Raw genomic sequence first — 1,068,887 nt, 5'->3', positions numbered from 1 at the left:
AGGAATGTGCCAGTTTTGTCCTGACAAACTTTCTGCCTCTGAACCAAGCAAGAAAATAATCCTGTGTCCGGATTTCTGCTGTTGCTGGATTTCTCATTAGGTGCTTGGGTAAGCTGAACCAACAAAGGCTGACTCAAAGGAGGGGTATTTTCCTTTGTTTTCCCTCATTTTTTTCAGTGGAGAACCCTAAGCATGTTTTTATAATTTGTTACTAGATGTTTTTAGGGCAGTGGAAGAACAGTTCTGTTGCTTGTTGAAAGCTCCATTCAAGGAAGAACCTTGAAATAAACAGTGGGTTGGTGTTTTTTTTGGTGAGAATTTACTGCAGTATAGTTTAACTTCCTGTATTTTGTGTTTTTAAGCTCCATGCAGTGGAGCAGGGATGCTGGGCATGAAGTCAGAAATATGGAATCGTTTCTGTACAAAGATTGGTTCTAATAGACTAGGACTGTTTTCCCTGGCTAAAAATAGGTAAGTCGTGGGCAGATTTGATGGAGTGAATGTATTGGATGTATTCAAGAAATGTGTAGGTGAGGAACTTCAGGGCCTGCTCTAGTGGCTGAGATTGTAGGTGGTGTGTTGTGGGGTTTTTTGGGGTGTGGTTTTGTGGAGTTTTGTGGCGTGTGGCTTGTTGTTGTTGGGTTTTGTTGTTGTTGTTGTTATTTGTTCTTGTCTTTTCTCAGTTGGACTCGGTGATCTCAGAGGTCCTTTCCAACCATAACTGTTCTGTGATTCTGTGAATGACATGGAAAGTGCAAACAGGGACTGTCTGTTCAGTTTCCAATAGTAAATCTTGGAAAGGAGCATCAGATGAAGGAACCTGGTTCAGAACAAGCAGAAAGTGGGAAGGAGGGAAGTCTTCCCCAAAGCATGGGGGTAGCTCTATGGGCCTGCTTGCCAAAGGATATCGTAGGTGCAGAATTTCATGTGAACTTGAGGGGAGATGAAGAGATGTTTGGGAACGTCCTAAATAGATCTAAAGCATCCTAAACCAATAAACCACATCACTTTCAGAAAATCATCTGAGCTCAGCTCAGTTGGAGGTTGGCAGAACTCTTGAGGAAAGCATTGTGCTGAGGTTCAGTGAAAGGCACCTTTATAATCAGGCCAATCATTTTATGGAGCTTGGGATGGGAGTGTGACTCTTCAAATACATCTACAATATAACCTTTCCCAGTTAGAGAATGGCAATGGTAATGGCACCTTGACCACACATCAGCTCAATTTCCTGATACTTCACATTGTATTTCAAACTTGGCTGCTTTTTCCCCAGCAAGTTTCTTTTCTTTATGGTTTTCCTCCCTGTGATTGTTAGTGTCAGAGAAAATCTTACTTATCATCTTCTTTCCATCTTGGTTTCACTGACAACGAAGGAGGGTGAAGGAAGCTCACCTGACACCTGTGTTGCTGGAGGGTTGCACAAGGACATGGAAACCACTGGATTGACTCACACAGTTGTTCTTTTAGTTTCTGGTTGTAAATGCATAAAGTTTTGGAAGAAGGCATCAAATCCTGACAGTTGTTTTGGGTGTTCACTTTCTCTTTCTTGCCACATAGACATAAGGATCTAGGATTGAAATATGTAGTGATATGAGTTTTTCACGAGCTGAGCTTGCATTATCTACTCCAGTGGCTGCTGAGTTAATCGGGTCTTTATAAAATCCAGGTACCTCATTCTGGCATTGATAAAATGTAAGAGGGGTGAGGAAGCCCACCTCATTTGGCATATCCAGAGAGACTGAAACACTAGTTGTTATTATTTGGAGACTTGTTTCTGCGACGAGACCTCAGCATTTCCTCAAGTCTGTCCTGAACAACACAGGTTATCCCAAATCTGATGTAAATTGTTGCCAGAGCCACAGCTGCTGCTGATTATTTTGGAACTGCTTTTACAGGGAAAAGCAATTTTTGCTCAGTGTTCATCAGTTTTGAATTGTGCATTTATATGACCAAAGCTGGAAGTAAGTATCAGATTCACTTTTTGACACCTGCCACATTTCTAGTATTAAAGAAGCTTTTATTCCTGTCAATGAATCCAGCGACAAACCGGGACAGAGATGTCAGGTCCCCCTGACTGGAGACAAAAGGGTCTTTTGTGCACTCAGGGCTAGGAAGGTTGCTTGGGGGGAGCAGAAAAATAAACCATACAAAGAGATATGAGGTAATAGGTGCAAAATATATGCCATGTTTTGCCTTCTGTGTATTGGGACCATTACTCCTGAAGTACTCCAGGTGGTGCATATAGACTCAGTGTTTGTAGGCTCAGGCAGTGGGAAAGCAGTTGTGACCTAAGCATGGGGCCAGAAGCTGATCCATCCTGAGTCTTCCCATTTCATTCAGCTGGACCAAGCTTTGGGAGTCAGTACACAAGGATCACCAGCCCTGGGGGGCTGAAGGCAGTACAGGGGTTGCACAAGAAAAAGTCAGTCTTAAATCCCTGCCCTGGTTGATGCCTCGAATGCGCAGTCTGGGATACACCATTTAACCTCTCTGGCCAAATTCTGCACAGGAGCCCTGGGTTAAATTCAGAGTGACTCCACTGAAGCCACATGGCAAAGCCCAACTTGTTGCCAGTTAAACATCTGCACTGGTTTTTCCAGGGCTGCTCAGGGTGTTAAGAAGAGACATGTAGATGTGATGCTTAGGGACGTGGTTTAGTGGTGGACTTGGCAGTGCTGGTTAACGGTTGGACATGATGATTTTAAAGGTCTTTTCCAACCCAAATTATTCTGTGATACTATGATTCTAACTTGGCCCAGTGTATGGATGACTCCATGTTCTCTAAGAATGCTGCATTTCAGCCTGGTTTTGTTTGAGGGATGGAATGGTGACCTGGTGTACCTCAGGCAGGATCCCTCAGGACTTGCAGGCCTTGGGTGAATTGTGCCCCTAAAGAGTAGTCAAGGGTTGAGCCACAGCTCTGCTTACCTGGGCTCAGATCCCTGTATGGCCCCTGAGCACAGACCCATGAAAAGAAAATGAAATTCTGGGATAACAAGATCTGGGGACATCTTAACTCTGCTTGGTGTGGAAAACAGCAAGTTGTCTGGAGGAAATAAGACTCTCTTACTTGTGTTCAGAAAAGCGGGGGAATGTCTAGGTTTCTGTTTAATGAAAGCTTAATATGAACTACTTTTCTTTGTCTCCTCCCCAGGCATTGCATGCAAAGTAGCATTCATGGGCCCTTGAAGTGAATATACTGTACTACACATTCTAATAGATGACATTTCATGTGACCTGCTTGCAGAGAGTGCAGCTGGGACAGGGCACGTTTCTATGTCTGCCGCTGCCACATCTATGTTCTGAAATGAATGCATATATTCCAGCAGGGGCGAGGATCATGGCTGAAGCATTCATTCAGAAGCAGAAGTGAGATCTGTACCTGCTTTCAAGAGGAACTCATCTCCCTGGATACACTGAACTCGTGCTTCTTACTCAGGGACAGTTTCTCATCACGCAGTGATGTTGAAGGCAGGTCAGCTGGATCACGACAGATCAGGATTTCTGGCAATGCCAGAGGGGGAATCCTAAAGTGGGAAGAGCACTGTAAAGGATGCTATGGCAAACACAAGAAGCCTGGCTATCCAGTACAAAGGAAAACAGTTATAATTCATTATTTTAATCTGATCTACACTTCTGACTGAACATGGTTGAATGGAAGAGCTTTTTTTGGATTGTTCAGGTACCTACCTGCTACTTAGCAGAGCAAAAAAAGAGCTTTTACTTTCCTTCTGCAGAGCAGTATTTATTTTTTTTCTTTGGGTTCCTGGAGGAGAGGTGACAGAAATTGTCTGTTGAAGACATAGTGAGTCAGAGAACCACAGCTTAGTTTGGAGGCCTCATGTAGGCCAGAGCTAGTGATGGAAGCTTGCCTTAGACCAAACAAATCAAATTGTCCCCACCAAACCCCTAACCTATGAATTGCTTTTATCTGCCTATCTTCAGATAAGAAGACTGGACCACTGCAGGCTTCCACTGCTCTTCTTAGTATCCCCACTAGAAGTTTAAGCTACTTATCAATAGGCAAGATTGGTTTCCCACAGTGTAACTGGGCTTTATAGCAGCACCACTCTGCTGGGCTGCAGAAAGGTGAGCTGGCTAGATATTGACACTGTAAAATGTAATACTGCTCCTGAGACCAAGTCTAATTTTACAAGGATACGAGGGTGAGGAGGAGGTGGTCTTTAGCTGCTGTGTTACTTAGAGTCATAGAACGGTTTGGGTTGGAAGGGCCCTTAAAGATAATTCAGTTCCAACCTCCCTGCATGGGAAGGGACCCCTCCCACTAGATAAGATTACTCAAAGCCCCATGTTCAAGGCCATTCAGTCTGGCCTTGAACACTTCCAGGAATGGAACATCCACAGCCTCCCTGGGTAACCTGTGCCAGTGTCTCACCACCCTCATGGTGAAATTTCTTCCTTGTGTCTAACCTAAATCTCCCCTCTTCCAGTTTAAAGCCATTAACCCTTGTTCTATCACTACAAGCCCTTGTAAAAAGTCCCTCCCCAGCTTTCCTGCAGCCCCTCCAGGCACTGGAAGGCCACTATGAGGTGTCCCCAGAGCCTTCTCTTCTCCTGCCTGAACAACCCCAACTCTCTCAGCCTGTCTTCGTAGCAGAGGTGCTCTAGCCCTCGGATCATCTTTGCATCCCGTCTCTGGATTGCTTCACCAGCTCCATGTTCTTCCTGTGTTGGGGGCTCCAGCATTGGACACAGGCCCTGGCTGCACGCACCCTTAGTCAGGTCAGAGTTGTGTCCAACCCCGAATGTGTGCTACAGGTTGGCACAGCAGCACAGGGGTCTACCTGGTGCAGTGCTTTGGGCAGGTGCCTAAGGAGGACAGGTATTTAAACAAATAATGTCACTACAGAGCTGTCTCTGACAAAACAGTCACCCACTGTAGCCATAAAAGTATCCCACCACATCTTGCTAAACAGCAGCCCCTAGTTCTCAGCATCTTCCAGCTGTTCAGGAGACTGAACCTTAAGGGCAGACAATACAGGCAATTATTCCCTTCAGTGCCGAAAATGGGATGGTGGCTTTGCTTCCAACCTAGGCTTGCTATGTCGAGGAAAGCAATCCTTAAATATATTTCCAAAATCTGGGCCAGATTCTGATGAGCTCTATCTTATACTTGGGGAAACAGAAGCAAAAGGAAGTGAAATTCTAGACATGGGGATAGCTGTGAACTGAGCCCTTAACCTGGCCAACAGAGAAAGTGTGCTCCTCACTTGGCTAAGGCAAATGAAGAAATAGGACATTTTACTTTTAAGAATAATCACTAACATAGACTTCTTGAGTTCTCCCAGGAAGGAAACCTAAACTGGAAAGATTCCTCATATAAACATGTTCACATTTAATGCATTAGCTATTTTCAGATAAGGTTTTGTAAAATTCTTGGCTCATTATAGTCAGTGGCTTGTCTGGGCTTCAGTGAGGGAGGGCCAGGGACTTCCCTTCAAAGCCTCATGAAGTCCCAATGACCTTCTCATCTTACATACTTTCTCTCCCATGCTGCCCACATTTTAAACGTGTAGACACTTGCCTGTGCTATGATGGAGTTTGTTCAGCAAATCTGGCACAGGGATAAGGAGTTATGTGTGCTCTGACTATTGTTGGTCACACCCCTCTGGTCAAGCCTGGCTGACAACGATGGCTGGAAAATCAGGTCCATCTGTTCTCTTCAAAACTGCAATCAAACAGCTTTAGCAAGGAGAATACACCCAAGAAGTGCTACAGGCAGGTTTGCTTTCAGCTTGATGACAGTCTCATTAAAATTCATAAAAAGACTCCCACTTACTTCAGTAGGGAAATAGTTTTCTACTCTAGAGTTGTCTGCTTGAGTTAGGCAAAGGAAGCAAGGCCAGGCTTTATCTTCAAATTACTTTTGTAACTAACATATTACAGGGTTCATAATTGATGACTCAATTCTTACAGACCCTGAAAGGTCACAGGGTTGCTTACAACAACTGATAAAACACCCTTGACTGATGTTCTCACAGCACCCATGATAAATGCTGCTGAGAGACATATCATACTTACCCATCAGTCTTCATGAGCTATTTATAAGTGCCATATCATTATAAATCTCAGCTAGAAAAACAAAGAATTTCTGTGTCAGAAAGCTATGCACAAAGTTTGGAAACTCAAGTCACTTTTGATTCCTGCACCTTTGGTTGGCGGATTGAATGGGACTTCAGTAGTGGAATTTCTGGGACAATATGAGATACGAAGCCTTGTGGCTGAAGCATAATGGGTTGTTAAAAGGCCAACTTATTTTCTGGCTTAGCTTTGCAATTACCATTGTAAAATAAAAAAGGGGAACTGATTTAAAATAAAAGCAGAACAAGTGATGGACAAGCCTTGAGAATGGACACCAGGTTTTGCCACATACTGGCTGTTGTTTCCCGCCACCTCTGAATTTGCTCTTAAAAATGAGTGTGAGGCTATTGTGTGTGTCTTATAAAAGTAGCCATCATCTGTCACTCACTAGGGACACTAAGACTTTCTTACTTGAGCAGATATGGTGATTTCTTTCCCCCAGAGTGCAATAAACCTGGAGGTTATTTGTGAAGCACTTCAGCCGGTAGCTTGAATCTTGTCTGGCTGGGAGGACCCTAAATGGTGTCACCCTGTGAAGTGTCTGGTCCTCCCCGAGCACAGCAGTGGCTGCATACCAAATCCTGGTGTCAAAGGGAGAATGGGGACCCTGGTAGTCACTGAGGGGACACCAGCTCTGGCCCTGTGCCAAAGCGGGGAGCAGCGAGGCCTTGGGAAGTGGTGATAACCAGGGTGAGCCCTTCTCCTCCTGGAGCACACGAGATGGATTTGGTGGAGAGACACTTGTGCCAGGATGTAAATTCCTCTCTGGAGCGTCAGCTCAGCACTCCGGTCATTAATCCTTCCTGGGACAGGTTCAGGTTTTGCTCCTTGAGCCACTTTCCAAGGGCTGCTAGGAGAGCTGGCGGAAAGGTGTGGTGCTTAGGAACAGCTCTAGCAGTGTCCTGGCAGCTCTTAGCTTGCTTTGGGGAGGGACAGAGATGGATGCACACTACAGGGACTTCCACCTCTCCCCTGTCTCCCCAGCAGATTTTCACAGCCATGGCAGAGAAAATCCTCGTATGTACGGGAGAGAAACGTACTCCAAAGAGACACAGAACACAGCGACCACAGCTGGTTATTTTTATTTACTATCTCCAGTCAGCATGATTTTGGGACAGTAACGTTCAAAGAGACCTGTCCTTTGTCCCAGCCTTCTTCCTAAGAAGGCTCCACCCTTGTGAATTTGCCTGGAACGGTTTATAAACCAGAAAAGAGAGGCTGCCTTTGTGCACCAGAAATCTGCCAAGGCTGCACTGAGATTTGCTTAGTGACTCTCCACTCAGACTTCTCACACGTCTCACCAAGAGAGGAAACCGCGCCAGCTTTGCACGGTGGCTCTTTTAAAAAGCTGCCTTCCTGAGGGACTTGTTCATCTGAGATCTCTCGTTCGCCGTGCTTCGGAAAGAGAATCAATGCTGCCCTCCCGCGGCCTCGGGCTCTCCACGCCAGGAGGAAACCAGATGCCCACCAGCCTCTCCGCAGGGGTTTCCTGCTCGGCAGGGAGAAGGGACAGCCACCAGGCACCGGGATGTCCTGGCCTGTGGGTTGTTTTTTGTTTTTTTCCACACCTCCTCCCATTCTCACACCTGAATCACCTGCCTGAATGTCAAGGCCCAGTTAGTAAATGAAAGAATGATGACATGAAGTTGAACGAGTCGTTACTGCGCTTTGGAGGAACTCGCCTGCTTCCCTGGTGAGTTGTCAGTGCAGAGGCAGAAGCCTGAACACCCACTGGTGCCTGTGCAGCCTCTGGGCAATGACAACCGGGCTTCCCTAGATACCATTTTCTTACCTGCGTTGCCTATTCAGGACTTCACCGTGACTGGATGTAGAAGGTGGAGGCTCCTTCAGGAGGCCTTGCTGTCTCATTTGTCTCCCCCGTTTCGCACAAACATGCCCGTTCCTTGTACTAAAAATCCCCAGACCACTTCTGATGACCTGTGTCTGCTGGCCAGCCAGGGCCAGAGATGCCTGCACTGCTATTATGAGACTGCAGGGAGGCAGGGAGGGAGGATTTTTGGTGAAGGAATGTTGAGACAACAGCGGTCGTTGATGAAAACAAACGTACTATGCTGGGTGACAGCTGGCAGGCTGGGGAGGTGGTGATGTGTTAAACTGGGATAAATTCTGTACTAAGTTTAAGTCTGGAGTAACTGCCCTGAAGTAAATAAAGTATTTTGGACTGACTCCCTCGGAGAGCAGAAATTGGCCTTGCAATTATGTGAAGTGCAGCAGATGCAGAGTTTTGGGAGAAGTTCAATCAAGGCAGAGTGAAATCCAACAGCTCCAGTAAACCCTTTCTCCTCGTTCCCAGTAGAATTTCTGGAGCTGGCTTCTTACGCCACATTTCTCTATTTTAGGGGCGTTTATGGATTTGCTTTTATAAAAGAGCCCCAGACTCTGCTCTCATTTACACTGTTGGATGTCTGTTTTGGTGTCATTCAGCTCTACTTGAGCTTCCAGAAGCAAGACCAACAAAATCACAACCGGGCTTGTTTTAGCTCAGTGGCAGGTGAATCAAGAGGTGTGCTTCCTGCAACCCACACCTTGAACACCATGAAAAGAAAGACTCCAGGCTGCCTTCTGCCCTCATACACAAATCCTGCTAACATCAACAGGTCATGGCAATCCACATCTGAAGGTAATATTCAGCATCTCTTGCCTCTCCTCCTCCCCGGGGAAGGGGAGCCAAGACTCACAAGGAATTCTACAGGGAGCAAGACTGTTCTTGCAGAAGCAGGTTTTCTATTTTTTGACTGGATTTTACTGCTTATCAGCTGTGAAGTTCATAGAAGGAATAATGAAGCCCGAGCAAGTTATTATTTACACTGAGAAATGGCTGGGCATTTCCTGCTGCTGCCATACTTGTAGCAGGTTGAAATGCATGACATACAGTCAGGGTTCTAGTTAAGGCTGGCTTAGGGTCGCCACCTTGGAAATACAAATGGCACCTCAACCAGAGGGCTGCTGTGCGTGCTCTGCATGTGCTTTCTGGCTTTAAGAGGAGTGGACAAATCAACCTGGTGCTGGGGCCATGAAAGGAATCACTTGGCTCCCCTCAGCAAGCCAGGCCTCCTGCCTCCCCTTCCTCCAGGGCCCACATACTTGGGGGAAGTTCAGCGTGTGTTTCAGGGTGACGATGCTGCTTCTCTTCTTCCAAACCAACATCATTCAAAAAAACCCTTCTGCTGATATCAGCAACCCCAGTCTTGGGTTCTAAATGAACCCAAGTTTTGCTGAGAGGGGTGGTGCTGTGCTGGTTTGTGCTAGCTAGTGCCCTGTAGCTATCAAGTGATGGGAATTGTTCAATTCTCAGGGAAGGAAAATTGAGACGGATGTCTCCCCTGGTGCTGTTAATACTGTCTGACCTTTTTTCCTGTACTTTCTCCTGTTTATCATTTCTCATGTGAATGGTTCAGGGAAAAGGAGAGGAAGGAAGTATCTTTAATGGGCTCTTTCATGAAATGAGGTAGGTTAGGCAACTGGTGGTTTTTTTGCTGTAGAAGATTGTAAACTAACACTGCAGATTTCACTCTTTTGAAGAGCTTAGCCCTCCTTTAAACCATGAATTTGGCTTAGAAAGGACTAAAAGGTAAGAATAAGTTTATAACTTTTTTTTCTTTCCCCTGGCATAGTCCAAGTGCCTGGATCAGGCTTTTACTGCAGCCTCGAGAGTGTTAAAATCTCTCTTCCTATTCTTTAGAACAAAAGCAGCCACAGGATATGAGCAGTGAGGTGACAGAAAAACTGCCAGGTATTGTGAGACCTGAGTTAAGGCAGGAAGAGCTGGCAAAGCTGTCCTCTCATATGCAGGCCTCTGGCTTGCTAGCAGACACACACCTGGCTATGGCACATACTGGTGCAGAGCTGTCTCTAGGGAGGAAAGGGGTTCCCTTTCATGAGAGCTGCCTCTGGGTTCTACTGCTGTTACCTAGGTAGAGGGTTCTGCTCATTTAAGGTTAAGTTCTACCTTTCCACTTGCACTGAGTGGTATATTTTTTCAGGTGGTGTGGCCTGAAATCCATGTAGGTGCATGTGGCCTGATAGGTACGAGTCTCCATAGCTGGGAATGGTGAATAACCTTATTGGAAGGGACAGAAGATACCTTTGGTGCTTCTGACATGACATAGATTGGTTCCAAGACACCAAACAGTTGGGCTACCAAAATATTGGGAATCAAGGAGAGAAGGGCTCTTGGGTCCTGAGTTGTGGACAATGTCTTTGGCCTGCAGTGCTTGAGAGCAGGGCATGGCTCTTGCAGGGTAAGTAACTGGTGGTGGGACAGTGGTGTGCAAGTGACAGGACTGTAACAGAGGTGACTACAGGGGACTTCATGAGGAGGAGGATGGGCATTGGAGGGTCTGCAGTCACAGAGGGCAATGCTCTGTACTTACATCAGCCTTTTGTAACTGTTTTAATTTGGATCTTGTGCGGCTGAACATGTGAGGTGCTCATCAGTTCAGAGGTGGGAAGTGCCTCGCTGCCAGTTTTTGGCTCTGCTTGGTCCCTTGGCAGCCAGAAGCCACGTCCTTCCTCCCCTTATCCCCTCTCCCTCTTTTCTTCACACAGTCATAGAATGGTTGTGGTTGGAGGGCACCTCTGGAGGTCATCTGATCCAACCCCCTCTGCTCAAGCAAGGTCCAGGGCTGTGTCCAGTCAGGTTTTCCATATCTCCATGGACAGGGGGGACTCCAGAGCCTCTGCGGGCAGCCTGGTGGTGCCTCCTCCCCTGCTTCCTCAGCTGCTGTGCACTCCTTGCTCCAGTCAGTAGGTGTCAGCGATCCCCAGCCGATGCTCCCAGGGCCACCGGCATCTGCCGGGCATCCTGCCCTGCCAACAGCCTGGGGGAGTCCAGGGGAACCAGGGGGCAAGCGGGTGGAGGGTGGAGGGCAAGGACAGAGAGACAGCGTGCTTGGGGAACTTCTCCTTGGTGAGTCAGAGCAACCTCATCCTCACCGGCTGCGTGCGCTGCGGGAAGCTGAAGGTGGGAGGTTTGTGACAGGTTAAACCAGATTGAGCTCCTCATGTTTTTAGTGCTGTAGATGAGCAGGTGTTTTAGGTAAATTCACCCCATCCTGACTTTGCTGATACAGGGATGTCTTGGGCAGATGGCTTCATCTCGCAGGCTTTGGTTTGCTGGTTTGTAACATGATCATAACGATTTATTATGATCCAAGATTCCAATTATAATAATCACCTGCTGGTGTCCCAGGGCCTTGGCACAAGTTGCTTGTTTCACACCAGACTCAAACAATTAAAATCAAGGAATCACAGAATGTTAAGGGTTGGAAGGGATCTCTGGAGATCATCAAGTCCAACCCCCCTGCCAGAACTGGACCACCTAGGGCAGGTCACACAGAAATGCATCCAGATGGGTCTTGAAAGGCTCCAGAGAAGGAGACTCCACAACCTCTCTGGGCAGCCTGTTCCAGGGCTCCGTCACCCTTACAGCAAAGAAGTTCTTCCTCATGTTGAAGTGGAACTTCTTGTGCTCTAGCTTGCGTCCCTTACCCCTTGTCCTACCGCAGGACACGACTGAAAAGAGACTGGCCCCTCCTTCTTGACACCCACCCTTCAGGTATTTATATACATTAAGAAAATTCCCCTCTCAGTCTTCTCTAGACTAAAAAGCCCCAGGTCTCTCAGCCTTTTCTTTTAAGTCAGGTGTTTCACCCCTTAATCATCCTTGTGGACTCTCTCAAGTCAATGCCTGTCCCTCTTGAACTGGGGAGCCCAGAACTGGACACAACACTCCAGGTGGAGTGTCACTAGGGAGGAGCAGAACCTCCCTTGACCTGCTGGATGCAATGCACCCAGGATATCATTTGTCTTCTTGGCTACAAGGGCACATGGCTGCCCCATGGAAAACTTATTGTCCACCAGGACTCCAAGGTCCTTCTCCACAGAACTGCCTTCTAGTAGGTCAGCTCCTAACCTGTACTCGTGCATGTTGTTGTTCCTTCCCACGTGCAGGACTCCACCCTTATTCTTGTTGAACCTCGTTAGGTTTCTCCTTGCCCAGCTCTCCAGCCTGTCCAGATCTTGCTGAATGGCTGCACAGCCTTCCTGTGAATCAACAAATCCCCCAGCTTTGTGTAGTAGGGACAGAGATACCTGAGATGGGGACTTTTGCCCAGCATTGGTACTCCTACCCTCTTTGGGTTGACCTGCAGAAACAACTGTGCTGGCTCACAAAGGCAGCTGATAAGTATAGATAGGGAACAATGCTGCTTCTTACGGATGAGCTGTGAAGCCCATGGAGACTATTGTTGGATATCTAGACTAAGGAATTGAATGGGTGCAGCTATAATCAAAGTGCTTTGGGTAGCTGCCCTGCTCTGTGCTGGAGGTGGCTGCACACAGCAGGGTGATTGATGTCATTCCCTTGTGCAACACCCAGCTCCTGAGGTGGTGAGCTAATGAAATGGCAATGGCAGTGGCAGTGACAGATTGAGTTAGAGGGAGATGGGATTTTCTATCTGACCCTGCCAGGGCTCTCCATTTTGCCTATGGGGAATCACACACAGCTGTGGCCACTGGAAGGTGAGCTCTGGGGTGTAGGCTAAGAGGAGCAATGAGAAGTTCTCAGCCCCTGCCCTCCAAGAAGGAGACAGCTTTTTTAGGTGTCATGTTGTGCTCTGACACAACATTCAAGCTAGTTACCTGCAGAAGGGAACTGAATACAAGTCCTTCTTCTCAGTGATTTGCAGGGAGCCAAGGTCTTGCAGCCCTGGGAACAGAAGGTCTAAACAGTCCTTCAGCCTTCTGAGTTAGGCATCAGAGAAATGTCAGTCTCTCACAGATGCCATGGTGAGTGGTCCAGCTACAGCTTTTAATCCTTCTGTGCATGAGCTCCCTCTTAAGATACAGACAGGGATACTTTGCAGCCTTGCTGGCAGTATAAGTATCTCAGAGGCTGTGATATTTTCTGGTACCTTGTTACTGCGGTAGCAAAACTTCTGTGGGGAGAACATTACTCTTTGGTATTGAATTTCTGCAGTTTGCTTTATAAACAAGAAGGTGTATGTTTTGGAAACAGAGCGAGGGACTTACTCAGGCTGGCTGCAGGGCAAGGAATGGGCAAAGAGGCTGCTCCCAATCTGGCTTTCTGGTTCTGGAGTCATGTTGATGGATTCAGGGGAGGGAACCTGTCTGGCTTACAGACAATCTGCTGCTACAGCACTGAGCTCTGATGGCTCTGGAGCTGAGGTATCAGGAAGCCTGTAAAAAAGAATGCTAGGAATCTCTCATCTGCTTAAATAGCCTTCATAAAGTAATAAAAAAAAATTGCAGCATCTTCTGGAGATGTATCTTGACATTTCTGAGACCAGAACGGGTCACAGAAACTTTGGGGTCCTGCAGCAGTGCTCTTACAGGGAACAGGACTTTGGAGCTTTACTGTACCCTGTAGAAAGCATGGGATTAAACTAATTGACTTGTGGGCACCAAATGGTTGACTTATGGAGAGAAAGGACCTAATATAGGTCTTAACTCCTCAAGCTGATTTCCTGGCAACTCTAGTAATGAGGTTTTTCTTACAGAGAATAGTTACATTACTTGGTAGAAATGGAAATCAGAAGACCTGGCATGGTTAAAGGAGGAACCAGGGAAGGGATGATGTAACTGCAAGAATTTTTTATGGGCTATAGGAAGATGAGAATGTATCTTGGGAGGTGAAATGCAGACAGTTTTTTAGTGAGGAAAAAGGATTGTGCTTTGAAATAATGGGAAGGATTAAAATGGAGGATGTGTAGAAATATAAGGCTCTGAGACCAGGAGAGTACAGTTATGAAGATGTGTAGCCAAGTGAGGAGTAATGTAGAAATGAGAAAAGATTCCTGCATGTACAGCAGGTGATTCTTAATTTATTTATTTTTAATATTTTCCTGGGGTAACGTGGAAAAATCACAAAGGTTGTCCAAAATTCAATTGCCAGTTCCTACTATATTTCAGCTTTTAGCTGGGACAACACTTGGCTTGTTCTGCATCCGATACAGAAGCCTCCAAAATCTGCTTTGAAACAGGAGGATCCTTTTATCTTTGTCTTGGCAAATAGCCTCCCTACAGTTAACTGGAGGAGTACATGAGTAGTTGCTGGCAGTTCCTCAGCCTGGCCACTGAGGCTGAGTTAATGTCCTTCAGTTAAACTGCTCCAACAATATTAAATAAGAGTTTGGAGAGGTGTAAGTGCTCATTGTGTAGTACATATGGATGCACACATACAGTCATTGGTGAAAATTTTCCCCTGGAGTCGATGCTGTCCTTTTCTGCACCTCCAGGTCTTCCTTCCCCACTGGTGGAGCAGGATAAGAGGTCTTCCTCTGGCTTCTCCGTGGCCTGCCACCTGCCTAGAGGGTGAGGTGAAGGTGCAGGAAGATTTTGGAAGCTGTGTCTGTGCTCTGGATCCACCAGACACCAGTTGTATGGCAGGCTCAGCAGAGGGAGCCTTGGGTTCAGTCCTGGGGCTGAGGATGGAAGCAGAATGAATGCAGCTCAGAAAGCAAAGGCTGCTTTCCTTTTCCTCCCTCATCCAGGACCCTGGGTTTGCTGCTGAGCCTGGGAATGGCTGGGCAACACGGTTCCTTTATGTGTGTGTATGTCTGAATATTTGATGTCATGCATGCCGTTTATGAAGCACTTAGAGCCTGCCCCTGTGGCTCTGTGCTCCAAAACTCAGCTCTTCCACCACTTCTCTGGGGTAGCTGTCATTTTTCTGTCAAAAGGAAGTGATGGAGGAGGAGAGCTCCGTAGAGAGCTGGTCTGCATTGTCCAAACTTGTCTGCTGTTCAATCATAGTACTTTGAATCTGTTCAAACATCCTGCTGCCTGGCACTGGCTTCTCCACCGAAGAGCTGGTGTGTGCTGGCTGGGGAGGGAGGTGTTTTGCTTATATGGTAGCTCCTGAATTGCTTCCATGTGTGAAATATGAATTTATTCTTGCTGATCTTATAGGTAATTTTACTCTTTCTCCAGCTCTCCTGACACAGAAGGAAAATACTTGGAGTGTAATGTGAATTTTCTATGCCTGGCTGTTTCACTGTTAATTTTTTGAGTGAAAACTCAAGCTGTTAGTTAAATGAGTGTTTTTAGAAAAGGTCTGCTTTTCTCATAAAGTATTTTAGGTCAAAACCTAATATTTCCTAACTTTGGTCTGAAAGGCTTTCATTTTTGTGACAGTCATTGTGTGAAAACATTTGCTCCTCAAGTTAACAGTTGGGGTTTTTTTTTCAACAATTAGGGTTTTATTTTGGAAACTTCCTGTTTTCCAGAGAGTTTTGTGTTTGAGCAGCCCATGTGCCTAGTCCTGGTTCAACAAAAGCTGTTCATGTGCCAGGACAAGAGGCAGAGATGGAGAGCAACGGTGCCTTTGTGGCTGCTCATTGTTCAGGAGAGTAAGTGTTAGGCAAAGATGGCTTTAAAACAGAAACAGCAAAGAACCCTTTCTTTTAGGGGGTGACATATGCTGGAAGAAACCTTTCCTGCTTCTTCATCCCAAAATTTTAAGGTGTGAAATATTTTCAGGTAGGGTTTGAGGTGGATTTTTTCCATTTCTGTGTCCATGATTGAACCGAGATGAAACAATTATTAAAAAGTTGTGTCAGCAGTGGGCAGGAGGTGAAGCCCCAGCCGAAGGCACCAGATACGATGTTCCTGTGAGTTCCTTTTCTGTTTTCCTCACTTGTTACCTCTTTGTTCTCTTTGCAGTGAATGAGGAGCCTACCTCCACAGGTTCCCAAATTGACTTTTGAACCTTGCAACCTGAATTAAAACTGGCTTGCCTGTTTCAGCAGGTAAGAGCAAAGAAAATAAGCCCTATTAGAAAAATTATTGGCCTGCCTATGATTTTTAAACACAATTTGGCATGCAATTTGATTCTCTTTAAAACACACCAGCTGGTAAAAGACTAGCTCTGGCAGGAACTAGAGATGAATCTCAGCAAGTTAACATGTTTTTTAATGCATCCTGTTCCACTGTTTATGAAGACCTGCTGGAGAGCAAGCACTTATGCTCTCTAATGGTCTGCTGGAGCACATGGGGCACTTCCCAGTCTGTGTCATTGTCCCCTCTTGCAGAAGCACAGAGTAATAAATCCAAGGAATGGCTTGTGAGCCTATCTCAGGTATAAATATGACCTAATTGAACGGGGCAGAGTTTCCACCCTTGAGTAACAGCATTCATGGAAGTGTGGTTGCTTTGATGGGTAGATCTCCTTGCAGAGGCTTCACCCTTCATGAGAGCAAGTTGCAAGCATGACCAACTCAGGCGCTTGCTCTCCTACAAGGACAGTAACTAACTACTCTGAAATGCAGGTGGGAAGACGGACCTTGAAGCCTCTGCCTGGTTCCCTCTAGAGTAGTCCAGTTCTATTTTCCCCACAGGTACATTGGATCTTCTCACCTGACCATGGTGAGGTGGTCTAAACTTGCACTGCCTGAGCCTGTGAGCTAAATCCTCCACGGACAATCTTTCCTGGGCTGGCAGGTGGGTCATACCCCAGACAGAGATGACTTCATGCTGTTCCTTCTTGAATATGGAGAACTAGAATGGATTTCTCCCACCTAGCAGGTTGACATGCTGGTTGGCAGCACAGAGGCATCTGTTGAAGAGCTCGGTGCTGATGCATTGTAGTTTACTTCTTGTAGCAAATAACCACAGAGCTGTGTAGCTTTTAATTAAGGCAGACTAGCAAATCTATCAAGCAAAGAAGGCCCCTACAGGCAATGCCTCCAACAGGTGGTGCTGAGCATCTCTGACGGGGTCAGGGAGTGATGAGAGCCAGCACAGCAGCAGTGTAGTCCTCCTGCTTTGGGATGAAGAACACATCAAGTGATGTAAGCTTGAGTCCAGGGCTACAGTAGTACAGTCACTCACCTCCCAGACTGACAAATACAGCTTCCAAGTAAAGCCATAAATTATAGTCATGTAGATGAGTTGCTGCTGAAAACCCCTGAGCTGAAGGAGATCAAACCACTCTCTGGTTTATGGGAAGTGTGAAGATGTGACCAACATTGCCTGGAGAAAGACAGGAGCATTTAAAGGTGAATAGCAGCACATACCAGCCCAAATCTGCTTCTTTAGCCACACTGAACACGCAGGGTGAAGAGGATGAGCTAGAACCAGGGAAATCAATATTCTCAGCTGCCTGCAGCGAGAGCAGCCCTCCTGTGCATAAACCAGGGCTGGCAGGGCTCTTTTTCAGCTCCCCACCTCAGAACAGAGGGCCTCAGGCTCTTGCTTGAAGGATGTTCATGGTGTGCATCCCAGCTGGTGGTGGCCTGAGCACAGTGTGGGAGTATTGCATGGCATCAGCAAGGGAAAGGGGAGCAGCTGGGAGGTGGATGCCACCTCTGAGGAGTGCTGGTGGGAGGCTGTGAGCCGTTGAGGGTGTCTGGCCAAGAGCCTGGTGGCTGTGGTAAGTGTAGCTGTTGGTCGGCTGTTTATCATACGCTGTGCAACCAGCCGCCCATCAACAGCAATTACTGCTTGTTGTTCTTTTTTTTGCAGTTTCCAAACAATGTCAGTCGTGTTTGTTGTCATACTGCGAAAACCAGACAGTTACAGGATGAATAAAAGAGGCTTCGCAGAGATTTTGTGCTTTTCTTTTAAAGTTAACAGGTGTTCCTGGTCACCCAGCGAAACCACAGAGAAAATGTCTGCGTGCCACCGGAATGAGGCAACTCCAAACCAAGCCCTGGGAGGAAAATCCCATCCTTTGCTTTTGTTTTGTGGAAATGAATGGGCAAAAAAAAAAAAGCTTCAGTTCTGGGTTTTTATAATGATAGACCGGGAGCTTTCACCACCATCCCAGTTTTGGACCACATCTGATGGAGGCTCGTGGAGACAGGGGACTGTTATGAGAGCCGCGTGAATGATCTACAGCAAGGAACTGAATGGAAGTGTTTGGCCTTTTTTCTGTTTGCAAACTATCTGTGAGCCTGCCTGGCTGTTCTTGAATGTGTTTGTTGTTTGAAATAATACTGCCCATAATTTCTGTGAATAATCATGTGTTTGTAGCTTGCCTACGAGCATTTAGATAGTCAAAATGTCAGTTGTTTGGACAGAACAAACAAGGACAGATTTCTGTTCCATGGTTACAAGAGCTCAGCCCTGAGATTTCCACCAAGAGTACCCACAGTCAGCAGTGGCAAATGCCCTTTCTGTAAAAACATACAGAATATTCTTTTGGGGAAATGTGTCTTCAACTGCAACAGCCATGGAAAACAGGGAAAGGGGAGAAATGCAGGTAAATAACAGTTCTTTGTCAAGCATTAATAAGTATCTCCTATGATCCTTCTTATGGCTGGATGGATTATTTAAGTTGTTATGGTTTCCAGTCTAGAACCACTTAATCAGGAGTAAGTTTGCTTAGATGATTTCTACCTGACACAGTCCACTGGCCCTATAGTTCCCAAATGATGTCTGTGTGTTGTAGTCCAGACCTGGAACACCTCCAGGCTGCAGGGGGTGTATACTGAAGTACTCAGATCTCTGACTGCTGAAGGGCTGTTCAAAGGTGAAAAGAAGAGCTCACTTTTCAGTTTCCAAGTGGGGCTCTCCCTGGCATGAGGGATCACCCCAGCTGTTGGGGTGATGGTGTCCTCAGCAGAGCCTGCTGCCTCATCTCAGCCCTCAGCCACAGCTTTGGGCACCAGCACCACTGGCACGCCACTCGGCTCAGCTTGGCTCAAATGACCATGGTTCACTGCTGCTTCTTGCCAAGCTTTCAAGAAAAGCAAGTGTACCCTTCCCAGGAGGAACCTGGTGTGCCAGGAACATTTGCCATGTGCTCACAGTGCCAAGGCACAGACAAAGCAAAGATCTCACCCATGCGTCCCATAAGCCACCAGAGCTTGTGGGGACACACCTGGATCAGGTTGGCAGCCACACAGCAATGGGGTTTTGTAACATTCTTCATCTCCAAAAAACTAGTAGATACTTGGAGCCTAGAGTGCTCCAAGCTCTGCTCTGTTGCAGCCACTTGGCCAGTAGCATCCAAGCCAGGCCTTTGACAACCAACAAGCTCTGCTAGCAGCTCTGTGAGGGGTTTCAGTGGCAGTGGTGCCAGATGCTGCCCATCTGCCCAGGCAGAATTAAGGAGCTTACAGAGAAGGGAATGGGCTAGGGACAAGTCTTGTGGGTTTGTTTTCATCCATAACCCTTTGGTTACCTGGCATGGTTAGATGGTTTTGTGATAAGGACACCCTGAAGAATAAACCATATAAGCATATTAAGGAAGCAACAACCAATACTAGACACAGGCTCAGTGCCCCCACCCCAATTTGACATTTCATTTTTGTAATTAATATTTTGCAATATAATACCACATGGTATTTGGGAAACAAAACGGTGCATGCATCCATTTTGAAGCTCTGAAAAATTTTCTTCTTCAGTTTCTTTCATACAGGCTCGTTGCTCACCATTGCATTCCAGAAGAAATGTACAACAGAACGTGATTTTTTTCTGCAAATATTTCCCATCTCCTGAGCCCTCTGTTTCCAAACAGCTCTTCTCTGTTGTGTGGGGGTAAGGATTTTCAAAATACTACATCTCTCCTGGCACACCAGAGCAGTGTAGGCAGCCTGATCTCTGTATCAGTGTGATGAAGATGTGAGGCAGGTCAGTTCTCAGAACTGAGGCTGCCCTGTCTTACATGCCCCAGAGCAATGGATTTTGCAACATTTTAAAGTGATACTTTCAGTATCTTATAACGCTCAAATGTTACAAGATTTATTCAGTTTCACTTCAAATTTTCTTCTTTTTTTATTTTTTTTTTTCTTTTCCTTTCCCCAGGAAGGTTTTAGTGGAGGAGAGTTGTTCAAGGCAGAAAACACTTGCCCATGGAGTTTGTGACCAGTACAGAAATGAGAGCTGCACTGAAGAAGAGGTTCTGTGTGTGTGTGTAAAACAAAACCAGAAATAACTTTTTCTCATATTATTGACATTTTTCAGAAGGTGTTTTCATTTGTACAGTGAGCTAAAGCCAGAATTTAGGCATTGGCTATTGACATGTTTTGCTGAGAATTTGCCAGCCTCCAATTTATTTTTTCAATTCTCCAGTTAAGGGGGGAAAAAAAAAATAAGTAGAAGATTTAAAAGAATCTTTCCCATACAGCTCTTCCTTTCCCAGCTTGCTTTTTTTTTTTTTTTTGTAAAATAACCAGTTTTCTTCTTGCACTAATTGAAAGCAATTTTTTGTTTCAGAAGCCACATTGCAATGACACTGAAAAAGGAAGCTAGAACCAGGTGATTTAATGCTTCATCATGGCCGTTTGTACCCTTTTAATTTCATTTACCTTTTTTGAGCTACATTTGGTGGGAAGTGTTTTATATGCTAAAGCATCCCAGGCACTTCCCAAGGCTGTGCTTTATCACTGAGCTGTAGCTAGCCAGGGTGGTGTCCCCAGTCCACAGCCAGCTAAACGCTGATGGTGGAGGTTCATGTGTACAGTTACTGTATCATCTGGGCTGGCTGAGGAAAAAACATTTCACAGTCAGTTAGTCTGAATGACCCTCTGGCATTTTGAGGTCTACATGATGTAGGTGTGGGTGATGGTAACAGAGGGTTAAGGTTGATTTAGGCCTACATAAAAATAGCAGAAAAAGGGGGTAGTGACATTCTGATCGATGCTTAAACTTGGAGCAAATTCCCCAGACTTCTCTCCTTCCCCTTCTACAAAGAAAATTAACTTAGTTTCATTTAGTTACAAACCTCGTGTTCTGAATTTCTAATACTAAAAGGCTTGGGGCCATTTTTAACAGTGCATTGGTAAGGGATGCTGTGGTGGAATGTCTCTCCTGACCTTGTTGGAAAAAGCTGCAGAGGACCCTTGGACACAGCGATTCAAGTGGGTGGGGTGTGAAGATTTTTTCAAAAATAGTCTTGACTTGTGCCTTAGACAGACAGGTTACTGGTGTACAGCCCACCTGTTTTCATTTGCCTTGCCTCATCGTGCCACAAGCTGTGCTGGGCAGGCTTCCTAAGGCCCATGTGCTCACAGCATCTGGCCTGATTTGGGTCTTCGGGCTCTATCTCAGCCTAAAAAACATCCTCATTCAATCCCAAAAGGCAAGGCTTTGTCTAGAGAAATGGGATTGGTGTTTGTTATGACTGAACAGCCAAATAAAAGGAGCATGTTTCAACTTGTCCCCTCCCTCCTGAGGCCAGATGTAGGGTTAACTCAGCGTGATTGGACATGGTGACAAACTGGAGGGCCAAGAGGGCAGCCATGGTACAAGACATGCATACACAGCAAAGGAAGGGGTGTGATTTCGTCATGTGCCAGCCTGAGCAAAGAGGGCAGGGAGGGGATGGGTGTTGGGCTTTGGTGTGTGGTTGGGATGGGAGTCAGTGGTCATCCAAAGAATTGGTCTCTGTGTGGTTGCCTGGACTACAGGCTGTATTGGTCACCTTCATTCTTAGGGTTAACTATAAACTACCCAGGTTAGGCTATCTTTGCAGGCCTTTATGTATCTGCAGCCATATCTCCTATACCATCAGTTTTCAACTGCAGAAACAAAAATCAACTGCTGGAATGCTCTTCCTGAAGACCATCTGTGTCTTGTGTGTTGGCACTCACCATCCTAGAAATACCACTGAGCCTGGCAGGACTTGCCTAAAAACAGCAATGCTTCAGATGAAGGTTCACTGACCAAATAGTGTGTAGGAAATCTCAGCTTTGCTTTAATTTATTGTCTTGCATTGCTAGTAAAGCTAGATGCATAAATCACAATGATTAATATATCTGTTGTGTCCTCTTTTTTTTTTTTTTTTCTTTCCTGTTTGCAAACTGGCTGAGCAATTTTCCCAACTGCATTTGTTATTCAGAATTTTTCACTGAGTAATTTCTGGAGATAATTCTTGTGTTTTTATCTTGTCTGGGAAGTTATAGCTGTATTTGACATTGGAGCTGTTTTCATTAGAGACATAAATCTTCCTTTTGTTGTTTCAGAATCACATTTCCCATGCTACCATTTGCAACTGCAGATAGGAAACTTGCTTTCTTTGACTGCTCTTCAACATCCATTTATCACTGGCTGTTTCAGCTGCTGTTGAAATGCTAGTAAATGGTATAATCCTTACATTGGAGATGAAATACACAGAAGCATGAACATACTTGCACAGAAGTTAAAAGAGTGAATGAGCATCTGTGAAATTTCCTTTTCTGGATGGATTTGCTATTATTTGTGCATATAGTCCATATTTCTTCCAAGTACCAAGCTGATGTACAACAGAAAGGTGAGGCCACCCATGGGCTGTGTAGATTGATGCAAATTACCACCACCCTTTCTGTTTACTCACCAGGGACTAACACGTCAATCCCTGATCAAAATAGCCAGTGTAGGCACAGAGTAGACCTGAGAGACTTCTCCACTAACCAGAAAAGACAGAAAGAAAGAACTCATGATGGCAGTGATCCTTCAAATGGGGCAGATGTAATATAGTCATAGGAGCAATGCTGGCCCAGGTTCAGCAGGAGCAGCGAGGAACAAGGCTAGCTGGATACCTGGTCCCCAGCTGGATGTCAGATGCTCCTTTAGGGCTTCCCAGGAGACTGGGTCCCTGGAAAGAAGGGAAAGTGAATATCCACCTTTCTAGACCAGTGCTCTAACCAACTGGGGTGTAAAGGAGAAGGAAGAGGGGGGGAAATAAAATGTGAGCTACTACTTCATTCTGTACTCTGGCCACCACAGACCTCTGGAGGGAGGACAATCTTGAAAGTGTGCTCTGAGAATGGTTCCTAGGCTAAGGGCCTCAGAGAAGAAAAAAGGAAAAGGATTTTGTTCCTTGATGGTAACTTAGCTAAGACTAAAGCTGCTCAGACATCACTGGGCATGCAGAAATGGAGATTAGCTGTCTCGGAGATCAGGCTCCAGCTGAGAAAACGTTTGTCCAGGACACAGTTTTTGGAACTGGGTACCCAAATTCCCCTAATGTCTCACTGGTTACAGCCTCTGTGACCTTGTCTGATGTAAGCATAAGGCTCTGGGGCATGCTGCTCCAATGTGAGCTGAGCATTTTCTGTCAAGAATGGAGAGGCTGGGACAGAAAAACTGTTTACAGGAAAATGTCTTAGTGGAGGAATTTTACCATTGTTGCTAGGACAGCGTATTTTAGTGGGGTAATAAAGGGGAAAATTTTCAGACAAGCTTGAATTCACCTTGAATTAAGCAAAGGGTGGCAGTTGGTGGAATAAGAATATCTGAACTCAAAAGCAAGCCAATGCATGCATGCAAAAACATTTGGCAATTGTTTAGTGGAACAACGACAGCCTTAATAGAGCAGCATTAGGCAGAGGGCCAAGAGGCAAAAATATTTGTAAACAGGGTTTGCTAGTTTTTTCCACTGGCAAACATAGCAAAAGAAGGAGGAGGGAATTAGTGCTCTGGAGACACAGGCCTGGGAGCACAGGTCCCTCCTGCTTTCTGAACAGATTCTCTCTAATTCACAACCCAAATGTAAATAAGAAGTTTGTGTGTGCATGTGGGCAGAGCAGAGAGGTAGAAAGAAGACAATATAAGGGGGCATTCCTCAAGTTCAGGAGAGAAATTGAAGGATAAGGAGAAATGTAGAAGGAGCCTGCCTCCTCTCCAGAAGAATAGCAGGGCCTAATTGTGAAACCAATGCTGGCAGGAGATGCTGAATATTTCTGCCTGCAGACCTGTCCTTCTGGAGGCTCTCTCATGGTGTTGATGTTTGTGATCTGATGGGGTGGCTGTGTCTGCACCCCAGCTCTCCTACCTCTCTTTCACAGCTTCCTCCTGCTGCTGCTGTAGGAAGGACTTTTCATCTTAGAGGTATACTCTGAAGCCCGTTAAGGTGAGATGATTTAGGAGACCTGTAGCAGAACCAGTCAGCAGCTAGGCCTGGATTTACTATCTGCCTTTCACATGTTGCTCAGAATCATCTCTTCCACAACTCCTTTTCATTTAGAAAGAGAATCTGAGCAGAGAATCTGTCTATTCTGTGGCTGCTGCTGCCTATGGTGAACATGAGCAACAGGCTGCTGTCAGAAAAATATGTGGAAGTCATTAGGGGCTGTAACTTCTGTAAAAATCAACATACTCACCAGTCTTTGATTGCAAAATAGATCTCTTCTTCCAGTTGTTTTTTCTGGTCACAGACAGAAGTGCTTATCACAGGAGAGTCAAAGTATTGGCTGAAATTTTGGAAGAGCAGTCATTTGTTTCCTTTCTGATATTTGTGCATCAGATGGTAAGTTCTATTTTTGAGCCCACCTTTTGCTCCTTGCCATGGTAAGAATAAGCTTGACTAAGATACCAATTCACTCCAGAAAAGAGGAGGCCATAATGATTTTTTAAACACAATTTTAAACATTTTTAATTCAACAGCACACTGCTAATGTTTCATCTGGACCCTGAAACACAGTAACTCATCTCTCTCATCTGTACACATCTGGTTATCTAAGTAGGTGATAACTGTATCTTCACCGGACCTAAACTGAAGCCTTTCGAGGTTCCCTTCTGAGGCAGAACCTCTCTATTTCAGTTTGGCTTCAGCTTAGCCAAAACTCAAGCTCTGATTAATTTGTATCCAAATAGCAAAAAAAAAAAAAAAAAAGAGTCTTGCAACACACACTGTTCATGTGAAAGTATAAACTCTTACAAAACCAAAAGGTGATTAATGATAAACCTCCTGTTAATATTTACTTGACAAAAAGCAACAAAATGGTACCTCAAAGGTGACAAGAAGGAACTAATGGGTGTTCTACACAAATAATACTTTAGCAGTACTCTCTAAATCACAGTTTGCCTTCTTCCCCCCTCTGAAATAGTCCAAGCATGCACAAACTAAAAAAAACTGCTCAAGGAGGAGCTTGCACACCTAGCAGTGCTTTCAGAACAGACTGGAATGGGAGTAAACACAAAACGTGTCAAGCTAAAATTATCACATGATGGGTAATAATATCCTACTGGCATATTTAATTTTTCTGCAGAATGTTTTGCACCACAAATACCATGAGGGATAAGAAAAAAATGTGACTGTGTAAAAAAGCTTTGGGTGTCTATTCTGTTTAAAACCAAACAACGTGCTGTGTCCTCACTGATGTACAGAAGTGAGTGAGGAGTGGGCTCCTGGGACAGTTAGTCCTCTGAAAGATTTTTTTCACAGTCAGTTTGGTGAAGCATCATTTTTTATGTCTCCTTTTTAAGTTTCCTGCTACGTGCCTGACGACTTCACATTTTGCCCAGTTGGTTATGGGAGGCTGAGCTGGATTCCCCCTCCATGTCACTGATGCTCACTTAAGTGAGCACGCAGCATCTTTGCACCTTTCTGATTTTGGAAGGCACCTGGGAGCTGTGCAGGAGCCAAGCTGAAACACCTTTGGTCTCCACCAGACCTCTCCTGTTCCTGCTTTGGCACATATTAGTCCTGGGCCAGTGAGGAGGTGATGTAGGATCAGTAGCAAACCACCCAGTTTGGTCCGGGGGCTCTGCAGCCTGTGTTTGCCTACAGACTTGGGCTGTGGGAGCCTAGAGCTTGGTCCTGGGAGTTCAAGTTGTACTTATTTATTAATGCATTTAATAAATACTGCAAGAGCAAGAGGCCACGGGATGACCCTCATGCAAAAGTTTTGCTCTTTGCAGAGAGTGCAGGCAGGAGGTTGCTCCCAGGGAGATGGAGAAGCAGGCCCTCCATCTCACTGCTTTTGTGGCTTGTGACTGAATCCCACTAGAAACAACTTGTGATTTATTTCAGCTGCATAATAATATTACAAAGTAATAAAAATAAGGGCATATTTAATGATGTCCATCCATTAAGTGATACGCCCTGGCTGTCTACCAATGCCTCTACAGACCAACTGGCGCCTGTATCAAGACTCTTTCAGCACGGGGAGAGACATTAAATAGAGTCCTATGTACCAGCAGGTTATGCTACACAATTCATTTCCATTAGGCAAGTCATTTTTTCCTTCCTTGGCCAATGCAACTTTGTTATGCTAATAAATACATACGTATAGTGGGACCCAAATTAAACAAAGACTTGACATAGTAACTTTGCTGGACACATCCAGAATGGGACATCTGGGTCTCATCACAGGCAAAGGCCTCTTCTCTCACCCTCTCATCTTCACAACGTATCAGTGCTCTCAAGCACAGCTCTTTTCAAGCCTCTAGTATGTGTCTGTTATTTTCAGTATTAGTTGAAAAAAAATCAGGCAATCCCTGTTCAGAAGAGGAAAGGAGGAAGGTTTTTCTACTGCACAGGGACTGGAGGAAAAAATGAAGAGGGAAATTACAATTGTGGGATAGAAATCACTTATGAACATCCTTCTCAATCGATTCTGGAGTGTTGCAAAAACTGGACACAGATCACTTCCCTGAAAACTAAAATGTTGCTACCTCTTAGGCAGAGGCACAGCAGCCAGGCTTGCTTTCCTGCTGTGCAACACAATGAATGTGCTTGATACTATCCCAAACAGCAGGTTTCTGTGAAAAGTGCAAGAGCACGTGCTTGTTAAGATCTCCATTTTGTCTCTGCTGAGATGTTTGGGACAGGCTGGAAGCTGCTCTCCGGCAGCCAAAGCGAAGTGAGTGGTATGTAAAGGGTTCCGTTCATCTCTAACTCAGAGATGGTTTCCCACACACCAAGTTACCCACATCACTTTCTGTACTGCTTGTGTTTTCCTTGACGGTTTCCCATCTAAGGATCCAGCAATGCTGACCCTGGTTGAGTATTCCCAGGGGGAAGGTATACACACAGCATCCTCCCACATGAAGTTGCACTGCCAGGTGAAGCCCAACCTGTTCCAGAGGTGGAGGAAAAGGAGCCCAGGGGCAGTGGGAGCAGCTCTGTCCACTCGCTGCTCTCTCTGAATTACCCCCTTGTACATCATGGCTTTCTTTGGTTTCCTCCATTCTTAGATGAGACCTCAAACTATGCTGCTCTGTTTACTTACACTTTCAGGATGAAGAGCCAAGGGAGTTTGGCACCCATCAATCTTCCATCTATAAATCAGTGGTCAATGCTGAATGTATTATTATTATTTTTTTTTATCCACTTCTTATGAGATATTGTTTATTTGGTCACAGGAACAAAGCATAAATGATTACAGCAAGGTTTCTGCCAAACATTTTTAATGCACTCCAGACAGCACCCCTTCTCATGCCATGATCTGATCAGTAGAGGATCCCTGTTTTAAGAGGAGGGGAAAAAATTAACACTTCAAAGTGCTACTGTCTTCTGGATCTTCTGCTCCTCAGGGATGGTCATGAGGGACAAGTTTAGCAGCTTGGCTAGGCCAGGAAGAACAGCCTCATGGCAGGCAGCCTGGGCTGCCTCTCCTAACAAACCCAAAGTGTTTACTGAATCCGTGTGCTTAACTGAGACCTCATGCTCTCTTGCTTGATTTCTCATGACAGCCCACTATTAAATTCACCCCATGCAATAATACAATGAGAATTTAATAACATATTACATATTCTATAAAATACAATATAATTGGACATACTATGTTAATATAGAATTAACATGTCATTTCAGAGCAGCTTCCTTTGCAGTCATTCCCCAGCCAAAGCAGTCTTGGTAAAAGGATATAAAATGGTAATAATGAACACATGGTGAAGGAAAATGTGTAATAGACGATGTTTTATTTATAACTCTTATGTAATTAAGGAGAATGAGAATGACAATGAGGGGAAGGAGAAGGAGCAGAAGGAGAAGGAGCAGAAGGAGCAGGAGCAGGAAAAGGAGCAGGAGAAGGAGGAGGAGAAGGAGGAGAAGGAGGAGAAGGAGAAGGAGAAGGAGAAGGAGAAGGAGAAGGAGAAGGGGAAGAAGGAGCAGGAGCAGGAGGAGGAGAAGGAGGAGAAGGAGAAGGAGAAGGAGAAGGAGAAGGAGAAGGAGAAGGAGAAGGAGAAGGAGAAGGAGAAGGAGGAGAAGGAGAAGGAGGAGAAGGAGGAGGAAGAGAGCCCAGCACTTTTCCCTTCCCACTTTTCATTTTACTGAAACTGCAGGTATAGCCAGTTCTGTGATAAAAATACAAAGTCCCAAGAGCTGGGGGGTGTGACTCAAGGAGATTGGCTGGTAGGTGCAGGGCCTAACCTTTAATCTGCCTTGATTGCTCCTCCAGGATCTCTTTCAAAAGCTCTTTTTCTGCACTCTCATGTTCTGCCAATCATAATTTGTGCTTCTGAAAGCATGAAAGAACTGTTTCCTGTCTCCGGTGGAAAAAAAAAAAGGGGGGGAGGGGAAAAAACACCCAAGCATTGAAATTAAAACCCAAATTTTTCTTGTAAAGCCTACTACAGGAAAACAAAAGCTGTTTCCGTGACGGGCACAGTTCAGGCATCTCCTCGCAAGCGCTCGCAGCCGGGAGGTGTTAACAAGCCGCGTGCAGGGGGTTCCATTCTCTTCTCCATGGAAGTGTCAGCCCTGCTGGCTTTGCCGTGGGAGGCAGAGCAGTGATCCCTGAGCCCCTCAGAGAGCTGTGATGTCACGGGGGCCGCGCTCCCTCCAGCCTCCGGGCGGGCCGCCCGTCCCGTCCAGTTAATCATCGACATCAAAGAGTGGCCCGGGCGCTGCCGCGGGAGGGGGCAAGGCAAGACATAAACCACCACCACTACCACCCCCCAGCCCCGCCGAGCTGAAGCGGTGGAAATTCTGCCCTCTCACCCAGCCGCCGAAGCCCCGAGGAGGTGCTTAGGGCCGCCGGGAGCCAGGCTGTCGGACGGGCATGGGATGCCAGCTCCCTGTTCGGAGGGGCTGGTTTAGGCGCAGCAGCTCCCTCCCCCCGCCCCCCCCCCCCCCCCCCCCCCCCCAGCACCACTCGGCTAATCTCTGCTCCGTATCTGCAGACAAAACAGCCTCTTGGCATTGTGTTGCGGATGTCTGCAACTTCTGCCAGGACGTTGAACAGAGGCCAGGAACTTGGGTGGAGACAGGAGCCAGAAGGTCATCCGGGGTTGCTGGTCTTTGTTAGAGCTAAATAACGTTGTGAATGTATTAAGCTCCTTTCCACGCACTGATTTGATTTTATTTTTTCTTCAATGCCTTCAATAGTCTTTTTTTTCCCCCCCCTCCTTTTTTTTTTTTTTTCTTTTTCTCCACTGGGCCAGATCCATGTCCAATTATGCAATCTCTGCTCATTTGCACTTCGCATGAAACCCTGAGTTTGAGGGTTTTTTAGAGAAAAAAACAAAAATAAATGCTCCAACACAGTCCCTGCAAAGGTTTGCTCTGGGAGAACCTGGGTGCTTTGTCACTTCCTCTCTTTCAGACACTGATCAGACGCTCACCTTCATGAAACTATCAGACCACCTCATTATCGTTTCCTAAGAGGAGAAGTTTGACAAACAAAAGACATGTTTCAAAAGCCGGAAGGAGGCTGGAGCAAATTGTAGCCTCTGGAATTGCACGGTTGCTGCTGGATCCTCCAGCCCTGCTGAGCACCCGTCACGCTGCTGAGAACTGGCATGAGGAAGACCTGCATTTTATACAACTGATGTTATTAAAGGAGTGCTGTGGCTGCATGGATGCATCTGCTTATTCTGACCTGTAAGATGCTGAAGTTTACATGTGTGTGACTGAGTCATTCGTGCGGATCTCCTTCACAAAGCGGGCTGCAGGTGAAAGGGGTTGAATACCTCAGCAACGCAAATTATGGTTTCTTCCCAACGTAAAAGTACAACATAATAGTTATAGACTGTCCTGGAGACAGGGAATAGCTTGTGATGAGGAAAATAATGTTATCTTCTTTTTTGACAGCATGGGAAGTGCATGGCTGGGTGAACATGCAGAGTTCAGAGATTCATGGTAGGTGGTTCACTTCACTGGTGGGACTGATGTTCCTCTGGCTGTAGTTGAGTGGCTTCTTCCTTTTTTTATTCAGATATTTTTTTGTCCATTCTACTATCTATTAAATTCTACCCACCCCTGCTCCACTGTCTAGGGTACAACAGCCACGGAAGAAGAGTTGTTGAGGTCAACATCAGGCTTTTTGGTGCTGGAGGACAACCCTATTCTGCTCCAGATAGGTGAATTCAGATGTGAATGTCCACATGCTGGTTTTCCTTCAGCCCATGTTTTTTTACCCAGTACTTTCCCTGACAGTGTGCAGTAAGATAGGGAAATCCCAGCATGGCCCTGAAACTCCACAAATACACCCCACAGTCACCTCTGCTGAGCATGCCTCAATGTGTTTGGGACAGGATGCAAACAAATGCTGCTGGCCACCAGAAAATCCCATATTGCCTCAAGTGTTTCCCAGATCACGTGCTGTGATGGACACCCTCCTGGTCCTTGGCAGTTCCTGGGGAGCTTGTGATGCATCCTTTCCAAGGCCCCTGTCTCAGGAAGAGCTTCCTTGATATATAAAAGGCAACACAAGTATTATGTGTTATCTGTCTGCTGTTCCAGTTCATCACTGGAATAGGATTGCTTTGTATCAGGCAAAAAAAAGCCCTTGTATATAAGATGCAAATACATATGCACCCCTTTTTATTTATATATAGATGTATGGGCATATATACATAATAAATTCATCATGTGTATACAGTAACGTGTATAACTATTGTATTAATTATTAAATAAGAAACGAGTTGTGGTTGTGTTGTGTGTTGTTTTTTTTTTTCCTGGAGTCTTGCTAGATGAAAAGTGTCGTAACATGAATTATTTTATTAATGGCTATGTTTAGCCAGACCGTGGCACAGTTTTCCAGAAACATTATCTAAATCTAACATCTGAGAGAGTCTTAGAGTAAGATTTTGTGGTAACCACAAATAACAAAGACAGAAAGATCGTGGAAAGGTAAAAAGGCTGATCTTGATTTGCAGCAGGCAAGCTAAAAATTCCCTGCAGTCTCCATCCCACATCCCAACCTCTTTATGCTGCCTATGCTGCTTTGCTGTTTAGTAGGGCTTCTTTTTTTTTTTCTTTCTTTTTCTTTTTTTTTAAAAGGACAAGACAAATTGTCTAGCCACAAGAATTTAAACAATGCTTTTAATCTGAGTGAAGAAATGTGCTTGTACTGCTTGGCTGCCCTTAAGGTCTACTATTGCAGTATTTCAGCAAAAGGTGCACTGGTAGAAGGCAGACCTGTAGCTTAATGTAGCTGCACCATAAAGCTTATTTATCTCCACTATGCTTGATTTACAGTTCTCAATAACCCCCTTGCCATTTTTTTTTTGGCTGAGAAACCTTCAGAGGTGGTGTCTGCCATGGAGGCAGAGGGAGGTGCAGAGCTACCCCAGCTCTGCCCTGGCCTGAGCGGCACTGTCGCCATCATCCCGTGGCCAGAGAAGGTGGCTGATAATTGATGTAGGTGGGAAATTTCACTGGAGATTGTTACTCTGAATCCATGGGGAAACGCACTGAGTTGCCCATTTTTCTTGAACAGAAATAAACTTTTACTCCCCAAGGGGCTGGAGACATCTTGAAGCCCTTTTTTGCACAGCTCAAGTGCCTCACATGAGCCTCTGCACCCTTCATCTCCAGCTCCACCCTTCCTCCCTTAGCCCAACATATTGTTTCACAGGGTCCCAATATTGCTGGGGAGATTTTGTGTGCTCATGTCTGCATGGCCACAAGAGCCGTGTACGAGTGGGTTGTACAAAAGCTTGTTTAAAACCCTACAAAAGGACAGAGGTTCAGAGAGCATCTCTCAGGTCCCTTCAGGGGAGACAGCACCAAATTGATGCTGCTGCTGTTCAATGCACCCCTGTGCTGCTCCAGGACCCAGCCCAGTGCCCCAGCAGCAAAGGGGAGTCATCCTGGAGTTGAATTCCTGGAGTTTCCCACTTCCCTTGACACGTCAGATGTGCATCTTGTAGTTCTTGGCCATATGAAGAATTTGATATGTAGCTTGTAAGGTCTGAAAGTTTGGCCGTTCAGGGTACACCACTTTTTCTTAACACACATTTTGGAGGGTCTGTGCACTGTGTCAGTGAAAACAGCTCCGCACACAAATACAGATACACATCCACATCTTGGAAAGAATGGAGACAGATGGTCTCTATTACCCTGTGTAACCAAACACAGGATGCAGACGATCTGAAACGATTAGAATGGGACCTTTACTATCACAGAATTTTAGAGAGATTTAATTCATCACATACTTAATGTCATGGCTCCCGCTTCAAGGACCTACACCTGAGACAGGGATTTTAAAATATTCTTAATGAAGTTTTCCTGTTCAGCATAATGTTATGATTTTAAAGCCTAAAATGGCTTGACCCTTTAAAACCAGAAGCAAGTGCTGTGCATCACCCCCATCCTGTGAGTTTCCCTTTTCCAATGGGGTCATAAGGGTGTTTCTCCACTTTCTTCACGCCAAGGGCCACCTCAATTTTTAGGAAAACGCATCAGAACACCAGTTATATGATCCTGCCACAAGGGTTTCATCTACAACAGCAAAAAACGGATCTTTGGACATCTGTATTTCTTCCGTTTTGCCTCTTTGCTGCTGTGAGAACGCGCAGGGTTTTTTCATTGTTGAGAAGAGTTTTAATTGGGATGTGGTTTCAGGGACCACTAGAGGTCCCCAGCCAGTGCTGCTAAACACCTGCCCCAGCCACTCCTTCCCAGTAACCAGTTTACCTTGGCCCATCGGTGTTCCAGTGGGACAAACCACCGTCTTTGGCCTCTCACCGACGTAACTGCGCGGGAAGAAACGTCACGTTTGTCCCAGGCTGGGGAAAATATTTATTTAGCAGGTGTGTGCCTGTTGGTTTTACCCCCTGACCACTGAAGCTGCTCAGCTCTTTGGAATGCACCTTGCTTTGACGGAGGGGATTAACAGGCAGAGTGAAGATTTTTATCCTATGAACACAGCTGGTCACGTGAAGCTGCCACTTCTCGGTGCCTCCTGGTAGGAGAAAGGGATAAATCTGACAAAGTTAATCTGAAAGAGGGACCCAGAGAATCAGACCTTTAAATCCATATTTAGCCCCCCCAGGAGAAATTTTTTTTCAGAAGTGCTGCTCCTAAGTAATACCTCCAGTTCAGTAGAAGTCATTGTAATAAAAAAAATCTGTGTGTATGCATGCCATGCATTATAAATCACTTCATCTCCCATGGAAGCATGGCCATTTCTGGGTAAAAGCATGGCAGATGTTTACCACGTCAAGTGGCAGCAGCTCTCTCCAGCAGATTCAGTGGGACAGAAGAATGCCACGGAACTGCAAGAGGGATTTAGTTAGGCAAGATGCAATTACCAAAGTTGGACTATGTCCAGGACACTGGGGCAAACCCTCCTGCCTTTGCAAATTTGATTTCAACAACTTTAATTTTAAACACCTGATCGTCGTATTTCTTGCCAAGGGAAAGATTGCTGAAAGTAAGAGAGGCAGCATTTCCTAAGCAAAAAAAAACCCCAAAAACTCAGTAAAAAAGTTTCCTCCTATATGGTTTGTGACACCTCAGTAGAAAACCATGAAATATCCACTGCAGAGACACTTTCTGGGCTGTAGGTCAGCTCAGCTTATACTACCCTACAGCCTGACAAAATACTTTGTGTGTGAATGTGATGAATTGTGTAAAGTAGAACAACATAGGGGGATCCTAATAGGGAGGCCAGGTCTGAGCAGTGCAGAAAACAAAACAAGAGCCTGCCTAAAAGGAAGAAAATTCAACTTCTCTTACTAGTAAACTGTATTTATGCACCAGCATTTATTGATGATGTTGCAAATATCCACATCCAACAATCAAATGGTTTGACTTGACGTGGAATTCAACCGTGTCTATGGAATTGCAACAAAATAGGCAAAGCAAAATGAATACATGAAGGAGACCACCTTGTGTTAACACAGATCTTCCAAATCTCAGGAGGAAGGTTTTTGGCATTCGGTGCCCCTGAGATTCGTCAAGTGAACAGAGCAAATAGTTTTTTCACAGCTGTTTGCAAGCTTTGGTATAAGTAAGCCCCAATCCTGCTTTAGTGCAGGGGTATGGAGTAGGTGACTTGCCAGGTTCCCTTCCAGCCAAACTTTTCTGAGGTATCAAGGCCAACCCCCAAAGCCTATTAACAAGGATCCAAAAGATAATGGTAAAATAGCAAAGTATCTACTGTCACAAGTTGATAGCTTCTCCAGAAAATCAACACTGCCCTACAGAAGGGCCTACTGCCCTTCAGAATAGTTTGCAGAGGAGTTGCTTGAAGTAGACAAAAGCCAACAACCTTCTCCATTTGCTGCTGAAAGGAATGCAACAAAATAATCTATACCTGCGAGATTATTTCCATGTTTGTATGAAACATAAAACAAGTGCTCTGGGACTTGATTTGTCCCATTTTCAGCTCAGGTTGTGTTGCACATGGGACACATTTACCTCAGATGGAAAAAAACCTGAACTGCTCATTTCCTTAACGTATGCACTGGTCACACCATGGCATGGGCAGAAGCTCATGGGTTGTGGCTCTCCAGTAACGTATGGCCCTCGGTCATGCAGGCAGCTTGTAGTAAAGAAAGGGGGAAAAGGAGGGGTCAGGCAGATGTACCTACTTACCAGCATAATGAGGTTACAACATGAGGTTACACCAGTGCTGCTACCCTGTCATTCATGGCCAAAGCCTCTGCTTGCTTCTCGTTATGAGAAAGTGCCACTTTGGGGTTTGATGAGCAGCACACAGTCCCCTGCAACCCACCAAACCCACAGGCCTGCAAATAAGCCCTGAACAGCTTTGTTACCCGATTAAATTTGGTAGGTTCAACACACAGTTTATGTCCAGGGAACAAAGGAGACCAATGCTTCAGTGTACGGGAATGTTTTAGACCCAGTCACTATGAAAAAAAAAGGATGATTACAGCTTTGCTGTACATACTCACATATAACCTTGTGCATACTGTGTTAAACAAGAAAGTGCAATCCACAGGTTGAACAAAATAATGAAACATTCCAGGTTTCACTCTTTCCTCATCAGCACACTAATGAAACACAGATACACTTTATCCACCCTGGTGATTATGAAACTCAGCGCTAATCAGAAGGGTTTTTTTGTTATTTTTGGCTGACACACACAGACAAATATAGCAGAAACCATTTATCTTTTAAAACCTGTATATGTAGTAAGGAGGCAATGGCTCTACACAGTTAGCTGCTTGTCCATTTACTCTGTGTAGTAAAAGGACTAGTGGAAATCAACTCAGTCTCACTCCTCCTCTGGTGTAAATGAAGGTGGTTCCACTACAGATCAGTGGATAGTGTGCACCAGGGGAGGATTAGGCCCTCTGGTACAAGGATATTCATTTCCCATTCCAAACACTGGTATCAAAACATGATTTCCTTTTCCTCCACATTCTTCTGTTTTACCATGTGATCTTCATCTCCAATATTTTGCCATTTCAAAAAAAATTAACAAAAATGTAATCAGCAAGCAAAAAAACTCTTTTCTAGCCTAGCACTGAGCTCCCAGTCACAATCCCAGCAAATTAAGGTGCTATAAACATGAACAGGCCAAATGTTCAATCATGGTCTCCATCTTTCAGTCTGAAGATACTGAAAGTCCACTCTAAGGCCAGCATCACCACTGGTATCCAAAACCTCTGTTATTGATAATTTAAACAGTTGTTTGACTTATTCCTACAACATTCTAGTGTCTTAATTACAAAACATTTAAGGCAGATACTTCCTTTTAAGTGCACACTCAGATGTTTCAGAATTAATATGAAAACAATTAAAAATCCCTCCTTGTTTTTTGGGACAGCAATACATCTATGGTCATTACTTCCCCTAAGAAAGAGAAGGGTCCCTTTTCTCCTTGAAAGAACAAGACTCAGCAACTTCAGGATAACCCTGTGCATGGCAGACTTTTGGGCTTTTGTGCATGGCTCGTGCCATCCTGGTCAGAAAGCAATTCTGCAGGTAACCTTGCTACAAACCAAAACGGAGACCAGTGTCACTAGTCTGCTTTAAAACTACAAACACATGGAGAGACAGTTGTGCAACTTCTGTCAACTAGAGAAAAACACCACGCTTTAAAAAAAGAAAAATAGGTTAGGCTGTTCTAATCACAAGCAAAGTTTAAAAACAAAGCCAAACATAACAAAAAGCCCAGTCCCACACCTTTATGCTTCATCTCAACAGGCTGAAAAGCCATGTAACAGACTGGCCTGGCCCACAAACACACTGATGGCTCTCTGAGCAGCAGCTGCCAGGTTGGCCCTCATGCTGCTTCATTTGGGTAAAACTCCCTTTTGCATCAGATGGAGCAAAGTTTGGTCCTAACTAAATAAAAAATTCAGAAGGACTTGCTTACACCACTTCTCACATGTGCACCTGACACATACACGTGTGCACAGTAAGTTTTACCACCCAGGAGAAGTGTTAGTTTGTTTAGAGTTCAGGAAAAAGCAGTCCACTATCTCGTGTTGTTCTAAAAACCTGGAATTTACAGAGCAGTTTCCAAACAAGTTACTTAAACACTGCCTGCATCTTAAGGCCATATGCAGCTGTATAATTTAAAGTGCATATTTTATAGGTTTCTTTTTCTGGTTTACCCACTGATTCTTATGTGCTGTAAAACCTCAATTATCCCAACTAGTCAGGGGAATAAAAAAAGGAAATAAAAAGTAGGTGATGGAAACGGATATGTTAACAAATGCCACAAAAAAAGCAGCCCATGCAACACCAAGACTGTTGCACGTGTAACATTCCAGTGTTATTAATGCCCTTTCCCTTCTTATAGAATGACTAGTAGTATAAATAGAAATGGCAACTAAACTGCCTCACACATTCTGACAATGTTCTTACAAGCAGCAGGCCTTTTAGAACACTGTAGACAAATGCACAGCAAATTTTATCTTCATTTTCACCATGTAAACTTAGGAACTGAGATGGAATAGCACAACCCAAAATAAAGCCTGGCTTTGGCCCAGGAGGGAACAGGAATCACTTGAAAGAGACAAGAATATTTCTGCAAATTTCTACCCATGTTACATTTAAGTTTATCTCATTCTTTTGTGTGTGGCAGACATCCAGGGCTACGATGGCTTCCATTTATATCAAAATGGAAACTTTCCCAAATAATTTCAGCTTGCTCCATTTACATCCCAGCAATACATTTGGCACCCATATGCTGTTGCTTAAGCCCTGAATACGTGCAAGCACAAAATCCTGCACCTGAAAATAAACAAAAAAAGAAAAAAAAAATCACAGGAAGGGCTGGAGATTTTTTTTTTTTAGTGTCTCAGACCTGGAAAGCTGAGATGGTGAAAATCAGTAAGCCTCCCCTGCTAAAACCCAAGAGGATACATAAAGACATGACAAGATCAAAGACTCCAACTGTCCAGTGACTTTTCCAAGCACATTTTTATTACACAAACACAGTTGTTTTAACTGCTTAACATTCTCTCATGTAGAGTGATTTTTAATGCATGTTAAATTGCTAGCCTTAGCCAGTTTCTGTACTGTGCAAACTTGTCCACCAGTGGTTTTTAAGGCCAGTGATTTCTAATCAAAGTGGTTCCAGTTGGTTTGGCCTAACTCCATCCCAATGAAAGTATTTTCTGTTTTCACTGCTGCTGTCAGGAATATATCTCTGTGGGATGTCCCTAAGTGTCCGCAGCCTGCACTCCTGATTTTTGAAGGTTGAGGAAGCTTGGCAGATGTTTCCAACCTCTCTGGTGCAGAACAATACTCTCTCTCCTTGCTTTCAAGAAGCTGAATTTTTTGCAGTACCTTGCATATTCACTTTCACTTGCTTTTTTGTCGAGTAGTAATCTGGAGAACAAGACATAAACAGAATTAAGGCTATGACACTGGTAATGGCTGCATGTCAAGAAATCTCTCAAATCATGTTTTCATGTTGAAGAAGTCATCTAGACTTCTCTACAGCTCATGAATGAACAAAATTAATACCTTTAGCATGTTCCACACAAAGCTATGTAATACCAAGAAAAACAAAGGAAATGTACTGGCTTTTATCCAGTTGAGATCAAAAGACTTTGGACCCTCTTATGCAAGCTAAGCAATGGGACATTTCACTCCAACTTTTAGATCCATGGCTACAGTGCTTTTCAGACAGAAATATGTGGGGTTTTTTCCTCCTTATACCAAAAAATACTCTGCAAAATAATATCAGAAGAACTCGCCATATGGGGCACTTTATTTCTGCTTATTAAATGGAACTGCAGATTCGAAGAAGACTGCATAAAACCTTGCACTATCACTGAACTGTAACTAATTCTTTGCTCAGAGAGTAAGCATTGTGGCTTGTAGGGAGAACACCCATTACATTTTCATACGTACACGTGTTTGAATTGTTGTTTCAGCTGCAAATGTACATCAACCTGAACTACAGAATCATGATTAAAACACAGGAGTTTCCCTAGGAGTTCCTTCTCTGTGTCCCAGCCTTGCACAAAAAAAATACATCCTTTTTTTTTCAGGTAAACAAAGCAGAATTATCTGAAATGTAAGCTAGGTGCTTATTTATATCTAGGGTTCATGGGATTTCCCTGGTGTAATCTGTCTGTATTCATAGTAATGAAGTTGCTGTAGTTTCAGTAGAGGATGTGGGCTCTATGGTATTTAAACCTGAGCTTTCTATACAGACAAACAGGCAGCATAAAGTTTTGCCTTGATCTCAACGCATTATTGGTGGGATGACTGGAATCCTGTAGACTTTCACAGCCAAGTTTGGGGAAGGAGATTCCTGGAGCCAGGAGGATCCTTAAGGATATGTCTGCACACCACAGTGCAAAGGAGAGCAGCGGGACCTGAGCTAGACCTAAGTTACTCAACTTGTGGAGCAGGAAGACATGACCTCAAGGACAGTATGTTCTCCCTGGCAGGAGCATGCAGTGCTAGCCCAGTTGAAATGCAAATCCCACTATTACTATAACCTGCTGCATTCTCTCTAGTGCAGCAGCAGAATAAAGGAATGGCAGTAACAAAACCAAAAATACTACATTACCATATATAATCCTTACTACTTATTTCTCCCACGTAAAATACTTCCATATAGCTATCCTTCATTTTATTTTGAGAAAATAAATGTATTAGGAATCACGATTAATAGAGGAAATTCAGAAAAGACTTTAGTAGTCAGTACTCCTATTTCTGCCTGTGAGGAATTTTAGCAAAAGCTTAACTCACTCACTCACTCAGATAGAGGAGCCTAGTTTCAAGTCTGATAGAGGCAATTAAAAGCCAGAAGGATGCAGATTCCCCAGAGCCATTTTCAGATGGTCTAGAATCACTCTAACATGCTAAACAGATTCCCTGGAAATCTGCTGGTTTGCCTGAGGGACTCTAAACTAGAGTTCTTGCACTGGCCTAAGTGAAGTACTGAGGAGCATGCTGCCTGCAGCCTATCAGTAGGAAAGCCTGGCCACAGGGACTTAGGAGGGAAAAATGTCTCTTGTTTAAATATACCTGCCTAAATACCTGCTTTCCTTTCCTCCCCATTTGCTCAGCCATCCTGCAAGAATTATCTGCCTCAGAAGTAAGACCAGATAGTGAAAATACAGGATTTTTACCCATTTTTCTCTCCTTGATCTTTTCTCTCCTTTTCTCTCCTTTTCTCTCTCTTAGCACAGGAGGCAGAGATTTGTGACTGTCTCCCAGGAGAGCCAAGGTCTATGTGTGTTAGACTCAGGCAGGTCAAAAGGTGTGGAAGAGGAGTGAAGAGCTGGCAGGGTTCACCACCGTTGGTTAGTGTGGAAAAAAAATAGGGAAAAAAAAAAAAAGGGAAAAAGTGAAAAAGGCTTATAGCCTGTATCTGAGCTGATTTTTTAATGTAATGTTCTCCAAGTAAATAGAGCAGAATCACATTGAGGTAACAACAGAAAAGAGAGAATGGAGATGTGGTGCATGTACATAGGTTGAAAGAGAGAAAGAAAAATCTGCTTTCCTACTGGTTAGCTCTCTGAGTGTCTGAAGAGTCAAATGCAGCAGGAAAAACCTCTGCTCCTTCCACTCAAGTGCCAGTGTCCACAAAACCCCATGGCTGATTTTTTAATATATCAATATTTATTTAATGGGCCACAGCTCTCTTTGAATGTCTAAATTAAACACACATTGTTGGATCTTAATGTAAAGCATTACAGTGCTCTTGTTGACCAAAGCAGAACTCAGATAATGGGGTTCAAATCCAACCTCAGATCCTAATCCTGAACTAACCTTTCATTAGGGGATGGCAGAAGATGAGCAATGGGATGAAAGGGGGCGGGGGTCAGCCAGTATCAGCAGGTGTGATTTTTCCTGGCTCAGTTTTGCTTGAGTTACTTCAATTGTGCCCAGAGGGACAATATTCCTGCAGCTAGAGGGAAACTTCTAAAGCATCCTTCAGCTGGCAGTAAAAAGGATCTGTGTGTGTCTGTGTGTGTGTCTGTGTGTGTGTCTGAGAGGAGGACTGAAAGAGGGACTGATCTCCAAGCCTCACCAAAAGGAGAGACTGCCAACAGTTTTCCTGGCCCATCTTGCACACCCAGATTCCCTAGGGAGAAGGGTACTGGTTGTTAGAACTAAACTATTTTCTTCTTCTTGAAAACACATGTGGGAAAGCGTTAAACTGTGCAGAGTAGTATTTTGGTTCCCACATTCCCTGATGAAATGTTTCTTGCCTGAGGAAAACAAAACGGAAGAAAAATATCCCCTGGAAATATCTGCACAATTTACTCCCACACACCTAGTGAGAGATTTACAATTGAACAGCAGTTCCCTGAAACCATCACAACATTGTGCTCTGAATTACACTTCTGTACTCCTACCTGTAAATTATACTGTTAATTAGTTAATGGCTGCAAAGTGCTTTGGAGAAGAAAACAGCACTCATTAAATATCATTGTTCTGTACTTCAGCGTGCAGTGTTCCACTCCTCATTAATCACCAACCTCTTCCTGAACCTCTCATTAGCAATTAAGTTTCATACCCTCAAATAGCAAATTAGTCTATTGTCTGACTTAACTGAGATCAACATCACTGCTCAGAAAGTGTTTCCTGAAACCTTGGCTTCAGTTATCTTCTAGGTAATTTCAGGCTGGTGTCTCACATCAAATTCCTGAAAGAAAATCCTTGGTCTAGGTTTTGAAAACCTCAGTCTTGGATAAACCAAAACCCCAACACAGACAAGAGAAATCTCATATATGGGATTAGATTTTTCAAACAATCTCAAATCCCACTGAGAAGAGAAAACGAGGGGGCAGATGTTCAGAAGAGCTTAACATGTAGGATGTTGAGAACTTTCAAAAACCTACAGTTCTTCTATGGGTGTTGAAACCCACTCCAGGCAGCAACTCCTCGTGAGAGGCATTTTAGAACCTAGCCCCTTCTGGCACCTGGCCAAGTATAACATCAATTTACCCTTAAAATTCCTGGATGCCTTCACCAAGTATAATATCCAAGATGAAGTTAGCAGGAGACCTGGTTTCTTTCTCTGGATTCTGGTCCTCCTCCTAAGGCTTAGAGGGCTGATGGTGCTCCTGACTGCACTCAGGAAAGGCTGCACATGGCCAAATCTATAAGCAATCAAAAAACCAAACAATTCCTACCCCATGGGAAACCCTGTTTACCTGTTGGGCTCCTGCTTGAGAAATCACCTCACTACTTTTCTTAGACTGCCTTTTTTAAATGTCTAAGCCTCCAAACCACCCCAACTATTCTCCCGCAAGAAGGGATGACGATCTTACTGCTCTGTGACAAGTTTTAAACAGATCCCCAGGGCCAGGAGTGGGGCGCAGCACCTCTGGAAACACAAGGCTCATTCCCATCAGTTTATAGAGTGTGCCCTCCTCCTCTTGTAGATGCTTCTTCGAAGGGTTGCACTTCCTTAAAGCAAGACTGGTTTACAGGCCCACCAGAGAAATTCGAAGCAGCTGCTGGGACCAGCTTTGAACATCTGAGGCACACCAGGGTCTCACACACCTGTCAAAGCTGTCTGTCCTCTTTTCCTCCCTTCCAAGACTCTCTTGCCTGCTGGTTTCTTGGAAGTTTTGGGTTTCTCATTAAGTGTCCCCTGGGCGAAGTGGTGACTCTTGTCTGCCCTGCCCCGCGCCCAGTTCAGGTGTTGCAGTGATCTCCAATCATCTCTCACCACACAGCTGCGGTAGAAAACAGGCACCTCGCGGCCCTCCAGCTCTTCCCACTGCAGGAGCCCTTCCACTGGCACGTCCCGGAGGAAATCAAAGTTCCACTTCTGCTGGGCCCCCTCGATGCTGTTGCACAGCATGTGCTGGAAGTCCTGCTGCAGCTGCTCGTGGTCTACAGGGCCAAAGAGGTTCCTCTGAGCACGGGCTGTCTTGCCCGGCCTCCGCTCCACCTTTTCTCCCTGGTGCTGCTCTCCAACCAGCGTACACAGCAGCGACTCCCTGCCAAAGACAAAGAGACCATCAGCCACCCTTTAGATGCTCCGTTTAGTGGACACTACACACTCTTAAGAGGGGAGCGTGGTGGTAAAGCTAGGTACTTATCATTCTGCTATAGGAAATCTTGGCTTATTCTGGAAGAAATTTACCCTGGTCTCCAGTCCAGAGCGAGAATTCCCATCTGTAGGATGTGTCCACGGAAGGATGGAGGAGGGTGAAAAGCCCTCACATCTTCTGTGCATTCTAATTTCAGTGCACACTGAGTGAAGGCTGGCCCCAAGGCAACAGAGATGCATGAGGAAGGTGGACAGTCTCCCTTCAGGTAGCGCAGCGGGAGACAGAAAGCACAGAAATGGTACTTAGGGGAAATGTCCCTAAGTATCACCTTAAACATGGGAAAGGGCCTAAAAAGGAAGACAACCAGGACAACGAAGGCTGATGGTAACCAGTAAAGTACAGAAAACATGTTTAATTTTTCAACAGAGGTGGTATCTCTGTTCTGGCTACTCTTACCACCATTTATTTTGCAGTGTCAGCCAAGTTGGAAGCTAAAGAATCAGAGCAATCACCTGCTTCTTGCCTGACATTTGAATTCCCTTTCTTGAAGTACATCTCTGAGAAATGGTCCCAGTCCCAGAAAAAACACTCTCTTTCCTACAATGGCAAATCCTGGGCAAGCACCAGTCACTGGATTTCCCATTTGATAGGCTGGCATGGGGACAGAAGAGATGCAGTTTGTACCCTCCTCTGGCAGGTGAAGTGGAGACATGGCAAGACAGAGAATAGGTATCAGGCATTTTGCAGATTTCATAGGCCAGAAGAGCATAAATATGCTAAATACATTCACTCACTCATTCCAGAACCAGGTATTTAATTTCTAGAAGAGCCTGAAAATAGATTTTAAAGGTTGTTCAATTCTTTTTCTCTCAGGATCCACCAAACTCAGCCTCTTACAAGCTGTGATGCATAGCAGTGGGCAGGCTAAAAAGAAACCTCAGAGAAACATCAGCAAACAGCCACATTTTGGAGTTGTTCTGCTACTGAATTCTGAAGGGCATGCAGTGTTTGGGGACAGAGCTGAGAGTTCAGCTGGTGATTTGTCTACAGACCACGCAGACAATCAGAGCAGCACAGATCCTGCAGAGCTCAAGCTTCAGGCTTAAATCTCTTAACATCCCAAAAGGTGCTTCAGCTGCAGCAGACACAAACCTAGACACAACTGGTGTAATCACCCCCTCCCCCAGTATTCCCTTTGCAGGGTTGTATCTCATCCACCTGTGCATCCCCTCGCCATCACACCCCAAGTGCCTACTCTGATCGTGGCACTTGGTGGCTCCAGTGTCAAGAGCCTGCAGCAATGAGGCAATGCTAGCAATTAGATGATTCTGCTCATAGCCTGCCGCAGAAAACTCAAGACACTGAGGGAGGTGGCTGCCTCCTCCTAGATGGAAGCTGAGTGTCAGTTGTGCAGCTTGGTAACACACCTGAGCAGCAGAGCTCCAAAGAGGTGGACTAGCTCCAGCATCCATTTATGAATCTCATTCCCTGACCTTAGCTGCTCTGAACCAGCATCCTGCACATGCATGGCCCACAGCCACAGGAAATTATAGCAGACAGTGCCAGGTCTGGGTTCCCCTTCTGGTGCATGGACTGATTTCCAAACGTTGCGAGTGGTTCTCTGGAGGCTGATGTCTCCCAAGGAGCTCTAGCATGGGAAACAGAGCAGCTCTATTCGGTCTGGGACACCATCTGGGGCTGATAACTAGGTCTGATGGACAACAGTGCCTCCTGGGCCCCAGCCAGGTCCCACTGGTGGTCTCTAGCACACCACACAGCTACACCAGCTCGTTCAGGGTGAGCTTTCAGCACTGAGCAGCCAACAGGAGCACAGCTGGCAGGTGCCCACCAGCAGCTCCTCACTCCCCGCTGGCCGTAGGAAAGGTGCAAAAGCACTTTTCCTGGTGAAAAGCAGCCGAGGGAACGACGACCAGGATAATCCTCTAGGTGGCATCCAGAATCCCCAAACTTCAGACCAAACATTTCCCGGGGCTGCCGACAGCCTTGCCCTTAGCCGTCAGGATACTCGGTGGTGCCGGCTGTTCCGAGAGCCAATAACCATCAGACCTGGTACCCAAGCCCTCGGCAGTTTAAACCCAGTCCATTCAAAAGCAATCCAGGTCTTAGGAAAAGGCAAAAGGTCTAAGGAAAGGATACATGGCTGCCCCGTGCTGGAAATCTCCCTCATATCTATTAGGGAACTGTTTGGTATCAATGAAACCGGTTTAGGTGGAAAGAAGGGATGTATCAAACAACCGTACCCTTTCCTAACAGCACATTTCAACATCCCATAGGAACGAGGCTGAACAGACTCCGCCTCACTCTGTTAATAACTACAGCTATTCCAGTGCAGCCTGCAAATCCCATCCCTTGTCTTGTAAGACTCATTCCAGGTGTTTCAAAGGAAGATAAAAAGCCTGCAGAGGGGATAATTATAGAATAACCCTTCCCTATGGAAAGATTCCTCCTAATGCGTTTAGTTATGTCATGAATCACAAGCGCTTCCAACTCTTCTAAACTTACACCATGTGTATATACTGCCTGTTGTCATTCCCATTATTCATGGTCACATCCAGGGTGAAATCCTGGCCCTGCAGAAGTCAGTGCAAGTTCACTGCAGCAGAACCAGGAGGCGGCTCCTTGCTTTTTTCAGGACCCTTTCCAGACCTTGGCTCCAAAGCTGCACCGTCACTATTCCCACAGCTTAGTCTGAGCTGTGCGGGGGTATTAAAACACCCATAAATCAAGACTGAAATGTTGCTGACCTGCAAAAACGTTCTGGGTAGGGTCCCTTCTTTCTTAACCCACGATTTCTGCGCTACCTAAGGACAAGCTGTGAGCCCCATTTCTGCCAAGCTCAGACCTATCCATACACCCGTCTTCAAGGAGCCAAGATGTGGGACAAACTTCTGTCTTCTCTCCAGTTCCTCACTAGCTGGAAGGAGTGGAACCAAAAACTCCCTAGGCAGCTCAGAGCCTGCTCCTTGCATCGAGCACCAGAGGCACGTTACCTCACATTTCTGAGCTTACTCTATACGCACGAGTTAAAAAAAAAAACAAAACAGATGACAAGAAGCAAGGGAGTTAATGCAGGGGGTGTTTAACTTGCATTCTTTCAGTATCTTTCCTAAATAACGTTCATACTGAAAACTGCTAGGGACAAAACTTATTTTCCGACACACCGCTTGCCTGTGGCAGGTGCTCAGGTACCTTTAACTCTTTTATTTTTAAATTCTAGCCAACAAAGCAGTCTCCCCGTCGCTGCCGGCAGCAGAGCAAGCACCAGCCCTCACCCCTCTCTGCCCTGACACCCGTCCACCTCCTTCCCTGCCTCCCCGGCAGCACGGCCCAGGGCCACCATCTGTTTGTCCCCCCGCTCTGTGCGGAGGTGACACAGGGATGGGGCAGCAAGTGGGCAAGGACGGGAGTTATCCCGGCATAACCTCCAACGACAGACCCTACAAGGCGGCGTTCCTGGCCCTGCTGCCCCGGTGCCCACCGAAGGGGCACCCGGGGCTCGGGAGACGGGCGCTGGAACCGCTCTCGGCAGCGGCTCGCCCGTCGGGGCCGGGGAGGCTGCGCTGCTCCTCGGGGGATGGGCTCCGGGCTCGGCGCGTCCCGCCCCGCCTCTCGCCCACACCCCGGGGGCGTGCAACAGGGGGCTGGGCGTGCGACGGGGAGGCTGGGCGTGCAACGGGGGCTGGGCGTGCAACGGGGCGGCTGGGCGTGCAACAGGGGCTGGGCGTGCAACGGGGGGGACTGGGCGTGCAACGGGGGCTGGGCGTGCAACGGGGGCTGGGCGTGCGACGGGGAGGCTGGGCGTGCAACGGGGCGGCTGGGCGTGCAGCGGGGGAGCTGGGCGTGCAACGGGGAGGCTGGGCGTGCAACAGAGGCTGGGCGTGCAGCGGGGGAGCTGGGCGTGCAACGGGGGCTGGGCGTGCGACGGCGGGCTGGGCGTGCAGCGGGGGAGCTGGGCGTGCAACGGGGGCTGGGCGTGCAACGGGGGAGGCTGGGCGTGTAACAGGGGGGACTGGGCGTGCAACGGGGCGGCTGGGCGTGCAACGGGGGGACTGGGCGTGCAACAGGGGCTGGGCGTGCAACGGGGGAGCTGGGCGTGCAACGGGGAGGCTGGGCGTGCAGCGGGGGAGCTGGGCGTGCAACAGCGAGCGCGACCGGCCGCCTGTTCCCCGGGGCTGTCCCGCACCGCGCCCTCCCGGCCCCAGCGCTGGCGGCACCGGACGGAGCTCACTTACATGCGGGGTGTCCCGGGGCGGGAGGCGAAGCGCCGGGCACCGGCTCCGGCTCCGGCACCGGCACCGGCTCCGTGCGGCCCCGGCGGGGCGGGTCCCGGGCGCACGTGGCGCCGCGACGTGATGTGGCCGCGGTTCCCGGCGGCGCGGGAGGCGGGAGCGCGCCCGTCCCGCCGCCGCGGGCTCCGTCCCTCGGGGCTGCCCAGAGCGGAGGGGCCTGGGCTGCTGAGCGTGAGCCAGCCGGGAAGGCCGGCAGCAGCCTGGCCTCCATCGGGAATGGCGTGGCCAGCAGGAGCAGGGAGGTGATCCCGCCCCTGTGCTCAGCACGGGTGAGGCCGCACCTCGGGTCCCGTGTGCGGTTCTGGGCCCCTCTCTGCGGGAAGGGCGTGGAGAGGTTGGAGAGAGTCCAAGGAAGGGCAGGCAAGCTGGTGAAGGGGCTGGAGAACAGGTCTTCGTGAGGAGAGGCCAAGGGAGCTGGGGGTTGTTTAGTTTGGAGAAGAGGAAGCTGAGGGGAGACCTGACTGGTTGCTACACCTTAAGTGAGAGGAGGTTGTAGTGGGGCTGATGTTGGCCTCTTCTCCCCAGTGGGTGACAGTAGGACTAGAGGAAACAGCCTGAAGTTGTGCCAGGGGAGGTTTATGGCAGATGTTAGGAAGAGTTTCTTGGCTGGACAGGTAGCCAGGCACGGGAACAGGCTGCCTAGGGAGGTGGTGGTGTCACCAGCCCTGAGGTGTCCAGGGAACGGGTACGTGTGGCACTTCAGGGCATGCTCTAGTGGGCAGGGTGGGCTTGGTGTGGTGTGTTGGTGGTGGCTTCGTGGGGTGCGTGGTTGTGGGTTTTGTGTTCTTGTGGGTTTCTGTTTGGTTCTTCCTCCCCCGGTGGGTGGTTGGACTTGGTGATCTTGGAAGCCTGTTCCAGCTGTGGCAGTTGTATGATCCTGTCATTCCCCAGGAGACCTGGTCTGGGATGCCAGAGCTGGCCTGGGGTTGTTTTCCATGCAGAGCCTTGCAGGTTAAGAGCAGGGAGGCATTAACCACACAGTGTAGGGATGATGCCTTTAGAGGAGCCCACAGCTTTTTCCAGCCTCCGTATAACTCCCTCAAGCCCCTCATAGCATCCTTATGTGTCCCCACCTTCTGCCCCTCGTGGCGTTGCCTCACACCCCAACCCACCTTCGGCAAAACATTGTACCCCAAGATGGGGGACAACTCCACTGTGAGTGTGCAGTGGGAGACTGAACATCGGGGGTGGGTGAAGGGCTGAAGCCCCTCCTTAGCCCTCCCACCCATGGAATGGGGAGACCCTTCTTGTTCCATTTTCACTGCAGGTGCCCCTGTGCTAGTCCAGAATTTCAGTATTCAGGCTGCAAAAGGTGAGCTCTCTTTTTAAAAATTTAATGGGGATTTCAGATGTTAAGAAAACCTGCCTCTAGCTATGTTGTTACCTTTTGCAAAGTGTTTTGTTGTTTTTGTTGTTATTGTCCTTCATCTTTTAAGAAAGCCTTGTGTTTCTTGATGTTGTTCCTTTGTCAAATCACAAACTACGAAAGCGTGTGGCTACATTTGTTTTTATTGTAGTCTAGGTAATTTCCTATGGAAGTAGCAATGCCATTTATCTTAGGGCTCAGTTTGTTTCATAGCAAATTGAATTCTTTGGAAACAGAATGCTGATTCTTTTGACTGGATTTTTTTTTGGGAGTGAAGCTCAAATTAATAATACAGTTTCAGGCATGGCTGCATATAGTCATGTGCCTTATCTTAGGTACGTGGATATATTTGTGCCAAATGCTGTGAATCATCTTTTTAGCCGTTTCCAGTGATGATCTGAGGTTTCATAAGATTATAAAGGCAATTCATATTTAAGCATCACCTCATCCTCAGGTTCTGCTTTCAGTTAGCAATGTGCTTTTTATAGCGCATTACTCCCCAAAGGATTATTCTCTGACTTAAGTTTGCCATCCATTCTGAATTCCTGAGATCACTCAGGCTTTGATGTCTCTCACTCTCAACTTAATACACAGCTGCTGCCTTTCGGTTCACTGGCAGCAGGAGAGGACAACAGGATGGCACTGGCACAGGTTGCCCAGAGAGGTTGTGGGTGCCCCATCCCTGGAGGTGTTCAAGGCCAGGTTGGATGAGGCTTGTGCAGCCTGGTCTAGTGGGAGGTGTCCCTGCTGATAGCAGGGGGGTGGGAACCTGATGATCTTTAAGGTCCCTTCCAGCCTTATCCATTCTGTGGTTCTATGACAGCAGAAAGAAGACCTTATGAATATATTTCACTTCCAGTCATATGCATCCTCCATATCCATTGGTCCACTGGGATCAGCACTTTTGAGATGTGGTGCTGCCTTTGTAGTTGTAGATGGGAAAAATAAGTTCAGAGAGGCAGGAGCACCAACACAGTAGATCATTACTAAGATTTTTATATTTTTTTTTCTCAGTTGCAGTTGTGTAGAGTTTCGCACTTCCTATTTTGGTGCATGGCAATAAGAATGAAATAATAATAAAAAAATGCAGTGTTTGTATTCCTGGACATTGTGTGACAGCTCAAACAAAAAAAAAATGAAGAAAAAAACAAGGCTCTTAGTGGGTTTGGTGGTAATGGATTGTTAACTTAAGGCAAGTGTGATAAATGTGAAGAGGGACAGCCAATTTATTATTGTATCAGTTCTGGGCTCTGTGCAAAACTAAGGGCTTGTATTTTCTGTAACTTGTAGCCTTTATGAAGTGCCAGTGAACCAGAAGACAAATTGCTGCAAGACGCCAGTGCTGTCTAATAGTGTGTGCCTGGAAAAATGTTACTGAGTAGGTTCCTATTTTCAATTAACTGTATAACTGAAAAGATAAATGGAGGCAGAAGAATCACTGCTCCATTATCTATTCACCTGTTCACTGGAGATTAATTTTCAAATAGGCTTAGGAGTATTGACTCTAACATAAAACCCAGACATAAACACAGGAAAAATTAAGGGCTAGACAATCTTTCACACTCCATTTATCCTCTTACACTGCAGTTAAAATTCAGTCACAGAAACTAGACCCTGTAAGGTTTTGACAGCACAGGGAAACTCCAGGCTTTTTCCTCCACCTCAGAAAAGAGGGTTTTCTGTTTTAATACCTGAAATGTTCCTCACCTACTGAAATAAAGCTACTCTTGCCTTCTGAAGAGTGAGAGATATTCTGTGTGTTTTAGTTAGCATATACAAAATCTAGCAAGTATACCCTGTATTAGAGATGGAGCAGTTATATGGCCTTTTGCCTGTTGACACATCCCTGAGCAGGGAGAGCAAGAAAACATATTGGAAATGAAAGCTTATGTATAAAACATAGAGGAAAGTTACTGCTATAAGTATCAGGAATATTTACGCAGATGTAACGTAGATGTTAGTGCCTGGAAAGCCAATACTGTATGTGGAGGAAAGGAAAAATGGTTCTACGAACACCTCTGCAAAAGCATGGCAAGGAGCCTCTGTTTTGGGAGGGATGTGGGGAGAGCCCTCTCTGCAGGGAGGAAAAAGAGGATGGTTCCTGTGGGTGCTCTTTGTGGAGAGAAGTAGGGGTGCAGGTGGCTTCAGCCTGGGAGGGAGTGACTGGTCATGAGGGGGTGGAGGCTCCCAGATTGCAGTCTGTGGTGCCCAGAGCTGCAAAGATGAGACAACCCTATGCTTAGGCTAGATTCAGTATTGCGTGATGGAGGATGAGGAGGGCTGGGAGAGCAGGAGAAGGGTTGGGTTTCCTGTACAAAATTATGGTATCAGAAGGTTGCAGAAGGACTGGGATGCTCCATCTGCAAAAAGTTAGGGACCATGCCAGCACTGCTGACTTTCCAGGGCAGGTTTTCTGGGCACTGGTGGAATGTGATGAAACAGAACCTGGGTGAAGGATGTTAATCCAAATCGACATCTCCTTCCCTCCTGTGCTTCTCTGCTAGTGCTGCACTTGGTGCTCCCTGGTGCCCTCCCGTATGGTCTTGCAGGTTGGGACAGCCAGAAGAGAATGTTCTTCCACAAACAGGAAGGGCAGTCCGAGAGCACTGCCCATCACAAACCTGCCCTGCTCTACCCAGTGCTCTCTGGCAGGACAGCTGAGAAGCAGGCAAAAGAAATCAAAGCTGTGGTAGAATTTGCTGTTCCCTTCTGGCTGCGGACACAGGGTTTGTCTGTGTCTGTGAGTGTTTGAAGGGCATGCTTGGAGCTGCACTGTGCCACCCCTGGATCAAAGTTTGACACTCGCTCTTTGGGCAGCAAAATTCAGTCGTGCCTGCTTTTTGGTCATTTTTTTCTCAAGTGACAAGCAGCAAGAGGAGTTCTTGAGCTATATATTGTAACTCCATCTGCTTTCATTCACTCCCATGCAGAGATGTCAACGGTGTAAGCAGGAGATGGAAACACAGCGGTCCTGAGCCTTTGCTTTTCTTCTCTTTCCTTTTGTGGGCAGCAGGTGCTCTAACTGATCTAGATCTAGGCATTACCTGCTGGGTATCCTGCATAAAGGACTATGCAGCATCTTAGCCATTGTCAGACCAAAGAGCATGGGCATCAGGGATATATATGGTGCCCAAGGAGGCCTGGGCACTGGCATGACCCATTGCTCCTCAGAGCTGATGGAGAGAGAGCCACGCGCTGAAGAGTGACTAGGGGATAACTGCCAGATAGCATGAACATTTAGGCCTTGTTTCCTCAAGACAGCAGGATAAAATGGGAACAGGGAACTTACGTCAGCTGTAGTTTGCATTTTTGTTCCTCTCATGAAAATGGTCTTATTTTTTACCTGCACTTTCATTGTTGTAATTCACAATTTAAGCCATTATTTAGGAAGCTACTGTATGATGTTCCCAGTGAGTTCCGGAGAGTTGTTTCACAGGCCCAGGAAATACAGAGAAATTGGTTTTGTAAAGAAAGCTTTTGGGGTGTCTGCAAGTCTAATAAGTATGGAGATCCAAAGAGTCTTACTAAGCTGCAAAGGTCACTTCAGGCCAATAAGAACAAGTGTTAGAAGGACGGAGATTTTGCCAGGCAGGCTTTGTCCCATACTTGTGCTGCATTGAGAGGTGTTCCGCAGCTCCCATCCATTTCAAATCCAACATCCAAATTTGCCCAGAGAAGCTGTGGATTCCTCATCCCTGAAGGTGTTCATGGCCAAGTTGGATGGGACTTTGAGCAACCTGATCTGGTGAAAGATGTACCCTGCCCATGGCAGGGTGATTGGAACTAGATGAACTTCAGTGGTCCCTTCTGACCCTGACCATTGTGTGATTCTAAATTTCTCAGTGTCTTTTTTGCCCCTTTTTTCCACTCTTTCAAAACCTTCAGGATATGGCAAAACAAAAGAGTTTCAGTAATTTTTCTCTCAGATGGATACCAGTGCAACCAATGCTCTGTAAGTGTCAGAAATGATGAACCTGCTTCTTAAGGATTTGAGTCCTTTTCCCACTCTCTTGCCCAGCAAGCTGAGACACATGAGGCTAAAATTATGCATGCCTTGCCTGACCAGCTGGATGCCACCAGATTAGAGTACATGACTGAGCTCCGTTTGCCTTCTGCTCTGGCACTTGCATTTGGATGCTTTTCCTTTATTCAGCTGCCAGTTTTCACAAAACTTGTGAAAACATTGTTTTCTTTGATATTTCTTCCCTCCTACCAAATGCGCCAACAGATTCCATAGCTGTGAGGGGAGGTTTGACAGCAGGGTGGATGAGGATAAATCCCATTCACTTGGGAGAGCAGGCAAAAATGGCAGCTGATGAAGAATGTGACAAATTCAGTATGTTATGGCTGTTATTTGCTCCCCATGGCTCCTTTTTCCAATTCATCCTGTATATATGTACATATGGGCATGAAGCCATGAAAAATAGGATGGAAGTTAGAGCATAGAATCATACCATAGAATAGTTTGAGTTGGCACTGTGGATAGGAGCACGTGAAGTTGGTGCCCTCCATGCAACACAGTTCTTCAGCCCTACCTCAACAGGCTTTGCACCCTCAAACATCTGGACATACTCCTGTGACATGCTCCAGGATACGCAGCACTTCCCACTTTGAACTGAAAAATAAACGCGTCAGATCTTAGGAGTATCATACAGGGCTCAGTGGGCCAAAAGCTGTTCTCTGGGCATGTAGGCAGCATGTGCTGCTAAGCCTTGCAATCAGAGAGTCGTCCCTGATTGTATTTCATTTTATATTGTAGATTGAATCATAAACTCATAGAGTCATTTTCATTGGAAATCAAGTCCAACCGTTAACCAGCACTGCCAAGTCCACCACTAAACCATGTCCCTAATTACCACATCTACATGTCTTTTAAATACCTCCAGGGATGGTGACTCAACCACCTCCCTGGGCAGCCTGTTCCAGTGCCTGACAACCCTTCCTGTGAAGAATTTTTTCCTAGTATCCAAACTAAACCTCCCCTTGCACAACTTGAGAGCATTTCCTCTTGTCCTATCATTTGTTACTTGGTAGAAGAGACTGACCCCCACCTCATTGCAGCCTCCTTTGAGGTAGTTGTAGAGAGATGTAGTTGTTGCCTGTGTCTCTCCACCTCTGTTCTGTTAGCAGTGAAGATGGGCTGCACATAGTGTGAACTTCATTCAAAGCAAAATGAGGCTGTTCCAACTGTGGTCGTGGATTTCTAAGACCAAAGCGTGCTTGAGCAAACACTTACCTGTAATAGCAGAAAAAAGCCTATCTAACCGTTGATCAGAATATTTCTCTTGGCAACCTCAATGGCTATATAATTTTTCAGTTAAATAATAATTAAGATGCTGCATAAGGCAGTTTAGGCCAGCACTAATTCTCTTAAGTGAGTTTTTAAACCCTTGGCGATAAGAGCGCTTGGCACGGATGCTGCCGGTGCCCTTTGGGGAGAGGTTGACTCATCGTGAGGAAGATGTGCTGGGCTGCCAGTTGTCTCTGAAAAGGCATTTACTCAGGCAGGACTCCATGGTAGGCTGACATAAGAGAGCCTTGCGTGGGCTTTAAGTGAGAGGTGTGCTGTTCATCCATGTTAGCATGGTGCAGTGCAGATCTGAGATGGTGGACGCTCTTGCAGCAGAGCTTGTGCAGGGTGGCCAAGCACAGGAAATTTTTCATGCTGTCTGAAGACTACAGAGAACAACTTGAGTTTCTTAGTATAGTGCAGCTTCCTGAGGAGGAAACAAACCTGACATGGCATGGTGAACCTGGCCTAGTCCAGCCTCTCCTCTGACCTAAAACTCTGGGAAATGTTCTCATTTTAGTCATTATCCAGTAATGACATGTTTTCTTACTTACTACATATATAATGCCAAAAAGGCAAGGATCAGTATTTGTTACACTATAGAAAACATTTGTTGAAAACATTATGTCTCCCCCAGCATAGGATCTGGGTTCAAAATTGTTGTTCTGTTCAGTCCTCTGTCATTATGTCTGCAGTTAATGGCTGGTCATATTTTAGCAGAATAGACTTAGTATCTCCCACATATTGACTGTCTGCTAAAAGGACTGTTCACTATGTGGGATGGGGTGAAATGTGCCATGTGAACATAGAAGACAGTCTAAACCCAAGAAAGGCCGTAGTTCAGAGCCCATACTACACTCCATTGTTCACCATGACTTGGATTAGGCCTTTGAGTGATTTGGGAATGAAACTGAATTCCTCAAAGCAGGCATGGGTGACATGGGTCAGCATAAAAGGGACTGGACGGGGAGAAGTACACAATTAAGAGGTGGCCTGCTGTTTCATACAGGCTAGGAATTGTGAAAGACTGAAGAGATCCAACACAACAGACCACCCTTTCCAGTGTGGTGGTCTGCCTCGTGCCTCCAGCTGGGGACTACACGGGCCAGCTTGGATGGTCACCTGCATCACCTGAGGCCTGACAGTGAGGGAGGGAGCTTACAGTGCAGGGCTTTGTTTTGTTTTGTGATATTTTAGTTGTTTTTTCCTAGTGAAGGCACTCATTTGGTCAATTAGAAGAGCAAAAACTTCTGTAACATCCTTGCCATCACAGCAGCCCCAGGTCTGTCAAGTCTTTGAAGAAAGGCCTGGTACTCAGGGATATGTTTGGGCTCTTGTTGGGACCAGTACCAATGTCACTGGGAGAGCCTCTGCTCATTTTTGACCCTTTTCTAGCAGTTCTGAGCAGTTCTCACACATGGTGCCAGGGCAGGCCTGTTCTTGGTCACCAAGCTGCATCTGTGGCTATGCTGGCTGTAAGGAGATCAGAGGGGCCTGAAATCTGCACCTCAGCATAGTGCCTGATGACCAGCAGGTGAAAGAGCAAAGCTTTCCTCCTTGCCATGCAAGTAGGTGCTCCAAGGGGTGTTTTTATGCCTTCCCCTGGAGCATCTGACTCTGGTTGCTGTGTGAGACAGGACATGGGGTTGAAGTGTTGGTCTGCCCTGGTGTTGCAATGTTGATGTTGCTGTCTCCCTGGTGGGCTAGCATCCTGTGATATCCTTCCAGCTGGTAATGTGCCTAGGACAGTTTTAGCACCATCTGCCACTTGGGCTGCTTGCAGCCTCAGTGTAGCATTACCAAAACTAAAGCTGTTTGAATGAAACAAGTGTTTGGAAATGAGCTGTCTCTCTCCCACTCTCCTTCTTTCTCCCCCTCAGGGTGACAGAGCCTGCAAGAGCAGAGGGAGGAGAGGTGGTTGGCAAATGCTGACCAAGGCATTTTCCCTCCTTCTTCTCCTTGGGGAAACACAAATGAATGCTTAAGCCATACAGAAAAAAACACCCTAATGGCTTCATCTGCAAAAAGAGCTCTCAGGATCAGTTTCCCATTCCTTAGCCCATCACCTGACACATTGAAAGAGTGAAGAGAGTCAGGAGCCAAACATAACATTATTCAGATCAGGGACTTTTTGGGACTTCTTTAATTTTACTTCAGTTTCTCCATTTCAGTTACTTACCTCATTTCTCCTGAACACCAGGGGCAATAGCCCAGATAATGGCTGGTAAAATCCTTCACAGGGTGGATTTTCTAGTCTCCAGCCCAAATGTTTACTCCAAGTTCTGGCTAGTCCCCAGCTGAAGTCAGTTGGCTGGACATCTCCTCATACAGCTTTTGCTTTCATCAGGGACTGAAGTGAGCCTGTACTGTCAAGGGAGACAGCAGATTTTTTTATCCTGTTTTCACATCATGCTCTCTGAAACAGCTCAGCTGGGACAAGTTAAGTCTTGGGGGCATGTGTGTTGCTGCAGAAGTGTCAAGGAAGATTAAAAACAGGCACAGAAGTATGACTGCTAGGCTAATCCCCAGAAAATGCTAGGAGGGGAGTTTTTTTGTCTCAGTGCAAGGTAGAAGGAGGTTAGAAGTTGTGAGCAAAGACACAGTCTGCTGCCTTTTCATTCCTACAGTGTGTCTGGAGGTTATGAGCTGGGTATACGTGCTCTGTAGTAAGAGAGAGAAGCAGAAGCCAATTTTTCCTTGTAACAGAGAAAAAAGGCACAATGTTCAGCTAACTGTTCAGGCTTGGAAGAGTCACGGCAGTGGTGGTGTTACCAGTTTATTAGCATGGGTGGGTGAAGGAAATACCATAACTGATGCTTCTTTAAGGGTTGTCCCTGAGCTCCCCCTCTGGCTGAGCAGGAGAGATGAATGCAAAATGGCATCAGCATCATTTGGTTAAAAGATGATGGGCAGGGAACAAGAGGAGGTTAGACTTGCCTCCTAGCATTTCAAGTGTATTAAGACAGAGGCAAAATGGGGAGTATTTCACATTGTGAGTAACGAGAAGCCAAAGACTGGGATATAGGATATACAAAAGGAAAATTTAGTCTCAGTTGCAGGAAAGATCTTCTGTCAGCTGTTGTATTGTTGACTAGTTTCCTGGGGGAAATCACGAGGACAGGATTTTTTAAAACCAAACAGGGCAGAGAATGAGAAAATTCACATACAAAACCAGTACCAAACTGGCCCCTGCCTGAGCAACCAGGGTCCCTTCCTTTCTTTTCTGCTCTCTTCAGTTCATGCTTCCCAGTTAATCCCTCCCCATTAACCCCTGTTTATGTGAACAGCCACAGTGTCATGATGCTTGGCATGTCCTCTCCTACTTGTCCCACTTTTCCTCCAGATCTGTACTCTCCATTCTCCTTCCTACACTGGCTCTCTCATTCTCTCCCATCCTGCTGCCTGCCCCTAGAGACCAAGCTGCGTCTCCTCCTGATTCTGGTTCTATCATTCCTCCAAATGTTTGTGAGTTTCTTACTGTGGAGGATTGTGGTGTGCTTGTGTTTCCACTGGAGTGGGTCACTATCTAGGAGACATGGTTTTTCACCCCTACAGCTCCATGCACCTGGCTAAGACCAGGGAACACTGTTATCCACATTTTGCTTGTATGAGGAAGCTGAGAGGCAGCCAAGAGAAGAGGTTTACTTGAAGTGGCATGCTCAGGCCAGGAACAGGCTGACTCAGTTCTCTGGTATCCCATCCCAAATCCTTTCCACCGGCCTGCGGTTCCCGTACTCCTGTCTGACCTATCTGTCAGGAAAGTCTGTAATACGAGAGCACTCCCAACATGCTGGGCAGCACAGAGGAAAAAACATGATGCAGAGGGAGATTAGATTTAGGTGTGATGCTGGAAACTTCCCATTTCCCTCTGGATTAAGCATTTAAGCCATTGTTGCCATTTTTTTCAACAAATAAACACGGCAGATGTAGCATTATTTACCATGTAAGGAAGTCTCCATAAACATTCCCCAGATTTGAAGTAATCATGTTTTTCAACAGATTATTGAAAAAAAAAATTTTTTTGGCATGCAGGATCTTCTCTTAAGTCTAGGCAAGAGGCACACATTTATTTCCAGTAGCAGCACAGAGCATACTGACTGTAACTAGGTGAGAATGCTAAACAGACCCAGTTTCCCTGCTGGCGTCTGAAAACAGGGGAAAATTCCTCTGCAGACAAAAGACAGATGGTGCGGGCATTGCTGAAATCCTGGCTTCCCGGAGTCAGAAAGCTATGCAAATTCCAAGGTTCAGAGTGTAAAAGTTTGTTAATTAATTACTATCTTTATTGGGATGTTGTCGTGCTTTGCCTGTGGCACCGAGGTCTGGCAGGAAGCTTAGCCCTGCGGGCAGGCAGAGTCATTCTGTGACAGTCTTAATTTATCCTTTGCTGAATGAATAATGCACTGTTTCTCGTGCAGAGGAAGGGAAGCCAGGCTGTTGTTGTTACAGAGGTAGGGGATGCAGAAAAAAAGACAGGAGAAGGGAGCGGGGCTTTTGACAGCTATTGTCTCCTGATGCACTTGGCTAATTTGTGGGGAGGGCAAGGGAATGGCTGAGTGCCAAGTTGTTGTGGCTTTGGTGTTTTTAGTGTTGCGTGATGCACTGCCTGTGCTGAGTGAGCACTGCATCTCTGCCACCAGACCTCATAGTCAAGCTGTTCCAGCACTGACCATTTGGGTCAGGATGGCCATACTCACCACCTCTAAGCCCATGTGTCTTCATGGGCTTAGAGCCCTTCATATTCCTTCCCTGGCTGCCACTCCATTGCTGCACCCCACATTCTCCAGGGTGCCTTCCTTGGTGTGTGGTGGCAATCCCTGCCAAGAAATAGGTGCTGAGGAACAAGCAAGGGGACACTCACTTGTGCGTACCACTCTCTTGTGGGATCTGGCTTTTGCACATCAGTACTGCCCTGTCAGAGCATGGACTGAGCTGCCACGGTGGTCAACATAAGCAGGTTATTAAAAATGAAGCTGAGTCAGTTAAATTAAAGTCATTAAAAACGAGCACCCGTCAGGCTGAGGAAGGAAGCAACCTGGAGGAGGACTGGTTAAAGCAGAAGCACAATGGGAGAGTGGAAGTAGAGCTGGGAGATCTGGTTGTCCTGCTGGGAAACAGAGATGAGAGGTGTGCCTGGAACAGGGAAACAGAAATACGGAAGAGATAAAACGGGGCTCATCTGCTAGGGTTTGCAAGAAATATCTATCCAAGGAGCACAGCCCCCTCAAACCTGGAAGGGAGCCAGAGTTTCTGATATTCCCCTATGAGCAAGTCTCTGTGAAACCCAAGGGCAGCATGTCCCATCTGGCTGTAGTACAGGGACACCTGATGCTTAGCTGAGGTGACAGAGGTGTCCTTGGCATCAGTCTTGCTGATGAACCAGCATGGTTTTGCCCAGCCCTACCCTAGTTTCCTCTTTAGACTGTCAGTCACCTCTTAACTTTGTCAACCATGGTGTCCTTGTGCAATGACGTGCATTGGCTTCCATAGCTGGTTCTCATCTCACACTTCACAGCTCAGAGTGCATCTCGAAAAGTTCAGCACTGCAGGTTCTCTCTGGTTGCACAACCCTGTATAGCATCTGCTGTGACCCTGGTCATGTAGCATGCATGTGTGAACCTGCCAACGTGGATTGCTGGGACCAGTGATCATCAGTGCATCTGGTGAAGGGATGTGCTGGACAGTGGCTGAGACACTGCACCACAACAGAGGTGTTTGCTGCTACCTGCAGGTATGTTCCTGTCTTTGCACTGGATGTTGTCTACCTTGACTTCAAGAAGGCTTTTGACACTGCCTTCCATGAGATCCTCATCCTGTTGATGTATGGGCTGGATGAGCAGACAGTGAGATGGACTGAAAACTGGCTGAATCGCTAGGCCCATAGAATGGTGCTAAGTCACAAGAAGTCTAGTTAGAGGCCAGTAACTAGTGGAGTAACCCAGGAGTCAGTACTGGGCCAAATACTGCTCAGCATAGTTAATGATCAGGATGGTGGGGCACGCTGTACCCTCAGCAGGTTTGCAGATTACACCAAATGGGTATGAATAGCAGATAATGCCAGAGGGTTGTGCTGCCATCCAGAGAGACCTGGACAGGCTGGAGAATGAGCTGGCAGGAACCTCATGAAGTTCAAAAAGGGGAAGTGCAAAGTCCTGCACCTGGCAATGAACAGCCTCATGCACCATTATATGCTGGGGGCTGCACAGCTGAAAAGCAGCTTTGTAGAAAAGAACCTGGGGGTCCTGGTAGACAACAAGTTGAACATGAGCCAACAATGTGCCTTGGCAGCTAAGAACACCAATGGTATCCTGGCCTGCATTAGGTGGAGTACTACCAGTAGGTTGAAGGAGGTGATGCTTTCCCTTTATTCAGCCCTGGTAAGGCCACATCTGGAGTGCTGTGTATAGTTCTGGCCTCCCCAGTACCAGACATGGACATGATGGAGAGAGTCCAGCAAAGGATCAGTAAAATGGTAGAGGGACTGGAGCATTTCTCCTGTAAGGAAAGGCTGAGAGAGCTGGGACAGCTTAGCCTGAGAAGGCTCAGGGGGTATCTTAGCAATGTATATTAACAGCTGAAAGGAGGGCACAAAGAGGAGCCAGGCTCCATCATGGACCAGTGGCAGTGAGCACAACCTGCACACCAGAGGGTCCACCTGAACATAAGGAAACTGTTACACTCTGGGAGTGGCTGAGCCTTGGCACAGGTTGCCCACAAGGGTTGTGGAGTCTCCCTCCTTAGAGACATTAAAAAGCCATCTGGGCACGGTCTTGGGCAGCCACCTCTAGGTGGCCCTGCTTGAGCAGGGTAGTTGGACCAGGTGCCTTCCAGAACTCCCTTCCAGCCTCAGCCAGTCTGTGGTTCTGGGGGCTCCTTCCTCTTTGCACACCCCCTTTCTCCTTTCTGTATTTTAGTTGTCTCTCCACAGCATGATCTGTTATATCAGCTGGTCCTCTCCTCCCTCCTTCCCCACAGCTGGACATGGCAGACTGAAGTACTTGAGAGGCCCTGAGTATTGAGGGAGACTTTTGAGAAGTCTGTAGTTGAGTTGGTCAAGCACCAACCCTGGTGCAAGTGAACATTTCCAGTTGATTCTTTGTGTGGTCAGCAGTGTTTCTGTAAAGGCACATTTTACTTCTGTGTTGACTGATAAAACAGCATGCTATCTGTTCAAGGGCATATCTGGAAAAACATGAGTCAAACCAGCCAAGATTGACTAACAAGGGCTTCCCAAAAGGCTTCCAAGTGCACATTTTTAGTCCTAGGTATGACATAAATACTCCTTTGATCCTCCCAGAAATTGCATTATAATTTCTCCCTTATTTGATTTTAAACAAGTCTTTATTTCATTTCTCATTAGTTCAGTTTATTTGCTAGCCTTGATGTGTTATTTTGCAGTGTACCAAAGTACTGAAAATTTAGATGTGGCTCCTGAAATTTGTACAGATTACAGGATGGGGGTGGAGGTGGAAGAAGAAAATAGATTTTTTTTTTTTTTTTAACCACTTCTGCTTCTAATGCTGGAGGCTTCTTTCCAGTCAAAACAAGGCAATGTCAGGTTTACTTATCTTGGGGATCTTAAACATCTTATGCTTGTCTAACCTTCAGGCAAGAGACCTCACCCTCTTGGTGCTGTGCTGAATCAAGGCTTGAGCCTGCTGGCATTCTTGGAGCCTCATGACTGTTGCTCTTCTTGAGAGCCTTTACAGCCTCAAAACATTGGCTCATTTGCCACCTGCTCCCTCCCAACCTATAAAGGAGGACTGTGGGTTACTGCTATGCATCAGTTTTGTGCAATGTGACTGCAGCATCACATGTCATAGCTGGTTTTTGGTCCTTTCCCTTGGTGTTCTGAAAGCTTTTCATTCGTCATCGGGCTGGGGGGGGGGGAGGAGGGAAACAAGCCTGAACCCTCTCTATTCACATTCTCATGGTAAATTTTCCAGCCTGGATTTTTTTAAGATGCAGTCATGAACAACCAGGTCAGGAAACCATGGTTTATAAAAAAATGGGTCATTTGGGCTTCCAGGTTTGTGGCTCACTTCATTTCCTGGCAGACTGCATAGCACTCTGTCTTGGCACTGCAGTGTGAGCCACGGCTGCTCAGCACTTAAGAGAAATGTGGGTCACTTGCTGTTAGAGGATCAAGAAACAGATTTAGATTCCTGATCCCTAACCCTCTAACTTTGAAGAAGCTCACTTTATTTCTGGTGTGGGGCACCTGACACCCAAACAGTCCCTGCTATTTGTGGCAAAACCATCAGAATTGGATAAAAACCTGGAGTTCCCCTGAGGCTCCTTGGAAAATCCAGGGTTTCTAAACTGAATTCTTCTTATCTCTCTCAAAGGGATCCTCAGCTGGTCTTCTGTATAAAATTGTGGAAGATTAATCTCCATGCTATTCTGCATTTACTCTATCTTAAGAGTTTGGGCTCGATGTGGCACTGTTGGTCAAAAACTGCTCTTGTCTCTGTCTTTCTAGTTTTCCTCCCAGACCATCAGTGGCCATTTTGCTGGACAAGATGATGTGCCAAGGATACAGATACCCAGCCCTGGCCTAGGTCCTAAACTCTGTCCAGATCTCACTGGTGGGCTAATTCCAGACCTTTATAGGTGGGTGGTCATTTGCAATATTAAGCCTTGTGCATAAGGGGAGTTTGAGCTGGGGAAATCAGGGCTTAGGTAGTCCCTGACCCAGTACAATATGGCTGTCCAACTCACTTAGGCTCTTTTTGGTAGTCCTAGCCAGGAAGCTTGAAGCAGCTGGAGATCCTTAACCATATAAGGTCCTGTTTGCACTTGCTGTGATATTAGGCTATTCTGGTTATTGCTATTATTAGTGCTGTGGCCATCCCACAAGGTGATCAGCTCACGTCTGTAGCAGTTGGCTGGCACAGCCCTTGGAGGTGTCTTGGTTTCCCACAGGAAACTTCCAGACTTGGGACTTCTCGAGAGGTGCTGGGGAATCAACACTGCAGTTTGTGGGGGCACAGATCTGGGATCAAGCAAAGAAAGCAGATTCACAGCATCCTTCCTTCCTTAGTTGACTCTTATTTGGGTGTCACAACACAGAAGTTCAACCCTGTAGTCAGAACTAAGAGGGGGTTTGTTCTTGTTGTGATCCTAGTTTTTGAGCAAAGATATTCGGTGTCTCTGTTTCCCTGTCATTGATTGTGTGTTACTCTTCAGCTCCTCTTAAAACCCTCCTGTCTGGTTGGGATCTTCCCTGACTTGGTCTTCACAAACACCATGGTCAAAGCTGCTGAGGTTTCCAAATAAAGAGCCAAAGGAGGGAATTAATCCCTGAGAGGCAAAATTTGTCATCGGGTTTTGATTATCTTGAAACAGGTCATCCATGCTTCTGGTTAGCACCATTACAAATTTCCAGGTTTGCCACCACACAACCAGGCCTTTTCTCCCATGTATTCATTCTCCCTCATTTTCTCCTACTTTATGCCCTCCTCAGTCTCCAGGGTCTGGCTGGGTGGTGCCACACCATGGTGGCAGCGGGATGGAAGCTGGGCAGAAGTGGGTCAGGGGAGAGGAGGGTGATGAGACCAGGTGCTGCTTGCTCAGCTGGCCCAAGGGGTAGCAGTGGATTAGGGGAGCCAAGTCCTGTCTGTGGCATCTGTCTTCATGCCCGTGCGCCTGTTGCACTAGCCTGGCTGTGTTTGGGGTATGGAAGCCATAAAGCTGTATTCACACTGCGCTGTGCCCCTGGGACAGCTGGATCTGAGCTCAACTAAATCCCTGCAGACCACTGCTGGGGTTTCTGTGTCCTTCTCTTCTTTCATTGCCTGCTCCCTGGATGTTTGCAACTCACATAGGCTTGGTATAGCCATGGCTTTCCTTGTTTCAGGTTTTTATTTAGGGAAGGATTTTGTCAAGTGGCTCAACCCTTGCCTTTATCCCTTCTTGGGGTGGCACATGCTCTTTATGATAAGAGGGTGGTGGCCCCACCATGAAGGTATTTCCCTTCAGCCTCTGGTTTAGTCTCCTTTTAGCCTTTAGCTGTCTTCAGCCCCACCATGCCCTCTCATTGCACATATGATTGACTGGGGATGGTGTTTTAGGGATGATGCTGCTCATTGTCTCTTAATATGGGGCACATTTTGAGGAGAAAGCAGGAAAGAAAGCCTCCTTGCCCTGCTAAGTCGTGGCACCACAAAATACTCACCAGGAAAGTCCCCATTAAACGCTTGCATGGATTTATGTAGCTGGTACAGGAAATGAATGGCAGAGGAGCGTGTCTCAGCAGGAGACCTGCCTGGTTGGTGTAATGTAAGGACAGAATGCATAGAAAAGTCCCAGCCCTCACCAATTTCCCTTTAGAAATATGCCCGGGAGGAGGGAAAATCAACTATTGCCATGACACAGCTTTTTTTGCTGCAGGAGAATTCCTTTCTCTTCCTTTGAGGTGACTGCTTGACAGTCACAGTATAAGTGAGCATGCTCAGTCAGTATTTCCAAACCAAGTCACTTGTGTTAGGCTCTGAAATCCATCCCTCAACACCCATACGAAAAGTGATCTCCTTTCTGCCTACAGTTTGAGACCAGATAGGGCAGGGGTGAAATGATAGGTAATTCAATATCCCAATTCAATAAGTTGTGGTGTGGGGTTTTTTTTGTTCTTTATGTTGTTTGGTTTGGGGTTTTATGGTTTGGTTGGTTTGGGGTTTTTTTGTTTTGGTTTTTTTGGGCTTTTGTGTGTGTGTGTTGTGTTGGCGTTTTTTTTATATTTTAAGGTATTTCAAAGCTGTTTTTAGAAACTCAGATTTCTACATCCCTGCACATACGGCTTTGCCCAGCCCTGGCTCTCCCTTGATCTGCTGGTTGGCTGTGACTTTGGTGCCTGGAGTTCCTCCCAGTGGTGCCCTTCATGCACTCAGGGTATCGCCTGGGGTTGAGCCCTTTCCACTTCTGGTCACTGCCCAAGGACAGGCTCCTCTGCTTGGCCATGCAAAACCTCCCCCTTCCCTGGCCCAGGAGAGGTTGCCTAAGGCTGCTGCAAGTGCCAGAGTGCTTTGGAGGCACAGCCATGGCCCAGGCAGGCAGGGATCTGTGCTTGGACCCTGTCCACCCTATGCTAAACAGAGCAGGCAAGCCTGTGGCAGCACACAGCTAGCTGGAGAGCCAACCTGCATGCCCTGTGCCCTGTGCCAGCTCCAGATCCTTCTCATAGTTAACTGCTTCCTCATCAGCGATGCTGAACCACTTCTGGATGTCCTCATCTCCTGTCCTCCTACACAAGACAGGACTTGGTCCCAGGTTGTGCGTTAGAAACTTGGATATGAATATGCATTTGAGCAGAAATTACTTGCATCTCCAGAGGCCTGCATGAACCCTCAGTGTAAACCCAAGATTAGTCAAGATAAAAAGCAATTCACCTCTGAGAAATGAATGGGGGCTTTTGAAATCACATGGCTTTAGTAGTAAGGCTGCAGTAAATTTGCTGCTTGTTTAGGAATTGCTCCTGAAGAAACACGTCATTTCTCTGTAAGCCCATGAGGCTTCTCTAGGAAGTCAACTTCTGCAGCACAGCAGCAAAGCAGCAGCAGCTGGCTTTTCTCTCCCTTCTGCACAGCAAACAGCATACAGCAGCCTTCTTCCTCCCCCAGCTCCCACCGGGTGAGCACTAGGAATTGGTACAAAAGGCTCTGGGCTTGTTATTTGGCAAGGCCTTCCCTCTGCCTCTTTGGGATTTGGGGGATGGGAAGGAGGGGGGAAGCACTGCCAGGCTTTGCTGAGATCAGTCCCTGAGGACAGGCACCTGCCGCGCATCCCATGGGATTCAGCTCAGAGAGTCTGGAGCTCCATCACATCAAGGCCCAACCTTGCAAGGCTTTCCTACAGATATGTCAGTTGGAGTATGTGGGTTATCCACCTGGCTTTGAAGAGACCATTGCATCTTTAAATACAGATGTGGTGGTTCAGGCTTGACCCAACAACAGCGAACCAGCTGCTCACTCACCCCCACACACACACATACTGTGAGGAGAACAGAGGCCAGTGAGGAGCTCATGGGTCAGGACAAGGACAAGGAAGGTTTCACTCACCATTTACAGTTTGGGGCAAAACAGACAACTTGGGGAGAAAATAATAACAGAGGACACAGGCACACACAGAGCAGGGCTTGCATATGTTACCCCACCCCTCCCTTCTTCCCGGGCCCAAATCCCTTTGTTCCCGGTTTCTCTCCCTCCTTCCCCGCAGCGGCACAGGGGGACAGGGGATGGGGTTTAGAGTCAGGTCACAGGCTGGTGGTTCCTGCTGCTCCTTCCTCCTCAGAAAGAAGGATTCCTTACAGTCCTGCCCTGCTTCCCCATGGGGTCCCTCCCATGGCAGAGAGTCCTCCACCAACCTCTCCTTCATGAGTCCTTCTCCAGCCTGGGCTTCCCACAGAGTCAGGGGCTGCTTCGGGAACAGCCACCTCCCCTGGTCTTCCACAGCTGCAGCTCCACGTTTGCCCCTCCTGACACCTTCAGGCAACGCTCTCCACTGTTTCTCTCCTCCACGAGGCACAGGGGGACAGCCCGCCATCCTGCCATAGGCTGCAGGGGAATTCTCTGGTCGGGCACCTTCTTCCCCTTCTTCCTCACCAACCCTGGGGGTCAAAACTCTGGCACTGCTCTTGACCCTTCAGCTCAGCTCTTCTGCCTCTGTTCTCTCTGTTTTCGGGCCTTACATCAGTTCTTTCCTATGTTAAAAGCAGAGGCGCACCCATTGTCTCTAATGGCCCGGCCTAGGTCATCTGAGCTGGGGCAGCTTTTAGTAGCTTACAGAAACCACCCCTGGGGCCCCTTCCCTGCTACCAAAACCATTCTAGAACCAAACCAGCACAACTGCTAATGTCCTGGATTGCTTTGGGGCCCAAACAGTAAGCAGTGTCCTGCAAGAGAATATGCAGTAGTGACTCCTGCCGGAGGCTATGCAGTCGTGACTCCCACTGGAGCCAGGGGCATTTGAGAGCCTCTTCTTCAGCAGAAAGCCTAGAGGTTGCTTCCTCCCTGCTGGGATCACTTGAGAGAGCCTATCCAAAGACAGTTCTACTTCCCTGAAGCCTGTAGGCTCACACCATCCAGCCTGGCTGGAGCGGTGCAGTGGGGACTCATGGCCAGGGTCTACAAAGCAATGGGGAGTCCCTGCATATTCTTGCTCTTAGCACTAATTGCCATATCATCCATTAGGGATACATGATGATGAAAAGCCTTTACATGACTCAGTGGTAAAACATCTATGATTTGATACTTTGCAGAAAGAAGGAAAACCATTTCAAAGTCTGAAAAGAAAGCTAACTTCTCAGTACCAGCCATCTTCAGGCTAGAATTGTATTTAGTATCATACCAAGTGACACAACTACTGTAGCACATTGCTGGTTAGAAACAACTTTAAAGAATATAGGAGAGTGTGTTACACAGCCCAAGGTACATATGTTCAGCCAGAAGAAATCATCTTTCCTGTGTGGAAGTCCATTGAGTTGAACACTTTGCATCTGCTGACCTTCTGACCATGTAACTCGACTAGCAAAGAATTAATAACAATACATTAAAATACTTAAGCAGATATTCCAACTATACTTTAATTACTGTTAGAAATCTGTAGTGGCAAGTGATCTAGAACAAGACCCCTCTGCCTGAAACTGGTATTGCAACGATGATTGCCAGCAAGGTTTTTTGAGAGTTAGGCACTCTGCTGTAGTTCAGAGGGGTCTGTGCCTCCAGCTCCCTGGCTTTGCAGGCTTTAGATGTTTCATGTGTTATGTAGCAAAGCTAAAACATCGTTTGAATTCCAGGGGCTACACTTTAACAGCCAGCAGCAAGTACAATAATAGCAGTGGTGAATAATATCGTATATCTGCTAAGATAAGTGCATATTGTTCACTAGAGGCATGTTATACATGGATGTAGTATTTTATTGCTGTGAGGATTTTTGAAAAAGAAAATATACCATAACTCTTTCCCACTGAAGTTTAGAGGCTGTTTTCATGGACTTGGAAGAGAGCAGCTTTTGGCCACTGCTGATTGCTGCTAGAAGTCCCACCAAAGGGAAAGCAGCCCAGCCACCCATCATTGTTGGGAGTACTGATGGCTTCACGCTCCATGAGGCCACCACAGCTGAAGCAAGAGTGCTCCACATGCCACTCTGGAGTTACCCGATGGTTGTCAGCAGTTAATGGTGGTTTGGGCATCACCATTTACCTGGCCACCACTGAGTCCATAACTTTAAAAAGCACCAAAGAGCTTTGAAGTCACAGGAGCTGAATTTTTATGTTGCATGGCAGGATTTCCTCACATGTAAAAAGAGAGGAGGCTGCAATGGATAGATGCATGGGCTGCTTTTCTCTTCATTCCTGATTTTGAGAAAGTAAAATTTCTTCTGGGAATGAGACTGTCTCATTCAGTATATCGGGTTGTTTCATAGTGCCTGGTAATTTTTATGTGCTAAGGGCTGACCTATGCTTATCATTTAATGGTTTAGTTCTGTCTGAGCCCTGTTCTTTAATGGTCTGAGTTTGTCTTTTAAGCTCTGCTACATAAACAGTGAGCTTTGCCAGGAGCGACAAAAGATGTAAAGCTGCTGCAGTGGTCAATGAGGAGCCCGTGGAGGGTTATATTCTCTCAGATCTAAAGACAAGGGACCAAATGTGTTAGTGATCCTGAAGGGAGCGGTGTGTTCTTCATGCTGGCACAGAAGATAATGGCTGGGACATTTCTGTTGATGCAACAACAAGGACAAGGCTGGATTTTGTATGTGCTATGGAAAAAACTCTTGACAAGTGGAGGAAAGGCAAGGAAGAGGAATCTGTTGGCTCCCAGGTGATGAGTTTGCGTGACAGAGAGAGGGTTAAGATGGTCAGCTGCAATGGAGAGCAGACGGAGAGTGGTGAGTAAAGACAGGAGGATTTTGGAAGAAGGAAAACACATTTGGTCTTAGCTATGTTAAACCTGATTTGTCAAGAAAAAGTGTGCGAAGGACGGCAGAGAGATGGAGCTGACACTGAGAGATGGAGATGGGCTGGGGAGACCCTTCTATCAGTGGCCCTCCAGGAGGGGAGGAGCTGGGAGAGCAAGGGAGGTGACCTCAGAGGTCAGTGTTGGGCTGAGGACAGGGCTGTGCTCCTCCAGCTGTCCTCCTTCAGCCCCCTTCTTTCTACCCCTCTGTCCATCCCCTCCAGCCCAGGGCACGTTGCTCCAGGTGCCCCCTCAGAAGCATTTGCCTCAGTCTACACCACCTCTGTCTGCTGCCATCCCCACCACCCATGGGGCTGGAGGAATTTGCTCAGCAGGCAGTGATGCTTTTTAGGTGGCTCTGCCACCTCACACGGATTCAGATCCTGGAACTGGCCAGGCACCTAATTGCCAGAGGCTCAAATCCCTTTGGGGGTGCTGGGCCTCCCCTTTAAGGTGGGCTATGGGTAAAGGGGAACAGTGCAGAGCAGCTCGAGTGATTTGTTCAAAATCTCTCCCAATCTGAAATTGAATTAGCAGGAGATCTATGTTTTGTTTTGGTTCTTAAGTAGAAACAGCTGGAGTGAAGGGATGGAGTGGAATAAAAAGAAGCTGCTTAATCAGCCTTACTTTTGGGCATCTGCTTGGAGATCTCCCCACAGGGCTGGGTTCCTGCTTCCCATGCACATCTACTATCATGTTGTCCTGGAGTTTTTATTTTTCAGTTTGAAAATGTAGGTCAGCGATAGAGCGTAAGTCACACCACGCTGGAATATGTAGGTCAGGCAAACTGTACCAAGCAAAGAAAAAAAAAAAAAAAAGAAAGAAATTTTATAACAGCTTCAACAGCTTCCAGCAGGAGAAGGCCATGCTGGGAATTGGGCTTTTGAATGGGATATCCTCTCCCCATCCAAGTGCCCCGGCTGGGACGCCCAGCAGATTGCAGCCAAGAATAACAGGAGGATCAGAGGAGTGGAAAGGGGGAGAACAGGAGGGCAGGGGGTCTGACCAGCTCGTATGACCTTCCATTAGAGACTTAAAAAAAGGGCTGGTACGAGCTCATTTTTCGTGAGTTTTAATCCCTCCTTCTTACGGTGCTGAGCCAAGGGTTTTTCTGGAGGATCTGAGTCACAAGGCTTGCAGCTGGAAAGAGGGGATTGATAGCGCAGCTCAGCGGGCACAACCATGTCTGGAGAGCTGGGAGGGGAGCAGCAAAGCCACCGGTTTTCAACAACACCACGGTTGTCTTTGAAAGAACAGGGGAAGAGTAGGAGGAACACAGAAAAAAATATTAGGAAGGGGAAGAGAGTGGTTGTCCTCATGTCACTGTTTCTGCTGCTGCCCCCAGGAGCTTCTGGAGTAGAGGATTTTTATAAACAGGATTGTGCATGTGTGTGTACATGTAGGGGAAGTCTGTGACTTCACATTAGGCTTAGCCAGAGGCATGTTTGGGAGCAAGGAGATCTCTTACGAAGTTTGGTGTCCAAGCTCATGTTTATCTGTCTTTGGTTTTATTTGTAAATTGAGGGAAATAGGAGGGCTTTTTCAAACAAACAAACAAACAAACAAACTTGTTTTCCCCCTTATTCCCTTAAAAAAAAAAAAAAAAGTATTTCTGAAGGGTGGAGTAAAGAAAGAAATTTGGGGAAGAAGAAAGAGGACTTGCCAACCACTGAGGCAGGCAAGCTTCTCTCCTCATCTTCAGACCATGCACTAGTCTGAAGACCCAGAGAGTAGTCAGAAAAACCCAGAGAGGGTTTTTTGTTGGAGCTTGACTGGAGTTCTGTCCCTTGTGCTGCCAAGTCTGATATCTGAGCTGGAGAAAGAAAGGAGGAGCAGGAGGGATGCTTTTGCTTTGTCTCAGCCTCAGTGCATTCCCTCAGTGTGGGCTGAGCTTCCTTTAGGCAGGAAAGCATTAAAGCTGTTTGGTATAAAACACAAAGCTCTTTTCCAGTTCCAGTTGAGTTTTTGTACCTGTCAGTCAATACTTCATGAGCATGTTCCATAGCAGATGTGAATGAGGCACAAGAAGTGCCTATGTCCTGTTACATCCCTCTGCCTGCTCCTTCTGTCTGACAGTCTGGAGCCTTATTTTTTATTATCCTTTTCCTGGGATAGGTGGCAAGCAAAGGCTATTGGCATATTTAAATGTTGTGAACTCTAACAAGAGTCACGTGCATGTCTTCACTATGGGAATGGGAAGAACATCTCTCTGGGCGTTAATTAGAATAGGTCTCCTTCTGCAAACTGATGTGTACAACTGGTTCCTTTCTACTTAATATTTAATTAAGGGATATGATCACGTAAATCTCACACAGAGCTGGGAAAGGACAGTTAGACACTGGCACAGATCTTTCTAAAGTTCTGTCTCTGGTGAGCATTGCTTACAGTAAATGAATCCCTGACTGGTACAGCACTTGGCTTCCCTGCCCATGGTTGAATTACTATCATCCAAGCAGAGGAATATACCCATGTTAGACAAAAAAAGGAAAGCTCTGGCTACAGCTCCAATTTAGACATGTTCCAGCTGCTTCATTCTTCTCTTCTCTTGAATTCATATGGGGGAAGGAATATCATTGTCTGTGCCATTGTAGATGATTAAACAAGGTAAACCCCAGGCTGCAGCTTGCCTTTATTTCAGGGCAGGACCTGGGAATGCCCATCAGTGCTTTTTGCACCCTGCTATTCAGGCAAAGGCTGAATCCAGGCTCCAGCAGATCCAGGCTATCTGGACACCTGAAGGATCAGGGATGTGAAACAGGGAGTGTCTGTGCTGCCATGTAGACAGAGTCATAATGGCCGGGCTGCAGGTGACAGTCTCTTGGCTCTTCCCAGGAACGTGGCTCCTGCCCCTCCGCTCCTTATCATACCACACCAGCATTTCAACTGTGATGGATCTTCATCCCTGTCTATACCTTACTATCCCCTCTGAGCTTCCCCTGTAAAACTCCCAGCTATGCCCTGTTAGCCCCCTTGTCCCCTCTTTCCTGGGCTTTGCATTCTCTCTTCTCTTCTTCCTACTCTTTTTCCCAGCCATCCTAGTCCTGGGTGATTCATTCAGGTTGGTCCGTATCCCCAAGCTGCCACCTGTGCTGTTTTCCTTCCTTCTCCCAGTCCTAAGCCCCTGTGGAGCTCTATGTGACCCTGCAGCCCTCATGCAGGGTCCTGTTTTGAGCTCCCCTTCCCTCCCTCTGCTAGCCTCCCTCAGCCAGCCTCCCTCACCTCCATGACATCTCCCTTGCTGTTCCCTCTGGGGCTGCCCCCGTGACTTGTCAGCACAATTCATGTCCATTTGGCTGTTCCAGCCTCTTGGTTAGGTCAACACAGGGACACTACAGTTTGCTTGCCTGGCACAGTTTAGTGGGGAAAGGAACCAGGTAGCATTCAGATGAAGTGTGTTTTCCCAGGAGGGGAACAGCCAATGTGCTCCAGCTAATGTTGCTGGAGCTGTTATTTGGCCTTTCCCACTCTTTTGTTGACCTGTAGTTCCCAGTGCTAGGAAGGATAAAGTAGTATTTTTGCCAGTTCTGAAGCTTTTGAAAGGTTCAGTTGTATCCCTCTCAGGATCCTGAACCATCAGCCTGGTTTCTTTACTCCTGGTTGCTCCCGAACCAGGAGCAAAGGCAGCTGTGGCTCTGGAGCTTATTGATGGATGTTTTGGACTAGCTGTCCCAAATAGCCAGTCTCAATACCAATGTCAGAGCTTTAACTTCAAGGTGTATCCTGACATACCTAAGTCCCTTTAAAATGTGGACCCAAATCACTTCTGAAAGTAGGAAACAGACACCTCAATAACGGAGACGTATTTTTGAAGTGTTTACTTCAGGTCTCTGTTAGGAGTCTGTGGTTAAATGTATCTGCCTTAAGATATGCCAACCTGATTCTCCTCTCAAGTCTTTTTTGCAAATCAGGGGCAAAAGTGACCTGAGGGCAATGGACTGGTGATGGTCTAAAGCTGAGGTAAAACATCCAAGCCTGCGCTGATTTGCTTTGACCACTTGGCTCTGCATTAAAGAGTGTAAGAAGCAGAAATATCATAGACAAAAGAAACACAGATTCTTAAACTCTGACAAGGTAAAGGCAATATGGGGCAAAAAAAAAAAAAGGCAATCAGTATTATCTGAATATCCAAAAAATGCATTAAAATTGGTCACCAAGTAGTTTGATGGTGTGCGTATGCATTTGTATATTCATCTGCAAATACCCGTATCTTCCAACATAGAGCATGAAATTATGGTGTTGCATCCAGGCTGGACTGTCATGATACTGCAATCACTTTGTTGGCAGATCATCCTGAAGGGCCTGATCTTGAACTCTTAATTTTACCCAAGTGTCTTACGAATTTCAGCGGAACCAACATGCTCACTTATAAATTAACCACAAATATATGTAAGTGTTGGCAAGCTTGGAGCCTAGTCATTTACCATAAGAAATCAAATTGGTCAGGGAAATCACATTCAAACCAGAAGTAATAACAAGGAACAGCTTTTTTACATCTGCTTCATACAAAAGGTAGAAGAGTCCTACAATGCAAAGCTGTGGCGAATCAAGTTGACTTGATTTTCCTGTCTTTCACTAAATCAGACTTCTCAGGTATCTTCAAGAGCAGTGAGAAAATACTGTAAGATCACGTGGCAGGAGATGTCTGGTGCCTTCAGCTGGGTGATACAAGCCATGATGCATCTGAGAATCCTACCTTCTGGTAGGGCTCCTTCTAGCATTATCTGTAGTACCACCCCATACGTAGTGCTATCGTCATCTGCAGTTCATACATGGTGTAAGGATATGGAAAGCCCCCTTGTGCTACATTGCCTACATGCTTGGGCCATGTCCCTGGCTGTTTGGGAATGTGTACCAACCAGTGAATGTCATGTCTGGGATCCTGTGCACTGAACATAGTCTCATATCCTTCAAGTGTAGGAAATACTGATTTATACTGCTGGAAAAGTGAGAAGAATCAGTTCCCTCATCTAAGGGCTGAAAATTTTAAGCAAGCATGGTAATTGCATTCAGCCTGGAGACACAGCAATACAAACTTTCATATAGCATTCCAGTGCTTATAAAGCAAGTTTCCAGTTTATCAGTGCACATGGCTCTAACCTCTCTGGGTTTAAAACCAGTGTAATTTAGCAGAGTCATTTAGTTTAGGTCAGAGGTCTGTTATTTTGCACCAAGCAGTGAGGTTACTGTTAAAGTGGTACCTTTTTTTCCAGGCTCCAAAGAAATTCAGGTTTGGTCAGGGTCCTGAACAAAGCTTTGGGTTATTTTGACATAAACCAGTTTAATTGCAGTGGTCTAAGCAGCGATTCTTTCCTGGTTCCTCTCCTTCAGGCTGGAAAGCATTTGGAACTGCTCATGTCAACAGATAACCAGACAGACCTGGCAGCTTTGGCAGGGGGTTGAAGAGCAGCTGTGGACAAGCTGCCCTAATCTCTTTAACAAGCACGGCTGCAGCTACAAGAGAATGTGTGTACACAGGCTAAGGGGCTGCAGTTATTTAAGCATCCAAATACGTAGATGGTAACATTGCTATTATATCTAGTTGGCCTCTTCAGATTACTAAATATGTCAGAAGAGTGGTCTGAAATTACTCCTGACATCCGTAGGTGAGGTGCAAGTAATACTTATTTTGGCAGAGACACAGTTAGACTTCTCGGGAGGTGTTTGTGAGAGGGCAGGTGTCAAGTGAGGAGAAACTTCTCCTGTGGTTTGCAACGTGGTAGTTTGTAGCCTTCACCAAGAGGTCACGTGGAACCAAAAGCTCAGGTGATGCTACAGCCATGACCTCCTCTCACCAGGCCAAGGGAGAGTCAAGAGGGAGCCCACTTCTCTCTGGTTTTTGCCACTAAGTACAGATGAAAACTCAAAATAATACTTCTTCCTCAAAGCAGCAGCCCACAGCCTCCCTTGCTGCTGAGCCAAGCTCGCCGTTTCTGTTAAACCTCTGCTGTCAGACAGACCTTACATCTCAACTGTTTCTTAACTGATTCACACGTTAATTTTCCATTGTAGGGACATCCTCATGATTTTTACAGTTTTTTTGGGGGGCTGTCTATGCTCTTCCCCTCCTGGCTTCCCCAAGAGCCCTGTCAGCACGGGTAGCTCTGTCCTTGGGATAAGGGTTAAGGAAAGTGGCTTCAAGCCTCTGAGGGAAGACCTTTACAGAGCTTGGAGAGGCACACACATGCTGCTTAGGTTAATGTGAGTTCCAAGTCTGGCAAATCAGCAATGCCATGCCATGAGAAAGATATAAAAGTGTCCTGTTACAACACCTCACACTCCTCCTTCTCCTGCCTTCACTCCCCTGAGACTGCACAGCCCTTTGTTTTACAGCTAAAGGGAGCAGATAGCATGAGGGGTGTGACAGGAGTTGCCTCCTGGAATCCGTGAATGTTTGGATGTTAGAAACCAGCAGCCACCAGCCAGTGCTGCCATCCTTCTTTACATTTCTCTGCATTGACCTCAGTTGGATTCTTCTGGTTTGGTCAGTGCTGAGTATTTCCCCACCGGGAGCTCCTGGGGTTCTAAACCAGCAGCTGGAAAAGAGATGGAGAGTGTGTTAGCACAGGATGCAAAGCAAAGAATTACACCCTCAAAAGTGGTAACAGTGATGTAAGAAACAACACATATTTTGGGCTTCTCATCCTGCAATGAGCTCAAGATTGACCTTGTAAAGAATATATCTCTACAAACACTCTTTTTTTTTTGACTACAGCAAGACACGAGAACTCAAATTCACTTGTCATCAGCTCTCAGAAAAGGTCTCTCTTTCCTTCTTCCCTTCCTTCCTCCCTTCCATTTTCCCAGCTCTGCTGGAGTTGAGCTTCCCAACAAGATAGAGACCCAGCTGCCTGAGGTGGAGCAGGGCTGCAAAGTAGGTGAGAATGGCCTGAAGCAATCGGCATGACTTCAGTTTGCATTTCTAATCGGGGGGTGTAAAGCCTCCTTTCTTGTTACTGTGATGAGATCAGTGGGTATGCAAGGCGTTTGTTAACAGCCATCGTAAAAAAACTGTACATTTTTCCTTTATAAGGCAAGAATATTGAAAGCTCCTGGGTCTAATATTTCTCATTAGTATGAAAATTAGCTTTAAAAGTGCATTTCTTTTTTCTCTGCTGGCAGGTGGAGTAATAGGTTGAGAGCATGATTGGCAGGATGATGTCTGAATGCCATGCAAACCAAATTTTCATTGAAAGTGAGTTCAGGCTATTATGCATGACATTTTTCAGTACTGTCCTACAGGAAACAGGCTAACTCCATTTCAGGGAGAATGGGACAGTAAGATGATGAAAGGATGTTCCCAGCAAAGACGACAGTTGCCCAGGGAAGCTGGGCGTGGGGTGGAGAACCTAGCTGGGAAATGAGTCTTGAGACTAGACCTCAGCCATCCTCTTTTTGCCTAAAGGAGCTTGGAGGAAGACCTGGCCCTTCTGTGTTAGGTGTAAATTCAGTAACTGGGAGCTTGTTTGGGAGTTGAAGGGATTTCTTGGTACTGGTGAAGGGAGTGATTACATAGTGCTTAATATTTTCAAAACAATTGCCCATTGTCTTTGCTCTCACGATTTGTAACGTATATTGTGTTGTTTGCAGCTCATCACTCAAAATAGAGCGAGTCCCTGAGGGATGGAAGTAAAGGGGGAAGGAGAGAGCAAAACAATGTAAATAATCAAGTATCTTCTTATTCCCAGAATCTAGAAGGCTAATCCTGAGCTACTTGCCACAGGGTTCCCATGGAGTGATGGGAAGTTTTGCTTCAGCAAAGAAAACAGAGTTTGGATCTTTGCTTTCCTGTAAATAAATAAATATATGGGGGAACTTCCAGAATCAGCAGTAGCAGGCATTGTGGAGCTGAGCAATTTTGTCTGCTAGGAAGATAATATCTTCTAATTATAGCTCCAGTTTCAGCATAGAAGGGAAATCCCCACCATTACTCTTTAGTAGCTGCTGCTGCTGTGAAGTTTCAGGGTCTGAACCATGACCTGCTTGTTAATTTATGTTTACTACAAGCCCATCAAATGACAATATTTTCTGTTGGCTGGAAAAAAAAAAATCCTTCCTTGCTGACCCATCTCTTCTCTGTCTTGTTTTGAGACAAGTCTGCATTCAGAGGAGACTGAATCTAGCCATTTCCACAGGCACACCAGGTGGCCTCGGGAAGCTTAGGATCACAGATAGACTGATGATTTTGTTCATCTCCTCTTTCTGTGGCTCTTTGGGATCTGCCAGGTACTGCCTTTGGCACCTGTGCTGGAGGTGGCTGAGTCACTGTTGAAAAAGAGCCTTATTTTCAGATAGTTTGCAAATGGGGCCTCTTCAGCTGACTTCAGTGAGGTGCTGCTCATGTCTGGAAGGTTAATTCTCTTCTTTCTATTGCTGCTCCTGTTCGGTCTGTACCTCAGTGCTGGAGTTAGGGCACCCTAGGACTGGGATGTGGCCTTCACATGCAATATGCATGTATGGAGCATGGTATGTACAGTAAACAGTCAAAACAGATTCTGCTGCTGTGCTGTAATCACATGGGATTCCTTGTAAACCAGGACCTTAATAATAAGTCTGATGCAACCTAGGACATCCATTCAAAAAGCCATGTTACTCTTGTAAAGAAGTCTTGTTACAAAAGAACTAAGCATTTCACTGGTCTAGCTAAGAAAACCAATGTCCTTTTTTGTCACATGTATAAACCTTTACCAAGTGCTTTCAATGAAGTGAATTGATTCCTTCCCCCAGCCAAAAATTTCTGCATAGAGGGAATTTTGCATCTGAGAAAGATAATATGTGCCCCTAATTATTTAGGAGATTGTTCATGAATATGGCTGAATATGAGCCAGCAGTGTGCCCAGGTAGCCAAGAAGGCAAATGGCATTCTGGCTTGTATCAGGAATAGCATGGCCAGCAGGAGTATGGAAGTGATTGTCTCTCTGTACTCAGCACTGGTGAGGCCTCACCTCAAATACTGTGTTGAGTTTTGGGCCCCTCTCTATAAAAAGGACATTTTGGTCCTAGAGCAAGTCCAGAGGAGGGCAATGAAGCTGATGAAGGTTCTGGAGCACAGGTCTTCAAAGGAGTGGCTGACAGAACTGGTGTTACTTAGTCTGGAGAAAAGGAGGCTGAGGGGAGACCTTATTGCTCTCTACAACTACCTGAAAGGAGGTTGTAGTGAGGGGGATGTTGGTTTTATTCTCCCTAGTAACAAATGATAGAATAAGAGGAAATGGTCTCAAGTTCTGCCAGCGGAGGTTTAGGTTGGATATTAGAAAAAAGTTATTCGCCAAAAGGGTTAGCAAGCACTGGAACAGGCTGCCCGGGGCAGTGGTTGAGTCACCATCCCTGGAGGTATTTAAAAGATGTTTAGACATGATGCTTGAGGACATGGTTTAGTGGTGGAATTGGCAGTGTTGGGTTAATGGTTGGACCTGATGCTTTTGGAGGTCTTTTCCATCCAAAATGATTCTGTGATTCCATTAATTCAGTTTTGTTTCTTAAATCTTAGATTTTGGTCAAAACTCTTCCACCTTGCATCCATCTTGTCCTGGATGCAAGCATCTTTGTTTGCTCTGCAAATACAGCTATTGCTGTCCATTTTTTCCCAGAAATGCCCCCTTTTTCCAGCTGAAACACTTAACCAGGTGAAATCTGAGGACTTTGGACTAAAATCCCCAGATTCCTCTGAACTTGGTTGGAGCAGTTTGTGTCACATAGGCTTGTCATTTGTGCGGTGCCTATTCAGTAAGTTCAGCGTGTCGGAGATCTTCTGGGTGTGCTGCTCACAGTACATGCACATGCATATTTCAGCACAAATGACCAAAAGCTCCCTAAGGACTTGCCTTCATTGGAGCTGTTTCATTGCCAGCTCCTGCCTGAGCTTCAGCAGATCCAAAAATGAGGCAGAGTAGCATGGATATCTCACAAAATACAGTACACCTTGTTTTCAAACCCATCATCAATAGAAGCCTCCTCTGAAACTTCAGTGACTGACACACTGGACACCAAACAGGTTCAAATTTGTCCTAAGTCCAGAGAAACATTGCTTCAGGACATCTCTTGTTAGATCTATGCTAATGTGCACCAGAGGCTGCCAGATTCCTGCAGACAGAAAAAGAGCAAGTAAGCTGGTTTCTGTAGCCTATGACTTAGGGTATTTGCTGATGAGGGAAAGCCCTGGTCCCTGATCCTATGTATTACTTCTACTCTACCCCTGTGTACTTTCCAACACATTTTCAGTGGATAAAAATCAGCAATAATTTTGGGGCTGGGACTAAGAGTATAGGATTCACCAGTCACTACTCCAGAGCAGTATTTCAGTTCTCAGCTCTTTGATGGTTAAATGAATGTTTTGTGTTGACATCGCTGTTTCAAAGAGGAGAAGATGCACGTCCAGAAAAGCCTACAGAGGCTGGTCATTAGATCGTTTCTGAAGGCACAGTAGTTTTAACCCTGCCATGAAGACAACCTAGGCATCATATCTGGGAGGTGCTCCTACCGCTCGTGTTAGGGTCTACTGTCCTCCTCATTCAGAAAGGCAGTGGTGGCAGATGCTGCCCTGAGTGCTGATCCCGAGCTGGTGTTCAGGTGTCACGTCTCTGCTGAGCAGATGCAGCTGATCAGCTTCCCAGCCCCAGCTCTGGAGCTTGGCTGGACTTCAGGCAGACGCCTGGGGTTGCTCAGCTGCCTGTCAGGGCCTGGGATATCCATGTTGTGGCCAGAGCCAGAAACGTAGATCACTGAGGAGCTCAGCTAGTAGTGGGGTAGGCAAAAGGGGTGGGTGTTTCAGTGGCTTGAGATCCCAGTGCCTAAATTCTCTAAGCATTTTGGCCTACCCTGTCTTTTCTGGTATAAGGATTCTACCATAGCTTTCATCTATAGCGTAGGCTATACAGAATATTTCCTGTATGAATTATTGTATTTCAAAGTACTTGTCCTTCTAATTATTAATTCTAGGTGATCATGCTATTTGTATTTATCAAATGCATTGTCTGAACATACGTATTCATAGACATGTATAAGGATGCATACAGCCATGCATATCTATCTATCTATCTATCTATCTATCTATCTATCTATCTATCTATCTATCTATCTATCTATCTATCTGCCTTGCTGTAGTTCAAACATGCATGCACACCTACATATAGATGCATGTATACATATACAGTAATAACTGGGAGTTACCAATTTAGGTTGAATCTTTTATTACTCATAAGTTGCTGATCAGCTCAGACTGAATGCTGGGGATCTCCTCAGCTGGAAACTCAGCATTCTGACAACTGAAATGCCCTGAATGCAGCCAAATACAATTTCTCTGGAAAGTGTCCTGCATTTTTCACCCCAGAAATCAATAACTTGTGGTCTGCTCCCATGGAGCACGTAACCATATTAGGGTTTTGTACTTCAGTTGCATTTGTATCTCCATTGGATTTAAAGTTTGCATGACCATGTGTAATATCCAAGCAAACACAAAAGCTAATGGTATAAGCCCCACCTGGCCAGATTCAATATTCAATGCCTGTGTGAATAATGGCATTATTGTGTCAGGCAGAGTTTACAATGGAAACTCAGAGCAGCTACAGGTGGTTTGAAACCAAACAAAGAAAAGTCCGTTTACTCAGCGAGCTAACTAAAACATGGTTGCAATTCAGTATCAGCTGATGATCAGTTCTTTTAGATAAGCAGCCATCTGTCACCCACCATGTGCTTTCAGTAAGTAAGAGTCCTCTGTGGGGAGCCCGTGTGCCTTGGGATTCTCCTAGGATGTCTGCCCTGCTCTTCTCCTGAGGTATGGCTGGTAGGTAGGCTGTAGTCTTGTCCCAGCTTTCAGGCTTCCTAGAGATGGCACCACAACACGTGCCATGTGAGGGGTCAGGAGGATGGGGGCTCCCTGACTCGGTTGTGTCTGCAGCGGAAAATAAATTATTTGACTCGGTTGATGTAGAACTCCCTGCCCTCATCTCACTGGTGTATGAGAATATGCACTCATGCACAGCAAGAGCAAAGCATGCTTTATCAGGCATGTGTACAATGGACCTAAACATCAGAACTAGAGCTCCCTGTTCAAACCGTGACCTGGCCCTGACGTGCTGTTGCGACATCAAATGGATGTGACGGTTCAGCAGCTTCCACCAAGTCCATGCTTGCAGAGCTGTGCCAGCTGCTCACAGTGGTGGAGAACCTTTAGCTGGAGGCAGCAGTGCCTGTGGGAGTACCTTGGCTTGAAGCGAAGGTGACAGTAATAGGAGCAGCTGCTGATAGTGCTGCAGTGTCCCTGATGAGGAGCAGGGCTGTGCTGCGCAAGGTGCACGTCAGGACAGGGTGCTGCCCAGCTCTTCTGCGCCTTTCCCTCCAGCCCTGTCCCCTTGCTGCATGTCCCAGCTCCCTGCAGGTCTCTGTGCTCGTGCCAGGGGGCTTATCCCAGAGGCAGGCTGTGCTCCCCTTGCTCTCCCTCTGCCTGGTAATAGTCTTCTCTCCCTGTCTCCCCATACCAAGGTGCCAAAGCATGGCAGAGCTCTGGGGCCAAAGCGCTGGGGGTGGGGGTAGGGCATGTTGTGGGGCTGGCAAAGTGCCATTTTGTCCAAGAGGTGATTTGGGCCTCCCACTTGTGCATGAAGGTGCAGCTTCCACCAGTAAATAAAAGTCTCCCAGGGTCAGGTTCTGGCCTCACAGAGAGGAGACTAAGTGGGGAGCAGAGGCTTAAATGAGGGAGAGGAAAAGACTGCCTGCCCCTTTTGGAGCCCTCCCAGGCTCCATTTACATTTCCTCCAGAAGTCCTAATAGTATTCCTGTCCTTGGGGGTCACAGTTCTTTCTGAGTCTTCCTGTCCTGAAGAAGTTGAATGCTACAGACCACGTTCCACTGCTCAGCTTTACCTGGTAAGGCAATATTCATACCATGTTGAAAGATGTGTTACTAATTTGACCAGTTGAACAGCTCAGGATTGAGCAATATGCCTCTGTGGTGGCTGATACTGTGCTCAGGATTATTTGTGTATCATTTTCAGCTGACAGATGACAGTTGACCTTTTCAAGTGGCTGTTGTGGGGTGTTTTAGGAATAGAAGAGGAAGGTGTGGCCCAACTTCTGAGCTGGCTGCAAGTAGTCCCAGCCCCTGCAGCTCCTCAGACCTGCATCTGCTCTGGGATAGCCAGTGTGGAGCTGCGCACAGCTCTGCTGACACCCTGCAGCACTGCAGCTGAGGGAATCATCAGCAAAGGGTCATAAGGCAGACAGTGTGTTGGACCTGCTTAGTACTGGGAAATAAAGGTTCATTTTCTTGTGTAAGGACACAGCTCTAGCAAAACATTTTCCCTCGGCTGCCTATAGCTAGTAGCTGCTTCTGGCAGAAACAAGATCTCTCCTGTTGCCAAAGATTTTTTCTATGGCACTTGCCTTATTCCTCCCCTTTTGTGATCCAGTCAGTCCACTGAGTAACCTTTAGGAGTAGTAAACAAAAAACGCAAATCCAGAAGAACCTTTCAGTAAGGCACAAGTTCTCAGACAAGTAATTTCTGTTCAGGAAGATTGGCTTTACACTGGTGAGTGCCTCAGCCCACACACAGCGCTGTACTTTGCCCCTGTTACCACCTACTTGGTGTAGAACAGAAGCCTAAAACCTGAATGAGATGTGGGGAGATAACAGAGTCAGCACACAGTCCAGTATGAACTAGTCGATACAAAGAGACAGTATCTGCACTAGGAATTTCCACTAGTAGAGTCACTGAGATCCTTTTGCTTGTGTGGTTGGATCAGAGAAGCCTCTCTGCTTTCTACATGTGAAACTTGCCCTATGGCAGCTGCAATGGACAGAGGGGAAACAAATCTCTTGTGCAGGCAAGAGGAAGGAAAGTTTAGTCGCAAGAACATTAGATCTGGAGAGTCACTGGGTGACCTTGGACGAGTCACTCAGACATCTGAGTTTCTGTTCCCCGTGAGTTAATAGGTAAACAGCACTGCTCAGCCTCACAGGAGTGTTGTCAGGATAAATATGGCTGAGGTGGGGGTGGCACAACATGCTGTAGAAAGGCCTAAATTCTAGTCGCCACACAACCCCTGAGCGTGTCACGGTGCTTAGCTCCCCTACAGCAACTTTCTGTTGTAGATTCCAAATGATCTGCCAGACATCACTTCCTTTAACCTTCAAAATATTTCTGGAAGTTAGCTATTAGCCCCCTTGTGTAGTGAAGATAATAGCAGGGCAGTGACTTTCCAAAGAAAGCAGGGGTTTATTCCCTTTTCTTGGCCCTCAGTGCTGTCCCTTAAACATGAGAATTGCCTTTCTTAAGCTTCAAACTCCTTGGTGTTTTTTTCTTTGTGGTTAGTAGGGTTGTTTGTTTGTTTGTTTTTTCTTACACCTTTTGATGAGAGGGGAAATAGCCTGGGTAGAAGGGCTAGGCTCAAAGATGTTGTAAAAGATAGTAGAGCTTTTCACCTGTAGGACTTTACTGTACAATTATCTTCTACTTAACTCTAGATGTTGTCCCTAACCCCGAAGTTCCCACACATGAACTCCTCCACCAAGTGTGACAGAACCTTCAGCCCTGACAGGTGGGTTCAGAGAGGCTGAGCTGTTACTCTTAATTTGCATGTATCCTACAAATATAGAAGATGAAGGATTAATTACTAAAATCCTTATAGTTCTGTACTGTTTTCCTTCCGTTTTCTGCTGCATGTGCAGAAAAGCAGCACATTCCCCTCCTTAATGTCTTGTAAAAATAACAAAATGGCTTTGTGTGTTGTAGCATGAAGAATGACAGGCCAGACCCATAGAGTCTGATTGACCCATAGAGGAGAAAAAATTTGGAGACACAGAAGCCTTGAAAGGCTGTTAGAGGGAATGTGGTCCCAGGAGAGTCCGTGCACTGCCACAAAATCCGAGGACTGATGAGGACAGAAGACACCTAATGGAGATCATCTGGTCAAGCTGTTCTGCTGAGAGCAGAGTCAGCCAGAGCAGGTTGTTCAGAGAGCCATGTCTAGTTGAGTTTTGAATATCTCAAAGGCTAAAGACTTTTGACTTTTTAAAATTTCAACTTTCATGCTTAAGCAAAACTACATCAGATCACTTGAGCTACTTTTGCAGTATCTTAATTTACATTCAGAGGATGATAGTGGGCAAAATAGTTTTGATATCTGGCAGCTGTTAAGAGACTAGTAAGTGAATGTGTTTTGTCTTAACCTGATCTCCAGTGGATAACTGATTGGGTAGGTTAACAATCCATGGACTAGATGGGCAGGGAAAATAAATTATAACTTCATCCTAGACTCAAGCCCCTCAGAGAGAATGGCAGTGGGATGGCAAGGTGAGCTGCATTGCATTCTCCCAGGGTACCTACCTGGGAAACATAGAGCAGACCCTAATGATGCTCCTCACTGGCAGCTCTCTCCAGGACTGCAGTTACACAACATGTCACAAGTAGAAGAAAAACAAATGCTTTTTATATCTCCTCACCCATCTGGACTTCCTCCTTCTGGCCCAGTACTGCAAACAAAATTATCAGAAGCATCATGTTGGCAGTATTTTTAGTAAACAGCAAGAGACTCATGTGAAGTTGTTCCTTCTTCTTGTCCTTGTCCCCTATACATACAACAGATTGGAGAGTTTTCTGAGCAGAACCTTTTGAGTTTCCCCTATTTCTGCCTTCCAGACAAAACAGCTTGACTGTAACACTGCAGGCCTGGAGCTGACTGAACAGACAATTGGTCTCTAAGTTGAGAGAGTAATTTCCCCCTCCTGTGCTAAGTACTTCACCAGGACAGGATTCCTGGAGTTCCAGGGATTGCCTTGCAGTTGAGTAATTAATGGCTCAATACACAATGGCTGGCGAAGGAAGATGAGGGAATCCACAGGGGAATACAGGAAAAAATAGAAAGTGTGTTTATTAATAAAGAATGTTCCCAAAGGTTTCCAAATTATCCAAATATAGGCACACATATTCCTAAGGACGGTGTAAATGTGGGTGGCAAGATCCTCCTGCTACTGTTTGGGGAGAATAAGGAGGGAGCTGGAAAAGAAACTGGAAAACGGATTTTCATTCACGTCTCTGGCTTGTCTTAAACAAGGAGATAACTATCAACTTTTATCCTGCACATATCTCAAGAACACTGCTGCTGAAATCCATGTTCAAAGACTGGTTTGCACTTTGCCATCAGCTGAGATCTTACCCCCAGCCCTACTGAAGGGAAAAGCTGGCCGGGCTGGTTCCTGCCTGGGGTATAGAAGTACAGACTGTGCCAGTCCCTGTAACTTCTCTCTTCTTCTTTCCTAAAATCACTGTTTTTTTCTGGTTGTAGTTGCCACTTTAACAGGATCTTTGGTTTTATAATCACATCTACAAATCCAGCCATAAGGTTTCTGATGTGGAGAGTCTCTGCTACTCACCTCTGCCCACCTTTAGACAGGAAATGTTATCTTGATGGTCTTTGTTTTCCTTCTTACCTTTTCTTTCCCATTCCCCCCCAGTTCAGAGTGGCATCTAGTGCTTGGGACAACTGCTGCAGGGCTTTTCTCCTCCCTTTGACACAGTTTCCCAAAGCATTCTCCTAGAGAAGCTGGCTGCTCATGGCTTGGATGTGCACATGCTTTGCTGGATAAAAAACTGGTTGGACAGCCAGGTCCAAAGAATTGTGTTCAATGGAGTTAAATCCAGTTGGTGGCCAGTCAGGAGTGGTGTTCCCCAGGGCTCAGTGCTGGGGCTGCTCCTGTTTGACATCTTTATTGATGACTTGGATGAGGGGATCATGTGCACCTTCAGTTAGTTTGCAGATGACACTAAGTTGGGTGAGAGTGTTGATCTGCTTGAGGGCAGGGAGGCTCTGCAGAGGGATCTAGACAGGCTTGATTGATGGGCCAAGGCCAATTGCATAAGGCCAAATGTTGGGTCCTGCACTTTGGCCACAACAACCCCCAGCAGCACCACAGGCTTGGGGAGGAGTGGCTGGAGAGCTGCCCAGCAGGGAGGGACCTCGGGGTGCTGACTGACAGCCAGCTGAACATGAGCCAGCAGTGTGCCCAGGTGGCCAAGAGGGCCAACAGCATCCTGGCCTGCATCAGGAATAGTGTGACCAGCAGGAGCAGGGAGGTGATCCTGCCCCTGTACTCAGCCTTGGTGAAGCTGCACCTCAAGCATTGTGTGCAGGTTTGGGCACCACAGCATAGGAAGGACATGGAGGTGCTGGAGAGGGTGCAGAGAAGGGCAACGAGGCTGATGAGGGGTCTGGAGAAGAGGTCTTATGAGGAGAGGCTGAGGGAGCTGGGGCTGCTCAGCCTGGAGAAGAGGAGGCTGAGGGAAGACCTCGTTGCTCTCTACAACTACCTGAGAGGAGGTTGTAGTGAGGCAGGTGTTGGGCTCTTCTCCCCAGTGACTAGTGATAGGACAAGAGGAAATGGGGTCAAGTTGTACCAGGGGAGGTTCAGGTGGGATATTAGGAAAAGTTTCATCACAGAAAGAGCAGTGAAGCATTGGAACTGGCTGCCCAGGGATGTGGTAGAGGCACTGTCCCTGGAGGTGGAAAAAATATGGGTGGATGTGGTGCTGAGTGAGATGGTTTAGTGGTTGGGGGTTGTAGAGCAGATAGTCAGACTTGATGACCTCGAAGGTCTTTTCCAACCTTGATGATTCTATGATTGTCCTCTCTTCTGCCACAGGCATGTGACTTATATAAAGAAGTGGCATGTTTTGATCCAGAAATGTGTTGCCTGGACAGGGCACGGCCTTGGGCTGGAAGAATTTATCAAGAAAGGTGGAAGGACAACCTTTGCTTGCAGCTCATTTTCAATTCCTCTTCTACATCCAGCTCCCTTTGAGGTTGATGGAGAGCTTTCCCTTATTTTAATGTGAGTCAGGCTACTGCTTAAGTAGAATATGATTTCCTCTCCCTTTTGATCATAGTTAGCAAGGTACACCTTCCTGCATTTCGCCAGAGAGGTTTCCTGGCATGGAATCTGTTTTATTTTGTGGAGGTGGTAGGTATTCATAAATAATGAACTTAGTCTGGGCTATGTTCTTTATTCCTCCTGGATGTTGATTTTTCATGTTTCATGTTCTCTTGTTTAATTGTTTTGAATAAAGAAAAACAAAACTAAAGAAGTAATTACAGAGTATTTCTCCACATTTCACAGACTTCCTTTCTGAGTCATTGTTTGTGTGCCTTCCCTGGGAACTTGGTTCTGATCTCTTCTGCTTTCTTACTGACATGGTCTGGCATATTTTGAAATCTGCAAGATAATTCAACCAAGGTATGTTTCTAGCCCAGCCTTGCATCTGGTGTCAGAATAACTTGTAAAATACACTACTGCTGAATCTCTTGGGTAAATTCTGAAATTAATGTTCAGTTGTCTTTATCTGTAAATTACAGAAATCAGCATGGATTTTTCAAGAAGGCACTACTTTGCATTCTTTAGAGATACTCTTCATGTATGCTGACTGATTAATTTTCAAGAAATAAAGAAAAAGTCCTTGTTGTATGGGTAGGGAGTGTTGTTTAGAGAAACCTTTACGAAACCTTACATCTCTGAAAATTTCAAAAGTGCTGTGTGCTGTGGCTCTGCACCTCATTTGTTCTCCTCATGGCCATCCTCACAGAAAGAGTTCTTGAATGGCCATCCTCTTACCAACAAGTCTTGCAAAAAGGTCTTCAAAGAACAGTTAGGAGTTTATGAGACTGCCTCTTTTCATGCCACAAGTACTCCCCCTTGGCCCAAGAAAGAGTTAAAGACAGTGGGAAGATCTCCATCATCCTTCCCAAGCAGGGGATCTCCAGGTTTCTTGTGAGCAGGGTGAATAGTAAGAAACACAAGTATATTTGAAAACTTTCAGTCAGACCTTGCTGAGTGAGGTAGGTGCCCTGCTGGGAAGGGCCCACAGTTGGAAGACAGGCAGTAGGTGGAGATGAGATCCTTTTGGGAAGATGCCCCTGTGGGAAGCTGGCAAGAACAGCAACCAGAGGTTCCTGACTGCAACAGAGCCTGTAAGCTGATGAGCCACAGTGCTGTGGGAGGACAGATATACCAGAGGTGTCTTTTTACTTACAGAGTTGGGCCATTTGTTCTCCTCACAGCATATTCCCCTCAGTGCCTCATTTTTCCCTGTGTCTTTCCTGGGGCTGTTTCAATCATTGCAGCAGCAATTATCATCCATATTTTGCTCACTTGCAGTAAGTGCCACCATGTGTTGGGCACTGCTTTGCTTTGTGCTCTTCTCTGGGCAGGGTCTTCAGCAGCCAACCCAAGTGACCACTGAGCCTCTGGAGCCTTTACCTCTTCCTGAGGTCTTCTGACTCAACAGTACACTCTGGAAATCACCCTGTTTATGGTTAAATTCCTGGGCCACAGAGTGTTTATGGGTTTCTTAGATTAGTTTTCTGTCATTTGAACACGTTTAGCACCCTATGACATGAGTGCTTTCAAGGCTTATCAGCTTATCAGCACTTGGCTAGCAGTCAACCATAAGACTACTGCTCATGACTTGTGGCTCTTCACAAAATGATGAGCCTACATTCTTGCAAGTCACATCCTGCTACCTTTTTTTTCTATCTGATTTCTGATCCCATATGATCCCGTAGTAAAACCCATCTGAACTCCTGTAAGGAAAACAATCTAAGAATCTTTGTGAGCAGCTCAATTTTATCACCTTACTGTTAATCACCATCCTTCAGACTGACGATAAATGCATGGTGAAGCATAGATTCTGGTAATACAAATAGTAAAAAATTAGGTTAGCTTATTCCCCCCCCCCCCCCCTTTTTTTTTAAATACGTTTTATAGATTGGTAAAGAGAGGACTTTAGATGACACAGCCCGTGACATGCAGGCTTAAGGTGATTTATATTCTTGTCCCAAATTCCTTGGCATTAACCTACAAGGCTTTAGGAAACAAGAGTAATATTTGCTCCTAGTTAAGTCAATGAGAGTTTGCTTTCTGCAGCTGCAGTTTTTTAATCCTGCAGTTTAGCAATAGGCTGATTTTCCAAGCTTGCATTTTTTCCCCAAATCACTTAAATGACTTCATGAGTAGGGGTGGAGGGAGTGGTGGGGGGTGCTTTAATGTAATACAGATTTGTGTTCTGTTTGGCTTTTATCAGATTCACTTTGAAATGGTTCAGATGAAATATCTTACAATATCTGGGTTTTCTTTCATCAATCATGTTTTACATTCACATAAAAATGAATCTTGTACCAAGTAGTTCATGTTTATGTGCACTGTAAAATTAACTGAGTAGTCACTCTACACATAAATAAAGCATGTGCCTATGACACAAATTAAAACCAAATCCCAAATACTTCAGGTCCTGTCTTAGTATCTCTGTTTTGGCATGCCTAGCCATGAAAGTCTTCTTAAACATGTTAGATTTGCCCTCTGCCTGGTTATAGTTCTGGCTTCTCTAGAGAAGCTTTGATATCTAAATGGGTTGCAGGGGGCAGATGATGCTCAGGTCTCTTTGCTCCTCAGCCCCTCTGGACCAGATCCAGGGAGGCAAAGGTCAGACAGTGCCATGCCCTGCTTGTGTCTACCTCTTGATCCTCAGAGCTGTGCTCTGCACCTGCCTTCTGCACAGGTGACCAGAGGTATACCCCAGCTCTAACCCTCGGGAGCAGAGGAATAAAACCCAGCTCCATCTCCCAACTGGAGTCACTGGTTCTGGGGCTGGGTATGTGCTTAAAGAGCACAGAAGTAGGTGAGCGGTGCTGAGCAGGGGGTGCAGGTGCTGGGCGGGGGATTCAGGTGCTGACCCAGGAGCTGGGTGGTCTCTTGTGTGATCAGCCTGATTTTAATGGATTCACTATCTCACCCAAGGACACAGCAAGGACTGCAAATGGCAAGAAAAAGTACCAGTGCATAATAAGAAACATTTAAATAAAACATAGAACCATAGAATGGCTGGAGCTGGAAAGGACCTTAAAGATCATCCAGTTCCAACCCCCCTGCCCATGGGCAGGGACACCTCCCACTAGACCAGGATGCTCAGAGCCCCACCCAGCCTGACCTTGAACACTTTCAGGTGGGGGGCATCCACAGCCTCCCTGAGCAACCTGTGCCAGTGTCTCACCAAACTGGTAACCCACATAGGCAGAGTAATGGGACAAAGGCTGACAAGTTAGGTTTCTAAATCTTGCCGTTTGGTTCTTACAGGATGTGTCAGGAAGTGGCCGACAAGCCATCCATTGCGTTTACAACTATGAGAACAGGCTATAGTCAGAAGTGGTCAGTTTGGCTTGGCTGTGAGGAGCAGAGATATGTGTAAATGGCCAGGTAAGCAGGTGTCTGATCCCAAGGTTCTGTGTGTGGTTGCCTTCACAGTTATCCTGCCAGGACTGGGCATCTCACCTCCGCACCTCTGGCTCAACACCTAGATGAAAGCCAGTCCTTCAAGTTGCAACTATCACATGCACTGTGGGCACAGTGAGAGTGAGTCATGCAGGAGCACTGGGCTGAAAAGAGGGTATGTAAAAGCTGAGCAGCAGCAAGAAGAGGCTTAGGCTGAGTGGATACAGCAGCGTGGATACCTTCTTAGTGTCACTGTGGATAAACCTGGAGTGATACATATGGGAAAAAGTGGTCTTGCCCCACACAGAAAACAATGGGCTGAGTACCTGGAGGACCGCTGTTGTGGGCTGTGAGACAGGAAGCCGCCTCAGGGATCAGCAGAGGTCAAAGACCTCCTCTCATTTTAGTGAGCAAATCAGAAATCTTCACTCTGCCCCTGTACACATCTGTGGCGTGCCCACATCCTCGAGCAGTTCTTCTCTTCCCACCTCAGAAAAGACATGCAGAACTGGAAGATGTTCAGAGAAGGATAAAAAAGGTCATCCAAGGCACGGGACCGCTTCCTTATGAGCAACAATTAATTAAGCCAGCTCTTTTAAGCTTTCCTAATTTCTCGGCCTGGGAGAAGACTGATGGAACAGGTCTTTGACAGAAGCCTACAAACTCATTTGTGTCTTGGAGGGGGTGATTATTCACTACCTCTTCCAGCACAAAGGAAAGGAGCTGTCAGGGTGACAGTTTGGAATAACCAAGGTTGAGTGGAGCGGCTCTTCCCACCAGGCGTAGTGAAGCCCTGGGACTCCTCGACAGCAGATGTGGGTGTTAAGAGTTTACACAGGCTCAAGTGGTGATTGAACAAGTTTGCAGAAGGGAAATCCATCCTGGGTTATTAAACACAAGCACACCAGGAAATTCCTGAGTCTCAAACCATTAGATTTTGGGAGAAGACTCTTGGGAAATAGCGTTATATGCTTCCTCTGATCATACATTATTCACTGGACTGCTTTTAGCCAGTGTCAGAGACAGGAAATCGAACTAGATGGACCTTTCGACTTACTGGTACACTCTTAACCTCACTACAGTCATCATCAGCATGCCAGTATAGAAATGTTTGCTAGGAATAGGAATATTCATTGTTGAAAACTTCATCATCCTTTAAAAACCAAAGTACCCTGGGAAATTGGTGTAGATGGTCTCTGCAGTCTTCACCACCCTGCATAGGAGTTGCAGCAGAAAGTGAATGGTAGATTTGGCAGTGGGTTTTGATACAATTATTCCTTTGTATAATTGGATGTTTGTTTAACTAGCTCTTTTTAGTATACAAAGGGGCTTGGTGGTATGATTTCAGTACCGAACTTGCGTGTTCCCAGTGGAATTCCCTCTGATAAACAGCCTGATTTATCTGATGCACTCTATTTAAAACACAAGCAAACAAAAAGAGAATAAAATACGGCATGGAAGGTCATCTCTCAGGTGCAAGTGAATTATCTTCCCATAGAAAAGTTTTCTGCTATTAGACATATAGGCAAAACATTTGGTCAATTTGAGTTAAGTTCAGACCCAAATGAGTTCAGACTCATCCTTTCCAAGTGAGGACTTTTCACCTGCCCTGGCAAATCCCATGGGAAGGCATGGAAATTTGGTGGCCTTGTAGCTGCAGCCTTGTTTCCTCAGTGAATCTTCCTAGCTGCTCTTTAGCTAGATATCCCTAGCTCCTAAAAGGGGAGATGGAAATGATCTATTGAGTTAGGTGTTCCTGATGAGCAATGTCCAAGAAGATGGCTGCATCAGTTCCACACTGACACCAGTGATGGTCCCAATCTCTACCCATTGCCTCCATTTGTCTTTTACTCCTTCAAGCTTTCTGAAGTCAGTGTTAAGCATGTGCATCCTTCAAGCATATTGTTAGCTGCTATCAGTGGAAAGTTCAGCATAGGCACAAATTATTTTCCTTGACACAGAACTGAAGGCTTTTCTTCTGGGCTCAGGTATGGATCATAGCCCATTACACAGCTTTGTCACAAATCAGGAGCAGAAATTTGCTTTCCTTCCTTTACAGGAAATCTAACCTACTTGAAAGTGCTAATGCTTATAAACGGAGAAAGCCTGTGAGCTTGATCCAACACCATTAACTCCTGGCAAAACTTCTGTTTTGTAATGGGACTCAGAGGAGGAGTTACTCTAGTAGGAGATATGAAGCTAAATTAAAACAGAGCTGTTAATTTGGAGTGGGTGTAAATGGGTGCAACTCTTTTGAACTGGATGAAACTGCCCTCCCTCTCTCCAAGTCTGGATTTGCTGCCTTCTTCCTCCTTGCCCCTGTGGAAGAGCAGGTGCCCTGCTCAGCACAGAGCCTGGGTGTGTGTCCTCAGCTGTCAGTGCTCCCCTACCCTTTCTTTTTACCAAAACAAAAACAAGCCCAGAGGAATTTAAACCTGCTGGTTTTGTTCTGTTAATAAATACCAACTGCAAACCTGTTTTTCTTGCTCTCTTGGTGGGGAGGGACAGTATATGGATGAGGAACAAAAGATGTGGGGCTGCATCAAATTGATAGTTGCACTTCTGGAGGTGGAGAAGGGCTGTCAGAGGGTTAAATAGGCCTGGTTTTAAAAGCAGTGGAGAAAAGGAGCATGATGGCAAAAAAGATATTAAAAAAATAAAACCAAAACATAAAAATCTGGTTGCAAAGACAGACTTGGGCAAAAGCATTTCATGTGAAGAGTCATGCACACATATGGGATAAATTACTGAGAAAGGGCATGGAAACAAAACAACTTAAATGTATATTTAAAAGCAAAATAGCAAGGGGGAGAAGAAGAGACACAGGATGTTGCAAAAAAACATGATGAGAGAGACAGTGTAGGAGCCAGCAGGAAATGGTAGCAAAACAGCAGCCAGTGAGAGGGGCACTGGGGCTGATGGTGTTCTCTTGTTTACCAAGTGCCTTTGTGGGACCTTTCCTGCTTGATTTGACATGGGTGCACAAAGCAGTGTGCACCTGAGGACACAGGGAAGGAGGAGTGTGGGGGATATGAGGCTGGAAAACTGGAAGAGAGAAGCAAAACATCTGGTCCCTCATTTAGGGAATCCCTGCAGACTGCAGGGCAGGATGAAGAAGTAAGAGGGAGTGAGTACTCTTTGCAAAATATTCCTCTTGGCTGCCATCCAGGAACTCCAATGGGAACCTACGGTACTTCTGGCATGTGTGGTGCTAAAACAAACCTTATCTACCCCTCAAAAATTAGAGCTGTGCTGATTATCTGCACACGTTGGCAAGGGCAGCTGCACTCAGGTCTCTTCTAGTTCATATCTGGTTTTCTCCCCATGTTCCTCCATGTTCCCGGGGAGGTCTTCAGCATGGCTGCAGGAATGGCTCTGAACTTAGTTTGTCCATGTCTACACTTGCAGCTAATTCACATTCAGCCCGAGTTCAGCTGCTTCTGTTGCTGACACCTGTTGTCAGCAGTCGGCAATTTCTTTTTTTAGGACAAGCCTCCATTGCCCTGGAGCTCAGAAAAGGCCTTAAATTAGACTTAATTCTATTCAGATGTAGTTAGCAGTATTTAATTAGCACAGTCCTGAAGCAAAAGTCAGTCTATTCCTTGGATCACTGGAGTGCATTCTGGATACTTTCCATATTGCTGCAGGAGTCTGACCTTTATTTTTATATCTTTAGCCCAAGAAATGTGCTGGGGCTTTTCAAGCACTTTCAGAGTAGAGGCCACATCTTAACAGACAGATTCCTTTGCAGATGGCTTCCTGCTCCTTTGCAATTGCAAAACTTCACTGAGGCAATTAACGTGATTGCAGACATGGGAATGTGACATTAGGAAAGCATTTAATGTATTCTCAGCATCTGTTACAGGACTGCTGCAAATGGAAACCATGGGGAGATGCCAGTGCTGTGGGTAGGATTCAACATGCTTAACTTTGCCTGACTAGAAGTTTGCATCCAGTCTGAACTAGACATACAGGTGATCTCCATAGACAGTGAACAGACACAGGCCTATCCAGGGCGTGATTCACCTGTCCTGTTGGTGTCCAAGGGAAGAAGGATGACTAGTCCTCTTATGGGTGCTCCATTTTCTGGGGAAGTGAGTAGCTTAGACTAAGCCATCCCATATTAGGCAGCTAAAATTAGGTGACTTGAATCCTGTCCTCTGTGACCATAGCGAGTTCCACAGACCCCTGGAAACTGCCCCAGAAATGATGAGCCAACACTAACTGCAGGTCCGTGGACTGTTAGCTGACAAACTCTGAGATCTTTTGCTTGCTAGAAGAGTTCAGCTTATTCCCAGAAAGTGATGCAGGAGCTGGCAAGAAGATACTCCACAGGAATAAGAAGAAAGGGGGTATATCAGCAGTAGCAGAGACAAGCCCCAGCCTTCAGTTTAAAAGCCTTAGCTGTGTAAAGCAAGTAGAGAAGGATGCTTTAGGCACTGTTTGTTTAAGTTTTCTGCTTTTTCATCCCATTTCTTGCCTGTTTTTTTTCCTTGTTTCTATGGAGGATGCCTACACCACAGGGCTAGAACATCACCCTTCTTGAATCCATTTTCAAATGGAAGTTCAGACAAGATCACTGAACTGCTTATCTTAGAGTCTGTTGGTTCTCTGATGAAACATTTTCATTTTGCATGACAGAACTAAATATGAGAACAAAGAAATAGAGACGATTAATAACATTTGTATCCATTAAAAAAAACCACACACACAAAAACCAACCTAAATTTCAGGCCCTGAACATGAAACAACCTCAAAAGACAACAGAGAAGCCCCAGGCCAGGTGACCCAGAAGAATGTGTTAGGTGGGGTGCAAGTAGGATCTAAAAGGGGGGTGCTGTATGAGCTCTGTGCTGTGGGGGAGGATACAGTCATGATTTGAAAGGGCTGATTCCTCCTAATTTCTGGAAGGGAAGAGTTTGGGCACCTTTGTGGCTCTGGGTCTTGAGAGGGAACAAGCATCTATCTCCCCTGCAGCCCAAGGCCGGCTGCCAGAATGGCACAGGCTCACCCAACTGAGCTGGGCATCCCGAACAGGCTGGTACCCCAATGTAGGGCAATTTCACCTCCTTCAGCTCCTCTTCCAGCAGATGTTGTGGCTTGTGCAGGGCTTGGTGCTTGCTGCAGTGTCAGGGTTACCAGGAAAGCCTGCAGCAGCCACAGGTGGTGACTACAGCGTGTCCTGAGAGCGGCTGGTGTGAGGCCAGCGCTTTCCTTCTCAACCTTTCCTGTTCATTAACCTGTCAGATCCTTGCTCCAAGTGCTGGTTTCAGCAGACCTCCTCCTTACACATCTGCCCACAGTGCAGAGGGATCCAGCAACCCCACAGCTAGTGAAAACAGCTTATTTGCTTGGGGGGATCTTCCTCTTCCCTTGCATGGAAATACCAGCTAGAGTAGGGACCCACAAAGGCCAGCCAGGGACTGGGAATCCAATCCAAGTCAAATAAGGGTTGGACTTGATGATCTTAGAGGTCTTTTCCAACCTTAATGATTCTATGATCCCTTCTGTGGCTGGGCACTGGGGGCCAAGCAAGAATGCTACAGTGGCCAAAGGAGTCAGTGCCTTCCCCTGCTCCACCAGATATTAACCTGTGGGTCCTGCCAATGCAGTTGTTGGCAGGGCTGTGCTGTGAAACGGACTTTGGAGCTACAATGAGTATTAAAAAAACACCCTCTCTATCCCTCCTTTATTGATAATTTAACCTGGCACTTCAGTGACCTTGCTGTGACCACAGCTTGCCAAACAGCAGCATCCACTCCACTGATGGGGAAGGTGAAATCAGGGTGAAAATGTACAGCTGGAAATGGTGATGGTAGAGAAATCAGAACACACAGGCAGATCAGAAGTCGTTGGTTTGTTGGGTTTTTTTCTTTCTAAATAGCTTAGGCCAAGCTTTTAAGAAGTTAGCATGAAATTTGAACGAATGTCATTTGTTTCAAATGGGTAAACGTCCTGCTGTGTTTGAATGTAAAGTATCTTTGAGTACTCTAAGTGCTTTAAGTACTTTTGATCCTCTGAGTACCTGGTCTCTCCAGCAGTGGGAACTGGGCCCCTACAAACACTGATGTGGCCCTGCCACAGAAATCCTCCCATTCATCTTCCCGCTTCTCCAAACCCTCATTCCCTGTTGCTATCACATAAGCATGAGTGCAGCTGAGGCAGGTTGGGGAAATAGTCTGTTCCTGAGTTAGGACTTTCTTCCCTTTTTCAGGAGAGACCACGTCTTGGTGTCTGTTTCCCTATCCCTCAGCTACGAAGGCACAACTGTTTACAGGAGAGCTGCGACTCTTGTCTCTTATTTGGCCCCCACAGTATTTTCTTCTTTACTGACCAGTTGCAGAAGCCTCCTAAATCAGCTTTGTGACATTGTAATGGAGGGGATCATGCAGCAAATTGTGATGTTGAATCGTATCCTGCCGGAGACAAGGCCAGAGCTCAGCTGTGGGTCGACAGGCTCTCGGGGCTGGAGACCATCCGTTTGCAGCCCCCTTGAGGCTGGTGAGTGATGCATGCCCATCTTCAGACCACACCAAGCTGTCCACCTCTCCTCTGGGTTTTTGGGGCTTGCTGGCTTGCAACAACTTGCTTATGCAATATAGGCTGTATCTGCTTCCTGCTGCTGGGTTGTGGAAATCTGCAAATAATTGCAAAGTCTGACGGTTTAATTGGATTGTGGTGTATTTGCACAGATGGGTAAAGTCTGCCAGGCCAGTATTTTCCAGGGTCAGCAGTCTCTCAGCTTTAAGGTGCCCAACATGAGACACCTTCAAAGTGATGGGTTTTCTCAGATCTTTTGAAGAGAAACACACCCAAACTGAAGTAATCCAAACCGTTGGACACCCAGAAACCCCTCACCCCAGAGCCCTTGAGATGGGGGATCTTTCTTAGTAGCTTGATGGAAGCCAAACTAAATTCATAAAAATAATACAAGACATCTTAACACATCCTTTGTTCAGCAGAAGCATTCAGTATAAATGTGTACGTGTGCAGGCATTTATGAAGTATAATGAATAAATGAATATTTGTGTATAAAGAGAAGGAGGAAAAGAAAGGCATTTTATTTCATGGGAGACTCAGCTGTTGTTGTTGTTGTTGTTATTTTTTTTTTATAAGGTACAAAATGTTACTGTGGAACAGTGTCCCTGTGTGCTCTGGCTGTTTTCCAGGCCTAGAGCTAAGTACTTACTGGGGGAAAAAAAAGCATCCTACTTGACTTTCTGGAGTATAGGCTGTTACCACTTGTTAGAAGCTGAAAAGGAAAAGAGTCAAATTACTTATTAATTAAATACAAACTCTGTAAAATCGTTCAGAAATAACCAGCCTCCAGGGCCCGAGCTACAGATGCCCAATATTTGAATGTACAAAAGAAACAGAGTCTATTAGCATTATCATCAGCTTTTTCTACCAATAATTTGCAGGGAGACAAGAAAGCTGCAGCAGATACTGCTGTTCTCACTGCAAGATTCCACTAAATCACTCTGGAGAAAAGAAAAAAAGCAAGAAGAAATAAATGGCTATTGTAAAACACTGTTAGGAACACCCACAGAAGGGCTAGTACAAACCTAAAATAAATTCAATCAAATCAAAGCAGTTTTCACAAGCAGAAAATATCATGTGGCTACATGATCTTGCTGTAATTATTCTTGAGAAGGTGACCTTGGAAGTCTGCACAATTGTCATGAAGTTGCCCTGGTGCTAAAGTCACTTGAAAATGGAACTTCAGCAGCTTGGAATCAAAACTGCCTGACTTTGTAAAGTCTTCCCAAGTGATTCTCCAGATTCTCTGTTCAAAGCTGAAGTCAACCCCTCACTTGTGTGCCCAAAGTGGACCTCAGTTCCCAGTGTGGGAACTTCTCACTCTTTTGTTGTGTCAGTTGGGTTTTTGTCTTAAATCTCATGGTCCTGAAACCATGTTACTGCTTGAGAGTTTTCCAGGAGAACAAGTTCCTGGTAACTGTGGATAAGGAGGAAGTCTCAAAAAGCAGAAGACATTAAAAAGAACCCCAAGACTTAGTATTTTGGAAACCTCAGCACTATTAAAACCCTGAAGCAGCCTTGCACCCTCAGAGCTATGCATTCATCAAGTCCCAAACTCCACCTCTCCACCAGGCACCCTGAGAGGGCTTATTGCCACCCATCTTCTACAGCATGAGAGACAGGTTTTCAAAGGCACCTGAATGCCTTTGAGAAGTTGGCCCTGAGTTCTTAGCAGGCTTAACTTGGCCTGGTGGGTGGCTGACTAGCCTCTTTTGATTGCTGAGTGCTGAGAGTTGGGGTTTTTGTTTCTAAATCTGAGGCTGAGAAAAACAACCACAGCAGAGAGTGGAAGGACTGGAAGGAAGAGTTTAGCAAAGTCGAAGAGTTTCCTTGGAAGACTTGCAAGGAGCACATTAGAAAGGGCTCCCCATTGGCCTGAGAAGCTTTGGCTGCTCTCAGGTTCTTAAGGCTCTCTTGAAATGATGGGGTGCTGTGGGTTCATAGAGTGTTCAGACACCCACGAGGCCAGATGAAGGCCTAGGTTGATTTTTGGTAGTTATGGTTGTTTTGGAAGGGCAAAGGAGTTCTGGAAGGTTGCAGATGGCTTGCCAGTACTGGAGACCACTAGGAAAAGCAGAACTTATTTTAGGATGTTGTTAAAAATGTCCAAAGAGCAGGTATTGAGCAAGACCATAATTTCTGCTGCTTCTGTGATTTCCTACCAGTATGTTGGAGACTTGGGGTGAGCAGAAGAGTTACTCCTGGGCCTGGATCTCTTGTAGTATCAGCTGTGTTTTGTCTCTGTCATTCAAGTAAACTATTAAATATAAATTACCATATTTTCAATGCTAGCTCTGTCCTTTGCAAGCATTTTGAGTGGAAGTTTGTTCTCAAAAAGCTTTTCAGACTAGAGATAACAAGGTGACAAATCCTTTAAAGTGATGCTTTCAGGTACTTGTCTTTGAATAGATGTCCCAGTTTAGCTGCTGGCAGCCAGAACAAAGGGAGGAACCAGGCAGCTTGTTAGAGTCCAAAAACACAGCAGATTAGGCCTCTGCTCTGAGAAATGTTTAACTCCTTCCGAGGGAAACGCAGAACACATGCTGGTAAATACAAGGACTCTCTTTTTCCATAAGCAACTGCAAACATTGTCCCAGTGCATTTAGCAATAGGCTGGCTTCAGTGAAACAGTTTCTGCCTTTTGGCTTGCCAGTTTGCTCTACTATTTTAAGCATGGGTGATTGATTTAGATCAACCACGAAAGGGGTTAGGAGCACTGAGGGCAGCCTATGGGTAACTGGGCTTTGCCCTGGCAGGAGAACCACTGGTGTGGATGAAAGGTGGTGGAGTAAGGAGTGGTAGATTTGGCTGCTGGCAACTGGGCTGCAAATTCTTGGAGCGCTGAGAAAATGGAGGGATCCTTTTGAACCTGATACACAAGTTGCTTGTAAGAAGATCAACTTAGAGACAGTTCTGGGTTGGCTTTTCCCCTAAGTGGTATCCCCCAAAAGACCATGTTCTGTTCTGGTGTGGGATCACTGGGATGACAGGGCTCCTTTTTTCTTGAAGTGTCTGTCACCTGCCTCATAACAATTTTCTTGTTGCCAGAGACTTGTAGAATACACTGTCAGTTTTTCTGTGTAATAATCACTTTACTGTAGGTTAATGCCCTGGCTTTTGCATCCTGGAGCTGTACACTTCTCTTGCTGGGTTGATTAACATAAACAAGATGTGGTAGGCTTGAAAAGTAATTAGTACTGTTATATTTGTAATTACCCTGGCACCTAGAGACCTTGACTGAGATTGAAATCCCACTGTACCCAGTACTGTGCAAAGAGAGAGTTTCAAACAGCTTAAAGTCTAAACAGATTAGGAAAAGGGTGAGGGGAGAAGGGTAGGTGCCAAGTGTTGCAGCAACGTGTATAACATGACCCAGGAAAGCCAGAACCAGAACTCGGGTCTCAAACCCTAATAATAATTGGTTACTTAATACCATTGTTTTGCTGTGTGAGTTGGGTCATCTCCCTTAAAGGGTTTAGAAAGTACCCAGACCAGTTCCTCTGTTTATATAAGGAAGATGTTTGTAGACCTCTTGATCCTAAGGCAATTAATACAGCCCATAGGAAAAAAAAGAGAAAGATAAAGAGAAAGGAAAGGAAAAGGAAAAGGAAAAGGAAAAGGAAAAGGAAAAGGAAAAGGAAAACAAAAAGGGAAAAAGCTGGGCTGGATTATCATGTAAATGGCACCCAGAATACCCAGAATTGCTACAGATGCAGATGTTTCTGTGTCAAGTTATTTTTTTGGTGAGCAGCCTCTTTGTGGTCAATTCTAAGCATCACATTTGCATAGTTCTGTATTTCTGAAAAAGCCTATTGCATAAAATTGGGATCCTACCAAATGAAAACAAAACACAACACTAATGAAAAATAACAAGCTCTTCCAACAGTGCTCAGTAACTGAGTTAGAGGTTAGTGCTGCATTCTGAAAAAAAAAATAAATAAATGGCCAGGCACCATATGATTTCATGTGCTAAAAACTTTAAACATTTCAGAGGAACATAACACATGACATAGGGTGTTTTTATTTAATGAATGGCTTTAAGAAATGGGGCCAATGTCCCCTCTCACAGATGAACGCCTTGTGCCAAGAGCATTGCTGTACAATGTGTCATCACTTGGGAACCTAAAGAATTGTACTTGAGAAAACATTGCTACAAAATATCATCCCCTTCCCAGAAAGGTTCACTTCAGGCTTTGTAGAAAAACAGATCAACTCATTTCCACTGAATATAATTCCTCAGTTGAGAAACTTTCTTAAAGACGTAGGTAGTGGAGCAAGTGGCTGGAAAACTGTTTAATCTCTCAGTAACAATAATAGTTCATCACTATGATTAGTGCTTAGCTCTTGCATCACGCCTTCTATCCTCGGCAGACTTTACAAACACAAAGCAGTTAATCCTCACTATACCCTGGGGAAGGGGTACAGTGCTGCTGGGTGCTTTAGAGGGTCTGTGCAGAGGGACACTCCTGGACCTGGGGCTCCCTGAAGTGTTTGTGTCACCTGAACAGGGCTGGTCTTCACCCTGAGGTGCAGCTGCCACCGAGGGCCTTTCCTTTTACCAGACGGTGAACTAGTCATCTTTGTCCAATGTGTTTGAATATTCTGCATGGTTTGCATTGTGATTGGGAGAATGGGAAGGGAGGAGAGGAATCAGAGAATCACAGAATCATAGAGTGGTTTGGGTTGGAAGGGGCCTTAAAGATCATGTAGTTACAATACCTGCCCCCCTTCCCCCCACTGCATGGGCAGGGACACCTCCCACTAGACCAGGTTGCTCCAAGCCCCATCCAACCTGGCCTTGAACACTTCCAGGGATGGGGGAGCAACAGCTTCTCTGGGCAGCCTGTGCCAGTGTCTTGCCACTCTCATAGTGAAGAATTTCTAAAGTTGAACATCAATCTATCCTCTTTCAGTTTAAATCTGTTATCCCTTGTCCTATTGCTACATGGCCTTGTAAAAAGGAGAGGAGAGGAGAGGAGAAGAGAGGAGAGGAGAGGAGAGGAGAGGAGAGGAGAGGAGAGGAGAGGAGAGGAGAGGAGAGGAGAGGAGAGGAGAGGAGAGGAGAGGAGAGGAGAGGAGAGAGGGGCAAGGGGTATGTGATGTATTAAATGGGAGTTCTTACACTGATGGAATTATACTGGCTTGAACATACTTGTGTTCATGCATTGTGTTTTGTTTGGGGAAATTAGGCCGGTTTATAGCAGGTAATCATTTTACTGATTTAAGCCTCACCTCCATGAGAATACTGTTTGCTGGGATAGCTCAACATAAACGTGTGTGTGTTTATTTTTAGAGACTGAACATCCTCTTCCTTGTCCCCAGTATGAAAATGGAAGAGTTGATTACTCAGAAGGGTGCATCACTGCTGGATGTAGAAGCTTCACCTGCTTTGGGTGCAGTTTAAGGTCTCTCTGATTTTGTACTTCAGGGGGGAAAAAATAATAAAAAATAAAATAAATAAAATCAGAAGTGGTCTGAGCCGTACCAGGAGATTCTTCCCTGAGATAAAATCAGGGTTGTTTAGAGCAACTGCTCCTTTAGCAAGTCAGGGGAAGGGTGGTGATAAGCAGGGAGCTCCAGAGAGAGAAGAAAGAGTAACTTTGAGTGCTCATAGTTTAACCTGTGTCTTCTTCAGATGTAACTGTTTGCATAACCTGGCCTACAGCATGGTGAGATGTGAGCCCTTGCAGAGAAGGCACTTCTGACAGATAACCTGCTTTTTACAACAAATCCCATTAAGGACACCCCTGAGCTGTACCACCAGCCAGCACCCTCTCAAGGGCTCGAAATCCCCATAACTGGTCCCTGCACCTTGGTCCCATCCAAGGCTTCTGGAGGTGTGTGAGATGGGGCCCACACCCCTGGGCACAACCGTCCCCACCTGCAGCAAGGGAACCAGCCAGCAGAGTCCCCCGAAAGTGCAGGGCAGCAGGGATGAGAGCACGGACCCTGCCTGGGGAGGCAGCCCGAGGCAAGGGGGGATGCTGTGAGGCAGGAGGCCAGGTTCTGGCGCTGGCCTGATCTCTGTCCTTAGGCTCCCTCTAGAGTTGACATCAAATGAGCAAAAGGTCTCACACTCCGCTTGGCTGGATCCTCTCCCGGCGGTGCGGACAGCATTCCTGCCCGCAGCAAGGGAGCTGCAGGCAGGGTGGGCAGCGGGAGCTGCTGCCGGGCAGGGAAGCTGCCTGCTGATCTGCTGCTCCACCATCTCCTGCAACCCCTCTTGGCACTGCTCCCTTCCTGGGTGCTGCTGGATGATATCCCCAGGGCCTTCCTAAACTTCAAATGGCTCTCTCCTCCCTGACATTCTCTGCGGCTGAACCTCAGCAAGCCCTAATCCTGCCCAGAAGGGAAGGGCTCCTGGTAGGCACATGATGAATATCCCCAGTGCACTCAGGTGAATTCTCAGGGCCTGCGCCTTGAATCTCCTGGCAGCCTCACCCCACATCTCTTGAGGAGATCAGCGTTTTGCCGGAAAAACTGGGACTGTTGGGGAAACTGCATCAGGTCACTAGTGGCTGAGGTGGACAAGAAGCAAACTTCCTCAAGCCTCTGGCTTTCAAAACCCTGCCTCCTTCGTCCTCCACAAGATGCACCCTGTGGAGGGGCTCAGGTCTTAATCCTGCTCTTACCGCCTTGTTGCAAGGCGGTACAGAACATACCTGACAGCCCAGGTGCTTTCTGCGTGCAGTTCAGATGTGCTTTGCTGGTTCACTTGACAACTGGGGGAGGAGGATGGCCAAAAGGAGGTCGGGAAGCTTGCCTAAGAGGTCCCGGAGGACAGAAAAACAGCGGGCAGCTCTGCCAGTGGGAAAGCCCAAACAAGAGAGAGGGACAGGGGACTAGGACGAGAGGGAACAGGGTGTCCAGAGGCTGGTCGAGGAGGGCTGTTAGAGGACATCCCTCGCACAGACCTCCCTCTCAACACTCCTTCCTCTTTCTTGGTTCACTCCTCCAAGTTTTGGTTGGGGCTGGAGGGTTTTGTTCTTGTTTTCCTTTTTTTCCTCTAATCCTCTCTTCCCCTCTCTGCCTGGCCGCATCTTCAGCTTAAACAGCAACAGGGCGCGGTGAAGCTGGCTGTTGGGGGCGACAGCTTCAGGGCGGCTCTCAGAGCTCTCCCCCCCCTCCTCATTCCCTCACCGCTGCGCGCCCGCGCAAACCCGCGCAAACCCGCGCACCTCCTCCCCTCCGCCGCTGCTGTGCTCTTCTTTTGCAAGACGATGGCGCTCTGATCTTTCCAGAGCTTCACTTCCAGAGCTCGCTAGTATTTTTTTTTTTAATTATTTACTTAAATTTTTATTTTTTTTTGGGGGGTGGGGGAGTGGGGTTTGTTTTTTTGTTATTGTTGTTTCTCTTTTTTGTTGTTGTTGTTCCACGCTCCGCTGCTACTCCAGCCAGGCGCCCGCCTCGCTCCCGATTTGCTGCAGCCATCGGGGGTGCCTGACTGTAAACAAAACACTTTAGATCATGGCAAGGTCGCTGCAGACACAGCCTATTTTTTTTTTTCTTTTTTTTTTTTTTTTCTCCCTCCTTTGCAGCCGCGGCGATTTAAGGTGGATTTGCCGAAACCGAAGGGCACGGGGGAGGGGGCAGTGCCGAAAGGGCCGCGGGGGCCCAGCGCGACCCCCGAACGTGGGCACCGGCTGCTCCCGGGGGTCGCGCTCGGGCCCCGCGGCCGCGGATGCTCCGGGGATGCTCCAGCGGTGCCTGTGTGTGCGTGTGCGTGTTTCCTCCTGAATTTTAACCACTTCCCTGACCATTTGTCCCAGCGCGACCCCATCGTTTTCCCCCGCGCGGGTGAAGGACTGCGCTGCCCGCGGAAAGGCGCGGAGCTACCGCGGTTGTTGCGGGGGGACAGCCCCTGCCTCCTCCCAGCCCCTCGGAGAGCAAGGAGGGGGGGGTGATGGAGGAGAAGGGATAGAGGGAAAAGCCAAGATGCGGGACCACTCCTCTTTCGTTTTCTCGTTCGCTTCCATCAGTGGCTTGAACGATTCGCCGCGCCCCCCTCCCCACCCCCCACCCCGGCCTCTTTGGCTTTAATTATTCGGTTTCAATATACTTGTACAGCATCCAGGGGCTTAGTCCCAGGCCCTTGTGCTAGAGGAGGTATAAACAGAAAAACAAAAAAGAGAAAGTTCTTGTCCTGCAGTAACTTCTTCCTTTGTTTTTCTCCAAAGGGTGCAGATAAATCAGTGCTCTTTTGCACTGCACCCGTGTTCCTGGTTGTTTACCTGTGGGGCACGCAGTCTTTTCCAATATTTGGACCCCTGTTTTTTTTTTTTTTCTTCCTTCCCCCCCAACCACCCCTTTTTTTTTTTTTTCCCCCCCCCCCCCCCCCCCGCCCCGTGGTATGTGTTTCTACTTTGGTACAATGTCGTAATCCTCTCGACAAGGGGGTTGCGTTTCTTTTGTGGACTCGGGAGCCAAGCAGTGACTCCCAGGGAGCAGAGAATTGGGAACTCCTCATCTAAGGAGTCACCAGCAGGCAGGGCCCCATGAGCAGGGTGAACCCTGGGCATCTTTAGGGAGCCTCCTGATTTTGCAGATCACTTTCTTAGCCTACCACTCCCTTGTGTAGATGAACAAATCGAGCCAAGTGTCTCACACCTGACAGAGAAAGTGAAGTTTGAAGTGGCACTTCCTGGCTGGTGGCTACAGAAGACAGGAAAGCCTGGAGAAACCAAGATGAAATCCTGCAAATAAAGCAGATGAATAGGTCCTGCTTTGCCAGCTGATGCAGTTCTATCATGGACTTGCAACTTAAAAAAAAAGCCTCAGCTCCCGCAGACATGAGAATGTCAGCTTTAATTTTCTGTAAGTGAATCACTAGAACTTGTGGTTGCTGAGAGGAGTTGGAAAACAACTTCTGAGTGCTAGAAAAACCAGCAAACAAATAAAAATAACATGGCTAATATTTCATTTCAACCTTGTGGTTTTGAAACCAATTTCATTTGTTTTTTTGCTCTTTGTTTGTTGTGTGTTTTTTTTTTAACTTGGGTCTGACTACACTGAGATTACTGGGATGAGTGATGTGAGCAGAGGCTGGGGGCTACTACCTTGGGGCTGAGGAAGGCAAGCAGACTGCTGTGGCCTGGCCTTGAGTGCTGGTGATGCTGAGTAATGGTTTTGTCCCCTCTTCAGCATCTGCAGTTATCAGTTCACAAGAGCAACAGCAGCAAAGGTTTCAGTGATTGATTGAAACTGTAGACCCCAAACCAGAGGGAGTTTGTGTGTATGTAAGTACAGCACAGGGTAAATCTCTGTGTTTTCAAGGCCAAATCAGTTGACTCTTCTCTCAGCCAGTTAAACCCAGTTGTGTTGACCCCTGCCTTGCTGAGATAGCTTGTCACTGGTGTGGTTCCTCCCAGAAGCAAAATTTAGAGAGGGTTGATTTGCTTACAGAGGAGACCTGGCCAGATGGATTGGTGTGAAGAGTTTCCAGCCCTCCAAAGGTTCAGGTCTTGGATCTGGGCCCCTGGAAAAGTCAAATCCTTCAGCACCTGAGAGCACCTGCTGTGTTCTGCAAGGCACTGAGGAGACTGCCCTGCCTAGTGAGAGAAGGTGGCTGTGGAAGGGGCTGGAGACAAAGAGGGTAGAGAGGACACTGCGTTGCTCTTATCTCCACCACACCTGCTGTGGCTATCCGAGGAAGTAGCTCAGAAAATCCCTGGCCGTGACTCTTAGCTCATCTCATCTTCCGAGCACTTAAACAGGACAAAACCGAATGCTTTTTTTTCTTTCCCCTACTTGCTGAGAACTGAAATCCCTGCAGAGGGTTTTTTGGAGCCATCCCTTCACCTGCAAGAGATGATCCTCTTCCTCCCTCCCCTGAGAGCCACCAGCCTGGCTCTGCAGCCGGTGGGGTCGGGGTGCTGTGGGGTCAGGGCGCTGGTTTCCCCTGCGTGTCCCGTGATGGGTGGGTGGGGAAGGGGGGAAAGCAGGCAGTCCCCCCCCGGACCTCGGAGGGGATGAAGCCCCAGAGCCCACCCCGGGAACATCAGAGCGGTAGGAGCCTCCTGTCACAGGAACGTGTCAAAACGCAACCAGCCGCCACTATTACTCAGGCCTCTCGGGCAAGCAACGGGATGGGGGGTGGGGGTGGGGGTTTCGGGGCGGGGGGTGGTGGCACAAATCCTGCCGGGCCCGGGTTTGGCGGAGGGAGGCGGCGAGCGCGCTGACCTCCCACCCGTCTCGGCTCCGTCCCGCACGGCACGGCACGGCACGGCGGGGCTGCAATGCAACCCAACCCAACCCAACCCAGCCCAGCCCGACCCGACCCAGCCCAGCCCCGCCGCTCCGGGGCCAGCCCGGGCCGGGCCACCTTTAGAGCCGGCGGCGGCGGCGAGGTAGGGCCGGGCCGACGGGGCGGTGCCCGCCGCCGTAACCAATGGCTCGGCCGGGCTGTTTAAATAGACTCGTCCTGTCAATCATTTTCTTCTTCGTCAGCCTCCCTTCAATCGCCATATTGGGCAACCGAGAAAAGGGCTCGTCTCGCCTTGTTTTTTTCCGTCTCGCTTTTACTACGCGGCAGCGGTGCGGGCGGCGGGGGCGGCGGCGGGGCAGCGGCGGCGGGGCAGCAGCAGCAGCAGCAGCGCGGAGCGGCGCGGAGGAGCGCGGAGGACAGCGCCGCTTTCCCTGCGCACCGCTTCCTCCACCGCCCGGGGCTCCCCGGCGGCGGCGGCGGCGCTCGGGGCTCATCCCCGGGCCGGCGCTTATGCGAGGGAACCTCCTCGCCCCTTCTCGGAGGGTGAGCGGGGCCGGGGAGCGGGGCAGCGCGGAGAGGAGGCGCGGAGGAGAGCCGCGGAGCGCCGAGAAATAAAAAGGCGGCGAGGAGGAGGAGGAGGCGGCTGGTGTGTGTGTGTGGGGGGGAGAGCAGCGAGCAAAACAACCGCAGCCAGAAGAAAAGAGGGTGGGGGGAGATGTCAAACGTCCGTATTTCTAATGGGAGCCCTACCCTGGAGCGCATGGAAGCCCGACAGTCGGAGTACCCCAAGCCGTCAGCTTGCAGGAACCTCTTCGGGCCGGTGAATCACGAAGAATTAAACAGGGACTTGAAGAAGCACCGCCAGGAGATGGAGGAGGCATGCCAGAGGAAGTGGAATTTTGATTTCCAGAATCACAAGCCGCTGGAAGGCAGGTACGAGTGGCAAGCCGTGGAGAAGGGGAGCTCGCCCGACTTCTACTTCAGACCCCCCAGGCTACTGAAAACTGTCTGCAAGTCCGCCGGCCGCCAGAGCTTGGATGTAAACGGGAATTGCCAAACCGTGGTTTTTGTCGGTTCTCAGGGAATCACAGAGGACACTCACTGTGTAGATCAAAAGACTGATGTTTCTGAAAACCAGACGGACTGTGCAGAGCAGTGCACTGGGCAGAGGAAAAGACCTGCCACCGACGGTAACGTACCCTTACAGCGGCAGCGCTTTTCTCCGCCGGCCGTGCCGGTGCCAGCGACGGGGCTCCCGGCCCCTCCGCCCGTGCCACGCGTGGCCTGACCGCCGTGGGCTGCGCCCCGCTGGGCACCGGCTCGGTGTACCCCCTCCCCCGCCTCCTTTTGCCTAAAGGGGGCTGTTTTGTGGTCCCAGGGGGGGTCCCGCCTCGAACGGGAGCCGGTAGATGGTTTAGAAGGCGAAGCCTTCTATGCCCGATCGTCTCCCTTCCCCGTCTCCTCGCTGTCCCTCTGCGGGGACCCGGCCTCCCGCCTAGGTGGGAGGAGGTTCGTAAAGCTCGTGCGAAGTAAAAGAGGGATAGGGATTTTAGCCGAAATCACGAAACCTGGATTTCTTACCTAGAGAGAAGCCCATCTCCCCTCCCCCTGCTCGCTTTCATGTAGCCGATAGCTGACATGGGGATCCGGGAATACCCGCCCCCCACCCCCCGGCCCTATCTACCCCCATGGATGCCGAGCACACATCTGGCAGGAACATATTTTAATATCAGCTCCCCCCCCCCGTTTTTAATTTTCCCCTCCTAGATTCCTCTCCTCAAAATAAAAGAGCCAACACAACAGAAGAAGAGATTTCAGAAGACTCCCCCAGTGCCAGTTCAGTGGAGCAAACACCCAAGAAATCAAGCCCCAGAAGACATCAAACGTAAACCGTTTAGGTAGGTTCACTGTAGGGTCTGGCATTAGGATGCAAATAAGGGAGTGAAAGTGTGACCCGAGTGGGTATCCCGCTTCTCTGAGGTGGGGAGGGGAAGGGACTTTGGGACCCTGTGCACTCGCTGCGGGGTCTGAGGATGGATGGTTTTCCCCCAAGCGCTCGGGAATGGGTGTGTGGTGAGGGAAGGGGGTGAGGGTGGGAGGTGCAGAGCTTGAACAAAACAAGGCTAGAAGCGCTGCGCAGCGTCGTGGGGCTGTGCCCGGGTTGGGGCAGGGGCAGCCCCGGCCGCGCTGGGACCGACCCTGCCTGCCCTCCATCCTGCGGGACAGGGATGGGGAGCAGGGGGGGCTTGGCCCAGGCACCGTGCGGGTGGAGGGACGGAGTTTCACAGGCGTGATGCGTGATGTCGGATGACGAGGGATTTCGAGGTGGGGGGGAGGGCTTCCCGTCTGTAACCCCCCTCCCCCCGCGATGCTTTTTCACCTCTAAAGTCGGTGTGTATGTCGCACGTCGCGGCGACCTGCCACCCCGGGAGAGAGAAGTTCAAAAGTTGGGTCTAAAGGGGAATCCGGGCACTTTTCTTTAAAAACCGAGCTAGGCGAGGTTGTGTTTCCCTCTCTCTCTCTTTTTTTTTTTTTGGCGGGGGGGGGTTGTTTGTTTTTGTTGTTTTTTTTTTCTTCCCCCCCCCCACCCGGTTGTTTTGGTTCGGTTGTAGGCGCTGGCAAAGGGAAGAGAGAGGGTTAATGGGAGCTGGGTTGTGCGCTCCCCCCCCCCTTTTCCCTCCTCCTCCCCCCTCGTTGTTGTTGTTTTGTTTTAAGACTAGGGCTGGGGCGGAGGGAGTTCGGTAAATTGCGCCGGCGGTTTGGGGAGCCGAGGTTGGGTGCGCGAGGTTTACAAACACGACTGGCGATTGTGCAGGAGGTGGAGGGGGGGTAAAAATAATAATAATAATAAAAAAAAAGAGATGAAAGCTGTAAAGCAGAAGTTGCAACAAATGAGTCCCGCTGGGGTGAGCCCGTGGAGGAGCACGTCAGCATGCGTGGCTATGCAAATGCCGCTACTACCGACCGCTTGTTTGGGGGTGGGGAGGGGGAGCGGGGCGAGCCCCGGCCCGAAGGGGAAGAGGAGGAGGAGGAGGAGGAGGGATCCCGCTGCCCTCCCTGCCTCTCTCTCCCCGCCGAGGGGCACAAGGGGCCGCGGGCTGCCGGTGGGTGGGGGCCCCGTCCGGGCATGGCCCGCCCGCCCCGGGGACGCCGCGTCGGTTTGAACCGGTTGCGCAGCGGATCGCGTTTCTTCCCGACGTTTTCTAATCGCCTTCTCCCTCCCTTCTCCTCTCCTCTATCCCATTCCAGAGCGGAGGATTTGCGCGGCCTCGTTCATCGGGTGCGGCGGAGGGAAAGGGGGGGGTGGGGGGTGGGGGGGGGCGGGGAGCGATGAAGCGAGGAAGATGTAAAGTTGTTAAGTGGAAGCGAAAATCACATCTCGCCGGGCTCCGTGGGACCGGGAGATCCTGTACAAGCACTGAAAAAAAAAAAAAGGAAAAAAAAAAGAAAAAAAGAAAAATACCGCAACGGCAACAAAACAACAGCAAAAAAAAAAGCGCAAAACAATAACACTAAAATGTTAGGCACTCTTAAAAGACCTGCCTCTAAAAGCATTGGATGTAGCATTGTGCAATTAGGTATTTCCTTATTTGCTTCATTGTACTACCTGTGTATATAGTTTTTACCTTATGTAGCACATAAACCTTGTCGGGAGGGGGGAGGGAGTGGAAGAAGGTGACCGATCGGAACTTGCTTTCACGATGTAGCAAGCAAAGAAATGTATGAAGAGAAGCAGTGTAGGTTTTTTTATTACTTAAAGATGTATTGTCCCTTTAAGTGGGTATGCTGTATTTTCTCCCGCTTCCCCCCCCCCCCCCCCCCCTTTTTTTTTTCTTTTTAACGTACCATCGTGGTAACCCTGCTCAGAGCAGATTCTTACAGGCTGCTTGGGAAATTTCTTCCTCCTGCATTAAGCCGAAGAGGTGGGAGCCGTGATGATTCCATGACACAGTAGCAAAGGTTGTCGTCTGTCCCCCCCCGCCCTCCCAAATCCATATCAGAAATGTGGATGCCTGTAGAAGTCATGTAAAATCATCCCGTTGTTACAAAACCTGATTTCCTGGTTTGGGGTTGGTTGTTTCGCTTTGGTGTTTTTGTTTTGGTTCATTTTTTCTTTTTTCTTTTTTTTTTTAAACTAATCTGGAGGGCTTTTTGCTCTGGATCTCAAGTATTGTTTTCTGATCTGACCCACTTCCCAAAGTGTTTGTGTGTGAGGGGGAAAAGGGATACTACATCTTTAAACAGTATTTCTACATTGCCTGTGTATCTGTATGTAAAAATAAAAAGTTTGAAGTGTACCTGTGTACATAACTCTGTAAAGACACTGAGAAATTATACTAACTTATTTATGTTAAAAGATTTTGTGTTTTTTTTTTTTAATCTAGAAGACAATATTTTTTTCCCCATAAAGCCAAAGTGGCATGTTTTTGTGCATTTGTAAATGCTCTATTTGGTAGACTTTTTAGGGGGGGTTTTGTTGGTTTTTTTTCGTTTTGTTTTTCTTTTTCTGATAATTAATATGGCTGTGCTTCAAGGATTGCAGACTGAGCCAATTTAAATTTTTTTTTTTTTGTAATGTGTGGGAAAAAAAAATAATAAAAAATCCAGATTGATATTGTTTCACATCGAGCAATCAATAAAGAAAACTGCCATATATAAGAAATATGTTCTTCATTAGTGTGTGTTTCAACCTCCTTCAGCCTGGCGCAGGAAGAAATAAAAAAAAAAAAGAGTCCTTCGAGAAATAACAGCAAGTTTCCTTTGGGTTTCTCTTCCTCTTGTCTCCAGTGCAGGTGAAAGGAAGGAATGCAGCTCGCTCTCCTCCACCTTTAGTACCACAGTATTATTTCTCCGTGATAATTGAGAGTGATGTGTCCTCGGAATGCAAAAGAAAAAAAAAAAAGTGGAATTTGCTCTGTTACAGTATTTTTTGAGGTGTTTTTACTTGGTTGTGGTTTTTTTTTGGGGGGGGAAATGCACATCGCCGAGTATTTCTAGTCAAAACTTGAGGTCGTTTGGACTCGTTAAGGCTTCAACCTGAGCCCGAATTAGCGCCTTCCTGGGCCAGTTCTAGATCAGAGGGTTCCAACATCTCGGGCTCTCTTCCCCCCCGCCAAGGGAAAGGTGCCGCTAACGTGTCCCCCCTCCCCCCCGCCTTGTTGGACGGCTGCTCGCGGAGCCCCGGGGGATCTTCTCCCACCACCGCCTTCCTTGCTAGCAAAGATGGCGCCTCGCACACCCCTGTCCCAGCCGATGCTGGTGCAGGCAGCCGCCTCCCCTCCGCCCCCAGCCCCGACAGCCAGGTCCCGGCGGGGACCGCACCGCCCCGTCGCCTGATTCCCCCTCCCGGGGGGCAGCAGCCGGGCGGGGGGTGCGCGGGGTCCGCTCGCCGCCGGAGAGCGGGGAGAGCACCGCGAAATGGGGGGGGGGGGAAGGGTGCGGATCCCCAGGGGCGCGGAGAAGCGGGGAGGAGGGGATATGAGCGGTCCTGCCGCCCCCCTGCCCGGCCGGCAAGGTGCGGGCGTGTCCCCCCCCCCCGCGCCTCCCCAATTCCCCCGCGGAGGATGCAGAGAGAGGGAGGTGTTTTCATCCTTCGGGCTTGCGAGAAAGAAAGAAAGACGTAAATACAGGGGAAGGGGGGTGGTGGGGAGACGCACGATCTTGTGCAAGTCTCACCCCGCAGCTCGTCCGGCTTCTCCCACCCGCCTCCTTTCCCCGCTGCAACGCGATCCTGTTGTTTATCCCGACCGCGCCTGGGTTCGCCCTCCCTTTGTAACCTCTCCCAAAACACGGGGCTGCGCTGCCCGCGCGCTGGGGGAGAGCCGGGAAAAGGGGAGCCCTCCACCCCCCCACACCCCTCCACCTCGGCCCCCCGAGCGGTTCAGACAGCACCCCGAGGCAGAGGAGAGGGAAGGGGCAGGGCCAAGCGCTGGACTTTCCCTCCCCCGGCTGTGAAGGATCGCTGAGCACCCTGCCCTCCGCCCCGCTCCCGCCCTCGCGGTGACTCCAGGCCGCCCCACGGGGGGGGGGGGGGGGGCTGCGGGAGGTGCGCGCAGCTCGGGCTGGCAACCCTGGAACACCCGGACGAGGTTAAAAAATAACAACAAGAAATGGGTTGTGTTGTTATGTTCTGCTTGGTTGTTGGTTTGTGTGAGGTTTTTTTTTTTTAATGGGGGGGGGGGTTGTTGTCGTCGTTTTTCCCGCAGCAGCAGCAGGAACAAAGTGATGGCGATGGGAAAACACGCAGCGGCGCCTCCCGAGCCAGCCTATCCCCGCTGCCCGCGGGGCTGAGCGGAGCGGGAGGAAGGGGAAGCGCTCCCGGCCGCCCCTCGCCGCGGGGATCCCGTTCCCACCCGCCCCGCTCCCCGGGGCGAGCTGAGCTGGCAGCGGGGCGAGCTCTCCCAACCCCGCGCCTGCTGTTGCGGCGGTTCCCGGCACCGCCGGGGTTTAAGGTGGCGCGGGGGCGGGGCGGGCCGGGCCTCCCGCCTGCGCGGCGGGATGAATCTTTCAAATTCTACTTCCCCCCCGCCCCCCCCCGCCCACCAATTCCTCCTCCTCCTCCTCCTCCTCTTCCTGGTCGCAGCGTTTCCTCCTCGGGCGGCTGGAGGCAACCTTGCCCCGCCGCTTCCCGGCGGCTCCCGCAGCGCGGGGGGTGGGGGGTGGGGAGGGAAAGGCAGGAAGGCAATGGGGGGGAGGAGGAGGAGGAGGGGGGGGGAGCGGAGGGGGCGGGGTGCCCGCCCTCCAGCGCGCGCCCAACGGCCCGGGGGGGCCCCGCCCCGACTGATGCAATAAAGGCGCGGCCGCCCCCGCGGGAGCGCGCGCGGGGCTGCTCGCCGCCCCTCCCCCCATCCGTTCTTCCCCCCCCGTCCATCCTCATCTCCCCCCCCCCCCCGTCCATCCCCCCCCGTCCATCCCCCCCCTCCCCCCCTTCTCTCTCCTCACCCCACCGGGATTCCCCGTCCCGTCCCCGCCGGGCGCGCCCCCGCCGCTGGCAGGCGCGCTCACGCGCGGAGCCCCGGCGCACGCCCCGCCGGCCGCCCGGCACGCGCGGCGGGGAGCGGGTCCCTCGTCCCTCCCTCCCTCCCTCCCTCCCCCCCGCGGGGGACTCAGCCCCGGGGGGCACCTTCCCCTGCCCCCCGCGGGGACGGGGACGGGGACACGTCCTGCGTGGGCGGCCGGGACAAACCCGCCCGTGGGTTCCCTGTGCTGCCCCCGCTTTCCCAAGCTCCCCGCTTTCCCAGGCTCCCCGCTTTCCCAGGCTCCCCGTCCCTTGCTCGCTGGGCCCCGGGAGCCCCGCTTCCCCACCTCGCTGCCCGCCCGTCGGGGGGCGCGGGGAGGCGTCTGGGGGGCGCAATGGAGGGGTTTGCTCTCCCTGGCGCGAGAGGAGGAGGACAGGACAGACCTGTTCCTTAGCAGGAATATTTCTTGGATGCGGATCTGACCGTTTTGGTTTGGTTTTTTTTTTTTTGTATTGGTTTGGGTTTTTTGTGTATTTTTTTTCCCCCTAGAGACGTTTGGAAGAGAAAGTCCCAACCGTGTGTTCTTAAAAGAGTCAGTATTCACACCCACCGGTCTTCCGATGGGAGAACGAGCCTGCTCTTCCTCCTAGTGGGGAAATTAGCTGGAAAAACGAAGTTTTCCAACATCCATACCCATCTGTACATCTGAGAAGCTTCGGCTGAAAAAAAAAACAACAAAACCCCTGAAGAAACAGTGAATTGAATTTGCAAAAAAAGAAAACATTCCACTCCAGCAATGTCAACATGTTTTGTTTCAACGTCTTCATCTGGTATTTTGATATTTGGAACTTTTCATTTCAAGATGTCCCTTTTTTTTTTAATTTAAAAAGGAATCTACGATACTCTCGTTTGTTACCACTTTTTTTTTTTTCTCCAATACCCACCACAAGAAAATGTTCACACTATAATGGCTTCAACAAAATCTGTCACCCGTAGCAAAATCATCAGATCACATTGTGTGAATAGTTTTGCCCTGTCTCCAGATGAGATCTTGTCTGCTTTCATTTTCCTGGAAAAAAAAACGTTGGAGACATGATGTTCTTTTTTTAATATTGATTTTTTATTATTCCCCCCCCCCCTCCAACCACCACCTCCAATGTTTCATTTGCTTACTGAGCTGAAAAAAAAAAAAAAAGGGGGCATTTTTACACTGGGTGTGTAAGTGTCTGCATGTGTGGTTTGCCATGTTTCACCCAGGCTCAGCCAGCTCCTCCATCCAGGGAGCTTGTGTGCCTTTCCTCTCGCCCACATCAATCATGGCAAGACTCAAAAATTAGGCCAAAAAAAAAATAAAATAAGAGGGGAATATGTTTTTCTTCTTTGGTTTGTGTTTTTTTTCTTGTTTGTTTTTCCCTTTAAAAATACGTCCTAATTCAGTTGGTTTAAAAAAAACAGGTGAATGGACCTTTTTTCCCTGTAACATAAGGAGGATAAAATAAAAATGATAGGGTAATAGATAATGATGATCTAAACAGTGCCTAAAAGCAAACCAGCATAAGACTGTTTGTCTGCTACTGCCTGAAGAGAACAAACCAAACCAGCTACAGAAATCCCCCCCACAGGAGGGTACTGGTGGTGCAAAACAAGCGCTGGTAACTGGCAGGTGAAGGAGCTCAGAGCTTTGCTCCCCTGGAGTCTCCTGGCCTTCTCCTGGCTCCCTGGCCTTCTTTCTCCTGGTTCCCTGGCCTCCTGGCTCCCTGGCCTTCTCCTGGCTGTGGCAAGGTGCCTGGGCATCTCCTGGGGAGGTGAAAGCAAAAGGAAGAAGTCTCCCTCCAGCAACGTGGACAAAAAGTACTGTTGAGGTGAAAGCAAAGTTGGGAGCTGATCTGCTCCCCCGTCTTCAGTGACAGATGGGGACCTTTGTGGCTTGTTACACGCTCAACTTGCAGCCTCAGGCTGCTGCTGCTGCAGCAGGTGAGCTGTGTCCTGGCCTCGCAGGGTTCAGAGCCTTCTGCTCCTGTGTAGGAGAAGCAGTGTGAAAGCACCATAGGTTCAAAGGAATGAAGGCGTGGAGAGGATCAGGGTGAACTACAGGTTTTTTGGGGGCACCTTCAGCTTCTCTAGGCCTAGTCCACAGCCAAGGTGTGATCTAACTGAGCTTGCCTTCTTTCACAAGGAGCCAACATGTGTTCCTGGATGTCTGTCTCCAATTGAGACCTACTTGAGTTCAACAGATACAGCTGGTTTGCCTTTGTTTTCTTCGCCCTCTCCTCCCCCCCATTCCCGAAACCAGGGGTGCAGCTGTGCCTCCGTGGAGTGCAGTTGCCTGGTGTGTTGCCACCAGAGAGGGGACAGCTCTGCCTGTTCCCTGCTGCTCCCACGCCGAGTTGTCACTGAGAAGCAGGGCTTGGGGCAGCCCCTCTGGGCTCCCCCAGCTGCACCTGGCTGTGTGCTCTCACCATCTCAATACACCTTGCTAATCCCCCAGGCTCTCCACAGGCACAAGCAGCCTGGGTGCTGTTGGGGTGCTAGAGGATCCCGGGGGGTGTCAACTCCCAGGGCTCTGGAGGGAGAGGGGTGTCCTGCAGCATCTCGGCAGCTTGGCACCTGCCAGGCAGCTCCGGGTGGAAGCAGGGAGCAACACACCTTGTGGTTTAGCGTTCCCTAGCCGCAAGACAAGCCGTGCCAGTTCCAGGCTTTTATACCTGGCCGTCCTACTGTGCCTGCAGCTGTTTGGAGGAGCCAGCAGGCAGGAACATAAGTTTCGTTCCAATTTTATCCTTGGCCTCACATCTGAGGCTTCAAGCAAGGATTCCAGTCGTGGGCAGGCGCCCCATTTTGTGTGCTCCAGACGCTACTCCCACAAAGACCAAGCAGCCCTTTACGTGGAGGCCAGAAAAACAACCGTTGCCTGATAAAGCCTTTCTGTCATGACTGGCCCTACCCAGAGCGAAACCCGTGCAGAAAGGGCTCCCTGTCCTCCTGCTACCTGGGCAAGCTGGGCGAGCTGCACAGGCAGGCAGCTGTGCCCTGATAAACACAGTCACAGCTGTGGTCCTCACTTTCCTTGGGGAGGGAAGCTGGAGCTCTGGCACTGACCATGCCGTATATTTTTCCTGCCAGGTGGGAACCCTGGAGTCAAAGCTGTAAGCTTGGTAACCTGGTAGAGCACAACTTTATGTTATTTTGTTTGTTTGTTTGTTTGTTTATTTTGCTGGCCCAGAGTGATGAATTGTTCCCATCCAAGCTGCTGACTTCCTGCTGGGTTTATTTCATCCTGGCTGGGGAGCGGGGATCAGGAGGGAAGGCACATGCACCAACAGAGGAATATGGATAGATATAGATAGATATTTATTTATTTCTATGAGTGGATTAGTGGAAGAGAGACCTCTACTGGAGCTGCTGCCGTACCTCGGGCCCGCCACAGCCCACGTCTACTGCCAGGGGGCTTTCTTGCTTGCCTTCACTTCACCTACTTTGGAAATTTCCTCCCGGGTCACGGACATTAGCCAAGGAAAGCTAAGAAACAATCTTCCCTGTTTTTCTTACTTTTTAAAAAATCCAGCTTGTAGGGAGTCCCTCAGTCCCAACTGCTTGCAAATGAATTTGTGACAGTGCTCAGTGTAGTAAGTAAAGTAGCTTCTTTCCTTTAGGAGGGAATGAACCTTGGGCACTGAAGCATGGGAGAGAATTAGAGGCTTATTGGGACTGGAGGACAAGGCAGCAGGGTGTTTTCATCCACTCCATTGTTTTCAGTTGCCTTTTATTCTCTTTCTGTTTGTCTTACCAGCTGGTTGTGTCGTGGTCAATAAGGATAGCTTCACAAACCGTCTCTCCTGGGTAAGTGGTATTTTAGCATCTTGCCTGTGCTGTCAGGCAGTTGGGTAGATGCTGATTCCTACCTGGGGTTGATACTCGGTGGATGCTTATCTTCCTGGGTTGGGGAAAAGTTAACATACAGAATTTATTTTTTTTTTCTCAAGCAAAGCCATCCTTATCTGAGCATAAATAATGCAAAAGAGGGCTTGGTGTTTGCAGGCAGGTGGAGCCGGGGGAGCCACAGTTGTTCGTGGAGTGTAAAGGCCTTTACATCCAGTCTGGCTGAAAGCGATGGAGACAGTAGTTTCACAGCTGGGTCTGTACTGCTCAAACACTGGCTTAAGCATCCCCTGCCTTTCTCCAGCTCTCCAGCTGTTGCCATGGTCTGTGGTCTATGTGTGGTGTAGGATCATGGCAAAGGCGAGAGGGCACTGCAACCAGGCAACAGCTCAGAGGCCCGTGAGCTGATTCACCTGGAAGAAGGTTCAAGATCTAGCTGTCACCTGGTGGACAACCTTTCCCCCTGCATGTCTTTGGACAGCTTGGTGTAGTAGGCTCTGTGTAGTACTTTTCCCAGCAGATCTCTGTAGAAAAAGCTCTTCCTTTCTTTCAAAAACTCTGGAAGGAGCAGTTGCTCCCTGGCCACCTTTTGTGCTCTTCCCTTCTTGTCTGTTCCCCTTTCACCAGTCACTGAGTGATGAAAGCATCTGCTCTTCTGGAGACATCAACTACCTCCTCTCCCTTGGGGGTCAGAAGTTTCTTTTCTCTATGGAGTGTCCTGGGTACTGCATTCTTTGCTTGCCTGGGTCCTGCTGTCCTTGTGAGCTGCACCATCCTCCAAAGAAGAGTGAAACGTTCCCTGTGTGTTGCCCAGAATTCTTTTGGGCAGGAGCCTGGAACATGAGGCTCCTTGTTCTTAGCTGAACTGCCCAGATACTATGTACAGAAGGCCTTTTTTTGTTGTTGTTCAGTTCCTAGCAGGTGGAAGACTCCAAGCCCACCTAACAACACCGTGGCAGGTGAAATGCTCTGCTATGTTCATTTAAAGTCTAACCTAAAAGCATGCCCCTGCTTTCTAGAGTTTGCTGCACACCACTCCCTCCTGATGTCATTTTCTACCCTGTCTGCTCCGCACTTCTACTGCCTCATTTATTTGAAATAGCTCTCAGTGCCATCACAGCATGTTCTACCCGTCACCCTCACCTTAAAGTGTGACTCTGATCTAAAAACATCGATACTGATGGTATTTTACTTGGCTAATCTCTTCAGCACAAGTAAGAAAGAAGGTCTCTGGTTTCTTTTGTGGGCAGCAAGGGAGCAGTTTGCATGTCCCTCAGTCCTATCTAGTTGTTACTGAGGGTGTTGCAGAGGGCTTTGCTGGCTGAGTAGGTTGTATGTGTGGTTTAATGGGATTTAAGGAATCATTGCTACTTCTGACAGAAACCTGCCCCATGTTTCTCACTGGAATGGCTTGGAATAGGAGAGTTGCATAAAGCACAGGGCTTTTGTCTTTTGTCAACTCCTGTCTATAAAAATATATGAATTCCAGTCTGATAGATTACATTCAACCTTCCTGCTTTTCAGACAGAATCTCAAAATGGTTTGAGCTGGAAAGGACCTTTTAGGTAATCTAGTCCAACCCCCCTTTCCTGAGCAGGAAGATCATTGACTCAATCAGGTTGCTCCTAGCCCCATCCAACCTGACCTTGAATGTTTCCAGGGATGTGGCACCTACAACCTCTCTGGGCAACCTGTTCCTCTGTTTAACCACCCTCATAATAAACATTTTCAGGTCCAGGAGACCTTGTAATCTTGTCTGTCCAGGAGACCTTCCAAGCTTGTCTGTCCAGGAGACAGAGGGTTTTTCATGTGCCAGTCCAAGACCAAATGGCAGAAATACCTCCAAGGAGAAGAGACATTTCTTTCTGCTCTCTCTCTAAGGTATTCTTCCAGGTGCTGATTTCTAGCAAACACCCAGAAGCACCTGAAAAATGAAAAGCCAAAGTGAAAAAAGCCACTGAACACACATACCTTCCCTGGGCAAGAGGATAAGAGCAAGTGAGCAAACCACATGTGACAGATATTAGGCGTGTTGTTGAATGCAATTCTGGGAGCTGCTCAGATGCTGTGGTCAGGTGGGTGGTATTACAAACCTATCTGGGCTAGAAAAGAGAAACATTTTTCTAGTAAATGAAACCTATCTGGTAGAGGAAGCACTGAGGGATAATAAATATGCAGCAGAGAACAACTATTCAGGGAACCATTTTTTACCGTGAAGCTGCAGGGTCGAAGTGCTTTTTAAGTAAGGGCCCCATCACTTCAGAGTTAGGAAGGACAAGATGCTCTTGTGGCAGCTCTACTGAGTCAGGAAACAGGCACGTGAAAGACACAAATGCTCTACTTCAAAGGGTACAAACTGGGTACTACTACCACAGCCACCTGCTTTTAACTGAATAGCCTGGTACTTCTGAGAGGGCTTTTTCCCCAGTCCCTGATGTCCTGCATGGACTTCATGTGAAGCTCTGAATGAGTGTTGTCACTTTGGGTAAGAGTGCGTTGTGCTTGCCTTTCAGGGGGTCACTTCATCTGCTGAACAGTTCAGTGCAGTGCATCCCTGTTTCTGTAGATACTCTGCTTGTTTTAAAAGGAAAAAGGAAGGTGAACCAACATTTTTTAAGTGCAGAGAAAGTATGGAGGATAAAACTGGTACACTGGTGAGATGAAAACCTGTGATGTTCTGGAAATCTCTTGCCTGCTAGGTCTTTCCTGGTACAGTCTCTGTGCTGAGGGTGCTGTGATCCTCTCTGGAAAAGCTCTGTAAACCCAAAATAGTCTCTGTTCCCTCTGGCCCGTTGAGAGTCTGGTCAGGATACCTTGAACTGGGTCTGCAAACCTCTGTAGTGATGAGGCTTTTCATTAGGGCATTTATTTGCAGAACACGGGTCCGAAGTAACCAAAAGGGAATGCAGTTGCTGGTTTGGGTACACTGTAAGGGTTGGAAGGTACAGGGAGAGAGATAGTGGGACTATGTGAGTGCAAAGATTTATTTATTTTTTCTTTCTGCACAATGAACAAAACCAGGGCAGGAGAGTTACAAAAAAAAATCCTATGAAACATGAATATATTTTGTTTGTTTTGCATTGCTTTTGATGCCTGATAAATATACATATTTCCCATATATGACAAACCCTTTTCCAGTCAGGTAAGACAACACATGGGATAGTGGAATTTGTCCAGGCTGCCAGAGTGGCTCTTTGTCTGGAGACAGAGAATTTATTGTCACACTTGACCTTTCAGAAATAGATGATGGGTAACCCAGAGTGTCAGTCTCAAAAGACCAACAGAAACTGAGGACACCTGGATTATGCTGAAGATTCTGGATATAGCTTTCTGCTTTTTTTTTACACAAGCCACAAAGAATTACAGCATTTCTTGGGTCAGATGGTGGGCAAAAAAAGCAGCTTTCACTTTTTCATTAGTAGCCCACCAGAGTCTGAATGCCTGTAATTATACAGGGATGCTCAGAATTGACAGATGGCCATTGGTATTTTCTGTGGGATCTCAGTGGAGGTAGAACACACTCAATTTTTAATCTTTGCCGAGATGGATTAGAAAGGCCAAATGTGCTTTTCCAAAGAAAGTATAAAGGTTTTCCTTCTTTCAGAAAATTTACAAAAAACCTGCTCCCCCCACCCCCCTTTCCTTCAAATTTGGGTTGCTCATCTCTGCAATCCGGGCTAGGGCCCCTCCAAAGACTTGCAGGAGCTTTGGCCAAGGCTGGGGAGGCCACTGATTCTCCACTTCACTGCAATTTGTTGCCTCTTTGAAGAGCAGCTGTTGCCTTTGAAGTGAACTTTTCTGGGCAAATGAGTATCAACGGAGAGGGTGAGATTTTGGCTGCAGATGGGCAGCAGCAAATTCCCTTCACAGAGGGGACTCTGCTGGCAGAAGGCTTGCAAGATGGAGGTTCAGCTGCTCCACCAGCCACTTCTTGCTGAAAATACTCAACAAGTGGGGATGAAGCCAAGGCATAACAGAGCTGCTCTGTGTTAAACTCCTCCTGGCCTGAAGTCCTTGGGAGGGGTCAACCTTGCTGCCCTGCCTGGCACCAACCCCTCAGTCTTTGTGCCACCACTTTGAGCTGATCTGGTAAAGGCAGAGTTTCAAGTCCAGGCTGATCTGCCCCCAGCAGAGGATGGGGTTGCATGTTGCATAGGTTTTGTCCATGTTAGAGTGAGCTTGTTAGGCAGGGCTGAGCCATTCCAGAGAAGCATAGAGTCCTGCAAGTGATCAGATGTCTTTGTATTACCCTTCTGCCAATTTTGTTGCCAGTCTTTCTTTTATCATCCAGTAAGTCTTTTTATACTCTGCAATATGTCCTTATTTTCTCTACACTCTCCATTCAACCTGCAACTGACCTCTGAATCCAAAACCACTCTTGCTGGCAGTGGATTGTGCTAATATGCAGGGCTATTCCCTGTCACTGCTGAAGATCTAGAGTGCATTCCCTCTGCATCTGAGTGGCTTTCTCTGGCTGGGAGGGAGGTGGCACCACCACTGTAGATAAATCTACTAGAGACTGGGAGCCAGAGCCTGACTGTCATGTTAGGTGCCTAAATCCCAGCTGTCTGTCCTTAAAACTCTGGGTCATCTGTTGCCCACATCTGAAGGTGCTTTGAGTTAATCAGTACCTACTTCAAGTGTGATGGTGCTGAGGTATCAAGGTCTGCCCAGAAGCACTGAGCGTGGCTGACTCGCTCCCATTAAATCCTCTTGGAGGTCTGTATCCCTCTGTGTCCCTCCTGGGAGGTGCTGGACCAGGTAGGCACACTGCCTGCATCCAGCTGTGAGAGACTTGGAGGGTGCTGCTACTGCTGGCCTCCTCCTCACAGAGAACACACAGACTGGCTGCCTGCAAGCAATTGTCTTTCTATAGGACTAAATACTGAGGCAGGAGGGGTCTCAATCTTTATTGATCACCTGGATGTGGGGATTGAGTCCACCCTCAGCAAGTTCACAGATGACACCAAGCTTGGGGGAAATGTTGATCTGCCAGAGGGCAGGAAGAAGCTGCAGAGGGACCTGGACAGGCTGGGTCAATGGGCTGAGGCCAGTGGCATGAAATTCAACAAGACCAAGTGCAGGGTCCTGCACTTTGGCCACAATCACCCCAGGCAGAGCTACAGACTGGGGGAAGAGTGGCTGGAGAGCTGCCCAGCAGAGGGACCTAGGGGTGCTGGTTGACAACCAGTTGAACATGAGCCAGCAGTGTGCCCAGGTGGCCCAGAAGGTCAATGGCATCCTGGCTTGTATCAGGAATAGTGGGGCCAGAAGGAGTACTCACCTCAAGAACTGTGTGCAGTTCTGGGCCCCTCACTGCAAGAAGGACATTGAGGTGCTGGAGCAGGTCCAGAGGAGAGCAACAAGGCTGGTGAAGGGACTAGAGGGAAAGTCTTATAGGGACAGGCTGAGGGAGCTGGGGCTGTTTAGCCTGGAGAAGGGGAGACTCAGCAGGGAACATTATCACTCTCTTCAACTACATGAAGGCAGGTTGCAGTCAGGTGGGGGCTGAGCTCTTTTTCCAGGCGACTAGCAGCAAGACAAAAGGACGTGGCCTCAAGCTGCTCCAGGGGAGGTTTAGGTTGGATATTAGGAAGCACCTCCTCACTAAGAGAGTGGTCAGACATTGGAATGGACTGCCCAGGGAAGTGGTGGAGGCACCATCCCTGGATGTGCTCAAGGAGAGGCTGGATGTGGCACTTAGTGCCATGGTCTGGCTGATGTGGTGGTGTTGGTCATAGGCTGGACCTGATGATCTTAAAGGTCTTTTGCAGCCTTGGTGATTCTGTGATTCTGTGAAACCCGTAACCTTCCCATCAGTATTTCTCTTTTGCCTGGGTCAGGCAGCTTCATCCTCCCTGTATTTAGGCTTTGCATCAGCCACTGTGGGCATGTACTTCCCCTTAGGAATGACCGTGAGAACCCAGGTACCTGGTTCAGACATTGAAAATACTACTAGGGGGGCAAAGAATGAGAATTTGAAGACTCAGGCAGGGGAGGTGTCACTTTGTTATTTAGATTGATAGGATCACAAGTCCCTGAAAACATGCCTTTATAATGTCAGCTTTCAGGCTATGTGGGTATGGATGTTTGTGGCTGAATATCCTACACTTTGCTGTGTACAACAGCCCTTTGGGAAGTGCAGCCTAGAACTTGCTGGATGGCTGTACTCTTTTGGGGTTGGCGTTGTACAGGGCAATTGCTAAAGCAGATTTATTCATGGATGTCAGGCAGTTCACACTGCTCTGGTTTTATGCAGCATTTCACAAGCACTGGACTAAGAGAGAAACAAAGCAGTCTTCATCGTTGCTCAGATCTGTCTTGACTGAGCACACCATTGCTGCCATTGCTGAGTAAAGTATACGCATATTGTTTTCAGACAGCTGTAATCCCTCAGCAGACCTGAGGGTAATTTAATCTCTTGACATGACTGTGCAACTCCTGTTATTCCTAGGCACGTACATGAAGAGAAGAAAAGGTCCATTTCATCTGAAAACATATTAGCAAGTTTTCCTTCTTGCACAAATCTGAACCAGGTACCACAGGGAATAAATTAAAAGTCGTTAACATATGATTGCTGCTTGATGGCCAGAATGAAGCTGTTTCATACCCACTCCTTACCTGCAGATACTGCGAAACCCGTTGCTACTCTTGAAGATCTTATCAGCAAAGATTAATAAGTAATTGCAAATTGTGCAAAATGGTACAGAGATTCTTTGCTGATACCAGCTGTCTGCAACCTGCATCTGCAGTGAACTGCTGGGCACGTGGGTGAGCTGGTGGGGGTGAGGGAAGGGCCTGAAGACTCTCATGTTGATGATAAAGGTGGTGTGTTATTGCCCTCAGTGACAATGCCTGAGCATGATGTCCTGTCCCTGGTGTTAAAGCCCAGAGGACTGTTACTACCTGCTCTACTGCTCCTCTCCTCTTCCTTCTCCTCATTCTCCTTCACCCACCCTCCAGAATCACTTTGGACAATTGACAGTGGAGCCTGTCAGGCTCCAGGATGAAACTGGTGGCTGTGAAGGTGGACTGCATGCTGGAGCTCAGGCTATAAGTCTTCTCTTTGGCATAGCAGGGAGCTCCTGGCACTCACTGCAGTCCCTGTGGAAAGCTATTTCCCTCCACACCTCTACACGGGAGATGGGATTCCTAAAACCAAAGCAGTTTCCTGAAGGAGGTGAGGATTTTTACTTTCATTCTGAATATTCCTAGCAGCCTTATCCAACAGGCTTTGAGACACATGATGAGCACCAAGAAAGATGATGCTCAGGCCTCCACAGACCCTTCCAGGACTAGTTTGGGTGGGAGCATGAGGTTATGCGTGGCAGGCTTTGCTCATGACTGTCCTCTTTGAGAATGAATGAGGGAGAGCAGAGGCAAGGGACAAAGTGAAAAAAAAAAAAAAGGAAACCTTCCACTGTCGTGTTTCATGGGGTGGACTGTTGCAGCCAGCAGGAGACTGTTGATTGTTTGTCAAAAAGCCTTGCTAGCTGTGTTTGCTTTGGATACCACAAGTCACTGGGTCATGCTGGGGACTCTGAGTCACGCTCCTCCTCTCAGTGGAAAACACAGATTCATCAATGAGGTGCTGTGCTCCTTGCTGCAGAGCAAGGAGCTACCCCTTGGGAAAACAGGAAGGTGGCACAAGGCAGGAAGCGTGGAGGCCTTTTCCTCCAAAGAGTGTAGGAAGGTGTTTCTGAAGTGTGTTTTGCTCTTCAGGCATCCATCTTTGCTTCTGGGGAGAGCTTTGCTCAAGCCTCAAGCCTTGGAAAGATGGCACACTGGAGTTCATGACTTCTTGCATCCCTGTGTTGCTATGGATACAGTTTTTCAGCCTCTTGCCTAAGTTTTGCCTGCCTGTCACAGTGCCTTAAATGCATTTTTAGGATTTGGGGTTCTGAGTAGCTCAAAGCATTGAAGTTCCACCTTCTGTGGTCTCAACGGTGGTTTACAGCAGCCTGGTCACAACAACGTTACCCTCCACTGCCTCTTGCTTTGGCAGAGCAAAACCCTGTGGTGGTTTCCTTCAGCTTACGGAGGAGTGATGCCTTTGTCAGCAAGAGGTGTTGTAGCCCCCTTCCTGTGTCTGTCACAGAGGAGCCCTCAGTAGAAGAGAGGAAAATGCCCACAGCCCTGGGAGCCACTGGGGGGTTGGCACACAGGCCATCGTGGACCTAGAATGCCCAGACACTAGTTCTGATTTGGGGCCTGAGTGCACGGAGCACACAAACCATCTCTGTGTCTCTCTTCTCCTTGGACCACTCCAGCCATAACCCTATGTTTTCCTTCTGCTGGAAGCATAGATCTGTGATGCCTCCAGACACCAGCATGGGTAAAGACTGTCTCTGGGCTCACCTAGCAGGGGAGAAGGACCTCTGCCATGGTGGTAAGCATGGACATCAGGGGCAAGAAATTCTTTCCTGGCTGAGGGGACAAATAAGTCTTTTGAGCACCTTTGGGCTGCCACACATTAACACATGCTTTAGTGTTACCCAGTAAATGGCAGAATAATAGTAATGAGGTTACAGGCCACCTGAAATAAAGTTGTGGGCTCTACCTGTCCCCATGGGCTGCAGGCTTTCACCTCCTGTGAAAGAGCATGGGGCTAGTAAAGAGGCTGTGTGTGGTGAGAGAATAGGTGTATTTAAGGAAATGGGGTTTAAATGAGAATTTAATTACTCTTTTTTGGCCTCGTATCTGAGCAAGAATAACATGAAAACCTGAAATTAAGCACTTGTTGCATTCCAATATGGGGAAGAATGCCTCCAGTATTTGAAAATAATTCGAAGATAAATAGAATTAATACTTAACATATAAAAGAGGCAGCTAATGTTTTGACAGACAAGCCTCCTCCTCAGAGCCAAGAACATGCATTACCTAAAGGAGGAAAATCCTCATTTGTACTGAAGGTTGCCAAGAGTCATAATTAAAGAACAAAATTAGTCAAGGCGAGGATGGAATGAAGAATAAAAAGGTTGTTGCTTCTTAGATAACCGTGCAGGCACTGCAGGAGGAACACACACAGTTTCAATGATTTATTTTTTCCTGATCTGTCTCTGTGGCCATCTAAACATTCGCTGCAGGTTCTCTTACCTTGAAAATGAAAATAAAATATCTCACCGAGCAAGTTGTTCTGCCATAAGTGGAAATAAGCCTGCTTTCCCTCTGTTGTGTAGAGCCTCTGATGTCTAATTAGGGGTGAGGTGGGTTTTTTGCTGGTTTAATGAATCCATCACTGGGGACATCATTCAAGTTTCCTTTCTCTCCTTCGCCACCCGCTTGCCCGAAGTGCAAGGGTTCCTACTAACTATGAAAAAACTGCCCCTCTGTCATATTGGATGGAAATTTCCTAAGCAGTTGAAAAGCTCCTGGGAGGACAAAGGGGAAGGGCAGATAACCAGAGACATACGGACCCACCCACACGCTGGATGGTTGCGTAAGGTTGGTTTCCTGCAGAGGATTTGGACCCGCTCTTCGGAGATTTGTTATGCTGGCATTACTCATGCAGCACTCTGGCAGCAGATTCCCAGGTGTTCCCAAAAGGCAGGGAAGAGCAGATAACAGTGGTGCCATGGCCAGAGAAATGGTTAAATGGAAAGGAAAAACTGAGGGATTTTTCTGGTGGAGAAAAACAGCGTCTGGCTCGAACGCGTAAAACACGCAGCCTTCTCCACCTTACGTGCCTTTCATAGCAGCAAACGTGTAAATCTTTTCTTCCAGAGGGGAATCCAGAAGCTCACTTACTTTAATTCAAGTGAAGATAAAATAGCCAAATTTTTCTCTGCCTGGAACATCTGCAGAAATGCCACTGAGGGATTTTGGCTTGTCATTTTAGATAGAAAATTGCAGAAGTCCTCCCAGTTTTTTTTCTCCTTTGGGGCTGGACCAAGACTACATTCAGCAGTCATAAACTGTGGCAGATTAATAGAAAGATTTTCTTTATAAAATGTCCTCTACTCCAAGAGGCAGATTTATACTATATAATCCACCATTTCAAAGGCTACAGTCACCACTAAATGTGTCAGTCCACAGAGATGTCATAACACATCAATTACATAATCAATAGCACATGTTTTCTTCCTTTCTTTACCAATGAATGGATTATTAAAGTAGAGAACATGTCTGATATTGTACCAGCCATGCTGGATGGGCAAACCTGTCAGAAGGATTAAAGAAAAATCAGTTTTCAAATAATCAGCAGAATGTTAGTGTTTAAGATGCTCACATCAATTCTTTCTTGCACAGTGTCCAGCAAATGCACAGGAGCACCAGCTGGACTTCCAGAGCTGCTTCATGCCTTATTAATTCTTTAGAAAAATGAAGATATGTACTGCCAGAAGATATTAGAGGGTTTTTTTCCCCCACTTCATCTCAGATTTGTAACATGGTTTCCTGTCAATGTACTTCTCCTCAAACCATCTCATTATCCTTTACCTCCTCTCTTCTTGCAGATTCTGATTAGAGCTTTATTCTGATTTTGAATAGGGTTAGGGCCAGAAGATGAGACAGTGAGGGATTTGTATCAGTTGATGGGATATTTCCTGCTCTTACCATGATGTTTTTGTATAAATTAGGTACTTCATTGTCAAGGTATAAATGAGGCATTTCTTTGTCAAGGTAATGGGAGTTTGTGCCTGGCTCAGCTCTCACTAATTATTCTTCCTACCTATTTACTTGCTATCGTATACGTATTTACTTACTGAAGTGTGGGTATTTGGGGCTGTTCTAGCTCAAACTGGGACAGCTGTGAAACTCAGTGGTCACTTGTAAGGATAGTCTCACTAAATTACTAGGCATGCTTAGTTAAATCAGGGTTTATCAGTGCAGCTTGGCTTTATTTCTGTTTGTGTGCAATAAATACCTAGAGCAGCGTAAGCAATATTTCATGATGTTGATACCTGATCACATCACATGAAAACACATTATTTTAAGTGTATAGAAAAGAGAGTCAAGCACGAACTTGTTTTCTGGATGTCCTAACCATTGCAGGCTTGGCTTCGCCACCTTCACTTTCTGCTTAGGATTTCTTGGATATACAGTGAATGCTCTTCAATTAGAAAAAGTGAAGGAGAAACCAAACTCCCCAAAGCAAACAATTCCTTGGTTTGTATTATATGAAGAACTTTCCCTGGTCCGTCAGCAGGTTTCCCAGCAGATATTTCCCAAGGCAGTCAGAGAGGCATCAAGGGGCAGATTCCTCACACCTAGCCTCTTTCTGGAATGATCCCTTGGAGGAAACCTACTTTCTGGTAGGTTTTGCTGTCAGTGAAGGTGAGACTCCAGGAACCATTTCTCATTCCAGAGGGACGTGTAGCTCTTTTTGACTTAAGGAATACTCCCATTCCTTTTGTATTATTGTAGCCATAGTTGACCACCATTAGTGGGAGATATGCTGCACTATGCTTGACAAAAGCAGAAGCTAAACACAAGGGCAGGTATGAAGTTAAGTGTGCTGAGAGGCATTGCCTCTCCAGCAAAGGCTGATTGGCAGCAACTGAACTTTTGTGAGCTAGAAGGTTTTGGAGAGCCCACAGCTTGGGAAGGCAGTTGCCTCATAGTTTGTCCATCATTTCCCCTCATCCCTGGATTAAAACAAGACTTCTCCCTCCTTCCCATCATGGTCCAGGCTCATGGATGAGGCACACAGGTGGAGTTTTCAAACCCTAAATAGTGTCCCCTAAGCCTGTGAAGACTGAGCTTTCCGGGAAGCTTATGATGTGGCTGATTTGGACAAAATCACACAGAGGCATCAGGAGGCACACAAAATGCCACATTGCTTTGCCTGTGTGCGGAGCTGTCACAGGAGCCCCCCCAAAAAAAGCTCTTTTCATCTGTGCAGTCTGTAACAGGAGCAAAATGTGTTTTCCCCCTAGCCTTGTGCTGAGAAGCGACTGAACGGTTTTGCTGAAGCTTTCCCAAAAACCGCTTCGTCTGGGGTAGACAGCATGCATGGAAAAAATCCAGCCCAAACAGCTGAAATTTGGCAAAGTCGAACATAAACTGAAACACATTCTTCTCATGGAAAAGTGCTGGGTGACCTCTGCTAGGCAGAGTTCCCTGCTCCACCTAGCTGAGACACACAGGCAAAGTATGCGGCTTACCCGCCGTGCTCGGCAGCTTGGGTGGATGTCTCTGAACAGCAAATTTGATGTATAAAAATATACACCCTTCTCTCTATATATGCTGCATAGCTCCCTGCTACGCAGGATTCCTGGCCTCGGATCAGTTGCATCACTCCCCTGATGTCATCCTGGCATATACCACCTCCAGCATTCTTTCCCCAGGCGAATGGTATAGTCCAAGGCTGTTTTTTCTCTCTTTTTTCTCCTCTTTTATTTTTTTTCCCCCCTTCCTCCTGTTTGGTTGCTGCCACTGCAGAAAATCAAAGGCAGCCTCACACATTTGCCTCTGTTTTTCATTTTGTTTTGCTACAGAAGTTAAAAATGAAAAGCTTTGGAAGGACTTTCTGCAGCACAAGTGAGGAAGCAGCTGTCTACCATGAAAAAAAGCCCCTAAGTTTGTGTCCTCCTGAACTAGGAAATAGCTGCCGTCGCCACCACGATGGTTTCTCTAGACATGTCTCGTGGCCTGGGAGATGGCTTGCTCTGACACTGTGGCACACAAGGCTGGAGAATGACACTGGGGTGGGGATGGGAGACTAGGCAAAGTCATGTGGCTGTGACTCATTGGGAGTTATTTTTCAAAACCTTTACCGAGACCGTATGTCCAAGGATCGGCGCCAAGCCCGGCAAGAAATCTACCCTGTCGTGTCCTTTCCTTGAAAGAAGAGTGGAAGCAGCAAACACTGTGGGGATGTCAGTCAGCAAAACCTGCAGAACTGGTGGCTATGCCAAAGGGATGAGACCCTGTGCTCTTTGTGCAAAAGCCAAGAGAGCAAAACCACTGTGATCCACTTTCAGTGTTGGTGCATGGTTAAAAACTGTGTTCTTTTTCTAGCTCAATGGTACTCAGCAAAGGACCCACAGGTGACCCCACACAGCATGAACGCAGGCAGAAGGACCCCACAGGAAGTTCAGCACGACCTCCAGTCCTCAGGGACAGATCATTCTGGGAAATGGGCTTTGCCAACATTTCCTTCTCTTTGCACAAGCAGAAACACAACAACACAGGAAGGGTTGCTCTCGTTTCCCAATTTAAGCCCATTTGCTTCCCCATCTGGGTATCAGCTCTGACGGGCTCCCACACCTCTCTGCCAGCCCTTGTTGGGTTATGTGGGGCACTGCTGAGCAGGCACTGATACAGAGGATATGTAAGAAGGTTGATCAGAGCAGGAACTGGGTCTCTAAGTGTTAGCCCATGATAGTGTGATAGTGAGAGGCACATCAGTAGTGACAGACAGATGTGGCCTTTTAGTGATTCCCTTGATGTGAATTTGCAACAGGCATTGCTTTACTTCATGTGCTCATCCTCACAAAAGTCCTTTGAGGTCTTCACAGTGCAAGAGTATCATCAAACATAACTATTTGCCCCAGGCAGTTGGGAGCCAGTCACTTGTGACTCTGCCTGGTGGATACAGGGGCAGATGGTCTCCTTCCCTTACCATGGTTGGCAGCATGGCCTCCCCACAGCTACCTAGGTTGGTCCCAACAGGTCTTGCTAGGACAGCCTGGCCTCTTTCCTGCTCCTGGTCCAGTGCTGCTGCTGAATTGTGACTGTAGAAGACTGGGCAGAGAGGCTGGGGCAGGAATTACAAATATGTGTTTGGCACATACAGACTGATGTCATGGGTCTACAAGAGTGTGTGGGACTGTGAAACCCACATCAGGAGCTGTTCAGGCATTTAAAGTGTCTCTGTATATTGTGTCCTGTGTGTGACCTCCATCCTGTGATGCTTTGTAGCCCTGTATGGTGCTGGGAAAGGCAGGCACCTGCCACAGCAGTGTGGGACTTGCTCTGAGGGCCAGGGTTCTGTTGCCTATAGGTTATTTTTGAGGCTATGGAAGATATTTGTTGCTGGACAAGGATCTGAGAGCCAGTCTCACCTGTCCTAGGCTGGGGTTTTACCTATGGCCTATTCTTCCTTCTTTCCTACAAGTGAGGAGGCTCTGTGTGCAGTAATGGGAGAAATGGGATACAAGCACACTCTCAGGGACGTGATGTAGTGTAGTCTGATTTAGTAACTCTACCACTGCCACACCTAGAAGCATGAGAGGAAAAATAAGTAATAAAACGGTTGTTTTATCCCACTCTTCTGCTGCTTTGTTCACGGGACCTGGCTTTCCTTAGAAGATGCTCCCTGCAATCCAGGCTCAGTGGGTTCAGCAGGTGCGTTTCACCTTGAAGTCCCATGACCAATCTGGTGGGGAAAAAACACTTGCCATTTTCCACAGGAAATGAGGTGACAGTGACTGCCACAAAATTGTCACTGAGGGGCTTGGGATCGCTGTCCCTGGCCATGCTAAGGTAGCACACCGCAGTGAAGACCACTTGTGCCGTGGTGTAAATCAGCCATGTAACTGAAACGAGCCATTCTGGCTCACACCAGCTTGAAGTCCACCCCTGGAAGCAGCCATCCTGTAGGACACACTTTTATCATCCTTCCAGCCATCACTGGCACAAGCTCCTGAGACATGCCACGTGAGGACTGTGGGCACCTGCCAGCATGACTCTTGTTTTCAGCTTCCACTTCATTTCCCTCTTAGCAAGGAAATCTTTCTCTTGAAACGGAAGTTTCACAATGAATGTAGAACTGCAGAGATGAAGTTGGCAGGATAATCTTGTTTTGTGTACTACTGAAAACACAGCTAGCTGAGCACATTTCTGAGTATGTCCTTTGCCTCTTCAGCAGGGTAAGGGGGTGAAAGTGTTACATGTGGAAAAGCAACATAATGTAGTCACCTTATTTCCTCCCAGAAGGCCCCTCTTGAGAAGTCCTAGGAGAGTGCAGAAGTAACTACATCCCAGGGGAACCCAGGAGACTAAGTTTGGGAAACTGAATCCAGAAGCCTTTTCTGGAGAAAGAGGAGAAGGCAGGAAGAAAAGGCTTTTACATAGGAAGTAACAAATTAGCAGGACCAGAAGATTGTCCGGAGGGAGAGAGGAAGCTGTGGGGTGGCTGCTGCATTTACAAGCTACTCTGAGCAAGGTGCCAGACTTCCTGGGAAGCTGTTTGGAGTTAGCCAGTGGCCCCATTGCAGCCCTGCCTTCCAGCTTGGAGGCACCATGGTGCACCTAAGGATGATACCCTTTCCGGGTGGGCAGTTTACACTGCCACTTGCTGGCTGGCCCTGCCCAGTTTACTTTGCTGAATAACTGGGAAGAGAAGTAGTTTCCCCCTTTGCATCCCTTCCCCGTGCGCTTGCAGTGAGGGTGAAAGTAAGGTGCTGGAGTCCTGCCTTTCTTCTGGGGTCTGGGATCCCATGGACTCAGGCTGAGCCCTGGATGGAGAAGTAGCAGGGGACAAATGAGGAAGTGGTGGCTTGAGCAAAAACCTTGCACTGTAGAAATCTTTTTTTCCAGAAAACAGGGGGTGAGGGATGCAGGACACCAGCTGCCCCCCTTGCAGCAAGCAGCAGTGTATTTTCACTGTGATGCAAATATTTTCATGCAATTTGGGTCAGGTTCAGGTTCACCCCATTCTTGTGGCTAGAACTGAAACCAGGATGTCTTCACTTTTGCTCTCAATGCTCTCCTCTCTCGCTGCGATTCCGGAGCTTGTTTTGCAACAGGGCTTCTTTCATTATCTTTACAGAATTGCCATTCGGTGGGGCAGAGCACCCACCTTAGGCAGCTGGGTGGTTGCTGAGCTCCTCTCCCCATCTCTGGTGGCTTTTTTTTTTTGCTCCAAATGGCTTTTTTTTTTTTTTTTCCCCTCTAGAAAAGGCTGGTGGGATCTGCCCGGGAGCACACGGGTGTGCTATTACGCTACGAGGTTTTGAAAGCTGGTTTCAGACTGCTTCACACTCGGGTTAGGCTGACACTGTGGCACCTGCAAATGTAGAAACCAGCCCCAGGGTTAGAGCTTGTAATCGCTGGGACACTGCCCAGTGCACCAGCCTGGACAGCTTTGAAATTAGCAGCTTTACTTCTGGGAAACACAACGTAGGGATTGGAACGGGAAATTTACCGCCTTCTTGCGCAAGACTTGACTTCTCCTCACCCCCCGCCTGCAGCCAGCCTGTCAATGTTTAAGTCACCTTGCTCTTATCCTGTGTGGGGTCTTTGTTCCTCGCCTCCCCTGCTTATGTTGACCTAGCCCTGCTTCTCTGGCTGCACAGCTGGCATTAAACTCTGGGAGCACAGGGCAAAGGCAGGGCTTGGTCACTTCTGCCCCCAACTTGGAGGGACTGACTTTTGCTGCTGACTAACGTGGATTAGTGGGGCTCCCCTCCAGTTTCAGGCCCTGGGCAGTCACCTTAGTTGCTTTCTCCTAAATCTAATTCTGTTCCGCTTTGTCCAGATTATAATGCTCCTTGGAATTAATTTTCAATGCAGGGCAGGGTCAGGGGAGGCTTCAGGGACAGCTCAGATGCTGTTAGGGCTAGGGCTGTGCTGAAGGCACCTGAAGCCTGTTTTGTAGAATTGGCTGTTAAAGTCACAGTGGTTTCCTGAGCTGGCTGTTAAGAAAATCACTTTCAGCAAGCTCAGCTCCCTGCAGCTGCTGCCATCTCTCCTGGTACCCAAGCTCCTAGGCTGGTCTCTGTCTGTAATTCCTCCTACCACCCATGCTGGCTCAGACCTCAAAATCTCTGTCCTCATCAGTGGAGGGCCCAGCCCTTGCTAGTTCTGCATCCTGGCCCTATCACTCATTCTTCCCAGCCCTGATCCAGCTGGCAGCCCAGCCTCTCTGGGTTCAGAGCTCCCTGAGCTGTTTTGGTACCCTGAGAAGGGACTGAGCACAGTGAAAGGGGTGCAAATCTCCAAGTCTTGCATTTCAAAATCACCTCTTGCTTTGAAGGATCTGATCACACTTTATGCACTCTCCTGCTCCTGGAACACAGGTTTATCTCCTTGCACTTGAATGCAGTTGCTTCTGATGTGAAGCATGACAGCTGCTTTACACCACACAGGAGAACACACTTTGGCAAAGGAGACCTAAGATGGTCATTGGCTGAATCTGCAGGGGGAATTTAGGTAGAGGGAATGTTGTATTGGAGTCATGCCAGCACACTGGGAAAAAAACACTTGTCTTCTTGTGACATGTGCCATGAGATAATAATTGACAGCAAAGGAAAGCCTACACAGTAAAGCAGCCAGCATTAGGTAGATCACTATTCTGGATGTGCAGTGTCATGAGTAATGTTCTGCCCTCTCCATCTGTAGGGAATGGGGTTTTCATTCTTCGTACGTGACAATTATGTGGGCTGACCATTTCTGTTAGCAGGCACTCACAGAAAGAGGTAGTGGTCTGCTCTAATTCTGTAGGGTCTGTAGAGAAGCTGCTGGTAAATTCTCCTGAAGTAACTCTGGTTTCCTGAGCCTTGGTTTCATATATCATTTAGAGGAAAAAGCAAAACTGGAATATTGAATCTGAGCAGCCTTAAATGGTAGGGCTGGAGGAATAAGAGTTTCTTCATTATGACTGGTTCTCTTCCACTCTGCCCCAGAGCAGCAATAAGGGGCTGAGTTTGGGGTTTGAGGTGGCAGTACTCAAGATCCTGAGGTTCTCATGGATGTGGTGTGAGACAAGCTGGTCCCCTGGCCAACCTGAGGCTGAAGTGATGACAACATCTTTGTTTTTTTCTGTTTGTTTGTCTCATTTCTAGCCCTTAGGCAATCCCAAACCCAGGAGATGTGAGAATATTGCCTTGTTGACCATCTTTGGCCATTCACAGTCATTTTAAAGCTCCTTAGAGATGAAGATTATAAGAACACCAGAGGAAAAAAAAAAAACACAACCCACATTTTCATGTTGTGTTTTCCCAGTGGCCAGCCTGACACATGGTGAGATGTGTAACCTAACTCATATGGATGTGACTCATATCACAGTACAAATGTAAATGAATGTAGTTGATATTGATCCCAAATTTGCTATAATTTTAATCAGCTTCAGGATGAGCTTTGCCTGATAGCATTCCTTCTTGCAGCTGGACTCCTTCTTACTGCAAGAATGGGTGACTGACTTTTTTCTTCTGGAGGAGGAAGCACCGTGTTACTCAGAGGGCATGAGGACGCTACAGAAAGTGTTACTAGTTCTTGGAAACACCACTGGTCTTGTGTTTTTTTCTCCCCGACAAATTCAGGATAATTCAAGGGGATTTCCAAAGAGGAGAATTGTGGCTGTAGAGAATGGTGGCTGTTCCGAACAGATAAATCAATCTCCAAACACAGTGATCCTCAAATAATGCCATTTTCTCCCAGCTATTAGTGAGATAACTATTAACTCCAACAAGAAGGACAAGAGGAAGATTTTATAATGAAATGTTACAGAGAGGAAAACCTTATAGCTTCCTAGTACCTAAAGAAAAGTGTAATTCTGCTAGGGGGAGGTCAAAAGCATTCCTTAAACCAGGGGAAGAGCTTCCAGGTTTCGTTTTCTTTCTTTCTTTCTTTCTTTCTTTCTTTCTTTCTTTCTTTCTTTCTTTCTTTCTTTCTTTCTTTCTTTCTTTCTTTCTTTCTTTCTTTCTTTCTTTCTTTCTTTCTTTCTTTCTTTCTTTCTTTCTTTCTTTCTTTCTTTCTTTCTTTCTTTCTTTCTTTCTTTCTTTCTTTCTTTTCTTTCTTTCTTTCTTTCTTTCTTTCTTTCTTTCTTTCTTTCTTTCTTTCTTTCTTTCTTTCTTTCTTTCTTTCTTTCTTTCTTTCTTTCTTTCTTTCTTTCTTTCTTTCTTTCTCTCTCTCTCTCTCTCTCTCTTCTTTCTCTCTTCTTTCTCTCTCTCTTTCTTTCTCTCTTTCTTTCTCTCTTTCTTTCTCTCTTTTCTTCTCTTGAGACCTTCAAGTGTCACGTAATGATGGGGCATCAGGAGACCTCTCAGCTAGGGACTTGGGGTGCAGGTTCCCTGCTGCCTGTGGAGACGTGGCCCCATTGCTCTGTGCTGTCAGCTTTCAAATGGTTGATTTTGTGTTTGTCCCCTGTTGGGGCAATTGTGTCTGATACCTGAAACATCCCAGAGCAGCAAGACAGCAAGTGCAGTTCTTCCATCTTGGCCTCAAAAACGCTGAGCAATAGCAGCTCAGCCCTTCAGCATTTCTTGGAAGCTGCTTTCAGTTTCCAGGGCTGCTTGTTCCTGGTGATCTACTACATATCTCTGAGGCACACATCTCCTGTGCTGTATGTAAATCTGCAGCAATACATGCTAGATTCCTGTAAGCTCATAACCCCCCTTCCCCCCCCCCCCCCCCCCCCCCCCCCCATTCAATTAATAGAAACCCCAAGTTCCTTTTTTAGCTTCCTCTGCTGACCACAACTCACGTCAGGAGTGAAGTCCCGCCTGCCATCCTGCCTGCCAGTCTGTGTGCATCTGGTCTGCAGAACATGAATGCAGCAAACCACTTCACAGCCTTGTTGTTTTCTTTTGCCTTGTTTTTTTTTTCTTTCCTTCTATCCTCTCAGTGGAAACTGTTAAAGACTGAAAGTCTTTGCTAATAAACTTCATACGGCTGCTATTCCTGCAGATGAAATCCTAACACCACCACAGGGATTTCCAGGCAGGGATGCCCCCCTGCGAACTGTGCTGAAGAGGGCAACACATTTCCTGACCATGGGAAGCCATCACAAAGACATGTCACTGTGTCTTCAGCCACCAAACCTGTACATGAACTCGCCTGTAAGGCTGGTCTCTGCAATCAGTGAAGACTTGCAGTTTCTTCCCTCACCCCTGTGCTGCCACAGAAGCTGCCCTTCCCCCAACCTATGGTTTGGAGAAGTCAGATTCAGATGGCAATCCTGTCCTGAAGGTGAGGGTGATACAGTTCACCAGAGGCTCACATCTGGCCAGCTGTTGACTGGCCATTTGACCTCTAAGCTTCCAGTTGCCTGGTAATGAGATATTTTAATGAGAGTGAGGACACTACAGTCTGGTTTTGCTATAAGGTAAAGGCAAGGGGGGGGGAGAAGACGTGCATTCTTGCTTTCTCCCTCCTCCTAAACAGAGTTGAAAATGTTGTTTTTTATATATATATATAAACATTAGCTCACAGGTTGGAGAGTGGATCCATGCAGAATGGGTGTTTGGGAGGAGTGGCTGGCCATGATACAGAAGTAACATTTTCTGTTGGATCCAGCTATGCCAGGCTGAATAGTCCTTTTAGGGTGGCAGGAACCCCATTGTGAGCCTGGGTGTTTAATAAGCAAGAGAAAGGTTTATTTCCATGGAAGTCTCCATTTCTGGATTTCCTTCCCCTTTTCAGCACAAGCCATTATTTATGTGTAGGTTTCCAGAGGACAAGTCACTTCTGAACAAGTACCCTTTGGTGAAAATACAGCTTGAGTAGCAGCTGTAAAAACTTCATGTTATTCTGTCATGATACTCAAGCCATCAACACACAGACATAGATGTAAGATTTCCAAGCAACAGGACTTTCAGTTCTTGTTTGTGGTAATTTGTGCCAATTGCAATAAGGGTTGCTGGAGGTGGCTTTTTTTACTAGAAGAGCTGGGGCAGGGAGGTCTTTGTGGGAATGAGAGAAGCCAGGGCCTTGCTTCAGAGCTACCAGAGCTTTTGCAGGGCCATCCTGAACTTCACCATGGTTGGTGGCCTGCTTGTTGCTCCAGGTGTGAGACATGAATTGGCTGAGCCTCAAGTCAGGTCTGGATTTATACTGTCCTCTGCTTCTTGTGTCTTGTAGCTTACTTCATCCTGGTGCCCCAAAGCCTTGTTTCACCTGCCAGTGATGAGCATGTGAGCAAGAATGAGCAAAGGCCATTTGTAGTAACAACCTGATTTTGGCAAGTCAAGATGAACATGCTGCCTTGGTCTAGCATTTACCTGGGAAAGTAAGAGGTGCAGAAGTGTGATGTGGTGCTGTCTTTCCCTACGTTTTGCCTGCTTTTAGTGTTCTGGGACTAAGAACCCTCCCACTCACCCTCTGGAGACAGCAGCTCCCAAGGAGGCTGTGAGCGCTCTCTGCCAAGCCATAGAAAGCCCTTCAGATTTGTCTCCTGTCAGTCCACTCTAATTTAATGCAGGTGCTTTACATGTTTCATTTTGCCACAGGTGCCTTTTTGCAAGAATCATTACTCATGTGGAGCAAACTTGTAATTTTCTCATGGTGCCCCTTTTCAGAAGAGTGCAGCCCTCTGACAGCAACTGGTGAAGCATGTCATGGCATCACTGAGAGGAAGGGGAAGGAACAGTCTTTTCAACATATCCCTAGTGCTGATAAATTTGTGTTGTTAACAAATAAGTAAGTCTAGGAGGGAAAAAAAAAGAAGTACATTTTGCACCTTCTCCTTGGCACTGTTTCCTAATTATTTCAAAATCTAGTCCCTGAGTGTTTTGCTCTGGTTGTTAAAAGCCACATGTTCAGCAAGATACTCCTGCAAGGCTTAAGGCTTCTGCTCCTCAAACTCAGAAATGGGATGGACCAGCTGGGGTCTGAGAGCTTGATCTTGCAGCACTTGTTCACACAAAGGTTTTAGTCCTGCACTGGACAGTGTGCACTGCAAACTTCCATCCCATTCACCTGTGATTTGAACAGGGCCTTATTCAATGCTTGGCCATTCACTGGATTTGGGGGTGAAAGGGTAAAGGGAGAAGAGGACTAAGTGAAAAGGAGTGCTCATTGATTTTGGTGGGAGGCTTTCTTGCTTGTCTGAAGGCTGCTTGTGCCCCTAATGATCACCTCCCTACGTGTGAAATCCATTGCATGAGGCCAAGCTGGTCCTTCCATCCTTAGCACAAAGCCTCATGCACAACTTTGGAGCAGCAGCTACTTACTTATTTATGAGCCTTTTGGCCTGGTTCAATAAAATTTGTTATTAAAAGTTATAGCTGGCCCTGAGGTTGCCTGTTTAAATTTGCTGTCTGCAAGCTCTGTTTTTTCACCAGAGAGATGGACCACATTTTCTTCTCTTGGCAAACAGTCCCACTGCTCCTGCAGCCTGCTTCCACCCTGGATGCAGAAGTCTCTCTTTCATCCCCAGCTTTCTGAACCCATCACAGGTTCCTAGCCCAGCCTGCCTGTACCCATGCCCCTGACAGCACCAAACATTTTGATTCCCAGGGGCCAGTTTCTTGTTTTCCCAAGAGCAGAGGGCTGCTTAGGTCAAAATATCTGAGCTGAATGGAGAGACCTGCCACCTCTTTAGGGCCTGCTTTCCTATTGAAGACGAGGGCAGAGGTTTATTGCATCTTCTTTTCAGCCTTTTAGACCCAAGCTTTAGGCTGCTGACAAAGCACTTATTTGGCTTACTGCTAATCTGGCAGAGAGAGAGCCTTGTATCTCTTATTTACAGCTGCACTCCTAATTAGTTAGCAACAAAAATACCTAAGAAAATACAGCTTTTACTCAAGTGGGTTCTGGCTGAGGCGAAGCTAAAATTTAGTATGGTAAAAAAACCTCAAGACTCTGAACCATGCTGAAGGTAAATCCCACAGAATACAGAAAATTACCTCCACCCTGGGAAAGTCAGAAACGTTAAGGTGTTCTCCATGCAGAAATTTGTGAAGGTAACACATCAGAGCCAAGACTAGACAAATACACATAATGTGTTAATAATGAAGCCTCTGGATACTGAACAGGCTGGAGCTTGAATCTTTCCCACTGTGGCAAATCCTGCCTGAAATATATAGTCATGATGATGAAGTCAGAGGATGCCTTCTTTTTAAAATATAACTTGAAGAGGGAGATGGCCATATTTTCCCAAGGTCACAAAGAAATGCATGTTATATATCACTCTTGGTTTTACTGTTCTTCTGTCTGCTTTGCTGGGTGTTTGCTAGGAGGACATAGTGAATGCAGAAGGACCCAAGTGCTTGTGGGTGTTAACCTCACCCTTCTGTTTTGCTGGGAGATCCACAGTAAATTTGTGCTGGTAACACCCCAGATGTGTCCTACGGCTACATGTGTGCAATACTCATCGCACAGGACTGGGAGTCCTGGGAGGAGTATTCCTACCCATTTCTACTAAATCAGCTTTTTCCCATCCTGCTTGCTGTGACCTGGCTTTCAGGACACCTCAGATCTTGTTTTTGCCAACACCAAGTGCCCTCCTGAGTTTTATCCCGTAGCCTCCCTGGGATGGTGTCAGAAATTCAGTGCTGAGTCCTGCTTCTGCCTCAGGGGACTTTGGCCTCTTTTTGCCAGGTGAATGTGGTGACACCTGGGCTTTTGGGCATTCAAGCCTGGGTTTTCTCAGCTTCAGAAATCAAAGCACTTGTGTATCAGCTTCAGCTAGTCATTAGACTGAGAACGGGGTTCCAGTTGTCCCACTCCTAGATGAGTGCCCAACATACTAGGTTGCTGTTGGCACTAGCTTGCTTCTCCTACACTTTTTCCTCTCTTTCTCCACCCCTGTGAGTGGTGTGGAGGTGACGAAGGCTGTAACTCAGTGATGTGAATCCCATCAGGCAGGAAATATTGCTGCTAAGTTTTGAAGTTGTCATGGTTTAACCAGGACAGCAGTTTGCTGGAGTGTCCTGGCCTGCCTCGTGAGTCTGACCCTCTCCTCGCTGAGACCAGCTCACTAGCTTCAGAACAAAGACCTTATTTCTTCCTGAGACCCTGCAGAATGTTGTCTAGGAGTGTGTGGGATGTGATGATGTGTCATGGTCTTATTTTTCCTTAATAAAAAAATATTTGGTGGTGTTTTTTTTTTTTTTAATTCAAGCATTTCCCAAAGCATAAGCTAGACATCCTTTCAGTTTTTTTCCCCAGGTCTGTGATGTGCATTAGTGACTCGTGCTGACTGAGGAGCTCAAGGCCAGTGAGTGCTGTGTCAGATACTTGGGGTCAACATGAGTGCTGCATGTAGATGCTCCTCAATGAGACATACGTCCCCTTGTAGGTGGGTCAGAACAAAAATGGTCCTGAATATTCAGAAGAATTACTTTAAAATCTTCTGCTGGCTAAATGTCTCCTCTAGCTGTTAAAGGTAAGGACTCTCTTTTCATGAAAAGCAACTCTCTTCCCTCCAGGCACCCCCCGTATAGGTAAGCATGCAGAGAACTGGGATGGTTCGAGGTCTCCAGATGGGAGAGTCTTTAGCTTGGAAGCTCCTGGAGCCAGGGCAGTACTGCTGGACAGCAATCAGAGGTCACTTCCACCTGATGGCAAGCTTTGCAAGCCTGTGTGAAATAGCTTGGCTCTTCCCTGGGTTGTTTTCCACAGAATCAGGTTTCCACGCTGTGAAAGCTACGGTCAGTAGTGGCAGCATTTAGCACAGCTTGAATGCTGGCTGGGCCTGAGAGCCAAGCTTTGCTGGCCTGCCTAAGCCAGGGTTGGGCTGACACGTGGAGGCAGAGTGTCTTTAGCAATGGCCTTTCTGGTCCAGAAGACAGCAGTGAGGTGAGACCAAGAATCAGACCACGCACTTGTGTCTGCCGTGGTCTGATCCAGCCCACTCTGGCAGAGGAATAAACACCAGACTTGAGGGACTCCAGCATGACAGCTTCCTGGGTTTAAGTTTAGAGGCAAAAAAAAGAAAATAACTCTCTGAGAAGTCTGATGAAATTGGCTGTTTCAGAACCAGCAGAAATGCTGCTCCCCCTGCCCCTTTTCGAATTTTAAAAGTTCCTGTGATAAGGGCAGAGATTTCACCCCTGATCTGGAGAGGTGCTGTGAAGATATGACCAGTGCTTCATAAACAAAGCCAAGTTGTATGTAATGTCTTTTCCTCTGGATCAGGCTCAAGGGAGACAGTGTGCTATGAGGATGAGGAGGTCTATGAGGAGGAAAAACCCCCAACAACTGCAGATGAAAAATACATGGAGGAATGAGAAAGTGAACAGGAGATTAATTAAATTAACAGAAAGGAAGCAAAACAGAAAACCCAAAAGTATTTGGGAGTATTTTTTCCTCCTTCTTTACATTAGCTGTATAGGTGTATCTCACTTCCTTCTCCACAGCAGTGTGGTCTCCTCTGTGAGAGCTTCAGTGGCAGGCACCACATTTGGGATTAAAAGATGGCCATCAGTGGGAAGGCCTAGAAATATCTTTGGCAGACCATAAGCTTTCAAAAGGAACAGAGAAAAGATGGTCCCCAGACAGGGCAATCAGGCATGGCCAGGCCACCCAGGGAGGACATTCATCCCTGCTGCAGCCAGTCCGGGGCTGCCTCCAAAAAGATAGATGAAAGAGGTGCAGGTCTGATGTACACAACCTGCTGAGAGACTTCTTGTCCTAACAGGACTGCTCCTTGCAGGGCAGGGTTTTCCCCACCAGTGTGGAGAAGCAGCAGCAGCTGGGCAAAGGCATGTCTGCCTTTTGTTGGCCCTGGGCAGAGGTCAGTGCTGAAGGCCTCGTCCTGTGAGCTGGTGGTAGTGCAGCATTGTTTAGAAATGGGAGACTCTCAAAAAGGAGATGTTCAAAAACCCCACACCAAAACAGTGAAGACAACTAAAAACCTTAGTGGGAAAGGCTGCAGAAGAAGCAGAGGCTTCCCCTGGGGAAGGCTGCTTTGGACTTTGTAGCTTAGGAGGCATGTGAGTGTTGTTTCCTCTGCTGCAGCCCATCCACTGACTGCAGAAAATGCCCTCTCCTGCAGCACGATGTGTCTGCCCTCCTTGCTTCCCTTCCCAGCTCTTCCTGCCCTCCTGTGAGGTGAGTCTCTGCATGGTTTTGGCCACTCTCCTTTCTGCTCTCTAGCTGTGAACCTCTCCTTCTGATGATTGCTACTGCCATCACCTCTGCTTTCACTTTGCAGGAGGGCTTATAGCCAGCAGCTGGGCCATCTGCAAACCAACAGCCCTTTCTTCCCTCCTTCTGCCTTGGGATTCCTGGGGTGGTAGTGGTCCCTGTTGCTCCATGTGCAAGATGTGGCCCAGGGTGCCCAAGGGCATGAGAGACACTGAGCTAGGACATCACCTGTGCAGAGGGTTTGCGTGTGCCCACGGTGCTGGCATGTTCTCCAGCTGCCAAAGCCTTGCTATAATGCTGTTTTCCTGTCCCCTCCCAGGTCACCTCATGTCCTGAAGCTTTGAAATCTGAGTCCAAACTATTGGCTATTGAGCACTGTTGCTGCTACAGCTGCTACTGCCCCTCCTTCCCCCAAGTCTTTTATTTCTTCTTCCTGGCATGGACTTAGGTGGGCACACATAGTACCATATATTCAATGACTTAGAAGTTTTAATTTCCTGTGGGAAACATGTCTTATGGACTGAGGTAGGTGCTTTGCTATTTTTCCTCCCCTCCCATTCCTCCCCCATGAGGGCTTTTCTTAGCTTTAGAGTTTTTTTCCATGCCACTAACTGCCCCTTTTGAGATCCTGAGCCTCTTTGGATCTCATTTACTCTGGGATTTCACATAACTGGTTTCACTGATGTTAGTGCTGCTTCACATCTTGGACAAATGAGAGGAAAAATGAGAGCCTGTTTAATGTGTTCTCCTTGGCAAGTGTAAAACAGCCTGTCCATGTTGATATTTCCAATTGGGAAACATTCAGTACCAGCGCATCTTTGCACACAATCATGGATTTAATGGTCCAAGCTGGTATGGGAGACCTTGGATGCAGGGAGGGAGGTGAAATGGTCTGTCCAGTGAAAACCTCTACATTGGTATCTCCTGTTGAAAAACAAAATAGGCAATGGTTTCTGCCACCTGTGTCATGGATGACACAGGCAGGGATGCAAGCATGGCAGTGGTGTTCCTGCCATGGACAAGGTGGGGTGGCCATGCTGAATGTGAGAGGGGCAACAGAGCTCTGGGACTGCAGCATCCCAGCTTTGCACCAAGCAAAGTATCAAGGATCGACAGGAAGCTAGCTGTAAAAACAGCTCTTTGGTGTTTTGCAGTCTCTGCTTTCATTTCATCCCTGTGCTTGCTGTCTTTTAATTGGTTTGGACAAGTCTTGACCTTCCAGGAGGGTCATGGCTAGCAAGCTGCAACGTGTCACTGGGCTCCATTTACCAAAGGGGCAATGAATGGACACGTGGGCATGTGTGTGTGTGTATGTGCACTGCATGTTTGTGTAGCTCAGTGATTAGAAGAGAGGCGTATGTATATACACACATACACAGAGACACATCTATAAATATATATACATAGCTTCAGCTTTGAAATACATCTCTTCCCCACCCATTATTTTCCCTCTGGGATCCCAATTAATACTCCTATTTCATTTAACTCCAACCCGCAGATTCCCTTGGCCCTTAGGATGGAGGGTAGGACTTCATAAAATCGTCCTTCCCCAGGAGTCTCATGGTACCCTGGGCCTTTGAACATCACTTGTGAAGAGAATTTGTACCCATGACCATCTTCAATACGTGTCTGCTGCCCAGAGGGTCCTTTGCAGCTGTCAGACAGCTGACCATGCAGGTGCTTGTGGGTCTGGATCTGTTCCTCAGAGCCCTGACACTGGCCCCCCCTGGTGATACTGGTTGGTTCCCCCACCTCACCATATCACTTGGCATAGTGGTGAGAAACTAGGGCAGGTCTGTGCCAGAGGCTGCACTGCTGCGGGGGTGGCAGAGGGCTGGGGAAAGGGAAGCTCAGCCCAGCAAGCAGCTCTGATAACTTGCAAGGGGTGGGAGAGGCCGATGGTGCAGCTACTGAGGTGGTGAGAAGGGCCACGTGTGTTGAGCCCAAACTGATGTTGTCTGTCTTTTTATGCAGTCCCCATCCTGATATCACATGTGTTTAGCTGGTTGGGTGTTTGTTTGTTGTTTGTTTTTGTTTGTTTGTTTTTTTTAAGTTTGGAAATCTCTAGTCTAGCCTGAGTAAAAGGCTTAAATGCTGCATTTAAGTACAGAATTCTGACCATTCATGGAACTCAGTGCTTTGCATTGCGAAGAAATGAGAAGATTTTCCTGACAACTGAAGCTTTTCTTTTGCTTCCCAGTTCTTCCCTGCTGATTTATGAGCTGCCTCCAGCTTTGTGTACCTGCACAGCCCCACGTCACGTTGTGCAGATGCTCTCTGTGCTCAGCAGCCCATAAAACCCCCTGATTTTCAAATGAGCCGGGTGTCTGAGCAGGTTCCACTGGCTTCACCTTATTATCACGGGGTTCCTGCTCCAACCTACCAGTCAGACTCACCAACATCAAAGGCACTGTGTAGATTCACACCAGATAAAAGCCTGGCCCACCCCTTCTGGGATACACCCATTCCCTGCCCACGTAATGGCACTTTCCCACCTGGAAATAGGGGGTAGGGTGGGACCACTGCTCAGCATGGCACCTTCTGCCCCCATTCCCTCTTGCTCTGCTGCTGGCTGAGCTGCAGTTGTTCTGGGGGAAAGTGAGAGCTTCGCTCTCTGCCTCTCCTCTCCTGGGCACAGGGCTTGCCTGGATGCAGCCTCCTAATTTAGTTTCAGTGAATCGCTTTTAAAAGACTGGACTGGTTTCCTGTGAAATGAAATCTTGAAAAAAAACAACCCAACAAACCAGAAATAAAGAAAGAAGTGGCTCTGCACCTTTTCCAAAAAGGCCCTGCTGTCAGCAAAATGCAGCTGACAGGGTAGCAGGGCAGCATCTCTGTGTGGTGTAACAGACTGCTGGAAAGGTATGAGTTAGCACAGCTTAGCTTATATAAATAGCACTGCAAGTGCCAACAAAATACAGCCATAGGAGAGAGCCCAAAAGGTTTGAAGCGTTGCAGAACAAAGCTACTTTTATGATTTATACACTTGCCAGACAACCATCGAATTCTTTGCTGAAACTGGAGCTTCCCTGGTAGCACCACGAGGGCTGGCTGGCCTGCGAGGAATTCTTGGCATCGGAGCAGCTGTCCCAGAGTGGTGTAAAGGGCTTTGCCAGTGTGAGATGGAGCTATCAATAGGATGTCTATCAGGGCAGGCAACAAATGGGCCACTGGTCTTGGCTTCCTCCTCCTCACCAGCCCCAGCATGTGTGTTATACAGTGACACCCTAGACACACCCTAGACAACTGTCACAACATTTTTGTGCAAGGTATGGTGTCCCCTGTGCTTCATAATGAGCTCTTGGTTGTCTGCTGCCCAGTGTTGAGTGGCTGGAGCTAAGGGAGAAGCTGACAGGGCGAGCTGCCCCTGTGCAGGCAGGTTTTGGGCTGCTTGGGGGCACGGCATGCGCAGGGAACAGGCAGGAGCTGGCCCCATGGGGCGAGACACTGGTGGCCACTGTTGGTCCTTCTTGGTGGGGCAGAGACAGCTGGTGTGTGAGCAGTTGCAAGTTGGGAGGACATCCCTGTGGTGTGGCCCCTGAGAGCTGTCATCCAGGGAGATGGTCTGGGACTCAGGTGCTTATACGGTTTTGCTCATGTTGGGTCATGTCAAGCTCCCAGCTTTGCCATGCTTCTGTCCTCCTGCCTGCCCAGCGAGGAGCTCTTGACTGTTGTCTTTCTGAGGTGCTGTTTCCTCCCATGTAAAATGGGGATGACCAGACTGCATTACTTCATAGCCAAATGAAGCATCTTTGGAAAAGCAACAGGAGAAGTGAAGCCTCCTGAAATTTTGCCTGTTGAGTGAACTTTGGCCACCATGCCCACCTGAGTGTGTCTTAATGGCAGGGGCTTGTGTGTCAGTGTGTCCCTAGAGCCTTCAGCCCAAGGTCTCCTTGCTAGTGCTGGGCTTGTATGCCCTGAGACATTATTTATTTAGAGAACAGCTCTCACTGCTGCTGTTTTGCCAGAAAACATCCTCTGGTTTCCGCTGGCCTCTGAGCCTGCAGCATTAGAGATTATTTTCCACATTTGTTTGCACATTGCCCTCATTAATGCTTCCAGCAGAAGTTTGTGGGCACCAAAGTGAGGAGACAGGGCATGAAATCAATCGTGGGCAGGCACAAGGAAGTGGTATATGAAAGCCCTGCAGGAATGTTTTTGAGTATCACAGTAGAAAAGGTTTCAGAAGTTTTGCGAAGGCTGTAAAGGTCCACGGCCATGGAGGGGACGATCCCATCAGCTACTGCAGGTTGACTGCTCAGAGGAAGGTATTTCGCCTAAAGTAAAGAGGCTGTGTCTGCTTGAAAAGTTACACAGGGTGAGGTTCCAATTTCAGGCTCACAGTATCCAGGGATCTGCTGTACCCAACAAACTGTCTCTGGAGAGCACCAGACAAGGTTACAATGATGTATAAATAGCTAATTTTACTTCAGGCATGGGCTTTGGTAAGCCTGGCCAGTTCCTCCCTTTAGCTTTTCCATACAAAGCACATGCCATCTGGGATTTCTGTATCTGTTGGAATTACTTATTTTGCAGGACCAGGATGGTGCTGATGCTCTGTAGTGGATGAGGGAGTGGGGGAAACCTGATCAGAAGAGAGGCACACCAGGTTATTTTGGTATGGGGTGAAGAGAGGGACTGGTCCCATTGAAACAACAGATGTTGGTTCTTTTTGAGGATGAGGCAAAGAGGGAGGCTAGTTAACACATGGTGAAAGAACTTGCTTTGACCATGGGGAACCCTTGGTTTAGCCCTGCTCTCCCTGTTTATTCACCGGCAGCTGACTTGTCTTCTTCTTGGCTTTCTCTCTTCCCCCAGCTAATGTGAACTGGCTATCTCTTCCATTTAAACAGAATCCAGCAGCATTTTGATGCCAGGGAAAATACCAAAATGTTGCTTTGAAAGCCACAAAGGGTTCAATTATTTCCTGGAGACGATATGAAGCCTATTGAATTGCAGGAGATGGTTATCGGCTCTTACTTGTACAGAAACAGGGCTGGGAGTGAGCGGAATAGAAATCATTGTGCAGGCAGCCTTTTGCCCATGAAAGTCATCCAGCTCATTTCATAAAATGAGGTGAAGCACAGAGTGCAGGAAGAGAAAAGGAGGACTAAAAATCTTGGCACTTTGTTATCCTTATCTCTTTGCCTGCTCTGCCCTGAGCCTGGGCTCCGGGGACGGATGGCTGTGTGGAACGGGAGCACACTCTGGGAGGGGTAGGAATGTCTGCTGTAGTCCTCCTCTCCACTGCTCCTCCTGGAAACCAGCAGCCTCTCAGTAGGGCAAAATGTGTTTGTTGACTGCAGGGATGAGACAGAGCTAATTAGCTGTCTGAGTGTTTTATTAGGTGGAGGAGGAATGGCTGTTCTGGGAGAACATGAGAGGAGGGCACCAAGAAGTCATTTTTATGCCACTTTTTTTAGCCCACTTGCTTCTTTTCCATAAGAGCTGTCATTTTCTCATGATGGGAAACAGGAGATGTGTCTGGGATACCATCAGGGAACAAGTTTACAAAGCCTGGGTGTCGTGGTTTAACCCCAGCCAGCAACTAAGCACCACACAGCCTCTCACTCACTCAATCCCGGCCAAAACCAGCACACAGACTTGTGTGCCTGATAGTAAACAGGAGGTTTGTGGAAGCATGTGTGCATAATGCCTGTTGTACTGGACTGTCTCTGTGTGGGATTTCAAAACAGTTCAGAGACTTAATTGTGGTTAAAAAAAAAAATCTTTAGTGCATGATATGGAGGAGCTGGGCAAAAGTGTAGTCTCCTCTTGGAGACAGTCTCCTTAGCACATGCTGAGGAAGGAGAGATGCATTGATTTCACCTGCTAAAGAACCTACATTTTGGCTATTCGGTGGCAAAGTAGCTACCCTCCTAGAAGCTCAGGTTTTATATATAGCATTTGTACAGTCAGCCAAAAATAGCCTTTGTTAGGTAGCCCAGTAACAGAGTCTGGTACAAAGAGATCGTAGCTTCTACAAAGAAGCCCAGATAAGAAACAGCTGATTCCAGAAGCATTGCCTGAGATATAGCCCTTTATCCTGTTATGGCAGGCAGCAGCCTCTCCAAGTCTCTTTCAGCTTGCTGCTGTTTTGTATTTTAAACAGGCAGGATTTTCAGCCTGTTGCATGGGGAGACACCTTTTTTTTTTTTAAGGAAGGAGGAAGAAAACTCAGTTATGTCATACATGCGAGTTGGTACTTCTGCGTTGTAGCAGCTGTTGTGGTCACAGTAGGGTTAAGGAGAAAGAGGAAGGTTCCTTTGTGTGCCAATAGGTGGGGATTTGAGCTCATTTTTCAAATTAAGAGTAATTTAGGAGAGAATTATGAGAGAATACCCTCATAAAGAGTCCAATATGGTGGGAGAGCCCAAGAGCAAGAGATGCTGGCTCAGCTTGGCCTCAAGGAGTTGTTCTTGCAGAGGAATGCGGGCAGGGATGGAACACTAAGCACACCTCCACTCCCAGCGTGACTCTGAGGTCTGGAGAACCACCTGGAGCAGCCAGTGTCCCAGCCCAGAGGGGATGAAGCACTCGTGTGGTAAGGGTCAGCTGTCCACACTTACCCTCCGTCACTTTTAGCATGTCCCCAGTCCTGCAGAGAAGCCCTCAGATGGATTATTCCAAAATCGTGGCATCAGGTAATCCTGGTGATGTCAGCCCAAGGAGGAGCTTCCCCGTGGTGAATACTGTAAGATGGTATTTTTCTTGCCATGCTCCCAGCACACTGCTGATTTTGGCCACTAGACTGAATTGGCCACTAGTCCATTGAGGTGTCTGTGGTCACACTGAATCAGACTGGGTCCTGTCCCTAGGCCTGTGTCAGGCTGAGACCTTCCTGCCAGTCCAGAGTGGTCTGGAAAGACCCCTTCACATTATTTTGACCACCCACTGGAAAATGAGTCTTCACGAGCACCCTCAGGCTCTGGATGTAGCTTTAGGCAGAACTGTAGTCCTCCCAAAACATGTAGACTCTTCTGGCTCTGTTGATGCACACCTCTGTCTTGAAAGCTTACATGATAAGGCCTTTCATTGTAGACATTTGTTTAAAGCCAGTATTTTGAGTTGATCCATTCCTCTGTTTCAGGTTAGCTAGAGCTAGCCCTAAGCACAAGATTTCCTCCCCAGTCAGATCCAGTCCTGTGGATGTTTTTGTGACAGCCTCACCAGTGTCTAGAGCCACACTGGATAGTTAGTGGCAGTTTTAGACTTGGATGTAACTTAGAGCATTTCATTGTTCACCAAAGAAAGCTGGGCATGTCTTGATTATGGAAGTGTCCATTTTTCATTTATCTTCCTACTTCCAGACTTAATACAGCAAATGCTGAAAATGTATCAGCTGGTCTTCTCACTGCCTACCTCCCCACCCTCACTTCCTCCCACTATTTGCTTTGAGTTATTTGCTCAGGATTTGTTTTCCCTCTGACTTTACAAGTTTGCTTTGCACAGCAAAAAAAAAACCCCGACAAAACCTGCTATTTTGTTCTCTCTGGTATTTGGCAGGAAAACAAAAAGAACACAAAGAAGAAAAGGATAATCATTGTTTTTTCCCTGATGATTTAACACACAAGTGCTCTTTTAGTGCTACTGTTGCTGCTGTGTTAAAGCATCTTCTCTTCTTAGGCATGCCAAGAGCTGCTGTGGAGAGAAGAAAACAGGGTGTCTCTTAACTGTGCTTTCCTGGGACTGGCAGTGGGCTGTAGGCTTAGACCTGCCCAGCCACCTGGTACTTGCTAGCAAGGCTCCCTCACATGTTATTTTGATCCAGGTGATGGAATCAGACAGAGCAGCTTTTGTGCAGGGATTTGCAAAACTTCTCTCTTCTCTGTTCTACTCCAGTGGAAATAGAAACAGGTGTGCTGGAGCTACTGCACTCAGTGCATGTTTGTCTGTTCTGTGATTCATGTTCCCATGCATTATTTTATTTTATGACACTCCTTACTTCAGGTTGGAGGTAACCTTCCTCTTCTCAGGACGTGCAAAATGCTTGGTCAAAGATCCCCAGTGGCTTCTTCCAAATAACTGAGGAAGGACTAGTTTGACAGCAGGGTTGGTAGTTGGTTCAGGAGTGTTCCTGAGCACTTGGAGCTTCTAATTTGGGATGCAGACTTTTTGCTTTTGGCCGTGAGATGAGCCTCCTTCATGACATCTTTGTTTTCTTCTTCCACTACCAGCAGAGAACAAGAGGTGCACAGGGCATACTGTATGAGAAGGCAAGCCAGCAGGGCCAGTGAGGTGGACTCTCCTAAGGGACTCCTCTGAAGGCTAGAAGAAGCCTGGGGGTACAGGTTATTTTCTTTCCTTTCTTTCTGTAATGCTCTCCATCATTCCCTGTCTCCTCCTGCTTTCATGGGAGTCCCTCACCTTTCCCTTACTGCACAGTGGGTGGAAGAAGCTTGCTCACAGAATGAAAGAAGAAACAGGAAGAGGAAAATAAACAGCTGAGTCATTGCTGAAAAAAAAAAACAACAACCCAACCAACCAAAACAAAACAGCAAAAAAACCCTTCAGGAAAGGGAAGGACTGGAAGGGGCTGGCCATGAAACTTGAAGAGAAACCACAAGTGCAGTGGTGGACGTTTACAAAGGCATCTGCAGAGAGATGGCTACAGTGGCTCCCTCAGAGGACACGGTGGGTACCAGGCAGTCCTTGCCAGGGACAGGGGCAGCATGGTTCCAGCTGCTGAGGAACAGGTGGCAACTGCATGCTGTTCAGGCAGCCACCTAAACAAGGAGGACAAATGGCTGGTTCAGAAAAGGTGGCCCATTAAGTTCAAATGCATTATTAACCGGAAAACTGCTCAACACAGCTGGAGATCCTATGGGCATGGGTAAACAAAAATATGATGAGGAGAGAACTAATTAAAGCACTAATTAGTCCTTTTAGGAAGTCATCTCGGCCCATTAGTGATAACCCTTAATTGTAATCTATGGAAGAGACAAGCTATCTGTGTTGCTGCTGCTGCTCTGAGAATTAGCCTTCTATGTCTGTGTGTTGCTTTTTTATGTCTATACAAAAGTCATCAACTTAAGAAACTGCCCATATCCCAGTGGCAAGTGCAGGTTAATGAAAAATTAGAGACTTGGTCTTCTGGCTGCCCTGTGGGTAGTTCACTACAGAATTACATACTGGGTTAGAATTTATGCAGGTCCATTTTCTGAAAGGAAGGACTATCAGTTCTTCCCTCTCATTCCCACAAATAAAGCAGCAGTGCTGTAGCTCAAGCTGTCTGCAGGAGCTAAGCATTAACTATTAATAACCAAGTAATTATCATACCAATAACTACACTGAAAAACACAAGGTCATCTTTCCAGAAGGTTGTGCTTTGCAGAGGTGGAAAGAGGCTTCATGCAGTCCATTGCCCTGCCTGTACAGAGTATAGTTTCTAGGCTGAGGAATTCAGCAATTACTGAATCATAGTATCCTTAAAGTTGGAAAAGACCTCTAAGATCATCAGGTCCAACCATCAACCCAACGCCACCATGCCAACCAAACCATGTCCTGGAGTGCCACATCTACACGTTTTCTGAAGACCTCCAGGGATGGTGACTCCACCACCTCCCTGGGCAGCCTGTTCCAGTGCTTGACCACTCTTTCGGTAAAGAAATTTTTCCTACTATCCAATCAAATTTATCTAAATAAAAACAAGTTTGATGGCTACACTTCTAGGAGCACTTTAATCCAATTAATTCACTATGGAAGTAATGTTTTGTATGCACTGGCTCTGGACACTGACACCAGGACTGGTAAAATTAGTGCATCAAATAGTGCCAAGGAGTGTTTCTAGATAAGGAAATATAATTGTTCCTACTATTAAATGCATCCTGTGACCATGAACTGTGCCAGCTAGCAGTCTCCCCAGAACTGCTGGGCATGCTATGGGAGTTAAGATGAGCCAGGAATCATTCCCTGAATACAATTTGCATGCAAACTGAATGTTCACTTGATCTTCTGCGGCTCTGCCTTCACCAATGAAAGAAACTGTGGAATGAGTACGTTGAGAGAAAACACCCATGAGCTTGCAAACAAGAACACCAGCCTCCTCGGTTTCTATGTGGAGCTGTTTTCCCATTCAAGTTCATCTAGAAGAAACCTTCCCTTGTTTGTGTCTTGGACTGTAAGTGGCTCCTGAAAATAACAGTTTTTCAAAGTATAGTAGATCTGAATGAGTATGTGCAAAGGGTCACTTCTCCTTATGCTCAGAGACAATAAAACTTCTGCAACAAGCAGAAGCATTATCAGGACACCAAAAGTGCTCTTATATGTTGGTGAAAACTATCTCAGACCATCATGTTGCCCTTCTGTTTTTTCCCCTAATCTCAGATTCCTATGTTTTCTCTGAAACAGTAGGTTTTATACTCCAGAAACATACAGTTTTAGGTTCCTATCCAAGCTGCTGGGCAGAGTTTCATTAGTGCATGAACTAAACTGTGTGTGGAGCTTTGCATATACCTGTTCAGTTTGAGAAACTCCACGTCAGGCAAGCAGCACCTTGCTTTAAATAGTTACAGTGGCTGGAGTCCTTCTGTGAGGAAGTGAAAGGAATACTCTGTTAATCCAGTGATGGAGACTTATTGCCCTCTTTCTGTGACTGTGCAGTTGAACTTCCAGGTCCTTCTAATGTGTGAGCCCCAGCTAAACTGCAACACATGCTTCAGTAGCTAAGCTGGCCACTCCGAACATAAAGCCTAAAGATGTGCTTCAAAGTAGTCTTCTCATGCTGCTGGGTGTCTTGAGTTTTGTATGAGGTTCTGGGGAGTCTGTCAGGATGAGAATTTTAGCCTGTATCTCACATTTTTTGAAGACACCTTTGCAAAAGCAATGCTACAAAGATGCGTTTTTTTCACTACGAATTGGGGAAAAATATCGAATAATGAGACTTTCCTCATATCTGAATTTTTACTTCCTCCTGTTATCTCCTCTGTAACATACCCCTCCCCTGGAACAACCATTACTGAGTAGAGCAGTCCTGCTGGGGTTGTAATAATGGCCTTGCCTGGGAACCACAGCTCCTCTTTTTGCTTTGCTCTGCATCCACATGCAAGGGTGCTAGACTCCCTGTTATAAACTTCCAGTCAAAAACAGGTGGGATAAGTAATTTTTCAAGAAGCATCTGTCTGTCACTGATAACTAAGACTGAGTGCCTAATTTAGAGCAGATGCCCAGCTTTTAAATAGATGGCTCAGATTAGGCAAATCCCACCCACAGGGTAAGTTTCTGATGAGCTGAAGCTTGTGCAGGACTATGGAAATGTGTGTTAAATTTTCCATTGTTGAGATTTAAAAAAAAAAAAAAAAGCCAGGAAAATCAAATACCAAGTCACTGTATAAATTATAATAGCCTAAAACAACCTTGCAAACCACTGGCTCACTGAACAAAACATCATCTTACAGCTCTTGTGTGGTGGAGATTCCTCTATTTGCTTTTCTTTCAAGATGCAGCTGCAATAACAAGGCATATGTGATTTTAATGTGACACCATAATCTGTCAACCCTGAGAACTAGGAGCAGGCCCATGTAAGATAACTGGCTCAACCTCACAATGATAAACATGTCAAGATACAGAAATCAGTTCTTCCCTTACAAATGAGAGAAAGATGTCGTGTAATTGGAGATGTCATGCTAGGCTGGGATGAGCAACATTCCCACAATTAATCATACCAAATACATTATGTAGTAGTTGTTGCTTGAAGACAAAGGAAGAATAAATACTCATGTAAACATGCCAAATATGAACTCTCCACAGATGTTGATTGCTGTTCCATATTTAGCACGGAGCACGTTGGTACATGGCAGATATGCTTTATATCCAAGCAGGATGATAGCTTGGAAGAGGGTTTATGACTGTGTGGAGGCTGCAGGTAACGTGGCTGGTGTCTTTTGTAGGGTCCTTTGGAAACTGGATGTTAGAATCTCCCCCACTGACAGCAAAGGAACATTTGCTGTTTTCTTGAATTAGGACTGCACTGGGGCCCTGGTGAACAAGAGCTGTTTGGCTGACAATACAGTGGCTTAGAAACTGAAGGCGAGTTCAAAAGTTCCTAACAACACTTCCAAACAAGAACTTTGTGAATACAATGCAAAAGTGACCACGCATATTTGCTGGAATAAAAAACCAAATTAGCTTCAAGCTGGGTTTGTGATTCCTCTCTGACTTGTATGTTTACTTTTCATTAATATTGATTCCTTCTGACCTTTAAGTGCCTCTTCTTCATTGTGCATGCTCCACAGTGAATAGCTTACTGGCAATAATATTAATAGCAACAGAAAATGTTAACAATAGAGACTAGTTGCATGGAGAAATTTCACCTTGTGAATAAAGCTGGTTTTTTGTAGTGTTTTTTTTGTGTGTGTGTGCTTTTTTATTTTCCTTAAAAACCCTAATTTTGAGGACCAAAAATTATATACTGTGTGACCTTGTATGTAGTGAAGTTCACTGGGATTGCATGAATTTTGATATCATAACAAATGGCTGACAAGCAGAGACATACAATCCACCCCAAAAGGGGCTCAGACATGAGATCGATACGTAAGATTAGGAAGCCATAACCTCTAGGTGACCTGGATGGAAATGAGAGCAAGGCTAAATTCAGCAAGTAAAATGCTTGCTTAGGTCTAGCTGAAATGATTTACATTGATTTCATTTTTGCCTCTGACTTTTTTACTGCTTCTCTTTGATTTCCTTGTCAGCAGCAAAGTTTCCGTTCCCCTCACCAGGAGTGATTTGGAAGTGTGTGCTTGGAGAGTGCTTCTGAAGACATTCCTCCCTTGGCGTTTGCCAGGGTTTCCATAGCTGGGTTGGTTGCTTCCAGCCCTTGGCCTGGGTTTACTTCAGCTCTGTCCTCATGGGAGAGACAGCCAGGCAATGGCAAAAGTTGCTTCACCCTCTGCTTCTGAAGTACCTGTTCCAGGAAGGCCTACGTAGCCTTCAGGAGCTGACGTTCTCCCCTAGGTAAGATCCTGCACTAGACACACTGGATTACTTAGTTACATGTAATATATCCAGGCACTGATGTTCCTTGATTTCTGCTCCATGGGCTAGCCTGTTCAGTAAAATTCTCCTAGAAGGAAAAAAATGCCTCTTGCTCTATGTTTTCCACGGGGAGCTTTTGTAGAATAAGGAGTGTGGACAATTTACTCTGAAATAGCTGGGCCAGGAGTCCTTCTGCCCTTCTTCCCAGGGTTAAAATTGTTATTGTTTTTGTTTTAGTACTCTGGAAAAAATCCTTTTTCCATAAGAATTGCTGAACACGGAAAGCTTTTACAGTCCCCTCATAAAGCTGTATGGAATTTGCACGAGAAAAGAATCTGTGCATGTTTATTTGGAGCCCTTTATACCCCCTATTGCCTAGAGCTCACACATCTGACAGCAATGATGGGCTTTGAATATGGGAATAACAGTGCTGTCAAACTTTCCCCGTAACAACAGGACTTGTGGTCTGCTCTGTAAAGACAAATGCCACAGTGTAGCACCCATGGCATAGAAACGGGAATTTTAAAAACTGAGGGTTAAGGTTGGACTTGTGTTGAACACGGAAATCCATGTTAGGTGTGATTTTTGGGTAAAGTGTCAGGCTGGGAGACAAAGTGTGGTGGACACCTCAGTTCCTTGGGATCCTTGGCAGAATCCTCACCCTCAGCTGCAGTAGCAGCTACTGTGAGCTCTGAGAGCTTAAAATTCATATCGCCAAGGATGTGGATGGAGGGCTGAGATTTTCCAGAGCCTTTAAGAAGTGTTCTACTAGGCACTTGGATTCCTGTGTTATTAAGATGCTTTAGAAGCTTTTACCAGAGAGAGACTAACTTTAGGCACCCACTTTCGAGAATCTTAGCCAGAGGGAAAACAAACCACTGATAAAAGTTAGACAGAGTCTGTGTTTTGGAAATCTTCCCACTCTTATTTCCCCATCTGTGTATTATCTTGTATTGGTCACTGCTTTTTGTATGTGTATGTGTAGTTTGTTTGTTGGTTTTTTTACAGTGCACCTACCACAATCCTCAATTTAAATACAACCCAACCAACCAGGCAGTCATTAGCTTGTCGGGACCCTGTCCAGGGTGTGTGTTGTGTAAAGGGTGAGCAATTTAAGCAAGTCTCTTGATGCCCAGATGCACAACAGGCTGTCAGATGTCACCTTGCTCAGTTCTCATCCCATGGCAAGTTCACAGGTGCTCTTTGAATGCTGAAGGTGATGCAGTGAGTGCTCAGTAACAGAAACACTGATGCCAGTGAAGAGATCCGCTATTGCATAAAAACTTGACTTTGACCTCTCTTCATAACTAAGCTTCTTTTTTTTTTTCCCCTTCCTTTACATTCTTTCAAGAATTGTGAAGTCCCAGAGACTCGAGGGAAAATTCCTACAGCTCAGGTAATTTTACCAGCCGGTGCAGTCTGTAATAAACACTCTAGCAGGGCAATGATTGTTGGAATAGTAGGGGGCATTCTAGCCAGCAAGCCACATGAAGATGATAGACAGTTGCTGAAATCAAGAGAACTACAAAGCAAAGGAACAAAAGCATAAGTAAGTGAATCATTAGGCTGGGCTGGGAGACATGACATACCAAGTGCTGTGCCTTTCCTATAAATTTGGTGAGTTGATGATTTACCATAGCAGGGCTTTTCAGTGGAGAAAATGAAAACTTCAGGAGGGCTCTTCAGTTCCAAGAAAGCACCAAGAGAAACATACCCTTTGTGTCAGAACAGCTGACTTGGTATTAAAAGCATTGATACCAGTGAATGAGGCTGGAAGAGTCTTCAGACTCTCATTCCTGTTGGGGTTTAAAAGCACTAGTGCCAGATCCTGCAGTTCTTCCTCAAGCAAAGCTTTCATTGATGTGTTCTTAATCTGGAAAAAGTCAACATGGTTATTTATGGAGCTGTAGTGCCTAGGGGCTCTAATAAAAACTGTGCTAGACATTGTACCTATATTTAGAAGCAGCCAGTTCATGTCTCATAGAACTTGTGGGCTGCATAGACAAGACTGATAAAGCAGATATGGGGTAGGAATTGCTGTTATTCCTGTTTTACAGATGGGGAGTGAGGGTTAGAGATTGCAGGGGGATTTTCAAAGCTACATAGTGATGCTGGATATTTATTTCCCATGCATTTTAAAGGCAACTGGGTGTACAGATACCTTGGTTGTGTTGAAAGGCTCAGCCAAACACAGGCATCCCAGTTTCGGTGGGATGACAGAAGTCTGTGATGGATGTGTAATTAGTTTAGCTCTAGACATTGCAGGCCAGTCTGCTATGCCAAGAAGAACCACTTTTGGAGAGAGTTTGCCTAAAGTTAGGGCTGCAGACCTATGGACAATGGCTGCCATCAATGGATAGATATGAAAACAAATAGATAGAAAACAGAGTGAGAGGGAAATGGGAACTCTGAAACCTCCTTCGTCTTTGGTGCTGCCCCTTCTCACCTTCTGCAGAAGCCACCTGAAACCCACCAAGACTTGACTATGTCCCAACTGGATACCTAAATCCAGGCTGGTTAGCTGCAGAGAATGTTTTTAAGTGAAGTTTGGCAGCTGTGCCTGAAGCACCTAGGTCCATAGAAACCTAACCTGCCCCAGGAATTTCCAGGGCAATGACAACTGCCACGTTTCGGAAAGAGACCAACAAGGCAGAGTAAAGAGCTTGGAAAATTGGAATGGGTTCAGAAAAAAGCTCACCAAGTGGTCTGAAGCCTAGGAAATATGCCTTGCATTGAGAGTTGTCAGATGCTCCATGAGTTTTACTCAAGGGAAGACTGCAAAGTGGCTTGGTAGAAATGTCTGTAGAGCAATGACTTTTGAAAAGAAGCAAGGTGATATCTTTGTTAATTTGTCTGACCCCTCCCTGTAGTGTTCTGTGACTGGAAAGTGCCCCTGGACAACTTTGGGCTAGGAACAAAATCTTATTTCTTTTGAGAAAGCTCATTTTTGCCACTAGAACAACTGGGGGATCTGCAGTGGATTCTCCATTGCTGAGAGATTTGATAGCACACTTGAAACTTTTCTCAAAGCCAGAAGTGTTCAGTTTGATCCAGGAGTTACCTGGTGTGGAGCAAACAACAAGGCTGTGTAAGGGTGAGGCAGGATGGTCACTGCACTTTTTAAACTTACAAACAGGGAAGGTGCTGCCTAAAAAAAAATCCTGCAGTATTTATTTTACGGTTGCATATTTCTCGTCCTCATACAAGACTTCTTGGATTGGAGCTCTTGCAGAGTCTTGCAAATTTATTAGCCAGCCATTTCAGGCTAATGAAATAAGTCAACATAATGGATAAAACACATTCTTAAATATAATAAAATTAAGGATGCAGACTCTCTTCTAACTTTGGATGAGATCTGGAGGGGCCCCAAACAGGATTGTTTAATGTATTTGAGTCAAAAGCACTTAGTGTGTGGCCACCCCTCTTGTGCTATTTGTGTCCCAGCACATGTCAGCATCCCCTGTGCTGTGCTCTTTGCGAAAGGTGGCCTCATTCCTGGTCCTAAGCCTTCAAAAAAACCCAAACCAAAATGGTCCCATGACTTGTATGTGCTCTTTTCCCAATGGGTTGCAGCTCTTATAAAAAAGGTTGTGACTTAAGTCAGTACTGTGCTTGCCCTTACTCAACTTCCCACATTTGAAGCTCTAGGTCTTCAAAGGCTCAAACATTCCTAGTCCTAGTTTGAATAGAAGTTTTATATGCTAATATTATATTTTAAAGTATCAGGTAAATACAGCAGCAGAATAGTATCAACAAGAGAAGTCTGAGTTAGCAAAAAAAAAGAGGATCAGATGCATGGACAACAACGAAGTACACTGGCTTGTGAATACACAGCCACTGAGTTTCCATTTTACTCTGCATTTCACAGCTACAAACCTGCCCACTGTCTTTAGTGGACAAGTTCTCAATGCTATACAAAATGAAAAGACTGTAACTTGTCCTTTTAATGCCTTTTTCCCCTTCTCCTAATGCATTGTCTGGAAGAGAAAAGAAGGGCAGAGGTTTACTGCAGCGGGAGAGGGAGGGGGGAAAAAAGCCCAGCATCCTCCAAATACCCATGCAACACCCCATGAACATGGAGGGAGAAGCAGGGACACCCGTGCACTGTCAGCTGCTGGGTTCTCCTCTGCTTGCCTCTTCCCCACCTGTTCCCAGGCTCCTCTGCAAGTGTGAGTCCTAGGGGGGTGAGCTGGGGGTGGGGGGAATGGGAGGCACAGTGCAGCTGGCCAGGCTGACACATCAGGATGAAATGTCCAGGTGCAGGGAGTGGGAATAAAAAAAAAAAAGAAGGAAAGGAAAAAAAAAAAAGAAAGAAAAAAAAGAAAAGGAAAGGCTTGTGCATGCACACACACACAAATCAATAAAAAGTGTAATGCATCTTTCTTTAATTAAATCCCACCCTTGCATTCACTGGGCAGCCCCGGCCAGCAGCGACCTCTGCCCTGCTCTGTTTTGTTGACTGGCACAGCTGTTAGTAAATCACCTGCTGGTGCTGCTCTCTGGGGCTTGAAAGGTCATCTGTCAGTGGCTGCTGGGGAGAGATAAAGAAGAAAAACAGATCCAAAAACCTAAACAAAAAAAGAATAAAAAAGCACTTTATGCAAGCAAAGCCGTTTGAGCGCTCTGTGTCCAACCTTGCCACTATTTACCTTGCTGGCACCTGGGAGTAGGGGGCTTTTTATTCACACCCCCCCCTTTCATTCATCCAGCTCCTGCAGCTCTTTTGTATGCATTTTCCCAAGTTTCCAGCTACTTGTGTAATCCTTTTGTGTTCAGCTTTTCTCTCCTGCAGGGGAATCAGTAACCCCCCTTCAACAGCACTGCTGAGCTCCCCAGAGCTGCACACAACCCCTGCGGGAGGCCAGGTGATGCTTAGGTTGGAGGTGAGCAGGAGATCCCCTCCCCCAGTGTCACCATGTGGCCATGTGGCCAAGGGTGCAGGATGGCAGCGGTGGGAAGGGCACAGCGAGCGTTTCCTCTCTCTTCCTGGGCTTTGGCTGGTGGGAGCTGCAGTCAGAAGAGCCCTGGAGAATGCCACCATGTCCCCTGCTTTGCTGGGAGCTGCTTTTAGGCTGAGGAGCTCTCCCTGTTGGTGCCCACCTGAGTGATGCTGCAGCTGCACTGCAGCCATGCCTGTGCCATGTGCCCCATTGAATTGGAGCCTGACCCCGTGCATTGACTTCCCACCTTGACCTTCCTCCTGCTTCACCGTTGTGGACTTGACAGGGACGGGGACTCTTGGCTGAACCTGCTGGCCATCACCAGACCTGCTCTGCTGGTCTTGCTTGAGTCCTACGGAGGCAGGTCCTCATTGGCTGTGGCCTCTTGTTGGACTTGTTAGCACACTGAGCATCCACCTTCCCTCCTCATCCAGAGCAGCCAACCCTCACAGCCCCTCACTGCCTGCTCCTCGTTACTTCAGAAAAAGCCAGAACAAGATATGCAACCCCAGCCTGCTGTTTCATCTCCAGCAACCTGTGGCTCCAGGCCCTTCTCCAAACCAGCTGTGCAGATAAGGATTGTCTATTGAAGGCCAAACATCTGACTTCAACCAAATTGGAGGTGGGTTGGGTGGAGGGGGAGTACAGGGAGCAGCTCTGTCCCAGGACATGAAAGAGCATGATTGTCATAGGTGATTCCTTGTCACTAACCACTCCTTCAGCTATTGATGCTTGAAGGGATAAGCTGGTTTTATGCTTATTCAACGGTTCCACTGTCAACTTAATTTTTGGTTTCATGCAAAACGTTGTCAGTGAAAATGATGTTATTTTTATGAAATGGGTACATGGGTAAGGCCCAGATAATTTGAGAGCTATTTTTCCCACCTGGTAATTACTGACATAGTTTCAATAATTCACCATTTTAATCCAACACTGAACACACAGCAGCCTTCTTAGACTTTGATCCCAAGCCAGGCAGAATATACAGGTGCTGGTCCAATTTCCATTTATTTTTTTTTTGCTTTGAGTTCATGCATGTATTAAACTTGAAGGGATGTCCAGGTATCTGGGAATCCTCTCAAAACAATGCCTCTCAAAATTCATCACAGTCATTGGGCACCTCTGTATATTTTTCCAAGCTTTTTCTATAGAATAAAAACTACTATTTGCCATTGTAATATATGGGTTTTGCACACCCTTGGAATATTTTTACGAAGTCAGAGCTCTAGTAAGGTTAGTGAAATTTTGTCTTCTTATCAGCTTGTTTATTCAGACTCATGGTAAGAGAGATCAAACCCAATTCATCTGTAATTTCAGTCCATTGCATCCATTAGATTCACAGCTACATTGAATGTAGCCTGCTTTGACCACAGAGCTGTCAAGTACATAACCTCTCAGTGGGCTGCCTTGCTGCAGCAATGTTCATTCTTGTCCCTCGTGCTCTTCCTTGTGAATTCCATGGAGAGGAAAGACTAGGCTGTAGGCTGTAGCCCTTTGGACTAGATTTTGGTTGATGCTGAAGTTTCTTGCTATTGCTTTCCTAATGCAATATCTTTCCTCACCTAGAAGCCTGGCTTAACTGGACTGTTGTGTGGGGAATAACATGATGACAAAGAGGAGAGGAAATATCAGGACTGCAAAAGGGACGTATGTGGCTCTGAGGATGGAGACTGTGTTGGTCTCTTACTACACTCAGACTCTGACCAAAGTAGTAGCCTCTTGGGAGTTGGCTAACTGCTTGGGTGGAATCCAGGAGTGATGACACTCACGGTGTAGTCCAAATGAAAAATTTGGCACAGTATCCCTATGTCACAGTTGCTGTCCGTAGCTCTTCTTGGCCTTCTGACCTGCTGTCAAACAAAGGGAAACTTGTACTTACAATATCAACCATTAGAGGTAGAAAAAAAAAATCAGTAGCTGGCAGAATAATTTGTTTAGCTAGGAAGCAATGAGTTGTTTAGTGTTTCAGAAATGGAAAAATTCTCATTAAAAAACCCCCAGAAGAATGAGGACATGGCATCAGGCCATCGCTCTTCTGATGCAGGAGTAACACGTGGGTGCTTCCCCTTCCCTCACACCTCGGTGATAGAAAAGTCAGCCCCTCCACTGTGAACACTCAGCTACTTCAAGGGCCCTATTGCCCAAGCATGGGATGAATCTGTCTCTGCATGAGACATTATCAGAGTGACTGGTGTCGTTTGGATCACAAGTCAGAAGCTGCTTGCAAAGGCTTCCAAGTCACCAACCTTCAGGAGCGGAGCAGCCTCACTTGACAGTGCAGGATGATGACAAAGGGCAAGCTGGAGGCAGAGAGGAAGTGACACGTTGCCTTTGCCTGCTGTCACGTTGCTGGTGGTGTCAGAGATGAGTGAATTGTGAGCTGGGCTGACCTTTAGCAAATCACTGCTCACTTGACAATGCAGAGGTCAGGAGATGTGGCAAGAGCCCACTCCTGTCCCTTCTGCTGCTCAGCAGCTGCCAGCAGCTTGGCAGCCAGTGGTACTCATGGACATCCAGCCCTGTGCTCACCCTGGTGTAAGCATTTCCATCTCTCAAGGCATACTTAATCGATAATTTCTCTTGTCCTCTGGCAAAAAACCCCAGCCTCTTAGACCTTTTTTGTCAGGGTTGTCCACAACCCGTGAGTCAGCCAGAGGCTGCTTCATTTGAAACACCAAGGACATTTGAGACACAGGGAAGGGCTGGTGGAAGATGAAGTGGTTGGAGGTCGTCTTGGGCACAGTGACCATGAGATGACAGAATTTTCAATCTGTGGTGAAGTTAGGAGGGTTGTGAGCAAAACCTCTACCTTGGACTTCCAGAGGGCTGACTTTGGTCTCTTCAGGATGCTGGTTGGGAGAGTCCCTTGGGAAGCAGCCCTCAAAAACAAAGGAGCCCAGGAAGGCTGGGCTTACTTTAAGAATGAAATTATGAAGGTGCAGGGACAGGCTTCCCTGTGTGCTGAAAGAGGAGCTGGCATGGAAGAAATCTGGCCTGGCTGAGCAGGGAACTATCACAATAACTCAAAATTTAAAAAAAAAAAGAGTGTATCAACTTTGGAAAAAGGGGCAAGTGAATCAGGAAGTATTTAAGGATTGTAGGGGCATGTAGGAAGAGAATCAGAGATGCAAAAGCTCAGCTAGAACTAGCCACCTCTGTAAAGGATAATAAAAAATGCTTTTATAAAGACATTAATAACAAAAGGAAGGTCAGGGAAAATCTTCATTCCTTATTGGATGAGGGGGGGAACTTCGTAATGGAAGACAAGGAAAAAGCTGAGGTGCTTAACACCTTCTTTGCCTCAGTCTTTAACAAAAAGACAAGCTACCCTCAGGACAACTGGGCTCCTGAGTTGGTAGACAGGGATGAGGAGCAGAATCCCCCTCCTGTAATCCAGGAGGAAGTAGTTAGGGACCTGCTGTGCCACTTAGATCCCAGCAAGTCCATGTGTCTGGATGGGATTCATCCTAGGGTGCTGAGGGAGCTGGTGGAAGAACTGGCCAAGCTGCTCTCCATCATTTATCACCGGTCCTGGCTGGCTAGGGAGGTCCCAGATGACTGGAGGTTGGCCAATGTGATGTCCATCCACAAGAAGACCTGGAAGGAGGATCCAGGAAAATATAGGCCTGTCAGCCTGACCTTGGTGCCTGGCAAGGTTATGGAACAGACCATCCTGAATGCCACCAAGCAGCATGTAGAAGACAACCAGGGGATCAGGTCTAGCCAACATGGGTTTAGGAAAGGAAGGTCCTGCCTGACTAATCTCATCTCCTTCTATGCCTGGGTGACCCACCTAGTGGATGAGGGGAAGGCTGTGGATGTGGTCTGCCTCGTCTTCAGCAGAGCCTTTGACACACTCTCCCACAGCACCCTCCTGGAGAAGCCAGCAATCCATGGCTCAGACAGGTGCACCCTTTGTTGGGCTAAAAACTGGTTGGATGCCCAGGCCCAGAGAGTGATGGTGGATGGAGCTGCATCCAGCTGGTGTCCGGTGGCCAGCGGTGTCCCCAGGGATCAGTGCTGGGCCCAGACCTGTTCAACATCTTTACTGATGACCTGGATGAGGGGATTGAGTCCACCCTCAGTAAGTTCACAGATGACACCAAGCTGGGGGGGAGTGTCCATCTGCTGGAGGGCAGGAAGAAGCTGCTGGTATGAGGTCATTGGCTGGACTTGGTCTTTTCCAGCCTTGGTGATTCTGTGATTCTGTTATTCTGTGACTTCGCTTCTCCTAGTTTGATCCTTAGCTAAAGTAGGTGCAAAATGCCACTAGGCTATTTGTTTATGTTTAGGCTCTCCTATCAACACAAGTGGCAACCCAAGGCACATAGAGAAGAACAGCTGCATTTTAGTGATGCATAAGAACTGCTAAACAAGTATTCTTGAACTGTGAATTTTCTTCCCCCTTTATGGCTGAGGTAAGTATCAGGAAATATTTAGCAGGCATTGTTCTTGAAAATTGCAATTCTTTGGTTAAACAAGGAACAAGCTTTGCCAGTCTGATCGGACAGATGAGCTACAGCAGTTACACTAATCACAGAGTTCAACACTCCCCTCTGCCCTTACTGCTTGCCTCCAGTCGGTCCCTTCCACACAGCTCAGTCCATCCCAGGGGGAGATCGAATAACAGCACCAGGAGGAGTTAAAATTCTGTTCACAAACCCACATGTACCAAATCCAAACCCCGAGACAAACGAGTGCTCAGCCAGGAATCTCAGCAGAGACGCTGTACTTTTACGGAGTCATTTGGGAGCCACTGTAAACCATAATAAGGGCTAAACACAACATAATAAGCATTTTGGCAAAACAGCTCATTGCAGGGAAGATGCTCTTTATTGGTTTACTCTTTTGTGCCTGACAGGCACTGCTTAGTACATGCCAGGAGAGCACAGGACAGAGCACATGCACCCCCCCAGCACCAATAACATGAATATCATTCAGATATTTGGGGTTCTCTGGAGGTTAGGACAGCATGTGGTGTGCAGAGAGAAAAAGGAGGATGGCCACTAACAGGAGAGTCAAACATGTAGTTAGACTTTTTTCTCTCTTTTGGTATTTATTATTTCTGGCTACCTTTGGCTGTTCCTTGGCTAAGAAAAGAGGCTGCTTCAAGTAAGAGTTTGCTCTTCAGGCAGGCTGAGAGGAACTCAAAGCTTTTCCTACCGTGGAGGTAGAACATCACCACCTTGTTTAGTTTTGCTGGCTAGGCTCTGCTCAAGCTAGCACTGTGCCTGAGAGAGATCTCCACCTGGCCTCTTCACCATGCTTTTCCTGGGCCATTACAATGTTTTTAGCCTGTATTCCTTCCGAATACTAAATAATGCCATTTTGATGATTGAGATCTTTACCTTATGGCATTTTAGTCCCTAAAACGTACTTTTCTTTTTAGACACATTGTTCAGACTGTTCAGAAGAGTGCTGAATGAGCCTTGCCATTTAGGGCTCTACGAGATACAGCTCATCCTAAACATATTGATGAGTGCAGAACCTTCAGGGCTCAGGTTTGAAACATCGGTGTGAAGAGAAAACCACTTGAGGTACTGAGAAAAGAGGCAGCAAAAGAATCCTTCTTATTCTTCACGGTTAGTGAGCTGGCAGCTGAGTCATGGTCCTACAGAAGTGAGAGGGACTTCCAGCACAGGCTCCTCTGGTGATGCCACAGCAAGGCAGGTGGATAGAAAGCCTCCAGGGCCACTAAAAGGACCCACTTCTGAAATGGACAGTGGTGGCCAGAGAATCTTTTCTCACTTTTTACTCTCCAGAGATGGAGAGAGTGTTCCAGATGAGGCAGCAGGTTTCTGATCCGTGACCTCTATTGGCTGTTTTGGAGGAGCAGTTACCTTTTCTCAGAAATGAAAGCCCCCACCTGATGAAAGCTGAACTTTTTATCTCCCTCACTGCTGCAGCCTTATCATACCAGTACTTTAATCCCACACATGACTTCAGAAATATCATCATTAAAGATCTGGGTATACATTTTGAGATAAGATTGGTCCATGATAATATTACTGACTGTGTAATTATGGAAATGAGAAAATAATCCCCTCAGGCTTTGTTGTAATGACTTCTGAGCATCTTGCATCATCAGAGGCAGACAGCAGGCTTCAGGATGACAGGCATTATTAAAAGGAATGTGGAAAATCTTGTTTTGGTTGGTGTCGATGTCTCTAGTAAGGGAGGACACCATGTATCTTCACAGTGAAATTGGATCAGGTAGAAAAACGTGATCTTTTTGAAAATGAATAGCTAATCTTTACTTCATCTCCTGTACTCCTGTCTTTTGATGCATTGGTAAACTGCATTCCTGACAGCCACCCCTGCTGATACTGTGGCCTTGAGAGACCTTGGCTGGCTGGTCTACGCCTCTGTTCTGAACCAGAAGAGTGTGGGACCATTGCAGATCTGGCTGCACAATGCAGATAACTTCATTGGACTGTGTCATTTCATGCTGTTACTCACTATGATGTGAGAAGACTTGCTGTAGGAACAAGCTTGCTGAGTGTACACTTTGATCTGCAGCTGGGTGTATGATGTGTGTGCTGGGCTCTCATCATGAAGAAATGAATAGGATGAACATCAATGCACTAATGTTAGTAGAAACGGAGAGGAAACCACACAAATTGGCTTCTCTGGGAATACTTTCTGTAATTTTGCCTTATCTTAGAACCACTGCTGAGAGGGAACACTCAATATCACACCCATTTTTACAAAGGGTAATGAGGACCCTGGGAACTGCTGACCAGTCAGTTCCATCTTAGTGCCCAGTAAGATCATGGAACAGATCCTACTGGAAGTTATGCTGAAGCATGTGGAAACCAAGGCAGTGATTAGAGACAGCCATCGTGGCTTCACGAAGGGCAAATTGTGCTCTTCTACAATGGAGTGGCTGCATCAGTTGGGGAAAAGCAATGGATGTCACCAACCTGGACTTCTGTAAGGCCTTTAATAGGCTCCCCCATAATATACTTACCTCTAAATTGGAGATATATGGATGGAATATTAGATGGCTGGACGGTTGCATCCAAAGAGTTTCAGTTAACAGATCAATATTGAAAAGGAAAGTGATGAGTGATGTCCCTCAAGGGTCCATACTGCTACTACTACTATTTAACAGCTTCATTAAGGACATAGTGGGACCAAGTGCACCCTTAGCAAGTTTGTGACTGACACCAACCTGAGTGGTGCACTTGATACATTTGAGGGAAGGGATGCCATCCAGGGGGATCTTGACAGGCTTGAAGAGTGGGCTGAAGTGAACATCATGAAGTTCAACAAGGCCAAGTGCAAGGTCCTGCACCTGGGCTGAGGCAGTCTCCAAAATCAGTACAGACTGGGTGATGAACTGATGGAGAGTAGCACTGTGGTTAAGGACTTAGGCATACTACGAGGATGTCGTGAAGTTATTATGAAGGGAGAAAATTAGAAGGCCTTGGTAGAACTTCATCTGGCTTCTGCCATAGAAGACAATAAAAAATTGTCTATAAATACATTAGCAACAAAAGGAGGGCTAAGGAGAATCTCTATCCTTTATTGGATGCAGAGGGAAACACAGTGACAAAGGATGAGGAAAATGCTAAGGGACTTAATGCCACCTTTGCCCCAGTCTTAAGTAGTAAAATCTACAATTCCCTGAAAGGAGGTTATAGCAAGGTGGGTGTTGGTCTCTTCTCCCAAGTAACAAGTGATAGGACAAGAGGAAATGGCCTTAAGTTGTGCCAGAGGAAGTTTAGATTGGATGTTGGGAAAACTTTATTAACTGAAAGGGTTGTCAGGCACTAGAACAGGCTGCCCAGGGAAGTGGTTGAGTCACCATCTCTGGAGGTATTTAAAAGACATGTAGTTTAGCAGGGGAGTTGGAGTAGATCATCCCTAGAGGTCCCTTCTAACTCTGACAGTTCTGGGATTCTGTGATTAGGGACACGGTGCAGTGGTGGACTTGGCAGTGCTGGGTTGGATCCGATGAGCTTAAAGGTGTTTTCCAACAAAACGATTCTATGATTCTGTGATTCCACTGGTGGATGTCAAGTTGGACATGAGCTGGCAACGTGTGCTTGCAGCCCAGAAAGCCAATCGAATCCGAGGTGATTCTCCCCCTTTAAGCAATTTGTGTGAGACCCCACCTGGAGTACTGCATCCTGCTCCGGGGTCCCCAGCACAAGAAAGACACGGACTAGAGCGAATCCACAGGAGGGTCACAAAACCAGTCAGAGGGCTGGATCACCTCTCCTGTGAAGAAAGCCTGAGAGAGGTGGAGTGGTTCTGAAGAACAGAAGGCTCTGGGGAGACCTTATTGTGACCTTTCGATATATCAAAGAGGCTTGTAAGGAAGATGGGGGCTTTTTACCAGGGTCTGTACTGACAGGACAGGGGACTATGATTTTAAACTGAAAGAGGGGTGGTTTAGGTCATTTATCAGGAAGTTGTGGATGCCTCATCATTGGAAGTGTTTAAGGTCAGGTTGGACAGGGCTTTGAGCAATTCGATCCAGTGAAAATGTCTGTGTTCATGGCAGGGATGTTGGACTAGATGATCTTTAAAGGTCCTATCCAATCCAAACCATTTTATGGTTCTATGATACTCACAATTTTCAGAAAGATAATGCACAGGCAAAATTCTTCATGTAAATCCACCTTTTCTGTCTTCCTTTTAATGAAACCTGGGGAGATCAGTTTTGAATAAGACCTTTACTGATAATCTTCCAACCAAGATTTCACATAACTACTTAGATAATGGCACACATAGAAGTCACACTTCCCTCTGCAGCTACGCTGTGTATTTATTCCCTGGAGGACTCCAGCCTGTAAAGAGTAAGCTGAAGCAAGTCAGGCAGTTGGATCGAGAAAGTAAATGGTGGGAGAATATGATCTTCATGAATAATTTGATTTCTTTCCAATCAAATGCAAGAACTATGACAAGTTTTCTTAGAAGAACCCTTCCAGAAGAAACTTTTGGTGGTGTTTCATCCAACAAATCCATATTGCAGTTAGCAAAACCTGCCATGGTGCACTTGATGGTCTTCTGCTCCTTGATGGATTACATCATCTCATGACTTCACAGGACTTGTGGTTGCAAGTGGCACCCTCAGGGTTCTGGAGTTGCCTGCAGCTCACCCCTATGCTTCTTCCATGCTCTTTCAATGTCATTGTTGCTACATACACAATGACAGAGATCCAATGCTGTTGCTGCCAGCTTAGGGTATGGTAAGGCCTGACAAAAACACATTGTGTAGAAGTCATGTCTTCCCTTGGGGCATCATAGCTTTCTGCTGAATGTTTGCTGATAGCAACACATCTTGGTAGAGGGGCACTCAAAACAGTAATGACATGCAAATGTATTAATAAGCAGTCTGTTCACTGTGCAGAAGCATCTCTGCTCAGAAGATGGGTCAGGTAGCATTACAGGTGGTTGCAGCACTGCTAGTCCTGGACACTTTCACCCTTGGGCAATCAGAAAGATTTTGCTAGATGGCAACTCTTGTCTTAGCTGTGGGTGTGAAGATTTTTAAGGCTAAGCCACATCGCTTGTATTTTTTTTAACCATTAATCTCATAACACAGTGTGAAAATGGGTGTCTCCCACCAGCCTTCTTCCTTCCTCACTGCAATTTATTTGGGGCACACCCTTATCTCTCCATCCTGGCGATACTGATGGTCGCAGTCACGTGTTGATGGTGCTGTCTGAACATGTTATGCCACACTTCAGTGTTTGCAGGGGACAGCTGGAAAGCCACTGGCTGGCCAGCACTGCTGGATTTTCAAATACTGAAAAGTTCTGGCTCTAGCCTCACTGAAGACTTGATGGGGAAACTTTGGCTTGTGTTTAAAAACAAAAGAAGATGTGCACAAGGTCAGGCACACAGACTTGCACACCTTTTTTTTTTGTTTGTTTTCTGACGGGATCACTGTGGGCTTCTTTATCTTTTCCTCCCACCCACTCATCCCTTCTGACTTTCTCTGCAGGTGACACCACTTGTATTACGTTTAAATGAATTTTCCAGGGAAGGGCATTTGTGTGTTTTCCAGCCATTTCAGAGTAGTAGGTGTTACTGTATGTAAGGTGCCTTAACACTTCTATTGAGACTCATGAGTAAACAAAATACTGCTGCATTCCTCGGTCCACAGTAGAGTGACCACACATATCCTTCACACAAATACCTGCAGTGTACCAGCAGTTCCACCTTGTGCTGGCCATAGATGTCCCTGAGCCCTTCTGCTGAAAGCTGCACCACTTGCTTTCTGAACCTCTGTAGCAAAGGGATCTCCAGGGAGAACTTTTTTACCTGGGGCTGATAAAACGGTACCTTATCTGTGATGTCCAGTTGCCCACTTAGCTCTGAGTGGCCAGTCAATGAGGTTACATGAAGGATCACTGCAGAAGCTCATGACCCTGACTGAAAGCCAGGAGCAACTCCATGCTCTGACAATGATTATTTACCATTTTCCCGTGTTACATGCTGTATTTGGTCATGTTCAGTAACTCTGTAGTAATCAGACAAGATGGAACGGCGGCTTGTCAGCTGATTTAATTAAAACCACATTGCCTTTTTTTTTTTTCTTCTTCTTTTTTTTTTTTTTTTATTGCCTCTCACACATCATTAATATTCTGTCTAAGACGCGCCTGCAACCTAAAGATTGGAATCAGTCTCATTGTGCTCTTTCCAAGCTTGAATTCCCAGACACACAAACCTGGGAAAGAGTTTTAAAGGGACAGGTAATAGTTAGAAGCTAATTTGATTACATTGAAATGGACCAGTCATTGGCCCAAATAAATGCTTATTAAGGGACCAGTCTTTCAGGTTGCTTTTAAATGCAATGCAGGTTTTGCTTCCATGGATATGAGTGGGAATAGAATATATTTAGGATTTCCCAGGGATCAGGTCTTTGCTCTGCAGACTTCTGCTCATTCAAATGGCTGTTTATGCAAACACATTAAAAAGACTTGAGTAAATAGCACTGCACTCTTTTCAGCTTGGTTTATTATTTACATATTTAGTAACAGTGTCGTATCATCCCTCTTCTGGAGTGCCAGGTAAGATCCATTTCACAGCGACAACACACAAACCAGCATATGCACTTGGTGTACAACCAGATTACAAGGCAGAAAAAAACCCCACCACCCTAGCATTTAAAATGACACACAGCAGTTTATTTAAACAGTGATTAACTTTCATCAACAGTATGTGCATTTCTGTTTTCTTTAAGAGACGTTGCCATCCTCAACCCCAGCTGCAGCCCTCCTGCAGCACCCTGTTACTCACTGACTTGAACAGGTATTTCACAGCCAATTACCGTACAGGTTTCCTTTTGTTCAAATTAAAGCAACTGAAGTCAACAACAACTGCTGAATGAAGGTAAAAGCTTGAGAACATTTTGCATAACAGTCATCAGCAGTAGCTGATAGCTATTACAGTGTTCTTGTGCAGTAAGCCTACGCAGATACTATCTCTCTTGCCTGTCTGTTCCAACATGCATCTCATCTCATTTGCAACCCTTTGCTTTAATTAGCTGAAGTCTTTGCTTCAGTCTTTCATATGTCAACCAGCCTGTGTACACTTTCATATTTTTAATCAGTAGCCTGTTGTCTTTACTTTGTCATTCGCACCAGCATATAAATCTGCCCTTCTTATGATCCTCACTGCTTGGTAGAAGTCAAAACATGCTGTTTAATTTTCCTGTTCACTGATTTCCATTTGTTTCATGTTCAACTGCTGGCGCTCTTCCCCCTTTTGGGCATGCTGTGAGCATTAAACTTAGCAATTAAATGCCAAAAAACCCTCAGTCCTTTTCCCCTTCCGTGCCCAGGAATGGGTCATCCTAACCCTCGCTGGGATGTGTACCTCTCCAGGTCAGCTGAAATGGGGCTGGCTGCATGGGAGTGCCAGGGGCTGGCAGAGATTAGCTAGCTATGGATAATAAAGCAGGTGCAAAACTTATGTGTTCTTCTAGGGTCGTGACTGGTTTCTTGCTGCTGCTTCTCATTGTTTTTTATTCGGTCGACTACAACGGAGTATTTCATTTCACCCATGACACAGATGAATCCTGAAACACCAAGGCTTCAAAATAACTGGATGGAAAAGAATGAGACGGTGGCATGTGGCTGTCCTCTGGCTGTCCAATTTTCCGGATCACTGGGGGGGAATCTGAGGTTGCCTGTAGCTGTCTGTCAGGTGGGGTGGCAGGCCCTGACGTCTGTGCCTGTGCTGATCCCTGAAATGAGCCTGGAGTGTGTTCAGGATGTCATCTAGCTTTTGGTCCATCTGCATGACCTGTTAAGGAACCAGGAAGCAGACAAGCTGTCAAATGGTTGCACACGCTTCTGGTGAGGCATTCACTGGCCAAAAGCTCTGTGGGAACAAAGCCTGGCAGGGAGTGTTGGCATCTGAGAACCACCAGCTCCTCCGAGTTTTGTACAGCCTGTTGCTCCAGAAAGAGTGAATGACACTATGAAGTGATAGGGAAGGGTGTCCCTATCACAGTGGCAGCAGAAAGGCAGGATGCTGCTGGCTTGAGGACTTGACCACTTGAGTAAGCCATTTTGTCTCTCAGCCTTTTCCCAGGGCTGCCAGCTTCTCCAGGTGATGATGCATCCTGCAAATATCTGCCCTGAAACTCTCTTTGGCTCTTTGGTTTATCGTGAGTGTTTTTTCCCACTACCTCTCCCAATGCTTCACCACCCTCACTGGTAGGACATCATGCTTTCCATTACTGTCTTGGGAAATGAAACAGCTCCCCTCCCTTCACACTGTAAATAGATGCCTCTGTGATACATGTTACAGTCAGAGATCCCACCAGATACAGTGTTTATTCCCATGCATTGTCAGGAGGATAGGCTACTAAAAACCACATAATATTAAAAAGAAAAACAACCGCTCTGTAGGAAGCTTGACATGCTAATCCTTCCTCTCATTTCTTTGCTTTCCAGTTGAAATTTCTCATGCATAGTCCCAAGGTGGAGGAGTCTTTTCTAGTTGTTATTATTCTCAAGCAGGGAAATGCAAATGTTGTTTTTTTTTTAAAAAGGGAACACTGCTCTCATACTTCCTACGGCTTTTTGAAATCCTGGCCTTTATCTAGGAGCCCCAAGCAGGCATTACCCCATTGTGCTGGTAGGGGCTTCCCTTCCCTGCAAGTGGCACCCCACTCACCTTGGCACCAACCAGTGGGACAGGCTGGGGACTTCTCACTGCTCTACTTTGCTCTAAAGGCAACACTGTGCATCATGGAAATGACTGGGCTCACTTCTAATGAGCCTTGAATACAGTACAGCTTTGTGTAATGGATGAGCCCAAGAAAAATGAGCATTTTTTAAGAACGTCGGATGGTTCACTTTACAGTTATCTGCTGTGAAACTCTGAGCCTCTGAAAACTGTGATCTGTCCCAGTGGGTCTAATAAACTTTGATAGTAAACCCTTTAAAGTGATATCAGATCTAAACTGAGCTTTCATTAAAAAGGGAGGCAGAGAGAATAAGAGAGGGACAGAGAAGGATCTCAGCCTTGTTCTGTGCAAAGATAACTTTGGAAATAGCCATTGGCAGCATGGACTGAAAGTTTATCAGGCTGATTGCTTTAAAAAACAAGGCAAAGAAATCACCTTATCCACTTGCCCCTCCTCTGCCTTTTCTCACTCTAAGTGTCAGCACCCCCGGGGGCCCCACAAACCTCAAGGTACCAGGAACTTATTCAATTTATGTCATTTTAGCAACCATTACTCTCTCCTATTGTAGCCTGCTGGGGGAATGAGAAGTGGAGTCTCTCTTCTATCTCACGGAGGGAGAGATGTCCTAGGCTCTTAATTCTACTTTCATGACTACTATATTCTAGTAGTATCTTGGGATGGGCCACAGTCAAACAGCCACTCTAGTAGATGGGAAGGGAACCCAGTGGCAGAGGCTTTGTTTGGCAGAGGTGCAGCCACCTCCTGGCCAGCCTGACCAGAAGCATCTCTGCCTTCTCCTGGATCTAACGAGCTGCTAGGAGACAGTGGTTGATGTTGCTGTGGCAGGTGCCTCTCTCTGGTGTCATCAGCCACAGAAGCATCGTCAGTGCTCCCATCTCAGGCACAACAGCTACATATTCTGCTCAGCATTAACTTGGTTGGAAGTTCGGAAGTCACTAGTAGTTTAAGGGTTAAGCAGCATGGAATTAATTTTAAAACCACAGCCTTTATTTTCTCCTCCATTCTTGAAAAGCCTGTTTGGCTGATGCTGGTAATGACTCAACAGAATCTTTCTTAAGCAGAAATGTTGTGCAGAGCAGAAACTAAAGCAAAGCTAATATATTACAGTAGGAGGCAGGGAAATGGGATCAGACAGATGAAAGATCTGGGTCTTTCTTTTGTAGAGGCTTTGTTGATTTTGATCTGCACGCTTGATCTTAGATAAGCTATGCCTGCATATTCCATATCATTTAAACTTGCTGTATTTCTCTGTATTTTGCCAACTCAGTGAAAGAATGTGATGGGGAATAATCTTATGCACTTTTCTTTCCAGGAGAGAAGGAGGATGAAAAAAGGAAATATTCATTTTTAGAGAGGGAAAAAAGAAATTAATACATAAGGGGGTAGATTAACTACACTTTTGTCACACCTTCCACACAAGAGTCTGCAAATATTTCCTGAACCTTAACAAATGCAGCTGCTTAGCTCTCCTGTGTCAGACACACACACGGGAGGGTTTTCATGATAATTTTTGAGATTAGAAGCAGGACCCTGCAAAATTAAGTGACCCATAAGTAGATGTGGTCACTGGCAGACCTCTTCTAATCCTTAGATTTGTATTTCATACACAGGCTCGAACTGCCTATCTCTGGCTTCAGATGCTCCAAAACAGGTCTTACTTCAAGCATTTAACTAGGCTGGTAAAACTTGATTCAGAAAGACAAATCCTTAAGCACTTTGTCAAATTGTAGCCTAGCAAAACCAGGACAAATTTGGAGGCTGGTTAACTGTGATTAAGAAGGGACAGAACAAGAGTTGTGGATACTCCACGGCTTGACTGCAGTGAAGTTTTTTTCACAATAAAGTCCTGGTTTTTAGGTTTCTCTGGGAACCACCTAGCAGCCATTACTTCCCTTAAACCCAGCTTTGAGTAACACAACCAGGCAAGTGCCTGAGCAAAGGGTTAAATTTGTGCAAGATGTTTTTCAACTGAGTAAAGTGAGAAGCCATCCCTGGCTGGCCGCAGGGTTTCCAGAGAGATGTGATATGCCCCTCGCAGGCTTGGTGGAGACAGGTGAGCTTGGCAGCTGTCCATGGGCAAACGGCAACAAAACCTCTGTTCTCTCACATCACAAAAGCGCTCCGGAGACCATCTATAAAATTGTTAAAATGCTTTTATGTCCTTTCAACTGTCCTGCAGAAAGGAGACTTGCAAAAGCAGTTTAAAATATTACACTGTTGTTATTGCGGCTATGAGGTGAGCTGAAGGAGTGTTGAAATGCGTATTCATTTTGACATCCCCCTCTGAAAAGGGGCTGGACTCCATGGTGTCATGCAGGACTGCTAGACAAAGCAAATGTCTTGCAAGCAGCCCCAGCGAGTCACAGCAAGCCACCAAGGGGAACTGGGTCAGCTGGCCTGAGGGACACAGGGACACTTGTCCTTTATCTTGAGCACCAGGCTGGCTTTCAATACCTGTGTGCTATTTGAGGTGGCTTTTGAGTGTCTGTTGGTGAACTATGGTGTCTCAATCCTTGATCTAAATACCTCATTTTACTTTGGAGGGCCTGTGCTGCTGAAACGCCTTGTGGAAAAGGGGACCCTCAGAATGGCAGTAGCATGGAGGAGGAGGGCTGGATTGTGCTGAGGATTTGCCACATGCTGGACAGATTCCCAACTCCCCTGAAGGCTTTTTTCTGACATGTTTTGCACATGCACACTATTAAAAAAAAAAAAAAGAAGCATGTGTGGAAAACGCAGTTGGAATAGCCACATGGCCTCCCCCAAATCCTCTCACTTTAAGCCAGAAAAATCCCTCCCCCCAGGTTGTGCCTATCTTTTTAGTATGATTTCTGGAGGCTGGAAAAGCCCATATAAATTATGTGCACAACACACTGACTTGAACTATTTCCAGAGGAGTAGCAGAAGGGCAAGATGGTCTGCTGGAGCACTGAAGTAAATCTGTAAACCCACAAACACGCTCTTATGTTGCTAAGTAGGTGGAGCTTTGTATCAAAAGCTAAACCCCATAAATCAAATGAAGTTGCTGTCACCTCCTGAAGGCTCTGCTCTCTCCCTGCCTGTAGCAATCCTACAGGAACTGATGAGAATGGCTGAGCTGTACAGGCTTCAGCAGTTGTCTGCAATGTGTTCGGGCTGCTGGTGGTGGGGATGCAGCACAAAATGGAGGAGGGAGAGAAGGCAGCCCGAATTTGTGTCGCCAATCAAAATGTCATGGAGCAAAAATAAGTTCTGCTTTTGGTTAAGCTGGATCGACTTTGGCTTCCTTGCCTCACTCAAGTGGGGAAAACTATGAAGCTGTGCCCACAGGACAGCCCAAAGTGTTGCAGCAGGGGTGGAGGGCTGCAAGAGCCATTGCCTTGTTGAGCCCCAGCCGCTGCTATCGGAGCCACTCTACCTTGGGTTATTTGGTTCCGGATGCCCCACGACAGTCAGGCTTCCTCTCTGCAACAGGAGGCTCCCCATTCAGTCAGCCCTCACCCCACAACAGACTGCAAACCTAAGCATGGATGACCAAGAGCCACCAAAGCCCCAGAGGGCCACAGGACGTGAGCAATGACAGTCCCAGAGTGTCTGCACTCTGACTTGGCAAAGTCAAACACATCTGGGGCAAAGCTGCCATGGCCAGCTGCCCCAGTGCATGCAAACACAACACCCCAGCCCAGGGTTTCCAAACCACCAGAGTCCTCAGCTCAGCCCTCTGAACACCCCTTCTCTAGCAGTGGCCCACCTCTGGGCTGGCAGACGTAGCACCATGGCCACCCCAGACCCTGCCTTGTCCTCTGTCTCAGCCCTTGCTGAAGCTCCTGGCTCCCAAGGTAGCAGGATCCACTTGCTGCAGCTCAGACTTAGAAACACTTGATTTGAGGGCTCTAACACCGACTGCTTGGAAAAGAGTGGTCTGAGGGGTAGGACTGATTTTGTAGGAAGACAAGAGCATACGTGGACCTTTGTCTGCCATGAGCTGTTCTACCTGCATGTACTTATTTCTGAATATTCCCAGCTTGTCAGGAGTGATGGGCCAGCTAAGGTCTAGTTCAGAGGAGAAAACTGTATTAATTTAGTAAAACCAGAGATGATTTAGTTGAACTAGTGTAATCCATTTTATGGATGCTTCCATTCCTGACTCGTGTTAACATACTGATTTAGCTTAAGCTTGTTATCCAGAAATTTGTGCCATTTTCTCATGTTGACCAGGTCTGTCACACGATTTTTCATCTCGTACCAGATGGCAGACTGATTTGATTAGATCCTGTAAAGCCTATGTTTAGCTTTATATGCACATCTGGTCCTCTAGCTTCTCTCTGCCTACAGTTACACCCAATTATTCAAACATACTAATTGCCTATCCTACAGTTCGAAGGCTGAATTGTTTATTTTAGAAATCACTTCATTTTCTAGCATGTCTCTGAGTGGATTGATTGCTGTCCAGAGACTGCTGATTCAGGGAAGGGAAATCTTTTCTCTACAGCACTGCATGCAAAACTGCTTCCTTCTCATCTTGCTTATCCCGTTAGAGATATTTCACTGAGGTGAAATGCTGAAGCCACTGAAGCTTTTTTTTTTACCTCTTTCTTTTTATCATGGGCAGATAATGTGAATGTGGATGCAGCCTGCTGGTCTGTGAGGAAGCAAATTGCCATGCCAGCCATAAAGACCACAACTAGCTTGGGGAGATATCTCTTCTGCAAGGTGCAGCTCTAGTGCAGCCTCTGGGAGCCTGGTCCAACAAAATGCTTATGGATGCGTTAGCTTGAAACATGTGAATAGTCTTGCTGAGTTCACCAAATGTTTAAGTGCTTTGCTGGACTGGAGCCAGAACGGTCAACAACATGCAAACTATACCTTTAGGACAAGCTTTTGTAGCCTCCTAAAGTACTCATACACACATATGCACAGAGGTACTGCTACAACACCATTTTTTAAGTCTCTGAGGAGTGATAACTGGCATCTATCACAGCATCCTTCATGAAATGACTCTGGCATTCATATTAGCAGAGAACTAGCAGCTTGCCTCTCCTCTTAAAAGAACAACAACAACAACAACAACAAGAGGGCTTTGATGAATAGGCTCCCATTAACTGACTGGTTTGGGGATGAGTTGTAACAGATTTGGAACTGGCCTGATTCCTAAAACCATTCTGTATCCCAAAGCAAGGTTGCCAGGTGGCACGTACACAGGGAAACATCTCCCTGCGCTATGTCCAAGTCTTGTAGCCAAATGCCAGCACTCCCTGCCCCAACACTGAGCCATGCAGCTCCTCGCCTTGTTCTGCTGAGGATGCAAACAGCACAGAAAGACCAGCTTCAGTCAGTGGGAGTTTTGCCACTAACCTCCAAGGTCAGGAAAACAGGCAGGTGAAGAGAAGGGCCACAGAGCGCACTTCCGTGGCAGCCTGTTGTTCTGGCACACCCCACTCTCCATGCACACCAAAAATATCTATATAAACCACCAAACTGCCTTGTTTGACTTATTCCGTGTACCCCTTAGCAGAAATTGGTTGTTTATTTTCACTCCACAAAACTTATCTAGATAAGTCCACAATTTTCCAGGCCTCCCTTCCCTTGTCCCAAACATCCCCACCCATTCTTAGGTCAGGTGTTACAGCCTTTGGTGGCCTAGAATATAATATTCTTTATTTTAAGTACAGCTTCATTTGTTTTGGTTTCCATCTACCTTTCCTGTTTAAATGAAAACACAAAGGTCTACCCCTCTGTACTTTGTTCCTGGGGTATTTCCTGTCAGTACCCTTTTGGTTAGCATTATATTTTTATATTTCCTATGCCACAATGGCACTGATGAACCTCTGCAATAAGATCTGTGTCTGTGGTTGCTGCTTCTGGTGTAAGATGCTGTTTGCTTAATTAGCTAAGCAACTCTCAAGAGTTCAGCCCTGGGTTTCTAAAGCAGGCCTGGTCAGCACACAGATTTTGTTAGCAGTGTGGTTTGGGGAAAGTGTTTTTCTGTTTTTTTTAAATGAATCTTTGCTTCCTAGGTAAATGAGGCTTAGCTGATGATGTATCTGTGTATATGTTGCCACAACAGCTTTGGAGTAAACTGGCTAGAGCTTGACACATTTTCTAGAGAGACAGAGTCCTTACAGATAAAAATTTTGGACAGATTTCTGAAAGTCTTAACTTGTGCAGAAGACAGACATCCAAATTAGTGCCTCATTGAAGGAAGGGCAGAAGAGGAAGGTGAACTGTATTATTAGACCCCAGAGAATCCACACAGGATGCCCTGACCACAGGAAAAGCTTTATTCAGCTCTTGCCCCTTATTAGCCTCAGATAATCAACCACAAAACACAGAGCCACAGGAAGCCAGGCAGCATAATTTCTACTGCTCCCAGAAGTATTCGTTTCTAGCTGAAGAAATTCAAGTGTAGCCACTCAAGGAGTGGACACAAGGGTAACTTTCCACAGTTGCCCTTCTGCAGCAGCACTGCAGGGTGTGCTGAAACCACGGAGGGACACTGTCTCATTCAAGCTACGTGCACATGCACCTGTGCATCTGTTTGCAGCCAGTGCTTTGAAATGTTGGGGTTTTCCCCCCCCGATTTTCCCCCGGCAGGTAAATCAGAGTTTGCAAAACTCTTTCTCTTGATTTACATGCATAAATGTTTTTCTGTTGCTGTTGCAGGACACTTCATTCTTCACCCTCCTCCAGATCCTGCTCAGATCCTCCCTGTAATCTGGCCATCGCTCTTTGCGACATCGCTCCTCAGCCCCACCCGGGATGACGCACTGCCATTGCTCAGCTCATTATCCTGTGTGGCTACAAGTCCTGCTGCAAAACCAGCATGGAAAGGAAAAAAACCACACACACACACACACAAAAATAACAAAGCTAGTCCAGCCTCAAAGGTGGATACGCAGCTACTGTGAGTCACACCTTAATTTCACAATAAAGCAGCCTTGGTACTTAAGCTCTAAGATGCTGATTAATTTAATTTTTAAATCTCTAAACAATGCTGGACAGAGAGAAACAAGGAAAAGAAAATGCAGCACTGAGTATTTAAATGGTGCCAAAGGAGCAGTGAGAAAGTGACCTTAGCCTTTCCCTAGATGGATGTGACAAGCTCAGCACTTTCGATGGGTGTGATGAACTCGGTATTTGCGCCTCACCTAAAGTTTTGAAGAGATGGTATCAAGCTTTCTATGCTCTGATTGTTTTGCCTTTACTTCTGCTTTTTTGATCTCTATTAAATCCCCTGCATGAGAACAAAATCTAACCCCACCAGCCTCATGGCTAGATAGACTTTACCAGTTCCTGTAATGGGCAGGACACTTTGGGCTGTGCTGGTGCTGGCTTGCTTCTTTTAGCTTAGTTGTAAGGACTTCTTACAGATACCAAAACCAGCAGATAAATTCACTTACTCCAGGTTTACTGACCTGACATCTAGCTAAGCTAGCATCTAGTTAGGACAGCTGATGGACTGTATATGACAAGGTAGCATATATGCCTTATCACAAGTATTGATGTACAACTGCCTTCCATCGACACACACAAAGCTTTAATTTGTATTATCAGTCTATCTTTACTTATAGGTTGGCAAGAAAGGCAAATAGAGAGGGAGAGAGGGAGTGTTATTATTGGGAGGAGCACAGGCATTATGGTGATGACGCTCTAGATAGTAAGACATGTAGGTACTAGAAGAGTTCCAGGCAGTTCTTGTAGGACTAGACCAGGACTTCATAAAACCAAGCTCCGGTCTACCCCCTCCCCCCCCCCCCCCCCCCAGCACAGCCTTCTTGCATTGAGAACGAGTCACTTTCTGGATGAGCCTCATCAATATTTGTTAACCACATGAATCAAACAATCTGCCATTTCTTATCTTTCTGACATAAAATCACATGAAATTGGGTAGGTTTGAGACCTGGTCCAGGACAAGAGTATATAGACCTACAGAAGATACAAGTAATCTAAAATGTTGACTGAAATGTTGACTGTAGGAAAGAATTAAGCTGTAATGGAACAAAGGAAGATCAGTCCCTGTTAGAAGAGGACAGAAGGAGAGAAGATGTGGATGCTCCTTTGTGTTTCCTACTGCTGGCTCTGGTCGGATTGAAATGGACATGGCAGAGCAAGGCTGCAAGATGTGGCACAGTGGTCATGCCAGGAAAAAAATAAATTAATTGGGAAGCAAAGGATGCTTTTCTAAGAGATCAGTGGGTGTCACTGGGGGGCCACAGTCTGGGCTTCTGTTTTCAGCTCTGTGAAAGAATTGTCATACCATTTTAGCCAAACCCTGTAGCAAAACTAAGGGCTGGTCTGTGTGCAGGATCTGTGCTGTTGACAGGAAGTCAAGCCTACAACATGTCTTTCATTGTTCCAGGGGAACCTGTGCCTAGACATTCATTTTGATATGCCCTACTGCTGTGAAAGCGATGAAGTAAACTTGATAGGACTTGGAATGTGAAAACTGTACCTTTGTGCTACATGCTGATGAAAAGGGTGACTGAGAACTGCCCTTATTTCTTCTGTACCTTGCGTGGGACAAATCTCTAGGATCACCTTTATGTAACAAGTTCACCGAAGCTCTCACACCCTTTGAAGGATGCCACAAGGCTTGCTTAAAAAGCACACAATGCAATTTGAGGAAGAAGCTGCAGAGGCACAAGTGGTGTTGTGTATTTAAATAATGAGGATTACAAAACACCATTGTTTGCTCATTAAAACACAGAAACCCAAAGCAAGTAAAATATTATCAGACAGTGCTGATTGAGGGCGTAGCTGTTCTTGATTCCTACTGATTCAAACACGCTTTGCTGAACCCTTTAGTTTTAGCCTGTCTGGCTTATCTGTCATTTGAAGGATTTTCCTAGCTTGCCTGTGTGTACCAGCACTGCCACACACAGATTTTCAACTAATTCTTGAAAAATCACAATGTGTGGGTGGACTCAGGACTGTCTGGTCTGGTGACCTGACTTTGAGGGTGTCTGTCAGTCCAGTCACACCAAGCTACAGCATTCAATACTTGATCTGCAAAAATCACAGGCACAAACTGGGCGGGAAAAGCAACTACACAGCAAGATACGGTTTGTGACTTGAGCTGTGATTGCTCAGCACCTGGAAGGAGCTGAGAGATACATGGGGTGTGACAGCATAAAACTGTGCACAAACTGGCTATAACTACAGTAACTGTGGATGCAGAACAAAAGAAGAGATTGAAGGGAGAATGAATTTGACTGGATTTGTCTTTTTTTTTCCTTCCCAAGCTAGAGAATTAGTCACATAATACATTCTGTAGCTAAAGAGATGTCCGTGGGTATTTCAAACACTGACTGAGAACAGGAGGCTCAGTGAAGCAGATTTTCCAAATCCAGAATCTCAATGGTGAACATTTTCCCATTCTTTTGTGTTTGAAAAAGAGAAATTTGAAAAATCAGCATGACTACATCCCCAGGGGAGACTCAAATAAAGCATTAATTAAAGTAAAGAAAGGGAGGTGTCTTATTTGAACTCTGCTGAGCTAGATGGATTACCTATGAAAGCTGGCATTGACAGGACAGCAGTATGAAGAAGCCTGTGGCAGAAGTACTGGTGTCTTGTACAAACAACAGGAGACAGGGCAAGAGATGCAAAGCCATAATTGCCAGATAGACTTCTTCCTCATGAGGCATATGCTAAGTCAGCAGAAACCTGCTTCAGTTTTCTGTTTCTGCACTGCTAATTAGGGGAAAAAAGTGTCTGCTTTACCTACTGTCACCCTTGCAGCTCTTTAGCCTTACACTTCAGGGAACACCGCTGGGGAGAAGAGTACTCTAGATCTTGCTTGGAGAAACACTAATTTTTCTCTTGCATGTCTCCTTTTTCATATATCATTGCAGAGAAAAAGCACAGCAATAAAAAGGGACATGTATTAACACGAACATTGAGGTGTAGGAATATGAGAATGGCCTGGTGAGATTTCACTGTCCCAGCATTTAGTAAAATTATTTAAACTGGTGCCGTAGTTTAATTAAGATTTTGAGTTACCTGCTTTTTTGAGGTTCTAGAGGTAGAACAGGGAAGCCATGGAGGTCTTTACGCAACTTTCTGCCATGGGGGAAACCAGACCTTTTTCAGGTCAATAAGCTAAGATTCATTAGTAAAATAGGTACCTGTTGGGACTACTGAGAACCCCACAGATTTAATTGCTCAGCTTCACATCTACTTGCTTTCATACTACTTTTACTCATCATGAACTGTGTCTTTGATGTACTAACTCAATATAATCTATAATAAGGCTAAATTATGTATAAAAAAGCCTGGTTTACTTGCCATTCTGCAGTTTTTCTCATCCCTTCAGAGCAAGATGGTTTAAGTCCAACTAGTTATCAGTGAGGAGGAAAATAAGGCACCTGTCTTTTTGCTAAAAAAAAAAAGCTTTTTAGAAAGCTTTAACTATCATATTTTAATGCATATTAAAAATCCCAGCTGTGACTGGGTGCTTGTCCTTCTGCACCAGTGTAGTGTAAACCAAAAATGACCGTGACTATGAATATAAGATATTGAGGCTCTGGCTTTGGCCTCCTGATCCCTGTGCTTGGCTTCCTTCACTACATGCCCAGCCCTGAAACCAGGATGAAAGTGGTTGCTCAAGCCCTGCTACTGCTGAGACATTCCCCCTGCCCTCCCTCTGCTGTGCAGGCCCATGGTCCAGCCTTGGGTGCACTTAGAAGCAAGCCCAGGACATCTATGCAGCACAGCAAAAATTCCCTATGTAGGAGAACTGTCTCCAGCCTGGATCCCAGGGCCATGGATGCCTCCTCTTCCATGTTCAAATGACTCTTTTACTGCTTGCAGGTTACACAGGAACAGAGGGAAAAGCAAAAGCCTTATGTGAATGGGGATCATGAGCTGCCCCCCATCAAAAAAGCTGGGGCTCTTTGACCTGCTTTCCCTTACCTCTGGTACAGCCAGCTGAAATATCCACCATAAGGCTTGTTCAGTGCTGTGTTGCCGCTCTACCCCGCTCCAAAAGAGTATGGTAGTGAAGTCAAATGGTTCGGGTTGGAAAAGACCTGAAAGATCATCTAGATCCAAACCCCCTGCATGGGCAGGGACACCTCCCACTGGACCAGATTGCTCAAAGACCCAACCTGGCCTAGAACACTTCCTGGGATGAGGCATCCATAACAGAATCAGAGAATCACAGAATCACCAAGGCTGGAAAAGATCATCAGGTCCAGCCTATGACCACCATCACCACATTGGCTAGACCATGGCACTAAGTGCCACATCCAGCCTCTCCTTGAACACATCCAGGGATGGTGCCTCCACCACTGCCCTGGGCAGTCCATTCCAGTGTCTGATCACCCTCTCTGTGAGGAAGTGCTTCCTAATATCCAACCTAAACCTCCCCTGGAGCAGCTTCAGGCCATGCCCTCTTGTCTTGTTGCTAGTTGCCTGGAAAAGAGCCCAGCCCCCACCTGACTACAACCTCCCTTCAGGTAGTTGAAGAGAGTGATAAGGTCCTCGCTGAGTCTCCTCCAGGCTGAACAACCTCAAGTCCCTCAGCCTATCTCTATAAGACTTTCCCTCTAGTCCTTTCACCAGCCTCGTTGCTTCCCTGGGCAACCTGTTCCAGTGTCTCACCACCCTCACACTAAAGAATTTCTTCCTAATGTCTAACCTAAATCTCCCCTCTTCCAGTCTTAATCCATTACCCCTTGTCCTCTCACTACAAGCCCTTGTGAAGTCCCTCCCCAGCTTTCCTGTAGCACCTTCAGACACCAAAAGGCCACTATGAGGTCTCCCCAGAGCCTTCTCTTCTCCATACCAAACAACCTCAACTCTCTCAGCCTGTCCTCAACAGGAGAGGTGCTCCAGCCCTCTGATCATCTTTGCGGGCCTCCTCTGGACTCACTCCAGGAGCTGCACATCCTTCTTATGCTGGGGGCTCCAAAAGTGGACACAGAGATCCAGATGGGGTCTCCTAAGAGCCAAGCAGAGAGGGAGAATCACCTCCCTTGACCTGCCAGCTGCACTTCTTTTGACCTGCAAGTCAGGAGGTCTCTACCTAAGCATCATCACTATTTGACGATTACTGAGCTGAAGGTGGTTTTAAAGCTGGTAGTGGCACCCATCAGTGGATCTGCACAGGCAGCCAGGGAAGATTAAATCCTCTTGTTAGCCACAGGGCAGTGTGGTGTGGCAATTAGTATGTTAGGCAGAGCTGAGAGAGACTTTTGTAATGAAAACGAAAACCTGGCTGGCCCCCAAAATCTGCAAAGGTTCAAGAACTTTTCGGTAAACCTGGATTGAGCCTTGGCAGATTTATAATTTCAAGGAGGAACCATGAAAAACACCCTGATTCTCGCATGATTTTGAGCCCAAACCAGGCCACACTTGGCACTTTGAGAGTTTTGCTTTGGGTTTTTTGCATACAAATCCAAAACACAATGTAGACTCAGCAGGGAGGAACTGATGCAAACCAAAACTGCTGAGTTTTGCACAGCTCTAATTATAATCTCTTCACAGTCCCAGTTTTATTTATTATTGTTTGTACTGTGGTAGCAGCACAGGGCTCCAAGCAGCTTCAGGGCCACGCTGTGGTAGGTGTTGTAAAGGCAGAAGAAGGAGGCAGGCTCCCCGGCCTGAAGAGTTTTTAATCTAAATAAACAAAATAGATAAAGAATGAGAGAAAGACATAAAACATGTAAGCAAAGTGATTAGCGGGTGTTGGCAAGACCACTGCTTTTTTCTTTGTGTCTCTCTCACCCACACATAAAATTGTGTCTGTTTACCCCTGAAACCCTTTGGGGTCAGCGAGGCGCTTTCCAAAACGTGGAGGGAGACGGGATGTGAGAAATAAGCAGAGAAACAAAGTGGTGGGGGGTGGCAACAGGTTCAGCAGCCCCCAGGGTGGCACAGCAGCAGGGAGGGCAGCAGTGGGAGGCAGGCAGCAGGGACACTGGTGGTGGGGACACCGGTGGGGTGGGAAAAGGAGGAGACAGACAGCACTCCCAAGCTTGGGTTGGGTCAGAAAACCCATTGCGTGCACCACAGCCACCTGGGAAAAGACACCAGACTGCTCTCTGCTGCTGCAGTTCCCTCTAGGGTTGAGCAGGGCTGAAAAAATATTTCCCTATATGGCATAATTCTTCCTGGATGTAAACTGCTTTCAGATACTCAGGTGAAAGGTGCTAGAGGAATGCAAAGATTTATTTTTCATAACCCTCCTCACAGATTGTCTTCACTGCCAAGTCAAGGTCTGAAGCCAAAAATTTTGGAGATGCATATATCTCTCTCATATATATCCATATATGTGTGTGTGTATATATATATATATGGATATAAAAATGTTTTTATGAAAGAGGTCAAGGTATATTTTTTAGAACTGAAGCTTTAAGTTAGATTTCCTAACCCTATAAATAGGAGCTTAAATGAATGGCCAAATTTAAAATCAGGACAGTTATGTCTCAAAACTGGGTTCAGGAGTCTAGCTATAAGTTTTTACTTGAAAATGTTTAGCTGCAAACTAGCTGGAAATTTCATATCTTAAAAGAAGTTTGTAATGTCTAGTTTGTTTTTTTTCCTTCTTGGATTTAGGTGAAGGTTTGGGCCAGTTGTTTTATCCCAATTATTCACCATTCTGCAACTATTAATTAAAACAAACACCTCTCTGAAGCTATTTCTCACAACGGGGAAGATTTATATCTTGAAACTGAAGCATGTTTTCTCACTGCATCTATTTTTTACACTGCGTAAACATCCAAGTTTGTTATTGCAGCAACCACCAGTGCGAGCTCTCAGAGCTCCTTGCCAGGCTTGTGATATTTATTGTTTGTTAAGCCCCAGCTCCTGGAGTGAAGTGATGAGATGAGAACCTCGGCTTGCAGTTAAAAAATGATGTAACTTTGTGCTGGACCACAGGGCTAGTGAGCAAAAGGGGAAAAACACAAGCAGAATGTATAGTCAAGGGTTCAAACAGCAAAAAGGCAGGCAAAACCAAAAACCCCACATACAATATTATTTTTAAAGCCGAAGGACTCTTAAGCCAACCTCCCCCTTATAATTTGGAAGGGGAGGGGCTGACTCATGGCTTCTGACTGCCAAAGCAAGGCCATGGTGGGAGTTACTCATCGCCTTGGAGCTGCCTGGAGGTTGCTCACTGAGGGGCTGCTCACCCATCTGCTGAGCCACACGTGTTTGTTATCACCGGGGGTTGGGCTCCTGCCACTTTTTTTCCTTTTAAAACAACCTTCCTGAGGCACTGGATTATACAAGCATCCTGTGCGAGGAATCCTACGGCCCTGGCAAAGCGAGACAACAGGTCAATTTCTGGCCCTCCTAAATCTGACAGGATCCCTTTAGCTTTCAAAAAAAAAGAAGAAAACCAGAACTATTCAAAAGTCTCAGCTGCCAAATAGTCAGTAAATCTATAACAACGTAAAGTAAAGGTAAACATTATCTGATGAAATGCATTTTTTGAAAGAGCCCGCTTTTCTCAGCACTTAGATGGGCTTTACATCCAAGGGGAAGACTAATTCCTGAAGGCAGCTCCAGCCTAGGGAACAAACCTTTACGTATCACAGTATAAAATCCCTATTTTACATGAACCAGCAACTGAGGCATTGCATTTACCTTGGGAAAAGCTCGCTCAGCCTCCTGATTCATGAAGGCTGCACTTCTCTGCTCCCCACCTTGCCATGCCCACAAACCCTCCAGGGACAGGAGAAAAATACATCTGCAGGGAAGGAACCTAGCTATTACCAGGGTAAAGAAAGGACATTAATAATGGAAAACCAATGCGATGAGCGCAACAAAAACACAGGCAGGAGGAAAATGAGAATGTTTGTGCATGGAAAAATAGCTATAGGAGGCTGTGGTTTAAGACATGGGAAGGTCTGGTGTGCGTTGTTCACCAAGTCATGGATGGAAGCTGGGGACACAGAGGGGTCTGTGGCAAGCCCTGGGAGGACCCTGCACACTCCCATGTCTGCAGGCATGGGAGTGAGCATGGAGAACAACCTTCCTCTGCTTTCTCACCATCACATCCCCAAGGAAAGGTCCTACTGGCACTCAGGGTAATGCCGTGGGTGTTTTCTACCCCACTTCTTCTCCACATGGTGGGATCTGGGCTGAACATACTGGCATGGGTTCTGAATTAAGGGCCTGCTTACTGGGGGTTGGGTGCTTGGGAGGAAGGAAAGGTTGGGACAATCAAACTTTACACAAAACCTCATGACTGTAGTAGTCACAGGTGAATAGCGCTGCTTAAGGAAATCAGAGGAAAGAACAAATCACCCTTGACTTCCCCTTTTCTCCTGAATGGGTCCCTGCAGCAGACAGTGCACTTGCCAAATGCATGCAGTAGGCCTGCAAACCAGCACCATATTCAGCGGATTGCTGCTGGAAGTTCTGCCTTCTCACCACAGCTGCCACCTGTAGCTCATGGCAATAAGCCCTGTATGCCAAAGGCAGGGTGGATCCCCGAAGAGACAGTGGGGAGGAACACAGTCTTTTCAGATGGTTGAGCATGCTGTCTAGAGCCATCCTGCAGTTTCTGTGGTCTACACGTATTCATTTACATGGGTAATGTACATGGGTACAATTCACACCACTCTTCAAGGTGCAGTTAAAGCTGTAGTTCAAGGTGTAGCTTCAGGAATCAGGACAGTTATAGACCAGCACCAGATGTAGACTGTTACAGTTTAGAGGAAAGACAGATCTCCTCTTGCATGAATGAATAAATGCCAGGATACCCTGAAATCCTGCTGTTTACCAGAGAACTTTGCATTTTAGAGGTTTGTAGATCTCCACCGCTAGGGTTAGGCACCTAATAATGAACTGGTATTGTCCTTTCTGTTTTGCAAATGCTTTGTAAGCTGGTGGAGGACAAATGTTGGACACACTAGTGTCAGCAGCTGCCCCAGTATATGTCATTTTTTCTATTCCTGCTGTTAATTCACCCTGCCAGTAAGTCATAGCAAGCTGCGTCACAGGTCATCATGACTACAGAAGAGCAGGCTGCTTGCCAACACCAGACAGCTTACCCACCAACCACAGATGCTCTAGGCTAGTCAAATTCTCATGGGCAATGGCAGCCCATCCTGAAGTCATGTCTTCTTCGACTGGAGTGTCCTGGGCTTGAAGGGTTGAGGCATGCTTCCCACAATTCTGGAGACACAACTGATCAACCCAAGGGTGCAGGCTGATACAGTCCTGCTCTTTTGTGCCTGCTGTTCCGGACCAGAATGAGTCAGCACTGGGGTGTCTGCAACTAATAAAACCTATGTCAAGTGTCTTTGTGCTTCTATGTTTCAGCTTGAAGGGGCTGCTAGGCAAGGCCCACCGTTCGCTTCCGAAGGTGACAAGGTAGGGCTGAAGTGGCCTCCAGCCAAATCATCACATACCCAGCAGTCATGTCCAGAAAGATGTACGAAGGTGAACACCTTGAACAACTGGGTACCCACTGGAAAGAAGGACATGTCAAAGCAGAGCTTTCCGATTTATTATTCTGCAGTTGGGTCAAGGGAAAAATGCAGGCAATCCACAATGACATGGAAAACACCTCAGCACAAGGTCTGTGGGATGTGCCCTCACAGAAGAGCCCATCACCTAATGTCGTCCTGTTGTTGGCACAACCATACATTAAACTTAAGCACCACTTAAGCCTCGGGAGGCTTAAACACAAGAATGTCGTGCCCAGACAAATTAGTCTGTAAAACCAGTCAAAGTGACTTAGGCAGATTCGTAGATTAAAATGGAAATATCCTCACTCTCCTGATTACTTACGCTCTTTTACTTTGTCCTTCACTTTGGAAGAGAACTGTTGCGTGAGCAAACACAACAGTGTTTTCTGTTTTCTTGTGGAAAGCCCTGACACCAGTGATCCTCCACTTAAAAGCAAAGCTAAGCTATGTGTAAGTCATAGGGTCGATTTGTTTACCTTGCCTGTGGCAAGAGTCGGGTTCATCAGGTTAATTTCAGTAGTTGCTAAAAGGTCTTGAAATCTTTTCTGGTGTCATTTGCCTTTTTTTTCCAAAGCAAGGGGTAACCATGGACTGTTCAAAACATAATGAAGTAAACAGCATTTTTCTGCATCAAGCTCATCCTGCAAATTAATTCATTAGCATTTCTAGCCCTTTCAAGTGAAGGGAAGTCATACAGATGTGAGCAGTCATTTAAGGATTTTAAGGGTTATGGTTCACATCATCCAAGATTGATTCCAGGACAACTCTTTGACAGAAAAGGGAAAAATTAAGGGGGACGTGCTTGTGTGTTGGGAAAAAAATGGGGTATTTTTAATTAAAAACCATTATTTTACAGCTGCTACTTATTTACTTATTTACTTAAGTTCAAAGCCTCTGGGCACATCCACAGTCCACACTGATCTGTTGTGAATTGCTGCTTTGTTGCTGGTTCTAGCAAAGTTGATTTCATATTGCTGATTCATTTAATGGGTTCGGGCTAGTCTTGTTATCCTTTCAGATAACAGACCACTGAGTCTCCCAACAAGTCTGCAGTCTGCTACCATGAGCCGATTTACTTCAGATTTCTAAAATTGAGTAGTTCTAATTTGTGGGGTTTGTGTGTATGGGAAAAGTGCAAACTTCATGAAAATCAGAGCAGCAAAATACTGTTTTGGTCAACAACCAGCACATCTTAAATGCTGCTAGTAAGAAGCAGCCCTGTATATAGGAAAGAGTAAATCCTCAGATAACTCTTTAATAATTTGCCATTAACCATAGCTATTGATTCTGCTGCCTGGCCTTAGGTGAAATTGCTATGTAAAATAATACACAGTGGCAACTGCAACAAAGTACAGTGTTCTCTGGCAGACTCTGCAAGCCCCTTCAATGCAGGAAGCAATAGATTATAAACAAGTCTTATTTTAATCCCTGCAGGACATATTGTGAGAGTCCAAGAACAAGACCTGTTTTTCTCAAAGCCCTCCAGAGAAAAAAGTTCTTGAGATCCCAATACAATATCAAAGAGATCAGCCAGTAAAGAAAAACTATCTGTTCCTGGCAAGACATCAAAACATTTCCCACAAGTTTATAGTTGTCCAACCGATCATCAAAGAAAAGAGTTTTGGTTGGGCTGGGGACTTTTTAGTGCCAAGAGGTGATATTGATTCTGAGAGGCCTGGTATTTTCAAGTATGCCAGCCAAAGGACTGCTGGGGGAACATAAATGGTCCTCACTATGTGAAATGTGTTATCTCTGGGCTATTTTATGCATAAACTGGCCTTTCTGTCAGCAAAATGTTTAGTAGTGTGCGCAATGCAGGCAGCTATTGTGCACACAGAAGCTTCAATTTGCACATCCCACCATGCCCACAAAAAGTGAGCATAAATAGATTTCCTGTGAAAAAAACCCTTAATGCTTCATTCTTAAGAGTACACGAGTCCACCAGTTTCTCCTGTGCCCGCTACAAACACAATGGTTTATTTTCACACTTTTTTAGGCAGGGAAAGGTCTTCCTCTGAAGCAATTAGAGATTATGGGGCAGAGACAATTTGTGGCTTAGTTGTGAAGGGATGCAGTCTTCTAATCCCTCATTTGTAATGCTCTAAAGCAGAGGAGCTGACGGCACAGGACACGGTCATATACAAACGGAGAAAATAAAGCCCAGCTCCTTCTATCTGTGTGACTGAAGCTTCCACAACATTATCTGTGCCACTAGATGAATTTACTTTTCTAGCGGTCCTAGTAAAAGCTCTGAGTAGAAAAGGATGATTTACCAAACCTGCAGTGCTTTTGCTCATTTAGCTTCTGCCAAGCTGGGGAGGAAAATAATGGGGAAACCACATTTATGCCCATATCAGCAGAGCTAAGCAGAGCTGATGGCAGCAGCGGTTCTGGGAAGCGCAGCCATCAGGAAGCCAGCCTTCCTGCAACACCGATGCCTGGGCCTCTGGGTTCTCTCTCTCTCTCTCTTTCCTGCTCTCTGTTCCCACCTCCTGCCCTGCTGGATCTGCTGTCCCCAGCCCAACGACAAAGGGCTGATTGAGCAGCAGTGGCCGAGGGACAGCTGGAGAGGAGCAGCCGGGGACAAATGCAAAGACCCTGCTGGCTCACTGGGAGCCATCCCAAGTGCTGGGGCTGGGAGCTGGGGTTTCAAACTGAGTAGGGAGTCAAAAACGGAGGAAAAGAGTCAAAAGCAGGAAGGAGTCTTCTGTCTCTAAATTAAACCTTCACCGGGAAGGTCAGGTGCAGATGCTTCAGATCTCCTAGACAGTCATGAGGTCAAGCTGTGGCTGGGGAACAATCAGCCACTGCAAGGGCTGCGCAGGAGGGCTTGAGAGGGCTCCCTGCTGAAGGGTGCTCCTGCCTGAGAGAAACACGGTGTCTCTGGGAGGAAAAGCACAGGTATTTTGGCAAATTTTCCTTGATATCAGCTTAAGATTTAACTCAGATAATGGTCTTAAGGACACTTCCCTCTTCACACACAGCTTTGCCATCCAAGCTGAGACAATTTATGGACCATATTTGCCACAAGCTAGCAGTGTGACTGTTTCCTTGATATGACCAGTAAGGTCAATTGAAAGCTGATAACCCCTCAGCCAGAAAGGCTGCGGGTCCTTCTTGCTACCTCTCACACTCCCCCCACTTCCCTCTGACCCTCCCACAAGTCGTCAGGGGAGAACCTCAGTTCCCAGCAGTGCAAAACAAATGCTGTCTTGGCCATCCACAGAAGTTCATGGAACACCATGTGGAGACTTGCACGTGACTTTGCAGAGCTGCTTGAGTAGCCATAACACCTGAGTCAACTCTGCAGCAATTCACTGCTGCCACAGGGTGCCTGTTACCCCCCTGTCTGCTCCCCACAGACTTTAGTCCTGGTCCTTGTCCCTCCTGAGATGGAAGTGTTGATGATGGCTGTTTGGACTTCTGCACTGCTGTAGCTAGGCGTGAGCAAGCTCCAGGGCAGCTGTACAGGGCAAGCCCACAGGAAGGCTGCTCCCAGCAGGGCTGGCCTGGCCACCAAGAAGGATTTGTCCTCATGACTGCTTTGTACATGATGAGCTTCTGAGCCAACACCCAGCACCACCTGCCCTAAACACATCCCAGACAAAATACTTGGCAGTCCCAACGTTCAAAGCCTGTCACTTAAAAGGTCATGCTCCTTCAGAAACGATGTCCTCAGAGAGGCTGCAGTCCATCTCACTTCAGAAGCTAGGAGATTTCAGGAAAGCTCAGCTCTGGCAAGTCGCAACGCTTACTTGAAATGTTGCAAAAAAATGTGATGAGTTCTTATTTTTTGCAAAGCTCCTCTGACACAGCTGCCCTGTCATCCTCCTAAATGCAACTGTTTCTGTCATCTGTCACAAAGATCGCTGCCATTTTGCTGCAGAGGTAGGAAGCCCGGGCTGTTGAGATAGGAGCTGGAGTTTGGCAGGAGATCTGTGTGAGCAGGGAGCGAAAAAAACTCCCGAGGTGGAAACAGGCCAGCAGGAAAATTACAGCACACTGAGAAAGCGGCGGTGCAAAATTTATGGAAGCAAGAGGGCAAGCCCTTTTCCAGTGCTCTCCTGTCCAAGAGCGAGGTAGAGGTGGATGATTTGTTGAGAAGTTAGGCTGCCTGGTGTGAAAGCCACTCCACAGTGGTCACCGCTTTGAGGCACGGCAGAGAGTTTTTGTAAATGGCATGAAACAAATGCCAGCTTCCAGAGCAGGGCACGTTGTTTTGCAGACTGCTTTGCACGCTGACCCTCCAAACTGATTTTAACTGTATTTCATCCGTGGTGAGTCAAACCTGCGTTCCTTGTGACTGAATCCCCTGGGAAACCTACCCCATGGCAAAATTCAGCTGGTGATCTTCACAAAACCGTTGCCTTTGCAAGGGACTCGGTGAGATTTTATTTTGCTGCACCATTTTTTTTCACGAGTGCTAGTCTGAATCATACTGCTTACTTTGTTTTTAGTGATGTAAAAGGTATTCAGAATTTTCTACTTTCCCTTTAAAAACTAAGTGCAGTTAACACCCTAAATTTCCAGAGTTTGATTTTTTTTTAAAAGCCTTTTACTGAACATGTGTTTATTTTGACCAAAGACTGCTCTAAGGAATTAAAAAGTTAAGTTTCAAGTTTTTATTTGAAAGGAAAAAAAAGTTAATAGAAAATCCATAATAATAAGGGGTCCCTCCCCACTCTTCTGTCCCATTCATAAGTGACCTTTTTTTTAAAAAAAAAACAACTCAGCAACAACTGCAAATAAAAGCCTGAATCCCAAGCATCTGTGACTTAAACCAACAGAACGGTGAGACAGAGTGTGCAGTTCCAATAGATTGGTGCACTTCTTTAAACAGGCAAGAACTCTTGGCCATTTGCCCCACCTTACAAAGTAGGAGAGGGGTCTGTGGACACCTCAGGGTGACTGCTGGGGGTCTGCCCAACCACTCACCCACCTCGCTGGGTGCAGGATCAAGTTACTGACCCTGCCTTTCTGCTCATGCTTTTAACACTTGTGGCACTTACCTGGACCGTTCTCACTTGCCTGGCTTAACAGTGCAACTGGCTGCCATCTTCACACTTTCCGTTACTATTTAAAACAACGTTTTTATTTGTCAAAGAGAATTTTGAATGCAGCTTAATCCTCCCCACCCCTGACCTGCATTTTCTGTAACATGAATAGTTCAAGATTCAATTCATACTCCACCAGATGAATATAATCAAAGTCACTGACGGCTCAGATGCCGGGGGTGGGGGAACCCCCCAAAACAAAGGGAAAAAACCCCAAACAAGCCACAACACCCCCTTCAGCCCTTTCCTGGGACGGAACAGGGTGTTTCATACACCATTCAGTGGGTTTGGCTCCGGCACTGGCAGTGGTTTTGTGTGCAGGTATATGGATGGACCTGCTGCTGCTGCTCTGAAGTGTTCAGGGGAGCCCTAGTGATTTTGGGGGTCAGCACTCCTTTGGGAAGAACAGGTGGCTGCCTCTCCCCAGCTCAGACCAATGGGATGGCTCTTCTCTGGCGTTGCACATCAGTGCAGGCTGGGGTTTGTGTGTGTGTGTGTGTGTGTGTGTGTGTGTGTGTAGTACTACGGAAGTATTAAAAAAAAGAAAGGGGAAAAAAAAAAAAGGAAACATTTTCAGGGACGGCACAGAAAACAGCGCAAGAGTTGCTAGAGCAGTGTGCATACGCTTGAGAGGAATCCCTTTCAGTTCTTCTTTTCTTCAGCTTTATTTAAAAAGGGTTTGAAGGCTGGTTTAATTACGAAAACCAGCTCTCTAGACACCAAACAAAACGGCAGCCTAGCCTAAGTTGGCACCAGGACAGATGCATATTTTGCTCACTTCTCCATGCCAATCGGCTGTAGCTCATCCAGTATGTCAATCCAAGTTTGCTGTCTGAAATCCAAGTTTAGTGGCCTGAAAATATCCTGGTCCGGCTTTGTTTCATGTGGCAAACAGCTTGCTCAGTCTATTTCTTCAGCGTTCAAAACAAAAATCAAAAACCCCCAAAAAACTCGTTACTACATGTTATGATAACAGCCTCTCTTTGCATTTCACCCCACTGCAGGATTTCCTTTTTTTTTTTTTTCTCTCTGTATATGCTGCTGACCATGAAACGCTGGCAAAACTCATTGTTGTTTTTTTTTAAAGATAGGCCTGATTCTGCAGGGCACTGAGCTCCAGTGAATGGATTTGGAGTCAAGACTGAAAGGACCAAGTCCTGTCACAAAAAATGGGGGGGGGGGAGGTGTGTGGCGGTTAGTGCTTGCAGCTCTGCCAGCTACTCAGAGCTGCCTGGCCATCTCCTAGACTCAACTAAAATGGCTGGCAGCTACCTGTGGGAGCAGACTTTGCAAAGTCTGCTCTGCTTAGGGCTTTCTAGAGCCTGGAGGTTTCTTGGGGTCCAGTTCCTCTCCCCACTCCACCCCCTTTATAAATTTTTGCAGGACGCTGCACGAAAGGCAAGAATAGCAAAGCAGTATCAGGGAGGGTTTATAGTGATTTACCATTGATGCAAATTCCCCTCCCCTCCCTTTCCCCCCCCTCTGCCATTTTAGTACAAATAAAGGGGCCCAGGCTCCCTAGTCAGCCAGAGGGATTGGGATTGCCAAAAGAAAACAAATCCAATGCAGGGAGGCTGCCCACAAAGCAGGGCTTAGTCAGTGCTGAAGAGATGAGGAAAAAACAAACAGCCTCGCCAATGCCAGTGATGGAATATGGTTTCCTTGATAATTGAATTCAAGCAAGGACTCATCTCTCCTGGTTTCCTACTGGCTATTTCCTCCCAAAGGAAAATGAATGTCTCTGAAAACCTGAAATCGAGTCTCCACTCACCAGTTTTCTAAGCAGAAGCAACAGCTTTCCACAGGGTAAAACTAAACCCCATGGAGACCATTAACTAGGCACTCACTTAGTTTCCACCTTTCCTGATAGATTTGCAACTGACCCAGTGCTTACTGGAATATTTAAGGCACAAGTAGAGAAGAAAAAAAGATAAATAGATTGTGAAGGAATTAAATAAATGTACGGCTTGTGAAAAAGAGGTTAAAAATGTCAGGGAATCCAGATAAATCCCTAGGAAATCAAGAAATATCCCCAGCTGTCACTTTTCTTCTCCCACCCTCCTATTGAGAAGCTATATAACGTTCAAACAAGGCAAGAGCACGCTGCCTTTTAATTATCATACTTATGTGCTTTATAAGGGCACTCCACATAGTGGAAGTGCTGGGCAAATATTAACTTTGACTCATCTGAACCTTTGGTTTAAAACAAAGAAACCTGGGAGGTGTGGGGAAGCAAACATCGGGAGAAGAGGCTCAGTTCCAGCTATTTACCCATCCGTGAGCCCGACTGCAGAAAAAGATACTGTTGACTGTGGAGATGAATTTGCCCGTGCTAAGGACCCTTCAGAGTCCTAGCTGCTACACTGCTATGTGCTTTGTGCCTCGAATCCCCTCCCCCAAATATAAAGCAATCCCCTGCTTCGTATTTGCACTTGGAGACCTTAAGAACAGAAACTGAGTAACTGCAAGCAGCACCTGTCCATCTGGGTCTGCAGTATCTGCGTTTTCCTGACCACACCTTTCCTTTTCCAAACAGCAAGGCAGGGAAGCGCTGTGGGTACCGCAGCGACCTGGGGGCTCTGCTCAACTCTGTTAATCTGTTATCTCTGTTAAACTTGGCAGGTTTGGTTAAAAGGGAATCACTGGCAGAAGGAGAGCAGCTGTGCCCTGCCATGCCTGCGTGTGCTGGCCGGGATGGAGACGCAGCATCGCTCGGGAAAACGCTGTCCATCCCCTTGGCTGAACACGGAGCGTTTCCCAGAGTCAGATGAGTCGTCCTGCTGCTGCATGAGAGTGAGGAGAGGGGCTGGTGGGGAGCAGGAGGGGAGGGCAACCCAAGCAGCTCCAGGAGGCATCGTGCATGCACAGCCCAGGGGACCTGCCAGCCCCACCGGCCAGCGGAGCCCACGGCAGAGCGGGTAGGGTTAATGCCGACCACAGCACACGCTTCCCTTTTCCCCTCCCCCAGCAAGAAAGAAAAAAAAAAAAAAAAAAGAAGAAGTGTACTTCCTGCAAGGGAATGACTTTGCAGTGCTCTGAGCAGCTCTCTCAGTGGCCAGGGGATTTTCTTGGTATCTGGGCTGGGAGACTTCGAAAACGTGTTTTTCCACCGAAAAGCAATCTCAGTATCTCATGAGTTTCACAGGCAGTTTCAATTGCTCCAGTGAGGAAGATGCAGATTCATGAGGCTTCTGTATTATCTGATTAGAATAATGGCACTGAGGGTGCATTCTCAAGGGCACCTGCCTGTTTGCAGGCAGTTACAGGAACTGCACATCCCCACACAGATGCACACAGGCAGATTGAGAAAATGCCCCATTGCTGGATGAGTCCAGTGGAGCTTTTATCTCTTGGGATAGATGCTTTGTGATACGCTGCCTGCTGAAGCTCACAGGCACTTTATTCCTTCACTACTTTCCAGTAAAAAGAGCCGCAGCATCTGATAGCTGAGGAGGAAAGAGTAGGAGGAAGAGGAGAAGCCAAAGAAGAAAGAAAGGAGAAAAGCAGGATGGGTGTTATCTGCCAGTGCAATCTTAGCAGAGGGACTTTGTGTTCCTTCATTGGAAATTCTCAGCTCCCACCTTCAGGGCAGCAAGAGGCACGTCAAAGATTGAGCCAGCAGAGATTAACCCAGGGTGAGCAGAGTGGGTGTTGTGTCACTGCTTGGAATCTCCACTGGCCTGGTAAGGTGTGGGCAGTTTGGTCTTGGAGGGCCAGTCCTCTTCAGGAGGAGGGCAGCAATGGGAACATGTCTCCTGGAGAACAGTGGGACCCTTAGAGCTCAGAGAGATGGAGCCATCTCTGACACAGAAACCGTTTTAAACTAATTGGAAACAAAAGCAAAGATAACTTGCTGCCCTGGGTGCAGAAATACAGCTTTATTTCACAAGAGGCACAGACACCCAGAGGACAGAGAGGCTTGCCAAACTGAGGCTTTTTCTTTCTCAGCAATACCTGGCAATCTTTTTGTCCGGATGCTGTCCATCCACAAAAGCTGGCCTCCTTCTCTGCTCTCAGATTTCCCCCCAGGATTCAAATCTTAACACCTCTAAATGTAACTTGGCTTCCTTCCTAGAAGGAGTGGGGCTATGGGAAAGGGGTTGCACAGTGGCAATGCCTTGGTTCAGCACAGAGAACAAACCTGCAAACCTTTTCAAGCCCAAATGCCAGGGTGATGGGCATATTGCTGTTACAGGAGGGGGACTGTATGAAAATGGTGGGTAAGCTCAGTTGTCATCCATGGCAGAGGACAGAATGAAAACTCTGTATTGGGAGTGAATAACCAGTTTACTGTCACTGAAACAGCACTAGTCAGCTTGCCACCCAAAGGTGAATACATTTCCATTAAGGTGTCTGAAACCTAGAGGGGTTTTAGTTTTCTTTTGTTTTTTTTTTCTGCTTGCTTTGCAGGAGCATAACAGAAAAGGCCCTCCCAGTTTTGAAGTACTTCAGCTGTAGAGCTTTTAAGACTTTTTTCTGCAATCCTATCGACAAGAAAGGTCACTCTTATTTCGAAAGAAAGCTGAGATTCTTGCACAAATGCCTCCCTCCAGGAGCTCGTGCCCTAGTCCCCACCCCCAACCCGAGTCCACCAAGTACCTTGAGACTTGCAATTAAGTCTGTTGGCAATATTATTGTGATGGTTGGCAGTCCAGTGTCACTGGAGGAGCTTCCACTCCAAGAGCTGAAGGATTTGGGCTCCCTCTCTATTTCACATCTGCACTGATGCAGAGGGCATAGTGTTGTGTTGTTTTTTTTTTTAATAATAATGTCTTATTTGCACAGTAATCTCAGCTGTGGAATGGAAATGTCTTCCCTGGTCCAAGTTGTGAGTTGTTAAAAATCTGGCAGATCCCATGCTAGAGGTGGCTTAATTTCAGTGGTGGGAAAAGCGATTTTCATCTTGTTCTGGCACAGCTCTTGTAAACTGAACTTCTGTAACACTTCTCTTTGAGATCCATGGGAGTTTTGCCTTCTCTAGGCCTGCACTGCAGGGCCATCCATTTGTAAAACACTAGAAGAATGACTGAGAGGAATACTATCATGAGGTTTGTTTGTCAGAGAATTCTTTTTTTGGCCTTATGTTTGGCTTCCCTTGAGATAATCAGAGCTGACTTTTGCATCTCACATTTTAATCTTTTGCAAAACAAGCAGTGCTCAACAGGACACAACTCACTTGTACAGTTATGCCACTGATGTGCATTTTTTATGCATTTGCATGTGCAAATGGTTATTTTGTGATGACTTTCTCGTGTAACTGACAATATAATGACTTTGACTACTAATTAGGTGTGCCGCTGGGTGCAATTTAAAATCAGATCCTTTTGAAGGCTGAAGCTAACATTCATCATGCAAATGTCATAAACCAACTTCATCAGCTCTTTGGCCCCTCTGCTGCACCTGTGGGCACTTATTTCTGCTTGCTGCACTGTGGCCCTGCGTGGCTGTGTTGCTACGCAGGAAACTGGTAGAGGAAACTGATGCAAGCAAAAGAGAATTCAGAAAATAAAAATGGTTATTTCTCAGCAGGATCAGTTCCCTGACCTGGTTCATCACACAGTCTCACCAACAGCTGTGCTGGCAGTGCAGAAGATGAGGGAGGGGTGGGACAAGGTGGCCAAGGCTTCTTCTGTTGCTGCCTCGGAAAACTCAGCCCGAGTTGCTTTTTGGATGTTCCTGGATGTTCCTGATGGTCTGTTTGCAAGGCCTTTTCCAAGGCAAGATATCATAATGGATGGCTTATATATCGTAAGCATGTGTTAATACTCCTAGACGTGTCTGGGAGCTGCAGCTCTGGCAGTCCTCAGGATGATGCCCTGGTTTGGGCCCTCAACAGAGTCTGGCAGAACAAGGGAGATGAAGACCCTGTGGCAGCCCATTTCCTCTGGCTCTTGCTTGTACAAGTTAGACCACCAATGCCATTAAGGACACGTTGCCGTGTAGTGGTGGCACACAGTCATTACCAGTTGCCCTGTGAGATCTACTGCACAACCTTAGAAGATATTGTGGGAAAACCATTTAGTTTCATTGAGCTTTTGCACTCCATCTCATCCCTCTTATATAACTCCAGTGAGAGGCTGAGTTTTTTGCTGGTATAATAATAAAAAAAAACAAACCCAACAACAACAACAACAAAAAAACCCCTAAAGGAAATTAAACCACAAACAAGTATATTCATAAAACAAAGGGTCTGGCTGGTGCCCAAGAAAACAAGGAAATTTAAAGATAAAGCAAACTGTCCTTATTTCACCCCGTTGAGCCTGAGGATGGCTGGGGTTTCCAAAGAAGGCAAGCCAAGGCATGCCCTGCTCTGCTGGGGAGTGGCCAGCAAAGTGCCGAGCCCTCCCAGCAGACAAGCTGGACTTTCGCCCCGACTCCTTAATGGGAAAGTCATGCAGCAACGTTGAAACCCAGACATTGAAACCTAAAAGCCCTCCTGGCCATGCATGCGGCTGGGATAGATTAGGACTAAATGAAGCCCGGACTTGCTGACAGGACGTGGGTTAGGGGAAGACTGGAACGGGATGCATCTTCCTTCAACTCAAGTTATGGGTGCCCAGCTCCCTGGGACTTCTGCCCGGCCAAGGAGAAGGAGTGGTGACTAGCCAACCTACACCAGGGAATGCTGGCCACGGTCTGGGAAGGGTAGACTAGTTGTCTAAAAGCTGGGGCTTAAAATGGTGAGGCTTTGGAGAAGCTGAGGCTTCAGTTTTGATGCCTCATCAAGTCACAGGGTGGCAAATGGATACTGGCAATGCCCAGGCTTTCCTATCCTGTGGCACTGCCACAGCTCACCCCAGTGGATGGCCTGGGCCAGCTTCCCAAACTCAAGCGAGGGCTACAGGCAGGACAACCTACTGGAACTGGCTTGCAGCGCTCAGGGGGGAGGCAGGGCAGTGGGGAGAATGAGTCAGGAACAAAATCCCAAATAAAGCAACCCACTTTGCATGGTTGTTTGTTAAGCAAATACTCACTTTGATCAGTGTGTTTGCTGGCTCCATTCTGACACTCAGCAGCATGATATGTGCTTGCAGTCCATGTTAATGGCCCCTTTCAACCTTGTAAGGTCTTGGAGGAGCAACCTGGCCCTTTTAAATTTTTATTCTTTTGTGATACCGGTTTTACTACTATCACAGGTTTCCAGAGAAGCTAACTCTTACAATTTCAATTCATAAGTAACTGTTAATTTAGCAAAATCTATTTTATTTATTCTTGAATACTTTGAATATCAAAGGATTTCCTCTGTGCTCCTTCTGAGCCTACGTGGCCCTGGTGAATGCCTACGCCTTCATTCACAACGAAATTAAAAGGCATAGGTGGTGGCCTTGAATGTGAAGATGTGCCAGACCACTTGGGGAACATTATGCCATACTCCCATCTGCGGCAGCTGCAACCCTGGGAACACTTCTTGCAGGTGCATGTCCCAGTACAGAGTAAAATGCACACATCTGCTTTAGATGTTCACTTTGCTCACTGAAATCCCCTTAAACAAATCAGCCGCATGTTTTTTTTCCCCCCTTTTTTTTTTTTACTGTCACATACATTTAGGCTCTACTAATTCCCCTGTGCTCACTTGGATACCACCAATATTTTCTACCACGAAGTGAAAGGCAAGTAATAAAGCCACTGAATAACCAATCCTTTTAAACCTGCTATGTCTTCAAAACGGAAATTGTTTCCAAGCGATCAAGAACATTTTGCTGACTTCTCTTTTTTGATACAGTATGCTTTTTTCTACTCTAGGAATCAGAGATGGATTCAGGTTTAGGAGCAGACTTCTTTTATAACTGCATTTCTTAAAGACAATTGGGTGCAAAGGCTACCATCTCCTTGCAGCTCTATTGGCAGAGCCAGATGCCCTGAAATCCCAAGCTTTTTGGCAGTTTGCTGGGGAGCTGGGAATCTAGAGAGAGCATTCATTGTTTTGAAAAACCAAGCTCCCCCCTAAGTTGCCAGCCAAGAACTACTGGGGAACCTTGACTCCCAAGTGGGGTGGGAACATGGGGAGTTGAATTGGGCCTCCCACGTCCCAGCTGACAGCCTTAATTTCAGACCTGTTGATTATTGTCGGGTCTGGCTTTCTTTTTTGACATGCAACATTTCAAAAGGTCTCAGTTTCAAATCAACGTGAATGAGGGAAATTTGTGGAAGCTTGAAAAAAACTTGGCAGGATGGAAAACCTCTTTCTCACCCTTCTAAAGTCTTCTGTTTTCTCCTGGATGAGAATAGTGGTTTTCAAGCTTATCTAAATTTTTCCCAGTGGAGGTGGAGACTCCTGCACAGTGAAGTAATGAGAATAGCTTGCTTTTCTCAGTTATCCTTTGTTGAGCCTTCAGAAGTTGGACACAGACCTCCCTGCACTGGATACTGTTGAACAAGAGGGACAAATGCTAATATCCAGCATGGGTACTCGTATGTTCAATTCCTCTGAGAATGACTTTTACTATACTCTTAAAATGTCTAGATAAAGTTATTGCCAGATATTTAAAACTACACCTTTTCTTATTTTGGCCTTTATGAATAAATGGATCTACCACTACCAGTAGCACCATTTCAGGGCCTAATTTTTGAGATGCTGATGTCCAGAGTCCTACTGGTTCTTACCAGCTGCTAAATAAGAACGTATTTTCCAACCATTCCTCACCATACGATTCACTGAAAGGGTGTAGTGCTGCTCAATCCAATTGGCAACTGGGCCCTACAACGTATTTTTCAGTGGTCGGCTCACAGTGCAGGAAGCTGTTCGGGAGTTAGTTTGAACTGGATACACATACAGACAACACTGCTAAAAAGTGCTTCCTCTTGAAAGTTGCAACTTTCTGGAAGGAAGCCTCTTTCCAAGCCCAGTCTATGTATGGAAGCTGGCATGGTGTCCTCACTGCAGGTGACTCTGTCAGGAGCACACATGTCTGGCTGTACCACATCCATACAAGCAAACTTCAGCTCCTTTCTAGCTAACCAGTCTGCCAGCAACACATCTCATCTGCATTTCCCAAGAACAGAAGAACTAACAGGATGGGATCTTCACATTTGTTTTACCCTGGCATTAATACAACTGTCACAGAGGCACAACTCCAGTGTGTAAACACTCTGCTGCTCTGAGCCAGGGCTCGAACTTGCATCATTTGTGGCTCTGACTCACCATCATGCAGTGCCTGCCCCTACAACTGGGTGCTAGCTGTCTGCTTGGGGTAGGATTAGGCAACCACAGGTGGCACCACCTGCTGCCAAGCCCTCCCGCCCGGGTTCTCTTTGCTAATGACACCCAGACATTGAAGAGCCTGCTCAGTTGCTGAAGAGGAAGTGGCCAAGGGGACAATGGGCTCCTTGTAGCTACCCACCGGTATCACTTGATTCTACTATGGACTGGCATTTGGCATAGCCTGCTGGGCTGGCTGCAAATGGTGCCAGCAGTTGGCTGTGCCTCTCCAGAAAGGTGGCAGGAGCAGACACAGGTTTATCTTGATCTGTAACACAGAGTGTAGCTTTCCCTTTTCCACAAAATCCTGCCTTCAGCTGGTGATGTGAACTTCTGCTGGTTCTATCACAGCCACTACATGTCAGTGGGGTATGGCTGGTGCTTTCCTTTATTCCTGTGCTTTCCTTACTGTGCTTTCTGCTCATCTGGACCAAGTACCTAATTTAGTATGTCTCCTGCAGTAGAGTTTGGAATTTTCCTGGAGACAAGATGCTACAGGCTGAAAGTGCTGCCTTGCTACTTTTGCCTGCAGCCTAAGGATTTAAGACAGTGGAGCCATCTATTGAGAAAGCCACCAACAAGTGCCACTGTCACTATCATTGCTTACCCCGAGTCCCAGGAACTGGATGTGGAGTCCAGAGCTCCCAGGTGACATCTCCAGAACCTGCAGCTCTGATGTCATTAGCATCTTAGGTGATGATAGGTGGGAGCTGCTTATGGCATTTATAAAATAACAAAACACCCATGTGGAGGCTAATCTAAACCCTTGGTATTTCATTACAAAACTCACCTGTGTAGTCCACCTCTCCCCTGCAACCCCTGAAACATACAACAGATAGGAGACCCCTGACCAGATCCCCAGAACCCTACTCTTTACCTGCTGGCTGCAGCAGAATCTTGGCTTTCAAAGGACTGCTGAGCGAACATTTAATTTTTATTCTGAAGCAGCTTCTTTGTATTTTTAACAGGGGCTCCACTGTCTCATGCAATTGAAAGCTGTGTGCTTGCTTCCTGCTATGCCCCATAGGCACGTGCTGTATGGTTTGGCTTTAATACCAAATCAAGTAAGCAGTAACAAAAACCAAAATGGATGTGCCACCCTCTAGCTGATGCAAAAGAGGTCATAGGCACAGCTACTTGTCTTCTCAGGTCAGGCCAAACTATGAGCAATGTCAGAAAGCCAGTTGTCCATAGACAGACCACAAAGCAAAATCTGTTCTGCTATATGACTGATCTCATTTCTGTGCCATCCCGAAGTGCCAAGATTAAATCTGGCAAGCCAAGATTAAACTTTCTGCTGCTGGTGGCAAGGGCCCTTCGGCACCCACACGAGGAGGTTCATACACAAGGCATGGAGTACAAACACCAGAGAATCTGATCCAGCTCCAGAGAACTGAGAAGCCAGGCATCCCTCAGACTTCACTTGGAAGAGGTCCGACTGATAAATTTATCCATATTCACAACTCCAAACTTCAATTAAGAAAAAGTTCACGTAGCCATAAAATGAGAACACTTTTCTAGTGCATGTGTGTGCACACACACTAGTGGGAAGCACCATAGGTAAGACATTTCTTTCTAGTCCAAGGTGAGCAAGGGTTTGACATTTTTGGAGGGCAATGTATGTTTGTTTACAAATTCCAGAGGGTCCCTAAATGCTGAATATTCAGAACTCTATGTAATGCCAAAGTCCTTGTCAGAATGAGCAACCTGGCACCATTCTTCAGAGGCTATGCTTTAGGCATTTCCCTTGGGATCAATGTGATTTCAGGTAAGCCAACTGAGAACAAACATATTTAATCAAAACCCCACCTCATGCTTTTAAACGGTTACATGTTGTATGCAATAGTGATTGCAACTGCTGTGTCCTCTATGAGCTCACTTCTGAACACAAGAACATTTTGAGTTACTAGGACACTTATTTGTGTGAATCTAGAGACAGCTTCATCTCGTGGGGCTATTTTTCAGTTTTCTTCATTCCCTGAGAGCACATTCTGCAGCAAATGCTCAAAACCTAAAAACCTGATGACATTAAGATGCCCAGTTTTAGTTACTTCTCTGAATGTCATGCGGTGTAAAGACGAGACAGATTTTCTTGCCTCTGGCCTAGCTCCCTCTTGCTGATCTGAAGATATTGGCATTGCCAAAGCATCTTGGCTTGGCATTTGTTTTATCTCTTGTTTGCAAAGATACTGTTATGAATAGTACTTTCTTCTTTGTGGTATCAAATGGCTGGATATTAAAAGGGGAAAATGCTAGTGCAAGAGACATTTGTCTTTTCTGAAGAACAACAAACAGAACCAAAAGTTGATCCGCAGCCTCCAGCTGTCTAGTAGACTAGCTGTCCCGAGCTGCAGAACAGCCCTCCTTTCTGTAGGATGGCTACAAGTCTCAACATTCCCATGCACTCACACACTGACACATCAAGCAACCTTCTTTACTTCAGTGCTAATTTCTTCAGCTTACTCAAAAGTACCCAACACAGGTTACTGAAAATAGTCACCCTTGATTCAGCTATTCAGCTTCTTCTGCTGGTACGTATCAATTATCATACTTGTCTGTGCTTTAGGTTTTTTAAGAGTCCCACTAAATTAAAGTTGACAACTAAGGTCAATCAGGGAGGCAAGAGAATGAACAAAAGGTTTCTGCTATGACATAGTGGATTAAATTGAACAGAAACAATCAATGTCTTTTGAATGCTCCTATCCTTGCTCCGCCGTTAACATATTGATGTTCTTTCTTTAGTAAACAGAGATAAACCCAAAAACTTTGTTAAAACCCCTGCCATCCCTCTGCTATCTTGCAGTTCAAGCCACAAGAAGTCAGGAAAGGGAAACTGAAATCAATGCAGCTTAATATGGCTGTGTTGCACCCCTCTAATACAATTTATTTAAAAACCTGGAACTCTCCTGAAATCAAGGACCTTGCTGGGGCCAGCTCTTTGGTTAGAAATGGCTGCACAGGAGCTCCTGATTGTGCAAGTACCCTGTGGTTAAGGCACTCACTGAGAACGGATCAGTTTTCTCCTTTGCCTGAGGGATGGAAACTCTCATCTCTGGTGGTGACGGCACTCACAGCTGGGAAAGGAATTGTGTCCTGACTGACTCCAGCAAAGTGCATCTTTCATTGCTGGTGGTCATGTGGAATAGGCTGAGCAGAAAGGCCAGGAATGACCTTACATTCTCAGGATAGCCCAGCGAATGTGACACTTGGAGGGGAGAAATATCTGCCTGACCTCCTGGCTGAAGTCAGATCCCCTGTACCCAGAGGAATATCGTTATTGCTAAGGCAGGAGTCATGCCACCACTGTCACCCTCTGGGCTCTGAAGGAAAGCCACACTGACCACAGCACTTCATACAGAGCAGCGTTCAATGGCCTTGCTCAAAGATTGCCGAATGAATCAAGTCCCTTGTGTGAAATATGTAGAAAAACGCCACATCTGTGGTCATGATAGGGCTTAAATCTGAGGCAGGCATGGAGCAGCACAGTCCTGTCAAGGCAGAGGCACTGCTGGGCACACCCTGAAGCCCAGGTGGACATTTGTACAGTGCTGTGTACAAAGCTGCGGGTGCTGGATCTGGGTTTTGAGTGGGAGGTGCTAAAGTCTTATTTTGGGTGCCTGAAGTCTTATGGTTCTAGATGTACCTAAAAAAGCTCATTTAAATCCACAGACATACTTGCGTTAATGATAAGGTCAGGCTGCTACACTGACATGGGCTAGTACAGCCAGGGGGCTCTTTATCAAAGTAGGAGTGATTAGACCAATACAGGAGTTCAAACACAGCCTACACCACCTCCAGCAATGGCAGCAGCAGCCCCCTCTGATTTCTAGGATGTGCATCCAGTCTCCTACTTCCCATACTCCCATGTCCACTTAGCCAATGTTACCTTTCTTCTGCACAACCCCTGCAAACAAGAGTTATAAACACACACCCCTGTCTCTCCAGCTGCAAGCATCTCTGCTCACTCCAACCATGTTCTCACACACCTAAAACATGCATCCAGCATCTCCCAAACCTCTGCTCTGGTCCCACCTCTTGGACAAGGGTTCACTCTATCATTCTTGCAAAGAACAGCACTAGCACTGGCGGCAGCAAACCAGATAGAATGGCATAATCATTTTGGTTGGAAAAGACCTTTAAGATCATCAAGTCCAACCATTAACCCAGCATTGCCAAGTCCACCACTGAACCATGTCCCTAAGCACCACAGCTATTTGTCTTTTAAATACTTCCAGGGATGGTGACCTGACTGCTTCCCTAGGCAGCCTGAATAGGTGCTCCAATGCCAGAAAATATTGTGTTAGTGTTTTCCCTTAAAGCTTGCACACCAGCAGAGTTGGAAGCATTTGTTATCCTTACTCAGCCCTGAGAAGCAGTTTTTGTACTTGTTAGTGAGATGGCAGACCAGGGATGGGACTTGCAGGGCTAATGATGAAATAGTCCCCAAGATCAAATGGTACCAACTGTCCAAGAGTGCCCAGCAACACTTCCCCAGGTGTGCAAGGCAGCAAACGAAGAGCACTGCATTCAGCTGAAATTAAAGAGCTGATGTAGACATGCTGATGTATACAGCCACTAATGCTGGATAAATTCAGTGTAATGCCTTGTAAAAATCTGTTTGCCACTTCCAGATGTTCAAGCCTGTAGTTAGTTACTGAGCTTGGGGGACTTGGATGCCAGCAATTAACATCCTGGTCCTGTTAACAACCCGCTTGCTTTCACTCTGTTGAAGCACCACACTGTAAAGCAGACAACAATGAAAAGCATGTCCATTTTCAAATTGTTTAAATATATTAATCATACAAGCCAAAATGGATTTTAAGTAATAATTTTTTCACTTGTATATGGGGGCAGGGGTTAGCTGACAGAACTGTGCAATGTCACTGCCAAAAGTCCCAGCTCTTTTAATAACTGTGTATGAAATTAGGGGGAAAAAAAATATCTTTAGCTTAGTGACCAGACCAAAATATATTTTTACAGCTGCCAAGGTTCTCACTGAAGATATAAACCAGAATCTAAAAGGATCCTGTGTATGTGTGTGTTGCATTAAGATATCCTACTTACAACAGCACTAACATTAGTTTTGTTGGGGGCTGGATGGAGGAAGGGGGGAAGGCTTGGCAGCAGTTGTGCTCCGGCCAGGGCTGCGTTAATACTTCCAAACAAAATCATTTAGGGAGGCAAGTTTCAGGTCACAGGCTGTTGTTTCACTTAGCGTGTGTGTAATGGCTACGAAGGGGCTGGATTCCCTCCTGTGTCCCTCGGGGGTGGATGAGACTGGGGCTGGCCTGCCAGGAGATGCTTCTCCCATCAGCAAGCACAGGGACACACTGTGGTCTCTCAGACTCTGCTCACCCTTCCCACCTGGCTCCAGTTAGTGCAGGTCAGATGAAGGGGCAGGTGACCTCTGCTACAGCGATCCTCTCTCCATACTACAAAGTCTTGTAAGGGGTCTCTTCTACCATCACAATGTCACAGGACCAGTCTTTTGTTTGATTGAGAAACATGTGGGCAGTTTGGAGCTCAGGCACAGTGTAAATTCAGTCCCAGCACTTGGCTGGTGGGCTGGTGCAAGTTCAGTTTCAAGGGCTGCAGGGAAACTGTGTGAAACTGAAACTCAGCACAGAGAGAGCTCTGCTCATGCTATTGCTAACTGAAAGCCAGGTATTTAATGCAGCACCCAAACACATGATTTGGAAGTGACTCTGAGCTGGTGAGAGCTGCCAGGTCGCTAGTGCTGGGATCTGATACATCTTGTAAAGACTCAGCAACCCTGCTGCACCCAAAAGTGGGGATTCACAGTCAGCTTCTGCTGATCTAAAGCTGTCCTGCCTTAAGCCATGATGCAGCACCCTAAATGAGGTCATGTCCTCTCAGGTCAGGGTGCTTGCAGGGTGGGAGCCTTGGTGAGCAGGATGGCAAACCCAGTAACACAGTAAATGTCCCCATGTCTAGCCCAGTTGAGCCTGAGGAGCTGCTACCTGAGGAATGTTCCCTGCAATATTTACCAACTACCCTATTTTCTGTGTAGACTGGCGTTGACTGTCCTGTTCCCTGCAGTCCCCATTGCAAAACAGTGTCACTCTCAGACCACACGGGTGCTGTTCAGTCATTGAAGCCTCTATAGCATACACAGGAGAGTGACCTTCTGTCTGCCAAAACCCACACAGGCATGAGCACTGGAAAGACTTCAACGTGTTGAAGCTGTTTGTCCTTTAGTAGCTGGACTCCATGCATTAACCTATTGTTTACAGGTCTCTCATCAAGTGGGAATGATCTTCAGGCAGTAACATTTTTCCCAAATCCAACTTAATTGAAATATCTGACTTCCTATGATCTGTCCAAACAACTCTTAACCATAGATTGAATTTTCTTTTATTGAAGCATTTTCTTTCTTAGGGGCCATATTTCCTTTTCATTCTGCCATCCAAGCTCCAAGAATGATCAAAGTCTCAAATGGAATCCCAGCTGAAAGTGGTTACAAGAAACTGGAGATAATAAAGTAAGTATTGTAAGACCCCTAATACAAGCAGCTCTCATAAAAAATGAGCAATTGAGAAATATTTTTCCAAGTCCTCTTTTAAGTTCATTTAGCACATCTATTACACGAGCTCTGAAGACCTAATGCTCCAAAAGTACCATAATGCTGTTTCCACTTAACTTAAAAGTTTTCAGCAAATTTTGCAAATAAATAAATGGCTTCATGATATGCATTAAATTCAAACTGAGCAAGATGAAGACACCAGAGCAAAAAAAAAAAAGTGCACAATAAAAGAACAGTCACAGATTATAAATCACAGTTTATAAATTGCAGATTATAAATCACAATTTATAAACCACAGGTTATAAATAATATTTGTCCTTCAAAATCTCCCACACAGACTTCTGGATTTCTTCTGAATTTTCTGATGCTGATGGTCTAATCCATGTTCAAAATATCACTTGGCATTTGTAATGAACCCTTAAGGTCAATGTGAAAAGAAATATTAGTTTGTTCTATTATTTATGTCAGAAAATACTATGCAGCATTTGAAATATACCCTTTCAGATGAATGGAAATCAAATGTAGCCCTGTTCCTTTACATTTCTATTTCTCCTACTTAAAGGAAAAAAGTTTAAAGAAATTTAAGCAATGGCTCTGGAAGAACAACTAGTATTGTAACATTTTCCTGGAGAAAGGAATAATTTGGATTTTTTTCTACAGTTTGAATCTGAAGCACATTGAAAAAATGGTCAGGAGCCATATGTCTGAAATCATCAAGGAATATTAAGGCTAACATGCTGAATGTCTGCCTCTTGAGATGCTCTAGAGAATGCAGATTCTCTAAATGATGTCCAGCCTTTGAAAACCTGGACATGCTCCAACTTGGAGCTTGGAGAAATGAGCTTTAAGGAGTCTTTGGTAACTGTGTCTATTGTTCAACAGAACATCTTGAGCTGGGTAAAAGATGGATGTAATTTTTGAGGATCTAAACCCAAGGCAGAGGCTCTTGCCCTTATATGCGCTGCTTCAAAGGCTTCCTGTGAACCCTTGAAGATCAAGGAAAAGGGAAAGATCAAGGGAAAGGGAATGAACTATCTCAGCCTGACCTGCCCTTTGGCCAAGCTGTCTGGGGAGGTGGCATGTGGGGGCTTTTCAGCCATTTTGCTATCAAACCCAGCAAAGAAGCTGGAGGTCCATGGACCCAGGAGTTCTGTTGGATTTGCCTCTGCCTCTGTCAATCTCATCAGCTGCACGTTACAGGGACTGGAGGATTTGGGAGGTGAGGTGATGCTGCTGCTGGGGAGCTGCACTCTTTACTACCCACTAAAAAGTAAAAGGTGCTTGAAGGTTTTTCTGTTGTTCTTTTGTGTTTGTGGTTTTGTTTGTTTTTTTTTCTGTTAGTTTTTCTTACCATCTTTAACTACTTACAGAAAATATAGGGCAGGACTCATGACTAAGAAATAATTTGGATGGACTCAGTTCAGGAGTAGTTTCTGGAAGTCCTGAGCTCTATCAGTTTGCCAACTGTCAAAAGTAAGCAGCAAAAAAACAACCTGTGGACAAATGCAGTCCATGGCCCCCTTGACTGTATTCTGCATTCTTTAAAGGGTCTTTTTAACCCTGACAGCAGAGCCTCCCCACTGCTGGCAGTCCCAGCTGTGTTCCTGCTGCCAGGGGAAAAAGGAGGAAGACATAAAGCTACTGAATGGCATAAGGAAATTTCCAGTGCAATCTTCTGAAAGATGATTAGCTAGGAGACATTACACAGACTCTGTAAATACTTAAAATTCCTGTCAGGTTGGATTTTATGATGAGGGGGTCACCTTGAGACGTAACAACTTTATGAAGTCCTGAGGAATGTTTAGAAAGTTAACAGAAAGTTTAGAAAATGAGTAGGCCTTGGTGAAGACAAAAGTGGAAACAAAAAAGGCAGCTCTGCTCATGTCTCAGGATAGTCTTGCCTCTTAGAGTAAGCTGCTTCCAACTACATTAAATGTCTTTAGAGTATGCTGGTCCTTGTTTCTATTCTGTTTCACCATTGCCCTGAAAATGACATGACAAAACTCTACCAAGTTCTACCAAGTGTGCAACATCCAGCCACCTGAATTTGGACCAAGCCAAGAAATGTAACGGAAATTTTTACCATGTAAGAAAAAGGTTATTGTCACAACTTCAAAGCTACTCAACCAGTTTCCTGCATACTTAATTTGCTTTCTACATTTCACTAGAATACTCAAAATGTATTGCCAGGATGTCCAACCATTACAATCAACATGCAGCGTTTGTGTTGGCATCCAAGGCACAATTATGCATTTGCTTGTTTGCATTTGGAAGCACAAGCTATGCCAGTTTTCCTGATACTCAAAAATTAACAGAATGGTCACTTTTGATCCCATAAAATTTGTTTGAGAGAGTTACGAGCAACTAAAAAGCTGTGTTCATAGATGACAGAAAGAAAATGGCATTCAGTATTCGTTGCTGTGATTTGCAAACAGCCTTTATCTCAGATGTGGAAGGGTCTCCAGCATCCTTTCTGAACAGCACTGGCCCTCTAAACTAAACATACCTCTGGTCTAAAATCTTTTGTGCAACCATGGAAAATAATGGAAATGAAGGTGCATGGCCAAAAAGCCTATCCTACCCTGGGAAAGCATTTTGAGAAACCTCACTCTCTATGGGCAGCAGTTACAGAAGTCCTGTCATAAACCAAATGAAGTCTGGACTTACGGTAGCCCCAGATGTGCCAGGCCTCCTGAAAAGAAAATGAGAGACAAAGCAGGTTCTGTTTCCCTCAGGCAGGAAACAACCAGTGAATTATCCAGTACAGAACTGTGGTGCTTCTGGTACCCAAACCAGTTCACTTAAAGCCAGTGTGGGTCTCTCTGCTCTCTTCTGCAACTGATAGTCCCTTCAGGTCTTCCTTAAATGAATGAGAAAACAAGCCTGTAGGTTCTCAGTCCAGGTTTCCCTTCCACGAGGAGAAAGTTAAGCACCATTCAGGTCACGTAGGCTGTATTTATTTTGCATTGCTGTAGCTGCAGTGAGAAGCAGTTCCAGTGCAGAGCAGGGGCTGTTGGGGCGGGTGCTGTGCAAGGGGAGGGGAAAGGTGCTGGTGTCTGCCCCAGGGCCACGGGGCAGTGCTCAGCCCTGCAGCTCTGGTAGCTGGATTGAAGCTCTTCTGCTCCACCAAGGAAAGCCAGCTAGGTCTTGTTAGCATTTGGCCTTAGGAAGAAGGGGTTAATTGCCCTGTTTTTTGCCAGCTGGGGAGGCGCTGAGCCAACAGAAAATTGGGAGGGGAAGCAGGACAACCAGCTCTTTGGAGTGGGAGGGGAAAGAGGCTTCCAGGCTTTGCTGTTTTGTGTTTGTATTTCTGTTTTAAGTTCTGTTTTGAAATAAAACATATTATTACACCTCTGCAAACTACTGAGTTTTATAAGCCAGCCCCACAATACAGCCTACGATCTTGCAGAAACAAAGTTTATGGCCACATGTAGGGATACAAAGGCAAAAGAAGATAGGCTGTGGTCTCAGCAGCTACTTGTGCTGGCAGGAGTACCTATCTGCATAAAGGCAAAACCAGGAAAACATCCATTTGATATACTCTCCAAATGGCAGCTTGATTCAGTCAAGGCTCTTTTCAAGCTCAAGTTCCTTTGTTCCAGTTCGACTACTTCTTGTTTTTCAAATCGACTGTTTGCTGCAGGAATTTTGTTTTAATTTAGCAGGCAGCTGGAGCTTATTAAACACGATTTTCTCTGGTAGTATTTTATATCAGTACTTGATAATGGCACACCTGTAAACACCCTCTGTAACGAGCACCTTTAGGCACTGGTGGAACCTGCCTGCTGCCGTTGGCGTGGCGGGGATGCCGGGGAAAAACAGCACGGCAGCTTAAGCCCAAACTTTCTTCAATGCATTTTTCCCCTGTTTCCTAATCTCTCCTGACATAATGTTGAAAGTTATTACTTAGCTGCATAAAGAAAACCATCTGTCAATTATTTACCTGCTTACATGTGGGATCAGGTAGCCAGAAGCTGTTACTGCAAGCCAAGGCAAATTCCCAGCTTCCAAGAAAGCAGACATCCAGTTGCAGTCACCAGATTCAACCACCTATCTAGGAGAAGTCAATAAAAATCTGTTCTCTGTCAGAGAACAACCGAGTTTCCTCCAAATACCACTTCTGACATACAAGTCATGGCTGAGTAGCCTTTACACTTCTTCTGAGAGCTATTGGAAAATGAGATTTTTAGCAGCTGCAAGTAAGTTTTTAAGTGCACATTTTGCTGAATAGATGTATGGTGTTTGTTCATGATCACCTAGGAAGTGTATCCTTCTTGTGTTGTGTAACCAAGATGCTAACATCCGAGCTCCAGTTAAGCATCCTGCCCCAAATTAAAAAATTTACTGCTTCTCCACTTTTCCTGACATGAAGACTGGACTCCTTAGAAGCAGTTGGTGTCTGCTGAAGTCTCATCCTGTTGGAGTCACTATGGGTCCCTTCCAGCCCAAACCATTCTATGATTCTGGGAGTTTCAGTGGAAGCAGGCTCTGAATAGAAGGCTTTGGCTATGTGTGCCTTGACTAAAACACCCATTATTATTTTTTTTCCTTTCCATTCTGCACATAACAGGAAACTGTATCAAAGGTTTTCTGAGTCTTCTCAGAAAGACCGTCTGGGAAAAAAAAGTCACTCTTGAAGAAACTTGCTTTCCTCTCTCATAACCTGTAGGCAGATTTTTGCTAATGTTGCTTCATACTAGTTATTTTCTGCTCTGCTTGGTAGACTCACTTGAGGTTTGTGGATTTCTTATTGAGCTCCCTGGACCTTAAAAAGAGAAACCCAAGACTTCTTATTTTAGGGTTGTGTGCTTGAAATTTGCTGTAGCATAGTCTTCAGTGGGTAGTGCCCCCCTGGGTTCACAGAATTTGAAAAGGACTAAAAGCCAGTGTTTTAGACTGGCCTTGCTGGAAATTAAAAGATAAAACAGAGATTCTGCCATTTGTAAATCTGGCTCATGTTGTTAACATTTTTATTTTTTTGTTGTGATTTCTTTTTTTCCTCTGGTAATTGCTAAGGAAAGGGTAGCAGTTCTGAAACAAGAGTTGCCTAGATGGCTCTATACTGGCACCCTGGATGAAACAAAAATAAACACTCAGGGTAAATCTGGTCAGTTTGGTGGGTGTGCCTCACCTAAGACTTACCAGAAGAAATAAAGCCTAACTTCCAAGGAATTTATGCTATATACTAGAAGCAAAGTTACCAAACATGGGGAGGGTTAATACACTTGCTAATAGATCATTCCAGGCATATGTTACTAAATTCCCTGCAGAAGAACTGAAAGCTTAAGAAACACATTTTCTCTGTCTCCCCCACCCCCTCAAACTGGATGGATTAATAGAACTGTTTCCTTAAATTACTTACTCACAAATCATAGCAGTTATAACCTGAACTTCCAGAAATAATGTGCTAAAGATTTCATAGAAGATAAACTTGGATTACATGTGCTGTAAATAGCATTCATGTAGCAGTGTGTCAGCTACTGGAATAACTGTGCTGGCCTTAACTTTGCAGATGATCTTTCATTTGCAGATGCTCCATCTTTTCAAGAATAAAAAGAAGAGGAAAACAAAACACACTTAGTGTTGGTTACCGGGAGATCAGTCAGGTCAGTGCTGAGCATTTTTGGAAATCCCAGACAATGGAAGCCAAAATGCTTATTGTGCAGGCTGGATAGGAAAATATGCAACCTGTAGAGGCCAGAAGTAAAATGTCTAGCTTAAGGCAGTATTATCAGCAGCTGCTTTTCAGTCTGAAATAGAAAGTGCTTTTAAAGGAGGCCTGTTGGGAATACTCCTGCAACTAAGTGAGCCCCTAACAGCGTGCTGCTGATGACTGAGTAAATGGAGATGGAGGAGGAGAGTTCAATGGCTCCCAAAGGAGCTGACATATTTCTTTCCAGGATTTCTTGGACAGAAGTATATGTCTGAGCTGTTTGTGATGCCTTCATAACAAGGAGGGTGCATGTGAGAGCTAGCACGCGTGCAGGGCTCCAGTGTTTCGCTACGTGCGACGGGTCCAACGCGCTTGGCACAACTCAGGCTCAGTGGCTGCACCTGTGCTCACAACACAGGGCTAGGCCCTGGCACCTGATCATCCCTACTGTTCAATTGCCACCATGGTGCTGGCTCTGTTTGGGCCAACAGTTGCCCTCCCAGACAATATGTAGCTATAGAAACACATCTCTTTGTTGGAAGGTAAAATAGGATGGTTGGGAGCTGTGCTGAGCCCATTGGCCTAAGTGCAGGAGAAGGGGGCCTGTGCTGTTTTGTCTCATATTAAAAATATGACCATGTACAGACTACAAAGCTGAGCCAGGATGCCTTTTGCTGCTCTACAGGGGGCCTGTCTGAGATGTGCAGTGGAGGATGTCCTAGACAGTTGTACAAAATCTTCAGGTTTTCCTGGGACAGAAACAGAAAACTGGAATAATTTGCATAAACGATATTTCAGGATTTATAACTTCCTTTCAGCAGTTTTTTATGACACGTTTGCCAGAATCCTGTGTTGCTTTTGCATAGAAGATGCTGCACAGTCAAAGCAGCAATGCTACAACTTAAGCATACTTATAGCTCACAGTCCAAGGATGCTCAGACTCAACCATAGTGAGATCTAGATCCTCCTCTTTTTGGTTCTTCAACTACTTCTCCCATTAGGGACAAGCTTTATCAAAACCCACTTTGTTGTCAGTTTTTGGTTTCTTTTTTAGAATACTTAATTTTTACCTGCACTGGGAGAAGCTTGACAGGACAGAGGACTACTGTCAGGGGCACACATGCTGCAAATGCCATCGGAGGCAAGTCAGTCCTTTCAAAGACATTTCTAAAATATCATACCCACAGCTTGTGTGGCCATTTGTTAAAAACAAATGGCATTTGGAGAGTCTGGAAACCAGGAGCAGCCATTAGGTGGATCAAAAATATGTGTCATCTGTTTAGTGTTGTATCCTCTTACTCACTGTCTCTTCTCAGAAAGCCAGTCCCATGAGATTTGTGAGATCAGAGGGAAACAGGAGACCCATCTGCAACCTGCTGATTAGCCAGTCATCAACAGATTATCTCGTACAAAGGGATGAGGGTAATGGGCTGAGGCCATCTAAGTGCATATATGGTAGTGAAAGCATCAGTGCCACTGGGAAAGACCAGATGTGACTTCTGGGGAGGGCACCTTTAAGCAGACAGAAAAAGAAGGGTGGGATTGTTGGGTGAGTCACTCCAGAATACTTGGCATCGGTATCAAATCAATGGGTTCAGCCTGGCCTTGTGGTTTCCTTCCTTTCTGGGCACGGATCTCCACAAGCCAGAGGAGTTGGTGGGTGTATGGTATTTGCAACTGCTTTATTTTCTCTGGGCTAAAAATACTCTGCAAACTTTGGTTTTATTTTCCATTCCTAACAGCTGAGGCCTGGTCTGGAGGGAATGAATGTGTTATCCCACTGTGAAAACATCTAAACAGGTGGAAAGGACAAGGGAGGATAGAAGGGGAGGGTGGAAAGTCTGGTTTATAGACAAAAATCCTACTTCCTTTCTAAAACCAGAGTGAAGATCCTGTAGGTTATTTTAAAATAAAACTTGCATTTTCACTCTCATCTATTTGCTTATGTGAAAGAGGCTTATGTTGAGAGATACCAGGAAGAAAATACAGAGACACTGTCAGAGGAAAGAGAAAGTTGTGGGCACTGTGCTGCTTTACAGTAAGCCCCAAGCATTCTACCAATAAACTTCATTTTTTTACCTGTAACTTCTGTTATGCCAGCTGGAGTCTCCCATTCAGCTTTACTAAAGTATTTTCTTTGCTCTTCTTCTGAGAAAGCTCTTTATTAAAACTGTCCTAGTCCTGAGACAGCTCTGTTGAAGCATCTCAGTGCTGACTGGTGCTGCTGTTTCTGTAGCCACCCCTATGTCTCGGTACAGAAAATGCTATTAAATAAGCTGAATTGTGTGTTATGTCTTCAGTTTTTCAGTATGGAAGTACTTTCCTCTGAGAAGCATGATCCTGCCTGGTAAGACTCTCTTCATCCAAATCCTGTCTGGATTGCAAGTAAGTCTGCAAAGTCAAGGGCTAATGCACTAATCCATTCTGGTACTGTATGTCTTTATAGAAGTTTTTTTAGAAAATAAAAATAAGGGTCCAGAGATTTGTACTATATGGAATGTAATCAATAAAGTTATTCAAAAGTTTTACACAAAAGCACTCAGATCATTAGGGCAGAAACTTTAATCCACTGAGGTTTAGAAATGAGGAATTCCTTAAGTAGCACCTGAGATTTTTTTTTCTCTCTCTCTCCAAGTCCATAGGGCTTTGTGGATTGTAAATCCTGCCAAAACACTTTTTCAAATAAATATTGGGGAGGAAAAATAAAAAGAGGAGCAAATGGAAGCCAAGCTGAAATCTGTTTAACAGCCCCAAGATTTCTTCCCTTTCAGGGGTCACTGACTATTGCCCCAAAGATCTCACCTTGGTCATGGCATGAGCCCCTCAAGTTCCTGCAGGTATGTTGCAGTGCCTGGCATGAGAGTGGCATGGAATAGCACCCTTAGAGGTAGGTACCAGGCTGAGGTAGTTCAATATCTGTCACTGGTCTGCAGTTGTCTGGCAGAATGGTCTTGGCCAAGGAGTTTGGTCACAGAAAGGGCTTTCCTGTGGGACAATTCACCTGACACCAGACAGGAGTTGTCCTGGCGAACTGTGATTCCTCTTAAAACTTCTGAAGAATGTGTGAGATTTGCAAAGAAGCAGAGGGTTTGTGGGGCCCTTGCAAAAGACAGCACTGGAACCATACATTGTACTCGTGGGAACTTCTACCCCTGTTACAATTTCTGTCCCTTCTTTGCTTCAAAGCAGAGAGAAGACTGAGAGGTGGACTAGCATTTATTATGCAATAAATGAATGAAAATACACATCTAGTCAGTATACTGTATTTTTACAACCCAGATGGTGCACATATCACCTATGCATTTATTGCATGTGATATTTGCAGTGATGTTGGCATCAGACTGTGTGCTCACTGAAGTTGCCTGTTTTATACCTGCACAGTAGGTGTGGTGGAGCTGTGATGTACAGTCTCCCCCCTCCACCAGAAGAAATTCTGTAGCCTCTACAGTGGAAATTTATGTGTCCTGCTGGTGTAGAACAGAGGTTTTCAAATGGCTTGGTGAGGCTGGGTGCATGATCTACAGCTGTCTTGGATAGCCATATTAGCCAAGGACTTGCAGGCTCATTAGTTTTATGTGAGGCTAAGTTCATTTCAGGAGTGCCAAAGGCTCACTGGTCCATCATGGTTGGGAATGGCTGAGTTAGGCTTGCTTGGGTTGCCATATCTGTATGAGGGTTAGGGAGAGTGTGTGTGAGAGCTTCCTCAGAGATTTCTTCTGCTTCATACAAGCCACTGGAGCAAAAGCAAGCTGGCAAGTTAGAGTTTCTACCTTCAGCAGGTAAGTGGAGACTGTTAGGATAAATTCAGACTCCACAGCAGCACAGTTTCACTAATGACCATTAAAATGGATTCAGAGTAAGGTCAAAAAAAGTACAGGCAGAACAATTGTTTGGTTGTGTCACCACCAACAGAAATACTATGACTTCATCCTGATTACAAATACTCACACTTAAACTCTTAAAATACTGTGATGCGGTGACTGTTGTTCTAGGGAGCACCTGTGAGTGAGAAGTCAAGGAAATGCAGTATGGGCAAAGCCTGGTAGAACTAGTCAGTCAGGGACAAACCAGAAGCAAGTGGCTGAGAAAGCAGAATGGAGACAGACAGCTGGAGAAAGAAAACATGAGGAGCGAAAAATGATTTTGTTGCCTGGCTGCTGTTTGCAAGGTTAAAGAGAAATGCTGAAATCAAAGCGCCCATTAATTCCAACTACTCAAGCTAACTTAGTTTGCTAATGCTGCAAAACCACTGGTTCACTTTTATCTAAAATTGAAAAAGCGTAATTCAAAGCCTGTTCAAAGAGAATAATGAGATAGCCTGGAAGACCGTTGCCTAAAAACCAGTTACAATTATATGTTATCTGTGTGGACTCAGGTTTTTATTAGCTTGCGTTTGCCCTCCAGGGCATCAGACAAAGGCCATCTATTTGTTAGGCTTTGAAGGAGGGCTAAAATCAAGCTGTTTTGGACAGGGTTGAGGGCAGGACTCCCATATCTCTCTCTAGGATTTCCTAGAGAGATGTAAGCATGCGTGACTTATGCAGTGACTTTACCCTGGGCATGTACTGCACCAGTGATTTGCAAAGCCATGGCTAGACTTCTCTGGGGTTTGTAGCTGTCCCCATACAGGCTGTAGCAGTAGTTCTGACTGGGCTGTAAGACTTACAATCTTATCCCAGACAAGTGGCCAAACTTGGTTTTATTTTGGCTTTGTTTTATTTGGGTGTGTTTTTTTTGTTTTGTTTTTGTTTTTTTCGGCTGCTCAAGATTTCTGGACTGACAAACTGGAGTCAGACATGGGGGAAACAGGAGGGGGGCTACTCTACCTCCTGTTGGCTAAATACCACTTGCACTTGTGGGCTGGGGGCTGCCTAATAATCTTGCCTGAGTTGCATATATTGTTGCTGTCAAAGTACCTCACAGCTTGAGTAGAGGCACTGTGTCCATTAAATCCAAGTAAATTCATAATACATCAGACAGTTGAAAGTTGCTAATTCTTACTTTGCCCATCAGAAGCCCAGTCTCTCTCTGCAGCTGTGATTTAGTAACAGGGTACTGTTTTGCAGTCTCATATTACTAAGCCTTTGAGGACAAAGTTAATTCCTTACATAACTGAAATTAATGGATTGATTGATACTGATGATTTGAGGTTATTCAGTTAAACTGCTTTTGCACAGACAGAAAAATGTGTCCGTTATGTTTATTTGTACACTGTGGAGCATAAATGAGAGAGTTGATTGAACTGTTTTATGAAAAAAAGGGTAATAATATCTTGGCTGTCAGTACTCTTTTGTATCTTTACTTGTCTTTGATTCTTTACAGCCTTTACTGGCTTCACTGGACTTTGGATCAGACAGTTACTAATTAATCTTCAAATCTTTATGCAAATGACAACGGCAAGTTCACTGGGTGTGTGAATTCCTTAATCTTCTGGGAAAATTTTAAGTTTACATTGTGAAGCAAAGACCTAACGGTAAGTTCTGAGGCTACTTCTGTCACATCAATGAAATGATCATTTATTGACCACCTGATTATGTTGCCTTGCCAAACTGCTAATATGACAAAAAGGAGATTGTATGTGTCCTGCTAAGTAGCCATTGGCAGTGTCTTTTTATAAGGAAAAAGGATGTAAAATGTTGTCTAGCAGAGGATGATGGCTAAAGATTGAAGAAAAGGGGACTCAAGAGATGGAAAACTTCTATTTCAATGTCTAGTGCTAACATACCACATGTGAAAAAGAAGTTCAAGGTTCCCCTTATTTAAACTGTTTAGGACAAGTAGTGCTGCAGTGGTGGAGCAGAGGAGGAGATAGTGTCACCATCCTGTCACCACCCTGAGCTGAAATTTACAATGCTCTGGCTGATGTCATCAAGTAAATGTCTCTTCCATCTGATTTTTGCTTCTCTAAAAGTATTGAGCCATGGTCTGTAGAGTGAATGTAGAATTTTACTCATTATTATTACATTATTATATTTATTGTGCCCATCACTGCAAACCTGCCTGAAAAGACGTAGATCCTTGTAGAGCAACAGCCAGAACCTGGATCCCAAAATATCCCTCACAAGACCATGCGACGGTAAGTGCTGGGTCATCCTGAAGCACCCTAAAGCTATGACTGTTATTTTTCTCAGCTAAAAATCATTTTAAACCTCTGAGGAGGAACACAAATAACAGGGATGAAAGCCTGATCTTTGTCAGAGATCCAGGCACTGACTGTATTGTAGTTTCAGCACAGGCATGTGTCTGACATAAAATCATGGAGGCAAATTCAATGGGATTGTGCACAACTTGGATTTAACCCTTTTTCAGCCCAACCACTTTACACCTCAAGTGACCGTATATTTTGTAAAGGAGGAGTCTTAGTTTTTGTTTTCAAAAGAGCATTCAGATCAGCTGATTTTGAGCCAATTCTGAACACAGAGCTGCCAAATTTATCATTGACCAGAAGATTTGTACGGGGCCAAAGGAGATTGGTACAGAGAGATTAGAAGCAGATTATCAGCATGTTTTAGCTTCATCTGTTTCTAGAAGCAAATAATTAGCCTCAGACACAACCTCAGTTTTAAAATATAAAGTATTGGCATGAAAAGACTGATAAAAGTTATAGGAACTGTTATTTCTGCCATAGGAAATTAACTCCCAGAGGAATTAATTTCAATCAATGTGGTTTCTGTAGCACTGCTACGTTTTTGCCAGGAAAGTCCAATTTCAAGAAACTCATTTAGTTCCTTATTTGAAATCCTTGGTGTAACCTGCCTGAAAAAAAAAAGGGGAAAGAAGAGACAATTCTGATGTCAGAAACTGGCTCATTTTCCTTCTGAGTTACGAAACTGAGAAAATTGCTGGTAATGGCTTTTTTTTTTTTTCTTTTTTTAGGAGATAGAGTGGGTTGATTCACCCTGGTTTCTGAATTGCACGTGACCCAAAAACCTCAAGTGAAACACAGCTGAGTGCTGGGAAATGAGTGATGCGTAGCCAGGGCATATCTTGCCTATGGAGAGATTGTCACCCAGGGAAATCAGCATAATGTAACAGAGAAATGGCATTTCTTTGTGCTTATGTCATGTGTAGTCCTAAATGTGGGTCACTGATCACTCTGGAAATGAAGGAAATGTCCATGGTTTGTCAGCAATATCCAGGTTTCCTTATGATCTTGACAGCTTAAACAACCTTGTTGAAAGCATTACAGGATTCTTTGCAACCATGAGGGAAAAGTGGTCTGATTTTAAACTAGTATATTTACATGTTTTTCCAAAGAAATAAAGAAGCAAGTAGTTTCCTTATGCCCTGTGCCCACATGTTGCTTTGAAAACCTCAATTATATAAATTAAGGACTTCTCTGCAGAGTAGGGAGAAGTTCTTGTTCATATTTGAAAACTTACCAGCCTTTACTGGAAAAAATCAGGTTTTGCAAAAAATATTGTCCCAAAGTGATAAAGACAAATGAGAAATGAAGGAAAACAGGGCTAGACAGATACAGTTACAAGCCAAAATGTGTCACACATGCTGCTGGTAGTCTTATACTGAAGAATCAGAAAGCAGGCCTTTTCAGCTACATGAAGTGCTTTTTTTGCCAAACTTTAAAACTGCTGTTTCCAGCCTCCTCCTTTTCCAGGCAAACATCTTGCCTATGCTATGCCTCTAGCACAGCTTTCTTCTGCCTCCCCATTTGGGGTATCCTCACCTTGTGAAATCTCTATTGCCAGAGGAACACAAACCCAGGAGGCCAGATCAGAGGCTAAGATCGAGGTCTCCCAGTATGCCTGTGCCAGGAGATCATCTCTGCTCTTTCCTTTTGTGAGGAATAGCTGGAATCACCTTAAACTACAGACTTTGCTGCAGGGAAAGGGCAGGCAGGTGTGGGTGGAAACACGTTGCCACAGGACATCCATAACCAGGGATTTTAATTTCCCATCTGACATGGTAGCTCCTCTGGCAGCTGTGTCACACTTGGTGACTTGTAACTTATCTACTGCTTCTTTCCTAGGCTGTATTCATTCCAGAAGTTACAGGTTCAGTTGTTGCCAGGAAAAGCAGGACAAAGCTATACTGAAAAAGCGCATTCTTCTCAATAAAATGCAAGTTAGAACCCCAGCTTTCTTCAAGTCATTTGATAAAGAAGAACCTGCATTTTTTCACAAGGGTGTCTTGATTTCTCTACTTGGTGTCATCACGACTCTCCTTCAGGGAAGGTGATGGGTACATGCTTGGTGAGGTGAGGTAACGGTGATGTGTCAGCCCCACTGGAAGCTCCTAATGGAGGATGGCCATCGGCCTGGCTGGGCAGTGACTGCTTGCCTGCTCAAATGGTGAGAGCCAACCTCACTGCCTCACAGCATCCTAAAGCAAGCTGCCCAGATGCTCAGTGTGGTTTCCCTGAGGAGTGGAAATAAAACTGCACTTCTTAAGTTATGGTAAAAGTGTTTACAAATCCGTGCCCGTGGGGGGGGGGGAAAAAAAAAACACAACCCTGACACCAACGGGGCCTGGTGTATGCCAAATATATGAGCTGTTCTCAAAGTACGATGTGTCATGGGCCCATTATTCATCAATGCTTCATCACACTGAGTTTATGGTGGCATTAAAATGGGAGAAAAAAAAAAGACGTCATTTACATGAAACGCTGGAGACACTCCCTCCACCCTTTGATTCCTTCAGTAAGCTGGAAGGAGGTTTGTGTGCGCATGAGAAAGTGTGCTATACAATGCCGGCCTTTATTCTCTTCTTGAATTACTCATACTGTGCAGTATGTAGCAAAAGAAAAAAAAAAAACACACCCAAGAAAAAAAGGGAAAAAAAGAAAGAAAAAAAAACACATTTGGGGCTTATTTTGCTCTTAAGAAATAACAGTGAAACACTGAAGCAAAGCTACAACGTAAGCAAATGCCCATGTCACTTCTGGAGTGTGTTTTTCTAGGGTTTGGGCTTTTTTTGTTTGTTTTTTTTTTTAATGCAAGTATCTCTTTCTGTGCTTCACGCTGAAGTTGTTACTTTCTTCTGTACACAGGACAAGCCAAATTCCTTCCCCAGCCCCCTAAGTCCTGACCTCAACAAAGGAATGACTGTTGTCCCACTGCACAAGGTTCTGCAAGCTGTTAAGCAACTGAGGTGGAAAGCACCAACCAGCCAAAGGGAGCTGGTGCTGGGGAAGGAGCTGGAAATTTGGGCCTGTGTCAGTGTAAAGGACTGGGGCAAGGTGGAGAGCTTTGGATGAAGAAACAAACCTCATTGTGATGCAATCGTCTAGCAGAGGGCTTGCAAGTTCAATAGCTGACCTCCTTCCCCAGGGTTGTGGGGTTTTTTTTAAACTTTCTAGGTTTTTGCTTCTGACAAACATATTTTAAAATCCCAGCCACCATGCAGAGCAAGGAGGAACACAGGAGGCTGAGTTCAGTGGACTTCAAACAGGTCTATGGCACTGCTGCCTCACAGCCAGGACCACAAACATTCAAAGAGAGGCGTAAGAGACAGGGGAAAGATAGGGGAGATATAATGGGGGGGGTTGCCTGCACATTTACATCTCATGCTGACGTCCACCCTCAAGACTTCAGATAGGCGTGTTTTGACTCAGTCATCCAGCCATCACTTGGTTTTAGGATCATTTGATTACTCATTTTGGAGGCTGTTTAGTTTTTCAAAGTTAGTTTCCTAATATAGGCAAAACATATATACACACACACGCATATATATATTTCTGTAGGGTTTGTTGGGAGATTTTTTTTGCATTCTTTTTGCAATTTTGTGAAGAGGGGAGAGTCAACTTTTACTCCCTATGGTATTATCCATCTATGGTTTCTTCAAGCCCATGCTCCAGTCTGACACAACACAATAGACTGGACTGGCTCCAGAGGAGTTTGTTTAGTCCCATATAGACTTATTACCTTGTAAACAGGATGCACCTTTAAGTTATAATTTAAATATGATAAAGAGTTTTATTATCCCAGGACACAGTTATTACCAATTGAACAGGAAACACCTGCAAGTTATTGTTATAATTAGAGATGGCTGCAAAATGGGAAAATAATTTTGTGGAAAAAAAAATAAAATTATTGAAGTTATTTTCATTCTTAAAGGTTCAAATGTATCCACCTGGGCAGAGTTTTATGCATCCTTTTTATTGAAATAATGTTTTAATGTTCTTATTTGCGGAGAACTGTTACACTTTGCCACTGAGAACTAGCTTTTAGATACAGAAAGTGTACTAAAAGGAAATGTAGAGCCATGTAAATTTAAAATCTCATTGAAACAGTGCTCAGAGGTTTTGTTTAATGACAAATGTAACAACGTAGGTAACTGGTTGGTCAACAACTTTTGTTCCCTGAAAGGAGGCTATTTTCAATTGAAATAAGGAAAAGTCAAGTTTTTCTGATTATTATTTTACTGGCAAGTGTCGCAAGTTCTTCCTTCTGCCCAAGGCTTCTCAGCCCATGTGCTCGGGTGGTGGCAGCTCAGCTGTCAGGGGGATTACAGCCTCCTGCCCTCAGCACTGCCTCTGGCTGGGAACCACAGTCCTTGCTACACAGACTGTGTTGCTTCCATGAGCATGTTCCAAAGCGCTGGGGCAGAAGAAGAGGTCGACTGCTTAAACCTTACAGGCACAGATCCTCAGCCTCTGTCACTGCAGCCTGACTGTCACCTTAAGCACTCAGAGCTGGCTTCAACACTCAGTTCTTACTCCAAGCCTCATTCCTGCTCTCTGGAAGCTGCTCCGTGTCCTGTCAGTGGGTCTCATCCCTCATCTTCAACACTGCTCAGAGCGGGAAGACTTACGGGAGGCAAGGGCGAAGGGAGAGAACATGTATTTTTTGTAAGGGGCAGGGACAAAAGACCCCTGAGATGACTTGGAGTCAGGACTCTGACAGCAAGGAAAGCAGTCTCAGCAACGGGAGGCACAAACTTTACTGCTGCAGGTTTTGGGATCACCACAGCGCGTTGGGCAAAAGTTTGAGAAGTGTGTATGGTCAGTGCAGTCACTATCTGAGGGGCTTTCCCATCAAGGTTGATGTGGTTTTTTAAAAAAGCGTTTCATTTCAGAAAGCTCTGGAAAATAATTTGAAGGTTTTCACATCATGGTTTTGAAACTGTTACTATTTTACTTGATGTACAACTACTGATCTCATGAGAGCTGAAACAGACAATTTTCTTTTAAAATTGTGACGGGCACAGAGATTAATCTTTTTTCCAGATAAAAATGTCCACTGTGTATGCTGTGTGATAGGAGGGCATGATGTGTGTTGTCTCCATGCTCATTTTAAATGTTGCTGCCATGTTAATGTGCCAGAAGTTTGTCAGATCTATAACCACAAATATGCATACATTTTGAATGACCACCATTCGCCAAAACCTTACGGAAATGAAATAAAACATTTAATGGAACTAGCTTCCCAATTTTTGAAATATGGTTGCATTGAATTAAGGGAGCATTACTAAATTCATTCAATTGAAAGTGCATAACAGTGTTTTAATGAAAAGATCATCAATCAGCACAGATTATCATAGAGGCAAACAGTTCTGACTTCTTAGCAATCCGTTTTTTGGTGCTGCAAAGTTTTGAATTTAATAATACATTTTTTCAGCAGGAAAATAGGACATAGTTGGCAAGCAGTGTCCTGAAAAATCTTTTAAAATCATGGAATATGACTGTAAGGGATAGTTTTGAAAGTCTGTGAGTCTCAGTAGACTTCCATAGGCCTGAGTCACTTCAATATGGCACTGGGGCTAACAAGTCAGTACAGGCTTTACACTGCCTATTCAATCTTCCTAGACTAGATTAGGAGAAGCATATTTTATAATGTAAAATGCATTATACTAACTAACTTACAGCAGGATGCTGTTGGGACAAAACCACTCCTTTTTGTGACACTAACAAAAAGCCAAGCTGACTGGCAACTGGTAAACAAAAAAGAAATTGAGTTATTTACATCATTTACTTCTTGCCATATTTAACTTGTCATTTCCCTTTAAATTCAGATTTGCCTTCTGAGTGTGCAGAGGTGAAATGTCTTATGACCAGCTCTTGTTATATTATAATTATTGGCTTTTTAGTTTTGCTACAACCAAATGATGAATAAGAGAAGTGACTTGAACACATGCTGCTTCTCTTTTCTCTGGTACCATCAGCCTTTCCCATTGTGCATGCGTAAGTAGGAGAGGACATGACTGAGTAATCAAAAAGAGTCACTTTCTATCTTTAGTGAAATAACCCTCTGTTCAGCAATCCCCTTTGCCAAGTAGCAGGCAGCAATTGCAAGTAGGTAATTGAACTGCTAACACATGCCAAGGCTCAGATAAGAACCAATCTGGGTACACGCAGTGTATTAACAAATTCTCCAAGAACTGACTCTGCAGAATAAGATTCAGCATTTTCATCCAAGATAATATGCTCTAATTAACCAGTGCATGGTACTTTACACTAAATACAGGGCTTGAATAGAACTTCGGGAATGGGATAATGGAAGCTTATTAGGTTAATAAAGAATCATGTGTTCCAAGGCTGACTTAAAAACACGATTAGACTTCCTTTAAAATAGGCTAAAGTATTTCAGATTTAATCAGTCCCCTTGAGGTTACTGAAATTATGAAATAGGTTTGGCAATCAATAAGTGACATCATTTATGCTGTTCAGAAAATGAAAGAGCTTTAAAGAAACACCAGGAGCTTTGGTGGCTAACAGCCACCTTAAAACAACTTCAGAGACTAGATGGTTTTGTCCAGCATTTGGACAGAAAACATTTTATTACAAAAGGGAGAACAAGGTTTCTGTAACAGAAGTGATATGTTATGCCATCTGGCTTCATTGAGTTTATGTGTTGCTGTTCCCTGGGAAGATTTCTCCTCGAGGTCTTTGAAGTGAATTTTGAAGCCACCCAAAATGACTTCAGTGAGAAACCTTGCTCAAACTTAAGAGGTGCAGTGTATCTACTGGGATGAGGTTCACGGGTTCACACCAGTTAACTCTAGACATTCAGTTAGGGGACACTTTGCCCAGAGCAGGGGACTTCAGCTACCTGGATGATTTAATGGCATCTCACAAAACTCTTTCATACCATGGAGCGCCTTCTCATCAAACCTTGAAAACATTACATAGTTGTTTCAAATAGTTCCATAGGTCAGTTTTGGGTCCTCAGGTCTACAGCTGTAAATCTCATAAGCGGTCCATTATCAGTGAATCACTGCTACAGTGGTCTCCCTCCTGGCCTATCCTTAAGCCCACGTGGAATCTACCTGACATCACTGGAGCGCCTTCAGGTGGCAGCAGATGTTGGGATGCAGATGTCCAGACACAGCCAGCTGCTTTCAAAGCTCTGTGCTACATCTGCAGGGCTTCCTATACGGACACAAACTCCTTGAGAATTCACAGAATGTTGGGAATTTACTTTCTCTTGGTAACCTTCTCTCACCAACTTGAAAGAGTTTCCAGACTGGTTTGATATTTGATGACATTGTCTGACTCCCTCCTTGAGTCTTTCATAGTGACGGGATGACATAGTAGCACCCAACATTAACTGCCTTCCTGGTTGGTTGGTTGTTGTTTTTTTTTTCTTTTTTGAGGGAGAAATTTTTCTTCCACATACACCCTGAAATGCATTTGCTGTGCCAGCAGTCTGAGCCATTATTTCTGCCATGTATCAATTCAAATTTTTCTTAGCTGATTAAGTGGCAACTAATGAGCCAAACACCCCAGGGCCTGATCATTAGACAAAGCTCACCTGAAATCAAAGGGAGTTACAGCCTAGAGGGTGGGACTGTCTGTCATGAATATTGAAAAAACATCATCAAAAATGCATCACGCCATCATGTGTGTATAATCAGAGAAGCCAAATGTGTTTTAGCCTTTTTAGTGGAAATCATATTTAAAAAGAAAAATACTGGAAGGGTGGGAACAAATTTGAGCAAAGAGTCTGCAAGTAAAATTTGGCTCACGTGACTAGTTTTGTATATTTACAGGGGATTATTTCTAGGACTGGAGCTGGCAGAATTTAATCTTTCCTTTGCAGATCTTCTCAGATTAATTTTCAAGTGTCTCACATTTTAAAAAAATCAAATATTAATCCAGCTTTTTTCAGCTTTTCTCCACTTCTTTCTCATCTTCCTCCATTTTAGCTGAAATGAGGCTTTGCTCAATCCATAACTAGCACTTGAAAGACTGTAACTCTCAATATCCACAAACAAAATGTATTTAAACATCCCAGCCTGACATGGCCCAAACTGTTCTCCTCCTAACCCCCACAATTTTTTCAGTGAGTATCACAGTATTTGAATGCTAGCTTTCCTAAAAATTGTTAGAAAGTACATAGGACAAGTCCAGACTTGTCTGGACTCCCACATGCTTTGCATGGAACCCTGATTTCACTGCATATTATAAAATACAACTATTTATATAGTCAGCCCAGTTCCAAACCCCCCAGCTAAGAGATATGCAGAAAACACATGCAGAACTGACAGGCAGCACCTGAATACCAGGTGAACATTATCTGTGAATGTCTTCTTATCCCGTTATGTGACATAGGTCTGAACAAAGCTGTCGTTAGGTTGGGCTGTTAGGAAAGATGTTTCCTGAAACATACATGATTTCTGGAATTATGTTAATAATTTGCAATCCAGTAAGAGTTAAGTTTAATCACGCAGTGTGATCCTGCTGTAATTGGCTTTTCAGAATAATTAAGATAACAAAGCCTATAGTTGTCTTTTGTTTATCTCAAATCACATTAGAATACAATGAGATAAGCAAGCAAATCTTGCTTTCATGTTGTGGAAGTCTGTTTCCTGCTTCAGTGCATACGTGTGCTAGGAAACAGTAACTTAGGTATGTTTAGAAGGTCATCTGTCAGCCACTTTGTTCATATAACAAACAGTTGTATAATATTTGCCTAGAGGGGGGTGACTCCACCTGTCTTCTGCTGTTTTTCAAGGTACTAGAAAACATGGAGAAAATACCACTGAGAGAAGTCACTGAGCTTGTTTTCCTTTTTAGGCAAAAAAAGAAATAAATCAGGTTTCTGCAGCCAAGTCATGTGTATTAATAATGATGCAGTGAAAACGGATCATTTTGTTTCATTAATGTACTCAGTCATGTCAAGAACAAATGCTGCTTTACATGATTCTCTGTGTTGCCCTCTTAGGTCCCTGTGTTTTGCAGAGGACCCTCACAAGGGATTAAGTCCTTCATATGGAGTGAGGCCAGTCCTGCTCAGCCAGGTCTGGAGGGGGCAGGTGGCTACATCTTGGGCCTGAGCTCTTTCAGCTGATGCCAGCCCTGATCTGCTGCTACTCAGGTTCTACTAGCCGTTACGTTCAAGGCACCCAAAAGGCTTTGGAAGTCTGTTGTGGCAGCAAATGGTCAATGTGCCCCTCATTTGTCATGAAAGGACAAGAGGAAGAATCCACCTTATTCAGTGAGTTAAACAGATTTTTGGCCTGAATCCTGTCACGGCAGGGTGTGTGTAACGCAGCACAGGTCTCTCTGGTGGGGCACTGGTCCCTTTCCCTTTGAGAAGACCAGGGACATTGTAAAGACAGCAGAAGCCAGATGAGCTGATGAAAATGAGGTTGCTGCACTTGTTCATATGCTGTGTCACCAGCACGTGGCTGGATACTGTGCAGGATTCCTTACTTGGGTAACTTAACTCTTGCTCCATTTGTTGCTGTTCTTATAGCCAGCAAGCTCTGCAGGACTTGTGATACCCCCACCAGTGCCAGAAGAGGGACTGTAGAATGGGACAGAGCTGGAATTACCCTAGCCAGGAACGAAGGAAGGCCCTCAGGTGAACAGCAGTAGATGTGGAGAGGAGGGATGGCGAAGCAGTTTGAGATATCAAACCTGGAGGTGAGGCCAAATGACACACATCACCTCATGCAGAGACTCCATGTGTGCACACCAGCTGCACCTGCCTGAGGCTGCTACTGGAAAGGCTGGTGTCAGGGGCAAGGGGTAATGCCAGTTCCCTGCCCTCCCTGCCCCAGGATGCCCACAGCTCCTGCCCTGCCTGCACAAGGATGCTCAGAGCTCCTGCCATGTGCCCTGGGTCCCTCATGGTCAACCCAGAGGGTTGTCCTGATGTCAAGGACCATATGGACAATGCTCATGGCACATTCCCACTGTGCCTCCAAAGGATGGTGAGAGGTCTGGATGTGAACTATGGCAGTTTTAGCTCAGAGAGGCTGATCTTAGTAGGTGTAAGGAGAAACACACTCAAACTTACTCAAGACTTTTTGAGAGGCAAGATTTTACCCTTTTCCTGTCTGTAATTCTTCATCCTGCCTCTTTTCAGCTGTGGCCAAGTCAAACATCCCTATGATCTGCAAGGGCTGCATTCAGCAAAGACACACGCAGCAACTTCTTAAAGATGCAACAAGCCTTTTGCCCCCTCTCTGTTGTGTGGCTACACTTGGGGCCCCCTTTGTTTTTGAAAAGCTTCAGTTCTGCACATCTGGAGCTGTGCAGTGCCCCACCAGGAAAGGAGTAAGTTTACAGCAAGTGTAAGAATAAATATTTACCAGAATTAATCTGTAACAACAGAACAGGAAAACTATTTAAAAACAACAACAATAAAGAAAGCAGCCAAGAAGTAATGGAATGGTTAATCCCATTTGCTGGACTGATCTATTTTTACACTAGGAATAACAAACACATTTGCACTGAATCGTAGTTACTGTTTTCAAGTTTCAGTAGCACTGAGTGTCCCTATTCAAGAATCAGGCACTCAGTGACATTGCTTGGTTTTATCTCAAGAACTAAAGAATCATTTTTATAGCTTATGATGTCAATGTTCACAAAATAAGTAAGTGCTGAGGCTTCACTCCACTGAAGTGAATGTAAAGGCTCTCACTGACTTTGGTGGGAGTTTGATCAGGCTTGACAGCAACTGCTTATGCCCAATACAACATATTGCTGCTTAAAGTAAGAGGCCAGCTTTAGGTTTTTATGATCATGATTAAATTTTATTATTTTTTTTAATGGGGAAGAGATTACATATTCTTGTTTGTTTTAAAGAACTGCTTTTACCTTTAAGTGTTTTGATAACTTTTTAATAGGCTCTAAGCTGACACTCTAGAGGTTAAGGGAGAAGTGAACGCCACTAATGCCTCTTCCTAGGAAAAGACTCAGCATTAATGGGTGCCTGTGTTTGGCTTGTACCAAACAAGGCTCAGGAAGAATGGAGGAGCAGTTGTTCCCTGGTTAGAGCCATTTTTCTGAAACTTGTCTATGGAGAACAAGGGCTCAAGTAAAGTGGATGCCTCCCAGGAGAGAGGAGAAGGAGCCAGATGTTTGAGTCCAAATGAGAATCTCAGAAGGAGCCGCAGAGAAAGAAGTCTTAGGAAAGACGGAAGAGGAAAGGGGCATTGGCCTTTAGGGAAGATCATGCTAAAGCTGCAAGAATCTATTTGCAAGACACAGAGAACATAAGCCATGCAAATCTGAGATGACCTGAAATCTTGAGAAGACACTGGATATACACAAGGAACACTAGCCAACAAGAGCAGCAAAGTGTCACTAAGAAGTGTGTCTTCATTTACCCAGATCTGTACAGCCTTTATGTGGCTTTTAAGGAAGGACCAATGCATCACAGGCTTTTCACAAGTTTTAAAGATGATCCTTTTAAAGATGGAGCTTATGCCACAAGGAAAGAAGGAGGAGGTGAAATGCAGTACAGAAGACCAAATGGCCAGCTAGCAGGTCTTCTGTTTCCAGCAGTGAGCAGCAGCAGATGTTTATGGAAGAGTATAAAACTGAGGATGTGTAACATTATTCATTTCCTTGTTTGGCCTCCCATTTTGGGTAATCACTCTTTGGGGACTTCCTGAGCTGGATGTTCACTACAGTCATGTCCTATTGATATAGCTTGGTCCAGTGTCTCTTTGAACCTATTTGAGTATCACTCTCCTCACTGTTACATGGCAATCAGCTCTGTACATTTTCTATGTGATGCCCGATAAAACATAGGGCTTGCTTTCCCACCAACCTGCCAATGTTGTTGTTTATTCCCTGTCACTTCTGCTGTAAAACTTAGCGATTAGACACTGTCTCTCTCCATTTATGAATTTAGAGACTTCTCCCACATCTTCCCTCAATCATGTCTTTTCCAGATGGAGGGCTTCTAGTCTATGCTGCTTGTGTGGTAAGGTGTCCTTTGATGGGCCTTCTCTAGTTCTCCAGTCTCCTGAAACAGGTGGGGATCAGACCTCTACATTATAGTCATGCTTTCAGAAAAGGTTTTTTAGCTATTGACGAATCTGGGGATAGTAGCAGTGATACAATGGCTATCAAGGCAGAACCTATTTTACAGAGTTCTGACTAGTATATCTAGAAATGTGGAGGAAGCACTTGGCAGCTTCTGAGGTTGGAATTTATTTCTTTTTTTGGGGGGGAGGCAAAAAAATTGCTTGGAGATTCTAGACCTCTTTGATCAGATCCAAAATACTATAAAAGGGACCACTGTCCACAGAAGCCTAAAATACAAGGATTTGTCTCCCTGAAGATTCTGTGTAGGGCACAGTGAGGAGGAAAGCTGTGTCATTCTCAAATCCCTATCTATGATCCTGGAATATGCACAATGTTGCAGGTGGAGTTAAAGGTCTCTGCTCCTGTTCTTCATTCCTCTGTTTCTGTGCCCAAGGGTAGCTGCTGAAGAAAGAGCTGAAGCATAATCAAAATCTCTTGTGACTTCTCCTTTCTTTTGATTTACTTTCTCCATTTCATCTGGAGTTGTGAAGTCTAAGCAATTTCACTCAAAACACCAATAAGATAAGAAATATATAATCTTGATATACCTTATTTACAGTAAGTTCTTTCCTTTCTCTGTTAACTCAAATTATGTTCCCAAGGATGAACAGCTACAAGCAAGGCCCTTTGAGCCCAAAGCTATTTCTGGTTTCTTCAAGAGAGTAACTGTTACTGCGAGCTGGAGACAAAAATCACCGGAGGAAAATCATAGCATGTACATTTAAATATCTCAAATTAGATCTTTGGGTGGTTGTGGGAAGACCTGTATGACATACATTCTTAAAAAATAATCCACTGGTTGCTAAACACTCAAAGACTTTTTTACTCTTTGGCACATAGCTATTAAATTATGTAAAGAAGGCAGACAATTTGAGTAATGGGAAGACTGCTCCTTCCCCACCCTTTACAGCTGATCCAGAGACCCAGCCCTGTTCTCAATCAACTCCCCTAATCTAAACCATTGACCGGATGCAGTGTGGAAAAAATATCTTGAAATAAACAGGCTTCTATATTTATACACATTCTACTGTGCTCATGATAAAACCGATCAAGAAGATGTGCGTTTCTGGAAACCAAACCATTCTTCACAGAAATAAAGATTAAAACAAAACAAAAAAAAAGGCAATCCTGTGTTACATCAGTGATCGAAGGGCAGAGGAGGGATGTAATCTGAATTTTGCTGAAAACATAAGCTGTGCAAGAGCTCTGCAGGAGTAAAGTGAAGAAACCTGGCACTATCCATCCAACAGTGGCAGGAGAACACAGGCTACACAGCAAATAAGCAAAAGCTGGCACAGCCTTCTGAGGCAGGTATCCCTTTTCTCGTCACACTGACATATTAATCTGTCCCACCAGCCTTTCCCTCCCACCTCCTAATGCTAGCCACATCTCAATGAGTTTACCTGTCCTCAGGGGCTAGGATGGCATATAATACTTTCTCTGTTGTGCCCAGTTTTAATTAGAGTTTTTAATTGAGCACATGGCTGCTCTGATGAAGGACACAGCCATATTGTGAGCTGGTGAGTAGCAGAGCTGGTATTTGTGGCATTTCTTTCCATGTAAGTAAGCTACCTGCCTCATGTCCACACAGGGAGACTAGTTCACAGGTGCTTTTTTGCAACCATTTGGTTTACTTTTCCATAAAAAAACAGAGAGAGAAGAGCTTTGTTCATTGTTAAGCAGAATTTTGTCAGCATTATATATATATATATATATATATTTTTTTTTTTTTACTTACTGTTTATCTTTTCAGACCAATAGAAAACGCTGAGCAGAAGGCTCAGTACCTACTAACCCTTACCTGACACAGAAAGTTCTGGCAATATGCAAATCATCCAAGGCAAATTCTACACTCATGATGTTTATAATATCCAGATTAAGTCTACTAGACATACTGATGAGGTATAATAAAAGCACTATCATTTTAAGGGTATTGTTGGTATCTCGACAATGTGATAAATGAGATCCTATCTCATTTCATGCAGCAATGTAACCTTACTGACTTCAGCAACAGTTGCATGAAAAATATCGCAGGGCAGAAACTCAGCCAATGTTATTGGAAAAGAAGAATATCCCCCAAATTTAATTTATGCAACTGTGTGGCAATGCAGATTGCCTAGAAATGGAGAAAGCCAGAGAAACATAAAACAGTAGGACACTAAGTCCATGCGGAAGATTTATAAGGGGACTTTTTTCCTTAATGAAATGATGTACCATTAACTGAATGGCTTCTTGCTGTTTCATTAAGTCCTAACTGTAGACTGTTGTGTCTTGGTGATAGCCAGGAGAGATTTTGCTGAAGTCAACAGAATAACCTCTGTATATAAGTGCTCCCTTGGAGTGAAGCAAAGACAGTGCATTTATGTCCGAACAGGAGCAACGGTGCTACGACCTTTTACATATTACTACAATGGTTCTCTTACAGTTGCTAGCATTTTTTTTTGCATGCCAAATGGGGGAGGAGGGATATATGTTTTGTGATTTAATTTTTCAGTTTCTGATGTACTGCTTCTTACCTATAAAGCAAACTAGCATGTTTTCCATATCAAGAACAGAGACTAGTTTTGCCATCTGGGATTGCAGAAAGTGAAGCAGAGGAAAAAAAGATACTGTGTGTTAGAGCATGGGAAATATAAGAGGTGATACACACACAAGCACAGAAGCAAGTAAAGCAATATTCTATACACAGTATCATTTAGCACTGAGGATTTGTTAAAAGAGAGAAGACAAAAAATGCCAGCTCAAAACTAAACTCCTTTAGAGGTCAGCAGTTTCAGGACCAAGCTCTTGAGACTTCTCAAGAAGAAAAAGAAAACACCCCAAAACAAAGAAAATGCAGTGAAAATCAGATTTGGGCACATTTTAAATAACAGCACTGCCTTGAGATAAAAGGGTATTGGAGAAAAATTAGAAAGGTCATCACTCCTCGGTTTTATTTCCATGTGGTCCCAAACTTTTCAGTTTACTTCTACTAAACCTTAAATCACTCTTAGATCTAAGGAAAAGCACAAGTTAAAAGAGAATGGGAAAACATAAACAAGATGAATGTCACAGCCTGGTAAATAACAACAAGTAGTGGTCCTAAAAGGAATGGCTGCGGATTTCAAGGAGACATGGACTCAGGCAGGATGTGAGTAACTCCCATAGACTTCCCACTATCTTAAAGTGGGCTCCCAGTGACGTTACTGGTATCCTGTGGTGAGAGAATAGCACTAATATTTTTAGATTTGTGTACGCTAGCTATTTTCTGGAGTTGTTACAAAACTAGTGTATTTTTAGTGGTTTATTATATGAAGCTGAAGAGCCTTTGCGTTGTGTTGTGTCATTCGGAGTGTGCGAACTTCCTGGAGCTCATCTGTTCCTTTGATCCTACCAGCCACAATAGCAGCAGAGCTGACTCATCGACCACGACTATTTCTTCCTTAATAGGAGCTCCCAGATAGGCAGAAATGTGTCAAACAGGGGACAGTAATGGCCACACCGACGCCGAGTCGGGCACTGACATGACGTCTGCTGCAGATGGGCAGCATCGGAGCAGTATCTGGCAGAAAAGGACCTGAGGTTCCAATTGACCCATGGCTGAACATGAGCTAGCAGTGTGCCCAGGTGGCCAAGAGAGCCAATGGCATCCTGGCTTGTGTTAGAAATAGTGTGACCAGCAGAAGCAGAGAGGTGATTGTCCCCCTGTCCTCAGCACTGGTGAGGCCACACCTGGAGTGTTGCGTCCAGTTTTGGGCACCTCAATTCAAGAGAGATCTTGAGGTGCTGGAGCGAGGACAGAGGAGGGCAACGAAGCTGGTGAAGGGCCTAGAGAATAAATCTTATGAAGAACACTTGAAGGAGCTGGGAATGTTTAGTTTGAGGAAGAGGAGGCTGAGGGGAGACGTCATCAGTCTCTACAACTACCTGAAAGGTCACTGTAGAGAGGTTGGTGCTGGTCTCTTCTCACAGGTCATTAGTCACCGAACAAGAGGGAAGGGCTTCAAGCTGCAGCAGGGGAGGTTTAGACTGGACATTAGGGAAAAAATTTCACAGAAAGAGTGGTTAGACACTGGAATAGGCTGCCCAGGGAGGTGGCTGAGCCACCATCCCTGTATGTCTTTAAGGGTCATTTGGATATGGTGTTGGTGGATATGGTTTAGGGGAGAACTTTGTAGAGTAGGGATGATGGTTGGACTCAGTGATCCCAAGGGGCTTTTCCATCCTGAATGGTTCTATGATTCTATGACTATCAGAGATACTGCTGATATTTCATGTGCTTGCCTTCTGATATTCTGTAGCAAGACTACATCACTGTATTGTAACTGTATTTTGCATACTGTGCAACTATGGTAATGCCACATTATAATAATGGTATATTTCTAGCCAGGTACAGATATCTGTGCTTATGGTGGAGATGACAGTTTATTACACAGACTATAAGGCCTGATGCACATTTAGAACTCATAATTTAATGCATCTTGTGAGTTGATATAGAGAGCTAATTTCTAGCTATTTTTTTTTGCTGGTGTATATTTCCGTCATAAAGTTTCTTTGACTTTTCTGTTATGATTATCATCCAAAACAACAAGAATATTATGTTCTATTAAATCTATCTTTTTCTTACCGCCTTCCTTTTCATCAGTGAGCACTTAATTTGCATTCTCAGTAACACATGCTACCTGCTAGAAAACCCAAATAAAATTACACAATGCCTCTTAACAGACCTGCTGTTTCCCCACTCCTCACTGATCACACGATCCTTCATGACAGCTGTTTAAGAGACATGGTACTGACACTCTCCATAATGCCAGTCTCTTATGTGAACTTACTAGAAAAATAACACAATATTAATTTTAATTTTTAAAACACGGGAGTAACTAAATTCATGTTATTATTGCAACTAAATTCTAAATAATGTACAATGTTTTGAGAACAGTTAAGTAATTTAACTTTATGCATTTCACCAGAATTTGCAAAATACTTATACTTGAGTTAGAGAATCACACAATGTATATTAACATATTTTTCACCTAATTTTCTGTACTAGCTCTTCAGACCAATCCCCTCAACACAGTGTATCTCAAAGACTTCCACTAGTTTATAAAGCAACGTGACTATTGTCTGAGAGATATTTTCTCTTTTCCCCTGCCTCTCCAGAAGTCTGCGCAGCAATAATTTCTTCCTTCCTTGTTTTTGTTTTTCTGTGTTCATTTCTATTAGTGAAAGAAAAGCTCAACAAGAGCCTGAACTGGTGACACGTAAAGTCATGCAACACATTAAACTATAGCTCACAGACTGGAGGGCAGTGAGCTATCCTGGTTCAGAGTATGTTTAAGATAACATTTGGGTTGGCTTGCAACAGCCGTGCTGTGTAAGTTCACAAGCTATGAAAGGCTGGGCCTCATTAATACTTGGACAGGAGATCTGCAGACAGCGTTAAAATTTACTTCAGAAAGCTGCATTAGTGACTTGGTAGCTGGCACTTGGAATTGTTGCTGTCTCAGTGTTTAGCATGTTTGTAGAGATAAAATACTGCAAGAGAGAAACGGCTGTATTTTCAGCTACTTTGCACAGTATTTACTTCAGCATAAACCAGAAAAATCAAATCCAGGAGATGAGAGCAATTGTTTTAGCACTAAAAAAGCAGTGTTGCTAGTCCTTAGTATAGAGCAGGCTTAACTGGAGTGTTCTTGGCCAAGCCCCTACTTGGGTTTTTTCTGCCTGTGAGTGTGGTTTCACATGGGACTTGAGGCAAGCTAAGCCACATTGCTGCTGTGGCAAGAGTGGACTTGCTCTTCTCCTCCACTTCCAGGCACACACTCCTTACTCTGGCTGAAAGGTAACCCTACAAAACACAGACATCACACAGAAATGATGAGACAGATCAGTCAAGTGACACAACTGTGTGATTTGACAATTCCAGCACAAGGGATGTGGGGGAGACCCACAGCTGGCAGCCAAGCAGGGTTGTTCTACTGGCTACCATCAAACGGTCCCAGACAACTGCTGAAGCAGTACCCTGCAATCCCTCGGAGGTTTAGTTTTGAGAAGACATTATGCTCATCCTGTCCACAGGCTTTCTGTGCAGAATTATTTTCATGAGCTGTCACACCCCCTCAAAGGATGGCCACTGACAGAATGAGAGACGGGGCTCCATTTATCTTCTATGCAAAGGCCTTCCAGAAAATAAAAGACCTGAAGTTTTCAATTGCCTTTGTTTCCACAGTATCCAATTCCAGTGAGAGAAATGAGCTCTCTTAAAACCTTCTGCAGCCTCTCTAAAGGCACTGAATACATGAGGCCCTGGTCACTTTGTGAATATTTAGGTTGCCACCTCATTTTTTCAAAACATGTCAGGCTCCCCAGACACTGCATGATGCACAGGAACTGTCTGCCAAGAGGCTTTTTCCTCCTTTGGGTTGATTTCTAGGGAAGAGTCTGAAGTGCCCTAACCTAATACTTGTCATCACAGTATGACTGTGCCTACATGTATGAACATAGATGTACACACAAACATGTACACACAGACTCTTCTGGCAAAAAAGGAGGGACAGGTTGTGAATTACAGAAGCAATTCCATCACTATACAAAATTTAAAACCTATTGGCTTATTCAGAATATTTTGTCATTATTTTTGCTCTGCTTTGATAGACAGAAACTTCAATGAAAGGGAGGAAATAAAACCAGAGCTGCGCATCAGCCAGTGATGGGAATGCAAACATCTCTCTGTTCCTTCCAAATGTAATCTCCAGACCAGCCTTCCCTCATGCTGCTCTTTCAGGCAGCGATAGCTTGGAAAGCATTTCACAGCTCCAACTGTTTTTTCTATGCACAGGAGAGATTTTTGGTCTCAGCTGTGTAAATGTTTTAACTGAGATTCATGCTTGGCTATTCAGGTCATTGCTTTCTCTTCCGGCCCACACAGGCCAAAATGCATCTATATAAGCATGAAGTGTCCAAAACCAACACTGTATTTTTCACTTGAACACACCCATGGCACGTGGCTCACTCAGTGAACAGGCTACAATGCCAAGCAGTAGATTTGTACATTTGCCTGATATGAACTTAGCATGATTTATAAAAAACCAGATGCAATAGCCCTGTTGTGTGCCTTTGCAAATGTGACTTGGGAGAAACCCTTTTGAAAGAAGAAACCCAAGGAAACCAAACTCTCCCTTCTGTCTTAAGAAAGGACTAATGTAATGTAGGAAGTGTTCTCAAAATACATAGTTTGTATTCAGAATTGCAATGTATTTATTTCTGAATTCAAGTAAACCTCTGCTCCTTTACTGGAAGAGCAAAATAATTTTCCTTCTGCTGTCTTGACTTTATTGTATAAGGGTTTTAGGGACATACTGAAACTCAACAGCAGTTAGATGATTAAAATATCTGTAGTTACAGAAAGACCTAGGTAGCTCTAAAGATGGGTTCAAATAATGCATACATTTGCAGGGGCTGCATTCCCACATACTGTGCCTGCAACTCTTTGCAATGTCAAATGAAGATAAAAAACCCCAAGGCACACTCTCCTGTGGTGCTAACTCTCTTTTTGTGATACTACCCTAGAGGTTTCCTTCTGAAATTCAGACTTTCTGAACTCAGTGCCTAGGTATTCTGCTGGTCAACTCGTCTCCTGTGGGGTGAAAGAGGTTAGGTTCTCAGTACCCAATAACTGGTTTTAGTATTTCAGTAGCTAATTCACTGCTACAAATGCTTATCCTTATTGCCTGAGACTGCAGTTCTGATTGTTTGGAACTCAGAGAAGGGCTCCCAAACAAATGTTTGTGAGGCCATTGTTGGCAGCTAGTTCGGCTCATGGGTTTCCCACAGCACTGGGCTCACAGATGCCTGCTGACATACACAAGGAAGGTAGAACACTTTGCTACCATCTGAGAGCCCTTGAGAAATAAAACTCGACAGCTCTGGCCTTGGCATAGGCACATTTACCACTTAAAGTCTAAAAGAATATGTACGTAATAAAAATAACCTAGTTCTTCTGTAGTTGATCTTGCAAACAGGAAGAGGAAGGCTTCCATCTTTCCCTAAACTTGGGAAAACAACAAAAAAACTGAAGGGTCTAGAGGTGAGAGATTGATGCAGCTGTCTCCACTTGTGTGTCCTTGTCACCACTCTCACAAAGTCCCCCTTCTCTTTGCAGCTGCAATCTATGGAGGGAGGTGCTGCCCATGAGTCTTATACACGAGGACCATTGACATATCTTGCCTACAGCAAAGGAATTCTCTAACTGCTAGGCTACCTCACAAGCTTCACATTTTCTTTTTCCAGCTATGTAAATCTCTATCTGTGTTCTATCTTTGCACTTCTTTCCAACAGCACTTGTCTCCAAAGAATCAGTCAAATTTGGCAACACTTCTGGAACTACAAAACCACCATTTTTGGTAAACCAGTTTTGGTTTACTCTTCGTTCAGGGCGAAGTTGCTCAGGCCTCTAGATAAACCAAACTGCAAATGCCTTTGTGTGCCTAACTGTAAGTAAACAAACTTCCTACAGGAGGTAGAATAACATTTATTTATGCAGAAAAATGCTTAATCAACCTCCTTCTCAAGGACATGGTTTTCTTACTGTGCAGATTACCAACTGCATTTGTTACAAGTAGATATGCCTGCTTCAGAGGGTGCCAGATGGATAGAACAGACTGCAGAATATGGGTGAAGTTAGGAGAGCTGACCTCTTGTGTAGGATATACAATATAAAAAAAATTAAAACATAAAAAAAGAGAAGAACATTCTAAGTCTAGAGTAGCCTAGATGTACTTTATCAGTCATATAGTGCATGCAAGCAAAATATTGTTAATTCATGAGGGTCAAGATATACTTCAGGAGGAAGAAAGCAGAATCTAAGTCAGGTATAGAAACTAACACAGATCACTCAACATTGCAAGCCTGAAGCAAATCCTAAGACTACTGATAAAAAAGCCCATGAGAGTTGTCAGAGATCTTAGTGCAGGAGATAAATCTGCAAAAGAAAATGCAACAGCACATTGTCTGTTACGTATAAGAATATTCCAGGTCCATCTATACATTCATCCTGTATCTGACAGCACCCAGGAAGACAGTGAATGAGTTTGCTTTCCCTATGTTGGTTTCCCAGCAAACCATGGCTGAAGGTTTTAACCATGTTGTCAGAGCACTTGATAGACTTTGCATTGGTTAACTTGTTTACATTACTATTTTGAACCTGTTTATATATATCTTGCAACAGTGAGTTCAACATGTCAGTCACAAACATGGCATTTCCTTTGATGAAGTTGGTAACTGCTGTGTTCATTTGCTGTCCTGTATTTCTTGTGCAATTGGAAGGAGGTAACAGCCATGGCTCCTTCTTCTTCCATATGTTATATTCAATCTCATGGACCCTCTCCAGTTCCTCTTCTCCGGGTTGAAGAGTCCTAGGCCACTCAGTCTAAAACTGTACAGAAACCTTCCATGCTTTTCATCACTCCTGCTCCCCAAGTGCACTTCCTTTCTAGTTCTCTCACAGTCTTTCTAGAACTGCATGCAAGATCCACAGTGTGGGGTCACCAGGGATTTATATTGCAGTGCAATGCAATACATCTTCTCTTCACTTTTTGTTTCTCTCCTGTTAATTCCCAAATGCCTTTTTCTCTTCTGTCCTCAGATGGCTTTTTTAGAGAACCGTAGAAAAGGACCCCAAGGTCTCCTTTGTGAGTGCTATCTCCTTATGAAGGGACTTCCCACCACAAAAATTCTCAGGGTTTTTTCTCTCTTATTATGTGTTATTATTCACTTATTTACTCTGAACTCTGTCTACTATTTTATTACCCTGTCCACTGAAGCTCTTCATAGTCATTACAGTCAAATCATTTTGTAGCAATGAAGACTGCCACCCATAAAATGCTAAATAATCCCAAATCACTGACTTTTGTTGCCACTGTTCACAAGACAGAACAAGTCTCATTAATACTTTGATCTTCCATGTCTATCATGTTAAGGGTATATTCAACCAATCTATCCTTTATATAATGCAGAGAAGGAACAGAAAAACAGTCATACTGACAGAGGAACATGTCTGTACTATGGAAAGGATTTGCCTATCCCAGCTCAAGTCTGTGTGAAATGAAAGAAAAAATGTAAAAGGGGCAACGGTGCAAGTCAATTGTATCAGCAAGTGTTGGTGAACTCCAGAGATCTCTTTCCCTGCCTGCCATGGATGTTCAGAGGAGCTTGATGTCTCTACAGCCCCCAGAGCATTGCTCTGGTCCGTGCATACAGAACTGCTGTCCCAAACTGAAGTTACTGAGGATTCATCATCACCAATATAAGAATCCTCTTTAATTTGTAAGCCTAGTTGCTGGACTCTTCACATATATTATCCATTGTGACAGAAGATAAACTTTTAACTATGTAACTGGGGAAATCCTTCAGAGATCCCACTGGGAAAATATGTAAGAGAAGCTGTATATGGTGTTTGCCTCTGTTGGTTTTTTTTATGTAGTTAACATACATGGGATTAATTCTCAGTTGTTGAACCAGCCCCCCTTTCTTATCTTCCTGACAACTACTTGCAACATCTGTCAGTGCTTATTTAGGAGTGCACCAAGGCACAAAGAGCCCAATTACTCTGAGCTATGTTCTCCATTGTCAGGATGCTTTTGCCTTGGCTTTGAGAAAATATGCTCAATGGGAATAAGATAAAACCATATGACTTTTTTATGGTTTCAAAAATCTATGTTGGCAAAGGCTTGTCTCTAACAAATGCGGTTTCTTCATTAAATAACATCAGGGGAAAACCTCATCATAACTCTTTTAGACTAGACTACCCAAATAACATATGGCACCTTTCTCATTTCAACCCAGTATATTCCTTTGACAGACTTCAAAAAGTCCTCATAGTCACCGAGGGACAACACTGACAGACACAGAGCTCAGGAAAGTAAAATGAAATTTTTTCAGTTGTTTCAATGGGAACAGATCTTGTCAAAAGAAGGAAAAGAGTAAGACGATGGAATTTCAGGTGATGGGGATAGATGATCCTTCTGCTGCCCCAGAAAGCCTTAGGTATATGCTGACGGTTCTAGAAAGATGCATTTCCCTCAGAGTGTTTTTGGCCTTTTTTTTTTTTTTTTTTTTTTTTAATAAATACTTGTATGTTTAGGGACAGTTTTGATGCCTACTTACTGTTGAAAACACAAAGGAAGGGCAATTTGCTTCACTTCCAAATGGAAAGAAATCTCAATGCTCAAGTTTTTTGTTTTTTGTTTTTTTTTTTTTAAATTTTGAAAGCAGCTCATGTAAGTAGTGTGAAAATAGCCATTAAAAAGCATAAATACAAGCAAGCAATTAGTGTTGAGCTTCACAAGAGCTTGGTCCTGCACTCATTTATGTGGCAAGTGACAAGTTCTGGGATCGCCTACTGAAATGACTGCAACTGGCACAGGTTATGTGCATGAAGCACATCTTTATATGGAGATATCTGCATGACCTGGGTGTTAATGCACACGATTTCGCAGAAGATGAAATTTTTTCACCTATCTAAGGCTTGCTTAAAATCCCACTGAAGATGATGGAAAAGATCCAAGAGCCTGCAGAAGTCAAATCAAGCCCATCAGAAAACCCCACTACCCTCAGTTGTTCAGTGCAGCACAACGTATCTGTTCTTTTCGGACAAGCACGTGTCTGATTGTGCTCAGGTACGGTTATCTACAATGTGTAATCCAGTATAACAATTTCCACACTGGATCTAAGTAATGTTGGGTGCCTGAAGCAAAGCAGTGAGGTCACCTGCCTATGAATAGGCTGTTGAGAAGGTTGTGGTGCGGGGAGAAAGAAGAGAAGACCAAAGCACCCATTGCTACCGAGTCACTGCGGGGCCCGTACTCTGAGAGGTGAGAAGGAAGAAGCTGTCCATCCTGACTGCACCCAACTATGCCCCAAGTTTGCATTCACAAAGGCAGCTTGGATATTTCTGCCAGTACAAAGGAATCTGCAATACACATGTGCCTTTACATTGCTCTTTAAAGACCAAGATTTTCTCTTTTTCAGACCCACGCACCTGTACAGCTCTAGACAACTGTCCCTTCTTACAGACAAAACCCACTTAAGGCAAAACCACTGCAACTCACATCATGCTGAAAACTTATTTGAACAGAAGAAGCAAACATGCTAATAATTATGGTTGCTCAGTAGGTATAAAATAGTTCCTCATCCTCCCCTTCCTTTCAACACCCTGATGAATTACAAAGAAGCACAAACACCACAGTGTAGATTAGATGAAAATATTACTAGTTGAATTAAATATTTCAGATACTAAATTACTTCATCTGGCCATTTTGTTAATTGACTGTAAGGGAGACTTGCTCAGTACTTGGCTAGGGCAGATTTCTGCTCAGACTTGTAAACTGGGCTGAGAAAAACCTGTGTATACTTATATGTATATACACATAAATAAACCTACAATTGTATTATGAAATCAGTAATTAAAAGTTTCAGGCCTTTGTGACTGACCAGCATCATGGGCAATCTGGGGCACCAGAAATGTTCCCAGTATTACCTGAAATGCTACAAAGATGAAGTCACAACCACATTGCATCTACAAGATTTAGAACTTATATGAAAAGGCTTGTATTGCTGCTGGAGTCTTCCTGTGACACTTGGCATGAGAGCCCAGTACTGCTAGGAGCAGTAAAATAGTCTGTGAGAGACCATATCAAGGAGACTCTGAGAAAGGTAACAGTCTTCTCTGGAGAACACATTCGGGTCTATGAGAACAAGTGAGGCACACGGGGATTATCTGACCCACTCATGTAGGTCTGAACTTCCCTTTCCAGTGTCCCCAGAGATCCAACCTCTACAGCACTGCAAAGAATTTTGATGGGATGCCATATGTGGCAGACCAGTTCAGGAAGCTGCTGTGCACCTGAAACTAAAGAGGCAGTACTGCTTGTGCTTACTAGAATTCAGAGGGAAGGCTTATTTGCCAGCAACTAGAATACTCTGAAATATGCTGCTGATACAGTAACTATATAATAATCCTCCTAATAGCTTTTAAGGTCCCATAATATGTTTCCCAGTTATGTGAGATATGTGTCTATTTTTTTAAATTATTGACAGTTTAAATTATTTTACAAAATAGTCTCAAGTGTGGAAGTAAGTGACTACGGTTCTGTAGAAATACATGTGTAGAAAAATCATGCCACATTCTGAGAAAATAATGAAATGGTAATTTTACTAAATGACTGGCTGAAACAATTGTTTTACAAAATGACTTGAAATTTAGTCATTTTGCAAATGACTCATTTTGCAATGTGAATAGAGTATACTTATGTGTTTGCAAGTAAATTTAATGCCCAACTAAGTGAGGGACTAAGAAGCAATCACCACTCCCTGGATTTACTCCCCAGCACTCTGAACTTCTCAGACCCAGCTTTAGTAATCCAGCTGCCTCTTGACCTGAGCTGACCCTGCCAGGTTAACTGTAGGGTTGCTGGTAAGATGACTGTGTGGTGGATGTTCACTAAACAGAAGTCTGTAATGCTGTTTCACTTGTGCTCGAAGTAAATATAAGTACATATGTCTCAGGGCTGAGAGAGTGACATGGCTCCTTAGCTGCTTCTGCTAATCTGACCCAAATGAATCTGCAGTCTAAAAAATTAGCAGAACAACCAAATACCAAAAATTCTACAAGTCAACATGCAAACAATTACAAGACTCGGGTGTATGTGTGAGCCTGTGGGTGTACAAGTGCATGCCCACAGCAAATCCACACCCACATGGACCACCATTAATCACTCTGGGTTGTTTATTCCCGGCTCATGAGGTTGCATTCAAAGAACAAATATTTGGTTTTGGAGTGTATTAAATGACATTAAAAAAAAAAAAGAAAGAAAAATAAAGGAAAAAAAAAAAGTGTTTCTTGAGGGAGGAAACCCCTGACAGCCACACAATGGGTTTTCTCTTCTCTGGTGCTAAATAGGCTGAATATGACTGCCAAGCTGTAAACTCTATGGGACAGAGACCATCCCTCCTTACATACACACACAACATGCAGAATCCAGTTTATGACCAACTGCAGAGGCTTGGCTAAGGCCTTTTCCAGAAGTAGGGGTTTTTAGTTTCTAGGCCTCGCCACTTGCCCTGTCTTCAGTGGTGACACTGGCTTAGATCTCTTATGCCAGCTTGCTAAGTTCATCAGTTGATGACACAACATGTGGCGATGATCAGCTGAAAGCATTTATATCAGAATTTATATTCTTGCTAGCAGGCTAGTGAAAATGAACATACACATCTGCAAATGAATATACACACTGGCCTTCACTGAACAGCTCTTCTGTAGTGGCCCAAAGAAGCCAGAAGCTACTGAGTGGAGGAAAAAAGCGAAAAGTTCAGAGATACCCTAAGTCTGCCTTTGGAGGTAGGATATTAAATTCTGCATTCCCCTAATTCCTCATAAGTTCCCCTGCTCCACTGCAACATATCTCTTTCTTATCTGCAGCTAGGTGGAAAGTGCTCATCAAAGCAGCATAGTTGCATATGGGAACAGGCTGAGATTTACGGTAATGGAAGCAATGAAAAGTAGCCAGAGGTGGTAGCTGGAAGGAGACATCTGCCTGCCATTTTAGTTGGTTTTTGTTTTGTTATTACATAAGCACAAACACCAGGATAGTCCAGCTATTACCGATACAGTAAGACAGAATAATTGAAGGGAGTTGTTTAAGCACGGCTGAAGAGAAGATGCTTTCAAATTTCTGAACCTTCTGTAGTTTATGATCCATGATGCTATGGCTACATTTCTCAGTTGAAATGACTGGTGATTGTCTCTTCACATGATGTTCCAGCTACCCATTAGAAGGAGGACTCTTGTTATTTCCCTACTGCCAGATAGTCTCATCTCCCAGTTTTATATGAGAAATTTTCAAAGGAACAACTGAAAGAGTGACCCTGAATCTCCTCTGATTGACATCTTCTTCATATTGTGGAGTTCCTCAGCTGACTGCACTATCAAAGAGAAAAGAATCAAGTTTCTGGAGACTGCCTACAAACAATATATTTTACAGAAAGTAAGAGGATTAGATGAGAAAGATTAGATAAGAAACCTGGTGAAACTTTTGTTATCCAAACACAGGTATGACTTGGTGAGCTTTCTGAAGCAATCCTAGACTTAAATTGTGTGACACTGTACTAGACACACTGAACCAGAACATTAGTGCTATAAAGCACCTTCCAACTACTTATTTTTAGGGAGAGGACAGTCCAGGGTTAGAGGAGATTGCCTTCATGGAAATGCAGTGGATAACACACCTCAAGCATGAGTTAAACCAAACTTGATCAACCATGAAATCAACACCTTTTCAGTCTGACTCCTGTTTTAAAATTTTGTATTTCACATCCATACATATATAATGTACAAACACCCTTCTAGATTTCAGCATAACAATAGACAGCCCATAGGTGTATACGTGAACAGATGTGTGCATGTGTAACAGCTACCAAATACAGAGAACTTTTGTCTGCTGATGTCAGCACACTGACCTGGATATGAAACAATGATGACACAGCTGAAGCAGTAAAGGAGCATATTTGCTCAACAGCTAGAAAAATGAATATACAACATTGAACATACTGAAAACAGTATCAACCTTTGTTCCTTTCCAACTGCCATGACAATATTTGGAAACCACCTGCAAAACATAAAGACTGGCAACAAGAACTTGACAAGGACTGGCATAATTTCTCAGTTTTGCTACTTACTTTTTCCAAAAAAGGGACCTACTTACCTGTGCACCTGGAGGACACCATATACAGTAAAATAAAAAAAAAGAAACTACTCAGAAATATTTCTTTGCCTCCAAACCTAACAAGACTTCTTTGAGCATGTAAAAATTCAGTAATACTGACCAGCTGCTAGAGTAACCTAAATACAATACCTAGAATCTTTTCTCTAGCCTGTTATTTTATAATTTATCAAAACATTTACATGTTCCTTCACTTGGCTATTAAAAAAATATTATTAAATGGAAGAAAAACTCTTCAGAATGCTTTGAGATTTAATGTGTTTCACAGAACACCCAGTCAGAGCAGAATGAAGGTGCAAAAATCTTGCCAAGGGCTCAGTGAATGGATAAAGTGTTAGAGGTGATGTGTGCTTTCAGAAGACATTCAACAGTGTAATTTCAAAATTAGGACAGGACACGGCCTCCTTGACTATCTGAAGAGCAAGTGTTAAAGCCAATGGGCACACTGAAGTCATCCTCCAAGTCTCATCCAGGTAAGATGTTCAAGGGATTCAATGAATGGGAAAGGGCAGATGCTCATCTTGAGCTCCCTGCGCTCATCATATATTAAACCTGAAAGTTTCTGTTTAGTACACATGCTTCTCTTCTTTAAATGTAAGTACTAGCCTATGTCTACCACAGGAAGTGAATATATATTATGACTTGTACACATTTCAGGGTTCTTAAGCATCTTGTGTAGAAGCAAGGACACAAGGCCAAAACCAGGAGTCCATTCTCTGATACTGACAGTATTAGCTACAAGTTGGTGTAGCTACACCCAGTTTAACCCTTACACAGCAGAGAAATCAGCAACTCTAGAAAGGAATGTGCTCCAATCCATTTTCTGTACTTGAAAATTTGGAAGAGTGGTGAGGAAGGAGCAAAGCCAAAATCTAGACTTGAGTTTGGCAAGTGGTACAAATCCCAGCTTAAACCACTTGGGAGCTTTTGACACTCAAGTTCTGCTTCCAAATCTGCTGCTGGGCCTTGAGCACATCTTGAATCTGGGGTGCATAAAGAAAACATGACACCAAGAGAAAAAATTTTTAACTCCCCTTATATGCAGGGAGATTGTTTTTATAGTCAGCAATTCTTGATACCTGCCTTGCAGACAGGATTAACAGCTGTCCGTTTCTTGGAAACTCCTTTGGCTGACCATTGCACTTGCTGTTTTCTTTCTAGCCAGCAGGGAATGCTGGTGGATGAAAGTAACTCTCCCTTTCCCTATCATATGCAGAAACGCCTCTTCCTCAGGAAAGCACAGAAAACACTCCGTGCACAATCTGGAATTAATTTGTTTTCTGGAACAGCACTGTTCAGATAAAATGCCAAACTGGTTCTCAAGAGTGGAGTATTCCTACCTTAGTCTACCCTGCTTTACTAGGGTTTCTAGCAGCCTTAAAGTAGAATGTCCTATTTTACAGTACTTGCTACCAGTGTTTCAGCCAAGAAGGATCTTCATGCTGTAGCTGCAGAAAACCCAACTTGTCTCCAGGCAGGAAGATATACTGGTCTTTGAGTTGCCAGCCTCTATTCTTAAACATGTGAACAGTCCAAAGATCTCTCAGAGCTTGACATTATGTGACAAAAGAAAGGTATTTATGTTCCATGATTATTTTCCCTTGTCAGACCCAGGGAGGATAACATACAGATGTACTTTAAGACCATCAATATTCTCGAGAGAGAAGGCCCTTTTGGCAAGCATTTTTACTCTTCCAATAAACATATGGTTTTTCTAGGCTTTAATTTATAGCACAGAAAGTTAGTGTCTTCTCCATTCTGTAGTTGATGATACTGAATGTTGGAAGTTAACAGTATCATAAAAAAAACAAAAAAGGGTTTGTTTCCAAAACCTGTGCACATTCTTTACACTTTTTGAATCAGAGGATACTTGGGAATAGATTCTCAAAAAGTAACTAAGCTCCGAGATATATATCCATGGGGATGTTCTCTACTTTGCACTCAGAAACTGCAATTTCCAAGAAAAAATTTGGTCCATGCTTTACCACGCCCCTCAAGAGTACCAAACAGGAATGGAGAGAAGACATGAGGAAGACACAATGTTTGGGCTGCAGCTGCAAACCCGCTGGGAGTGAAAGGCAGCAGTGCAGCTGTGGCAGAGAAATGCAGAAGTTTTATCTGACTTGACTTCCCAGATCATAAATCTGCCGATCTTGAGAGGCATCCTCACTCTTTGATGACCATTCACAAGCCTCTGGAAAGCACTAGCAGGGGAATTGCTGCCAATATCTGCAACAGCAAAGGCTGGAGTTTGACAGCTTGGCAAGGAGTGCAGCATGGCTCAGCTATGGGTATCCTAAGTGCCCAGGGAGAAGAGAACCAAATGAGTGGTCAGAACGAAATCTTGTGCAAGATGCCATCAGAGGGCTGGAACACCTCTCCTGTGAGAAACGGTTGAGAGAGCTGGTGGGGTTGCCCACTCTGGGAGTCTCTGGGGAGACCTTATTGTGGCTTTCAGTATATAAAGGAGGCTTAGTAAGAAAGACACAAAAAGACTTTTTACCAAGGATTGGAACGACAGGACAATGGTTTTAAACTGAAAGAAGGTAGGTTTAGACTGGATACAAGGAAGGAACCTTTTTTTTTACGATAGCAGTTGAGACATTGGCCCAGGATGCCTCGGCAAGCTGTGGATGCCCCCTCCCTGGAAGTGTTCAAGGCCAGGTTGGATGGGGCTCTGAGCAACCTGGTCTAGTGGGAGGTGTCCCTGCCTGTGGCAGGGGGGTTGGACTAGGTGATCTTGAAAGGTCTTTTCCAACCCAAACCATTCTGTGATGCTGTGATACCAAAAGTTTTCCTTCATGACCAAATGGTGGTAACAATAATAACTCAACCAGTTTCACTATCAGCTAACCACCTTGCTGTTGGTTTCAGTGTTGGCTCTGCTTTTTCCTGAAACTCTTCCCAGCATCTGGGAAGGAAGCCAAACAGCACTGAAAGATCAGTTTATGACAAGGCAGTTATTTATCAGCTTTGTAACACAGGGCATCAGGATACACACCATCCTGATGTTGTTTCATTACCTGCACCATTTCCCCTCTGAGCCTACACACTGTCACTGACAGTCCTCTCTAGGACTTCTGGAGTGCCCTCCCTGCTACAGGCATGGGGGACTGACTTTCCTACATGCAGGCTGCCTTCATCTCTTTTTGCAGAGTGCCCACCAACAATGAACAACAAAGTGTTAGACAGGAAAGTTTCACAGGAGCTAAAGCTGGATTTGCTCCCACCACAGAGAAGCTCCAGAATCAAAACCAAAAAATATGGTGGGGTTTTTTTTCAGTGTTTGTTTTGTTTTCCTTCCTTCCTTTTTTTTTTTTTTTAAAAAAAAAACAAACCTCTCTCTCTGAATAGGCCACATTTGCATAGACAAATAATGACCCAGAAATGATATAATGATTTGTACTGCATATTGCTGTTTTTAAACACTAAGTTCCAATCCTGATGGAGGCAGCTAGGCAGAGATAAGGCTAAAGCACAGTTCCTGTGCAACTGCAGTCTTCATTTTTATAATAGGTTACTGTGGAAAGAAGTGTTATTTTTAGAGACCTAGTTTATCTGGGAATTTTCAGCTTGCAGCTGAAATATTACTTTCATGATCCATACACATGGATTTTTATGAATGGTTCTTAAGGGATACTTTTTGCTTCCAAGCCAGTGTTTGGTGACATTTAAAATTATAATAGCAGCATTATGAGGAATAACTTGGTCCAAAAACTGTTTAGAGCCATAAGCACACGTAGCAGATGTGTAGCATCTGCACTTAGCAGTAGCTCTTCCATTCACCAGGGTGTGCAGGCTCTGTATGAAATCTGGTCGACAAAGGTGCACTGGGGCATAACCACCACCTTAGTTAGGACTACTTGGGCTGCTCCCCCCCTGTTTTGAGTCCTTGCTGAGCAGACAGCATGCATTTTCCATGCCTGGGGAGAGAGCTCCTCTCAAAGACCACAGGCCTCCCTGGTGCAGCTAAAACTTTGCAGCAGCTTTGCACCCCGACACTCCCCTGCCCTCAAAAAAATGGACTTTATCCAACAGTTGAGCATTGCTGGCCTCCAATGTCTCTCAGTGAGAAAAACCTGAAAAGTTCAGTATTTTTTATGCCAGGTAATCAGCCTACAGTATGATCTGCCCACATGCATCAGGACCATGGCTGAGTGCCCCATGTGTAGCTTCCAGCAGTGAGACTCTCCTTGTATCTTTTTTCTCTTTCCTTCTTTTTCCTTTGTTTACTTTCCAGGAATTGTCTGAAGTGTTTCCAGTCCGACTTTACCCAGCTTCAGTTCTGATCTGACTTTCTTTCTTTCTTTTTTTTTTAAAAAAAAAAACCTGAAAACAAAAACTTTTTTCCATGGGCAGCCTCATTTGAACCTCCCAGCAGCTTAATGGCAAAGTCTGCTGACTTGCAGCATCCCAGGGGAGTTGATTCAGTCAGCATCTGTTTGTGGGATCTTCAAAAAGCTCCAGCTCAGAGCTGCAGCTAACTGCTTGTCACACTGCTCTGCTTTTAAATATATAACCAAACAAACTGAGTGTCAGCACAGGAGAGGAGGAGGGTGGTGAGCAAAGGACTGGATTCCTGAGGGAAGTGGTGCAAGAGAGGGGAGAAGGGTCTTGAAAAACATTCCTGGCAAAATCCATAGATAGATCACAGGGAGCTACCTGAAGTGGGGAGGACAATCTGCAAGGTACTGAGACTTTACGATTTTTATACAGAAACAGAAGAACTTCAATATTTTCTTCAGGGTTTACTTGAAATGGGTCATTTTGCTTTGGGGTGTTTATCCCTCTGAAGTCCTCCTTCCCTTGTTTTTAACAAAAAATGCCTTGTTTTTTTTTTTAAAGGTCATCTTGAAGTAAAAAAGTAAAAGAAAGTTTCATTTCAGGACTGACAAAACACCTCTCAGCTTTCCATAAGCAACACATTTCCATTTTTTAAAATGTTGAATTGCTTTTTCTTGATATTTTCAGAACCCTTCCCTCATCAGTTTTGCTGGGACAGATTCCTAAATTTAAGTGGATTCATGAACAGTTTTAATTTCTCCAAAACTCTGTGGTTGGATTTACTATCTGTCAAACACAGGAACTGTATGGTGCCAACAGACCTGCTGCAGAAGAGCAGTCTCATGGCTAAGCCATCACCCTAGGACTCAGTGGGGCCTGGGTACAGCTTCTGACTCTGCCAACTGACTTCATGTTGGCCTTTACCCAAGGCCAAATTGTTAAAGGTATTTTGGCAGATGTTGGGTTTTTTTTAAAAAGGTGCCAAAACAGGCTAGGCATCTAATACGCACACTGACATCATTTCCTGATAACTACAGTGAGGGAAAACCCTGGGATGATGTAGGATGATAAAACTTCCCTTACACTTTTTTTGCTGTGTTGCTTTATGCTGTATTCAGGGTGCAAACCCACCCAAACAGATCACCCAGGGGAGCTGAAGGACCCTGGGTCTGGCACCCAGGTCAATAAGAGGCTATTCTAACCAGTCCACGATCAGCTCATTACAATCAGTTGCTACACAGCAAACTGGCAACCCAACACACTAATTAGGATGAAAGCATAGAAAAAACATTCATCTGCGGAAGGTATTACTTAATTCGGAAATGTTTTGGGGAAATGAATCCAAAGCAGAGCTAAGGAAAGCCCAGAAACCACAGCAAGGTTTCTGTAAGTCTTCCTGGGTTGGGATCTGCTTGGAGAAGCACTGGCAATCTTCACTCCAGCCAAATTCTCATTCTCCCTGAGATGCTGTACTGCTAGGTCACCCTATGACACGAACAATTAATCCACTGAAGCAATTACTTATATCCAGATAGTTCTGGGATGGTCTTTTTATACGCTAAAAATTCAAGATCATGGTTGCTCTGAGGGAAGCCACTTTCACTGTCACTGTACAGGTGGGGAAGGTGAGGAAAGTGTCAGAACAGACTGTTGTTCAGGATCCCACTCAGGAGCAGTAACAGGGAACAGACTGTCACATGATATGAAAATTATTTTTGTCTCTTTCCTGACCTTGTATTTTGGGTCTTGGTGATATTCCACACCTTTGTAATCAGGCTGTGAGCTCCTCAGAGCAGGAACTGCTCTGATTGCTCCCACTGCAATCAGAGATACAACCACAGGCACAGACACATCCAAGCTGTCCTAAACGCCGCCCCATGCACCACTGCAACTGGAACAGCAGCAGCATGAAGTTCAGGGAGTGCTACCTGCAAAGGTGTGCTGGAGGAAGAGGCACTGTGTCTTGGACAAGTTTACAAATTTAGCTTAAAGTTAGCTCAGATGCTGCAATCACATCTCTAGGTTATACCTCAGACATAACTGCATGCACTTTACTGACTCCCTGTGATGTTTAAAGCATTATGCACATTACTATACACATACACTAGTTTTTATACAGATTACATGAATTCATTGTCCAAAGTGATAACCTGACTTCTGCATTGTTATTGAGCCTCCCTTGCAGTTCCTGGGAATTAAAAATTAAAGGATGATCACATCCTTTAAAGATTAAGATGGCTGAGATCTGAACAGCTGGACTTTTCAGAGCTGACAAAATGCATCCTCCCTTCAAGCAAAACTCCCTTGTTGAATCAGTTACACTCACTTATGAATTATTGTCATTGTTAAGACCTCTTTAATTTATTTATTTTTCTGCTCAGTGATAGTAACCAAGATGTTAAAAGTTCCCATCTTTGTAAAATAAATCAAATCGTTCTGAAAGCAAGAACTTGAATGTGAGTCTTCCATACCTCAGGGAGGTGCCACACCAGTTTCTCCCTCCCCAGGCAGAAGGCTAATGCCAGGGTAGGGAGTAACCCTGAGGTGCTTGTGCCATCTCTGCTGGCATGGATCTTGCTCTCTTGAGCAGAAATCCTTCCCTGGACTTGGCGAAATCTTCTCCATTAAAGTTGCTGCCAGCGGTAAATTACAACAAAAGATCATGTTTGTGGTAAGTCAGTGTTTTGTCGAGCAAAGTATCCTTTGCTGAAAAATTCTTTGCCCACTCCCACCTCACCACTGCCCAGCCCTACAGTAATCTGGCTCTGTGGAGGCAGGGATGGGAATGCAGCAAATTCACTCCTCTGCTCCGGCTGCAACCCCAGCCCGCGGGTTAGTGTATGGCTGCACGTAGCCACATCCTTCCCCAGCACTGAACAGGGGCATATTTCAGCAAAGAGGCTTCTGGAGCTGTAATTCCTTCCACAGTACCTGTGCCTTTGCTGACTTGCTTTCTCTTCACTGTGCTTTATGAGTGGCAGGGTAATGGCACTCACTGCCCATATGAAACACTAAGCTCCCATGTTGCCATATAAAAAAACCCTTAAGATAGGAATTTTTAACTGGAGTTTCCTATAAAACATTTAAGAAAGGCTCCTCAGAGGATGTAACCCATGCATACACAGTAGTGCTACAGTGCTTGAGAAGAGAGTGAGTTCATAAAATAAATGCCTTTTGTGAACAGTCCGTGTGAAACCATCGCTCATAAGAAACCCCCTTCGTTCAGATGCTTGTACAGACACTTCTTATCTTGGCTGACACTGCATCTGTTTGACCAGTTCTGTAAATAGGGAGATGAATTCAGTTTTCAGGCTATCAACTTTTCACAAGCAGCCAGCTCTCACTGAAAATCCTCACAAACTCTCCTCTCACAAATGAAACGTAACAAATGAAGCTTCTCTACTCCAACAGAGGAGTGGACGACGCTGCCTTACAAAGCGTAGTATTTTAAGTCCAGAAAGAACGGAAAGAAAAGGGTAACTAGAAACCAAGGAACCTGAATGCTAAGGAATCACCTGCACGTGAACAACAAAAACAAGCAAGCACTGGGCATTTTGGAAATGGGAGGTGCAAGCCTGAGGGTTGTTTGTGCATTAACTCGTCATAGTGGCTTTGCAAGCGTGTGCCTGCCTGTTTATTCCTGGATGCAGCAAGAACGGTGTGTTTTCCACAGCAGACTCTGTACTGCAAGAGAGAAATGCAACTCAAAGGGAAGTAGTATTCCGAGGAGACAAAACACCCATCAAAAAACTGTGGTAACTTTGGTGTCTTTATAAAACACGTTTTGATGGGGAAGGACATATATCACAACAAAGACATCCTAACTGGTAACATTTCTCCTAATTCCATTAACACTTTCATTCTTCCAGGAAGAAAGGCTGGCAAATTTAACTGGTTTTAATTAGAAAGATAAAGAAATAGGTGAATAGGGTTTGCAAATCGGTCAAGTTGTTTTGAGAATCTATTTTCCAGTATTTTTTTTTCTTACAACTTCTTCTCTTAAAAAAAGAAGAAAAAAAGAAAAAGAAAATCTGTTTAAAATATGGACCCTAGCTTAAATGAGGCTTGTGGTAAGTATTAGGGATGAAAGTGGAAACTCAGTAATAGCAATAATTTTTACATTGTTTTTCTCTGTCTCAAATTTACGTTCAGACTTCCTGAGCTCTTGCCAAATGCATGTCTTCAGTACATATTACCACAATATGCTCTTCTCAAATACAGGCCTGTTAAGCTGGCAGGGAAGACAGGCGGTCAGCCACGTCAGGATTTACCTTAGTGTGGTTTCTCAGACCGTGTGAGCTGAGAGCTGGATTTCAGGCTGAGAGAAAAGTGTTTTGCTGCTTGGGACCTATTTGCCCGAGGTGGGGGGGTGGGGGGGTGGGGAGGGAAGCCAGAAGAAATTTGGATTCATTGCGACGGTCATAAAGAGGGCCATAAAGTGATTTTTACTAGAGTTCAACTCTTGGTCAATGAGATTCATGTTTGCATATATATCACTGAGCCATGGGGGTCCTGCAGCAGGTGTTCTGTGGGGAAAGGCTCAGCACCACAATGGCACCTGTGCCCATAAAGCCATCATCTACCACCCGAGACAGGGGCAGGACAACCTCTCTTGTTCAGGCCCCACTGCCCGGTCAGCGGTTGGGCTCTTCCGAGGGGCGAGCTGGCGGGGGGAGGATCAATGGCAGAATTACTCTCTCCCCTTGGCAAGGCAACAACTGCCACGCTCCCCTCCTCGCCCCCAGCAGCCCCGGGGTGGAGACAATAGGCAGATTTGGCTGCAGCTGGCGGGCCAGCCGACATAAAACTGAACACCTGTGGACCAAAGAGGCACAGCTGCAGCGTGCCAGGGCTGAAGCACCTATTGTGCAAACCGTGCACGTGCCGCCTGCCAGCGCCTGTGGAATGACTCAAGTTCAAGGGTAGAGCCACTTTGGGGGGTGGGGGGGAGTGGAGGAAGAGAGGTTTGCCAGAACCTGGTTAGCTGCTTTGACTCAAATGCCCCCAAAAGTCTTTGCTGCAGCAGAAGACTGCAAGATATCTAGGTGAAGCCTAATTGGACGACACGCCTGAAGAATTAAAAGTCTGCTGAGAATGCACTTGGCTATAGTTTGTGGTGTTGTTGCATTCAGCTTTTGTGTTATCTCTGTGATTCACAGACAGTGACTCACAAGGACAGCTGATTCATGCAGTGGCCTATTCTATTACTGAGTTGATAGAGAAAATATGTAGGGAATCACCGAGTTGCATCTTTGTGGGTTAATTTCTGTCCTGTAGTCTGAGTAGGTAAAAGAACACACTTACTGTTAGCCATATAAGTAAGTGTAATGCAGACATTTAAGGTCAGATATTTCATGGGTCTGCATATACTAATAAACCACATAGATCTATTTAGACCATTTTCCCTACCCAAGGTTATAAAAGTTTTAGCAAGTTGAGAAGTGGCCTTTTCCAAATCTGACATACGACATTGTTATCATCGATAGGGGATAACTACTTTAGTGAAATTTATTGAAGCTGCTCTGAGTAAACACCACCATCCAGAAATCTCCTTAGAGATACCAGCTCTGGCAGAACATTGGAAAATGAGCTCTTCAACTAAGAAATGAGGATAGCAGCAACTGTATGCTGAAAATCTAATTCCAGCGTATTTGTACCCATAAAAATGACCTGTTTTCTAGATGCGTGGTCCAACCTGACTGGCTAACACCTTGGTCTCAGAGCTTCTTTTAATTCTAGGTGAAGGCCCCTTCAGAAACCCCTTCACCCATGTTACCAGGTATGCCAAAATATGCAGTACAATATATTTGCAGTTATGTCCCTGCTCATTGTGGGGGGGGTTGGAATAAATGACCTTTAAAGGTCCCTTCCAACCCAAACCAGTCTATGATTCTATGTCTCATTGCTTCTGTAGATGTGTTCGTTCAGTGTTCCCAGTTCTTTCAAAGTGTCCTAAGGAAAGACAACAGTCAAAACAGGTTGTCACCTCCACAACAGCCTTTGCTTTTTGTGAAATAAGCAGGGAACAGGCTGGAGGCCTGCCAGCATTCCCACGGGCCCTGTGATATCTTGTTGGGTACGTGAAAAGTTAGGGGATCTCAGGGCCCAGGAAAAAGCCAGAGACAAGACAGGGGATGGATGAATTATCTCTGTGACTATTCACGTCCCATGAATGTCTACTGGACAGTGTGAGACTGTCTGTTGTTATACTGTTACTTCAGACCCTTAGGTAAGTTGCATGGCCTAGCTGACTGCTCCAGGGCAAAAGCATGAGCACTGTTATCCCTTTTTCCTGGTGAGAAGTTGTCTGTGAGATTTGTAAATTTTTAACTTAGTTTGAAAATGAAAATAATTGCTGTGGGTTTGTTTCAATTATTTATTTTTCTTTTAATATTTTCAGGAGAAAATATCCATGAAGCTGTTTATCACGGTGAAAGTATTCAAAACAAAAGAAATTAAGAACTTGACTTTAACATCACAAGGTGCTTTGTAGTGTCTGTGTTTATTATGTTCTCCGTATGGCAGTGTGACTCAGCAGACTTCAGTTAGAATTTGAAGCTTCTGGGAAGCTGGCACTTCTGAAAGCCAAACTCCCTTGTTTGTCCTCCAAACCAGTCAACAACATAAGGAAAATCACTATTCAGCCAATGTACCCCTACACTGAGCTGAATAAAACTTCTAAAATGGACATCCTACACCACGTCATAGGATCTATATTGAAAGGCTGCTGAGTTTTTCATGTTTACTGGGAAATGGACAGAGGCCACCACACTCATTTCACAAAAGCTGCTACAAATCCCCCACTCAGTAAAAACTTCCAGTCATCCACGGCTGGATTTGAACTGCCAACCCATCTGTAAAAGGCTGCTGTATCCCTTCATCACTCAGCCCCTCTCTCCTCAGTTTTTTACGGTCAGCAGGTGTGTGTGTAGGAGAGACTGTGGTCTCTCATTTCATTTGTTTCTCCTGATTTATTATACAATATCAGTTAGGCAGGCTTCATAAAGCTGGAGGTCAGGGGGGACAACTCAGTCACCTACTCTGACACCCTGCGTGGCACAGCCCATTAAGTTTCACCTGGACACCAGTATATTAAGCTCAAAGATGAAAGTGAGCCTACAGTACTTTACGTACCCAGAGGACTGAACTATGTGCCACAGATGGAAAACAGGAAAGATGAAAAACCATTGCTACTTGAGACCTCTGCAGTCTCAAAGAAGAAGAGAGTCAAGAGAAGTCCATCAGACACCCGCAGACAGACCCAACCCTGGCCTGTAGAAAGAGGGGAAAGTACCCAAATCAAAAACAACAAAGCAAAAGACCCCAAAAGTGGCAGCCAGAAATTGCTGCCAACCTGATCTGGGGGAGAAGAATACTTTAAGTCCAGATATGGTGATCAGCTGACCCCTGCATATAAGAAGGAGGAACAGCAGTAGGAATATAAGAAATAAACCTCTCTGCCATGGCAAGATTGCTTTTCTCTTTCCTGCTCCCTTCAAGCTCCTGAGGAAGGCCAAAGGAAAAAAAAAAAAGAGCTAAAGGCTGCCTTGCACAACTAATGTTAGAATTGCTTTGTGTAAAGGTTTATAAGGGCACCCAGAGACACTGGGCATGTGATGATGAGAAGTGATGAGTGTAATGTCATTTCAAAATGAGAAGCTAAAGCGGCGGGGGGAAACCAATCCTTGGAACAAGCCATGACACTGGGGCAGCTCTCTTGAGTCCTGACTTTCCTGACAAGGACAAAAGTGACTAACAAGGATCATGCATGGAATTAAGTCACTGTCAGAGTGGCGGAAGAAAATAACAGGTTTTTTTTGTTGGAGTGACTCCCTCAGGGCATAAACATCCCTAGTTGTCTTGACAGGGCAACTGCAGAAAACTAAACACTTAGTTTCAGGAGTCTTTCAAATCAGCTTTAGAGTTTGAAACTTTGTGTCTTCCTCACAACAGAGCAACATAAAAAAAATAGCATTTCATTTCTCACTGAGGTTGTTTTAATATTACTGATACAGCCATTATGTTAATTTGCATTGTGTCTAAGCAAAGACAGGGACTCTCCCAGGACAGGCATGTACAAAAAGAGAAAAGCTTTTTACCAAAGTAAGAATGGGACAAGAGACAAGCATTGCAAGCAAATATAAAGATTAAACATTATTTGGTGGACTTTAGCATCTTGTTTCCTGTAACTGTGAACAAGTTTTGGGGAGAAAACATACAAATAATGTCTTCTTTGGAATTATTAGGTCAAATATTAGGGTTTTTTTATCCTAAATTCTCAGCCAACACCTTCCTGCCAATTTTATTCTTCCATTTTCGTATTTTAAAAGGCAAGGTGCCCCAGCAGCACTGTCTGTTGCTGCCAAACAGCATGGTGTGACTTCATTTGTGTAGAGCATTTTACTTATTTTAATGGGATTTTCTCAAGCAAGTAAAATTGCATGCACACTTAGGTATTTTTTTCCAGATTCAGATTAAGGCTTTATTTTTGCAGAGTGAGAGTCTGTCTCTCTTACCTTTGCATTTGCCTTGTGCTTTCTTCACTTTAACCATGTCATGCTATTGAATCTAAATCAAGGGGGACTTCAAGAAGTAAAATCACAGTACATGGATGGGGTGTACTGGGTGAGTATATTCAAAGGAATAAAAGGCATAATATTGGGTGGCTGGTTCATCCAGGCATCTGACCAGAGTCACGTGCTAGGGAGGCATGTCCCACAGATCAGCTTGTCCACAAGGCCTGAATGATGCAGTAAGCACTTTTTCATCTGATATATCCAAGTTTCCCATTCTGGTCATTTTCTGATTATCATGGATATAAGGAATAGAACTATCCCCTCTCATCGTCTAGCTAACATATTCCCCTTGCACTAAGTTCAGGGAAAATTAACTCCTGTGGACACCATCATCAACTAACTCTTATATACTGAACAAGGTAAAAAACAAACAAACAACCCTTATTATAAAAAAAAAAAGACAAAAGAAAAAAAAAGAAAAAAAGAAAGAAACAGGAACACCAGAAAATGCTGGCATAAACTGAGGTTTTTACAAAATTCTGGATATAAGCATAAATGCAAGTTCTGTTGTGTAATGATGTCGTCTGCACATACAATGTGACCCATACATCTCTTTTTGCACCAAACTCTTTCTCTATGTATTTTTCTGTGCACCACAGAGACTTTGGGCTCCCTCCACAAGCAACACAAGGGGAGGGAAAACACTTAAGAGAGTTATGGGGAGAGTCTGAAAGGGGAAACAAGAAAACGCTGAAGGTTGTTTTCAGAAACTTAAGAGAAGGATGCAACGTGCTGGAAAAAGTGTCTAGAAGGAAAAAGCGGAGAAGTGGAAAGGAAAGAGGAAATTCAGCAAAATATGTACAGGTCAGAGACTAACAAGCCAGATTTTCAGCAGGGATAAGCCTGTCAAGCTCTACTAAAGTGAGTGGAGCCGAAATGATTTCTAGTAATTGAGGATCGATCACATTTTGTTACAGTGAAGAAAAAAAAGAACAGGAAATTTACCTTATAGAGGAGCTGGGACTCAGGAATTACATGTGATTTAACTGGCTCCCAGAAGAAACCCCACAACTTAGCAAGAAGCCTGCTAAGGCCTGCTATTCAATATATGCTATCTAATGAGACTCACTGTATTTTTCAAAGCGTAGTGTTCACACACTCAGGGTGGATCCTAAGGATACCTAAATAGATCAAAACGTAAAGCCTAAGGTTCTGGATGCACCAAGCACAACAGGGAATATTAGAAGGCAGACTGGGATTTGTCCACTGCATCTACACATCCAACACAGGTCACTCAACTTTTCCTAAGCCTTCATGTTTGACTTCTACAGTCCTTGAATTTATGACAGCAGGCAGCGAAGGCAGCGACGTGCAGTAAATCACAGCCTCTTTTTAACAATTGCCACGCCTGGCTGTCAGAAAGGTTTAGGGAGCTGCTAGCCCAGCTTTGGAGGACAGGTCTACTTGATTTAACACAGAACAAATAATGAATCAGACAAAGCAAACCCCTGTATAAAGCCTCATATAAGGCTGTCCTTAAAAAGCTGTAACAGTCAAGGCTAAAGCCAGCCATGTCTTTTAGGGTGGTGGAGAGGACTCATGAGTCTCCCTTCTGCATGCAGTCTCTCTCCTTGCTGCACCATGGCAGCCCTCCATCCATCTGGAAACACTCTGAAGTTCTGAGGAAGCTTGAGAGGAGCAATGTGCAGTGCTGCTTCTCACAGCCAAGGGAGATGATCTTTAAGGTCTCTTCCAACTCAAACCATTCTATGATTCTATGAGATGTGCCAGGACCAAGTTCAAGACCTGAACAATGCCCTGCTTGGCTAGTTGTTTGGATAGAAAAAATTATTTACAGCTGAATTGCAGAGGAGGGGCCAAATTCCAAAGAGCATTGAAGTCTCTGGAAGCTTGGCTGAAAAATTAGTAGCACTGCTGCAGCAGCTGAGCTTTCCACATTTTGCAAACAGGAGCAAAACTTGATGGTCACATACACAGGTAGCATACACTGACCTGCACTTCACACTGTAGGCTGTTCACCAACCAGGAATTGTGTGATGCAGCTTTTCACCATGACTACAGTTATGGTTAGGTCCCCCTGCTGATCTAAGTGATGGGTGTTTAAAATTAAGAAAACACTGAGATGCTGGGAGCTGCAGTGTCTGACTGTAACATGTGGAAACGCTTCTCCATATTAAACATGAGAATGGTTGCAAGCAAGTCTTTTCCTGGAGCCTTTATACAAATACTCTGGCTCCTGGAGAAGAGCCAGAATTTCTCCCAGGCAAGCAGGAGTGCCTGGTACTGCCATGTACCAGATCTACATTTCAGTATCTCACCAACTCCTCCTTTGCAGTGCATTTAGACAGTAGAAGGATTGCTGAACTACTATTTTCAGGAAAAAGTCTGCACCAGCCTGGAGTGAGTGGAACCATCCAGCACTGGTTTTAGTACCTCTGAAGTAGACTGTGACACCCAGCTCTCCACACTGAGACTGTGGGCACTGGGACATGATGTGAAGCACTGGGAGGAATAGAAGGGGAAGATGCTGAAGACACTTCCCTAAAGCAAGGGGAGATATTAATGGTTTCCTGGGGAGAAAACAAGAGCTATTTCAATCACACACACACAAAAGAAGGGATTGTAGACAGGTGCAACACAGATTAAAAGCCTATTTATACTGTGCCCAATGAATATTTCTGAAGAACTCTTAGAAGCTTAGTTCACATTTTAAACTAGATTCTCTATTACCACAGAGAAGATGCCCCTTTCAGCAGTAACACACAGCACATTAAATGCTGCAAATTGAATCTGATTTCCCATGTTTTGGGATTAAAGAAGAGGTTTTGAATGTGCCAAAGGTAAAAAGAAAGTGACAACACATGCATGTCTCTGAGTGCATAGCCACTAAAAATAGATCTTGACTATCAACCTCATTCATTGCTCTAAAAGGGTGGGGGGGGGGGGCTGCACATGCAGCCATCACTTGCAAAAGGTGTGCCAAGCCCATCCAAAGGAAATGGCTTACGAAATAAAACTTTACAGCTAAAAAGCTAAAAATAAAACTTCAGTTCTCCTCAAGTGTCAGGCTTAATATTCTCTCTGCTATTCTTCTAATTCTGATGATTCTTCCTGTTCTTTGTGCAGCTCAGCCAATGTTTCCAGGCAATTCACAAAGTTATTCGGAAAGCTCAAGTGGGACATGAGGTACTATAACTGTAATTTTGATTCTCATTTACACTACAGCTTCATTTACACCCAATTTTAGAGTCTCTTCACATTCAAAGAGGTACGAAGGGGCTTTTTTCTAACAATATCAGAGGTTTTCTGTAAGTATCATAATACTATTGTTATTAATTAAATGATAGTATCTCCTATCAAGTTTTTAGGTTTTCCAAGAAGAACTCAATTCTTGGTAAAATTCCAAAGAAACCAAGAGAATAATAAAAGGAATTATTTTGGCCACTCCTATTATTTTTAATAAAAGAAAAACTGAAGAGTGATATAGTGCAAAATAGGTTGCTTAAAAGGGGTTCTTTCTGAGTGTATGTGCAGGAATGCTATCAACTTTGGCAGCCTTGCAAAAAAAAAGAGTTCTGAACAATAGTGCTTCAGTTTATAATTCACTATTTAATCATATTTCTCTCAGATAAAGGTAAGATTATGAAAATATTTTTCAGCATAAAAGCAAGATATTTCTCCAGAAACAGTGGTCTTTTTAAGGGCAGTCTTCTATTTAGTAGTGTAGTTACAAAGTTAATCCAAACACCTTCTTTTAACCCATGACACTCACACACCTGGTTTCAGTTGACCAGAATATCAGTTACTCTCTTTTTCTAACAATTGGGGAAAATGCAGGAAAATCATGTTTAATGTAATTATAGACATATATTCTTGTAAGTAAAATAATTTCATGCCGTGCAAAATATTTTTCTAATTGAACACTGCACTAGTGTTTTATTTGAAAACTTTACTATGGATTAAAAAAGAGAGATAACTGAAACTGAGTAAAGCTTCTTTTCCCTCCAATTCTCATAAGCATCCTTTTACTTCTCTGCCTTTTGCTCCATCCACCTTCTTTCCCCACCTCTGCCTTTTCGTAGCTGTTGCAAGTGTACATTCCCTTAACATGAGAATCTCTCTTAATTAAAGCTCATGAAGGCTTTTCAAACTATTATTTTCATAGGGACAGATCAGGTCCAAGAAGCATGCCTGTACATGTGGAGAATCTCATTTCAAGGCATAGTATGAGAGGTGCTGTGTATTTGAAGACAGTCATAGGCTGAATTGAGCTCACCCCATATAATCCACTAACATTTTCGTTGTAAGAGATGACATAATTTTAGCATGGGCTTTTGATTCTGGGAGCAGGGCTGATTCAGAGCATGCTGAAATCAGTGGGAGGCTCTCTAGCGACTGCAGTGAACCTATGACCAAGTCCTATAATCTGTAGAAAACGATTTCAAGGCATTCTTTGCACTTTAAAACTTCACAAACCCTCTAGTGCACAGCAAGGCTTTTAAGAAGCCTGCAGATACCCAGCAGCCATGTCAGCCTACCTGCCCACTGCATGTTCCAGAGCCCTGCAAATTGCCCTCAATCTTTGTATAAGAAATATCATAACAGTCATTGTATCATTTTGACAGCTGAATTCAGAGACCCCTTGAATCAATAAAGTATTGCCAATGTGCCAGAAGCTGAAAAGCCTTTGCTTCACTTTTTTTATTCCTACCAAATTGCCATTCACATTTCAGCAAAATTAAATATCCTTCTGTTTAGGTGCCAGCAACTGATGGGAGCAGTAAAAGAAGTTAACTGAAAGCTATTGGCTGCAATGCTCAAGCAAGATTAAAAAAAAAAAAGAAAGAAAAAAAGAAAAAGAAATTAAAAGTCATGGTTTCCTTAAAGTCCTGTAGCTGTGACACAGAGTTACTCAGGACTATAAAACATAAAAAGCTCATGTTCTATTCTTGGGATGTTCCATCACATTGACTCTTTTTACCACTTAAAACTATTTTTTTGTCTGTGTAGCACTCTGTCAAAATCCCAGTTTATGTCCAGTGGCTCCTGATACTGTCCAGTTCACCATTACTACTTTTCTCCCTCTCACAAGTAGTAGTGCAGGGGCAGGTATTGCCCACCCTTACCCACAGCGAGAAAGCTCTTCCCTCCCAAGTACTCCTGTTTGTAGAATAGCTGATGGAACCCTCTGGGAGAAAAGACAAGGCCAGCTCCAGAGCTGTGCACAACCTCTATGTAAGCCACAGCCAGATGAGGAGGGAGATGTGGGGCAGTTTGGGGTTGGAGCTGCAGATGGGGAGGTACATGTGGCTCCCAGCAGCACTGATCCTTCATTCTGGCTCATTGCACGTGGCATTTAGGATGAAGGTGCTGGAGAAAAGGCCTAGTGCTGTGAGGAAAAAATGTGAAGCACATGGGAAGCAGGAGGGTGAACCTAACTGGGGAGAAGGAAGAACAAAGCTCCTCTAGACCCCTCCCAGTTTACAATCAGCTGTCAGATCATTAAAGATCCTATAATCAGCGGCGTGTAGGCTGGCTGCTGCACCCTTGTGGAGCATCTCTGAAGCAGACAGTCCACAGCCAAGTCCAGGATCCAACCCCCAATTCCACAGCTCACTAGACTAAATAAGTAACTCATCAGATGTCCACCAACAAAAGTTTTTAAGACCAGGTCCAAATAAAGCAATTTTACCAGAAACAGTTTGAAACTACATGTGGGGAACAGGACCAAGGAAGACTGCGGAATGGAAAGGAAAAGCAGACAGGACCTAACCCTGTGTCCAAACCTATGAAGTTCTGTAGTATGGTAGCAGTCAAGCAGGGGCTGACTGCTCCCAGGCCTCTCGCTGCCTTTGCTTGCTGCTGGTGTGCCTCAGGGCTAAGAAAGATGCTCATGCTGATGGAATCGTCCCTGCCTTGTCTCTGCTCTGTGCTGCTGCCTCTAAATACAACCACTTTGTCACTACAAACTTAGAATTTAGTCCAGATACTATTTCTTTCTTTCTTTATTGCACTTCACTAATCACAAACTCAGCTAGATTTCATACCTCCTTCTTCTCCACATGGACAAGACTCTGCATTTGGGTTTTCACTGTGAGGTCCACCTTACAGAGCCAGACTGGTCCATAGAGGTCCTGCTACTCCTAGGCTGTCTTTGAAGCTAGTCAGCATAAAAGTTTTCCAAGAAGAGCTGCAAGCATTCCAAGAAATGCTGCAGAAGGCAGCTGTGCTCTGGGTTTTCTGTACCTTTCACTTCTTAGTTCTGTCTACAAGAAATTATGATTGGCCACATACAAACACAAATCCTTTCCTTGAATAGTGCTAAATTCTCAGCTCAACAGCTTCCTGCAGCCATGGATCCTGTCAGTGTAATTACACACCCTGTAAGAAAGTGTTTCCTTTTCTCAGTTTTGAATATGCTGCTTTTCAGTCTCATTGTCTCGGCTTTTTTCATATATTTTTAGACAGAATCCCACTTCAAGCAAATTACTTAAAATCCCCAAATCAGCTCTTAACTTGTAATGTATACACAGGCTGAAAAAAGATTTCCCTCTTTCTCCTCTGGGGTTTTCTTGGCATTTTAAGTGGTAAGATCAAAACGGAATTTTTGGTCGTTCTGGCAGTATCCTGTGTCTGCCGGGCTACTTGTGCTCCTATAATCTGGAGTATGTAAGAGGGTTGTTTGCTTTCTTTTTAAAATTCAGTATTGGCTAACTGAACAGAATAGAAACAGGTACCTGACATGGGATGGACTGATATAACTTCTAGCCACTTATCTGTAATATTCTGGTTTATACAAATACTGCAAATACTTAAGAGTCTCTTTGGCCTCCATCCAGTGAAGACTCCTAGTTAGATTGGTGGTGAAAAAAACAACACATGAATTTGCAAGTTTTGGCTCAGAAGCAGCCAGATAAATCAACTTTTCACATACTGAAAGCTTTGATGCTGTCAAGCCTCTAGTCACTCAGTATATGCAGCAAGAGCTGCACCAGCCCCACTTCTGCATGGCCAAGCAGCTGCCCAGTGTCATAGTTTGACTCAGGATCAGCAACTGAACCAGCAACAATAATGCTCTTGATCCCCTCCTCCCCCACCCAGGTAGGGAAAGAGAGAGATAACAAAGGAGAGAGACTTCCCTAATTGAAACCTAAACTAGACAGCTTTAATTAAATACTAATGATAACAGAAACGATATATTATATACACGTGTTCAGGAATGTGCAACACCCCTATCACCTCTCCCCACCCCCAGCAGCTCCCAGGGTATCTCCTGAGCTGGGAGCAGTTCCAAATGTCCCAGAGCTGCTGGAGGGAGCAGCAGAGCAGACAGGAGCTGAGGGGAGAGTGAGGAGGGTCAGGAATGCACAAGCTTGGGGATCAATGGTGATGGACAGATGGAGTCCTCCCTGGACACCAGACAGAAGAGAAGGGAAGAAGCAGGAAGGGGCTTGACTTCTGTGATCCCTGACCTTACACCAAGCTTATGTAGATATATGGAATGGAATACTTGGGTCAATTTTGCTGTCTGTCTAGTCTACTCCTCCCTACAGGAGGGTTGCAGATATGACACTTCTCCTGTAGCATGAGGCCACAGATTGAACAAGAAGAGCAAAGTGACCTTGGCATCTCAGCAGTAACATAAACACTCCATGGTTATCAGTCCACTAGCTGGAAAAGTTGCTGCTAGTTAAAAGAGGGCTTACTGAAGAAAAAAAAAAATCAGTAAGAAGAAAATTGGCTTAATCTTGGCTCAAACCAGGACACTCAGACATGGTATTCCTCACTGATGGCTCTTCCTGATGCCAGGCAGCACAGCTTTCGCCCTACGTGGGGCCTTGCATGGCCCCGTTTGTGCCAGCTGTTTGTCACTGGAGCTGAAAGGCAGCAGCCCCTGATTGCTTATCCCTTCTGTCTACTCCACCTTTTGCTGGATTAGAAAATTGAGGATGGATGGAGGTGACAAAGGACCTCTCTGTTGGCTCTGGGCCATCCTGATGGGGGTAGCTAAGCTGTCTTTCTGGGCTAGGTAAAGTGGCATTAAAAACCACCCACCGAACAGATGCATGGTTTCAGAAATGTCACCTTTATTCTCTCTTCTCCCTTCCTTTGTAGAACTGATAAAGTCAAACTAGAGGTTAGTAAACACTGTGACAGGCCCATAACTCAAAATGTATGGAGCTTGAGCTCCTTCTGACTGACATGTAGCGTTACTCACGAAAAATATTATGAATACTCCACTCACTGACAGCAAAATAAACATAGTGTGACTAGTTGAGCCAGTTGTGCTACCATTGTGTACCTTGCCATTATAATCTAAGACATCTCTGTCGCCAGAACTGAGGTTTGTTGCTGAAGCACTTTATAATCTGGCTGCTGCAGAAACACTGACTTCTGTCTGACTAGTATTCAGTCTGGTGGTATAAGATTTCTTTGGACTGGGCTGCTGCTAAGCAGTTTTTTGTTGGCATTGTTTTGTTATTAAAGAAGAATGAAATCTTCGAAAATTTAGTTTCTGGTATTCACTACAAATTATTAGGCAAAGCTGGTTCTGAATTCTGGGCAATGAGTGTGATACCTGAAATCTCTCAAAGATCACTGTAATTTGTATGTAATACAGGGACTTTGTCAAAATGAAATAGGTTCCAACAACAAGAGCTGCCAGAACACCTGCAGTTTCATGCAATCATCATAGATCTTACATCTCCAAGGAAGGACAGGGCAAAGAGATTTGACACTAAAACTTTCTCAGGTCTCCACTTGAACTTGTTACCATTTTTACTTATGATATAATCTGTTCAAACCATGTTGTAAAGTACAAAGGGCACATCTCCATGAGACTCCGATAGAAATAAGCCAACTTGTTGCATAATTCCATTAAAAAAAGATAATTAATATTTATCTAGCTGTGTTCCTATAGCTCCCAAGAGTCCAAGCCTATTTTCAAGCCTTCTGGGATACGCACTGAAATACGTCCAGTATTACACTAGCAGTTAAGATGGATAAGCTTGTTACTGTAAAGTAAGTTCAGGTGTGAACTTGCAGCAGTACAGTAACTGTTGTGCGCATGTGGCAGCTTGTTTAGCTGTCCATACCTCAAATTATTGAATATAAGTCTAATTAAATGCAAGACTTTTTAAAAAAAACCCTGGCATCATTCTTTATACAGAATCAGCAGCCACCGTGGATTTGGAAAAGAATCTAAACATCTTGTTTACAAACAAACAAGATTACGTCAATATAATTCCTTTCAAAGAAGTTTGTTTTAAATAATAAGTTACGGTCATTCAAGTACCCTGCTACTGAACTTCCCTTTTTGTTCCCAGCAAAGACTGACTAAGGCTAGATGGACTACTCTTTGGATTATGAGAGTCAAAAACATCCCTTTTTTCCAACATGGGTTTCTTAAGAGACTATACAGGAAAGGAGTTCAGGAAAGAGGAATTGACCATCTGTGACAATGAAAAAGGAAAGCTTTTTCTTATACATCAAGGAGCAAGGGTTGAAGGCGATGGACATGGTCTCCATGTCTGGTTCTAGTCCACAGAAGTACACGTGATAAAGGAGGGTATTACAGCTGAAACAACAGAGAGGCTAGATGGACAGAGCATAAGGATGAGAACACCAGCCAGCCAGATGATAGTGACAGGTGCAGCAAATGGTAAGTAGAAATTAAAGTTTGCACAGAAATGACTGGACATATACCAAAATGAAGAAACCAGAACATCTGGTGCAGGACATCAGATATATCATTGCAGGAATACCCCAAACCTTGTCTGACTGTGGTTGGAATAGGTGTCATGATCAAAACACAGCTGCTAGGAGTACTTGCTATTCCACAAAAACACAAGTAACAATAAACAACATAGGTAACTGTGTATATTAAGAGAACTAACATGGCTCAACAGGACCAAAACTGTGACTATCTGGTCATCATTATTTCAAGTGGAAATAGGAAAAAAAATGGGCTATCAGCTGGAGTCATATTTCAGTATGAATAAAGATCTATGTAAGGCTAATAGAGACAGAAACATTTCTGAGCACTGTACTCTGCTGAGATACTGCAAGTTTCCAGAAATATGTCAAAGAACAAATTCTACCAATAATGGTAGAGACCAGAGGTTCCTGGCAGGGGTACTTGACAGGTTTTTTTCACTGCTACTCTAGTGGAACCAGCAAAAGGAGACATTATCGCAGATTTGGTTTTGGTGGGTACTGGAGTAAATGACACTGTTCAGAGAAATAGCCTTAGCTTGAAAGGTGGATTGCATCACCTTAAAATTAGGAGAAGGAAAAACAAACTAAAACTATAAATAATTAAAGAAAAACTTCCATTATTTTCAGGAAACAGCTAGTGACCCAAAGTGGTCTGAGAATTTCTAGGATTTGAACGTGGAGGAAACCTAGACTATCTTTGAACTAAAGTACATAAAGTTATCAGGAAATTGTGTCAGAATGGTGTACGGAGAAGAACTTCACAGCTAACCCTATCTCAAAAAAAGGATAGCAAAAATAATAAGAGAACCTCCTAATATGGAGAGAAGGATCCATCATCAAAAGAGATCTGTCAAAGAAAATCTGCATCTTACAACTGGAGAATTTAAGGGCTATTGTGAAAACTTCCCAGTCAACTTCTTTCAGCAAATTCAGCTGCCCTAAAAAAAATGGCAGTCATATGAACAGAAAAGAGAAAAGGCAAAATAAGTATAGAAATCCTATGCTTAAAAATACAGTAGGAATATGATAAAACAGAACAAAAACTTTGCCAAGATTTTTCAGTAAGCACATGGCAGTGGCTGCAGTGCCAAAGGCAGAGGGGAAATGGAAACCAGATTTGGACAGTACAAAGAACATGGGAGAATTTTCTAAATTTCCAAGCTTGCTGTGTCTTTGCCTTTAAGTGTAGTGTATAGGTACAGGAATGGGCTAAAGTCCTCTCCTGGACTGAGAGACAAGAAGTCTGGTGATACTTTAATCTCCTTGTTTTACTTGGAGTGGGAAGGACCTTCAGGACTGAATAGCATATGACCTGATAGAAAACACTTTTCTTCAGAGGCAATGGCAGCACCATCCATTTGACATTAACTTTCAACAGTGTATCCTTTGAGTATGGATAAGAGAAGTCACACTGAACACAATTTATTAAAGGAGAGATCAGGGAGGAGAAGGAGGAGAAGCAGAGAAGAGCTAGATAAGCACACACAGAGAGGCATGCAAAGATGCTGATGCTTGCTCTATGGCATTTTTCAAGGTCCATGAACAGTTGCTCTGTGATGGACAAAGACCATCCCAAGATGGTTTCTCAGCTGAGAACTCCGCAGATGACCAAGAAACACAAACCTATGGGAAAAAAACTTATCTGGCCTAGCTGCAATATCTTTCTGACTGCTGATCTGTCCTGAAGGGCCTGTGTCAATTTAGGTTTCTCGCTGGTCGGGCCATGGAAATGGCATGCTGTGACAATCACAGCAGAAGTTGAAAGCCAGGCCCATAAGTACTAAAAGCTGCAGCCAACTTCAAGAACTATGCGAAGAGGTTGCGTCAGTGCTGGGGTCAAGAGAAAGATGCAGTTTTGTCACAAATGCACAATGGGGATTACCACAGCGGAGGTGGAAGCAAAAACATTCTTGTTCTCTAGTGAAAGGATTAGCTTTTGGACTGATCTCTTCAACTATTTTCATGAATGGTCTTGGCACAATGATAGGAATGCACAGGAACGCATTCATCAAACTTTTTGATGAGAATTTGGGACATTGCCAGTACAGCTAAGGATCAAACTGTCATAAATGAAGAACTGAACAAACTATTAAGAGTAAAAGAAGTGTAATAGGTCATGCACTTATGAACTAATGATAACATTTTCTGGAAAAAGCTGGGAAGTCTCCAGTTGGAAATAGCTCAGGAAAGCTTGAAAATGCTGGTCAATAGAGCATGACGAGGAGCCACAGTATAAGGCAGCTATGAAAAAGATTGCTGTAATCCCAGGATAACTATTTCCACTCAAAACAGGAAAGTGTTAGTATCACTGTAGAGGGCAGGCACAACTTTTTCTGGGAAACCTTGTACTATTCTATTCACCCATGTTTAGAAGAGAGGAATTCAAATTGGGACAAACAGACTTTTTAAAAATGCAGTTTGCACATCACAGTGAAGTGAGTCCCACTTGGCCTAACATCCTCTCTTGTGTTCATGCAACCATGTGGTGAACCACAACAAGACAGGAAAAAACTTTTGAGGCAGAGATTACTCTTATAAGATTTGAGGATGTAGGTTCTTGTAAAACATGCAATATTTAAAGACATGCTATTTAATTTCCTTTTTAGGAGTTTAAATACATAAACTGATTTTTAGCTCCCATTCTTTTAGTAAGAACTTCCAAGTGTTCAAAATGCTAAGAAAGAACAGTAACTGCCATTTTTTTCCCAAACATGCTCAGCAGTTAAAACCATTGGGCAAACTGTCAAAGAGCTGAAGTTTTACAAAGGAACTGGAAACAGTCGGGTTTCCAGAAGTGTCCTGTACCTCCCAGGTTTTCTCTTCAGATGCAGAAAAGAGCTGAGTAGAGACAATCTCTGACTCTCTGGCTTCTTCATATGGCTGTGCTAAGCATGCCTCTATGAAAATCTGCCCCTTGGTTACTACAGTAGCCCACATGGGAACTCCTACATGCTGATTTCTTATGGAACTCTGATGCTCTACTAGATTGCCTGTGTTAATTAAAGCATCAGTAGCCCTTAAAAGCAGCAGTCGCATGATTCACACACAGTAACACGTGCACAAACACTTCCATCTGCGGCAGTGACACTGAATATTGTAGCACTACAGAAGAAAACAGCTCAGTAAAATCCTGTCCACACAAGAATGGCAAGGATTTCTGCCTGGGATATTTACACCTGCATTAAGAAACAGTTAAAAAAGCTTCATGCCCAGATCCATATAAGGACTTAAGCATCACAAGTCCTTTGATTAGCAGTACAGGTGGGGACTGGGTGCTCATGCTCCTTACAGCATACGTAGAACATACCGGATTACAGCTCAGAGTGCTGATGAAGAATACCAATCCAGCCTCTTTGAGCATGGTTCCTATCCCCTGGGCACTCTTGACTGAATGAAGGTGCCAGGATTCCGTTCATAATTGCGCAAAATGCCAAGTCAGGGACAATTCTGGCAGACAAATCCTCCAGATTCCTCCAGAATTCTTCTCTTCTGGAGTATGAATACTCCAGACCTTCCTCCTCATGAAGAGCACCTCCAAAACTGAGCAGAAGTCATCTCTGTAATTTGCAAACACAAGTCAGGTTTAGGAGACTCCCTCTTTTGTGAGATGTGGTGGTGGTTGAGGAGCTGGGGAAGAATTAGCAGGTGTAAGATTGGTACCTCTTCGACCTGCTGCATTTGAGAAGAACTCTCCACTGCCTCACACCATGCAAGGACAGGGGGGCATGAAATGAAAATAATCATTTTGAAGCATGGAAAGAGCACTCCAGATGGCACACAGACTGTGGAACTCACTGCCACAAGTCACTCTTGATGCCAAAAGCTAACAGAGGTTCAAAAGGTGGTTGGACAAATACATGGAAGAGAGGTTGAGTATGAATTTGGATTTAATAGAAAGATGGCTGGGACAGGTTGCTGAAGGCTGGGAAAACACTGTGGGGAAAAGCACAATGCATTTGTCACACACTGACACTTACCTCCAGGTATCTGCTACTGGGCCCTGTTGGAGACAGGGCAGTGGCCTAGCTGTACCTCTGGTCTGATCTAAACAGTCATTTTAATGTTTCTTCGGGGTACAATTAAGCTAGCTTATCACAAAGAAAACAGTAAAAACTCTCCAAGCCATTCAGATAAATTCCTTTTCCTTCCAAGGAAAAATCAGGCTGCATGGATGAAGATGAACTTCAGACGACCAATGCTATCAACATGTTAATGGGAAACTTTTAATAATGATTTGTATGAGTAAAACTGTCACTTACAGTGTCTTAACACCTGCCAAAATTTTGACAGATTTCTCTCCCCTAGAAGTAGTTTCCTACAGGTAGGCTCCTCATTCCATATTTAAACATCTAGCTTTTATTCAGAGGCAGCAAGAACCCAACTATTCCTGTTTCGTCCAGTTTTCCCAGTAACTGGTCAGTTGCAATCAGTATTAATAAAGTCTGATCTGTATTAGTAAAGTCTGGACTATTCTTGCCCACTTAGTGATATCCCATAGTTAAAAGAATGGAATATGTTCCTAAAAATTGGAGAACCTAGAGATATAAATTCTGGACAATCCCTTCTGAGATGTACGATGAGCAAGGAGAAAAAAAAAATTCCCAATATTGGATATTAGCTATATTGCTGAAAAAACCTGGAGGTCTTTTTTACTCCTCAAAGCTGATAATGACTCAAGTTGTTTTCTTCTCAAGTTATGGAATAAAGCTTTTGCCTTAAAGCTGATTAGTTGTGTACAACCTGCTTTCTTTAGCCAGACTGCGTATGTGAATGTATTCATGGAAAATAAACCACTCCCACAAATGAAATATATGTTTATAGGGCTGATGTTATCTTATGCTTCATAAATAGTGCATCGTGTGAACAAGCGCTGACAGGATAAAACAAGTGTCCGTAAAATGCTTGGCCTGGGAAAGCTCTGCTTCTGAATTTAAAAGCTACCTATTGTCACAGCACTGGACACAGACTTTCTGTAGCACCACCAGCCACTCTTTCAAGAACACCATGAAGCATCTGTGTTAACGAGTGAACTTTTCAAGACAGAGCAAGTCTAGTGTAAGCACTTGAGAAAATGCTAAGCTCTTCGCAAATGGTGATAACAAGCAGGAGATGCTACCTGTTGGGTAACTTTTGAAAGACTGTCCACGGCTTAAGAGATAAGCAGAGATCATATAGAAAAGCAGACCAGTTTACGGGTTTTAAACACTGAGAATGGGAATCCTGTATGTGAACATCTGTGTGTGAACATCCAGAATATCTTTCTCTCCAGAGACATTTGTTCGTGCAATGATGGGAGTGTAAAGGATAAAGAAAACCAGTCTGGCTTGCTTGTAGATGCTCTGTTTGATTTTTTTCTTCCTTTGTTTGTGTTTTTCCTACTTTGAAACTGTAATTTTTAAATATCAGTCGACTCTGATATATGCATGTTGGGTCACAGTAAAGTTATCCCACATTCACTGACCCATGTCATATCTTTACCTTAAGCCACTTATTGTAGCACCTCAATGGAGACTTCTACCCAGCAACTGTGATCCAAGCTGGCAAAAGCTGAAGGCGCTGAACTACACTGTGATACACCAGCCTAAGTGCCTCCTGCTGACACAGCTGAAAGCAGGGTTTTTTTCTAACAGAGAGAACTTTGTTTCAGAGCCCTCTCCTAGTCACTCCTGCAGATATTAAGCACGGGAGTGTACGCCTGCGGCGTGCCTGAGACTCAGCTAGAGGACTACTGTATAAACAATGGTAACAGTGCTGCTATATGTTAGATACAACACCTGGTACTGCAACAGGCCTATTCCCATTTTGTACGTGTAGACCAAGCAGGCTGCTGTAATCTGAGAAGAAACATCTGGTTCACAAGCTTTTACTCGTTCTTTTCAAAGCTGAAAAAAATACCCGACCCTGAGCCCCTCCAAGACCCCACCCCTTCCAAATGCCCATGAAAATGTCCAATAATTGCCTGCCTTCTCAAAACTAGCAAAGTATCGCTTGGTTATGATTAAGCTAATTTCAGACCTGCTCCTCAGGAAATGCTACTATTGAATTCCAAGCAATTCTTCTGGTGAACCCACTTAGCATACAATAATAAAAAATACATTTCTTCCAGGTGCTTTCTTCGCAGAACCTGATATTCAAGTCTGTTTATTCTTTCCAAAGTCTTCCAAATCCCCTTCAGATTTTGTTATTCTGTAACCCTCTAGGTTGCCCTGTTTCGTTTTTTGTGCAAAGAGGTGGCTGGGGAGGGAAGCAGCTTTAATGAAAGGAGCATGGATCAGAGCATGAATCAAAATACAGCCTTTGTTTTCTTATTTTGACCCACATGCATTGTAAAACAGACTCTTCCATACCCACTATCCCACCAAAAACATATTTAGAGCCTCAAATATTCTGCATGTTAAAAATGGAATTTATTCTTCTGTTTATGTGCTTGTTTATTAACTAACATTTTGCAAGGTATGAAGGGGAATATGTCATTTTCTTCAAAGCTCTTGCAGTCTAAGCAGAAAGGCAAAGAGCAGAAACAAATACTGCAGCCTATAAAATGCTGGAAATTATGGCCACAGCTTCCAAAGTAATTAGACTTCTGTACATTTGATGTTTTAAAAAGTCTGTACTCAGCTTGGTCATTTCCAGGGGGTGGGAATGGGATGACTGGCAGGTGCTGAAAATCAGGTGCATATAGGAAGTCTTCAGCAGAATCACTAAAAACAAATGTACCTCAAATACTTGGTCACTTAAACATGCTTGATACTGGAATTTTTTATTTCTTTGTACATATTTTGAACTTCATTTGTCATGAACTTCTTATTTTCCTAGTAGGTGCTCAGAATACTTTTATTATATCAGCCAATATCTGTGGGCCTCTCAAAAAAACAAACAAATAAAGAAAAGCAGCTCTATCCAGAAGCATTTTCAATTACAAATCAGCTTCCTCACAACCCAAAAATCAATGCTAAAAAGGTGTACAGGCTTTTTTTTTTTTTTTTTCCCCACCTCTGATTTTGAAGAGGACTTCTGGTAAGAGTCTAATAAAAAGGGACTTGCTACAGAACACAAGAGCAAGCCAATGGAGAGATCAATAGAGGAGAATAACATCTTATCAATCATGAGACTAGGATTTTATATTTGGGTAACAGTACAGATCATAAAGCCTGAGCCACTGGGCTTCCTTCTTATCTGTTCTACTCTGCCTCTTACCTCATTTACCACTGAATCATTTCAGCACAACCTCTTTTTCCAGGTTACAGTTGTATCAGATTAGGACATCTGCTTCATATTCATGGTAGGTTTTTATTTATAATAATACACTTTCCTGAATTGAATTCAAGTCAACAAGGTAATTGTATCTGGAAAGACAATCCAGTGTGTCTTCCTTCTGGTTTTCATTCAAAGTATTTGCATTGTGGACAAAATCTGATGTATAAAACCCCCCTTCCTTCCATAGTTTTGCATGACTAACACAGGCAAGAGCTTTATCCTACAAAAGCAGCCCTAACACAAATCACTTTTCATGCTTTCAACCCTCAGAGCACTGTACAAACATGTCATATATATTCCTTTACAATAGAGATGTCACTTTCCTGTCCTCCATGACAACTGAAAACGGACCGGACATGAAACAACATAAAGGACCATTTCAGGACACAGGCAATTTTCAATCACATTTTTGCTTTGCTGGTTTTAAAAATCTTGTAAACTCTGAAACGAAATGCATATCTAAGGAGAAATCTATTTAAAGGAGAACTCTGAATTATCCCTATCTGTAAAAGGGCTTCACACTGCATATCCTGGTCTTCCAGAGGCCATCACAAGCCTGTAAACACATGCTGATCATGCTGGAGATCCCTGGGATTTCTGATGTTGGAACTATAGGAAAAGATGATACCCCAAAGAAAATCAATGAAACAGTTCTTCTTACAGATACCTTTCAGACCTTCACTCTGTGCAATACAACATTTCATTTAACCATTGAAAATAGGACTATTTTGCAGTTAAAGCAGGAACTACTCCATACTGTGAAAAACAAATTTATGATCATTATGCTTGTAAAGTGATTTGCTGCTTCACAGAACAGTTCTCTCCCTAATCCTTTACTAGGAAACATATTTTGGGGGCTAGGTAGAAAGATACGTGCACTAAGTAATCATCTTTCTACAGACAGGCCAGATATTATTCTTCAGAGTTTAAACTCTGGATTCCCAAATTAAATACAGTTGTTTGATTGTTGATATGGCTTGCTTTCCTGACAGGCTGACCAGGCAGCCTGATTTTTTTACAAGTTCAGGCCTCCTTCATTTAGCAACCTTGATGTAAAATTAGAAAGCTAACTTTAGATACCCGGGTTGGAAAATGTTGGTGGCCTGTAAATATGATTATATGTCAGACAGTACAATTAAAGTTCCAAGGAAATACTTGTTATGTTATACATACATTTATCTATCTATCTTGCAATACTTACACACCCATACATCCCTTACTACTTGCCCCAACACATGAAATTAGCACTGGGACCATGAAACACATCTGCCTTCACTTAACCCTGGCCCATACTTTCTGAATGAAGTTAGCTACCTAAGCATACTTCTTGCCTGTCTACTTGCCTTGAAATTGGAAAATAAATGATATGTGATACTATTTTGCCCATCCTTGGTTACCTCACCGAGAAGCTCCCCACCCATCTTGGCACTGTCAAGCACAGGCACAGGAAGCACAAAATTGTGACCACACAGGGTAAAGGTGGTGGCCCAACAAAGCCACAAGGACTCTAAATTTAAGCCTGCCATAAAAGCTTTGAAAATGATGACACACAAAGAAGGAGAAACTATGGGGAATGAAACACCTTAATTTTGAAAAACCACAATGATCCACCCAGCACTTTTAGAGCTTTGAGCTCTGAGGCATGAATTAACCACAGGCTGAATTTTTAACCTACCAAACACAGGCACTCATTCTTTGTAACTTCACAGCTGCTTAAAATGGGATAGATGTGCCTTACAAATATAAAGCAGACACTCAACATGTCTATGTGTGTTTAAAAAGAACACCCCACACTCACTGTCCAGTAGGCTGGGCATCTGCTTCAATATGTGCCTGAGATTCCCAAAGGTGAACTGGTGACCCTTCATTCTGGAATGCAAAATTCAGGATACCATACTGGTACCTGACTTAGAAGCCCAGAGCACCCTTGTTACGATAAAAATGCTCAGCACTACTTCATCTTGTGCTTGGTTCCCTCGAAAATAGGCATTTGAAACAAGCAGAGTGAAAACCTTGGCCTGGAGTTTGTGATTTCAAAACTCCTGTGGGTTGGTCATGTTCCACAGAAAGGTGCTGACATTGTGTTTAACTGTGCCTGTAATTAGATCCATTTATTGCAACATCCATTATTCATTTGTATTCATTAGTCAATTGCTGTTATTAATTAAGTGTTCTTAGGACTTCACTTTCACTTGAATAACACCGTTCACAGGACAAGCAAAGGGTATGAGGTGCCTTCTCAAACATGACACTGCCCAGAGCCAGCGGTGAGTGGAAAACTATTACATACATTAAGCTCAGCTCTTCCCTTGTTCTAGGGAAATGCTGACTAGTATTTCCTCTGAAAGCATGTTTTTGGGGAAAATTTTTGTGCTGCTGAATGTGAATAGCAAATTAAACTGAAAATAAAATCCTAGTCTCTGGAATCTGCTTCCCCTCAAGTCACTCACGATCTGATCACTGCTTTCCTTGGAGCAACACTGTGTTTTACTTTGGGGTTTGTTGGTTTTTTGTTGGGGTTTTTTTGGTTATATTTTTTTGTATGTGCTCAAAAGACAGGGTGAAATTATAGGAATACTGAGAGAGAGGAAATTCAAATGGAAACAAAACATGTGGCATGGCCAAGACACACTGTACAGCCATCTGCAGGTTACTGCACTTGCTCTTACAGCCAGGATTTGCCAAGGAGCTCAGGGTGTGTCTTCGCTGAAAAAAAAAAATGTTGACTGCCCAGAGCTGTACAAAGTATTTTAAAGTCTTAGCTCAGAATCATCTCAAAATTTGTTATAAACATAAACTCTGTGTCCCCGGCAACTCTGAATCCCAAATTTGAGGTGATTTTGGTAGCATCCCAGAATTGCAGACTTGGGCTAGGACTCAGAGGGGCCTTGAGCCCTCCAGCGAGGAGAGGCTCTGCCTTGGGGAGATGCCAAAGCACTGCTGCTGCACCCTCTCCCTCTGGGATGCTTTACCTACTGTTTGGTGCAGCTCAGCTGTGATGGGAGACCCCAGCCTGACCAGTGAGGAAGCCACATGTGGGTGAGTCAGAAGGGGAAAATGACTATAGCACCGGGCTTGCCTGGGGATGACAGCATGCACCAAGGAGGCAGGCAAAGACCATCACCAGTAAGGCAATGTGGCTGCACCTGCTGTGTCAGGCCATGGGGAGAGAAAGAAGTTCTGGTGCAGGAGCAAGGCATGGCTTTGGGCACCAAAGTGCCTGAAGCAGGAGCCAGGCATGTGAATCTGGCCTGGCTAGGCAGGAGAGAAACTCCTCTGCTTACTGAAAAGCACCTTAAAATGGATTTCTGATATTTTTAAAGGCCTTTTTTCATTTCATTAAAAGCAGACAGTTTTATTCTTCCTGTTAAGGTTTATTTTTAACACTAAATGCTTTATAGAGACACCGGATTCAAAACAGACTGAAAAACCTAAGCCTATGGAAAACAAAGCTCTAGTATTCATCACATGAAAAAAGTTTAAGGACTTTATTTCAGCTCTCTTTATCTGCTCACAACTTTTTCCTCAATAATTGCCTCCTTTTTACTGAAATAAACAGGGGAAGCTCTACTCCAAAAGTTTCAAAGAGGTTTTCCCATATGTACTTGCGTACACGCATGTGCAAACAAACATTTTAAAATAAAATGGCATCCAGAAACCACATTCATTATTGACACGTGATGTTACTTCACCTATCACTCTGACAACAGAAGTGGAACCGTAATCCATTGGAGTCTCATGACATCACCAACTTGCTTTAAAATTCACACTAGATTACCACTTTTCATAGAAATTAGATGTGGGGCATATAATTCAGTAGTCAAGAAGGTAGAAGAAATCTTGTGGTTGCAGTGAGCCCACTACACTTATGGGATCAGTCAAACTGTAAAGGAGAAACTGAGACCAATTCTGCCAGAGCCAGAGATACACTTCTGAAAAGATTGACAGGAACACATACAGGTCTCTCATCACAGGAATCTCATTGCCAAGGCACAGCCCTGAGATAATAAAATCTTGAGATAATAAAGGGAGAAGATGGCGGCTTACTTTGCTTACTTTCAAATTTGCGACACTGTTGCTTCTTTAAGGCATTTTAATTCCCTGTGATAGGAGCAGGTTTGCACTCCTTAGGGAACACTACTACAGAGACGCAACCCACCAGCAGCCTTCCGAGGGAGTGCAGTTTGTCCCTGCTCCCTGCTCTGCCTCAAAGCCTGACTTCACAGGAGGAAATAAGAAGGAGCTACAGGAGGGCAGATTGCCTGGCCTTAAAAGGAGATTTCCAGTATGGAAATGTTGCGCACAGCCTGACTTTGCTGGTTGCTAAATGAAGGGGAATACACAAATAGGCAGGCACTCTCACACAGATGTTCTTAAGGGAACCTTTACACACCCATCTTACTGCTTCTTTAGACACATTTCCATTCTTCACCTTTCAGTTACGGAAAAGTTTAATTTCTCTGACCTCAATAAAAAAATGATATTCCCAGACCAAAATGCTGAGCCCTCTCTGGTGAGAGGGTAGCTGAATCTTATACACCATCCTGGAGATAGACTGGCTTTCTTCTGTGCAGTTTCTAAAGGCGAGCTATACTATTAAGAGGCTTGTCTGCAGACATAAGGGCAATAATCTAACTGGAGCCAGTCGGTCCGTGACCTTAAGTGCACCATTTAAAAACCACACCTCAGGACTTGCCCTTATTCTTACTCCACCCTCTGCAGAACAAATCACACCATGCCAGTTTCGTAACTCTGGGAGGCTATTTACCCGCTTTGGCTGTGGCTCCGTCAGCAGCTTTCTGGAGAACTGAGTTAAACACTGTTGGGCAGCTTTAAGACAAAAACCTTTCTTCTAACTTGTCTTTTAGTATTACCTTGACTGCCTCTCTGCTTTACAGGTTTCCCTTTTCTAACCTGACAGCACATCTGAATGAGTTTGCACGGAGTTTATAATGAACAGCATTATGACTAACATATTTTCATGGGTCACAGAACAACTTATATCAGTCCAGCTAATTAGCTCTTTTCTTTAGTACTTTTTTTTACATGAACTATTATTCAGCTTTCTTATCAACTGGAATTGGTGATGTGCAGACACAGGCATACAACAAAGTAACACATTATGAAAACCACAAGCCACTGATCTTTCTTTGTTCACAAAGATGTTCGAAGTTAATTTCTCCTAGAAGATGCAGAGAGAGAAAACTACAAGAAGATGAAGATAAGGCAGACTGAAAGAAACAGAGCAAAGCTTTGCCCAACTTCTGGATCTGGCACCTCACCCTACAGACAGTCATCTGAATTCTACTTGAAGCCTATTTGCGTTTTTGGTTGACTCCAGTCCATTTACTGGCAGCTTTGAAAAGCCACAACCTGTCCGATGACACACCTTGTTGTGGCAAGTGAATCTCTATCAGCCCTTGAGGGCTGGGAGAATGCTGGAGTGGGGCTGTGCTATGTAACAGCCCTCCAGCTGTTGCCTGTGGGCTGTGAATCAGAGTGAAACCCGGTGGCAGGGTCATGAAGCTGGAAGGTCACCTACCACCCCCTTGCCCAAGGCAGGTCAGCAGCATCCCTGTTCTTCCTAGTAGACCTTTATCAAACCTATTCTTAAAGATCTCTACAACCCTTCGGCTAATCTAGTCTGGGTCTTCATTTTCTCTGTCATTATAAAGTGAATAGAATTTCAGCTGCATATTACTTGCTCCAGTTTATCTTATATACCATGCAAATAGAGAACAGAGCAGACTCTTCCTCCTGTCTTTTACTTACTTATGGCATCATGCTCCTCCTTCAGTCTTTCCCTTTTCAGACTAAATTACCAGAATGAGTCACATTTTTGTAGGCCATTTCTCTAAAACCTTTGAACAACCTACAGGAAAGCTGAGGAGGGGCTTTTACAAGGGCTTGTAGTGAGAGGACTAGGGCTAGTGGATTAAAACTGGAGGAGAGGAGATATAGGTTAGACATTAGAAGAAATTCTTTAGTGTGAGGGTGGTGAGGCACTGGAAGAGGTTGCCCAGGAAGTTGTGGAAGCCCCATCCCTGGAAGAGTTTAAGGCCAGATTGCATGGGACTCTGAGCAACCTGGTCTAGTGGGAGGTGTCCCTGCCAATGCAGGGGGACTGGAACTAGATGATCTTTAAGGTCTCTTCCAACCCAAACCATTCTATGATACCCTCCTCCACTTCCTCCAATACCCCGAACTACAGTTCCCAGGAAAACACTCAAACCCTGATCTGAAGGTTTACAAGTGCTAGAAGAAATATAGTGGAAGAATTATTTCCCATCTCTACTCCTGGTTACACATTCCAGGCTGGCATTTGCCTATGTTGAAAAACCACATTATTGCTGGCGTAGTGTTCAACCTGCATCCAGTATACCATTTGCAAGCTCTTTGCAGAATTGCTGTCTTGCTAATTCATTCCTATTTCTCATGCCTGCAGTTGATTATGGCTTAGTGTAGTTTCTGGCACTTGCTGCTGTTGAAATGCATCCTATTTTTCCAGCTCATTTCTATGTTTTGTTGTGATCAATTTGAATCCTAATCCCGTCATTGCTGTCCCTCCCCAATAGTCATTCGCAAATTTGAGAAGCGTGTTCTCCTCCTCTGTCTCCAAATGTTGCACGGTACAAGACCTCCTTGGAGTTCCCCAAATAGCTTTCTGCTGAACACAGTTTTCCACCTAGATTTCCAGCCACCCCTTTGTAGACATCTCCAGGCCACAGTTCCTTTACCCAACCTGTGGGAGAGAGTCAAAAGACTTGCTTCTTGGCTACTTGTCCTCCAGGCACACAGGGTCGCAGCTGGCACCAGGCCCTAGGAGTTAACACAAGGGACTGAAAACGGCTGCTGCTGCTGCCATCACTCCCTTTGGATGCTGCCCTTTTGAGGAGCTCAGCCAAACCAGAAAAGCAGAGCCCTTGTGTAGCAGCACACTGCAAAACAAGTCTCAGAAGGAACATATGAAAGCAAAGCAGTTTACGCTAGTTTTGGATTGCAAACGAGAAGCCAAAATTCAGCCCTCAGTGGACACTGGTGTGCACTTCCCACTGGCAGGAGAGGCTGGAAGTACGCAACTACTTCAGAGCTGAATTTGGATATGTTGCTTATGCACATGCTTTCCTTTTCTTGATCTCTATGATGCAGAGAACTGATACGATTCTGAAAAACTCCTTATCCAACACCTGGAGCAACCAAGCCCCAATTAGTGTGAAACAAGGATGTTTCTTGTGTTTGGCTTACATGTTTGTTCACCAATCGTGCTTATGATTTGGAATTTTGTTACAAAAATTAAAAAACACTCTTCTAAAATAACTGTCTGCATTTAAAATACTATTAACATGTTACCAGTTCCAGATCTTCTTCAATTTTTTTATTTTTTTTTTTTAACCTTTCAGTGCAGACAAAACTTCTACTGATTTTGAAAGATGATGCCAGGACTGATGCTGTTTCCAGATCTTGCAAATAAGACTTTATTATTTTGTTCTGCCCCTGGCTTGCCATTTATCTCAGTGGAATTTCCACCTGTTTCTTCCAGGTGCTGCCAACACATTCACAGGAGCTCTATTAACTTTTAAAGTCCCAGTTAACGTCATTCTGAAAAGCTGCTTGTTTTCATCTTGCTGCCATCAGTCGAAAAAAAGCAGCACTCCTCTTTTCAGCAGCTCATTAAATCTTATTAAAATACATGCCTGCAAAATAGGTAAATTAATTCCACAAATCTGATGTGACAATATCCAGCCTGTCAGCCATTCTTTTTTTCTTGTGGTGGTGGTGTTTTTTGTGGGCTTTTTTGTTTGTTTGTTTTGTTTTGTTTTCTTTTACTTTCTTTTAGTAGGGAGCTACCAGACTGGTAAGAATGGATACATAATTGCCACATACCCCTTTTCCCCTTCTTTCTTTACCCCCAGATTCATTTAATTTGAGACTACCAATTCATGCAAAAGAATCACCTGCATCAGGGTGACTCCACTGACATTTTCCTTTACAGTAGCTCAAATAGATGAAAATTAAAGGCCCCAGACTTACCCATCTTTAGACCAAGTATTTCTGTTAAACCTAATTAATACATGCTAAATGTTTATAGGTAATTTCACCTCCTTTTACTTTTCTTACACGTAGATAGGTACTGCATATGTGTCTGTCAGCAGAACACTCACAAAAGAGCAGCTTGTGTGCCTCTGGTTTGCAAAGAACAAATAAGAACCACTGATTTCCAAAGCAGCAGTTCTGATAAGAGTAGCTGATTAAGAGAAATACAGATGGAATAAAAGACTGCCATCTGCCTTCCTGTTTTAATTTTTGTGGTAAGTTCTGAGAGCCTGTATCTCTCATTTATGCATATACACACATATGAATCATAGCTGCGGGGCGAATGGGGAGTACATGAGCATTATTAATTAGATAAAACAAAACAAAACATGAAAAGAAAAATAATTCCTTGTGTTATATTTAAAGGGACCTTTATCTTTTGTTTGAACTTCAAACAGAGCTAATGCCAAGTAACCCAACCTTAATTTACCATGAAAGGCACGAATATCCAGTCCTTCACAGAAATGATCCACCATCAGCATTCCCTGCTGGATCTTCATAAAAGTCAGTGGAGATTTTTCATTGTTGCTTTTTTTTTTATTGGTGAATATGCTTTACAACCAATTATTCATCCTGTGTCCTCTGCCTCCAAAACCTTTCATCATCTCTGACCAGGGACTCAAGACGAGAAACCCAACTGCTGCAAATTAATTACTTTAGAACTGTCTTCATCTTCTGTGACTCCCTTGACCAATAGAGCACTTCACCATTTGCAACTTCTAAAACATTATTACTACCCAGTACTTGCTCTGTTAAAGTGCAGGTGTACCAGGAGAAGGGGGAGTGGGAGCAGGGTGAACCTGGGTTTAAGACCAGCATGAACACTGGTGCTGGCAAAAAAGCTCCAAGATCCTATGTCCTGGTCATGCTGCTGTCCAGCATCCTGCTTCTGCAGGGACCTCATCTAGCTCCTCCACCATCTCCTGTCTGGACTAAGGGCCTTTCTCTGGGAACAGATGTGATTTAAGGGAGCAGGGAATGGGCTCTTCACCATGTAGAAGATGCTATCCACAACTGAATCATGACAGGTCTGCTTGGTCTAACTTTATTCCCATCACTGCCTACGTGTTGGTTTGCGTAACTGGAGAGTTACCCACTAACTATCAACAAGAGGAAGCCATTTGTGAAACTCATTGTTTGCATGTGAAGAAACATGCAACAAAGAGGTACAGAAAGGAATTATGGAGAACATTCTCCATAATATTTCACAATTACGGAGACCGGATTATTATTTTTTAATGCCTTAAAATTTGGGACACTGAGATGTTTGGGGCAGATCCTAACGTTCAGATTGAATTTCATTTAAAAACTGGAGGAAATTACGTGTATTTCTTTAATTTTAAATCTAAGAAGGAATTTGACACCCGTTCTCCAATTAAAAGGAGTTAAGACCACATCTGAGGGCAACCCTTCGCAAGCTCCTTATGAAGTGGCAGCCAGCAAAGCAGTAAGTGAGGATGGGTACGAAATCTGGAGCTGGATGAAATACCAAGTACACCATGGATAACACTCAGAATAAGTGTTCATTCAGAATGAACATCTCTCCCACTACAGGAGCACAACAGTCCATTAGTGCTTTTCAGTTTTAACTCCCTAATGCAACAAAGATTGCAGACCAAACTGCATCATCTTTCCTTCAATGGCAAATTAAGCAGCTCGTGTTTCAAGCTGTTCTTTTTGCCACATCCACTGCACAAAGGTCTCTCCCAGGAGCTGCTGTGGGTGGGTGTAACCTAGTAAGCAAGATGAGCACAAGAGGCTCAGGCTTGTCGTGCTGTTGTATCTGGTTGCCAAGATGCGCGTAGCTTTTTAAAACTGTAAATAGAGACTGGCTGCTCAAACAGTAGCTGCAGAAGCCTGCTGACAATTTCATCTGGTGACAGGAGCCAGTTTCAAAGAAGATTAGTCACTGCTATTGAGAATATTCACTGAGAACTCGCTCTTTCTGCCTGCAGATCACAAAGGTTTACCAGCAGTCCCGCTAACCCTAAATAGACTGGGCTTATTTTAACCACCCAGCGCAGCAGTTTCCCTCTTCTTCTGGAGCCAATTTACTATCAGCTTCTTTTAGCTGCAACAAGTTGCAGAAAGGAATACGACTGTTTTAAGGCTGATTTTAGCCAAGAAAACTACACTAAGGAAGAGCTACATCATACATTAACTGGGATTTCCATTCAGTTCTAATTAGGCAGCATAAAAATGTCTCCAAACATATTTAACTTGTATGCAGTGGCATCATGTTCCAGGCTTAAAATTCTAATTTATGGGTTTGGGTAGGTGCCTGATACTTCTAATGTTTAATGAATCTGTCCTCACTTGGCAATTTGCCAGCGGTGATCATAGAGTTTGTGCATGCCCCTAGGTATTTATATCTGTAAAATTGATAGTGTGTGAAATGTCTTATATTTGACAAAACATGGCTGTTTTATTTTCTCCTGAAATGACATAATTACTCCTGCAGGATATGTGGTCAGCTGAAGATTTGCTATTTTTCATATTAAAGAGTTCTATATATTATTTCTGACAACCAATGTTTTATTTTTGTGGAAGATTCAGAGTCTGTTTAGTAAGTGGCTGTATTTTGTTTGAGGCTCACACTGCAAGCTCCCTGGGACAGGGGCAATCTTTGTGTCGTAACACAATTGAAACAATAACTTGAAAAAACTCTGTAAAAACAGGATTTTCCATTAGTTGCACAGAGGGCGATTTGCTAAAAATACACAGAGAAATTAAAGCAAAGTAGCAGAAAAGCTACTAAGAGTAAACACAACAAAAAAACTAAGTCCAAAAAGAAAGGAACAAGAGACAATGAAAAGTTCATGGATGTTAATAAAAAAAGAGAAAGAAAAAAGAGGGAAAATCCTTTTGTTATTCAAGCAGGTCCTTTAAAATATCTTTATTTTTTCCTTTCAGATACCACCAATGATATATGTAAGTAAAATTTCCACTCCCTTGCCAATACCTACTTAAAAACTGCACTTCTAAAAAAAGGCAGGAGAACAAAATCAGGAAGGCAGGCATATATTAAAATAAAACCCATCTAAAGTTATCTGGATATAGTTTGAGTGTTCAACACTGGTAAAACAGTAAGTCTTTTGAAGGCCTCCCAACTCAGCTACAGCAAAGAAAAATGATGGAGTTGTCAACACCTGTGTACTGCCCTGGCTTTTGTGAGATGGACCACCATAAAAATTCAAAGTACCTACACTTTCAGTATCTGCTCAGGTTCATCCAGCTGTAAAAGTAAACTTGCTTGTGTCCCTTCTGGCTCTGACAAATCTAGCAAATTCAAGAGTTACTCTCTGGGCATTAAGCAGTCTCCCTCATACCCTCTACGCAAGGAAAACAATAATTTAAAGGAGACACCTTTTCAAAATGGCATCTACCAGGCTATTATGACAGTTGCTAAGCTGTACACAGGGCTAGTTTGGGCTTGTCTGTGAATAATTAGCAGGTAAAAGGCCTGGTTTGTTCTGATGCTAACGTACAGCATTACAGCAAATACCCTTTTTTAGTGTCCACAGTGCCTGTTATTTTTGCTGTGCTAAATCTCTTGTGTAAAAGAGAGCAGAAAATAGTAGGTAGTGCTCCTCACTTGTTTTCTTCTTTAGAGTGTCAGGAAAGGTCTTATAAATCAAAGGTTTAGAGCTGCTTTTTGTAACATCTCTGTTCGCCTTCCTCTTTAAGGCACTACTTCCCAAGTGTGATGCAGCCCTAGATATTTTTAACAACTTCTTTCTCCTACATCTTCCTTCTTCTCCATAGCTCACGTTCTCCAGGGATCATCCATGCTTCTGGCTGAAGTATGCTCAAATTTGCTCAGAGCTTTTTTGGAGGTTGGTTTACAGGAGTGCTGCTGCCTGATGTGAAACTCCAGCTGCACGGGCTGAACAAACTAAGCTGATTGGCCTCACATGCCTAGGGGTAAGAGTTTCTTTAAAGAAACTAGGAAACAATCATCAGTTTAGATCAGTGCCAATAACACATTTTCCCATGGAGTAGTTTGGTTTGTTAAGACAGAGGCAATTTGTGTGGGTATGGTGGCTTCAGATGAACTCCTGAAAAATCCAGGCTTTTTTTTTTTTTTTAATCAACTTGTTTACCTGTTGGCTTGACACCCTACCAAGGGTGTCTGTCTACTGTTGCTCTCCTCTTGGCCTAATCTGTTGCATCATTCCCAGCCTCTCCTTGGAGGTTGCTATCAAATTTAAATTCACAAAAAGTTAGCATTTTTTACTTTTTCTATGACGTGCAGCTATTTTCCTCCCAAAACAGGGATTTTCTTTCCCCTGACTGAACCTGTCTGCACCACTCTACTTTTGACCTTGTTTGAAAGTCTCATCACATCAAACTCCAGGTGCTTGTGATCCCCTATCACAGCTTATCCTTGGAGATTTCCAGCTTCAATTTTATTACAAAGTGCTCTGTCCCCAGAATACCTCATAATTCACTTAAGCTTCAGTATTTAGCAAAGATGTAGATTCTTTCTGAACCTTTAGAGTTCAGAATAACTGAAATGAAGATCATGAACTTAACAACACTGTCCTAATATCTGTCCACAGCAGTCAATATCCTGAATTAATTTGGCCTCTTTACCCATGGAATTTTTCTTCTTACACAGGTTCAAGTATTTGAAGGTTCCAGTCACTAAACTTTCACTTAGACCAATACAAATGTGATTGGGATTATTTGGCTTGACAGCTACAACTTATTTATTTGGCCAAGTGTGCCAGCTTGATTACCTTGGCAGATCAGTGACTCGTTTTGGCACAGCAAATGGGCTGTAGAAGTTGTGTAACAGTTTAAACCTCTGAGACAGCCTGACAGTTTGAGCAGAGCTCAGAGACACTAACACAGAAGGGGAAAATTACTCATTTTTCTAGGCTGTTTCTTTTCGCTTATTAAATAACTGATTTAAAACTTCAAGGGTTTTTGTCAGTTCAAAATTTCACCTAAGCTAAACAATTATGTGCAAGAGGAACATAAGAGGAAGAATGTATATAAACAGACATATCTGGCATCAGAGCTTGAAAGAATCCTTCAGTATATTCACAAAAGCACATGCAGAGACAAAAAACATGTGCACTCATAGACATACGTGCATATGCACACGCACAGTTCCTCAGGCTCCCAAGTGTCACACACATTTGTTTGAGGTTTTAGGGGTCTCAGAAAATGCTAGAGAATCAAACAAGAATACAGCAAAGAGACCCGCATTTTTTGGATATGATTTTCCTAAAATGATTTATTCACTTTCTGAATCAACATGCTTTCCATCCCAAGGGCCCATTAGGACTGGGGGGAGAGAAGAGGAGAAGAAAAAAAAAATAGAGAGAAAGGTAGTGAAAACTCCAGCACTACTAATATAATTTGAAACTGCGTGACACTCAAACTGTGATGTTCTTACATATTTCTGTGCCATTTAGACCAAAACTGAAAAAGTAAATACACTGGAATAAGGATTATTTGATAAATTCTACTGTTAACAGTAGCTCCACGCTTGTGTCTTTCATAAACTTCTCTATCATAAAATAAGTAGTGTTCCTGGAATATTTCAGTTATTAAAGAAGTTGCACTGCTGAGCATAGCTTTTTTTTTGCCCTCCTCTTTTTTCCCTCCCTCTCCCTCTTTCTTTTTGAGTCTGACGATAGGATAAAACCTCAGTCATTAGCTTCGTTGCCGGCAACAAGCCTGATTCTTTAATGTAGCTGCTCTGCTCCTTAGCTTTGTTTTCATTATTATTTGCATTGTGCAGCAGATGACTAAGAGATAGTCAAAAGATCAAAGGTTTCCTTTGATGGTTTATATCATGGATCCCTGCTGTATTAAAAGGGATCTCAGGTCAGGACATTCTTGTTCACACGCAGATCTGAACAAGGGGCTGCACGGGGTGATCAAACTGGATGAAGGCTGAACACATCCATCAAAGGACTGACCATATTGGCCCAAACAGAAGAGGAGGTTCTACCTCCATAACCATGACATTAACTAGTGACAGATGTCTCCCCGTGGTTGCTGCTTTGATGTGTCAGGACTAAGAAGAACCAAAGAACGGGGAGAGGCTACACTTTTCATAGTACTCTAGAACTGTTTTATGGAGAAGAAAAAACAACAACAAAAAAAGTCATAATTTGTAACAAACAATTTCTAATATCAAAGAGTTTTTGTTCTTTACAGAAGAACACAGAGGGGCCCATCTTGCATAACCAAGATATAGCGAGGTCAGGTCTCTTACAAATACATTTTAATCTCACAGACATTTGGTAAACAATAATAAATTAGTCATCGCAGCACCTCTGTGAAGTAAAAGTACTGTTATGCACAGAAGGGAGATGGAGATAGTGAGACCAAAAGGGAGGCCTAGTCTACAGAGGGAGGGCTGGTGCAGCTTATCCACATCCGTATTTAAAACTCTTGGCAGAAGGCTAAAATTATTTTGTGTGCTTTTTGCTGTTTGTGAGAGAGGGTGATGATGCTTTATACCATTTAGGACATATCAGCCGAAGACTGCTTCTGCAGCAGGCCTGTCCAGACCCCTGCCCTAAGCATGACACTTGGTCCATGAGTGTCAGCACTCCTCTCTTTCCAGGTGTCTCACCAGTCACAGAGTGACCGCTGCTCTAAGATGCCAGATAGAGCAGCCTGCCCTCAGTCAGAAACCACTGCCCAGATGGATCTAGGTTGCAATTGGATGGACCACGGAAGACACTGTGGCCTGAAATGCATCGAGATGGTATAAGGCCAAGGAAATACTGTGTGTGTGGGGGGGAAAGCAAGCAAGCCTATCCCTGTGTTGGGTAGGGTCATTACCCTCCCATGAAGCCCAAAGCAATACTTCCTCCAGCACATGATGTCCATGCTGCTGGGTTTCCCATCACATCAGTGAATGTGCCACCTTCTCCTGCACTGAAGAGACGTTTCCTTGGAAGAGCTGCCCAAACAACCTATACCCGTTTCCTGAGTAAAACAGGCAAAAGCAACAACAAAACCCCACTTTTTATGCCAGGTAATCTTTGTTTATGTTAGGACTTTTGCCAGGTTAAATACTGTCAAAAATAATCTCATGCCTCTAAAGAATATTAATCTATCACTAAAAGCTTTAAGTGTGGACTTGTCCTAAATTTTACAGATCAACTCCATCTGCCATTACTTGCAAAGAGCAGCACAGCTACACCTCAAGGGGTAGGATTCAGCTCTGCAAATACCATCTGAAGGGAGGTTTCTAACCTGAATTAAGTGTTGAAGCCACCTCCCTCATGTTGGTTAAGGCTTCTCTCTCATAGCAGTGAGCTCATGGCACTTCCATAGCTCTCACAGCACTTCCAAAGAGCAGTTCATTTTGCCTACCTAACATCTGTGTTATATTGCTTTAGAGGAAGCCTTGTTGACAAATTCCTCTTGGACATTTAGACATCAAATATTAAGCAAAATGAACACATGCTGGCTATCTACTGCACAGCTAATGTCAGAGCTGGGATTTTAGAAAGCATCTTTTATATTCCTTCAACAGTTCTGACTCAGACTGTCCTAAATTTGTCTCCTTATTAGAAAATCATTGGGCTGATTTCCCATTTCAAGTAGCACGCATCTGACAGAATCTTCGAGATGGCTGTTCAATTGTGTTACATTCTGTGCTTTAAAAAAGAAACAATAACCCTCCCTGACCCTTGATGTAGTCAGTAGATGAAAAACTACAAGAATCTGAAAATCAAAGGGGAAGTTTAAATAGAAAGCCCATGGCTGAGTAGCTCAGTAGGAGTATGTAGAAGGCGGCATATGTTCTCAAGAATTTGAAGAAGCAACCTTCCCCATCTATCATCAGAGCCAGCTTCCTGTACTGGAGAATGAAGAGGGATATCAAGTGGCAGAAACCTCAGGGTCTGAGTGTGCTTATGAAATAATGGGAAAATTCTACTCTTTATCTATAGACTGGTTAAGGGAGCCTTGTATCAATACTACCTGAATTAGCCCCCTAGGTTGCTTGACTTCAATTCCAAAAAAACTTGACAGGCTTACAGCCCAGGTTGCAGCTGTTCTCCTCTCTCCTCTCTACTTAGAAATTACCTGATATCATAACACATTTTTTCTCTCTTCTCAGAACATCAGCTTCTCGGTTCCAGAACAGACAGTTATTTCTCTGTCAGTTTCAATCTCTGGCTGGTGGAAAAGGATTCTGTTTTATTACAGGTGGACTTGTGCGTAAAGTGCTTTGCTTTCCAAAAGGATTACTTTTTTTTTTAATGCCAGTTGGGAACCACTTTTTGAAACACCTATTCACACTGGTGACTGTTTAGGTAATATTTTTAGTGGTGGTAGTGTGGATACTTGTAGAGTGGAGAAAACCCCCACAATTTAGCCTTTTTTATAGAATCATAGGCGTTTGAAGCGATCTCAGGAGATCCTCAAGTCCAAGCCCCTTCTGCAGCAGGAACACCCGTCTTCAAGACATGTTGTTTATAAAGGACTGTTTGCTGGAGGTCCTCCATTCAGTTTCTCATTTAAAAGGGAAGCATTTGCTTGATGACTGAATCTACTAGAAATTTTTAGATTAGTATTTTCTATTTGCTGATGATGGCTTATGAAAAATAGTAAGGCTTGTAAGCAGCATTCTGGCACACAGTATTCTTGGGAGCTGCTTTTTTTTGTTGAATGCAGACACCAGAGTTACACTGCTGCTTGCAGAGAGAATGCCTGGTGAAAACATGAGGGCAAAAGCACATTTGTGTGTGCACAGGCTATATCCCAGCCTGTCAATGACTTGAAATAACATGCAAATAGGTGCCAGTACATCTATAATTCTGTTTAATGTCTTTACTCACTTTCAGTTTAACTTCTCATACAATTCTGCCTCTCAGCAATTGATAAACACCATTGGAATACTGGATTTTGTTTCCCACCAACATCACATCTTTACCTTTTGGAAAGGTTGGTGAAATACAACTAGTATAAGACAAACTTTACTGGCAAAGGCCTCTGTGTCTTGCTACACCAGGACAATGTAGTGTGGTTGCTTTATATCTGCTGCATAAAGTTTGTTTGAGTGACAGTCTGACAAATGGTCTTTTTAGCACTGAAACTTAAACAAGGAGTGGATTGAGTAAAATAACAACCTGGACTGACTCAAAATGACATATCAGGACCATTTTTCAGTGGTCAGTTTCCTGATGGTTGAATTAACTACAGTTTTATCTTGCTCTGTACTAGCTGTTTTACCTCACTTTCACCAAATTGCCTTCTTATCATCACAAACACTACTGAACTACTGTAAACTGCCAAAGTGGCAGAACTCTGCTCTCCAGCCCATGGGTGCAGCCACTGGATTTTTCTCTCTCGGTTGTCCGTTGTACTTGAAATCATCTCAAGAGAAACAAGCCAACAAAACCGTGTTTTATCTTGAATTGCACCATTACACACAGTAACAACTCTATTTTCCTATGTTTAGATACGAATTTCATGGACAACTCTATGCCAGAAAAATACATGACAGAAAAATAGCTTTCCTCAATCTTTTGGCAGGTTAAGCGGGGTTAGAAAAACAAATGCATTTACATGCAGGCCTCTCCACTGATTTTTTAGTTGCCACGATGACATCCAGGAGGCTGAAGGAAAGGCATTGAGACTTTGACAGGGACAGGCTGGAGGGCCTTGGAGCTTCTCCCTTTTGAGTCTAAGAAGTCTCACTAAGGAGAGGTGTGAGGGGGTGGGATAAAATATTCTGCAAGATAGGGATGAACCATATGTCTTAATTATATCCTATCTCCAAGGAATTATGAGACACCTAGTCAAGACCCACCAAAAGATTTCACTGGTCAGTAACATGTGAGGAAAAACAAACAAAGAGCAGAATGAAGAGGCCAAAGTCAGTCCCAAAGCTGGGACAGACAAAAGGTCTGATTTTTGAATGGCCTGAAATTGTTAGCCTTCTCTCCTTAACTTCTCTGGAGGAGAGAGCAGCATTCTTCTACTCAGAAGACAGAAAACCAGTGTCTAAAATTAATCTTCCCTTTAAAGTAACTAAGAGTCACTGTTGCACTAACACTGTGACTGGTTTTCTGATAATCACAGACCTACAAGAACTGAAACCATTGGACACTGCTGTTACTGGAACACAGAAAAAGATAGAAACGAGTCAAGACAGCCTGAAAAGTATGCTGTGATCTGATTCCACCGCATGCTGCTGAGCCCATCAAACCCTTTCTTGTGGAAAAACTCCAGATTTTCCCAAGGTGTCCCTTTCAAAGGCAAAACAAGAGCCATTACAAGAGGACAAAACTCTTTGTGTTGATTGGGAGCTGCCAGGTTTTGGGAAACAGTTGTTTATATCCCCATCTTCAATTCATTTCACTTGGCTTTAACTGGAACGCTTCTTCTCTTTTTCCATGTTGCAGGAAAACGTGTCCACAGAAAAGATCAGTTTTGCTTTGGTCAGTAACGTATTAGGACCTGGTAAGGATAACTAAGCACTTGTATGTGGATATGATTCACAAGCAGCTTACAAGAAGCTATCATTAAGTGTGTAATAATAGCACAGTACTGGCAAAATGAGACAACTACATCAGTCAAGGATACAGGATTTATGGACTAGTGCTTTATGTAACATCCTTGAACTATGCTTTCTAGGGTGGCTCTCCCAACAATCTCACATTTGCACTGGCAGCCCTGTCATATGGTGCCCACATTTTTGTGGGATCTGAAAATACAAAGTCACCATAAAAGCTCCAGTAGTGAATGGGACAGGATGTTCTACACCCACCATTTGATATTTATCAGTGATCACTGGGATGAGAGAGGAAGTGGTTATTGAGAAACAGGGCTGCCTGGGCTGCTGATCTCCACTTGGATTACAGCACTGCTGACAAGCAAAGTCTTTTTCAACAGGTTTGTGAGTCATCAGCAAACAAAAGCATTACAAAGAGATGTTGTAGTTCTGAGGGGCTTGTCACAGAGATAGCAGAGAGGAGGACTGTGGGTACTACACACAATGATTCTTCCTGTGCATTTTCTAGCAGTACCTGTTTTTGAGTAACAGAAATAAAAATCCAGCTGGTATGGATCAATAGTGTTAGCAAAGTTGTTGCCTTAGTAGACATTAATATACATTCTTAGTAAAAACTCTAAATATGTCTCTTTATACCAGTAAAAGTTGAAACTATGCCTGAAAATGAGTCAAGGAACCTATGTAAAAGCACTCGATTTATCTGCTCTGGTTTAAGTTGAAAAAGGGTAATATCATTTGTGTAGACTGTTCTTTCTAAATATGAGGCTTTCTGAGCTGCCCCTTACCAGCTTTAGAAACAGAGTGGAAAAAATAGCATCTCATTATACTGATTTTAAGATGCAGGCACTTTGCTGAGCTTCCTCACTTCCAAGAGTGGGGTCTTTGAATGCAACCTCCTCCTTTGCTCCCCCCACTCCCAGGGGCCTGGCTGCCCTTCTCCCAGGAGCTGCACTTACCCTTGCCCAGGGTCTTTGCCTGAGCTGTGCTCTGGCTTTACTGCAGGTATCCTCCCTCTCTCCTGCTGCTTCCTGACATCAGCTTGCTCCTCCTGCTCTCCCTTTCTAGTTTCAAGGGTGCAGCTAGTTAAAATATTGTTCAGCCAGAATCTAACTTCCAACAAGTTGCAAAGCAAACGAATCACATGCTCCATGAACCAGTATTTATATCTGCATTGCCATGTTAATTCAGTGACCTTATCCACACCTCCTGGTTTCTCTTGTAGACTGCTGGTTCCAAACCTTTGCTGTCACAATTTTTCCTCCTGTATAACTTACATACTTAAGCCACTGACTCCTCACCTGCCACACTGAGACATTTGTTTCAACCTTCTTTTGTTCCCTGGATTGCTGCTCCTCCTTGCCCCCCTACTTAAAGTGCACAACTTCCTTCCATGGAAGCCTCAACTCCTTTGGAGAAGAATGTACATCTCTTTTTTGAGGCCTGCCTTAGAGCCTAAAAGTCAGCATGGGTGACCACAATATTATTTTCTAAGGTAACTTAAATGAAAAATTAATTTTCACACTTGGAGTGTGAAAAAGAAAAAAAGCAAGGAAAAATGCCAGAAAAAAAGCATGACTCAGCTACCCAAGTGGCAACTGTGACAGAAAGCTGGGGACAGTATCTTCAGAAAATTCCTCTGGCATACTCAGTGGGTTAAACCATGTGTCACCTGGCTTCACCCCCATATTTAACAAAATAAAACTTGGATTGGATGCAGACAAATAAAAGTGCTTGGGCCTTATTGTAGGTAATTTCTGAATTTACAATGTGCTGCATGCCTTGCATAGAGATAAAAAAGTGACTAATGATAACTTAAGTGGGAAAGGTAGAACCAGTACTACTAACAGGACACTTTTTAGACTCCAGTAATGTGAAAGAAAGTTTTTTGTACTTCTCTTTTTATTTCCCCTTCTGGAAAGCTGCATGCCTGAAAGGTTTAGATAGGGATGAACACCAGTAATTTATACCAGTTAATCTGCTGGACTGGGAGAGCCTGTGGCGGAAGCCACGCCTCTGACTCTGTGCAAGGCAGTTGAAATTTGTGTCAGCCGTCTGGTCTAGAGTTGCATCAGGACCACAAAAAGCTGCCTGATTTCAAGTGTGTGGACTGAGGGCTCCCCACAGCAACACAGATGGGGCTGCAGGGATTGTGGGGAGTTGCTCCAGGCAGACCCGAAATAGAGACAGCATGTGAAAAACGATGCGGGTTACTGCAGAAAATAACATCTTAAGGGTTTAAATGATTTCTAGATTATTGCAGTGGCTAAGCAAGTATTTTGTGACTCAAGAAAGGCCAAGAAAGATGACCAAGTAACATCCAGTGCTGGGACACACCCATCTTAGGTTTGGGGTAAAATTCTTACCAGGATAAGGAGCCATCATAAAACAAGTACATCTCCCTCTAAGAGGCAGGCTCTCTAGAGCTTCTTCAAAAAAACACATGGATATAAAGTTAATTCCCTTAAAGCTTTTTGTTAAAGAAGAAGGATAGATCTTGTAGGATCTAAAAGGAAAGCTATGTTTTGGGCAGAAATTCCAATTATCAGTAAAGTGTATTATCTCAATTATGCATGTGTGGCAGTCTGCAATTTAACCACATCTTTGGCAGCCCCAGCTTACCAGTCACAGCCTACCCATCCCTTGGATATGATAGCTGGCTCACTGGGCAGGGACTTTTTACAAGGGCTTGTAGTGAGAGGAGAAGGGGACAATGGATTTTATCTAAAAGAGGGTAGATTTAGGTTAGATATTAGGAAGAAATTCTTCACTGTGAGGGTGGTGAGGCACTGGCACAGGTTGCCCAGGGAAGTTGTGGATGCCCCATCCCTGGAAGTGTTCAAGGCCAGGTTGGATGGGGCTCTGAGCAACTTGGTCTAGTGGGAGGTGCCCCTGCCCATGCAGGGGGGTTGGAATTAGATGATCTTTAAGGTTCCTTCCAACCCAAACCATTCTATGATTCATCTGTTGGACACGAAAAAAAGCCTATATGCACTAGAAGCCAAATATTGTCCATTTAACTGTTCCTTCATAGCTTTGGCATTTTGTGCGTAATTCTTTGGCCTATGTATATTATATTTAACTAGTTTTCATTGGGTTGGAAGTCACTTTGCTTTTCCTTCTACTTTCCACAGGCTGGTTGTTATTCAAGCATCTGCTTTAAGGTATCCACACTTTAGGTCCCCAGTGCAATGTCATGTCATGCTGCACCAATAGTGTTTGCTGGTTTCTGCATTATCTCAAGAACATCTTTTTTTTCATATACATCTTAAAATACTTGTCTCAAAACCTGGAAAACATTAGAAGTAAAAAGTTTCCATTCCATTTTGCATATGTAAATCCACAGGCTGTTGTAGTTTCAGAGGATAGTTTTTGAAGATGGTTCTTACCACTGTCCTCAGAATGACAGCTAATTATTTTCCCTCAAAAGTACAGTAGTCCCTGACTTAGCTACACTTTTAGGATGAGACACGGAAAAAATCTGTGGACATAAATTAAAAAGTGAAGCAGCAAGATTATTACTTCCTTCATCCATCTAGAACATCCTGAGAGGATGACAAAGGAATGGAAGTCCATTTATTTAAAGTACTGCCAACTTTCTGGATGCAAACTTATTTATGAATACAGAAAGAAAAAAAGACAGAAGGATGAGTGATCTAGTAATTACCTCAGTCTTCACAGATTTTTGTGCTGGTGCAACATGTCACCTGCTTGTGAGAATCCCTTCAGAAACAAAAATTATACCTGAAGGGAGATGGTAAACTTAGACTGTGGAGAAGGGAGATGCATAGCTTGCTATATTTTGAGCATATATAGTTCAGAAATCAATAAAGGAAAAACTGTGACTACTCATCCTTACTATAGATCATAAATCAAAGTCAAATCAAAATGAAGTCAAAAGTTTCTACCTGGAGCATTTTAAAGCACTGAGGGCATTTTCTAAGGGCATGTCTAAGTTTGTGGGCATCTACTTGGTGACTTTCTGATTCAATAAACTATGCACTATAAATAAGCCAGTTTAAAACTTAAAATGCCAGCCTAATGCCATGTGACCAACCTTAAAAGTCCATTTGTAATAACTTTGTAATTGACCAAACAGTTTTGTTTTTTCTTAAGTTAAGAAACTGATTTAAAAGTGATTATTGAGTTATAAGCATTCTAACTCAAGAGCCAACACATTTTTATTTTGTCTGACACGACACCAAAAGTCAAATAATTCTGACTAAATTAAAGCCATTGTAATTTTCAGTAACAGCACCTAGATGGGATCATGCAGTTTAGATTTAAAACATTTGAATTCACTTTCATACTTCTTGTTAATTTGCATTTTTCCTCCTCAGGGTTCATGTAGACAAACCCTCAATACAATTCTAAAGGTATTTATGCAGGATCTGTGATTTATATCAGTTTTCCCTTGGGGAGTGGGGGTGTGTGTGATGCAGTATCAGAGCACTTACTCTCAAGTTGGAGAAAGGAAGAGGAGGGAGATCTCTGTGTCTGGTTTTGGCACAGAAGAGGAGCTATGTTTTCTCTGTCCTGCCTTTTATTTGCAACTAGCATTTTTTTTTTTTTTTTCCTCTTTGCAGCTGAAGCCCCTAACAAAAGGGAAGGAATGAAATGAGACAAAAAAGCATCTGCTCTGCATGGAATTGGGCCAGTCCAGTCAAGTTTAAAGACTGAATAATTTGAGGGGTACGAGACTGGCAATTTACTAATGACTACAACTTATTAAAAAGGCATGAAAAGCTCCCTAATTACATATTTGGATACTAAGTAGCCATTCTCAGCTTCAGAGACAGCATGACTTTCTCTTCCAGTCTTGTCCCAGACCACACATTATAGAAAACAGGCATCATAAAGGGTCAGGAGTTTCGGATGCTGGGAAGTAAAATATTGTAAAAGTTAACCAATCTCTTACTTGAGGCTTTAGGCTACTCTCTGGTTTAACTCTTACTGAAGGCTAAAAAGTCTTGGTAATCTTTCAGTAAATCCATTTATAAATATGTAGTAAATTTCCCTGAAATTACCATATCTCCTGAATCTTTCAAAACCAACACAGTACATTAATACCAGCCTCCTTTGTCTACCCTACCAGGCTAAGATCACTGTATCATTAGTTTTAAACATCTATTACACTAAAAAACACAAACAAATCCTGAAAAGCTTAAGGACACAATGTCAGACATTCTAAATTTCGGAAGTGCCAAAGTTAATGTTGACCACAGCCTTAATTTTGCTTCCTTGTGGGTATTAATTATGAGAAAGTCTTTAATTACATGAGCATACACTCTTTTTTTTTTTTTTTTTCCTTTTTTCCCCCCACAGGAACCCTGCCTCATTTAGTGCAAAAGTTCCATGGGGCTCAGAGCAGGGAAATCTATTTACAATTGCTATTACACACATTACTCACTGCTTTATTTACTGCACATCACCCAAAGCCAATTCTAAATAGAAAATTATTCATTTCCTCATGACTTGGATTTTTCCCTAAATAATGCCTTGGCCTAGTATCAGACTAATCCACAACCATTCTAGAATTTATTTGCAAGAAGTACCTTTGAAAGATTATATTAGCACTATTACAGGTCCCAGTTTTCCAGAATTTACCCTTTTCCCCCTCCATCCATGAAATAAAGCCAATACTTTCTGGATGTGATGGATGCATTGTGCACAGCTGAATTGTACACAATTGCACCAAGTCCAGCATTACATGCACGTTTTGGGTTTGCAGTGTGTGAGCAAACCACCTGCCTAGAGCAGATACAAACCAGCCCTTTTCAGACATCTCCAACCCTAAGCAGAAGCACAGAGGCCCTCCCTGCAGCCCACTCATTTTCTCTGTTTTACGGGAAATGAAATGATGCACAGATAATAGCACTATTGTCAGAAAAGGGAGAGTTTGTTCAGCACACTGCTTACAAAATTTAAAATGCAAAAAATCCCCACCAAGCAAGCACACAATGGAAATCAACAGCTGTCTCTGCAGCAAGCATTTAAATACATATATGCAAAACCTAGGCACAATAGAGCTGATACTGTATTTTTATATCAGTAGCTCTAGAGTCATATATGTATCTATTTATTTCGCTAGAGCAACAGTCAGGTAGCAGAAACTCCTTATGAAAACTACTAATCCTATGTGCAAAACTCTCATAAATCTGGTTCTGCTCTTTGGATGGACATGTGCAGACAGGTAGTGCACTTACAAGGGACAAACAGGATTTCTGCAGCCATTCAGTTATATGAGTAGCACCCAAAGAACAGCCAGTATTTCAGCACAGCTGGGAACAGAATGCATGGAACACATCTCATGTAACCTCAGTCATGTGGAAGATAGGTGTCTAGCTGAAGTCATCTTTCCAGATCCCCTCCATGATCAGTGGGCAAGGGAGCTTCTCAGAAATGCTTCATCCCACCTGTTCCACCTTCAGTGCAGGCTACACTACAACCAGCCAAAATATATGAAACACCATCTGTACAAGTTGACTACAGCCAATGAAATTAGGATCTGAAAACTGTCAGACAGCTTTTTCAAAACTACAGATTAGTGAGTGCCTAAATTCCAAACAATCCAGAAGAGCTCATCTCTCCTAATAATGTGATTCATTTCACAAAGAAGACAGTGACCAAGGCTTTCTGCTGCGACATCATTTACCTTTAAAGTTTTCCGTGAAGGAGACACACTTAAATCCTGAGATGAAATAGCACATGCAATTTTAAGTATGGTGGCTGCACTACTACCTTACGTCATTTAAAAGGTCTCTGGCAAGCAGTGCTTTTACAGAGAAAATGAAAAAAGGACTTTCTGAGTAATCGAATCTTTCCTTGACACAGGGGTGGCCACATTATGTAAGAACAAAAATCCTGATACAATACTGAGAAAGGATTACTCTACACAGAAATAAAATCCATCAATGCCATAACTCTTTCCCTCAACACACACCTCTGTAAGGATTCCTATAGCCTCTTCCCCAGGGACAAGTTGGGAGCTGGAAGAGTAAGTGGGTAATTGGTAGGCAGGACACAGTCTGCAGCCATTTTCCATTTTCCCAGAAAATCTAGACCTTTTCAGTCAGAGAAGACACATGACACAGAGGTGGAGTGATGAGATGGGGCTGAGTTCCAGCTTAGCGCCTCTGAGTAGAGAGGAATCGAATGAAAAACCCAAAGTCCTATATATATGGCCAGGCACAATCTGAAGACCACACTCATTTTCAGGGGAATGTTTCAATAAACTTGAACCAAAGCCATACACTATTAAACCATCAGAAGCATAAACACCAAGTTCTGTTTCAGCTGATAGAAGGCCAATGAAGGAATAATAATACAACTCACAAGTGTTGCAGGGAGAAAGGGTAAAGATTATAAAGGTATTTTTATTCTTGGCTGACACTTCTATCAACCCAAGCCAAAAATCACAACAAAAAGAATAGCTGCTTTCCTCTATCCACATAAAAGGATTCTGTGCTGAGCAGCACTTAAGAAAAATGATCAGATTGTGATTATATAACCCTAGCATGAACTTGGTGACCAGTATAGTCATGTCAAATTAGGATGCATTATTCAAGCAGCAGGGAAGGATGAAAGTATTTACCATCAGATATAAAAACCCCTGCATTTCCCTTTCTTCTAACCTGTTCTGTTTTTTTCCTTTGCTGGCTATGTTGGTGGGCTGGCTCACTTACTGTACCAGCTCTCCTTCAAAAACAGAAATTATCAGTAACAGATGGTGATAGTAAGTAAAAAGGAAAGACACCCAGCCATTATTTCTCCCATCTGCCTTTACCAGAAGCTTCCATCTTTTCCCTGTCAGGAAGCTGGCTTATCTCTCGCTCCTCTCATCCCCAGACCTCTACCTATTCTTTCCTCTCTTCCTTCATACCAGGACTCCCATTCTGGTATGTGTTTTTGCCAAGAACTTTTCACCTGACCCCATTCTCACTTTCTTAATACTCTTTTAAAATCTTCTTTTAACTGAAATGCATAGTGTTGTGCCCATCAATGTCTAGATCCCACCTTGTAACCTTTTTTTGGTGATCAGATTTTAGAAAATGAAAAGGCAACAAAATGAAAGGAATAACCAACACTCAGCTGCATGGATGAAACATGAAGAATGAAGCTAAAGCAGTCATAATCAATGTAAGTTTCTAGATGCAGCTTAACTATGTCTACCAACTGTTATATTATTCAGGTTTATTTTGTGCACAACCATTCTTACTGCCTGAAAATTACTGATCATAGCATGAAAGCTGGCAATTTTAATTTTTTGACCACTTTACAGCTCTGAAAACCAACAATAGCAAAATGTAAGCCCTGAAGCCCTAGGAAACCAGACTGCAAAAAAGAGCTTTGGTGTTACTAAATGGACCACCACAGCACTTGTTTACATCCCATGAGACTTTATCTTGTACTGTTTTTACCCTCCACCTGAAGACCACAGTCAAGAGTTTGGAAAATTCAGTTAAATATTTCCAGCAATATTCAATTCCTCTATAAAGACAGTTTAAATAATCTTGTTCCTTTTTGCAATCAGTCATTAACAATGAAATACAGAAGACAGAATTATCTGCTTTGATACTATGGTATTACACGTGGTCATTCAAACATATACACGGAGGAAAATTTCCTTTTCACATACGTTTTTGTAGTAAGAGCTTGCCAGTAGAAATAAGCTTTCCAGGCCTTGGGTAAACATGCTGCGTAGATTAACGCAGTTGCTTAATTCTAGAATGGGAGGTAAAAGACTTTTCATGCACAGACCAGCTCCCTCTTGGGTGCCTTTAAAAGATTCACTGGTTTACCATTAGAGTATGCATGAAGTCTTATTAAAAAATTGCATCCCTTTCAAAGACAAATAAATATAAGGTGGCAAAGTGGGGTCGCTGTGCTAGCAGAGACTTGAAGACATAGTCCTGTTAAGAATATTGCAATGCCAGCTTAGCTTTTCATTACGATGTTATTTTTCCTTTAATTGCTTTTAGAAATAATGCAACCAGAGACTAGAACCACCAAAATGAAAGATTATTGCTGGGATGAAACAGCATTCACTCTTCCTCACCTCTGCACTAATTCATGCACTTAGGATACCTGTCCAGTATCTCCCTATGTACTCTCAAGGGAAAGAAATGCCTTTCTTCAGGAAATGATTTAGAGCATACAGCTTAGGTTCCTGCTCAAAATGACTCTTAGAACGGACGTTCCTTTCTCTCCCTGTTCTCTGGCAGATGTCTCAGTTCCTAACACATACACACTCTGCTGGCACAGCACACCTTTTTCAAGAGGTAGCGGGATGCGTGGGGCCACGCTATAAAGATTGTGGAGCACTCGGACAACTCGCATCATTTTGAAAGACAAGGGATGCTTACAGACAAACCCACCCTTTCTCAACTCTGAATATGAAACTATTTGAGAGGAAACCCACCTACCCCTGAATGACTCAGAGTCCTTCCCTTAATACTGCACACTGACATGTCATGTTTCAGTGTGTCCTTCTCTTTAACAACACCAGCAGAAACCGGCAGGCTGTTCCTCAGCCCAGAAACACTTCTCCTTCATACCTGTTTTTGTCTTGTTTCTGATTTATTCTGTAGAAGTTCTTTGTGCACTCAGCATCACATAGTACACTTGTGCAGCTGGTTACTTCAGAGTGAAATCACACCTTACCAGTGACAGAAACCAGGGCAGTGCAATCTCCAGAAGCAAGCCCGAGCATTTCTAGCAGGAGAGGCAGCCCCTTAGAGGCGAGGCTGAAAGAAAACCTTACCCACGATCTCACCCTTCTCCTCCCACCTTCCTTTTTCTTTTCTTTCTTTTTTTTTTTTTTCACTTGCAATGCTTTTCTTGGCACCTCCTGACATTCCACCAGACTGACAGCTGTGCAGCACCTCAACAATATATTACCTGACTACATTAAGTACTTTCCCATGTGGAATTTTGCACATCCCTTATTCTAGCAGTGACAGTAACAAATAGGGTATTAATTAACAACATGGTGATTAAAGACTTAGTATGCTGATGTTTGTAATAAATAATCCAAAGAGAGTGTCCTCGCATGGTGGATCTGTACATCAGGGTGCTTGCAAAATGGGCTCTGCTCTTTCTCAGCTCATTGCCATTCGCTGAGTACTAACGAGGTTAACAAGGCAGAGCTGAAGCATTTGAATCAACCCTCACTTTTTCAGGGGACTTAATGAATCATGAGCAGACCATTCATATCGTGTTTTGTGGCAATAAGGGGAAGTTGATGAAGCAGTTTACATACCCCACGGTGTATGAAAGTCACTGTGTATCAGAGGAAACACAATCAGTTACATGAGAAATGTTCTTATTTCCTTCTCAACATCCAATCTGATTATCTCATTATGTTTCACCACACTTTGTCTAACTTAGCAATTTGCTTCTAGACCAGTTCATTCTTTTTTTGCTCACTGTTAAAAAACAATGACAAATCAGATGGAAATTCCTTCTCCAACAGGCCTCCATTTCAAAGATAAAGTTGATTAAAATGTCATATATGTAACAAAAATATTGGCATTCAGTCAAAATCTGACAAATTAGTTATGGCTTGTCTAATCCACATTCGTCTATAACACATGATTTACCAAATATGCTCACCTAACAAATGGTATTGGATTTCTTATTAAAATTCCCTCTATTTGACACTCTTATAACATGCAAACATACATGGATTTCATTTTTTCATTTCCTTCCTGATAGAATATTTCAATCTGTTAATGTATACGCAAATCCTGCTAATCCTGAAAGCTGTTAGGGTTTTATTTTTCCTTCAAATTATATTTTCTCTACTTTTTTCCAGTTTTCTTCATGTTACACACATCTTTGTATGTGGATTTACAAGAGCAGACAAATAATAAAAATTACACATTGTCTCAAGGAAAATAGTGGAAATAGGCAAAAGACCAAGATTGTCAAAAGATATTTTTTAAATCAAAGTTGTTAACATCTGAGTGGTTCTTAAAATTCCCTGGAAACTGGCACTCCAGCAAAGGCATGGAAATGGCCAGGGGCTCTTAGAGAAGCATTTTAGAAACCTTTTTTGTAGTGCTTTTACCAGATAAAGACTGTAAGAATCCTGGAATTGTAACCATGCACCTGTTAGTGACTATTTTCAGATTTGTGTTCTATGTACAATGGAGATGTGAAACTTGATCTCTGGTGTCAATAGGATCAAATGGTGATGCTTAATCCTATGGAACAGACAGAGACCATTTGAACACTCCCTTCAACCTTCATGGCTCTTGCAAAGGTCTTGACCTTTATCTTGTTACAATAAAGTTTTCTGACCAAAGGCATCTTGTTTTTCTCTATGTATTATATTAAACTAGATAGGTCTTAGTTTCCCTGTCACGATATGAGAACCAAGAGTATGTGACAAGGAAAAAGCACCTCTTTTACCCTGAATTTCTGGTGTTCTTTAGTGCTATAAATTTCCAAAGGAAAAACACTATTTTTCAAGATACACCATGCCTGAAAACAGTTTTTTTAGTGTCAGAACAGACACTGTGTGCCTGATGCTGGGATCAACTATATCCCAGAAAACGCCTTCTTTTGTATAAAATAATAAAAGACACAATAATTGAAGTGGTTATTTGGAGAAGCCTGTTTATGGCACTAATCCACTTGGACTAATATAAGGAAGCAAGCTGTGAGAACCGGTGTGGCAGAGAGTATGTCTTGCTGTAGCCATTTCTGCTGACAGTACTCTGAGCATGCACGCACCAAACCCAAAACAATTGAACTGTGACTAAACAATGGGTTTGCTGAGGAAGTTGACTAAAGATTAAGATAACTCCTTCTCCAAGTGTCTCTTTGGCAGGCAGATGTTTAGGGAATGGAAAATTCCTAAATACAAAATCACCAGACAGGAAGCTATGGGTGAAGGAAGAAAGGAGGGGAGAAGCACAGGAGTGTTCTATGAGGGGGGCAAGAGAGGCCTGGGTTACGTGAGGTACCTGCCGAAGTTAAGCTTAGCCAGAACATATCTGTAGTTCATGGGCAATCATGGGCAGTCTTTATCCAAATAATGTTCTTAAACAGTGAGAAAAAGGAAGTAAGCATCCCCTATAGTTTATTTTTATGCCACAGGGAGAGAACAACAGTATTTCAGAGCCCTGGGCACAGCCTGTCTGCTCATTGTCAGCTATGGCTGTTCAGGTGCTTCTGAAGAAGAATTTTAGCCAGAGCAGCCACAAATCTACACTTCTGGAACAAGAGCTGTTTAAGCTCCTGGAGACACTTGGGAGTCCAAATCAGTCTGTGGATCTAAGACAAACTGTCCTTCACTGCAAGTGGCCATTTCCAGGAAGCAGTAACATGAAGGACACTCTGCCAAGGAAATGAGACTGAAAAGCCAAGCAAAGAACTAGTGCTAACAACCTAACATGCAAAGAACTAGTGCTAACAGCCTAACATGCTTCAGGCAAACTGATGGGCCAGGTCTGTCCTCAGTAGCACTGGGGCCAAAAAGTGAGGATTTGGAATTGGAAGCAGTGAGGACAAAGCATTTGAGGAGCTATGAGCAGTGACACACCAAGAGATGTATCTGTCAGGAGTAGTTCTCATTTCTTTGGTTTTGATGCAAATAGACCTGAGAATTTCTTGCCTGCGACAGGGGCAAGAAATGACTTTACAGTTAGCAGACATGTTGTGCATTTGAGAGACACCAACTACTGCCAGGTTGTAGCTGAGCTCCTACCTGCATCAATAAACTCTAAATTAAGAACGAAAATGAAAAACATAACCTGGCGTGTCTGTGCTTGACAGGTCAGTCACTTCCAGCTTCGTGCATGGAGGCTTGAGACTTGTCAGCATAGTAAGTGGCCAGGAAAGGAAGCCACGTCAGCTCTGCCTCAACATCACCTCATTTGCTCTTCGGCAAAAATAAATTGGCTCTCACTGGCCCCCTCTCTCTGGAGCCACATGTCCCCAGTGATCTTCTTTTTACATTTCTTCTCCTTTTTGATGACAAAGTATGTTTCTCAATGTTACTGCTCCATTTGGTGCTTTTTCCACGTGCTCTTTTTCTACCACCATCCGCTCCTCATTTTCCCAGTTGCCAATAGCCTTTGTTGCATTCTGCTCTTCCTGACTTAACCTGTCACTGCTACTGCCAGTTCTGCAGAACTTTTTCTCAAGAGGACATCCAAAATCCACACAGCATTCTTTTCAATGTCATGCTCTCTTTCCATTTGGGTCTTCTGACATCTAGTTCTCTTTTTTTCCTGGAGTGTTCTGTGTAGTCAATGCAAAATGACTGTCATGTTAAAAAATCATCTCATTGTAGAATCTGAGCCATTTCAGGATAAAAATGAAATAAGAAAACAGCTTGAGGTCCCAGGCATCATAGAAGGCCAAGAGCTTAAACAGAAGCCTCATTTTTGTGCTGTGTGCTCTTTTGTTCCTCCTTAAACTCCATGGGACAAACTCTGTGATGTGGATGAACATGCCATCTTATGATTGGCAGGTCAGAGCATCCTCTCCAAGAGTGCACCATGCCCACAGAAGCAGACAGCTGTCAAGTCACCTTTGAGAAGGAGTCCAACTAACATCTTAGATTTAGGCCAGTGTTTTCCAACTGCGGGTCATGACCCCACAGGGGCTGAGGTCAAGACAAGGTTCACTTGGGGTCACAAAGTGTTAGAAAAAGCTAAAGAAATATTTAAGCTAAGGATTTCTGTTCAGTTTTCTCCCAGTTGGTGTGGGGGAAGGGAAGGAGCAGAGCTGCATACAATCAGATGATCCAGGGACGCTGATTGTTTCAGAAACTCTGACTTGAAATATCAGAAATTCCACACTTGAGAGAAATAAAATGGTTCTGTGGCTCGTATGCACGGGGAAGGGCTTTGTCTTAGCACAATTTTTTAGAAGAAGAAAATATTTTTTTAACATGGTAGTTTGAAACTAGCCAGAAGTCTGGAAAGGTTTCAGTAACTTTAGAAGACAGACCAGCAAACAAATACAAGATACATCAGCCTGAGCATCCTAGTAATAGTACCTGGCTTTCATCAGAAGATTTTGAAAGGGTTCTCAACAGTGAAAGCATTTATACTTCCAGCAGAGTAAAAGGAGGTTTTCATTATCCACATTTTACAGACGAGAACCTGGCTAGGTGACTTGCTCTGTGTCATGCAAAAGTTCTGTGGCAAGAGTTGAAAGCTGAATCCAAAACTGAATCCTCAAGTAAGTTAATGCCCCCGCCGCAGGACTATTCTGTGCTCAGAGTCCTGACAAAAATGCATTTTCAATCATATGGATATCACCAGCACCTATGTAATTAGAATTGTGCAATTACAGGAGCATTGCAACAGACTTCAAGGTCATGGAAGGTGTGAGAGTGTTTAATGACTGAATTATTTTGATCTTACACAAATAATACAGATACAGCCATAGATAGTGATTTGCCAATATGATTTCATCCCTAAAGGGAGCACCTGTAAAATCTTGCCCATACTTGATTATTAAGATCAAATTTGGTGGCTGTTTTTTGTCCCTCAGGAGTGGGATGGCAGTCAAATAAGCAATGCCATTATAGACATGATTGTTGACCAACATTATTGGTTGCCAATGATAGTGACATTGCCAAAGGTCTTCCTTACATGGGTCACACTGCAGCCCCTTAGCTGGTTACTTCAGCTTCTGCTAACCTGAGATAGATCAAAATGAGGGAACTGACATGGTGTGGAACAACAGACCATGCTGGGGAGCAACCTTACCGCACTTGGAGTCAAGTGGAGTTTGTGAGCAGCTCCAGCATGGCCTTCCTTGTGTGCACAACCCTGAGCAAGATGTACAGCATGGACCTTGTCTATGAGAAGACAAAATCTCCTCAACAGCATTTCTGAACTTGAATGAACTGCAAAGGCAGCAAGACTTGTCCACACAGGATCAGCTCACCATGACCACAACTCCTTGGAGCAGGGACTAACCAGTGCCAGAATGAGCCTCCATTGATTATGTTTTTACGAGGTTCATCAACCCAGCTGCTGGCACAATTCTGTTTTCTTGTGTAGATAAGAACTTGGCCTCACCCATTACAGACTGATTTGTCATCTGGGAAAAGATCATTTATTGCTTTCACATCATTGCTTTAGCTATCCTCGGATAAACTGGCTAAGCAATTTAGCAGTTGATAGTTTTCTACTTGCAGTATTTTCTTGATGTCTGCATTCTATATACTTTCCAACTTACTGTAGACATTTCCTTATTTAGTTTAAAAGATTTTAAAAAGTGAAAACTTGTAGTCATTTTCTTTGTTCCATCTCCTAGTGATGAAATCAAACCTGTAAACATCTTTGTATGTAAGAATAAGCCTGTTACAAACTAATAGATTCTCCCACTGTTACCCTGTTGAATTTGGGAAGCTTATCTGTTTACAATCATCACCTCTGCTTCTGCAGGGAAAGGCTGGGAAGCCTGGGACTTTCAAAAAAATACTTATGCATGTGCTGAGTGGGGTGGAGTAGGAATGGATACATATTGGGAACATTTTGATTCCAGAGCTCTTACAAAACTGTTAATGGGATGATGAAAGCTTGATCTCATAGATTTGTTACACTCCACTGGTCTATTTTGCAAGGTTTCTTTGTGGATGGAAATTCTTAAGTCCCGTCAAAATACCTGTAAAATTTTCGCCTGCTAGAAGCAACTTTTCTTTGCCTAGACAAACACAGTGATAAAGGTGCTTAAAAATACCTGCCTAGAGACATTCTAGACTCCCTTGGTATCTAAGACCTCTTGGTCTTAGACTCAGGAATGACTCAGGTTATACTGAAGAACTCTGGAAAAGAGCTACCATACCTAGGGCATTTTAAATGGCACTACAAACCTTTGTTTCTGTGGTAACCAAATCCTACTTTTTTTTTTTTTGGTTGGTTGGGTTTGTTTGGTTTTGGCTTCTTTTTTGTTACGTTCTTCTTTTATTTTTTTAGTAACAGGATGAGAGATATTATGGCTCTTCATTTCATCATTGTAGGTACTTCTGTGTGTACAGTTAGAAATAACATTAGGGCATTGTGCAGCAGCAGCAGCTAGAAGAAAAATGATGGCAAGTAACACAGGCCTGCCTGGCAATAAAGAAACCCACCGGATCTCTTAACTGTTCATTTTCCAAGATGTGGATTTTTTAAAATCTGAAAGTAGGTTTAGAATGTGTATTATCAAGAGCTAGGTGTTTGAAAAAGACATATATATGTATTTTTTATTTATATTATTTGATGTATTTTATATATACATTACATATATTTAAATGTGGCAGCTCATCAGCAGAATCAGCCGAGTTGCACTCCTCTTCTATATGGGGTGGTATGGGCAAGCACAAGCTCAGAGTTTCTGTTAAATATCACACCTAGGTAGTCAAGGCAGGGAAAAGTACAATGCAGAATTTTAAAGATGGCAGGGACTAAAAGATGTAACAGTTTCAGCTCACGCCACACTCTCCGCTTTGATGATGTATGAGATCTCTGTTCTTATTCAGCTGCAGACCACTAGGCTTCAGAAGTTTGCAGCCAGAGCAAAAGCAGACTCCAGAGGTACAGATCATTACCTTCTGAGCTACAGAAGCAACCTGGAGACCACTCCTAATCCTGCATGATATACAACACAGTACCAACCATGTGGTTGTTGGAAGCTATGAACTAGATTGAATAGTGAGGGGAATTACTTCAGGTTTTCTTTAGTTTCTAAAATAGCATTTGGAAAGAGATCTTGGCTCAGCAGTTCTTTATTTTCCTTCATCTGGAAGGAATTAATACTCAAAAAGTAACAAACAAGGGAAAGATAAATAGAATGAGATCATCTTCAAGTACTGTGAGGGGCTAAACTGCTGTATTTCCTAGGCAGGGCTGAAAACAGTGACAAACCGAAACCAGTTTTCCTGGGAATTACAAGTTTTTGGATGGGCATGTGATGGGTATTCCTGATACCTAATTCCGAAGAGTTCAATGCCAGGTATGGTGATTTAAACTTGCTCAGTTTCCCCGTGTCAGCAGAATTCTCATAAACATAGGCATGCCCGATATGTTGACTGTGACTTCATATAAAACCACGATTATCTTTGTGCTCCAAGTCTGCAAACAAGAGTTATATAAATGGCACAATTTCATGCAATGTTTTATCTGAAGCAGCTGGCAGCTGGGCACTTACTCACACCAGCGCATCTATCAACAGCTCTAAGCCTTTTCAAATACAGGACTTGCATGACAGAAAATAAAATCATTTTAAAATTATCTGTCTTCTCAGTCTGTCCTGTGATTGGTATGAGCAAGTGCTGGTCCTATGTCTTGTACTGTAAAGCACAGTCATAGGCATCATCACAATAGCCCAGCTATCAAAAGGTAATGACCATGTCAGGTAGTACTTGTCAACAGTGTGTGTCTCTGTCTCAGCAACAAACGTGGCTGCAGTGAGACGTTTGATTGACACCTTGCCTCTGTGCATCCACAGAGCAGGCAGTGAAGAGATATAGGTAGCATTTGAGACCATTCTAATCTGCACCATCTAAGGAAATTACAACATCCAGTGCTCACCAAAGTCTCAGGAAAGTCTACCTCTGATTTAAGTAACTCTTGGTTTGGTTTGCAGTCACTCACCTGTTGAACCCTGCTACTGGAAATGGCAACAAGGGTACCAGGTGTGACAGTGATCTTTATACCATTCTGCAGATGTGGGTCCAGCAAGAACTATAGCAAGGCTGTGACTGCTTAATAATTCATTTCAGACAGGCTCCTCTAGCTCGTTGCATTTCCACAACTGAAACCACAGAATCATAGAATCATACAATGGTTTGGGTTGGAAAGGGCCTTAACGATCATCCAGTTCCAACCTCCCTACATGGGCAGGGACACCTCCCACGAGATCAGGTTGCTCAGAGCCCCATCTAACCTGTCCTTGAATCCTTCCAGGGATAAAATGTATTGATGCTTGCAGGTTTGTCCATTTGTCCTCAAATACTCCAAATGTGCACTATGCTTTCTCTTTCCCCCTTGTTTTTCCTCCTACTGTAAGACCCACAGTTACACTTAATTTCTTAGCAAATACAAACCCAAATTCTGCAGATTGCTGTAATGTTAAAACTGGCTCCATTGTGAACACAGGAATTTAATAATAAAACATTCTAAGCCAAGTGATAAAATGTTGTTTAATTGAGTAATCTAAAACTAAGCTGAAAACACAGAGAAGGGAGATTCCTCTCTCTCCTCCATAAAACTGCTCCACAGTTGTACCATCAAGGCAGATAAAAGGAACATATTTCACTCCCAATGTTTTTACTCCAGTAAGTTGTGGGGTTTTTTTCTCTTATGGAGAAAACACAAGTGAACCTTCAATACCAGCCAAATCCAGGCATGAGGCAGCACAAGAAACTCTGGTTCACACTGCTGTGTCAGCAAATCTGTTTAAATTTTTTTCCTGTGGAGCTTGCAGCAAGATTAGAAACTATTTTTCTGTGAAAAACAAAAGATAAAAATGCATGAAAAAGCAAATCCATTTTCCAGTAGTCAACCTCCCAACTGTCAAGTTTGTAGATGACAAAACCAGAAAACAGTTTTTCCACAGGATTTTGACAAACATCAACAACAATTAATACAAAAATAGATATTCTTGTGAAGAAAAGCCAATAAAACACAGAGGAGCTGGTTGCTCATTACAAATATTTCATAAGCTGTTCTTCAGACCTTTTTGTGTCTTGTTTTCATGCCTGTTAGAAACTTAAAAAGGAATGAGGAAGAAAGTGCTGTAAAGTTTCAAAGAATGAAAGCAAAAAGCCTTACTGACAGCTAAGGCTGTGTGATAATTGTGCAGGTACTGCATGGTCTGTCATGTTTTGTCCAAAACAGAACCAAAGCCTAACAAAAGAGGAAACTGGGGTGGCACTAGGGAAGCCCTAGAAGTAGCAGTCACACAGAATTTAAGAACTTCACTGATTTTTGCTGTTTTTTCTTGCATAGCTAGTGTAAATCACCTCCTCCAGGGAACAGCAAGTATCGCAGTATAATTTAGCCTCATGGCAGAGTAAAGCTCTTGCAGCCCAGCAAAGTGAAATTTGTATTCTGCCACAGTGGATTTTTAGTTTTTTCAGTCAACTGATCTTTTGTACCTTCGTTTTCCCATTGAAATATGAAGAGGCTAACTTTAGATCCAAGAAGTAACACCAGAAAAAGCCTATCTGTAAGACTTCTGACACTACCTAATTGTAGGTAAGAGATGCAGATGACACTTGCATAAATCAGTGGTAGGAACAGTGACTAGAAATGGGCCTTGGAGGGGCTTTCTTCCTCATGCAAAACTGCATTTGCAGAGCTCAGTCTTGGCTTGGCTACTTTTCTTTGGGGCTTCACATTGCTGGGGTATTGCATTCCTAGTCCTGGCTCTCTTCCATAGTAGAAATCGTTGATCATGCACAATTTGCAAAAGTACATCGTGGTTTAGTCTTCCTGTCTACTATGGATAGTGTCTGGCAAGCAAAAAGATCTGGAGGTCAGGATCTCTGGATTGTGTGAATACGTACACATGCACCGAATGGGAAGGGGCTTCAGAGAACATCAGCTCTTGGGAGCGACTTCTGGAAAGATTTCCAGGACTTGGAATCTGTCATGATTAAAACCAGTTGTTCTCTTTCTTATCTTCTGTCAAACTTGAGAAGTGTAATGACAGCTCTTAAAGATCGCACTCTCCAAGGATTGGGAATGCTCAGAGTGGCACGTGAGCCAAAGAGAGCGAGGGAGATAAAAAAAAAAAACAACGCAGGGGTGAAAGTTCCCTTCTGCGTATCACAGAAATGTGGGCATGCTTTGCTTTGCCACCCAACTAATGATAGAAAAATGTATCATCCTTGAACGCGCTTGGCTTCGGAGTGAAAAATCTCAAAGGCATCTATTGATATTAATATCACAAACATTGCTCTGTGCTCCAAAATGAACTTTTTTTGGCTCGTCCTGTGAAATGTCAGCTCAGAGAATGAGCGCTCTGTGGCGGGAGCCCTTGGTTGCTGAGTCTGGATGTGCATCACACATGCTCACGCGCACACACAAACAAATCTGTTTAGCGACGGCCCCCGAAACAGGGTCTTCGGGAAGGTTACCACTCCACCATATGTAGGACTTTGATTTATAGTTATATTTTTCACAGCATGACACACATTGTTGGTGAACTGAGGCTGTGATAAAATCATAGAGGTGTAAAGTTTCACTGGCTGGATGGTAAAGAGCCGAGGCAGAGAGAGTGTAATGCGAGTCGAGAGCTGCACTCCAAATGAATGAACTTGTATTGTGGATCTGGTTACAGCCGGCACACTGCCCTAATCCATCAACAGCAAGTTCACTTACAAACCAGCCTTTGTTTTTAATCCATGAGCCTTTTGGGATTCACTATAATCAAATGACCAATCAGAGGAATATATAAGAGGGGGGGGGGTGGAAAAAAGAAAAACTGCTTCAGTGAAGTTTATTCTCAGCCACAAACTCTCCCTCCAAACCCTCCAGTTAATGCAGAGAACAGCATAATGCACAGCGTTAAGCTTACAGGCATTAAAAACTCCACGAGTTTAGGGTGAAGGCATGGCAAACCAGATCTCATTACTTTCTGGGGGTGCTCCTCCAAAGCTTCAGAAGGCTTTGATTTCCAACCACGTGTGCCCGCAGCACGGACACAGATTAGTGATGGAAGACAGCCACGGGGATTGCAATTGCTACAGCTCACTCAGAGATTTGAACAAATTAAAAGAACATCCTGGATTTTGCAATTAAAATGTGTTGAGCTGAAATAAGACATATTCCTTGGCAAGGGTGTGGTATTAAGCCTTGGGGTGTGTCTGTGCAGACATAAACAGATACTTTTCTTTAAAAAAAAGCGTACGTATGTGTTTTATTCTTTTCAGTTTATCACAGAGTATAAACAAAGAGTAACCTTTAGGCTATTTGTCCCTGCAGATGAGTAGGCCAAGCAGCTGCCACTGCCCAACAGCCCATGTAAGGACATCCATAGAGATGGGGCTGGGAACAGACTGCAGTTCCCGTGCTAGAATGACAATACTATGTTCTCTATTCTTATGGCATAACTCTGGGCCACCCGAGCCAACCTATCTAGCTACTGTCCCCTTGCCCTTCTTCAAGATGAACCTGGAAGATCAGGACATGCAGTGCAGCTTACTCAGCGCCATATGGCTGAGCTCCTCAATGTCTCAGCGTGTGGTGGGGGGGCACGGGGGTGGCAGGGGGAAGGTGGCAAGACGCAGACACCATTCCATTAAAGGAGTGACAGATGGTGATGAAAGTGCCATAAAACTGTAAGCACTGACAGCTCAGGGCTGTGACTGAAGCAGCTGCTGAGGTATCACGTTGTAAACAGCCCCTTGCTGGGGCACCCCCCTTGCCGTGCCTATCGCAGGAACTGTCATCTCTCGCGAACACTTCCCTGTCCTGCCACAAACCCATCTCACCCGGGGCTCCCTCTGGCAGGGGATGCCACAGGGTGAAAGGCAGGTGAAGGACAGGGACTGAAGAGAGGCTTATGGCAAGACTGGAAGAAACACTTTTGCACACCAGGTCATCTGATGAGGATGAAAATGGGGAGACAGCCACAAAGTCCCTCACACCAGAAAACGGGCAGGACATTGGTGCCACCAAGCAGCCCTTAGACATTTCTTGGTACTTTTCCCCAGCCTATGCAGCCTGACTCCATGTGTGGTAAAGTCTCATGCAAGAGTGTGTCCTTCTTAGTGATGGACCAACTGAGCAGCATGAGTTCAGGCCTGCTGTCCAGCTACGATGAGCTCTCAGACTCCTTTGATGACTTTCATCAGACCTTGTGCAACCCCTCTTCATTCCCATCATGCTAAAGAGAGAAAGAAACATGGGGTTTTCTCTACACTGGAACTCTGGATGGCCAGGAACTTGAAAAGAAGCTCTCTGTTCTTAGGGAGTTCATCCTTTAAACCCTAAGAAAGCTGAGATACCACAGCCTTTTCTCAGGAAAAACAATAGTGGAGATCGATGCTCTAGTGAGCTCATCTAATTGTTTGTTGTTTGTAGTTTCTGTTTTGTTGTTTTGGGGTTTTTGTTTGTTTTTGTGTGGTTTTTTACTTCACATATACACACTTTGGCAGGGCAGCTTTAACAGCACATAATTTCTACTGAAATTCCTGAGTCCCACTCCACTCACCTACTTAGCTTTGGCAGAAATTATGAGCTTTGATGAATAGAGAGACATAGAAAGGGGTAGATTAGTTACTTCTTGCATTTGATCTTTAGATATGGTTGGTATGGTTGCCCTCAGAATAAGTAGGGAGACAGAGAAGTACTCTAAGAGCATTTTGGGCTACTCTTTTCAGAGCAACCTCAGAAACCATCTAGCATGAGGTGACTCCTGCTCCTGACAGAGCGCAACGGCACAGCCCCATCCTCCTGAGACCCTTTTCAGGGGGCATCTCTGAAGACTCTGTGAGGACACTGTCCCCCAAGCTTCAAGTGGGCAGCAGACCAAGCTGTCTGGTTTTGTCAAACCAAACACAGTATGTGGGATCCCCAGCATCTGGCAAAGAAGGGGAAGTATTCAGAGGATCAGGCGTTTCTTATATTGGCTTTTTTTCCTGGCATTATCTGAGCACTTAACAAAAAAGCAATGCACAGCCACATGGTTTGACTTATCACAGTCTCTACAAGCTCAGTGCAAGACAGCTGACCAGGGCTGCCGGCCTGGGAAACCTGCCCTCTTCTCTGACACACAGACCCCAGAAATCTTGCTGTGCTCCTTCTAAGCTAAACTCTGCTCTATGGGATTTCCCTGGGACCACTGCCATGAAGAAATGCAGCAGTGGGCTGCTGCAGTGCTGCTTGCTGGACCAAATGTAGATCCATGAGAGTACTGTAGGACTGTTTCATATCACTGTGAGCTTTCCACATGTGCATGTGTTGGGGGTGTTATTTTAAGGACTATGAGAGCATCCCAACCCTGATTAATTGTGTGTAACCTAAAGCACTTAGCTGCCTAATTTGCCTTGTTTTCAGAGAGAAGAAAGGAGAGATATTACTGTTAGACAGAGCTTGAACTTCCTGCAGCAGGTGCCCCTTGCTAGCCCAGCCTGAGCTCGTTGAGGACAAACACAAATAGATTGCCTGCTTTCCTCTACACATTGGGAAAGGAACAGGGGAGCTTCTTCACTGTGGAAATTTTGTACAATAACCAGTAGAGCCTGCTGGAAAAATTTAGCTCGACCACTTGTCATATGAAAAGCTCTGTTCTCACCCAAATAAAAACTTAAAAAAGTGCTGAGTTCAAAGGAAATATTAAGTTTGTGGTGGTGTTTTTTGGGGGTTTTTTATTTTTTATTTCAGGAAGTATTTATTTAACAGCCGGGTTTTGATTTTTCTTATTTTTTTATTCTTTCATGACATAGTAGGAATAATGTACTAATAACATGTAATTAAATAGTTCAACAAGTTTATTTTAAGGCTTTTTTCTTCTGATGTAAGCTTTAGTACATAATGTTGAGGGAAATGTCTCCTTTTCTTGACCCATTTGGTGTAATGAATAGGCTTCGAGACATAGATCAAAGTACAGCTTTGGAGTGGGAGGAACTGGTCCGATCATGTCTACCAATACATTTTAATGCAAAATTTTATTTTGACTCACTCTTTATTTCCTGCTCTGCTTCTTACCTGTGCTGGAACTCTTGAAAAGTCTTTACACCCTGGTGTGCCCTTCCTTTACTGACATTTACCTCATTTGGATTCTCTATAGATTAGCAGTATATTCCAGCTTCCAGAGGGAACTCTATACTGCAAGTCTGAAGTTAATTTCCATTGGTACCAGAAGCAGTTTAGCTGCAGCAAAGCCCTGTCCAAGGCACTGTCCTTTATAGCATCACCAGTGAGCCCACACAAATCTTTATGTGGCTGATCCTTAGAAAGCACCCGGTATTTGGGCTTGCTCATTTAGAGCCACTTGTGTTGTATGTTGGTCTGCCAAGAGACATACTCATGGTCTCTTCACCACTGAGACTCTTGCAATTTGCTTGAATGTGCCTCTCTTCTCTTCTATTTCCATTCCTCTCTTTGGACAAAGATTTACAAATATTTATTTTATTTTATTTTTCTATGGGTGTGAACTTCTGTATAAAGCATTTAAGCCCCCTGACTACATACTTAGTATTAACCACTAGCTTATGTGGCCACCTTATAAGTCATCTATGGAGCTGTAGAGCACAAGCTGAAAACCACTGTTCTGTGGTACTTCGATACTTATGTCAAGACTTAGTTATGAAAATTGTACCTATCTAGGAAAACAGATAATCAGGCTGCAATGCTACAAATATTCATGATTTTCAACATCTCACAGAATTGTCAGAGTTGGAAGGGACCTCTAGAGATCATCTAGTCCAACTCTTCCACTAAAGCAGGATCCCCTAGAGCACATTACTCAGGACTGCATATAGGCAGGTCTTGAATATCTCCAGAGAAGGGGACTTCGCAACATCTCTGGGAAGCCTGTCCCAGTGCTCTGTCACCCTCATAATAAAGAAGTTTTTTCTCATATTTAAATGGAACTTCCTATGTTCCAGCATGTGCCTGTTGCCCCTAGTCCTGTCACTGGGAACTACTGAAACCATGGTGTCAGCACAAGAATCTACTTTTCTCAAAATAAACATAAGAGAAAGCTCTTATGAGTGCTGAGGAATGTTTCCAGCATGAACACTGCACACTTCAACACCAGAAGACTGTAGAAAGCAGAATAATTCCTTCTCCTCTCTGCCCTCATCCAGCCTCCTCTAGGCATGTTCACTTTTAAATCTCATGTTTTTGGAACGGGTTAGACTTCACAACACTGGAGTAGCAAAAGGAGAAAAAAGTTTCAGTGTCACCATCACCATCAGGATATTGCAAATGGTCTGTCATCTACTGGAAAATGAGACTGAAGCTACATGGTGGCAATGAAAAGACACAGTCCTGTTGACAGTGCAGGCAGACATCAATTCTTCAAGTGCTTCCTGTCATGAATCCAGACATCTGGCAGAAAAACACTGAAGATTGATTTAGTATCTTAAAGGACACATGAATATGTTACTAGAGCCTTGGACTTCCAAATGGATTTCTAAATTCCCTTTAGAGATTAGGGTTGTTTTTTTCTGAACTAATTTCTCCTTTTATTGCATTTTTTTGTTATATCATATTGTACTGTATGCTTATGCATCATTGGAACGTGGATAAGGGAGATTAGGAAAATACACAAATATTTGCCTTACGGTTAAGTATCATCACTGAGCCTGACAGAAAGCAGGTAATTACACAAACCTGGGTTTCCTTGTGCACAGGAGCAGAGCCTCAGTTTGACAAAGAACTAATATTTTGCTAAGACAAGTAAGCTGAAAGCAGATAGTGTTATTTTACTACCTTATTATTGATAAAACACGGACTGCTAGAATGTTTTAACAGTGATCCATCCCAGCAATCCTTTACTGATACAGGCTCTGTGTGTAAGTTTAGGCCCTTAAATGGTTGAACTATTCTTAGACTAACATGGTGAATACCCAGGAATGTTCACGGGCAGAATATTCAGGACAGAAGATGGCCCTAACAGTGCTTAGCAAAGGGAGATGGGACTTATGGAAAATTTGCTTTGATGCTGTTGACTCCTAACTACTACCTTCTGATACTGTCCCAACATAAAAACTTAGCATTAAATGTGCATTCCAAATGAATGACAGGGAATGAAAAGCAAAAGGAATTTGAGCTTAAGCCTGTGGAACTAGATTCAAGCCCACGATCTGGCCAGGTTTAAAACCAGGCTGGATCTCTTCGCTGGGAATTCCCCAGCTCTGAGAAACTCTCTAGCCACTTCCTAAACAATATCCTTTACTCTTTAATTGCGTTATAGGAAATGCAACATACCTGGTCCCAGCGCTATTTGTGGCTGGCACAATTACCCTTGGATGCCACTAAGATGCTTTAGAACTACAGCCATATTATAAAGACATAGGACTTCAAGGATTCTCCTTTTAAATACACTCAGTGATCTCTACAAACCTTGCCTAACAGTTGTACTTGCCTCTTATCACAAAAGCAAGAGAGAACCTTAGCCATGTAAAATAAATGAAATATTTAAGGGGGGAAAAAAGACTTCTACAGCTATCCTAAAAAACAAATCCACTGTTACATTACAGTGTAAAGCAAACCCACATATAAATAATTAATACAAGTATGTATTAATATATATTGTTTAACAGCTGTGAGAAGTGACTACACTGCAGCTGCATATGAATGTATTTGTGAATGGATGGCAGGTATTTATGCACTGTTGTAGGGCTGTGTGACTACCAGACTGTATATTTCAATCAGAGTATTATTTGTTTCATGGTAAGAATGAGCCTTTCCTGAACTTGCTTTTAAATCATTGTAATTACCACTGCACTAAGTTAAACAATGGCTTTTGCAAACTAGAGATGAAGAATTACTCGGTCTTTATATTATGGAGATACTTGACCTATAATTTGCAGCCTTTCTGGGCTGGAACAGAGCAGCTATTAAAATAGCACCACATAAATATGTGATACTTTGAGGGTAGAATCTCAGGACTTCCCCCTCCAGGCAAAACCCAACTTACCAAGTAAAAACGTATCAACCATTTAAAGAGAGAGGGAAGGCAGGCTGAGTTTTTGTCTTGTGATCACAGTGTAAGAACCAGCAACTACCACTGATGGGAGGTGTTAACAAATACTCCCTATCGAAAGGGTTCTTTGCTTTACCTCTCTTTAGCCCCAGAGTATCCTATAAGGGTATTGATTTAGGAGTGACACAGAGGGAATAGTGCCACCTACTGAAGTAATTATTTTTAGCATTCTAGTTTCTTGACCTAGGCTCTTCTTGGCTAAGGTCTAAAGATACTGCACCATCAACATGGCATTCATCGCATTCAATAGCTCCTCTTCCTCCCTAATTTTTTTAGGAACAAAAAAACCCCAAAACCAACTCCCAGAGCTCCTGCAAAAAAGCAACAGACTACTAAACACTATCTTATCAAGAATCTATTTGAGAAATGAAATCTTGGCATATGGGTGTCTTTAAGCCTAAGGATACTTTGAAGCTAGATCAGAATTGTAGATCTGCTCTGATTCTATTCACATGAATGAAGAAATGCAAAATTATTTTAGTGGGCAGAAGCTGACTCTGTTCTTCCGACTAAGTTCCTTAGTGTTACAGGACTCTTTCTAAAGCATAACATTTTTTTTAGAAGTCCCCCCTAAAAACTCCAGGCTAGCAAATAGCACTTTCGCTTTTCAGCAGGTAGAAGAACTACACCAGTGTTCTGTCTTCAGATATCGATTAGTGCTGCTATGCGCTGCCAAACAGCTACGCAGACTCACTTCCCCAGCAGCTACTTATCAGCAAGGAGTGAAGTGGTCCCTACAGTTTCCCTTAACTACTGCACAGACTTCAGTAGTTCATGCCTGCAAAGCACAGTGAGAGACTTGTAAAGAGTGCTATAGGAACACAGTGACATCACAGTCATGCCGTGTGCTGTAAACTGAATTTGCCAGTAGAATTATTAACAGCCACAATCATAAATAACAACAATGAAATGTCACTGTTCAAAAGTAATTTCAAGCATCTTCCACAGAAGTTCTAACCAAGTCTGGATGCTGTTTCTTCTGACCCACCCGTAATTTTATCACTGCAAAGGCAATGTAGTGTGTCATAGCATTATAGATTTGGGCTTTTCTGAGTCAAGCTGCTTACTGTTATTGTTGGCTGCTGCTGAAATACTGGAGATCATGCAGGTGCTCTCTGCTGTTTGACCAGACTGTGCCAGAGAAAAATCTGGGATAAGCAAAGGATGAGGATATGTCTGCTTTGGTGAGTGAGAGCAAACAGTCACATGGCACAGCAAAAAACATCAAATAGGCTTCTTTTTTTGTCTGCTTCAAAATTAATGGAGGACTACTTATTTTATCAGGCTCCTACTTGTTAAAGAGAGAGGATGATCTATGAATAGGGATCTGTGATAGCTGGCTGGTTGGTTTTTATCTTATTTATACTTATCAGATGAATGACTCCAACTTACTCAAGCTGATCACACAAGCCAAAACTATTATTATGTATATAGTCATGTTTTTTGCAAGTTTAAAAGCTAGTACCCTTGTCTGATTTGTAACTAAGAGTCGTCTTCATTCTACAGATGGGCAAACTGAAGTGTTGACCAACTGACCAACTGTTGACTTCATCTAAAGATGAAGCAATTTGTCCAAGGCTACGTAGTAAGTTTGGGAAAGAGCCTTAAGTCAGGACACAGGTGCTCCTTAATCTGAGGAGAATGTGTGAATAACCAGTTGGAGCAGACAGGACAGCTCCTACTAAACACAAACTCACATGAGCGGTATCTCTTTCCGATATCAAGGAAGCAACTCAAAGCTAATTCTGTGCCTCTGTTTTTATAAAAATACTTGACAAATATAATGAGTAAATAAACAGCTGCCTCAGAGTTATTTACAGTGCTGTTAACTGATATTTAGGCTTCAAAATTGATCACCAGAGTCAACAAAGGGTTGAACTAACATATCCGTGGTTGAGTATTTGTATTTGAGATTAAGTACACATATACGACTGTGAATGCATGTGTTCAGCCAAACTATCCAGGCTAATTCTGAAGAGACATCAGACTGTGTGTGACAAGGCATTTAGGTAAAAAAGCAAACAAACAGTTTGTGTAACTAACTCATACTTGTCCTCATCTCCTTGAATCTAACCTAAACACTTACTTAGACTCTTGTTAATACTTTATATTGAGTTTTGACCCGATCATTTATTAATGAGTTGCTGTTAGCTTCTCCATTTTAATTTCTTTACCCTCTACTGATGGTATCTTGTCTAAAGTCTTGGTACCCTTTAAAGGAGTAGCTCAATAGCAAAGGTTCCCTCCCCACACCCCTGGGAAAAAAGAAGGAAATCGACAGTATACATTCCTGTTGGAGCTCCACTTGACCTCAGGAGAGTAGCATCAGGAAGAAACATTCAGTGAGGTCTTTTTCTATTTCAGGTTTAGGTTTTCATACTGCAAATAAATTTAACACCAAAAGTGCTTCAGGGGTTCAATCTGCTCCTCTGCAACAGTGCAGAGTGTAAGCGACCATGTATTCAGATGGGTGGATACTACAACTTTTCAGTAGGGACTTGAATAAACAGCAGAGCCAGAAATAACCCAGTGGTTAACCCAAATAAAGGCAAACAGTTTGGCTTTTGCATTTGCATTTACCTTTTTTTAAATGGCTTTTTCAAAACCTTCAGGGAGCTGTAACAACCTGAGCTCTGGTCTTTTCACAGTACATTTGCCATCCCAGACCAGACATACCAGGAGAAGGTCAATTCTTGCAGGATTCGGGTTTTACAAATCACTCCCCTTAAACTTTTAAAAAGGCTCTGAAAATAAACCAGACCAAATATGAAAGGATTTGTGCACCTCTTGGCATATGAAACTTTTACACTTAAAGAAGTATCTTGTTTGGGGAATAAAAGAGTGTATTACAAGGTTAGGTAACTTGGAGATACATTGCACTAAAAAATGTGGGATTTTTCCTTTTCATCTGCCCTCAGAGAGGTAGATGACTCAGGTCAAGTGTGGGTTAGCAGGGCAGATGGTCTGCTAGGCTAATCCAGGTTCTTGAGCTCCAATAACTTTGTGGTAAGGCAGACACAGTGTGAAGGGGAAATACCCACCTACCTTCTGCCTACCTCTGCCACCAGTGAGCAAACAGCCCTTGCAGACCTCTGGGCCTGCACCTCCTTCGTAGACACCTGACACCACTTGGGGTTCAGTTCGATGTTGTTAGAAACCAACTTCTATTTCCTTCTGGGACATATTTATGTAGTCTACTTGGAAATCTTTTGTCCTTCTGGTTTGGCTAGAGTCATGCTGTATTTAGCACCAAAACATACCTCCTAGTGCTTACTATGCCTTTGGACTCTGGCAGGAGCTGGTCAGGGGCAGAGGGTGGGTATGCTGTGCCACAGGCAGCAGCAGAGTGGGCAGGGCATCAGTCCTATTGACATTTCTTACCCTGTCAGCATCACCAACACTGTTAATACCACTGGTACTAACACACTGCCCTTGCTTGCTGCCTCACAACCAAGACCAAAAACTGAGCACTTCCTTTGTGGCCTTTATGGGGAGGAGAGCAGGTGGAGAAGCTCACAGTGCCTGAGCCAGTCCTATTTAAAAAAAAAGTCTAGTACCTTTTGTCAGCAGTAAATTTTCATGGGATGAAAAAAGCGATTAAAACAAAATCATTCTTCTGCTCCGTGTAAGAGATTTCAGGTGCGGTGGTTTGTGTCCCAAATAATAAGCTACTTGACTACAGGCTGATTTTTAACAATGCAAAGTTCTTACATTCAATAAACTCCAAGCTGCCTGCACTGTAGCTACACACCCTGTTTCACTCTGGCTCTATTTTAACAGGGTTTTAAAGCTATTTCACCTGAGTGCCTGCTGATTAGCATGCTGAGTTTTTTAAACCAATCCATTGAATTCACTTCCTTTCTGTGTCCCCTGTGCCCATTCACCTATAGAAATACATAGACAAACAAGGCCACAGGTGCAGAAAATTGGGCCTTTCCTGCTGTTTATTACAATGTTGACCTCAGGGAGTTGTTGGGGGAGGCGGTGGGGAGAAGGAAAGAAAAATAAGAAATACACACTTTGCAATAGGATTCTGCTAAAAAACTACCCTTCTTTTCTTGCAAAGTTTTTTTTAAAAAAGGCTCCTAGCTGCCAACAAACATAGACATCAAATTATTGGGAGGTGGAGTGGGGGCAGGGCTGTTTCTTTCAGATCTGTGAAGGATTTTGGATTAACTGTTGGTGCTAGAAAGCCTGCTCTTCCCTCACTCCCCCTCCCTCTCTGCAGTTGCCGTCTGGTTATTCTCGGGCACAAGAATTTGCTCTGTCCTGTGATCACCCAGCCTGCTGCCTGTTTTCAGTCACTCCTGCACAGGAAGAAATAGCACCTGCTTGCCATATCAGCAAGGTGCCTGGTGCTGCAACGGCAACCCTGGAGAGGTCTCCTCTCCAAAACATACGGTCCCAGTCCAAAACCAGACTGGCCCACTTTGTCTGCCCCAAGTGGGCAACCCCACTTGGTTCCCCTCCAGGAGCAGAGTGGAGATCCCCAGATGAAGTGGGCTTTTCCCACAGAAGAGTTCAAACCTTTCTTGATGTAAACTGGAACAACTACTGAGCGGGTCAAACGTTAATGAATATTTTGCTGGCTGGACAGGGATGGTCAGTGGCACCCTTTACTTTGCTCAAAGCTAAGGCAAAGTAGCACAGAGGAGCTGCAGCCAGAGATGGATGTGCAGGAGTGTGAGTGTGTGTAAGGGTTCGGCTTTCTTCTCTGTCCATTATGGTGTTTTGGGGCAATCACTATGGCCTAGAATTCTGCTGATCTCAGTGGATTACACAAATGCACCTAGTAAGGGCTAGACCCTGATTCAAAGAGCTTATGGTCAGTTTAAAAATCAGAGACCACGGATGAGAGAAAGGGTGTATTACTCCCAAAATTAATAATGTGGACTTGATGTGCAGAGAGAATAAGAAGCTTGTTAGAGGCAGACCAGAACTCGCTCTCATCTGGAAAGTGAACTCATTTCTACTCAGTACCCTTTCAGTGACTGCTTTTCCTTAAAGCAAAGCACTTCTCAGACTCACACAGATTTAGAATGAGATTGTCAAGGCTGTTTAGAGGCTTAGGCTCTTTGGAAACTAATGCCCATCTGGTCACACAGACCTGGAGGTAAAGGCTCCTACTTTGGTTAGTGAAGACAGGCACATGGTGTTCTGCTGGACATCTAAGGTACAAAGCTGACCAATAGTTAGTAACCTACTGCCTCAGAGTCTGGTCTGAATTTCATCCTCCTTGTCTTCATAAGGCACTTCAGACCATGCATGAAGGTTTACAATAGGGGCTCATTTTTCATATGCCTATTTAGGAACACCAATGGGAGTTCATTTATTTTGTAGGAAAGTTGGTGCCAAAAAACCCCATCTGAGAAACCTGGACTGCAAATCCTAATCCATAGCACTTTGAAGCAGATTGCAAAATCTGACCCAAAAGGGTAAAGAGCAGCTTGTGTAAAAATTGCACAAAGCTGGTCTTCCTCTCTCAGGGGGCATGAGTAGTCACAGGGCCTTTGGCCTGGTGCTTTAGTATCCTGCCTGCAGCCTGCACTACAGAAATGCTTGCCAGTGCCTTTGCCTTAAATAACTGCAACCAAAAAAGCTAGACAAAACCCTCAGTTAACTCAACCAAGGACAGCTGGCACAACAGATGATGGGTTTCAAGCAGTTTGAACGCCCTTGAGGTAATGTAGAGGCACCCACCTTAAAAGCCATGATGGGTGAACCAGAGAAGCAATCTCCTCTCCTGCAAGGTGCAATCTCCAATTACACTGCCCATGGAGATTGATGTCCATATTCTTTACCAAGGGTAAACCCACATCTGTGTTTCTGTTTAGCTTCACCTAAGGATATGGGTTGGTAGTGAAGCACAACCATAGTGTGGGCTTAGTGGTGTGCTGAAGACAGAAAGAAAAAGAGCTACTGGAGCCAGTAAGGTGCCACAGGACCTGTCACAAGGATGGATAAGGTCTGTAGGCACTCCGAATTAGGTGGGAAATGCTTGCCACCACATCGTGGGCATGTATTTCCAAGACACTGTGCAGCTACAGATAGATGCCTGCAAGATTATTTTCATTTCAATTTGTTTCCTTTTTCTGACTTATGCCTTAGAACACAGGTCCCAAAATTTTAAGACTAACGATGTCTCTGTGCCATAGGTGGTGTCAATCACTACTCTATGCTTTACCTAGCTTGGACATATTTGATTATTAAGAGATACGTTCAGAAATCAGTAAAATATATACAAGCTGCAAGAGTTCCTCTTCATCCCCTTGTGTTCACTTTGATGAGCTAACCAAAAACCACAGTTTGCTTTGTCTAAGTGATGAATTTAGATCATCTTAGTTAACAAACCTCAGGTCATGAAAAGTAAGAGCCTTTTCTGTAATACAGGCAGGACTTAATGCTAACTCCCAATATGAAATTCAGCTAGCCCTTTCACACTTAAACCCCACCTTCTGCAATTCTCTTTTTCATTTGTTCAGCTTTCTGAATTTGAATAATTACTGTAACTGAAAAAACATATTCAAAAAACACTTTAACAATAAACACCCTGGAACTTTCATTCTAGACTTCATCACTTCATAAAACCATACATCATAAAGCTGGCCATTCTGGGACAAGCATATGCTCCATGTAACCCAGTGTCCTGTCTGTTGCCATGATTAATACCAGAAAGTGTAGAAGAAGATAAAAATTATCTTTTCTTCTGCTGTACCCTCTCACTTTCCAGTCATCAGTGGTTCACAGATGCAAAATATTGTGTTGCAATAACAGACATGTAATGCTTCTAATAAATAAAAATTTGTTATTCTGATTTTATTGTGGTACCTCCTTTTCAAAATTTTGTTTAGTTTTTAGAAGCAAATGTATTTTTAGGCCCATTCCAGAGAATTAAGCTGGAAATATTCCATTCAAATTACAGTACACAGGAAGAAGAAAGACATTTACAGCTGGAAGAGAAACCTTAGGTAAAGACATGACCCAGTCTGTCAAGGTGGGGGGATCTGTGAATTTGCTCTCATACAACCCTGTGGAGACCATGTGGACATTAGGATTCTTTCCCTTCTTTTTTCTTTTTCTTTTTCCCCGTAAAGGTCTCTCTGTGTTGTTTCAGATTTTTTCCTTACTTCTCCTTCCTCTTGCTCCTTTTTATTAATTGTATTTTTTATTCCCACTCTCTTTTCTCAGCTACTTCTTAAGAAAATTGAAATACAAGCCCAAATGAAAACTTCAAACCTCCAGATACACATTCAGTTAGAAAACATGCAAGGATTCCTCTCATCCCAAGTCCTTTTTAAACCATTCTGTAAACAAACATGTCTTTTTAGACAGTTTGTTTCTCTACGAATCTGTGAAAAGTTAATACAATTTTGTGCCATTTTTGCTATGGAAACAGCCCTGTAAAAATACCATATGGTCCACTGAGGCCTGCCCTTGTAACCCCAATAAATGCAAATCACCCTAGAACTTATCATTGTGACTTCAAATATGTAGCTAATTTTGTAACCTCAAAAACCCTTCACAAAAAGAAAACAAACCAGGTCCTTTTTAAACCCCTGACTGGCTGCTTTTGACTTCATCTATTTGTTCAATATTTCAGCAACACTAAATAAATATTCCGGAAATACTCATCATTTCTGAGTCATCCCCTTGCTATCCTAGATCCCAGACTCTTCAAATTAGTGACTATCTTAAAAAGATTGATGTGATTCATTCTCTTTGTTTCTTTCATTTCACTATTGTCTTCACATTATCTCTTGAGAGTCTCCTATTATCAATGCTGCCTAATTCTGGCAAATCTTTCCTGATAATTCATTTCCCATTTCCCTTTCACAGACTGTGTTGGCCATTCTGTTTTATACCTTTTCTAACTCTGAAACATTAGTATTATTAATGGCACAAACCACTGTACATTATATCCAGCTTATGTCTAATGTCGAGGTAGATTTTTCTGTTATTTATATTCTGTGTATACAGACCTGGCAACAAAGTTTAAATTATAGATGTTGCAGAAGAGCATTACCTTCCCTCACCTCCTTTGTAATATATGGCAATTAATTTGCCCTTCATTGCTTATTTATACATGTTTATTTCAGACAAACAGAATCTTCCTTAATTCCTTGTGACTTATAGAACAAGCTCCAAGCAAAAAGTCTCTTCTCTGAATGCAATGAAAGTATTCTGGTTATTATCCATATAGTGGGAAATGTGATCAGACAAACTGTATCATGCTATTATTTATCAACAGTATTTCACCAGTGAGTCTCTTCAACTATCTTCATGTCAGGAGACATAGTTGAAAGCACCCTGATTTCCAGTATCACACAAAACTCTGGTTTTGAACTAACTGCTCTTTCAGAGATGCTCAAGAGTTTAGTTTTAAAAGTGAGGGGCAGATTTGGTGCCTCTCTTTCTGAGATATCTGATTTTTAGAAAGGGTTTTTTTTCTGTCAAGGATTTCCAACATAGAAATGTCAAAATAAAAAGTTGAAAAAATCAAACAGCTGCTTTTGAACAATTTCAGTTTTCATGGTTCTTCTGTCTTTTGAAGTGTGGGTCAATGGGAAAGAAACCCAATGCTGTACATGGCATTTTCAAGGACATTATTTTGTTTATTGATGTATCCTTTTCCTGGTTTTAGTTCTGCTCTTGGAGTGGATTAGTAACAGTGGAAGTCAACCAACAGTAGCATAACAACCCACACTTTTCTCCTCCCAAGGACCAAAGGACTCGTGCCTTTCTTTTAGGCTTGTCTTTTCCCTTGCACCTCCTCAACCACTGGATTTGTGTCAGTGAGACAAAATAACACACATGTAACAGCATTTGTACAAAAAAATGCTTGTGCTTCTTTTTTCTTAATTTCCAGGGCACACTATACTAGCATAATGAATGACAGAGCAACAACTTCATGCATTTGAGAATCTGTTCTGTCAGTGCTTCCAACTGCACCCAACTGAAAAATAGCAACAGTGCCACATGATTCAGCTAATCAATGCCAATTTTAAAAAAGGGTTATTTGGGATCATTCTATACAGTAAACAGTTTTAAAAGCTAACTGTAGGATAAATCAAAAGACTGGATATATATTTGTGTGTGTATATATATATATATATATATCTCACTGTTTACTCAGATAAACTACACAAGTTATAAAAGATCAGAGAAGCTCACTGCAATGCTACATGCCTGTCTCTGTACCTCTGTCATGATACTTGTGCAAAAAGCAGGCTGACACTAACATTCAGTGTGAAAAAAGGCTGTGCCAAAGACTGCCTAAGTACTGGGGGAAGGACTGGTGAGGGTTGCTTAATACTGCCTCTGTCTTTGTTTTTGGAGCTGTCCTGAGCAGAGCTCTTAAGGCATGATGCAGCCCAGACTCCCAACCTTAATGTGTTAGATACATTGTCCACTTTGGATTGTTCACTTAGTTCCAGCCTTGTATTTTTTCCTGTCTGAGTACAATTAAAATTGCAGGATATTTGCCAGACAGGCTGAGACTCTTTCACCACTCTAAGCCTCCCTTTGCAGTATTGTGAGGAAAGATCAATCAAATTTACTCTTAGTTTCACCTATAAACAATGTATTTTAGCTGCCTTTACAGGTCCATTTAAAGACAGCTTAATACACAGACACATGGAGTGAGCTACACTGGTATCTGTGTCAGCCTGCACTTTTATTCATGAAGGAACCATAAAGGAAAACAGAGGTAGAATTAATGAATGTACTAGTGAGCTGAATATGCCATATGATAACAAATGAAACTAACCTATAAAAAGAAGAAATTACTACTAAAGAACAGGAGAAGAAAAACCCCACACCTTCTACCCTTTTGTATTCCTTCACATCCAAGTCTTAATGTTTCTCAGATGGTCAGCGAGGAATACATGAGAACAACAAACATGCAGCCTTGTTGCAGACTAACTGTAGAAGTCTCTCATTATCAATATCTGATGTACACAGACAGAGAAAGAAAGAAAGAAAAATATATATATATTTGTGCAGAGGCCAGGATAACATTGTGTTTCCTAAGGATTTCAGTTCTGAAAGCATTTAAGAAGTTCATACTCCCAAATTCTGTACACTTACACTCGTGACTTTGTGCAAAAGAAAAAGATCATAAATATACTATATACATCTATTTGAATATAGTCCATTTTAAGAAAAAGAAGCAAAACCTGGACAATTTATATTTTACCAATAGCATCTCTAAGACTAAGTGGATAAAGCTTTTAAAATAAATTACAGGCTGTAACTTGCATGATTTTTTATCCCCATATAGCTATCTCCGGGTTTCCAGGACAAAAAATTGAAACATCACTTTTGCCCTACCAGGTTATTACTCCTTAGTAAAAAACATCCTGCAAAACCTTTTCATTTGGTCCTCAATTGCAACTGTGTTATTTAGTGTTGTCACTGTCCTTTTAACAAGGTACATTTCTTTGCTCACAACTTGGCCTGTACTGTTTTTATTAAATTAGAAGCACTTCTGGTTTCTCTGAAACTAAATCCTCTAGTACCATAAAGCTGTGTGCCTATTTATGACAAAAAAAACAGTAGGGGCCCTGTTATTTGAAAAAAAACCCCAAACCACAGTGTAACAATTTCTGAAAGCACTGTGAAGCATTTTATGAAAAGTCCGTCTAGAAAATACAAGAAATCTGCAATTCAGGGAAAAAAAGTTGTCTGGAGAAATCAGTTGCATCAAATCCTACTCTAACAGGTGCAAAGCATTAACTCAGTATCTTTTTATAGACTCCCATACTGGTGAGCAAGTCCAGAATATTTTTGTATCTTGCACTTTCAACACATTCTTTTTAGTTCTCTGCATACTCCTCCCTGGGTTTGTTTCCTGAAAACTACCTCAGCAAAACAGTCAAGAATTTAAGAGGAGTGGTTTTTCCCTTACATTCTTTTGAGACTGTAATTTTAGCACTTGTATGTATGAACTTACGTGAGCCAGAACTGCACCTGTACACAAGCAAGAAACTAAATCACATAGTTTAGTCTGACTGAGAAAGTACAATTCACTGACACTACTCGAACAGAAAACCCTTCAGAGTGAACGCACAGATTTTAATTTATCTGCCAAATAATACATGCATCTTAGGAAACAACAATTAAGAACTATTTTGTTTTATGGAAACCCAAGGAGTTTCTTTGTTTTTTAAAAAAACAGATCTTCATGTCTGTCTTTTATTTGTGAACAGAAAATCCCCCACAACACGGCTACAAGGCATGTCTAGAGAGGGAAGTTTAGTGCCTCTTCCCCAGCTTCCTCTTCCACTATACAGTCCTTGTCTCTAATTTCCTATAAGCTCCTCTCTTTTCTCTTGAAGGCTCCTCTGTCTCTGATATCACATGGACTAATTTATTACAGCAGAGTACCTTTGATGGATATCCTAGCAGATTATTTGTGGGAGTTACTGATTTGCAGGTCACAACCAAGAGTACTATGGCAGCAGAGAGTCATTTATCTATGACTAAAAGGAGGATTCGTTTCTGTGGAAGTTATCCCAACACAAACATTTGGTGGGGACACAACATTCTGATCCTGCAAAGCCTTCATGTGACAAGTGTCCCTCAAAACCTATGAGAACCCAACAGCTCGTAGGACCAGGCGTGCGTGTGGCTGCTGCCGGCTTGGGGCTGCTGCAAGTCAAAGTCCATCCAGAATCAGCAGTAAAGGAGCAGACAGCAAAACTAATGGGAATAAGATGGTCCATATGGAGAGAGGGGAGAAGAGCTCCACAGTAGGGCTTGCCTCTCATTCCCAAACCTGAAGCTTATAAATAACACCATATTTTTTGGCTTGTCAAAAAAAAAAAAAAAAAAAAAAGTTTTACAAACCAGGAGGGAGATTCAGGTAAAATGCCTTCCTTCCCTGCCAGCTGGAGGGAGACTATTATCCAGAGGTAAGATAAGGAAGAGATAATCTGCTGCTTACCTAAGATGTACTTTATTTTACAAAGAAAAACCACACGTGATGGTTTTCTTTTACAAAGAAAAACCCCTCTGCCTAACGATTCCATATACTGGAACTATTTGTTTGCCTTTTTTTTTTTTTTTTAACAACTCCTTTTTCTGCTCCTTGTGCTGTGCAGTAAATGCCACCACTAATGAGATAATATCAGTGTGTTTGAGAGCAGACTGACCCTGCTGTTTTCAAGCAGCTTCAACTTCTCGACAATCAGGAGCCTGCCTAATGTTTTGTGGCTGCCTCTGGTCATTGACATGGTACAAACTGCCTTATCTCCCTGTGGGAGGGAGGTCATTGCCAAACCCACTGCTGCTTGACTGGGGAAGAAGGCAGTCTACAGTGATTCAAACACATAGCCTGAGCCAAGCAGAGGGCTTATAACAAATAGCCTAAAATGGCTCCAGTCTGAATGTGTTTCAATTTATCTCTGTATGTCAACAGAAGACACGCATTGTCACGGCACTATGTATGATTCAAGAGGCTTGCTTAAGTATTTTACAGCAAAAATCCCATTGTTTAGGATTTCTGCAACTTGGGCACTTTCTCAAATATCCTCTTTTACTTTTTGCAAAGCCCTTTCAATGACCCTTTTTGTGTCCATGTTGAGCTCAGCTCACAAATCAATTGTTCTATTTTTATTTCCAATGTAGGATGATGCTGTGCGTTTTGCCCCCAATTCTTGCAGAGTTTCCTGAGAACTCCCTCACTGGGCCCAGGACTAGTAGACAGAGGAGGGAGGGGCAGGAGTTCAAGCATCATCAGCCCTCTCCCCTCTCACCATTACAACTCCTGGTAGAACATTTCTTTGTGAGATTCGACACCCACACCAAACTGGAGCCATGTCTGTGCAGCTGACCACCTGGGATGTCACGCAAACCAGCCTAGGTAAATTTGTGTCTCACGGATGCAGGGAGCACTAAACCTACTACACATGTAAACTAGAGCTGGCCTATGTTTCTCAGAGAGTCCAATTCATCCAGAGCTCCCCGGACTCTGCCTGCACTTGGCAAGGTCCATCTGTCTGTGACTTCCCAGCCCCATGACTCATAGTAAGGGAGCAGCATGACTCAAATGCCAAATTTCTTTCCAGGATCTACCATTATAATGACTTTCTAGAGCACCAAAGTCTCAGATGCACATTGCCCACCCCCTCATCTGGCTGTTTCTGGTGCTGCTCAGCTCCTCAGCTCTCTATGGCAACAGAGGGTCCCTCTGTGGGACTCCTCAGAGAGCGTGGGTACCTTCAGCATGATTAAGAACAGCACAACAAGACCCTGCTTCTTTTTGCATCTTGCCATGTGTTAGTGGAGTGACTTGCTGGATAACTGTGGCCCTGATGAACTACCGCTGCACAACAAAGCAATACACTGGAGTAAATCTGACCTCTGTGTAAGGGAGAAATAGACATTACAGACAAAAAAAGGAGACAAAAACTCACTGTAACAGTCAGCTTTTATGGTACCGGAACATGGACACTACTATATCACTTCAGGCTGAAGTCTGCTCCTGAAGGAGCATCCTGCTTCCATTTAACTCACCTGGTGGTATAAATTACTAGCCAGGGATATACACTGATCATATAAGAATTTTTAATCTTAGTGTATCTGAAAAGCCTGAACTACAAAACTGTACCCTAAACGATTTTTTCCCTCCCTCATTACATTTCAATTTGTCATCCCAGGAGCTGAATACCAGTGATGTTCACTGCTTCAGCAACTGGAAACCAGCTATGAATAGAAATATTTATTATGAAAAGAACAAAACAAACATACCAAAAAAAAAAAAAAAATAAGAAAAAAAAGGAGCAAAAGCAACTGGGATACCAAATTGCATGGAGTCTCTACTATAGGGTTATGCTCACTGCAAAGCACTCAAGGACTGAGAATTTTACCTGTGCCATGCCTTCAGCAGCTAAAGGAAGATAGAGATATGGCATTGGGGTATGGAGAAATCAACAGAGCTGCACATGGTACCCTTCTCTCTAGAGAGAAGTCATAATCCACCTTCATTTACCAAAATACATTACATTTTTCTTATTATACTAATTCAAAGGAATTATTACACATTTCAAAGGAAGAGAAATAAGCCCTTGCAAGGCCACAGGATGGGGTGTGGATTAGGGCACTGGTGTCAAGGATTAGCAGAGTGCAGGTCCAAATCACTGCTCCAGTGCTTGCTCCATTGCTTACCCCCTTGTTTGCCTGTGGCCCAGCCACTTGGGGTGGTAAGAAAATGGGGATCACAATAATCCCATTCCTCACCATTTCTTGTGAGAGTGCTAAGACATGAATTAAACGGTGTGGGTACGTGTTCACACCCCAGCCTTGGCTATCTCTGGTGGTGTTTCCTGGCACACCCATCCCTGGGACCAAGACTCTTTGTGGTGGGGCAGGACACCTGTGAGGTGGGACTCTGAAAGGAAGCCCAAAAGTTGTGTGTTTCCTGCTGGGGAGGAACTGCAAAACTGTTCTGAGTCAGCTGCTGGTGGAGAGTTGCCTTCCTTCTCCATTTGAGGCACCAATAGCTGCTGCTCTGCTAGTGCTCATGGTCTTGCAGCTCCAGCCCACCATGACAGAGAAGTACTTGCTGCTCTCCAGAAAGAGAGAGCTCCATCTTCTGTGATATTTCTGTCTTGCTCTCTGCCAAGCATAACTTTTTTCTTTTGTGAGTGGTGCTTTCGTCCTCCTTTTTCCACTACCATGGCTCTTGCTGATTTTCATAATTTAGGGCAAGACTCAACAAAATCTCTGACTACCTGTAGCAGTGGAGAAACTCAGGCACTGAAAAAAAAGACTAAACATTGGGCCAGGAGTCCTCTGTGCTAGAATTTACTGAACGTCCCTGATTCTATGGCAATAAAACAGCCATTAAACTGTCATGACAAAGAAAACAATATTGTCAATTCACACTTCTCAGGGACTCAGCTGAAAGCCACGTCTCAGCACAGACAGAAAATATAAGGTGGGGCACAGTGTCCCCAGGATGACTGTGTTCTTCCTTTGGGTAATGTTCAGATTTTCACTAGTGTGTCCTCTGTGGAGAGGTTGCTGAAGGATCACTGATTTTTAAAAAGCCAACCATATTTTTTAAAGGTTTTCTTTTTTCCTCCATCTTTGTATCAAAAGAGATTACTTCCCTACACAAACGTAGAATATGCCACAAAGAGTGACGAGGCACAACAATCTTTTTAGTAAGACTGTCAAAGAGTAGTCTTTACTGCTCTTCAAAGGTACTGTAGTACCAGCTGATGAGATTATTGTAACCTAAAGAAAATAACAGCCTGGTCAGAAATTTATCCTCTGTTTACAGAATTCAAGTAAACCACTCTCATAAATAGCTTTTAAATCACATTTATGTTAACAAAATGACAAGTTTATGTCAAATCTCAAGTCAGTGCTCCTCACAAATAAACAGGAGGAATTAAAAAAACCAAAATCATCAGGAGAATCAAAGCTGAATAAACATGATGGCACAATCCTAAAGAAATGTACTCTACAATACATTTTTCCTTGAAAGAGAGCAAGAAAGAGTGCAAACTATGCATTTAATGTGTGCTTAAGCAACTGTAACAGCATAGTAAAAGCTTGTATTTTTTCTGGCACAGCCCTCCCTTGTAATCCCATTGCATACTTTCAAATGTATTTTTAAATTGCTTAGCTTCTGTCAACAGATTCATTCAGGGCCGTGTTATTTAAAAGCTGAATGTAAAACTCACAGAGCTTGCAATGTTCATTCTGACTGACAAATCCGTAATGAAGGATCATTCAATCTCCCCTTTCCAAGCGAAAATAAGATCAGGAATGGCTGATACCGAAAAAGGAAGACAGTCCCTGTATTTAGCTCCAGCGTGCCAAGACGATGCCAAATAAACTTCAAGACTCATTTCCATCAAAAAGATACTGACCAGCTAAAAAACACATATGTTTACCTTGCCTGACTTTGCATGAGTAAACATTCCTGCATCTAGTGTAAGGAGCTGTATTTAGAAATGTGTCCTTCCCAGGAAACTAAGTAGGCTTCAGTGAAACCAAAACAGTCCTGGGCCTAACTCTGTCACCAGAGAGACAGATGGAGGCAACAGAAGCTCCACCCGCCTGGCTGAGCTCAGAGCCAGAGCCTGCACCCTCTCTTGCTCCCACCCTGGGGTAAATCCTCCCTTCTAGGCTGCATAGATAGGGAAGGGCTTCAAAAGCCATAGGAAGCCATACCAATTCTTTAAAAAAGGAACAGCATTATTGAAAAAAATGTTATACAAGCAGTGGTAAACCTCAGTGGTCTGGGTTTCAGACAACAGAAAATCCCTTCGACAAGTAGTAAACACACTAAAAATAGTACTTGGCCCTTTTTAAAGTCAGCTTTCTGAGTCCTGTTTTGCATGAAGTTTCATATGAAGGTGCCCAGCAATCTTTTACCAGAAATAAAAATGACTTAAGGTCTTATTCCACACCATATGCTGGTGTGGAGCCTAATGCGAATAGAGAAGATCGTAGGATTATCTATTGAGAACCACATGGCAAGAGCAAAATTTCAGCCTGTGATGAGTACCTGCCACTCACAGTGAGATTTTGATGCATCAAAGGTACCCAGGAACAGAAAAATATTGATTTTACTGGACTGAGTAATCAAGACAGAAAGGATTAGACTGCAATATTTTTATTTGTCTCAGCAATAACTTGTCCAGGACAGGCTGTGACCATATTCTTAATCATCTCCATCTGCTTAGAGACCACCATCCCCCAGGCATGCTTCCCCTTCAGATCTCAGCTATCCTGGGGAAGACATCACTCTCTGCTAATAAGAGAAGGAAAATCTACCTCTTTCTACACCAAGCATGAGGAATGAAACTGATCTCATCTCTTTTACACTTAAGCTAGACATCTAGACTCCCTCAGCAGTCAATGGAGAGAAACAAGAGAAAGACTCATCTCACCCATGAAATGTGCTTTAGGACGAATTACACCTCAAAAATTGGTATTTTTTTTTTTTTCTGCTCTAACAATACAGGGAGCTTGTTCAGACATAAACCAGAGTTAAGTTTACATTTGATAAAATTTATCCTGTGTTGGCCATTTCCCTGCATTGCTCCAAGAAAGGATGCCACCTGCAAAATCACTATAATCTGGACTTACTAGGTGCTCAGCTCATGTATGAAAACAACATCTGTCCTGTATTAATTGTGGAAAGCTAGCCCAGTACCTGCACTGGCTCTTCTGAGTGTGGATCTGAAACACACCTCACCTCGCTCCTTCAGCTTTGGTGGTGAAGGAAAAATGGTTCCTCTCTTGACGCAACTGATCACATGCTTGCAATAGCCCCCAAAATCTAGCTTCTTGTTAGTTATAATAGAGAACTTCTGCTGTCAGTGGCTTAAAGGAACATGACTTGTGTGCTTTTAAAGTACTCCTTTCTTTGCATCCTGCTGCTTTTAGTCCCAGATGATGCTCCCCAAAATAATGAATGACCTTTTCTTCTCACCAGGCTGGGCAATCTCCAGCTATCTTTGAGACTATATGAAGTGCAGGTAAACGTATGCTTTTGAAACTTTCTGCTACATTGGAACATATACTAGCAAGTACATTTAATAAAATTCTGTATGTTTCAAAGGTTTGGCATAAGTTTTTTTCTCAGTTTCCTTTCACTTCGAATTTGCTGCATTTTTAATTTATTTTTTAAAATAAATTCTGCCATTTTGACAATAATTTCCTTTCATTTTGACTTAGCAGGCATTCTACCACAACAAGGGATTCTGTCAGCCTCATCTTGCAATTTAGTTACTGAGTATCTCCAAAATATGCAGCACTTCATTGCTGCATCTCCAGTGCAGCTGTAGTTATACTTGGCTACCCCGTATTGAAACTGATGTGTTTTTAAGTTTTCAGTTCATTAAGGTTCACTTGAGCTCTTCTACTGAAACAAAAGCAACGTTTTCATGGTCATGAAAGTAGTTGCTGGGGGGAGAAAAAGCCTTTGAACATTTGGCACAGTAGTATGTTTTTTAATATTCTCCTTGTGCGTAAATTTAAAAGAAAAATATAGTGTTTATAGGAGCCTTCAGCTAAGAAAGTAAACAAAGCGTCTTTTAAGTACAGCTCCTCAGGCAACTATAAAGCAGATTACGAAACAAGGATGGGAACATACTCACGTTATGTGCTTACTGTGCAATGGGCAATCATACATTTTGAATAAACAGCAGAATTACCATAAACGCCAAGATCAGTGCCTTTATGGGATGCCTGGTGTGATGGTCTGTCACTCAAGAGTTTCCCCGAATGCTGAAACACTGGTTTCAACTATTGCATGCTGTGGCTGTAAAATACAAAACCTCAAGCAGCCATTTTACATGGATTTTCACCTCAAAACAGAAAATCTGACGTCATCTGTTCAGAAACAAATCATTACCCTTCTTAGCCAAGACTGATCAGTTCTATGTGATATTTGCCTGCCTAAAGTTCATTCTAACTTCCTCTACATTATGTATGAACAGACACAGACTTCTGTAATCCAAGATACTAAATGTAGCATGGAAAGATAAGAACTGAGGGGGAATAAAGCATAAAAATAATTGCAATGGATTTTAGATTCCTGGAAGAAAAACTTAGAATGAATACTAGATATGCTCTGTTGGAAGCTCTCCAGTATTTTACTAAATAGTACTTTACTGATACAAAAATCTCACAATAAATCTGCTGGAAATATACTTTTAAAATTAACTTTCATTATCTTGAAAAGAAGAAATGACACAGATAGTTGGGTATACAGCTCAGACGTCCCATCCTTCTATCTGGATGTCATAACCCGTGAGCCAGTCAAGAGTCCTCCTCATCTATTGGAGATTACTCTCTTTGTATCCCAATAGTCCTGCATCCCTCCCCACTGGCTCACTTACTAGGTATTAATCAGACTCAGATTTTCTCCCTAGACCAGAGTCCAGGGGTCTCCCACCTTCTCCCTGAGTATTCTAAGCCCTGAAGTTATCTGTCAAACATGAGTGTTGCCTCCCCCAGCTACACCTTGAGAGAAAATGGCCCTGGCTGTTGCTTTGTATTGAGCTCAAAATCATTGCTGTGTGGAAAGTATTCTCCAAGTACTCTGCTGGCACAGACTACAGGGGTTTGAGGGATGGGGAAGTCTCCTCCATGAATTCCAAGTGATTTTGGGCACCAGGGAGATGCCTAGAAGATCAGCCAGGCCAGGGCAGCACTGGTGTGAACCATATACAGCAGCAGAATTTGGGGCATTTGAATACATTTTCATAATCAAATCTATATGCTCTTGATGGTAAAATATTTTGTTTTCCCTTTGCAGAACTCATGGTCTGAATGAGTTGAACTCACTGTTAATCCTAGACCACTGTTGTTATTTTTCAGAAGGGGATGCTGAATGACTTGCCTATGGAAGAAAAGATGAGGGACAGCAGCAATGGAGGAAATCATTGTGTCCTGTAGCCAGCTTTCTGAATGACTAGTGGTGTATAGCTTTTGTAAGGTATTCTCCTTCATAAGGAAATTAAGTCCCACACTGAGATATCTGAATATATATCTTCTGGTAGAGCAACATATTAGCCCTAAAGTTGTTTCAACTTTCCTCCTCATCTAGCAGTTACTGAAGCACAAACATGTAATCATGGGAAATGCTATAATTAACCATAAATCTCTGCTTCAAATCAAAAGGGCACTGAGCTTTCATTTCAGACTGACAGACTGGAACAAGAGCACAACTATTACAGAATCTACCTTTGAATCAGTTTCTGTCAGTGTGCTGGCCCTGCTTTTTTTGGTCTAACCCACAAATTTGTACCTGTATGGTTAGCCAAAAGCTGTACATTATTTACCAACATCAGCATTAAAACTCAAGGATCTGGCAATGCTCCATCTTGGAACTAAAAAGCTTATATTGCATGTTTACTTTAAGAAACATCACAACTATGCCTAGAGAATACCGCTCCTTGTATAACTCCACATATAAAAAGTTGAGATGAACTATAGATTACTTAAAGCTTTTTACTTTTTTATAGATGAAACTGTTTTGGATTCATGAGAAATTAATGATTCTCAAACCCAAGGCTTGATTTTGCAAAGCATTTTGCACCTCTGTTGTCTCTGAGGTACCTACTTCAGGTTACTTTAAAGCCCTCCCTCACCAAAGTATAGGAACAAGTGAATATTTTGAAGAAAAGGAAACAAAACCAGTAGCTCTTACTTGCTTCATGTTTTAATGCAGGCAGATTGCGGGAGAAATGCTGACTGTAGCAGAGCTCTCATTGTGCTATAATTTAAGTGGGAAAGTCCTAAAATTTAGGCTGGAATTGGGCTGATTTTTAAGTGCCTAAAAACCTGGAGACTTAGTTTGCTTGCACTGCAGTTTGCTGGCATCATGGACAAGGTTGGTATCATCTGAGCTGGGTGCTACCAAAATCCAGTCTTCATTCCAAATCAGCTTCCTTCTTGTCCTGTCAAAGGGGCAGGTTTGATTTGTGTTGGGATGACTCTAAATATTCCTGAGGTTTAAATCATGGCTCGACTGTTCCTTATCTGACCTCAACGATTTCAACTGTTGGGAAAGTAATTATCAGTCATTATGGGAGGCACGTAGTGTGTGAACATTCTCAGTCTAATTCAGATTGCACTGTGTATAAACACAACATGGGGGTAAGATTTCCAGCCAGCCTTTTGTCACAGATCCTGCATGGTTCAAGTGTGGATACCGTGGCTTTGGAAGGTGAGCTGCAGCCAGCCCCAGAAAGCTCAACACATGACAATACATGATGAACGTTAGGCAGATAGCTACCATCAACTCCTGCTCAGGAAGTTGGGGTTTTGCTAGGGAGATGTATACACATTTGGAAGAGGAAAGTAAAGCACATATGTGAATGCTCATTGGAAGACTGCTGGGGTGGGGAAATTGAGAGGAGGTAGAGTACAGAATGGTGTGAAAATACAGAGGAAAGGAGCCCTAGGAAGAGATAGCTGGGGTTGGAAAGCAGGACTGCAAAAAGAGGTGGTGTATTCTTCCATTTAAGTGTGCTAAGAGAGACGATAGAGAAAAGGGTAAATATTTCCCAGAACATTTCTCCCAGAAATGCTGAGATTAGATACACATTGCTCCTGCATCAGGAAGAGAGCTGACTGCAATGAAAGGGAAGGGACAGTTAAAACATCTTTTGCTAGATTCTATCAAAATAATCCTCTGACCTTATCTAAAATACAGGAAGCTTACTGTCAAAAACTCAAAGCAAAACAAAAACAAATGCAGATTCAAGCTCGCCTGCTGATAGCACATGCAGTTCTTGAGCATCAGGCTCAGTGACACTGCCTGCAGTGAACTCATCTGGTGAGCATGCCAGTAATTCCCAGGGACCGTGACTTTCCAGGGGGTCACAGTTAAGGTTCTGTTGGTATACACTAGGACTCCTCATTTTACATTTTTTCAGAGGTTTGAGTTTTGCTGAGGAAGCCATTTTGGAAAGGCATGAGAAACCACTGGGCAATTTTAACTCTTGTGTTAACCACGATTTTTTTGGTCAGTAAATTAGCTTCCAGGGGATTTGCTTTAACTGTGTCAGTGTGTGTGTGCTGGAGAGGAGCTGCAAAGGGGAAACTTAATTTCTGAGGGAAAACTCTTGAGCTGAAGCACTGTGCAGAACACTAGAGACTGAACTGTGTGGCAAAGGTAGTACGCAGAAGAGTTCAGAGGGGTTGAGTGCAGCTGCAGGTTTCTGTACCTGCCCATCCATCCTTCCATTCCTTTTCTGGGGGTCCAGAAATCTATGGGTAGGAAGGTTCTCAACACTGTGTGGACTGCAGTTTTATACATAGAAATCTTAGATATTCATTCTGAACTCAAGATAGCTGTATATTTTCTGAACAGTATACTTACAAATGATATACCCTGCAGAACCCCACATGAGTATGTCATCTAACTGTATGGAGAAGCATAAAGAATCACTGGCCAAACACACTGACAACCTGGTTAATGTTGTTTTTTTTTTAAATGGTTCCAAGTCAGTTGTCTTTGTTATTAGGGCATTGTTCTCTAACACAAAGAGTCCAAGCCAGCAATATATTTTTAAACAGAAAGCATTGTACTTTTTTAAAAAAAATATCTTATTTGTTTGTTTCAGACAGTCTTCTGAATTACAAAAAAAACCTGAAGAGCTATTTTGATTATGCTGTTCTGGTTCTCCTTTAGGGAGTTCCTTTAGGTGCAGAGCTACTTACTAACTGGAGCTCCTTCACCCTCCACCATTTTCACAATCATTTTTCTGTTGTTCAGAGACAGCTTTCAGTTAAAAGAGTGCAAAGTTGGCCACCTTGCCTTCAACAGGCTTATCCTGAACTTAAGAGAAATTTTAGTCTCATGGCATCTGTCTTGTGGGTAATTTTTTTCAAAGGAAAAGAAGGTCTAGAATTTGGGCCAGATAAAAGATGTCTCACATAGAGGTGACGGCATGGTGATGGCAGTGGACAGTTATAAGGGATGGCCTGGCTATAGCAGAAATTTCTTTGTAAATTCATCATGTAGTGGTCAGGCTGATGGTCTAAGGCATGGAAAGGCATAAGGTATATGTCTGATCATCAGAGAATGCTAAATAATGTGTTCTAGCTACCTATAAGGTATCTAATCCTGCAAAACTCTTCCACTTGAAAGTCTGTGCCACTGACTTCCACAGTTGCACGTTTATTTGGGGGAATAAAGAATATCCTTAAACTACCTTTAACTTTCTTTCTTAGTTCATTTCATTGCACAACTCCTTCAAGATATAAAAGCATACAATTATTTAAATGAGGTATTACTTGTTTGATTGTTTGTAAGGTCATTTAATTATGCTTCCAAGCACAAGAGTCTGCTTCTTGAAAACACAAAGTTCAGTCATGCTGCTATGCCATAACCAAGCTAGAGATCTGAGTTACAGAAATGAACTCTTCATCTACAGAGGCACAGGAACTGAAACAGCACTCGTGTAAAATCATGCCACAAAATTTCTCACAACAGGACACATGCAAATAAAAATAAAGCAATATATACAGCAATATACATACTGAACAAACCAGAAAATGAACCAGAAGTGGAACTGGACTTACTACAGAAAGTATATACTCTATGTCTATATATATTTATAGCTACACATGCAGAATATATATTTAGCAAAATTGTGTTTTACCAGAAGAAAGTGCTGACAGTCATCTCTATTTGAGATGCCTGTTAAAAACCCAAAGAGAGAGAAAGAAAGCACTGTTCTGACCAAGCACTGCACGTAAGATTTCTAAACTGCTTTTGCCATGCTGTCCTTGAGGTTGAGAACCTGGGATTACAGTATTTATAGAATATTGGTTTACTATCATGAAAAATGCTACTTTTCTCTGGGTGAATCTGATATTTTTTACTTACATTTGCCACATGTACAGACAACCAGCAACAAAAAAAGAGAAAAAAAAAAATTAAAAAAAAAATAAAATAAGAGTTTGGGAACTCCACCTCCACCCAGTTCTCATCAAATCTTAACATATCATTCTTGTTTTTTCCTGTAGACTGTTAAGGAGAGACGAGTGTACTTTCTTTGCAGTTCCTGCCCATGACCCTGTACTACCTCACTCCTATTTCTTTTCCTCAGTAGGAAAAAATCCTAATACCTTTCAGCGCCGGTGCAGCTCTGCTGGCTGCAGCAGTCATGGAAACTGAAACCCAAGAAGGTGCAGAGTTGTGTCACACAACACTGCACACCGTGTGTGCTACTAGACTTGCACTGGGAGGGAAACATATAGGCATATTTTCCCCAAGATTTGCCTCTGCCAGAAAATGACATCATGCTAGGACACATGAAGAAATAAGGCACCAAACACTGCTTGGAGCCTTGTTACTGACAAGGTGGCTAGGATGCATCCCATTTGATGTCAGCTTTGTGAAAGCTGGATGTCTAATTTAAACCAGCCATTGGGGCTTTTTCTACAGTGAATAGAAAAGAGAGGTACCTGAAAGGAAGAGCACAAAGGAAGTGTTACCCACTTCTCGACAGGCTGAACAGCATTTCCAAGGAAACTCTCCTGCTCAATAAACCAGTTTAACTGAGACTTCTGAGAGTTTGCTGGGAAACATTTAACATCCGCTCACAGGAGCTCAGCTCCATCAGCTGTGGACAGGAGACTTCACAACCAGCCTTCTTGGCTCTGACCCCACACAGGTGAGAGGCAGGCCCCAGCCCCCATTTGGGCTCACACAGATGTAAACTGCTCTGTATTGCTTATTTCCCTGAAGCACATTTAAATATCTGGAAATGGTATTCAGCAGTTTTAAATATCTATAATTTTTCATAACATCTAGCATACACACAAGATACAACACATACTTATTCCAAAATCTAACTTTTTTTTTTTTCCCAGTGATATCACTGAAATCTAAGAAGTTAGCTCTATTCCTGCAAAAATGTTAAATAGTCAGTTCACAAATAGAACTGATTTCGCAGCACCCTTGGCAAACAGAAAAGTTATTTTTCAGGGGCTGTCATATTCACTAATCAGCTAAATCTCAAGCTTTCAACAAAGAGTAATAAAGTTCACAAACAAGAGCATAATTTTCCTTAAGCTCTGGTGTCTGCCTTTGGCAACAATTTTCCCCCTATGTAAAAGGGACACTTCTGAAAATCGGGGTCAAACAGATTTGTTATTATGATCAAAGCTGAAACTAGCAATTTTGATAGTTTCACTGAGCAGAATGCAGCTTCCTACTAGCAACTAGGGTTTTATAAGTGAAATCAGAATCTCACAAAATGTGCCTTTATGTAGTCCGTAAAGGAAAGAATCCAAACTAAAAAACTCCTGTATATTAACCACACAAAACCCCTTCTGCTGCCTGCTGCAAGCCCTGAAGACCATAGAAAAGGTACAATTCAACAGCTGGAAGGCATCCTGCCTCCCTGCAAGGATCTCCATCCTATATAGGCACAGTAAGGAAAGGGACTAAGGTGCTGTTTCAATAAAACCACTAGAAAACATGGACAATACTGTTGGAAAGTAATTCTGTTGTTTGCAGTCATTGTTTATGCTCCCTGTCTGCCCCCTCCTTGGAGAATGAAGAATGACAGTGCAGCAGAAGTGTTGGCTGAACCATGGCCTCTCCAGAAGCTGTGGTGTCATTTAAGAATGAGGAAAAAAGACATACATTTTTCAGAGGAAAACATTACTGGGTTGGCCAGGAATGAGCACAGAGGCTTCCCAGGTTGGACACTCAGTTTCTCCGAGATTTGTTCTTGGAGCCCAAGGATGCAAACTAGCCCACATCTTTGCACAGCAAAACCATCTTAAAGCTTCAGCATTGAAGCTATTCCAATGTTGATAGTTTGGAGACATTTCGGCCTCTCCTGTACACCTCCCCAGAGATGGAAGACCAAAAATTGCAGACATCAATCTAGTGAGTTTGCAATCAATATGAGTACACATTTTCCCAAAGTGATTCAGACAGCTGATATCGCCACAACCTTACTGACTACTTGACCTGAAGACCACATTTTTCTTAACCATCTGTATAAATCTGGTTGAAAATTAATTGTCTTTTTATTGCCTTTTAATTCAGACTGACAGAGCAGTGAAACATCCCATTTTCGCCTTTTGATGTAATCTTCTTCACTAAGGATCACGAAGAATGTTCTAGAGGAGCCACAGGCAGAGACTACAGCCTAAAACAACCAGGAACCTCAGAAAAAATGCCTCCATCAAGGAAAGGAATGAAACCACCACTCAGTGAATTAGGAGCAAAAAACCCTGCCATCCTACACACAAGAAACCAAAAAGACAAGATCATGGTATTCTGAGGCAAAAACCATTAATGGAGAGTAAGTTCATCTTTTAGCACAAGAATCATAACCAAGAAATCCAAGTCAGAAGAGCCATCCTCTCCTCCCAACCTCCTTAAAAGACAAACTGATATGCAAGTCAAATTCTGCAGGAGTGTACACCTGTCTTGTCATAAACTTGTAAATAAGGGCAGAGAATTTCCAGCTTTGCTCTTGGAAACCCCTTCATTTGTCATCTAAAGAGCACATGGGAGGCTTGTTTCTCCTCCCTCTAGTCTTCTGTGGGATTTGGTTGAGGCATGTACAAAATTTTCCAGGCTCTTTACACTAGAGCAGTTTGACAAAGTTCCAGCTGACTCTCTTAATTTAAAATGCTTCCCCTCCTGTATCTGTTTGGGCTTTGTGGAGGTTTTTCCCTGACTGTTCCCAGAGTTTCTGGGGAGTGCCTGATCATGGCTTGTCATCTGTCAGAGCCTGGTATGGCACCATCTGCCAAAAGGGTTATCAACCATCTTTAATGTTGCAGGCACTGTAATTTTTTTCTGGGGTTTTTTTCCAAAATCACTGGAGATTTTTATTGGAACATTAATTTTTTTCCTATACTGGATGACTGCAATAGAAATATACTGTTCCCACACGTGCTCAAGTGAAATCATCTGCTTCATACCTCCTCCTGAGCCTTCACAAAATGACACATCTTATGGGAAGCACATGCATTCAGTTGTATAAAAAGAGCTGAGAGTTAACACCTTTGCTGGGCTGTCAAAAAAACCCCTAACAACCCCCACTGCAAAAACTCAACCAAGAAACCATTGTCTATTGTCCAAAATGCACCACGTGCCCCTGCCAGACATGGTTAGTGGGTTGCATTTTTTTCAAAAGTGCCTCTTTTCTTTAGTGTTTGTCACAAAAGTTGAACATGGGTACAAAGATGCTAGAAAACCCTTTCCACCTTCTGGTATCTGTCTCCATATCATTATTACAAAATCCAAACTTTTAGCTGGAGAGCAAGACAAATAAGAATGATAAATCAAAATGAACCCCAAATCATAAAAGAAATGAACAAACAAACTACCACCATCACATCCAGAGGGAAAAGGGGAAGAATTACCACCATTGATACTGGAGGCAAGCTGCTCAAACACGATTTCAGCTGTATGCAGGTATGGAAGAGAAAAAAAAGAAGGCACGATATACTAAATGAGATGTTAAATAATACACACTAAACAAACATTGTAACCAGCTTCACACAGATACCTGCAGTCTGAGAAGAAGGGCCATTCAAACAAGCCAAAAGGTAGGGGGGAAAAAATATCAAAAGATCTGCTCTGTATTTTTTCCAGTTTATTTTTCCCTTTTTTCCTCTCTGCACTAACAGTTTTTAAGAGGCCAAAGATACTCCAAGTGAAATGTCACCATTCTTACAAGCTTAAATAAACGATTAGTGGTAGACTAAGTACTATGGAGAAATGTATTTGCCCTGGCAATAATATTTATAAATGACTTACGAAATATTATGACATTGTACTGGTAGCATTGCAGTTTTGCCTGTGAGGATTTAGTTCCAATCAGCAAGTGCACTTAGAGGAGGGGAAACATTTCTGTGCAGGGCCGGTGAAGTGTGCAGGCAACTCTTGGGAGAAGATGAAAAGGCTGTAAGTACAGCCTTTTCTTTGTCATTGGCAAGAAATAAATATAAAAGCAACAAATAAATACATCGTTCAACACAAAAAGCAGTGGAGTCGTTTCACAATCCCCTCAATTGAGTCTCTGCTGGTTGAAACAGAAAGGTCCAAATGCAGTGTGGCTGGAACAAGGAGCTGAGTTCCTCAGCTACAGGATGGTGAAGGCTGTGAGACAACCCAAAGGGAACACAGATAGAACATAGGGAGGCGTGGGCTGCTCTTTCAATTTTTTCCTTTTGTTTTTTTTTTGACCAGCATACCAAGGCAGGAACGACAACAGAAACCCACCAATTAGGTATCCCAAATAGAACTGCTATTTTAAGAACAACAAACTCCATTAATGATTTGGGAGTGGAGGGTTTAAAACACCCATGTAGACAAATGTGTAAAATTCAAATTATTTCAATGCTAATATATGCTACACTTGAGAATTTCTCCCACAGGATATAGAAGCCAAAATTTATTTTGCTGTAAACTGTAGAACTGTTTTAAAAGATGGGTGAACATTGCTGATGAGATATTTGTCCTCCACCACAGGACAGATAAAAACCCAGAAAATAAACGAATAAATGAATGAATGAATGAATGAATGAATGAATGAATGAATGACATTCTAAAACCGGGTATCACTTCCTTACCTCCTGATGGCACTTCCAAACATGGAGGAAAATAAGATGAAAGACTTCAGAATTAAGTTTCTTAAGTATTTGCAGTTCACGTTTTACTTGGTTGGTTTTTTCCCTCCATAATTCAACACACGCCAAAATTTTTTTTTTTCCCACAATATTAGGTAACTTATAGGGACAAATTAAAACTATACAGAGCCCGGAAAATAGCTTATATCTTCATCTTTATTCTCACTCAAGGAAAAGTTAGAAGTAGTAACTGTGCCACAAACACAAGTATCTCACTGGGATTTGAATACAGAAACCACCATTTGCAATATCAAGAGATGTCACATGGAACATATATTTCCAAGCATCAACTCACTGAAACTACAAATGCACTTATGAGGTCACTCAGTTTATGTTTCATTTGAATTACATATAATTTATTAGTTCACTTCCTGCACTGCACTATTCTGCATTACAGTATCTCCCCATAAAATCTGTATTATTTTGTATAAATCTTACTCTGCAATACTAGCCCAGCAACTATGGGGAATGCTTTTGTGTTCATTCAAAGCTTTCACTGCAGGTAACTCATGCAATTAAGCCATGCAGGCTGAGATTTACAGTTTTCAAAATAATAGTATCTTTCAAAGATACATCCAGTAAAATTCTAAAAATTCTTCATGAAAGCAGGGTGACTGGATATGGAGAAAAGAAACACAACTAAGCAATTAGATTTGCACTTGCACGATGAGTAAAAGCTTTCTTTTTAAAATGCCAAACTTGGTATGTGTACAGTCTTCAAGAATATATACCTAAAAGATTATACCTAAAGAAAGCTGGATCAGAAAGAAAATTCCTGGAAGGTGGCTGCTGATTCCTTTTCTTTCCACTTATTTAATGTTTGCTTTATTCCAACTCCATTGTGATAATGATGCAGAGGCGTTAAGACTGACACAAAGATATAAAAAGCCCCCAAACTCAGCCCCTTTGGTAATTTTATCACAGGCTGTCAAACTGGTGCAGCAGACTTGAGTGCAGCAGGCTTTAAACAACACGTTTTCAAGTTTCCTTTATGCTTAATTTTTGATCTGGATTTTTGGGTGTTTTTTTTTCATGCTCTTTGTGCACAGAACTTTAACATGCAAAAAGTAGAACGCCCTGCTGAGATGTGGTTAGGAGCAGGTCCCAACAGTGTGCAAATCACGGGGTGTGTCATGATTTTCATCTCGACAAGTAGATCAAGCCTTAGCTCCTTGAGGGAGTGGCCCTGGGCACGAACCTCTACAAACTTGGCCCGGGTTTCCTGTTTATAACCGAATAAGGTGTCTTCTGCCTAGTTTGCAAAACAAGCACAGAACTACCCGCTGCTGATCTTTACCATCTGCTTGCCAGTCACACTCTTCACACAGCACAGCTCTCCCCCTCTCCCGTGGCTCTTTGTCAGTCCCATGGGTGTGGAAGGAGATGGGTACGCTGGAATATTTTTTCTCTTCTGAAGTAACTGCCAGTGAATATGCAGAAAGCAAGTGAAGAGCACAGTGGCTAATACAGCAAGACAGACATTCAGACTCAAGGGACTGACTACAAAATTGAACTGGGATTCTTCTTATTTGATGGTGCCTTTAACCTTTAACCTCTTGTGCTAAGCCACTGTGAGCATTCGGGATTTTCTCTGGGTAAGGTCTAGACTCTGTCACGTAACCACAAATCAGACTACAGGACAACCCTCTGAGCTGGGCTTGGAGAAAAGCCCCCGTTGTAGAGGAGGTATGCAATGAACTGTTAAACTACTCTGTGCTGTGTACCTGCACCCCCAGAGCAGGGGCTGTGCAGAAGCACAGTCAGATGCCCACACCCAGCATCACGGGCTGGTCAGAGGAAGACACCAGCCACGTCCATTTGAACATCAGCATCATCCATATTTCAGAGCTGGTATGTTCTGGCTACCTGCAGGTGCCTCCAGGCAGGTGAGACCTGAATGCCAAGCTATGTGCTGGGGACAAAATGGGGAGCAGATAAGACATGGAGGGAAAGTGCTGCCCAGTATGGCCCCACTCATTAGCATACCCACCCCTGCAGTGCAGCACTATGGCCCTTCTACTGTTTTATGTCAAATGAGATGTCAGCGGCGAGTGTCATAGAGATCAGATTCACAGGTCCAATCTGGTACCTGGAGATGAGCAGAAGCCTCAACACAGTTGTGGGAATGAACAGGACACAGGCCAGTCTAGAGGGCAACATAAGGCAAGGTTTCAAGAGTCCAGCTCAAACCAAGGACTTGAGAAGTCTCTACCTATCCCAGACCAAGGGACAGTCAACAAAGAAACAAAGGTCTATTTGCTCTGGAAAACAACCAGCTTCTTTTTTTTTTTTTGCTAAATACATTTCAACAGATCAACACTAATCCCCTCATAACATGATCTTCAAGAAATAAAATCGTGTCCCTCAGTTTCCTTCCTTTCTTCTTACCTTTCCCTCCTCCCCCCATGAATCTTGACTAGCTGCCTAGCATTTTTCACCCCTCTGTGCTGGGGCTGTGTGCAGCTGGGAGGTGTAGGTATGCTGTTCCACTGAAGAAATGAAAAAGAATCATAAATGTAGGCCGATATATTAAAAGGTGCAATACAAGACATATTTTGTTCCTTGCTGAATCCAACTTGGTCCTCTCTGCCTGCTTATTCTAGTTAAATGCACATGTCAACATATAAAAAGTTATTTCAGACTGCAGCATTTCATTACCCGAGCCAAGCCAAATGAACACAGGAATAGCAACAGTACACACGCCAAGGAAAATTAACTTTTTTTCCTCCTACTGTGACATTTTTGGAGGCAGCCAATTATACATTAAAAAAAAATCATGAATGAGCAGTGTAATTTTGGGGCCATAACTTAAAGTGAAGTATTCCTTTAAATATTAAATTAATATAATCATGACATTTTAGCAGTTTTTCACGGTTCTGCATTCTTCTACGAGGACTCATTCGAAGTAAACCTATATGCTGTATAAAAAGACCACAATAATCTTTTCCCACTAGTAAAATTGCTACTCTTATGAGTGTTACATATATAGGAGTTTTTACATACATAAACAGAATGTGGTCACTTGTGGGATCTATAGATTACATTGGGGGCATATTAAAGGAGTAATGCGTGCGCCAAATTTGTTGGCATGTTTTACTGCGTCTAGATTTTTCTATCCTGTGCTATTTTGTACATTTCCTGCCCTGACATAAATGACCTCATTAACAAGAAATTCTAATAAGTATTCATAGTATTTTTTTTTTATTTCAAAATCTGCACTTGGCTGGCTACAGCTTACTTCTATTTGTGACCTCCCGCTGTATGCACAGCCTTGTAGGAGAAGCAAAGAAGAGACCAAAAAAAAATAAATAAAATTAACAAAATTCTGCTCACACAAGGGAGTTTTCTGTTGAATGACATAACCATTACTCCCGTCAGCCTGGGCTATGCTCAATCTGTCCAACCATTTAGCAAATTTAAGTAAATGCAGAAAAGATATTTTGGGGATTGAAAATTACCTTCCAAATACAAGCAGTTTATTTTTGCCTTCCAAGCCAAAGAAGGAAATCACACAGCAGCATATGGAGTACTCTGTTCCCCACATATTAAGGTTGTGTTAGCTTTATAGCAGTTCCTGTCACCATTCAGGATCTTACCTCCCAAGCAGATATGCTTTGCCACAGAATCAGAAGTCTATTTTTGCAATCCCAACCCAGGGTAAAACTTCACTGGGACTCTAGGATCTGGCCCACATGCAATGATCCCTATAGTAATAGTTACTCTGGGGCTGGGAATAAATATTGCTCTCAACATTGGAAACACTCTTTTGGTTTTGTTTTGGCTTGGTTTTTTATTTTATTTTTTTCCTCTGGATTGTGAGTTCAGGATGTGCTACAGAAGGAGAGCTGAGAGTATCTAGAAAAAGCTCCAGTCAATCAATAACAATACTCAGAATTCATAGAGTGCTGAAAGTGCTTTTTAGACTCTAAAAAATGGAGACTAACATGCATAAAATGTAAAAGATAGCCTGGGGAAAAAAAAAGAAAACGTAAAAATGCAAAATAAAAATGGCAGATATATATATATATAGATATAGATATAACCGAACAACTGCACAGCCAGTTAACACAACTACACCAAAAAATGTTGAACTATGTAGAGTCATGCAAGGCTGCAGGACCAGGCTCGAAAGATACCTGGTCTGAAGCATCATTTGGAGGGCAGGCTTCAAAATTCTCTAAGAAAAGCTAATTTGTTTGCAGTTTCTACAGCCTGCAATGGTGACTCCATGTTTCACCTCCAACTTTCTCTAGCAAACTACCAGCTCCCCAGCCTCACCTTCCTGCCCAGACCTCATCTTTGCACCACCTCCCCAGCCTCAGAGCTGCCTTCCCTCACACTGTACACAGGCTGTTACCCTGGGGCAGCTGCCCACGGTACCGATTTGATGAGGAGGGTGAATGGGCAGGGCAGAGCCCAGGGGGGCTCAGAAATGCAGATCCTCAGGGCATTAGTTTGGTCATGCCTACCTAGCCATTCATTTTTGAAGATGGATATCCTATCAATATGCTAATCATACTTATAAATTTGGATTTACGGTGGGCATACTCTTTGGATATTCTTCTCCTGCCCTTCTCAAAATGGTTTCTAAAGAGCTTGCCCAGATTAACTTCAGGTATGTGTGGTGGTGCTGGCCAAAGACTGCTGTGCTTCAGCTTCTGGATACTCATCAGGGACCATCCTTCTTTTACGGTACTGCACATTTTTGAAACAAGAGCAGAGAAAACAGCTATTTCTTATGTTTGATTGCAAATATTGAGGCAAACTGAACACTGCACAAAGCTGTTAATGATCTTTGCATGGCACCCACTCAACCCTGTTATAGATTACAGGTTTAGCCCTTCACAGGCAAGAAGACTTGCTGCTTGTGACTTTAGAAACTCTCCAGATACATACAATGACAAGTTGTGGAAAGCATGTAAAGGCTACAGCTGCTAAGCACCTTGAAAGTCACTAACAGAACTAACATTAACAGGCAGCTCATGGAAAGGCAGAGAAGGAAATGTAAAGACAGTTGATGTGTTCTGAGTTGCTGTGAAAGAACATGGGCTTCTGCTGCCTCCTAGGGTATGTCCACATGGCGATGCCTGCTGCTTGGGAACTGCCTCAACTCATGTGAAACTTCCTAACTGCAGTGCAACTGGCAATGTACTTAGGCAAGTGGAGAGGCCAGAGTGCTCCAGATTTGAGCATTTACTTGGTCTTTCAGCTGACTTTTCTGCCTCTGCTGGACAATGTGTAGCTATATATATATATCAGTGTCTGCTAGAGCTATTTTCAATCAGTACAACTAGACTGTCCTAAAAAACATGACATTTTAAATACACACTACATATTTTATGCTCATCGTATTTCTTTTTTTGAGTTTTGAGGTTTCAACATTCCTGCTTTTCATACATATCTCCACAAAGAGGGCTAGCAATAAGCAATTTAAGGAATTCTCACAGAAGTGCATGTCTGCAGATACTAAAGCCTTAACATACATGCAGAGTAGTAGGAGACTTGTGAACCTACTGCAGAGCTGATAGCCTATCATCTACACTCCTGAAACGGCTGGGAAGCTGTATGAGCCAGATACTGAATCCAGATGGAGATCTTATCTGACATTTAACCTGACCTGGCAGCAGAAAGCATGGTCCTGTATTAGCCCACATGGTAAATGACACTCTTTTGGCTGCCTTCCATACCTCTTAAACTTCCTTTACGTGTTATTGCTGTTTGCTTCAACTCTTGAGAAAAACCAGTCTGTTTTATGTCAGTTAGAGCCTCCTATTTTTGTTAGCATTTTTCAGAAGAGAAATGTAACACAATTTTCAGTACTCCTTTTTGTCAGGTTTTGAAAACACTGAGGCCCAAGACACTGCCATGTTCCCTATGTGCACTGCAGGCTCCAGGTCTCAGAAACAGAGACTTGCCAATTTAGTACTTCATGACGCCCCTTAAACATGAGTTAGGCCTTCCAGCACATATTTAGTGATAATTTCTTCACCTATATGCTACACAATATTACTAGAGAAGTGACCCACAGTAGAGATGGTGGGGTGCTGCAGTGACTGAGCTACACCTGGAGGTCCCCTCCAAGCTGAATTATCCTGTGATCTCGAGATACTTGATGGCATCACAGCCATAGAGCTGAGATCACTGGCTATGCCCTGGTGCAACAGCAGAGAGGCATTTAAAATTCAAAGAAAGATTAAAGGAGAGATGTCTAGGATCACTCAAGCCCCGGAAGAGCATTTGACTCAAAAAACCCCAGTATTTGACGCTGTGAGGAATACCTCTAGATGCTGAGTGATATACTTCTAGATAAGGTATTTATACATCTCTTCTGGATGATAGTATCTGAGTACTTTACAGTAACTGCTGCAGAAAAGTACTGTTTTACAGAGGAGACTATGTCTTGTTTGCATTTGTGCTGAGGTTCTCTGGCAGAGCACCCTGGGTTTCTGAAGCCAGCACATGAGCCAACACACCACGTGTCCTTTCTTTCAGTCTAATCACAGTCATAACCATACCACACAAAGCCATTTTGCCTGCAGAGAAACACTTGCTGATAATGAAAAAAGCACAGTTCTTCAATTACAAGATAATGAAAAAAAAAATCCCTAGATAAACTGCTTAGTGATTTAGCATGATGTAATTGTATTCTGGCATAAAAATGCACTAAATGATCAAGCTTGCAATAAAGAGCACTGTACCTGCCTGATCAGAAGAAACCTGAGGTCCTCTGCACCACCTCACCTCCTCAGACTCAGAATTCAATCCCCTTCTCCTGATCTCAAAGGCTTGCAGTGTGCAACAGACACACTGACTAACGTTTTTCACTAAAACACCTCAGAACACAACTTTGAAATAAAACCCAAAATTCTAAACAGGAAGAATATAAGTATCATTTATCAACATTATTTACTAGCAGGAAGAGTAATTATTATGTAGAAGTGCGTGTGCTTGACTGATTTGCTCACTATTTTGCTGCTAAATAAAACCTAAAGCTATGTGTTACCGTTACAGCCTGGCAATAAATATAGGGAGAAAGAGTTCCTCAGTTTCTTGTCATTTTATACCTCTCTCCCTTACATCATAAGCCTTTCTATAAAGTCCTTTATTCAAACTGACTGTTAAGATGGGTGAAAATGTTCTTCCCCAGATACAGCCAACATGTCACTAGAGTGCCTCAGTGTATCTTGGTGGGTTCATTTCTTGTTGTTGTTCTACAGAGCCTTGTTATCCTGTAACTTCACTTGTACAGCAGGGGTTTTTTTTCCTCCTGCTTACTATATATGATCCATTGCAAACAGCCAGAGACTAGTTACAGCAATTTATCCTTCCCTATAGCAGTATCAATACCTTAGCATCTGACACTGGCCATCAGCAGCAACAGCAGAGCTCCAGGACTAATCAGATGTTTGCTCTGACTCAGCACTGCAGTTCTTGCATGAAACATAAATTCAACTGCTAGTCTGGTAACCACTTGAATCACATAAATCCAGGTTTTTCCAGTGTACTTCCCCTGATGAAAAGGAATTAGGCGTCAATATCAGGTGGAATTCAAATAATATTAAAACTGCCCTTTAAATTACTGATTTGAAAAATGTCATAGGTGAAATAACCACTGTAATTCTGAAGTCAGGAGTACAAGAGGAAAATTATTCTTTTTTCTAGAGGAAAATTTCTCTGTATTGTCTGTAAACTCTTCATGGTGCTGAAATGTCTTCCACTCAGAAGCAGAATGAAATAATAACAATTTAAAACAAAATAATTAGGAAAAAAAAAATCAGTTCACCTGAAAAATGAGAGCATTTTGCCACAATTCTGATTTTCAAAAAGTCATTCTGAAGTGGAAAGTTAGAAATTCTTTCTTTTAGTATGTGATTTAAAATACAGTTCCACAGAATGTGGTATCTTTTCAAAAAATGTTCCATTGGAAACAAATTGGCATTTTCAGGTTAAGAAATATTCCAAAGGAAAACTCTCAACTTGTCTGCAGGGCAGCACTTGCAAGATACAGCCATAAGCAACTAAAAAATCTACAAAACCTATTTTTGAAAATAGTTTTTGAAATGAACTTTTTTCACATCAGCAACAATTGGAGGTCATAAAAACTGTTCAAATGAAACTTATTTCCATCTGCAAATAACAGCTTTAAAAAGCTGTTCATAAGAAAAAATTGGTTTAATCAATATATCTTCTTCTTCTTCTTCTTCTTCTTCTTCTTCTTCTTCTTCTAATTATTATTATTATTATTATTATTATTATTATTATTATTATTATTATTATTACTATTTGAACAGCACAGAAGAACTCAAAATACTCAATTTTCACATTTCTAAATGAATGCATTTATTTTGATTTGGGAACTGGGATGACATGTCATGTTCTGATTCATGTCATTCTTTGGAAGTTCAGCTCAAAGCTTTTTTGTGGGAGGATTCTTCTTTTATCAAATAACCCCTGAGATCTCCAAAATACTCTTAAGGCAAAAATATCCAGCAATAGCAAATAAATTGCTTCATTGCTTCAACATGACTAACAGAGGTTTGTTTCCTACACGTTTGTGGCCGGACTCTCTGGCACCTGAGAAGAGCCACGCTCACACTGCAGTCTTTTCTGCTGGGAGCAGTGGGATTAAGAGAGTGTCTGTCCTCTACCCAGGCACTTATTTTCTTTAAAACCTACAGGAAATCAGCACCTCTAAGGCTCATGACCCCTGTCTCAATTTTACTTAAAACCAGTTAGGTTTTGGTGGAGAACAGGAAGAGATAGACAGGCTCCCTCAACCATAGCCTTTGTGGTCAATGCCACTATTTCCAGGACCTTTTCCCTGCAGTGTAAACAGCCAGGGTGCATCAATATGGATTCAATTTCCAACATTTTAACAGCCTGTGAAGCTTCCCTTCCCTAAAGGCCCCATTATTTCCCAGCAGCCTGAAATCACTTCACCGTTTCTGTCTTCCTTGGTATTCACAGTTAATCTGGGTGCTTTCCTCAGGGAGCTTTCAAGTTGTACATCTTCTGCAAGTGACTCTCCTTGTTTCTTATTAAACATAAGGTAGCTGTAAGCCCATTTCAGGCTGCTATGCAGCATATGGCTGTGAGCTTCTGCCTCCCCCAGCCTCAACATGCTCCAAGGTGTCCTGGCCATTGTTTGCTGGATGGTTGTGGTTCCACTAGAACAGTTTCAGCCAAGCGAGCAGAAAAACAACTAGACTGCACCAGTCGCCTTATCACAGAAATCTTGAGATAGCTATAAATGAGATCAAACTATTTGAGCTGGATGCTAATCAAGAGTCAATGCAATCACTGGGGAGCAGACACTGCCATCTGCATGCTCATTTATTGGGCTTTGGAATTATTTAACGTTTGATTTATGGTGGTGAATTGCATCCTGGCAAACGTTCACTATGCGAACACTGCTCCGTCACCCATTAAAAATCAGGGCCTGATCCATGTAAAAGCCTCCTGATGAGTTCACTATGTCTTGGATCAGGCCTCTGGGTCTCAAGACTGGCAGATAATATTCCATTGCTGTCCAGTTTTCTTGCTCAAATTTAGAAGAAGCTCAAGTGTTTTCCATCAACATTTTTATGTTTACTTTTGGGAGAATCTTCACAGTGGGTCAAGTTACTGTGATATAAAAAGGATGACCCACACTGGCACATACATTTTCCAAAAAATCTCAGCCTGAGGCAGACATCTGCCTTGGAAAATTTCAGCCCAGATGGCTAAAGTTTGGCAAAGATGTAAGCAACTGAACACAGAGTTTTGTAATGGAAAATGGTGTAATCACCTTAATAATAGGAGAGTGCTACCAAATACCACATGCGATAAGGCTCAGAACAAGAACCACACTAGAAACATTTAGGCAGAATTCTCTCAGATGTGCTTCAGAATATACTATCTACCCCTTCTTTCCTTTTGCTTGAAAGGCGTATCTGAGTTCTCTCTTATTTTTGTCTGAACCTTGAGATATTCCCGTCACAACCAGGCAGCTCAAAACCAGCCTTTCCCTCTCAACCTTATTAAACAAGGTCTATCAGAGAAGCACAAAAGCACCCCAGATAGTCAAAAGAAGTCCAGGATGTGATAGTTCCTCTCTGCATTGAGAAGTCAGCAAAGTAGAAAAGCCATGCAGGTGTTAAATCAGAACTACTTGGTTTTCAGATGAAAACCATGTCTTGATGTTTCAGTGTAAAAGAACAAGCAGAAGTTCAGTTCCATGGTACCATAAACCCCCAGCAGAACACGAAGGTTCGCTTGGGCATAACAAATTAAAAACATTATTTCACTCAGGTTTTTTTGAGTCCCCCTTTCTTCTTCCACCTTGTCTCTGTCCATTCACTCCTTTTGAGCATGATGTGATGACATGAGCTGGAATCTTGCTTAAGGCCGTGCCAGAATTTTGCTGCATTTTACATCTTCCTAAATCCTGAGTAACTCCACTGGCACAAATGCAAGCACAATCTGGCTTTATGCAACAGGCACTTTTTAAATTCTTTTTTTCTTTTTTCTTTTATTTTTTAATTAGGCAATAGCTTAAAAGTAAAAATCTAGTGACTTCACAGATGCAGAATCAATGGATTTGTGCTGGACTGCTATGGAGTAAATGAGAGCAGGCTTTGACTGTTTACTGGCATCCCATTCTAAGTACAAATTCACAGCACCTCTCACAGTGCACTTGCTTTCTGTCTCCTTGAACTGAACATGCCATGCTCCAAGAACACATACAAGAAGCAATACATCTCCTGAAGAAGGTATACTAGCAACTGCAAGTCACATAAGCTGTGTTAATTATTTACTCACACACATTTGTTTTGAGAAAATATACTCAAAAAATCAGCAGTGTTCATATGTACTAGTAAAGCTTAGAGGGTCAGAGTGAAATGTAGTTTCTGTTTCCAAGAAGGAATGGCATTGTGTCTCAGACTGCTGCTCTTAAGAGGCTGTTTTAGTAGCTAGGAAAATCCACATAAAGCCCATTTGCAAAAAGTCTTCTGAAAAACTTCGTATTATGGAATGACTCAATCTTTAAGGAACTAGGGGCAAACAACCCACAAACACCTTAGTGCCAAAATATGTTTTCATTAACAAATGCATTTGTTTGGTTTATTTCAGACATATTCTTGACATCTCAAAAATGCAGCATGCTCATTTTGCAAATGACTCATTGTGCACCAATCTTCAGCTTTATCCCTTGTTTTCTTTAGAATGCAGTTCACTTATGCCCATCACTCCATCCACAAATTAGGGGTTTGTAATGGAAATTCTGACAAGACCTTCAGTGTGGTGGTGCTTGCAGGCACTGTCATGATAAATAATTAACTGTTTAATGACTCCTGATGTAATCACAGCAGGAGTCAGATTCACTAACATCCATCTCTCCGTTGCTATCAAGGAGGAATAAGACGGCAGGGAAATAACACTCTTTGAGCCCATCTTTTTAGCTCCCAATTTTAGAATGAGTGTATAAATTGGTAAAGAGAGAGTTTACCACCACAGTTCAACCTCTACATTTGTTTATGTTGGACAACACGTTTGTTCTGGCTTGCATTACTCAGATGGATAAAGCTCAGAAAGGTTCTGCTTTGCTGCCCTGTTTTCTCTTAGTGTTTCTGTATTTTTTAAATGCTACCAAATGGCTGCTTTTGGCTCCCAGCATTATCACATGTTGTCTGTAAGTATGGAAATAGTTATGGTAATATGGACGTAAATCATAACTGTAAATACCACATAAAGAAGACTGCCATATAATTATAAAAATACCTAATAGATTTCTTTTTCAAAGACAACACAGCTGTCCCTTCTAACCTTTCATTTGTAGATTCTTTTCTCTCCTGTTTTTATTTATAGGTTGCCGTGCAGTTTGACATAGCATACCACAATTTTTGTTTCTAATTTTGAAAAGAAAAAGAAAGAATACACATTTCATCATAAAGAAGCATTAGTTTACAATTTTGAAAACGCCAGTTCTAGAACATCATCTTGGAACCAATCTCTCTCTTAATGCGTTTCAAAAGAATCTGTCAATGGCTACATGCTGCAATTTAAAATTAAACCCTGCCATCAAACTCAAGAAAGGGTCAGCCAAATGGCACACATCATGTGTTGGGAAAGAAGCCCCATTCTCTCTCTAAACATCTCTGTTTCTATGAAAAGAACCACAGTAGGTTATTATGATGACCAAAACAAAATAAGCTTTTCATACCTACTCAGGGAAAAACAGGTTGAAAAGTGTTGTGGGTAAACTTATACTTTGCAACATGTTAACGCTACACAGCATTCATGTTTCCAAGAAGGATTTACATACTGTCTGGAAACTGTCACCCTGCATTCTATCCCTTTCCAGTCGGCCTTGCAATGCCTAAAGAAAAGTGATACAAGTGGATTTGAACTCTGCTTTATGTTGGACTTCTGTGGTGTTTCCTCCTAGGCAAACTTACTCTTGCAGCTTCCTCGTTACCTTAAACTTACATACGGAGCCTGGCTGGTCACAAAAGAGAGGCTGCAGATAGTGCTGCTCATGCCAAATGAATGGAAGGCTGCTATCTCTGAATCTTCAAAACATTTCTGCCTCAGACCTTATATCTATCACTAAGCAACCACTTCAGCAATCGGTGCCTACGCCCTTCTAAACACCAAATGCCACACTTAAACTCAAACAGCAGCAAAACTCTACAGCGAATGAAGTTCGCCCTAAATACCAGAAATACACACTTCTCTCTCCCTCCCTCTCTCTCTAAATTTACAAAAACAGTAAAAATGGCTTCGTGTAGAACAATGTACAGCTCTGAATGGGTGAATTACACCCTGATTCCCTTTCAGAGAAACAACTAAAACAAATTAACTGGAAAAAGCTGTTAAGAAAGATCAGCCTGGGCTAGAGATGCACTAATATCTTATCGATTCAAATTTTTAAGCAGATGAAACTTCAAATCCACACTGCATTTTTATCTACACCATCTGGCCTTTGTCCAAAAATGTGTCATTTTATCAGATGTGTCACTCGCTTGGAAGGTTGCCATGACTATACTGGGTGACTGAACGTTAAAATAATTTCTCCAGGGGGAAGAGGCTGATCCCAAGGGTTTTTTAGTTCTACAGGGGAGATCATTTTTCACCACCAGCTGGAGCCTGATGTCAGACATGCCCCTGCTCCATTTATTCTTCTCAGAGGTTGAAACCCAGCTTGTCCTTCCTGACTCCAATATTGTTTCACATTGGGGCACATGGCAGCTACTACACAGCGAACTATCAGGGCAGGACAGCCCATGAGACATGGGAAAATAATTTAGGGGAAGCAGTTTGACAGCAGGATGCATTTGTTTCTATTGTCCTATTAAAATAGAGATATCTGGGAAGCTTAACTTTGTTTTCACTATGTAAACATATGTACTTTAGCCTAATGTGCCAAAAAGATGCAAATGCAAAAACCAAACCAAACAAAAATCACCAAACCAAAACACTACATCATCTAAACCCCACACAAACCAACACAACAAGTATTTGCCCTTTTTGTGTACTAAGCTACTTTTGTGGCAGGAATAGGAATATAAGAATGAAGCCCTGTACACCTAAAATAATGCTAATTTACAAGGAAAGAACAAATGCCTTTGGTTCCATTAGACTGGCATTTTATTTCACATTTCTAGTTTGGTCTGAGAACAAAAAGGAATCTGCAATGACTGAATGTCTTCTACAGAGTCATCTTATGAAAATACCTTGACATATTTTTATTCCCTTCATTTTTTTTTTTCTCCAGAACAGTGAGTAGAGAGAAATCTCTAGTTCCCATATTATATGTGGTGAGTTAAAGCACTACAGTTTAATTCTTCACATAAAATAACAGCTAGGTCTTGCCCACACTAAATGGTTTGAGCTTGCAACACTGGATTGAGATCATGCTTAAATGATGTTAAAATGGCTATGCCATTGTTTTTTTAACTTGCATAACTGTTGTTCAGAGAACACGGTTGTGAATCCCTGCTACAGACTGCTTAACAAATCCTTAAAATAGACATTTAACATGAGAAGTATTAATATCAAGGCAGTATTGATTAAAATTATAACCTTTTCAAATCAGCTAGCTTGGTTTTCTATCAGATTTAAGGTGTAAATGCTGAGATCATCCACTGCAGCATTTACTGCATACACTGTCATCTCCTGTAACATTCCTCTTCTTACATCAAGTTACCTCTGTGGTGCTTATAAGCAGTAAAAAGCCAGTTGAGGCTTTGAAATAAAAAGTTATCAAATCTGCAACACATTGTGCTAACACTGGACCGATGCCAGACACATTAATAACTTTCTGACCTTTCTACTTCAGAAATACGGAGCAGACTGAAGACCATGAACAACCACTCCAAGAAGTATTTACAGTACTAGCAATATTTCTCACACAAAGTAATCTGTTTTCACAGATGTTGTTCTTGCTGAATTTTCCAACCTGTATTGTAGGTTTCTCTGTATTTGCATATTCAAGAAATCTGAACGAACTAGTGGTGTGAATTTACAAACTATACAGAGGCTAGAGAGCAATACATATGTCTTTTTATGTCACAGTATCACATATTTGCAATGCTGTCATAGCAGTGATCAGAAGATATTAGGCAATAGAGGGAGAAATTGGATAAAATTTCATTTTCTGCTTTTGGACAAGATTCACAAATCTTAACAAGGTTTCTTTTTTCTTTCCTTCTTGCCTCACTCCTCCAGAATAAAAAATGAAAAGAAGCATTGCATGACAAATTTATGTAGGACAAGGATACAAACAGGCAATGGATATGTTAAATTCAAATGAACTTTAGTTTCAGCTCTTAAAGCATACCACGCACCAAAGCAACTGCTGCTGCTGCTCACAGAAAACACGTGGTTCTAGGGACATCAGTTTTTAGGGGTAGTTGAAAGAGCTGACCAAAAAACTATTAGAGAAATAGATTCTTCGTTTTAAGCAAACTTGTGCTTTTGTTATCACTTGAGTGGGAAAAGCACTTGAGGATGTTTAGAATAAGTCTAAAACAATAGAGGTTCACTGTGCTTCAGCCCTTAGGCATACTTCTAAGTAACTCTAATAACAAAGATGAATATATTCTTGGAGAGAAGGGGGGGGAAGGGGTAGAATTGATTCAAGGATAACTGCAAAGGAGAAAAAGTTCAGTAAACTTTAAAGAACCTCAAGATTCTTAAATGAGATATCAACTGTTTCTATTTACAAAGGCTCCTGATACAGGCCTTTCTATTTAACTCACAAATTCTGGTATGACAAACACCTTATCAGTTCACAGTACTTATCTACAAGACGTGTGATTTGGCTTCAAGGTGAAAGTAGCCTCTTTGAAAACCCACAGGTGTATGGCAGGTAAACGGTTAATGCTGAACAATGTGCTCATGCTACTTCATCAACTCCCTTACAAAAATTAGGATATTATTCTTTATTATGGTGCCCTGTAATTCTAAAGTAAATCATGCCAAGATACTATCTTACATGTCTGTAGATCAGATATCATTACTTTGAAAAAAAAGCTTTCATGCACTTACCTTATCCTCTAGCCGGATCAGTCTGGCTCCTACAGTATAGTATCCTTTGTCTACCCCTTTTTCTAAATAAAGAATAAAAATGGGACATTCATTAGGTGGAGAATAAACTCTAACTAAGAATTGCATCTATGGTATTTAAAGCAAAAATGAAGCTGGTAACAGTAGGATAGTGTAAATAACTTGGATAGAAAAACAAAGAATTTGTTCATGATGTACAGAAGTGAAAGAGGGTAGCTGGAGAGAAGGGTGTTAATTTGTCTAGCTGACAAGATTAATTTAGTCTGAAGGGCTACCTGGACCTTGGTAGAGGTAATCTGTGGACATGAAGGACTACAGATAACTTGATTCCTTGTTTAGTTAGTACAGCTAACTGCACGTAGTTAGATGGAATATGCCTGCTCCCTAGGCATACCCTCCATTTTGACTATCATTGGCATGAGCAACATACACTTTCTATACATAAAGAAATCAGAATAGTTTTAAGATGAGGTCGTAGATGCAGGAGGCAGCACTGTACAGTGGTTCAAGGGTAGAGACCTAGCTCTTCTCTGGAAAGGAGTGACATTGGGAAAAGCCCTTGCCTCTCCATCCTCATTTTCCTTCCTAGCCTTCATGAGACATTATTTAAGCCCATTCATGAAACTGGGTTTGATTCGCACACTGCAAATGGTGAAATTCACAGCCAAGATTGAAAACTGTATAAAGTGGGGTCTATCGTTTGTATTGACATGGCCCACTGCACAGGAGTGCCACAGTTTGGGGGTCTTATTTCACAGGAAATGGAGCACAAAACCAGATATATTTTTAGCTAGGAGAAAATATTACAAGAAAAAAAAACAGCCCCCATAGATGCCTACGTCAGTGGAAGTTGGACATATTTTTCTCTACTAAATTATTTTTCCAATCTTGGGCTGGAGTAATTACTCCTTGTTTATTCCATAAATTATTCCACTTTTATGAGTGGTTGAACTTTGGGATTTACAGCTATTTAAGTCCATTTTGCTTAGCACATGAATACAATGTGAATGGTCTTTCTGGAAGGCAGGATGAGATGTGAATTGACAGTGCATCAGCATCGACTGTAACTGCCTGTAAGTGTGCTCACTCTGCAGGGAACTCCCATTCTTGCATTTCTCAGTGAATGTCACTTGCTTTACCATTAGCAGTGTAGATGTTTGCTAATGTGACATGTTTAGTGATACGTTTGCACCAAAGCTCATCTCAGTATAACTGGTAATGTGTATGGCACAACCTTAGAGGAAGACTTGGGTAAAGGAATGCTGGAAGAGGGATACTTCTTGTTTTCCTTCTCCCCTACAGATCACCTAGTCTATCAAAAAGGCTATAGACCCTTGACAGCTCAGTGCAGGCATTAGATAGGAGAAATGTTCCATCACAGAACCTGGAGGAGTAAATACCAATGGAGAGAAAATGCAAAGATTGTTCAAGGACGCTGCGTGAGGACCGAAAATAAATGACACAGCTTGGCTCATACATGTGTGCTATTTGTCATTCATTAGTTCACAAGCATGGAAACCTCTTAAAATATAAGTGGCTGAGGCTCAAGTTTATCTATGTATTCATCTCTGCCTAAAATGAAGTAATTGACTCTGCAGTCTACTCTCTAGTTACGAAATCTGTAGATACTTATAATCTTTCAAGGTATATACCAGAAAAAACATACCTTTAAGAATTTCTAAATTGGGATGTGATTTGAACAGCAGTGGGTAGGTAGTATTTTTGTTAAGTCTAAAACCACAAAGGCCTCCAAACCTGAATGCTGCAGTGAGCTTTTTTTTTTTTTTTTAAATAATGCTTTCTTTTCCACCTCTAATTACATCCTTCATGTAATCACCAAGACATCCCCAAACAAGCAAACCAAATTAATAATGTTTCCTATTTTAGTTATTCTTGAGTGTGGTGTGGAACAGAAAATGAGAAAACAGGAAGCAGATAAGCAGTTGAGAAGCTATTTTGTGGCATGTGGCACTCCTATCAGATGAAGTGAAAAGAATGATAGACATGCATGAACTGTGTCATGTCCACCCCTTTATTGGCATGCAGGCTGTATAAGTCACAAAAGGCTCTGGTCTTTCCCACTTCTTATTAGCCTCCATTTAAATCAGCACTCAGCCCTAATTTACAAGCATTCTCCTCTAATAAAGACCCTCTTTAAAAGTAAATGGGGTGTATATACAGTGTGCAAAGCATTGTGGTAAGAAGGGTGGGCAGAAGTTCAGATAACATTGCTCTAGTCCATTTGATTTCCATCTCATGTTTATGCTTTCTCTCTCAAGAGAGATGATTTTAATCTTCCTACATTATATTATTTGCTTTTACACAGTTGAAAAGACAGTATGGCCAACCATGAATCTGAAATGCCTTAATTTGTACATTCTTTGCATTGTAACCCAAAATAACTTTCTTTCAGTATTGGGTTTTGTCTGTTCTTTGTGTTGGTTTGCAATAAAACAGAGAGGCCCACTAAGCAACCCAGTAACTGTGTATATAGATGTGAAAGGCAGAGGCACAGAAGAAAGGTATATTCAAGGAGGCACAATTATTTCTTACTGGATGAAAATATGTATGGACAAATTTTAGCTCAGATGAAAAAAATTCTTGAAACAAGCTTGTATCACATGGTTGGGGTGATACAAATGCATCATTTTATACATGTAAGACTTGAAGCAGATAAAATGCTAGTATATAAGGCATTATACTTCGGGAGACTGAATAGTTCTTTGCTTATCTAGACCATTTCTCATCTTTAATAATAGGTAAATTTCTTCCTGAGTATGTATACTATGCTACTTTCAAACCAACATGATCCTGTATTTATTTCCTAGCATCTTCACAAAGGTGAGCCATCTCTTTTTATAGTGAAGAACAAGCAACACTTCTTGTAAAAAAACACTCAAACTTTTAGGTATTTCCCACACCAGTTAAAAAACCAAGAAAGGCCATCCCCAGCTCTTCCCCTAAATGAAAGCACATGATATAAATGACGTATTACTCATTATTCACGTCTGCTTACTTTTTTTAAAAAATAGCCATTACCATCTGAAATGAGTAAGAGGAAAAGAGCAAATCAAATGAGCGACAGCACCTTAATCTTAAATCTTTACCCAGTGTTCACCAGCTCATCAGAATATATCAGACTTTTCAGAAAACAGATTTTTTTTCTTTGTTAGAACACATACTTATGGAGAACATTAGGACAGCAGAAGAATTACAGCCAGATGGTCTGAAATTGATAAAAGCTGGAAATTATCTACTCTACTTCTACAGAGTAAGACTCCTTCCTTGATTTTTACTGTTATGGTGTAAATAGCTAGAAGTAAGCTAACTCAAAAATTTTAAAATTTATCTGAAAGTTATTAATTTATTTAAGCAGAAAATGAGGAATTTGAGCACTGTGACATCTGAGATACTCCAGATTGCTAAAAACATCTCAAAACCTCAGAAAATTACATCAAGTTTAGTACTGCGACTACAGAAAGCAGGACAGTGCAAGAGATGCCACTGTTTTCTTTTGTCTAACTCAATGTAAGTACAACTTTCTGGATCTGTATTTGTTTCAGTTTTGTAAAAGCTCTATGTAGGTAAAACTGTGATGAGCTTATGGCAAGATCTAGGCTCTTATGTCTATAAACCACTTCCGAAAAAGCACTTCTGCACTTCTGCAAATGTAAGTTGGGATTGCCCAATTAAGCCCAGGATCCATAAAATAACAAATAATGTTGCCTTAGGCTTCGTGACTTCTGTCTTGAGTCTCTTGTCAGCCAGAGCCTTCTTACAACTGACAGGCAGAAGAACTTAAAAGGAGGTCGGATGCAATCCTAGATCAGGCATCTCTGATTTCCCTTGGACAGCCTAAAGAAAATTTTTAAAGCAAACTACCAAAATACCTTAGTTTAGAAGGTTCTACTGCAACATAAAAACTTTGTGATAAAACTAACTATTCCATAAGGAAAGTTCAACAGTATACAGTGAAAGCAGAAATTTCTAGCTTTTTCAAGGTGCAAAAATCTAGCTGCAGTGAGTAACTTGCCAGGTTAAAGGCCTGGCAAGAGGCCTTTCAACAAATAAAACAGCCCTAAACAAGGGGTCGGTCTGCCTACTTAATTTATCCAGCTTCTGAGATGGCACCTTGCACTTGCTCAAGTTATATATATATATTATATATAATCTATGTATTCGAGAGAAGCCTAAACACTGAATCTGGTATTAACTACATCACACTTCGTCTTTCCTCCAGAAGGTGCTACTGGTAGGATTTAGACACACAATCATTATACTACTTATAAAACAATATCTCAAATTCAAAATGAAACACACGCTTCTTTATTATGTTGGTTTTGTTTGCTGATTGTTTGTTTTTTAATTAAGAATGGAATGCACCACTGTTCGGAGGACCTGGATAAACACTAAAGCAGCTGCAGGTTCCAAGCCCTCAAAGTAGGACGTGATATTTTCACTAGCTCTTTGCAATGAGGTAGATCAACCTCAGAAATGAAATTAACTTTTAGAGAAAAAAATTGTGAACACTTGACAGGTACATAAAATGTCCGAAGTGGTTTTATTTTTGACCACGTTCCTATAGCTTTTGTCTCCAGGAGAGGTGGAATAAATCAGTTCCTGTAGAAATATGGGTATCTCATTTCAAATATTAATTGACTTAAAAAGATGAAAATTAAACTGTGTATGTATTATGCTTTAAAAGATACTGTGATCCAATTTCTTCTTAACAGCTGGGAAGGAAATAGCATCAGAAAATTTAGGTGGTGTTTAACCAGGGAAAAGAAGCAAACAATGGAACTGTCAAAATTTTACAAGAAAGCCTGCTTCTCCAGGGATTCCCACCTGTGTTATGTAGACCCAAGAGGTTCAGATGAACTGAAGATAAACATCAGTCTTTTGAGTACTTTTCTGAACCCAAACACTGGATCTTTTGTTTTACCTTGGCATTATTCTTCACCTTTGCCCCCAAAAAGCTATAGTAAGTCTCAAAAACTGCATTCAAAATCAATTACCTCCATTGTGTGTAGTGAAAGTCAGCATTACACCCTTCTTATTTGTATCATTACATAAGTATCTGCTTTGTTAATTCAAGAAGTTTTATTAACATGTACTTTGCCTCTATATCAACACTTTCAGTTATTAAGAGGTTTGTTTACTGTTACAGGAATCTTTGTTTCATCTTACAAAATTCAGGGTATACTCATAAAAACAGGATTCAAGTCTGCAGAACATGTATCCATTATCTTAATATTTTTCAAACCACTCTTGATAGTAGGAGTTTAAAAAGGAAAGCTAGGAGATGCCAAGAGCAAAACAAGCAAAAATGGGAGGATTCTTCACAGCCTGTGTATGTGAAACTTCACTCAGAAAAACTCTTGTCACAAAATATCACAGGTGTTAAAAGTTTACAAGGGAAACCAGGCAAGCTTGTTAAGAACACAGCAGTTAGGAGTACTAAACACACACAAACTGTGTCCCCAAGTCTGTGATCTGCAAATGGATGAAAGCTTATAGGAAGGTTAGAGGCTTATGCATCCCTTTTATTATACATTTCCCAAAGCACCCTGCTTTTGGCTCCATGTGAGTCAGGACTGGTCTGACTCAGCATGGCTTTTATTCTGTTCTTGTATCCTTATCTTGTTTTAACACAGCTTTTAGTGCTTTTTATGTTTGAGAAACTAACTTGAAAAATAACAATAATTGCTTCCAGTGAATTCAAATTCCGGATCTTTTATGACATCATTCACTTTTGAAAGGTAATAATACTACAGGCACACTGCAATTACTTAATATAATATTACTGAAGTTGACAACAGGGTGTCAATAACAGTCTGATCCAAAATCCACTGAGGTTACTGGAAAGACTCTCACTCCATTCAATAGGCTTGGAATCAGACCTTACATTTCTTTGAACGGGAGTATAATAAAACAGGGGGAAAAAGGATCTAGAAAGGAAAACCCTTCTCATGTTTTTCTCCTTGGCGGTTAAATTTCTTTGCATTGTCATTTCTCTTTTGCTTGCCATCAATACAAAAATAACAGTCAGAAGGAAACACCCATATTTTTTACAAATGAGGTATTTAGCAATGCCTTTGAACTGGAAAAATATAGCATATTGAAAATACATTCTGAGGAAAACTCAGGAATAAGTCTATCTTCCAGAGGAGGAGGACAGTACAAGAGTTTGCTTCCACCCAAACCAGACCAATATTCTAACCATTCATCACTGTTCATCACTTGATTATTGGTGGGTTTGTATAATACCAGGATTAATCATAAACTAACCCTAGTTTTAGTTCTGCAGACCATTTATTTGGAACCACTTATCTTATTTTTGGATTTGTAGAGGGTTTAGATAAAATAACTACTTGATGGGATAACTTTTGTTTTTGGTCTTGAAAACCCAAAGCTAAGCTTCCCAGGTTTTGCACTCCTAAGAACAGTTTTATTTCTCCCAGTCAGTATTTATCCAGTCCATTTGAGGGCACTACTCAAAGTACTAATGTTGCAAGAAAAGACTAACAAATTGAGTGAGCTGCATGGACACAGATGCCACAGTCTTCTCCAGAGCACAGATTATGGCTTTCCCAAATGTCTCTGAAGTCCCACGACTCTCTCCACAGTAAGAATTCTGAAGAATTCTGAAGATGAGCCCACCCCAACTTACTGTACCTCTGGAAGTCAGTGTGTTTTTTCCACATATTAAATCTGAGCAAGAATTTCTGATAAAAAATTGTCGACTGTTCTAGTGTAGCTTTTTCATATTAGTTGCCCTAGACTGAATCATTCATAGACAAGACCTGATGGCTCTTCCTCAGTACTTTAGACTCTTTTCAGCACCTGAACACTTTGAAGACTTACTCAAATTCACAAACTCACTCAGGATCCTCCCAATAGTTGATACGACGCTTTTGACTCTAGACTTCATGAGACTAAACTTCCTGAACATACATATTCAGCTTCCCAAACTGCTCACAACACTATTTCACAATCAGCTTTTTTTCAGCCCACACTTCTAATTATTCCCCACCTCTGAAACAGGTTGTTTCATTAAAAGTGCCTCTAGCACTCGCTTTTTTCAGCACAAATTACAGTTCTAATTTGGTAATGTTACATTTGAAACTAAATGATACATTCTTGAAGGTAAGCAAAGGTCTTCCATAAATTTAGCTTGCACACTGTGGAATGAATTCCCATGCATTAACATTTATACATGTATTCAAGCTGATGGCTTAATTTCCTGGTCCAAAACGAGCTCAGATACAGGGAAAGAAGATTGTATTACTGAGTCCTCTGCAGTGATCAGGTGTTAAAAATGTGTTGTGAGAGGTATTCCAATAGTATAAACCATTTTAAGCACTGATAATATGACATTTTTTAAAGGCTCTGAAATAACTTTGGTACCCTCTGACACATCTGACTATGAGTGCTCAGAAGCACTTGGGAATATGGGACTTCGGTTCCTATGTCACTTTTGAGCTTCCAAGGACAGAGAATAAGACAGGGCCTCTAGAAATCTGAACTAAATCTCTTGTGACAAAAAAAAATTACTCTTCCTGTAGTTCTTCCCATACAAGCACTCAGGCTTCTGATCTCCATAATTCCCACCACAGGTTTTCCCAGAATCTCCCTGCTGTGGCTTGCCAGGAACTTCTCTCCAATTTTCAGCTTAAATGTATTTATGGCCAGTTCACAAGCATTTGTTCTTCTGCTTGCACTGTCCTTATTTCTTTTGGCTCACAGGTAAATACTCCCCTTGAAGAATTACTAGACAACCCTTTCCAGCCCTTTGTTTTGCTAGGTTAAAAAGAGCAAAGTTCTGTTTCCCACTACTGGAATGGCTTCTCCTTTTCACTATTCACCCTAGTATTTCTTGCCAATTTTTGGTGCAGTTAGTCTTTCCTAAATATGTGGAATTAGAATTTTGCACAATATACCACATATAAGGCCTTACCTGAGTCATATGTAAAGACAAGTACACGTCCCTGTATGTCATGAAAATCTTTCTCCTGATCCCAAGATCACACAGGTTTTTTTCAAGGGTATATCAAGCATTTTTTTACATTCAGTTGGCATTTGCTTACACTTACCAGGCCTTTCTTTTTCATAAAAAGTGCCAGACTGTTCACCCCTACTAACATGTAAGAGATTTTTAAAAATCAGTTTCCCTTTGCCTGATCTTGCACTTTTTATGATTGAATTTCATACCTCTTCTATCACCCTAGCATGGTATTTATCTTTCCATAGTCTTTCCAGGACTTATTAGCAGAATTACATATTAATGCATAACTGGCTAGATTATAATCCATATCTGCTGTAGTCAAAGGTATTTTCACAAAATTATGAAGCTAATAATTTTACATAAGATGCAGGCACTCTACCTGGGAGGAAAAGGCCTGGCTTTCCCAAAGAATGGTCCAATCTGAAAAGCAAACAGAGAATTATCAACAGTGCAACTACCATGCAGCTTAAACTCTGTTGCTAGAAAAAGCAAAGGAGCATAATTTACATGAGAATTTACAGTAGCCTTAAACCTAAAACAAAGCAAGTAAAAACATTAGACTAGCCTGATTTTCTGCACATACCATAAGCATTTTAGTTCTTTAGAGGTTTTTCCCCAAATGAAAGCATATTATTGTTATTTTCATGAGTACTAATATTTTAGTTCTTAAAACCTTCATGTTGCAAATGAAACATAATTCTTCTCTGTCATATGTAATCTAATAACAAAGACTGTACAAACAGAATGGCTTCTTAATAACATTTGCAACTATTCCTTGAATCTCAGGCAGGCGGATTTAATATCTATATATGTTGACACAGTAGATTCCATTCAATAGGAATTTGTAATTCTTTTTTATTTAAGGGCCAGAGGATTTCAGTCTGGTGTCCCAGTCTGCAGTGCTAATTTGTAAAAATAAAAGCACTTTGTGCTGAAACAGAAGAGACTAGTTCTGTGGAAGAATATTTCAGCTGCATTCCCAAAACTTGGAGAAAGTATGTGCAAGGAGGAATGTGAGAAGGGAAAAGTTCCAGATAAAGAGGAGAGCACAAGCAAACCAGATTTCTTTTAAATGTGGAGAACCACAGAAAAGGGACAGAAAGGTAAATCAGAATTGGAAAAGTTTTCCTTTTCTAAAAAGAGGACAGAGAAGCTCACTTCATGCTATAAGCTTCAGAGCATGCACCTCAATTTCTTTTAATTTCACTTAGGGGAGGAGAGGAGGATAAAGCACAATTGTAAACTTGGTCATAAAAAGGGTTAAAAATGACTCCGAGTTAAATCCTCTAGATATTGTGCTCCCTGTTGTGCTTGCAGTTTTGGACAATTACTGTTCATTAAGTACACATCTCTCCTAAAGCCAGCTGGCACCAGAGAAATCAAGTATTTCATGAGGTAGACAGGGCCCACCTTCTTTGAAGTTCTTTTATCCGAACCATCATACTGAGGTGTCCTTGTGAGTACTGCTCAATCACATCGCGCACGTCGTACGGTTTCCGAGCTTGCTGTGAAAGGAGTCACATGTGAGATTGAAAGGTAAGCAGAGTTTAAACTTGATTTTTATCTCAGACAGGCCTTCATTCTATTTTTTTAATCTTCTTTCCTTGCTTGCCATTTCGCAACACTTGTTGCAATGAATAAAAAATATATGAGCATTGTAGGAGTGCATATTTATTGTAGAGATGGAGCCAAGTGATTCGCACTTCTGTCAGCTAGAGTCATGTCTTCATGTCACTTCATACTGAGCGAAACATTAGACCCTCACAGTGTATTTAAAAAAACACAAAATCAAGATAAGTAATTTATCTACAACCACCATGTGCAGTATCTCTCAGCTCATTCCAAAAGCATATGTTAATCATAATGTCAGAGGACTGAACAACAGAGTTAGGCCCAATTCAAAACACTTGGACCCAGACTCAAATGCCTCTAAAGGCTAAAGATGTCTAGGGAGAGAAATATTATTTTTCAAGTAACTGGGAGGAGAGATGCTTTGCATAAGTCTGAAGACTGGTGCACAAAGGCTTTCTTTGCCCTTCTTTGTCTTTAATGATACCTACTAAGTCAGAAAAAAGGTGCAATTCAAATAAATAAAAAAGGACAGATAAAAAATGCAAGAGAACTAAACCACTGCCATCTACCCAGCTTTTATGCTCATTCCCGTAAGAATCCAGATGCTTCTGTCAAGCTCTAGATTCTTGCTGTAACTATAAGGCAGAATTTTGAAACATTTCTGGAGAATTTGCATACAGCGATCTGATCACAAAAAGTAATGGTAAAATTTTATTGAGTAAAATTAATGTGCGTTTGTGTGTCGGAATAAGTGCAAATTATGTCCTCTTCAAATCACCAGCATTTTCAGAGCCATACCCACTCCTATGGGAAATGTGGGGCAAGATGTCTCCTTTTTGGCCCCGACTCAAGAAAAGAAGAAAAAAAAAGAAAGGTAAACTGCAAATCTGGTAACTGGAAATTACTGAAAACAGCTCATTAGTCATCTTGTTGTCTGTTTCCACTCTGTCACAGCTTCAGCCAGAGCCATTATCATGCACCACTGCACACATGCATTGAACACCTACAGTATGTGCTGGAGTCATGCTTGGAAGGCAGCCACAGGATCCTAGAAATTTCAAATGAAAGCATGGAACTGGAATGGAAACAAATCCTGTGAAATGAATGAAGAAGCAAAAGCTCTCTGTGATAAACTGCCTTCCTTGCACTCAGCCATCACCACTTACCTGCAATATTGCTTTCAGAAGAGTTCATGGCTTTGGTAGAGTGTGTGTACATTTGTATGTAATTCTGAGAGGAGATATTTTGTGGGGGAGGGAGGTTAAAGTTTTCAGTTTAGCGCCTTTTTTTTTTTTGGGTCTTCCCCAGCTTCACTTTTTGCAGACGCTGACACATCACTATTTCTGGCCAGAAAAGCAGCCTATTGTCTTCACCCAGAGAAACAGTGCCAGTACCACCCTTTAGATTGACTAGCAGGGGGTGCTTTGAGAGCGTTTTGGCTAAATCCTCTGGCCTTTCCTTTGGACACTCTCTATTTAAACACAGGGCATGGTGCGAGCCTAGAAGTGCTGGGGATTTTTCCCCACCTCCCTCCCTCTCCCTCCATGGGCTACTATGTGCAAAATTAGTGCTGCTCATTCCTAATGAAATTGGTTTTTTCCCTCAAAAGAAGTCCTCTATCTGTTACTCCTTTTACAAAACAATCAGTTTTGAATTCTATAGTTGCAAAGTACTGTACTCTGAGGTCTGCCTGAGTCCTGTCTAAAGCATAGGATAAATATTCTTCCAGCTTTCATCAAGTTTCTCTTCTCTTTTCCTATAAAGCTTTAGATCTGAGCATCTTATGTCCTGCCAGAATTTGGCATAATCTTTTGTCATGTTTTTATTAGGAAATGCTAGTACAATACAACTTAAGGAGGGCAGTAACGGGCTTCCAGAGAGGTTTGGCAAATGCAGAATTGGATGAACTTAACTTTCATTCTGTCCATAATCCCAAATCCTAGCCATTTGGACTCACAATTCGACATCCAGCATGCTTAAAGCTCCTAATGCAAGACTCAAAATCTCTGGGCTTTGAACTTCCTATATCTAAAGAGCATGGGCAGTCCTATCAGCTGTATTTCACAGTCCCAAGAAAAAAAAAACAAACAACAACCAAACAGGAAATACTTCCTCCTTTTTCTTCCCTATCAGGAACACCAACTCACAGAATCCTCTCCACAGATTAAGCAAGTTCAGTTTTTAAGGTTTGGTATGACTGCTATTGGCTGACAGCTTGAGAACATTAGGTCTCTGGTGGTTAGAAATATCCTAACTTTTATCCTAACTCATCGATACACTGGCTTTATTTTCATTATTTATTTTCTTTTTTTTTTCTTTATTTTTCTCTTTCATTTTTTTTTCTTTTCTTATTTCCCCATAGTGTTTACCTTTCTAGTATAATATTGAAAATATAATCCTGCTCTCCTGTTGTTCACTGAGTCAAACAAACTGACTGCTGGCCTTTTTTCATAAGATAAGGCCACCTGAAGACAAATTCCTGCATGAGCTTGGGATATTCAGAGATTCAGCCCTAATTCAGAGTCTTCTGAGTGCTGTGAGTTTATCTCAGACTTCTATCCCTTGCAATTAAGTGCTCAGCTCTAATCAAACTTGCTTGAAATTTAGGTTCTTGCTTTAACTTTTTATAACCGCTTCAAAAGGATTATGAAAGATTATTAACTTGCAGTGGACTCTTTAGGACAAAAAAGCATGAACCTTTAGATGAAAATAACAGGAGCTTTGAGTACCAGGCCAACAGTTAATTACTAATTTCCACGGCCTCACCAGCACATGGGTGACAAGAAGGACGATATTGAAATAACATTCCAAAGCAGTTTTATCATAAAGGGCCTTAATAAACAGGCAAAATAAGGCAGTTTTTCCAAAGCAGCACATTTACTGTGAGCATATTTTAATCTGACAGAGAAATATAACTTAAGTCTTCATAAAGAAAGCAAACTTCCAGAGAGCAGCTGCTTGACAGTTTTATACAATGAGGCCTCTTTGCTATCCCATTCTGGAAAACAAATATGGAAATGTGGGCCACAAAGGTGAAAGCAACTTTATACAGTTTATTGCTCATCAGTAAGGTCTGCTGATCTGAAAGTCATGCATAGGACACAATTAGTTAAACATTCTCAAACCAGCCATTAGATGACCAGTATAGACAGTATTTTTAGCAAACACTCCAGCAAAGGCTTCTCTTCACTTCTAGTAAATGAATAAGTGCTTATAAATTGGTCAGTATAGTAAAGAAGACAAATAAACAAAAAAAATCCCAGCAAAAAAAGAGAAGCGAAAAACAACTCTACTGACTCCACAAATTCAGTATTCCCTATCACACTATACCCATTGAAAGTTAATAGTTTTGCTCACACTATGAAAAAATCCATGTAGGGTTAGTATGAGGCTGAGAGCCTAAACACTACCTTTGACTTATTGCAACCATATGCACAAACAGAAGTTCACTTCCAGAGCACTTTCAATGTAATATACTTAAGCCTACAAATTGCCCTTCTTGTTAATGGTGCTGCTTACCTGAAATTTTCTTCTGGCTACAAAATACTGCATTCTCCTGATGACTTTTACAGCTGTTCGATGTGTTTCAGTTAATCTGCCAAGAAAGACAAACACAGACATGCACCAGTTGAGGGACAAAAAAGCAGGAAAAGTATCTTAATGGAAGATGTTGATTCTAGCACCAAAATCCAAATAAATGTTTTATGCCTACAACACAAAATTATACCATAACATCCTATGTCTGCATATGTATTTTGTTCTGCCGCTTCAGCCACTTGCATATTGCACTTCTAAGTAGAAAGAACTGGAAAGTGAGACAATGAAAGCAGGTGTACAAAGATAACACGTGTGGAAAGGATTAGACAGGATTACTGTCAATACATACAAGTGGCACCAGTTTGAAGAATGTGAAATGTTTTTAGAACCATGACTGCATTCCTTTTTTTGCATTTATTGAGTGTTTGCCCATGAGCGTAATTGCACAAAGATTAAATCCTCTAAAAAGTACTTTGAATTCTCTAGGTAAGAAAGAAAAATTGGAGTATCACATCTCAAAAAAACCTAAACACAACATTTCTTGGCACACATATACGTGTGTGCAATGTGACTGTCTGTATTTGGTATTCAAACACAGCACTGAACACACTATAACTTAATAGTATCACTTCACCCAAGGGATACTGTAATTGCAGAACATTCATTATGCCACTTGGATGGCAATTAATTACCACACCCTCTTATTTACAGTGGATTTTGAAGGGGCAGAAAGGAAGCAGGAATGGGGTAATTACACGAACAAGTATTTTACTTAACGACTGACTCCATTCATTCAAAATGTGTGAACTACAGAAAACAGAAGTCTCCCTCTGAGGAAGCAGCATTGTTAGGAAGTCTGCATTTTATATGGACATCATCTTTGACATGCGGTGATAACCCTAGGAAAACCTGCTAGCAAGTTTCTCAGGTCTCCCAAAAACACAAACTGCCCCTCTTCCCAGTGTATCTGACTTGGGAAAAGGAAGTATTGCCTAGGCCACCTACTTGGTTGAGATAAAGTCTTTAAAAAGTGGAAAGATTACAGTGTATTACTTCAAAGTCAAATGTATACAAGCTAAACAAACAGGAACTTTGTTTAGGAATTGACATAATTTTTCATTTTTATAATTTTTCTTCTATAAAATTAGTGCTTCTGATTGGGTGAGATACCACAGCTGCAGGAACAGGGTTTTTAAAATAAGCTTTAAGTAGCTTTTCCTTCCTCTTTCTATTTCAGGTCCCAATTTAATATTAAATACATGCACAGCTATGTGTGAAACTCATGTGTCTATACTACCTAAATCCTCACACTTCATATATCTATGTATACTCAGGCACATATCTATATATATATATACACTCACACATGTAAACACACAGAAAACAACCCGGGGTGAGCAAATTCAAGAACTTCTTGTATATCATCAACAGCATTGCTGTATCAATCTTTGCATTTGTGTAAGCCCATGAAAGGGATTTCAAAAGCCTCAATGATGGCCTACCAGTAGTTTAGCCTACAGGACCTAAAGGTGATTATAAATTAAGGTGAAAGAAAAGCTCTCAATTTGACACTCTCAAGGCCCCAGCTGAGCTCCTGTGGCCAGTGACTTGAATGGAGGCAGCATTCTGCTTGTAAATAGCACATATTTGATAGAGAAATCTGTCTGTCAGCCTGTAGAAGTAATACACGTATTTTAAATAACCAGAAAAGAGCAACAATTTAAGGTTTAGGGTTTATCCTGTTTCCTTTGTGTACCAGCTAAGAAAAAAGCTTTAAAGTATCCCCTGTCTCTATATTATGTGAGACTTCATATATATACTTCAGAGGTTTGAGATGTTTCTAGAATAATCCGTAAGAAATGGTTCATGTATTGCTCAAACAGTATCAAATACATAAGCTTGAAGAAGTCAGAGGTGGAAACAAACCAAGGCAGTAATTTCCTCCTAATTCCCTCCCCCCGCTTCAGCAGAAATCAGGGCTACAGAACTTTCTCCAACATGTTACCAAGCTTAAGTGTCCAAAACTGGCTGGATCTTGGAACCTGGTGGTTCCTGGACAGGCATCATCTTTAAAGAGAAAAGTGAAACACAGTGAAAATATAATGCAACTGTAACTCAAAAGCACTTGATGCTGGACTGTTCCAACTGGGAAAATTCCCACCAATCTCACCCAAAGCAAATTTTGAAAAAGGAGAAAGTTACAATTTGATTTCATGATCACTAATCCTGAACTGAGGGATAGAAATACATGAAACCTGGCTTTAATGGAAAAAAGACAGAGTGAAAAGTATAAATCCTCAGACTGAGATGCGTGGATGTGTTATCTTAATTACCTCAAAAAACCTGTAAGGAGCATAGCAGCTCTAGATGACAGAAGGCAGTTCTTGGTGAGGGGTTATGGCAGTGTGGCTCACTGTGATCCTAAACAAATCATGGCATAGACAGGTGTGCTCTTCACTGGGTAAAAAAGTGGCTGGATGGCCGGGCCCAGAGAGTTGTGGTAAATGGAGTGCAATCTAGTTGGTGGCTGGTCACCAGTGGTGTCCCTCAGGGCTAAGTTGTGGGGCCAGTCTTGTTCAATAGCTTTATCTGCGATCTGGATGAGGGGATTGAGTGCACCTTCAATAAATTTGCAGATGACACCAAACTGGGTTAGAGTGTTGATCTGCTTGAGGGTAGGAAGGCTCTACAGAAGGACCCGGACAGGCTGGATCGATGGCCCAAGGCCAATTGTATGAGGTTCCACAAGCCCAAGTGCTGGGTTCTGCATTTTGGTCACAACAACCCCAACCTACATGCTTGGGGAGGAGTGGCTGGAGAGCTGTCCAGCAGAAAAGAACCTAGGGGTGCTGACTGACAGCCAGCTGAACATTAGCCAGCAGTGTGCCCAGGTGGCCAAGAAGGCCAATGGCGTCCTGGCCTGCATCAGGAATAGCATGGCCAGAAAGACTAAGGAAGTTGATCATGCCCCTGTGCTCAGCACTGGTGAGGCTGCACCTCGAGTACTGTGTGCAGTTCTGGGCCCCTCACTACAAGAAGGACATTGAGGTGCTGGAGAGTGTCCAGAAGGGAGCTACCAAGTTGCTGAGAAAGGTCTAGAGAACAAGTCATATGAGGAGTGGCTGAGGGAAATGGGGATGTTTAGTTTGGAGAAGAGGAGGCTGAGGGGAGACCTCATTGCCCTCTACAACTACCCAAAAGGAGGTTGTAGGGAGGTGGGTGTTGGCCTCTTCTCCCAAGTAAATAACAGGACCAGAGGAAATGGCTTGAAGTTGCAGCACAGGAGGTTTAGATTTGATATTACGAAGAATTTCTATACTGAAAGAGTGGTCAGACACTGGAACAGCCTGCCCAGGGAGGTGGTGGAGTCACCATCCCTGCAGGTATTCAAGAAACATGTAGATGTGGCACTTCAGGGCATGCTCTAGTGGCTGAGGTGTTGAGTGTGTTGTTGTGTGGCAGGTTTTTTGCGTTTTGTAGTTTGTGTATGTGTAATGGTTGGACTTGGTGATGTCAGAGGTCCTTTCCAACCTATGGAATCTACGATTCTGTAAACATTTTTGGAGATTTTAGCTGATTTTCATCATTTCCTAGTACTTATGTCCAAAATGGACAATTGCACCTCTTATTGGCCAGGTTACATTTATCTCTTATCTAGCCTGAAGCATTTATTTCACTAATCCTTACATTTTAGCCAAAAAACTTGCATCGCCAAAAGCCTTTCAGTCTCGAGGGTGTCCATCTGTTACATGCCAGAAACCTCACAACAGGAGAGAACAAAAAGCCAGCAGTGCTTTAGATCGCACTTTAGTAATGCTGAACAGAAACACAACAGTGCTACAGTGAATCTCCTACATGTCTTGGGATCTTTGACTCATGAAGCAACAACCCAGGGGGGTTGTGGTGGACATCATACTTGCATAGTCTTTCAACATGGCGTTCTCTACTGACAGAAGACTGAAATGGACAGATCTTCATAGGTACTATGGTTCCTAACTCCCATGGAGGTTAAAATTTAGCTACTTTTATAGCTCTACCTCCCAAATTAAGTCGGCAGGACCTGCATACTTGCTTGAAGTAGGAGTATGGATGGATGGGTGACCACACCTTTGCCCTTATCAAAGCAGCCAAGCTCTCCTGCCTCTGTGCAGCAGAGGGCAGTGGCGCACACATCCACACTAGATGATCTCCAGCACATTAAAAATGATTTAAACTGTTTAAAAGCTTTACCCATAAAAACAAGCATAAACTCTAGACCTTGTGAGAACAGAGCCCCTGCTGAGGTGGGGTGTTACTACTGGGTGGGTTGGTTGTTGTGTATGTTTTGCTCAAAAGAATATGAGAGTCTTATGAAGACAACAGTGTACTTCCCCCTGTTTTAATCTAAACAACAGGTAAGAAGGTTTTGTTACAACCTTCCACCAGAAGACTGCAAAGGAGAACACAATCATATTTGAACAGAAGTGATCAGGCTTTTGGAAAGTTATGAGCACACTAAAAAATTAATAATGGAAGCTTGCAACATCTGTAACTATAATGGATGCTATGAAATGTGTAATGAAGTAAGATATACTTGGATCAAAAAATGTTACTGACATCATCCTTAACTAAGTTTTCAAGTAGGACTGAAGCCTTGGTCCCATTTGCAAAACAGCATGTGTTCTTACCTGTTAACTGACTGCTCAGTGGGATGCTCACTTTTAAAAGCAGTCAAATCTATCCTTAATTACTACGAGTCTTTGGCTACACTTGAGTTTGACTTATGGTCTCCTGGGCTGTCTCATCACTGTGTTGGGACAGGGAAAATAAGGAGTGAGTGAAGGGCCTGAAACATGTATGTTAACAGGCAGTCCCCACCCTGATCCAATGCTGAGTTATCTCTCCAGCAACTGTTCTGGTGGATGAGGGGGAAAGGGGCCCCACTTTGCTGGCTGACTCAACCTTCCCCTCTGCAAGTTTGGAGTATGCCTATGTGGCTGCAGAGCCTGGAGGACAGGTCTGTGCCAAGGAGGCACTGCAGCCCCAGCTCTGGTCCTCAGCTTGTGGCTCAGGGAGCACTGTGAAAAGTCACTACTTTTAGCTTACAACACTTGGATGCCAAAGAAGCCAAACATTTTCAGTTGAAAATAATTGACCCAGAGGAGGAAAGAAAGATTATCCAATCCAAAGCAACTCCGGAAACTATCCATGAAGATTTTTTTTTTATTATTGTAATTTTTTTTTATACATGGCTCTGTTCATTAAAAGCTTGTGTTGGCCACCTCAGATCTACTCTTTTTCTTCTTCTTTTCTATGGAGTCTGATAACTTTCAGCTTAATGTGCTTTGGAACAGCCAGGGAATATTTTAAGTGAAAAACAGATATGGAAATGGACCCTAAATCCAGGCAAAGTTGCAGCTATTCCAGGCCATGCTGAGGCACAGCTCAAGTCTCAAAACAAGCCTGTTATCAGTATGATGCACTTTTCAATCCAGAAGAATTTTTTAATCATTAGACTTGACTTCAGTGTTGAGACAAGGGGTAAGATTTGATTCAGGCAGTGCTACAGGATGGCTGCAGACAGTGGAACATGCACTCCAGGCTGGTTTACCTGCCGTTTATTCAGGTGTTGTGAATTAGAAGAGTTATTCAGTGTAATGTAACTGCTTTGATCATGAACTGTGGAAAATAAAGGCCACTTCAGCAAGGTCAATTATAGCTCTCTGTCCCAATTTGCAAAACTGGTTTGAGGATCCAGGCTTCCAGTACTTGGATTACTGCTGAGCTACATTCATTTGTTGCATTTTGATTAAAACACAGTTAAAGTCACACTATTTTAATACTGACCATTGGATAATATTGCAGCTCCTCCTGCCCAGAGTAAACATACAGCATCATCTATTCTTAAGTTGTTCACTTGCCATTAGTTTCCAAGCCAGCACAAACAGTGACAAGGTCAGTGATGGTAACTGAAATGTAAAGGAGTTATTTGAGAAGCTGAGCCCTTCATATGCCTTTTTGTTTTCCCATCACATTTGACGAAGAGTATTTACTTTATGTCTCTGTTTCTGGAAAAGAACTTCGATGCTCAGTCATAACCTTAATTTTTCTCATGTACATTTATCTCAAATGACCTGATATTTCATTAGGTAAAATAAAAATAAAGCAAGCCTTATCAGTACTGAAAGCATTACTAGAATCCCTACAAAACACAAAATGCTGGCATCACAAGATATTTTTGGACTCCAGATGTATGTAGCACAGGCCTCTTTCAGAGGTGAGATTTTTCACTGAACTGCAGATTCCTACTGCTACTGAAGAGCAATATTTAGCAATATTTAATCTGTATTCAAATGTAGCTAAACTGTGTTATTATCCCATCATATGGATAGCATGCACCAGTAGTTGTTGGAGGTGAAGAAGGGTGGGAACACAGAAATCATAAAGGACATATAAGTAGAGAGTTCATCACAGACAGGCACAGCAGTTAGTCCATATGCAGTCAGATGCATTATGTGGACCTTCTATTGATGGGATAGATATGGTGGACAGATGATTCTCAACACAAGAACCATAAAGAAGCTTATATAATGTTTTAAATACTGAGGGAAGCTACAAAGTCCAAATGACAAAAATATCTTCCTACCAATAAATAAAAACAAAATTAAGTATTGCTTCCAGCTAAGCAAAGCCAGACAAAATGCCTCAAGCATTTTAAACTGCTCAAAAGAACGTTGCAGCTTGAATCTGACATGCAAACACCTGGAAATGTCAGGCAAAGATTCTGATTCCAGAGCTCACCACAAGCCAGGAGCTGTAGAGAAATACAGCATAAATATAACAGGCTTCTAGTCCTGTAACATTTCATCAAAGCCTTGTGAAGAACAGATACTTCTGGAGAATTTCCACCACTTACACGATGGAAATTTTAGAAGGTGCCATTTGTACTGAAACCTGAGACACCATTTCAGAAAATACTGGCACAACTTTATTTTCCCCTTTATTCCTAATCACAGTCACACCTTAAACCTACCTCATCTCTATTCTAACCATATCCTTATCTGAACTTTTTCTTTTCAAGCCCTTGTTTGGCTCAAAACTATAAATAAATTAGGATTGGCTTCTCTCAAACAAGAGCAGCCTGGAGGCCTATTTGGCTTCCCCAAGCTCTGCTGACAGCCTCAATTTATGAAGGAATGCTGCAGATTCTGCAAATCCCTCCTCAGCAGGTACAGGACCCAGGCAAAGTAGAAAAGACTACAGAAGTGACATATTTGTGGGGGGTTGCATTCTGGCATCTGGTTGTTTTGCTGAAGATTCTGTGGCATTTTTTTCTTCCCATCTATCCATCACCATATACATTGCTGCCTCTCTGAATTCATTCCAGAATGCAATTGCCTCTGCTTCTATGTGCCTCTCTAACCTGGCCTTCTCTGAAGTGAATGATAAAGAAAACAGATTTCCTACAGCAGCTCTCCTAGGGATTGGGGCAGGAAGACAGATAGTGCAGGGACAGAAGAACAGTTCTGAGAAGAAATACTGTTGGATGAGGAAGAACTAAGACATCATTTGTAGGGAGTAACTCACAAGACGATATCTTGGCAGAGGAAACACCACTGGGAGAAGAATCAGGGCAGGGTGTTTTCTTGATGTTGTCCATGAACAAAATTAAAAAAAGTAGAAAGCTCCTGAAAATAATCAGAGGTAGATGTAAACCTGCTCACTGACTGTGACTTGACAAGGAAGAAAACCTCTTGAACATCATTTTTCTCAACCCTAGAGTTGGAGTTTTCAGTCACATATTTTTTCTGTAATATTACAAAGTGGGTTTATTGAGAAAGTGGGAGAAAAGTTCTGTGTTAGTGCCTTGCTAGTTGAAATGCATAATTAAAATGGGTAATAAAGCTTACTACAAAATGGTTTTGTGTCTGGGAGCCCAACTGCCCTTGAACAATTCATCTGCTGAGCTGGCTCTGAGAACTTCAGTAACCACTGGGTATTTTGGTTACATCTTTCCTCTATATTTTGTTGGCAGCAAAATAAAAGTGCCTGGTTTCTTTTCTGCCATTCTATTTCTTCCATTCTTCTTGCAGTGTCAGAACAAACAAGATGATGTCATAAGGACATAAGGATGTATTTTCAGTATGGTTATACAAACACATAAATAGTTTCTTTTTTTTTTTTTTTGGTCATACAATAACTTCCTGTATTAGCACTGTACCATGACTACTTCTGGTTCCAGGATAGGTGAAATGTTCCTGTCTTCATGCCAATTCTCATTTGCTTAGAAAACAGACTCTAGCCACCACCACCTTCTTGGGAGGTGGACAAGAGCCAACAAACAATGACACATTTTACCCCACGTTACCACAGTTGCTGATCCCAGCCTATAAGGATATGTTTTCACTTCTCTCTCCTTAAGACTTGGTCTTCAACAATTCACCTTTTAAAAAATGACAAGAGAAGTGAATGCCAAGCCAGTAAGAGGCAGCAGAGGGACAGCCATCACCAAGCCCAAACAGCTTCCCAGCAGAGGAGATGCCTTTCTGGAATCCAAATAGCCTTCACAGAGGTGCTGGGAGAACTAGCAAGGTACATACAGCCTTATTCCATGGGCTCTGGTTTACTCACTTTAAAAAATGCCACAACCCAAATTAATGAACTTTAAGACTTCAGTTTCCTGTTTACTGTATGCAGCATTTATGGGAACAATGTGGTGTTGTTTAATATACACCAATGACTGAACACTGTATTTATGCCTCAATGATTTTCTGTCATGAGAATATAATGCCTGGCAAAGACTGATTCTCTGAAATACCAGTTTGTTTGGGGTCATTAATCTTAATTCCTATCTTGCCTGAATAGGAACTGGATAACAGTCGATTCATGGAATAGTTTTGAGAATTAAAACTTCAATGACTTTTGGGCTGCCCAATGCTTTACATTTCATTAAAAAAAATAAGTAATTAATTAATCTGGACCAAATATAGGGAGAGACCCTGTGGTATTGATAAAAATGCTACTGTGGTTTTAAAAATCTAGAAACACTGGCTTCTGGCAGGATCTTTCCTGAGTAGCTCTTGCGACTTAGTAGTTACAGCAGGGGCTATGGAAACACAACTCCAGGGTTCTTGAATGGATTGATTTAACAAGCCACTATCTCTCTGGGTGACCTTCTGCAAGTCCTTTTACCTGCCTATGCTGTAGTTTATATATTTGTATAAAATAAGTATAAAACTTGTCTAAGCCATGGAGGTGTCATGAGGCTTGCTTCACTAAGGATTTTAAGGCAATTAGTAGTCCCAAACGATGACTCAGCAGAAAAGAAAAAAAGAGTAGTGACAATATGTTTTTCCCTTAATGTTGTTAAGGAACAAGGAACACTGATCTGCAAGCTTGGAGTAAAACTGCCATGCTAATAAGCAAAGCCATTTTCCAAAGGATTTCCCCCTCTCCACGTTCACAAACTCTACTCCTTCTCTCCTGAGCACCTGAACAATCTGTTTGGGAATTAGCTCCCCATTCACCAGATACTCAGCAATGCAAGATATCCAGAGCATCTGAAGCCAAACAGGACCATTAGATCATGAATGTGACCTGCTCAACAGTGCAAGGGATTGCATTTCACACAGCTGCCCTTGCCCTGAGCCAAAAACCTTGTGTAGGACTAAAGTAACTTTCCAGAAAGGCATCTGGCCTTCATATAAAGACTTTTATATAATGTTTCAAAGTGCCTTATTTTTTATTTAAATTTGTCAGTATTCAGCTTCTAGGGTCCTCTCTCCTACTGGAGTAGCAGCAATTTTAGCTTTTTCCAGCCCTGTCTTTCTCTCAGGGACCTTCAGTGGTGCCAGATGTACTGTCTCTGGCCCGGCAGGGTGTAGGGAAGAGAGAGTAATGCTCTCTGGGGAACTGCAAGAAGAAACTGAAATCCTGAAACATTTTCCTGAAACATATCATTATTTTTCTGCCTGTGGTTTTAAGTCATGCTATCAGTAATTACAGAGATTAATCAGGGAAATGCTTAGGCTGGCAGGAACAGAGAATGAATGAGAAGGTCTGTGTCTGGAAGCCTTAGAAAGGGGGGAAAATAATCAGAAAAAGCTCTATGAGGATATCAGGTGCTTGTCGGACCTAGACTGTGGTCTAGGGAAACACAGAACTGGGCTGGAGTTTTACATCACCCTAGTAAGGACACAGAGGACACAGAATAAGTCCTAATGACTCACAGAGGTGGGGGAGCACAGAAAGGTAAAACATTGGGATTGCTATCAGATGCCAAAGGCAAGAAAGGTTCCCTGGCACGGGTTACCATCCTGAGGAGATCCCAGCAGACACAATGAAGACAACAGAGCCTTACTTGGCCCTGTGCACAACTGCAAGAAATCCTCAGCAGCTCATTGGATATTGTGTAGCTGTGACACAGGCATGGTGGTCAGACTGCTTGGGAACACACACCTTTGTATTTGGGAGTACATGATGACGACAGTGTGAGTCACTGACAATAGCGGTTTTAAAATAAAATGACCTTGCCCTCCCCTCATTTCTTATACTGAATTTGGGTACACAACACCAGCTTATGGCAGCAGAAAGTTTCTCCAAACCAAGCTCTAAAGAGCTGAATCACCTTAAATCTGCCTTCCAAGGGGTCTTGTCAAAAGCACAAACATTCTCACAATGGCCTTTCGAAGTCCCATCACTGAGTCATAGACCACTTTCGAGCTCCAACACTAGTTTCTGCAAACCCATGTGCCAAGAAAGAATATCACTGCACCGCTAGAGGAACTGGCATTTCAAAACCAGACAAAAATAATGGTTTTCCTTTTTTTAAATGTTTGAGTCCATAAAATATGTTTTGCAGACAACAGTGATCATACAAAACCTCGCAGAGGTCTGTGGGCACAGACACTATTTTTCCACCCTGTATTTCATGTAAGAACACACATAAATATCTCAGTAGCCTAATACTGAAAACAGGCAGTGCCTATCAGTAGTTTACTACAGAAATAAATATCTTGCTCAAAGTTACAAGCATCACTTGTGCAAAACTACCACTGAAACCAGGAGTTTTGCTGAACTACTTATTTCACAATATTTCACTGACTCGTTGAGAAACTACTTTCTGTTCAAACCTGATGCATTTTTTCTTTACCTTCAGGAAAAGATGCTATCACTTGCCTTTTTTTTTTTATTTTTTCTGGCAGACCTTTATCTCAAGCTGTGGATGAACCGAATGAAAGTGTTCATATACCAATTGCTTGTGACTTCCTACTAAAGAACAGGAAAAAAGTCTTTTTTCAGAGTGAGGAAATCTAAGTCTTCATGCACTAGAGAATTCTGATTTTCCTGTCTTTGTTTCCCTCCTAACTGACAGGAAAAATATTTTAAAAGTCATTATGAAAAAAAAAAATATATCTGAAAGCATTTGAGCCTGAAATAATAACCATAGAATCATAGAATGGTCTGGGTTGGAAGGGACCTAAAAAATCATCTAGTTCCAACTGCCTGCAAGGGTAGGGACACCTCCCACTAGAACAGGTTGCACAAAGCCCATCCAACCTGGCCTTGAGCACTGCCAGGGATGAGGCATCCACAACCTCCCTGGGCAACCTGTGCCAGTGTCTCATCACCCTCACAGTCAAGAATTTCTTCCTAACGTCTAACCTAGATCTCCCTTCTTCCAGTTTAAAACCATCCCCCCTCATCCTATCACTACACACCCAAGTAAAAAGCCCCTCCCCAGCTTTCCTGTAGGCCCCCTTCAGGTACTTGAAGGGCACCATAAGGTCTTCCTGGAGCTTTCTCTTCTCCAGCACCAACTCTCTCAGCCTGTCTTCATAGGAGAGGTGCTCCAGCCCTTCGATCATCTTCATGGCCCTTCTCTGGACTTGCTCCAAGAGCTCCAGGGCTCCAGAATTGGACACAGTTGCTGACTCATGTTGAGCTTTTAACTGACCAACACCCCAGGTCCCTCTCCTAAGGGCTGTTCTTAATCCATTCTCCACTCAACCTACATTTGTGCTTGGGATTGCCCCAACCCAGGTGCAGGACCCTGCACTTGGCCTTGTTGAACATCATGGGGTTGGCACAGGCCCACCTCTCCAGCCTGTCAAAGTCCCTCTGGATGGCCTCCCTTCCCTCCAGTGTGTCAACCACACCACACAGCTTGATGCCATCAGCACATCTGCTGAAGGTGGATTCATGTCCATATTACTGACAAAGATGTTAAACAGCACCAGTCCCAATACTGACCCCTGAGGAATGCCATCCACTATTCATTTTAATTTCAGTTTTATTTTGCCCCATTTATAATACACATTTGTTACCAGAAAGGAAATATTTTATCCGCTTACATATATCCGCTTTATCCGCTTATCCATTTATGCCCTTTCTCCTTCCAGTAACTGGGACTCTCCCCTGAAAACATACTCTACACTAGATCATCTGGTGCAGAATGAAGACCATATGCCTTAGAGAAGATGTAATTTGGTTTCCAGGATACTATTAAAGAATGGCACATCCAATCCTATGAAACAGCAGACCATGCTGGACAGATCCAGTTCAAATATTGATACAGACTTAATTTTGACAATTTTCCACTAACCACAGCGTTCTGAACTGTCTGCATAAAAATTTTGTTTTAACTCCTTCTATTATAAAATCAGATTAATAAAACTCCTTCTCCCTCTCAAAGTTTTCTGAAGAAAAAAACTCCATTTTAAAGACATTTTTTCCTCTTGAAAGTTCTGTGTACACTGCAAGTTATTAGCAAGTTAGGCTTTGATAGAAGCAAAATATATTAATGTAATATTGAGTACATATGAGGTGATCTAATTAACAACATAATACCTATTAGTGCTTCAAAGTCTCAAGCTTTTGGGTTTTCATTTTTTCTGTGTTTTGTTTGTTGTTGTTTTTTTTAATTGGGCCTTGAGGATGCCAGTACTGCAATCAAAAATTTCTAAATATTTATGCAGTCATTTAGGTGGCTAACCACCTGAACTGCTGTAATTAGAACACTTAAAACAAGCAATTAATTATGTCAGCAACGACCAAGTCTGTTTTTAAGATCTAGATACAGAAATATGTTCAAATAAAAACAAAAACAAACAAACAAAAAAACCCAAACAAAGGGATCTTAATTTCATTTGACACATTTCCACTGATTGTTTTCTGACAACAACCTGAGAACTCCTCTTGGAAGTTCTGTACAAGAATGAAATAAAAAACAAGAAGGATGTTATCAAGACTTCCAAAGTCTTGTTTTATCCAAGAAACAGACATATAGAAATTGCCTCAAACTACCTTCATCTTGTCCTTTACCAATTGGCTTTATTCTGGATCTGTAGGAATTTACTGCAGAGGTGAGGCAGCAGTTCAGGCATTCATGTAGTCAAGTCCAAAATTTCAGTGTTCAAAAATGTGAAATAGGTCATGACCATCTGTCCATTTGAAGCTGAAATAAGGATATGTTTCTTCTCTTCCAATAAACTACTGTTATACTGAAGTTTCCCAGTATCCTCCCATCCTTCAACAAGTCCTCACAATATTGAGCTGGTTTGATAATGAATTGCAGACTTAGTTTTCTAAAAGTTCATAAACCTGTAAACTTCAATGCCATTCCAAAACAGCCCAAGACAATTTATCTTTTTGCTTGGAAATTATGCAGAAAGAAATTATGCAAAATCAGAGGTTTGGCATGGATTGAAACAAAACCACTTCAAACGCTTCAATTTAGAGTGAACTTATTTTCACAATTTCAGTTTGCCCAAACCTGAAATTCAAAGCAAACCTCAGGGCAGAAGTGTAAACCAGAACAGATAGAAATCAACAAACATTTTCACAACACCCCATGAATCAAAGATACTTAACTTCACATGACAAGAAACAGAGACTGACAAATCAGGAATTAGACAGGAACATTTTTTTAACATAATCTACTTCATTTGCATTTAACAAAAAAACCCCAGTTAATCTCTCGTATTACCAGCCTTCTCCACCACAAAGACCCACTAATCTCAAGTTTTAGGCTCACCTCCTCATCTTAAAATTCGTATTAGCATCACTTGAATCTTCCTCAAATTTTCAAGTCTCATGTTGTAAGTACTATAGGGGAAAGAAAGACATTTTATACTACACAAAAACATGTTTACATTTGTTTTCAGTAAAATAATTACGTGTCTAACAACCTGGTGAACCAGTTGATTCTGAGTGAAAGCCTCTAATTTCCCTGAATTATATAGTGTCACAAGTGATAATCAAGTCAACCTGATACTATCACTTATCTGAAGTAAATTACCTTTCTTCAGCGGAACAGACCGAGACAAACAGTTCATAAATACCGAGATGGGTCTTTTCTTCTTTTTTTATGTGGCACTTTTTGGTCAAAGAGATGAAGAGCTTCAAGCACAGAGTCTTTGAAGCACCTCTTTCTCTGTTACAGAAAGAGTGCTTGTCTCACCAGCACATCGGGGGAAATGTTCAGTTGGATCCACACCACCATAAACCCCACTCCATTCCTGGCTGCCAAAGCTGGCCCTGTACACCTCAATCCCATACACTCCTCAGGCCTCTTAAATTTGTACACACTATGGAGAGAGCTAAGGTCAGAATGACACAGAATCACTCTGATTCAAAAAGGCCTTTAATATCATCAAGTCCAACCATATCCTAACTCTATTAACCATCACCCTAACTCTTAAGAAGTCCAGTGCTTAAACCATGCTCCTAAGCACCACATCTATACATCTCTTAAATACCTCCAAGAATAGCAATTCAGCCACCTCCCTAGGCAGCTTATTCCAGGGTTTAACTCCCCCTTCAGTGAAGAAATGTCTTCTACTATCTAATCTAAATCTCCTCTGGTGCAACTTGAGCCCTTGTCCTATTATTTGTTACTTTGGGAAAAGAGACCAACGTGCAAAGAGAATAAAGAACTAATTTTTAGGATTCTCAAAGATTGATGGAAAAGAAGAAAACAGCTCTTCAAAATTAGCATCCATACATGTTTGTACATTAGGATATGAATATGCTACATCTGTTATTACTCATTCTTGCTCTCATTCATGACAGAATGAGAAGCATTTTACTCCGGACATCTATTAGAACTGCATGACATACTTTCAATGCATCATGAATTTTAGAAAAGTAGCATGGGTGAGCACACAATTATTTTCAAATTCAGAATGTAAGGAAATGAGATATATCAGGGAAAATATTCACAGGACCATGAAAGATTATTTTATCTAAGAAACCAGCACATAAAAAAGTCATCCACCCAGGACTTGTTTAATGTCCTTCTGTAGATCTCTCCTTTTTTTCCTCTTTCTTCTGCTTCTTCCACATTTGCAGTGAAGAGAGCCTTGAGAACTAAGGCTCTGCCATTCTCCTATTACCTAGGCTTGCCCCACTTTGCAACAGAACAACTAAATATTCACCAAGCCAAGTAATGTAAGCAACTTTCCAGCCTTGTTGTTAAGGCATTCACAGTCCTTGTCTCTGTAGGTTTTTCCTTTAAAACTAGAAGAGCATGCATGGAATGCTGGGTCTTAAGACTCCAAACGCAGAATATTCTGTGATCTGGTGGCTTCTGGGAAACAATATGCTCAGATCCCTTAAAACTACGGAAAGAATTGAACCTAAGCCCCTGACAATGTGGATCCATAATGATACCAGATGACAGAAGGACAGCTGCCTTTCTAGGAGCTTCAGAATCCTTGTCCACTGCTATTTTTGCATGTCTACAAAAGAAGGGGTTTTTTTAAATAAAATAAATAATTTATTAAACAGGCTTTTGTTTGGTGAAAAATTGCAAAAAAATGTTCATTTTCCTTCAAATAGAACAAATTCTTTTTTCAAATACTTGGACTGGAAGCTGCAATGAAAAAACCAACAACTTTCAGCTGAGCTCCCTGGTTGACAGATGAAGTCAACAAGTACCACCCAAACCAGTTTAAACTAAGTGCATGCAAATTAACCATTAATCTAAATGATGTGATAAATCATGTGTGACACTCTTTAAATCACAACTGCAGCATCCTGTTGAATTCTGCATTCCTGGCTGACCAGAATGCAACTCCAGTCTATGTTATGTCAAGACCTAAGATGGTCTAAACAAATAAACTGCATCTAAACACTGAGCTTATGAACACAGTAAGGAGACGCTTTCTCCTGGCTTAGAGACTGCAAAAAAGTTAATGTCTCCCTGACTTGATAGAAGTTTTCAGAAATGGAAGTTTTCAAAAAGCTGCCACAAAGACGTTTTTTCTGAACAAATCAGCTCCCATCAACCTGTGGTTCTTTCTAAGGCATCCAGGAGACAAAGCAATCACAGACTATGGAGACTCTCAAAAACTCCGCATTACTGAGGTCCTGAAAATGCACAGAAAGTTTTCCAATATATGGTATCTCTGTGTATTGTTTTTGAAATATCTCAGGTCACATTGTGAAACTGCAGTTTTCTGGTTGTAGCAGCAATAGCATTAAACCCTGAAAGTGTTTCTGACTCCTATATACATCTTCTACACCTTCACATGTAGCTTTTACATGGAAATGCCTTGAGAAGGAGGAACTAGTTCATTTTCGAAATGACTGATGAGAAAAACCTGCAGAAGCTAAAATCTGATCAGAATTAACAATGGGTGTGATTGCACAAACTCACATCTAAGTAATTCCATACATGAGTTATTTCACTGAACTATATATAGGCTGCAGCCAGGTATCACACTACATTCAAAATTAAGGTTTGCAAAATGGTATCCTAATTATGCAATTAGAAGTGGTGTTGAGGGAATGTTCTTCAATTATTTATTCTCAGTATTTTTGCATGTCTGCAAAGTGAGACAAATATTGTCAACAATGTATGTTGTCAGCAACACATACTGCTCTGTCAGGCCTCAGCTGTTGAGCATAGAGCTGATCTTGTACCTGAATTAAGGTCTCTGAATCTCTCAACCAGTAATAGGCAGCTGGCATCATCCTACAGCATTCTTACAGCTCCACATTATCAGCTATAACTTGCTCAGCTATATTATATATATTAATTTTATTCAGAGGAAAACTGGATTTTTCAAAGACACACATGTATGTGTATAAATAAACATACTTAATACACTTCCATTAATTAAGTTGAACTGTTTGGTAACTTTTAGAAAATAATTAAGTATGCATTCAAGTATATGCTTAGTTCTAGGTTGTGAGCATAAATATGGAAAAATACAAACTTGATTTATAAGCTCAAAATAATCTCAACCATGATTTAGCTACAGTTTTAATAGCATGAAAATGACTAATTTAAGGTCAAGAGTAATTTAGTTTTGACTGACTTGGCAATCCTTTGTTCTCTGGGTCATGTAAGTGTTGAGTAAATTATAAACCTGTAATTCTATCCTGAGGTCAAGGGACTTCAGGATTGATTTGATATATTGGTCTCCTGGAAAGTTTTTCCAAGGCCAGTACCCCCTAAACTGTGTTTGTGAGTTGACGGCATTAAAAACTAATAGGGTCATATAATATTAGCAGAGGTCAAATTAACCCTTTCAAGAAAAGAGTATGCTCAAATGCAGAACTTTTAAATGAGGGTCAGAAAAATCAGATGTAAGAAGGCAAGTTTCTGTAATCCTGAAAAAACAAAATGTAAATAGGTGTAGATATCTGACATCACAAACAAAATCAGACTGTATCATGAACATTATTTGGGATAATACAAAGTTTGTGAAGCAAAACTCATTACCTTGATAACTTATATGGGGGGAAAAAATAAACAAACTAGCAAGTACTCTGACAGACCATAGAAGAAGCATAAATACATAACAAATTAAGCAACTGTTCAATTAATTCAGGCTCTTGTCTGTTTCCTAATATTTGCTATTGAGAACCTGAGATGAGAAGTAAAATTAAGTGTTTTCCATACAAGATTTAAGTGTCCATTATAGCAGCACTTAGTAATTTCGAACATTTCAGTGTTGCCAAATGAAAGTCATCACACTACTAAAAAAAAAAAAATTACACTCTAAAGCCCAGACAAACAGCCTGGACTATTCCTTCGTCACCAGGCAAACATTAAAGTTAATGGTCCTCAAAGTGTTTAGGTTTATTCCTTTTGCCCAGCGTCACAGTCCTGAACTCATTAGTAAGAGGTGTATTCAGATTAGCCTGGTCAGTTCTGGTTTAATGCAACTGAAGAGTAACACAATCTGAAACCTTGAAATTGTTAGTAATAACTAGTGATACCCTCAAATAGTCCTGTGAAAAATTAGAAATAGGTCCCCACCATCTCCAAGGCTATAGATTTCATGTGAATATGAATATTTCCTGTTATCTGCAGAGCATCAGGAGTTGTTTGTCCTGGCTAGTCCTTAGTTATCTACTTCCACTACTTTAAAATCACTAGCAATTTAGTTGTATACTTTTACATATACAGTAATTCCTGTAGAAAAATCCAACAGCTGGTAAGATTAATGATCACTAAACCCACACAGAAGTTAAAGAAAGATCAGAATTAAAACTGCAACAGCTCTTACTTCAGTGGGTGACAGCATTTGACCTGGTCACACAGTAGCAACCAATTTGCAAAAAAGAATTCATAGCTGCTTGGTAACTAACTCAACACAGGACCATACCTGAAGGCACTGAACATCACCAAATATGTTAAAGTAGCCTTTCTCTGGCAACTTCAAGGGACCGTCAAACAACTTTTCAATGAACATTCAAAGTACAAGACCAGACTCAGATGGGCATTTCACAATCGTCTTCTATCACGATCATGCCTCCTGAGAGGAGGCCATCTTACTCCACCTGTGGTCAGCAGATCTCACTGCCTGTTTGCACCTGGGATCTCACAGCTGCACAGTCAGGTCAGGCCATTGACTTCTCATAAAATTAGCCCTGAGGGGAGGGAACAAAAGAGCATTTTCTGTTGGGTAAGTTCCCTGAGCAAAATCACCGTTGCAGGGCAGGTGACAGCAGCCAATGGCGGGGGACAGAGAGGGGAAGGAGGAAGAGGTGGTTTGTAGTGGCTCAGATGAAGACTGAAGTTGTCAAGTTTGGTGACAAGGTCTTTTGTGTCCAAATGTGTCTTTCAAGACTGAGTAAAATTAAATGAAAAGAACCCTAGCACACAGCTAAGCCCTCCTAAGTGACTGACTGGCCCAAATCAGCATCACTTCATGAAGGCTGTCACTGTTTCACGGCCTTGAGGACACCTGACCAGCCTCGCCTGGGCCTCTCATTACTCCTGCCCCTGGGCTCAAGGTCCCCATTTCAGCCCAGGCACTGCCAGAGCTGTCCTGTAGGTGTATTTGTCTCTGGCCCTGTCTCCTGGACAGACCTCGGACTCACTTTGTAGCCTTGGACTCACCTTTTAGCCTTGTCCCCAATCCTGTCTCTGATCCAGTTTCCTTGCCTTTGACTGTCAGTGGACTCATCATTAAGCCCCAGTTCTGCCTTCTATTTTGGCAACAGCATCCTGGCCTGCATCAGGAATGGCATGGCCAGCAGGACCAGGGAGGTGATCCTGCCCCTGTGCTCAGCACTGGTGAGGCTGCACCTCGAGCACTGTGCAGGCTTGGGCACCACAGCATAGGAAGGACATTGAGGTGCAACTAGGCTGATTAAAGGTCTGGAGCTGGGGCTGCTCAGCCTGGAGAAGAGGAGGCTGAGAGGAGACCTCTTTGCTCTCTACAACTACCTGAGAGGAGGTTGTAGTGAGGTGGGTGCTAGCCTCTTCTTACTAACAATAGGACAAGAGGAAATGGGGTCAAGTTGCACCAGGGGAGTCTCAGATTGGATATCAGGAAAAATGTATTTACTAAAAGATTGGTGAGGCACTGGAACAGCCTGCCCAGGGACGTGCTGGAGGCACTATTCCTGGAGGTGTTCAAAAAACAGGCTGACATGGTATTTCAGGAGATGGTTTAGTGGTTAGGGGTTTTAGGGCATATCGTTGGGTTGGATGATCTCGAAGGTCTTTTCCAACCTTGATGATTCTACGATTTTATGACCCTGAGGGTCTACACTCTGTCAGTGAGGGTATCAGAGTCACCCATGTATCCCAACTTGCCCTCCCTTAGGGCACAGCCAGACCTTGGTGCTCTGCGACACACGACACTAGTACAACCTAATTGGGCTGCAAGATGGAACAACAGCAAATATGTTTGCTTGGCTTTGTTAACACATTGTTCTTACTCTTTTTGCATATAGTCATGGTCCTGCTCATTCACAGTCATCTACCAGTTACAGAGTTATGTTAAAACTCTACCAAAACTTCTTTTTTTCCTTTAAGAAAGGCAATTGCCTCTCCCCTTCTCAGGCTCATTAAGCCAATTCACTGAGCTGACCTGGCAGAAACAGTTCATAGGTTCTGTCAGATTGCTCTTGGGTTGATGTAGATATATCTGAATTGGCTCAGAACAACATCACACGATGTTTGGTAGAGGAGGGAGGAAAGGGGTGTGCAGCTGGAGCGGGACCTGCCCTCTCAGTAGTGGTGAGTTGTTATGTTGGCTTAGCCTCAGACTGACTTTATTACTTCAACTCGGTGACTCCGCATGTTAAAACAGGCACTTGACAGCTTGTGAAGAAACAGGTGAAGCTTTGCAGGTTTGAGAACCAAATGTTGTCTTGTTACTGCATCTGGCAGGGAAGGAGGGCAAATGAGCAGTGAAAACAGCCTGCACTGATTTGAGAATGAGGGTAGTTGAACTGGCCATCTGTAAGCTCAGTTATCTAAGTATTCTTTACATTACATATAAATTAATCTCCCTGTGCTGAACTCAGGGCTGCTGCCTACTTTCTAGTGGAAGGGTCAGAGGGACTTAGTTTAGGTTTTAACAACATTAGCAGGCAAAGGCTTGAATCAAGGACCCTGAGCTGGGTTTAACTTGCATTACAAACCTCCCCTCAAATACCAAGTAAACAGTAGCCTGTGACTGTACACTATGAAAACCAATAGGTTTGAATGGATTATGTGTGGGACAGAAGATTTAGTGAGTAAAGGCAAAGGCTATCCCCTGTAACACACAGAGTTCCTACAGCTGCAGTCACTGTGACATTATCTAATCTCCATCAAAAGCATGTCCTTAGCCCTATAGCTAGGTTTGTTTTATCAGTATTACAATATAAAACTTCTCTTTGCTAATATTTATCAGCTGCATTTTAAATGAAAGCTATTTTCTTGGAAATACTTTAAGAAACTTCTCTCTTCTCCCATTTCAGATACTATATACTGTATGGAGAGTATATGCTGTATTGTATATTTTCTGTAAAAACATTACATTTTTAACTTCCCTGGGACCATGTATATAAATATTTGTACATGAAATTATATGATAGGCTTTGAAATGTATGCCATACATTTCTGTTAATGTTCTAAAAATATTTGTTCAGGCAAATGAAATTGCAGTAAAATATTTTACTACAGATCAGTCAAAGGTTCTCACAACTTTATCTTCCTAAAAAACAATATTTTAAGCTAGAAAACAGAGATCCATTTCAGCTATCTAAAAGGAAAATTTAACCAGCTTGATTTGATTAATACCAACTAGTAAATTAAAAAAAACCAACCAAACAAAACAAAAAAAAAAAAAAAAACAAAACAACAAACTGAGATTTAAGGTGAAATAAAGTCAAGATAGAGGCATTTTCTTTTCTAACTTATATGATTCAATTTTGTTTTCTAGAAACTTACACTGTTAGAGGCAAATTGCCTAGGCAGTACACAGGGGGTTGTGTGCATATTTCCTATTGCCATTAACAATAATGAGAGCAGGGTGTGTTGCCCAGCACACAAAGCTTCAAGTCTACAAATTGTTAATAAATCTGACTCCTTACAAAACAGAAAATTGATGCTGTATTCAGAATGATGTGTGGTCCAAGATATATTTTTGAACATACTCCTTTGGGCATCCCAACACCTTCATCACAAGCTGAGCAAGCCATCTGGTGACTCCCAATGGCTTACCACCCACTGTGGAAGCCTCCTGGGTAGCTGAGTAAGAGCCCTGTTCTCCACCACCATTTCTGCTCATACAAAAGTTCCTTTAATGTCAGTAATTTGGCCTCAAAAAGGTTCCAAACAGTCCGCAAATTGTATGCACAATATCAACAGTTTTCTTAGGTGGTGTGCAAGGAAGAGCCTGTGTGTCTTCATGAAGTGTTTTTCCACCCCTCTCTTCCTTCTCTACATCCCCACCAAAAGACCACGCATGGTCAGGTGAGCTTGAATTACTGCCAGCTCACACTTAGTTTTACCACATGCTCAGCATACCTGCAGACACCTCTTTAGCAAATCTCACACCTAACTCCCAGCATTTTGTTCTGCTTGGATGGATCCCAGCTACAGGAGTGAGTGTGTGTCTGCAGGCCCTGTTCCCTACCCTGTTCACTATGCCTGGCCTTGGCCACCTCCAAATGCCAGTTGCCAAAGCTTGTTGCCTCGTCTTCTCTGCAGCTCTGCTCTGCAAAAATCCTTCACATCTGGTTGCTACTCTCCCTTCAAAGGTGTCAGTGGTGCAGAGGGTCAGTAGCTGCCCAGCAGTGAGTGGATGTTTCAGGTAATAGGTGCCAGGGGAACAGGACAGAGAAATTCATGGTCTGTGGGCATACGCTCAAATTTGGGAATTCACACCAGCAATTTACAAATCCTCATGAATCTTTTAGATGTGCCCAAATACTTTTTCCCCTTACAGGATCAGTATGCTGCCCAGCAGATGGAAGCAATTTTTCTTCCTCTCATTTACATGTCAGCAGTAAGTAACAACTCAATATATACAGAGCTTATGTCAATTTTACAACATCTTTTTTTTAGGAAGGGGGGCATGAATTTGTTCTTCTTCTCAGATTTAACACTTTTTTTTTTGGTAGTCACTTCTAAACACAGCAATCAAAGGATCATCTCAGTACTTCCCCAAAACAAAATGAGAACACCAGCAATCCCTCTTACATTGCTGGACTTTGAGACAGATCTCTAAATAACAGAACTCCACATAAAGTACCTCGTTGTCCAACACAGTGGAGTCTGGTGAGCCAGGAAAGTGAAAAGACCATGATGTATTCAGCAATGAATGTTTATCCACTTCTGATTTGGGCTATAAGAAGCCTACCTATTTCCTACAGACACATTCCAAACAGATGGTAGAGTATTTTGCTTGTTCATTCATTTTTTTATATTTATGTCCCTGGAAAGTACAGAGTGGGGACATCTCTCTGTCAGGAGACTAAGGGGGCAAAAAGAGTGAGATGAATTGTTGAGAAGTAGAGGTTAGAGCCATCTGATAAAGTAAATTGGACCAATTCTGAGGTAGAGAGGATAGATTGGAACCAGCAATGGGGAAGACACAAAAATAGTTGCAGAAAATCATGAAAATGCTAAAGGCTGGAAATGACCTTAAAGATCATGAGGTTCCAACCTCCCTGCTATGAGCAAGGACACCTCACACTAGACCAGGCTGCACAAGCCTCATCCAACCTGGCCTTAAACACCTCCAAGGAGGGGGCATCAACAACCTGCCTGGGCAACCTATTCCAGCACCTTACTACCTTCATGGTGAAGAATTTCTTCCTGATGTCTACCCTAAATCTCCCCTCTTTCAGTTTAAAACCATCATCCTTTGGTCGTATCACTGCCCTCTCTGGTGAAAAGCCCCTCCCCAGGTTTCCTTTAGCCCTTTCAGGTACTGAAAGGCTGCTATAATGTCTCCCTGGAGCTTTCTCTTCTGCAGGCTGAACAGCCCCAACTCCCTCAGCCTGTCTTCATAGCAGAGGTGCTCCAGCCCATCTGGAGCCCTCTTCATGGCCCTCCTCTGGGGCCTCTCCGACAGCTCCATGTCTTTCCCGTGCTCAGGGCTCCAGAGCTGTACACAGTACTCCAGGTGTGACCTCACCAGAGTAGAGGGGCAGAATCCCCTCCCTGGCCCTGCTGGCCACACTTCTTTTGATGCAGCCCAGGATGCAGCTGCTCTCTGGGCTCCAGCACACACTGGCGGCTCATGCCAAGCTTCTCATCCACTGCTACCCCCAAATCCTTTTCCTCAGGACTGCTCTCCAGCCACTCTCACAAAGTCTGTCTTTGGGGTTGCCCCAACCTGTGTAGAGAAGCTGGGGAAAGGGAGTGAAAACAGACAGGAGAAAAGTTGTTATACAGTATGGATCTGCACCTCTGCTGGTACTGGACCATGTAACAGTTTTACAAGTGAGGGCTTAAATCAAGAACAAAATTCCATTGTGTCATTTGTATTTGGGTTATTGAATGACAACAAACACATTCCAGAAATAAAAATTATTAATTTTTTTAGAAATAATAGTAGGGTGATGGCATCATCAACCAAACATCAACCAATAAAGATTAGGAAATGCCGCATGTTAGGTAACTTCACAAGCTTAATTCAGGCCTCTGTGCATATGCTTATTAACTCAATTACTAGAGCTTGCAGAATGAGTGAAAGTATATTCAGATATTACCTACTGCACTGCATAAAGCACAGAATGGAGAAAATTTACATGTTACAATGTATTCACTAGAACAGTTTCCTTTAACTGATTTAGCTTACCTTTTGCAATAAATGTCAGGTGAATGCAATTTTTGTGTTGTTGGCTTTTCACTATAAATAAAACACAGTGCAGTAAAAGAGCATCACAGCAGGGAAGGCTTAGTTATTTTATTCATTTAAAATCTGGGTCACTGCAGAGCCATTAAAATAATCCTAAACTGAATGGACTGCCCGTTCTTAAAAGCTGAAGAAAGGCGGTGGGAAAATCAGCCACCTGGGTTGAAATAACAAAGGTGGGACTCTGAAACACTTAAGAGATGGACTAACCACATAGTTCAACTAGTAACCAGCTTCAACTCTGAAGGAAAACCTGAAGCAGCCAAGGGTGTGTTTTTCTTCACAGACGGTAGTACATTGCAGAGTCAGATCCAAGGAAAAGGATAACTTTTGTTTTTTAAAGCCTAACCTAATGTGAACATGGGAAATTCAGTGTAAGAGTAAACTTACATCAAACTGACAGGCCAGCGATTTATTTTAATGTCTGTGCAACTTTCTCAGTGATCTTGGCTATTTTGGGCTTCTTCTTCCCCCAAAGGCCTTACTTTCTTCCAAGAACATGAACACAAAGTAAAAACAACATAAGGAGTTGCAAGGAACTACAGATTATACACTTTCTCACTACCTAAAAAGCCAAAAGCATTGAAGAAGAATCTTTGTGCAAAACCTTTCTATTCATTTAACATCACTGCAGTTGTTTTTAGACCTGCAGCAGAAGCTGAACACACAGTTCCCAGAGAAACTTAACGTCAGCTTTTTTTACGTACACATGCTCATAGTTTGCCAAGTTAAGCCATGGTGCTAAACGGGGAGGGATTTGTGTCAGAAATTTAGAATCCAAGCTTTTAACTGTCTCAGATGTTAAGGGTCAGATCTGCAGTAGCAAATCACGATAGGAGATAGATACAAAAGCTAAAAGTGTCATGAAAAATGCAACAAGACAGCCAAGTTTAGAGTTGCTGTGGAAACCCCACTGCTGAAACTTTTCTGACTTTTGTGCCTTTGACTTCTTGATCACAAGGTTTCACTAAGGGAGTGTTTGCATTGAATATATTTTCTTTTCCTTCTTTTGGAGACAGATTTGCATGAAAATGGTATCTTTGTTTCCTGAGATTCCATCTGCTCCCAGTGCTTGTTGCTCACCTGAAGCCATAATCTTCTGTGTGAGACTGCTATTGTGGACTCAAATAAGAGCTTCAGGTGGGGAAAGGTTATCAAAGTAAGACAGACTCTTTAGATAAAAAAATGCTTCCTTTTCATGCAAAATTTCTTGATAATAAAGAATGAGAGAGGGGAAAAAAACAGAGTACAGAATACATGACACTGACAGACATGTTTCTGAATAAAATGTTCTTAAGTTTCTCATCAGAAAACTTTTTGCTTACATGGGAAGCTTCCATGTCAGCAACACTTCACAGGAGACAAGTGGGGAAGACTGCAACTGGCAGATAGCATACCCTTCTGCCTCCTTGGCAGCCTTAAACATCTGCTACTTATGCAACAAGTTTGCAAGTCCGTAAAGACAAGCTGAGAAACATTAGTGAGCCTATCAGAACTCAGAAATGTGAGCAATGTCAGAGCTTTCTCTATGTTGCCAAAGAAAAAAAAAAGCAGTGCATCTACCCAATTAGCTAAACTGAAGGACTTGCCTTGAGTTTGCAGCTATCTCTCAGGTATTCTCTACTGTCAAAAGGGGCAAAGTAAAAACACATCTTAAGCTGCCTGTGGATGCTGTGTTGAAAGAGCTGGTAACATTAAACTCCCTCAGAATTAGACAATGTTCTGCCAAAGCTATAAAAAAAGTGTGAGAATGAAACAGCGTAGTCACCACTAAAAACAGAATAATTCACTCATACAGGTTGGAAGCACAGTTAAATCCCTTGTTAGTACAGGGCCAGTGTCAAAGTTAGGTCATGTTGCTCAAGTTTTGAAAATCCTTGGTACAGAATCTCCACTTAACATGTAATAATAATACCAGAGGTTCAGCAGGCTGGCAAGCTGTATTCCAACATCATATAAACAAGCTGAAAATCACCATTAAGCAGACACACAGAAAATTATCTATCGTCTGTGCACTCACTACGTAATTCCAGTAAAAATCTTTCCTGAATTCCTGCCTAGAATCTTTTTCAGAGAATCAACAAAACGGCCAATGAAATTTTACCTGTGAACAACACAATCTTACTGGGGGTGCTAAGGGATAAGGAAGATGGTTCAAAATCAGATCATAGAAGTTACTTCAGTTAGCACTGCAAATTAGATGGATTGAGCTCTACCACAGTTCCAGATATCCTAAAGTAATCAGCTCTTCTACCTGACCAAAAATATACCACTGGCCACATCTGTATGCAGTGAGATTAGAGCAAGGATAGAAGAAGGAAGAGCTCAGTTGGCAGCACTATCTGGAAACTGTACAATAGACACCAACAGTGGCAAAATATTGTTAGCTATAAGAATCACTTATTTGCAAAAGAAAAGCTACCCTTTTGAGAAAGTTGGATTTTTATGATAAAACTAATGTTACCTTTACAGTTTGTGACCATTAATATAGAAAAGCAGGGATCAGACTTTTGGCAAGCAAATCACCAGCACACTACATGAAAATCGTCACTACACACATAAGACAAAATTACAACTGTAAATGTTAAAGAAAATTGCAATCACCATATGAGAGGTGTATATAAGAGATCTTGGACTGGCAAGAGAAAGACCAGCTCTTTTCCTGAAATCTAGTAATGAACTGTTGTGTGACCTCAAGTAAAATCACTTCAGTGCTCCCTGCTTCTGCTTCCTTTCCTACTGTGTCTATTTAGACTAGGAGTGCTTTAGGGATAGGGACTGTCTCTCATTCTCTATTTATACAGTGTCTAGCACAGCAAGCCCCTGATCTTGCATGAGATCTATAGATTGTATTGCATTACAAAAAATAACAGTAGTAATAACGAAGATGTAACCAAATTAGACAAATATGAGAGGGATTAGATTGACTCATGAGAAAATATACTGGATCTTTTATTAAAGAGTCTACTCTGACAGTCAATTTTAATGCACAGTTAATTCAGTGGGCAAAACCAACAATGAAACAATGTAAATGTATGTAGGTGGACAACTCTACAAACTGAAGGCTGAAGAGCAGGTCAGGTCTGTTAAAGGGACTTCCAGTCAGCCTGTTATAGCTATTTCTGTTATATGTACTGTAGCAAGTTTTTAAGTTATCTTCTAAATGGGAAGATGTTTTGCAGATTTGAGAGTCAGAGAAGAGTTACCAGTGATTGTGCCTGTTAGTGAAATTTCACCCAGTTGTCATTCATCATGACACCAATAACTCAGTCACTTTTTAGTAATGGTTATCTTAAAGAGGTTCTTCTTTCTTTTTCAAGCTCTAGTGAAATATGTAAAGACTTTTCACCATTATCCTGGATGTCTTTTGAAAGGGGTTCCCATTACAATCCTGTATGAGCTACTAATCTGCTGAAGTCCATGCTAATTTTATTGTTGATGCCAGCAGAATTTTTAGCTTCTTCCCAGGGATGTTTCTAAGAAGAAGGAATAATCTACTGACGCCTGGAGAATAATTAATTTATTTTTTCATGTCAAGTCAGTCTCAGAAAGAGGAAGCAAATAGTAAGCAAATAAATAAAGTGGCCTTGCTGGAAGTATTTACACTTTCTACCTAAAATATAATTTAGGACAATATTATTTAGTATACAAAGTAATATCATTTGAAATAAGAGGTAAAGAATGGTATCTTTGGAATTTCTCTATGGAGAACATTTTTGGAAACAACTTCTACTTGGGAAGTAGAAGTATTTGCTGTTTAGAAGTAACCTCTGATAATGGATGCAAACCTAGCAAGGCAACAAGCTCACTTCTATCTCCCTTTCAAAAATGGAATTCATACATCGCTGGGGAATGAGTTTATTCTCCTGGAATGAGCTGAAACCTTGTATTGATTATATCCTCAGATCAACAATGCTAAATTTTACCATTTTAGACTTAGATTTTTGTTTCTGTTGATTCAGTCCACAAATATGCCTTCACCATATAATTATTCAAAAGATTTCCAGGTCCTTCTCTATTCTATTCTAATTCAGACAGCTACTGACAGGACTACTTCAATCACTAACATTAGTCACTTCCTCAATTTAAGTTTTACAAACAAGAAACTGTGCAGAAACTGCACAATTTAACAGAGCATATATGTATTCATTTATTATATGCTGTACATCATGTCAAAAGTTTCCAACTTAAAAAAAAAATGTGTACAATTGAGTGGATGTGAGTGGATATTTGAAATGCTGGACTGAAATGCTGTAGCTTTTAATACTATTAGGTTATTCACCCATATACAAAGTTCTGCATTGTTTCAGATACAAACAGCCAGAACACAGAGGAATTAAAGTCTGAAATACTTTGGACTTGTAATACCATTTGATGAGGAAGTTTATATTCCTTGCTATATGGAATTCTAAAATCTTAGGGAAACAAACTCAAAAATATCCCACTACTTGGAATTTGTTTGCTTTGTATTTTTTCATTAGAACCAATTATTTTTCTTGTACTGCTATTTTGCCTATTTTACACAAGCCAGAACTGAAAAGCTGTATTAGTGAGCTTTATCTTTGTAAGATCTCTTGGTGTAAATATTTTTCCCACAGATTTAATCTAGTCTGCTGAATTTTTAAGGATCTAATAAAAGAACAAAAGCAATAAGGAAAAATGCAACATTCAAAAGCAACTGACAGTACATTAAATACCTTGCACTAAAACAATTGCTTCATACCCACTGAAGAGCCAGTGAAAATCAGACTGTATTAAAAAAGTTACAGCCCAAAAGGCAGACACTAGAACATGAACTCTTGAGTCTGGTCTCCTGCTTTTACAGTTTATAAAGGTCAAAGGTAAAAAGCAAGCACACAAAAAGAAGCATTGTATTAGCAGTTTAAAAGGTGAGAATTCAGTTATGGTTTATCTTTGTTTTGCTTTCTAGTCTTAAAGCTTTTGTTATTAGCTTGTAACCCATGTATAATAACAAATACTTATCCAAGAGAAATATTAATAATAATAAATACAGGATTACACAATAATTTGATCAATCCAATAAATAAACAAACGGTAACTATCTAATACACTGTGTACAATGACTTTAAAAGAAAGTAGAGTAATTAAATCATGCATTTTAAACGTTACCGGATGTATGACCAAGTCACACAATATACATCAAGATGAAGATCTGACTTTCCCTGTTCTTGATTCAGATTTTGACAACAGCATTGACCAAGCACAAAGTCTGACTTCAGATGTTAATTTTAATGAAAAGAGTAGACTGTGAGTTCTGACTGAGCCCATTTTGAATTGCCACATAGACTGTGCTTTCCATCCTTGATGAATGTTTCAGATGATATTTAAAATATATTTTATTATTTCATCTAGACAGATGGAGTCACATTTATTCAACCTGGACTGAGTGTAACAAATAGGTCTTCTCAGAGATGTAATGTCACCCAAGCACTGGCCAGAAGACTGACTGGTAAAGGCAAAACAGCCCATGGCTTAATTTTGAATTGTCACACTTACACCTTTGAGCTAAACACCATATTCACCATGTTTGCTGAACAGGAAGGTAAATTCTAAGAAATATCCATACAATAATTGGGCACTATAAACATACTTTTTAAAGGAATTTTTATTTGGGAAAAAGAGAAAAGGCAAAGTGAGCTCTCAATGTTCAGACTATTAAAAAAATAATTAATAAAACAAAATGCAATATTCTATTTGTTAGTGTTTTGGGAGAAAGGAAGAAGTAGGAAAAAACTTAAGGTGCAATATTTGCATTTTTAAGTGGACAGAGCAGATTTTTTTCAGAGTGGCTGAGCAGCTCCAGAAAATAACAGGCATCAGGGAATGAAGGAACGAATGAAGGCACTGTAACTCAAACCTCCCCCACCTCTAAGGGGTGGAAAGTGGGACTGCTGCTGGTTTTGCTGTTGCTTGCTGTGCACACCAGCATTTCCCAACGTGTGCAAGGGGAAACTTGCTTGTTCTAATCAAAGACAGAAGCAGTAGTGCTGTGTGTGCACAGTCTCCAAGCACTGACACATGTTGACTTCAACTGCAGAATGCCTTTCTACAACACTGTAGAGACACTTGACTTCCTATTGGGGAAGTGCAGCTTTCTTTCCTAACAATGGGCCAACTGGTTTTCATAATGGAGATAAACGCTCCCTGCTGTGAATTGTAATAGAAAAACATGTCAAACAACCAACAATAAAATGAACCACAGCCAAAAGACTGGCTTTTCCTGTTTTTATGTGCAGTGCAGAGGAAACTAAGCACGTGAACTGCACTTGGCTCCTTACAAGTCAAAAATGTCACTTCTTTTAAATGAGAAGAGGAACAATGCAACTCATTTCTGACCCTTTTTTTCACTCTGAAGTGCAGACATGAAAACTCAACCCATTAGTACTTATTTGCCAGAGGTTATGATGAAGCCTCTGCATTTGAAAGTCAGATGCTTTAGTAAAAAAGAGGAATCGTTACTCAGTTAGGGTTTTTCCACCTTTTTAAATGCTGTTATGAGTGATAGGGACATCCCACTGCCATTCTGACAATCCCATTATATTCTCTAGTTTTATGTTCCCTGCTTTTGCTGACAGAAGATTTCTTGCTTAAAAACCCTTCTCTTCCATCCCATAATCTTCTCACTTTCGCCTGCCCTGCATGATTCTCTTCTTCATCGTCTTACTTCTCCCCCCCGAGTACCTTGTATAGCCTGCTAGTTTTATTTTGATGTTTCTCATTAATGATTTCTGTGAATTTGCACTGTAAGTGTCCTATGAAAACCACTGTCCTTTGTCCTCACCTTGTCCATTTGGCATGTTCGCAGTGTATGTTTCGGTTTCTTGCTGTCCTCATCTGCCTTAACTTGAAGAGGTCAAAAATGAGGACTTTTCATGAACATAGATGATTCTGCATATTATTGGTTATTATCAGATCTTCTCACTTTGGTTTAGATGGTGCAGAATGTGTTAAGATGACCGTGGTCATGGCTGTCTGAACTCTTTGACCTCAGGTGCACACAACACCATTGCTCCCGACATCCCTGATTTTCAGGTGCCCCTCCTCTGGTAATGGTTGATGACCAGGAATCTAATGTGACATCTGTAGACCAAACAGCTGCATATGGTGCCAAGAGTAATTTTGATCGGAGTGAACTTTTGACAGTCCTGCTTTAATAGGAGTAAACCTGGTTGTTCATTAGCACCTCTGTTCTTTCCTCATGCAGAGATATTTTCCATTATCCTTTTCTCTTTTTCTTGTTTATTACCTGTATCAGACTCCTGGAAATAAATATTGGTACATTGCCAGGCAAACTCAGTTTCCTATGCAGCAGACCTGCAGTATTTATCTTGGAAGCATTACAAAGAACACCAACACACATGCAGGGAACGTGGTAGCTCCAGGATGCAAAAGAACTATTTGAATATGCCTCAACTAACTACACCACGTGTATTTGGATGCATCTGACTCAATGCCCCTATAGAATGAATATTTACTTGGGATCTGAGGAACTTTTAAGCCGCAGGTGCTGGGAAGCTGAGCACGTATCACTGGGTGCCTCTTATTTTTTTTCAAAGTATCCACACCACTGGCAGGTGAATAGGCTGGTTAGACTTCTAATGCAGTACGTCCTTAGGGCTTCAGTAGTTGTGTTGGTGTGGATCATGCTGGTGAGAGGTGGTGATAGACGGACCAAACCCTCTTAGGTCCCCCTGATATCTAGCATTTCAGCCAGTCTGTGTGGTACTTTTTGTTAGCTGTGTTTCTACTACCATACGCCCATTGCTGTTTGATTTTAAACCAAGCATTTCAAAAGGGCAAAGATAACCGTGATGTTGTGTACTTGGATGTTCCACATATAAAGCCAGAACCTCACACCTGGAAGTTACTGTTATCTTAATCATGAACCCTAAATCTCCTACAACGTGAGAGGATTCCTCTCATCACTCCCAAGGTGGATGCCTGTGCTTCGGGAACAGAAGGTGCTGGACTCTGTGTTTATAAATGTGACATTCTAGACAAGTGCAAATCATGAGATTAGAAACAATAGATTAGAGAATGCAAGATGTTTTTTACTGTAATAAGGATGATTAGACTGCAGCTGGGTTGTGAGTGGAAAGGGGAAGGTCACAGTAAAAGCAAGGAAGAGTTAGAATGAGAGGCCCAAAATGTGTGGTTATCAGGAAGGCTGCTTCCACCCTGCTCTGGTTTGTGTTACTAAGACCACAGCTTGGAACCCACGTGCAGACTCTGAAATATAAATGCATTAAGGTACATTAGCTACTATGGCTATAAAGAACCTTAGAGTCCTGACATTATCAGATATGCAGGACAAAGAACAGATTCTCAGAGCAGCCAAAGAAAACAAACAATTAATTACAAGAATAGCCTGCCTACATGTTGTTCTTTCCAGACCTAAGCCCAACACCAAAAATTCAGAAGACATAAATTAGATTTTTAGATGCTCCTAACCCAAGGACATGCTGAAACTCACTTCCATTTGATACAAAATGAAGTATTTTACAAAGGCCCGATATACACCATTCATGCAGTGTATCAAAAAAAAGAAACAATACACTTGGAAGGATAATAATAACCCAGATCACTGTGGCACTGGAAAAGATCCAGGAAAAGGAGCAGATGCTGGAAGGATGTCTTGAGCCAATGTACTTGGGAAGAGGGAGAAAAAAGGGAAAGAATAAAGCAAAATGTATAGATGGAGGAAATTATGTCTTTCCTCAAGTAACAACTATCAAATATTCCACATAGAACCTTAGAATTTATGTGACATTTGGGACAACATTTTTGCATCATTAGATCAATTGCATAAGACTGCTAGTAGGCTGAGTAGGCCTACCTGCTCTCATAGTTACATCAGTCAGTATTAACCCCCTTTTTGTTCATATTCCAGATTTCTGACCTTTGGAATGAAAAAGAAACACACAGTGTCCTTCTGAGGGTTTATATCATATCAAAGAGGCTTTGAGTGCTAAGTTGTAATGGTGGGATAGTTCCCATCTGCCATTAAGGAAGAAAGAGAAGAGGTTTTTTCCAGGTAGAAATGAAGACTTTTTTTGTTCCTAATGACTGGCAGTCCTTATTACCATGTTTTACTGAACTGGGGCCAAATGGGAGCTGTAAGAAATTGTATCAGTTGGAAGGATGTAATCACCTCTACCGTGAAATTTCGTTTGTAATTTTTAAATTCAGTGAATAGATGTAAATAAACATTCCTCTGCAAAAGAATGGAAATGAGCAGCTGGCTGTGCTACATTATTCTCAAGAACAGAAATGGAAATTCCGTGAGAATAAAGAAAAGGAGAACCAGCTGATCTGGATTGTCAATTCCTGAACGCCAACAAAGAGCAAATCTTAATTTGAATTTTTTTTTAATACATCAGACTTTTAACAGTCAAATTTAAGCAACTGCTTAGGACTTAATTATTAAGAAATCTTAAAGCTGAAGGTACTAGAGCTGTTTAATCATTGAGGTTGCCCAGTGGTCCCTTTCTGCCAGAATTTACCAGCCATATACATGTCAGAGTTGAAACTAAACACAATACTGGTGCAGCCTTGCTCAGGTGAGTAGCTTTCACAATACCTGACCAATGCCACGAGCACCATGCTGGACAAAAGACAGAAGAGCCATGCTGTGAAACTGGCCCTAGGCTTATGCTCTGCAGAGCTGATCCACGCAAGTCATGATAAGCTCTAGCTACTGAAATATATCCCTGAGGCTTAATGTTTTGCCAGCATTAACCACTTCCATAACTCTTAGTGGCAGGTAAATTTTGATTCATGTTTGCAGAGAGTTTCCTTTTCCATCCCATGTTTGAACTAATTCATTGAGCTTTTACAAAGTGTAAAAACGTACCTGCAAATGAAGAAGGGAAAGAGACAGCTCCTAGCGACAAATATATTAGGTGGAGTCACTGATTCAGGCCCAGACCTGCTCACTCCCAGTTTCATGCACATGAGTAACATGACAGCCTTGAATGGCACTTCTTGCAAAGCTGGGCTGAGGTTTGATGGATAGAGGCCTAAGCCTCATAACGATAAATTACCTACTTTAACGAACAAAAGCCTTCTGAGCTAAAATAAATAAATCCTGTGTATTAATTTTTTCCTCTTTTTAAAGGCATTCTTTTCCTGATATGAATGTCTTAATTGTGGCACCGCTGTGGTGATTAATACCATAACGAGAAGCACCACTCCAATGGATATAACTAGTTTTGTTACAAAACATGCTTGTTAAATGTTGAAAAGGATATAAAATATTTAAACGTTTCAGAATTTTTTATGAAAGCCATGAACAATATGTGCCCTTATTTTGCTGCATACTGCATTTCTGTGATGACTTCAAATCTCAATCTGTCAGAGCTGTCTGATAGACAACTTAGTCTGATAACTCTGCAGTGACACTGTATTTTGTTTCTTTTCAGAGTGGAACCACAGGAAAAAGTATTTATAATTTACCGTGCAGTGACACAGAGTTGCCATTTCTTTGTTTCAGTTTGCATGAGTTATCTATGCTCTATACTATTTCCTGTTATATGTATGTTTGCATTCTACTGTTTTCATCTCGTATCTGCTAAAAAAAGTGCAGGATCTGTTGATATCTGTGCTGCAGGGACTATCTAAAGCTCAAGGTTATAGTCAGTAGTTCAGCAAAGCACTTACGGACAAGAACAACCTCTTTGTTACTCTGTAAAGCAATATATTTAAGTATGCAGTGGAGCATTATGCTGAAAATGGATGGAATGACTATTACTTGGTGCTAGAACTGTGTTTAATTTAACTGCTTGCCTAGGCAATCAGGGAACTAGAGGATGACCCCGTAGCTTTCGCTATAATTAAAACTGTTGGAGAAAATGTACAAAGAAAACAGAGTAGTTTTCTCAGCCCTGTTTTCTTCTGAACGGTGAGCACAATAAACTGTGCTGTGATGGCAAACACAAACAACTGAAGGAAAATGTGTTTGTAACCCAGTACACCATTTTGTGTGTTCAAATGCAGAGACACTTAAGTGTTTCACCTGTTTATAAATAGGTGAAAATAAATTTTACAGCATTTCTAGCGAGCCTGGTGATTATGAATGCATATATAGCTTATTTAAACCTGTCCCTTGTTAACAGTACATATCAAACAACAGTCTCTGTATTTCATAGCACATCCTGCGAAACATGTCAACACATCAGAACTATGACGATGTTCCTCTTTCAGTAATGTTAAAATATATTTCCATCACAGTTTGCCCCTCTTTTTGCTCTTACAGTCTTCCATACACTAGTGTGTCTTTGAAACAAAGTTCAGCAGTCAGGTGACTTTCCATCTCCACCACTACTTCTGTAACACGGTCGGTTTTGCCATCCTACATGCCAAAACCCAGGCACTCAAGTCTTCTGGGTGAGGGAGAAGTTTCCAAAACCACAGTTTACCAGCATCTGCACTCTGTGAGAGATTCTGTACTGGTTACTGGGATCCAATCTCACCAGCTGCACACAGCCTTAAAGCCATGCTTTTTTAAGAGAGATCAGTCAAGCTATGGCTAAGCACTCCTACTGCGAGTGCAGCACTGTGCATGGGCAAAAAAGAGCCTCACATTAAGACAAGGCTCGAATACCAAATAATCCTCCAGGATAAATCTGTAGGGCTCATGCTTCTTCAGAGCAGATCCAGTCATGATCAAAAGGGATACACATTTTTATTGATGTGAGTTGTCACCAGAAGAATTCTGAAAAGCAAAGGGATCTCAATGCATATAAGCGAGGAGGGTGGGGAGTATGGTGGAACAGGGAAGAGGTACCCAGCCTGGAAAAAAACAGATGAAGCATCATGCAAAAAGAATTGTTGTTGAAAGAGAAAAAAGCAAGGATGGGAATGGCAAGAAAAGCCAGAAAAGGTGTTCTGTAGGTGTTTTTCTCTTGAGGATGAAGGAATTTGCACTGAAGCATGCAGGAAAGTGAAAGCAAGAACTTCAAGGGTTTATCACATGTTTATCACATGAGAGACGAAGTGACTATAAGCATTTTCATGAGCAAAGACCAAAGAGAATGATGAAAAATATGTCCCCATATTAGACAACCACAATGGGAGTATATCTAAAACAAGCTGTCTACTTTTGACATACGGTTCTGTCTAAAAAAACACCTTCTCCTGTAGTCCCTCACATTTCCTGATGGTCAGAAGGGGAGGTTTAGATTGGATTTTAGGAAGAATTTCTTTACTGAAAGAGTGATCAGACACCGGAACAGGCTGCCCAGGGAGGTGGTGGAGTCACCATCCTTGGAGGTATTCAAGAAATGTGCAGATGAGGAAATTCAGGGCATGCCCTAGTGGTCAAGATTGTAGGTTGTGTGTTGTGAGGTTTTTTGGGGTGTGGTTTTTGTGTGTTTCTTTTTGTTGGTGGTTGTTTGGGGTTTGGGTTTTTTTGTTGGTTGGTTTGTTTGTTTGTTTTGGTTGGTTGGTTTGGTTTTCTTTTGTTTTGGGAGGTTTATTTTACAGTTGGACTCGGTGATCAGGGAACTCCTTTCCAACCATAACTATTCTGTGATTCTGTGAAAGGATCAGTTAAGTATGTCAAAGAATATCCTACCAGACCACCACACTTCTTCTGTTGCCACCTCGAGGAAATGTTATGGTGGAACCTTGTATATTGTTGAATATGCTGAATATTGTTACAGGACTTGGAGCCTTCAGTCAGAAAATGAGGCCCCTCAGCTAGGGTCCAGTGATGCATTTCAGCCAGTGGACCAGAGCAATTTGTTATCTCTAGCAATGTATTTACATGCACCCACTGACATTTGCAGTGCAAGGGTTTATTGTTGATGGCAATAAATAGAAGAAGGGAAAGACAAAATTCCTCCCTGTGCACAACGCAAACCAGAAAAATGTTTGGAGTGAAATCTCAGATACATCCCTGAAATAGGACAGAAAATGAGATTTAGTCTTTTCTCTGTAACTTTCTAAAATATAAATGTAAGGATTTTTTTCTATGTGCTAAAGACACCAATTTAGTAATCTGAGATGAAATACTGCATTTAGATACGCAGATGGGCAGAAAATATTTTAATTACCTATTCTAACAGAGTTACAATCTCATATGTATCCTCTCAACACTACTGATTTTATTACTACTTTATATTTATGCTATTATTCTTAACTGTTCACAAAATATTTAACGTCTTTTGCATGTGAGAATTGGATTTCAGCATTTTAACTATGACAGGATACAACAGCATGCTTAAACCCTTAATGAAAAAATAAATCCCTAACACATAGTAAGATACCTAGTTTTCAATATATATATATACCAACTGTGAAGCTGCAGTACTGTTTCCTTTTTATTCCTTATTATTCACATGAAATTCAATATTCCTGGAGGTAAATGTTTGCCACTGAACTATGATGGAATCAATACAATCTAGGAGAGTTTACTATAAAACTTGAATATTTCCCAAACTGTTTTTCTCAGGGGAAGGGGTAAAAGGAGGAAAGAGAAGAGAGTGGAAACAATTTAACCAGCTCTAAACCCAGCCATACAATCTTTAGTTCTTTTTAATTACATTCTCCCCCAAAAGCAACTTTCTTGTTTTATTTTGATGAGCGGTTCACACAAATATTCACGAACGCCTGATATTGCTGGGGAAAAAAGTGGTAAACTTTATGTTCTCTTTAACATATATTATTGGAAAGTACAATGACCTCATTTAAGTGCACGTGAGTAACCTCTTAAATAGTGCAAACACGTTATTGTAAGAGTTAGCAGATTACAGCCTGATACCCAAGCCCTCAGTCTGTTTATTAGCTATTGCTTTGAGCCCTTAGGGAATCTACACAGAGACTTCTTCTCCTGTCATCTGCAGACTTTGTGGAGTCTCTCTAGCCTGGGAGTTTGGTAAACCCAAACCTCTCAAGATCCTTGGAAAACTCAGTTTTGCTTTGCTTTTAAAGCAGTAATTATTTCACACCACAAAATCTGATGGCTGCTGTAGTTTGTGATACCACCTCTCCCCCACTCACACAGTGCCATTTTGAGACGGTAGAGCAGCAGGCTTTAGAAAGAAGTATTTCCTGTATTTAGGGGTAAATAGAGCACTCGTTAAAGAGTAGGAGTAACAGCATTTCAGCTAAAGGAAGGCGGGCCCTTCTGCACAACTTTCTCCCACGCATCCCTGCCAGTGCCAATGACCTGCTTCACCTCCCGTGTCTGCAGTCCCGGGCTGCTGCCTAACTCTGCCAAAACACCTCCGTGCTGACCTGTGCTGCCCTCTGCTATTCCAGTCCTGGGGCTCCCAAAAGGTTCTGCCAAGATCTCCTTTCTGACCTGCACTGAGCTTCCTGCTATTTCTCTCCCCGAGGTGCTGTGTGGCTTTGTGCAAGGGCCACTGCAGTGCCCTGCAGTACCTCCTCTTATCTTTGCAGTCCCATAGCCCTCCTTAGCTCTGGAAATAAGCCTCCACCCTGAACTGCAGCAACCCTTGCTATTAGGATCCGGGGGTCTCTTCTAAGCAGAGCCTGCCAATCATTCCAGACCACCGACTACGGGGGCTGGGGGGGATTTTTCTTCCTTTTCTTTTTTTTTTGATTGTGGGATAGGGAGGAGAGGGAGGGAAAGGTCTGTTTTTAAAGCTTAATAAAATCAATGAAGAATTTAAAGAATACAGTTTAACATGTTATGAAAACAAAGGCTTTGCTCTGGTTCACTGCAGCAAAAGCACACGAAATGAAACTTTCCTACTTTTTGAAACACAACGTGGACTGAAATAGAAGGAAAGAGCACACAGGAAAGGATTAGTTGGAAGCAATCAAAGATCCTGGTAGACAAAAGAAAAAAAAGGTATATTTCTTTGTGCACAACTGGAAGTGCAGCCCTGCACAGCTCAGCCTTGCTTCCTTGGAGCATTGGTTACTGCTTTCCTGCGTTCAGCACTTTTGTTCTCCCTCATCTTTTTGTACCCTTGCTCGAGTGGGCTGGAAGCTAGCAAATGCTGGCATGTGCTGAGTTCCAGGGGATTGGTGCGCAGATCTACCAGTACTCATGAGTGGAAAGACTGGCAAATTTTGAGAACTTGAACCATTAAGTGATCAAGATACAGATCTGCCCGTAGGACTTCATACAAATAGATGCACCAACAGTAATACTCTCTTGAATCACATAAATGTACAAAATGTCAAACTTTAAATCCATAAATCTGCTTTTAGTAGAGGTAATTCTTCTAACTCCATAGTTTAGGATGCTTTGTTTTTTTCCCCCCTTAGTCTTTTGTACATAGTTGCCCTACAATATTAAAATCTTAGCACTCTCAACCTGGACTTTTTTCCCCTCTGATCAATATTAGCATGCAGAATATTGATTATGTGCTCATTTCTTACAGTTGTAGTATCCTCTTTTCTTGTTTCTGAAACAATGCAAATTTTTGCACAACCTCACTCCTCCTCCCACATTAACCCTCTGCTCCAACATGTTAAATGCATTTTGTTTCCTCATGTGACCAGGAAAATTTGTTTGCTGCTACTTGTTTGGTGGGCTTGGTTTGTTGGTTTGTTTGGTTTTAAATCTTTAACTGTGTAACTTCAGGAGGAGAGATGAAAGTTGTAGCTTTTTTTTTTGCTTTTTTTTTTTTTCCAAAATTCATTAAATTATTGTACTTCCCAGATTTATGAGACTATTATGATACATTTGCTGACTGGTCTATTTGATGATTTACCAGAAGGATCATCTCATACTTTAGATAACAGCTACAAATCATTAGAGACAAAAATGCTTCTTCAGAAAATTCAAGGATTTCTAGGATAACTTTAGAGTCTACAACATGATGCATTTGGTATAAAGTTGTTTTAGACATGTATGAATATTGCTGGGCTGAGCAAAAAAAGAAAAATGTTTCCTTTCTCTGAAATTACTTTTAAAAATAAAATTTACATATGTTTTTAATAGAAACCTGTTCAAATTTTACATAAAAATATGTTATATTGATAAGATTAATACAAACCCTAAAGAAATAATCTTAGTTGGTTTTACTTTGGCCAAAAGAAATAAATCCAATCTGCTTTCAGGAACAATTTAAACTCAACCAAAAAGATGTGTAATCTGAAATATTTAATCAGAAATAGCTACAGCTGATCTTCCCAGTACTTTTAGAGTGTAATTCTAGCTTTGGTTTAGGTTCACTTTGAGTTCACAGGTCATCCACACTGAAACCTCAGGGTCTCACATAAATCATCACTGAAAAAACTGGCCTTTGCCAGTCATTACTGAGCACTAATTTGTTCCACTCTCAAATCCTGCTCTGCTCACCCAAGCAGTGGTTGTTGCTTGGGGAAAGCAGGCATTTCTTTTCCCCATCTGCTCCACACTTCTAATTGTCTTTCCTAGTGTGTTCAGGCCCATGATGATCCAGTGGCACCTAGGAAGCCTCCAGTCTGTCCAAAGAAAGAATCAGAAGAGATATGCATAGGACAGCCAGTCTCAACAGGCAAATACATCAAAATACACGCTCAGCTATATTCAGAAGAGGGAATTTACTAACTTCATAGTGCCACAACTATTCTGAACCCTGGCCACTGGTGGAGAAAGGCAACAACATGAAAATAAAACATCATAGGAAAGGACTGTTTTCTAGATGCAAGATTTCTGGAACTTTCTGATTGTAGTTTGAGTAATTCTACCCTCCATGTTCGATTTTCTACTGCTACATATGACAGAGGTTTTTTGTTATTTTGTTTTGTTTTTTTTTTTTTAGCAAAATATATCCCTGAGAAGCTTGTACTGGATTTTATAAGCAAAACAGAACTGTCACAGAAAGATATTTTTTTTAAATATATTGTGTGGGGGGGGAAATATTCTCATTGAAAGAAATCGAGTTCTTTACTGCATAAAGCCCTAAAAAAATGAAATGCAGACAGGCATGAAACAAATATGGTCATGCAATATAAACAAATTCCATTAAGAAGGCATGGTTAAATATACTTACCACACCTTAAACAGTATTTTGAGATGGCAAGACAAGAAAACTAAACAGATCCCAGACTAGATACGAGCTATTTATAGCATATATTCTGAAACACAAGCCTTAAAATTCCCAGGTTTAGAATTTAATTTTACAACCAGAGGCCCAACCAGGACAAAGTAACAAGGATCTAAGCTATAGCAAGAGAGTCCTGAAGGAACTCTAGCAAAGCCAGCTAGCATACCTATGAACGTATGGATGATTTCTAGCCCCAGTGATCTGGCTGCTGATGTCTTATATGCTGTCCCTCACCACATCATGCCCTGCAGCTCCAGCTACATTTAATCATCTTTCTGAGACAGCCTCAGGGAGCTGGACCTGGGTTGTATCAAATCCTTGTAGTGTGAGGGTAAAGTAGTATCATTTCCTCATGTTTCTCCCTCCCTTCTTCTTGTATCATCAGGTCCTGCCTGACTCACAGTTTGCAAAGGAAAGAAAATGAATAAAACTTAACCCTGTTCTTATTTAGCTGGTTTTCACAAGGGTTTTAATTGCTAGCAAACTCTCCCTCTGTACCCCAGTTCGCCTTTAGCCCTATAATGATCTTCTAATGGTGGTCTCATGAGCTTGACACTGACTGCTGACTTCCACAACACTGTCTGAAACAGCTCTACCTAATCCCTGCTGCTGGAATAGTAACAAACCCGCAGACCACAGCAGAAACTGGAGAGAAGTATTGCCCACTGGGAGCTGGAGTTTCTGCAGGCTGCACCACCACATGACCAAAGATATGCATTATGCAGATTTGATGCTTCTCAAAACTCCCAGAAATACGGTGAATGTCGGGCTTCAGTGGTGAAAAATGTGATCATCTCTTCAGATTTGCATTTCACAACACAAGGGGAAAACTACAAAGATACACTACAACTGGGGGTGCGCCTGAGACAAAACGTGACTTGACAGATGCTCACAACGTTAATTTAACAAGGTCTTAAATCTGTGTTGCATTATCTCCCCAAAAGTGCACAGTGAGAATGTAGGAACAGAAATATGTCAGCTGGATTTTAAACAGGCTAATGCTGTTTTTACTCTCACCCGTGTTTGTAGTGGGCGTAACATAAACCTTAGTGAGCACAATCAACATGGGAGAAGGGGGTGGGGGGAGGGGGAAAATCAGTCGTGCTAGAGATTGTGTGACTAAAATAAGGTATTGAATTTCTGGTTTTCACAATTAAGCACTCCAGGACAAATAAGGTGCTGAAGCAGGATTTATAATTCATTGAGTAATAGGATTTTGTACTGTTTAGCAGGATTAGGCATGTTAAAGAAAGACCTATTTATTTCAGCCTGACAATGGATGAGAAAAGTGTATAGTGCTCTTTGTTGTTATTTTAAGCAAGTTACAAGATTACTTAGTAGTGGAGGGCCCGTGCTCCCCCTATCTGTAATGTGTCACAGTAATGTTGATATTTGTGTAATTGCAGTTTTCTCCATACAGTCTCAGAATCACAGCAATTGAGGGATCAAAGGTGTGAAGGTTGGTGGAGGGGATGAGGGAGGGAAATGTCAGGGGAGAAAAAGTAGAAACCAATTAAAACACTCCCTTATTAGGACCACGACCTCGCTGACCTCAGCCCTCCAAGTCTTTGGGACAGCATGCTCTGTGACTTAATGGTTTGTTTCAGGGGTTTTATGCTGAAGTGCTGACTGTGCTTTCTCCAACCACATCTGCCATTGACACAGCAAGGGACTGAAACCTCTCTTGCAGAGTGGTTGGGGGGAGGAAGAAGTTGTTTTTCACCAACACTTGGGATGGGATTTCCTGTTAAAGACATTATTATTTTGTTCCTTCCTGCTCCTCTCTTTAAAAAAAAGAAAAAGCAAAATGAAACAGCTGTACAGCTTTCTAACTAACTGTTTACCTTCTCAATATTAAATTATTTTCATGCAGTTGTTTACTTCTGTTGGCAATTGGGGGAACAAAACTATCAGCACATCTAAGCTATGATTTCAGAGCAAAAGGCAGTGTAGAGAAAGTGGGACTTGTCCCAGCTGAGCACTCATTCTAAAGCACATTCATGAAGTGGCAGCTTGTGTCAGGAAAGTGCTCAGGTCAGGAAAGATAAGCTGAGAGCCAGGATTATTCCTTGGGAATCTGAAATGCAGCTTAATTAAACCAGTCTTACAGCCTTTTTCTTAACAAATTAATTAATCATGGCCATTTTCTTTCTGAATATAAAAAAATCTAAGACATTTTAAAAAAAATTAAATCCTTTCTCTCCAGAAATTCATATGGCCAAAGTATATGGCCAATTAGTTTAAATAATTCCTCTGGAAATCTGCAGAGGCTGCATAATGCACAGCTCCAGGCCATTTTAACCCAGAAAATAAGCCACAGTGGCACGATCACTTTGCTCTCAAAACCCTAGAGCTCTGCTGTGAGGAAGAGAATGACCATATTCCTTCTAGCAACACCATTATGACTGAAGAAACTGGAAAACTAGGTGCCTAAAACAGGATGGCTTTCTGCTGAACGCTGAATTAAAAATACAATACGCAGAAAACGAAAACTTGCTTTTTGTTCTTCCTAGTAGACCAACCAACCACTATTTACAGCAGGAAAAAAATGGCTAATGGAAAAAAAAACAACAATCTTTAAAATCTCCCTGCCACAAGTTCATCTCCTGGACTAAGGTGTTCTCATCATTTCACTGATACATACTCTGCTTGTAGAAGAGAGTGCCAACTGCAATGGATACCTACATAATTTCCCCTTCTACGTAAAAGAACAGGAAAACATACTAAAAAATCCTCCAAAGAACAGAATAAATTTTATGTAGGTACCTATTTTAACCAGCACCTGCTGGTCTCCACAGAAAATAATTGAATTACCTTCAAGTCAAGAACTCACCAAACTTACGGCAGCAGTATTAAAATCTGCAAGTTTCATTCTTCTCACAATTTGAAAGCAGATATTAAATCTTTGACAGTGCTAATCATCATGTGGCAGAATTAATTTAAAAAACAGTCTCTTGAAAATTAGTCATTAGTGCAGCCAGAGAGGAAACAGAGGGGGGTAAATAATCTAACAAAATGGTCATTAGCAGTTTAATACTTGGATTTGACCGGATTATTGCTGGGCTCCAAAACAATAGGTTACCCAGCAACGAATAATAAAAATAAGGTCATAAAAATACATTCACACTATCTGGCACCTAGCACTAATTCAAAAGATAGGACAAATTATTTTGGACACAGCACTGATGGTCCGAATCATACTTTCTCTCAGAAAGTCTTTTATTGAGATGTGAAACCCATTTTCAAACACTAATTATGCCTCAGAGAATACCTGGGAGGTGACTACACCCAAGTTTAAAAGTAGTCCCTAAGTTACCCATGACAGAGAGAAGTATATAAAATACTGTGGATAAAAAGCAAATTTGGGCACTCATTCTGAACATGCTTTTTTACAGGCAAGAAATTATACCTCTGAAGTAACTAATAAACATTACTATTACTCATGATATTTCATTACTTTTTTCTCAGAGTCCCATGCCACTGTCAGCAATGGATTATGTGCAAATTAATACTTTCTGTAAGGGAAACATCCCATTCCCAGGGCTCTAGAAAAAATTGTGGGCATGATGTCTGAGATTCGAAACTTGGAATGAAATGTGGGAGAATTTAAAATTAATCATAATAATGCAATGCTTTGTGATTTTTGTGGCTTCTGACTTGCACTTTCGGAATGTCTCGGAACGGTGATATTGGCTGAACTTTTGGCTGTGATGCTCATTAGATAAAATAAGAGGTCTACAAGTAATTACAAGAGTCTGCAGAGCTGCAAGTATTTACCTATCTGCTGTTTCTGTGAATAAACTTAAAATTATATTTAAAATTCAAACTAAAAAAGAGCCCCACCATGTCACATTTCATTAGTGGGTATAGTTAAAAAATATCAATTTAGAAATCATATTATGAGATTAGTCATATCTTAGTTAATCTATGCAGAAAATCTATGTACATGTAGAAAAACATTATTACTCTCTGCTTGAGGTTCTGAGAAACATCCACATCCTGCTGTTCTATATTGACTCATTTTGACCAGTGAGTAAAAGTGGTTAATGAGCAGATAACCAAACCAATCAAAATTATGTTTAAAAATAACCCTAAAAAAGCATTCACATTAGCCCCATTTGTGCTGTCAGTAGCTTTTGCTCCAAAGCAGACTGAGGCCACATCCCAGATGTATTGCAATCCAGCTGTTAAGAATAGCAATTATCAAAGACACAGACATGATTTATAATGTCAGAATGCTGTGAAATGTGCGTTTAGGGGGAATAAGGTGGTTTCTAAACATAGAGGACTTAATCAGAAATGAGCTGTTGTATGTATGCTAGGCAACTGCACTGAAAAACTATTCAGTCACAGTCTTTCCATTAATAGTTTTTATACCATTACACCTGGAAATTTTCTAATGCACTGGTTTTTTAATTTGCATTACATGACGATACACTGGATAGCTATTTTATTTAAAAGTTAGTTTGGGATACAAGGCCATGAAACTTTGTTCCTCCTACTGATACACATTGTCAGCAACCCAAAGCCTCACAAACAAACCTTCTTAGGATCAGAAGATAGGCACGGTTATAGGTTTTGCAATGAACCAGTTTAGAACTCATTTTTGTGCCTTCTACTTTTATACTTTTTGAGCTGATGTCACACTTTGCAGGATTTTTCTCCCTTAAGTAATTTTTCCTGAAATATATTTGAAAAAACAACAAAAGCTGAAGCTAGAATCTAACCCATTTATCCCTAGTATTCCCAATTTCTACCTGTATTCCCTTAGTAGAATATAAAATAATACCCAGGTCATAATAAAAATATTTTATAAAATATTACATAACAATCATGCACTACAGTGCAACACAGCCTAACCTGTGCAGGCTTTTAAATCAGTAATTTTCAGCCTGTGATATGGGTATTTTTCACTGTCCCTGAACCTACTTCTGGAGAATCTGTAAAGGGAAGAAAATCTATAGTCATTACATCAGAATTCACTACGCAGAGTTCTGCCTTTCCACAAAAACAAACTACCAAGCAAAGAAACCCCCATACTCTCCAGTATCTGCAAAACCACTGGGTATGAGAACTACTGTGCCAGATTAGATTTGGATCTAAAATGTAAACTAAGGCATGGCTTTGCACTCTTCACCTTCCTCTGCAGACTTGTAAATCTAATCCATTAGGCCAAGTATCTTTGAAACAAATTATTCGGAGGTCTTATAAGTAGATTTCCTATTTAGTATAGTATTATCTTTAGTTGCCTAGAGTCAAACCTCAGTTACAGAAGCAGATTCCATTACCTTACGCACACACAGCACGTAAGTAATGTTTGCAGGATTTGCCCAGTTCTCCACAAGAAAAGATGCTGCTGTTCTTAATGAGTGTGTGGTAAGATTTTTCAGTATATCTTGGAGTAAGTAAACCTTAAACTATTGTTGGACTCAGTGATGCTCAATATCAAATGCTTCTTTTTTATTGATAAAACAATGAAATAGGGTGCAAACAACCGAAGAATGACTGCAAGTGTTTCAATTAGTTCTGCTTAGATAATGTAACATACATATACTCCTCTGAGCCACCAGAAGCCAAGGATTAGTTCTGATAGATACAAGTTGCAGTACTTGTTCAAATTATTTGCTAAATAAACTAGTGTTTCAGCTCTGCAAACTCAAAACACTTGTCTATACAGTCCAAGCTAATTCATTACAAACTAAAATCGACTGCAAGGTGATGTAACATTGAACTGCTGATTTAGAAAGGTATCTTTAGTTTTAGGAAGTAAACCAGGGCAGGCTTTTGAAAAGAATATTGAACACAGCTTAGAACAAAAGCAGAGTATACTTTGAACATGGATATTAGAAAGATATTTGGTACGAAATAGTTGCTATCTTCTTCCAAAAGATATAAAACCGCTGTTACAAGTAATTTAAAGCCTGACAATGATCCAAAGGATGCGTAACTCTCTATCCCACTACTGAGGAAAAGGAATGAAAATAATGACACAGCCATGGCATAAGTGCATCATCCCACACGTGCAACTTGCCAGGACAACATGGTAACATGTCCTGCATGCTCTACAGAGAAGCTGAGAGTTCTGCAACAGAATTGGTGATATTTTATCTTGTTCAAGTACTGCAATGTCAACAAGATCTCAATAGGAAGAGGCTTAGTTCTGTGATCCCATGAACACCTAAATTCTACCAGAGCCTTGGTTGGTGTGAGTTTCATAGGCAATTAACATCATAAGAGTAGGCAGCTCTGGGACTGCAATAACATGCTTATGAGTCAATTCCTTTGGGGTGAAACAGAGTTAATATTTAGTTTCTTGTATCATTTATCAGACTTACACTCTCTGGTTTTCCATTATGCCTAGCACAATGACATCTTGATGTCCAGCAACCCAAATGATAAACCATCTCATACGATCCCTATTGAAACTCATGCATTTACTACATTCATTTTTTCACTGGTTACACATTAGAGTTGGTTTAGCAGTAAACGTTTGAGTACCTATGCACAGCTGAAACAGCAGTTCTCTCAAAACCATGACGTGTTAGTTTTTTCCATCTCTTGGAAACATGACATAGGATTTTTTTTCTAATGACAGATGACCCACACCTTGCAAACATCAGGTTTCTTTGAGAAGTCAGCATTAGTCACTTTTGAAAATGTCAGTCCTTTTCTGAAGGAATCTGATTCCCTGTTTAAATTAAATACACTGTGTTTCTACAGTAGTGACACTGGACTGTTTTTCCTAAGTGTAACAAATGCTTATCCATTTAGTAAACTTTAATGATTTGACCTTCTTTCCCCTCAGGAATCATAATTCCTTATTAGCTGGCCATGAGATGTTTCTGTCATCTAGCATTTTAAGAAAAAGGTTTGAAAAGAACTGTTGCAGCTTTGATATGATAGCATTTTACAGCCTCTAGACAAGAGAGCATGCCAGGCATGCTGAAAAACACAGAATTCCTACTTCACAGTTTACAGAGGTAACACTCCAAACTGGATTGTTTCACAATGTTATCTGCAACAAGAGAAAAGCAGATTTCATGATCTGAGACAAGTTTCCCAGCTTTGAAAAGGAACAGCATTTATGCATCGTAAGGATTGCACTCCTTCCAAATGAAATAACCAACACACCCAATTCAAGTGCTGTAATCACTGCTACAACATTCTCTTTTCATGTTGAAAATCACTGAAACTTGATGCTGAGGTTTCTTTGTGGAAAAGAGGCAGTTCAATTTCAAGTATAATTTCAAGGGAAAATACTGTACTATTGCATTATGACAGATGTAAAATACCTTTTAAAATGATTCAATATAGAAATTCATACATTAAAAAAAAGGCATTAAAAAGAAGAACAAGAAAGGGTATGGTTATAAAATAATACTTTTCATTGCTTCTGACTTACTCCTAACTCAGTCTGGATTCTTTTTTTTCACAACATGCAAAAAACACTCCTGTAATTCTGCCCTTAATTTCTGTGGGGGAGGAATATCAAGACAGATTCATTCTTACTACTTTTCACAATGTGACTAACATGGATAAGGATCTGACATTTTTACTGAAATACTTATAAGCTTTCACATAAACATAACTGTAACACTGTAAAGGTTTCTTGTGGTAGTCTCTTACATGTCTACGAATGTGTACATCTCTCTAAATCTACATGAGGATTGTTTATACTAAATTACTATAGCAGCCAAGCTAAACTACTTGACCGTATGAACTGGGACCATTGTTTCCTCCAATTTCATGGTATCAAACTAAGTAGTCACGAGAGTGAGAGTGAGAGAATGTAACTTCTCAGTGACTGTTCTGAGCACTACACCCTTCCCCCCCTCCTTGAATGCACCTTCCTGATACTGGGCTGCTTTTCATTTCAGATTTTAAGCACTACTGTTATTGTACTAAATTCAATTTATGGAGCTATAGATATGAAAATTGCCAGATCTACTATGTCACGCTAACAAACAAGACGTGACAGAAGTTAGTCACATTGCATAATGCAGGTCTGGCAGTGAATGTGATACAAGAACCTGTACAGAACAGAAAACTGCATTTTACATTTTGCAGCTATTGCAAAGTCCAGCTGAGGAAACAGCTATCAGGTAAAGAAGATTTGGAGTGACAGGTTCTTTTTGTTAGGTTTTTCTTTATGGTTTGGTTTTTTTCTCCCCATCCTCCAGGACCATTTTCCTCAGCTAACTTTCCAATAAAAATCTTCAGAGCTATATTCACCAGAAATGAGAATGTTGCCTTCTTTTAATGCTGTCCACACACATTAGTAGTGAACTATTATTTTAAATGTAGCAAAATGTTTGAGGGTTTGGTTTTTAAAATTTATTTTCTGTTGTTAAATAAAACAATTATGTATGTGTGGACTGACTCTTTTGCCATGTCTATTTTAGACCTGTGCATGGTTTGAAATACAGCAGGAACTCACTTTGTGTCTCTGAACTGAGGAACAAGAACTCTTTGGGCGTATTACTTCAGAAACCTGCAGGATTCAAATAAACACTGCATGCAAGCACTAAGTCTTGTTCCACAGCAGCATCTACCAGTCCCCATTTGGTGTGAAGACAAGGATGGACATAATACACTGGCTGTATAATTCTGTTCCCTAAAACTGACTACAGAATCTTTCTGGCTTTGTTCTCTATCCTGAAGGATGTATATTCCCAATGTGTCAAAGGGCAAACTCAGAGCCACGTAGCCTCAGGTTATCAGCTCTATACCTGAATACCACCTTCTTTCAACTTGGCTCAGCTTAACCAGAAACCTTTTGGCAGTCTGCTTTGCACTTGAAACAGCACGGGCTCTCTCTTTCAGAAGTCTGTTTCACAGTCTGGAGATTTGGTGCTGACAGACTTAACAAGTTAGGTTTTGCCCTGCCTGCTGATGCAGCAGGGAGCTGGTTCCATGCACTGAGCTGTGCTGTTCTGGAGACATGACCATATTCTTATGTTACCCAGAATGAAGGCTGGAAGATACTTCTTTGTCACCTAAAGCCATTCAAAAGCTTGGCAGATACAAATTTCATTGTAGTCACTTGGTTCTAAACCATTCTTCGCTGTTGCTGACATGTCTAAAACAGCCAGATGATCCATCCTCCAAACCTGTCTTGCTACATGTGAGAACATTTTTCTGGTAAGGTAAATCACAGAACAAAGGGAAATGCACTGCTTCAACCCCTCCTCCCCCCTTTAATTATCAGTGGCTGGAGACACAATTAATTTTGGAATTAAGACTGTCTGCTTTCATAAAAACATATCCTTCCTTGTCTGGCTACACTTTCCCCCCCTCCAAGCAATGTTGGTAATTATCTTCTGGGTCGCCTCTCAGTTGTCAATAGGCTGTCTGTGTGCAGTGCTGTTTCTGCAGTGTTTGTAACAACAGGCTGTTTGTGGCACAGTGTGGCACAGCCCGGAAGCTGACTCAGTGAGGGAGAAAGAAGAAAAAAAATCCAAATCCTTTTGCAGGGCTGTAGAGGCTGGTATTATGGAGTAATTACAGATGTCACACAACCTGATAACATCTTTGAAACACAGGGCCTCCTAATGAGCACGATAAAACTTAAAGCAATTGTTTCAAGTCCTGAATGTGGCATAATTATAAACAACAAAACCCCACCTCTGAGCCAACTAAATCCATGACTAAAGGGCACGGATTTCACAAGCTTCAAACAAGCCCTAGAAAATGCCATCACTACCCACTCTGCACAATCCTAAGGGAAAGTATACAGTAAATTCAGGAACGTGGGGTGGTACAGATATGGATAAAACTGTGTGTGTCAGAGAAAGCGGGGATTTCCTGCTGCTAAAATGTGTTGTGTTGGTAGCTTTGGAGACTGGAGTTCTTCCCACAAAATTGCTGCTCAGACTGGAGGGAACCACACCTAAGCCAGGTAGTGATAGAGTAATTTTGTCTTCATATGGTTGACTTTGGTCTTAAATTTCCCCTTAAGAGTGCACCCAAGACTGACTGTCATAGTAGCCTGGCACTGAGAAGAAGATCCAAAAATGGGACTGGAATCATAATAGTTCAAGTAAATTGGAGGCATGTTGTCAGTTGGTAACATGAGGCAGACTCAGGCCACTAGACCATAAATGAAAATTTAATAACCCACTAGCACAGGCCAGCCAATCCCTTTCTCTCTGGTTTTAATCTCAGAAATCCCACTGTTATATCCTAATTGTGCCTCTCTGAATGATACCTTCAGCAGCTGTCTTCTACCTTTAAACGAGGGCAAAGTAAGGAACATTTTCAGAAGACAGACAAATAACAAGCACATCCTGCTCACATTGGGAGCTAAAGCAATACAGGTCCCAAAATACAAACTACTCTTCTAGAAAATTAGCATTTGGCTAGCCTAGGAATCCTATAAATTTCTGAGTCAGGGTTCCCATCAGCCAGCACCTGCTCTTTTACCAGACTACATCAGAATATCATTCCTCAAATTCAGTTTGGGATACAGGGATTAAGTGTAGTTCGCTTGCCCATAATATAAAGTTTCTAGAAATACTGGTTCATTCAATGCTGCTCATGATTTTATGATCCTATTTCGCATCCCTCGTGTTTCTTGGTATTTGAATTTCTAGCAGGCCACCTAACAAACCACTCCAGTATTGATAGCCCCATTTTACACTGAAGAGATTTTCTCCCTTAAATGCTTAAGTGCTGGAGAACAACCCAAGGGCAAGTTAAAAAAGCATGCATAAAGGAATATAGTAATACAAACACACCTACTGTCCTGACTCAGAAAGATCATATTATTTACCTTCCATAGAACTTAGGTTTACTTTTGGAGATACTCCATGTGACATGCACTCTCCCTGCAAAGATGAGAGCTCAGGCCATCTGACTGTGATCCCTGGAGCTTGGCTACTCTAAGTGACAGCCAGACCAGAGCAATTGCCAGAATAAGGCTGGAGTCTTATGGCAATACAAGCAATATAGCAAACTATTTGCATTTTAACTTCCCACGTCATAGTTGTGGAATTCAAGTTAGTTCCTGTGCTCCCAGTGATTTCTATTACCTATGATCTGGCTATTGCCAAAATGGAGTGTGTGTGTGTGTGTGTGTGTGTGTGATTTAACCACAGTGAGAACTTCATTGAGGGTCAGCAACAAAGAGCAGAAGCTGAGCCTGTACGGTTGGAAAATAAGGGTGAACTGGTGTGAGCAGAGAGCACCTCCATCAAGGTAACCCAGCCTGCCGAGGTGCTATCAGTCCCATTACCTGAAAGGGTTTTTTTATCCTTTTGGTTACATTTCTATTCTAATCTGCCAAAATAAAGCCACTATCATTTAGTTTCCTTTCCAAAAATACACACCTTTCACTTCTCGTTTCAGCTAACAATAATCATATTTATCAGAAGACATTAAGGAACTACATAAAATTGCTGTTATTATCTCAGTTTTGTAGGTGAAAAAAGAGGTTACAAAACTTTTCCTAGAACAGGGATAGAACAGGGTCTCACGTAGAAGTAAGCTGTCTGTATGTGATACACCCTCTTGATGACTGTAATGCTATCTTCTAAAGATACAGCAATACGTATTCTGTCAAGAAAGTATGAAACTCAGAAGGGTATTAAGCAAAACAGCAAATTCACATGCCTCCAAAAAAGCTCATCACAGAAGGAGCCATGATTCCCTGATCTATGAGATGTATTTTCTTTTTAAACTTTCCCACCAAGGAAAGCCTATGCAGGCAAAGATGACTGCTGATGCCATTAGTAACTCTACTTCTAGATCTGCCGTGTGACAAGTCAGATTATGAAGTGGCTAAAATACTGAAACCCAATAATTTCCAGGAACCATTTTCTGAGAACCTATCCAAATGATAAATATGTTTTCATCAAACACACGTTAAACAAACTGCTGAAAACAATTAATACATTTCAAATTTTTTTTTTTTTAATTAGGTGATAGAGGTCATTGTAAAAACCAACATCAGGAAGCAGGAAGAAGGGCTAAATATGTTAATACTTAGAAGGCCTAAGGAGCACACATGATTACAAAGACTTAAGCCCCACATAGTAAGAGCAGAGCAGATAAGCCAAAGTAAAAAACATGTTCAGCACACAGTAATGTGTCTTTGGGGGAAGGGAAGCAGATGGCCAGAAATAATTTACCAAAGGCTAGCAAAACCAGACAATATTTAGTAGAGTATCTGGTAGATGTTCATCTAACAGACATTTTGGAAGTATTGATGAAGTTAACCCAGCAGTACCTAGAAGGTAACTGTACATTTTGATTTGGGATGGTTTCACAGCTCCACAGGCCGTGAAAACCAGGTAGAGAAGAACACATGTTGTACTAAAATGCCCACGTTGTAACTGCATTGCAACACTAGTAAAAGCACATGGGGAAATTTTGAGAGGAATGTGCCTTCAGAAGCAAAAGGTCCAGGGGATCTTAGAAATGTGTATAAATACCTGACAGGGAGGTATAAAGAAAATGGAACCATACTCTTCCCAGTGGTCTCTGGTGAAGGGATGAGAGGCAATGGGCACAAACTGAAATACAGGACAGTCCATTCTGACACAAGGAAAAGCTTTTTTTACTGTAAGGCTGGTTGAACACTGGTACAGGTTGTTTGGAGAAGTCGTGGAGTCTTCATCCTTGGAGATACTGACAACCCAGATGGAGAAGGCACTGACCAACCTTGCCTAGTTGACACTGCTTTGAGTGGGGGTTGGACTAGATTATCTTCTGAGGTCTCTTCCAGCCACAAGGATTTTGTAATATCCAAATGAAATGCAAATCTGAGGTAACTTTTTTAACTAGGAGTCTGATGAGATAGCTGAATTTGATGTTTCCATTGGGAGCATCATGGAAATTTAAGAAACTCCACAAGCTACTCAAAAGGACCAGCTGGAGCAGGTTGTTCCATCCAGGACTCTAGTGAATGGGGGCTGCCTGACCAAAAGAAAACATTTCACCTCATTCAACCTCCAGCTCCCACAGCACTGCCCTTCTCTCAAAATTCTGTGTATCCAGGATCTAGCCTTTTTAACATGATGAGACAGTTACCTTGTAAGATGGCCCATCTGGGACCCTCAGCATAAGAAAGACGGCTCAAGTGGGTCCAGACGAGGGCCATGAAGATGATTAGGGAGTTGGAGCACCTCCCCTATGAGAACAGGTTGAGAGAGTTGGGGTTGTTCAGCCTGGAGAAGGCCCCAGGGAGACCTTATAGCAGCCTTCCAGTACTTGAAGGGGCTGGGGAGACTTTTTACAAGAGCTTGGAGTGAGACGACAAAGGGTAAGGGAGCCAAACTGAAAGAGGGTAGACTTAGGTTAGACATCGGGAAGAAACTGATTACCACAAGGGTGGTGAGACACTGGAAGAGTTTGCCCAGAGAAGCTGTGGATGTCTCCTTTTTGGAAGCATTCAAAGCCAGGTTGGATGGGGCTTTGAGCACCTGGTCTAGTGGGAAGTGTCCCTGCACATGGCAGCGGGGTTGGAAATACATTATTTTAAAGGTTCCTTCCAATCTACACCATTCTATGGTTCCATGATCCAGCGATCCTATGACTCAATTCTATGGCCTCCGTGGAGACCACTGTCACTTGATATTTACCAACCAGTTGAATCAAAGCAAGCAAGGAATAAATTTCAATAAAGGAGCATGCATAAACCTAGAAAACAACAACAATAATAATAATATTTCAGTCTTTCTGTCCCTCTAAAACACTAAACATTGTCATGGAAAAGTTTCTTTCTAAAAGGCATTATGTTTTAATACTTTCACATTTCTAATTTAAGGTTTTTTTTAGGCCACTCAGTGCTGAATTTCTGAGTTGCCATTCACTTGTCTTTGTATCATTTCCTTGAATCCAGGTGAACTTTGACCACCTTTGCAATGAACTTTGAACTGAAGATTCCACTTGATTTTTATGAAAGCGCAATTCTTACGTTGAATGGATGTAAGAATTTGCTTTGAATCCTAAGTCATACTCTCTGGAGGAAAAAACAAATAGCAGAAATTACTAGAATACGTTGCTGTCAAAATGTTTCTTCACCAGGATTACAAGGCTTTTTTTCAGTTTTGATTACGAATCAATAGTAACCTGTTTTCCAAAAACCTCCAAGAAGGCAGTGGTGACGTATCAAAACTTCCTCTCCTTTGACTCTGCCTGACAGATAAACTAAAAATAGCTGGTATGGAGTGCAAATGATTCTAACAATTACACAGAGATAAAAACACTCATTCTATATTCCTGAGGAACTACACATGTATAATTCTCAAAGTGCTTAACACTCCAAGGCAAATCCACTTGATTTCAATGACACAGTCCTCTTACTAATAATATCAAGCTGAAATTATTACTGTGGTAGATGGTCATTTGGCTGCTGCCATTTAAACTTTCAGTTGTATCTGCAAACCACCTTCATTAACCAGAGTAGCCCAACGTCTTAACAAAAACTCTGCGCTGCCTGGGTTAATCAAGTCTCACACTTCGTTGTTAAGACATTAAAGTGTAAAAAAAAAAATATATATCTATATATAGTCAGCACTAAAAAGAATTTTTTACGTAATGAAAACAGTCCTGCTGAAGCTATAGCATCTTTCTTTTGTATCATACCTCAAAATAAACAGAGGCTTATAAATGACAACCTGAAATGGAATAATGATTCTTAAAATCAGAGCTTAATTAGCCCAAGGGAGAACAAACAATTGGGCAGATTCCTCCTGCAACTGATGATTAGCTCTCATTATTTCAGGCTGTCTTCTAAGCCATGTAGAAGTGCAATGGAAGACAATAAAGGAACAGATTTACTTCAGTAAGAGTGCCTGCCAATGGAAGTCTTGATTTAATTGCACAGGACAGCACGGGTTATTTAAATTCCAGCACAGTAAAAAGTCAAATCTAGACAGTGAGGGTCAAAGAAGAGTATCAAACAAATATAAGTGGAATTGGGCACTTTCAGAAAACGGGAGGAGAGCTCAGCAATAATTTAGTTTTATGTTTTTTCAAAATTTTGTATTTGCTATTGTACAGAAGCACATTTAACAAAGAAACCCTTTTTTAGGCTTAAAGATAGACAGAGGAGAAAAAAGTTACTTTCACCATTAATTTCATAGAAGTATCTGACCTTGTACCTGCAGTAAAAAAGAACCACATGACGTTCCTTCTGATTATTAAAATACAATATAATAAAACTGCTCCTTTCGTATGGGCAAAACTATTTGTTCTCTGTTATTCCAGTTATGTACTCATGTAACTCACTGCTACAACAGATTCCTGGAAATGGGAGTTGAAAAAATGTAGTCAGGTTCAATGACTACATTTTAAGCAAAGGACACTGATTTGCCTAGCTAAGTGAGACTGTAAATTCCCAACTTATGGGAGAGTAAAATACTTCAGCACAAAGTCCCATAAAGTGAGGAACTGTCCAGGCACAGGAGAGATTCTCTGTGACTGGATGGTCTATCTACACATAACTGAAATACAGTTTCTGCTATTTGCAGCACTAGGATATTTAAATTATTTAGACTTTGCACATGAAGATCAGCACAAACAACAAAAAGCAAGCCCACCGAGAAAGTCTTGCTTTAGCTCCACTGGTATAGGAAAGTATGGAAGAAGTTACTATGCCACATCTACAGGTCCAAGCTGGAGTATTTGAGCCTTGCATACGTGGAGAACAATGAGCAAAGCAATGCAGTATCCCACAAAAGTCAACAGCATGATACAGTTATTAAGGCTAGGTAGGAATGGATTGCCAAATGCACTTGCACCAGAGGGGAAGAAAAATCTACAATGCAATTGTTCAAGCAATAGTTTGGCCAGGTCACCAGGATTAATACCTTCAGCTTCTGCAAATACATCATGGGAACTTTAAGGACCACAAGAGTTCAGTGCTTTGTTTTCATTTCTTGGGCAAACATCCTACTTTGTGAATCAACAGTGGAGTTTTGCATAAACCAAGTTCACCTATACTGTCTTCTAAAAGATCAATAAACAAGAGTTGCCATAGTTAATCCTAGAAGGTATCAAAGGAGTTTCAGCTCAACTCAATCCCTTTAATTTGCAACCTTTGGCATTTGGCCAAATAGTTGTGACTTAATAGGATCTGCAAGTTAAAATTAAAATCCGGCATGCCTGTCTGTTTCAGGTCTTATCCCACGCTTCCTCTTTGGGTAGAACACTCCATTATCACCGCTGTATCCAGGGCCTGTATTTTGTCTCTGGTCTCCTTTCACTTGTGGCAACCCCTACTTAACGAAGACCCAAACATACTATAGTATAACTATTTGGGAACAGTTACACATTCTTTTAAGTCTCCAAAGAACTTTGGTTCAGGACCTTAGAAGAAAAAAAAGAGACAGTGCACAAGCTCAGCAGACATAGAGACAGAACCCTGGACGTACACAGAAGACATGACATACTATATGCCTGAATACATTTTAAAACCCCCTTAGAGAAAGCATAGGCCTTAAAGGTCCAATCAAGAATTTTTGTTCGTTTCTATGTTTAAGAAATTTCATTCACTTACTTCAAATAACAAATGGAGGAGATTCTGATACCTGTTCAACTGAGGGATTAGAAATAAAGAACTACTGCTTTGTTTCTATGTTGTTTTTTACTACTATGCTGTGTAGTGTAGACCAGCACTTAAAAAAATACCCAAACCCCAGTAACTTATATGTACTACTAAAGACAACTCTGAAAGACATTAGTGGGAATAATGTCAATCACAGATCAACTGTGAATTTTTCCTTCACTCTTTTCTTTACATTCCTTTCCTTTTTTCAGGCTTTTTCTTTCCTTCATCTTATTTCCCCCTCACATTTCGATTCAGACAAGAAGGCCAAACGTTTTAAACAATAAAATGTGTAGCAAATTCAGTATCTGGCAGTTCCTGTCAGTTTGCACAATGAATATGGAGTGTTTTCTACTGCAAATTCAAGAATTCCAGACTTGGGAAACTCTCTGTATTTGTAAAATTTATAATTTTGTAAAAATGAATATGCATGTATTTTAAAAAAGATCCAGTTGTTCTCAGAAGAGCTTATAACGAAAATACTTTCCTACTTTATATCCTCTTCAGTAAACAAAACAAAGATCAAAGTTCTAAACTGAGAAATGCTGAGACCAATGTTTCAAAAAAAATGCTACTTAATAATTCTTAAGTACATATACATAACATTTATTATTCCCTCTGAATGCCGTGAAAGGAAAACCTCAGCAAATATGTTAGAAATTCTTATTTTAAGGTGTATGCACTTCATACACAAAACATTAGGGGTAAGACAACAAGTTTTTATCCTTGATTACTTTTCTGCTTTAGTGCAGTGCTCCCACTGCGATCTGCACAAGAGATTTATCTGCAAGGGAAAGGAACAGAAAGAAATCCAGGCCGAGTGATTAAACCTGATGTCTCCTTTCTACAGACACGTGCATAGGCTTAATCAATCTGACGCCAGCAGTCTCCACTTTCCCATTGCCTGCTGGCCTCATGCCTGACAGATTCCACCTACTGTACATCTTTGCAGGCAGAATAAAGATGTGAGATAAAGAAAGCAAAGTGCACCAGCAGAGCAGACTGCATAAACTGCATGCCACTGGTCTGAGCTGCATGGGGCTCTGATCCCCGCGACTATTGCTGTCTCAGCCACCCTGCCGTGCAAATAGAGTGTTTATGAAGAGTGTATGTTTGCTCTTGAAAGCTAAAGCTTGCACAAAGTTAGGCTTACTCTCTTTTTTTTCCAAACTGTGAATGGTAATGCTTTCAACATTAAAGAGTCTGCCTCCTTTAAGTGTTGAGTTGTCCATCTACACATACTACATTAGTCAAATAGGAAACATATTTTGGTAATGGAGGTTCTTATGAAAATTTACCAATTCATCTTAGCCACACTGACATAAGAGGATTTTTTTAAGCAACACCTATTTGGCTTGCTATATGAAAGCAATGACTGTTTCAGCCCAGAATTTTCCTAAGGGGCAAAAACCAAACAAAGCCTGTAACTAAATCTCTAGCATTCCCTCTCCCCAATGAAAAATGGCAACGAAGTTGCAATCTGAAATTCAGTAAGAAAGACAGTTAGCATAATAAATTACTCTGGGCTTCATATGTCTTTGCTGAGGGTAATATTGGGTTCTCCCCTAAATAAAAACACTCCTTGAGGATGAAGTGCTAGGACAGTAAATACTATGTTTTAAGAAGAGAAGAGGCAGACTTGCCAGCTGTCTTAAACTGAAATACAGGGGAAAAAAATCCATTTCTTACTCCTATCTGTGTATAATTTAATATTTCAAGGCCCAAATGGGAAACTATATTTGTGCACAAGATGCAAAGAAAGATACCGATGAAAACAAATCACTGTGGGAAATTTTAAATAGCTCAGATAATATATTCTAGAATAAAGAGAGCGAAGAGCTTCTGGTTTCAGATTTAGAACCTAAAAAGTTCACAATAGGAAAATTCCAAGACTAAGAATAAGAGATGAGTAAGATAATTGCAACAGTAAGATAAATTCCAAATATGTCTCTTATCTCTTTATAATTATATAAATAGCAGAGGTATGTTTCACTACTTGCAATACATCTCATTATTATCACCATATTACAAGTCTATTGGGAAAAACATACAGACAACAGATCACAGATCAAGATCTTTATGCCAGTCATACTCCCAGTGGTGTAGGCCAACATCAGGGAATTCTAATTCACTACAGTTCCGTAAGAAAAATCGCAATAAAATACAAAATGAGAAAAGTTCTCTTCAAATAGATACGTAATAAGTTGTAAATAACTTCTGTATGGCTGGAAATTTCCCTTCCATTTCATTGGAAGGATATGGTCATGTGGATGGGATCTATCCCTGAAGATAGAACAACATATGGAGTGCCCTTAATTCAGGAAAAGCAGGATAAAGAAAAAGGCTCCTGAGAACTATACACGTTCACAAACAATCCTGGTATAAAAGAGATCTTTCACTCAAATGCAGGAGAAGAAGATTAAGAACAACAGGGTGTCTTGACCCCAGCATTTTAATAGGGATCATATGGAAAGAGTCAGATGGACAATCCTATCCTAACAAAACCTAACAAAAGGTTCATTTGAATCTGTCTGTTAGAATTTCACCAAAATTTAAACGGACAACATCAAAGTGGGTACTGTCGACCTGAAAAATAGACATCATGTCATCCATAGGCCTGTGTTCTGCTCTCATGAGGCAGTCAGGAGGATTCTTGTAAACACAAGTATTCTTCCTGTACTCACAGTAGAGAGAGGACAAATATATGAGGAAGAATAGCACCTGTTGAGTCTACGGTTGGGATATATATCCCCTGCCACAGACAACTGAAGAATCCTCTGAGACAAAATTAGCAGTGCCTTCTTAAACATACCTCTTTGGATGGCTGGTGTTTTTTCTCATATTAAGGGAAGTAGACTTTCAAAGCCACATCATTTTTAATTAAATATTATCATAATCCATTAGGGTTGTCCAAACTATATTCCAGCAGTCTAAAGAATGCAAGAAGGCAAAACATTTCACCTAAACTATTTTGAATGCCAAGTGATGTTGTATGTAAAGAGGAAATAGAGCTAGATATGTTCTGCAAGGACATTTCTCAGGTCTCTTTTGAATCCTTTGGAAGCTGAGCAAATGGAAGACAGACAGACAGACAGACAGACAGACAGACAGACAGACAGACCGACAGACAGACAGAAAGAAAGAAAGAAAGAAAGAAAGAAAGAAAGAAAGAAAGAAAGAAAGAAAGAAAGAAAGAAAGAAAGAAAGAAAGAAAGAAAGAAAGAAAGAAAGAAAGAAAGAAAGAAAGAAAGAAAGAAAGAAAGAAAGAAAGAAAGAAAGAACAACAAACCTCCACATAAAAAAAGGGAAATCATGCTTTTCCCTACTTTTTTCCTCAAGTCTTGGCTGACAGCTGAGGTCTATAACTTACAAACTCCTATTTTCTACCTCATCCTGCCATTGAGTAACAGGCTTGTGACTGAGACACTGGAATCTGTTATCCATAATTTCTATACAAATGATATTGATCCAATCCAGAGTTGTCACAAACTGGATCAAGTGGGAAAGCACAAGCACAAAAAGCAAAACAGCTCCAAGTTTCCACTGATGTTTTCAATAATTAGATTAACAGAAATCTAAATCTTGAAAGACAAAATTATTTTTGTTTAAAAAATGATGCTGACACTTTATCAACTGACCTTCAGGAAACTAATTGTGATTAAGGGGGAGGAGAGTTTTCTTTCTAGTCAAGAACTGGAGAGTCACCATTGCTGGGGCTGCCTAAAAGTAATCACTACACTCCTGCTTGCTTTATCACCACAGGAACATGTCCTTCAAAGACCTAATGCCCTTTGCACCTGAGACAACCTTTTACACAGTATTCTTTTTGATGGCCAAGTCTTTTTGTAATGGGCTCAAAAGAGAGGATGGAAAAGGCATAGTCCCTTCTCTAGATCCTTCCAACAGCTTCTCTGTGGAATCTAGGCAGTTTCATTCAGATCTGCATCACGCCGCAGCAGCTGGGATTTATGGCTGAAAACATGTCTGAAAGCTTTCTTGGGTATGAAAATCCTTCTTAAAGGAACAAAAGGGAAGCAGAAAGAGCTGAGCAGTAGAAACAAACTACCTAAGCAAAACAAGCTGAAGGCTGAGGCATGTGATTTAACTGGGGCTCTATTTTCGCTAACAGGAAATGCCACTGGTAAGTAGCTAAGGACTAAATGGACATCATCTTCTAAGGGATTTCAAATTCTTTAATGGGCCTATAAGGCAGAAGTCTTTTAAGATTCTGTGCTTCAACCAGAGTTAATTATGGATTTATATCTGTGGAGAAAAGGCTTGATAGTTATCTATAATAAGCCTAAATTGGAGCGAGACAACCTGAGGTCAGAGAAGTTATTAGCCTGCCACAGAGAACTTGCAGTGAATTCAGGAAAATGAGAGGGGAAAAAAACCCCTCAAGACCAACCTTAAACTGACTCCCCCCTCCATCTCAAATTTAAGTTACACTGCTTTCATCATCCCCACTTCCAAGTGGATGTGCAAAAATCAAGGCTATTCCCTTTCATAATATCCGTTAAATTTACTTATATTTTCCTCACACAATTCTTAATCTCTCAGTTACCATGCTGTCACAAAAAGTATTCAGCTGAAAACAGAGCTGGTTTCTGGATGCAGGAATTTTTCAGGATATTACCTTCTGAGGATGGTCTTCCTCATACACAGGGAAGGAAAAAAAATCCCACAAAACAAAAGAAAAAAAGGAGTGGTGGGAGACCAAAAGCAGCTCTTTGCATTCATACAAGCAGCTAGTATCCTACCTGGCTTAGCTTTTGCTGCTCTGCCAGAGGTTATTGTTTAGGAGTTCCAGCTGTGACAGAAAAATACTAGAAAAGCTCTGTAGGTAGAGGATTGAATGCCAGTTTTCTACATTGTCATAAACATGAGATATCTACGAATGAACAAATCACTTGCCTTGGGGCTCTCTAACTTAATTTGCTATATACATGTTAAATCAAATTTAAAATCTTGCCTTTCCAAAAAGTTCCTTTACTGCATTTTCAAAGATGTTTGATCAGCTGACTTTGATTTCACCAGAGCCCTACATTACACACAGTGTGCCTGCCAAACCTTCACAAAAAAGTATTTAAGTGCCTGTTTAAAAAGGGAAAAAAATAAGTTCAATATTTCTGGCTTCAAATGTTTGATACTCCGCACATTCTGAAGTATAATTCACTTGCATCCTGAGATTTTTAAAATCCAAACAGCACTCACAGAATTCACACAAAGGGCTGAGAATGCACAGATCCTGATCTGGAACCACACAGCCCTTGTTGCATATAAACCCAAATCCATTGCACCACAGCAACTAAAGCATGGGCCTCTGGCTTGCCTGAGAGCACCAAGAGGTTTTCTGAGCCATGTTATGTGACTGCAGGGTTCCCTATTGTAGAAGCTGCCCCTGCAGGGATGAAAACTTTTTTCTGTGGACTTGGAACAAAGAAGTGATGGCTTAGTATCAAGGAAGTTAAACAAAAACAGTAACAAACTCCCTGGGTTATTTGACCTGGTATCTTATTTGTGGCTTTGGACAACTGTTTTTAAAAGGTTGCCCAGCACAGAGCAGAAAATACCTTCAAAGGTACAGATGTAACAAAAGAAACTGGGTTTTGAGTATTATTTTTGTTTTCAGATCTCCCTGCTTTACTGCACATCTGCTTTTTTCTTGAAACTCTAGTTCTTGAAATCATAGTACTGCCTTCACGAAACACTAAAGAAGACTGAAGATCAAATAATGTATGTGCCAGCAAAGTGCATGCCACACAGAGGGAATGCCCGCAGATACTAGTAAATTCTGCCCGGCTTCTGAGCGGTTGGGGTGCAAGTCAGCTCTGATCTGAAAGCTCTTTGACCAGTGTAAAACTGAACAGGATGACACATTCCTGGCAACGTGGTAGGCCTCCCAGGCTGGGCCCAACACTGTCCCTGCAATCCAGTGTATTGCATATAGGAACTGCTCTACATTCTACCATGATTTACAGTGATGAGTGCTTGGATCACACTGTCGTTTTGGTAAAGATCATGCAAAATTCTGAAGTGCCAAGGCTTAGGAGACCTCTCAACACTCAGGCTAGGACTAAATTTTTACTCTTGCCTAAATAAAGAGAAATTTGAGGAGGCAGACCTATATTCCATGCTAAGCTCTAGGGCTGTTGATGTTGAGGACAAGTACTGTCCCATCCTGGGAACTGGATTCTGCTTGCATGTCCACTACTACCAGGAAGGCTGAAGTGTGGTCACAGTGAGTGATTTCAGTCCTTTTTATCTTTCCTGCATCTGTCCACAAAGCCTTTAATTATTGCCAACTGAAACGACTGGTTTGGTTAGAAAGCACAGGGGAGCAAAGTATAAATTTTTCCTTTGCAAATCCCTACCAATTGCTCTTCTGAGTTTTCCATTCCAAAGGAGAAAGTGGCACTCCCTTCTTTGCCTTTTAGTGAAGGTCACAATTTCAACTTGAGCTTTTCAGCTTGAGTTATGGGTGGGATAAAATACACCTTTACATAAGCAGGTGAGTAGAAACAACTGAAAAGCCCAATTTCATGTATCAAAAGTTTCAGAGCAATGAGACTGCAAGATTATATGCTTCCACTAGAAACATGTGTGCTGAATATTAGGCAGAATACTTTTGGTGCCAATGCTAACAGACATCATTAAGGTCATTAAGCTAAATGAGGATGCTTACTAAAGACACCATTCCTAACATCAAAGAGTATTCTTTGTAACCTATAAGTCTGAGTTTTCATTTTCCATATAAACAGCATAGCTGTTTATATAATGAGGGAGAATTTCTTTTCATATCAGGAAATACCTCAGCCTATATAATGTATTTATCCAAGACTTGTATTAAATGCTGATTTCATCTGTCACTAAGAAATTATAGCAAGGTTTGTACAAATCTACTTAGAAACCTTGTAATTCTCATGACTGGTAGAAGTTAGAACGCAGTCCATGTAAGGCCTTTCCCACTTCTTATGAAACGTGGTAAGAATGAATAGTAGAAATCAATTACCTGCTTCAACCTTTGAGTTAGAAAAAGCAATACCAAAGTGTAGGTGCGTTCTGCTGCATTTTGGATTGTAACAGTTCAGTTTTGGATTAAAAAGATGTCAGTTGGCCTACAAAGGCTTTTAACACATTTGCAACGATGCCTGGATTTAAAGTGCCAGGAATCAAACACCAGATTTCTACCATGCTTAACTCAAGTATATAAAATATTGCTTCCCATCTTTTTACCGGATCTGTATTTCAAAAATCATGTGAACACTTCCAATGCCAGTATGCACTTCTAACACTCAATCACAGTAATGGAACAAGCACAACTCAAAACAAGGATGTTTCAACCAAAAAATATGTGCAACTTACTGAAGCAATCAGTTATTTTCCTCATGATTTCTCAGTCAAGTTATCATAGAAGCAATCCTAGAATGGTTTGGGTTGGAAGGGACCTTAAAGATCATCTAGTTCCAAACCCCCTGCATGGGCAGGGACACCTCCCAGTAGACCACGTTGCTCCAAGTCCCATCCAGTTGAGCCTTGAACACTTCCAGGGAGGGGGCATCCACAATTTCCCTGGGCAACCATCCTCACAGTGAATAATTTCTTTCTAATGTCTAACCTAAGTCTCCTCTCCTCCAGTTTAAAGACATTACCCCTCGAACTAGTGGTACAGGCCCAATGGATTAGCTTTACTTAGCTTATAGTACCCTATAAGCCACGGCTACAGACACAGTACTGATGCTAGATAAGGCAACTCTCTTCCTCTCTTGAGACTTTTTCAGTGCTACAATTTCCTTTCCTTTAATTAATGAATGGCTCCGTAAGAAAAGTGCAAAGAAAAACAACAAGAAGTGTTCTGCAGCTGAGTGAGAATGGAAACTCTTAACCTCTAGTATACTGTTCTAGAAAGGCTATGGTCCAAAAACAACCAGGTTTGTAATAAATGCACAATAGTACTCATAGAAAGAGACAGACTGCTGTTACTGTAAACCAGAAATGCTAAAAAGCAGCATAAAAAGAAACAAAAATGGAATTAAAATTACAGATTAATTTACAGAGCTTATTTGCTTTGTGCTACCATACACAGTGTTCTCATTTTAATCAGAAAAAAGTTAAGAGTACCACTGGTAAGTCAAGTCTTTGACCTCACTTAAATCCTTAAGCTAATCTTGTGATTATGGTATTTCCATATGACCATTCTAATTTGTGAGTTATGATATTACGATTTTGCTCTTTTAAGCTGTCCTTTCAAAACATGTATGTGGATTAACTATAATATATAAACACTTGTTCAAATTTAGGAAATGTCTTTGCAATTATAACCAAGTATATTGTTTCTTGCAGAAATGTATTTTAATTAAAACAGAATTATCTGTAAACCAGCCCACTGTCAGAAAAAAGATAAAATGACTGGCAGAAAAATTAGAATACAAATAGAAAATTTATGACTAAGATTGCCTGGTATTTACCATTACAATATTCTAATTTTAATTCCTTGCAACTTTTGACAATTTTGCAAAAAAATATGCAATCGCTTCTGATAATTTCAGGAGAAAAAAAAAGCATCTGTGTCCATGTAACAGTCAGGAGTAGTGCCAGTCAAAAGATCTAATGGTACTCTGCTTTAAAGCAAAAAGCTAATGCTGTATTAGAATCCAGTTAAATATAAGTACAAGTTTCAAAGTAAAAAGAACAGAAAAGTTATTTCACAGAGGAAAAGGGCCCATCACACCTCAGTGCTCCCTTATTTTACAAAGTGACAAGTGTTCCTGTGGCATGTCTTAGCAGCATGCCTGGATCCTAGAAAGGCTGTGCAAAAGGCATCATTATTCACCGTTACAGAGTAGAAATTACAAACTGTACTGCTTAGAACAGTGAGGCACATATATCATGAACGTGAATCTTCATCCAGCATACCAGAAAAACAGCATTAGCTGCAAATGGAGAATCTGTAAGTAACGTAAGGGGAACATCCTAAACTTACCTTTTACAATGCACTACACTGTTTTGAATTTATCAAATGCAGAATAGGGATGGATACAGATATAACAATAGATATACAGGCATACAAGAATCATTTTAGAAACATGCAGAGTCTACAAAAACCCAATTATATGTGACTGCCTGTACTCTTTCCCTCACAAACCTAACCCTAACCATACACAATCACACAGCTCAATCACATCACGGCTTCCTGAATACGCAACAGTTCCTTGCAGCCTATCTCAGAAATTAAGAGTAACATGAGCTACCTGCTTGTTGCCCAGATCATGCACTCAGTCACAACAACAGAACATATCTATGACGTTACCATTGATAATTATCTAGTTAAAAAATTTAAACCTTCTTATAACAATACCATAAAGAAGCAAACTTCCCTTAAATTATTCATATTTAGCACTCATTTTGCTAAAGAGCTGAGGAGATCCACACATTGAGCTTTCAATTTAACAAAAACCAAAAAGCACAAAATCCCAAAAACCCACTGAATAAAACATTCCTCATTTATTCTAAAATATGAATGCAATTCTGAAACTTAAAACTAGATTTTAGTTTACGTGGAATGAAGACAAAACGGTGCTTATCAGCAGTTTCATCACTTGTTTTGATGTTACCAGCATTTCCCAGGACATGAAGAGTGGGACAGTCAGACAGACATGTATATTTTCCAAGTACTTTTATACTTTGGTATAGCTGGACTCTTTTAGATACCAAAAATCATCATTAAATATTCCCCTTCTCCTCCTAGGTAATTTATCTTAAGATTCTAACAAAATTGTCACAGTGCTTAATTAGTCTCAGATTTTAGAAAAATTGTGTGATTAGTATTTATGCATTTTAATAGTGTGCTGAACCTCTTAAGGTCACCTTCAGCCTGGAGTAACTTGTCAAGCCCAACATGATAAATGTTTCAACCAGGTCAGCATTATAAGACAGACTCAATGGTATCATTTTTTTATTTTAAACTTATCCTCTAAATACGTATTTTATTGAAATGTCAGAGCTATATTTTTATTCATTAACAGTTACTCAGAATTTCAGCTTTAAAATTTTGAGGTAAAATAACTGGGTATTGCTTCCTATAAAAATTCAAACAGATGTGTTGTTTTTTTCCTCTAGCTGCACTCGACATGAACACAAAGTACTTTCAACAGCTAACTTTGTACAAATAGTTTTGGCCATACATTTCCATTACTTTACCTAGGCCTTCAGGAGCTAGCTCATATTACTGTTAATTTCCAAGCTATAGAGAAATGTTATGCATTTAAGAAGCTTAAATTCTTAATAGCTCAGTCTTTCATAATTCTATATTTTGTCAATTATTGCATGCAATTTTAATGCATTTAGTGACTCCCTGCTCTTTATGGAAAATCTTTTAAGCCTGCTGAACTGTAAATTCATTTTTTCCTGAAGGCGGGTTACAATTCAATACTCTTCCTGTATTTTTTTCTCTTTATCAAAGATAGTCCAACCATACAAGTCCTAATGCACCCAGTTTTCATAGGCTGCAGATTTCCTAAGGAATGGAATGTGAACTATTTGGGGGTTTCTTGCCCCTAGAAGTATGATTAGAATCTTCAGCTTCCCTGCTGGAAAGCAGTGAGTTTTCAAAAGTAAAGTGTGATGCAAACAATGCGTTACTTTCTAGGGACCTGTTCCACTGTTACCTACAAGGATGTACCTTCTGTTAATAGTATGTTAAAAGTGTGCTTCCAGCACTGCAAAAAAGAAAGTCCTCTAGATGAGGCAGCCTATACTGCCCTTGTCCAAAATGGTGGACAAGAAGCCACATTGACCTGCAATATGCAGGATCACCCTGAAGGTTGGAAGAGGAGACCTCTGGAGGTTTCCCAGTCCAACCTCTCATTCAAATTACATCAAGTTGCTCGGGGCATTGTTCACTTGAGATATGAATATTTCTAGGCATGGCTACTATATGTCTTTGGACATCCGTCCCAGTGGTAATCACTCTCAATGTGAGGAGGTTTTTCCTTTTGCAAATTTGGAAATCCCCTCGGCTGCAAGTTGTGTCTGCTGCATCTTGTTCTTCTGTTGTACACCTCCAAGAGTACACGCCTCCAAGAAATAACATACATGGTTATTTCATAGAATCATAGAATATGTTGAGTTAGAAGGGACCCATCAGGATCATCAGGCACCATGTGCCTGAGCATCATCAAAATGCTTCTTGAACTCAGGCAGGCTTGGTGCTGTGACCGCTGTCCTGGGGAGCTTGTTCCAGTGCTCAGCCACCCTCTGGGTGAAAAACCTTTTCCTGATATCCAACCTAAACCTCCCCTGATTCAGCTTCCTGCCATTTCCCCAAGTACTGTCATTGGTCACAGGAGTGAAGGGATCAGGACCTGCCCCATCTCTTCCCCTCGTGAGGAAGCCACAGACTGCAGTGAGGTGACCCCTCAGCCTCCTCTTCTCCAAGCTGAACAATCCAAGGGACCTCAGCCACTCCTCAGAAGTCATCCCTTCCAGACCCTTCACCATCATCTTGACTCTCCTCTGGACACTCTCCAAGAGCTTGATCTCTTTTTTATATTGTGGTGCCCAAAACTGCAGGCAGTGCTCAAGGTGAGGCCTCACCAGTGCAGAGTAGAGCAGGACAATCACCTCCCTTGAGCAGCCGGCAACGCTCTGCTTGATGCACCCCAGGACACGGTTGGCCCTCCTGGCTGCCAGGGCACACTGCTGGCTCATCTTCAGTTTGCCATCAACCAGGACCCCCAGGTCCCTCTCCTCCGTGCTGCTCTCCAGCCACTCGTTCCCTAGTCTGTACTTACCAGCTGGGTTGCCCCATCCCAGGTGCAGAATGTGGCACTTGCTCTTGCTAAACTTCATGTGCTTGGTGACTGCCCATCTCTCTAACTTGTCGAGGTGTCTCTGCAGGGCCTGCCTGCCCTCAAGGGAGTTGACAGCTCCTCCCAGTTTTTTACCATCAGCAAACTTGCTTACAATTCCTTCGAGTCCTGCGTCCAAGTCATTGATGAAGATGTTGATGGGGACTGAGCCTAGGATGGAGCTCTGCAGGACCCCACTGAGGATCGGTCACCAGCCTGATGTTACCCCATTCACTGTCACTCTTTGTGCTCGACCTGTGAGCCAGTTGTTCACCCATCATATGGTACATGTGTCCAGCTGTGTGCTGGACATTCTGTACAAGAGAATACTATGAGAGACAGTATCAAAAGCCTTGCCGAAGTCCAGAAATATTACATCCGCTGGTTTCCCTTAATCAACTAGGTGGGTTATCTCGTCATAAAATTAAATTAAGTTTGACAAGAAGGATGTTCCCCTCTGCTAGTTGTGGCTGATGACTGTGTTGTCCTCCAGGTGTTTCTCAGTACCTCCCAGAATAATTTTTTCCATAATTTTAGAAGGCAGTGAAGTTAGACTGACTGGCCTGTAGTTTCCAAGGTACTCCTTCTTGCCCTTCTTGAATACTGGGACAACATTAGCCAGTTTTCAGTCAACTGGGATCTCTCCAGATTCCCAGGACCTCCCAAAAATCATTGAGAGAGGCCTGGCAATGACATCAGCCAGCTCTTTGAGGATTCTCGGATGGATCCCATCAGGCCCCGTGGACTTGTCGGGATTTAACTATAGCAGCATATCCACCACAAGTTCAAGGTCAGCTAAGAATTGAACCTTGTTGCAGTCATGGTCTTTCAGTTCCGGGCACTGAGACCCCCTCGGTCCATCATCAGTGTTGAAGACAGAAGCAAAGAATGCATTAAATACCTCTGCTTTCTCTATATCCTTACTGGTGAGGTGACCGTCCTTACCCTGTAAAGGACCCATGTTGTTTCTACACTACATTTTGCCATTTATGTATTTGAAAAACAATCTCCTTCTTGTCCCTCACAATTCTGGCCAGTTTCAGGTTCAGCTGGGCTTTGGCCTCACAAATTTTCTCCCTACAGTGGTTACCAGTGTCTCTGTATTCTTCCCTTATCACCTGACATAGCTTCCACTGGGCACACACCTTCCTTTTTTGCCTACTCATCAAGAGCAGATCCCCGTTCAGCCAAGCTGGTCTTCTGCCTTGTCTGATTTCCGACATTTTGGAATTGCCTGCTCCTGTGCCCTTAGGAGGTGATGTTTGAAGAGGGACCAGCACTCATGAGCCCCAGCACCTGCAGAAATATTTTCCCATTTTCTTCTTGGGGAAGAAAAATGTCATGCACCAGTACAGGTTGGGGGCTGACCTGCTGGAGAGCAGTGTAGGTGAAAGGGATCTGGGGGTCGTGGTAGACAGGAGGATGGCCATGAGCCAGCAATGTGCCCTTGTGGCTAAGAAGGCCAATGGCATCCTGGGGTGTATTAGAAAGGGTGTGGTTAGTAGGTCAAGAGAGGTTCTCCTCCCCCTCTATTCTGCATTGGTGAGGCCGCATCTGGAATATTGTGTCCAGTTCTGGGCCCCTCAGTTCAAGAAGGACAGGGAACTGCTTGAAAGAGTCCAGCGCAGAGCCACAGGGATGATGAAGGGAGCGGAACATCTCCCTGATGAGGAAAGGCTGAGAGAGCTGGGTCTCTTTAGCTTGGAGGAGACTGAGGGGCGACCTCATCAGTGTTTACAAATATGCGAAGAGTGAGAGTCAGGAGGATGGAGCCAGGCTTTTTTCAGTGATGTCCAGTGATAGGACAAGGAGTAATGGATACAAATTGGAGCATAGGAGGTTTAAGGTGAATATCAGAAAAATTTTTTTTTACTGTGAGAGTGACAGAGCACTGGAACAGGCTGCCCAGAGAGGTTGTGGAGTCTCCTTCTCTGGAGACATTCAAAACCCGCCTGGACGCCTTCCTGTGTGATGTGTTCTAGGTGACCCTGCTCTGGCGGGGGGGTTGGACTAGATGATCTTTCGAGGTCCCTTCCAACCCCTATGATTCTATGATTCCATGGTACTTGACTCGGGAGCTCCCTGAGCAGCCTGAAGTCTGCTCTCCTCATGTCCAGTGTTGAAGTTCTGCTGGCAGTTTTCCTCCTGTCAACAGAGATTCTGAACTCAACTGCCTCATGGTCACCGTGGCCAGCATGACCTCCAATTTCCACTCAGGAGATCCTCTCTGTTGACAAGCAGCAGATGAATGAGGGCATTTTCACAACGTGGCTCCCTAAAGCTGTCATCCAGGTGGCTTAGAAATCTTCTGACCTGGGTTGTGCTAGCTGTCCTGAACAACTGCTGGTCAGAAGTAATAAAAGGCCATTTCGTATCTCATGCTGTTTAAGTTACTACCAAAGCAGTCAACACACACGTATGATATAAAATGTGATATTCAGTGATACCTGCACTACAGTCATGAAACCCAGATGCTGCACTCCATGAGGTTACTCTGATTATATCAACACTACTTGGACTGAAAGCTCATTCCTTTTAAATCAAGTTTTTCAAAATGCTACTATTTAATAAAACAATTCTGTTAAATTAGTTCAGTACAAAAAGTCACTCTGCTTAAATATAACTTCCTTTGACAAAGGAGTATGGGAATATCATAAATGGATCTCTCTAAACCTGTGTGTGCTCCAGAGGTGTGAACAGGAGTTTCCATAGTAACTTAAGACTGACATAACTATTCATTATGAACATCCCCTGTGTAGACATACACAGCAACATAGCTTCTGCATGCTTCAGAAAGGAACTGCCAGTGTACCAGTCTGAATATAAAACTAAAACTAAATTCAGAGTAAGGGACTGTGCCAGACACAGTCACCTTCATTTTACCTGATCTTCAGCCCTTTCTGTTCGTGTTTGCTTATTTTTAGGATATATAAACCTTCAGTAAGATGTCCTTTAGCTTTTTCACTTAACAGATGTATTTCTATAATTCCAGCCATGTCTTGTTTTGTATATGTAGTAATGAGAAGTCATGAGTGCACTATAAAACAGAACCCTCAGGTCAGGAGGCCTTGACAAAAGGCAAATATTGCTAAAAGCAACATACTCTTAACTGCTAAGTGAGGGGAACCAGAAAAACACCACATTGTCCTAATCAGAGTATTTTTCACGTCCAACAGCTGGGATTTTTCAACATAACTATTACTGGAAAAAGTGTTACACTGATGTATTTACCAAGTTACATGGATAGCTACTCTTACAAGCTGTGTGATTAGGCTGTTGCAGTGTAGGTGTGCTGGCAAGAGGATTAGCTGAAGCAGCTGGTGATTTGGAAGAGAGACAGGCCATGAACAGATGTTTGAGTTAGATATTTCAGTCTCTTTAACTAGTCTATTTCAGATTTGCTTCATTTTTTAAAAATAAACAATGGTTTCTGTCAATGTTAAAAAAACCAAAAATAATCATAAACTGTGACAGTTAATTTGATTAAGCAGGAACTGCCTATGATTAATGGTTAAAGCACAGCGTATCTACAGGAATCCTTAGCTCCCTGAAAAGCAACCAAGAAAAAAACATTGTATTCTTTCCGATTTCATCCAAGTAAGTTTTCTGGGGAATTAAGCTATCTTGCTGTCTCTTTTGTTAGGAATTCAGATTTATATTTAGTTTTGAACACCAGACGTCTTCCAGAGAATTCTAAATCAGGCATACAATCAGCAGTAGCAAAAATAAAGACACTATTTATATATAGCAATTATCCTCTTTGAAACACTGTAGCCACAGCATATCTTACCCTAAGAACACACAAAGCAAGCAAGATTGTAGTTTCCTGATCTGCAGCACTAACTGGAATCATGCATATACCTTCTTGTTCCTGTATAAAGGTCCAAAAGGCATTTCACACATTTCCATCATAACTCCCAGAGTTATAAGCCTAAATGCCAAAGCCTACCAAAAGCTATGTTGAAAATCCATTTTGATTCCATTATCACACAGAGCAATCCGATACCGCAACATATTCTTCTTCAAACATGCAATTATGTGACTCTCTCTGGGATGAACTTGGCGGTGAACACCAGTGTATTCAACTTCATTGCTGTAGTCACAACTGAATATCTTTCTAAAGTCAGCATCAAGGTCTCTTCACATGTCAGAACCACAGTATTCAAAGGTGGTTAAGGATTGGGGGCAGTCAGGAACAGACATAATGCAGCTCAACTTTTGGTTACGAGGCTGGTGCCTCCATGAAGGTTTTGGCTTTTATGATAAAGGGACCTTCTATGAGGACTACAACCTGCTAAGAAGTGATGGAAAGCACCTCTCCTAACAGGCAGGGGAATCTTTAGCAACAGGTTGGCCAATTTTGTGAGGTGGGCTTCAAAATGAAGGACCTGGGGGGAGAGATACATAATGGCAGTGATCACACCACCATCACCACTGCAAACAATTGGGGAATAAACCAGGCCAACCAGAGTAGAGTAAAATGTGCCTCAGCTCTCTCCTGAAATGAGAACCAAAAGATCAGCCACCTGCAGTGTATGCACACTAATGCAGGCAGTCTGGGAAGTAAACAGGAGGAGCTGGAGCTCCGTGCCCAGTCAGATAGTCATGATATCATGGGAATAACTGAATCACGGTGGGATGATTCACACGACTGGAGGAACGTGGCAGATGCTATAGGCTGCTCCATAAAGACAGGCAGGATGAAAGAGGTGGAGGAGTCGGGCTCTATTTTAAGGTAAACCTTGGGTGTACAGAAGTCAGCTATGGTAATTGTGGTAGCCCTGTTGAATGCCTCTGGGTCAAAATCAGAGGTGTTGTCTCCAAGGCAGACCTCACAGTAGGCATCTGTTACCAACCCCCAAACCAAGAAGAAGTGACCAGTGAAGTGATACTCAGGTCACTCAGGCAAGCTTTGGGTCAACAAAACCTGGTCCTTATGGGAGACTAACTACCCATACACTGGCTGGAAGAACAACACTGCAGTTCATTTGGCATCTGTCAAGTTCCTGGGATGTGTAGAAGTCTGCTTCCTCACACTGATGTTGGATGTGCCCACCAGGAGTGGGGCACAGCTGGACTTACTACTCACTGACCCAGAAAACCTACTCTGTAGTATCTCAGTTAGTGACAGACTTGGCTGCAGTGACCACAGCACTGTGGAGTTCGGGGTGCTGCTGAGCATGATGAGGGGTAATTCCAGGACAAAAGTCTTAGATTTTAGAAGAGCAAACTTCAGCTCACCCAGGGCTCAATCAGAAGGGGTCCTGAAGGAAGCTTCCATGGAGGGTAAAGGAGCTAGTGAGTGCTGGGAGTTTTTCAAGAACCCTCTCCTAGGTAAGCAAAACTGGTTCATCCCCTCTTAAGGCAAGGGAAGTAGGTGGGACAAGAGACCTGCTTGGCTTAACTGTGAGTTTCTGGGTCTGCTCAGAACCAAAAGGGAAATGGACCAGAGGTGGAAAAGTGGAACAGTACTGGTTGGAAATCACAAGGGCATTATGAGGGTGTGCAGAGATGTAGTTAGGAAAGCAAAAGCTCAGCTTGAGCTGAAATTGGCCAGAAGTGTCAAAAACTTCTAGAAAGGGTTCTTCAGATGCATTAACAACAAGCAGAAAGAGAGCAATAATATTGGCCCACTATTAAACAGGGGGAGGTGAACTAGTCACAGACAATGCTGAAATGGCAGAGGTGTTCAACACCTTCTTCACCTCTGTCCTTACCAGTGCTGTTGGGTCCCAGGCCACAGGAACAAAAGTCCAGGTTGATGCAGACCCTGACCCACCATCAGTGAAGGAAGAGTTTGTGTGTCAACTGTTACAGGAGCTTGACCCATACAAATTGATGGGCCCAGATGCCACCCACCCCAGGGTGCTGAGACAGCTGCTGAAGTCATTGCAAAGCCACTCTCCAGATTCTTTGAGAAGCTGTGGAGATCAGGAGATGTCCCTGAGGACTGGAGGAAGGCTAATGTCACCCCCACCTATAAAAGGGTTCAAAGGAGGACCCAGGTAACTACAAACCCATTAGCCTCACTTCAGTCCCTGGAAAGGTCATGGAGCAAATCCTCCTGGGGACAGTCACAAGTCAATTGAAGCACCTGATGGGGAAAAGCAAACCTGGATTTACCAGGGGCAAATACTGCTCGACAAACCCGGTTGCCTTCTACAACAAAGTGACCTGAGTGGTTGATGCAGGGCCAGCAGTGGACATCATCTACCTGGACTTCTCCAAGGCTTTTGATACAGTCCTCCACAGCCTCTTCCTGGAGAAGCTGACTCATTACAGCCTTGACAAGTTTTCTGTGTGGTGGGTGGGGAAGGGGCTGACAAACCATACCCAGAGGGGGATAGGAAATAGTTCCTCCTTAAACCCGAAACTGGTCACAGATGGGGTTTAACATCTCCGTCAACGACCTGGATGTTGGGATAGAGAGCACCCTGATGAAGTTTGCTGATGCCACCAAGATGAGTGGAGAGCTTGAAACTCCAGAAGGGAGGGCCACCCTCCAGGATGACCTAGACAGGCTGGAGAAGTGGGCCAGCAGGAACCTTATGCAGTTCAACGGGGAGAAGTGTGAGGTCTTCCACCTGGGAACATGTAACCCAGGAGGACAGTCCAGACTTGGATCAACCTGGCTGGAGAGCAGCCCTGTGGAAAGGGACCTCATGGTCTTGGTGGATAACAGGCCCAACATGAGTGAACAGTGTGTTGCAGGGGCAAAGAAAGCCAACAGGATGCTGGGCTGCATCAACAAGGGCATCAGCAGCAGAGATCAAGAAGTCATCATCCCATTCTACTCAGCACTTGTCAGACCACACCTGGAGTATTGTGTTCAGTTCTGGTCCCTGCTCTAGAAAAAGGAATTGGACAGGCTGGAGAGGGTCCAGAGAAGGGCCATAAGGGTGATCAGAGGACTGGAGGACCTGATGTAGGAGGAAAGGCTGAGAAAACTGGGTTTGTTCAGTCTTGAGAAAAGAAGGTTTAGGGGAGACCTTATTACCATGTCCCAGTACTTGAAGGATGGTTACCAAGAAGATGGAGACTCCCTATTTACAAGGAGTCACATGGAAAAGACACGGGGTAATGGGCACAAGTTGCTCCTGGGGAGATTCTAATTGGACACAAGAGGTAAATTTTTCACCATGAAGACAGTTAAACATTGGAATAGGTTCCCAAGGGAAGTGGTATATTCCCCCACATTGGACAGTTTTAAGTCTCAGCTTGCCAGGGTGCTGAGCCACCTCATATGAACTATAGTATTCCCTACAAAGGTTGGACCAGGTGATCCTTGAGGTCCCTTCCAACCTGGCATTCTATGATTCTGTGATTCTGTATGACACTAAATTACTGTTTTGTCCAGTAGCTGAAATCTACTTTAATATTTTGAGAAAGAAATATCACAATTAGTCATGTAAAAAAACAACCAAACAAACAACTGTATGATTCACTTATGGTCTTAAGACAGTCTAAAATTTTTGTTCTATTATAGTCATAGACCAAATGTCAAGAACACATACACAGTATGTAGGAAGAAGGCTAGCAGTTTAATTAACTTATATTCTGATATTGCCATTAAGATGGATGTGCAATATGATTTCCATATGACATTTTCCAAAGGAAGTCATGACACTGAACTCATTGCGAATCCACAGTGAAGTCAGACCAGAAGGAATACACTAACAAAATTCTCTTGCTTTGTTCAGCAATACAAAATTCAGTTTACTCGAAGTGTTCGAAATTTACCAGAACAATACTCAGAGCCCTTGTAAAAGACAGGTCTGAACTGTTGACCCTTGAGGAATCTCAGCAAACAAGTTAGAAGAGCAGCCAAAATACCATGATGTGGCAATCAAAATTCAAGAGTGAGTCAGAAAAATAAACTTCAGACTACATTCATATCACCTTGTGTAGCTGATTAATTTAAGTATCACAGCAATCAATATTTAGTCACAGAACCATGTAGGCACTTAGCTCCAGCAAGAAATTTCAAAGAAATGCTGAGAACAGGCTGGAGACATTTGATCACCTTTGACAGAGTGTATCCAGCTTAGCAGCTCACTTGATACTGAATGGGGGGGATATTCTTGAACTGATTACTATGCTTTCCTGTATTGACAAACACCTACTTCAAACATATGATGATTCTAAAGAGTCATTTGATTCCAGCAGGAGAGCCTATGCTAGAGTTCCTGCAAGTTCTGAGGATGACCATTAGTGATAGTCTGGCCAGCTAGTTCTGAAGTCTTGCTAGAAATACCACATGAAAGCTTTGTTCCCTTGCCAGTTCTCCCAATATGCAGGGCAGATGGATGCTTATATGTATATGAAGAGGACCACAACCTACTCAGGAGATCCACTGTAGCTCATTCACTGCAGAGATGCAATGCAGCAGGGACCAAGCCCTGAAAGGAAAGACACACGGTTTTTTGTCATGTAGTATCCAGCCATCTTAGAAGGGAAGTTTTTACAATGGAAAGACACAAAATCATATCCAGCTCAGATGTAGCAGCAGAATTATTCACAGAATCATAGAATGGTTTGGGTTGGAATGGACCTTAAATACCATTCAGTTCCAACCCCCCTGCATAGGCAGTGACACCTCCCACTGGATCAGGTTGCACATAGCCCCATTCAATCTGAATGGATTTGTCATGTCTTAATACTGACATATTATCTAAGCACCAACTGGATAAAACTTTTCTGCCATTATCTCTTTAGAGCTACTCATATAAGACCTGTGGGAGGTGTCATTGTTGTAACTGGATCATATCCAGCAGTGATTTAGCTGCAGCCACATCCTCTACCATTGCAGACATCAAGTTCACCTCTTTATTTTACTTCTGGTGTACAAAGATTTGTTTATGCCTACTCACATTCAGAAAAAAAATTAGCCCCTAAGCATGAAAACCACAGACACGAAAGAAAAAAAGGAAAAAAACAAACCCACCAAACACAAAAAAATGTGCTGTTCTATTTTTTTTAACCTTGAACTACAAACAAACACCAGCAAGTTCGTTGTGTTACTGTGCTTATCCTGAGAAGTAACGTCTATGTTCCAGTATGTTTTCCCAAGCATCTGTATTGTAAAGATGTTTCCTTTGAATACACACAGAGAGAGATCAGAAGGGCTGCTCCAGCATTCCCATGGGAAAGTTTAAACTTGTGAAACAAATGTTTTCATTGGCTGAGCTAAACTGCAGTTTAATTTTATTTTTTTTTTAAACCAAGTGCAATTTACAACCCACATTATTGCTGCTATTTTGTCAAAAAAGATGTGGATTCAAAGAGAATAAAAATGGAACTGGTCCTAAGAATTTGTAGTGAATGGCTGAGGGACATACAGCAGCATTGTTATTTGTTCACAGATGGACAGCTAGAACACTTACTCTAAACGTTAGCAGTGGTTAAATGTTTAAACAAACAACTTCTAGAAGTAATTGACTGTTCAATTGCTTTTACTTCTGGGTAATATCAACTCTCTAATTTCCAGTATTTCTGCCTGTCTTCACAGACCCTGCTGGTACTGGATTTGTTCTTCTCCTTAGAAGTCCTGTGGCAATTGTATCCACTATCATTGGTCAGCCTAATCATTTCTTAATGGCTTTTATGGCATCTTATATTATAATATTCAAGTATTATCTCAATTTCTTACAACATCACGTAAATACCAGTGCTTATTCATGTTTTCCTTAGGAAGAAAACAATATGATGTTTGAAAGGCTAGCCCAGTTTTTAACTCTGTGCCCTAAGGTATTAAAGTGATCATACACTCTACATAATTTTACATCTTTGCTGGCTTTACATCTTAGCATGTCTGAGATGGACTTTTAATACCAATTTGACAAAGGAGCAATGATCACAATTATGCCCTGTTCTAATGAATTTAATGAAAGTGAGAAGGGAAGAAATAAAAAGAGCCACCATTAGTGGTGCCCCATGAACACGACAGACTTCAATATAAGCTCCTTTTTTATTAGACAGTAGAGAATCCAGGCACACAAGAGGCCCTGTAAATATCCTAGCAATGGGAAAAGCTTCAACTGGAACTTAGATTTTACTGGATATCAGAGAGTCCAACCATGAAACCCAAATCCATAGGAAACCAGGATTTATTAGTTTCACTACTCACAGATATTATGTTAACAAATAGGGATTTGCCAGAGATTTAATTCTATTTTATTCCCACTCACGTTTACATGCAAATGTCAATAAATACAATCAGCACACACACAGCCTGCAGGAGATATTGTCTGTTTGCAAAAACAAAGCACTACAAATTAGGAAACTTTGGCACTCTTCCCGATTCTTTCGCCAGGCTTCAACGTGTGATCTCAGGAAAAAATCAAACATTCCCATGGGTCAGGCTTCCTCTATCCATAAAAGTTGTTTATACAGTACTTTCTGATTCCCAGCTAAAAGGTGCTCTAGGAAAGAGAGTGAGTTTTTGGCAGTGCTGCTCATATGATGTTGTTCATTTTCCTACCAAATGCATCTGAGTCTCAGATGTCTGTACAATGACATTCATTGTTATTTCTACAGTTACTTAACTTCTTCACCTATAGAAGGCCCCTCTCAAATACAAAATAAAATAGTAAAAAAATCAAACAAAACTCACAACAGTGACAACAGAAAAAACTTTTTCCCACTCAAGTCTCCTCCTCTCAGGTTTCTCCCTTTGTTGACCTCCATGCCAGAATATTTAAATCCCAAGATCCTTCCTACCCAGCTTTGTCAACCACCTGCTTCATGTCCACCAATGGCAGATGCATTAACCGCCACTATTTCACATCCTCCAAGCCAAGACTCCTTCTATCCCACAGCCTTTCTCAGTGACTCAAGGCTCTGGTCACCCCAAACCAAGCACTTCTTGAGTCCCCGTTTGACTTCTCCTAGCCTGGCAGTCCCTTGTATTTCTCTTATTCTCACCCGGTTCCTTTCCATCCCTTCTTCCTCCTCCTTCTACATGAGTAGTCCCTGCTATTTGAGAAGCCAGTCCAGCACAACATAAGAGTCACCATTACTAGACAGGGATGGCATGCAGCTTCTTATAGGCACCATTTCCATCCTCAATACCACAACATCTCTTTGGGGGTGTGCAGCAGCCTCACAGTGGCCACCAGTGTCCTTTCTCCATCTGGGGAGACATTTGGGTCCTGACGGTCACCGGGGCACTTGGTCCTGCCTTGTACACAGCCAGATAATGAAAGCTGATGATTTGTACATAAGGAGTGGTGGGCAGCCAGAAGCCCCTCTCCTAGATTAAATGGTAGGTTTTGAACTGGCATATCCTGACAAAAGAGCTTTTTAAATAAGCTTAGCTATCAGCATCCTGTTTAACTAGGACTGCTGCATTTGCTGCCACGTTCAAAAGCACTGGTTAGAAATTTTAAGAGATATCTAGTGGACCCAAAGCCACACTAATCCTAAAGCTCTGACTTCTGGCACATCTCCTCCAGCAATAACTAAAATAAATGGAAGATGCCAATGGTCTCTATCCTGTAACTCTCTGCTATATGAAAGTAAAGAATGATGCATGTTAAAATACTTCTCATACATCCCCAGAATGCAAAAAAATACACAGGCTGCAGATGCACGTGTCGGAAGCTCCTAGTCATTTCTCCCACCCCTCTGAGCATATGAAAGAATTGATTTATCAAACTACGGAGCTTCTATTTTGGTTTCCAGACTCAAAAAGGACTCATTTTATTTTACATACTTTCAGTATAGCATGCCGTGCCTAGCCAGAAAGATTATCAGAAGCAAATTTACTGTCTATGCTAAAAGGCAAAGCTCACGGTGAATGCACCAGAAAAGTATTATTCTTTGAAGGATACGTCATGCAACTCCAACATTACCTAGTCAGGCATGTTTTAAATGGCACAGGAGTGGGGTTGCAAAAGAAAGCAAATAGTGTTTTCAGTGTTTTTACTTAAACCATCAATTGCTCTTCAACAATGCCCTTCATAATAGCAGCTAAACTGAATCGTCTTTGGTGCCACTGTATATTTATAAAGAACAGTAGAGTTTAATTTGGAAATGGAGAATATTATGGGGTGGGGTATGATGTTTCAAGCCTCTGCTTAATTCCATCTAAGAGACATATACCTTACAAAAAATCCTTACAATCAAATAAAAGGATACAAATGTTGCTGCAGTGATCTAGAAGGCTAAAGGAAAATAAGAAAGCTGGAAAGGCCAGTAGATCATTTTATTTTCAAACTGAAACTCTTTTTAGGAGTTAGTAACTTCCTTATAAGATGTGTCCTGGATCTAAAATAAAATATTAACTCCACTGCCAAAGGTTTACAGATATTTTTTTTTAATGTATTATCTCTGGATTCTTAACAGTATTGCTATAATTCAAGTCTTCCAAGGCCTAGTTTATTGACCAAATTAGTAACTGCAGTGTAAGCAAAGTTTACTTCAAAAATTAAGGCAGTGCAACCAGTAAAAAGAACATTCAGACTTTCCTTGGTGAGGGTAATTTATCAAAATGTCCTTTTTCATCCTTCATCAGTCAATTATTGGGAAGAGCTTCCAGTGAGGAACTAATTTTTTTCAGAGTTCGAAATGCCATATGGACTTGATTTCAAATATTGGGCCTTGACACCACGACAAGAGATGGGTAAAAACAGAAATAAGGGGGTCACATTCATTATCTAATTAGTGATATAATTAACACTCCTTTTCCTTTTCTCACAAAATGCTACCTTGAAAAACTGGGGGAGAATGCAGGCACAACCAGAGTACATACACAAACACAGAGACATTAATGTGCCATGGATGTGGACTCACTCTACACGTGATTTAGCTGTGCGAAGTACAACACTGTATCACATCCAGTGTCTGCCCATTGTGTTGTAAGGCTGTCAACAACACCCTTGTTTCCAACAAGGGACTGCACTTCACTGGTTCATGCTTTGAGACACCAGGGCTCAAGTGGCTTCAAATGGCAAGAAAAATTCTTCATAGAAGCCAAATAACAAGGGACGTTGGAGTGAAAGGAATGATTCTGAATTCACTCTGAGAATGTACTAATTCTAGTGTTTGGATATTACTTGATAGTGGAAATACACAATGTTTGTTGTTTTTTTTCTCTGTGAGGCAATTGCAAGATGAACACTTAAAACTCTGTATTTCCTTGCACTTCTTACTAAATACAATACTTCACATTTTTTATGTAAGGAAGACTCTTATTATTAAAGAAATATATTATTTTAACATGCCTGCATCTTCCACATTGCATGACCAACACAAGAAAAAATAATCCGGTCAAAGAATAGAAGGAAAACAGAGTTGAATAAATATTGTTCTCAAACTATGAAAGGGTAATTACAAGGAACCATTAAACTAACGATATTAGGACTGTATTATTTTTTAACAGACTGGCAAAAGGATAAGTTAAATTTTTAGTTTTGCAACTTCATTTTTTTCATGGTTTTTTGTGTGTTTTTTTTTAAAGCTGTAGCCACAATTTTTCTCTGGAGTATCTCCAGGTAAGGCAAGGGAATTGCAGCAGGAGGTATATTTCAGTTTTTGGCAAGTGATCCTTTCAATAGTTGTTCAATAGTTGTAATATGACAACAGGAGTTTTACAAAGCTAAATAACTTTATGTCTGGAATGCCTTTCTTTAGCAATCTTTCCAACCCCAGTGAGGAGACCTACTCGATCAAAAGTAAATACTGTTGAACAGACTATAAAAAGTGTAACAACATATTAAAAGCCACACAGACAGTTTTTACTATAAGTGAAAAAAATTATACAAAGGCCAGATGAAAATAACTCTGCCAAAAAAAACAAACAAAAAAAAAAAAAAAACATTTTCAGAATTGCTTTCTTAAAGCATCTGCTGATGCAGCTGTCCAAGAGGAATGAATTCTACATCTCAAGAATCACTAAAGCAAGGTTTTACCCTGCCAATCAAAGCTGTGAGACTCAAACCCTTTTAAAATGAATGCCACTGGAAAAACTCTAAAAAAGCAGGTCTTGGATATCTTCAAGCATCTTTTTGTGCTAAAGACTCTTTCTTAAAGGCCAATTTAAAAATCAAGCCGCTAGCCTTTTTTCAGGGAGGCAACATCCAGAAGGCAGAGAGGTAATTTGATCACAGCTATTTAAGCCGGTGCATTCTCAGCTCTCTCCAGCACAGTGGTGGAACGGAGCGGCAAGATCAGCTACGGAAGAATTGCAATAAGGGAGTCTTGTGGTCGCCAGGGCACATGTACTGGCTTTGAGAGGTCATCCCAGGACACAGATGAGTGATGTCTGTGCAAACTGCACAGCTGAAAGAGGGATTTCTGCAGCACTGACACATGGTTTTCCATGGGAAGGGTGTGGTCAAGGATAACACTGTTTCTTAAGTTACCTCACCACTTCTGAGCATAACCCTTTCAAGAAGCGGGAAGAGGCAGGAAAAGAAAAACATCCAACTCACTTGTATGCCCCTTCCTCCGTCCTTTCAAATCCCACCTCTGTCTTGCAAAGTTCTATACCATTCCACTATCATCGTAACACTAATTTATAATCTACACAAAAGAAGATGCCAGGAAATTGGCTTAGTGTCACGTCCACTCCTTTTTCTACAGGCACTGTCCATGGAAGCTCAAAATGAACAGGAAGTGTTTCAGTGTTATGACTGTGACAGAAAAAGCAAGGGTTTACCTAAAGTAACATTGGCAATGCCACTATTAATATAGTACATAGCAATTTAATGAGGTAATCTCTGCACCATCATAGTGCTTTTCTGTTTGCCCTGAGACTGATGTCTGACCTCAGCAGCCACCAAAGAGAAAAACAAAAAGTCCATGACAACATGGCTAATAACATACAAAACCCAACAGTTTGTGTTGGTCTGCTATTGACAAAGGTTACATTGCAGCTGACTTCCACTACAGAAGTTATAACAACAAACCAAACATAACCTAGACACAGGCTGAATGGATGTTATGACAGAGTAATGGAACTGAATAATGACTTTAACAGTTCATCAAAATTATTCTTTCTGGCATCGGTAACGTATCTGCTCAACTCCAGGCTAATGTTATGATTTTGTATTGTTGGCTATTCCTGAACTGCCTGTCATAGCTGGGTGAAGGAAAGCCACTGTCTTTCCAGTGCAATGGGTAAGCACCCCACCCACTGATAGCTCTTTGCACAAAACTGGTAACTGATGCATTGAAACCTTCCCAAAGCCCTTTATTACATTTTACTGCACAGGGCAAACAGATAACCAGAGAAGAATTTCAGAAGTCTGCTGGGGCAGCAAGTGCTAATGTAATTTTTTACCACAACATATAAATAACCCCCCAAAGTTCCTCTGGAAGGAGGAACATTTGCTTTGGCAGTTGGACACCAATATTATGTCACTAAAGAAACTGAACTTTAATACAAAATGCGTGAAGCAAGCAAATCATGCTACAAGATGAAAGCTGAGAGGAACAAGATGGTGTTAAATTTCCACATTATGATTAGAGAGGTACACTGTTTTGCCTTTCTTTTCAGGACTCCAAATTTCTGTATCAATGTAAGACCATCTCTGTGGAAATAAACATAATGCAGAAGCGCTTACAAACTAAAATTTCGCCTCCACCTTTTCCACCTAAGTTTTTCTTCACAGGAGTTGCTCCTTTGACTTGACCACATGTAACTGATTTTTCTCTGACATGACTTAATGAAAAAATTCAGGTTACTTACTGGTCTGTATTCACTATATGTGTTCTCCCAGGTACCACCATCTAAACACTTGGGTTTTGTAGCAGTAACATAACTACTAAGGATGTGTACAGTACAGGAATACAAACTGCATTGCAGGAGTGCAATAACAGGCTTTAGGGTAAGGGGTGGATCATTGGCTAAAGGAAAAACTTCAGCTGACTCCCTACACCACAACTAAGCTAAACATGCTGTACCTAAGTTTTAATACCCACGGTCATTATTCAAACTTCTTTTCTGCATGTAAAAGTTTTGATATTTCAAACCTACATAAAAATGTATTAAGGACACTGATGCTGATGTAAGGTAAAGCTTATCTAGTTCTTTTATCTCACACTTCTAAGGTGACCTGGCATATCAAGAAAACCAGAAGGAATTCATATTTTGCATGGACAATTTCTGGGGGCCAAAGGCAGTTTTACTTGCATTTCTATCACTATCAATATTTGTATATGTCAATATACAATACAAAGGCATTGTATAATGCCTTCTTAAACAAAGGCATCTAATTTCAATTTGTAGAGCTACATAAAACTATTCAGGTAAATTAATCTCAACATTAAAAATGCATTTCCTGTTGCTTTAGAGGAGGTCCATTTCAGATCCTATTTATGTTTCACAGTTTTCATAATAAATTCCACTTTTGCAACACCATGATACACTACAAAGGTGATTGGCTAAAGGGTAAACTGTTATTTAACAGCAAAAATAGTCCTCTGGTCAGCTCAGACATCAAGGGATAAAGGGAGCTTGAATTTTAGGCCCCAGAGGAAGATGTGCTAGTTGGAAAATGCAGGTATATGAAGTTGTTTTAAAATTAAAACTTAGCAATCCATTCAAGTAAGTTCTTACATGCATTAAGCTGATCTGAATCAATATAGTGCAATATGGGTTTTCTGCTGTCTTTTGGCAATATTTCAGACTTTCACATGGAAAAAAGTAGACATTTTAGTCAATGGGTTTTCCACCAGATTCTCCAACAGGTCCTGTCAGTAACTGTGTTCAGTGTTTCAGTGTATATAACACAATCCCCCTTCCGCACCCACGCACCCCCCAAAAAAAAGAGAAGTACCTATTCTTCTTCTGGAAAAGTTTTCCTTTTTCTGCCAGCCCACAAAGGACAGCCCTCTATCACAAGTTAGTCTGAAAACTAGAAATAAGGTTGGCCATGAAGAAATGTGACAAATGAGCTCAACAGTGTCAAGTTTCTTATTAATCTTTGCTTGACAGGAGTTGAGAAGATCTGGCCTTTAGCAGCTCATAAATTAATAACTGAAGTGTGTCCAGTTCACTAATATATGTGATACCCCACAGAAAATACGAATATGACTGTATACGCATAGTTACATCCCTCTAGAGCATGAATTCTTTTAATTTGCAGCATAATGGGGCATTGGAAGCTCAGCTTCCCAATCAGTAAGACAGGCTTTAAAATATGAAGGGAATTAAAACGTCACTACAAGGTTTAGTTCTTGCATCCATTGATTACATTAAATCTGTGCATGTAAATATTTGGTTTAGAGCAGTGACTCTAAATCCAGATGACAATTTGGAGCAGTGGAATTAACTGTTTCACTGTCTACGTATCTCTGGTTGCATGCAGGTGGAAGGATGGGAGCAATCTAGCACACACAGGCAAGGTAAAGGTAAAGAAAAAAGTAATTATACTTCTCTGTCATCGTGTCTCTGCTTTCTCCACTTCCACACAGAGGTTTAAAGTAACTTTTGTAGCAGAGAAAAAGCAGGTTAACCTCATTCACATTACTAAACCATCTATCAATAGTAAACATTAAAAAATACCAAAACAGCCTCACGTCTCACAGCCTACCTATCACATAGGCTCTTCAAAGCACCAATTAGCATATCCTTACCAGTAAAATCCTCACTTTACCCAGATGTCCATTACATGACAGCTGACACTTTCCAACACAGTCTTTTGGGAGAGGCTGAAAGCCAAAGTTTCAGCTTAGTGGCAAACAGCCTATCAACAAACAGTTATTATGCCAGGCAGAAGAGAAACATAAAATCCTTTAAGTAATTTTTAATCTCCCCTTAAGTGAGGGTCAGGATTCATCTCAAATAAACTTTAAATATCCTTTTGAATTTAATTTCCTTCAATAGCAGCCTTACTAGACTTTCTGTTAAGCTTGCCTAGTCCAAAGGTGGACACAGGCAGAGAAACAGACATCATCTACCTGGACCTGTGCAAAGCATTAGACACTGTCCTGCATGACATTCCCGTCTCAAAACTGGAACGTTACAGTTTTGATGGATGGACCACTTGTTGGATAAGGAACTGGCTGGATGGTCATACCCAAAGAGTTAGGATCAATGGCTCAATGTTTAAATGCAGACATGTGACGAGTGGTGTTCCTCAAGGGTCCATACTCGGATGAGTACTGTTTAACAACTTTGTTGCCTACATAAGACAGTGGAATTGAATGAATCCTCATCAAGTTTGTTAACAACACCAAACTGTGTGGTGAAGTCAACAAGCTTGAGGAAAGGGATGTCGTTGAGAGGGACCCTGACAGGCTCAAGAAGTAGGCTCGTGCAAACCGCATGAAGTTCAACAAGGCCAAGTGCAAGGTTCTGCACCTGAATCCAGGCAATCCCATGCAAGAATACAGGTTGGGAGGAGAAAGGATTGAGGGCAACCCTGCGGAGAAGGACTTAAGGGTGTTGGTCAATGAAAAGGTCAACATGAGCCAGTAATGTGTGCTTGCAGCCCAGAAAGCCAACCACATCTGGGGCTGCATCAAAAGAAGCTTGGTCAGCCGCTCAAGGGAGATGATTCTCCCCCTCTATTCTGCTCTTGTGAGACCCCAGCTGGAACACTGTGTCCTGTTCCGGAACCCCCAACACAAAAAGGACATAGAGCTCGTTGAGCAAGTCCAGGAGGGTGACAAAAATGATCAGACTGAAGCACCTTCCCTGTGCAGACAGGCTGAGCAAACTGGGGTTGCTCAGCCTGGAGAAAAGGAGGCTCTGAGGTGATCTTATAGAGTCTTTCCAATATCCGAAAACGGCCTACAAGAAAGCAGGACTTTTTGCACCGGCATGTAGCAAGAGAAGAAGAGGAAATGGCTTAAAACTTGAAGAGGGGAGATTTAGATTAAATATTAGAAGGAAATTCTTTACTATGAGGGTGGTAAGGCACTGGAACAGGTTGCCCAGGCAAGTTGCGGAAGCCCCATCCCTGGCAGTATTCAAGGCCAGGTTGGATGGGGCTCTAAGCAACCTGATCTAGTGGGAGGTGTCCCTGCCCATGCAGGGGGTTGGATCTAGATGATCTCTAAGGTCCCTTCCAACCCAAATCTTTCTATGATTCTACGAAGGGAGAAACGTTCTAAGCCAATGCATTTATATGAAAATATTATGGTTGAGTAGCCCAGGATCCCAGTGATATAAACTGGCAGAAGCAGTTGTGATTTTTGGAAATTTTAATAAAAAATGTAAGTATTACTGTGCCAAAACCCCCTTATGTCTGGAAATGAAAAACAGATTTAATTCTCTGAAGAAGAGCTGGTCATGTAAATGGAAACAGTACATTATACCAGTAGAGCTTGCAAACAAGTCATTTACAGGGTAAGTTCTGTATGAGTGAGATGTTTCACATTAAAAAGGGAGAAGGCAGGATTACCTTCTATCTCAAGGCACTACAGCACAAACTACACAGCTTAGGTTATTTCAAAGGCTTTAAGATACTCCTTTAAGTGGAGTACACCTGACATTATCCCACTAATTTCAGCAGACTTAAATCAAGCAGTTTTATGATCTGTTAGTGCCCACAGGAAGATAAAAGGAGAAAATCAGGTCCAAGGGTTCTAAAAATTTCACTGATTTGAGGTACTTTGGTTACTAAAGACCCATCTGAATGCTCCCAAAACACGGCACGGCATCTGAAATCTGCATATTCTTAAGGCTTGTGGAGTTTCAAGACAAGAGCGCATTACAACATAGATCACAGAATCACAGAATCACAGAATCCTAGGGGTTGGAAGGGACCTTGAAAGATCATCCAGTCCAAACCCCCTGCCAGAGCAGGGGCACCCAGAGCACATCACACAGGAACATGTCCAGGCGGGTTTTGAATGTCTCCAGTGAAAAGAGACTCCACAACCTCTCTGGGCAGCCTGTTCCAGGGCTCTGTCACTCTCACAGGAAAGAAGTTCTTCCTGATATTCACATGGAACCTCCTATGTTCCAGTTTGTACCCATTGCCCCTTGTCCTATTGCTGGACATCACTGAAAAAAGCCTGGCTCCATCCTCCTGACACTCCCCCTTTACATATTTGTAAACACTGATGAGGTCACCCCTCAGTCTCCTCCAAGCTAAAGAGACCCAGTTCCCTCAGCCTTTCCTCATCAGGGAGATGTTCCACTCCCTTCATCATCTTTGTGGTTCTACACTGGTTTGTGGTTCTACGCTGGACTCTTTCAAGCAGTTCTCGGTCCTTGAACTGAGGGGCCCAGAACTGGACACAATATTCCAGATGTGGCCTCACCCAGGCAGAATAGAGGGGACAAGAACCTCTCTTGACCTACTAACCACACCCTTTCTAATGCACCCCAGGATGCCATTGGCCTTCTTGGCCACAAGGGCACATTGCTGGCTCATGGCCATCCTCCTGTCCACCAGGACCCCCAGCTCCCTTTCTCCTACTCTGCTCTCCAGCAGGTCAGCCCTCAACCTGTACTGGTACATGGGGTTGTTCTCCTTTTTTAATCATGCAGAACTCCTGGCTCCTTTTCTTGATTTCCTACCCATTGGGATATTTGGAACCTGAGCTTGGAAGAAGTAGTCCTTGCATGGTGACCAACTATCTTGAGCCCCTTTACCATCTAGTACCATGTCCCATGGGATTTCTCCTAACAATTGCTTGAAGAGGCCAAAGTTGGCCCTGTGGAAGTCCAGGGTTCTGGTCTTGCTAGGTATTCTGTTCCTCCCACACAGGATCCTGAACTCCACCATCTCGTGATCACTGTAGCCAAGGCTGCCATTGACCATCACTGCTTCAACCAGATCCTCCTTGTTGGTGAGCACAAGATCCAGCAGCACTCCTCTCCTAGTTGATTTGTCCACCATTTGCATTAAGAAGTTATCATCGATGCACTGGAGGAACCTCCTAGACTGTGAAGGGCTGGCTGTGTAGGCCTTCCAGCAAATACCTGGGTAGTTAAAATCCCCCATGAGGACTAAGGCCTGTAGTTGCAAAGCTGCTTTCAGTTGCCTGTAGAAAGCCTCATCAACTCCCTTGTCCTGATCAGGAGGTCTGCAATAGACACCCCCAACAGTATCACCCATGCCAGCCTGCCCCTTAATTCGTACCCACAGACTTTTCCACTGACTACTCATCGGCCCCTGGACAGAACTCAATACATTCTAGTTGCTCTCTCACGTAAAAAGCAACTCCACTGCCTCACTTTGCTGACCTGTCTTTCCTAAAAAGGACACAGCCACCCATGACCACATTCCAGTCATGTCAGCTGTCCCACCACGTCTCTGTAATTGCCACCAGATCATAACCCTTTGACTGCACTTCTGTATGCTTCTGAAGTAACTTGCCTTAAAGAGCAGCCCTGCCTAGCAATTAATACTCTGTAATGTGGCAGAAATACAAGCTCCTTCTATCTTCTTTGGGTACAGGGTAGGTATGTTAAAAAAAAAAACCTCACTCACAAAGGGCAGACAGCGGACTGCTGAGATGCTTCTGCCAACACTTTTCCCCTCACAGTGACTTCTCCACCAAATATCTGACAGGCTTTGAAGTAAAACAATTTTTAATAATTTTTTTTAGAAGGGAGAATAATATCCTTTGAAATAAAAACTGGATACTTCTGAAATACAAACACAAAATGTCTAAGCTGGAGCAAGAGAAGCAAAAATTATTTTCTTCTAGCTACTGTATTCTTGCTCCATTCCCATGTTTAATGGAATATGTGACTCTGAGTGGCAGCAAGCTCTACTCAGCCTCCTCTGATCACCAGGGAGATTAGTCAATACAGTGAATGTTTGCACCTTGCTTCTCATCACAACCTGTCTCCAAGCAGAGACCAATCTGTCTTGCCACAGCTCCCCCTTATCGTTAACACATGAGCTCTCAGACTTCAACATACTTGCAGAAACACAACACAAACCAACTGGTTACTGTGTGTCACTTGAGAAGTAAGCTACAGGTTGCACCTGTCAGTCAGTCCTTATCTTTCTGGAACACAAGAGAAGATTCAAATTACTCTGGACATCAGCTGTGTGAAACAGGAAGAAACCTCCCCTCCAGCAATTCAAACCGCGTGTACCTGCACAGCTACAGGGTGCCCTACAATAGGAAGGAAAGCTCCTTACCATCTATTCTCTTCCTGTTAGTCTACTTAGCATTTAATTGAAGAACTTCTTCAACAATAGCTGACACATTATATTTCTATGTTGTGCAAATGAAGCAGTTTCTGAGGTCAAGCTAAATGCAGAGGTGCCAGGACTGCCCTGGGTAGAGTTATCAATAGTTCTGTCCTTCAAGTGTGCCTCCAAACACCTGCTTTGTGAGACTGAGGACCTCCCCATGTGTCACCTGGGCAACACTGACAAACTGACAGGCAGGTTATATTCAGTACCCCAAGGCACTCAGGTTGAATGTGTTATGAGTAGATAACTTCTCTGCTGGGTTTTTTTTTGGGGGGGTGTTGGACTGTTCAGATATTTTTAGAAGTGTCCAGCTAACAACACTTGTTAAGAACATGAAACTGCAGCAATGAAATAAGAGGATATTTGATAATGCAATTCAAAGAAGTTTGATTGGGATATTGTAGTTACTGGGAATTACATTTTAAAACACACACATATATAATAACACCTCTGCCAAGGGAATACTGTGGTGCCAAAGACAAGTCTTTCAGAAACAAGTAATACCCTTAGGAATATGTGTTGCAATATAACCTGAGGCAAACATGCAGTCGAAAAATATTAAGTGACTGCAACTAAAGACTCGATGACACATGTGAAGTTGGACATAATGCGACTCTCCAACCTCTGAATTATTTTGAACCACTGATGTTCTTCTAATGCCAGTTTTGATATGTAAATAATTACACCATTTCCACTTACACGTGTATGAAAACATTTGCAAAACACAAAAGTAGCATTAGTTTGATGCAGATGACCAGTTTTACTGCACCAATAAAAAGTTAAAGTCCATGCAATAAAGATATCTGGAAGAATTTCAAACTAAAGGAATTTGGTCACTTCATGCCAGAGAATGTCTTCCCACAAAACAAGGGGTAAGGGAAAAGGCTCTTTTAGAAAGGGAGCATTTTTATATACATGTACCGTTCTGACTACAAGGGATACTGAAGTAGAGCATGTTACAGCAAACAGGAATCACAGAAACAACGTAACAGAAATAATAAATAATGCTGACTTGAATTATGTTTCGTATTACACAATGTACTCAACATATGATGTATTCAAGATACAGTTTTTCACTTCAAATATAGCATTTCTGGGCAACACATTCAAAAGAAATACACAGCATTTATGACCACGTTACTGAACTTTAAAAACGTATCACTCACATCCCTTGGCAATTGTGAGAACAAGCTGAGAATCCTGGGAGGACAAACTCTGCCACAACAAAAAATAATTAAGTACAGGCAATCAATTGCTCTCATTGGAGTCCCTGCAGAGCTTCTACCATGTGAAAGCTTATGTGAAAACAGAACCAAAAACGGGTTCAGGAAATACTTCTCATACAAGTAACTTGTATGAAAAAGAAATAATAAGGACAACATCATAAATACTTAGTGAAAATGAGAAAATTAGTAGATGGCATACTAGAAGAATGATTAAAAAGTTCTAAACTGGAATAGAAATGAATTTTATGCCCTTTGGAATTCTCAATTTGTTTTTGCTTCCAGTACCTAAGTACAATTCTCAGGGACTTGGATAAGAGGCGTGACACAGGCTACAGACACAGGCTACAGACACTTCAGGTCCTTGTGACAGGACTGTATTGTTTCACTGAGCATCAAGAGAAACTTCTGTTCGGCGACAGCAGCTTCAGCCCTGCCACTACTTAATACAGGGAACTGGACACCCTCTCCTTATTATATCAAATGAGTGTAACAACAAAGGGTCTATCATGTTTTCAAAAGAATGATGCTGACGTGTTAGATAATGTTACAGCCAGATGCCTGTAACCTAGACTATACAACATTAATTTGAAGACCAAAGCATGTGGCAGTGAAATAAGCAGTTTTGACTTAGCTAAGAGACTGACATTGCTACCAGTGAATAATAAAGTATCTGATTCAGTGCTCATGGTACTGAAAGCGTATCACCAGGTTATATGTATATCCCTAACAGGTCAAGAAAATAATATGTTACAAGAACAGGAATTCAATTCAGAAGAAAGATGTATCTTAATTGCTGGGGGGGGGGGTCCTCAGTGATGAGAGGCTCTATTAGTGACTTAAGGTACGACCTTTCCAAGGCCCCTGCCTCTCTTTATCAGCTTCGCTGTGAACAGGAACAGACAAGAGGGACATGTACATAATTTACTGTGCATTCAGAAATAAAAACCCAAGTTATTATACAAAAGCAAACATGAACTTGTGAGAAGACCCCACCATCTCCTTTTATTCTCACGTTTATCCACAGCAAAACAACATTCAAGTGAAAGAAAAAATAAAAACCTGTGATAATTCAACTTTTTCAATGCCTTTTGAAAGACAGCATTTGAGGGCACTTCCTTGGGCCAGGATGATGCACATGCAAGGCATGAGGGGAATTGGCCAAAATCCTTTGCCACGTGGCTGACCCATGTGGGAAGGTGTGTGAAGTTCTGCAAGTCTTCACTGCTGGACTTGCCTGGGAGAGTGACCAAAGGGACTGCAGTAGGACAAAGTGGAAGCAATGACTGCATCTTGATGTCTGACCACCATCAAGTGTCTCAGCACTGTGAGCAGTAGCTACTCAGAAATACTGAAAGGCTCTGGACTGAAAGGGGTTTAGCTGCTGGAGCTGCCATGAATATCACTTTACAGTAAGTACACTGTTGAGCTACTACAACCACCCATTCCTTCTGAGATAGTAGCACCTTCTGCTGATCTATGTTCTCTTGACTGAGGTATGTAGAAAGTATTTGTCTCCTTATTGTTTGGTCAGATACAATGAACCTGCAGGATGGAAGTTGCCAGTTGGAATTTGTGCAGAGTCTAAATGCTGAAATTTGCTTTTTATTGCAACAGAGTCAGTAACTTATGGGGGATGAGAAACATCTGTTTTCAAGGCATAATACTGGTGCCATTAATGAGACTCCAACAACCTGACACTTTAAGGGAAAAAATGCATTTTTGAGACAGTGCTGATGAAGCAATTACTATGCCCAATTCCTGGAGACGCTCCGCTTGCTATGGCATTTTGGTTTTCATTGTATTCCTACCTTTCTTGGGTTTTATTGAATTGACCCTCCATGACAGCTTACGTGGGTTAGGCAAATATAAGCAGAAAAAAAGTTTCCATCTTAATTTGTGGAATCTATTTTCCATTCAGATACATACAATTTTTTTTGGTTTAACAATGATCTAAGCATTATTAATGATTATCTGAAGCGATTTGGCCCTGCTGTTTTCCAGGCTGATTATGGTTGGCTATTGCATCCAAACACACTGGGTTCACATATAATAACTGTACTGAACTGATCTTTTAAAAAACAGGAAGGTTGGACTTGCAAGTTCTACTACATTTTGAGAGAAGGCTGGTTGTCCTCTGAATCAGATATTTTTTTAAAAAGCTGTCCACAACTTACCTATTGCTTCTTTTAATTAATGACATCATTACCACTCCCTAAGTAATTAAAAAAAACAAACCTGACCAACCCAGAAGAACATAATCACTTTCTTTTTTGCAAAACAAAGTATGTTGTTTTCTTGCTTCCAATCAATCACAATTGGTTTTGTCACAGTTCCTTGCTAAAACAACACAAACACCACTATGATTTGGCCAGCAATTCAAATATCATTCAAGGGAATAAAATAAAATATATTCTGTCTTTGAGGTCTGACAGTCCTTAAATCAAGTTCTGTAAGGGAAACCAACATTCATGCCATGTCATTAATTTATAATATTGATATTTAAAAATATTTCATTGTATTCTTCCCAGGGGGGCATGAATTGGTGAAATACTGATGACAGATATACTGCTGGTGAAGTTCAGAATATTTCAGTGATCAGTGACTGAAGTAAATATTAAATAGTTCATTGCAGAGTATAATATTCATTATGGTACAATGCTGTTGAACAAATTTTTCTCAAATGAAAACTCTTATGCTAATCTTAGTTAATCTGCAAATCTGTTGTTATTGACAATGTCAATACAAATATATAGAGCCTGAAGCCTTAATTCTCTGGTGGCTGATATTAATTTGTCAGATATATCTGGTAAATATACACTCAAAAATTAAATGCCAAAGTACAGAACATAGTCAAAAGACAATGTTTGTTTAAATATATTTACTAGTGCCATTTCAAATACAAGTCATGAAAAAAAACCACACCAAATAAACAAACACACACACTCAATCATTAAAAACAGTTCAGGTTCTTGTTTGTTTGTTGCTTTTTTTCTAAATCACTGGTGAGAACATCAGAAACCCTCTTTGGTTCTTCTAACAGCATCAGTCACAGCAGCACTCAAAAAGTAACAAATCATTCCCAGAGGGAAGCTCCCCTGCCTATCTTTTTCAAATAATACTGCATTTTGTTTTGTGTCTTCACATGAGACAAAAATAAAGTGAACTATATTGCTAAATACAATGACAGAACTTTTTCCAAGACGTTTTGAAAAGTGTTTCCCTTTAATTAAAAGTTTCAACCCTTTTGCTGGCATCAGATTCTGGATGTTACATTAACATACAGCTGTAATAATTTTATCTGAAAAAGCCCCATCAGCAATACCATGTCTAGTTATATTGGAGTTGACATGAGATAGATGTTGTAACAAAACTAGATTTCAATTGTCTGACTAAAAATACTTTGCCACAAAGGCACTCAATTTCCAATATCTTTTGACCGTATTTGGCAACAAAGACACTAGATGGGGAAAATCATTATAAATATGGGGCACTTACAGTCTGGCTATCAGAAATACTCACATTTTTTAAGAGCCTGGATTGAACCACACTATTTTAAAAGCCTGTGTATTTAGAGGATTTCCGACCTCTTAGTTTGATTAAAAAGAAAAAAAAATAATTAAAACAAAAAAACAAAACTAAAAACCACAAAATAAATCCTACATTCCTCATTTTATCTGTAAGTAGAGAGTTTTCATCATTTAAAAAAAGAGAAAAGCAATTTCAGGAGTTTAATGTGCTTCAAAGGAAATTTAAAGAAAATTAGTATATGCAGCTACACATCCAAACATGTAGTAGACACAAACAATGAGCCTGGGTTGCAGAAATAATATTGATTTTCCAGCTTCAGTCATGAGTCAGACTGCACACTGAGAATTATTTGTTCTTGGAGCTTGATTATCACTCCAGACTGCCTTCATGACTCAGACTCCTCCTAAAGCAGTGTTTCTGCTCCAGAAGTCACACGGTTACCGACAGAAATGGGACGCTAGCCCAGAGAGACCACTGTTTGGAAACTGTGTGGCAAAATATCTGTATTTTTATTTGGTTGGGAGAAGGGAAGAAAGGCTGAAACACATAATTTCATTAGTCTTCAAATGACTATCTATTAGAAAACCCACAGTGGGATTGCTAGGATGGGAAGCCAAAACCAGAATTCAAAGGGTATATGTGGGTGAACCAACAAAAAAACCTCTTTCCCATTTCCTAAAATACGTAAAGCTGAGGAAGAGGAAATCAACTAATAAGAGCACAACTAAGAGCAGAAAAGTGAGCATAAGAATTGTTTAATCCATTACTGTTCTCTGCAGTGTACCACTGCTGCTGTCACAGAAAAGGCATGGCATGAGAAGAACACACGGAGAAATAGCCAGCAGGCAAGGCCTCGACCTTGCCATTTGGAGCAGCTGAATGACACCACAACATCAAGAAACACCAGCTTCAACAGGACTCTCTCAAAAAAGGTAATGTTTCATCCCCCCAGACAAAAAGTACCTATTTCTCTGCTCACCTCTCATTGTGTAGCTGTAAAGTCAAAACCAAAACCCTCCACACACAAAACCCCACAAAGCAGAATGGCATATTGCATACACATGTCAGGAAGCAGTGGCATGATTACCAGATGTTTAGGTCCATCTTAGCAATCAGACACCGTGCAGACTTGAATAATAGGTAAAGAACCGGTTTCCCCGTTATGACATACGCTTCCTTGAAAGATGACAGATCAGTTCAGCTGTGGTGAAAGTGATTCATCACTTTATAATGACAAAGTAGAAACCTCATGAGGAACATGCAGCGCTCACTGTTCTTTATTTTTCCATGGGTGAGAAACAAAGTGGCATCAATTAATAATTAATTACAAAGATCCTCTTACATGTAGGATGGTAAATTATTGTGCTTTGCTAACAATAGTTAATTTGTCTCTGAGCAAGACTTCTGAAATATTTGAGTAATTTTCTTCATGTTATATACAAAGATTTGAGAGATTAATTGTCCAGATGTTTCCTTGGGTTTTGTTCTCTCTTTCTCACATAATAAAAATCTTTCAGCACATTTTTTCCCCCCAGTAAACCCACAGTCCATCTGTTATACTTTGCTGGAGACATAAAACAGTACTACATGTGTGTTACAATCATTCTAAAAAGTAAATCTTCACCATTTTCTATTACACATAAGGTGAAGGATTCCATTTTTATTTGTTAGGTAATGTCTTGATATGTTACCCTTTGCCCTAAAACACTAGCTCAGTTCACTAATACCTTCACCTTTGTTTCTAATGTCATGGGCTAAAATCTTCAAATCCCACGTCAGACCATCAAGTATGTCTGTCTCTTTCACAACAGAAACTCTGCAAAAATATAGCACAGCAAGTCTTTAATAGTTATCCCCTATTTAAATACAGAACAGCTCCTTTAGAACAGTTTAGAACTTATCTGCCTCAGGTTATCACGAGTAGAATGAATAATGACATTGTGCCTTTTTATTTCTGTATTCATTACAAGAAACGTCTGTTCTGTAAACTGGGCAAGTGAAAACACTGGTTAAAATGTAAGAAGTGTCAAAAATTGATTCCTAGAGTGCTGCTACACAATGACATCTCTGAAGGAGAACTGATATGGAATTTTTTTGGTTGTAGCCATGCAAATTTTTTTAAGCTTGGTTTCCACATATGTTTTTGGGAAGCAAAATTTGGAATCTGCTATTGACTTTTACTTAAGTTGGCAACATAAAAAATAAATAAATTCCCAGAAATCTCTCTCATCTCTAGTCCTTCAAAGCCCCACACCAAAGAGAAACAGAACATTTAATAAAATAGTAAGGCAAGACCATGTCAAGAAGACCTATGTCAGCAGATGTGTTTTTGTCAGAACTTCCAGAGATTTGAAGGAAATCTTTCTGTATCAGCAACATCCTGACTAGGCAGATGAGACTTGAAGTGGGGTATAGTATTTGTTGGATTATTTCAGAGCCTTGAAGGTTTACCAAGTCTTAAACAGTTTTCACACAGGGCTAAGTCAAAATTGCTAACAGCTTGCAAGAGCACTGGTGAATCTTTTTCAGAGAACATTTAATGGTTTTCTGAAATCTTGCAAGAATCAAGAAACTTTGTTAAGCCACGTGCTAAATGAGGTAATACTGTGAAGAAGGCTGGTGTGATGCATCAGCAGTGTTCCCCAGCTGAACAGTCTTCTTTGAAAGCAAGGTACAAAGTCTGCTAAGCTACAAGGCAGAACTGCTTTGGCTTCTGTTGACTTTGAATCCCCATGAAAGTGACCTGTGAAGACATGGGGAGAAACTGCATCAGAAGATTCATGGAATGGGATGATGTAAGATAGGAATTTGAAGCCAAAGGTATGAAAATGTTTTCTGCATCCACTTGTTTGGCTCCCCAAAGGAAAACATTTATAAACTTGAACAAGTTCAGCACAGGATCACTTAGATGGGGGGGTGAGGGGAGAAGAAGTTGTCATTTGATAAGACTCTGAGGGAACAGGCCTCTTGACCAAAGTCCTTGAAGTGGATGTTTAGAGCCTAGTTTCTTCAAGAAAAAGCTTGCCAAGAGGTGTGGAGGAAGCTGAATGTAGTAACCACAGGGAAGACGTATCAGTAGCAGTCAGGTGTGCATTGTTGGAGAAGCAAGACGCAGAAGCACTTATCAGCTGCAGTTGCTGTGGGAGACTGAATGGAAAACTTGAGCAGGAGCAGACTTCTGGCAAGCTGTGGGTCAAGTGTTTGGAAGAAAAAGGGCAGCAGATGCATTATGTGTAAGACACAACTTGAGAATAAGGGACTACTAAGGGCCACTCTTCAAACTGACACTTTTAAGTAGGACCTTGAGTAACAGCTGGATATAGGCACACACACCCAGTAGGAACACGTAACAGAGAAGCCATCCAGGCATTTGATTTTTCTATTTTCTGCTGTTGAAAATGCATGAACCTGGGCTTGCTCTTCAAATAAGAAAAGCCAGCCTTTCCCATACAAAAGAAATATGGTACTCTCCCTAAAAAAAACAAACCATGCTCAGCTGAGTAAAACAAGCCATCTGGATTAATTTGTAAAAAAATAACAAAAGCTCATTTGTTTAAATGTTGATATAAACACTTTCATGTGTGCTAAAAATATCATAAAAATACAGTTAACATTAAAAAGCACTTCAAAGGGTACCCAGTAAGTGGGCTTTAAAGTCTGAATTTTTAATCCTAGCTAAAAATGTAAGAAATTACTTACATTAGCTTATACTTTATTTTTCAAATGGACAACTCATGTAAAAACGCTCATCCCAGCATCAACTGTATCCTTTTGGAACACAAGTGCTCTTCTCTATCAAGTTATAAAACTGGTCTTTTTTTTCAAATTTCAAGATACACAAATGGTGATATTGTAGTCGTTAAGCAGTATCCTGATTTTCTTAAAATGCTTGCCTTGCTAGATCAGTACTTCCACTGCTCTGTCCTAACACCAGCTGGTTTCAGTCTCTGTTCTCAACACGATGAGAAGAACGTGCTTTTAGACATCAAGGAAGACCTGATATTACTTAAATACACCCAGAATTTAATTCATGATTACCAGTTATAATCTGATTTGAACAACCATTTCTACGAAGCCACTATTTTAAGAGAAAGGTGATTGAGTTCAATCAAGCAGAACTCTCAAATTCATGGCTATTCTTGTCTAAAATGAAACAAAGAAGTATTATTATGCCTCCTTGGTCTTCCAGCTGTCGCTGGCAGAAACCTGGAGTTTGTAGACTATTTGTAAGAGGCTAGGAAATGTGAGAAAGGAAAGCAAGTTCATCTGTGCTGTGTGTATTGCTGAAATTTCTAGGTTTGCATACCCACTGGCAAATGTTTAGGATCTCTAAACTAATAGATGTGGAAAAACCACTGCTCATGTCATACTTTTCTGGAAATCAGGTGGTAACCAACTCTTGGAAAGTAAGAACACTTTTCAGAAGGCATTTGTTTTCCTAGAAAGTCACGGGAGCAGCATAAGGAACAAGGCAGGAGAAGAGGTAAAAAACCCCCATATTTCCTCCTTGTAAGCACTGAGCTCCTCCTCTTGTTCTTTGGAATCAGAAACAAAAAGAGGGTGGGAAAATGAGAAAGCAGGATGAAGCTGAATCAAAGTAGAGAGACCAAAATTCAAATGTATCTCAGAGCTCTGATTCTCCTTCTCTGGGAGGGCCAGTCCTTTGGACTCATCACAATGTATTTTAAATGCCAATGTCAGCACTTTGTATCTACTTAAGACAGCATCACAATGTAAACACTGCAACCTGGTATCAGGATGGCAGACTGACCATGACCACGTTGTGGCACTCAGCATTTTTAATCAGCACAGCCAGTTCTCAGTTTTTTTCAAGGTTGAGTACTACTGCACAGTTGAACACTAAAAAAATAAATAAATGAAAAAAGGCCAAAAAGTTTCAGTGAGTTATGCTGCTTCCTTAAAGTAACACAGAATATAATTCACATCCCCCATCTTATCACTGTAAGCTAGTTCTTATCCCTGCCATGTCCTGATGTCAAACAATCTCCATTCACACAGGAAATAAAGAACGAAAATTATTTTTCTGATGAAGGCATTCCAAATTGCTAATGTCACCTGTTCATGTCATTGCTACCAAAACTCCTAAACAGGCACAAAAATCTTCACTTACATATACAGAAGTTCAATCTTTTTATATCATTATTATAGAAATAACACTATAGGAATACTTACCAAAAAAAACAGATGAAAGCTGGATATTGCCACCTTACCCTGGCTTTGGTGTCCCTGAAGGGATACTGTAACATTAACTTTTAATAATGCTTAATAAACATTTAGCAACATCTATTGTAAATGCTGGGTACCATATGCGGAGCTGGGTGGGGTCATTATTTACAGCATCTCACCATATGGCATCCCTATGAATGTGGCACTGATAAAAGTAATCTATTGAACCTGAATTACTGACTCTGCTGCTATAGTATTGAATTACTTGCCTTCTTCTCCCATTCACTTGCACTAGGTGTAAAGGTGATTCACCTGTCTATCTCATGCTGCAGCTACCACGTTCTTCAGCTGCTTGCATCACCAGGATTTAATACAGACATTGTTACAGTCACTGGTGAGCAGAGAAAGGAAGAAAATGCATAGGTCAGTGTTTAAAAAATCATACTAAAGGACTGAATCCTATGCTCTTATCTCAGCTGCCACTACTATAGAGTCTATAAAATTTTTATCTTTATTTTAAAGATTGCTGGGACAGAGTGAACTATTAGAATTTACTCACCACTGCATTTTTCAATTTCCTTTTGTGTGTGTAGAGGATCTGATTTCACTGAAGAGACACAATAGAGTGCTGCATCTGGCCTGAGATCATTGAAAGTGAACAAAGGAACAAACAAATGACCTCTCCGTATATGACCTACTTGTAAAGCAGGTAACATACTCCCCTTGAACTGAGGCTTACATGTAAGTACATGCAAACCATCTGTTTCATGAACCCTGTCCTTATTAAAAGCTCAATTCCTGTCTTCCATCCTCTACATTCTCCTTTCCACTGTAACAATTTCTTACTTTTAGAGGCTTCCCATCAGCCAAGAGACGCTACCACTGTAGCTAATGTGGATGTTTCTTGGGGACCATATGCCTGCATTGACTTGACTGGCTGGCTTCCATCAGACAAACTTTAATAGCCACATTTTGCTTTTAGGTCAATAGAGGCCTTAACCTCAAAAGGCCTTATTCCACTAGTGGTGGATCTACACTAAATAAAAAAGACACAAGTTCTAGGTCTGTCTGTTTTGGTTGAAATTTAACATGGGATCAAAGTTTTGAAGAGAAAATACCAATAGACAAAAGACAGTGATCTCATCTAAGGCTAAAAGAGAATTATAAAAATAGTAGGTCAGGATATATTATCCAGGTGTGTGTATTCTTAGCTTTCATAATGGAAGTTACAGAAAATGTTTTAAATTGATATATATACAAATAAAATAAATCCCTTGATAGCAGCTTTATTAACAATTTTAACAAAAAGCTTTGGAAGACAAGAGATAATCCATCAGACTAAAGCCTCTTCTTAACTATGAGAAAAAGCTTAAACCACAAAGTTCAGGTATCCAGGTATCTCAATTCCGTATCTTATTAAAAATAAAATTAACAAGGTGATACATATGAGCTGTATCACTGCCATTCCTGGTATTTTTTTTTCCCCACTACCCACTAAGTCATACCATGGTCAGGCCTAGGTCCTGAACTTTTAAACTCCTTGAACTTTTTAAAATTAGTGTATCATTTTATCTAGCTAAGAAGTTCCAATGAAATCAATGAACTACGCACAGGACCAAATCTATGTATGTGTTTGGGTACCTGTCAGATCACAGGCTTAGACAGTGAGCATTTTATGGTAGCAACATACTTTTGGGCACTGCAAGATTTTAATCTGTATATTAAAAAATACTGGGAAGCAGTGTCTGGGTCACCAGGAAATTTTAGTTAAACAAAGTATAAAATATAAGACATCTAGAACCATCACACCAGTCACATGTCACAACCCTTTCTCTCATTTCTGCCTTGTTTTCATGGATAATAATTTCCTGCCTGAGACAGTCTGTATAATATGAGTCACTAAACGTAACATTAACAAAAACAATTAGTAGGTATTAGTGGAAGGTTATTCTGTACATCCAACTTTCTTGTGAACAGCTCAAAAAGTATGTAATATATGTGTCACTGATACATCATTATTCTTGTGTGGTTTAGGTTCAGAGCAAAACGTATTTTTCCATTATCTCTGTAGTTTTAGTACTAGCTCTTGCCAAGTATGCAGACTTACATATTTTTGTAGTGCATTAAAAATGAAGAATAATAGTAAGACCTATTTTTTTTCTTACAGATACTATATTTTTAGAGGAAAGCTTCTTGCTGGAATATATAAAAGTAACAAGAAGTTATTAGAGCCCATAGAAATGTTGCCTGTTTAATCCAATTACATGATTGTCACTAAATTATATGGGGCAAGTTAGCACACAAAGAAGTAATCAGAAGTAAACCAGCATGTTTCATCACTGCTTTTTATCTTAAAAAGGAGCAAGAAGCAACTCAATCAGAAGGCAAAATACACAAAATTATTCCTACTGTCTGGACAATATAACCATGCAGGTACACAGGAGAGAGTACAAAATACATAGCATACAGAAGACAGTGAAGCTGACTTGGAGCTGCGATCTCTAAGTGTCTAAGTTCGTGGTGGACAAAGTGATACAACAAACAGCAGCAGAAATACTAGAAAGCACCAGACAAAGGATCCCGTTTGCTGAATAAGCATGGGCAACAGTGGGAATTTTTGTCACTTAAATTCCTCCATGTGGATGCAGATGAAGTCTCCCACTAGAAAAGAAGACAGAGCACACATGGGAAACAGAGAGGACGCTGATGAGGGGAAAAAAGTGCTGAGACACTGCTGTTTTAGCCAGAGCACCAGCAGCAGAATTGTCTCTGGGAAGTTTGGCTGCTGTTTTTGCTATCTTTATGCCGAGCAAACAGGAACTGAGGATATTGTATATTCAGGGTTGTAGCTACGTGATCCATGAAGGATAAATGATGCACTATAGACACTGCAATGATTCCTCTTTTCACATGAGTAAAATAGGCAATGAGAGAAGTGCTATATGAGTGTTCACAGATATTAATTGCCTTCTGCATCCTCTGCTGGCAGCACATAACATGACTGCTCAGTTTATGCCAGCAGTGCTGCACATTACAGGGGACTCATACACAGAACAAAACAATGCTGAAAAACTGTTAGGGATCCTGCAGATAGCATCCAGGACATGTACTTCAGTCCCTTCAACATTCTGTGCTTTTTTAATGCAATTAGACAGCGGAAAAAGAATTGGCAAGAAAAACAGTTTTCTGCACAGTAGAAAATTATGAACAGGTTACTGGATTCATTGTGGGCTTTTTCCATGCTACGCTGGTATGTCCAGAGAATCTCCTCCACATTCCTTAATGCAGGGGGCTTGTTGCATGACTAAACTCAAAGGGGACTTTATATCTTGCTTTGAACAAGAATTTTAGGGGGTTTTTGTCCAGCTTTTATGTAGATGTTCTAGAAACACAAAATGGGCATTGCCTGAAAGAATTCTCTAGGAAGCACAAGCATGGATTAATACACATGCACAAAAACAATACAGCTATTTGCAGCAGTCATGTGCATGTTGCTGATGTACCATACAAGAGAGGAAAGCAAGGAATGCATCAAAATCACTCTATACCGGTTTAACATAGTGTACAGCATGAGCTACTTTTCCCATTCCCTAGGCATTTCTTAGCAAACAAGGAACGAGGTTGTTCAGCAAAACCCTCCTTCTCCTCTATCATGCCTAACCTGAAAACGAAAAGTCTTCTTTCCAGTCCCTTTTTACCACTTCTAGAAATGTGGCAAATGAGAGCTGGGACTCTTTAACCTGGAGAAGAGAAAGCTGAGGAGAGACCTTATTAATGCCTCTAAGTATCTACAGGGTGGGTGCAAGGAGGATGGAGCCAGACTCTTCTCAGTAGTTCCCAGGGACAGGATGAGGGGCAACGGGCTCAAGCTGGAACACTGAAGTTCCATTTAAAGATGAGGAAAAACTTACTTATGGTGTCAGTGACAAAGCACTGGAACAGGCTGCCCAGGGAGGTTGTGGAGTCCCCTCTTCTGGAGACATTAAAAACCTGTCTGGATGCAGTCCTGAGTAATATGCTCCAGGCGATCCTGCTTAGCAGGGGAGTTGGACTTGATCTCCAGGGGTCCCTTCTGACTGGCAATTCTGTGGTTCTGTGAGTCACACAGATGGAACGACGAGATTATTCCCTGGGACATTGTACCTTAGATTTTTGTCATTAAAATTAAAATGGATCGACAGAATCTCTCAACCAGACTTTACGGACATTGCTATTGTCCTCTTTCGCAGACTCGAAGTTTAACCAAAGCTGCAATCCAGCGACAAAGACTTAGACATTTCTCAATCTACTGGGAGTAGCAGCTGCACTACTATTTGGTCTCAGACTTCTGCTCTAACCGAAGAAGGTAAGTTGGAAGAGAAAAGGCTTAACTATTTTTCACTAGCCAAAACTCCAGGTCTGCAAAGTCTTGAGCCCCAACTGTGAGACTTGTGCAGTCCTCCAGTTACTTTTCACTGGTCTTTTCTGTGAAACCATGTTACAAACTCAGCTGTGATCTACCAGCCAACCAACTCGGCCCAGGGGGCTATTAAAAGAGAGGGAAACTGGTGTATTGCACTGTGGATAAAAACTAGCATCCTGAGATACCTAAATAGGTACCATGGCCTAGCAAGGGAAGTCCTGCCCACTGCCTGCCACATGTCATGTGCTACACTTGGCCTTCGAGACTTGCATACTAGGATACAGAGGTCTGAGAGTTCAAGATAAAAGAGAGATCTTCCCTTGATTTTGACAGGGGTGAAAATGGCCATGCGCAAAGAGAAACAGGCCTATGCAACTCTGTACCAGAGGCCTAGCACGGGACAGGGGAATTTGAATAAGCTATGAGCTGAATACCAAACTGCTTGTACTGTTATTCAGATCTAGCACAGCTGAATGCCTGATACCAAAAGCATATTCACGGTAATTCCTAGGGACAACATTCAGGGACATTTATTTAAGATAAATGAATCAATAAAATCCATCAGTCTGTGGAATTCTGTCTCCCCTGAAAGAAGTATTACGCTTTGTCCCTCCCATTCAGTACACTTACTGCTTTATTGCAGCCCACTGTGTCTGCTGCACACACTAATAATTTGTTGCTGCCTGAGATGAACTGACTTGCTTATTTTTAATTTGTGTACATCCCAGAAATGTAATGGTTTGGAAGGCTTTTAGGCAATCAAACCAGCACCTAACTAAACCCAAAGAAAGAACCACGCAAAGTCAACCAAGGCCTAAACTGGATTATGAGAATCCATAGGTACATGAAGATGTCTAGCAGAAACCTTTCACCCTTTTGAAACAACTGAAAGAAAAATAGCTGTAGCATGTCTCCCACTTCCTGCTCAGTATTCCCTCCCTTCTAGATTGCTATAAACTAGGAGAGAAGACAGCCAATTTGGACTGGATTTGGGTGGATGAGTCTGCTCCTTACAGCAACCACACGCCCTCACTTTCACATCAAGCACTTTGGTTCTGCACTATATTTTCTGAAGGCCATCCATTGACATGAATATAATAGTACAGCCACGCATGAGATTAAAAACAATCATTAATTGTTTTAAATAGAGAGGAGAAAGCTTAGTGAGAACAGACTAATTTCAAGCATGGACTTAAGAGGGAAATAATTTTTTTATAAAATTGAATCTGTTGCAATTTGCACAGCAGATCCCACTAAAATGAGGAAAGTGAATAGGAAAAAAAACACCTGCTATGGAAGAGTTTTGCCAATTCTTCCTCTGATCACATTGGTATGTGCTTTCCTTTTCTTTTTTAATTGTAAGCCACTTAGGTTAGATTTTGATTTTACCATATGTTTCAATAATTTCTGACTCTGATGGGGGTATAACATCTGAATTATGTTCTCATACAGAAATTTCAACAGCTTTTTTCAAAAAGTTTAGAAAAACAAATTAAAAAATGTAAATGAAACTGAGAACATTTAGGATTAATAAAATATAATTTTAAAAATTAGTATTAAACCCTATAAAAGCCATGGTCGATTATCTTGAAACAGATTGAAGAACCCCAGAAGAACTACTCAGTATCAAAACACAGCAACTATTGTAGGAACAAATGGATTATTACCAGCATTCACTGATAAGTGAATACTAATCAATTACTCATCCATATCCATCTTTTGAGGTTCATAGTGGAAAAGCTTGGCTTTCTTTTGAAAATTTCAACTAAGTGCATTGCAGAATATGTAGTTTTGTTTTTTTCTCTTCTTCCTTTTCACACACCACACTGAATGAGTGCTACCCGGCCTGTGATCTCCCACACTTTCCCAGCCCCTTAACCCTCTCCCACATAATCAAAAATCCCACTACTAATTTTCTCTCACAGTATTTCTGCTGCAGGCATGCTTCTCCACATGCCCAGAAGATACTGAACGAAGAAGAATGCAAAATAATTTTAAGGACCTGTTTGCAGTAGAAATAAAACGCAGTCGGATTTTCCAGGCTCAAATGTAGAAATTCGATTTAATGAAAGAAGGAGTAGGAAGCAGCTTTTGCCATTCACAAGCTCTTTTGAAAGTTCTATAAATCAGGTCTGCTAAATGGTTTTATTTTGTAAATATTGTTTAAATGGAATTTATGAAAATAAACACCCAGCTACCAACCAAGTCACAGGAAATCCACCAGGACATCCTCGGTTTTAGTCTCTCTCTCACTATTCTTCCATTTAAGGGAGAGTATGGATCTCAATTGAGGGACAGGAGTGGGTAGAGTTGAGTGTCACTCCTATCTTTTACTAAATTCCATCTAATTTTGCTACTCCTTAGCTACAGAATTGCATAAAACTACAACATAAAAATGCACAATGAAGTTGTAGTGGAATAGATCTACTCTACTTTAAAAGCAAAACAGTCTGGTAAGAATTATAGTAAACCACAGGATAAAGTTTCAAGACACATGGAGATTTCTCCCTTAATCTAAATGAAGTATTTACACAACAATACATATTTCAATTAAAAATACACACATGTAAAAATGTATTTAAGCTTCATTTACATCATGTGAGTAAAATATTCATCAGAAAGCACAAATACAATGTAATTAGGCAGTAGTGATTTAGATGTTAGGTAATTGCTAGAGGTATACAGGATGCTGCATTATTTCTTTGTGTTCTAAATTAGTTTTATTTAAAACAATCTGTTGATTAATGAATATTTTTCACTGTAGAGAAGTATGAGCATTCTGATTTGTTGATTGCCCTTTTCAGTCAGGGGCTGGAGTTGAGGCAAGAAAAACAGCAGTGTTCCCTATTTATATGTCTGTACAAAGGAAATACCTCTTAAATGCTGTATCAGCATATTGAGCAAAAACACAGGTAATTATCAGTAAAGAGACCTCAGAGAAACATTTAAAGCCAGTGAAGTATATTAAATCAGCCACAAGATCAATCTGAAGTCTTAGTAATAGTCAGGACCTAGAAAGTTGAGAAAGCTTCTGACACTGGTGTCAGGTTCAGAATGGACAGGGGATTTGGATTTTCTCCATGGCCACGGCAACAACACTGAAAAGATTTCTCAGAAGGCATCAGCATAGTACTCCACCAGTCACTGACATGAGGTTGTAGAAATCCTTCACAAAGAGAAACCTCTACGAGCTTCATCGGGAAATCAAAGCTTTAGAGGGACAAGACATTTGCTTAGGGTTGATCTTTTGAAGACTAGACCCAAGCACCTGCAGTCAGTTTGGCTTGCACTGCTTATTTTCTCCCAAAATTCTGGACTTGAAATTGCTCTGTGCTTTCCCATACCAATCTCTGCACAAACAGTGGAAACGCGGACGAGACGCAGGGGAAGCGGAAGCTCGCAAAACACCAGAGAGCACTCATTCTTCACTGGAGTAGTCCTTGCAGAATAACCAAAAATGACTGTCAAGCTGATCAGGGATAGCAGATCATGTTGCACAGTCGTATTTCTCCATCCCACTCGGACACACTACAAATTGCTGCCTTCCACTCACCTAAGTAGGTAACCAAGAACATCTGTGATAAATTCACAACTAGAAGCCTGAAACTAAGCTTTTTTTTTTTTTTTTTTTTTTTTTTTTTTTTTTTTTGTCAGCAGCATGCTACAACCAAGTTCTTTTTAACTAATATTTAAGGTCTGAAATCAAATTAAAGATGCTGATATGATGTCACCAAAACACACCATAAGCTAAAAGAGGCATATCGTTAGATCAAGAACAAACCTGCAGTTTTTGATGGTAACATCAAGTTTTAAATCCAAAATTATTTATTCTTTTTATCCAAGTATTACAGTATTTGGCATGAAAATAGATACTTTCTGTTCTGTTACACACCTCAGGAAGAATGGAAGCTGCATTTCTGCCTTCTTTTTTATAAAGTGCCAACCACTTTCCACTCTGCTCACACGTGATCCTCAACAGTGGTTTTGTACTTTTTGTATTGTGACATGTAAAAGCCTGACAGACAGTTTTGCAAATTGCTCTATGTTCAGAAGATCTATGGATGGTGGATCCATTTCTACAAGCTTCTGAAGACCTTGATGACACCATCATACATCATAATAAACCTGACAGAGATCTCATTCCTCAACCAATTTTGTTTTATTTCTGAGAGGAAAGAAAACTACCATCTGGGTCAGACTTGGCTGAAAGTGATTAGTGAACAGACACTAAATTGGCAACCTCAGTTTTTAATAGCTCCAGCAGCAAGAACTCAGAGAATAAAAATATGTCCTGAAATGGTGCCAGGTCAAGCTAGGTTTAAGCTGGCATGAAAATATGAGAGAGAAGTTGTACAATGTCTAAAAGTATTATCTTCAAGAATAAAAGCTGGAGATTACCAGTTGGACTAAAACCTAACATATCCATTAACCACAGTGTGAAATTACTCTGTTTTAGCAAGCAATGAAAACTATCTTGGATACACAGCACGCATTCTAAAAAAAAGAGCTCTTCCTCAGGACTGCAAGTGTTAATGCAAAATTGCATTTCACAGTTTATAAGTTAAGAACACAAACAGCAGGCTGCTTCTAGTATCCTGGCACGTACATGAAGTTATAGTATTACAAATTCCTAATGTCTTCAATATATTTATAACTTGGTTGTATCAGCAGGACAATCATCTCGGCCTTCCTAATGGCACTATTTAAGGAATCCTGGCACACATTTCTTTAGTCATACACACTTAATTTTGTCAATGACTTCACTTTAAAAAAAAATAAAATAAAATCTTGGCTTTCCAAGATCTGCTTATTTCTACAGAGCATGAAAATTAAATTACCAGCTCTACCTTGTATAAATTACTTTATCTGCTTGGAAAAAGTGCTGGTCCAAACTGTTGCACCATTTACATGTCCTAGGTTTGGCTTCAGCTGTCTGTGGTTTGTGTATTTGGACTTAGGATATTTTTACGGCTCTTTTTCTTTGTCAATGCCAACTGTAAACTATTTTCTTTGGTCAGCTGGGTACTCCGACCAACAAATCTCCCTTCTTCTAGTACCAGTGAGATAGCTGTCAGTTAGAGGTTTGGCATGCTTAAGACTCTGCTTCACTACCCAAGATCCCAGAAAAATAACAGATACAAAGACAGGCCCATAAATCATATGAAGAATGAAAACATTTGTATTATACCAGGAGCCCAATAACACCCCTGAACTTAAGAATCTGGCAGCCTTTATGTTATAACAGAATTTTCAGAGGCCATAAACATTCACACTGGACTGAAACTTGGCATGAAGTGATGCCATTTGACTGATCCACATTTTACCCTAAACTCTGTTTCTCATTGAAAGGCAGTGATGGCACACAGCACTCTCTATTCATAACAGATTTGTGAGGTTCGTGCCGCTGCCACAGCAAACTCTAGTGGCTAGTTAAAAGCAGAGCTCTGGGGAAAGCAGTTCTTGCACTCATGTAAGGAAAATTACTGTGATTTGCTGCAGGCTTTGCCATCCTCTTTTTCTACAGTAAAAACAACCCCAAACCAAACAACCCCAAACCAAACAACCCCTACGCAACTCCTCTTCCCTCTAGATGGACTCACAAGTAGCAGTGTGCACTAAATCAACTTCTGGGCCTGTCCATTCAAGTTTTACAAAGTGCTGGTTTTACCACCCTCTGATTAGCTCTAAGCTACTCTATGAGGGTGGTACTGAATTTCGAGATGCAGGTGCCTCTCTACTGTACAGTGCAACACATGCAAATTAATAAACCTACATTACATTTTTTGGGAAGTTAAGCAGGGTTTCTTTACAAGATGCTTGGCAGGACTGTTTTCAGTACAGTCATTCAGTGCAATGTAAAGGCACAGGAATGCAGGCTGCTTGACATTGCAGGCTCATCACAAAACATAAAACCTGCCTCATTTTTAACTAGTATGATTTTTCCAAAAGTGATCTTGGCTCCACCATTTCTAACTATGAAATTTCTGAAGCTTGATGAGACCATGTTTTTAAGTAAAATTACCTCAGGGACATCTACTCCCCAAACCTCTGATCCTTAGGATTTATTCCAAAATCAAAAGTGGCAAGATTACTTTTTCCTGTCTTTTTCTGCCAATAGACCAATTTGTCCAGTGCAGTTTAAAAAGTCTGTAAATACTGAAGAGTGAGTAGCTTTGCTTCTTTATCTTTACAGTTTATAATCCAGAGATTGAAAATATTTTCCCTCTTCCCTTCCTTGCTATTTATTCATCTCTCTATTAAGATACAGCAAAAGTTTCAAGTCAGATAACAGTGACCAAAGGCATCAGTTAGCTACATAAACTGACATGGTTTGTAAGTCTGCACAGGTTGATATACCAAGGACATCTGATTCAACATATTGTCAACGAGACTGAAATTCCTAAGAGACAGAGTATGGGGAAAATACAAATTGCTGATTATGTTCAAACAACATACTTTTATCCTAAGTAGTTCAAGACTTCCAGCTACCTTCTACTAAACAGATTAATTTCATCAGCTTAATGCTTCTCTACAGTGTTATCTCAAGGGACTTTATAAAAAACCTCAAGTTTCTACTACTTCGTGTGAATGAGACATCCACATTCAGTAGGCCAAATATGCCTTGCTATTTTCTAGCAAAAAGCCCAAACTAGGTCAATAAATAAGGTATCTATACTTCTAAGGGTTAAAGTATCCAGCATTTTCAGTGAATGTGAGGGTTTTCTAACTGAGAAATGGAATTCAGGTCATGTCACAGTGAGTTGTAGTTTAGGATTATTTTGCACATTGTGCACCATTAAACTGATGCTTAAAAATACCCATTCTTTAATCAAGTGTATGAGGAAAAAAGTCTGCAGCTAAAAAAGAACAGTACCCTACTTTTCCCAGAATGTCTTAATATAGCTTTTGGTTGCCTTAGGAGGCAGAAGATGCAAGAAATTAACATCCTGTTAGATATTACTGGATATCAGCTGAGATGTGGAGGTATTGAAGAAAATACCTAAAATGCATCGATAAATCTAGGTTGGTGCTGTTTGAGCACAAAAATGAGCCACAAAGATGATGAAGGGAGTGGAACATCTCCCTGATGAGGAAAGGCTGAGGGAACTGGGTCTCTTGAGCTTGGAGGAGATTGAGGGGCAACCCCACCAATGTTTACAAATATGTTAAGGGGGAGTGTCAGGAGGATGGAGCTAGGCTTTTTTCAGTGATGACCAGTGACAGGACAAGGGGCAATGGGTGCAAACTGGAACACAGGAGGTTCCATGTAAACACCAGAAAAAACTTCTTTACTGTGAGAGTGACAGAGCCCTGGAACAGGCGGCCCAGAGAGGTTGTGGAGTCTCCTTCTCTGGAGACATTCAAACCCACCTGGACATGTTCCTGTGTGATGTGCTCTGGGTGACCCTGCTCTAGCAGGGGGGTTGGACTGGATGATCTTCAGAGGTCCCTTCCAACTCCTAATATTCTGTGATTCTGTGATTCTGTTTGGAGTGGAAGGATGTTGCCTAGAAAGCTGAGAATGACCTAGTCATGCTAAACCAAACTTGGCTTCAGTGATAACTTTATACTCTTACAGGATGTCAGGCCAATGTGCTGGAAGCAACTCAGGATTAAGAGAGAATTAATCCCAATGTAAAGAAGTCTGGAATGAGAGATACAGCTTAAGGAACTATGTCAATAAAAAGCTTCAGAGAAAAAAATCATCACACTGTTATGTAAATCAGAAAGTGGCAAGTGAAATATTACCTGTGGTTGGATGGCAAGATCATTTCTTATAAGCTTGGTAGTTAGTTCTTGATGTAAGCAACTGAAGTCTTCACTTCATATCAATGCTAGGAAATTCATGTAGCAATATTAAACAATGTATTAGCAAAGTTTGAGTGAGCTCTCACTACACTGAATAAAACTGAGTTTGATTCAGTAACTACATATTTGCAGACTTTCATAAATTTACCTTTGAACTTTACTTCTGAAGACAAGGATGGTTCAAAAAAAAAAACATGTTAAGCTATGAGCTTTCTTGATCTCTTCACATATTCAGAGCCTAACGATGTCTCAATAAAAGATTATATTATTAAATGCTGGGCTACACTTGCTAAATGTCCAAGCAGAAATGCCTTGGGGAGCCATGAGATGGGAGATGCCAAAAAGTGTTCAGAAAAGAAAGGTGGATTTCAGCGAGGGCCATTGTTCTTTTTCTTCCATCTCAAGAATTTGTTTCAGGTTCTGATTGAGAAAAAGTAGTATTTTAAAACATTTTTTCTGTCAGTAAAGGGTATGTACAATAGCATAGTTAAGTGTATGAAGAGAAGAACACCTCTCCCAGCACAATATATGACTATGTGTGTGTTACAGTTTGAAGCACTTTACAATGGACTGAAGCTAGAGGTTTTAAATTTAACTTGCTATTCCCTTGCTTTTGGAGGTTTAAATCTCTTTACTTTAGCAAATTACTACTACTATCAGTTTGACTAAAGGCTGGCTTACTAATTGTCAGGATTTGGGCCAGAGTTCGATAAACACTAAGTCCTTTGCTTGCTAACATACAAGTTAAACATCTTTTTTGTTATGGAATATAATTTTAAAAGAAAAATAAATATTAAAAATTAGAATTTCACTTAGGAACCAAGGTTCCTTTTTATTAACCAACAATATATAACAATTATCTTTTCACACACTGACATCTTAGTGGAGGTTTTGTAACACAAACAGGTAATGATGCTTCACAATGGCCACAGATGCACCTAACAATCTACCATACTTCTAAGTACAGTTTAAAATAAAATGTATTGCATTTGTGACTGTGATCTCATATTGAGATTCAAAATAAAAATTCAGACTGTGCAAAATATAACTTTCCCTATTTATTAGATGTTACAAAACTAGACAGGAAACAAATAGTACTATATCGAACAGCTTGCCCAGGATAGTGTATGGGTTACAAACAGCCATGATATAAGAGGAGTAACATGAGTTTAAATGTACCACTGAAATATTTAATCTTAATATTAAATAAGCAAAATATTAGAAGTGTTTTTTGTGGGTTTTTTTCCTAAACAAGCAAGCTTGAGGTAATGTCACAGATGAACTGAAGGAAGCAGGAAATCAGGAGAATAACAGGTATGTCATGAGACATTACACACACACATGCAGACCTGGCCAGCCATGTGGTCATACCCGGTGCTGGCAACCCTAAGAGTTAGAGGACGGATTCCAAGGTGTCAAGAGACATCTTTTTCATACTGAAAGCTAAATGTGTCAGCTTGTGTCAGCTGTAAACCCCATTCATGGCACTGGATTGCAGAAAGCTGAAACTTCTTTTAGCTGAGGACTCCATAACAGCACCCACTTGCCACTGCAGTCCCAGCTCCTTGTCACTCCTCTGCTCCATGACAACATATGGCACCAGAGTTTATAGCTGATAAAAAGATTCACCAGTCACCTACATATGGATTTGTAGTGACACAGAGCAGGGGAGAGGATGTGGTCCTTTTGTGTAAAGGTATGAGATGACTGCTTGGTCTGTTTTTTCTTACGTGAGAAAAAAACACCTTGCTTTTCATCCTAGACAACTGTGATTGCATACTATTATTTGCAGTAACTTACTATCTGGAGCTCTGGAGAACGACTGACTGATTGTCAGAAAGGGAGATTTGAAACAAGTTAACCATATGTTCAGGACACAAAAGAGATTCATCATCTGTCTCTCCAAAGGAGGCCAAAAAAGGTTATTGAGTCTGCACAGAAAGTCAAATAATCACAGTGATAGAGAAATTTACTTAACTGACCACACACTGAAATTCAGACAGATATGTTCTAATGGGAAATCCAAAAAAGACCCCAAAATTCTAGTTTGAGAGATTTTCTTTCTAAAGCTTAATTCGTGTTCTGGCAACTGAAACAATACACCCTTGCTAAGTCATGACTTTCAGCAAGCAAAATACAACAACAAAATATGAATCTGACTAGGCTAACTCCATCTTCTAAGCCAAAATGAACCAAAAGTTACCACAAAGCATCAATAACAAAGAATATTGGTCAACTAAATCCATCAGTTTCTTTTTAAAAGTCTTAGCTTTTCGTTTAATCCTGTTCCCTTTTTTCCATATATATTAAAAAAAAAAAATAATAATCCTAAAACTTATTATTAACATATGGCATGGAAATAACCTTACTATATAAATGGCCTTAAAGCGGCATTAAAAACTAGTGAATTTAATTATTTTTCTACCAGGACACATGTTCTTAACTTACAACACAGTGGGGAAGGTGGGCATCAGTGAAAAAGCATCTGACACCTATCTACTGAAGCAAGTAAAGGAAAGCTAAAAGAGCTGACAACATTCTCATCCATAGGAAAATGAGACCAGACAGACTACATGTTCTGGCCTCAAAGAGAGGAATTAAACATTACTTCCTAAAGTAAAGGAAAAAGGACAGGAAATCTTCTGGCATTAATATTTACTTTGTGGATATTTTTGTGCATGTTTCAGGAAGAAACAATACTGAACAGAGATTCATCAGGGTAGAAAACTGGTGTAAAGTTTTTCAGCTTTTGTGCAGATACCCGATTAATTTGTCACATGGTATGTATTTTCACCAAGTGGTGTAAGGAAGCCTGAGGACACAACAAACCCAAAAAACTAGCAGTTAACTAGAGATTTACATCTGTACACACCTACTGGTGAAAAAACAAGTTCTGTTTTCTTCTACCGAAGCTTTTTCAGCTGCTGTGTGAGTTTGCTTCGGTGTTAGGTAAAACGGTTTCCTTCTGTGTGGTTTTCATGGCTATGAAACCTCCTAAATCTCAATGACCATGTCTATACAAATATCAAATACACCAGGTATCTCTGCCTAATTCCCTGTTGTATAAATAGGCATTAGACACCTAGGTCCTCAGGACAGAATGGTGAAGTTTTCCTTTGATCTGACCTGTTAAGTTCTTGTATAAATCCACAATAGAGCTACTTGATGCACTGCAGTGGCAGCCATCCTCTGACTCTTGAGCCACATGCTAAACATCCCTCAACCATCCCCCCTGTACAGGAGCTGTGCTGGCTCCTGGGCAACACACAACGCAGAGGTGAGCCACTGCTGTAATCTAAGACTGACCTCCCGGGTGCACACCCAGACAGCCCAGGCCTGGGAGCTGTGAAAAGAAATCCCCCTCAGTTAAATTTTTTCCCCCTTAATGCTCTTCAACACCTCCACGGTACATGGACTGCATTTCACGGTCCTCAGCTATATAAATAGGTACTTTCAGTCCCATGAAGATGGGTTACCATTGGGATAAAGTAGTATCTCACATGTGAAACAACTAGAGAGCAATGGAATTGCTTCTTATAAGCACTTCCCAAGAGAAAAAAGATTGTGGTAGAAAGATAGCAACAGGCAAATGTTTAGGTAGTTCCATTACAACGGTCTGAGAACAACACAGCTATCACTGCCATTGCAGAGTGCAGCACACACAATGAAAGAGAAGAAAATGAAGTTCTGTAAGTATTCCATGTGCTATAGGTACTCAATTTATGTTCCTCGATTAGACACCTCTTTTCCTTTTAGGACCAGCTCCCTGGAGTGTAATGCAACAGGTTTCTGGGAAGCTGATCCTAGGGCTTGCTGTGTCTTTGACAGAGAACACTAGTCAAGAATTTACCAGCTGCCCCAGGCTGCAAATGAAGAAGTGTCAAAACGTAGTAAATAAACTCAGGAAGAAAAAGTTAGGTGTCAGCTAAACATAAAAAGGAGGAACTGTTCAGCAGTGGATTAGAGTCCAGAATGGGACAGTGGAGAAAATACACAAGCAATTTACTTTTCCTTTAAAACTGGGAAAAAAACCCCGGAGTTCAGACAGAGTTAGTTCAACCATTTATACTAGACAAACTCCCACGTGGCTGGACCGTTTATCTTCTTTTTGGTCATCATGATGAGATTCCACCAACACGTTATTTGGTAGCACTTTTAAAATGAGCACTGAAGGGAAATATTCAGCCTAAGAGTGGCTTCACCCTGACACCCAGAAATGGCTGTGTGGCCTAACAACTCTGTTGTTAGAGTAACACTGATGTGCTTCTTTGGGTGTGTTGGGGTCTCACCATAGAGGTCCTACTTGCTGGAATAAAACAGAACCTAGTCTAGCACTGGAAATAAGGCAATTGTGAACCACTTCCTCATTAAATGTAACAACTATGTCCTCAATAAAGCCCTTAACAACTACAGCTACCTTAGGCTGTGTTCCCTCAGGAAAGAGTAAGATTCAGTAATCATCTGAGGAAACCAAAACTGCCTCAAATCCTGAAGTTTACCTTTACTCTTTTTGTGCTTAGAGCAATAAAAATTGAGAGGTCTTAAACACAGTTCAAAAGAGCAGTTCAAATGCCAAATTCTATGCCATTTATGCCATTATGAAAATTTTGTATAAAACTGCACAAATTCACAGAAATATATTTCAAAATATTCACGGTTAGATGACTGATAATTTCTAAACAGAACATAAGCCATCTGAGAAAAAACACCCTTTACACTTCAAAAATCTATGCAAAAGCCAGCCGCAATCCCAATTAACAGTATTTCTGCACTAGTGTCATTCCATCCTGGACTTGGTTAAGGTTTCAGAAACGTATCTAATCAATCACTTTTTTCCTAAAGCAAAAGGCTTTATAAAAATGGAATTTCTGATATATAGCCTCTCTCACCTTCCTCTCTAAGACCTTTAATACAGTCTGCTTTACAGCATCTCCTAAGATCAGAAAGGTTTTAATGACATTTCTACTTAATCCATCTTGCTATAGTATATGCCAGATTTTAAGTCCTGTCTGTCAAGGAAATGGAGCGTATATCACTTCCTTTCTCCTTACACAAGTTTTGTGTGTATTCTAAAAATCTCCTAGTCATTGTCAAGCTTCCTTCCTCTAGGTAGAACAGCTTCCTCACAGGTCATATTGTCTATCTTGCTGATCATTTTCATTGCTCTCCATTAGAGTTGTTCTTAATCTGTTCATTTTTCTCTTGAAACATGCTGCCAAAACTGGACACAGTAATCCCACTGAGGCTTTATGTGATCCCTCTGTGTGTCCTAAAAGTTCCAGTCCTGTTTATACATCCCAAGATGGTATTTGCTTTCTTGCAATGGCGTGACACTGCTGACTAATGCTCGGCTTGTGTCCTGAACTAACATCTGTACCCTTTTCTATAAAGCTGCTCCTGTTCCCCATCCTTTACTTTATCAAGCTTCCCTTGATGACTGAAATGGTTTGCATCTCAGACAGCTATTTGCCCTCCCTGATGTAAAAGCCATGCACCATTGCTCCTCTTTGAACATTTGCATTGGGCACTGTTGGAAATGCCATTTTGACAAAGTCCCAACTCATTTTGCTGGATGCTTATTGCTGTTTGTCCACTGTCACTTTTGAAAAACAGCAATTCAGCTCTAAATGGAAGTTTCTTCCACCACTAAAACTAATTAAAGCTGACAGCAATGAACAACGGTTTTGTTATCACTGAGACACTTTTCTAATTGCATTGCCTCAATTAAATTCCTGATGTCATACACAACACTAAATGAAGGTTGCCTGAATTTCAAAGAACTGCTTTAAAGACCTAGGAGGCTTATTTCAGACCTGATAGAAACGTAACAAAAGAGTACATAATTCTTGGTAGAAAGGTGGGTGGGATTCACATCACACTGCTTTTACTTAGCAAAAGCCTAAGGAATACATAAGAAAATGATGTGTTTATTTTTCAGGAGGTAAAATAAATAGGTACTTTATTATTCTATTGCTAACACTTGGATTTTAAAGAGGTCACTCCCTCTTCGTAGATATGGTCACACAGATGAATATATATATATATCTGCTGGAAGCCTTTTCTAAAAATATTCTCAAAAAACAAATGCTTGAGTAGTCACACACTGACACATAGTGTAAGTGCTTTGCATTCCTTTGTCCACTTTCAGCAGAGTCAATACCTCTTAAAATTCAAAATTTACGCAAGTAAAAGTCAGTAATTTTTTAAAAATAAGCCAAATGTGCTATTGTAAAGTAACAAACAGTGGGAATATACTTCCGCATACCATATTTAAAGAAATCACTAATTAGCCAGGAAACATTACCATTTTTCTAATTTCATAAAGAAGTATGGGCATGAAGGGTAAACCCAACATTCACCAGTGCCACGCAATCGGGCTTGGAATAAAAACCTTACTGTAGCATGAAAGCTGTAATAAAAACAGTCACCTTTGATGACAAAACCTGAATTCTAGTAAACAGCTTCATTTCTAAATATAGAAATCTGTATCTCCACATTAAGCATGAAGAATCCATAGACAGAGTGTTCCTAACTAATATTCGGCCATAAAGTTTCAGTTTTCAAACACCTTCCTCTCAGTTACCTCTCCAGGGTTATTCCATTTTAATGACAGGGCTCTTGTTTGCATACAACTGGCCACAAAGACCTTTCATTTTGGTGACAGTAAAAATTAATTCTTAGCATATTTTTTAACCAGGATATACAAAGAAACACTTTTGTTTTGTGAGACTGGTATTTTTGCAAGGCAGAAAACCACAGCATACCACAACCAAACTGCAGAAGTAAAAGTAAAAAGCATACCACAGCCAAAGTAAAAAACCTAGGCAAGCTGAAAAAAACCAGGGTTTAATTATTCCAAACATCTCCTCGCAAAATCAGTTGTAATAATCAGCATTTTGTGTGTCATAAATGCAAGGAAAAGACAGAGTCCAAAACTGAAGGCATTGGCATTAAAAATTAAACTTCAAATCATTATCATGATCAGGAGACTTTGCATTGCATTGTTTTAAGAAAAGTGAATTAAATGAAATTTAAAAACCACCTTGAACACACATTTAAAATGCAAAAGTCAAAATAAAATAATAATTTCTAAGCTCAAATCCAGAGTTATGTACTTTTCAAGAGCATCAACATCCTCTACTCTGGCCCTGGTGAGGCCACCTCTGGAATACTGCATCCAAATCTGGGCTCCTCAGTTCACGAGAGACAGGGAACTACTAGAGTCCAGAGTGACAAAGAGGATTGGGGGATTGGAGCACCTCTCTTATGAGGAAAGGCTGAGAGAGCTGGGACTCTAGCCTGGGGAAGAGAAGGCTGAGGGGAGACCTTCTCAATGTATATTAGTATCTAAAGGGTGGGTGCAGGGAAGATGGAGACAGGCTCTTCTCAGTAGTTCCCAGTGATAGGACGAGAAGCAACAGGTACAAGATTCAACACAGAAAGTTCCATTAAAACACCAGAAAAAACTTCTTCACAGTGAAGGTGACAGAGCACTGGAACAGGCTGCCCAGGGAGGTTGTTGAGTCTCCATACTCAAAACCTGCCTGGATGCAGCCCTGTGTAACATGCTCCAGTTTGTTCTATTTCAGTGGGAGAGTTGGACCAGATGATCTCTAGAGGTGCCTTCCAACTCTAGCACTTCTGTGATTCCGTGATCAACTTAGTTTGCAAATTGGTGGAAGTTCAGGTGCTTATTTGAATCAGCTTAAAATTAAAAGGAAAGTGCAATTCATCCTTTTCAGAAAAAAAAAAAAAAAAAAATCCTTAAAATTTAAACAGAGGTACTGCCCAAAAAATTAAACAATTACTCTTCTCTCTTGACATAGCTCCCTCTTTCATCCAACGGGCTTGCTGACTCCACTCACACTGATATGTCACTTGTATCACATTTTATTTAACAGCAAATTGCTCCAGTTGAGAGTTTGCTGAAATCAAAATTAGATTTCAGACAGATATCGTTCAAAAAACCTAATTTCAACATTTTGTGCACTACCACTGGACTTAATTCTCTGTCCTATTTTGACTTAAACAGCAGATGTTTGAAATTAATTATGTAGAATGAAAATAGCCTTAACTGAAGGAGCAGTCCATGGTCTTGATCTTTGGGAGCTAGTTTTGATTTGCATCCTCAGTATTTACACTTCCAAACTGAAGCAGAGCTTTGAAAGTCTCTTTGCTAAGACTCTTACTCCATTCCCCTTTCTGCAAACATAATTCTACTAGAGAATTTAACACTAAAAACTCATTAAATTGCCCAGTTACGTTCATCACACTACCCTAATTCTCTCTTTTTGTGCATATGGAGTATGAGGCAGTCTTAATTTCACAGTCATGCCCTTGAAATGAAATACATTGGAAATATTTTATATTTTTTTTAAAAAAAAAGAAGGTTTTTCCTTTCTTGGCCTAGTTGCATGGATATACATATTGACTTTTGCCCTTTTTGTTTTTCTTAAAGGATATAAGACTGCTAAATTACTCTCAACTCAAAACAAAGAATTGAGTTTGACTGCCCAAAGTCCCGCGCTGCTAAAACTGGGGGCCAATCACAGAAACAAGTAGAAAAACAATTTAAAATAAATCTTTAAAATCTTCCTTAGAAGAGGAAAGTGAACTCCTGAAACTTGCTGCTGTATGAGGTAGTGTCAGTCCAAAGTATCAGCAGTTTCAAAAACAGATTACATAAAATAGAGAACTGGTTCATACATAGATACAGAAGATATTTTAAAACAAACAACTAAAAAACCAAAACAAACAAAAAATCAAAACTAAACAAAAACCCATGAAACAAATACCTTTTACTAAAAATACAAATATACTTTTCTAACATTTTTAATTCAGCAGTTCTGAATGGTGGGGCAGCACAAAGGCAAAGGACCACAGAAAGCAGCCAAGGTACTTGTGTGCTGTCCTAACAGCATCGCTTTCTCTTGCTCTTGCCTTTCTCAGGAGATGTGATGCTATGTTGAATGGTCTGGAATAGCAATGCTACATCCTCATTATGGGCATTCTTCATGGGAGAGGAGCAGAATACTGAAGGGCACCTTGGAAACTTCAGGTTTCTCTTTCTCTTTAGAGGACCAAGGCTGAATTGACAACATGGCCTTTACCTTTTATCCACACTGAACAAAATTTGTTTCAAAAATCTCTATTTTTTCAATGTCTCTTGATACCAGCCTTTAGAAACACTGGTGTCCTTACTCTAGCTATGAATCAACAATGGAGTAAACGAAGGTGAGAAACCTCAGGGGCCCCACCAGCCAGTCATCCAGTTTAGGTAGATGGCAGAAAAGCTGGGCAGCTGCAGATCACAAAGTTGGAAGGATGGGTCCACACCCTCACTAAATGAAGAACATTTTTTGTTGTCTACTGGAGTAGATCAAAAGAGGCCAAAGTTTTATTAGGAAATTGGAAAAAGCATCTAAAGAGCATTCTTGACTCCATTCACTTCTCCTTCCCATTGCCAATGGGATGTAATAAGGTTGAGATGGAGAAGGGGAAGGACTTAGCATCAGGACACATTTTTTCCCTACTGCAGATCTCCTGATCACAACTGACAAATCCATGAAATTTCTGAATTAACAATTTCATGTACCTGGACCTTGCCCTACTCTGCTGGAAGATAAAGCCTGAAGAGATACTACTGCACACATATTTGGAAAAGGTAGTTCTGGAAAACTCTTGTCCTTTGAGCCTTTTCTTGATGTTCTGCATTTTAACTCTTGAATTTGCTTTGTTTGTAACTCAAAGCTACTGCTCCCCACCATGGCTTTCTACACTTAATGATGAGCAAAGCAAAATCATTTTTAAGGATTAAGCACAGTAAATGTCCCAATCAACAATTCAAGTGGACATATTTGTGTACGATGATCTCTGATCTGTCATGCTTACAGTAATTAACGTTTTTCCTGCCTCCAGCAGATCATAATTTACTCCTGCAGTTCACTGAAATAGTTGTTCTTTGTTTGAGCTGAATATGGGCATAGGTTAAGGCTAAACAACAACATAATGCTTGCTGAGGAAGCCAAGAAAACAGCAATGCTGTAACTATTGTAAGAATGTGCAACCTTATTTGCAATAAAATGAAGAAAGGATGGGGGTGGAGGGGGACGACCTGTACCATATGATTACCAGCTGGAACAGAAAGTCAATCCAGAACGGTCTGTTGGAAAACAGCTTCCAACAACACTTACATCAAATTTAAAGTTATGTATTCAAGGCACACTTACCCTAAGAATTACTGCAATAACATTGAGAAATATCTCCTTTGGGAAAATTCTTACTGTACCCACAAACATATAACACTGTATCAGATCACAAACATTTTTAAGAAATGACACAAATGAGTAATCACAGAGAGTGTCAAGTGTTGCTTTTGGTATGACCACTATGAACTGAATGTAATCTAATTTCACTCCTACTGTTTTTAATATGCTCACAGCCCTGATTAGTGCTTTCTGAGTGACCTGACATGCTTAAGCATTCATGAAATTTCTAGTACAATGATTCACTTCTGAATGTTTCTGAGTTAGCTTTACTGACCATTTCACTAAAAAATACGTGTATCGCTTGTGTACACACCCTTTAAAGAGTTTGCCTTCCCCATAAGCAGATAAGTACATTTTCAAAAAGAAGAAAATAATCTCCTCCAAACTCTTCACTATTCTGTTTTCTCATTATTGGTTTCAGGTGTTTATTAATTTAGGGGGTTTTTGTGTGGCTTTCAACCCCTTCTGTCTGATAAAGGAACTGAATCCCATGTCCTACTTAATGAATGGTTTAATCAGTAGTCTGTCATATAAAAAGTGTGTACTGCTTTATCCTATTTCAGTAGAAAAATAAGTTGGCTGCCTATCCTTCTGAAAACTTATCTTTTAGTATTTAACTGCAAAAGATAATTCCAGACTGTGTCTGGCAGAAAGTAGCTGTGTTCTTCTACATCAGAGTTAGGCCCTAAGGGCCTTGGGATACAAGTTTATGCCTCCCCTTACTCAGTCATATCTTCATTGAAAGTGTCTAAAAGTTCCCAATCTTCTTCTGTGGAACTAAACTTTTGCACTTTAGAAAGCAAGACCAGGCACCTAAGTTCTCCTAAGGTGGCAGAGATGGTCATCAGCCCTACAGCACTATTTCCTCTAGACCCCAAAGCTTGGACAATTTGCCAGAAAAGACTTTCATGGAAGAAGTCACTGTCCTCAGTGTCAAAGGAGAATGCAGTCAAAAACTCACTCATTTATCCACTGCATAAAATTCTTCCTTTGCATTTTTTTTTTTTTTTTAATCTAGTGCTAGTTTTCAAAGCATCAGTTTTCTCCAAAAGGAAAAGGCAGCACTTTTTTCACCAACAATGTAATGACACTGTCCTTCAGGGAAAATGCTCTATTTGCAGTATGTTCCATTCTCCAATGTTACATATACAACAACTACTTAATTCACTGGAAACTGATTTTTCCACATTATATAATCTCATTACCACCATATTTTTCATGTTCTAGGTAAAACTCACAATGAAGTAAAATGAAATAGCTTGGATGCATTTTACATTTCAAATTCCTGCTTCTAAGTTCAATTAAAAAAGACTCATATCTCAAAATACTAAAAGGAATGTATACAAATTGATAGAAAATATTATATTCCATATACATGGAAATATCCAAGTGCTCTCATTCATTATTTAGTACTTGAGAGAAGGAAGAAGATGGAAAAGGAGGGGGAAAAGTATTATTACTGCACTGCTTTGTAAAATTAACTATTTCAAGCTGCTTAACCTGAGCTCAGAACACTCTGTTGGACTGGTGCTTTTATGAAGAGGAATCTGCTGCAAATTAAAATCCTGCCTGCTGCTTTTGAAAATGAAAAACTCGAGAATACTTATAAAGTAGAGCCACCTTCTTTCTCTTTTTATTGATTTGAAAATGAGTCACATTTCAAATGCTTATTCCCATGTGTCATCTAGAGAAGACCACCCAAAGTTACTCCATTTTGAGCAAACTTTCAGTTCTTCAAACTTTCAGTAGTCCTCTGCACTCATCCCCTCCTGACCTAGTCTATTTGGCTCTCAAACACAAGTGTGAAGCAGAACAAAGAGCTTCGTGCCCCAGCTTCTTTAAAAACACAAAAGGAAAGAGAAAAAAAGCCCTGATAATCTCAAGGTGCATTTATTCAAAAAGATTGAGCAAAAAAAGATGAGGATTTTTTTCAGCAAAACCAGAACAGACCCCCAAAAAAGTCCAGCAACATAAGCTCTGCTACAATGACAGAGGCCACAGGCTGCAGCTTTAGCTAATCTCAACAGGTGGTATAACTCTGAGGCAGTAACCTTTTAAATTAATAGAGGTCATCAGGTGACATGGAAACTAAATCTTAACCCTTAAGCACTTGCAAAACTCCAGTTATGTCTTACTCCTGAACTATTACTCTTAGAAATTTATACATGACAACCAGGTGGTTAAGAAGAGTTAGACTTTGGAAAATACAAGCAAAACACTCCACTCCACTATATTGTGGTTTTGTTTCCAATAAATGCCTACACTGTACTCGCAGACCAAATAAAATATGTGTTGATATTTTCTACTTTCCCACTAGGACATACACTGAACTGCCAGTACCTCTTCAGATCAGAAGCAAGTACTTCTTTTTGCTGAGTTTTCTACTTGAGCCAGGTTCTTCCATTTGCTAGCACTTAAGAGACAGCATTTTAAAACCAATTCGATACTTGAGAACTACTGCGCAATGAAAACCTCTTAAATACAGAAGGAATCACTGGTTGGTAATTCCTGAAGTGAAAGTCGATTTGTCTGAGAATACTCTTGTCTAATACATTTGGCATGTTTATACCAGCCTTTTAGTTCTAAAGAATGTTTACAGTAACCTAAGAAACCAAAGCTGTGTAAAACTTAGTCCTTTAGAGTTGAAGAATTTAGCAGATGGCAATTTAAAATATTTTTGATCCCATACACAGTCTTCCAAAGCGGGATTGTTAGGATTGTTTTCTCTCCAGTGCAAGGTGAGAGACTAGTATGTCACTACTTGCTCCAGGTAACCTAGCAGAAATCAGACAGAACCTCTGTATCAGAAAACCACAGATGCTAGAAATCAGAAAGCACTACTGTGAAATTCAGACCATGAACACTGCAGGTGAAGCACTGCTCAATACCGAGAACACACATCCTTGTTATCCAGCTACCCTCTAGAGTTTAGAAGGGCTCTCATCTGAGAGCTTTTGTTTCAAGTTAAAAGAAATATTAACAAAACAAAATTCAAATATAAAAGTCGTTCACCCAGTTTCCAGAAAGATACACCACTCTTATCCTAACATTAAAACTCTCTTCACTCCACATTCATTTATTACTTTTAAGTCTTCTCAATATATTTTGGTGTTTTCTTTTTGTACCACACAAGATCCAAAACAAAGCAGTGTATCCCCCTCTTGCTGCATCTACCCAACACCTCTCTACTTCATTCACAGAAATCTGAGTTGAATTGTGTCTGTTACAGAGCATAAATAATGATGGCAACAGGCACTATAATTATTTAATGAGAGAATTTTTTAACTTATGGGAACACGGGCCAAGGATGTACACTCGCAACTAAAATTTTCCTTCCTACCCTGACTGTGGATGACACAGAAAGCTACTATTTAAACGTACAAGAAAAGGAACACGATCGAATGTTGTAGTGGGAGCATAATAATTAACCTGACTTTTCATTTCTTAAATAAAATACAGGAAATAAAGCTGCCGAAGGACATAAACTCTGAATATGTTGAGACAGTATTTAAACAGGAGATATTGTGATCCTGTCACAAGATCTTCAATAAATTGATAAGTAATTCCAAGTAATATCAAGAAACATAGGAGAACTAGAAAAGTGTGGCAAGATAAGGATGATAACAGGTAATGAAAATAGTTTGTATATAAAAAGTAAAAACAGAGACCATAAACTTCGCATTTCCTTACTGGGATTATGAGGGGTATATATATTACAGGTGCACAGGATCACAGTCTTGAGAAAGCAGAACAGTGACAATAATTCAGTGCTATGTACATAACAGGATCAAGGAGCAGACAGTGAAATTGTCATGCAAAGGTTCAAGAGGACTGTGGAAGTCATCAACATGAGTGTATGGCGGGGGCCCAAACAGAAATGAAACTAAAAGGGTAAATTTCAGAAAATAGCTTCATTAGAAACATAAAAAATTATTACCCAGATACACTCTGGCTCAGGCAGAGCCAGGAACTGCTGATTCCAGAAGCAGTACAGGAGCAAGGATAACTTTTCACTCTCCTTGCTTTTCCTTTTGTTTTCTTAGAGGTCAGTTCCTGGTCATACTTGGTGACTGCATGCAGGGCTAGTGGGGCCTTTGGTCTGATCCATAGGTTCTTAAATAACAAGGTTCTTAGTAAGTTTGAGCCTTCAACAAAAGACTACTTTGGAACTCTGAGAAATGTCCTTTCTGCTTACCATAACATCTGTTGGCAAACCAAGTGCATACTCTTGATAGGGAGAACACCAAGCTACAGGCGACACACGAATGCAGTAACACAGCATACTAGGCAGCTCAGCCTTCACTGTGCTTTTCCAAAATTACATACTGATTTGGATGTGCCAGTAGCAGAAAGAGCATTTAGCTCAAACATTGGCTGATCTCTGCTCCACATGCAACTGTTTCATGGAGATTAAATCTCAATCAACTGACAACCTGTGAAAACACGTTCTTATTTCATCAGACATACTCAGAAGGCTTGGCCCTCTAATGGGATATTTTATCTATCTCTATATAACACATTTAGGCAAGACTGATATGGCTGTCCATAAATCATTCTTCCCCGATAGGTTTCATGTCCTGGTTCCCACACACCTTCACTGTTGGTGGTTCCCACTGTGAGCATAGCTAGTTTATCTGCTAACTCTTTTTGTGGTTTTTTTTTTTAATCTAACCTAAAATATGCCTGGTACTGAGTGGGAGAGAATCTATATATCTATACAACATTTCTTATAACATTTAATTTATGAGTTCCTAGGTGATCACTCAAAAAATTTTAAAATAAACTCTAGAATCTATTATCACCACCAAAAATTATAATATGAAATAACTGCTTATTGCATGTAGCTGAAAATCTGGTATATTTCAATCATTGCCTACAGAGAGCATCACCAGTCATTTAGATAGGAACACTGGAATGTGGCTTACTACAACTATTAACAAAAATTCAATGCAAAAAATCATAAATCTAAGTATTAGCAAACACCTATCTGCTAGTCCTACTGGTTACTAATTTGTTCTCTCTGCTTGACAATAAAATTGGATTCATGTAACCAAATTTCTGTGCCTGTCTCCACAGGCCAACAGCAGAATCTCAGCACAGTTTGTTAAACTCTTCCAAGTCACATCACTTAGCAGGCCAGCCAAAACATTCTGAGATACTGCTTTGAAAAATTTCTGTGAATATGTGTCTTAGATGCATATGCTTTCAGAGTGAACACTCATCTCTTGAAGCTTTTCTTCCCTCCTCCCATGTGTCAGCTTGAAGAAGTTTCACTCATTTGCCATCCTCCTCTGTATGACAATATTTCTGTGTCATGGCAACAGTCCTGCATTTATGGGACTGTCTGCAGCTCTGCCTGCAGGAGGAGTGACCTTTGACCCTGAAGGACAGAGGCAGATTTGTAGGTCTTGGTCTTCAAGGACCTGAAACTGATTTCTACAGCTTGTTTACTGTAGAGCTAGCTTTATTTGCAAAAAAACCCCACTTTTGTCTGAAGTCCAGTGCATGATTAATGGCTCTTGGTTTAGCTTCTTGCCCCATGCTCTCCTCCCCTCCCCCACACACCCCATCACTTGATGTAGCTTAGTTTTAAAATATTATAGGAGCTTCATTATTCCTCTACAACACAACACATTTATTTGATGGCAAACTTTAATGCCTTCTTTTTAAGGCACAGGAGAAAACACCAAAACACCTGTATCATTTCTGTGTTTTACACATTCCATATTCAGCTTCCAACTGGGAGAAGAATAGTTTAGTGTGGCTGCTGGATTCAACTTCCAATCAGAATGACAGCAGTTGAGAAACTATTTACCCTTTTCAAAAACACTTTAAAACTCAATCCTTTGAAAATCTCATTAGAAATGCCAAGGATTTGCCAAACAATGTAATGCCAGGAAGACCATGTAAAATTTGTGGTCTCACAGACTTGACAGATCTTTTTTTTTTTTTTTTTAATGGACAGAACTATACATTCATAAAGTCATAAAATCTACTGAAAATACAGAATACTTAAAATCCACTGAACAGCATTTTTCCACACTTGTTTATCCTGAATCACTTCCATTGTTTTTGCTCTGAGAAGGTCACACACAACCATGACCTCAGAATTCAGTGTAAAACTGACTTTTTAATATAGGCTGAATGGGACAAATTAACTATACACAAAATGCAATGGACTAAAAGTACTCCAAAGAGGACAATGCTTGAATTGTTTAACAGCTCATCTGTCAACGTTTTAAATTTTTGTATTAAGGCTACTGTAGATAATGCCTTACCAACTACTGCTGTATCTTTGCAGCATTGTTTTTCTCCTACCGTCTCTGTAAAAAATGTATACAATAATACTTATTTGTCAACTGATTTATAGATGGTAAACTTAGGTTAGGTAAAAAAGTAATTATCTACTTTACTGAGAGAAACTGAAACCTGAAAGCAAGTGTTTTTAAATCCTTTCATAAAAATATAAGCTATAGTAAAAAAAACCAAAACCCAAGACATTTCATTTAAAATTGATGTTAACATATTTTCACTTTTTTGCAGATTGTCACAGAATCACAGAATGTTAGGGGCTGGAAGGGACCTCTGGAGATCATTAAGTCCAACCACCCTGGCCAGAGCTGGACCAAATCTAGGGCAGGTCACTCAGAAATGCATTCAGACAGGACTTGAAAGTCTCCAGAGAAGGAGACTCCACAATCTCTCTGAACAGCTTGTTCCAGTGCTCTGTAACCCTCACAGCAAAGAAGTTCTTCCTCATGTTAAGGTGGAACTTCCTGTGCTCTAGCTTGAATCCATTGCCCCTCATCCTAGCACAGGGCACAAGTGAAAAGAGCTTGTCCCTGCCTTCTTGATGCCCATCCCTCATTTATTTATATGCATTAATTAGATCTCCTCTCAGTCTTCTCCTCTCTAGACTGAAAAGCTCCAAGCCTCTTAGTCTTTCCCCATAAGGCAGGTGTTCCAGTCCCTTAATCATCCTTGTAGCCCTCTGTTGGACTCTCTCAAGTAGATCCCTGTCCCTCTTGAACTGGGGAGCCCAGAACTGGACATAGTACCCCAAGTGAGGTCTCACCAGGGCCAAGTAGAGGGGGAGAAGAACTTCCCTCGATCTGCTGGACATGCTGTTCTTAATGCATCCCAAGATACCACTGGCCTTCTTGGACACAAGGGCACACTGTTATCCCATGGATACCTTGTTGTCTACGAGGACTCCAAGGTCCTTCTCCATGGAGCTGCTCTCTAGCAGATCACCTCCTTGCCTGTACTGCTGCATTTTGCTGTTCCTTCCCAGGTGCAGGACTCAGCACTTGTTCTTGTTGCACCTCATTAGGTTTCTCTTTGCCCAGCTCTCCAGCCTGTCCAAATCTTGCTGAATGGCTGCACAGCCTTCAGGTGTATCAGCCAATCCTCCCAGCTTCGTGTCATTAGCAAACTTGCTGAGAAGACACTCTGTCCCATCATCAAGGTCCTCAATAAAGATGTTGAACAGGACTGGACCCAGCACTGATCCCTGAGGGACTCCACTAGCTACAGGTCTCCAGCTGGACTCTGCACCACTGATCACCACTCTTTGGGCTCTGTTGTGTAGCCAGTTCCTAATCCACCTCACTGTCCATTCTTCTATCCCACATTTCCTGAGCTTGCTCACAAGGATGTTATGAAAGACTGTGTCAAAAACCTTGCTAAGAAGATTAGAAAACTGATCAGCTTATTTTTCTTGTGAGAGAGTTTTCAGTTCAATCAGTTCTGTGGTCTGGGTTCACCGGATGGCTGCATGAGTATTACAGTAAACTTCAGGAAAGCAATGCGAACTAATAGATAGGGTAGATAGGGACAGGACAAGATCAGTTCTCTCAGTAGCAGCCGAGTATATTTTGGCCTGTAGCAAAAGGGAGTCTAAACTACATACCAGTGACAGATGTCAGTGGGAGACAGAACTTTTCCAAAAATAGGAGAGAGGGTGAGAGAGGGTGGGAGGGCAGAGGGAAGAGATTGGCTTCAGAAATAAATTCTTTGGGTCACAGAAGAACCTTAGGAGAGGAGAGGGCAGAAACGACCAGTTTTTGGTTTACCAGTTACTGGTATGACTGCAGAGCCACTCCAATTGTGAGAATACAAGATAAGCTGGGAAGATTCAACAATGCAGAAGACAAAGCTACATCATTCAGGACAACAATGCTGGAAAATGTCAAGAACCTGAATCCACCTGAAAAAGGCTCTAGAGACACAGCGATTTTCTCTCTAGATTTAGACATTTTCACTGAGTCAAGAACAACGTTGGTTTTGAAGGTCTGGAAAGGTCATGTAAATGTGGCAGGAAGTACACAATATGCTGCTTTCCACTGCTTATTTTCTGAACTAGCAAACTGCAAGCTAGAAGGCTAATATCCCACGCTGAAACTTCTCAGGAAGTTGCACATTATCTTGAGATTCTGCATTGATGCCTAAGAAACTTCAGGCTGCAGGGCTGCCTTTTGAAAGGTGTAACACATAATGCGCCTAAATCTATGAAACTTGCTTAAAGGGTTGTGGGCTTAAACACTAACATAACTTATGAAGACTTGAGAAATCTTACCACACACAGGTATCAAAGCTGCCATCCCACCCAGTAGTATAGCAGAAGTCCAGGAACCATAGTTTGAACAGTGTCTAACAGTGTTTTACAACTCAAGACTTCTGCATATGTGTGTATTCACATGTGCTCATGTGTACTTGAAAATCACAGTCTGCATAAAATCAAAACTGGCTGTGACAACTCATATTGCTTTAATCAAGCAGAACTGAAAATTAATTAATCTTAGCAGAAGAGCTGGCAAATTATGATTACACGCCTAAGTGGAAGTCTGAGAATTTCCACAAAAGCTCAAAAATTACAAAGTAGTCATAGTTTAGCACAGAAAAAAATGAGCCACTCTCTGTCTCCCTGCCATCCACCAGCCACCCCAACTTTGAGAAGCTAACCTTGTGGCATCAAGATGTCTCAACATCGTTGGAATGCAAGCTTGTGGAATTAGAGATGGAAACAAACTTTGGTGACAAACAACTGCATATCTTATCAACATGGAAGTTAGCCAGAAGGTGCTGAAATCGCAAAGGGTGGACACCGCTCAGTACCCACCCCACTCCCTTCTAAGCCAAATGCCTGCAGGCAAAGGCTTGAGGAAGACTTGTGGGGAGGGGGTCACCGTGTGAAACCACCCCACCCCTCCTCCCCAAAGACCACCTCGGAGACACATCACACGTGTATAGAGGAGGGGCTGAGGTCAAGAACTGTAACTAAAAAGCTGTGACGCTGTCAATACAGTGAAGTCCTTCCCCACCCAATGAGGTCGCTGGGCTGTGGCGGTAACTATCCTATCATTGCTATTCTCTGTATTTCTCCTTTCTCCTCACTTTCCCATCTTTCTGTCTTATTCGCTCTAGGAATTTTGAATTTTTGTTGTGCCACTCCAATAAAGTTTGGTGTGTAGTGACATCTGACCTAGTTTGCATCTTAATTTCACCATTTGGGATCACCTTTAGAGCTTCTCGACTGGGTCCCTCAGGACAACGAGGTGTACCTGCCGTATGACTTATACTAGGGTAGGGAAGGCCAAACCCAGCTGCACCTGGTCACCACACCAGAGTGAAGTACCTTAGAAAGCAAAGGGGTTCTGCCCAATCTTCCATAAGCTGTACACCAGCCCTAGTGATTGTCTTTAGCACCCCATATTGTACTTTGTCTCTGTGGGATCCCACAAGAATCTCCACATCTCCGGCCTATCGGATGGTGACACCAACCTAAAGAAGAGCTACTTTAAGACTGGCAATACAAAGCCTGAGGCAACCTGTAAACACCGGTGATGTGTGGAATGATTCAAAATGCATACTTTGTCGAAACATTGAAGACTTCAGCATACTAAAGACAACATTCACAATAGCATGGTCATTCTGGACTTGTATGTAATTTTTTGGCAAACTAATTTTGAATGCTTTCAAAGCATGGACACCCACAACTTTCTGAAAACACACTCTTAATAGGCACCTCCAGTTAAAAAGCCTTTAACTAAAGCAATCAAAATACCTAAACATCTGTGACTCTCTTGGTATAGACAGAAGTTTTGTTATACCTACTCTAAAGTTTAAGTCACTTTGCTTATCAAAGGAAGTGTAAGTTCAGTCTTTCATCCACACACCATGCATCAAAAACTATGTAAGATAATTAATCTGTTTAGCCATTTATCAGCCACTTGCTCATGTTGTAAACTCTCAATAAGCTATTTCAAGCTTGACTCAGTTTCTGAAATATTTTCTGTAACAACACATTTGTTGTTACTTCAGAAAATCTATTACTCTGAAGTACATGGGGATAAGAGGGAAGAAACAGATCTTCTCAGAAGGAAAAATTCCAGAATTTCCTAGTGTTTTCCAACTTTCTTCTCAAGTAGCTGATTCACAAATTGGAAGAGGTTTTTACTATGTAAGAGCTTAAGTGTGCATAACATGTTAAATCACAAGCATGTTAGCAAGCCATTTGTGAAAATAATTTGACCATGTAAGAAAGCTCAACTCACGAAAACATCTTTTCTTACCATAACTCACACTAACATTTAAATGCATAAAACCCATTTTTAAATTGGACCTCATTAGGACAGAGACCTAAATCATATTCTCAAAGGAAATTTTCAATAATACTCATTTTATAACTCAAGCAAAAATGAGTTTCTGTTTTAATGAAGAGCAATTATATTAATTAAAAAAAAGGTTCAGTATAACCACTTATTTTGTTAAATACACTAAAGGTATTTGTTTATGTTGGCTTTAGTTGACTTACTTTTGCTTCAGGAATTAACTTCAACAATCTTCTATGACACATCGTTATAGAACGACTATTGAAATGGATTAGAAAAATATATCCTTTATTATAGAACTAATATTTTATGTGTGTCTTTCTAGAATTTTTCATGTTAGTAAAAAACGTTCCGTTGATATCTAAAAGCTAGTGAGTTACATATGGAAACACTTCCACACTTCATGTTGGAAAGTGACATCCAAGTTAAACTAGTAAATTAAAAATCTAGCTCAGCCTTTCACATTCAGGAACCATAGCTTATTGCCTGACTGAAGAGGGAAATATCAAATCATTACATACACTTATTACAGAATACTAAGTTCAGTGTAGAGGAATCTGTTTTGCCCTTCCATTTATTTCTAATTTTACAGTAATATGGCCAAGATTTTCCAAATTCACTCACGGAAGAAAAGGAGTAGTAAGCTGAAAATAAGAGTGCTTTCAAAGGGAGCTTTCAGGAGTATTTTACTGAGAATAACTCCATGCACAGATAGGAATCTCCATGGTCTCTGTCCACTCATGCAGATCATCCTGCTGTTACATAAAACCTAAAAAGTTATGGAATCTGACTGCAATTTCTTTTGGAAGATATTTAGAATTAAACTCTATCCAGAGGTGCTAAGTAGCAAACATTGCCATTTGATGGAAATCATGACTACAACTCTGTAGATGTGATTTGTGCCTTGAGATTTGAAAAAAATGGGAACGTTCAGAAAGAATTCTGTGTTTCAATGAAGAACATCAATACTGTCATTACTTAACATCAAAATAATTAACTCTACACGCAGGCATTATCTAGGAAAGATCCTTGTGGAGCTGAGTGGGAAGAAACCTACCAATGCAACTACACCCAGTATTTGGTTGAGACAGCTGAGTGTTACTGCAAAATAAGCCCCATTAATCACTGTTATGAGAAAATTCTGTGCAAATTACATCAGAAAATATGAGCAGTGGCTTGAAATGTTATCTTTTACACTAAACTAAATGTTGTAAGCCCTTCCAGCCTTTAGGACTCAACCTTTGGCATGCTAATATGCAGGCACAGAACATTTGCTATCTGAAAGAAAAAACCCACTTCCATATGACCGATTTCTACGCTTACTTCCATACAGCTTAGACACACACCAGCCTTTGAACAGAACCACCATACAAAACTTCAATTAACTTTAGGAAATACACTGAAAGGTTTAATTATATGTTCTAATCCACATTTTAGGCCTTCACACTTACCAACACACACTGACAGTACACCAGAGATGCACACTTCAGACAAACATTGCACACCAGTCGAACCCAACAACACACCACTTTGTATCTATTTGCATATGGATTAAACAACCTTCCATCTCATTTCCTTCCAATTCACTGTATTCACTCCCAAATCACCAGTCAGCCTCTTTTAGCAAAACAGAAACTTTTTTTTTCTCAAATTGGCATCCTTTTCCTTATGAGGGACAAATTAACCATTTGGAAGAGTATCACAGTTTATCTATTTTAAACCACAGTGATGACCTACAGTGATCTATTTACAGTTCAAAGACAATTCCAACTCCTTTTACTCACAACTGCTACACTCAGGAGAGAACAAAATCTAACATTATAAGCATCCCTACTTCTAGAACAGTACTCCTATAGAGGACAGACGGCAAAATCTTAATAAAGATTGTATTAAGATTAGAGTAACAAAAGTACTAATATTAATTGAAAGATTAAATCGTCTAGGAAAATTTATCACGCAAAAAAAGAAAAATAGGCAAAGAGAAAATGTAGGAGCCTAACATAAGTGACAACAAAAATTTATGAAAAAAAATCTTCAGTAGAGTTATCACTTTTCTTTCTCCATGTCTTTCTTTCCAACATGGAAGTGTCCCCAGATGGCATATGGATCCAGTCTGTAGGCCTTAGGATCATATTAAAAAAACCCCTTTTTGTGGCATCAGTATCCCTGCAGGATCATAACACAGGTAGGGTTTGGGTGTAGTACTGAAAGGAGGGGCAGCAGAGGAGGGATGAGCCTTCTCCCATTGCTCATGTTTAAGCATCCCTATGTCAGATCTCTTTATGTGGGACTGTTACCACAGTTTGAAGCTACCTGGATGAGGAAAAGACAGCACAGCTCATCATCAACATGATTTGGAAAAAAACAAAGAGAAACTGTAGAGCTGGAAAGCAGCTGGAAGGTTAAGTTCTGCCAGTACCCCAGAAAACGAGGCCTAAACCCTCTTTTCATCCACTCTGCATCAGCATAACCGGCACTTAGACACAGTGACAAACGAAGGACATCTGCTTTGATGAATTTCCAGCATTCCACACCAACAGGAAATATTTTTCTTATTGGTAAACTCTTACTGACAGGAAAGTTCTCAAGTTTAGAAACTCAAAATCTGCCTTAGAAAGAAGAAAGGGCTTGCGGTGTGATGCAGGAGGACACGTAAAAGCTTCACTTTCAAACACACATGCACTATAGATGTAAGCATCATGTAGCACGTGTGAGAGTAACATTCTGTATGTTTATTCACACAGTTACATTCTTCTTAGTTACCAAATTAACACACAGAGGCTGGACTTTCAAGCAGCTATTTTTTGAAACATACCAAAACTACTGTTAGATTAAAAGGTTAAGTTGCACTTTTGATGGAATGTAGAATAAACCCCAAGACACTGTCAAACTTGGAGAAAATCAGGTGGACTGAAACAAAACAAAATTTCCATCTATGTGACACCACTAATCATTAGACTGTGATCAACCATATAAAAAGAGTGACTAACACCACTCAGGACACGAAGTAAAGACACTCACAGACAGACCTTTCCCAGGTTTAATTAACTGCTGCTAATATAATATACTATGCATCCAGTAACAACTTGTTAAGAAAAATCCAACCTTTTATACCAATACTCTGCATCCAGCACCGTGTCCTCCTGTTTTGTGTTCCAAATAGCATTAATGTCCTGAGAAATGCTGAGGTAAACATTTTTGTAGGCCCTCCTGGTGCATTATGAATGTTCAGCTGAAGTTCTGGCCACAAATATTTTAAACTGAAAATTCACTTCCAGTGATACATACATTAAGAAAAGTATTCTAACCTGCTACACTTCAGCTATATTTACATTAGCATCTATGACAGAAAAAAATTATTTGATCTGTAAAAGAGATTTTCTGCTAGGGAACTGATGTGTACTCTGTGCATGTCAGGTTTTTATATCCAGCTAGATCTAGTCTAGACTTGTGGACTGAGCATCTGTTCACAGCTAGGATGCATCTTCTTGTTCAACTTCATCAAATTAATCCATTTGCATGCTAAGACAGTGCAGTACAATATATACTGAAGTGCAGTAAATGGCATCAGTTCAAATTTCACTCCTAAACTGAACTGAAATGCTAATGCAGAAACATCTTTTCTTGCATGCTGAGGATCCCTTCGATTTACACAAGGCATAGGACTCATTGAATCTGCAATATTATTGATTGCACTGACTCTGGTTCAGCATACTTCTTAGTTCCCCAAACAATGATTAAGAATTACCATTCTGAAGCACCTGTAGCTAATTCACATAGATCCATGATCCAGGTTATTGTCATAAGATGTATAGGGAATTACAGCTAAGGAGTTGCCAAAAAGCTTTAAATGGACTCAATCTGTGTGACAGGTAAGCAAAGCTGCAAAAGGGGAACGAAATACTAGATATGAAATATTCTTCTTCCTCTTAAGACTTTCAGGTCTCCCTGAAATGACAGGATAATGCACCACAGACACTTAGATTTTCTGATGAGGGGTGAAAATCCATGTCTCCAGTTATATTCAGTAACAGAGGAGCAAGCCAAGGATCCAGACCACTTACCAGGTAGGAAGATGGTGACTATGATACAAGTGTATATGCAACAGGAGTAAAATTATTAAATTTAATCTCTTGGGCTGTAATGTACCTGTGAGCAACCAGAAATTCTGTAAGGAAGAATATAAAAGCCTAGGAAAAAACTGCATGCAAGAACGAACAGGACAACGTTCCATAATAAGGAATAGTTATTATTGAGTTAGTCTAGGCAAATTATTTGATGAACTGAGAATAAAATCAATGATTTTCAAAAAATGAGTACTTCCCAGCTATGAACGCTGGAGAATAGAAAACTTATAAACCAGGATTTTAAAAAAGGCAGTATCGACCTGAAAAATCAAGATGAACAGGCCATCAGACTTTTGTTTATTTATCATACCAATTGACAAGGACAGGGGGGGAAGCCTCATCATCATAATCCTGTCTTTATTGAAACAGCCAGTCACAGCATGCCATTATCCCCAGTCTCATGATACTCATTTCCAACAAAAGGACCATGAAATTACAGAAAGAAGGTCACAGCTCTTTCGAGGTAGGTAGTAGGAAAGATAAACCTACAAGCCTTTCATCTGCAAATGCTTCTATTTTAATCTGCTTCAGGTCACAAAAGGTATGAGCTTAGTGGTTTCAATCAAACATTCTTATCAATGAGGTACCATACAGCTCAACCTAAAATGCACACACCAAAAACTAAAACACCATTTTGAGGGAATTATCAAAACGTGTTTATCCAGTTCTCTGAGGAAAATTACTTAGTGTTTTTGTATCCTACTTTGTGCTTCTGATATTAGTTTCAGATCCAGACCTTACCTTCAGTGCCTGCTGATTTAATGGTGAAGGTGTGCTCAGCCACCCCACAACACTATGTAATCACAAACTCTAACTTTTATCACAACTTTTTTGGGCATAGGATTTTGACTTGTGTGAGCACAACTGAAGGGCATAGGGCATTTTCTGAATTTGCAAGACTCCTTCACAAAACATTTTTTTAAGTCTACATAATTTTTTCTTGCCTGCTATCTTTTAGTGAAAAGCACTGAGAATTAAGAAACACTCTGAACAGTTTCTCAGAACCTTATTTAATGGTGGAAAGACTGATACCGAGAATAATTTTTAATTTTGAACAATTCTATCAGAAGAAAATTAATGTATATTTCTCTTAATTAACAAATGGAGACAAACAGAAAAAAAAAACTCTTCCCCCCCACAAACCCTTCCCCGTATTCTAACTCTAAACCAAAATGAATACCAATGTAAAAATGCTACATCAAACACTATGATGAATCTACACTGGCGAGGGCCTGGCTGTATGATGACAGCATTCCCCCAGTGAGTAAGTGCACAGTGCATTGTCCCTTCTAGAGCTCAACTTCAAAGCCCTTGAAAATCTCCTTTGAGTTTTGAACCTTCCAGATCAAAGCCCTGGAGTTCATTTATACTTTTAGGATCAGATGAAGGCAGTTAGTAAGACAGCCGTGATTTAAAGGATAAATCACTTCAGAACAATGTCTATGAACATTCTCTATGGCATTACGCTTGAAACTAGGTTTAGAAAGTAATACCACAGAAGCACATATTCTGTTTCAGGAAAATGGAGGCAAAATAACATTATTTTATTTTATTTTCTAACATTCTCAGTGGAATATACCTTTTTATTTTGCAAGTATGTTTACAAAATAATTCCCCACATAGGTCAAAGCCCGATGTCTTGATGGTTCAAACCCATGTCAGTTTACACGTAGGTTGCAATTTAATGTCTTTTGATTTGCTGCTGTAGAGAAAAGGGAAGTTTCCAGTGCTTAAAAGAAATGTACACAGAAATCTGAAAGAATAAACCTCTCCCTATCAAATAAACAAACAAAAAACCTCTGAACCAAGCCTGTGGTTTGATGTGCATGTAAACTAGATCAAAGTATGCCTTGTCCAATCCTGCTACATATGCATGGTTGAAAAGGACAAAAATAAGCCCTACAGCAACTCTGTTCATGCTGAACAATGAAATTATAGCATAAGTTCCAGTATATTATACCTATTAATACCAATATTTATAGAATATTCTGGTGTGCTTAAACACAGGAAAGCAATACATCAACTCAAAAGCTCTGTCCCCAGCACAAGATGGACACGGACCTGTTAGAGGATGGCCGGAAGAGGGCCACAAAAATGATCAGAGAGTTGGAGCACCTCTCTTAAGATGACAGGCTGAGGGAGTTGGGGTTGTTCAGCCTAGAGAAGAGAAGAATCTGTTGGGACCTTATAGCAACCTTCCAGTACCTGAAAGGGACCTAAAAGAAGGTTGGGGAAGAGCTGTTCATAAGTGCATGTAACAATAGGACAAGGGGCAATGATTTTAAGCTGGAGAAGGGTAGATTTAGGTTGGACATTAGGAGAAAGTTCTGTAATATGAATGAGGGTGGTAGATCACTGGAACAAGTTGCCTAGAGAGGTGGTGGAGGCTCCATCCCTGCAGACATTCAAGGTCAGGCTTGATGGGGCTCTAAGCAATCTGCTCTAGTTGGAGATGTCCCTGCTTATTGTAGGGGGGTTGGACTAGATGACCTTTACAGGTCTTTTCCAACCCAATACATTCTATGGTTCTATGATACATGGCTGATGAAAAAGTAGTGGTCTAAGGTCCTGATAGCTTCTCTTGATTGACCACAAAAAAGATTAAAGCCCAGGGCAGCTGGGGGCCACAGTCTTGAAATAAGATACCTCTTTAATCTCCCCACAGTTCTAAGTGGCTTGTTATCATGACGTGTGTAGTAGAGATGAGAAATGCAGCCACAGCTCCAATCACAACCCCATCCTCACCTCTAATACACACACCTGTGGTTATCCATAGAGCTTGTGCAAAAATAAGACCACTGCTGCTTCTTGCAATGCACAAATTACCTTTGCACCTTCAGATTGCAGATCTTGCAGTGATTTGGTTAATTCTTGAGATATCATTCCTCTTTCACAATTAGAAATATTTTTCCTCTTATAAATGCACTGGACAGGATATCCTAGTGGCAACATCAAATTCCCAGTATAAATGCCATACTGGGACTTAATTTTGTAGAAGGCATGTTACTGTAATTTTAAAGGCCTACACAGGTAGACAAACAGTGAAAAATATTTTTACTTTTCTAGGCTCTCCTCTGGTCATTCTGTGAACCATCTGCACACAGCTGAAAATTTTCAAATGGAAACTTTTAAGATCTATAGAACCAACATTGATGGAGTTTTCTGAGTTTGGATAAGGGTTTGGTTTTTGAGTCATTTGCAAAAAATTGGCCAGGGTGGGGTTGCATAAATAGTCTATGAGAGTATGGGGGGGTCTGGAGAGAACTCTTAAGAGATAAATGTATTAAGAAGATTTAAAACCTAACATCTTACATAGCGGTTTTAGGCAATTAAACTTCTAGACTATAAAATACAATAAAGTCCAAGCATTATATTAAATAATGACTAATTGTGTCTTCTTACTGTCAGTGAGGCAGTTCTAAGACTAAAGTGTTCTGTGCGTGCCTCAAGAAAGTCAGTGTGTTCAGACAAGTTATGAGTAACCAATGAGTACAGAGAAACACTGCTGTACTCACAAAAAAATTATGTGTTTCTGATTTGCTTCCTGTCAAATAAAAACAAAACTTGAAAGAAGGCAAGAGACAGCTGGATGGAAAAATTCTATTTTCTTTAATGCTCACCTATTAAGTCTTGCAAGCTGTTACATGAAAACAGTATGCACAATTTGCTTCCACATAAACAAGACAAGGATTTACAGAGATTTCACCTTTAGCTTTGACCAACAAAAATATTGGAAACAGATGATATTGCTGTACTGGAAAGTTTTGGAGACTTTTTGCCCTATGTTTTCATTGTGGGAGTTAGCCTAAGCAAAGAAACTACCCTTCCCTTACGAAGTTTGCCTTGGGTAGTCTCTTAGTCCCAACAACAATAGTGTGTGGACTTCATATAAACAAACTTTTTCCCTTCCCTTAATTTAGGCTGTAGAAGCAAGTATATTCTAGTAGGGAGGGATGTGAGAAATTTTGACTGAACAAATAGAGATGGAAGTAGAATTAGGCCTGAATTCTCCTGTCTGAGTCCAAATTTTCTTAACAGCTGATGTTACAAGTTAGAATAAGATACAGCTTTTTGAAGGGCAGTAAACAGTAAGTCAGTCAATCAATGGTCACTGGTCACTCGAACTACCTACTCTCTAACTAAGCAAAAACAACGTGAGCAGAGTCCACTTGATTTGCTGACCTTTGTATAGCTCATTTGTAGAAACTTGTGCATGGTTCACGTTCCCTGTTTCTGTGCTTTTTTTTCCCCTCTCTGGGTACATTAAAAAAAAAATATTTAAGAACGTCATGGATTATCTATGTCCTTCTTTAGAGGCACTGACTTTTGCAAAATTATTTTTTTCTCTTTTAGGTCATTGATGAACTAAGGCAGGCATGGTTGCAAAAAGCCCAATTTTATTGAATAGTAACACGATCTCATACCGAAGAACAAGATGAGCTCTCATCCTTGCTGTGTATTGTCTGCTGTTGAACCTATTTCAAGCACTGGTAACTAAGCAGCTAAATTAACAACTCAGCTTCAGACCAGCACACATAGACATCTGTACCAGAATGCCAAAGAGATAAGGTTGCATAACTAGTTCTCTCACAGCAACTTGTCCCTGCAAGAAAGACAGAAGTCTGCAGCCAGTTATGAAGAGCTTTCCATGCCTTGACCTCAGTGCTGCATTCTAGTGCATTAGCAACTTCAAAGAGGCCTTCAATTAGAAACCAATCCAACATAACGCTCATGAGCTCAAAACTCCCAAAGGTCTGTGACCTGCTATACTCGTCTGCTACAATCTGCTGACAGTCACTATCCAAAGTCCAGCGGTTTCAAAAATAAGTTTTGACCTGAGGACAAAACAACCAACCTCACAGAAATCTTGCCCGGAAAGATGAAGGTCATGAAAAACCTCACATAAAACTCCCATCTCCTAAATACCAGGTAAGCAATTTAGAGATACTGTAACTCCTTGCCTTCAAACCAGAAGGGTAGTTCTAAAAAGAAGACAAACATGCAAACCCAATTAATTAGGATTCACAGATTTCCAAAAATCTGTGTTTGGATATCAAGCTGGAATAAATACATCTCATGTAATAATACTCCAAGGAATGCATTTTAAGACATCTAAGACCTAGAGATTTCTGAGGTAGCATTTGAAATCTTTTCACAGCTTTCTAAAGAGATTTCTCTTTTAATGAAAAAAAAGTATTGCAATATTTTTTGTATTGAAAATGTAACTAGTTCCATGTCTGATGGGAAATAAAGAAATACTGTACCAAAAGTTTTTGGGCAATTTACTACGAATTCTTTGTAGGTCTAAAATCAAAAGCTGAAACTAGGAAAGCAATTCATATTCTGTTGTCCTCTGAGAGGTTCACTAATAAATTAGAGATTCTTGTATATTTGATTGAAAAACATAGTGGTCTCTGGTGAGCAAATGGGATAGTGATTTAAAAAGTGACTGCATGAATTCAAAGTGACTAGACATACTCCTGAAGCATTCAGAATCCTACTGAGGGCTTTTAAGTATAAAGTACTGTATGCTTATCTTGTTTTGATTATGATCTTCCCTAAGCATCTGCTAGGGACCACAGATAAGAGACACAAACTGGACTGGCCTTTGGGTTATATCACTACTGCCACTGTTCTGGTTCGAAAGACTATTATTCTACATTTTTTTCACTATGTATGAGCCCACACACCTCCCTGGGAGTAGAGAGTTCAGTTATATACATTTATGTATTGTATCTTCCTCTTCCTGCTGCACACGTCTTATTCTATTTAACAAAATTCTGCAGTGCCAGACTACTTAAAAGATGTTGACATCTGATATGCAAGTGATCTGTTCTTATTTGGATTAACATTAAGTAATGTGAGAAAATCTGCACATTAGCATGACTATACATGCAATTACACTTCAAAAATATTTTCCAGCTGCAAAGCCAGTTGTGTTGTTAACTGTTTATGTGTAATCACTAGTGTCATTTGAGACACTATAAGGCATCTGAAATGTTTGCACAGGGCTTATGGTTAGGAGAAAAGATTGATTAAGGACTTGCCCCCTTCAGAAACAGCAGCCAGGAGCCAGGTGGGATACCTTCGTGTCTCAAATGACATTACATTTGAGATCCTTACATTTAGGTAACCAAATCCCGCAGTGAATGAGAGAACTACAGAAGTCAAACATGCAAACAGCTTTCCTGTGCATCTACTCCTCAGACATAGATGAAACTGCAGCCAGACAATTAAAGAATACATTCCTAATTGCTACCAATTTAACATAAGCAGCCTACTGCAACATAGTGTTGTTTCAGTCTTGCCAAGGTATCACTTTGACAGGAAAACAAATGCAATTTTTTTTTTAATTCTTTTTGCTAAGATACTTTATATTTCATTAAAGTGTCACTACAGAATTCTAAAATACTTAATGCATTCAGAAGAATCAACAAAACATGTTACTAAATTATCAACAGCTCTGATCATTATGCTTATGTATGTAGCACTGAATTAGTATCACAAAGACAATTATAAATCTGGCATGCCCTGGTTTCCAAACACTTGCCTCTTCAAGTATGTGACTTTAAAGTGGTCTTTGTAATGTGTATGACTTATCTTTATAGCATCAATAGTGCTCTCTTTACTTCACAGACAAGTTAAGTCATGACCCCTGTTTGCTCCAGACTGTCAGTGGAAATGAAAGCTGAAATATTAAATATCAAAAAGTACAGCCCTGTGCTTAAAAATCCTCTTTTAACTCTCAGATAAACAACAGACTGCATAGTTGCTGAGATCAGCGGCTGGTGAGTCATGAACACACAGCCACGCCTTCTTACTGCATTTGGGGATAATACAGACAACATGAGAAAAGAGAAAACTTGAACCCTGGACAAGGACAACAATTACAGTATTCTACATAGCTTGTTCATTCTACCTGGGGAGGTAACAGTAAATATGGGCCTTGGAAAACTATGTAAATGTGTCCATTTTTTTCCTATTTCAAGTCTGTAATTTCTCCTGCATTGCTTTACATGCTATCACCACCCTTACGAGTTCTGGATGTCTTGCAGCCCATTTTGCAGGATATTCAAAAACTCTGGGCAAATACTGCATACAGCCTGAGTGACTGCAAACTGCAGTGGTATCTGTGGGGCCGCCCTGGATGCATCCACCAACTCCCTGAGACAATGAAATTGGCAAGTAGGAAAACAGTTCAGCCTCCACCACAACTTGTATTTGCCATCACAGAATCATCTTACAATTTATGTAGAAGAGGCAAGTTCTCCTCGTCTCTCAGAAAAAAAGTGGAATATGTAGTAGCATACTAGTAACATATTATATTTCCAGAAGATGGCTTTGGATTACAGGAGCATTCAGTACCACAGTTATATTCCAAGGAGTAAGAGGCATTCCTAGTGAAAACTGCTTGACGTTTTCAACACATCCTACTACACAGATTCATAAGAAGTATCTACTTTTCATGTTAATACACCCTATTGTTTCTTCATAAGTAGAGACAGAAAGAACCTAAGACAGTTGAGAACTGACCTCCCAAAACTCAGCCTCAGCGGCTGATGAAGAGTGTGCGCACACCCAACAGCTGGCTGGGTGTCACATACACAGGAAGTGTGCAAATAAGAAATGTTCCCATAAATTTCCCATACACTGACGCTTCTGTGATTAATTCTGATGTTGATCACTCTAAGCCCAACCCTATCTGCAAACAGCAGAACTCACAAAATAATGCCTTTTTTCAAGCTGCCACTGTGTGGATTATCTGCACTCTGACAAGGATTACATTGACACTGAAAGCCTTTTCCTCCCTGGAGGGCAACTCCTTTGAGAGTTAAGTACTACCTGACTGCCACTTCTAGAAGTTTAATATATTTTAGAATTCTCCTCCTAGCAAATGTGACTGCAGTTGGTCAGTAGGTTCAGAAGTTATTGCAGAGGATTGAGGGAAGAGGAGACTGGTGGAAGAGACTGCCCAGAGAGCTAGTGGAGTCACCATCCCTCAAAGTATTTAAAAGAAATGTAGATATAGTGCTTAGCCACATGATTTAAGCACTGAACAGGTATATGAGGTTATGGTAGGGGGATTAGGTTATGGTTGGACTTGATTATCTTCAAGGTCCCTTCCAACCAGGATGATTCTATGATACCTAGGACCTGGATTAGAGTAATACCTTTTTCTCATTCTTTCACATGCCATATAGAATATTTAAGTAAAATCCTCATTACAGCTTCTGAAAGAAAAACACAATTAAATAAATATTAGTAACCAGAATATATACATATGGGCTGCAGAGCACAGAAGCAGTCCGCTCTCGCCTTGCAGACTGTATCTGTCAGCTCAACAAACACAAATGAAAATCAACTCAGATTACTTATTATACTTATATGCCCAGGATCAATGGAATGGTGAGTGATCTTTGCAAAGACAAAGATCAAAGAGGGAAGAAGTATAAGAAAGGCCAGTGTGCAAGCACAAACTGTTTTAATCAAACTCCTATAATGCAGTTATATCAAAACAGATTTTCTTAAGATGTATGACTTGGGATTATGACTTTCCAAAGCACTGAAATCTTGTTGGGTGAAAGAGATTAAAAATAAAGAAAAAATAAAGAAACAACCAACCACTTCAAATATACTATGAACGTGCAATTTTATGGATGTGTAACATGGCAAAGTACTTTTCTCAGCTAGAAAAACAAATTTAAACAGGGTTAAGTTTTGGAAAATTGCTTCTTCCACATAGCAATAGAAGGGGGTAGTTTCAGCCTAAATGAAAAAATTTTGTAAAGATATAAACATTTTGAAAAACGAGAACGAGAGTGAGAATTGAATCCCTCTTCACTCTAGGTAATGCCCTACATACCATATCTAATTATGCAGGCATATTCAAAGACTGAATTTCAAAAAAGCTGACCAACAACAAGAAATGCAGCACAAATAAATGGAGCTGGAATAAGTTAATTCTTATGCTTCAATGCCTAGTGAACAGAAAACAACAGATTTCTTAGTGCTGGATGCTGATTACATCTAAAAATCTGGCTTAAAAAATATGAGAGAAAAAAGTAAGAGAGCCAAGATACCTTTATTTTGATCAAGCCAGGTTTTGAAACTGAAATTTAAGTAAAGGAAAAAGACAGTTTTGATTATTACAAGGGATGGTGAGGTACCACAGACAGTGTCAGGAAATCTTAGGCCGATTGATACTAGAGCTCAGTTTTGGTTTTAAGTATCCAAATGTACAAACTTACTTTTAAATATTCTATCAAAGGAACAATTTACATTTCCAAGCTTAACTCTCCCATAATTTTAAACACAGTATACCTAAGGAAAAAAAATATAATGTTTTGCATACAATATATGTTGGCTTTCATCCTTAAAATACCATTCAACTATTATTTAAAGTTCCAGAGTTCAAGAAAGCTCATCACCTTACATATTCCTTCGAGTAGTTTTCATTCTGGTAAAAACAACAAAAAGCACCCTCTATCCTCCCCAAAAGCAAACAAACCCTAGAAACACTGTTTGTATCCTATCTTGAATTTAAGCTGCATAAGAAAAAACTATTTCCACTTGATCGGATATATACCTTCACTTGAAGGTTTAATCACTTGTTTCGTAATTTCAAAAATAAAATACAAGACAGTTTACTGAATGCCCTGAGCACAAACTAAGAAAGAGAGGTTCAATGCAGTACATATTCTTTTGGTGTCTGAGCGCCCTCTGCATCCTTTGAGGTGCACACTGGTTTAAATTTCTGCTTTAAACATACTCCAATCTACATTTTTTTATTTTTGCCAGCCCTTCCCAGACATCGTTTTTTTCTCCCTCTCTTTATTGAGGAGAAGTGGAAAGCAAGGAATGTATCTGCTTGCTTTACATGGGAATGAAAGAGGTCAAACAGTGCACAGTGGAAGAAAAGGGAAGGTTTTTTCTTTTCTTCTTAGCCCTTCCATACAGAATCACATCTGTAAAGTGACCTGGTGCAGGTTTGTGATGCTATAATTTGGCAATGGCTGAATTTATACCACAAACTCACACACTGAATGGCCAAGCCTAGAAGTAGGTAGAACAGAGGTCTTGGACAGCCAGAGCTTTCACCTGAACATACTAACAGCAGCTGTCTGTGCAGTCAAGTTACTGGCTGGTGTTATCTCCTGGGTTCTATTTCAAACCAAATTGTGCAAGAGAATGACTACTAGCTGGTCTTAACTGGCAACTTTGGCAATTTTATTTTAGATTTTGCAACACAATTATCTACATTGAGTAAGTAATTACAGTAGAAATACAAGAGCAGAAAAGTACCTGTAATACCCATTGCTTGCAAAATATTAATAAACTGCTTGCACAAGAGGTCTTGAGTTTGAGGTCTTTTTGTGCTAGCTGAATAGTTCTACTCCAGACCTGCTTTCACTAAGCAGCACTGCAGCAACTGTGGTTTCAGAAGCACTGACACACAGGGATGAAAGATTGTCTGCCAGTGAGAACACAGTAGATCCAATAGGAACATACTGAGTTGTTAATGAACAGGTTTTAGCTAGCCTTAAAGGGCCACTCATGGCATGCAGGGTTCATCAAAGAATAAGAAATATGAGGGTGTTGAGATCATGGAGCAACAGGGTTGCCTACTGTCAACAGCAGAACACAATGGAGAGTGGGATGATTTTGATCTGTGTCTCGGTGAATTTTACATTACACCAAATCCTAACTACATCATTTATTCTAGGACATGCAGCCTCCAATTCTAGAAATCGAGGAAAAGAAATAATTACTCTGAGAGTCTTAGGATAATTAAGCAATTCTTTCTATTCTGGTATGCATCCATAGTATGTACGTACTGACTTCGCCTCCACAACCATCACCTCTGGCACAGGGCTTCAAAAATATGTTTTGCAGTGGTTTTGTAAGAAACAATCATAGCCTGAAGCCAAAAATCTCTAAAGGGTATATTCACAGCAATTGTAAGGTAGGAAGGAATCTCTGACAAAACCAAAAATGTGTCCACTCTTATATCTTACGTGCTGTCATTTATTATGTAATAGGAAACCCAGGTTCAGCTGCATTCCCTGCCAACTATGATGGAGGACCATGGAACTTCGTTTCCCACAGTTGTAGCAAATAATATTCCTTGTTCGGGGAAAAATTAAAATCATGCACAGACATTTTTCTAATCAACTGTCCTACTGCACCTTTTTCAGTCATTCAAAGACCTCTTTTCCCTTGAACCAATCTACTTTCTGTATTTCTTATCAATTTTAAAAGCCAAGATACATGAAAGATTCACTCTTTCTTGCAGCATATCCTGTCAACCATCTGGCCTACCTATTCTGCAGATCATGCTCCACCTATTGCAAGGAGATGCCAGCACCATCATTAATTGAAGAAATCAATGTTACATTTTGTTTCACTAACTACTTGAAAAATGAGAATCCTTTGCAGAAACCTTGCAATACTCCTCAGAATATAACATCTGTATAAAGACAAAGGGTGGCTAGACACCCACATGAAAAAATGCATGTGGGGAGATATTTTTTATTATTATTATTTGCAGTTACAATATGAAATGTAATTGCACCAGTAGATCAGGTGCAAAACAGAAATCTCATGCAGCTGCTTGCACTTCCAGATTGGTTGCGTTAGACTCTTCGTTCACCAGCAGACTCTAGTCCTCTGCAGCTGTTTCACTGCTCATGTATCTGGGTCATGGTTCTGCTAAGGACAGAAGAGCAGGTTTTGTATTCAGATCCAAGTTCTGTTGCCAGCTAGGGCACATACATGGAAAGGGCGACTTGGCTGGAGCAACCACAATTAAACCTCTTAAACTGAGCTACTTAAGCCAGTTAGTAGCTAAAGGCATGATTCTGCTATGCATGTCCCACTGCACAAAAGCACCTCAGTTCCTTCTGTCTTCCTTCCCTCCTATATTATAACTCTCTTTTGATGTGGTGTGCCTCATTTTGAACTTCATTATTAGCTCTTTGAAGCAAGAACCATATTTTCCTATAAGTTCATAAAGCATATAGTATAGCTGAACTTGCAGGGATGTTTCCAATAACACTTCAGTCATTTGGATAATAATATTCTTCCAAAACGACTGGGAGTGATGGCAACCATGTGTTGAGCAATGCTGTCTCTACCAGTAAATAAGGATCTCAGAGGTTGCATGAAGTAAACTTCCCAGAAAGCCCACAACAATCGCATTCGGTTTGTTGGCTCCAAGGAGGCAAAGATCTGACATCTGCACTATTAATATTGAAAAAAGCCTCCTCCTGTTTTATCTTGGGAATGCCTGTGGTCCACTTATGTTGCCACATATCAAAAGAGCAATAAACAGCAGAACTTAGTGATTTTACTGCTGCAGTATGTTATTGTGGAAGTTAACAAATAGGTAATAAGATAGGTTTCCAGTTGTAATTTTTAGGGTACTGTTACACAAAACTCAAAGCAATGGTGACCCAAGGAACGTTACTAAACACATTTGCACTTTTTATTGTTGTGCTTACATGGAGATTTATGTAGGGTTTTTACAAACCTAAAATGGTAGCGATAATTTATGACACAAGATATTGCTTACAGAACAGTTTTGAAACTTCTAGGTACAGACTGCCAAAAACTATAAAATCTAGTTCTGAAACCTTGAAGGAAAGAGCAAGAGGCTATTCAGTTTGTGCATTAAACCACATCTGTCTGCAACATACAGTAGAGTAGTTTAATGCCAAATGATTCCAAGATGAACAACCTGTACAACAAAAAAATAATAATAATAAAAAAATGTCCTTACCCAAACTGCTTTATAGCGCATTGCAAGGAGCGTACTCCAGACCTATAAAGTTACTGTTTTAATAAATTCAAGAACATGCCTCTTTAGAAGACCTCCTTATTGGACAACCACATCCAACCTCCAGAATTCCTTACTGTCAGTAAGTACTATAGCAAGTCAGTTGCATTTCCCAGCTTTAAGGCAACAACTCTTTTTTGTCACAAGCTACACATTCCACCATACATGAAAATCAGTCTCACAATGGGTAGCTGAGGCCTGAGAACCAAGTTACAACACTTTGCTGAACCATAAATGAGTTAAGACTGACAGGACTTTCCAATTACAACATTCTTAAAAACATTGAAATGGTATGTAAAAACTTCATTTTAATTCTGATCCTCCTAAACTACATCAACAAAAGGTCAATAAAGATTTACAGCTTCATAACAAAATAAAATGGATGCCTATCATCTTGTCCTACTACTTGCAGAGACAAGGAGGGAAGTCAATGGGAAAACATTTCTTATTCATAAGTATTAAAAAAAAAAAAAAAAATCACAGTTAATCAGATGAACTATTTATAAATTACAACATATAATAAAGGATGGCAGACATTATAGTGAAAAAAAAAATCCCTAATTTATTTTTCTCTGGTGGTCAGCAGAGCAGGGACAGTGGAAAACAGAGAGCAGCAAAGTGTGGCATTCCAACCTCATTCCTACCTTAATAGGCTTGTTGGGGGCCCCCTGTTTGCATCTGGCAAAACTCCAGAAATTACCCCACAATATATGTCTTAGCAGGCTCAGCAGGAGATCTAGCAAATAGTCTTCACCCACTCAGAGCCTTAACTTCAGCTAACCCTGCTAGATGAAAGGGGGCTACTAGAACGGTGATATTTTCAGCATGCAGCTTAGGCACACATCAGCTAAGCAGCCAGTAGCTCTGTGGAGAAGATACAATTTTTAATGTCTTCCACTTCACTCACTCTTTATCTTTGTCCCTTAAAAGAGGGGAAATTATTTTTTTTTATGGGGCTGATGATTGTTTTTGTGTATACACAGCATTTACTCATGTAGAGCCCTCCCTTCTAGAAGTTTTAGAACTAGTAAATAAGTAACCAGAAACCTGCTTAATAAGCTGCTTCTTTTTCTTTACAAATTTACAAAAAGCAGTCTTCACAACAATTATTAAATAAATAAATAAATGTAGCAATAGTTACTTTTCCCTAGGCTGTCAAATATTATGAATGTTTAGTTTGAAAATAAGGTGGTGTAACATCACTTATTTGTGAAGGAACAAAATAACAGGAAGAATAATTTACTTATCAGCTTCTGGGTTACAGTTATAACTACACAAGTCAAAGCTTTCTGGTTATATCGGGTAGATCCTCCACTGTAAAACTGCCACATTTTTACACAGCTTTTAGCCATCATAAACTCTGTTTTTGCCTTTACTGCTCACAATTTTCAGTCCAACAAATTGCTTATTCTAAAAAACGGAAAGAGATTCTATATCAAAATTCAGAATGTGACTTTTCAAAGTAGAAGAGACATGATGAATCTGTCTATCAGACTTCAGGCTTTCAGCAAAACATCTAAAAAGGTTATTACCAGTCATAAGCTCTACATTAATTTTTAAGAAGTCAAGATTTCCTCAAGTGGAAAAGGAAATAGAGAAAAATGATGTGAGCAGTCCACACAGACTCAGTGTCACTAATGCATAGAAGGAAAAAAACAGCTATTATCTTTACTTGATATTCATTATTACCAATTCTGTTAAGTTGTCAAAATGTTTGTATTTCGAAAGGGAAGAAAAAGAAAGAACATCTTCCCAGGAGGGAGTAAAGCAGACTGCAGTTAAACCTGAACAAGAACAATGTTAAGAATGCTCATGAAATGGTTTAAGTAATTATTTGTGGTTTAGTTCATTAATTCTGTAGAGAACTAGAGCTTTTATATGTTAAGCATGTATATAAATTGAAATCAACTTAATTTCAATTGTTTGGTTTTGAAACTGTGTTTTGCATCTCTATGTCCTTGCTGATCAGAAAAGAAATATTGGAGAACAATGTAGGATCCTTGTTTGACAACTCCCTGAGGAAGCAGCTGAAAATTTAGGCATCGTTTTACCTCCTACACATGGACAGTCTGAAACAAAGCTGGCTCCACTTGGTCTAAGCAGGAATTAGTGTTCCTTCACTCTGCAAAATCCAGATATCAACACAATCTATTAACATGGTATTATTTTGGCTGTTGAACTTAACGGGCATAAAAAATTTCTTCCTCTGTGATGAAAACAGAAACAAGTTTGGCATGTAGGCTTCATCTAATGCAACAGAGATAAGTTACCCTGAAGTCAAAAGCTGAAGCTACCCAAGCCCCAGCTCCTCAACAGCAGTGATGCACACACTATGTCAAACCAGTTTCCTTAATGCCAGTTTGCACTTATGACAGGTCTACTCAGCTTTGCTTACGTTGATTATGTTTATCAATGTGTTTCTGAACCCCAGTGAACCAATGACAACTGTTCTGTATTCACACAAAAGACAGCACTTTGGAGAGCAAAACCAAAAGCATGTGAAACAGAAGAGAAAATGTATCATAAAGCAGACACACTTTTACTACAGGCCTGGGTGTTAGCTGTCCACAATAATGATGCCATTCCAGTTCTCCCTTGCACACTCCAGTAGTGCTCTACAAAGTTTCCACTGGCCTCACAGAACGGTAACCTCAGCTGGCAGATAGATGCTATCATTTATACTGCTGTAAGAGATGTGGACACAATCCAAGTGGAAGAGACTACAGTTTCTGGCCTGCAGATCTTATAACTTGAAGGACAAAAGAGGGAGAACAAAGGGCAGGCCTAAGTGTTGCAATGCAGAATGAGCACCACCAGGGCAATGGTTAGCACATGCTCAGTTACAACCTTTCATTAAGCACAGATGGCAGAATTTCTCAGATGTCTTCCTATTTCACAGGACAACGTAGCCAGAATAAAAAGAAGTTGGCTCAGGATGCTGGTCAGATGCACTGCTGGAAATGAGAAGATCTAACTTCTCCTGTTACTAGACCACCACAGCGTCCACCCATTTACCATGATGATACCTGTCCTCTGAAGCCTGTAGGACTCCTCAGTGAAAGAGCATGGCAAAATGCCACTTAGTTTTCTTCCCTCCAGATATACAGAAATATGCACATATTTCTGTTCAGTTTCATCACTATGATCTCCGGTTTTATCATCACAGCTCCAACTGTGTGATGAGGTTTTGCCTAAAATAAGACTTTTACTGCTGGCAGCACCAGGCACTCAGCAGTAACAATTAACTCCCCCTCCAGGTGACATTAAACAAACTCCTCAGCTGCTGATTCCAGAAACCTGGCAAGGCTGCTGCAGTTCCATGCCTGCACGTTCAACTGGAAGGGGTGTATTCCCAGTAGGCAGGCACACATGACCAGCCACATAGATCAACACAGAGAGAAACACTCAGCACTCATGCAGAGTATCAATAATCTCATCTTGCTCCTCTCACTAGCTGACCGGGATGAAGGTTCATTACAGAAAAACATATACATACGTATAGAATATGGATCTCTGCAGTAGCTGGCCTGAACATAAAAGCCCTTAAGGCCCACAGCCCACTCCAGCTGTTACTATATGCAGGGGTGACCTCCACCAATAGATAAACACTATAGATTCCTCCTGTAACTGCTCTTAGACACTCGGTCTTCTCAGTAATCAGTCATTGCACCCTCTCATCTCCAGTTGTGTCACTCACTGAGGCACATTCTATCTCCACTCACCTGACCCTCAAAAGCCCCACAGTCTCCCCCATAAAGGGCTAGATTTGCCAATTCACAGAACCTCTGGCCTCTACCTGGCTTCCCAAGGCTACTCACTGGCTAGTCTGGCTTCATATTGGCTAGCAGTCACACACTGACTTGCAAACCCTCATTCACACCAGTTGCAGGGTCCACAGCCCCTGCAACCCGTGGTCTGACTCCAGCTGCTGACTGCTATATGCACACAGAATAAAAAGTCCCTCAAAAAAGAGTGGAGTTTAATAAGAAAACAGGACAGACTGCTGATCAGGCAGAGGGTGTGGCTAGACAAGTACTGACAATCAACTGTTTACACACAGCCAAACCCTTTTCTCACCTTTTCCCTCTTATTTTCCAGACTTCTTCCTCCACAAACCACCTTGAGCTCTCCCCTTTATCCACCTTCGTTTCCTCCACTAGACATCCTGTAGTAATTTTGTCCATTCCCACGATGCACTTCCCCTGCACCCCATAATGAGTCCTATACCCTCAGGCAGTGATCCCCTCAGCCTGTGAAGTGACTTGGAGAGATGTTCCCATTGACTCACTTTGATAGGCCATGCTGGACCATGGGGCAGCCCTGGGAGGGTCCAGCATGGGGGCTCCTTCCTCTGTCTTTGTTATAAGGGTGCCCCTGCCTGTTGTTGTGTCTGTGAGGAGTACAGCCTTTTATGAGGTAAGCTAACTGATGAAAACATTTACTAGCAGCAACTGTTAAATAGGTATTAATCTCCCTCCAAAACTGTAACAGACAAATGTCTGAATATTTAAGAGAAAAAGTAAACTGCAGAGGGAGGGAGAAGTGTTGTGGGCAAAAAGTCTGCTTTCCTTAAATTTGACTACAGCTCCAGGAACTACATAATCCTTTCTCAAGCCCCCCAAAGTGGCTTCATCCCTCTCGCCTGCACAGACAAAGCTAATGAGCACATTTAAAGCTTGAGCCTTCCCTACTCCTGGTGTTTGGAAATGCGGAATATGTAAAACTTCCCCAACAAACCCAGGTCCCAGTGCTGAGCAAGGCTCAGCCTCCAAATCCTACCACATTCAAAATAAAGTTGCTTTTTTATATATAAATTTGGCTTTCATTGTTTTTTAACAACAATCTGAACAAATTTAAATGAGCAGAACATGCAGGCAAAGTTACAGATTTCAGTGCACAGAAAGCCTGAAGTACAGCCATCTCCTAACGCAAAACAGACCTTTAAACTGCCAACAAAGGCTAGGAGTTGTTCTGAAAAAAGAAAAATCACTGCAATAGGTAAAGATTTTCTGGATAATGGGAATCTCAACAGAATATGCAGCCACAGCTGCTTGTAACTTATGTTTGAGATATCACTAGACACTGTACAAAATCAGGAGGAATGACTGAGAGTAGGTTGCTGGGCTGTAGCTGAGCAGCAGAGAGACTAAATGTAGACAGGACACAAACCTAAGCAAATAATTTCCAAACCCATAACTCATAAAGGCATCACAGTGTTCTAAGGCAGCTAAGACAACCAGAACTACATGCAGAATATATCATTTTGTTGCATCCCAACAGCAAAAGGAAGAATGGCAGCTTTTAGTATTGCTGACTTGCAAGTAAGCCAGATCTTTATCTCCTGAAGAATCCATGCCTTTATTTCTCAGCAAGGTGCTTGCACAAATGTGCTCTCCTTCTTTCCCTCCTCCCCCATTTCAGCTTCCCCACGTTGCACTAGCCAAGAAACATCCAGCAACAGGATAAGGGGAAAAAGGGGGGAGGAAAAGAGTTACAATGAAAAAAAACCTCCGGACTATGTTCTGTAATCAAATAGCCTCCAGGTTCTGCTCCAAGCTAGTCCATTTTTTTTCTCTGGCTGTCGGCTATTCCGCCCTGCAGAAAAGAGCTGTTATTGTGCTCTGCACAGGTGCATAGAAAGGCTCCTAAAGAGAACTCCCAACGAACACAAAGCATAAACAAATTCAAGTGTGGTCTTCTCTTCAAGAAAATAATTCAGCCAATGTGAAACTCCCTCCTTGTAATAAATTAGCTCCTAAGAGTATTCAAAAGCTAACCTTTGACCTCCCCCAGTATTATTCTCATGACCACCAGTGGGAGAGGAGGTCAAGTTGGTCAGTTCTTCTCACCAGTCACTGATGCCTCTTTAGCAGAGGAGGAGTGGGGGAGGAGGGAAAAGAGTGGGGGGGGGGGGGGGGGAGGGAAGAGAGAGGGAGGGGGAGAAAAATCAAATTTGCTTCTCCATTGAAACACAGGCTTAGTAAGTAAACCAAGGAGGCCCAAGCCTCCCCCGGCAGGCGTCCAATTTTACAACACATTTGTAAGTGTGCTGCTGTCTAAATATACTCAACACAGAGAAATTCCACACCATGGCTACAGCACACGGGCCAGCACTCTACAGCCAGCTGCTGCAGGATTTTTCAGCGTTTGGTCTGCAAAATAAAACCATGGAAAGCTAATGGAAAGGCCACAACTGGCAGCTTGTTTTGGCCGCCTTACATACATAAGGCTCGTCTCCTGATTGAAAGCATATGAAAAAGGTTAGGGTGCTAAAAATAGAATAATTTGTTAAGTGGCACATTCCACCTACCCGTGGCTGGCACATGCTAAGTTCATTCATACTCACAAGACATTCCTTACCAATCTGTTTTGACATTTTTCACTTAGTGGGTTGTAATTTTTAGGATAACAATAACATAATATATAGCATCAGATAGTATTTGTTAATAAAACCATACATTAATGTGCTTCCCGTGTCACATGCAGTTTCATAGGAAACCTCTTTTGATACCCTAGATAGTTACAGAACTCCTAGTAAAACGATTGCTCTGGAAAGTATTCCAGCTATCTGTAGCTGGCCAGCACTTGATTTATTTTGCCAGTGTATGCATCAGGCTGGACTGTAAAAAGAACCCACTTTCATTTGGAGTACAAAAGCTGTTCTGTAGTTTCAGCACCACCCATTGCCTGGATACTTCTCCATCACCTCTGCACTTTGCATTGCTGAGGAGAAAGATTGGGACTTTCAGCAGAGAAGTACACTGAATATTTGCTTTGTCAGAACAATATTAATCTGAAAGCCATTTCATTACCTCTCCACAGAGATGAGCGTTTTTATCTCTGCATTCAACAGTATTTAATAAGTCTACTTGGCAAATCACCACTGCTGTATCCTAGCTCCTCCTTGTAATTCCATAAGTCTTCTGTGAAACTGATTTGCAATTACTCTATAAACAAGCAAACACTTGTCCAGAAAGTAAAACTTAATTATATAATTTCATTCTATTGGAAGGGATAGTACAGATAACTGCAGATGAAAGGTGACCACAAAATGTCGAGAGAACAAAAAAGACAAGAAATCTTCATGCATTCAGAACAAGTTGTTGTTGTTTTTTCCAATATTGTTAAAGTTGTAATAATTTATAAGGAAAATTATATTCTGGGGACAGAAATAAACTCAGCATCCCATCTTTTATTCCAGTTTTTAACTAACATCAGTCTTGTAATGAGTTTACATGAGATTTAACTTATTTTTTTCCTAGTCATGTTTTTTACTCCACAGTTCCTTCCAGTTTTGTGCAGTATCATGGTACAGGGATAATTTATAATCTTTCATCTATAAGAGTTACAAAAATTCTGTGATTTAGCTACTGAAGTGTATGATACATATTCCTTTTAAGAAATTTCCCTTTTCTAGAAAATTAAAGGTATTTTTATCATATCTTATTACATCAATCTGGTATGAAAGATTACATTCATTCTAACATTAAATATTACAGCTACTATCTAATAGCTTTTAAACATTTATATCCATTCCTCTTTAGAAATTATGCAAGAATATAGACACTGCTGAATAACATGTGAGTCATCCCAAACCAAACTGATGAATTTTCCAAGACAGCTAAGAAAACCTGGTAATGCCATGCAACTAGCTACTGTAAATGAATTGTGCTGGCAATCAATTAACGTTAAAAATAAAACACAAGTCATAACACAGAGTCCAAAACCATAGAATTTCCTACTTCATTAAGATGGCAAGTGGTAGACCTAAGCTGCCATCTTAATTTTCAGAATCCAAATATTTCAGAATAAACATGCAGCTGTGTTAGTTGAAATAGGAAATTATTCCAGTGCAAGACTAATGCTGATCTCATAGCTGCTTAATGATCTCTGCAAAACAAGCAGCACGATTGTGTATCAGCTCCCACTAGATAAGTCACAATAAAACGCCACTATAAGGGGCCATGCTTGTATCACACAGTCAAACAATACAGATTCTGAAATTTCATCAGGTCCGACATACCTAGGTTAGTCCCTTGCTCAATAATATAACTGTCAGATTTCCAGTAACTTTTCCCCAGGAGTGCAGCTCTCTGTTGTCACTAGCCATACGCAAGCATGACTCCTGGTTCAAGCAGAGGGACTGGGGAATAAGAGAACCAACAGGGTTTTGAGCAGCACCTTGCCAGCCTGGATGACAGGGGGCAAAGCTTTCATGCTTTCTCACTTAGCAGGTACATTTTGGTGTCTGCCTGTGCTAAGATACGTGGCAAAGAATGTGCAAAGACATCTCTCAGCAAATGCACAATCATATTTCAAAATTATTTTTCACGTTAGAGCGCAGCTAACCACAGTCTCAGAGAAAGCTCTTTGTGAAGGGCTTGGTCCCACAAGGCAGAGTAACTGGTATAAGATGGGGCAATGCAGAGGGCTCGGTATAGGCCACGAAGTGTAATATATTTCCCCTACCCTTCTGTTCCGTGGCAACAGTGTAAGCCTAAGAGGCAGGATAGAAGCGAGGTATTAGCTTAGTAGCTATCCCTTTTCTCTCTCACACCACCTAAAACCTGCTCAGAAAACGCTGCTCAATGCATAAGGAAAAGCCATAGTAAAAATTTAAGTAAAAAAATTTACATTTTCTCCCATTAAACTACAAGAGAAATCTGCTACCCATTCTCACACATGCAAAGAATATGTAGTCATCCATAAAAAGTCCGTATGTCAGAAAAGGAGTCAAATAATATAAAAACTGGTATCAGAGAATGATTCTGGTTGGAAAAGATCTTTAAGATCTTTTGAGTCCAATCATAACCTAACTCTATGAAGTCCAGTGATAGACCATGTCCCTAAGCACCACATCTATATGCCTTTTAAACACCTTCAGGGATGGTGATTCAACCACCTCCCTGGGAAGCCTATTGAAGTGTTTAATAACCCTTTCAGGGAAGAAGTTTGTTCTAACATCTAATCTAAAACTCCCCTGGCACAACTTGAGACTGTTCCCTCTTGTCCTGAAGAGCTCTAGTAATTACACAGAAAGCTCAGGGCAGGAAAGGCCAAAGTGCTCTGATACACATACAAGATTTTGGGGAACACATATGGAACAAAACTTGCCTACATTGCCTGCTTTCTGGATGGTGACAGGCCTGAAGCCAGAGAGTTGCCAGGCAGTCTCTTCTGTAGACCAGCATTTTATTTTTGGGTTCAGAACCTTTGTTCTGTGCAGCTCCAACGTGAGCAAGCTGCTACTTTCATGGAGTTGTTGGTTTTATTAAGTGCCTTAAAAAAAATAAATAAATTGAATCTAGCATGAAAAGCATCAGATAAATTCCTGTAATGTTTTTAAAGCATTAAAAAGCAGTCCTGAATTCAGCCTTGAGTTATTCTTGGCTGACAGTAGAGTATTGGGGGGGGGGGAGCAGGAGGAGAAGGGAGGACAGGGAACAAAAAAGCCCACAACAAACCAAACCAAAAAACAACACAATAAAAAGAGGTATGCAGTTAAGCTAGCTAGCATTCAAGCAAAATTAAATTTACCCATGTGGGTAAGAGGGCCACCAATCTCCTCTAAGACTCACTCAAGTCTTCAAAACAAAACTGAAGCAGCACATAAGAGTTTCATCTTGCCTATTACCAATTTATTTCTCCCATATTTACGATAATATACATTCATATTTTGGCGGTTCTACATGTGCCAAAAATACAGGTGGAAGTCTTCAACATCCTCTATTCCCTGTGCTGTGTCACAGAAAGCCAGCAGGATTAAGTCCTAAAAAACTGCTCAGATTTCATCCAGAAATGTAAGGCACAAAAGTACAAGCACAACTTGCACAAATCTGAGGATCATTTCTAGCTCCACACTACAAAGCTAGACAAGTCATTTATTTAAGAGGATGCAAGTCCTCATGAAACCCACTATACATTCTTCTATTAGTAATTAAAATATATAGCTTTAGTATGATTTACTTTACATTCAAATATGTGAGAAGCTGAATCTTAATGTATTTCAGAAACTGGTTAAAAGTTTTTGAAGGCTTTAACCTGAAAGTCTACAACTAAAATACTCCAAAGGTTAAATACTTTCTAAAATTCAGTTTAAATTTGATAAGTCATAATTATTTGTGCTTTGTATTTAAATTAGAATTACTAATTTATCTTATCTATTCATAGAAAATAAACTCACACAAAAAGCATTCAATCCATTGGTGGATAAACTACAGTAACCTCAAGAAATTGTTATTTTTATAAAGTATACCTACATATGATTAGAGACTGCCTTGAATTGAACCAATGAAAGTTCCTCTATAATGGCTAAATTATCCAGCAGGATTTAAAATTGTACCAAGATTTAAGAAACTTGTTAGATCTGCACTGCAGAACCTGGGTGATTTTAGTGAATATGAACTGCTTTTACCCCCATAATGAGAGCAATTCAGTAAAAGTAAGGAAGTCTACCTGATTGTCACTCAACGCTATACTGTTACACACTGTAGTATAAAAATAATTTTAATTAGATTGATCCCTATCTACATTTTGCCTCATTTTTATATTAACGATATTTGTAGTGATTTTTTAAACAAAGAAATTAATATTACAAATTTTAAACCATGCCTTAGAACGAATCCTCATCACTGACAAACTATTTGTCAAATGCAGGCCAAATCTGGGCACTTTTGGTTGCTCTGAAGATGTAGGGGTTTCTTCCTAAGAAAGCCGTACAGATTACACTGAGACTAGGGCTGAGCTGCAGATGTTTTTCTCAAGTCAGTTTTTTGAGATTTTTATTTTTAAATCATCCAAAATTAGAATAAAATATCCAGAAGTGTTGTGAAATACTAAATGTCCAGTGTAACTGGAAAAAAAATAGAATACTTTGTTTATATGTTGACTTTTTTATTAATTTAAATTTGTTCTTAATCTTTTAGAATGGTTAAATAAAAATCTTCAAATAAAACCTGGGATTTAGCTCTGGTATGAAATCAAACCATTTAACAAAAAGATCTTCCTTAATTATTTTAATTTTAATAGAGTTAACAATTTGCAAAGAAAAACAAAATTAATGTATGAATTCTGTAGTCTGAATTTTAGGGTTTATAACATGGTTTAGAAAAGCAAAGAGTAGATTTGTTGCATTTAAAGCTGCTGTAAGTCATAACTGAACCATGCCATGTTTTCATAAATACCATTATGGATGAAATTCAACCATAAAACCACTATTTTCTCTCCACTCACTCAATACAGATACTAAGATGAAGAAGTGATATTTTTATTAAAACCTTTTTCCTGAGACTGGTCCAGCTTTGTCACACACAGACAGATGTACTCTTGGTCAACTAAAGGCGTTGTATATACACCCTCCTCTGTCATGTAATACAGGGGGCCATTCTGTGCCAGCTGGTCTTATTCAGAAGCTTAAATCCTTCAGTTCTGGGTAAATTCAGACCTGTTGTCACACAGCTCCTTCATAATCTCAGGCAAGCTCCTTAATATCTTTTTATCTCAGACTTTGAACTACATCTCTCTTGTTTTTCAAAGAGATACTGCTTCCTTTCTTCAGTCTCTTAAAACTACCTAGTCCTTTCAGACAATGTGAACTTTGAGGAAAGGGCTCACTCCTCTCTCCCAGCCATAGCACTAGAACTCACAGCAATGAATGCCATTTAGTGAATGTGAGGGGAATAAATAAATAAATAAATAGATAGATAAATAAATAAAAGTCCATGTCTCAAAACTGCACATTAACTTTTTCAGGAAAAAAAAATAAAAAAATTAGTTATTTCTGAAATTTCCACCATACTCAGCTTTGCCAATGTGCAGTAACAACACAGAATTTTGCCTGGGTTTGTAAGTAGTTTGACGACAGCCTCTGCCACAGGGAATCAGGGCAAATATTTTCTGCTTTGAAGTATCAGTGAAGCTGTGTACTGTCCCTGTTTATGAATGAGTTTAGAATCCAGTGAACTAGAAAACAACTGTGCCGTAACAATCTGAACTAGAAAGAAGACAAATATGCTCTATTCTGGGTGACCATACCCTCTACATAATGTTATGCAGTGTTTAACTGCAAATACCTCTGTTACAATTAAGTATAAAGGCTGTTTTATTTTCTGAACTTCATAGGATTTTTATACATGCTTTTTTTCCACTGTGGAGTTGTTCTTTTTAGAAGTGTTTGCAGGCAATTGATTTTAAAAGGGCTCCAGGGGGCTTTTCCCTACTGTGTTAAGCTGTTTTGATATTCTTTTACAAGCACAGTCTTAAAGTTGTTCTCCCAGATGCATTGTCTTACTAATCAGCTTTATGAGGTTCAAGGTTGCTATTCAACATTAATTATTCATTGTACAATTCACAGCTGGTGATGATGCTTAAAATGGCAAATAGGATGAATGTTCAAAAATACACTCATCAAACATATTCTCCATAAAGCTTGAGATCAGAAGAAATAAGAAATCAGGAAAAAAAAAAAAAAATCTCTCTACATATAAGATTGGTATGGTATGGTATGGTGGAAAGCATGCATGAAGATCACCTCCAGAAATACCTGTGGCCTTCCTGACTTTATATGGATATTTTCAGTTATTTCAATATTAACTGTAATGGAAAAAAAAAGGCAGATTGTGGCCATTGGTATCAAAGCAGTCCAATGTCTAAGCTAAGCCAGACATAACAAAATCACAAAGAACAAACTGGATGCTTGAAATGCATTGTTCAAAGATTTACAAAGTCAAAACGTTTGAGAAAAAGCCCATCCTTGAATGAAAACTCAAGAGCATGGAAAGAAGGAATATCTTACATTTATAGTAGTCCTTCTATGTGTTTTAAATCTGTGCAGTGTCAACTTTAGAAAGGTTTTTTCTTCTCCTTCAGGCAAGCCAAGACTTGACACACATTGACAGTGGCAGGAATGATGTAATCAGCAAAAAATAAGCCTTTTTTTAAAGGGCTATTTAGATTTTGGCAAAGTGGTGTGGGCAAGCTGCTACAACAGATTCTGCCTGCTCTCTCCTCTGCTATACTCATTCCTTAACTTATTAAGGATTCAAGACAGTTGAGGCTTTGAAACAGAGCAGAACCAGAGCCAAAAACTGCTATTATCAGTCTAATTATACTCAGTTCCTTCCATACACATTCTAACAAACATAGCACTTCTCTGTGTACAATAAACTTGCTTAACCAAACCTTTTTTAATGATAGGACGATATTAAAGACCTTCTGTTTTCTTTTCTGATGTCCTGTTTTACAGTTAAATACAAAATACTTGCTGCCTCCACTCAATCACACTTCTGCAATTACTCAGTGTCTCCTGATAGTACTTTAGCAATTATTTTTATCTGCAGCTGGAATGTTTTTCTTTCCTCTGCATGTTATTTTTGTTTGTTTAGACAAAATATGTTAAGCTGATTTCAAAAATATGGTTTACAAAGTGCAGGTCACTGCCAGATGTTATTTAATACTTTCAGGCTGACGCTTTGTGTCCAGGAAAGTGGGTCCTGTGATGATTCTCTTGTCAATAACTGCTGAGCTGACATTTAACAAATGGATCTGATTCAACAGAAATATTGACATTGATATCTTAATTCTGGCACAAAAGTATTGTTTAGGTTCTTTCAAAAGCAAGAGACAGCTTAGTTAAGATTTTTAAGCACTATCAAATTCTAGATGCTTGCATTCAGGCACGTGAGCGTCAAGAAGTACATGCATTTAATAAACCTTAGTCATTTATCAAGTATGCTCTATTTCTCTTCATTAATGATAGTTTGTGATAGCTTGGGAAAAACTAAAGCAAGCTTTAGCTAAACACCTTGTAGTGGCTGCATGCTGTGTTTCTTTGTTCAACAACTGAATGCTTAAAGAACAAAATTTCATTGCCAACAAGACAGACAGTCAAATTAACCATACAAATAATTTTATTGAAGAAATTCCAGCTCTGTTTTATGCAGGAATGAAGGATATGAAAACATAATTTCTCTGAGTGGGCAGACAGTATTTGTTTAAAAAAATCATTAAGTGAAATGCTATGTCTTTTTATATCCATTGTAAATCATAAAAACTCTTTTTTATCTCATTTCAGAATTTCATCAACTTGGCTTAGTTTAGAGGCAAAATTAACTATAGCACTTCCCCCCTTTCTGCATAGAGCATATGAAAGCATATTAGCAAACTTGAGATTTTTTTACATTAGCAAATTTGAAATCTCAACTATCCAACTTTTTGGTTTTCTTTTCCTATTTATAGAGATCTGTGATCTTACACCTGTAGCACCACTGAATTAACATCTGTGGTACCCTTGTCAAGACAACAACGTTTGCATTTTAAGCAAAGAATAATGACTGCATCAGCATATATTTTTTAATGCAAACAGTACTGATGACTCCTAAATGTAGGAGAATGGCTGTGTTTCAGGAGAGCACATCTCTACTTCTGAGCCTTCCACTGCTCTGCATTTAAGAGACTGAAGAAAATCTATGCTGCCCTCACTCACACAGAGTTATGCACTAGCCTGTGAATAGTTCCTGACCCTTTAGCACTGGGGATCAGTTTCTGACATTAAATCGGAAATGAAAAAGGAAGCATTAAGTTGTAGCCTGCTCTTGCTAAGAAACTCTGCTCACTGCAGTCACTCAGCAAAAGTGCTTAGTTAACAAAAAAAAAACAAAAAACAAACAACCCAACAACAAAAAAAAAAAGCTTGCAAACTTTTCTGCACTTTTTGTACTTTTCCAATTTTACTGGGCTATGCTAGGGCCAGTGTGCAACGCAGCCTTTCTAGTTTAGTTCTTCAGTTTTCCCTTTGATTTCAGTTGACACAAAAGTAATTTAAGTGTCTGACTTCAAAGAACAGCCAGTGTGGATATTTGTTGTTCAGCATGGTGGTCTCTGCTCAAATGGCTGATTCCTTCGTGTTTCTTTCTTCCTTCAGTTGACTTACTATATATACGTTATGATCTCAGCCTCACCATGACCTTAGCCTCACCATCTCACTATTCACCCTTACAAAAGATTATATGACCTTGTGTAAATCAGTCTCATAGTAAAATGTAATATTATCAGCATATTTTCCATTTAACTTAAAAAATGTAAAATCACAACATCTTCAAAATTATGTGTACTCACGTCAAACATTATTCTGGAAACTTCAACTAATTAAGACATTATAGTAGTACTAGCAATTACACTCTTACCTTAGAAGGGAATGGAAAATGTATAAGATGGTTCGTTTCCTTTCCTTTTTTCACACCAGAGACTGTCTTTCTAGAAATGATGACACTTGGCTACTCTCTGATCATATTCAATTATCTTATTTTTGCCATAGGAATTATCTTCTATATTTGTCATCCTTATATTAACTGCATTTAGGATATACATGTCTAAAATATCGCTCCCTTGAGCAAAACAAGGATTAAAAAAAGCAGAAGCAACCTAATTGTAAAGGCTGAGGTACAAAGCAGCAGCAACCACTGCTACTGCTAAGAGTGCTACAGGTATAAGTTATCACTCAGTCACTGGACCAGCTCCTGAAAATTAATGCAGTCCTCCCAAACTTAGTAGAGATGTATCAATTTACACCAGTTGAGAATGTGGGGCAGATTTTTGGACCACCAAATACACAAGAGCAAGATACTTATCTCTGATCATAATGGATGAAATACTCTGGCCCATGTTCAGGCTTAGTGAATCTTATGCATTATAAATAAGATTCCTCATGGATCCCTTCCACAAAATCAATATAACGCGTACCCACAGCACAACCACCTGCATCAAGCTACCCACATCACAGGTTAAACATGACCTTGTGGTGTTGCACTGCAACCAGGGTCCCTATCTATCAGAGCTTCATCTCAAAGAGCACTTAAAAGACCACCTACAAGCTGGATGAAGACTTCTCTCATGTTGAGTGACTGTAGACCCTGATGCTATTCGTGCCTCTTCTTCCAGCATATGTACACAGCACTGCATGTTGGAAAGCTGAAAGCGTTGTGCTTTCATCAGCAATAGTGGTCTGAATGGATAATGCTACTTATCCTGAATTCTGATTGCAAATTTAGAGAGAAGCTTGTGCTGTGGGATATGAAATTTTTCACAATTCCAACTAGAAAAAGCACCACAGTATCACCAAGTATTATAGACCTTCTTGCATTTTTTGAAAAGGAGCTCGTACGACTTTCAAAAAGTTGAAGATGGGGCAAACCTTTTCACAGGTAAACACAGAATAACAAAATCCTAGGGGTTGGAAGGGACCTCGAAAGATCATCTAGTCCAACCCCCCTGCCAGAGCAGGGTCACCTAGAACACATCACACAGGAACGTGTCCAGGTGGGTTTTGAATGTCTCCAGAGAAGGAGACTCCACAACCTCTCTGGGCAGCCTGTTCCAGGGCTCTGTCACTCTCACAGAGAAAAAGATTTTCCTTATATTTACATGAAACCTCCTATGCTCCAGCTTGCACCCATTGCCCCTTGTCCTATCACTGGACATCACTGAAAAAAGCCTGGCTCCATCCTCCTGACTCTCACCCTTCACATATTTGTAAACACTGATGAGGTCGCCCCTCAGTCTTCTCCAAGCTAAAGAGACCCAGCTCCCTCAGCCTTTCCTCATAAGGGAGATGTTCCACTCCCTTAATCATCTTTGTGGCTCTGGACTCTTTCAAGCAGTTCCCTGTCCTTCCTGAACTGAGGGGCCCAGAACTTGACACAATATTCCAGATGTGGCCTCACCAAGGCAGAATAAGAGAGGGAGGAGAACCTCTCTTGACCTACTAACCACACCCTTTCTAATGCACCCCAGGATGCCATTGGCCTTCTTGGCCACAAGGGCACATTGCTGGCTCATGGTCATCCTCCTGTCCACCAGGACCCCCAGGTCCCTTTCTCCTACACTGCTCTCCAGCAGGTCAGCCCCTAACCTGTACTGGTACATGGGGCTGTTCTTCCCCAATCCTGCTTGTCTACACACTCTCTGTTGCTGAGGAACCAGAACAAGTTTCAGAATGCTTCACTGTTTGGAGACTGCTGTAGTGCAAAAAGGTACTTGGTTTGATACCACATCTTCTTCCCTATCCTATGCTGGTGCCCAGTACAGCCCCTTCTCAGATGTGACAGATTCATGATGGCCTTGCAGCTGCATTCCTCCTCCCTGCTGCTGAAATGGAGATGCTAGGTAAGCACAGGAAAAACAGGTAGGGTAACAGTGCAGCTGAACTGTGAGCAACAGAGCCAGATTTTTGGCAGAGGGCCAGCGCCAGGACACCACAGCACCACAGCAGTGTACTCTGCAGAATGTGGAAGTACTGTCTGATACTGCTTACCTTTATAGGAGTATTGGCAGATGTCATCAAAGAAAAAAAACGAGGGAAAAAGTCAATGCAGTGGACAGTGAAGGCAAGGATTCTACTTCACTGCAGCATCTTCAGGGAATCTGGTCCTTTGTTTTTAGAAACAAATTTTGAGTTTCTCACAGAACTACTCCAGGAATGAAAAAGAAAATAATTGCTCTTCTGGAGCTGGTATGACCCTATCTGGTAAGAATGTTACTTGGACTATGTAGGACAAACCACAACCGAGACAATACCTAGATGATTGTGAAGAGTTTTGAGCAGGGCCTGTTCCAGTAGGACAAGGGGTAATTATTTTAAACTGAAAGAGGGTAGATTCAGACTACATATAAGGAAGAAATTTTTTGCAATGAGAGTAGAGAAACACCAGAGCAGGTTGCCCTCCCTGGAAACATTCAAGGTCAGGTTGGACAGGGCTCTCAGCAGCCTAAACCAGTTGAGCATGTCCCTGCTTATTGCTGAAGCATTGGACTAGGTAGACCTGTAAGGGTTCCCTCCAACCCAAACTGTCCTATGATTCTATGGCATTATATGAGTCCATTTACTTTTACTGTCAGCAGTTTTAAATCAATTTATAAGCAAAAGGAAAAGATACAGGTCTGACTTTGAAAACTGGAAAGGACCATATTTATTTATTTATTCACTGCTGAATGGCTCTCTCCTCAGAGTGGCGAGAAAACGGAGGAGAAAAATAGAAAGAATGAACACAAGGGAAGCTGTGCATGGTGAGTGAATATGGCCCTTTATCACAGCATCTGTGAGCTGGGACGCCAGAAGGACAACAGCATTCCCTTTCCCGTCCTACCACTGGGTGAATTATACAGCACACATGCCCTCTTTGTGTGACAGATTGCACCTGCAAAATGGAAATAACATCAGCAGTCTCTTCTGCAAACTGGAAAAACCCAAAAGAAATCCAAAACAAAGGCAAAAAAAAACCCACCCAAAAAAACCAAACAAAAAACCCAAACACCAAACCAAACAATAACAAAAAACCCACTAAAAAAACAAACAAACAACCCACACACAACAAAAAAACAACCCATACAAAATTAATTTCTTCATTTCAGTTCTCTGAGAACAGTGTTTGTAAAGTTCATGTCAGTGTCATCCTGAACGCTCTTTGTAGGTGGTTATTATATCATTATTCTTCCTGGGCACGGTGAATTAAAACAGCTGAGCTTTTTGCATAATTTTTTCACCAACAGATCTCAAAACACTGTATACAGAAGAGACTGCTGGATATTATTTCCATTACAGGGTCTTCTCACACTGCTCTTACCTTTGAGTAAACAGAATACTCAGGCCAAGCAACAAATTGGTGTCAAAGTCAGGAACAGAACCCAGGAAGTCTAATCAGATGAGGAAGTATTTCACAAACTGAGAATTAGCATGATTTTACCCCTACACCACTTTAGGAATCAAGGCAGTAGAACACGCTTGTATTTGGCCATAGGAACTTTTTACTGCTCCAAGGCAATTTTGCAGCAGTATTCCTCCTGGCTCCAATAAGTCTATAAAAAGATTGTACTCAACACCATGCTCTATATATTGCTTTTATTGTTTGTTGAATTTTAAATGCAGTATCTGTAACCACAACAGCATAACAGAGAAGAAAGCAGAAAAACAAAGTGAGTTATTACCTACCACCTACACAGAGCAATGCACTTTGGAGAGAGTAAATCCAAGGTGAAAACACAAATTAACTTTCCAATCAAGACATTTCTAAAGATTAAATGCAATGGTCTGTATAGAGCATTTGAGTGATCTACTGCATGAAACAGTATACAGATGTTATAAGTGTGTGCAGGTGAACCTACCAGGCACAGAAGGTTTAGTGTATCATTAATTTCAAAGGCATAAATTCTAATCTACATGGTCTTCAGAAAAAGAAAGTAAAACTGGGGTCTTGTTTTTCTTGCAAACTTCTCTGCCACTGTCAGTTCACTACAATGATGAAGAAAGACACAGAAAATGTAAACTCTAAGATAAAAATATTCCCTTCTTCCATCCTTTTTTTTTTTCTGATAGAGGCTCTTTATCAGTTTGTACAGAATTGTATCCCACAAAATAAGTTTGTTTATTGAGTAATATTATAATGGTTTAATTACTGAAGCAAGTGAAACATCACCAAAACAAACATTGCCTGCTAATTTTACTCACAGTTTCTGAAGTGACATAATGCAGTTTCTTTTTAAAGATTTATTGAAAAAAAAGTATTTTCCTGTGTTTATTTTGTCTTCTCTCCTTATTTCAGAAAAGTCTCTCTGATAGAAAGACTTTTACCATCAAGAGCTTTCAGTTGGTGTGATCACTGGTGAAATAAAATCCTTGAGTATTACTGCCTTAATAGATTTTTAAATGATTGTCATTTATGGCTTTAAAAAAGAATAATCTCAACATTTAAGTACTAGAACCATTATGTAACAACTTGTGATCTACTTTATTTCTTCAAGTACTGCCTAAAACTTGATCTGTTTTATTTAGCTGAGCAGAATGGAAACACATATGGTGTTTGTTATCTTGCAAGAACTGTGACAATCTATAGCAGGACTTTTTATGTTTTTAAAATAGCAGTGAGTAGAACTTGCATGTGCTCATCTTATAGAAAAAGGATTTCATTAACAGCATGGAAGCCAAGTGGACTAGATTAGACTGTAAAACAGATATCAGAGTGCTTTTTTACTGCTTTGACTTTAAGTCAGAATAGGCAGGTTTATAAATGAAACAGCTACATTTTAAAACTAGCTCTTGGCCAGGGTGTACAGCCATCTACTGGTAAAAAGATATTTCAGAGACAAATTTTGCAACAATCAAGTTACAAGTTACAATCAAGTAATGGGGAGAAAAGCTAAGCAAATGTAGATTACAAATAGAAAGTCAAGTTGCATGAGTTTGATAAAAGCATACTTTTGTGATGAAATGCAATTATTTGCCCTATAAGCACTAGATTTTGAAAAACAATTTTGTTCTCAGAGGAGAGAACAGGAAGGAGGAGAAAAACTTTATAGAATTCAAGTCATAACACCAAACCTGAAAGCATCAGAATTTCATGCAAGGGAAGACACTGTCAGACTATGTCAGAAATGAGGAAGTACCAATAATAAGTAAGAGGAAAAGGTAGCTGATACCAAACAAAGATTTGGTCACACTTGTATCACAGAAAATACCACAATCTTCTAACATAGCCTATTTGCAGATTACACATTGAACTGTAATACACCCAGCAATGGCTTGAATAGGATTTTTTACAAGTCTTCAACAGAAATTTTCTTTACGTAGTAAAGTTGATGCGAAGATTATTACATGGCTGACTGTAGATAGAATGGCATTTGAGTATCACAGAACACTTTTCACAGCATTTTTTTTTAATAAAGTACTTAAATATGCTATTGCATGCTTTCTAAAAATACTATATTCATAAAATAAAAGCTCTGAATAACCTATTCATATAATTCCATTGGTGAGACAGAAGACTGATTTAAAAAAAAACCAAAACAAAACAACAACAAACAACTAAAAAGACTACGAAGTTCATGATTAAGAAAGCAAAAAAAAATTCCAAGGGATCTTTTAACAGATACTTACATAGAGGGAGAGGGGAAGACATGGCCTCAGTATAAAATTGTCTTCCCATACAAATGCTCCCTAGAAGACAAAAACCTTCAGACACAGCAGTAAGCATGAACTCGGGCCTCTGTCTGAGTTGTGAACAGTCTACAGTTCCAACAAGCCAAAGAAAGACCCTTCAAATCACATTTAAGACATGAAGCTATGAATAAGGAAAACACAAAAACATTTATGAGAAATGAAGACTCACACAGAAGAATAATTAATGTATTTGACATCATAGTGACAGTCCATTTACTGCATTAACTGAGCTCTGATGTCCATCAATCTGTCTCTAAAAAAGATTTATTCTGTTTCTTCCCACTCTGTGGTGTGTAAACCCTATCAACATTCAGAGAGGATAAAAGATCAGTAAACTATTCTTATTTAGGACACCCAGCTTTATGACATAAGGAAGACTAGGCTTGCACTCTGGCTAAGACAGACACACCATCCTAGTTATTTCTCTTTTCCCTATCTACACACCCACTGAAGACAGAGCTTCATTGTGGCTCAGGCTTCTGAACTAGTTTTTTTGGTTGGTTGGGTTTTTTGTTGTTTTTTTGTTTGTTTTCTAAAATTCATACAAGCTTGAAAGAGAAAACTCTCACAACAAGAAAATTTGAAGAAGTGAAATGAATGCATAAAAGAAACTTCCCTACACGTATTTGCCGCTATCAAGAAACTAGGAATAGAAATTCTACACACAAAGCTCCTGTTCCGATTCCCACAAGAAACTACACATTTTTGTACCTTTTTTTATTTATAAAGTCACAGTTAACTCATATGTCACCTACTTGAGGGAAAACAAGCCATTCATTTATTACAAGGACCAAGCAACATAAATCTGCAGATGCTGCTTTTACCACCCACAGAGTCCTGAAACATGCATACAGGTAAGCACTCATGGACCCATTAAACTATTGCCTAACATTTAGGAAGCACAACAGCACTGACAGTTTTACAGTACATAACAAAGCTCACAGTCACTACATAAAGTCTATCAGGAAAACATGTTCCAGTCCTAACAATATAGTCTTTAGGGAGGAAGATTCTTTGCTATGAACACTCCTTATTCTAAAGCCTTCAAACGCCTATAGTTTCCATGATTGCTAATACAGAGCCTACTTTACTTCACCTATTGTTTGGCTCCCTGCTTTTTGAATAGACCAGTAGCCAGTTACTGACTGTTTTTGCTAGGAAGTTCATTCTACTCTTTCTGTACAAAATGCAAGGAAGTCATGCCTAGAGTTATTTTTTACCATTGTGCGTGTACTGAGTCAAACTGCCTTCTCCACACACAAGCTCAATACCTCCCTGTAGTGTAGGCGGAAGTCTCTCCTGTCCCCTCAGCTATAAAAGCATTGTAGCCTCTCCCTCAGAGAAGCACTCAGAATGGCTTTCCTGTGAGACTCCTGGCCACAGAAGGCTAAGCTTTAACAAACCACACACTCGCACCAACTCCATTATTGTCACTCACAAGCAAGAAAAAGAGAGGAAAACAGAGAGGGGAGAAAATTGAGAGGAAAAAGGAAAAGGCATTTGTCTCACAGCCACACAAAAATGAAAAATGGACAACTTCTGTAAAATCTGACATGGGAAAATGGTCTGGGAATGCTATGCTTTCACACAAAGGCAGGAGGTTCAGAATTAACTTGAGCACAATTTTGCCATGGAAGCTTTACAAATCTTCAGACACCAACAGATTCTGCAAAGTTGCAAGGAAACACCTTAATGTGCTTGGAATTCACCTGAAATTCATCATACCCTGAACACAAGAAAAATCGAATCCAAAGGAAAAAAAAAAAATTAAATAAGAAATGTGCACATACTTGAGCTTAAAGCAACAATCTGAGCTTATACGTGCAGTGAACAGCAGTAAACAGAAACCAGTAGTGATGGTGGTTGGATGTCTGGTGAAATACGGGAGCTGGAGGGTTTTGTATTTTAAAGAGAAGTTAACACTGCACATTGCTTTCTAATAGCTTCTGGTTCAAGGCTCGTGCAGTATTTCTGTTTCTAGTACCAACCATCTGTACTAAACTCAAAATGTATCAGAGCTGCCTATCTTTAAGATACAGGAAAAATAAAAATATTATGTAACTACTGGTCACCAGCCCAATGTCCTTTCTGCCTTAGAAGATAGCCAAACTGTAGCGTTTTGATTGCTGATGCAAAGAAGGAAACAATTGTCTGCAGTCATATTAGAAAGCATTAAATCATTGACAGATACTTTTGAAAAGCTGTTGTGCCTTAATTTATATTTGCAAGGGCTAAGAGAAAGAAATAATAAATATTCCGGTATATTTCAAGCTTGTATAAACAGAGCTTGCCCTTGCCTATTGCTTATTAGTCTAAAATTTGTTCAACTTTCAGGGCAGAGGTGGGAGAAGGAAGAATATTACCTCTGCAAAACCTATGGACTCAAACTAAAAATAAACCCACTTCTCCCTTTTCCCTGAAACCCTTTTCTGCTTTTGTTTGTTTGTTCTGGATTTTATCAGTCTCTCTTACATGCTGGTGAATCATGTCTCTCTCACAGCTGATTTCATTTATCTATCCTGGGAGAAAACAAAAGCTAAAAATAACTCTTTTGGGGTTTCTGCTGGGTTTTGCATGAGAAGGGACTGAATATGTTCATTCCAAGCTTGTGTGTCAATGTTTTGCTTTATCTTTGCCAGGGTTGATTTAACTAGCACCATGTCAGAAAAAGAAAGAAAGCTTTTCGCCATCCATGAGATTCCAAGTTGGCTAAAATTTAGCATCTGTGACAAATGAAAACTTTCTTAATGTACATGGTCAAACTAGAGTATTCTATTTGCAAGTGGGAGGGTTTTTTTCCCCAAACGAGCTTTGCCATTTTTTGTAATAAGCAACAATGAAATACGTTCTATCAAGCTGCAGAGTTTATGCTTTAAAGTTTTGGTTTGTTTTTCTTTCTACTTTGAAAGATTCTAACCATGTAAAAAGAGTACTCTAAATTTAAAAAATCATTGCAATGTCTCATACAGTGAAAGTCACTCTGTCTGGGTAGGCTGGAAATCTTACAGGACCATTTATTTTTATCTTCTCCAATGCTTTTTTCTCCCATTTGTGTTAGACATACCTGACTAGCTCACTAGTAGCCAGCCCCAGGAGAAGCATTTTGACATCTTATTCTATGAAGTATCTATGAAGAGGATATACCCATGAAGAGGATGTATCTGTTTCTGGGCAGTGGGACGTTTTTGAGCTAAGTCTAGTATGTGTACAGAGAGGAAGTTCAGGTCAGTATTGCATTGCTTTAATTTCATCCATGTAATTCAAGTAATAAAATTAGGATGTTAATTGCTGAGTCACCAGCTTATGCACCACCCGAGTTAAGACAGTCTCAGAACAACTCACACTAGTTATAACCAAAACTTGGATGGTCAGAAATCTCACAGCACCTGGCACAATTAGGAAGCGCTCTTCAGGCTATGTTCTCTCATGCAAGTGCTGTGAAAAGCTGGGGTCTTGAAAGCCAAGTTCAGCCTTTAGCCTGAAAAAATTGCATTCCAAATGAAACATATATTGCATGCACCAGGAAAGGTTGCATTCTCCTACCACACTGTAAAGAAAATGTGGTGGTTAAAGCACAAAGAGCTATTAACAATATCCTCAGATGGTTTATGCATGCTATCTATGTGTGTTTGTAGCTGTTCTGTGGTAACTGCTCATCTGAAGCACCCTTTGCATTTGCTTAGAATGGAGGCAGTGGTGCAGGCAGACTAAGTCTTTTTAGGCTTGCAAACTCAGCTCAGGAAGGTAAGGACACTTGGGCAGGTAGCTACACTGACCTTTACTGGTATTACTGAATCCCTGCTGGCAGGGCACAGACTTCTGGTTTCAAGTTACCTTACAACACGATCCAAATCATTTTTTGGCTAGCTTGCTGTAAAAGACAAATTAAGCATCATCATGACTGAAAACATATTTTTATGTATAAATATTTTCTGTATTTTATATATAACTGATTTTTAAAAATAGTTGGGGAATGCAGCAGAAAAATGTAACAGGGGGGAAGTGCTACATTAAAAATTAAAGTCTAACTTCCTTTTTCAAAGTTTAACAAGTTTAGTAACTGTGGCATACAAAGTCACTTGCCAAAAGAAACCAGACAAGCTCTAAGGAATCTAGCAAGAAACACAGATTACCTAGCACCAAAACTGTCCATAAGTAAGTTATATCTTTAGGGATCATTAGAAGATTGTATTTCAAAAAAATTTAAAAATATTAGTTTGAAGATTATTACATCAAATATGAAGCTACCAGCAGTTGTCAAGATTTGTTTTTCCTCTGTTCCCAAATCTTTTAAGAAATTCAGACTGGAAGTCCTGACAACAGCAAATCAAGCTTACTAGCTTAGACCTTAGGAAAGAGTACTGGGGTGGCACCATTTGAGTATTCTACAGATTAAATCTTGAGAGCTGTCTGTGCTGAATACATCTAAAGGAGATGCCATAAAGTATGCAACCATTTCTGAAAACAATACTCATCAAACAACAAAAAGTTACTTCTGTAAGTCACTTGGCAAAACTGCCCATGATATCACCACATTCCAGGCTTCTTACACTGACTGAGCTGGAAGCATGTAAGTTCATGAACTCGAGCCTCTCATAGCCACTCCTAGTAGTTATTCTAACTGGGGCCACGATGTGCTTTACGAAGTGTTCCAAACCCAACCTTGAAGTGAATATGTGCTTCTCCTTGAGAAGGAACTGCTGCCGTCTCCCAGTAATGTGACTGCTCTGTTCTGTATTACATGTTACCTTATATGAAGTGGCAGTTTTTTCAGATGTTTTATTGAACAAGAATACAGTGGGGATGCAGTAACTACAGCTTCACTGAGTTGTGGTTGTTGTGGTCGTTCAGCTGCAAGCTATCTTAGAATTCAAGATCAAGATGCACAGCAGAGGAAAAGGAACAACAAAGTGCTACCTTGGGGAGACAGCTACAGCAAAATATTGACAAAATATATAATTTTATCACCATATTAAAGTAAATTGTATTTACAAGGCAAGTACATTTAAAGTGTACTTGGTTAACACCACAAAAAAATTACATCCAATTTTACATTCCATTTGTTCAGACATATCTACTTTGGGATCAGAAAGGATTGCTGTTGCATCACTGAATATGATCTTACTGCCTTTTCCCTTATGTATCATTTACAAGAATGATCTACAAACTTATGTTGCGAAATTTGTATACAACTACTGAAAAAAAGGAATCACTCATTTTTATTTCCAAAAGCCTAGTTGAGTTAAAAAGGCTGATACTCAAGTTTTATTTCACAATACTCATACCTCATCAGCAAGCTCTCTGAACTTAATGTGACACTATTTTCCTGTCATTTTTCAGCATGCACACATATTTTAGCTGGATAACTTTTACAGAAGCTCTGTGGAGGAGGTATAGGTACCCATCCAAAGCACTGGATTCAGAACAAACACAGTAAGTTCTACCACAGTCATACCACAAGAAACACAACCCTCCAACACTAGCATTGTATTCAGTTTTCAAAACTAAAAATGTGTCTATACACACACGTGTGAGCAGATTATACTTAGAAGCAAAAATAACAAAGCCTGACACTAGTGACATGCCTCCATGTCAACCGCTATCTGCAGATACGGGAAGTGCACAATACAATCAGTAAACACACATGATTTTCCACTGTTGACAGACAAAAGAGGGTTTTCCTCTGTTGCATTGGTCGTGGATGAGGTATAGTAGGGAGGCAACAGGAGGAAGAAAATAAAGTTTTTACTTCCACCTGCCCTTTAGAAATACCTGTTCAGTGCAAGAGTAATGGCTCCTTCTTCCAGTCCTAAAATCACCAGAATTCTAAAAAGGATTACTTGTTATACCACAGACTCTATCATAGTGGGAAGCAGCTGGCAAAAAGAAAGTATTAACAGGGTCAGCTGGCAAGTCCAACTGGTCTGTGATCTTTCAAGATCCCAGAAAACTGTGGCAGAGCAAAACTCAATCTTAAAGTTGTGGAGAAAATAAAGAAAGTTCAAGAAGAAAGTTAATTCTGAAGCAGGACTAAAGTACCTTGAAATTGCTTTGGAAAACAGCATCTCTCCAACTGCTGCTTAAAAAGAAGGGATGTGGGGAAAGAAACATTTTAAGTTTAATAAAGATGAAGATTACTCCATGCACTGTTGAATGGTTCTTCTTCCTAACCCGTGACCCTCCTCCTGCACACATGAATGTATTATTTTTTTGTGTCCCACACCATCTGCAGATGTAGTTATTTCTCTTACAATGTTCACTGTACTCATACTTCTGCTGGTGTTTCAGAATACAAGATGATTTCGTGTACATGCTTCAAATGGAACTGCTTATTTTAACATTACCATACTTAAACAGAACTTTGTACATAAGGAATAGTTAAATACATCTGACTTATTTTCACATACTTTTGTAGGACACTTCAGTAGCATCCATTAATCAGTGTATTCTGACCTGGTTCAGCTACATAGGCAAATGAAAGTCTGACCATACAATTAATGTGCCCATATGTAAAGTGAAAGAAGAGGGCAAAGAGTTTTACAAGTTGAAGTTAAGATGAGTGCCTCCATAAACCTTGGAAGCCCACATAGAAAAAGTTCTGTCTTCATAATATTCTCAAAGTAAGGAATTCTCCCAAGCTAATCAAATATTTCTTCATGCATATTCTCAGTTTCTTCTACTGGGTCTTTTGCAGGTATTGGATCAGATAAGCAACCTGTATAATATCTAGTGCTAAGAAAACAGAAGAAGTTAAAAGTTGAGATGAAGGAGTGCAGATGGGGAGAGACAGACAAACCTTTTTGGAGGCAACATAGTCTTACATCACTTTAAAATTGTTGTGAAACCACAAGCACGAAAGTGAAAAACAGGATTTTTGTAACCCACCAGTAAGATCTGGAAAGGAGCTAGTGAAAGAAAATTAAGTATTTTGTGAAAAAACAGGGGATGTCTTCACACCTTTGAGGAAGAACCTTGATAGTAGGTTCTTGGTTTAAATATTGGTTCTGCCTTTTAATGGGTTTTTTGTTATGTTTTGTTTTTTAAATAACAAGGTTCAAGTGCCCAGCAATTTTCTGCCCTGAGTTATTCAAGAGCTTTTGGAGGCTCCTCAACAAGACAGCTTTCACCTGGAGGAACTAGTTTTCTTGAGCCACACCTCCCACAAAGAAGCTTCACGTACAATTTTTTTCTTCTAAAGGATAAAAAGGAAAAACTGCTTCTGATTCATCCTTCTCATGTGAGTTCTGTAATAAACCTGTGTGACCTCAAAAAAACAACCATAAACCCCCCAAAAATACACAAAAAAATAAACCAAATAGCACACCTGTGGCTTTTTTATTATTTGTCCAAAGTGGACACATTTGTTCATTTATCTCTGCTATAATTCACCTGTAATTGCACTCCCTTCTCCTCTTTTTTATTGAGACTCACTAGAATTTTCTTTAAAACTCTGTTACCAGTTACTAAAGAGCCGATGTTTTAACCAGTCATTTTACTTCCCTTCACTATTCCCATTTTAGTTCTCTTGCATCACATTAATTCAGCTCTGAAGAAGAAAGAAGTGGTCTGTGTTTTATTTATTTATCACTATTAATCAAAAAATTCCACAGAAAGAGTAAGCCGCTGTTCCAAAGCATAGAACAGTTTGCATTATCAATCCTTCTTTGTAAAGATGGGTCAGTCTTTCTCTGGAAAGCATTCATCTTCACACAATTACCATTTGTATATGATTGGCAAAAAAGGTTCTAGTTTGCATTTCTCAGGAGTGTTACCTAGTGATTTTTTTGAAGTGTAATTTCAACCTCAGAGCATGTTGCAGGAATGTGGGAGCTTGCAGCAACCTCACTGCAATTCTAAGGTACATACACTCTGTACTTTTATGAACTGGTAAAATGAAGCAGAGATGGAACTTCCCAACCAGGGAATAATCAAGCTCAGCAGTATATAAATCAAGATCAGAATGTGTGTTACCTCTTTACAAGTGCTCCAGCAATTGTACTTTTAAAAGTATTTGACCTAATTGTATGATATAGCTTGTAGGTTGGACATAAGTAGAGAAGAACTACTGCAAGATGTGGTAAGAATTTATATTCTTCCTTTAGCATGGCTAACACAACTGCAGAGTGTAGCTGAGAATTCACTTCATTTTTTTCTTTAAGAAACTTAAAGAACTAAGGAAAGACATGGAATGCCTACAGGGCATTTTTTAGTATAGGAAAAGGAGAAAAACACAAGCAAAACCAGAATCAAACTTTCAGCCGGGTGGCTTTGTTTTCCTATAGTTCACAAAGTTCAGACCTCATTTTTGCTGGTAAATCAACAACAATCTTCTATCCTTCCATCATCATTCAGCTGACTTTTTGCCAATGCATTAAAGCATTTTTTTCCCAAAAGAAAACACATCGCCAGCATCATTTACTACTCCCACTAAAAATACTTACAGCACAACATTACACGCATACTTCTGACAATTGTGCTTTTGGAAAACAATTTTCTGTAGCAGTTAGACAATAAAAGCTTTTTCATGCCAGAGAGATACTGTTTTAAATACGTGCTACTGACTAAGAACAGACTAACTAGAACCTTCCTTAAGATAATGTTCATTTCTTGTCTTTAGAATCATAAAATATTTTACTGTATATAGGTACAAGTCTGAGTAAACTCACAGTCATCTAGCCTTGTACCTCCCAGACCCCAAAGGCTTCTTAATATATCTGTGTTTGAAACTTTTCTGTTTGTAGGTCAAAGTCAAGAGAAGCAGAAAAGCTATTTTTGTAACACTTTCCTGTGCTAGAGTTTTCTTCTTTTCTGGTTGTTTCAAATTAGTATTTCCTTTGGCCAGAATTTAACCTTGCTTTATATGTCAAATATTTTTGTAGATCACCACCACCAAGGAAAATAAGAAAAGTCAGGTGATTAAAGTTAAAAAATAAATAAAAATTTAAGGATCCTACAGCTATGATCATTACCAGAACAATTTTTACCATACTTCATTGTTAAAAGAAAGACATTCCCTTTCACTTTGTTCTATAGATATTATGCAAAATAGCATGTGCAAAAGAGGAAAAAACAGGATCTGCAGAAAATGCAAACTTACAGAACATAACAACAAACATGCTAAATATTACTTGGCTATACAGTGATCAAGTATTGTCTTTGTCCATAATAATTTGAAGGAAATTAAGGTAAGGTCTATTAGTTTTTTTATTCAAAAATAACAGGTGGATTTTGAGACAGACAAGATTAACTCTATCAGAATATCACCTTGATAGAAAAATATGTGCCCACAGGTCTCATACCCAGTATCACTGAGGTTTACAACATTTATACGCTTCAGTAACATCGAAGGAGAACCTACATATCCCAGTTTGTTTTCCATTTGTGATTTGGACTTTGTGGAATGTATTTATACAAAAGCTGTCTTTCCACATGTTGCGGTGCAGTAGCACCAATCCCTACGCAGAGCAAGTCCTCTTTGAAGTCATACCTTTGTAGCAGATACAGGCAAACACAGGGCCCTCACAGCCTGCCTACATAGTAACTGCAATCAGACTGTAGTTCACAGTCACTCACCACACTGTTTACAATCCGTTTATTAATTCTGGTCTAGAGCCTAGATGGGGAAGTTACTCCGTGGCATTCTGAGAATAAGTCAACCTAGTATCCCATGTCAAGGACTTCCTCAGATTTCTCCTAAAGTCCACAGACTTTCATTGCTGGCTTCAGCAGTGCCACTACAGCCTTCACCTGCCAGAGCACAGCTGGTCCAAGACAGGCCAGCTGTGTTTAAATAAAAGAACTGAAGAGAGAACTGTGTAAACCAAGAGACCTTGAACTTAAATTGCTTCCTTCACTTTCCTACCCCCAATAAACAGAGACAGGTAGATAAGGAGGCTGTAGCTAGTACTGTGAAGGTTATGTCTAAAATAAAGTTTAAGTTATCCACCTGAACAGTTAGAAAACTCTATGTTATTTCCTTGCTACCAAACAAGTATACTGAAACCAAGGCACTAGCAGGAACCCTTTAGCCAGGGAGAAGTATGACTGTTGTCGAACTTTGATATTTAATATTCCCCTTGCTCACGTGGTGCTAAAAGCCACCTTGGACAAGAAATAGTGATGTCTTGAATAGCAGGTACCATAATCAGCTCATACCTCTTCTGTTTGTGAAAGAGATAAGCAATTACTGAACCAAGGACAGGCAAAGATAAGACTAAACAACCTTGGTCCCAGCTGCAGTTCTTCATTAGTGCATGCATTAAAGCATCACAATACCGCTGCTGAAATCAGGTATTTTAGAAATGTTCCTCATTGCTGGTCATACAACACAAAAAAATGGACCACGCCGTGATACTATGAGGATTATTTTTTTCTAAATTGCCATAATTTTATTGGGTAATACTTATCTGAGATAAAGATGAATGGCTAAGGCAAGGTCATATATTTTGGCTTTGTTATTTCCAATTAACATACAGAGGCCTGTGATGCAGCCTGTGGCAAAGTCTTTAATGCACACATCAAAAATAAGACTCATTTTGAGTACTAGAGGACTTGTAACTTTACAATATGCCTATGAAAATGCCAACATTTTTAAAAGTTTTACATTTATCTGTTGAGATACTTGTTTCTCATGTCAAATAAACCAACTAGTAAAAGCTGCTAAACCATGGCAAGGTGTTTATCTATTGAAGGTGAAGAAAGCTGCTCTTGCAAATAAGTACTTAAATTTTATTTTACCCTAGGCCACCCACAGTGTGTTTACTCATCACACACACACAGACTTGCTATAAAGTAAGCAGGAGGATAATTCTGACTCAATTTTCAGGTTTTCATGTTAAGCATGAATGATAAAATTAAATTTAGACTCCAACTAAATATGCAGAAGTTCAAGCACAAATGTTGATTGAGAGCTTTCACAACTCAGGAAACAAACAACAGATATTAAAAGGTGTAACATAAAACCATAGAAAAGAGGAACCTCTATAAGACAGTCATGCACTCAGTTTTACAGAAATCCAAGAGCTACCAATATGATTATGCCTCTGAACCTATGTTTAATCAATTATATACAGGACTGACTGCTTATTGTAGCAAGTGAGTACATGTGAAGGAAATGGGGATAGCCCCTCAGACCCCCCCCCACATCCTAGCTTATTGATGACATCTGCACAGCAGGGACCTGCTGCAACATTGCTGAAGAGACATGTTGATAACAATGAAGACTTTTCTCCTGGTTTTCCAGATGCAAGGCATTCTTCCTAGAAGAAGTTAAAGACCCTCTGAAGATGCAATAAACTCAGATTCTTTACCAGCTAGAGAGACCTGCCTCAGATGCTTGATTATTTAAATAGAAGACAAAGCTCAATCAAGACTTACAGAATGCACAAAATCAAATTTTGTTGATCAGGGCTTTCCCCAGACAGACACCCACACCACTCCTACCCCACAAAGCAGGGGAGAAGTTGGAGGAATTGCTGAGATGGTAATGGATGACAAAGAAAGCTGAGAGGAGCCAGAATAACCTCTCCAGTGGTCAGCAAGATGTGCAAGGGAGCTCTGGGTAAAAGTGAGGGTCCGTTTAATCCTCATGCAGACTGGTGCTGTTTTCCCTGCATCTATTCTCCTCTCTTTTCAGGCATGAGCTCCCCACCTCCTGTCTACCACTCTACCACAACTGATGGAACCCACAATCACCACCTAACTGATCCCCCACCTTCAGGAACAGACATTATTCCTGAGCCTCCAGTGTTGCTGGGGAAAAAGGGGGAAACAGAACAAGCCAGCACAGGCTCAGCCTGTTCCTGTTGCTGACACATCAAAGTTAATGTCACAAAGCAGTTCTCTCTCACTGACAACAGTAGTACTGTACAGAAGCAGAAGGGATGACTAGCTTAGTAAGTTGTACCATATTTTATTTAGAGTTGATATTAGATTTCTCTGAAAGAGTGGCCAAAGGGCTTGCATTCAGAACCCTCAAAGTACCATAGCAGTTCCTTGGCTAGCAAGTTCTCCTTGCCTAATGCTTGTTAAACTTAAACATTAACAGGCTCATTTTCTAAATTAAAATTTAAGAGAGCTTGGCAGGTGGGTAACGTGAGATTAATAGAAGCCTTTCACTCAATGTTAGACATAAAAGATAATGCATACAAATAAAATGGAAACTTTTTGTACATTAAAAAAAACCACCTTAATTCTTTGTGAAGATGAGAAAGCAAGTAAACTTCCACAAATAATGAAACTGAGATGAAGATGTGTAAAATTTACTGCACCAACAACCTACAATGAGTACAAAAAGAGCTAAATACAGGGAGAGTACATGCTTTATTTATCTGAAATACCTGGGGAATGCTTCAAGTTCCACACATTTTGGTTTAGAAGTAATTTTTTTTAATAAGAAAATAGCTAAGTAAGCACAGGAACACGTGGAAACCTCTAGCAAAGCACCCATGAAAGCAAATAATAACTACATTGTATCATCAGATTTGCATTATCACAGGGACAACTCATAGAACCAACTGGAGGAAGGATCTTTCAGTAGCAGCTACTGGAGTAAGAGAAATCAGCATAAGAATAGCTTTATTAGCTCTTTGAGCTTTGTTTTCAAACGTATTTTAATACTAATGAGCACCACATATATTGCAGACAGCTGACTAAATAAAAAAGGCCATCAAGATTATCTATTCTTGCTAGTTCTTGGGTGTAGGCAGTCAACTAATGTAAACTAGAGAAGATAAGTATCAGTAACTTATGAAAAATGCCATTACAGCATGCTAGAAGCAAAACAGCCATGTGAAATGAGAGGAACAGAATTCAATATAGCGTGCAATGACTGTAAGCTTCAGTGCCCACATACTAAGCTTTCTGTACTGTAATGGTCTGATACATTCATTTTGACCCAGAGACCAGAGATAAATTGTCTTAGCAATACAAACAAACAGCTAAGCAATTAGGGCAAAGTTTTTGGAGAACATCGTGATAACATCTAAAAGCATTGTTGGGTGATGGGGAAAAAACCAGCCCTGCAGATAGGAGGTTTGATCTGAGGTAAAAGAGAGAGTGTAATTGCTTTTCCAAATTACAGTGCACTAAAAAAAAAGCAGACAACCAACTGGCACTGTTATTTGTCTAGCATCTATTTCAGTGTATCCAACCTGAAAAGAAACTTCCAGTGTCCCATCTGGAGTTAAATAAGTTCTGCCTGTAAAAAGAAAGACTTTAAAAGTGCATCTGTGAAAGTGTCAGAACTAAGGAACCACCAAGTTTTAAGTAATTTATATCACTTTATTTTCCTTAAAGTAACTTATTAAAATAAATTTCCAATCACTGGGATAAATACAGTAGTCAAATGACCAAAGCAACTATTTTACCTATCAGCTTTAATGTATCAGCCTTATTTAAGAAGGTCAAGCTGTGGCAAACACAGATGTACATCCACTGCAGTGCAGAACACGGGCTGCAAAAACATCTATTACCTCCCAAGCACACAAACAGATAACTAGTATTTAACCTATGTGTTGATTTAGCAACAAGAATTTGGCTATTGCTTTAAAACTCTGTGCAAAATTTGTCAGAGTAGTAAGACAATTAGAAATTAGTGAAATATCAGGTCTAGAACACATCCTTTCAGTTTGGGTGGGGTTACCCAAGAAAATAATCATAAGCATGTATAAGAAAGTATCTCAAATTCTTAGTAATTTTTGTTGTTGCGAGCACTTGTCATACATAACATGATAGTTTTAGTAGAGATGCCTACTCCTTGAAAAATATCAAAATTCCATTTTAGTGCTAAAAATGGCAATACACAAAGGCCTATTATTTTAGGCCTTTTAACATGTTTTTAATATAATTTCATAATATTGTTAATTATGAAATACAGAAGAAATCACCCATTAATAGCATTTCCCCAACTACACAACTGTTCTCTGCATCTGTAATAAGATTTCCCTTCCTACCTTTCTTCTTCTAATCCATTCATCACAATCTATCAATAAACAACACTGAGCACCCTTAACATTCACTTACAGTTTCTGCATTTTAATCTACTTGATATTGTCCCAGAAATAACGTCTGTAGAAAAAAGAACATGTGAGCCAACATCACTTAAGAAAATAGGCTATGGATATGAAAAGTCACTTTTTCAGCTAGAGGACAGGATTCTGGCTTTCAAGAATGTGCTGTTAACACAATGCTCAGAAGGACTGCATTATAATGCTTAGATGTTATTAAGGTTAAATTTATACTCACTGCCTTAGAAAGAATGTTAAGTTTTTTATCCCAGCTCTCCCCACCACTGACACAACTTGAATTCTCTAGGAAAAGAAACTGAGTCTTCGTGCCTTCAAGCTATTCTCTACTCTTTTTCCCTTCCCAATTGCTTATACACTTCCCCTCAGCATGAGTAGGCTTTTGATTTGATAGGTGGGCTGCCTTACCTTCTGTCACAGGAGCAGCCCAGGGAAGCAACTGCAGAAGGAAAAACTAAGGACACCTGGTATAGGCAATTTCTAAAGTACTTTTTTTCTGTCACAGAGTCATCAGGGATGGAAAGGACTGCTGAAGAGGTTTGATCTGGACAGGCTTGATTGATGGGCCAAGGACAATTGCAGGAGTTTCAAGATGGCCAAATATCAGGTCCTGCACTTTGGCCACAACAACCCCCAGCAGAGCTACAGGCCTGGGGAGGAGTGGCTGGAGAGCTGCCCAGCAGAGAGGGACCTGGGGGTGCTGACTGACAGCCAGCTGAACATGAGCCAGCAGTGTGCCCAGGTGGCCAAGAGGGCAAACAGCATCCTGGCCTGCATCAGAAATAGGACCAGCGAGGTGATTCTGCCCCTGGACTGGGCACTGGTGAGGCCACACCTCGAGCACTGTGTGCAGTTTTGGGCACCACAGCATAGGAAGGACATGGAGGTGCTGGAGAGGGTGCAGAGAAGGGCAACTGGGTTGATCAGGGGTCTGGAGAACAAGTCCTGTGAGGAGAGGCTGAGGGAGCTGCGGCTGTTCATCCTGGAGAGGAGGAGGCTGAGGGGAGACCTCATTGCTCTCTACAACTACCTGAGAGGAGGTTGTAGTGAGGTGGGTGTTGGCCGCTTCTCCCTGGTGACAGGATAAGAGGAAATGGGGTCAAGTGGCACCAGGGGAGGTTCAGATTGGATATTAGGAAAAATTTCTTCACGGAAAGAGCAGCGAGACATTGGAACAGGCTGCCCAGGGAGGTGGTAGAGGCACCATCCCTGAAGGTGTTCAAAAAACAGATGGACATAGTGTTTCAGGAGATGGTTTAGTGGTTAGGAGTTGTAGATCAGACAGTCAGACTTGACGATACTGAACATCTTTTCCAACCTCAATGATTCTATGACTATAAGATCATCTAGTTCAACCCCCCTGCCAGAGCAGGATCACCTACAGTGGATTACACAATGCTGCCAGTACAAACCACACGCTGTGACATGGATTGTGTCAGACCAAATCAGGAATGACCTGTGTTTTTACTTGCAGCCATCATGAAATCTCATCACTCTGCTTTTCCTTTCCCTCAATAAACTTTACACAAATGGACACAATGAATCAATGAAGTGCCTGTGACTAAAATAGGAATATGCATATGACTTCTATGCAACAAATTTTTTTTCACATAAAAAAAACATTAAAATTGAAACTACTGCAAAACCAAAGTCTAAAGAAAATGTATGCTTGTTTATTTCTCTCTCTGTCATGGTAACAAAGTCACACTTATGTGCATTGCAAGCATTGTGTTTTTCCACTTATTTTTTTCCTCAACAGAAGTAAGTGCCATGGCTGACACTTTATTCCAGCAAAGACCATACCTTAATGTTACATCTTTAAAACTTTCATCACAGGTAAATTTAAATGCAGTCATCAATATTGTCAAGTGTAAAGGAGCCTGATGGTCTTATGAGAGGTGTAATCAAACTTCAACTGAAAATCTCAACAAATTATGAAGCCCAAATAAAGCCTTTACAAAATTATTCCTCCCTTTACTAGTTTCATCCTCACAGACACATACGAAACATGTCAATATTGAAGACTATTAATGCAGTTTACCTCCTCACAGCCTTTTCAGTAATAACTGGAAGAGTTGCCTTACTTCCCTTCTCTAACTTACTACTGAAATAAATAATTTCTCCATTAAAAAAAAGCCACAAAGCTGTCTTTTACTTTGATCTGAAAACATACATTCTTTGTAAACTGTTTCTTACACAAGACAGATACTTGCAGCTATATATCCCAGAATCATCTGTCTCCTTCATGAAAAATTCTAACCCCATGCTAATATTCTGTGAAAATATTATAAAACTCAGTAATAATTTAAATATATAAAATGTCATGTTTTTGTAGAAGATTCTTTCCAAAACAACCTTTTATTTCAGACTTTTTCATCAGATCTGAACCTTTTTTTTGCATAGAGGCTTATGTGACACATGCACTTAGTTATATCTTGACAACTTTCAGTGGGTTGTTAAAATAGTCTGTTTTCCAGAAAAGAAAGTATAGCCACAATACCAAGTTGAGCCTTTGGGAGTTGGTTAAATTTCTCATTAAACCGATGTTCAAATACATGTAAGTATTTTTCTTTAGTGTGGCAACTTGCCAGTTTAACACTGGGGAAATATAGATGCTTATAAATTAAGTTTATAAGTGAGTTTGTTGAAATGACAAATCGGATTTTGAAAACTTAAGTAGGAGTATTATTTTATGCATTGTGTTATATTGCAGTGCCCTCCACTGGCCAAACATCCTCACTTAAAGGAGCAAAAGTTCTTTGAAATACTACTCTTCAGACTAAAAACCAAAAAAACACTCTAAAAAAACCTCACGAGCAGTGTCAAATTCTTAGAAATAGTTACTACATCATGGCACTGATTTATACTAATGTCAGCCTTGCTTTCATATTACATGGTAATTAAAATACTTTGCATGCTGAAATAAATCCTCAAACATCCTTTTAAGGAATTCAAAATTAGAGGTGACAATACAAATATAAGTGGTACTAAGAAGTGTAACTTAACACAAGGCCTTATAATGGTAAAAGGTATGTAACTGGATTAGCAATTACTACTGTCTGTTGAATTTTCGGTTTTACCTTTTTCACTTAAGAAATGACAGGCCCTCAACTAAATCTCTCATTGAAGCTCTTAGTAATGCTTTTGAGCGCAGTGAAGAGACCAAGTTGCAGGGCCAGTCAACATGGGTTTAGGAAAGGAAGGTCCTGCCTGACTAATTTCATCTCCTTCTATGCCTGGGTGACCTGCCTAGTGGATGAGGGGAAGGCTGTGGATGTGGTCTGCCTCGACTTCAGCAGAGCCTTTGACACACTCTCCCACAGCATCCTCCTGGAGAAGCCAGCAATCCATGGCTTGGACAGGTGCACCCTTTGCTGGGCTAAAAACTGGTTGGATGCCAATGCCCAGAGAGTAATGGTGGATGGAGCTGCATCCAGCTGGTGTCCGGTGGCCAGCGGTGTCCCCAGGGATCAGTGCTGGGCCCAGACCTGTTCAACATCTTTATTGATTACCTGGATGATGGGATTGAGTCCACCCTCAGTAAATTTGTGGATGACACCAAGCTGGGGGGGAGTGTCGATCTGCTGGAGGGCAGGAAGAAGCTGCAGAGGGACCTGGACAGGCTGGGTCAATAGGCCGAGGCCAAGGGCATGAAATTCAACAAGACCAAGTGCAGGGTCCTGCACTTTGGCCACAACAACCCCAGGCAGAGCTACAGGCTGGGGGAAGAGTGGCTGGAGAGCTGCCCAGCAGAGGGACCTGGGGGTGCTGGTTGACAACCAGTTGAACATGAGCCAGCAGTGTGCCCAGGTGGCATGGAAGGCCAGTGGCATCCTGGCTTGTACCAGGAATAGTGTGGCCAGCAGGAGCAGGGATGTGATTCTCCCCCTGTGCTCAGCACTGGTGAGGCCTCACCTCAAGTACTGTGTGCAGTTCTGGGCCCCTCACTGCAAGGATACTGAGGTGCTGGAGCGGGTCCAGAGGAGAGCAGCAAGGCTGGTGAAGGGACTAGAGGGAAAGTCTTATGAGGAGAGGCTGGAGGAGCTGGGGTTGTTTAGCCTGGAGGAGACTTGGAGGACCTCAACACTCTCTACAACTCCCAGAAGGGAGGCTGTAGTCAGGTGGGGGCTGGGCAACTAATGACAGGATGAGAGGGCATGGTCTCCCCTGCTCCAGGGGAGGTTTAGGTTGGATATTAGGAAGCACTTCCTCATGGAAAGGATGATTAGACATTGGAATGGACTGCCCAGGGTCGTGGTGGAGTCACCATCAATGAAGGTGTTTAAGGAAAGACTGGATGCGGCACCTAGTGCCATGGTCTAGCTGATGTGGTGGTGTTAGGTCACAGGCTGGACTTGATGATCTCCAGCCTCAATAATTCTGTGATTCTGCAATACATGTATGGGATGTACCTGAGGGTAAGGATTAGTAAGTGTCAAGACCCAACAGCACAATAAGCTAGAAACAAGACATAGAAATGTCCTCCCTTCACGTGCTACTGAGAGTCACCCACATTAATTTTTCACCCTCTCACTTCATTTTATGTTTGTTTCAAAAATATGAATAAAATGTAACTGCAGTGATGGTAGGCAGAATGTTACACCTTCAGGATTGCTCTTGCTGCTGTCATTTGATCAAGTCACTCCTCTTGGGTGATGTCACCTCTCATAATACCATTTCCTCCAGTAGCTGGTTGATGGCCAGTATGGCTTCACAACTTCTTCTGATACTTATATTGGCTCAATGACAATATGAAGAAGAATTACATGGTACATGAAGTGACTGATCATGGTTTCAAAAACTAAAACAACGGTATTTTAAAATGATCTATGAAGATGTACAAAAAGGACAAAAGGTGGTACAACAGATCTAGCTGATGATGGACCCTCGCTGCCCCTTAGTAATAGAAGTGTTATTAATGAGCTATGAGTAGATTAAATTATCCTACACAAGGCTACTAATACTAGATGTAACAACATTCAATGTAATAGATTTGCTGGCAATAAGGTAAACTCTTTCTTTAATAAGATTAAAAGTAATAAGCTATAGGAGGAAATTATTATAAAGGTAAAAAGATAAATGGTGTATGCACACTTAGACCAAAACTACAGAAAGATGAAAATATGCTTTCTGCTATGAGTCGCACACTGTTGGACTTAGAAGCAGATCTTTGAAGAAAAACAAACAAACAAAGTCCCTGATAAAACCTCCACTGCCATCTACAAATGGAGGGAACAACACCACAGCTGAAATAAAGCTTGAAACAGTTTTAACATCCCCTTTTTCAAGGGCTGACCAATAATTTTCTAAAGATGTATAAAGCACCATCTCATTTAAGTACAACTTAGGCAAGCTTTAAAACTTAGTTTAAGTTATAGTTTTGCATTCACATTTCTGTGTTAGTAGGCAATGAAGGAAACAAGTCATACTTTGTATCTGCCAATCCTATGATAAACTACTTCCACTAGGAAAAAAGAAAATACAACACTGTTCCTAGACTTATTTTTAAGGATAAAAGCTAGATGCCAAGACTAAACATGAAGCATCCTCCTTTGACTATAGTTGCATAGATTACTAACAATGGCAGGATTTTCCACTCCAGTGAACAGCAATGCTAAGTGTCCCACCCCAAATCTCTAGACCCTAGATCTGGTAAAGTGGGAAGCAGCTTTGGTGCTCTCCCAGGCAGCCTCAAGCTAGCACAAACATGAACAGACAAGAATAACTTATTTGCCTCATTAAGCCTCAATCCTCACAGAACATTCTGTTCCTCATTGAAGATTAACTTGTGATACTCCTTTTATATCTGAATTCAATGACACAGAGCAAGGAACTCGGTCCTCCTGACCATCAGAGCCCGTTAGAAGTAAGTACTATATTGTAGACCTTGAGGTTTTGTAGCCATTGCCTTACCTCAGGTCTATCTTTTCATCCCCCCTCAGGGTTCTTACACAGCTTATGGCAATCAGCAATTTCCTTTTTTTTTTTTTTTAACAGATATTCCCCTCTTCCTTTCATTGTGCAATAACCACATACTGATGCCGGGTTGTTCTGCTAATCATTTTGAAGATAAGATCTCCCTTCATGCAATCTAAAAGCTTTTTTTCATACTATGAGCTTAAATGAAAAAAAAAAAAAAAAAAAAGAGATGGGAACAGTGGATATCTGGTTGCCTCCACTTTTTAGATCTGTGTTTCTATTACACCATTTTAGCACCTCAAACTGAAGGAGTGAACCATTTTCACAGCCACATTACATATAGATTAATACATAGGAAAATAGCAGAAGTACAAAAATGCTTTCTAAACCTTTGTATAGAATTGTTTTAGCCAGAAATGTATCAAACCCACAGCTCCTTAACACAATTTGACTCTGTTGTGGATGAATAGGGTCTCTGAAGGAAGAGCAACTGTTGGTCTCGCTCTCAACCCCTGAAAAGTAATTAGGGCCCCACTTTCCCGTGGGGAACAGGTGTAGCTATCACTTCACTGGCAGCCTGTTCCAGCTGAAGAGTTATTACTACAGGTGTTCAGCTGACAATTACCATTGACGATGGTCACTGTATGTGAATCTCACCTTCTAAAGGTTTCCTCCCAAGAGAGCTGATGTGATGCCTGCTGAACTGCAGCATTATGCTGCTTTCTGCTAAGAGGCTAATTGACATCTACCTTTACATGACCTTAGTGAGATACAAAATATGTGCTCAACCACAGTTGCTTAACCATGCTGACACAGAGGATTTCTAACTTTCGCTTTTCTTTACAGTGTAAAGAGCTTTAAACATCACTGCTTTAAGCCACAGAACTGAAAAATAAGAACAGGATGTCTGCAGCTAGAGCTGGTGCTGTGCATACTTTCCTGAAACTGCATTATCTGGGACCAGGTTGGTGTTAACTTTCGATACAGTCTATTGGCCAAATTCTGTCTTTCCTGCTGGAAGCTTAACTCTAGTGAATATGATGGAAAATATTTTCATGGCCAAAGATTGTTGACATCACAATCTGCTTAACAATAGGAGCAGCTGGAAGTGAAAAAATAAGGAGGCTTAAGAGTTATGTTCAGTGGTCTCCTTTACTCTTACAAAGCTACAGTGCAGCAAGAAAAGAGACCAATGGTATTTGTGCAATTCAACATGGAAAAAATGATAGCAAAAAGTGAATCACATATAGCAGATAATCTCCTCCCTCACAGAAGATGCTCACTGCTCCTCAGTAAAGTACACCAAGTCTCTGAATCTGGAAGAACTTTTGCTTCATCCTTTCTGGAATCTCTTTTCCCCTTTGGATGGTAATAGGCACTGGATTTATTTCATGTGACAACTCCCATCAGTGGCAGAGTGTACAAGTTAATATTCCCTCCCTCCTCCATGTTATTGTGGTTCAAAACATGAAATCAAGGGCCAACAGATGACTCCTCTGTAAAGACAGGAGTATATCAAAGGAAATGAAAAGGAGCTATCAAAAGAATGAGCAGAGGACTCAAGGCCATCTGAATTAAGATGCCTTAGCAACTTCCACACCAACTCCAAAGCCTCACATCATATCTCCCTAGTGACTTTATCTTGGTAGCAGTGGTGTTTTACATCACTGTTCAGTCCTGTCCTTTTGAGGAGAGCTCCTTCTCAATAAACACGGGCTGCAACATTACAGCTGCACATCCCTTCATCGGAGGTAACTTACAGGGCTTTCCTAGTCCTGTAACCATCCCCTGCAGGCAACTCTCCCTTTCCAAGATCTAAATGTTTGTTTCCATTTAGACAGGATCTCAGCAACCTGCTAACTTGTGCCCATCATTCTTACTGCTACCTTTTCCTTTCCTTCCTCAAGAGTGGGTTTTGACACTGCAAGAGTATGTTAGTATTCTGTTGAATCAAGGCGGATGAAGGATCCATCTTGAAATTACTTGATTTTACATCTTCCAGCAAAAAATCAGACTATCTAAAGAAAGTGCTGAAGTTAGTAAGATATAGCAAAGTGATAAATATGAACTCTCCATCTCTAAAACATTCTCAAGATCTAGATCTCAAAACCTTCCCTACTATATAATTGAATTTAGACACTTTCACCAACATATGTAGAAGACTAGCTCTATGGACCAAGTAAACATGCTGTAATGTGTCAAATATGATCACTGGCTCTTTATACATTTCAGAGCACGGAAAAAACATCATTTTGCAATCTCTCTGTTCACTGATAAGAGTCAGAAGATGACTTTTCAGCGGAGTATTTGAAAAGTTGAGTGGGTAAGTGGATCAGGCAATATGGTAGTCTAAGCACTTCCTATTATAAAGCAAAACTACTCATCAATTAAAATTAACACATTTATCTAACAGATTTGATTAATCACTAACAGCATCATTAACTCAGTAACTCAAACTTGGATACTTCATAGGCAGCCAGTAAAAAACAACATAGCCCCACTCAGGTAAATAAGCACATGAAATTTTAACCTGAGAGCCTGGGCCACAGATTTTCAGCAAGAGCTTCAGAGAATCATAGAATTTTATCTTAAATATGATGCTTTTTTTTTTTCTCCCCTAGCTCAGGTAGTCGCATTTTTCCACATTTTTGCCCAGATGACAAACATCCCAACTATCTAAATTAACCAAAGCAGCTATATTTCTACAAAAAAGTATCATAAGCTCAATTGGCAAGCTCGCTATTCAGTTTTGTGTTATTAATACCTTTCCACCTTCTACCGGGACAGCACATCTTCTCTCTAAGCTTTCATGGATCACTAACACTGGAAATCCAATACTGTATGCATTAACCACTGAAACCTGGGAAGGGCCACAATCCACCGGTCTGGTCTGCTTTCACTCAAGACACATTCTTATATAGTAGTATCACCCATTTCCAGCCTGATCCGTTTTGCCAAGCAACCACTTTACTTACTGGGAGACTAATACACACATGCAGATTGATGTAACAGATGTTTTGTCTAAGGCAGCACAGCCCAAGGGTAGGAATTCTGCTCTGGGGCAGTATCTGCCTTCCCCCACAATGAAAGGAGTCTTGAAGACAATATGTCCAAAAGTAAAGGTTACTCTCATCAAAGAACATCCCTCCTATCACCTGTCTAGCAGAGAGGATTTCAGAAGAATCTACTGTTCACATTACAGAAAAAAAAATAAATTCAAAACATTATGTAGACCTGACATTTCATGCTTAATAATCAACATAGCAGCTTACAAAGTTAAAAAAAAGATCAGTTACTAGCTTTGAAGTAAACATATACTGTGAGATTGATTTTGTAGCTCATAACGCTTGTTGAAGGCAAGGAAAACTTCACCACTTGGCAGCTTGACAAAGTCATCAAGCTTGACTTCACAAGCAAGTGCTCCATGTGAAACTGTCACCATCATAGCATACTATCATTAACTTGTGTGAATGTCTTCAGTTACTTTACAAACTGAGATAGTTCATTGTTTACTTGTATACCTTTAGCTGAATTATATTCTTGGGAGAATTTTTGTGAGTCATTGATTGCACTGTCACTCTTAAGATGAAGATCTGCCACAGGGGTTATCAAATGCAAAGTATTCCCAAATGAAACAAAACCACTTTACATTAAGTAGTTTCCCCTCCAAAGTAGGGTGAGAGGAGTAAAAACATTTAAACTGATACGTAACTCCAGAGCATGAACCAACATCTGTGTGAACAGAGTAACTGTTTACTCTAACCAGGTAAACAAGTACAACAAAAGTAGAACTTGTAACAACTGAAAAAAGAAAAAAAAGATACTTTACCACCACAAATTTCAAGGCAAACATTGCTGGGAATATATTACTGAGTGCAAAGCAAAAGCCATGCTGTTTTGAAAAGCTCACACACCAAATCAAGTACAGTACACATGAATACTTACCTGCTTATACTTCTGCTAAAAACAAAAGACAAATAATCATACTAGGTATACCTAATATTAACGTAGAAGACAAATTAAATATTAGGCAAATACAGTGTTAATCCATAAATACCTCATGTTCTGTGCTTAGCCAATGAAGTTGACAATTACAATAATGAGCTAATACATTTCTACTCAAGAATCAGTGTAACTCTTAAACAAATGCATCCTACTAAGTAGAGTTACATATGAAATGAGCAAGGTGAAAACTGGCATGCTTTACTTTAGAAGCACAGAACTACATGGAAGAGTGTTTTGGCTTTGTTTTTACGTAGTACCTCTATACCTTTATATTAAATCTATAACTTTATTATTTATACATACATACATTATATGTAATGGGTCTCAGAATTAAATCAGCATTAATTTATCAATAGCTATTTGCAACATCTTTCTGTTTATATGCACCTGACATCCACATGAAGAGGAATTAATGAACAGATAGTATATCAAACTCTGGAAGCATAAGACTTTAAAAAAGTAAAAAAAAATACGGAAAATATTTGAAGTATTTGGTTAGATTTTGGCTATTCCTTCTTTCCACGCAAGAATGAAATGCATTTAAACTCTAATTTGAGCTATAAACACAGGTACAGTTTAAAAGGTGCATTATAAAGACTAGCATAAACACCAGCATTTTTCATACATTAAACAGTAGAAATAAGATAAATGTTTCTTTCCAAATGCAAAATCCTGTGCTTGCACTGTGCTGATAAAAAAAAAAAAAAACACCCACACAAAACAGCACCACACACACACAAAACAAACAAACAAAAAAAACCCCACACCAAACAATTTGTATAGAACAATTACAAAATACAAAAAGTTGGGAAAATCTTCCATAAAAGCACAGTATAGTTACTACTGATTCAGTAGACATACCATCTGAGTCACTTGGACAGAACCATACGATGTGAAAAACGTCTACAAAGCAATCAGGCTACAGACTGAAAGCTCTGTGATTCCAAATGCATCCTTAACACCATTATCTGTATTTTTTCTCTACCTGAAGGCAAGCAACAATTTTGATTGTTCTTTTCAATCTCAGGTGTTTACCAAAGGGTTTTTCCAGTGACAATTCTGTATTTTCCTCTTGCAAATGCAAACTCAGGTGAGGTCTTCATCACCATTAACATCACATCCAACCAACTAGTTAGACCTTCAGGAGCTTGTGCTAGCTCTACAATACATTTAGGCCATAGTATCACTGCTAATGCAAGAATTCTATTGTTTGCATGGCTTTCTGCTTGTAAAATAAGACTTGGTATGATACCTGGATGCTCTGGTCCATCCAGGCCTTGCTGTTTTAAATCTCAGCTTCACAAATCAAATGTATTCCAGAATCCCCATACCCAACACTTGAATTCTACATTACAGGACAAAAGCATGAAGGTTACTCAAGATCCCATCAAAACACAATACAGAGGTGTCCTGCACGAAGCCACTAATATGCTTATTTCAAAAAATATAGACAACAGGTAAACTAAATACAAGCAACAAGAGACATAATTCAGTAAGAGCTGGGAACTCACTGATAATGGGGACTTTCTGCCCTGGTCAATTCAAACACATTCAGCATCTCTTTAATAACTTAATTTCATATTTTTGGAACTTCATTTCCTTGCAAGTGTGCCTACTTTACCAAGACACTAAACACGAAGTCTAATTTCAGGCTGTATCTATAAATTACTATTTAATTTATGTTTACAATCAATTCATAAATTATTTAAATCAGGAGTGCTTTAGAGCTCAAACTGATTCAGAATTCTACAAAATACAAACGTACCTGTACAATAGTCTCAGAAACTGAGTCAGCTGCCTTAAAATGTAAAACAGCAAAGGCAAGGAGACTGCAAGCCAACTGTCACAGACAATGCTTCTCTTTCCAAGCGCGACTACTTCCATTAAACAGCAAGGTAAACTTGCATTTTTTAGAACTGTTCACATACAGTTAAATAAGATCTAACTCACGACAATGAACAATTTATTCAGTTATTATCAACTTAGAAGGTGTTGTTTCACTTACTGTGTCACATTGGATACTGCTGGCAGCAGTGACTCTTCTGATATAAGGTCCATGTCATCAGTGAAGCTGTTGGCCCGTGACATTTCTTGGCTATTCCCTTCTAAGCGTCTTTTCACTGCACAAATAATTCAAAGAATCATAATACATTAGAGAAATGGCATATACAAGCTCTCAAATACATGGTTCTCTTCTGAGACATGGCTTTCCGTTCTGTCAAATTCACATGAAGGTGATGCTTAGAACATACGCTGCACAAAAACACATCTGCACATACACAGTCCAAAGGCACAGGACCCTCTCACAGAAAAGGCTTGTCTTCTTGAGAACTGTCTCCCTGTAGGCTGAAGTCCACCGTATCCACAATTTCAATGTGGGCATGACACGAGAGACAACATGACCTGCTACCCTGGTTTGGGCCTAACAGGACAACATAAAACCAGCCACCTGGCCGCTCACTCAACTCCCCTCACCCCACTGTGGGATGGGGAGGACAAAGCCCATGGGGTCGAGACAAAGGACAAGGAGGGTTCTTCACCCATTAAGGTCCCAGGCAAAACAGACTCAACTTGGGGAAAAATAATAATTTAATTTCACATTCGTCACACACACCCAGGACACAGACACACACAGAGCAGGGCTTGCATATGTTACCCCACCCCTCCCTTCTGCCCGGGCCCAAATCCCTTTGTTCCCGGTTTCTCTCCCTCCTTCCCCCCAGCGGCACAGGGGGACAGGGGATGGGGTTTAGAGTCACTTCACAGGCTGGTGGGTCCTGCTGCTCCTTCCTTCTCAGGAAGAAGGGTTCCTTACAGTCCTGCCCTGCTTCCCCACGGGGTCCCTCCCATGGCAGAGAGTCCTCCACCAACCTCTCCTTCATGAGTCCTTCCCACGAGGTCCGGAGCTGCTCCAGCCTGGGCTTCCCACAGAGTCAGGGGCTGCTTCGGGAACAGCCACCTCCCCTGGTGCCGGGGTCTTCCAAAGCTGCACAATCAGAGTCCACTGGCAGCAAATTCTCTGGCCACAATATCCAAGTCCACTGGCCAAGTTCACCCCTCCTGGCGCCTTCAGGGAATGCTCCACCACGTTCCTCCATGAGTGCAGGGGCACAGCTGCCATCTCGCCCTGGGCTGCAGGGAAACTTCTGCTTGGGCACCTTCTTCCTCTTCTTCCTCATAAACTACCTGGATCTTCACCCCAGCACTGCCTTTCACCTCTCCAACTCAGCTTTTTCCCAACTGCTCAGCTCTTGCCTCAGATCTTCCTTACGTTAATGGCAGAGGTGCATCTATTGTCCCTCTAATGGCTCCTTGGCTGGGCTTGGAGCAGGTGAAGCTTCCCAGCTTCTTACCAGAGCCAGCCCTGGGGCCCTTCCCCCACTGCCAAAAATCCCGCCAAACCAAACCAGCAGAGCTCAGCTTCCTCAGTTAATACTATTTGATAGGAATAACTCAATTTCTTTAAACGCCTTTAAAATTGTATTGCTGTTATCACATAAGCAGCACTTTTGTTTCAAGTAATGTATTTGGTCACTATATTCACCAGTGTTCAAAAATTCTCCCACGAACCAGGAAAGACCCTCAGGTGGTGTTTGAACACAGCTCAGCAGGGTAACCATGATGGATAAAAAGCTGTACTGCAGCTCAGTTCATGTTCCAAGCATAAAAAAGCCACAAATTTTATTACAGGTTGAAAAGACATGATGGGCCATGAACAAAGGAGCTCACTCACAGACTGCAAAAAGCAGAGAAGTGCAGCTAGCCCTGCAACTGATGAAAGCTCATTGTATTATAAAAAGCTGTAACCCCATTACTCATTTTCAAGTATAGGGCTAACTTCTTCCACTATAAATATTAAGTATACACATGCCTGCCTTTCCAAGTTCAGTTCCATCAACAGTCACAAGCAATTTCTGCTTTAATCAATATTTATTTATATCTGTATTTATTTTGTTCAAGAGCTATGAAGTACATCTATTTTAAATTGCTGTGACCTGAAATAGAAAATTTTTCATGACTGATCCTAAGAGTTTCTAAGGAAGTTCCCTATTTATTTTAATTCTGATTATTCTTGAAAGCATGAAAAATACACTTAGAAGTTGGCAGAGTCTAACTTGGAAAATACATAGGATGACACAAATTCAAGGGAGAAAAAAAATGTTGCAGGGAGGAAATCACTAAAATGAACTGCCGAACCAAAGAAGTAAAAGACTAAGTAGTGTCACTTGCATATGCTGTGATGGGTACAAATTAAAAAACAACCCACACAGCAGAAATGAGAAAGCTTGCCTCCTGGAAAACTAAACAGTTGAAATCTCAAGTGAATTCTACAGCACCACTTTGGCACTAAAAATCATACAGTATCAGGGCTTACTATCAGAAGAACCACAGCATAAATGACAGGGAGTAAAAATGAGGTCTATGCAGCAATTATAAAATGGCATAACTGAATGCTGGACATAAAATTACTAGGTTTATTTTATTTACATCTGCTGTAGTAAATCATAATTAAATATCTAAAAGATTGCCTCCATGCTTCCCCTCTCCCCTCCCACACTGTCTACATGATCAGATCTGTTGACAGAACAATTTTTGCCAGTTTGGTTACTGACTAGATTTATCCAAAATCTGCCCCTAGCATACAAATATTGACAGAAAGAAGATCATCTCCTAGAAGTTCTGCTCTCAAGCATCGTTAAAACAGAAATAAATGGTCCAGAGGCTCATAATATTTAGGTGGTGATATTATAAGATTCCCTACTATTCTCTGAGCCATTTGACTCAATTTAAAGTCAGTTCAGGTTCACGTTTTGTGAAGTACTAAGCTACCAAAAGAGAATACCTGGTTTATCCTTCTAACAATAAAATCTATTTAATATTATACCCCTTTATGGTTTAACAATCTATTAATTCTGTGTTCCTGCTCTAAAATATTAACCCATTAATAACATTTGTTGGTCCACACATTCAAACATTAAAGCCAATGGTAAATATAATTATCATGTACTCTGTTCTAAATATTTTCTTTCCTTAAGGTGACTGAAAGAGTTGTAAGCAGTTGCCTTCCTATTCAGAATGTCCTTTCTGGAACCAACTCAGTTTCTGAAGTTAAATGTCACTTTCCCTGAGTCAACTTCCAAAGCTCATTTGGACAGCAATGTTCAGTCATAAATCAAAATTCTCAAAATCACACAAGAAGGAATAAAAATTTTGTTTTGAACGTTAAGAAGCCATATGCTTCTGAGCAATGAAGTAATTACTAATAATTAATAATAATGCTTTCATTTTGAGGAAATGCAGAACATTAAAATGCATTCAACACATAGCAGTGATGCTTTCCAGAAATAAAACTAAAAGTTATAACATCCAGCTACTACATATGGTAGGTTTGTAATAGCTGCAGCTCAAGCAAGAAGAACTGTATCTTCCCTCTCTAGGTGTATTTTAATAAGGTTTCCTTTTCCAAATTGAGTTTATAGGAATGAATGCCTTATTTTTGTTGTTTCAGAGGAGCAAGGAAGGGAGTCAAAGAAATACTGAGCAGAAAGAGAAGCCATCCTTCCTTTAAATGTGCTGCTACTCATGACACGAAGAAGCTGTACATATTTGGTTATACATGTATTTTCTGAGCTTGAACAATTGGAAGCAGCAAGTTGAAAACAGACTTGTATCTACCACAGTACAACAAATACTAGTGCATGCCATAGATCTATGAATCCATGAAAGAAATCAGTTCATTAACTGAAATGGCAAAAAGAAAACTGTTTCATATACCTCTATTTTTTTCTTCAGTGTCTGTTTCTAAAATAGTGAGAACATATAACAAACACATCCAAATGTAACCCAGAGATGTTTTTCTAATGCTGCTTAGCTTTACCTAACCCTAGATTCCTTATTCATATCACAGTAACTTCTGCCTTTGTTTGTGGGGGGAAAAAGTGAACTCCCACTTTACAGCTATAGTAGCAAATATGATTGCACATAGTTCCGATTACCTCCAATTACCATAGTCATCCTCAAATAGGCAATGCCTAGCAATACCTGGACAAAATAACCAGGAAGATGTTGCACTGCTCTGTTCTCAGATCAACAAGGTGGAAAAAAAGAAAAAGCAGAAGAGAAAAAAAGAAAAAGCTATTGCAAATCATTCCAACTCACTGCTTTTATTAGGAGACTTGTTTTTCATATTCACTGAAAAAACCCCAGCCACAAACTTAAGGCTTTTCTGGCTTTTCTGTTTGTGTGAGGTTTTGCTTGTTTGGTTCAGAGAATCATAGAATGCTTAGGGTTGGAAGGGACATTAAAGATCATCTAGATCCAACCCCCTTGTCATGGGCAGGGAGATTAATGGAGCACAGTAGAGGAGCAGGCAGTGTTGATGCCACTCACTGTCTGTTCAGATAGCAAGCTATGATTTCCACTGCATTCAGCTCAACCCCTTTCAAAAGCATTAAGTTAAAAGATTGCCTTGGCTGACTTAATCAGAGAAAATTAATTCTTTTTAAATGTCTATTGATTGCACGGTGATAAAAGCATTAATGATCAACTGAAAACATGGAGCAAAGTAACAAAGACAACTTACTAATCTACTTATTTTCACTTTTACATTTCTGGTTGTATTATGGCTGGGGTTGGTTTTCAATTTTCCTCATGGGAATGACCCACAATAGAAAGCTAGAGGAAGCTGTTTCCAGTTCCTTGTCAGAACAGCAAGCTTTATTACCAAAAAAGTGGCAGCTATGATTTTCTAATATTTTTCTTTTTAACAGCGCTAATATGCAGCTAGCCAAGAGTCAGCTGAAGTCATTCCACTATCATAATTTAGTCATACAGCATGCTGGACAAGAATATTCACTACACAACCAGTTATATGTTGTAGTCCAGCCGCCTGGATGCTTCCCTCTGGCCTCCTTGCCTTTGACAGAAGAAAGGAAACAGCATTTCATGAGTACATACAACTCTAGGAGCCAGATACTTGTTTCCATATGGGCATATGCATAACATGCCCTTAGAGCCTCTACCTGTTACAACAAAATTTACTTCTAAGAACTTTTGTCCTCCATCTTACTGAGCCAAACAGACCAGAATATCCCAAAGACTAGGAAAACAGGGAAACAAAGGGCCTGAAACTGAACCCAAGAAGGGTTTCTCATTCTCAATCTGAATCATCTGTAGAAACCTCCCATCTTTTAAGATACAGGTTCTATACACGTGTATTTCAGATAGCTAACCCTTTGCAGGTTTCTGTGTAGATAGAGAAGTAAACATTGACATATTTAACATTTTCTCTCTTGGGCTTTCTTCCTGAAAAAAATAATGCCTTTCTTATGAAAGGTATTTCTCTTAAAACACACGCACAAAAAACAGTCTTCTAACCTCAGACAAATGTGTGTGGTTAATATGAATGGTATAAGGGGTTAGGTTTGGCAAAGGTTGGAAGAAGATTTTCCTGGTTAGTAGGGGAAGAGGAGCATTCAGAGAAAACAGAGTAAGCTGAACAGGAGATACAGTGTCACATGACAGTAGCAGGGATGTGACGACAGGAAAAATACAGTAAGTGACATGAGTAGGAAAAAGAACATTTGCCCAAAAAAAAGCACCTTACCTTACCCTAAGGACTTGACCACTCTCTAGGTTGTCCTTCTTCAAATAATGACAGTAGGCCCTTTACCTACTCAAACACCTAGGAAACATTATTCTTGGCATGTATTTAATACATTTATGTTGCCAACTCAGCTTTATGTTCAACAAGATAGCCTTCCTCTCTTGTTTCTCCTTCTTTGCAGCTTAAGAGTATGTAGTCTTGTACTACACATTTCAATAACTGAGCAAGTCTGCAGTCACAGCTTTCTGCAGTCACTCCAATTCTGCCACAGTAGTTAACATGTGCCATTAACATTTGGTGGCTGAAACAGCAGAGTAAATTGCTGATATACATTGTCAGCAGTGAGCAGCTTTTCCTGTATAAATTAGGCCCAAATGCTGCCACAACTAGTCCAGGAGAAATATGAAATAAACATCTTTGAGCAAGGATCTAACAAAACAAGTTCTATTCAAATGATGCCAAGAAACAATTTCTCAATATTCTACAAAGTATTTTGACTCATTTCAATTTTGAAAAGTACCTTTCTCTTAAATGAAGCAACATTCTGTCTCTTTTGCTTATCTGACACAATTCTTGTGCCCAGATATTTTTAATGTTTTCAGAGTTAGAGATGCCATCTACAGCTTGTAAATATGCTCAGAGATCAGCTCTCCATGAATAAATTCAAGTCATCAACATGCATTTGACTTTAAGGCTAGTAATACTTGACTGTTAGTTCAGTCATTCTGAAGAACATACAGTAAGAGCCATCAAGAAAAATAAGACAAAAATAGCTTTGAAAGTGATCCTTCTCCATTGCTGTGCTGTTGGTTTTTTTTAAAGGATAAGAAGAACTTGACCTTAGAATGAAATAATTAATAGCCAGTGAAATGTAATTTGGCAGCTTGTTAGCTCTGCAGGGAGAGGTCTTAACACATACAAACGCTTAGAATTACACATAGGGAATGTATTATGGAATATAAATATATAGAGTTACTTTCCATTATGGGATTTAGAACTGTCATTATAGTAAAAATGTTTATTTTAAAAAGGAAGTACAGTTTTAGCATGGCTATTAAAGAAAATAAACCAGTTTGAAAATGTTTTTATTTTTCATGACTGTTAATTGTCAAAGCATACAAATTGCAATGACAGTAACATTAGAAACATCTTCCGAATTGCTGTCAATGTTTTGACTAACAAGAACACAAACCCCAATTCCTGTAATTACAGTGAAATATGCCACAATTATTTTCTGGTCTAATACAGTTCTTTGCATCACACAACTGAATCCTTGTAGAACTATTTCCCATTGGCTAGCAGTTAATAATGAATTCAAGACACATAACATTATTACCAATAAGACTATTCTGTACTGATTAGAAAAATGCCATAAATAAACATAAGTCTTAATACTAGAGGAAATAATTGCCATACTTGTCCTAAAACTCAAAAGGAAGTTGAGCAAGATCTGAAACTATTGACTGCTCTAAAGCAAAATTGCTCCTACCTAAAGATCCAGCTTTATTATCTTGTACGTTCAGGACAGTGAAAATAACTGTTTTATGAGAATGTTCCCTTCCTATTTCAAATACATTTGTTCTGAATATTTACTTGCTAAATAGTGAATGTGAATATATTTAGGGTAGCACAGTAACAAAAGTTGAAACTGCAACTATTTTAAAAAGGATTCAAAATAGCGATTGTTATCTGCACCCAATACTACAAAAATAGTGAATGACACCTCTACAGATCATAAAATTTGAACTGTAACATCTTACAAGCACAAAACTCCCTCATAAGTCACCTTCCTAGAAATGCTGCAAACCAACTGAGCATATTTTATTTAAAATTAAATTCACGGGCTCTTCAGCCATCTACCTGAGAGCTCAAACAATATGTGCATTTGCTATTAACACTATATTTCACTTTCTCATATTGCTTATTCAGAATTTCCATTAGGTATCACAGAATCACAGGAAATATGTATTATTTTTTCATTTCCTCTTAAACTTAGTTTTATCACAACAAACTTGCTGAGCTTTTGCTGTTACAAATAAAACATCACTTTAATCCAGCCTTTTTAAGGCTCCCAATTACTAGCTTAAGACGACTCAGCATATTTAGTATTCCATACTCCCAACAGCAACCATAAATTGTACATGACAAGGGAACAATGATGTTTACAACAGAGATACAACTCTTAAGTTGACACATGCCCTCAGTCGGGGTAACATACTGTTACTAGTAACATACAGGATGAGGAACAAATACATACAAAACCCAGTCTCAACGATGGTAGATAGAAGTGTCTGAGGGTCCCTTGCAGAGGGTCTATTTGGGAACAGGGTCCACGGCTCTTCCCAGCACCCAACGGATTTGGATCCAGCCAAGCACACAGTGAGCTGATGACAGAGCAGGAGCTGCTCTCCAAGACCTCCAAGCACAGAAAGCAGCCAAGAAGGGACCAGGAAGAAAGGGGGCTTCGAGTCCTCCTGTTTTTTCTAGAGTACAGAGGGAATATCAATTCCTCAGGATCTTAGACGCCTTTTCTAGCTCCTTGTCATGATACCATAAAATTAGCCTGGCCCACCTCAAACCATAACAGGTCTGAGGTGGTATCCAGGAATTCTCTACGGGTTTTCTTATTCAGTAAATTCATTGACATGGAGTTGAGAACACATCAAAACTTCTTTACACTGATTTTAGAACAGATCTAAAGGTGCACTTGCCAAATTAATGGAAAATTCAATGCAGTGAGTCATTCTGATAATATTAAACGGCCTCAAATGCTATTAACATTGCTACAGAGAAAAGATGCCAACACTCGTGGAGCAACATATCAAAACCCTAGAAAGGTAAAGCAAAAAAGTTATTTTTATACCAATAATTTTAGAGGAAGGTATCACCAACTCTGGAAATAACAAAGGCATAGCCCAAGAGGCAAATTATTTCTTTCACAAGGATACTGTGAAGACTCTTACTACAATTCTAATGCAGTAGAACCCAAGACTTTCACTGCCATTTGGACTCTTGGCATCATAAAGACTACTGACTGTTGTGCACAAGGCTTGTAGAGATTTGCTTTCAGATGAGAAGTAATAAACACATTGTTCTGCATTTTCCCCACCCCCACTGCATCTTCCTTTTCATTAATATCCTCGCATAGTTACTTCCTCATTCTGAACATTGACTGTTTTTCTATTGGAGAACCACCCCCAAAGCCATGCCTAACAAATTGGCTTTCAAGCTCTAAAACTTTACTGTTCTCTTATGCAGATTTTGATATGGTCCTTTTTTCATCTGAAAACAGATTTAAATTAGGTTGAATACACAAGTGAGGGGAATATCTTGCTGTGTGGTTCAAAGTACTGACCGTTTCCAACTGTGCAAAGGTTATTTTAACAAAGATCCTTGGTAGCATGACACAGAGGCACCTCCTTGAAAAGGACATGCTTCTTTTATGCCCCATCTAAGCAGAACTCATCTGATATTACAAAAGATTCACAACTAAGACCTTAGCTCATTCCTGTCCCACTCCAAGGACCTTATATATTGGCAGTCAGCACTACATACTCAGTTACTTGCAGTTCAACAAGTTAAATGCAAGCTGGGAACACTAGAAGGTCCTTTCAATACTTGGGAAGGGTGATACAGAGACGAAGGAGGTAGAAGATGACAGCAGGTGTCTCCTTAAGCCTTGTTCCTAATTAAATGCTTTAAAATAGTAAAACTTGTTCAAAGTAACCTGTTTTTAGAAATTGCTACTGATGCATACTTTATGGACCCCAATCTAAAATGCCTTGGTCTCCACTTCTGAGAGGTTCAATATCTGTTTTCCTTTCCACTCCAGCCAGTCCATGCTTGAGTTTAGCATATACTATAATTATTTATGTACCAAACAGTATTTTACTCCTTTAAGGAGACTTAACCAGTCTGTAAATGTAAATGGAGAATCTTTTGCAGGGAAAGTAATTCCCTGTAAATACCATCACTATCTTACACAAGTAGAACTCTAGTAGCTAGCATTGGTGACATTCATGTGACATACAAATAGGCCTGCTGCTTTATGAATGCAATTTTACCTCATTAGAAACAGTGCAACTGCAGAACTTCCATAGATACCATTCCTCCAGCAAGAAAAGGAAAAATCCCATTTAACAGTGCTATTTTTCTTATGCTGAGGCAACCTTGTGTGTACTTTTGCATATAATTCCTGCTCATCAGACTCTCTAAATTCATCTCTGTAAACCCTCACTTGCTGAGTCCCCACGTATACCAAAATCTAGTGCAGGCTCCCTCTCTCTTTTGTGAGGTAACAGAAACAGCAGCCAATCTGAGCCCTTCAAATAAACAGCAAGAGAAACTTGTAGACTTCTATCTAGGGCTGCAGGCAAACACTTGCTTCAGGATGGGTCACTCAGCACAAACTAATCTAGGATAGATTCAGGTCAACTTGACCCGAAATGGATCTTAATTGAGTTAGTACAACCAGGTCTAGAATATCCCATTGCCACGGTCTGATTCACCCCATTAAAAACAGAATGAAAAAGCCAACAGTAACAAATACTGGCATTATGCTGCTTCAGATTTTTTTGAAAGCCAGAATCAAGTTCTGAGAACCCAGCATAATATGTTTAATGGAACACAAATAGATCCAAAGGGTCGGAATACAGTTGCAGTTTACATACCCACAAGGCAGATTCAGGGCCAGATTGTGTGCAAGACAGAATTCCTGGAATTAGTTATCAGAATTTTATTACAGATGCTCTGCCCATAATTCACCTTATTCAAAGATGAAAAAATTTTCTCCTTTTACAGAGGAGTTTCTAAGTCCATGCCAACTACACATAATTCTCTTGTTGTTGAGACCACATGCTACAGACCTTAGCAAGAATGAAAAAGAGGAAACCCAGGGAGTTTTTTTTTTTTCTTTGGTGGTTTGTTGATTGCCACTGCTGGGAGATGCTTAATATAATAATAATAATAATAATACAGAATGAAAATACATAATTTGGAAACCATCAGTGTTGCTTTACATTTCCAAGGTGGGTACTTTGCTGCTGCATTGGGTAGCACTGATCACATCAGTATTTTTTCATAAGAAAAGAGAGGAGAGGGCCAGATAAGTGTCTCACCCACATTAGCTTGGAAGGAAAAGCAAAATAACTCCCTAACAGGGGGAAAAGCAGAGAGAAAGTGATGTCTAAGGTTATTCATCACCCTTCCTATGGGCCTTGCCCCAGCGTAATTCCCATAGAAATTGCTGCCAAGTCAGCTCGGATACTCACTGTAAATTTCTCTGCAGGAGAACATTGAGGAGGAAGAGCTTTTACCAAAGACACACTGGAAACCATAAGGGAGTAAAAGAAGTTAGTTTAAATAAAAACGTTATCCTGCAAGTGAACAGGATTTATATTAATAAAGAAAATATATTCCAAGTTTTGCCAACTTCCCTTGTAAAGAGGGAGTATATTTCCCACACAAAACATTACTTAAATACATCAGGTTTTTGTTTTGTTTAAAAACATCTCACTGGGAAGCTCTTTTAGTTTTATTTAACCCAAAAGTCAGGTGAAAAGCAGATATCAATAGTTCACTATAAACAAAGACCAACAATGTAACTTTGCAAGAAAGACTAAGAATTTTAAGCAAAACCACTCACAGATCATAGGCCCAAGCTTTTTACATCCTCAAGTTTTGCCCATAATTCAACTTTGCATTCTATTAAAAAAATAACAAGGTCAATTTTTTTTCATCAGTTGTAGTCAAGCAATGCTAGAGTTCAGAATTTGACCCAGTTTTAATCAATACAAATAAGCAATCTTACTCACTTAGAAATATATTAACTCTGATCAATATATTTTGTACAACAGCTGCACCAGATCAATGAACACCACAACCTATATAGAACATTGCAAATGTTTGCTCATTAAGAAATCACTGTTGCTTCCTCTTTTCTTTCCAAAAAGATAAATATATTGCAAAATATTGTTTAGCCAAGTATTCTAATGCAAAAGGTGCACTGGTTTTATGTACACAGCAGATTACTGGACACTCCAAATTGAAGGGGAATTAGTTCCAGATGTTTTCCACTGATTAAGTTTAGACTAAGCAAGGTTAAGTAAATGACAAGCAGCTGCTTTTTTTTTTCTTGCAACAGTCACAAAAAACACTTTTAGGAGTTCTAACTGGCAGACACATGGTACAGTAACCTATTTTCCTAGGTTTCCATGATTAACAGTCTTCAGAGCAACTAAAAATTTTCACCTCCAGTTTGTCAGATCTTATAGAGGTCAGAGTTACCAGGAAGAAGCTCAACAAGAATTAAAAAAAATCTTATCTCTTTTGAATGCCACAATTATGCACATCCCTAAGACAGTCACTTCCATTCCATATAATACTGCCTACTGGCTTAAGTAGAAAGAAAACAGGAAAACGTTAAAGTGACACTAGATCAGATCATAGCTCAGTGCAATACTGGCATCATCCCAATGACTCATCACTCCATTTCAAACAGGACAAAGTGCATTGATTGCAGGTTCTCAGACATAGCACTCATGAGAAGAGCAGAAAGAAAATCATAGCAAGCAACAGATGCAAGAGATAAATTCAGAAGTATTCAAGTGTGAACATAACAGCAAATAAAATCACTTTAAGTGTGGGGATTGCCTTGGTATGCCCTCTCTGAAGGTTTCTTTAATCCTTACTTGCAAAAACCAAAGATCATTGACTGGAATGTGTATGTTTTTATAACGTGCACAGGTTGAAACAGCTTCATTTATTAGACTTCTCTCCTGCTACTTATACTCAGCCATACAGTGGATTTTACACCTGGTAGGATTAAAGTGACGGAAAGGTATAAAAGTCCCTTGTGCACGTATCTTTGAGTTAACAGGCCAGATTTTTTTTAATCACAGCACTCATTCCTGGCAGTCCATGGAAGCATTTCCAAAGCAGAGGAGTAAATGCAAATATTCCCATGGTTTTGTGGTTTGGAAAATCTGGAAAGAACATCATGCATCCCTGAATATCAACATTGTTTTCTAAGCATCTTCTACAAGACTGCAAACTCCATGCTATGTAAAGAGACATACCAAGCCAACTAAAATTGTCTAGAATGTGACTAACATTCAGGGTATCTAAACAAGGAGCAAAACCAAAATAAGAGAACATAAGTTTTCTTCTCCATTCTTTAAGTAATGGTCAGTGTCATATACATATTTTTACATACACAAAATTCAAAGAATTTATTTTACTTCGAATTCTGGAATTTTTTCAGCTTTCCCAGCTGACATACAATGTAAAATACATGCTGTTCAGACCATATTAAGTCACATAGTCAAGATGAAAAGTCTATTTGCTGGCACCTGCTCCTCCATTTAAGTAGAACTAGTCAAAAAAGCCATACTTTTTTCTTTTTTTTACATGATGCCCAAATCTCCCACAATGTTTTGCTGTTCTCATCAGAAATAATCGATTCCTGTGCCTAAAAAGTAGCTTTATATTCCATATTAAGTCACGTCTTCCCCACAGAACATTCACTGCATTTTCTGCAAAAAATCAGCTTCTCTTCTTGCAAAAGCTGACATTCCTGATTACCACTCCTCCTTACTTTTACTAACAATAAACGATTACACCTGTGTTTAATACTGTGTTTACTAACAGCGTTCTTCACTTCTGTCATGCTGTGTCAGTCTAAAAACACTTCATAAACAATTAAGACTCAGTATCTCCATGACAGAGACAAGATAGATTCATTTAACAGATTACCCAACTGAAGTGCAGTGAGTTAATTGCCTGCCCCAGGTCACATAGCAAATCAGTAACAGAGCTAGGAACAGAATCCAGGAACAATGACTCATGCAGCACTCCCTCCTCAACAGAGATGAGCCTTTTACATTCAGCAGTACAGCAAAATGGGGTTTCCATTGTAATCTTAACAGCCCACTACTACATGCTGAAGTTTCCTCATTGTCTCCCCCCCTCCCCCTTTTTTTTTTTTTTTTAAAAAGTAATCTCAAGCTGCCTCTGCTTCTTTTATTCCCATTTATAAGATGAAGTAGCTGTTAATCACCTTCAGTGAGAAGGCTCTGAAGTAGCTGAAAACGGCCTTCACTTCCATACAGCCACTAGCAAACTGCAGTGGAAAACCTCACAGCCTACAGTACTGAAATTGCTCTGTATGTCACCACGGGATTAAGTGTTGGTTGGGTTTTTTATCCCCTTTCCCTTTTCTCATCCACTGTATTGCATGGAGATGTACCTTGCATTTTGAAATTACTATTGCTTGGTCTTTGGCATGTTAGACCACATATTCTGCACTGGAGCCAGACTGTTGCTGCCCCACTGAAATATTTAACGAAAAGAGGAGACCCTAAAGGTGCAGTGATGAGAAGAATCCAAATTATGTAGCACATACCTTTAAAAGCACAAATAAGTAAGTTTCATAATCTGTTTCTCCAGGTAACCCCCATTTATCTAGTAGCTTCCTACTCCCAGATGCACAACCTGCATTCTAATTTTTAATACCGAAGCTACTTGACTAATTAGAAGAATATTAGAAAACTGTTACCTTCATCAGAGTTCAAGCCCTCCATAAAAATGGAAACAAATCTCAAACTGACTTTTTTTTGTATTCTGTCTCTCAAAGGGTGCCGCAGTTCCCCAGAATAACTTGTACCACGGCATCGAGAAGGGCAAGGGGCGGCAGTGCTGTTCTGTGCTGGAAAGGCTCTGCCTGCCAAGGCTCATGGGAGTGCAAAGCATCCCCCCGTGTGTGGCAGCCAGGGGCTTGTCTTTCCCACCCTGTGGCATCACGTACCACAAACAGCTGGCTAACAGAGCACAAACCGGGTCAGGCAGCTGCCTTCGTACTTCATGTCAGAAGCAGGGAGCCAGATCACGGCAAGTGAGTTAGCGAGGCAAGAGGATGAGCAGGAAGAACTGGAGACAGGAGCCAGTTGCGTTAGCATTACTGCCAGCCGCTGTGGGAGGCTCACAGGCTGCCTTCCCAAGGGCTCCCAGCTGCTTCTGAGTTGATACCAACTGCACATTGAATAAAGCAGCGCGGAGCAGAGAGCGGCAGCGGTGAGAGCTGCTCCTTTTGATTACTGAGAGAGTTTGGAGACGGGGCCGGGCTTCCCGGAGACCGTGGCTCTCCTGGCTCTGCCCCGAGGCTGAGCAGGAATCCCGTGAGGAACCGGAGGGCTGAGGTGCCGGGGAGTGTCTGGGAACCGCGGCAAAGCGTGACAGTGGCCTCTGGGCAGCTCCTCAGGGCAGGTGGCACCGGCAGCGGGTCAGCACAAGTCAGGGTCAGCACAAGTCATCTCGTGTGGGTGTGCGTGAGGGCACGCGAGGAGCAGCGACAGCGGCTGCTTTCTTGGAGCTAGACAGACCATCGTGGTCACAACGTGACCAAAAGCCGCAGTGAGGCAGAACGTGGGAGCTCGGACGGAGCTTTCGTGCAGATACACGGCCATGCAGGTCTGGGGCTGCAGCGAATGAGCCTGGCACTGGTACCAGAGGGAGCCAGTGACACCGTGTGTGTGCGGTGTGAGCAAGTAAGTGATCTGCTCGGGCAGGTGGCTGAGCTGAGGGAGGAGGTAGAAAGATGGAGAACCACCAGAGAATGCGAAAGCGAAACACATTGGTGGAGCCACATCCTGAGGCAAGGGCAGAGGGAAGAGGTTCTGGAACAAGTGATGGATCCCCTCCTACCATCAGACAGAAGGAGGGAACCCACAGGACAGGGAGAAGTGGAGAGAGGTTCCTCCTCAGAGAGGCAAGGGAAAACCCTCACAGTCCCTCCCACCCTCCCAGTTGCCCTTGAAAAATAGGTATGAGGCTTTGGAACTTCAGGGCCAGGCAAATGAAGATGGAGAGGTAGATCCATCCAGGGCGTCACCTAGGGCTTGTCACTCACCCCACACCTTAGGACTTCTTGAACTAAGAAGAAAAGGAGAGTAATTGTGGTGGGTGACTCCCTTCTGAGGGGAACAGAAGGGCCCATTTGTCAACCAGACCCATCCCACAGGGAATCTGCTGCCTCGCTGGGGCTCAGAATAGAGATGTTAAAAGGAAACTTTCTGATCTGGTGCAGCCCTCTGACTACTACCCACTGCTGGGTTTTTCAGGTTGGCAGAGATGAAATTGTTAGGAGTCCAAGGGCAATCAAGAGAGACTTCAGGGCCCTGGGATGGCTGATTAGGGGGTCTGGAGCACAAGTAGTGTTTGCCTCCACATCTGTTGCAAGAAAGGATGAAGAGATAAACAGGAGGAGTCTGCAGATCTATGCATGGCTACGTGACTGATGCCAAAGGCAGGGCTTTGGGCTTTTCAATCACTGGCCGCTATAGGAGACACTTGGTCTGGTGGTGGCAGGTGGGATGCACCGGCCCCAGAGGGGCAAAAGGCTTTTGGGGCAGGAGTTAGCAGGGCTCACTGACAGGGCTTTAAGCTAGATATGAAGGGGGAAGAGCCTGTTAGAGACAAGCCCAGAAGAAACATACCAGGGCTTGAAGGATGGTGGACTAGGGAGGATTCTCACTCTGTTGTTTCACTTGAGAGAAAGGACAGATGTTTATAAATCATGGAAGCACCTGAGAAGGGTCTGGTAGGAAATGGAGCCCACAGTGGAAAAAAAAGTGTTGGAATCATTAGCTTCTGTGAAGTGCATCTATATCAATGTAAGCAAGAAACAGGGAGCTTGAAGCCATGACACACCAGGAAAACAATGACATAGTGGCTATCACAGAAACGTGGTGGGATGCATCACACGTCTGGAGTGCCACAATTGATGGCTACAAGCTCTTCAGGAGGGATAGAAAGGGAAGGAGAGGGGGTGGAGTGGCCCTGTATGTTAGAGAATGCTATGAGAGCTTGGAAATCATGTATAGGCCTGATGATGTTGAGAGTGTTTGGATTAGGTTAAGGGCCAATAAAGCTGATATCGCTGTGGGAGTCTGCTATAGACCTCCCAACCAAAGCAGTGAGGTGGATGAAGCTTTCTATCAGCAGCTGGGAGAAGTCTCCCAGTCACTTGCTGTTGTTTTTGTGGGGAACTTTAACCTCCCAGACATCTGCTGGGAGTACAACACAGCAGAGAGGGAACATTCCAAGAGGTTCTTGGGATGTGTGGAAGATAACTTCCTCACACAGCTGATAAGCGAGCCAACCAGGAAGGGTGCCCTCCTGCTTCTGGTGAACAGGGAAGATCTTGTGGGAGAAGTAAAGGTTGGAAGCTGTCTAGGGCACAGTAATCATGAGATGACTGAGGTTTTGATCCTTGGAGAAACAAGGAGAGGGGTTGGTAAAACTGCCACCTTAGACTTCCGGAGGACAAACTCTGACCTGCTCAGAAGACTGATTGACAAAGTCCCTTGGGAGGCTGCCTTGAAGGATAAAGAAGTCCAGGAAGGCTGGACATACTTCAAGAAAGAAGTTTTAGAGGCACAGGAGCAGGCTGTGTGCTGAAAAACCAGTAAGTGGGGTAGGAGACCAGCCTGGCTAAATAGGGACCTTTGGCTGGACCTTAGGAACAAAAGGAGAGTCTTTGGAAGAGGGAACAGGTCACTCATGAAGTCCATAAAGATGAAGTGAACCTATGCAGGGTGAAAATTAGGAGAGCCAAAGCACAGCTAGAGCTCAAACTAGCTACAGCTGTTAGGGATAATAAAAAATGTTTCTATAACATTTCCATTAATAGCAAAAGGAGGTTGAGGGAAAGTCTCCATCCTATTTTGGATGCAGAGGGAATCATAGTAACAAAGGATGAAGAAAAGGCTGAGGTGCTCAACACCTACTTTGCCTCAGTCTTTAGCAGTGGAACTAGCTGTTCCATGGATACCCAGCCACATGAGCTAGGAGACAGGGAGGGGATGCAGAACGAGGTCATCACAATTAAAGAGGAAGTGGTCAGAGACCTACTGCACCACTTAGACACACACAAGTCTATGGGACCAGATGGGTTACATCCTAGGCTGCTGAAAGAATTAGCAGATGTGATGGCCAGGCCACTTTCCATTATTTACCTGGAGTCCTGGCTAACTGTGGAGGTCCCAATGGACTGGAGGGCAGCAAATGTAACACCTATCTATAATAAAGGCAGAAAGGAGGATCCAAGAAACTACAGACCTGTCAGTCTGACCTCAGTTTCTGATCACTCTCTTACTCCTAAGCTATTTGGCTTCACAAGCCCTGATAACTAAAACCAACCAGACTTCAGGGTATCTTTCCCAGTCTTTTATCTTCTGACATGATTTCCTCCTCACTGAATTGTTAGCCAAATAATGGCAACTGACACAAATTGTTGTCAATTTTAGTAAATGCAGTGTTCATTTTCAGTGAAAAGAAAAAAGTGACATCATTACTTTCTTTATGTGTAATAATCAGGCCAAACTTCCAGTCTACATAGATTTAATCTCAAGTTTAGGTCATTAAAAAGCTCATAATTCACCTAGATAGGAACAATCTTTCCTGTATTTTGGAAACGTGGCAGCTTGGGATATTCATATGAATTCACCAAGGACCTCCTATGCCTCCTGACTTCTTCTGTGTTGTTCAGTGTTAGCACTTCTGGTAACAGGGCCTGAGCTTTGAACTGAGTTTGTAAGACCTAAGGAATGAGGCCCATCAGGCCTTCTCTGTTCAGACTTTTCTTCATTGCACAGCAATTGTTTTAGCTGTGACAACAGTTTCTCTAATCAACCTTCTCTAATCTGTATCTTACTTGTTTTGCTGTTATCTTTGTGTTGTACACCCATAGTTTCATATCTACAGCAGTAATAGCAGTTATTATAGTAGAACATTTACAACTAGTTATATAATTCATAGAAAAATGGGCTGGTTAGAATATCAGAGGTCTTGAAATGGGCAGACTCAGAATGCACCATACCAGAGCATAGGCACAATGTAAGAGATGGGGCACAGGCTCAGCACTGGAGACACCACAGGAAGAAAAAAATTCACAAATGGTTTAATAAAAATGCAGTCCTGGGGCCAGACAAAACTGGTTTTAAGGGTAACAAAGAAACTCTCTCACATACATAAGGGGGACACATATATGGTAATTCCAGATGAAACCTGGAGCTGCACACTAAAGAAGAAATATGTAACTGTGTTAGGAAACATTTAAAAGTGATCCCAAGTGGATCCCAGGGGAGGAAGAAGAAACTCTCGTCACAAACATCATTGCTTCTGTTCTACTATTAGACATGTTGACTCAAACATAATTTACTTGCTTCACTAATTTTATACATTTTTTACAGTTATTTGAAATACTAATTTTTGCTAACAAAACAACCTGTTCTGAGTTGTCCTTCTTTGCAACTCAAAATTATTTTTTCTCCACTGCTGTGATGATAGTGCCTTTTTTCCAGTTCTAGTAGTCAACTTTACCAGAAATATCACTTCTACTAGTTCACCATGGCTAGGACCTCTGTTCTTTTTTTTTAACTATGTAGCACAAACATGTCATTCACCATGTGCTTATCCTAAACCAACATCATGATAAAAGTCTCCCTACCAGGAAGAAACATTTTCTTTTGCTACTAAAAAAAGCTAAATTCAGTCTTACATCACAACTGAAGCAGGTTAGAATATTTTCAGTTAAGTTTCATCTAAAATATACTGTCTTTGACGAAGCAAAAATGTTTTCTGGAGAAAAAGTGTCTAAACTCAGATTTTCTGATATCACTAATTACCAAAAGTCTGAGGGAGCTGCAAATACATTCTCTAACTATGCACTCCCATAGTGTGAGACTCTCTGGGACTATGTGGTACAAAGTCCCTGCTAAATTCCAGTGTGACTAAAGACCAGTGATCTAAACTCTGCTCCTGAATCAAGCAGAACAGGGAGCTGAATAAATACAGAACAAGAATTTCTAAGCCTCCAAAGCTACCAGATTTCATCAGAATCGAGTTTGGCAGAAGCAGCTGTTCTCTCTCAGCCTCCAGCTCCCCTTACACCACCCTCCATCCCCAGTTCTGCCATCCTCTTTGGTCATGCAAGTTAAACCAAAAAATTCACTGAAAGTTCTCACTCAGAAGTCAGGGCTGAAATAGCAGAAACTGAAAAATTTGTAGTATAGATGCATACAAGTATGTTTCCATAATTCTTACTCACAGGCGTACGTACCATTAATATCTACAAAGTCCTGAACTGACCGACAAAAGTTAAACAAGCCTAGGCTGAATATAAATTCTCACTGCAAGACTACCAGCATCTGCTAAATTCACCTTCATATGAGTACCATTTTTTCAGAAGCATGTTATCTGGATACTTTCTCTTGCTAATTTGGAGCATATCTTTATGATTTTCAGACTTACTGATGGTTATGAAGACCCTCAAAAGCTTTAGTGTTTGCTTTGTGTTAATTTTAGCCACATGTTTTTTCTCACCTTTCACTCTGCTTGTCAGCACTGGAATCTATTAATTCACTTCATTTGAAATGTTTGCTTCTTTGTATGTATTGCAGATTATAATCCATCTACACAACTGAGGGAAAGCAGCTCTTTTTTCCCCAATATAAATGTAACCAGTTTCCAGGAACAACCAACCCATTACTAGACAGGTTAATTCTGCAATGTCAGCATCCAAACTAGTGTTACAGACAGAATAAATCAACACTAACACTCTTATACACTTGACATAAAAGAGGCTTACAAAGGTATTCTGAGAGTAAAAAATTACATGTCTCTCCCCCATCCTGGTGAAAAGTTACTCTTGTGCAATTTTGCTTTAAATATGGGTGAGGGAGGAATGGAATAATATGTCTACATGCAAGAAACTCCAAAAATTAAACAGAAAAGCCTAGTGATAAATAGGGAATTTTGGTTTTACCCCAGCAGAGATTTATCACTGCGAGAGTCTTGTGACTCTGACAAATTTTACAATAATGAGTTGTGTATACAACCTACAATAACTGACAGAATAATGTATTCCATCTGCTGGAGATGTCCCAGGAGGCTGACCTTCAAGGTCCAAAATCTTTCATAATTTTATAATTTTTTTCCTCCCTCATAAAAAGCATTATGAAACAGCTATTCAGTGCATTTTGCAAAGCATTCGTCTTCAAATAACACCTTTTCACTGCAATGTAACTCAAGTGCATGTAAAATAATTCAGTTACACTCAAGTGTTACTGTTTTCTGGGTTTTTTTTCCTATTTGGATCAGCCTTTATAACCTGCCACTCACTCTTTGGTATTATCATTCTGATACTGAAGTGCCTTCTTCACATCTTACAGGAACATTAAAGATGCCAGATCGTTCATACACGTCATCCTGGTAACAGACCCTGCTGCAGGGAGTGTGTAACAATGGTTGACAGAAGTACAAGATCAGTTTCAAGGCTATAGAGAAGTATTACGGCTGTAATCGCAGGTGAGCACAAAATCACTGAGGGTTTGAAACTGCTACAGGAAAAAATTAAACCCTATAGCCTGGTAGAGAAGTCCTCAGTAGATTAAACAGATACCCATGAAAAAAAATATACTGTGCCAGAGTATCTTCACCATCAGTTATTTTTCAGAATTTTTTTTCCTTTATCCATAATTGCTTTAGTTGGTTTTTAAACATTTCTTTCTGAAGAGCTTTCTCATTTTGAGAAGTTTGACTTCAAACAACACAACTATTGTCTTGTAGAAGACTTGGCCTTTGTATTCCTGCAAGTTCTTAGGGTTACAAAGCACTCTGCATTAGTTACACCCTAAACCCCATACATGTTGCAGAACTAAGAAACTTTTCTTTTCAGGTTATCAAGTGTTTGTTTCAAGATTCCATCATTTATGGTACTTAAAGATTTAGTTTCTACAGTATGCAATATCAAACACATTTTACTTTTGTTACACATACACAAGCATCTCAGAAACCTTAATGTTGATCACGGCTATAGACTCTACAAGGCTCTCTTTTCTCAAACCTTCTTCATATATAAGAGGAAGGCACTGTTGCCTAGCTTTGAAAGATCCACCTCCTTCGCAGGTTTTGAGCAAGCCATGAGGGTACTAGGTGGACATGGATACATGAACAGGATATCTTAAGAAAAATCCTATTTTCAGGGGAAAAAAAAAAGTGCGTTCACACAATGCAGTTCCTGAATTAAGGTAAATATCTCCTTTATCAAGGAAACTGACTTAATTTCTTCCCAGAACAAGGAATTTTCTTAGTAGTACTGTTATTTTGCCAGGCATTTGTTTCAGGTCTCCTTACAGTCACGCTTGTATCTGACTAGAGTGGCAGACTAGAAGAGCTGCCTTAAAACAACAGCTCTGTTCCTCCTAGGTCAGGCCTATAAATGAGATCCAATTCAACCACAAAGTTTGCCATCATCTGCAAAACATCCAGCCCCCACAAGCAATGGATGAAATATTCCACTACAGCTTCACTGGAATAGAAGCTGGCATGGTCCTTTTCAATTGCCTTTTTCATTATTATTTTTTCTGCCTTTTCTACTTCCAGCTTTTTAAGAGAGGAAAAAAATACCCTCATTTAAAGGCTTCAAGCCTAGTACTTCCACTTCCCAAGAATAGAAGCCTATTAATTCTGTCAAGGAGAAATTCACTGAAAGAAATCAGGTTTACACTTCTGAGAGGTGTCAAGAATGTTCAGTCAATTGAGCAATCGAGTTAGCCAACTACATTCCTGGAAGCTTTGCAACAGAAGGAATAAATCAGAAAATTAAATGAAGTGTGACTTACCCCTGACATTGGCTAAGGCAAAACGTGAAAGAAAATGAAAAATAGATAAAACTTAATTGTTAAGGGAATAACATGCATGACTGCATCTCAGAACAAGAATAAGTTAGACCAGCTATAATACAACAGAAAAACATTTTCAGAATAAGGAGAAAAAAATATTTTCCTCTGTATGCAGGCTGTCAGCAGAAAGAGATACAGACTTTTCTTTTGAATCTCTATCCTCTGATGGACAGAGCTTTGCTCAGACTATGAAAGCTCAAGGAATGTAGCATAAGTGAATAAATGTTCACTGGCAGAGTCAAGAATACAGACAACATAGCCCTCAACATCTTAATTGTCTTCAGCACTGTTAGAAGTTACACAACACTTCGCTTCTTCTGCCCATCACTGACCAATACCACACTACCAAAATACACTCAGCAAAATCTGATATTACAGGGTCAGCAAGGGAAGCTACACAGCTCTAAAACAACAGAATACAACATTCATTCTCAGTGTAAGAGACATGTAATTATACACCACTGTCTCCTTTCCCAGAACCCTATGAAAACACTGGAAAGGCCAAACAACAATACAAGTACCCCTGTTGCTGAAGAGCCTTCTGAACTCTAAGTGACAGATAGAGGATTTAGATAAGATTACAAATGTAAGGTAAAACAGGAGACATAATTAAAAGCTCCAGCAGTGGAAGAAAAACTTTCTCCCACAATGGCCATTCATGGCTATGAGTTACTTGAAGGCCTTTCCTAAATACATGTGGAAGCCAGATGCTCCTGTCTGGTATGGATGCCTCTCATTATGCCACAGCTCTCAGCTCCCTGCTATTCCACTCTGACCAACTGCTTCTAGCATGGTGGACACAGGCTGCATTGACAATGCAATCTAGCAACTTGGTGAAGTCAGAGCAACCCAGGGAAACTCCCACCTTGATCACATTCTATACAGAAGACACTACATATTCCCTCTGGAGCAAAATGACTTAAAGTATTTATTAAAGAAACCATCATGTCAAGACTACAGCCATATGCTCTCCAGGCTGAAATAGTGCATCAGCTTCAGTGTCATGGAAGAGCAGCAATTTTATAAAGAGATGACATCCAGGTTTATCAAAGAAAAATGAAAACCTAAGTCAAAGAATCACATAATACACCTTTGACTAGGGCCAGCATCCTTGGATACCTCAGTTAACTTGGCAAAGCTTTGCATGCCTCTAGATATGCAACATAACCCTGCAGGCTATGATAAAACAATCACCCCTTGAAAAAAAGATTTTGCAGATCCAGAACTAGCACAAGTTTCCCCAGCCCCATCAGACAAAGGATATTAACACAAAGGTGGAAAAATCTGCTTTTCAGAAAACCCTGACCTTATAGTAAACAATATGATTCATACCAACACTTCCACTATAAACTTAACTTTTAAAAAATATTTTTACAGTGAAAGCAATATCTTAGCTCAGCAATGAAATTCAGATGGTTTCCAGGTTGAAATACAGCAGCAACTTATAGGAACACACAATATTTTAAATGAAGCAAGAAAAAACCCCACTTATCAAGATTTCTTGGTTAACATAGGCATAATTTAGCTGCTCCTATCACAATTTCTTCGCATGATTTTTAAGAGGGTGCTGTAAAAAAGTAAATATATTTTTCCTATTTTACTTCCCTTCCTTCAGGCTCTATATGAGGTAAAGGTGGAGTAGATCTGAGGAAGGTTTCCACCCAGCTCTGAGATAATTTTAAAAAGTAGACTGAACACTAAATATAACATCTTAAATGCATTAACTTTGGTAAAGAAGGAAAGCTCTTTCAATGTTCAAACCATACGAATATAAAGACTTCTTTTAATGTGCCTCCACGTTTGGTTTTTTTACTGACTAGTTTTAGATTCTTTTTCATAGATTTTTCCCTTCATCAGTTCAATTCACTTTAACACATCTTAAAAAACTGCCAACTTGAACAGAAGTGAAAGTAAATTACCTCCTGGTTCATCAATGTAGAATGACACATCTTTTTTGCTTTCCTGTTCATCAATGTGGTCACAGGTGATCTGTGGAACAGACAAGGCATTCTCTCCTGGGTTTATTACAGGTGCAGAACTGCTACCACAGCCTAGTTTTCCTTTTCTTTTGGATCTTCTAGCCTGTGGCAGTAGAAGAGGGATGATATCAGAAGATACTATCAGTATCAAAAAAGTACACGTGAACTGCACTATACAGTAAATTCATCCAAGGTTGTTGTTTGCTTTGGATTTTTTGTGGGTTGTGGGTTTGTTTCTGTTGATTTGGTTTGGGTTTTTTGTTGGGTTTTTTTTGGGGGGAGGAGGAGGACATTTGGTCGTTTTTAAAGAATGGAATTGAAATTCAATGAAAGTGTTACATCCTTGCTTAATGCTTTCAAAGTGGCTGATTCTTGGGTGTGTGCCTAGCACATTCTGAAAATCAGGTTTCATGGAAAACTTGAGCTGGGTCCAAAACTCAAGGTGCCCAAAACACCCAAAACTGTTGAGTATACAACAGTTGACTGTAACATCTTTCTAAAACTCTAATTAAACATAACCATAGACTTTGAATTATGAGCACTGTGCAGCCTTTTCAACTGAAGAAAACGAGGGGTTTTTTGTAAAAGTGAAATTTAGGCACATCAAGAGAAGAGAAACCCTTCCTCCTGCCCCTAAAGTTGAAGCTGTCCTGATTTTAGAAGCTTAAGAAGCAACTTAATGAACACCTTACAGTTAGTACATAAGAACAAAAAAGATGGCTTGATTTCAACTGATTCCAAGCAAGGCTGGTCTCCATTTGCCTTTGTGACAAGAAGTGACCAACATAACAGCCACTCAAATACTGACTACATGGCCTGCTTTCTACCTCCTGGATGCTACCACCACTTTGCTATATAAATACTGCTTCTCACAATATATAATTTATTTCCAGTCTCCATGACTATCTACCTTCTGTCCCATCCAGTTCTACTACTCACACACCTCAAAACAGAGGTAAAAGGCATATTTTCTCTTGTCTGCTGCTCCAATAGTTACCTGGCAAGAAGCTGAAATCTAGGGCTCTACTGCACTCAATTCTGCAAAGTACTTTGATGTCACCATTAAGCAGTTAGCAGAGAAACATCATTAGAAAGAATGAGTATTTACACAACATCTGCAGGCTCAATACATTTACAAATTGGACAATGCTACTTGGTCTTAGTAAATTTTATTTTATTTTTTTAATCCACTCTTCTGTTCAGCACTGCAGCATTTAAGGAAAAGCACATTCAAAATAATCAAGCAGTGCAAAAAAATGGTAGAAACAGGAATTTATTGTAGGCAGCAGGTGCACTACCATGCATCAAAATGTTTCCAAAGGCTAAGATTATGGGCTCTCATAGCAAGAAATGAAACTAGAAGTTCTCTGAAGAACAAAATGCTACAATATGATCAATATACATTGCAGTCTTTAAAATAGGAGAAAGAAATAATTACTCTCCTTTGAGAAGACAGAGGAATCATTGGTAAGAGATGAAAGAAACACTCACTAAGCTCTTGAATTAGACTTAGCAGTTCACAGGGACGTTCAGTTGTAATAATATATTAGGGAAATCCCTCTCACTAAAGAAAACAGAGGGAAGAACACTAAGGACACTAAAACCCATCTATTTTTTCCAGTTCTGCTACCACAGATGGGCTGTTGTTCAGCAACCTTACTTCAGCCTTACCCCTTTCCTCCTGGTTGTTCTCTCTCTAGTTATGAAAAGGCTGCTCCCATGGCAAAGTTACACTTCACTCAACAATGAATTGATCACACTGCTGCAATGCCTAAACATATATATGGATATATATTGTGCTGATACAGGTCTCTACATGTGCTGTGAGGAAGCTGTACTGCAGTTCTCTGCTGGGCAACAGGCATCAGTAGTATTACACTGCCTAAAACCAGGCCTCTAACATCACCTGAGAAACTCTGGGTGTCTGAGCTGCTGCATAACTGGGGATTACCAGAAGGGGTACTGAAGGCTGAGCAAGCTTGCCAGTGAAACTACATATCTATGTTTAAGTAATACCAGATGTGCAGACAAACACTATTCCACTTTCCTGCAGCTGCAGCCCAGGAATTTGCCCAAATTTCTACACACAGCACCAGATAAAAGTACCATGGAGAGAAGTACTTGAGCAAGACAAACGTAAATACAGTCAGCTAGAATCTGAGTGTGAACATGAGCTTTTAAAGTAGCTCTCTCCTTTCTTCCTGTATGAACTACTATACAAAATAAATGCAAAATGTGAAAGACCAGACTTACACTACAACCTTTCAGAAGGTAGAGGAGACTTTCAAAGGGGATAAAACAATGGAGAAGAAGCACTTGTCAAACCACCAGGGCAAATTTTAATATTTCTGTCTCTTGGGAGTATTATAATTAAACTAATCATGCTGTAGTATAAGGAAAACAATTATGTCCCTTTACAAATGGCTTCCAGCTCTCCAAATTATTTGGACATTTCATAAGCATCTTAGCAAAGTATCCCAATCAAATTAAAACCAAGAACAGAATATTCTGCCAACTCTACTTTACCTGTTTCTTCAGACTAGGGCTAGATGGCGCTGGTGGTTTTTTGGGATTTTGCACCAGTGATGTAACATAGATCTTCCATGTTGCTGTAGAATTACAGGATTTCTCTGCTGCATAGCACCGCCATAGAGTCTGTAATAAAACCCCGAACCAATAATGTCAGTGAATTTGTTGCCCCTGTTGTCCTGCAGGACATACTAATCAGATTTTGCTACAAACCAAACTGGCAGCAAAATCTGCAATCGATGTAAATGTGTTGCAAAGTGTTCCAACTGCAGTCACTGTGCTACACCACACAACACCATACCTAATAAAAGACATTCTTCCCTGTATATAACTGCAGTGAGTGTAATTCCTGCCAGGAAACATACACTTAGCATACAGCGATCTTAAGTACACTCCTTGTAGTGTTCTCCACAAGAGCTGAAGTCAGTAAAAACAAAACAAAAACAAACAACAACAAAAAAACACAAACAAAAAAAGTCACACAAACAAAAAAACCTACAAAACCCACCCACATAAAAGAGAAATCCCCACAAACCTAACAGTGCTGCTTCCTTTTTTTTTTTTTTTTGCTGTGTACCACACTGTAGTATTTGTGCATCATACTACTGCACTCTTTATATTACTGTATAGAATGTTACACTGGGACATTTTTCTAAACTGAGGTGTGCTTGTATATATACACATACACACATTCATCACCTTCGGATTTGTGATTCTCAGTACTTTAACTGCTAGGTCACACTCCCTCTCCAGTACTCAGCTAAGCTTTTTACTGTTAGGGGCCTTACCTGGATTAGAGATGCTGCAGCTGGGATTTGTCTGTTGAAGTGCTTCTGACGTTGCTTCTGCTGTACTTTCAAGGCAAAGCCAGACCCCAAAATACCCTAAATATAGGCAAAATCACCAGTCAGACTCTAATATGGCTTCACATACCTAAACCAAATACTTAGCATATGAGATAAACAGACATTTTATAAAAATACTTTCCTATAAAAAGTTCTGAATTTTCAAACATCCACATTGACAGAAATCTGTTTAGTCTAACAAATAAACCTAAAATGGAGCAGATTGATATTGGCATCATGTAACTTCAAGAAACAGCACGGTTTTATTGCCACGATCTACAGGTAATGTTAGAGGCATTCACAGAGGACAGTCACATTCCAAAGGCAACCCCGCACAGTGGTGGGAGAAGCAAATGCCAATATCACATGATTAATCTACAGCCGTTCTTTGTACTTGTTTTTAATTCCTTGCCACAAAAAAAGCACACCAATTAAAGCCAGAACCCAGTTTGATTTTCCAAACTGCATGGATAAGCCAAATATACCATTTACAACTTCAGCATTTCTGTTAAAACTCAGTTACTGAAGAAATACTTGGTCTTTCCCAACTGTTTTGATGTTATTTCTATTTTCTCTCCATTCAGTTATTTGAGAATTTAAAAAGCCCGAAGGTGGATAATAGAAACATGTAGGAAAGCAGATGCAGTTTCTTAGACCTCTGGTTCACGGCAGCGTTCCTCTCCTCACAGGACCCCAAGTTGTTACTAAATAATCACAAAAGAGCAGAAGAGAAGGAAGTTTCCTCTCTAGCACTGACATGCTCATAAAAAACCTCACAGAATTGCTTCAGTTTTTTGAGTAGTTTTTGTGGTTTGGGCCTAACACGAATACAAAGCTGATGGGCTGAGACAAAGGACAAGGAGGGTTCTTCACCCATTAAGGTCCCAGGCAAAACAGACTCAACGGGGGGGGGGGGGGAATTAATCTCACACTCGTCACACACACCCAGGACACAGACACACACAGAGCAGGGCTTGCATATGTTACCCCACCCCTCCCTTCTGCCCGGGCCCAAATCCCTTTGTTCCCGGTTTCTCTCCCTCCTTCCCCCCAGGGGCACAGGGGGACAGGGGATGGGGTTTAGAGTCACTTCACAGGCTGGTGGTTCCTGCTGCTCCTTCCTCCTCAGGAAGAAGGATTCCTCACAGTCCTTCCCTGCTTCCCCACGGGGTCCCTCCCATGGCAGAGAGTCCTCCACCAACCTCTCCTTCATGAGTCCTTCCCACGAGGTCCAGAGCTGCTCCAGCCTGGGCTTCCCACAGAGTCAGGGGCTGCTTTGGGAACAGCCACCTCCCCTGGCCCCGGGGTCTTCCACAGCTGCGCAATCAGAGTCCACTGGCAGCAAATCCACTGGCCACAACATCCGAGTCCACCGGCCAAGTTCATCCCTCCTGGCGCCTTCAGGGAATGCTCCACCACGTTCCTCCATCAGTGCAGGGGCACAGCTGCCATCTCGCCATGGGTTGCAGGGAAACTTCTGCTTGGGCACCTTCTTCCCCATCTTTCTCGTAAACTACCGGGATCTTCACCCCAGCACTGCCTTTCACCTCTCCAGCTCAGCTCTTCTTTCCCAACTGCTCAGCTCTTACCTCAGCTCTTTCATATGTTAATGGCAGAGGAGCATCTATTGTCCCTCTAATGGCTCCTTGGCTGGGTTTGGAGCAGGTGAAGCTTCCCAGCTTCTTCCCGTAAACACCCCTGTGGCCCTTCCCCCACTGCCAAAAATCCCGCCAAACCAAACCAGCACAATAATGAAAATTATTCTTCCCTCTTTCCTAGGTTACATGTCCTCTCGATAACAACCACAGTTTGATTCACATGTGTGAACAGACATCAACATACACTTGAGGATGTGTGCACATTCACAAGAAACACCCAACCCTACTACTTCCTATCAAAGGCACCAATTCGAAACTACCTCATTTCAAGTCCAAATCAGACAGACATTTGTTAACAAAGCTTTACTTACCGCTGGCAGAGCAAAAAAAGATATAGCAAATACAGAAAAGCAGGAAGCTACTGTCTTCCCAATCCAAGTCTGGGGAACTTTGTCTCCATAACCAATTGTTGTGACTGTTACCTAGACCAGAAACAAACACCTCATTCAGTGCCATGTAGTAGCTTTTTACAGCAAAAACAGAGAACCAAAAGAGAAGAAAACAGCACGAAAAGCAGAGCTACTGCTGAACTAGAGATTAGCTCTTCTCTGTCCCTGTGCTGATCTTAAATAGAGCTCCTTGGTACAGGTGAGAGGCCACAGGTGATGCTGTCAGGGTCAGTTAGGCCAATTAGTGTCCTCAGCACCTGGACAACTGCCTCCCCTCCCAAAAAGGCATGTCCTCACACAGGTCTAGGTTCAGTATCACTGTGGGGCTGTCAGTAGCATTTTCCAGGGCACAGAGCCAGAATAGGGCCAGCAAACTAGAAAAGGACACTTCATCTGCAACTCAGGGCTTGTGGGGTTCAGGCCACCCTTGAACAGCTAGAGAGGCAAGGAACACCTGAGTGGGACAGGCGTTTGGGGCTGTTTCTAATGAGCCCCAGCAGGCTGTAACAGCATTCATTGTATTAAGAGTTCTAGTGAATGCTGGTCCATCAGTAGGGTTTTAATGTAACAAGAGCCAGCTGCTCCCCAACAGAAGGTGATTCCAAGCAGAGATCCCAAGGCAAGCCGAGAGGATCCCTCTGCTGCCCAGACAGGGTCCTCATGACCCTAGACCCAGCCCCACAGCAGGAGAGATTCACAGACAGTGGCTATATGAAACAAAGAGTCTAAATCATAGGGCAGTATAAGGTGATGAGGTAAGTCTGAGGTCAAATATGAAAGTCAGCCCATAGGCTGAAGTCCAGATCACTAGACCATGGCTGAGCCAGAGACCAGGTCTCCTCCAGCACGGTTCATATAGGGAGTAAGTACCCAGGACTGAGCCTAAATAGAGCCCCTGGGCAGTGGCTGTTGGGGTGGCCCCAGGTGTGGCTAAATCAGGGTCATTAAGGGCTTTTTAGCACTCTCAGAGCCTTGACATTGTCATAAAATGGTATGGCAAAGATGACTTGCATCCCTGAGAACTGGAAAGCTTTTAATAAGGAAATGAAGTATTCTATCACCAATACCAGCTTCTATTGGGAGCAGCAGCCATACACTCAGTCCCTCACCCTTCACTTGGCCTTGAAAAGGAGTAGAAATACAGCCAAAACAGACTTAGAAGAATATGTAAATTTACACTGACTACAAAAGAAGATGTGGAAATACTGCCTTTTTTGGAAAAAGTTGCTGACAAGTATTTAATTATTATGCAAAAATAGTCTTCTCAGAACAACCTGTCAGCAATAAAGGCATGGGAAGAATATATTTCTTCCTCCTCCAAGAGCAGTTCTGCAAAGAGCTGGAAGAAAGATTTGCAGGGAGAACATTAGCAACTACTATTAAACTGAGTTTTTCCAAGTAAAAAAAAAAATAAATCTTGTGTTTATGCATCAAAAATTTCTCACTTGATGAAGTCAGCTTTGTAGTATCTATATCCTCTTATGAATATTGTTATTTTGAACTGCAAACTGGTCTCAGCAGGAGCTCTGTCTTGCCAGCTGTTTGCCCAGATTTAATGTGGCTTGTCCATGAAGTGACTTGGGTGCTTGTGTATTCCTAGCAGCACAAACAGATGAGTTTGCCAACCCGAAAAATTAAATCAGACCCCCCAAAATTCAACTTTGAAAGGCAGTATGTGTTAGTGGGGAGTGGAGGAAGTTAAAGCAGTGTTTCTTTAACAGCACTTCAGCTCCTCAGTGCACCCAGATGACCCCTTAAGAGTCTGAGATTTTTCCTTTCCTTTTCCTCTCTTTTTTTCTTATGAAAGGCTTCATGGTGTTTTTGTTGGGTTTGTTTTTTCTTTTTTAGTTTTCCAGCACTCAGAACTTAAACTGCAGCAATGTTGAGCTGCTTTAGGATTACTATGGAAGGCAGTATGAAAGCTGTAACCACAGAAAATATTATTTTCCATCTCAACAGCAGGCATTTGGCTGGCAGATTCCTGCAGGTGCCTGAACATGCCTCAAAGTGTTTCTCCCCTGGCTACCTTAAAAGGGTTCCTTCTTGGTAATCAAATTAGTGCATGGAAGTATGTGAAAAGGATCATAAATAATGTAATTCTCTGGCTTTCTTAATCATAACCAGAATCTTTTTCTATTTGTATATCCAAAAGTATTAGTTATCTGCTCAGAGAATGTTTAATAACTAGGCTTTGGAAAATGACACCTTCTTAACACAGATTTGCTATGGTATGTTCCAGCTGGCATGCACAGGATTTTAATGCAGGCTCTGAAAACATATGTGTACACTTCAAAAAAAGATGTAATTCTAGTTTAATAGAAGTCAACAGAGCTTCTCGCATGCTTTAAGATAGGCAGGTGTCCTGAAGTTTGAAGAGTCAGAACTACACTCCTCAAAAAACATGTATGAAATATAAAGGGGTTCAAACTGCTGCCTCTGGCATGGAAATTTACTACTGGAAATTCTGAGCAATTGATCCCAAGTACCTCTGGCAGTTAACACCAGTTTACTGGAGTGACTGTTTAACTGAAGTTCAATGGTACAGAATAGTCCACTTTGCGGCAAAACCAATAAGCTTTACCAAGAGCAGGAGATGAGCATGAAAGGACCATCAGAAGAGAAGCCTCATACATGTCCTCCTTCTTTCCTCAAGAAAAAAACACCCAGAAAGGACAAAAATCCTGCTGTGACAGGGGCTGCATTTCTGGCAGACTGGAAGTGCTGTTGGAAACGCTTTTGCGTGTGTTCTAACATGCTGTAACTTCTAAAAGTGGCTTCATATAAAATACCACAAGCCTTTAATATGTCTTTGCAGTTTAATCTGTGTGCCTGCCAAATCTAGGTGAAACAACATTGCATTTAACTGGAGCGGGCGAAAGTAGTTAGCATTTAATTCCAATGCTCATTCATTCTTTATTTCCCCCTTTCTTCACATTTAGACGTTTCAGGTCATTTGTATCAAGTTCAGCAAGCTTGCACTTTCTGCTCAGAGCAAAATGTTACCCATAATACACTCTGTGGTTTTTGTCAGACACATAAGACTTCCAAATACTAGCTACCAAGATTCTTTTTCCTGTGGTTCAGTTTTGAAAGGCAAAAGTGAAATCAATTTTCACTCCCTAGTAACTCCACATCTGTGTTTCTATGCTACAGAAGATTTGAAAAGAAAAAGAAACTGATTCACTTTGTCCTTTGTCACTGTTCCCAGCTGTGAACTGCACCTGCACCGTGACTCACTAATGCTGAGGAGGCCTAGACGTCTGGAGAGCTTAAACAACAATTTAAACAGTGTTCTTCAAGTGCCTCACACAGCTAGAGAAAGACAAAGCTGATTTTATCTTGCTCTTACACAAAACAAGTCAACTTTTGGAAAACAACAACACAACCCATTGAACTCTTTGCAGGGCATATAAATACACATTGAAATACAGATTCCAAGTCATCTATCTCAACAAGGTAAAGTAATGCACATTTTAAACTTATCTGTTGTCTTCATGACTGAACTCCTTTTAAACTCCTTAAGTCCATAATATTAACAAAATATGCCTGTATAAACACACCTTGACTTTTTTCATCCGTAACTTTTTACTCTTTACTAAATCAAGATGTAGCTTCTAGCATTTAAAAATATTTTGTAATCCATATCTAAACATTCGATGCAAGTCATAAAGCAAGCTCTGGATAACTAGAGCTAAGGAAATAAAAAAGAAGGAAAGGCAGAAAAAGTACACTGGCTTCACGTGAAAGTTTTACTACATGCAGAAATAACCCATGCATGAATATACGTGGGCAGAACTGGATACTTAAATCATAGCTAGTACTTAAACTGATTACTGAAAATCTGTTTTTGTTGTTCACTGAACCTTGCTCCTCTCAGTTTGATAAAGGGTTCTTCTTCCCTCTCATTCAGGTCTGAATTTGGGCATTTCTGCCCTAGGAATTACTTTATGAAACTCACAAGATATTGTGCAGAGCCAATGTGAATCACCATCTTTTAATGATATTAAATTAAGACATCCTTATTAATAGACTATATGCTTTCCGTTTCTTTCAGTGGTGTCATTTTAATTCACAGGGTGCTACAAACGTCTGTGGAACTTCACTATGCTAGAAATATTTATGAGGTATTTCTCATAGATTTAGTTGAACTACTGCAGACTTCTGTGGGATCCCCTAATGCTGCTGCACTTCCCACAAGCAGCCTCATTTATTGTTTTTTTTAGATGTACTTCACAGTCTGTTCAGCTAGACTATTAGTAAAACCAGAGACAGTAGCTGTTCCACAGTTTTCTGTCATTTGAACAGTGGTATTTGGGCTCAACTGCTCCCATAAGAGCAGAACAAGTGAGCCTGTGTAAGGAAGGGGCTGTTTTCTTAAAGCAGACATGGGATGTCATTCATAATGTCAATTAACACCTTAGCTGTTTTATTTTTCTTTTTACAATACAGCACATTTGGTGATTCTGGGATATTTATTCCTTTCCTGCATTAGCTAGAGGTTATCTCATGTCTATAATCATGAGGCTTTACATTCTGAAATTTTTATCATATGTCTGCTGAGGACTTTAACAAGTGATTATTTTATGGACTAGTTCATGGTGTCCTATCTTTCCAACACGTTAGATAATTAGGTCCATCTGGCCATTAAGTGATTTTTCATATTTACTGATTTTTTTGTTTGTTTGTACTGTTTGGTACAGCTATAGGTCATAATTGGCAGATTAAATCAATACCTGACAACCTAATGACAAGAATTCCATGTCTAACAGATTTTTATAATTCACCACTCAAAAACTTGTAATTCAGAGTACATGTAATATAACCTATATTTCTGTATACTTAATTAAAATGGAGGCTTACACAGCATCTAAATTAAGGATTAGAAACATGTATCTATTAGGAACTTTTTCTCTGCCTTTCCCAACTTCCTCACCAGTTTATTTGTAGGCAGATAAATAACTGGTTTATGGCCCAGTAACTACATTGGCATTTTCAAGCCTATCATCTAAAGACAACTCCAGTTTACTGTGTTACAGATAATTCTGGATATATATCCTCTCTCTGGAAGTTGGTGGCTCTGTATCTGTTTTAGTCCTCTCATTTTTCTCTAGCACTAACACCGATGTGATGGATCTCCTTGGGTTTGTTACAAGGAGGCAGCCAACTCATAAAACACATGAGGTTCCCTAGTGGGGAAAAGGGACCACAAGAGAAGAGATGGTTCATACAAAGGCTAATAGGGAGGGAAAGCATGAGTCACAGTGAGAAACATGATGAGAAGAGCCATATGAAGGGAGGGTAGAAACAGTCTGTTCTCTTACTCTGTTCATAGCTCTCTATTCCTTTTTCAACTGATTCTGGGCATGCACACAATAATGACCACAATGCTCTCAAAATCCCAGTTCCCCTTAATGATTTTTTTTTTCTTGATTTCACCAAAGATTTGCACTGACCCTGACTGATTATTGATATCTAAAGCAGTTGAACCTCTGAAGCTTTGCCAGCTGCTCTAGATGGGGCTATTTACCCTTACAGTGAATAATGAAATTACTAAAAAAAGACAGCAGGACCCTTTCATCCTGCATCAGGGTCTGCATTCTTACTGAGAGAGTGAGCTTTACACAAAAAGTTTTAATAAAATAGAGTAATTAACCCAACTTCCACAAACAGAATGTAATTTTAAAGTTATGCAACTTCTGCAGCTAATTAAGTAGATTGAAAAACAAGTGGTACATGTTTTGAAGGGTATTGATAGTCTTTTTGAAATGTGAGTTTCAATGTGGACTTTTTGTATCTGTAAGCAATCAATGTCCTTTGCTAAGGACTTGCAATCATGCTTTCACAATGAAGTTTAATGCCAAAATAATTTAATTCTATTTATCAAGTTTTTCTTGTATCTTTTTTAAAAGGTTGTCGAGCTTCCCTACAGATCTATGTTCTGCAAAGAAAAAAAAAAAGCCAGGTTTTATATAAGATCCCAACTTCAGCAGAAGATTTTGTGCACTTAGTTTGTGCACACATTTTGCTGGTAAAGACTTACCACACCCCACCAAAGGGCATCAGCATAGCTGGAGAAACCTGTCTTTCCATCCTCATCAACTGCATCCTTCTCAGCAAGATAAACAAAATAGGATGAAAAAATTAATCCCAAGAATCCAATGTACAACGTAGTTATGAGTTCCTATTGAAAGAGAAAGCAAACAAGTACACAAGGTTTACATCACACATATTCTGTAATTGTAAAACATTGTTAATATCTGGGGTTTTTTTGCATCATAGTTGAAAAATTAATATGTTATATTTCAGGTATGAAATTTCCTTCCAGTAAAACAGGCACTTCAGTGACTTTTTTCTATAAATATGAGACTAAATAATTCAAGAAGCTATGATTTATACACAAACAGTTAAATGGCAGGTGGGACATTCCTCCTGTTTTACGTCTTGTGAATGGAAATAATTTCATTTAACTGTCCACTCAAAATACCAAATGTTAATATATTTTTTAAATAGTAAAACAGATTTAGAAATGCACTTTATGAGCAGCAGACTAAATATTAAAATCTCAGTTAAGAAATAACAATCATGTCATGATTATGAACATATCTAAGGAATGAACATGTGTATCTGGTATTTTAATTTTTTAAGACTGAATATTGTTGCTTTACTGGATGAGGGTACAGAATGTACCCTCAGCAAGTTTGCTGATGTCACTGAACTGGGAGGAGTGGCTGACACACCAGAAGGCTGTGCTGCCATCCAGTGTGACCTGGACAGGCTGGAGAGTTGGGCAGGGAGAAACTTGATGAAATTCAACAAGGGCAAGTGTAGAGTCTTGCATCTGGGGAAGAACAACGCATGGACCAGTACAGGCTGGGGGCTGACCTGCTGGAGAGCAGTGTAGGAGAAAGGGACCTGGGGGGTCCTGGTGGACAGGAGGATGACCATGAGCCAGCAATGTGCCCTTGTGGCCAAGAAGGCCAATGGCATCCTGGGGTGCATTAGAAAGGGTGTGGTTAGTAGGTCAAGGGAGGTTCTCCTCCCCCTCTATTCTGCCTTGGTGAGGCCACATCTGGAATATTGTGTCCAGTTCTGGACCAGTTCAGCCCTCCAGTTCAAGAAGGACAGGGAACTGCTTGAAAGAGTCCAGTGCAGAGCCACAAAGATGATGGAGTGGAACATCTCCCTGATGAGGAAAGGCTGAGGGAGCTGGGTCTCTTTAGCTTGGAGGAGACTGAGGGGCGACCTCATCAGTGTTTACAAATATGTGAAGAGTGAGAGTCAGGAGGATGGAGCCAGGCTTTTTTCAGTGATGATCAGTGATAGGACAAGGAGCAATGGATGCAAACTGGAGCATAGGAGGTTCCACATAAACATCAGAAAAAAACTTCTTTCCTGTGAGAGTGACAGAGCCCTGGAACAGGCTGCCCAGAGAGGCTGTGGAGTCTCCTTCTCTGGAGACATTAAAAACCCGCCTGGACACGTTCCTGTGTGATGTGCTCTGGGAGACCCTGCTCTGGCAGGGGGGTTGGACTGGATGATCTTTCGAGGTCCCTTCCAACCCCTAGGATTCTGTGATTCTCTGATTCCCTGCTTACAAAGAAAACACTCTGCTTTCATCTCTAGTAGATTTGTGACTTCTCTCCACATCAACAGAAATCTTTTAGTTACTCTTGGCATGTTGCTTACATCTCAGATACTAACAGATCGTACATGTTATTGTGGAATGGTCATTACTGCTTCTATTAAATTTTGTCTCAGTGACAGAATTAGTGGAGTGGATAATAATTTGAATACTCCTTTGTTAAGTGCTAGCTCATTGAAAAACAGGCAGAAAAAATATGCTGTGCACAGTCTTATGAGATTTTTTCAAAGCAGTTGATATATCAACAGAACTGCTCAGGTTATCTCACCACTGGTACCTCTCAGCTCCAGTCATATTCATCCAAAGACTGAAGTCCTCTTAGGTAAAGCCCAGATGCAAATGTAATTGCTTCAGTCTTCCTCTAAATGTCACTCCATGATATATACGTATAGAGAGACAAAATAGTATATGCCTATATTTAATTATTAATAACAATGGCAGCAATCTAATATATACTGCATTTAAGAAGGAGTGAAGAAGATTTTAAAATAATACGTTCTTGAAGAAATACGGATAGAGTGGCATCTACCAATGCCAAATAATATTAATTGAGCTGGATTGACTAACTCAGTTTTTCAGTAAGCTGCATGATTTTTCCATGTCTTTCCATCACCACAGGGGGTATTGACTCATGTTTTGTTGCTTTTGGTGAGAAATGCTTGTATAAACTCCACCTGCTGAAAACAGAAGAGCATCCTAGCCATACTGGGCCTGAGTGAGCTAACACAGCTATATGTAAAATTCCAAAAGACATGGAAATCATTGGTGTTAACTTCAGTATGCTCTTCTAGGCCCAAAGAGGACGAAGTGCTTGTTGTTTTCACAGGTTACAAAGACATGAATTTATTTTCTCACATTGTTTAAGGGTTTAGGGTCCCATTTTTCTGACCTAGCACCAAACTCAACAAATAAATAAGGACCTTATACTCTAAAGAAAAAGCAGCTGAGGTGGTTTTGTTTTGGTTTTGTTTTTTTTCATAAAAATTTCTTTAAGAGACTGGTCAGGAATAAAGGTCCCATTTTCCCTTCTGTTTGGTACTATGCTAGGATTTCAGCTACACTTGCCCGCTGTCAATACAGAACTGCATGTTTGATTATTTTTTTTATTAATGTGTTAGTGGGTGATCAGCTTTGACAAATACTACAGACTTGTAGAGTTTTATATATCATCATAATCACTTCTTTGGATTAGCAGAACTTCAGGTGCATTTATTCAGAACCTCACTTCTCCAGGGGTATGTATGTTTTTTTCCTTTTAAATCACTGAACTTATTTATGTTTGTGACATTTGAGATTAAAGTGTTGTATTTTGGAGATAGTATTTCCAGATTCTTGACTTAAACTCTGAACACCCACAGGGAAAAATGTTCTCAAACACCTCTGTCAGTAATGTTAGCAAATGTTGAGAAAGTGTATTTGGATACCAGCTCAGCCCTAGCTAGATATCCAGGCAATGTGACCATAATAAATTAAGACCAGACAGACTTGGAGCATTAAAAGTCATCATGTTGGACAGGATGAAAGTAGGCTTTATACTAGAGTACTTTGGTGTGCATCAATGCTCCACAGCCATCATGACATGAAATTTCCTGCAGTACTGGGGAAAAAAAAAATAAAGGGAAGAAAAGTAACTGTTTAAATTGATTTAATCTTTTGATTCAGTACCTCCCATTCCCTGTGCCAGAACAACAGTTGTCTAAATAGCAAATGAAACAATGTCTGTGTGGATAGCTGTTTGTAAATATCTGGGGGAAAAATCTAAACTCCTAAAAGCAGCTGAAAAACCACCCTTACTAGCCCGATGTAAAGATTCGCAGCACAGTATTAACCCTCCATAGTATGGTGTGATATTCAAGCTAATGATAAAAGTTTATTATTATAGTCATAAAGTTAAGTTGGCTTTTCTTCAAGAGATTCCATGAGGTCCTAAAAAGAAACCTTCAGCTAGAAGTGTTTCAAATTCTTCACTAAAACATTTTAAGCTTCTCCTGTTTAATGAACTTCTCTACAAAATAACTGTTTCAAAACTTTCATGACCTATTTCTATTTACAGCCAAGTTTACCTCTGTGACTACACCATTGAAAAAGTAACTTTTCTTGCATATTATCATAACATGATTAATATTTTTATTTATAGAATGAATTAGAAAACTCCTTATTTAGGCAGAGAAAATACAATTTAAATAATTTACTTGTTCTATCAAGGTGTTTCCATGAGTATTTGTTTTTCCACAGAATACAGCTAGGAACACATCTTCTGTGAAGACAGTGGACAGTACTTGCAATATGAAAGGCAGCCCAAAGAACAGCATTTGATAAATTATACTGAAGGATGACATCAAAGTGTACAACAGTTATCTTCCAAAAAAATATGTTTTTACCCTGTTAGCCACTGACCTGAAGGCCAGTGTTCCCATGTAAGTAGAAAGGAACACATGATGGACTTTGGAAGTATTTTTTTTCTCCTGCAACAGTAACTGTACCTTTAAACCAAACTACAATTTGAAATCCATGAAAATAACATGCTAAAGTAAAGAAAATGCTGGGGATCTTTCAAGATCTAGTACCTGACGATGTATGAAGACAACTGATCCCAACAGTCGCCAGGTGCCACCCTGTCTGTCTACATGAAGCATGCGAAGTATCTGGAGAAACCGGATCCCCCTGGAAGAAAACCAGTACATTAAATATAATTAATTATAATGTACTGCCATATTAGAGAATTGTGATAGCATTGCCTCTGACTAGGATTGCATCTTCTGCTTGAGGCACCTCAGTAGACAGTATATTTAGATATATTAGACACTTCATTATATTCAGATACATTCAGAAAGATTGACTAGGGCAACACTGTTAAAATACAAGAAACAAAAAAAAGTCTAAAATACATGCTTTCAAACTCAGAGGAAACACGCATGTTTTACCTGATTATGATTCCCCAATGATCCCTTTCCAAGCAAAACTAGTGCTTCAAGCTTTGCTAACATAAATATGAGTAAAATTTTTCTCTATTTGCCAAAAGTAGAATGTGAATCAAACATGTTATTACTGAAGTCCTTTTTGTATAAGTTACAGAAATAATCTAATTGGAAATACATGTAGTCCTATGTGATTTTAGGACAATAGCTGAATTATAAACTCCAAACATTTTCAACTATAGAAACACAATTATTTGTATGTTTCTTAAGCAGAATTTTATTAAATGGAAATACTTGATTCTAGTCACCCTTTTGACAATTAACTCCATTTGCCTGTGCACCTCTTGCTGTCCCATCACTGAAACAAAACATTGAAGAGCAGGAAAGGATGAATGTTGAATTAATCTATCTGAAAAAAAATCATTAAAAGTATTTTTTGGTCTTTCTAGCTATCCTTAAAATGTTGATGTTGTTGTTTGCTTGCTTTTTAAAATTTTAATCTTATTTCAGTTCCACTGTGGCTGCATTTTTCTGCGTTACACCAGCTGAGGAAACTAAGTCTCCCTTAGTCCCTGGGAAGGCATATTGTTTTCAGAAAAACCAAACTTTTCCTTTATTCAGAAAGCAGATTTTCACAATTGACAATCAAACAATCAAATGCTTGCCATTTTTTTTGGAAAGCACACAATAATCCTGACTATCAAATCATATATCAGCCTCTGGGTTTTGTAATTTCTCGGATATGCCATTGGAACAATAATTTAAATTACCTGGAAACTTTTAAATATCTACTTCAAACCTGTTAATTAAAACATGAGTCCAAGAAGAACTGCAAGACTACCAAATACATGAGCACCAGCAGACCATATATATAGTGTAATAGTTCACTGGTTGCTTATGGTAGGAGGGGAGAGATTTACATGTAGCTCTCCTGTACAATTGCTAGACACACATCTTGATGCCTTGACCCAATGGCAGTTCTTGATTTTCCTGTCTCTGATGTATCTAGATGGTTACAGCTATGTTACTGCTAAGTGCTGACATGCATTCTATAGGCTGGCAGTGTTACAAATAAAGCCTAAAAACAAGATAATGAAGAAGATACTCCAGATACACAGCCACTGAACATGCGCAACTCACTTACCTCTGAAAAGGGAAAATAAATTGGTTGGGAAAATGACCATTTTTTATCAATGTGGCGAACTTAAAACAGTAAGGACAGAAGAGTCTAAAACTCTGCTGTGAACTTTGCAGTGCTACTGGGTTTCAGGCTCACTGGTTGCTGCAGGGATGAAAATATCAACCTGTCATACCTGATGGGTCTGCAGCTTGCAACTTCATTCCACAAGTAAAGAACCAAACATGCAAGCACTCATTCTCTCTGGGATTGCTGGGATTTAAGGGACGTCCAAAGAGGCTCATTATATATACCTTACAGGCAACAAAAGCAAAGGCAAGGATATGGGATTAATTCCTTCTAAACTTCAAAAAGAGCCACTCACATCCCAGTTCTGAGGAAAACTGATGGGACTAATGCTTGCTTGATCCAGATGGTTTTTCAATGGGGCAACAGCAACACTGCTATTGTCGCTAGACATGGGTTAAGTTTATCTGGCAGAAAGCATTTTGACCTGTAGGACAATAACTGCATACTTTAACACCAAGAAAGGCTGCACTGAGCCCAAAGCCAGCTGGGTTCACACATAAACACACAGCAGGCCTTTCCATTAAGGCTCCTTACTACACTTCTACCTGAATTCAACAAAAATCTTCAGAAATTTCACCTTCACTCTCCTCTTCTCCTATATGAGCTGATAAATCACATTCATGCTGCCTGTGTGAGTCTTTATCATCATGTAAGGATTAATGCTCTATGGTAATAGTTACATTAAAAATACTTTATACATGTAGTTCCCTCCAGTGTTTGACTACAGAGCTAGACCGTTTGGGCAGTACATTCTCATTTCCCAGTAATTAGACTGCTTTGGAAATGAGAGGGTTGTAACAGAACATGCAGCACATCCTGCAAGTTAAGTTTGAAGGAGTGGGAAGTACACTGCTTATCATTCTGTTCTTCTATTTACTCACTTTACTTCCCAAAACAAGTTTGCAGTACTTGATGCAAGCTGAACAAGCACTGTAGACATCAAATGTTTCTGGTTCATGTATGGTACAAGTGACTTGTGCCAAACAAATCCACCAAAGCATAATTACTCTTTAAACAAAGTAAAAAATACTTAGTAAAGTGCTGTCTGGATTACTTCTTAAATAAACCAATGTTCTCTAATACTCTGTTGTCTCAGAAAGAGAGCTGGGACAATGTTTCTTAATGTTTTTTCTCCTCTTGGCTTCAGCATTCCCACCATTCTTCATATACTTTGGTTCTGCACTCTTGTTCCCCAACCAGCGACCAAGCACAATAACATAGAGTCCTGCACTGTCCAGTGTTCTGTTATAATAACTTCTCCTATATTGGGAAATTACATAGACAATTTATTTGGAAATTGGGAAATTAGATACACATCTAACATAGCTCTGAGGTTGTGAAGAGCTACAGTCACTAGAAAAACATACCTTATTGCAGAGGTGGCAAACACCTGTCCATTTGATCCTATGCTCAGAACAATAATTGAGGCGACCACTACAATTAGATCTGTTTAAAAAAAAAAAAAAAGAAGGTATTAAAAGTTAGCTGTCATCACTGAAAGACACAACACATACAGATTGTGGAGAGTACTTTGAAAAAAGAAATTAGATTAGCTGAAATTAGGTGGACAGTAAGCTACTGTAATAGTTTCACATAAAAAAACCCCCAATTACTCTGTTTCTTCCATGATTAATTTAATAATGGAAATTTTAAAGATCTTGACAGATCAGTCAGCTTCCTACAAAACCAGCAAAGGCAAAGACATATGTACACCCTAGAAATGAATCCACATTTTGGCTCAAGGATCTCAATTTACAAAGGCAAGTAAGGTTTTCCTTCAATCAGTAATTAAATGGATGAAGCCAAGCACCATACGCGCGCGTGCACATAAACGCTTAATTTAAAAATGGTATCAAAGATGTAGTGCCAACCTTTCAAAGTTTAGGGAACTGTCAGAGGAAAGATTGCCTAGAAAGAATCAGAGTCGTTGGTATACTTTGTGATACAGTCTTTAATTGTATGAAAAAAACCAATTGTTTCCAGAGTTCCATTTTTTTCCCACAACTCAAAAATTTACACAGTTCCAGCATTCCAGGGTGCAGCTGATGGATTGTGTTCACAGTGCCAGCATCCCTTATTTTCTCTTATCCTAGTTGAGTGAACAGGTTTATTGCTTTTAATTACTGAACCCTATTCTAACATTATTCTGAGAAGACATTTTTCCAATTTCCTTAAGGGCATTTCTGTGGTAATCCTCTTTAGAGGATTTTTCACATTCAAATTCTAACCAGAATATAAAGGATTGCACTCTAAGTGGGCAGCAAATGGAGTCAGAATGAGGGAAAGTTTTGGTAAATTTTCCTTGCCAGTTTTAAACAGGCAGCACTTTATTCTTCAGAGCACTTAATGTTATGTAGCACTTCAAGAAAAACAGTGCCTGCTGACTTCACTTGCAGCTGTGAAGGCTCAGAACCTCTGTAACCTGACTTCAAAGTCTTCATTTGGACATCCAGAAAATGAGGCATACTTGTGAAAACTGATTGAAAGGAGTGCCAGAGAGTTTCCATGTGATGCCTATGCAAGATGCAGGATGGAATCCAGCTACAGAGGCAACAACAGTTCCCTTCAATAAAGGTAACCTTTTCCTCCTCTCCTTCAAACTTCTCCTGCCTCATTCACTACCACATAGTTGCTGCAACAAATACTGCAGTAGTTCTACAATTAACAGTATCCTTCACTCCCTGACTTGGATTAATTTGCAGTATCAGTCCAATTCTTTGCTGTAAAAGCAAGATTCATCTCCAGTCAGTCAGTTTAAAGACTGTGCTACAGTAATTGTATGTCTATGAAAATGAAAATAAATATAGGGAAGGAAAAGTTAAGGCACAGAGTTTCCATTCTGGGATAGTCTTCTGAGTACCTTAAACATTTTTTTATGCTGTTCCTTTATTGTGTATGTGTGCGAATATAAATTTGTGAACACTCTGAATTTAGGGAGGGTTTTCTTTCTGTATTATCACTTCGTAAGACAGATCTTTGCCCTTACGCAAATGATGCACCCGATGTCCTTACTCTATTTTTAGACATACACATACCCAACAGATGACCAGCACAGAAGGAGGAAAAGGCTGACACTTAGGAAATGAGTTTCAATTAAGTAGTGACACTAAGAATTTTCAGTCATACTGTTCACTCTTCTGAAAATGTGTTCTGCATTGTAGAGATATTTTATTTCTTTTCCCCAAAACCTGTTCTTCTATCTCTGCTTCTTCTCTGTTCCTAGTTTTCATGTGAGCTTCCAATCTTTAGGCTTCTCATGCATCCCAATTTACTGGTTCAAACAGTCGTATTTTACTGTTGAGGTCTTCAGCATATGCTTCTGCCCTTACACTGTTACCTTTCCATCCGATGTATTTTCAGCCCCTACATTTTTTCCTGCAACCTCCTGTTTGCTAGACCATCTTTTTAGATGTCCTTCTCTCAGACCCTTGTATCAGTATCCATCCTTTTGTCATCTAACCTGTATGTCCCAGTCCATTCCTCCTACCTCTCCCACTTAATCTTGGCATTTGAGCCTGGTATTTTCCCTCTCCATGTATCCTGGGTAATTTCAGGAAGAGCACTATAAAAACAAAATCAACAGGTTTTCCACTTCCATCTCCAGCCCTGCTGCTGAGAGGAAACTGAAAGTTGAATTGTGCAGGCTCACTGCAGATTGAAACTTTGAAGAATACAAGAGCATTCTTTAGCAGGGTGTTTTAAGCATAAATAAGCTACCAGTTTTTCAGAGCCCTGTTGGTCGGTCAGCTTGGAGATGATTTTTGGTGACAATCAAAAAGGTATTTTCCCCAGTAGGTTTCAAGTATCTGCTTCGAAGTGTGGAAGTGCTAGTGCTTCTCCATAAGAAATCACCAGAATTGCCTCTTTCAGGAACAGCTTAAATATTTTGCATGAAATGTCTCCACAAGACTCAAAATGAAGCAGACACCTGGCATGGAAAATATCAGGATGAAGAGCCAACATCTGTTTAAGTAACTTTTTCAACTCTAACAAGCATTAATATTTAGATCAGCATTACATTAGTATTTATGTAAGTTTCTAAAAAGGAAAGTCTCAGGAAGCCTTGGTAATTTTAAAAATGGAATTCCAGCAATGTATGAACAGCAATGTGTGGTGATCCTTCTCAAAACATTCTTCCTACTTACATGCTTGCAAACATGTATGTACATGCACAAGATGTGAAGGGACAAAAATGACGTATCATCTATACAATATGTGTACTACATACGTAGTTGAATGACCTACATAAATCATGTTCCCTGCAAATCAGCAATGTAGTACACAGATTGGAAAATCTAGTCCACTGCTAGTCCACTGTCCTTGTGGCTTACTGTTACGTTCTGAATTACTGGAAAGTTCCAAACAGCTGCCATTTCTTATCTAAAAAACTGCTTTCCAGTGAAATATTACTTAGTTCTGCATAAACTTCAGCACATGGCAACATTTGGCTCTTTGTGACATTTTCTGCCACAACCAAAGGATAAAAGAGGTTGTGAAAGGACATTTTCTTGATTTTGCATGTGCTTGGTTCATGCATTTCATAAAAGCCTAATTAGGTTGGGATTTTCAGAAGCATTTAGCTCTTAACCTAGCCCTACTGAAATCATAAGTAATGGAATTGTTAAATCAATATTTAAGAAAGGTATCACTATTGCTGCTGCTGCCATAGTACATGAGCACTGCACACTCTTTAAACATCATTCTGTGAACTACATAATGAAAAAGCATGGAGAGACAAAGTGATTTTTCTAGGGAGTCTTGATAAGCTGGAAATTAATTTGATCTATGTCTCCTGACAGGGTCTTTAATTATAGAACTGTCTTTTCTCTCTTAAATGTAATTACCTATAATCTGTTTGCAAAGAGGAGAAAAATTAGGCTAACTTTAGAAAATCTATCTAACAAATAACAGTAAAAAAAAATATTAATGAGGTAGAGAAGTTGCATCATCTTCCATTTGAAATGAACATTCAGGAAATCATATGTCCTATCTTCACATCTCCCTTTCCCAGTTACAGAAATTTCATGTTAACATACTATTTTATGCAGCATGGAATGCAATAATATTAAACAAATTAATAAAAGAAAGTAACAATTACACTTCACTACTAAGTCTCTTTCTGGTAATAAGCCCCCAAATAATTTTTATTTACAATTAGATGGAAAAAGGAAAGAGAATAGGAGAAAGTAAAGAAATTAAAAAGCGCTACTCAAGCTGAACTTTCTAAGAATGAATCAAAATTTTAGTGTGGACAAAAGCCATTAAGGAATCCCTCTGATCTCAAAGATATTTCAATGATAGTTTCTAAAATAAAGACTTTCATATTAATACAAAAATAAAATGAATACCTTATTTTTACATTCTGTTCTAATATTTTAATTTCTTTTTTTCTAGTGTTCATATTTTGCTCTTGTTAATTTGAAAATGATGAGTCAGGATGATTCTAGCGTTCTTAGAAAGTCTATTTCCCAAGCTTAGCTATTTGGATTACTGGAGACACAGTTCCACATGCACAAGATATGTAAAAAAACAAAACTTGACTTTAAATGTATTGCATTCTTAGGGGAATTTGAGATGTATAAAAAGTACTGATGCTTTTGAATGCACAACCAGCTGTAGTCATTCTTAGCTTTCCTTAACAAAAATTACTGTTTTTCTCCAAGGTCTATACAAACATTAATGTTTCGTGTGGCAGGTGTGCAATACCAGTACTCAGAACCACTATCAAGGTGAAATCACAATTTAATGGGACTGCCAGATTTTCTCCTGTACCTATGTACCCTAATATACCTCCATAAGAAGCATTTCTTAATTGAAAGAGAAGTCAAGAAAGTGATTGGGAGGAAAAAAGTTATCTATAGGTTTCATGGTTAGATCATGAAACTAAATCGGTTCTACATGCAGATGAAGAATTTATATGTAATGAAACACTTCTTTCTCAATAACCCAAAACTGAGTACAGTATCTCATCACATAATTCACTACCCATACCAGATGTATAATAGAATACATTGTTTCCTGAGTTTTTGCACCAAGTTTCATAGTCACAGATGGTTGGGGAAACATCAGCTCATTCTCTCCCCTTTTCACCTCTTCCACTTGGCTCTATTTAAAACTCAATGAGTTGATGCTTGAGGAGCATAAAATTCACAGCTCTACTGGAATCTATATAAAATCACAGGTCTAAAATAGAAATTCTCTTTTTATCGTCTACTACAATTTTATCCAAACATCACCTTTTATTAATCCCTCACTGGTTCACAGGTTCTATTAGTCACCTCTTCCCCTAGACTCTCTCCTACTCCAGAGATGCTACCCCAACAGTCCCTCAAACCATCTAAAATTGCTTCGCTTTAGTACAACCCAGGGGAAATTTTCCTGAGTTATACTTTTCACATTTCCATGTTCTTCCCAATTTATACTCACCTTTGTGTTTGCTTTTCACACCAGACCTAGGGGAGACTTAATGTGTTCAAAATCATCTCAATTTTCTCCAGTTACACAAGCAGATTTGTTCTTCACTTTCCAATTTTGCCTTTCTCAAGGTGATGCCTGCCTGTATCTCACAGCCATATTTTAAGTGTTCAGTTCTAGCACTTCCAAAGAAGAAATAATTGCATAGGTTCACAAAGCAGATAAATGCTTGAATGACAGACATAGCTTAGAATGGCAATATGGTCTCTGCAGTAGTGGACATCTTTACTTTAAAACAGATGATGATAGTGAAGTTAAGGGGGGAAAAAATGAAATGTTTAAATCTTACCGATAATTGATATTGGCTTTCTGGCAAAGCGTATTCTTCCCTGGAAGCCAACATACTTACTCCTGCAGCCTGCAGACCACAATCGGACCACATATTCAGCACCAAAAAACACAACCAGAACTATCTCCTATCAGAATTAAAAGGACAAAATATCAGGGTTGTTTTCATTAAAAGACAGACTGCAGTTTGCACATCTAATTTATTCCTGTGACTAATACGAATAAGCTTGATGAGATGAAAGGTGCAATAAAAATGATTGGGCCTCATCTGTTCACTTTTTATATGCATATGCCAGCCAGTATGTAAAAGGGAGATATAAGCTGTTCCTGAATGTGATTTGCCTGAATAAAAGGATGGTTTAAGCTCCATCCCATCAGTGTATCATAGGGAAACAAATAATCTATTGCTCCTCTGTTGTTTATTTCCAAAACTTAAAACTTTAAAAAATAAGGAATGGAAGGAAGCTACAAGCATATAGTTCCTAAAACTAACAAGTATGTGAAACATTCCAAACCATTAAACAGAATTTATAAAACCAGATAAAGTGTAATGCCAAATTTTGTAAATTCAAAACAGAATAATAGAATCATAAAGTATCTCAAAATGGAAGGGACTCATAAGGATCATCAAGGTCAACCCCCTGCTCCTTGCAGGATTACCTAGAACTAAGCCATATGACTACAAGTGTTGTTCAGATGCGCCTTGCACTCTGTCAGGCTTGGAGCTTCTTGGGGACCCCATTCCAGAGACTGACCACCCTCTCATTGAAGAACATTTTATACAGTAAAAAAATTTTTCCTGATATTCATCTTAAACCTCCTATGCTCCAACTTGTATCCATTACTCCTTGTCCTATCACTGGTCATCACCGAAAAAAGCTTAACTCCATCGTCTTGACACTCACCCTTTACGTATTTGTAAACATTGATGAGGTCCCCCCTCAGTCTCCTTTTCTCCAAACTAAAGAGACCCAGCTCCCTCAGCCTTTCCTCATAAGGGAGATGTTCCACTCCCTTAATCATCCTTGTGGCTCTGCGCTGGACTCTTTCAAGCACTTCCCTGTCCTTCTTGAACTGAGGGGCCCAGAACTGGACACAATATTCCAGATGTGGCCTCACCAATGCAGAATAGAGGGGGAGGAGAACCTCTCTTGACCTACTAACCACACCCTTTCTAATACACCCCAGGATGCCATTGGCCTTCTTAGCCACAAGGGCACACTGCTGACTCATGGTCATCCTCCTGTCTACCATGACCCCCAGGTCCCTTTCACCTACACTGCTCTCCAGCAGGTCAGCCCCCAACCTGTACTGGTGCATGGCGTTTTTCTTCCCCAAATGCAAAACTCTACACTTGCCCTTGTTGAACTTTGTCAGGTTTTTCCCTGCCCAAGTCTCCAGCCTGTCTAGGTCTCTCTGAATGGCAGCACAGCCTTCTGGTGTGTCAGCCACTCCTCCCAGCTTGGTGTCATCAGCAAACTTGCTGAGGGTACATTCTGTGCCCTCATCCAGGTCGTTGATGAAGATATTGAACAACACCGGTCCCAGTACCGACCCCTGAGGGACTCCACTAGTCACAGGCCTCCAACTAGATTCTGCCCCATTGACTACAACTCTCTGACTTCTTCCTTTCAACCAGTTCTTGATCCACCTCACTGCCTGATCATCAAACCCATACTTGATCAACTTATCTACAAGGATGCTGTGGGAGACGGTGTCAAATGCTTTACTGAAATCAAGGTATACCACATCTACCGCTCTACCATCATCTATCCACCTAGTAATTTCCTCATAGAAGGCTATGAGGTTAGTCAAACATGACTTACCCTTGGTAAAACCATGTTGACTGCTCTTGATGACCCCCATCTCCTTGATATGTCTAGAGATAGTGCCAAGGACAAGTTGTTCCATTACCTTTCCAGGAATGGAGGTGAGGCTGACCGGTCTATAGTTACCCGGGTCCTCCTTCTTGCCCTTCTTGTAGACTGGAGTGACGTTTGCTATCCTCCAGTCCTCAGGCACCTCTCCAGTTACCCATGACTTACCGAAGATGATGGAGAGTGGACTAGCAATGACCTCCGCCAGCTCCCTCAGCACCCTTGGATGCATTTCATCCGGACCCATCGATTTATGGATGTCCAGATTATGCAACTGATCCCTAACCCAATCCTCATCTACTATGTCCTCACCTATCTTGACTACTTCTGGGGTTATATGAATCTGGGGCTCATGGGAAAAGCCTGCAGGAGTAAAGACAGAGGCAAAGAAGGCATTCAGCACCTCTGCCTTCTTCATATCCTCTGTCACCAGGGCACCCACCTCATTCAGCAGTGGGCCTATATTGCCTCTGGTATTAGCTTTGTTGGCTATGTATTTGAAAAAGCCCTTTCTACTATCCTTAACCCGACTTGCAAGGTTAAGTTCCAAGGAGGCCTTAGCTTTCCTGGTTGCCTCCCTACATTCCCTGACAATATTCCTATATTCCTCCCAAGTGACCAGTCCCTCCTTCCATGATCTATAGATTTTCCTCTTCCACTTGAGTTTCCCCAGCAGTTCCTTTTTTAACCACGCTGGTCTCCTAGCTCCCTTACTAGATTTTCTACCCATTGGGACACACTGATGCTGTGCTTGCAAGAAGTGGTCCTTGAATATTGTCCAGCTATCTTGAGCCCCTTTACCTTCTAGCACTCTGTCCCATGGGACTTCCCTTAACAATTGGTTGAGGAGGTCGAAGTTTGCTCTGTAGAAGTCCAGGGTTCTGGTCCTGCTGGAAATTCTGTTCCTCCCACACAGGATCCTGAACTCCACCATCTCATGGTCACTGCAGCCAAGGTTGCCATTGACCACCACTGCTTCAATAAGGCCCTCCTTGTTGGTGAGCACAAGATCCAGCAGCGCTCCTCTTCTAGTCGGCTTATCCACCATTTGCATTAAGAAGTTGTCATCAATGCATTGGAGGAACCTCCTAGACTGTGAAAGGCTGGCTGTATAAGTCTTCCAGCAGATATCGGGATAGTTAAAATCTCCCATCAGGACCAAGGACTGTAGTTGTGAGGCTGCTTTCAGCTGCCTGTAGAAAGCCTCATCAACTTCCTCATCTTGATCAGGAGGTCTGTAGTAGACCCCCACAACTGTGTCACCCATACTACCCTGTCCTTTAATTCTTACCCACAGAATTTCAACTTGCCCCTCATCAGCCCCTGTACAAAATTCAATACATTCTAGTTGCTCTCTCACATAAAGGGCAACTCCACCACCTCGCTTCACCAACCGATCTTTCCTAAAGTGTCAGCCTGAACCTCCCCTGATGCAGCTTCATTCCATTTCCTCATGTCCTATCACTGGTCACCAGAGAGAGATCAGCATCTCTCCCTCTGCTGCCCCTCCTGAGGAAGCTGTAGACTGCAATGATGCCACCCCTCAGCTTTCTCTTCTCCAAGCTGAACAAACCAATTAAACTCAGCTGGGTCTCCTAAGTCTTGCCCTCGAGGCCTTTTACCATCTTGGTTGCCCTCCTCTGGAAACACTCTAATAGTCTGATGTCCTTTTCATACTGAGGTGCCCAAAACTGTTTGAGGTGTGGCTGCACCAGTGCAATGCAGAGTGGGACAATCGCCTCCCTCTACCAGCCAGCTAAGCCGTGCTTGATGCACCCCAGGACACACTCAGTCCTTTTGACTGCCAAGGAACACTCGTATTCCACTTGCCATCAACCCAACCCCCCCAGATCTCTTTCCTTGGGGAGCTCTCCAGCCTCTCATTCCCCAATTTGTATGTATACCCAGCATTGCTCCATCCCAGGTGAAGAATCCAGCACTCGTTCTTGTTAAATTTCATACAGTTGGTGATTGCCTAGCTTGCTAGTCTGTCCAGATCTCTCTAAGGTGTCTTTGCAGTTGAGGGGAGTTCACAACTCCTCCTAGTTTAGATTTTTCAGCAAACATACTTAATGTACATTTGATTCCTGCATTCAGGTCATTGATAAAAACATTAAAGAGCACTGGCCCTAAAAACATTAAAGAGCACTGGCTCTAAAATTGAGCCCTGACAAACCCCACTGGAGACTGGCTGCCAGCTTGATGTAACCCCATTTACACATTTAGTTCAACCCATCAGCCAGTTGCTCACCTAATGTCTTATGGACTTGTCTGTGTGCTGGACATTTTGTCCAGAGGGATACTGTGAGAGACAGTATCAACAGTTTTGCTAAAATCCCAAAACACCATAACTACTGACTTCCCCTGCCAACTAGGTGGGTGACCTTGTCATAACAGGAAATCAAGTTGGTTAAGCAGAACTTTCCTCATGAGTCCATGATGGCTATGACCAATGACTACATTGTCTCTGAAGTGTCTTTCACTAACTCCCAGATTAACCTTCTCCTTTTGCTATTAACATATTTTTAAAAGCCCTTTTTGTCATGCTTCACAGTGTTGGCCAGCTTGAAATCTAATCAAGCTTTGGCCACACAAATTTTCTCCCTACCATGGCGAACAGCATCTCTGTAGTCCTGTCATGTTACCTGGCCTTGCTTCCAATGTCTGTACACTTGCATTTTCTGCTTAAGTTCTAGAAGAAGATCCCTGCTTAGCCAAGCCAGCCTTCTGCCCTGCTGGCTTCACTTCCAGCACTTTGGAAGTGTCCGCTCCTGCGCTCTTAAGAGATGGCTCTTAAAAAGTGACCAGGAGTTGTGGCCTCCTCACCTCCTCCCAGAGCTCTGCCACTAAGTGGAGTTCCTCTGCTTGGCTGCACCTCCTACAAGTGTGCTCAGTACTGCTGTCCACAGCATTGGTGTAAGAGCAGGCACACCCTGCGGCCTGACACCTGGGCAGCAGCACCTTCTCACCAGAGCTCTGTCGGGAAAGCTGTGTCAGTCCTGGTGAGTGTAGAGTTTAGAGAGGACATGGCCTTCTGCCAGGTGGATACCATTGCTCCCCTGTCCATCTGGCAGAGTTTCAGTGCCCTTCCTGCACGCAAATTGCCCTGATGCACCTCGTCACACTGCACTCTTTTTGCCTGCTCAGCTCACAGCACGTCTTTTACAGGAGTGGGGGAGATCTTTGTTCCTTCCTTCCTAGTTTTCCTCTGCAATGGCACTATGCTAGCACAACTAAAATATAGCTTCTAGGCTTTGCTCCAACCCAAACTGTATCCAGTAACTCAGAGTCACCAAACACCTACTCTATAAATTACAGCTTTGGAAAATATTTGTATTTTAACTTAAACATGTTTGTAATCTGCACCTGGGGAATTCTAAAGCACCCAAAGAGGGAACACACTTAAATCACAATTTTCACTTAATGACAATACCAACATGTATTAAAAACTGACATTCTGAAGTGCTGAAAAGAGAGTAAAATATTTCAAAGCTGAAAAACAAGTAAGAAAAACTATACACTAATATGTAAAATTTCACTTCAATTTTGATTTTTAACAAAGTAAGGTTAACATTTCTGTATTCACTTCTACCTCCTTGTTTTGCCTGGAATGAGAACCAAGAAGATATGCACAGTCTTCGTCTGTTTTCATGGCACTTTCTGTCTGACTAAAGCTAAGGATAGTAGAAAGCTAAGAAAGTTTACAGCAGTTTCAAGGCAGAAGCACCAGAAAAAACACAGCAAATCAGCTCCACAAGTTTGAATGTTAATGTTACTGTATTATCTAGAGCTTCTACAAGTAATACTTCTAAGCCTATGCTCTTGTGTGAAAACGAAATGAAAACATTTATTTCAGAATAATAATCTAAGCAAAATTCAAGAACAATCTTCAAAAGAAAACAATTCCTGCATTTTGGGAATCTTGCAAAATGGTCTCCCATTAAAGTGTCTACATTTTAGCAGGTTCCTGATGTCATCACTCAGTAGCATTTGTTTTCAAGTCTCCTACTAAGGATTTCCTATTTCCACCAAAGGAAGCAGCACACTCTCTGTATGGACTGAATAGACCTACTCGAGGAATGGCACTGAAGCTTTGCAGTACTGAAGTCATGAGCACTACTTTCTGCAGTTAAGCAGAAAGCTAGAACCAAAACTTGAACCGAAAAAAAAAAACATTTTTGAAGCAAACAATTCCATGTCCTTATCTGCAGACTAAAATGGCTGAGCTCCACCTCAGAATTACGTGTCTTCACAGTCTTAGAGGAAGAAATGTAATTAGTAAACATAGTTTATGTGGCTTTGTTGCCAATGTTGGTAACTTACCCTTTGACAAGGGAAGATATTAATAGCAATTCAAAGGAAAACAAATGTGCTATCCAACTGCATCAAAAACATGTTTCTGTCACTCAGTGGCAGTTTATTCAATGTCAGTTCTAACACACAACACTGGTGACAGTGGAAGAAGGATTTCTACAGAAACTGCCTATTAGAATCACTGGGTGAGTTGGGTAAAAAACTGTGTAGAAAGGAGACAGGTAAGTGCTGAGGAAGCAAAAACTTCTTAGACTTAGGTTATTCCTCAATGATCTTCTGAGTGTACTTTTTAAAGCTGAAATTAATACTCTGTCTGGCCAGAGGATATTTTATTCTCAAGGTAAATTCCAGAACTTATGATTTTATTTCAGCTACCATCAAGGAACCATCTTGGTTATGTCTGGGAAACCCCACTGAAGTCAGTAAGTTTACATAGTCTGGAAAGGAAAAATAAATTATTGACAGGAAGGAGGAAGAAGGAGGAACCTACATCTTCAGTAAATTTGAAATTAATGACTGATTTCTGTTTTATCCTGGACAGGTGTCCACATTAGCAAAACCACAGCAATTAACACATTTATTGGCAGCCTCAGTCAGGCCAAAGACAAAAACGGCATGGAAACTGGACAAACATCACAACTCTGAGGGTGGTCCTTCTTAAAAAAAAAAAAAAAAAAAAAAAAAAAAAAAGGAATATTATGAAACTTAAACTATTGTTGTGTTTACTTCTAATGAAAAATACAAGACATCTATTTACAGAGTTGTCAAGGCTGATCAAAGTTCACCTCACTAAATTCACCTTTAAAAAAACCCTAACCTACCTCCTTTTCCTCCTATACACATAAACAACCTTAAATTTATTGCTTCACATTTACCTCTGGCAAAAACAACCACAACAACAAAACTAAAACAAACCAACAACAAAAAAACCACCACCAAAACCCAAACAAACCAAAACCAACTAACCAACCAAAACCCCCAAAGAAACCAAAACCCCAAAACAAACCAGCACTTTTCTGGAAAGTCAGGGAGAATAATGTTTCTTACCAAAATGGCAACAAAAGATGGTGAGGAATTGCTGTGGACAGGGATGATACTCCCTAATGAAATCAAAACTGAAAGTAACAAGTAGGAACAAACCATTACCTCAAAAAATTAAGAGCCACATCAGGCTTGATCAAAATAGAGCTAATAAATACAATCAGCTACTCTATCTAGCAAATAAAGCTTTGAGTGTCAGCCTTCCATTTTTCTCAGCAACCCTTCTCTGAACTCCAATGAGGAAAGAAAGGGAAAGGAAAGCTGCATATCCTTTGAACAGAACACCTGCCATAAACTGTCAGGACATTTGCCATGACCCATTGAAGGATCATGAGACAGGTGTGGAACAACACAGAGCATCATCCTTTGTCTAGGGCACCCAACCTGCTGCAGAGGCACAGCCAGAGGCACACAGTGGAGAGGGTCTTAGGCAGTGCTGCAACTTGAATTATCTTCCAGGAAGCAAAGCACAGAGGAAGGAAACAGCAGTATGGACCTGATTCCTGATGCTCACACGTTAGTCTCTTCCTGTGTAGTTAGTGGGAAAGGATAGTGTTGACAATTCAAATTGCCACAGTAGTAATAGGGACAGCATTTAACATGCAGGCTTGTACTGTCTAGTATCTCTGCTAAAGTCAGTTGCAGAATTCCATTATTCTGTGCTTGTCCCTGTTTCCCTGTCTGGGAAAAAAAACCCAGAACACACACCTATAATATTCTCTGTCCTTAGCTTCATTTCATCTTTGTATTTTTTTCTTCTTTTTCTTAAATGTAGCCACTGCATAAGTCTTTCCCTCCAACGCCAACAAATCATCAAATAATACATAATAATGTTTATGCTATTCTTAGTATACCTCCATTTTATAAATTTTATTAAAATATAAAAAAATAAGCTTAAAAGGAAATATGTGTGCAAGTAACTTCCATCCATATCTAATTCAATCAGTCAAATAAGAAACGCTTGTGGAAAAGCCATCAACTTTTCCTCAAGAATGTCATTGATGACCAAATAGAAAAATGCTTACATTAACACAGAAAATCAACATTTTATACAGGAGTATGTGTAAATGAAAAATATAGCCTGGAATTTACAATATGTTCCAGTATGGTTATGGATAACTGCACAGAGGAAGCAGGAGAAGGGAAGGAGTTCGGCTGGAGTGATTAAAGTGCACACATGAAAAAGACGAGTATTTTCTCAGCTGCAGCTGTGTTTTAGGTGGAGAGCACACACAAGGCTCTCTTCACTTTTTTTACTGGAATATTTAGGTGCTTGGGTAAAAGAGGAAGTGGGATGGCTAAATGAATAGTGTGTGCTCACGAAGATTCAATCAAGGAACAGCAACGTAAAACAATGAAGCCTCAGAAGCAGGCATAAAGGTTTAATAGTCCAAATGTTTGCACACGTGTACTTATGTCCGAAGTTTAATCTGATAACCTGTCTTCATGGTTTTCCAGTCCTTAGAGCTGAGAATGTCAATTTTAGTGACCTGTTTTGCTTAATAGTTAATTGAATGCTATGAAAACCTACTGCTACTGAAAATACTTCTTTTGCACCATCATGCTTGCTTTTATAAAGATGACAATCATCATATATGAAAATATAATATCCAATATATGGAAGAAAATATGCCAATCGCTACTGAGTGTCCTTAGGTTTTTTGGACTTACATCTCTTAGATGAAACCAATGCACTTCATGTTTCCAAGTCTGTTGTTTGGATACAAATGGATTTATTTAACATTTCTTAAAAATTTATTTCCATGCATGTCTGATACATATGCTGAATTTGCTGATTTCATACCAGAAGTAACTTAATCTTTCAGTTTATCAACATTTACAATTTCCTGTAAAGAATGAAGCTGTACACTAATGATGGAAACACATGGTGCTCTAATCACCTGTGACAACTACCATTCAAATGAGTTAGGTGAGTCAGATGGGAAGATTTACTTTTTAATTCTGTTTAGGCAGGCAACTATTTTTCTACAAAGAAAATTAACTACAGTTTCAATTATTTTTAGTAGGACTTTTTTCCTATAATTTCTTAATTCAGAAAGAATTTGTGTTTGGCTAAGACAAACACAATCAAATAGTGAATTAAGAAAATACAAGAAGTTAGTGCCTGAAGTTCTTAATTTCTCTATAGATCCACCAGTACCCTAAAGGAGCCTTGGAGTTCCCCAAAAGCATGTACTGAAGCCTGACCTGAAGGGACCACCTCTTGCAGGAGGGGAAGGGTATAGCTTTGCTCCAGGAGTGGAATCCACCCAATGTGAATATCCAAATCAGAACTGTAAATAATCATACCCAGGTTTCTTAACCTTTTGATTCAGGAAGTTCTCCAATTCTGAGGGAAGGAATTGGAAAAATCCTGCATGTACCTCTCCACCTTCCTCTCACTTCTAAGTCAGAAATGTTTATCTAGTCTCTTGGGCCACATTCTGAAACCACTTTGCAAAGCAAACTCTACAGAGCTAGAGTAAGAAGTGAGTAAAATTTGAATAAGGGCATTATGAGTTGGGCCTTTGTTGATTAGACTCAGCCACAAGTAATTCACAATGATTCCAGGTAGTTGAAAAGCACACAACAATTGTCCGACACGTTTTGTACTTCATGTAATATAAGCAACAGGAATAACTGTATCATTCACATTGAGAAGCTTGGTATTTACATTTAATTCCAGAAAGACTATAGCAACTCAGCAAGATTTCTTAGCAGACAACTTAAGCTTGTCGAGCGTGTTGAAAGACTTTTGGACTCAATTTTTTTCCTAATATGTTTAGTGTATGAAACAATATTCCATATATATTTTAATAATGCTTTATATTTTATAATACTATAATATATAACAATGTAATATTCCTGATTTATGATTTCATCTTGCTACAAAACAGAAGCTCAGAAAGATACAGGGATTCTTGTTCTTGTTTTGTCTCACAGTTTTACAAGGAATAAAGGAATAGAGAAAAAAAAATTTGAGTCATGTGGTTATTTTTAGTCATATGTATTCTATACTAATAGTCTGATTCTTCCACAGTGTAGAAGAAATAGTGTATTTTTCTACTGAAGCAGTTTACCTGTCAGTTCCTTTAAGGGACTGGACATCTCATTAACACCTACTGGTACACAAGGATTAAACACTACACAAGTATCACCAAATAACACTAAATATTATGAGACCTACTCTGCATACCATCATCTGTAAAAATCCAATCTCTGTAAGAATTGATCTGATGAGGCCAGCAGGAGTATCTGTGAGCTTCACGTATTGGATTATCAACATATCACTTTCTTAAACAGAGGTGGAAAAGGCCCTGAGTGCTAATGCCATCTGGCAAAGCACAGATGCAGAGTTATAAATTGACACAAAATCAGGAAATTGATAAAAATTCCATTGTTTTTACTTTCTAACGCTAATTGCTTTGATGGGGTGGAGAAAATTCCCTCAAACCTGCTAGAATAGATACACCGTAAATAATAAAGTATACTAAATTAAGCTTACAGACCATGCTGCTTTGTTTATTCTCTGCTAACAAATTAAAGGAGACACTGCATTTTATGACATGACTACATAGCTTAAAAGGGAGAAGGGGAAAAAGCAGAGCCAAAAAATAAAGCAGGAGAGCACTTCCACTGTAGGTAGGCAGGAAGAGTGTGTCCCCTTTCAAAAACCCACACTTTGAAAATGGTGTCATCAGCTGACTACTTTCAAAAAAGAAAAGCCATCCTGAGGTCCAGTTCAGAAGCAGAGCAGTTAAAAACCACTCATGTCTTGGCTGCCTTAAGTAAACCAACTGTCACTTGGTACTCCGAAGTCTGGGTACTCTGAGAGGCCTAGCATACAGCTAGGAGGATGTCTTCAGAAGAAATCACTATATAAAGCCAGAACCGAGCAGTGAAAGACACAGAGTACTGTGACCCATCAGCAGCCTAGAACTCTTTAATGAGATCATTCCCTAAAATCCTGACTCCTACATACAGCCACAGCATAAGCCTCTCTCCTGAAAAGCTTAAGCAGCAGTTGATGGCGGAGCTCCTAATCTTACATCTTAGGCTGGTGGAGCTCCTAATCTTACATCTCAGCCTTTTCTCTCCAACAGGATTTGCAAACACAGGAATGTTAATAAAAGCTATGTGATGAATGTAGTCACTGCCTGAGGACGGCTGACAATCAAGCAATGTAAGAGGGCACTGAGGGCCTACAATAAAGGCAACAAGTGAGGACCCTGAAAATAGTTTTTAAGGGTATTGTGTACCTTCTAGTACCATATTGCTATGAACTACATGTGTTAACGTGTTTGGAAGATATGCTGTTGCTTTTTTCTAGCAAAGAAACACATCAGAGGAAAGCAGACGCATAGTCTGTCTCCCAAAGGAAGCAGTACCACAACAGCTCATCTCCAGAAAACACTGGAATCCAGGATCCAGCCCTGCTGAAACAGTGAAGGGGATCCCTGCTAAGACAACCAACCTTGTTTGTGGCTCTGATGAAGAAAGCTTCTAGGATACTAAAGTTTTATCCCATAAGGCTGAGAAAACTACATCAGGAAACCACTCATCAGGAGAATATGACTAGAATGTAGTGACCCCTGTTGAAAGCAAAAGAAAAGACTGAAAAATGCTTTACTTGTTTGAATAGATCGTAACTTTGTAAGAAAGTCTTCCTTTTTTGCACTGAAAACAGACTACTATCAGAGACTCAATACTGAATTAACTAAGCTTTTGCTGCAATCCAGTATATCGATTCCTACACAGTTCTCCCATGACTACTTAGCCTGAAAATGTTGCAGCGATTTCACATTTGGATTATGTGCTCTGAATTGGAAAGCACATTCAGATAAACAACATTTCCTACCCCTCTTGCATTCCAATTGCAATAATCACAATATTAAATACTTAATGGCATACATGAAATTAAATTAATAAATTTGAATCAATATGATTTATAGCAAAAACATTCTATTTTCTCAAAGTCAGGAACACTCTTGGTATTCTTAAATTTGAAAAGTAATTAACATCAATCTATTAAAGCAGTGAAAAATTTCCTTTTAGTCTTCAGTATTCTGTCATTATACAAATTGATGACTTACTGTGTTCTGTTACTCATAGTGTGTAAAAACATTATGTGCATGATGAAAATAATATTTTGTTCTTGTTTTTTGAGCAGAACAATTAGTCAAATTAGTCCCAAGAGCTAAGAAACTGTCTTTGCAAGGTCTTTTACAACAAAAATTAAAATGTCTTTTGTAAACTACCATGGTGACCTCTCCTGGTAGGAAAATATATGACCTCTAACTATGAAAACAATCAGATTAATCCTCAAAGGAGGAATTACACCTGGCCCACTTTATAGTTTATTTTTCAATGCCATATTCTTAAAGATCTAGATCCCATTTACAAATCAAAACTGACACACAAACTACTAAATCATTAAGAAAACATTACAGCCTTCTGCTGTCTAGGCAAAAGCCTAACAACAGATTTTGGCAACTTTTAAAAAATAATTTTTCAACACAATAATCTTAGAGTAAGGTAAATGTTTAACTGTATATATTAAGGAATAAAAATCTGGGACAAAGTGGAAGGATAAAATGCTACATAAATGTGACACAATGAAGGAGGCCTGAAAAAAACAGATGGACATAAGCATAGGCAGGGTTTGCTGGAAACCTTTTCTAGTATAAGCTTTTTAAACAAAACCAGTAATTTCCATGGAAACGTAAAGATACTCCTAAATACTTTTAAAATTTTTAATTTCAGTCACTTAGCTACTGTGATCTTGGACTCAGACAACATCAAGGTTTGCCTGTGGTCATGCAAAAAGTCTGTGCTGATCTGTGAGCAGACCTTTGACAACAGCTCAAGACATTCTTTGCTTCGAACGACCACCCAACAATATTAACTAGTGAAAATATATACATTTGTTGTTTAATAAGCACATACACCTGAAAGAAAGCTTTATCCATCAGGAAACAGATGTGTCCATGTAATTTTGGTGACATTTCAGGGAATAAAGTGGCTGAAGAGCGTAACTTTATACACCATAGTAAATAAGATTTTAAAGGCTCATTCATAGAGCAAGGGATATAAAAGGGAGACTTTATACAAGTCTCCCTTTATATAAGATATATAAGATACAAATATTAAAAGTCAAAAAGAAAGTTAAGCAGGCGGCATTTTTGTAATGAAGCACATCATAAGCAACCAGCACTCATTTGATTGATCTGTTGAAAATTTCAACAATTGCAAGCTGTAAAATGATTAGAACTCTCGGTGATGTGGTCAGTGGAAACAGAGTTGACCCATGACAGAAGCTAATGATAGAAAAGTGCATATATTTATTTTAGAAACAAGCAGATTAAAACTAACTTTAGTATTTCAAGACTTTTTCTTCTTTCAATTATTTATGACCAAACCATCTGTAACTGTATCAGTGAAAAACAGAAGTATGAAGTAGGTTTTCCAGCTTAAAAGAAATACGACCATAGCTGCTTTCTTGATTTCTCAGAATACACATTTTGAAAGATTTTGAAGCTAAAAAAAGAATAACAAGCTACAGGTAAGGACGATGGAACAAAACAAAGCAGCTGTCAGGTTTTGTCTTCTTGAAGATAAACACTCCTCAAGAGCCAGGTTCCTGGCATGGAAGTGCATGGGGAAGTAGCTCTGCAGATCAGGCAGGAATCACAAACTCATTCTGCATGCAATCCCATGGTATTTAAGGAGCACTTCTGAACACCATTAGGAAGGTAGCAGATAAACACAAGTAATAATTAGGAGACAATTCTATCAAAGACAGAAAGTGAACATTGTTGACTCAAGATTAATCATTGACTGTAGGAAATCCCATAATCACCATTCTTGACTTGTATTTGGAAGAAGCTATTAAAAAAAGGCAAGTGAACGCTGACAAAGATTGTCATGAGTGCCAAAACTGTCTAGAGAGTAACTAAGTAGGGGGGAGGGGGAAGCTAAGACAGCCAATTAACAGGCTTTTTTCTTCCCTGTAGTTACTGAAAGTATTAATCTATTTTTAAAAAGGAACTTTAAACCAGTTAAAAAATTCAATTGCTCACAGGCCTGTTGGGAATAGGCTGTACCACAAAGGAAACAAAAAGCAAGAAAGCCACGTTCCCTTCCCTACCCCCAAGTTATTACTATTAAAACATGCCATACACCCAGGTTACGCATGTTCTGGTACTTAGGTGTGGCACAATAATTTGTGAGACTGTATTCCAAGTTCATAACACCATCCTGGGCAAAATTATTTCAGAAACTTGTTTTTAGTATACATGAGAATAAGCTCTTTCTTTTCCACAGTCCCAGACCTGCCCTTAGTCATCCCTCACCCTGCTTGTTTGACTCACTATGCTTGCTCATTTTGCCAGTTTGCTCTAGTGATCAAAGTGGAAGAATTCTTAAGAGAGTGCCTGATCTAATACTTAGGGCATGGGATACTGGAAGAAATGTGCAGGGACATCAGGCAGGGAGCTTAAAAGAGGCATGGCAGACTTCTTCCGTAAGTCAGGTATTAAGCACCTAGTGCACCAAATAATGATCAGAAAGCAAGCTACTATCATGGTGGAAGTTTGTCACAGACCATGTGATCCAGATAAGAAGGCAGACAAAATCTTCTTTAAACAACTCACGCAAGTTCTCAAATCACGCCTTGGTTCCTACGGAAGATTTTAATTCATCTAGCACCTATTTGAAGGGCAGCATGGTGAAACGCAACCAATCCTGAGAAACTTCTGGAATGTTTTAGGAGTAATTTTGAGATACAGATATTTAGTGGGCAGCTAGAAATGAAACACAGCTGGATCTGCTGTTAGCTACCATGTTCTCTTCTCTTCATTAATGCAAAGAACAGAAGTTTTCTCTAAGCACTTGGAGAGGCACAGCATTAGCCTGTATCAGAAGCTATGCCTTTGTAATGTCTTCAATAGTCTCAAAGATGACAGATTGGCTTAACATTCAAACACAGGGTCAAAGAGTCATATTTTTCTCCCCCAGAACTCACTTGAATTTTCAGAGGCTTAAAAACATATGCTTAGCGTTGGGGGAGAATAAGGGTTTGGTTTTTTCTACTTTAATTTCCAGCAACTGCTTATTCAGCCCCCTTTTCTCATTCAAACTACCAACACTGCTTTGAAGGGTCTTCTTAATATGATATTCTCTCCTTGGTACATCACATAGCTTGTCTGAATGATGAGAGTTTTCACATTTGAGAAGAAATTATCTTATGCCACCCAGATGTATTAAGAACTTTAAAAAATGAAGTCTAAAACGTCTTTAGTGGCTTGAGACACATCAGCAGTTACATCTGTTATTAATGTTCCCTATCTACCCCAGTGACATATATAATCCAAAATAGTATTTGGCACATCATCTCACCCTCTCTAACAAAATAGAAAAACATTTCAATGTCTACAAGTATCAAATGCTATCCTTCTTGTTAGACCTTAAACAACTTTCAACATTACAATTTTGAAGCTGATCCTTCCCAGCTGTTAGTCTACCTCAATATAACAAGAAGCAGTTTTTCCACAGATGGAAAAATACCACAAGCATCACATACTAATATTTATTTGCTACTGCCACACTAACAGATCTGTACAAAGAACTACAGGTTCCTTCCATTGGGAGAGAAACAAATCAATCTTGAACTTGATCGAATAGATGCTTTGTTCCAATTTTGTTTCTCAGCAAACTGACAGTCTCCACTGCTCTCAAATACTTTCAAGAAAGCAGAGTGGCATGGAAGGCAGCATACATATGCATTTGTTTTCATTTTTTGGTACCATGAACAGTCAACTATGTTATGAAGTAGATCAACAATCTACTACAGAGTAAAGACACATGGATTTACAACAAATGTTTTCTAGGCAAGTGAATGTACAGTAGAACAGTTCTACTGCCAGTAGAACAGCTAACCCCCGTGCTGGCTGTTTCTAGGAAGAAAGCTAAGGAAACAGCAGGGAGGAAAATAAACTCAAGAGAGATATCCTCCAAGGTAAGACTGTAACACAAGGTGGCCAAGAAATTGTTCCAGCACTGCCAGTGACTATGCACGATTCGTTTGTTAGATGATAACATCACTTAATATAGCTAGCAATGCTATGTGGACATTATGTGAACCACACATCTGTTTTCATCTCGTTAGTTTTCTCCAACAATACAATGTGTCTGCATGTTCACATACCATCTACACAAAAACAATCAACTAAGCATTGAGTCCTTGCCAGTATTACTGTTTTGGGTAGTGGTTATACTGACCTATAATCACTCTACACCCTTCAGTGAATATGAGGACAATATATGATTGGCAGAAAACTGCACCTTGTTTGACACTGAATATGGCTCAAAGGCCAAGCAACATTTGTTACAGGATTAACATTAATCAAAATCTCAAAATAACTCAGGGATCCTAATGATGGCCTAGTCAATTGTCTGCACAAGCTGCATATACTAATGTAGTCTAAGCCACAGGAAAACAACAAAGTAACTGATTTTTATTTTCAAACAACATGGAAAACCAAAATCCATCACATTAAAAGTCATCACTTAGCAAAAAGAAATTACAGTAAGAATACTGAGATTATAACACATTGAGATCAGAGGATTACAGTGGCTAAAATACAGATACTGTGAGCAACTGTTTAAAAGTAAGTTACTCCATTGTTATAAAGGATGTTTCATCTCCATTCTTTATTTTTTACAGGTGAGGAGGGGCAGGGGGGAATGGAGGAGGAACATAATACAGAGCTCTCATGCAAATTCTTTGTAGTTTTATTTTCAGCTACTTCAAATTTACACTGAAAAATATTCTATGTATGTCGTAACAGTTTATAGATGGTTGCTGGATGCGTTTTCACATTTTTAACAGAATTAATAGCTCAGGACTGGTAACACAGTTAACACACATTTCATCTGTAAATTAGCCACTCGGTCCAGTGCTTAAAAAAATGTTCCCTGGCTACTGTGAAAACAATAAGCAGCCTCCGAAGAAAGAAAAGGATATTAGATAAGCAACACAATGTCTCTATGCTTTTGCAAAATATCAGCTCCAAAATTTAACATATGCTCAAGAAGAACCTGACACCCTAGCGGATTGCTAACAGGCACAGCAGTTAAAAAGTACCAACTTCAAAGCCAAATCACTGGTACCTGGAAGTGTGATAGGAACTCTTCCTTTCTGTTTTATATACTGGCATATTAGTCTGACAGAAATCACTTAACCTCCAGATTCAGATAATTCTGAAGAGCATGGTTCCTGGCCAATTTTTTACCACAAGACTGAGAGAAGGTATGTTTTTTAAAAACATATTGCTGCCTATAGAATATCCTATTGCACACTGCATAGAACTGATGAATACTAGTGGCCCACTATAAAAGCCACAGGGCAGTTTCACACTTTATGAAAAACAAGCATTTAAGAACTGTTAACCTGTTGAGTATCTTCATAGCTTACAGATCTAAAAAAGTAATAATCTCCATTAACCTATGACCTTCCTTTAATGAAAGCAGGTGATACTTTAAATGTCCTGGTAGTATGCTTTGCCTGAGGATTTTTAGCAGTTATCTCCCTTGTTCACCTGAAGTAATTTAGATTCAGTGAAACTGACTAGAGACTTTCTCAAAAAAGTTAACTTACCATCCAGAAAAGGGTTCCTGTGGCAAACTCAGAATAATGCTCTATAGTAGACAATACACTGAATATTAAACAAATCAGCACCAAGAGAAATCTGTGAAAAGAAAAGAGTATTTAGTGACTCATCAAATTGAGCTGTAAATCTAGATCTAGTTTTAGCTCACTCATTCACATCACTTTCTCCATCACAAGTACTTTGTGCTTCATCAGTTCTGTCTTCTAGTCAAGTTGAATAGAAACATTTTGCATTTAATAACTTCTAAGAAACATAGGATAAAAATGACAGAAAGGCTGAACTCAATTATATCAATAGGTAAAACTCCCATTATCAAGTATAATCTCCCACCGAAGCTTGTCACAGTGAATATTTCATGTTTCACTGATTGCTACGTAATTAATGGGCTGCAGAAGAAAGTAGCATAACTGATAATGGATCAATTAAAGAAGAATTGGACATATCACTGGAGTGAGGAACAGTACATTCAATGAAAAATGTTCTATTAAATGCATTCCCTTAATTCAAAATGTACATCAATACTGAAGAAAAAGCTACAACCACAGTATTTCTAGTGTCACCAATCAGATCAAGAAAAAAATTCACAAGTCTCACAATACATACCCCTGCCCCCAAAAACAGTTTTAAAAAAAGGAAAATTGAAAAGTCATGAAAATTGGAACACAAAATATGCAACTGAATTCTAGTTGATTAAATTATGGCAGAATACCCATGACTTTGATGTCTATGATGCTTCAGCCATCTTTCCACCATTGTTAACATATTAAACAACTGGTAAAAAAAATTATATATGAAGAACTCTGATGGACAGACCAGAAGGACAGTCTTTTGTTATGTTGTACTATGGTGATGTAGTACTACTACCATAAGTGATGGTGATGCAGAAAAACAAGAGAAAAATAAGAAAACTGAGTTTTCTTCCACTAACAACCAGAAACGTTCCATTTTGTGTACCAGCTTGTCCAACTGTCATTTCCACTGATTCCAAGCCAAGAGTCTGTAATTAAATTCCTAAACACCCAAACCAGCAATGAAAACCTTAACAGTCCTGAATGCGATGAGACATTTTTCCAATGAGAAACCCTCTTGAAGAAGATAAACACTACTGACAAGGAAGGCTAGTTCAAGAACTTCAGAGCAAATAGCAGACTAACAGCCCTGGTGGCTGTACTGTTAAAATGGTGAGATTCCAGCAAACAGATATAAACACACTAACTACACTCAGTGTGCTTAGGAGGAGGAGCTTATCAGGAAGGGCAAAAATTGATGTTCACCTAGACACCAGTGACATTACAAATTCCTTAGGAGTCAATCCAGGGACTTGCCCCAGTCAACATTTTTGGTAAATCAGTGTTCCAGAAGAGGAGATGAAATGCACTTCACTGAGTCCACACCAGACACCAAACCAGGGGTTTAGTCAATAAATGTGAAGGCAGAGACACTGGTTAGAGGTGACTGGGCAGGCTAAGGAACAGGCCTAAAGGGATCTCATAAAACTCAACATGAACCAATGTCAAATCCTACACACGGTATGGGGCAGGCCCAAACCCATATCGACTGAAGACCGCCCCTGTATTGGGCTGCATCCCCTGTAGCCCTGCCAGCACATAAAGGACAGTGACAGTTCCCTTTTGCTGGAGTACACCTGGGGTGGTGCACACAGATGGGGCCCCAGCAAAGAGGTGACACCTGGTACAGAGGTGACAGACTGAAGGAGCTTGGCAGAGGGCAAAAGCAGCATGAGGACAACCCTGACCAACATGGGCAGGGACAGGTGCCACCACTCTAATTGTGGGGGAAGCCCTGCCCCTACTGCTCACCATGTGTCACACTTGCCCTAAAGTTCTATATATCTTCCAGTCACCTCATCTGTTCTCTTCACCTCTTTCTGACTCTGGGGCTTGTAATTTAGAAAACATCATACACCACTTGTTTAGAGACCACCCTGTGACTGGCTGGCAGGTCCACCTGCCAGACAGGAAGGAGTCCTGTCTACATTAGAAAGGCATCAGACTGGCAAGCTCCAGCCTATGTACCTGTAGTCCCACATTTTTATGTCACAACACACGTTTCATGCCTCTCCATGATCAGATGGTTGCCATATTTATATTTTTGAAATCATCATATGCACATGATCTCAGACCATCCTCTGACTAGCTGCTCATTCCCTTTGGACCTGGAAGTGTTCATATATATATATATATACATACATACATATATATATGTATATATTCATATATATACACACACACACATATATATATATAAAAACATATATATATATAAATAAAATAAATCTACTTTTGTATATACATAGGTTTCTCTATATAGATTGTGGTGGGTTGACCTTGACCAGCTGCCAGACACCCACCCAGCCACTCTCTCACTCCCTCCTCTGGACAGGACAAGAAGAGAAAATAAGATGAAAAGGCTTGTGAGTCAAGACAAAGACAAGGAGATCACTTCTGAGTTACTGTCATGGGCAAAACAGATCCAATTTGGGAAGAATCAGCTTAAATTTTTGGCAGTTAAAATATGTTTGGATAGTGAGAAACAAAGAAAACTAAACCATCTGCCCCTTCCCTTTACTTTCCCAGGCTCCTTCATTGCCAGTTCCCTCCCCTCCTTCCTCACACATGCCAAGCAACTCAAGGGGATGGGGAATGGGGAGGTTGTGGCAGGTCCATAACACACTGTCTCTGCCCATCCTTCCTCACCCTCACACTGTTCCCCTGCTCCAGCTTGGGCCCTTCCAAGGGCTGCAGTCCATGAGGATAAACGTGCTCCGGGGTGGGCTCTCCCAGCCCTGCGGGGGAACCTGCAGCACCTCCTCCCGCTCCTCTCACCTCAGTGCTTGCAGGGCTGTTTCTCACACTTTTGTCTCCGTCTCATCTCACAGCCCATGCTGTGTTTTCTGGCCTTTCCTAAATGTCTTTTCCCCGAGGCACCCCTCCATGTCTGAGGGGCTGAGCCATGCCCTGCAGGGGTCGGCTGGAGCCAGCGGGAACTGGCTGTGCCTGGTGTGGGGCAGCGCCAGCCTCTCCTCACAGCATACAGAATTGAGGAAAGAAATAGAAGTGTATGTAAAAAAAATAGATATAGAGGAGTATAAAAATAGGCGTAATATGTTAATTATCTACTCACAGATGCACTTTATAGATGTAAACACACTATAGATATATTTGTGTATTTATATCAGGTCTACATATATATAGATAAATAAATTGTATATAACATATAGCAGAAAAAGCATAGGTAGGTACATAATGCACAAAACATGCTTTAATAGAAGCAGTGAAATGAATAATTAATGTCTAAATGTGAACAGAAAGTTCATTAACACAAGTAAAAGGCAGGTTCAGGGCCCCTTGCTTTACAAGGCAGCTGAACAAGTGTGCTGGGAGGACAGGAACAAGTTGGAACAGGCCTGAGGACTCCCCCTGCGCAGCCCCTGGGTGGAAAGCAGGAACCCATCCTGTGAGCTGAACCAAGAGACCCCCACATCCAGCCCCAGACAGCCAGGAACTGGGGAGGCTGTCGGTCTTAGCATGGTGCTGCAAGGCTTGGGAACCCCCAACCATCTGGGGCCTCGTATCTGCTTTCCACAGAGACTTTAGACTGCCTCAGGATCCCCAGGAACACTGAACAGGGGATAATGAAGACTGAAAACAATTGTCATTCATGACTAGTACTCTTGGTCCTGTTGTTCACACACTGCAAGTCATCTGCATGTAAGTGCTAACACAGACAAAGAGAGGCACTTGTTCCTCACCTGCCAGACAGGCAACAGCTGACTTTGTTCAAGCCTAAAACTGGATTTGAAGATGTAAAAAAAATCATGCTTCCATTCATATGGCTCTGGAAGGGCTGTCACTACTATCCACAGAGTTTTGAGAAGATTTGGGCTACCATTAAGAACTAAATTTCTTGAGTTAAAGCTTGACATGCACAAATGTCTCTGAATCAAGACTGCATTTCTTTAGTGTTCACCTATCCTGATCCACGTTATTAAGATTGATCTTTAACACAGATTATCCAAGTTCTTAATCAACTGACAGGGCTTTTTTGGCAGCACCCATGGGCAGAGGGGTATTCCTACTTCGTTTTGAGCTGAAGGCAGGGGGTGTCTCTGATAGCTAATTATATAACTGCTCCATTTGATGTCTGCTGTTGTGCATTCTTGCACTTAAAGGGTATAATCTGATTAATATGGAAGAATTCAAGTAAGTAGTTATTTTTTAAACTTCCTTCCTCGTACACTTCGAGGGGCTCTAAAAGGCTTGTTTGTAATGTAATTATAATTCACCCATGAGTGCAATTGCAATTCATTTTAAAAGATAGCAGAGATATAGAATACAAATGCAGAATTTCTAAAGTAATAACACGAGTGTACTATCCTAAAGTTTTTGTAATTGAAAAGCTGGACGAATGTTAATTGCAAGCTAAGATTTATTTGTTTGAATCCTAGTTAAAGAGACACAATGTAAATTAGAAATAATATTCAAATTTGCAAAGAAAAAAGAGAAGTATTTCAAAGCATATTGAAATAATATGCTGGTGGAAATCACTGGACTTGTCCATACCATCTAGTGGAGACTACGGAAGAAACTTTCAAGACAATACCAAGTACACCAACACTGTGGTGAAACCATCCATCTTCAGAATTTTCATATAGTATAGATGGAATATAATTGTGTTAATGCAGCTCAGATTCTGAACTAATTATTAGGTCTTAAGAAATACTTTTTATTTGATCTGTGCAATGCTATGCTAATTGAGCTATACTAATTTTTAGTCCCCAACTAATCCCTGTGTACAGTATCTAACACTTCCATGCACAGGTACACTAACTCAGCTGTCCTTAACTCAGAGTTTTCAGTGCTGAACTCTACGGTACGGTGTTGAAACTCCCTCTTTCATCTCTATAAATTCCAGGATTTTTAATGTACCTTTTGATTCTCTAGATTCTCAGCAGAAGACAAGAAGGAAAGCCACACAACTAACACTTTGTGACCTCAGAAGAGAGTTGAAAGAGCAGGAGCTTTTATAACTAAAGTAAAAGTATAAAGCTTAAAAAGGAAAATTATTATTATTATTATTATTATTATTATTATTATTATTATTATTATTATTATTAAGTTCCATCTTATTTATGTGGTTGTTTCTTGAAACCAACATAGACTCCAATTCAGCAAATGATCCTTTTAAATAAACCTGGATAATCAAGCACTACATGAAGCAAATCTATACACTTTCACAGACAACAGAATATGAATGAGTCTCATGGAGAGGGTCATTTTAAGTGAGCTCTCACAGCAGCTCACTCACAGCAGGGAAGTCAGGGGATCAGGGCCAGCCAGCATGGGTTTATGAAAGGCAGGACTTCCTTGACCAACCTGATCTCTTTCTATGATCAATGTGACCCACCTTTTGGATGAGGACAATGCTGCGGACATTTTCTACCTGGACTTTGGTAAGGCCTTTGACACCATCTCCCACAGCATTCTCCTGGAGAAGCTGGAGAATCGTGGCATAGACAAGTGAACTCTTCACTGGGTAAAACACCGGCTGGATGGCCGGGCCCAGAGAGTTGTGGTAAAGGAGGTCAAAGCTAGCTGGTGGCTGGTCACCAGTGGTGTCCCTCAGGGCTCAGGTTTGGGGCCAGTCTTGTTCAATAGTTTTATCTGTGATCTGGATGAGGGGATTGAGTGCACCCTCAGTAAGTCTGCAGATTATACCAAATGGGGTGGGAGTGTTGATCTGCTAGAGGGCAGGCTGGATTGATGGACCAAGGCCAATTGCATGAGATTCAATAAGGCCAAGTGCTGGGTCCTGCATTTCAGTCACAACAACTCTAGAGGCTGGGGGAAGTGTGGCTGGAGAGCTGCTCAGCAGGAAAGGACCTGGGGGTGCTGGTGGACAGCCAGCTGAACATGAGCCAGCAGTGTGCCCAGGTGGCCAAGAAGGCCAATGGCATCCTGGCCTGCATCAGGAATAGCGTGGCCTGAAAGAGTAGGGAAGTGATCGTGCCCCTGTGCTCAGCACTGGTGAGGCTGCACCTCAAGTTCTGTGTTCAGTTCTGGGCCCCTCACTACAAGAAGGACATTGAGGTGCTGGAGAGAGTCCAGAGGACAGCAACAAGGATGGTGAAGGGCCTAGAGAACAAGTCATACAAAGAGTGGCTGAGGGAACTGGGGATGTTTAGTTTAGAGAAGAGGAGGCTCAGGGGAGACCTCATTGCTCTCTTCAGCTACCTGCAAGGAGGTTGTAGGGAGGTGGGTGTTGGCCTCTTCTCCAAAGTGAATAATGACAGGACAAGAGGAAATCACTTCAAGTTGCAGCAGGGGAGGTTCAGATTGGATTTTAGGAAGAATTTCTTTACTGAAAGAGTGATCAGCCACTGGAACAGCCTGCCCAGGGAGGTGGTGGAGTCACCAACCTTGGATGTATTCAAGAAAAGTGTAGATTATTAGCCTCAGGGCATGCTCTAGTAGCTGAGATTGTAGGTTGTGTGGGGTTTTTGGGGTGCGTTTTGTGGTCTGGTTTTTGTTGTTTGGTTTTTTGGGTTTTATGGTTGGACTCGGTGATTTCAGAGGTCCTTTCCATTCATGACTATTCTGTGATTCCGTAATACAGAAAGGTGCTAAGCCCAATCAGAAGCTACTCATTAGCATCAAGTAGAAATACTGGGCCAGACATACGGGAAATATTTTAGGCACCTAGTCGTAAAGAGCCAGCTTCAGATTGTATTAACTAGGCATACAGTTTAGGGCTGTTGGTTCTATTCCAAGGGTTTGATATCTTGATCTCTTTGTAGAATAAATAAATAAATAATCATTATACTGCATTTCTTACCAAAGGGGAACTTGAAATAGTTGACTATTTTTTTCTGAAAACTGCTCAAGGGAGACTAGGACACAAAAAGAAGCAGGTTTTTTGAGGTTTCTATCTAACCCCTCAAAGGGCAGCAATCTTCTGGAGGCCTTCAGGAAACTTCTAGGCACTATCTGGTTCTCTTGAACTCTGTTCCTGAGTATGCCCAGTATTGGCCTTGTCTTAGCTAAGAGGCAGCTGGTAAAGGTCTAAGATTCAGCAACACTGTATAGAAGAACAAGACAAACCTGTGCTGCCAGGAGGAAAGGAGCCAATGGGGAAACGTGTTTATCATGCTTAAGCATTATTACAATCTGATTTCTCTGAGTCTTTTATATTCAGGAATCTGTTCTACCCTTTTCAATTGTGTCAACAAAGAAAAATATTGTTTGTGGTGGGCATCTTACTGATTTCTAGTTCTTCATTAATGGAAAATAACTGGGGCTGAAAGGCCTTGAGAACAAATAAGGCTGAAAGGGAAAAGAGATCCAGATACCACATCCTAGTCAGGGCTAGCAGTGCTTTTAGTGTGGGACAGAACTTAGCCACGTGCTCATTATTTACATGTTACACACTGGCCTATCACCCAGTCCTGCTACTTCAACATACACATGTTGCTGGGCATATTATTCAGTAGTTTTACTGCCATCCCCAAGCGTTAATCTCTTTGAAAACGGTGGTATGTTGTAGGGGATAGAGTTCTGTCCAAGTCATAATAAAACGGTACTGATGTTTTAATGAGGCACTATACTGAGCAAAGAGAAACCAGCCAGCAGAGGGGGCAAAAGTCTCACTTTCTTCCCGTAGGTACCGTTCCGGGGAGTGGTTCTCCCAAAAAAAAAAGAAAACCAAAGCAAAAAGCAGAGTAGAACCAGAGCAAAAAGTTAAGGTTGAGAAGAGAGAATGAAACACACGCCAGCATTTGTCAAATGGAAAACAGCAAGCTGATAAGGAGTTCACACCACATCTCCTGTTAGGCTTATTAGGATGTATAAGAGAGGACAGTTGGTGCCATTTATTTACTAAGGGACTCAGAACTGTCCAAAGGCTGCTAATAAAGCCTGCGAGTTTTGTAACTTTCAGCTAATTGTTGCTTTCCTCTTGTAATTATTTGTTGAGAGTCTCTCTTTTTTTCATTTTCCAGAACACACATTAAAACCATTCAAAGGGAGCCTTTAAATTAATTTATGTCACTATATATTTTGGCCAGTGAGTGTCGCTCCTTCCCAATGAATAACAAAGGCATAATTTTGCTAGTACACGATAGGCTGGACATTCTGCAGAGATTCATCATGTTCTCGTGTAAAATGTATTTATTTGAAATGTAGAATCACTGCTGATCACTTTTGGCCATAAAAGATCAAGACTTGATTTTTGCAAGAGGGGAAGAGTTAGCTTCAGAGCTCCTAGGTATATTCCAGTTTCAACAGTCTCCCTTCCCAAATCCAAACTGTAATATAAAACCCACCTGGTAATGTCAAGCAGGAAGTTCTTCTCTTTGTACATCACACTATTAACAACTCCGTGCACTTAAGTGCCCACATCTAGTGACCCTGTTTGTTGTCCCAAAACGGGGTCCATTTACCTAGTGTGCAATAATCTGATCCGCACACACAAAGTCAAGGTATTTCTTTATTCCAGTTCTGTGCAGAAAAGAGTGCTAGGTGGTAAATCCACAAAGCTAGCACCCCTTCCCCATAGCACAGGGTTTCTTTTATACTCCAAAAAATGCAAAATGACCTTATCTCTACGTATAGCAGTATCATTCATCTACATGATTAGTTCACTAGTTCCTCGCTTCCCCTTAAAAGTGGCAGCACTTCTACTTCTTATTACACATGCTCAGAGGGTAAGGGGCGTTTTTGAGTAGACGGTCCTTCCAGCCTAAGGGAAGGCATCTTAGTTTTTAGTGAGATAAGTTCACAGTAAGTTTAGATAGTTGTGTTTTTTTTTTTCCCTATTATTTGTTTTACTTAATGCTCAACACTAAAGACACTAGCAGCCGGCATCTTCCATTCAACTCTTCTTCACACCCAAGACAGGCTCAGAAAACACTCCCTTCCATCACTCATGCTGACCTGCTTGTCTTTTTGATGTTGTGCTCATCACTTCTGTCAACTGCACAACAAAACAGAATGATACCTACAAAGCATATGTAAGTTGAAAATAGAACTGAAGACACACTTGAGACTGACATTCAGAGCAAGGCAGGATAAGCAGTGGCAGAAGCAACTGAACTATAACACAAGGGTAGTTCACATGAGGAGGGAGCAGATGAAGCTGCAGTGAGGATAAAGGCAAAAATAACTGCAGATTAATGACAGGGTTCCCAACAAGTACCAACACCAAGAACAGCAGTAACAACAACAACAAAAAAAAAAACACAAAAAAAGAGCCGCACACAAAGAAATCACTTTTCACAACCATGATTTTACCATAACGTAAGTTAGTCTAGTGTTTTCCTTTCAGAACAGCTGGTTTAATTCTGACTATACCAACTGTCCTGGTACCTAAAGATTTAGTATTTAGAAAAAAAATCTTAAGAGTAAATGCACACTATTAAAAAGAGAAAAAAAGAAAAGAAAGAAAAAAAGAAGAGACAAACAAAGAAGAAACTACCATGTACACACAGGAGAGAAAAGCCCTACAAATAAAAAGGTTAACAAAATAACTTAGCAATCTTATGGAAGCCTTTATAAAAACACGGCTTGTTTAGCTACCACTGGATTAAGGCATTTCTAAATTAGGTTGTAACCCACAGCAGGAATGTGTTTCCCTTCACATGCAAAACCTGATGGAGTGCCTACAGCACATCTACCTCTGGAGCTGAATTAGGGGACATAATCAACCAGCAGATCACCCAGACCGCTAAAGAGAATTTTGCTTCCTGATGTATTAGTGAGAGAAAGCACAAATCCCATGATCTGAGCCAGTTTTGCCCATGCTGAATGACCACTAACATGTGATTATTCACTCCAAAGGAGAATGTTTAATGGAGTTTGAGACAGACAAATTTGTTATAAATCAATCAGAATGAGTGGACACTATGTATGAATCTCAACCAAGGGGTTTTTAGAAGTCCTCCTCCAAAACCAGACCTTTGCAAGGTGTGGGGACACACTTTGATAGGAAGAGGGTTGCTCTCAAGGCTCTAGGAGCATCAGCACACCATCTGCTCTGGTGAGCCTTTTGGTACACTCAGTGCTCTGGCAACGTCTGTGATTACTTCCCATATTGACCTCAGGGCGTGTCTACACAACTGCTACTGGAGCTGAAATAGGTACACCCAAGTTAGCTTTGAACTGGCTAGCCGGGGAACTGCCAGTGGCAGAGTATTTCAGCACAGGTTAGCTGCCTAAAACGCTGTGTGTGCTTTCTAGTCTGCTGTGGTAGCAGTACCTGATCTAGCTAATTTAAAGTGAGTACACGTATGCTGCCTTGTCCTGGAGCAACACACCTGCAGGGAGCAGCTGAGGAAACCTGCAGCTATGCAATCTTAGCAGATATTAAACAAAGGAGCATTTCTGCTCTCAAGTTTCACTTTACAGCCAGCATCTCCATCCACGTCTCCTGCTGTTCCCTGTCTGCAACTGCGTGCTGCTTTGTACCTTCCCTACCACCACCTGACCAGAACATTTATTGCACTCTATATTCCATGTGCTATCCCACACAACCATATAGAAACAATCCATAACTGTATGGAAATATTAGCTTCAGCAACAGTGCCATTTTTGCAGCTGTGTTCCACAGTCCTTTGTATGTGGAACAAACCACTCTGCATTGACAAAAAAATGTATTTTACTGCCCATTACTTTTCAAGGATCACTGGGAAATCCTGGACAAGATTAACTTTATTTCATTATTTGCATGAATAACGTGAAAAAAATTGTTCAATAAGCATATACAGCATTAGTTATGACACACAAGATCCAGAATACAGAAACTTTTTTTTTTTCTAGCGTGTATAATCTCAACAAAAAGCTCTGTCTTTCCAGTACTATCAGCTGAAAGTAATGAACAAACTGAGACTCTCAGTTCTACTGCTCAGGCAATGTACTTAACATAATAATTTTCTACTGGCTTCCTCCAACCTCTTTGACAGTCCGAGACCATACAGTAGTTTTGTGGCTCAGAAGACAAATTCCTCTGCGTGCAAGAGGTACCTCAAACAAAGGCCTTCCCAATACTAAGGGCTCCTTTTTTGACCACAACTCCCCAAAATGCTGTAAACCTCCCCCACTACAGATTGGGAAACTTTATGTTTCAAAAACACAGCTGTTTTTCCTTCTTCTAAGTAATCTCAGAGAGCCTAGACCTGAGATGCTTTAATAATCTTGCCATACAGTCTATGGGCTGCAGCAGCCTGTAAACTCCATGAGGACAGAAAAGCCTGCTGAAGTAAGTGGGAATAGCAAGTACCTAATCACTGCCCCTCACAACCAATAGGAAAGAAGATTTTCCCAGTCTGTACTTGAAGTGTTTAGGCATTGAACTCGAAACAGGTAAGGAATAGTTTCTGGTATTAACAGCCAGAGTCAGATAGGCTGAAGATGGCACAAGTAACTGGAGCATTTTAAGGTAGGTACAAAAACATACACAAAAACCAAAATTGTACTGTTCCAGGTAGTGATCCTACAATATATGACTTCCCTTTCACTTAACACAGGTGGCTGTTCATGGTTCAGACACAACCTCAGCGTGAAGAAGCTGGCACTCCTCTCCCCTCTCAGTGGATACATGTGTCCTGGAAGGAGAGGCAGGAAAAGGACAGAGCCGAGATCCTAGAGGTAGTTTTCATGACCCATGGTTTACAGACTAGGCCTAGAGACAGGTTTTAGCTGTTGCTGGTGACACGCCTGCCACAGCAGTGGAGCTGTTTATACTCTCAGTGCCCACCACAGGCTGTTGGAAGGAAGCCACGGGGCTGAGCTGGGTAAGCAAGTGGTATCTGTGTTATGAGAAAAGTGCTGGAGACAAGAAGCGGAAACAAAGGTCAAGTACTCCCTGCCCAACAAGTAAATCCATTCCAATAAAACCAAGAATTCTTTAGCACCTTTTCCTCTAATACAGTAGAAGAGCATTTCCTTCTCCTTCTGGTATCTTTAAACCAGCAGTCAGTGCCATACTGCCTTAATTTTTTATTTAAAAAAAAAAAAAGATTTATTTTTCTACCTCTGACATAGAGCAATGCACCAGAATGCAGTTAGTTTTGAGAACTCTAAATTTAAAGATAAATTTCTTAATTAGTTGCCAACTGATTTGCAGAATCCAACAAGCTACAGCTCTGTTGCCCCTTAGGCAATCAGGAAAACTCCTTGTGGTTTGCTCCTAAGGGCCTCAGAGATGCTAAATGTAGTTCTAACCAATGACCTTTTTAAACATACTGGGGAAAAAACCCCAAAACAAACAAAGCTTGGGTGAGCACCAAATTCCCTATAAAGAAGAGGACAACAGTTGAATGTGTGGTACCACATACAAACCTTTGACAAGACTCACTGCTTAATACCACTAGTTTGTCTTTAAGTCTCACTTCATGTTTTGTTTCTAGAGACAAGCAATGCATTGGCAAAGTCCACTAGAGTTAACTTGTCAGTAAGTGACTCCAGGTCCTGGGTCTCCCTAAATATTTCTGATTAGATTTCTGGGATACTTATAGGAAGGATAAGTGGATGGGTGTGAGTTTAACTACTTTCACCCTAAACCAACAAAATTAAAGTTTTTTAAGTGGCAATTTCCCTTTCCCTGCCAGCTGCCAGTTTGGCTTTCTCTTGTTCCCTGCTATCCATACTCTCTCCTGCAATGGGCAGTTCTCTGTGCTTTAAGAGGGTGCTAACAGGTTGCGATTAACTACTTGCAAGGAAGTAAATATTTACAGCAACAGAGAACAGTCTTACTTGGTGGCTGCTCAGTTCCTAAATTGAAGGAACTGATAAGGAGGAGATTATTAATAGTTACCAAGTAGTAGAGTTGGTCTACTCTTTTTGTATCCCAAAGAACTGAGGTGCTGATTTCTGGTATGTAGTCCTGTCTGAGTCTTTCTGTGATTCCCCAGGATGTCAAACCATAGCTTGAGCTAGCACTTCAGCAAATACTGTTTTCCTTTTCTACCATATAGATGCTAAAAATAGAAACACATTTCCTCTCAAAACACCTGGCTTACTTTTCCTTCAGTTTTTTACTTTTCTGAAGACAGAAACCTTCCCCCAGTCACATTTTCGCAGACTTTTCCTCAGTCTCTCTTTAAAAAGAAAATTTAAAAAGTGGTGCTTATCAGAGGAAATAGGATTATCTGAGAGTTTCTCATTTGAGTTCAAATTCTCACCTAATGCAGATCACACCAACAGAAGATGGAGGTGCCATGCTTTCCTCAGAGAGATCTTGCTAATGTACACTAAATGTTAGTATTTCTTGATTTCTTTTAAATTCCTTAAGCCTCATGCATACAATAAAATACAACTTCTTTTTAATAAATGTTTTTAAACATTATTAAATGTTTAAAATGTAATCTGTTTAATCTTAAAACTCTTTCATATATTAACAAATTTAAATAGGCTCTACTGGCAATTTGGACACTCAATCAGCTGTTGTTAAATGTCACAAATAAGTGCCTCTGTGTCCTGACCTTCCTAAATATTGCTTCATTTTGGAGAGTAGATAATGTAACTGTAAACATGTTTCTGTAGTTATTGTTGCCAGGGACACATTCTGTTTAATAGATTAATCAGCTATGAGCATGTTCTACTAATGCCTACAAAAAAACCTGGAAATAATAGGTTAACTACAAAACTGAAAGCAAAATTATGTCAAGTACTTTTTCAAGGGTGAACTCTTTTAAGGTCATGCTATAACAATCTAGTTTTCCATGGAATAAAAGCCTAATGAAAGCTCTTAAAGGAGAAGTATTAAAAATTCCTTTTAAGTTTTACATCAAATAATGCCATTTCTAGCAAAGACTATCCATGCATGTGTTTTTTGTGTTTATCTACTGCAGATAAGTGTATCTGAAGTGTTGACATATGAGATGCTTGTGGGAATGTTATCTCTTGACCAACAAAAAAGGGATGGGTGAGGAGTGCACAAACTTATAAACTGGATAACAAGAGATATACTCCTTGGCAACAAAACACAAAATTGTAGCTTTCTGGCCTTTTGGCCAAATTTAATTGACTACGCTAAGTTTCTGCTCTTATGAGACCCCACCCAGAGTACAGTGTCCAGCTCTGGAGTCCCCAACATAAGAAGAACATGGAGCTCCTGGAGTGAGCTCAGAGGAGGGCCGTGAAGGTGATCAGAGGGCTGGAGCACCTCTGCTATGAAGACAGGCTGAGAGAGGTGGGGTTGAACAGCCTGCAGAAGAGGAGGCTCCAGGGAGACCTTATAGCCAGCCACCTTCCAGTACCTGAAAGGTCAATAGGAAAGCTGGGGAGGGACTTTTTTACAAGGGTTTGTACAAGGGCTTTTAGTGATAGGATGAGGGGTACTGGCTTTAAGCTGAAAGAGGGGAGTTTCAGATTAGACATGAGGAAGAAATTCTTCACTGTGAGGATGGTGAGACACTGGCACAGGTTGCCCAGGGAAGTTGTGGATGCCCCATCCTTGGGGCATGCCACATGGAAGTGTTCAAGGCCAGGCTGGATGGGGTTCTGAGCAACCTGGTCTAGTGGGAGGTGTCCTTGCCCATGCAGGGGGGTTGGAACTAGATGATCTTTAAGGTCCCTCCTAACCCAAACCATTCTATGATTCTACAGCTCTAAATTGTGTTTTGAAAGACAAAAACATTTTTAGAAAAATGTGAGCTCTATAGTGAAAGAAAATAAACAAAAAGTTACTATAGAAAAGCTATTGAAACCTATGCTCTGTAGTATTTGGATCATGAGTCACTGATGTTTTCAACACAATGAGGTGTGTCCTTCCCCTGCTGCCCCTTCCTCGAACTGAGGTGCCATGACTTACTTTGCTATACGAAAGCCCTTCATCTCGATAATCACAAATGGCTTCTAAGTGTCTTCAGTTCAAATTATATCCAAAACACATCTTTTTAAATGTCTTAAATAGTTTTTTTATCTTATCTACTGCTTGCTCCAGCAAGATGTGAAGTCAGAAACCTCTACTGTTAACAGACTAGGCTATAAGAAATCCAGTGTCTTCAGCTGGAGTGACATTACAAGAAAAAGAGATTGGATTGAGGGTAAAAGTGAAGTAAATCTATATGCAATTGCATCATTGGAGCTTCAGCTTTTTTCTATATGATAGACTACAGAGTTGTCCAGTGGAGACTGATAGCTTCAAGACAGCCTGTTGTTAGGGAGAATAAATGTGTTTAGCCAACAGAAAGTTATTTGAGGGGCTCCAGAGGTGTGGGCTGCTTTTTATTTTAAGTGGTTATTTTGTGGCAGAAAAATTAAGGAGAGCATTTCCATTTTTCATGCCATGGAATCGCAAGATATTCTCATTCCTGAGTGCATGAAGCACTTAACTTTCTTATAAATTGGATTTTACTATCTAATGTTGAATAAACATGTATTCTATAAAGCATTCCTGCTAGTCTGAATAAAATCTCATTCCTGGTGCTTACATATTTTTCATTATCCAAGGGAGTTTCTGACTAAGTCATAAAGAGAAGGCTGCACATATGCCTTTGTAGGCAAATTTTGACATCCCTCAGTTCTCTCATCAACGTATTTCCAGACCCCTGGAGCTTGATTTTTTGTCAAAAGTTCTTGCTCTTACATGTATGTGATCATACACAAAGTAGGAGTTGGTTGGAAATTTTCATAAAGGAACAGTTTTTCTGTTGAAAATACTATTACATTAAAATTAGAAACTAGTCTGGGAATGTGTTGGTTTCAGCAGAAATGGAGGAGACTAGACAGGTTTTAATGAAAGCTTGCCTAGCTTTGGACACTTACTAACCAGCAGCCCGCCTGGCAGACAGTCTGGGCATATCTGACTTCCTGTTTTGCCTCAGAATAAAGCATTTTCAGGAATTTGAAGCCTTCAACCAAAGGAAAATTCCACCTATAACATGAGTATACTGAATATATCTGTTCTCAGTTTTTTCTTCAGCTCATTCTGAGTTGCATCCAGAAATGCCTGATAGCCCAATTGCACATAAAATGAAGTTCTCCAGCTGGCTCCAATCAGAAGTAACTAGCTAATATTTCTAAAACACCTAGAAAATGTAAAAAGCAATTTACAGACACACTGCTATTCTGTATTTTTCTTGAGACATTTCACCTGCATGTGTATAACAACACAAACCTGTTTCAGTCAATAGCTAACACCAGTGCTGTTCACATCACAGCATGAGCTGTAATACAAAAAGATTACTCACTTCAAACCAGCTTTCTGAATCCACTGCCAAAACAATGTTATTCTGAAAGCATCCACAGCTTCTATTAGTAATGAGCGCTTCACATTTTCAAAGCATTTAACAACCTAATGTATTTGCTGCTCTTCAAAGACCACGAAGATTTGGATTTTGCAATTTCTTTGAGTCTAGCTGGCACTAGCCCAGAACTGACAGATGACATTCATGCATTCATTACACTTGCCAGGAACACTGATCTTACAGAAACCGTATTTTTTCAAATGCCCTGCCATTCCTAGGATTTAAGCTCCCCAATTCAATTTAGTCCATGTATTTTCCACCATCACCTGTGCTATGTTTGTCTCATTACCAGAATGTCGGATGTCCTCTCCTTCCTTGGGCACAGGAATCAAGCTTTCACTTTGATTCTCTATCACAAAGACTTCCTAGAAGAGACCTAATCAATTCTTTACACATTGACAGAAACAGTTCATCATTATGACTGATCATCACACGATCAGTGTTCATGATTCTAATACAGTTACCATCAACCTTGACTGTGAGACAAAAAAATCAGTAGGTCCCAGCATGTAATCTGTGACACATCTCCACAGGGTCAGTGCCGGTGGCGAGGGAAGCAAGCAGTCCAGAATCAATGTGATTGATAAAGCAAGCTTCGATTTATTGAATACACAGCGTTACTTTTATACCCTTTTCCAAACCTACATGTAGTGAATTCATTGGATAGTAACCACGCATAGTGAATTCATTGGATAGTAACTACTTGTAGTGATTTCACTGGACGGCAACTACTTGCAGTGATTTTACTGGATAATAACACACATCTGAGTTCCAGGGTTCTTCCTTGTTTTCTATCATTCTACTTCTCTACCTTGTCCTTGAGTTAGTTTAAGCTAACAGAGATTGTTTATACTTGTGTTAGGCTAAAAAAAAGAGATTGCTTGTACAGCTGCTGTTTGTGCCACACTCTCAAGGCCTCTCGAGGAGATAGCAGGGGCCCATGGCCCTGCTGCTCAAGCCATTCTGCAACAGGTCAGGAACTTGCTACAACCATTTCCAAAGTAATGCCAACCTCTTTGTGGTGCTGACATTAAATAATGTTTCTTAGGCTCAGTATCAAAAAAGGGAAAGAAAGATTCTGTACAAGTACATCCAGTAGTAGGGTAATGCCAGCTTGATTATCACAGAGACATCTTAAACACTTCTTGAACTTGATACCATGTGGAGTCCACAAGTTAATGAACAATTCTAATGTTAACATCAAGGAGTAACTTTTTATTTTGCTGGTTTCTATAAGAACACTGTATGTTTCCACAAAAGTGTAACCAAATTCCATCAATAGCACCATATCAACACCACACTACAGTATTTGTTTTCACTAGAGAAACAAATGATTTCACTATAGAAACAACATTAGCCTGTGGGGACATTAAGCCATTTTCATTGCACAGTCTGGTACAAAACTGAGCTTCTAAAATAAGATGGATTGGATTTTTTATATAAATTATGGAAAAAGTCATCAATAATTAAAAAAAAAAGAAAAAGAAAATAAAACTTACGTAGCCTGTGGCTTTGTGCCCTGTGGTTAGGTTATTGTGCTCCTAAAGTGAAGTACTCTCACATCAAAGATCTTCATTTGGAACTTCTGTGACATCTCTCTCCTGAAAAGACTTCTTGGTGCCAAACAATCTAATTGACCTCAAAGTGAAGCATTTTCATCTTTGGGGTTATTAATTTAACTTTCGCCTACCCAAATGCTTATTTTATTAAAACATGAAGAAACTTGATATCTCTGACATGTCTCATCCTCTGTCAATATTAGCTGAAACTTGGCAGCAGTTTTTGTAAGGCACTTTCAGACAGATGCACTTATTCAGTGTGGTTGCATAGACCTCATTTCCTTAGGAAAAGTGGCTAAAAATTTATAGCTGCCCCATGTATTTTTAGAACAGCCCAATCCTGGGATTTCACTGAATCCTAAAGATAATTCTGTTTAATCTAATGCACCTCCACCAGCAACTTAAGCCATTTCACCATTTCAGCCAGTTGAACATGAAACACTAAGCAGTAAACAGAACATTCCATTTCAATAAAATCAGGTTCTTCACTTTAATACCACTCATCTTTTTGTACCTGAAGTTTATAACCATAGACAAGACTGTAGCTTAGTACCTCTCTGTAGTTAGTGTATAGACAAAAAGTAGCTGCTGTAGTTCTAAAATGGAAAATTTGTCAGTTCATTTTCTGTATAAAATGTCTGTATAAAATAATTAACTGTTATGCTGGAAAGAAACATCCTGAACCCAATAATAATAATAATAATAAGCCCTAACTTATCCTTTTGAAAGCACATCATGTCCAGATCTGAGCTGTGACATCAAGGTCAAACCCAAAATCTCAAAAGCAGTCATATGCTTATAATTACTCTGAACTTTAGTCGTTGCTCGTGTTGGTCATATTACAGTCACATCATTGGAAAAAGCAAGATATCTGCTTGCATTCTAGTAATAATTGTGGAAAGGACAGAAATAGGAATTTGACAGTCCCTTTGAGATAAACAGTTATTTATAACGGACTATAGGCTGCATTTACTGATAAAAACAGAAGCAGAACACTATGCTAACTTACTTGCTGTATATATTTATTTTCACTAACTGAGAGCTGCTACACTCAAAGAAACAAAATATATGCAGGCAAATGCCCCACAGTTATTAAAAAGAACGGCTAGACCATTATAATTTTTCCTTTTAATGTTCTTTACATCAGCAGCAGTTGTATGCCCAACAGAAATGGAGTATCAGCCAGAATGGTGGCTCTTAAGTTTTCCAGCTGCATTACCAGAGCACGTCTACAGCATTTCTTACATGAAGTTGAGCGAAGTAAAAAAAAATAATAAAATTGAGTAAATGAAGTTTGAAGAGAAAGAATAATAAGAGAAAACTGCTATTTTTACTTGTCCCAATAATCTGAACTCTCTTCTTTTTGTACTACTCATGGCGACACAGACTTTGGTCCATGGAATTTTTTCTAAAAGATCAAACCCTCAACTGTCCAGCCTCCATTTTAGAAACATGCTATTGATCTTCTGCACTTTCCTCCCAAAGTTATATTGATTCTCATATTTTTGTAAGGATCAAACAATTTTAAATTACTCAATGGTAATTTCTCACAAAGCAAAGCAAAACAAAGCAAACTCAGGTCATTTTTTTCATATGCAACTGAGCATATGAGCAATGCCACAGTTCTTTGGTGGCAAAAAGGAAAGCTCTCCTCCGTCCATTTTAGCCCTAGCCAACTGGTTAGAACTGGTTTCCAGCATCATCAGACCATTTGCTGAGATGCTCTACCTCCTTAAGGTATCAAAAGATACTCACTCTCTTGCTGGGCTAGATTTCTGCCATTACAATGAGTTGACTTTGCTTAGAAGTGAGGGCCAGAAGCAGAACACAGAAGAAACGTGTGGCCAGGAGAGAAGATGGGAAGGTGAGAGAGGCAAACTTCCCCTTTAGGTCCTAGTAAACTATTATGCCAAATCTTGTGAAACCATATTCTAAGGAGGACATTCTCCTTATCCTTCCCATGAGGTCAACAGAGAAACTGACAGCATATCCTTTGAATGGTTCAGAGCAATGGCCATTATCCACTCTGAGTCACCATTTGGAGGACTTGTTTCCCCATAAATCATAAGGGAGCCTCGAGAGCAAACTTTGTTGCTAGGTGAACTCTGCATTTGTGAAATGTTTTGCAGTCAAACCAGGTGGTCTGCAGTATTTGCCAGATGATTTGCAGTGTTATTTCGCAATTATTCTGTACAATTTTATGTGAAGTTTAACATGATCCACTAGGAGCACCAAGAGAACAATAGAGGACAGTACTTCAAGGTTCTGAATGTGTTTTACTAACCTGACAGAAGACCATTCACTTTTTCCTGCTTGGCTAAGTTTTTGCTGGCATAATACGTTGAATTGGTTCAGTGTTTCTAGGATATCCAAGGACAACTAGAGCTGGCAAGAGCAAGCTGAATGGCTAAGGCAGATGAGGGGAGGGGGAGCAGAACTGGAGGTGGTTTGTTAGCAGTGGGCTGTTAGATTAGCTCAGCCCATCCCATGGGAACTTATAGAATATAAAGATTAGTGTGACTTTTAAAAAAGGTCTAGCACTCATTTAACAAGTGGCCAAACCAGCACCAAGTTACCTGGAACAGCTGCAAGTTCTCACTTAAACTTTCACAGTGTTACACGACAAGAAAGTGGCAGGCCTGAGAACACAACCTGAAAGTCCCTCTCGTGGGCCTCCCTCTTGCCTTAGACTTGCCTCCCTTTTTCAACCAGCCTGTGGTTTCTCTACTGACTGCCAGCAAGCCTTCCAGCTGTGCTAACTCCAGCGGTGATGCTGACATCCGTTCACTAAGAACTGGACTGAGACCAAAAGCTCCTTTTGTATCTCCCCGCAGTCATTACTTCTTCTTCACTATTGACTTGGATGAGATTCAAACCAGTTGCCTAGGGGTGAAAGGTTCCTTCTCCCATCATGAATTCCACACTGCCTCTTTTCCCTAGCTTCCAGCTGTCATATCCTTCCCCTTCTTCCTCCCAGTGGCTCTCAGAGATTCTTGACCATTTTCAGCTGTCCTGCTGTTCCAGCTCCTTGTGCCTATCCAGCCTTCTGATCTCCAAAAGCTGCTAATCCTTCTTCCTTTATCCTTCTTACCAAAGTCTGCTTCTTTGTTCTTGAGCTAGCCTGCTCTTGTATCATTTTTTCTCCAGTTAAGCATCACCAGCATGAGTCTCAGTGTCTATGACAATCCATGTGAGCTTTTTGTCTCTCAGTCCTAGGTTCTCCTCTGTCCCTATTCCTCTTCTCCAAGTGTTACCCACTCAGCTTCCCTCTAAGCTTCTGACTTTTAACTAAAAAAGTCAGCTACTCAGGCTGACAGCAGCTGAAAAGACCAAAAATTAGATGTCACTGGGTGTTTCAGAGAAATGGAAAAGATTAGAAAAGGCAGAGAGACTGCACTGAGTAAGTAGAACAGGGAGTATCTGAGAAGAAAAGGTACTATCACCGTTCTTGCTGATATAAAAGGCCATTCAACCTCAGGGCAAACCTGTGCATACTCCCTTGCTTTTTCCCTGGGACCTGTGCCAGAGGAGTTCAATAGCCTTAGATGGACACAAGGTGGCCTCTATCACTCACACAACAAAAGAAAATCTGACAGCAAGCAGTTATCTCTTCTCCATGAACACAAGTGAAACCATATTGTTCTATTGTCAGTCCCGACTTCAGTGCATGAAGGCACGTGTGTGCACATACAGCTATCCTCTTCTTTCACTAGGCTTGAGTCACACCTCCCTACTTCTAGTTCTCTGCCTCTATAAACACAGTAGAAAAGGCATGCCACCTTCTCCACCTTTCGTCTATGGCCAAGGTGTCCTGCAAGGACTTGGCAATGTTACATTCCCCACCACAAATACATTTGAGGACTTTGAGCACCTACAGTGGCTTCTGGTTTTGGTTTATGTTCATTGCTACCTGGTGTCTAAACGGGTCAATAGTCTTATGATCAATAAAACTGTCTGGCTTCACCCCTCCCCACTCAGTTCGTAGGTCTGTGAGCACAATATTCTAGCCAAATGAACATAATATTCTAGACTATAACTGAGGCATTCCAGTTGTAATTAAATGCATTTATGTTTCAGAAGCATATATTAATCAGAGGAACAAGGCTCCACTTAAATTATTTAAATGTATGCATTTGCCAAGTAACTTCATTACCATACATAACTCATCATCAACACATATTGTGCTTTTCATTCAAAGAATAAAATACGAGGGTTATACCCTAATATCTTGACATTTGGATCTGATTTAAGCAAGCGCATAACTGAGTTCAGAAATCAAATTCAAGCCAGGCACATGCTTCATTTTCTTGACTGAGGACAGCATGACAAACAGCTGGGCTCTAATGTATGTTGATATCCAATATCTCAAGGCTCTTACGTAGCCACAAGAATTGGTTGGTTAGGATCAATGCATTGCTATTCCATGTCACAGCTGTTTCTCAAGCCCTCTCCTCTTTCTAACTTGTCAGTGAAACCCTCTACTCAATTCTTGAGGATTTCAGGAGTTAATTATTTCATAGTACATCCAATGAAGCTGAAAATTACCTAAGTGAGAAGATTTTCAGGACTGGGAGGGGCAATTCTCAAGCAAAACCCTCTCATACCTTCAAATGGTTTGCTTTGAAACCATAATTTTAGCCTAGAATAACTCCACTAAAATAACACAAATTCCAGATTTAATTAGGCAACAATAATTCCCTTTTCTAACATGCATTATAAAGTCCCTTAAGAAGCATGAGCTCATCCCCTTCAAAGAAACTTGAAGTATCAGGCACACTGCAAATGTTATAGGAGATGAGATGATCTTGGCAATTTTGGAACACAAGAGAAAGGTCATCTCCTGGAGCACTCACTGTTCCCTCACCTTGTCTGTTTCTGGAAAGTGAGGCTCTTTGCAGCAGGACTGGCTCCAGATTAGGATTCCAGCCCCTTGTGGGAAGTTTCTATGCAAAAAGTTTGTACGTGAATTATATGGGGTTTGTGGCACATGAAGGACAAAAGGACAATTAAGAGATGCTGCACATCCAGTTCCTCCAGGCTACACAAATATCAACTTCATACTTTGAAGACTGGATTTGTTATGAAAAGTTAGGAATCCTTGTACTGTTTAAAAAAATATATTATCTGTTAGTAATACCAATATTTTCTCCAGTTTTCTAGCATGAAGGAGGGGGGGTGTAAATGGATTATTTTTTTATTTTATTTTCATGCCCATTGCATAAGTACGTATCAAAGATCAACCTTAGTCTGAGATAAAAGCAACACAGATGATGGAATGTGTTTTACCAAGATTAAAAAGTCTTAACCTCAAATAAGCTTAAATAATTACTATCCACATATTTAAATCTACATAAATTCCATCTGTTTAAGCCTTAGGAGTTATTATATACTATAAGCATAGTCCTTGAAAGAGGCCTTATCCTTTTACTTGGCAAAATGTCATTAATTCAGAAATCCATTTTTAAAAACCCATATATGATTTGAGGGGCAAAAGGAGGCAAGCATTAATAAGAACACCTATTTTATGCCAAATAGAAGTATAACAATTTATAATCACCATGTGTTTCTCTGGGCAGTTTCTGACTGCAGTAACTGATAATGGCTTTTCCAAAATGCAGCCAGGCCATAGAAAAGTTCATCTGAGACAAACAGAATATTTCAACATTGCATTTCTTCAGGACAGATGCCAATTTTATAATAAAAGCAGGGACTTAGGGCTCAGTTTGCATTCACTACAGACAGTAAAACTTCTTTTTGCCTCAGTGAGAGCACAGTTGGGCCCTTTCTACAGCTAAGATGACAAATTATAGTTCTGTTAAGCAGCATTCAAAACAGTATCAGAGGTCTTGCTTAACTTGACAGATACCATAAGCAGCTCAAAGAAAACAGTAACAGTTGTATTAATATATTAACCACTGTTTTACACGTGTAAATGGAAGCCTTAATTTCCTCCTTGCATGTACTACATACTGGTATAATGAAAAACTTTTTGTAAGTTATTACTCATGTGTTCATGACTGTAAATTAATATAAAACAGTTATGTTATTATTATATGTTTGTCCAACAAACTACTTGTTTTGGCACTTCAGCATGAGCAAAACAGACTTAAAAAACATGTGACACACCTGAGCACAGCTGAACTTTCCACATCCCATGCTAAGAACTGTAGTGTCTGAAGGTAGAACAATGTGAAGCAGCCAAGACAGCAATAAAAACTGTCATAAGCATATAGGACTTCACCTCAGAAATATCAAATATGCAGTGTATGTCTTTGAAGACAAATATCAAGTGAAGAATAAAAAGTACTCCTCTCAAAATGTGAATGGATATAGCAGCTGAGCCTTTGGGAAACTGGCTTTTCCATTGCTTTCAATGGGATTGCTAACACAACCGATTTTCAGCCTGAGAGCTTCAGTACTATGATTTCTGGCCGATTAAGCAGACAGCTTCCAACTTTTCTTACACCAAATAATCAGTAAAAATGTAGGTACTTACACAGTAAAATGATAGAGGAAACACTTCCATCCACTGGGCCTCTCCAGGAAGTTGTAGACATCTCCCTGCGTACTAGTTTTAGTTAAATAGCGCCTGTGGAAAAACACGGTTGTACAGGCCCTGCGGACTCTGCTGTCTGCCAGGGCTGCAGCCTTTGTGCCTTCCTCAGGATTGCAAGGAATCCCAGCTACATCATTCACTGGGGTTTCTGGATCCAGTGCCACAGAAGAATACTGCATACTGCTTGAGCTCCCCCTGACTTCCAGCCATGCTGCAGATTTCCTGTTTCCATTTAGACTGCTGAGCTGGGAAGTGGAGCCTTGAACCTGTCCACAGAGGTTATGCATTGGATGCCCAACGATTTCTCCACTATCACAGGACATTCTGTAACAACCCACAGGTATTACTGTGCCTGATCAATATTTAAAATCATAAAGAAGGTATTGTATGTCCTCCCTGTCCAGGGTGTTCTCCAGCAGCTGATAGGATGACTTCCTGCTGTTATCAGGGAGCTTCTCTGTGACACAAGTGTGAGCTGCCAGCCTGTCACCTGCTGTCACTCACAGCCTCTGCAATTCAATCAGAAGAACATATTAGACATTGAGACATGCTAGATGCCAGAAGAAACAGGAGGCTGGAAAAGGAAAGAGGTTAAGACTTCTGGAGGAAGACAGAATATTGTTACATTTTAAAGTTTCATTTGTTATGAAGGAAGTTTAAAACTAAATAGTGCAACAACAGTACAGCAGCACAGTTGCCTTGAGAGGTGATCCTGTGATATTATTTTAAGCTGAGCAGTTCCTGAAGTTCCCTGATTATGTGTGGAACTGTGAAAATTTCCTGTAATTTATGTACTTGCTGTTGCCCAAAACACCTGATTGAGGTTCTGAACTTCAACCCCTACACCTCAAGAGATCTCAACTAGAGTGTCAACGTCACAGGAAGATTTTAAGACTTGAATAAATTATTTCAGTTACCTCATGGGAACTGGTCTTGCAGTCCACGGTACTGAGGCACGTTTTTCTCAAGTGCAAAAAGGAGGATGCCATTAAGAGTAACTAGGAGGTTAATAGCATTACAAGGGAGCAGATCAAAGACTACTGGCCTGACTTCTTATTTTCTTCAAGCCATGTAATGTTTGTTGCTAACTTTGCTGCTCTCAAGCAAGTAACTAGAAAAAACAGAATGGAAATTACAGCTCTTAGAGATCAATATATATTTCATGGGGCAGACTTAAATTGCTGCTAAGATACAGACACTAGCAGCAATATTAGCAGTTTTATGAGATTGAGAACAGATATATTTCTGAAGTGTCATATTTTGTACTCTCATTTCTTACACACTGTCATGAAAAGCTTAGCTAAATGAAAATCTGAGAATACTCAAAGCATTATGAATGGTGACTCTAACTTCAAAGCACTGCTGATATTAATGTCAAAATTATGTCTGTAATGTCATCTTTTAATGTATTGTGTAATCCACAATATAATGCCCACATGCCTAGGAGTTGCAGCTGACTGCTTCTCTGTCAGAAGAGACTCACAGATTTTGAGTTACTTAAGCCTAAGCAGAATCTAGTAATTTAGAGAATTTCAGCCTTCACCCCCCCTTTTTAAATTAAGCTTATTTTTTGTTGTTGCTTAAAGATCCTCATGTGGAGCAGATGAGCTACTATTATAGTATATCTGAACCTTTCTAATTTAGTCCACAAAATATTTACATGTAGTAGTGGACTTATTACAGTGGGCTCTTAACATTGATCATGGTAAGGTGGACTGAATAGTTTCTACATTAGCCCTATAGCAGATAGATAAATACCTCCTTTCCCTCATCTGTTTTTCTCTAACACTGAAAAGCTGAAGGGACCAGACATTAAAGTGAAAACACAAAGCCCTTCATCCAAGCCGATCTACAAGAAAAACATAAGGAACACCCATCAGAAGTACACTCCTTCCATATCATTCATTTCAGGATGCTGAGGCTACCTAGGTAAGTGCTTGCAGCAAAGTCTGGCTACCCAGCAGTTGCCCACAAAGCTACCTGAAACACAATTGCTAGCCTGCTTAATCAAACCAGGGGATCTCACAGAGTCAGACATAAAGCACAGAAAAACCTGAAACCAGTTGGCAAACAGTACCTACTTGCTCTTGTCGCATACCCTCCTACTTCTCCTCCTTGCTGTGCCCTCAGCTCCACAGAGCAGACTCCCTGGATAGGTGCAGGGAGAGGAGTTACTGTCTGACTCTGCCTCCAGCTTATCAAGTCCCACCCTGAGTAATGCACGGTCCCTCCCTTTAATCTGCCTTATATGGCTGCCCTGGGGAAAGGCAGAGAAAAAACTGGTGAACACTTTTGACGATTCCAGAGAGGAGTTACTTTTGCTTCTTCCTGTTGTCAAAATCAACAATCACAAGCAACAGCTGAATTTTGCTGAAGATCATCCCCCCCCTTCCCTCCCGGTCTGTTTCTTATCTGCACTTTACATATTCTACATTTAAGTGCAATGGCTTACGAGTGGCATTTCCTTAATTCTTGTATTTTAAAAATTTGAATTAGGTGTTGCTTGCATCTAGCTGGCAGCTCTGCAGGAGGCTTCATATTGAGTAAGTCTCAACAGGCAGCTTCAGTTTGTTTTTTTCATATTGAAGTTTTGGAAAAAAATTAATAATAAAATTAATAATAAAAAAGCAGGACCACTTCAGTATGTTACATAAAGTAATGGAAAAATCAGAGTTCTTTATTGTTGTTGCCTTTCTGAACTAAACTACTGCTCTTTTTTTTTTAGTAATGTGGGGAGACAGAGAATCCCAAACATATCCATACCAGCATCAAATTCCTGATTTTAATGTTGAACTTTCTAATCAGGAAGGAGAAATTGAATTACCACTATTTCTCTTTTTCTCCTTTTTGTAATAGTCTCCAGCTGAAATGCCAGCATTCTGGACAAGGGTTATTTCCCACTTTTCCACAGTCGTGTAGCTGAGAATGAAACGGAGGTAATCATCTCATCTTTAGTTTTGGCAATATTTTCTTCTTATAAATATAGTCTGATCAGTGTTATGTTTTTACTTCTCTAAAAAACAGCCCCTCCAGAACATTGTCCTTGGATACTGTGTCACTCTGTTTACATTATGCATAAAATTGAATACAGTATTCCAGATAGTGCTGTAGGTGAACCATGGAGAAGGACTAATATCTGACTGGAGCCATAAAAGTCCTTCTCCAGGTTCTTGCTCATTCTTCTTCCTTGAATTGCCTTCTGCATCAGTTAAAACTTTCTCTGCTCTATTAACTTTTCCAGACAGTAATTTCCTAACTGCAAAATTGTTGTTTGTCCTCACCTGTGACCTCTCATGAATATAACCATTCAAGCTCTTAATAACTAGCCCAAGAATGTAGGGGGAAAAAGCATTAAAAAAAACAACAACCAAACAATAATTATCTTGGATATTTTAAGGTTTAAAAAAATCAGTTTACTTTGAGGGAAAGGTATTTTGCAAATACTTTTTGCAACATAGTAGCAGCAGTCTGAAAACACTACAGAAATATCTGACTCCTATTTCTTGAGCAAGGAAAATATAATTATTTAGTGTTAAGATTTTATGAAACTGAACTGTAAAAGACACTAAGTCATTCCTTCACCCATCCTGAACCCCCTAAATATAATATATCACATCCTTGGGTCAACCTCTTAAAAGGCAATTAGTGATCTAACTAATTTATGACTTATGTGAAATGGAAATGCATTATTTCAGAATCATAGTCATAGTATCATTGTATCATTCTGGTTGAAAAAAACCTTCAAGATCATCGAGTCCAACCACTACCCTAACTCTGCTGCATCCACCACTAAACCCTGTCCCCTGGCACCACATCTCTCTCTTTAGATGTCTCCAGGGGTGGTGGCTCAACCACCTCCTTGCACAGCCTGGATCACCGAGTCCAGCTCCTGTCCCAGAACAGGAGGACCCCAAAGTTCACACCATGTTCCTGAGGGTGTTGTCCAAGTGTTTCTTGAGCATTGTCGGGCTCAGTGCCATTACTGCTTCCCTGGGGAGCCTATTCCAGTGCTCCACCATCCTCTGGGTGAAGAATCTCTTCCTAATGTCCAACCTAAACCTCCCCCTGCACATCTTTCTACCATTCCCTCTGTCCTATCATTGCTCACCAGAGAGAAGAGGTCAGTGCCTGCTCCTCCTCCTTCCGTAATGAGGAAGAAGTAACCTGCAATGAGGTGTCCCCTCAGTCTCCTCTTCTCCAGGCTGAACAGACCAAGTGCCTTCAGCAGCTCCTTGTATGGCAACCCCTCTAAACCCTTCACCAAACTCACAGCCCTCCTCTGGACACTCTCCAGTAGCTTTATATCTTCTCTATACTGTGGCACCCAAAACTGCACACAGTACTCAAGATGAGGCTGCACCAGTGCAGAGTAAAGTGGGACCAGCTGGCTGTGCCATGCTTGATGCACCTCAGGACTCAGATGGCCCTGCTGGCTGCCAGGACAGACTTGGCTCATGCTCAACTTGCTGTCAACTAGAACCCCCAGATCTCTCTCTGCAGGGCTGCCCTCCAGCCTCTCGCTCCCCAGACTGTGTGTATATCCAGGGTTACAGTGTCCCAGGTACAAAATCCGGCACTTCTCCTTGTTAACCTTCATGCAGTTGGCAGTTGCCCAGCTCTCTGTCTTGTCCAGAGCCCTCCATAGGGCCTCTCTGCCCTTGGAAGTGTCAACTGCTCCCCCCAGTTTGGTGTCATCCGTGAACTTAATAAGGAGGCCTTCAAGTCCTGCATCTAAGTCATTTATGAATATACTAAAGACTACTGGTCCTAAGATGGATCCTTGTGGAACCAGATGGATCCCTGTGGAACCCAGCATATGGACAGAAATGTCTAACTGTTGAAGTTGTCACCAGTAAAACCATATAAGCATATAACGCCCTACAACTTCTCGTATACAAAAGTGTGGCTGTTATGGCTGGCCTCACTGCTCATATTTAATCTCTGTGTGCCTGATGCAGCCCACATGCTCAGAGATTCTACCCCACACTGACAGCAATGTATTTAGCACTGAGAACAGACCAGCATAATAACTTATAATCAAAAGACCAGGATGGGGAGGCACAGGGAAATGTCTGGGCTTGAGATGCAGATTTGAACCCCTTCCTGAAAAGGAGACATTTCTCAGGAAACTATCCTAAGCACAAGACCAAACCCATTTTCCATTGGTATCACCATCACTGTCTCCTCTGGGGGTTGTGTTTTAAAAGAAAAGCGTTTATCAGCCATGCAAGAAACATAAAGGAAGATGATGGAATGCGAATGCTAAACATTATTTTTGAATGGTAAATAATAGATGAGATTTGAGAAACATTCCCATGCTCCTCTGTTTATTTCAAATTCCATTCTCAGTACCTATACTTTCTTCATACGTGCTCTTAAACATGTGTGAATTTTACTTTCAAAACTGGGTGCCTAAAGGTTAGACACTGCTGAGTCTCATGTACCACTCTGGTTTAGCTATAGGGTCTTTTTCTAGCAATGACCATGATGAGGCCCAAATGCTTCATGTTGTGTGGCTTGAACTAGTTGTGCCCAGGCTGCCATCCTTGCTTTCTGCTTGATCTTTCCAGCCTGGTGAGCCAACAGTCTTACTCTGGACTGTAAACCAAACCTTAATGTGGGTAATTAGGGATCTTGAAATGGAGTACAGGCCTGAACCCCAAGTTCATTTTACAGTATTCTCTATGCTTTTCATTTCTTAACTGCAGATTGAAGATATAATAATACCTTTCTTGCCAGTATGTTAGATAGTTTTGTTGTCTATAGAGTATTTTGCAACCCATGTAATGTGCACCATGAATACCATTATTTTTCTTCACAAGCACATACTGAAGATGAATTAAGACTATCTGGACTTATGTACTGTGATATTAGATAGTAGATTGTGACACTGTTTCACTCCCAAAAGCTTGACAAACAAAATATATTAGAGCATTTTATTACATGAAAGATCAGCTGAAGTGCTAAATCACCTTTTATGGATGTAGGCACTGCTCCATTATTTTATTACTAATATAGATAGTCTACAAGACTGACTGCTTCACCTAGCATAGCATCTAACAATTCTCTATATCTCTCACTTCCATGACAGAATTGCTGTAGGAACTGAAGATTGATTCCTTCAGTTATAAAGATTTATTTTTTTTTTTTATCCATGCAAATTGGAAATAAAATGTTACTGGACAGAAAATGCAAGTTCTTCAAGAAATGTCTGAAATTAGTTCAGCTGTGATGGGAAGAAAATTTCAGTCTCCTATAAACTGAGCTAGATATTATACTTAAAAACCTGGCTGTTATGCTGACTCCAATTAAGCAAATTCTATCCACCTATTGGAAATGCTAATTAATTCACATGATCATTATAGGGGAAACGAGTAGCAACTTTCAGATCAGTTTGTCTGTCCACACCAAACTCACTTTTTCATTTCTTGAAATTTTATCAAAATTGCAAGCATGTGGACTGAAATGTTCTTTTGGAAGTCTCTGTCTAATTCTGGTTTTGACTGTTTGGTTAAAAAGTGTTTTGGCAAGCTTTGACCAAGAAGACTGAAAAAATTATCTAGCTCTTTTAAAATACAAAACACTGGCAACAGGCATACAGCAATCTTAAGCTGAAACCAGCTATATGATAAGAAATTATGAGGGTGGTGAAACACGGGAACAGGTTTCCCAGAGAGGCGGTGAAGAACCATCCCTAGAAACGCTCAAGGTTGGGTTGGACAGAGCTTTGAGCAACCTGTTCTAGATGTCCCTGCTCAAATCAGGGGGGTTGGACTAGATGACCATTAAAGGTTCCTTCCAACCCAAATCATTCTATCACTCTATGATAGTTCACCTTCTGCTTCTTCTGTTGCATTCAGCTTTTCTGTTTCCCCAACCATTCACCATATCCAGGCAAAATCAGCTGCTTCATGCCATGAAAAGGGAAGAAGTGCTGGCTGCAGTGGCACATAAAATAATGCTATTAAATCTTCTGGGCACCATGGCAAAGACACGACCCAAAGGGAAAGATGTATCAGTGTAACCTATTTGTTGACAAAAAAAAAAAAAAAGAGTGCCTGCGTTTGAAGGATGCAGTTCTCTGTCTGTAAGTACTAACCTACATTTAAGGAAATAGCAAGATATACCCCAGGGGCATTGCCCACCGTCCCAGTCCCTGTGGCTGTCCTCAGCCTGTCGGGGTGGCAAGGGGGGAGATGTCGGTGTGTCCCGGCAGGGCAGGGCAGGGCAGCACCCTGGAGAGCGCCACGGGACCCCGCCCCGCGCCCCCCCCACATCCCGCACGACCACCCGCGCTTCACTAAGGGGGAACCTGAAGCATCTTCGTCTCCCGCAGAAAGGCAGAAAGTAGCTGACATGCAGAAGAGTCCCCAGAGCACGCTCCTAGCTGCTGAACCGCCCGCGGGTGAGCAAGGTGCAGGCAGGAGGTTTTCTTCAGTCAGTCCTGGGAAAAGAAGGGAATTTCTGTTTTCAAAATGGTTCTTCAGATGAGGTTGCTGGCGAAACTGGGCCAGCATCTGGGATAACACTTGTGAGCTCCTGTCCTTATTTCTGTTTACTCTCAAATCAGCGATTTACATCATTAAAGAGCTATGACCCAGTGTGTCCTCAGCCAAGGTAAGCACATCCGTGGGATGCTGAATGTCACTATGGGAAGCACCTCTGAGGCAAAGAAATGCACACGTGAAAGGGGTACCAAGTCAGCACAGCACAGCACAGTTAGCAGCACTGTGAGTGAAGGAGAACAGTGGTTCCAAATGTTGACCCTGTAAAATGCTTACATGTTTTGGGTGATTTCTTATTTCCAAAGATGGCACCCTTTAGAAATACTAAAAACTGAAATGGAAATTCTGAAAAACTTGTTCTTTAAATTGCTGTTACCTGATGGACATTCACGATGATCAGAAATCATCACTTTGTTAGAGTGACCAGGCAGAAGATGGACACACTCCATTCAGATCAGGGGAGTCCCTCATCTCTTCAGGCAGTGTCAGACAGCCTGCTCCCTGTCCCTCACAGCCCACCACAACAGGCAGCTGCCTGTTCCACTTGGCTTTCAACCAAGTTTAGCAACAATATAAATCTATTCAAAGGCCAGCTGGGGCACCTATGATTGCAGTGCTTGATGCCTTGCAAGGTCTCTGTCCAGGAAGAAGAGATACAAAGAGTTATGCATTTCATTCACTGAGATGAAAACAAGGAACAAAATGTCACCTACCTCCCTCTGGACCAGTAGTATGAACAACTTTTATTTGAAGGGAAGAACATTTCCAAAGCAGACTTAAAAACTTTAGAGGTCATTGGTTATAAACAGCTGATAAATCATTACATTGTGCAGCTATAAGAGTGAATGCCTCTTAAAGTTATGTATTTTGCCTCTTTCTTTTGCCCAATTTATAATTGCAATATGGTTCAGGAAGATAAGTGATGAGCAACAGAAAGAATTATTTTTATTCATTGTTAACCCTTTGCTTTTGTGTAATTTCTCTTACACGTCAACAGTTAAAACATCTATTTCTAATCCAATACTGTCCTTATTTCACAAAAGACCTTAGTTATTAACTACCTTAAAGACCTTATAAATTAATCACCCTCAGACCAGCAAATTATTTGTAGGCAAGATTTTATATTCCTTTCACTTGGGAGGAGGAACATGATGGTGGCAATGAATCTATCCATACATCTGTTCTCATACAAAACCGCAGAATTTTCAGAATCTTTATTTCTGAGTTTTTCTCTCATTTTTTGAGTTCTGCTGGGTTAACAGTGGTCCAGTGCTCATCTCTTAAACACATTTTCAATTTTCTACTATATTTTCAGCAAGGATGTCATACATTCAGCTTATCTTTTTATTTTTTTGTGTGAAAAATCTCAGATAAACAAACTGCCTCTGTGGTTTAACTATTGTTTCACAGTCTTTCAGGATTAATTTCACTTTTCCATTAAGAATATATATTCTGTGCCTCAGTATCTTAGCTTGGTATCCTGTTGGTGTTTTACATTGTCTCCCCCTACAAGAAGGAGGGGCAGATAAACTGGAGAATCAGTGGAAAGAGTTGACCAAGGAGCAGGTATTCCTCTGTAGGAAGGAACTGTGAAAAGTATCCAGTTCCTTGACTTCTGCACCATAGTTTTGTGAAGTTTCAAGCGTGCTAATTTCTATTAGACAGATGCTGTGCCAATGCCATGGTGGGCTCTGTGTGCTACAGAAATGTACCTCCCTCTCATACACAGACCAGTGGTTCAGTTCATAGATGTATGGTAAAGACAATGTTGGGCCCATCCAAATGATATCTGATATTCAAGAGTTCATAGGCTCTAGGATGTCCTGGCTTCAGGCATCATTGTTCTTGATCTCACTGGGCACAGCAATAATCCTGTACTGTGATGAAACAAATTGAAAAAACTATGCAGCCTTGCTAATTATTTGGTCACTTCTATAGGCTTTTGGAAAGAAGGAAATTGTTAAATTGAAATCATGAGAATATGGAGAATACACATCATAAGCTGGCATTATATGATGCTAAGGAAATTCTGTTTATTGAAAACTAGCATCATAGGGTCCTTATCTTGTCTGCCATTTTAAGCACTGTTGTAAATCAAGCAATAATTATAATGAATTCCATGAGAGGTATTTTTTAGAAGGCTGAAGCCAAATTCTGCTGATCTTACGTTATTCTACCTGGACATTAGAGAACAGCTTGGTGTGCAATGTAAGGTGTACTTGGTCTTTAAGTTTACTGCTCTTAACTAGGTCATCAGAATTCTTAAACTATAATCATAGTATATCTTAATAGAAACTCACAGTATTTTTGCTACCTGGATGAATAGAAATAAAAACACTAAATACATTGTATGAACAAAAAGAAACTGCTACCATACAGGGCAAAATATCTGTTGATATGCTTATGCTGTGTAAAAGGAAGACAAAATTACAGCTTGAAATAGAGTATTTTTTCTAATTGATGAGGAGGTATCCCATAGCAGTCATGGGCAGGCTTCAAATAATAAGAGACAATATAAACTCTTGCACAGTGAACCTCAACTGTTACTCGAGTCCTACCTTCAATTATATTAAGTGTCCTAGCATTGTTTTATTTGGTTTGTTTAAATCATTAGTGATGCATTGGAGGAGAAGGATATTCTTATTGGTACTGAGGTTGTTATGGAATATCATTAACAGTGGGTGCTTATTACAAGTATATTTGAGAAGACTGATCAAAATATTAACTATTTCTTCAGGAGAGACTTTTAGCGTAGGAGCTGTGTGTTATAACTGACGAGAGTTTGGAAAGACAACAAAGATCCTTGACAGTTAAGTGCAGTTACATTTTAACATTTACAGGTATGAGTTAAAAAGTAATTAAGACACTCTGTTAATTTTAATTACAAATGTCCATATAGCTTTTTTTTTCTGAAAGCTCTTTTATACAACCTTTAATTGATGAGCATGGCCCCAGTAATCTTAAGGAAACTGCAATATAGATTAACAATGGGATCACCACAGCTGATACTGAAGAGAAGCAAATTAGACTTAAAATTCTTTAAGTAACAGGTCCATGTTACCTTCTCTTGTTGTACTAATCTGGAGTCTGAGGCTGCAATTCTTCTGAAATGATAAACTCAAATCCCAAAACAGAGACTATTCTCAGCAAGAAATCTCCTGTTTCTCACTTCCATCTCCTGTAATTTAAGACAAGTGCTTGTTATTCTCTTTGGTAGATCTAAATTCTTTATTGATTCTAAAGTATATAACATGTAGTGCACGTATGTGACATGACCAGAAAGTCAGGCTTCAGTATTTATAATCTATTCTGGCCAAGTGTTTGCATGCTGTGTACCAAGCAATCAAATTAACCCAGGTTAACTTAGCTTTAGTACAGGCAGAAGGGATATAGCTACCTGGGAATTATCATGCCACTGCTCTGTGCACTCCATGTTACTCAGGGGTGGGATTTGATCATAGAAGCAAATTCTCTCTTTCACAGATATTTTTGTTTATTGAAAGATCAATGTGAAATTGAATCTGACTGGGAAAATTAAAGAGGAACCAGAATGTCTTATTGAGAGAGAAGACAGAGCCCTTGAAAATGCTATTATTTTTTCACCAAGAAGATGGAAAAGATGGCAAAAGGAAAATAGTAGTAACATAATCTATGATTTAACTATATAAAGTGAACACACACTTATCTAACATCTCCAATATCTTTCTGCTCATCTGCCTTTGTAAATAACATCTGTTCTTCTTCCCAAGATACCATTTTTATGCAAAATCATAGTTTTTAATATGAAAAATGAAGTTGCACTGGAGCTTTTGAAAAACAAAACAAGTAAAGAACACTTGTATGCTAAAGAAGGAGATCAAGAATGCATGGAGAGGTAAATCTATGGCCCGTCTGAAGGTCCGTTGAATTATACTTTATGTGCTTCTAAATGGATCACTACAGCAGTACCGTTATGAATATCTGTTTAATCTTAACTAGTTCCTCTGTGATGGAATTAAGCTAGAGCATGTGAAAAAGCCATTTAGGTAAGTGTTTAATTATAAAAATACAGATTAAACTTTTTTTTTTTTTTAAGATTTTTGGAAAAGCTTGCTAGGATGAAAAAAGGTTAAATAAAAAAATAACCAGAGACATACATGAATTGAACAAGTGACATCTGCCAAAAATAGAGTTATAAGCAGCAGCTATAAATAAATAGCAAAAAAATATTTTATCTGTGTAGCAATTTATAATAAGTAGTGATGGTGCATGAAAAAGTGAAAAAATACCGTAACTTTATTGCATTCATGGTTTTGTCTCTTGGTCACTCATAGAAAACTTGATCTTTATTATATGCATCTATTTATCCTTTTTTTCTTTCACTCTTTTCAATTTCAAAACCAACACTATTTTCTCAAGTGTTATGGGGCTAATGAGAAAAATGGACTTACATTCTCACAGAGAAATAAGCACACAGAGCAGAGGAGATACTGAATTACTAAAATGTCTTGTCATGCAAACACCAAAGAATCCAAATCCAGGAATGAATAAGAAATACATATTTTAAACAGTTTTATTTGCACCTGTGCTGGCAGGCTTTGGATTTCTTTTTGTTTGTTTCTTTTTTGTTTTTGTTTTGTTGCTGGTTTGTTTTTTTTTTCTCCTTTTCTTTTGTAAGAAGACAGCTCTGGCTGTGTGTCCTGGATTTTTTTTAAGTATACATCTGTTGGAGAAGCCAGACCAGATGGAATGGAGAAAGAGTCCTGATGGAAGGGACCCTCTGATTCAGCTTCCTGCCATTTCCCCAAGTCCTGTCATTGGTCACAGGAGTGAAGGGATCAGGACCTGCCCCATCTCTTCCCCAGGTGAGGAAGCTACAGACTGCAGTGAGGTGACCCCTCAGCCTCCTCTTCTCCAAGCTGAACAATCCAAGTGACCTCAGCTGCTCCTCATAAGCCATCCCTTCCAGACCATTCACCATCCTTGTGTCTCTCCTTTGGACTCTCTCCAAGAGCTTGGTGTGTTTTTTATATTGTGGTGCCCAAAACTGCAGGCAGTGCTCAAGGTGAGGCCTCACCAGTGCAGAGTAGAACAGGACAATCACCTCCCTTCACCGGCTGGCAACGCTCTGCTTGATGCACCCCAGGACATGGTTGGCCCTCCTGGCTGCCAGGGCACACTGCTGGCTCATACTCAGTTTGCCATCAACCCCCAGGTAGAAAGGAGGACCCTGGGAACTACTGACCTGTCAGCCCCACCTCTGTGCCTGGGAAGATCATGGAACAGACCCTCCCAGAAGACATGCTAAGGCACATGGAGGACAAGGAGGTGATTCAGGACAGCCAGCACAGCTTTAGAATCATAGACAACTTGGTGTTCACGTTCTTGAGTAAAATCTAACATGAGCAGCAGTGTGTTGAACTTGGACCATTGTACTGAAACATGATGAATAAACAATAATTGTGACTAACTGGATTCTTTTCAGGAAAAGCATGAACAATTTGAAGAGGATTTAAAAATAAATTAGTAACTTTTGATCCTGCAACCCAACACGTGAAAACAATCCATGCTGAAGTCAAGAAACAGGAACTCCTAGTTAACACAAAAAACCTGCAGCTGGATCTTGTTCTGTTACTGGCACTACGTGCTTTCAACAACAAAAGACTTCTTCTTATGTTACCCTAATGTGGAAAATAAGATATCATTCAGAGAGTCTTCTAAGTAAGAACATTCAAGTAAGAATACAGCAGCACTTCAGAAGGTCAGTAAGGCCACCTGAGTCATAGCTTAGTATTTCTAAAATTCACTATATTTATTAAGCATTAATATAAAACTAAGATTTATCAAACTTTACAAATTCACACCATTCTCCATTTTGTCTTCATGTGCATAAATTGGCTTGCAAGGTTTCTGTCAGGAGGATACTGACAGGAGGGAAGGTGTACAGAAACACAGTGTTTCTCTCAACTTTGACAATGACACTTCATTGTCAGGACAACAGGGTGTGCCTAACAAATATTCTGAAAATGAAGATCAAATAACATTTTTATAAAGTGGAAAAGCAATTAATATTGATAAGGGCTATTTCTAAATATGTAATATGATAGTCAATGCAATTTTATATATCCCATATATAAAGCATGAAGAATATGTATTCTCTGTCTCCAGAAGTGTGTCCAGGCAACTTACTACTTGAAACATTCAATTTTTTTATTTCAGGATAAATTCAACCTCTTCAGGCATTCAAGTCAAATCCTCACTTGGATGTCCAGCTTTCTTTAATGCCTGGACAGTTTAGCTTCAGAATTAACTTCCTGAGAGTTAAAACATTAATACAATTCAATTAATTAGTCTTAGTTTGGAACAATTATCAGACACAGCTATTATGAATTTCAACACATCTTGTTTTATCCTTTTTCAACCTGCTTCTAACAATGGGATGGATATTCTAGAATTCCAAATTTGTAATATTAACAAAATTATTGTGGAAAACTGTAACTGAAATCTTTGTGTTGTAATTGGAACTAGTAATTAAGCACTATCCATAATTCATAAGGATGCATTCTGATCAACAATTATGTTAAAGTAGATGAAGTCATTGTGAGACGCTACATTAATAATGAAAGGGTAAAATACATTACAGGTGTATTGTAATTTGAAGCAAATACATTAAAGCCAGGAACTCTTGAGCATGGCCAGGGATACAAGTATATTGCTACAAAAGAACCTACCACCTAGAGCTAACTGGTTGAGAAGCAGAAAAAAAGCTGAAATTACAGAAAAGCTGCTCCATCATGTACAGATTGACGCACATTGTAGCGTTATAGTTTTGTTTCCACATCACAGGGCTGAGCCCCCTTGTTTTCATAGGATCATAGAATGCGTGGGGTTGGAAGGGACCTATAAAGGTCATCTAGTCCAGCTCACCCTGCAGTGCGCAAGGACTTTTAAAATTAGATGAGGTTGCTCAGTGCCCCATCAAGCCTGACCTTGAATGTCTCCATAGATGGGACCTCCAACACCTCATGAAGTTCACACAGGCCCACTCCTCCAGGTCCCTCTGGATGGCATCCTGTCCCTCTGGATGGCATCCTGTCCCTCTGGCACATGGACTGCACCAGCCAGCTTGGGGTCATCGGCAAACTTGCTGAGGGCGCCCTCAATGCCACCGTCAATATAATTAGTGAAGGTATTAAACAACACTGGGCCCAGCACTGACTCCTGAGGGACACCACATCACCATTTTCCATCTGGACATCGAGCCATTGACCACTCGCCTCTGGATGCAACAACCATCCAGCCAATTCCTTATCCACCCATCAACCCCAAATCTCTTCAACACAGAGAGAAGGATGTTTGGGGCTGTGTCAAAGGCCTTGCAGAAGTCCCCATGGATGACACCCACTGCTTTTCCCTTGTCCACTGATGCAGTCACTCCGTTGTAGAAAGCCTCTGTGTTGGCCGGGCAGGATTTGCCCCTGATAAAGCCGTGCTGGCTGTCCTGGATCACCTCCCTGTCCCCCCCCCGTGCCTCAGCAGGTCTTCCAGGAGGATCTGTTCCATGATCCCCCCAGGCACAGAGGCGAGGCCGACAGGTCAGTAGTTCCCAGGGTCCTCCTTTCTAGCCTTGTACAAAAACGGGCCGCAGCTTTCCTTCCTCCCAGTCCGCAGGGACTTAAGCTGACTGCCGTGCCTTCTCAAGGATCCCGAGGAGCGCCTCGGCAACCGCATCAGCCCATTCCTCCCGGACTCTGGGATGCGCCTCCTCCGCCCCCACGGCCTGGTGTACGCCCGGCTTCCTCCAGCCACCGCAAAACCCGAGCCGGGCTCGGGGAAGCGACCTGCTGCGGGGACACGGCGGGCGCAGAGGGCGCTCAGAGCCGCCTTTCCCCTCGTCACAGGCAGAACCCGCTTCGCCTTGGCGGCTCTCTCGGCCCCCGCCGGCTGCCGTCGGGGCGGGGGCGGGGGCAGAAGGAGAAGATGGCGGCGGGCGGCGGGGCCGCGCTGTGCCGCGGCTGCGGCAGGGCCGTGCGGGGCTTTCTCCGCCGCGGCGCGGCCTGCTCCTCCGGGCCTGCCGTCAGCAGCAGGGAGGGCCCGCAGCGGGAAGGTGAGAGGAGCGGCAGCCGCGGTGGCGGGGGCTGCGGGGTGCGGCGTGGGGCGCTGAGGCCCGCGGCCTTCCTCCCGTCCCGGCTGCGCACGCCTCTGAAAACGGCGTTTGGTTGGCGAGCGTCGATGCTGCGGGTGGTCTGAGGGAAGGAGTGAGCGAACCCGTGAGACCCGCCTGCAGCTCGGGGTTGCGGCGCTGGGCTGGGTTTGTGGTGCCTTGTCTGCGTGTGGGTGGTGGAAATGCGGATGCCGCTGTTTGCCAGCGAGCGTGTGCGCTCGGGGTGCGCGTCTTGGTGCGGGGCCGTGCCCGGCCTCAAGCCGGGCTGCTCAGGCTGCTCCGAGGGCGAGGGGAAGCAGTTTGTCAGGGCTCCGCCAGCGTCCTCCTGCAGGCTGGGTGTGCGGTTGGCGTCTGCAGATTCAGGAGCAGGTGAGGATGGTGGCGTTTAAAGTGGCGCTTGATGTTGGGGCCTGCGGCATTGCGGGAGTAAAAGGCATCCGGGCCTGAAGTTGTAGGTGTTTGTATCAGAAGTCGTAAAGATCGGGCTGAATGAAGTGTGGCTGCTTGTGAAGCAGCACAGAGTGACGGGGCAGGGGGTAAAAGCGTGCTGTGTATTAGTTGATGTAGGGCCCCACGTGTGTCCTTCAGTTTAAATTGTTACAGTGCAAGAAGAGGAAGAGCAGAACTCGTTCCATAAAACACTCTAGGAAGGGAAAACAAAAGAACTGTGAAATGCACAAGTTTTTGTAAGGCATGTGTGGAGTAAGGTTGTAAGACTACGGAATGAAGCAAATAGAAGCCAAACATTCACTCCTAAATCCCATTCAGTGTTTGTTTTTTTTTGTTTGTTTGTTTGTTTTGCTAAATATATACTGTATTGCAATGTGGCAACAATTAAAAATAAATTTGAAAAAACGGAGCTCAGACAGGACACTTGAAAATGGATGTGGTCAGATTTGCCTTTATTTGTCTGACTGTTGTAAAAACCACATCGTTCTGGTGGTATTTTTTGAAGGGGAGGGATTGAAAGTGGTTGAATTAGAGTTCAAGGAGGAAATGATGACAAGAAAGTGAAGGTCTTTGTTCAGATTGGAAATCTAGGGGCATTTGGTTTCTTTGTGCATCCTTTACCACAGCTCCAGTTGAAGTCAGTTGGCAAAAAAGCTGAGGCAACTGGTGGCTCAGGCCTGCTTAAAGAGAGTAATGCCTCGCTTTGTCTCTTCTCTGGGACTGCTCAGTAAGCCAAATCAGCATGGTAAAATGGCAGAAAACAAATCCATTAGTTTGTTCCCCATCCACAGATGAAGAAGAAAAGGGGTTTGATCTGCTGTTTATACAGGATGTTAGATGAGCTTAAGAGCGTCCCAGAAGAGCCAGTGAAGAGATACTGTCAGAAGGAAGGGAAGGAGCCATGGGGTTCTCCTCATAGTAGTGAACTGTTAGGTTTAGCTGCCTTATATTGTTGGTGGAACTTGGTTTGTGACTTAACAGTTGTGTGGGAAAGAGAAAAACAGTTAGTAAGGCAGAAATGTACTTTCTCTCATCTAATTTTTCTTTCCTCCTGCGTCAAGCTGGAATATATGATGCTAGCAGAATGCATTTAGGTGTATAACCACTAAATTATTGTTAATGTTTTTCTAGGATAGACCCAGAAGAAACAGGTTCCAAGCTTTTTATTACTATTATTATTATTATTATTATTATTATTATTATTATTATTTAATCTGAAGTTTCAAAAAACAAAAATGAGCAACTGCAGTAGAAGTATTTGGTCTTCCTGTTCTTGCACATAAAGACTGGGAAATATTAGTATATATATCATCTCTGTAAAAGAAAAAAAAAAAAGCATAGAGGATTATGCTGCAGTTTTTTTTCTCCAGAGAAATAGTTCATACTGAAAAATGTTTCTTTTCCTTTCAGCTTCAACAAGGAGAAGAGGCAAGACACCACAGTTTGTAAGACCAGTAAGTATTGAAACTATTTGCAGGTAAATCAGAGGTGTTTGAAAAAGTTTTCTAAACTGTATGTCTTAGCCTTTTGTACAGGAGCCCCTTCTGCAGTCAAAACCTGATGAAACAGTCCACTGTGACTAAATTCCAGAATCAGCATCATTCTTTCATCTCCCAGCTGTTTTACATCTGTATTCTCATAAAGGCAAAAACATGAACAGTAACAAGCTAAAAATGAGCTTGGATTGCCACCATGTACTGCAGGCCTTAAAAGCAAATTAAAGTTGCATTTAAAATAAAACCTGACCTTTAATGTTTTCAGTTTGTAGTGGTTGTTTTCTGATGTACTTTAAAAATCCAGTATTGTGCATGAGTGAAAGTGTTCTTGTGCAGTAGAATGAAAAGTGATATCTGAGTGTTTAACCACTGAGAATTTTCTTACTTATTCCACAGATAAATTTCAACACTAATAAGCTGCGTGTTGCAATTTTAAAAGGCAAATAATAGAAGTGGACCTGGCATATATTACATTTTTGGTTTAACTTCTAAGAGCAGATTTAGTGATACATCAAAGCACTCAGACCAGCTGAATGCACGTATTTATTTGTCTCTTAACCCTCCAAATTAAAAATTAAGGTATTGGGGAAAGAAACAGTTACTTTATTTATTTTTTTAAGGTTTTTTTTGTTTTTTTTTTTGTTTAAGAGCGTTTGACTGAAACCTTGGTCACTTGTTGGACTATATAAGCTATTTCTGCAATATAGTAATACATAATTCCTGGAATTTATATGGCAAGTAATTACAGAGTTATTAATATCTATTTCTTTTAATATGAACTTGTTCAGCCTTTCAGAATTCCAGAATTTTAAAGCTCTTTTTCTTGCCCCCCAGAAATGCTTAGGTACTTTAAGAAGTAGAGTTTGTAATTAAATACTTGCTTGGTTTCCCCTTCCTTCCCTTGCTATCACAACACAAGAAGATGTTAAGTTCTAATTTCTAAGCATTTCTGAAATAAAATGCAGATCCAGATTGGGAAAGGCCTGCTTCCCAAGCTTTGAGAGCCTATCTTTTAAAAATTCCTTTACAAATGAGCACTAACTTTTGATGTAAAGTGTGCTTTAAATTTCTAGACGTGGGAATTTATTCCTGAATTTCCTTGTTGTCTGTGTTACTCCTGCTTTGTCTCACAAAACGATGATTTTCAATTTTTTAGCATGTACCTCCCAGAACTGAGAGGATGGCTGTTGATCAGGACTGGAGCAGTGTTTATCCAACAGCAGCTGCCTTTAAACCTGCCTCAGTGCCTCTCCCAGTCCGAATGGGTTACCCAGTGAAGAGAGGAGTACCTCCACCAAAAGAAGGCAACTTAGAACTTATAAAGGTAAGACACATTTCCGTTGGTATGTGGTAACTTTGAAAATTGTTATTCACTAAGACTGCACTGCTTTGGTTGGAATATTTGTATTGGAGACTATTTTCTGTTATTGAATAGGATAATATTCTATTTAATTTCTAAATTAAATGGTAACAAATGCAAGTGTAAGTAACAAATGAACCAAACCAGGAGGCTTTTTTAGTTTTATCATGCTTGTGACTTTTGTAATGGGACTTAAGTCTTGCTGAGTCAGACTTGAGAAGGATCCTATCTGAGTAGTTTATGAAGCATGTTGTACTACCTTAATAAATGTTAAAAGTCTAATCAGATTTTAGTGATGCCCATTTTTTTTTTTAACAGACAAAAAGCTATTATTTTGGTAACTCTTACTACCTCTGTTTCAGATTCCCAATTTTTTGCATCTTACTCCTCCTGCAATTAAGAAACACTGTGCAGCTCTTAAAGGTGAGGTCTTTTGTTTTAGTTTCTTGGGGTTTTTTCCCTGTTTTTTAAAAACATATATGTCAAAGTTTTAAGGCAATATAGAAAGCAACTGTGTGTGATGAAGCAGAAATTGAGACATGGCCCACCTCTGAAGCTGCTTATTTGTCAGACTGGCTGGTGTTGTAGGCTTTCTTGTTGCTGTGTTGAGTCATGCAAGGGGTTGGTAGATACATCTTAGGTGGTTTTCAGCACACTAGTAGGACTTTAATTCTACCTTTTCATTAGGTCCTGCTTGTACTGGAGAATTTAGAGTCTTAAGGAAGATGAGTAATGAATGTGACTCAGTTCTCAGATTATCTCTTGATTAAACCAGGGTAAGATCAGTAGCCATTCCAGCATGCAATTAAATAAAAAAGCTATTAGTAAATTAAACCCTCTGTGAGAGCAAGGTCTGCTGGAGACATACAGCATCTACTGAAGACCAAGAGCATCTTTTCAAGCCAGCAAGCCAATAAAGGGAACCTAATGAGATTAGCCCAAAGAAAAGGAGGCATGAGGAGACAAAACCATTGAATCATTTAGGTTGGAAAAGACCCTTAAGAAAATTGAGTCCAACCGTTAACCTAACCACTACCAGGTCCACCACTAAAGCACATTCTTAAGCACCATGTCTACAGGGATGGTGACTGAGCCACTTCCCTGGGCAGCCCATTCCAATGCTTGACAACCCTTTTGGTGAAGATATTTTTCCTAGTATCTGATCTAAACCTCCACTGATGCAACTTGAGGCCATTTCCTCATCTTCTATCTGGGAACAGAGACACCTACTTTGTTACAGTGACCTTTCAGGTACTTGGAGAGAGTGGTAAGGTCTCCCCTCAGCCTGTGTGATCAGACGTAAGAGGCCTGTCTTGAGTTGCCTGTATGCTATGTATGCAGCATAGGAAATGGGACAAATTAAAAGTCTGAGGAGTCACATAAATGCAGAGCAAAAGCTTATATGATGGAGGTTCAGGTAGGGATGATGTGGAGGAGGAGCTGACCTGTAGGGAAAAGGAACAGCTCAGATACAGAGCTTTGCAATGAGATGAGTAACAGGTTGATTATAATTTGAGAGCTGAATTAATTAGGAGACATGCTCTGTTGGATTTGTTCAGGAACAAGGAAGAACTGGTGAGGTATGTGGAGGTTAGGGGCATATGTGGTCACAGTGGTCATGAAACTGGTGTTTAAAATCCTGAGAAGTGAGCAAAACAGACAGTGGAACTACATTCTGGGCTTCAGGACAGTGCTTTTGGTTTATTCAGGAATCTACTTGGCAGATCTCATGGGGGACTTTCCTTGGGAACAAAGTGGCCCCCTAGAGCCGGTGGATGTTTAAATTCAGCCTCCTTAAAAGGGCAAGAATGATCCATTCCAGTGTGCAGAAAGAGCAAATATGGTAGAAGGACAGCACGGGTGTACAGGGAACTCTTGAGTAACCTGATATGCAAAAAGGAAGTACACAGAAAGTAGAAGCAGTTAAGAGACTACCCAGGAGGAACAGGAGATTTTTGCCTGACCATCTTCACAAAGGCAAGAAAGATGATGCAGGGAACTGTAGTTCAGTCAGCCTCACCACATTCCCTCACCACAGTTTTTCCTGGAACCTTTTTCAAGCACATTAAAATGTGCTTTATAACAACCTGGATAGTGGTAGAGAGCACAGCGTTAGCAGATCTTCACATAGTTACAAATTGGGTGGAACAAGTGATATACTGGAGAGTAGGGCTGTCATTCAGAGGGATGTCAACAAGCAGGAAAATATTGGTTACAAGGACCCTTGTGAAGTTAAACAAAGGAAACTAAAAAGTCTTGAATCTGGGGTGGAATAATGTGTGTAGCAGTACGGGCAGGTGGTGGTGTGGGGTGGACAAACAGCTTGAAGAAAAGCTTTGCAGAAAGGGCCAAGTGTGACCTGGTGGGCATTTGAAGGTTTAATGTGAGTCAGCAGTGTGCCCTTGTGGCAGGGAAAGTTAACTGCATACTGGGTTGTATTAACAAGAATGTAGCCAGCACATTCAGGAAACTTATTCTTTCACATCTACTGAGTATTGCATCCAGTTCTGGGGATGTGCATCTATTTCGGGGAGGGCCACACAAATCACCAGAGTGCTTGAACACTTCTTCTATGAGTAAGGACTGAGACAATCAGGGTTGTTCACCCTGGAGAAGAGAAGGCTCTAGGAGGACCTTATTTTCATCTTCTAATACATAAAGGGGGCTTGTAAGAAACACAGGGATAGACTTTTTCCCAAAGCCTTTATTGACAGGACAAGGGGCAATGGTTTTAACAGGGAAGAGGGTAGATATTTAGATGGAACATAAAGAAGACATTTTTTATTATGAGAGGGGTGAGACAGTGGAACAGGTTGCCCAGAGAAGTTGTGGATGACCCATCAATGGGAGTATTCAAGGTCATATCAGATGGGGGTTTAAGCAGCCTGAAAGATGTCTCTGCCCACTGCAGGGGAGCGGACTAGGTTATCTTTGAAGGTTCTTTCCTACCCAAACCATTCTAAGAGAATGGTGGTGAGACTGCCTCTGGAGTAGTGTATCCTGTTTTGGAGAATCCAGTACAAAGAAAGACATTTAAATACTGGAGCAGCTCTGGCAGAGACACTGCTGTTATCTAAAGGAGTATGGTTTCTGTACATAGTACTCTTAAAAAGATATTGCAATAAATTAAAAAAAGAACAGAACAACAACCCATCCCAAACTAACAGATACTACTGCAGTGTTTTCCCTTCATGGCACAGATTTTTGCACAGAATGGCCAAGTGCTTTGGACAGCGATGAGAAATGTGAGCGACATTTTCCTATCGAAATTGAAACAGTAGATTATGTTTCTTCAGGGACATCTATTCGCAATCCCCAAGCAAGAGTGGTGACTTTAAGAGTAAGTAGTGTTCACGGTAAGCAGCCTTTGTTTCAAAAACCCAAGTGGTTGGCCTTCTTTTAAAAACACATGCAAGTATGATATGTTCTAAGGAAATGAGGGAAATGGTTTACTGAATATCTGGCTAAAAAGCAGTGGATTTCCTTAAGTATATTGCAGCATGGTAAGGTTATGGATATGTATTTATAAATGAAGATTAAGCTCTGATATAAACAAAATAGTGCACCTTCTGAAGAATCTACTTACAGAGAAGGTTGTAAGTGCCTTTGCACTCAGTGTCTTGCTTAGACTCATTGTTATTTTATAGCTCCTAGAAGTTTACAAGTATTGAAGCTAGGTCATAGGAATGCAGCACTGTTAATAAGTATTGAGTTGGCAGGCCTCCAGGATTCAGTGCATGTGCAGTAGGAGCAGCAGCCTTCTGATCTGAGGGTCATGCGATACTTGAGGTTGGAAGGGAGTTCAGGAGTTTTCCAGCTGAGCCTTCTGGTCAAAGTAAGCAGGGTATGAGATCAGACCAGGCTACTTGGGGATTCATCCAGCTGGACCTTGAAAACCTTCAGGGCTGGAGACTGGTACTGGTACTGGTGCTACCTTCATGGTAGTAAATTAGAACTGTGCTGTGGCTTTGGAACATGCCTTTTGAGACGACATGTGAGCCTCTCAAGAGCAGCAGCAGTGGGGTCATTAATAGTTGTGTTCTTAGTTTTTTCAGCATAGAATTTAAACTACTGCACAATACCACATGCTCATAACACCTTTACAACATTTAATCATGGCAGCTTTGAATGGTAGTAATTCACTTTGGCTGTAGGAGTCTCCACTTTCCCCTTTTGCTGTCAAACCTTTTGGGCTGAAATTTAATTTGGTCTGTCATTTACTTAAATGGCTAAGGAAGGAATAACTACACCACCTCCTTGTAGTCATTACATACTAGAGTTTAACCTTTTGTCTCCTAATTAAGATCCATCGCCAAGAGCAAGTTTTCACAGATTTGTGTGCATGAGAAAAAAACAAACAATGCAGTGTGTCTGGGAGAATAGAAACCCCTCTCTTCATGCTGGGCTGTGAATGTGTGCAGGAGGGTGCACACATAGGACTTGCTCCCATATTCAGTTGTCTCCAAGGGAGTCATACTGACATTTGCAGGGCAGTGCTGTGTATGGTGTCACAGGCAGGGGGAAGAAAGCTGCTCAAACAGATTTGAATTGCCTTCCATTAAAACCAGCAGGTGGTGAGTGTATGTGAATTTATTCCTTTCTACGTTGTGTAAAACATGGCTAGGTATAAATGTCTTTGTTAAATGTGGCTGTTGAGAAACAAGATATTGGATCTAGGGCTTGGCTGTGTTTCTGTGGAGAGGATAATTCAAAATTATACTCAAATAATCATGTCTGTATTACCCTGTCTAAATCTGTCCTTTAATGTTAACTGCTCTTGGTACTTGTAAAGCATTATGTGGATGTGTATTAAATGTATATTAAAAAAAGGGGAAGCTGGAGTGAGAAACAGAAGTGGAACAACTATCCATATGCTTTTCCAGTTACTGGTGTTCTGATCCAATACTTAATTAATACATTCTTTCTCTCATCCTCTGATTAATCCTCTGACAACAGAAGCTGCCTAGGGAGGGAGAAAAGGATTTAAAGGTGAAAGCAGATAGCACTGGGTCAGATAGTGGTTAAGTTTATGTGAATGAGAGAGCATTGACTGTGTTATGGACAATCCCTAGTGATGCAGCAGGTGATGTCAAGCCAGGAAGTCAAGGATGTACATCAGGGTTTAGTCAGTGTGGGCCATGGGTAGGGCCAGCTGTGGAGGTGTCGTGGCTTGGGCAGAGACCAAGGCTGAGTGCCTCAGATTAGATGCAGCTTCTCAGTAAAGCTGGGGCAGGCCCACCTTCTTATAGCTCCTGGTTTGGTTTTGTTGTTTTTTTTTTTCACCACTGTTCAAAGGCTGCCTGGCAGCACTGAGTGTAAGGTAACCTTGACCTTTAGAAGGGGTTGTTGTGTGCGTGTAGGGATCTTGAAGTATCATGATGAGAAGCGATCATTCATAGACATCTTAGGCTACACAAAGATTGGAGTTCCTTGAAGACTGGGAGCATTTAATAGGGTATATGAGACTTGGTAATACGTGAGCTAGGGAACAAAGCTAGGGTCGGGTCCTGCTCACCAGTACTACAGGCATGCATGCAAAGGAGGATGTAATTCCTTAAAAAGGAGACATTTTTTCATATAGTCTGTGGAGTAGTGAATGTTAGGTATTTTTTTCCAAGATTTTAAGTTTCAATATTGAAACCCTGTAGTATCCTCCCTGGTCATATTTAGGTTTAGTACTTCAGTTCTCTGTTTGTAGTAGTAGGGTTCTTTATCTCCAGGTAGTACTTATTTTTCCTGGTATTTATTTGAGCTTCTAATTTATTTTAGTCCTTCAACTTTTTTTAGTTTTTCTGATGGAAGTTTCCTGATTTTTTTAACAGCTCTTCAATATAGCAATGACACAGTAGAAAGGATATAGATAAAAAACTAAACAGTGGACTAATTAATAAGAGACTACTAATATGTCTTCATATTTTTAATATTGCCTAACAACTCTCAAGTAATAGAAACTTGTGTTTCCAACTCCATATATCTTTAGAATGTTAAGTTCATAGCCTTCTTATTTGCTATTGTGTAAACAGACAGCTAAAACCATCTTGCTTTACTTTTCATACTTGTTAGTGTGTATATAAACTAGCTTCAGACTAACTTCTCAGCATTTAAAAAAACCCAGACTATTTATTTGTTGTGTATCTTATGTTTGGGGGTTTTCTGGTATTGAAACAGAAGACAAGCCATTCATGTTATTGTTTGATCAGTTATGTCCGTTATATTATCTTCTGTGTGCATCTTTGGATACTTCATTGATCTCCCAGTAATGAATTTGAGGTTTCTGATTTGATGTCTCTTGAAGTGATGTTCTTCCTCATCTTGTGATGCTTGTCATAAATACATTTGTTATATCTTCGTATTAACCTTACTGATCTGCATTTAAAAAGAAGTCTAAAAAAAGATTTATTTTCCCATATGAAATGCACATGAATACGAATTACACTTACAAACTACACTGACAGCTCTTTTTTTCCTCTGAAAAAAAGTTCAAGCAGAAACACTATCCCCCAGCTCCTCTGCTATTTGCATGAAAATAAATTTACTCTTTAAATATTCAGATTACTTGCCTTAAGTCTTCTGATGTGATACAAGCATAAGAAATTCTGTAAATTCATTCTTAATAGAGGTCCTTTTAATTCTTGATAAAAAAACAAAACAACCCTATCTCAGAATATTTCCAGGGTGCAGAGATTGCCTTTATTCAAGTAATTAAAGGTGTTTTCTCTTGTACTTGAAGGTTAAGCTTTCCAACCTGAACTTGGACGACCATGCAAAGAAGAAGCTCATTAAACTTGTAGGAGAGCGGTACTGTAAGGATACAGATGTACTCACAATTATAACAGACAGGTATGGTTACAAGAAGGAAGAAAAAAAAAAAAAGCCTTTAGCAGTTGTTGCAGTATAGAAAGGGCTGTGTGTCTTCCATTAATAACAATTATTGTCTTAGTAAATGATTATATTTTGAAGGATAATATGTAATTTAAGAAAAATACACTACTAGTAGTTATTAACTGTTAAAATTGTCACACAAGGTGAAACCTAGTATGTGTTTAATATTGCTAGTTATTGAAGCTCTGTATTTAGAAGTCTCATTTTTTAATGTGAAGTAGTTGTCATGTTTCCCAAATGGGTTCTGATAGTTTTGATGCTGATCTGAAGAGTTTTAGGTGAGAAAAATGGGGACATGAATGATCACACATTTCTCAATGTTTTGATGTTCTAGATACAAACAAATCATGCTAGTTATTTACAGTTGTGTTCAGAGTTCTGCATGGGAGAAACATATTTTCTCTGTTGAATTCTAAAGTGTTTAAGAGAATACAAATGTATTCCAAAATTCACAATACACTTCAATTCACAGCTGCTTTCAGTGGTAGGACAAACATTATTGGTAGTCTTTTCTGTGTGCATATTTTTATTAGAATTCATTTTCCCTTTTTAAATTTCCTGTCCTACAGTAGTAAATATCTTTTTATTTCTACATAAATACAAAATGGATAAAACTGTTCTTGTCTTTTTTGAGTGGACTTGGAAACCTGGGTAGTTTTCTGGGACCACTTGTGCTACCAATAGTTTTCATTTCCCTAGCAAAACTTAGCTGAAAGGAGTTTACCCTCTAGAGCATCTGTGAATGGTTTCATACTGTGTTCCAAAAGGAACATTCCATGTCTTTGTTGAAATTGCATCAGTTTTAGTAAATTCTAAACCTCTAAATGGTATCCATTTCTTTAATACCAGATTTTCCAGACTGAGGTTCTTCCTGTGAAAGAAATACAAGTCAAAGTTCCTTTTTAAAGTTTTATTTGCTAGAATAGTTGTAGTTCAGTCATTCAGATTAATGTTTTTAGAGTGTCTCAGATGCAGTCGCTCGTGTTTTAATTTGTTCTGCATCAAAAACGGGGATGAAGGAGCCTGCAGGAAGAGGTCAGTGTGAAAAAGAGACGGGAGTTTATGGGTAACTAGCATGAGGAAGCAATTAATGTCATCACATTCCAAGCAGAAGATTTCAGTGACTAGTTTGTAGAAAATTGTCTGTTTTGAACTGTATTTCATGGCTGTTCTCACCGCTTATCCTCCTCCCTTTGGGCCTGGGGAAAAAACCCATAAATTGGGATTTAAGGGAGTTGAGATTAATGGATGTTGGCTTTCACTTTGGCACAAAGGGCAAAGAAGTTTTTAATGTTTCCTGAAGATCTGCAAGTTCTTCCATTTTGTATGTATTCCTACTGACTTATAGATGCCCATTCTTCTTAATACTTGTGTTTTTATTATATTCTTCATTATGTCTAATTCAGAAATGTCTGTGAATCAAACACACATTGCCCTAAGATTCCCTGCATTACACATCAGAAATTTTGATGATAAGTTTAACATATTGTTCAAAAGGATATTAAAGTGCCTTGATTTCAAAAAGACTAACTTTGTTATGAATTTTCAGGTGTCCATTAAGAAGACAGAACTATGATTATGGCATACACCTCCTCACAGTTTTGTACCATGAATCTTGGGTAAGCAATTGTGAATAACTTGTGCTAATGAGCTCTCTTGTAACTTAAGTTCCATGACTGTCCACAGCTTAAAGTAAATGATCTTAGATTCTTTACTTAATCCACCTTACTTTTCTTCAAATTCAATCAGGATAAGTTGTTTACATTTGAAGCTTAATTCCCCAGTAAACTTCGTGTTCATTTCTTTAATTTCGTAAGCATTTTTCTGTTGTTTGTGTACATAGTTCACCTCTTCTCAGAAGTTCTCTATTTTTTTACCTTAGTAAGAGCTTCTATACCAATACTTTGTTTTTCACAATGACCTTAAATCTGACCTTGAGCCTAGCAGAAAACACTTTGATTCTCAGGATTTGGAAGCATAGTGGGCTGCCTGTGGACATCATTCAAATATGAACTGAGTGCATCCAGAGAAATAGTGTACTCTTTATATGTTTTTAACAGTAACCATGTTTAAAGATGAAAACAAGTTATTTCAAAGAAGGGAAGAGGTTCATTCCTGACTTTAGAGCTATGAAAACATACAGCATAGTACATTTTGCCTGATTCCAAACACTTAGCTGTTACTTAACTTGTCTTTTCCTGTGCTTTGGTAAACCATGGCTATAATTTGGAAGTATTATGGTTCTTAAATGCTCTCACACAAATCTTGCCTCAAGCTGGAAAGAGTGAGGACTTACAATGCCTTTCTGAGCTCCGTGTTGCTTGGAAAAAGGACAGCCTCCCCACCTTTGGTTGTAGGGTTTTGTTGCATCAGAGTTATTCTCCTGAAAAATACCTAAAATAATTGCAACTCTTTATATAAACATTTGTACCAAAGCAAGTCTACTGTAAACTTCTCTATAATCTTTGAAGATATGGCATATTTGGATTTTTCCCAGTAGTTGATTTTATTAAATGGATATTTCTTATGTATAACCAATGTAAAATTATTAAAGATATTATTTCAGCTTACTGATAATTTATGGCAATTCTTAAGTAGTCCTCGCAATGCAACAAGGTATTTTTAGAGCAGAGATCTTTTGTTTTACAGTGAAAACTTCAGGCTTGTCACTGGTATTTTTGTGGTTAGTCATGTTGGGTTTAAATATTGCTTCAACAGTTTTACAGCTGTTTTGTACAGAAAACCAGTTAGCAGTCTGAAATAAAATTATTGTTGAAAACCAAAGCTATGTTTTTGGATAACATAACTTTTAGAGTTAATATATTGGTAGTCTCACTGTTGGAGATGGACAGTGAAAGCCTTCATCATCATATTTCCACAGATGTACTCTTTTAAATTTTAAAAGTTGTAGCGGATTAGCTACCAAAATTCACACTATTTTCAGTTGTTCTGTAGTACTTAAATCTCCACATTTAGCATTCTTACGAGTTTCAGTGTTCTTGATTTTGATCATTGCAGTGAGGACATAAAAAACATAAGGAAGATGAACTGTATTTCACTTTCACTGCAAGCTGCCTTGAAGGATGTTTTGTAATTGTAGAGTGTATCAAATTAAATTCAGCTTACGCTAACATCTTAAAAGATACATTTACTTCCAAATGCTTTGAATTAATGAATATTTTTATCCCTGACAGCATTACATTGCATTACAAGTCTTAAATTAATGACAGATCAGTTTCCAGTATTAAGCAATGACAAGAGAGCTAGACAATGCTCACTTTATTAATTCCAGAAAAACCACATCTGTCCTTTGCTCTAGCATTACTTAGTGATGGAAGGCAGGGCTACACGATACCACTATGTAAGTGTTCAGTGTGTATTGAATATGCACAAGTTTCTTGCCCTTTTATTACCTTTCAGCTTCCATCTTAATACTTTATGAGCTCATCAATCAGTTGTAATTGTCTTTGATTTCAATGAAAAATTAATGGTCTCTTGAGACATAGTTTCTTATTTTGTGTGACATGTTTTGTTTTGTGTCATTTTTTTTTTCCGTGATCAGTGCTAATGTCTTTTAATAACTTGCTGGAAGTTAGTTTGGTTATGTTTTGTAAACCATAATCAGACAATGTATGATTTATTTTAATTTGTACAAACTTTAAATATTGGAGGAAGGTGGTTGAGGACTAGCCTTCCATGTAGACAGTAACATCAATCCTGTTCACAGAACTATTGGCAAGATTTTATGACTTTCCCGGCAAGAGTAGTGTCACATTGTTTTTTCATGCATGTGTGTGATGGAATTCAATGAAAAGAGGAGGGCAATATTCCATTTTTGCCAAGTGAGGGGAAAGCTGGCTGCATGTAAATTTTGCCCTCAATCCTGAAAACGTTTACTATCTCTCTAAACGTGGCATAACTATAATTTATGTTAATTACTGTTACTGAATATTTGGAACCAGCAAGCATGTGAATATATGAAAGGAAAAATTGTATGCAGATATACATCAGAAATGTAATTTCAAATATAGTTCTGTATTAATTGCCAGTGATGTGTAATTCTCTGAATACAGTTAGGACCTAGAACATCCAAGTAGTTAAGGAATTTGAAACTTTTTAAAAAGAATGACTGGTTTTTGTGCTTTTGTTGGGTATATATTGAACTGTGTGCTATGAGGCTCCATTGTATGGAGATCCATTTCTAGTAGAAAATTATTCATAGATTTCAATTCTGTTTCCCCTGTCTCTTTGGATGCCTGCTTAGAACAAAATTAATCACTGTTTCAAAAGTAGCCTCTGCATTACTAATTTTCTTCTATGCTTTCCAGTCTCAGCTTTAATAAAAACCCAGGGCATCCACAGCTCACTAATTCTGTTGCTGTTGAAATTAGAGGGCTCAAGTGGATTTGGTTTTTTTTAGCCATGTTTGGAAGAGCTTCCTTTTTTTTGAATGCATGGGGAAATAAGAAGAAAGGAAGGAACTGAAATGTAGGAGCAACTTTACTTGATTTGTGTGTAAGAAGTAAATGAATGTCTGTTTTGGTTTGGTTTTGTGAGTGTAGGAGGGAGAAACAGAGTTTCCATGCTGTAGGAGGAAGGGATGGGCAAAAAGAATCATCAGACTGTTGATAGATGGTCAGAACAGAGTTAGAATGAAGAAGCTCACAAAAAGAGCAGGAGTGCAAACAGATACATTGATCACATGGGAATGGAGAAAGTAGTTGAAGCTGTTTGATTTCTTGTAGAAGTGGAATACTACTGTGTAGCCTTCTGGGCTGTGTAACCCCTACCAATTGGTACTTAAAAGTAGTATTGCATTTGAAACTGTACTGTCTCTGATGTCTTGTATTCACATAGAAATACCATCAATGAGCTTGACTATGCAAAATCCTGCAAAAGTTGAGGGTGCTCAGGACGTTTTAGGATTATGTCAAAATTTACCAAAGCACAGTACAGTATTGCCAGTTGGTATTTGATCTGTATTTAAACAAGTAAATTCCCTTTATTTTGAAGAAAGAAATGTGATTATTTTCTTTAGTCTTCTAGAGTGCATTTCTGTAGCAGATAATGTTACTTCTACTTCTTGCAAAGGGAATCTATAATGCTTGGTGTTTTCTGGCAGAAATTGTTTTTATTTTTTTTTTAATAGAGGAAGTGAAGCAAGGGAGGAGGAAAAATGTGAATTCATTCTCTGTTATCACAGGTTCAAATGAGATACACTGTATATAGGAAGCTGTCTAGAATATTGTCAGCATGTTGGTGGATTGATAGTAGTTGCTTGGTAAGATAGCATGCTGTTACTTGATGAATCTGGACAGTGGGAGCAATATTAATTAGGGGTCTGCATATTGTGTTCTTGGTTCAATCTCTTTGAATTACAGGTTGGCTAATGAGGCTGCTTAAATCTAATGGAGAGCTCAGTTTAATTACTTAGAGACACATAAGAAACAAGAAGTGTACCTTGATATCCCAGACTGATGCATTTGGCAACCGAGTTTTGATGAATGAAGATAGATGTCAGACACATGAGTTTATGTATTTTTAAAATATTCAGATTTTAAAGCTTAAGAGTGTTCACTTATTTTCTTAATTTGAACTACTTGGACGTATTTTGCTTAATTTTTAATAGTTTTCAAGTTAGTAATAAAAAAATTGTGCTTTTAGAATGTGTTCGGTAGATACCTGACTTGCAAAACCTGGCAAGAATTGAACTTGCCTTCTTTGGACTTTTTCTATTATTTCTTACAAATTATCCACCAGGACTGTGCCTGGATTGAATTAATCAATGAAAGGGTAATATATACTAGGTAGACTGTTAAACAATCTGTTGGATTTCTGCTACCTTTAAACGATTGTACTTCTTGAATGCTCTAGCAGAATTTCTAAACTTGAATGTATTTTTATGGTGGTATGTTTTTAAAGAGTAAGCGTTTGCTGCCCTCAAGTGGTTGAAAAGATCATATACTGATTCCTTCACACTTGGCTTGGATTAATAGTTTATCACTAAAAAGTGAAGTTGTGTTACAGTTGAAAGCAAAAAGGAGAAAGAAGTGCAGCAGGAAGTTAATTTTCCAGTAAGGAAGAACATTCATAGTCGTTATAGAGGTGGAGTCTGGAAAAGATAAAGTGAGAAGGAAATAACTTAAACTAGTCAACACTACAAAAAAGTATAGCAGTTTTCCTTGGTCCAGCTTCACATGATTTTCAACATACAAGATGATGGGGAGCAGACAATACAATTCTACATTACATAGCTGAGATCTTAGGGAAAGTTGCCCAAGTATTTTCTATTTTGCTGTGTATTGCTTTAAGTAAAAGGTCTAATCTGACATGCTAAGAATGACAGTAGACTAATGCTGTACACACTTTTCCACTCCCTCTTGTTCTTTTCTAGTAGTGTAGCTACAAGAGTCTGATAAAAAAATCAAGACTTAAAAAGAGCAGTAAGAAAGAAGGAATATAGAAGTAGGGATAAGTGGAAAGTGGCTACTGAATATGTACAGTAATAACCAGAGGGTCTTCTGGGTGCATCTCTTTGGATTGTGCTTGCATTGTAGGTGCTAAGATTACTTGAAATGAAAAGACATAGAAGCTGAAGCACAAAGGTTAGGGAAGGAAACAACTGCAGAATGGTTATGAACTCCAAGGCTGTGTAGCTTCAATTTGAGGAAAGGGTCCTGTTTAGCTTTTGCATTACATTTTAAGTAGAGCATTCAGCTGCAAGGCACTTGTGGGGGGAGTAGTCTGTGTATGCATGAAGTTCAATTATTTTTACATAACCATTGGTGATAACCCTAAAATCCATTGTATAGCTTTTTTCTAGGCTTCAGTTAGCACTTAAATTGTACTGTTGTTTTGTTTTTTTTTTTCATCTAGAGTAATTTTAAGTCATTACAAGTAAGCATATATTTTTCACTTCAGGTTCTGGCAGTAGAATGTAGTAAGAATGGAATTTTGTAGTTTTCATTGTAGGAGTTTACACTGTAATTCAGACTAAAATATGTGAAAGGATGTGAGTCCACTTTTGAAACCTAAGCAGGTGTCAGGCTACTTAGGTTTCAAAAGTATACTTCATGTTATGAACACTCATGATGTTATGACACATGGATTGTAGGGTTAAAATGGGAGGTGGAGGGAGACACTCTTACTGAAACTCTCTCCCTGGCCAGAACAAAATTCCAGATTTATTGAACTGAAGAAGAGTGCCATAGCTTAGTGATTACAGCATGTTCCTGGGAGAGGGAGATTTAGAGGTCTGGATGCTATTTGGTATAACTGAAGGTTGCTTACTGTAAATCTTCTGACTTTGAGATCTTAGAATAATGAAGTGTGGTATAATTGTGCCCTTCCTACAATAGCATTCTGTCTAACTATGTCATTTTATGTGGTTTAAGTAACGCAAAGTGAGGCTGAAGTAAAAGTGGTTTCTGAATGGTGCAATATATACTTGATTTTGAAGTATGTATTACATTTCATTGTGCACTCACCAGTGCTCGAAGCTTAACAACTTGAAAGAGTCTTCATCACTACTGTCAATCAGAAAAGATAAAGGTTAAGTGGCATAGTAGATGTTAAATTTAATAAACTTTCTCTGAAGATATGAATTGAAACATTTAAAATCAAAGGAAAGAATTTTGCCAACAGGAAACATACATATTGCAGTGAAAGAAGGTTAAACTGTTTTGTACCTCTTGCTTGGAACCACAGAGGGTGAATATTCAAGTACAAGTTTTAATTCAAAGTTGTCTTTGTACTATTTCAGACTGTAGCAGGCTTTTTGCCATACCTTGTTTTTAAGCCCTTATGTTTCTAGGAATTGGAGAAACATGGCTCCTTTTTAATGTATAAATATAACTTTTACAGCTGTTTGATCTTCAGTCTAAATATTGCAGAGAAATTAATTCTTATAAGGCACAGATATTAACAAAATGAACAGAAAATATTACAGATTTGGACCCCTTAATATCACTAATCGTTCTTGATGAGATCAGAATCTTATCTGATTGACATTCAGAAAACAAATTGAGTTGGATAAAAATCTTTCAAATGACCCTTTCAGAAGCATGTGTTCTCTGGAAATAAGTGCAGCCACTTCAGCCCAGATAAATAAAGTGGTGTCCTCAGTTTTGAAAGAGGGGATCTAGATGATGCTGACTACTGAGGAGGTTCATGACAGAGATTAATTAAGCCTGTGAGTATCATTAAGTATGAGATCATCTCTTAACATCCACTAGTATTTTCTGATGCAAAGTTCAATGCTTTCTTCTCTGCTTGTTCATAGAATCAGAGAATGCCAGATTGGAAGGGACCTCAAGGATCATGTGATCCAACCTTCTCCTTTTCTCTCTTAAGTTTGTACCTCACTGGAATGTTTAGTCCTCACAGTCTTTATCCTGGTATTCCATGATGCTCTAGAGGTCTTACTTGCCCTGTGCTACTATTGTTGTGTCCTAGAAAATAGTGTTCTGTTCATTCAGAATAATCTATTTTAATGTATTCAGCATCCCCAGGCAATTTTTTTTATCTGATCTCATCAGATGCAAATATTTACAAATCATAATTCTTTTAAAATTGCTAACTAAATAGTTTGAAGGTGTAATATATTCAAAGAGATAAATATGTAATTATTATGGCAACTCCTCTTCAGCTTGAAGGTACCCAGAAATTTGGAAAATGTTAGCATAGCTGTCATTTAAAACCTGAAAATTTGTGTTTGTTGTCCCACACAGAGTATCTTTTTACTTCAATGCAGTGCAAAGAAATACATGTATTTATTGTAGGCTATACAGAGCTTGAAATTTGACTTGCAAATTAAAGAACTTTCCTTCCCCTTAAAAAAAAAAATCCTGCTAAAATACTTGGTCTTTGCTAAACAGCATTAAATTTTTAACTGTTCAAGCCATTTACAAGAAAATTGACTAACATGAATTGCCTTGAAGATTTCTTTGTTCTACCTACAAATCTTAGTTAAAATCTCTTCCCCTAAAAAGTAAACACCAGACAACTGACAACTGTAATCCTGACTGTGACAGCAAAATTGTGAAAGCTAAACTGGCAAGAAACTCAAGAAAAATTATGATGAAATGCTTTCCTTTTATCTGTACTTTGGGGTACCATATATATTGAAGCTTTTTGTTAATGACTTCTGTGTAAAAAGCAATTTTACTGGCCAGAGTACTGTTTTAGTGTTTATACTGTGTCAGCACTTTTGATTAAGCACTGTAAAGCCATGTAGACCTCCCAAAATACTGGCTTAAACTGTCACATAAAATACTTGCTTAGAAATTAATCCTTGTTCTGTTTAAAGCATTAAAAAATAATTCTGTGTATTGGCATTAAGAGGTGTAAAAAACCCCACAACAATCACTCTTTTGTGCCTCTTCTTTGGTAATAGGTTTATATCCTTTGACTTTACGTGAAAAGCTGTTTTCTGGTGTGTGTGGTTTTTGTTTTTGTTTTTTTTCCTCCAGTTCTTATTACAAGTTTTGGTAAGAGAAACAGTTGAAATTATCAGCTGAGTGCATCGTCAGCCAGGCTGGTTAACACTTAGTGAGACTCTGTCTTATGTATGATAGAATGAAGCAATCATTTACATTTGTAGTGAATTAATTAAGAAGCATACATTCGTGATTTTAAGCTCGTTCAATAAGTGGGGGTTCTAGAATAATGTTACACAATGCCACACTTCTATTTTAGTTTTCATGATTTAATTCTCAGTTGTGAGACTTCTGCTCCAGTTTACACTAATATTTTAAATTGGCAGGGGACAGAAATAATCAACTAAAAAAACAGTGTTAAAGACCTCATTTATGACGTTTCTTTCATTGTCTCAGTTTTCTTCATAACACTTTCAACTTGTAACATTTCTCCTATTCAGAGTTCATGGGTGCTTGTCTACTACCCAGAGTACTATTTCAATTGAAAATATAATTCCAAATTCATTTTTTGTCTTGAAGTAAATGTGGTTGGAAAGGTATTTAAGTTTCACTCAATATAGTCAGGTTGCAAAAATCTGGTTTCTGTTCAGTTTCCTGTTTGTGATATATGTCTGGGCCTGTGTACAGCAGGATAACTTATCATTTTGAGGCTTGGCCACCAACATTGCAGCAATGGATACTGACTGGCTTCTTGTAGCAGGGCTGAAGAGTGGATTTTGAAATCTCCCCCTGCTGTCAAATTACTTCCTGCCTCTCTTGCCCCCAGAAGTCAGATTTTATTTTAAAATCCATTTTGACACACCATTCTGCTGGGAAGCATTCCAAGAATGAAATACTTAAACAGTTTATTTGGCCTCCTTTAAAATCTTCCTGCTCTGTATAGCTCAAAAGAGAGAGGGAAGTCTTAATCTGTTTATCAGAGTGTATCTCTGAAATCCAGTAAGTTAATGTGTGCAGGGAAGGATTTTCCCAAAGAGTAATAACTGTAATTAGTTTTTGTTGTCTCTGCTGTAACTTAAAGGTGTTTAAAAGCCTCACAGTGATCTTTTGTTTGAACTTCAAACATGAGTTTTGTCCAGGGAGTGACCAGGGGTGATACCCATATTCCCTTACTCTTGAGAAACTCTAGCCCTGTGAGAGAAGCCTTTGCTTTAAAATTCTTTTGGGGTTTGGTAAAAAAAAGTCTTGGATAGCCATTATGCAGATAAACAAGAGGTATGTAAAACAAGATGGAGTCATTAATTTAAAACTATGTAAATTTCCACACTGAATTGCAGTATTTTTCAAAGATGTAAGGAATACTTACTATACCTACTTGTTCCTCTACTGTTTTAGCAATACAGTACATCCTTCCCCCCCAATCTAGAGTTTGAATAAGGGTCTTTTACTTCTGTTTTTTGTTGTGTCCAGGTTTTAATGTCAGTCATATGAGCCTTTTAGCAGAGTTAAAAGCAGTGTTGCTGACTAAACATTTGGACTCAGAGATTTAAAAGACAAAAGATTCCATTTACCAGGTGCAGGATGCAGAATTTATTGAAGTATTTTTAAACTCAGATAACTCTAAGCACACAAGTTGTAGGGAGAGGGGAAATAACATTGGATCTTAATTAAAAGGTTATTAAATATTTTGGTTTGATTGCAGCAACCTTGTTGACTAGTGGACAGAATACTGTAAAATAAGCAACAAAGCAACACCACCCCTCGAAACCCCCCCCACTAAACCAAAAAAACCCCTCCCAAACTCCTGTGTCTGGCAGATTTATTATGCAACATTAATTAGGCGAAAATTAGCAACTTGTGGATAGAGGTTCTTTTGAGGATCAATTTGTTTTTCAAGAAAAAGAAATGGATGAATTGGAGGCACTTTTCCTTATGAGTCACAATTACACTTTTCCCAGATGGTGAGGGATTACTGTCTTGCATCATAGGTTATTTGGGATGAGCTCACTTCATGTCTCACAGCCAGTGTAAACATACCAGAACTCATACACTAATTGCTAGGTGGCTGCTTACAAAGCTTGAGCATTTGGTGTTATTTAAAATTACTACTTTTACAAGTTTTTGTCATTCGCTATGTATAGTCCATACACTTTTCTTCCCACTCTGACTTCTCTAGTTTTATCTGCCAGATACATAAAGGACTTGATCAGTGTGAGGGAAGAACCTCATTCCACACATAAAATGTTCAGCATGCGGGCACCTTTTGAACTCTGAGGCTTGAGTTACAAGCCTGGGACTTGAGAGGAGGGGAAACAATTGTTATAGTGAATCGGTATGAGAGATAAGTTTTTTGAGATTATTGTAACTTTTTTTCAGTTTTGAGTAGTTTTTAAGAGGATGTACATTTTCTTTCAGAAAACTGAGACATGGGAGAGCGAGAAGGCTGAGGAAGACATGGAAGAATATATTTGGGAAAACAGCCGCTCTCAGAAAAATGCCTTGGATACACTACTTCGAATAAAAGCCTCAGAGAATGTCAGTAATGTAACTGAGGAAGAGCTTCTTGCATCTGAAGTGGTTAAGGATTACAGAAACTCTGTAATTGCACTGAAAAATGAAGGTGAAACAGAAAGTAACATGTCTCGGTATAAGGAATCTGTGAAGAAGCTACTGAATGTACAGGCATGCCCATGAGAGCAGACTCTGCAGGTACATCTGATTATTTTGGAAATATTAAACTACTGTGTCAATATTTCTACATGATATAGATTATAATTATTAAGAACCATAACAATAAATATGAAACTTGATGATTAATTAATTTCAATAGTAATGAAGTTTTTCTTTACAACTGGATTTTATTGTAAGCATTATTTGCCTCTCCATAATCTTATTCTTTAAATAAAGTTATGTTTTGAGTCATATTGGTGATGAGCATTCTATTCTTTTTGCTTTCTTAGCTTGGGAGATCGTGGTTCAGTCCTCTGCTTAACCATGTTCTGATTTCTCACACAACTTCTTTTGGCCTATGACAGCAACAATGTCAAAACCAATGAAATTACTTAGGGTCCATGTTCCATTGAGAGTCTCAAAGCTAGGAGATCCAAACTTTCTAAATGCTTTTCAAATGTCACTCAGATTTTTCTCTATCTGTACTCCTGTCTGTAAAATAATATTGCTTAAGTAGTTTAACTTCTGGAGAGGTGTTGAAGCACACTGAGCAGTGTGAGGGTCACAGTTGTCCTGAGGGCTAACAAATATCCTAGGTAAAAATACCTGTCTCTAAAATGGCGGAATGAAATAAGATAGAAACTGGGATTGTAGTGGGAAAGTGAACAAGTAGTTACTGACATGATACCAAAGTACATGGGAGAGGAAGAATTCTGAGAGTTGCTGAAAGTGAGAGCTGATGACTAGTGAGGAGAGTATACAGCTTAAACAGGAGGGGACTCAGTCTTGGTTTCCTGAGGCCTGTTGAGTTCTCTTCAGTGTACCCAGGTTCTTCAAGTAAAAAAAACATTTGTAGCACTCAGTTTACTGCTATGAAGCACAGAGAAAAAAATTATATGTATCTTTATCTTATATTTGGTAATTTGTATTTGAAGGAAATGGATTTGAAAACACAGGAATCACAGGCAACTTTTATTGCCCTTTCACATTTCAGAAAAACAAACCAAAAAACTACCTTCAAAATATCTGCTAGAAAGGACATAAATAACTGTTCTGGCTTTTATTGTACCTTCTTGGCTTACTAATATTTCAGTGTTGAGAGGAAGCCTTCATTTTCTCAAAGGGCAGAGGGAGTTCTTGTTCATCAGACTAAAGGATTCTGTGTACCTATACAAGAACATGCGGCCCTGCCACCAACCACCTTGTTGAGAGGAAACAAGTGTAAGAATGAGGACATGGAAAACTGAAGGAAACTGGTTTCTGCAGAATGTTCTATGTGACTTGACTCACTGTTAGGATTTCTCATTGTTTTGTGTTTACACACAGCCACAGACTGTATGTATTCCTATTTCCAAAACAGTGTCAGTTTTGGAAGGATTTTTCTTGGGTAGAGATTGTTTTCAAATGGCAGCAGAATGAGTTTAATGCAGCTTTTTAAAGAAACCCTTATGAGAATTTGCCAGAGGTTGAAAATGCTTGGCCTGCAAGCCCAATTTTGCACTTGTCAACTTGGTTATTTAGTGGTCCTTACTTTTATATTTGTATTAATGTGAAGTTTTAGCAGAAAGTTAGTATGAGGAAAGTTTTAGTTGTTACCAGGTTGTCCCTTTATTTGGGGATAAACGAGGGTCATGTTTAAAATTCTCATTTGAGATGGTATGTTTGTGTAATTCCTACTCTTTTGAACAGCCATGAAACCAGAATTACTGAGGAATTAACTAGATGGTGGTGTTTTGCCTGGCTTGATTCCAAAGGTGGTTTGGTTCTAGTACTAAGAGAAATTTGTTTCCTTAATTAGCTTTGTCAGTGCTTGAAAAGGACTGGTGTACTCAAAAGCATCTGTAAATTACTTTGCAGTGACATGTCTTGTACCAGACTGTCATGAGTAATGCCCTTAAATGTTTTAAGAAACCCCAAACCTGAAAAGCTTGCTTTTCTCTTCCTCTGTGCAAGAGGACAATTTAGTTTTCCTGTACTCTTCAAAGACTTCAAATGGACGTAAACAGAACTCTCCATGAAAGCTGTAATTTAAATAATAATTAGACTAATAATAATGGCTGGTAGAAACAACAGCACAGTAAGGCATATTAATTTTTTGTTTGGTTGTATTAGCATTTCATTAGCTTCACAACTAATTCATGGAAAACCTAAAAGGCACAGGTTTCTAGAGTTCTCTCTGAAGTGTTCAAGCCTGTCTTATATACATTCTGTAAATGTTTCAAGAAATACATAAAAGGTGGCTGTAATCTGAATGCCAGGACACTCAAATATCTCTCCCAACAATACATTATACCTGCTGGCCATGAACAGTGTTGGGATTAATTCACTGTGTTTCCTAACCACATCCAATACCATCAGAAATCATCAAAGATACATTTTTTTCCCAGTATTATCTGGCTTAATGGTTCTATGGGTATAGAACCCTTGGCCAGCTGGCCTTAGACATCTGCAAAATTGCCCTCCAACCTTGGTTTTCCATGTCAGCTTCACTTCCTCTCCTTGCAAAGAAACATGTGAGCAAAATTAAAAACCTTTATAATCCTGTAAGTGCTCAGTCAAGCTGCTAAGATCAAAGGCAGTATAAAATTCAGTTATTCTAGTGATTTTTACGAAGGGTTTATATGTTACAGTGTAGAACTCGTGTAATACAGTGGACTCTGGATCAAAGGTAGCCTGGATTGTACTTTGAGTTGTTTGTCATCTTGGGTGTCTCCCTGTCTGCTTTTCTGCTCCTCCCCTGAACTGTGTTTGAGAGTGGCAGTATTTCTCTGTGATTATGTAGACTTCCTTGAATGCTGGGATCTTAGTGCCAGTGGGAGTCATCACAGCTCTGATGATGTATAAAATAGCATGTGCTTTTATGGACTGAGCTACACATCCTACTTTCCTATATTATATAATATTCTTGCACACCATCTGACTGGAAACCTCAAAACTGTGAAGAGTTAAAGGCTAATAGACTTAATAGGTTAAGCAACTCTACAGCATAAGTAATAAATACATCCTCTACAATGGTAGCTTAATAATGTGTATATGTAAAGCATGACTCTAAGGCTTGGATCCCTCTATACATACCTGTGTGTATGAACATTCTTATTACATGGAAGTGCTCATGTTACTTTTAAACAGAAAGGTAGGTAGATAACACAAGAAGCAGGCTAGGTCCCCTGGTGCATAAATTTGAAAGGAACAAGCTAGTAAAAGCCACACATAATATCTAGAGGCATTGTCTCTCTCCACAGGTAATTCTACTAGTATTTACTGGCCAGGACAAACATGGAGCTAGTTCATGACAGCCCTGGCCTCAGGCAACCCTGTCCATCACAAGTGGAAACTTGATCAGGAAGGCTTCTATATGTGCTTCTTTGTGGTCACTGTTCTAACCTCTGACTAGCAGATGTCTCATTTCAAATCCAAACATTTGCCCCCACAAACTGGAAAAGTCAGTTTCTTATGGCAAGGAAAAATATGCTGTCTCTCAGGGGAAAAAAAGCTTGCACAAATTAATTTCTTGGCCATCTGGAGTAGCTGTGATGCATAGTTTCTCTGGTGCTGTTGAGAAGCTAACCTTTCTTTTATCTCCCTTCTAAGCATTCCAAAGAAAGGTTGACATCTAGTGCTTGGTCAAGCTGGAAAAGAACTTGCTTTGTCAGTATTCTGGCTACAGTTTTGCATCTAGAAACTATTGTAATCTCTGGCAAAAGATGTCTTTAGTGAACAGTGTGTTAAGAGTTGTGAAGTGAAATGTTCAAAGTGTCGCTAAATACTTTCTTGAGGTTGTTTGTCTATGTTCTATTATACTTCTGTCAGACAAGGAGGCCTGTACAGAGACACAGTTCAGTCTTTGGCAAGGAGAGTAGCTGTTAACAATACTTGTAACTTCACCAGGCTCTAAGATCTGAATGTGACTGGCTGTGTGTGAAGAGTTCATAAATCCCTACAGATAATCTCATAGTCTTGAGGGAACTAATTTACATACTCCTAACTGGAGCTGACACATTTCGTCCTGTTTTCATGCATATAGCATTGCTACTACAAACACAAGTAAATTGCCTAAAGAGGGATGTGCTGTCTGGACAAACCATCTTTCTATAATTTTCTTGTTTTCCCTCCTACTAAAAATGTATGTATTTATTTCTTTGGTTTCTCCTGGTCTGTAATGAAATAGTCCTGCTACTATGCTTTTATATAACCCTTTTCCTCCTATTTTTTCCTCTGTATGCCAATAAACCGAGAAGACTCTCCAGAACATAATCTTGTTTATTCTAGTCATTCCATCCTGCCTCAGAACTGTTAGTGCTTGGGACAGATACAGATTTTCACTCTGTCCCATTTTGTGGTGAGTATTGAGGTCCTATTTCCATTATAGGATTGTACAGAAGAAAATACTGAAAGTAGGTATCAAAGGAGCTTTAGGTGCTATTAAGTGCACTCTACAGCCACTAATGTGCAGATTGAAGATAGCATGGACACCAGGAATGATTATGATTTGCTGCAGATCACACAACTGATCAATGACAGAAGTTATATTTTCTGAAGGGAAAAGGAGGTGAAAAAAACCACTAGTTTTAAAGCAAATAGTGCATTACCTATGATTTAATTTCTGTTAAAACTGATGCCTTATTGCAGAAATTTGTCTTTCTGGCATGTTGGAGAGTATCCCATCTAATGAAAGGAATACTTTGCTGGTCTTTGCATTTGGTTAGGTAGGTATACAACATCCCTGGTGTAAGAATACCAAGTTTTCCCTTTTTCAGTAGTTGATGTCTTTTTTAAAAAAACATATAATATTACTATCTGTCACTGTGCTGGTTTGGTGAGTTTTTTGGTAGTGGGTGAGTGGTCCCATGGCTGGCCCCTGGAAGAAGCTGAGAAGCTTCCCCAGCTCCAAACCCAGCCAAGGAGCCATTAGAGGGACAATAGATGCACCTCTGCCGTTAACATGTGAAAGAGCTGAGGAGGGAACAGTGGAAGAAGAGCTGAGCTGGAGAGGCAGAGCGGTGCCTGTGGCTGGTGAGGAAGAAGGTGCCCAAGCAGAAGTTCCCCTGCAACCCATGGCGAGATGGCAGCTGTCCCCCTGCACTTGTGGAGGAACGTGGTGGAGCATTCCCTGAAGGCAGGATTGAAGAGGAGAGGTGGCTGTTCCCGAAGCAGCCCCTGACTCTGGGAAGCCGAGGCTGGAGCAGCTCTGGACCTCGTCGGAAGGACTCATGAAGGAGAGGTTGGGGGAGGACTCCCTGCCACGGGAGGGACCCCATGAGGAAGCAGGGCAGGACTGTAAGGAATCCTTCTTCCTGAGGAGGAAGGAGCAGCAGGACCCACCAGCCTGTGAAGTGACTCTAAACCCCATCCCCTGTCCCCCTGTGCCGCTGGGGGGAAGGGGGGAGAGAAACCGGGAACAAAGGGATTTGGGCCTGGGAAGAAGGGAGGGGTGGGGTAACATCTGCAAGCCCTGCTCTGTGTGTGTCTGTGTCCTGGGTGTGTGTGATTAGTGTGAAATTAAATTGTTATTTTTCCCCAAGCTGAGTCTGTTTTGCCTGGGACCTTGATTGGTGAAGAACCCTCCTTGTCCTTTGTCTCAATCCATCAGCTTCTGGTTGGCCTTTGTCCTCCCCATCCCACAGTGTGTGTGTGTGTGTGGGAAGTTGAATGAGTGGCCACGTGGCCGGTTCTTTGTTGTTGTGTTAGGCCCAAACCTCCACAGTCACTGAAGACTAGCTTTTCTTCTTTGTTCTTGAAGTAAGATGCTATGGAGGATCATTTATAGCATAGCAAGAGTTATTAAACAAGCAGGAAGAGGCATACCACTGTTGACTTTGCAGCACTCCAGACTGTCAGCAGGTGTTTTGTTGGACATTTAGGTAGCAGGCCAGCGTCAATAGGAGGAAGAGTCAGGATAAGATTGGATAGTAAGGACCGGGGGATGATACAATGGTATCAGTGCAAGTCTTGTATAATGAAGGTATTGCAATATGTTACAACCTGTCGGGTTTCAACTGAATTGCATTATTTTAATCTAAGAACAGTAATCTCTTTAATTGTACAGGAAGAAGAGAGAGGAGATGTCCCATAATCATGTTTACTTTTGTTTCCTGATATGAATGTTACCCATGGTGATGCTGGAAGAACTGTGTTGCATTAGGCATGCCATGATTTTGCTTATGTGGCTTCAAGTTCAGCAACGGATTATGAATATATATTATGAACTTAAGCATCTTCCCCTACATTATATGCACAATTAAATAATGAATTAAATCAGAAATGCATTCTTCTCAGCATAATAAATTAATGAGTAAAGCCTGCTGTGTTACAATATGACCACCTCAAAGTGTTGAACAGTTCTGCAAATCTTACTTTGTGAAGCAGGGAGAAAGAACTGTTGTGCATTCTCTTGTCTTTAAAACCTGGAAAATAAAACATAAATTTCGACTCCAATTTTAAAAAATCCAAAGTATGAAACAATGGAATAGAACACAAAATGTGTATGCCTCTGTAACCGAAGATAACTAATACTCAGCAATGCTTGGCAAAACTCTAGGCTAAGGAAACTGAAACATGTTATTCAGCTGAAACTATGGGGGAATTTTTAGGTAAGCAGAACATAGTTTTTCTACCTGAATTGGACTAAGCTGCCTGCATGTGAATTCTTTATCCTAAATCACAGAGTCATAGAATCATAGAATGGTTTGGGTTGGAAGGGACCTAGAAGATCACATAGTTCCAAACCCCCTGCATGGGCAGGGACACCTCCCACTAGACCAGGTTGCTCAGAGCCCCATCCAACCTGGATGTGAACACTTCCAGGGAGGGGGCATCCACAACCTCCCTGGGCAACCTGTGCCAGTCTCTCAGTACCCACCCTAAATCCCATATGCAATTATGTAGAAATAATAATTTTACTATGTTCCCTGAATTTCAGGATAAATTATATTTGGAATTTAGTGCAGGAAGGTCTTGAAAGTTTGTGCAGATTGAAAGGCCTTAATTTTTCAAGTACCGTCTTCTCTTTGGGAGCTATTGAGATTATAATGTGAACACAGGCAGAATTTTAATGGTACTATTCATCCTGAAGATGGGCATCACAGAGTACAGATCTAGTTCTTTTACAAAGTACTTTTCAGAGTCTAGGTTTAGGCTTTTTAATTCTTATTCATATAAAAATGCATTGTTGTTAAAAGGGCAGTTTTTGCTGAGCCCTTCCTTGGCTGCAGACGTACACTTCACTGTTTTGATTAATTTGACCATTTCAAACACAGAGACAATTTCATGTGACACATCACTGCATTGGATATTTATTCATGTCATAAGGAATAGACAAGCAAAAAGATAACAAGCTGGACTGAAAATCTGCTTTTGATGTATCTGTCATGGTCCAACTCTAGAGTTTAGATGCAGGTTGGTTTTAAAATGTGTTTCCTTGGTTGCTTGGTTTTCAAAATTAAGGGGAGAGAAAAAAAATAAATTAAAAGCACTTTAATGGCAATTTGGTGTGACAATGCTGGCTGGAGTGTTTTGTGGGAGAATGGTGTGACAAACATGCTTGTCATCACTACCAAGATGAAAAGTACCCCAACTTGACTTGGAGCAGGTGATTAAGCAGTTTCTTAATTTAGTAAGTTTGATCAGGTTGTCGTGATGTGTGAAGCATCTGGATGTTGTCTGTGGTAGAGATCAAAACACAAACTTGGCAAACTTTTCATTTTCTTATTAAGACTTTGTAAGTGAAAATCAGTGATGCCTGTCTGTGTCTATAACAGAAAGGTGCTTCCCTGAGCCATGAACTTTTCCTTCAGAACTGGCTGGTAGAGCACTGTACAAAGAGAATCCTGAACCACTTGGTCTGCAGGTCCTGGTCTAAAAAAGATCCTACTGACCGTCTCAGTGTACATCTCCATTTCCAGTGCAAGTTGTGACAAAAGGATATAAAGCACATCACAGTAATCTACAGGTTGAGAAGCCAAGTTCCTCCTCGAACATTTATGTGCCTTTGTTTCCTATTGAAATGAGTCAGACCTGAGACTTTTCCATTTTGGGGTCAGATTTATGAAGATTACCCTTAAGATGATGAGCACACGCAAAATACGTTCTTTATTTACAATATCACTACAATCATCTTTTGATATAAGACAGAGTATCTTGGTTCCTCTCTCCTAGTTCTTTTCCTTTTGCTGTTAAAAAACTGGAAGATAATACCTGTCAAATTCCTCTAACTCAGAAGAGCTCTTGGGGTCTCATCATTCTTAGTTAGGTTATGTACTAGATTCAGCCACGTGATGAAGAGTGCAATTTGGTGATAAAAGTCAGCTTGCTGAAATTTAAAGTACATCCTGTAGTGGGTACATCTCTGTAGTTTGTATCATATATAAGCACAGAACTGCCCTTAAAATACATCATACCTAACTAATTTTTCTAGCTAAAATATAAAGAATTGCTCCTGTATTATTTCAACTGATTAAAAAGAACTACTCCTTTAAAATGTTTTTCTTGTCCTGTGTCAGTCTCTCTTCTATTGCATACCATTTAATAAACAAGGTCAAGGGGGGGCCTTTCCTCTGACACCAACCTGCTCAACTGTAATTAGGTATTCACGTGGCCTTACAACTTGCAACTGTAGTTTTTGAAATTTGCATGAATCTTACTAGTTTTAAAATAATTTTCAGCCACCTAGATATTTGATAATCCGGTTTTAGGTTTGGTTTTTTTGTTTTGTTTCCTTTTATAACGTTTACACTTTTCCGAGAAATAGAAGCCTCTTGCAGCAAGTAAAGAAAGGGAGAAACTCTGAGACATCAACAAGTTTAAAAGAGAAAGAACAATCCTGGTTGCTGTTGATATTTGCTTGGCTAAGCAAATTTCCTGAGTAAGGTGAGACAAGAAATACCTTGTTGATCAAACAACTTGATTTATATTCAGGAGGTGTACTTTTATGAACAGGTGGATTTCTCAATGCATTGCACATAACTTTACAAAAGCAGGTGTTTGAAGGTGCTTCTGAGAGGGCTTGAAAAACATTTGAAGTGATTGTTATCAGAAGAGTGAAGTGAGAAGTGGGGGGAAAGTAAAGCACAAAGATTGAATGATCAGATGTTTGGGTATGAGTTAAAGGAATTCAGTAGTTTTGGGGACTTAGCTTGTTCTGGTGTTTTTCTTTGGAGAAGCAAAGAGTGCTGGCTAAATTGTTGTCTCAATACTAGGGATAAATGGGGAAAAACATTCAATCTAGAAATTAGTTGAAGAAAAAAGGACAGTTTTTATGGAAAGAAATAGATCTGAGTTAAAGGATTTTTATAATTAAATTATTTTATAACACTGTAAAGCTTCAGTCAGTTTTACTGATTGCTTTTTATTTTCTTTGGTTAGTTCAAGGTCAGAGGAAAGGATACATGCAGCTGTAGTGAATCTGCTTTCTTTAAGTTAGGGAAACTGTGTATAGTGTGTATTAGGCATTAGTCTGGGTCAGATGATGAATGACAAGGTGCTTGAGCACCTCTGAGCTTGCAGCGGGAGTTGAGTGTTCATTTCTGACATAAGGAGGCAGGGGAATTTTGCTTCATCTGTTGAGAATTAAATTACAACCGAAAGATTCTGAAACCATCAGTGAAAAAAGCTGTCTTTGGTTTTGTAAAATGTAAAAAAATTAAGCTGGTATATACAATTCATTTCCAAAACAAGGATGGTTGCAGTATTTTAGAGATTACCTTTGACAGTGGTATATTTTATGAATTGTCTTGACGTTGTTCTTCTTATGGGCTTATACTGACCTCTCCTATTTCTGCAGCGCCCTGCTGTGAAAGCAACAGTACAGCAGCAAAGGAAGATGAGAGAAGAGCAAAGAACAACAGGAATCAACCAGACACCCAAAGCTGCAGGTTCCCAACCAGATGCCTCGTTATCTGAAGTATAATTCCTACCACTGTAGCCTTTGGTTTCATTTAAGTGTTGCTTACTGCTGTTCTGACGAGGAGGAGTGGGCATGTGGGATAAGTCCTCAGCAGACTTGGATATCAACGTTGAGTGCACAGTCTTCGTCTTCTTGTCTGAGCTGGTGATTGACCTAGTGCTTACTGAAGCTGTGCTTGTCCTCTCAGCAAAATGATCATCCAGTGGAAAAGTTTCTGCCCTGGAATATGCAGTAACTTCAGGTTTTTGTGTAATCAGGCTTGTACTGGAGGTGTAAGTGTTTGATGTTAAGCTGTGGCTAGTGGTAGAAGATGGAGCTTGGAGCAAAAGAGAACTTGATGTGGTGTTATGACGCTGGCATCTTTCCCACTCAGTGGCCTTTGTGCTGTTTTGGTTTTCATATTTATTCAGTGAGGAGAAAGTATTTGGCTCTCTGGATGTCAGTTTTTCAAAAATAAGAAGATCTGGATCCATCCCTATTAAATGATAAACAGTGTTAGTTCATGTGCTAAAAGCTCATCTGCGCACCCACAAAAGGAGCATGCAGAGACAATGTCAGGTCAGGGAGCCCAAATAATACCCATGAACACATTTTGGACTGGGGAGCATCACTGCCTGGGGTTATGGGACACCTTATGGGCTGCAAGTGATTCTGTGATTGCACAGTACTTGCTACAGGATGGTTAAGGAAGGAACCAAAAGTGAGAAAAGGGAGCAATCTAGGCCAGTGGAGTACAGGGGAGTCCTGGCAATCTCTGTGTGTGTGACAGTCTGCATTTATCTGTCTGTCTGTCTACCTATCCATTTATATTTTCACTAGCAGATCTCCATCCTGTGCAGCGAGAAAAAGCAGGATGAGGCTCTTGGTGCTGCCTGTGTTTGTGTGTCTGCTTTATGTGTTTGTCTGTGTTCCCTCTGTGGCTGGCTGTGTATACATGTAATACTTGTGATACATATGGGTGCTCTTTGTGCATGTGCCTAATGGGAACATATTTCCAGCCTTGCTACCAGTTGGATGTGGGGACATGGAGCAGTGAGTAGCCTCGCCTCTTGGTGTCTCTGGTATGGTATTTTCCCCAAGCATAGTATAGATTAGGTACTGAAAGCATGAATCTGGAAAGCTGTGTGTATCTTCAAGGTCCCTTCTCAAATACTGGATGGAAGAAAGGGACGTATTCTCAGAAGTAAGTGCATTAGCGAAAAATGAAAAAGAATCTTATGCTTATTTTGGCATTGCGTTGTACTTAAGATCTTTTAGGACAGCAAGTGACCTAGTATAATTTTAACATTTCCTATAGATGCTGTTTTCAGCCTTCATAAACAAAATGCTTAGTTACCTGTTGTGATGTTGTACAAAGTTACATTGATTCTAGCCTTTAGTATGCAACTTTCCAACGCTGGGCAAGACACGTGCAGGCAATTCATATTCTCATAAAGAGCTACATGGTAGAACACTGCTAGATTGCAGGAAACTATAATACAAAAAGAATAAAGTTGAGCTAATCAGCATAATAAACATTGCCTTTAGCATGTAATTACATTATTTAGCATCAGATCATTAATACTGGGCAGCTCCATACTACCTTAAATCTGTAGTTCTCATTATTATGGAAACTAATTAAGCACCTAGTCGGCAAAGTAGAACCACATTGTTATTTTAAGAAGAAGGAATAGAATAGCCATCTGCATTCTAAATGTTCCTCTGATAAAATAAAATCATATGCTTTAGCTTGTAGTCCTCCTACCAGTTGCCTTCCTTCACGTCTCAGCTGCAGGAGTGGACCATTTCTAAACATACAGTTATCAAGGAATACATCTTTGAGATGTTTGTTCTTGTGTAATATACCTGTCTACTTAAAACTGGACTGCAACCAGTCATTTTACCCAGACTGTTAGAGAAACATCCTGACCTACAATAAGTGACATCCTACCCTGCTGCCAGTTCCCAGTTGGTTTCCTTGTTTGCCTTTGGGCTATTGTATTTCTGTGAATAGAGTAGTTTAGGCAATTCCTTATTAATGTTTGGAGCTTCAGTTCTATGTTCCCACATCAGAAATAAGGGCAAAAGTAATAATGAAAAAATGCCTGAACCTCTTCTCATTGAAACCCAATTTTCAAAAGTATATAGATGCTCAAATCCTAATGGTTTAACAGTTAGATTGAAAATATATGCAATCAACTTAGATAGGAAATATACTTATGGCTAGAGTATAACTATATAAAAAGTAGGAAAGTGTCTTCTGTCAGGGTCTCAAAGGACATCAAAATCTCAAGTCAAAAGTTAATTTTATTTTATATGAATGTGCTTGGAGCAGGATTAATCCTTTGTTTCACTTGCATGAAGTTTTGGGGGGTTTATTTTATTTTATTTTACCTGCCTTGAATGTAACCTGTATACCTGAACTAATAACCTGAATGGCTATCCTCAATTTAAAAAGGTATTGGCATTCAATAGTGGGAGATTCTGTAAATTATTAAAACAGCTAAGGAGAGCTTTACTGATTCTGACTCTCAAGCTTTGCACTTCAGCAAATTGTAGCATAGCCTCTGACTCTAAATTGGACAATGTGTGTTTGAGACGAGCTTTTAAGATAAGATCTGTAATTGTTACTGTTACTTCCTAGAACATGAGAATTAATAGTGCTGAAGAGTTGCTGCAGGCAAACAATTCTAAAACAATTCCATTGGTTTTATTTGTTTTTTAAATACTGTAAAAGCATTTTAGTTACAATAGATTTATGTAACATGCTTGTGAAAAAGCTTTATTTTACATAAATTGTTAGGAAACTACCTAGCTTTATAAGTGTATTCTATTTAACAAGGTATATATTCAAAACATTTTTCTCACATTTCTAATTAATGAAAATAACTTGTAATACTTGTGCAATGAAGAACAGAAAAAGTCATGCAACTCTTTCCAGTTTATGTGTAACTAGAAAAAAAAAAAAGATACCTAACCCATCTACAAATAAGAAAAGGAAGAAAATACACTAAACCTGTGCTTACTATCTTTTATGTATTATTTGGGTTTTTTTCATCTAGTAGCCTCAATACTGCATCATAGATTTAGCCCAGTAAATTCATGCCTTGAAAAATGTTTTTTTTTCTGTCATAATGAACTTGCCCTAAGAGACAAGCATGCTTTAAAAAAAAAAAAATAATAAAAAAATATATATATACTATTGATTAGATAAAAATTTGCAATGAAAATGGATTCTGTCTGTCGGAATAATACCAATTCAACAGGACTATGGAAGAATAAATCATGGCAGAAGTGCTGTTACAGAATTTATATTGTCTTATGTTTTTGGTTGTCTGCTGAAAGGTAGGTAGTTGTTATTTCCTTACAATATTTAAGAAAGAAATAGACTCTCAATAGGAATGCTGCTGGTAGTTATATTAGTTATCTCAGTGCCAGGTTGTCAAGGTTAGCTTTTTGTTCATAATTCAAAGCTTCATTAAAATTTGTATTGACTGCTTTTCATAACTGGTAGCTCACTTTATTCCTCCACATCCAAAAACATTACAAGTTTGAGTTTTGCAGTAAAGTTTGGGCACCACAGATACACACTCCATGTACACTCCTAAATACACTTTTGTAGTGTACCAAAGCAGTGTGATACAGAGAAAGTGTAGTCTTGGGCTTAAGACAAGCAATGGTTTTTCTTATTTTTATTCTGAGTCCAAATTTACAAGTCTGGGGGAAAGGTGTTGCCAGCTGAGTAACTGCTGTTATTTATTGCTGTAACTCCATTGCTCACATTAAGATTACACCTGCGTTGTACCAGAAACATGGTGTAAACACAGCACAAGAGAGTGCTTTCTCTGACAACATGAATATTCTTGTATCTCAAAGGCCAAATTGTGTGTTCTCTCCACTTTCCCCCTCACTATAGCCTAGTCTAGTACCATACTCCATGAAGAAGAGTGCTGTTGGAATCAGCCTCACTGACTTTTCTCTGCAGCAGTAGATGGTGATTAATACCAAACAGTTATTGTTTTAATGTCAGCATTGCCCACAAACTTTTTAAGAGATCTAAAATTTCAAAGCAGACCCTAAGATTTTAATGTGTTTCTAGTGTGGTCTTCTAAAAAAAATGAGATTATCGAGTTTCTTTCTATGGGACTGAAGATGGGGAACAACGTGCCTCTGCTTTCCTGCCTCAAAAAATACATAAATTCCAATTTTTTGCATTATTTCTTCTTCAAATAAAGGAATATTTATATAAAAATTACCCAAAATGTTTTTTCCTCATATATCATGATGCAAAGTTGAATGTGTGCTACAATCTCAATAATAAACACTCACCATTCCTCAGAAGACAGCAGGTTCTGCTGCACTGCTGGGGTGAGACTTCTGCATAGATCTTCAGCACCTGGGCTCCCCTCTTCTGTGATTCCTGCAGGTCAATCAGAAGACCTGGGAAGCGTCGGATCCAGCAGTTTTTGTAAAAGGTAGTGGGTGAGCAGAGAGAATCTGACTCCACAGACAAACCCAGGACCAGCAGCACTTGTGCTATTGCCACCAGCAGAACCATCTCTTCAGTGTAATGGGCTTAGTCAGGGCACCTTCTTCTCCACGGATGCAGTGAAGTTTGGACCCACATTTCAAGAGAAAATCTCTTGGGTAGCAAGGATACTGCCAATTCTGCCAGGGGATGTTTTTTCCAAACAATTCCCATGATGGGGTTTGGGCAGCTGCTGGAAGAAAGCAACCATTATATGAGCTACATATGATTATAATAGTTACTGTTATTCTCTAACTTCATTATTTTGAGACAGTTTTTGAGAGGCAGCAGGCACAGGTTGCTTTCAGTCATTTAGGTCCCAAGTTTATGTTTCCTGTCCTAAGACCAAACTAGGCAGACAGCCTTAACATGTGATGAATAACGGTAGGCTCAGCATATTGTTTCACCTCTGAAAGAATGTGGTACAGTCACTTGAAAGCAGGTAGGTCTGCCTCTTTGTTCAGGCGTGTTATTACATTAAACACGGAAGAAACAGTTGAGGCAAGTTTTTAATGCTTTTTGAATTGTCTAGTGGCTACAAATATAGCCACGAACTGAACTATCTGTCTGCCAGCCAGAGGTGGAAATTTATTCCTCTTCCATATTCTGTCTTGCAGGAATAATGCAATTTTATTTGCAAAGACCTAGATGAATATGGCTGGAGAAGGCTGTGACCTACATTCAGCTCTGGACTAGGCAGGTAATCAAGGTCCTGACCCTAATCTTCCATAAGTTTATGAATATTGAACAGTCTGTGTAGGTTCTTCTGCGTATGCTTAACCATGGAAAAGGCTTGTGAAAGTGCAAGAAAGAAAATATAGTTGGCATATAGGGTGGCTATTTTTCAAGCACCTGGTCTGAAACCTGAAACTCCCAAGTGTTTTGTTGCTTTAAAGTAGCCAGTTTCATCCCCGACTCCCACTTCCGTATGCCTTTCGTACAGAAAGGCTTTAAAATATTGCAATACATGAGCTCATTTAAACTCAATGGACTACACAGTGAGGTTAAATTATGTAGAAATACGGTTGTCTGCAATAAAAATACATGTCCAATATATAAAAATATATTTTAGACTGCATTTTTTTTTCCTTCAAGACTAGAATCAAAGAATTTCCCCAATCCTGCATGTAGTGCAGATCAGTGACATAGTGGGGAGGGAAGCCTCAAACTGATTTTAATTCTTTAGCCAGCTGGTGTTTGTTTTGCAAAACAATGCCCTCAGTTTTAGAAATGTATACAAATTTGTTCCTCACAGAGCTCCTGAGAAAGTAAAGAGAACTGAGAGCAGGTTAACACCTGTTGATCCAACAGCAAGACCAGGGCCATGTATTTATTCAGTAGAACTACTGGCTATAATAAGGAAGATTCCAAATAAATGTCTGTTTTCATGCAGATTGCATGTCTGTTGTGGGGAACACATGTAAGAAAGAGTGTAAGTGGGTAATTCATTAAGCCCCTCTTCTGAAAACCAGCTGCTGGTATTTGTGGTATTTTATTTAGTTTTTATAGTTTGATGTGCTTTACTTTTATTTTCATCTCTGTGTGAAAATCACTACTTAAAACCTTAAATATGTTTCAATACACATGATAGTTTGCATTCAGTGGACAGCACAAGGATGTTTTGAGGCATTTATCTACCACTGCCACCAGCACTATTGACAGTGTATTTTTCTAAAATGTTTGTTTCAGCTTTCCAAATATTTCAAGGCATCACTTGATATAGGACACTATCAGAATTTTGAAAGGTATGCCTGTATTTTGGCATTATGTCCAGCACTTAGTATGAGTTTGGGATCTATTTTGCTCTGTAAGAAATGCATGAAAGAATATTGATTCCTGATAGCTTTCTTCACTACTACTCTTCCCCTATCTCCAAGAAGAGAAATCTGTAAATTTATTAATAACTTGGGGAAGCATGGAACAACAAGATTAAACTCTGATAGAAAGGAGATACACTGGAAAAAGCTGATTATGCCTTTAGTCCACTGTCAGTTAGATGGAACTGAAATACGATATGATTTTTTCAGTTTCAGTAAGGCTTTGTCCAGACATTAAGATAAAATGTGAGCCTGGATGTGAACACACCTGAGCATCTTTCAGACCATCCAGTAAGTCATTCTCTGTTTTGAATACAGTGACAAATTTTTAAGGACCTGTCACTTGCATTGAGGCAGTCATCAAACACAGTAAGTGTGAGGAATCACTGCATAATGTTTAATTATGTATTTGCAAAATTGGGCTTGGGTAACCAGTCTCATTTTGTACACACCTCTAGGTTTTCAATGTATATTTTAAATCTCTTTTTGGTTTGCCACTGTTTGTCAGTAGACATGTTGCTAGTTTTTCTCAGCACCTTCATGTTTTTATGCTGTTCTTCTGCTGTGTGCTTCAACCAAACAGCCTTTCTTTCCTTTTCCTCACTTGTCATTCTCCCTTCTCTGTTTCTGAATAAATTACCAGAGCAGGAATAGCTGCAGGGAAACTTTTTATTTAAATAAATAAATTACTGCTTTAGGTAGTTTCCTTTGAAAGTGGCAAAGCTCTCTGTCTTAAATTTTAGAGTCTTCTGCCAGCTTCCCCATAATTTCACTTTGACTTTTATATTGGAAATGCATAGATGTAATTTAATGCTGAAGTTTTAAATCACAAATATTTTTGAAGAAGTAAATACCTGTGTCTTACCTGCAGCGGAGTGACTGACTGTTCCATGTGCTCTGCAAGGAGGGACTGAGAGACTTTTGCTGTTAGTAAAGGAGTCTCTCTGGCCAGTATCAGACCAGCACTTCATGTCATTTAGTAACTCTTTTCATCAGTGTTCTCAAATTTCTTCCTGGAAAACAAAAAGACCTGTTTTCTGTTAGAACATGGATGCCTTTGCAGACCTTTCAGTAAAACAGAGATAAAAGTAACTGCCACAAAGGAAGAGAACGATTTTTTAATCATTCTTGTTATAAACAGAAACAGTACCTGAAGTTTTCCACCTGAGCTGGCCCTGATAATGGCACAACCAAGTGCTTCCTTGCACAAAGGACTCATCATCAGGCATTAACTCTTTTTTTGCCATATAAAGTAACAGATATTTATTGATATTTGGAACTATATTTAGCTTATATAGAATATTTCGTTCTAGGACTCAGAATATGTAAAGACCAGAAAAAGGATCTATAAAGTGCAGAAAAGCATTTAAAAAAAAAAAAGGACTAAAAATGCCAATGCTTTGATTCTGCAGTCAGATCAGCCCACCTGAAACTACACTGCCCATTGGTTTTGTTCATGGGTCACCTGTTGTCCACACCATGACTGTCCTGTGCTTCTCTGCTGAATGTCTTAAAGCTCCCTCTCAGCCCTAATGGGGGAGGACAGTCAGTGTCCTGGGTCAGGTTGAAGCTTAGGTATTGATGCTGTTTGAACAGAGCTATGGGAGACAACTTGTGGCAGTTGCTATGTCCCAGCCAAGGCTTGTACCCGTCTTTGATCGGTTCTCCTGTTCTGTGCTCTGTTCCTGGTGGTTAAGCCAGTATGATCAGGGAGGCACACATCCCTCATGTAAATGCAGACTAGACAAGAGGGGACAGCTGGGCATCCTGTCTACATCTTCCCTTTTCCAAGTAGATTGTGGGAGAGAAGGGAGAGAGATTTCCTGAGGCCCAGACATGGCAAAGCAACACTCCCTGATGCTGCCACGACGAAGCAGAACTATGTGGTGAACACCAGCACAGACCCAGCCTGTCTCAGGCCTGGGAAGAGACCAGTGCTGTGTGAAGCACTTCTCTGCTACAAGTCAAACATGTTAGCTTAAATCATCTGTGGTTTAGGCTGCCTGACAGAGCAGCTGAAGGATGACAACTGCCAGCTGAGAAGTGAGACCAAAGCCTGCACTTTCTCAGGAGAGGTATGAACCTACCTATGTCCTCCTTTGAACATCAGTAAGCTTATTTAATCAAATATGCAGCATAATCCCAGGCAACGTCAGCCCTAATCATCACTGCTGAAGTCAGTGGAGCTCTGTGTCTGTCTTGTGCTCTATGTGAGTAAACTGAATTGCAGGTCTGTGTTAAAACTGTCTTTACCTCCTTCTTCCTTAGATAAGTATGTGTTTTCCCTTTGTTACAGCAGCATGAAGGTCAACATTTTACCTAAACTAAGTATTTGGATAATGCCAGAATATGTCACTCTAACTCTACTAGAGTATAAAAGATAAAAATTAATAATGTAATGAATAATAATGAAATCTAAGCACTTGGAAAAAAAATATCAAAGCCAATCTTTCTGACATTATTGAAATACTGCACTCACTTTCTCCTTTAAAATTTCCTTGAAATCAAAACATTCTCGAAAAATGTCTTGAGTCCAACAAAAGAAAATTGTTTTTGAGACAAATGTTTCATCAAAAACAGCTATTAGTGGTTATATTTTGGTTTGGAGCAATATATTAAGTTTTTAATGAATCTGACCTTCTCCAAGATTTGGGACAGCTGGGTCCAAGATTCGGATTTTGGTCCCATACCAGCAGCATGGTAAAAAGAGGTGAAATATCACTGTTTCTGTTCCTGGGACTTTGTGGAAACCATTTTTTAAACCCTTGTCTCAAAGGGGCTGCCAGGCCCTGAGATTCTCTCAAAGCTTGGCTTCAAACTAGTTCTGGTAAAACCTCTTCATGAAGGTCAGAATCTGTGTGTTCAAACAAAGAGCAACAGAAGTTTTAGCCAGATTAGATTTATACAAATATAAATCTACTGGCATACATGTAAACTTGAGCCAAGGTTTATGACAAAAGGCACAATGTTTAGCAAACACTCAATGAATGCTGATTTATGTCAGAACTTGAAACTAGGCAAAGGGGATGGAGTTTCAAGATTGTGATGAATTTTTATACAGCTGGATACTTAGTAAAAGTCTTCCATGTGGGTTATCATTCATCTTACCTAGTTATTATGTACTAAAATTCAACTCTGCCTGTCTGCACTAGGATTAAAAAATATATGCTGTTTTAAAAGCACCCAGTTTACTCCTAGCTATGCAGAGCTACACAAGAAAATTCTGGCTGGGGATGCATGATTCATTTGTGCAGAACAAAGAGCCCCAACAGGAGGTTCAGCAGCAGGCAGAGCACTCCAGCAGCCTGACCCCCAGTCAGGTTTTGTCAGGCAACACTTATTTCACCTGCGAGAGTTTTAAGGAAATTCCTTACTGGGTCTTTGGCGTAAAAAAGGGATCAGATTAAATGCCATTTTAATGATTTACACTCTCATGTCTCCATTCTGCTGCCTGCTGACTGAACTCTTCTCATGATCCACACAGAATGCCCACTAGCACACAGACTATCAGAACAGCCTTTTTGCTGCCCAGAGAGAGCTCAGTAGCACATGCTTCACTATTAATCACTCATTACATTTGACTAAAGCAGGGATAAGTTAAGTACTCAATAATAACTAATCAGTATTCAAAAAAAATACTACTTCAAGTATTTTTCCAGTAGTGTCACAATATACATTTGTTGCAAGGCATAAATATTAAGTAGTACACCAGGAGCAGAAAAAATAAACGGAAAATAATAGGGAATAAATTCTAAACAAGTGACATTAGAAATAGGAATGCTTTTTTTTTTTTTGCTTTTTGCTTTTTTTTTTTTTTAATAGTGTTGCTAATGGCATGGGGTAAGAGGTACTTTGTTTGGCTCCAAATCTGAAAAAGAGAAATTACCTTTATTAGTAGCTAATCCTTCACAAATGATAGAGATTTCAGTTGAAATAAAATTATGCTCGCCACTTCCTCTCAGAAATGCCAAGATCCTTTAGAACACTGATATTTTTAATGCTGAAATACTGCAGGATACTGCCTGTGTTCCACAGATGCTTACTTTGTATCCTGTGACAAGGAAAATACTAAACAATGGCAGCAGTTAGTGAATCATTTCCAAAAGACTAATTCCTCTCTTGAGTAACTCCACTGTTACTCAACACACAGTTCCTTGGCAGTACAGTACAGTTCCCTGGCATCTCAGAGGGAAGAATGTGGCACTTTATATTTTATATTAGATAGCATGTATGTTTTAAATATCCACTGATTCTGTTCCAGTTCACATTTTAGACTAATAAGGCTGAAAGGAATTAAATTTTTCCTTTGTTTTTCGCCCTCTATGCGGTCCTTTCCTTAGAACAATCAGGTTGGTGTTACTTTCTGGTTCTTATGTGTTACCCAGTGTCTCTGTGTCAAATCAAGAAGTTTGCCTAAAACACACACAAAACCACTGCAGTCTTCCTTTAGGCACTGTATTGGTGCTTAAGGGTTTGGTTCTCCTCTGCTGCAGATTTTTTGTGTGATCTTGGGTTAGACCCACAAAGAATTGCAGGCTATCTTTCATGTAAATGTAAACCAGGTTTCCTGCCAAGAAAAGCATTTGTGATTCTGATTCCCAGTCACTGGTACTTCTGTTACCCCATTTTGCTGTGTCTTGTGACCTTACCAGACTGGAGACCCATCCAGCTTAACGGTCAAAAGCCACTGAGTGGTTTATGGAGGAAAAACAAGTGGCCATGGTTGGCCACTAAGTAGATCTAGGCAGTGTTAAATACTTGAAGTGAATCTAAAGTGTAAGCAGGCTTCATACTTAGCCTACAGAGTAGGCTTGCACCCACTCCGTGCACATCCCTTGCCACTCGGGAAACCTGAGCTGAGCTCCACTCAAACCTGAAAGAGTGCTACTTTTGTATAGTTATCTCTGGCTTTGCTTTTCTTATCTTCATAGCAGTAGCTCCTCCTAGCTTTCTTGTGTTTCCTTGCTTTTGCTATGCTGGAAAAGTCAGGGGGCTACAGAAAAGTATGCCCAAGCAGAGAAAGGGTCTGAATCCTAGGTTTGCCTATCATGGTTGAATGGTCAGTTACAATGTAGCTGCTGTGTAAAAGAGCTTCTTCCATTTCCAAGTCTTTCTGAAAGAAAAGAGTGATCTCTCTTCAGCCTTGGAAATAATTCAGGCATGAACTGTAAGAAAATAGTTCAGGCAGCAAGCACAGGAAAAAGTGTATAGACCATGATTCCCAAGCAGAAATGGCCATCTCAGTTCTAGAGAGCCCCTTATTGACACACTCTGGTGCCTTTCTGCTCCATTTGTTGGCACTAAGAATCGTTTTCCTTGAGATAAATTTGTCCCCCGAACACTGTAGAGAGAGAGCAGAAGTCTCTAAAACAGGCTTGAAGATTTTGCTCCAGAAGCCAGACTCTAAAAGCCATGTATTGAAAAGCTGAGCATAGCTACCCTGTCTTCCTCTCTGTGTAAAAGTCTTGATCTCCAGAGTATGTTCTTTTATCATGCACTTATTTAATATCTACCATGATGTAAACTTGTTTTCATGTTGTTTCATGCTTTGGTACGTTCTAAAGGTGTCACAGATGGTCTTTCACATTTGTTTCAAAACTCATGCAAGTCTTTTATAGCTCTTAACTATAGATTTTGACTCCGTAGTTCTAGCAGTAGAGTTCTATTTTTAACTCTGGAAAAGACATTTCTTACTCTCTTAAGATCAACTAAAATAATTGCTGGTAAAACAGCAAGACCTTTTATTTTTTTTATTCCAATATAATAATAAGTATTATTGATCTTAGGATAAAACAGTATAGCTGTGGACTGGGATACAAATGAAATTATTTGTGCAAGTATGGAACAAAAAGGTAGTCCTCGCCTTGGTGCTTCTGCAGTGTAAGTACTGTGTAAACACACAGTACAGACTGATCAGTGTAGTAAAAAACCAAGGGAACTGCCCTGTCAACATGCTGTGACTTAACATAATTGTCCAGACCTAAGCCTGGATAAAGTACAGATAGCTGACAATCACCCTCATAAAATCAACTGGTTAAGGAAACAGATTTGGGCTTTTTGCAAAAGCTGCCACTCAACAGAGAGTACTGCTGACCCCTTTTGAGTGTGACAGCTCTGGATGAAAACTGTAGAAGTTGGTGCTCTCTGAAGTTTGCTGGCAGGAAGGAAATACATACTAGGAGATGACAGAACCAATCCCAGTCTATTAAAGACCTCATGGCCTGTGAAGAAGATGGACTTGAAATCCTTGGCAGAGCAGCAGGTGCAGGCAGATAGGGAACAGAAGAAATATTCCATCTACCCAGGCTGCGGTGTCAACACTTCAAGGGAACAGAACTTACCGTAACTGACTACATGGAAAAAAATCACTCACCAATTAGAAGCTAACCTACCAATACATCAAACATATGAGACTCCGAAACAGTTGTCTAAAGATGGCAATCACAGCACCGTGTTGGCAATCACACTGTATTCCAACAGGGGAGCTTAATGGCCATGACAAACACAAGCTCTCTGTTTACCTCTCAAGTATGAATTATGACCATTACTTGAAACGACTGCCTATGGGAAAGACAGTACAGGAAGGAAATATGAGTTGGACTCCTACTGAACTGTAAGACACTTGTTGCATGGGATGATCTTTTCAAGGCTGAACCTGAGGCAGAATAAAACCAGAAGAGCTGGTGCTCAGACTCAAGCTTCAGCTAGGTGTAAGAAAGTCAAGAAGCTACATCAAGAACAGAAAACTGTAATTTGAAAATTAATGAAATATTGAGGGAGAATGAAAGAGGAACACAAAACAAGCAAACAGTGAAACTTGTTAGTAGGCAAGAGAAAATAAGAGGTGACAGTGACCTAGTTGGGACAGAGGTTGCTGAAGAGAGCTCCTTGGAACCAGCAGAAATCCTGTATAAAAAGAACTGCAAGACTTGAAATGGGCCCTTCAAAAGCATGATGATGAAAATGCTTTGAAGGCAGGTGGAAAACAAAAATGCACAGAAATCTACCCCACCTGAACAAATGCTTTTATAAAAGCCAGAACACTGAGTTTGACATTCATGTCATCTGTACAGACTAGAGTTAAGAAGCGGAAGATCACCAAAACAGTGAGAGGACAATTTCACAGAGGAAATGCTGGAAAAGTAAATAACCTTGTCTGCCTTAAAAACAAACAAACAAAAAACAAGTAACCCAAACCAAACAAACGAGAAGGGAAGGAAAGAAAAGGAAGGTTGGAGGGAGGGAGAAGAGCTGAGGCGGCGAGGGACTTGTGCAGGAGGAATCAGGAAGGTCATGGCAGAATTACAGTCCCGAACTCACCATTCCTAAATTCTCCTGCAGCACTAGATACTCCTTTTTGTTGTTGTTTTTTTTTTTTTTTTGTGAGTGGAAGCCCGAGGGCCAGGATGCCGCAGCACCAGGCCGGCTGTCGAGCTCCCTCCTCCCTACCTAAGCATGCATCCACGTACACAGACCGTCTTTTTTTCTTTTCCCTGCGAGCGTGGTTCGAGACTATACCCCTCTCCAGGGAGGCAGCGGTACATTTCTGCCCAGCTGCTGCGCTCCCGGCCCGCTGCAGCCGGCTCCGGAGGGGAGGCCGGGGCCAGACCTGCGCCTTCCCCCTCTCCTCGCACCCCGGGGCTGAGGGCTGGGCCCTTCTGGCCGTGCCCCCGGAGCCCACGGGGGCTGGCAGATCCCCCTCCCCAGCACAGGGCCCGGCCCGGGCGGGCGCAGCGCGGAGGAGGAGGCCCCGCCATCGCCCGAGCGCTCAACATTCCCTTTTTAGGACTTTTTCCTTCTTTCCTCCCTCTGGGGGTTTGGTTTTGTTTTCCCCCCCTTCTCCCTCTCCTCTCCTTGCAGGGACGGCGCGGCGGGGCCGGCGGGGCCTGCGGGGCCTCCCTCCCCCCCGGCGGGGCCGGGCCGGGCCGGGCCAGGCCGCCCTCGGCTGCCCCGCTCCTCCCCGCCTTCCCTCCCTTCCCCGCCTCCCTGCCAGCCCGTCCGCGGCCGCCGGGGCGGAGGAGGAGCCTGCCCGCAGCCGGGCTGAGGCGCAGCCGGGGCAGGGGGTGAGCCATGTCCCTGGCGGGGCGGCGGCGGCGGCAGGAGGGGGAGGAGGGGGAAGGGGACGGAGGAGGGGATGGGGTCAGCGCGGGGGAGGAGGTGGTGCAGATCCGGCTGGGGGACAAGTGCTACCCGGTGTGCAAGAGGAAGCTGATCGAGCAGAGTGACTATTTCCGAGCCCTGTACCGGTCGGGCATGCGAGAGGCAGGGCAGGGCCAGGAGGAGCAGCTGCTGCGCGGGGGGCTGAGCGCGCTGGGGCTGGAGCTGGTGCTGGACTTCATCAACACCTCCTGCCTGGCCCGGCTGGAGCAGGAGGAGGGGGGCGAGGAGGAGCCCCCTTTGCTGGAGGAGCTGGTGGAGGCCGCTTCCTACCTGCAGGTCACCCCTTTGCTCCGCCTGCTCCTCTCCCAGGTGAGGCTGGGCAACTGCTTCGAGCTGCACCGCCTGGCCCAGGTGTACGGCCTCCAGGACTTGCACGACGCCTGCCTAGACTTCATGGCCGCCCATTACCACCAGGTGCTGCGGAGGCCTGATGCCCGGCCACACCTCCTCCTGCCCCACGCTCTCCAGCAGCACTTGAAGGAGAGGCGGATGAGGGGCACTGCCACTCTTGTGGCCATCGGGGACTTCGTGGGTACCACCTCGCTGGGCCTGCCTCCAGGCTGCCACCCGCAGGTGGAAGCCCCGTGGTCTATGCTGAGGTATGATGAGGAAGCAGAGAGGTGGCTGCCCCTGGCCAACAACCTGCCTCCTGATCTGGTGAATGTCCGAGGCTACGGGTCAGCAGTGCTGGACAACTACCTGTTCATTGTTGGGGGCTACAGGATCACCAGCCAGGAGATCGCAGCTGCCCATTGTTACAACCCTTGCCTAAACGAGTGGAGTCAGCTGGCATCAATGAACCAGAAGAGGTAACCCCTGCGCCCTGAAATACACGTGTCCGTGTGTGTTGTCAAAATAGACCCTGCTGAGTGAGTCATCTGGTGGTGTCTGGACTCGGCGTGCGAGAATTGAGGCTCACCTGTTGTCTTTTTTTGCCGCGAGTCACCAGTGCCTCTTGCATCCTGTGGGAAGGACCGCAGTGCCTTGGCAGCATGCCACGAAACGGGCCTGGCAAACCTTGTTTTCACAAGTCGGCCCACCTCAGCACAGTGCTGCAGCTTTGCTCCTGCTTAGGGGTCCCCTCTGCGTGGCACAGGGAGCTGCTGTGGCAAGGGGAGGGTGAGGAGCACGGGACTTTGTTGCTGATGGTTAAGGCCAAAGCTGTGGGAGAACTGAGTTAGGCATCAGCAGAGAAGGAACGTGCTACAAGTCTCCACCATGTGTGGTTGTTCACCTCAGTATGAAATGGTGGTGGGCTCTCAGTTTTAAGTTCTAGCATGCAAGGATCCAATCTCTCCAGACAGTTGCTTGTAGAAATTCTCCTTGAAATAACAAAGATGAAAAGCCCAAACAACTAAAGATACAATTTTTTTGCCTACCTCCTTTGTGGTATATTTTAGCTTTTCTAAGCTTATTTGTGAAGTGACAAGTTTTCCTTCTCTTAGTGGGGATGTACAGTCTGTCAGAGCTAGAGGTGGCTGAAAACTTTTAGTTGGAGTAGTTCTTCATCAGTTTGTACTTTCATACAAATCTGAATGTTTTGTAGGCCTGCATTTCAGGGAAATAATCACCAGAAAAACATCAGGAAGATTGTGAGAAATTTCTCGCTTTATGAGAACATTTTGTGAAATTTTCATCATTTTGACCATTTTGCTTTTCCTTGTATCCTTTTGACTTTTTTGATTGACATTTATTTTTAAGTTAGGGTTTACAAACATTTGTATAATTTATGTGTGAAAGAGTAATAGTGAGAGAGACCCAAGAACAGAAACCATCTCCTTGGCCAAAGTTGTGGCTACTCTATCTTAATCACACTGCAGTTATCAAAACAAAGCCTTTTACTTCTTTGAAGCAAAATATTTCTATTTATCCAACGTGAACTTCCTCATTGTTTCTGTTTTAGAAAAAGTGCTTAAATTTTCATCTTTCTGCCTGAATTGGGTGGAAGCAAATAAGTAAAGCAAGTAAGAAGGCCAGCATTGAGTGTAGAATGAAAATTACTTTCTTCATCCAGTAAACTCAAGGATCATCCAGAGACCCTGACTATTGGCATAAATATATGAGTAGTTAAACTGCAGTCTGTTCCAGTGATTTTGCCAACTAAATGCTGTAAAAACAGGGGTGTGCCCTAAAATGAGTTCTTTCCCATGCTGCCCTTTTTGTTTTTTTTTTTTCTTTCACTTCCTGTTTTGGGAGAATTTCACTGAAATGGTTGTCATCAGTCATCAGAATAGATCAGAAACACAGGATATTTCTGGCTTCTTGGAAAGGTGGTGTGAAAAATAGCATCTGTAAAATGAGGGTTTAACTTTTAAGTGCCACAAACAGCTTTTCTTGCAAACATACTTCTTCAGCCCTGAGCCTGTGTGCGGTCTTCCCCAAGATGTCAGTGGGAACCGAGGTGTTTTAGCCGGCCTCGCCTCGGCAGCCTTGCCTACAGGGGCATGTTGGCCTTGGTAGGAAAGGAAGATGGGATCAGCCCACACAGCATCTTCTGTGGAAATTAAACAGAGAAGTCCCATGTGGATCAAGTTATGAGGTTTTGGCATTGGCTGGTGTGATGTGTATGGATGTTGTTGTGTGCAACGATTCTGCAGCCTGGCAAATGAGGGCTTTTTAAAAAATGCTTTTTCGAGGCACTTTTTTCAGCTTATGACCTGGCTGTTCAAACTCTAGATTAGCCTTTTTCTCCCCACACTCTTCCTTTCTTCTAGGATATATAATAATTTTATCTGAAATGCAGATTGACAGCCAGCTGAACATGAGCCAGCAATGTGCCCAGGTGGCCAAGAAAGCCAACAGCATCCTGGCCTGCATCAGGAATAGTGTGACCAGCAGGATCAGGGAGGTGATCCTGCCCCTGTGCTCGGCCTTGGTGAGGCTACACCTTGAGTACTGTGTGCAGTTTGGGGCACCACAGCATAGGAAGGACATGGAGGTGATGGAGAGGGTGCAGAGAAGGGCAACTAGGCTGATGAGGGGTCTGGAGAATGAGTCTTAAGAGAAGAGGCTGAGGGAGCTGGGGCTGCTCAGCCTGGAGAAGAGGAGGCTGAGGGGAGACCTCATTGCTCTCTACAACTACCTGAGAGGAGGTTGTAGTGAGGCGGGTGTTGGCCTCTTCTCCCCAGTGACTTGTGATAGGACAAGAGGAAATGGGGTTAAGTTGCTCCAGGGGAGGCTCAGGTTGGATATTAGGAAAAATTTCTTCACAGAGAGTAGTGGGGCATTGAAACAGGCTGCCCAGGGAGGTGGTGGAGCTACCGTCCCTGGAGGTGTTAAAAAAACGGGTAGACATGGTGTTTCAGGAGAAAGTTTAGTGGTAAGAGTTGTAGAACAGTTGGACTTCATGATCTTGGTCTTTTTCCAACCTTGATGATTCTACAATTCTATATTTTTTCTGTATATTAAGATTTTGAACTGCCCTGCTATACCAACTTGATCTTTATGCCCATCACAGGTGACAGCAAAGTATTCCTTATAATACAATTTCACATTGGCCATTATGACTGAAGAGTAGCATATGAATGGATATTTTTGAAAGTGTCTGTTCTGATGTTTCATAGTAGTTATTGAAGGTCAAAAAGATCCTAAAATTATGTCTGACTCTAGGCTGCAAGGTAGCAGCGAGTGAGTGTTTCGCTCCCTGACTGATAATCAGGGGAAGTTCTTTTCATGGAAGCTCCGCTTTTCATTGAAATGTTACTAAGTGTGTTTTTGACTTAAACAGTCTTGGCTGTGAAGTTATCAATTATTATTTTTTCTATCTGGCATAACACTTACTTTATAATGACTAGCTTGACATTTAGTGGTCAGAGCTAAGAAGAGATGGCCTATGCTGTAGGAGCCAAGAGCAGAGAGATTTTTAGGATCAGGGAGTTTAATTCAAGAGGAATAGCACTGATGCTATTTGTGCTGCAAAAAGATCTGTACTTTGTTCAGCATTGTATTTTTAGTTTGTTATGCTGTAGTGAAATAACCAGGGCAGTTGCCCAGTGTGCTGCTTAGGAGTTAGTCATGAGACTGTCTGCCAAATGAATTTCTGTCAGCTGATATAATTAAATCCCATAGATGAGTTTTTTACATGCCTTGAGGGAGGGTTCTAGTTCCCACTGAAGTTGGTTTGACTTCAGACAGCAAGAGTATCTGGATTTGGCCTATATGAATGTTGGCCTCAAGAGAAGGCTGAGAAGTTACAGAAATAATTGTGCTTATTTACTGTTAGTGTAAGAAGTTCTCTGCCCTCAGCAAGCCTTGTAAATTCTGTGATATCTATATCTTTAATGATTTGCATTATTATAATCTGGAATCCCAGGATTCTGCGATTCTTTGTATATGCATAAACAAAATAGTCCCATACTTATTTTGAAGTAGAAGACAAAAGCCAACAGATGTACACTGAATGCTTAGCAGTTATTCTGGTTTAGGTTATAGCTGTTAGCTTTCTTTTTAGATGTAGAAGTCTTATTGCTGTAGTTTCAACTTTGTTCACAATAGATAACTCCTTTATATTATTCTTGTGATACCCATATAAGTTGAGAAAGTGTTATTACCTGTTTATGCATATAAAATTGAGCTAAAACACTCTGGCTCATGTGGGAAGGCTGTGACTTAGGCTGGGATTTCTCATCATCTGAGGGCTAAATGTGATACCTGTCAGAAATAGTCCATAACAGCTCAAAGTTTCTAGAGATATTGATGTACCTGGAATAGCGTCTTCAGAGAACAGTGTGGATTCCTTTTTGGAAGAAACTTCTTGTAAGGTTTGCCCAAGACCACTTGGTGGACTTTATGGTCAGGAAGGTAACAAAGTGCATTGGAAACTGTTGCAGCAATGCCCTTGAATTCCTCTTTGTGCTTTTCACTAAATTGCTGCCGTCAGTTGAAATTTGCTATTTAAAAATAATATACTCATAGGATTTCTACTGCATGTGCCAGTTACAGCTGTATATTCCACTTTTATTTTCCTTCAGAACCTTCCTATTCGTGGCAGGTAAATCTTCCAGGCTTGGAAGACCCTTGTAAGCCCCTGGCTGGGATTATACACATGCATGTGGAACAAGGTTTTTGTGAGCAATCTGTGCCTGAACTGCTGCCACTCTGAGGCCTCTTACAGGAATACAGGAGAGGATGCTCCAGGGAAATGGTAGTGATTTATGAGACCTTCTCTTTCTGCATTTTTAATATTTTTTTTTCTCTCCCAATTCTTCTGTGTTGGGGGAAAATAGACTTTTCAAAAACATTTGTTAGAAATATTCATGTCACATTTATCAAAAGTGTGTCACTTGCTTCCAAATCTAAGGGTTGGATGCACTGTGCTTTGCAGACTCATATAAGGAATATAAAAAAGTGTTTGAAATTGCTTTCATAACTGTGCTATCATGATTCTTCATCTGTGTTGTAAATACTTCAACTCTAGAATAAAGAATCTGACTTGTGAGAAATATTAAGGTTTAAGTTGATAATTTGGCTGGAAGGAACCATGGTTTAGTTAGTCCAAGTCTTCTGTTCTACAGCAGGACCAAACCTTGCAGATACGAGTCTTAACTTCTTGAAACCCTTCAGCAATGTAGATTCCATACTCCTTCCTCCCAGCTAACCTGTTCCAGTGTTTAGCTACCCCTCCAATCTGGAAGTTCTGTCTGATTTAATCTCTGCTAACCTTTTCTTGTTGCATACTAAATGAAAGCTATCTGTCAGTGAACAAGAATGCTTGCTTGCCTTCTTTATAGCCATGTTCATAGCAATCTGCTACAGATACTTCTGTGGCTGTTAACACAATCCAGAACAATGTACAAGTTGTTGCATGTTGCCTTGTATTCGGAACTGTGTGCTCTGACCCCCAGATCCTGTGCATTTGTGTGTTAGTTGTGGTTTTTTTTTTCCTTCCTGCATATAGTGCTTTGTGTTTGTTGAATGAAAAGTGTCGTTTGAACTACAGTAAAAGCATAGAGCTTGCTCTTTCTTGTGTTCCTGGGATTCTTTCAGGGGAAACAAGGGACGTGAGAAGACAGCTCATAGCCAGTCTTGTCCCAGCAAGAAGTGTACTCACTAAGCCTGACTTTTGGAAAGTACTTTTGATCCCCCAAGTTTAGGTAACTCACTGATGTGAGTGGAGTTCTATTGCAGTTGACTCTGACAGACTGTTCACCCCTGTTATTTCCAAGCTGTAGTCCATGGAATAGTTGTTAGTTATGGAGAGCTGGCTGGCTGCTCAGTGTTTGCTTTCCTTGTTTCCAGCTGCTCCAACATATTAAAAGATTGTAAAAAATACACTAAATATTTCCTAATGTTCACTCTCCATAAAAACACCTGCTGTTATTGGCATGGAAAGGTGAATGGCAGAAGTTTTTTATAACATATTAAGCCATTGTCCAAACTTTCATGTAAAGTGTGCTGATGGATACTTATGGCTACTTTTGTGTAAAATGAACCTTACAGTTAATGTGTTCCATAAATCTGAGATACTTGCACTGAATGTCTTCCATTTTAACAAGTGTCGGAAGTGGTTAAATGACTGACGCCAATAAACCTGGCCTCCTAGAATAATTACAGTTGAAAGTTGTATTGTACATCTTTCACAGATGGTTTTCCCTGTGCTACAAGAACCAATTTAGTGATAGGAAGGCCATCAAGCAAGAACTGTATAAATTATCTCCATTCAGATAAATCGGTAAGATGTTAAATTGCCGGATGACTAGAGAAGTACTTGTGATTTAGAAACCTCAATTCTTAAATTATCTGACACTGCAGTCTTGTTTAGATAATTCATGTCCTCTGTGGCCAAACTTTTAGCATGTTTAAAAAGTGGCCAGAAGATCTTGTAATAGGGAAGCACTATCTACATGTGTGTGAACTCATTTCATAAGTCAAAAATCCCACACCATCTCCATTGTAGGCAGAGTTGCAGACTTTGTAACATACTTTAGATTTTGAGGGATTGCTCAGAAAATGCAGTTACTTTTTTTTTTTTTTTTTTTTTTTCCTTTTTTGTCTCTGTTAATTTGTGGAACTCTTTTCCTACTGCAACTTTTAGAACAGGTACATTGCTTTGAAAATTGTGATGTTTTGCAAGTTGTTATCCTTATGTCATGCCCACTATTGATTGCCATGTTTTCTGGATTTTCTAAGATGGAAACCATAATTGCTGTAGAAAGATGAACAGAGTGACCTCATGGTACATGTCAGCAAAAAACCCCCAAACTAATAAAAAGCAATTAATTCCTTCAAAGGAGCATTTTAGTTTCCAAAGCTGTATCAGGATGACAAGAACAAGACTTATTCCATCTGGAAACAAATATTTTTCCAAACATATTTATTAAAAAGAAATAGCAGGGCAGTCTGCTGCTAGGCAAGGTTCATTTTGTCCAGACAAAACCCTGCCAAACTACTTAGCAGTAAGTTTTGAATCTTGGATTCATGCAGAGTGAAACTCACTTTACTGCTCAGCAGGCCAGTTCAAGTGTAAAACACCATGTCAGTTTTACAGACACAAAGCAGTTCCCCTTTTGGCATTATGCTGAGTTGGTGCACTCCAGTCACTTTCATACATCTAGTGTGTTGGGATACTGCATGGTAAATTCTCATTTTGGCCCAGCAGTAGGGAAGGAACAACCTTTCTAGGCAATGAGACTGTTTCTGAAGAGAGGAAGAGAGCATCTTTTATTAGACCAGCTTCCACAGCTGGGAGAAATAGCTGAGTACAAAAATTACATTGTACTCCACAGGCAATGCCCTGCTCTTTTATTTCTTATTCTGCTCTGTTATGCATGGCAAAGAGCAACTTCCTAACTACTGAAGCACAAGACACCTTACATCTTCACTTTGAAGATAATACAAGCAAAACCAAATGGTCTGTGGATGTTGAAGGTGAAAGTCTGCAGGAAGAAATTGCAGTGCTCAAAGTGTGACAGATAGAAATAAAAATAAATAAATTCTTCCATCTCAGCACCAACATCATGAACATACAGAATGTTGCTGGTTGCTGTCCTAAGTAATTACAGTGTAATTACAGAATTTTGGCCTTGCATGGAAGAGGTCAGATATGGAGTTATGGTTCAACTTGCAAGTGATGATGGGTATGTTGTAGCTTGGATAGGAAGAACTCTCCAATATTTTTCTGTACATCTGTGCAACCTATTTCAATGCTGCAATCTTTTCTTTCAGGTCCAATTTTAAGCTTTTAGCTGTAAATGGAAAGCTGTATGCCATCGGTGGTCAGTCACTTTCCAATGTGGAGTGCTATAACCCAGAAAATGACTGGTGGAATTTCGTAGCATCCATGCCAAACCCTCTTGCAGAATTCTCAGCCTGTGAGTGCAAAGGCAAGATCTACGTTATTGGAGGATACACTACCAGAGGTAGAAAACTTCTTTTTTCATTTTTTTTTTCTTTTTTTTTTAACCTGATTGCTTCTAAGGCCCAGATAGTTTTCTTCTCTTTTTCAGAAGATCTTTTAAACTGATCTAGAAAGCTGCATAATGCTCATTAAAACATGTAGAATAAATAACTGGTAGAAATTACCTGACAAATGAAACAAAAAAAACCAGATCTGTCTTAGAGGAATAAGATACTTTTTTTTCCCATGCCCTACATGGACCTGAGGTTCTGTTCATCTGAGGGAACACACGGATGGGTACTTCAGCACTCAATTTAGTTCTCCGTTTTTCTTAGATTTTTTTTTTTCTTATATCACATAGACTGTCAGAAGGAAAATACAAAGAAAATACCTCCCTGTGTTAGTATTCCTCATGTATTGATAAGTATCATGGTCCTTTCACTATAGCATTTCAGTGTTTCACAAGGAAATTCAAGCTATAGGTAAGATTTTTGGTGCTGAAATAATTTAATAATTAATCAAAAGCTTAAGCAAGAACCAACTTTTTTAAATATAATTGCTTTCTATACGCTGTTTTCTGAGGATACTGTATAGAGGGAAGGATTTGGAGTTGCATTCTCTCCTGACAATTTCTTTATCCCTTAGAAAAGCAAGCCACTTAAAAAGTGCTCCCCATTCCTTAAGCACATAGCACCATCCTTTGGGAAGAATACAATTTTCTCAGAGTTTTACAAGTCATTTTTTTCATGTCAAATGTTCAATGTTTCCCAAGATTTCCTAAATTTAAATTCGTATCTCTAGTCTCTGCCCACTTCTTTTGACTACATTAGTTTTAAACTTTTTTTTCCAAATGGAGAATAAAATTAGGAGATCAGCTTTTACTGGGAGTAGTGCAAGCAAAGCTAAGCTGACTTTAGAACAAGCTGCCCCTTCTGGTGGTGTCTAAGCAGATTTTAGCTCTGAACCATTATGAGGTTTATAAAAGACACCCTTCCACCCCTCATGATCCTTGTGGTAATGACCTTTAAAAGCATTTTCTCCAGCCCATTCTGACCCAGAACCAGGTGGCTTCACTGAAGGAAACAAAATATATAAGCATGCCTGTGTCCATATGGAGGGCCATGTAGTCCTAGTCCTCTGGTCATGCCCACTACAGAACCTGTTGGAGTAACTTGTGTTCCCTGATGTCCAGCACTAGGAGTGAAGGATGGCACACAACACTGGATTTGTTGAAGAGTCAGACCTGGGGGGAAACATTCTTCAAGACCAGAGAGCAGAGAACATGGAGATAGGCCTGAAAGTGAGAATAATGGGAAGACTTATCTCTAGAGACCAGAGTTAGGGTTTTTTCATTTTTGTATGGAGAAAGAAGATGTAAGAAGAAAGAAGAAATCAGAAGAAAAATAATAGGGCTAGAAGATTATGGAAGTGTCAGCTTTTCTTACTTCCTGTGCACTTTTGAAGTTCCTATTCCACAGTGCTTGTGCTGTTCTTTATTCAGACTGCCTGCTCCTGGTAGCATGGTTAGGAAGATCAGCATTTTGCTGATGCAGATCTTATTCCCTTAAAATTCATTAACAAAGTGTATGTACTCAGGATTGCTGCCCTGTGTCAAGCTCCCTATTTGACACTTAATATCTGTGGTTTCAATTGAAGGATAGACAGACACCTGGGAGGATTGCCACTGCCATTCAGACCCGTGTCTTTTCCTAGATATTCTCTTGGCCTTTTCCTAAAGGCCATTTTTATTGGAAATGGGATGGTTAACCCAGGATAAAATTGTGAGGAGTGGATAACTAGCTCATTTAGGTTCATGTTTAAATCACAAGACTGTTACGGACAGCAGATATCTATTCTTGTTAGGAGTAATGATCCTTTCCTGAACAAGGGTCTAGAAACAGGTTTTCTAAAATAGGTTTTCTATAGCACCTTTGCTTAGGAAAGCTCTCAGATTTTCAAACAACTGCAACTACACTGGTTACACCTTCCAAATTATGCAGATGTTGGAGCTAAGGCATAACTAACTGAAAGATGCTGCGGTATGTTTGCTGTTTCACTATATTCACTAAATAAAACACATGTTGCAGATCATGTATAATTTTTTATTATTTTTTTTTAATTCCTGCATATACCTTGACAAAACTAGTTTTAGTGTAGCCTTGGGAGGTTTTGTGGATTATTTTTTGATCTGCGTAGAGCTTTCTCCTGAGACTGCACTTCCAGAAAGATAGTAGGATCTGGAATTTCCCACTGTAAGTCACAATGACACTTCTTGAATAAAGAGCCTCCTTCCAGTTTTCGGCTCTCACTAGTGAACCTAGAGCCTAATAGAAAGTCCATGTCAGGAATGATATTGTTCATGTTCTGTGTTGGCTTATTTTTGTTTCAGTGGATATAAATGACCTAGACTGTGGTTGAGTCACACTAGATCTGCATTTCATTATACCTGCTCTCAAACCATAGCATCTTTTTCCTGGGAAGATTGCTGTCATAGGTAGATATTGCTAGAAATGGTGGGATTTTTTCCCCTTGATGAGTCAGATAAATGAAACATTGTTTGTAAACAAAGACCATCTATATGTAGAGAGGCAATCAGCAGTTTCATAGAGCATTGGCATGATGTTCTTCCTCTTTATTTAATGTAGATTGTGTGTTCAGGAAGACTATGTGAATGAATAAGCAATGACTAAAAGTCATCACAGTGCAAAAAAATGCTATAGCAGCACCTCCCTAATCGTGCTGCTAATGCACTTCATTCATGACAATCCAGTGATATTTATGGCTGTTTATCCCTGTGCCCTTACGTAACTTGTCAGTATGTCACTGTCTGCTCTTCCTCTCAGGAGCTCATCTGGAGATTGTCATGGAGGATAGACTTGTCAAACGGAGCAGTTTTTATTAAAAGACCAGGCTGGAGTCTGCAAACCTGTTGCTTCTCACTTGAGTTTGGATTTAAGCTCAGGCCTCCAGAGATTGAAATTGAATTTATTGGCTAACAAGTCCTGTGCATTCTGTGTTAATTTAGTGAAGAACTGGACACAGCCAGGCTCTCCACTACCTCATAAATCAGGGTGTTATTGTAACAGTTTCATAGAATGAAAGTATTGCAAATATCCACTGAGTTGTAACCAAAACATAGATATGGCTTAAACTTTTTTCTGTGCCTCTGATGCTGTAGCACATTTTCCTGGTTCTTAGCTGATTTTGACAATGTGTATTTCTCTCTTTATGGGGTACTGAACATGTGCCCTTAGGTAATCTGTGCCACTTGCTGCAATGTAACTAGTTTTATGAGTTTTATTCCATAAAACTTTGATTTTTGGAATGAAATGCAAAGTATCAAAGTTAAGCTTGTATGATAAATCATCACTTGACAGCCATTAATGAAGTGTACTGTCTTCCTGATAATTTGATTGATCTGTGATCACTTTTGGAGAGCAGAATATTGCTCCATTTCCCTTTTCATAAGAAGCTCTTACATTACAACTGGAGGCAAAATTAAAAGCTTAAGTTAAAAGGTAGGGATTATTCCACTAAAATCTGCAGCCCCAGACCATTTACATCATGTAATGTGCCAGAAGCAGCTTGATTTTTTCCTCTGCAAAGGAACAGAACATTTATTGTCAAGGGCAAAGACTTGCAGTTCTCAATCATCAATATTGCTTCACTGGTCTGCTGTGCTTTTGCACTGTCATACGTTGGCAATCTGTAATGCTGGCTGATAGAGTTTGTAGGGAGGAAAAATCTTCCTCCATGAGTACCTTCTAAATACATTTATTTATTTGTTAATATCTCTGCTCTGTTTCAGATAGGAATATGAACATTTTGCAGTACTGTCCCACTTCTGATTCCTGGACCAACTTTGAACTTTGTGATGTCCATGTTCGCAAACAACAGATGCTCTCTGTTGAAGAAACTATATACCTGGTAGGGGGCTGTATTCATGAACTTGGACCAAACCAAAAATCCGGCCAAAGTGAGGATGTGTTAACTGTGCAGTCTTACAACATCGCTACCAAAGAATGGCTCTACCTCAAAGAGAACACGTCAAAATCGGGTCTTAACTTGACTTGTACTCTCCACAATGATGGAGTCTATATATTGAGTAGGGATATTACTTTATCTACAAGCTTGGAGCACCGTGTTTTTCTGAAGTATAATATCTTTACGGACAGTTGGGAGTCACTAAGACGCTTTCCAGCCTTTGGACAAAACATGCTGATCTGTTCTATGTATTTGCCTGATGTACGAGAAGTGTAACAGCATCAGGTTTTCTTTTCAGCTCATTAATCACTCTTGGAAGAAGTATTGCTCCCTCTAAATAATTCCAGTTTTAGAATGTCATGGGGTTGCGTAACGTAGGCATAAAATACTGATTCTGTTCTTTAAAAAAAGTTGCAAAATCCAGTATTTATAGTAATGCTCCCAGAAACAGTTTTAGGAGTTCAGTTCACAAATTTTATTGGTTTGGATTTCAATTTCACCTGGTACTGTTTGCAATTTAAGCATAAAATTACTGTGTTGGTAACTGATAAAGGAATAGTCTAGTTATATTTTCCATCTTAATAGACAATGTAGAAGATAAGCAAGAAATACACATAATAAAAGTGGAAATAATTCAATAAAGTAGTAAGTAAGAAAAACCACAAAAGGAATTACTTATTTTAAAAAGCAGTTTTACTCAAGCTATGTCCTGTCAAAGGTACAAGGGTTAAAATTGTTACTACTCTTCTACAGTAGCAAGTGAGATTCTCAAAGGTGACAGCAATTGGGGTACCATCAAGAAATAAGAACTCCCCTGAATCATTTGTGATTGAGTGCTTTGCCAGGGACGGGGGAGGAATTGCCTAGAGGCTGAAGGTTGGTGGTTGGATGCTAGATGCTCCTTCAATGGAAGGTGGTAGCAGTGAAGCTGACAGCATTTATTGCTACCATTAAGACAGAGAAAAAAAGGCTGTAAGTTCAAGTGGGGGAGTTTACTCATCTTCAGAAAGGTCTGAAGCTATAGTTACCTTGTACTCTGTAGTACTGAGTTTTAAAGGTCATATTATAGTTGGCAACAAGCTTCATGTTAGCAAAATATGCATGAGCACACGCAATGGTAATCTGCACCAGGCACATCCTGCTTGATAACAGTCATCCAGAACATCCATCTCTTGGTAAGAAAGGGTTGCTTCATGTGATGACTTCCTCCCAACACCACCCAAAGCAGGTGCAAATGAAGGTTGGCTCTTTCTGGAGCTTTGATAGAGATTACTTCAACTTTATCACCCCAGTTGTTAGTTTCTCCAAAGAGCAGGGTAAGATGGCCACCATCAGTACTCCTTTGTGGGGATTCAGGAATAGAGGTGCTCTGGGAGCCTAATTGTGGTGCTTCTGGTCAGGCATAGCAACCCAAGCAAAATCCCAGGAAACTTTTTGGACTAGAATGAGGGCATTTGGTTTTGACTGCTTTTTAGGATACAGGTATTTTGGATAGTGAAAATTTACCTTTTGAGTGGAATTTTTGCAGCCTGGCAGAGTATGTTAGACCCTATCTCCTGTCTACCATTCAGGTGTATGCATGAATGTAATGAAATGGCCTTGAAAACACAACATGATGAGCAGCTGCCCTGTTCTGACAGCAGTATCAGACCAAACAGTGGCTCTTCTGCAATGAAGAAATAAGGTGACTTTCATAAGATTCTTCTTTCAGATGTACTTTAGAATAAATATAAGCAGCGAATCAGTGTCTGGTGATAAATACTTTCAACCACATTATGTTACTTGCTTTCCTTCATTTCTTTTCAGTCTCCAGTTCAGTGCTCTGCAGTTATCTGCAAATCAAATCAGATCCATCCTAGTGGAGTGAGTCACATCTGAGTTCAAGTTTGGGTTGGAAGGGACCTCAAAGATCATCTAGTTCCACCCTCCTGCCATGGGCAGGGACATCTTCCACTAGACCAGGTTGCTCAAAGCCTCATGCAGCCTGGCTTTGGGCACTTCCAGGGAGGGGGCATCTGCAGCTTCCCTGGGCAACCTGTTGCCTAGCAAAATAACTGTGGAAACCTGTTCCTCCCAGATTTGCAGTGGGGTATATCTAATCACATCCTTTCAAACCCATTCATTTCTTAGCGTGGTCTTCATTCCAAAAGCTATGGAATAATCTTTCAGGTGTGGTTACTCTGTTTTCACAAGAAGCATTTCTATGCTGGGCTTATCTGCATGTTGGTAAGTCAGACTCTTTTGTCAATCCATGGAGCAAATTCCTCATATACTGACATGTAACAGTGCTACGATCACAAATCAAAACTGGTGTTGAATTTAATGATGGCACCAGACTGTAATAATCTAAATAATGGTATTACTACAGGATGAAATAAAGATAATTTTTTAAACAAAATTTATTACAGAAAAGTGTGCAGTGTGGGTGGCCCTCATGCCTCAGGAAAAAAAATAAGCACTGTAAGGACTGTCTCATGCCCTTTTCATTTTCTTTCTATCATTATAATATTTCACAAAAGGCACTGTTGGGCAACTTCTTCCCTTTAGGGCAAGGAGCACTGATCAAGAGTCAGCAACAGACAATAATTAAAAAGCTGCTTTTTAGCCAATTGAACTGTTGCTTAGTGATTCATTGTGCTCTTTTCTTTGGTGGTGGGAGAAGAAAGGTCCTTAACTTAAGGACACATAAGTTTCTTTTGAATTGCAGTGACACAAGTGAAAACCAAAGAACCTGATAGTCTGATTGAGTGGAAGTTCCTCAGTGTTATCCTGATATTTCTTCTAACTTTACCACGTGGGCTTGGAGAGATCACCCTACCTTCTTGCATCTTAGTCTCCAGATGTAACACATTATTAGGAATGTTTGTCTTGTGGAACATAAATGGTTTGTCTGGCGTAGTAGTGTAGTGTTTGTAAGACACCTTCAGCATGTGAAGAAGTACATCTATTCTTAATGTTCTAAGTGTTTACTTGGTTATTAAACCTACTTTACGACAAGTGGCAGGATAGAAGCAAGCTAGTAATCTCATTGTGGTCTCTACTAGTTACCTGTATTTTTAATTGATGGCTATTTCCAGGCTGTTTTGTTTGGGTTTTGTTTGTTTGTTTGGGTTTTTTTGTGTGTTTTTTTCACCCCCCCAGGGGTCCTAATAGCCTGTACTTCATCTAAGTGCTTTAGTCTTGTGCTCTCAAGTCTGTATCCAAATTGAAAACGGCTGCTTTCCTGCTGTGTCTGGGTTATCCAGTGCTTACATATCTGCTATTCATCTTCTCTGTCTTGTGGACCAGTTCATCTTGATACTGACCAGCAAAAGCTGATTATGGTAGAGGATGATCCCAAGTTGTAAGAAAGTACAACATCCTCTAAAGTCCTGAGGGAGGAGTAAATGGAAAACTCTTGGAATTTACTCCCTTCTCATAAAATAGAGAAGCATTTAAGAAGGTTGCTCACATCAAGGCCAAGAAAGACCATAACGGTTTCTTCCTTTCTGGGAATGGTTTGTGGTTTTCAATGTGAAATAAGAGTTGTGTGGGCTTTAACTTTAGTCTCCCTGGCCAGCTTCCATAGGTTTCCCTTTCTGCCCTGTTGGTTGACCTTTCTTGGGCTTAATATCTGTGTTTTCCATTCTTTGAGGATTTTGCTTCTCTACATCTGTGTCTAGCCTGTGCTGCTGAAATTATATGGTAGTAGTCTGTTGGTTTTGCTATTTGCTAGTGTGCTTTTTCACACTGATCTGTGACTGTCAGTGGCTGTGATGAAAAAGTAAAGTAATTTGTAATTCAGGTTGAACCTTTTCATTGATTCCGTTTTGAGGTCTTGGCAGTCTACAAAGCTACAAAGATTTTGTTGCATTCAGTCCTCATTTTAGTGAGAAATGATGCTACAGAAATTCAGTTTGTCAAAACTGACCTGCGTCAGTGATGTGATGGAGAACAGAATAGTGTAATGACAACATCTAGCACCTGACATGCTCACAGAAGCAGAGGTGATTCATCCCTGTTGTCCTTGTAAGGTAAGATACATACTGTAAATGGCATTAAACTAGAGATGATCCTTGGACGATCTGTCAGTACTACCAATGAATTTATAAGTGGTTACCAAGATCACTCATCAGAGGGCAGAAACTGTTAAGCATCTGTGGTGTTATATTGATTTTGCATTTACAATAATGACCAAAGGGTGGCTCCCCATCCCCACAGTAAGTCAGAGGAACCAGAACAAACCCTGTAAACAAAGTTTAACCACCTTTCCCTATAGTATTAACATAGCCATTCTTGGAGTATGTTTTCTATCTAATCAACTTAGAGCCTATTTTAGTGTAATCTCGTCTTTTTTGTCCCTAAAGGGAGAGTGGAATTTGGAAAAGGAGTCTGGATTTTGTGAACTGATAGGGCTCATGCATTCACAGCATTAAAATTACTATCCCAATTATGTATGATAGGTGGATTTTTGTCTAAAAGCATTGACACTACCAGTAAATATGAATGTCCTATGAATATTGGTATTTTCTAATGTAAGTTTCAGTTTCTTTATTGTAATTAGAAAAGTGAATCAGGTTTTCTTTCTGAAACGCAAACTGTCTCTTAGAAAAGGAATCACTGCAATTACCATTTATTTCTAGTGGAAGGCAGATTAGAGACTGTTCAGTTTTAGAGTATCCAGTTACATGATGTGCTGGATATCTTCAACTCGTATATGCTTCAGTAGGAAAGAAAGATGTTCAGCACCTGAGTCAAGTTATTTCCTGTTTGTTGGTAGTCATACCATTATTTAAATTTCAACAGTGAATGCAGATGCTCTGAATACTCCCTCTCTCCATTTTTCAGTTAAAATGTATGATTATTTGATCTGTTGTTGCTTTTCCACTCTCTGATATTTTCCAGATGTTTTGAAGGGTGAGTCTTGTGATAAGAAACCCTTTAGAAATAATTTTCAGAAATTAAAATAGTTTATTCTGACTCATGGTCTCTTCCATATGAAGATTTTACTGCCAGCATGTTGCTCTAATCACAGAATCACATTTGCCCTGTTGCCCTCTATGAGCACTCCAAACTGGCAGCACTCTTGGATGAAGCTAAGCTGATTGATTGTGTAATAGCCTTTGTTATACTGAAAGTCCCAAATTCCTTTCTCAGGACAAACCTTTAGTGTGCTGCTTCTACTGTGCAGTTACTTGACTTTGACCTATGAGACGCTGTCAGTCCACAAACCACTGCAGGAATCTGATTTCTGATGCAACTGCCAACCTCTATTCTGGAAGCTGTCTGTCTCTTCTGGAGTTAGAGCCAACCCTTCTTGTTCAAGATTCCTGCAAACAAGTGTAAGTCAAGCAATAAAGATCCCTACAGTAGAGAATTCCTTGCAGTATTACACTTCCAAATTAAGATTAACTGCTCAGTAGGTTTTGATCTTCCCATTCCTCCCCTTTGTGATACTCCATCAATTTACCCAAGGATGCATAGGCCCATCCATGTCCACCTGTGTGCTGTTTTTTCCTCAGATGATGTTATCCAAGGAATGATACCTTTTTTCACCATTCACTTTCTATAATTAGAAAAACTTAAAAGTCCTTCTTCCAAGAATGGACTTTTAAAAGTTCTTGCATCTTCACATTGACTTAGCCTAAGAACTTTCTAGTTTGCCTTTATTGGTCATGCTTTGAAAATTTTTCTGTAAAGTTTTGAGTACTTTCTTGTACTTAAGTGAGTATTCACAATATGAGTGATTTATGCAGTCTAAGGACAGGGAAATCTTATCTGTAGCTTTTCAAGGACACAACTTCAGCTGTGCAAGGCTTGAAATGTAAAACGTGGCATTGCTTAGTCTCCTCTGGGACTTGGATTAATTTCAAGATTTAGACCATTCACCGAAGTTAAGAAACTTAAAAAACTGAACAGTGTTTTGGGAGGTGATATTAGAAGGGCTTATTTAAAATTTTTGATATTGTTATTACAATACTTTTTTTTTCATTTTCTTTTTTTTTTTTTTTTTTTCTAGTAGGGATGATACATCTAGTATCACATTGTAGTGCCTTTTAAGTTGGTTGTAAGGGAAATTTTGCCCTTGCGCAGGTGGGGCCTTGATTTACTGTGAAGACCAGAGCTGTGTCATTTGATAATATGTATTTTGCAGTTGTGAATTATTGACTGATGATAACTGCTCTGAAGCCCATAAAAACATGATTTTGGGTGGTAGAGGTGGAAACAAAGTCAGAAAACAGATGCTGAGGAACAGCCATTCTCTGGCCTCCAGGCATAAGCAATTTTCAAATGCAGAAGCAGGCAGAAGTTTTAAATGGTTTTACAATAACAACTCCTTTTCCCTCTTCCCATCTCTCCCCCTGAAACTCAGACCCTTTCAACCACAATAATTTGTGGCAAGGCATCTGTGCATTTGGAAGAAGACGTTAGTGGTGAGGTAGGAATGCACTGCTTGGGCAGGTGATCCCTTATCAGAACTATTACTTGGCAGACCAAGAAACTGTCCTTCAGCTTTGCTGGATGAGACTCTGACTGACATTTATGACTCTTTAATGACATGTTATCTGCTAACGTATGTGTAATGATAGGTGAGGCAGGGAGAGGAACCACAGAAGTCCTATTGTGTACCTGATAGCAAATGCACAATAGACTTGTAGAGAGACCTTTTTTTTAAATAGGACCTGATCCAAAGCCTTTTGATGATAATAAAAAGAACTAGCTTTCAATTAGGCACGTATTTCAGTGAATTAGTTAATTCTGAAAGAATCTGAAGAGATGTTAACTGTACAATTGCCTGATGAAAGAAGAGGCATAGACTGAAAACTTAGAGAAGAATCTTATTACAGCATGATCTCTGATATGCCCCACCTGTGGGTTTTGTGTTGAAATTCAGTATGAAGTTGTCCATCTCTGTTAACACCAATCTTTAAAATATAGTGGCTCTAAACTAGTCAGGAGAATGATGTTTTCTTAAAATATCTGGAGAAAGGTGAACATCTCACAATTGTGATGTTGTGGAATCACTGAGAAAACATGGCTTATCCTTCATGACTGAACAGCAAAGCACTGCTTGTGTCCTGATCTGTGTTTTCTTGTACCAAGAAATGTGGTATGGGGGACTGAAATGTTTTATCTTAGGCCATGGTGCTATGAGATCTTGTTTGGTCTTCCTTCCTTCCTTCCTTCCTTCCTTCCTTCCTTCCTTCCTTCCTTCCTTCCTTCCTTCCTTCCTTCCTTCCTTCCTTCCTTCCTTCCTTCCTTCCTTCCTTCCTTCCTTCCTTCCTTCCTTCCTTCCTTCCTTCCTTCCTTCCTTCCTTCCTTCCTTCCTTCCTTCCTTCCTTCCTTCCTTCCTTCCTTCCTTCCTTCCTTCCTTCCTTCCTTCCTTCCTTCCTTCCTTCCTTCCTTCCTTCCTTCCTTCCTTCCTTCCTTCCTTCCTTCCTTCCTTCCTTCCTTCCTTCCTTCCTTCCTTCCTTCCTTCCTTCCTTCCTTCCTTCCTTCCTTCCTTCCTTCCTTCCTTCCTTCCTTCCTTCCTTCCTTCCTTCCTTCCTTCCTTCCTTCCTTCCTTCCTTCCTTCCTTCCTTCCTTCCTTCCTTCCTTCCTTCCTTCCTTCCTTCCTTCCTTCCTTCCTTCCTTCCTTCCTTCCTTCCTTCCTTCCTTCCTTCCTTCCTTCCTTCCTTCCTTCCTTCCTTCCTTCCTTCCTTCCTTCCTTCCTTCCCTCCCTCCCTCCCTCCCTCCCTCCCTCTCTGTTTTCTTGTTTTCTTCCTTTCTTGTTTTCTTTCTTCCCTTCTTGCCCCAATGTCCTCTTAAAAGCAACAACTACATCGTATATAGGCATTTGCATTCTTCTGTCACATGCTATAATAAAACCATGCCCAAAACCACGTAGAGTGTGGTCACATGGAACAAACAGGCATCGTTCCAGTTTTACATTGTCACTATATACAAATACAGGGATGATTAAGGGACTGGAACATCTGTCATACAAGGATAGGCTGGGAGACCTGAGGCTGTTTAGTCTTGAGCTGAGTAAGAGGGGACCTTCTTAATGTCTATAGATATCTGAAGGGCCAATGTCAAGAATGGGCCAGTCTCTTTTCCATGGTGCCCTGTGATAGGACAAGGGGAAACGGCACCAAGCTGCAGCACAGGCAGTTCCACCTCAACATGAGGAAAAGCTTCTTTACTGTGAGAGTGACGGAGCACTGGGACAGGCTGCCCAGAGAGGTTGTGGAGTCTCCTTCTCTGGAGACCTTCAAGACCTGTCTGGATGTGTTCCTGTGTGACCTGCCATAGGTGTTCCTGCTGCAGCAGGAGGGTTTGACTTGATGATCTTCAGAGGTCCCTTCCAACCCCTATGATTCTATGATTCCATGAAATACAAAAGATTTATTTGCACAAGGACTGAAACCTTGGCTGGTATTCCATGCAAGGTGAAACTGCTCCAGGAACAGTTTGAGAGCAAACCACCTCAGGGCTACACCTTTATAGGAAAGATAAGGTGTGTCCCAGGTAGTGAGTTGAAATCCTTGAAGAAGAGGATGGACTTGACCACAAATTCCTTACATCTTGGCAAATTTTCAGGTAAACATAGTCCCTTCTCTCTTTAGTTTCTATGTGTAACTGGGTTTCGTTGTTTGCTTAAGCCAAAAATTGTTGCAGGGTTTATTTGGGATAATAAAACTGTGGGGTTTTTTTTTCTGAAAAAAAAGTATGTACCCAAAGCTATCTACATATACTGAAATTAGGATGTTCAAGCATGCATTTCTGATGAAGTAACTCCCTTGGTTGTTTTTTTTCTAAATCTGTTTTGGCTACCAGCCTATTCGAATGAATTTTGTTCATGCCACATCCTCTTGAGTATTTGCAAAGCAGCTCATGAATCAAGAATGTCTTTCTCCATCAGCCTGGTACAATTGTACTTATCTAATGGGGAATTGGGCATGTGCTTTACTGGCGCTGTGGTTTCATTAGGGCATTTGGTCAAAATGTCTTGAACCTGCTGCTCCAGGTTAGTTGAAAAGATTGTTATTTTGAGGAGTGACTGTTGTTGAGCAGTGTGGACATAATGCCCCTAGGAAATCCTCTTTCCAAGTAGCATAATGCAATAGTAAATCTGACATTGTTTCTTTTTGGATTTTGGTTGATGCATCTACCCTCCAACAGCTCCAAAGCAGAGTGATCTTCTGCGAGTTGCATTGCATAAGAAGTTCTTCTCTATGTGGTCCCTGAAGTCCAAAATAAACATACAGGAACATGAGTGTTTTCACCCCACCTGGGCCCAGCACTCAGTGACTTGTCACCCCTCCAATGGTCAACAGAATACTTCCATCCCACTTGGGATCAGGAACCCCTAAGTCTCTGGCAGCAAGAAAAATCACTCATCTTCTGCCAGGCCTTCACCAAAGGGAGGGTTTAGTTGGGGACAGTGTCCCTTGGCTTCAGGCCTCTCAGTCACCATTCATTGCTGGATACTCACCCTGTCAAGCTCTTCCCTGTGAGTCCAGCACCTACTTTATTTGGGTGCTGTAGGGTGGAACATGTTAGGAAACTCAGCAGCCCATTAATTCTTTCCTGATTTCTATGGGAGGCCTTAACAGAATTAAAAGATTTTCTTCAGAGGCAGCAAGTTTGATTTGAGTTCCACCATCTGTAGGAAGCATGGATCTTGCATAGTAATATTAAAATCTGTCTTTTTATCAGCATTAAAATGCACTTGTGCTTTAGAAGCAAATTAAGGCAAAGGTCAAGAAAATGTGAACTGGGGTACAGAGTAGGCTGGTAATTGCATGGTTCACAGGTATGCACAGCAGTGACAACTCAGTAGGCACAGACATAGACTTAGAAAAAAAGGGCACCATGGTGTACAATGCCTCAAACATTGGGGCATTACATTTCAGGCACGTTGGAACTGACTCTGATGTTTTGTAAGTTTAGCACTTAAGTGCTTTGTGGAAGTGTTTCTAAATAGGTATCTTTCTGTGAATTTTACTATGCAGCTCTCTGTATCTTCCTCTTCTGCATGATTTGCAGCTTTGAAAGGACTGTTTGCTCAACGGAACAAATTAAATTGGTTAGGCTCCCCGCAAGCCACGTTATCTGGACAGAAATAGTAGGCTCTTGCCTCACTTCCAGTGTGGAAGTGCAGTTCTTTCAGTTCATGTCTCCACAGCTTTTGTACAATGAAATCTAGATAAGCAATTGCAAAATAAATTGAATTTGTCCTGTCCATTAAGAACTATTGAGTTGTGATGAGTAAACAAGAACAGCATGACGCAGGGAAGCCAGTAAGCATCAGTTTAGTTAAGCATGAAACTAAGCAACAAAGAGGGAGTGTGTACTCAAAGAATAGATACAGAGAGAAACAGAAGCACCTGGAAATAAAGGGTCTATATCTGTTCAACAAAGTGATAAACAGACTTGTAGTTTTGGATGCACACTCCTTTTGTGCAGGGGTCAGTCTACCTGTCCATCCATTTTCTAACTTTGTTTAAGCCAGACTTTGTTGTAGCAAATTCTCAGAGATGTCTTTTCTTTTTTCACCTTTCATTTTCTTCTTCCATCTCCTGTGTTTTCTGTGGCAGGAAAATTCCTTGCATGTTATAGATGATTTTGTGAAGAGGGGGCAGCCTTGCACTTCTGTCTCTCCATTATTTTCTGACAGCAGTAGTGGTTAGGGGTTATTTAAGACCCAAAGTCCTTTACTGTACTTTTTAGCATTATTCACTTAAAACTGCCATTCTGTTGGAAGAGTAATCTATTCATTTGTGACTCAAAACTGCAGAACAGATATCAGTTTTGATGTCGTGTTATGATGGAGTCCCAGAATTGCCAACAGCTGTGAGAACTAGTTAGCTGATAGTTTGCTACCGAGACCTGGCAGGCTTTTAGAATACTGAAAAGTATTTTTTTGTTTGACCTCAAAAAGCCATTTCCCAGGCTTTCCCATCACAGGTCTCTGTGGTTTGCAGATGAGCTATATGAATAAGGACCCAGTACAGAGTACCCACAGCAAAGGTCCTGGGCTGAACAATATCAATTTGCACCACTGAGTGTTTTTTAAAGCAGTAAGAGGTGTCTGGATGGGAGAGGCACAGATGTATTTCCTTTCCTATAACCCTGTAAGTGTTTCACAGTGGACTTGTTCCAGGTAGTTGACAGTTTAATCTGTGCTGGGTCAAATGGGTTGCAGACAGTTTTTTGGTATGAAGAAATGTTACTCAGCAGGCTCAGATAGGAATTCATCTGCCTTGGTGGAAGCAGCCCAGTGAAGTTAGGAAAGTCTCATTTTCTGCATGTGTTTCAACCAGCTCTGCTTGGCTATGGCACCAAGATGCCTTCTGTGTCAGTCTGTGATATGTTCAGCTGTCCAGCTGGTTAGAGGCTGTAGGAGGGCTGTGGTGGCTGGTTAATTTGTTCTCTGCATATGTGTATAAATGTGTACAGACTTTGCTCTGAAAATACTTCTTGCACTGTTATCTCTACAAAGATTTTCCTTTAAAGGAAATTTAATCTAAAAGAGATCTGGGACTCCTATTTCCACAGAGCTGCTCTCACTGAGCTGATTTTGAATACCTAATGACAAACTTAACACTTCCAGCACGTAAAAATACAGAGAAACAAAAATTCTCTTATAATTTGAAATACAAAAACTTATAAGTGCTCAGATTTTATATGGATCTACACCCTAGGAAAAATGAATTTAGTGACTTCTTAATGAGGCATGTACTCAGCCCCACACAAATTACAAGTGTGGTTTTGACACAAACTCCCATTTGTCAAATGTTATAAAAATGTCATACTTTACATTTTTAAGAGCATTTCAAAAAGTAAAACTGACACACCTAGGATAAACCCAATGCACTTATTCCACTGTTTTATTTACTGCTTTTGTGAAGCATATTATGCATTCTATAAACATTTATCATATAATACATTTCCTTTAGTAAATATTTAAGTATTTATCTAGCCTATTCCAACACAGATGTAAGCTTCCCCATGGGTGGGGGAGAAAAAGGTGTTGCTAGGTGTTGCTATACTAAGTGCTATACCAAGTGCACAACCTACTTCTGCAATAGCAGTGTATCTGTTACCCAGAATAAATACATGGCTTTGACTCTGCTAAAAGATTATTTGCTTGAAATAAAAAGTTCCAATGACTGGAGGCTAATTATAATTGTATGTTTATGCAGCCCTTGATCATGATGGTAATCTCTTTTCTTATGCTTTTCAGTAACAGTAATATTTCCCTGCTTAAGGAGAGAGCCAAACTGCATGAAACACACCAGTAGAGTTGGAAAGCACAGATTTGCTGAACAGAGTGTGACCTGGCCTCTCAAATCCTGTGTTCCCCAGCCAGTATGTTATTGGCACTTTTGGTACTCGTGTTAGCAATGTTGTGACTGAACCCTGACTTTTACTGTATGTCTGTTCTCCCTCTTACAAAGGTAGGTCTCTGATTTTCCCCAACTACGTGTCGCATGAAACATGTTTATTGCTGGACTGTACAGTCTTCAAAGGCAATTCAGAGAAGGTCAGTTCTTATTAGCTGTGGAAGATGGGAGATCAACTTTGCTTTCCCCTCTAGTCAAAATATTCTAGAGACGAGAGATCATGTACAAAAATATGATGCCTTTGCCTGCAGCTTTATCATGATACGGTTACAGGCTTGCGATAACAGCACCCCGGTAAGACACAATAATAACACAGACCTGTGGTTGCACTCTGTTTAACGTTTAGGTTTATTCTGCTTTTGCCTACAGCAGTTCTGTCTGATGCTGTGTGATTTGAAAGCATTCCCAACAGTCTCTGAGCAAAGCCCCGGGCTCTGGTGTCCTTGCTGCTCTGTGTTCCCTTACTGACTTGCTGGCGAGTCACTTCAATCTGAAGTTAATCACATTCTTTTGAACTGTTTATGACAACAAATTGGATGTAAAATAATAAACATTGGCAGCTCTTTTCAATAATAAGGGTATCCCAGAACTGACAGAATGTCCTATCAGTTTCTTGAAGAAAGGACTTTCATGTGTAACCTTTTAAAGCAATTGCTCCATGAGTGAGCATGTTAGGGAATTCTCCCTGCATCTTCTGGGTCCCTCAAGCTCTTTTAAGCATTAAAGGGCTTGAGAAGCTTTGCTTTATTTTTTTCAAATTTAGAAAAACTGAAGAGAGATAAAAAAGTCGCCACTTTGATTGATTATTTGCTGGTTAGTAACAGTGTGTGGTTAACAGAGGCAGCACAGGAAAAGTAACTTCACTTTTTCACTTTAATTTTGAAGGATTATTTCTTTCCTTCACCTTCCCTGATGGTTACAGAAATTTACTCCTATTTCACTCACTGACAAAAGCACTCACATGCAGTATTAAGAGCACTGTCAATACCTAACAAATATAAATGGAACAAGATTAAGATTATTTTTTAAAGCAGAAATTTAGGCTCTTAAACAGCTCAAAAGGGCTTGCCTACTGTAGAAAATTTTTTTGTGCTTTAACAGCTGGAAAATGTGGTTAATTCCAGGCTATTTCTTCCTTTTGCCTCCTAACTCATGTTTTCACCATTTTCTTACAAAGACAATAATTAAAATAAGTTGCTGCTAACACCATGTCTCCTAACACCATGGCATTGTAGTGAAGCTGTGATGTTTGGCAAAATTTGACTTTTGGGTTGTAAGCAAACATTTTAAAGCAGACAAATATTGTCTCACAGGGGGATGTGAGTTGGCTGAAGATTATGTTAAATATCAATTTTTAAACTTGCCCTAAATTCTTATCTTCTTACTGCTCAGGAGATACTGCTTTTCCTCACTGGCATTTTTAACGCATTTCAAATTATTCCCAGATCCAGATAATATGAAAGCATTTATGATAACTGTACAGATACTACATCCTTCAATAACCTACTTCAGATTTAAATCTTGATGTATGAAGTGTTTTAGGGAGATGCTGTTAAGATACGGATCTAAGGATGGAATTTATTTTAATGGAGGTAGGCTCTTTGTTTTGCTGCTTCTGTATCATTGAGACAGTAACACATACAAAAAAAGGATTCATGAACAGATGAAAATATTGAAGAACAGGCAGACAAAATTAAAGGTATTTATTGTTATCATGATGGTAGCTTCTCAAGTAGATATGTAGTTCTAGGATGTACAGTGGAAGCCAGCACACTGGAACATTAACAAGCAGCTTTGTTAGAGAGGCTCTTTGGATGCTTCTGTAACTCAGCAAGGACATCATGAGACTTTTGTGTAGGTAAATAACTAGCCAGGTGTATCTGGAAGTGATCACCATAACTGGGATAAAGTAGCAAGTAAGCTGCTTAAAAAGAATCAGAGAGTGTTGCTGTTAGAGCACCGACTGGCAGGATGTTCTGTTTGGATTGTGGTGTGGATTCCCAGTGATAAGCTGATGACCAAGCTATGTCCAAATCACAGTCAGCATGAAGACAGTGGTAGTGTCACAAGTGGCACTTGTGGGAGTCCTGTAAGGTTCCACAATGACTCTGGCTGCCCCATGTAGCAAGAGGAGTAGCATTAAGAGTCAGATCTCTGAAGATTTGCAATGATAAGCAGGGTTGTGAGAAGAGAGATGACTTGTGATCTATTATCCTGCTGTAGGGCAGGATGACTGGTGAAGGAGAGCAGAAGGTTGTAAAAGGATGGAATATGCCGAGCTTACACTTCCTGTGTTGTGGAAAGTGATAGCTATAAACATGCTACTGCAGTAAGGATTGCTTGCTTGCTTCAAGGTCATCCCTGACTGCCACCATTCTCATGTTGTTTTGAGTCAGGTCAGGTTTGGAAAGTGCCAGGCTGCCAGCACAAGAAAGGGCATGATGCTGGGGCATGACTGGGTGCTCAAGAGAGTGGTCCACAGAAGCCAGGGTTGCTACCAAAATCACGTCTGTGCAACCACAGCCTCTGATCTCACTGTATCAAGATTTGGGTGGCAGTCCTTGCTTACAGTCCTCACCACACAATCCTGCCTTTGTGTCCCAGCACACAACCCACTTGGTTGTGCCATTAAATCACTTCCATAAACCCAGTCAGAGAACCTCAAAAAGCAACTTCAAAGAAAAAGTGTCATGTGAAGGGGGTGATCATTGCGAAGATGGCTAGCTAGTTTTGTTTGAGGTTGTAACTCTCTGAGATAAACTCATCAAATTTGAGGTGAAGTTTTTCAGGTCTCCACTTTTCCCACCTTACAACTCTTCTGTACTCATTCTGTGGTGGCCTGTTCCCTTGGTTGTATCAGCACAGCTGTTTGTGCAACCAAGCCTTCCAGCTGGAGTGCAGGCTTTCTTAATGCTCTGCAAGTGCAAAAAAATACAATAATGAAATGAGAGAGTTGAGATTTGTTAATGTCTCCCCATTGGAACAAAACCCAGTCTCTTCTGTCAAACCACATGACAAATCACAGAATCAAAGAATCACAGAATGGTTTGGGTTGGAAGGGACTTTATAGATCATCTAGATCCAACTCCCTTGCATGGGCACGGACACCTCCCACTAGATCAGGTTGCTCTAAGCCCCAGCTCTGTCAGCCTGTCTTCATAGGAGAGGTGGTCCAGCCCTCTGATCATCTTTGTGATCCTCCCTAGGGGCTCCATGTCCTTATGTTGGGGGCTTCAGAACTGGGTACAGTACTACAGGTGGGGTCTCATGAGAGCTGAGTAAAGGGGGAAATCTTTGAGATCTTTATCCTGTAGGTCTGGACTATATGGGGAAGCCCTACCTTGCCACCATTCCTGACTTGAGTCTCCGGATTCTGCCGGTGTAATGGCAAAATTCCCCTCCTGTTTCTCAGCCCTGCACTGCAGAAGCAGGATGTCTTGCTGCTGTCGTGGTACCCGAGGCTGGTAACCCAGTTCCTAAACTGCAGTGGGGACCTCAGTCTCAGCAGAGCCAGTGCAATAGGTGAGGAGTGTGCTTATTTTGTATTTGTGAGTGTTGAGTACACCATGAGCTGACCCAGTTACCGCACTGGGGCAGCTCCCAGGGGCAGTGCTGGTGCAGGTGAGGGTCCTACCCCTTGTGCCACCCACCGCTCGATTCAATTGCCTGCTTCACACTGTCTTGTTTTTCTTGCTCCAGCTTTCCGCCTCCAGCTTTATGCTTTCTCTGAAGGCAGTGCTGCAGTCTGCCCCACACATTTCCAGGTTTATTCCTGGTTGCAGTTGGTCTCACCAAGTAGGAAAGTATGAATTTGCAACCTTGTGGTTATTTTTATATAAGAATGTCTTAATACATGGTGGATGTTTGAGTCTAGCTTTCGATGTTTTTCAAACGGTGTCTGTATTTTGATTTTTAATTTGCCTCTGAGCAAGACTGTCTACAAACACTGGCCAAATCTGCCTATCTGGGACCTGGAAGGGGTCCCTGGAGAAAGCACTTCAAGTCATTTATTCAGCACTGGCTGCTTTTACATTTGGCTTGAAGTCTGACAACTTTCCACCAGACCTGCAGCATAGTAAAGCACATCCTCTCTATGACAGCAGTAGAGCCAGGGAGCTAGCAGGTTGCAGGAGTGAATGCTATAAAACAGATGTTATTAGTGGGCTTCACCAAGGGTGGGAGGCTGAGTACAGTAGCCCTGTTACAGCTTCCAAGGTGGGCCACAAGATTGCTGTCTTATGAGCAAGCTGTGCCTGCAGTATTTGGCTCAGCATCGCATCCTGAAAATTCCAGTGCTGAGAAGCACTTTTGCACTATGAGTAAACTGTAAGCTAGATTTGAAAGGAAAGATTTTGATTAAAATCAGCATTTCAGAGCCTTCAGCTGGCAGCTAGTGTGGTGTTAAGGATGGACATCGTTGGAGACTCCTGCGGTAAAGAGGCCAATGTTTGAGTGTTTAAAACCAGGTTCCATCCAGTTGTGATGGTGGTTTTTAACAGTCAGAGGAAAAAAAATATTGCTGCATATTTACACATCGGGACAGATTCTGCTCCCCTTAAAACCAATGGCAGAGTTCCCGTTGATTTCCAAGGGTGCCTGCCTCAAAATGTTTGAACAGTAAATATATTCTTCTGGGTGGGAAACCAGGATAGAAATCCCTCTCACAGCCTTCTCCCAGCACTGCAAATGTCAGGGTTTTTCATCGCTGGGCTCAGAAACGCTACTTCTAATTTTCAAATCCTTTTAAACATCAACCACTATATGTGGCCTTACTTCACAGCTGTCAATCAGAATCAACAGCCAGTATTATTTTAGCCTATATTACCTCTCTTTTCCCTGTATGTGGAATTATTTCATTTTTATAAATATCAAATGTATCAAAGTAATTGAGAAATGTAATATTAGATACAAGCATTTGCTCTCTGAGTGCTTTTAATCAAATAATAAATCTTGATGTGCTTTAGTTTCATTGACACTAAATGAGCTGATCTGGTATGGATTTTTTAGTGTAATGGCTTATGCTCCATATGCATTTCCCAAAGTGAGTCCATGGTGTTCAGCATGTATTTTTTGTCCCTCTTCCCACCTCTGTCTTGATTGCAAGCTTTAGATTTGGGATTTTTAGGAATATAGCATATAAAATTTGTAGAAAGCAACTTATATTAAAAAAAAAAAAAACACCCTATCTTCTTCCTAGAAACTTGAAACCAAAGCCTTTCTTGAATGTCCCTGAAAGCTCCTTAATGCAGAGCATTCCCTTATAAACTGTTGGCTTTGTTTTAAACCTGTAACGTATGTAGAGATTTCTGTTTCAAATAGTTTTCGGAGTTGTGTACAGTCATCTCAAATTATATAGAGCCAAAACTTCTGGCAAATTTCTCTCAACCTGTGTCAACATTTACATCAATAACATTTGGTATCACTTCATGGATGGTCCACATCCAAACTTTGGAAATGGGGATGGCGTCTGTGTGTTCAGTTTGCTGTTATCTGCTGTCTACTGAAGGCTGCTCCTCTTTGGCAGTCAGTGCTTCCTAAGGATATGATTGCATGATGGACAACCTCCATATCCCATTTTCTTGGTCCGAGTAACCTACAGATTTCTTTTGAGTTCTGAAATATGGAGTAAGAGAGAACATGGACTGTCCAGAAAGGGGGGAGAAATAGATAAACAATGGCCTTTGATTACCAAGGTAATCAGAGAAATAAAAGGGAAGTACAAAAAGCAAGTAACCAGTTCAGCTGATGTACCTATGATTCTAATACCACTCAGGTCTCAACCCATTCTTAACCTAGCATAGCTGATAGTAACTTGCACCAGCTTGGAAATGTTAACCTTGGAAATAGTTTTGAAAATGCTCCTCTACTCCTCACTTCCCCACCCACCCCAAGAGGAATATTAAATGAAGTTTTGAGCCTATGCAGGCACTCTTAAGTAGCCTATGCCCATTACTTCAGGAGCAAAAGCAGCCCAACAGCTATGTAAAGCCAAGAGTTTGCAAGCCTCTCCTGGTTCACTGCAATGAGTTTGGCTACTAGACCTTATATCTGAGGGAGCCACTGTTAAAACAACAGAATTATTAGAGGTGTATCTTCATTTACATATTGTTCTTCTCATGTGAGAGAGGTGTGTTACTTATGCTGAAAGATAATAGACCTTATGGAAACCTAAAAGGGAAGATTGAAGAACAGAAGCCTTCATAGCAGAGGAGCAGTTACACTGCCTCCTGTGTCTTCTAGATCAGCTTTTACCTAAGCAGGGATAGCAGGGTTGTGTGTGAGCGTGGTAGTAGCCAAAGTGGGGAGAGAGAAACCCCTCTTTCTCTGAGCTTCTGGTGTCCCAAAGGGGAGAGGATTCCTCCCTTGGGTGCACACATGCTCCCACCCCACACTCGAGTATGAGTAGCCCCCGCTTGCTTTCTCAAACACAGACACAAAGGAAAGCTCATAATGAGTTTCTCTGCAACTTCAGTGCTTTCACAATGAAATAGCAAAGAACTCAGTTTACAATGCATAAGCAATGATCTACTAGGTATACACTTTGTATTGGAGATGACCTCTTTCACAATCCAGGTTGTGAAAGAAGTGTCTTTAAATGTTTTTAAATATTTTGCAGAGTCACGTTCAAATCTTCTTCTGTCAGTAGCTGTGCATGCTGTCAGTAAAAAAAAAACAACACAAGATAACCTAGAAGGAAGAAAAGCTCACATTTAGTTCCTTACTTTGGCACAAATTACCCACTAGTCAGAATTTTTGAATCTCTTCACCTTTCTGAGGTAAATAAATTGAGTGCCATGCGTCTTAATATGTATGGGTCTTTCATATAAGATGTTAAAAACTGCATTGTGTAGATAATAGGTCCATTGATGAGGGACCAGACTTGAACTGGCTGACCTGGGTTCTCTTACAGGTTCTCTCTGAGTGGCTGTAATGGGGTTAAGAAAGTTGCTGAGCCTTGGAGCCCCCGTTTTTAACAGCCCCTCTCCCATTAAAGCACTTCAGGGTGTAGAAGTAAAAGTCACTACATCCGGAGGATGTCAAGGACTGAGTGACCTATCCCTACATCGTCTACAAGAAAACTTGGTGTTCTTTTTTGTTGTTGCTGCTACTTTTGGGATTGTTGTGTTATTTTTAGTGTTTTTTTCTTTTTCTTCATTTGCCTCTGACTCTCCTTTCCTCTGCTGTGCGGTTTCTGCTGGTGTTGAACACACAGTGTTTTTCAATGATGTCTCATAGGTGTGTTGATTTAGAAATGAATGGTATTAATTTCCCAGTGTCCTTGTTACTGTAAGGGGTGGCAACGTGGTGTGACATCCAGTGTGATGACAATCAGTGTACTGACATGAAGCAGTATGTTGCTGTTTTGCTATGGTTGACGTAATAATGGAGTTTTTTTGTTTGCTGTGATACTGAAAACGTGATCCAGTTTTAGGTTTGTCTGAAATGTTTTGCTTTTGACTCCTTCTTATCAAATTCTGCCCTTTTTTTAAAGGGAAAAAAGCTGTTTTGAAGGAAAACTTTGAAATGTTTCAATTACCATCAGGGCAAAACATTTCAATGTTACTACAGTTTAACCTTGTTTTAGTCAAAAGTATTTGTGAAATTCAGCACAGCTTCATGAATGGTTTCAGCCTTCCCAGAGCTACATAGCTCTGTGAATAAGCTGTTTGCCAAATAGCAAAGAAATCAATTTACTTGGTTCTATTTATAAAAAAAAACCTTGAAGAATTCATCATTGTTCTACACAGCTTATTTTGCAGACCTGTCTCTTACTGGATAAATTAGATTAATTTTCAGTCTTGTAGCGTGTCTGTTGAAAATAGCAAAACCAAAAATCCTGAATGTTTCTCATAGTTTTGATTTTTTAAAAATTGTTTTTTTTTTTTTCAGCTGTGGTAATGACATGTCATGCTATTTGTTGTCTGTGTCCATGTGGACAATTTCTACGCCTCTGTACAGTACCTCATAAATGAGAGGGGTTTAGACTTACATAACATAGGGGCAGGTTTTGCTTCCATGTTTTCTCTTTCTCAAGCATTTAACTTGTCTGGCTGTGCCCACAAAATTACGACAATGATGCAAGGTCACCAGGGAATGCTAACAAACCTCCTAGGGAAAGGCAATTGGATTAATGCTATGGATTAGAATATATTTGTGCTTGACTGATTTTCCAGTATCTTCATTAACACTGGTGTTGATGACATGGCTTTTAATAGCTTTTATAACCACAAATGTAGCACAAAATGAAGCAAATAGGTCATTAATCCCTTAAAAGTACAATTTAATGCAATGCTTCATGACAGAAAGTGAGCAGGATAATAAAACCTTTACTGTTTTAAGCCACACTTAATATTTTTACGGCACAGTTGGCTTGACAAAATACTCTTTGTGAGTCATCACTTCAAAGCAAGGTCCTGGGGACCAATTAAAGTTGTGTCTGCAGCCCTCATGCATAACTGCATGTAAGCGTGAGGTATTTCAAAATATCTCTTTCAAGTAATAAGAGTTGTACCAAAATGGAGTAAATGGACCTTTTGCTTCAAGCCTTTTAATTTAATACGCCCATGTGTGGAGACACCCTCGGGGAATGAGAAATTGATTTACATTCTTTGCATGGATCTTACAGTAATTTGCATTGTCAAAATAGTGCGTGGACTCTGTCTTCCAAAAATTATATCCTTGATGGACAAACAACAGCAAGAGAGGTTGCCCTTGATTTTAAGCTTTATCTTGAAAAGAGACCAAAACGCACCTATTAAGACTGATTAAAAAGTGAGAAACACAGAAGCAATTGCCTTGCACCCAGTTTGCAATTTCTGAGCCAACAGAACCAAAGAGATTAAGGACACACAAGAAGATTGGAGAATTTTCTAATCAAATTTAAAAATTAAAATTTAAATAGCACATTAAATGCTATTTGACCATGTAAAGTATTTAACCTCCCATTGTTAAATTCCACTTTGAATGGATTGGAAATACATCTTTGTTGCTCTGATGTTGCTGAGATTGCCACATACCTAATGTGGATGTTCTCATCTTAGTGGCATAGTGACCATTTTTTGCATGAATTTTCTAGGTTTTTAGAGAATCAACTTGGATAGAAACACTTTACAGATAACAGGATGGCTTTCATACTGGAACAAGTTACATTCACCTTTTTTTTGTTTGCTTGAGGATCATCTGGATAGAATCCCATTTACAGTTTTAAATCTCAGCTTGACAGGGGGCTGAGCCATCTTGTATAAACTATAGTCCTACCTAAAAAGGTTGAATCAGATGATCCTTGAGGTCCCTTCCACCCTATGATTCTATGATTATTACTCTGCAAACAGCAGGCATATCGTTATAATTTTTCATTGGAAGAATAAGAAAAGAAATATATTATTTTCATGTAAGTAGAGAATAAACATTAAATGAGCTGTGTTTTCTGACAGAGACCAGGTGCTTAAGGAAAAATCACTCTGCGATAGTTTGATTTAATGTTTTCATTGTGCTTATTCTGTGAACAAAATAGTAAGAGATAACCTGTGTTTCAACAGACTCATAATAAAATATTGATTGTTATTTTAACAAATATTGCTGACAAACAAAAATAGGGGGACAACAGGCAGAAAGTAAGATATTGAATCAGAAGACAGGATTAGATCTGTATGTCCTGGTTTCCAGTCTAGAACTGTGTTTGCAGGATTGTACTCAAGCACTATGGTGGTTTTTAAAAAAATTACATGCTACCGGAAAAAAACCCCAAAAACCACAAAACCAAACAACAACAACAAAACCCAAAAAAACAAGCACCAAAAAACCAAAAAACAAAACCAACCCCGAAACAATGAATACAACAAAACCCACAACAAAATATTGAATAGTTTCAAGATCCATCCACTTCTCCCCACCAGACAATAATTTCTCAGCTGCTGTCATATTTTCCTTTTTCTTTCAGCATTTCCTTGGATTTTGATGGTGGAGTTTGTGAGTTGGGTTGGTGAGTCAGGACTGAAGAACTGGTTTACTACTGCAAATACTGATCATAGCATTTTTATGTGTTAGTGTCTTGACGAGTTCATAATAAATATGCTGTGAAGAAGGAAAGAGGAACTTGCATGAATGGTAGAAATCTGAGATGCAGATGCAAATGACAGACATCACATGAGGGTCTTTAGATTTCTGTTTTCTGTCTAGGAATCTTTTTCACCCTCACCTTTCTCCTCCTCACAGTTCCTAATTGTCTCTCCCTTCCATCTCTTTATCCAGTATCTCCATTTAATGCTCTAGGAACATCTTGGGAGCTTGAAAGTAGACAGCTTTGGAAAATGTTTAGCAATGGCTTATGTGCAGATTTCTGAATCCAAAGAGGTTCAGCCCGTGGGAAAGTTTTGAGTCCCATCTTAGGACTAAGCTCCAAGTATTGTTAAATTGCTGAGGTTAGAAATAGTGGGAAAAGAATAAATAGATACAGATCTCCAAGTCAAGTCTTTGCACCCTTTCTGTTCCCTCTCCTCACAACTTTGCCTCATGCACAGTTGCTTGTAAGTCCATCTGTTTCTAGCCCTGGAACCCCCCTCTAAGTGGGAAAGTGAATCTATAAAAACTAATAGAAATGAGAGGGGGGGAAAAAAACCCAACACAAACCCAAACCCAACCAACTCTTGATCTTCAGACTCAGAGACTTTGACTGAGAGCCAAATATTTCAAACAGCAGCCCTTTCATAACCGGCAGAGCTAGCGCTAGATCGGTTGGGTATGCGGTGCGACCACATAACGCTCAGCACATGTCAACATCACTGATAACCAAATTGTACCTCTCAACCTCCCATGCAGCATGAGTTTGGCAGGCTGCCAGCCTCTCAGTCCTAATTAACACGCTGCCATGCTATGACTGGAAGGTTAAAGCCACAGTTTTATTTACTGCACAATTAACGGGTAAACATGACTTAATCATAACTTAAACATTCAGCTTTTATGAGAAAATGTCAAAATCCTTTTTAGGAGCCCTTTTGACCTCAATTCTCCAAGAGGACCTCATATGGAATTAACTGCCTGTTCCACCAAGGGACATTGGGGCTCTCTGTGACACTATAGATTTCCATCCCTGAGCAAATTAAGAATAACATCAACTTTACAGACATTCTTGTGTGTGGATCTCATCCCAGTGTCAGGGTTTTTCTGAGCTACATCTGTGTCTGATGGCATCAGAGCACTGACTTCAACAAGGATTCCCAAGTAGCAGGGGATCTCTTTATTATTCTTGGATCACAGTAACTCTGTTGTGGCCCACAGTGACCCCTCAGCTTTGATCAAAATGCAACAGCTTAGTCCTGGTCCTGCAGAGACCTACTAGGCATGTGCTTAACTTTACATCTTGTGAACAAGCATGTTAAATTTAATAAACTAACCACTCATAAAGTTTGGCATCTGTGTGCTGTTTGTTTATCATGTTTGGAGCATTGTAGAAACCCACCAATATAAAGTGACTTCAGCAGCAGATTTCTTTTTGCTGAAGAGAACTGGCGCCTCTGTACCCCATTTATGGTTTGTCTCACACTCAAACAGACATGTCATCCTTCCAAGTAGACTCAATGTGATACCAGGAGTGGGAGCCAATCTTAAGCTTTGTGGAACCACCACAGTACAGAGGGAATTGTGTTGTAGTGTGGTGGCCCACCAGCAGCACCTGCTCCAAACCATTCACATGCTCAGAGTTAGGCAGCCATTCCTTGTCTCCAGAATGAATTAATTTACATATCTCTAGGTGTACAGGCACCATATTTTGATAGCACCCCACCAATGCCAGCTCTAGATGTCCAGCTCTCTCACTGGTCTGTGTATAGAAATCTCTCCCTAAAAAGGATAGTAGGGAGAAAAAAAGTTTTCCTCTCCTAAAAGCAGAATGACTGGTAAGGAAGTACTATTTACTGAAATTTATAAGTTTTCAATAGGCACAATTTTTCAATATTCTGCACAGAAATGCAAAGCAATTTTCCACTAGGAAGAATACTAACCCTCTTCCACCTGAAATCCTGATTGTCTCATTATCATCTTCATGACCAGCACACTGTTTCTGCCATTGCAGTAAATGTCAGCATGGCAGTTCTACCTCTCCTGGCCCTGTGTCAGGCAACAAGGAGAATCTTTGACAGGGAAGAAGGTGAAGTACAGAAGAAAGTTTTTTATATCAATCAGAGTGTGTCAATAAAGAATTTTAAACACTCATCTAGATATTTTACTGTATTTTACGATGCATACATTTTGATACAGAATAAAACTGATCAAGAGATCAGTTCTGTTTTGTTCCTATTTTGTTGCTGGAAAATGCTATTTATTGAAAGTCTGTGTGCTGTTGTTAATACCTGATTTTTTCACAGCCATATGTATTTTTCCTAGGTAGCACAGATGCCATTGCTTCAACTATGTGAGACTTACATAAGGACATGTGAGACGAAAGGTGGATGAATAGGGGTTGGTGCTTCCAGTGCAGTGTGAGGGGAGAGAGCAGAGCACAGTTGATTGTGAACTGTCAGGAAGGTCCCCAGCTGTGCAGTTGAGATGGGCAGAGATGAGCAAAGTGGTCCCTGCATGTAGGGTGCATTCCTTCCCTGTTCCTTACCCTTTAAGCTTCTCCCAACCCTTTCAGAGATGTTTTCTCTTCCAATTCAGACCATGGTAGAGGCTGATATAGAGTGGGAGGAACTGCAGAGTAAAGGAAGCTTTGTGGATTTGGCCAATTGACTGGCCAATTCATTGGCAAAATTCCTGTGTCCTCCTACTCACTACTCCTGTTGCTGCCTGTTGGTGTGTTTACCACCTGTTTGGGTATGCCCTGTGACATATGACCTGTCACTATTGTGCATTGCACTGCTTCAGATCCACATTCATCTAGTCACAGAATCACAGAATGTAGTCATGTGAGACTGTCTTGCAGGGATGAGATTGAATGAGGAATTAAGAGTCTAATCGTCTCTTTCCAGCCTTGCTGTTGACTTATTTGCACTGAAAGGGAAACCAGTTGCTCTGACTTCCATGCACCTCAGCTTTCCTGTCTGTTCAATGGAGCTAGTGACTTGAAGTCTTCACTGTTTGGAGAAAGCTTTGGTTTCTTAGGTTCGAGGTCCCGTTGGAAGTGTCGAGTTGTATTAATGTAAAGAGAATATGGTGGTTTTTTTGTTTCCTCTTAATGTGTTCTTCACTTCTTGGCTTCAGGAATAATGTGCACATCCTCATGGGTGTCTGTGCCAACACTCAGTATTGTGTGTGCCAAGATACGTTATAGTGTCTGTATTTACTATGTACAGCCTTCATACCGCCTTTGTGAGTAAGTATGGCAGCAATGCAGTAGGGGAAGGGGGGGAGTATCTGTGTGTCTGTATATAAGATCATATATTTGTACAAAGTGTGTGTCTGTGGGCTTCAGAGACTGAAGGGAGTCTGTGGTTCAGACAGTCTGCCTGTTTTTTTTCTTCTTTTTTTTTTTCTCTGAAGGCAGCAAAATATGTTGATATGGATTTTTTTACAGGAGCTTTTTGTGTTTTGAGTTAATACATCAGATCTTGCCAAACATCATTTAGTTAATAGTACTGTGAAAGCAGGTTACCCAAAGGCAGCACCATTCCCTGTTGTTTTCTTCCAAACTGCTCAGAGACATGCTGTAATAAGACTCCTACTTAAAAACAACAGAATATCAGCATGAGCAGAAAAGTTGAGCAAAATGCCTCTGCTTACGCTGCATGTGTGCTTAAGTATTTAGCTGAGCTAGTGCCAAGGTTGTGAGTTTAGGCAACAGAAATACTGCCACTGATGTGCTCCATGTAACTGTCACCCAGTAACTTCATTTGTCAATTGTGTCCAGTGTGATATTTCTTCTCAACATTCCTCCTGGTGAAATGAGGCTTTAATCACTGTGTGTGTGAGAGAGAGAGAGAGAAGCTTCATACAGACTACAGTGAAGTACAGAATTTGCATTCACCAGAATAATGTTTCTGATGTTTTTCTCTCAGAGATGAAATGCCTGTATTAAGAAAGTACAAAGAAAGTTACATCTTCTTGACTGCTAGAGATTGTAAGCAATGAACTGATTGTTGTTTTTTTCTTTACCCCCCTTCTTTTTCCTTCTTCTTTTTGTTGTTGTTGTTACCAACTAGCACGATTTCTCAGTGGAAATAAGCTCTTTAGTCTGTGTATCGATTGTTCATCAGAGTGATTGAAAAACATTCTTCACAAGCATGCTGAACATACCTAGCCTTTAATAACAACATTTTTAGCAGTGAATAAAACAAAGGATATTTATTACACATTGCCAGTGGGGAAATTGATTTGTCTTGCCTTGGTTAGTTATCTGCGTTAAGAAATGTCACACATATTCAAAGTGTTTTGCATAGCTAGGGTCTTGTGTTTTGCCATACCAAAATCTCTGCTAGACTATATTTTGGCATCTTTGTCTTGACCTCATGTCAGCAAGGAAACAAGTACTTTCCATGAAATATGTTTAGCCAATTAACATCTATCCTTTCTATATACATATGTATACATACATACAAGTATATAAATATACATATTCTGCATGTGTTTAGATATTTTGATGAACTGGACCCAAAAACTTATCTGCTTCTCCAAAAAGACCACACTGAAGTGTGTATACACTAACTTTGCATACAATCTTCAAGGACAAATTATTGACACCTGGAAAGACTTGCTGCTTCTGAGAACAGGACTTCAGAGAACTTGCACTACTGGACCTTATTTTTTCCCACTTAAATCAGTATCTTTAAGATAATCAAAACTAGAATTATGGACTTAAAAAACAACTTGGAGACTGGTGCAGCCAAAGCACAGCCCCTACAAGTGCAATACAGATTGCCTAGGTCCACAAGGCTGGCTGGCACACTCTCAGATAATTTTAACTCAATTGGTCAAAAAAACCCCCAGTGCATTCCATGCTATACCCTTAGAGGCAGGATATAAGGCATGTTATGCTAATAGACACTTTAAAAACTGCCTTTCAGAGCTGTGTGAACATATTCAATGAACATTGGTAGGTTAATGGTAACTATTCCACTCTTCAGTATTTGTAAATCTTCAAACTACATCTTGAAAGACAGAAAGTACTCAAGTTACATCCTGAAAATGAGATTTTAAAGACCTATAACACTAAATTTGTTAGTGTCCAGATTTGGCTTGAGGTTTTTATGTTTGTTTGTGGCTGTCTTTATTTCCTAAACTTCCTAAGATAAATGTTACATGCAAGCAAAATTTGGAAATTCCTTACTGTGGCTGATTTTGAGTTCATTGAGCAGAAAATGTCTGATCAGAACACACACGGAAAATTTTTTGTGTGGCTTTTTTTTTGTTTTCAGTGCTAACATAAATAAACTGTTCAACTGATTTTGTATAAACTTTCCAAAAAAAATCCCAAGCATGGAAAATTTCAGCCTAAAATGGAGTTTATTTGAGAAAATTACAAGCAACAGAAACAGAGGGTTAGAATGGAAATCTGAACTCCTCATTAACTAGAGTTAAGCGCCAACTTAAATGCCAGGGTTTTTTTCTGTTAATATTTGGTTTAAAGTTACATACAGGTTTGGAAGAGCTTAGCTCTTTTTAACCCTTTTTTATTGCTGTCACTGACTTTGGTTTTGTTTCAAAGTGATGGCATGGGTTCAGGACTCAATGGCTGTCTTCACTGCAGCAGGAGACATGCTTTTAAACTTTTTCTTTCAAATCATTGTTTGAGACTGTGTTCACACAGCCTTAAATTCCAGCTAAATCCCCTTCCCTGTGATTTACTATTGACTGGCTCTAAATATGTTGTGGCATAAACCAATGGGGATCACTAGGCTAAGGTGGGCTTTAGGCTCTTATGGCCTCTGGCTTCCATGACATGTCTGTGGCAGTGTGAGGAGAAGACAGGAGGTCTACCTTACACAGGGAAAAGGTATGGATAAAACTCAGTCCAGTACAATGCAGCCAAAACAATGGGCTACTCTGTTTTTAATCCTTAGCTGGGACAGAAGCCTGCACAGCTTCATCTCTGAAAATGATGGCAAGTAATGTTTTGAGAACATGTCATACTTTTCATCTGGAAATCTCAGCATCTTTAGGAAAGCGAGGAGATGGATGTTGTTTCACTGCTTTTACTCTTGGTCTAACTAAATATGGAGATTGCTGTGGTCTAATGGATAGGACCTGCAGCTAACTCTGAGTCTGGCTCTGCTGCAAATTCCCTATGTAACCTCTGGCAAATTTTCTCTTCCTTTGCTCCTTCCTTTGGAAAATTCCTCTGAATTCAGGGGGGCATTTTGTTGGGGGAATGCAGAATGAGGAGTCGCTTTACCAGATTTGGAGTCTCTTTTGCTTCTTGAAGGTTAGCCAATTCAGTTCTGAGACCAACAATGAGTGTCTCCATTGCAGTTCTTCAGAGAATTGTCTCTTTTTTTCCAGTGATGTAAATTTTGTTTACATTTTATGCTTTCTACTTTTAAAAAACCTCCCTGGTCTGTCTTTGTTCCAAATTTTTTAGTCCAAAAGATCTTTATTAGATATACAGCAGAAAGGATCCAAGTATGTATTAAAAACAATTATAAGGACTCCTAATTTGAAAAAGACCTTTTGCAAATATTCAGAAGGCATTCAAGTAGTCAGTGAGATGGCACTGAGTGTGGGAGTGCCCATTTTTCTTATTTTTAAATTATGAAAAAATAACTTTTCTATAACTGTGAGGAAGCAAACAACACCTGAAGGAACTCTGGCACTGCAGCTCCAAAAGAGAGGTCCCTGGCACCTAAAAGAAGACCATGAAAAGGTGACTTGTGCCAAGCACTGACAGTCTTGCATGCAAACTAAATGGCAAGGTGCCTGCACTGTAAGGCCATAATCAAGCAGCTCAGATCCCATGAGTGCCTGTGCCTGCTGTTTGCTATCAGCTGTTTTTCAACATCTCCACAGCTTACCTCAGTTCTTTGAACCAGACTTCAGATGCCTTCAGAGCTGCTTGGCTTCCTTCACTGAGTAAGCACAGGAAGTTAAGTGGACTATAGACTGAATGTGGTCCTCAGGGGCCAGTCACGTTCACACTAAATGATACCAAATCCTTCACTGTCATCACTGAAAACTGAAGTGGACTCTGATCAGTCCATAGCAACAGTTAGTTAAAAATTCACAAAGCCATAAGCTAGTGATTGACATTTCTGACAAAAGGTAGACTCTTTCGACAAGTAGCCCCACTACTGGATAAACATATTTTTACATTTCTGAAAAGGCTCTGAAGATTTCAGCCATTTCTTCACTAGCACACCTCTCTGAAAGGAAGCCTAATTACACAGAAAGCTTGAAAGTCTTGTAACAACCTGCATTTCTCTGTTTCCATTTTTCGGTAACATGGACAAAAATACAATCTAATGAGCAAAACATTTATTTTGGTCCAGGATTCTTCCTGCTGCTTAATGCTCTTTCCTTCTGCTTTGTTCTAGAGTACACAGGTTTTCACATTTGCAGGATGTGTGTGGATATGAGCTGAATATATATTTAACCTTAAATTCAGTGGCAAGTACTAAGTTACTGAACAGCAATGCTTGCATAAAGAAAGAATTATGTCACCCCATGAGGAAGTTATGATAAGGTAATTACTGACTTTCTTGAGTAGACTGGGGTCTGCTTTCAAATAAATAGGGTCCAGCATTATCTGAAATAGCAATACTTCTGATATGAACACCTAGTTTATACAGAATCTACAAGTCAGACTACAACTTTCCTTGTGAAGCAGATGGAATACACCTGTAATTACCAGGTGATCAGCATGAGTTCATGAAAGGCAGGTGCTGCTTGATGTACTTTGTCTCTTATGACAAGGTGACCTGCTTAGTGAATGAGGGAAAGGTTTACGATGGTGTCTACGTAGACTTTAGTAAAGCTTCTGACACTGTTTCCTACAGCATTCTGGAGAAACTGGCTGCTCATGGCTTGGATGGATGGATGTATGTGTTGCTGGATAAAATACTGGCTGGATGGCCAGGCCCAACAAATTGTGGGGAATTGAATTAAATCCAGCTGGTGGCCAGTCACAAGTGGTGTTCCCCAGGGCTCAGTGTTGGGCCCAGTTCTCTTCAGTATCTTTATCAATGATCTGGCTGAGGGGATCCAGAGCACCCTCAGTAAGTCTGCAGGAGTGTTGATCTGCTTGAGGGCAGGAAGACTCTGCAGAGGGACCTGGACAGGCTGGATGGATGGGCCCAGGCCAATTGTATGAGGTTCCACAAGGCCAAGTGCTGGGTCCTGCACTTGGGTAACAACAACCCCCACAAGAGCTACAGGCTTGGGGATGAGAGGCTGGAAAGCTGCCCAGCAGAGAAAGACCTGGGGCTGTTGATCAACAGCCAGCTGAATATGAGCCAGCAGCGTGCCCAGGTGGCCAAAAAGGCCAATGGCATCCTGGCCTGCATCAAGAATAGTGTGGCCAGCAGGAGTAGGGAAGTGATCCTCCCCCTGTCCTCAGCACTGGTGAGGCTGCACCTCGAGTGCTGTGTGCAGTTTTGAGCCCTTCACTACAAGGACATTGAGATGCTGGAGCGTGTCCAGAGAAGAGCAACCAAGCTGGTGAAGGATTTGGAGAACAAGTCTTATGAGGAGCATCTGAGGGAACTGGGATTGTTTAGCCTGGAGGAAAGGAGGCTGAGGGGAGACCTTATTACTCTCTACAACTACCTGAAAGGAGGTTGTAGCAAGGTAGGGGTTGGTCTCTTCTCCCTAGTAACAAACAACAGGACAAGTTGAAATGGCCTCAAGTTGTGCCAGAAGAGGTTTAGATTAGATATTAGAAGAAACTTCTTCACTGGAAGGGCTATCAAATACTGAAACAGGTTGCCCAGGGAGGCGGTTGAATCACCAGCCCTGGAGGTGTTTAAAAGACGTGTGGATGTGGTGCTTAGGAGAACAGTTTAAGCACTGGACTCGGTAGAGTTTGGTTAATGGTTGGACTCTGTGATCTTAAAGATCTTTCCAAACCAAAAAAATTATATGGTTCTCTGACAATTAAAATACACTTTGGATACATGTTTTTCCAAGTAGTGGTAACTGCTTGAGCATGCTCAGAGCTAACATGTCATGTCATGATGGTTAAAGTAATCTGTATTAGTGTCACAGATGAGAGGGGAAGGTCTTATGGTCTCTTAAAGAATCACCAACAAAGATATCAAGAAAAGGTGATTTTTTAATATAGATTTATGTGACTGAACCAAATTCAATGGCAAGGTTCACTCTGTTACTGTGTGGAAGGGGTGTGTAGGGGTTGGAAATGGATGGGATTGATTTACACAGCAATCAAGGAAAGTCATTGGTCCAGAGATAGGGGAGACTGAGTCGGGAACAGGCTGGAGTGATTTGCACAGGGATCAGGGAAAAAGAATGAGGAAGATCATCCCATTGAGTCATGAGGTTCAGAGTGGACCACCTTGCATTCTAAACTCCTTTGCAGAGAGGAGGCTGGGTGAGGCTGAATCCACTCCTACTCCCAGACTTGGTCATCTGATCACAAGTAAGAGGTTTAATGGTAGGGATTTCAGTGTAGTGCTTAACACATACTTATGGGTCTGGCGTGATTTGAAATAGCAATGAGTTAAGATTGTTTAACACAATTATAATGTTCCACAAAATTAAATGATATGATTTTCTAATAACTTAATCATCAAGAATCAATTGTAATCAATACAGGGGTTCAAGTAAAAATCTAAACTAAATTGTGCACAAACACACAGATATAGAGGTTAACCTGCTAAAATGTTAAATTTTAGTACCTCATTTTATGAAAGAAGTAGCATTCTTCCTACCCCATGATTACCCAGTGGAATCAAATTATACCAGCTGGATATAATTTGATTTTCCCCAGTACCTAGCAGAACTGGCTGGCTACTTACTCTTTCAGTCAGATTAACCAGGTTCCTTCATGAGACCCATGTGGTGCGGGTCACAGCTCTGAGTGATCCCAGAGAGCTCTGAAGAGCCTCCCTCTTAAGACCAGTATGTATAGAATCCAAGATAGATTGACTTTGGTCAGTACTTTTCCATGATAGCTACTATTCAGGGTTGGTCATCTTTGGCAACTTTCAGAGTGGGCCTGTGTTCCAAGCAGGAGAGGTCTCAGGTATGTTCTGCAAGCTGAGTTCTAGGTGCAGTTAGGGAGTGCCTGATCACCCCAAATCACTGTGTTTGCTCTAGGACAAAAAGGTTCAAAATCATCTACACTCACTGCTCCAGTAGGCGAGGTCAGAAAGTGCCAGGTTGTACCAGCCCACTGCTCCTGCCACTGAAACAAGAACAGTGTTGGGACCACTGCACCTGCAACCAAAGCAAGAACAATGCTGGCTGATGTTGGTGCTGCGACATGGCTTGGTGAACAGGAGGGTCTACACCACCACAGTTAGGAAGTGAAGTTCCAATCCAGTGATTATGGTAGACCTGGAATTATAATAAAGATACAAGCTTGGCTTGACCGTTTAATGCTTAGACACGGATACATGGACAACAGCAGTTCCCTTCCTGATGATAATACAAATCTTCTGATCCATTTTCCACTGCAGGAAGCCTTCACATCACTTTTGTTAGCATGGGGCTGTTTGCAACTTGGAGAAATACTGTGTGTGCGTGGCTACTCGAAGAAATGCTCACAAATTTCTGCTAGCACAATACTGTCCTATGACTGGCTCTATCTAAGCATCTACATTTGAGTTATTTCCATTCTCTGACCAGAAAAATACCAACTAAATCAAACTCTTGATCTTCATGGAAGGGCCCCTCACAAGGATATTGTATCCACTTCAGGGTCCACATGGACACACAGATTCTTTGGTACTGATTTATGCAACCTGATATATTTGCTCCACTGCAGGTGGATGAAAATAGAGTGGCAGAGAGCTTCTTTTCTTTCTCAGAGTTTCTTCCTTTTTGCCTTCTAGGAGATACTGATGTCTGTCAGCAGGGAGCTTCATCCTCCCGTCAGTCAGCTGCTAGTCCTGCTGCTACTTCAGCCCCTTGCAGTGGGTGAGCATTTGTGTCACAGTGACTGAAGGGCAGAAAGGAAAGAGGTGGCCTTGCAGGAACTAAAGAATGAGGTGGGATCTGACAATGAAACTCTACAGATGGCTTCAAGTTGGTACGCTGAGGCTGGGCTCTGTGCTGTAGGTCAAGGAGCAGGGAATGGTTCAGTGTCCCTTCTTTTTCTCCCTGTCATCCGTAGCCTTCTACTCCAAAGCTGTGCTGCTCTGAGAGGCCAGTAAGTTCAGCCTACTGCTTTTGCAAATAGTGTTGTCCTCCCACAGGAATACTCTTGAGTTTTGTCTTGGGAGGGTGGGAAGCTGTGGTGAAAGTGCTTTGACCTTCACAATCTTTTAGCAATACGGTTTTTGTTCATTCCTTCATTGCCCTCAGTCTTTCCTAGGTGAGTGGACATGCACAATTACAGATGGTCTGCAGAGAGGGAACACAGTCAAACAGAAGCAAACTACCATGACTTTTAAAAAAGAATATTCACAAAAAGTAACCTAGCTCTGAGGCTTATTTAATATCTTCCCTTTTGTAAAGGGGGCTAGCTTTTAGATTATTTTAAATCCTACCTGCTTATTCAGGTCCTTAAATACCTTTTAAAATCTTGTCATCAAAGCTTTCTTTCCATACAGATTTTTGGAGCAAGTTTTCCTGTGCTGAAACTATCAGCAGACATTTTTTTGCTGTCACCTGTGAAAGAAGGATATTTCTGCTGCTCACAACTGCCATATAACCTTCCAGAAAGCATAAGTAAAGATGAAGAAAAACAATGATACATGGTTAAAACATGGCTACAATACCACTGTTGGTGTGGGTGACCAAATGCCTGAAACCAAAATGTAAGATGCCTGTTTTCCCTAGTGAGGCTCTGAAGCTGATACTCCATTGGTGTAGGAATGAAGCCAAGGAATATGACAAGTGAAATGTTGTGGCTCTGGGAATTTCTAGCAGACTTATGGCTCACATGTGTATTTCATCTGAAAGCATGTCGTGTGCCTGTCCTGGCTGATCTTGTATACAGCTGTTAAACAGAAGTATGTGGAAGAAAGCTTGCATGCAAACCTCTCTTTTGTGTGTGCCAAAGAGAGGTGTTTTCAGCCTAGGAGATGTTAATTATTGGGGCTGGGCAAGGAAGTACTTTTAGCAAAGGACTTTTGCTCTGCGGAATTGCAGGTTTTCCCACTTAGAAAAATTAAGTTTCAATGTGTGTTTTGGTTTTAGAGTGTATAGAGCAATTTGTAGTGTATATTATTACCAACTTGTATGGAGCTGAAGAAAACACCATCCTTTTCTAAAAAAGATGTGAGGTGTCTTGGGTAGTAAGAGGTTGTAACAGGATCATGACCAGAAGAAAAAACATTTTGCCTTGAATTGATACACACTCTTTAATTTAATTTCATTACCTGAAATTTAGCATGCCAATCATGGTAACTGATAATTCCACTCACTACCTTTAAACTTGTTCTTTACTCCATCATCAACATTTTTCAGAAGTAACTGAAAACTCCAAATAAACTTTCAGACACTGCAATTTACTGCTTACTTTGTTTATGAGGAATCTCTGATCACTGATGTGATATGGATTATATATAGAATTACAAATGTGGTGTTCAAGAGGCTGCCAGAGTTTCTGTGTCTGTGCAGCTTCAGACCATCAGTGTGGCCTGAACCCTTGAAGTCCTAATAGTGAAAGCCTGAATCCTGTCAGAAGGAAATAAAGATCTAGACTTGCAGTGAGGTAGCTTATACTCCAAGTTTTTTTGCTGATCATGTAAAAAATGTCAAAATAGGATAAGAATAAGACACTCTCAAAGTGGCAATCATGATTTTTCTTTGAGCTTCTGCAGAAGTCATTTTTGAGAAGTCTCACTTAAGAAAACAGGTAGAACTGAAGTTTAGTCCATGACATTTCCTTTCTTCTCTCCCTAAATTTGTACTATATAAATATTCCCTGAAACCATTGCTTGTTGGGACTTTGGGTGGGTTCTCAATTTTTAATGTACTGGTCACAGGTTTTATTTCTGAGGATTTTGCACAATTAAAGAAAGAAGATATTCCTAGGGGATTCCCTGGGAAGATCTGTCTGTCTTGTTATATGTTTCTTGTACTGACACAAGATGAAATGAGGGGCTCCCCTAACAAATATAAAAGTTATGTGACAACTGATCTATTTTTAGATGATTTAAATCAGTGAAGAGGGAAAAAACATTTGTTTCCAAGACTGTAATTTTCCAGATGACACCATTTTATTGCACGGTGCCATACCATGAGAAAGAGCATTCTTGTGGCTTTTGAACTGGAAATCCTGTAGGAATGCTATTTCTGGCATTTATTTGCTGTGAAGACAGGCACACATGGAGAGCAGACATACTGACCAGATACAGTTTGTGGTATTAAGGCATTCAGAAAAGTCCCTGCTGCACAGCCCTTTTCCAGTATATGAAGTGTTGAGTGAAGTTGAAAAATGACCAATGAAGATCAAATCTGAAAGCCATGATCAGATCAGACAGCCAGACTTTCAAGCTATGAATGTATTCCTTCCTCTTGCAAAAACACTATTTTGAAAAATCAGCTTTTTTATCTTCATACAATGAAGGACCTGGGGGTTCTGATTGACAAGCAGCTGAATATGAGCCAGCAGTGTGCCCAGGTGGCCAAGAAAGCCAATGGCATCCTGGCTTGTTAGAAATAGTGTGACCAGCAGAAGCAGAGAGGTGATTGTCCTCTGTACTCAGCACTGGTGAGGCCACCCCTGGAGTGTTGTGTCCAGTTTTGGGCACCTCAATTCAAGAGAGATCTCGAGGTGCTGGAGCAAGTACAGAGGAGGGCAACGAAGCTGGTGAAGGGCCTAGAGAATCAGTCTGATGAAGAACGCTTGAAGGAGCTGGGAATGTTTAGTTTGAGGAAGAGGAGGCTGAGGGGAGACCTCATCAGTCTCTACAGCTACCTGAAAGGTCACTGTAGAGAGGTTGGTGCTGGTCTCTTCTCACAGGTCATTAGCGACAGAACAAAAGGGAAGGGCTTCAAGCTGCAACAGGGGAGGTTTAGACTGGACATTAGGGAAAAAAAAATCACAGAAAGAGTGGTTAGACACTGGAATAGGCTGCCCAGGGAGGTGGTGGAGTCACCATCCCTGGGTGTGTTTAAGGGTTGTTTGGATATGGTGTTGGTGGATGTGGTTTACGGGAGAACTTTGTAGAGTAGGGATGATGGTTGGACTCAGTGATCCCAAGGGGCTTTTCCAACCTGAATGGTTCTATGATTCTATGATTCCATGATTGATGCATATAAAATAATTCTTAGTAATGAACAAGATTTTCTTACAAAGTGGGAGTGAAGACTGAATGCACACTTTAATGAGAAACCAAACACAGTCACTCCAGTTTAACTGGGAAGATATTTTTTTATTTACCTGAGTACAGCATATGAGCATGTGAAATAAAAAGCTGATGGAAGAATTAACATTCTTTGGTAACCTTCTGGAGTGGGCAGGGACAGGGAATTCAGTATGGCTGCCCATGCAGAAAGAGTTTTTGAATGGGTAAGTGCTTATGGAAGGTAGCCCTCTATAGCTTAAGAAATTGTATCTTCAGCCACTTTCTGTGCTCAGTTAAATAGAGAGGGCTGGATTTTTGCTGAAAAAAAAAAGAAGGTATGCTCTGAAATCTTTCTTGAATATAGTTGTGTCTCTCCACAGCCTCTCTCACAGAAACAGCTCTAAAATGACAGTCTGCCTGAACGGAGCAAAAACCCTAATAAATATGGTGCATTCCTCTTTAAAAAAAGTATATTTATTTAGTAAGTTTAGAAACCACTCTGAGGTTAGGTTACAGCTATTGGGATTAGAGGGCGTCTCGTGGGCAGTTCAGACATCAAGCTATAGGTCCGTGGAGCAAAGCTGAGCTGTTTCTAGCCTGATGTCTGAATTATGAATTAGGTTCATTCTAATTCCAATGGGGTAAACCTCAGAGCAGTTTATATACTTATGGCTAAGTGCTCCTAAAATACAAGCTATTTGTTTAAAGCATACATGTAAAATGTAATATCTAAAAAAGATGTCTGGCCTAGCGATGCTGCAGTAGAGCAACCCAGCCAAACAAAATCTGAATTTCAACTTGGGAGCCCCACAGAAGGGGATGGCACAGCTGGCATTATGCCACAGGCTGAAACTCCCAGCTAGGCCAGATCCCCACCTGACTCGGGGTGAACTAGAACGGCCACAAGGGTAATTCATGTGCCTCAGCCCAAGGCACTTGCCTCTTCCTCAGCCATGTCCATTATGCCAAGGCTGGGAGAGCCTTGGGTCATTATGCCCTCCCTTGGCCACTCAGAAAAGTTCCTTGGGCCAAGAATACTCTGCAGGGTTGGCTTCTCTTGCTTTCTATCACTAGAGTAGTGCAAAGAAGGCTAAATCTATTTTTCAGTCTGGTTTGATATTTGGGGAGCAGAATGTAGCTGGAGGGTTGGACAGAACGCACAGGATTCATTAATAGCATCAGCAGCTACTTCCATCTGGAGCCACCCTGGTCTCTGAGCTCATCCTAGCAACAGTGCCAGCTGGTGAACCTCTCACCTTAGTCATACGTCTTTGACCCCTGCTGCTAGCAGTCAGGTAGCTGTGCCAAGCTGCAGGCTACAGCTGGCTTTTTCACAGGAGGTTTCTGACTGGTTGCCTTGTGGGGAAGAGCAGTCAGTGAGGGTTTCTGCAGGAGGCTAAGCCTTCTTAGCCTCTATTCATTTTGCTCAGGCTACCAGAGAACCTAAAGGGTAGACAGCATCTCATGTTATTTTCCTGGGATGGGAGTGGAGCTGAAATTACCCGTCATTTTAGGACAGCTAAGCTGGCTCCATCACAGGACGAAAAAAATGAGTCAGTTTACATTCTGGTTCTCTCTTCTCTCCTCAACATCCTCCTTTAAGTTCCATTCTAGGAAATAAACGGGACAAAATATCTCTCAAGTAATTACTTCTGCCTTGGCATTGCGTGAGGTGTAGAGAAATCTTCTGGAAACTACCATTCCCAGGCATGGTCTGAAGGTGAAGAGCTGTTGCAGATGCAGAAGCAGGGGATGAGTGGTGGACACAAAGGGCAGATTTCTTTGGGCACTGAAGAATTGTCAGACAGCTGAAGGAATGCATGATTAATTCATGTGGGGATCCTAGGGCCAAAGATCACTTTATAGAAATTTGCAGGAGTTGGCAAAACTAAATGTCAGAAGTGAGCTAGTGGGAGTTAAAAACTGGTCATGGACAAAACCTGCTGTTATTGTTTTCTGTTTTCAAAGAAACTAAATCTCTCCATTTTGTGTGGCAGCAGTGCTTACTCATAGTTCTTGGATGCCTGAGGCTGACCATGCAACCCTAAATATGCATAAGTGTAATGAAAATACTGGAATACTTCCTCTCCCTCAGATGCCTAAATCCATTCAGAGACACTTGGGAGACAATATTTTGTCTGACCTAGCTGAATTTTGTGCTGGGCTCCACTTGGTACAGAAGCAAGAAGTGCAGGGCTTTCAGTGGACTGGTGGAATACCAGCAAACTTCCCTCGTCATTGATAAGCATGAAGGTGACTCTAATGAAGGGTTTTGGAAAGTGAGATAACAGCAATGAAAGATCTGAATAGTGGATCTCCATCTAGCCCTGCTGCTGCTCTTTGGTCTGTGGTTCTAACAGTCATCCCTGCCTGGACATTGTCAATGTGTCTATACTAACAAAAACTTCCCTCTGGGCTTAAGCATTCAACTAGGTGGTTAGTAACAGCAAGCTCATACTAAAGCCTTTTATTCAGATGCACTCCAAGTGCAGAGGAAGGATCACCTCAAGCCTTGACTTTTTGCATGGTCTCTACCAAGAGCATTTAGACAATAAGATTTGATCAGATGAATGTGTCTTTTTTGTTTCCCCCTTTTTTTTTTTTCTTTTTTTTTTAATTTTTAATTGGCTACTGCTCTGTCCTCAGAGCTATCTGGGTTAGCATCTGGGTTACTTCAGAGAAGGCAGAGCAGGTCCCTGAGGTATGATGGCACTACAGAACAGGCACAGTGGCTTGGTAAGGGCTCCAATGTTGTGCCTGCAATGTGTCAGAACCAGCTGCAAGCCTGGAGTGTTATTTTCTTTGCTGATGACCAATATATATGGCCAGAGGAAAACATTCTCCAGGGAAGTGTCATAGGAGAGTGTGCATCAGTCAGTAAAAGCCGAATGACTGAAAATAAAAATCCTGTTGTAACAGATGAAGTACCTATCAAGTGACAACAGCCGTTCATTTTCCTCAAGCAAAAGTAATGGATATACTTAGACATAATCCTATCCCCAAGTGTTTGAATTCTGATGGGGCACATCTTATTAAGGACAGTCACCAAAAATGGAAAAGTGCACACTCTAATGGAGACAATGTCATGAAATTGACAGTGTTTCTTCAAAGGAGGTTCACACCTCAATTAGGTAAGAGGGCTTGAAACAAGGTGGAAAAAAATAAAATTAAAAGGAAGTAAAAAGTTTTGTCATGATTCAGTGTTTTTATTATTTGATGAGTGTTTTGCAGTTTGTTTTCACAGCCAAATAAGATACAAAGTGTAAGAGGATTAGGTCTTCTTTGTTTTATTCTACCTTCCCAGTCTTTTGGTTGGCTAATTAAGTAAGCTCCAGGCCCAGGGGGGAGCTTATGTTCATTTCTCTTTACCTCCACATCTTACTTGAAAATGTACTTTATTAAACTGGCAATAGGCAAATGCAACAGATTCAAGCTTCCATGTCCCTTGACCTCTCTGTGCTGATATTGTAGACATTGCTTTCTTGTACAGACAGAGGATATGCCAATACTTTTCTGTATTGCATGCAGAGTACCAAAATCATATCTGTATGCTGAGGTATGGAATGCTGCTATAACCAGACTTGCTTGTGTATCTTCTTAATTTTATTTGTAATGAGATGGTTTTCTTGTAATCAAGTATTTGCAGGTTATTAAGAACACCCAGCAGGCTGATGAAGCCTACAGCATGTTTCTATGTGATTCCCAGCGTATTTTCTCAACCTAAGTAAAACCAAACTCCAGGAGCACCTGAGGAAAAAGAATATGCATGCTTTAAAGAGGCCCAGTTCCTTTTGTGCTGTCTTCTTGCTCCTGTTGGAGAAAGTATTACTTTTGTAATAGCCCACGCTATCAGCAGATTACTTTTAACCCTCCTTGCAGAATATAGCATGTTGTAAAGAAAGCAAACTGAATTTTTGGCTCACTGGGAGTTGGTTAGGCTATGTTGTATTTCCAGTCTATGGATTTAATAAAATGAGAGGCTTCAAGGCTAGAGATGATTCTGGAGAGCTCAGCTTAAGATCCTGAAATGTAACCTTCCTTCTCTACTCACATGAGAGTTTCTTTGCTTGTGTTATATGGTGCAAAGAGTAGGATTTGATTCAGTGTCTTCAAGGAAGGAGGATGAAGTCATGTGGAAGAACTAGAGAAGGGCATTCACACACCCCCACAAAAAACAACCCCAAAAAGGCATAACCATGAGCATGTTGATTGGAATGAAGTTCTTTCAGGTTCTCTCATGACAGTCAGACTCTCAGTCTCCTCCATTCAAAAACTTAATGTGACAGGTAGACCAAGATGATATAATTTTGGGGTGATGAATCTAAAACTGAAAACACCTCTCTAAGGAATAACAGAAAACCTCTCTGATATCTGTGTCAGCATGTCTAATATTTTGAGAAAGTCCGGAAGACATTTCATAAAACAAACTTCCATGGCTCATTGCTTCACGTTGATTACTCATATTTTCCTTTTGTAGTAATGTTTTTCTAAATGCATTTCATTCAACACAGTGTTTCTCTGGCAACAAAATGGCAGCTCATTGTTGAATAGCTAGCATTGCTTTGATGATTTTACTACTTCAGTGCCCATTTGCATAGCAGAATCCTCTACAGAACTAGCACAACCAGTTCCTTGAGTCAAAATTTTCAGAAGGTTGAGCTTTAAAGTGCACAGCTTTCAACAGCAGAAAGACGAGTGCTTCATCCCGTGAAAGTGTTTGAGGTTCAAGAAAGGTTCTTTACGTGTGTAGTGGCAAGGCCAAGGAAAACTCAAAGATCTTGTAAAATATTTTCACACCCATGTGCAAAGACTCCTTGGGACAGCTAGAGAGCTGTCTACTTAGGGCACTTGTGTGGGTTGGCAAAGACAGACTTAGCAGAGGTTTAAGTCCAGTTTTTTATATTGCAGCTGACACCCCAATCAGTAGGCTATCATCTGCACTAGAGTTATTTCTTCAGCCTCTTGTGTGTCTCTTTCCTGTCTGTGATCCTTGGTTTTCTTCCTTCCCAGGCAGTCTAATATCTGACACACAGTAAGAGGATTTCCATGTTAATTTTTTAGGCTGGGCCTGACATTCCACTGGAGTTCTTTATTCTGCTTTATTGAGACTTAGATACTCAGAGTTTATTTGGGATGATTACTGGCTGTGAGACTATTGGAAGACCTATAGGTTAGTCTTCCTGTCATCTCAGAGTAGTCCTACTTATTTAAATAAATATTTTTTCAGCCCAGCAGAGTTTTGACCTATATTCCAGGTGAGTGTCAAATTACTGAAGCTTAACTTTGCAGAAAATTCCATTTAAAATTTAGAAGTGATTTTGTGATACAAGATTATTCTAAATTAACATGTTTCCATTGCAAAATGTTGTTTTACGGAACTAGCGTTTTTAGCATTACAATTTTTGGTAAAAACATACTAATGGATATTTGGGTTTTCATGTGATATTTTGGTTTTTTCACGTGAGGTGAACATTGTGACCTAGGCAAAGAAGGAGCAGGAGCTGTTGTACTGAAGAACTTGACATACTGTTTCTAAGTTTTTAAACCGCCATTGCAATGCTCCTCCTCAGCCAAATAGGTCCAGCTGTACTGATTATTGTGGGAGCTGATTTGCCTCTGAAAGAAAAATGCATTTATGATAGTATTCTAACTTATTTTTTATAGAGGGAATAAACTTCTGCATTTCCAGTGTTAATCAAAGTTAATCAAAGTATTCCAATATATCCCTGTGCTCCCATTAAACTAAGCTATAAAATTTCTCTGGGAACAAGAGTAGGCCACTTCAGAAAAGCCAGTCTCACATTCCTTGTAATTTCTCACATCCCTTGTAGTTTCTCACATCCAAGATGGTTGGAACCTCAACCCTTACCTCCTCAGTTTAAGAATGTCCTTGCCATTAGGAGCTCTTGATTACCTAACCAACTCTCTTTCTACTATGATGAGAGCCAACTGATTGTAATTAACTGGACACTTCCATTTACCTCTTCATGCTAGATCAACATGGTAAAATGAAGGCTACATGTTTGAAACACTTGGAAGGCTGTAAACTTTAGAGTGGCATCTAATCAACCTGTGGAATTTGTTGCTGTGGGACATGGAAGCAAACACAGTTTGAGAATCAGGGTAGGATTAAGCACTTGAATAGGAATAATAACTGCAGTTAACTTGTGAGTTTAAAGTATTATGAGGTTTATTATTTCGTTTGCTTCTGGGCACAAACTGCCATCTCAGCTTGTGAAAGGACCCGCTTCTGCTCTCAGTTATTGCTCTGAGCCACTTGTGGGATGCTTTCACAGGGTGTGGGGCACCCCAGTAAGTTGGTGCTAGAGGGGAGGACAGCAAACCGGAACGGTCAGTAGCCCTACTGTGGAGCAGGGGCTGCCCCACTGGGTTTGATCCCCTTGCTTCTGAGGGATTCCACAGCCCATCTGGGAGGCAAGCAGTGCAGCCAGTGGGCTGTCCTATACTCAATCTTGCTCACAGAAAATTGTTGAGACTGGGGAGTGGTTTGTCATCCAGTCACTGCATGGCCACTTGTTCATACAAAATAGAAGCACTCCATCATGTATATGTGTCCACTGATGGCTTAATATATTCAAACGAATGAGATCCTCTCACCATTTGGTCTGAGAGCACACTTATCTGTGCATTCTCTTTCTATCTTTTTGGTAAAGAAAAACTAGAAGAAGGTGGCTTGAACATTCCTGCCTTTTTAAAACATTTTCCGTAAGGTCTCTGCACAGAGGGAGATTATACATATGCGTGTTATGGCTAGAAGTAAATGAACAGTCATTAACTACAGCAGCAGGTGTTAGGGGGACTGTTCACCTCAAGAATATTTGCACAACACCATTTAAACAATTAGGTGTTTGCCCCCAAGGGCCAGGGTTTATAAATTGGAACACTTTACAGCAAGAGTGATTCTGACTGGAAATGGCACCGGTGAGATGAGGGGTTTTGTTCTCAGACTTGAAGATTAAGATTAGAACCTTAAATGCCTGATTATACTGAAGTGGAACTTTGGATTTAGACTGCAAAACTATGTTTAGGCTGCAGGAGAGCAAAGAGACAGCACTGTTGGTAAAGATGTTACATTAGAAAACAGGGTTAAGAGTGGCTCTCTTCAGGAAGAGATATGGTGTTTTCAGATAGGTTTGCATGAGAACCTGGTGGACTTATCTCACAGAGTTTTTTTAAAAAGGAGAACATTCTGACTGCTCTGGATGATTAATGTAACCACAAGTATTGCTAAGAGGTCTAGCTGAACCCAAACAAAAGCATGTGATTCTATTCTTCAAGGAGCCAGTCAAGGTGTTAGGTGTGCTAATCTCAAAGACCAGGATAAAGTGTTGAAGAAGCCAATTTAAATGCTCCTTTTATTTCCAGACTTCTGCAAATTTCTGTACTCCGTTCACAACTTTATTCTTAAAGAGGGCAAAGTGTTGAGGATGCCATGAAGTGGGCTGTTATCGCTCCTGTTCATCTGGGTGTCTGCATAGGGATATGAAGTTCTTCTATGTGCACTAGTGGATTCTTGGGTGGAGGTAGCTGGACAAGCAGTAGCTATCTCCATGACAGCTACTCCCTGGAAATCTAATATATGGAGCTACTGACCTTACCAATCCCTTGAGGGACCATCCCTTCAAGACTCTGTGTGCTGAGATGAGTTGAGCAATAGGATAGAGCACTACTGGATTGTTAAGGACAATAACTTCCCTGTGTTACAAGCTCTGTTGTTAAGTTACAGGCACAAGGGCCTTGAGTGCACCAAAACCCCTTAGTTGCCCTGACCAGCCTTACCAAAGGCCTCCATCTATGCAGCCCCTGCCCACTGATTTGTGAGGGCCATTAAGCTCATCCCTGGTCCCCCAGAGTGCCTGAGGAATGTTGCAGATGTGCCTCTCTCATGCTGTCCTGAGTTGCTGACTGCATTTCCAGGATGGACACCAGGTTTCTGTTGCAGACCTGTTTCTAATCCTGTCTCTAGTCTGAGCTGCAATGTTGCTAGTCTTGTCTCTGGTTCTGTCTTCTTCTATCTTGATTAGATGACTTATCTTCCTGAATGGACCCCAGACTGTGTAGGTAGCTTCGTCTCCAGCTCTGTCTGTAGCTCTGACTCCAGAGACTGTTGTGTTATCCAGTAACCATGGAATAATCCAAAGTGCTTTTGGCATTGCACTGTAGCTTCGAGGCTATTACCTGGCATAGTCAAAGTCAGGGAAAAAGGGAGAGTGAATTGAAGCTGTGGTGATGTGCTGTAGACTAATTTACTTGTCATGAACCACCCAATGGCATCCAGCTTCATTGTGCCTATTCCTCTAGTTCAGACATGTAGCTAAACAATATCCTGATTCTAATTCTTTGCCAGAAGGGCAGCTTATAAACCCTCTCAGACAACCCACAACCTCCTTTTTCCTTCCTGTGAAACCTCCTGGGGCTTAGTATGTGTGGGGGTGGTGGAAAAAGGGAGGGAGAAGAGGAGGAAGGGTGAGAGGACCACATATCCATTGTCAGCCGTTGCCAGTGGAGAAAAGGGCTGTGATAGTAAATGATGCATTTTATGGCAGAGAGGAAATGCCTTCATCCCAGAAGCTGTGGCTGCTTACAAGCACCCTGGCCATGGTTCTTGCTACCTGAGGAGGAGGGGGTAGGTCCCTGACTGCATTAGACCAGATGAGAAGTCTGCAAGCTGGGAGGTGTTGTCCCTGGTGGATGTAAAATACTTACAGGTGCTTCCTGCCGCCTGGCTCCAGCTCTTATGTTGGGAGGTGAGAGAGCTGTGAGCAGATGATGTAGTTGTGTCTGGAAGTTCTCAGGTGGCAGATCACCCCTCAGAGACTATCACAGCAAGCATGGATCAGCACAGTGAGCTGAGTGAGGAGCTGTAGTTGGGAACTATAACAGGCTGTACCTTTCTTACCTGCAAAAAAAAAAGAAAAAGGACAAAGGCAAGGAATCGTTGCCAGGTTTTCTTTGTGGAATTTGTTGCTGTTGTCCTTTCATGTTGTATGAAATGCACTTTGAGCCTTGTCTTGAAATGAAATTTTTTGACACTCATTTGGAGGCGTGCCCTCCTCTAAAAGCTCTACAGGAAAGGTCTGTGTCATGAAGTCCAAAAAAAAAAAAGTAGGCTTATACCAGGTCTAGCAAAGTTTTAAGCAGAACTCTAATACTTTTGCACAGAAGAACATTTTCTCTCAGCTTTTTTTCTCAGTTTTCTTCTTCATTCTACTTATAGCCTGCTCAAGTTAAATTTTTCTTGGCCATCAGAAAAGTGAGCAAGTCTTTTCTCTGCTGATCTGAAGGTGGAGTTTGTTTATACATATACAAGACCTGTAATTGCATAGCAGTGTGACTCCCCACAAAACATCCCCTAGCCTCCACTCCCTAGATTCATATAGGGCTTCTTTTCTGCAAGGCCAAAGACACTTTTAGAGCTTCTAGAAAAAGCTATTTTGTTGATAGATGATTTTCCCTCCCACCTCAACCCTTCGCTCATGAAAAACAAAAAAAAAAGACTGGGGAAAAAAAAAAAAAAAAGAAGACAGGGCAGCTGGGAAATCTTTGACTAAAAGGCAGATCACATTTCAAAACATTTTGATCTAAAAATAGTAACACTGATTTCCCTTTTCCTCTCTTTCTCTCCCCCTTCCCCTTCTTCTCAGTGTAATTCATTTTCTTGAAAGAAAATTCCCATCCTGGGAATATATGGAACATGTATCACTTCAGCGAGACTGGTATTACTTGCAAGACACACTTGTGATTAAAAAAACCTGGTAATTGTGTTAAGAGCAAGCCTGAGACAACTGTGGCTTGTGCAACTTGTTGTAATACTGTTTGTACATGCACACACATGCATGTATGGTAACATGAGTAATGAGGCTAGAATTCATATCAGGAATAACATTTTTATGGGCTTCATGTTAATTACTGAATATTTTGGCTGGGTGGACTTATTTCTATCTCTCAAAGGACACTTCCCACTGAATTTTCTGGGGCTTCTTGCATGTGGATCAGAGTTTTTCAGTTGTGTGAATGAGTTTGGAGGATTTGGGTTGTTGGTTTAGTTTTTGTTGGTTTTGTTTTGTTTTGTTTTTTTAAACTTTCATTGGTGTTTTCAAAAGCAAAGAAGAATTTTGCACCTTTTTGAGTGCCACTCTGCTGCAGGTAAAGAATGTAACAGCTTGTGAGGGTGCAGCTAGAGCCAATAATAATTTGACTGACATGTCTTGGCACTGAAATGCCTGTTAAAACTCACTCTGTCCTTTCAAGATGGAGATTTTAATGCTGGGCACTTGTTTGAGCTGAAAATTCACTCTTTATGTATCCAAAGAGCCTACATCCATGAGAGATTCTCAGAAGGATCTAATATTTTTATTGATGATAAATGCTTCAGTGTCATGAAGTTTCCAAGCCATGGAAGTTTCCAAGCCCAGTACATTCTGCAAACATGTTTCCATATGTAATACACCATAATTTTCCATACAGGATCCCAAAGATTCCTTGGAAAACTGCAGAGGACAGTCAACTACGATAACCTGGTAACAGTTTTAGGAAAAAAATACATTGACTTTTAAGAATTTATAGGAAATGTAGACATTCTCTGTGGGGGTTAACTGTGCATTTAATGAATGACAAACTTCATCACAGGAACAAATGTCTTCAGATATTTGATGGGCATGATTCAGTGACAAATAAGCCAGCTCCATTCGGAAAAGTTTGACAATACATATACTCTTGTTTCATGGAAAGGCAGCTCCTTTGATTTTGTGTAAGATATGCACTCTTTTAAATCCAGTTCCAAAGTAAAATCACTGATATTCTTTCCACGGATTTGAGAAAGTTCCAGTAGGTGGGAGGTTAGCTCTCCTACCTACGCTGCCAGTAACCAGAAGAGGTTTTTTAAAGAGCTGTTTATTACATGGTATGGTAGAACAAAATTTTTCAATACAACCCCCTGTCTCCTGCAGCTTGCAGTGCTAACACAGGTTTGTGGTGCCTGCTGGAATCTGCCTGGATTTTAAGGCAGGATTTTAAATACGCTATCTGTTTGTTTCCCTCTTTACACACAAGGCAGTAAAAGTCTGCATTAGCATTTAGAAAATTCTTCATGTGTGAGAGACCATGACATTTGTTTGACAAAGACTCCCATGTTGACTTTCTGCAGAATTAAAGATACTTTGCCACAGAAGGTACTGTACAAGTGTAGGCATGGGTATTATAAAGAGGCTGACATCCTAGTACTCTTACTACTTTCATTATCTGCTCTGTGGCTACAGCTTTTAACCTGTAATTTAACAATGTCATCCTCTTAATGGTGAACCTTAAGGTTCCTGGTTGTCCAATCCAGTATCAGCAAGGATGAATAAATCAGTATAATCCTGGTTTCTGCCACCCCACGGTGCTTTTTTTGAGAATCCAGAGACATGTAGAAATTTGAGGTGAGATCTCACCTTTCTGAATTACTCTCTGCTACAAGCCTCTTGAAACAGAGATAGAATGGCACTAATGGGGAACAGTGAGGTCCTTGTAGACCAGCAGAAAATTCACAACAGCTTTTATTCCTCTCCTTGCTGAGAAGCCAAATTAAATTATTTAGCAGAGTTCAATTTTAGGACCTGAGCTAAGCTGGCTGGTTAGCTGTGTCCGTGGACTCCTCATGTGGACAGGAGTGACAGGGTTCTTCTGAGGCTGATGCAAGTGGAACATTATTACCTCCAGCAGCACCTGTATAAGGACCCCAGGAAAACTGGGTGCCTGGGATCATGTAGTACAATGGCTGCTACTGATATCAAAATGCCATGTACGTGAGGGCTTCTCATCCATTCTCCGCGGAGCCTACTGAGGACTTTGCTTTTCACACTTGGAGATGCTGTTGGGGTAGCTGTAACTCTGGATCACAAGTGGTCAGGCAGGAAAGACAGCACAGACAAACCACTTTGAATAGGGAACCTTGATTTTCTACACTTCCAGTTTGTTGAAACCCACATTTGAGGAGCAGAGAACAGCAGTTGTTCTCCCACGGCAACCCACGGGAGCAGCAGTGGCCAAATAAAAGCTACCTCAATGCTCTGCAATTTGCAGTGCTGTAGAATATCTGTGCTGAGAACACTGAAACAGTCTTTGTGATTTTGTGAATTTGATTAATCTTTCATGTTTTAGTTCCAGTTGTACTCTGGCATTTCTGCATGTTTGTGCCACAAGCAAAAATCACTTTTTCCTAAAGTAATCATAACTTCTGAAATTCATTGTGCCTAAACAATCCTTCCTTGAGGAAAATATTACCTTACTTTTCCTTTCCACCACACAATTTAACAAAGATTTACAAACAAGTGTGTATGCTGTATACTTCAGAGATTTATTTGGATTAGAAATCTTGCTTGTTAGGCCTCTAGTTTTTAAAATACTTTTTTGAACGAGCAAAAAGTGCATTTGTATAAGGAAATGAAGAAAATGTAATAAAAAGAAAGGCTGAATTAGGAAAAAAACATTTGAAGATGCCGTAGATAATATGAAGCTTATGATTTCTTTCAAAGAAATTAGGCTGTATTGCTCCTGGCAGAACCTGACCTTCAGACTCTTTTGTCCTTGCTGAAGTCTGTGGAGTCTCAGATGTTCCAGCTCCATCATCCCACGCTGGCTATAACTGTCCAACTGATACTCCTGTAACAGTTTCACAGGGCAGGTGAGAACATATCTGGATGTATGTTTTCAGGAAAGGTGCTAGAAACCTACTAGGATAATGTTGTCCCACTGCTTTTCCACTATATGACCACTTTCTTTCCATTGCTGGTTGTTCCATGCTTATATTTGGAACCATCTCTGAGGTTTGATTGGTGTGAATGAGGCCAAAACTTTGGTTCCTTCATCATGCAGGAAACTCTAGTTATCCCTCATTTAACCTCACCAAAAAAAGTAGTAATAGTTGTGTGACCCTGCAGCCAGCAGTGCTGTGAGATCTACATCTCCCTTGCATCAAGCATGAAAGGGTGAGCTCATCCAAGTGTACCTGCCTGCAGTATTGAAGACAATCTGAACTGGTCACACTGGATTCCATTTACAGGAGGGATCAAATCAGTGTAATGAATGAAGCCTAGAGCATCATCTATCGCATCCCAAGGTAGACAGCTAAAATGGGTCTCTGAATCACCACTTTCTCCTCACTGTCTGTCAGGGGAGCTTAGATTGACTCATTTAGCTATAGAATGAAATCTACTGTGCAAGGTTTGCAAGTGAGGGGAGATGAGCCCCACAAAGACTCTGCTCCCATTGACAGGCACAGAGAAAGTGAATTGCAGATTTCAGCTTCTATGCCTTTCCGTAATATAGAGCATATGCTAGCAAAAATAGAGTTGATAGCATTTATTATGACAGCTGATGTCGATGATTTGACTTCTATTAAACAGATGATTCATCTACAATTTGTTTTTAGATTGTCTAGATTATGTGTAATTAAAGTCCCTTGGGGATTTTAATTCTGCTTTGCATCTGTGACAAGGAAAAGGGCAGGCGTGTTGAGCATATGATGAAGTAAAAAGGAAACATAAATGTTTCCCAGGCTCTGTGAAACAGTCAGATGCCCTAAGAACACAGACATATACACTCTTCTTCAGTGTCAGGCATCTGTTTTCTAAAGCAGCAATAGAAATATGCAGGTGGCATTTCTAGCACTGCTACTGAGTAAGAAGCCGCCACAGGGTGAGTCTTTCGGGATCACTCTGCCTTGCTGAGAAGAGACAGGGAAAGAATATGTATGCTTTCTGATGGGATCAGATGGAGGAGGAAGACGTCCTCAAGACACCTCAATTTTAGGATCAGAAATCTGTAATGAAACTCACCAAAAGAAAGCCAGCATGCAGACCATTGGATTTGCTTAAACACCTGCTGGTTATTCAGACATGAACTATATCCTGGGTGCCATGCTCTCCTCAGTATGATTTCTGTGGTTTCAGAAATTTCAAATTTCACCTTTCCTGCAGCAGTGTGTGCTGGAGACTGGGGCACATCTCTCCACTGTCTATCCAGAGATGTTCCTCTCTTTAGGGGGAAAAAAAAAAGAAGAAAAAAAAAAAGGAAAAAAAAAGAAAAAAAAAAGAAAAACACTGAACCTTCTTTCTTCCACACTAAAAGACCTTTGTCCCAAACCACACATGTAGATTTTAAACAGAAAATAATATGAAAGCACAGTGCTTCCTTTATAGCAGACCTTATGTGCCTTATGCAGCTTTCTGAGTTCCTGTGTCCATGGATTTATGATGTGCTCTACACTTTCCACATTCTCAGTGTTGTTTTCCCACATTTGAAGGAGAAATGATCAAGAGATTTGTGCTGGAGTGAAATTTATTCTGTCTTAAGCTGTGTAAAGGTTCCAAACTCACCACAGCATGGAAAATAGAAATGCTGTAAGCATCTTGGGCCCTTCCCAGGCATGCAGACACCATGCCTTCTGTAGAAATGAACATTACATTCTTGTAATTACTGTTCTTGTCAGAACTGCTTTTGCCTCTAATAGATCAGGTAAATATGAAATGAGCAAATATTATAGTGCCAGGGGGTGGTTTCTGCATGGGAAAATAGCCCCCAGCCCAATGAAAAGTTATGCTCCTCTGTAGAGGATGGGAACTGAGTGGCTTTTCTGGTCATTGAGAAGGAGCTGAAGGGGTGGACTACCAGCTCTCACAGGGCTTTGTTTTGCAGTAGGAGAGCTGTAACTGAATATAGGGAAAAAAACCCCACAAAACCCCCAAAACCAAACAGTAAACAGAACCCCCCACAAATTTTAGGACTGTGGTAAACAGGGTCACATTGTCCAGTTTCCTCTGTGTGGGCTACAAAACCGTGAGTGACCACCAAGGCTCAGGTGCTGAAGCCACCATTCCACTGTGCAGACACCCTGGTAAGGCCCCCACTTCCACAGCAGTTCCTACCAGCAGCACGGCCAGACTTCACAGAATCAGAGAATCACAGAATTTTTTGAGTTGGAAGGGACCTTAAAGATCAAAAAGACTTGCCTCCACACTGCTTAGGAAGGAATCACCTTGCTACCTCCGCAGTAACCACCAGTATGCCTTGGAAATGTTAGTCATTACAGCTGTGGTCTTGTTCCCCTTGTTGAGGAATACCCTAATTCTGCTGACATTCCTAAGTGGTTTACCAACTGCCCTTTCCATGGAACAAACAAAAAAAACCACCAAGTGAAAGTAAACAATGAATTGCTTCTTACTCCAAGATTAACAAAACAGGCACACAGAAATAAACTAAAACCACACTTACAATTAGTCTTTCCTTGGATCACCTATTAACCAGCTAACCAGTGCTCAAGACACTTACGTAGCTGGGGTCAAACTTTGCTCAGGATTCCCAGGCATTACTTATATAGAAAGGAATTGAGCCTCAATGAGGAACTTCTCCTTATATATCTGAGCTAGTAGCTCCAGCCTGAAAAGCCTTTTGTAGTTCATAACTTAATTAGGATGCCAATTGTTAACAGTGCTATTAAAAGATTACTGACCTCCCTGCCTAATTTTAGAAATATTGATGTCTCTTTGGCATGGCTAGGTAGATCTATTTTCTGATCTGAGAATAAACATAACTTGTTAATGACTGTGCTAGTGCTTAACAGGCTACAGATCTATTTATAGGACTGAGGGATATCTTCCTGCCTGGAACTGTCGAACACACACTTGTGTTGAAACCTTTGTATATGACCAACATACACAAAAGCCTATAGTTCAGAGAAACGTAAATTGATAACCAGATTGATAACTGTTCTCTTTTATGTGTTTATATAATATGCATAATTCGTTATTGTCTCTCAAATCCAGTCCGAATGTGACAATAATAAATTAAATCTGAGGTGAGAACTGGTGTGGGAAATAAACATGCCTTACTTCAGCTTGGAGGGATATTGTGATTTGCAGCCTAATATCGTCCCTGTTCTGTTCCATTCCTTTTCCTTTTTGTTGTTCTCTGGGGATTTTTAGACTACAGTTACTGGCAGCTGCAGTGAAGAGTATTCAGTTTAATACAATCTAGCCAGATTGTAGGCAAGTGCTAGGCAAGTGCCTCCCTGGCTGCATGCTCCATGGTCAAAGACTGAGCCCCCTTGATCTGCCTATCAGCAGAATTACACAGGATAGAATAATTGCCTGAGTGCAGTGGAGTCCAATGATATCAAATATTCATTTTGTAATATTGTTTTTATTCTAACACATATTAAAGCTAATAAACTGTTGAGACACTGAAGACACCTTCATTCCAAATACCAGTTTATGTTGTCAGCTGGTGATCATGTTAACCAGTAATCTTACTGTGTCTCACTGCAACTTAAAGTTTCCCTAGAACATCAACAAAGCCTGAAAATCAGATAATCACAGAGGTTTGACTCCAGGCCTCTACAGCCCACTTAGATTCCATTTAACCATTAGGCTTCCAGATCTTACCTTAATGGAACACCTCACAGTGTCAAAGGAAAAAGCATCACTTTCATAAACCTCAGTTGCTTTGATCCTTGCTAAGCAATGAGCTGGTGTAACTGTCAGTCAACACAGGCCCAGCTCTATTGCTTTCAAACTGAGCAGTGGTGTATTTCTTTCTCCTGGTTTCTTGCTTCCAAGGCCAGTAGAAGCTGCAGAGATAGCACATTTGGCTCCCTCCAGAAGGATGTTAGTGCTTCGTTTGGTTTGAATCTCTCACCTCAAGCTCTAGCCAGTGAACAGTCATCATGGGCAGATTCTGAAGGGAATTTTCTTGAGGTCTTGAAGAAAATGTGATGCTAGTGATCTGGCAAAGGGAGATATTCATTCCTCAGAAACCAGCAAAAAAGGTAAAATGAGGGCTGGAAATAAGTAGTGCAATTCTATGACCACAAGTACAGCACAAAAGAGAGCCAGATAAACTGGCAGAGTAACAAAATTTGCTGGGATTTGTGCAGAAGGAAAAGAGACCTTGGAACAAGTCAGGAAGGTAGGATCAACTGGAATGTGCTGCATTATCAGTTATTCTAATACCTTGTAGGAGATGGCACTCTGAAATTCCCACGGGCCACTAAGGTTGATGTAACTGAAGCAGGAGTAATTGAAAAATCTGTCTTTTCCTCTTCAAGGGGTATGATCAAGGACATTAGAAGTAAAAGTTAGCTTAATAAGAACTAGTAGAAAATAAGATAGAAACTGTGTACTTCAAAAACCACAAACAAACCCACACAAACCCAGAAAACATTAAAGGGAAGAAGCCTTAAAAGCAGAAACTGAATGGGAAGTGAGCTTTATTTGTCTATTATACAGGCCCTGAAGACACAATATGAGTCTCATTGATTTGTATATGGAACAGAAAACGAATCTGTTGGAATTCAGATCAAAAGAGAGGTTATATATTCATAAAGAAGATCCCTTCTTTATTTTGACTAATGATTTTTGGATGGCAGAGACAGCAAAGCTGGGCCAAACTACTCTGTGATGAGTTTCTAACTGGACCACAATGATTCAGTCTCAGGCCCAGGGGGTTCTGGAGTCCAAGGCAACACCATCCTCAAGACTGTAGGGCTTTTCAAAGCCTAGTATGAATAGTACAATTTAGATAGCTAAGACAGAGATGGCAGCATTACCTGTCTAAGTGTAAGAACCCACTTCTAGTGGACTTTGAATTTATTGAGTCACAATAATTTCAGTTGACATCCTCCACACCACAGGTCTAGCTCAATGCACATGATGATTTCTGAGTTTTATTGTATCCACAGTGCCCAGCAGATACAGGGGATAAGCAAGCTGAGTGAGGTTGGCTTTTTCTTCATACCTGATGCCTTATTTTGGTGTGTCATTGCAATAATTCTGAAAAACCTTCCTTTGTGTGCATGAATGCTATAATTGTGCATGCAAATCAAGGACATGGAATTGCTCTGGCATTTTCAAAATTGAAGGTTCAATGCAAAACTTTATTTTGCTCAGTGTAATCAATCTGGGTTTAAAAGCCTATATTACAGATTTCTTGTGATGTCCAGAAGAATCTTTTCTGCAGCTTAAGTTTTTGTAACTATTTTTTCCTTACCTGTCTTTATGAAAATAAAATTTCACCTTAAAAAAAAAAAAAAAAAGTTATTTTGTTTCTAACTAGTTTGACATCAGAATTGATATGTTTCTAGGGGAGAACATAATCTCTAGCCCAAGGAACTTGGCATGTCAGAGCAGGCCACATGACACTTTGATGTACAGATGCATATACAAAGGATTACACTTCTGACACAATGGGAGAACTTTATGAGGAAGATACAGGGCCTTTTTAATTAGTTTTATGATAAATGAATGAATTATGGTGGCACGGCCTTTTAGAGTTAGAGTTTTCAAATGTGTACAGTTGATCAAGCATACTTCAGCTCCTGCTATTTTGTTTATAGCACAGAGGGTACAGGATGAACAACAGGTCCTAAGTTTTTTGGCTGGTTCAGTTAAGCTTTGGGTGCCCTGGGTGAAATAAACAAAAAAAGTGCAAGGAAGAAAACACAGTGTCTCTTCTCAAAACTCATCTTCTACTTCAACAAGTGCAGCTGGAATAGGATGAATAGACTAATAATTGCTTTTTAAGGAAACCATCATCTGCCTGTCTGAAATCTCTCTCCATGATGTAATAGCTATTAAAAGCATCTCTTACTGTAAACAATATTTTTCCATCTTTATTTCTCATTAGTATATTTTGTATATATAGAAATTCTGCCATATAATTAGCTATAGGGTATCCTGAGATACTTAACCACTTTTTTTTTTGGTCCTAGTTGTGTGACCAGGCAATTGATGGAGCAATAGAAAGATTTTGATTTTTTTAAAAATATTTTTTTTAAAGGAATGTTCACCACAGAACTAAGGGCAACACTTTTTGGCAAGTTTGCCTGTGCTTTCTGAATATTTATTTAGTATCATAGTTTAGTACTGAATTCTCTGATTAATCTTCAGTGACAGTAACTTCAAGAAAAAATAGCACAGCTTCAAAAAGTGTGTGGGCAAGTTCATGGCAGAAAAATCTACTAAGACTATTAAATACAAAACCAGAAAGTCCCTCAACTGCAAATTGCTGGAAGTTGGAAGAGTGTTCCAAGGAAGTATCACTGTATCTTTTGCTTATAATTTTCCCTGGGCATCTGCTTTTGGCCAGCATTAGAGACAGGGTACTGAGCCAGATGGATCTTTGGTCTGACTCAGTGCCGTTACAATTTTACGGAAGTGTCACGAGAGAGATTTGACTGATGCAGGAATACAGGTGAAGAAGTGCTTTTTTTTTGGTTACAGATAACTTATCTTTTGTGTCCCTTTTTTTTTCCTTCTCTTTATTTTGTTTTTGTGGGGGTTTTCCTCTCTTCTCTTCTCTTCTCTTCTCTTCTCTTCTCTTCTCTTCTCTTCTCTTCTCTTCTCTTCTCTTCTCTTCTCTTCTCTTCTCTTCTCTTCTCTTCTCTTCTCTTCTCTTCTCTTCTCTTCTCTTCTCTTCTCTTCTCTTCTCTTCTCTTCTCTTCTCTTCTCTTCTCTTCTCTTCTCTTCTCTTCTCTTCTCTTCTCTTCTCTTCTCTTCTCTTCTCTTCTCTTCTCTTCTCTTCTCTTCTCTTCTCTTCTCTTCTCTTCTCTTCTCCTCTCCTCTCCTCTCCTCTCCTCTCCTCTCCTCTCCTCTCCTCTCCTCTCCTCTCCTCTCCTCTCCTCTCCTCTCCTCTCCTCTCCTCTCCTCTCCTCTCCTCTCCTCTCCTCTCCTCTTCTCCTCTCCTCTCCTCTCCTCTCCTCTCCTCTCCTCTCCTCTCCTCTCCTCTCCTCTCCTCTCCTCTCCTCTCCTCTCCTCTCTTCTCTTCTCTTCTCTCTTCTCTGCTCTCTTCTCTTCTCTTCTCTTCTCTTCTCTTCTCTTCTCTTCTCTTCTCTTCTCTTCTCTTCTCTTCTCTTCTCTTCTCTTCTCTTCTCTTCTCTTCTCTTCTCTTCTCTTCTCTTCTCTTCTCTTCTCTTCTCTCTCCTCTCCTCTCCTCTCCTCTTTTCTCTTGTCTTTTCCTTGTCTTTTCCTAACTAATATGCTATGTTTTGCTGTGAGAAACCATTTAACTTCAGTCATTCTTTTGCCAGGGCTGGCCTTTGCAAATTCAACCTGACTGCAAATGTTGTGGGGAAAGAGAAATCTCTCTATCCCTGGAGGAATTAAAACTCTCAGTGAGAATTCACTGGTCTGATCCTTTGTGTAACCACAGTGTTGTTGCTGAGCTCCTGCCCTCTATTAGCCTCCCGTGCAGTCTAGGGTTTAACTTGGCAGAACTCAAGGTTTTCAGAGAAATTGGTTCAGCTCTTTAACCATCACGTTTACCAGCCCACATGCAAAATCCCTAAATATCAAAAGTCACGGATGCTGTGAAAGCACATGAAAATCCATGACTCACATGACAGCTGTGACAAAAATGCAGTCTTTCTTATTACTCTTTTGTTTATGGTCTCCCAGCCAGCTTCCAGTCTGACAGGATAGAAGTTCAAGTCAATTTTCAAATAAATTAGTAGAGTTCAATAGCGAGACCTTGAAATCTTTGCTAAAACTCAGATACAGTTTTCACTGCATTCAGGTAATTTGTAGCTCCTTTAAAGGACACAATAATAAAAGACTAAGAGATATTGTTTACTTGAAAGGCTTTCTTTTTATATTTACTATATTTATTTGTGGGTTTAAGAGTTCTTTTTGCACATCTGGTACTCGGGTATTTATGCACAAGTATACTAACATTCTTTCTTTTAAATACATGAATATGAATGTCAATCGCTGCTAAAAGGGAGAAGTCTTCAGTCAGTGGTGGATTAAAAGAAAACTGGAAGGGCTGTCAGTATTTGTAAAAAGCTTGGAAATATGTCAGTTCACGAACAAATTCAACAACCATAGGTTTTGAGATCTCACCCAGTTATTGAATGGTCCCTTTAATTTGGCATAAATCTAGGCAGCCAAAGGAGCTATCTCTGCCTTCCTCCCCTCCATCACGCTCTCGGGTACTGCTTTTTTCTGCCCCTCCCGTGCTGGCCCTCGCACTCTTCTTCAGCCTGATCTTTCTGCCACGTGGCTGAATAAACTCTGGCAGTGGAAGGGGGACGAGTACAGGCAGGACTGTTCCTCAGGAGCAGGACAAACCTGTGTCTAATTAAAGTGGGTGTGTAACCGCGTCCCCACTCCTGGGCTCCTCTGTCGAGTATTGTGTGCTGAATGTTGTATCTGGGTTGTTTCTGTTTCGGCTGAGCAAGGTCACACAGGGGAGGAGGCAGACTTTAAAATAGGAATGGGAACTTCATGATACCTGCCCCAGGCCGAGGTTAAGCCGAGGTCTCTGGCTGCTCCCACAGACAGCAGTTAGCAGTGGAGCACAAGCAGCACAAGCAGCACAAGCGCCCGGCGCTTCTGCACTACTGCCATCACCAAAACGAGCAATTTGTTGATATCTGCAGTCAGTCAAGCACTTCATGGCTGCCAAGGAGCCCTATCTGGATGATACTCTGAGCCTGACAAGGCCATTTGCAGCTGTTATCTGGAAAGGAATAAGGTGGGAAGTGAAGGCCTTCTCGCCTCTGTGGTACTGGGAGGCTGTAGCTGTGGGACGTTGCCTTCTCTCCTCTCTTCTCCACGGCTTCTGCTAACTGCTAAGAAATGCTCACCAGGTAAGAGAAAGGAGTGGTGAACTCTCAGCAGTTTATCAGCCACAGGAAAGCAAAGGCTGTGAGGAAGGGGAGGCCCATCCAGAAACCAGGGCTGTTTCAAGACCCAGCAGGAGATGAGCAGGACTGCTGCCATTGTTGGTTCCTCGAACCCAGGAGAAGTGCATTCTCTCACAAAGAAACATGAAACATGGCTCCTAGTGGTAACTCTGAAGGTTTCCACCTGTGTCATCTCCAGCTTGGCTTAACAGCTTTTGTTTTGAACTCCTCATCTGGAAGCAGTGACACGAAACAAGGGTTAGATGTACTGGGCACTCAAATGGAGCCCAAAGCATGATAGAAGCCTCCCTGAGCTCTCTCAAACACATACATTACAAAAATTACAAGATGGGTGGTCAAATGAAAGCCTGTGAAATAGATCTGCTGGGGGTGGTGTAAGGGGAGGAATCATACAAGCTCACAGAGCATTAAATTACTCTGTTGGGCTCAGTCTTAACAATAAAAGCAACAGTCATCATTGTCCCCTTCCTTCCTTCCTTCCTTCCTTCCTTCCTTCCTTCCTTCCTTCCTTCCTTCCTTCCTTCCTTCCTTCCTTCCTTCCTTCCTTCCTTCCTTCCTTCCTTCCTTCCTTCCTTCCTTCCTTCCTTCCTTCCTTCCTTCCTTCCTTCCTTCCTTCCTTCCTTCCTTCCTTCCTTCCTTCCTTCCTTCCTTCCTTCCTTCCTTCCTTCCTTCCTTCCTTCCTTCCTTCCTTCCTTCCTTCCTTCCTCTTTGTTTAAATAGCACCTTTAATTTTATACTTTTTCCCATTGCCTCTCTTATTTCAAAGTATTGATATTAGCAATTCAATCAGTTCACAAGCTAACTTGCTTCTACTACTAATAATGGCCACTGTGTGATGCCTTCAAGGAAGAGGTGATGGGTATGTTCTTGTCACTTCTATATTCAGACTTGATTTTTCTTGTGGTTTCCAACTTTACCATTTCCCTGTCATATTCTTATTAAAGAGGGGGTTGAAATACAATTTTGGGCATTTCACCTCCAATAGTAATGCTTCTTAACTTCTGATTTTTAAATTTATTTACTTCCTTTTTTGGGCTCCTGTACTTTTCTTCCTCTTGCAAATTTTTTTCCCCCTTATTTTGTGTCTTGGTGGAATGTCCTTATCTGCCAGAGAAATGAAGGCAGAATGTAATTCTCCTGTTTCCATTCCAATGTATTTAGGAATCACATCTTTGAGCAATCCCTCCTGAAGACCTGTTGGCTGGTTTCTGGTTTTGACTTCTCTTTTGGAGAAATTGTAACCTGTTGGACCTTAATTCTAATGACTCCAAGATTCTCCAGCTGCCTTGGAATTTACCATTTCCTCTTGCTGTATTTCTTCCACTACTCCACCTCTTCTTTGCCTCCAACTCTTCTGCTCTTCTTCTGATGAACTGAATTAAAACTTTCACTAGCAGAAATTATGGTGTGCAGCTGTGCACACCATTTGCTGATTCCAGATTCTTTCCCTCTGTTTATGCTTTCCACACAGATTGTTGCTGCCACTGGAAAAACAAATTAAATAAAACTGGCACCCGGGTAGGCCAGCAGTAAACAAGCTGGGGAATGTTGGAGCTGTGTGATAGCCTGAAGAAAATTAAATTAAATAAAAAGTCCAGCTTCAATGAACCATTTAGCACAAATGCCTAGAAAGTATCATGAAGGTGAGGCATCCCAAAGGGGGATGACTGTGGGCTGATTTTTATTGAGCCTATTGAGCTTTGGTGTCTTTCTCCAGATTAGGGAGCTAACAGGTTGACTTGGAGGCCCTGTGAAGGATAACTTGCTCTTTCTAAAAGGCCAGGATTTCTAGTAAAGGATTTGTTTCCATTCTCCTATTCTCAGCAAACCATTTTGCTTACTTATTATTTAATTCGCGTGGAGAATAAGGGAAAACATTCCCCACTCCGTGTTAAGATACACATATGGGTCTGCTGAGATATTTTGAGTCTGGAACCTAACTGGCAAAATGTTGGGTACCTTCCAATGTGTGTCGCCAGCTGCATGTGAATATGCATCCCTGAAATGCTAGCATTTGGCAGCCATCAAGATCTGCAAATATTAAAGTATTCATTCTTGGATCTACCTATATGTTTATAACTTGCCTCCCCCAACTGTGTGTGAGAGTCCAAAACCAAAGAATCCCCAAATACCCTTTATATGCTCTCTGACTCTCACTCCCACACACACTCGTACGTGCATATGCATGTATGCATAGTTATTAGTGAAATGCAGACATACACAAAAAGCAAAGCAGAAAGGAAAGCTGCTCTTGAAGGACGTAATTTGGAAGGTGCAGAGTCTACATCTTCATTTTCCTTCTTTTATTTGATAGCAAATATTCACTTTTCCTCTGCATTTATACCCTATCCTGTGATGAATGTGAAGTTAAAAGGAACTCGTGGAGGGCTACAGGGGATTAAGGGCGCGGCAGAAATCGGTCTGAGAGAAAGGCTGTGGGGTGGAAAGGAAGCTGCAGGCTAAACAGAGGGCCTCTAAAGGGCAAAAAATAAAGCTGGTCTAGCTTTTTGCATTCTTACTCCAAATGAACTCGCAAACCTCTTCTCCTCTGGGTCCAGCCAAGTGATTTCAGCCCCTGCAAGTGCTGATTGCTGTGCATACCTCTGTCACAGAGGCAGCAGGCATGGCTGGGGAAACAGGGGGTTTCACGGCTGGTGGGGGGGAAGGCTGGAAAAAGCAGAAAATGACCCCCTGCATTTGAAAGGCGCAACGTTTCTTGCCTTGTCCCCCCTCGCCCACACCGGGCTTCCTTCCCTCCCTCCTACACACACATTAATAAACTGAATAAGGATTGCAATCCATGTAGTTCTTGGAAATAGGCTGGAGAGCCGGCAGCGCTGCAGCCGATGTGTGATTCTCCTTTGAGGAATGAGTCCCATGCGCTGTGTACAGGGCTGGGGTGCAAAAGCCATGCTGCCAGCCGGGGCAGAGGCAAAGCACCCACAGCCTTGGGTTAAAGTTCCCTCAGTGCTAGGAAAAAAGAGTGTTTCTGAAAGCAAAATGGCATTATATATGTAGGATAGAACGTAACTTGGTTTTGTACAAAAGCTCCTATTCAGCGCGGCGCAGAGCTGGGAGGCTCTGAACAGGGGAGGACACTTCACAGTCATCTTGAAGACGGTAAACACATACAGGAGATAAAAGTTTGAGATTCTTTGGAGGGAAACTTGGTCAGAATTCAAGCTTTTGATGTGGACACGAGCCTCGTCTCCTGCCTTGCTTCTGCAGCCAGTGCCTCCAAGTTCCAGTAAAGTCAGACTGGAGATGCAGTCTCTTCTCTCCCTTTCAGCCCCTGCCGCCACCACCACCACCACCTCAAATGGGTGGCTGGTGCATTGGAGGTCCTGCTTTCATCTGACTCATTCTCCTTTTCTGTCACAGTGACCTCCAGTGGTTCTCTTCGTTTATGTCCTGCATGCTGTGTCCTAAAGAAATCGGACTCATTTTTTTTTCCTTTTTTTTTTTTTTTTCCTTTTCTTTTGAACATCCACAGAGCAAAACCTGTTGAAGGGAAGAAATCAGAATGGATTGGGTTTTTTATCAGAGTGTTACTGTTGCTTGTGTGGGCACTGGGTTCCTCCTTGCTGAACGTGCAGGAGAGGCATGCATCTGTGAGACTGGTGAAATAATTAGCTGGTGAAACAGAACTATTATTTGTGACTATTAAATGAATGAGTAAAACTGTTCTGAGATCTGCCAGAATGTTCACATAGAAAAATCAGACTGCTCAAGGGGAGGGAGGGGGTGAGAGGCTTGGAAAAACTGATTTGCTCAAGTTTGAAGCAGGTCAGGCAAGACTGGGGGAGGGGAAGGGACTAACTACATCTCTGAGGTGGTCCCACTTTCAATAACTTTGTGAGCCCTCTTTCTGGAAGTGGTTCTCTTTATACATTCAGGCTTGGCTGGCAGCAGTCACCTTGCTTGGCCTTCCCTTATTTAAAGAAACAGCTGCATATGTCAGTGTTTTTGTTGCTATTACTTTGTACCCTGTGCCAGAAGCTCTGAAGCTATAAGCCTGCTCACCTTGTATGTACAGCATATAAATCTGTACTCTTAAAGGCGGCTGATGGGACAGTCCTGGAGGACAGGAATGAAAGGGGAGGGCACCAGGGGCTAGGACTAAGACACCTCTGTACGCAAAGAAGAGACAGATCGTTATAGACTAGAATTGTGTTGAAAATGAGTCCAATACTTTCAAACTCCGAGGGGCCCTTAGAAGTATTTTTATGCATGCAAAAGTACCAGTGGACTCAATGGAAGTTTTGCCTGATTAAAGGCAGTTGAATGTAGCCCTGGAGCATCCTGCCCTCCACGTGCCCAAGCCCAACAAAAAAAAAAGCAGAAGTTTGTGTGTCAAAGAAAATGACCATGAACAAGTTCTTTAGCCTATAGTTGAAAACAGTATCAGGGTAAATTTACACATAAGTTTTGTTGCTTGGAAGTGCCTGCTGTGTTCACTTCAGTTCTGAGGTAGCTATGCATCTCATCTGCTGTCAAATCTTCCTCATCCTTGCTAGCCCAGTCTAGTGGCAGAAAGGAAAATATTGGTGAAATGCAGGATGACACCCAAGAATCCAGTGTGAGATCAACCTCTGGATTGTGTGCTAGCTACTGATACTGTTTTTCCAGTTGGATGCAGAGCCTGCCCTCAGACAAGCTGTGTCCGCCTGTGCACATGAGGCGGATGATGAGCGGATGAGCGCAGCCTGCAGCACGACTAACACCCACCAAAGCTCTGCAGGGTGTTTACAGTGTACCCCAACAAGCATTCCTTTCACAAGACCTAACAGATGTCATATATCCAACTGTAGATTGCTCCCTATAATTCTACCTAGGCTCTGACAAAATAGACCCCATAGTGGACTGCCCTTTCCCAGCTTCAGGCGACTTCCCCAAGTGCTCTCTTTCCTCTTAATGTGCTAAAATAACCTAGGATGAGCCACACATTTTCCTGAAGTCTTTTTTTTCAGAGAATTTTTATTAGATCCTTGTAGGTTTTATTCATTAGGCATGCATGTGTTCTAACTACAATACTAAACGGTAACATGCACAGCACATAGTTCATGTAAGTATGTTCTAAATTTACTGGTGATCTTGGACTGTGAGACTAACTCTTGTTATGTCTGTCTGTGCTGGTCTCTGGCTGCTGGCTTTTTTAATAAGTGTAATTATTAATGGTCCCAGCGGGTCAATCTTTGTCTGATAAAAATGTCTCTTAAATGGTTTAAATATAAATGACAGATCATCTGTTGTTAGAGCTGCTCTTACCTCCAAGTATTTACCCCATGTCATCATTATCTGAATAACTCAAATACAGTAATAGTGATTGTGATATATTTATTGAAAGTTTTGCTTCTCCTGCCAATAGTGAGCCTCTGAAGCTGAGCAAAGCGGAGAGCTCTGGATCTGCTTAGCCCTATGGAGTCCCGACATGAGAGTAAGTGCAATGTTAAAAAAGTGGATGTCAGCTGCATTTCATTAGCATAGATAGCATTTTCTGTATCTTATTTCATGATCTGGTGTTTCAAATATAAACAAACCTACTCTGTCCTGTGAGGAACTTCCTGAAGCCATTGCACAACAGCTAGGCTACTTGAAAAGAGGCCTTTTAACATACAGCCTCAAAAAAACTCTGAAGTTTTTGTCATGTTTTTACACTGATGCCAGTTCCCCACAGCATATCATTTGGAACTGACTGTCACCCAAGCCATTGTCAGTAATCCTGTCCTGTGCTTCCAGTTGTACTGAGAGATGAGCCTTCAGACCTTCTCAGCCACTGCTGGTAGCTTTGCCCCTGTTCTTCCCGGGAATACATTGGCTTTGTAAAGGCTGTACATCATCACATTTTGCTGTGTGTGATGGATAGATTGCAAGTCCAGCAAACATGTAGGGCCTCTCTGTGATCAGTGCTTGCAAGACCTAGCACTTGCCTGTGTGAACAACCCCTCTGTGTTGTTGCAAAGAGCCTGTGCAATCCTTGCTTATTTACTGACTGTGAGCAACCATGGGGGACTCATATTGGTGTATGAGATCTTCTTGAGGCTCTAAAGCAAGCCTGTCGACCCAAGGTAGGCTTAAGCTAACTTTTCACTGTAGTTAGTGAGTTACAGGGAGGCTTGTCCTTCATCTCTTGTGATATCATATGTGTGAGTAAAATGTCATCACTACACAATGAGAAGACTCATCATTAGCCTCAAAAGCCTGATAAGCCCATTTTGTCTTACAAAAAATTTATTAAGTCTGTGTGCTTTCCTGGTAAATCTCTCTTGGTTATTATTGGAACAGGAACTGGAGTGATGAAAAAGGTAGAAAGGAACAGAATCTATTTACAGACACTTCTTGCCTGCTGGCATTGAAAACTGTAGGCATTTCAAGTGGGTACAGCAAAGCACTAAATCTTCCCTGTTCTGTTTGAGAATTGCAAAAGCAGACTAGCCTAAAAGCCTGACTGATAGATCGGTTATTATTCCCCCCAGTTCCCATCTTGATGGGTCCCCACTTCTAGGAGCCCCAGCCTGACAGATAGGAGCCACTGGGCAGCTCACATTTCACACTGAGGGCTGATCTAGCTGCAGGACTGAACCACTGGCAAGGTGGTATCCAAGCACTTTTTCCTCTTATTGGGAAAAATAATTGGTCTTATTTGGACCAGAGCTTAGCTCTACTCCAGCGATTTACTCCGATGTGTCAGTGTGTTTACACATCTTTTCAGCTACTGGAGGGTGAAAGAGGGCGAGGGTCAGCAGAATCAATTTCTGAAAAAACAGTGAAGTGCCTAACAGTGTGAAAAATTGAGAGCAGGTCTTCTTCACTCCTCTAGTGTGAGCGACAAAACAGAAAATTTGGATACATACTAGAAAACTCAGGTTACAAAGTGGGGTATTTCTTCCTTTTGTCTTGCCCTAGTTCTCTGTTTGAGTGATCCAAGTGTTACAAAATGTAGTTCTAGTGGCACTAATCCACACGTATCCATCCTGCTTCTAACATGCTTTAACATGCACAGTCATGGCAGAAAGACAGTTCCAATATCTTGCTGTTAATGAAGGATTTTCATGCATTAGTGCATGCTTAGAGCTTGCCTTTCAGTTCCACCGGGAAAAAAACCTCTTCAAATTTTCTGAAATTTTCCTTAGGAGAAGCTTGTCCACAATACATAGATTGGTCTTCAACATGCTCTGTCATGTCTAAATGTGTGTCCTAGTGTAGCAGTGGATCCAGAAAGGTGCAGAGGATGCTCACCTGCATTGTCAGAGAAGAGAATTCAGCTTTTGGAGAAGGACAGTCCATGGCATATGCGTTGCTAACCACTTTGTTGGGTCACTAACTCATTCAGGAGGAGGGCTATGGAGACGGTTAGATCATAGGTATTTTCCACAGTAAATTAGTTAACATTAACTTTAGGAAAAAATTATTTTAGTTGTGAGGAGAAGAGTCCAGGAAACTGATTACAACAGAGGACTCTAGGGGGTATATATTCAAATAATTGTGTAGGAAGTTGTGTGCATAACTTCCACTGAAGTCAATGTCCAGAGGGGCATTGTGGTAGATGGGTGATGAGAAACTGTCTCTAAGCGTGGCCACCTTTCTCTGGGTGGATACTGAAACCTATGACTTACTACCTGATGACTGTATTTATAGCCTGAGTGAAAGAACTGGGATAACCAACCACGAAAAAAAACCCCAAAAGCCAACCAACAAAAGCCAGGACAGGTGCAGGGGCAGGCCAGACAATAATGTTTTGTCTCTATGTACCCAGCTTTCAGCAGAGCTCACAAAATGTCTACTTTTTAATGAGTTTATTACTCACATGTCCCAACTCCTCGTGCTAATGGCTTCTGTTTTATAATGGGAGGTATCCTGGTGTGGTCCTTAAAAGGAAGTTTGTGCTGCTTCTACTTGTGTCTATTCTGTAATTAAATAAAGACTCCAGAGAAACTATTCCAGCACCTTTTCTCTGCAGTAAATTATCACCAAATAACAAAATATTTTAAACTCTCAAAGACTGTAACTAAATACAGCCAGAATTCCCCTACTTTCTGAATTTCTGCAAGAGAGCCAAATTCTCTGTGGTGCCTCAGAAGATCAACGGCACTTAGTCCTAAGTGAACACGCATGCTTACTGCACTGGAGTTGCATTGTACTGGGAATAGTGCTGTCCACATGTTGAGATGGTGAATGCCTAAAACTGAGCCAAACAGTTCCTGTGCCTGAAATCCCTTCCTTGAGAGCATAGAGTCATTTCAGAATAGAGGCGTAAACTACATTGACTCTTTTTCTGTGTGTTTTGAAAGCCAAATGAATGTCTGTATTTACAGAGGACCACGAAGCGAATTCTGTGAGTGGAAGTCTACTGTTAGTGAGCTACCACTGCCAAGTGCACAGAGCCTGAAAAGGTCTGTTATTGAGGTCCAGCACAGGGTAGCTGCTGTGAAGAGCTGTCATCATTCGATGTCTCTTAAAAGCTTTTAAGCTCTGTAGTAAACATGGTGACTACTCTAAAACCAGAGCAGCCGTGGGGTGCCAAATGTTCCCCTTGGAGATCTTGGGCAGTAACAACACTTCTGACTGTGTTAGTTGGATCTGAGAGGCAGGACAGTGGCTTAGTGCATTTCTGAGGTAGTCCACCACCTCCTAGTGTAACACCCTGGCATAATTTCTTTGTAGTTCTGACTCATCTTTAACCTCTCAAACCGAACATTTTTAAACTGTCTTTTGGAAAATTTCAGCCAAAATAGTCATACTCTTTTTAAATGCAGAACAAGGGAAACACCATGTTAGAGGTATTCTGGAATTTCTTCTGAGAGCCCCTAGAACCTTTGTGGCTCAGGGGGGAAAAATGGAAACTTGCAAGCACATCCTCTGCATCAGGAATGGTTGTTTATCCCTTTAAAGAACACCTGACCATATTGTAACCCTCTGAAAAATCGCTCATTGAATTAAGACTCCTTTATCAACAAAAGCCTTCATCAATGAGCATGGTCCAACTCCTGGGCTATGAATGCACATCACTTACCAAACAAACAGCTGAAGATGCCCCACCACTCAGCAGAGACTGTGTGCCCCCAGGAGTGCAGCCTCTGCTGTTTGAGCAGGCCTGTGCTCGGAAGTTATGAGGGCAAAGGCAAAATTTCCCCACAATGCATGCTTAGCCAGAAGATTGGGAAAAGGCACTGGGATAGGGCAACGTACAGCAAGAGCCAGGAGGAAGCGTCCCCGCTCTGCTCTGGTTGGTTTTCTTGTTGGCAGATAGGTAGACAGCAGGAGAAGCTGGTGTGGCTGCTGAGGGGAAAGTGTAACCTGCCTGAAATGCAAACCTTGGAGAATCACAGAAGTGACTATGAGCCAGGATGCAGAAGACAGACTTGGTGAGCCAGGAAACAGGTGAAGGAAGCTGTCATGGATGAGGTGAGGTCTGGGATTAGCTGGCCAAAGAGGACGGAAGCTGGAGTGTGGATGGTGATGGTAGGGTTCAGGAGAAAGAGAGCTGAAAGGACTTGGGTTGTGGACATGGAAGGAGAGAGTTAAGAATGGTGACTGAAATGGTGGGAGAAGAAACAGCCAAGGAGAAAGAAAGGCAGCTGACATCAGGAGAAAAGACAAGAGCTGGAGTTTCGCTTCAGCAGAGGAAAAGGAATGAGGGGAAACAGAGAAAAGGAAGAGACAATAGGTAGCAGAAGTAAGAACTGTAACATCTGATCATGTTATCCTAGCCCTGACTGTAATGTGGGAGCAAAGAGACCGATGATATTTGTGTGAGCAATCTGTCTCCTAGTATTCTGAGTTCTTGGAGTGCCTCCTTACCCATAATGCTGTCCAGTTTGGGTTTGTTTACGTGTGCACACATGCCATGTAGAACATCAAGTGGGCAGACATACATGAATGTAGAAGTACAGTCTTTCATAAAGTCATACAATGGCTGATGCTCCAGCACTGTTTTTCTTCTCCTCTGACATTTGACAACAAGTATACCAGAAAATATCAGAAAAGTCCTTATTACTGCAGGGTCTCTGAGACAAGTGGAGTCATTTGGATTGAACTGTCTGACAAACCAAAATCTCCTGAAGATTTTTAGTCCATCTCCCTTCACTGAAGAAAGCAAAACTGCTGTAGCTTGTCTCAGAAATAGGAGTTTTCTGGATTTATCTTCCTGCAAAGCTGAGAGCTCAAAAAAACTTGCCTTCTGCTTTACAGAGTTAAATCCAATGGTCTGCAGCAGTGACTTTCAAACCATAGTCTGTGAATCACAGAATGCACGGAGAGTTTTTACATGATCTCTGTAAAGGTCTTCAAGAAAACTGTTGCTTAAATTTGCTATAATAGCAATTTTTACTTATATAAATTAGAAAAAAAAAAAGCAAGTCCTTAATGGTCAGTGTAAACATATGAGGGATACTGGAGGCACTTCAAAATCAGACCTCAATTTATAAAGTGGCTGGTTCTGTAATGCCAAGGTTTAGCATTTGGGTGCATAATTTTTTTTTTTTTATGCTCTTTGGCCTCCAGTCTGCTGAGCATCATCTTACTGACAAAGATAAATTGCCCCTGCCTGCTGTAGCTTTAGGTTGTAGTTCCAGCTGGGATATGCTGGTAAGTAATCCTGAGACACAAAATCATCTTCTGAATATATTGCAGTTAACTTCAGTTGTATAAACCCCAGCATTAGCTGGATACTATAAATAGGCAGGATGTGCAAGGAGGCCAAGTTGAAAATGTGCAGGAGCCATGCCTTTTTTCTTTAATGCAGCCCCAAAGAAGTGCTACGTTTCATCATGTATAATATTTTTCATCTGAAAGGGAAATGATACACACGTGCTTTTTTGGCTGTAGTAATTAACTGGACATAATGAAGCGCTGGATTTCACACTTTGCAGAAGTGGGTGGGGGAGGATGGATAAGTTTTTCTTAAGTTTTCTTGCTTTGAGTGCTTTCTTGGAGGTAGTTTTCTGCGAGATTGGGTAGAGAGCAGAAATACATCTGGTTTATATTATATAATGGCTGTACTTTGGCAACTGAAAAAGATGGCACTTGAAAAAAAGGAAAGAATAAAAAAGAGAAGCTTGGCAACTACAGAATGGAGCAACAATTATAAGAACTATCTTAAAATTCCCAGGATTTGTAATTTATTTTTCCACGCTTGCGTTTTTCTGATGTTGCTGATGTTAAAGGAGTGAGGTGGAGGAAATTCAGGAGGATTTCACCAAGCAGAGGTACCTTCATGAAAAAAATCTGCTTTATTCAAGTTGCCCCAACAGCAGCTGCTGTGATTAACATGTGGGTGGTAATGAAAGGAATAGGAAGCAGGACTCTTTATGTTCACTTAAAAAAAAAAGTATATAAGAAAATATTTGATATTTTTTTTTTCCCTGGTGTTTTCTTCAGCTAGTGACCATGAAGTAATTAAGATGTCCTCACCCTTAACTGCAACTATATTATGGGTATAAGGCAGAAGTAAAATTATTGCAGATGTTTTTTTGGAAACAGAGCCATGTGAGACATCCTTGTGGTGGGAAAAGTTGTTCAAGCAATGCAACAGTACCTAGTGATGTGTCACCTACTGCAGTTTCAATTTTTTCTTTCTTCTGTATATTCACCCAGGTAACACTCTTCCTTTCCCCTCCCTCCTCCTCTCCCCTCCACCACTTGAACATAAGGTGGTCTTAAAATACAAGGAGCTGAGACCTGTGTGGTAGACACTGTCATCTTTGAGTAAAGCTGGTGGGAGCCGAGGACACTGAGCATCTGTCTATATTCAAGCAAGGCTACAGGGTGTGACATGTGAGCCCTTTCCAAGACTGCAGTAAGCGATGCGTCCTGTGGGGCTGCTTTTTGCATCCTCTCATTTGGAGAACGGAATCCTTTGCAGGGCTGAGAGCTGGTAAGGTTGGGAATCGTGCTTTCCCTGCAGCAGGGGCTGAGCTACATGACAGTCAGTACCCCCCGGTTGTTTAGCAACTTAGCTGACTTGAAATAGAACACTGGAACAAAATACGTTCTGAGTGATTCTTAAGTAAAAGCTAATGTGAAAATGTGGGAGTTTGAACCAATGTAAACACATTAAATTTAAAGCGATTTTCAAATGTAGTAAAGAAATAAAAAAAATAGAGTTCCTGCCCTTGAAATTCCGAAAGGACATATTTTTCCTTCTGAGCCATGGTTTAATTAGATTATATTTTATTAGACATTCTTTACAAATTTTAAAATACTGCTATTATACATGCACAAAGGAAAATCAGCTTGAACACTTGTATGTAGGCATTCACTGAAGTCAACCACAAAACAGGAACATTTGATGTCAGTTATCCATGTACTCGATATGTATATCTAAAGTGCATTATGTTACAAAAAAATATAGAAAGTCAGCAGCACCAGGATATATTCACAAAATAAATACACCAGTCGACAAAATAAATTATGGCAAAGGTGACAATAATAATTGTCTTTGCCTTAGCAAAAAAAGGGGGGGAAAAAACAAAAAAAGGAAAATTCACAATAACCAAATGTGCAGTTTCAGAGAGCGATGGGGGGGGGGAAAGGTTTTATTCTGAGCATTTACAATATTTACAGGTAATAAATATTTTAATACTTCCAATATGTTCACTATTACAGAATACTGCAATATGTCTTCCAAAAACCTCTTGCTGAAAATGTCAGCGCCTCCTGCAAAGGAAAAAAAAGACAGAAAAAAATAAAAAAAATAAATTTCCAAATACATAGGGCACAAAATTAAAAGCAAGAGTGCCACAGGCTATAACTGGTGTTCATTGCTAGTAAACACTTGAAATAACAGAGCCTGTGAAACAATGCTACAGTTTCAGACATCCTTGCAAGACCTCTGCTATATACCCTTCAGTGCAACTCAGCCAGCAGGATGAAGATGTGCAGTTAGTGATGACACTGAGACCACCTACCCCACTGTATTTTACACTCACAGAAATAGGAAGGGGCTCTGGTTTTCTGCAGAGCCTTATGCAACAAGATTGCCCAGTGCTACAGGTAGAAAAACTGCATCAACCTGTAATAAATATGCCAACTGTTAAAAAGTTGGAGAAATGAGAAACTTTGTTTTGAAGGTGAGAAAGTCTTTCTTGAGCACTGGCAATCACATTAACTGTTTGGGTGTGATGCTGGGCTTCTAATTAAAGCAGTCCCACGGGCCTTATTTAGTCTATCTTTCCCACTGACAGACGAGGGTCTGTTTATCTTAGAGGCTGTATTTTTATGCTGTCAGGTACATGAGTTCATGCAGTGCTTATCCAAGAAAGACTGCTCAGGTCTTGGAGTGAACAGATGCTTGGTAACGTGTCTTTAAGCACTTGAATGAATGATAAGGCTATAATACTGAACCTTTCCCTCTGTGAGCCTAAAATGTTGGTCCTGAAAGAAAGGCAGCATCTCGCCTTGCTAAGCTCTGACTCCTGTTGCATTCAGTCAAAGCTGAAACAGTCAGCTGCAGAGAGTCTGAAGATTTGGGAGTTTTCTAAGGCATGCTGGAAGTCTGGCATGAGCTCTGTATGCCTCCCTTCCTTGTGAAGGCAGCAGAACAAAAGCAGCCTGCTCCTACCCTGTCAGTGTAGTACTTCTACTATAGCATTAATTTCAGTTGCTTCCTAGCACTGCTGCAGGAAATGCTGAAAGGTTGAGCTTTTTTCCCCTGCTGTCCCTGTAAAGGGCATATTTCTGTACTGCACATTAGTTCCCTGGGAAATAGCTATAGGATGGAATGTGAAGCTATAGGATGGAGCTGGATTTGCTGAACCTGCAGGTGGTGTTCCACATGGCAGACGTGTGTGGGTGCTAGATACAAGAGAAAGCAAATCCTTGAGAGGGTTCTTTTTTCATGTGCACAGTGAAAGGGGGGCTACATTTAACATTAGAGAGCCTACTTGTCTGAAAGACTTCTTAGGGAATTAGGTAGTAACAGCTTAATTGAATTGGAATGGGAATAGAGCTGGAATATCCATGTGAAATAATTTTTTAAGAGCCTGGAATGAAAATGCTAGCATGAAGCTCTTTCATAATTAACTAGTAGTATTAGGGTGTATTCAGGCTATATTGCAGTATGTATCATAATGGCACACAATTCATACTGCATGGTTGTGTATGTGCATCTGCACTACACACCCCTATTTTTAAGAGGGTGACATTTTCAATTTGACTTGGATTTTGGGCTTTGTTTTAGAGCTTAAGCTGAGCCACATCTTGACCATGGGCTCTGTATTAATGACTAGCCACAAGCTGCTTTCTGTGATTTAGTCTCAGATTTTGCAAGACTGGCTTCTTTTATGAGATACTTCCTGTAGTAAGTAAAAAGATCCAAACAGGGCATTATTTTTTTTGACCCAAACTATCTTCTGGCTTTAACCCAAAATTTTGGGATTGAGATTGGGCAGAGGGCATTGGTACAGGGATTTTAGTTTGGTCTGTTGAGCAGAAAAGAAGTACAGAGATACAGTGAAAAGCATCCTTAAATCTTATCTTGGTTATTCCTTGATATTTGCCCTGCTGCATTATGCATATCCACTCCTTCTCTGTAAAGTAATGATGCTTCTCCTAAGCTGCAGCTAGTCTTAGGGGAGCTACAAATCAACTTCCCCTGCTGCAGCACCTGGAAATCCTGTCTGCACACACCTTCCTTGCCCTCCATCCACAGATAGAGTAGAAAATCCTGATTCAGCTCAGTACAACTGTGGGATCAGCCTCATTCATATGTGGTCACTCTTCCGTCTAAAATGAGCTTTGCCACCTTGTGCCAACAACAGCATAGAAAACTGTGTCGTGCCTGACTCCCCCTGTCTAAAATACATGTCAGGGAGTTGGGACCTTTCATTTGAATTTGGAATCTTTTGACAGCCTGCTGAGATAAGTATAAGCTCATATACTACCAGTCTCTAAAGAACTGAACCAGCATACTATGCCCTGTGCATGTGAAAGAGGAATTTCATTTTCCTGTTTTATGGCTTCTTTTCAACTGATCATCTTCAACTGATTGTCTAAAATATAGGTCCTCTTAGGGAGTCTGTTTCTTGCCATGGAGAAATACTGCATCTTAGGCAATAATATCAGTAAGGTAAAGCCGGATACTGCCTTCAGTAGTCTGCACTCCACAGCAAAGCCAACTGCCTTCAGCCATCCAACCATGATTGAGACAGAAAGGCTAGGTAAGAAGAAAGACTTAAGTACCTTCACCTAAGGAAAGAACTAGGTAAATCAACAGGGTTGTACATGTCACTCTTTTACATATGCTATGGGATATACAACCAAAGACAGAGTAGTAAGAAAAAGGAGTAACAGTCAAAATGCCCGAAGATGGTTCTTTCCTACATTCAAGATTTCTATGTGCTGAAGACAGGTGCTATATACTGGCCACCACAGTTCCTTAACACCTGTTGAAACGTCAGGCATCTCCTGACTGGAGTCCCAGGGCGTGCCTTTCCTAAGGCACTGAGACAAAGCAGCCTCTCTTACTTCACTACTGCTACATCCATGCTAACTGTTTCATGGTCCAGGACGCTGAATGCCTAGCCCCGAATGCCAGTAACTGCTGGAGATTCCAGCAGAAGTTGAGGCCATAGAGCATGTTCCAAATGTGGCCTGTAAGGCTTAACCCAAGACTGGGTTATAGCAAATCCCTCAGCTGGACTCTCTTTCTAAGGTGTTTACTGTGAGCAGGTAGCACTTCTCTTATGTCTCTGTTCTCCCAAAGCAAAGGGGAGGAGAAGGAAGAAGTTTGGGTTTCTTGCTGTTGAAAATGCGAACATTTAAGGAGAACTGAGGGGTGGACTCCTTGGCTTTCACTGCAAGTGTGCAGGCTTCCACTCAAACTGAGATGACTGCAAGTGGATGAGTCACTTGAGGCATCTCAACTGAAGCCTCCAGCTCGCTACTGCTCTGAAAACCCTTCATTGTCACCCATGAGGGAAGCACGTCTCTCTCCAAAAGCAATGCTCAACATTTTTCAGCAGCAACGTAATTGTTTCACAAGCTGGCAAAAAGATGGAGCTGAATTAAAAAATCTTAATGGCAGGGAAAATTTTATGGTGAAAGGCTGGTCTGCCTTGTTTGAAGATATTGCTAAGAGAGAAATTTTCCGTGTTCTCCCCTAAGGTTAAACAATAAAATGAAAAACTGTAAACTAAAGGTAGGAGGGTTGCCAAAAAGGGGAGGCATTGAGAGGGAGGAAAGAAAACTTTGCCATGTTATAGATGTAGAATCCTGAATAAAACTCAAAGCTTTCAATCTGCTGAGGCCCAAGCATGGGACCAAGATCTGATGAGACAGACACTACAGTTCAAACAGGAAAAGACATTTTAATGTCTATGATGTGCTTTCTTTTTGCAGAAATAACTTAACTTACTGCTCGCTCGGCTGCAGGAAGCTCATTCTGGCAATAAGGGGTTTACCTGATTTGTCTGTCCTAGGAGAGACTGATTTTGTCACCAGTGCAAAGTGGAAAGAGTACTTACCTCCAGAAAGCACCTTGAGACTGTACTGCTTGAAAAGCCACTGCCCAGTTATGAGCCCAAATTTGTGCTACTACTCCAGGTTTGAGTGGGGCCTTGACCTCACACACTGATGGACAGCCATTTCAGAAAATAGATGGTGTGCCCCCCAAAAGGATAGAGCAGAATTACCTTAAAGTGTGATTATGTGTAGTAACAGAGTTGTCCAAGAGTGGGCTCTCAGTTGTGCCACTTTCGTACATGCCAGAATTTAGCCAAGCTGAGCGGGCTCGCCTCTTTTTCTTCTCTTGCTCCTTACGTTTTCCAGGCTTGGCTTTCTTTTTCTTCCCCGATACCTTCAGGGGCTGCTCCTTGTAGGTCTGTGATTTGTTTGTCTCCTGAGTTAGGTATCTGCCCTCATCCTCAAATCGGACAGGGTAGTTCTTCGTGTTGGTAGCAGGCTTAGGGTTCGGTGAAACCTCTGAAGTCGCACGGATTTCTGCAGTGTTGACACCTTCAATTAAATTTTGAAGGAATATTCTTCTTCGTAAGTCTTGGATTGACTTGCCCTTGTCATGCAACAGCTGGTGCTCAGATACAGCCCGTTTGCTACAGATAGAGAAGAGAGGAGGGGAAAAAAAACACATTTAGGATTTGGTTATTGCCCAGTACTTGGCAGAGTTCCTCTCTCCTCTGGCAGTGGTGGCCACAGTGACTGTGTAGAAGCCCTCACACTTGGAGACATCCAGTTAAGTCAGACTGCTGGAGCAAGTCCTGCTTCTCAGAGTAGCTGTTCCCTACAGAGATGGGAAAGACCTAAGCGGGTAATAATTCTCAGCTGACCCATCACACACCACTGGGCCAGGAGTTGGATTAGTCACTGCTCTTTTCTAGGAAAGCATGACAACGCTTAATATATCACACTTCAGGCAGTAAAGGCAGGAAGGCAGTTGTCAGAGATAGCAAAACTAAAGGGTCAGATAATGGAGCACTGCAGTCAAGCAAGAGAGGGAATAATAAGCAATGTTATTGAAGCCAGAAGCAGTGTTTGTACAGCATCATTGTAATAATTTTCTTCTGCTCAGTCATGTACTTAAAAAACATGAATAAACACGTAAAAGAGCATTGCATCTCTAAATTTAAATAAGTGCAATTGCAAGAGCATGATGGAAAAAAACCCCACAGCTTGAATTTGGGTGCCTAAAACGTAAGCACTTCAGTCCGTAACGAGCTATCCAGAGAGGCAGCATTCTGAGCATCAGCAGACCTGAGCCTCAGCCACTCTTGTTGATTTTACTGCTTGGCCACTTGTGTCTAATCATGCTTTTAGGTGCCTTTCTAGTATTCTTTTAGGCGTGAACTTTTGAGGCTGAGTTTTATGCTAGCTCTCTTCACTGGATCTTCTTCAAGAGCATCCTGGTTTGTTTGAGTGGGTCTCTGGTACTTTTCCAGAGTTTGTGGCCTTTTGGTTCACTATCTTCTGTCTCATTTTTGAGGAATGGCAGGTGGATAGCTATCTGTATTTTAGACACGTTGTACCGGAAAAGAAGGTATGAAACATCTTAGGAAAGAAGATATAAGTGGCACCTGGATAATATAACACTGTGACAAAATACATGTTTTTTCCTTGATGTGGGATAGACATGCAGCTGCATTGTGAACCACAGAAAAAGCACAAACTGGGATTTTAGCTGTGTTCCCATGAATGCTATAATACAGTTCATGCTTCCAATTGCCCTACTTCAGTGTGCTGAGATTGGCTACATATCTTCTCATCTTGCATCAGGGTACTGCATGTGACTGGATTCTTACTGGCCAAAGAAAATGAATTCACTGCCTTGCCTCTCTTACAATAATTTGGTCAGTTAGCTGGAGAAGAAGTTGTTTCTGCATGTGGGTGAAATGGGAGAAGACACATAACTGTGAATGAATATTCCTTCCTTCTGTCCCATCCCCAGTTATCTGGCTCTGTTACCAGGTTTCCAAATGTGGTGGACAAAGATGGTATGCTAAATGACTGGGAGTGTTCTGCAATCCATCTTTCTCAGTCCTTTCAGCCAAACTCTTTAAATTTGTGACTCTCTCAACAGCACAGCTAATTGAAATTGGCAACTTCAAGCAGTGTTGGTTTAAGATCATCCCCTCCACTTTTTGTCTTTGTGAACCTGCACTTTTAAAGTATTGTCTTCAAATGATGGGTTCAAGTGCTAATATATCTGTGTTACTCAGTGTAAAATACACACAGCAGCTTTCCCCCATTCCACAATGAGACTCAAAGATGGCCATTGGTTTTTTTTTCATACAGTAGGGTTTGCTCAAAATCAGGCCTAGATATACTGAGACTTGTGAGCACACATTTCACCAAACATTGTCTATGTTCTAAGCATCCCCAGATCAGTTTTGGATAACTTAAGGCTTTAGGGCAAGCATTTTATGCCCTTTGGCTTCATGTCCCAAAGCAAAAATGCAATGTGATATAACCGACCTGAACCCATCACATTTCTTTCTCTTCAGTGCAGCTGTGATCATTAACACAAGCTCAAGATCTCCCCCAGGAGAGTTTTTTTGACCAGTGCAGTCCCTGAAGCTCTCCAACAGCCATCTCTAACAACCTTCTCATTAAGGTCAGGCTGATTTGCCAGCATGCTGATAAAACTAGCACCTAGGACTCCTCTGAGTGGCATAGTCAAGCTGTCCACTGCTGCTCATGGTACACTCCTAGCTTCAGTAGTCTGTTTTCCCAGGTTATTTGCATGGGAAATGCAGTTCTTCTTTCACTCTTCTAGTTTATAAAAAGCATACAAATCTTAGTGCTTTACTGAGCCTAAAACAGCATGTCTCATGTGATGAGCAAAGCTTTCCTACCGCCTCTTGTAAACTGCCAAGGATAATTCTTTTTATCACAGACAACCTAAAGCTGCCTTAATCCTATAATGTGTATTTGGTCAATTTACCCAACTGTGACAATATCTTGAATCTCTAAAGCCTGTTATTAAAGTCCTCCTGATTGAAAAGCTATTCCATTTTACAGAGCTGAAACCTAAAGATTTGGTTCCAGTACACACAAGGCAGTCAAAGAGCATTACAAGATCCACATCTTGAGTGAGTGTGCATTTCCAAAATAATGCAGGGATTGACGTGTGAGGGGTTGGTGTGCCAAAGAGGGTGGGTTTCTGTTTAAATGTCTGTATGATATTTAGCATCAAGTCTGGCCCCAAATAACATTCTGCTGTTGCAGATGATTGTATAACATTACGTAGTGTTACATTTCACATGACTTCTATTACTCAGCCAGACTTAAGGATTACATTTTGCCTACCAATTTCCTTTGTATGCTCTCAATCAAAAAACTCCTTAAAAACAAAGATGTGGCAGATCTGTATCTCTTTGACCTTCTGCCTCCTGCCTAAGTTATTCAAACAACTCCTGTGTTTGTAAATCAAGGAAAAATACTTGCCCAAGAAGGTTGATGTAAGCAGTGCTTCACAATGGAGATATCAAGAGTATCTCACCCTCCCCACACACAGAATAGAAAGGCAATGGAGATCGGAATGATTGCATTCACGTGTTGGGTATGGTATGCAAGAAATACTAGGCTGTTAGGGTTAAGATGACCCACTAGGGGTCCCTTCCATCCTTCTATAAAATCCACCTCTCATTCAAGGAAAAAGAGTCTGACCCCAAACCAAGCACAGCAAATGCTAAGCTTACATGTGGTAGACACTTCTGAGAGAAGGATGTTGATGGTTTCTATTTGACCGGAGTGTCCAAACTAATCACTGTATCCAAGTACACTATGCACATCTAAGACTTAATGTCTCGTAATGGGGAAAACAGTAGAAATCCATGACTTGTGACTATCCTGACTTCATGTACTTTCAGATAAGCTGTACTTTTCAGGCACATTCCTTCTTTTTTTCCCTGCAGATATCTAGCGTCACCGAGAGGCAACATTCTTCAAGCAACAACTTTCTGTCCCAGAGTTGCTCTTATTTAACCATTATTATCCTTGACTATTCACGTTTTGCGTGTTCATAGGTTCAGCAAAAAAATGGCAAAGGATTTAGTCAGCTTTCTGCCTGGATTTTGCAAGACTGTGTGCCCTTGCCACTGGCTCCAGAGAGAATGAAAACTGCACAACCTATCTCAGGGTTAGGAAAAATATTTTTAACAGATCTGGGGACATGATGCTACAGTGTCTGGGCAAGCTGATAAAAAGATCTAATTTCACTTTGAGGCATTACTGGGTTTCTCTGAAGTTCTTCAGCAGCTAAAGCATTTCTATAACAAATAATACTTCTGGTCATCTTTTCTTGGGACAATTTGCTATTGCTTTTAATGGGAGATTTGCCTCAGTAAACTCCGTAGAACCTGGCCTATGTAATTTTGATTATTTGTGCATGGCTATAATAATGTGCTTCAGTATTTTCACCCGTTCCTGGTTTAAGCCTTTGACAGGGAAAAAAAAATAATAAATAAATCTCTAGGCTTAAGTGAGTTATTAACCATTAACTCTAGGAATGGTTTGTGGTGACATTAAAACAGGACACATGTTTGAGTGTGGTGTCTGTGTTTGTGCTGTACCCACAAACAAAACTACGTGAATGCCACTAACTGACAGCTAACTGGTTTCTTCTGTGTGTTTTACATGCCATTGACTGTTTAGCTTCCACTTTTTTCCCCCCTGTCAGGATGGAATGGGGATGTTGCTAAGACCTCTAGTCCTGACCTTTAAAAACGAGTGTTAGAGCAACACTAGCTTCGAAAAGAGAGAGAATATTTCTTAGCAAATTTAGCTTTTTTTAAAAAGAAATTTGGCTTAGATCCAGGTCAGAGATTTTTAGCCAAGGAAAAACAGCATTTTACTGTACTGCAGTTATTTTCCTTTTCTGCTTGTTTCTGAAACCAAAGTTTGGTTCCTCTGTATCCCAAGGGAAGGAAATGGTCTCAAATGGAAGAAATAGCTCAACAATAATTTGCAGGAGTACAAAACAGCTCAGCAATAATGGAGTGGGGAGAATACTCTGTAGATTTATCAGCAATAACATGTTCTACACAATTTGCTGTAGGAGATGTGTAATAGCTGTCAGCCTGTTGCCAAAGTTTAGGTGTGTCTGAAGTCACTTCACCTGAGGGATTTTTTTGGTTGCTTAAGTGGCAGAGGAAGTACTATTTGGAGACCTTGTTCTTACGTATGTAACAAAGCAGTTACAAGAAAACCAAGCTGAAATTGTTTGCCGTGTCATGTTTCCTTGTAAATCGTGATTGGATTTTCCAGTGTGCTTTCTCCAATCTGACTTCCTTTTGAACTTCCTAACAATACAGCCCTCCACAGCATGACTGAAGTGTTTCTTCCTTAGAAAATCTGATGCAAGTCCAGTGAAAACCAGTGACTTAGATGTGTGAAACAGCTGCTCCTACATCATCCCAGCAGCTTCTCTTCTGCACTTTTCATAGGGGGTATAAGTATAAACCAGGCTGATTATTTTGGAAAGAGCAAAGAGGTCACTTCCTGAACAGACAAGTCACATTACAATTTATCAAAAAAGCATGCTTCTGCCTCCAGGTCAGATACTGGACTCCCTTTGGATATTTTAATTATTATTTTATTTTCCTAAAGTGACAGAAATCCAAAGAAATCGTTCACTACTTCGATTTCATGGTGGCCCTCACTGATGCATGTTTCCCCCCCCGCCCTAATCAATATTGGCTCCATGCCAGGGCCGGAGACGGATAATGGTACTTGGCGTAGCATCCAGCAGTTTGACAAACCGGGATGCTCCCGGCTGGGACCGTCCCAGAGCGCAGAGAGAGGTGCAACGGGCTGGGCAGGTCCCCAGCTGCATTGCTGCTCCCCAGCTTGCACATCCCCTTCCCAAACGCTTTCTAAGTTCGGGCAGCTGAAAAGCGCCCTTCTCCTGCCCATCCCTGAGACACCACCGGTGAGTACCTGAAGCAGGTAACCCGGGGCGGTGCCGGGAGCGCTGCTGGGGCTGCCACCACCCCCGGACCCCTGGCCCCGGGCTGCTCCGGCCGCCAGCCCCCCGGGGCCCCGTCACCTCCCTCCCCACCCGCCCCGAAGCGAGAGGGGTGGGGGGAGAAACCAAAACGAGAGAAACTCACAGTCTGCGGCTGATCCCCTCGACTGATCTCCCGTAAGAGGGCACGGAGTAGCTCAGCAGAAACACTGCGAAACTCCACTGCTGGAAGAGTTTAGTGAACATTGTATCCGCCGGGTCTTAAAACCTGCAAGGAAAGGGAGGTCAGTCCCGAGGGACACATGCGCCAGCGCCGTCCTCAAGAGCTCCCCGCTTTCGGCTCTACCAGCTCCGAGGCTGTGAAGCAAAAACAAACTTTCTGAGCTCTCGGCAGCTGCTCGCTTCTTCCAAACTTCGGTCCGTCTCTCTCCCTTGTTGACTGTCTCTCCTTCCTTCCCTCCCTCCCTCCCTCTCTCCCTCCCTCCCTTCTTCCCTCCCTCCCTCCCTCTCTCTGTCTCTCGCTGCTCGGAGGCAAGATTTCTCTCCAGATTAGTTGCAACAACCATCTACTTCGTATTTGAATCGGGTTAGAGGGAACGTTCATCTGTCTGCCTGAGCCCTGTTCAATTCCAGCCCTCTGAGCCGCTCTGCAGATAAGGAAAGATTCCCAAAAGTCAGCTCAGCTCCTCTGTAAACACACACACACACACAGGCACAAAGATTCAGGCTAGGGCGGGGGGAGACAACCCATCTATACATGTCTTTAAGTATACCTCTGGCAAAACAAATCAATAAATAAACAAATGGTCAGGTTCACGTCCTTTGCTTGCGGAAAGCTGGATCCCTAACAGTGACAGCGCAGGGGGAATGAAGCAAGCAGAGCTGCCTAAGCTGGAGAGCCCGAGAGGTCTGAGGGGAGGCTCAGGGACTGGGAAGCACGCTTGGCTCCGCAGGTTGGGTTGGGCTGGAGCCGGCGATGTTCACACGCTCCGAAGCAGCCGCTGGGAGACCTGCGGCAGGACGCGGAGTTTTGCAAAGAGATGGCGCCCTCGGAACATGTGCAGAGAGAGCGCCAGAGGCCAGACGGGATACCCACAGCCAAAAAGGAGACTAGAAATCAGCGCTTCCCGGGACGGGAGTCAAAAAGGAGCGGAGAAAGGGAAACACCCGACAGCACACGCACTCAGCAGAGCCTGAGGACGCCTACCAAGCTCTTCGCATCTTCTGCAGCCTGGCTCCTCTCCCTTCTCTCTCGTTCCCCCCTCCACCTCTCCCTTTTTGTGTTCACCCCTAGGTCAGCGCCTCCCCTGCTGCAGCACGGTGGAAAGGGTCGGTCTCCCCATCCGTCGGGGTAGTTTTTAGCTCAAGCCCCAAACCCCAGCCTACTGACCCTTGCCGCCTTTCCTTTCACACACCTACCGTTGTTCGCCGCAGTTCCCCTATTTGCTGGAGGGCTGATTCCTAATGCTGTTAATTGTACGCGAGTAACGGGGAGGGGGAGTTAAGAGGGAGGGCCGGGGGAAGAACTCGCAGTCTATGAACACAGGCGCTCCTAGCCAAAAAAAGTAAATTAGTGGAAAGTTTTCTCCTCCTCTCCCTCTTTCGCCTTCCACTTCGCCCTCCGTCAATCCGGCCAGGGCGTTGCAAGTATCTGTGTCAGGTCGCGCTGCCATGCGGGGCGGGCAGCGGCGGTGCCCGGAGCTGCGGGGGCACGGCCAGCTCCCTCCCCGCCTCTCTTCCCGCACCCCGCCGCCGACCCACCGCCCCCCGCGTCCTACCGGCAGCCCCTCACCTCCCCCGACGGAGAGACCAGGCTTTTCCATCACAGGAAAACACTTCTGTAAAAAGCAAAGGTAACCCAATCCGCCCCGTTTTTACAGCCGGCTTAGGGCAAGAACCTGCCCCCGGCTATTCCGAAGAACTGCACCGGGAGAAAGCCGGGCGGATGCGGGGGGGCTCTGGTGTGCCCCTTGCCTCCACCTCCCGGCGACTCTTCGAAAGAGAAAATCCTTTCCAAGCCCATCTCCTGTTCGACGGCAGAGGCTGCGCTCTCCCTCACGCTGTGACCCTGCCCATGTAGGCAGCAACGGGCACCTGGGGACGCCGGCTCAGCCCCCTTAGCATCCCGGGACCCCTCACTCCTCCACAACCTCCCCGGAAAGACCTGCCCGCGGGCACCGCAGCTGCCCTCAGGTACCGACGGGTCGCTCCTTTCTGCCACTGACAACCTGATTTACACCAAATGCTTTCCCAACACCCTCGCAAGCCGCAACAAAACACTGAGGTGTGCCGGCTGGCTGCTCCTTTTCATCCCCTCCCCGTATGAAGGAAGCCCTTCTGGAGAAAGTTTAGGTGCAAAGCGGGTAATTTTTCTACCTGGAGGTTATTTTGCTGTCAACTACACTCGACGCCACAGTTTCAAAGCCTAGCTCCTTCGCCGAATTTGATATCGCAAAGACAAATAAAACAGAAAACACAAGAGCTAAACAGAAATCATGCTGAAAACATGACATCTTTTATGCTATAAATAAACTCCCTAAACACCTGGGAGGCTATACATTAAAATGCATAGCTAATAAGCTTCTTTGAGTTACACTGCCCTGTCGACTAATTAAAATTAGTTGTGACATCCCCCGAAAACAACTCCACACACTCACAGGTCTACTGCTGATGCTGAAGGTAAAACGTCCATCAATTATTTTTTAGAATTTCCTTTCCCCCAGAAATAAATAATTACCCCCCCTCCAACCCTTACAGATTCAGGAAAAATAAATAGCCTTTACAAACTTGGAATACTGAAGCTTCTTCACCTTTTCCTTGAGTTAGAGCTCTCTGTGCCTCTCAGAGATCACCCTGGCCAACAGTGGTTGATCTTCTCAGCAATCGCTTCCAAAACTATGTTCTATCCTTAAGAAAAAGAAAAAAAAAAAAAGTGAAATAAATAAAAAAGTAATAGTTTTCAAAAGAACTCCAGCCCTACAGAATTTGTATTCTGCCTGCAACAGATGAATGCTAAATAAAGGCTATTAAAAGCAGGTGCTTTTCCCCCTTGCTGCTCTTTTTATTATGAAGAACAGAAACTTCTCCTAATATATATAGTGAGGAAGACCCTTCTCTATTGCTTTTATTGAAAGGACCAAACTTGTGACATCACTAAGCACCTTCCTATGGCTGAGTTTGCCTCTTCTCTGCTTTAGTGGTCTTGGGAAAAAAAAAAAAAAAAAAAAAAAAAAAAAAAAAAAAAAGCAACCGACGATGGCTTTGCTAATATGGCAGGAACTGAGCAATGCCAAATCCGTTTAGGAGATTTGCCATGATAGCATGATACCGTGCCCTTTCCCCCGCCCCCCCTCCGCTCCCCAGTCCCCTCCCAAGGCCCTCCCCACCATGCTCTGAAGTCTGTCCTCTGCAACCGGCGCAGCCCTTTTTCTCCTGCCACCTATACAAATGCTTTAACCCGTGAGCAAACTTCTCCCGGTACCTCGCCTCACCGCAAGCCTGGGCCCTCCTCCATGGGAGGACGGGACGAAAAATCCTCTCTAGCCAGGTTTAACAACCCCACCAACCACCACCCTATCCCCTTCGGATGGAGTGGGGGATGCGCACCCGAGAAAGCGGCTCTCAGAAGGGACCGGCCGTCACCTGCAGCATCTCACCCCGCCGACCCCGGCTGCTCCTCCCCGCCAGCTCCAGGTGTCCCCTGGCCTCGGGGGAGTGAGAGGCTGGACCGGAGGAAGGACTTGGCGGAGAGATGCTTTGGCGCAGGCATGGAGACGGGAATTCCTGCCATCCCCGTCCCAACACCTGCGCCAAAGCATCGCTCCGCGGCACAGGGCACCACCGGGCACAGCAGCTCCCCCGTCTAGCAGCCGGGAAAAGCCGGAGCTCTGCTGGGGTTCCACCTGCCGGTGCCGGGGTTACGGCAGGGCTCCCCGCCAAGGCCAAGGGCTTGCGGCAGCTGCTCGTTTTCCCAGCCGGGGCGCGCGGAGGGACTGGTGGTTTTGTCGGGCTTGGAAAAGGTTTCAGTGGCGGGGAGGTGAGGCAAAACCCGGTGTTTGCCTTTATGGTCAAGTCCTCCCTGCCGCGACAAGGCAAACCTTATCGTTTTAGGGTTTTTCCTCCCTTCTCTCCACTCTTCCTGCCTCAAAGACAATGAGATTTTGGCAGGATGCAGCGCTTGGCTTCAGCCTACTTTTTCCATATGTATAAACCGACATAAATCAGCTTTCCTACGAGGAAGTTGACCTGTGAGTTTGGCTATGAAGGTAAGTCCCTGTTCCAGGTTTGGCACGGAATTCCTGATGAGGGAATAGGGCCAGGGGCTGCAGGCGGGTGAGTGACCGAGCTCCCCCCAAAAGACGCCTGGGAGCGAAACCTTTCCCTGAAATAAAAGCCGACAAGTGGGACACTTTCAGCTAATTGGGGAGGAGGGGCCATGGCAGCCCAAAGGGACAGAAAGAAATAATTACTATCCCCCCGCCCCGTGCTCGAAAACAGGCTGAATCCTCGGCTCTGCAAGCTGCCCATCCCTCACCTCTGCGGAGTTCCACCTCTCCCTTCTCCCGCTTGTTTTATTCACAATAAAACATTTTCGTCATTTCCCCTCCCAAATTCCTATAACCTCAGTTGCACTCGTCCAGGGCTTCGGTTCAGACAGGGAGTTCAACCTCCCCGGTCTTCCCAGGGTGGAAAAAAATGGTGTTCAGAAAAAAAAAAAAAAACAACACAGGACAACCAACCCAAAAAAAGCCCCCAACCAAACCAAAACAAAAAAGACAACACAGGCTCGCTGGCTGCTTGAGAGTCTGGCGGGTACGGGGAGGGAGCGGCAAAGAGCGATTGCTGGGTTCGTCCTGCGAGGACGAGGGAGAAATCCCCTGGGATTTGCACAAAACCCGTGTTCCTGCAAGGTTCAAAGCCGGAGAGCGCAGCGCTCTGCAGGCGAGGTGCGAAGTCCCAGGGTTTGGTTTCTTGTTTTGTTTTGTTTTGTTTTGTTTTGTTTTGTTTTTTTCCCAAAGCTCCCAGGGTGGTCCTGAGGGCAAGGCTGTTATGCAGACGGTAGCAAACGCAATTACTTGCAGCTTTGGGCGGGTTTTCTAGCACATCCACATTCTTGCCCGAAACCCAGCCCGGTTGCCCGCTGCTGCCCTCACGTCCGGTAAAGGTTGTCTACCTGCCCGCTGACTCCTCCGTGGCTCTCAGGGATTTAGAAGCTCCTCAGTCCACGTCTGACGTGCTTTAATCTTCTAATTGGGTGAAAAGATAGCTTGGGGAGAAAGACAAAACCGTTGTGGTTTTGGTTTTTTTCCCCTCCCCATTAGCAAGACCCAGACGTTTCGTGACACTCCATCCGCGCACACTAATCTCTTTTATTAAACAATGACAGAGCAGCTGAGCAGAGCTGCCTCTCCCACCCGAGAAGCGGCCGGAGCTCGGAGCTCCCCAAGTTCAGCTGTTGACAACAACGCGCCGTTTATTCAGAAAATATGCATTTAATTTAACGCGCTCGGGAAAGGCGGGGTGGGGGGGAGAAAAAAAAGGCAAAAAAAAGCGCTGTGTGGTGTCTGGTTCCTAGAATCCAGTAGACACCGAAAGGAGTAATTTTCAAATCTGAGGGCCAAGAAAGAGTCAAGCTATGAATTCCCCAAGCCTGCCCTTGCAACCCCCCTCCCGGCGGCGTGGCCGGGCTCCAGCGGGCGGCGGGGCCGGGGAGCCCCGGTGAGCTGTCCATGGTGGTGCCGGCGCCCCGTTCCCCCCCCACCCACCGTCCCACCCACCCAGCGACCGCCGCCGGACCCCTGCCCCGGCTGCCCCCGGCCCCCGGCCCCGTGAGGAGCAGGGGTGCAGCCCAGCAAGGTGTGTGAGCGGCTCCCCGAGCCTGCCGCCTTCTGCTAAGGTTCAGCCATCCAGCCGATCCGTGCCGCTCCCACTCAGAGAGCCTCCGCGCGAGTCCTAGTCTGTGGGTTAAGCAGCCTGAAAGCAACGGAGCAGCTGTTTTTACACCTCTGGTGGAGGGAGGGTTACACACGCACCCACTGGAAATGTTCGCGGCACTTCCAGTGCTCCAAGGATGCGTGTATTTTCACTTACTCCTCTGAAAACCTCAGCTGTTAAGATGCCTCTCTCTAGGTCTGGACTTGACTTCAGCATTTAATGTCTCTTAACACATAATGGGCCGTTTTACTTATTTCTTTTTTTGTGAGTCAATACCTATTAATTACCTACAGGAACAAACGTGTCTGATCTATTTAACTAACACAAGACTATTACCACGCTGGGCTGGCTGGAGAACAAGAATTCAGTGCAAAGGAGGGGGATGGGGGGAGCTTTACAATTTGTTTTTGTGCTATGTTGGCACATACATTTTTCTGCGAGGAGACAGACTCACCTCCTGCCTTGGAGTAGCTTAGTGGTTAGTGTACTCATCTGGGATGCAGGACACCAGATTTCAAGCCCTTCCCATCTCTGATTCAGAGCCCTAATCCCTGAACTGTTGGCTTCACTCAGTTCCATCTCAGACCTAAAAACCTTTTTGATGATACTCGTGATGAATTTTCAACGGACAAAAAACGAATGTTCAGCTAAGGAAAATTTCCCGTCTAACAGTTGTGATGAGCAGACTGGGACTTTCAGTTAAACAAGGAGAATTCCAGACTCCCATCATAGAACAATGGAAGGGAATCCCAAGTTGTGAAAAGAAGTAGTGTGGCAGGAAAAAGGAAGGAGTCTCCTTCGTCAGTGGCACGCTGGGCCGGTGGTAAAGGCACATCTTCCTTAGCTTTAAATTTGCAGTTTCAAATAAAAGGACTCCGTCCTTCCTCATGGGCTCATGGGGCTAGCATGGTTAAGGTAACCCTTCCTTAGATAAAGCTTTAGTTGATTTGTTGATTTTTTTTTTCTATTTTTTTTTTCCTTTTTTTCTTTTTCTTTACCAAACAGAACACAAGAGAGAGTCACACATAGGATTGTACCAAGCTGCATTTGACTTCCCAGCTCAGACCACAGGCTGCCTTTCCACCCCTGGGCTCATGGAAGTAACTTGCTTGTGTGAGGCTTGAAGTCATGTCTGTGAATCTGGATAGCAAGGTACTGCAACGTGCTGTACCATGGGCATAGCATTTATTTGTCAGCCTTTCTTAAAACCATATTTTTCATCTTTGTTTCATGCATTTTGGCTTTTAATAATCTAAGTTTATGTGTGTTTTTTTTTCTTTTTTCTTGTAATCTCCAGTTTGTGTTCCAGAAACTGTGCTGCTTGTTGTTGTTTGTTTTAAAACATGGAGGTGACTGGAACTTTTACATGCACCTTCAGCTTCAACTCAGATGTGCTTTGCTCCTTCATTTGCTCCTATACAAGTAAAATTGTCCTGCATCCTCTCCTTTCATACCACATTAATTATTCATTTTTATATCCCTAATTCCCATTGGAATAAACTACATCTTTAAACTTTTCCCAGAAATCATGGGATCTGGTCCAGCTTTCACTGAAGCAAAATTGATTCCCTTCATTCACTTTATTTGGATGGTGGTCAGCATCTTACATGGCTATCCCTTCTCCAAATTTTGAATGTTCTTTGATCTCACAGTGTGGTTACTTTTTCAGACATGATGTCCCATAGGGTGTGAAGCCTAAGCCGTAATAAGCAAAGTGGAATGACCACCTGACTTGCTTTAAAGATGCCATGCATGGTGAAATGTAGCCCACAGAGCTACCCATGACATGCTACATAACCAACTTGGGCAGCAGGAGATGTGAGCAAGCACATTTTCAGAGGAGCTTCAATTAATGCTTGCATGTTAGGGTTCTAAATTTACTAGCTTATCAAATGTGAAATCCAATTAACTTGGATAAATAAATAAGGATTAACTATAAAAGTTTCGTGTTATCTGTTATTTGTATATCTTAAAGATATTAAACTGTTTCTTATATCATTCTAACATTTCGTCTTACACTGAGATTAAGTTAATTGCTCTTTCATCTCCAGATCTCATCTCTCCTAAAAACAGAAACAATATTCTGTGTGTTTGGTCTGACCTACCAATGGTACTCTTCTAACTGGTCTAAAAGCTGGTGGGGTTTTTTTTGTTTGTTTCTTAGGAATATTGACTACATGATTTATGCCACATGCCTGAAACAATCTCAGTAGCTGTGGGACATGGAAGTGTAAAGGTGCAAAAAAGCTGGTAAAGCAATTTCTGGCTTTGGCAAGTGAAGGCGACAAGGTCTAATTTTCTGCTGAAAATTGAAAAGTAGTAAGAGCTTTGGCTCTGTGCAGGACTGGATGTCAGTGACAGTCAGAGTTCCTGGTTTCTACCACTCTTATTGAAACCACTCAGTCTTCCAAGACCTTGACATGACTTGAATCTTACACAGGTTCTTGAACTGGCAAAGGAGGGAATGACACACGGGAGAGTTTTCTGAGCGCAGTCCGTATGACTCAGGGGTGGCCCCTGTAGTCATAGTGCATGTAAAAACAAAGGAAGCTTTACACAGTGCAGGCTGAGGACAGCTCTAGGAAGGATCTGTAGGTTGCTATGCTGGCAGGATGGAGATCCAGGATTGTAATACACAGACCTAACAAGAGGAGGCTGTAGACGTGATTTCAACCTGTAGATCAGAATAATAGAAAAGAGTTGTCTCTATTTCATTGCAAATATTTAACTTTCTCAATTGCTTTGCAGACTACCAGGTTAGAAACAAAACCTTTAAGCACTTTTCCTGTCATTGCCCTGTTAGAGTATTGCACTGAATGACCTAACTCTTTGTGGGAAGCCCAGGAGCCTTTTCTGTCTCTGTGTATGCATCATTTCAAAACTGATCCAACACTCAGGGCATGCAGCTATTCTAGTGTTTTTCAGAGACCCATTCAGACACTAGTCATTGCAGAAATTCCTCACATGTGCCCACACCTGACAGAGCTCTTCCTCACTTTATTATTTTCCAGCCTTGAAAGCACAGCACTGAAGCTCCTATAAGAACCTTGCGCCAGGACCAGTAGAACAGAAAAAAACAACATTAAAATTGGAAGATCCCACCTGTATGCAGAGAAAGAGCTTGCAGGACTCCAGAGGGAATGTCAGACTAGACAAAATCTGTACAGTTTTTTGTTAACAATCCGTGGAGTCACCAGCATGAAGAGGGAAAACATTGTGCAACAGGTGGTGAGGCTTATCAGATGGCTGCTTATCACTAATTACCCCCTGAGGTGCCTTTATCCTCTTTTCACCAACTATTGCTATTTTTGCAATATCGGGCCAAAAGGTAGTCAGTGATAACAACAGCCTGTCCTGTCACAAAGGCAGGGTTTGTTAGGCTCATAGTTTCTGTGGTTGCAGTCACTGTCAGATGGTGGAGGATTCTCCCTCAACCACCTCTTTGAGGGCACACTCATAAACACCTTTTATAAAGGCAACCACTGTGCAGCCAGCACAGAGGGTTGAGTTGATGTGAGGGAGGGAAGCAAACTTTATTTCAGTGACTACAGATATGAGAAAATGCAGCAACCCATGCTGTGAAGGCCATCTGCACACTGTGCAATCTGGCCTCCCAGCAGAGTCAGAGCAGCTGTTTTTTAATCAAGGTCTCCAGGTGCTTGTTTATGAAATACTTTGTTTCGAGGGACACATACACAGACTGAGGAGGAGTGTGATATTGGTACAGTCCTCTGGAATCCTGTACTCATTAGCGAGTAGTGATGATGTGCTTGTCAACACCTATAGGAAAGCCAATTTGTACCAAATTATTTAAACCCTACTCAAACAATGATGATCTTATTTAAGTTGCAGGTGCTCAGCTTCAGGCCCAGGCTTGTGTAAGCTGTTTACTTGTTATGTCTCAAAATGCATTCACTGAAAGAAAAAAAAGAAAGGAAAAAAGAAAAAAACATGCATGTAAGAATACACAAAGCAGTGTCTTTGTTAAATTTTAGGGCCTTTTCCCATAAACACACAACAGCTGAACTAAGACATTCTTGTTAAGTTTTGCCAGGCATGGGGGCCTCTGAGATCCCCTGTACCTTCTACAGAGCTTTTGCACAATAGATAGTATCTTCAGGCTGCAAACAAGCATCGGGGCCCTGCTGTGTTTGGTGCTGTCCTGTGGTACAAAAATAGCTCCTGTGTAACAGTCCAGCTTAAAGCACAAGTTGCAGCAGGGAGACGAAGCCAGAATGCAGGGAAAGAGCAAACGGGAGAACAATTAAACCTGAATCTATTTCAGGTAACTTTGTATGTGTCCATCCTGCTGCCTATAAACCAGTAAGTGGTTGTTGTTGAAGTGAAAGTAAAGCTTCAAGTGGAGTTAGAAGATGTGTAAGAAAGTGGCCCCTAAGGGTCTCAAGGAGACAAAGCACAGGGGAGTGCCAGGTAGATGTGGATGAAAAGGCAGTGCTAGTGGAGTGAACTTAATAACAATGCAGCAATAACTGAACAGCCAGGTAAGGTGCAGTCCAGTTGTAGAAGGATTTAAAGGGAGGGATAGAAGGTGGAGGTTTTTTTTTGTCATTTTGGAAGAGGGTAGGCTGCAGAAAGCCATAAATGGTATAAATTGCAGGACTGAAATACCTAGCAAAGAGGATGATTTGGGCAATTCTTTGAGCAAACCAGGTGGTGCATAGCCTGTAGTGGATGAGGGTTAAGATGCTGTTTGTGGGTGAAGCACTCAAGTGAAAGCTTTTGTATTCAGCATACATTCTGGCAATGTGGAAAGAGGAAAAGATTTGAGTATAAGCCAAGTGTTGGGACCATCAAAATGCCTGAAAAAACCCTACCCAAATAAAACTCCATAACCATGGGTCCAAGGGACTGCATGTTTGATAAGACTTTTATCAACAGGGAGAAACAGTGAAAAAGAGAGAAGAGCTCAGCTGAGATCTTAACAGTCTAGCTTAAGCTCAAGCCTATATAAGTGAGAGATGGAACAAAGGATGGAATTGGATGGAGGGAATTTCATGTGTCATCATCCTGAAGATAGTTTGAGAGTGAATAAAGGTTCTGTGTTTAGGGAGGCCTCACACTGTGGGTCTTGGTTCAGCTATTAGCTGGTAATGCAAACACATAATAATCACAAGGAAGGGTTCAACAACAGCACAGTGTAAAGACCAAACAAAGGGAGGGGGAGAAAGAGGAAAGATCATCTGGATAAGGATCTAAGTGTTCAAGTAAAGAAAAGTAAGAAAACACAAAGCCCAGTGCAGTGTGGAATCTAGACAGGGTGTTGCTGAACAGGAGAACTGGACAGTTGATGAGGATGTGGGTAGAGGAGGAGATTTGGAATTTAGCCAAGTGAAAGAGGTTGGAAAAATTATCTGAGAGATGCATTAGTCAAAAGAAGAGGCTAGAAGTCAAGCTAGAGACAGCTGTGAATAGTGTTAGTGAAAAGGATTCTGAGGGGTTTTTTGGTGTTGCAAAAGGCATGTATCTGCTCATTTAAGGTGAGAAATAAAATGGGAATGTTGTCAAGCATGAGAACTACAGGATATTAAAGCAATGCTGTGATTTTTATTCTGTCTTCTTTCGTCCCATTAGTGTAGGATGGGAATATTTTGCCAAGTGCAAAGTTCATAGTCATTTGATTTTGCTTGTATACTGTAATTCTTACAATAAGCTTCAATCAACTTCAGTTGAGTTACAACATAGAATAAGTCAGTCTTCCTTTTTCTGAACTTTTACTTCAGTATGAAAAATATGTCTTTCTTTCATTTTTTAATCCCTTAGGTTCATAATAATCCTTTGTGGATCCACAAAAGTAAACACAGAATTGTAGAATCACAGAATGATTTGGGTTGGAAGGGACCTTAAAGATCACATAGTTCCAACCCCCCTGCATGGGCAGGGACACCTCCCACTAGACCAGGTTGCTCAAAGCCCCATCCAACCTGGCCTTGACACTTCCAAGGCTAATGACAGGCTTTGTAATAAAATGTATTAATTCTGGTTTATTACTATAGTATTGTTTCTTTTGCTTTATTCATTATGCTACTCTTTTTCTTCTTTTAATGTCACCACAGAACAGACAAACTCCATCTCTGAGTGATGTGGGGAAAGAAATCACTGACTGTTTACTGAAGCAAACAGTAACAGTCGTGTATGCCTTATTGCAATAAATATTTAGCTCATATATTTTATGTGAAAGATTAACAAAACCAGTATGAATGTCAGTCCTTGCTTTACTTCTCAAGTTCTCTGTCTCCCTAACTGTACTGCCAAGTAGTACAGACCACACTATTGTAGCTCTGTGATTAGAAACAGTTTTGCCCGAGACTACTTTTGATTTTCAGCTGAAATCTGTTTTTATTTGTCATAAATAAAGGCTCATTTCTGTGATGTTTTAAAAGATTAAGCCATGCCCTACTTAAATAAAGATCAATAGTTTAATGATTATTTATAATATTGGCAACAGGTGGATTATTTAATCAAAACGAGCTATTTCATAATTACGGGAAATACAGCAATGGCCACAAGTACAGTAAAGGCTTAGCTGAAAAGAAAGACTGTATTGAGATTATTTCTTTGCTAATCAGAAACACTGCAAAATTTCAGGCTCAGGAAGCTCATTTCAGTTGCAACAAGGCAACAGTATATAGATATATTGTCCAGTTTATTTATTTTTTTCCCACAAGCAACAGCAGAGTTTTCAGTCACACAACTGTACAAATGCTTGCAACCAGAAATCTATTTATTATTAGAAATTATCAGTTTAGAATTGAAGTCTATTTTTTCTAAGACTTCTGTGTGACTATCCATTTGCAAAATAATGTAAAAGTGTTTGGAGATGTATCATTTGAGCTGCTGACATAATTAATGATTTCATTAGGAGTATGAAAGGGGGTTCTTGTATTGCTCTGGCATTAGTGAGCCAAGTTCATGCCCGAACTCTAATAACCAAAGTTGCTTTTGCTGATCTACACTGTTGGTCCTCTTGTTGCAAAACAAAAATCTGAAAGCCAAATATTGTACTGCGCTATGATATTTCGGGAGTGTGACATGTTATAAATAGGAGCAGATACTATGGATTACAGGGCGGCAGAAAACTTGCCAGCATTTCACACAACAATGCAAATGGAAAGAATGCAAACGGAATAACATGCCTTTAGAAGTTCAAAGGAAATAAGTTTTTAAATTACCACTTATCCCGCCCAGTTCTCATACAAGATCCTTGCTTAGGTAGTTTGCACTCCAGAAGTAATCTTGATCACTGAAAATTTATGGCAATCCTAAGAAAATTGCAGTAGGATTTGTTAGGAATAAATTATTAATTTGGGACATTGCCCTTTTAATTGTGCCCTGAATGACTTCTCATCTCATGAGACTTGGGCTAACATCCTGAATAAGTTGACAGGAGTTTGGTTTCTTCATCTCAATACCTAATGAATAATAAAGATACAGCTGCTAAGGAATCCATACTTTGAAGTAGTCCAGACAAGTGGAACAGAAAGTGTGCTGAAAGCCAGATTTGTGCACCAGACCTATGAGAAAATAAAGCGTGTAGGAAGTACAAATAGCCAAACTGACTTCATGGAGACTACCCAAGAGCTTAAGTTAAGGAAAGGCTGCTGAGCTTTTCTGGTTCAGAACCAAGTACAACAGGGGCTAAAACACTAAGAGGGCTGGAGCCTGTGTCAGGATTGAGAGCTATTGCGGGACTACATGGAAAACTTCTAGTTCATGCCAGGCCTCAGACAGTACTAGCCTCTTGAACATTAAGGTCACACAATACCCTGCATCAGTCTATACTGGGTACATTTGTCATGGTTTGGGCCTAACACGACAACAAAGAATGCTCACTCACCACCCCACCCCCCCACTGTGGGGAGGACAAAGACCAATGAGAAGCTCGTGGGTTGAGACAAGGACAAGGAGGCTCACCATTTACAGTCCTGGGCAAAATAGACACAATTTGGGGGGAAAAAAAATAAATTAATTTCACACTAATCACACACACCCAGGACACAGACACACCCAGAGCAGGGCTTGCATATGTTACCCCACCCCTCCCTTCTGCCCAGGCCCAAATCCCTTTGTTCCCGGTTTCTCTCCCTCCTTCCCCCCAGCGGCACAGGGGGACAGGGGATGGGGTTTAGAGTCACTTCACAGGCTGGTGGGTCCTGCTGCTCCTTCCTCCTCAGGAAGAAGGATTCCTTACAGTCCTGCCCTGCTTCCCCACGGGGTCCCTCCCATGGGAGAAAGTCCTCCACCAACCTCTCCTTCATGAGTCCTTCCCATGAGGTCCGGAGCTGCTCCAGCCTGGGCTTCCCACAGAGTCAGGGGCTGCTTCGGGAACAGCCACCTCCCTTGGTGCCAGGGTCTTCCACAGCTGCATGATCCAAGTCCATGGGCTGCAAGTCCACATTCACCCCTCCTGGCACCTTCAGGGGATGCTCCACCATGTTCCTTCATGAGTGCAAAGGGACAGCCTGTCATCTTGCCATGGGTTAGAGGGGAACTTCTGCTCAAGCACCTCCTTACCCTTCTTCCTCACCAACATCGGGATAAGAACTCTGGCACTGCTTTTCACTTCTGCTGCTCAGCTCTTTTGCTTGCTCTCTGCTCAGGTCTTATATCAGTTCTTTCATATGTCAATCACAGACCCACATCTGTTGTCTCTCCGGTAGCCCAGCTTTGGCTACCTGAGCCAGGGGAGCTTTTGGTAGCTTCTTACAAGAGCAACCCAGGGCTCCCCTCCCAGCTACCAAAAATCCTGCCAAACCAACCAGCACATTTGTTAATTTAATAAAAAAGCCAACTCTTTGATGATGCCACAGTTATGAATGCAACCCAGCCTAAGCACATGCCTAGCATTAAGCCTGCATGGAGTCTTTTCTTAATTCAGCATTCACATGTTAAAACATGCATGTGTATCAGAAGTAAGGAAACTGTGAAACTATGTGGAGATCAAGGGGGAAAATGACCCTGTATCATATATTGGGAAGTCTTTTGCTGATTCACGTTAAGATGGTATCAATTTGGGGATATGACATTGCAATGAAAATGATAGGAAAATGTTCTAGTTCTCTTTTTATGTGTGTTATTTCATAGGGCTAACACCTACAGAGACCTTGATATCAAAAGGTCTCATATTAGGTCAGCTAGCCCACTGGATTGCCAGCAGCAGACATGCAGGCTAATACAAAGTGAATAATCTCCAGATGAATTGTCCTGTCACTCAGTAATCACTGATTTAGAGAGTGACTGTCGGATGCATTGTACCATCATTTTGAATAGCCTGAGTTTTACTAAAACCTTTTCTGACCTTGGTTACAGTGCTGGCCTCTACAACATCCTGTGGTAGGCTTCCACAGTTTAATTATTATGTTGTGTGAAAAAGTACTTCCTTTTGTTTGTTTTGATGTGGAGGGAACTGAATTTTCCCTAATTATTTTATGTTACAAGGAACAGGGAACAGTCATTTGCTGCTCATCTTCTCTTTGCCGTTAATAATTTTGTAGACCCTATTATATTTCTCCTCTGTCATCTCTTTTTCCAGCAGGGAACCTGTAGTCCATTTAATTTCTCTCCTCGTACATGCCTTTCCTTAATTCAAGTAGTTTTTTTCAGAGTAGTTATGCTCTGTGTCATTTCCACTTTTGCTGCATCATTATTGGCAAAGGACAATCAGAGTTATGAAATTATTCAAAAGACTGCAAACACAACACGTATGAATATGCAGAGCTCAGATTGCTTTTCCCTCACATGTTTGTAGTATTTTATTTCCATTGTAATGTCCAGTTACTCAGTCTTGTTTTGCAGTTTTTGTATGCGGCTTTAGTGCTTCTTGTCCTGAATGCTTTCCTCATATTCTGTCCTACTGGAGAATTTCTAAAGAGAAGATCCAATTGCTTTTCCCTTCTAAGCAACCCAAAGAGGTGCCAAATAAGATCGATCTGTCTATCTATCTATCTATCTATCTATCTATCTATCTATCTATCTATCTATCTATCTATCTATCTATCTATCTGTCTGTCTGTCTGTCTGTCTGTCTGTCTGTCTGTCTGTCTCAAATAAGAGAAGGAAGAAAAAGAGAAAGTGTAAAAGGACTCTGCAAATTTTTTATGTCATTTTCCGAGTCCTTGAAGAACCATCATCAGGCATTACCTTTAGAAAACAGTATGGATTCCAAAATCCACCATTAGTTACCTTTCCCTGGAAGTCCTGTTCCTAAAAGTCTGTCTCTTAGCTTTTGTTTGGCTGTTTGGTTGCATGTGTATATATGTGCTTGTATGTGTGAGCCGTTTCACTTTTTGCTTGGGTTAATAAGCTATGAGGTCATTCTTTCTTGAGAAAGGGTTTTGTGGTCTGGCTACAATAAAAAAAAAAAAAAAAGCTATGTTCAGCATTTTAAGCTGTCTCTTGCTGGGGAAAAGCTCAGCTTTCTTGAGGAACCCACTTATCACAGAGAGATCTGGGCATGGGAAGCAGTGCTGTATGTCAGGTTGCTCAGAACTAATCCTCTGAATTTATGGGGCTGCTATATAAAAAAAGGAAATGTGATCATTTCTATACACATATACATGTGTCTAGATAGGTTGTGCTTTACATGTAATGAAACTGTGCTTAGTATGCATTTTACCTGTATACAATATACATATGCATCTGTGTACATATGCCTACATTTCATCTATAAAATATATTCTTATGTATATGTAGGCCTATCTATTTGCAGGAAGCTCTTCCATCTAGGAAGACCCTTTTCGAAGTAAACAACTCAGGTATAGTACATATGTTAATGCAAGACTCTGCTTTTGAGAACATGAGATAATTTCACATATTCCTCAACAGAACTATGGTTTGGTGCTGAGTGCCCTCCAGTCCTGGACTACATTCATTCTATCTCCTGTCTCTTTTCAGTGTTGGTTTGTTGTTGGTTTTTTGTGGGTTGTTTTGGTTTTGTGTTTTGTTTGGTTTTGGATTTGTCTTTTTTTTTTTTTTTTTTTCCTGTGTGTGTGTTTTGTAATTTTTTTGCTTGTTGGTTTAGTTTTGTTTTTTTTCCTAATTCAGAGTATTTTTTTCTTCCTAGCTTTGGCTTAATAGAGTGAATATCAGTCACACCATTTACTTGAGCTATCCCATCAAATTTGTAGCATTATTTGGTAGTATTATTCATGGCAGTAGGAGATGCAAGAACCTTTACATGAATCCACATGCAAAAGTTACAGCTTTAGTTGTGATTTTTAGCTATTCTGAGTACAAGACTTTACTTTGCACATATGGGAAGCATGCAAGTTGAGAGTGTAAACATGCATAAATGAGATTTACTCAGACTAAAACTAAGCTAAAGGAAAAAAAAAAGCCTTCTTATAGAAAATGGGCACAGGGTGTTTCACCTCAAAGTGAATTGGCTTGGGAAAGTTTTAAGCAACTGAAAATCCAAGATTAAAAATGTGTATAGAAGGAGAGGACTCAGGACTGATCTGGTGAGTGAGAAAGAGTTGGCAAGGGGTTATGAAACCTCATGTCTGGGACTGCATCTTGTGGTAGGGAAACATTTACCACACCAACCAATGTGTACTGGAGGGACCTGGAAGTCCTTTCCCCTTCCCTCTTTTCTCTCCGTAAATCCACTTTAAATGAACTTTAGCTTTTACTGCCCAAAATGTTAAACTGGACTTCTGTGAACTGCACATCTACTCTTAGAGAATATCCATTGTGAGGTTTTCCTGTTTTCTCCTAGTTTACCACACACAGTATATATGTATATATATATACACATACTGTATATATAATACTGGTAAGCAAGAAGATTGACAGGTGTGACTATAACGTATGATTAAACAGTAAAATCTTAAAACAAAACTGACGCTTAATGGGAAGGTAGACTGAGAGGAAAAAAAAAATTAATAATTACTATAGTCACCAGGTTCTGACTACGTGCTTCTTTACATTCACTCTGACTTCAAAGTTGCACTGCAGTTGCAATAGATTCCCTTCTCAGTTGACACATGCAAAGAAGAACACCTCATGTAACCGCACGCTGAGTCAGTACTAATGCTTAATGGGAAAATAGTAGTTGTTGCCCTTTAGGTATTAAAACAATAGCTGAAGCATTAATCATTCTACATTCAATGCAGACACGAACAAGCCTTTTCCCTAAAGTTACATATACTTCTGTGAGTATTCTTTCCATGTTGTCACTGATTCAGCTCCCCAGTATGCCCTGACTGCTAAAGGGAAAGAATGCGTTTAAGCTTCTAAAAAGGACTCTTTTGTTATGTTGTGAAACTGTGATTAGTGTGTATTTTAGCAAATTATTTGAGTTTGGGTTTTTTGGGTTTGGGGTTTCTTTAATTTTGTGGTGCACAATTCTGTAAGAATGACATTTCATCCTTGAGAATGATTTATCCTGTAGAAACAGCTACACCTGGCAGTTTTTCCTCATTCCAGAGCACCCTTCTAGCAGAAATTTTCAAAATACTGCTGTGAATCAAAATATAACTTGTAAATCTTAACGAGTTTGACTTAAAGTCCAAGGAATGATTTCCATTAGCTTTGATGGCTGTCTCAGATACTGTTATGGTCTGGGAGACCGCGGCATGGTGTTGGACACTACAGAGATACAGGGTCCTAAGACCCTGACTGACTGGAAGGATCAGTATTCCCGCCCACTCCCTGTCACAATCTATAAAAGCCAGGAGAGGAAGAAGGTGTCTCTTCTCCCTTCCTGCTCTTTTCTCTCCTCTGGGGCTGCTGCTGGTTCCTTTGGCTTCCCAACGTGCTTGCTCCAGAATCCAACTGCATCGGGTACTGGGAGGAGCCCTGGGCCCCTCCCCTGGAGCAGCCCTGCCTTTCCCATATCCCTGCCATCCTCAAGATGGGTTTTGTATATAAATACTTACCTGTTCTTCCCTCATGTTTTACCGTTTTTCCTTGTGTTGTAGCAAATTTGCTTCTAGTTTCCATTTCCCAAGTTTAAGTCTCTCTTCCTTATCTCCCTTCCATCTTTCCTTGGGAGGGTGGAGGAGGGTAATAGAGAGCAATTCTTTCCTTTGGTTTTTGGGATTCACTTTTCATATTTAAACCAGGAGAGATACTATAACTTGACTGGCTGTTAAAATGGGATGGTATAGAAAAGCATTGGAATGACAAGCATGGCAGTGCTGTGTAATATTTCAAGAAAATACACACAGAAAAACAACATAAAACCCATCAAAAGCTGCAGTGCAATTAAAACACAATACCTCAAGAGGAGTTTGGGACGGGAATGTTATTTTCTTCTACTCTACTTACAAATGCTGTGGAATTTTGTATAGCAAAAGAGCTTACCTCTACATTGTCAAACCTTTGTGCAGCCTTGTTTGGTGTATGCTGACTAAAAGACTAGGCCAGGAAGGTTGTATTAACATAATCCCTTGGGAGAAAGTTTGGAACATTGCCTTGAAATAATTAATATGTAAGCATTGCTGGGAAAAGAGAAAACAGCAATCCCAGAGGTAATCCTAATAGTCTCAGCTGGAATGGAAATGGAGAGTTTCCATGCTCTTATTTGCAGAATTATTCCCTTTTGTTAAATAGATTGAGGAAGTTCAGTAGGCCTCGCAAGCTTTGTTTGAATCTGTGGTTATACAGCATGCTGAGTTTGAGATTTTTTATAAAAATGGATCTAGAGATGACATGGAAAGCATAGGAACAGAGTCTTCATCTGCCTCTGCCAAAGCAGGCCACTGTTACTTGATGCTTTGTGTTCAACCCCTGCTGAACAACTGCAAAATCTTACTGCAGGCTATCAACATATCTAGAAATCTTAGCTAAGCCAGACATAGCACTCAATTACTATAACTTCTGTTATAACAACCCCAGAACTGACTCTGCAGTTGGAAGTTGGAGCTTCCGAATTTTGAAGACAGTAGCAGACAAGCAGTGTGTGCCAGAGCGCTTGGCCTGGGAGTGCGCTGAGCGCAGCCGCAGCGCTCGCTCAGCTGTTGGGAAGACACAGGCTAGAAAAAGGCATGTAGGATGAAGGCAGATGTGAGTCCCAAGGGCTGTGCGAGGATGCTCAGCGACATGGCTAACTGAGCTAAAGGCAGCAGTTCTGCCTAGTTGAGAGCAGATCAGATTTCAGCCCTGCTTTCCACTGAGCGTAGGCATTGTGCCTAGCTCGTGGTGCCTTGAGGGTTTGCCGTTGGTTCCACCTTTCATCAGCAATGTTCACTGCTTTCTAGTAACTTTGTGCTCCTCTCCTGCTTCCCATCGCCCTCTGTTGCTGCTTTGGGATCTACCTTAATATCATTTGTTTGGTGTTCTTTTGGTTGTTGTTTAGTTTGTTTTGGTTTTTTTTCTTTTTTTGTCAGCATTTGTTGGTGCATTAGGCCCAAATTCATACGGTGTTCAATTCAGGCTGACTAGGAGCTAACTTGTTTTCCAGACTGACACAGGGTTCCTGGCAGAAAATACAATTGCTTCCCTATCATAGAATCATTATAGAATCATACAATGGTTTGGGTTGGAAGGGACCTTAAAGTCTAGATCCAGCTCCCCTGCAGTGGCAGGGACACCTCCCACTAGACCAGGTTGCTCAGAGCCCCATCCAACCTGGCCTTGAACACTTCCAGGGATGGGGCTTCCACAACTTCCCTGGGCAACCTGTTCTAGTGTCTCACCACCAGTACCTAGGCTTACAGAAGGCATTTGTTGTTTTTCTACCTTTGGAAGCCTTCAGATGGCAACTAAAATAATAGACTTCTATCATTATGTATGTATGTTAGTGGAGGGCTTTTAATTAATAAATGTAACAAAAAATAAGCCCTACTCCAACAGTCATTTATCTTTCTCCATTGATAAAATTTGACTTGCAGTCATAACAACACAAGCAATTTCTAACTGAGCTTCATCAAAGAACAAGTCATTCAGTTTAAAAAAGGTCATTGCCTGTGTGAACTGGACGCTGTGGGAGATGTACAGTGAGTCCTATTTCTTTGAGTTAATTTTCCTTTGAAATTATATCTTCACCACATCTTTGCCCATAATCCTCCCTCTTCCTTTCATTTCAGTCTCTTGTTTTCATCAGCTGTCCCCACACTCTGGATCTCTCTTCCCAGTGACTTGTTTTTCCTTCCTTGTTTCCTGATGTAGCTGCCAGATACCATATCCCCACACTGGCCATTGTGATCCTGTGGCTATTACACTGAGTCTCCCTGTTGAACTGGCAGAGCTGTTTGGTCTGTAGCAGCCCAAGATATAACCATTCATGGAGATGTTGAATGTGCAGCATGAAGACAGATGCATCAAATCTCTGGGGTTTTTATCTAATTGCCAAAATAACTCTGGCTTCTGGAAAAATACAGTAAAAAAATGATGATTCTTAACACCTCTCTTACTTGTCCAGATCTGAATTTATGAAGAGTACCAGTGAAAGGCATGACACTGGCCCTAAGGCAATCCCACATCTGCCAGATTTCAAAGACAAACAATAGAAGTGTTAATGCTATTCCAAAATTGATTGCAATAATCTTATAATGAAAAGCATTAGGCAATTTACATCCAGGGACTGGTGCCAGCTCGCACTACAATAAGTGTCTCCTCTCTCTCACCATGCCCAGGCTCTGTAAGATCTAGTTTTGCTGAGGGAAGTGGGATGGCAGAGATGTGGGGGACAGTTCCAGGTCAAGATCTCAAATGAATGGGCATGAGTGGAGCATGTGATACTGGATACCCTTGCAGAGAAAACAGGTTCGAAGACTGTGTAGGCTGCTTGGTGCTTTTCCTGTCACCATTTTTTCCTTTCCATTCTCATTAGGACAGGGTGACTATTGTGTTTCATTGAAATGCCTTTCATTTGTCTTGCATTTGCTGTGCTTCTCATTTCTTTCAAAACCTGCCTGGTGTCTCAGAGTATTATTATGCCTATCAGGTATTAGACTGGGATGCCTGTCTGGGATTAATGGGTTTAAGAAAAGAGATTAGGAAAAGCAATCACACTATACTGGGAGATCCCCAGTGAACAAAAAAGACCCTGTAGTACATATGGTGGATGACCAGGCTCTCTTCACAGTTTTGTCTGAGGACAAGTTTCACTGGAAAGCTGAATCTGGCTGACTCTCTTTCAGTTTCTATTCATTAAACTCATCTAATTTAATGACAGGAAATGAGTAACAAAATTCAGCTGTGACACACTCTTATTTAGGCCAAGTGATTTGCATCAGACCAGAAAGTGGCACAAACCATTACTTTACCAAGAGATTTGTGTTGCTGGTAGCTAGTACAAACTTAAATGAAGTATAAAGGTATTTATCAGAACTTTATACTGGAAAGGGTTAGCTCTTTACAGTTTTGTTCTCTGAACAGTACATGGTGGTTCTGATAGTCATGTCTACTGCCACCAGTGGCATTGGGATGCTGCATATAAGTTGGCCAGAAAGGTTTGTGACAAGATGAGCTGGGATGACTTAGCAATATTTACTGCTTCTCATAATTTCCAAGTAAAACATGCACACCTGCTGGGATAATGTCTTAAAATGGTGATTTTAGCTTGGTTTCCATACTCCTTCATCTGTTGTATGTCATTTCCGAGCTAGGATGAGGGGGAAGAAGGAACAGAAAGAGCCAGATGAAGTGAAATATTTTTTAAATTTAAATGTGAAGGTATTGCCTGGAGGTACTTTCAGCTACAACGCGAGGTTTTGGAATAGAAGTTTAATTAATGTGATGTCATAAAATAAATAGAATAAATTTATGAACTGATGGCCTCTCAGTCTGGCTCTCAGTGGGTGGCGGGTATCTGCGTTACAAAGACCATCAAGAATGGCACCTCTCTTGGCAGTGTCAGCTAGGAACCTAAGCATTAATTTACCATGGGGATTACACTGTTCTTCAAGGTGGTCTCTCCAGGTGATGGCTTCAGCACCATGTTGTATTCATGAAGGGAGGCCTGGGGGGTGGCACAGGATGCAAAAAGGGCTATCAGTGCCTAACCAGAACCTGTGCATGCATCACTGAAAACTCTTCTCCAGCGGTGTCAGCCTGACATCTGTCACCACCACTAAGTGAGCTATTAAAATCTCAAGGAAGATATTTGTTTGTTTGCTTTTAGATGTTAGAGTGTTTTTCAAGTGCTAAAGGGCCCCTTGTTAAGAAGGTGATGGTGAGATCAGAAAGGTTCTCTCTGTCAATATAAACACGGTCCCCATGCTGGAGGACTGTGCTGTCTGCTGTTACTGTGGAATGAGTTAGGCCACCGGGGAGGACACCGAAGCAAAATATCAGAAGGGGCCTGGGGCCACAGAGGAGTGATGCAAGGAAATGAGCTGGTCTTAGACGAAGGTGGATTGTCTAAGAAGAGAGGTGACAAGCAAGTTGCTGAAGTTACAGTTAAGCCTTGAAGGGGACAGGGCTTCATCTAGAATGACCGTTGCCAAAACATAATCTGGAAAGATAACCCATGCAGATGCCTACAGACACAGGTATTACCCTTTACAGGTAATAGGGCTTATCCCCATTTCTGTAAGATGAAACTGTCTCTGTGTGGGGTGGGGTCAAAGGTTGTGAAAGCTGAAGTGCTGTAACCAAACCCCGGTAAGCATTTGCCTTTATGGTATTACATTATTCCTCCAAATCAGGGTCTGCAGTTCCAGCTGTTGTGGATGTAATAGCAGGCTACCGGTGCTGTGCATCCCTGTGAAGTATCTGCCAATAACCCCCATCCAGATGTACAGGGTGAGGTCCAAAGCTGCTGTTTTGTTTTGTTTTGGCTTTACTTTTATTTCATGTGGCAGGGAGTGAAATCTGCATCTTCAAGGGGAGGGGAATTTTCCAGCAGTATTCCTCAGTCTGCTGGCTTTTAGGTTATGGAAATGCTGTGGTAACAGATGGTGAGTAAGGGGAGGGAAACCATTGCCAACTAACTCTTGCTGTTTTAATGAGGATATGTTTGAAAATACCTATCAACACATGCCATCTTCCCTATGCTGAAAGAAACTTACTTTCAAGCAACACATAGCACAAGAATTTTTTGTAGCTGTGTTACATACAGGTTCTTTGCCCAGGCAAGCATGATTGTGGATGAAAACATTGTCTGCCCATGTTCATTCATGGAGACCTGTAACTATAGGCATCGTTATTGCTAAATATAAACTGTGTCCTAACAGAAATCTTGATCTAAAGAGGTGATTGGAGACAGTGGATTTATATGGTCTAGGGCATGACTCACTGTTATGAAAAGCCTCGGAATTAATACTTGACTGAAGAAACACTACTGACATAATGACACCAGGCCTGCACTATTATTTTAGGCCTTCTCAATACAATGGGGAATTGAAGGATTCCAGTGAATGCTGCCATGACTGTTGCAGCACAGAAATAGATGCCAATTGCTACCCTCATTTATTTTTGGTATGATTACTGTTCCTTACACTTTGAACAAAAGAAAATTAGTAAGAGCGGGAGATGTTAATTCCTAGGTCTTAGTTATACAGTTCTCACTTCCCTGCCACCTTCTCATCATCCCATTTTTTATATGGTTAATTGGTGAAAAATCCTCTGGAAATGCCAGTTATAATGTCTTTTAAGGTTTGCACAATTTAAATAAAATCTATCAAACTTTATTAACAGGAAAAGAGGATGTGTCAGTCTTGTGAAGCCACGCTATTGCTAAAGTTTTCGTGGCTGGGTCAATGGATACATGTTGAGTCTTGAATTCAGTTAAGGTATTTATATGCTTATTTTTTTTTTGGAGGAGAAGGTGGAAATGGCATGCCTCTGGTCATGGTCCACCCACATTCTCACATTGAAAGTATGGGAGAATTATTTCATTTATTCCTTTTTTGCCACACCTCTTCTGCATTCAGCTTTTGTCTTCTCAAGTTGTCCTTGAAACTCTGCTTTGTTGCCACACTTAATAATTAATCCATGCATATTTCCTTTAATGTTCTGCATTTGCCAAAATTCTAAATGTGTGTTTGGATATGTATATGAAAATAAATACATGAAGGAAAAAAATAAATAAATAAAATATTTAAAATGCAGTGAATTGAACTGCTAGCACTGAGAAAGGAATTAACATCATTGCTGAAAGTCAGAATGAAGCTCATGCAACATCTGAGTCTCAAAAATAGGCTTAAGGTAGAATTTAAATGAGGTTTAAAAATATAAGTATATAGTACACTACTAGCTGTACTGGGATAATCAGAATGACTTATACATTTTCTGGCAGGTTATATTGTAAGCCAACACTTTGTGGAAAGATGTGATGAAATTATTTCCTCTACAACACTATGGAAGGCTAAATGAGGACTCCTCCCCATGGTCAGCCACCACTGGTAAAATCATACGTGATGGTTTAGGCAGATCAAAATGCTATCAAAATGCCATCTTGTTTTTGCAGCAGGAAGAATCTCCTTTCCTTAGTGAAGAATAAGGGCTTTATGTTTCACCTTGACTCCTAGAGAGTGCAATCAGTACCTGTAGTCATTTTAAAAGGGTAAGAAACTGGTGCAGGGTAGAAAAGAGCAATCAGGATCTACAAATAGGTATACATAAACATGAACATTAAAACAGGTGAGACCTGAAGCTGTTCATTTTTGTCCCCTTTTGCCCCTTTTCTACTTTTTCTCACCCTTCACCCCTTTCTCCACCTTATTTCCCTCCCTCCCTCTCTCCCTTCCAACCTCCCTTCCCCTCCCTTCCCCTCCCCACCCCTCTCCCTTTTTTGGAAGTTCAGCATACCTTCAGACCAGTTCAGGACTCTCAAGTCCTCAGGAAATGATGCCAAATTCCCCCTTCCATTATTAATGCTTTACTGCATTTACTGTAGAGCCCAGAATGTGAGGATTCAAAAGAAATGGTCAGTGAATACTTCCCTCAAGCTTTTGGTGCTCACTCTGATTTATATGGACATATCAGCAAGCTTGATAAGAGGAAGGATTTAACTCCCTGTCCCAGGAGGGGAGCAGATAAATCCTGTTTCAGTTAGTTCACAGCATGATCAAATGCAGAAGTTAGGATGCTGGGAAACTGTCCTGCAAGGTTTTCTTGGTTCCTAGAAAAGATCTGCCACTGCTGAGCTTCAGCCTTTTCAGCAAGCACGGAGCAGCACTGAGAAGCATAAAAAAGAACTGCTGGCAGGTATTTTCTGTGAGAAGGTGTGGCCTATTCTGAGCCTAGAAGATAACGCAGGGAAAGTTTTATAAGGAAAGACTTTCACTGCTGTTCACCTGCTGTGCTGAAAAAGTACGTAATTACGTTTGACCCAGCTTATGACAATGAGAGAATCCAAAACACCACTTTATGGAGCAGATCATCTTGACTACCATCATAGGACAACCAGGTGATCAGGCCCAGTCAGAATAACTTTATGAAAGGCAGATCCTGCTTGACTAACCTGATCTCCTATGAGTAGGAGCCAGCAGTGTGCCCAGGTGCCAAGAAGGCCAACAGCAGCCTGGCTTGTATTAGAAATAGTGTGGCCAGCAGGACTAGGGAAATGATCAGCACTGGTGAGGCCACACCTCAAGTACTGTGCTCAGTTTTGGGCCCCTCACTACAAGAAGGACATTGATGTGCTGGAGTGTGTACAAAGAAAGACAAAAAAGCTGGTGAAACATCTAGAGAACAAGTCTTACAAGGAGGGGAGACCTTACAGCTCTCTACGATTGCCTGAAAGGAGGTTGTAGCGAGGTAGGGATTGGTCTCTTCTCACCAGTAACAAACAATAGGATGGCAGGAAACAGCCTCAGGAGGTTTAGATTGGATAAAAGGAAAAAGAATCTTGGCCAAAAAGGGTTGCCAAGCACTGGGACAGGCTGCCAACAGAAGTGGTGGAGTCACCATCCCTGAAAGTATTTAAAAGACATGTAGATGTGGTGCTTAGTGGTGGACTTGGCAGTGCTGGGTTAATGGCTGGACTTGATGATCTTAAAGGTCTTTTCCAACCTAAATGGTTCTAGTCTACCAGAAAGCAAAGGCATTAGAAAGGATGTGTATTTGATAGCCCCATGCAGTGTTGGATAACCAGGAACAGATTCTTTGAGGCTGCTAAAGGGGCTGTCCACTACCCCTTCGTGTCCTTCTGCACAAGATGCCAATTGTGAGCTACACAATGCAGAAATTGGTAGTGACATTTTGCTGTCCACCAGCATTAATTTTGCATTCATTTTGAAAACTGCTTACTTTTAGTAATACTCAGGGGACATTATTAAAATGAGTGTATGTCTGTGTGAGAGGGAAAGTGCTGAAGGTCATCTGTATCTGCCTTTCATTGTTCACATTATAGAAGGTCCTAGAAATTCCAGTCTGGATGTTACTATTAATTATAATTAACTCTTAAAGGATTTTTTCCCATTCTTACAGAGCTTTATTAGTTGCCATTTGACCAGTTTTACTGGTTCAATTCTCAAACATGTTAAATTAGAGTCTTCATAGACCACGTATTTCTCCCTAAGATGCCATAGACACATGTGACTTCCCTAATTTAATTTTAAAAAATGGTGGTAAAATCACTCATTGTCTTATAGCTTGCTGTGTCAATGGGAAAAGAACATTGTCCAGTCATATATATGTTCACATGTGTGTCCATAGATGAGTCCACATGCTTTTTCACCCTCTTCTTTGAAGGCTTTCTGGAAGGGTGGGGAAAGAGAGAATCTTACATTTGTGACTCTACAGGTGTACAGAGCACCTTGTGGAATATTTATTTTCTACAGTTGAAGGAACCAATAGAACCCACCAAATTAGAAATAGCAGTAATAAAGATGGTGAAATCTGGTTCTTGCTAATCATGCTAAACATGTTTTGGAAAAAGAAGGGAAAGGAAACACCTATGCAAAAACTGTACTGATTGTCCAAGTCATGTTTATGTTTCCTCTAGTGGTTTGCCTGAGCAATTCTTGCTTAAATTCCTACATAGAGGATACATTAAGTAAAGGTGTAATTTCTGTTTGTACTGGATTTGAATATTTAATGGGATTTAAATGGACTGTGTTGGCACATTGCACAGGCATGCATTTCACCCGTGTTTTGTTGGAACATTTTTGTATAATTTGAAGGAGATTTACCAGATTTCTAGAACCAGTGGGTATTATTTTGGCTCTGTGACATAAAAAATTACCATTACTGTGTTACAGATACACGGTCATATTTGGTTTTCAGATACACACAGGCTAATTCAAAGTAACTTTTAAAAGAAAGCTTTACGTAGCTGAGAAGATACTTTGCTCCTGTCAAGCATTACAAAGGCAGTTCTCCACAGTCATGGCAGGCACGCGTGTGGTCATTTTAAACTCCAGAAGCTGGGATCAAAACAAGTCTTAACTTAGCAAAGAAAAATTCTGGTCAGTATTGCTTCCATGTGAAGGCTCTGGTCATGTTTCCATTGCAGTTTCACCAGCTGAGTTGTACCATCTACTATAACAGACACTTTCCTGGGGATTAAATGTGTTTACATTTGTGGTTACTTTGAAAGCACTGTGAAGCCTTCTATTTAATTAAATTAACATTTATTCTCTTTAGTGAAACATAATGTGTATTGTCCCTTTATATTAATTCTTTACCTTCGGCAATTTGGGTAACATTGTTCAGCTGTTAGAAAAGATTAGCTTCACATAAGACTGTGCTAGTTTTGCAAAATGTATTCTTTCATATCTTTTCAACTCTTGGGTTTGTTTGGTAGAGAATGAATAAAACATATCATCCTGAAGGCTAGAACACGTCTAATTGGCACTTATCATATTTCAAGGGAGCTCAATCAAGTAAGATACTTCCTTATGCATCGAATATGTTGCTTACTTAACCTTTTAATTCCATAAAACAAAAGAAGTATCCTAATAGCACAGTGTGGTATAAATAACAAAGTAGAAGACTTCTTTTTCTTTCATGCCACCTGTTGTTTTTTTCCCCCATGAGAATGTGTTGATAAAGAAGTAGTAAGTACTTAGACTTAATCAATCTGATACATAGTCAACTCAAAAGACTGGAAGAAGAAAAAAAAAAAAAGGCTTAATGGATGCGTTTATTAGACAGAATTCACAGTGTTGTGGTCTATCACAGGCTTGCTTTCCTTTTGAATTTTGTGTTTTCCATTTCCCATATAAAAAAAAAAAATAGACTAGCAATATGGGCTGGTTCACCCAGTGAAATATCAGTCAGAGCAGATAGAGAATGAATAAAACAATGTTAATCTGTGCTTCATTAAGTCTACCTCTGTGCACTATCAAGGAAGAAAACAACTGCAGGAACTGAAAAAACATCTGTAAGAACTGAAACTTACAGCACCTTCTTTTTTTTCTTTTTAAGGGTAATGGTGTAAGGATATTTCTTAGGAATATGGGGAAAACAAAGCTAGCACTGAGGCCAAGCATTAGATCACCCTTTAAAATAAAGGCTTGAAAACTTTTTATCCTCTCCCTTTCTCATGCTCAAGGGGCTGTAATACAGACTGAAGAGTCAGTATGTTTTGAAGTAATCCAGTTCTCCTTTAAATTTGCCTTTATGAAAGTTGGCTCCAGAAATCTCTTGCCAGTTTTTGAATGTCGTGGTGGCTGTTTCTTAAGACATGGCTGAAGCTGTTGCTGTTCTGAATAAGCACAAGATAGTAGCATGGGAAGTTTCATAAGTGACGCAACTGCACTTTGTGATGTGTAATAAATGGGATTTCTAGATAACACATTTCCTGTACTATTAGGTAAGTCCTGCTCGGAATTGGATGAATACACTCCCAGGGAACTGGTGTTCTTCACAGCCTTCCTGCTATTCTTCCTCCTCCGACCCTGCCAGTAACTCTTGTCAGCCTGTCCATGGAAAAAAAAGAAAAGCACTCCACTTCTCCTCACCTGTGTGTTCATAATTTGTTGCTACCACGCTTTTCTGTGCGGCCTTTGCAGGCAGAAGAAGTGTTTCCTTGTGGCAGTGTTTAAGTTTAAGGAGAAAGAACAAATTTTGGAGCTTCACCTGTTGATTAATGAAGACACCGTTAATCCTGAGCTGTAGCCATATTATTCAAGAGCAGCAGGTATTTTGCTGTTGACTTCCTTTACACTCAGCTGAAAGGGCCAAATTCTGCTCCCATACCCCCAACTAACCATATGAACTAAACAGAAAGTTTCTCTCTAATGAGTCAGGGAGAATATCTTTTACCCAAGAAGACATTTCACAAGCAATGCATACAGAGCTAGCGGAGAATGATCTGACACTACTTATTTTGTTCCCTATGGAAAATGCTGACCTTCTGAAGTTAAACTATCTATGAAACTGCATCAGTTGTGAGGAAATCTGAGTCAGGAAAAATATCTCAGAAACCGAAGCAGGAATAGAAAAAGGAATTGAAAGGATGAGACTCCTTGGACCATGTGACTCCTACCAGAGACAGATGATTCTGACTCAAGAGCTTGATCTGAAGAAGGCAAAGCAGGGATTTGCTCCTGGATCTTGCAGTCTCCATGTGAATTTCATCACCACTGAGCAAAGCAGTTTGTTTTCAAAACACATTGGAAGAGTTCCCAGCTCTATCCTATTGAAACCTGGAAGAAGAAAGGAAGCAAAGGAAAGAGGGAGGAGAGATGGATTAATACGCAGGACAGATTACATGTTTCCTACTCTGCTTGCTCTCTATGCAAGTATTTCTCAGTATCTCTCAGTGAGGGTTCAAGCCTGGAGATGTGCATGACAGGTCTCTGTCCAAGTAAACTTTCTTGACTCCCACTTCTTTCACTTTCTCAATCATCTTCTGAAGTCAGGTCTCTTCTCAAAGTGAATTAAGCTACACCTCAAACACAATGTATGTCAGGATAGACAAAAGTAAGGTAGTGTTTATGTGTTGTGCACTTCCTTTCCATCTAAAAGGTTTCTGGAAATGCTTTTGAGCAAGTTAGCTAAACTTGATCTTCTATAATTAACTCTTGTTCTTATTGACCCTAAGTTCTCTTTGTACAGAAAAGAGCAAGGCATTACGGAACTCATTCAGCAGCACTGTACTAAAACTTTTAAAAACAGAGCAGCTGACTTGCATAATTGGTATTCACCAAGGTTCATAGTTTTGGTTGGGTTGTTTGGTTTTTTTTTTCTATTTTCACCTTTCTCTGAAAGTGGTCTCAAAACGATCTCTGAAACAATGTCTTGAACAGAAAGACTTCGGTATCTTCAGTCCTGCTCCTCAAACACAGGATGTGGAGACATCAGAGCTTACAGAACTTTTGCTATGATCCTTCTCTTTGTTTTATTCTTTATTTATCCTTTGTCACTACAAGTTGCGAGCAATTCAGTACATTCTTCTCATGCTGAGTTTACTCCCATCTCTTCTGACTTTCTCTTGCATGCTTTCCAACTTGTGTGCAAAAAAGAATAAAAACTGATGAGACAAACCACTTGGATGATTTATAGTCCTTAGTTTCATACAGGGTTGTGAAATATGCTCAGTTGCATATTGAAATCTATGGGCACTAACTAGTTGCAAAGTCTAATTACTACACAGATATTTAGATACATTCTGTGTTTCCAAAAGCTGGAGATGCATGGTTCTAAAGAAATCTTTTGATATTTAAGGAATCAGAATTTTTAGTATAATTTAATAACTTATGCTAATACAATGCTGTTGGAAAATCATGGCTGTACTGTATGAACTGCTCGAATTAACAGAGAAGGAAAAAGAGGTAGAAAGTAAAGACCTAAAGTGTCACTGAGGAAAAGATCAGATCAGTATTAAGTTGGAATGCAATTGTTAATTGGTTTTGTATGTGGATTAAGAAGAAGTGCCTGTGAAAAGGTGATGCAGACCATCCTAAACTGCAGGCTTGCAAATCAAAATCCAGAAAATGGCATGTATTTTATACTCAGTCTGGCAAGAGGCAGATTAAAATGTTTATACATTTAGTTGTAGTGTTTCCAGAAGAATTAGTCCCTAGAGAGATGTTACTCGAGTTTGCACATGTTGAAATTTATTGGATTATATTTTCAAAATACTCACAGTTTCATATTACAGCACTTCTGAAAATTTCACCCACAGCACATCAGTTTGCTGTAAATCAACTTTATGTGTTAATATATATGTAAAGTATTTGCATGTATGCTGTGATCAAGTACATGGGTAAATCTAAGGTTGGGTCAGGGACAGTAAGCAATAGTAAGTGTGTAGATAATCCCAGCTGAGTAATTACAAACATTTGTTAATTTATGCACAAATTGCAAACATTATTTTTTAAGAAGCCTTGAAATATTTGTTTTTCTTCTACTTTGAGCACGTAACACCCCACCTATTGTAAATACATGTAAAAGTGAAGAGTAGAATAAAATAATACAGCTCTTTCTGGATAGGCAATTTTTAGAGGAATTTACCTTACATTGGTTTTAGTCTTTAATTAGTTATTTTGGGCCCTTACATAGCTTGAAGCAACAGTTGTGTGTTTCACTGGGATGCTGGGAAATTCCGTCTTCCAAAAGATATAAAGTTGCCTTATCTAACCCTGGAGGGCTTTAATTTATCAAACTTTAAGATAATTAAATGTTTACCTGTGTGTGTCTATGTGTGTGTGTGTTTATATATATATATATGTATATGTAGGCAATAGAACCTTGCCCAAGCTGAGCTGCCTGCAAGAGTATCAGAATTCTTTGTGATTTCCATCTCCTATATTAATGGAAGATGGGTTAGTGTGGTAGGAGCAAATTCTGTGGCTAAAATTAAATTAATGTATCTATTGCAATGTCTTTCAAAACAGAGGAAAAAATTCTTCAGAATGTTTTTTTTTAAAGAATGAAATAAAGCTGACATTCGAAAGCATCACGGAATTTCAGACTGAAAACAATAAAAATCTAGATGCAAAAAGGCAAAAGTCCTACTAGGTGACATGAACCAGAGTGTAACATCTCCTTTTCTCTTTGGCTGTGCACAGGCAGTGAATGCACAGGCAGGGAAAGTCAACAGGGCAGTAGCAAAAACGATTTGACTTTTAGAAAAAACGTCATGTAAAGAAAAGTTGAATGAAATGTGGATGAACAGCCTACAGAAAAAAAAATACATAAAAAATGAGGCAGCTGATCTAGATGTGTGAAAAGTCTGTTGCAAAGACAAAGGGAATAATCTATTTTCTTATGTCTATGGGCAAAAGTATGTCTTATGTCTATAGGACTAAAGGCCAAACTGGAGGAAGAAGTGTTTAATCTGGCTACTAGGAAAAACTTTCCAATATAGTAAAACAAGTTGCTTGAGGAGGTTGCAGACTGTGAGAAGAGATTGGAGACACTTCAGTCAAGGTTAAGTTGTTTGGTCTTGTCTTGGGCACCAGGACAGACTATGTAACCCCCTGAGGCCTCTTCCAGGATTACTTCTGTATTATTTTGCTAAGGTTTTGATGTGTAATCCTCTGACAATTTTTTCCATAAAGTGGTTTATAGTGAATTGGGGACTATGGAGAGTCACTAATTTTCACCTATTTTTAATATGCCAGCGTTACAGAGATTTCCATGCACAGACCTATTTTATGTTCTTTACAAAAGATTCAGCATACTTGAGGACGATATATAATGGGTTTAATAGATGTGCCTACTCAGAGCACAAAACCAGGAGAGGAAGTCAGCTAAGGTGTTGTCTAAATAATAAAACTTTGGCTAAAATATAGTCATATAGTTTATAGTTATAATACAGTCTTCCTGTACATCTAATCATACATAAGTGCCTCTATTGACTTCACTGATGCTCCCCTAAGCCTCAGCTAAGTTAAGCTTTGTGAGAGAACTGTCTGTAAATATATCTCCATGCAGGCATGGTTTTGTTAACACTCAGTAATTTCATAGTAACATTCTTATTTTCTTGCCTATGGGACATTAATATTGTCCCTGCAGTTCAAGACATTGTCATACCTGCTTTTTGACCCCTGTGAGTCTCATTATTATGAGTTTCCTGGAGCTGGAATGACATAAAAACATAAAGAAGAAATATTACCTTTTCATTTTATTGAATGGAAAACATCCAAACATATCCTGTGGGATACAGCAATGAAATGGCTAGTTTTGGCTAGTAAGTTTCTAGGATTGAAAAATAATTGTCGATGGCTTCAACTCTTTTACTGTGGGGGGAAGGAGAGATTCTAAAACATCTTTTGAATTTTTTAATGTGAGAATGTCTTTCTGGTGTCATGTCTTTGGTAACAGAGTCCCACATTATTTGGAGCTCAGAAGTTACAACTACAGGTAGCCTGAATAACTGAGATCCAGACTGCAAAAAAAGTTACTAATTCACTGGTTTACTGTGAGTTCTCAGATCTACATGCTAGAGTGTTTTGAATGCAGTCAGTAACAGGAAATGCACGACTGCTGGAGCAAGACAGAGAGCAGATAGCCAGGGCAACTTCCTTTGCATCACACGTGCTAAATTCTTTGGAGATATAGGTGGTATGTAAAGGCCCCATTCTTCTGCCTATAAGCATATAAACTTCTTACCTTCTTTGAAATTTAAACTGGGGTTATCTACACAGCATTTTCCAGTCTGATGAGAGTCTGCTTGGGCTGCTCTGTGAGCCACCATGAAGCTTCCATCAGCTCAGCTGGGAGAGAAGCATTATTAGCTTTGGCACAGCAATGTTAGCTCCAGCTCAGCACTGACCACATTCTGGTCACTGACTGCTTCTGCTTGGGGCAGCTCAGAGAGCAAGGCAGCTGGACTGGCAGCTGGTCAAGGCACATGCAATCCTGGCTCTTGTCTGCATGCTTAGTGTCATGTTGGCATTCCCACCATGTTAGGCTAGGGGACTGAAAAAAAAAAAAAACAACACAAAAAATCCAACACAGGCTGCTCAAAGGCTTAAAGAAGTGGTTGACTATAACGCTATGACAAGGCACAGAAGGTGAAGGCATGGTTTCACAATCTGAGTATTAGTTTACTAAGGTGTACCTGAAAGTTAGGGTGGATTTGTGTAACTACAAGCTTACCCTTTAGATCTTGTTCTCCTTCACTTGAGAAGATTTCCTCAGAGGGGAAGAGATCTGAATACAGTACAAAAGCAATTGTTCATTGTGTGGTTTCTTTATTGTATGTTGGCATGAATTAGAGCCAAGCTTCCTCAGGTTTGCTGGGCAACAAATGACTATGCTATTGTGCTTTCACCCATCCTGGAGGATTTTCATAACCCTTTGTGTGCCAGATACCTATGTGTGGAATCCGATTTTAATCTGTCTCTATAAACATAGTAACATATCTTTAGCTAGTCCTTAGGGCATTAATGCCTGAGGTAATGTCTGGATTTGATGCCCCTCCCTTTCATTGCTCCCTGCTTCCTCTTTCACACAAAAGCTTCTTGGCTCAGCAACAGTTATAGTCCCTCATCTTCACAAGGTTTTTTTTATGCTTGACCTTCCATTTCTTTTTGCTTGTAAGTAATGAACACCACCAATGCACCTGCAGAAGAAGATGCCTATTTTTTCTGAGTTGACCTTATGGCCCTGTTGCATGGAGAGGAAAGAGCCTTTAGTGCTCTGCCTAGACTATCCAATGACTAAAGCTGATTTTGAAGCATGTCTCTTGCCCCTAAGAGGGTTAATCAGCTCTCTGAAAATGGTAGAAAGATGCTGATGGGCATTAAGGAATCAGACGTTTGGCAAAGCTAATAGCAGTGAGAAAACAAAGCACACTACTATCATAGGTCTACTATACCTCCAAAGTAGCATCTGTTGGTGAACAGTGGTTTTTGAAAAGCCAGCTGTGAGGACAGCAGTACAGCCAGTGTGGTGTTGCCAATCCTCCATTTAATTTTGTGAAGGGTAAGAAGCAACAAAGTTCCCTAGCATCTCCTTACATGTTATTCCAGCTGATGTACATTCCTGTTAATTTTTTTGTCTCTTGCTGAACTCAAAGGCAAGCATACGGATTGACAAATTCCACTTCCAGACAATGAAAAAAAAAAATGCATGTCTAAGCAATGCTGGTCATTTTTTGCCACATAATTCCTTTTTGACCAATACACCGGTGGTGTCACTTGGTTACATCACCCAACTTGCAAGCCTGGCTCTTTAATTACTGCTCTATCTGCACAAGCATCTCTAAACCTACAAGGTGGTGACTGATACTTAGGCACATCATGCTAATTAAGTGCTCCCTCTTCTCGTGGGGAGAGGTTAGATAGTCTCTACTGAATCTAGTTAGCCATTCTGGCGTAACAAACAGTGCCCACTCTTGCACATATATGTCAAAATACCTTATCATCACCCTTTCATTAATGTACGAAAATCATGGAATGCAGAAAGGTTTATCAGGCTGTTGTGTAACTCCACACTGACAAGCAGAAGTGCATTTCATCACCATTCTTCGGGAGGGCAGCGAAGAGGAGCTGCTGGTGAGATCGTTGAATTTGGGCCATCTCTCCAGACTTCAAGTCTCCTCTGTTTTACATCAGGTAGGCTATAAAAGTTTCACTCTTCCAATGAGTAACTGAATGTTAGAATTGTAATCAGCAAGGTGCACTGCATAAGACCCAACAGGCAGATGTTGCTGCTTTTCACTGACCCACAGCAAAAGGCTTCAAGGTTGCATTATGAACCATGGAGGGGTTCAGATTTGCTGCAGGAGTCAACATACAGTGAAGTTAATTACAGGCATCTTTAAGTTCTCTGAGGTAATGTTTTCTGCTTGACTAAGGGTAGGAAGGTAGGAAAGCTGCAGGTTTGCATACATGTATGATTGATAGAGATGGTACTTGAAGAGTTACCATACACAAAGAAATAGCTTTTGCAGCTGATGAAAGATCTAATCTCTTTCTCTTTGAAGTCTGCAGAATTCCCCATTGATTTCAGTGGATGCAGAATTTGGCCCTAACTACTAAAGCAAGACTTAAGAACCATAAGATCACTTGGTGTAAGACACTATTTATTATTATAATTATTGTGTTGCTTAATAGCAACCGAATAGTATTGACTCTTACAAAATGTGTTTTTCTTTGGAAATGTTTATATTGTAATTCTGAAAGGGGTTTGCCATGAAGAGCTGTCCCACAATTGTCAGAGCTTCTTAGACTTAACAGTACTTTTGTGTGCAGCATCAGTGTATAAACTGAGCATGACTGTATACCTTATAAAACAAAATACACATTGATTGTAAATTTAATTGTATGTACAATAGCAAAAGACATTTAATGTAACCATTTTCATCACATCTTATTTTTAACATTAAAAAAAAGGTAAAATAATATCCATTTCATCCATAAGCATGCAGGGTGTTTCACGTAAATGGAGCACATCTTCAGAGTGGAAACCCCTGAACCTGGTCTACAAATACTGTGTAAATAAAGAGTCTTTGACACCCCCACATTGGGTGGTGACCTACAATATGAAGTGATAGCATGACTTCATATATATGAAACACAGTATGAGATTGGCCCAGGAGCAAATTAATCTGTTGCACTTTTCAAGTAACTAGTAGCAACTAGACAAGTATTTTTCAAAGAAGGGACTTTTATGAAGCACGTGACCTTGCCTTGCTGGTGGTTTCATGAGACCATACACAGAAGTTCCACTGATTTGTGGAATTACTTACTGCTACTCATCAAAGAATTTAAGAAAAGATGAGTGAGATAAACCTGTGAATCCCCGAGGCTGCAGGTGTTATGTAGGGAAAATTTACAGAGATATTGTGGGCTTTTTTATGAACTCCAGTGAGCTGTCCTTGTAAAGGAATGGTAACACGGATTGCTGAGCTCACAGTAGTCCTTTTCACTCGCCCCTAATACACTATCTCTGCTGAGAATAAAAATATTCTAGAAGTCTTAGGAAACTTTATTCACCCATATAATTTAAGCTGTGGGAATCCACATTGGTAAGAATGATGCTGTGTCCCGTCCCTGCCCCCTGCCCAAACCCACAATATTAGAGCTGAGAAAAGGAGGAGAATCTTTGCCCTTTGAATTCAAGAGGCACATGAAAACTGGGATCTCAGCAGTGTAGGAGCTGCCTGCAGCTCCAGTGGAACTCTCTTGAAGACTGGCAGAGGTAGATGTGCCTACTACAAGTGGCTGCTTCCTGTGAAATCGGGGACCTGCCAGGCAGGGCAGACAGCTGGAACCTGTCCACTCTCTCTCAGGGGAAATAAGCTGATTTTGAGGAAACACAGTTTTCATGAAAAAAAACCCAACAAACACAGACACGGGTCTAACTGCACAATACAAAAGACATAAAAAATATTACTGTTTACCACTTTGTTTTCAAATAAGAAGGGAAATTTATTAACATTAGAATTCTATGTGACTGAGAAGCAGGAAGGCAGCATCGTCTGGGATGACTTTATTATCTGGCAGGTAGGTAAGATGCTACCTGCCTTGTGGCATGTTGAACACAAAGCAGAACCATATCTCTTCCTTCCCTTATCCATGGTTAGGACTTGCAGGAAGGCATGTCGGAAATAATTACCCTGACAATAGAGCCAAAAGTTGTGTGTATCAGTGTGATGTGTTGTCAAGCATGTTCTCTAAGCTGGGAATGGCAATGAGAAGCAAATCTTATTCTCCAGTTTTACTTAAGTAATAAAGAATCCAGGAGGTGGCAAACATTTTTCAAACCAGAACACTTTTGATGGAAGAAGCATGAAACTCTGGCCTAAGCAACATGACAAACCTGCTTCCTGACATCATGCCAATGGAGGATGGAGTATGGAGAAGCTCAGGAAAATTTGCTAGATGGAGGGCGAAGGAGGAGAGAAAAGACTCCAAAGGTGAGACAGAGTCAAGTTACAGGGCCATGCAGAAAGCCCACCAGTACATGCAGAATGTGTTGCAAAATAATTTCTTGATTAGAGCTTTGTCTACTGAGGTCAAGATACCAAGGGGCTCTGTCAGTAGGACAGAGGGTCTCCAAAGTATTCAGACTTCCAGTATTTGCTCAGGCTGGACAGGTTTGCTGCTGTTCTCATGCAGGTTATAGAGACAAGACAAACAGGTCGTTGTGATCTGACCAGTTCTCTCCAGCTGATGAAGAAGGAAGAAACAGCTTTCCTTGAAGACTCCACAGATGTGCTCAGAGGGCAATAAACAGAAGTCGATAACTAAGCCACACTGCATTGGTGTCAGGGTTGTCACAGTAAGCCCACAGACAAAGAGCAGCAGGGGATTGACAGACATACAGATCCTTCTAACCACAGGCTTTAAAACATGACACCAATGGTGGAGGCTGGATTTTCTTGTAGAATAGATATTGGATTTGGAGGGTGGGGAATGCCATAATAAAGGTGAGCCAACATCAACCTGTGCTTGAGAAGCATAGATTTTTGAGATGCACGGACTAACTCTGAAGTTAGATGACATTGTTAGAATAGAATAATTTGAATTTGAGGACTCTTTTGACATACAGCAAATAGGAATTGTTTAAAGCTACTGCAGAGCTGAGTGTGCTGAATAGCAAGATGCTCTCTAGATGAGCAGCCACTTGTGGGGAGAGTTGGCAGCATATGCCATCCGAGACTTCCATAATGATTACAGCAAAAGGGACTATCAATGCCCAGCTGCCATACCTCTGATCTGTATGAGCACACCTGTGGGGTTTCACAGAATCACAGAATTACAGAATCCTAGGGGTTGGAAGGGACCTCGAAAGATCGTCCAGTCCAACCCCCCTGCCAGAGCAGGGTCACCCAGAGCACATCACACAGGAACGTGTCCAGGTGGGTTTTGAATGTCTCCAGAGAAGGAGACTCCACAGCTTCTCTGGGCAGCCTGTCCCAGTGCTCTGGCACTCTCACAGTAAAAAAATTTTTCCTGATATTCACATTGAACCTCCTATGCTCCAGTTTGCATCCATTACCCCTTGTCCTATCACTGGTCATCACTGAAAAAAGCTTAACTCCATCTTCTTGACACTCACCCTTTACGTATTTGTAAACACTGATGAGGTCACCCCTCAGTCTCCTTTTCTCCAAACTAAAGAGACCCGGCTCCCTCAGCCTTTCCTCATCAGGGAGATGTTCCACTCCCTTCATCATCTCCGTGGCTCTGTGCTGGACTCTTTCAAGCAGTTCCCTGTCCTTCTTGAACTGAGAGTCCCAGAACTGGACACAATACTCCAGATGTGGCCTCACCAGGGCAGAATAGAGAGGGAGGAGAACCTCTCTTGACCGACTAACCATTCCCTTTCTAATGCACCCACACCCTTTCTAGTGCACCCTAATGTTTATCCCTGTGCTAGACATTTAACCACAACCACTGGGACACAGTAAACGTCAGCTTAGTGGTAGCAATCTGAACAACCTAGCTGTGCTTTTGACAGAGTATTTTGACTCAGTGTCCTTTTTGGAAGAGGCCACGGCAGCACACTTTGATATTTGTACCTGACTGACCTTCTGTGAAGCCTCTGTCTTCTTTGGTGTGCTTTCTCTGGGGCAGTGCCCTGTTGCAGTATACTGAGGTAACGAGCAGTGTAAATACTGAAGGACAGTACTGGATGGGACTTATTATAAAGGGCTATGCAGTAGATCTAGCCATGGAAAACAAAGTAGACTGCTTAAGTATGAGTGCCAGAAGATCTGTGTTCAGTGTATTGCAAGGATTTACAAGACAGTCGATACTCTCAAGGGCAACTCAGCCTGAGGCTTGCTGGGAACAGAGGCCACCAGAGGCAGATTGGAAACATTCACTAAGGCAATTCTAGCAGAGGACACCAGGCACAGTCACTGTGTTTGGGACAGAAATCAAAAACTATGCTGATAAATCAGATGGTTCAGAGATGAGCCAGGAGAACGGTTAAGAGCAAATATAAAGGATCTCACACTGCTCCATTTAACAAAAAAAATGATATGGGAGTTGTTACCAGGTTATATGCATCTACATGGGGACAAGAAATTTGCTAGTAGAGAGAATGTGCTCCTGAAGATAGCAATTTCATGTGATGAAGCTGTATTATGAATGAAGTCTGAAAACTGAGTGTGAATTTTGGAAACAGTTAATCAAAGACTTCTGTGGGTGAAATTGTGTAAATCATTGGATAATTTATGTTCTTATCAGCCTCTGAAGTTCAATACGAAGAAGTGAAATCTGCTTGCTAAACTTGTCTGAAGATTTACATGCTTATTAACTTTGCATAAGCAGTGCCACTAGTGGGAAGGGAATGCCTTTTCCAGATACGTTTCCTTCAGCACACCCCCTGTAGGAAATTTCAGTCTCTATTAAAGAAAAAAACCAATAATTTATAGCAGAAGCTGATTGCTTTACAGTATGAAACTGAAAGCTACATTTCATTAAAACAAGTTGGCTGTTCTGGGAACGGGACTGTTACAGTTATAAATCACAAAAAGCCATAGTAGCACTAGTCTGCACTAACAGTTGGTGGGTTTTACAGTGTTTACAGGTAACATTTGCCAGGGATTAAAACAGAGTGACTTTTATGATGCCACCATTTTCACTAATTCGATCGTTAACTTGAAAATTTTGATTATTTCAAAAGATTTCAAATGATTATTTCAAACGATTGAAGAATTTAAAAAGCTTTGCATTCTGTAACAGTGGAGGATTATGCCCCTAGATGATACATGATAGAATTTTCCATCAGAGTAGCGTTTATTAATCTTAAGAACGGTCCAAGCAAAACCAAGATATATTATGTCCCGTATCTTATCCACAGATTAGTGGATGTGACATGAAACATACTGAAAAAATTGTTTACTTCTTAGAAGAAGATCTGACCATATAATTATATTCTTTATCAAGAGTTTTCTTCGTCTGGAGAGCCCTGTTAACTTGAGTGGCAAAGCCATTTTTATTTTTTTTTCCCCCCAGGGAGGCATATCAAGAGGACTTGACCACCTGCAAATATCTGATGGCAGGACTGGGATCTTGGTTCAGCTACTTGCATCTATATTTTTACTAAAAAATCAAGATCCATTATTTCACATTCCAGTTTTCAAACTCATGTCAGGTCTACATCCAGTCAATAGGTACATTGGCCTGTAATTTCTTCAGACCAGTTACAAGACTTCAGAACAAAAAGCTCTTTAGACAGGGAGGAAAGAAATATTTTTACCATACCTTTAAGGCTTCTGAGGAATTATCATCTGGGACATAATCACAAACAAAGACTAGTTTTCCCCTTGAGAATCTAAATTGGTTGTGCTGACACATCAACTCAAGTCTTGTGACTGTTGTTGTTTGTGTTGTACCATATGGAGAGGATTAGATTGTGTATTATATAGGATTCTATTTTCTATTTCTATGGTCCTGTATGGGCTTAAAGCAGAAAAAAGAACCAGAGCCTTTTCAGATAATTAATCTAAGCCAATTGATCTGCTGATCTTTCAACCCCTAGGTTTCTTGTTCCATAACAATAAACATAATTAATGGATTGAATCGTGGCTGGTATAGTGGCCGTTATTGCACACTAAGTTTAATATAAAGAAAAAAACCCCAACATACAGATGAAAAGTAGTGCCAAAGTAATTCAACCTAAGAAATACACAAATAAATACTACACAATCTCTTCCCTTTGACCCACTTCTGATTCAGATTGCCTCCCTATGCGAGACTGTGCTTGTCCCAAGAAAACAAAATCCATGCCATATGCAATAAGCATGTTGAAGACAACCTACCTCAACTGAAGGAAACTGAGAGTATGTTGAAAGCTATTTCACTAAATAAATAATGTCTCAATTATGCCTATTAGCATCAAAGGAGAAAGCAAATTACTAGACAATTAAAAAAACCATCCTAACACCTTACATTATTTTCAAGTTGTTTTAGCAAGGAAAGCAAAAAGAGCCTTTACAAAAGAGGTTTAGTGCATAACTAAATACAAAGAAACAATTTAAAGTGGCTTTTAAAGACATCTGAAAATGTATCAGAAGATTTTTGTTTGCAATGCAGTTTGGGTCTATTTCTTTTGTTTTATAAATAGAAATGAAGGGTAGTGGCTCTTTATCCTCTTTGGCTTTATCACAACAAAAATTATAAGACCTTTATAGGTGTAGATACATTCCTTGAAGATCAGTAGATTTATCATGTATTTCCACTAATGTTAAGCAAGAGGATTTTGACATCTATGTTTTCTACAAAATACAGGAGTTTATTAGGCAACATTGCCAAATTATGAATTTAGTTATCTTGACCTCTCTACTCTCTCCATGTTCCTGCTCTCTCTCTCTGTCTCTCTCTCTCTCTCTCTCTATCTATCTATCTATCATCTGCTTGTCTTCTCTTTATCTTCTATTTTACCTCTGAGCTATAGTCAAGATCCATTGGAATTTAAATGGGAAAAATGGTTCCTCTTCACAACAGCTGAGTGCATTCAGACAAGTTGGATGAGCCTTCTTTACCCCAAAGATATGGAACAAAGAAACTTGAAAATAGTCATGCGGTCAGGATTTCTAGCCAGGAGCTTTTGAAATGCTAGGAAAACAAATGCAATATCTAATGCCTGAGCTGGTGTTGCATCACAAGTCATTGGGAAGCTATTTAGTGCTTTTTTTCACTATGTGTTGCTAGAAGAGTGTTATTTACTGTTGCATCTTAATGCATGCAAGCACATATACACTCATCCTGTTTTTATTATCCTACTATTTCTGTCGTTCATATTATGATTGAAAATTTCCTGGAAGGATAAATCTGGACTTAGGGAGGTGCCTTTTGTGGGTTCCAAAAATGTCAGTTTACATTTGGTTGATTTATAATTGTGGAACAGGCATTTTTCAGCCCACAGTTTGAATATCATAGGAGGTTTGGGGTTTTTTTTAAGAGAGGGGGGACTGGAAACATGTCAAAACCCTTCCGTGCTACATTCAGTAGCACTAAGCATGCCCTATTGTGGTGTTTCACATCCCCATCTTAGAAGAGTCCAGACTCTGTGGCTACATGAAAAATAGCCCCTCCACTTCCTTCTGTGCATATGCAGTGTGGAGTGCTGACAAGTATTCAGCAGTAGAGATGACATCGAGTTTCCATCTTAGTGTGTGAGTGGAAGCGTGATGAGAGAAGTAGGCTGTGCTGGCACTTGGGCTCAGGAATCTCCTAAGAGGTTGGGTAGTGGTGCTGCCTGCCTATCTCACCTCAGTGAGCCGAGAGGCAAGAATCAGAATTTTACAGACATATCTTTTGAGGAAAAAAATCTTTCTGCTGGGGTACATGGCCCAGAGTGAATAGAACAGCTGTTTGAAGGTGCTGAGAAGTATGGAATGGTAGAAATAGTCCCAGAAGAGACAGGTTAGTAGGGAAAGGCCAGATGAGGTGTTCAGAAGCACATAATAAATTGTGAAGCCATGTAATAAATATTAATTAGTGCAAGGTTCTGCAGTTTATCTTATGATTCTAAGTTTACTGCGGGGATAACACCATCCATATTTTTATGCCTATGCTGTATACAATATTTCCATAGACACAAAGAATACTTCTGTAAATAGCACTCTATTTATACATAAATATCCTGCTGTCTTCTGAAAGAACACTTACTTTTTGATATTGTTATTATAGAGATAACAGTGGAACGAACACTTTCCTTAGCATTTGAACAGCTTCATCTTTGGCTGTTTACAACTTTTGCACACTTGTATAAACCAGCTGGTATCAAGTTTAAAAGGCACTCGTATCAATGACTGAGAAAAATCAAAACAGATGCTCATTACATTTGTCTAAGATAAAATTAACTGAACCTGTCATATTTTGCTGGCTATTCTTCTAACATCTGCAGAACAAAACAAATACCCTTAATTCACTACAGCCTTCAGTTTATAGGTCAGATATGACCTCTCAGGGCTATTGTGTTTGTGTTTAAAAAGCTTAAAGTAAGTTTGAAAACAAAAAAAGCTGGAAGTGTTTATTTTTGTGGCCTGAGATAATAATTCTTCCTGAGTTTCAGTTACTCTAATTTAGGGTTTACACTTGGATGGAATAACCAGACTCGGCACAAATCATTCATATGCAGCTGGATGGGGGAAAGGGAACTCATGCAGCGAATTAATGAATTTAACTGTTACCTCCTGAGACTGGAGAGGAACATCTGTCTTAAACAGATCTGTCTCAGAAGAAAGACGTGCCTATGTGCCTCCAGTTCAGAGAAGGCATCTGTCTTCACTGCTGAACAGTTTGGCTTGATTGGAGAAACTGATATTTCTGCCATACGAGCGAAAGGTAACCTGGCAAGTCCATAACAATACCGCTGTTAGTTGTTCTTCATGTTTCAAATGTTCTAAGCCATAGTAGTAGTTCTAATGCTTATCTCTTATTAGGTATCTAACCACTCTCTCTCAACCCCAGGCCAAGTTTGGGGTGGTATCACTGTGGTTGAGTTCACTCAGGGAACTTGGACACCCTGCGGTGAAACAACAACAGGTGAAACCTTGAATTCAGTGAGGCTTTCCATAGAGACTCCTGCAGCAGGATTGCTGGTGAACTGCAGGAGAAGGGACTGGATGGACAGACTACAAGGTGGGTGAAAATCTGCCTGGACTGCTATGCTGGAAGGGCAGTGGTGAGAGGTTTGAAGATCAACTGGTGGCTGGTTGCTGGGGCTGATGCTGTTTCACGCCTTCATCGACAACCAGGCTGACAGCATGGAGTGTGATGACAGAAAGTCCATAGCACCAAATGAATGAGTGGGTAACATGTTAGAGGGGAGCACTGCCACTCAACTCAACACTGTGTCAGTGGGCTGGTGAAAACAGCAGACAGAAACCCAATGAAGCCCAACAAAGGCAAATGCAGAGACTTGACATGAGACAGGATAACTCTGTGCCTCAGTACAGGCTGGGACTCAAAGACTGGAAAGCTGTTCTACAGAAAAGGCCTGGGATGTCCTGGTGGTGAGTAAGTTGAACCTCAGCCAGCAGTGTGTCCTTGTGATGATGAAGACCAAACACTTCCAGCACATTATTAGTAAGAGTGTTGCCAGTGGTCCAACAGAAGAGATTTCTCCCTTCTTCCTAGCCCTTGTGAGCTGCTCCTGCAGTACCGTGTCCTGGCACAGGCTTCCCATGCAAGAAAGATGTTGGCACACTGCAATGAGTCCATGGAGCACCTGATGTGTGAGAGGGGCTGAGAGCTGGACTTGTTTACCTTGGAGCAGAAAAGGCTAAGTGGAGAAATGGGAGGGAATCTTGTTATCTTCAATTAACCAAAGGAGGACTATAGACAAAACAGAACTAGACTCTTCTCAAACTTGCAAAGGCAAAGGCAAAGGATTGCAGCAAAGGACGTTTTGATTACACATAAGGAAAATGTATTCACTTGAGAGAGGGATAACTCTGGAAAAGGTAGTCAGAGAAGCTGTTGCATGTTCCTAGATTTTCAAAACTCAGTCAGGCAAGGTCCTGAGCAAATGGATCTAGTTTCAAAATAGGATCTGCTTTGAACAAGGGGTTAGTCTAGAGACTTCCAGAGGTTCCTTCCAACCTCAGCTGTCCTGTGACTCTGTGGAACTGGCCCTAGGTCACTGTCACATAGTTCTTTGGGAATTTACCTCCCTCCTTTATCTTCACAGCTCCTAAATTTGGAACCTTCTTCTGTCTCCTCTCTCACAGTTAAAACAACCTCACATTTGGAAAGGGCAAATATGTCTCAAGAGACTAGAAGTCAGGTACTTCATGCACCATTCAGATCCTAGAAAGCAGAGCTATATCTGTGACTTCTTTATGCACAAATTTCTTAATTATTCATAGACTGTTACTACAACAACAATTTAATGAGTTCTACACTCTATGTATATCTTTTTAATCTTTCATAAAATAATTCCTTCAAATCTATAGTCACATGGACCAGATGGTGCCTTTTTATTTTGGAGGAAGGAAGGAGATTGTTGTAAAGTGTATGATAAATATAGACTGCTTTGTGAGGAGTTCAGGTCCTTGGAGGGAAAGCCAGAGAGGGTCAGAGGAGAGTTGGCTCTGATTTGGCTCATCTTTTGGTTCAGTTTGCAGAGCTAGTCCTGTTATAGTTTGACAAATAAACTGCACACAAAGAACAGTCAGAGCAGTGAACTTGCAATTCCCATGTGTGCTTGGAAACTTGGGAAGGAGTTTCCTGGTAAGGCAGCACCTAACAGAGTCTTCTAAACAGCTTTTGTTTTTATTGCCCACACTTTCTTCCACTGTGTCATCATTTGCTGGAATGTCAAGGAATTCTGTACACGCTTACAATGGGAAAGCTGATGATTTAACTTGCTGCTGGATCTGCTAGGCTAAACTCTTTTACCTTACCGAATCTCAGTGGTTGACAAGTACCACCTGTGGGCAGAGGTTTTTAAGAGCAAGACCTACCCATAAACTTTCAACATACGAGAAGCTGCATAGACCGTGAAAGACTTTTATGTTGAAAGAAATATCAGTGATTTTTTAAAAAATAATTTTGCACAAGGTAGATTCCTAATATGATATAAAAGTTAATAAACTCATTGTTTTAGTAAAATATATGCTAAGTATGGGATATTGTTCCACTTTTATGGTACGCTTAGTTTTGCAAAAGAATGGTTGGGGTTTATTAAAAACACAGGCCTTCAGGGCTCTTTTCTGGTAATTAGACAAATAAATCCATAAAAGTGCTTTCTTGGAACTGCTGTTGCTACAGGGGCAACACAATTTACTTTTGTGCTTGGCATGAGTCCTTGAAACAATACGTACCATTTTATTTCAGGCTGTATAAACTACACATTATTGTCAACAGTAGAAACAATTATAACTAGACTTGCTGATTCATGTTAATCCTTAATACCATTATAGAATTATTTGAGGTTAAAGCTAAGAATACTGAAAAAAATGCATTTTATTTTTTATACAGAATCCATACTAAATGCTGCCATAATAAATCCATAATAAATCTCTGCCAGGAGTCAATAGAAAAGTTTAAGAGGGAAGGGCAAATCTATGTGTGCAGCCAGCAATACAGGTTTGCTCTATACTAGAGTTTGAGAGGGAATGCAAGAATATCAGATATTTATGAGAGAGGAAAGAACACCTGCTGTTTAAAAAGTTGTAGTTAGTCCTACCAGTTGAAAGCTTTTATCAGAGCTTCAGGAGATGTCAGCCCTAACTTCCCCCTGTTGGAATGCATATAAAAAACAATTTTTCAGGACTGGATGGGAATTTTCCTCACTTCTCTGTAGTCCATATAACTAGAAGATCATCTTTCAAGATAAAGCAAGGAGGAATTTCTAATGTTACCCCTTTGAACCAGCATTTTTATAAACTCTGAACTGTACCTTGTAAGTGGCAATGCTCAAGTTCATATCACATCCAAGTGCTGACAGATCTTGACTTCTAACTAGTCACAGGCCAGTTACACTAGTGCTTACCCATTACTTACTTACTGTAAACAACTTGACTTTTTTTTTCCCTAAGGCAGGTAAATAAAGGCAGGTATCTGATTTTCTGGAAGTGCATGAAACCATTGCAAAGATGCTGAGTACTGCACATTTAAAGAAGAGACCTTTAATATCTGAAATATGTAAGATTTGGACAATCTGATTTAGATTGTCAATCTAATTTAGAAACCATCAGTGAGATCAGGAACTCAAGAAGGAAAGGAATCTAAAACTGTGTTTAAAGGCATCTTTTAGAAAATTATATATTATTATGTCTATCAGAAGATGTGAAATCTTTGACCTCTGTTTTGATATTTCCTTTCTCATATCAAGCACTGCTTCACAACTAGCTGGGAGCCTGCAAGAAGTTATTCAAGTTTTAGTACAGTGTGGTCTGTACCATAAATAAAATGATCAAAGCTGAAATTGGCTAGTTACTCCATGCCCAGCCTCAGAGAAAAAAAAAACCAAAACATTTTTATGAACAAGGAGAATAAATTACTCTTTTACTTTTTGGATGTGGTCTGTCACAGTGAGTTTCAGGTGCATTGTCAAAATAATGGTGAGGGAGTGTATGCTTCTGATCCCTGTGTCACACAGCTCTTATGGGCAAATGAATATGTTCCCTATTGGGACTTCTTGGATTGTCTTCTTTCACTGGGAATCAGCTTAATTTGGCTTTATACATAAAACCACAGAAATACCAATGTTTAAATTGCCAATTTCTATTCCCTAAATCATATAGCATGCCCTAAGGCACTCTGAGGCACAGTCCCACTGTTCCTCTGCTCAAGGGATACCTGTCACTCAATAACAACACGGCTTGAGCCTGTTGCCACTGCTGTACCAGGGTACTTCAGCCCACTGGCAATGAAAAGTCTTCTCTTACTGCAAATGAAGTGCTTTTCCAAGGCTCTTGGCAAACACTGGAGAACTGCTATGAAATGTTAAAACCATTGCATGCAAGTGTCACCTGAAAGGAAGAGATCAGAAATAAGTCATGAAAGGAAGAAGAACCCTGTAATTCCCAATATCTGGGGTCAGAGTCAAGGCAGAAATCGGAATATCACAGAATCACAGGATCGTCCTGATTGGAAAAGACCTTTAAGATCATAGAGTCCAACCATTAACCTAATTCTGCTGAGTCCAGTGCTGATCCATGTCCCTAAGCAGCACATCCTCACATCTTCTAAACACCTCCAGGGACAGTGATTCAACCACCTCCCTGGGCAGCCTGTTCCAGTGAAGAAATTTTTTCTAGTATCTAATCTAAAACCTCCCCTGGTGGAATTTGAGACCATTTCCTTTTGCCCTAATGATTGTTCCTAGTGATAAGAGACCAGCTCCTACCTCTCTACAACCTCCTTTCAAGTGAATTAGAAAGTCTCCCCACGGTATCTTTATTCTTTTGAAAACAGAAATTTCTGTCTTTGAGTCCCACCAAACCTATAGGAGAGTCTGGGGAAAACAAGGCCTATTCTTTTCAGCTGAAATAAAACCCACTGGTGTGAAAACCCAGTCTTGATATTAGCAAAAGCACATTTTGCACCCCCTGAAGGAGCCCCTTCCCCTTTCTGCCTCCTCCTCCTGCTGCTACCAGCTGCCATTGGATGACGACTGCAACGGGCAATTACAGCTTCTCATGGAGAAGAAGAGGGTAGTTCAGAGAATTCAGTGGGCTCAGTTTATACCCTCCCACAGTCCTAGTAACGCCTGCCTGGGGCCTTTTTTAGTCTAGCACAGTGACAGCTGCTTCTTTCATCATCTGTTTTTTATATGTTACATTTCTATTTAACATTGCTCTCTGTCAGCTCTAATCGCTCTTTTCTTTTGAGGGTCTGCATTCTGAAAGCGGCTAAAGAATTTATTCTCCAGGCTAGAAAAAAAACATGCCTTGAAAAAGACTAGAGAAAAGTATATTACCCTGAAAGTAAATTTTGTTCCAGCTTTAATGCCTGGAAATGGAATAGCAGAAATGGAGGTAAAGACTGTCTTGGAATTCATCATTATCCTCTTCACTCCCCGTCTTACAAGAAGACAGAAAGCTTGAGGCAAGTCCCTGGCAGCAGTTGCAAAGTTGGGTGGGGATTCCCTTCCACAGCAGAAAGAGCAATTATTTGTGATCATCACTAGATCCTTTTTAATTAGCCTTTGGACCTCTAGTTTGCAACTCAGTTTCTCTCCAATAGCATGAAGTAGTGTTATGGTCACTTAGTGTGACTGTTCTTTCTCATTTTTCTGTTCCTCTGAAAGCCCACTAATTCTCACAGGGAGGACAATCAACCAGTAAGGATGGATTAATTCTCAAAACAGTAAGAAAGTTCATCCTGATGAAATTTTATGAGAGAAAACGATTCTGAAATTGTAAGTCAGTACTGGAGCAGATTAGATACACACACAAGACTTCAGCTATTCAGGAATAATCGGTTTTGTACCAAGAGAAACTATATTAAGTTTCTGTATCAACAGAAAAACAGGAGAGTTGAGGAGAAAAACAAGAGACCAGGAAATCTTCTGAGGAGAGAAGTCAGTAGGGGTGGAGGTAACTAACAAGAAGATAAGAATCTAGGGCAAGTTTTTGCTAAGGTTTGATATATTGGTTTTATTTGTAAAGGCAGGCTAATTTTGTGTCAGAATGACCCAGAATTACAGAGACTTTTCCTTTTATGTGCTAAGGGGCTGTATTTCATGCAATTCTTATTTATTAGAGTTCTTGTATCTCATTTCACTACCTCCACCCACATAAAATAAGCTTTATGCAAATAAATGCTTGACTTTTCTGTATTGCTCCATGTTTTCAAAGGTCTGACAATGCACTGATCATTGAAAGAAGGTAATGATCTTCCACAAAAGATTTTGTACATCATCATTCCGAAAAAGCCTCAGTAAACTTCACAGGTTTCACCTCATTAAACCCAGCAGCAAACACGTGCCTCTTCAGTTTTGATTCAAAAACCAAATAAGATTCTGATTTCCGAATATAAATAAGAAGCTGATTCCATAATCATGAAGCATAAATACGAAAGGCTCCAGCCACCAAACGTTTTCAATTTATATTTAGGACAAGCTAATAAATCAGACTCTGACCTCAAAGTGTAACTGGAAACATAAAATGAAAGTCAATTGTAAGGATATCCTGGAGTAATGTGAAGAACCAGATAGGTAAACAGAAATACTTTTAAAATATCAGTATAAAATATTACTGCTAACTGATGAAAGGTTTTCAGCTCCAGGGTGTTTTATGCCAAGACTTTTACAGACTTTTTTTTTGCTTTACAGTAAACCAGCTGTACTTACTTATGCAATCTTGCAGGCTACAGTATTGTATCAGTAAACAAATGGAAAGTGTTTGCAGAGTGCCAGTTCTGATATTTTCCTTGAAAGAGGACACAAAAATTTGAGCTCTAAATGCTACTGATAGTGTTTGTGCTGAGTGGTCACAAACTGCACCTAGAGACCTGTTCTAACAGTGTCACTATAAAAATTGCAGGGTGATCCTTGATGGATGGCATATTCTGTGATCTCTTTACACCCTATGCCAGAAACAGGTTTTAAATCTGTTACTTAAAAATTAATTTCCAATCCTAGCTGAGCCAAGCGGAGTATCTTCACCTAGAGCTCCCTTGTGGTCATTCTTGTATCTCAGACAGAGTTCACCCTTGCTTTTTGCATTGTTCACTGACAACGAAAAAAGCCCTGCACTTTTACTTCATTTTCCTTCACAGTTCTCTAAAGAGAAGAGTTGCTTGCCAAACACTGCTGTCAGTCTGACATAACTGTGGGCTTGATCGCATGAAAATTGAAAGTGTTTTCAATTGATTAAGTGATTGAGTACAGCCTTCTTTACTAGAGCAGTCAGCATAACTCATACATAAACTCAGCATGGAGCACTGTGTTCACCATGCTCTAAATTGCTGACAAACAGTTTATGGTTTGTCACATTCAGCAATCGCTGTGCAGAAAAAAAGGCCAGTCTTAAGCTGAAATAAAAATAGGTGCTTTAACCAAAACTTGGAAACAACTAGTAGGAAGACAGGTTGTGCAAATATATATCTAAACCATTCTGCTTTTCGTTTCTGACTTTATTAGCTTTAGTTTTATGCACCACCATACCTGTTCTTTCCAGTCACATTGCCATCTGTAAACAATGCCTGTTAAAATTTTGTAGCATGTAATTAGATAAAATTTCTGACTATTCAGTTAGTTCTGTGCATCAGTGAAACAGAATGATTGCTAAAGGAGCAAGGAAGGTGAACTTTGAATAGTTTGACTCTATTATCTTCCACACATAAATCTCTCTGTCTTGGACAACACAGAGTGTTTTTCCACCTCTCCACCTTCTGGCAGCTTTTGGAAAGTTGACACTTGTGATTTTTTTTTTGTTTCTTAAGTGTTTTGTTTTGAAATTCTGCAAACATCTATTAGTTTTTAAAAATATAGTAATGCCAATAATAATTTTAACTGTTTGTACTGATAAATTACTGCATTTCCATAACTCTTGGGCTTTGCACTGCTGAGCTTCAAGAGGAGCTCTGTAGAACCAGGACAACTTGCTGTATGTTCTACAAATTTCTAGGAAGACGTACACCTCCGTGCAAAGCTGTTACATACTACTCAGCCCCATCTTCTCTAAAATAATCTAGATGAACAGGCCTTCATGGCAACATTAGGCTCTGCTGAGATTAAGAGAGCCACAGCTGGGCATGTGGAACCACCCACTTAAAGTAGGTCACTGAATCATAACTCAAATGGCAGCAAGCAGCAAAAGCAAAGTGTGGAAAAGAGCAAGAGTAATATGGGTGGTATTTGTATATGGTTTGTGCATTATTTTCCTTTATAATGTAAGAAAGAACCATCTAGGAATCCACAGGTCTGTCTCTTCAATGGCAGCTAATGCACCAGTTGGTTAAAATCATTATGCTCTAGTAAAACCATGTGAGGATTAAAGATTATAGTAGCTGAAGTGTCACAGATCAGAATTCAGCAGCTTCTTTATATACTAGACATATCTTAAAAAGCCAGAATATTCTTGACCAGATTAAATCCAATCTCTGAAAAGCACTGAAAATCTGCATGGCATAAAACTGCCCCAAGAATAATGTTTCTGGAAAGTCTTGTGTCTATTTAGTTAGATATAGATTCAGAGCAGGAGGGCTGATTTTCTTTGTCTCAATTTATTTAAAGCAATTATAGTAGAAGTTATAAACACTGCCTTTTTGTTTATGTGACCATATGATCAGGATTAATAAGTATTCTCGACCCTAGAATATGGGCTGGTGTGCTGGTTTGGTTTGGCAGGATTTTTGGTAGTGGGTGAAAGCCGAGGACTGTGAGAGGCTTAGAAGCTTCCCCCTGCTCCCAACCCAGCCAAGGAGCCATCAGAGGGACAACAGATGCACCTCTGCCATCAACATACGAAAGAGCTGAGGTAACACCTGAGCAGAGGAGCACTTAAGGGAGCAGAGCTGAGCTGGAGGGGGAGAGTGGTGCTGGTGGTTGGTGAGGAAGAAGGGGAAGAAGGTGCCCAAGCAGAAGTTTCCCTGCAACCCATGGCGAGATGGCAGCTGTGCCCCTGCACTCATGGAGGAACGTGGTGGAACATTCCCTGAAGGCACCAGGAGGGGTGAACTTGTCTAGGGGACTTGGATTTTGTGACCAGAGGATTTGCTGCCAGTGGACTCTGATTGTGCAGCTGTGGAAGACCCTGGCACCAAGGGAGGTGGCTGTTCCCAAAGCAGCCCCTGACTCTGTGGGAAGCCCAGGCTGGAGCAGCTCCGGACCTCGTGGGAAGGACTCATGAAGGAGAGGTTGGTGGAGGACTCTCTGCCATGGGAGGGACCCCGTGGGGAAGCAGGGCAGGACTGTAAGGAATCCTTCTTCCTGAGGAGGAAGGAGCAGCAGGAACCACCAGCCTGTGAAGTGACCCTAAACCCCATCCCCTGTCCCCCTGTGCCGCTGGGGGGAAGGAGGGAGAGAAACCGGGAACAAAGGGATTTGGGCCCTGGAAGAAGGGAGGGGTGGGGTAACATATGCAAGCCCTGCTCTGTGTGTGTCTGTGTCCTGGGTGTGTGTGATGAGTGTGAAATTATTTTTCCCCAAGATGAGTCTGTTATGCCCAGGACCTTAATCAGTGAAGAACCCTCCTTGTCCTTTGTCTCAACCCATGAGCTTTTTCCTCCCCATCCCAGAGTGTGTGTGTGTGAGGGGGGAAGTTGAATGAGCAGCCGTGGCAGCGCCTTTTTTTTGTTGGGCCCAAACCACGCCATCTGCCATGGTAGTGTATTCAGCCAGTAGCTGATAGAAGGAGCTAGCAGACTGAGTGAAGTACTTCACTAGCTGACAGACATTTACATCTGTATTGAGGATGAAAATTGACAGCTGTGGAAGTCAGGATCCAAGACAGGACAAGGAAGGTATTTCTGCTAGCCTCTGTGCTGCCTTTAAACCCAGAGGAACTCTAGCAGGCATGATTGCTCTTTCAGCGTTTATAAACATACCAGAAAGCTGTGGATTTATGCGGATAAGGGGTCTACAAAACCCATCTTTTTCTACCTTCTGTTGTACTTTTGATGTACCGGTAGCTGTAGATTCAAAGTTCTCTTCCTGCATTGGGAATGTACAACCTAACATGTAAAAGGTTGCAGCATTTCAAGAATCTGAATAGTATGTGATATTTGCAAAATGCTTCCTCTTTCAGAAGCTCCCATGATCCAGCAATGTTCAAAATCATAAATGGTACTTAACCTTATTTTGCAAGTCTTCTTCATAGTGAACTGGACCATATTTATACCATTTAGTGCAACTTGTCCATCCAATCACCAACCACTTTCTCTGCTGTGATCCCTGGATTCCAGAATAGTATGTCTTTGCTTTTTAAAACCTTTGCTTCCATGTACCCTTCACATAGGTTACTAAAACATTTCTTAACACAGAAGTGCATCCTTTGCTTCTGACACAAAGAATAAGAAGAAAAACTTCAGGACTTACCGTTTCCCTTGCATCATCTATTTTTAAAGCTTTTTATAGATGCTAATAGGGTGTTAGGGGTGTCATCCAATTTTAAGTGACATAAGTGAAAAAAACTCCCACCATTTCAGTGACTTCAGCAAGTTTTGGATGTTATATGAGTAATGTTCATTGCATCACTCTGGACAGTTTTCATTCAGAGAGCGTTTTTACATTTCAAACTTTATTTTTTTTTCCAATAATGGTCTTTTTAGTTGTTTCTGCTTTGTGCAGAATTCTCACATTCAGTTTCTGATCCAAACCAGAATAAAGTCAAACATCTTTGATAATTTCATTATGCTGATAATTTTGTCAAAGTCTAATGTTTATAATTACTATACATAAAGAAACCAAGGTAGTGCCAGATACAGACACCAGGGAGATTAAATTTATGACTCTATAGTTTCACTATTTTGTGTACAACATTGTATTTCACTCAGGGATGAAACTCAGATTGTTTATACTATGTATATATAACTCTTCTATAGAAATGTATCTATACAAATGAATACATAATACAGGATACAAGCACATGAATACCTGATTTACGTTAATTTAAATTTGCTAAACCTGTTAATCTAATCTCTTATAGAAGACTTAACAGAGATTTAAAAATGGGAAGAATCACAAGAAAAAGAGTCTAGATTAATTTTGGAGTTAACTGGTTGTATTTCAATAGAATAGCTGTTTGCTGAACAGTTTTCATATAATTTTAATGGTAAAAGCTGCTCTAAAAAACACTGTGTCTCTTTTCCAAATGCAGATACTTAGAGCTTGTTAAATATTCCTAAGTGAACTAACGAATAACACAGACTGGCATGAAAAAAGGGGAGGTTTTAGGTTGTGCCTGCATTAGGACAGTGAATGTAGAGATTTCTGAAAATGTTTCTTGCATTTGAGGAGAGCCTTCTAGGAACTACAGGCATCTTCTGGTAATCTGTTTTTCAGCCCTAAGTCTTTCTGCAATCTAAGCAAGCTGGTAGATAACAGTAGCACTGAGAAATTGGTGTTATTTTCATAAATGGACTTCTCTCAGTTAATAATTGAGTATTCTGTAGTCATCTAAATATTCCCAGAGATCCTACACAAGCAAATTACTTACAAAAGCATTGCCATCCACTTAAGAATAATTTGAAGCGGAAATAGAAATATATTTCTGGTATCCTCTTATGGCAGCTGACAAAAAATGTTGATTTTTTTAGTGGTAAACAACCAGTCATTAGTTAATTTGATAGAAATAGCTACTTCAAGATAATCCAGGTAAAAGAAACCTATCATATCTCTAGGCATAGAATCATAGATTAATTTGGGTTAAAAAAGACCTTTAAGATAAACTGCAACTGTTAACCTAGTGCTGCCAAGACCACCACTAAACTGTGTAACAGACATGGTTTATATATGTCATGGACATAGATTACAGACATACACTCATTTTAATACTGTCCCCTGACTCTTACTAAAAGTAAGCAGTTTTCAAAATGAATGCAAAATTAATGCTGGTGGACAGCAAAATGTCACTACCAATTTCTGCATTGTGTAGCTCACAATTGGCATCTTGTGCAGAAGGACACAAAGGGGTAGTGGACAGCCCCTTTAGCAGCCTCAAAGAATCTGCTCCTGGTTATCCAACACTGCATGGGGCTATCAAATATACATCCTTTCTAATGCCTTTGCTTTCTGGTAGACTAGAACCATTTAGGTTGGAAAAGACCTTTAAGATCATCAAGTCCAGCCATTAACCCAGCACTGCCAAGCCCACCACTAAGCACCACATCTACATGTCTTTTAAATACTTTCAGGGATGGTGACTCCACCACTTCTGTTGGCAGCCTGTTCCAGTGCCTAACAACTCAAAATCCTTCTTGCAGTGAGGGGCCCAGAACTGCACACAGTACTCGAGGTGCAGCCTCACCAGTGCTGAGTACATGGGGACAATCACTTCCCTAGTCCTGCTGATCACACTGGTCCTGATAAAAGCCAGGATGCTGTTGGCCTTCTTGGCCACCTGGGCACACTACTGGCTCATGTTCAGCTGGCTGTTGATCAACACCCCCAGGTGTCCTTTTACTCTGGTGGGCTCTCCAGCCACTCTGCCCCAGGCCTGTAGCTTTGCCTGGAGCTGGTGCAACCAAAATTCAGGACCCAGCCCTTGGTCTTGATAAATCTCATACAATTGGCCTCAGCCCACTGAGCCAGCCTGTCCAGGTCCCTCTGCAGATTCTGGCTACACTCAGGCAGATCAATACCCCCACCCAAGTTGGTGTAATCTGCAGATTTACTGAGGGTGCAGTTGATCCCCTCATCCAAATGATTGGTAAAGATACTAAAGAGAACTGGCCCAAACACTGAGCCTTGGGGAACACCACTTGTGACTGGCCGTCAAGTGGTTTTAACTCCATTCACCACAACACCTTGGGCCTGGCTGTCCAGCCAGGTTTTTATCCAGCAAAATGTACATCCATCCACATCATACCCTGAACTGAAACTCTGATAGAGTCATGGATCAGAATCAGAATATGTAGGACAAGTGAAGCTGCTACAGGGTTGACACTAAAGTTAACTTCTAAAAGCTTTCAGCAGACTCGGCCTCTGGCAACAGCTTCAGTGCCATGGAGAAATCCAGCAATCAAAGTGTTTAAAAGGAGTAAGTTCTGTGATTCCTGTGAGTACTTTCTTAGCACTACTGATGCTTTCAATAGTGGTCATAGAATGACTTCAGCATTGGCAGCTAAGGTAGAGCTTAGAAAAGATCCAATTTCATGCTGCTGTATTCCATATAAAGCTTTTACTTATTTATTTATTTATTTATTTATTTTAATTCTGAGCCAGAACTCTATTCAAATTTGGTATTGCTTCTTCTGTGTATGATGCAGATGGCAGAATAGTGCATGGAAGTTTCAAAGTTGAGAGCATGGCTACATCTGCTTAATCTGCTGTGGAAATAAGCACACAAAAGTAGTAAGTAGCTAATTTGGAAACAAGGCTTCCCCTTTTATCCAACAACTGAAGCACATGAATCACAAAGGGAGAAAAGTTTTATTTGGTGTTTGTAATTTTTCTGCATTAAGTTTTACATTGGATAGTGGTCCTCTTGTTCAAAATCTCCAGTAGCTTTTACATACTGGGCTATCTGGTTCAGCTAACCTGCTCCTTAAAGCAGAGTCTTGTGGGTGATATAATGAAGTACCCTTTGTTTATTATGGTTCATTATTCCTAGAGAGTTAAAGGAAATCACATGAAGAAAGGAGTGGCAAAATAAAAATGTGTATCATTGTGGTGGGTTGACCTTGCCTGGTTGCCAGCTGCCCATCCAGGTGCTCTTTCACTACCCATCCTCAGCACACAGGGGGAGTAAATAAGATGAAGCAGCTTGTGGGTTGAGATAAATACAGAGAGAACACTCCCCAGTTATTGTCAATAGGCAAAACAGATTCAGCCTGGAGAAAATTAATTTAATTTATTGCAAATAAAGTTGGACGGTGAGAAACAAAGACAAAAGTTAATTCCCAGGCTCGACTTCTCTCCTTCAGTCCCAACTCCTTCCCCTCACCCCCTCAGGCAATACAAAGGGATGGGGAGTGGAGGGTTATGGGCCAATCCATAACAGTTCCTTTCTGCTGCTTCTTTCACCTCCCATTTTTCCGCTGTGGGTCTTCTCCACAGGCTGTAGTCCTTCAGGATAAACCTGCACCAGCATGGCATCCTCCACAGGCTGCAGTGTGGGTATCTCCTCTAATGTAGTCCCTTCCATCAATTTCAGGGGAATATCTTCTGCTGTGGTCTATTCCACAGGCTGTAGGGCAATCTCTAGACCACCTCATGCTCCTCCTTCTTCTTAAATGATTGGACCACATGATCCTTGAGGTTCCTTCCAACCTGGCATTCTGTGATTCCATGATTCTCTGATATTCACAGGGTTGTATCTCTCACTTATTGTCCTCACTCCTCATACTGCCATGAGTTAACTATGGCCTTTTAAAAATAAGTTCTCCCACAGGTGCCACCAGCTTGATTGATGTGCTGAGCTTTCTGGAGCGGGGGGCACCCCTTGGTCTCTACACACGAAGACCACTTCTGCAGCTCTCCTGTTGCCAAGATATTGCGATGTAAACCCAATGCAGTTACAAAGACAAGGAGAGCTCACTGTAGCTTAGAAAATACGGAGTTTCTTCCTCAGCCCCAGTTTTCCCTACTTGCCTGTTACATGTGGGAGGCTTTCTTCCAAGCCAGAGGCTACAAGTGGCCGTTATCATGTACTTCCCTGTTCCTCTGGATCACTGATGAATTGCTCTACAAGTGAACTACCAGAAGCAGAGAGGCAGGAAGGCTTAAGTCAGCAGACACCTTTGAGAAGGTGGTCATTAGATGTACAACAGCTGTGACAAAAGGTTGTAGCTGTTTCCAGGGCTCATTTAGCTGGTATTGTCCTTGTTTTGTGCTCTGGCTCTTTCACAGGCATTATTCTTCTCTTGCCTTTATTTGACTACTTTCTGGCAAATCTTTTCTCTTTTCCAGCTTTTATAACTCTGCCTTCCAGCCTCCACTACCTGCTCAGCTTGGCAGTGGCAGCAGTAGATGAAAAACAGTCGTCAGACATACTTACCCCTATACAGTATCCCCTGTGCCATGGTCATCATGTTTATCCCACCCTTGCTGTGGACCGGTCAGCATATGTATTTACCCTGGCCAGTTGGTCTAAAAAGAAAACAGAAACAAACCCCGGGCCCCATAAATCAGATTAATACAATAGGAGTGTTTCTAATCTTGTTTATGTAACTTGTACAAAACTGACGCAAGTGTGGTTACTCCTTGTTTACCTGCTTGTTTGTGCAATTTGGGAAAACATCTGTGAAAATGAACTGTCATGGAAGAATAAGGTGAGCTTGGGCTTCATTCCTGACTCGAGTATTACACCAGTTAGTGCCTCTGAAATTACTGGCGTTGCTCTAGCATACAAATGTAGTAAGCTGTGGGGAATGAAATCCTCTTTTGTTGCCTCTGAGAATTTTCAGAGTCTGCCTGATATGGCATGAGTCAAAAATATTTTGTTATTCACTGCTTTTTCTAATTATCAGATTTGTCTCCAGTCCATTTTGTGGTGTTGGCCAGGCACTTGATCTGAGTCAATTTTTCCATACAATCCACACTACTTTATGTTTCAGTGTTGTTTTTTCTTCTGCCTTAAAACCAGAACAGAAGAGCTGGCTAAGCATGTATAAACCTGCCTGATGAAAAGACTTGTTTTTCCTTTTCCCTCACCCCTTCTTTTCCATTTAATGTTAGTTCAAAGATGAAACGCAGATTAAGTAGCGTAGTGGTTAGAATGATGAATTGGGAAAAGTGATTAGCAGATCATCAGTCTGTTCACTGGCCAGTGGACCACTTCATCCACACAAGTAATTTAATTAAAGAAGCCAATGTCCTGGAGATAGCAGTAGTTTTTATAAGGAACTGTGTTTTATGTCTGATACTGTTTTGAGAACACTTGTTTCAGCATCCCTTTACTGCTGGGGTTAGTCTACGGAGAATTCTTTAGGGTTGAAAAACATCTCTACTTGCATAAAAACATATAAGAAACACAAAAAACTGGAATGAATAAGTAAAAAATCCTCCTATTCCTCATTACTGGGTGGTCTTCTCACTTGTTTCAAGATGCTACTTATATTCTTCCTATTATGCATTTGATGCTGGTATTGTTTCCCCCACCCGTTTCTGCACTTGGAGGAAGGATGTTCACTTTTGAGATTTCGTCTGCAAGTTGCTTGCTGTTGATTTTATGCACTACAGTCTGGATCCGTAACAGACAATATGATGGAAGCAGGGTGTTACTTGGTTGGGGTCACATAATACTTTCACTGAGTTTTCTGAGCATGGGGTAGGCCTAAGATGCATATTTGCAAGCCTTGGTTCAGACAAACCTATTTTCTATTCAAGAACACAGTCACAGCCGTATGACTCCTACACTTGCTGTGTTCTCTTGTATAGTGATAATACACTTAAAACCTGCTTCGGTTTGCAAGCCATGGCTGAAGCTTTTGGACAGAAAGGAAATGGTCTCTTTCTTATACATTATACTAAAATATTTCAGTGCTGTTGGCCTTGCTAGAAAATTCCCAGTGGCTTTGGCTTTGGACATCAGAGATTATCAGAAGCCTGGCTTAAAATCTCACTGTTCTAAACTGGCTTTTCCTGAAGTTTCCAACTCACCAAGCATAAAAGAACCCAGTAACTGCTGTTGCACTTCAGTTCCTTTTATTTTTCTGAGTGTGTCTTGAGTTGTGTGCTGCCTTTGTCTTATTCAGGGTCAAAGACTTCAAAAAAACCCAAATGTTTCTGAAGTTGAAAAAAACATTAAGCTTCTGGTCCAGGTGGAACCTCATTTTTTTTTTTCAAGTCACCAAATAGATCTGAGTGTTACATCCGGCCTTAAATGCTCTGTTTTAGCCTTACACTTTTGAACTAAAATCTTTTTCTTACCCTGACTAATGTCAGCTGAAAGAAAGTTCCAAGTAAAACGCCCTTTACAGTGCTATTTTAGGGCTGCGGCCATTCTTTCTCTCTTCTCTTCATCTTTCCATTTTCCTGATGCAATCCTCAGTCTGGCCTTCGGTTCACCTCAGACATTAAAAAACACAACCAAAAAAAAAAGTAAAACCAGAGGGACCCTTCAAACCTCAACATTTTGCTTTCAGAATAGGCTCAGAACCTAGCGATTAGCTTCCTCCGAAATAGTTTGTCTGATTCCCAAGATTAGAAAAATTGGAATCATCGAAAGGCCTGGTGGCAGATACATATCTTTCTTTTTTTCTTTTTTTCATTGAGCCTATAACTCAATCTGGAAATAGAGAAGCCTACAAAAGAAACAGTGCAGGGAGAGGAAGTAGCTCAGTAAGGCTTGGCAAATACCTTCAAAGAAAAACTGTTCTTCCAAGTTTGATCACTACAGACACAAGCAAGCACATATTAGTGTGTTGCCTTATCTAGGATTTTTCTATTGAGCAGAGTGGGTTCTTAGGGGGTAATACCCTATCAAAATGACTCAGTCCTTTTTGCAGCAATAATTTTCCATGTTTGGTTTTATGCTGCTTTCCAGTTAGCCTCATCAAAGTGCCAGAAGGTCAGGTTGGTTGTCCAAGGTCACCAAATGACTCAGTAGATTAAGTGAAAACGGAACCCAGAGGACCACCCTGCTGTCTAGCTTTTGTTTTAGGGATTCAACCTACACAGTTTCTCTAGTATTTCACACATTCCATTAATCTCCCTGGCTATCAGCCATAAAGATATTGCAGAAAGATTCAATTCATGTAAATGTGCACAGTGATACGTAACTTCAAGTTGATGGAAAATACATTGGACAAGCGTGATTTAGTTCCTCTGAATTTAAAATATGCTCTAGGCCTGTGGCTCAAAAATAAAAGAATATGAGAATACTATTTGTGGCTTTCCCTGCATTTATTAAGATGGATAAGATGAATCTTTCATCTTATGTCACTCTTGCACTAACCACACATATCCGAAATCCGGTGTTTTTGTATCCAATTTCTTAACTTATCTGAACATGAAATTACTAGCTTGACTGTTATGACTACTCTCCTGTTGATGTCCTCTGGATGCAGGATAGATAAAATCCAAATTGCACTATAAGGTATTTATTTACAGTTTTTCCATTTGTAATAACTGAGAGCTAGAGATGTGATGAAGTTCTTGGTCCATCAGTAGAGCAACCAAGGCAAAGTTTCATCTAAGAACTTGTTCTCTAGCCAGTTGTGCAAAAATTTCCTTCTTTGCGACAGCACCCTTTGACTTCTTAACAGAAGCAATAAGTGTCTCCCTGGCCTGCCAGTTTGCATTTATGTCTCAAAATAGGAATTATATTATTTGAATCAAATAAATCTGTCTCCTGTCTGATGTTCTGTATGCTTCACTTCACACATGCCTCTGTAAAACCTCATTTCTAAGCCTCTTCCTTTTGGAAACTTTGGTGAGAATCTCCCAAGATTGGGCTTTCTGCTACCATTTTCAGCATTTTAAGCCTTTTAGCTTTGGGTTCTGTGTGAGTTCCTGGTGAAGGGATTTGTCAGCTCAGAGCTTTTCTGAGCCAGTTCGTTGCTTCGTTGCCTTCCATAAGAAATGCTTCCATTAACCAACAGTGGTTATCATCTTCTGGAGACCTGTTAGCTGAGGTTTCCTTACCTTAGGGTGTCCTTGTTGCATGGTGAGAGGACAAGGAAAACAGTACAAAAAACATGTAAAGCGTTTTGAAGGGAATGAAGGTGGTTACTTGTTAGCCAGAAAAAGTGTGTGTATTGCATGGTACTCTATGTCTACACAAATGGAACAGATAAGTTGCCAGTAGATGGTTGTCAGGATTGGTAGCAGAGTTCCCACGTTTTATAGTACCATTAAAATGTGTGTGAATTGTTTCCTTTGATTTATGTCAGCTTTTAGGATATAGCATGCTCTGTTGGAAACCCCACTGCTTCCCACATCTCCATGAAGAAACACTGCCATTTCCTCTTCCCTGAAAATACCCCCCAGCTTAATCTGTAAGTCAGATGTGCCCTAGAGGGCCATAAGCATTGCTCCAGGGAGGAACAGACTTGCAAAAAAATTGCTGTAAGTTATGTGATCCTCCTTACTTATGTAAAATATATGAGCAGAAGTGCTGCAGGAATGTGAAGCATAGTGGAACTCTCACTGTCAAAAGTGCACAGGAACTTGTGTGGATCTACCAGGCAACATTGCACCATTCAAAGCTCTTTGTAGGAGTCATACATTACAGCCTACCATGGGATGTCAGTCAATTAAAGGGAGCAAACATAAATGCAGTTGCTGTCATAAAGCCCTGGCTCAGAATTCATGAACCTCAGTCTTCAGTACTTTGGATCCTAATTCTCTGCTCCATTATTCTCTTTGCCCCTTTCTCTCCTTTCTGTCTATTTTAGCATCTAGGTAGCTCGGGAGACACTTGTATGACCATCTGCTTGGTACAAACAAATGGAGCCAGTTACAAGATCAAAAGGTGAATTACAGTGATTTTCTTTAGCACATGAAAGTGAAAACAAGACCTTTTTAGAGATGTTCTTTCCAGGTTGACTAAGTAAGAACTTGTTAGAAATAGCATGGCTAAGAAACAGCCATGTTAGAAGAACTGGGGTTACCTGCATGTGAAGGTTTCTAGGTTTACTGTGAAATGCCGCTACAATATCTATCCAGTCATGGCTTTATTTGACTTGTTTAGGTTTTATTTCTTGGTAGCTTTGGAAAAATGTTTTAGTAGCAAAAAAATCTGTACTTAATTAGACATACAAAAACCAGCAGACAGGAAGTCAGTTTCCTCCCAGAGATACTGAGATGCTATGGTTTATATGTTCTGCCCTAATATGAACAAGTCTACTATTATTTTCTGATGTCCCTCTTGTTTAAGATGCTCTGAGTAACACGAAAGCTCTTTTTTGTACACCAGTTATGAAAGAAGACTTGTGAAGATACAGGCATGGTAGATGTTCCAGTATTGGATGGTTCCCAATTTCAATTGAAAAAAGTTGCTGTTTGATTCTAAGCTATTGAAGTTTATCTCATTTAAAAGTGTTTAAATGTAACTGTGGATATCTGTACAGGCTTAGAGGCAAAATCTGACAATGGTCTATAGCAGGGCTACCACCTTGAATTTCATCAGTGTTATAAGTGGTGGTTTTATTTCCTTGTTACTTGAAGTTAATCCAACTATCCAATGACTGGAAGCTGTTTAGGAGAAGGGCTCTCTGTTCATGAAGTATCCATTGCAAGAGCCATCAGAGAGCTACTGTCATAGAATAAGTAATTAATAATACCTGCAGCCAAAAATGAGGTGAGGTCTTATAAGCGACCTTGATTCTCCTCACTTTAATTTAAAAGTTGTGTGAGAAAAGTAAAAAAATGTTTCAGGTTACCTTAGGACTCTAAACAAATGTCAGAAAATGTCTGATTTTCATTACTGCTTTTGATTCTGTGCAGCAAATCTGTCAGATTTTAGCTGACAAGTGCCCATACAACACCCACTCCCTCCAAGCAAAGAAGGAAATTCTTGTGGGCTGGAAACTAACATTATCTCTTAAATACTAAATGCAAATTAAGGTATGAAGCATGACTTGTATTGCATGACAGCCATATACCTACTCTTACTGTGTTATTGGTCCTTGCTTTTTTATTGGGAGGGGGTTGGTTATGGTATTAGGATTTTATTTTCCCCATTTGGGCTTGTTTACCTGGGGCTAATTATTAGAATATAATTTATGTCTTTTAATATTTCAAACTTGGGGTTTTTTAAGTCCTTTCTTGTGATTCCACAGACCTTCCCACTCTACTGTGAATGTTTCTTGCATCCAACATTACATTTTCTCCTCACACTTTCCTAGCATTACCTCTCCTTCAGTCTTCATTGTTCTGATTTCACTTTTCCTCCCACAGGCCTGAGATAGAATGAGCAGTATATTCCATGATCACTATAAAGGGGAAAAAAAAAGGACAAAAAAAACCTTGAAGATGAGGCCAATGTTGACAGTGCTGTAACAGGAACTCTTGGAAACCTGATCCATGCCAGGAGATGTGGAAACAAAGATGAGTCTCTTACCCAGATATCATCCTACTCCATCACTATTACAAACATACCTGAACTAGAGCTGGAGTTAAAAATAACAAACCCTGAAATCACTGCACAGCATTGCTTGCATTGCTTTGTAAGAACAATCTCCTTCCTCAAACCCCAAGACCTATTTAGCATTTCTCACCTGAAATTGCAGCCTTATTTAGGTGCAAAGGAAATCCTTTAGAGTATGTGGGACTTCTCTGTGTTTCCCGTGCCCAAATGCACATTAATTTGCCACCTGACATTGGCTGCCTGTGAGGTAGCCACACGGCTGGAAAGCAGCCAGGACCAAGACAAGGCCTGTGTTTGTGGCTCCACTGCAAGTCGTTCTTTCACTGGAGCATCCAGCAAGAACTGAACACAAACATTTAGTGAAGGAGATACAATCTTGTCTCTTCGTTCATCTTAACATCTGCCTGATGTGGCCAAGGGGAGATCTCTACCAGATACGGAGTAGGAAGGATGTGAATGGAGAGAAGTTCTGGTCCCTCAGCGGTTCTTGTCAGACTCATTTGGGGTAGGTGCCATAAATTCTCAGACAAATTACTCTTCTTAATACATATTTCTTCAGGTAGGAAAAAAAAAAATAAATCTAAGTCCTAAGCCCATTTACTAAGTTACATTAATTGTAATGGCAACTGATGACTTCAGAAGGAAGTTCAACCCTCACTTACTGATGGTGAGCTTGCCCTCTGCAAGGCAGCAGGTAGGCTAGCAATGTTTGGGCTTAGTAATGCCCTCTCTCTGGAAGTTTTTAGGATTCAATGGGGGTATGTCTGAAGAGGCTTTCAGTACTACAAAAGTATTTAAGTTTTCCTAACATCTCAGATTATAACCATCTTTCTTTTCCCAGAAAAAGACTTAATACTTCTCGATGGCATATGAAAATATAATCACTATGCTGCCCAGCCACCCTAGATCCCCCACTGCTCCCTCATCATCACGGAGGGAAAGATGGCAGAAAAGTGGAACTTTTAACCACATTGTTTTGGGCAAAGAAGGAAAAAATATAGCTATCAAAATGTCAGCGAGCTCTGCAGTCCTTAACAAAGACAGCACAGACAAATGATGTTTTTCTCTAAAAAGAAGATTGCTTTAAAGTAATCACTCAAGATTATTTTGTGGCTTAGAGTATTGGAAGCTGCTCTGAGAGACCTACCTCTGTGGTATGTCTAAATGCAAGTGTATCCTTTGCTACATGCAAAAGAAGTGATGAAAAAACCAGACCCAGTGGTAACATTATTGGAAAGCAGATTCCTGTTCAAACAGGCAAGAGATTAATAACATAGATTTCTAGTGACTAGACTCATCCCTGGCTTTTGTCTTCCTTCAGTGTAAAATAGAAGAGAGATAGTTTGATAGAGGAAAGTCTGGCAAAGGCAAATGGTAATGATGGAGCATGATGAAGCCTGGATGCCTGAATAGTGAAATACAGAGGAATGTTGATTAAGATGACTGTGAAGCTTCCTGTAGGCTGACAGCAATAGCTATAGTACTCTCCCAAAAGCATACACCAAACTCAGTTCAGATCTTTCTTTTCTCTGCACAAACTTCTCTAAAATGTAGTTACCCTCTCTCATAGATGGATGTTCCATTTTAATCCCTCTTTGCTAGCTTGTGCAAAAGTCACCTGCTTCCCCGTGTTTTGTAAAGCAAAAGGTGTTAGTTACTTATTGTGACTGTTTCTTAATGCTAAACTTTTTGCTAGAAATTTCCAGATTTCGGAGTCCTCCTCAGAAATTTAAATAATTCTTTTAATGAAAATTCCATTCTCTGTCTTTACAATTTACAAAAAAAAATTGCTGCCTCTCTGTATTTTTGCCTCAAAATAATCTGACAAAATGTGATATGTCTATTTAAAATAAGCAGTAGATTGCTTCTTTCCAATTAAATACAATATACAGTAGTTGCAGGAATGCAGACTGCTCAATAGTCTTTACTAAGTCTTCAGGGACAGAGGTAAAGCACTGAAAGATGCAAAGCCAAATTGTTGGGCAATTTTTAAAGCTATATTTAAAAGATAGCTAAAAGTTATTAATGTGTTTTCTGGAGAAAACAAAATGTATATTTAATATTGTATAGTGCCAAAGCAATGTAGTAAGAGATAATGATCTAGTAAGTCAGAATCCATTTTCAGTAGGAAAAAAACAATCTAATTGCAACATCTTGAATTGATCTTCAAATGATATATTGGGTAACCTTTTTTTTCTTGTTGATAGACCTTTGTAATGTGAGGGGGAGGATATTCCCCGAGGCAAATAATTTATATGAGCATAAAAGCCATCTTATGCCATAGATTATATTTACTCAGCACTAATATGGGTTAAAAAATACATTTCTTCCTTGATCTGTAGTAGCTATTTTCATTCCTTTTAGTCTGACTAGCAAGCAGGATATTCCTCATCAAATGAACTGTGACAGATATAAACTAACACATCTCATTGCTTAACATTAAGCAGAAGCATGAAATAGCAAGAATTGTTACCTTTTTGTGTAAGACCTTTGAATTAAAATGTGAACCCTGTTTGTAAGAGCTGCACCAAATAATGTCACTTCCATGTGTGAGGATCACATCACACTTTAAGGTGGCTCCAAGTGAATCTGTAACTTCCCCAGCCCCTTAAATATGATTTGATTTGGGGAAAATAAGACTCCTGACCAGAAAATACTTTTATCTTTGCATAAACCTCTACATCTAGGTTGCTACATCTAGGATCAGGTAACACAAATGAGACAATTCATTTGCTTAAAGTTGAGAAGATGCAGAAATATTTATAGCACCAAAGTCCAAGACAGCAGTGTTATTTTTTTAAGTGGTGTAATATTACCCGCTAATTCAGAGACACACATTCAGGAGTGCAAAAGGGACCAAGGTACCTGACTTCCATTCAGTCAAAGTGCTGGAATGCCTTTAAAAATGTAGCAGTAAAGAGAAACTTCCTGATGCCCTTTTATTCACACCAAGCCATACGTTATTTTGCAATACTTCCCCTGACTTCTCAACATCAGTGTTACAGAACATAGGCTAGAGAGTTCACATGGGTTCCTTTTCAGCACATCAGAAGGGGAAGAAGCAGGAACGAGACCTTTATGACCCTTCATGTAAATATTAACCTCTGCAAGAACATCTGTACTAGATGAATGATATTACTCCTATTGGTAGTTCAGGTTCAGGAAGTACAAATTTTTCAAACGTCTTTTTGGGTCATGCAGTTTTGAATTTTTTTGGGAAAAAACCCCACTAATATCCTTAGGCTGAATAGAAGAAACCAGGAAGCACAGATGCTTACAAAACCAAGAGAAATATGGACATTAATTGCTCAGAGCTCATAGGAGAACTGAGGGTGTCCTCAAACCTGATGACAATTAGTTGGCAGTTAAATTAGAAGTGTAAAATACATGTGGCACTCAGGATTTTTTCCACTGGAGCAAAAATAATAGTGCATTCAAAGGACAGTTGTAAATGTTTATGTCATATTAAAATAAAGCTTTTAACTTCAATAAAAATGAAGCAACTTTTTATAAGGTATACTTTAAAATTGCACCAATTTTGTGAAAGTTGTATCATTTGGCTTTAGCTTGTAGTCACCAGCAGGATTTTCTTTTCAGACATGCTTCTGGTAGCTTCTGAGAATGTTTGATAAGGTAAGGATCAAGATAATCTGTGAAAAAAAACCAACAAAACAGAAATAGAAAACTCTTAATAAAATGAAATTAAAAAGTAATCTGAAACAGATTTAAGTATATGCAAGTTACAACAGACTCCCTTAGGCATATATACCTTGCATGCTTACCACAGAAGATAACTTAAACTGATGTTCAATTTGCCAGTTTATTGCAAAGGTGCTATTTTGACTAGTATTAAACAGTCTTGACTGATGACCTCTCTAATTTGTTTGGTGCAAACACTTTCTTTCAACATCAGACGCTTATTTTCTTTAACCATCTACTTATTTGAGAGAAAAAAAAATCTATTGTGGCCTGTGAAAACAATCCTGCTTTTTAATTGTGTTCAAGTTTTTCTGCATCTCTTACACAATGCGTAAGAGCATTTGATGATGAGAGCATTGATTAACCGTGAAACATATTATCTGGTTCCCAGGCTTGGTTCTAAAGGGTTTTTGGCTCTCCCTTCAAACATAGTTTGCCAAAAAGCAATTACTAGGGAGCTGCAAAAAACCTCACCTTCTCATTTTTAAATTCACTTTCTTCTTTAATGTATTAGGAATCTGAGCATGCTGCCTCCTGCTTCTTATCAATTTAATATATGCCATGATACCAGAAAAAGAAATGGTGAAGGCTGCAGTTCTAATGCAGTGGAAATTGTCATATATGGAACATGTAAAAAAGAAAACAATGCCAAGCAGAGAGTCAAGGCTATTCACTGACTCTGAGTTTAATAACTACCTTATTTATACCCCACATGCTAGGAAGAGCATTGTAATTGAGATGGATTATGTAGAACAGGAGGAATGGAGCAATTAATGGAATAATTTAAAAATCCCAGGCAGCTTTGCTTCTAAGCTATTTGTTTGAGACTGATTGATTCAGTGATAACAATGCAGTACCATTTGTGTCCAATTCCTTTTACTTTTCTGTGTGACATTAGCATACAGGTCTTTGTAGAGGGAACTTTTTAACAGCAACTAGAAGATATTTTCTTCCATCTTGCTTGTAGTTAACAAAGGGCCAGCCCAACTTGCTCAAGATTTTTGTGATGGAATTCCTCTCTCAGTGGCTGGCTTGTAGCAAAGCAAACCAGAACACATGCACTATCACTCCTGCTCTGGTCCAGCACCTTGAAACTCTCTCAAAGTGTCTTTGCAGCAAAGCAGGACAGGAAGTTGATGTCCTGACTTCCACATTTTGTCCTGTCCGGGTTTTGCAGGTTACAGGAATTTTTGTGTCCCAGACTGTCCGTGAGCCATCTTTTGTCAGCACTAATTAGCCCTGGAAACAATGGAAAGTATACAGTGTGTTAAGACTTGCATAGGTATCTGATGCAATCTAAATGTGAAACAGTCCTGTTGCGTTACCTAATATGTCTAAACGAATGTCCCATCACCCATATTTTTATGCCAGGGAACTGCTGATTGCAGTAGCTGTTCATCACATACGTCTCCAGGTGATTATCCAGCAAATGAAGGACTCTTTAAATTGATATATTTCATATGCATCCTTCTTATTTAAGGACAGAAAAAAATGCTGAGCGGGGGATTTTTCAAGGGTGAACTTCAGCAGAGTGGGGATGAACCTTGCACTGTCAGGATCCTTTGCCTTGCAGCAGTGCTCATACAGCTTTTAGCAGAAATAAGAACCAAATCTTTGAGTATCAGCTGAGAAAGGCACAAGGCTTCTGATAACAAAAAATAAAACAAATCAAAATATGTTAGCAGTTTTGAGTGGTTCTCATGGTATTTTTGTTTTATTTTAAAGAGGGGTATGGATTAAAAGATGTGTAGATGTGGTGCTTAGGGACATGGTTTAGTGGTGGACTTGGTAGTGCTGGGTTGACAGTTGGATTTGATGATCTGAAAGGTCTTTTCCAGCCTGAACAATTCTATGATATAGCATTTTAAAAGAAAAAATAACAACAACCACATGGCTGTGCAAAGAAATACTTCAAAAATTCACTGGCCAATTATTATGTTGAATAAAGATCTACATTTTATAATGTTCCTATCTGGAAACAGCACTTTACTTTTTGTTGTAGATCGAGCATTAAAAACACCCGAACAAATTAGGTATTTGATCATGGAGACAAAAGAGCAGAGAAAGCAGTGTGTGCGCACATTACAATTATATTATCAAGGCTTTCTGTAATGTTATTAAAGGCTTTTCCAAGTTGTCATTTATGAAAACAAACCACACCGATTCCAAGCCCCAAAATGAGAGAAGTAAGGGAAATATAATCAGTGCAGCTGTGGCAACAATACCATTGTTAAAGTACAGGGAAATTTCATAAACAGTGAGTAAGAACTCAAGAAGGAAATAGTTGTAGACAAAATCATTGCTAGAAAACATGAAAGCAACTCTTTTTTTCCCGTCCCATCCCCTCTCCACCCTGTGAAAAGATTATCCATGGAAGGGGAAAAAAGGGTGAGGTTGTGGGTGGTGTCCAACATAAGGCCATAACACACAGAAAGTATGTGTGCTTTTTTTTCTCTTGGAAGAAGATGAGGGAAAAAATTAGCCTGGGATTTCTTTTGGAACAGATACTGTACTTTCAGGTGCCATTTGTGGGCCATGCGTTGGATGAAATAGGTCTGCATTAAAACAAGGAAAAAAGAGATAAAGGACACTTGACAATCCATCACAGCCATTGCTTGCAGCATGACATAGATGTTCCCAAACTGGTTTTAAACTGCCTAGCCATAAGAACTGGTGGCACTTCAGTTTCTGTGTCAGAAATGTGTAACGTAAGGCAACAAATATTTCAACAAATGTGAATTTATCCTGCTTCTTATTGACAAAGCTAGATGCCTTAGTCATAAATAAATAAATAATCATAATTAAAAAATAATAAAGAAATGCCACTGAGTCAACAGCTGTGCTTTGCAATGGTTTTCATTCACTTTGCTTTGGCACTACGTTGAGAACTTCAGTGGCATTGCTCCTCCTTGACATTACTGCAGAAGAACCACTTAAAGTCTGATCCCCTGATAAATACTGTTTCAAGAGAAACTGATGGTGAAACTCCCCTTAAATTAAGAGAGGTAAGGCTTTGATTCACATGCTTTAAACTGCTTCCGTGGGCCCTTCAGTGATGTGATAGATGAAACCAAAATAGATTAAACTTGACTAGAGTTTCATCCAAATTTACATTAAATAAAAGATAATTTCCCATCAGTGGGGAAATTTACTTAACATGAACTGCAAACATAGGAAATGTGAGAGCAAGTGTTTCCTGATATCACCAAGATTACTGGTAAAGAAGTTCACAGTCCAGCCAATTTTCACCTGAGAGTTTCTAGCAGTGTTTGGATGATGTACTTTAAAGCACTTCCAGGTTTTAGCTTGGAAGTATGGCAGTGCTGCTATTCTTCTCCACCAAGACATTTTCACTGTTTCTTTTAAACTCCATTAAATTTAAACTCCATTAAGCAGCAATATAACATTCATATTTTGTCTTGTGAACTGGCAGGAAGGATAACATGACTTACTGGTAATTATTTCCATAACATTAAATTATTCCCTTTGGTGTTTGCTTAGAATATAAGCATTTGGTGTAGCTAGGAAAATGTATTGAGCAAATGTTCATACTGATGAGTGACAGTGACATTTTAAAAGAAGGACTGTTTCTTGAGATCACATTGATACAATGCTGATATTCCAGGCCAGATCCTTGAGGTGAGATGTGCGATGTCAGTTTGATGCTAGGAAGCTGAAAGGCTGAATGGAACCTAATCCTGCAGACAGTAAGAGCCATTCTCCATAAAATTTACTGTATCTTGTAGCAATAATGATCATACTAACACCCTTATCTAGCATCTTATCTTTTGCAGAATCAGGTTCCTTCCCCTCCCCCCAGTCAATTTACAAACTCCAACAAAATAATTTCAGCCTTTTGTGGTTGTGCTTTCTCTCTACTACCTTCAGCATGTTTTCTGTCTTCTCCCTGCCAAAAATATTTCCTGTCCCCCAGACATATGAAACTGGCAGCAAAGAGTTTAGGTCAGCTGTGAGAGGATTTCCATGGAATCAATTAAAGCTTTCTGGCAGCAGGAAGGCAGACACTGTGGGATGTGATGGGACTCGCTTCACACAGCGTTTTGACCTCATCCAGTTTCTAAAAGTCCTCTTTGACCTCCAGCCCAGCACCTCCATGGCTACTACTGCCCAGAACTTTTGAACACACAGTTCCCAGACAGACCAGGTGCACAATGAGAGTTTTTTGCCTCCCTTTGGTACCGGAAATTGTTTGGGGTTTGGTGGAATCCCAGAGCAACAATTAATGCTACTAATTCTTCTGACATGGAATATAAATGGCTTAGGGCCATAGCATCAATGCAGTTATTGCCAACTACTAAAAACAAATAAATCAACCGCAATTTACTAGCATTCTTGATTGTTTTTCTGAATTAGACTAGTACCTTTAGAGAGTTTTCAGGGAACGTTCGAGAGAATTCTGCCCGACAAGGAACAAGAATTGTTTTGCTGACAGAATTTATTTGGATTTTGAAAGTGCTTTTGATAGCACACCTCACAGGAGTCTAGCAAGGAAACGAACAGCTTGTAAGCTGGGAGGTGTAGTTGTGTCCTGATCACAAAATGGCTGAAAGAAAACAAAACAGAATGAAACGGTCAGTTCTCAATATGGCAGTGGTGAGCAGCAGAACACTGCAAGACTAACAGAACCTCACTATATTCACTAATGTTCTGGAAAAGGGCTTAATCAGTGTGGTGGCAAGATGTGCCTTGAAACTATTTTCTTAACAAGTAACAGTTATTCAACTGAGTGGTTATTTAAGTTAGTCAAGACAAAATCAAGTAATTAGGCAACACAATGGTAGAGGAAGTCAATGATGGAAAATTCAAAATGAGGTGTGTTGAAAGGATATTACTAATACACATTGTTGGATTTTGAATTAACAGTAACCACCCAAGAAAATGACCTGTGTGTCACCTTGGAGAGCTCAATAAAAACATCTGCTTAATGTGGAAAGGCAATCAAAAGCAAATGAAATGTTACCATGAGTAAAGAAAGAGGTGGGGTCCCACAGAACCTGCTCTGGCCAAGACTGCCCAGGATGTCGAGTGAATCAGTACACTTTCTCACTGTGCTGCACAGTGTCTAGGATGAGTTGGCTGGTCCCCTGGAGGACAGGAAAGTGTTGAGTACCTTTGACATTGCTTTCCGTTCTCTGCCCCCAGCTTTCTCCAAAAGGCCTTCCTGTTGCTGAGAAGCAGCTGTTCATAGACTTTTGCTGTTGGAAAGCAAAAGAGTTCATAAAGCAAGCCCACTGAAATGTAGCCATTTAACCACATACAACACTTCAAAACGGATGAGTAGCACTGCATTCACTTTGAAAGAAAAAAAAAAAATCAGGTAAGGAGAGTTACCCAGTTAAACTGTATTGAAAATTGGTCTAAATGCAATATCTAATGCTCCCAGTTACAGAGTCCAGCATCTCTTTTGTTTTAATTCTCAAATGAAACCATAATTAAGCAGTATATAGGCTCAAAAGCTAGGAATACTTCCTATTTTGTGATGAAGAAAGATTATTTACCACAGGGCGGCAGGGTTTACTAAACTCTAAAAACCTAATTAAAAACATTAAGCACCCACAATCCCAAATTAATCACCAAACTTTGTGTGTGGGAGTTCTTTGCACCTCCATATACATAATCCCATAATGGCAAAACATTCCATGGCCTCTAATTAGCACACTATTGTTCAGCATGTAAAATCTTACTCTCTTTGCAGTAAAATGGTACAGGGTGGGGACTAGAGGGTCTGATAGAACCAGCCCTGCTCAAACTTAAAGGAGGAGGAAGAAATAAAACTTTGATAGTATCTAATTGAGAATGCATTTTTATTCCTTAATAATCCATTTCACAGCATAGCAACTGTTCTGTACACGACTGAAAATGGAGAAACCAAAATAGTGCTGAACTGCAGTAAAACCAAAAAGCAGCTGAACAAAATTCATAGGGAAAATAAAATCAAACCCAAACCTAAGATTATCTATTTACAGATCTTGTGGGAAACAGAGATGCACTGGAAAGAAACAGATTGCTTGGATTGCCAGGATTGCTTTGTGCTAGTCATACAGGTCAGGGCTCAGGTATCTGGAGAGACACTCCAAAATATTTAGCAAGAAAAGGCAGGGAGAAGGAAGTAGGATGTTTAAATACACGGGGAGAAGAAGAGAGATTAAGTTGTGAGAGGCTGGAGGAGGCAGCAGAATTGAACTAGCCTTTGATAGGAAGTAAAGAGATATTGGGAGATAATGGTGAGGTCTGGACATAGGAGAAGAAACTGGTAAGCAGTCATTCTCATCAACTTGGAACTGGAGCCTGAAGCTACAGCTAGAGTGCTTAGCAGGAAAGCTGGACTTAAAATTCCCAGTCTGCTGCAGGTAGACAAGCAATATGAGGGGAGAAAAAAGAGGTGGACAGCTGTCCAGTGAGCATCATCTGGGTCTTTCAGTAGACATACAAGGAAACCCAAATCTGGGATAAAAAAAAACCCAGGGGAATGCAAAGAGCTTGGGACTGGAAAGAGGGAACTGCAGAATGCAGTCCTGAGTGGAACCAGGAATTACCAGGCATCATGTTGTTACTTCGGTGGAAATATTTATTATTTCTGGTAGTTCTGGTTCACCTAGACAATGATTAACCATCCTGCAATCAATTACTCTGTTAGTTTTTGTAGGACAAAACAGTACAGTGGATCTAGATTCCAATCCTGCTGACATTTCACACGCTGCCAAAATACAGTACTTTTTTTCCAGTTCACTTCTTAAAAAGTTAAGAGGAAATAAAACATTACATGAAAATTATCCCTTATGGCCATAAAGTCAAACGTTAACATTTATGAAAAGCCCAAACTAGAATTACGCAACCTTAATTTGGCCACCACATACATAGTCATAATATTATCTTTAATTTCATAGCTGAAGAGTTAGTTATACACAAGACTGCAGGTTTTTTTTCGGTATAAGGAAACTTTAGCTATAGCAGAATTCCAAGGCAAAGGGAGTCATAAGGAAAACAACACAGCGTAAAATAAAGAATGTCTCCATGGCTATCAGATACCAGCTTGGAAGATTATCTTCTAGTCTCTACTACTTCCCACGTAATGACAGACTTAAATCTCTTTCCCAGATGATCAGTAGGCATATTCTCCATTTTCTAGGTGTCTGCCTTTGGTCTAGTTTACAGGAATGCCTAAAGCTCAGGACCATGTTTGACATGTATGGGATCTGTGCTTTGAGCACATTAAGCAGTAGATAACTGAAAAGATCTTCTCCTATGCATGCAAGATCTGACCCACATAAGCAGTGAAGTCTTGTGACCTTGAGATCTTTGTGCTTCTGTTCTCTCCCTATAATACTGTGTTCCCTGAGATTGTCCTGTGAAAATAATACCACAAATATTTGTAAAGCATTACTAAACTCTAGACATGAATTTGAAACAAAATGCCAGAGAGAAATGACCAATTCTGTTTTCATATAATGGATCCAACAGCTTGCAATCAACACGGCACAAAATCGCATACTGAAAAAAAGCCCTGATCAAGATGCTTCGTGCCTGTTTGTTAAATGAAGGATGTCTACCAGGTGTCACCAGGTGGGTGAGATTCCCCCAAAGAAAATAAAAAGCAACATGGTCTATAATGATATTAATAGATATCCAAAAGGTGTCCCAAAATTCTGTCAGTCCCTTAGTTTGAGTACATCATGATTTTGCAGTCCTACATGATCTTTTAAGCCTTTTAGCTAAATTTTACATTTATGAAATATACATAACTGGTTTTGTAACAGAGCAATTAACACTTGATGCTGAGCGACTTGATTAACTATCAACCTATTATTTGCATTCTAATTTTCATTAAAAACACAGCAGAGTCTATGGTAAAGAAAATGCCCAAAGGTCTTATGTCAGAGCTCCTTGATCCTTCTCAGTCCCTTTATTTACATGGGCATGGGACAGAAACTGCAGTGGTTCCATTGATCTGAGAATGAATTATGGCTGTCTAGGGTAATACTGCTAGACTTCTCTTCCAAGTTTCACTAACTTTCATATTACACAACAGTAATGAACACTGCTTTTGAATTGCTGTTTTCTTCCCTAATTTGCTTTTCCCACAATGTCTTGTGTGAAACTCACTTCCTTCCCCTTAAGGCACTGCAACATTGGAGATCTGCCTTGACACCTTTCCTGTTCAATACATATTTGATGCTGTTGGGTGAGAGGGAGTAATAGGATCCAAGTATTGTTTCTAGTATGTTACCACAATTTTACCACTCCTCTAACAATCAGTGTACAGTACCTCTAACAATCAGTGCACAGTAGTGCCTTGCCAAATGTCTAGGGAAACTGCAGAAGGATGAAATCTTGCTGATTCATCCAGTTCAACTGGGATTAAACTGATGGCATGGTTGGGCAAAGTAACTGAACTGTAAAAACCACTAAATCATTGTTTCACTGTTTCTTACTTAAGTTTGCAAATCTGCAGTTAGGTTGGATAACAGCTGGTCTCTGACCATGTAGCAGAAGCTACCAAGAATGCTGTTATTGTCTGTGCTTGAAACATTATCTTTGACAGCAAAATTTGCTGTTAGGGTCCTTGCTTTCATGCTTCAGGACTGCATGAATTCAAAGTGAAATATATCAGGTGCAATCAAAAATCCCACAAAACACAGAACAGCAAAAGAAGAACTGTTGTTAGCAGCAATATATACGCGCCCCTGGTGTTCCTTGCTGTGGAATGATTCCTAAATGGAATATACGAAATCGGTTTTGGCTCTGAGGTATCAATAGTTGTTGTGGTTTGGGCCTAACACAACAAAGGAACAGACACAAGGCTTCACTCATCTCCCCCTCCCACACACACACACTCTGGGACAAAGCTCATGGGTCGAGACAAAGGACAAGGAGGGTTCTTCAATTATCAAGGTCCCGGGCAAAACAGACTCAACTTGGGGAAAAATACTAATTTAATCTCATACTAATCACACACACACAGGACACAGACACACACAGAGCAGGGCTTGCATATGTTACCCCACCCCTCCCTTCTGCCCGGGCCCAAATCCCTTTGTTCCCGGTTTCTCTCCCTCCTTCCCCCCAGCGGCACAGGGGGACAGGGGATGGGGTTTAGAGTCACTTCACAGGCTGGTGGTTCCTGCTGCTCCTTCCTCCTCAGGAAGAAGGATTCCTTATAGTCCTGCCCTGCTTCCCCACGGGGTCCCTCCCATGGCAGAGAGTCCTCCCCCAACCTCTCCTTCATGAGTCCTTCCCACGAGGTCCAGAGCTGCTCCAGCCTGGGCTTCCCACAGAGTCAGGGGCTGCTTTGGGAACAGCCACCTCCCCTGGCCCCGGGGTCTTCCACTGCTGCACAATCAGAGTCCACTGGCAGCAAATCCTCTGGCAACAACATCCCAGGTCCAGTGGCCAAGTTCATCCCTCCTGGCAACTTCAGGGAATGTTCCACCACGTTCCTCCACGAGTGCAGGGGCACAGCTGCCATCTCGCCATGGGCTGCAGGGAAACTTCTGCTTGGGCACCTTCTTCCCCTTCTTCCTCACCAACCTCCAGCACCTCTCTCCTTCCCCAGCACAGCTGTTCTCCTGCACAGCTCTTCTCTGCTCAGGTCTTACCTCAGTTCTTTCGTATGTTAATGGCAGAGGTGCATCTATTGTCCCTCTAATGGCTCCTTGGCTGGGTTTGGAGCAGGGGGAGCTTCTCAGCTTCTTACTGGAGCCACCCCGGGGGCCCTCTCCCTACTACCAAAAAACTGCACCAAACCAAACCAGAACAATAGTGAGTCCTGATTGCCTGGGTTCCTGTGGCCTGACTAAACACATTGTCTCTGTGCCAGGTCACCAAAGGTTGTCTCAGTGGAAATACTTTAACTAAATACTTCTTTACTTGAAAGACAGAAGGCTAGGCACAGAGCATTCTCTGTTAGCATGCTTCAGCTTTGGAATGACTTATTTTCCTCTTCTACTGACCTCCACTGTATGCTAGTAGTATGCAGCTGGCTGCCACAGGAGTGGAATTTTGAGGGAGATTTGAGATGTCACTTTTATTTGTATAATATATGGCAGGGATAGTCAGAGACGGAGTTTCCCTCTTCTGCTTTTCTGTAAGCCTCATTAAACACAAACTTTAAAGAAACCTGTGAAGTAGAAGGCTTCTAGCCTGTGCTACTATATCAGCATCCTCAGGCAATCGAAGGTACAAAATCAGCTTCCTATCAGAACCCTACGGATTACAAAACAAAAAGGTGAAAGAAATTCTTTAGGGATGGAACACCACTGTGGAGATTTTTTCTTCTTGTATTTCTTCCTTTTGGACCAATAAAACCTTGCATAGTTATGAGAACCTGCATTTGTTATTTCATCACTTATGAGCAATGTAGTAATTCCAAACTTATGCTTTTAAAACTGTTACAGCCTTTGACATCTGTTTCCAATATATAGGAGAACTAGATTTATCTCTTTTGTCTAGTGCAGCTTGGCAGTTTCACCTAGGAGTGAAATCTCTATTGAATATACCAGTTTGCTTATCTATTTAGAAATTTTGGACCAATACAATGAATCATAGAATCATAGAATCATTAATGGTGGAAAGGACCTTAAAGATCATCAAGTTCCAACCCCCCAGCCATGAGCAGGGAACCCTGACACTAGACCAGGTTGCACAAAACCTCATCCAACCTGGCCTTAAAAACCTCCAGGGATGGGGCATCAACCATTTCCCTAGGCAACACATTCCAGTTTCTCACCACCCTTATAGGGAAGAATTTCTAACCTAAATCTCCCCTCTCTCAGTTTAAAACCATTACCCCTTGTCTTATCACTATCTGCTCTGATGAAGAGCCCCTCTCCAGCTTTCCTGCAGCCCCTTCAGGCACTGGAAGGCCACTATCAGGTCTCCCTGGAGCCTTCTCTTCTCCAGGCTGAATAGCCCCAACTCTCAGCCTGTCTTCATAGCAGAGGTGCTCCAGCTCTTTGATCATCTTGGTGGCCCTTCTCTGGACCCTCTCCAACAGGTCCATATATTTCTTGTATGCCCTTGTTTTATAGCTGAGGAAGAGACACGTCTTCTTGAACATAGTAAAGTTTATTACACTGATTAATCAGAATGTTTAAGTATCATCCTTTATGACTATAGAGTCAGAAACCACTGTATGGTGGCTGAGTAAGCTGTCTTAGCAATTATTTCCCACAACACTGTGAATCACCTATTTTAAACCTAAATTAACCTTGTACAAATATGTAGGTACAGATTTGTCACTTCTGAGGCTAATTGAACAGGTCTGATCATGTGAGATTTTATACAACTGAAGATAAAGCAAAAAAATAAATGATGTCTTGAAATACTGATAATTTTCATCATACTGACAGTTACTTTTTCAAAAAATGTTCAAAAATTGCATTAATTTTAGCACTAGTTTTACCCACCCAAGTAAAGTTTTAAAATAATATATTCATATGGGTATATTTTTTCCTTTCCTATCCCATCCTTTTTTGTGTTTGTCAAATTGGTTTGGCTTAGGGGATCTCTATGGGACAAATAAACAGAAAGGAAAGACCATTTGCTTCAACCTGACTTGTGCTTGCCAGCACAAATATAGACCTGAGATTGAAAAGACATTTTCTGTCATTTTTAAGAATCAGTCAAGGACAACCAACGTATTAATTAATGAAGATTGCATGAAAAGCTCCAAAAGTAGATTATGAGAAACAGGATTAAGACTGAACTTGATTTAACATATTGTAATACAGGGACAGGATTACTTTTGTTAACTACCTGGGATACATTCTGATAGCTTCTCCTAGTTTTTATTCACTTTTTACTCAGGCAAAATTCTCACTGGCTTCTCTCCCATGGTATTTTTTCTTACTAATATTTAAGTACATTACCTTTATGTCATCTTGTATGGATCACACAGATCATCATCTTACTCATTTAGCTTCAGGAGACAGTGTATTTCACATTCAGAGACAGGCAGCCTTGTTTCAGCCTAAACATGAAAAAGGATTAGAAACCTTATTACATTAACTACCACTTCACTGTGCAACTTTATACTTCTTTACATAACAAAGTTTCTTTTAAAATAGAGAGCTGCTTTCATTATACCATTCTGACAAATAAGTACATAACCATATGATGGCAGCAATATGCTTAAATATGTAGATTCTAATATGCATTATGACTTCTCTAAAAAAGAAAGATGTGACTCAAAACAGTGTTCTGAAAGAGTAAGACTTGCAGCAGTTGAGTATCACATTCAAACAGATGTTTTTGCAGTTTTTACTACCAAATAGAGATTGGCTACAGTTGTAGTTGCTGAGTATGATACTAATGACTGTGGTAATTCATTCCAAGGCCTTTTTTACCTCTTTAAATGCAGAGAAAAACATTTAACATCAAAATTTGCCTTACATATATACAGTTCCCAGAGATCTTCAGATCTTTAGGTGCATATGCAGAAAAGGACTACTGATTTTATTTCTTCACTAGTACATGCATGTTGTTACCCCAATACATTTACTAGATGCCATGGAATTACCTATACACTTCCCCTTCCACAAAAACTGAAGGAAGATTATATTGTGTGACAGGATTAAACTGAGATGATAGAGTGAGAAGATGCCAGAAATGTTAACAGAATTTACCCAGCTGACCTACAGCTCTCCAAAATTTATTTTTTAACAGCTGATGAAAGTGAATGAATACTAAATATGAGACAGAATGGAAGGAGATTTTATAAATGTGCCATGCTTGTTAAATTTTTTACAGTTGTTACCAGGGAATTGTTAAATTGCTGATGGTATGAAAAACAGTGGTGTACAAAACCTGTGTGGACATACAATCATGCCTATAAAGACTAGATAAATAATTACAGCATTGGCATACAACAGCTTTCTCTGTCATTACCAGAAACTATGTGGTTTTCTCAGCTTGTGAAGTATTTAATTGGCTTCTTCTGTGGCTGGCTCATGGTTATCCAGCTTGTACACGAGAGATATGTTAAGACTGAATGTATATAAAAAAAAATGAAAATACTATCCAGCAGGATAAGGCAACACTGGAATCCTGTTCTCTTATCCCTCTGATAGTAATTTATACTAAGATTGTTCCCAGAGACAGTTTTGCTGAAAATTTAGTAAGCTTAAATTTCTATCCAGTGAATTTGAGCACCTAGGATTTCATGGGGGAGAAATGTTCTCGACAAACATTCTTCTAGCTATTTATCAGCAACTGAACACCCAGTGTATATTGAATGCTAAAGATGTCTACCCGTTGACCAACAGGTTCCACCAAAAGAAAAATACTAAAATAATGTTTTCTTACAAAGAAAATAATAGTGACTTTCAGAGAACCTAAATAATTTTCAGTGAACCTTTCAAAATTTAAGTATTTGTACAGGTTTTACACATTAATATTTAGTATAATTTCATTGATCTCTTCTACATCAATGCTCTTTCATGTAAGAAAGGGAGATATGTCACCTCCTATAGTTCTCGCACTGCTTACTGATTTGATTCTGCAAGTTACAGCTCACAAGATCAGAGCTTGAAGTCCTTCTAAATGAGCTGTACTTGCACAGAGTAAATACCTTGAATTAAATGTGGACTTGTAAATACCCAGTTATGCCTAAACCTGACCTATCAGCATCCTCACCTCTTTTCCATGATCCTTAAGCCTTCCTTTGAAAAATATAGGCAGCATTTTCTTAATTTACAGAATGCTCTGAGAGCAGATCTCAAACATGATCATATCCTGTGGTGATGAGCAATCTAAAAAAAAATAATCTGTAATCTGCATCTAAGCAATTTCCTGTTATTATCACAGTCCCACTGTCACACCTAAAGGAAGTTTGTTTAAACAGATGTCAGTAGTACTATCAGAACTGATTAATACCTGTATTACATGTTGGTAATAATATACATACATATATTATATGTGTGTGCGTGTGTGTATGTACAAAGATAATAAGGTATGGCAGTTTCCCTAGCATGCTACCAAATGTTCACATCCACACTTAACTAAGTCTTAATGGATGCTTCCACTCTTAAAAGTTTTCCTTTGTGTCTTGACCTCTTCTCCTTAGACTATTACTTCTAATTTTCAGTCATTTACCGTATGAGATAAAATCCACATAGAGTTCACACAAGACTCAAACAGAGTTTCTGCTGCTTCTGTTTTCATTTTATTTAGGTTTATTTTTCTAAACCACATGTTACCTTATACCTTGCCAATGTAACTCGTTTGGAAATAACATATTAATTCAAACAATGTTTGTTTGGAGGAACTCTCTGATAGCTTTCAGCTGGCTAAACACACTTAGATAGCATCCTGTTGGTTTCTAAGACAGTAGTGAAAGGCTGATATGCTTACCAAGTGGCAGATTTAATGCAATACCCTTACAATATATGAGTACTTACAGTCCTATATTACCAGTGATAGCTTTTTCTCAGGAGTCCTCCAAGTGCCAAAGTTCATGTAGTTCATGTTTACGTTCAATTAAAACCTCAACTAAAATATTTGCAGACAAATGCTGCATTCTCGAGATCTACGGAAGCCATTCAGACACAGATAACAGGGTGGGCTAAGTAGATTATTTTATGGCAAATTAGCCCTCCTGCTGCTTATTTTGGTAGAAAGTAGTTGCTACAATTATTTCCATGTATCCAAAATGAAATACAGCCTGATAACACACCCACTGAAAATATAAAGCCGTTTCAGAAAAGGAAGCTGCAATTCAGATTTGTTTTGAAGCTTTTCATTAATTGCCTGATTATTTTGATTTCCAGGGGAATCAAAAAGCTAAATATACCATCTGGAAAACCCAATGAAATTCATTGCATATTTTATTATCTATTTTAATTAAGCTCAAAAACCCTAGAGTTTAGCTGGAGAATGGTCTAACAATACAAATATCATTGTTATGGCAATCCCACACATCAAATATTTGCTTTTCCAGCTGTCTACAAGAATAGCCCTCCTTTGAAGGAATTTGTAAGGGAAATATATCTGACTGTAAATAAATGTTTCCAAATGTAGGCAGATATAATCTTATTATAGCACCATGTTAACTTGCTGCTAAACCAGTGATAGTTCAGGTTGACCAGGAGAGCATAAGCAGCTGATCACTAACCATAATTAATGTTATCTAGGTTCCATAAGACAATATAATTACAGAAAAACAGCATTTCTACTACCATTAGCCACCACCTGTCTGTCTCACAAATGTCTTATCCTATTTATGTGTCTCACATAGAAGAAGAGCATCTTTTGAAGCCTTTGCTTTCCTGTAAAGGGAAAGGCCTCTTTCAACTACCCATCTCTGTAATCTTAAAAGAAAAGAAACGTGTAAATTAGTAGTGCAAAAATACAGAAGATGAGTAAACTGAAGGATCTGCAGTTTCAGTAGAGAAATATTATTACAATTTCTAGAAAATGTATGCAATTTCTCACAAAAAAACCCCTGCCTCAGGCATTTGACAGTTATCTGGGAATGTCCATGGTGTGGCTATCATAAACATGATAATTTTCCTTCTTTAAAAGCCCTGGTAAGAAGCCATGATTGCCACTGACAAGCTTTCACAACCAGACACTGTCTACACTTAAACATGATTCATGAAGGTTTTCTTCTCTTATTTAATTTTTGATTCACCGAAGAATCATAACTGGCAGTGTTGATGTAGTCTCATATTTTGTTTCAAAAGAATGTGCTTAATGAATGCCTTTTTTTAGGAAATGTAAATTTTGACTGAAGAGAGACTTCACTTACACCTCAGGATATTTACTGGAGAAAAGCCAGAAACAACCCACCCTAAACAAAATTGAATCCCTGAGAACTAATCCCTTCCCAAAACTAAGAACAGGTTTGGTCCTGTCTTCCTGAAGCTGGATAGATTGTATCACTACCAGATAATTACTCTCTTGACTTCTTACAATACTTACTATAAAAAAAACCAATAGACCTGTAATGGGTCGTTGGACTTCAGAATTACTGTCATGTCATAAATAAAGGAACTCTTCCTTCAGTAGCCTCTGTTCTGGAGCATGAACTTTCCTGGTTCCTCAGAATACACCCACACTGTCATATTTTTACAATCCCAAGCTTAAAATTTAGTTCCTGTAACACCTTTACTATCTGCATGTTAATGCACGCTCAGACTCAATTTTAGCATATGCCAGCTTGCTCATTGGAAGAGAAACTGTGGCGGAGAAGGAACAAGAACAAAGGATTTAGATCTGATTTATGCTTAATCTCTATTGTTACAGAAGGTAATAGGCATGATAGAATTAAGTTATCCTGGCTCCAGTCCTCCAAAACTGTATCAGCTTGCCATGTCCTTCCCCTATGACTCAAAATTAACATAATCTCAGTGTTCTACTAAACAACTGTTGGGCATGAAACAGACTTTTTCTTCCTGGGTTAGTATTTCTGTAATTACGTAGCTATTACGTGGAATGGATTAGTAAATAATGGGGCTCTGAGCAAGCTGATTCACTGGGAAGTGTCCCTGCCCGTGCAGGGGAGTTGGATCTAGATGACCTTTAAGCCCCCTTCCAACCCAAACTATTCTATGATTCTTTGATAATACAGAAGGGAACTATATGGGCCTAGGAGAAAAAAAAATACAATTTCTGGAAATACTTAAAGGAAGAAAAAGTTTTCTTCTAACAAATCTCTAACCAGCATACGAAGAAGGCCACAGAGGGGAATATGATCTGGATGAAACAAAAGAATACAACTTCAAGTAGAAAAAGCAAAATATTTATACTCATACATAGAGAACCTCAGCTAGCCCTGCAGGGACACACTTGCCTGTTCCATGACATGCAGACTGGATGTAATCTACATGATGTAATTCTTCAGCACCTGTGATTCACTTGCATGAGGCCACAACCTCCCATCATGCGTTCAAGGTGTGAGGCCACAGGGCATCAGCCCCTAACCTGCCAGCCAGCCAGAAGGTTGATTTTGGAAATCCCCTTGCCACAGATGTGTATCTTATACATGCTGCAGTTGCAGACCGTTACTGAAGGTCTTGAAGATCAAATCTGGCTGACTACCCAGGCATAACATAGATTTTGCTGTGGTGTGCACAGAAGGGTCTGTGATGAAAGCTGCGACACATATGGAAAAACTGGCAAGTCCAATCTCCTGCTGTGAAACTTCTCTAACTGGTTGAGCCTAGGATGAGTCTAAGCAGAAGTTATTGGGGCAGTCTGTGCCCAAATCCAGAGACTGTACTTGTGCAGATCTTTCATCCCTCTGAGAACCACACAAAAACATAGAAATACTAGAACCATACATATTGTAGAAAAAGATATTTAAATAACTATCTGATGAAAATTCCTATCTTACATGCTTTTGTTGATTTCCTTTACATGTGTCTGAAAGTCAATTTTCTATAATTCTAGTTAGAATACCATTATTAAATAAAAACCCTCAAAAAGTAAACCTGACTGAATAGAAAATGTACTTAGAAATGGAAGGCCCATTTTGCTTTATAAACGGGTGTTTAAACTATGTAGAAGAACATTTATAGCAACTTTATTAGAATGTTAAAATGTACAGGCATGCATATTAGTGTGAATTAGGTTTATGCACATGGTGTCTATGGAATGTGAAAAGTTAGGTGGTGGCAAGTCTTACAGCCTGTGGGGTCAATCTTGCCCCTAGACACGTGTGTGTGTCATTTATCTGCTACAATGCTAGACAACACTTGCTGATTTTAGAAAGTATGTGCACACAACGGTGGGCAAGACTGAACAGTGACTTTTCAATTTGAAGTTTCTTCCTACAAATGCAAACCCTTTTTGCAATCTGATTCAATTAACAATAGAGTCATTCATTCTCTAACAAATGAGCAGAAATCCCCTTCCTTTAGCAATACACAGACATTTGATAGTAACTAAATATTTGAGGTGATAATGTGCTACAAGATCTCACTCTGTTGTACTTAAGACTCGAGTCTTATTTCCATCTCAGCTATAGGCCACAAAACCACTATGCTGTATTACTTGCTCAGGGGCATCAGAAGAAGGAATCTTGCATCCACAGCTGCAAATAAAGCAGTGGAGCCATTTTTGTCACTATGAAGAAAACTTCATGGTTTGGCCTAGTACTTTGCTTATAATCTACGTAACACAAAAGTACCTACTGAATGTCAGCAGCAGCAGCAAGCTGAGTCCCCTGTTTCATGGTCTGAGTCCCTTTCATGGTCTGAGTTCCCCATTACACGAAAGTTCTCAGTGGTTCCATAATCCAAATGAAGAAAATCCAATTTGTGTAAAAGTGCCCCTCAATCTACTGGCAACACTCTTGCTAATACAGCCTAGAAAGCCTTTTTCCCTACAAGAGCCTACTGTTGGCTTATGTTCAATTTGTTGTCCACCAAGACTCCCAGGTCCTTTTCAACCCAACTGCTTCTATGACATTGCTATTTAAGAGTAGAGACAAGATATAGAAATCCATAATTGTTTCCAACAGCCAATACTGGGGTGTTTACTTTGTACGGGAGATTGTCCAAAGAAGAGCAACAGAACTGGTGAAGGATCTAGAGATAAAGACTTATGAGGAGCGTCTGAAAGAACTGGGTTGCTTAGCCTGGAGGAGGCTGAGGGGAAACCTTATTGCTCTCTAGTGAGGTGGGTGTTGGCCTCTTCTCTCAAGTAACAAGCAATAGGATGAGAGGAAATGGTCTCAAGTAGAGGTTTAGATTGGATATTAGGAAAAAATTATGGACCAAAAGGGCTATCAAGCACCGGAACTGGCTGCCCAGGGAAGTGGTTGAGTCAACATCCCTGAAGGTATTTGAAAGATGTGTAGATGTGGTGCTTAGGGACATGGTTTAGTGGTGGACTTGGCAGCATTAGGTTAATGGTTGGACTCGATGATCTTAAGGGTCTTTTCCAACCTAAATAATTCTATGACTGTATGACTAGCTCTCTCTGGTCTTATACACCAAACAGTTATTAACAGCTGGGGATATAAGGTGCACTGCGTGGCAGGCATCTTCCAGTTTAGTTTTATTCAAAAGGAATTCAGCTCATGCGTTCCAAGACTATTCCAAGATGTGACTTGAAGTGCTGTAAACAGGGACAATTGAGAGATTAGTTTTAAAAGCACACTCTTCATTTAAACTAAAATACTAATAGGGAGGCACCTATAGGATCCTTCTCAGAACCTTGAAGGAATGGAAATCCTATGATCTTGGCCACGTGCTGGAATCAAACCCTTGAAATAGAATCACAGAATCACAGAATGCCAGGTTGGAAGGGACCTCAAGGATCATCTGGTCCAACCTTTGTAGGTAATACTATAGTTCATATGAGGTGGCTCAGCACCCTGTCAAGCTGAGACTTAAAACTGTCCAATGTGGGGGAATCTATCACTTCGCTTGGCAGACTATTTCAATGTTTGAGTGTCCTAATGGTGAAAAATTTACCTCTTGTGTCCAATCGGAATCCCCCCAGGAGCAACTTGTGCCCATTACCCCATGTCTTTTCCATGTGACTCCTTGTAAATAGGGAGTCTCCATCTTCTTGGTAACCACCCTTCAAGTACTGGAATGTGGTAATAAGGCCTCACCTAAGCCTTCTTTTCTCAAGGCTGAACAAACAGTTTTCTCAGCCTCTCCTTAAGTGGCAGGTCCTCCAGTCCTCTGATCATCCTTGTGGCCCTTCTCTGGACCCTCTCCAGCCTGTTCATATACTTTACTCCAGGTGTGGTCTGACAAGCTCCGAGTAGAATGGGATGATGACTTCTTGATCTCTGCTGCTGATGCCCTTGTTGATGCAGCACAGCATCCTGTTGGCTTTCTTTGCCCCTGCAACACACTGTTCACTCGTGTTGGGCCTGTTATCCACCAAGACCCCCAGGTCCATTTCCACAGGGCTGCTCTCCAGCCAGGTGGATCCCAGTCTGAACTGTGCTCCTGGTTTATGTGTTCTCAGGTGCAGGACCTTACATTTCTCCCTGTTGAACTTCATAAGGTTCCTGCTAGCCCAGTCCTCCAGCCTGTTTAGATCATCCTGGAGGGTGGCCCTCCCTTCTGGACCATCAACCTCTAAACTTATCTTGGTGAGTTCATTCCATGAGATTCATTAAGGCTGGAAAAATATTAATAGGATCTCAGAGGTTGGTATGAAAGACCCCAGTGATTTTTGTCCCTAGGAAAAGACCTATCTCTGTAATGATACAACTCTAGAATTCCATTCAAGCCAGAGAAGCGGCAAGAAAATTATTCTAGATCTTGGTGATCTCAATAAGAATCTAGTGACTCTACTAGATTCTCTAGATTCTCTACTTTTTAAAGTACCATGACTTTTGCACAAGATATCAACAGCATCAGTACTTAGAAGCATAGAATCATAAAACAGTGTAGGTTGGAAGAGATCTGTAATGGTCCTCTTGCAAGCCCCTTGCAATGAGCAGGGATATCTTAAAACTAGATTAAGTTGCTCAAAGCCCTGTCCAACCTCACCTTGAATGTTTCCTGGTAAGGCCTTCTACCATCTCTCTGGGCAACCTGTTCCAGTGTTTCAGCCTCCTCATCATAAAAGAGTTCTTCCTTGTGTCTAGTCTGAATTGACCCTTGTTTAGTTTAAAAGCACTACCCCTAGTCCTGTTGCTACATGTCCTATTTAAAAGTCTGTCTCCATCTGTCTTACAAGACCTCTTTAACTACTGAAAGGTTGCAATAGGTCTTCCCAGAGCCTGAACAGCCCCAACTTTCTCAGCCTGTTTTAATAGAAGACGTGTTGCAGCCTTCTTTTTTGTCACCTCCCCTGGACCTGCTCCAACAGGTTCTTTTCTTTCTTGTACTGAGGACTCCAGAGCTAGATGCAGTGCTCCAGGTTAGGTCTCAGCAGAGCTGAGTATAGGATAATTGCTTCTCTCAATCTGCTGGCCACCCTTCTTTTATGCAGCCCAGGTTATAGTTGGCTTTCTCGGCTGCAAGCACACGTTGCCTGCTCATGTTCAGTTTTTCATCCACCAGTACCCCCAAGTCCTTCTTCATAAAGTTGCTCTCAGTCCCTTCATCCCCCAGCCTGTATTGATACCAGAGGTTGCCCTGATCCGGATGCAGGACCTTGCACTTGACCTTATTGAATCTCGTCAGGTTCACATGGGTGCACTTCTCGAGGTTGTCCAGGTCCCTCTGAATGGCATCCCATACCTCAGGTGTGTCAATTACACCACTCAGCTTGGTGTCATCTGCAAATTTGCAGAGGGGGCATTTGATCCCAATGTATCATTGATGAAGATATTGAACAGTACTAGTCACAGTACAGACCCCTAAAGGATACCACTCATCCCTGATCTCCATCTGGGTTGATCAGGCAAGACTTGCCTTTGAGGAAGCCATGCTGGCGTTGTGACTCACCTCTGTGTCCTTCATGTGTCTTAAGGTAGATTCTAGGAGTATCTGTTCCATGATCTTCCCAGGTGAGGTGAGGCTAACAAGTCACTAGTTCCCAGGGTCCTCCATTCTACCCTCTTAAAAAATGGGTGTAATATTTCCCTTTTCAGGTTATCTAGTACATAATCTGCAAATATTGATGGAAGGGTCGTTAGAGTTCTGGAAGTCTGTATTGCACAAATGAGCACTGCAATCAGCAGCACTGATTCTCTTGAAGCAATCTGACTAACATATGTCCATGTCTGATAGGACATGGATTTGACAGATGGAACACTCGGTAGACAAGTAATTGGCTGGATGGCTGCATCCAGAGAGTTCAGCATCCGAGCGGAGGCAGGTGACAAGTGGTGTTCCTTAGGGTTCAGTACTGGGACCAGTGCTGTTTCATATCTTTGTTGGTGACATGGGCAGAGGGATTAAGTGTATCCTCAGCACATTTCCTGATGATACTGAGCTGTGTGGAGTAGTTGACACCCTAGAGGAAAGGGAGGCCATCCAGAGGGACCTTGACAGGCTGGAGAGGTGGACCAGTGCCAACCTCATGAAGTTCAACAAGGCTAAGTGCAAGGTTCTGCACCTGTGCTGGGGTAATCCCAGGCACAAATACAGGCTGGGGGGAGAATAGATGGAGAGAAGGTCTGAGAAGGACTTGGGGGTGGCAGCAGATGAGAAGCTCAACATGAGCCACCAGTGTGTGCTGGAGCCCAGAGAGCCAAACACATCCTGGGCTGCATCAAAAGAAGTGTGGCCAGCAGGGCCAGGGAGGGGATTCTGCCCCTCTGCTCTGCTCTGGTGAGGATGCACCTGTGTACAGCTCTGGAGCCCTCAGCACAAGAAAGACATGGAGCTGTTGGAGAGGCCACAAAGATGATCAAAGGGCTGGAGCACCTCTGCTATGAAGACAGGCTCAAAGAGTTGGGGCTGTTCAGATGGAAGAAGAGAAGGCTCTGGGGAGACATTACAGCAACCTTCCAATAAGTAAAGGGGGCCTACAGGAAAGATGGGGAGAGAATTTTCAGCAGAGAGGGCAGTGATAGGACAAAGGGTCATGGTTTTAAACTGAAAGAGGGTAGATTTAGGTTAGACATAAGGAAGAAATCCTTCACCATGAGGTTAGTAAGGTGCTGGAAGGTTACCCAGGGAGGTTGTTGATGCCCCCTCCTTGGAGGTGTTTAAGGCCAGGTTGGATGAGGCTTGTGCAGCCTGGACTGGTGGGAGGTGTCCCTGCTCATAGCAGGGGGGTTGCAACCCGATGATCTTTAAGGCCTGTGATTCTATGAATATTGAACAGTCTTATACATGGTTTTGTATGAGATACAGAAGTTGTTCAACCTCCTTCAGAGGTTTTTATCTTGTCTTTCCACCACAGCATTCTAGAAGTCTTGAGGATGTCACAATGTCACCATTACCTGTGCCTTATGCATTTACATTAATATGTACAGGTAACCTGCCAATACTGAATCAGTCTTATGGAAATATCTGATTATGGAGTTACAAAATTTAAATAACAGTACTATCAAACAATAAAAAATAGCAAGGATCATGGGACAACAATAAAAAAATTAAGATAAATATAAAACCCAAAGGAAACTGATATTTGAACAGTGGCAGTTGCATCTACCTATAAGAAAATGCACCTCAAGCAAATTTGTCCTCAAATTAATGCTGCTGTGTAGCATGAAAAAGAATCCTTGAATTTTGTGGTCAATCAACTTTGCTGTTTCATAAAATTTGCAATATCCTTGCATAATGTTCCACTTGGTTCCCTCTCTGTTTCTTGTACAGCAGACTTCAGGCTCCCTTCTGCTGCTTTTCCCTACTCTCTACTCCTGCCTTTCTGTTCTCAGGTAAGAAGGGCACTCTACAGTAATCACAGGAGGGGAAAAAAAAGTATCTTTGATGATGTGAAGCTCCTGTAAGAAGGCTGTGATTTGGCATAGGATATTTTTAGATTGGACTATCTCTATTGTCCTTGGTAATGAGTGGCTTGCACTGATCTTAGACTGCCCTAGCTGGAGAAAACTGAGAATGCAGCTCAGTTCATTATGTTCTAGTCTCAGCAATGCTCTACATTAGTTGCTTTATAAATCTTATCTTCTCTGGTGCATCATTTTTAAAAGCCTATCTTCTCCCATAGGATTTCTGCTGTTCAGGACTATAAAGCTGACAGATGATGATAAGAGGATAGACTTTTTCAGAGCTTTGTAGCTGAACAGTAGAAAACAAGAGGACAGATAAGCATTAGAAGATGTTGTGTGATCTCTGTTCTTGGAGGTTTTCAAGATCAGATTTGATAAGCCTCTGAGCTACCTGCTCTGAAATGGATGTTAACCATGACCTGAGCAGGAAGTTGGACTGTGTAATCTCTTGAGGTCCTTTCCAATCTCAATTATTCTGATAATAACTGAGGAAAAGAGTTTGCTTTCCCCACAAAGTACTGGAGAGGCCAGATTTGTAGACAATTTAGAATTATGTAATTGACAGTAGTGGGACTGCAAACCGATGACATTAAGCCTCACAACAAAGTTGTGCAGTGATAAGAATGTCTCTTGACTGGACCACAGATGCATAAAATTAGGTGGGTTGTGTTTTCTTTGTTTGTTTTCCTGAGGCTATGCAATTACACAGCTGTCCAAAGTACAGAATAACAGTCAAGTCAAAATGATTGAAAATTGAAAGGGATCTAAACCCCAGTGTAGCAACTGAAAGGTGTTTTGCTTATGCTCTATTCCACTCTTGTGGGTAAGGAATCAAAATTCAGATGGGGAAACACTGAAAGACAGTGTTTTCAGATATCAGAAAAGCTGCTCAACAGATACTTTGTACATATGATTTCCACTTTACTGTGTACCTCATCTATTAATTAGCACAGAAATAAATTACGTGAAATGCAATCACAGAATCACAGAATATCAGGGGTTTGAAGGGACCTCTGGAGATCATCTAGTCCAACCCCCCTGCCAGAGCAGGGTCACCTAGAGCAGGTTGCACAGGATAGCATGCAGGCAGGTTTTGAATGTCTGCAGAGACAGAGACTCCACAAACACTCTGGGAAGCCTGTTCCAGTGCTCTGCCACCCTCAAAGTAAAGAAGTTCCTCCTCACATCTAGATGGAACTTCCTATGTTCATGTTTGTGCCCATTACCTCTTGTCCTGTCATTGGGCACCACTGAAAAAAGACTAGCCTCATCCTCCTGATGCCTCTCCTTTAATTATTTATAAGCATTGATAAGGTCCTCCCTCAGTCTTCTTCTCTCCAGACTAAAAAGACTCAAGTCCGTCAAGCCTTTCCTCATAACGGAGATGTTCTAGTCCCCTAATCATCTTCGTAGCCCTTTGCTGTACCCCCTTGAGCAGTTCCCTGTCCTTCTTGAACTGGTGAGCCCAGAACTGCACACAGTACTCCAGATGTGCCCTCACCAGGGCAGAGTAGAGGGGGAGGAAAACCACACTCTTCTTGATGCACCCCAGGATGCCATTGGCCTTCTTGGCCACAAGGGCACATTGCTGGCTCATGGTCATCCTCTTGTCCACCAGAACCCCCAGGTCCCTTTCTCCTACCCTGCTCTCCAGCAGGTCAGCCCCCAACCTGTACTGGTACATGGGGTTGCTCTTCCCCACATGCAAGACTCTACACTTGCCCTTGTTGAATTTCATCAAGTTTCTCCCCACCCAACTCTCCAGCCTGCCCAGGTCATATTGGATGGCAGCACAGTCTTCTGGTTTGTCAGTCACGTCTCCCAGTTTTGTGTCATCAGCAAACTTGCTGAGGGCACACTCTAACTCTATGTCCAGGTCATTGATGAATATATTGAACAGGACTGGACCCAGTACTGGCCCCTGGGGAACTGCACTTGTTACGGACCTCCAACTAGACTCTGTGCCACTAAACACAACCTTCTGAGCTCTATCTTTCAGCCAGTTTTTGATCCGCCCCACTGTCCATTCATCAAACCCACACTTCCTAAGCTTGCCTATGAGGATGTTGCAGGAGACTGTGTAGAAAGTCTTGCTGAAGTCAAGGTAGAAAACAACCACTGTCCTCCACTCATCTATTCATCCAGTCATGCCATTGTAGAAGGCTATCAGATCAGTCAGACATGCCTTCCCCCTTGGTGAATCCATGTTGATTTCTTCTGATAGCCCTCCTTTCCTCCACATGCTCTGATGCCCAGAAGGAGCTGTTCTATCACCTTGGTGGGGATGGAGGTGAGGCTGACTTGCCTGTAGTTTCCTGGGTCTTCCTTCTTGCCCTTTTTGAAGACTGTAGTCATGCCAGCTTTCCTCCAGTCCTCAGGCACCTTGCCTGTTCTCCAGGATTTTTCAAAGATGATGGAGAGTGGTCGAGCAACAACTTCTGCCTGCTCCAGTAATATTTAAAAAGTATGAGCATTAAAGAATAAGAAAAGACCATTCAGCAGCATGATCTGGCTGAAATCTCCATGGTGTGGGGGCTGCCATGATTTTTTAGTGGCATTTTTTCCAAAGGCATTTGAAAGATGATGTCTGTATACGACTGACACTTGTCAGAAGGTTGCTATGTTATCTCCTGTATAGCTGGTCTTGTTTCCCAGTTATGGAAACTGCTGGAATGTCCTTGCTTATCAAAATAAGATGACATTACCAAGATATGTCTCGTTGTCTCAAAAAATCTGTACTACAGGGACTTTGAATTGATTGAAACAAAAAATGATTTAGAACTAAATTACTTGCCACTATTTAGACTGTTTAGGATTTACTGCTTCTTCAGTCAACTGGAATTAGAGCAATCTTTTAATTTTTGTCCTGTTGACAAACATTTTTGTTTTACTTACATGTTATTTTCGTGTCCCTACCAAAATAAAGATAAAATGTGATAATTGCTTAAAATATTTTATATTATTAAAGTTATAAAATATTTCCAGTAATTAGGTTTTGGCAACATGAGACTCATGCTCCTAAAATATCAACATATTCATTGTATGACTCAAACATTTTTTAAAAATCTGCACATCTAGCTTGAGCATGTGCCTACCACATTATAGGCAGCTGTCTTGGCCAAACTGTTTCCTCAATGCAGCAAGAGAGAGATTACATAGAATTTTACTAGATACTTTGTGCTTGTTACAACTGTTCATAAAAAGGCATCAGTCCAATAGTAATCTACCACTTTTGGTCCAAGAAGAGATTAGAAAACTCTTTTCACCTCAATTTATTATTTAATCTTTGAAAACCAGGTAATATAGTAGAATCATAGAATCATTTAGGTTAGAAAAGACCTTTAAGAGCACCAAGTCCAACCATTAACCTAGCTCTGCCAAGTCCATCACTAAACCATGTCCCTAAGTACCACATCTGCACATCTTTTCAATACCTCCACAGACAGTGATTCCACCACATCCCTGGGCAGCCTGTTCCAGTGGCTGACAACATTTTTGGTGAAGAAATTTTTCCTAATATCCAATCTAAACCTCTGCTGGCACAACTTGAGGCCATTTCCTCTTGTTCTAGCACTTCTTACTTGGGTGAAGAGACCAATATCCACCTCGCCACCATCTTCTTTCAGGTAGTTGTAGAGAGCTTGTCAGAAACAAGCAAAGGGGTAATTTTTGTACCTAATGTACACAACTCCTTCCTTTAATATATCTGTGAAGCAAGCTATCATATACTTTTCAAATGCTTTCCAAGATCTTCTATTTCAATTAGTCCAGTTTAAGGTTAATACCATGTGCACTGAAGTATATGGGAAGTATTTATTTTAAAACAACTGTATTGATTTGTTTAGCATTGGATTATGCCAGTTATCACCAGACCACAGTTTAGCACTTTCTCTTGTAGCTATCTGCACGAAGGCTGTGAAAAGAAGATATTAAAACATAGTGGTTTTATCAGTCATAAAGAGAAAATATATCATTCAGGAACAGGTATCTTCAATTCTGATGTCTGGCCAATTAAATTAGTTCAAAACAAGCTACAAATGTAATTTAGCATTTTTACCAGTTGTTTCAGACAATTAGTTTCTTTGTCTAAACATTTCTTTGCTGGCCATCATGTCAAAGAGCTACGCAAGCAGCAAGATGAATGACTGGGGATAATAAAACTGATTAAGTATGGAATTCTGTGAAGTCCACAAAATACACAAAAACAGAAAATTGAAAACTGGTTTCCTTTTAACCTCTGCCATAATAATCTGTCATGTTGTACCAAGACTATGTAAATTTACTTTCACAAGTGGAGTCCTCTAAGAACTCTTTTTCTTTTGTAATTTGTGTTTTTCCAAAATGAGTATCTTGTAAAGATGCCTATAGTATATAAATTAACTTTTCAAAATCTTTACATTATTTACATTGAGTATTAATATAGGTAGAGGAAATGACCTGAAGTTGTGCCAGGGGAAGTTTAGACTAGATATTAGGAAGAACTTATTTACTGAAAGAGCGGTCAGACACTGGAACAGGCTGCCCAGGGAGGTGGGTGAGTCACCATCCCTGGGAAATCTTCAAGAAACATACAGAGGTGGCACTTCAGGGCACATTCTACGAGACATGGTGGGTTTTTATACCTTATCTGTTGTTGTTGGTTTTGTGGGGTGTGTAGTTGTGGGGTTTTGTTTGGGTTTTTTGGTTGGTTTGGGTTTGTTTTATTTTCCTTTGGTTTGTTTTTTCTTTCCCGTGGGTGGACAGTTGGACTCCGTAATCTTAGAGGTCTTTTTCACCGTGATGATTCTGTGATTCTACCAAGTACAAGTTCTATTTCTACACCAATAAGTAATCTTCAAAAGAAAGTCAACACAGGCCTAATTTCTCCATGTTTAAGAAAGGTACATATTCATCTAATGTATTTAAATACAAACCAAATTACTCTTCCTCATACATAGTAATTCACAATAAATCAGAAAATCTTGAGTTTTGCAACTATGTTCCTGCTTTCTTCACTCTTGCAAATATAATACATTGTTGTGATATTCCATTATAACATGCTAATAAATAATTTTATTTTTAATGTATGTAGTATACCAAAATGTGGATCAACAGTTTAAAGTCAAAATTCTCCTGAGTAATTTTGCAAATATTAATCTAATTTTTTTCAACATATGGACACATTTCTTAATATAAATTGTAAAAAGACAGATGTTTCCACTGCTTTAAAGTTTTAATAATAGTTTGTGCAACTGAGAAATGCAAATTTTGTGTATATGCACAAGTGATTTCACAAGCATCTTGCAAGTAAACTCTCAGAGACTATGACATTTCAGACTACACCAGGTGTTTAGTACATTCTCAGAAGTTTCTTGACTGCCCAAAGTAATTATATGCAACTAATACTGGCTTTTTTAATGGGAATGATAATACAAAATACTAGGATATAACTTTTTTTTTTTTTTTTAAGTAATTGCCAAGCATTTAAAGTACCAGTGTCAGATTATGAGTAGATTATAAGTAGAGACTTACTTCTAATGTTATATTGGCATTTTTTAAAGATAAGATGCAAACAGTCTCATTGTACCACAAACATTTTATCTTGTCTATGTAATTAAAATACTTGCTAAACGGACATCAGGGTGTTTTTCTTTTTTGAGTAGCAATACCTTGATAGCTGCATCAAAATAAGTGTGGATAGCAGGTTGATGGATGTGATTCTTCTCATCTCATCAGCTCTCCTCAGACCTCACTCAGAGTACTGTGTCCAATTCTGGAGCCCTCAGCACTATAAGGACATGGAGTTGTTGGAGCAGGTCCAGAGAAGGGCCACAAAGATGATCAGAGGGCTGGAGCATCTCTCCTGTGAAGACAGGCTGAGAGAACTGGGGCTGTTCAGCCTGGAGAAGTCTCTGGGGAGACCTCATACACGGCCTGCCAGTACTTACAAGGGCCACACGGAAAGTGGAGGAGGGACTCTTTATCAGGGTGTGTAGTGATACAATGAAGGGTAACAGTTTTCAACTGAGAGAGGGTAGATTTAGATGAGACATTAGGAAGAAATTTTTTACAGTGAGAAGCTGTCGATGCCCCATCCCTGGAAGTGTTGGAGGCCAGGTTGGATGGGGCTTTGATCAGCCTGGTCTAGTGGGAAGTGTCCCTGCCCATGTCAGGGGTGTTGCAACTGGATGATCTTCTAGGTCCCTTCCAACCCAAACCATTCTGTGATTCTAGAGTTTGAGGGGAGAAAAAAAAAAAGAAAAATCAAACACAGAATAACACCAGATCTTAATGGGTTCGGCAGCCAGATGTTCCACTGTAAATAAGAGTTGGGAGCACTTATAACATGCTCATCAACCTGCCAGGTTTGCCCAATGGAGCTGGTTTGGTTTTTTTGAAGAAAAATAAGGGGTGCCTCCTTGAACTAATCTCCCCAAGTGACACTGTATCTTATAAATTTAAAAAATCTTCAATGCTACTTGTATTCCTTTGCTTGGCAGGCAGTTTCTTTGCTACACTTTCATATAAGCAAAGAATCAATGCTTTATCTATTTTCAATAACAACATCTAGTAAAACTATCATCTTATGGTTTTAATTACATTTTTGCATAGCAGTTGGATTACTTGGGAGTGCTTCTAATGGAAATGCAAGCTCCAGTAGATGGACAAATAACCTGAATTTGGATAGTAATTGACTGTTTGCTTGATGATTATTACTATAGAACTAAAATACTATACTAAAACTAATTTATTATAAAGTAAATTATTAATATGCTATCTCAAATAAGGGATTATCATGCTGTTGCACAATGAAAAGATGAAATTTATACAAAACATTTGCTATGTGCATGTCATGATTTTTTCAGCAGCAGATAGTAATAACAAGAAATTATTATTTCAGGTGTTCATTCCACAATTTTTTCCCCTTCCATAATGAAACAACTACATGGGTTATGTAAGTTCTTGGCTAAACCGATTCAATTAGCAGCATTAAAGCCACTTTACTTAACAAAATAAATATTAATTTATCTAGGACTGAAAGAGGAAAGTAATAGTCCATTGCTACATTTCAGCTACCTTAATTTTTAAACAGATTATTCTGAATACTGTAGCTATTTTGCAAGTGATCAGTGGAAGTGATTATTTGCTTCTGATTCTAGAGACAGATCATTCTCTGTCTTTAGTGTGAAGAGATGGAAAAATATGTCTTCATTCAGGAAACAGGAGTGGAACAGAAATGTGTGTTTTCTTTTTTTTTTGTATTGTAATTTCAAACTCAGTCTTTGACTATATCTAGACATGGATACATAAAACCAGACTGAAATTCCTTCAGGGCTCTCGTTTGGTACCATTGTCTGACACTGTTGGATTACCGCTGGAGAAAGGAATGGTCAGTCTCCTCTGACTGCTGCTGGAAAGAATGCCATTCCCTAGGTAATAGCTGTCCAACAATAATGGGTGCAGCCACCATTGGTGACAAAGTCCAGCACTCAGAAAAGGAGGCACACTTGTTTTCAAAGAGAACTAGTTGAGGAATTTTTGTCCCTGAACTTTTCTGACTGTTTGACTGTCTCAAATGAAGCGAAGCCATAGTTGATTATAAATAACTCCAGGATTGTGAAGAGACTAGTTTGAAGATTATAGTGTGAGACAGTAAGGAACTTTCTGGGAATAATTTTTGTAGTTCATCTGCAATACAGTTAGGTCTCACTGAAAGCTATTTTTAAGAGTGGATATTAAAGTACTCGTAAGGAATGAATGATATGCTAATATGCTGACCAATCCGATGCAGTACTTCGTGCCACAAAATCTGGTGAGAGAGGATTCCAGGACTGACTAATGTGGTACTGTGCCTGGTTCAACTGCTGTACCAGAGTCGTGCATTGTCCTATAGGAAACACAATTCCAAGTACTCATTCCAAAACAACAGTATCTGTCCTTCTTTGGTGCTCAGATGATGAACTTGTTTACAGAATCCTGTCTTTGCTCACTTGCAGTCTTACAGTTTAGCCCCTGACTCAGTAATTGGAACAGTCACACATTCAAGTTTTCTGAAATATCTGTGCCTAGCTTTTCATTGTTTGACCATCCACCTGAGATTTCTGAGGGTCTGTAGATTAAAAATTTGCAAACCATTTTTATGGTTCGGGGTAGCAGCAGTGAAATATCAAATCTTCTTGAAGAGTCTAAGGGCAATAATTATTAGAGGCTACATACACGTGACTGTGCCTAATTTTAAAAAGTGTGTGATATTGCAAAACAATACTTATATCATATTGTGCTACTGAATGTATTTTTTTCATGTTCTTCAATCCTAAGGCAGGGCAGATTTTAAACTTACGGTAAAACAGGAAACAAAGCAAAGTTTCCCAGATGCTTCACAGGAGAAGCATGTTTACACTGTCAGCTCTGGCCTTTCATCACTTAGAGAGAACTGTGTCAGCTCTTGCTCAAGGGAAATTCAGGACTGAATGCATGTCTTCCTAGATTACTTAATGTCTGCTTCAAGTCATTGTTATTAACACAACAAACTTGCTATAAATTTCCTTAGAAGTTTTAGTAAAACATAAATAAACAAAATCCTTATGATAAAGCTCTACCTTTCATATATTGGTACTCTGAGAAGAGGTACTAAAAATAAGTGAAGTAGCATGATCTAACTGCTCTCTCATTCCTTGAGGTGGTCTCCAAAAAATCATGTTGATGAGATAACTCCAATAGTGCTGCAAAGCCTGTCCTTTTATTTTTATTTTTATTTTTATTTTTTTATTTCTTGAACATTAAAAGAAATACAGAAAAAAAGCACCAAAGCAAAAACTTAGGAAGAGAACCAAAAGCCTTTTGCCCCATTGACTTTATCTTCCACTGGGGTTAACCCACAACATATTCTTAACTTTATGTACTTTGGCAATATTGTGGAGAAGGTACTGATTCTGTTAGAAGTAAAATTATGTTTCAGAATGATCTGTAGAAGTCCTGAATACTGAAGTTCTAAGAAAACCAAGCAGAAAAATAGAATTATTTTCAAATGGCAATACTTTTGTCCTCAGAGACTATTTTTTTTGGTAAAAGTTAGAGTTCTTGAACTTGGTGTTGAGAAAATTTATGGATCTTGTTTGTCCATTCTTTCAAATCCTGAGAAAATGTGTGTATATTAGCTACCAGCTGAAGCACACAGCCTTAGTTCTTGTTGATGAGGTTTGATTTAAAGTGCTGCAAGTATGCTTGTAATGGCTTTAAAAAGGTCTACTTGGACACTTCCCTCACAGTTTAACCAAACTCCCAGCACTCTGCAGTTTTCCATGATTAACTAGGTGATTTCTTTGTTTTCTTTAGAATTGCTATGAACTTAAATATTTGCTTATTTCAACATACAAATGTAAACTAAAATACTGTAGGAAAATGGCACTCAAAGTATGAGTGCTGTTCATAAATTGCTCTTCCAGATGTATGCAAAAGCTGATTTAAGAAGAGTTGCTCTTGTGAATCAAAAAAATCTGTCTTAAAGCTTTTAACATGAGTTCAGAAAGAACTCTCCAGTGTTGTATTGCTTAGACAAATGTACTTAACATACAAATCAATTAAACCTGGAAAAAGGTAGCTGAAAAATAGATCACTGATTGTAAATTCACAAGAACTTCCATAGGATTTAAAAGACAGCAGGACCCAATATTTAAAACAAAACCTCACTATCCAGAAAAACACCATCACCCAATGTAGTGTCTATTTAGATGCATAAAAGCTGTAATGCTTAGAGAAGGTTAGTAAAGCAGCTGGTACCAATTCACTGCACGCACAGCATTTCATGACATGAGATGGCAGGTACAGTACAGTGTTTTATCAGAACACCTATGTGATGAACTTGGAGAAAACTTTACATTTCTGCCCATAACTTCCAAAAGAGTTTGCCAATAGATGGACTCTGCAAATGGGAAAAAATATTTTAGAACTTGGATTCTGGGTTCTTATACCATTATCCAAAAGGAGAAACATATTACAATAGGTTGGGGAAAAAAGGGACTCTATAGCAGGCTTTTTAAAAACAGCAGGAATTTTAAAGATCTACTACTTAGTAAATTTTCTTGAAAGGAAATTGTAAAGATTTCTGTACCATGATTTTTACTATAAAACTTTAAAAGGCAAACAAGTATGGTATTCTTTGACTGCTGGTTTTTTTTTTAGAGTAGAAGAGGGTGGAAGAGTTTTTCTAAGAAGATGGATTGTGGTCTAGCAACAAACAAAATTTTTGCTGTCTTGCCAATGGTGGAAATGCCAATGAGGTCTGAACTAGATGGTGATGGGAGTACTGATCTCAGTATGGGAGAGACCAGAGCTGATGAAACAGACTAAATTATTCTACACATGATGTCTAGTTTCAGGGTTGACACAATATTTTCTTCTCCTGCCCATTCAAACAATTTTATCTGTTGGAATCTTACTCTTAATGACCACAAGAATGAGAGAGGATGTTGGTTCTTATCATGGAAATGATAGTTTGCTAACAAGCTAAACCAGTCCATTCTGTCCTGCTGATCAACAAAAAACAGATCACAAAGACTTCAGGTGCTGTAGGTCTTGACTGTATTTCAAAATGTTGAATGGCACAGTATTAAAACTGATGATTTTTCATATAAAGCAGCTGGCTGTCCCATGTCCCCTTGTCTCAATCTGCTTCAGAAGAAGGAAGTGAGTAATTCTTGTTGTCATAGTTGTATCACTAGTTTTGCGAAGTAAGGAACTCAGCTCTTTAGCTTAATGATGGCATTTAGTAATGGTAAATCAATCCATATCTACTTTATAAGTTATGCTTTTTCGATGGAGTTTTTCTTATTTCTCTACAGCGGTTTAAGAAAGCATCCAGTCCAAAAACATTACAAACATTATTTGATTTGGAAGACCCACAAATATGACTGGCTTCATACCACAAAAACTGCTACACTGAAGGGTGGTATTACCCACTTATTTATAACCACCTAGTGTTACCATGTAAGGCTGAATAAATTAAAAATAAAAGTTCCAGAACTGACAGGAATTTCTATAAACTTTGCTCTCTAGGAGACATAACAATAACATTCAGCCCAAATTAAGAAGTTTTTGGTCTTAGATTGGTTCAGACTATTTTGGGTGCAATTATACTGGACTTTTATGTTTTTCAGAAATTTAAGTAGTACGAAAGGTCTTTTTCCATATTTCTGAAAACTCCAGAGAGAAACATAGTTTAAAGTTGAGTACAACTCTCAAACATAAACATAAACAATCAACCTTTTGCTAATTGCTACTTTCAATCTGAAGTCAAAATACAAGCCTCCGACACAGCTTCTACTTTCTGACACCATTTAAAAACTGCAGTGAGGGTACACCCTGCAATGTGTTTCCCCTTCTTGCTTTTTCTTTACTTGTGGAACTAAAATTTACTAAATTGTCCATTTCAGGCTTCAGGGAATGCGTCTGAGAGTGACACAAATGGATTTTCTTTTTGCTTTTGTTTCTTCCTCCTTTAGTTTCCCAAAATATGGCAGCTGTCAGGAATCAGGACTACTTTGAAAGAATGCCAACCATTTAAACTGGTGGTCTGTCCAAATTGGGGTATTCAACAAACTGCAGTGTTAGAGACTAAGAATTTATTTTTTTTTCTGTTTCCTTGGGGTGCATTACAATAGGAAATACTCTTAAATTGCAAGAGGCATTATCCAGGGAGATTTTAAAAATGAACTGACAAGACCCCTGAGACAGGTCAGCTGAAATAAAAGATTCACTTCAGCATATTTCAAGGGCTGGAGTGTGGCAACTCAGCAGGGAAGATTATTATCAAAACAAAACCATACCACACCACAAGGAAACCATAAAATTCAGATATTTCAGAATTAAAGAACTTTTCCCACTTGAGTTCATTTGCAAAAGACCCCCAAACAACCAGTGATAGAGGCAAGCGTTACAATAATCTAAATTGTGCAGAATTGATGTTGGAACTGATTTTTGGACAAGCTAAACATTATTGTACATGAAAGACCTTAATATTTTCTACCTTTTTGGAACTGCTTTAGTATACTAGGGATGCTTTCCTCTCCTGTGATGCTGAACTAAAGATAAAAGACATTTTTGCATGCTGTTTCAATAATTTTTTGAGCACTTTAAATTACAGGAACATACAATTAGTAATTTCTTAATTTGTTTTCCAGACTAGTACGAGTTTACTATCCATGCACGTAAAAGTTGCACACCCATTTTTAAGGAAACTAAAACAGTCTTAGATTATTAGTGACTATGTGGACTGTAGGTTTCAAAGAACTCTTATGATACTGTCATCTTCCTGTATATGTTGAAAAATCACAGTAACATTTTTATCAGTCTCTGGTTACTGTGAGAAAGGCATAAGCAGTGTCATCCTCTTGGCATAGAGAAAATTAACTACATGTCATTTTGATACTTATCACCTCTCATTAAAATAGTATTGAAAAGTATGGAGAGACAATATTCATGTAATCTTTTTAGTGGAAAATTTTTTTAAAAAGTGGTTTCATTTTGTTCTCTCATCTACCAAATTCTGACACAGAAAAAAAGTAAGAGGCATCTGATAGCAGTCACTTTAAACCATTAAACGCAGTCAAAAAAATTTCAAAAATTATAACAAACAATGTGTTTACTTTTACTGATTTTCAAAATGGAGAAAATTACCTAATTAGACAAGTCTGCATTTTGAAGGGACATTTTCCCTTACATAAGAAGAAAAGTATAAAGTTAAGTATATTATATACTAATTCTCATAACCCAAAAGATACAGCTGTGCTTTAAAAACGCAGTGAAAATGTAATTACCTAATTTAGCTTGGTAAAAGCTACTTTTTCTTGGCTTTTTGCCCAGAATATGCTTATTCCTCCTGCAAAAACAGTATGGCAAATTCCAAAAAAGAAAAAGAACATGTTGCAGAGAGGCAAAACAGAATCCGTTCATTATAAACCTAACATACCTAAGGATTACTGCCCAGAGATCAGGAATAGAAATTTGCATTAATCTCTACAAAAGGAATAATACCTTGATAGTAAAAAAAGTGAAGTCTTCAATTTATTGAGAAAAGAAGAGCGGGCAGTCCTGGCTTAAATACTATTCTGGGAAGACTCTCCTGAAGTTCTGAGAATCGGCATTTTTATTTTAGTATTATAGAAACCAATGAGATACCTGACTTAGGTTTCATAGAACTTCTTGAATGTCCACTTCTTTAATAAAGAATATTCAAAAGGTTCTATGAAGATTTTTTTCCCCCCTTGAACGTTCAAGAAGAAAATCTACCATCTGACAGACCTATATAATGGTCTGTAACTGGGATAACACTGCAGTGGAAGACTCATGGGAAAAACAAGAGCCCTTAGAATTGCTGTTTTTATTTGCTGAGGATGAATGTTTCAGAAATGTCCACCGAACTTTCAAGTTTTGTAGCAAGTCTGGCACACGTTTTTTTTTTAATAACTTGTAAGAAGACTGATGAAGGTGCATACGTGCTTCACAAAACCCAATCGTTCTGTTGCCACCTTTGGAAACACTGTGGTCAGGTGTAATGGGACATGTGGTATGGAATATGGAAATTGCTGCTCCAGTGCCATCATGCTAACCCTTTCTAATTCTGTTTTCTAATGAACTGTTAATTAAGGATCTCTTCTACTAGATACTGGAAGTGTTTTCTCCACAGGGTAAGTTCCAACAGCAAAACCATCCAGTTAAGTCTCCCCAGTTCACCACACTGGGGTGTGCCATTCACAGCTTCAAGGCTCCACTGTCCTTTCTGCCGCTCCACCCCGTGCCCTCCCAGCACCTCCCAGCAACTGCAGAAAGAGCTGCCCGACAGCTTCTCAGCTTGACCAGACCAGTGATAGTCATAGGATACCCGTTAGTAAATTCAATAGAAATATACCCTAATAAAAATGCACTAAAATAATGAATTTGCTAGGCTAAGGGTTGCTTTTAAAACAATGTGGTTTGTGAAACCATCAGTCAACAATGCCAAGCATCCTGCAGGTTGTGATAACATCAAGTCTTCTAAGAACCTGTGGCGCCTACAGACAACACTCATGTGGATTCTGACCCACCTGGGCAATCCACCAGTGGGAGACTGGAGACAGGACCAGGAGGAGAGACAGGACCAAGATGACAAAGAACTAGAATCAACAAAGACCCCCCGGGAGACCCTCGAGCATGCATAATTACAAAGATAGCCAATTCCAGGCAATGAAATGACGATGTAAAAGAATTATGGGAATGCACTGACATGGAACTGAACATGCCTGTTTTGGGTGTACATCAGTCAGGGTGTTTCACTGACTGGTCGGAGCACTCCTGGTGGAGAACCCCCAGTGCTGCCCAGGCTGCAATAAAGAATGCCTGCTCAGTAACAGCTTGTTTGTTGTTATTAGGTCTTCAACTCGGAATCCTCACCTCTCCCGCTCGGGTGAGGAGTGTGAGAAAGCAGGGAGGTCTGGAAGCTCCGACATTCTCGTTTCCCCGGGGGGTCGATGGATTTATCACCGTCCAACCAGCTCGCGGTGCCTCCCCTGAGGACGCAGAGGCGCTAACGAGACAGGCCGCTCGAAGCAACAAGGCCCAAGCTCGCCGTGCACCCCCGCACCCACGTTTTGACCGCCGAACCCGAGGCCGAGCGCCGAAAGCTCCGTGCGGGGACCGCGTCCCGCCCCGCGACCCGCCCGGCGAGGAGGCGCCGGGCCCCGGGGCTGCCCCGACAGGCTCCGCCCCCGCCGCCCTCCGCCACCCAATCAGCGGCGTGCCTGGCGCCGCGTGACGGGCGGGTGCGGGGCGGGTGCGGGGCGGGGCGGCGGGAGCGGCACATCCGGGTGAGTGGCCCGCGGCGCTGCGGGGGCTGGAGGGGAGCGCCGGGAAAGGAGCCGCCTCTTCGCCCGTCCTCTCCGCGCCGAGGAAGCCGAGCTGGGGGGGGAGGCAGGCGCTGGGTCCCCTGGGCTCCCCGCTCGTCCCTCCCCGGGGTTGCGAGGCGTGAGGCGGGGCTGGTGTCTGTCTGCGGGGCCTGGCGGCCTCTGCCCCCCGAGCTCTGGGGCTGCCCCCCGGGCCTGGCCCTGCCGGTACCGGCACCCGTGTGCTGTGCTGGCTGCTCCTGGGACGGGACCCAAAGGTTGCCACGATGCGGGGGGTTTAAATATTAGAGAAACCCCAGGAGCCTTCCCTCCCTGCACCGGTGGTTCTGTAGCCCAGGGGTTTGGGGATCTGCTCTGCGGCTTCTCTTCTGGGGCCAAACTGCGCATGGCCAGTCACTCACACGTTGCCTGGAATCTTACCTGGTGGGGAGGTACCTAGCCTGATTTTTCAGAAGTCCTGTGTGCCTAATAACCATTGCTGTAACTGGAGTTGGGTGTTGAAGTATATCTGTACAGCTGAATGCTCGGGCATCTCAAATATTTCCTGTGCCTCTGGTCTTTAAGCTTTTTAGGCTTTGAGGCTTCTCATTGATATAATAAGGTTGACTCTAATCTCTTGATGCCTCAGCACCTGAGCTTCACCTTTTGCTGTGGGATGCTCCCTGGATGAACTCTGCAGCTTTGGTTCTCCTCAGGAGACTATCATTTGTTTCAGAAGCAGTTTTCCTTCCCTATGTTAGCTGTTCTTTTTGCCTCTCAGCTGCTCACTGTGAATTCGTTTCTTGCCATCTTATGGCAGCATTTCAGTGGAGCTTGAGGTGGTTGTCACCACGATGCTTGAACACCTGTTTTGGTAGACTTGTTTAATTGTTTTTGTTCTCAGCACTTCCTGGCTGTTTTGCTTTCTCCTGCTCTTTAGATTTTGCTCTTCTGCATAAATTTGTTAAACATCGTTCTGAGTGCCTCTGTATTGATGGCTTGAGTGTAACTGTTGGTGCTGGTGTTCTAGGACTTCATTGATTACTTACTTTGGGGATGTCAGTTTCTTGGTCACTTATACAGGAAGCAGACTGCTGACCATTTTCAGAGTTTGCAGGGTAGACAGCATCTGTTAACAAGTAAGAAACTCCATACTGGTAGGGTTTGGAAGAAAAAAAGCCACAGCAGTATCCAGACAGGTGACACCTGGATGCTCAATGAATAATAGATAATCCCAGAGCCCTTTTTTAGAACCTCCTAAAGAGATTGTTGAGACAAATTAATTTTGTACTATTTTGAAAGGAAGATAAATACATGAGACTAGGAGAATAATTTATGTACTGTGAGCCTCAAGATGTCATTGTAAATAGCTTCACCAATAATCTCTTCTGCTGTTAGCCTGGGACATTACAGCCTTCCTGTTCTGATTCCTTCTACCTTAAAGCTGAGATAGTATTTTATTGTATTTCATCTGAGAAGGTAGGTGGAGTTTGTACACACCAGGTTCAGGCTGTGGATATTAAAATAGAGCCTGTTACCTTTAGACATGTTTTAATCCAAATCTTTATTCTGACCATTGTTGTAATAAACTTTAAAACTTCCTTCCAGACCTAGAGATAGAAATGATGGAAAACTGAGTGTACATGTTGACACTTTTACATTTGTGATGCATGTATATACATACACCTCTACAAGGATTTTGAGACATCTTGATCAGTTGGTGCCTCACTAGACAATTTAGTGGAGTTTAAGTACTTTTACATTTAATTATGTGCTCCTTGATTGTATTCTCCCTGTCTTTGAACACCATGGGCTGTTAGACCAGCTCCTTTGTGTTTCTTTCCAAGTGACACAAACACTGTCAGAGCTTGGTGATGCACAGGTTGTCTAGATAGCATTAGCTGTTTATGTGGTGTCAGGCTCAGGATCAGAATGACTTGTAGGTGCCGTAGCTACACAGATTTGTGGGTGCCAAAGTACAGTTATGCCATAATGCATATTTCTGATCCAGAGGAACAGTCAGATTGCAGTCTTAAGGGCAGTAACTGGCATTCTCCAAATATTTACAGAACTGCTAAGATATCTAAGTATAGTGTGTATCTGAGCAGTTGCTTTGATTCCTGCTGGTTCAATGAAAACCAACTTCCAGGAAGACTTGCAACACCAAATGGAAAAAAGTTTGTGGTATGAGGCAAGCAAGCTTTTTGTGAATCCTAAAATACAAAGTTGACAATGCTTCTTGCCCACGTTCCTTTGAGTCCATTAAGGTTCTCAAGTTAGTTGTTTCAGTCTGTGTGGTCTGATCTGCTTGTGTGTTCTGTAATCTGCTGTTGTCCATTTTTGCTGTATTTGACACCTAAATGTCCTTAAGAGAAAGTTATTTCTGCTTATTGAAAACAAGTTTTATCATAATAATGAAGGAAAAAGCCAATCTTGATACTTCAGCGATTATTATTATTATTATTATTATTATTATTATTATTATTATTATTATTATTATTATTATTATTATTATTATTATTATATTTTCCCCTGACATGCTAGATATTTAGGGCTGCAGGTAGTGTAAATTTCAAGTCGGACAAACTAATTCTACCTTTTAAGGGCATTGTAAGTGATAGAATATCTAAAAAGTGTTGCAAGGTGCCTTGAAGACATTGTATTTAACATTTGTTACATTTTACTACTTTGTTACTTTGATATTTATAATAGTAAGACTGCATCAGAAAGTCAAGGCTAGGGTTATTTTTCTATTTTATTTGTCTCACACTTCTAAAGACTTAAGATTTAGGTGGAAATTACCCTTGTTTCTGTGAGTAAAAGTAAATACCTTTAATTTTAAAGTTGGATTTCGCTTTTCTGATAAGGCCTGTTGCAACCTTAATCTTCCTTTATCCCATTGTTTCTTTGAAGCAATGGTACCTGCTCTCCAGTCTCTAGAAATGATGCTATTTTTACAGAAAGGAATTAAGTACTCTGTAACTTTCTTTATGTAGAATAACATAGTATCTAGACTTTCTTAATATACAGTAGGATAAATATTCTTTCTTACTGAAAAGTTTGGGATTGAGCAATGAGAAGAATTTTGGTTTTATGACATTGCAGGCTTTTTTCCTTTACATTGTTCAGTTGACAGGTTTACTTTTGGAGTGACTGAAATTAGTTCTGGGAGTTCTGTCCACTCTTGATGAAGCCAAGGCTTTACATTGTAAATTCTGTTGTAAGGTATGGTTGGAGAAGCAGGGTTTTACACCCATACGATTCTTCATAAGCAATCACAGAGGACTTTTAGAATTGGAATTTCTTTACAAGTACTTGTTTGTTAAAGTTGTGAGGGATATTCTTAAATAGGATGGCATTTTTATGGAACTTTTCTGCAGTTTTTCAACAGCTGAATGTGGCATCTGTCTGCCTTTGGGTACACGGGTAGTTTTTTCTGTTCACATAGTTACAGATACTGTTTATTAAACTTTTCAAACCTTTGAAACAGAGCTAGAGGAATGGACATAAAGTTTATAATGGTATTTTGGATCCTCAGAAAGAAAAATTTCTCACGCCTGTGTAATGCCTATATAAGAGAAGCAATGTGCTATTTGTAATTAAGTGATTACTGTTTTGTTTTGTTTTTTTTCATCTTTCAGACAAGAATCTGGAAATGGCTTTAGTTTTAAGCTGCTAATTCCAGTCAATATAAAGTGTCTTCTGTTGTATTTGCACAAAATTTGAAAGTTTTAGTATTAAGAAAATCAAGCATGTCCAAACTATAGTGCTAACTTAGTAAAAAAACCCCAAAAAACAACCAAAAGTAATCTAAAATCTCAGGCAGTTTATCAACACTGGCTTAAAATACTTCCACTTACTGAAAATTTTACAGGATTAGATTCTGATTTTTCAAGGTTCCCACTAGCAATTCTAGTAATTGTTTTATAATGTAAAATTTTCAACTATTCAGTACTTCTGTTGGTCAAAGAACGAAATTTGAATGTTTTAGCTGATTTTTGTGAATCCTTAGCTGATCACATATGGCATAGAATCATAGAATGGTTAAGGTTGGAAGGGACCTTAAAGATCATCAGGTTCCAACTTCCCTGCTACGAGCAGGGACACCTCACACTAGACCAGGTTGCACAAAGCCTCATCCAACCTGACCATAAGCACATCATAATACTCCACTATTAACTAGTCAGGCAAGTTTTCAGCTGTAGTTGAAACATACGTCTTGTCCAATTCTTCCATCTTTAGACTCCAGGAATATTTCTTCTCTTATTTTAGTGCAGTCCTTCTGGAACAGATGGCAGGGTTTTGTGCACACAGGTAAACTAATTTTAGCTGACTATGCAACAATAATTTTTAGGGCTTTTTGTTTTGTTGTGTTTTTTTTTTTAGGAAAAAAGTAATGAAAAAAGTAGTGAAAATAATTATGCTGGTAGCAGGGGTGGTTTCAAATGGTGACTCCTGCTTCTGTTAATCTTTCTTTTGGATTATAAGGCAGATTCTGTACAGGGCAAAGCAATCTGTATTGGAGAGTAGATTGCTTGTAGTTCATGGAATGTAGTTGAAAACTGGCACTAAGAGCTGGCAATATTAAAAACTATTTCCTTTGGAAATGAAGGATGTAGCATGTCTGAACACATGTTAAGGGACGAAACATCCAACCCCAAATTCTTCCAGTTGGAAGCCTACTAATTTCAAAGCTTTAGCTCTGAATCAATTACTAGAGCTGTTGCTTCCACTTCAAAAAGGACTTAAAAAAGGGGAGAATGTGATGTGTTATTTCTGTAATAGCAGTTTACAGTGGTATTACCACAGACAATATCAAAGTTTGAGAATGCTTATTGGTTGTTTTTCAGTTTTTGTATGAAGAATTACACTCTGGTGTTAGGTTATAGGCTGGACCTGATGGTCTTAAAGGTCTTTTCCAGCCTTGGTGATTCTGTGCTTCTGTGTGATTATGAAGTGTGGTGTTTTGAAGAGCTGTTGTGTGACAGCACAGCCATGCCATAGTCTGTTGGTCTAAATGGAAACAGGAGAATATACAATTTGCAGTCATCTGTTTCAAGTGATGATAAACATGTATGAAAACATAATGAACATTTAATACTTATTTCAATATGATCATTATGAGCTGGAAGGCATGTTCTATGAGGAGCAGCCAAGGACTCTGGGTTTGTCTAGTTTGGAGAAAAGGAGGCTGAGGGGTGACCTCATTGCTCTCTGTAGCCTCCTGAGGAAGGGGAGGGTTAGGGTCTCCTCTTTGGGGTCCCTTTGTTAGGAGCTGAGCCCCTGAGCCTGGCTGCAGAGGATTGCTGTTATAGTCTGCAGAGGCTATTTTTAAAGTACTGGCAATTGCTTGATGATTGCCCAGTGCCTTCATTGGGCAAAGTGTACTCTTAAAGATCATGACAGGTAGATGCCTCCTACAAATGAAGAACTGGCCTTCTCAATTATATTCACGTGTTTCCTTGAGAAATATCTTCTTCTGATACTGAGGAAAGCTTAAAGCTTTGGAAATTTCAGTGGATAAATGGGATTTCTTCTGGCGTTAGATCAGCATCTCAAGAGTATAGCAACATCAGGACAATGTAATTCTGCAGTTTATGATTATATTAACTGATACCAGTTTGATTCAGGCTATATAGTAAAGCATTAGGAAAAATGTAAAGGAGTAATAATGTTTTAAAATTATTTTTTTTCCCACACAAATTCATTTTGAGATGGGCTAACTCAATTTTAGAAATAGGCTGTCAAGTCCTACAGAGTTAGTAATTGTTCCCTGAGAGCCTGGATTTAAGTTTTCAATTTGTTAGAATTTGTACTTATTGTCACTGTTTTCTGTATACAGGGATTATATTCAACTGAAATAATTCAAGGTCAATCAGTCTTTATTCCACTGATATATTATTTAGATTTCGATTTTCTTACTGGAGTGAAAAGTTTAGTGTCAGAAAAGTCACCTAATCTTCGGCATATTGTTTGGGGTATACAGGGTGAAACATGTGAATCTAAATACATTGAGTATGATAAACCTGTTAGGAAAGTAAAATAAAACTGCATGTGGTAGAAGCAGATAACTATTGTCCTAAGCTGGGGGCTGGGGGATGACATAAAAAAAATGGTGTGGTTCATGTGACACATTTCTCTACAGCAATTTCCTGATAGTTTATGCATGGGACTGTCAATCTTGTTAATGTGTGTCTGTGCAGAAGATTGTTGTGTTGTTACTCTGCTGTTAAACCTCGAGAGAGGACTTTGGTGAACAGGTAGTATCACTGCTGCAGCTACAACTTTTTTTTTTCATGCTTTTGTCCTCTGAGAAGTTTGTCCAAGGAGCAAACTTATTTTCAGTTTTCAGTTGTCTGTACTAAGGCAAAAAAGTGTGGGTATTATTTTTCAGACTGCTGGCCCCTGCAATAGGGGAAGGAACTACAGAGTTGCTGGTTTGGTATGTTTCTGGATGTGTTGGTGTCTGCAAAGTATAAGCTGTGTAGAACAGCATAACAAACTTTAAGTTACTGTGTATCATGCTTTACCATTTACTTCCCACAGGTGTTTGTGTCTGATCATGGTCTATTGGAAAGGCACCTGAAAGCCATGTCTTGCTCTGAGAAGTGTAGCTTCTATTTGAAAGACACAGTTAGTGAATGATACATGAAGTTTTTAGGTGGTGAAAAGATGAACAATTCTGATTACATTTGCTAGAAGAGATCCCTTGGTATAATAGTTGGTGAAATTTATATTCACAGTACCATCTAGATCAGACAAGTAAAAAAATCTGGATATTAATTGTGTGTGAGAGAGTAGGTAGTTACATTAATGGGTGACACTGATTAATTGAGCTAACCTGCAAGCAAAATTTGAAGATTAAAAATACAAAACTTTCAAAGGTTTGGAAATGTGGTTTTTTTTTGATGCTAGGTTGTTGTAGATAGGTGAGGGACCGAGACTAATTTGAACTTCAATTTGGGGGCATGTAAAAAGTACTTATTTATTGCTAGTCAATTCTTTTCTCTTTCAGGCCAGCAAAAAAGTAGCTTTTTATACAGAGGAAAATAGAATTGCCTGTGCTTTTCTGTTAATATTTCTGAAAAACCTGAGAGGCACTTTGCACTTAGAAGTCATTTAGTGGATGTGACAAGGAGTCCTTAGCTTGGTTTGCAGTGGTAATGGCACATTTAGATTGAGGTAAGAAACTGCTAAACCAGAACTGCTAAACCAACTGCTTTGAATATTGATTTAGAAGCCCATGCTGACAATATACTTTTGAAATTGTCTTGGTGTCTATGTAAATCTGTATAGATGCCCTTGACAAGTAAAGACATCTGCTAAATTCACTCTTAAGTTGCCACTGTTCTGCTTTCCATTAGAGGGCCTATTGAATGGTTTATTTTCAAATGCTTCAGAGCCAGAAAGGTCAGCTGACTACTTATATGCTGTGCTTGTTCTTGATTGTGTTTGCTTTAATTTTTGTTAGTGTACTTTCTTGCGCAGAATTATTATGTCAATAAGAAGGTGGTGTGGAGCCATGCTGCCAGTGCAAAAGCCTGCTTCTATTCAGAAGAGTAATTTAGCTGTAAATTAGTTTCAAAAACAATCAGTCATAAGGTGAAGAATAAGAACAAACAATTTTTTATTATCCTAATTACAATCGAAGTCTTTGTAGAATGGGGGACACCAATAAATACATATAAAAAGTAATTAGGAAAATATTGATTATAAAGTTTGATCCGTTTGAAAACGGTCATCCAGTAGCATGGGAAGATTTTGTTGCTTACAGTGCTTTCTGTAAATGCTCTAGGTTCTGAAGTTCTGTTAGCTTATAAATAAATATACTAAACAAATGCTAAGTATACTAAAGAATGTGCTAAATAATTATCAATTCAATCCTTAACTCCTCAAGGTTTTTGAATAAGGTGAATGAAGGTAAAAGCAATCTGATAATCTGTGCACACTTGCTACAACTTTGTCTTATAGCTCTTTAAAGTTGAATTTTTCCTAATTAAATGTTTTGCCAGAACACACTGCTAGAATTTATTTAATTTATCTTGATTTGGGGCTTGAGGAAAGGACTGGAAGTCAATTACTTTGAATTTGGTTTAGCATCCTTTTATTTACTGTAGAACATAGGCCAGTGATTTTTATTTTTTCTTAAATTTCTGAGGAGAAGAGACCTACAGTCAACTTATTTGCACTAAGCTTATTCTTTTTTCAAAACTTTAACAACACTTTCCTATGTTACAGTTCTTGAGTTTAGTATGTGTATAGAGAGAAATAACCTGGAAATCCTGTCTCTGAGGATTGGAATTTAGTATCGTTTTAGATGGAAAACAAAATATTTTAGCATATGCTTGCCAGTGAAGCTTTTAAAAGGACTTTCCATGGGGTGCAACTTCTGAAATAATGCAGAGCTTCTGAAGCAGTTTCCATGTGATAAATATGCCACAGTCTACTGGCTTTTAGTTTATAAGCTGCTGGAGTGAAAGTCAGTGTCTTGGCCTGATCGATGATAGATCGAAGAAAAGTTGTACTTAGTTTGAAATGTTGGTTTCCAGTCAAGCCTTGTGGCCTGTGTTATGTTCTGCTTTTGGGTTCTTAGGTTTTTCTGATGTTTCTATATGTGACATGGGAAACTTTAACAAGCTTGGCTTACTTCTTTTTTTCTGGACAAGTTCTTGCACGTTTGGTTAGCACTAATATATAGTAACATTGTAAAATGATTACGGAAAGCATCTCAAACTGTATCAAAGACACGTTTTTGTGAAGTGGATGCTTGTGAAAGTTAAGACTACTGAGTAGTGAAGGTGCTTCAAAAACAGTTGTTACAAACTTTGTCATGTGTTATTACTGCTGATCTACATGGCATATGTAAAGCATACACTCAGAAGTGATTATCTTTCTAACATACCTGAAATGTTCTTAAAAAGCCCTCAGATGTTGACAAAGTTTTTCCAAAAACATAACACATTTTTATTTTAAATCTTCAGTTACCAGCAATGCTTAAATTGTTCACATTTCCTCATAACGTAAAATACACTGTGAAGTGATTACAGTGTCTAGTTTAGAAGTCTGGATAATAATTGAGAGGTTTTAATATAATGTATTTAATGTTATGTCAACATTGGATCCCATGGGAAAATGCAGGCGTCTGTATTTTTAACCCTGTTAAACTATAAATGACTATGGAACATCTGGAGTTAGTAAAACTGATGAAGAGTAGAACACTGACAGTATCTTTGTTACAGCAAGGGCTACTGTATAGTTATTGCTTATTAATCCAATCCTGGTTTCTCCATTAGGTTTGAATTACAGAACCACATGCTAAATAAAAAAAGTAAGGGAAGACTGAAAGAAAACAAACAGTTTGCAGAGTTGAATTTAGTTTGTCTTCTGGCAGACTGCACCTCCCATTCGGTATCCTGGTAATGGACAACCCCTCATTAAATGCACTGGGCTTGAATTTCTTGAAATTATTTTGGCATTTTGGATTAAAAAAAATAATCATATTTAGTGAAATGTTTTATGATAATTGTAGTTGTGCACTATTTGTCCTGGGAAACCAGTGGTTTATTATAGAAGTAGTCTAACATACTACTAACAGTTAGTAGAGTGTAGTAGTTAGTAGAGTGAAGGAAAATAGTTGTGATTTTTCTGCTATTTTTTTTTTTAGTTATATATTTTAGAAAGTGACTGAATTAGATGAAATTGTCCATTCATGTATATCTTTTCTTGATATCTCTATAGAAAGGCTGTTTTTTTGTTTGGTTGGTTGGTTTTGTTGTGGTTTGTTTTGTTTTTTGTTTTTCAGTTATTGAATGTAAGTCTAGTGTGTTAATGGTCAATGTCCAAATATTCAAGCTTTTTCTTGCTGACAAGCAAAACTTACCTTCCTTGGGAATTTTGCTAACGACTATGTAATTTTCCACTAATGAATGTAGATAAAAGGTTATCACTCTAGACTTAGTTTAGTCTTTGAAACCTGAATGTTCTGCCAGTTTTCTCAGTGTTGCCAGAAGGGAACATTTCTGCATAGTCATTTTTCAATGGATTTCAGTAGTTCTCTTTAAACAGCTCTGGTTTCAAGAGCTATTAAGCTCTGTGAACATAAAAAGATCTTAATTCCATGAATTCTCAAGTATGTTACATGCAAGTTCACTATATAAAGATATAAATAAATAAACACCCACTACAGTTTATTATTTTGTTCTTGTAAGTGTATTCTAATATGGAGGGTATTTTTATATTTTAAAATTAATACCTATGAGGCATCCATTTATTTTCAAAGGCATTCATTTGTTTCCAGTTTAAAAAAGTTATTGGAGGATATACAGAATTGTAATTTAAAATAAAAAACATGGGAGAAAGAACAATTCATTTCCAATGGACTGGGAAGATGTTAGGCACACTCTGTGATGAATGGAGGCTTGTCTGTATATATTGCCTAAACTTCATAAACTTCATGCAGCCAATCAATTCTGCACATTAGCTGTGAGACAATGTATGTTTTATGAAGTACCTGGTTTTTGTGTGTGTGCATGCTGGTGTAATGCAGGGGTAGATTCCTTTGCCCCTTTAATACCACATTGCCATCAGTGTCAGTTATAGAATGAGTGGAGAATCTGTCTGGTATCTTGTCTGTTTGTTTGCTTGGGGGTGGTGGGGGGGTGTGTTTGTGGAGTTTAACTCTTCTTGAATGAGAAAGAATTTTTGCTTAATTTTGAGCTGATGAGTAATGTCCTTGCTATCAATGCCCTCATCACATACTTGATACTTAAATGACTTAAATGTACTGCTAACTTGCTGGGTATGGGACCTCTTAGAAAACATCTTCCTCTTTCTGAAATGGGCACAGTAGTGCCCTGCCCATCTTTGTCAAAATAGCCAAAATTGGCAAAAAAAAGCCATTTGTTTATCTTGAAATGTTAGATTTTTATTTAAAAAAATAATAATTCTATTTCTAGATATCTTAGCATATTCACAGTTATATGGTGTGATTTATGTTTTTTTTAGGGAGGATTTTGAGCAAATTATTGAATTAACTAAGTTTTTTATTCCAGAGAAGAAACATCCCCATCCAATTTGTCTTTCTTGTCAAGATCTTTTTCTTAATGCTAAGTTCAACTCAGCCTTCTTCAAGAAACAACTCTTGAGTACAGACATTTAGGTAAGAAATTTTTTCTTTGGGCTCATAATGGAAATACTTCATTAGTTTTTTTGCTGCTTCTGACCCTCCTCTAACAGTGAAGATTTGTAGAGTTACTCTTTCTCTTTTATGTGTCTCTCTTGAAGTTGGTTCTTTTGTCATTAGGAAACCCAGTCATAAAAAGATCCTGGATGTTGATAGTTACTAGTACAGTTCAGTCGAAGAGCAATCTCCAACATGGATTTTTTTTTTTTTTTCCTCCTATTCTGGATGCAACTAAATCATAGATCATGCATGGAAGGGACTTCTAGAGGTTTTCAGACCCAAACCTCTGTTTAAAGCAGGTCTGGTTAAAGCAGGTGGCTCAGAGCCCTGTTCAGTTGAGTTCTGAATGAGGGCAGCCTTTCTGTATGTGGTCAGAACTTCTCCTGTTCTGACTTTAGTCCTGTGAATCTTGTCCTAATCCCTGTGCAACTCTGAGAAACCTCTGACATTGTATTTCAGAAAACTGTCCAATTCTGTGGTCTCTAGTATAATAAAAATACTTAAAATATGTTTTTAGCCTACTGTGGTCACTTTTGCTCAGGCATTTGCAGGGCCATTGGTGTTGGATCTTTGTGACCTAGTAAGATGACAAGTCACACTTTTCTTGTAGAATACGAACTCATTTCTAGAGCTTCTGATTATCATTAATCTGAATCAGGGTTACAGAGATTGTTGATCTGGACTTGATTTTAATCATAGAATAGTAGAATGTATTGGGTTGGAAGGGACCTGTAATGTAATTTAGTCCAATAAGCAGGGACATCTTCAACTAGACCAGATTGCTCGAGCCCCATAAGGCCTCACCTTTAATGTCTCCAGGGATGGGGCCTTCACCACCTCTCTAGGCAACCCATTCTAGTGATCCACCACCCTCATATTAAAGAACTTTCTCCTAATGTCCAACCTAAATTTACCCTTCTCCAGCTTAAAACCATTGCCCCTTGTCCTATCATTACATGCTCACGTGAACAGCTCTTCCCCAGCCTTCTTATAGGCCCCTTTCAGGTACTGGAAGGTAGCTACAAGGTCCCCCCAGAGTCTTCTGCTGGCTGCACAACCCCAACTCCCTCAGCCTGTCTTCATAAGAGAGGTGCTCCAGCCCTCTGATCATCTTCATGGCCCTCCTCTGGACACCAACAGGTCCATATCCTTCTTGCATTTAGGGATCCAGAACTGGGTGCAGCGCTCCAGGTGAGGTCTCATCAGGGCAGAGCAGAGGGGCAAAATCGCTTTTCTGGATCTGCTGGCCACACTTCTTTTAATACTGCCCAGGACGAGGTTGGCCCTCTGGGCTGCAATTGCACATTGGTGGTTTCATCCACTAGTACCCCCAGGTCATTTTCCACAGGACTGCTTTTTAGCACGTCTTCCCCCAGCCTGTATTCACATACCTGGTTGCCCCAGCCCAGGTGCAGGACCCTGCACTTGGCCTTGTTGAACCTCATGACGTTCCCCTGGACCTATTTCTCTAGCTTGTCCAGGTACCTCTGGATGGCATCACATAAACTATAGATACATTTTACTGCCTAGCTGTGCATAACAGAAATGTTTAATTCCAATTTAATTCAAGCTACTTCTTGAGGGCTTTTTGAGGATAGATGGAGGGAATGCTTGGTGAGGGCGAGAAAGAAAGTGCAACATGTTTGAATGGTATCAGCTGTGTCAGACTTGAGTTACTGAAGTTCTTAGAATTTGAACTTGAGAAGGTACCTATAGACTTTGGAGACAAAGAAGTACGGTCAAGAATATGGTAATATGATTGTTCTGCTAGCATAAAAAAGCTTTATTTGAACTGATCTTTTAATATCTACAATGAAAAGTTAGTGTTTTCTAAGTGGGAAAATTCTTAAATTTGGGAGAAGCTGACAAAAAATGAGGGGAAAAATGTAAAAAAAGATCCTCAGTCAAGACATACATATGTTACTATAATTACTCATGTCAGTAGGTAAGCCTCTGGAATTAAATTAGAATTTGTCTTGCTAGACATGTCTTCTTTTTAGTTTTTAAATTTCTTTTTAAAAAATATTTTTTCCTGGCCATACGTAGATCTCAGTGACTAAGACATTTGGAAGCCAAAGCATACAGATGTTTTCTGTCTTCAGCTTTTTAATTGAAAAGGTGTGCTGAAAGTACCATTATGCCACTTGCAGTCTTTTCTTCTGAGTGATGCTATCCTCTGAGTACTGACGGTTACGCATGGAAACCCCATGTGGTCCAGGGGTTGTGGTCTGGTATAGAGATAAAAAATGGTACATGCATGTGGTAGACCTCTACCTCAGGAAGTACTCTGAAGTCAAACTCTGCATTTCTGAATCCTAAGCCAAGTAGGATTTCAGATGTTGGCCAAGGACTCACACCTTTTTATTGATCTAAAAGAAAGGTCTTCTCTCCCAGTTGCACACTGTGTATTTGGTGATTTTACATAAACGTAGAGTTCAGGAAAAATGAGTAAAAGGCAGATTCTATCCAATATTGCTCCTTTTTTTCCCCCACTAGTAATTTACTTTGCTTACAGTCTGTAATATCCTTTTGTTCTTTGTCACTCACAGAGTACCATTCAAAATTACTCCAGTGCACTATACCTCCTACAAATACATTTCTTAACAGCTTTTCAGAGATCCTACTTCTCAGAATGTGGTTTTGGTATAGTTTTCTGATGTTAGTTTCTTCTAGGATATGTCTAAGGAATTGCCTGTTCTTGAATGCATTTTCCACACAAGACTGTGGAGTTTTTTTCTCTTCTGTGTCTTAGGTCAGTTTGAAAACTAGTACCTACCTTCTTTGTAGGAGCTATCACAGCCCCTTTTCTTCTTGTGAGTAAAAATGGAACTCTTGCTTTGTTTTTTGTGAAGCTGTATCTAATCTAGGAAAGTGAAATGTACTTTGAATTTACACTTCATTGCTTATTCCTACTTTAAGCATCATTTCAAAAAGTCAAAAGTATTCTGAAGAAGGGGACCCACAAGTTCTAAACCACAAATTCTTATGGAATTAATTTTGTGAATTATTTTCAAGCTTATTTTTGTGGAGTTTCAGAGATTTTTGCTCATATTAGTTTAGTACCTCTCCAACTAGCATATGATTTGTAAAGAATGTTTTTATTCTAATTTCTTTAATAAAGACTATGTCTACCTAAGGAAAAAGGAGTTTTTTGTTCCTGATATTATGCAGTTTTTGAAAATTTTGCCACCCTTAGGTTGCTTATAAAGGTTATATTTAATGGTGTTCAGTTGTATGCTGTGGTTTGCTCTTCTACAAATGCTTTTTTATTTAAAAGTGGGGAAGTCAGTTGCAGAAGCTCTGCAGACTGCAGATGATGTTCTAGTTATATGAAACACAGAAATGCTACAGCTTCTGCTGCTACTGTTTCATTACATAAAGCACTTTTAGGTATAAGTAGTGTTATTTCAAAATTACTGGTGAAGCTATGCATGAAATATATCAGAGGATAACAGAAACTCAGATGCTGCTAATAGGATCTGGATTTTTGGTCGAGGATGTATCTCCCAAGAAGAGCACAAAGTGGTAAAAGAATTTTTGCTTTTGGTTCTTGTAAAGTTATTGGGTGTTTTTGTGTGTGTTTTTGTTTGGGTTTGTTTGTTTTGTTTTACTTTTTAATTCTTAAATTCACTGTAGGCATTCATAGGAAGGTTTTAGCTATTGGCTTTTATTTCACATATTCTATTTTGTGTAAATCAATTCTTGACTATTACTGTCACATCGCTGAATGTGGTGTTCTCATCTTGTAAGCACTGAGGCTTTCTGGAGACTCTTCAGAATAAATGGGTCAATGAATAGATGGCAAAAGTGAATAGGATAAGAAAATTCTCTGAGCATCTGCTCTAGAATTTGACTTGCTGCCTTGTTAGACTGGAGTCCTTGTCATATAATAAAGGAATCACAGAACAAATTCAGTTTGTGAACCATCTCAGCAGCATCCACAGTCAAGTTCTGCGATTCCTTTATTATATGACATTATATTGGTTTACTGGTGCTGTGGAAAAGAATTATTTACAAAGGGCCAAACTCAAATTTTTCTTTAAAAAAATTAAATAAACTGTAGCATAAGCAACTACTACTCTAAAATAGATTGGTTTGCATCTGCTTGCTTGCTTGCTTTGTTTCCTTTTTTGTTTGTTTGAATCAAAAAGGTACTTAATTTAGTGTTTTTAACTGAAACTAGGATTGAAATGAACCAGCCTCATTTCCCAGGTGAAAATTGCTGTGATGTGTTCAGTGGTGTTGTCTTTTTCTTTTTTTTCCATAACCTTGAAATCTCTTCCTTTAATATGTGGTTGGGCATACTTCTGTGTTCAAACAGAGGTGCTAACTGCTATATTATTGTCTTTTAATAGGGGAGCTGACCTACAAACTGCTTCATGGTGGCTGGAATTTCCCACACATTCTGTTATATTGCTGAATATACACTGTAAGATGATGCAGAACATTGGCATTTTGGTGATGCCTGATTTTTACTGTCTCATGATAGGGGCAGGGCATACAGCCCTTGAACAGCCTTTTATGGGGTGGTATTGTCCCATGGTAAGATAAAAGGGCAGTTGCCTGAGTAAAGAAGGAAAATACTCTTCTTTCAGTCTCAGTCTTGCTCCTTAGGTATTACAGGTTGTCAGTTTCTTCATCTAACCACCTTCAACAACAGGCATATACAGACATAAGTTTGAATACCTGCAGGGATTTAGATGCTCTACTTCAGGAAAAAAAAGGTGTGGGGGGGGCTTTTTAAATTTTTCTTATGTAGCATTAAATCAAAATCTGCTTTTCTTAATATAAAGATGAGGATGCTATATGCATGTGGCAACAATTCATTAGTTTGTATAATATTATAAGATACTTTCTAAAGTAGTTCACTTTTTAAAGCTGTATTTGCCTTACATTGTGGTTAAAAATTACTTAAAGCCACCCTGTCCAAACAACCTAAATAAAAAATTGAGAACTGTAAACCCGCACCTTTCTAAAAGTAGAAGATTTAATTGAATTTCCAAGTTTATTTTGGCATAATAAATGAAGAGTATTCCTCTGTTTGTGGTCTAAGTGTTCTTAAGCATGTCACTTACACTGCTTATATATATATATATATATATACACACACAGTTATCTCAAGCAGGACATGAAAAATGTACTGGTTTATTTATTTATTTATTTATTTTTAGAAAATAGATGCTCTAAATTTATTTGAGTTTCCATTATGTCATACATTCATAGTCTGGTCTTTCTTGGGCTTATGTATCCTTTAGGAAATGTGTATGCTGTAATAAAAAAATGCTGATTGCTTATTAGCTGCTGTAAGTTGTTAAGGTGTCGCATGCTTATCCTGCAGCTGTTACTTGTATAGATTAGAAGAAAAGTCTGTATCACTTGGTTTAAACGAAGAAAATTTTTCCTTTTTTTAAGTTTGGTAAGAGGTGCTTGAAGTTCTGGCAGAAGAGCCATGAGGGAAAGTGTGTGTGAGCTGGTTAGGACTTTTGTGTTGGAAAGCTTGCAAGCATCTCAGATAGGCACGGCTGTCTGTGCTTCAATACATTCATTGCATGTTGTCATCAGTCATACAGAAGGAAGTCTTGAACAACCTCATCCAAATGTTCTATTGACCCTGCTTTGAGCAGGGAGCTTGGATTGGATGACTGGCTGGTCTGAATTCTGGCCTAAATTGTGTATGGTTTGATTAATACAAACAGTGGCTTACATATTTGTGATCTGTGAAAAGCTTCCTGCTTTTCACAGGAGTGTGACTGGAGAGCTTCTAAAGCCTTTTAGGACACGACTGTCTTGAGAACTGTTATGTTTTGGAAATGGCCTGGGCTGGTTGACCTACTGTGTATTTTCCAACCGTAATTTCTATGAATCTGTAATTTTGAGGCTGACTTCTTGTTGCCCAATTTTACAGTTACTTAATTCCAGTATCAGGCATATTTTAAGAGACCACATTTAGTCATGGGAAGACTGTGTGGGCTGTTTTGTCTTATTGTGTTATTTTTTTAAATCCTTCTGAAGATTGTCAGCACTTAATGTATTCTTTCCTATTCTGGTGCCACAAATAATGTTCCTAGTCTGAGGAAAGAACAGTTTGATTGCCCATTCTGGAATTGATGATTGATTTTAAAAAAGCTGCTCCCAAAATTGTTGCAGTTCTGTGTGAGGTGTTAGGCTAGTTCTGCTGCTTGTTTATGCTAGAAATGCATTTCCATCATCAGAATAAGTGCTGGAACTGAGAAATTGTATCATATTTTCAGCATTGGTATCAGTTGAATTTGTAACATTATTCAAGCATTATTTAGAGCTAAATGTTCATGTACTTTTGGAGGCTATTGAAAGATTCCTAGCTAAAAATAGGCCTGATTAATTTTTTTCTTAACCATTTTTAAAACATCGTATGGCTCTGTTCCCTTCTCCTTGCAGAAAACATGCTTTTCTTTTTATGCAAGAAGAAACAACTTTTTGGAAAGACGTCTCCTGCTAAGAGCTCTTGCACTAACACTCTTTGACTGAAAAGATCTCATCAGCCTTTGAGTTTTTGAAGTGCACTATTGTCAGTGTGCGTCAGAACTTAATAAATTATTTCTGTCCTGACTTGCTACCTGCTTACTTGTGATACATGCTAACTTTGCCAGTTTAATTTTTAATTCTTTTCTGATTTTTTTTCCTTTTTTTTTTCTTTTTAAATTGCCTACAGCAAACAAGTCACATAAATCAGGATTTCATCTGGCAGACTAGAAACGTATCTTTGTCTTCGAAAACAGAGGTGTGTATAGATGTATGAATACATACACAAACAGCAAATAATCTTCCCTAGCTGGCTGAGAAACATCTCACCTAGAATTCTTGTGGTATCTCCAAAGAACTGGAAATTGGAGGATTAGCAGTTAGGCATGAAAAAAACCTGCTGATACTACTGAGACTTGCTTGGCGTCTGTTTCTCGTTTATTCCATTTAAATGATGTGTGGAATAATTCACAGATTAATCTTGCTGTTACAGCCATGAAATGTCTGGTTAAAATTTGTGGAGAAAGGTAATGTTAGGTCAGAATAGTCTTCTGTTCATTACCAGACTTATGAAAACTGCATATAAAATGTAATAACAAAGATGATGGATTCAATAACAGGTTGTTCTCCATTTTTCCTTCTGCCTTACATGCTTTTCCTCTTATCAGAAATTACTTCTGTTTTATGTATATGAAGGTTTGGGTTTTATGTTGACTTCCTGGAAATCCTCAATAGTATTTAACAGACATTTTTCCTGCAGAGGCTGTTTTCCTTCACTGCTTTATGTCATTGCTGCACTTGATGATAAATGAAAGTAGTTAATCACTTCTTAGAAGATTGTTTTTCATATTCTATAGATACTTTTGTTTGCCTTTTAAATTTTGTTTTTAAAAATCCTCTCCACTCTAGCGTGCTTTTCCAAAATTGCTGTAATTCTTGTTGCACTCCTCTGGACGTGTTCTCCAGTGTGTCTTTTTAAGACATGGTACTGAATATGGAAGGTACTGCCAGTAGAGACATAGCAAATTCTAAGATGATGGGAGTAATGTCTCTTGCTTCCTGGGGAGAAAGTCTGCTGTGGTCTTTTGAAGTAGTTGCTACCTGTTGTGGTCCTTTGAAGTAACTTTGGGTAGGGCCTGTAGGACCTGTTGATGTGATAGGTATTTTTACTTACATATTATTTCCTTCCAAAAGCCTCTCCTCCAACTGACTGCTCTGATTGCTACTTGAATGCTACAGTTCACAGTGCCTATAGAACTTACCAGTCTGTTCTGGATGGCTTTTAGTAGTAGGTAGTGTGAATATGTTGACATTCTCAGTTGTCTGCCCATTGCTGTCTGCTTCAGAAGTGGTGTTCTGGAGATACAGCTTCCATTGATGCCATTTGTGCATTCATGTGTTATTTTTTTGAGTTATATATTAAAGCTCTGAATGTTAATGGAATGTATGAATGTCTGAACACTTAAGGTTAACGCTGATGAGAAAAATACCCAGCTATCTTCTTTCTCTCAAAAAATAAAAGCACAAAATCAATGAAACACCTTGCAGCACCTAAAAAGTTAATTCGCTCTTATACCACTTATGAATAATGGACACTAGTCTTAATAGAACCAAATCTGTCTGCTTGCACTGTAAGAGTGGTGATTTAACCTAAGTTCCTCAATAAGAACTTGGAAATTATTTTGTTAAACTTTGGAGGATGTGTTTGATTTCAAGTCTGTCTTGGTAGCAATTTTCAGCAGTGGATATAAACTGCAAGTGTGCCCTTCTGTTATTCTAATGCTTGAATTTGGAGATTTCCTCCAAACTCTTTGAATTCTTCTCTTTCTGAGCACGTGCTTTCACAGTAATAAAGGTTTTGCCAGCCTATAGTGAAGCTGAAGTCAATTGATTTTACAAACATTTTGACACTCTATAAAGACCCTATTTTTTTAAATCCTCTTTCATTCATGTATAAGAATATCTATTTTTTAAATACATGTCATACGCTTCTTTGAACAGCCATGTGTATCTTAAGTTACCTTCATTAGCTGAGTAACTTATCCTGCATTTTTGTAAAAAGAACTGCAGTTTAACTCTAAATATATCAAAATGCCACAGAATTCAGGGCAACAACTCAAAAATGCTGATCAGTTTGTAAAATCAGAATCAGCCCCTCCATGAAACCTAGCAAAGGACATCTGTGGTAGCAGAAAAATTTCCAGAAATTCACCACAATCTTTTTCTAAGTTGCAGTTTGTGTTGATGTTGCCAGACAGCTGAGAAGAGATGGGAAAAGCAGGAAGTCTTTTTGGATTAAATCACAGTGCTGATTTGGAAAAGCAACTTAACAATGGAAAATATTTTTATATTTTAAATCTTAAACAGAAAACTACTGAGTACGTAACAGTTTGTGCTTGCCTTAAATTGGGTTGTCTTCATTACTAATGAAGTCAATTCTTCATTTTGAAATCTGGTGGTCCGAAATCCTACTTCCTGGATTTATATATAAATATATATATATATGTGTATATTATAAAAATAAATATACTTAGAAATATATATGCTGTTTTCACTATCTTTTGTTGAGGTACTGGGGACTTGGCTGCTATGCGTGCGAGCAATAGTTACAGCTTTAAAGTATGATCTTTCTGTTTTCCTATATTGGAAAGTTTTTTCTACATCCTAGTTTTCAAAATATATTTGACAATAGTGTTAGGCAATCTTTTCCCTTGAAGATATTCAAGTTCTTTCATAAAATACCCAGTTTTTTTCATTTATTTTGATCAATAAGAAAAATGCTCAGGAGAGATCTTGCTGTTCTAGCCCTTGCATCCTCTATGTGAAAAAGTTCTTATTTAGGTCCCTTGATTTTTTGTAGAAATGTGAATTAGGAAGACCTCAGGTGACCTGTGGAAGGAAGTACTTGACTGGAAGACTGAATATTCGTTTCTAAATGGGAAGGTGATGAGGTTATGAAGAGCACAGAGATGAGCTAGGTAGCAGTTGAATCCAAGTGAAGGTCGCTGTCCATCTGTCATGTGACTGAAGTACAAATCATAGAATCATTTTGTCTTTTTACTCCTGGTTTATCATAAAATCAGCATGTTTTTCTTACTAGACTGGCCAATGAAATATACCCATTTCCTGCAGCATGGGACATGTATTACTTAATACTGCTGGGCTTTTAGGGTTTGACCACAGTGACTTTCTCTACCTGAGTCTTTTAAAACTAACACCATAATTTTGGTTTTACAAAGTTTTTGTTGCTATTTTATGAGTAAAGAGGATATGACAATTTAGTGGTTTTGTTTTTGTTTTAAAATGAATATTTCTGCTGTATTCTAGTACCAGTTGAAACATGGATGACGATGACTTTGGAGGATTTGAGGTATGTTATTTGGATGACTTAATTTTGAAATTTAGCTATTTTCAACTATTTTTATAGGAATTTATAGCATTTTGTAAAATATGTAACAGGTTGTTTTTTTTGTTTCTAGGCAGCAGAGAGTTATGAGTGTGGAAATGGTGAAAAGCAGACTACATCCCCTGCTATTGCTTGGGCAGCATTTCCTACAGGTATTGATAAAATCACTACAAAATTATGAATATTATATTAATATCCTGGTGTACTCACTGCAAGTATTAGTACCCAGAAGGGTGTATATGCACAGTAAAAAAAAATAGCAGTGAAAACCTGGCATAAGAAAGTTACCGAGTAATTATTTTGGGAAGCTGCACTTCTTGAAATTAAACTATCTTGACGAATGAAAGAGAAGTGCTTCTAGTTCAAAGGCTGATTGGCATCTCATGGGAAGAGAAATGGAGCTTCTTCACTTAACGTATATTCTTACTTTTGAGTACAGAAGGGCTGTTACAAATATTGAGAAGGCATACAAAAAGTAAACTTAAGACTAGGACTTGAAGATGTTACTTGATTAGATTTCTTTGACCGTGATAGTCTTTTAGTAGCTTTGCGTGAGGAGGGGAATAATCCTTTTTTACTTAAGCAGTTTTAAAAGTTAAAGATTACAAATATATATTACACGTCTTTTATCTCAAGCAGAAGCGGAAACATTATGGAGCTAATTTTATTTCTTTTTATAAATGCCTGGTGATTGGATTTTAATAACTGAATGAATGCTCATTGATAGTGGATAAATGTACAGGATCAGTAGAACTAAAAGATTAAAGAAGTGTTACTGGTTGGCAACTGATTTTGTTGTGAGAATTTATTCTGGTTTCACTCCTTTCATAAAAAAACACAAACAAAAAATCACTTTAGCAGCATTAGGAAAAAAAACAGCCCACATCTTATTCTTTGGTCAGCAACTCAAGTTTTCTGCCTGTTATATTATTGTGCTGAATAAATTGTGTGAACTAGTTGTAGTTTTAGACATGAGAAGGATTTGTCTTAATGTGAGCTCTCCATAAATCACATTTGTCAAATATGTCTGTGTTGGTTTATTTATGTCACTACAGGCTTTCATCCATTTCAGAATAATTAGTTCTATTTGTCATTGAAATAAAAGAAAAAAATAATATGGAAGCTGTATTTTCCCAAGCAAGTTTGTTACTCATCTCGTAATTTTAACTGTTATTAAAAAATACTGCTGAAATTAATTAGCATGTTTTAATGTGCTTAATTAAATTACATCCAATATAACTTTGCAGTGTCTGTCTCATGAAGTCTGTTTTAAATCTAATAAGGTGTGTAGAATTTAAATTATTTGTAAGTAACATGGAAGGTTTGTATATCATTTGTGAATGACACAGAAGTATTGGGTTAGGTTGTACCAAGGTATTTTAAGTATTTCAAAATTAAAAGAAATGCTGTGCATTCAGAATATTTTATTACTATAAAATCTTAGCATGACTTTTTCATGCAAATGTTTCTGTGAATAAATTAATTTATTGCAAGAGTCAAGATTTTAATAGGATCAATCAGAATGCTTGTTAGGCATTGACTTATAAGTTAATATCTTTAGTAAGAGAAATAACTGAATTGTCTGCCCAGTGTTATTTATATGTAAGTTGTTCTTGTCTTTGCTGAAAAATACCAGGTATTCAAATGTATTATGGTGCTATTGAGATTATTTTCATACATTTTGAGTGTGATACCATTATATACACACAAGATTTAGTGAACATTATGGAGGAGGAGTAAGTTACTCATCATTTTCCTTCTCTTTTATGTTTGTTAGATACAAAAAAATATAAACCAAAATACTGCAACCTGTAAGAAAAAAATCAGAAATTATTTCTAGGGCTCCCATATTGATTGCAGAGAAAAATTTTTCCCTTTAAATTTGTCTTGGGCTTCTTTTTGAACACTGATTTCACTGTTTAAATAGACTTACAGTGTGATGAAATGTTTATTGGTATGTGCAAATAGGCTTTTCTGTCGGGTACTTCAAATCAGAAAATGTTTATTAATTGTGGTTGCTAGTTCAGAATTGCGAGGGGGAAAAAAAGAATTTGTTAAGCAAAAATATTATACAATTCTTTACCCTTCCCCCTGGACAGTTACCAAGAGCATGCACTTATTTCTCTTAGGCTTCTTTAGCAGTTTCACCTAACAAGAAAACACTGCTTTTATTCTAAATGGTAAAAGGTAGAATAAATAAATAAATACATTTAATTTTTTTCTCTCATGTCTGCACGTTCAAATTAGAAGCCAGCTGTTCTGGTTTAGTGGGTTTTTTGGCAGCAGGGAAAGGGCCCCAGGGGTGGCTCGGGTAAGAAGCTGAGAAGCTCCCCCTGCTCCAAACCCAGCCAAGGAGCCATTAGAGGGACAAGAGATGCGCCTCTGCCATTAACGTATACAAGAGCTGAGGTAACATCTGAGCAGAAAAGCACTTAAGGGAGAAGAGCTGAGCTGGAGGGGCAGAGCAGTGCTGGTGGTTGGTGAGGAAGAAGGGGAAGAAGGTGCCCAAGCAGAAGTTTCCCTGCAGCCCATGGCGAGATGGCAGCTGTGCCCCTGCACTCGTGGAGGAACGTGGTGGAACATTCCCTGAAGGCACCAGGAGGGGTGAACTTTGCCACTGGACCTGGGATGTTGTGGCCAGTGGATTTGCTGCCATTGGACTCTGTGCAGCAGTGGAAGACCCCAGGGCCAGGGGAGGTGGCTGTTCCCGAAGCAGCCCCTGACTCTGTGGGAAGCCCAGGCTGGAGCAGCTCCGGACCTCGTGGGAAGGACTCATGAAGGAGAGGTTGGTGGAGGACTCTCTGCCATGGGAGGGACCCCGTGGGGAAGCAGGGCAGGACTGTAAGGAACCCTTCTTCCTGAGGAGGAAGGAGCAGCAGGAACCACCAGCCTGTGAAGTGACTCTAAACCCCATCCCCTGTCCCCCTGTGCTGCTGGGGGGAAGGAGGGAGAGAAACCGGGAACAAAGGGATTTGGGCCTGGGAAGAAGGGAGGGGTGGGGTAACATCTGCAAGCCCTGCTCTGTGTGTGTCTGTGTCCTGGGTGTGTGATGAGTGTGAAATTAAATTGTTATTTTTTCCCCAAGTTGAGTTTGTTTTGCCCGGGACCTTGATCGGTGAAGAACCCTCCTTGTCCTTTGTCTCAACCCATGATCTTTGTCCTCATCTCAGCCATGTGGCTGTTCCTTTGTTGTTTTGTTGTGCCCAATCCATGACACCATCATACTGGGTGCTGTATAAACATGGAAATAGAAGGTAGGGCTGGTCTGAAGACCTTAACTCTGTGAGAAAGGATGCATTATGATTATGATAGAATGAGCAAGTAGTGAAAGAAAAAGACACTTCTTCCAGGTGTTTTATTATTTGCATTCACAAAATAACTTTTTTCAGGAAACAAAAAAATTAGTTATGCTCTTCTCAAATAATTTAATTTATTGAGCATTAACATTAATATTTAAACTGAGGGTTTTTTAATACAGTGGCCAAATCTAACTTTGAATGTGGTATCACTGACTTCAGAGATGTTAGTGGGGGTAGCTTGATAAATTTGTTATATTTAAGAATGTAACTCTCAAGTATTTTAGACTATAGAATTGTCCTTGCAACTGATAAGCAAGATACTTCAATGAAATAAATAATTACTTACCTTAGTTTCTTATTTAGATGCTTAGTGGAAACATGTCAAACAGAACTAGGGGACAGGAACACAGCTGTATGGAAGCCAGTGCTAAGATAAGCACCTTAATTCCACTGTTTTACAGACCTAGGTGACCTCCATTTGTTTAACGGGAATATAATCAGTCCCTGAACTGGAGAGCTGTTCAGCTGCCATACGGCTGAATTCAGCTTTTAGGGTTTGCTTGTGTAGCTTCTTTGTGTCCCTCCATTGCAATGACTAAGTCTCTACTGACTGTAACACTCATGTAGCAGTTTAAGTTTACACGTCTTAATCTGGAGCCATATCACATTCCCAGGTTTCATTGGTTTGGCTGTTTACAGGGTAAAACTTAAATTTTCTTCTATCATTTGGCCACATACCTTAGAAGAATTGTTAGCTTTTATATGTGGCCTCCAATCTGTAATGATCCAAGGGGTTTTTATGTATTATTTTTTGACTGAAATATTCTTTCTGTACTTCCTGGAGCAAAGGTGTTGGAGGAGCTCTGTTTATTCGTTTATATGTTAACTTCTTTTGGGAATCTTTTCTATGCTTTGTGTCCTGTCAATACACTTGCTTTCTCTAAGAAGATCTGGAAGCAGCATTTGTAATTTTGAAGCTCATGATTTACCCTTTGGATTAATTTTACCAAGTTTTATGTTTGATTGGATAGTGAGAGCTCTCAAATCCTGCTTGAATAACAAAACAACCCTCCAAATTGCTGGAGAAGATTTTTCTCCTTGTTCTAATATACTTTTGTTAACAACGCAGAGGGAATGTATGTACGCAAGGTCTATTTTTCATGTTTCAACTAAGAGTTCAGTATTTCTAATGGTGGTTTTTTTTTCAGCATTGAAGTAACATGTTTTGAAGTTTATACAATATGTGAGAGTGATCTGCACTGGTGTGCAGACATAGAAACAGATGTGCATGGCTTTGAAGGGTGATGTTTTCAGCTATTGTTTTGAAATGGTTCTTTTCAGTTGCTTCATAAGAAATTTTGGTTTTCTGCAGAATCCTAACATCTTGATTTGGGAGGGATGGTGGAGAGGAGGGAAATACTACAAAATTAGCATATCCCTAAGGAGATTGGAGGGAATTGGTTTCATCACTTGGTGTGATTGAGTAGCGTTCAAAGGTCTTTGTTTCTAATGGTATACAGTCTCATTTAAGTCTGCGATGGCCTTGTTTTTTGTTTGCTAATATTTACAACACTTAGGGCATGCTACTTTGGAAATGAGTCATATAACTTTTCAGATCTGACTATCTGGAGTTTACATATGGTTAAAAGATTGTCTTGGTGCATGTTTATTAGATTACATACATGCTTATTAAATTACCTCTTTCTCTTCCTTACAGCTGCCAAATTGCTTCAATAGACAGTCATATTGACTGTCTATTTGATATAATTTTGATAGTTTTCCAGAAACCAGTTTCTTTAAAACCAAAAGAAACCAAAATGAAAACAACACCCCAAACATTTCTTATTGGCATATTGGGGGTCCATGGTCAGCTATTAATGTATCCCTCTGCTCATTCTTTAAGCAGTGTAACCCCTTCTAACAGTTGTATTGAGCTAACAGCAGTGTAAGTGCAGGAAAACTTTGTCTGTTTTGAATTAAACTTACTAATTGTTGTGTGTTCTTTCATGGGAAAAGTTTTGTTTGTTTTTTTCACAGATTCTGTTCTGCTTTCATAAATGAAGTTGTTTTCCACTGACAATGATGAGTTATTTGTATTGTTTTTTAGAACGCATTTGACATACTCTATCATGTGCTAGTTTGCTGTGTATTGGCAAAAGTAAATTGGTTGATATATGTAAAGACAACAGTCTTTTTCAGTTTGTTTTTCCCTCAGCTGCTTATTCAGCATTCTGCAGGCTGTAGATCTCTGTTCTAGCTCTGATGTTACAGTTGATAGAAATTCCTGCCTCGTAGAATGTTAGTTTCCTGTCTCCTACAGTTGTGCTTGAGTTGTGAGGCTGGGATTTAATCAGATCACTGAAATTTGGATACACAAAACCAGTCTTAAACTTTCTATTGGAATGGTACTTTTAACTTAAAGTGTTCAGTGATACGGTTATTATATACAGTATAAATGAAAAGGTAATTGATTTGTGCCATCAAAGATGGGTAGTTGAGGATAAAAATTTGGTTTTTATTCCTTGTTTGTTTTTTTTTTTTAACAACTGAAACCTACATGTAGGGAAAATGTGCTGCAAGGAGTTTGCAACATTCTGCATGAGTATGTAAAACAATTACCATATGGGCTTTTGCTCTGAGCCCTGCTGATGCATCATCTCTTGTTGCTGTATATAAATAACATCCATTTAGTACTTGTTACTCATGTTTATTTTTTTCAGCGACATTTTTCATACCTAACGTTTCCCTTCTGAAGCTCAAAACTATACATACAACTCATGTGGAATGTTGATTTAACAGTTCATTTTCATCCTGTTGGTTTTATTTTCAGAATTTCTGATTCCCCAGTGATTTTAAGAATTGTTTTAGCTTCATTACTAGGGTAAAGATACAGAATTTTTCTTGCATGAACAAGATTGCAGATTGTTCCTTATCTCTGCTTCTGTTAACAATATGCATGGTTTGTCAGTTCTTATGTACAAACCTATGATAACATATTCTTAGTATTTGGTAGTCAAGGGTTCAGAAATGATCATGTTTTTTTTAAAGTCCAGTTCTAGCGATATCTGCATCTGATTTCAGCCTTCTTGGGCATATGACTTTTTCATATACCCATAATTGAATACATGCTGCTTTTCTTTATCATGCTACAGCTTTGATGAATGAATAATACCAGTTTTATTTGGAAATTCATCAGGGCTATCAGACTCCTGTCTTGCTAACTGAAGAAGTTAGAGGAGGTATCTTGCATCAGGACAAGATAATGTGGAAAAATATCTTGTCATTATTATCAGAATGGCTGTGTATTATAGCAGGTGGTACAGGAGTTGAAGAGGAGAGGATCTCTAAAGTGGTGCTGACAAGACAAAATCCATACTAGATGTTCTTCAGGAGTTTTATTTCAGCATTAGCCTGGTTCTGTGGACTTGAATGTCCATTAGTTGTTGGAGTCGAGGCAGGTAATTTTATCTGAAGCAAGTTTTTGTTTCAGGTGTTCTGAAACTGTTTCATTAGGATAACTAAGGCATGGTAAGCAGGAATGATTGAGGGGTCATCTTCATAAGCGAATTTTGAGCTGAACCAAAATTGTAATGCAATTTCACCAGTATATACACAAGAGGAATTAATTAAGAGAGCTTGAATTACAGACATAACACATGTAATTCTAGGAATGTCTAATTTTTGAATCTTTAGCATTGCTGAAAGTGAAACGAAGGCTTTGTTAAAAAAAAGATGTTTAAATGATACCTTGGAGAGTTGCCACATTTTCTTGTCTTCTGCAAGATCATGTATTTAGTTGAATAATTTTAAACCACAGTGTTCAGAGGTGGTCACCAGTTTTTGCTCCTCATTTCCTAGGCTTTATTTTGACAATTTAAGAGGTAGGTTTTTGTTTCTCTTTTTTCTTTCCCCTCAAAAAGCTATGCATTCCTTATGCTAACTGGAATCACTGAAAACTCAATTTGATTGTAGACGGTTCCACATAAATCTGTATTATCTGAAAAAAAAGAAAAAAAAATTTGTATCTAGTATTGGATACTCCAAAACATGTGAATACCTTAAGCTTTGATCTCTGTGAGTCTCCGTTCCTCATCTGTATTCAGGCTCAGTGTCTGTTTTTTCTTTGTTCATATGTGAACTATGCCTAACATACGGTGATCATCAGCAAAGGATGACTCCAAACACCACAAATATCTGTGCCATGCCAGGTTTTTCCTTTTGAGTTGACAGTTTTAGTATGAGAAATAGCTTTTCTGCTCAGTCACAATTGCTCGATACAGTCTTTAGTTGGTTTTCCATCTGTTGGAAATTGATTAGGCCAATATATACACTTGTTTGAGCTGTGTATGCACACTTGCACATTATTAAACAGTGATATTGAGAGAGACTGAGCCTTGCTCTGGCTAGTGGCATCTTTTATATTTTACCAGATTTGTAACAATAAAATAAGCTGCTTTTTCTAAAGCAATTGAATATACTTTTTTATCTATTGCAAAGGCATACCTGTAGCTGATCACATCAAAGTTTGCAGGACTCTGCTGTTAAATTAAAAATGTATGCAAAACTTTCTCTTCTCCTTTTAATTTAATTTATGTCTGAGTCTTTCATAAAAGTGCTCAAGTTTCTGTTGTACCACACTAATAATGATGTTCAGGATTTTTGGCATAAATGGAAATTACTATGGAAGAGCTCTCACTCCAGTGTTAGACTTAAGTTTTATTAGCTAGAATCTACTTAGTTATCTTTTGATCTCTTACAAAAAGTAAAACTGATTTTAGCATGTGTCTTGGTAAGCTGTTTCTGTATAAGACATACAAGAGAGTTGAGGATTTTTCTACCTTTAACATTTATAGAACTTAGGAAATTGCAAGTATGGTTTTAGAGTTGACTTAAGCTGATTAAAGAGCATGCTAGAGCTGAACGTTTAAGAGAATGAAAAGAGAAAAAAGTTAAAACCTGCTGCTTTTGGTGGCAATTGTCTTATCAAATCTCTGTGTAAGTTACAAGTCTAAATTTAGTGTGACTGTACAATTTTGAATGTCCTTAAGTTGATGGTACTCAAAAATACAGGAACTTTGTATGGAAGTACTCTTCAGTGCAATTAGATGGTAAGAGGTACATAGGCTTATGTGAGTATGACTGTACTTATTGCTAGTGTGACTGGTTTTGCTAAGTATACATTTCGAAACCAGAATTATTTTATGAATGTTAATTCGTATTGTGTGTATTTCCTGTTCTTATTTTCTGCATTAGTATCTGAAGTCCATGTATCTCCTGATGTTCTTCTTGAGCACTCTGTGCCTTCTTCCTGCCTGGTTCCTTCTGACTCATTCAGTTTATCAAGTGGTAATGTGGCAACAGCTATTCAAACAGCCAACAATGGTATAAACCCAGCTGTCCTGGAGGAACAGGTAAAACCACTATTTTTGTGTTTCAGTATGGGAACCATATGTTTTAAATATCCTAGCATTCTGGTTTTTTCTGTGCAAATTTAGGTTGAATGGCCTTTTAAAAGCAGAAAGTCCCTGGATTTCTGTGAAACAGACTTTGAAGTAAAATAATTTTAAAATTATGTTTAGATCCTGTAACTGGGAGACACCATTCTACTTTGATGCAAACTGCAAGAGATATTATTGTGTTAAGGACTTATTAATAGTTAAAGGCGTGCTGATAATGTTGGGCATGAAAGTAGGAAACAATAGGAATGTTCTCTAAAGAAAACAGTGTTAAAGCTGTAAAGATTACAGCTGTACCTATATGTCGTACTTGTATGTTTTCTCAAGTGGTTTTAGGAATAGACAACTAACCTTTTAATCTTGACTTAATTACAATTAAATTAATTTAGTTTTATATTTGATTGTATTTAACTTTATTTTTTCCCCTGCATTACTTCTCAGGTTTGGTGGAGTTTTTTGGTTTGGTTTTGTTTGGGGTTTGTTTTTTTTGGGGGGGGGGTTGGTTGGTTTGGCCTGCTGCTTTTCCAAAGGCCATCAACTCTTCTTTTTGCCCTGAGTTGCAACCAGATCTTTCTATTCACCTTCTTCCCTGCTGGCTCATCTTTTTGGCACAGGCAGATGGCCTGCTGCTGTGCCTTTAAAACTGTGTTCTGGGGAAAACCTATTAAAAAGTAGGGAGGAGATGTGCCCAGATGCAAATGGTACCAAAGATATTTTCTTAGAAATCTAAAAGTTGTGGAGTATTTTATTGTGAGGGGAGAGTGTTTTCTTTTTTGACTGATGTCAGCCAGGTTTATTTTCTGTATTGAAAGCTCTTCATCTTCCTTTCGGACAGTGTTTAGCTAAGTAAATTTCTATAACTGTCAGGATAAGCAAAATATGGTTTCCTTCAGCCACAACAGATCCTACCCTTTTTGATTTTGACTAACTGTGGAACGTCAATAACCTGTATCTTTTCTTGTTGGAACTAGGCCAGCAGCTTTAGCTTGTTTGTTCCCTGGAAAATACACTTTGGATATTCCAGAATACTAGGGCTTAGGTGTATTTTTTGAAACTAAAGAGTCATCTGGTTAGGTAATCTTATTAAAAATAAGAAATAGACTTTGATACTTCTGAATAATTATGTGTACAGGTTCTAGTTGTAGGCCACGTTTCAGTCTTTCTGATACTGTGCTGGTCAGCTAGTGTAAGACCTGTGGTTCCCTAAACTCTTTTTAATGCAGGAAATAATACAAACTAAAGAATACAACATTAGCAAGTGTTAGTAAAGGCAGAAAGGGAGTTGAGAGGAGGGCCTTTGAAATGGAGATCATACTTTGCACTTTTGGATAATACTAAAGGAAAATGGTTGGCATAAAACTATAGTAAAATATTCTTACACCTGTTAGAGGAAGATGTTAGGAGAAATCTGTTCTTCTATAATAGTGTCTTCAGAGCCTCTTGAGGTTTCATGTTATTCAACATTTCAGGTTCCAACATCACAATTTTTGGCAGGGTCAGACTCTAATCTTGAGTAGTACTCAGAAGTAGAATTAGCACATCTAGCATCTCTTTACTTCTTACAGAAGGGGAATTCAGAGTACAAACTGCAGTTTTCTTTCTGTATGTTTTGTTTACTGAATCTTATGTACCTGTGTACAGTCAAGATATCAGCTTTTTTTTCCTGCTTCTTTCTTTGAGTCCTTTGAGAGGTATTTATTTGAAATCAGTATATTATTTGTGCCTGTTGTGAATTTTGGTGTTAAGGGAATGGATTGAATCAGAGCAGTCAAACATCTCTTAATAGACATTGAGATGCTCCTTTCATCAGCCGTCCCCAAATCTTAAGTGCTTTTGACTTTCATATTATTTTTTAAGAAGTGGCAGCTGAAATAAATGTACTAGCTTTTTCCTTTGAAGTTTCTTTGCTGCAATATAAACAAGATTTTTGCCTTTTTGTTTTCTTTTAAAGATGGGGAAAAAAACCTTTGCTTTTGTTAATTGTACTAGAAAATACTTTAAACCTCACCTAATTTATTTTTGTGCTTTTCTGAAAATACAGGGTTATTAGTGTTTCATGTGTTTTGGATTGTGTATTCTAGAAGCCTCTTTTTCAGTTTTTGTACTTCTGCAGTTCACTGAAATAAACATGAACTGAATGTTGTAGGCATGTCCCAATTACTTTTTTTCTGTTGGTCTAGCCTTAAGGTGAGATATTTATTTATTTAGTATTCCCTTCCCATGGCTACTGTTTGCAGTCTGCATTGGATGAAAGCATGGAGTGACTAGTCCAAGAAGAGTTTATTTCCTTGTAAACTGATGCTTTGAGACAGACGATTCAGTTTCATTTCTGTCTCTTTTCACTGCTTTTGAGTATTTGACCTCCTTGGAAGTGGAGGTAACTGTGCCATCCTCCTTAATAAAACCTTCTCCTAAAGTATTCTTGAAAAGCAGTTGAGGAGATGGAAGGATTGATGTGAATCCATCTAGAATTACTAACTACTGTTCCATTGTTGAGCTTTCTTTTTGGCCAGCACATCCTACATATGAGAATGTGAGTGGCCAATTTCAAAAAAGTGTGGTTTCAAAAATGTAACCCGAGTATTTACAGTTCTTGATTTCTGTAATGTCATCTGAAAATGAAAAATGACACGACTGGAATCTTAAATTTCCTTTGCCGTTTTGTTTCTTGCATGAATTAGATTCAGTCAGATATTCTGGTTGCCTCTTTGAATGTAACAGAAGACAAAACCTTGGTTACATCAAACATTGCTTTGGTTGATGCTGAGACACAGAAAGCAAATGAACCAAAGAGCTACCTTCAACAAGCTGTTGCAAACCTAGAAATCAAGCTTTCAACTGCTGAAGAAGAAAAGTTAAATATTAAAAAGGTATGAATAGTTTTTTAATTTGAAATATTTGGCATTTATATAGGATTTAAATAGAGATGGAGCTGGGAAAGACTTGCAATGCATTTTTGTAGAAATTAGCCTTTTTTTTTTCTTTTTCTTTTTCTTTTTTTTTTTTTCCTGGAGAAGGAAAGAAAAAAAGACAAAAAAAAAAGACAAGTTTTTTTAGCTTGGAGCCATGTTGTTAGAAGGCATTGGTCACTGAATTTCAGTGTGTCTTTGGCTATCTTTATGACCATATCACATAGAACTTTTTCTGGGAGCTCTGCTAGCTAACTTCTTGATACTCCTTTTGTCCTGAACATGATAGAGTACTGAACAGGGCTATGCCTGTAGTTATGTATCTGAGTTAGCTAAAAGTCACTGAGGTGTGGGAGAGTGAATTTGATTTCTACTATTCTTCATACTGTTCCTTGATAGCTGTCAAGGTGTACTAGGAAAGGAGAAAAATGATGTGTTGGAAATGAAAATTAGAGTAAGTAGAGGCAAAGATGAGGGAAGCTGGGATGGATTGAGTTTACTACAAGTTAAATATGTAGAAGAGAGCTGGAAAGGAAGTGGAAATAGAGACTCTAAGAGGAGATAGGTTGAGAACTAGGCTCTGAAGTGAAGAAGTGTTGCACAATCAGTTTCCATCTTTACAGTTGAATCAAAGACTTTGAATCTCAAAACTGTTTTTAATATTGGGTCCAAAAGCAGGATTGAAGTGAGCAGACCTACTCTTTCTGTCCTCCTCATGACCCTCTCAGTTGTGCTTTTGTTTGAATGTCTGTACAGTGATCTGGCAGGCCATTTGTTTCTGTGCTGGCTTCCTGCGTGGCTGCAGAAATAGTTGTTCTTGAGCAACTGAAAAGGTGCCAACAGCTTATGTATAGTAGGAATGAGTTTGGTAGGAGAAACAGCTGCATTAAGAAATAATAAAAATCCTTAGCTCTTTGTATAGCAAATAATTTTGAAGTTTATTGTCAGTAGAGTCATTCTCCTTCCTCTCTAGTGGTTCATGTTGGGTGGGCTTCTAGCCTGGCTCTCTGCAAGATCACAGAATATTTAAAAATTGTATTCATTTTGGAGATGTAGGTAGAGAGATAATTGGGGCTGTATGTAATGGGATTTCTGCCTTTTTAGTGAAACCTTTTGGAAAAAGTACGTTTCATATGCAGTTTATTATTTTTTTTTTTCCAAATGTAGAAAGACAGAACAAGATATTAAAATATGGAAATAATTAAAACAGAATAGTTCCAGTTGGAAAGGGCCTACAACAATCATCTGGTCCAACTGCTTGAGTGCTTCAGGGCTGACCAAAAGTCAAAGCAAATTATGAAGGGCATTGTCCAAGTGCCTCTTAAACACTGACAGGCTTGGGGCATCGACCACCTCTCCTGGAAGTTGGTTCCAGTGTTTGACCACCCTCTCAGAAAATAAATGTTTCCTAATGTCAAGTCTGAACCTTCCCTGACACAGCTTTGAACGAGTCCCATATGTCCTATGATTGGATCCCAGGAGAACAGAGCAGCCCCTCCTTTTCCATTTTCCCTCCTCAGGAAGTTGTGGAAGAGCAATGAGGACACCCTTTAACTTTCTTTTCTCCAAACTAGACATGGTGACCTCAGTGGCTCCTCATAGGACATACCTTCCAGGAAATGCCTTTGATTTTAAATACCTTATACTTCTTGAAAATATTATCTCAATTTAAAGAGTGCAATCAGAGTTTGCCTGCACAGCTCTTTCTCTGTGTATTATTATAGCATGTGTCACAGTCTTAAGAAATTAAATTAGTTGGAATGATGAGTTGAATCTGTATTTTCAGAATTCGCAAAAGTCTGCAACTTCATATAATTTATTTTGTAAACTTTACAGGAATTAGAATGTTTACTGGAAAAACATAGTGTTCTAGAAATGGATTTCTTGAAAGAAAAAAAAAAAGAAGTAATTTCACATAAGGATGATTACAAGAAGCTCCAGGTAACTTCTTTCATGTAGTATCTTTCTTTTTTTCAGGAGGGTGTTGTATATTTATGTCCAACATATATACTCTGTAAGTATCCACGGGCCTGCTCCAAAAACTTTTGAATTTAGAGAATTTCTAAGGTCTTTAGATCAGAGCCTGACCTGTGACATCAGTGGGGAACGTGGGTTTAATAGCACATTTGCATAAGTACATTATTTTACCTCAGATCACTCAGCCTTATTATGATCTGCTACTTAGAACAAATAAGAAAAACACTTGACACAGGTATGTGTTTAACAGTATGACTTAGCATGTTCTGGAGCAGCTATGGCCAGTGATTTTTATAAAGCATTAGCTAACTTGAATATGGAATACTTTGTGTTGCATAAAAATCTGTAAAGTGTAAGGAGATACTAGACATTGGAATAAAAATTGCTTTCATTTCAGAAAGCAACATTGTTCATTAGATACATTTATGAAGCCTCACATACAAGAGAAGTTTTTCATTTTCAGTGTTGTAGCAGGACAAACTAAATATTATAGACTTAAAACATTTCAAAAGGTTCTTGTTGGTAATTCAGCTTCACTGATTTTTTTAAAATTTTTTTTTGCTGCTGTGGAAGTACCTACTTCTTTGTTGCACATTTGTACTCAAGAGTTGCTGTAATATTTTGTATTCCTGGCTGCAGTTTTTTTGTAGAACCTATGGTAATATAATAATCTAATACTATTTCTTTTCTTGTTTATATTTGTAACATCCTACTCAAGGAAATAGATGTTATTATACTACCTGTATTATAAAAACAAGTTTGTTTTCTGATTTATGGAGTATCATACTGGCTAAAATAAATCTTCATTATAAACTCTTAACAATAGAATTAGTGGATTTTATTTTGTAATACTTTTACAATGCTCTTCGAGCAGAAGTATTTAAGGAGTGGAAATGTGACTGAGATTTGCAAGCATTAATGTTGCTGTATCATACCTGTTTGAGTCAGGAATGGCAATGAAAGGGTCATAAATTTTCACTTGGTAGAAAAACCTGTGTACTTCCTCTTGTTGTCTTCTGGATATAGCCAGATCAAATCAGAGAAGAAAAGTGTGTCATACTTCTTAGAGCTGACAGTTAAAGTTACTTTCATGAAACTTGAATATTGGATGCCTTCTGTTAGTGCAGCTTTTAATGCCAGTTCCTTTGACTCCTACAACAACCAGAGTTATCACCTGTGGCCACACACCAAGTGAATCTGGCAGCTACACTGTACAGATGTCCATCTCGCTAGCATTTCATTTTCCAGCAGAAACAGCTGGTTATTAGTGCTGTTAACTTGAAAAGCTTAAAAGCAGACTATAGTGATGGCTCAGACATAGTCCTGGGAACTCTCAGGTTCATCTGGAAGTCTTATTCCAACTGAACTGATTCTGGCATTCATGTGTATTGAACAAATTCCTCTTAAATTAAATTTCTGTGTTATTCTCTGAGTGTAATAGGTAAAACAAAGGCCTCATGAGATGGTTCTAACTGCTTTTTACATGACCATGCAGTATTTCATACACCTTTATATTCACTAATTAACTTCCAGAACTTGTGACAGGGAATTCTCAAAAATTGGTTTGGAGGTAACAGAGCCAGTCATTTAGTCAAAACCTTTACAAGGTGATATTTAAATTAGACTTTGTTGCTGTTGTTGTTGCTTTTAAGTTACTGTGCTTAGCTCTGGGTGAAGATTTCATTAATCTTTGTCAACTAAGCCAGCAACTATTTTTATTTTCCATTATTTTCTATTGATTTCTGCTTCAGTCAAGGGTGGCAGTTATGTTACCACTGTTTTGTTCTCATAAAATGGTTTCAAAAGATGTTTTCAGCCTTTCCATATTGAAAGAATATTTTGAAGACAGGGGAGGTAGATAAAGCATATTACAGGTGTTTTCTCTGGGTTGGTTTAGCGTGCTGATGAAGTGACTTGTGTTCTGAACTAGACTCAGACTTTATCATAGGCGTGAAAAAAGCCTTATTCTTAGTAGGGCAGTACTGAAAATGGAAGAATTGAAGGGGCAGGATGATCACTGTTCCTGATCAGGAGGGGCAGAATTCCAAGTCTTTGGTATAGTGTTAGCATTTAACTAATGGATGACAACGGAGTGTTGCCACATTTATACTTGTGTAAAAGAATAAAGTAAAAAGTTCTGTGCTTGGTCTGAATAAAATTGGCTTTAAAAATCAAGCTTTAATAGAGTGTGTAGTATTTTCACATTCTTAATGTTGTTTCCGTGTTACTAAAACAACCAGAGACGTTAAAAGGGCAGCAGTGGGTTTATACATAAAATTATAAAGTTAACAGCAATTTTGTTGAATTCTTAAATTCTGTTAAAATTAGAGTTATGATTCCCACGTTCCCATTTCAGGGTTTGTAGTAATTAAGAGGCAGGATCATACACTGTAATTCTAATTCTTTGCATACAAAATGTACCTGTAGCTACTGTGGGAAGTGTAATTTTACTTTTCATTACTTGTGTGCAGTGTTGCAACCACAAAGTTGCATAAATGCAGTGTTAGCCTTTTAATACCTTGCTTATTTAGACAAGAAGGAAACAGGTGCACATGTATGTCTTATTTTTATCTTTTTTGTTTGTATTTTTTTCCATTTTTTGTTCACAGTCATATATTAATCTCAACTATTAACACCTCAGCTCTTCTGTAAATGTGAGGTGCTGCATGTTTTCACGACATGTAGTGCTAGTAAATAGTACATGTTTTTTACTATAATGTAGAATTATTGGCCATTTTAAACCAGTTTATCTGAAATTTTGCTGCTGCCTCATTCTAATGTGTTGCAGAAATCAATAAATGCTGCCTTAAAAACATACCAAACCCCAATGTTTGATACAATGAAAAACCATCTATAGTGAAATGAATGCTCCTGCTTAGTAGGTGATTTTATTTGCAAATCAGAGAGAGAACATTTAATTTAAGAAAGGAAAATAGCATCTGGGTTCTAGTTCTCTGAGTAGAACTTAATTCTTTGGAAGATCATCTGATAAGACTTCTGACATTTGGTCTATCTACAGACAAATGTTTCTGATGATTCACTGAGAACTGGATCATACTTTTCCTCTGCTATTTCTTTGATTTACCACACAGTTGCATTTGAAGTAGTACTGTGTTGCTGCTGGAAAATTCTAATTGTGGTTATACACATTTTTTTCCATTGTCAACCCTTTCTGGAAGTTTTAAAGAATAAAATAGTTGATGTGGTGTGATTCTTCTTTTTGAAATAGTATTTTTTACTTTGGCAACTGACATCTGTTCTTCTAACTTAACAAATCTATAATTGTTTTGAAAGCACCAAAAATGTGTCCTTTTAGAAGCCTTTGTTTCTATTCCACCTATTTTTTAGCAAGTTTCTTCAAAATTTGTATTGAAAAAGTGATTTTGATGTGCTTATTTTATTTAGCAATATTCCTGTTGCAAAAAGTCATGATTAAAATGAATCAACTTGGTACTATAATTGCATTTTGAATTATATTTTTGTGTGTAAAAAAGCAGGTCAGATAAGACTCCCTGTTTAAATGATGTTTTAGAAAGATAAGAGAGGAAGCTTAGACTGAAGAAAACTGGCAGATGAGTACATAATAATTAAAAGAAACTTCTCTAGGTCATGCAGTAATACCTAGCTGGGATTAAATGGCCTGGTAACCTGAGTACAATAATTGATGGTATTAAATGATGTTTCATTTATTTCTGTAACTGTTGATGTTTCGGGAATTTTTCATGCAAGTACCTGTGCAAACATCACATTTAAATTATAAAGCTTCAAATTACAAGGATAAGACTCTTAAGAGCAGTTAAGTAAAGATAAGAAAAAGTAAACTTGAGATTTTGGGCTAGTTTCTTCCCTCCTAATTCTGAGGGATGAGCGTATTTTTGTTCTGATTAATATTACCTGTTCATTTTGGGGTTTTTATATATTAGACTTATACATCACACACATAAAATAGAATGCATACTTGATTGTGTCTGTCTCCTTGTTTTTGGAGATGGTGCTTCAAAACTTTAAAATACTTTGCAAAGTATATAAGAATTAAAACTTTGTTAATGCTAGATTTATCATACAGTTTTGATTTTAAGTTAAGTGGATTGACAATGTTTCTGATAACATCCTCATTAAGAAAGTGAGGGAGTGTGGGCAAGATGAGTGGACAGTGAGGTGGATTGAGAGCTGGCTGTGTGACAGAACTCAGAGGGTGGTGATCAATAGAGCAGGGTTGAGTTGGAGGCCTGTAACCAGTGGTGTCCCCCAGGGATCAATACTCGGTCCGGTCTTGTTTAATGTATTAATCAATGACCTGAGGGGACAGAGTGTGTCCTCAGCAAGTTTGCTGATGATACAAAACTGGGAGGGGTGGATGACACTCCAGAGGGCTGTGTGGCCATCCAGTGTGACCTGAACAGGCTGGAGAGCTGGGCAGAGAAGAACCTAATGAGGGCAAGTGTAGGGTCCTGCAGCTGGGGAGGGAGAATGTCATGCATCTGGGGTGTGTGGACCTGGCAGAAAGCAGTTCTGAGAAGAAGGATCTGGGTGTCATGGTAGATACCCATGAGCCAATGGAATCCTGGGTTGCATATGGAAGAGTGTGACCAGTAGGTTGAGAGAGGTCATTCTCCCCCTCTACTCAGCCCCAGTGAGGCCACCTCTGGAATACTGCATCCAGTTCTGGGCTCCCCAGTTCATGAGAGACAGGGAACTACTAGAGAGAGTCCAGCAGAGGGTGACAAAGATGACTGGGGGACTGGAGCATCTCCCTTATGAGGAAAGGCTGAGAGAGCTGGGACTGTCTAGCCTGGAGAAGAGAAGGCTGAGGGGAGACCTTATGAATGCCTCTAAGTATCTACAGGGTGGGTGCAAGGAGGATGGAGCCAGACTCTTTTCAGTAGTTCCCAGGGGCAGGACAGGGGGCAACGGGCACAAGCTGGAACACAGGAAGTTCCATTTAAAGATGAGGAAAAACTTCTTTACAGTGAGGGTGACAGAGCCCTGCAACAGGCTGCCCAGGGAGGTTGTGGAGGCCCCTTCTCTGGAGATACTCAAAACCCACCTTGATGCAGCCCTGGGTAATGTGCTCTAGGGGATCCTACTTTAGCAGGGGAATTGGAATAGATGATCCCTAGAGGTCCCTTCCACCTCTGAAAATTCTGTGATTCTGTAATTCTGTGATGCTTCTGCTCCCTCTTTTTAGGCCAGAGTTTAGTGAGGAATTTGTTGTTCATCCATGCAGGCCTCCTGCTGCTTTTGCTTTGTTTCCTGCTTATCACGATAGACCATTATTGAGCTTGGAGGAGATAAGCCTTGAATATCAACCAGCAATCTTGGAGCCCTCTTTCTAGGGTTGTTCCCCATGGGATTCTTTCAAGCAGACCCCCTAAGAGACCAGAGTCTTCTCTCCTGGAGTTCAGTGTTGCGATCCTGCTTTTTGACCTGCTCCTTCCCCTCACCTGACCTCCACCATCTCATGGTCACTGCAGCCAAGGCAGGCTGCCACTGATCTTCACATCCCCACAGTCCAACAGAGTGCCTCAGAGATTACTCCTCAGTCACCTGTGTTACGGAGTTGTAACCAATGCGCCCCAGGAAACTCCTGCATTTCTTGTCCCCTGCTGTCTTTTCCTTCCAGCAAGTACCGGAGTGGATCATGTCCTTCTTGAGGACCAGGGCCTGTGAATGTGAAGCTGCTTCTAGTTGTCTGAAAAAGGCCTCATCTACATCATGTTCTTGTAAACTATCTGGTCTATAGCAGGCAGATGTCGCAACGCCCGTTATGCTGGTCTGCTGTCCTTATGGGACTTATCCTGTCCCGTAAGTTATTGCCTGTTCATCTACCCTGAGACAGAACTCCATGCATTCCAGCTCCTCTCTCACATGAAAGGCAATACTCTGTTGTTACCTCCCTGGTCTTTCCTTCCAGAAGAGTGCATTTATGATTCTAGAAAAGGTGTTCTGCTGGAGATTGGAAACAGGTCTTGGAGGTAGGTGCTTTTTGTGGCTGGAGTACTAGAAAATGTATGTTTTCTTACAAAACTAATATATGATTTACATCCTGTTAAATACCATCTTCTAAGAAAATATTTAGGTTGGTTTTAGGTGCAGACATAGAGGAGACAGAATGCTAATAACGAAAAATAGGTGTGAAAAAAGTTATCTGCTGTATTTGCTACTAAACTTATAAATGAGATTCCAGGAAATTTCACAGGTCACAGCAGCATTTAAAGTTATGGAATGCTGATAATGGAGTGTTTCAGAAAAGGCACTTTTACAGATAGCAATGCATCTCTTTTTGCTGAACTGTTAAAGGTCTTTATGGATGTGGCAACAGTTCCTTGCCCACCTCTTTTTCACGTGTGTGCCAGATACCTCACATTTATTTCTTCACCTTTTCATTTTTTTTTCATGTTACTTTATCCACTCTTCTTTCAGACACTCATTTTTGTTCAAAGTCTATATTTTAATAATAATTTCAGAGCTGTTTATCTTTTGGCCTGTTTTCCCCCCTCCCTTCCCCCAGTTTTGATGTCTTCTGTCCTCTAAATTATTTTTCCACAGTATGAGGAAAAACAACTTTTTATTTCTGTTGGGGAAAAAGAATTCTGCTCCCATGCCTTTATGTTTTAGTCTTAAATTCTTTTCTTATTAATTATTTTATGTCTTGTTTCAGAATGTTTAATTAGAAGAGTGGATATAAGACTAAACATGCTAATTTTGTTTTAAAAATATTAGTGTTGTGCTGTTACTTACCAGCTTTGAATGCCTAATTTGCCTCGTTACTCTGGTATTCAGTTACAGCTGCATAGCATGCCTAGCATTTATTCTTTCACAACTGTGTGCCTCCTTTGGCTCTCTGATTTTCAGACTTTTATTTTTCTGGGGTGTAAGTATGTGAAAGTAAAAATACTTTTTTGGAACCAAGATTCCTGTCCTGACTTCTGTCTGACCCGCCTGACCTGTTTTATGCCAGCATATCCTAGATTTATTTAAATGCATTAACTAATTTACATTCAGTGTGTCACAGGCCATCACAGCTACTGCATATTTCCATTTGTGCATTCACAGTGAGTGTGTCCAGGCTGCTTCATCTTTTCCTTGTTTCTATTTAATATGTAAATTCTAATTGAGATGGTTGTAAAACATGCAAATCAATTGAACAATGATAAATTAGGAGTTCTTTACCATCGAGCTTGTCTCAAGTTTTTTCATGGAGTCTAGCTTCTGTCAAAATAGTGTCTTGTTGGTTTATTGGGGGAATAATGGAAATGTGCAAATTGTACTAAAATTTCCAAAACTTGTGTATGATAGAACTTGGATAATTGTACTGTTGAGGCAATGCTTCTAGGTTGATTGTCTGTTATTTGCCACGCACTTTCTTAAAAAATGCAGGGAGCAGTACCAAAGCAACTCCATGTCTGGATCCACTTGAGCCCTGTTTGTGTTCAGTGTGAAGCATCTGACACAATGTGGTTATTGTGAGTGCTTGACCATTATTCACTATTATAAAACAGAAGTTTTAGCTAATATTAGTCAAAATGAGGCAGTACTTTTAACAGTTTTCATATTTCGTGTTTATATACTTGGGAGAAATAAGATGCATAGCAAATGTTAGGATGATATTTTGGGAACAGTTTTGAAGAATTGTCCCTTTGTGGCCTTTTAACTTCTGACTCATCTTACTTGGTTCAAAGTTCACTAATAAACTGCAAGTGGTTGCAGAGTACATCTTACTATATTAGTGAAAATTTTTTTGTCTAATTAACCTATTAGTTAAACATCTTCAAATGTACTTAATCTGTATTACATTTGTATGAGATATATACAAATATCATACAGTTGGTGTTGGAGCAGATTGATCAGTTGAAATGTATAATTTGTCAAGTACTAAACAATTTTATTTGTATAAATGTATTCTAATCTAATTCACACACTGGAGGTTAATCTGTAACTAAGAAATACTCATACATCTTATGTCAAACTTAATTCATGTAACCTCTGTTAACTTGGAAACTTCCTTACTAATTTTGCCTTTAAGATTTAGTCTCTTTTTACTTGGGTAAACTGTAGGCAAAATACATAACATCTTAATTTCTACAAATAACTAGTGTTGTAAACTACTGCAAAGGTGTGTAAAAGGCCAGTTCTGTATAGCTCCTGCTACTGGGAAAGCAGTTGCAATGGTAAAGTATTACTTACTGCAATCATCACAAAAGACTACAAATATAGCAACTTTATAATATCAAGATTTTAAAACTACCATCTAATTATGAGAAAGATAAAGTATAAATTGTTTGGGAGGTTTTGGAGATAAGGGATGGTTAAAATCAGCTCTAATTTTATACCAATGTAACTAGATGGCTGTTCCATTTTTATTTTTTTTTCCTTTTTCTCCAAATAGAAATGTTTATAAGATCAAAGCAGTTTTCTAGTGTATAGTCTGAAGGTGATTATTTTAAAAACTATTTTTTTAATACTGCTTATAGATAACAATAGTGACACTTGTAGTTACTTCACTGTTGCTGTTCTTAAGAAAGAAAGAAAAAAAAAAGTTTTGCTGCTGAGACTTGTATAATTTTTTTCCTCATTAAAGTCTTAAGAGGTCCAGAACAGCATGTGACATTTAAAATAATCATGTACTGAAACTACTAAGAACTCTTTTTTACTTTTCTTGGCTACAGTTTATCATTTAAAGAAAACTGATACTAATGAAAACTAGAACATCTGTTTTTAAACCTGAAGGATGTTGAGATAAAACAGACTTTCCTAGTCTGCACTTCCTTAAAAATAAACCTATAACTTAAATGTATTGCTAGACAGAAAATATTTTGGGTGAATATGCATTACAGATTAAAGCATCCTCAAGCATGTTTGGGATGATCAACATTGCTTTCCAGAAATAAGTACCGTAATGAAATTTAACTTCATGTACAAAAATGCAAGTCTGATTAATGCTTTAAATTAATCCAGGATACTGTGATAAAGGATTGAGAGCAAATTTTCATTTCTTAATGTATTACAATACTTTGTATATATTAAGAATAATTTCAGCTACTAATTCTGTAGTCCCTTTTTTATGTAGTGCCAACAATCCAAGTTCATGTGCCAGGTTTACAATATAGTCTGACTTTTGAGATAAGTATATATAAAGAAGTGAGTGTGTAATCGAAAAGCAAATTTCCATTCATCTTCTAGAGAGTTTGAAATAAGGCTGGATGACTTCAGGGAAGCTAAGAAGGGAAAACATAGTTTGAGCTTATAAGCAAGAAGTAATAAAAAAATATTCTGGACCTCCTTTGTACTCAAACTGTATAACTAGAAAAATATTTTTTATAATTGCAGAGCCTTCTTATTAGTGATAAAGAAGAAAAGGAGATTCCATTTCCATCTTCATGAACTAAACCATCAGTTCAGGCAGTGTCTTGTTTTGTTGCCTGCTTTTGTAGCACTGTCCACCACATCCCCCAAACCCCCCCCCCCCCAGAAATTACTCTTTGTACTATTTAATAATTACTATTTAAAAATACGAGAAGATATTCTTATTACAATTCTATGGTAGTGTAATTTTTGTAGTTAACTTCCTTTTGTAAGGAATAAGACACTTGATACTTAAGGAACATTTAATCTTATGCTTTTTATTTTTATTTAGCAGTTGTCATTGATGTTTTTAATAGTGAATTGTGCTAAACCCTTCGTCTTGAACACAAGAAAATCTGTACTAGATTATGATGAAATTAGCTGCTTCTAGGGAGATTTTACTCTTATGCTCTTTTGTACTCTTAGTCTTACGTGGGGGGAGAAGACAGGCTGTTCTCCACATATTCCTTCTTGAGTCTTCTACTGTTTCTCGGATATTTTTCAATATTGTCACTTCTATTGGATCAGCTTCATTCCCGAACTTCCCCCTTGTAAGAAGAGAAAAATGTAATTTTGGTCACTAGAGGAGAACAATTGCTTGGTTTCTTATGGAGTGTGATCATATCTCTGCCCACTGGGAATTCTGTTACCTGCCCAGAACCCCCTGATGACCAGCCAGAAAGCAGCTGCATCCATCTGGAGTGGTGAGAAGTAACTCCAGTGAATGAGACTTGGACTCACTGCTTAGGAAGATTTACTTGAGCTATGTATCACTTTACCACATTTGATGTTTTTGTTTTAAGCTAGATTCAGCAGGTCTTAGATATCCTATACTGTTGTTACTTGCTAAAAATATGGTGACAGGGTTAACTGAGGAAAATTATTCAGGGCTTTATGATATTTGGCCAAAAATGCAGTGGACATCTCACATGCAGGGAGAAAGAGGATATTGTAGCTATCCTGTAACAAAGATGACAGGACTTGTCTGAAGATATCTCATATTTCACATAATATTTTCATGAGATAGTTCTCACATGGATGAGCGTCTGGTGGCACTTGCCCCCCTTCTTACATCAAGTTTATCTGTCTTTACTTGCACATTCTTTTGAGAACTGAATATTTATTAAACAGAAATAGCAGCTCTTTGCGAGATGTTGCAATTCATGACAGTATTTCATAAACTTTCAACACATTCCTATTCTTTCACCACCAATTAAATTGTTGGATACCAATCACTGTCATGGCTGATGAATCTTGCATTGCACAATAGAAACCTAATGGTATTTTTTTTTTGAGGAAGAAACAGTATTTTATTTTCTTTTGTATTTTCTACTTTTCATGGGTGCTGCACTACTTCAGGTTTTCAAATGTGGCCTCCAGTCTTTTAAAAAGCTTTACATATGCTTAATAAATCCACATGCATCTGATTGAGGAAGGCTGTATTCCAGCAGGATTTGCTTTCACTTTATGAAAAGACTTTCAGCCAGCAGCCTTCCTGTAAGCACTATTTGTGCCCCTCTGAAGAGGGGAATTGCTCAGAACAAGAATGTGTCTTAATCATGCGTTTTCTCATCTGGGTTAGCCACTTTGTGGGAGATCTGATGTACTGTAAAATATCAAGAAGTTTCAAACAAAGGTAAAATGCATCTAAAGCTTGCCATCAAATTCAGTCCTAATACTACAGCCTTTAAAAATCTTTTTACATTTCATTTTTTCTCATATGAAGAAGAAAGCATGAGCTTGTTTCTGCATCCTTGCCAGCTGGCTTGTAGACAGGAACCAGGGGACTCTCAAAAGGGGCAATGTATGTATGGTCTTAGTTTATAGAGTTAGAGGAAGTGATATTTGGGTCCAAATTAGAATCCCTTTCCTTTTCCCTTGCAATTTCTCAGCAGTGGGAGGGTTCTTACTGTGACTGTTTCATCCTAATCTTGATGTATTTGGAGGAAAATTGTGATCTCTGTTCTTGCCTTTTTTTTTTTTTTTTTCTTTAGGGTTTTGGTTGGGGTTTTTTGTTGAGATTTTGTTAATTTTTTAAACTGCAGCATATTGAATAGATTAAAGAAGAGAGCTTCAGAGTCAGTTACTGTTGTCTAAAAAAAAAAATTCAAAAATGAGAACTGTGGTTTTAACATCATTGAAAGGAAAGAGAGTGTGGGGGGGCAAGAGTGTAATCTTGAAAAAAAATATAAGCAAATTGATAAAGATCTAGAGAGCTGAATAGGTGTTAGATACAGTAATGGAAAAGTCAGTTGCTGCTGCAGAGGTGTGTTTGTGCAGGTCTCAGATAGGAGTGCAGTTCTCAAATTGAGACAATGGAGAAAAGAAAGGGTCTAAGACAACAAAAAAATAAATTTCATCCATGTTAATTCTGTTCATCTCCCTTTATGTCTGTGCCTTGTTTGGGCAGGTGAGAAAGTGCTAGGCAGGAGTTTGGCTTTTTGGATTTTTTGAGTTCCTTCCTTATTGAAGATTTCCTATACTGGGAAAGTTCTTTGCATATCAACATAGAGCTTCAATTGAAGTAAGTAAGTTTCAGCAGAAGGTCAGATTTGACTTAAATCTTTTTTTTTCTCACATTGTTCACAACTTTGTTTCATGCTTCAATTAATTACCTGCTACTTTGCTTTTAAAAAGACGGAGTCCTTTTAGGAAGAAATGATATTGTTTCTCAAAAACACTTCCTCACAGTTTCTTTGTTTTTTAAAATCTTGGTATCATCAAGCTTGAGAAGTAAATGGAATGCATGAAAGAAATAAAACAGCCACATCACTGTCAAGAATCCTAAGTTATATTCCTCTTAGAGTATAATTTGAAAAGCAGAGGTATATATCTATTTTCATTGTTTCCACTATAGATTTAGGATTTTGAATATTTATCTGTATGAATCCCTTTGCCTTTTGTGGTCAGTATCTACAAGAGTAACATTTTAAAAAAATGCATTAGATGACATAGCTTAATGGTCTGTAGTTTTTAAAATCTAGCAGGTCTATGTGTTTTTCCGTTTGCAATTGAATTAAATAAACCTCAAAACCAATTAAACCCCAACATTGTAATAGCTTTTAGTACTTATAAGTAACTTAATGGGGTGTCAGTTCTTGACTTTTTCAGAATGTTAATCCGATGTGCTATGGCTTAAATAAAATAAATAAATAAATTGTGGTGATGTAAGATACTTCTTTGTATAAGAGAAAGAAAATAGATTAATTATATCATACTTTTAATAGATTAAGTTTGCCACCCACCCCAGAAATTTAACTTTTCTCCTCTAGAGTAAGTAGTTTTGCTTTTAGTTCAGTGATGTTGGTGTTTCACAGTAAGTAGAGAAAAACATCTTTTCTTTGGCTTGTATCTCCTTCTCTTAGCTCACAAGTTAGCAACCTAAAAGCATGCTGCAGTTTTGCATGGGAATGCTCTTTAAGTGTCTAGGTCTGTATCTAGACTCCAAAGTATGATGGGAGTTTGCTGGGAAACAAACAGGAGGAGCTAGAGCTCCATGTGCAGAGGCTGAACTATGACATTGTTAAAATAACTGTGATATGTTGGGCTACTTTGTGTGGCTGAATCTCTAGTATGGGTGATGGATATCAGCTCATTAAAAAGGCAGGGAAGAAGACGAGGTGAGGTTGTAATTTATAAAAATGATCAGCTTCAGACCACAGAGCATAGAAGAGGACAGACCACAGAGTTCAGGAGGGCTGAAAAGTTTAATTAGGTGATGGAAGAGCTGACTGTCACTGTGAGAAAGTTCTGTATCAACTCAGACTGAGGAAAGTCTCTAACTATTGAAGAAAGACAAGAAGGGTGATGCATGGATCCAGCCTTGCTAGCCTTCTGGTCCTAGGGAAAATCATGGTGTAAGTGCTCTTGGTATCCATTTCTGGGCACATGAAGAAGGTGATTGGGAATAGCCAACATGGATTAGCAAAGAGATAAATCATGCCTGACCAACCTGATTGCCTTCTGTGATAAAACACCTAGACTGTGGACAAGAGGAATGCAGTGGATATTGTATATCTTATCCTCAACCTGGACAAGAGAGAGCTTAAGGGGATCCTAATAGCAGATGTCCAGTACACACAAGGTTGTCAGAAAAATGGAGCTAGGTGGGCTCTGCAGAGGTGCATAGCAGGAGGATGAGTGGAAATGGTCATAAATTAAAACATGTGAAGTTGCAGCTTAGTATAAGGGGAAAAAAAAATATTTTCATTATTAAGATAGGCACTGGGACATTTTAGCAAGCAAGGTTGTGAAATCTCCATCCTTGGAGGTTTTCAGGGTCTGACTGGACACAAATCTAAACAGACAGTTGGACAAAATGATCCCTGAGGTCCCTTCCAGCCTGGAATTCTGTTACTCAGTCTGATCTCAATTCAGTGTTTATCTTGCTTTCGACAGGAAGTTCAAGTAGATGACCTCCAGAGGTCCCTTCCAATCTGAATGATTGTGTGATTTTGTTACTGAATACTTTGGTCATAAACTGAGAAAATTAATAGCCCACTCCCAGTCACTAACGTCATAACTCAAATCCGGGGATACTCCCCGGGCTGAATTATTTGGAATATTTTACTCCATTCTGGCCTACCTCATTGCCAGCAAAAGACATCAGCAATTAAGGGCTGGGCCAGGAATGCCTAAACCTAAAATCTGATTAATGCAGTGTTTGAAATGCTACATGAATCAGAACATCAATTATTGTAAATCACTGCTGTATCCTGTATAACATTTTTGGTATTTTTTAATAGGTCTGTCTTGGTAGAATAGGAGCAAATACTATGCAAGTATAAATACATGTTTCTGTGGCTTGGGTACCTTTTTCTGGACTGTTGGAGGTGCTTCCTTTTAGTTGGAATTTTTCTGAGGTTAGGCAACAAATCCTCTCCTTTAGAAACCATAGTAATACTATTGTGTCTGAAAGTAAGGAAGCAGTAGTTAGTTCTGCTTTCTTCATGAATTTTTTTGTTGTCTCTGATAAAGATGTAATTTGTCTCTGTTTGGGTTGTTGTTGGTTTTTTGTTTGGTTGGGTTTGTTTGTTTTGGGTTTGTTTGGTTTGTTTGTTTTCTTTTTTTCCCCTACATGCTTAGATTTTTTTATGAATTTGTCAGGAACATAAAACAAGTAACCAACAATTTAAGTTTACAATTTGATAACAGTTCTCTGGATGCAAGGAAAATGTTGAAGTGGTAGATGCACTTTACATTATGGGTTGGGCAATATGGTATAACAGACAAGTGTTTGCTTTTTATTTCATAAACCTCTTTACTCTTGAGCAACATGGTCATCAGAAGCTTGTCTTGCAGATCTTCAGCTGAGTATATCTATAAAATATTTTACTGTCATTTTCTTAAGTACCTTTTTGTCTTGGCATTTGTATTACTACAAACTCCTTGATTTGATGCTGTTTCTCAAACTGTTAATTTCATCTTCTAACTAAATTCTTGTCACTTTTCTAATGGAACGTACACAATACCTTGATGAAGACGATTACTTATCTCTTGGGTTGTCCTGCAAGTTTTGTGATTTTTATTTAATTTACAGCTTATACCCTTCATTCATTGTCTTCAGGAAACAAAAACCCAACCAAATAAAAAAATACAGCAACCACTTTATGTTGGAGCTGCTTTGCCTGTACTTTGATGGGAAAATAGCTGTTGAGCAGCTGGTTTTGAGATAGCATTTCTGCTTTGGAATATTTTTTGTGTTCCAAAATGTATTTAAAAATTGCTGCAGCGTGTCCAGAGAAGGGCAACAAAGCTGATGAAGGGCCTTGAGAACAAATCTCATGAGGAGAGGCTGAGGGAACTGAGGCTGTTTAGTCTGAAGAAAATGAGGCTGATGCAGACCTCACCACCCTCTGCAACTACCTGAAAGGATGCTGTAAAGGTAGGCACTGGTCTCTTTTCACGAGTAACTGGTGATAGAACAAGAGGGAATGGCCTCAAGCTGCACCAGGGGAGGTTTAGACTGGACATTAGGAAGAACTTTTTCACTGAAAGAGTTGTCAGGCATTGGAACAGGCTGCCCAGGGAGGTGGTTGAGTCCCTATCCCTGGATGTGTTTATACGTCTTCTAGATGTGGCACTTGGGGATATGGCTTAGTGCTGGGCTTGGTAGAGTGGGGTTAATAGTTGGGCTCAACGATCTTGAAGGTCTTTTCCAACCTAAGTAATGCTTTAATTTTCTGAAAACAAGATTGTAAGAAGAGGTAAGTATTAACGCTACTGTTTGCTTTCTAAGCTTTGAATCCAGATGCAAACAAGGGAAGTAGTTCAGATATTAAAAAAGGAGGTTCAAATATAAAGATGTAGCTTCTTCTTCTGTCAATTTTTGAAGTAAATAAGATTGTTTACAATATCATTCAACTTACTCTATACTGAATAAGAAGGAAGGAAGAAAGCAATTTGTCTTTTTATTACACTGGAAAATGTCAAAGGTATGTTAGTCTTAGAGTTTTACATACAGTGATGCCATGAATTGTTACATCTAGTATTAAATCTTAGAACATTTTTATTCATGCTTAAGTGAAATTTTTGGCTGCATGTTTTTGAAGCAGAGTGTCAGGTTTCTTTGTAGTTGTCTTGAGTTTCTAAACACACATAAGACTAAAGCTATCCTCTAGGAATGCGCTATGAACATAATTATTTGTTATTAATAGTACAACTCTCTGAAAATTCAATATGCATTATTTCAATGAGTTATATTTCTAAAACACATGTTGCTGACTTCCCAAAGGATAACAAAGCTGCAGATGGAAAAATGAGCATTTTTTGGCACAGAAGGTATCATTAGTTCAATTATAGTTTTGTTGATAGAAGTGGTGGTTTAGATTACTATTCACTGTGACATTTGAAGTTTCATGTATTTGAAACTAGGAATCAAAGTTTGTAGCCAGAATAGCAGCATATATGCTGTAGTGAACTATAGACAATGGGTCCTTTGGAAGAGTTCACTTGTGATAGGAAAATAAATGTGCAGCACTCCACTGTTGGTTGCTTTGTAATACAGTAGCAAATTCTTTTTAGTACTTTCTGTGGAAAAGTTGTGAGGAAAAATGAGTAGCCTCGTGATTAACAGCCAATAAATTAGGGCTTGGTAAGTCTGATTGTGGCTCACAGAATGGTTGAGGTTGGAAGGGACCTGTGGAGGTCATCTGCTCCTGTACAAGCAGGACTAGCTACAGCCAATTGCCCAGTATTGTGTCCAGATGGCTTTTGAAAATCTCCAAGAAGGGGGACGTGACCACATCTCTGGGCAACCTGTGTCAGTGCATGAACATCCTCACAGCCTTCCTTTTGTCATCTCTACTTACCAAAATCCTGTTTGTTGGCTTTGACATGCCTTGCCAGATTCAATTCCATCTGGGTTTTGACTTTCCTAACCTTATCCCTGCATGCTTGAACAATGTCTCTGTATCCCACCCAGGTTACACGTCCCTGCTTCCAACCTGTGCACCCTTCTTTTTTTTTTTTTATTTTTGCCAGGAGCTCCTTGTTCATCCACACAGGCTTCCTGGTAGTTTTGCTTAACTTCCTACTCGTTGGGTTACCCTGATTTTTCTGCAGTCTCTTTCTGTCCTCTTGCAGTCTGCAGGTCAGTTTCCTATTTAGAGAAAGAAAGAAGACCCTTTGTGTAGTGTTTTTATGTGTGTTTATATATAGTAATGTAGTATGTTATAATGGAGTAATACATAAATAGTAAAATATTTATAAACATGTGTGGTATATATAATTGTGATTGATGACAGCTGGTAACCCTGTGCAAGTTAATACCGTGTTCTTTATGGACAATGGTGGAATTTAATTTAATCTGAACTGATGCTCTTGAGATAGAAGACATTAGAATATCCTAATGGAGATAAGAATTCCTTTCATACTTACTATGTTGCTTAATGGTAGCTTTCTCTTTTGTCAGCTTGCCTGTGAATGCTGTCCTGTTTGCTCCTCTTTGTTTTCTCTTGCTACTACGTCCCATCATTTGGATTATGTGGGGAAGTAGGAAAACATCAAGAGCATAAGATGCCCTGGCACAGTTGTAGCTCTGTCCCAGAGAAATAGCTATCTATATAATTCAGGTATTCCAGTATCTGAACGGAGCTTACAAGAAAACTGGGGAGGGACTTTTCACATGGAGTGACAGGACAAGGGGTAATGGCTTTAAACTGGAAGAGGGTAGATTTAGGTTAGGCATTATGAAGAATTCTTTTTTTTCTATGAGGGTGGTGAGACACTGGCACAGGTTGCCCAGGGAAGTTGTGGATGTCCCCTTCCTGGAAATGTTCAAGGCCAGGTTGGATGGGGCTTTGAGCAACCTGGTGTAGTAGGAAGTGTCCCTTCCCACACAGGGGGTTTGGAGCTAGATGATCTTCAAGGTCCCTTCCAACCCAAACTATTCTGTGGTTCTATGATAATGATTTAGAAACCTGAGGGCATTTAGAGAAGGTTTCCTGAGCGAAATGGATTGTGCTATTTACCATATTGTACAGTTCTGCCAGCAAAATTAATACTAAAACCACTTATGAGTTAGCTCTTGTTTTTCTTTTTGAATGGCCTCCGCAGTGGAAGGTGTCTGTATTTATGTCCTCTGGAGTAAATGAGCAGATAGAAGCTATAGTTGTTCTTAACACAATTTTAATGTCTTAAATGCAAGAGGGTAGAGATCCATGTTATACACTGCAAATATATGAAGACTTTAGTTACGTACAGTATGGGAACTATAATTATATTTCAGTTTTGGGCATGTACATGCCCTTTCATACTATTTCCTCTATATAGTTTTTCACATTTAGTCATAATGTCTCCCAGCAAACTAGTCCATTCACAGTCACTCAGCTCTAGCTCAGCTCAGTTCTAACTCAGCGGGAAATGTCCTTACCACTATAATAGGAAGTTGCTCATGAAAGTTTGTTCACTATTCCCTTCTAATGTTGTGTATTCCAGGTAGCAATGACATTTACTTGTATAAAATAACTTACAGTATCTCCTTGGTTCCTGTGATGAGCATATGGTTGTGCATACTGCATGTTTGTTTGGTTGTAAAGTAAAGTCTGGAATCTGTCTTTCCTTCCTGTAAAAACTTTTGTCCTTATCTTTAGGTTCTCAGCTGTATCTTTCACTGGGATGTTGGTGATATGACCAAAGAGAAAATAACTTGTTTTGCTGTAGACCTAGAGGCAATCCTGTGTCTTAGTTCTGAAGAGCTCACGTTCTTGTTTCACATGAGAGTCACCAATCTTATATACAATAGCACACTCTAGTGTGTATATAAATTGGCCATTATGGATAGCTTCTTGTAATGTTTAACTCAATTTTTCAGTGATTTGTTTTCTGCTGCATTCAGTGGTGATATTTTTTCTCTATACTTGGATGAATTGGAGGAAATGTGTATCTTCAAATGAGAAGATGCCAGTTTCTTAACCGAATCATTATGATACTAAATGTTACTTACTATTTTTAAAAATGATGCTTTGATAAAAAAAAAGAGCTGATAATTTTTGTGGCGAGAAAAATCTTGATGTAATGGAGGATCTGAGTCTAATATGAAGAGTCTTAATTATTTAATAGTATACACCAAAACTGTAAGACCAATTTGAAATTTGTCTTGTAATTTGGTTGCCTCAGGGACTGCAGTTTGCCTTTATTTCATTATGACAGAGAGTGGGAGGGAAATACATGTCACTTTCTATGATGTTGGCTCAGACTTGAAGTTAGTTCTGAAGATACCTCAGCTTTACAGAGGATTGGCAGTCAGCATCATCCCAGATAACTGGCTTGCACATTCTGTATAACATAAGACTCTTCACAGGTGTTACTGATACATTTTTACAGTTAGAATGTGGATGCTTTGAGTTAACTTACCATTTTATTGTCATGTTTTTACTGACTTTCTTTAAACAGGGTTTATGAATACATAATATAAAACTTAAAAAGCACATAATACCAGTTGACATCAAAATACAGGATCATATTTGAGTATTTGTGAAAGTGGGCAAAAACTTGCAACCTTTTCCTGAATTGATTTTATTTCTTCTATATCTTTTACCCACACATAAATGTGATGTCATAGGGCTTCTTTGAAGTATTGGCTTTTGCTTTATCTGTGTATTCTCTGATCTTTTTTAACCTTATAAATGGTGATTATTGATAACATAGTTTTTTAAAAGAGGAAGAATTAATTATTTTTCTTGTGCTCTGTTCCTAAGAGAAAAATCAGTCTTCCCTCTTCCTGCTGTGGACTCATCCCAGACCTTGTCCCCATGCAGGGGAAAAAACATCTGTGGACAAAATATCATTATTTCGATGGATGTGATGTAAATAAATTCTGTAATCTATTTTTAAAACTTCAGAGTTTTTTTGTGTTAGTTATGCCTGCTATAGAACTGGGATTGTGAAATTATTGTAGCATTTACTGCTGATTTTTATCAAGACACTTTGATATGTAGCCATTTGCTTCCTTTTCAGGTGGCTGTGTTTGGTGGTCCTAATTTGCAGTATCAAGTATTTTCTTGATGCTGTTTTTGATATATATTAGGAGCACTGACAAAAAATATTTTTTCTAAGCATCCACTTTTGATAATGAGAAGAACTGCTGTTGCTTTAATTAGATGAGAAGAAAGTGAGACAGCGAGTACCTTCTCTTCTTACATTAAAGTTCACTTACTGCTGTTACAGTATGTATGACATGTCCAGGCAGAGCAGAAAGTTAGTAGGGAATCTGTGCAGAGTCTGTGGGTGGAATGAGCTTTTCTCCAACAATTTAAGACAGACTGCCTCTCATAAAGTTAGTAGAAAAATACATCGACTTAAGGGTAAGTACATATAATGAAGTAAAGTAAGTTCAAGGTCTTTACTCCTCTTCCCCATCAGATGTCACAAATCCCCTTATCATATGTCTTACATAGTACTCTGTTGAGAGGTGTTAAACTTCCCAGTATTCACAAACGCATGCCCTGCATTTCTTTGGATGTTAACAAAGAACCCTGTTTGAACTCTTTATGCTAATAATGGCTCACTGAAACTGAAGTTATTTAGAAAGCAATTCAGCTAAAAGATCTAAGAAAAGCACTCCACTTCTAATTAAAACTGTTATGTCAGGTGCATGTGTTGTGTATAATCTTCCCATGTTTTTGTACAGGAGAAGCATAAGCAGGAATTAGAAGACATGAGAAAAGCTGGACATGAAGCCTTGAGTATTATTGTTGAAGAATTTAAGGTAAATGAGTTGCCAAGTTAACACAATTTCCAAATAATAATATTGTAATAGTATATAAGAAGCATGTGATACAGGCAGTTTTCTTCAGTACTGCTTGTTCTGGTTACTCAGCCTCTTTCACTTTAAGACTGTCTTTTCTGTTGCTTTCAACTTAGACTGTTTGACCCGAAATTTTGCATGACATGTTTTCTCACTCAGCACTTTGGGAAGCTTCAGATAAACTAGGTTAGTAATTTTCAGTTATGAAACTTAAAACCAGAACGAAACAAAAATGCTCAGTCTGTTGTGGTAAACTTAGAGTTTGATTATTTAGAACGTGTCCACATTTTAGACCTCCTCAGTCTCAGCAAACTGCACTTACTGGAAAGCAGAGTCACAGAGCAATTCAGCAGGTTTTTATTGACACACCACTGAGAGAGAATTAAAGATTAAATAAGGCTGCATCTGTAATTCTTCTCTCATGTTTCTAGCTCCTGTCTTAAGGACCAAAACCCTTAGAATTACTGCAGTTGCCTTTGGAGTACTAGCTTGGCAAATGATGTGGGAAGGCCATTAACAGACACCACACTTTGTAGTGCAAACCCTCAAAAACCTTGGCCATTGTTAAGCATCTCACATTCTTATCTTCCTTTCAACAAATAAACCATCTACAACATAGTCACAAAATTTGTATTAAAAAACATGGGAAAACAAATTTAAAAACAACTTAGCATTCTGTGTAGGCCAAGCTTTCCCTTCTTGTGTTTACCTGATATTGTTTACTTTCTGACTTCCATGTTGTAATTTTTTTAAAACTTCTATCCATGGTAATTAACTACGGTAAAGAAAAGTAAATGTAGATCTTGGAAATGGTGCTTGTGGGATCATGTCACATTTTAAGGCATTTACTGCAAGCAACAGAAGGATTTTTCCTCTGCTTGTTTAATCCAGCTTTTGTTCTCAAATTGTCATAGTTCTGTCAATAGACAAGTTAAGATTTTTAATCTGTTTTGTTTCTATTTCTTACTGTATAAAATTTCCTCTAACGTAAGCTTCAAAGAATATGAGGTTACAGGCAGGTGTATTTATTAGACGACATTTATTTATTTAGATTATTTTATGCACTTACTAACTTTCTAAATGATAGCTTGTGTGAATCACATGTGTGCTTGCTTTTATGGAAATTAACCTCAAGATACCAAGTCCTTTTTAGCCCTTCCTGCTATAAGAGTTTTATCTACTAGTTTTCAGTGTTAGGTGGTTGGATATTTTCAGTTTTCCAGAACTTAAGAATGGACAGATTTGCAAAGTATGGGATGTCTGAGGGCCATCAGATTGTCTTCAAAAATATTTGTGTCGGTAATAGACTGAGAGGCAACTTAGAAAAGGTTGTCCTCTAATTAAAGGAAAATGTGTAAGATTTTATTACAAAAGTTAATCTAGAACCAGGATATCTCATTTTAGAGATAGTTCATCCTTGGTAAGGAGGGCAAATTCTGGAAATGTGGCTAGTTCTCCTCTCTTTAAAACACCAGTTTAGCTTTTTAAGTTTCCAAGATGATATACTGGCTCAGAAAGACTCGACACGTGAATAAAAGGATAATTTTGAAAGTTGTTTGTGTTTTGCATCCAGCTTCTCTGCCTTCCCATTTGTGAGTTGCACTAGAATTAAAATGGGTCTGAATATAATACTGGTTTTAGTCACAAAGAGCTGATGGCTAGAAAAAGAGAGATTGCTTGTCATTTTTACAGTCTAGGAGTACTTACGTACAACACTGGTGCTCCTATAATATGTTTTTACAGAATTCTGGTAACAGCAAGAAATAATCAAGTCTCATTCTTCTGAAAATCTATGAAAAAAAAATTAATTATTAAAGCATATTTATATTGTAAAGGTAATTGCAAAAAATCTGAGACAATTGGCTCCAGTGCAGGCGTGTTCTTCAGGGGAGCAGGACACTGAGGTGTACAAGGGGGTATTCCTGAGTCTGGGAAATCCCAGGGCAGTGCAGAGATACCCCAGGAGCCAGTATCTCTCATGAGGGCAGCTGAGGAGGCACAAGCATGCCGGGAGTAGTGGTGACCCCTCCCAAAAAAAAGGCAGCCATAGGGAGCGCTGTGAGCAGGATGGGTAGCTGGGGACTTTTTACAAGGACATGTAACAACAGGAGGAGGGGTAATGGCTTTAAACTGGAAGAAGGTCGATTTAGGTTAGACATTAGAAAGAAATTCTGTAGTGTGAAGGTGGTGAGACACTGGAAGAGGCTGCCCAGAGAAGCTGTGAAGTTTTCAAGGCCAGGTTGCATGGGACTTTGAGTAACTTGGTCTAATGGGAGGTGTCCCTGCCCATGCAGGGAGGTTCGAACTAGATGATCTTTAAGGTTTCTTCCAACCCAAACAGTTTTGTGATTCTGTGAAATGACAAGGTTTCTCTCCCTTTTTATATGTGGTTCTGACTACAGAACGGTAAATATAGTGTTAAATAGTATAATAATTGAAAGGCTTGATTAAGAGTGAATTTGCAGTTTGTTTCTTGCAGTTGCCTAGGAGAACAGTGTTTTGTGGAAAATAAATAGTTTAAACTCACATACCAGTAAAATTGAGATATATAGATAAACTGAGGACAATAATCAACCTGTAAATTGTTGATCATTACTGCTATACCAAAAGCAGCTGAAGTGAAACTGAAGTTGTTATACCACTTTACAAAAACCATGTGGCCCTCTTCTTGTATTTGGTTCAAATGCCTTTTATGTTACATCTTTGAAACACCTGACTAAAATTCAGTTCACACAGTAAACCAGGACAGTGGTTAGTGAAACCATGAACCTTCCTCAGACACATCAGAATGTGTTGACCTTTAGTAAAAAATAACTTGTGAGAAGAATTTTCCACAGGAAATACTTTTTGACTGGATATGTAAAATTTCGCAGCACGAGCTGTTTAAAGCTGTAGTAGCATGGTATGACTATGAGTGGAAACAATTCAGTACATTCAACTCAACATTTTGTTTTATTTCATTTAGAACCTGCTTCACTGTAAGTTGCAAGTTGACTCTGACTTAAGCAGGAGTTTAATTGCCTTCGTTTTGGTTAATATTCACTTGTACAAAACTCCCCTGTATTCCATAGCACTTAAATGGACATGGTTCTTCTTTTACTCAAAGGGCAGCTCACCTGATACTAGCCTCACCATGAAAACATGTGGAATCTTGGGCTGAAGTGGATAAGTTGGATTCTGTTGAAAAATATATTTTTGAATATATTTTAAATAGTTTTATTTATATAGTATGTTCTAGCTACTAACTGAGGTATAATGCAACCAGTCAAATAGCATGTTTTGTTGAGTTAATATGTCTTCTTCAAGGGTCAGGAAAGAGTTTTGATAGTGTCCTCTACTCTTTTTTTATTATTTGACAATTGCTTTATTGGATATTGCCCTTAAATAAAGTAGTAGAAATTAATTAGTGGCAGAGACAGAATGCTGAATTAAATTAATAATTGTCTGATGCTATGAAGCATTTAAATTCTTATGTACTACTGCTGAAGTTAACACTAGTATTTAATGTAGTTCAAATGTTAGTATAACTAAAAGGAGTATAACTTTCCTTTTCAGTAGGTAGTATTATTTTTTAAGATAACTTGTTTTTGCGATCTTGACTCAGTCATTTTGAAATGAGGAAGGTGTTTGATGTACTGGCTTGTATTCAGTTACTTAAGGAAGTTAATGATGCTTGTGCAGGGGAAAGAAGCCAGAAAGGATATTCTTAGGATATTCTTTTGGATTGCCTAAGGATTTTGATGCAGTGCTTTTAAGTTACATTATAGCAGCCTGTAGATCATGATGGATGTTTCTGACTGGTGTTTCTTTCATGTGAGTTGGTTTAACATTTTCAAACAATGCTACACATCTGAGACGTCTATTTTTTGCAGGGATAGGAATTCCTTTTGTACTGTTTTTCAGAAGAGAAGGGAGGGGTTAATAAACTCTGTTCTGGTTTTCCTCGTTTTTTTTTTTTTTTTCCTGCTATTTTTTTCTTCCTATAAAAAGCAGGAGTTGGGAGAAAGAGATTTGGTGATTTGTTACTGTTAAGGGTTTTAAGATTAATTTGGGGGTAACAGTCTGTATTTTGGCTTTATAATTCAAGAAGAATTCTCATAAATTCTAGCTTTTGACCTTGCAATAAATCCTGTTCTGGGCAAGCAGCTGTGGTATCTATTGCCAATAGAATTAAGAGAGTATGCACTGGGGCTGGGCAAATGGGTTTGTAGTAAAAATGGGCTGGAGTGTCTGTGCTATGGTTTTTGGCAAAATCTTAACCATTGCACTTTTATCTTTGCAAGGATGAGGACAAACTTTTAGAAAGCATCTATTACTCTATACATAACACAGCATGTAGAAATACAGGAAAAAAAATTGTAGTAATTTGGATTTTCTGATCTTTAAACTTTTCTCCCCAGATTGGGTACAGTACAGTTTTTCAGTCTTCAGTCTGTGTGCAGTGATACAGCTCTCTAGTGTTCCCACAGTACATGGAGTACTGTCAATAATGTTCCAGGACTACTTAATTTTCTGACAGTTGCTAAAGCATATAATAAGAATAATTAAGGTGTGTATTCCATTAAGGGCACCCCAACGTGATTATGGATAAAGACTCTATTAAGATGTTTCGATCTAGTCAATGTCTTCCAAAATTATTCCCATGTATGAAAATTATAACTAAGGTTAAATTTATCTGAGCTCAAACAGGTGTTTGGACTAATTTACTTTGTTACGTTTTATTTTGTTCTGGTAAAATTCCAGTTTATAATATTAAGATGGATTCACTTTTAATCTTTCCGTAAACTAATTTTGAAATGTTTTGTACTATCATTTAGATACGTGAAGGTTTCATTTATCATTTGAGGAAATCATGGTTTCTGTGATTTTTATAATGCATCATCATATGTAAATCTAAAATGGATATGAAGACTTTTTAGAGAACTTGTTCTCAAGGGGTTTAATTCTCGTTGTTTTGTCAGAAAGAAAAGTAGGGTTGATTTTCTGGTAGCTTTTTTGAGTTAGGAGAAAGATGAGCAAGGAGGGAAGAAGAGGGATTTCTTGAATGGTTTGAAATGTTTCTGATAGTTTAAGCTTCAGAAGACTTCATTTGCTGTCATTTGGTGCTACAAATCCTGTTATTTGGTGTGTTCATTTTCATCAGCTACATTGCATATAGTTACTTTAGAAATGTGAGCATGTGTGTTATTCCTTAGCTTTCTCACTGGGAAACAAACACGAGGAGTTCCAGACATGCACATGCCTGAAGGGCAGCGATGTTATCGGCATCACCGAGATGTGGTGGGATAACTCCTGTGACTGGAGTGTGGGAATGGAAGGCTGGAATGAAGAGGCTCTTTAGGAAGGACAGGCATGGAGGGAGAGGAGGGGGTGTCACCCTCTGCATCGGTCACCAGCTGGAGTCCATGGAGCTCCACCTGGAGATGGATGAGGGGCTAAATGAGATCTTTATGGGTCACAGTTAAAGGGAGGATGTGGGCAGGTGATATCGTAGTGGGGATATGCTACAGGCCACCTGATCAGGAAGACTAAGGCCCTCTATACATAGAAAAGGGCAGCTTCATGTTTGCAAGCTCTGGTCCTCATGGGGGATTTCAGCCACCCTGGTATCTGCTGGAGGGACAAAACAGCAAGGCACCAGCAATTCAGGAAGCTCCTGAAATGCATTGACAACAATTTCCATCTCCAAGTGGTAGAGGAACCAGCAAGAAGAGGTGGTATGTTGGATATGTTGGACCTTGTTCTCACCAAGGACAGGGTGGTGGGCAGTGTGAAGCTCAAGGGCAGCCTTGGCTGCAGTGACTGTGAAATGGTGGAATTTGGGATCCTTAGGGCAACAAGAAAGTGGGCAGCAAGCTCATTACCCTGGACTTCAGGAGAGCAGACTTTAACTACTTCAGGGATCTGCTTGGTAGAATACAATTGGATAGAGTCCTGGAGGGAAAAGGAGCCCAAGAAAGCTAGTCAATATTCTTCTCCAAGCCCAGGATAAATGCATCCCAACAAAAAGGAAGGCAAACAAGAATGCCAGGAGACAGGCACAGATGAGCAAGGAGCTCCTGGACACACATAGATGTAAAGATAAAGTCGACAAAGGGTGGAAGCAAGGACAAGTAGCCTGGGAGGAATAAAGAAATTGTCCAAGTCGCCAGGGATCAGGTAAGCAAAGCTGAAGCCCAGAAAGAATGAAAACTGGTCGGGGACATCCAGGGTAACAAGAACAGCTTCTACAGGTACATCAGTGGTAAAAGGAAGACCAGGGAAAATGTGGGCCCTCTTTGGAAGGAACCAGAAGACCTGGTCACATCTGGAGAAGGCTGCAGTACTCAATGACTTTTTTGCCTCAGTCTTCACCAGGAAGGGCTTTTGCCACCCTATCCAAGTTGTAGAAGGGGGAGGGATGATCCACCCACTGGAGGAGAAGGGCAGGGTCGAGACCGTCTAAAGAACCTGAAAGTGCACAAGTCCATGGGAACTGATGACATCCCTCTGCGACTCCTGAGGGAACTGGCAGATGAAGTTGCAAAGCCCCTTTCCATGATACTTGAAAAGCAATGGCAGTCTGGTGAAGTTCCTGCTGGCTGGAAAAGGGGAAACATAACTCCCATTTTCAACAAGGCAAAAAAGGAAGACCTGGGGTCACACGTCTTCTGTGTCTGGCCAGATGATGGACCAGATCCTCGTGAAGGCTGTGCTAAGGCAAATGGAAAATGAGGAGGTGGTTGATGGCAACCAACATGGCTTCACTGAGGCCTAACAATTTGATGGAGTGACAGTGTCAGTGGACAAGGGGAGTGCAAGTGATGTCACATACCTGGACTCGTGCAAAGTGTTTGATGCCGTCACACATGACATCTTAGTCTCTAAACTGGACAGAGATGGATTTGATGAATGGACCACTTGGTGGAGAAGGAGTTGGCTGGATGGTCTCACTCAGTTGTGGTCAACGGCTCGATGTGCAAATGGAGATCGGTGATGAGTGGTGTTCCTCAAGGGTTGGTACTGGGATTGGTGCTATTAAACATTTTTTGTCAGTGACATGGACAGCTGAAAGAGTTAAGGTTGCTCAACCTGAAGAAGAGAAGGCTCCAGGGAGACCTTATAGTAGCCTTACAGTACCTGAAGGGGCTACAGAAAAGCTGTGGAGGGACTATTTACAAGGGCTTGTAGCGAGAGGACGAGGGGTAAGGGCTTTAAACTTGAAGAGGAGAGATTTGGTTAGACATTAGGAAGAAATCCTTTAGTATGAGGGTGGTGAGACACTGGAAGTGGTTGCCCGGAGAAGCTGTGGAAGCTCTGTCCCTGGAAGTGTTCAAGGCCAGGATGGATGGGACTTTGAGTAACCTGGTCTAGTGGGAAGTGGCTCTGTCGAAGGCAAGGTGGTTGGAACTAGATGACCTTTAGGATCCCTTCTAACCCAAAACTATTCTATTATTTAATTATTACTATTGTGAATATTTTCTGTAAAACCCTCTCCTGTATTTTTCATGTATATATGACCAGAAACAAGTGAACAGAGAATGTAAGAAAGTTTGGTGATGGAGTACGTGTGCATTGGGAATACAGATTACTTCCATGTGGCAAAATAGCAAGTAGAAGATAGCACTTAATTAATTATTGCATTTAAACTACCATACAAATAAAATACATAGTTTACAGACACCAGAACATGTTCCACCCTGCACCTCCCTTAAAGATCTACAAGGTTCTGTCACTTTCTACAATTATGCTATTGTTTTATTTATTTAACAAGAATCCAGATATATGGATTTTAGTATAAGAGCTACAGTCAATAGATCTCTCTTGATTCAAGAGTTATTGCCCTATTCTCTAAAAAAGAAAAATCAGGACTGAGCCAGAATGCAGACCTTTTCCCTTTTGGTTAAATTTCCACTGGGTTTAGTCCTTATAAGGTGAGAGGAGCATGTAATGATTTATTTCATTTGTTTTTGAAAGAAGAAAATACAACTGCACATCAGACTGTAATCCATCTGATACTTGATAGACTTTGGAAAGGAACCTAAGGTTTTGCTATTCCGTATCTGCCTCATATTTTTTTGTCAACTTAAGTTCATTTACTGAAACAGAGGATACTGAGTTAGATTAATTGTTTTAATGTGAGGTGTTTTATTCTTGTCTTGGGTTTTTTTAATCAAATAAAACCCACTGAATACCTTAAGTCATTGTAATTTTCAGAATTAATTCTGTTTTTAAAGGGATAAAATCTAGATGTGTTAATTTGGCACCCTTTTCTTTCCCTAGTGATTTTCTCAGTGCTATTTTCTACTATAATTTTCTTTTTCTGATCTGCAAGCCGAAACAGCTGTAGATCAAAGTCTGAGGCTTAAAACCTGACCAAATGTTATCCATCATTATGTAAGAAGATTATACCAAGTTGAAAATTAATTATAACTGAACCAAACCTAGTAAAACGATGTCAGTGTAGACATGATTTTTTTTGTTTTCCCAGTTAATGTTTTTATTTTTGTGGAGTTTAGTAATGGTAAAGAAGTAACATGAGATATGGGGAAGAAGGAAATGTTAAAAGGCAACATATATATGTTTGATTACTTGGAGCTGTTGTGATGTCTTTAGTTTTCTCTTCAGGAGTCAGAGGAAAGATGTTACTATTATATTTTTATCTAAACATACTTGTATTATTTATCAAATATATGTATGTATTTATAATATATATTAGCCTTATAAATTCTACCTTTGATTATTGGAAAGGTATCAGTTCAAATGATGATGTACTTAAGATCATAACTGTGATTCTGCAACCATGATGGGAGCTGTCATTCATTCCTATAGTCATGCATGGCTTTGTATTTGATTTTTAAGCAGATCACTTTAGGTTATTATTTATCTAAGATACTGATCTTTAAACTGTTCCCTGATATTACAACTTGGATAAGGTATTGGGAGGCAGAGTTTTGAAAACCAGGGAAATTACAAATGGAAAAGAACATGCAGTAACTGTCTGAAAAAGCTGACTATTGGGCTCTAGCAAAGACCTAAAGGCAAGGAGCAGAGAGGACTAGTTGATAAATGTAAACAAATTCTGAAAATCTGAACCCACCTCTTCCTTTATGCCTCTATCAAGTGTAGAGTGAGGCAGAAGATGTGACAGGACTGTAGAAACAGATCCCCATCAAGACTCATGCCTCTTGCCATCATAGTCCTGAAATTGGTTGTTGGTACATGTCAAGTCCCACAAGATGGGTATGACTAAGGTTCCCTGGAGGTAGGGGTTGACCCAGGGAGATTCAGATCCAGTCCTCCTCTCTTAATAAATCTCTTTTAAGAACCCATTTGGTGAGATAAAGCTCGGGAATTCTCTGTGCGATACTCTAAGAGCAAGACTGTTACCCAGGAGACTTTCACAAAGCACACCTTTAGTTAAAGTTGAGTAAGATTATAAAGCTTGTCAAAAGGGAAAAACAATATCACTCTCAAAGCAACAGATTACAACTAGCAGAACTTAGCAAAATGGTACTCTCAAAACAGCAGGTTACAACTGGAAAAACTTAGCAAAATTAGAAATTATGTTACCCCTATGTGGTGAGAGTAAGGTTAGAGAGACAGAAAGAGAGACAGAGGTGAAGCAAGAGTGGATAAGGAAGGTATCACTGCCCTTGTTCAACAACAAAAAACCAAAGTGCATAAGATGACTCAACTCTTGGTGTGAAGAAGAAGCTACCTGAGAAGAGGCATTGCAACTTAATGGTCTTTCTGTTACTGCTTTCCCTAACATCAGAATTTGATTTTTTTCTTTTGTGCCAGTTAGAGGAAACAATTACTGTCACAATAGTTTAGGGAAAAAAAAACAACAGTAACCCATAGTATATACTTGCCAATGATTTATGGCAATTCCAGTTTATACGCAGTAGAACGTAGCATATAAAGTTTAATGTACAGAAGTTATACTTATTGGAGATTAAAGCTTTTGTGATTGCCTGAATTCATATCAACAAAAGAAATAAATCTAGTTGGAAAGAAACTGGCTTTTATGGAAGTAAACTTATTGTTAGCTAAATCCCCTGCAGACATCAGTAAACATATTCTTACACTTTGATTAAACTATATGTTAAACACAGTTTTTTACCTTTTAAATCTTTCTGCACTTGTGCTGAAAACTACTGACATACTATAGCATAATTAAAGAGCACTATATTTGGCATAACAAGCTAATTAGTGGAAAATTTGGAAAGGTAGTTCAAAAATTGGCAGAAGGTTGTTTATGAATACAGGCTTGTTTTTTTAAAAAAAGTATTTAAAATTGTATTTAAATTGTGTATGTTCTGTGAAGTAAATACGTCTCCAAAATAAAGATTGTTTGAAAGATGGGATTTTTTGTTTGTCTGCATCTGGGTCAAGTGTCAGTTTTCTTTAAAACTTACATCTGTTTTAACTTACACAGTAATTTCAACTACTTCGCTATATTGATTACGAGTTAAAAGTAGTTTGCTACATGCTGTATAAGTAGCCCAATGAATATTTAGAAAGTGACAAATATTTTATAATATTAGGGAAAATACTTGTATAGCATGAGCTAAGTAAATCCTGTGTTAAGATAGCATCATTGTTTAAGGAAGCCTGAGTCTAATATTGAAATGGGAATTTGTTTTTTCATGTATCTTACGATTTTATTTTTATTCCTTTTTGGGTTTTGTTTGCATTCAGATGCTGGAAATTCTACAGAGTTCAGCCAAGTGCATGTGAATACACACGTGTGCATGCACATGTGTGCACACAGAGTTCCTAATTTTATAATCTTTTGGTTACTGTCTTTGTATTTTGACTTTCCACCCTTTGACTTCCACTGTTTCACATTGGAGTGTGAACTTCCTGGGGGGGTGTTCTTTTATGTTTTAAATTACTCAGAATTTCCATCTGCTTTTACTTGACTTGTGGTCGTGAAGATCATGCTTGGCCCAGGGGATCTTACACTGTGCCGAGAGGATGTGGAGTTTTGTCAGCCAGGGAAATATGTCTGGCTTTTTTTTTTTTTTTTTCAGCAGCTTTCATTTACTTCTCTTCTTGTGTGGTCCCACTAAACTGAGTGTATTCAACAGAAATACTCTCCCTCTCTATCTTCTGTGTGCTGCCCTCTTTTAAGCAGACTGTGTGTAAGAAATCTGAGATAAAAAAAATTCTAGGCCTGACTGAAAACAAGGTAGTGTTACACAGAAAGGTACTTGAAAAGTTGCACGTTCCAAATTTATAACAGCATTCCACATTCTGCTTTTACACAAGTATTAGTATATCTGCCGTTACCCGTACATTTCCCATGTATATCTTTGTTGAATATTCTCTGCTTTCTTTTTGCAGGCACTGCTACAATCTACAGTTCAACAGCAAGAAGCAGCTATTGAAAAACAGTACATACAAGCAATTGAAAAGCATTCTCACAAATGTGAAGAACTTCTTAATGCTCAGGTATGCATGTGCACATGCAAAAAAATCTCCATTATTTGCTTTTAGTTGCAACTCTTTTCTGTTTGAAAGAGTATTAATGTACCTGATCACTAAAGAAAATCAATAAATCTTTCACCTTGTGTCCTCAGTATAAAAGTAAACACAAATATTTAAAATTGCAAAATAAGTAACGACCCTTCATCTGTTGGGATCAAAGGTGTTTTATAACATCTGAACCTGCTAAGAACAGATTGAAGAAGAGTGTAACACTGAGAAAAAGTTAAATACTTACTCCTTTAACAGCTGCCATTTTTGGTAATCTTGAAGAAAACAGGCATTTATGTACATTTTACATTTATGTAATTAAATGTATGGGGTTTGCACAGATTTTTGGTCCAAGTATTTTGAGGCTTCTTAGATAGTAGATGCAAACATCTGTTGTCCAAAGATATTTTTATTCCATAGAAATCTTACATAAAAAACCCCATAGCTATGAGAAATTACATAGTATTCAGAAATACATATACTTAAATAGCTTAAATACTTAATAACTTAAATGTTGGCTCTTTTAACACGATTTGAGTAAAAGCACACTGCCTGGCAAGTATTTGGAAACACATCAATTATTGATGAGTATCGAACACAATAAACCTGGTTTGTTATTGAAGACATCTTGGTTTGACTGAAGTACAGTTCTGGAATCTAAATAATAATTAGTAAGTTGTAAAAAAAAAAAATATAAAAAAAAAAATCTAATTTGCTAATACCATCCTGAGGTTGTTTACATTGCAATTCACAGTATTAACAGCTACCTTTTAAGTGCTGTTAGCAACAACTCTACTAAAAACACAAAGGATAATAGTCTGTTTATTTAATTTTCTTGGAGTGAATTAGACCTAAATACATCAAAAGTCCTTTTGGAGTATTCCATCATTTCCAACAGTGTTTTAATGACCACGTCAATGTTCTGACCATATCAATTAACACTTAGGACAAATATGTATTAAATATATAAGCATGTGTATGAACAGTAAGAAGAAAAGATGTAACAATATGGAGAAATCTATTCCATCATGAATGATGAATTTATTGCACAGAACTGCAGTTATTTAATGCTTACCATAATGCTCTGCCTAAAAAGCAAGTCAAAATGAATTTTAAGAAAATGGTTTGTATTTCTGAAGTAAATGTGTTGTTTACTCATATGACTTGATTTTCTGAATGTTAAAAAGGAGTGAATCTCATCAAATCAGGAAGAATTATTGGCAGATTTTTTTAGGGGTGTACTTTGAGAAAAGATATTGCTTCTGTATCTGTTACAATTTCATCACACGCCAAAAAGGAATAGAAATGCGAAAACCTATACAAGAGGTTCAGATTTACCTGGGAAGAATCAAAGAATGTAAGGGACCCTATTCTGGGGTGTAGGACAGGAGAGTCCTTGTGACATAACACAGTGCTCAGTGCCCAGTTCACATCATGTCGATGTTTAACACAATTTAACACCCCCTTTGGATTTCAGAAAAGGTTTACATTTTGTTCACAAACTTCCGAGTAATTTCTCATTCATCTCAATCAAGGTTTACCACCTTTAATCATAATATAGAACTGGAATTTTGAAGCCTAATCAAGTAGACAAGTGTTTAAGGTACAACTACCAGGTGTAGTAGGATTTATATCAGCAAATTTTGTTCACTCATCAGTCTTTGTTGGAAGATATCTGAGAAATGTATTGCATGCTTTTATTCTTTTTTAATACATCTATTCTTAAATGAATGCTTTGGTTTGTGTTTTAACATTTATTTTTACTTAAATGATTATTTTCTGTGCTAATAATTACCATTGCTGAAATAATACACCAGTTCATTAATATTCTGTTATGGAATTTTATATGCATATCCACCTTCGCATGGAGAGTTACGAGTATTTTTATCACTGTAAAGAATTTATTGTGGCATAGCAGTAATCACACAGCCCATGTAAGTTCTATATACAAGCATTGCTGCTTTATTTTTTTGTTCCCTTCTAATATTCTTATCTTACAAGCAGTATTTGGCCTTCAAACTTCTAAGCCCAAGTAAAAATTGGTGAACCTAGGTAATATGATTTGTCCTCATTTGCCATTCCTTCTAAATTCTCTGCTGTTTTATTTCTGGTTTCACAAAATCAAGGAGAGACATTTGGGAAGGATAAAAGACTGTTTCTGTCTGCTTGTCTTTAACTTATTATTTGCATTATTTACCTTTCTGATTTGGAAGCTGTATTCTATCAGGGTGTTGTGCCTGTGATGGAGATGCATGTTAAAGGCCTGTCTAGAGAGGCTATATCTTCCAGGGTAGGGGAAAATGACAGAGGCCTAGTTCAAGAGTTCTGTTTCCTGCTGGATAAATTTCTGCAATTTATCTTTGATTGTTACATGTGAGGTTTTGCAGCATGCTGGCTAGGTGTAGGTAAGATCATAATCAACAGGAGGGGACCACCAGCCCATCAACACAAGTTGTCTTCAGTTCTATACTTTCTTCCAGGTCTGTCAGCTATCTTTTCACTGTACTCTTCTATTAGATCTAACTTCACGAGTCTGTGGTTTATGACATTGTTAAAATTGTAGAAAACTTCTCCAGAGTAAAATTCTGAGCCATTTTCTATGGCAGTCCTTCTGACAAGTGCCTTCCCCAGCAATCCTAAAGAAAGCAAGCTCTGGTCTATTTTCTAGTTGAGTTTCATCTGCTGTTTAGTTCAATATCCTGCCCAACACACTGAATGGCCTCTCAGTGAAGCCTCCCTCAGTATTACTTGTTATCACAATCCATTCCTTTTCTAACAAACATTTGAGAGATGATACCAGTTACTATTCAGTTACTGCCCACAGATGCTAGGCATTTTTGCACCTACCCTCTTCTTGGTCTGTTAATGCCACTTATCTAGAATATCCAGTCTCAAATGTCCCCTAGGTCTGGAGCTTATGGGTCCCCTTCCCCCTTTTCCTGGAAATGTGTTGAAGGGACCAATTCCCCCAAATAAATTGGTGATCACTGTAATGAATGATTCCTGAGGAGCAATTTCTAGGGCTTCTGTTTTTTTCAAGGAAATGCACTCTCATATCAATATTTCAAAAAGCAAAGCAGGCATTCTCTTGGCATATTCTGGGGCACAAGGGTCATAGTTGTTCTTCGTTGACAAAAAGGACAGGACAATAAGAACTCTTCTCCTCTATGCCAGGAATCAATCCTGTTGTATAGTGAATATTTAGGAAAGCTATGCATGTCAGTTGTACATTTCTAGCATTTGAGGATATCAGAAAATGTCACTGGAAAACACCTATCAGTTTATTACAAGTTGGAAAATCACAAATTTAATCCTGATCTTTTTCTGAGAGATAAACATGTTTGATGTTGCCTCCTGAAAATGAACAACTTGGATCTTGTGGTTTAACTTAAGTGCTATATGAAAATACATACTGAAAACCCTGATTAGTGAACTTCTGAATAGAATGTTTTAATACTCAGAAAATGAAGGCATATATAACAGCAAGTTAGTAAAAGTTCTTCAATATAGCTAGGTATTGATTTGTGCTAGAAGTGAGATGCCATATGAGTTAGAACAATATTTCTTGTAAAGTACGAATAATTAAAACAAACATAACACACACACACAAACCACCACCACCACCAAAGACCAAAAAACCCCAAACAAACCCCAAAACCAAACCAGACATCTGACAACAAAATTTATCTTTTTGTGAGATTACTGCCAAATTTAGGTCATAGTTCTGTCTTCTTTAGTAAGTGCTAGCAATCTTTTATGATAAAAGAGGCATGGGAAAGGTCAACAGGCTACACATACTTTGATTTTTAGCAGGAAAGAGCAAAAATCTTTAATAAAGTATAAGTTCATTAAATATATCTCATACTTATGGAGAAATATGGTTTCATCACTGAGACTTTGTAACTAAGCAATTGCCTGGTCTGGATGCTGAATGCCTGTATCAGAGGCAGGTATCACTGGCAATATTCTGCTGTCCAGTACTTCAGTATGTGGCATAGAGTGTTTTTCAGCTTTCCCTGTTTTCTAGTGTTTGAATAGAAATAGTCTGTTCTAACATCAAAGTAGCTTTTTTCTGTTCAGCATAGAGAAGACACAGAGACAAGAACTTCAAAAAGCATAGACAGTAAAACGCACCATAGAAAGACAGAGTAAGTAAACATCTACTATTTAAAAGTATTTACTGTGTAGGACTAAGTTATTCTAAGTAGTTTTCTCATTAAGGTTGCTGAACCATGAAAATTAAAGAAGGATGACCTGTTTTCACTAGAAGCCCTAGAAATTACGACATATCAGAAATTTCTCACACTATTCAAAGTGGATGGTGTTAAAATTGTAGACTATATTGAGGTTGATTTTTATATCCTTTTTAAAACAGTCAATGATCTGTATATTAAGGTAAAATAAAATCTTAGATCCCTGCAGGAAATCACTTCTCACTTATGAGAAATAATTTTCCATCTATTTATTTACCTTGCACTTTTCTTTCATTACCTTAATGGTCTCCTGCCTTACTGTCTCCTAAACAGTGTGAAACAGGCATTAAGGAATGTGGAGGTATTAAAGTATATGTGAAGTGAGGCTCAGATCACACAATTCCATCTCTATATTATAACTTGACAAAATTCCTCTTTCTCCATCTCTTTCTGTGGAGAAATAAAAATCGAAGAGATACAACTGAATTTTCGGTGTAGTGGTTTGATGATTAGATGCAGTAGTAGATGTGTATGGGGAATATGGAAGGACATAGAGCTCTTTGAGGGAGTCCAGAGGAGAGCCACAAAGATAATCAGAAGGCTAGATAACCTCTCTTATGAAGACAGGCTGACAAAGTTGGGCTTGTTCAGCCCAGAGAAGAGAAGGCTCTGGGGAGACCTTATAGCAGCCTTCCAGTACCTGAAGGGGCTGCAGGAAAGCTGGGGAGGGGCTTTTTACAAGAACATGTAGTGATAGGACAAGAGGTGGTGGCTTTAAATTGGAAGAGGGGAGATTTAATATAGATATTAGGAAGAAATTCTGTACTGTGAGGGTGGTAAGACACTGGAAGAGGTTGCCCAGGGAAGCTGTGGAGGCCTCATCCCTGGAAGTGTTGAAGGCCAGGTTGGATGGGGCTTTAAGCAACCTGGTCTAGAGGAAGGAGTCCCCCTGCCCATACCAGGGGGGTTGGAATTAGGTTATGTATAAGGTCCCTTCCAATCCAAACAATTCTATGATTCTATAATAATATATTTTACTGTGGTCCTTAATTTTGTTAGTCTACAGATTTTCCATTTTCATTCATGTAAAAGATCACTAAAGAAAGGCAAGGAGTAGAAGTCTTTAATTCTGTAATTCACTTGCATGCATTTTCTTTTCCTGGGCTTGACTTCTTTAAGGCTGTGCCTGAAAGATGTGTGGCCTGCAGTTTTCCTTTCTAGGAAGAATATATCATGGTGAATTTTTTTCCATTGTTTAAGAAGCCAAAGGAGCTAGTAGTGCAATTGCTGAGGGAGAACAGTACAGGAGTGTCACAGAAATGGAATAACTCAGTTAAATGGTCTGCACTTTTGCATATTGTTTTTTTTTAAATAATAATTTTATGTGAAACTGTGAAACAGTTCTTTGTAAATGGAACAACACTTAAGTGGAGTTAGCCCGAAGTCCTTTATTCTTTTTGCATTTTACCATGATGTTGGCTGTTGTTTGTAGTAAATAGTAGTTCAGAATCTTTTGGATGGCATATGAAATCTTGTGCCCTTTTTTTGAGACACGTTTAGAAAAGTACTGGTTTAGCTTTCATTTGAAAACAATTTGCTAAAAGGTCAGTTAGAACAGAAGTTCCATTTGCTGGAACTCAGGTTTTTTTAATTGTATGAGGCTTTCAAGAACAGTTTGTGCACAAGCAGAAAAGTGGTGTGAGAATAGTATCAAGTTTCTGGAATGTGATAGGTACCTTACCTTCTCCAGTATTTGAAATATGCATTTTGATGTGTTTTGCATAAACTTCTGTGAAGAGTACCAATAAGGTTTAGGTTGGGCATCAGGAAGAGATTTTTCACCCAGAAGGTGGTGGAGCACTGGAATAGGCTCCCCAGGGGAGCAGTGATGCCACTGAGCCTGACAATATTAAAGAAGCATTTGGGCAACACCCTCAGGGACATGGTGTGAACTTTGGGGTTGTCCTGTTCTGGGGCGGGAGTTGGACTGGTTGATCCACCATACTTGGAGACATCTAAAAAGACACATGTGGTGCCAAGGGACAGGGTTTAGTGGTGGATGTGACAGAGCTAGGGCAGTGGTTGGACTCGATGATCTTAAAGGTCTTTTCCATCCAGAGTGATACTGTGATGTCCTCTAATTCCTAAAACATCAAATGTAAAAAGTACATGTGTTTTATACCCATTGATTGTTTGTAAGCCAGAGAAGATATTTCTTTCAGTCAGCAACTTCCAGGGTCAGGTAGTATAATTTTCTATTATTTCAAATCTTGTTTTTATATCTACTCGGAATGTGTAGCGCTCTATAATAATGCTTATTTTCTGAACTTGGATTATTTTTCCCCTCTTGTAAACAAAAGAGGTTCTGTGTTTTTCCCATCTAATGGTAGTAATGTGAAATCAATTTAATGCCTGATTTTGAAGAGAGCATATGCAAACTAGATTCTTAGAAAATTTTGAATATTTGCATTTTTAGGAGATATTAGCAAATGTTTGCATTGAGAGTAGTAGATACTTGAGTAAACCTGAAGACTTGCAGACTGAAAAAATAAAGTGGACACAGCTTTTCTGTTTCATTAGTTTTCAACTGTGATTGGTTTAGAAATTCTTGAAAGTATTTTTCATGTCCCCTTCTTTGGGCATTTCCTCTTGATTTTCGGAGATCTTGCATGTTGCTGCTGTGGGTATAATTGTTTTTTGATTCCCTCAAAAATGATGTACTTGCTATCAGTCATTCCTATTACATTTTCATCTAATTCACTTTGTACCTAACCTTTCATCCTTAGACATAGTTCATCTAAATGTGTCTTTAGGTTCTGCTGCTTTTCTGCCAAAAATGAAGTTAGACTTTCTCAGAAATTCTTTATTCTCTGGTAGTTCTTGATTATATTTATTAGAATCCTGTTGTCAATTTGAGTAATTTATTCCTGTGCTGAGAAGGCTTTTTTAAATTTTATTTTATTTTCCTTGCTCTGTGGGGTTTTTTTGTGTTGACTTTTTATCCCTGTATTGCTTCGTATTTACCTTCCAAAAGTAGAAATTAATGTTCCTGGGATCCAAAAAGCCATGATCAAGTTTTTGTCAAAATGTAAATCCTTACCAGTTTTCCAACCTCGCTTGAATCTACCCATTATCACAGACTAGTTATAGGATGATTTTACAGTCTTTTTGCACTGTTAATTCAGCTAGGATAGTGTGAGTCTCAACCAAAACTCTTATTTGGAAATTGCATTTTCTTCCTTGGATTTGTCAGTTTCCACTTGGAATTAAGTCTTTTCTGTGATTTTTGCTTTCTGTGTTTTGCTTATATAACAGCTTCCCTTAAAATCTTCATTACTTATTATGAACATATATCAGAAATTCTTGTCAATACTGAACAACTACTCAATATAGCATGATTTTTCTCCTCAATTATTTTTCTGTCAGCTATTGTTGAAAACAATTTTTTTCCACCCGCTTGCTCGGTTTTGTTAATTAACATTTTGCTGCTTATATTGCTTAGAATTTAGGATTTAATTTCCTTTTACTATTTCCTGATAAATGGGGAAATTCTGTGAGAACTCATACAGATTGTGAAATGAATTAGATCACAAAACCAAAAAGGGCTAAAGCATACTTTTTTTTTTCTTCTTAATATTTTTAATGAAGTTCCTTATCTCTGTATCCTTAGGCTCTCAATATTTGTGGGGTTTTTTTGTAGTCTCTATTACTATGTATGCTTTCTGAGAAAAGTATTTTCATTATCAGATTACTTTCTATAGCTTCCTACTTTCTTTATAAACAATAAGACAACTGCAGCCAAATATTTTAATCTTAATTTCAGGCTCAAACTGTACAGTTTTCATACTATCTGTATACTGCTTAGTGGAACCCTAAGAAGGAGTATAGGCATAATTATTTTATTACTGCTATTACAATTTTTCTTCATATTTTCATTGTTTTAACTTTCCTGGTTTAATAATGTTCTGCTGATTCCTGAGCTTTCCCTCAGAAAAGTTTGGTGGCTTTGTTAGCCACTTGGACCTCAAACTGGCAAAAAGATACAATTCAACCATGCAGTAATAAGTTATAATTTGAGGAAGTGGAAATATGTAACAGATGTTGGAATTCTTCAGACAGATTTTCCACTTTGTGGTGCCAAACATTCAGATGCCACAGATAGTGAGAACAGTGTAGGAAGCCAGTTACCAGATCTTGTCATTTGACTTGGGCATAGTTTAGCAGTGGTGAAGAAAAGGTGCAATATAAAAGAACATGCTGTTAAATACAGCCAGCCTTTCTACAGGAACAGAAAACTATTATTAGTGGCTTAATTGGCTTAATTTGCCTTTTTCCTCAGGATAATATTTTGAATAGGATGTAGAGGTGGACATATTTTGATAAGATTACAAAGTCATGATGCTGTAACTGTGTATTTTTGTTATGTCATCTCCCTCTCACATAGAGATAATGTTTCCCATGACCTGTGTTTTTTTGTACTGCTAGATTCCTTCATGAGAGATAGTAATACAAGTACAACTTTGCAGGGTAGGAAATTCAATTTCTCATTGAAATAGGTGAACAAATTTGAACTGGTAATTCCTTAAAAAGCTCAATCCAGTGGTTTATTATTCCTGTTGATGAATGGAGTACTGGAACACTTGCTAAATATTTCTGAAGATATTTTTGCCCAAGTACTGATGGACAGGGATTGTTCTATGTCTGTATGTAATGAATGCAGAAAAAAAAAGTTCTATTGGAGATGAGAGATAATGTCTTATTATGCCTGTGTTTTTTCTGTTATGCTACTAATTACAATGCTGTTGTAGATTAAAAAAATCAGTAGATTTTGGATACATGAAAAATTGGTCATTCAATGAAGGTGAATTAGACATATGTGTGTCTTAATATACTGTTTTTCAGAATCAGACTATAAAACAAAGGTTCCAAGTGTGATTTCATTAGTATATGAGAATTCTTTCCTTAGGTGAAAGATCTGTGAAAGTGAGAAATATAGTATTTGCTGCAACAGAATAATGATAAGTAATGTTTTCTCTTCTCTCTTTTCTCTTTTCTCTTTTCTTTTCTCCTCTTTTCTTTTCTCCTCTTTTCTTTTCTCCTCTTTTCTTTTCTCCTCTTTTCTTTTCTCCTCTTTTCTTTTCTCCTCTTTTCTTTTCTCCTCTTTTCTTTTCTCCTCTTTTCTTTTCTCCTCTTTTCTCCTCTTTTCTTTTCTCCTCTTTTCTTTTCTCCTCTTTTCTTTTCTCCTCTTTTCTTTTCTCCTCTTTTCTTTTCTCCTCTTTTCTTTTCTCCTCTTTTCTTTTCTCCTCTTTTCTTTTCTCCTCTTTTCTTTTCTCCTCTTTTCTTTTCTCCTCTTTTCTTTTCTCCTCTTTCCTTTTCTCCTCTTTCCTTTTCTCCTCTTTCCTTTTCTCCTCTTTCCTTTTCTCCTCTTTTCTTTTCTCCTCTTTTCTTTTCTCCTCTTTTCTTTTCTCCTCTTTTCTTTTCTCCTCTTTTTCTTTTCTCCTCTTTTTCTTTTCTCCTCTTTTCTTTTCTTTTCTCCTCTTTTCTTTTCTTTTCTCCTCTTTTCTTTTCTTTTCTCCTCTTTTCTTTTCTTTTCTCCTCTTTTCTTTTCTTTTCTCCTCTTTTCTTTTCTTTTCTCCTCTTTTCTTTTCTTTTCTCCTCTTTCCTCCTCTCCTCTCCTCTTTCCTCCTCTCCTCTCCTCTTTCCTCCTCTCCTCTCCTCTTTCCTCCTCTCCTCTCCTCTTTCCTCCTCTCCTCTCCTCTTTCCTCCTCTCCTCTCCTCTTTCCTCCTCTCCTCTCCTCTTTCCTCCTCTCCTCTCCTCTTTCCTCCTCTCCTCTCCTCTTTCCTCCTCTCCTCTCCTCTTTCCTCCTCTCCTCTCCTCTTTCCTCCTCTCCTCTCCTCTTTCCTCCTCTCCTCTCCTCTTTCCTCCTCTCCTCTCCTCTTTCCTCCTCTCCTCTCCTCTTTCCTCCTCTCCTCTCCTCTCCTCTCCTCTCCTCTCCTCTCCTCTCCTCTCCTCTCCTCTCCTCTCCTCTCCTCTCCTCTCCTCTCCTCTCCTCTCCTCTCCTCTCCTCTCCTCTCCTCTCCTCTCCTCTCCTCTCCTCTCCTCTCCTCTCCTCTCCTCTCCTCTCCTCTCCTCTCCTCTCCTCTCCTCTTTCCTCCTCTCCTCTCCTCTTTCCTCCTCTCCTCTCCTCTTTCCTCCTCTCCTCTCCTCTTTCCTCCTCTCCTCTCCTCTCCTCTCCTTTCCACTTTTTCCATAGTATTAGAGTATTCATATTAAATTTGCTTGTTCTGTGATGTTTGATCTTTTGTTTATGAATTATTATCTGACTGGTTTTACATAAGCTATGAAGAGCAGCTAACAAAATGAATTTATCCTTACTGAATTTGATCTGTGCATGATGGTTTACTCAGTGTTGTGAAGGAGCTAGTCTGCAGAAACATAAGTTGGATGCTATTAGTTACAGCAAAAGAATTGCATCCTCATTTGTGGATGAAATCCTGTTCTTACTTCCTTTTAAATGAAACAGTACAGAGCCTAGGAAGAAACACTATATTTTAGAAATACCTTTAATATAGTGTTTTAGCTGTAAAATAGCACATACCCTGCATTATTTCGTTCGCTCCATAAATTATAATAATATATACTACGCATTCCTTCAAAAGATGCTTACCTGAAAGAAAAATGTCATGATTCCTCAGAAATAAATTTAATATATAAAAATAACAAAAACGACTGACTAGTTGCTATTGTGATTAAATCTGTTTACAATGTCTTCTGTGACTCACATTCCAGGAAAAAAAGAAAGATTTTTATTATTATTATTATTATTTCTTTTTTACAGGAATCAAGAAAAACCACAGGACCTCTGTATTTATATTTGAATCTAGATCAAACAGTTTTCATTTGGAACTATTGCCTAGAGAACTTCTTGCAGGGAGGAAAACATTATAACCTATTTTTGAATGCCTTTTGTTCTAATTTGATTTTCAGAAGACTCTTCTTGACCCCCTCTTGCTGCTTTCCAGAGAGTAGGGTAGAAATTTTAGTATTTCTCTCTTCAGAATACCATTATTCTAAAAAGTCTTGAGTTTTCTCTTTTAATGGAAAACAATTTCTTGTGTCTCATTGAGCCATCACATCCCACTACAATTTGCACTAAAGAATTTTTCCATGGCAGAATTTTCCACTCTTAATCCTATACTCCCTGTCTAAAAGGAAGCAAATTATAGCTTTGTCAGAAAGAGGGCTAGGTAAGACTGCTGAGTTATGGAAATCAGTTTAGGCAAAGTGATGTATTAAAGAGCTATACTTTTCGTTGAACCTAAGCTAAAGGTTTGTACATCTGGCTGAGTATCTCTGCATAGTGTTGTACTGTGCCTTAGAGATAATATGCACATTGTGCATATTATCTATATATGCTAAAAGCTCTCTTGTTGCTGAAAACTCTCTTGTTGCACAAAAGTGGAATTTTCAATGAGATTTAATGTGTCCTCACAGTGATTCATCCATCATGTTTCCAGTTTAGGATGTTTCTTTTCCTTAAAAAAAAAGAAAAGAAAAAAAGGTTATCATAAGTTTTCATCCATTTCCTTTTTTCCATTTTATTCCAGAGACTCAGAAAAGCATATTTGTTTAATAACAGCTAGATAATTGTATTCAATGCCTGTCTTTTCTTTTTCCTGGATTACTGATTAATAAAGGAAAATCTCACTTCACCTTCCATTTAGAAACTTCATGGCTGCTGTCTTACAGTTTACACAGGTTAGATCTTTTTTTCCAAACATAAGGTCTCCATCCTAACTTTCCCAGGAGAAATGGAATAGACTTATGTTTCATAGGACTGTTAGTTCTGATTAACTCATTAGCCTACTTAGAGAAGGCTGATGGCTCTTTCTTGAAGGCTTTTATTAGGTTTCCTTGTTGAAGCATGGGCAATATTCTCTTGACAGATACAGTCACCAGGAGGCCTCCAGCTTTGACATTCAGACAAGCCTGAGAGAAAGTGGTCTCTACAATGCTTAGGAATCAAAATGCAGTGTATAGGGAGCTCAGAGTGGTGCCTAAAGTCTCAACACTCTTCTTTTCTACACTTAATACTGTCTAACATAAAGAGGAACATGTTAATCACTCTTACCTGTGGAAAATGGAAATGCTGAATGAGATGCGTTCAACTTGTGTACTTTCTATAGCTTTTATTCCTGTTGAGAAGGGGAGGAGATTAGAAGAGAAGTTTGCTTAGCTGTAAGTATTTATTGCAGCATATATGATCTTTCATGCAGCAGTGGTCTATATTGTTAAGAGACCTTTATTATAATTGAACAAAAATCTACAAGCCAAGTAAATGCACCTAAAACATCCTGCTATTTCTTGTTAACAAGAAATACAAGAGCACTTCAAACCTCTCAGATGTGTAAGGGCTGAAGTTAAACAGCCACCTTTTATGTGTTTTAAACCTTCACCTCCCTTTAAGAACTTAATCTGAAAGACCAACTGGGGAAGCACGGACTGTGCATAAAGTCCGTCATGGCCATTTAGTACCAGAGTCCAAAGCCATTGGGCATAAGTCTAGAAAATAAATGTACCTAAGGCTTCTGTATAGTAACTTCTACTTAGAAGGTATGTGAATTATTCTTAAATCTGAAGTATAAAGCTAGTTGCCCTAATGTAAAGACTATTTTGTAGAATCACAGAATCATAGAGTGGTTAGAGTTGGAAGGGACCTTAAAGATCACCGAATTCCAACCCCCCTGCATGGACAGGGACACCTCCCACTAGACCAGGTTGCTCAGAGCCCCATCCTACCTGGCCTTGAACACTTCCAGGGATGGGGCAGCCACAGCTTCTCTGAGCAGCCTGTTCCAGTGTCTCACTACCTTCACACTAAAGAATTTCCTCCTGATCTCTACCATAAATCTCTCCTCTTTCAATTTAAACCATTATCCCTTGTCCTCTCACTACAAGCCCTTGTAAAAAGCCCCCCCCCCCAGCTTTCCTATAGCCCCTTCAGATACTGGAAGGCCACTATGAGGTCCCCCCGGAGCCATCTCTTTTCCGGCTGAACAACCCCAACTGTCTCAGCCTGTCTTCATAAGAGAGGTGCTCCAGCCCTCTGATCATCTTCATGGCTCTCCTTTGGACACGTTCCAACAGGTCCACATCTTTCTTGTGCTGGGGACTCCAGAGCTGGACACAAGATTCTAGGTGAGGTCTCACCAGGGCAGAGTAGAGGGGCAGAATCACGTCTCTTGATCTGCTGGCCATGCTGGTTTTGATACAGCCCAGGATGGCGCTGGCCTTCTGGGCTGCAACTGCACATTGGTGGCTCATGTCCAGCTTTTGGTCCACTTGTACCCCCAGGTCTTTTTCCACAAGGCTGCTCTCAAATGTGTCCTCCCCCAGCCTGTATTCGTATCTCTGGTTGCCTTGGGCCAGGTGCAGGACCCTGCACTTCATCTTGTTGAACCTCATGAGGTTCACCTGGGCCCACTTCTCCAGCTTGTCCAGGTCCTTCTGGATGGTATCCCATCCCTCTGGCATACTGACTGTACCAGTGGTATTATCAGCAGACTTCCTGAGGGTGCTCTCAATTCCACTGTCAATATAACTAATGAAGATATTAAACAACACTGATCTCAGCACAGACCTTTGAGGGACACTGCTTGTCACTGTTTTCCATCTGGACATGACCATCTAGCCAGTTCCTTATCCACTGAACAGTCCACCCATATCTCTCCAATTTACAGAGAAGTATGCTGTGGAGCACCATGTCAAAGGCCTTGCAGAAGTCCAGGTAGATGATACCACTGCATTTTCCTTGTCCAGTGATGCAGTCACTCCATTGTAGAAAGCCACTGGGGTGGTCAGGCAGGATTTGCCCCTGGTAAAGCCATGCTGGCTGTCCTGGATCACCTCCTTGTCCTCCATGTGCCTTAGCATGTCTTCTAGGAGGATCTGTTCCATGATCTTCTCAGGCACAGAGGTGAGGCTGGTAGGTCAGTAATTCCCAGGGTCCTCCTTTCTACCCTTCTTAAATATGGGCTTAACATGTCCCTTCTTCCGGTCACCAGGGACTTCACCTGACTGCCATGACTTTTCAAATATCATGGGCAGTGGTTCGGCAACTACACCTGCCAGTTCCTTCAGGACTCTGGGATGTATCTGATCAGGTCCCATGGGCTTGTATATCTTCAGGTTCCTCAGATGGTCACAAACCTTGTCTTCACTTACAGTGGGGGGGACTTTGTCTCTCTGGTCTCCAGAGAGGGGTACAATATCTTGCAGTGCAGAGACATTAAAACTCACAGCTTGGAAATTTTTTTCATATGTTCATTCCTAATTTCCTTTGCATTTCTGCTTTTTTCCTAAGTCTCTCAGAATGCTGTCATTACACAGAAATAGCTGAAATATCCTTGATACCTGTCAGAAGAGGGAACTCACAAAAACCTTTACTATCCATAACTTCCCATGTTTTCTACTCAAGTGTTATGCACACTGTGATGACAAGGTGGTGGATTCTTCTCCATCAAATGAATTAATAATACCAGTGGGCTTGCTTTACAGCATTTTAATAAGCACAGCTTTCAAGGAGATTCCATGGCTCTGTATGAGGGCTCATATGGCAGTGGGGCACTTATGAAAAATAAATATTCTTGGTAAGTGATTACTTAGATTATTAATTATATTCATAATGGCAGCTTTAATCCTTTTTATTGTATCTATACTAACTATGCAAAAAGGGCTTTCCGGAACAGGCTGCCCAGAGAGGCTGTGGAGTCTCCTTTGCTGGAGACATTCAAAACCTGCCTGGACACGTTCCTGTGTGATGTGCTCTGGGTTACCCTGCTCTGGCAGGGGGGTTGGACTAGATAATCTTTCAAGGTCCCTTCCCACCCCTAGGATTCTGTGATTCTGTGACTCAAGACTCGTTTCAGGGAGAAGCAGCCCATGTAATATTTTAGTCAGTTTTGTCCATTTCCAGTTACTTCTTTTCATATAATTTATGTAATTTAATAGCTTAAGGTACATTTCTCTCTAATAAAAGAAAACTATTTGGCCAAATATATGTTCTGAAGCCAAATAAACAGTTCTTCCAGCTGTTTCTCTAGGACTAGTACAAGAGAATTTGCTTTCCTGGGTTGTATGGACAGCTGTTGGAACATTTACGATGAAGTATAAACTCATAGAAGTTTAGATATGAAGGTAACCATTTATGGGAGGATTAATCCACATGAATAAACATTTACATTATAATAAGAAAGGACATGCCAAGGTATCCACAAGAGGCTTCCAATCCTGAAATTACAAACTGAGGATGCTATGTAATGTAAAAGAAGTTGCATCAATATATGCTAGAAGTCATTAGCTTTTATTTTAAAGCATTCTAAATCTGCTTACAAAGAGTTACTTCTAGTGTCTTGAAAAATAGGAACTGGTGTGTTTTCATACACACATAATGTGCTGGTTTGGTTTGGCAGGTTTTTTGGTAGTGGGGGAAGGGCCCCATGAGTGGCTCTAGGAAAAAGCTGGGAAGCTCCCCCTGCTCCAAACCCAGCTAAGGAGCCATCCGAGGGACAATAGATGCACCTCTGCGATTAACATACGAAAGAGCTTAGGTAAGAGCCGAGCAGAGCGAGCAGTTAGTAAAAAGAAGAGCTGTGCTGGAGCAATGGAAGGCAGTGCTGGGGTGAAGATCCTGTGGTAGGTGAGGAAGAAAGGGAAGAAGGTGCCCAAGCAGAAGTTTCCCTGCAGCCCATGGTGAGATGGCAGCTGTGCCCCTGCACTCCTGAAGGAACGTGGTGGAACATTCCCTGAAGGTGCCAGGAGGGGTGAACTTGGCTACTAGACTTGGATTTTGTGGCCAGAGGATTTGCTGCCAGTGGACTCTGATTGCGCAGCTGTGGAAGACCCCGGGGCCAGGGGAGGTGGCTGTTCCCGAAGCAGCCCCTGACTCTGTGGGAAGCCCAGGCTGGAGCAGCTCCAGACCTCGTGGGAAGGACTCATGAAGGAGAGGTTGGTGGAGGACTCTCTGCCATGGGAGGGACCCCGTGGGGAAGCAGGGCAGGACTGTAAGGAACCCTTCTTCCTGAGGAGGAAGGAGCAGCAGGAACCACCAGCCTGTGAAGTGACTCTAAACCCCATCCCCTGTCCCCCTGTGCCGCTGGGGGGAAGGAGGGAGAGAAACCGGGAACAAAGGGATTTGGGCCTGGGAAGAAGGGAGGGGTGGGGTAACATCTGCAAGCCCTGCTCTGGGTGTGTCTGTGTCCTGGGTGTGTCCTCAATCAATTGTTGAGGGAAGTCCCATGGGACAGAGTGCTAGAAGGTAAAGGGGCTCAAGATAGCTGGACAACATTCGAGGATCACTTCTTGCAAGCACAGGATCAGTGTGTCCCAATGGGTAGAAAATCTAGTAAGGAAGCTAAGGAGACCAGCGTGGTTAAAAAAGGAACTGCTGGGCAAACTCAAATGGAAAAGGAAAATCTATAGATCATGGAAGGAGGGGCTGGTTACTTGGGAGGAATATAGGACTGTTGTCAGAGGATGTAGGGAGGCAACTAGGAAAGCTAAGGCCTCCTTGGAACTTAACCTTGCAAGTCGGGTTAAGGACAATAGAAAGGGCTTTTTCAAATACATAGCCAACAAAACTAATACCAGAGGCAATATAGGCCCACTGCTGAATGAGGTGGGTGCCCTGGTGACAGAGGATTTAAAGAAGGCAGAGGTGCTGAATGCCTTCTTTGCCTCTGTCTTTACTCCTGCAGGCTTTCCCCATGAGCCCCAGTTTCACATAGCCCCAGTAGAAGTCAAGATAAAGGAGGAGTTTGCCCAGGTAGATGAGGATTGGGTTAGGGATCAGTTGCGTAATCTGGACATCCATAAATCGATGGGTCCGGATGGAATGCATCCAAGGGTGCTGAGGGAGCTGGTGGAGGTCATTGCTAGTCCACTCTCCATCATCTTCGGTAAGTCATGGGTAACAGGAGAGGTGCCTGAGGACTGGAGGATAGCAAACGTCACTCCAGTCTACAAGAAGGGCAAGAAGGAGGACCCGGGTAACTATAGACCGGTCAGCCTCACCTCCATCCCTGGAAAGGTGATGGAACAACTTGTCCTTGGCACTATTTCTAGACATATCAAGGAGATGGGGGTCATCAAGAGCAGTCAACATGGTTTTACCAAGGGTAAGTCATGTTTGACTAACCTCATAGCCTTCTATGAGGAAATTACTAGGTGGACAGATGATGGTAGAGCGGTGGATGTGGTCTATCTTGATTTCAGTAAAGCATTTGACACCGTCTCCCACAGCATCCTTGTAGATAAGTTGATCAAGTATGGGTTTGATGATCAGGCAGTGAGGTGGATCAAGAACTGGTTGAAAGGAAGAAGTCAGAGAGTTGTAGTCAATGGGGCAGAATCTGGTTGGAGGTGTGTGACTAGTGGAGTCCCTCAGGGGTCGGTACTGGGACCGGTGGTGTTCAACATCTTCATCAACGACCTGGATGAGGGTACAGAATGTACCCTCAGCAAGTTTGCTGATGACACCAAGCTGGGAGGAGTGGCTGACACACCAGAAGGTTGTGCTGCCATTCAGAGAGACTTAGACAGGCTGGAGACTTGGGCAGGGAAAAACCTGCTGAAGTTTAACAAGGGCAAGTGTAGAGTTTTGCATTTGGGGAAGAAAAATGTCATGCACCAGTACAGGTTGGGGGCTGACCTGCTGGAGAGCAGTGTAGGTGAAAGGGATCTGGGGGTCCTGGTAGACAGGAGGATGACCATGAGCCAGCAATGTGCCCTTGTGGCTAAGAAGGCCAATGGCATCCTGGGGTGTATTAGAAAGGGTGTGGTTAGTAGGTCAAGAGAGGTTCTCCTCCCCCTCTATTCTGCATTGGTGAGGCCGCATCATCCTTCCCCCAGTCCCTGCCTTTGCCTTCTACAACTTGGATAGGGTGGCAAAAGCCCTTCCTGGTGAAGACTGAGGCAAAAAAGTCATTGAGTACTGCAGCCTTCTCCAGATGTGACCAGGTCTTCTGGTTCCTTCCAAAGAGGGCCCACATTTTCCCTGGTCTTCCTTTTACTGCTGATCTACCTGTAGAAGCTGTTCTTGTTACCCTGGATGTCCCTGACCAGTTTTCATTCTTTCTGGGCTTCAGCTTTGCTTACCTGATCCCTGGCAACTTGGACAATTTCTTTATTCCTCCCAGGCTACTTGTGCTTGCTTCCACCCTTTGTCGACTTTATCTTTACATCTATGTGTGTCCAGGAGCTCCTTGCTCATCCGTGCCTGCCTTCTGGCATTCTTGTTTGCCTTCGTTTTTGTTGGGATGCACTTATCCTGGGCTTGGAGGAGAAGATCCTTGAATATTGACCAGCTTTTTTGGGCCCCTCCGGGACTTTAACACTTGGTACCCTACCAAGCAGACTTGTATATTTGTACACAGTCTTCATATCTAATGGAGAAATCTGATGTTTAGTGTCAAACTGGAATTAAAAAGCTGAAAGTCTTACAGTTGAAATTTTAATCTTGCTGAACAAGTTGACTGCCATTCTGTTGTAAGTGTTCTAAACATAGAGGTGCTTTTCTCTAACAAGCTATGCTTAGAAGGTCCCTCGCTGGTTCTTGACTGAAGCAAACAAAATTTCAGTCTTTTAATTGACAATAGTAAACTTTGATTCATGACATATGTCTGTTAAAATATTCCCATGTGTCTTTTATTGTGTTATTCAAGTTAAAGTGAAATAACAGATTTGTAGTCTGTGTAGTCAGTCAAGTGAAGAGTCACGGAGATAATTTAACTAACAAAATCCATTTATTGTTTCATCTTTGAGTTACTGGGAAAAAAATAATTTCTGCAAGTGCCCTGATAGTTAAAAGCAATGTCTGAAAATACTCAGTCCACAAGAGAAGTTAGTTACACATCATTAAGTATAACCATGATGTGAATTTCACCACTCCTTCCACAGGTGTTTTCCATTAGAATATGTCTGCTCCATTTAGACCTATTTTAAGTAAATTCACAAGGAAATGCCTCTTTAAATGTTTATCCTGGAAGGGCAGATAGGTGTTTTATTTTATAAAGCCGTCTAGAAGCTTTCTATTCTATTCTTCAAATGAAAAAATATTTTTCAGAACATAGTATTGCAGTTTGGTAATGTATTTCTAGCTGGTGTTAGAGACACTTATAATTAAAACATAATAAAATTCATGAAACAGAAATTACTGTTTCTTAGAAATGCTGGTGAAAGAGGCATTTGCCTGCATAAGTGCTTGTGTAAAAAATTTATGTTCGTTATATACACTTCTGTTAATATAAAACTCTTCTGTTACACTTCTCTTTTGGTGATCTTGTAAAGTATTATTATGAGTCGATACTATACTTTAAGGTTATAATATATAATTTCTTAAATAACATGTAAGAAGGTGCAATGATTTGCTAGCAATTATCTTATGACAAATACCTGACCAATAATTTCCACTAATAAATCTTAGGCTTGGAAATCAACTTAGCTCTTACAGACAAAACCCACATATTTCAAATGCTTTACTTGGTTTAGTGAACACTAGATAAATGGGTTGTACTTAAGAGCAGTGACAGATTCTACAAATACATGTAGACTACCTGGTCACTTTATTTCAATGTTCATTTTCTCCGTGAAAAAATGTTTTGGCTTACAAGAAAATGAGAAGAAAGCAGCATTCTCTTTTGCTGTCATTTCCTGGCTTTCAAAGTTCATGGCATCACAAATGGTTGAAAAAAATAAATTTGCCTTCTGCTCTCTATACATGTAAGTAAAAGGTAGTACAAGCATAATTTAAATGCTGCAGCTGTTTACCTGAAGTTTTTAAAGGGTGGTGTTACTTGGCCCATCTTTAGAAATGTGTTAAGTGTTGCTCTTTTATATTGACTTTTTTCAACTTCTTTCCTAATACTGTTCAGACTAAGAAAAAACTATTAGATAATCAGGAAACTAAACATTTCTTATGGAATTTTTTTCATGTCATGAAATCAATTAAAGAAGTGCTGGGTATGTCATTAGTGGAATCAACCTTTTAAGTAATTTTGTAAAGCAACTGACAAACATAAGTGTCTTGGATGAGTTCTTTCTGTCTGATTTACTAACAGACTGTGGTTGCATTAATAGAAATGTTTTCTCCCAATAGCATCAGCGACTTCTCGACATTTTGGAAGCAGAGAAAGAATTGTTATCAGAAAAGATAGAAGAAGCTTTGATGCAGCAGTCACAAAAGCAGAAGGTATTGCTTTTATTTACCAAAAAAAGGGGGCCTGATCTGCAACATGGAGGTCATTGGGAATGATCCCGTGGCAGTCATTGACAGGAAGAGGAAGCTTTCTCAAGGCCTTTGACTGTTTGAAATTATTTTTAGCCACTCCTCTGTTGTGTATTGCAGTTTAATTCTTCATAACATTTACAGGAAGTACTTGAGAAATGTTTGGATGAGGAAAGACAAAGAAGTAAAGAGGCTGTGGCGGCTGCTGCAAAGGTATCTGTTTTCAAGTTGTAGACATGATGTGTGAGTTCTGTGTGTCTTGTTACAAATGCCAAGTTCAGCAACTCATTTTATAAGCAAATCTGTCAATCTCTTTGTTCTCTTCTAGCTTAAAAAAAGCTAGTCTGTAAATCACAAACATGTACGTTCTATCCTATGACTTACTCCAGATAGTCTATGTCATTTCCATCTAAGGTAGCCTCAGAATTATTTTGTCACAAGAAGTCACAATATTGGAGTTCAGTTGTTGGTGTTACTTAAAGATCTGGTCTTTCAGTTAACAACATCAGTGCATCTTGATTGGAAGAGCTAAGGTAGCGGGGTCATCTGATGATCTTAGTAAGACAATTAGCATTGTGCCTTATTTACCTTTGGTTAAATAAATATGGTAATTTTCAATGAGTAAAGAATTATTTAATAAATTGTATAAAAGTTTGGATGATATAATGAGTTTTCAATTATTTTAAGTTGCTGTTTGACTAAAAGTGAGTATGCACTTTTAAAAATATTATTTCTTCAGTCTATTTCAGTATGTAGTGCACTGGGGTTAGGACATTAATTTTCTAAGTGCTAAGCTATGTTTTATTTCTAATACTGATGTAAAGCCCAGTAGAAAATTTCAGTTGCGTGTAATGATCTGGGAAAACTAGTGATATATGTTACCTAACACGGTTAGTCTGTATTATAATCAACTCTCTAAATAACATTAAGTAACATAAGAAACATCTGTTACATGGTTGATATGTAGGGGAAAATGTGTGTATAATAAAATACCTAAATTTAATAGAGCACAATTTTATTATATTCTATAAATGTCTAAATAAATAAAAAAATCAAGTCCCACGGAATTGTAAGGAAAACAAAATATTTATAAGTGGAGGTATTTGAGGAACCCAGTAATTTTTGCCATTTATAACTTCACTTGACCAGTTTCATAATCACCAACAAAGGGCATTGGAAAGATATACAAGCTTATTAAAATGGAAGGGTGTATGGGTGTGTTTTGTGAGCCCATGTTTCTTTATTTTGAACTTCAGCCTGCCATTATTTATTTGTAGATACTATGGAATGATAAATTTGTGTCTTGCTGCTAAATATATTTGTGTGGCTCATCATGTGTAGAGCTGTCCTTTCTACTGTCAAATGTCTGTCTTCTGAAGATTTCATGTAATGGTTGAATATAAACAGTGAAAAAACCCCTAGTGAAACAGCACTTCTTGTAGAATACATAGCCAAGGAACTCTGGGAGGGAAGATGCATATATTTTAAGTATGTTTTGGCTACTTTGCCACAAAAAACCCTCAGGTTGTTTTTAGATTTTAGATACTCGTAGATAAGAGCAGAAATAACTCATATAAGGGAATCTCAAGCAGTCTAGGGAGGCCCATGAGGTACCTGCTCTTACATGGTTTCTGCTGCATGTTTTTTGTGTGTTGCCATTAAGCAAACTAGTTAAGATGTATTGTGTTCTCTATAGGTGTGAATTTAAGATCCTTGCTTGTAACATTCTGTAACTACTAAGTCCTTGTCCAGCACCTTAAGATAAATTTAAGCTCATAGTTCAGAAGTGAAAATATTCATGTCCTGTGAAGTCACATATCTCATTAGAAGAGGTAATATATACTGAGTTAGGCACTTATGTTGGTATTTTGGTCATTTATTTGTGCTTAATTTTTTTCAAAGGCTGAAAAAGAAGTAGTGCAGGAGGCTGTTCTGAAAGCAGTAGAGGAGGAGAGAAGAAAGATGGAGGAGATTCATGCAGAAGAAAGAAAAATGTGGGAAGCAGAATGTGACAGACACAAAGAGAAGATTGCTGAGGCTGTTTCAGAAGCCATGCAAGAGCAAAGGAAGCGTAATCAAGTTAGTATATTTTACCCTTCCATGCACCTACCTTGTGTATTTTATTTTTTCTTTTGAAGGTCTTCCTAATGTGGTAGATTTTCTTGTGACAGCTATCATTCATCACTGCAGCCAATTCATATTTGCAATACATAACAATCTTGTTAGTTTATCTAGACTGTGTATGGAGAGAAGTTGGCACATTCAGAAGAAAATTCCTGTGACCTTTTCAGGTATGTGTATTGACATGAGATAATTCATGCCCTCTAAATGCCTGGTTTTGTCCACTGACATCAAAAGGAACCCAAGATGACTAGCTCAGATACTGGCATTTATGTTGTAGGCAGTTTCAGTGACTTTTACTCTTCCATAGGTATAAAAAAGAAGAGATGTTGCATCTCTTTATTCTGCTGAACTTACATTATCTCTCTTAGTAAAAAGATATTTTTCTAAGACATAGAATAGGTAGAAAATTAAGAGACGCTTATAAAAATTGGAAACCTAAACCAGTAAGGAAACAGAAATGTTTCTAGAGTTACTTTTTAGAGAGATGTTTCTCTAAGGATAATTTTACCTCACTTAACACGAATTTAGAGGGACATTCCCAACATTGCTTTTAACAACTGTAGGAATTACAAATTAACAATGTTATAGTAGCAGCTAAACTACTGTTCCAAATGTTCAATTCCATAGTCTCTGATACTGGAAATATTTGGGGGGACAGCCTGTAGATTCACTGATTTCTTGGTGACATAATTGAGTGTTAAGTCTGAAGAATTTTAAACAAGGTAAGTTTAATTTGGATGTTGGAATTTGATATTACAGCTTCTTTTTTTTTTTGATGTCCTAAATAACAACAACAAGCCCTTTACAATTTTAAGTAAAATAGCATAGCACAGAAGTTTAAAAATCAGCATTTTAGAAACAGACTTCATTCCTCTTTCCTGTGTTAAACAGCATTGACTTCATACCTTATCAACTACACAAGAAGTTGTTTTTTAATACTAAACCATTCCTATACTCTGTGTTGCTTACATTCTAGTGTAAATAGAATTATTTTACCCTGTATGTATCTTCTTTACTTCTTTTGGATGTAAAGTTATCAAGTGGCAAAATGTCAGTTTTCAAGACTGTAATTTTACTGAGAAGCTTTCTGGCACTCACGCTCTTCTTTACAACAGAAAGATTAGCGGCTGACTTCAAAGCTAAATTCAAGTTGAGAGCAATTGCTGGGGCTTAGTTAGATAGAAATAATTTAGACTATCCACAATAAGAATTGTTACCAGTGGTTTAGAGGATCTATTAATAGAAGAGAGAGCAATAAAGTAGTTGTTTGCTACAGTAAAGAAAAAGACAGCAATTTTGTAGCCTGTGGAACACAGAGACATCAATAGGAGGATGACTATGGTAATGAAGTTTGAAGAGAATGCTGGTGAGTCCTGAAGATTTTTAGTGAAGGAGTCCTGCAGCTCTGTGCAAGAGGTCAGCAAGAGTTCAGTATTTATGGATTTGGGGATCATGTAAAACGTCCCCAAGGTGGGAGAGTGGCAGATTAAGTTCATGTAGTGACTCAGGGTAGGTTTACCTTCCCAGTGGAGAGTTCTGCTAGAGCTTCTTCTTGTTGATACTGCCTTTGAAGCTGTCACAAAACAGGATAATAGCAGTAGTTTAATATTCATGGATGGATTTTTTTCAGACAATGTCTTAAATATACTGAGATGTCAGTGTTTTTATGAGAAAGTATTCAGGCCTTTCAAAAGGGCAGGTTTTTCAGCTCAAGCTGTGTTCTGGTTTGGTTTGGTGGGATATTTAGTAGTGGGGGAAGAGCCTCAAGGGTGGCTCCTGTTAGAAGCTGAGAAGTTCCCCCTGCTCCAAACCCAGCCAAGGAGCCATCAGAGGGACAATAGATGCCCCTCTGCAATGAACACAGAAAAAAAAATAGAGATAAGAACTGAGAAGAGTGAGCACTTAAAGAAGGAAGAGCTGAGCTGGAGGGGGAGAGTGGTGCTGGTGGCTGGTGAGGAAGAAGGGGAAAAAGGTGCCCAAGCAGAAGTTTCCCTGCAACCTATGGCGAGATGGCAGCTGTCTCCCTGCACTCGTGGAGGAATGTGGTGGAACATTCCCTGAAGGCACCAAGAGGGGTGAACTTGGACAGTGGACTTGGATTTTGCTTCAGTGGACTCGGATTTGCTGCCTGTGGACTCTTATAGTGCAGCAGTGGAAGACCCCGGGGCCAGGGGAGGTGGCTGTTCCCGAAGCAGCCCCTGACTCTGTGGGAAGCCCAGGCTGGAGCAGCTCCGGACCTCATGGGAAGGACTCATGAAGGAGAGGTTGGTGGAGGACTCTCTGCCATGGGAGGGACCCCGTGGGGAAGCAGAGCAGGACTGTAAGGAATCCTTCTTCCTGAGGAGGAAGGAGCAGCAGGACCCACCAGCCTGTGAAGTGACTCTAAACCCCATCCCCTGTCCCCCTGTGCCGCTGGGGGGAAGGAGGGAGAGAAACCGGGAACAAAGGGATTTGGGCCTGGGAAGAAGGGAGGGCTGGGGTAACATCTGCAAGCCCTGCTTGGTGTGTGTCTGTGTCCTGGGTGTGTGATGAGTGTGAAATTAAATTATTATTTTTTCCCCAAGTTGGGTGTTTTTCCCGGGACCTTGATCGGTGAAGAACCCTCCTCTAGTTGGCCTTTGTCCTCCCCATCCCAGGAGTGTTTCTTTGTTGTCGTGTTGGGCCCAAACCACAACAAGCTCTTGTTGATCAGTTGCCGGTGTTTGACTATATAGTGGTGTACTTACTGTGTCAGTGTGTAGCACTGAGGTATTGTAGGGTTAGTTTTCCTGTAGATATCTTGCTCTTGATGTAGTCATGTGGCATTAGTTATTTCCATTTTTTTTAAATACTTAATGGCTCTGAGAGTTCAATAGTCACCAGAAAAAAAATAAAAATCTTTTTCAGTTATAATTTATAATGACTTCTCTTTTTTTATTTTTCAAATACCTAATCTGTTTTCAATTAAGGAAAATGCAGATTTTTCTGGAGACTTCCAAAATTATCTCAATGAATGGACAGCATATTTGAAGTTATGCTCTTTATTCTCTGATTAATGAGTGCAGGTTCTCTGGGGAGGATGAACTTTCATGTAGAAATTTGTTTCTTGCAGTAATTTTCACTTGTTACCTCTGCTAAGAACTTGCCTGCCTCCTTTAGGCCATTGCTGTTATAAACAGATGAGAACTACTGAAATTCTCTGACAACAATATAAGTCCTGCAAAGCTTATGTGCCAAGTGATAGCTCATATATGGAGTTAGATGTGACTTTGGTTTGGTAATGAAAACCACTTGGGACTACAAGCAGTTTGTGTGCAGACAGTGATTTTTCTGGGTAGAGCCTTCCACTCAGAGTTGTTTCTTATTTATATATATATATTTTTTTTTTTTTTACTATCAGATTTCTCATTCAAGTGCTATAACTACACTGTTGGTTTTCTTGCAATTATTGTTTAGACGACAATTCGTCAAATCAGCTCTGTGATGACCAAAAGTCAAACATACAGTCTTAACATTTTAGACAATTAATTGTAAAATTGTGGCTCAGTAACGCATAATTTAATTATTTATACTGGTTTTATAATTCTTTATGTTTCCTGGTTCAAAAGTGTCAATTGATGCTATTATTGTGTTTAGTACCAAGTAATGAAACAACTGAGTGTAGCTGAATGTAAGGTGAACATGCAAAATCATCTTTTTGGAATCAGACCTATAAAAAAGACCTTGAAAGACAGTACTGTTATTTCAGAAAGAGAACCTTCTTTCTGACTAATGTGTGATTTTGGAACATAATACTAGGAAAGAGAAGCCTGATTTGTTTTTAACAAAATCTTTCTTCTCTTAATTGGTGTTCGTCAATTCATCAGCAGAGGAATTAATCTGTGTGTCAGAAAGAAAAGGTATTTTTATATTTACTTCTCTGTCATTTACTTTATTAGTCTTGTATCACACTAGTAATTGTCATAGAAACCTAGATTAAAAATTAATTTAGTCTTCTGTAAATTAATTTGAAGATATTTGCTTTATGGATTGTTACTAAAAGAAATGAAGCATGATCCTAAAAGAAATGAAGCATGGTACTAAAGAGAAGGAATTTTCACTAATACTGTAAATCTGCAAAATTGAAAGAGAAAGGTCAGAAAGGGTCAGTGTAATCTTCTGCAAATAGATGAGGCAGCATGGCTTCCACTCGTAAGTAACTCTAGGAATAACTAATGGAAAAAACTGAAGACATTCAACATTTTATACCTTTATTTAAGATACAGATCCACTTTATAATCTATGGGGTTTAAATATATTTTTGGTCTGTGTCAGAATAAAACAGCAGAAATTCAGACCCCAGATTTGACAAGGTCCAAATAGGACCTTAAGAGAATTTGTTGTAGAAGCTTGGCTACAGTGTCAGCAGACAGTGTGAAACCTAACCAAGGACCTACAACCCTGGCCTCAAGAAAACAAATTTCTGCCAAATGACTGTAAATTAAGAACAGAGACAACACGCATAAATGTAAAATGCTGAAAAATAAAGCTAGATGAACCATTAGGGAAAAGGACACTGTCATATGCGTGAGGCAAGTGTTGGTAAACTAGATGGGGAAGATACACTTCAAAAATTGCAACACCAGTGTATATCTGTAAAATATTTAAATGATGAGAAGAAGGGGAAATAAATTCCTGTGTTGTAATGGTATTAATTTGCTGGCTTCTGCTTTGCTTTCTAGATCAGAAAATATGTTTAGGGGTTTTGATTCTTTGTTTTAAAAGAGGAATTTACTATGGACTAATTTTCTTTATAAAATAAAAAGTTTTATTTTTCACCAGTTTTTAATACATGCATTAGAAGAGCCATGAAGAACTTGGGTTATATATGAGAAGGTAATTGGAAAAAACCTTGAAGTATGCTAGTTAAAATTTCTTTGGTCAGGCCATTTTAACATAAGAATAATAAAGCTTTGAAATCACAATTCTGCTGAATCAAGCTGTTTCCCTTCATCTTCTATGTAGTTTGTTTAAAAGAAGAAAACACTAAATGTTTACTGTGCAAGGATGATACAGGTATTTTTTTAGACTTCTTGTGGCTTTTGCAAAGTGTCCAGGAAGGGGACCCATCGTGGATATAAATCTGGAAGCTTTATGCAGATTGCTTGTACTTCCTAGATATTCAGGCTTGATGAAGCTTTGTTCTAAAAAATTGTTTGTCCTCCATCAGGTAAATGTTGAGTTTGCAGATAAGGAGGTACTACTTTCAAATTAAGTTTATTTTATTAATTTAACATTGCCAGATAAAAATCTGGTGACTTGGGGACATTTTAATAAATAACTCATGATTAATAACATATGTTTTGTTATGAAATACAAAGCAGCAAAGTAAAGATAAACTTACAGTCAAAGCAGGAACTATGACATACTGAGTTCATGTTTCAGCTTAGCATACCTTCTTTTTTTTTGTTAAAGATATTGAAGGATGAAAGTAACATGAATATTGCATTTGTTTTCATGAAAGTTTGGAGTGTTCCAATGACTTGAGGTCTTCACTTAGGCATGTGAGGATTTTAATTAAATTGAAGATACTATGTGAAGCCTTACAGCACTGAAGGGATGAAACAAGATACATTACATCACCAAGGCAATGGTAAAAGTTTTCCTAGAGCACTGTCTCAAGAGTCTGTAAGGTATTAGAAGTCCAAAAAACATTTGTTGTTGTTGAGACTGACAGCATCTTCAGGTTTTAGACGTGTTATCCAGGTGCTTAGTGCTTTTATAGAAGACTAATACTACTTATTATTATCATCGTGATCATGATCATCATTATAATTATCTTCGTTTTGGTGAGGGTGGGCTTGCATTTTCAATCAGGGAGGAAAAGCTCTCTTGAAAGGAGTAGTCTTTTGATTTAAGATATTTATTTGTACAATATCATTATGATCCTTTTACAACACAATGAAGAGTCACTCATGAGCAACTCATATATTCAGCGAGCTAGATGTAGCGTGGCGTGTCTCCAGTTTTTGTTTTGTTTGCTTGGCATTTTTTTCTGTTTTTGATACATTGTATGGTGTTTTTTACATTGGCAACGGCCCTGCAGAGGGAGTTCCATATACTCAGTAGCTGTCTGTGTTGAGAGGAATGCTTGGTGAAATTCTTCTATTAGAATGTGTTTTTTTTTTCTAGAACACTTGTTTTAATAAAGAAGTGGTTGCCCTCCACATAAGGAGAAACTATTACAGGTAATTTGGCTGAAGCAGAAACACTTCCCCCATAATTAAAAATTGCAGTGAAGCTCCTGGGGTACAACTATAAACTTCTGTGAAAAAACAATAGACAGTTCTCTCCATTGTCATATTTTTTCTGCTCATTTTTACTCTTCAAAAAAACAAAAATCCAAAATCTTTGGGGATATAAGATTATGAGATCCATTCAATTTTGGATAAAATAGAAGGATCATATATTGTATTTATAATTAGTGGGCAATGCTGAGTAGCTATAGCAGTAGCTACCATAGTTATTAATTCTATCATTTGCAAAGCTCTTTGCATGGTTGTTGTTACCATTTTACAAAGCTAAATACTCAGTTACATAAATGAGGTAAAATCAGTGGGGAGAGAGACATAGCAGAAGAAGCTAAAGAAATTTTATGCACCACCATTTTTGTTTTAAAGAAAAGTTGTTAAAAGGAAAGCTGGCAGCTGCAGAGTGAGCTCTGGAAATTTAGGTTCATGTCATAGCTTGAAATTAATAACTCTCCTGAAGAGCTTGAAACAAAGAATCACCTTTGTCATTTCTTGAGGGCTTAGATTTAAAATACTGTGTAAATCTACTGTAGTTTACCCTAATTCTCAAGGGAAAAAGAGCCTGAGTTCATCATTGCCATGATACACACAGCAGATATGTTAGACTCAAGTGTTCTGAAGGCTGCAAATAATTAGGAAAAAAAAAAACGCCTTTAATTTATTAAAAGAACTAACATAAACTCTGCTTCCTCTTGGACATGAGCAAAAGCACCAAGGCAAAATGATCTTACCAGTGGGAAAGTATTTCAGGAAAACTCAGGCTGCAGTGTTTCATTCAGCCAAGCCACAACTGAGATATACTGAGATATACAAAGAACAAATATTTTTGCAAGAAAAGTTAACTGAAAGGCTTATGGAAAAAAATGTTAACTTCTCAGTAGTCTTTGCTGGGTACATCTCTAGGCATTCAAGACAACTGAATATGTTCACACTCCTGAGGGTTTGTGTGGTGGTGTTCTTTGAAGAACAATAAATTTGTAATTTATTATCTTGGAATGTGTTCATAAATTTTACTGGCAAACATCTGAAGAGTTAGAAAAAAAAAATAATTCTTCTGTACTGCATGGTCTTTAAAGGTTATTTCATGTTTTTCCAGGAGTTTATGAGTAGCAGTATGTGCCATTGTGTAGAAAGCAAAAGCAAAATGTCTAGAACACACAGTGCTTATTCCCAAAAACTGAATGGCTACTTATCTGCTTCATTATTAAAACTCTTTTGGTGTTCATGCTATGATGTTGTTCATCATCTCAAAGGAGTATTCATATTTATAGTTTTGGCAAACCTGAATCAGTTTTGTATTGAATGTCTTAAGAATTTCCATGCTTATTTGTATGCAAGTAAACAAAAGATTCATAAGTGAAAATATGAAGGTATTTGCTGTATACTTTAAAAACTGGCTTTTGTTCTTTTGTTTCTTCTCTACTATTGTGTAACTGTTAAACTTTTGTCAAAAATAATTATTTGTCTAAATATTTTTCCTCATGTCGCTGTGTTTTAGAAGGTTGGAAGAACTAAGAAATAAAAAGATTTGTCTAAAAAGTTATTTCCCACTCTAGCTTTCAGTCAGATTTATTAGTTGTAGAACTTAGCCTTGTAATCTGTAAAAGCCACTTTTTTTTCTCGTGCATCAAATCTGTAAGTGTATAATGAATATTTTAGAGGGTAGTATGATAGAAAATACATGGGGATTAGACATTTGTCTAAACCTTTTTATTGTCCAGTAGGACTGCTTTTGCAGACAGATTCCCCAACATATCTTTTTTAGGTGTCAAAATGATTGTATTTTGTTTATTTGTTCCACAGTTTCCTTACCTTAAAAACTAGAGAATATTGAATGCCAGTGCGTTCCCCTTTCCTGATTTTGAAATCTGTGAATTAGTTTCATGTGGTACTCTATGATATGCTTTTTTAGCAGGGTCAGGAGCTATTGGCTTGCTATATTTAGATGGTTACTTTATGCTTTCTGTGCAAGATTGCCACTTGGTTCATACAGAACATGGAAGCCTAACTGACTTTTTCGTCCATGCCCACTTTAAGACCTAAAGTGTTTCACTAAAAATGCTGATAATCTCTTTGGTATCACTTATGAATGCATCACTATCATTTGAGTTTCAATAGGTCTTAGTCTTTCCTTTCTTCTTTCCCGCTCTACAAACACTTTTTGTTACCTTCAACACCAACCATGTTGCTTGTTACTCTGGACTGTGTCATGGTTTCGTTTCGTATCTGTTTGTAAATGTAATTGTTGGTCATATCTAACCAGATAGGTACATCCAGGCTCCCACTTTTCCTGTATTTTAGTTAATGCATCTTTATTTTTTTCCTATCCTAACAATTATAGTTTGTCCTTTCAGAATACTGCCATAATTATCACTTTCCAGCCCTCTACTTTGGGCTTTCCATCACTCTTTCTTTGTTAAATAGGCTATAAACTGCTTTTTGTCTCTCCTGCTTTTTTATCTTTCTTATCATTGTTCACTCTATTTATAGTATTTGTTACTAGATCAAATTTTCCTATAAAACATTCATGGTACTGACATTGCTTGCCCTTCTTTTAGGATGCTTTTGCACTTGTGAGGATTTCCATGTGACGTGCAATATTAATTTTATTTCTTTAAATACATCCTCAAAACTCTTCTCATCTATGACGTATAAAGCATTGCATGAGTTGCCAGTTAAGGGAATACAAAATAGTGTCAGTTTATCACTCTTTGTCCATTTGTTACTTGTTTCACCTTATACATAAGTTACAGGATCCTATGGGGGAGACAGAGTTTGAAATGCTCAGTTTCTTCTGTGTTTCTGAAGTACACAGCAAAATCACTTACTTGGCGTTGCAATTGCAGGAATAACTTTGTTAGACTTTGTAAGATTTTGGTTGGGTAGGAGAGTGTTAATCTTCAGAAGAAAAAAAAGATATTTTTTCAGTTACAGGCTTGCACTATCATAACATTGCTGTTCATGTTCAATATCTTGTGGATTCATAAAAGAAGCTGCTAGGTATTTTTCTCAATATCATGATTCCTACCCATTATACTATTGATAATATAGTATCACATAATGTGCTGGAGAATAACTTGCTCTTCAAAGGACATCATCTCCATTTTCTACCACCTTTACTGTGTTGTTCAACTTTCAATGGGAGTGTTTGCTTACATTTCTCTCGATAATATTTCCAGTTTTGCTTTCTTCTTACTTTTCCACCTTTTAGCAGAAACATTAATGTGCCCAGTGTTTATGGAGACCATACTGATTCCATAAAGACATAGAAATGCATTTTTCATTTAAAAACCAAGGCTGTATAATCTTCAGCATGTGAGGAAGCACACAACAAGAAAGTTCTTGTGGAAGAAGATCCCTGCCATTAGATCAGTTTGTTTTTAATACTCTTGCAAAGTCTGGAAAAGGAGTAGACCACTGCAGACTTTAATCACGTCTAAATTCAGAAGTAGTTTGTAGTAGTTTATAACCACAGACATTATAATTTGAGGGTTACTATTTTCTGAAAAAACACTAACATTGCAGTCTGTGGTTGCATTTCCTAGATAAAATTTAGTACTGCCACCTGATCCTTGTGTGGAAACAAAAGAATTTTTCTATAAAATTGCAAGCCATCATATGGCTTTTTTTTTTTTTTTTCCCTTTTAAATATTGACTGGAATTCTCTGATATATACACTACACTATTTTTTTTCCTGCTGTCTTTCTGCAGATATATATATTGTAATTGGATGGCTATGATTCCTGAGAGATGGTTGAATGTGATTTTCAATTGATTACTTGAATAACTTTATTAGTTATTCTAATCTTTTCATTGGTGTCAATAGAAGGTCCTGTCAAGAAGCTAACTTTGTGACTGTCATCTAGTGCTCCTGCCTCTGATCAGATAATTAAAAAAAAGTAATTAAAAAAAATAAGAGTTGCATCTCGAGTGCAACTTGTGGAGTACTGTTCCTCATCTTCTTATGGGAAGCTGGTCTATCCCATTTTCTTTAATGTATTAAAATAACACTCAGAGTGTTAAGTAAGGCTGTACCCTTTTTAGCTAAAGGTGAAATAAGGGCAAATTTTTACCTTTGCAACCAAAATCTAACTTGGGACAAAATCTAAAAGTAGACACAGCATAAGAAAAGTCATGGAAAGAGATGAAGGAAAAGTAACACACACACTGACAGGACTTACATACAGGTAAGACTTTGTTAAATAGTAGTAATAGGTAATACCAGAATTTAATCTTATCAGTTCCTAATTTGCTGTAATGACCGACAGAAATAGAATGAAGACAGTGACTTTGAGAACTTAGAGGAGAGCACTTCAGGTCATACAGAACAAGAAGTGAAGATTCTTTTCACAGAAGGGAAAACTAAGGTCAGTGATTCATTAGGACAGGGCAAAAATACATGACTGAGATGGGTAGGGGACTGGGTGTTTTATGTTTGCTCTTTGGAGCCTTCTGAAACCTAGATGGAAAGATTCATAGCTAACACAGCAAAGCTGTCTTTTGATAGTCTTGAGTGGTCTGTCATTCTTATACAAACATCTATGCCCATTGTGAGCTGCAAACAAGGGACAGTGCAATCTAAATCACCCAGTTTCAGTAGCTAGTTTCAGTTGTAGTGTCTGGTTTTTAAGGCATGGGCTGTGTGTTTTCTAATCCTGTTGTATTTCTCCTGAATTTAGCAAGAAGGATGATGTTTAAGCTCAGTTTAGAAACAGACATTCAAATCACAGAAAAATTATTCATCCTTGAGTATGGTTGGTGAAGTTTAATTGGGAAAAAAAAGAAGAAAAAATAAAAAAGTGTTTTGAAATATTACCAGAAGTCTGGTAAATACAAATGTTGGGATGAAGCCCACTGAAGTAGGAGTAGGTCTGAAAAAGTGAGTTTTCAGTTTTGATTTCATTATGTACCCTATATTATTTTTGCAATTTGAAATAAGAAAATTTTATATGTTTGGAACATACATCAGAACATCTTTTGGTTAACTAGAATGTGGTGGATGAATCATAGAGTTATAGAAGCATTTGGTTTGGAAAAGACCCTTAAGATCATAAGAGTTCAGCCATAATCCTTACACTACCAAGTCCACCATGTGGCTGAGCTCCAAGTCTACACATCTTTTAAATTCCTCCAGGGATGATAACTCAAGCACTTCCCTGGGCAGCCTGATCCAATGCTTGACAACCCTTTTGGTGAAGAAATTTTTCCTAATATCCAATATAAATCTCCAAGGCACAACTTGACATTTCCATGTGTCCTATCACTTGTTACTTGGGAAAAAAGGCTGAAAGTCACCTTGCTACAACCTCCTTTCAGATAGTTGTAGAGAGCCATAGATCTCTACTCAACCTCCTTTTCTCTAGACTAAACATCCCAAGTTTAGTTTTACAGTCTTACCCTCAGGCACTCATGACAGGACTTGTTCTCTAGAGCCTTCACCAGCTTTGTTGCCCTTTTTTGGATGCACTCCAGCACCTCAATGTCCACCTTGTAGTGAGGGGCCCAGAAGTGAACACAGTATTTGAGGTGCAGCCTCACCAGGGCTCACTACAGGGAAGTGATCTCTTCCCTATTTCTGATGCAAGCCAGGATGCTGTTGGCCTCCCTGGCCACCTGAGCACACTGCTGGCTCATGTTCAGCTGGTTATCGACCACCACTGCTAGGTCCTTTTTCACCAGGCAGCTTTCCAGCCACTCTTCTCCAAGCCTGTAGCATTGCATGGTGTTGCTGTGACCCAGGTGCAGAATGCACTGAACCCCTAGTTCTGCTGTCTCTGCAGTGCAATAACAGGGGAACTCAGTTTTGGCCGATAGAAAAAATAATGTGACAACATTATCTGCAATGTCTGAGTATTGCAACAGTTACCAGTTTTTTTAATCCGATTTTCAGACATCGGAAGGACTGTGGAGCTTCTTGCCATAAAAAGAAACAAAACCCCCAAATCCTTTTTTCTTTTTCTTTGTTGTTGTTTTGTTTTGTTTTTTTCTGAAGAAGTAATACTTCTGAATAGCTTTAAGGAATACAAATATAATACATTTTTATTCTTTAAAAAGAGAAAGAAATTTAATCCTATGACATTCTGATTGCAGCTTACAGTTTATGCTAAATATGAATGCATTTCTTGAGGTTTCAACGCAAATTTATTGCCATTAAGCCTCTGGCCTTTTTGTAAGCTCTGAACAGCTATGTAACAAGGAGAAAGAGACTGAGCAGTGACCTCATTGCTCTCTGCAGGTTCTTGAGAAAGGGGAGAGGGAGGTGCTGCTCTCTTCTCCTGGGATCCAATTATAGGATGTGAGGAAATGGTTCAAAGCTGCGTCAGGGGAGGTTCAGACTTGACATTAGGAAATACTTATTTTTCCAAGAAGGTGGTCAAACACTGGAACAGGCTTCTGAGAGAGGTGGTTGATGCCCCAAATCTGTCTGTGTTTAAAAGGCACTTGGACAATGCTATTGATAATTTGCTTAAACTTTTGGTCAACCCTGAAGTGCTCAGGCAGTTGGACTAGATGATTGTTGTAGGTCCCTTCCAACTGGAACTGTTCTGTTCTATTCTACTAATAGCAACTAGTATATCCCCACTTCCATTGGAAAGTAAAAACCTGTATGGCTTCCTTTTCTTCTGCTGTAAGGGAACATTACGTATATATTAACACAGCTTTAAAGTTATTATTTCGCTCTTCCTTAGGCCCTTTAGAGATCAAAATACTGAATTTATAACTGTTTTAAGATACTGCATACATTTAGGAAAGCTATAATCAAGAAAGGAGTGTGGTCATGATAAAATTTTAGTAGAAAGAAAGAGTTGGCCTGTATTACAGTTGTGAAATACCTTTATTACTTACACTTACATGTTTTCCTTTTAACAAGGAAATTGTCAAAGAAGCATTAATGGAGGAGCAAAAACGAAGTGAAAAGGCAATTGAAGAAGCAGTGAAAAGAACAAGAGAGGAACTGCTGGAGTATATTAAAGAGCAGAAGAGGGTGAGTTGCCAGTGGCTAATGAGTTTCACTTCATGCAGTGAAAATTGGTGAAGTTTATTAATCCTGAAACTTGTTTTGAAATGCACAAGTAAACAGGATCAAGAATTGTGTCTTCAGATTTGTCACTCATTTTTTCAAACAATTTACTGCGATATATTTCTTCATGTATATTTATAGAATTCCAAGTTTATCACAAGCTAAAAAGCAGAAACTAATACATAAGTTGAAATTTACAGTGTTTCTTATTACAGTAACTTGAACATAGGGCATAAATGCAGTCTATCAAACTCAAATTGTGATCTGAGTTCAGTTCAGTGAAAGCATTCAATATCAATAACAGATGCTACTTTATCTCCACAAATGAACTTTGCTGTGCAGTTTGCATTCACAAAAATGTTATTAGCATTTCCTCTCAAACCGTATTACATGAGAGCCTGAAAATACATTGGTATTCTGTTAAGCATGATTTATAGCCAGGACACTGGTCTTGTTATGAAATGTTGTAACGTTCAGAAACTTGGTTTCATATATTCTCTTAATGCTATATACTTGCACTTTAATACTTGTATATAAACAGTAAAGTGCAATGTAAAAGGCAGTTTTATTTGCTTTCAGTAGGAGGAGAAAAAAATTAACACACTTCTCGTCTTTGAGGCACTTTGTAAAAATGAAAACAACAACAAAAATTAAACACCCTCTTTCCTATGGCAGTAGCAGCCCAAGAGAAAATTCAGTTATTTCAGTATTCTCAATTAACAAAATCACTAACCTTGAGTCTAATTGGTAATGTTGTCCTGAGAAGGAAGTAGAAATAATGTGTTTGGTTTCTTCTGTTCCCTGCTTCTATGGGCTGGATAATATTCTGGGAAATAGGATTTAACTTCAGAAGTTTCACTTTACTACTGGTTAACATTTAGAATTCTATGAGCTCTCTTCCATTATGCTGTGTATGCAGAACTTTACATTTAGCAGAATGGGTCTCATTGGCAAAGGCATTTAAACAGACATCCAGGGCAAACACTATCTGTGAGGATGTTTGACCTTGTTTGTATCTGAAGTTGGTCATTTACGGAGGATAAGCTGTAGGGAAAGTGAAAATAGTTCTCCAGTTAGAACAGCTTTTATAGTAAATAAATTGGACAATAGGACTACTGGTGCAGATCATCTAGACCATCTAATGCAGCCTCCTTACTGTGTTCAGCTAGATCCTAACATTTTGAACTGACAGGAGGTTCCTGTGGGCACTTCAGTAGCAACTCATCTGTCCTTCATCACTTAGATTTCAATTTCTGTCAGGGATTGAGACTTTTTGGCAATTCTTCACTTTTGATTAAAGGACAGTGCAAGCTAGAACAAAAAGATTGAAACTGTGATGACAACATATTTTCTTGCAATAAATGAGAGATGGGCAATGCATTGTGGTTATGCCTTATTCGTACTTCAAATACAATCCCAAGTTTTAAGGGTTATGTAGCGCTATATTGGCCACAGTTGAACTTACGTACAACAATCTTGGTTTAATTTTCTCCATTCTATATTAAATTAATAATTTTATACTAGAGACAAGGTTTTTTTTTTATATTGCCACAGGTGACATCTGAAGAATCTGGATGTCTAAGATATGAAGGAAATTTCAGTCAGGAATTTGACTCTTTATTATTTCATAATTACTTCATAAGCACCACCATTCCAAAGCTTGCTTCAAAACTGAAGTAAAATAAGATTGTCATAAATGTTCAAAGATATGTTCCATAGCTATGAAACTTGGGGGGGCTTACATATAAACACTCATTACACCTTTGAACAACTCTTCTGAGTCAAATTTGAATATGCTTGCTACAACCATTAGCAAAGGTACACACACGTTACGTCCAGAGATTTATCTTTATCAGTTGCCCAAAGGTGTGTTTGACCTTGTAATATTGCTATGTCCTTGTTTGCCTATAAGTATCAGGAAGGGATAACAATACTATACTTTCCTGCTAGTGGGGTAGGAAATAAGGTGAGAGAGGTAAAGTGTAGCACATAAGTGAAATGGAGACAGGTACTGAAGTATAATTAAATGGCAGGCCACTACTTTCATTTTTGTCATAAAAATAAATGTTATTCTTGTTTTTTATCCAGTGCATGGATACAGCACAGTATTATATACCACCTACATTCATGAGACATGGATGTAGAGGGAAGCAAAATCTTTCAGTTTGGTTAGAGTTGAATACAGTAAGGAAGTGCTTGTCCATGAGTATCCAAAGTCTATCCATTTTTATGTAAACTCAAGATTCAGTAACTCATTTGCCAGTGTTTTCTTTTGTTGCCTGGTGCTCATAATACTATTCCTTCTGGCCCTGCATTGTGGTCTTTCATCATCTGACTGCTCTGAAAACAGACAGTACTGTGACAGGTCCCAGCACATTAAGTGCCCCAAGACATAAGAAATCCCATAGGTCAGCCATTGAGGCTCACTATGCCTGTGTTACTGCTTGGACTGGGAAACATTTACCAGCTTCCTGCATTCATTCTTTAAAAATTCTGTTTTTATACTGAATATATGTGAAGGGCTTCCCTGTTACTGGGGGGAAGAGCTTTGGGGTGTTTTAAGGGTTAACAGTTTCATTTTGCTCACACATCGTGCTGATGTGATAGTAAACATTTGTGTATCTGTATGTAGGCTGTTAAGTGTATTGGGTACATACATTCATATTTGTATTTATTATCTCGAGATAAGGGCAAGAAGTAGAGTTCAAAGGCTTGTAAACTATGACCTAATATTACAGTTCCCAAATTGTGATCCTTGGACTATGAAACAGAGCCAAAGCAGTGCCCTACCATGGACCTCTATAGCTTTATTGTGTTTGTAGTATTTTTGGTTAAAGACTTGATTAATGGGTACATGATGCTCTGTTAGGAATATGAAGACAGGCTAGGCCTGCTCCAGCTTGCATGGACTTCATGTGGGGCTTTGCTTCAGTTTGCTAGTGTCAAATGATGTGAATATAAACATAGTCACAAAGTGTAAGAACTTTGATGTTTGTTCTTTGCTCCTGGGTGCAATGTAGTTACAAGGTTGACTGAAATTTTGGAGGTATGTTGAGTATTCCAAAGATCTGAGTGGAAGAGCAGAAGTATGTTCATTTCCTGTGTAAAGTAATGTTTGGACAACACCTTTGCCTTAGTCATTTGCTTGCACTGTCTGCCTGCACCAATCCATGAAGTTGTAGAGTGGAAGATAGGAATTGTTATAAGGTTGTAAAGGTGAGTTTTCAGAATCCATTAATCCGAGAGAAAACAAGCCAGCTGATTTACAGGAGTAACAGTTAATTTCTGAACAGGAAACAAGCTTGACAATCACAATAGTAAAATAGCAGGAAACCAGTATCTGAATAAAATAAAATCAATATTGGAGTATATTACTCTCTTCTTCTTAATCTTATTTTGAAGTAATGAAGACATTCATAAAGGCCATGGTTTGGCCTTTTCTTTGTATTCATAATGTGGAACAACAGATTTTTCTTCTTATGTTGCTGTTTAGTTACTGCTGTTGTATGAAGAGAACTCCTGAGACACAGTTACATTTTATACAACTACCTGGGATGACTCTTCTTCATAAATCTGCAGTTAGAAAGCAAGAAAAACAACTTAATAAGAATATTTTTACGTCATTTTAAGTCTGAAAATATTAAGTTTAGTGAATTTCAGTCTATTCAGTGTTTTCAAATGTAATAGTTGAGATCTTCAATGCCAACAACTACTAAGTGGGGACTCTTAATTATTAATTAATTTATTTATTTTTAAACATCTTAGCCAGGTAGTCACACATCATTTTGTGTTTCTAGCAAGTGAAATGGTGCATGGATCCCACTGCCTTCCAGCAGTAAAACCTACTGGGAGGTAAATATTTCAGTAAGAATATAGAATAGAATATTTCATTGGGAAGGAAATTGCAATTATTATCTGTTCCAACTGCCTATACATTTCTTTATTAATTTATGTGAGGCTTTATATACCGTAAGTGCATACAGATAAAGAAAAAGAAGGACATATAGTATACTAATATTTATATTCAATTAACTTCTGTGTATTTTTTGTTTTTCTTTCCCATTGGTTGCAGGTACTTGTATAATTTAACTTACCATAAGCCAAAAAGGTGTGCTGTCCAGTAGCTAGGGGAAAAACCTCATGTTGTGCTCCCCTGCAATAAATGCAAAAGGAGAGTAAATTACCTTTTTGTACCTTTTAATCTTGTTGTCCAAATGAACTGTCCAATGGAAAATATCCTTGTAGACCTGATCCTGCAATAATACGTTTGCATTTTATATGTGCTGGAATTGATCCTCTTTACTTCAGATGGCATGAGCTGTAACATTTTGTCCTAAAACTTATTGAAATATCAGACAAAATCTAGAAGTGATATCATACTCGGTTCACTGCTATATTTAATGTTTAGATTACCACTTTCAGTTCAAGTCTTAAACTATCAATCTAAACTTGGTCAGTTCCAGGAAAATACTGGTTAGGGTTTCATATGCAGGTAAATTAAAATTATTGTTAAATTTATTTATTCTAAGGAGGAAGTATCACATTTTAAGATTGGTAACTGAAAAGCATTTTTCTGGCAATATTGTACATTTAAATAACAAACAAAATAAGATCAATTCAGTTGCTTCTCAAAATTAGAAAGTACCAAATGAGTCCAGTAAAAAACAAATCAATCTGTGGTAAAACTGCTGCCAGCATAAGTCTACTGTTCTACTAATTTATTTATATTTTTTATAAAAAACATTTCTTACTACACATTTATGATGAACATATGTAAACTTAAAATCTTGTAGGGGGGTGGAGGAACAGTAGGAAATAAGAAGCTTGATATTTGATGTCAAATTCAAACTGTCTTTATTTTGACAGATAAAAAGTACATGTTGTGAATCAGCCTAAACTGCTGCAACCTGGGATTCAAAAGAGGACTTGAAATTTCTATCACAGTCTCCCATCAGTCTTTCATCAGTGAGAAAAGCAAGAATGCGTAGCTAAGCCATACACCACAAAAATTGCCCCAGCAATTTAGTAATTATTGACAAAAATATGGTATTTCATAACTCCAGGGTTTGTTTAAAAATATGCAGTGATGGTTGTAGGGGAGCTGTTCATTCTGTGTCAGATTCTCTGATTTTTCACAGTGGTTTCAGAAAGCACTTTTATTTACAATTAGATTTTCTGGAACAAAATGTTTATAAGGCTGGAATGGACTTTTTGGATTATCAAACTAATGTTTTACCATTATATCTAAATCCTTTCCCAAGTGGTCATAGAGGTGTGGCTTTGAAGCAGAGTAACAGAGTAAGCCTTTTCCAGGCAGTTCATACATTTGCCATTCAAATGGAGATACTGTAGAGGCCAGGATAATGATCATTGTTTTGTATGTGGAATTGTGTGGAAATTCTTTCTCTAATCGTCAGCGATGACATTTATGATCCGTTTTGTGGAAGGATCCTTATCCAGTACCCCTTTAAATTCCCAGTAAAAGTCTCATTTGATTTGAGTGTAAATACAAGTGCCTTAAAAATACCAGCTTTCTCCTGGAACATAGAACTTAATTGAATTTTCTTTGTTATTTTACAGGACTTTTTACTTTTGAGATACTCATTTCGGGGTTTGTGCTGTGGTGTCATTTGACATTGTAAATAATTTGATTACTCATTTTTTTTTTTCTCTTTATGGTTACTTTTCATACTAGATTTTGTGCAAGACATTATGCACTGTGTGCTCTTTGTGTTTAATTTTTTTTTTTCCATTCCTGTGGTTGGCTTTTTAATGCCTCCAGTACTGTGCATTTGGTGTTTTAAAATAGTGGTTCCCAGTATTGTCAACTAGGCGAGGCGGTGGTGTTGCTCTTTATGTGCAAGAGCAACTGGAATGTGTTGAGTTCTTTCCAGGGCTGGTTGGGGGGCACAGAACAGGTTGAAAGCTTGTGGGTTAGAATTAAGGGACATGCAAATGTTGCTGAAACTGTTGTGTGTGTCTACTATAGACCACCAGCCCAAGAAGAAGGTGTTGATGAGGCCTTCAGCGCTCAACTGGAAGTAGCCTCTCGATCACACTCCTTAGTACTCACGGATGACTTCAGTCACCCTGATGTTTGTTGGAAAGCATGTTCAGTCCAAAAGGTTCTTGCAGTGCATTGATGATAACTTTCTGCTGCAGGTGGTGGAGAAACCAACAAGGAGAGGTGCAGTGCTGGACCTTGTATTAACAAATAAAGAATGTCTGGCTGGGGACATTAAGGCTGGGAACAGCCTTGGCAACAGTGATCATGAGGTGGTGGAGTTTAGTATTTTACAAGGAAGAAGCAGGGCAATAAGTAGGATGACAGCCCTGGACTTCCACAGGGCTAACTTTGTACTCTTTGAAGATCTACTTGCAGAAATCCCATGGGCTAAGACTATGGAAGGGAAGGGAACCCAAGAAAGTTGGTCAATTTTTAAATAACACTTCCTTCAAGCCCAAGATAGGTGCATTCCTTTGAGTAAAAAATTGAGTAGATGTGGTAAGGGACCTGGATGGATAAGCAAGGTCCCTTGGAATATTCAGAAAATATTAGAGTTTTCCTTAATAACATGCATTACCTTAAAGTGCAAGTCATACATTTGCCCAGTTTCAGTGGGATTATTCTGGAAAGAAATAATCCAAGGGCTGGAGAACCTCTCTTATGAAGACAGGCTGAGAGAGTTAGGGTTGTTTAGCTGGAGAAGAGAAGGCTCCAAGGAGACCTTATAGCAGCCTCCCAGTACCTGAGCAGGGCCTACAGGAAAGCCGAGGAGGGACTTTTCACAAGGTCATAGAGTGAGAGGATGAGGGGTAATGTCTTTAAACTTCAAGGTTAGACATTAGGAGGAAATTCTTTAGTGTGAGGGTGGTGAGACACTGGAACTGGTTGCCCAGGGAAGTTGTGGCTGCCCCATCCCTGAAAGTGTTCAAGGCCAGGTAAGATAGGGATTTGAGCAACCTGGCCTAGTAGGAGGTGTCCCTGTCCATGCAGGGGGCTTGGAACTAGATGATCTTTAAGGTCCCTTCCAACCCAAACTGTTATGTGATTCTGTGATTTAACATTTGCAGAGGGAACTGTGCATTTCATTTGGTGCACAGATGGATTGTAGTCACAATGCTTCTAAAGGGAAGAAAAATACTGATCAAGTTATGCCCAAGACATCAGAAAATATATATGACTAAGTCAGATTAACACCTCTGATTTCCTCCATGGACATTCTTTTCTATCAAGGTACGTTTTTAATAATGTACTACATTTGGGGAGTGTGTTTTCTATGTTGATTTTGTCTAAAGAAAACCATTAGATCTTTGTTTTGGCCTTTGGAGTAGTCCCCTATCTGATGCACTGTGTTTTGCCTTTAGTTATGGTATGAAATCCCATTTCAGTTTTTTGGAGTTTCATGCATTACATTTCATAACTACATATAGTTATACAGATTTGATATATCATGAATGCACTTCTAGAACTGATTTTTTTAAAAAAACAACAACTTTGATTATGCAGATCAGCTACAAAACCTATAAAACCTATTTGAATAACATCGTTACCTGTAAGATTGTGAAAGGTTATCTGTGCTGCAATTTCTGAAAAACTTGTTTTCTATGTGGATTTTTTCCTAATATGTGAAGTATTTTCTTTACAGTGTTCACAGAGAATGTCTTTATTGTATTCTTTCAAATCAGAAATACATAGGGGGCTGGATTTTCTGCAAAACTGTCTGCCTTCTCAGCTCTCATCACCTGCCCATTATTTCAGTCATATGCTTATAAAAGAGTGTGTAAGAGTAGTTTATGTTCAATACTTGTTGTTTGATGCCACTACAGATAATTGTTTTTATTGCTTGTAGAGCAGAGATAATTTAAAAGACCTGGAATTCTAGAGTAGTCTATTATTGAGAAGTATTGAATATTTTCAAAACAAAACTGAAGTATTCTATAAAACAAAAAATCTGAACCCAAGGATCAATTGCATATGTTTATTATGATTCTCAGTGTATACTGTCCACATCACAGAACTCTTCTAAAATCTGAGTAAGGTTATCATAGGCAAGTGAATCTAATAATAATGTGTCTGGACCTACAAGTCTTATTTTTACTATTTAATACACAGAATTCCCCCAATAAATAAAATTGTTTAACAGTGCATAAAGGAGAGTGAACAAGAAGGAAGAGGATTTATTTGCAGAAGTAATAAAGGAAACAGGCTAACTAGGAGTAATAAAAATGACAGAAATGGACAAAGAGAAACATGCCATGCAGAAGAGTTACCATATATTTAGTGTTCAGGCCAAGATTTACAACTGAGATTTCAGTTTCTGTCTTCAGGAATGGAAGCAAAATAAACAAGTTAATAAAATAAAATCAAGCCTTTTTTAAAAGGTGATATTGGTTGGTATCCTGAATCATCAGTCAGTTCAGAAATGTGTGGTCTGTTAAGGATAGTAATTTGCTAAAGAATATATAGAGTCTCTGAAGTCAAAGATGAATGGCCAGGTATTGTCATGGTTATATCAAACATAATCTTGTCTTAGGTTTATGCCTTTTACTTCAATTGCAAAAAGTAAATTACTTTTAGGGGTGGTATTACAAATCTGTCTTTTCATTAACAGTTCTGAACTTGTCCAGCCAAGCAGGGCAGTGAATTTTTTTGTACCTTTGTTATATAAAATTTGCATGTCTTTGGGGTTGTTTTTTTCTGTGAAACAAGCTATTACAAGTATTTTCAATTTTGATTTTTCATTTCTTGCTTTGTTTAGATTCAGGACCAAAGAATTAACCAACATTAATTCACTTTTATTAGTAAAGTAAGATAATAGAAATGGAAAAAAGGTGATGAAAGGACTTAAAACTGAAAAGAAATGCTGTTATGTCTCCTGATACTAAACAAATGACACCTTACATTAAAATCACTCTCAAAATAACCTTTAGAGACACTACATATAAATGCTCGCTCATTCTTAAATTTTAAATTGGATTTTCAGCTTTCCTTACCTCATAGCTCAGTTCTTGCTCTCTGTGGAAGAATGCGTCTTCCTTTATCAGCACTTTTTACTAATACTGGTGCAGGCCAGAGTTTATTAGGGAATATTTTAAGGACTAAGCTGTTTTTTCAAATGCCATCCATCAGTTAAAAATGAATAAATAAATAAATAAATGGAGATGGTGATTTTGCCTACGTTTTTTGACAAGAGATCTCAAAAAATGCATCTCCCCCTCTACTCCGCCCTTGTGAGGCCACCTCTGGAATACTGTGCCCAGTTCTGGGCTCCCAGTTCATGAGAGAAAGGGAACTACTAGAGAGTCCAGCAGAGGGTTACAAAGATGACTGGGGGAATTGGAGCATCTCTCTTATGAGGAAAGGCTGAGAGAGCTGGGACTGTTTAGCCTGGAGAAGAGAAGGCTGAGGGGAGACCTTATGAATGCCTCTAAGTATCTACAGGGTGGGTGTAAGGAGGATGGAGCCAGACTCTTTTCAGTAGTTCCCAGGGGCAGGACAGGGGGCAACAGGCACAAGCTGGAACACAGGAAGTTCCATTTAAGGATGAGGAAAAACTTCTTTACAGTGAGGGTGACAGAGGCTTGGAACAGGCTGCCCAGGGAGGTTGTGGAGGCCCCTTCTCTGGAGATACTCAAAACCCACCTTGATGCAGCCCTGAGTAATGTGCTCTAGGGGATCCTGCTTTAGCAGGGGAATTGGACTAGATGATCCCTAGAGGTCCCTTCCAGCTCTGACAATTCTATGGTGCATGGAGAAAGATGCCTCTGTCTGCAAGGTTCATCATTCTTTAGTATTCTAAGAGAAAATTTTGTGTTGAAAACTAGTATCTTGCATTTGATTATTCAAGGTAAAAACTGCAAAAAATGCCTGAAGTTCAGGGTAAATGTTATCTTTAATTAAATTTATCCACCCTGTTGAGTGGAGACAGCAAATTCCTTCAGGTTGCTGAAATTGCCTGAGAGACTGTCTGTACTTCACTCCTAAAGGCTGGCCAAATAAGAAGATAGGTGTACCTCAACATAGTTGCTCTGTTATTCATCCATCACAGTTATCTCAGAAGATGGTCAATGAATTTTTTTGTAAACAAATCAGACTAAAAGCTCTCCCTTTGCATATTTTAGTGCTGCTGTTGAAATTTTATTTTCATTCCTTACAATATTGACAAAAGTGCCTTAGTTAGCAAGAAGGTATTTAAAAAATTAGATCAGCACAGCAGAAGAGAAATTATATGTGTGGTAGCTGGAACTGGCTGTTATTGTAAAAAGTGATTTGAAAACAGTATTTTTACCAGAAAACATCTTTAAATATCATTTTAATAGACAGTGACAGTGGCTTATTGATCCCTGTTATCAGACAGATAGAAGTGCTGGAGAAGTGTACTGTCACCTTGACATGTTTATGAAAAGAAGGTGGGAATAAGAGAGTGAACTTAAGCAGATGCTGGTGTGAAATATTTCAGTAACAGTTACAATATTAAAATATCTTATCACTGTGAATAGGAAGGACCCTTCTTGGAAAGCTTGTTACAGATTGGCAGCTTTCATGTATTGATCTGTTTGTGTTGAGTCATTCGCAAAATAATGCATCAAACCCAGCAAATTTGTTTTTCAACTCTTGTAGGTAAAATTTATGCCCTTTAGCCTTAGCCAGTTATTATCAGAATTTTTATATGTATTATTGTTTTGCAAGGTTGCTCAATTTCAAGCATCAAGCACAGCTTTCTTCTGAAGGTGAATTGTTTGAATTCAAGTGCAAGTGGAAGAGGTTGTGAAAACCAGCCGAAGTTATTAATCTCAAATGAGTAATTCTTTTTTTAAGTACTTGCTAGATTTTAATGTGACTTAGAACAAAATAAGGTGTCATTACCATTCTTGTTGCTGAATGTTTGGCTTGGCATTTGATGCAAGGCCTCAATTGCAGGCTGAAGTGCCAGCAGCTGAAGCTGAAAACAAGACTGCGGTGGGCAAACTCAAGATTTAATTTCAGAAAGAGTGTTTATATTCTCCCTGGGGCCACATTAATGAGAGTCCAAACCCTAAATGTTACCACCAACACATTTTAACAGACCAGTTTCCCAGTTTTTAAAATGTGGTGTCACCTTGAGTATTTTCCTTTTTAATTTTTGCCCTTCTTCTGATTTTAAAAGAAAAGCCATAAAGCTGTATCTTTTTTGGCTGAATTCAGTGGCATGTTTTGGGAATACAAAGTTCTGTGTAACATGACAAAGCCTCATTTCAAAGCATTTCATCCTATCTTCTGTTTCTGTGTCAACTATTTTAATAATTCAGCTTTAAGTTACCAATGCAAAACTTCATGTTACTATAAAACACCACCATATGGTATGGACTTTGTGTTACAGGGGTCCACATGCTGATGTCCTGAATCAGCCTGATGTCAGAACATCTGTGCTGTGCCTAGGATGAACTTGTGACCAACAGGTCAGTGCCAAGAGAGACAGTAGTGATGGGGTCACTGAGAGTTCCTTAGCTCAGTTTCCTGCTCCTTCATCTGGGCCTGTTAGTAGGATTAAAGAAACATTTACATTGAGGCTTTCGGGGCATTTTCACACTGCTCCTGTACCCAACTCAAAGAGAAGTATAAATCCAAAGGATTAAGTAAGGGATTTTTGTAAAGTTGTAGTGTAAGATGAGTTGGTGCACCTGGCTCTCCTTTTTCTCCTCTGTGAATAAGACATACTGAAGCAGTGTGCTGCATGGGATACAGAAATGAGCATGGCTTTTTTTTTTTTTCCTGAACTTTTACATTTCTAGAATCTTTCAAATGATTGTTTCTAAATATGACAATTAAATGGTATTTTCTGATATAGTATTTCAATCTGTATATCCTATTGGACATTTTTCTTCAGAGGGCCTTATGGCATTTTTCTGCCACTTTTCAATACTGAAACACAGTGCATTTGAGAGAATGTTTAATTTCCTGGGAATTATAGTACTCTGTTCTTAAAAAAGGAAAGGGGAAAAAAAAATACAATTCTCTGCCACTTACTTAGGTTCATTAAAATCCAAAGGAAATTGTTAAATAATCAAAATTATAATTTTCAGTCTCCTTGAGTAATCATTTATGCTGATGAAAGCAATGTAGTTGAAACCACATACATAACCTATTGTATGGTTTTTTGCAATTACTTTAGAGTAGAATTGCCAGAGCTTGAAATTATTTGCCTAAGTAAAAACTGTTTCATATATCTTTTTGTGCCTCACTGCATAAATCTACAAAGACCAAGGTTATCACAGAATGGTTTGTGTTGGAAGGGACCTTAAAGATCATCGAATTCCAATCCCCCTGCCATGGACAGGGACACCTCCCACTAGACCAGGTTGCTCAAAGCCCCATCCAGTCTGGCCTTGAACACTTCCAGAGATAGAGCATCCACAGCCTCCCTGGGCAACCTGTGCCAGAGTCTCACCACCCTCACACTAAAGAATTTCTTCATAATATCTAAACTACCTCTAGTCTCTTCAGCTTAAAGCCATTACCCCTCATCCTCTCACTCCATTCCCTTGTAAAAAGCCCCTCCCCAGCTTTCCTGCAGCCCCTTCAGGCACTGGAAGGCTGCTGTAAGGTCTCCCTGGAGCCTTCTCTTCTCCAGGCTGAACAGCCTCAACTCCCTCAGCCTGTCTTCAGAGCAGAGGTGCTCCAGCCCTCTGATTATAATCTTTGTGGTTCTCCTCTAGACTCCCTCCAAAAACTCTATGTCCTGTGTGTTGAGGGCTCCACAACTGGATGTGGTACTCCAAGTGGGGTGTCACAAGGGTGGAGTAGAGGGAGAGAATCCCTCAACTTGCTAGCCTTCCTTCTTTTGATGCAGCCTAGGAGATATTGCGCCTGTACTCTTTAGTCAGGCAAGATTCCAGTGTAAACTGAAATCAAGTGGAGTTATTGCTGAGAAAATATTGTGCTATCAAAGCCAAAAGGGGAGAAAATAGCAGGATGTATTATATTATTGAACAGTGAGATGACAGGTTACTACACTATTTCAAAAGTATTCTTGTGATTTACATGTATTGTGTGTTTAATCCAATGTCCATCATGATTATTCAAAGAGGTGTATCAATTTTGGATTGGGTCTGCAATCACATCATCATTCAGCTTGCCCTGTGAGTATAGACTGTTCACATTAATAAAGGTTTGCAGTGTACACTGTACTAATGTTACCCAGATGTATCCATCAGTGCATTGTTGATGTTGTTTTTCACATAATGAGGTGATGGAGCAACACCTGAGGTCCAAGGAAATGCAACATCTGTCATCTAAGGTCTCTGTTCTGCAAATATTTGATAAGCAGAAGAGACTTCCATATTTCTGTTGCCTGTTAGGAAGGCTGTGTGTGACAGGACGGAATGATGCATCCCTACACACCTCCTGTCCCCTGTGAGTGAGGCTGTCTTGTATTATTCATGATTCATCCTTCAATTTTATAATTGAACAGTATCTTATACTGTACTTCTGGAAATCTGAAAATTAGAACTAGAACTTTTTTTTTTATTGGTTGTTTTGCATTCTGTACAAATGTCTCACAACTTGGTTTGAGATCAAGCAGACAAAAAAATCCAAGTTCTTAATTAGATGTGTGGAAGTAATAATTTTCACAGAATCTTAGGGGTTGGAAGGAACCTCAAAAGATCCTCTAGTCCAACCCCCCTGCCAGAGCAGGGGCACCCAGAGCACATCACACAGGAACGTGTCCAGGCAGGTTTTGAATGTCTCCAGAGAAGGAGACTCCACAGCCTCTCTGGGCAGCCTGTTCCAGGGCTCTGTCACTCTCACAGGGAAAAAGATTTTCCTTATATTTACATGAAACCTCCTATGCTCCAGTTTGCACCCATTGCCTCTTGTCCTATCACTGGACATCATTGAAAAAAGCCTGGCTCCATCCTCCTGACACCCTTTACATAATTGTAAACATTGATGAGGTCACCCCTCAGTCTCCTCTTCTCCAAACTAAAGAGACCCAGCTCCCTTAGCCTTTCCTCATCAGGGAGATGTTCCACTCCCTTAATCATCTTTGTGGCTCTGTGCTGGACTCTTTCAAGCACTTCCCTGTCCTTCTTGAACTGAGGGGCCCAGAGCTGGACACAGTACTCCAGATGTGGCCTCACCAGGGCAGAATAGAGAGGGAGGAGAACCTCTCTTGACCTACTAACCACACCCTTTCTAATGCACCCCAGGATCCCATTGGCCTTCTTGGCCACCAGGGCACATTGCTGGCTCATGGCCATCCTCCTGTCCACCAGGACCCCCAGGTCCCTTTCTCCTACCTTGCTCTCCAGCAGGTCAGCCCCCAACCTGTACTGGTACGTGCGTTGTTCTTGCCCAGATGCAAGACTCCGCACTTGCCCATGTTGAATTCCATCAGGTTTCTCCCTGCCCAACTCTCCAGCCTGCCCAAGTCTCGCTGAATGGCAGCACAGCCTTCTGGTGTGTCAGCCACTCCTCCCAGTTCAGTGTCATCAGCAAACTTGTTGACAGTGCACTCTGTTCCCTCATGTTGATGAATATTTTTAATAGTACTGGTCCCAGTACTGATCCCTGAGGGGCTGTACTAGATACAGGCCTCCAACTAGATTCTGTCCCATTGACCACTACTCTCTGACTTCTTCCCTTCAACCAGTTCACAATCTACCTCACTACCTGATCATCTAGACCACACTTCCTCAGTTTATCTTCAAGAATGCTGTGAGAGACAGTGCCAAATGCTTTACTGAAATCAAGATAAACCACATCCACTGCACTACCATCATCTCTCCACCTGGTTATGTGCTTATAAAAGGCTGTCAGGTTGGTTAAACATGACTTTGCCTTGGTAAAACCATGTTGACTGCTCCTAATGATTCTCTTATCCTTGATATGCATGGATAGAGCAATGAGGATAAATTGTTCCATCGCCTTTCCAGGGATGGAGGGGAGGCTAACCAGTCTATAGCTACTTGGTTCCTCCTTCTTTTTGAAAACTGGAGTGGCATTTGCTTTCCTCCAGACCTCAGGCACCTCTCCTGTTCCCCACAACTTACCAAAGACAATGGAGAGTGGCCAGCTCCCTCAGCACCCACAGGTGCCTCCCATCAGGACCCATGGATTTATGGATGTGCAACTTGTGACTCTTGTCCATTAGGCATTTTCATTAAAGCTTTGGCTAGAATAAGAGAAACTAATTTAAAAAACAACAAAAGCAAACAAACAAACCACCAAAAAACCCCCACAAAACCAAATCAAACCAAACCAAAAAAACCAAAACAAAAAAACCCACAAACAAAACACAAAACCAAAACAAGACAAGAGACTATGGATCCTTTTGTATGAATTAACATGGATACCTATATCTTACCATCCTAATGAGAAAGTGAGACAGGTCAGCTGAAATGTAAAGGTTAGACATTAATATTCTACTAGACTGAATAAGTGAATGCTTTGAGGACGAGAAGTTGGTGAAGATTATATGATTCCTATTAAAATAAAATCTTTATTCATTTAATGTCTTTTTCTTTCAAATTTATTGCTATGCTTATAACCAATTTCTATTCCAATGTTTTGTATTTAACTGCCATTTCATAATTCACAATTTCTAGATACGTGTAATTAGGTGTTTTGGTAACAGAGCAATGGTTATAAATTTGTTGGGTTTTTTTTAGTTACTGTAATCCACATTACTTCATACTAGATGGAAAGCTTAATCAGTTCAATATGATCAACTTGGATTAATTAAAGCTAAGCAAATCGCGTGCAGTTTTATTTTCTTAGTCATAGGTCAACTTCTTGGCTTTTTTTGTAAGTTCCTGTTGTACCATTCTCATTGACACCAAGGGGGTCCTAAATCATCTTAGAAACTTAATGATGGACGTGCTCAGCAAAGGCATTTTGGCATGCACCTACAAGGCTGTCAGATTGCAAGAGAGAAGAGGCAATTGTTCCACTCTGATCAACATTGCTGTGAGTTTCCAGTGCAAAGGTCAGAAGTTGGGTCAGTCTCTTCTATGCCCAGATTTCTGTGATACCGTTTTCATGACATTAGAATTGAGCCCCAAAGAGACAAGGACAGAATACACAAACCCCTTTTTTCCATTGTGTTTCCGTGACGTGCAAAGACACATGGATTTGTGTTGTGAAGATCCAGAACTCACATGTGTCTTAATACAATTTAAAAACAATCAATCAAACAAAAGCAGTTGTGGTCTGTAGAATGTCTCTGTCCATGTAGCACAATAGGATAAGCCTAGAGTAATTGCAGGGCCACCACAAAGTCTCATTGCTTAACAAATTCTCTTAACTGTTCAGTTCGAGAGGGAATTGATTTATTATTTTGTTCACTGCACAAATAAAGTAGATAACTTTAGGCATAAAGGTGGTTTATTCTGTTTCTAAATGTGGTATGTACAGCTGAGAAATACTCAGTTCAGGGTTTGTTTGGGTTTTTTTGTACTGCTCCGTATTTACACCCAAGTTATTTTATGTGGAGGTCATAGAATGTCTTGGGTTGGAAGGGACCTCTGAAGGTCATCTAGTCCAGCCCCCCTACAATAAGCAGGGACATCTCAAACTAGACCAAATTGCTGAGAGCACCATCAAGCCCGACCTTGAATATCTCCAGAGGTGGGGCCTCCACCATCTCTCTAGGCAACCTGTTGCTTTAACTTCACTAGTTTTATCTGCTTAGTTTTTTAGGTCAGGTTTTTTTACTGGTTTTTTTTTTTCCTGTTGTGGTTTTAGCTGAGGAATTACTGGAAGCATTTCAGAATTGGTTATATGCAGGAATTTTCAAGCTATTTTTCTCCCAAATCTTGCAGATTCTTAGCTGTGTTTTTCAGGTGCATCTTTTACTGTTTGTACCCTGCTGCTGAACTGGGATTTAAAAAAGTCAATGGGAAATTTGGCATTACCATGTTTGTTTTGATGAATCTATTTCCTGCAGTTGGATTCCTGCAGCACAGCTGGTGGGATCAAAATTTTAGACTTAATCATGTTGTCTATGAAGCTAGAGAAACATGCAAAGAAGCTTCAATGATTTATATATATAGTTAATAGGTTTATATGTTATTTTTCTGCTTTGTCTGCAGGCTACTCACTCGTATTATGTGGTCAAGGGTATTTTTCCCTCTCTTGCTCCCCCTGCCCTGCTTAGCAACAGTTTTGTTTGTGTTTGTGGTTTTTTTATTCTTTTGTTTTTTAATGTAAAATAAGGTATTGCCAAGGTAAAAAACCCTACTATTCTGTTTGTGGTTGTCTGTGCTTCATTATGTTGTTTCACTCCAAAGCCTTAATACGACTCTGTGTCTGGAAAAGAAGCAGAATAGCTAATCTAGTAACCAGAGGAAGCTGCTTTGGGGGATATACTGTACTCGTGGTGTTGAGAAGTCTCCGCTGACTGGCAGTTGCAGAAGTAATTTGGAGTTGTGTAGAACATCAAGCCTGTAGGTTATTATGTTCTAATGGTGATATTTTCCTTCTCCTTTAGAGTCTTCTGCTTGTGGCGGTCTAAGTGATGACCTGCTGAGAGCCATGGGTACTCAATCTATGTGTGTTTAGAAACAAGGAGGTCTTGTCTTTGGTGACATTGTTGCAGCTGCAGAATTATGAAGTGCTTCTGCAGCAGCTGTTCTGAATTTTGCTGTAGTAGTTTTGTCTTCAGATTCCAAACTGAGGTTTTCAAGTAAAATGTGTCTGTCAGTGAAAAGAATTAGGAAAAACTGCAATCCTCTCAGTACTGAAGAAGTCCAGTAGTAAGTGTGGTCTCAAAAATGCTTCTCTGAATAGCAGAAAATTAATTTTTGTTCCCTGAACCTTAATGCTTAATTACTTATTTTAATGCTTACCACTGACTTACCACTAAATTTATCACAGATTCACTGCAGGTTGATTTTCCTTATTGAATTTCTTAATGTGAATCCATCAGCTGTAATCTACAATGGTAGTTTTAGAAAGATATCTGTTTTTCACGTGCTATCATCATTGTCTATGCCTTGAAGTACGTATTGTTTCATCCTGTCACATCTTATAATTAAAGTTTCATTAAAATACAAACTGAAAACCTGACTAGTAAACCAAGTGTTCCTCAAAACTAGGAGGTAGGATTTTTCTCCTGCTCCTTCAGTATGTACCATACTCCAGTGTGTTGTTAGGACACACTTTGCTTTAGAGATAGCTAATGGCCAATAGTATTGCAATGTCACAGGAACCATCAGATAATCATAACTCCAGTCTCATTGATATCTGATAGCTGCTGTCTGACTCCTTATGTTATCTGTAGTTTCAGCTTTGTATATAACATTGCTCTTCACCTTCCAGTCTAAAACAATGATTCTCTGTGAGGTGTATTATTAACCCTCTGTTACAATTCTTATTAGAGGCAAGGAAATTGTACTCCTGGTGAATAACCTATTAATGAAGAATCACATTATATCCAGTTATTTAGAACTCACTCATGGCAATGGAATAGCAGTTATGCAACTACGGAGACATTTACCACAGGGCTGCTTTGTCATGTACATGATTGGGGTAGTTTTTTCAGTTTGTATCCACTGCAAACACTTATGTGGCTTTGATTATTTTGCATACTTATTCCAAGATCTTGTAAAATACATTGTCAAAGTAGAATGCTTTTATTAGCTGTTTTCCTTTCAGTTAGGCTTAGTAAATCCAGTTCTGTAGATACCATCTTAATACTGCAAGGCAATTCTGTGAGCATGACTCACCATGAGCCCATCAGATAACCCTTTCTTATTTGGTTTTATAGCAATAGTAAATCTTATACATAAGATTTCTGTTGATTTTAACCAAACATGCTTACCCTGGATTGATTTGAAACCCGTGTGCATACTGACAAATGAAGCACATCTTTGGTACCAAATCTAAGCACCCAGCCCTGCACTCAGAGCTTTTCAGGCAGCATGATCTGATAATCTTCAATTGCTTTCCTGGAGAGATCGTAATTTGTGGTTATGAAGCTCCACAGAAGCCTTGTGTAATCTCTGCCAAGTCATTTGTAGCCATATTAAAACAGCATGAGATAGTGTCTAAGACTGCCTTGAATACTTAAAACAGTTCAAGACTTAAAAAAACCCCAAAGTATTAAGGACTTTTACACTCTATGAGGAATCTGGATCTGACAAGCCTGGACAGAAAGCAGTCTGAGTCACTTACAAGTCATTTCTTTAGGTGTTGTTCTGTATCTCTAGTTCCCTCTTCTATACCAGAGGAGGTGATCTGATGAATTTGGCCCTTATTTACATTGTGATCAATCTTCTGCTCTGTGCCTAACTTGTGGGGACTGAAATCTAGTGTATATCAGATGCTGTGCAGACACTTGCCAGACCAAATGCTAACCATTTATCATTCAGAGATTTTGCAGACACTGTTGGAGTTCCATGCTGAGTAGAATCAGAACTTGCTCAGGACATACAGCCTAGATTCACTCACATAGCTTCATTTGTAGAACAGTCCTAATAGCATTCACAGAAATATGTGAGTCAAGATGCTGAGTATCAACAGGAATAACATAAAAGGATTTTTAATAAATAGGGGATGATTGATATCTCCGTGATTTTTGTCCATCTCAAATAATTTCTTGCTTTTTTTTTTGGAATACTCACAACCAGTAGAAAATACTGTGCCCAGAGGAAAATATTAATTGGTCCTGTGTGGCATAACACATGGAAGTGGTGTTTATTTGAAGCAATACCAGTCTAAGTGAGTGTTACTCAGCCTGTAGTCTATACAACGTTAGAAGCAGCCTGCGAAATAATTATATTAACTTCCAACAAATAATGATTCCAATAAATTGTTATCTATTTTATTAGCAGAAATTTTCTTCACTTTCTTAATTTTAAAGTAGTCTATTCAATGCTCTTCAATCATTAAACAGGAAAAGGACACAAGGTGGTGATACAGGTATTTCGTTTTTCTTTGTGTAGAAGGAGAAGCAGGATGTATTGACACAGAAGATAACGTGTGTTAGAGCAGAGGTTTCCTCATAAGAGGAAACCAGAAATCATAGAATCATAGAATCATCCTGGTTGGAAGGGACCTTTAAGATCATCAAGTCCAACCATAATGTAATCCCTCTACCATAGCCTAATCTACCCGTTCAGTGCATAAATCATGTCACTAAGCACTATATCTACATTTCTTTTAAACACTTTCAGGGATGGTGACTCCACCAGATCTCTGGGCAGCCTGTTCCACTGTTCAACCACTCTTTTGGTAAATAAATTCTTTCTAATATCTAGTCTAACCCTCCCCTGGTGCAGCTTCAGGCCATTTCCTCTGGTCCTGCCTTATTCACTCGAGTAAAGAGGCCAACCCCTACCTCCCTACAACCTCCTTTCAGGTAGTTGTAGAGAGCAATGAGGTCTCTCCTCAGCCTCCTCTTCTCCAAACTAAACAATCCCAGTTCCCTCAGCCTCTCCTCATAGAGCTTATTCTCCAGACCTTTCACCAGCTTGGTAGCTCTCCTCTGGACACGCTCCAGCAACTTGACATCCTTCTTGTAGTGAGAGACCCAGAACTGAACACAGCACTTGAGGTGAGGCCTCACCAGTGCCGAGTACAGGGGCACGATCACTTCCCTGATCCTTCTGGCCACACTATTCCTGTTGCAGGCCAGGATGCTGTTGGTCTTCTTGGCCACCTGGGCACACTGCTGGCTCATGTTAAGTCGCTGTCAACCAGCGTCCCTGGGTCCTTCTCCACCATGGAGCTTTCCAACCGCTCCTCCCCAAGCCTGTAGCTTTGCATGGGGTTGTTGTGGCCAGAGTGCAGAAACGGCAGAGTGCACTTTGTTTCAATGCCTGCAAATAGAAGTGACTCTTAACAACTTTGCACTTCCATTTAGCTTTCATGTAAGCATTAAAAAATCATGTGATCTTGGAAAGAATAGTCAAAGGCTTTGAATCTCAATAGATGCACAGTGGAATGTCACTCCTTAACAGCGACAAGGAAGGCAAGAAATCTGACTGCATTCATATATTTAATCAGTGTTTTCTGTTCATCTGATATTAAGTCATAAGGAAGACATTTGTTTTCTAGAAGTTCAACAAGTTTTTGCAACATTTTCATGTTGGAAACCTTTAAAAGTCAGTGAGATTTCTGTCCACATAAATACACCTTGTGTATTAATATACATGGGTGACTTCAGTGAGAGGCCCTACTACTGTGGTCAGTTTTGCCTGAATCCAAAAATCAGGAGCTTGAGGGCCTCAATTTCTAAGATCACGCAAGTGTGTTTCATTGTATGATGTATTCAGATGCCAAAATACTGTTTGCATGTATATCTGTCTGCTCATCTTTAAGTAGGTTCAATCTGACTGCTAAAACAGCAATCTGTTGTAATAGCAATTATGGTAACTGTATATTTAGTGTATGGCAATAGTCTGTAAATAGCTTGGTTGAGGAGTCCTATGTTTCCAATCAGTTAAGCAGGTAAGTCACCCTGGAGGTTGTTTTTACACTGAAATATTTCCATTAGAGTTTTTATGTACTTAGATAATGCCCATTTTGCACCTTCTGCAGTAGTCTGAGCAGGTGCTGCAAGCATTTTTATTTCCCTTATGCACTCAGTCTAGTTTCCTTGACTGAAAGCAAATTTCTTTCTCTTATTTATATGAAGGAAAGTCGGTATTTTCTTACGTTCCTGTATCCAGCTGGGGGGAGATAGTGGAGATTCTGAGAGGGTTGACAGGGTGTTTTCCCACCACCTTCAGCAGACTAGGCAAATCTGTTTTAAAGATGTATCCAACATATGGTATTATTTTAATGGTTTCACTGATCAAGTTCAGGGCATAAAATCCTTAAGGTTTAGAAGTTGCAGCATTATTTATGTTTAAGGAGAATGAAACATTTTCACATAGCACTGTAATTTATTCAACATCACTCTTTCCTAGAGCTTCAGTCCTGAGCACTGATGGCTTTCTAATGTGTAGCAGATACTGTATAAATTACAGCCATGAAGAACCTTGTTTTTATATACTTAGTAAGTGTTATCAATAGTAGAAATTCACAGGTGGGCAGACAAAAATGTCCTGTTCTGGGATTAACTCTAAAATAAGCTCTGCTACACATATGTACCATATGGATCTGTTTTCCTTCTCATCCGTTATAGGAATGAGAGGAAGTAATTCATTGTTTCCTCATCCAACTTTCAGATTTGCAGGTTCCTCAAGGTAATAATTTTTTATATGGTCTATTTAATGTGCTAGGGAATTTTTAAAGCCTTCTGTTGAATCTGTGGGGAGAAGTTCACATTAGTGCACTGGGAAAGCTCTCTGAGCCCATAGTTTTATTGGAAATATAATCACATAACTGAACTTCTGCAGCCATGGAATTTTTCAGAATCCTGTCACTATGTAAAAAGAAACCCAAAAATCCAACAACAAAGCATCATAAAATTCATACCAAACACCTCATCGTTGACTTTTCCTCAAAGAGGGACATCTACTGATAAAAATATGAGAAGACATTTGTGACTCTGTAATTACACTGTAATGTTCTGCTGAACACTGGGCTTGTTAGCCAACATCCAGTATAGGATATGCAAAGAATCCTAACACTTAGTTGCAATAGTCCATTTCAGTGGATTATTGTGCACCATGAATGTGGGCAGGAGGAGTCTGCAAAAGCTAAGTTTTTAATTATATGAGAAAAGAAATCTTAATTTTTCAGAAATAATTTTCCTCAAAAAATATTTAGAAAGTGGCTATAGATGTAAAATACAGTAATTTATCCACTTTGCACTGAAGTTCAGACCATTGTTCAGAAAGACCTTTACCATATTTTATAATGCAGACTAGCACTAAAACAATTTAAATAAATACTAGATATTATTACAGTTATATATAAAATTATCGTGATCAGGTATGAAAACTACAAGTGATGAAAGTAAAATCAAAACCTTTTTCCTCAACATCTTTGCTCTTTTTTGATGTCTGATCATTGTATTTGTTTGAATCACGTGATCAAAAGGAGACTGCAACTTTTATTCATGTATTACAGAGCTAGAATAGTGAGCTGAATTATATTTGCATACATCAGTCATGTTTAATGAGTTGGAGAATAGTCAATAGAGGAAGCAAAGCACATATGCAGTGAAAAAATATCTTTGCAGGTAGATATTACAAAGGGGAAAATATGAAGAACGTTCAGGCTCAGGTATTTGTGTAAGAAACCGTGGTCTACTTTAGGCATCATCCACGTGAAATGTCACTCCATTTTGCAGAAAATTTTAGCAGTATGATGAAAGCTAAGAAAATGTAGAGCTAAGGATAATGATTGACTTGTTTTGAGCTATGGGCTTTTGAAGCAATACAGTGGAAGATGGATTGACCTTAAATAAAACAGAGCAGGCTTGGGTGAAGGCAGTCAGGTGGTGGCAGTATTCTGCACAGTTTTTTGTGAGCCTTTCCTTTTATTCCCCAAGTCGAATTCTCAGATCCAGTGACAGGAGTTTTCCTGAGGCCTCTGTCTCACTTCAGGGCATGCTTTGTGAGGCTTAAAGGCACATCATTCTGGATGATCTAAGGATATGAATGAGGTGGGAGAGAGCATCCCAGAGAGCATCCCATCCAGTATCTTTCACCAGAAGTGTGGTGGGATCACACTTAGACCTCAAAAGTGGGAAAACCAGCAGTGAATGTGTTAGAATGCCCTGCAATAATCAGCTCAGTTTCGGAAAATGAATGTCTCTCAATAATTGTGGGAATTTCAGGAGTGGTATAGACATTATGTGGTCAGGAACTGCTTTTCCAAGCCAGTTCCTCTCTAGATTGCATATGAGTACATAGAGAGACAACCTGTAGTTCTTAAAACAAAATTAAAAAAAAAATAATCTGTGCATAGTTAAAAAGATACTGTTGAGTAACTTAAAATAATGAAGTTCAGGAACTTTGAGCTGATTAAAGCTGTGCCAGTAGGACATAATGTACAATACTGGGAACTTTGAACAGGATAGATTTCACACGGTGGAAGAGAAACATTGAGGGATAGAGTACCTCTCCTATGAAGAGAGGTTGAGAGGGTTGGGGTTGTTTAGCCTGGAGAAAAGAAGGTTCCTGGGAGACCTAATTATGACCTTTCAATACTTAAAGGGGGCTTATAAAAAAGATGGCAACAGATTTTTTTAGCAGGGCCTGTTGTAATAGGACAAGGGGTAATGACTTTAAAGTAAAACAGGTAAGAATTAGACTAGATACAAGGAAGACTTTTTTTTGCTATGATGGTGGTGAAGCACTGGCTCAGGTTGCCCAGACAGGTGGTACATTCCCCATCCATGGAAATATTCAAGATCAGGTTGGACAAGGCTCTGAGCAACCTCATCTAGGTGAAGATGTCCCTGCTTATTGCAGGGGGAGTGGACTAGGTGATCTTTGAAGGTCCGTTCCAACCCAAACCACTCTATGGTTAGTAATAACAATGGTGATATTATGATGTAGAAAATTACCTTCATGTGGTTGGTCTGGACGAATACTGTGCATTTTTTAGTATTTATAGGATTAGAACAGTTGGGTTGGGTTGGCTGTGCAAATGCTTCATCCCTAATATGTTATTCATACTGATTACATTTGCATATGATTCACCTTCAGTTTGAATTTGCCAGATGCCCATTTATGTTTGTTTAAATGATGAGATCATTCCATGAAGTGAGCAAGACCTAAAAATGTAGAGGGAAAACTGTTTAGAAGAACAAGATTTAATACGCCTTTCTTACATATTTTCACAGCTCATGGTATATTATGCAAGCAGAAGCACAGCAATGCTGAGGCACTGTTCAAAAAAATGTGTCTGTTGCTAATGCTTCATTAAACAAATTATATAACCCAGCTTCATTGGATTGTTTCTACTTCCCAGTCAATTTTGCCATTAATGGGAATGTTATCTCTGCTGGTTTGGTGGGGTTTTTGGTAGTGGGGGAAACCACGGCTGGCTCTGGTAAGAAGCTGAGAATCTCCCCCTGCTCCAAAACCAGCCGAGGAGCCATTTGAGAAACAACAGATGTGCCTCTGCCATTAACATATGAAAAAAACTGAGGTAAGAGCTGAGCAGAGCAAGCAGTGGAAGAAGAGCTGAGCTGGAGAGGCAGAGCGGTGCCTGTAGCTGGTGAGGAAGAAGGGGAAGAAGGTGCCCAAGCAGGTGCCCATGGGAAAGCAGGGCAGGACTGTGAGGAATCCCTCTTCCTGAGGAGGAAGGAGCAGGAGGAACCACCAGCCTGTGAAGTGACTCTAAACCCCATCCCCTGTCCCCCTGTGCCGCTGGGGGGAAGGAGGGAGAGAAACCGGGAACAAAGGGATTTGGGCCCGGGCAGAAGGGAGGGGTGGGGTAACATATGCAAGCCCTGCTCTGTGTGTGTCTGTGTCCTGGGTGTGTGTGATTAGTGTGAAATTACAGTATTATTATTATTATTTTTCCCCAAGTTGAGTCTGTTTTGCCCGGGACCTTAATCGGTGAAGAACCCTCCTTGTCCTTTGTCTCGACCCATCAGCTTCTAGTTGGGTTTGTCCTCCTCATCCCACTCTGTGTCTGTGTGTGGGAAGCTGAGCGAGTGGCCAGGTGACTGTTTCTTTGTTGTCATGTTAGGCCCAACCCACAACATTCTCTTACTGCATACATGCAAACAGAACATTTTCAAAGCTAGCATAATTTTGCTGCTTCTTGTTTTGTGTTATGCGAAGATCCCAAATCTTTTCAAGAATGCTTCATCATTTACTGTAGCATGGAAGAATTTTTAAAACATACTGCTCAAGGCAAAGCTTATACGTAAAGGGGTAACTGAATTCGGAACTTTTATGTTATTGAATTTACATAAACTGTTAACAAGCCATAAACTTTTCTTATGCACAAAGGGAGACTACCAACTAACCACTTGAGTTCAACAAAGATTCCTCAAATGTGTTTTTAATTCATGTGAGACTTTTAAAATCTTTCCCAAGCTTGAAGAAACCCTGATTTGTTCATATTGCAGCTAATCGCTAAACGCATTAAACATTTACATTAGTACTTGGTGAAATATAAATTTAACCATATAAAATTTGAGATTGCTGCTTTGGTAAAGACAGTTAACAGTGGCTAATACCAGAACACACATCTTGTAGGCTACTTTGATCTCCATTAAGGACAGTCTGCAAAAGAAAACTGAGAGTTTAGTCAAAGCTCAATTAGAAAATATCCAGATGATAGAATATGCAATAAAAAGAAACCATTGAATATAAGGTTCATGCTAAGCTACTTCAACTCATATACCTACCAGAATTAACAGAATTTGATGACAAAAAATGTTCAGAGAAAGAGATTTCTCATGTGCACTCTTAAGATGGTACAGGTGATTTTATGTGAATTGCAGTCTGCCCATTTCCCAGAGCGATGCTGGTCACAAGCGCAATGACATCTCCAAGCTTCCTCATGCAAAATGCTCTTTGTATTTTGGACCAGAGAAGAGGAAGGAGGCAAGATACTTTTCAAATGCAGCATCACAACAGCGTGTTTATGTTGTTCATTTGTTCCAGACTCTTTTCTAGATACGGCTTCTTTGGAGCTTAGTTTGCTGTTTCTGAGTCTTTCATTACTTGTCAGTAGCAGCTGTTACTTAAATACATCAAGAGCAGACTTTCCTGAAATTTATTTTGAACTAAATCTGCTTTAAAATCTGTTGTAAATCAGTGGGCTAGGTTCGCATCAGGCTATGTATGGAACACTAGTGTCTGCTTTTCCTGAGAGATGCAAAAATTTTCGCAACAGCTGGAAATTTGCAGAAGGAGAAGCAGTCATGTTACCAAAGAGGAGTTTTATGATTATGTGCCTTCTAAAAATACATGTGTATTCTTCTTGTGACTAGATTTGACACATTTGTCCCTGTTGAAACAAAATGCCAAAATACTCAAACTACCAGAGCTTTTTGATTTTGGTTGTTAGAGGAACTTAAAAGAGCGTCAAATTTCAGGGTCATAAAAATGTTTCCCTTTCTGTATTCAGTCACAGTGCAGCAGCTATATTCTGGGTGCCTTTGCAAAGTCGGAAGGTATCACTAACTTTGCCTTGTACTCTGTATTAATATTTTAAAAGTGTATCTCTTCAAAACCCAAAATGTCCCTTCAAGTGATTATTAGAGCACCTAACTGGACTGGTAAATGATGAGCAGATGCATGCAGAGATATACCATAGAATCAGAGTTTTGTTGAAAGCTCTAATTAAAACTGTGAGTGCTAAATGTATGAGGTGTGATATATTTTTTGAAAAAAATATGGCCACTTCCAGATGATTGCCATCAGTCTGCTAGAGCAGTTGCTCCAGTCTGCTAGGACCACACGGCCTCACATGAGCATTTTGCTCCTCTTCCACAGTTTGAGATGTTGTTTACAGACTTGTGCCCAACGGTTTGACAGAAGTGCAGAGCTGGACTCCTTCCAAATTCCATGGCCTCCTTTCACTTCAGTGGCATAACTGTTAGGTCTCACTAGCCTTGCACCACCACCTTTCAGTCTCACCTTACGTCCTTGTTAGATATGTGTTTAGGTGAATTTGTGGCTAATATAAGGATAGTCAGGTAGAAAACGTCTTTCAATTGAGACATTATTTGTTTGGCATTTGAACTTTAAAGTTCAAATGAAAGGCATTCTGCAGTGCATTTTTTGTACTAATCTTATGAAGTTAAGAAAATTCAAAAAGCTTTTGGTGAACTATTTTAATGTAATTTATATGACACATCCTACCAAGTCTTGTTAATGTGTTCTTATCTTTTTTGGTGGGGAAGAAAGGACCATTGTTTTTACTGCAAGAAAGGGTATAATTCACATTGTTTGACAGAAGGGGACTCCAATAAAATGTTGGAAATAACAAAGTAGGCATAAAATGTTACCACTTTTCCTCTGGAAACTATTTAAATATGATGCCATTTAAATTAACAATGGTCTTTGAATTTTTGCATATGCAGTGTTGATTTTAAAGCAGAAGCAGTATCTTTTATAAAAGCAACAGCTGCAATTTTAAAAGATGCTGAGGGAATGTGTGGCAGCTAGGCTGTTTAGCTTTTTCAGATGTCTTGTGTAGAATTTGGCAGCTGTTGGAAAGTTACTTTTAGCTTTATGTACATTTTATTTTGAAGAAACTCAAATACTTCAGTAAGAAGTTGTTACTAAATTGCACGCATGGAAGTTACTTAGGTTCTTTTGCTGTTACTTTGACATTTGTTTGTTGAGTATAGTTGAATTTTTGCTGAAAAACCCTGGCATTTATGTCTGTATTTTTCTTTTCTTTTTTTTTTTTTTTCTTTTTTTTTTTTTTTTCTTTCAACAGCTTGATGAAGTTGTCCGTCAGAGAAATCTGTGTAGTTTGGAACTTTTCCTCTCTTGTGCACAGAAACAGTTAAGTGTGTTATTAAAGGAAGAGCCAACCACTACAGAGGAAAACAGAGACTGACATTCTCAGGACTGCTGATACAGTGTGATTGATGAAGCTGCAAATCTCAAGCCAGCAAATGACAGATACATTCTGATCATCTGAGATTGTATCATTGATTCAAGATTGATCTGAAACTACACTTGATAGAAGTATTCATTGATTATGCTCTTCTATTATTTATTTATTTCACTACTGTTACCAGATTGCAAATATGAGAGGGAAAAAATCCCTGGAAAATTATTTTATTTTCATTGTATTTTCCCGTACCTCATGATTGAAGTTCTACGTAACTGCAGCAATGAGGAAGATGTTCCCCTATTATGTCTGATTTAGATTTAGCATCATGTGTTGATACAATTTATCAATATTTTTGGTATTTTTAAAATGGAGAAAAGCATTTGATTGAGAAAAGACACAAGTCCATCTCTATTTCCACAGTGTATGGCCAAGTGCATGGCCTAAGGTGAGTCTGAGGAGCTTATTCTTCCTACTTTTGACGTATAACGGAAGAACCAGTACTGAAACATAAGAGTGTTGACAGGCATTTCTTTAGCCTTTTATAAACAACTCTAGATGTAGTAATAGAAAAGTTTAAAAACTAAACCTTGCATCTTTTTAGATTAGTGCAAAACACTGCCATAACCCAACATATAGTATGTATTTTATTCCTGTTTTGCAAGCTAATTGGATTCCAAAAGTCACTTTCCCATGAAAGCACGATTAATATGACTGACCTCAGTTTCAGGAAGAAGATGTGTGTAATTATGTGGAGCCTGATACTGCACTGCCTCAGTGGAATTTCTGACAGAATAAGGAGTGCAGCTTGCTGACCTCGGATGCCCTTTCTAAACCCATTGAAGGAAGTAGAAAAACTCCCCACAGACATTTTTTTTTACTTTGGATCAGGTCATAGGTCTTTCTATTCTTGCTAATGGCAGCACAGAGTGGAATTTCTGTGCCTGCACTCTATTGATTGTAGATTTGGGGCCTTAGTTATAAAAGAAATTCTGAATGAAATGAGGGAAAATAAATGTTCATGCCTAGAAATTTAAATAAACTGAGAATGATATCTCTTATGCTGAACTTGTGATTCAATGGGGGATTTACGGGCATTTTTTAGTTTTCTTCTTATTATTCATTGCTCTTTTGGGTTGGGGTTGGTTTTTTTTTTGGCTGTTTTTTTGCACCCACAGTCACTATTCATAAAAAAAAAATTTGTAACAATAACGAAACACCAAATGGTTGTGTATGTAGTTGACAGTGTGAAATATGTGTTGCAGACAGTTAAGGTTTTTTATTTAAATCTTTTTTTCTGTGCTTCATTTTTTAATCAAAACCAAAGGATTCTTCTTCCATATTCAAAGGTTCACTTAAGAATTAAATCATGCGGGTTTTAGTAGATTATGTCCTCACCCTACAAATGGAAAATAAAAAAAAAGAAATCTGGGTGCTAATGAGTCCCCTACTACGACCAGTGAAATACTGGTCTTTGTCAACTGCACCCTAGGTGGCACAGATGTCCACATGGGGGCTTTTTGAAAAGGACAGTGTAAAACGGAATAGGCTAATGCTGTCTTGCAATCTGGAAATGTGGTATGAGCCAATTCCTAGATGAACTTCAACATTCTTGTTTTTACTTCTAGGCCCGTACATGGCATCGTATTTCTTCTTACCTAAGACCTCAAAGTGTTCCCCATTGATGCCAGAGACTTAGCAGTTTATCAGCATTCTCCTGGTAAAGATTATTGGATTTTGATTTGCAACAATATGTAAAAGCACTTGTTGGAGAAGCTTCTGATCTGAGTCAGTAACAACTACGGTTTATCTTTTACCATATCTTTTCCATCACATGTTTAATCCCATTTCATGAATGTTGTGATTGTGACAAAGAGCTGTAGATATTTTTTCCTAGTTTTGACAAGCCTGGTGCTTTAATCTTTCTCTGTATCCTGCAAGAAAGACTGCAGAATTGGACCACAGACATACAAGATCAGATTGGGAGCTTGGATTGCATTCAAAACTCCAAATCTCTGAGCAGAAATTTAGTTATCCAGCAGAAGAAGACCTACACAGTATGTGAGCTTTGGAGTATGCAGTTGACTTCATCTTCTCTGCATTGCACTGTGGGCTCTAAAGTTTAGTTTTATTTTTCATTATTTCTGCCTAACTACAGGAGAATACAGTCTGTGGAAATTCAGGAAGAGGGAAGGCAGGGAGAACTTTGAAAAACCTAATCTAGCTTCTAGAAGGTGACATCACAATTTCTTTTTACTTTTTTTTTTTTTTTTAATTCCTACATGAAGACTGAAGAATTATGTATAAGAGAAAATCATACATTCAAGGGCTACAGGGTAGAACTCAGTCTGCCTCTGAGGCATGGCTGCTAGTCTAACAATTTTGGCAAAGCTTTTATGTAATGGGAGGATCAAGAAGCCCTAGAACTAATCCTTAGAATTGAAATACAAGAACTA

General features: G+C 41.1%; 8 protein-coding genes across 21 annotated transcripts; 4 read left to right on the top strand and 4 right to left on the bottom strand.

The window, feature by feature from the left end:
* Positions 1–37,344: 37,344 nt before the first annotated feature.
* Positions 37,345–46,973, bottom strand: LOC127396480 (cyclin-dependent kinase inhibitor 1-like). 5 transcript variants are annotated; one of them, XM_051644211.1, is made up of 3 exons: positions 46,671–46,973; positions 41,921–42,363; positions 37,345–37,774 (listed from the first exon to the last, which is right to left on the bottom strand). In XM_051644211.1, coding segments are annotated over exons 1-3 (513 nt in total). In that variant the 5' UTR covers positions 46,673–46,973; the 3' UTR covers positions 37,345–37,706. The 5 variants fall into 5 exon arrangements, 2 of the variants coding, with proteins under 2 accessions (XP_051500171.1, XP_051500170.1); XM_051644210.1 differs by lacking the exon at positions 46,671–46,973 and adding an exon at positions 42,510–42,657; XR_007892008.1 differs by lacking the exon at positions 46,671–46,973 and adding an exon at positions 42,510–42,671 and having other exon boundaries at positions 37,678–37,774; positions 41,686–42,363.
* A 59,611-nt stretch (positions 46,974–106,584) lies between these two features.
* Positions 106,585–113,854, top strand: CDKN1B (cyclin dependent kinase inhibitor 1B). Of its 2 annotated transcripts, none has more exons than XM_051640453.1 (3): positions 106,585–107,517; positions 108,095–108,225; positions 113,836–113,854. In XM_051640453.1, the coding sequence occupies exons 1-2, from the start codon at positions 107,043–107,045 to the stop codon at positions 108,214–108,216; spliced, it is 597 nt and encodes a 198-aa protein (XP_051496413.1). In that variant the 5' UTR covers positions 106,585–107,042; the 3' UTR covers positions 108,217–108,225; positions 113,836–113,854. The 2 variants fall into 2 exon arrangements, with proteins under 2 accessions (XP_051496413.1, XP_051496405.1); XM_051640445.1 differs by lacking the exon at positions 113,836–113,854 and adding an exon at positions 109,577–110,990 and having other exon boundaries at positions 106,586–107,517.
* A 58,931-nt stretch (positions 113,855–172,785) lies between these two features.
* On the bottom strand, positions 172,786–672,580 carry LOC127384000 (potassium voltage-gated channel subfamily KQT member 1-like). Its single transcript, XM_051617878.1, is given in 18 exon segments — positions 172,786–172,973; positions 172,976–173,039; positions 369,521–369,582; positions 377,923–377,963; positions 378,954–379,048; positions 382,635–382,710; positions 518,050–518,064; positions 581,708–581,822; positions 605,967–606,129; positions 608,553–608,681; positions 609,344–609,439; positions 611,370–611,480; positions 617,488–617,628; positions 621,657–621,753; positions 624,582–624,660; positions 629,978–630,104; positions 647,866–647,956; positions 672,198–672,580. Coding segments are annotated over 18 exon segments (2,073 nt in total).
* Positions 672,581–687,537: 14,957 nt separating this feature from the next.
* MRPS35 (mitochondrial ribosomal protein S35) lies at positions 687,538–710,394 on the top strand. Of its 2 annotated transcripts, none has more exons than XM_051638970.1 (8): positions 687,538–687,848; positions 689,766–689,809; positions 691,008–691,175; positions 691,574–691,634; positions 694,412–694,551; positions 697,942–698,051; positions 699,643–699,712; positions 709,886–710,394. In XM_051638970.1, exons 1-8 carry the CDS (start codon positions 687,722–687,724, stop codon positions 710,162–710,164), a joined length of 999 nt encoding a protein of 332 aa, XP_051494930.1. In that variant the 5' UTR covers positions 687,538–687,721; the 3' UTR covers positions 710,165–710,394. The 2 variants fall into 2 exon arrangements, with proteins under 2 accessions (XP_051494930.1, XP_051494858.1); XM_051638898.1 differs by lacking the exon at positions 687,538–687,848 and adding an exon at positions 688,079–688,274.
* A 9,063-nt stretch (positions 710,395–719,457) lies between these two features.
* Positions 719,458–724,578, bottom strand: MANSC4 (MANSC domain containing 4). The gene is made up of 3 exons (XM_051639098.1): positions 724,350–724,578; positions 721,378–721,512; positions 719,458–720,516 (listed from the first exon to the last, which is right to left on the bottom strand). The coding sequence occupies exons 1-3, from the start codon at positions 724,576–724,578 to the stop codon at positions 719,828–719,830; spliced, it is 1,053 nt and encodes a 350-aa protein (XP_051495058.1). The 3' UTR covers positions 719,458–719,827.
* A 9,857-nt stretch (positions 724,579–734,435) lies between these two features.
* On the top strand, positions 734,436–747,511 carry KLHL42 (kelch like family member 42). Its single transcript, XM_051638772.1, has 3 exons — positions 734,436–735,334; positions 742,689–742,882; positions 746,669–747,511. The coding sequence occupies exons 1-3, from the start codon at positions 734,436–734,438 to the stop codon at positions 747,118–747,120; spliced, it is 1,545 nt and encodes a 514-aa protein (XP_051494732.1). The 3' UTR covers positions 747,121–747,511.
* A 70,213-nt stretch (positions 747,512–817,724) lies between these two features.
* Positions 817,725–830,520, bottom strand: PTHLH (parathyroid hormone like hormone). Its single transcript, XM_051639238.1, has 4 exons — positions 830,484–830,520; positions 827,819–827,941; positions 821,888–822,304; positions 817,725–817,913 (listed from the first exon to the last, which is right to left on the bottom strand). Exons 2-4 carry the CDS (start codon positions 827,917–827,919, stop codon positions 817,904–817,906), a joined length of 528 nt encoding a protein of 175 aa, XP_051495198.1. The 5' UTR covers positions 827,920–827,941; positions 830,484–830,520; the 3' UTR covers positions 817,725–817,903.
* Positions 830,521–935,298: 104,778 nt separating this feature from the next.
* Positions 935,299–1,067,485, top strand: CCDC91 (coiled-coil domain containing 91). 8 transcript variants are annotated; one of them, XM_051628735.1, is made up of 15 exons: positions 935,337–935,793; positions 946,393–946,499; positions 953,215–953,283; positions 956,352–956,394; positions 956,504–956,582; positions 964,983–965,140; positions 967,867–968,055; positions 969,931–970,035; positions 990,548–990,625; positions 1,001,996–1,002,103; positions 1,022,475–1,022,567; positions 1,022,748–1,022,816; positions 1,024,506–1,024,682; positions 1,037,868–1,037,981; positions 1,066,312–1,067,485. In XM_051628735.1, the coding sequence occupies exons 4-15, from the start codon at positions 956,365–956,367 to the stop codon at positions 1,066,432–1,066,434; spliced, it is 1,323 nt and encodes a 440-aa protein (XP_051484695.1). In that variant the 5' UTR covers positions 935,337–935,793; positions 946,393–946,499; positions 953,215–953,283; positions 956,352–956,364; the 3' UTR covers positions 1,066,435–1,067,485. The 8 variants fall into 8 exon arrangements, with proteins under 8 accessions (XP_051484704.1, XP_051484732.1, XP_051484695.1 ...); XM_051628744.1 differs by lacking the exons at positions 935,337–935,793; positions 946,393–946,499 and adding an exon at positions 935,299–935,326; XM_051628728.1 differs by lacking the exon at positions 946,393–946,499.
* Positions 1,067,486–1,068,887: the final 1,402 nt, after the last annotated feature.

Source organism: Apus apus, chromosome 1 (genome assembly GCF_020740795.1).
Source record: "Apus apus isolate bApuApu2 chromosome 1, bApuApu2.pri.cur, whole genome shotgun sequence".
Lineage (NCBI taxonomy): Eukaryota > Metazoa > Chordata > Aves > Apodiformes > Apodidae > Apus > Apus apus.
This window is presented reverse-complemented; position numbering and strand designations above follow the sequence as displayed.

What these genes read in the sequence shown, in the direction of transcription:
- LOC127396480 (XM_051644210.1), bottom strand. Translation starts at nt 42,541, where the DNA reads ATGGGAATTCTCGCTCTGGACTGGAGACCAGG. An exon ending in GCTCTGGACTGGAGACCAGG is followed by an intron (nt 42,364 to 42,509) that starts GTAAATTTCTTC and finishes TGTCTTTGGCAG; the next exon opens with GGAGTCGCTGCTGTGTACGC. An exon ending in AGGACAGACAGCTTTGACAG is followed by an intron (nt 37,775 to 41,920) that starts GTGTGTGAGACC and finishes CTTGTTCTCCAG; the next exon opens with ATTACTACTCGACAAAAAAG.
- CDKN1B (XM_051640453.1), top strand. Translation starts at nt 107,043, where the DNA reads ATGTCAAACGTCCGTATTTCTAATGGGAGCCCTACCCTGGAGCGCATG. An exon ending in GAAAAGACCTGCCACCGACG is followed by an intron (nt 107,518 to 108,094) that starts GTAACGTACCCT and finishes TTCCCCTCCTAG; the next exon opens with ATTCCTCTCCTCAAAATAAA.
- MRPS35 (XM_051638898.1), top strand. Translation starts at nt 688,088, where the DNA reads ATGCGGATGCCGCTGTTTGCCAGCGAGCGTGTGCGCTCGGGGTGCGCG. An exon ending in GCAACTTAGAACTTATAAAG is followed by an intron (nt 691,176 to 691,573) that starts GTAAGACACATT and finishes CCTCTGTTTCAG; the next exon opens with ATTCCCAATTTTTTGCATCT. An exon ending in TTTTGTACCATGAATCTTGG is followed by an intron (nt 699,713 to 709,885) that starts GTAAGCAATTGT and finishes ATTTTCTTTCAG; the next exon opens with AAAACTGAGACATGGGAGAG.
- MANSC4 (XM_051639098.1), bottom strand. Translation starts at nt 724,578, where the DNA reads ATGGTTCTGCTGGTGGCAATAGCACAAGTGCTGCTGGTCCTGGGTTTG. An exon ending in CTGCTGTCTTCTGAGGAATG is followed by an intron (nt 721,513 to 724,349) that starts GTGAGTGTTTAT and finishes TTTGTATTATAG; the next exon opens with TTTCCTGCAATCTAGCAGTG. An exon ending in TTTGTACAACATCACAACAG is followed by an intron (nt 720,517 to 721,377) that starts GTAACTAAGCAT and finishes ATCATTTAATAG; the next exon opens with GGATGGATCCAGATCTTCTT.
- KLHL42 (XM_051638772.1), top strand. Translation starts at nt 734,436, where the DNA reads ATGTCCCTGGCGGGGCGGCGGCGGCGGCAGGAGGGGGAGGAGGGGGAA. An exon ending in GCATCAATGAACCAGAAGAG is followed by an intron (nt 735,335 to 742,688) that starts GTAACCCCTGCG and finishes CTTTTCTTTCAG; the next exon opens with GTCCAATTTTAAGCTTTTAG. An exon ending in TGGAGGATACACTACCAGAG is followed by an intron (nt 742,883 to 746,668) that starts GTAGAAAACTTC and finishes GCTCTGTTTCAG; the next exon opens with ATAGGAATATGAACATTTTG.
- PTHLH (XM_051639238.1), bottom strand. Translation starts at nt 827,919, where the DNA reads ATGTTCACTAAACTCTTCCAGCAGTGGAGTTTCGCAGTGTTTCTGCTG. An exon ending in GAGGGGATCAGCCGCAGACT is followed by an intron (nt 822,305 to 827,818) that starts GTGAGTTTCTCT and finishes CTCTATCTGTAG; the next exon opens with CAAACGGGCTGTATCTGAGC.
- CCDC91 (XM_051628772.1), top strand. Translation starts at nt 956,365, where the DNA reads ATGGATGACGATGACTTTGGAGGATTTGAG. An exon ending in AAAAGTTAAATATTAAAAAG is followed by an intron (nt 968,056 to 969,930) that starts GTATGAATAGTT and finishes TAAACTTTACAG; the next exon opens with GAATTAGAATGTTTACTGGA. An exon ending in AAGAACTTCTTAATGCTCAG is followed by an intron (nt 1,002,104 to 1,022,474) that starts GTATGCATGTGC and finishes TTCTCCCAATAG; the next exon opens with CATCAGCGACTTCTCGACAT.